At 35.6% G+C, this 1,153,433-nt stretch overlaps 1 protein-coding gene across 1 annotated transcript; it reads left to right on the top strand.

The window, feature by feature from the left end:
* Positions 1-392,812: 392,812 nt before the first annotated feature.
* On the top strand, positions 392,813-393,382 carry LOC130848083 (cAMP-responsive element modulator-like). Its single transcript, XM_057725988.1, has one exon. It carries the CDS (start codon positions 392,813-392,815, stop codon positions 393,380-393,382), a length of 570 nt encoding a protein of 189 aa, XP_057581971.1.
* The last annotated feature ends 760,051 nt before the right edge of the window (positions 393,383-1,153,433 follow it).

Genomic DNA, 1,153,433 nt, shown 5'->3' with positions numbered 1-1,153,433 from the left:
AATATAGTTGATTTACAATGTTGTGAATAGAGAGCATTATAAATGAACTTCCATACACTCATCACTTATCAATTGTCAATTCAAGGCTAATTTTGTCCCATCTCTACCCTCACTGGAATGGTTTAAAGCAAATTCTCAAACATTGTATCATTTTACTCATAAATATTGTAAAACACTTGTTTTACAACCAATAAACATTTAAAAACATAATAACAGTATGTTATTAAGCTTTCAAGATACTAAGAATTGTCTAATATTATCACATATTCAGTGATCAACTTCTCTTGTTATCCTATAAATGCTTTTTTCTTAAAAAAATTAATTTGCTAGAATCAGGACAGATGTATATACTGGGCAAATCAATACAGTACACTGAATGTTGTTGATATACGATGAAAATCTCTTAATCTATAAATAACTCCTCACTCTCTTTTTGGTTTTCCTTGCAATCTGTTTATTAAAGAAACTGGATCATTTTTTTCCTGTAGAGTTAGTATATTCTGGATTTCCCAAATTGTTTTCCCATAATATCATTTAACATGTTCTCCTGGCTACTATATTTCTGTGAAATGGTCAAGTAGTTAGATCTAAAAGCTTGATGCTATTCAATAGGATTTATCTGGCATGTGGTGGGGGGCTGATAACACTTCATAGTGATGTTGTGACCCTCCATCATAAGGCACACAAGGTCCAGTTGTCACTGTGCGATGTTAGTCATCACTAAGACCATTGCCTATATCCATTTTTCCTCTAGGAGTTTGAAAGGTCATATTCTAATTTTATCAATTTTCCCTTAATATATATGCTGAAATATACTAAAGAGTGAATTTTTGTCATCAAGTATTCAGTTATGCTGAGGTATAGATTGTGGAGGAAAGGCAGTGAAATGCCTGATTTTCCCATTTTCCTTTACTTAACTTAGAATAATGATGTGCTGCATTCATCTTGTAATTGTCATTATGAAATCATGGACTTTTTATATATTTTATATGTTTCAATTAATTTTATTCATGATTCTTATTGTTGCTTAGTGCAATGTGTTATTTGTTTGTAATTATTCATTCATTCCCCTCCATTGGTACCTTTATTTTTTCCTGCCTTTCCTGTGTCACTGACTTTAAGTTTTGCCTCCTGACTACTCTGACCAATGGAATGTGAATAGGTTTGACATCTGCCATGTTCTATGACAACTTTTAGAGGCGATGGAAGTTTCTGCCACCTGTTGTTTTCTGTTCACAGCCTTGAAGGAGTAGAATGAACACAGATGCATTTCTAATTTTCTCTGCTTATATTCAGTGCCATTCCCAATAAATTTCTTGGACTTTGTTGTTACAAATAACACTTCAACAGACACCTTTGGTCTATGTATGCATACCTATATGTATCTATATATCTATATACACTTGATCAAAATTTTGAACATTTCACTGTTGAAGGATTATTCAACATTTCTCTCCAAAAATTTGCACTTACATATACATTCAACAATAGCATATGACACCATGTTTTCTCCTAACTGTTCTTCAAGAAAGGTACATCATACTTTTTAGTTTAATCAACTTAATAAGTGAAAATTAGTTTCTTCTTATCATTTTAACTTGTTAATTCCAACCATGGGCCAGTTTACATCCTTTTTAAAGCTTGTAGGACATTTGTATTTATTTTGTAAACAATAGGCTTCTGTACTGGAAGATTTTTATTTTGCTGTTTCACAATTGGATTTATTTTGGGGCACTTTGCAGAAAAATGTTCAATGTTCATAAGGAAAAATAAATAGATGACATAATTTTAATACAGAGAAAAGTATAGAGGGACTTGCACTATTAGATTTTAACATGTTTCATGAAACTACAATAATGACAAATTTCAGCATCAAGAGAGAAACAGAAAGAATAATATAATACAAAGATCAGATACTGAAAAAAAGTATAGTTAAACATTTAACATGCTGAAGTTGCCTTCTAGATTAGTGGGGAAAATGCTAAAGTTTTTAATTAATATTGAAAGAAAGAGATGCACATTAAATATAATGAAAATAGAATTAAATATAGGTAAACTTTATATTCAGTTTAACTTTGGAGAATACCAAAGTTTAAAATTAAATAAAGAAATCATAAAAGGAAAAACAAGTTTGATCAATCTACTGATTTTTTTCCCACCAGTGTTTTATTATAATCTAGTACTTTCTCTTATAACAAAATAACAGAACTTTATTGACTTTTCATCATCTTTCAAAACCTTTCTTTCATCTCCCACAAATGCCCTCATTCTTCTTCTCACCTCCATAGAAAAGGTTTTCCAGTTACATTCACATTTGGTCTCTACTTCCTTCTCTTCTCTGAACTATTTAGCTATCCTCTTTGAGGTTTTTGTAAACCATTGCCCTGAAGATGTTCTTTACAAGATTTCCAACAATATCCATCTGACAAGTGCAGAGGAAACTTCTCTGTTTCCAGTTTACTCAGTCTCTCAAGACCATTTCATAACTTTTGTGAAAAAATTTTAGTCATTGACACCATACTTACCACAATTATTTCCTAGATCTATGGTCAGTCCTTTTCAGTTTCATTTGTTTGCTCTCCCTCTTCTACCTAAGCTCCAAATATTGAAATGTCTTAAGAATCAGTATTGGTCCTCTTCTACAACTGACTATTTTGCAGGTAGTCTATTCTGTTTCCATAGTTTTACATGTCATCTATATGCTGAAGAATTCCTAACTCATATCTCTACACTTGGCCTCTCTCTTGAGTTCAAGAATTTTATGCCCAACTCCTCATTTGATATATTAATTAGCATGCCTAGAAGGGATTTTAAAACTTATGGCTAAATTGGAAGCCTTGAATTTATGCTTCAAGATCTGCTGTAACCTAACTCATTTCAGTTACAAAAATACCACTATTCCAAACAGCTAAAGACATAAACTAATTTCCAGCTTTGATTCTTTACTTTCCCTCATGCTTTATATGCAATACATTTCCAAAACTATTATTTCTACATGGAAAATATAGCCTGATTTTTCCTGTTTTTCTCCATCCCCACTGTCAACATTATTCCATACCCAAGCAGTTGCTGCTAAAAGACCCACATCTTCATGTTTTCATGGAGAATTGTCCTTTCATTAATGGGAACAGCTCTATAAAAAGATGCCTGGGAGATTACACCAATAAATGATATGATGGTACAGCCTCATGCCTCAGGAGAATACAAGTATCATGATGCAATTCATAGACCAGAGCTACCTCTGGAATCAGTAAGACTCTAGACTATCCTTGAAAACACCCCTTTGCCTACCTTCTTTCTCTGTCCAATCTTCTTTCACAAACTTTTTTACAGTTTTCTCCAAATGACACTCTCTTCATAAGTCACCTGCCTAATAATCATCCCTAATCTCGGGCTCTGTTTCTAAGCAAACTGGCTTGGACTTCCACCTTAACAATGGGATTAGATACAGTTCAAAGTGACACAACCACATGAAATTGGACATGGTTGTTGACTGTGCTTTTGTTTTGTTTTTAATAAAGGCTCTTTAGATATTTGACTCAGTTCTTCATTCACCCAGATGAATGATATTACCTAAAAGAAATCATAATTTAAAAGTTATAGAGGCAACAAAAATATTACATTTGGGGAAAAATCATAAGTGTAGTGGATGGGGAAATAGCATGGTGAGAACTAATGGGAAGAGATGGCACTAGAGTGGAAATTAAGGGAAAGCTAGTGAAGCTACATGGAGCAGAGACTTAGCAATTGCTTGTTATTACTGACATGATTAAAATTTTAAATTAGAATACTATTTTGGTTGTTCTTTTCTGCTCTGGTTAGAGAGTTTCCAGAAATATTGACATCCTAATTCAGAAACAACCTTGCCCTGAACTGCCATTGGCAATATCATTAAAACTCTTGCTTTCAACATTTCTATTTCTTGTTTAATTTGGATTTATTCACTCCATGCTTTACCTTACTCCCATATATATCATACTCTGTCTTCAAGGAAGGGAAGTTGCTGTCTAAGTTTTTATTTTGTGTTTGTAAATAGTATTCCCACTGTCTCAGATCTCACACATTGCACACTAAAAAATCAATAGAAATATATGGATTTTGTAAATATTTTGAGTGCTTAAAATTATAACATATTATTAATAGAATGCAATAAAGTACTTCTTATACTATCTTGACAATCTATTTTAAAATAAAAATAAAATATTGGAGCAAGAATTAAAGAAATAAATTACCTAAATAGAGTCTTTCTATCAGAATTATAACTATCATCAATTTTTTTTTCTCTTTCTACTCCTTAAAATACATGCTTATGTATTTTTTACATCAATTTTACATTAGAGACTCCAAGTTTCAGACTGTATTCAGCTCTCCGGGATGAGAACTAAAAGTCTCCAAGAGGGTTATATTGACAGCTGAGAACTTTATACAGGCTTGAATCGTATTTAACCCCAAAGAAGCCAGGGGTTATTTTCATCTACCAACTTTGTGAAGCACTAGGGCTCTTTCAACTTATATTTATAGAACAACAGAGACAATGATGTCTAAATTTGCCCATTTCCTGATGACTCTTCATTTGATATACCTGATCACTTCTACTATTTGTATTAATAATTATCTGAAATGTATAATTTGTATGTGATTAGACTACCTTCGATGCTGTCTAACAATCATCCCAAGACAAGGGTAAGTGCCTCTGCTCCAAATATATAGGGTGGGGGTTGTGTGTGTGTATCTATGGTATGGCTGTGATTATGGTTATTTTGTTGTTGAAATGTTGTAACAGTAGATACACACACACACATGCACACACATGTGCACACACGCACACACAGAGTTATTGTTGGTTTCTAGATTGCTGTCTTCTCCATCCTCTTCACATCAGTCTTTCATCTAGGTGTGTCTGTCTTCAAATTTCCCCTTCTTATAAAGACACTACTCATATTGGTTTGGAGCCCACACTAATGACCTAATTTAAACTTAGTTACCTCTATAGAGACCTCATCTGTAAGTAAGGTCACATTCTGAGGTACTGGGGCTTAGGATATCACTGTATGAATGAGGGGGAGGACACAATTAAATCCATAACATTTAATGTTTTACATAACTAAGGGAATGTGTTGTGTAAGTCATCCTTTATTGTACAGAAATTTTATTTTTAGCAGCCTAAATATACAATACTCTGTGATGTTATATGGCAGAGTGGCTAAAATGTATGAAACAGAAAGAGAGATTAAAATAGGCAAATTTGAGAAATAGGCAAAATTAAGAAATCTAGGAGATAAAATACTACTGAGAAAACCTATAATTTATACTTTAAAAATCCCACTTTTACTGGCTAAAGAAATTTTAACTTCTGTGTATGAATTTATTCAAAGAAGGAAAGCAATAATTAAAACAATTCATTTTTGGAATATGCACTTCGAGTTGGTTTAGTAGTGAATTTTTAAATGGTCCAGCATAATTTCAAATAAATACACTTTCAACTTATGTAAATATCAAATTAAAGGTTTGTTATTAACATTTAACTTTGAGAAGTGAATTCTATTCTGATAAATCATTGCATGTATTGAATTTTATCACAGTAATTCTGCTATCAGTTATCTGAATTCATTTTTAAATCTATTATTGTTTTTAAAATAAAGTCAAAATAACAAAGTTTTGGTGTTTTACTGTAAATATCACATGTGCAAAGTCATAGTTTTTTATAGTAATACATTATGCATTCACTAGTCTTATCATTCATGTGTAGTTGCAAATTGCAAACATGGTTTTTTTACTGTCAGTGAAATTTACTTTATATCTTACAAATCAAATGTTTAGTCAGACAAAGAAAAATAACGCTTGACAAAGAAAAATAATGCTTGACAAGGAATGTCACATAGATATGCTGTTAAATGAGACATTATGTAATTCAACCTTGATGAAGGGCTTTATGCAAAATTCATAACCTCCATTTGAGTTAAGCACTTGTATATTCATTTATCAGATAAGTACCACCTTAAGTAGTCTATTTTTTATAGCTATGATCTCTGACTTATTTCTCATCTTTTTAAATGATGGTGATAGAAAATGCCTCCCAAATACTTAAAAACATTTTATCCTCAGTGACATTTTATCACCAGTTCACTTTTGAACAGTTGCTAAGTAGACTGTGAGATAGAGGGATACAGGAAACTAAAAATAGTAACATCTAGGGTCAGATTTGCATGAAGTTTAATCAAATTCAATCACAGCAGCGCCACCTATTGGTGATATTTTTCAGTGTAAATCCTAAATAATTTTGCTTGTGTTAAATTATAATATATTTTGAATTAATATGCATATATTTTTTATACTTAATTCATAGATTATTGCTTAAGGCAGTAATTACCAAGTATATTCCTTTTTATGAAAATGACTACCTGAATATTTCTCTCTCCATGTGCCCTTCAGTTTTATATTTTGGAAATAGTACTCAATGTGTATTCCTACTCACAGAATATTGTTGAAATGCACATTTCAATGTGGACTCCAGCACAGATTTTTTTTCCCTCAATAATGTCATTTTCTCATTGCACTATTTTTTAAGGACTAGGTAATTTCATTTTGGAATCAAAACTAGAGTTTTCTTATTTTTAAATATTTTATTCCTTTTCAGGTCTAAAGTCACTGTTAGCTCTCAGGATGTTGTCTGTTGTATTAAGAAATATCCTGACTATAAAGAATGGAAGCTGAAGTGAATATCACTGCTTTTGTTAACATAGGAAACAGTACCAATGATCCTTTTTGTCAGAACATAGTTAAATTAAAATACAAGTCTTGGGAATCTTTTTTGAATGTCCAAATATGATAAATTATAGTACAAAGCATTGTTAAATATTAAGGAAGATAATGTCAACTGCATAATAAGACACCTAGATGTTGCTGGACACTTTGCAGCACAGGGAAAAGGGACTTGCCCGCTCTTTTTAAGGAATAAAGTGGGAAAATAAATTCAGGAATGTTTTGTGAGAAAACTCCAAAATGACCTCTAATGATTACAGTCCATAGGATAAATCCCCTAATGCTTTTTCACACAGCCTATGCTGAGCAAATTAGGTTTAATTTAGTAATCACACATTGATTTCACAAGCCCTCATATTCCACTCATTAATAGAGATTTGCAAGTTAAAAAAAATACATTTTTTTGGTTGTTTGGAAGTTCCCTAAAATATAAACATTTTGTTCTATAATTAGAAAATGACCTAATATGTAAAGAAGCTCTAGTACTTAGAATTTTAGCTGAAGCATAATCAGAATACAAGTACAGGCAGCTGCTTTTTAGATCATTTTCTCTTTTGGTAAGAAATAGAAAAATTAGGAAAAGAACTATAGAGTTATAAAGTTTGCCTAAAATTGTCAACCGCACAAGAAAAGATTTAAAAGTTGTTGAAAGAAATGGTTAAATATGAAAGGCCTTGCTTAGTCCAAGAACCAGAAGAATCCAAAAGGTAACATTTTTTCAGTTTCTACAAATGCAGATTGCTACACTTGACATGATTTCTGAATGTTTTGTTCATATATAGTGTTCATACACAAGATCTTTGTTCCCCGAGGAACAAAACTCCATAATATTGGATATTTTTCAACAAAAGGGGAAAACAAAATGACCCACTGTTATGGACAGAACGTGTGTCCCCCCAAAATTCACATGTTGAAACCCTAACCCCCAATGTGACTGTATTTGGAGACAGGGCTTTTAAGAAAGCAATTATGGTTAACGGAAGTCATAGGGGGGCAGAGCGAATCCAATAAGAATAATGTCCTTATAAGAAGAGGAGGAGACACCAAAGAACGCTTTCCATCTGTGAGAGCTCACAGAGTAAAGGCCGTATGAGGACACAGTGAGAAGGTGGCCATCTATAAACCAGGAAGCAAGGCCTCACTAGAAACCAACCCTGAGGGAACTTTGATCTTGGACTCTAGCCTCCAAAATAGTGAGAAAATTGGTTTCTGCTGTTTTAGCCACCCAGTCCATAATATTTTGTCATAGGAGCCCCGGCAGCCTAGTATACCCACCATACCCATTCTCTCCCCAGTATATTGCTATTTCAGAAAGTGTATTTATTGAAGATGCAAACACATTAAGTCAACCATGCATTTCACATTCTAGGTTGTTTGCTGGTCCTGTGTTTCTTCTCTTGTATCTTAAAAAAACAATGTTTTCTCATCATCTCATATATGCAATCCTGTTTCCCTTCTCCTGCAGTGTATCCTTAGATGTACTTGTATATATTTCATATTATTTGAATTAGTTAATTCTTTCTGCAAAGCTCATTATTCTCAAACTTTGTGGTTTCAAACAGCCAATATTTATTATCTCAGACTTTCTGTAGGTCAGGGATCCAAGCACACCTTAGTTGGGTTCTCTGCTTCACAGTCTCTTGAATGCCCCCAATCAAGGTTTCAGCCAAGGGTCTGCAGTCTCATCTGAAGTCTTGACTAGGGAAGGATCTGCTTCTAAGCCTACTTCTGTGGTGCTTGGTAGGCCTCAGTTCCTCCCTGGCTGGAGTCCACCTCTCAGTTCCTTTCCAGGTCGGCCTCTTCAACATAGAAGTTGGCTTTATCAAAGTGTACAAGGTAGGGTGGCAACAGGAAAGGAATGCCAACAGGATGGAAATCCCAGTCTATAATCTTATCACCTCTGTGATATCTCTGAGATTGCCATATATACATTACTAATGAGAAAAAAATATCAAATTGTATACTTTAAATATATACAGTTTATTGTATGTCAATTATACCTCAATAAAAGTTCTTTTAAAAAAAAGAAGTTATATCTCATCATTTTTGCTATATTCTGTTTGTTGCAAGCACTAGATTCAGCTCACACAGGGGGAGCAGATTACACAAGAGTATAAGTACCATGAGGTGGAGATTATCGAAAGCTACATCAGAAGCTAATGTAATATGGTTCCATATTATATGTATATGTATATACATATTTCTTGGAAAATATGTACTTTTGCTTGAGGGTATGCAGTTTTAGTCTTCATAAATAATATGCAATATAGATATGCTCTTATTTCTTACTTCCCAATTTATCTGATACATGCATTCCTGTATCCCTCCTCCTTAAACATAGCTCTCTCTCATTCTGTCTCTCTCTGTCTCTGTCAATCCACACACACAATTATAGGTACACAGTTTGTTCTCAACATTTTCACTTCAATACACATTTTCATGATTGCTTTACGTGGCTATATATATTTCATTACTGCTTATTACACAGCATTGCTGTGAGTACACCCCGTATCCTTAACACATAAAATAATGCTTAGCACATAATAGATGTTCAAAGAATATTTATGGATTGATAAGTAGAAATATTATGCTTAATTTTTTATATGCCCTTGGTTCTGGATACCTGAACTATACAATTTTCTGCTACCAGAAAATATTCAAAATTTAAAAATTTTTGAAATTTTGAAATGTAAACATACTCTTAAAAGTCTATAATAACATTTCTGATGTGAAATTTGTTTCATATTCATTCTCAGGATAATGATATATTCTGAAGGTTTATGCATATTCTGAAGAGAGCTCTGATCTTCAGTTTTTTACCAGAAGTTCTGCTTGAATGTCTCAGCACCCTCCCATCATTGAAATACACATGGACACACATCAACATATACACACATGCATCCATGCACATCATAAAGTATTCTTTTATTTCCATGTTTGGTTATCATGAAGTCTGTTAAACTGACTCCTTTTCTCTAATTACACATTCTGACAAATCCAGATATGCTTCCAAATAAACAATTCATTAGGTTTTTCTTTCATAAAATGAATAAGACCAAGAATTTCAAGACAAATCAGTTTGAAGGAATGAAAAGGTATTGACACACCCACACACACAAAAGAAAAACCTGAAAATTCTCATAGTTAAAAGAAGAACTAGGGATTAAAGATTGGGAAATTTTATGTGGGCTTTTGGTTAATAATACAAATTAAAAGTCTGATACCTCTGACTGTATCATTAGAGAATACATTTCCAAATTTGAGCCTCATTTTTAATCAGACAAATTGACTTGTTTTGATACATTTCTCTTCTTTTTAATTTTGGGAAGAAAAATATTGTGGAAGAAAATATTTTTTATTGAGTCTTTCATTCAAGAATGAGAAAAAATGGCTCCAGGCTGCCTCCTAATTCATTCCCCAGCACTTCCAGAATTGGATATTTCTAAAAAAGAATCAGACATACTATTTTTTAAACCAAACATTTCCTCATAAAGTAAAATTTTCTATCATGACATTTGGCCCAAATTATACAATTTGTTCAGCTCATAGTGTCTAAGTCTGACAGATGTCACATACCAACAACTAAAAGTTTAGTGTATGTCCCCATATTTATGCTGAATAGAACACAAACATTGACAGTTACAGGTATTAAATCCTAACCCTAGGTTGTGGCCATTCATTTATTGTTGAAAAATATTTGTGCTTTTAATTTTACACCCTTAATTCTTGAATAGTCACTCATCTGGGAATGGAAACCTATCTCTCCTGGAAGAAATAAATTTAATTTCAGAGGGCACCCTATTTCTATACCCTGTGCATTTTAGCTCCAGCTGCATTAAATAGATTTTTCTTTCCCAAATAAGGCTCTTTCTGGTTTTCAATGTTTTTGGTATTAAAGAGTCACATTGAACTTTTTTTGAAAGTAAGTCAAATTTTTCCAAGCATTTAATATTTGGGTGACTTTGAGTCTCAGTCTCTCTTTCTCTCTCACCCTCTTTTAATGAGTAAATACATTTCAACAATTCTTTGCTCTCAAAATTCTAGTTCAAGTCATGAGTACATTTCACCAAGCACCCTATATAATAAGCATGAACTGCCAATTCCCTGTAATTTTGAGGCAATTTCCATATGTTATACTGTTATTATGTTCTTGTAGGCTAATTGGTAATTATACCCAAACTGGGGTTCTTGGAAATGTTGCTCTTGAGAAAAAATTATCCTTAATTTTCATCAATAAACTTTTTTTTTCCATTTAGGTATTTTATAATTCATTTATGTCATATAAAAGACTGGTTTGGCCTCTTTAAAAGTGTGTTCAGGACACAAAAACTTAAATTCTTAGTAAAATTAGTATTAAAAGGATATAATGAACTGTCACAAGTCTGGAAATTATTCTCCTTTCTTCTCCATTCCCAGTTCAAAATTTCAAAAATAGTTTAAAATATGTCTTAACAAGAAAAAAAATCAGAAAATATAATCCTTGTCTACTCTTGGGTTTATGTTAGATGTAAGAAATGGTTGCAGATGTATAAATGCCCTCCAGACAAATCGGGAATACACCCATAGTTTAACACTTTGGGTTTATTAGTCACTGCATATGTATGAGGGAAGACTCACACTTAGGCTTTCTTTGCCCCTAAGTGTTGCCAGTCAGAAAATGTTCCTCTTCCCCACTCAGTTCTGCCAAATTCTCCACTAATTGGAGGGGAGAGTGTAAGAAGATTCTCACCAGCTGTTTGTTATCTCCAAGATGAATCTAAATTTTCTTACATAGTGGAAGACCCATCGTTTAATGTGTTCAATAAAAGACACTAATCATTCTTAGAGACAGTACCCACTTCTCAATGAAGCCCAGATCTCACCTCCACCATCCCTAAGCTCCAGATGAGAGCATCTTCTTAGGCTCCCAAATCTCACGCAAAACAAAACAAAACAAAACAAACAACAAACAAAAGCTTTAAGACTGTGGGAGAAGAGTGAAACATGCTGAGGCCTGGGGCTGACTTCATTCTGGGCTTGCCTCTTTGCACATTTGGTTTGGCTCTGGCCATGGGTCCCTAAGGGAAACAGGCTTGCTGTCTTGGGAGGTGCAGAGCTCTGCCTTCAACTAAATAAGGCTCACAGTGTGACTGTACAAGTGTGACATACAGGGGGATGGTAGGACATCTCAGTAAGCGGAAGCTACAAAGGATTCATCATTAGATTTTGCCTTGTGTTAGATGATTTGGGAGAAAATGTAAGGAATTAGAACTCTGGTCTGGATTGGATGGTGTTGGGAAGCAGGGATCATACTGTGATTTGATATCTTAATAAATCTTACATAGCAGGAAGAAAAGTTAAAAATATAATTGGAGAAGAAGCAGCGGTCACTCAAATTAACTGGGATAAGGGTATGTTTGGTTATCCTGTCTGTGTTCACACATAATTGTGGAAAGGTCTTATTTTTATCTTGATCGCTGTGGTTACAGGCTGGCCTAGCTTGATGTTGATCTTGTGTGAAATTGTGTGCGTTCAGCAGATGGACACCAGGACCTAGCTGAGTGCCAGGCCAGCTCACAGAAACACTGTGGTCTCGCTGGCAGTACTAAGCCAGCACCCTGATGTCAGGGATGTTTCTCTTTCTCAGTAATTACAATAACAATAAGTTTTTAACTTTTTGTTCAATGAGGCCAGTCACTTTCACTAGAACCTAGAGATAAAATGAAGAGAAAGTGCTCATTTTGTAAACCACTGTCCCCAAAACTTTCATTCCATAGCAGCCATACTGACCAGCTTTCTGTCCCTCCACAACACCCAGCCACTTCCCACCTTATGACTTTTTATTATTTCTACCATTATTCTCAAATTCTATGCTTATATGTATTATTCACATTTTGCTTAAGTATCTCAAAAATATTTTTGTCATTATGCAATTGAAAAGAGCCCCAACTCTATTTCCTATCCACTACTCTCTCTTTTCATTCCTCACTAATCTCAGAAAATATCTTTTTTATTTAGTTTTCACTTATTTGTCTTTCTGGGAAGGTCACCCTTTCCCAGAAAGATAAGTTCCATGAATTTAGAGACCATGTAAATTATATTTCCTACTCTTTCCTCTGGCACATTACAGGTTCTCATTAGGTATTTCACAAATAAATAAATACAAAAAGCAGATTTAATTGTTAAGTACTGTGTCTTTTAGTGTTCTTACTGTCATATGCTTTTCTGAAGAAGAAAGTTTTCTGAGTTAGAATGTTTTCTGAGTATAGCAAAATGAATATAAAAATTCTGCCATTCTAACTAGAGTCTTTAGAGAGAATCATATATTTCCCAGGAAATAATGTGCAGGGAGAGAAAATCATTAAAGCCATGCCATGTGGGCATAATTTTGAACACCATCCTTTACTCATTTCCTTCTCTTCCAAGGCTATGTGCCAGAAGCATTTAAAATAAGCTAATTTAAAGGAAAGAGTTAATCTCATGGGACCCTCACAATTTCAGGTGAAAGATTTCCACCTAGGGACACTCACAAGAAAACCTGAGGAAGCAATTCAACTGATTATGGATAACACATTCTGACAAATGACATCCTAGGACAAATGGACCTACCTAATCTTACTGCAGGCAGCTCAGACTAGCACGGAAGGAGAGATAACAAGACCAAAGGGCGTGTTCTCTGCTATGTGCCAGGAAGAGCCTACTGCCAGCTTCCCTCCTGGTGCCAAGATTAGCCAGGCTCTTAGGATCCTTAGGATTCTGTAGACACAACCTGTCATTCAGAAGAAAGTCATAATGAAGAAACTGGTATTTCTGCGATTATTTAGCTGGAGGGTTGACTATGATCGTGGTATTGTAATCATGTGATAGGCATATTTTACTTAAACCCTCCCGTTAGAACCTAATCCCATCCACAGTTTGCAGCTTCCTTGAAAACCATGTTGCAGTGGAGTCCTGTTGAGGGACAATGCTCTGTGGCATTTCTGCATGTCCTCCATTGCCTTTTGTTGGGAACTGTTGTCCCCAGAATATTTATATAGCAATCAACCTCGGAAGCTACAAACAAGATCTCCCTCTGGGGAAAAGGACAGATTTGATTTCTAACCAGGATGATAAAGATAATGTCTTCCTCTGGGATAATGGTTGAACAGGTTTGCTGGTAATTCATTCAAAAGAGTTGAGATTCTATGTTCAGCATTCTTTGGCTCTGATACACACCCATTGTATATAGAACGTTTACCTATGTCTGCCTCCACATCATCTCTGTGGCACTTGGCAAGAGGGTGCAAAGGAACCCAATGCAGGCAGGAAGTTCAAGAACTTTATTGTGCTGTGAGTAATAAAATCCTTTGTGTTGGATTCAGTACACGCGTGCTTTCTGTCACCACCTAGGAAACTGTAGGAGGTTAACTTGGCAGCCTTCAAGTAGGGTGAAATATCAGACCCTCCACAGTTGTCAAGGGTTATTCTCATGTTTGAAAGCTGTGTCATGCAAGGTAAATAAAAACAAATATAAAATGATTAGTCAGAGATACATATTTTAGCTGTGTCTTGGGCTTGCCTCTTGTTGTGTCCAGACTTCTTTTTTATTATCTATAAAAGTGAACATAATATTGGTCATTTATATTGCCTCAGTGTAGGTAAGATCATTTAGTGACTGTCCACAATTCTACAAAATTTAAGCTATAACTGCATTCCTTTTTTTCTCATTCAGGTAAATATAAAGATATAGGTGATTAAGTGAAACACGCTGTTAGTGACAATCTTGAATTATTTCCATTTGTATAATTAAAAGAAAAGAAATTTAATCAAAATCCAATATATTAAAGATTTCTGTGTACGGATTGTCACTGATCTTGTAACTAGTTATGACACTAGCCACAGTAGTTCCATTGAAAATGTGGACCAGGCAATATCTAAGGTTTCTGCCAAGACTATAATTTTTCTATGTACTAATTTGTAGTAGAAATGTACAGTCTTATTATTTCCAATGTACAGAGGCAAATGCATCTTTTCTACTTCATTTGCTATCAAGAAGGAACTTCATAACTGGGACATATCTGGTTTATTTTCATAGCTACTGTCAAACACCTTATTTAAGTCACATTTTCCTTTGTTAAAATATAATCTCATAACTAGCCATCAAAAAGAGCCTCATTAGTTTTCTATATCTCTTCAAAACTAGTCATTTCTTAAAGACTTTATAATTGGGACCCCCACTTGTCACCTTAACGATTATCCATGTAATTCTGAGCTCCTCTTCTGTGACAGTGGACTAAATACCATTTTAATGTTGGTTTTAAAAAGAATGTCTGTGCACAGTGGGCAATACACAAAAAAGTCACTGAAGATGGTTTAATGGCTACAGGATGGCTATGCATTGCAATTCTTATTTTAATGGAGGAGTCACTATGTTGATTATATTTTTAAAATAATGGAATTATGAGAGAAAAAAAGGTACTGAAAGCTGAGGTTTGGGAAAAACAGTTACTCAGTTTTAAATACTGTCTCTACATGATTATTCATTGAGAACTGACTATATATTTTACAAAAATAATTAGCCATGGCAATCCATTTACAAAATGTATGTCAAACTATGAAGTATACAAATTTTGTTTCTTATAAAAGAACCTGTAACACTGTGCTATGTCATCAACATAAAGTTCCTAGCAATTAAATATGTCTGCTAAAATATAAAATGTTTTATGTTCAATATCAACATAAAATAGAAAATTTAGCCCTCAGTTCAATGTATCTGACACACAAATGAAATTTGTGATGACCTAGAACATACAGCACAATAGCCCCTTTGCAAACAAATACATCATCATATTTTAAACCATTAAAATTTCTAATGCAACAAATGTACCTCAATATGATTGCTTATGGCTGAAATTAAGGACAATTTTGTAACCATGTATGCGTGTGAGTGTGTATGTGTGTGTGTGTATAAAGCTGAAGTACAGAAAGAAAAACTCTATTAAAAATCTGTAAATTTAAATTAAAAATAAAATAATTTTTCATCAACATAGAAATTTTCCTTTTCACTATTATTCAAGAAAAGTGCTTAGAATATCATAGGAGCAATGGCTTCCTGTGTTGGCTTTGCCACTCACTAGAAGATATGGAGAACTAGAAATTACATTGGATCCTACATAATACAAACCTGTTAAGAACAAACACAACCTTCCCTTCATTCTTGCAACTCTTGTTTCAAATAATTAGCTGTTACTGACCTCATGTATACCTTCTTTAGATTTTTTTTATACTAATAGTATCTTTAAAATATGTCTACAATGTCAAAGTTTGGAGTAAGTAGTGGTTTAGTGAGTTGTGTACCAGATCTGAAATGATTCCCTCATATTTGTATTTCTCTCCTCTTTTCTGAGAGACCAGTGCCCACCTGGTGGCACCAGCAGATCAGTGACATTAACTCAATGTTCAGTTTCCATTTGGCCTCTCTTTTATGAAAAATACCCACCCAGTCTATACATTTTTATATTCATTAATCTAAAGTTAAAGTTATTTGTCATTCAAAGGAGGCAAGAATATACAATAGCGAAAAAAATAGCCTCTTCAATAAGTGATTCTGGGAAAAATGGATAGCTACATGTAAAAGAATGAAATTAGAACACTTCCTAAAACCATACACAAAAATAAACTCAAAATGGATTAAAAACTAAATGTAAGGCCAGACACAATAAAACTCTTAAGAGGAAAACATAGTCAGAACACTCTATGACATAAGCAAAGCAAGATCCTTTTTGACCCACCTCCTAGAATAATGGAAATAAAAACAAAAATAAACAAATGGGACCTAATGAAACAAAAGCTTTTACACAACAAAAGAAACCATAAACAAGACAAAAAGACAACCCTCAGAATGGGAGAAAATATGTGCCAATGAAGCAACTGACAAAGTATAAATTTCCAAAATATACAAGAAGTTCATGAAGCTCAATATCAAAAAAACAAACAAGCCAATCCAAAAATGGGTAGAAGACCTAAACAGACATTTCTCCAAAGACATACAGATGGCTAACAAACACATGAAAAGATGCTCGACATCACTAATCATTAGAGAAATACAAGTCAAAGCCACAATGAGGTATCATCTCACACCAGTCAAAATGGCCATCATCAAAAAATCTAGAAACAATAAATGCTAGAGAGAGTGTGGAGAAAAGGGAACCCTTCACTGTTGGTGGGAATGTAAGTTGGTACAGCCACTATGAAAAACAGTATGGAGTTTCCTTAAAAAACTAAAAATAGAACTATCGTATGACCCAACAATCCCACTACTGGGCATATACCTTGAGGAAGCCATAATCCAAGAAGAAATATGCACCACAGTATTCACTGCAGCACTATTTGCAATAGCCAGGACATGGAAGCAACGTAAATGCCCATCAACAGATGAATGGATAAAGAAAATGTGGTGCATATATACAATGAAATATTACTCAACCATAAAAAGAATGAAATTGAGTTGTTTGTAGTGAGGTGGATGGACCTAGAGTCTGTCATACAGAGTGAAGTAAGTCAGAAAGAGAAAAACAAACACCATATGCTAACCCATATATATGGAATCTAAAAAAAATAGTACTGATGAACCCAGTGGCAGGGCACAAATAAAGTTGCAGCTATAGAGAATGAACTTGAGGGCATGGGGTTGGGAAGGGGAAGATGGGACAAAGTGAGAGGGTAGCATTAACATATATACACTACCAAATGTAGATAGCTAGCTAGTGGGAAGCTGCTGCATAACACAGGGAGATCAGCTGGATGATGGGTGATGAACTAGAGGGGTGGGATAGGGAGTGTGGGAAGGAGGCTCAAGAGGGAAGGGATATGGGGATATATGTATAAATAAAAAAAAAAGACTGGAAGAAACTATCAAAATGTTGTTAATGACCTTCATGTCTGTTAGGGAGAATTTTTTGTCTTTGTTTTCTTTTTTTTTTTATTGAAATATAATTGCCTTACACTCTTGTGCCAGTTTTTGCTGTACACCAAAGTGAATCAGCTGTATTTATACATATATCCCCATACCCCCTCCCTCCCGCAACTCCTTCCCACCCTCCTCATCCCAGCCCTCTAAGTCATCACCCATCATGGAGTTGATCTTGTTAGGGAGAATATTGATAACTTAAATTCTGTTCTCTATGCTTTCCTCTATTTTCAGAATTATCATCCTCCATCACATAAAAAAAAATACAGATAATGCAGAAAAAAATGTTATTTGTCATTGCTGCTCTCATCTTTTTGTTTTGTTTTATTTTGTTTTAGGCTTCTTTTTAAATCAATTTCCACATGGATTAAAAAAAAGTTAAAAACAACTAATTTCCAGAAGGTTTCAAACCCTGTCTGTAGTTCAATATAGGGACATTAATGTCAAACATTAACAAAGGAGAAAAAAAGAACTGCCAAAAAAAAAAAAAACACCAAAAGACCAATATTGAAGCACCACTTAATCACAATCAGGCAAAGTAATCATTCGTATCTAAATTCTGTCTTTCCAAAAGCCTTTCATGGACCATTCATGAAGGATACAAGCTTTATCAGTATTATTCTTGGTCGCTGAAACAGATCTAACCACTAGACTATATGAACTGAGGAGTGTCTTCCTAAATTAGTTGGCAGCCTTTCAAGGAGTTTAGCACCATGCTGGACACTCACCGTAATGTGCAGGGCCTTAGGATGGGTCCTATTACTAAGTACAATACTTTGTATCATTCATATACTTGCTTGCTTCTTATCCCAGGTTGCTAGTTCCCTTTTCTTCAATTGGATCTTAGGAGGATTTGCTAACTGACACTAGTAGACCACAGGTTATAGAGTGCTTTCAAACAGCATTTAATAACAACATGGACCACTTATCAGGCACCAGGCCTTTTTACAAATATGAAGAGTCACTGGTCAGAGATATTTTGTTTTTATTTTGTTGATTATGCTGTGTTTTCCTTGTATGGATAGGGAATTAGGGTGGCAAAAAATACAGAATTCTCATTTTAAACATTATTTTTTTCTAAAACAATAATTTTGTTATTGATCAAGTTTGCATTTCCCAAGATGACAGACATAAATCATAAAATACTTTTTTATTTATGCCTTTTCTTGTTCAAGAACAATATATTATAATTACAAAGGTATAAATAATTTGACCATGTGAAAATGTTAAAAAGAATAAAGAAACATGCAGCCTTGGGAACCAAAGAATAAGAAAGAAAGAAAATGGTCCTCTTTGGAAGTTGTCTACAAATTATATGTTATTGACCATTTGCACCTGTATAAAAGATAGGCCAAAATTTTCTCTAAGTTTTCTGACAGCCACAAGGAAGAAGAAAACCCAGTACATGATAGAATTGACAGAATTTATGAGATAAACAAAAGCTCATGGAAAGCCTAATTGTTCATGAGCATGAGAAAAGGAATGAATGCTTCCCAAGAAGCATTTATAAATGCATTATATAAAACTTACACAGTGTATTTGTAATTTAGTATAAAAAATCTTAACAGATAATGGAGGTCCTACTCAGCTTTTCCTGCTAGAACTTAAATAGTAGTGATCTAAGAATGATGATTCTAAAACTGTTGACCTCTATTTAGGTAGGACACAGGTGAATTGAGTGTATATTTATGGATAGAAACAAGGGATGTGACTGTCTCTTTGTCTCTTCATCATGGTCATCTCTCACCGTGGGCAAAATTTTAAAATGGTGTTCTATGACCATCTTCTGTCTTTACTTAATATGACAAACTTGTCCCTGTTTTCCTAGGACTTCCTTGTTTTATTCCTGCAAATTCATCAACCTTGGGCAAATGAGAATGGTGCTCACATTGGCAATGACCAGCAACAAACTGTGCTCTTTGCCTGGAATATTTTTCCTAGACTTTCATCATGTACCATTAAACTACTGCTGTGTAGGTGTTTACTAAAATCCCAGTACTATTTCTTTATACCCCTACCACCTGTATTTGATAGACACTAATTTATAAATCTATTGAGCACTTGCTTCTTTCTTGTGTTTCTATATCTAACTTTCCATCTGCCTGAGTTCAAGTACCATGATGTAACTTGTGAACTCCAGGGAGTGTTTTGCACAGAAGAATTTTTTCACAAATGTTTGACATAAGAAATGTAATTCATCAACTCATCCTTAGAACATATTCATGTTTTAAGTGTATTAAGAACAGTTCTGATCAAAGCATTTTTGGAAAAGCAGGCTGAACTAGTCTCATAATCTATGAGTCTGCCAAGTTCTAGCATTGCAAGCTACTTTTCCTTTGACATTCTCAGGAGACTATCTGTGATGCTATAATTTGAGCTTCTGAGATAAATATATGCAGATGTATGATGAACGAAGAATCCAAAAGTAGAACTGTATGGTAAAGTATATGGGATGAATGCCACCATCTTAGGTAATCCATGCTACATAGATGGGATAGTGAGGAAGTTCATCAAGAATTAGTTTAGGCACTCACTTGTAAAAAAGAAGTTACAGCTTCTTGTGAAGCATTTCTAGCAAAAAATATTTATTTGAACAAATTGCTCATGCATTTTTTCCAGACAGATTCAGAAACCACACCTGAAAATATGGATTGTCCCCATAAAGGAAACAGAAAAATGAAAGAAAAACGATGTCCCTCTCATGGCGTTATAATGTAAAAATAAGCAAGTAAATTGGCAAACAAATTAATAACTGGGCATCAGGGGGTTGGACTGAATGAGGTGGGCATCGTTCACTATTTTTTACAGATCGTTGTGTTTGCCAAAATTTACATTAGAAAAGTGTTTCATCCAGCTTTGACTTGTTTTACATTTATCAAATTGATCCGGTAAAATTTGAGTATCTACTATTTGCTAGATAAAATACTGGGTACTATAAATACAGAGATGATAAGAAAATAGCCTATTTAAATGAACAAAAGTATAATAAAAATACACACTTATAAGGTACATCCACAGTACTCAAGGACCATACACATGATGACATGTAATTTCTATACATATAGACAGGTACAGTTATTGAGATAGTTATCACTGTTGTACTTTTTAATATTGTTGAAGAAACTAGAGCATAGAAATTTTAAGTAAGAATAAAAAAAGTTTACATAGCTTTTAAGTGGTAGAGCCAAAATTTGACCCAGGTATTTGAGTTTCAGAGCCTGCTTACACAATTGATCACAAAACTATGTTATTATAAGGTATGTATAATAATAGGTATGTATAATAAAATACTATTATTTCCATGTGAGAAGCATATAAAATAGAGATGACTATGAAATACATTGAGGTACCAGTCAGGTAATCTAAATGAGTGAAATGAACTGGCAACAAATGAATCAACAATTACCATAGCACTAGAACCACTGTGGAGGATAAAAATGATCATGGTTCCAACAATGACAACTGAAGGACACAGGCCTAATCTTACCAGAATTTCTAATTTTTCAAGAGAAGAAATAAATTCAGGTTTTTATGTCAACTCTCCTTCTGTTTAACCGTATGAAATTAATTAAAATTAAATAATGTATCTTAAACATTACTAAAGAATGTATCTATAACCCAGAGACAGCCCACAAATAACCAGCTAATGTCCTCTGAGATAGAAAATACAAACATTTGTGTATATGTGTGTTAGCAGGAGGAACAGAGGTCAAAGTGAGTTTGGTTACATCTACTGAATTTAGGAAGTTATACTTGGAATGTCACTTGCAGGGAGAAGCACAGTGAAAAGAAATTCTAGAGAGACCACCAGAAGCAATTTCATGCAAATATTTTCTTTTCCAGAGAGTATATATTTTTTCCTCAAGGTACACTGCTTTAGGAATAAGAATAATGATCAAACTACATTTTGGAAGGATCAAACTGGTAGCAGGATAAAGATTATACAGGAGAAGGCTGGGACTGAAAGCAGGGAAATTAGTTTTGAGTTTACAGCAATGGTATCAGGAAGAGAAATGGGACCTAAATTAAGGCAGAAATCTGAAATAATTTAGCAATATAAAGTTTCCTTTATCAAAATTTTTTTGATTAAAAAAATTTATGCTTCAAAGGATACCATCAAGAATATGAAAAGCCAACCCACAGAATGAAAGAACATATTTGCAAATCAAATATCTGTTAAGAAATTTGAATCTAAACATTTTAAAAATTCTTACAGCTCAATAGTAAAATAGAGAACTAACTCAATTAAAAATGGGCAAAGGATCTGCATAGGTTTATTTCCAGAGAAAATATATGAATGGATAATAAGCACATAGAAACATACTCAACAGCATTAGTCACTACGGAAATGCAAATCAAAACCATGATGATGTAACACTTCATGACTAAGATGGCTCCAGTCAATAAACCAGACAATAAAAAGTATCAGGGAGGATATGAAGAAATTAGAATCCTCCTATATTTCTGGTCAAAAAATAAAGTGGTGAAAACCACATTGGAAAACAATCTGGCAGTCCCTCAGTGGTAAATACAGAATTCCTAGATATATATGCAAGAGAAATAAAAACATATGTACACAGAGCAGACATCCTTGTCTTGTTCCTCATCTTAGAGGAAATGCTTTCAGCTTCTCACCATTGAGTATGATGTTAACTGTGGATCTGTCATAAGTGACCTTTATTATGCTAAGGTAAGTTCCCTCTGTGCCTGCTTTCTGGAGAGTTCTTATTGTAAATGAGTGTTGAATTTTGTCAAAAGCTTTTTCTGCATCTATTGAGATGATCATATGGTTTTTATTCTTCAATTTGTTAATGTGGTTATTACACTGATTGATTTGCAGCTATTGAAAACTCCTTGCATCTCTGAGATAAATCCTACTTGATCATGATATATGATCCTTTTAATGTATTATTGGATTCTGTTTGCTAGTATTTAGCTGTGGATGTCCACAGCATACATTTATTCATCATAGCTTTGGAAGTGCTAGCCATGGCAATCAGAAAATAAAAAGAAATAAGAGGAATTCAATTTGGAAAAGAAGAAGTAAAACTGTCACTGTTTGCAGATGACATGATACTACACATAGAAAATCCTAAAGATGCTACCAGAAAACTACTATAGCTCATCAATGCATCTGGTAATGTTGTAGGATACAAAATTAATACACAGAAATCTCTTGCACTCCTATATACTAACAATGAAAAATCAGAAAGAGAAATTAAGGAAACAATCTCATTGCTTCAAAAAGAATAAAATACCTAGGACTAAACTTATGTAAGAGACAAAAGATGTGCATTCTGAAAAATATAAGAAACTGATGAAAGAAATTGAAGATGACACAATCAGAGGGAGAGATATACCATGGTCTTGGATTGGAAGAATCAATATTGTCAAAATAACTATACTGCCCAAGGCAATCTACAGATTCAATGTGATCCCATTAAATTACCAATGGCATTTTTCACAGAACTAGAATAAATTGTTTTTAATATGTATGGAAACACAAAAGAGTCTGAATAGGCAAAGCAATTCTGAGAATGAAAAATGGAGCTGGAGGAATCAGGCTCCCTGACTTCAGACTATGCTACAAATATACAATAGTAAAAACAGTATGGTACTAGCACAAAAGCAGAAATATAGATCAATGGAACAGGATAGAGAGCCCAGAAATAAACCCATGCACCTATGGTCAATTAATCTATGACAAAGGAGGCAAAAATATACAATGGAGAAAAGACAGTCTCTTCAATAAGTGGTGCTGGGAAAAATGGACAGCTACATGGAAAAAAATGAAACTAGAGCATTCTCTAAGACTATACAGGAAAACAAACTCAAAATGGATTGGAGACCTAAATGTAAGACTGGATACTATACAACTCTTAGAGGAAAACATAGGCAGAATACTCTTTGGCATAAATCATAGCAATGTCTTTTTGGATCCACTTCCTAGTATAATGAAAATAAAAACAAAATAAACAAATGGGACCTAATTAAAATAAAAAACTTTTGCACAACAAAGGAAGCCATAAGCAAAATGAAAAGGCAATCCACAGAATGGGAGAAAATGTTTGCAAATGAAGCAACCAACAAGGGATTAATCTCCAAAATATACAAACAGCTCATGCAGCTCAATATCAAAAAAACAAAAACAAAAACAAAAAAAACAACCCAATCGAAAAATGGGCAGGGGATATAAATAGACAATTTCTCTAAAGAAGACATACAGATGGCCAACAGGTACATGAAAAGATGCTCAACATTGCTAATTATTAGAGAAATGCAAGTCAAAACTACAATGAGGTATCACCTCACACCGGTCAGAATAGCCATCATCAAAAAGTCTACAAAGAATAAGTGCTGGAGAGGATGTAGAGAAAAGGGAATCCTCCTTTACTGCTGGTAGGAATGTAAGTTGGTACAGCCACTATGGGGAACAGTATGGAGAACAGTTCCTTAAAAAAACTAAAAATATGATCCAGCGATCCCACTCCTGCGCATACATTCAGTGAAACACATAATTTGAAAAGATACATGCACCTCAATGTTAATTGTAGCACTAATTACAATAGCCAAGAAATGGAAACAACCTAAATGTCCATCGACAGAGGAATGGATAAAGAAGATGTGGTACATGTATATAGAGGAATATTACTCAGTCATAAAAAAGAATGAAATGATGTCATTTGCAGGAACATGAATGGACCTAGGAGATTATCATACTGAGTGAAGTAAGTCAGACAGAGAAAGACAAATATCATATGATATCACTTATATGTGGAATCTAAAAAATAATACAAATGAATTTATTTACAAAACAGAAACAGACTCATATACTTCAAAAACAAACTATGGTTACCAAAGAGGAAATATGGGTGGATGGATAAATTAAGAGTTTGGGATTAATATATGTACACTACTGTAGATAAAATACTTGTAGCTAATCAACAATGACCAACTCTATAGCACAGGAAACTCTACTCAATATTCTGTAATAACCTATATGGGAAAAGAATCTAAAAAAGAACACATATATATATATATATAACTGAATCACTTTGCATACACCTAAAACTAATACAACATTGTAAATCAACTATACTCTAATATAAAATAAAAATTATATTAAAAATACTTAGAAAACATGTACACACAAAAGTTGGTTCATGAATGCTAATAGCAGTGTTATTCATAATACCCAAAAGGTGGAAATACCAAAATCCTCATCAACTGATGAATGGATAAATAAAATGTGGTATGTCCAACAATGGAATATCAATGTAGCCATAAATAGGAATGCAGTATTGATATATTCTAAACTTTCAAAGATCCTGCAAACATTATTTTAAATGAAAGAAGCGAGTTCATAAAGACCACATATCATATGATTTGATTTTTTTATATGCAAAATGACTAGAACATACAAATTTAGAGAGACAGAAAATAGGTTAATGATTGCTAAGGGCTGAGAGTTGAGGGGATGACAAGTGACTCCAAATTAGTAAGGGATTTCTTTTGAAGGTGATAAAAGTGACCTAAAATTGATTGTAGAGGTTGTTGTACAACTTTGTGAATATATTAAACTTCATGCTGTACACTTTTAAAGGGGTGGATTATAATACATGTGAATTATATCTCAATAAAGCTCTAAATAAATAAGTAGAATTGATTTTGATATTTGTTAAGGGGGTTAAATCTTCCAGAGGTGAGTAACTCAGTTGTGGATATTGAAAGATAAAGGAATCTGAGATGACTTCCAGCTTTCTGGTGAGAAGTTGAATGAAGGTAAAACTGCCTAAAACAGAATATAGGGGGAGGCATAAGAAAGAATTGGGCATAAATTTTTAAGTTCTTTAGTAATCCCTAAATTCCTCAAAAAAAAATCTTTGCATAGTCTTCTGAATATTTGCTTATAACTATTGTTTTGCTTTGATTTCAAATTTATAACCCCTGGCAACCATTATCAAAGTCCAGCTATTTAATATGATATTTTTATTATCAGAGTTAGTCATGAGATGTGCCACTGTCATTAAAATGTGTGTGATAAATACAATTTTGGAAATATTTCTAAAAAATAGACTACAGTAAATTTTTTGGTAACCTAATTCATGATTTCTGAATATTTACAACAGCAAAATATTTCACTCAATCTTTCAAAAACTTTTAAGCTGAAAGTTTAATGAAGACATTGTTAGACTCATATTTCTTCACAAATGCCCTGACATTATAGCCCTTCTGTTTTCAACATTTAATTCCAGTGCTACTGCTTGAAATCTTGCTAAAATCACCTTCAATTGTCTGTCCTCTTCCTCCCCTTCAGATGAATATAGAAACAGCAGTTATGAGCTTTCTCTTGAGATTTCTCATGAAAAGGATCTAGAGATGAAAAGTACTCTTGTTGTCCTATCATTCTTTTTCTTAGCAAAGTTTTATAATTGTTAAAGTCAAACTTTCAATGTATTTCTGTAATAGGCCGGTGAAATTGATCATTTTCTCCTTCCCCTTGGTGGTTATATGTTTTCCAATGACATATGGAAGGTGATTTAAATTGTCTTTAAAGACATTTAACTTTAATCTATCAGGCTTTACTTTAATGAAAAGGTATCATACTAGTTGACAGAAAATTCTAGGGAGAAGAAAAATAATAGAGGCACTAGATAATTTTTAAATATAATTTCAGAAATGAAGAAGGTTATTCAGACATTAGTGGATAATTAACTTAGAATATACCACTTGAATGGAATAATTTCCTTCCCACAAACCACCTAAGTGTTATTCAGAGGACATGCAGTGAGCGGAACAGGTAGCAGAAAGAAACTGAAGACAAATCAGAAAAGATTTTTTTTTTAAATAAATGAGCTAGCTGCTTGACTTATGTTAATAGACCTATGTTTATTACCATTATTTGCTAATGGAAACTCTACATTTTCCACACTAGTTTTTCTTTGGGCCAGGTTATGTAGAATGAAAATATTGGTAAAGTGTACTTTAAGTGTAGTTAGAGAAAATAATATGGAATTTTTTGGATGACCTACCTTGATATAATGAACCTTATTTGCAATCATCTATGTGGTCCAGTACAATTTCTTATGTGTATATTTGAGGGTTCAGTACAATAGTCAGTGCAGCCTATCAGTGCAGCCTATCAGTGGCGTAAGCTTGGTGCTTAAATCCATATGTGTTGAAGTCAAATATCTAAACTTGATAGTTGTGTGATCTGGGGCAAGTAATTGACCTCCCTTCCTCATATCCTTATATCTAAAAAACTGATAATCATTTAATTTCTTCTTCAGATCTTATGGCATTGAATGAAGTAGCACAATGCTTACAAAATAGTGTTTATTTACTCTTAGTGGTTATTTCAGTTAGTTTTAATATGTGTCATGTATGCATGTTTTATAATAGTGATAAAAAATATTAAACCTATTAGTTTTAATTGATATAAAAGGAATATGTTAAATCAGTGAATTCACTTTAACTAGCAGAAGTTGAAAGACTGGGGAAAAATTCGTAAGATAATGAAGAGAGAACACAAAATTTTGTAATATTAAATCCATAATAAGTGTGATCTACTAAATGTTGGAAACATTTTTATAGATAATGTGAGAGACCAACAAACTGAATTATGTTCTATGTGCATTGAAAAAACATCTTGGGATAGCTATGCATTTCTTGGCTGGGTAATCAAAGACTGCTCTATAGGGGAACCAATCCTGATTTTCTGAGTGACTGAATACCATCATCATGTTCATGATACTACAATGAGAAGATTTTCATGTAAATAAAACAATGAGTTTTGAGAGTTGAATCAAACTGCAGTTTAGTTATCATTATTTTTGCAAAAGAATGGAGAATTTGGGGTGTTTGACAAGTAGACAATGGCTGGGAACAGAAGGGGTGAGTTTGTGTGCAAACTAAAGAAAGTATACTGAGACCCATTTCAGGGATTTTGCATACACAACGCATCTGTGCTTATCAGGGTGTTAATACAAATAACTAGATAGATGTAAGAGTTAATGCAAGCTACCACCGATTACTCCTTTTTCCTGAAATATTATCCTATATAATCCTAGTCTCTCATTCAATAAGATGTGGCCATGTGACTGATTTCTAACAAATATAATGTGAGCAAAAATATGTGCAGCGCTACCAGTCCTAGCTCTGGCCCTAAATAAATACAAAAATCAAAGTATTTCCATATTCAATGTTTGTGCTCTTTCACTTTCTCTTTGCTAATATGAACACCAACTTCGAACTTGAAAGCCATGCACTAAAGATGACAGAATCTCATATGTCTGTGTTCCTGAGTGACTTTGTAGATCAGATGTCCATTTCTCTGGAAACATCTTGCAATGTGTATGTGAAAGACACATAATCTTCTGTTTAATTGAATTGTTATATATGTGTAGGTCAACTTGTTGGACAGCAAACATTACTTCCACTAATACAGTGGTCTTGTCACAGTGCTTCTTCGATGGTCATCACTATGGGAAAGCAATCCTAAGACTCAGTAGATGTGGACCTTATTATTCAATAATATTATTCTTGTGAATTGTCCAGGATTACAGTATTTTTGTAGCTGTCTTCCTTGATATTTTTCCTGCTCTTTACTGTCATCAAGGAGGGGTGAATCCATCCAACAGGTTTAGCCAGGAGAAATATTTTGCAGTAACCTTTGACACTGTTGTGCTGGCTGAATAATAGACTTTTTCTACACTGTCATGTTGAAATTATGTGAATGACATTTGATATTTATTGTATGTATAGCAAAGTACTTTTGCATATAAACTAGAGTCATTTCCTAGTTTGAAAATGTTTTATTTATTAACCCAATGGGTTTTTATAAGCACCTTCTTCCTATGGAATGTGATTTTGCTTATCAAGCACCTATTCTGAAAGAAGTGATCAATTAGAACAATATAAAAAATGCCTATATGACATCGAGTGCCACCTAATGTCTAGGTCCCCCATGCCACACTATCCATCATATTAAATGTTTTTGATATCTACACCTGTAAATAAATGATCAGAACAAGCTTGTCATGACTAATATGCATTAGCCTATTGGGTAGCCAGTTGGAGTTAGCTAATGGAGAGTGCCATCAGCATCAATGTGATATGAATCACTCCTTTGTCTCTCCCCTTTAATTTATAACCAGTAGGACATTCATAACCCAACAAAGTTTCCTCTGCACAGCACACCAGGATGCTGGAAAGATCCACACATGGGTAAATCTGAAGGTTATGTATGGGAGCTCATGGAGGCAGCTGAACCAGTGGAGCAGTGGTGTCCACAACCTCCATATCCCTAAGAGCAGCAGTGCCTGTGACCCAAGCCCCCTGCAGTGCTCCTCTCAGCAGCCGTAGCAGTATCTGAACCCTGGAAATGGCTGCAGCAACCACAAACCTGATGACCCCAGCAACCCCAACGAACAACAAAGACAGCACTGACAACACTTCTGGCAGAGGGGGTGAGGATGAAATGTATACATTCCTTAATATAGTCATGGGACAGCTCAGCTAAGAAAAACCAGAAATTTGCACTATACTGCCACCTGTTGGAAAATAAAAGGAAGGCTTCTACTCCCTGACCTGCTGATCTGTTAAAATCAAAGTAAACAAAGCTTTACCTTAAGTAAGAAAGGTGCTCATTACTTCAAATGTGCTGGCAGAGGCATATCTCATAAACACTGTGAAAAATCATGATAATATAGTACCACACAAAGAAAATAACAATTTTCCAGCAACTAAACTCAAAATCACAGAAGATTAGGTTCTAACTGATAGAGAATTCAAAATAGCTGTTAGGAGGAAATTCAATGAGCTACTGGAAAACTCAGAAAAGCAATTCAGTAAATTCAGAAATAAAATTAAAGAACAGAAGGAGTACTTTACTAAAGAGACTAAAATTCTAAAAGGAACCGAACAAATTCTGAAATTGAAGAACTCAATAGATGAGATGATGAGTGCATGAGAAAGCAATGGAGATAGAGAAGATCAGATGGAAAAGAGAATAAAGCATCTGAATAATAAGAATGTAGAAATGATTCATGTGGAAGAGGAGAGAGAACTAAGATTTAACATTGAAGAAACCCTCCAAGATCTATCAGGCTCTCCATTAGGAGAGCCAAATTAAGAACTGATATTCTGGGAGGAGAGGAGAAGAAGGGGTCAGAAAGGTTATTTAAAGGAGCTCACCACCACTAGACTCGCCTTAAAAGAAATGTTGAAAAGAGATCTTATACCTGAGATAAAAAGACAAAAACACAAACCCTTGAGTGATGATAGACAAAATCAGAAAATTGTAACTTTAGGATGTTAAACACAATTATAATATATAGGTTACAGGAAAAAAGTAAAAATTACTATAGCTACTACAACTTGGTAACAAACTCACAGCATAGAAATGGATATTGTGACAATAAAAATATAAATAGGAGGAGGAAAATGACAGAACCTGTAGAGACAAATGAAGATAAGTTGCTACCAGAAGAAAAGGACAGTCTTGTCTGTGAGATGATACATATAAACCTCCTGGTAATCATGAAACAAAAATCTAGAGCAAAGACACAGAATATATAAAAAAAGGAAACTAATCAAAGTATTATAGAAAACCACTAACTTAAAAAGGTAAACAGAAACACAAAGAAAAAGAAATAGAGGTACAAATACAACCAGAAAACAGAAAAAATGGCAATGATAAGTTCTCATATATCAATAATCATCCTAAATGTAAATGTATTGAACTCAGCAAGTGAAAGCCATAGTGGCTGAATGAATTAAAAAACACATCCAAATATGTGCTGTCTTCAGGAGACTTAGCTCCAAAGATAAATATAGACTCAAATTAAAGGGGTGAAATATGATGCCTCAAGCAAATGGTAACAAAAAGAAAGCAGGTATAGCCATACTTATATCAGAGAAAATAGACTTCAAGCCAAAAATGTTGAGACAAACAAGGTCATTATATAAATATAAAGAGGTCAATACATGAAGAAGATATACCAATCATGAGTGTATACATTCTCCACATCTGAACATCCAAATATATTAAGCAAATACTATCTGATTTTAAAGGAGAAATAGACAATACAATAACAGTAGGGCTTTCAATACTCCACAATGGGTAGATCATCCAGACAGAAAATCAGCAAGGGAATGTTGTGATTGAAACACACTTTAAAACAAATAGACTTAACAGACATATATAGAACATTCCATCCAATAGCAGTAGAATAGGTATTCTTTTCAAATTCACATGGAACTTTCTCCAGGATAGATCATATGGTAGGCCGCAAAGCTAATCTTAGCAAATTTGAGAAGATTGAAATCATACCAACTGTCTTCTCTGACCACAAGGACATAAAATTAATAAATCAACAACAGGAGGAATTTACTGGATCTTCAAAAATGTGAAAACTAAACAACACACTCCTAAACAACAAATATGTCAAAGAAATCAAAAGCAAATAAAAAATTATCTTAAAACAAATGAAAATAAAAGTAAAACATCAAATTTTGAGAGATGCAGCAAAAGCAGTTCTGAGAGGAAAGTTTATAGCAATAAACATGTATATTAAGAAATTAGAATGACCTCAAATATAAAACCTAAGTGCACACCACAGGAACAAGAAAGAGAAGAACAAGTTAATCCCAAAGTTAGCAGGAGGAAGGAAATAATAGAAATCAGAATGGAAATAAATGAAATAGAGACTAGAAAAAAAAAAAGAGAATATCAACAAAACTGAAAGCTGGTTCTTCAAAAAAATAAAGTATGGTATCACTTACATGTGAAATCCAAAAAACCCAAACCTGTTTAAAAAAAAAAAAAAAACAGAGTAAAATGGTGGTTACCAGAGGATGGGAGGTGAAGGGAGAAGATTGATGGTGTTTAAAGGCACAAACTTGTAGCAAGTAAGATAAAGCCATAGAGATCTAATATACAGTATAATAAATATAGACAATAATATTGTACTATAATGATGTAATGTGATAAATTTTGCTTCAATGGCAATCATATTACAATATATAAATGTATCATGCTGTACATATTACAAAATGTTATGTCAAATTTATCAAATTAAAAAATGAGTAATCTTATAATTAGGTTTATGTCATCAGTATTCCTCTCAAAATAATCCCCCACATTTTCATAGGATCATATTTCTAACATTTAGGAATCAACAATTTTTGTACAATTTGATCAATTATAACAAAACTCCAACTGATAAAAATATTTTTATCAGGGGAGATAATGGCAGAGAGATGCCACAAACTCTAAGGAGTATTGAGAGACTAAAATCTACACTCTAAACTATGAAGCAGAACCATGAACTATTTTATTTTAAAACAATGTAATAAAAGTATTAGCAAAGTATTAGCAATTTACATTGAAGTACAATAAAAACAGAAAAAGTGCAAAGACCCTAAGTCAATAGCTCAATAAAATTTACCAACATAAATCAAGGAACAATACATTTGCCACATCCTAGAAGCTTCTATCATTTCTTCCAGGTATTACCTTCAACATAAGTTAATAACACAAGGTCTAACATTATAGCTTAGATTAACTTTGCCTTTTTTAATATTAGATAAATGGAAACACACAGTTTGTGTTTTGTGTGTTGGTTGCTCTGGTTGCTTTTTACGCAACATCACACGTGTGTGATATATGAACATGAACATGAATTACCCTTCTTTTGTGAAGTTTTGGGTCATTCATTCCAATTGCTGTAGTATTTCATTATTTGAATGTATTACATGTTATTTTCTCATTTAACTGTTTTTATAGAGTCTGGATTTTTGAAAAGCTGTGATATTACAAAAAATGTATCAATGAACATCTTTGTCCATGTTTTTGGGTGAACACACATGTATATTACTGTTGAATATATATCTAGGAATAGAATTTCTGTCTTATAAGTGTATGTAATTATTCAGCAAAGAAGTTGTACCAATTTACATTCTCACCAACAAAGATTGTGGGCTTTCTTTACTCCCTCTTCTCAACAACAACTGGTATTTTCATTTTTCATCTTTTTCATTTTTATTTTCTGGTAGATAAATGTGTCATATTATGATTTACAAATTGCATTTCCTTTATGACTATTAAATTTGAAGACATTTTGATAGGCTTTTTTGGCCATTTACTTATCTTCCCTGTGAAGTGTCTGTTCAAAACTTTTGCCCATTTTTCTATTGTTGTCTCCTTTTTATACTTGATTGCCAGGCATTTATTACATATTCTAGATAAATGTCTCTTGTATAAGTTCATTGCAAATATCTTATCACACTCTGTAGGTTGCTTTTTAATTCTCTCAGCAGTGCGTTTTGATGAATATGTCAACTACAAATTAGTACTTGCCATTGGCACTTGCCATCTACCTCTACAAGCATTAAATCCTGTGCTGCTGCTGCTGCTGATTTTCAACACCCCCCTGAAAGCAGTTCAGGGTGGAGAGCTGAAATAAGGCACTTTGTGTTCTGGAAAAAACTGGGAGAGCAGGTCTTCAGATAGTTAGATATTTTCATGAGCCAATTTTATGAGCCCAATTTTTGTATCTCCTCATATCTAGAAAAACTCTAAAATCCTTCATGGTGATGACTGCTCCTTGTGACTAGCAGAAACTTTCTGATAAAAAAAAAAATATGTGCTCGATTGCATGTACTCCCCTTTCACCAGAATCACATATATACTGACCTTCCCCCACTGTCTCTTTGGAGCAGTTTCTCAGAGCTATCTGGGATGCTGTCTTCTTGGGTGCAGTCCTCATTTTACCCCAAACAAAATTTAACTCACAACCCTCACATTGTGCATGTTTTTAAGTTGACAAATAGAAGTTATTAATTTTAATACAGTCAAATTTATTCAATTTTCCTATTATGGTTAATACTTTATTGTGCTATAACATTAAAATCTAACAACTTAATATTTTTATATTAGGACAATTTTAGTGTAATTGTAGATAAATTAGCATCACATAGCTCTGTGCTTCCATTTCATTCAGCATCTAATTTCTTTGATAGTAAAAGATATTACCCCAAATTGTCAAGCTATGATAAAATTCACATTATTATCATTTTTTTCTTGAGAGACAAAACAGAATCTTCAAAAGACTTTCTAAAGAACACTTGATTGAATATCAAGGAAATGGAAGTCTCAGTTTAAATATTTCTAATAATCTTTCTAAGCATATTTACTTTGCTCCAAAATGCAATAATAGTATCTAAATCTTCTGTACATAGATTTTTGTCTCTTTCTTCATTAGACCTCTTTTGATACACCATCAAATCAAATGATACACTTCTGAAAGCATAGATTAAGAAGTTAGAAAAAATATTCATTTTATGCATTCATTTAGTCATTCAAATATTCATTTAAGTATTTAACAAATAATGAACATTTGCTATGTCTGATACATACTACTTAATACCAGGAATATAAAGTTAAATCCACTTGGAACTAGACTTTGATGGACTCACTGTCTTGTTAGACAAGGAGAAATATGCAGATATTAAAGCTCAGGGAGAGAAATGTTATGTTAAAAGTATGAGTAACATGAAATGAGGGTAAATGATATTTACTCTCTGCTTGAGGGAGCCAAAGAAGGCATAGTGACAGAAATCAACTTTCAGCTGACAAGACCTTGATGGATGGTTTGGAGTTAAGCAAACAGAGACAGGGGATCAAGAGCATTTAGCCCAGAAAAATAATGTGTACAAAGTTGCATAGGTATAAAGGCCTTGTTGAAATTGCCATAAAATTTAAAATGACTAGATTTTACATTCTAAGAGGATAGGACTGGATAGAGCAAGAAGGCAATTTATAAAGATTTAGACATTATCCTATGAGCAAAGGAAAGACAGGATTTTTTTTTCCTTCTTAGTAGTATAGGGACTTGATCAGATTTAATTTTTGGGCACAACAATTCAGAAAAACCAGTTTGCAGGAGATGACTTTTCTGAACATGCAGTGTTACCTCTAGATGTATTCAGGTGTTAAAAATATCACATTATTATGAATTATATTCTATTAAATATATTTTATAGAAGATTTACCAAAAGCATATCTTAAATTGATCTCAGAATCATCTTTTACAGAATCTTCAAAATATTCAAAACATCAGCCAAGAAATTATTCATCTGAAATTTTTCCATTGAGACCTTACTTTCTTTTGACTAATGAAAGAATTTTGGCTCTTCCTGCTCATTCAGTGACCCTCAGGGTTTAAAATACATTATATTATAGAGATTTTTTCTAGAAATTATTCTATTAAAATTTTTAACAATATACCTAACTCATGAGAGAATGTTCTCTACAAATATTATAATCAATATTACCTTATTAAAGATTTAATGCCATTTTTGTGCCTGCTACATGTGTTAGGATTTATTTTATTTATATTTTTACTTGCTCATGATTTATTTATTTAGGAATATAAAATATATATTTATATATATATACATTATATATGTATTTTAATAATTGTTCTAATATGAATCCTCATTTTTACACAACTTTTGTGATTCAGATCTCTGTACATATTAAGAGTAGGAAAATTTTGCAGCAATGTCAAAGTGCTAATTTCCTCTTTTTGTCTCTCTGTAACATTGGAGTAAATTAAAAGTCTACCAATGTAAATCTATTTCACTCTCAGGTTATCTCCAGATAATCTCCTACCATAGATCCAACCTATTTGTGGTCTTCTGCTCGTTTCCTTCTGTGGTCAAAAATAGTAAATCATTAATAATTGTTTGAATTAGAAGTTTAGCACTTTTTAGTACAAACTACCCAAATATATGATGCAACAGCTATATATCCATATATTTATATATATACACAATTTCTATATACACATATCTGTGTATATATTAAATTCATATACATATGGTAATTACTTATTCAATATTTGTGGTTTGGTTACTATGTGACAACCTCTGTATTTCTGTATGCATTGGATTTCTGTAATCTATTTGCCATTAACTAATTGTGAACTATTAAGTCATTCAAAAATCTTAGCGATAACGTCATCATCAATATATTGTGGTCATCATACTGATTGAAACCATGTCATCGGGCTTGATGAATATCAGAATGGGATAACCAGTGGAATAGTATTTGGAAAACCAAAAGTTTCTATAAAAATGGAAGTTTGCATATGTTCGCAAGTATTATGGAAAATTTGCCTCTGTGAAGATAAATTGAATCTCTTACTGTAATGGAGAAGTAAATGGATATTTTCATGTAATAGTTGTCTGTGCTGTAATTTCTCCCATGGTGGTGTTTATCCATATATTGAGTGTCACAAAACTTTCTGAATCAAAAAACCAAAAACCAAAAACAAACAAAAATGTCCAACTATGTTACAAAGTATTTATTCTTTTAAGTTCTTGTAATTGTTTTAATTTAATTTATTTTAGTTTCAACTAACAGAAACATAACTCTAACATTTAAACTAAATGATAAATTGGTTTCCACTATCAGAATATATAATATCAGAAAACTAAATGTGGTTAAATGAGGTTGGTCCTAAAAACTGCAATGATTCGTTAATATTGTCTCTCTCCTCTGCTTTCTTCTTGGCTTCTTTTATCTTCTGGCAGCTTGGTACCTTTATGAGCATCTATGTTGAGCTCAATGAAAAGAATTTTAGAAGGAAATCCCTCTTTCCTGAGAGATCCAGGAAGGATTTAACTGGCTTCACTTTGAGCCCTTTATTAAACTAATCACTGTGATGGAAACAACACACTGTTCTAAGTGGCTGCATCTGAAGTATGTGCTTTCCCCTAACACAGGCGATGGTCGGGGTCTGACCAGAGCTACACTGAAGACATAGCGGTGGTTGGTAGACTAAAGTGATATCAAGTAGACACAACTTACTAACCTTAGCATTCATAACTATCATAATCTAATAAAAATCAGTAAAGAAGAAAGGAAAAAAAAGACCCAATTAAACGACAACTATGAAATGTATTGATTATAACAACAAATGTAAGAAATTATTCAAAGGAGATAATTTAAAAATATAAGTAAAACTGAATAATAATATCATAGTTTACTTTGACACATTTTTCTAGCACTCTATCACAGTAGTGTATTGGTCATTATAGTACATATATTCAGCTAGCAGATATTTGTTGAGTAGCTACTTTACATTAAACATATAAGCTTCCCAAATGCAAAAATTAAGCCACAAAGCATCTTGTTCTTAATACTCACAACAACTATGTTATACGCACGGTGACTTAGTTTTATTTTTTTTTTCAAGTGTAATAAGGTAAAACTTGTGAAGCAGCACATAAATAAATTCCCAGTAGTTTTCTTTACATGACAAGACAGGCAAACTTTTTAAAGTTATAGCAAACAGGCTATCTTTTCCTCTTAACACAGCCTAGAGGCAGGATAATGAAAGGAGGGCACACTAGAGGCATTTCTGTCCTGAGGCAGTTTTAGGCTATTGGGGCTGAAGACCAAACTTTTCAGAAGCCCCAAGGTACAAATGCTTGCAAAACAGTCCTTCAAAAATAATTCAGTACTTAATTTTGACACTCTAAATGTTACAAAACATCTTCTCCTTCATGGTGCAGAGATTTACTGGTTTTGTGAAGTTCGGTTATTTATTTTTCAGTATTTGGAAGTACCTAAATTCTTTGTAAACAAGTAGCAAATGGCCACAAATGAAATTTTGTGTGTTAACTCTTATACTTTCTCTCAATCACAAATAATTCAAAGGAATTTTTGAACATTTATTCTGCATGAGGCCACTACCTCTGCTTTAATGACTCCTCTTCACCCCATTGATGAGGAAAGGATCCTCCCTCCCCCAGGGTTATGGGAATTGTTGAATGCAGGACTCATGACACTGGATAGATGAGATAGACCACAGTTTATTTGTCACAGGTAACCACGGCCCAGGGAAGGAGGACACTGTATGCCACAAAGGGCTCCATGAGAGTCTCACCCAGAAAGATAGAACAACCAGGGCTTTGGGAGGCACACTTTATGATATCAAGAGGATATGGTGACCTCTCATTCCTAGGCAGGATGTGATTAGCTTTTTGGAAGAATTCCACAGTATAGCTGGGAACAGAAACTTGGTCCTCAGGGAAATGCCAGAACTGTACCTGATCTCCTTAGTATGGAGAGTTGTTTGGCTAGGGACTTTTCCCCGGGAACAGAGTCAAGAGGGGAACTTGTGGTTAAGCCATTCCAGGCTCTCCTGGTTTTCCCAGGTGCCAAAATAGTGCATAATATTAGGCCTTAACTTTAGGCCTTAAATCACAGTTTCAAATTCCAACTCTTGATTTTTTTCATTAATTCAATCCCATGGCAAGTGTGATCAAAAGTTGTTTGTTTGTTTTTTTTTATTTTAAGTCATTTGTGTAATATCTAAGTTTTACACTGTGTAGCTTTAAGTTAATGGAGGCTGCAATGGCTTTTGTTGAGGCTTCAGTTGTGTTTGTCCAAAGCGTTAAGAAAATGTTTGAATTTGAATACTTTTAATGGAAACGTGTCCTTTCCAGTTTGCCACACTTCCCATGCTTCTCTTAAGGGGAACACTGTCTGTTTTCCTCATATGTTGTTGTCTCATTACATTTGCATTTGGGACTCTTGGTACCACTAATAAACTTGTAACCTACATGGTCAATTTCTCATTATGGTGTATTCATCAAAACAACGTTAAAAATAGCCAAAATTACTTCGACAATGCCTCAAATTTCTTACAGATATTTCCTAAATAACTGGAGCGACAATACACAGAACACAGTGGTACTTCCTAAATACATAGCGTGTGATGTCATGTCATGTGGCATAATTTTTTCAAGCTTTCTATATTTTTAAAATCTGCTTAGTTCATGTGCCTATTATTCATACATGTCCTTTCCCAAACAACTGAGCAATGACCACTGAATAATTCAGAATTCTTTAGCCCAAAGGAATTAACAAGCAAGCTTGAACCTCCTAAGAGATTGACAGGGGAGCAGCAGAACAAAGTAATTTTGAATCCTTTTTAGAAGCTGAGGAAGAAAAAAAAAACTGGGTTAACTCAAAAGTTACTGGTGAGGTTGGCTTTTCATGTTTAATGATTATTTTAATTAGTTTGTATTAGGAACTATTTTTTATACCCTCAGTTAAATGAGGGTCTTGAAGGCTCTCAGATTCTTGGGATAGTCAAAGGTAAGAAAAAGAAGAATAAAGGAAACAAAAGAGACAAAGCAAAGACCAAAAAAAAGAAGAATGTAAAAAATAAAGAACCACAGTGTAAGGAAGCACAGAATGAATAAGGTTTCAATACTGTTTCCCTGCTTTACAACTTAGGAATTAAATGAAAATCTTTCAAATGCAAATGTCACTTTGTTCCCATAATTTTACATCCTAAATCAAGTCCTGAGGAAATGTAAGGTGTTCCTTTTTCCTAAGAGTACATTTGAAAGACACTATTAAGCTTTCCTACAATATTTTGTGAATTCCAAGGTGCACATCCTTCACACTAAACATCTATGAAATCCAGGACATTTTACAATCACAACCATCCAGGCAGCATTGTTGGTGTCATTGTCATTGACAAAGCAGGTGCTTACAAATCCATACTTGTAGTATGGGTTTTATCAGTTTGGAAGAACATCCTGAAGAGGAATACTCATGTAAGAAATGCTACTTTGGAGATGCTTTTATGGCACAGAGAATCATGCTACAAGGAAAAACTGACATTGACCACTGTGAGGCTTGATGTGACTCCGTAATACCAAACTCTAAATAAGCAGATATTTTCAGAATGCTTTAACCATTTTATTTCACTCATAGTTTCATTTTACATGTGCTCAAGTTTGATGTATGATAAAAGCATACATCAAAATGAGTCTAAAAAAACAAAATAAAAATTCTAAATGATAAGAAAACATTGTGTTCTAACTGTCAGTATGTTTTTCTTTGCTTAACAGTACCTAAAATAATGGTGAATCACAAAATCCATCTTTTCTTGTATTTGATGAATCTGGTTCTTTGAGCCTTCACCTTGTAACTACCACCCTTTTTTCAGATCAAGTGTAAGATACTGTCAGACTATGTGCACAACTAGAGAACAATAAAATAGCTACCAATATTTTTAAAAACATACATTTTTTTTATATGAGGCATAAAATAGATAAAATATTTTTAGAATACTTGTCCTTACTATGTATATGGAAATTATCCTATCTATATATAAATAGAAAGCTCCCAATTTGTTCTTATCTATACTCTGGGAGACACGTTAAGTGTTTGAAAATGGGTAGAGGAGTTGCATACTTGTTCCTTTTTCTTTCTTTCTTTTCTTTTTGTTTTTCCTTGTATTTTCTCAACTGGATATGGCCAATTCAGTTATGGCTAATTTTTAAAAATTGCCCTCAAAGTGTGTGGGGTTTTGTTGTTGTTGTTTGTTTGGCTGTTTTTTTTTGGATGGCTTAAGGAATGTGGTTGAAGAAGTAGAGATCATAATGACAGGTGTTGGGAAGAAGAGAAATTTTCTCTGTCCTTCTGGGTTCTTTGTCTTATCTAATAATTAAATTGATATAAGACAGATGAACAGGAGAAAATCAAATTCAATTCCATGCATATACAGGATCCCTAAAGATATAAGACTCAAAAGCAAGTCGGGCTGTTGAGGCTTATATGCTATCCTGAGCTAAGGACTAGAATAGGGCCTGGGGCTTCAAAGGGGAGGAGGGTAATTCACAGGATGAATGGAAGAGCAGATGTTTGGTAATTAGATGTTTGCCCTGCCATATAGATGGGTCATTCAAGTAAAAGTTATCTCTGGTAATAGTTCTCTCTCTCTCTGAGTCAGGCGCCCTACCTAAATGAATTTAGGTAGCTGAGGGGGAGATAAAAATCTCTTCCTGATCTTTCAGTCTTTGATCATCTTCAGCCCAAAATAATCCACATACCTTTTAGGGAAGCTCGTTCTGAACCCTTTCACAGGATATGTCTTCAACACTTGTAACATATTCTCCAAATAATAACTCATAAGTAAAAGAAATCTGTTTGATTTTAGCATGAACAATGCAAAATCAACACATTCAAACTTTCAGAAATTTTTCCCAAAAATTTTTTGAATTTTTGTAGTTTTAGTCTTCCAAATAAAACTAACTTGGCTTGAAAAATATATCAAGAAAAAAATAATTTGCCTTTAAAAAAAATTCTCTCTCTACTGCTCATATATCTAAAAGTTAAAATCAGTCACCCAAAGGAATTTTTTTTTCCATAATGGGGCAATAAATGCCAAAGTTTTGCTGATATGAAAGCCATGTGAGAGATACTGAAGTGCTTGAGACTTTCCCTCTGAAGACATCATTTTCACAAGATTTTGTGTCCTGCATCAGTTTCTTGACAATTTCTCTTGTACATGACTTTACCCTCTGTTCTCTTCACCACTCTGGATAAACACTACCCAAACAATGGCTACTAGTCCTCAAGAACAATTCTATTCACATTTTTGAAACCAGCTGAACTTCAATAGACATCTTCCTGCTGAAGCTTCATACTTCCCCCTCCTTCCTCAAGCCTGAACTCTCTTCCAGAGCCTTTTCATGCCTAGCATTTGTCAATGAAGACTATGCCCACAGTGCTTAGTTGATTTTCTTCCACATTGCTATTTTAATTATCAAGCAAGGCAATATTTGCCATTTTCAATTGGATTTAAATAAATTTAAAGAAGATAATGTATGTAAAGCAATTAGCCCAGTGAATGGCACATAATCATGATTATGCATATAATTGAATAAGCTGTGCTCTGTAGGGGTCAAACAGGAAGTAACTCTTCAACCTTTCAAATGGTTGCTTCGTTTTCCTTGCTGATCATCTTTTTCCTTCCTCCTATCCCACTCAACTCCACTCCTATAGCTCCAATCCCTGGCATGTCTCATAACTTTTCTGATTACCCCCAGACAGCAGGTGAATGTTCTCTTTGCCAGGTACAAATTTCAGTCCAGAAATATAAAAACTTCACAGTCTCATCTGTATACTTATCACTTGTGTACCTTGAGCCAATCTCAGCCCAAGAAACCTACACTTATAAAGAAAGCAAAGTTGGCTCTTCCCCTTCTCTATTTCCCAATTCATCTCCTCTTTCTCTCATTTAGCTGCTCTTTAACGCAACTCCTGAACAGGGATTGGGCAGATGGGAAACAAAAGGGAGACAAATGTTTTTAGTGGACCGCTACCATTGTAATCTGGGTGCAGCTGATCCCAAACATTTAATGAACTTTTTTTTCAAAGGGAGCTCCTGTTATTTCATGTCTGTGTGCTCACCCGCCCATGTGTGGGCACGGGTGCACACACACACACACACACACTGTTGGAGATCTCTTCCCTACACCTCCTTTGGCACTGGGAATATCACTTCAGCTGTCATCTTACAACCTATCAACTCCATATTGAATGCTCCATCTCAGGTTACTTTGTGGTGAAGTCACAACGCATCATGAATCTATCTTTGATAGAACTTTTTTTTCTTCCCAAAGTAACCCACAGTCAATTCTGTCACACGCAGGTTCCTTATCCTGGCAGAGCCTGTAGGTGCAGGTTTATGCTAATGCAATTTTTTTTCTCTTTGCTCTTTTGTCTCAGGCTGAGCTAGTCAGTCTACCTGATTGAGACTTTCTTCTGGCATATTCCAATACAACTTCTTGCTTCCTCAAACTCCACAAAGTGGTCACAATGCACTTTGATCTCTCTAAGGACATTTTTGCTATCAGTTTCTTCAACCTTCCAGTGAATTTTTCAACTTTACTTAAGTAGCTTAGGTGAAGGTAAAGAATACCATTAACAAAAGCACAATCTTTATTCTTTGTAGACATTCATTCAAGCACCTAGTTTTAGGATGTGTGATTATTTGTCATCTAGTGAATTATTCTGATCTTGTAGTCTTCTACAGAAATAATGAAACACCCCAGAATAGTCTGATTTACATATCTGTCCATCTATCTAGTTATCTGTCCTTTTATCATCTATCAATCAATCTTCATATCTGTATGGAGATTTGTAGATATGTATGTGTGTGGCTGTAGATAAGCAAAGATGGAAAGCAGAAAAAAGAGGAGGAAGAGAAGAGGAACAGTAGGGGAAGAGAGAGGGATTAATAAGAAGGACAGCAGAAAAAGGTAGAGAAAGTCATATGAAGGTAATTTTTCAGTTTCCCTGTAATGAATGCCCTTTACATCCTCTAGACTCTGAGTTTTAGTCTTTTCTTAAGAAACTTGGAACATATCTGTCACATTACCAATCTGCAAAAACTAAATTCTGAGAAACTGCCCTTCACAGTCATAACCTGATTAAAGAGAAATCCAGGAAATTTGAAAAAATGGCAAAATTAGCCCCCTGAACTTCTTCAGCCCTCATTGGGCTTCAAGATGCTCCAGTTTCTTCTGCTCCACTGTGAGATCTAGAGTCTTTCCTCAACTAGGAATTAGACATTTCATGATCAAACCAAAGGAAAAGACAGTGTGCTGGTTGACAAAGCTAACCAGCCAATACAAAATAGGATACAGGATGAAATGCCAACAACCTGGTAGGCAAAAGTCCAGTAATGAAACAAAATAATTAGCAGCAGAACAGATTACTGTTGAAAGACTAAAACTCCTTCACACCTGGTCAGTGAGAACTAGTCAAAGGGGGTCATTGTAAAGCACATAGTTGATAATGCATAACTGCTGAGGAAAAACTATGTTGCACACTCCCATCAATAGAGTATTATCAACTATGAACTTTACACAGCATTTGGTACTGGGAATGTTAAAAATAAATAAGATTTGGTCCTTGATTCTAGGAATTACAGTAAAGGTGAGATAAGGGATTAATGTAAGGTAATAATTAAGCAATTCTGTTTTGTTTAAACATTGGTTTTGCAGCAGTAGCTGTTTTACATTTGATGTGCCATGTGGCCACTCTCTGCTTTAGTTTCTTCTTTTGTAAAATGCAGATTATAAAAGTAACTTCCTTAAAGTGTTTTTTTTTTTTTTTGTGGATTAAATGAAAACTAATCCACAAAATTAATCCATTAAATGAAAATTTAAGTTAAATTTCTCCTTTATCTTATAATTGCTCAGTAAATTTGTATACTAATGTATTGATAGTATTGTCACTATTACTATTCCATAATGGTTTTATGTATTGCTGACTAGAACTGTATCAGTTTCTGGGCTGAGGGAAGTCAAAAAACAATGAAGAAGAATCCAGAAGATTGGAGTTCCACACAGGAGTGGATACTCATTTTCTTGATTTGGTATTTACTTAAGAAAAAAACTTTTTTGTGCCCACACCCCTGCTTATGCCAATTTGTAAAATTTATTTTAAGAAAAAAAATAATACTGACTTACATTCCCCCCTGTTTCCTGACATCTATTGAAATACTAAATCCCATGAATATCTTGTTAAAAGCTGGGAATAGAATTGTAACTACAGTGCCAACTTATTTCTGATTTTATTCCATAACATCTCATGTGAGAATAAAATTAAGCTGAAATCAACAAACCCATTTGATTCCATTCAGACTGAATAGAACACGGACATAGTTTGCTTTTGTTTTTAACTCCTGGAGAGTAAAAGAGAAGGAAGAATTTCACTGGAATGATAATCTGTAAGACTCTTCCAGATTAGTTCATATACCAAGAAATCTTAGATACACTATTGCTAACATTGGCTAATCTGATGAATTTTGGAAACTTCATTTGGAATCCCTCGAGACTAATGAGACTTATCCTTGTAAAATATGTCTGTCAAGACATTGCATCTCATTTCAAAGAGTTTATTTCTTCAAATCAAGTGAAGAATATTACCTACTCTGTGAAGAACTTAGATCTTTAACTTTGTTATGCATATATTTTTTTTCAATATTGGAATTTTACCTATATTACCATTGTACTAAATTCAAAATAATGCAGTGCATTTACACAAGAAAACATATTGAACTATATGATAAGAAGATCCATCCATGCACATTTACTTTTCCTTTTAAATTAAACATTCTAATGCCTCTTATCAGTTACCAAATATTGATATGAGTCATCCTAGTGATTTTACATTTTATGCATATTGACCAATACTCAGCTGACACAGGTGATTAGCTACCTGAGGAATATGAATAACAACGTGCTGTGGAACTTGAGAAGGTGAACCAAAAGTGTATTTCTGATAAATAAATTACTTAGTTATGTATTATTTATGTTACACAAATTTAAACAATGTATAATACATGAGGAGAAATTTACTATATTTGGAGCAAAAATAAATGAACAGTCTCTTAGGACCTTTATTAATATTTCAATATCAGTATTATTCTGCTGTATAATTGATTTTTGGAGAGTATTTTGCATATGTTTTCTGAAATCTAATGACTGAAGCTCAAAATTGTTAGAGTATGCATGAGTTTGACATCACTTGTTTTGGGACAAGCTTCTGAGGCCAAGGTAAGAGCTACTGCCACATTAGGAGAGATTTTCAACAGCTTTCAAAATTACCTCCTTTAAGAGTCTCTCTTCACAGGTTCATATCCTTCACCTCATACTCACAACCAGATGTATGAATAGAGGAAAGGATCAGATCTTGCTGCGATCCCTTGTATTTCAAGTCTCTTGGCTTTTTTTAATTTCTTTTATGGGAGGTGGGTGGGAGGAGGGGTTAATTTCAATTTCTATTACATGAGACTTGGTTAATTACTATTAAAATGAAACAGATGCCAAAAAATATGGCTTTGATTAATGATCTGGAGCATTGAATTTATAAGTAATCCCAAGAAAATTTTTTTTTCAGCTTAAACCAGTATTTTGATCTGTCTTTTGAAAAAGTAGGAAATGGGTACCATAGTTTTGCAAAAAAAATGTGTTAATAAATACCTGTGAAAAAAATGTTGAACTACAATAATTTATTGGACTTCTACTCTATGAGGCACAGGTTTGTAACAGATGCAAAAGAAAACAATTAGGATACAAGCTCAGTACCACACAGTAAATACGTGGATTGGGAATTGGAATCCAACTCTATTCTACTTTACTAACCATTCTTTACTTCATTGGCATAAATGAAAGGACATTAGAGATAAGGTAAATGACTCTTCTAATGTATCCTAAAGGTTTAATCTTAAAATTATAAATCACAAATCTAATCCTCTAATTTCTGGAATAATTATGTTACTGAGTCTAAGCTTATACTGTTCACTGCACTACAGGCCAATAAATTGAGAGATGAGTTATTGGGGCAAGGAATAGCGACTTTATTTGGAAAGCCAGAAGACGTAGAAGATGGTGGACTGATGTACCAAAGAACCATCTTACCTGGCTTTGGATGCTAGTTTCTTTTATAGAACAAAGAAGGGGAGGTGAGGAGGTCAAGAATAAAAGGTGATATATCATTGCAAATATTTCCTGGTTCCATCCAGATTCTGGAGGGGGGATGTGTTAATTTCTCCTCTCCTATAGCCATTCACAGATGGGCTTGGTCAGGATGTTTCTTGTGAGCTAAATAAAAATATTTTAAGTTAATGTGCAGGCATGGAAGGCAGGGTTCCCAGAGATGGGCCATTATGTATACTTTAAGCCATAAACAACATCCCTTTAGTGATTCAGTTGTAGCAAAAACAATAGAATACAAAGGTTAAAATAAAAGAAACAGATCTAATATGGAGTCAGATTTGTTCTTCCCTATTACAATTACATTTATCAGAAGAAATATTTTAGCATTTCTAAAATCATGTTATTGAGTTTGCTGTCTGTTCTATATACTTACAATTTTATGTCTGAAAACACTTACTTCCATTAGGATATTTTTTAATCTAAGATTGAAAATAAACTCATAAAACAGTATGGAATAAAGACCTAAATACACTTAAGAATAGCAAAGAATCCTGTCATAATTTTGTCATGGGTTTTGGAGAACAATTGTTTATAGGTTTGAAAATTCCAAAATTATAGCCCTTCCTTTTTTTCACTTTCTTGCAGCATTATTATTTATCTTGGTATTATCCATTCATCAATTCATATATTCAACACATATTTATTGACTACCTACTCTAGGCTAAGTCTTCAATTAGGTATTAGGAAGTCAGGAATTAGTGCCACAGAAATTTCACTTCCCCTAGAGATACAAACAAATAAATCTCATTAGGTGTGAGAATAGAGCTAGGATAAGGTCAAATTCAGAAACACAGACTTTAATGGGTGCACAGACAAAGAGCCCTGAACCCAGATATGGGGACAGGAGTTTGGATCAAGAAGTAAGTAGTTTTCCTAAACTTATTTTGCATATAGAATATGAAATTTTGTAATGAGAATGTGTCAAATGTGACAAAGGCAATAATGACATGTCAGTTGATAAACGGCACTGAAAACACAAATGAATTTAAAAAAATACCCAGGAATTTCTAATAAAATATTGCTTTTTGTTAGCTTTATTTTTCAAGTTAACATGGCCAATAGTTTTCTTAACTCTAATATGAGCCCTGGATGAAATCTGAAAGAAGAATAAAGTTACAACTTATTTAAAAATCACAAACACCATTTCTTTCAATCCTTTGTATTATCTCCTGAGATCTCACATTCAAGCACTAAGAGGAACTGACCCTACTCAGTCACTAAGAATTGATAAGATCACAGCTCAAGATGATAGGTCTTTAGAAAAATGATACTTTTTTTTTCCTTTCTGACTATTCTTAGTACAAATGTCTCAATAAAGTTCTCCAAGTTTCCATTTTTCTCCTTGAAACTTCTCAGTTCTCCAAATTATTTTGAAGAATGGTTGTGTAGATAGTGAGGCCAAAAGTCAAAATGCAAGAAAAAAAAAATTACATTTTTCAAAAATGGCATTCTTACCAGCATATGGTCCTGTGTTTAAATGTTTTTGCTGAAGATTGCTAGCTAGAATGTAAACAATAAAGGAGAAAATGTTGAATAAATAGTATTATTATGTACACAGTTAACCATTTAGCACAGTTATTTTTAGGCCCTTGTCTGAGTTTCTAGTAGAGATTCCATTTTTAAAGGGACCTTCAAGCTGAAATTAGCCTTAAAATGCCTTAGCTTAGAGGTAAATATGTATTATTCAATATAGTTTAGATAATTCTAAGCAAATATGAGCATGTTCTCTAGTCCTAAAGCATTTAATGTAATTCAGAAATTTCCATCTCAGACACATGCTTCAGCTGATGGTTATTACATTAAGTAAAAAGGGGCATTTAGAGATCATTCAAGCACAAAGTAGGATGGAAATGTAGTTTTAGATTCAGATTGAGGGAATATTATTTTATTTCAAAATGATTACAATTATTTTGTAATTAGGGGTGTCTCACAAGATATACTTCTGTGATATCAATCATCTCCAACATCTAATGCGGCAGCCTATTTATGGGATTTCAATGGTCTGTCCCAGTGGGTTTCTGTTGGACAGGGATTGGGACGGGGGCTGGCAGCTAGAATGCTCTCCAGACCCATTGCTATATATTGGGCAAACACAGCCCTCTTTAAGAACATAGTTAAGTGAGATGCTTTTATACCAAGGCCTTATTCCAGAGTTTTTCAATATTGACTGTATAGCATTAAAATTAATAACAGAATTTTGTTGGAATTGCACTCCATTTCTCCACAAGCAAAGTTTTATTGACATAGGAAAATATACTAAATAGGAGATAAAAGTATAACAGAAAAAATCTAACCATTTAGATTTGCTTTAAGTAGAATGATAAATCTGTCACTTTCCTTGCCCTTTATTGCATCAGGTCATTTGCTTAGAAAATCTATCTTCCCAACAAAATTTCTGGATTGAAAGAGGTGACCATATTATGGTTATACCTTGTATTTAGGTTGTAAGTCCAGAAATCTTGGAAACTCTGAAATTAAAAAAAAAGTGCAGTTCCACAGCTTCTATGATTATTTATTTGGTAAAGGCTTGAATTCATCTTTGTGGACCTGAGAAATCTCTTACATGGGAAAAAATACATCAGGGATCCTTTTGGCCTCTCTGATGTGAAATAAGATGTTTTTGATGACATAGTCAATGAGATGTTAAATATCCTCTATATAAATGTGACAAGATGTTTTCATTGTGACCAGATTTGCATCTCAATATGTAAGTATTTTAACTGGAAGATGCAGTATGGAGAAGTATTATATGATCACTGAGTTGAGGTAGGAAGAAATGAACATGGGTCCTCCTGTGAATGAGGAAATTCCCACAGAATTTGTAATTACTTTCCTGTATCGTGGTAGATGACTATTAAAATAAATCACTACTTTTTGTCTGCATTGAATGAAAATATACAATGACTGAGATGAAACTGGTACTGGTCAGCATTATCTGCCATAAATACTTAATTTCTGAATATTACCAAATGTGTCAATCTATAATATTTCAAAAATATGAGATAATTATGATTAGGTCTTTTCCTTTTTTGAGTGACCCTTAAGAGTAAAAAGCCAATGAAAAACAAACTCACATTCTGCTTTAGCAGCTTTGGGCAAAATGGACTAGAGGGTGTCAACTATGATTTGATATTTTGGGAACAAAATATATAGACAGAGGTCAAGGAGAATAATATAAAAAGTTAATCCCAGAGTAGAGGGGAGAAATAGGTATTGGGTTGCACTTTGACTTCATGAGTGTTCTGAAACCCAACCCAAAACCTTAGACTTTCTGTAGGCAGGTGCCTTTCCAGGTTCACAATGCTGCCAAGCCATAATGCAAGGATGTCACTAATATTGTGACCATTATTAGCTCTAGAAGATGAGCGTATTATGACTTGCGACCAGCAATAAGGGATAAAGAAGGGTAGTTAATGTGTATCTATAATTTCTGTTTTTATCACATCATAAATGGGTCTAAAACTGTCTTCTCAGGAGTTGAAGCAGACCTATCTAAAGTGGAAGTCATTTTGTAATGAGTTGAAGAGTAAGAATAAACACTGTCATTACTATTTCTTATTATTCTCCCTGAATACCATAGTTGATATATGTGTGTAGAAAGAAGGTCAGTGTTGTGAGTGAAGGTGTCCATGGCCATCAGGTGGGAGTAATGGTTTGATCAGATTAGTGTTGTTTGAGATGAATATATATAGCTAATGGATTGATATTTATGTGAGAGATAGATGAAAACTCTAAAGGACAATCAGGAATGTCTAGGGCTTAATATTTAGTAGCTATTTTAAATTATTGTTACATAATACAAAATTAATTCAGGTAAGTCATGAGGCACATACCATAAGAGTTTTGTATAGCAAAATCTTATGCACATTTTACAAATGAATACATTACATGCTTTTGTATCTTAATGTTAATGCATTATAAATATTTTTTGCCTAATCAACTACTAATTATGCAGTGTGAGTAAGCAAAGATTAGAGAATGGTTTATATATTTATTTATATGAGTTCTCCCCAAATCATCCTAAGATTTCAACAGAATTTTTCATATGTTAAAACACACACTTAAAAAGGTGGGGGGAAATCCAACGTATTGGATAGTGGGACCAAAAATGGACTGAAACTTCCAATCACTCCTTTGTCCCATATTCTCCTCCTTCAGATCACCAAAATCTTTGTTAATGGCTCCTCCTGAATAGGTACTCTACACAAGTTTTCAACTTTCCTCATTTGAAAGAGCTTGAGGAACATTGGGTTTCATAATACCATAAAGAAAGAAAATCTAATACAGCCATCATTACTGCCTAAGATTAGGTAATTTGCCCGCCTCCCAGTCTAGCTCTTTTCTTCAGAGTACGGTCAGCCAGTCTGATCAATTTCATTTGAGAAGTGCTTTACTATGTTCTTTAAAAAGAAAGCAGTAAATATAGATAGGTGAGTTTGGCTTATTTTTAAAAGATGTCTCAGATTACTTATTCTGATATATATCATAAATATCTAAAAGGAAAAAAAATCAAAGGTATTATCTTTCAAACTTATTTCCTTATGTTACTCCAAGATTTTCCATTTAAAAAATTTTTTCTCCAATCATCTTGTTTTTTTAGTATTTATTTATTTGGCTGCTTTGGGTCTTGGTTGCAGTACATAGGATCTTCCTTGCGGCATGTGGGATCTTTCATTGGGGTGCATGGGGTCTTCGTTGTGGCACACAGGCTTTTCTCTAGTTGTGGCATGTGGGCTCTAGAGTGTGCAGTTTCAGTAATTGTGGCGCATGGACTCTGTAGTTGTGGTGCACGGAGCTCTAGAGCATGAAGACTCAGTAGTTGCAGTGCATGGGCTTAGTTTCTCCGGGGCATGAGGAATCCTAGTTCCCCAACCAGGGATTGAACCCATGTCCTATGCATTGGAAAACGGATCCCCAACCACTGGACCACAGTGAAGTCCCTCCAATCATCTTTAAGGTTAACGATCTGTGAAACAAAATTTGGAAAACCGTACCGTAGGTAAATGTCTAAATCTACAGTAAATTGCCTTTCTTTCTCTTTCTTTCTTTCTTTCTCTTTCTTTTTCTTTTTCTTTCTTTCTTTTTCTTTCTTTCTTTTCTTTCTTTCTTTCTTTCTTTTTTTCTTTCTTTCTTTCTTTCTTTCTTTCTTTCTTTCTTTCTTTCTCTCTTTCTCTCTGTCTCTCTCTCTCTTTTCTCTCTTTCTTCTTCCCCCTTCCTCTCAATTGGTCTGATATCTTGGCCAGTAATTTGACAATTTGAATCCATGTAATGGATTGTGATCATGATATAAGAGACATCATCTCACTGCCAACTACAAACAATTCACTCATTGACCTTCACCCCATTTTCAGAGAGGATATTACAAGATGACATCACTTAGTCCTGTTGCTTTGAAAGAGCCCCAGCATTTAAAAACTTTGTAGGGACACTGTATGGCATCCAGCTTCCCAGTAAGTATTGCCCATCTGTCTCAAATTTATGATTTATTAGAGAAATTAATCTGGACATCATTCAATGGATTCCTGGAAATTCTGCAGAGAAGTTAAGCATATGCACAAAGAATAAATCACATTGTTAAGAAGAAAGAAATAATAATTCTGTATGTAGTCACTGACTCTCAATTACCATACCACCTTTTTGAAAATAAATATCATTAAAAAATATTTTTACTATATTTAACTCTAGGGATGTATTGAGACAAACAGGATAATATAGAACCATTAAGGCAAATAGATCCCCCCCAATCAATAATTTTTAAAAACTTACACAGAAAAATAGGGTGGTATGGAAGAACAATTTATCTCTAAGTAGAAGTTGTGAAGATGAAGAATGTGCTCTGAGAGCTGCAAGAGAAAGGTAGAAAGGCAGGAGAGTGACCATCAAAGGTTTTCAATTCAACACAATAGCACAATAGTTTCAATTCAACTAGCCTACAGTGCAGATTGCAAAAATGGCCACAAATTTTTACCTTCCTTATATGCATGCCCTTTTGCAAAGTAATTTTGAAGCTCTTCTAATCAAGAGATGGAGATTATTTCTTCACTTTTTATAGCTGGACTTGACCATGTGGCTTGCCTTGGCCCATGGGATGTTAGCAAATGTGACACAAGCAGATGTTTGAAAAGAGTTCAGGTTCATTTTTGCCTATGCTTGGAAAATTTGAGATTGCCATGTAAACAAAGCTGACTTAGCTTACTGGAAATTGAGAGACCACATGTAGATGAGCCATCCCACCTGAGGAGCCCACCATACCTGGCAATTGCCAGTCGTGTGACTGAGGCCCTGTGAGATCATCCAACAACCAGCCAACCTGCCAGCTGACCATAGATAAGTGAGAGAGCCCAGCATAGCCAGCAGAACTGGCCTAGACCACAAGAACATCAAGACAACCCATGGAAGTATGAGCTAAATAACACTGTTACTGTTTTAAATCATTATATTTGGGGAGAGTAGTCATACAGCAAAAGCTAACTAAAATACCTGCTTAGTTAACATAGAAAAGACGGTGGCTATGTTTACCAAATCCCTTTTTATTTTCCTTTTCCAGGATTCACAGGGAGAGTGAATTGCTCAGCAAGCTAATCTTGTTGTTAGCTTGGTGCCAGATGACCTTTTCTGGCAAATACCTTCCATTATTGCTCAATTGAATTAAAAGTTACACTTTTATGATTAGGTTTCAAGTTAATAACCTCTATTTAGAAGGAAAGCAAAGTTAGGTAACTTTTAGACTGTTGGCTACAAAACTCAAATACACTTAAGAATAGATTTTAATATGAAAATTGATCATTCCTACATTTTTCCAAGGCAGTACCTGGTAAAGTGACATGTAATTATTACCTAGATATTTAGCCCTAAGCTTCATTACAAGACCCAGAGATTTTGGTTGAATATGTTGGAAGAGTAATTTACCCAAGTTAGATTAATCCAATTGGTTAAGAACTAAACTAGGACATGATGTATTTTCCTTACATCTCCTAAACTCAAAGCTGAGTATATTTACCTAAGCACTAAGTCACAGTAAGTGCACCGAACCATTACAAGTAATCTCAGGGAATCTGGGTGGAATAACAGCAGAGGATGCTGCTCTAATCCAGATGAATAGTTTCCTTGCAAGGTAGAGCGAAAGGGGTCAAATGACTCTTTATTTTCCACTGAAGGCTAGCTTAAAATGACCCCCTAAGAAATGCTAAACCTGTTCTCTAATAATCACTAAAACATATATTTAATTCCTTATTAAAATCCAAAAGGAAGGGGAAAAGACATGGATATGTGGAAAACAAGAATTGAAAGAAGTAATGAGACGATAAAAATTGGAAAGTTGAACACTTGGGGAAAGATAAAAATTGACTTTGAGAAAGATATATTTTCTATTCCTTTAACTCAAGCACAAAATGTGCAGATTAGACATTGGCAGTGGTGGGAGTTTATGGGAATGAGGGGGTTTTAATTGCAAGGAAATATAGCCTTCCTCATCCTAGGGTTTCCTTGTGCACAAGATAAAGGATGGCACTGGGGGCATGGTCAAGTACAAACTTCCTGCTCTTGTCTTCTTCTTTATCAAGTAATATTGGTTTCCCCATCATTTCTTAGAAGATTAAATCCTAACTTCTTTTCCAATTTTTAGACTACTTCAGATCTGTATTTCATGTCCAGACTGAATGTGCTTTGACTTTTCAATAGGCATTTGGGACAACTATTGCAACATTCACTTTAAAACCATGATAGAAATTGTAAGTAACCCAAGTTGTGTACTACCTTTTCAGAATATGGTTTAAAAAAAATAAACTATTTGTATCAGGAAGGGCCTAAGAGGGCAGCCTGAGAACAATTGGGGATATATAATTTACAGTTTACAATTTTTTTAATTAAAGAAATTCCTGTTTTTATTATTTTTATAGGTTAATGTTTACTGAGGTTCATTAGGAAGAAATGCAAATAAAATGTATTCCATATGAAAATTCTGTAATTGGTAGTGGATTTACCATGGTGCTAATAAACCTTAATCTTCTGGGCCTCTCACTTTCTCAGGCCATTTGCAAGACTCTGAACCTCACTTTGTATTTATAATTCTTTATTCTCTTTCTACAGGTGCTTACTAAGAATTGTAAGGGCTCCCAGTCTGCAGAACCTTGAACTGCCCAGGTAAAGAATCACCAGTTATCAGTGTTATTATCCTGTTCTACAGCTAATACTCCTAATACTGCTGTATAGATCCTTCTGCCTCTCCTAATTCTGGAACTCCTATGAGCACTTTGATATTATATATATATATACACATACACACACACACACATATATACATTTTGAGGTCCATAGTCTGGACACCACTACCATTTCCATTATTTGCACTTGCTACCATACGATGCTGCCTTGCCACCCCAATCTACAATCCGTCTTATGCCCCATTCCTTAGATCCTACCATTTTTTGGTGGAATACTATCCTTACAGATGTTGCTCATACAATAAAAAGAATAGTTCATTGATAATCATGGTTGTACAACTACTTGAAATCAGGTTTAAATCCAGCTGTCATTGAGAAACTGCTCACCATGTGACCCATACTCTGCTACATGCTTTTATTGCCCCCAGAGCTAATCTGCACAACTGCAGCAGCCACAATAATTGGGGTGGAGGGGTGATAATGTTATAGTAAGTAACTTTCAGCCTCATCTTGAACACGTACTCAGAGTCTGATTTGTCACCCTGTTCATTTGATCTAAGGTACCATTTCGTCTTCTCAGGAACTTTGCCCTAATCCACTAGCACCCCTGCTTCTGCCCTTGACCTTCTACGGTCTCTTCCCCACCTAGCATTGGAAAGTGATGCAGACACAAATTGAATCAGTTTGTGTTACTTTTATATTAGCAATCATTCAAAGGCTAACTGTCTGATTCCAAGTGAGACCCAAAGTACCTAAAATGACTTGCAAAACCCTCCTTCTGTATGGCATGACCCACTTGCCCTATTCCCTTCCCACGCTACCCCATACATGCGGCCACATTACACTTCTTCCAAAACATCAAAAATACCCACCTGCTCAGAGGCTTGTACTCAGTGCCCCCCCTTTCTTGGAATTTTCTTCCTCTGGGTGTCTGTCTGCTTTCTCTTCAGTCCTTTGCTCAAATATCATCATCTTGGTGAGGATTTCTGTGACCCATGTTTAGCAATGAGGATGACCTCCTCTCTCTCTCTCTCTCTCTCTCACACACACACACACACACACACACACACACACACACATATACATTCCCTAACACTTTTCTCCTTGACCTTTTCCCACAGCATTTATCACCACCTGACTTAAAACAAGTTTTAGTTAATATTTTTGTTTAAAGTACTATAAAAGCTCCTTTACCATTTTATCTCTATCACATAGAACACAGCCTGGCTCAGAGTAGAAACAAAATTAATATTTATGAATAAATGGATGTTATAGCTAGGTATTTCTGTACAAAGTAGAATAGTTTTTCAGGTTTCATAATTTAAGAAGTGTTTTTTTTTTTTTTCTAACAAGTTTGAGAGAGAATACTAGGGATAAAAAATAAGGCATGGGGGGAGAGAGAGAAAGAAGAAGAAGACAAAAGAGAAGAAGGAGGAGGAGGAGGAGGGGGAAGTAGAGGAGGCAGAGAAAAACTGAGGAAGAGAGAGGAAATCTTCACTGGAGGAGAGAAAAGGTATGTGAGGATTAGGAACATGGATTTCGGGTATATGAGTTCAAATCTTGCCTCTGATCTTATTAATTGTTTGACTTGAAGCAAGTCATTCACCTTTCTATATTTCAGTTTCCAGAAACTTAAAATGAGGGTGGTATGGATATACCTGTCCTGTTTTAGTTACATATTTATTTTTCATTATTAAAGGCATTAATACATTAAGTGCCTGACATAAGATAACTACAAAACAAATGCTGACTATTTTCTTCAGAATAATATCATGGATAATATAATAGAGAAGAGAGCAAATTTCTCCAAGGTCACAGTCCTAAATGAGCTCGTGCACTAGCAATGAATGAAATACAACTCCTTTGAGTATTGTTGAACACAGGTCTCCATAATGATAGTTCTGTACTAATAGCTGAGGTAATACTCAATAATTGGCACTCACTCAATCTATAAGATAGACAGGTACTAACTCACTTTATCTTTACAAAAAACTTAGGAGGTAACTGCTATTATTTTCCCTCTTTTTACAAATGAGGAAATTGGGACATAAATTGGGACATAAAATATTTAACTTGTCTAAGCCAGGATTCAAATTCACACAGTACACTTAATTTTTTTAAATCTACTTCGTTCTCAATTATATTTAAGACTCTTTGGACAGATGAGAAAAGTGAATCTCCTCACAGAGCAGTGACTTATGATTGATTGTGTCTATTCATATGTGATACACCTACTCTTTGACAGAGGTTGCATATTCATTCTGCTCTTACCTGTTGATTACAATGTCCTTTTTTAAAAAATTTATTTATTTATTTATTTTTGGCTGTGTTGGGTCTTCGTTGCTGCATACGGGCTTTCTCTAGCTGCGGTGAGTGGGGGCTACTCTTTGTTGTGGTGCAAGGGCTTCTCATTGCTGTGGCTTCTCTTGTTCCAGAGCACGGGCTCTAGGTGTAGTTGCAACACATGGGCTCAGTAGTTGTGGTGCACAGGCTTGGTTGCTCCGCAGCATATGGGATCTTCCCTGACCAGGGCTGGAACCCATGACCCCTGCATTGGCAGGTGGATTCCCAACCACTGAGCCACCAAGGAAGTCCCAATTACAATGTTTTAAGTAGAGTTTTCAAAAGCCATTATTTTAGAAACTTTTCAGAAAGATGGAAAGACAGATCTTAGGAAATTCTATTTGGATAATTTCCATTTCTTATAAGTTTCCTTTCTTTTCCTATAATTTTAATATTAATCGGCACAGTGTCGATGCATTGAACATACTCTTCTGACTACTTTATATTGTAAACATATGTATATTTATTAAGTCATTGCATTACTGTTACCTAAGATCAAGGATGTGATTCTGTCATCTTTCATTACATGGTCCAGGAAAGTTTGATCTCTGTGTGTAGGTTTTACACACAGACATGCTACCATTATTCATACCAGACAAACATCGATTTAATATTCTCTTTGATTTCTCCCACCTCACCCTTTCTTGTGGCTTCCTGCTGGTTAGTCTTACAAACTGCGGAGTAATTTGGTCACCTGGAAAAATCATTTTTAATCTACATAACTTCACCAAAGATATGTGCGTGATCCTAGGAATCTCACATTTTATATAAGTTCTAAAGAAACTGTTTAAAAGGCATAAATTGTCTGTGTATTCACTTGCAGGGCAAAAGTAGAGATACATTTCCTTACTTTGGGGGTATTATAGAACCTCCATGTTCTGCATTGGAAATGCAATTGGGTAAGTGAATCTACTAAATAAAACAAAGTTGACAGTCCCTGAATTTCAAGTATTAAAGGATTTAGGTTTATTGATTTATTTATCTAATCATTATACCTTTATTAAACAATTATTATGTGCCCCAAGCTAGACATAGAAACTTCCAGATTATTAGAGATTAAGGAGAAGCTGATCTTAAATGATAGAAAAGTCTGATTACTGTGAAACACATAGAAAAATCAACTATTCAGTTTGGGGAGAATGAAAATAAAGCTTTCTGAAGTGAGGAGATGAATCGGATTTAACCGGATGAAGGCACATGGGGTGCATGGTGACATATTACAAACAAGTAGAATATGGAAGAATCTGTATAGGAGAAAGAACAACATGCAGACAGCTGAGAAAGAGTGTCAGGGTCAAAAACTAGTTTACTAAATCCTAGCATGTAACAATAATTCATCCACCCTATTAGCTTCTGAGATAATTTTGACCAAAGTGGGAAAGATATTGAGACGCCAGTGTCTACCAGTGAGGATGTGGTCTAGCATACATTTTGCTGCCCTAAATCCAGTTCCCATTCTTTCTAACATAAGTGATTAGCATCCACATGCCACCAAGCTATAGCCTCCTGCCCCAGATACATAGTGTCTAATCTTTATACTTTCATCTATTCATTCTCACACCTACTGCTTTCATTCAATTATTCACTCATCCCATGGATAAATAAAACAAATACCTAGTGAGTTCATACTATGAGCCACACAGAGATAACATCCCAGCAATGGTGGAATATTTTTATTACTGAGACTAACATAAGTAGGTACACAAATTATATGTGTGTGGGTATATCATTATAAATGTGTACATATAAATATATAAATTCTACTGTCCCACTTCAAATAGACAACTCTCTTGAAACCTGTCTATATGAATGGAACCAAAATAAGACATTTTCTGCTCCCTAGATGAAAAGCTCTTTTTTTTTTCCCCAGAATAATGAGCTTCTGGAGAAAAGTGGACACAAAGGGACACTCCAGAAACACAATTTCTGTTTAATAGGAACTTTTCCTAGTTTGCACTTCCTTGTCTATTGACACGGACTTGGTTCAATTTCTGGTGGTCTCCAGTACTAAACATGGCCCTCTGGGGACCAGTCTAAATTGTGTGTTCTTTGAAGTTCAAGCATGCTTAATATTCATTCTTGGTTAGGTTACTTTGACATAGTGATTTCCCTCTGTCCCAGAATATTTATTTTTGAATTTATTTATTTATTTTATTTTTTATTTGTTGGCTGCATTGGGTCTTCATTGCTGCATGTGGGCTTTCTCTAGTTGTGGGGAGCGGAGACTACTCTTCATTTCAGTGCCGCAGGTTTCTTATTGTGGTGGCTTCTCTTGCTGTGAGGCATGGGCTCTAGGCACCTGGGCTTCAGCAGTTGTGGCACATGGGCTCAATAGTTGTGGCTTGCAGGTTCTAGAGTGCGGGCTCAGTAGTTGTGTTGCTTGGGCTTAGTTGCTCCACAGCACGTGGGATCTTCCTGGATCTGCGATTGAACCGATGTCCCCTGCATTGGCATGAGGATTCTTAACCACTATGTCACCAGGGAAGCCCTGTCCTGGAATATTTAACAAAGATTTTTTTTTCTGGTATTAATACCTCTATTGCTCAGGAAAGTTTAGTTATACTACAAAGCCAAATTAAGTTCTAAATCTCTGTGGCATAATAGCAAAGATTTATTTCTCACTTTCTCTACCTGTCTAATTCAGGTTGCTGGGGACTTTGCTTTGTTAGTCAACCAGGATGACCAAGGATCCACTATCTTGTTACACCAATGTCTTAACACACAACTATATCCCTGACAGGGAAAGAGAGAGCAAAAAGAGGTTATGTTTGTTCTTCACTGCCTGGAACAAGGGGTATGTATTTTTTTTTTAAGTCTAAATTTAGGCAACCAAAGTTTAATTTGAGACCCAGTACCCATAAGCAATGTATAACTATCCATTTGTTACATTTATATAGTGTTTGGAAAGTGTATCACTATGCTTTCTGCCATTTTTTCTTTAACGAAAACACCTTCACCAAGAATTATTATGCCCATTTTGAAGAAAAGAAATTGGAGTCTCATCACATTTAAGCTTCAAGCTCAAGATCACAAGGTAAGAAGGGTAAAGATTTAAGTAGGGCTACACCTCAAAACCAGGACTGTTTTCTCTTGAAATAAATCCACTTCTCTTTCCATTATACTGTAGCTACCATACTTAGAGTCTGATCATTAAAGGTATATAGAGCCATAGATTTTATGGAGCTCAGTGAGACCTTTCAAATAATCTAATCAAATATCCTCATTTTATAGATGAGAATACTTGAAGCAAAAAGGTTAAACGGCTCACCTATTGTACTCGCTAACTTCCACTCATCTAACTTCAAAATCCATGCTTGTTCTACTACTCCACAATTACAGTAGGTTAAGTGCTATGAGGTATGAGACAATATATATATATGTAGTCGAAAGAGGTTTTATAACTGATGCATTATGTAACATCCTCACTAGCTTGGTTGGAGACCCTCATTCACACCTTATGTGACTTCCATTATCACTTTAGTGCCAAGGTTATGGACCAAATTAATGTAAAAGCATGCTGTTCTTCTCTTCTTCTATCTTCATACACCTCAGAAGCTTCTACCCTACTGTTAGCAGCTTGCCTGTCCATTTCTGTTCTAAATTAGCTCCTCAGTAAGAAGTGATACATCCATGACAGTATTTCTAGGATTTCAGCTTGCTAAGAAATTGGCAGTCCAGTCTTTTTATAAGACGGTTTTCCAAAAGGGCCTATACCATGGAAGGCAGGAATAAGTGTTTATACAAGGCACATTACTAAAACCAAATTCTTCTCAAGTTCACAAAGATTTCAGACTCTTGGCTCCTGGTATATACAGAGGTGATAAGAAAATTGAAATCCTCTACCTGAAAATTCAAATGCTCAAATTTCAAGATTCTTCAAAAGTAAATTTGTCTCAATTAAGGATGCTGAAGATGATATATCCATAATGAAGACTCATTTCCTTACTTTCTCTTTTCTCACTTTTCTTTGATTAATTCCTTTTCCCTTGAATCTATTAAAGTCTCACCTTTGGGCAAAGGGGGCTGGGGAATTGATCTGTAATTGACAGCTTTTCTCGTGAATTTGTCCAGTTATAACAAGTTGTAGTATATTGAAAAACAATAAGAAATTTCTAAGACAATTTTAAGGCTATTAGTAGTGTTATCCAAAAGGCACAGAAAATAACACTTTTTTTTCAAAGCAAACAGAGAAACAAACATGATAAAAATAATAAATTTGAAAGCAATTAATGATATTTGTTGAAAATTTAATGTACCAAATATTTGCTGTCGGTAAAATTTGATATCTAGTCTTTTTTTTTTTTTTTTTGATATCTAGTCTTAAGTGAGCATTTTAGTAGCTTTGTAATCCACCTTAGTTCTCCTGGACATTACTACAAAAGAGTCATATATTATTGTCCCTAAAAATAGTTCTCATTAGATTATATCTATTATTTGCATTATATAAAAGTCACTTTCCTGGAATTAATACTACTTTTTATTTGGGATATGTCTTCCACATCCTCTTTAGAAACCAAATCTTAGTTATATTTAGGAAAGCTGAGTAAATATAAATTGTGTACAGGACAGTGTTTCCTAAAGTATGACTATGTACAATATATAATTAATGATACCCCAGATTTTTGCAGTTGTTACATGAATGAGTATTTTTGAACTATGAATTATAATTACAAATGGATTTTACATGTATTTGAAAAAATACAGTAATATATTATATTAGTCAGGGTTGTGACAGGTCATTACCAGGTTAATAAGAAGTGTTTAATAAAAGAAATATAAAAAATGTGAATGGAGTTTAAAGAAAAGGAATGATGAAGCACCCTGGGTTAAACAGGAGTGGGAAAGCCATTCCTACCTCTAGGCCTGAAAAGGTAAGTGGAAGGGAAACAAAAGAGATGTATAGCTGTAGAAGAGAGCTGTGGACTTGAGTATAGGGAACTGGCCATTGACTTCTTGAGAACCAGTAAAGCAAACCAGGGCAATAAGTAATCAGACATTGCCTTCTTCCCACCTCTGCTCTCCAAAAGCTGAAGCCATCCGAACACTGGAGGGAAAGGGGTTTGAACTAATGTGGTCCACAGTCACAGAGAAGGCTAGAAAAGAGTAGAGAGTAAATTAATATTATCTAAGAGTATTAGCTAGAGAGGCAAATTGACCATATTTCTCATTTTAGGAAATACTGTTGCTTAGGTACACATATAAAGGAATCTTTATTAACTGAAGTTAGAAAGCAGTAAACTTTTTTCTAAAAATTTCATTAAAAACTCTCGGTATGTAATTATAAAAAAAAGTGTGTGTATGTGTTTATGAGTTATTTTCTATGTGGTGGTGGGAATATTTTTATAATTCCTTTCTAAATAGGCAAATGACACATGGGAAATTCTAAACAGGTTATAGCTCTGTGACTTTATTACATCTTTCCTTCTTCATAACCTCTTTTTTTGGTTTTCCTGCAATTTACTAATTTATATACAGGACACTTCACAAAACAACTATAGAAAACACATAATTTCCAGCACCATGTAAAATTTAGGAAGATGTATTACATGGTTTGGATAACCATACAGCCTGATTCACTCAAACTGTTTTCTTGAGGGTTAGCTGGTTAGCATTTCTTTTCCACACTCAAAAGTGTAACAGACCAGAAAATAAGTAATATTATCACTTTATACTTATTAAAATGTGTAGTGATTTCAAAATTTTTTTTTCAAATATCTAGGCCATGCTCTCTAGCCATGACACAGTAAAATATAAATTGATAAACAAAAGATAATTTAAAATCAGCTATACTCCAATAAAAATTAAAATAAAGTAAAAATAAAAAATAAAATCTATGTTTCTGAAAATTAATGAACACTTGTAAATTACACATTAGTTTAAGAAAAAATCACAATGAATGTTAGGAAGTACTTTGAACTAAATGATAAAAATATCACATGCCAAAACAAGAAATAAGACAGAATTTAAGAGAAATACAGTCATAAAGCTTATACTAAGTAATTATAAAAGTAAAGTAATAAACTAAACATTCATTCAAGAAGTTGGAAAAAAACTATTTTAGAAAGGATTATAGAAGGAAAAAAACTAAAATGAGTGCAAAGTAAATAATATATAAAAAAAGTTGGCACATAATTTAGTACAGGAATGAAAAGGAAAAAATAACAGATATTTCAAACATTAAAAATGTTTCAAAAATAGAAAAATTTTAGAAACATTTTAAATAGTTAAATGAAATATACAAAAACAATTGAAAGTTTAAAATCCTACAATTTATATATTTATCAAAAATTAAATCAGTAGACACAAGTATTCCCATGAAATAATGTATGGCTGAGAAAACTTCACCACTAAGTTTTTCCAAACCTGCAAGGAATATTTATTTGCAATATCATAAAAACAATTTAAAAAATAAAACATTAAGAAACCTTTTCAAACTCATTTAAGTTACTTTGATATCAAAACCTGAAAAGCCATTAAAGAAAGGAAACTTTAAGTCCTCTCTATCTTAATCATAAATAATGATGCAAAAACCCTAAATAGTGTGTTAATAAATGGTTGCAGCAATGCATATGAGGATAATACATCGTGATTAACTTTAGATTATCTGATGAGGGCAAAGTTAATTTAACATTAGAAAATTAAAGTTTAACCATATTAAAGACTAAGGAGTATAAAAATGAAAGAGTCCTTTGAATAGATGCCATAAAAACATTTAAAAACTAAGTAACCATTCACAGTTTTTTCTTTAAAGTGGAAATCTGAGAGATATTTTTCAAAAAGTGATAAAAAGTATCCTCAAAACTTACAGCAAACAGTACTTAATGGTAAAATGTGCAAAGCCTTCTTTTTCATATCCAATTTAAAGCCCAAATGTCTGCTATTACCATTTTTATTCAACATTTTACTTTAGGACAGAGCCAATACATTAAATGCAAGCAATTAAAATAAATGTTATAAGAATTTGAAAGGAGGAAATAAGACTTTCAATATTCACAGATGATATTATTTCATACATAGAAATTCCCAAAGTAATTAATAGATAATATTATTAGAATTAATGAATGAACTCAAAAGTATTGGTGGGCAAAAAATAATCTCACAAATGAATGTTATATTCCATTATTAAAGGGTTAGAAAACAAATGCCTAGAAAATAAAATTTTTATAAAGACACCATTACCCTTGCTGCAAAAACATCAAGTATTCAGGAATAAACTTATCTTAAAAATATGAGGCCTTCATTGAGAGAAATACAAAACTTAGAAAAATTCTAAAGATCAAAATATTTTTATAAATTGAAAAAAATTATTCAAATTATTATTGCACAAAAATTCTGTCATAATTCAATATGTAACTTCATTGTGTAACTTCAGTGCACTATACATGAAAATAAATATACCAGTATTTTATGCACCTTGGAATGCTGATTTTAAATTTTGTTTCAAGTACACAAGGACAAGAATAACCCAAGACACACTTAAAGAAGATCAAGTGGAAAGAACTGCTATATCAAGATACACTGAGTAACTCAATTTGTGAGACAGAGCTATAAAGATTTTCAGAGATAATATAATATAGGAGAATATTTTCATAACCTCACTCTGAAAAAGGACTTCTTAAGCAGGACAAAAAAAAAAGGTATTAACCATATATCAAAGGATATATCTGGTTATATTACAAGTAAGAACTCTTGGTAAAATTCATCACAAAAGAAGTTAAAAGACTTGATAAGAATATATGTGTGTGTGTTGGGGAGGGAGACAAACATCAAAATACAAAATGATTTTCAAGAAAAGACAAAGAATCCTTTTTAAAAAAATAGGGCTGAAAACTTGATCAGGCACTTCACAAAAGGGGACATATAAAAGGCCAATGAAGGTATACAAATATGCCAGCCTCATTAATGACCACAATGAAACACCTTTACATACCATTTTAAGAAGTTTGAAAATACCAAATGTTGATGAGAATGCCAGACATATGATAAATTATTGGTCCCAATTCTTCACTCCCCCTTATATCCACATCTTTGCCATGTAACCAAGTAGTATTTTCCACCAAAGGTGGAGTATCTTTCTCCACTTCTGATTTTTGATTAGCCTGGTGGCTTGCTTTGGCCAGTGGGGTATTAATAAAGGCTTTGAAATGTGCGTGTATTAGCAGAAGCTTTGAAAGCGTACGTGCTACTGCCTTGCTCTCTCATGCATCTGCCATGACCATGGGAAGTTAGAATGTGGGGCACATGGATCAAACTTAGACCCATGCAACTACAGTGTGAAGCAGAGACAACCCACAGATTGTAATAATGAGAATGAATGATTGCTATGCTCAGCCACTGTGTTTGAGGTGGCTTGTTTAGCAGCATCACTGTGGCAATAACCAACAAACGCAGGTGCAATGGAAAGTCTTGTAAACTGATGGTGGAAGTAAAAGTTGGTATAAACATTTGGGGAAATAATTTTTTATTACTTATCAAATATAAATGTGTAAATAATCCTCTAAAACCCAGAAATTTCATCCTTTGGTAAATACTCTGGAGAAAGTCAGGATACATTGAAAAGAATATTCAAAACATTGTCTGTAGTAATAAAATAGGAAAAGTCTTAAATAGAATAAATAAATATATACATTATAATATATTCATAAAATGGAATGCAGTATCATTCAGGAGAAAAACCTATTTGTTACATGTATGAATATATATTCTACAAACATAATATTGAATAAAAGAAAAATGCTGTTCTACAGAACATACATTTTGATTCAATTTTATAAAATCCCAGAACAGCTAAAACTGTAGTGTTCAGGAATGTATACATAATACATACATATAAAAGATATTCATCATTGGCTCTCCTGCATCTTGGCTTCCTTCTCTTCAAGGAATTTCCACCATGAGAATTCTTACGTGCCCAACTCTCAGGTGAGAAAGTGAATACTTCTGCCACCATCCTGACTTCTAGGTAATGAGTTTATAAGCTAGACTCAACCAGCCAAATACCCTGCCTGGAACTTCAGTCTAAAGTAAAGGTAGAGCAGGGAATAATTTATGTTGTTACAAAACCAGTGTTCCCAGTGACAGTAGTCTCCATGTCTCCATGACAGTGTCTTTCTTTGGCAAGGTTTTGGCTGGCATTCTGGCAATCTAGTCTCCTTTGAAATTCGATGCAGTTTTTGTTTGTTTCATTTTGTTTTTCACCCTATCAACAGTCTCCTGGAGCTTTTCTATGTAAATCATTATGCTTTCAGTAAAGTTTTCTCCTTAACGAGCCAGAAGTAATTGCTAGGGCCCGCCAATGAGAAAACTGGCAGATACTACCTAACAAAATCTTAAGATGGACAAAGACTGCTTAGGATCTTTCTTTCAAGTTTGGGTCAACAAGGTATGTAGAAAATAATATGTCCAGCTAACCATATGTCTACTTTACTACCAGGTATCTGAGGCCCTGGATAAACCTTGGGTCAGTGATTCAATTTTTCATAAGTAGACACTATTTTCTAAATTATTTTGAAACTGCAATCTCCAGTGAGCAAAGAGGCTTTTGTTTTTCTGTTCAGAATGTGCCATGAGGTTTGCTCTGAGCCATCCAGTCACTCCACAGGAAATTGCCTCATTAACTTTCATGACATTATAAGAGCAATCATATTACCTCATGATGTTGGAAAATATATTCAGTCGCCATTCTACTGCTTTACTTTAGCATCCTCTGTGACTTCTAAAAGGGAATTTGTCCCTTTGAAACTACTACATCCTTTTATTTTTCATGTTTAGTAAAACAAAACCCTTTGAAAAGCCTGGAAGGGTTTATAAACTATGATAATTTGTAACAAACTAAAACATAAAAGAAAAATGTCATGGAGAACAGTAAATCCACATGAGACACTGGTTTCACATCCATTTTGACTCTAGCAGCAAAATTAGAGCACCAGAGAATCAACAAAGGGAAAATAGAAGGCAGGAAAAACCAGAAGGCTGACAATTCTGAACATGAAATAAAGGCAGCAACACAGAAAAGCAAACTGATATAAGGCAAATGAGATCTAAAATAAACAAAGGTAACCCATCATGAAAATAATTGATGAAAGCAAAAAAAAAAAATCAAGCTAAGTTGAATGATAAATAAAACGGAAAGGAAGGAAATTTTAAATTCAGATTTAATTTTCTAAAGCAAGAAAGGATGCACTAAAAGAAGAGGAGAAAAGAAGCCCCAGGAAAAGGGAGGGAATATTATAGTGTGTGCAAGTTCTATCCCATAAATCACAAGATACCTGAGAGGCTTGAGATAGTCTCATTCTTTATTAAACACATGTAGAGAAATATTTGGCTCTTCTCAAAACTATAAAACTATACTCACTCACTGTTACAGCATTAGGGAATAAGAGGCTCAAATCAGAAAGCATTTCAGGTTCAGTTTTGAGGGTTAAACTTCCTAAATAGTTACGGACATAAAACAGGTCAGAGAAGAAGGGCGTGGTAGCACATTTTGAAAATCAGTGACCACAAAGTGTATAAATCTTTTCAATAATTTATTCAGCCAGATATTAAATTAATGGACATCATCCTTCCAACTAGTGTAGGGTACTCTGATCATAGGTCATTTCCAAGAGGTCTAACTAGACAAAATTAAATTTAAGTATTTATTTTCAGTGCATGGGGAATTTTGAAGCAATCTCACAGATTTGCTAAGAGTTCTTGTTATTACAAGTTCTTGCATTGTTTCCATACAGCTCATAGGAAGAGGTAAAAGGTATTTTACATACATACTGTGACATTTTCTGGCAAACATTCTCAAATGAAGTTTATGAGAGAATTAAGCTACATATAAAATGATTTGTGGGGCTTTTTCAATAGTACTGTTCCAAATGCAAAGGAGAGGAGAAAACTCCTTACATACAAGAAATGACTTAAGACATTGCTTCTCAAAGGGTCTCAGCACCAAGTAAGAATTTGTTAGAAATGCATTTTGAGTTCCCACCTCAGACATTCTGAATCAGATATTCTGAGGGGCAGATCTAGGGAATATGTGTTTTAATGAGAGCTATAGGTGATTCTGATATATGCTGAAATTTATTGATTGATTTACTTTTAATTAAATTTTATTGAAACAGTTGATTTACAATATTTTATTAGTGTCAAATGTGCAACATAATGATTCAATATTTTTATAGATTATACACCATTTAAAGTTATTACAAAATAATGGCTATGTTTCCCTGTCCTGTGTCTTTTAATCCCCTTCCCCCATCTTGGTCCTTCCCACTTCCTGCTCCCTACTGGTAACTAGTTTGTTCTCTACATCTTTGAGTCTGTGTATATTTTGTTAGATACATTTGTATGTTTTAGCTTTTAGCTACCAAATATGTGTTAATACTCAGTATTTAGTATTTACCTTTCTCTGTCTAAGAAGTCTGTGTTCACTTTACTGCATTTATCCCTGAGATTATGTCATTTAACTTGGTGTCAGAAAGAGGTGGGTTGAAGCCTACTAAAACCAGTGATCATTGGATGCATGTACCTTTTCAAATTCGTGTTTCATTTTCTTTAGATATATATGCAGGAGAAGGATTGTTAGATAATATGGTAGCTTTGTTTTTAGCTTTTTTGAGGAAACATCATACTGCTTTTCCGTGGTGGTTACACCAATTTACAATCCCACCAACAGTGTACAAGAGTTCCCTTCTCTCCACATCCTTGCCAATATTTGTTATTTGTGGATTTTGGATAATACCCGTTCTGACAAGTGTGAACTGATATCTCATTCTGAGTTTGACTTGCATTTCTCTGATGATTAGCTATGTTGAGAATCTTTTCACGTGTCTGTCGGCCCTCTATATGTTTTTGTTGGAAAAATGTCTATTCAGGTTTTCTGCCCATTTTTTAATTGCGTTGTTTTTATTTTGACAGTTAGTTATATGGGTCATTTATATATTTTGGATATTAACTCCTTATCTGTCATATCATTTTCAAATATTTTCTCCCATTCAATAGGTTGTCTTTTCATTTTGTTGATGTCATCCTTTGCTGTGCAAAAACTTTAAAGTTTAATTAGGTCCCATTTTTTTTTTTTTAATTTTTGCTTTTGTTTCTTTTGCCTTAGGAGATAGATGAAAAAAATTATTGCTGAAATTTATGTCAAAGAGAGCTCTGCTATGTTCTCTTCTAGGAGTTTTATGGTTTCAGGTCTTACATTTAGGTCTTTAATCCACTGAGTTTCTTTCTATATATGGTGTGAGGAATGTTCTAATCTCATTCTTTTGCATGTAGCTGTCCAGTTTTCCTAATGTCACTTATTGAAGAGACTGTCTTTTTCTTCATTGTAAATGTTTGCCTGCATTGTCATAGAGTAGTTGACCATGAGTGTGTGGGTTTATTTCCAGGCTCTCTATTCTGTTCCATTGTTTCCAATACCATGCAGTTTTGATTACTGTCACACTGTAGTGTATTCTGAGATCAGAGAGAATGATACTTTCAGGTCTTTGTACTTTTTCAAGATTTCTTTTGCAATTTTGTGACTCCATATAAATTTTAGGATTATTTGTTCTAGTTCTGTAAAAAATGTCGTGGGTATTTTGATAGGGATTGCATTAAATCTGTAGATTGCTTTGGGTAATATGTACATTTTAACATATTAACTCTTCCAATCCAAGAACATTGGATATCTTTCCATTTATTTGAATCATTTGCAAACTCCTTCATCAATATTTTATAGTTTTTAGAGTATACGTCTTTCACTTCCATGATTAAGTTTATACCTAGGTATTTTATTCTTTGTCATGTGATTTTTAAATGGAATTTTTTTCTTGCATTCTCTTTCTGATAGTTCATTATTAGTGTATAGAAAAGCAACATATTTCTGCATATTAAACATGTAAAGAAGAGATAATACCTATCCTTCTCAAACTCTTCCAAAAAATTGAATAGGAGGGAAGATTCCCAGAGATATTCTATGAGGTCACATTGCCCTGTTACCAAAACCAGACAAAGACACTACAAAAAAGGGAGGCCACAGGCCAATATCTTTGATAAATATGGATACAAAAATCCTCAACAAAATATTAGCAAAACAAACTCAACAATACATAAAGAAGATCATACACCATGACCAAGTGGGATTTATTCCAGGGATGCAAGGATGGTTCAATATTCTCAAATCAATCAATTTGATATAACACATTAACAAAAGGAAGGATAAAAATCACATAATCATCCCATTAGACACAGAAATAGCGTTTGACACAATTCAACATCTATTCATGATAAAAACTCTCATCAAAGATGGTAGAGGCAACATAACCATTATAATAAAGGCACTTATGACAAACCCACAGCTAACAACATACTCAACAGTGAAAAGCTGAAATCCTTTTTTCTAAAATAAGGAACAAGCCAAGGATGCCTACTCTTATTACTTCTATTTAACGTAGTATTGATCAGCTGGAAGACAGGACAATAGAAGCTTCCCAAACTGAAATTCAAAGGAAAAATAATAATAATGAAAAAATAGGGAATTCCCTGGCAGTCCCATGATTAGGACTCAGTGCTCTCACTGCCACGGGCCTGGGTTTCATCCCTGGTTGGGGAACTAAGATTCTGCAAGCCATGTGGCATAGAAAATAAAATAAATAAAATAAAATATAAAATAAAATAAATAAAAATAAAAGAACAGAACATCCAAGAATTATGGGACCATTTCAACACATCTAATATATGCCTAATTAAAATAGAAGGAGAATAAATTTCTAATTGCCTTTTTTAAAATTTATTTATTTATTTTATTTTTGGCTGTGTTGGGTCCTTGTTGGTGCAAGTGGGCTTTCTCTAGCTATGGCGAGCGGGGGCTACTCTTTGTTGCGATATGCAGGCTTCTTATTGTGGTAGCTTCTATTGTTGAGGACCATGGGGTCTAGGTGCATAGGCTTCAATAGTTGTGGCACATGGGCTCAGCAGTTGTGGCTCATAGGCTCTAGAGCACAGGCTCAGTAGTTGTGCATGGGCATAGTTGCTCTGTGGTATGTGTGATCTTCCCAGGCCAGGGCTCTAACCCCTGTTCCCTGAATTGACAGGCAGATCCTTAACCACTGTGCCACCAGGGATGCCCCTCACTGCCTTTTAAGCATCTTCCAAAGTGCATACACAACACTTCTGCTTTTTCTCTGTGGCCAAAATTTGGTCCTAAACCTACAATGGAGGCTGAGAAATATAGTCTTTCAGCTGGGCACATTGATCAGTATTCTGTTATTCAGGAAATTTTGGAGAATGAATGTTGCCTGCGGGAAAGTCTGTTCCATTTAGCTAGAAGTAATGAAGTTGGGGATCAAAGAGTTTGGTTCTGGAAACACCTTTTGCCACTCTCAGGTGGAAGAAGTTTATACTGTTCTGTTTATTTTCTACTGTTATGAGAGGTACAGTCATTCACTCTGACTCTACATGGGTATGTTGGTCTAGTACAACCAAGTACAAAGTCTACATAAACTGTATCAGGATGTGAGCATATCTTGCCTTAGAGATGTTGATATCTATTCCTCATATTAACATGGTAGCTAGTGAGTGGAAGTCATACCATAATACTGAACAAGTTCAGAAGATTAAATTGTATTAAGGGACTAATCCTAGGCATCCCAAGATGTAACCATCCAAAGTAGAGCTTTTTGTCAGGTCCACTGAAGCATGAGGGAGAAAAAAAAAGTTTAATTTGAATGGAATACCAGGTGGATTAATGGAAGAAAAAAAATTTTAAAGAGAGAAAAGAGAAAAAAAAAAGAGATAATGTTACAAAGCTAGAACAGATAAAGAATGCAGGTAAATTTTCAGGCCAGGCCAAATAACTTAATTTTGTAATTTTATGGGGAATAGGAAACTATCAAATTTTAGAGTAGGTTGAAAAAGCTGAGAAGTATTCAAGGAAAATAAATTGCAAACACTGGCTTTAAAGACAAGGAAATTGAAGATAGGAAAAACTTATAGGTGAGGTAATAGGTAAAGTAATAAGTAAATTCAAATCATGTTGAAGGCAATATCTGCCTACTTCCCTAATTTAGCTGTAGACATCTTCAAAAACATCCAGTACCCCCAAAACCTACACCTCACTGGAAGTTGCCATGAATTCCACATTTGGCTGTAGACTGAAGAAAGTAGCCTGGAATTTAAGATGCACTGCAAAATTTACCTTGTTCTTATTAAGTATATTTTCTTCTTTTGGAGGGAAGAAATCGTTCATTTTATTCTGTTCTTTGCCTGGGATTGGAAAATATCAGTTAATCAGTCTGAAGTTCAGATCCTCTTTGAACAGTTATGTTGAGAGTATGAGGTATACTGGAAAAAAGAGAGCTAACTGTATGCTCACTTACTCACCAGAAGTTTAACATGTTGAGGAACATCTTGCATTATTTGGAATCTATCCATCATTAAACATAAATGAGAAAGAGACTGTGATACACAAATGTGCCAGTGCCAAATGGATGCATGTATTAAGACACTGTAACCATCTGGACTCAATATGGGACCCAGAATGTTCCCATTTATCAAATTATAATTCCCATATGATATTTTACATCTGTAATGCAATGTTGATGAAAACAGAATTGTTTTCAATTTGTCCAAGTGGGTTTCAGCAGTAGTGTAGAAAGTTAACACATTTATCAGCAGGTGAAAAGATTGGTGGCCAATAGAGAAGTTTACTAAAATCCCCTTAGCTTTGTGGAATGAAGCACGGGGACAAATGTTAGTCGCCATCAGAGGAGCATTCAAAATTGTTAAGAATGGACATATTTGAGAATTATTCTGATCTTCATCTGTGTGAATTTATTCTCCCAACCACTAAATTGCATCCTCTTCTTATCACTTATTTGAACATGAAACAGATTTCAAAGCTGAACTCAACTTTGCGTATCCCTAAAACTTTGTTCATCACTACCATTCACTCCATTGTATAGTGAGCTTTCCCCTTCTAAAACTGGATACATTATTGCTTCTACCAGTCACCTGCTTTTAACATGTACTATCTGTACATAGAATAGAGGTCTTCCTTCCTTCCTTTCTTCCTTCTTTTTTTATTCACCTATCTTCTATCCTTTCTTCTTTCCTTTTTTCCCCTGAGAAACAATTTTTGTCATGAAAACTTATATGCTAACACAAATAAGTAAAATAGGAAAAAATAGAATAAGGGGTAAAAGGTCCTATACTTTGTCTAGTAAGCCCATCTTGTACCTAAAATGCCTCTATTGAAACCTCAGGATACCACAATAGACTGTTAACATAAACTGTAAAAAATTTAATATAAATCACACTGTGGTGAGTATTGGCATTCCCTCTGTCCCTGCTACTGCTGCTTTGGAGACCAGTATGCTGTTCTTTCTCCTTGTTCTTAGATAATTGCTGACAAGAACACTCTTTCACTTCCAATCCATCCAGACTTCTTAATTCTTCTCAGGGCTAGTTCAAGGAGGCATATATAATGGCAGAATTAAAGGTATTGAACTGAAAAGTAAAAGGGGGCTCTTGAGAGCTCCATCCTTCCCCCAATATTCATTGTCTTCCCTCCCAAACATCATTAGGAATAATGATTCTTTTTTCTGTCCCCTCACCTACCTCTCACTTGGATATCCCAGAATCTCATGGTTAAATTTCCAGAATTTCCTAAATCTTTTTGCTCCCTGAGATGTGTCATTTTTCTTTACTCCTTGAGATTCTCAGTGACCAAATGCTGAAACTCAAAGCTTTAAATAAATGTATTCACCAGCAAAGCATGTACTAGGTCTTGTATCATGGTTTCTGTTGTTTACCCAGTGCCTATACTAACTGGCAGAGACTTATGAAGCACTCAGAAAATATTTTATCAATATATAAGAACATTTTTATTTCTAAAAGTATGTAATGGAAAAAGTAAAATAGATGAGGCAGAAATGTACACTGTGTATTTTATGCCACTATCATATCCTTTCTAGTGCTGAAATATTTTATAAACTCAAAATGATAATGTGCTTATAGAAAAATGATTAATTATTATATACTGACTACCTAAATGTACTAAGCATTTTTCTGAGTGGTATGCATGTGTTTTATATCACATTTATTATCACTGCATCCCATTAAGAAAATAGTATTTATCCACTTTTAACAAAAATAAAAACTGTGTCAAAGAAGTTAAGTAACATCCCTAAGGTAACATTTCCCTTCTTAATAGGAGAGCTGGGATTTGATTTCAGACTTTAGCTTTTTCCAAAGTTCATATCCATTTTACTGTATTTACCCTCGAGATTATTTCATTTAACTTGGTATCATATAGAGGTGAGTCAAAGCTTACTAAAAACAATGAGCCCTTGCCATGGAAAGGCTATTCTTCCAGGCAGTGAAATAAAAGGGTAGGATTAGAGATCTTGTTGAGGAAATAATCGTCACTCATCCTTGTTTTTTCCTATTTGCCAGCACCTTAAATTTTGTAGCAGAGAACAAACCTGACTCCTTTAGCTCTAACCCTTGAACTCTGTTGCCTATGCTTAGTCATGCTGGCTCTGCACCTTTGTCAAAGAATGTTGCCTATAGCCTGAAAAATACCATAACCCATTCTCAAGGCTCTGGCCTTTAAAGGTATAACACTTTCCAATCACATAGAGATACAAAGTCACAGGACAGTGAATAACAGTTGTCTTGTTGGAGGTTTACAGGAACATTGTGACCAAACCTACAGGGACAGCTGCAGGATTTCGGCTCCAAGAAGTTTGCAACAACCAGCCACACTGCCTCTCCTTTCAGTATAAAAGAATGATGAATTCTAAGATGGTTCTTTGATTCTTAGATGATTATTTGAAACACTAGTCCACCTTCTTCTTGGTCTGTTGGCTTTCTTTTCGTTTCTTTTTTTTTTTAGAACTTTTATTGAGATATAATTGACATACAATAGACTGCATATATTTAAAGTGTACAATTTGATATTTTTTTCTTATTAGTAATGTATATATAGCAATCCAGCTTTCTGAATAAAGTTGCTATTCCGTGCCTAAACAACTCATCTCTCTATTTATTGGCCTGTGGTGTGGAGAAGGTAGGCGCTTGGACTATGTAACACTTTTTTTTTTCACAGCAGCATTATTAGGTGTGGCAGTTGATATGAGAAGCATGTGGAGTATTCAATTACTAAATTTTTATGTGACATTGAACTTAAAGTGCCAAGCAACTGAGTTACAAACATGGTCAGTTTATGAGTTGGGACAGCCTGAGTTTATCAATTTATCTTTAAAAGCTCTTTTCCACACTCAATTTTAAATCCTTGAGGGCTGGCCTCTGTTTGACATATTTTGTCTAACAATTGCTTATAACAGGACATTTTCATAACACATTCTCAACAATATATAGTCTTTCAATTGCCATCTAAACGCTTTCCAACATAATCTCAAAACTACACTTGGTACTTAGTAAGGATGCTGTCTTCTATACACTCTGAAACAATTGTGATGCTTCAAATAGCTGTACTTGTTGACCTGCATATTAACAGGTATATAAACAAAAATTCATCATATTTAAAAGATTATTTTAATCTTTAAACATATATCAAAAAGACATATTTTATTTTGTTTTTACTTTTTATGGTGGTATAATTAACATATAACATTATATTAGTTTCAGGTGTACAAATGATAATTCAATATTTGTATATGTTGTGTAATAATCACAAAAATAAGTCTAGTTAACACCTGTCATCATATATCTGGACGTGTCTAAACTCTCCAAGCAAGTTCACTTCTGCTGCATATTACTTGGGCAGTGCTTGTAGTAAGACTTGGGGAAGTGGAGCAGGGCTTGAGAGTTCAGGTGACAAGCATAAATAGAGAGAGTTGGAGATGGTGAGTGATGTGCTGGGTGCAACCAGGAGGTGAGGTGCCATGGCCAAAATGACTTAGAAGGGGTCAAGAAGAGGGTCTAGAGCTCAGGACTTAGCATAAGGGGCTAAGAGACGCAGCAGTGTTGCAGTGCTTTGAATCTGCTGAGATCAGAGCCTGGGATGGTATCTGATAAAACAGAGCTGCATCACTGAGTTCATACCAGGCCTCCTCTCTGGGGATCATGCCTTTCCTCTGGTGACACTGAGGAGGTGCAAGCTCCAGGTACAACTCACCTTCAGACTTAACAAAGATGAGAGAAACACACGGTCAACTGCCAGCCAGCTGCTAAAACCTCAGTCTCCATCAGCAGTTTCAGTGGCCCATCAAGCAGAAATCTGCAACCCAGGATCTTACATCAGTGCTTTGAGAATTGACATGCCCCAGGGATACTTGATCTTTGCATCAAGGGGCAGAGACAAACTTCCGTGCATCTTACATCCTTCGGGGAGCCATGCCTCTCACCTGTGTCTCCCCCACCCCATGACGTGTGATCAGTGGACCTTCGACTCGTAGGACACCTGGTGTCTTTTCCCAGTCCCTCAAAAGAAAAAGGAAAGTATATTTTAAAAGACAATATTTTAATTTAACCTCACTGGCTGCTTCTCACACTCCAGAAGTTTGGTCCTTAAATTCATTTCCTTATGTTTCTATACTAACTTCCTAGTTTTCTTATTCCAGAGAACCCAAGTCCATAGATTCAAGTTCAAGTCTAGCCATTACCTATTCACTGAACTCCAGACATGTATATTCAGGTATTTATTCAGTATTTCTTTTAGAATATATAATTTGTAATACTACCAAACTCACTTTTAAACTCCAGTTAAACTTAGTATCCTCCAGATATTCCTCATCTTAATAATGGCACCTTTTTCTTCCAATGACTCAGGTCAAAAATCTTGAAGATAAACTTGAATATCTCTTTCCCATCTTTTATTCAATCCATCAGCAAAGTCTATAGTTCAATCTTTGAAATACTTCCGAAATATTTTCCACTAATACCACCAAAGTCCAAGCTAACAACATATCTAAACTTGAACATTGCAGTCTCCTCTCAAATGGTCTTTTATTTTCCAATATTATCACTCCTCATACATGTGTATCTATAAGTCTTGCTTTTTCAAATGATTCTTTTAGAATTGAATCTGTCCCTGACACTCCTCTAGTCAAAGTTCTCCAATGGTTTCCCATCATATTTAGAAAAACACACTTTGTCCTGAGCTAACAAGTTCTGAACATGAGCTGGTCGCTGAGTGTTCCCCTAATCATCTCTTAGTGCCTCTTCTTTCCTCACTGAGTTCTTGCCATATTTTTAACATTTCAAAAACTCTCCTGCTTTGGGGTCATTGTGCTTACTTATGCTGATATTCTTCTAGATCTTTCCATGACTCATTCCTCATTCATATAGATGCCAGCTCAATTTTCTTGTCACAAGAAAGTCTTTTTCTGAGAGCCCAAATTAAAGTCCTCCACACATTGAAAATTTTTTTCCTATTAAAGAAAAAATGCATCTTACATTCATTAGTCTGTGACATCAAATAAATAAAATGTGTGTGTGTATATATATATACACACACATATATATATTCATGTCAGATAGTTATTTATCAATTCTTTAGTATTTTTCCCAATCAATAGACTATAAGGGCCATGGGAGCAAGGATATTACTTATAGTGACTGTGGTACCTGACATATAAGAGATGCATAATAAACATATTTTAACAAACAAATAATTTAGGGGGAATATAAAACTCCTATATATATTAAAAAAACAGAATTTAAAATGAAAACATTAAAGAGGAAAAATATTTTCAACATGTACTAGAAAACTAAAAAGTCTAAAAGCTGAACTTTGAAATTCTCCCTGCAAGTTGGTGTATCCAAAACCTTCCCCATCCCAATTAACAGTAACTTCTTTCCACTTGTCAAGTCTAGAAGTCTTTTAGATTTCCTTGCCTCCTCACCTTCTCTTGCAACTTCTTTAAATCATCAATCCAGTAGCCTCTAACTTTTAAATATATCCAAACCCTGACAACCTCTCCCCACGATGTTCTACCGCTTTATCCCATAGACATCTCCATGCCTACGTTACTGTCAACCATATCTTCCTAAGTAAAACCCTTGCTTACAATTTTCAGGTTTTTCATTTAACAGCAGCTGGAGCGATGCCTTTATACTGAATGACATGCATTGGGAATTCTTGTCTGCTTGCAGAGCTTTCCAACTCTAGTGAATTAGTAGCGGTTCTTTGACTCTCTGAAATATCCTAAGTTTGCCAAAGCTACAGTCATCAATGAATACTCACGGCAGTGGTCTTCATTGTGTGGATTGCCATCACACCTCTTTTCTCTGGCTTCATGTATTGCTTTGTTTGGAGCAGAGGCCTCGCAAAACCTGGATTTGTAATCCAATGTTCCTGAATCTCTACTTGTGTTATTTTGGGTGTGATGAATTTCATGTGGTCAATCTAAATTTCAAAGAGGTGTATCAAATTCATCTCTCTCGTCAGACAAGAAAGAGCCAAAAATAATTTTCAAAATGGAAACCCTCAGTGAAAGGAAACTACAGAAATGCAAACTTCATCGTTACTTGGTATTATGTCTCAAAGATAGAACGAAACCTTCGCGTATTTGTGTGCTTCCTTATTCATTATAATTGTTATTTCAATATCATTTTTCTTAACTTTAGAAAAGAGAAACTGAAATTTAGTTTTTGTTTCAAGAGTTTTTTCTGTTTTTCTTCTTCATTGTAAGTATAGATAAAATCTTGGGTATTTAAATAAAAAGTAGGTAGATAGGTGGCAGATAGGTAGGTAGATAGATGATAGAGATAATATTATGTTACTCCTTTGCTCAAAATTCTGCAAAGGTTCCATTTTATTCCAATTACAAAGCAAAAAACTTATAATAGCCTGCCAGGCCCAACATCATTTGCCTTACTGTTATAATTCACCATCCCAATGTCAATTCAGTCTTGCTTTCTCTTTTCCTTACTTATGCTAGCACGTTGGTCTTTGAGCTGTGGAACATGACAAGCACACTCCATCCCCAGAGCACTTGCTTTGGCTGAACTTTCTGCTTGGAGCGCTCTTCTTTCAGATTTACAGTTGACTCACTGCCTTATCTTCTTCAAAACTTTGCTCACATGTCATCTTAATGTAGCTGACACTCACAAATTTATGTAATGTACTCAAATCTAGGAACACTTATTCTCCTAATTCTGTTCTACTTCATTTTTCTTTCACACAGTCTGTATTATCTTGTAAAACATAATAAAAGCTACTTTATTATATGTGGGGTCTATTATTTGTCCTTTCCTACAAGACTGTAAACTGCACTAGTACATTGTATCTGTTCTGTTCTTTGATGCATTCCTGAATATGAAGCACAAATATCTAGCACATGATAAAATTTATATTATATTTAATTTATATTAAATTAATTATAATATAATTAATTAAAATTATATTATATTAAAAATAAATTATATTTGTTACATGAATAATTTAAGAACCATCACAAATTTAAAAAAAAGAAAACCTTAATAATTGAAAAAATAAAAAAAAGAAACATTCAGCCTAAAGGCACTTTTCTTTTTTTAATTTGTGATAAATGTGTAAAAATGGAAAACATTACTATCACTCATAGAAGTAAAAGAGGAATTTAGCCATGTTCTCTATCTTTCCCACATGATTCCTTCTTAAAAGCAAGGTATAATAACATTGTTGATCATAGTCTAGGGAAAATATTCAGTCATTGTGTTTTGATGTGATTACCATATGGTAAAATGTCATGCATGTAGAGAGAAGCCTCTCTGATGTTGCTATCCTCACTGCACCCATTCTTCAGAAAAGGATAGCTGGCCTATGCCCTTTTTGAGGCAGTCTTGACAACTCCTGCTCTCTCTTTCCTCCATGCTGCCAAGGCAGTAAAGGGCTAGATGTCACTTTCATATGAGAAGAGGGTTCTGCTCTGTCATTTCTGGGGTGTTTTTTGTTTTGGAGGGGTTTGTTTTATTTTTTTCATTTGTTTTTTTGTCTTTCAGTTTATTTTATGGGAAAAAAATCCCATAAAATGCCTTTTTTTTTTAATCAAATAGAATAAAAAGGTCTTCTGCTTTAAAAAATGGCACTGCAAATTCAAAAGAATCTCTTTTCTAAATGGTGCCTCTAAAGTATAATTTTACTTCTTCGGGTAGGTTTCCATAAGAGCTACTCTCTCTGGAAGATGTTTGTTAGGTAGGAACACATTTGAGACCCTTTCCTAACTACATATAAAAGACAAGGAGAGCCCTGGCAGCCTCAATAGGCTCCTTATTTCTCTCTTTCCCTTCTTATGGCTCTTTACATTGGATGAGATATTAGTCAAAATGAAGGATGAGGGTGGTATTTTTCTTTTGCAGTGAAAAAAAATCAGTGTCAGTCATTGACAGCCCTTAAAGAGTATCTTCTATTGACTGACAACATTTAAGCCAATACTACTTTGTCCAAGGAATGCCTGAAATATCAGACTTCATAGTTAAGAATGCTATTTAGGAACTTCAGGGAGTTGTGATGTTCTTACTGTTCAACAAGTGTAAGTAAGAGATCCCACAATGCTGCTGTACAAAATCCCTTTTTCATTCCATTTAATCCCCTTCACCATTTCCTCTCCTGTGCCTTAGCTTCATGGCCACTTTAGTTCTTTGAAGATTGTTTTTCCACCCGTCCCCATCCATGTGAATCACTGCAGGTCAAATTCTGCTCTTGCAAGTACATGTCAATCAAAAGGAGATGCCAGTCTGTATCTGAAGGCTGAATTTAGCACTGTAGGTGGTGGCTGTGCTCTAACAAGTGTAAACAAACCCATCAGAAAAAGTAACTAAGCTAGGCAAGTGTTTGGGAGTGATGTGTTTGTTGGGTGTTCAGATAAAGACTTTTATACGGTGTTACAGACCTGATTGTGTATTTTTTTCTTTCTTTTTATTTTCTGTACTTCCAATTCCACTGTGATTTTTGTAAACTACAGATTGCTTAAAACATTGTAGGGTTCTTGAAAAATATCACATCTTATACCAATATCATTACTGTAGACCTTTAAATTTAAAAGTACTTTCAAAAAGCCTCTTTTTGGACTTGAATCAAAATGGAAGAGGAGGGCGGTGAGGAAATCATTACCCTCGAGGGACACATTAAAAATGCATCTACATGTGGAAAGATTCTCATTGAAAACTAACTGGAGACTAGCAGGAAGACTCCTGTACAAGAAAGGCTGTAAGAAAGATACACACAGAATCAGGTAGAAAAGGAAGAGAAGCAATCAGATGCCCCTGGGAGAGAACACAGAGAAAAAGAGAGATTACATGTGCAGAGACCATCCCTGGGGAGTGAGCGGTTCAAGCCGCATATTGGGTGCTCTCGCCTGGGGTCCCACAAAGGAAAGATGCGCCTCCTTGCCTGGTTGGAGTGCTGATGGGACTAATGTAAGGGCTATAGGAAGACTGGACACTGGACTCTGCTCCTGAGGAGTGCACAAATGCTTGCTTGGTCCCAAAGCAGGGAGGAAAGGAAAACTTGAAACCATGAAGTTGGCTGACTGCTTTCCTGCCACCTCCCTGGCACACACCCAAGCCTGAGCCAAGTGAATGCTCTAGCACCATTTGCCACACATTTCAGTTCAACACTGGAGCCACAACCAAGGGAAAAGCTCTACCACCAGATGCTGTGGTGGCTCAAACCCTAAGCTGCATCTGAACAGGAAAGGGGCAGACATTGCTGTGAATTGCACAGGTAGTGCATCAGAGGCCACTACACCCTGTGCCCTGGCCTTACTGAATCCCCACAGCAGCCCCTCTTGCCCCAGTGCTACTCTCCTCTGGGGCTGAGAGTGTTGGTGCTGGGAGTGGGAAGAGTTCACACTTAAAGGGAACTGAGCCACCTTGGACCTGAACCTCAGGGCTTATGTTCCAGTAACTTGGGACCTGATACCCTATCCCGATAAGGTGGCAATAGCACAGAGGAATGCCACCTCATAACTGGTTCTGACCTTAGCCCCTCCATCTCCAGCCCCATCTCCTACTAAGGTAATAGCTGCCAGCATACTCTGAGGAAAGACATGACTTGTGTTCACATTAAATCCACCTCTCCCACCAAAGACACTGAGCACACACAGACTGAATAGGAATGGTACCACATAAAGACACTCCCTCAAGACCACCATAGGTAAATGTTTCACCTAATCTTATAGAGAAGGGAAAGATAAGCAAAAATGAGAAGACAAAGGAATTTGTCTCAATTGGAAAAAAAACCTGAAGAAACAACTAATAAAATAGAAATAATTTACTACATAAAGATTTCAAAGCATTAGTTATAAACATCCCAACTGAAAAGAATAGATGAACAAAGTGAGAATTTTAATAGCGAACTAGAAAAGAGCAAAAGAATCAGTCGGAAATGAAGAATACAATAACTGAGATAAAAAAAACACACTAGAAGGAATGAACAGCAGACCAGGTGATACAGAAGAACACAAAAGTGATCTGGAAGATAGAATAATGGAAATCACCCAATCAGAACAGCAAACATTAAAAAAAAAAAAAAAAAACGGTTTGAGGGATCTTTGTAATAACAACAAGAGTACCAACATTTTCATTATAGGGGTCTCAGAAGGAGAAGAAAGAGCAAAGAAGGTTAAAAATGTATTTGACAAAATTACAGCTGAAAGCTCCCCAAGATTGAAGAAAGAAACAGATATTCAGGTACAGGAAACACAAAGGGTCCTAAATAAGATGAACCCCAACAGACCCACACCAAGACATATCATAATTAGAATGGAAAATGTCAAAAATAAACAGAGAATTATGAAGTCAGTAAGAGAAAAATAGAGCTGTAAACAAGGGAACCCTGATAAGGGTGTCAGCTGAATTTTTTGCAGAAACTTTGCAGGCAAAAAGTGAGTGACATGATATATTGAAAGTTCTGAAAGGGAAAAAACCTGCAACCTAGGATACTCTATCCAGAAAATTATCACTTAAAATTGAAGGAGAGGTAACTTCCCAGACAAGCAACAACTAAAAGAGTTCATTAATAGTAAATCAACAGTAGAAGAAATGTTAAAAGGTCTTCTCTAAATGGAAAAGAAAAGGTTATTACAAGAAGTAAGTATCTATAAGAAAGGAAAAATCCCATTAGTAAAGGCAAATATATAGTAAAGGCTGAGAATCAACCACTTAAATAAGCTTAAATAAGTACAAAGATTAAAAGACAAAAATTATAAAATCAACTATAACTACAATAAATAGTAAAGGGATAAATATGAAGACAAAATATGACATCAAACACACAAAATGTCAGGGAAGTAAATAAAAAATGTAGATCTTTTAGAATGTGTTTGATCTTAAAGGACTACCTATTTAAAGCAAATAGTTATAGTTACAGGTCAACACGTACAAACCCCATAGTAACCATAAATCAAAATCCTACAATAGATACACAAAAGTTAGGGAGAAAGGAACACAAGCATACCACTAAAGAAAATCAGCAAACTGCAAGGGAAGAAACTAAAAGAAGAAAATAGGGAAGACCTACAAAAACAAGCAGAAAACAACTAAAAAGATGGCAATAAGTACACACCTATCAATAATTACTAATTGTCCATGGACTAAATGTTCCAATCAAAAGGCATAGGGTAGTTGATTGGATTTAAAAAAACAAAAACAAAAACAACAACAACAAAAAAACAAGACCCCCAACTTTAGCAGGAAATAGTTACCTAGTCTAAGAAATGCAACCTTTTCTGAATGCCTGTAAATCTTACACTAAGGAGCAATTTTTCATTTTTGTTTTCTGTAATAGTCTGAATCAATTATTTCAAGTTTGGCTGCTGGCATCTTTTGAGCCTAATCTCTCCATCTTTCCTTTCTTGCCCTGCATCTGAGAAATACGATAAGAAAGCCTGGGTCCTCCCTCAATCAGTACTGATGGGATTCAAACCACATGACCAATTCCAACACCTAACTACCATAAAACTCCCAACCCAGTATCCTTTTCCTTTTCTCTCAAGACATTTTACACTCACTGGAAAGCTCTCCTGCTGTCTCCAGAAAGCCCAATTATGTGAGTAATATATCTTTCATACTATCTTGGTGTGTGTGTGTCATCATTGATATCAATAAGTAAACCATGTTTTGGATAGAGGTGCATTCTATTTCTGTGGGGTGACTGTAACATATGCCCTCCAGCTATAGGAAATTAAGATATCTTTCAAAGTCTTTTTGACTCTCACATTTTTGTTAAATTTTGTGAATACAAATTTTGTGAATACAAATCCATGGACTTAAGAGTATCTACCGTATTCCATGGGCCTTATGGATATTATTTCCCTCAGATTTCTCAAATATCAGAGACATTGTGCAAGGTAGAACATCTCTTCTACTTTTATATTGACCTAGTTTACAAAAAAGGGGTCTCAGCAGTCACACTGATGGACCGTGCCAGGGATTATCAGTGTTCTACAGAGCACCTGTCATAGGGTAGTCATTGCCATCCAGGAAGCAAATTATACAAATCTAGAAATCCATTCTTAAAGTCCACTTTCTTGGACAATATGTGGTATCAACTGTCTTGGGTTATGTTCTCCAAGCAATGTCTCAGATGTGGATTCTTGTGCAAAAGTTTTTTCCAAGGATGCATAAAAGGAAGGAAGCAAATCAGAATTGATCTGGATACAGAGCTAGGTAAAATGTGTGTTCTCAGCCAGATCCCACAAGAAGCTCTGGAGCATGTATTGCACCACAGGGTTGTTACTCTCTTGAGACAGGGAGGCTGAACTTCATACCCTCACACCATCAGTCATTGGCTGCAGGCTATCCCTCCTGCAAAGGGTAATTTACCTTCTGGTCATATCTGGGTAAGGTGACATACACTGCTTAGGACAGTTTTCCATGATTAATAGGTAAACTCCAGAGTTACTGGTGGATGGGTGTATCATCTGATAAATGGAGGATCTTTGTGTGACATCAAGAATATGTGCTACATTATTAGACAAATCTAAGTCAGAAGAACATTCCAGTGAGCTACTGTAAAAGCATACACTTAGCCTCTTCTATGAATAAAAAGGACAGTTCTGCTGTAGCCAAGTGGGCTAGGGGAGAGTGATCTGAGATGAAGTGGAAGAGGTAGTTAGGGGCTAGATCAGATAAGCTTTTGAATTTTATTAACGGTGAAGGGAAATGGTTTAAGACAAAGAATGAAACATTCTCTTTTTCAGAAAGCTAATAAGACTCTGTTATTGAAGTCCTTTCCTCTATAAAGAGGACTGAAAGAATTTTCAAAGGGGGAGGGTGCAAGAGGGTAAAAGTGGTGACATATTCTTTACTAAACTGTTAATGTTTTGATATTAAGATGAAAGGGAAAATAAGAGATTCTTAAAAATGAGTGTTCAAAAAAAGAATAAATTGACAATGAACTTCTCACTCACCTTGGTGATGAAAGATAAGAAAAATGACTGATATTAAAAAAAAACTCTCTTTGTACATAGTCAGTTGGGTAAATCACACTTACAGCATATGTAAAAGATATATGTAAAATACAAGCCACTCTTGGGGAGGCATATATTGTGTCATTTGGAACATCAAGAGAAACTTTTTGTCATTGAACTGTGACAGGAAGTTATGTATTTTTTGTAGTACAGAGTCTCACACACAATCAAGTTCCAATATATATGCAAAACTTGTTCATGGGCTTTATTTTACAAAAGACAGGGTAAAAATAAGAAACATATTCCAAAGTGTTTCCATTATTTCATTTCATGACTTTCATTGTCATACTATTTCTTTGTTAAATTGAATATTACTTTGACAAAATGTTTTTTAAGAAGAACTAACACATAGGTGATAACTTTTAAATGATGCTATGTCCAACTAATATAAGTTGTTTATTTTAGTAGAAAATGTTAATTTTTATACATTTTTTCCATTTTAGCATAATGATTTAGAATATGTCATGTTTTACTTTTAGAGAGAAAGAAGATATTCTAATAGTTGGCATAACAAATTATTATACTAGGTACTGATGGTATATAATATGTAAGATGTTAACTACTGAATAAAATATACAAGAAGAAAATTTTGAGAATTTACATAGATAATTAAATTTATGAGTTTAGTGCCACTTGATAGTAAATCAATTTCATGTATAATGATAGAATTATAGTAAAGAACAAGATGAATATAAGAAAAGTACACCTCGCTCTATTAAATTCAAGCAAAGTGTACACCTTTTCTACTTTTTATGTGTAGTAACATACATATATTTTATATCTATATTTGATACCACTGTAATGACTACAGTAGGTTTTTTATTTAATTGAAACTCATATTTTTAATTACTTGCAACTGCTTTTTATTATATTTCAGTCTATTAAAACCTATGTCATAAAGATAAAAGAGAAATAAAAAGATTTTTTCCCCTTAGAATATTGATATTCTGAAATTAATGATTCTGAAAGGGATGTTGGCATCCCAGGCTGCACACAGATCGATGATCATGAATGTGAAATCTAAGCTATAGGATTTTGAACTGAACTGTGAAATAAGTGAAGTTTCACAGATAATGAAAAGAAAAAATATATTTTAGAACTACATTTTTCCTACAGTTCCTCATTACCAAATACTTACTGACTCTCTTGCATTGTGTACTTGCTTTAAGAAAGAATTGAAATTTTGCTGTCTAAAGAAACAGCCAAGATTTTTATTCAAACTAAAATTTTACGTAACTCAGCATTATAGAAAACATCTTATTTCTAAGCTGGTTTTTCATAACACATTTTTTTCTATAAACAATAACCCTAGCTGTCAGCCAGCCCTCCATCTCTGAGTTTAATTATGTATATTTTTATGTAGTTCTGGGAAACAATAATAAAATTAATAAATAAAATACTCTGATTTATGTTAGCTGAGTTTGAGAAAGCAAAAATATAATAAATATTTTATTATAGTAAAACAATTCTAAGTATTATGGAGTAAATTTAGTTGTCCCTAAAAAAGACATGTTGAAGTCTTAATCCCTTGTACCTTCATTGGAAATAGGGTCATTGTAGAAATAATTAAGTTAAAATGAAGTCATAAGGGTGGGTCTAATCCTTCGTGACTGAAGTCCCTATAAAAATGAGAAATTTGGATGAATAGACACATGCACAGTGAAGATAATGTGAAGAGACAAATGGAAAACATCATGTGAGGTTGGAGGCAAAAAGGAGTTACACTAACATAAACCAAGAGACATCTGGGATTACCAGAAGCTGGAAGATGCAAAGAAAAATTCTTCCTCTATAGATTTCAGAGGGAGCAGGACCTGTCAACACCTTGATTGCTCACATATAACCTCCGGAACTGTGAGACAATAAATTTATGTTGTTATAAGCCACTCAGTTCATGGTGCTTTGCTATAATAGCCCTAGGAAACTAATAAAGAAAAGAATAGTATTAGAAAAGAAATAACTAATGTTAAAATACTGTCTTAAAATTTTTTTAATTCTTAATTGATCTAACAAATAAACATTATTAAAAAATAACAGCAATAATATATTTGCTGATTCTAGCTTACGTACAAGTGAAGTGGATGACAGCAATGGCACAAGGGAAAGGAGGAAGGAATCAAAAACATTTTGTTATCATGAGGTATTTGCACTGCCTGTGATGTAATATAGGGTTATTTGAAAGTAGATTTGAATTTGTTGTAAAGGTATACTGCAAATTCTTTGGAAAACATAAAAACATTTTTTTAAAAAACATGTATAATTTATAGGCTAAGAAAGGAGAAAAACTGGATCATATAAAATGCTCAATTAAAATCACAAAAGGTAGAAAAAGATTGGGAGTCAAAATTAGCAGCAAAGAACAAGGGCAACAAAGAACATGGTAACAAATATGGTTTATATTAATCCAACTATATCAATAATTACTTTAAATATCAATTGGTCTAAATGTACCAATAAAAGACAAAAAATGACCATTTGTTTTTTCCAGGAAATGTATACTTTCTTTTTGTGATTGCTGTAAAATTACTTCATTAAAGGTGGCTTTTGTCAATTCCCATATATGAAATATGCTCATTGTAGTTTCTACTGCTTTACTGGTGGAGGCAGAATAATAAAACACTAAGCAGCATCTCCACATCTAGATACAGATGGGTCTTTTAAAGTGACTGTAGTTGATAAAGTATCACAATACAGTAAGGGTGGACAAGAAAAATGGCATCCTATGAGATCAAGGTCAAATATCAAAAGTGCTCTATTTGTTTTCTCTTGCATAAAATCCCCATTGTTAATGACTATATGCAAGTTTGTAGACAACACAGAACATGGAAGGTGGGTTGTTGTAATTCTGCTTCTTTCTTTAGTCTGGATATAAAACATTGCATTTTCTACTCCCTTGTAGCCAGCTAACATCACTGCCTGAAATAAATGTTCCATGAATTTATAAGATATACAATATTTTTTGAATAGCAAAGAATTTCAATACTAAAAACAAAGTTTCAAAAGAAATTATACAGAAAGTATTGATACACTTTGAAAGAGGCGGGCTAGTGAGAGGATAGTTGACTAATAAAAGAAGGCCTGGATTAGCCTTAGAAAAGAAAATACAAAATGTGGTAAAATAGTCAGAAAAGACAAAATGCTACATGATATTCTAGGGCATAGGAGTGAGTAAAAAGAGGGGGAGAAAGGGAAAAATTTCAAATGATGTATTTTATACTTGGCCAATTTTATAAGCAGTTTTCTATTAGCTTGTTGCTATTTTTGTTTTTATATGTATTATTTTATATTATTGTTTTATAATATATTCATACATGTTCATTAAATCATTTATTACTTATTCATATTATTTTATCTCTATATAGTGTTTATATAGTTTATGTAATTAATATTATATATTATCAATAATTATCTTACTTATATTTTATATCATGTATATTTCATATTTTACATTGCATTTACAACCAATAACACTGAACATCTTTTAGGAAAAATATTTTTAATACTTTTTAAAATTTTATTGAAATAATGCAGTGCTTAAGTTGGCATGAAGTGACATTCAAGGTGTTCAACTTGTTTCCAGATTTGCTAGCACAAACATTTTGTTTCACTGTATTTGAGAATGAAAACAATTATCATAAGACTATTTAACTGAGTCTTTTACACGTAAAGAAGGTGTTGGATATAATCATCATTGTGAACATTTTTAGTTTTAAAGTTACTTTAGCTAGGCTTTGCTTTGTATCCTTTCAACTCAATAATTATGAGATTTAATTCTACAAACCGTCTTCCAATGTGGAATTTATTATTCTCATTTTAAAGATGAAGAAACTGAGAACTTTCCAAGTTCATGACAGTGAATGTTTGCACCAGGGTCCAAACTTTACAACATGAATATTGATGGCTTGCTGTGTGGTATACAGTGCAATAACAAGAAACACAGAAGTTGAGGTCATATAGATGAGAATCCAAACACTGTTTTTCCCCTAATTACATATGTCCTTAATTTTTTTAATCTCCCTAAGCCTCGATTCCCTCACTCTTATAAGCAGACATTTACAGAACATACCACTGTTTTTTGTTTCCTCCCTAAATAAGTTAAAACTTCTTTAGTTTACTATTTGCCTAGGAATCTAGGAGGATTTATTCAGCTGCAAAATAAATAACCAATTCTCTTTATTTTTTACCATGTGAGTGGATTTTATTGGCTTCAAGTCAGTATGATTTTAAATGCGTGAGGATTTTTTTTGCATTTAAATTATTTTTCAATTGCTAGAATATGGATTTTTTTCCAGTTTATGCTCAGGTTAATAATGCCATGTCCAATGTTTGTCATTTTAATGGCTTTTAATTGTCCTTTGGTCAATATAAGCATATGTTAAATGCGATTTTCTTGTAGCTTGTCCACATGTAGCCATAGTAATTGGAACTTTCAAACATGCAGAGAAAGCTGAATAGCAAAATTATAATTAACTGCTTTCTACTTGTACTTTTACTCTTGGTTAATTGTCACAGGTAAAGTAAGATATACATTGCTAGAAATAAGTAGTCTCATAGAGGCCACTAACTCTATTACCTAAAATATTAAATTTAGAAGTTATATTTACTGATACATTAAAGAGAAAAATAAAGAATAATGCATTTGTGGGTATGTACTAACTTCCAGCACTTCATTTATTACACATCCCATATTTCACCAACTAAATCACGAGTCTACCCCAAGAGATTTCAGTGAAATTAACAGGTGACTTTGGCATTTCCTTACCAATGGAAAATATAGTAAAAATATCATAACATATTTTAGTGATTAAGACAAAACGTGATCGTTTAATGGATAACTACTTATTATTAGATTATTATAAGCTATCTTTTTGACAATCCATTCTAGATTTTTTCAAAAATTAAATTAACATTTATTTTTTGGTAATTTCTTGACTACAATATTTTCTCAAGCTTAAAGTGTTCAATAAATTACCTTTCTATGCTTTCATAGACTATCAACAATAATTTCATGTTTTTAAACATTTGTTTTCTCTGTCTCTGCTCTCTCCATATATACATATGAACATGTGTATATACACACATACACTTTTTGCTGAAAGATTTTCTTTCGTTGAAGACACTGACATTATTCGCCATGTACTGCCCAAGAACCAGGTCATTCTTTTACATAACAGCAGTCCAATTATAACACTGAGATAACTCAATACAACACTGTTATCTAATACACAGTCTATATTTAAAAGTATCTGTTTTTCTCTAAAGATAAACTTTATAGCAGCTTCCTATCTTCAGAATTCAAGGAACACACGTTCATCTTAATTGCAAAGTCTTCTGAGTTCCTTAGATCTAGAACACTTCACCAAAAATCCTCTTTTTTTGTCTTATGCGATGTTGGTATTTTTGAAAATTCTAGGCCAATTGTCTTTCAGTTCCCACATATTGTTAGTCATCCACTCCAACTTGTTCTAAAAATGACAAGTATAGGCTTCTTTTGCAAAAAGCCTATGGTTTATCTGGAATTGTAGACTGTTTATACTTTATTTAATGTTGCTCTCACATCTGTATATTATTTGTTCTAACCTTTTAAATTTAAAGAACTTTATAGAGTTTTAATTAAAGACTGTTTTAAAAAAGAAAAACAGACAACAAAAAACAGATACAAAATACGGGTATTTAAAGCAACTGTCTGTAATAGGTGAAGATTACATTTTTGGAAGCACCTTAGCAACATTTAACTTTGTAAGACCATAAGAACAGTTTGAGCCATTTGGTTGTAGTTAACGTATTTTCTCTCTTCTTTTCCCTTAATGCATATTCTTCTGATTTAGTTCTAGTCTCTGATACAGGTTGGAGACAATAATCCTGAGAACCAGGATATTATTTATATTTTAATTTTCTTTTTTGTCCTTAGATGATAGTCCCATCTCTGACACAATATTGTTTGTTGAAAGAAGTGGAGACTGAATAGAATTTTGCCATTACCACCAATAGTTTACCTGGTAAATTTTCACATGGCACTCCCTGTGTTTGTGTCTGTGTCCTAATCTCCTCTTCTTATAAGGACACCAGTCATATCATATTAAAGCCTATCCTAATGACATCATTCTAACTTAATTGCCTTCTTAAAAACCCTATCTTTAAACATAGTAACATTCTCTGTGGGTACGGACTTCCATAAATGAATTTGGGGAGGGGAGACAGTTTAGCTCATAACACCTGGTTATCTCCAACAGGACAAGTATGCATGAGTAGAAATTCATGGAGGCAGAAACTGGGGGACAAATTAACTATTACTGCTGGGACAAATCAAGGTGGATGTCAGGAAATCATACTTAAGGAATTAATGCTAGCAAGCAATTGGCATTAGGAAAAAAAGATTGAAAAAACCTATTCAGATCAGTAGGCAGAATGTAGGGGCAGTTAACATCAGGGAAATCTGTTAAATTATAACAGGATCACAGGCAAAAAGTAAGATTTTGTAGGCAGACCTAGAATTCTCTAGGCTTCACCTGGCAAGAGCAATATATTGCCCTAAGCTTAGATGAAAAAACAACAAAGTTATTCTACTTAAGAGAAATGAGATATAAAATGGAAATTTGATGTCAGGCACCAAGGCAGATCTGATTCATTCATTTATTTATTCACTCATTCAAGAAAAAGTCACCAAGCCGTCTACCAAGAACCTATTATTACTGTAAGTATATGCCAGGTATGTATTTATCATTATCATTATAGTTATAATTTATGATTCGTATCAGTATATCCATTTAACAGATGGGGGGTCTGAGCTTCAGAGAGGCCACCTGTTCATCAGAATTGGCAAATGTAGTGCTTGAACTAAAGTCTATGTCATTCCAAAGTCCACACACGTACATTATTTCAGACAGTGTAAAACCTTTGGAGTGATTTTTTATATTAATGTCTGCCAGTTTTCAACTGTTTATAGGTGGAAGTGAGAGCGAAAGCAAGTTTTGCTTAGATTATATAAGCTTCAATGTTAGATGAGATTCAGCATTCATTTAATATTTTTAAGTATAAATAAATATCACTTCATAGCTGTTAGGATGTTATTATCAAAAAGACAAGACATGGAAGCAACCTAAATGCTCATCAACAGATGAATGGATAAAGAAATTGTGGCACATAGACACAATGGAATATTACTCAGCCATAAAAAGGAATGAAATTGAGTTATTTGTAGTGAGGTGGATGGACCTAGAGTCTGTCATACAGAGTGAAATAAGCCAGAAAGAGAAAAACAAATACTGTATGCTAATGTATATATGTGGAATCTAAAAATATGGTACTGATGAACCCAGTGACAAGGCAAGAATAAAGATGCAGATGTAGAGAATGGACTTGAAGACACAGGGGGAGGGGAAAAGGGGAAGCTGGGACTCAGTGGGAGAGTAGCATTGACTTATATACATTACCAAATGTAAAATAGATAGCTAGTGGGAGACTGCTGCATAACACAGGGAGATCAATTTGATGATTGGTGATGACTTAGAGGGGTGGGATAGGGAGGGTAGGAGGAAGGCTCAGGAGGGAGGAGATATGGGGGTATATGTATAAATACAGCTGATTCACTTTGTTGTACAGCAGAAACTGGCATAACAGTGTAAAGCTATTATACTCCAATAAAGAGCTAAAAAAAAAAAAAGACAAGATATAATAAATGATGGTGAGGATGTGGAGAAAAGGGAACCCGCGTAAATTGTTGGTGGGAATGTAAATTGGTATAGTCACTATAGAAACAACATGAAGGTTCTTCAAAAAATTAAAAATAGAACTACCATACAATTGAGTAATCTCACTTCTGGGTGTAAAGTCAGAGGAAATGGAACTATTATCTTGAAATCTGCATTCTCTTACTCATTAAACCATTATTCACAACAGCCAAGGTGTGAGAAACAGCCCAAGTACCTAAGCATTCACTGACTGATGAATAGATTAAAAATATTTTATATATATGCGTATGTATAATATTATATTATTTAGTGTTAAAAGGAAGAACTCTTGCCATTAGTGACAATATGGAAGAATCTGGAGGGCATTACGCTTAGTGAAATAAAACAGGCAGAGAAAGACATATTCTGTCTTCTATCACTTACATGTGGGATATAGGAAAAAAAGTTGAACTCATAGAAACAGAGAGTAGAAAAGCTGTTACCAGGGGCTGAGGGGTGGGAGGAATAGGGAGAAGTTGGTAAAAGGGAACAAACTTTCAGCTATAAGAAGGATAAGATCTGAGGCTCTAATGTAAAATATGGTAACTGTAGTTGGTAACACTGTATTTTATACTTAATATTTGCTAAGAAATAGAACTTAAATATTCTTACCAAAAAAAGAAAAAAAGAAGTTAAGTATGTGAGATGATGAAGGTATTAATTAATTCAATGAAGGGAATCTTTTCACTATGTGTATGTATATCAAATCATCGTGATGTACACTTTAAATATCTCACAATTTTATTTGTTATTCAGACTTTAATAAAAGTAAATATACAAGTGCAAAGTGAAAAATTAATACACTAAAGTAAAGCCTCCTTGTGTTGTAACTATTCTATGGTAGATTCTGGACAAGAACACTGAAAAGATGAAAATAGCTAGTTAAAGCATACTGTGAAAGCCCTCCTTACATCTTTCCTGTTAAAATTCTAATTTGATCCTAAAAATGGGGAGGGAAATATATATGAAGGGTGGGATCAATGGCTTTGCTTATAGGGAGAAAAGGGAGAAGGAAAGGACACAATGAATGTTATTAAGAACCAGTGTTTATATTTTGTCATTTAATTTGCATAATAGCTCTATTTCATTTTACAGATGAGAACAGTAAGGCTGAGAGTGATTAGAAATTTTACAAATGACCAGGCCCATTTTAGAATCATGATTTTTAATTCAATTCACATGTCCCATTTGTTCATGGTCTTTTCAAATTACATGAGTAGGAATCAAGTAAAAAGTAACCAGATACTTCTACTGTCATCCTTTGTACACTCTGTTAACAAATCTGTGATTTAGTGATGTTTTCACCTTCTTCAGGGTTTTATTTTTTCCGTTTCATTCAGAGATAACCCCACTACTCAGAAATTCTTTACTGAAACGCATTCTTCTTTGTAACTTTTAATGTGTTTGGTAGAAAGAATAGTACTAACAAAAATATTGATGATCAATATATTCTAGGCTCTCTTTAAAACAATTTTTAGTTGTTAACTTATTCCCTTATGCCATGAAGTTTATACTACTTTTATCCTTATGTTACAGATTAGAAATCTGAAGATTAGAAATATTAAATAAATTCCCCACAACCATCTCCCTGCGACGCTAATGTAATGGACTCAGTGTACCTTACTGTGTTTATTTAAAGAGTTTTTCTGGGATTTAAGTAAGAAAAAAAATACATGACAAAGCTATCATTTGTTGTAAATGTTTCTTAATAAAAAGACTCCTTTGCTGGAATTCCCAAGCTAAGGGAATTTCTGGTTTCTCAGGAAACAAGCCACGTGCCTCAATACATAAGGCTGGAGTATATAGTACATGAGATGCAGATCAAAATAATCTAATCAAATAACTACAATAGTTCAGAAGGAGAATGATTATTTTTATTGGAGTGGCACTTAAAACTATTGGAGAACTGAGTTTTCCTGCTGAGTCTTTTAGTGCAGAAAAAAAATCTAAAATAATTTTAAACATTATTCCATGGTATTGCTGATGCTTCCATTTTGTCTGGAATACATAGTCTCTCCAATGTTATATCTAAACATCCATTTAAGGACTGGGCACAAAAAATGTTTATGGGAACCAAAAATAATGTGCTATTATACTGCCGTTTTATGTTTTAGTTTAACTTAAATTTAAAATTTAATGTAGATATTTCCTCTACCGAGAAATGGACTCCTCCACCCATTTTTGGCTATTGAAATTTTATATTCTCTTTAAGACATGTTTTTCATAGAAAGTAAGCATCTTTAGGATTATTAAATGAATGGTCCATTAGGAATCAACTTATCCACTCAACTTTAATTAAGAAATAAAATTTGTTGAGCGTTACTAGGTACTAGGTTACAATGGTGAATAAAACAGATGAAGACTCACACATTGATGAGATAGCAATTCCTGCTTGAGGGAACTAGCAATAACTAATAATAATAATAATGTAAATAAGTAGATTTTATTTTGGTTCAAAGTGATGAATGAACAATTGTTCTTTTAAATAGCATGGACAAAATAAATCTCACTGAAAAGATGACGTTGGAACCAAGAATTGAAAGAGGTGAATGAGAATTGGTATAACATTCATTGTTTTACAAATTTAAAATTTGAAATTTTAATAGATTTAAAAGTTTTAAGATTAAGGAAGTGATACTCAAATTTGAGTTTTAAAAATTATTCTCTTGAGGGAGGGATAAGTTAGGAGTTTGGGATTACCAGATAGAAACTACTATATATAAAATAGATAATCAGCAAGGCCCTACTGTAGAGCACATGGAACTATAATAGCACAATATCCTATATATAGCACAATATCCTATAATAAACCATAACGAAAAAGCATATGAATACTATATGTGTGTGTGTGTGTGTGTGTGTAACTGAATCACTTTGCCGTATACCAGAAACTAACGCAACATTGTAAATGAACTATGCTTCAATTAAAAAAAAATAAAAAATAAAATAAAAATTATTTTCTAATGGCAGCTTGGAGATGACCAGCTGTAAGGCAAAATTAGAAGTAGAAGGATGTAAGATGCTATTCCCCAGGCAAAAATTCAATCAGGCTAAACTGCCATAGGAGCATTGAGCATCTAAGAATAAACAGACTGGAGACAACAGCCTCTGCCTTTAAGAAGTTCATACATAGTTGAGCTGTTTCAAGCCGTTAACATAGTCCATCAAGGTATCACAAAGTTCTGGATCAACTCTACACCAAACCAGCTACGTGTTCTCTCTCAAGTGCTATCTGTATTTTCCACACACCTGCCAAATTTTTATCCAATAAATTGATTAAACTATTGATGATTACTAAGTCAAAATATTGTCACTATTTCATTTCATGTTACCATAAAAACATGTCCTAATTTTAAAATTTTCTGGTGTCTTTTAACCAATAGGTATTTAAATAGTGTCACAAGCATACAAATTAAGGGGGTTCATTTCATTAAAAAAGCAGTTTGGGAAACAGAACTAGAGAACATTGATTCATTTATCAATATTGTTTGAAAGTGAAGTTGTTCAAATAGCTTCAAATTTAATGAAATATATCAACCTGCCCACATATTTTCCTTTTGTTCATGAAAATGATATCAGAGATTTTGCTACATGACTTTTTCAACCAGGTATACTAATAGCTGGTAACAAACAACTAATTTAATGGAGAAAACAATATCTCTGAAACACTAATTCCTACTGAGATATAGTTTTTTTTTGTTTGTTTGTTTGTTTTTATAAAACTTTGAAAGACCTGCTTACTCATTCCTTACCACAGGCACCAGTCACAGTTTTTCAACTCTTGGAATTCTTGATTGAAATATTAATGAAGTAAATATACAAATTAGGAGGAAATGCATAAAATACATACACCCAGTGACACATATCTGTAATTTCATCCTCTCTGTTAAGTGTCAGTTTTAGTTAAAGAAAATCTAAATGTATCTGAATTGACTGAGGCTTACCACAAAGAGTGAGAATTAAAAACTATTTATGCTCAATGCACAGTAAATGAAGTATTTGTTTCTGGGAAGAATAAAAATTTACTTTATGTGACAACAACAAAATGACTTAATATAAGCAACTTATAAATTATTCATTATTTTCCGTAAACAATTCTAGAGTGTTTGCTAAAAATCATATAAAAACTCTGTTGTTTTTACTATATTATAATCGGTATTATTCCCAAACTTTTATTAAACTATCACAATATTTCATTCAACCTAAGTTTCACCTTTCCCCCAAACTTTTCATTTCAATGGCATTTAAAAATAATTAACCTGGCACAATATTAATGCAAAAAATAAGTTATCTTAAATTTAGTAAATAATTCCCCATTTAGTAAAGTAAACCAAAACAAACAAAAAACAATAAAACTATTTATATTTTATATATTTCTATTTAAATATAATCTCTTAAGAACTAATATTGTCATGATAGCAATTTAATCTTGCTCCATAATTTATAATGTTGAAAATACTATAATTATTCCCACTCTTTAATTTGAGAAATTGTACAGAGAGAAATTATACATAGGTCAAATTTCTACCTTCCTATGTAATATCATTTAAATAAAACTATAGAGATTTTTATATTCAGGACATAGTAGACATGTTAGGATAACTGTAAGAAATAACCACAAAATCTTAGTTGCATATAACATTTAGATACATTAATTTTCTTTCATATCATAGTCCAATGCGGGTCGATATTGGAGGTAGGTAGAGGAGTCTGGTTTACAAACTCCTTTCGATGCCCAAGCTTCTTTCATTACTGGCTATAGCAACATGTCCATGGTCAAAATTAGTCCCAGAAGCAAAGGGCCAAAAGAATACAGTCAAGCATGCCACCAAAGACAGAGAACAATACAGGGTTTTAGGAAGCACCAGTAGTCTCTGTCTTGGCAAAGCAGTAAGAAGAAACTCATAGTGGGGAGGACTTCATGTATGGCCCTGTCTAATTACTTATAAATCCGCTAGTGTGCTCTCCTCTCTTATGGAACACCTGCAAACTGAACATTTCAAATTCACTATTCTCTCACACCTCTTCCAATCGAAAGTGTCTGGTTCTATTCTAATGTCCATATTACCAAAAACAAAAAAATTATCTTTGTGATTATTCACTTTTAACTAAGAAAAGTAAGATGATTTTTGTTTGCAATTTTAATAGATTCATTTGGACTGTGTTTGAGTAACAGTGTTGTAAGATTTATCAATGAGGACTGTAGCTATCCACAACCAAAAATTACTAATGTTTTATTCTTTTTTATTTCTATTTATTCCCATAATGGTGAATGGATTAAGTATTGCTAAGTTATAAACAGTGCCCTTAATACTTTAGGTTTTATTTGTAGCCAGATATTAAAGAAGTAGAGCATACAGATTCCATTATTTCCTGAAGTCACACAACTAACAAATAGAAAAGGCAGGACTCCAAAGAGAGGCTGCAATCACTGCAATTTCTAATGTCCTATTTTTAATTAATTCTGTTAACTTCACGTATTAATGTATTCAAAAATATTCCCACGTGCTTATAACACGGCAGTCACTGTTCTTGGCGTTATGGATTCCAAGATGAAGATCATACAGAGCTCACCCTTGTGGAGCTTATATTCCCTTCAATGGCTGTTACTGATACATTTTATATATCACGTAAAACCATGACCTTCAGGCATTCCAGGTCAATGTCGACAATCTCATTCTATCTCTGTATGCACAAAATGGAAAATATAATTAGCTAAAAACATCTATAACCTGGATTATAGTTATTCATTAAAGTGTGTAATCAAACACCAACTTCACTCTTCCCCACTAGCAAATAGACCTTTGGTTGAATGTTTCCATTTCTAATATGTTACATTTTGCCTGAGGCAAGGTATTCATTGGCTAAAAGTACTTACAGTTATACTCATTTATGTCTCTATTTCAAGTGATAAAAATGCATCTCAGACTAAAATGGGATAAGCACAGAGTAACTTACTCACATAAACAGGAAAGGTAGGTGGGTTGGTTGAGAAAATTGTAACCAGATACAAATTTCCATCAAGGCACTCCATCAAAGCACCTTGTCTCTACAGGAGTCAGCATAGTCTCATAGGATGGCTATCAGGGAGAAAATGACATTTTACTCCACTCAAGAATGAAAATGCTAGGATATCTGAAAATACTGCAGTAATATTGACTGATCTACTGATCAATTATCGATTCTTAAATCAAGCAATATGGTCACGCACTTGGTGCATTGCATACAGTTGGTCCATATTGGCTTTATATATCCTTCTGCCAAGAAATGGAAGTGATTGGATGAGGTCTCTATTTGATAGCCACCATTACAACATCACCTCATTGATGTTGTGGGTTGATGGGTAGGTGGCTGGTAGATAGGCAATGGTGGGTAGGTGGAGTGGCTGGAAAAGTTCTCTGATGCATAATGATATTTGACATATAGAAGATCAAACAAAATTTTTTGAGTTATAGCATTCAGCATTCTGTAAAACCATATAAATGAAGTCATTTCTTTTAAATACACAGATATGAAGTGTTCTTTGAAAAATAATGTGTTTGTTTAACTGGGTTGCATTTTGATGATGCAAATCCAAGTCAGAAAACTAAGCAAAGGGCCTTTGTCCAGAGTTTTGTGATTAAACTATACATTCATTATAACCTAGTACCTTCAGAATGACAGTAAATTAATGTGGAGCTCTCTCAATACTCTCAATTTATACTTCATACTCCTTTGGAAGACACAACTGCTCTGCAGTCAATTTTAACCAAAATTTTGTTAATATCAACCTGGCCCATCAATCCAAGATCAGATTTGTCCATGTTTGTAAAAATTCTTTCAAAGGATTAATTTAGTGCTAATGTCATCCCAAGTGGAATACCAATGGGTAACCCCCTCACATATGCAGCTAACTCTTTTTGGTTCTTTTTGTTTTGTTTTGTTTTGTTTTGTTTTGTTTTGTTTTGTGACTGTGGCTAAACATAGATATTTGGCATTTAAAAATTGAATTAATTATTCCAAACATTCATCTCAAAACAAGATAGTATTGACAATATATGAGGAGTTACCTAAAAATAAGATATAATTAAACATAAAAATTCTAAGTTACGTTAATGGTAAATGCTTTTCTGAAATGGATAAGTGGAAATGATAAGCAGTCCTTGCAGAACATCATATTTGATTTTTTTCTCCCCAGACCTCATTAGAGTGTAGTTTTATTCAGATAGCCTCTTGCCATCTTGAAAATGCTAGCTCTCGTGAAAGGTTTGCTTCGCTGCCCTTGTTTTATAGTCATTTTCTCTTGTGCTGCACCCCCCTTAATTTTTTTAAAAAATATGATAATCAAATGAATGAATTCCTAAAGATCTGCAAAATCTGGCATTTAAAATAAGTCAGTATAGAGACATTTTGAACTATAAAATTATCATAATAGCTCACATTTGTATAGTACTTTACAATTTCAAAAGTCCTTAAACATATTTTATGTAACTTGATTCTCAAGTTAAAGATGAAAAATGAATAAAGACTATCCCAGCCACCTCAATTTTAAAGATAAAAATGGAAGCACATCTCAGTGCCTTCTTAAGCCCTATTTCACATAATATGTACACAAAATGTGTTTTTGACTAAATTTTCTCCCAATCCCTCTTTCATTCACATTGCCAAACTGCCTTCAGTCTAATACTTCTTACCTTTATGATTAAAATTAAATTATTTTGTGTGTTCTTAATATGTGAGATGAGCCCTCTATGATGACACAATTTTATAAGTAATAACCTTTGCCTTGTAAGTTTTTGGCAAGTACTTATAAATGCTTTATTCACATTATCTCACTTAATACATGCAACATTCCTATGAGGTTATTATTTTTAGTGAGAAAACTGCGTTTTGGAGAAATTAAGTATATTATCCAAAGTCACATAAGTAGCAAGCAGAGTTGGAAATTATCAAATGGTCTCTATATTTCTAGTTAGATATATCAAAGAATGCAATAAACTGGTCTTAGCATTTAATTTCATAAAAAGATCAAAATTATAAATTTCCTGAATAAAACATTATTTACATATCAGATGGTACTCACAAATGAAGCATGGCCATCTTTCTTACATCTGATCATCATTCATCATTTTTTTCTCCAGGAAAATTTACAGAGTAAGAAGAGTTTTCTACCTAATAAATATCTTAAAACATTAACAAAAAGTGGCAGTAAACTAAACAGAGAACTAACCACTAATCTAGAAAGAATCTTAAAAGAAATCTAAGATACATTTGTAGGAGGGAGACTCAAAAATCTGAGCTAATGTCAGAGACCAAACATTTTGATACCAGCATATGGTGCTCATTCCTAAATTTCAGTGCACAGAATGGGGAATTCAACCTACTTAACACTTCCAAAGTGAAATACGAACCGAAACTGAAATCTGCTTCCGGTAACCCATCTTTTCATTTTTTTCTAGAACATTCATGGAAATGATCTGTTCTATTCATCTATCAATTAGATACTTCATTGCCTCTGATCTGGACTGGAGACAACTGAGTCTCATTATCCTTGGTAGAATACTTGGTCAGTTGTCTGTCATAACCCTCCTTAATTGGTGGTGCCATATCTTCTCATTTGATTGTATTTTATTTCATTTTTTTCTAAATTTAGTCATATATTCACTCTGGTCATATTGCCACTTTGTTTTATCTCTCCAGGATGCCTACTGAACATATACTTATATACACACATTCATTTATAATCAATTTATTTTACGGTTTTTTCCTATGTCTTCCTTCCTCACTAACAACAACAGGAAATTGTTAGTGAATGACTCCCACTTACACCCCTGACACAAATACAATCAACTGATACAGTTCTAAATAATTTTTTAATTGCTACATAAAGTTCAAAATACATATATATTTAATATACTTATATATTTTGTATATAATTTAATATAAATATGTTTTATATTATATATAAATAAAACATAACAAGGTCAACTCTTCCTGTATTGATGAGCCTTTTTTTCTGTTTCTAACATTTCATTAATCTAAAAAAAGTTAATTGTTTATAAGTTTGTGTTTATGTACTACTATCCCTATCTTTCTGCCTATACATATCATTATCCCTATATATCTATCTCTCTAACTATTGTCTATCTATTCATACACACACACACACACACACACACACACACACACACACACACACACACACAAGCATGAGTCAAAAATTATCCACACTCTGGCTGTAGAATTTACAGATGTTTTAATATAAGCAGGGCATGGATAATTTTTGACACACTCATACATACATAAATGTGTGTGTGTAATCCTGGGTGCTATTCGTTTAAAAAGTGAGTTGCTATATACCTATATTTCTATATTATAAAAGGGGTAATTGTGAAAAAGCCACATAATTCCAATAACAATTTTCTGTTACAATACCTTTCTCCTTATCTCTATCAGCTAAACGGGTTTGTGGACTATTTGTAACAGTCTACCCTGATATTTTGGCTTTTGCAGGGCAAGTTCTTAAATAAATTATTGAGCATTTGTTTAACTTTGAAGCTCTGCATTAGCTGAGCTATGAAAGTAACATGCACAGAAAGGATCTTTATAATAACAGAGAATTAGGTTACAAATAACTTCCTTCTGCATTATTCATTTGATTTTCATCAGAAACCTGTGCATAAGGAAAGCAACACAGTGATGTCTACTTTACGGTAGAGGACACTGAGCAGCAAAGAAATAAGTTTCCTGCACAAGGTCAGAGGAATTGGGATGAGGAACCAAGCCTTTTTTTGTACCTTAAACTACATATTCTGGAAACACAAAGGGAACAGCTTTACCAATTTCCAAAAATAGGAAATGTAAAATTTATTTTATTCACAGTGGATTAGGTGTTTTATTTTTCCATCTATAAAATATATGATTAGAAATGTATGTTTCTAATTATTCCCAAAATATGAACTCTAACAGGGACATAAGAGATATAGTCTCCCCCTTGAATTCTACATATGACAGCATAAAGGCAAGATAATTTTTATTTTCCCTGTTTTTTTAGCTAGTCAGTAGTCCACTAGCATTAGAAGATTGGTCTCCTGACTCCAAGCCTAGTGTTTTTAATCCTATTTCCCCATTGAGTTTTAGTCTTTTAAAAAGTATGTTGCTTCCATTCAGACATGACTAACTGATTAACCCCCTTAGAAAGAGTTGCTTTCAAGTCTAAAGCATACTGATGGATTTTGATTGGTAACCTAAGGCAAAATGGACCACAATTCTATCACTAATCTAATGAACTATCCATTACTACACTAGACAACTTTTATCATCTTTTAATGCAAATGAGTCACTGTTCAATACTTCTGTTAAGTGTATGTCTCATAGCATTACCCAGTTGACTGGACCATTACATCAAAATGAATATTTCATTTTGACAATACAAAATATATAAACTTTTCTTTGAGTATTCACTGCCTCTCCAAATGAAATATTGTCAATATTCCATAAGCTGTAGTTTTGATTTTTGATTTCTTTCCTTAAGGCAAATTCATAAAAAAAAATTATCTAGTTTCACATTCTTTCTCTAAAAGTCATAGTTAAAATTACCAACTTCTGTAACTACTCAATATTTTTAATATTTTCAAATTGGAGGTATTTCTCATCTAAAGAATTCATTCATCTAAAAGTATAGCCAGAAGTAGCTATTCAAACCTTCTACACAGCTGGTGTAGAGGCAAGTTACCCTGAGCTTTTGTCTGTCAGATGCTCTCATGGGAAGAGTAAGTCTTTCCAAACCCTTCCTGGCAAAGGGGACAGGAAGAGCCTATATTTTAGAAGCAACAGTGGCCAAGGCCTAGTGGTAACTTATGTGATGTGTGATTCTAGGTGTCTGTGTGAGACAATAATATCTCACTGGGCCCCACTGGAGTCATCTAATAATATGATTTGGCCATTATTTCTGCCTGCATGACCCCAAAGCCTATGTCTGTCTTTTGGGACCCTCTGTGAGCTATCTAGCAATCTTTATTATATTCGCTTTCTCAACAAACCAGCTATAGGGGATTTTTACTGTTTTTGCAACGAAGACCCCCAGCTGATATGAGTAACAAATCAATATACTGTGGCTGTCATCACCTATCTAGATTTTCAAGCAAGCTGTGGCAACTGGGTTTGTTAATGTCCTAAGCAACAATGCTTTTGGCTATGCTCTGTGTTTGATGGGAAAAAAGCAATGGGAATTTTAAAAGGCGCTGGCTTTGAAGTTGCTAACAGTCTAGAAAAATAGACAAATATACGTTTAATTACTGTATAGTATGATATGTTCTATGTAATTGCAAACTTTAGTGTATTCTGGAAGCATAGATGACCCCAAAAACTCAGACTGGATTTTGGAAAAATGTGTAGTATTTCTCCAGATACAAAATACTTAGAAAAAACAATTTAAGAAGACAAAAGAATATGAGAAAAAACTCATATCGACAATTCAATACATAGTCATATAACGTAAAAGTCAAAGGATATAATTAGAATATCAGGAACTGACAGGAAAGCAGTGAAAGGCAGTTTGAGACGAGATAATGAAGATGATGAAGGTCCTTGAAAATTTTGCTAAGGAATTTGAATTTACACTATGGTAGACTGTATAACGGCCCCTCCCAAGATGCTAACACCCTAATCCCTAGAATCTATGAATATGTTACCTAACATTGTAAAAAGAACTTTATAAATGTGATTAAATTAAGGTTTTTGAAATGAGATTTTCCTATATTAACCAGGGTATATAATATCAATATATTAGCCTATATTATTAATCACATTAACTGTAATTATAGGGGTCCCTTTAAGAGGAATGTAGGAGTCAGTAGCAGACATGTGACTACAGTAACAAGAGATCAAAGTGATGGGAAGAAAGGTCCAAAAGTCAAGGAATGAGAGAAACGTTTAGAATCTGAAAAAGGCAAGCAAATGGATTTTCCCTTGATGTCTCTGAAAGGAACACAGCCCTGTCACCACTTTGATTTTAGATTTCTGACCACCAGAACTATAAAACAATTAATTTGGGTTGTTTTAAGCTACCAAATTTGTGGAATTTTGTTACAGCAGCTGTAGGAAATTAGCACATACACCTAACAAGAAAAAGGAACATCATTAACATCTGTAATCCAAGTGAGAAATATGCCAGGTCCTCATTTATGTAGCTGAGTTGAGTGAAGTATGAAGGCTTAATCAGCGGGACATTTAGAGTTAGGAAAGATAGGTGGTGTTGGCAATAATTTGTTGAAACTCTCTGTAAATGAGAAAAGGGACAACGTGAGAAATATTATAGTAGTAGATTTGTTGATATAAGAAATATGCTAAATAAAAGGGGATCTCCTAGGTTAAAAAAAAGTTAAGTAAAATATAACAAACATTTGCAATATAGGAGGTACTCTGCTAAGAATTTTGCATGCGTTGCCGTATTTGCTTCTTATGTCAACTCTATGAGTTGGGTATGATTATCATCACCCTATTTTACAAAAAGAAAATTCTGATTTAGTTAGAGTAATGTGCCACAAGTCACAGAGTAATGGCCGTGCGAATAGGCTGACAGGAATGCGGATAGGGATGCAGAAATCATGACGGGGACAACAGTGTTCCTGAGCACGGAAACACAGCCTCATTTACTTCAGGAAAGAAACGGCATATCCAAATACTCCAAGGATCTGGCTTTGCATAATGCCTTCCATGCTAATATGAGTACTTAGGAATATATCACTTTGGGGAAAATAACAGTCTCCAGAAACATGGCCCCAAAGGACTACCAAGCAACTGTGAAGGCAGCATTCATCCCTTATGCCTTTGTATAGAAAGTGTCTAGGGAGTGACATACCAAAAAATGTCCTCAGGTTCCCACATCCTTGCTAATCCATACTTAAAAGCTGTCTTCACTTGCAAACTCAAGCTGGGCAAGGGGCCATACACAATGCCATATGTAATTTTGAGTTTGACATTGTATTTTCTGGAGACGAAAGATATTAGAGAACAATCAAGAAGTGAGGAAATCTACTCATCTCTGGAAATTCAAGGTGGTGTCAAGGTTAAAGGTTTAATAGAACAGCAAATACATTTTAGTATCTTAACTTTCAGAGAAGCATATAACAAGTAGCTAACAATTGGCAGTGAGGCTCTGAATTTTGTTTAGGAAACTATTTTGTGAGATATATACTGGTTATTCATTTACTTTGATTTGAGAGAAATTTGTCTAGAAATCTTCTGTAGTTTTCATCCCCGAGCCTAAAAAGAAACTAGAATGTTAAGTAATAAAAAACTTTGAGAGAGTTTTGAAAATTGTACTGATGTTTTTAGTAGGTTTAACGTTTCAAGTGAAAAATGGCTGTATTTTAAATATATTACTTTAAAACATCAGGGAGAAAACCATCTTGTAAATGTGTGACCTTAATGTCACTTATGAATAAATGTAAAGAATATTTGACGTAGAAATGTTCTTTCTGACCAGACAATCAATTCTAAAGGCAATTAAATGTGGGCTAGTGAGCCTGTGTGATCATTTTATGCTTTCACTGAAGATCTGTTGATGACAAAACCAGGGCATATTCTTTGGTAGATGCATAGGCATAAGTTTGAAGTGGCACCAAATATTGAAAGAAGATATTACTCTGATGAATCACCCAATAAAATTCCTTAGTAAAGGAATGGAAGGATTTTCACTAAATATGTGAAAGAGCAATTTGGGGAAAAAATAATATTCTGACTAAAATCACTTGAACATTGTTGTGGATTAAATGTGGCTGCAAATTCTCCCATTGAGGGATGGAATGTTTTTCTGTCCCTTTAAAAGTGGGAAGTGTTGCTTTTTGCTCTTTGAAAGTGTGACTCTGACCAATAGAAGACAGTGGAAATGGAGATACAGACCCACGCCATTTGGCAGTTTCTTTCTTGCTCTTGATATGGAACAGAAGCTTGTGGGCTGAACTTTCATCTGGCCAACAAAGCCAAACAATCCAAAACGTCGAAGTTTAGAGTAGAAAAATATTTATCGCAAAGTCAAGCGAGGAGAAGGGGTGGCTCATGTGCAAAAAGCTCTGAACTTCCTGATGGTTTTCAGGAAGAAGTTTTTATAGGCAATCTTTGGGGTGAGGGCTGCAGGGTGTGTGACTTTCTTCTGATTGGTTGGCAGTGAAGTAAGACGGCAGTGTTCCACGAATCTTGTGCTCAGGCTGAAGTTTCCATTCTCCATCTGAGTGAGGGCTTTCCTTCCTGCAGAAGAACTCAAAGATATTGTTATGTATATCCCTTGTGGAAGAACCAGGATCCTGCTTTCATCTCTGAGCTATAGTTTCTTGATCATCCCTCCTTTGATTCTGCATTCCCTTGCTTCGCTGATTAGCAACTGTTTGAGTCTGCTCTTTGGTATTCAGGAAGGTGTAGGAGGCAGAAACCTCTTTCCTGAATATAAATAACAAGGGACAAGGAAGGGCTTTTATACCCAGGAGAACCCCACAAGGTCCTGCTTGGTTACACTCTCTTGGAGCTCTGAGCTATTTTATATGGAGTCTGAATTCCCTGCTGGAGAGACCAGGAAAAAAAATTGAAACTACACGGAGAAGGGTTGCCATTTTGAGTCTGATCTTATAGTTGTTTCTTCCAGGCTCTAGTTCTATGAGTGAAGGCATCTTAAACATCCCAGGCCAGACCAGCCACCAGCTAAGTGCTACCTTAATGCCCCTGATTGTACCATGTGGAACACAGGTAATACCATCTGACCCCTGCTGGCATTCATCACCTACAACATTGGGACATATAATAAAATGATAGTTGTTTTATGCCAATAAGTCTTGAGGTGTTTATTTGCAATTTGCATAACTTCACTGTTCCTCCCCTCTCCTCAGCTATAAAATAGGCAAGAATCTTGAAAGTTTTCATGAGACTTAATTGAATTAGTGCAATGTAAAAGTTTAGATTGTCATCTATTGATTTTTACCATAGTAACTGGCACTTAGCAACCATAACTGACTTTTTTGGAACAATTCCTAGTTGCTAGGCACTGTGTGGAGACTTGGTGGATGGTTGTCCCTCATGCAGAATAATTACACTGCTAAATCTCTGAGGTTGAATAAGCACTTTAATTTTTCTCCACTTGTAGGAGTAAGTTTACATTGATTCTTCTTAGTTCAATCATCTTGTCTTGTTTTGTTAAAAAGCACACTTTTTTCAAAGCAATTAATCAGGATTACAGGAAACTCACCATCCACTTTTATGAGTAAATGTATGACTTTGACTATATAAACAAAAATACTTCACATTCATGACATAATTTATAAATACTTTCTAAGCATGTCATACATTTTTCATCTAACAAATAAATCTTTTGCAACATACAGTGAATAATTATTATCCCCATTTTGCAGACGAAGATCATATGAGTCAGGGATGGGAGCCATACGTGACGATCAATATTAAATGTATGAGCTGAGATGAGAAAAATTTAAGACCTCTTCCAGCATATTTTGCAGTGTTCCTCCTTTGCTCTGGAATAACAATTTGAGCTAAAAAAAATTGTATCTTTTCAAATTGTTTTACCCTTTTTTGACATTCTATTTTCTTCTAGAAGATTCATATCAATCTAAAATATGAATTTTAGAAATGCAAGTTACATTTGTTTAGAAATCTCTAAGTATTGCATTTGGATAAATGAATTTAAAAATGCAATTCTAAAGACAATATCCAGAGAAAATCTGAGTAAACAGTTGCCAACTATTTTTGTACAAGTGTGGTGCAAAGTTCTTTGTTCTAAGAGGAAAAAAAAACCAATCCCACTTAAAGTGCTTTAATATGGCTGCTTAATGTGCAACAAGTGTCGTTTCCAGGCAACCTCTGAGCAGGTGTTTAAAACTCTGCTAGCCCCAGAATAAGTGTCCCTGCTGTGGTATCACACTTTTGAAAGGCTCCAGTGGAGTCTGTGGCTAGAATTATACATAACACAGGTAGAAGTGTGATGCTCAGTAACACATGAGACTAAAGTGTCCTTTTTTTTGAAAATCCTAGTGTAAAATTTAAAAATTAAGGTAAATTTTATTTTATCAAATCCTTTGCCAAGAGATGCCATCTAAATATAAATTAATGGTCTCATAAAGAAATTGTGAAATAACTGAGTGGCTAGAAAGAATATTATCAGTCTGAAAAGTATCTCTTTAACACTTACAAGTTTCTATTCTTAACTCTAAAATTTGTAAAAGTGGAGAAAGAGGCCAGGTCTATGAGTGCTCACTCCCAAAATAAATCAACAAATTTGTTAATCCGATGACTGCATGATGTAAAAAGTATGTAAAACTGGTCAAAATGTTTAAGGATTTTTTGTCCACAGGACATGATATGTAGTATTTAGTTCTCTACAATTTATTTACATGTTTCTACAAATAATAGCTAACCTATTCGATCTTTAGTTTTCTGTAAAATGGGACTAAAAATGGAGCCTACCTCAGAGGCTAGTAATATGACGTAAGATATCCTTATAAATTTGCAGCATGCTATTCAACACAAAGTGAGCTAGTCTCTACTAGTAGAAAGGCTGTGGAGATGGTGTTTGAGAACATGGAGTTAAAGAGTCTGGATGAAAATCCAGGTTCAACACCTTAAGAATTATAACTACAAGCTAATTAATTGTGTGCTCTCTCTCTCTGATTTATTTTCTTCATAATACTGTATAAGAAGTAAGTGATATTGGGACACAGAGAAAAATTCCTGGAGCATGGTGAAAACTTGGTAAATATAAGTAACTTACTTTAAGTGAAATAGCTATATTTTTTACTCCAATCCAAAGTTACCATTCAGTTCAATTTTTACATTAAATTAAGCAATTCAGAAAAAAAATACTGCCTTTTTGAATTATGTAGGGAAAGTTGGTTTTTTGTTTTTTGTTTTTTTTCATTTTTGGACTTTGTGTGACATTTAACCCTTGAAAGAAATTGTATACAACCTAAATTAAATAGGTATTCCTAACAATGATGAGAGTGCCAATTCTGTGGTAGTATTCAATTTCAAATTTTAATGAAATATTCCATTCTGTTTGGCTTTCGTAGACCTAGTTCCAGTTTCCTAGGTACTGAGCCTATATAACCATAATATTTATCTATAACTAAAGTAATATTCATAATTTAAGTAGCAAATTTAAACTTTAATATTGCCAGTTTTTGTTATTCTTTTATTAAATCAAAATTATTTAATAAAAACCATTTATATACCAGAGACAGAAACATATACTGGGGATAAAATGGAGAGCAGAAAATAAATCTTCCCTTGTCTATTTATTAATGTTATGCAAGGGGCTGAGTGCCATTAGTTCTCTCTCCTATTAAGCAAGTAGTCAGTGTTAGTGCAATGCTAATCCATTTTAAAGTTCCCTACTCAAAATACAAACCCATTCTTGTATAGGACCTGTAATTGAAACCATAGACACCCTGAGCTGATTAACTTTTTCCAAAAATTCATTTGTAACACTACTAGATTACACTCGTAGAGAAGATACTATGTATAATCATATCGGAAACAGGTATGCTTATAAATGTAATGCATCAGTACACATGAGATCTCCAAGTAGCATAGTGCCCAGTGGATAAAAGATGCTCAAAACAATGTTTATGGAATGGGGAAATGAATGACTGCTTCTAATAATAACAGCAAGAGCAACCCTAACAATTTTCTATTCAGTGACTACACTTCACATATTTTATTCCTAAACCTTACAGAAGCTTGATATTTAGATATTATCTCAATTTTACATGAAATTGAAATGAGGGCCAGAGAGTTTTAGAAAATGAAAAACCATTCCTAATAATACAAAACCAAATGTTTCATCTTGAAATTAAGGAAAATAGGCATAGTGAGCTTTCAGGACACTCTGTAAGGATACATACTTTGAATGCACAGCTATGAACTAGATAATAGGCAAGATGAAAATAGGAAGTAGGATAGTCTATTACAGATATCCCTGTATCAACGTGGGGGATCTTCATTCTGGGACACTAGACAGCAGGAGACCTAGAAAGCCACCAGGGTTGACCTACTGGCTGACTCCATTTCCTCTCCCTGGAAGGATATAAACTCATTGATGCCAAGTTCTATTTAGGTATCAAAAGAGCTGAATGCTTGTAAAAGGGAAAAAGGAAAAAAAAGAAAAGGCGAGAAGAAATTGTCTGTTTCTGAGATTCAACAGGAGATTACTCTGAGTGTCACCCAGAGCTGTATATCCGGAAGCCAGCTTTCTCACTGAGATATTTTTTGTTTTGTTTTGTTTTGTCTTTATGACTAAAGAAATCATAATCTTAACAGAGCAGATCTGTATGGTCTCCTGTAAAAATAAGCAGCCTACCTGAAATATTCACTGATGTGTATAAAATGTTAGGCAGGATACATGAGTGTTTTGGAGAATTCATGAAACTGATGAAATTCAAAATAAAATTGGTCATGTCTTTTCCTTTGTGCCTTTTTTAAGAAAAATATTCTCATCTTAATCAGAAGCTCAAAGGATTTTTTAAACCAAATAAGGTCATTTGGGAGACATACACTGATAAATGCTTTTGTGTGTGGTGTATGATAGAAGCACACATAGGTTGCCATGGAATTTGAGATTAGAGTCACCTGATTCAGACATAGACATCACAGAACAATTCTAGCAAAAGTTAATACTTAAAATTACCCTTAAATGATGAGTGGGAGTTAACTGGCTGCTTTAAAATGGCAAGAACATTTCTAGTGAGAGAAAAAGTGCAAAGAGACACTTGCTAAAGAGTCTGATTCTTCCTGGAAATGACAAGTTGTTCAGTATGATCAGAATTAAGGGTGGAAAGAGAATCATTGTAAAAATAAAAGCCCATTTCCTGGTTTACCCATTAAATTATCCTAATTTTTTTAAGCCCTTTTAATCAACAGCATCTCTTGTTATCTGACAGCCTATGGCTTAAGTGTTAAAGATCAATAATAAAAGCCTGTTGGAGAGGGCAGGGAATCAAGAAGATACTCATTTTGTTTTGGGGGAAATATATTAAACTTGAGTAAGAATTTCATCATTTAAAAAATAAAATAAAAGTTCAGATTATAAAATGAGTCTTTGAAGCCAAAGATAGAAAATCAAGTACTCAAAAGAGAAAAAAGGCAATAAAAATACTTTTGGAAAAAGATGTGTTATCAAAAACAGAAATTAAATATAAAGAGTTTCTGATTTGTGCTCCTGGTAAAATGAAAGAAAACCTGAAATCTATGAAACCAAGGATTGTAGACAAGATGACAAGTCCAAAGTTTTGACTGAAATTATAATTTTGGGAAAGAGATTAAAAATACATGAAATAAGGAAATGATATAATAAAAGTGAAATAGAGTGAAATTAATTTTAAATGTTTTGTAACTTGTTAGTAACAGAATCAATTATATAAAAACTCAAACCAGTGATGTAGAGAACAAACCTACATTCTTAGCTGAGAATTCATCGTGGGAAGTTTAAAGGATAAAGATGGTCTGAAAGAAGAGGATGAACCCTGGGTGGGTTAGGGTTAGAATTAGAATTAGAATAGGACTTAGTGCAAGAGTTAGGATAGTGTTAGCTTTGGAACTGTATCAAAAGATCACTGAAATTACTTGAAGAGTCAAGAACAAATGGAAAAAATAAAAATATTCAAATTATTATAGAGTAAATATTTTCTGAATTGAAAGAAATCACTGACTCTACAGATGAAATCATTTCTTGATTTACATGACTATTTAAATGAAGGGAACAAAACCACACTGTGGATATCTTAGTGAAATGCTTGACTTTTAAGGAAAATAAAAGAAAAAAAATCAAACCTTCAACCAACACACAGGCAGAAGAAAAAAGTTTATAAAAATTAAAAGTAAATCATTCAGCTCTAAGCTATGATTTTTCATAGGATCAGTGAATTTTCACATTAGAGAATTTCTTCCTTAATTTTGGAATTTGTGGAAAACATTCCAATTTATATTCTGAAATAAGCATAATCCTGACATTAAAAGTGGTTAACAATAAATGTTTTGTTATGAACCTGACTGGATTCAATTTGGCTTCATTTTTTTATTTGCTTTGTAACATTGGGGAAATGTTACAAATGACCTAGTCATCTCTGATTGCTATAAAATACAAAAAAAAATTTAAAAATCTAGACCTGGTGGTATAAACAACAGAGATTTATTTTCTCAAAGTTCTGGGGGCTGGAGGTCTGAGATCAGGATGCCAATACAATTGGGTTCTGGTGGGATCTGTCTTCCTCACTTGCATATGAGGCAGAGAGAGAGAGCTGGTGTCTCTACCTCTTCATATAACAACACTAATTTCATCAGGAGTGCCTCAACTTCATACCCTCATCTAAACCCAATTATCTCCCAAAAGCCCCATCTCCAAATGTCATCACTCTGGGTCTTATAGCTTGAGGCAACATACAAATTTTTCAGGGACACATTTCAGTCCCTTGCACTCACCTTCCTCACATACAAAAATGAAATATTAATAGAACATCTTCTTTAGAGGGTTGTTGTGAAGAGCAAATGAAATAATAGGTGTAAGAGTGTTAGAAGAGATGCTAGTACATGTTCAATACTACATGAGTGCTAATATTGTTAATTATCTTTGACAATGATCACATAAATAGACATAAACAAAATGTTTAGCAAAATACAGGCAATCCAAATCTAGCAGTTATTAAAGTAGATGATCAAAAAAATCATTTCTTGAATTCAGGGACTTTTATAATTATTTTATTAAACAGCATAATCCATCTTATTACTAATTTCACATACATTATACATATTATCATATTAGGGGATAATAGAAATAACTAAAAGGAATTTACAATATCACTTAGAGAATACTAAAAAACTAAGTCTGAACATTATGCATCATTCTGAAAGCTTTGAGGCATTCTCATAAAAAAACAAAATAAAAGTTAAATATGCCACCATTAGCTAGTATTAGTTAATTTTCTCTCAAAAGTGTCAAGCCCTGAAATAATAAAGCACTACTGTATTCATTCTCTTAAAAAGAAACATATCTAAGGGTATAATCATTAGTATAAGTTGAAAAATTATTATTATGTTCAAATAAACTGATTGTTGTCTTGAGAATCAAATTAATTTTACAAACACTTAGGAATAATTAAATGGTATTATTAAATTAATTAAAAAATAAAAGTAAGATAATTATTCAATAAGTGATGCAAAAATTTAAAAATTCACTCAACTTTATAAGTATGTCTAATCAATTCTACTTTTTTTTTATTTATTTTTTATTTTTTTTATTTTTTGGGGGATACACCAAGTTCAATCAACTGTCTTTATAAACATATCCCCATATTCCCTCCCTTCCTTGACTCACCCCACCTTGAGTCCCCCCCACCCTCCCCACCCCAGTCCTCTAAGGCATCTTCCATCCTCGAGTTGGACTCCCTTTGTTATACAAGAACTTCCCACTGACTATCTATTTTACAGTTGGTAGTATTTATATGTCTGTGCTACTCTCTCGCTTCGTCTCAGCTTCCCCTTCACCCCCTGCCCCCTCCCAAACCTCGAATTCTCCAGTCCATTCTCTATATCTGCTTCCTTGTTCTTGTCACTGAGTTCATCAGTACCATTTTTAGATTCCGTATATATGAGTTAGCATACTATGTTTGTCTTTCTCTTTCTGACTTACTTCACTCTGTATGACAGACTGTAGTTCTATCCACCTCATTACATATAGCTCCATCTCATCCCTTTTTATAGCTGAGTAATATTCCATTGTATATATATGCCACATCTTCTGTATCCATTCATTTGTTGATGGGCATTTAGGTTGCTTCCATGTCCTGGCTATTGTAAATAGTGCTGCAATAAACATTATGGTACAAGTTTATTTTGAGATTATGGTTTTCTTTGGGTATATGCCCAGGAGTGGGATGACTGGATCATATGGTAGTTCTATTTGTAGTTTTTTAAGGAACCTCCAAATTGTTTTCCATAGTGGCTTTACCAACTTACAGTCCCACCAACAGTGCAGGAGAGTTCCCTTCTCTCCACACCCTCTCCAACATTTGTTGTTTCCAGATTTTGTGATGATGGCCATTCTGATTAGTGTGAGGTGATACCTCATTGTGGCTTTGACTTGCATTTCTCTGATGATGAGTGATGTTGAGCATCTTTTCATGTGTTTGTTGGCCATCTGTATGTCTTCTTTGGAAAAATGTTGATTTAGGTCTTCTGCCCATTTGTGGATTGGGTTATTTGCTTTTTTGGTACTAAGCTGTATGAGCTGCTTGTATATTTCAGAGATTAATCCCTTGTCCGTTGTTTCATAGGTAATTATTTTTTCCCATTCTGAGGGTTGCCTTTTAGTCTTGTTTATGGTTTCTTTCGCTGTGCAAAAGCTTTTAAGTTTCATGAGGTCCCATTTGTTTATTCTTGATTTTATTTCCATGATTCTAGGAGGTAGGTCAAAAAGGATCTTGCTTTGATGGATGTCATAGAGGGTTCTGCCTATGTTTTCCTCTAGGAGTTGTATAGTGTCTGGCCTTACATGTAGGTCTTTAATCCATTTGGAGTTTATTTTTGTGTATGGTGTTAGGAAGTGTTCTAATTTCATTCTTTGACATGTAGCTGTCCAATTTTCCCAGCACCACTTATTGAAGAGGCTGTCATTTTTCCATTGTATATTCGTGCCTCCTTTGTCAAAGGTGAGGTGCCCATATGTGTTTGGGCTTACTTCTGGGTTCTCTATTCTATTCCATTGATCGTCCTTTCTATTTTTGTGCCAGTACCATATTGTCTTGATCACTATGGCCTTGTAGTATAGTTTGAAGTCAGGAAGCCTAATTCTACCAACTCCATTTTTCCTTCTCAAGATTGCTTTGACTATTCGGGGTCTTTTGCATTTCCATACACATCATAAGATTTCTTGTTCTAGTTCTGTGAAAAATGCCATTGGTAATTTGATTGGGATTGCACTGAATCTGTAAATTTCTTTGGATAGTACAGTCATTTTCACGATGTTGATTCTTCCAATCCAGGAACATGGTATGTCCCTCCATCTGTTTGTGTCGTCTTTGATTTCTTTCATCAGTGTCTTAAAGTTTTCTGCATACAGATCTTTTGCCTCCTTAGGCAGGTTTATTCCTAGGTATTTTATTCTTTTGGTTGCAATGGTGAATGGGAGAGTTTCCTTAATTTCTCTTTCTGCTTTTCCATTGTTAGTGTATAGGAATGCAAGAGATTTCTGTGCATTAATTTTGTATCCTGCTACTTTACTAAACTCATCAATTAGTGCTAGCAGTTTTCTGGTAGAGTCTTTCGGGTTTTCTATATATAATATCACGTCATCTGCAAAGAGTGACCATTTTACTTCTTCTTTTCCAGTTTGGATTCCTTTGATTTCTTTTTCTTCTCTGATGGCTGTGGCTAAAACTTCCAAAACTATGTTGAATAATAATGGTGAGAGTGGACACCCTTGTCTTGTTCCTGTTCTTAGAGGGAATTCTTCCAGTTTTTCCCCATTGAGAACGATGCTGGCTTTTGGTTTTTCATATGTGGATTTTATTATGTTGAGGTAATTTCCTTCTATGCCCATTTTCTGGAGAGCTTTTATCATAAATGGATGTTGAACTTTGTCAAAAGCTTTTTCTGCATCTATTGAAATGATCATATGGTTTTTATCCTTCAATTTGTTGATATGATGTATCACGTTGATTGATTTGCGTATATTGAAGAATCCTTGCATCCCAGGGATAAACCCCACTTAATCATGGTGTATGATTTTTTTAATGTGCTGTTGGAGTCTGTTAGCTAGTATTTTGTTGAGGATTTTTGCATCTATATTCATCAGTGATATTGGTCTGTAGTTTTCTTTTTTTGTGACATCTTTGCTTGGTTTTGGTATCAGGGTGATGGTGGCCTCGTAGAATGAGTTTGGGAGTGTTCTTCCTTCTGCAATATTTTGGAAGAGTTTGAGACAGATAGGTGTTAACTCTTCTCGAAATGTTTGCTAGAATTCGCCCATGAACCCATCTGGTCCTGGGCTTTTGTGTGTTGGGAGATTTTTAATCACTGCCTCAATTTCCGTACTTGTGATTGGTCTGTTCATGGTTTCTATTTCTTCCTGGTTCAGTCTTGGAAGATTGTATTTTTCTAAGAATGTATCCATTTCTTCCAGGTTATCCAATTGATTGGCATATAGTTGCTTGTAGTAGTCTCTCATGATGTTTTGTATTTCTGAGGTGTCCATTGTTACTTCTCCTTTTTCATTTCTAATTCTGTTGATTTGCATCTTCGCCCTTTCTTTCTTGATGAGTCTGGCTAATGGTTTATCAATTTTGTTAATCTTCTCAAAGAACCAGCTTTTAGTTTTATTAATTTTTGCTATGGTTTCCTTCCTTTCTTTTTCATTTATTTCTGCTCTGATCTTTATGATTTCTTTCCTTCTGCTCACTTTGGGGTTTCTTTGTTCTTCTTTCTCTAGTTGTTTTAGGTGTAAGGTTAGGTTGTTTGTTCGATCATTTTCTTGTTTCTTAAGGTAGGACTGTATTGCTATAAATTTCCCTCTTAGAACTGCTTTTGCTGCCTCCCAAAGGATTTGGGTTGTTGTGTTTTCGTTGTCATTTGTTTCTAGATATTTTTTGATTTCCTCTTTGATTTCTTTAGTGATTCCTTGGTTGTTTAAGAGTGAATTGTTTAGCCTCCATGTGTTTGTATTTTTTGCAGTTTTTTTCCTGTAATTGATATCTAGTCTCATGGCATTGTGGTCTGAGAAGATGCTTGATATGATTTCAATTTTCTTGAATTTGCTGAGGTTTGATTTGTGACCCAAGATGTGATCTCTCCTGGAAAATGTTCCATGTGCACTTGAGAAGAAAGTGTAGTCTGTCGTTTTTGGATGGAATGTCCTATAAATATCAATTAAGTCAAGATGGTCTAATGTGTCATTTAAAGCTTGTGTGTCTTTATTTATTTTCTGTTTGGATGATCTGTCCATTGATGTAAGTGGGGTGTTCAAGTCTCCCACTATTATTGTGTTACTGTCGATGTCCCCTTTTATAGCTGTTAGCATTTGCCTTATGTATTGAGGTGCTCCTATGTTGGGGGCATAGATATTTACCATTGTGATATGTTCTTCTTGGATGGATCCCTTGATCATTATGTAGTGTCCCTTCTTGTCTCTTTTAATAGTCTTTACTTTCAAGTCTAATTTGTCTGATATGAGGATTGCTACTCCAGCTTTCATTTGACTTCCATTTGCATGGAATATCTTTTTCCATCCCTTTACTTTCAGTCTATATGTATCCCTTGGTCTGAAGTGGGTTTCTTGTAGGCAGCATATAGAAGGGTCTTGTTTTTGTATCCATTCAGCCAGTCTGTGTCTTTTGGTTGGAGCATTTAATCCATTTACATTTAAGGTGATTATTGACATGTGTGTCCCTGTTACCATTTCCTTAATTGTTTTGGGTTTGTATTTGTAGGTGTTTTCCTTTTCTTGTGTGTCCTACTTAAAGAAGTTCCTTTAGCACTTGTTGTAAGGCTGGTTTGGTGGTGCTGAATTCTCTTAACTTTTGCTTGTCTGGAAAGCTTTTGATTTCTCCCTCAAATCTGAATGAGATTCTTGCTGGGTAGAGTATTCTTGGCTGTAGGTTTCTCTCTTTCGGGACTTTCAGGATATCCTGCCATTCCCTTCTGGCCTGCAGAGTTTCTGTAGAAAGGTCAGCTGTTATCCTGATGGGTTTCCCCTGATATGTTGTTTGTTGCTTTTCTCTTGCTGCTTTTAATATTTTTCCTTTGTGTTTAATTGTCGTTAGTTTGGTTAATATGTGCCTTGGTGTATTTCTCCTTGGGTTTCTTCTGTATGGGACTCTCTGTGCTTCTTGGACTTGGTGAATTATTTCCTTTCCCATGTTGCAGAAGTTTTCCACTAGAACCTCTTCAAATATTTTCTCAGACCCTTTCTTTTTTTCTTCTTCTTCTGGGATGCCTATAATTCGAATGTTGGTGCGCTTAATGTTATCACTGAGGTCTCTGAGACTGTCTTCTATTCTTTTTATTCTTTTTTTCTTTTTCCTGCTCTGTGGCAGTTATTTCCCCCATTCTATCTTCCAACTCACTTATTCGTTCTTCTATCTCAGTCATTCTGCTGGTTATAGCATCTAGAGTATTTTTAATTTCAGTTATTTTGTTATCTATTGCTGTTTGTTTTTCTGAGTTCTTATGAACTGTTTCTTATACTTTATTTTGTTATCAAGATTTTGTATCATTTTTACTATCATCACTCTGAATTCTTTTTCAGGCATTTTTCCTATTTCCTCCTCATTTATTTGGTCTTGTGGGTTTTTTTCCTGCTCCTTTGCTTGCATGGTGTTCCGTTGTTTCCTCATGGTTGTCCAGACTTTTGGGGTTGCTTGTCCTGGCGTTAGAGGTGTTTATAGAAGACTGTCCAAGCCTCAGACTAATGTTAATATTTCTGTTTCCTTAGAGTCTCAGCTGTAAGTGTCCTTCTACTTGCCTTGGGTTTTTTTGCATTATTCTGTGGCCAGCAGAGCTTTCTTTATTGTTTGCCTGTAAGCCTCGGTGTGTGGGGAGGGAGAGGGTACAATAGTGGCTCCTTCTCCTGGGAGGGAGTGAGCAGTGGCGCACTGTTGTTTCAGTCGGGCTTGGAGGTGCCTGTTGCAGAGGGACACCGGTGGCTCAGGAGTAAACAGAAAGTCTTAGAGTTGGGCCTCTCTAGAGTTATTTTATTGTTTTTTTTTTTTTTTTTTTCTCGGAAGCCTCCCTGCTGCCAGGGATCCAAGGGGTTTTAATCTAGCCCTGACCAAGTGCCTGAGGGTGCTTGTTATCCCTGAGCGCCTTAGGTGGCCCACAGGGCATCTCTCCACTGCCTGTTGCAGAGGCACCAAAAGAGAGAGAGAGGTTATGTGCTTGGCTCCTCCCCCCCGCCCATGAGCCTGCAGCCTGCAGCCACCATCATGGCCGGGCAGCTCTCAGGGGCAGGCGCTCCTCGTGGTGGACCTCCTCCCTCCTGTCCTCTCGGTCCATCACCTTACTGGCAACAATGTTTCTCACCCTGAACTGGCTCTCTGGTTCCCACGCTCCTGCTCCCGGAACCTCTGTTCAGCTGTGGATCGACATCTCGGTCTGGGAAAGCTAAGCTGCACTGCGGACCCTCGGTATGTTTCTCACTCCCTCCCATCTGCCACAGCTCCGCCGCTTCACCCTCTTTGAGCCATCGTAGATGCCTCCCTACCAGTTATGTCGGGCTCCTTGCAATCCTTTCTGGTGTCCGAGGCCATCTGCTGGTGTTCAGCTGGTTCTCTGTGGGAATTATTGTGTCTTTTGGTGCATTCCCAATGCATCTGTGGAGAGGGATGCATTCCATGTCTCTCTACTTCGCCGCCATCTTACCAAGCCTCAATTCTACTTTTTTAATTGTGTTATATGCACCCTATTTTCTTTAATCCTAAAATGTCATCAATTTAAAAACAGAGAAAGGGGTCCATGCTGTCTTTTTGTTAATGCTGTAGCAAATTATCACAAAATTAATAGATTAAAACAAAACCAATATGTTATCTTACAGTAGTGCAGTTCAGAAGTCTGGAATGGGTCTCACAGGCCTAACACCAAAGTGTCAGTAGGTATGTGCTCTTTTCTGGAGGTTTCTAGAGGCGAATTGTTTCCTTGCCTTTCATATGTTCCAGAAGCTATTGGAAGTCCATAAATGAGTATTGGGCTCCTTACAATGTTCCAGTTTACAGTTAATTACAAATTCTTTGACTACTATCATAAAGTATTATGTTTCATGAAGGTTATACATTTTATTCTATTTTTAAAGTAGGTTTATAATTATCATTCATGGCTTTTGTTTTAAAAATTATTTACTGAAAGGACAATTTATAAATATGATCTCAGTTGTTCTAAAAAATTACATATTTTTCATCTCTAAAGAGCTTCCTTTTCCAATTTCACCTTGCTTAAGGACCCCAGGACTGGAATCTTGTGCCAGGATCTCTCTGGAAGTAATTCTAAGACAGGTGAGTCAACTTTGCTTAACACTGTTGCAAGTATGGAATACCATAAACTGCTGTCTTTGTAGGACACTGTTTTCCAGTTTCTTTCAAAAACTCTGTAGTGCTGCTGTTAATTTAATTAGTCCCCCGTGAGAAAGATTCTGCCGACTCTGTTGCTAACAATATTTAGAAATAACCACCTGCCACCACATCACAATGGAATGGAAGCAGGGGAGAGTGGTATACCAGTTGTCTCAACAAGATGTGCATTGACAAGACACAACCTCCTCCTTACAGTCAGGAGACTGAGAGATTACTGCCCTTTAGTGAAACCCCGGCTTGATGAAGAATTTTCTATATGAGGAAACAGAACTGGGAATGGAAAAGGAATTGTTCGGTTGTTACATTGTTGTTACATTTCATACTTTAACTGTTATAAAAGTACTGAGGAGCTTGACAATAATTTGGTTCAAAGATTCAATGGAATATATAGCAAACAGTGTGTATATAACACTTTTGCCTCCAGGAAAAAAACAGTCAATTTTATATGAATGTGAAAACCATGTGAAACAGAGCACTCACTTTTTTCTGTGGTTGAAGTATAGATCATCATATCAAGGGAAATGACTGAGCTAACCAATGGAATTATTTTTGTCATTTTATTTTCCTCTCCATTTCCTGACTTTGAACATTGTAAGACATATTTTGAATAAAAAAGAAACATTATTTGAGTAGTAAACATATAAAATGGCATGCTGTTTAATCTCATTAGATTTATTTGAATATAAGCAAGTATAGAAATGCTTCTTTTGGTATCTGGGTATCTGGTGTTAAAACAAATTGCTAATGTATTTTTAATACAGTAAAAACAACTAGATATTTTAAAGTACAAAAGAAAAGATATTTTCTCAATGATGCTCATATGAACCAGTCAGTTTATGAAACTGAAAAGGCAATCATATCAACACTTAAAGAACTAACTTCTGTAAAACATCAGATAGTCTGTATTTTTAAATCAACGTATAAGTTTTGTGCATATGCTTAATAATAAAGTGAGACTAAAGAGCACAGAAAAATTATTTTGTAAGTGAACAACATATTTCAGAAAATGTGTTCTGTATTGTTTAGTATTTTTAGTTAATGAAGTGAGAGGATATAAAATTCTATTTGCACAACATTTTAATTTTTTTTCACACATTTCATTAATGATATATGTTAGACACTGGCATTTTATTTTATATTTCAAAGATATTTGTAACAAACAAAGCATAATAAAAGATTTTCTCGAATCTGGTAAAATCTTTAATTTCACTATTAAACTTCAGAATGATGGAGAACAGAATAAAGACAGGAACTCATTGCTATTTACAAAAGCAACCAATATCAATTCTGATTAAATGCTATCTCTCTAATGTGTTTATGTATTTCCAACACACTGTATAAGGCTTTCATTATAGCTCACCATTAACTCTTTCCTCCTTTCATTTCTCTCTGTTCAGAACTATCTTCTTGCACCCTGCAGGAGTTAAATTTATAAGGCAAAACATTTTTTTTTAACATTTTTGTAACAACAAAAAAGTAATAGTATCACTTCTCTCTACTGAAATTCACAGTTTTAGCTACCTTAAAAGCCAGAAGTTCACTTACTGTCTTTGGGAAACATCTACAGCTACAGACCACTCTTCAGAGGGACAGTATGTAGGGTCCATCCATCCTACTTTCACACTGTTGAAGTCTCTGAGTGTCTCATTTTCCAAGTATAAATGGCAGGGCCATCTCCTCAGTGCCAAAAGACAATAAAAGAGAGCAGAATTTTGACTTTTCTGTGGGTCCCTCTCTTTTTATATTTTTAGCTAACTGCTTTGACCTACTAACTTGAGCTTTTAAATTTATGGGCATTGTTGATAAAATAGAAGAGGTATCTCCAAGCAAGAAGAGCCTGAAGGTGGGTGGTAAATAAGAAAGCCAGTAATTTTTATTTTTATCAAAGCAGGCCCAGGCAGGAGAGCAAACAGAAGATGTGTCTTCTAGGTCAAAAATTTTATATGTCATATACGAAGTAAGACATGTTGGAGTTTAGATAAAACAAAGCAAAAAGAAACCATATAACTTCTGAAATTGCCTAATTTATGGATGACTACTGGTACCTTTGGTAATTGGAAGAAATTTCACTTAATAATTATATGTTGCATGCCTAATTACTTTGCATTTTTCTGTTTGCATGCTGGGTTAAAGATTTTTGTTCTTATGTGTTTGTTCTCATTAAAATGCTTCATGTCTATTAAATTTTAAAAGAATAGTCTTTTGATTTATTCTTTGGCCATGCACATTTATTAAAGGAGGAACAAAATTTTTGTTCTGTGATTTATTATTAATTAGAGTGTAATTATTGAATGCTGAGTAATTCTGAAAAAAGGAAAATATGAATGTCTGTAGGGGGATTGTATTTCACTGAGTAAAAATATTGTAGATTTCTTCCTTTGCTAGTTACCAAATAAATTGTATTTTTTTTTTCAGAACATCCACAAGTATAGTTTTAAACCTTTTATTCTGGGATGTTTATTGACAGAAATAACAAGAGTATAAATGTTACCATTTTAACCTATTTTTCAATTGTGGCTGAAAATATACTGTGAAATATTTATTCCTTGTGACAAAAAGCTTAAGGGGGCAATCTTGGTAGCTACCCCAAATTAGCACTTGTATTCTCCAGAGACTTGTTAAAAAGTGGCACATAGAAAAGAGAAAATTTGTAAAAGTGAATTAAGGAATATTATTTGCAATGATAAAAATTTCAAAAAGCTTTAGAAAATATATATTGGTGTGATTCTCATGCATGAGAACAATTTCATGCCAAGTGTAAATTGCAAGGCTTCTGCAAGTCTGCAGGGGATTTATACACTTAGCATCTTTTCAGTACAACAATGGTTTAGACTCAAAAAATAGTTTATAAAAGGAAAATATAGAAAGGTAGCTACAAGCTTTAATGATTTTCTGCAATAAAATGCCAATTTAACTTTGAAACTGATACCTTATGTTGAACTTTTTATATAGCTCTCCCAGTCCTCTGCACATGGTAGGCTTCAGTAAATGTTGATGTGACATGAAAATGTATCACTTCCATCTGGCCTTTCTCAACTGGGGTTTCCCATTTGAGTCATAGAGAAGAGATAGTGAATTGAATGACTATTTTCTTGATCCTCCTAAAGTTGATTCATAACTAATATCACACTAGACGTATAGGAGAAAATCATCCATTATATCAATGGATGCTTTAGGATACTAAGGCTTAATTTTCTCAAGAAACACCAGCTGAAAAAGTCTGAGAGTTCCATTCTTAAAAAGACATATCATTAATGTCCCCTTAACCTTTTGATATAAACTATAAGTGATAAGGCAGTACAGAGTTTAAATGGGAGTCAGAGTTTGATTAATGTTTTCAATTCCATTTTTTAAAAACTTTTGTCAGCCTCTATCAGAATGAATTCATTTCTTCTTTTCAACAAATATTTATTGAATATGCATGGCTTGGCAGGGACTGTTCTATGCATTAAATATTTAAGAAATAAATAAAATAAACCTCTGCTTATCTTTAAAGTATAGAGTAAGAGTCAGGACTGGAGTTACAGAAACTGAGAGAATAGACTGGGTAGAAGCAAGGTATAGAAGCAAGGGTAGGAGCAAGGTATAGAAGGGTAGAAGCAAGGTATAAGCAAGAAGCTATAGATGTTTGTTGAAACACTGACAAGACCCATCATGACTTTAACTAGCCATTAAGGTCCTGAGGAACAATCAGAAGTTAGATATATTATGAAGATAATATCAACAGAAATTTCTGATAAACCAGAAGTGGATTATGAAAAAATGAAAAAGGTCAACTAAGCTAAAAGGAACTTTGACTATAAAAAATTCTTTATACCCAAATGAGTATCTTCTGTGTAGCAGTCTTCAGTTTTACAATCATAATGAACTAAAATAAGTAAAGGGAAACAAAATGTCTGGCCCCAATTCTCCTAGCATATAGACTCTCTTCTACATGACTATCAGATGGGAATGCTCAAAAATAAAGTGAGGTTCTACATTGTGAACACTGTACCTACAGGAGCCAGATGACCTAGTGATTTATTTTGATCATTTTAATTTGAATCTCAGAATGTAATAGCAATCCCACAAGTCTCTGCAGTAGTGGTATTAGTATTTCATCTTTTTTGTTCCAATGCCAGCCATACTGTTAAGAATTCTTTAATAGTTCTAGGACTAATCCTAAAATAATCTGCTATGGGATTCTAATTAATATAAATAATAATATTACTGGTAGATACACAGCATAATAATGTATATGATACGTTACGTATATTGGAATATGATACTTTTTAAAAAGTGCAAAAATGGTGAATTTCAGCATATAGTAAAATAATTCTCAGTGACTTCAATGAAAAGTTAGTTTCATTCAATATAAGTTCTTTCACTGTTTCCTTTCACTGGCTATTTGCTAATAGAAAGTATTGTTGTCGTATATTTACCTTCAAATTATTGTTTATTATCCCAAGAACTACAACCCTATTACCATCAAACTTAAGAGTGTAAATTGCTAATTTGAATTCTCCTTTTCTTGAACATCAGGCTTTGAATTTTAGCAGTAACGCTGAATATGTTTTTAAGGCCTCCTTGGTGAAATCATCTTCAGTGAAGTCATAACTAGTAAGCTAGTATTTTGAATGATATATATTGACTGCATTTAATATAAAGACTAACATAAAAAGGATAAAAATAGAACATTAATCAAGCAAAATACAATATTATTTATTCAAGATTAATAGTGTGATAAAACAAACCTTGCATCTTTATTTTTCTGTCTTCAGTAGTTTTCTTTTTTCTTTTTTACAAATAACAGCATTAATAAAACTTATTAGTGAGTACTTATTGCCAAAATTTATTATCAGACAGAAACCAAAAGTTAGATAAGCAAGAGATGAGTTAGGTGGTAAAGCATAAACTTATAATCCTCTGTTTTAAAATGTTGACATTATATGCAAATTATATATTTACCTCAAGTTATGATCTAGAAAAAAGCAAGAGATTGTTATCCTGGTCTTAAAAAATTAAAACAATCTAGATAAACTATACACTTTTTGTTTTTGTTTTTATTTGTTTGTTTTAAGTATCCAGGGAATGAAGCATGACAAAACTAAGTTAAAAAAGTGATGAGCCCTTGGGAGAGAGGAGACCTGCAGCTGCATTATGTGTGTGTATAACTAAAATTTAAAATGGCACCATTTACAATAGCATCAAAACTCATGAAACACTTGGGGGAAAATCTTACAAAATATGTGCAAAATTTGTATGTTGCAAGCTATAAAATTCTGATACAAAAAATCAAAGACAACTAAAATAGATGGTGAGATATACCTTATACATGGCTTATAAAAAGCAATATTTTTTGATTGTCTTCAAACTGATCTACAGATTCAATGTAGGTCCAATCAAAATTCCAGCAAGTTTTTTGTAGAAACTGCCAAAATAATTATAAAATTTATATAGTAAAACAAAGCACTTAGCATGGCCAAACAGTAATTTTGAAAATAAGAAACATAGTTGTAGTACTCATACTACTTGATTTCAAGACTTCCTATAAAAGTATATTATTCTAATAGCATGACATATGGTGAAAGCAGAGATCAATGAATGGAATATAGAATCAAGAAGTAGATCCACATATTTGTGGTCAGTTAATAGCTAATGGAGAAAGGATAATTTTCTCAACATATGGAGCTGATTTATTCAGGCAACAATATACCAAAAAACAAACAAACAAAAAACAAAAACAAAACTTGAAGCAAATCATAGACATAAAAATACTTTAGGAAAAAAAAGACTTTGTGATCCTGAGTTAGGCAAATATTTCTTGGAAGATAGAAAGCACTAATAATATAATTTTAAGAAATTCCATAAATGGACTTGAGTAAAATTTTGCCTCCTGTTAATCAAAAGACACTAAAAGAATAAAAAAAATATCCAACGCAAAAGTCTGACAAAATAATTGTGTCCAGTATGTGTAATAAAAATGAAAGATTTAATAAGACAAAAGTCTAATTTTAAAATGGACAAGAGATTTGAGCAGACACTTCGCTAAAGACATCACACATCACATATTCATGAGGTCAAATGGTTTCATGAACAGATGTTCGACATGATTAGCAATTAGGGAAATACAAATTAATTTTTGCATTAATTAATGAAAATACATACAGGGAAATACACAACAATGTGTTGCATATAAAGCACAATTAATGTATAGGTAAATTTCTCATTTATCCATAATGAGATACCATTACATTTGGACCAGAATGGCAAAAAACAAACAAAACAAAAAAACTAACATTGGCATGGGCACTGCCATGTGCTAACAATGATGTGGAGCAACTTGAACTTTTTGACATTTCGTATGGAAATGTACAAATGAAATAACTGCTTTTAAACTGAATTTGGTAGTTTATTATAAAGCTAAACATATATAGTCACCATACCATCCAATAAACCTACCCCTAAGTATTGCCTAAGAGAAATGAAAACTCATGCTTTGCCAAAGACCTGTACACAAATGTTTGTAACAGCTTTACTTGTGTTCACCAAAAATTCCAGATCAATCTAAATATCTTTCATGAATGATCCATTAGGAAACTGTACTTCATCTGTGAAATTTAATACTATCAAGCAATAAAAAGGACCAAACTGCTAATAAATGCAAAAACATGAGTAAGTCTCAAAAGCATCATACTAAATTGAAAAACGCAGACACAAATTTCTATTTATTATATGGTCAATTTATTTGACATTCTAGAAAAAGCAAAACTATAGAGAAAGAAAGCAGAAAAAAAATCTGTAAACTGTCTTCATGTGTCTATGAGATGAGGAAGGGGAAGATCAACAAATAAAAAATAAACCATCTGTTTTAACAAACAAACTATTACCTCAGTTTTAGAATAAATAGCTTATATTTAATCATGCAAAGAAACTTTAACAGTTATAATTTAAGAAAATTATTGAATTTAGCCTTAGCCTTTGCTGGGAACTGCCTGCTTAGAATCAGTACTTCTAACATTACTTAAACTTTCTGTTCTATTTTTATTTGTAATTCTGTCATACAACTACACCAGTTTATAACAGTAGATTGCTAGTCATAATATATTTGAAATTTAGTTGATTAACAAATATTATAATGATGTCCAACTTGTAATTAACTTTAAAAATGTGAGTGTATTAAAAAAATTTGGCATTGATATTATAAAAAAGTCATTAGTAACAAAGGATTACATAATCTCAAAAGAGAAATACTGTGGACTGTAGTTGGTTTTGTAGAGTTATTTGAAGTATACTGCCAAATTTGTATTTATGTCTTACTGCCAATGTAAAAGTTTTTAGATTTTAAAGCAGGTATTTTCATTGAAAAATGTTTGCCGTATTACTGCATGCTTTATGAATTCTCATTCTCTCAAAAATATTTCTGGGTATTTTATTGCTTCTATTTACTTTTATGCAAAAAATATAATGTAGTTTGAAACACCATAAACTTACTTACTGATTGAATATATTAAATATGATTCTTAGAATTCTTTTAAATGAGGCTTTACATTTACTGGACCAATGTATTATATCATAAAAACCAATGGTATGCTGAAGCCAGCTCACCCTGGCTCAAAAGAATTGAGCATTCATTTTTCAGGAATTTTGCTTGCTGGTGGTAAAATGCAGCCATTATTAAAGATTAATTACATAAATTTACTCTTAAATAAATAACATTAAAAATAAAAGGAAATCTCATAACTCATTACTTCCTAATTGTTTTTCAATGCTTTATTCTTAATTTATGTCTGTGGTTATTTACATAGAGTTCATGTGTATAGTGAAATAATATATACTGATGTGCCACTGTGCAACTTTCCCAATTCACATTTGTAGCTAGAAATTGACTATTGTGGGAATATTTATGTCATAAAAAAGAGAAAATACCATATCTTTAAAAAATATAGTTGTTGGGGAGAAAAGATGGTGGCGAAGTAGAGGAACATGGAATGCATCCCTCTCCACAGATGCATTGGGAATGCACCGAAGGACGCAGTCATTCCCACAGAGAACCAGCTGAACACCAGCAGACGACCTCGGACACCAGAAAAGACCTCAAGGATCCCGACATAACCGGTAGGGAGGCATCTACGATGGCTCACAGAGGGTGAAGCGGCGGAGCTGTGGCAGACGAGAGGGAGTGAGAAACATACGGGAGGTCCGCAGCGCAGCTCAGCGTTCCCGGACCGAGATGTCGATCCACAGCTGAACAGAGGGTCCGTGAGCGGGAGTGTGGGAACCAGAGAGCTGGCTCAGGGTGAGAAAAATTGTTGCCAGAAAGGTGAGGGACTGAGAGGACAGGAGGGAAGAGGTCCACGGTGAGGAGTGCCTGCCCCTGAGAGCTGCCCGGCCATGATGGCCGCTGGATGCTGCTGGCTCATGGGTGGGGGGGAGGAGCCACAGGCATAGCCTCTCTCTCTCTTTTGGAGCCTGCAATGGGCAGTGGAGGGACCCCTGTGGACCACCTAAGGCACTCAAGGATAACAAGGACCCCCAGGCCCTTGGGCGGGGCTAGATTAAAACCCCTTGGAACTCCGGCAGCAGGGTGGCTGCTGAGAACAAAGAAGCCCAGAGAGATGCCCAACTCTGAGACATTCTGTTCACACCTGAGCCACCAGCGCCCCTCTGCAACAGGCACCTCCAAGCCCAACTGAAACAACAGAGTGCCACTGGGAGTCGAGGGAGGGAGGGGATACAGGGATATGTGTATCAACACAGATAATTGACCTTGGTGTACCTCAAAAACTAGGACAAGAGTGTAAAGCAATTATATTCCAATAAAAAGGGAAAAAAAGAAAAAAGAAAAAAATATATAGTTAAACATGTATTAACACACTGCTATATGAAACCCTGCTTTTAGGTGCCTGCTATGTAATAAGCACAAGTATTATAAATACAAAATAAATAAATAAGGCACGTCTTCTGTCCTAATGACAAACACAGGATAAGAAGACCATAAGAGAGGTGTGGTCAAGATGGTAAAGTAGGAAGACCCTGAGCTCACCTCCTCCCATAGGCACAACAAAATTACAACTATTTACAGAGAAACTATTGATGAGAAACACCTGCAGACTAGCAGAAAAGATCTTCTGCAACTAAAGACATAAAGAAGGAACCATAATGAGACAGGAAGGAGGGGCAGAGGTATGATATAGTCAAGACCCATAACCCTAGGTAGACAGCCCACAAGTGCGAGGATAATTACAGCTGCAGAGGTTCATCCCAAGGAGAGAGGGGTATGAGCCCAACATTGTGCTTCCCAGCGTGGGAGTCCTGCATAGAAGACAAGCCTCCCAGAATGTTTGGCTTTGAAAGCTTACTTTTGGGAATGCTAGAGGTCTGTGGGAAATACAGACTCCACACCTAAAAGGCACACACAAAATCTCACATGCTCCCACTCTTATATGGGCAATTAATCTTCAACAAAGCAGGCAGAATATACACTGGGGAAAAGGCTGCCTCTTCAAAAAATGATGTTGGGAATACCAGACTGCTAAATGCAAATAATCAAATTGTATTATTTTCTCACATCATGCACAAAAATAAATTCAAAGTGGATAAAAATTTTATGAATAAGACTTGTAACCATAAAACTTCCAGAAGAAAATATAGGCAGTGTGCTCTTTGATATTGTTCTTAATAATATTTTTTATGTCTCCTTAGTCAAGGGAAACAAAAGCCAAAATAAACAAATGAGACATCACGCTAAAAAGCTTTTGCACAGTGAAGGAAACTATCAAGGAAGCTATCAAAAGACCACAAAATGAATGGGAGAAGATATTTGCAATGGATATATCTGATAAGGGAGTTACATCAAAATATACAAAGAACTCATACAACTCAATATCAAAAAAATCAAACAACTCAACTTAAAAACAGATAGAGGAGCTGAATAGACATTTTTCCAAAGATAACAGATGGCCAACAGGCACATGAAAAGATGCTCAACATAATTAATCAGCAGGGAAATGGAAATGAAAACCATAATGAGATATCATCTTGTACCTGTCAGAATGGCTATTATCAAAAAGACAACAAATAACAAGTGTTGGTAAGGATGTGGGGAAAAAGGAACGCTTATGTACTGTTGGTGGAAAAGTAAATTGGAACATCTACTATGAAAAAAATGTAAATTCCTCAAAAAATTAAAGATAGAGCCACTATACTTTTCAGAAATTTCAATCCTGGGTATTTATCTAATGAAAATGAAAATACTACTTCAAAAAGACATATGCACCCCTATATTTCTTGCAGCATTACTTACAATAGCCACCACATGAAAGCATCCCAAGTACGCATCAGTAGATAACTAGTTAAGAATATTACTCAGCCATAAAAAGGAATGAAATCTTACCATTTGTGACAACATGGATGGATCTAGAAGTTGTTATGCTAAGTGAAATGTCAGACAAAGACAAATACTGTATGATTTCATTTATACATGCGATCTAAAAAAACAAGACAAATGAACAAACATAACAAAAGAGAAGCAGGGTCACAGATACAGAGAACAAATAGGTATTTACCAAAAGGAAGAAGTGTGAGGGGAGGAGAGAAAAAAGTGAGGGAGATTAACAGGTACAAACTTCCAGTTGCAGAATAAATAAGTCCTGCATATGAATGAAGTGTATATTTGGAGAATATAGTAAACAATTGTATAATATCCTTGTATGGTGACAGGTGGTAACTACACATCATGGTGATCATTTTGAAATGTATAGAAATATCAAATCACTCTATTGTGTAATAGGAAACAACATAGTGTCAATTATACTTCAACAACAAATAAACAAGGAAACAAACAAACGTATAAAAAGAGATCAGATTTGTGGTTACCAGAGGCAATGGGGAGGAGAATGGGGAATTGGATGAAAGTGGTCAAAGGTTCAATCTTCCAGTTATAAGATAAATAAATACAAGGATATAACGTACAACATGGTGAGTATAATTTATGCTGCTCTGTTATTTATGAAATTTGTTAAGGGAGTAAATTGAGTTTTCATCACGAGGAAAAATATATTTTTTCTGTTTCTTTAATTTTGTATCTATATGAAATGATGGCTGTTCACCAAAGTTATTGTGGTCATCATTTTATGATGTATGTAAGTCACATCACTATGCTGTACACCTTAGACTTACACAGTGCTCTATGTCAATTTTATCTGAATAGAACTGGGATAAAAAAAAAGAATATAAGAATTTACTGCAGGCTTGTGGACAATGGACTCTTCCAGGGGGTGGGGATGTACCATACAGAAGAAGTAACTTTGGAGTTGGAGCTTGACAAATGAATAGAAGTCCATCAAGTGGAGTAGTGAGGTGAACTTATTTCCAGCAAGGAGAAAAGCCTAATCAAAGGAAAGAGACATAAGAAAAAAATGTCTTTTATTAGAAACCCTACTATTTCCAAATCTCCTGAATAGATGTCATTATCTCCATTTATTTCTAGCTTATAAGAATACTTAGGAAGGTAATAGGTACCACCTAGATGATCCAAAGTAATATTCTCATTTTAAGATCCTAAATCAAATTACACCTGAAGGACACTTTTCCAAATAAGGTAAAATGTATTCAATTATTCAACCTACTACAGGTATGTTGTACATAGCAGCGATCATTGAAAATATAATAGTGGGAAGAATTACAAAAATAAATTTCATAAAGAAAGAAAAGTGCCCAAATCATTACCTGGGTAGTCTCCAAAATACATGGGTAAGCAGAAAAGAAATCAATGAGAGACACTAAGAATAACTGGAGAGAAGTGAGGGAAGGACAGGAAAAGAAAGTTGTAAGATGGAATACGAGAAAGAATGTAGAAAGGATACAGGGGAAATAAATGAAGAAAAAAATTGACTAGAGTAATCTTAAAATTGAATATTAAAATACAAAAAAGCTTAAATACTTGCACATACTAATTGTAATCCTAGGTTAATTCCACTATCAATCTAGCCTAGTATTCAGTTTCTTATAGATTGGGTATTGACTCTCATCCCTGGAGCTAAATTTTAGTGCTAGCAGCAATATTAAAATTTGTTTTTAATTTATGAAGTACATTGTTCACAATTGTGAGATATTACAATTAGCAGTGTCACAGGGATTCCTCCTCAAATTAATCATGCTTACTAAGTAGCTGTTAAACTCAACTGTTTTTAAACTGCTGAAGTGCATTTATAATGTCAGTATGTACATATAATTAAATATGAAAATGACACAACCTCTTAAGTTATTATTGAAAGACTGTATACTGTTTAAATTTCAGTTCATTGTGGCAAAATCATGTAACCACAACTTAGTTAAGGCTCTCTTTAAAGATTAGGGATATCCCAGCTCTAACTATATCGTAACTATAGCTGTATAATTTCTCAAGATGTCCAATTATTTTACATATCTAATTTTATTTCCTGTGTGCCACCACTTGTAAAAATGTGCTTAACCACTTATAAGCCTGTATGCATTTGTACATGACTGTATTCTTCCTAAATGTAACTCTTACATGTTTTGCAAAGTGCTCTCCCTGCTTTGATATTTTAAAGTTTGATTTAACAAGAAAGCTAAAATTCACTTGAAGTAAGCCATTTGTAATATTTTTCTTAGATTTTTATCATGTCTAATCTTAGCTTTCAAGCTCTCAAACTGAGGAATCCAGTTTTCATTGGTGCACTCTTATAAGAGCTAACCAAATACATCAGTGTTATAAACTTCACTGAATGGTCCCTAAAACTGAATTTACACAATAATTCTTTCTTATTCTGGAACTTAATGAAACCTTTTGTTTTCTCAAAATTGAGGTGTTTTAAACTTTGTTTATACTACAGCTACTAATAACAAGGAGAAAGAATCATGCTGATGCTTTTGACCAAAAATGACCCTAATCCTCAAACATGAGTCATTGGCTCCTAAGCAGAGACTCAGATTGAACACAACAGAAATACTGCTGGGGAAATGACTTATCAGGAGCCATGTGAACATATAGGACAACTCTAGGTATCTCAACTAGGAAAATAATTAGATATATACAGCACCACTGAAAAGGCTAGGTAATAAAGGTTCAAAAGCCCATGGACGTTTCCATCAATTATCTTACTTGCTTGCAGTACAACAGTGGGTAATCCACAGGAAGAAGCACTGTAAAACCTTGGCAAAACCTAACATTGCATTTCTTTGTAGGCCATATAACTGTTTCAACTTTCACCTGAGAATAATCATTTGTCTTTAAATTCTAGGTCTCAAATCTCACAATAGTGGCTCTCAGTGACTTATAAGAACTTTCCTGCTAGGTAGTCTGGGCAATATAGTTTTCAGGCTTTTACTCCTTGAAGTACAGAGAGTAACTGATAGCATTAACATAGATATTTCAATATGACTTGAGATATTGATGATTGAATGTATTTAATTCAGTCATATCAGAGTTCATAATTCTCTTTTGTTTTATCTTCATCAAGATTGGATTTTTTTAAGAACTTTGAGATACAGTTAACAGACAATAAACAGCATATATTTAGAGTGTACAATTTGGTATCCCAATCTCCCAATTAATTCCCCCCCAACCCTCCCCACTTTCCCCACTTGGTGTCCATGTGTTTGTTCTCTACACCTGTGTCTCTATTTCTGCCTTGCATTTCCTCTTTCATAGTTGTTAGCATTTGCCTTATGTATTGAGGTGTTCCTATATTGGGTGCATATATATTTATAATTGTTATCTCTTCTTCTTGGATGGATCCCTTGATCTTTATGTAATGTCCTTTCTTGTCTCTTGTAACATTTTTTATTTTAAAGTCTATTTGATCTGATATGACTATTGCTACTCCAGCTTTCTTTTGATTTACATTTGCATGGAATATCTTTTTCCATCCCCTCACTTTCTGTCTTATGTGTGCCTAGGTCTGAAGTAGGTCTCTTCTAGACAACATATATATGGGTCTTGTTTTTGTATCCATTCAACCAGTCTGTGACTTTTGGTTGGTGCATTTAGTTCATTTACATTCAAGGTAGTTATCGATATGTATGTTCCTAGTACCATTTTCTTAATTGTTTTGTTATTGTTTCTGTAGGTCCTTTTCTTCCCTTATATTTCTTGCTTAGAGAAGTTCCTTTAGCATTTGTTGTAGGGTTGGTGTGGTGGTGCTGAATTCTCTTAGCTGCTGTTTGTCTGTAAATCTTTTGATTTCTCCGTTGAATCTGTATGAGATCCTTGCTGGGTAGAGTATTCTTGGTTGTAGGTTTTTCCCTTTCATCACTTGAAATATATCATGCCACTCCCTTCTGGCTTGCAGAGTTTCTGCTGAGAAATCAGCTGTTAACCTTATGGGAGTTCCCTTGTATGTTATTTGTTGTTTTTTCCTTGTTGCTTTTAATAACATTTCTCTGTCTTTAATTTTTGTCAGTTTGGCTGCTATATGTCTTGGCATGTTTATCCTTGGGTTTATCCTGCCTGGGACTCTCTGAGCTCCCTGCACTTGGGTAGCCATTTCCTTTCCCATGTTAGGGAAGTTTTCAACTATAATCTCTTCCAATATTTTCTCAGGTCCTTTCTCTCTCTCATCTCCTTCTGGGACCCCTATAATGTGAATATTGGTGCATTTAACATTGTCCCAGAGGCCTCTTAGGCTGTCTTCAGTTCTTTTCATTCTTTTTTCCTTATTCTTTTCCGCATCAGTGATTATCAGCATTCTGTCTTCCAGCTCACTTATTCGCCCTTCTGCCTCAGTTAATCTGCTGTTGGTTCCTTCTAGTATATTTTTCATTTCAGTTATTGTGTTGCATATCTCTGTTTGTTTGCTCTTTAATTCTTCTAGGTCTTTGGTAATCTTTTCGATCTTTGCATCCAGTCCTTTTTCAAAGTCCTGGATCATCTTCACTATCATTATTCTGAATTCTTTTTCTGTAAGGGTGCCTATCTCCTCTTCATTTGGTTGTTTTTCTGGAGTTTTATCCTATCCCTTCATCTGGTACAAAGTCCTCTGCTCTTTCATTTTCTTTATTTTTCTATGGCTGTGGTTTTTAGTTCCACAAGACGAAATACTGCTGATACTGCTTGATACTGCTGTCTGCCCATTTGTCAAAATTGGATTTTATATCATAGAACAAATATAACTATGGTATAGTTCAAAAGTCAAATTGTTTGCACTTTTATGAGTTCTATAGTATTTTTAAATTATATAATTTTTCCTCCTCTGGTGAGCAGAAGGATGATGGGTACTATCCCTCTTTATCCAACTGTTTCCATGAAAACTCTTATTTATTGACTCATAAGTTCTTTCTGGATTTATTTTTTGCTGCTGTTTGCCTATATTCATTTTTACACTAATGTTATTGCTTTAGTTTTGTATTTTATATATGTATCATTTAATTACTGCTCATTCTATACAGTTGTCATTACTGTTTGTAGGACTAGCATTGAAAATGGTGTATAATATTTAAAATAACATACAAAACCTTTAATTTTAAAATATCACTTTAATGTTCCATAGTAAGTTATTTAATTTTTAAGTATTTTAATAATCTATTTATTAAAAGCCATAATATATACATCAATAATCTCCAATGGCTCCAGACCAGATATTTTTTTCAGTTAAAACATGATGATTAATTTCAGATAAGAAAATGAAAGATATTGCTAATAAAATGAATAATATAAAAAAGAAATTAAACCATGAATGAATATCAGCTCTTTGCTTTAGAATTCTGAATAATCATCTTTCTTTTTTCAAAATCACCTCTAGTTTTTCTAATGAACTGAACAGGAGAAATCTGAACTTTGCATATTCTTCCTTGAGTACCATATATGTATATGTGTATACAAGAAAATCATTGCCTTTTCTCAACTTATTGGTAGTCACTCTTCCACATTAATGTTTAAAAAGAGATGATGTAGTGCAGAAAGATGAAGTTATAAGCAGTCTATGACCACATAGTCAGTGAGGCTAATGATTTATTTTCAAATATTTTGACCCCATTTATAAGATATTCATCAAATCCAAAACTTGAGGGAGAGTGAATGGCTTTGTGACAGAGTACATGTATACGTTGTAACAATTGGTTCCTCTCTTTGGGTTCTGAAAAACCAATCCAAATTTCAAGACCAACTAAATAATTTTGTCTTTTATTAATGAAATCTTTATCAATGTTTTAAAGTATATGGACTGTGAACCTAATAAAACTGCTCTTAAAGTCTTAAAACAAAATGAAACAAAGGTGCATATATATTTTCTCAACAGTGAATTTCCTTATCCCATTTGATTTGACTTGAGTGGCCAAATATCTAAGAGAATGTATAAGAGTTTAAGATAAAGAAAAATGCTATTACATTAATAAGACAGATTACGTGAATGGATAAACACAGATTCCAGCACAGCTGAAAATATTTCATACATCCTAATACTTCTGAAATACAATTTCAAATTCTAAATCATTTTAATATTGCCTATTAAAATCTTGAAACAATGCAGTTAAATACAACTGTTCTATCTCTTGTTTCTCCTAACTCTAGCATATGCAGTCAAAAGCTTTGTAATGCTGTGGAAGCAACACTAATCTGGAGTTAAGAAGTATCCTAAATTTTAAATGAGCTAATGTCTCTGAAACTACTTTATAACTGTGGAGCATAAAAAAAAAAATGGAATACATTTTAAACTTATGTAGTCAATAACTGGACAAAATGGAAATGCATTCCCAACTCATTTTCAATATGTATTCAATCCATATAATGGAGTGATTTCTTGGGATTTTATGTTGTAATAGGGATACAGGGATACAGGAATTGCATGTGATGTAGGATGAATTAGAGAAAATAGTTAATTCTTGCAAGAACTATGTAGTGTTAGTCACATTTTATCCCCATCTACTAAAAATAAAACATAATTTCTTTAAATCTGGCCCAATCTTCCAAGGAGTCAGAATGAGTAAAATACTTTCTCAAAGCAAGTTCTTCATACTTGAAAAGTAAATTGCCTCTGCTGAGGCACCAGGGGGAACTAATACACCAGAGAGAGGGTAATAGAATATTTTATATATCTAATCTCTTCACAAAATCAAGTTGACTAAAGACAAAATCCACATTATGTTTTTCTCCAAAGCACATGGGAATCTATAATTTTAATATAATAGTAAGTAAATTCACAAATTGATCATTTTAGACAGGATCCTATGTTCAAGACACAGTGCTAATCACAGTTGATAATACAAACATGAACCATGCAGAGGATTTTCCTCAAGTGACTTGAAAGTTGTAACATCATTTTGGGCCATCCCAATGGGCTGTGGGCTATATACAAATAGCATATGTGTTGCATATCAGAAATAATCAGAGTTTCTTTCCCATGACAGGCTAACAGTCATTTGCTTTCCATCCTGTTTTTCATATTTTTCTTTACCTTGAAAACTTCTCTTTACATTCTTGGTAATAGTCTTAAGTCTTACTCAAATGCACTGAATTTACTGATAAGTTATGATAAAAGATAAGTTACCTGCATATGATTATAAGCCTGTATATATGAATATGTGTGTGTTTATACATACTTACATACATACATCTATAACACACACATAAACACACACACATGAGTATGTATGGGTGTGTATTCTTTTAAGTTTGTATAAAGAAATGCATTTTGTTAGGGAAAAAATTCAATGGATAAATGATTTCTGGGAATTTTTATTTAATTATAAATAATATATATATTATATATGAAACTTTTTTAATTAATTACTTAATTTATTTATTTATTTTCTATTGGAATATAATTTCTTTACACACTTGTACCAGTTTTTGAGGTACACCAAGGTCAATCATCTGTATTTATACACATATCCCCACATTCCCTCCCTCCCTTGACTCCCCCCACCTTCCCTGTCCCAGTCCTCTAAGGCATCATTCATCATCGAGCTGAACTTCCTTTGTTATACAGCAACTTCCCACTGGCTATCTATTTTACAGTTGGTAGTATATATATGTCTATGCTACTCTCTCACTTCATCTCAGCTTCCTCTTCACCCCCCACCCAAACAAACATTGAGTTCTCCAGTCCATTCTCTACATCTGCGTCCTTGTTCTTGTCTTGTCACTGAGTTCATCAGTACCATTTTTAGATTCCATATATATGAGTTAGCATACTATATTTGTCTTTCTCTTTTTGACTTACTTCACTCTGTATGACAGATTGTAGTTCTATCCACCTCATTACATATAGCTCCATCTCATCCCTTTTTATAGCTGAGTAATATTCCATTGTATATATATGCCACATCTTCTGTATCCATTCATTTGCTGATGGGCATTTAGGTTGCTTCCATGTCCTGGCTATTGTAAATAGTGCTGCAATAAACATTATGGTACATGTTTGTTTTCAGATTATGGTTTTCTCTGGGTATATGCCCAGGAGTGGGATTACTAGATCATATGGTAGTTCTATTTTTACATTTTAAAGGAAACTCCAAACTGTTTTCCATAGTGGCTGTACCAACTTACCTTCCCACCAACAGTGCAGGAGAATTCCCTTTTCTCCACTCCCTCTCCAACATTTGCTGTTTCCAGATTTTGTGATGATGGCCATTCTGATTAGTGTGAGGTGATACCTCATTGTGGCTTTGACTTGCATTTCTCTGATGATTAGTGATGTTGAACATCTTTTCATGTGTTTGTTAGTCATCTGTATGTCTTCTTTGGAGAAATGTGTATTTAGGTCTTCCACCCATTTGTGGATTGGGTTATTTGCTTTTTTGGTATTAAGCTGCATGAGCTGCTTGTATATTTTGGAGATTAATGCTTTGTTCATTGTTTCGTTGGCAACTATTTTTTCCCATTCTGAGGGTTGCCTTCTTGCCTTGTTTATGGTTTATTTCGCTGTGCAAAAGCTTTTAAGTTTCATGAGGTCCCGTTTGTTTATACTTGATTTTATTTCCATGATTCTAGAAGGTGGGTCCAAAAGGATCTTGCTTTGATGGATGTCATAGAGTGTTCTGCCTAGGTTTTCCTCTAGGAGTTGTATAGTGTCTGGCCTTACATGTAGGTCTTTAATCCATTTGGAGTTTTTTTTGTGTGTATGGTGTTAGGAAGTGTTCTCATTTCATTCTTTGACATGTAGCTGTCCAATTTTCCCAGCACCACTTATTGAAGAGGCTGTCTTTTTTCCATTGTATATTCGTGCCTCCTTTGTCAAAGATAAGGTGCCCATATGTGTTTGGGGTTACCTCTGAGGTCTCTATTCTATTCCATTATCTTCATTTCTATTTTTGTGCCAGCACCATATTGTCTTGATCACTATGGCCTTGTAGCATAGTTTGAAGTCAGGAAGTCTGATTCCACCACCTCTATTTTTCCTTCTCAAGATTGCTTTGACTATTCGGGATCTTTTGCATTTCTCTACAAATCATAAGATTTCTTGTTCTAGTTCTGTGAAAAATGCCATTGGTAATTTGATCAGGATTGCACTGAATCTGTAAATTGCTTTGGGTAGTACAGACATTTTCACAATGTTGATTCTTCCAATCCAGGAACATGATATGTCCTTCCATCTGTTTGTGTCGTCTTTGATTTCTTTCATCAGTGTCTTAAAGTTTTCTGCATACAGATCTTTTGCCTCCTTAGGCAGGTTTATTCCTAGGTATTTTATTCTTTTGGTTGCAGTGGTGAATGGGAGAGTTTCCTTAATTTCTCTTTCTGCTTTTCCATTGTTAGTGTATAGGAATGCAAGAGATTTCTGTGCATTAATTTTGTATCCTGCTACTTTACTAAACTCATCAATTAGTGTTAGCAGTTTTCTGGTAGAGTCTTTTGGGTTTTCTATATATAATATCATGTCATCTGCAAAGAGTGACAATTTTACTTCTTCTTTTCCAATTTGGATTCCTTTGATTTCTTTTTCTTCTCTGATTGCTGTGGCTAAAACTTCCAAAACTATGTTGAATAATAATGGTGAGAGTGGACACCCTTGTCTTGTTCCTGTTCTTAGAGGGAATTCTTTCAGTTTTTCCCCATTGAGAACAATGTTGGCTTTTGGTTTCTCATATATGGCTTTTATTATGTTGAGGTAATTTCCTTCTATGCCCATTTTCTGGAGAGCTTTTATCATAAATGGATGTTGAACTTTGTCAAAAGCTTTTTCTGCATCTATTGAAATGATCATATGGTTTTTATCCTTCAATTTGTTGATATGATGTATCACGTTGATTGATTTGCGTATATTGAAGAATCCTTGCATCCCAGGGATAAACCCCACTTGATCATGGTGTATGATTTTTTTAATGTGCTGTTGGAGTCTGTTAGCTAGTATTTTGTTGAGGATTTTGGCATCTATATTCATCAGTGATATTGGTCTGTAGTTTTCTTTTTTTGTGACATCTTTGCCTGGTTTTGGTATCAGGGTGATGGTTGCTTCATAGAATGAGTTTGGGAGTGTTCTGCCTTCTGCAATATTTTGGAAGAGTTTGAGAAGGATAGGTGTTAGCTCTTCTCTAAGTGTTTGATAGAATTCACCTGTAAATCCATCCAGCCCTGGGCTTTTGTGTGTTGGGAGATTTTTAATCACTGCCTCAATTTCCATACTTGTGATTGGTCTGCTCATAGTTTCTATTTCTTCCTGGTTCAGTCTTGGAAGATTGTATTTTTCTAAGAATGTATCCATTTCTTCCAGGTTATCCAATTGATTGGCATATAGTTGCTTGTAGTATCCTTTCATGATGTTTTGTATTTCTGAGGTGTCCGTTGTTACTTCTCCTTTTTCATTTCTAATTCTGTTGATTTGCATCTTCTCCCTTTTTTTCCTGATGAGTCTGGCTAATGGTTTATCAATTTTGTTAATCTTCTCAAAGAACCAGCTTTTAGTTTTATTTATTTTTGCTATGGTTTCCTTCCTTTCTTTTTCATTTATTTCTGCTCTGATCTTTATGATTTCTTTGCTTCTGCATGCTTTGGGCTTTCTTTGTTCTTCTTTTTCTAATTGTTTTTGGTGTAAGGCTATGTTGTTTATTTGATATTTTTCTTGTTTCTTAAGGTAGGACTGTATTGCTATAAACTTCCCTCTTAGAACTGCTTTTGCTGCGTCCCATAGGTTTTGGGTTGTTGTGTTTTTGTTGTCATTTGTTTCTATATATTTTTTGATTTCCTCTTTGATTTCTTTAATGATTTCTTGGTTGTTTAATAGGGAATTGTTTATTCTCCATGTGTTTGTATTTTTTACAGTTTCTTTCCCGTAATTGATATCTAGTCTCATGGTGTTGTGGTCTGAGAAGATGCTTGATATGATTTCAATTTTCTTAAATTAACCAAGGTTTGATTTGTGACCCAAGATGTAATCTATCCTGGAAAATGTTCCATGTGCACTTGAGAAGAAAGTGTAGTCTGTCGTTTTTGGATGGAATGTCCTATAAATATCAATGAAGTCGAGATGGTCTAATGTGTCATTTAAAGCTTGTGTGTCTTTATTTATTTTCTGTTTGGATGATCTGTCCATTGATGTAAGTGGGGTGTTCAAGTCTCCCACTATTATTGTGTTACTGTCGATGTCCCCTTTTATGGCTGTTAGCATTTGCCTTATATATTGGGGTGCTCCTATGTTGGAGGCATAGATATTTACCATTGTGATATGTTCTTCTTGGATGGATCCCTTGATCATTATGTAGTGTCCTTCCTTGTCTCTTCTAATAGTCTTTACTTTCAAGTCTAATTTGTCTGATATGAGTATTGCTATTCCAGCTTTCTTTTGACTTCCATTTGCGTGGAATATCTTTTTCCATCCCTTTACTTTCAGTCTATATGTATCCCTTGGTCTGTAGTGAGTTTCTTGTAGGTAGCATATAGGAGAGTCTTGTTTTTGTATCCATTCAGCCAGTCTGTGTCTTTTGGTTGGAGCATTTAATCCATTTACATTTAAGGTGATTATTGACATGTGTGTCCCTGTTACCATTTCCTTAATTGTTTTGGGTTTGTATTTGTAGGTGTTTTCCTTTTCTTGTGTGTCCTACTTAGAGAAGTTCCTTTAGCACTTGTTGTAAGGCTGGTTTGGTGGTGCTGAATTCCCTTAACTTTTGCTTGTCTGGAAAGCTTTTGATTTCTCCCTCAAATCTGAATGAGATTCTTGCTGGGTAGAGTATTCTTGGCCGTAGGTTTCTCTCTCTCAGGACTTTCAGGATATCCTGCCATTCCCTTCTGGCCTGCAGAGTTTCTGTAGAAAGGTCAGCTGTTATCCTTATGGGTTTCCTCTGATATGTTGTTTGTTGCTTTTCTCTTGCTGCTTTTAATATTTTTTCTTTGTGTTTAATTGTCGTTAGTTTGGTTAATATGTGCCTTGGTGTATTTCTCCTTGGGTTTATTCTGTATGGGACTCTCTGCGCTTTTTGAACTTGGTTAATTATTTCCTTTCCCATGTTGGGGAAGTTTTCCACTATAACCTCTTCAAATATTTTCTCAGACCCTTTCTTTTCCTCTTCTTCTTCTGGGATGCGTATAATTCGAATGTTGGTACGCTTAATGTTATCACTGAGGTCTCTGAGACTGTCTTCTTTTCTTTTTATTCTTTTTTCTTTTTCCTGCTCTGTGGTATTTATTTCCCCCATTCTATCTTCCATCTCACTTATTCGTCCTTCTGCCTCAGTCATTCTGCTGATTATACTATCTATAGTATTTTTAATTTCATTTATGTTGTTATCCATTGCTGTTTGTTTGTTCTTTAGTTCTTCTGAGTTCTTATGAACTGTTTCTTGTACTTTCTCTATTTTGTTATTGAGATTTTGTGTCACTTTTACTATCATTACTCTGAATCCTTTTTCAGGTATTTTTCCTATTTCCTCTTCATTTATTTGGTCTTGTAGGTTTTTTTCCTGCTCTTTTGCCTACATGATGTTTCTTTGTTTCCTCATGGTAGTCCAAATTTCTGGGGTTGCTTGTCCTGGTGATAATAGGGTTTATAGAAGACTGTCCAAGCCCCAGACTAATGTCCAAGTATTGGGTTAAACAAGTACTAAGTCTAGGAAACACATACATATATAAGACACAGAATTACTGAATCCATTAGGACATAACGCTCTGGAAAGACCTGACAGAAGAACGCCAGTATGCTATCAGATACTCAAAGAGAAACCCAACAGAAATTGAAAAGCAAAACAGAACAAAACAAAAACAAAAGCTAAAACAAACAAACAAACAAATAATGCCTTACACTTAAAAACACAAATCCAGGGAGATATTGAAAGCTAGGATCAAATATAGAAAAGAGCTAGAGTACCACCAGACAGAATGGAGGTTCTCAGAATGAAATTAGACAATTGTACTAAGAACTAAGATAAATACAAAAACCTCATATTAAATACCAAGGCTGTGTGTCATTTGGAGAATAGAGCAAGGAGTCTGAGCAGATTGATAGTGTTGCTTATAAGTATGTTAGGATAAAACAAACTAAAAATGGATGGAAGACAGGGGAACAGAAGAGCATAGTGTGACAGGAAATATGCAAATGAAAAGAAAGGAATAGAAATGTATAAAAGATAGAGATGAAAAGAAGGTAGGAGAGATATATAGTCTGTACTACAAAAACTTAGCTAGAAATAGTATATACAAAGGCTAAAAATTAAAATAGAATAAAAAATATGTTATAAAACTTGTAGATCACCTAGGACTAAGATCGTAATTAATAAAGAAAAAAGAGAGAAAAAAAAAAGCTGGAACTGATCCCAGAATAGACCAGTTCAATAGAATTGATACTAATATTTCTGTTTCCTTAGAGTCTCAGTTGTAAGTGTCTTTCTACTCACCTTGAGTTTTTTGTATTATTCTGTGACCAGCAGAGCTTCCTTTATTGTTCATCTGTAAGCGTTGGTGTGTGGGGAGGAGGAGGGTACAATAGTGGCTCCTTCCCCTGGGAGTGAGTGAGCAGTGGCACCCTGCCTGGGTTAAAGTGGCTCGGGCGGCTTAGGTGGTGCCTGTGGCAGAGGGACACTGGCACCTCAGGCCAAGAGAGTGACTCCAACTGCAGCTCCTCCCCCCAGCTATGACTCCTCTGGGGTGCCCTGCCTGGGTCACGGCAGTTTAGTCAGCAGTGGCGGTGCCTGTTGCAGAAGGAAGCCAGCAGCTCAGGTGTAAACAGAATGTCTCAGAGTTGGGCCTCTCTCCAGGTTTTTTTGTTCTCAGAAGCCTCCCTGCTGCCGGCATTCCAAGCCTGCTCTCGGCTGCCTGCCAGGGCTTTAAGCTAGCCCTGCCTAAGGGCTTGAGGGTCCTTGTTATCCCTGAGTGCCTTAGGTAGCCCACATTGGTCCCTCCACTGCCCGCTGCAGGTGCAGAAAGAGAGAGAGAGGCTATGTCCGTGGCTCCTCCCCCCACCCATGAGCCTGCAGCATCCAGCTGCCATCATGGCCAGGCAGCTCTCGGGGGCAGGCACTCCTCATCATGGACCTCTTCCCTCCTGTCCTCTTGGTCCATCACCTTACTGGCAACAATTTTTCTCACCCTGAACCAGCTCTCCAGTTCCCACACTCCCGCTCCCAAACCCTCTGTTCAGCTGTGAATCGATGTCTCGGCCCGGGAACACTGAGCTGTGGTGCAGACCCTCCATGTGTTTCTCACTCCCTCCCATCTGCCACAGCTCCACTGCTTCACCCTCTGTGAGCCATCGTAGATGCCTCCCTACCAGTTATGTCAGGATTCTTGCAGTCCTTTCTGGTGTCCGAGGTCATCTGCTGGTGTTCAGTTGGTTCTCTGTGGGAATTACTGCGTCTTTTGGTGCATTCCCAATGCATCTGTGGAGACGGATGCATTCCATGTCCCTCTACTTCACCACCATCTTTTCTCTCTATCTTATTAAACTTATTTTACTTTGTTATACTTACTGGTTTAGAAGGCATATTAACAATCCTTATGAAAGATGAGATGTCCTAAAATTAGCAAATATATTTAAATTAGACTGACCCAGAATTTTTTGAACTTCATTGCCAAATTTTATTGTATTTTAAATTTACTTTAAAAAAAATTTTTACTCTCCAAAAGAATCAATACACTGCACATAACATGTACTTTACCATGACTTTAGGCAGAGCACATACACTTTGTGAAACTCTTTTGGAGAGTCACAGGATTCATTTTCAAGTAGAAAATGTTCTATGGCATGACAAGATCTGTGTATTTTTAAAGTAGATGTAAAATACAATTGATTTTGGCATATTAAATATCTAAATTAATATTCTGAACTATCATGTCTCTAACTAATTTGTTAAAAAAAAAAAATTACCTGTCCAACCACAGCTTTCATAGTGTGAAGAAGGGTCAATAAGACATACCTTAAAAGATTGTGATTATATGTGTGAAGTCATCTCTAAAATATCTAAAACATACCATTTACCCATTTGAACCCTCTAGCAGACAGAAAAACCACATGTTTTAAAAGGAACATGATCCAAAAATAACAAAGTTAGAGATAAGGATTGAGAACTAGATAGCTAGCTAGCTAGATACATTCACACACATGGCACGTAAAAGGAGATTAGATAGGTAAAATTTATAATGTACTTACACAACATAGAAAAAATGGTATCTGTCACACAATTCTTACATTGCTGCATTCTGTAGTATGTTGTGTTCTCATTTTTGTGTAACTTCCAAGGAATGGAAGTTTGATTCCCACATGGTCTACATTACTGCCTTGGGTAACCTCTAAACTTAGTCTCAAATAATGAATGATCTGGCCAAATATTCTATCACACTTGTGGTATTATGAGAGATTGGCTCTTATTTACAATTAACAAAATTATGATAGTTCACTTCTATTGCTATCGATTTTAAGTACTTAGAACTTGAATTTATAGGTTATACATTTTTATTTTGTCTCTTAATAGATGCCCTTTCCTCATCTTTCTTTTAAGAAAATGTTTATCTGGACAAATGGCCAACACGATATGCCTGCTTCCATTGCAGCTGTGTATTTTCATGAGACTAATTCTGGCTGTGTTGAGGTCCCATGAACAACATCCTGATTGGTTTTGTAGAGGAAACATATCTTTCTCTTTTCATCCTTCCTTGTGATAGGAATGATTACCTAATATTGAATCATAATGGTTTATGCAGAGAAGGGCAACAATTTAAGGATGGTAGAGAGCAAAAACTGCTAGAATTTGGATTCTTGGATGACCTTACGGGCACAGTCATTATCCCTCACGTTCTTCCTACCTCCAGATGGACATCTATGAGAGATACAAACTTGATATAAGTCAGTTATTTTGATCACAGTTATGCATGCATCTGATCCTACATCCCAATTAATAAATGATACCTCACTTTTTTTTTTTTTTACTAATCTTCTATTTAGTATTAAAACACATATTTAGCCAATTTATACCTAATGTGCCATAGGAGTTTAAATATGTGCTTTTGAAGCTACTGGAATCAATTACTAGTTTAGGAAATTCTGGGGATAGAAGAATTCTGTTAAAATAATTCTATGATGTATTCAGTAAAATTCACAATTTGTGAGATAAATCACCCAATTTATTAAACAAACAGATGTTAAGAATAAAAAGGGTTGGGGGGCATTGTAGCTGTAGAAATTGAAAGACATACCAACCACATGTAATAAGTGGATCTTGTTTGGAACTTGATTTGGATCTTGATCATCTATCAATTTTGTATGAGATAATAGGGCATATTTAAATAATAGACATACGAAGATGTGATCAGTGTTTATTTTATTTAGGTTCATAATTGTATGGAGCTATGTTAAAATAAAATATTTTAGAGATAGAGTAAGACATTAAGAGGAACCATATGCTGTGTGGAATGCTTTAAAATAACACAGTGGAGGGGAAGCGGGGAGGTTTAGTGGAGACATAGATGAAACGTTGATCATGACATGAGAAGTATTGAAGCTAAATAATGGCTACATAGGGGATTAATTATATTTTATTTCTACTTTGGTACATTTTAAAATTTATCCACATGAAAAGTTTTAAAATGACATAAATATATGCTTCAGACAAGATCTAAGATTTCTAGTTGTAGGTAAGCATCTCAGAAGCTATGTACCTTTATACAAGTTGATTACTTCTCTTTTTATTATATATTAATGAAATATGAAAAATTGTACTCAGGCCATGTAATTGTTACTGATTAAAGTATCTCATGTTTATAGACCACTTAGCATGTTAATAATTGATAAATGTTAACTACTATTTGAATTTACTCAGTGTCATTTATAGGCATTTTTGTGAGTTAGTTTAGGAAGCTAAAAAATCATTTATCACATTTTTTTGTGTGGAAAAATGGGTTATGAACTTGAACAAATTAATTTGGGGAGCATAGCCTATTTATAACTTCTATTCATAACTTGGGAATTGCTAGAATTGTAGTAATTTGAAATGAATACTTTATATTTTCCCAAATAAGTTGAAACCTTGATGGATTGAAGCTTCTGTGATTATCCCAAGGCAATAATAAATAAGTCCCTTAGCAGGAGCATTATTTTAAACATAAATGATGACTGAATAAAATTCACATTGATGCCAATATCTTTACAGGAGAGCAATGCAAATAAATTTGTGTTTCATATATGTCTGAGGGATTTATGAAAAGTAATGCACCTGATATTATTTACTCTTTCTCTCTCTTTCCCCCCGCCACCCCTCTTTGGAATGTAGGTTCCGTAGGGTCTATAAATCAGGAACAATGGAAGGATTAAGGCTATGATAGGCCCATTGACAAAATATGTATTGATGTCATTTTGTATATTCACATTAAATGATTGTACCTGAATAAGTTTGTTTTTCTTTATACGTGTAAAAAAGCAGTGATAGTTTTTTCTCCTCCTCTCATTAAATAAGCACATTTTGATGCCACCTATGCAAATCACCATATAAATACAAGATTTCCAATGAATTCTTTATTTTTAGCTACAGTAGACATATTTTAGCTCTTATGTTATGTAATTTCTCAGCAGAATTTAATCCTGAAAATCTTTCTAAACCACATTTTTCTCTTGACTTCCATATAATCACTTTACCCTTTTCTTCCACCTAACTTGTCATTCCTTCTCTTGCTTATTCTTTGTTATCCTCTTATTCTGCTACTCTCTTTAAACGATGGTGGTATTTCCTACAGAATACAATATCTGGTGCTCTCCTGTTTCCTCTCTGCAGTTGCTTCCTGGACAACTTAATCGTAGTCTATGAATTTAACTAGCATCCAAATGCATGTACTGTACTGGTGACTCTACATCCTTATCTTCTATCAAGACTACATTTCAAAGTTCACAATCATATTGAAGAATCGTTCCCCTAAAATGACTCACTAAATTATCTCTAAAATTTGCAATTTCATCTTGACTTCTCCATCTAGGTAAAGAGCATCCCTCTTTGTGTAGCTGCTCTAGTAGGAGGATGGGAATATGGACATCCCCACCTCCATTGCTTCTCAGGTCTAACATCTACAGGATCATAATCTTACATTTGTTTCATTTTGATCTCTTTTCTGTTTTTACCCAGTCTCTGTTCCAGGCCTACATTCCATCTTACCTGTATACAATAGCTTTACAAATGGTGTGTCTGAATTCATTCTTACCCTTTTCCAACTTTTTCACTTATGCTGAGTACTTTTTCATAAGTGTATATCTGTCATTTGTCTGTCTTACAATTCTTTCTTGAGCTCTAATAGCTTTCAGAGAAAAGTAAAAACCTCCCAAATTTATCAAGAGCTAATATAATTAAATTCCTAAATTCTCTTCAGTCCCACTGATTCAGATAGAACACATTAGTACTCTCTACATGTATTTAAACTTTCATATTTTTGTGTCTTTCTTCACATTATTCAATTGCTTGAAATATCCTCTTTCTTCTGCCTTTTCACTGAGAAGCAGCTGCAATAGCATTCCCTCTTTGAGAATGTGTTCACTTCCACCAAATGCTGTAGGCTATTCCTATGCCTCTCTTCCTTGTCCTTCTATAAATGTTATCATAATGCACCAAGATTTATTATAATTATTGGCTTTCTTCTGCTTCCTCATACAAGACTGTGACTTCCTAAAGGTAAAAATTTATATTCATTTATACATGTAATTCACTTTAAAAAGTGTTTGATTTAAAGTAAGATCTTGTCATGTTTGTGGATCTAAAATTCACAACAGTGTGGTTGGGAAAAGAGATATTCTCATTGTTAAGATATTCAACTGGGGTTCAGAATACTTACATGGTATTTATAAGACCAAACAATTCTATGTTGTAGAATTTAGATTCAAATTTCTGTATTCTATATCTTAGTCTGGTAAATCTGCCATTTTTATCATCCTTTTTCTCTGAAACTTTTAATTTTGGATTAGTTTTTTTTCTCTTTTTCTTTTTTTTTGTGTGTGTATATATGTATGTATGTTATTATTTACACTAATGGTGGCCCTCTAAATCAGTTTCATTCCTAGCTGATGTAACAAAGCCAAATTATCTAATAACCTAATTCTTTTCTTTGAATTGCAGAGTTTACTCACTTGCATATATTCTATTTTTTAATATGATAAAGGAGTTTGGCTATCAACCAACATTTCATTTGAAAAGTTGAGAATAGGTTTTCGTACAAAATATGGATTCAGTCTTAGCTACCAAATTTGAAGTTGTCTAACTATATCTTGTCATTTCACTAAAAAAAAAAAAAGGAAAAAAAATCAACCTGATTTATTCTCCCTACTAAGCTAGAAGAGAAACCTGTCATTTCAAAGCACTTTCAGTTCTTCAAAGAATAAGCTAACAATGGTAAAAGCACAAATAACTCTTTCAAAGTTTATTTCCAAACTTTATTTCTTTTACAAAGTTATTTTCAATGCATGCAGGCTTTTACCGAAAATGAAACCCACTAGAAACACACATAGAATTATTCATGGAAACTTCTTTTTTTAACCATACAACTTTCATTTGGATGATATTTAATCCATTAGTAAAATCTTTTTATGTGAACCTTGTCTATATAAACTATAGCAAAGGGAAATTTTACAGTTACAAATCATCATCATAAAGCAATAAATCATTCCTTTGTGTGGTTTTGCAAGCTATCCAAGAGTTAAAAATTAAAAAAAGGGAAATCTAACATCAATTGTATATTTACCATAATATTAAAATTAATGTATATCTTCCCATGATGGAAATTTTTTATGAATAACAACCACTTACACATATGTTTCTTTGTAAAATGTGACCTCATTATTTATACCTGTTCTCCATATATAATAAATTTTATTTTATCTGAACACTTGGACAAAACTTGTTGTAGAAATCAGTTAATTTTTCACAACAATATCTGTTTTTCTTCTGTGAAATAAACTACATATCCCATTTTCCTTAACAGGAAAGATCAGGTAACTGTGTCCTGCCCCACGTTATAAGTGCAGCTCTCTAGCACAGTGATCTGTTCTTATGCCTCCTCTACTCTGCAGAAGACCCGGGGAGGACTTTAAGGCCAAAGGAAAGTTTCCATCACATCCAAATTCTTAAATCTCTCAAACATTGACTACAAAACAGCTGTCTCAGAGAAATGCCTGTATATGCTAGGCTAGAAGTAAGATAGTATTGTGCTAAGCCATTGACAATACAGAATTGTTTGTTTTATCATTTAACATATTTTGACTAATACAGAAGGAGGCAACTAATGTGACCTACAATTAAATAGAAACATATACTAAATCACAGTAAAAATCACCAACAATGATGTGAATGTCAGGTCATGTGTTCATTGAAGCTCCAGGGGCAAAGGATAGGAAGCAGAAGTTTAGAATGTGTGTTGGTTGTTAGTAGGTATATATCACACAGTATAACTGGACAGAGATGAGTTCACACAGAAACTTGCCAGTTGAAAAACACAAATGAAAGTGAGTAGGGAGTGACTAGAAATATAGGGCCCTGAGGGACTGGAAAAGCTGATTGCTTACAGACTGCAAGCAGTAAGAGATAAGTCTGAGAATGGTTTTGAGTGACAAAGAATTTATTAAGATTCCACCTTGGATCAAAGATCAGATTAAGGATGGGCCCCCTCAAGCCTATTTTAGATAACCTCCAGATAGCCCCCAGATACATCAGATAACTTCAAAATATCTCCTTTAGGTTATGGAAGATTGGTGAGATGGATACTAATAAGCAAAGCAATAAATCAGTCTTGAACGTTAAGTCTCTAGGAAAAAAGAAAAAATTTCCAGTCTGATGAATGGCACATTGAACTGATTAGAAACAATTAACCCCAGCAGATATCAAGTTTTTGAGTTAATTATGGTCTAAAGAACTACAAGGCCATGCCTAAAAAACTTTTACTTACCTGAAGGGCAATTATAGGGGGTCATGAATTTGCTCCAGCAGTAAGTTCTTTGTCAATGCAGTGTAGAACCATTGGAAAGTTTACAAGGCTTGCTTTTGAAGGAGCCAAACAGAATAATACATAAAGGCAGAGCCAGAGGTCATGAAGAGTAAGAAATAGAGTGCCTAGCAGAGAGTAGCATCAATTTTTCATCAAGGTGAGAAGACTTTCACATTCCATGCCCAACAGAATTCTAGTATTGCTGTAGATCAGTGTACTCCTATGTGTTTCCCTCTTCTTTCTCTTTTCAAAGGAGTTTGAAGTCATTCTTATTGAATGCACGGTTGGGAAGTGGGTGGGGGGATAAAGGTAATTTGTCTTTTTAGTCTATATAATGTCAGACCACAAAGAGCAACATGTGATTGATCCCCATAAGACCTTAGATTTTGAAATGTCTGCAAAGACTCAGTGGGATCCATTTTTTAGTTTATTTTTTCTGTGCCAACTACTATCTGTTGATACCTTGCAAACTTCTATGCTTTTCTTACTTTGTCTCTGTGCAATAGAGGCAAAACACTTGGAAACTATACTTCTCAGCATCCCTTGCCAGTAAACTCTGGAATCTTTAGATTCCTTTGAATCCTAAAACACACTTTCATGAGAAAGAAAGATGTGTAGGAGGAGAACAGACATGAATTTTGAGAAGCTTCTGAGTTAGATCATAGACTACTGGTGCTATGATCAACTACAATCGTGAAAGAGGCTACTTCAAATCAGAAACTTCTGATTTTACCAAAGTCAGCAGCAATCATCCTTGACATTGGTTCTCCAGTTCTTTAAAAAAAAAAAATTTTAAGCACAATGTATTCAATCATTTCTTCTTTTATAAATTCTGGAGAAGTTTCAATTTTCTTAACATCCCTGATTCATACTCTTGGAAAAGAAAGTCTACCATATGTGTTCAAGAGGTGGGAAACAGACATTCTATGTCAAGAAATGTGGAATGTGTCAGACTCTGACTAACTGTTCACCAAATCATGCTCTTTTTGGTGCTAAGCACGGAGCTAATCTACATTTCCCAGCTATCCTTGCAATCACATGACTGCTTTCCGGCTGATGTGGAATTCTGGCTAAATGTCCAAGATTCATTGGAAAACTATAAAATCTCAGGGGTATGGTAGAGCCAATAGGCGGAAGAAGACTGAGTTTGGGTCACTGCTTGAAGGACAGCCACTCAACCAGGGACCTCTGTGTTAAATTCTTCATGAGTAAAAATAAACTTTCATTATTTAACTCTACATATTTTTGTATTGTCACAAAAATTAATCCATCATGATTAATACACAATGATTTCATATGAATTCAGAGTTCGTGTTGAAATAGAAAATATGATGCATGGTTGCTGTCATTACTTTAGAATGCATACTTCCTTAATTGTGCAAATTTCAATAGGTAAATGTTCAAAGATTTGTTAACAAAATCTTGCCATAGAGTTAGAACTGGGAGAGGAGGAGAGAAGTAGCGATGATTTGAAATCACAGCATTTTCTTGTACCAGTCAAGAATGAAAATGAACAGATTCAGAGACAGGCGTTGCTATAAACTTCAGACTTCTATGTCTCAGACCAATTTTATTTCCTGCTTTCTCACAAAGATTGCATTTATTTCCTCTTTAGTCTTCCTGCTTAAACTCATGGCACCCTTACTGTTTTTGTCATACTCAGGAAACAGTGGTGCAGTGGAAATCACAAGAGATTTGGACTCAGGGGATCTGTGAATCTGGTGTGAATCAGCTCTACTAACTCCATTTTAATATCATCAGCTACTTCTTATTAGTAAGGATTTCCAACTTCCACTTTCTGCTATGTAAAATATGATTGATAGTGTACATTTAGAGTGTTTTTGGATAAGTTTAAATGAGTTAACATCTGTCTAAAATGATCAGGTCATATAAATATCTTGGGAATGGTATTTTGTTTCTTCTTATTTCTGACCTGGTTACATTGCTCTTTCTTTAAATATCATGCAGGTTAGCAAGTAGATGTATATCACCTTACATTACTAACTATCATTTTACCAATACCAGTATCATGTATTAGATACATAACCTCAGATATGTTATTTAATGATAGGTTCTTCAAATATAAAATAAGAATAATAATTCTTACTTTGTGGAATTATTGTGAAAATTAAAGTTAGATAATAGAAAATATCAATTTTAAATTTTATTGCTAATTAAAATTTTTGTCTTATTGTTATTGTACTGCCTAGCACAGTGTTAGACTACAAAATAAAGACTGCAATAAATGTTTGAGTTGATGTAAATTGAGTGATTCTGACCCAACCTGCTTTGCTAAGACTTTTGTTTATTTCTCTATTCCTATATTCATGTATTTTGACATTTATCTTCCTTCAAGACATATTTTCCAAACTAGGAACATAATTTTGTTAATTTCTCAAACCAGCATTTTCCAGAATGTGTCACGCAAATGACAGTTCCACAAAAGATGATCTATGAAAAAAGGTAGGTCTATGGTGAATTAAGTTTAGTGTGCACTAGATAGGATATTTTACCCTTGGAGATTGACAGTGCACAGGAAAATATGAAGGGCTCTGTAAACTCTAGTAACTGAGAAAAATTTTATTTTTTTCTTGACTCAAAGTTTATCAAACATATCAGACAAATGAAATGTTCCCACCCTCACTATCACCACCTGCCCCCACACTCCCCATCTTAATCACAAAGCACTTACTAGAAGATTTTTAGAGCTAATGTAATATGAAGATGCAACCCTGGACTAAGCCCTGGAGAGTCTCCTATCTCAGGGATTTTCTTAGTAATGTCACAATTTTTAAAATGACATGCACATATATCTATGCTGTATTCACTAGGTGTGATAACCTGTGTATCATTTCCTGGCAATAGAGAGCAACCCCACTGTTTTTGTCTTTCATTGCCAAGAAATATGATAAAGGCACATTTTGATTCACTATATCTTCATTTAACATAGTATTTTACTATTTGCAAAGTGCTTTCTCATATTTATAAAACAGCTGTATATAAACATTTGATCAGTTATCATTTTTAGTTAGTATTGTGGGACATTTCCCAGAGGCTTTTTCTACTTTCCCAATTTTCCAGAAATCATTAAAAACTTAAAATTTACCCCAAAAGTTACATCAGGACATTTAAATAACAAAAAGTACTATGTATACATATCAAATAGAAATAGAGGTAGTAGGAGCACTCCAGGCAAAGAGGGGTTAATACATTCATTAAACATGTTTAGGCACCTCAGTTTACAAAAACATGTTGCTTTACCCACATGCAAATACAAAAGTTTGTACATTGCTTGTGATTCAAACTTCTCTTTTCACTGATGAAACAAATATACAGAAGGATGACTGCACATCAGGCACCATGCCAAAAATCGGGAATATGATCACAAATAGGAGAACTTTCATGTGATTAACCTTATAGATTGAGCTTCATTAAGCCTTTATTTAGTTTAGGGATTAGTGAAAAATACAGCCAAGTAACAAGGTAATGTGTGTGATGTGGTCTCATGGAGGAAGAGCAGTTTGATACGAATAATAAGAAGAATTTGTTCTTTAGATGGATAAGGAAGAGCTCAGAGCTAAAGTGATGTCTAAGCCGAGATGCTAGGTTGAGAGCTCGAATTTACGGGAGACATATTTGCCAGAGGTAATAAATCATTGATGGTGTAATTGAAGTAGAGGAAACAGCAATGCTAATGGTGAAAAAATAAAAATATGCTGGAATGGCAGACTCATGTAATTAAAAATTGGGGGGAATTCTGGATTAAAGATTGGGAAGGAGCAAATAACAAGACAGGTAAGTAGGGCACAAAATGCAAACTATCAGATTTGGACTTCATGGGAGAGAAAATGAGGAGTGACTTAAAAGGAAATCTAAGATGATTTTTTCCATGAATTTATGCAAAAAATTATGATGCGATGATGACATTCAAAGTCAAGAACAGTGGAAGGATTCATGAGATATGGAGGAGGCTCGATGGACAGATCTTGATTATTTACTGAAAGCAGGAAATCAGAAATAGCAAAAGAGTGAGAATAATAGATAGGTTTATAGCTTAAGCCTGTTGGTGAGTCTGACCCATCTACCATTCACTTAGAGTTCTGTGTCATATTTTATGTGTGTGAATATATCACAGTTTATTCATCCTTTCTCACACTTTCACATAGAAAACTGGATTATTTCCATACTTTTTCCAAGAACATTCTTGTCCACGTCCCTTCTTTTATATGTTTAAATTGAAATATAATTTCTATGTCCCATTTTATGTAAGGTTTAACTTTAGGGGATGCTGCCTAACTGTTTTTCAAAATATTTGCAAACTCTTCCACTCAGCCATCAATATACAAGAGATCCTATGGCTGACATTCTCTCCAATACTTGGTTTTACCATAATTTTTATATTTTTGCATTTGATTGTATAGAATATGCATTATGATCTTGGTTTATTTCCCAGGTTATTAATAATATTGAACAATTTCTCATAAGTTTGTTGGCCACAAATATTAATCAGCAAATATAGTCAGAGGTATAAGACAATATAGACCAAATCATTGTGCTTGAGGAGTTTCTTTTTTTATGGGGGATGCCAAAAAAAAATTAAAGCACTAGGATGCTATTGTGCAGAAGGCAAAGAGTGTAAATATGGTGCATTACTTTAGACATTGGGTCTCAGGTTAGGCCTTCCTGAGAAGGAAAAATTGAATGATGAGAAGGACAATCGTCTTTATATACAGGGGAAGGATAATTCAGGCTCATGTAACAAAAAACATAGAAGTCCTGAGATAAGAATGAGTTAGTTGTGTTTTCGGAAAAGCAGAAAATCTACTGTAGCTTAACTGAGATAAAAAAGGAAGACATTAAAATGGAAGATGAGTTCGAAAAGGAGGGTAGTAATATTCATTCAACAAAAGTTTATTTAATGCCTATCATTTATCAGTCATTGTTTACATAAGAAAAAGCCAGACCCAGTTTCTTCTCTCAAAAAATGTGTTAAAGAACAAGTAAATATGCAAAGAATCTCTTCCTTTTCTTAGTGGGTTTGGTTAGTATTTTCTCTGCCCTTCACTTTGCAACATGTTTTATGCTTTTTGTCTCAATAATTATCTTTCTCCATAGACTTTATATGATCTCCATAAAAACTGTTGATGGAGAAAAACATGTATCATTATCCCCATAGATGAGAAAACAAGAATAGGCTGATTAATAAACTCGATTAGGCCATGCAATTAGTAATGTGAAGGAAATGAGAATTAAATCTCAGTCTCTGCCTCTAAGGCTAATGGAATTTGAGAGATTTTCTTTGGTAAAAATATTATTGCCAAGGACAAATTCATAGAGTGGTCAACCTTGTGGGCTATGAATTTTCCTGGGAGCAAAGTGGTTACACTGAACACTGCACTCAATGTGAAGGCAGAAAAGGGGACCAGACTGATTTACAATTTTACTTTTTCACTTTTCCTACAGCCAGTACACTCCTACCCTCACTTATTCCTAGTTGATACTTTATTATGAATATAGAAATAGCAGTTGTGTCTTATAAGCTGTAAGCTGCCAGGTTTAATATTTGTAAAAAGAGTATCATAGTAACTCAAACACAACTCATGGATTGTTTATTTTGAGGGTGTAATGCTCACACTTTGGAATATTGAGCTTTCTCAGCAGTATTTATAGAGTCACAGTGTTTAGGCTGTAGCTAGATGGGAAGCAAACGTTATAGACTAAGGAAGTTTGTTTATAAACTACAAAATGAGGGAGAACATATGACTAAGTAATGCATCACAAAATTTGTTCCACTAAATTAGCTAAATTTTCAGTTCAGATAACTCATTTATGCTTCAAAATTATCTACAGAAATTGATAATACTGGGAAAAGGTGAAAATTTTTGCTTATACAATATAAGAACTTTGTCAAAGGGGTGTCATTAAGAGTTTACCTAATCCTAAATTATTCCAGAACTCCAGTGAAATTCTAGTGTAACTTCAGAGACTTCTACAGAAAATTTGCCCTAAATCTTCTGGTAGGCATATTTTAGAGAACTCTTATGACCTCTATAGTAGTGACAAGCTGCATGTTCATATGCGTAGCTGGAGACATCCTAGCTCCTTGGAGAGAAGCCTGGAGAGGATGACTGATTTGAGCAAACATGGTTACACTTTGGGAAGTTTTCATCTTTTGCTTTTGTCTTTGTTTTCCCTACTATTCTTTCTAGGACTGGTAGACGCTCGTCTAATCTTGTATAAAATACAAAGAGAACACATTCCTTGAATCTGTGTACACAAAAGTCTACAGAAAGGGACTTCCCTGGTGGCACAGTGGTTAAGAATCTGCCTGCCAATGCAGGGGACACAGGGTTCGATCCCTGGGCCAGGGCAATCCCACATGCCATGGAGCAACTAAGCCCGTGTGCCACAACTGCTGAGCCTGAGCTCTAGAGCCCACGAGGCCACAACTACTGAGCCCATGTGCCAAAACTACTAAAGCCTGTGCACCTAGAGCCCGTGTCCACAACAAGAGAAGCCACCACAATGAGAAGCCCATACACCGCAACGAAGAGTAGCCCCAGCTCACCACAACTGGAGAAAGCCTGCGTGCAGCAACAAAGATCCAACACAGCCAAATATCCATAAATAAATTAATTAATTTTAAAAAAAGTCTAGAGAAAGTGTTCATTGGATAAATAAATAGAGCCTTGGGCTGAAGAAAGAAATAAACTAATAACCTAAATCCTACACTTAACCAAATACTAATTTTATTGAAATGTGAAACCACTACAATTTTATTGGTTTTTCATATTTCTTTTATTAAAGCCTATGGGAGAGGTTGAAACTAAAGCAAATCTAGACATATTATAAAGCCATTGAAAAAAAATAAACCTGAAATCAAATATATATCTGAAGTACATTGTTATCCCATTTTCAACATCTAAAATTACCCTGTTTGTACTTGAAAAATTTTTCTCATAAGCAATATGACGATGGCACATCTTTAACCAAGTCCAGGAGAAAAGGGTTGAAATGCTATGGAATAATTTCACTTTCTTAGAATTCAGTGAAAGAAGTTTCAACTAGGAGTCCCTCATATCCCCCCTAATTCTATAAGATGTTGTTAAAATGTATAACAACCATTTATGTAAGACAAAATAATCAATAGTTCAATACATGAGTGCAATATATGTATTTTTAAAAGTTGAAGAAGGGCTGAAATACCCAAATTTTTCATTTCAGACTAGCTAAAATATAAACTCATTTATTCAGCCCCCTAAGGGGTCAATCCTATAGAAATTATCTGTGGCCTTCTGTACATTTCAGGGCCCAGAGGTGACAGATCTTGTCTGTGCTGCAGAGTAAGGTATTCAGCAGCAAATTTGGATGGCCTGCAGAACACATTTTGCCTCATTAAATATGTCTAGATCAGCTTGTTCTGCTGGAATAGGACAGAAAGAAAGAAAGGGTACCTGTGCCACAGGAAAAATAGTGGAGATGGACAGCGGATGACGAAGCAGACTTTCACAATCTGAACAATTATTCTACTTTTACCAAGTAAGTGCTCTGTTTTTGTTTTTGTTTTGAAGGCCATGGATTTGGGGGTGAAGAGTGAGCATAATAACTTGCTCAGAAAGGCACTCATTAAATGTTTTGAAGCAAATAATGCCTGTATTTCCATTCAAAACAATGGAAATTCCATGCAGCCTCTATTGCCTGGAATGATCGATCATACCACAGGCGAAGGCAGAGTGCTAGTTCACTGCATTCTTGCAATACATGTAAGAAAACAAATTTGCCTTGAATATCGAATCTTGTAGCTGACAATAAAGTATAATTCCAGCTTTCTGCATAAGGAAGATTCTAATTAGAATGACAATATTTTTCTAAATGTTTGAGCATCTCATTTATGCCTCATAGTGGTCTTTTTGGATATCAGTTACCACTTAGAACAGTGCACCCTTAGAAATAATACAAAATTGGGATGTATGTACTTTGAATGTAGAATGTAACATATATGGAGGTTTATTTTTTCCAGTAATTGACATGAGTTTGTTTCCTTAAATTTTGCTCATAATGTCAAAAGACAGGTCTGTAAAGCAACTGTGATAAACTTGAATAATGGGAACTTTGTGCTCTGTGGCAAACTCTAGGTCAATCCCTTACTCCTAGCATAACTAAAAAATGGTGAAACTGAAAAAAGAGAAATGCTTTATCCCCACATATTATTATTTTTTAACACTAGTATCTGTCGGTCTACTATACTTATAAAACATAGACACACCACTGTGACTCAAATTTATTGAGTATGTGTTATGTACTTGTCAGAATGCGTGGTTTCATTTAATGCTCACAGCATTGCAATTTTAGTATTACTTGTATTAAATATTTGGTAGCAGGATCCAGCAGAAACCAGGCCCATCTCAGATGCTTTTTGCCACATTATCGTGGTACATAGTGAATATAGTGATGAGGGGGATCATTATCATAAGGAAGAAAATAAAAAAGAAGGAAAAGAAAGAAGAAAGAGGAAGAAGAAAAAAAAAGCGTATAATACTCTTGGGTTCGTAACATGTGGGAGCTAATGTCTCCACGTGGAAATTTCTTCCTCGAAATTCTTGGGATACTTATGATTTTTTAATCTTGATTCTTGATAAAAAAATAAAATGAGAAAATAGGGAAACATAATATTTAATACTAAGACATCATTTAATAAAATAGCTATCCCTCAGGAATTAAAGTTTATGTAGAGATGTTACTGGTTCAAGGAATGCACTGATGTTATGTCTGAATTAAGAGCAGAAAGTATTTGTATAAGTTAAGGTTGACATTTCTGGAAAGCTGGATAGGAGCACATAGGAGAAAAATAGGATTTTACTTGTAGCTGTTGTCATGTTCTAAGTGTGCATTCAGGAACTGTTCTGCTGCTAATGGTGAGTCATTACCATAAGGGAAATAAGTTTAATCACATAGCGTACTTTATACAAATCCTATGAATAGTGTCCTAAAAAATAATGTTTTAGAAGAAAAATAAATACTTAAATGCCAATTTTGGCACACAATACTGTGTAGTGCTGTTCACCTCACTAGTACAATCAAATATAGTGTTTGAATATTATCCAATAACGTTCACTGGAATTTTACAGCATTTAAAAATTTTCTCTAGACTACCATTCTTTGTAAATGTTTTTAACAGAAGAAATGCAAAGTGAAGAAGGTGGGATTGTTCTTGTGGAATACTCTCTTAAACATGAAACAAAAAAAAATGATCAAAGTTCTGAATTAACAAAAGCAGTATCAATTTCAAAGGCAGAACCATAATCAGTATAAGCACACAAATATTTTATCATAGAAATAGAAAAGAGCTTATATGAAGCAACATGCATGCTAATGATGAACGTGAAGAGGCTTTAATACACACACTTAACAATTCAACCATCAACAGAAAATGAAAAAAAAATTCTACCTGTGAAATATTAGGCATTAAACAAAAACCAAACAATTAGAAAGAGTGATTAATATTTTGCCTGTTTAGGATTGTATTTGAAGAATAATAAGGCATAACTTTTAATTATTCAATGTTACAGTTTCATCTTTTGATTTTTTTAAAGTAATGATAATGTTATTTTATTGTTTTTTTAAATTTATTTATTTATTTTATTTTTTAATTTATTCACTGCATCACGTCTTTGTTGCTGCACCCGGGCTTTCTGTAGCTGCAAGAGCGGGGGCTACTCTTCGTTGCGGTTTGTGGTCTTCTTATAACAGTGGCTTCTCCTCTGGGCTTCAGTAGTTGTGGCTCGTGGGGCTCTAGAGCATAGGCTCAGTAGTTGTGGCACATGGGCTTAGTTGCTCCAAGGCATATGGGATTTTCCCGGACCAGGGCTCAAACCCGTGTCCCCCGCATTGGCAGGCGGATTCTTAACCACTGTGCCACCAGGGAAGACCTTATCTTCTAATTTTTAAATGATTTTAATTTAGTATTTTTAAAACTTTGCCATTTATATGTGTTAATATCCTCCCTTCTAATAGATATTTGTTAGAATATCTACAGCATATGTGGATAATTTTCATTTTATTGAAATAGATATTCTTATTGCAAATATAGTCCATAATCATAAAAAGAAGCTGTCTATCTATCTATCTATCTATCATCTATCTATCTACTTATCAATTTAAAAAAACAAGATGACAAGCCCCAAATGGAGTTGCTTATTCTTCACCCCAGGTCATCAAACTGGGACTTAACCTAATTGCAGTTTGGCTGTCCCAGAAATGGAATCTTATACCAGGCAATCAGGAATCACCTGACCGGCACTAGTAAGGTCATCTGCCTGATAGACCCCTGCCATTATCTAAAGGAAAGTAACTTTGCAATAACCAAACAATAACCAAATCCTTTGTTTGACTAGTGTAACACTATTGTTCCCACTCCCTTCTCCCTATAGAAGTCTTTCATTTTGTATAGCTCCCTGAAGCAATTTTTTATCTGTTAGACTGGATGCTGATAAAGTTTTTAAAATACCAAATCAAAATCATTTAAAAATCAAAAGATGAAACTGTAACATTGAATACTTAAATGTTATCCCTTATTATTCTTTAAATACAATCTTAAACGTGCAAAATATTAATTCAAATTAATCAATTCAAATCGATTTTTGGTCCAATAGACTTCTAAAATTTTAATATGCCTCAGTTTATCTTTTAAATATAAGTAGATATAGAGCCTCAAATTTTAATACAACCCTATTGCCCTCTACCACAGTCCAATAATGGTCACTCATTATTACTATAAAGTGTACATAAAATGATAAGGAAGGCCCAGAAAACCAATGATTTGGGATTCTTGAGAATTCCTTGAAATTCCAACTTATTATTTCTGAATTGCAAAGATTAATATCTGCCAAACATTTGGAAAAATTTTAAAATGTAGAGTCCTAAGTTGATGCCATTTTATTTAGCATTCCACATGCATTACATTATAACTTTCAGCAAAACTATAAAATAAGGGTCTTTATTATCTTCGTTGTATATATGAGAAAACTTTAGAGAAAGTAAGTTGCTCACCGAATACTACTCCCCTGGTAAGGCCAGTATGTGAGTCAGGTGTGCCTGACTCTAACCCCTTCACAAGTAATAATTGACATACAATGACATTAAGCATGTAACGTCATGGTCCAGGGCTACACTTTGTTAACTGGACAAGTTATTTGCCTTCCTAGGGAAAGTTTTCTGGCACTTGAATATCATCTTATTCAATAACCAAGCTCCTCATTTTCTTTAATTTCCTTATGCAAGGAAATGGTTCCTCCATCAACCCTGACCCCTGCACCAGATACATTGGAGAACGTCTAGATCCTGCTCTCTCCCTCAATTTTCAGTCATTCCTTAAGTTTTAAGAATTTAACACCTCAAATAAGATTTCTTTTTCTTTCTCTGTTCTCTATTGTAAAGATACTGTCAGATTCTCTTACCATAGACATGACAACAAACTCTTAATCTCCAATCCCTGTTTTCTGAGCTCCAAAATTATTTTGAGGTAGTACATATATGAATTATTATATCAACCTTTCTGCTTAAAGTGTAAATAATCCCTGTGTCTCTTTGAAAGGTTGTATTACTATTCACCAAATACTTACATTTCCCTTGTCATGGTGCCTTTTTCTTCAGGAAATCAGTAATGGTCACATGACTTGCATTGGCCAATTAAATATAAGCAGAAGGGACACGTCATTTCTGGCTAAGAGTGTTAAGATCAGTGCCACCATGATAACTAGCATTGAGCCAGAGAGGTATTATTTCATAGCCTGGGTCCCAGAGTGAAGACAACATGGGCCAGTGTGGTGAATGGCCTGAATTAGATGTGCTTTGTGAGGGGGAAAATGGCATTTGTGGTCTTAGGATGGAGAAGAGGGTGCCATTTTCTGTGACAATATAACTTAAGCTACCCTGTCTGCTATAAAATCACTTATAAAATCAACAATATTCCTACAGTCTGGCATGCCAGATCTTTTATCATATGATTCCTGAGAATATTTCCAGTTTCATGTGTAATATTCTTTCCCCATGTTCCTGCACTCTCAATGATATTTTGAATCTTTAATGTTTTCTTAAACATGTTTTAACACATCCTTGCAATACCCATATTTCACAATATATTTTTCTCTATGAAATGTTTCTGTAAGCATCTAATCCAGACCATCATCAATCCTGTGATCTCAAAATGGCCCATATATGCCCCAAATACTTTATTAAAATTATAGTGTGGTAATAGGTTTGGAACATTTAGATCCTAACTAGATAGTGTGCAGCTTGTTGAGGACAGAGATTTTTTAATTCACTTTTGCATAACCACTGCCCAGCATGGTGTCGTATATTGTGCAGCTACTCAATAAAATATTATTGAACATATAAATGATCAGTAAACAATAGATTTTGAGGTTAACTACTGATTCTTATTAGTAAGCAACATTCGAATACATAATAATGCTTTTTAAAATATTTATTTATTTATTTGTTTATTTATTTATTTACTTTTAGCTGTGTTGGGTTTTTGTTGCTGTGCGCGGCCTTTCTCTAGCTGCGGTGAGCAGGGGCCACTGTTTGTTGTGGTGTACGGGTTTCTCATTGCAGTGGCTTCTCTTGTTGCAGAGCGTGTGCTCTAGGCACACGGTCTTCTGTAGTTGTGATGTGCAAGCTCAGTAGTTGTGGCTCGTGGGCTCTAGAGCTCAGGCGCAGTAGTTGTGGCTCATGGGCTTAGTTGCTCCATGGCATGTGGGATCTTCCCGGACCGAGGATCAAACCTGTGTCCCTGCATTGGCAGGCAGATTCTTAACCACTGTGGCACCAGGGAAGTCCCCATAATAATGCTTTAGTAGGCATACTATTTACTACAGAAAACATTGTAAAATTTTTAATGGCCTATCCGACTTTTAAGAAAACAACAAAATAAGTCAACCACTTTTCTCTAAAAATCTTCACAGAGGTGAAATAAGCTGACATGCCATCATTTCGGCTTTATCCAGAAAGGATCATTCACTGACAAATGCAAAAATCTTTCCAATAGTTAGGAATTTTATCACTGAACAAGAGGAGCTTTTAGAACTATTTATCTTTACTACACTGTCACAAAATGTGTGAGCTCCATGACAGCCTTATAGTTAATGAACTGGAATCCCCTTTTCTGTGTTCTAGGACTGTGTCTTTCTTTCCCACCCTTCCAGCAAAATTTTCTTCCTGGTATTACAGTACAAATCTGTACAGTAATGTGCATTTAATCTCCATGTCTCATCTTCCCAATTCATCTTGTTGGAAAGAATTCAACATCCTGTAATTTTACCCTCCGTTGAACTAGAATAATTTCTACATTTAGATTATTCAGAGCCATTAACAGAACTTTGTTTCCACTAGCGTTTAATTCTACTATAATCCACTGTCAAATGCATTAAATAACAGCATCTCACACCCCTCAGTGGCAAAGACAAACTGGTGAGGAAGAGCAAGTGTTTAGAAATACCTTTCTGAACCACTATAATAATCATGTCATTATTATCGAGCTGTCATATGTACATTCTATTTCATGTAAAATCAGTTGCTCAAATAATAGCCTTTGCTATACTACACAATGTTAGTTGCAACCTCTCATGAAAGAAAGACTAGATGAGGATACTTAATCTTCACAAAAGGTCTTTCTTCCTCAGTATATGATGATCAGAAACTCAGAAAATGTAAGATCCAACAGATAGCTATATTCTTCCCGTAACTTGAGATATGACATAGATAACTTCCAAAGAGAACCATGATCAGTTTTCTTAAAGATTTTATTTTTTAAGAGCAGTTATAGGTTCACAGCAAAATTGAGAGGAAGGTATAGAGGCTTCCCATATACCCCCTTCCCCAACACATGCATAGCCTCCCGCATTATCCACATCACTCACCACGGGATGGCACACTTATTACAAGTGATGAACTTACACTGACACATCATAATCACCCAACGTCCATAATTCACATCAGGGTTCACTCTTGGTGTTGTACATTCTATGAGTTTGAACAAATGTATAACGACACGTATGCATCATTATAGTATTATACAGAGTACATTCACTGCCCTAAAAATCTGTGCTCTGCCTACTCCCCACTCTCACCAACAACCACTCATTTTTTATTGTCTCTATAGTTTTGCCTCTTCCCGGATATCATATAGTGGAATCACACAGTATGTAGCCTTTAGATTGGCTTCTTTCACTGAGTAATATGTATTTAAGATTCCTCTATGTCTTCCATGGCTTGATACATCATTTTCTTAGCACCAAATAATATTCTATACTCTAGATGTACCACAGTTTATTTTTTCCTCCCTATAAGTTTTCCTATTGCAGATGAAGCTTATTCTCCTCCTCTTGAGTCTGTTCTCACCTCATGACTGCTGTGACCAACAAGAGAAGGTGCAAGTTTTATTCTGGGACTTCTGAACCCAGGCCATAAGAACACTGGCAACATTCTCTTCTTTTTTCTTGGATTGCTTCTTCTTGGAATCTATATGCCATGCTGTGAGGAAGCCCAAACAGCCACATGGACAGGCCTACATGGAGAAGAACCAAGGCCCCAGACCAATGGTTCCAGCAGAGGTCCCAGCCAACAGTCAGCTCCAACTGTTTGAGTGAGGCCATTTTGCACCTTCTCTTAATTCCAGTGCCACAGCCAACATCACCTGAAATAGAAGAACTGATTGATCAACAGCTTAGTGGTGAGAGATAAAAAGTGTTTTTGTTTTAAGCCACTGAACTTTGGGGTGGTTTGTTATACAGCAAAAGGTAACTGAAATAGGACTCTCTGATGGACTAAGAATTACATAACTGCTTATTCCATAGAGCAATGGATGGCATTTTAAAGAAGGTGGACCTGGAACCAGATTTCTTGCTTTCAGATCCAGTTCTACCACTGACTAGCTGCATGACCCTGGTCAAGCTACTTCACTTCACAAGTGATACCACAATAATAGTATATCTCAGAGTGATTGGCAGAGTTAAATTGCTAATAAGGGCAGTACAGGTTTAAAATAGCACCTTGTACATTGTAAATGTTTATATTAGCTATCTTTAGTTTCTGCATGAAGTTTTTAGTCATTAAGCTGCCATTAAACTCCTTTTGTAATCTGTCTTTTTTATTTTTTTAGGCTTATCTTCCACTATTCTTGCATCACACAAATCTTATTTTCTAAATAATCTGAAAAAGAGGTGTGTTTCTGCTTCTGTAGCACTATTCTTACCTTTCTTGCTATATTCTCTATTCCAGATTGTACTCATGCTTCAAACACTAGACTATTTCCTCTTCACTCACACTAATAATCCCCAATATCCCCACAGATGGTGTATATTAAATTATCAATTATTTAATGAGTAGTTGCTGTGTGTCTGGCTTTGTGAAAAGAGTAGTCAACAAGATGGGCGGATTCACTGCCCTACTACGGCATATGATCTAGTGGCAGTAGATGTTCTTTAAGGAACCTGGTGTCATGACTCATCCTTAGAGATTTTGCCCAGTATTCATTTTTTACACTTGATAAAGTCATTAATACAATTTTGAAAGTATTCAGCAAATATTTACTCATAACCAATTCCAGCATATTTATAATAATTTCTCGCAATGTGCTTCCTCATAGCTTTTCTCAAGTTATGCTATAAATCCCATTACACCAATAATACTATCTGCTCCAAATTGTAGGCACTCTTGCCTCTGAAGCCTGTGTTCTCTCTGATTTAGACATTGGTGTTTGTGAGCTGCTGTGTTACAGGTCTTAAGGGAGAATTACACATAGTTATAACACAAATTTTTGATCCTTAAATGTTAGAATCAAGCATTTGGAATTATACAAGTATAGCATGAAGAAGAAATTCGGGTCAGGTAATTGTCAAATAGGTACTATGGATCAACAAAGACATTATTGCGAGATGGGGGAGTTACTGTGCTCAAGGTTGCAGGGGGTATAGAAAGGATGAGTGGAAAAATAAATGAGGTTTCTGAAATATGGGCTGTGCAATTTACTAGCTTCCTTTTCAAAAGAAGCATAACTATCATATTTATATTTGTAAAAAAGCAAAAATAGTAGGTAAAATAGAACGTGATCATTCTCTTGCCCTTAACTCTGATATGTGTACTATATACAGAATACTTGTTCATACACAAGAACACTTAGAGTAATCGTCACATTCGTTATTAAAAAAAAAAACTCTACAGCACCCTAGAATAAATCTCCCCTTCTATGTGTGCATCATAAAAGTAGTCTTAATACCAACAAATGATTGATGATAAAAACCCTTATTATATTGTGGTGTTTAAGAGTCCCTGCTCTAGTCATGATGCCTTGACAAGATTATTAGCAAAGACCTTTATCATCTGTATACAAACTATTTGTCTTAGGGCATATTATTTAACATCTTTGGTTCTTACATTTTTCATCTATACTATGGAAATTAATAATAACTCCTGCCTTAAGGGGTTGTTTGGAGATTAAATGTGATAATTCATGTAAAAGGCTTAATAGAGGACCCACATATCGTAGATGTTCAGTAAATATTATATATTCATAGTGATGATGGTAATATGGAAAAAAAATGTACCTTAGAGATCTGGTAACTCAATTATACGACTACTAAGTACATCAAAACTCTAAGTAAATCAAAGCGTTCTTGACAGAGCAAGTACTCTATTTACCAAGCCAGCATAGCTACGTACTTAAAATCGCCTCCACGAAAACAACCCAGAATTTTGCATTCTTTATCTGTGTTCAAGTCAATCAAAGGAAATTCTCAAAACAAAATCAGGACTTCACTAAGTCAAGGGTCACTGGCCAGCCATTTCTCTCTAGACAGCTCTGCATCAGGTCCATGACTTCTTCCGCGTTATCCTGGTGCCTCTCAAACTTACTCCAATCACATACATCAAGCACATTTTCTTCCACTATCTCTCGTTAATTATAAATATCTAATAGCTTCTTGAGTACTTCCTAAATATCAGAATTCTTGCTAAATTCATTTCATTTGGTCTCCGCATGCACTGTATGAAGAAGTAGGTACAATTATAATCATTTGACAAATGGGGAACTGAAGCTTAGAAAAGTTAAGGAACTTGCCTCAGTGGATGGTAGAAAAAGATGTGAATGCAGTGAATCTTCAGTCCACTGGTTGAAAGACACTCTGCTCTATGTCTTTCTGGTTTAGACCACCCTTTTAGATTATTTCTTTAGTTCAAATCCAATGTATCTTTCCCGGCCCTGATCAAGCTAGAGACAGAAAGTAGAATAAGTTGCCAGGAGACAGGGGAGGTGAATCAGAACTAACTGCTAAGGGGTATGGGGGTCTCTTTTAAGTGTGAGGAAAATTATCTGAAATTAGTGGTGTTGGTTGTACAAAAAGTGAACATAAAAAAACAATGAATTATGAATTTTAAAATCATTAATTTTATATGAAGTATATCTCAACAAATAAATTATTTACTATGAGGCCATGGGAAGTGTAATATGATGTCACTGAAAGAGTATCTCAGTATATTCTCAAGTTTTTAAAAACAGAGTTACAAACTAATCTATACAGTATGATTCTATGTTTGTTGAGAGTAAAACTAAAAAAGTAAACAAGCACAACTTGACAGATAAAGAGAGACACAGACAGACAGAAAAAGACAAAATCTAGCAGGATCTTAGTTTCCCCACCAGAGACTGAACTCTGGGCCACAGCAGTGAAAAAGCCAAGTCCTAACCACTAGACCACCAGGGAATCCCCAAGACTTACTTTTATTTTTAAAGGACCCTACATTGATCATGAATTAATTTTATAAGAAGGAAAGAAAAACAACATTTTTTAATAATTTCACAAGGGGGAAATGAAATCAAGTAATATGGATGTAAACCTAAAAAGAAAAAGGGCATAATGAAGATCAAATATTGTGTGTGTGTGAGAGAGAGACACAGAGAAAGAGACAGACAGAGACAGAGACAGAGAGAGACAAAGAGATAGAAGACAGAAAAAGAAATGTAGCACATTCCATCTAGAAGGGGAAAAAGTCTCTAGTAAAATAGATTTAAGCCAAAATAATCATAATTCATGTTTACTTTGTGGGGCTTCTAGCACTTCCAGGTGGCACACAGAACACAAGGGCATCAACAAGGGCCTCCTTTCTCTTTCCAGAGCACCCCCACTTCTGTCTCACAGCCTTACAGCCTTTGACCTGCTAGCATCTTTGTCCTGTTTATTTCCAGCAGAACCTTTACAGAGTAGTACTGGGCATTCAGGAGAGGCTTCAAAGCTTGAAAACCTTCAGATAGTCGCAGGAAACTTTCAAAATTAAAGAAAAGAAGTTTTAAGTTGTGTTCTATTCAGTCACTGTAACTTGGGAAATTCCTGGCATGGGGAAATTTTATTCTGCTCATGAAGCTAGATTTTCTGACAACCAAAGTAGTTATTAAGCCAAAGAGGTTGCAGTTCCCCTCACACTGAAACTAGTACATTTATCTTTAGAAGAGAATAAGAACTAGTCAGTAATGGCAAATAGATTGCTTGTAAATTTCCAGTTATGGAGATTCACTTAAAATTGCATACCTAAAGGTTATTGTTGTGGTTTACGGGCAGTTTTCCTAGGAGTCCCTTCAAGATTTTAAGACTTGTCTAAAAATTGATGCAATGCTAAAACTAATATAATAGTGTATGTCAACCATACTTTGATTTTAAAAAAGCTATAATAAAAATAAATACACATAAAAATAAAATAAAATATTAAAAACAAAATTGGTGCAATGTATTGTATCTTTATGAGAGTCAGTGCTCTTATTTTTTCTTTCTTTTTAAAACATAAGTTCATCTCTTCCTTGACTTTCAATAAAGAAGTGAGTATCACATCAAAAGAAGACATTGTAAATATCTATGGAATATCTATGGAGATGGGCAAAATGTTAAACATTGTTTTTCAGTGATTACTAGAAAGGGTAAGATGAGGCGGGGAAATTTTTGAAGATGGGCAGAGATGGGGCTAAAAACAGGAAGATAACATCTTCTCAGCTCCAAGTAAACTTTGTATTCAGCGTACACAGAGAGATCAGAGTTATAAAAAAGCCAATTATAGTGAAGAGCAGTCCCCACAAATAGAATGTGGAAATCACATTGAATCCTTATCCTCCACAGCAAACAGAGAAAGGACACAGAGGTCGGGAAACAAAATGAAGGGGCTCAATTTCCCCTGCTCCGGGTTGTTTGTGGCACAGGGTCCTCTTTATTACCAGAGCAGCCAAGGTGGCTGAACCAGTCACAGAGGTTAGTGTGTTGCCTAAGATAATAGTTTATAGTCTGTAGAATGTGTGTAATCACCTGGGAATTTTTAAGTCAGAAGATGCCCATATCCTTTATCAGGTGATTTTGCTTTCCCAGGAATAAGTCTTTTTGACAAGCTGGCTCCATCATCCTGACGTTTGTTTGTTTGTTTGTTTGGTTTTGTGTGAATGTGCCACCATCTCCAGCATCTCCAGACTCCAGTCTTTTCTGCTCATTGTCACTAAATCCACACATTCTCAGCACTGTCACAACCACGTCACACTCCTCTTCTCTTCAGAGATGATGCCTTAGAGATAATCAGATAAAACTCCAGCACCTTAGCACACAGTTAAATGTGTCATCGTTCTACCAGACTCCTCCTCCATTGGACATCGCTTGCCAACTGTTACTCCATCCACCCAAGATTCCTTGTTATTTGCAGAATACATTAATCTTTTCCCCTCCTGAATGTATAATGATTTTCCTCTTTCCTTGCTAAGTTGTATTATTTGTACAGATACCAGTCTGATCCTTTTCAGGTATAAATCAATGTCCTGCTTGAAACCCACTGGTTTCTCATTACACTTAAAAATTTCAAATGCCTTAACATGACTTCCATGACATGATTGCTACTTGTTTTTTCAGTCTCTTCTCACACATACTTGATTCTCTCAGCCTGCAGCCATATTCAGCTTATTGACTAGGTCCTGCTCTTTCTTGCCTCAAGTCTGCAACACAAAATTTTCACATTGCTGGAATATTCTTTTCTCTATTTTCCTAATCAACTTGTACTAATTTCTCTAGTCTTTACTTAATTTGTATTTAATCAGAGACACATTCCTTGATTAATACACCTTTCAACTTAATCCTGACCTTCTGCTACAAGATTTTATAGTCCCATTTAGTTTTAGTTTATACAGGGATCAATACATTTTTCCTGGAAAAGGCCAGAGAATACATTTATAGGTTATAAAGCCTCTGTCTCAGCTACTCACCTCTGATGTGATGGCACAAACTCAGCCATAAAAACTAGGTAAGTGGATGGATATAGTTGTGTGTGATGGGCACCATCAGCTCTGCATATTGCACTTTTTAGGCTGGAAAATCCTTTGTTGTGGGGACTGCCCTGTGTGTTGCAGAATGTTTAGCAGCTTCCGTATTATACCCACTGGGTGCCAGTAACATCCTCAAGTTGTGATAATCAAAAACGTATCCAGACATTGCCAAAATTTCCTGGGGTGGGGGGTGGGGGGAGCAAACTTGCCCCCAGTTGAGAGCCAATAAAATAAAACTTTATAACACTTGGTTTATAGTACTGTGATCATAGAAAGATACTTGGTCTTTGTCCCTTGTTCCTGACATAGAGCTCCTGAATCTCTTGCAATTTCCTGAGTGATGGGGTGATAGGAGCATACTTTGTTCCAATGAGATGACTTTTAATAAGCCCCAATATAATCTTTAATGAGCTCCAAAATAAACCAATATAAGGATTGAACTAGTCACCAAAAATACAAAGTGATAAAGCATTTGAAACTTCACTCCCACTTCTAACCCCTAGGGAGGAGAAGGGGGGCTAGAGATTGAGATCTATAAAAATTCTTGAAAAACAAGATTCAGAGAGCTTCTGTTGGTGAACACGAGACACTGAAAGGTGACATTCCCAGAGGGGACATGGAAGCTTCGTACACACACACACACACACACACACATACACACACCCTTACCCTATGCATCTCTTCTGTATGCCTATTTCTAACTTGTATCCTTTATAGTAAGCCAGTAAAAATAAGCTAATTATTTTCCTGAGTTCTCTGAGCTGTTCTAGCAAATTACTGATACTGAGGAGGGGTTCATAGGAACCCCTGATTTATAGCTGGTCTGGTCAGAACACATGGCCTGGGACTTGAGATTAGGGTGTGAGGTGGGAACAGACTTGTTAGATTGAACTCTTTAACCTGTGGGATCTGATACTAACTCCAGTTAGATAGTGTCAGAATTAAATTGAATTCTTGGACACCCAGTTTGTGTCAGGGAGTTAAAGTAGTGTTGAAAAAGACGCCGAGTTTTCGCTGTCAGGAGTTAAAAAAAAAAAACACCTCTCATTTGCTCTCAGAAATGTTATGACTAAAAATAGCTTAAGTACTAACTGCAATTTTTATTTACATTTTAACGTAAGCAAATATAGGAGCCAGTGCTGTATCTGATTCACTACTACATAGCCCTTGATTATAAAAAGCAGCATGTATCAAGGGGTTCAATATGTATTTGATGAAAGAATTGATGAAATCACTAATAAACTTTTCAGGAAAGTTGCAAGATCAAATGACAGAATTTCAGGAGTTAAAAGACAGATAATGTAGTATTTAGGGAATTCAGATAATCAGAGTAAACCATCAACAGTCAAAAGAAAAAAAGAGAAAAGCATTACCAAAGGTAGACAAGATCTAAGAAGTAAAGGGTTATTTTAAGACAGAAGTATGAAAGTAGAAAGGTAACTGCCCAGGAGGAAAAAGAAAAATGACAAGTTACTAGCAGAAGGGAGTGGTGGGGAAATGTAAAATGAAAAAAAGAATTTATTCTCAAGACGAGGGCTGCTCAGAAACAGAGAAAAAGTCTGTACACTTTTAATATGAGTTTCAGGCTATGTTGTCTTTCCAAAATTTTTATAGTCTATTGACTATGAAAAGGCAAAATTGCCTTCAGGCTAGAGAGGCCTATTAACACCCCCATCAAGGACAGTCTTCAGCTCACTAGGCAAGCCAGAGAGGGAGAAGAAATCTGTATCTGGAGAGAATGCATTTATCATGGTTAGGACCCTTAGGCCAAGAACTTTCTGCTGAGATACTTCTCATAGAAGGAGCCAGGGTCACCTTGCATGCTTGGGAATACAGGAAGCAATGGTGAGCCAACGTTCTCCTCAAGCCTACGTGCTGTGTGAGCCACAGACTTGCATTCTGTTCCATTATTTCGTCCACCTACATAAATGAATTATATTTGACTCTCTCTATTCAATCATTATTGTATCTGGAAAATAGAATTTATTTCAAAGAAGTTAAATTGCATGGCTGCTGGTACACAGGTATTTTTCTTTATGCTATTTTATAAGGATTAACTATTATAATTGGAATGAAAGTGATTAGTGATGAACCAGGCATAAGTAGGAGCTCAGTGAGTATTTTTTCAGGGACCCACATCTTTATCGCAGTCTCCATTGTTCTGATAAAGAGATTGTCCTGTTTATTAGAGTTCATTCTTTTCCCTTATATGCTTCCACTACCTGTCTTTTTCATTTTCTTTTTTTTTTCTTTTCTTTCTTTTTTATTTTATTTTATTTTTTGCCTTTGAGAACATCTCAGGATGCTGTAATCTAAAGAAAAAAAGTGGTGAGAGAAAAAAATAAAAAGTTTGGAAACAGAAGACAGTGATTCAAATAGTAATTCTATTTATTTCTAAGGTTTCTAGATCCTGAAGCTTCAGTTACTTTGTTTTAAGAAATGAGGGTCATATAATTATTCTGTTTCTGTTTCCACACTGTTCTGTTTGTCAAATATTTCAATTCATCCTTCCACTAATACTCACAGTAGGACTGAATGTCTTGAGACTCTTGTAGTTGCCTGGGACCATGTGACCTGCTCTGGTCAATGAATTTTGAACACAAGTGATATGTATCACTTTCAGGCCAAGAATATATTGATTTTGTGAGACCAATCAGTGCTCTATTTTCTCTTCTGCAACTATAATAGAATCATTCCATATTTTCCTCTCCCATTAGACTGAGTCTCAGTGCAAGGACAACTAGTATGAGTACCCCAGCTCACTTTCCAATGTTGGGCAATATAAAAAAACAAAACAAAACAAAGAACACAAAAAACAAAAAACAACTTTTCTTACTGTAATTCATTGTGCTTTTTAAGTTGCTATTGAAACCTAATCTTGCTTATCCTGATTCATATACAGAATGGTACAGGAAATGAGGCAGTAAAGTAATATTCTACCTAAAACATGTAGCATTTTCTTGACAGTCAAGTGGCAGACCTGTTAGTGAAAGCTGGAAGGATGGTTATTTGTGTCAATGCAAATATTTGGTAAAACATTAATCTGTGATAACTTGAAAGGGAAAGATATCATCTAATGAACTTGAAATTTTACAGAAAGAATTTGGAAAAATAAAATGTTAATACCAGATATAGTTACCATTATTTTATATTTTACATGGTGGTCCAAGAAAGAGATGATCTCAGAAAAAAATAGGCCAGTCCCCAAAAATGATTAAAGGAGAACAAAGAGAGTCTAGAAATTTGGTTCTCATTGAAAAGGAAGAGGCAAGTTTTGTCCCACTAGAAGCGATAAAAGAAAAACTTCAGAATTACTTTGAGTCACAGAACTGATTAAAATTAAACCCTCTGGCAATAAATGGGTTCAGATGATGCATAGTGAATACTTTCAAGTGGAAAAATTGCTCAGAGGGAGAAACTGAGAATGTGACTTTTCCATGTAAGACTAATAGACTCAGAGCACCTTACAGTTAATTCCAGAGAAAGTGGCGTAGGTGAAACAGAACAGAAAAATACAGAAAAATAGAACTTTGAGTGATAAGATTAGTACATGGAATTGATTGGAACCAAGCTGATAATTAGCTGACTACATTTTTTCAAGAGTGTAATCAACTTGGACCACTAGAGATGGCAATAATATGAAATTTAAAAAATACTTTTTTAGTTTAGTAGGGCTGCTGTAACAAAGCACAGCAAACTGGGTGCTTAAATGACAGAAATGTATTGTCTCACAGTTCTGGAGCCTAGCAGTCCAAGGTTGAGGTGTTGGAAATACTGATTCCTTCTAATGGCTATGAAGAAAGGATGTACTCCAGGACTCTTCTTCGTTTATAGATGGTTATCTTCTCCCTGTGTCTCTTCACATCATCTTCCCTCTCTGTGTGCTGTCTCCATATTTCCCCTTTTATGGAGATATCCCTCACATTGGATCAGGGGGCCACCATATACTAGTCAGGATTCTCCCAAGAAACTACATTACACATACACACACACACACACACAGACACACAGACACACACACACAAAGAGATTTGTTAAGAAGTATTGGCTCATGCAATTATGGAGGCCAAGATGATTTTCTGTCTGCAAGTTGGAGACCCTGTGATGTAGTTCAAATTCTTGAGAGTCAAAGAACAAATGGTATAAATTCTATTCTGACTCAGAAGGCCTGAGAACCAGGAGTACCAAGATTCCCCCCTTCCTCCACCTTTGTGTCCTATTCAGGTCCTCAGTGCATTGGATGATGCCTACCAACATTTGAGATGGCAATGCCCTTTACTCAGTCTACCCATTCAAATGTTAGTCTCTTTCAGAAATACCCTCATATACATCCCCAGAAATACTGTTCAACCAGCAATCTGGGCACTCCATGACTCAGTCGAGTTGACACATAAAATTGACTATTAAAACCTCATCTCAATTAATTTTTTCTTCAACAGTGCATTTCCAAATAAGGTCACATTCTGTGGTACAGTGGTTTAGGACTTCAACATATGAATTTTAGGGGAGACACAATTCTACTCATAACAGCTTTGTTCTTCCAAAATTTCACAAGCAGGAAGGATGCTAAGAGAGTTGCTCAGCCCTTAATGAGGGTACATTCTCTCATGCTGTCTCCTCAGATGTAGCTAGAGAACATAGTGGATAAGGAAGGTCCTCTTAGAGGGTAAAGGGCTCAACAAAATTCCTGGGTTGCTGCAAATGTGTTGAATTCTAAATGATGTTCCAGTTGTTTCAGATGTTCATTATACATCCTGGAAACACAAGTGTTCTAGATACTCTGACTATTCCCCCTCACCTAGTTGTCATAGAGACCATTACATTAAAACAATGTGGACCGTAGGGGACAATCTGGCTCAAGATGGGCAAACCAGTGATCTTCCTTGAAAAGGTTAAAGGTGTTGATGAGAAGCAGATGCTAGTTTTCTCTTGGCACCTTGAGTTGAACATGTAAATGATCACAGATGATGGCTGTGTTTGATGTGAACTGAAGAACAGAAAAAAGAAGGTTGACATGAGAGGGGCAAGTGAAGCAGAAATAACTGGAAGCCAAGAAATTTGCTCCCGTGTTTCCAGCAGTTCTCCAGCCAGCCCTCCTCTTTAGAGTTTATATCTAATAGTTATTTCTGCCCTTAGTTTCCAAGAGGTACCACAGTGTCCTTCTAACATATCTGATATTGTCTGATTGCTGCTGTCGCTGTTAATGTTGCTGTTGCTGTTGCTGTTGCTGCAGAGTTAGTTTTGGTTGCATGCAACCGAGTGGAAGCTATTTAATATAAACTCTGCTACCTGGAGTGGAGTATTACCAATGACAAACACTAAATATATATAATATAATCAATATAATTAATATAATATAATCAATATAATTGATATAATATAGTATAATATACTATCAGGACTGATTGAATTGAGGGAAATTATGGGGCTGTGAAGTGTTTTCCCTAAGTCTGGAAAGATGGAAAATGATCTGTAAGTAACACAATAGTTGATTATGGAAATCAGATAATATGCCCATGGGCATTTATTTCATGTCTAAGGACCAGGCAGTGGTACCAACAGCTCTTTCTTAGAAATTATGGCTAATGGGTTTGGCAAAGACTGTAAAAATCTCACTTTTAATCTTTTTTTCTCCTGAAAATTCAAAGTATACCCTTGTTCTGGAGTGATATAAATCCTGTATATTTGTTCTGCTTTCTGTAGTTCTGGTCCATGATAAATTCACTGAACACATTGAGAAATAAAGGGAAATGTAGGAAGCCTTTGCAACTTGACTTTTTGCCATGAATTTTAGTAAATAGAATATAAATATTTGCTTTACTTCTTCATAATTTAAACATCTGTGAAATGTTGGTGCTTTGTCATTTGGTCAGAGGCTGTGGTAAGTCTCTCTGAGTGCTTCATTTGTCACTGTAACCCTTGGTGTGCAATTTTGAATTTTTTGTTTCAAAGATGTCATACAAAAGGAATTAACATTTTCAGTTCAAAGAGTATTTTTGTACATTGTGCACAACTGAATTTCCTCAGTCTAATCTTTGCTGTAAATCTGTTATACAGTGCATAGATTTTTTGCTGGCTCTTCAGTAAAGACATGTTCTTCTTTTCAAATGGACTGGCTAGTATAATTCTTAGCTAAGCCACTTCTCCACTGAAGAAGGTGTAGTGGTTAAACTTCAGACATCTCCAGTCTTACCAAATTGAAAAAGAAAAAATATAAGCATTATAATAGTTATAGCTCAAAACAAAATTCCTCATGTATTACCTCTCCTTGAAAATAAAGGGTGTTTCATAACATAATTGACTTTTTGTCACTTCCACACTCTATCTCATATTTGGGTTGTACAATTTTAAAGTATTCCTCCAGTTTTTATAAAGATATAGTTAGATAGATGTATAAATATTACATGTGGGTATGAACATTTAAAACAATTACCTTTTCAAACAGTATTTTAAAAGTATTTTCCACTTGAAAACAACCAAGGTATTTCACATACCTTTGGAATTTGTCATCATGATTTACAAATATGTATCTTCCCTGCCTAATTTAAGATAACTTAAGATAATTTTGCTTCCATGTTTGTTAAATGTTTATATTACACTAAGGATATCAACCAGTCTAAAATCTTGGTGGGTTAAATAACAAAGTTTTATGTCACCTAAATGCTATATGTCGGTCATGGATTGTGTTCACTGTCACTCAAGCAGTCAGTGTCTCTAATAGTTACTGACAGGACATGTATCATCTTAAATGTTACCAGGCACAGTGCTAGACACAAAGGCTAGCACTTACGCCAGCAATTAAATAAACATGGCATCACTGCTTATTGGCCAGAACCAGTCATGTGGTCCTATCAAGCCATAACGGAGGCTGGGAAGTCCCTCCTTCCATCTGCTCAGAAGGTGAGGAGGACCAGATACCAGTGAGCAGAACAAATGATCTACCTAATAGAGAGTAAATTTGGAATTAGAAGTTCTACCTTTCAATTCCCTTATCACCACTTCCTACACAATTTACATTAATAAAATTACCATATATTTGCTACTACTTTCTCTTTTGTAAAATGAGAATGCAGTAGCTGTTGTAATATTCTGAGGATCAAATGAAGTCTGGTAACATGAAACACATATGTAAGATACAATAGATTGCTTTTATAAAAAAAATACCAGGAAAAAGAGTTCCATTCAAAATAAGCAGAAAAAAAAAGGGGGATTATTTGACTCACGTATCAGAAATTAACTTAAAATTTGTGCATTTGCAGGAGAAAAAATCTATTTGCAGGAGAGAACAAATCTATGTGTTTGAGTATGTGGCAACATACCCACCAAAAAACTTCTTACGCCTGTTGCATTGAGCTTAAATACAAACGGACATGAGTTAATGACAGCTATTTTTCTTAATGAAAATCAATGTTGTTACAACAAAGATATTATAGTTTTGCTCATTTAACTATTCATTTTTCTTCTATTTTTAAAAATTTTTATTGATAGTTTATAGATGAGCTTTTGTTTTTTGGGTATTTGAGTATATTTTTCTTGGATTTATCTAATTAGATTACTTTTATTCTAATAGTTCATAGCTTATTTTTTGAGTACTTCCTAGTAGGTAATTATGTTTGTAAATAACAGTTCTGAGTTTTAAGTTTCACTTTTCAATATTTATATTAATCTATTTTGTTTGGCCTCATCCTAACTGACTCTATCTCAGGTTTGGGGAAGTTAGGAATATATTTGAATACTACTAACAGATATCTGTAGCTTAAACAAATTTGGAGTTTATTATTGTCTTGGAAAAGTTAAGTTCAGAGGTAAATAGGTTGGGGGTTAATCTAGTAGAAATGAAGCCTAAATCCAACTCTTCACATTACATACTTCCAACATTAAAAGTGAGAATTTGGATAAAAACAAACATGTTGATTGATATCACTATAAATTCATAATCACTAATCTCTAGAAGGTCCCTGATGCTGCCTGACAATTATTCTGTGTCTAATTTCATTCTGTCTTCTCCTCTCCATAGCATAATTTTGTTTATTCTCCCATGTCCTCAAGAGTCCATCATCTTTCTCCCTCATTCCTTCTCTAAACTTAAACTTTTTGTTTTATAGCTGTATAAAAATTAAAGCAGAAAAGGGACTTCTCTGGTGGCCCAGAAGCTAAGACTCCGCACTTCAACTGTAGGGGGCATGCATTCAATCCCTGGTTGGAAAACTAAGATTCCACATGCTGAGCAGCATGGCCAAAAAAAAATTTAAAAAGAAAAAAAGAAAAGGAAAATCCAAAAGCTCATATTTTCTTATCTAATTCCTATCTGTTCCCATGAGATCCTTCATATCTTCTCTTCTTTTGAAGAGTACATGGTCCTGGTTAAGGGTAACTCTGAAAGTTGCTCTTTAGAATCTAACCCCTCTCTGCCATTCAAAAAATTTTCTACAGCTTTTCACCTTTGAGTATGATGTTAGTTTTGGGCTTCTCATATATGGTCTTTATAACGTTGAGGTATGTTCCCTCTATAACTGCTTTGTTAAGAGCTTTTCATAAATGGGTGTTAAATTCTGTCAGCCATGTATTTTGCATCTACTGAGATGATTATATGATTTTTATCCTTCATTTTTTAATGTGGTGTATCATATTAAATGATTTGCAGATACTGATCCATCCTTGCACACCGGGAATAAATCCCATTCGATCATGGTGTATGATTTTTTAATTATATTGTTGAAAATAACATTTTCATGAGCATTTTTGTGTCTCTTTTCATCAGGAATTTGGCCTGTAATTTTATTTTCTTGTGGTATCCTTGCCTAGTTTTGGTATCAGGGTATAAGACAAGATCAGAAACCAGACAAGTAATCCCACTTTTGCCACCTTTATTTAACATGATATTGGAAGTCCTAGCCAGGGAAATTAGGCAAGAAAACAAAAATAAAAGATGTCCCGACTGGAAAGGAAGAACTAAAATTGTCACTATTTGGAGATGGCGTGATATTATATGTAGACACCTTAAAGAAGCCATAAAAAGCTGTTAGAACTAATAAACAAAGGCAATAAAGTGGAAGGATACAAATCAATACACAAAAGGCTGTTGCAGTTTTATTATCAGAGAGAGAAATTAAGAAAATAATCTCATTTACAATTAAATCAAAAAGAATAAAATACCTCAAAATAAATTTATCCAAGGAAGTGAAAATGTTGTGTATTGAAAACTACAAGGCATTGATGAAAGAACTTGAAGACACAAATAAATGAAAAGATATTCTGTGCTCAAAGATTAGAAGAATCAATATTATTAAAATGTCCATACTACCTAAAGCTAGCTACAGATTCAATGTGATTCCTACCAAAATTCCAATGAAATTTTTTATAGAAATAGAACAAATAATCCTAAAATCCATATGGAACCACAAAAGAACCCGTATATTCAAGGCAATCTTGATTAAGAAGAACAAAGCTGGATGCATTATGCTCCTTGATTTCAAGCTATATTACAAATTTACAGTAATTAAAACAGTATAGTATTGGCATAAAAACAAACATACAGAATAGAGATGCCAGAAATAGATCCAGACTTATTCGGTCACTTGATTTATGACAAAGGATCCAAGAACATACAATGAGGAAAAGACTGTTTATTCGATAAATGATGTTGAAAACTGGACAGCCACATGAAACTCAATCATGATCTGAAACCATACATAAAAATTAACTCAAAGTGGATTAAAGACTTGAACTTAAGACCTGAAACCATGAAACTCCTAGGAGAAAACATAGACAATAACCTTCTTAACATCAGTCTTGGCAATAATTTTGTTTTAGTCTTACACAAAAAGCAAATACAACAAAAGCAAAAATAAGCAAGTGGGACTGCATCAAGCTAAAAAGCTTCTGCACAGCAAAGGAATCCATTAAAAAAACAAAAAGGCAACGTACTGCATGGAAAAAATATTTGCAAATCATATATCTGATAAGGTGTTTATGTTCAAAATATATTAAAAAACTATACAACTCAATAGGAAGAACAAACAACCCAATTAAAAAATTGGCAGAAAATCTGAATAAATATTTTTCCAAAGAAGATATATAGATGGTCAACAGTTAAATGTAAACATGCTCAAGATCACTAACCATCAGAGATATGCAAATCAAACTATGGTAAGATATCACCTCACACCTATTAGAATGGCTATTGTCCAAACCACAAGAAATAACAAGTATTTGTTAGAATGTGGAGAAAAGAGAACCCTAGTAAACTTTTTGTGGGGATGTAAATTAGTGCAGCCACTATGAAAAATAGCATGAAGGTTTCTCAAAAAATTAAAAAAAGAAAACAAAAGAACCCCACCATATGATCTAAGAACTCCATTACTGGGTGTTTATCTAAAGGTAACAAAGGTGCTAACTAGAAAAGATACATACAACCTCATGTTAACTGCAGCATTATATTCAGTAACCAGGAAATGGAAACAACCTAAGTTTCCATCGAAGGATGAATGAATAAAAAATATGTGGTATATACAAACAATGGAATATTATTCAGCCATAAAAAAGAATGAATTCTTGCCATTTGCAACAACATGGATAGACCTCAAGGGCATTATGCTAAGTGAAGTAAGTCATAGAGAGAAAGACAAATACTGTATGATTTCCCTTATATGTGGAATCCAAAACAAACAACAAAAACAAGCTTATACATAAAGTGAACAGATTGGTGGTTGCCAGAGGTGGAGAATGGTGGGGGGGGAGAAGAAACAGGTAAAAAAAAGTCAGAAGATAAAAAATACAAAAACAGAAACAAAAACTGAATGTCAACAACAGCAACATAAAAATATTCTCAGGTCTCTCCCAAGATCTACTGAATCAGAATTGGCATTTTAACAAGGTTCATGTTGCTAAAACTAATGGCCATGTCCCAAATTTCAAGAAAGAAAGTGACACACATGAACATTTTTTTCTGCTTGGTGTCCAGCACACTATGTTACCTGGTTTTCCTTTCATATCACTGGTTCTTTTCTCTTGGTTTCTTTTATGGATTCTTCTTCATCTGTTTGAGATCTAAACGTTGAAATGTCCCAGGTCTAAGTTTTTGTGTTTAAACAAAAAAATCCATCTAAACCTGTTGTTTTGGTCATCTTATTCTGATTCATGGCATTAATTACCATCTATGCATGGCTGACTTTCAAATGTGTATGTCCACATAGATCTCTCCCTAGACCTTAACAGAACAAAACTCAAAAGCCAACTTGACATTTACACTTGGGCATGTAATTAGCATCTCAAACTTACCATTTTCATTACTGACCTCTTGATATGCTCCTCCTCCCCTTTATCATTCTTCTTAAACTTCCTTCTTTATCTGAATTAGCTGAAATTCTACCTTTCCAATTGTGCCAGATCAGAAACTTGAGGGTCATATTTGACTCCACCTTCTCTCTTTCCATACTATATCTGGTTTCTCAGCGAATACTTAGAATGATCCTATAGAATGTATTCAGAATTTCACCACTTCTCACCAGCCCTTCCATCCCACCTAAATTCAATTCTCTACCAATCTCATTTTAATTATTTTCATATATTCTTAACTAGTTTCTCAATTTATACCTTTGCCCATATTCTAACACAGTAGTCAGAAAGATTATATTAATACATGAGTCAAGTCAAGCCAACTTTATGCCCAAATCTCTCTAATGGCTTTTTATCCACTTAGATTAGAAGTCAATATTGTCTTAGTACATTCAGACTATTGTAACAAAAATATCACAAACTAAGTAGCTTATAGACAACATAAATTTATTTCTCACAGTTCTAGAACATAAGAAGTCCAAGATCAAGTCACCAGCATATTCAGTGTCTGGTGAGAGCCCACTTCCTCACAGCCATCTTCTTTCTGTGTCCTCACATGGCAGAAGGGGCAAGTGATCTCTCTGGGGCCTTTTTTGTAACAACACTATTTTGGTTCATGAGGGTGGAGCCCTCATGATCTAATTACCTCCCAAAGGCCCATCTCAAAATATCATCACATTGGGAATTAGGACTTCAACATATGAATTTGGGAGAACCCAAACATCAGGCTGTAGCAAACATGTTACTATGACCTACAAGGCCTTACCAAATCCGGTTTCCATAAACTCTTTAACTTTAATTCTATCACTCTCTTCCCAGGTTTCTTTGTCCAACTATAGGGGCCTTCTTAAGGTTCCTCACTTGTCACAGACATTTTGCCCCTGTTCTTTCCATTTCCTGAAAGGATCTTGCCCTGGATTACATCAAGTTCCTCTCCAGTGAGTTCAGGTCTGTTCTCAAAATTACTCTTCAGTAAGGCATATCTAGCAACCCTATCTATGAGGGTGAGTCAAAAAGTATCCACACTCTGGCTATAGGATTTATTTTAATTAACTTTTAGAACAGACAAATACATCATTTTTCAACATAATCTCATTGCTTTTCAATACACCTTGTCCATCTGTCAACAAGCTCTCATATTCCCTCATTAAAAAACGTTTTAGGCTGAGCTGTGAGCCATGAATGCACCACTGTCTTCACGTCTTCATGTGGATGGGCGTCCGGCTCCTTCTTGATGGCTAACACTTGTGCGACCTTCCTTGAACTTCTCTATCTATTCATATACACTTCTTCACGACAAAACACTTTTCTCCATACTGTGCACAAAGTCTTTGATAAATAATGGCACTAGGTACACCCTCAGAACACAAAAAAATGAATCACTGCATGCTGCACTTCTTTCATGCAGATCACAAGTGGGGCAGTCATTTTTGCTCGCACTGCAGTTACTAGTGAACTGATGTAACACATTCACACCTGCACAGCGGTGACTGGGGAGACAGTAGCCTTGAACAGAAAGTGCTGATAACACAATGCAGACAACAGAAGTTTTAATAAAACTGGAGTGCGGATAATTTTTGGCTCACCCTCTTAAAATGCACTCCCCTACCCCCCAATAAACTTTAATTTTTTCATCACTGCTTTATACGTTCTACTTAGTATTTATTAATCTCTTAACATACAACATAATTTCTTTGTATTCCCTTTTTTTAATAAATTTATTTATTTATTTTATTTATTGGCTGTGTTGCATCTTTTTTTGCTGTGCGCGGGCTTTCTTTAGTTGCTGTGAGTGGGGGCTACTCTTCGTTGTGGTGCACAGGCTCCTCATTGCCATGGCTTCTCTTGTTGTGGAGCATGGGCTCTAGGTGCGTGGGCTTCAGTAGTTGCAGAACATGGGCTCAATAGTTGTGGCTCACGGGCTCTAAAGCGCAGGCTCAATAGTTGTGGTGCACGGGTTTAGTTGCTCCGCAGCATGTGGGATCTTCCTGGAGCAGGGATCGAACCTGTGTCCCTTGCATTGGCAGGCAGATTCTTAACCACTGTGCCACCTAGGAAGCCCTTTTTATTCCCACTTTTAACTATCATCAATATAATTCTATATAGGAAAATAATTTTGTCTGATTTCTTCACTGAAGAATCCCACAAGCGTGAAATAATATAGTAGTAAATGGCAAAGCTTTTTACCTAATAGGTATACCAAAAATATTCATTAAATGAATGAAGGAATGAATGTTTTTTTTTTATCTTACCATTCTGCTGTCTCACAGTTGCAGAATGAACACTGGAGATCTAACCATCACATCTATATTCTATTCAAAAGAAATTTTTTTCAGTGAGGAAAAGACCAGGTGCAAAATATTATCTACAGTGAATTAAACTCCTTTAAAGAATTTTCCCAAATCTTCATACATGGATGTCACCAACTTTTTATAAAATGTATCATATTTGAATTTTTAATCTATTTACATAAAACCTTGGTAGATAAATTTTCTTTTGTAATAGTCTTGTTTAGTTTTAATATCAGAGTTAAGCCAACTTTCTCAATTTATAAAGGTTGTATTTGTCCTTGAATAGATTTCCCACCAAAGCTAGCATAAAAATTCCCTTAGACATACTGAAGTCAATAAAAATACATCATCTTTCTTTTTTAAGTCAGAAATGAATGATTTAATTTGAAAAAAAAAATGTGTGCTCATCAGCAGAAAGGGGCATTTAATACAAAATTATATTTGCCTTATAGAAATAAAAACATTATGTTTGGCCCCTTCATGTTAAAGACTCTGTATGTCTCTAACTCACTGCAACTCACTAAATATTTTTATAAATGAATACTGTTACTATTCATAGAGTTTGCCAAACAATGAGCCAGAATATAGTAACCTACCCAGATACTCTTTCCCTCAGTCTCAAAGGCAGTGAAACCCATTCCAGATACCATGTGAAGATCTTTGACATGGGTGCCATGAATAGAAAGGATTTGTAAAGCACTAGTCCAGGTACTTTTTTTTTTATAACAGCAAATAATGTCTGTTGCTAAATCCTCTTAAATAATTTAGTAACTAGCAGGGGCCTGAGTGAAACAAAATATAGTAATACAAACCAAAATTTAAGTATTAATTAAACCTATATGAAGCATAACATGTAAAGGATGATGGATTATCAAGAAAAATGCAATTAACTTAATTCCCATACACACAAAGAACATTGACTGAAAATCTTTATAATTCATTCCCAGCTAATAGTGTGGCGATTTGACAGTCCTAGAGGGAAGTATCAGTGTGCCCACCTGATACTTGTGTCATTTATAGGTTAAGTATACCCAGAAATGAAAAGAGGTTTGTCCTCTGAAGAAACTATGCATAACAAGGCATGGTAGTTCCAGGCCTTATGAATTAATAGGCTTCAAGAACACACCTCCCTAGCATTGACATATACACACTACCAAATATGAATAGATGGCTAGTGGGAAGCTGCTGCAGAGCACAGGGAGATCAGCTCGGTGCTTTGTGACAACCTAGAGGGATGGGATAGGGAGGGTGGGAGAGAGGCTCAAGAGGGAGGGGATATGGGGATATATGTACACATGTAGCTGATTCACTTTGTTGTACAGCAGAAACTAACACAGCATTGTAAAACAATTATACTCCAATAAAAATGTGGAGAAAAAAATAGGCCTTTCCTGGCAGTTCAGTGCTTGAGAATCTGCCTGCCAAAGCAGGGGACATGGGTTCAAACCCTGGTCTGGGAAGATCCCACATGCCATGGAGCAACTAAGCCTGTGTGCTCAGTGACAAATACTGAGACTGTGCTTTACAGCCTGTAAGCCACAACTACTGAAGCCCTCACACCTAGAGCCTGTGCTCCACAATAAAAGAAGCCACCATAATGAGAAGCCCGTGCACAGCAAAGAAGATTAGCTCCTGGTCGCCACAACTAGAGAAAACCTGTGTGCAGCAACGAAGACCCAATATAGCCAATAAATAAGTAAATTAATTAATTAACTAAAAAAAAGTTCTTGGAGCAAGTTATGCAAAGCACAATTGTTAGTAGACATTATTGACTTTAGCAGAACTTCCCACAAATATCTTCCAATTTCAATGGTCTATACTTGTACAACTGATCAAATCATTTATTTGATCCCCTTTCCCCTCAAGAAATCTCTTTTTATTATGGCATATTTATTTAGATGTGTTAATAAGTCAAAGGTTTCCTTTCTTCCAGCAGTTATTCTGTCACATCCAGAAGAATTTGTGTGTCATTGCTTATACCTTATTAGATTTTTAGTTACTTTCTCAGGGCAATCTCATTTTCAAATTTTTGAGCCTTAAGTTACTCTTGATTTATGCTATCCCAACCTACACATCATTTATTGCCCATAAGATGGAAAAATCATATTTGGGCTTAAAGTGAGATTTGAAAGAAAGGTTAGAGATTAGAGTAGAATAATTCAAACTGGGTTGTAATGAGTCCGTTTGTGACACACTGTGGGATCATTGGATGTAAGCAAAGCACTAATTCAGCTAGGTGTTAAGATTTAGATGGGTCTGATTCATGTTGTACCATGTATCAATTTGACAGTCAGTCAAACCTTATCCAAATGGAATCCAATCTTGGAGCCTTAAGAGACTTGCCCATTCCTAAGTAGTGGAAAAGTAGGAAAATATCATGTCCCTACTGCCCTCAAGAAAAAGACGGAATGCAGTTTGTTATTTGTCAGCTGCCAAACTATGCTCTTCACCTGTCAGTCATCATAAGAAGGATAGTTCTGGTTACTAATTTGATCCTTTAGTACAATAGAAGAAAGGCAGTCAGTAAAAATATTTTCACTAGTGAATGAATGTTATAATTCAACAGATATCAGGAACAATTACCATTAATTCACTCATATGATGTCACATTGAAAATTCACATCTAGCTGTCATACAGAGTGAAGTAGCTCAGAAAGAGAAAAATATCGTATATTAACGCATACATGCGGACTAAAGAAAAATTGTCCAGATGAACTGGTTTGCGAGGCAGAAATAGAAACACAGATGTAGAGAACAAACATGGACACCAAGGCGGGAAAGCGTGGGGTGGGGGGTTGGGGTGGTATGAATTGGGGGATTGAGATCGCCATATATACATTACTAATAAGAAAAAAACATAAAATTGTACACTTTAAATATATGCAATTTATTGTATGTCATTAATATCTCAATAAAGTTTTTAAATAAATAAATGAATAAAGTAAAAAACAAAAAGCAAACAAACAAATTCACATTTGGGTCAGTGCTTACAAAGACTTAATTTACGACTTTCAATAGTGTTATCAAAGGTGTTAATACAGTAAGAGTTTACCAACGTAGGGAAGTTGTCTTAAGCATAACTTACTTATGATCAACCACACCATCTGCACTTTGTAAATTTATGCGGAAACTTAAGTGAAAACAATCTAATTGTGCAACCACGGAAAATACATTCTGATGAAAACTTGTTCCTTTTTTAATATTAAGGAAGAAACAAATTCTTTAATTTTACTGCATTGAGGGAAGATCCTGTTAAAATGCTTGAAACGTTTTCAGAAAATGCCAAATAAGTTAGTTACGCGCTTGAAGACAAAATATGTAAATCAATGCTACCCTGAATCTGTTTATGAACCTCAGCCACACCTCCAAAGTTAAATTCCAGTCTGACTACACTTGCATGTTAAGTCCTGACGCACTGACCATGTGGACAAATTCAAACCTTCCCCATATTCCACCTTCAAACTCTGACTCTGCTCTAACCCCCACTCTCAGCAGATGATAGCTTCTCATAATTCACACAGAAAAATGAAGCTCATTACTTCTTCAACTTTGGGCCACCAAACTTATGCATTCACTTAAGTCTGCCTGGTATCTAGATCTTCCTTATGGTTTAAACGCACCCAAGTTACTACCATATTAAAAAAAAAAAACAAAGCAGAAACATTACTAAATTCCTCAGGCTCCTAAAACTGTTACTTTGTCTTTCTCCTTCCCTTCATAGTCAAATTGCTACAAGTATCTCTATTAGCTGTCTTTACTTCTTCAGTTTGGATCTACTCTTTAAACCATTGGCTCTGACTCTCCTACCTAGGCAACTAAGTTTCAAAACTTGCTACAAAGCTACAGTAATCAAGCAAGTGTAGTACTGGTTGAAGGATAGTCATGGATAAATGGAGAAAATTGAGAATCCAGAAATAAACCCTTACACTTATGGTCAATATACTTCAACAAGAATGTGATGCTAAGACAATTTGGTGAGGAAAAGAATGATGCTACATATTCACATGCAAAAGAATAAAGTTGAATGCCTCCCTTATACTTCACACAAAAATTAACTTGAGACAGACCGCAGAAATAAATGTAAAGATAAAAACTAGAGCACTCTTAGATGAAAACATAAGCATAAATCTTGACCTAGGTTAGTCAGAGCCTGCTAAGATATGACACCAAAGGCCTAAGACAAAAAAAGAAAGATAAATTGGCCTCCAATGAAAAAAAAAATCTTTGTACTGCAAACAATAACATTAAAAATATCAAAACATAGAGACATGATGACAGAACATATGTTTAAATCATATATCTGATAAAAGATTGTATCAAAAAATGCAAAAAACTCTTACAACTCAATAATACAAAGGTAAATAATAAATAATACTATAACTCAGTAACAAAAAGATATAATATTTTTAAAAATAAATAATCTGGTTATACCTTTCTCCAAAGAAGGTACACAAATGGCCAATGAGCACATGAAAAAGTGCTCAACAGCATTATCTACTAGGGATATGGAAATCTAAACCACAATCAAATACCACTTCATATATCCCATAATGGGTATAATCAAAAAGGCTAGTTAAAAAGTGGAGTCAAAGATATGGAGAAATTAGAATCTTCATACATTGCTGGTGAGAATGGAAGATGGTAAAGCTGCATTAAAAAACAGTTTGTTTCTCCAAATGTTAAACATGGAGTTGCTATGTGACCTAGCAATTTCACTCCCAGATATTTATCCCAGATAAATGAAAATACAGTCCATGAAAAACTTCCACATTGATGTTTATAGTGACATTACTCATAGTAGACAAAATTAAAATGAAGCCAAATATTCTTTAACTGATGAATGGATAAATAACATAATAAGATGTGGTATATTGTTATAATGGAATACAATTTAGCAATAAAAGTTAATGAAATACTACTGATACATGCTACAACATGGATAAACTATGAAGACAATAAATATATTATAGATCTTAATATCATATAAAAATTATCCCAAATTGGAAAGTTTTAGTATAAAAATGACTAGTTTTTCACCATTGAGAATGATGTCTGCTGTGGGTTTGTCATATATGATCCTTATTATGTTGAGGTAGTTTCCCTCTATGTCCACTTTATGGACAGTTTTTATCATAAATGGGTGTTGAATTTTGTTGAAAGCTTTCTCTGCATCTATTGAGATGATTATATGGTTTTTATTCTTCAATATGTTAATGTGGTGTATCACATTGATTGATTTGTGTATATTGAAAAATTCTTGCATCCCTGGGATAAATCCCACTTGATCGAGGTGTAAGATCCTTTTAATGTGTTTTTGGGTTCTCTTCGGTAGTATTTTGTTGCAAATTTTTGCTTCTATGTTCATCAGTGATATTGGTCAGTAATTTTCTTTTTTTGTGATATCTTTGTCTGGTTTTGGTATCAGGGTGATGGTAGCCTTATAGAATGAGTTTGGGAGTGTTCCTTCCTCTACAATTTTTTGGAAGAGTTTGAGCAGGATGGGTGTTAGCTCTTCTCTAAATATTTTGAAGAATTCACCTGTGAAGCCATCTGGTCCTGGACTTTGTTGGAAGGTTTTTAATTACAGTTTCAATTTCATTACTTGTTATTAGTCTAGTTTATCTTTTCTATTTCTTCCTGGTTCAGTCTTGGAAGCTTGTATCTTTCTGAGAACTTGTCCATTTCTTCCAGGTTGTCCATTTTATTGGCATATAGTTGCTTGTAGTAGTCTCTTATGATCCTTTGTATTTCTGCGATGTCAATTATAATTTCTTCTTTTTCATTTCTCATTTTATTGATTTGAATCATCTTTTTTTTCTTGATGAGTCTGGCTAAATGTTTATCAATGTTGTTTATATACAATGGAGAATAGACAGTCTCTTCAATAAGTGGTTCTGGGAAAACAGGACAACTACATGTAAAAGAATGAAATTAGAACACTCCCTACATAGAAATAAACTCAAAATGCATTAAAAAACTTAAATGTCAGACCAGACACTATAAAACTCTTAGAAGAAAGCATAGGAAGAACACTCTTTGACATAAACCACAGTAAGATTTTTTTTGACCCACCTCGTAGAGTACTGAAAATAAAAACAAAAATAAATAAGTGGGACCTACTGAAACTTAAAAGCTTTTGCACAGCAAGGGAAACTATAAACAGGACCAAAACACAACCTTTAGAATGGGAGAAAATATTTTCAACAGACAAAGGATTAATCTCCAAAATATATAAATAATTCATGCAGCTCTATATCCAAAAAAACAAACAACCTAATCAAAAAATGGACAGAAGACCTAAATAGGCATTTCTCCAAAGAAGACATATGGATGGCCAAAAACACATGAAAAATGCTCAACATCACTAATTATTAAAGAAATGCAAATCAAAACTACAATGAGGAGTCACCTCACACAAGTTAGAACAGGCATCATCAGAAAATCTACAAACAATAAATGCTGGAGAGGGTGTGGAGAAAAGGGAACCCTCTTGCCCTGTTGATGGGAATGCAAATTGATGCAGCCACTATGGAGAACAGTATGGAGGTTCCTTAAAAAACTAAACATAGAACTACCATATGAGCCAGCAATCCCACTACTGGGCATACACCGTGAGAAAACCATAATTCAAAAACACATGTACCCCAATGTTCACTGCAGCACTATTTACAATAGTCAGGACATGGAAACAACCTAAAATCTATCAACAGATGAATAGATAAGGAAGATGTGATATATATATACAATAGAATATTACTCAGCCATAAAAAGGAACAAAATTGGTTCATTTGTAGAAATGTGGTTGGACCCAGATTCTGTTATACAGAGTGAAGTAAGTCAGAAAGAGGAAAACATATCATATATTAGCGCATATATGCGGAATCTAGAAAAATAATACAGATGAAAAAATTTGCAGGGCAGGAATAGAGACACAGACATAGAAACCAGACCTATGGGCACAGGGGACAAAGGGCGGGGTGGTGGGGTGAATTGGGAGATTAGGATTGACATATATACACTACCCTGTGTAAAATACATAGCTAGTGTGAACCTGCTGCATGGCACAGGGAGCTCAGCTCAGGTCTCCCTGGTCTCTAAGTTTAGATGGGTGGGATGGGGGGTTGGGAGGGAGGTCAAAGAAGGAGGGGATATATGTATACATATAACTGATTCACTTCATTGTACAGCAGAAACTAATACAATATTGTAAAGCAACTATACTCTAATTTAAAAAAAAAAGGACTTTAAATGCTTGCCACAAAAAGACACATCTTAATTAGTTTTTCAAACAAGTTTATATTATTATAAAAATTTGCATTTGTAGAAAAGTCTACATTTGAAAGTAAAATAAAGTATGATACATTATTATAGTTTATATAGTGTTTCTTATGATGTCCTGCCTTAGCTACAATTACCTTGCTAATCCATCAAAAATTCTCATAAAGGACATAGCAAGTTTTCTCTATCATGCAGAAGGGTACGTGGAGGCCAAGTAGTTTAAATGGTGATCTCCAAATGATACGTGATAATTACACAGAATAATTACTTGGTGTTTTCTAACAATGCAGTTATAATTATTCTAAAAGAAAAAAGGCACTTTTATCCCTAGTGCACTTTTATCCATAGATGGAGAGGAGAATTAAAGCAATTATTTAAATAAGGAAGGGGAAAGGGAACATTTTCTCAATCTTCTAAATATTTTGGCTGAGGTCTTCTTAAGTCTAGAATCACATGAATAATTACCTAATTTCTTCATTTCACTTTACCTGTGTACATTTGAGTTCAACAACAGAAAGTTTTATCCCTATCAGTAGCACCCAGACGATTGCTGCCCATTTTACCTTGCTAAGTCCCTTCATCCAAATAAACAGGGAGAGAATTCAGGTTGGTACTTTAGAATATTTTTTAACCCTCACATTTCTTTTCCTCAATGGATATTTAAAAAATTAAATTAATTCTCAAAAAATTCTTCAATATATATTTTGATTTTCATCATGCAGCAAGAGAGGTTGAAAGTAAGTTTATCATAAGAAAAAACCATAAACCAATTTTCCAAAGAGAAAAGATTAGTGACATTTCTAGTTAGCCAATATTAAGTAGTCTGAACTCCCTCAGATGTGGTCAGAATGCAAATTAGATAGTAGACCCACGCATTTAGCTATGTAAACTAACCAATGGAAATTCTCTGATTCTTACACAGACTAAAAACAACTCAGCTTTCTACTACAATTTGGTATTTAGTCAGCATTTCAGGTTTTCTCTGAAGGTCAGTGAAAACTAATGACTAAACATAGGTACAAACAATTGAGATTTTTTTTTTTTTCCCTGAAGGATATAGACCAAAACTATCTACCAATGAGAAATGAAAAACAAAAGACAAGGTTTTATGTCTGGATTATCTAGATTTATTACCTACTTTGAAAAATGTTCTATTTCACTCTTCATTCAGTTTAGAGAAAGATAGCCCTTTAAAAATATGGCTTAAAAAAAGATGAATTTCAAATTTACATTCTCCTTTAGCTGATGTATTACTAAAATAAATAAATCTTTAAAGTGCAAAAGAACTGGATCAATGCTTTTGGCACTAAATTACTTATCTTCAAGGTTTGGATTCAAATCACATTGAGATTGACCAAGTCTATTATATATGGGTTTTATATTGAATATGCAAAAAACATTATTTTTACATTTTGCTTTGTTCCACTGTCTCTGTCATGACAGTAATTTCTAAGATATGTCATCATATTCATTCCATATTTACGAACAGGTAGAGAAAATTTTTTTAATATTTATCAAAATAGCGTATTACATATTCATACATAAAATATTTGAGAAATTGCCTTCATTGAAACAAACTATAAAAGCCTAAAAGCTTTACAGTGACAGACTCGGTAAGCCACACAGCCAGTGTAAAATTGGATTCAGTGTGATTATTTCTGGGCAATAATTCAGAGCAAATAACATCAAGGAAGGCTTGCGTAAATCCAGATGGAAAAAGTGGATTTAAATCAAACTAATAGGTTGCAAAACATATGAAATATGCTTTGTACTGTGCCTTGGAGACACATGGCCAAATCCATATTCAAAAAGTAAAAACAAACCAGAGTGATTTGAGGAATAAATTACTTGTCACCGTGATCTTTAAAAATGCCAGAATTTAATGCAAAAATATAATCCTAACATTTATTGCAGCAAAAATAAATGTCAACATATTAGACTTAACTGGCGAAGCCTTGTGGTAGCATTTCTACGGAGTGAAAGGAACATGACAAGCTGTATTTCACATTTATTAGGATGAGATTTGGTCTTCTTTCTTATAAGCAGTCGATTTAAACACTTTATTTTAATTTACTTCATGGTATTGAGGAAAACATTGACTCAGATAGGAAAAAAAATGCTTCATAATCTTGTTCACTGAGCGAAAACCATCAGTCTCAGAAGCTAAATATATATGATGACGACACCAAGCCTTTAAAGTTAGAAAGAAGAATTGAGTACAAAATGGCTGTGACATATTCCGTGTCCCAGGCAGCATATGTCAGTTGGAAATTCTGCGTGGATGCGTAGTCATACACAATATTTGGGTAGCTTTTTTTGTGTCTTTCCTTCATATTGTTGCAGAACTGACAGTGAATAGTGCCCACGCCTAAGAATGTCCTTAACTTATACTACCCAAATAGGTTCCTTTTTATAAAAGTTACAACTTACATATGTACTAAATACGTAATTTTTATTTGAGTACCACTCCTTGCAAAAATAAGGTTTCTGAAAAAACAAGGTTTCTGAGCTTTTACATATTTGATATTTTGTAATCTATTTAAAAGAAATATCTCGTATATATTCAACAGATAGAGAATATTCATAAAATTCAGAAACTATGGACGAAATAACAAGCACACTTTCTGTAGACCTGATCAGGATCGAGCATAACAACGTTTATCATATTAAAAGTAAAATGTGTAGAGTGCACTACATAAAGCCAATAGGTACATCAACACAATAAATATGTATGTATGTAAATCCAAATGTTTGCATACACATTGAGCGTGCATAGATAAATACATCAATACCTTTTTCAGGGGGGCAAAAACTAAGTTTTTATTTGCATGATGGAATGTGCAATTATACATGCAAATCTTGAAATGTCTAGGATGAAAATCAGTAATTTCAACACACTGCACTCTGCAAAGATATTTACATTTAAATATGAATCCACTTAGCAGTTAGGTAGTAAACAAAACACCACATGGCTAAACATAAATATGTTTTATAATAAATATCCTAAATGTTGAAAAACTATGTTATTATATGGACTCAATGCATACTGCCACACTGCCACTAAACACCAACAAGAAATTAGATAACATACTTTGAAATTTTCTTGCCCAAATATCTACAATAGGATTTTTATTTTAAAAGTCACCACTTGGAAATGAAGACCTTAAGAATAAAAGTTTTATAGACATTAGTTTGAATATTTAATGTTAACTTTAATTGCCTAAATTCTCACCCCATGCAATGTGAAAGATAACACTTTCACATTGTTTGTGGCAAGAGTGAGAAGTTTAATACAAACTGGAGGTATAGTATGCCAGAATTTACAGTTCTCCTTAGTTTATATATACTCTATATATTCTTCTGCCAAATTAACGTATTATAAAAACTAATAAATTGTGTTATAGAAATTCATCTTTCGATAATGTAATTCCATCCACCATTTACAATTTCATGTTTTCGTTTTTGGCTGTAACATACTGAGAAATATATTTTGATTAATGAGTGATATAGCTCATCTATGACGAGTTTGTTAAATCTAACAATCCCACACAAAAAAAAACTCAAAATGGATAAAAGACCTAAATGTAAAGCCAGACACTATAAAACTCCTAGAGGAAAACACAGGAAGAACACTTTTTGATGTAAATAACAGCAAGATCTTTTTTTTAATAAATTAATTAATTAATTAATTTATTTATTTTATTGGCTGTGTTGGGTCTTCGTTGCTGCACACAGGCTTTCTCTAGTTGCGGCGAGCGGGGGATACTCTTCATTGTGGTGCATGGGCTTCTCATTGCGGTGGCCTCTCTTGTTGCAGAGCATGGGCTCTAGGCACATGGGCTTCAGTAGTTGTGGCACATGGGCTCAGTGGTTGTGGCTCACGGGCTCTAGAGCACAGGTTCAATAGTTGTGGCACACGGGCTTAGTTGCTCTGCGGCATGTGGTACCTTCCTGGGGCAGGGATTGAACCTGTGTCCCCTGCATTGGCAGGTGGATTCTTACCCACTGCGCCACCTAGGAAGTCCTAACAAGATCTCTTTTGATCCACCCCCTAGAGTAATGGAAATAAAAACAAAAATAAATAAGTGGGACCTAATGAAACTTAAAAGCTTCTGCACAGCAAAGGAAACTATAAGCAAGACGAAAAGACAACCCTCAGAATGGGAGAACATATTTGCAAATGAATCAACAGACAAAGGACTAATCTCCAAAATATATAGACAGTTTATCTAGCTCGATATCAAAAAAGTAAACAACCTAATGAAAAAATGGGCAGAAGACCTAAATAGGCATTTCTCCAAAGAAAACATATGGATGGCCAAGAGGCACATGAAAAGCTGCTCAACATCACTAATTATTAGAGAAATGCAAATCAAAACTACAATGAGGTATCACCCCACACCAGTTAGAATGGGCATCATCAGAAAATCTACAAACAGTAAATGCTGGAGAGGGTGTGGAGAAAAGGGAACGCTCTTGCACTGTTGGTGGGAAGGTAAATTGATACAGCCACTATGGAGAACAGTATGGAGGTTCCTTGCAAAACTAAAAATAGAACTACCATATGACCCAGCAATCCCACTACTGGGCATATACCCAGAGAACACCATAATTCAAAAAGATACATGCACTCCAATGTTCATTGCAGCACTATTTACAATAGCCAGGTCATGGAAGCAACCTAAATGTCCATCAACAGATGAATGGATAAAGAAGATGTGGTACATACAAACAATAGAATATTATTCAGCTGTAAAAAGCAGGGAAACTGGGACATTTGTAGAGACATGGATGGACCTAGAGACTGTCATACAGAGTGAAGTGAGCCAGAAAGAGAAAAACAAATATTATATATTAACACATATATGTAGACTATAGAAAAATGGTACAAATCAACCTGTTTGCAAGGCAGAAATAGAGACACAGATGTAGAGAACAAACATATGGACACCAAGTGGGGAAAGTGCGGAGGATTGGTGCAGAATGAATTGGGAGATTGGGATACCAAATTGTATACTCTAAATATATGCAGTTTATTGTACAAAATTAAAAAAATCAAAAATTAAAAATAATAAATAAAAATAAATCTAATCATCCATTAGTCAACTCATTCAATGAAAAAAATTAATATGCACATAGCCTGATGCTAGGCACATTGTATATGGTTTATGAATATACATAAAACTCTTCTATGCCAACTAGTGAACTGAGCCGCAGATGCAGAACACTTGACTCTCAAAAATTTCCTAGTCTAGTGAATACAGGGAAGTCTAATTCAGCATGATAAGTGATACAGTAAAAGTATGAAAACAGAGGAAACACCTACTTCTGGTTGGCCAGAGGAGTGTGGGGTCAAAAGAAATTATAAGATTGTAGCTATGACAGAGGCTATACATGAAAAGTGATTCATAACCTGGTACTTGAAACATAAGTGGAAGTTATCTAGGTGGGTGAGTATGTTCTGTTGGAGAACAAATATGGCATGATATGGTATAATATGATGTTCTATTTAGAGAAACGCAACTGGCAGCATTCGGAGACATCAATATTATTATTTGTTAAAAGACTAGATTAATAAAGTTACAGGTAATTTTTGTCTTGCTCCTGCCATACCTTACCACTTCCCTTCATTCAGAGAAAAAGGGAATCTAACTACCCAACCAAAAGCAAACTAAGTTTCTAATTAAAGAGTCAAGGGGTTTGCATATAAAAACACTAAAACTGTATGACACCTCTGAATAAAAATAAAACCAAGAAAAATCAAACAATCTTTTAAATTTAAACAGAAAGAATTATTGCTTTAAAAATAGATATTCTTAATATGAATGAATTTCTAAAATTACCTATAATGTGCATATAAGTATTTTTGTTAGTTTCCTCCCAAATATGAAAACTCTATTTTAATAGTTAGCAATCTTATCTCACTCATCTCCTGCTTGTTTCATATAATTTACTAAAGGTATGTTCCAATTAGCCACTTTTATTTGATATTTTATTACTCCTGCTAGAAGATAACATGATGGTCAAAAAAAAATCTTGGGAATTATTTTTGTGTGATGTTAATATTATAACCTTTGTATTGATAACGATACATTGCTAGAATGTCCTACATCTAATCAAGGAGATTTTCAACTAACAAAAACTCAATGAAAACTTTAAGTGAATCTTAGGAAGTTCATTAAAACTTTTATCCAGAAAAAAAAAAGAAAAGAAAAAAACAACTCTCAGCTATTTTGTATCTTTCCTACATGATGAATGATAATGACTTTTCATTATAGTAGGTATGTGTGTAGGATCATTTCTTCTTATCAACTCTAACGGTTTACACTTCCCACTAGGTGTTCTCAGGCTCTCTTCCTTATCTATGACTTCTACAATGGCCACACAACAAAATTGGTTTCTGTCCTGATGGTTCAATATTAGAAGCCTACTGATTACAAGGGAATTTGGCCTCATTACTGGCCTCATGTACATAGATACTAAACCCAGTGTTATGAGTGATAGTAGGGCAATGGAGACCATCTACTTCCCCATCTTTGGGGCAGTAGGTAGGTAACTGTGAATAAAAACTATGAAGGTATTTACAGCAATTAAAATCAAGTAACTGGGAGATCAACTCGATGATTAGTGATGACCTACGGGGGGGATGGGGACGGTGGGAGGAAGGCTCAGGTGGGAGGGGATATGGGGATATATGTATAAATACAGCTGACTCACTTTGTTGTACAATGGAAACTGGCACAACAGTGTAAAGCAATTATACTCCAATAAAGATCTGGAAAAAAAATTTAAAAATAAGAGCAAATAACTAACTGAACTCTTCAAACCATGACTAAAGTAAATACACACTACTAAAGGAAAAAATTAAGTGGAGAATAAAATATATAATCACCAAAATAAAAAGCACAAATGCATGCAAAGAAAAGAGTAATGCTTATTTTCAAGAACACAGACTAACACATAATGCATTAAACACATTAGAATGGTTGCCTGTGGAAGATGGATTGGGGGAGTGGTAATAAGAATAAAGGAAACTAGAGACAAATGTTGAAAGAATAAATAATAATATTTCATGCACTGAAGATATTTGATTAATTCATTACTCCAAACCTGAGGTCCAACAAAAGAAAAAAAATCTCATCTTTCCAAAATATTTGTTTCTTAAGTATATCCCAAATGTACACATTTCTCTCCATTACCATAGTTACTGCCATAGTCCAAGCCTCACTCATATCTTAAATGGACCACTGAAATGCTTTTCTATTTCAAGCTTCCACTCTTTCACCCCTGTGGTCCTGCAGAGGAAAATTAGAAACTTGCACTCAGCTAAAAATAACTCCACGCTAGTTCTGCTTTTGTAAAATATGCTTGCTGTGCCAAAAAGGAAAAACAAAAACAGGATGACCTAGCAATCAAATGTAACCATAGGATGTTTTGCTAAATATGGAATGTTCTACACCTGCTCTTGTAAGCTTCTATTTGGAAACTTCCATTCTCTGTAAACCAAGTAACAAATCTACCAATGCAAACTGCAAACATGTGCACAGACCCCTATAAAAGTAAAGCTCACCCTGAGCTCAAGGTCCAGAACTTTGGAGCGTTAGCTCATCTGGGGCCACCAGCTTAATAAACCTGAGTTCTCCAACACTCCGAGTGCGGTCCTTGGTTTCTCAATGGACCGATTTCTGCAACAGCCCTTTCTTCACCCAGCAGCCACAGTCAGCTTTTTGAAACTTGAATCCTATCAGTTCCCCTTCCCTTCCTTGTTTAAAATAGCTGGTAGAATTTCCTATTAGACTACTTTAGTCAAACAAAGTTGAGTTGATTGTTATATGTTGTAGCAAAAGAGATCAAACATCATGGGAGAAATATTGGGCATCTCCATAGGAAGATATTAGAAGGGACTGGTTATAAAATTTGGACTTGAATGATTTTAAGGAAGGCTCATGGAAGCATGACTTTGCTTTGGAGTGTACTGAAAAAAATAGGACCATGTTAGCATTCATTGTCTTAATAATTTGCATCTAGTTGGCAGAAGAAATGCAGAAAAGTTAAAGCTATACCAATTTTAATCTAGTGAGATGATGTTTGGCCATATTTGTAGTTTGCAATGTGTTATTGGTTTTGTCTATGAAATGGTCTTTGCTTTTGTCTCATCCCAACACAGTCACAGAGTGACATTATCTGAACTTGATAGTAAAATTTTTTTTATGTTTGATATGAGAAACATAAAAGCCTAGTAGCCTAGTTTTTAGTGCCAGGACAAACAGCACAAAGGTTTCTTTTCTTTTTCTTTTCCACTTTTTTTTATTCAAGGCAGATGAAGTCAGGTTGCAGGACATTAATTTATGATACCTAGATCTTTACCATTACCAACACTGTTCAGGGAGGTGTTGAGAGAATATGACATATGGGTGGACACAGTTTGGCCCTCTTTGATCTTTTTCTTGCCGACTGAATATTTGAGTTACCTGTTGTGTAACTACAGAATAACACTCAAGACTCCAGACAAGACTCGTGGACCAACTATAACATAGACAATTACCAAAAGCAAAGTGGCCATCACTCCTTGTAATTGATTCTAAACCCTGGGTCTTACATAACCGAACTCAGGCAATGAAAACATGTCACAAAATGCAGCTGGGACTTTTCTAGTTACAGAATTGTAGAAACTATACGTATAAAAAGAACCAAGTTAATAATGATAAAAGGAGAATTACTAATGGCAAAAACACAAAAATGAGGGTAAACTATATAGCTGAATCACAATAATTGCAGAACACAAGCAATGGAAGTAAGCAGTGATATCTTACTCCGAGTGATAAACAAGATAATAGGGCTCTAGAGATACATTATATCTTGAATGGTCCAATGTTCCTTTTTTTTTTGGCTGGACCATGCAGCATGTGGGATGTTAGTTCCCCCATTAGGGATAGAACCCATGCCCCCTGCAGTGGAAGTACAGAGTCTTAACCACTGGACTGCCCAGGAAGTCCCTTGAATGGTCCAATGTTCTTTATGATGCCTACTGAGTTTTCTGCTCTTCTTCCTTTCTGTGTCTCCCCATTCTAGATTTCTAATACTGCAGACAGTTTAAATAATCCCTGGTACATCTTCAGTACTGAAGAGAGACTGTGTAACAGTGATCACTAAATACTGAAAAAAAAATGAAACAATGTTTCTCTCCTGCTGAACGAACCTAAAACACAACCTATATCATGATTCATATTCATATATAATTTTCTCAGATACATTTCTCCATTTCTAATAATAAAATCTTTGCGTAGACTGTGGGAAATGAAGTTGAACAACTGCAATTACATCTTCATGGGACTGCCTCTTAATGTGTCCTATATCATATTGTTAGAGTTTTTCTATGATTCACAGATAAGCTGCGGATTGAAAATACCCATTACCATTTCCAGGCATCAGCAGTCACACTTTAAGGCGACATTCTTTACTCCCAGCATGTCTATGTTTTGTGAAATTTCCAAGTTATTTTGCCAAAGACTCAAATTTTATTTTCTACCCAGGTTCTCTTAGAGCCTCAGTTCACAATGAGAAGTTTAGGTTACCCAAGCTAAGAGAAACTGAACAAACAAACACACACACAAGTGCAAACACAAAATCATGCCCCCTGCATAAATCATAATTACTCACTTATCAGTCTTTATAATTGAAATGAAGTAGGCCTAGAGATACTGTACAATACCCAATTTTAGAATAATAGTCAGCAGTGTGATTATTTGTCCCTAAGATCCATAATCACAAAATGTCAGAGATAAAATGGATAAAAGACATTATGTGGTACCACCCATTCATTTTTCCAGCTGAAAAAAAAATAGGCTTCAAAATCAAGTGAACTGCTGTCATATTCCAAGTATTTATCTCAATATGATTACCATTGCCCTGCCTGCGTTGTCTTATTATATTTTCCCCTCTCTCTTTGCTACCATGAAAATACTATATCCTCTGCCTACCTTAAGTGGCTTGCCAGGCTTTATTTATTGTCGAGGTTTGATACCACCATCCAGGCTTAGCATCACACAGCTCTCTGTGCCTGAGACCTCTATGAGTGGTTTTAATGATTAATTAATATATGTACAGGTCTTTGAAAAATATCTGAAAGTGAATAAGCATTTAGTAAATTTTAGGTACCATAATTATGCCTAACTATTCTGTGAGATTTCTATACCTTTAACACCCTGTGTCCCTTCTATGAGTTGTCATTAAAATTTCTAGAAAAATAAATGGAGTATTCATTGTCCATTATGATGCAACTTTCAATCTACTGGGAGTGTTAGACAACAAACCAGTAAATTCTAGTTGGTGTGATAAGTTTTATGACATGAATATCTGCAGACAATTATAAAACTACAGAGGAAAATGAGCGCTTAGAGAATGAGCTGTTATTTCAAATCTTGTTAGCTCTTTTCTTCCCCCTAGAAATATAGGATTGTTTTTCTTGCATTATGTTAGGTAGTTCATCAGTGTGAAGAGGATGTGTATGGGTGCTGAGCAGCCAAAGGAATTACGCCAGTTATTGTCATTGGTATCTATTCTTCTTATTTCCTTTTCTCTGTTTGCTTTGCATTTATTTTGCTCATTTTCTAGTTCTTGGGATAGAAGCTGAGATTAAGACCTTTCTTCTTTTGGGACTTCCCTGGTAGTGCAGTGGTTAAGAATCTGTCTGCCGACTTGAGAACACGGGTGGGGGAGGGGAGTGGCTCGAAGGGGAAGCCAGGACAAAGTGAGAGAGTAGCATTGACATATATACACTACCAAATGTAAAATAGATAGCTAGTAGGAAGTTGCTGCAGAACACAGGGAGATCAACTCCATGATGGGTAATGACTCAGAGGACTGGGATAGGGAGGGTGGGAAGGAATTGTGGGAGGGAGAGGATATATGTGTAGATGCAGCTAATTCACTTTGTTGTACAGCCAAAACTGGCACAACAGTGTAAAGCAATTATATTCCAATAAAGGGTTTAAAAAAAAAAAGAGTCTGCCTGCCAATGCAGGGGACATAGGTTCAATCCCTAGTCCGAGAAGATCCCACATGCCGCGGAGCAACTAAGCCCATAGGCCACAACTACTGAGCCTGAGCTTTGGAGCCTGGGAGCCGCAACTACTGAGCTCATGTGCCACGACTACTGAAGCCCATGTGCCTAGACCCTGTGCTCCACAACGAGAAGCCATCGCAATGAGAACCCCACTCACCACAATGAAGAGTAGCCCCTGCTCGCCACAATTATAGAGAAAGCCCGTGCACAGCAATAAAGATCCAACACAGCCAAAACTAAATAAATAAATTTTTTAAAAAAGACCTTTCTTCTTTTATAATGTAAACATTTAGTGCTATAAATATCCCTCTCAGCTTCATTCTACATATGTTAATTCATTTTCATTCTTATTCAGTTCTCTGTATTTTTTGATCTACGAATATTAGAACTGTGTTGCCAAATATGCCCAACTGTTTGTAGAATTGCCTGATGTATCTCTTTTTTTTTTTTTACCCCCAGGGACAATGACAAAACAGTCTTTTGGTTTTTTTGGATGTTTTTAAAATTTTATTGAAGTATAGTTGATTTACAATCTTGTGTTAATTTCTTCTGTATAGCAAAGTGACTTAGTTCTATATGTATGTATATGTATATATATATATATATACACACACATATTTTTTTTCACATTCTTTTCTATTATGGCTTGTCATGGGATATTTAATATAGTTCCCTGTGCTATACAGTGGGATCTTATTGTTCTCATCCTCTACATGATAATTTGCCTCTACTAATCCCAAATTCCCATTGCCTGATGTAATTCTATTACTGATCTCTAGTTTAATTATTTTGTGATCAGTGAGCATAATCTGTATGATTGCAGTTCTTTTAAACTTGTTTCCTTTTATTTTATATCCAAGGTGTGATCTAATTATATCTCAGCAAATGCTCCATAAGTGTTTGAAAAATAAATATGCATTCTTCTATTGTTGAATGGAGTGTTCTATGGATGTCAGATTTTATAGGATGGTTATTTAATTCAATTCTATATCCTTGTTAACTTTCCATCTATTAGTTTTACAAATTAATGAAAGTGAAATGTTGAAATGCCAAACTAGAAATGTAGATTTGTCAACTTCTCTTTCTATCTCTGTCAGATTTTGATTTATACATGTTGTGGCTCTGTTGTTTAGTGTCTAAACATTTAAAATTGTCATGCCTTCTTGCTAGACTGATCCTTTTATTACCATGTAATGTCTTGTTTTGCCTTTAGTGATTTTCTTTACCCTGAAGCCTGCTTTATCTAATAATAAATGCTTTTTTTAAGGTAATGTTTACATGGCATATCTCTTTTCAGTCTTACTTTCAACCTACCTATTTCATTATATTTTAAGTGAGTTTCCCACAGAGAACATACTGTTGGGTTATTTTTTCTCCACACTGCCAGTTGCCGATCTTTGTGTTTTAATAGGTGTAGCCCATTTGCATTTTAGATAATTACTGTTCCATTAGATAATTATTGATAAACATTTAGATAAGTATTATGCTAATTAAATGACTTTTTATATTCTTTCTTTTGCTTGCTTTCTCTGATTCAAAATCCTCCCTTTTTCTTACTTTCTCATGATATACTCAAACATTTTTATAGGATTCTACCTTCATTTATTTATAGTGTATTTGAGTATATTGCTTATTATAATTTTTTTGAGTTTAGTTAGTACAATATGCATATGCAAGTAACTCTTTGAAAAGAAGCATAGAAAATGTACTTCCTTTGAGGTCTCTTTATTCTTCTCATTTTTTTTTTATTTGAGGTTGTTTATTGTGTTTAAGAACAGAAAGTTAGTGGAGTATAACATTCTTCATCCTCCAACAAATCCCTATTGCTTTATGAAACTCAGGGTTACTTTTTTTTTTTTTCTTTTTGTGTGTGTGTCACACAAATTCATGAACTTGGTTTATTCCAGAATTCTTTACAAAGAGTATACAAATCCTTGACTTTAGTATGGTCTTTGTATTTGCAATACCCAAAAGACAGTAACAAAATTGATTTTTATAACAAACCCTGAATCCTCCTCATTTTTTTAAATAAAATTGTCTTTAATGTTTCTACTACATGCATTGAATACATCAGATAGTATTCTGATGTATTATAATGTGCTTAATTATGATGTGTTTTCATGTAGATTTTGTTAGGTTTATCCTACTTGGAATTCACTGGACTTCTAGAATCTAGAGGTTAATGTCTTTTATAAAATTCCAGAAGTTTTCAGCTACTATTTATTCAAATACATTTTTAGCCACACTTTCTCCGTTCTCTACTTCTAGGATTCTAATTATATGAATGTTATTTTTGTTACTGTCACACAGGTCCCAGAGACTCTGTTGTTCTTTTCTGCAATCTATTTCTCTCTGCTTTCCAGAAGGCGTAAATTCTACTGACCCATCTTCAAGTTCACTGATTTTATCTCTGTCAACCGAACTCTATTATGGAGCCCATCTAGCAAGATACCAGGGTGAGTCAAAAATTATCTGCACTCTGGCTATATCAAAACTCTTATAAATTCTACAGCCAGAGTGCAGATAATTTTTGACTCACCCTCATATATTTCACCTGTTGCAAGGGTGTCTATAATTGCTAAGGAAGCACTTTACTTTAAAATCTTTGTCAGATAATTTCAACATCTAAGTCATCTTAGTTTCTGTTGATTTATTTTCTCAGTCAGAGTGTGATTGACCTGGTTATCTTGGATATTTGGGGTATCACGTTGTGAAATTCTGGTACTTTATTTAGCAGGGAGTTACTCTCCTTAGTTGCAGTGCACAGGTCCTGGTGAAGGTAGCTGCTTAGCTTTCTATTGGGTTCTTTTGATACTACCCCAGCAAAAGTGGAGCTGTCTCACACTACCCTGTTACAGTCAGGTGGGCATACCAGCAGCTCCCAGCTGGGCACTGCTGGAATGGGAGGGTAAACCAGAGTGATGACTAGCCCTTGTTCACACTGCCTCATTCAGTCCTAATGCTGATGAAGGAGTGTTAATGTTCAGTTTCTCACTAAGTCCCAGGGAAGCCAGGTACCAGGGGAATTTGGAGTGCCGATAAGCCCCGACTCACACTGCCTTGTCCAGACTCTGGACTCTGTTGAAATACTCTGGCAGGGGAGTCAAAGCACTGCCTGTTTCCACTAAGTAAAGGATAGAAGGTTAGCTCCCTGCTTGCTGGATGACACCACCAGCTGAAAATTTGGAGCCATCATCCCCTGCTTCTGCAAGGTGAGGGAATGGGCTGGAACACCAGCTGTGCAGTCCTGCTAAAACCTCAGAGGTAAAAGTGCCCATTTTTGTGGATGTTTGGCTGGAATAGAGCAGGTATTTCCAAAATGGCTCCTGTTGGCAGTCTACTGTTTTTCTCCATTTGGCTAGAGAAGAGAGGCTTTTCCTGGAGCTATTTTCATTGATGCCTATTGGCAGTTCCAGATTGGAGGCTTCTGGAACTCCCTTTTCCAGAAGGGAAATATGAGGCAAGGAGTTATTAGACTCATAACCCTTTCATTCCTTGTGTTCTGAGGTCTTTAGGCAGTCTGCTCTCTTCTTTCAAGCTTTTAAACTTTCCGTACACTGGTTTGTTGTGTTATTTCCAGGGGTTTCTAGTAGTGAAAGGAAGGCCTTGGGAAGAATAGGGCTGCTCTGTATTCACCAAGTTTTCAGATAAATGTCAAATAATTATCCAGGATAATTAAATAAGGCATTGAGGATTTACTCTTTTTTTTTTTTTTTTTGGATTTACTCTTATATACAAAGAATAGCAAGCTCTGTGAATACTGTCTTTCTCACTAACTTTATACCTTTGATTCAGTCTCTTAAATGTTCTGAATTTTGTCTCCTCATAAAATGAAATCAATGATTTAAATTGGATAGGCATGAAATAACACACTGAACACAAATATCTATATATATATATATATATATAGACTAACTTCTCTCATTTTTGTTCTTTTTCCCATCACTTCCTCTCTAATCCTATATCTAACTTATTCCTAATCCTAAAAGCATCCTGTCCTCTTGCCTCTAGCCCTATATATTCAGAGCATATTTTCTGCAGAGAAAATGTCTCCTGGACTTCTGTTGCTGTCTTACATGTTTGTTATTCCAAGACAACCAAGGGCAGTGCTCTGCATAGATGAAATATATGTTTCCCTGTGTCATAGAACTTGTGACAAAATGGTTTGAAACCATACACTGCAAAAATTTCACCCTGAAACTCGCTTTTGTTGGATAAGGCATTGTCTTATCTATCTTATCAAGATGTCTCACTTGACATCCAATCAATGCCCATTATTGAATTCATGTTTTATTTAAGTTACTTGACACTTTAAAATAAAAAGGAGGAGTCATAAGGAAATAAGACATAAATTGTGATGGAATAAAGAACATTCTGGACTATGGCTGAAGGCAGCGAATGTGATATAAGATCGTAGTAGACATAAGATAATCTATTAGTACTTCTCTGAAAGTTCTAAAATTCCATGGGAATTTTAAGAAACACTGTTATTGAATTTTCACAGATTTGAAGGTATGCAAGAAAATAACTTATTTTGAAATTACTTTCGGTGGTTAGCTTGTTTTCTTTTGACGTGAACATGTTCTGAGACTGAGCCATCTGTAACATTTTTGATTCAGGGCATCTGGAGAATCCCTGAAACATGGCATTAGATAATAAGGGCTGTCATTTTGCAGGGAGGACTTTTGGTTAAATAAGATCCCAAAGTCTTTGAGATAATTTCAGCATGGATGCTAAGAGGAGAAATAGTGGTGAAGCAGATGAGGCATAATATGATGTCAGATGATTTATACATGACACATGATAATTATCTCAAATTTCATCTAAGTTAAGGCAGCCTAAATCCATGTCATTGTGGTGCAAAGTCAGACAATGAATAAGACTGTGGCAATTTTCTGAACTTCAAAGGCCTAAAAACTATTTCAATGATATGGGAGTGAAGTGAGAATAAATTCTAGCTCCAATATAATTCGTATTCAACCAAATAGGAACCGTGTTTGTTTATTTAAAATGATTTCAGTATTTAACTTACAAAGTACTAATTTAATATTCTTTCCCTTAGAGTTTTTGTCCTTCTGACATATCAACTGATCTTCTTTTCTTATTGTTTATAGTTATACTTCTTCTCTAAAAAATGATTGAACCATGCATTCTGTTAGTTCCCTAAATTAGCTATTTCTCAAATACATCTGTACATGTAAAAGTAATCTCTACATGGCATGGAACTATAAAATGATATCTTAATATTAACATTATATTTTAATTATCCCAGGAAAAGTTAATTTATATAGCAGTGTTAGGCCAACAAGATCAAATAGACTTAGAAAAGCACTTTTTTTTTATTTTTCCTGATTTCAGGATAAATATTTGAGAATAAAACTAATGATATTGCATTAATAATATCTCATTTGTCCCAGACAATCATTTCACCAATCCTTTCAGCACTTTTTGAAATCAGCTACATTCATTTTTAGGTTTGGATAATCAAAAATTCCTCTCTTGCTGTTATGAAATATGTGTAGTCCTTTCAGATAACACCATCCACAGTTGATATAAGTAAGAGTTTTTATACACAAAGATACATAAATGCAAATTTTATGAACAGTTTTGTCTTCACTTAAATGTAATTTTATACATATAACTGTGCGTGTGTATGAGAGAGAGTGAGAAATAGAGAAAAAGAGAGATGCCACATATGATTTCAGATTTAATGCCTTCTTTCATACTATCACTATCAATCAGATCATCCCTAACATATACAGAGAAGTTATTTATCTCCTAACTAGCAATTACATTACTGACTGATGGCACAACCATTCATATTCACTTTCTTTCTCACTCAGTATACTCATTCCTTTCTCTCCACCTCCCAGCACAATGCTTCCTCATCAAATTCTAAGTGTATATACCAAAAGCTTACCTAGTGTGTCTCTTTTCTGTTCTCATTTGACAAACATCAATTTTGAATCACTACCCTTGTTTGTGTCAGTTCTTGTCACATCCCCCATGATGGGGATGCCAGCGAAGAAACAAATGTATGTTACAAAAACTGGGCACGTTTGTGTTTTGTGTCTGCTTGGCTGGGCGTTGTCACCTCTGGTTGCTGTCTCCTTTGTCATTGAAATATCTGTTGTCTTGACTTACAGTACACAAAGACTTCATCAGGAAGGAAACTGTTTTTGAATATGTTCTGCAGTCTACAGAGTAATCCAGTTGGAAGAGAATGATTGGGAATCATTAAATTGTCTCTAACATTTACAGGGCTGTGACAACTTTATCAGCTTTGTCATATAAACATTAATGCTTTCTCCTTCAAACTAACTGTGGTTTGTGAAATCTCACTCTGACTGTCATTAAAGATATCGCTGTTTCATTGAAAATTCTCACTGCACAGGTTCTCAGGTGCTTTCAAATTTCTGACTAGAATGTGTGCTTTTCCTATAATTAGACTATAGGGCAGACCTAAACTTATTTTGTGTAAGTTCAATCATCTTGCTGCTTCCACTTAGATTTAGAAATCTGACACCGGAGCTGACCAGAAAATCCTTAAATCCACAAATATCTATGTTTCATAAGAATAGTTTTTTAAAATAAATGTTTCATAGGTTCCCTATATTCCTTTGAATAGTGGTATTGTCCAAATTAAACTAAGAAAAAATTAAACTGATTGTTTATTCAGAGAGACCTTCTGGCTTCTTATAAACACATCAAGAGGACAATTATTTGGATGGAATAGAACTAAGGTGTTGGCCTCAACTTTTCAGGTCAAGAAAAGATTTTCCACTCTTCATAGATGTGATTGTTTTTAAGACGACCTAACTCACACTAACCGAACAGAAACAATTGATGTAAAATTCAGAGGTTCAAAATAATGCAACTGGCAAACTAACAAATGTGCTTGTTGGAGATCAGTGCAAGATCTTCCAATGAGAAAGCTCTATTGAAAAGAAACGGCTGATCAATATATTATATGCTAAGCACACTATCATAGCAAGGAGAAACCCTTAAGTATATTAATGACCAGTGTCATCAAGTCATTTGTAATTCATCTATCTTTTCTGTAGGAATATTTCTACTCAGCAGACTGCATGACTGCTTCAACTTATATGAAATATCCCCTCTTGACACTGTAGGTACACTGCCATATCCTTGCTGGGTAGAACACCTGTTCTAAGATATTATGATAAGTCTTCCTCTTTTGCCAACTGTCTTTCTGAGGACAGAGTCTTATTCAATTAATTTGGATAATCTTATTAAGTAATTTTAGCTTAAAAAGTTAATTAGGCAATACTTGTTTAAAAATTAGTTGGAGTTTACTTAAGTTTCTTTCTCTACAGCCTACTGAACAGGATAATCATAATATTTATCGTCCAAACTGAGACCCATGTTTGAATCTTATTTTGCTGGGACTACAACCATAACTGGATTTTGCCAAACAAAGTGGTATATAATATTACCCTACATGTAGGTAACCTACACTTTTTCCAGATCACTAATCTCATCTGTGGAATCTAGTTGTTTCCTCTTTCTTTACTTCAAAATTCTGGGATTGAATTTTTGTCATTCTTGACTTTTTAATGACTGTTGTTCTTTCCTCTGTATGGTTGCTTTAGATTCATTACACACTGTTTCCCTTTCCTTTTTTTTCTCACCTCTTTCTGACTTCAATAGATTGCTTCAGACTTTGGGACTGCAAAATAATTGTTATTTAATTACATATTATCCCTAACAGCCTTCTTAAGATGTCACATCCTCTCAATTTCATCTGAAAACTTCTTTTAGGGAAGCAAGTGTTGGGACAACCTCAACACGCATACTCCGAGTCATCCCAAAATGTATTCCCCTTGGTAGAAACAATTCTCTGTGCTCATGTTATAATTAGCTGAGACATTCCGGCTAATGCAATATATATCACCTGCAGGTCTAGACTTTGAAATGTCTCAAGAAACCTCTTCTTTTCACCTTTCCTAGATGGATTCAGAGACACCAGTGGAGGATTCTGGTGCCATAGAAGTTGGCAGAGGATATGATTAAAATGGCCTTGGCTCTGCCTTGCTGACTCTCATCTAGCATAGCAAGCCCTTACTAAATTGTTTTATCAACTAATCTACATTCAACTATCTACATTTCCAGTTTACCACTTTGCCATTAGTTTCTCTAGTCTCTAATCCATCCTGCCCAATGTTTCCTGCTTAATCTTCATAAGACACTATTGTCCATGCACCTCCAATGATAGCAATATAAAGTTCAAAGCCTTTAGACATTTATTTAAACTTCTGCTATCTAAAATATCTAAAATGTCCAAATGACCAACTCCAACGCTAACTGAACACCCACTATATTAAACCCTAGGTTACTCATGCATCATACTAACAAGTAGTTTGTGCCTCCTACTTAAATGATGAAGATACTAAACTTTATAAGGATTGACTATCCTGCCCCAAATTGCATTTCTAGAAAGTGCTGATGTGAAAACTATAACTCGAGCCAATTTTATTTTAAAGTTTGCCTATCTTCTGCTAGATCTTTTGCCTTATATCATGTTTATCTCAAAAAGGTTGAGTGAAGATATATAAATGATCATGTAAACTAAAACCATTCAAAACTATTTTAGTAACCATAGGAAAGAATTGTGATTATTTCATGAACTTTAAAAATATTTTCAAATATTGCAAGCTTTCTTACTGATGGTAATAGAGGTGTAGGAAAACAAAAACAAAGAACACTAATATTTATTTAGTGCACAAATTAAAATATTAGAAACATTGAAAATTAAAGTTTTTTTATTTTTTTGTTAAAAAGCGATCAAGAGTGGTTTGAATAGTTCTTGCCTTCTTCCTTCCTTATAATGTACGATATGGAGTGAACATCTTTTCCAGCCTTTCTAAACATGGATCAATTTCTAACATGTTATCCTTTATGCTTTCAATGTCATAAAAATTTCCAAGAATTTCTTAAATGTGAAGATTTTTTGCCAGGACTCCCTCTGGTACATTTTGATTCTTCTCATCACAACAAATTTCTTTATGTTGATAAAATTTACCTTTATTATAAAGTTCCTCCTCTAGAGTCAGTCTCTTGAATGGTGGGATTGTCAACATTTATACAGTCAGTTCTTTTTGCTATAACTCCACTTACATTCTATTTGAATTCCACTTTGTTTTGTTTCTCTGCTGCATTTTCTTTTTTGCTAGCCAATCTCTCTTTCAGTTTTCCAGTACTGCAAAGTGCCATGTGGGTTTACAGATGGAAGACAGGGAGGCTGCACAATTGCATGCTTTCCTCTCTGTGCATGGCCTGACTAACAGATGTGTAGTGACAAATCACTGACAGCATTTAAAAGAAGTGGCATAATTGGTCAGTGATCATGCTGTACTCTGTTAATTATGTAGCAATTGGTGTATTCAAGACCAAGTAACAAAGTCTGTACTTTACACAATTATTTACAGTTAATATAGAAACTGAAATTGGAGCCATGTTGTTGGGGAACTAGTGTTAGTTAACTAAACCGTGACAACCTGTAAATTATAATAATAAGATATTAATAATAACAATAATATAAGTTATTCTCAGTCAACTCCAATATTTATAGAAAGTATTTTTTTTCTCTTATATACAATTTCTTTAAATCTTTGCCTGTTCTTGTGGTCCCCTTCCCTTCTTGATTTTGACCTAAGTATTGAGGCAGGGAATAGTCCCTCATCAGCACATTTATATTTGTTGATTTCCTTCTTCTTCTTACTCTCCTTTTATGTAGATTCTCTTAAGCTCTAAGCCGGGAGTCCCTAAAATATGTACCTCCAAGGGGCAAGCAAGGAATACAGTTGAGTATTGCAGAAAAGGGACTTATGGTGAACTGAAGGACTCATATTCTTTGTGATGGACTGAGCACCTTCTTGGCTCCAGAAAAATCTCAGAGATTCTTGAATCTCTGGTCATGCCAGAAAGAGAACTCAATCCTCCTAGATATTTGGATTTTTTTCCACTAGAAAGCAGAAAATGTTCTTTTATAAAAATTGCCTCGTATGGCAGTTCCTCAAACTATTAAAAAAAGAATTGTCATATGATCCAGCAATTCCAGTTGTGAGTATATACTTAAAATTTTGCAAACACGGACTCAAACAGTTATACACCAATATTCATAGCAGCATAATCCACAGTAGTCAGAAAGGTAAGGACAACACGAGTATCCATTGATAGATGAATGGACAGATACACACAATAGAAAATTATTCGGCTTTAAAAAGGAAGGGAATTCTCGCATAAGCTATGACATGGATAAATCTTGAAGACATTAAGCTGAATGAAATAAGCTAGTCACAAAAGGGTACATACTACATGGTTTCACTCATGTGAGGTTCTTAGAGTAGTCAAATTCACTGAAACAGTAGCTAGGGTAAGGATTACGAGGGGCTGGCGGAAGGAGGGAAGGGAGAGTCATTACTTAAAGGGCACAGAGTTTTAGTTTGCAAGTTTTGCAAATACCTAATGCCACTGAATTATATATTTTAAAATGATTCAAATATGCTATGAATATATAAAAAAGCATGCCTCACTTTAAAACATAGCCCATTTATTCATGAGAAAAAAATCCTGTGTAGGAAGAGTTGAATCCAAGTGTTTTAAGGGACTAAGGCTGATGAAACATAACAGTGGGCTCCTTAAAAAAAGGCTAAATAATTGAATATATTACTGACAGAAAAGAGCTTCTGTTTTGCCCTGTTGAAGGGAAACAAATTCTCCTCTTAACATTTATACATCTAATTATTAGATGACTTTCACACAGATTAGCTTCTGCTTCAAGTAATTTTAACTTTTCTTCCCCCTCTTCCATTACTGCATAATCCAGATCCTAGTACTGTAGAACATTTTCAGGTGATTTCTAGTTTTGCAAAATCATGTAAAAACTTTCTAAGCATTTCTACATGGTTATAGATAGGAGTATTAGTCATGGAAGTGACAGCAACCCCATGAAAATATTCATCTAAACTCAAATAAAACGTATCCCTCCTTAGCAGAGTCTCTTCAGCAGATTTTAAAAATGTTCATGGCCACAGTAAGATGAAGATGAATCATCATGAAGGAAAGTGAGACATAAGAGAGATCTTAGCGGAAAGAGTTATTTCTCTTAACCAATTTTAAGAAAGGGCATTCTGGGCTGAAAAATAAACAAATTTAATTCTCAGGGAGCAATATACAACAAAAGAAAAAAGGATAGGGTAAAAAAGATACTACAGAAAAAGGCTAAAATGTGGTTTAATTAGCAGTACTGATGATATATATTAAACAATTTTATTTGGATGTTAAGATGTAGACATTGGTATAACCTAGGAAAAAAGCTAATGGAAATTATAATTCCATAAGATCTTTGGGTCGGGAATTTTTTTAATTTAAAAGGGGGAGGGAGAAACTATAAAAAGAGTTTTGTGCACAGAAAAATAATTACTTAGCAGAGCATTCATAATAAAGCATGTGGAAAGATATTCTGAAACAGAAGGCCAGTGCCATGAAGCGATGGTAATAGGACAGGGAATGGATGAACTTGGCTGAGTACTTGGCAGAGAGGGAATACCAGATTTATGCACTAGTGGTGCAAGATATAACAAGGAGGTATGAAGAAAAGGAAGAGATGAGTGGAATCAAGACTGACTTGCCAGCTACATTTTCCATCTGTTAATATGACAGTGCGTCATAAAGCAAAATTGTTCATAAACACTGATGAGTCAACTTCAAAAAAATACAACCTGTGACATTTGATGAAGCATAGATAATTGAATGCTTGTCAATTTACAGATTAAGCAGAATTAATTGATGGCTTGAGTGTTCAAACTGTCAACACAACCTGTATACCCTGTGAAAGAGAAATGCTATTCTGAATACTATTATTTTCAAATAATGTCTATATTTCTTATTAGCAAATATTTTATGGTTATGTTCAAGATAATAAGACTGAAGTTCTTGGGTAAAGATTAAAAAGTTGATGACTATGATACTCAGATTTGGGGATACCTCGTATTATGTACTGTCCCTCACTAGTAGAAAAATATACAAATGTTCATAAAATCATAAGAGAAAATTTAGAGGAAATAAATTCTGAGCCAAAATGTGCACTGTATATTACATCATCATTGATTTGATTGTTGATTAAGTATGTTTTCCTATTGTTTCTTAGGATATGGTTGATTTTTGCCATGGAAAGAACAATAATATTTTGGATTGTAAAAATGGAGGGTCTCTTCAGTGGAAATCATGACAGTAAAACAAAATTCAGAGATCTCATGGGTACAATTTATTTCTGCTCTAGCAGGATTAATTATTTTCCTCAGGATGGATGACATGAAGGCAATATTTGTGAAAAGGAAAGTAAAATATGAACATCTCACTGCTACCATGGAGATAAGAGACAGTCCCACTTCTAGGCAACTCCATTTTTTTTTCTGTTTGATCTTGTCGCACACTTTTATTTCTATCATTAGATCCTTAAAGTTCTATCTTTTGAAACTTCATAACAGTTGGACAGATGGGATGATCCAGGCTTTTGTTCCCTCAAAAAGCTGGCAATAATTAAAGTGATGGTGGTTAAGACATTATAAATGAGTAGTCACTGAATCTATTTAGGTGAGAGTCCAATTGCTTACAGTCCATTCTCACGAAAAAAACTACAGCTTATTTGAGATTATATCTGAGGTTGTATATTTTCATGATTTTGACATAATGTTTTACTGACCATCTTCTGTGTTGTTTGGTTGAGAATCTTGGACCTCAGAAGGAAGGTATAAGGTGCAGGTATCCATTATTTTAGCATACCTATGCTAAATATGATCATTAAATATTTTTGGATACTACTTCTGATTTCGTCCACAGGGATCATTGTAATAACACTGAACTGAACATTATTACTAAGAATACAAGGATATAAAAATATCTTCCCTTTTATTATAAAAATTTTACAGAAACAGATGGCAGAGATTACTTTTAAGTTTTAGTTATTAATTAGGATTAAACAATAAATGAGCATAAAAATATTTGGCTACTTCTGACTATAGTCATCCATTAGATTAAATATGAGATTTGAAATATAGACTTTTAAAAACTGTAAGTGACAAACCAGGCCTTCATATTTTACTTTTCTTAGGAAGATAATTTGAGAATTGATTATATACTTGTATGTGAAAATGTCGCAAGAAAGTCGGAGCTTTTGAAAATCTGCCTAGACATTTAGGCATTAATTACTTTGCAATCCTTTTGTGATACAAAATTTGATTGACTATTATTACCAGAAATTGTTCCATGTGCTTCCAGATGAGTGTGATCTAGTATGTCCGATAGTAATTTAAATCATTTCTCTTGAATTTAGAAATTGTTTCTTATCAATAAATATATTTATAATGATATCAAAAGATCATACAAAAAATATGACAGTACTTAGTATTAGAGGGTCTATGTTTTTTTAAAACAATTTAACCCTTAGGTTATTGTTGATTTTACATCATTAGCATTTGTTCTCTGAAAAGATAGTCATAAAAGGAATGCTTTATATTAGTAAAGAAATGACAAACTGTAACTGCAAGCAAGATGCAGTAAACTTTTGAAGAAAAGTAAATAGTGTATGATGCAAGAAGTTATCTTTCTTCCTTTCTTTTCATTTCTTTTATCATTTTTCTCTTTTTTCATTTTTCCCTTTCATTTTTTCTTTTCCTACGCATTTCTATTTCCTGAATTAACGAATGGGGGGTGTGTCTCTAGAAAATGGATGCATAATAGACAGAATGATGGTGTTCAAGTGGGAAAAAAAAAAACTTAGGTGTATATTTTCTTTACAGCTAAATATTCAAAAGGAATTTCAAAATGTAATAAATAAAAATGTTTGTAATGTACGCATAAAGTTTTTTGGTCATAAAGAATTTCAGAGCTGATTTTTCTTTTGCTACAAATTTGCTGACTAGTCATTACTGAGATCCAATTATCAATTTAAACTACTAAATCTATTTCATTCAAGTGAAAAATATATTTGCTAATTTATGTCTCATTATGTTTTCTTTAACGTAGGACAAAACATGAGATTTTATTTCTTGAAAGGTTTACTAAAACCATTTTACCTAACACTTCACTTTTAATCTCTTGAAAGCCTCAATTCAGTAATGTTCATTGAACATCCGATAGATATTAGCCACTGTATTTGACAATGAGAATATAAGGCTGCACAAAAAAGAATACATTCCTGGACAACATGCAACTGGAAGGAGCCTAATGTGTATAGAGTTGATAGAGGAGACTTCATAAACAGAAAATTGAGCAGAACTGGATATTGAAGAATTCAAATTTCTATGAATAGAGAATGAAAGTGCTGTATGAAAAATAAGAGGAAAACATGGGAAAGAGTGAAGTCTTCATGAGGGCGACACAGGATGTTCCAGACTTCAGTCTCCCTCAAAGAAGACCAGCCATCAACTACACATAAATAGGACACCATATTTAGAATCACAGAACCTAGGGATGAGGCTGAAGCAACCTCAGGACCACAGACACCTAGAAGGACAACATTAGAAAGGTAAAGGAGTAGCTACACTGACTGCATTGCCCCTCCCTGAAGCTAGGCCTAGGGTTTCCCCAGTGGGAAAAACCGAAGGTGAAGAGCCAGCACCATCCAGTTCCCAGGTACCCCACTTGGGTCACCCCTCACAGGGATCACTGGGGAAATCTGCCAGGCTTGACCACTGAGGATCAGATAGAAACAGAGAAGGGGTGCAGGGATTATAGCCAGCAACACTCAAATCTTGACGAAGCACATTCCTCCGGAAATCCAAGCTGAAATCCAAGCCAGTGACTGTCCATTGCAGAACCAAGCCTGTGGCTCGATCTGCCAGGAGCAATTCTCTTTGGTTTAGATTACCAACCAGAGAGCTGTACAGACTTTGCAGCCCATCCTATGGCATCACCCAGGGAGGGAAGCAAATTCAAAGCCCCATCTACTGTTGAATATAATTTCCAGTGCTGCCCAAACAGGAAGTCTAATCTGAGAATCCCCACAGCCTTGGAGCTCATCCTAAAGCAGGGAACCAAGCCCACAGTCCTGCCCAACTGCGACAGGTAGCCTCAGGCCCCACTTAACTGTGACCCTGGATAGCCTTAGAACCCAGCTTATAGTACCTCCCAGCTGCAGAGCCCAACCTATGGTCTTGCTCAGGCAAGGAGCCCAGCCAGGGACCCAGTCATAGGGCATAGCCTATAGTCCCACCTGATAAGGGACCTTGAACCTGCCCAAGCTCAGAGCACAGTTCCTGGCCCCATCCAAGTACAGGATACAACTGGAGGCCCCCTCCAACAAAACAGCTCAGCTAGTGCTCTTGTCCACAAGGAAGCACATTCAGAAGCCTCCTTAATCATAAAACCCAGGCTTCAGCCCACCCAACTTAGGAGGAAGACTGTTAAGATTTGTATTTGCCCTTGACAAACAATCTCATGGAGGTTGTCATCTAGAGTTTGGGCCAAGGAGTTCCCTAGCAGTCTGTATTTTTATTTATTGTATTTTATTTTTTCCTTCTAAAAAGAGTTTCATTGAGATATAATTGGCAGTCTGTATTTTTTAAAAGCCTCTTTTCTCTCTCTCTCTCTCTTTTTTTTCTGTTAATTCTCCAGCAATTCTGGGCAGGGGGTTAGTATCTTCAGGGGTGTTTACATGTCAAAGATATGATGAGATTTACACTTTCCAGGAACAGAGAAAAAAAATGCAAATTTTATCCTAAGAGGTTTGTGGTATATTTTTCTGTTATTATAAGTCAAGACAATTACTGTTGATATTTAAAATGCTCCTGTGTATCAGAAAATGAACTGCACAGGGAGCTTGTCCATCCCTTGCATTGTCAGTCATCCCAGCATCCCCTCTTTCGTTCTATTTTCCCAGGGGTTACCTGTTAGCATCCTAATCAGTCTTTGTTACTAGAGCTCAGATCTTAATCCATGGCAGTCTGCTCCCTCTGAGCTTTGCAAAATTACATCTAAGATCTCCAATTTATTATCCTACTCTTCCACCTTGCCTGCCAGCCCCGAAGCCAACAGAGCATTGGACACCTGCACATCCTTCTCTATCCTCAGCTCTTCTTCCAACTTTCTAACTAGAGCTTCAGCTCCGGTTTGGCATTGGTGTCCAGCTGCCCTGCCCACAGTAGAGGCCACTCAATGCAGTAGCTATTGTTCTGCCTTCTTTGCTGCAATGTGTTAGGTGCAGTTCCTCAAACAAGAACATCAGACCAGCCAGCTTTTCAAGGGTGTTCTCATACTCACATGACTGCCCACAGGCATCTAACTCATGGGCAACCCCACCCCACAAAGAGGTTGATGGCCAACTTGGGATTTTCTCTGTGGATGTCTCTTTCCCAAGGCCCATTTCTTCAGTTTCCTGGCTGGCTTGCAAATTGTTGGTTCACAAACTGGCCCCCATACACAGAGGGCAAGCAGAGATCCCACAGAAAGGCAAGCCACTCAGCATTGGTAGGTGACAGGTTTAATAAGCAAAGAAACTTACATACAAGCTTTGTCTTGGGTAGCCACAAGTTGAGAAGAGCTCCACACCCACTTGCCAAAATCTAAAAGTTTATATACAGATCTTAACTCAACTCAGTCACATGTACCACCCAGACTGTCTCAACAACACATTACTCACTCAAGGCTGAAATGATGTGCAGAGTGTAATTACTGAGGACATAGGAGGGGGAGTGGGGAGACTTTAATTGCCTGGATCTCGCTCTTGGGTCAGCAGGCTGTCATGCCCTCTTGACAACCTCCTCCGAAAGAATGTGTACCTCAAAGGTTTAAGAATACTATATCTATTGTGAAGGTCAATTTAATTTAATGTACAGTATAAATTATAGATTCTAATCAGCTCTTTCATATAGGATAAAAAGATTTAGTTGAAATTTACTGTAATGATTTTATGGTGAAACTGTAAAGCTAAGAGAGGTAAGACATTATCCTCAGACTATAGTGGAGGCTGTATAAAATGAGAGTATCTGATAAGAAAACTACACATATGCATTTTGACAACAGGAAAAAGATAAGAAGTCAGAAGAAACAATTCAATAGCAAAATATAAAGAGTGATTTCAAAAATAATTCAATGCAATCAAGACAGAAAGAGCTGCATTTTAAGTATGATACTTAACAAATGTCTATTTTCAATAGTAACAAAGAAAAGAAGTATGAACATAATCAAATCCAATATTTTCAACAGTTTCTGAAAAGGAGACATTATTAGTCAATCGATAAAACGTGTCAAGAATCTACATGTTGTCAGCATCTATAATTGCATTAGAATTGACTAAACTTATCTAAGAAAATAGTCTTCTGAAATTACATAAGACATAATACATTCAACTGCTCATTCAATATACATTCATGCAGAGCAACCATCTTACTAAACCCACATAAAATGATCAATCTGAAATAGAGTTCAAAAATTTCAACTATAAAGTTACCAGGAGTCAATATGAAAGAAATTGAATAAATGCATCTGAAAGTAATATCCAGAAGAACTGGAGACCATAAATGGGAGAGTTGCATTTATCCTTAAAATAGGTTAGAATTGAAACTTTCGAAAAGAATTATTATACTTTGAACATTGAGTAGAAAAAGCTAGAAATATAAATACCAGTGAATGTATAGAAGTGGAAAGAACAATCTGCCTGAATTAGGGAAGAACAGAATATCAAATTTAAGGGAAATGCAGCATGCGCTACCAGCTCTTTATTAAAATAAAGATATTTGTGTGTAGTGAATTGCCTATGAAAAGGAAAAATCCATTTTTCAAGCTTTTTACTTTACTATTAATGATTTATGAGTAAGAAAGTTGGTCAACAATGCATGCCTCAACAACAGAAAAGTCATGTCTTGTTCTTCAGATAACAGAGTATTATGAAGAGAAATTATCATATACTTGGTATTTTTTAAAAATACATCGCACCTCACACCAGTCAGAATGGCCATCATCAAAAAGTCTACAAATAATAAATGCTGGACAGAGATGATGTGGAGAAAATGGGACCCTCCCTCACTGCTGGTGGGAGTGTAAACTGGTACAGCCACTATGGAGAACAGTATGGAGGTTCATTAAAAAACTAAAAATAGAGCTACCATATAATGCAGCAATCCCTCTCCTGGGCATATATTCAGAGAAAACCATAATTTGAAAAGATACATGCACCCTGATATTCATTGCAACACTATTTACAATAGCCAAGACATGGAAGCAACCTAAATGTCCATCCACAGAGGAATAGACAAAGAAGATGTGGTACGTATATACAATGGAATATTACTCACACATAAAAAAGAATGAATAATGCCATTTGCAGCGACATTAATGGACCTACAGATTATCCTACTAAGTGAAGTAAGTTAGAGAAACACATATCATATGATATCACTTATATGTGGTATCTAAAAAAAAAATGATACAAATGAACTTATTTACAAAACAGACTCAAAGACTTTGAAAAAAAATTTATGGTCACCAAAAGAAAAACGTGGCGGGGAGGGATAGATTACACACACACACAGACACACACACACACACACACACACACACACACACACACACACACAAGGGTGAGTCAAAAATTATCCACACTCTGGCTGTAGAATTTAACTTTTGGAAAAGACAAATACATCATATTTTGGACATAATCTCCTTGCTTTACAATGTATTTTGTTCATCTTTCAACAAGCTGTTGTATTCCCTCATTAAAAAATGTTTTAGGCTGAGCTGTGAGCCACAAATACACCTGTGTCTTCACTTCTACATCAGAAGTGAATCTTTGTCCTTGTAGAGCTGCTTTCAGGGGACCAAACAGGTGAAAGTCTGATGGAGCAAGATCAGGACTATAGGGAGGATGCTTTAACACCTCAAAATGAAGTTTTTGCAGAGTGTCGACAGTGTGGGCAGAAGTGTGTGGACGTGCATCATCATGCAAGATCACAACACCCTTGGATAGCAGTCCTCTGCGTTTAATCCAAAGTTTAGGCTTCTGCTCTTCAGTGAGCATCTCACTGTAACAAGCACTGTTGATTGTTGAGCATTTTTCCTGATAATGTTCCAATACTGGCCCTTAAGAATCCCAGAAAACAGAATCATTTCACGTGTATGCTCAGTGTTGTCATCAGCCACGGACATGGATGGGCATCCAGCTCCTTCTTGATGGCTAACACTTGTTCAACCTTCCTTGAACTTCTCTATCTATTCCTACACACTTCTTCATGACAAAACACTTTCTCCATACTGTGCACAAAGTCTTCAATAAATAACGGCATCAGGTACACCCTCAGACCACAGAAAATGAATCATGGCATGCTGCTCTTTTTTCATGCAGATCACAAGTGGGACATCCATTTTTGCTCACACTGCAGTTGTAAATGAACTGATGTGATATATTCACACCTGCACAGCAGTGACTGAGGAGAGAGCAGCCTTGAATGGAAAGCGCTGATAAGACAGTGGGGCCAACAGAAGTTTTAATATAAAAGCAGAGTGCAGATAATTTTTGACTCACCCTCATAAAATAGAGAATCAACAAGGACCTATACTGTATAGCACAAGGAACTGTGCTCAACATTCTGTAATAACCTACATGGGAAAAGAATCTGAAAAAGAATGAATATATGTATATGTATAACTGAATTGCTTTGCCTTACACCTGAAACTAACATGACACTGTAAATCAACTACACTCTAATATAAAAAAATAAATTAAAATAAGTTAGAAAAAATACAATCAACAAACAGGAGTTGGAGATGCAGTGGTACCACTATGTATAAAGTTAAACAAATACTAGAAAGCTAAATAACTTAAAGACAAAATAATATACCTGTTATGAGCTGAATTGTGTCCCCCCAAAATTGATCTGTTGAAGTTTAAATCTCTGGTACTTTGGAATGTCACTGTATTTGCAGATAGGACCTTCAAAGAAAGAATTAAAGTAAGGTTATTAGGGTGGACCCTAGTCCAATATGTAATCATAGACCATAGGACTACAAACCTATGCCTATAAAACCAAATGAGGATAAATGAGTAAAAAAGAAGTAGTTTCTTTCATGGTAGACTAAAACATACTTTGTAAGCAAACCATTTCACTTTAAAATAACTAATATATGACAAAGCATTCAGCAAAAACCAAAATCCGAAAAAAAATTGCAAAGTGCAGTCAAATATTCCACACAATTGATCAAATTCAAATGAATTCCTGGAAAAATAATTTTACATAGTATTATTTGTCTTAGTTACAGTATTTATTGGTGACTCCAATAAAACAGTTCTGGTCAGTAATTCAAACATGAAAGATTAATAACTGAATTAAATTATATTAACATGCCCCATCTCCCATTTTAAAAGCAACAAAATCATTTTTTAAAAATTAACTCCATCCCCATCCCATCTCCCTCCCCCTCCCCTTCCGCCTCCTTCTTCTTCTCCTTCTCCTTCTCCTTCTTCTTTTGTTTCTTTTTGTTTTTGAAACAAGCCTGGGTATTTGGAACATTAGTTTGAATAAAAAAATGAAAGAAGTAAAATGACCCTATTGCCAAGTACTCGCATTTTGGAATGTGATCCTATTGGGAGGTTTGCAGATGACAGAATATTTGATGGGATATACAGATCTAAGCTTTAAAAAGTGGATCAAAGACAGCATAAGCAGAATATAAATATGAATTTTTATTTCAAATCTGAAGTTCCATATTTAGAAATTTATAGCTTGGACACTTAAAACTCAATAAATATGCCAATACAAATGTATTTAAGCTTCCTGACACCAAGTCAAGTAAATACATATTTGTTAAGTAAAAGAAAAAAAAATAAAGATACCCTGGATTTAAATCAAAAATAAATTTTAAGGATATATATATATATATATCCCTAAATGAATGCTCCTTGGAGAGTTCCGGTTGAAATACTTGACTGGAAGTCAGAATTCAAAGTACTTTATAAAACTGTATCACTTGCTTGGCTTGTGGTATTTATTTAAACACTTTGTGTCCCATTTCTCAATCAGTGCAACCTCCTTTTTCTCCTTTTCGCCATATGGCACCAGGGTCAGGATATTATATGATCATAAAAGCTCATACCCATTCTGTATTTGACTTGAATTCTTTGATAATTTTTTTTCACCCTCTGTCATTGACTTCAGACAAAGAAATTGAAGCTAAATGACTTATTCAAGGGCACTAAGCCAGCCAGCATTATGCTATTGATTTAGATTAATAGTTTTTATTTTCCCAGTTGGATTGACCCCTTGAGCCTTGTCAACTCTATTCCATTTCCCTAAAATCGGGATAATACTTAACACCTAGATCATTCAAGTATCTCTATAATTATTCTCTTATACATGTAAAGTACTTTGAGCATAGATAGTGAAGTGCAGTCTTTTAAATTGCAAGCTGCTCAGTTAGAAGAGAGAAGAAATGGCTTCAGAGATATTAGAGCTCTGTTTGATTTTTGCATGAGCTGACACTTGGCAGAGGAATTAGACTCATTCCCTGTTGCTCAAGATAGTGACTTTTTTTTTCTGGATTGTTTCTTTTTTCTCTTTAATAAAGGCCAATAGAATTTAAGCATCCAAATATTATTGTCATTTCAAATAGTTACCATGTGGGAATGAGTTACTATTTATTGAAATATTTTGAGCACCCTATTCAGTAGCCCAACCCCCTTTCCCAACAGTCTAAACCCTCCTATCCTAAGATATCTTTTCTTGCATTTTTCAAATTACTTTTTAAATTATTTGATAATCACTTATTTAATTACTTGTGATTTACAAATTAGGTTTATTTTTAAAATTTTATCATTTTCTCTTCCTCTAATCATTTACTTATTTACAAACTTCATAGGGCAGGAATGTTTGTTTATTGTTATTGTGGCAGTGGTGGTAGCTATTGATATCATTATTATGATTATCATAATTAGTATTTTGATAAGCGTACCTTAAACTTCTACATAATGGCTAGTCATGTTGGCTAAGGTCACAGATTTAGTAGCAGAAGTTCCCTAAAATGGGATCCTTTGATGCGCTGACCAGTGATTCTTTCCTGATACCATGCTGTTTATCATTATCTATCTATCTGTCAATCTATCTATCTACCTATCCGTATTTATTCCCGTTTAAAATGTGTTCTTCTTCTCCTCCTCTCTTTACATTTCTTTTTTCAGCTTTCCTTTTGTGTGAGTGTGTCTGCCATTTGATACCTTTCCCAAAATAGAAAATTGCCTGTAGACTTAAAGCGCAGTTTGGAAATAAAAGATGTCAATTAAAATGTCTAAAACTCAGAAATGCTGTATGATTGTCCTAAGTTAGCAAATCACAAAGGATCATTTTAGTCTTCTCTCATTGACTAAATAATCTCCTTCTCAGTTTAAATCCCAGTTGTGACAATTAGCTCCGATAACGTGCGCACAGCATTCACATTGCACTGCAAGACATATTTCACTTTTAGTTTTGGTATTACCTCTGCTGTGGCTTGTATATTACCATAAAACATGGATTTTGCTTATGTGTAAAATTAGATATTGCTCCCAAAAAGGGAAATGCTTTGCATATGAGGTAAAATTGGCAAATAGTAGAATATTTTCCATCATAAACTTAAGCATTATATTATACCCAGCAAAAGCTCAGCCCTCAGCTACAAACTGTTCATTTACAAGTGCTTTGCAAATGTAGTAATTTATTGTCATGACATCCCCTAGAGAGGTTGCTTAAGTAATCCAAATATTTCACAACTTTAATAGTGTCAATATCTCTAATCTAAATTTAAGCAAAAAAGTATTTTGTTGTGTTCGATGTATTTCACAGTTAGATCTATATTGCCATAAAACTTAGGATGTTTTGGAGTTTGAAAATCATTCAATGTTAAGCTTTTCTTACATTATTTACTCTAGCAACTTTATAAAACAATCCCCCATGCCATATAGGATCCTATCTTCAGTATGAGAACAGCCTTTTTTTTTAAATTTCAGTGGAAAATATAGAGTTTTAGAAGTCCCTTAATTTTCTAATTATTTTTTAAAAATAGGAGTCAAAATCAGCTCTGTCACTGCAATTCAAGAACTAATATGGAAGTTTTAAGTAATGTTGTTACATACTTGCAACTTTAAGTATCTGCATGACCTGTGCTAAACACATTGTATATTTTATTAAATGTATATTACTATGTAATGTATATACAATGTAAAGTATTACATAATGCAATACAATGCACAAATGTGCATTACACCCTTCATATCAATGCTATACATTATACATACATTAAATGCACAATACAATTAATACTTTGTTGAAATTTAATTAAAATGTGATAAACTGTAATTTATCAGCACCTATATGCTATCTGTGTTGAATGAAATAAGGATGACATGAACTTTCTGGAAATTTACATTAGTAAGAATCCTGTTTAATGAATGCTTTCCATGAGGAAACAAAGAATAAATTATATTTTGAATATTTTAAAGAGTAGAAAGAAAAACAGCTTTTCAGTTCCTCACCTTCAGGTGTTTAAATGTGTTCTTCTTGTAACAGGAACATTTAGATTACTACATTTTTATTAATTTGCTAGATTTTACATGTATGTATCCTTTATAAGTATTTCTGAAAATGCAAAAAAACAAATGAAATTTATGACACAATTTAGGTATTTGCATCAATAAAAATGGTGCTTTAACAAAGTTAGGTCAATTTTTTTTCTTCCATTTTCTTTTTTTTTTTTTTGAAATTTAAAAATTAACGACAGCCACACTTGCCTTACGCTTTGCATTAGGTTATAAAAGATATTGTAATAACATGCAAGTTAATGAGATAAGCTGACTTTTATAATGATAAGAAATAAGATAAGTTCATTAATTTCCTATAAGGTTTAAATTGTTGAGTTTACCTCTACATTGGCTTTAAAATATCCAAACATAGACATTTGATTAATGGCTTCTCATTTGCTACATACACCAGTAACCAGACTAATCCTTTCCTAACTGTCCTTCACTCATGTTACAGAATTGATTCATTCATTCATCATACTTGTATTGGGTCCTATAATTTCCTAGCTAGCTCCTAAGTGGTTCCAGCAAGTTTTTTTTAACTCCCACCTAATTTTCAGTCCTTCCCCACATAAAACCTCCAACTTAACCACTTTTCCGTTCTCCTCTCAAACCAACAGATCCTCTTTGGTGAATTACAAATACCCCATTCTTATTCCCACCTGCCTTTTTCCATTCATGTTTTGACTAATCTAATCTCTTTTGAGCCACAACACTTGGAGTGTGTATGTTTTGTTACCACGTAATACATTTTAGTTGTTTATCAAATCTGTTAATTATTCAAAACTGCAATCTAAGTTTTGCATAAGCTTCTGAGGGAAGGCACCATTATTTGCTCCAAATGTTTCTTTCTTTCCTAATTAGGTAACACCCATATCACATCAGTGTCATTTATATATCTTTAATCTATGTTTTCTACTATCACACTTCCTGATTAGTTAAAACCCTCTTTGTGTCATCATGATTATTATAGAAGCCTCCCACCTTATGGTCCTGATGACTCTTCTACACTGCCAACAAATTCTCATTACAAACTCAAACCTAACCACTCCATTATCTTCATACCATACTCTGAAGACCTCCAGTGCAGAAGAAGGGCCAAATCCCATAAACATCAAACCCTTCAATGTTGGCTTGTGCTTTGCTCTTCTGTCCCTTTGTTTTCTGTTTTCTCCAAAGGAGTACTGGATTTTTTACTATCTTTAGAAAACACCTGGCCCTTTCATGGTTTTGTATGTTTGTTCATAATGCTTATTTGGAAAATCGTAGAAATTGAAAGTAAAGAACCACAGTAAAATTACTTTTTGATACTTTATTTTTCAAATATATATCTATACTGTTAAAGTTTTATTTCTTGCTCTCCTTCAGGATAAGGGAATGTTACAGCCTTCGGTTTTCCTGAAGTCCCTTATTTATGCAATGACTATAGCCAGCAATAACCTATTTCTCATTTCATTAAAGTACTTTGTCTGTATCACAAGTTTCTAAACTTTTTGGTCTCATAACTTCTTTACACTTTTGAAAATTCTTAAGGTTGCCAATTAAGTTGGGTTTATGTGGGTTTTAAGGATTGATATTTATTGTATTATAAATAAAACAAATTTAAATGTAATGATGCATTAATTCAGGTAAAATAATAGAGCAATTACATGCTATCCTAAAACGATTTTTGTGAAAATTAACCAGATTTTTTGAAGTCCAACTTTACAAATGTCTTTAATATCTTGCTTACTAGAAGGCATCCAGATCCTCATGTCTGTTTCTGCATGCAGTTGTTCACAATATGTTATTTTGGTTGGCATATGTGAAAAAAGTCCAGACTCATACAGATAGATAATTGATGTATGTAAATTTTTGTTTCTTTTGATATATTGATGCTCAAAGTGGTGAATAGCCAATATGCCTCAATTACCAGTACCCTTGTGGATCTGTTTTCTTACCCATAAATTGATGTTGGTGTCTTGTGATCATTTTGTCTTCGGAATCAAAATTTCGTGTGAAAGTATAGAAGGAGGAGGATACTTCTCCGAGTTATCGACTCTGTATTACTGAGACAATTATAAGTGCAAACTTTCTTCTCCATTCTCTTCTCATTACTCCACCCTAAGGTTTTCATTACTCTTTTCATTTCCTGTGTTTGTGATACAGTTGGCCAGTGAGAGCTGTCTTCTTACCCTAGATGACCTTTTTACAGCTTTGAGATCACCAGCTTGATCTTCTAAAATATGTACGTGGCTTAGTAAGACGTTCTTAATTTAACACCTCCCTTTTCTCATTGAGAGTCTCTGGCAGTATACCCCCTTTTTGTTTCTAAGAAATGAAATGGTGTCATATTTCTTAAATTAAATTAGGCAAAAAGATTGAAAATCATAATATGATATTATTATCAACTAAATTGGTTAAATTTAAAGAATTTGTAAGGAAGTAATATTTCATACTTGTGTATCCCTTACATCTTATGATAATATAGCATATAACATATATATTCAGGAAATACTTGTTGGTTGATTGATATATGTGGTAGCTTGGTTGCAATGATGGCTGGGTTATTGACCTCTTATATCCATACAACATGATTTTGCAGCTTCTTCCTTCAACAAGAGAAATTTACTTTCCCACTTTTGAAATCTGTGCTGGACTTGTAAGTTTTTTTGAAAAATGGAGTACAATGGATGCTAAACAAGTTCTAGTCTTTGTCTTTAAGATCCTTGAAGGCAAATTATCTTCCTCTTTTCCCTTCTCTTCCCTCTTTTTCTTCCCTTTCTCTCACCCTCTCTCTGTCTTTCTCTTTCCCCCTTCCATCTCCATCATGAGACAAAGCCTGGACTAGCCTGCTGGCCTATGAGAGACAACATGAGAGAGGATTCCATCCTTTAGGTAGCTTACACCTAGAAGCAGATTGCCAACTCACAATTTTCAACAGACACATAAGAAAGACCACTGAGACCAGAAGAACTACTCAAATGAGATCAGGCTAAATTATTGATCAAGAAAATCATGAACAAAATAAATGGTTATTACCTATGCAATTGAGATTTGGCAAGGTTTGTTACTAAGCAATAGATAACTGATACAACATTGTATATAGGATTATAAATATATACATTTCTTTCTTTTTCATGTTTTGTTGTCTGGAAATTATATACTTTTGGCCTGAGATCTGAGATGAAATTGATTGCATGATGAAAAATAAACTTTTCAGACTTAAGATATATAAAATTCTCATCTCTTAGTGAATTTCATATTCAGTTTATTTTAGTCTCTTCTCCAGTCAAGATTACCCATGATTCCATGACTATAGATGGATAGTCCAAGAAAGTGACAATACTCTTGTCTTAGAGAAACTGCTTTTATAAATAAATGTTAGATGCTAAACTTTTCTTTTTTCAGTTCAGCACTGCCCTAATATAATTTATTTAAAATATTTCTAGTGCTATTCTAGTTCTGGTCGCATAACATATTACATATAGATATTAAAGGTAAGAAATAGTGATCCCTGGTTATGATTCTCATAATTCCTTAAAACAATAGTGATAAAATAAAATGATGGGTGGTGGAAGATTAATTTCCGCTTCCTATTCCCCCTTTAATTTCTGTTACAATAAAGATGGGTCAATCCTTAATTTATTCAACAAACAGTTTATCTACTCTGAATCAGGTGTGGGCTAGGATTATAACAGAGTATCCCATGGAGAACAAAATAACAGTGGATTCTGCTATTATGAAGCTGGTAGTAAAGCAGAGGAAGGCAGAAATCATTCAAATAATTACATAAATTATATATCACAGTAAGAGCTATAAAGGGAAATAAGATCTATAAAACAAAATTGGGGGTGAGGTGGACTATAATTTAAATTGGGGATCTATTAAAGTGTCCTGTTAAAAGTGACATTTATCAGAGATTTAAAGGTTGAGTAGGAAGCAAATATATTGCAAGTATGGGAAAGATAATGCCAGAAAGAAGGACTAACACACTTAAATGCCTTAATGTGGGAAATACGTTGCTATGTGAAACAAAATATCACTGTGGTTGAAGTGGATTGAGCAAGGGATAGTGATGATCCTTTAGTTTGGAGAGGAAGGTGGGTAATTGACCTTGTGTGGCTAAGTACACCATGATGAGGATTAGACTTTATATCTTAAATGCACAGTGGGATAGTGAGGGGATATAAGGAAGTTGGAGGTGTGATTCAATACATAGTTTCTTTTTTGTTTTTTTTTAGTTAAGCATCTTACAGACATAAAGTGCATAAATCATACATGTGTATTTGTATTAGTCAAGATTCTTCAGAGAAACAGAAATAGTAGGAGATAGATAATGATGATAGATGATAGATAGATGGTAGATAAATAGATGATAGATAATAGATGATATAGATGATATATTTATTGTAAAGAATTGGCTAACATGATTATGGAGGCTGAGAAGTCTCAAGATCTGATGTCTGCAAACTGGTGATCTAGGAAAATCAGTTGTATAATCAATCTAAGTCTGAAGGCCTGAGAACCAGGGAAGCCCATATGGTATAAATCCCAGTTCACCAATCAAAAGAATGGAGAATGTGAGAATGTGAGATAAGCCCAAGGAGGTAGGCAGGAAGCAAAACAGGATAAATTCCTCCTTCCTCTACTCATTGTTTTATTCAGACTCTCAAGGGGTTGGATGATGGTCACTCACATTATTGAGTCCCTTGATACAAGTGCTGATCTTATACGCTAACACCCTCACAGACACACCCAGAATCTGCCGCCCCCCCCCCCGCCCACTATGGCCATGATACATAAAACTAACCATAAACAGTATTCAAAGAATAATAACCAAGTGAATACATCTTTATAACCTGGGTCTGTTGCCAGAGATCACTGCCAGTGACTTCTCTCTGTGTTTATCCCATCCTTTGCCTGGAGTCCATCATCCTCTTGGCACCTAACATTTTAGATTAGTTTTGCCTCTTTAAAACATCATACAAATGGAATTGCATAGCAAACATTCTGTGTCTGGGTTATTTTGTTCTGTTATGTTTCCACCTGCAGCAGCAGTAGTATACTCAATCTATTTTCTGTATAATATTCTGTATTCTAACTATAGCTCTATTTATTTATTCTATTATTGATGGGCATTTAGACTACATTTAGTTTTTCTGTAAAGCTAATGCAACCATCGACATTTTTGTACATTTTTGTTGCATCTATGCACACATTTCTGTTGAATATATACGGACAGAAAAATTGCTAGACCAAAGGGCATATGTATCTTCAAATTCAGTAATAATAAAGAAACAGTTCCCAAGGCCTATTGTGCTCAAGTGCACTTCCACTAGTGGAATAAAGTAAAAGAGAAATAAATTTACTATAGGGAAAAATAACAAAGAAACTTGTCTGTTGGGATTTTGGCATTGGATGGAAAGAAAAAGAAATCTCTCCTGAGAATTCATACTCACAAACTGGTCCTCATCTGGATTTGCAGCTAGTGAGCTAAAACTTTCAAGTTGAGAATTTATTTTTTAAGTGATCCCTTGTAAGTACCTTCAGGCACCAGGCAGAAGCAACTGAAAGTACTCTCCAGAGAAATGCTTCTTTCAGTCAGGCCTTACAAAAATCCCAAAGATAATGTTCCAGAAGAAATAAAATCACAGTTAAAAAAAATCACACAACCAATAATAAAAGAAACAATCATGAGCAAGAACTTACAAAAACAAGAGATAGAAAAGTTAGATTGCCAAAAAGTACAGATATCGGGGTTATAAGCAAAATAAAATTTAATTAATTATATATTGTTTTAGATACATAAATAAAGTATGAACACTTTAGGAGACAATGCAAATATGTAAAGAGACAAGAAAAAGGATCAGCTAACGTAGACTGAATTATATGGATAAATTTTGCAAATAGAATCACAGAAGAAAAGAGAAGTTAAATGTATTAAAGAGAAGATAAGCAATGTGAATGACTGAGAAGATGTAACATGCTTAGACACGTAAGAAAGAGAAGTGACAATCTTCAAAGAGATAAGAGCTGATAATTTTCCTATACTTAAAGGGAATAATCCTCAGATTTAGGAAATATAATAAACTCTTAGCAGTATTAAGCGAAAAGAAATCTGAACAGAGACATATCATAGTCAATCTGCACAAAACAAAAGTTAAAAAAAAATTTGAATGTTATATAATGAAATAAGATAAGTTGTCTACAGAGACACCATGATGAGACTGAGAGCTAACTTTCCAATAGTTAAAATGGTAATTAGAAGTCAACATCATTTTGTGCATTGTGCTAAGAGAAAATAACTGTAAGCCTAAGACTGCATACCCAGTAACTATCTTCCAACAATGAAGGCAAAATAAAGACATGCTTGGATGAATGTAAATATAGATTTGTTCTTTTCTTTTCTTTTCTTTTTCTTTTCTTTCTTTTTTTTTTTTTGGTTGCTATTGTTTTTACACCAAAACCCTGCTTATAAATATTTTCTAGGTTATACTTCAGATAAAGGTGAATGAATCCCAGATAGAAAATTGTTGGCACAAAAAACCATGAGCCAAGATGTTAGAAATGCATGGGTACCTATAAACAAATATTTCTTGAACAAAGCAACAATAGTATTGTCACATTTGATGGGTGTCTTAGTTTCCTTGAGCTGCTGTAACAAAGTTTCACAAACTAGGTTGCTATAAACAACAGAAATTTATTCTTTCACACTTCGGGAGGTAAGAACTTCAGAGCTCTCTCGGAAACCTCTAGACGATAATCTGTTCCATGCCTTTCTCTTAGCTTCTGGTGTTGCTGGCAAACCTTGGCATTCCTTGGCTTGTAGACACATCACTCTAGTCACTGTTCCATTGCCACATGGCATTCTCATTGTGTGTCTGTGTATCTCTTCTCTCCTTGTAAAGATACCAGTCATATTTCATTTATGACTGGTATCTACCCTACTGCAGCATGACCTCATTGTAACTTGATGACATCAGCAAAGACCCTATTTCCAAATGAAGTCACAGTCTCAAGATAAGGAGGCTTAGAATTTAGGCATATCTTTCTGGGGGACACAATCAATCCACAGAATGGATTAAGATAAGATACTAAAATCTAAACATGAATTGAAAAGAAAAGGGAGAAAAGTGAACTACATGAAAGTGTTCTTCAGTCCTTGTAATATTCTGGAGGAAAATAAAGTTATTAACTTTAGACTTTACTATTTAAACACATATGATGAAAATATTATTTGTATGGAATGAATATTTAATAAAAGATTAAAATTAATCTAGGGACTTGTTTATGTTCCTATAAGAAAAGAAGAGGTCTTAGCAGAGATCCTAAAACATAAGCAAATAAAGGGAAAATACTAGATTTTAGAAATTTCCATATGCTACCAGAAGAGTTATATGCAATGTTTTGTCTCTAATATTCTAAAAGCGAAGAGCTGTTTTGTAGTTTTGGTAGAATGATTCACATCATGATCATTAAGGAAAGAAAATGAAAGGTGTTAACGAAAAACTACCACTAATGGCAAGCCAAAGATACTGAATGTTAGTCAACATAAGACAAGTTTCTTTTCTACCTCTCTGCCATTGCAACTTGGGTACTATCACTATAAGGAGCACATAGAAAATAAATATATATTTTTCACAAAGAATTTCTAAGAAGAAAACTTGCTTTAATCAGATTTTCCTATTACTATGAGCCATGTATCAGAACACGAAAATCATTCTGTTACACAGAACATTTCTACAAAATGACATTTGCATCAGTGGAACTTTATACGATTCAAGTAAACAGAAAAGTAAATATTTTCTTCCTGATCTTTCCTCCTGAACTTCACAACCTCTGCTTCACTCACCTGGCTTTACATAGCCAAATATTAGATCCATCTAAATTCCAACAATAACTTTCTCCCTAGCTAGACAGTTAGAGCAAGCTTATTTGCTATTTTTACCTGCTAATTACCTATTTGTAATAGAATTTTAAAATGCTACCTTAATCTACGCCCTTATTTCCTTATGTTATGTGCAATTCCCTGTTACTTTGTTTAAATACGTTACGTATTTAACAGTAATTGTCTGGAAGTGAGATTTGCCCTATGTTGGGTCACTGTGGCCTGTGCCGGTTATCCTGATTTTAGGACATCACAGGCCATATGTGAGAGGGAACCAGATTCTATAAAGTTTGGGAGCTGCGTTTCACATTTACCAATTATCAAGGGACCTGACTGGAAAATGTGCAGTTTTGTGAAAATTCTTCCTAAGAGAACTATTTACTGCAAAGGGTGGATAGGTTCTCACATGCACAAATTAATTACGTTTGTCATATATTATTTGTGATTGGTCTCATTCTTGTTGTCAGAAATGACAATGTGTGTTCCACATGTAGGTCAGGAAAGAGAACAGGCTGGGAAAGGCTAGGTCTTTCTCTGTTAGCAATTAGAGGCTGCTTGATGCTTTCAGTGCCTATGGATAAATAAAACTACTGTAATTGCAGAGCCATTTTTAGAATTGCACATCCTCTGAGACATTTTGACCTGCAGCAATAAACTACTAGGCAGTACTTGAACTGCTCATATCAGTTAATTAGAAAATGAATATGTAACTGAATAGATTAATTCAACAACTTATGTAAGCACAGCAATGGCACCTTAGCACCTCCAACATCTACTATTTTCTTTTGTTTCTCCCTTTTTCTCTTTTTCTTTTAAGAATAACCACTCATATGAGAATTTTCCATTATAAAGAAGCCAGAGAAACAAGTTATTTTTCATTTTTCCCATTAACTGATATCAACAAAACATTTTATTCATGTTTCTTGAACACAGAGGCTGTATCATACTCATCTATAAAACTCACAAATCTTAACTCATTGTTCTGGCTCCTTCTCTCCATCGTGAAGAAACATGGCCAGCCCACCAAAGAGTATCTTGGATATTCATTCATTTATTTATCCCACAAATATTTTCTTGAGTGCCGAGTGTAACAAGCAGCATGGTATAAATGATATAGAGAACAAGGTCACACTGGCTCAGAAAGCTTGCTTTTTAGACAAAGCAACCATAAAATATATAAAAATGATTCACAAATGTGAAATAATGTCATATCTTGATATGTACAATCAATAAAATTATAAATGTTTACCTGAAAGGATATAAATGAGTCTACTCTAGAGGGATCAGAAAAGGCCTCTGTAGGAACGAGTGTTTGTTTCATGAACTATGTGGAGTCACTCAAATCAAAGAAGTGGAAAGAAAAATCAAGGTCATGAGAACAGAAAATTAATTCCCTGCCTCCATGTCCTATGCCTCAGTCGAAACTGGTAAAATGCTGATTACAGTTTGTTAAGTAAAACACAGTGTTACATCAGGTTGGAAGACAGGCTGGAGAGAGATGAGCAGAAGACTATGACATTTTGGTTGTTATTCTGTACACTGCAGAAAACCACTGAACAACTTTAAGCAGGGAACTCATGTGCATTAACTTGAATTTTGAAAATAAGGTATAGGCTCTTACGTGAAGAATGGATTTGTTCTGGATAACAAGAAAGTGAGAAATCAATTATTTGGTGAAACAATGTTCCCTTTCATTAGAATAGTGGTCATTGGGATGGAGAAGAGGGGATACCCTAGGATTTTTCTTGTATAAGATTAATAAACAGAAACCTCAATTAAATAAGTTTAGACACTGGACAGGGATCTCTCGTGGCCTAAAAGATAGCAGAGTCCAACAGGAAGAAGATATACTTCTCTTTTTTCCTGGCAAGGACTTAGCCAACGAAAAGCCATGACCTCTGTCTACAATAGCCCTTCCAGCTTCCTTTTCCTCACTATAAAATGTTCCGCTTCCCTTGCCATGTGGGACTTGCATGAGGCTCACCATGGTTACAGATCTGGGATTGCAATTCTCTGCTGATCCTGAATAAACTCGCCTTTGCTGGAGAAATAACTGCCAGTCTATTTGTCTCAGGTCAAGGGTCTTCACCAGTTGATTGAATGATGATGCCATTTCCTAAGATGAAAATCCTGGGCAAGAACTATATTGAGGGGAAAATCATGACTTCTGTTTTCAAAACCTAAAGTTTGAAATAATTAAGATATATTCAAGTAGATTTGTCAAGCAAGCTGTTGCAAATGTAGCTCAAAAGAGATAGCTATTCTAAAAAATGTGTATTTAGAGTTATTGGTACATAGGTGGTGTTTAAAGTCATGGAGATGGATGGGGTTTCTTAGGGAGAGGAACTTTAGATATCAGGTCAAATGTGACCTTAGGAATGGAGCCTGTGAAGGAGTAGTCAGTGAGGGAGGAGTGACCCTAGAAGAGTATTCTATGATAAGGTAGAAGACACACTTCAAGAAAAAAATGAGCAATGGATTGTTTTCAACAACACTCACAGATTAAGTGAAATGAGGAACTAGAATCAGCTAGTAGATTTGCTTCATGGAAGCCATTGCTAGCGTTAACCAAAGCAGTTATCCAATCACGTGGTAGATTCTGTTTTCCTGGGAGAGATTCACTCAGCACAGCATAGACTCACTTAACTCACAAAAGAGGAAAATGTACATCAGTAACCCTTTAAGATATCATGGGACCTCTCTTTCTTATGGCACAAATTATAAGTAAAATGTGTGTATGTTAATGTGATTATCCACTTAGTAGTGGAACCTCTGACCAGCAGAGGTGATTCTTCCTATTTTCACTACTCATCCACACATACATTGTCAGATTCTAGTTGAAAAAGTGTTTCCTCAATTGCATTTTTTTCTAGAAATAATTCTACTTAGAGTAATAATGGAACAAGTTTCTGTCAATGTGTGGCTGTACTCCCAGCCCACTTGGCATATATTACTGCTGGTAATAGAAATCAGTCAAAATCTTTTTAAAAAACAAACATTCCCTGGTAAGATAAATAGGTAGATACTACAAACATCCTGAGGATTTTTCAGTCAGTTATTATATATGAAAATATTTTAACACTGAAGACATACTATTTTATAGTTTCATGACTAGGTGTGATACACATTTTTTTAAATTCATGGATATTATTTACATGGATATATGTAATCTATTTGCTGTTTAATGAAGTTTCTTACCAGTTCTCCTTACTGAAAGTCCTAATCCCTTTTTATTTTTCTAGAGTTTTCAGAAGCTGTGGCCTCATTTTGAAAATACCACAGTGGCACTGCATTATGATTTGCAATCATGATTTTCAAAGTGGACGTTGAAGTCACAAAGCAATCTTCTGCCTGGGGGAAGTGTTATCAGAATCTCAGAATCTCAGAGTGTTGGGAAATGTGTGAGTTTCAAAGAGTAGCTTTTAAATGATCAATGTTTTCATTAAAAAAAAAAAAGTAGAAACACCTCAAAAATAAATATAAAGGGGACATTATTTTGTTATATGTTTCAAAACAGATCCTGTTTAAAAGCTAAAGAACTGTTTTGTCTTATACATTCAACTATTTTTAAGTTAAATTGCATTATATGCAAATTGAAAAAAAGTCCAATCAGAACAGAGAAATGTAAAAATGTACAACTCTTTTTTACCTCCTATATAATCATTTGCTTTCATTCTTCAAGTTGTTATGGTAATTAATAAGTTCATAGGCATATAACTCAGTTTATGAACTTTAATCAGTATCTACTCTGAAAAAAATGAAGCACATTTAGGACAGTTACTCTAATTTTCTTTGTCTGTTTGACAATGGTTTAACACTTTAACATGGAAAGTTGAGAGAATAGTATATATAATACCCGTTTCCATCACCTAGAATCAAGAATTACCAGATCATGGCCAGTTTTTGTTTTTTGTTTTTTTTCTTATTCACCCAATCAATTCTTACCCACCTCAGATTATTTTGAAGTGAATTTCAGACATCGTGTTATTTTCTCCCTAAATATTTTAGTACACCAATCAGAAAGATAAGAATTATTTTGTTTTGTACCTAATCACAATGTCATTATCACATTAAAAATTATAATTTATTAATATCATTAATTATACATGAGCTTACTTATTTCACAGATTATTGTATTCTTAACAATTTGAATAAAGTCAGGATGCATGTAAAATCTATACACTAGAAGTTGATGTTTCTTAAGTACTTTTTAACCTATGTGTTCTCTAACTTATCTTTATATATTTCTCTTACTCTTGTATCAAAATTTTAATATACTCTATTTTTATATCTATTATTTGATATTATCTTTTAATTAAATTTTATTTTTTGATGCTTCAACTTCAGGCAGTACATTCTGACTTCAAATTATATAGAAGAGTTAAGTAGTGCACTTTCACTTTATTTCACCTCTCTCTGTCATTCTTGGGATTCTTTGAGACTTTTGGACCTGTGGTTTGTGGTCTTTCCTTCATTTTTGGACAATTCTCATCCACTATCCCATTAAATCATTATCTGTATTGCTCTCTTCTTCTCCTAAGAGACTTCGACTGTACAAATGTTAAACCCTTTAATATTTACTCAAACATTTGGATTTTTCGTATTCATTTGTTTGCTTTTTGTTTACTTTTCTTCCCTCTTCATGTCAATTTGTATGATTTCTATTGAATATCTTCATATTTACTGATTCTTTTTTCAACTGTGGCTGGCCTAGTGAAGAGCCCATCAGGGCATTCTTGAACTCTGATTTTGTTTTTTATTTGTGGCAATTTAGTTTGACACTTTCTTTTATGGGAGAAAGAGATGGCCACCTTAGAGCTATAAAATAAGAAATCAACTAAACTTGTAAGTTCTTAAAGTGTGCATATAGCATGTCAGTTTGGAATAGCTGTGGGGCTCAGAAACAAGAGTAGTTTGCATTGATCACAACTTCTTTTCCATGGGTCTGGATGAGGTGCTTCCAATTGGGGGACAAATAGGAGCATGGAAGAAGGCTCCATCAGTGGCACAGGAATAAACAAAGAGGTCCTTGGCTGCTGGAAACAGGCATGAAGCCCCACCTACTTCACAATACCAGTTTTTTTTCCTGTTAAGCAAATGCCTTAATAATCTACCATCCTTGGGATTTTGCTTGAAATTTCATTCTGGCTAATCTTCCTCCGCTCCTGTTCCTGTTTTCCTTATTCCTTTTCCTATCTCTCATGGTAACATTAATAATCAGTTCCAGATGGATTCTAATTTTATAGCCTCTTCTGGAAAACCGAAGGAAGACTTCTTTTTTTTTTTTTTTTTACTATAGAAAGGTAACTAAAATGAGTACGATCAATGCCATGATCCAATTTGTACATAAGCGTTAAGACCACACAACAGAGACTGAGAAATTCTTTGGGACTGGGGTTCTGGAGAGACTTGAAATATAAACAATATTTCACTATGCCAAGACTGGGTGATGGAGGAAGGTTTTCTGCATAGCTTTAAGTCAATATTTTCACTCAAAGTGAATTACTATATCAGGCTATGTAAGCTGATTATGCCTCTCAATTTTTGGGGGTGGATAGAGATAGCAAAAGAAAGAGGACATGAATTATGGAAAATAGTCACAGTGAGCAAACCATGTGTGTATGATGTTGTGTAAGACTGCCTTTGTTTGTAATTAAAAGTTCACTGTGGGGCTTCCCTGGTGGTGCAGTGATTAGGTGTCCATCTACCAATGCAGGGACACAGGTTTGATCCCTGGTCTGGGAAGATCCCACATGCTGCGGAGTAGCTAAGCCCTTGTGCCAGAACTACTGAGCCTGTTCTCTAGAGCCTGTGAGCTACAATTACTGAAGTCCACGCACTCTAGGGCCTGTGTGCCACAGTTACTGAGCCCACGTGCTGCAACTACTGAAGCCCACACGCCTAGAGCCTGTGCTCCGAAACAAGAAAAGCCATTGAAATTAGAAGCCTGTGCATTGCAACAAAGAGTAGCTCCCGCTAGCCACAAGTAGGGAAAGCCCACATGCAACAATGAAGACCCAACACAGCCAAAAAAAAAAAGTTCACTTTGTACATTAGTACATTCATTGACTACCTACACTTAATAACCAGCTACTGAACAGCACAAGGAGGTTTCTATGGTAAAAAGACAGTTCAGTGTATGAGAAAAGACCAAGAGTGGAACATAAATAGTTTTAATTCACATAAAGATAAAGATTAATAGATGAAAAGTTATTAAAAGAGATTGAAGGTAAGACAAATTCTCTGAAATCAAATGTGATATATTTTGATGGACTCAGGTGCACCTGAAATGAATGTTCTGCTCTTAGGTGGAAGGTTCAACAAATATCAACTGTTTCAAGTTATCTATGTGTAGTAAAAGCACACTAGTTTGAGAGTGCTTGGCTTCAAGCACAAGTGTGACATTTACTGAGTCTACAGAGAAGTCATTCTAGTTCTCAGTGCTTCATTTTCTCCTCTTTTTAAAGATTACATAATCTTCAGAGTTGTTTTGAACATTGCTGCAACTTTAAAAAGTTAACTGTTAAGGATCACACAAATGAAACCCCTTTTATGAATTTAAATAAACTGAAGTCACTCTATAACCCTCACATACGCCAAAGTATAATAATTTTCATATTGAGAGTCAAGTGTTCAATCTGGTTGGCTCTATCAAACTGACAACTGCACCTGTCTCCATTTCCATTTCCTTAAAAATGGGATGAATTTGGATTCAAAAGAACTGCTCCTGGCCCTGTAGTGTTCTTGTTTATTCCCGATTGACATACAATCCAATGACTTTGGAAATCATGCAGTGAATCATGGGTCCATGTGTCATGGAAAAGAAATGACAAGATATAATGGAAAGGACAGCAGGAAAGAAATAAGAAGCACTAATTCAAATTGCAGATCTTTTACTATTTAATTTGTGATGTAAAGGAAGACTCAGTGTTGACTGTCATGAACAACAGTATGATATAAAACCATTTTAGACTTTAATCCAAGCCTATTCCATAAAACATGCCTATGGCAAGTTTCCTGTTGTATTTGAAATCTTGTTTTATTATGTACAAATTATTGAGTATTAATCATAAATTCACTAACAATGATGACATATACGACAGGCATAACATAGTACTTAGCAATTAAGTCAATTTTAATTTTATTTTACTACTTTTTTCTGCTCTTCCACCTTCTTTCTTTCCTTCCTTCCTTCCTTCCTTTCTCCTTCCTCCCTCCTTCCATCCCTAACTACCTTCCTTCTTTCTTTATGCTGCTATTTATAAAAGTATCAGACTGTCTGAGCTCTAAAGTTTATTCCAGCTCAATGTCTCAATGATAAGCTAAGAATGAATATGAAAGTCATCATCTCTGAGAATTTACACAATCATGTCATGGATGGTACTCTATCCTCTGGGAATATAATCACTTCTGCCTTGGTATCAGAAGCAACTTAAATGAGCTAAAATAATAAACTTGAAAATTTGGCTCTTTTCCTGTGCCTAGAGTATATCAAAAATACCAAGATGAAGAGTTTTGGTCAGATTCCCAGATAAGAAACCTTATTCAAAGAGGTCAAAGAAAAATTAGAGAAGTCTAATATTATAATAGCAAAGCCGTTCTTTAGGATTTGCTATATTTCTCTTTGGTAAGGTTACAGGCAGGAAATAGGTAGTTAACAAATCAAACTGAAGAATAATCATTATTCTCATTATTATTTCTACCAATTATAATTGTCAAAATGTATGAAATATAAAGCAAAATTTCTTCCTGATTTTCTATGCAATTCAGAGCCATATTTTCTCAATCTAAAATGACTTATTAATATGTGAGTCAATTATCAGAAGTGACATGAATTCTTCTATAGCCTTAAGGTAGTGTTTTTATTTTAACGCTTTTAATATCAAAGAATTATATGGCTAAAGGAGTGGTTATTAATCTCGTATATAAGTAAAGTCTGTAATATCCTTTCCAGAAAATAGGTTTGGTAACTGAAATGCCTGAGTTTAAGACCCAACTTAACCATTTGTTGCCCAAGTCACTTGCCAAAGCATTTACTCTTCAATGCCCTAGTTACATCTACTGTAAAGTGAAGAAAGGGACTGCATCACCTGATTTTGTAATGAGGAATAAAAATTAGATGATATATAAATAAAGCACTTAACACACAATGGCATCCATATTAAATGCCTGATAGAAGATAATTTTATAATTGAATTATTGGCTTTGTATTTGAATGATCAGAAAAGGGACACAAGAGAAGGTAGGTGACTTGTTCAAGGCTAGCGGTCTTTTAACTAAGTCGCTTTTCAGGGTCCTTTACTGATAATTCACTACATTGAAGGACACTGAACAGATCCTTACCATTAATAACAGTATTGGGAGAGCTTGAGAGTTTCTTGAGTATTTTTTGTCGTCTTTTCCTTTGCAAATAATATGCAGGTCAACTATTTGTATTTAAATTGTGTCTACTGAGCAACTAGTAGGAGAATATCATGTTGAAGATTTTCAGTTGAAGTGGTAGATTTTTTACTTTAATTATAAAAAAGAAGTGGTAGATTTTTGTGTGTCCATCCATATTCTATTTCTTTGTCTTTTATTTCCAATATACTTGACAAATGTTAGTGAGACTGCCTGTGGCCTGAGAATGGGTTAACATTCACTAGCAAACCAGAAAGTACAAATATTATATCTGAAACAGAAGGACTGCCTAAGTATTTTTTCATAGTAAAGTTTGAGTGGCTGCTTGTTTAAAAGTTGTAGAGGTTAAGTTATAGATTATACAATAAATTAAGGTTTCGCCTATGGAATACAGTATGGACAAGCATTTTGTTTCTCAACATGTTGTCTGTGAGTCATCAGCGTGAAAATCTCCTTGGGTGCTTTGTAAAAATGTATTTTCCTAGACATCTCCATATATCCATATATTGAGTCAGACTGCTTGAGTTGGAAACAATTCCATGGTTCACTTACTACCAGGAATTCCCATGCCTATAAAATTTTGTATTCTGGCGTAATTCTCAAAGGCTAGGTTATAGATCTGAGTTTGAATTCTGGTACTACCACATTATATTTATAGAATATTGGGCAAGTGAATCTCATATCTACTTAGTTTACTCATCTGTGGAAAAGAGACAATGTAAACATCTACCTCATTGAGCTACTGTAAAATTAAATGTGTTAATGTATGAAATGAATTTGGCACTCCGTAAGTAAGAGAATGTGGGCCTTAGAAGAGCTTCTTCGGTGATTCCTTTCATTACAGACCACTGAGTTAAACAGTGATGCCCCTAAAGACAGGATCTAGACACATTTCAGTGCCTAGAAAAAGGAGTAAATGCAGAAGAGTTCTGCTAATAATACAGACTATTCAATATTTATTCCAATCTCTACCCTCATACCCAATCCCTAGGACAATAATTTTCTAGATTTCTGTAATTAATGTGGATTGCCCTCATTCAGCACAAATACCAGAGAATCTTTGATGTCATACTTCCTTTCTGTATATAAGTATCTCACAATGTATTATATTTCACAGAGAACTAATCTCGTAAGATATTTCTAAAAAATCGTTTCTTAGTCACATGTGTCAAAAAAGGTTGCATCCACTATACAGTCCTAGAAATGTGTAATTCATATTAAAGGATACAAGAAGTCCTATATCAAAGAAACTTGATTTATTTCTTTAATTCAGGATTTCTTAAACTTGCTTGGTTAAAGAATTCTTTCACTGCATCACACCTAAAAAGATCCCTTAGCATAAGTAATTGCCCTAGTACATTCTTTTGTTCATGTGATGTTTTCAAAATTATCCCTTTCCTCAGTGTTTTCTCTTTTGTGTGTTCAGAAGCTGACATCAGAATTATAATCTAGTGCATGCGTAGCCATGTGTGGCTTCAAACCCTGATCCTTCACTTACACTCTAAGTTATCTCAGGCAAGTTAATTAAACTCTCTAGACCTCCATTTTCACATTTGTAAAATGGAACTAATAACACCCACTTTTTGGTGCTTTTGTGAGAATTCTATTCTGTGATGTGCATAAAGTACTTACCCCAGTCTAGTGGCTGTGAGAATGACCTGTTAACTTCCTTTGTATTGATTTCCATTGTTGCCTAGAATTCTAACAATAATGTGAAATGCCCTTCTTTTCCTTTCATAATAGTTTCAAATCATTCCTTTTCTTTAAATCATTTCAGGTATCCAATGCAGTAGACTGCATTTGACTGTCAGAATGAGGCAAGTCATTGCCAATGATCACTCAGAGAAAGAGCAACTAATGAAATAGAACAAAAACTCTCGGTCCAACATGGGGCCCTTTTCAACGTTATCCCTGTATTTGTCACTACTTTCTTTTCTGAAATGGTTGCTACCAATATCTGCTAGATTCTAAGCTAAGTACAAGAGGGAAATGAAAGTCAATCTCAGAAGGAACATGTGTTTTCTATGCATCTTGTTCTTTTGAGGGGTAGTGTGGTATGGTTAGGCATTATCTTTCCAGTATCACTCTCTCATGCTGACTGCTAACTGCCTTAGATGACAAGGGGAAGTGGTAACTGGACAAAAATATTTTAACCCTCTTGGTAACCTGTTTTTTAAAAAAGGTAATGAAAACAGCTTCTTCTTGAAGGCTCCATTATGCACTAAAGGCAAAATGTCACCAAGAACAATAAGCAAAAATAGGGCCTTTAAAAATAATTGGTCGGGGCTCCTTTTGGAACCACTCACTAATCCGGTTTGGAATGAGTGGTACTAATTACCAGCTTGCACTCCAGAGGCAAAATACCCCTTTATGACCTCCATTAGCACTCCTGGCCTGGATCGCACATCTCATACCCCTAATGTTCTAAGTGTGATTCATTCTGAAGGAATATATTCCATATAACTGTATGGAAAGTTTATAATTAGGGACAGTTTGACCAGATCTTTTCTAGGGCTTCAGGGGGTGGGAAAACCTTACTGACTTAGGTATTCCCCAAGATATGGTTCTCAGTTCTTCAATCTCATTTTTTTATGTCTTTGTGCATCTAATAGCACACTAATAATGAATCATGTTCCAGGGATAGCATCATATTAACCAAGTTCATCAGACTATTACAAAGGTCAAGTTTCCATTTCATTAATTAAGAATGACATATATAAACTTTTAAAAGATCTGGAATAATCTAATTTAAATTGCTTCCCAGTTAGCAGAAGTACCTAAGAAACTAGACAATAACCAGGAAATTTGAAAAGAGAAGGATAAGAACTTCCATGAGAAGAAAGACAGTTTTATCCTGCTTATCATTGTACCCTTGAAGTAAATTTAAATTACAGTTGACCCTCAAACAACACAGATTTGAACTGCACTGGTCCACTTATAGGTGGATATTTTTCAATAGTAAATACTGTAGTACTACATGGTCTGTGGTTGGTTGAATCTGCAGATAAAGAGGAACCACGGATATGGTGGACCAACCATGAGTGATATGGGTATTAACCCCTTCATTGTGCAAGGGTCAACTTTATCCTATTTGCTCATATCTTATTGCAAGAGTAAGAACACACAAGGTCATAACTGAGTCTTCAGTTTCTCTCTTGCCCCAAGAATATTGTTCACAGAATAGAAAATTTTAAGTTTTTGCTGATATGACCTAAATTGTTTCTTGCCTGGGTATTCCCTTTCAAATAACCATATTCATTTATCCAATACTTGGCAAACATTTAATGAGCTCCTACTATCTGTCAGATTCTTTACTAAGTGCTAGGAAGATAGGGATAGATAAGAAATGGTACCTGGTCACAAGGAAGTTAAAGTCATGCCTCGGACAGAGTAAGGATTAGTCATAAGAAAGTTTAATTAAAATTCATTACAAGATTATTTAATGAGTCTTATGGTAGGGAAAAGCAGAGGGTTCCATGTGACCACAAAGAAGGAGTAAGATAATTCAAACTTGAGGAGTTGGGAAAGATTTCTTAGAAAAGATAACATTTCAGCATGCCTAGTAGTAATTAGGATTATTTGCTAACCATGGAAACTGCTGCTAACTCTTATTCAACAAGAGAATGTATAAACACTAAAATAACCCATTAAAACAAAAAGACAAACTGTGAAATTTGGGAAGGAAAGGAGTCAGGATCACTCCAGCAATTCCAGAAGCAGGAATTTATGGGCTTTGTCTTTCTTGTGATACTGGCAACGTGACAAATCTGATGATATACCAGTCTGTTTGCCTGTTCTTCATGTTTGTATTTTTGTGGTTGTTACTCCATTGCTAGTTTCAACAGCACCGACTGGGGTCAGGTATCTATATCTGGATAAATCAGTTATGGCCAAAAAAGCAGGATAATGGAGCTTAGAAGTGATTGGTGAAGACCTAAATCAATATATTTGGTGCTTTTCAAGGAAAAAGCTTGGTATGAGTTGGTAGTCACCAGAAGAGATACCACTATGCTGTGTTCTGGTCTTATTAGTTCTCTTCATATTCATAATGCCCTCAGTAGAAAGTTCAAGCAGCGTATTATAGCTGACAAGGACCTTTACAAACTTATAAGGCTTCTGCTAATGTTTCTGACCTTATTGCATCAGACCACATCCTGACATCTAAGCCCAGCTATACTGAGTGATTGTTACCAGGGCCCGTGAATGTGAGTATGCTCACTCTTTCCTACAGAACTTTGCCTTTGTTATCACCTTGAAACATGCTAAAAGGTTTGAATTCCTCTTCTCACCTGATTTCTATTATTTTTAGCTCTTAGCTATGGAATCATTTCTAATAAGACTGTTTGACTCCTAAAGAATGCTCATCTGAGTTCCCACAGAAACTTGTACTTATTCCCATCATACTATAAGTCAGTGATCTATCTCTTTGGGACAGAAGTCTCATTTATCCTGTTTTATATTCCAAGAGCCTACCAGCATCCTAGCACATATTAATTACTCAATCATCATATGCTGAGTTATTAAAATCAACAGCAGCTTTAACTTCCAAATGTCTATTTGTGTGCATTTTTGATATTTTTCTACAAGTTATGTTTCTTTCACCATTGTGTTGCATCCTTACAGTATAGTGCTCAGAGTATAGCTCAATAAACAGAGGTTGAATAAACACCAATGAGAATAATCTTGTGATATGAGAAACTGAGATGATCTTGTGTAATCTATAGAGTCCCTGGTTGCAGAGACCTGTCTGCCTTTACACCTCAACTTTCTCAGGGCCTATAACAGTGGCAGGCACATAGTAGGAGGCTTATACTTCTCACTGAATATATAGGTGAAAGTTATTATTAATATCAACATGGTATTAATATCCATAAAACTATTCTTATTGGGGGAATTCCCTGGTGGTCCAGTAATTGGGACTAGGCGCTTTTAATGCCGGGGCCCAAGTTCAATCCCTGCTCAGGGAAACAAACAAACAAACAAACTATTCTTACTGTAATAACTTTTTAGGATAATTTAAAGTCAATGTCATCATAATGATCACCCAGTGTAGCTGTGCTATAAAATAATGGTGCAGAGGCATGTAGAATTTCCAAAGTGGAAAGGTAGCAATTAAGCTGGCTTCATGGTCTGGTACTGCTGTTTCTTTTATTTCAGTGATAACTTCATATGGACTAGGAATCATTACGTATTGTTTTATTACAAATAATAAATATTGATGGATTTCCTACAAAATATTTAGTTTGTCAATTCATTTTGGTTTCTTGTGAAAATAATAATCACAAATACTTGTCCTACCTCTCTCAGATGAATTCAGAAGAGGAAACTTTAAACAACCGTAGATATGCTGAAAGGCTAAGATTTTTCTTTTGTTAGGCGGGAGCCCCTTTTCCAACCCCACTCCCTTTTTTTCTTCCCATTTATTATCAAAGATGCAAAATATCTCACCTTGGTGTAGGTGTAATTGGCCATTTAAGAAACAGGTGTATGTCATTTAATTTTTTGTGAGTGTCCACCTGGCAGTTTAGGCTTCTGTGTACATCAATCCCGAGATCACATCCTTGAAGTAAGAATAATAATGGGAGAACAAAATTGTCCTTGACAGCGGTAATCTTAAGATAGCCTTTCCCTTAATATTATTAGAGGAAAAAAGTATGTGTGATTTCTCCAACTGAAATGGCAAGCACGAAAGGAAAAGAAAAAAATGTTCAAAGTGGCAGGGTCTCCGCTTGTTCAAATTCTTAAAATACAGCTTAACACACAATCCCATAAAACACTAAATGAGAAAAGAGGGGGAAAAAATTCTTTTTTTATGCCCTCAAGAAAGCACAAAAAGACAGATGGCCCAAATGAGAGGGTCCCTGGTCATATGAAACCTTAATAATCTTCTTTTGCTTTGACAAAGGAAAGTATGTAGTGAACTGTGTGATGACTTTGTTCTCCCAGGAGAAAGGACAACAGAGAGGAGAGAAAGTTGCCTAAAAATGGCCACATCTTTGACAACGTGGGTTAAGATGCTTCTTTTTGTTAAGTAGTGAAAGAACAATAAGAATCTTTCCTTTTATACTTTGTGCTATCCTTACTCAGTTATAAAATCCAAAGACAAAAGTTCAAAACAGAGCAATTTCCTTTTTTTTTTTTCCTTCTGTTATATAATGAAGGAAGAACAAAGAAACTTGTTTTACTCTGTCTCTGGGAAATGAATAATGATAAAAATAAGGAGAGAAAGCAAAAAATCACCCAAACCAACAGAACATTAAAATCTCACACAGAACTGTTTGTAGAGCTCCACTTTCACTGTCAACAGCAACTAACAACTGTCTTTGGATTTCAGTCTTGCTCCACAGTTTCAGTTCCTATAAGTCACTAATGCTTATGGAGTAAAACTCTGGACTAATGCTTATGGAGTAAAATTCTGGACTACTGCTTGTGGAGTGAAATATCTTCCTGGTTGGAAGATAAACCAGTTTCCCCTTTCAAGACTCAACACCACTTCTTTGCAGTATACTTAAGGAAAATCTTGGGTAGAAAACTGAATTTCAAAAAATCATGTATCCAATGTCTAACTCACTCTTCTAAATATTCCAGAAAAGAAGCACCAAAGTGATTCTCTACAGCATGAAGCATGATATAGTGAAAAGATCAAGTGTTTTATTTTTTTTCAGATTCTGACTGTGACTCTTGGTTGTGTGGCCTTGTTCAGATTATTTAATCTCACTGCATTGTAATGTCTTCAGATATAAAATTTTTTAAAATCTATACTTTAGATATAGAAAACAAATTTATGATTACCGGGGGGAGGGTGGGATAAACTGGGAGATTAGGATTGACATATACATACTACTATATATAAAATAGATAACTAATAAGGACGTACTGTGTAGCACAGGGAACTCTATTCAATACTCTGTAATGACCTACATGGGAAAAGAATCTAAAATAAAGTGGATATATGTATATGTATAACTAATTCACTTTGCTGTACGGCAGAAACTAACAACATTGTAAATCAACTATACTCCAATAAAAATTAAAAAAAAAAGAATCTTTACAGATAAAAAACCTTCCAAAAATAAAATAAATAAAATAAAATAAAATCTTTCCTTCAAAAGGATGCTTTGAAGTTTAAATATCCGGGTAAATATAGAACACAACACATTTTAAGGATTTTCTTTACTACATCAAATATTTGTGACATATAGAAAGCTCTGAAATGAACCAGAGACAATGGCACACTTACTCCCTTCTTAATTAACAGATTCCAGCAATACAGAAATTAGTCAGCTCCAGCCTGTAGACCAAATCCAGCCTTACCTGCTTTTGTACATAAAATTAATCAGAAGGCAAACATGCCCATTCATTTTTGTACTTTCTGTTTCTGCTTTCATGCTTCACTGGCAGAGTTGTGTAGTTGTAACAGAAACCATATGGCCCCCAAGGCTAGAATCTTTACTATTTTTCCCTTTACAGAAAAAGTTGCGGAAATTTAACCTTTGGGAAGGAGAGATTAGCAAACATTATTCTAGACAATTTCCAGGATTGTAAAAAACAAATGCATATATATTTCTAGCACTAGTATATTCGAGTTGCTCTGAGGCTAACATTTATTTAATATATTCACCTTCAAAGATTTTTCCCACTTAATATAGTTGGAAATGGAATATATATGTTTTGGTTCACTTTGCTGGACTTTTTTCAAAGTATGAGTAATACCTGTACCTTTAGAAAATATAAAAGTTCAATAAATTGTAGAAGCATCTTGACTAAGGCCAACCTCTTAACAATTCCTCCTTGATTTTCATTTATAATCACCTTCTTTCTTCATAACTGTGTCCTCAAATGGCAACAAATATCTCGACGAAAAAGTGTCACTTTTATTGCTGAAAGCAAACTTCATTGTTCATTATTAAGTCCAAAACATTCATTTTGGAAGGAAAAAGCTGAGGCTCAGAGAGAGGATGTGAATTAGCCCTCTGTGCTGAGCAGCAACAGAGCTAAGAGGAGAATCCAGTGTCTGGGTTGCGGCCTCAGGGACCCCTTAGAGACTCCACGTTCCTCTCTAGTCTGGCCTATGTCTGTTCCAATCCCAATATTTCTGTTCGTAAATTATCTTTCTCTTTTTGCATTTTCAACATCTGTCTCTGTCTCCTCAACTCCAGCTTAAATAAGCCCTTTCTACAGAAAAAAATCCTCAACTGTATTTCCCCACCAAGTGTAGACTCTCACCGTTATAATTTAAGAAAGAGTCATGCACACAAATGGCTTCTTTATTTTCTCCCCCTACGTATTTTCTGTGGCCGCACACCTTCTGACATGATTCTCTGGTTTATCACCAATGCCTAGCAATCAACCTACCCTGTTACCTCCTAGTGGCCCTCTTCTAGCTCTGCTTTCTGGTGGCAGCTTGCTCCCTGTAGCCTCCCTTCTTCTTTATGTTTTTACAACAACTTATCCCCGTGAAGACGTTTTCTTGTGACTCTCTTCCTGTTCTCCCAGCCTCTTTTCTTCCACTCTCTGATGCTGTCTTCTCTGCAGTCTTCTATTTTTTTTTTTATCATTTCATGTGTCTGAAATTTTATCTGCTTTCAGGATTTAGACTACCCTTTATTTATACTATATCTACGAGTATGGTTTTCATCCTAAACCATAGATATGTCCAGATAGAATTGTGACAAAAGTTTCAGGCAAATCTCCAGATCAAGTCCCAATGAAGTACCTTTTTTTCTTTTTTTTTTTAGTATATTTATTTATTTATTTATTTATTTATTTATTTATTGTCTGTGTTGGGTCTCCGTTGCTGCATGCGGGCTTTCTCTAGTTGCAGCAAGCGGGGGCTTCTCTTGTTGCAGAGCACGGGCTCTAGGCACGTGGGCTTCAGTAGTTGTGGTACATGGGCTCAATAGTTGTGGCACAGAGGCTTTTGCTCCACTGCATGTGGGATCTTCCTGGAGCAGGACTCGAACCCGTGTCCCCTGCATTGGCAGGTGGATTCTTAACCACTGTACCACCTAGGAATCCCCAGGAAGTACCTTTTTTTTCATCTCTCCTATATCAATGAATAAATGAATAGTATTACTATCATTCCTTGAATCCTTGATTTTTTTAAATCTCTCTTCCTCCCTCCCTTCTTTCTACCCTCCCTAACTCCCTTCTTTGTTCTCATCTTACTCACATCTAATTAGTTGCTATGTGATGTGATTCTCTTCCTCGCTACATTCCCTGCTTCATTCAGGTCACTTTTTTTTCTATTTATACTATTATCACCTCCGTAATCCAGACATCACACACTTCTCTCTTTTAAATTTGTGAATGAAAGAATCAGAATAATCTTGCACCTACAGTAGTATCAGCAGTCAGACAGACACCATTCAGTACATTGACCATTGATCCTGTTGTTGCTTAGAGAAAACCATTTTCAAAGAATGTGAAACTCTAATAGAAGAAAAAACCAGAAGAAGGAACCTATCACAGTCATACCAAGATCATGCGTTCTTAAAGATTTAGACCAAAATCATGTGAATAAATACACTTACATTTGCAACGTGAGTATAAGCAACATATTTTTAAGCTACATTTAGTTTGCCCTCACTATGTGCCAAAACATCATTTTGAGTACTTTACACATATTAACTCATTTTATTTTCCAAACTATCCATAAGTGCCAATGTTATACCCAATTTGCCGATAAGCAAAATAATGCACAGAGCTTGATCTAGGAACATGTAAGTGGTAGAGAATAGATTGGAATTCAGTGGAGCCTAGACTCTTAACTATAATATTATAATTCCAATCTAGAAGTATGAATTATTTTTGAAAGAAAATTATTACCTATGATGACCAATATATTTTTATTCATTCATCATATATTCACATTTTTTCCCCTCAGAATCTAGCTTGTGACAGGCAGTGTGTAGCCAGGGTTTCCATCAGTGATAAATAGACATGTCTTTGTCCTCATGAAGCTAGTTGATGGATTAAATGCAAGATTAAGGGAATAAGGAAAAAAGGAAATGCAGGGTGATTCTTAGAACTTTTGTTTGAGCAAGTGGGTAGATAGTGGCACTTTTTACAGAGAATAGGGGACTAGAGGCTTCTCCAGACCAATTTCCAAAGTATAATTAATTGGCAAGACTAGAAATTTTCATTGTTGCTGTTGCTTTTTGGTTTGTTGGTTTGTTTTTATTAGGAGGCACATAATGTGTGGGATTTCTCTTTTGTCTTTGCTAATACCTGCTTGTCGTTCAATGTGAGATCCATCAGAGGCGGGAAACAGCCGACAGTCAAATTCTATCCATGTCATTTTCATCTCTTTGCTGAATACTTTTACAAAAAGAAACTCCTGATCATCAACTATTTGCTTAGACAGTTTTTAATAGATACAGGAAAGAGAGAATAAACATTTGATTACTTTCCTAATTTGCCAGCTTTCAAGATGAGAAAATTTATTATCCTCCAGAACTAATCAATGTGATTGTATACATAGGCATACATATATATGTATATACTGAATTTAAATGAATTTCATGAGTTTCATTCCACAGCAAACCTTATAATTTTCAAAGCTCAAATTTCTCACCTTTGGTCATTGTGAGCTTCTTCAAGTTGATACCTGAATCTTTTAGAAATGTTTTACATAATTTAAAAAAAAGAAGTCTCAATTGTAGTACTTTTAATTCAAATTCAGGATATGAGGTTGTATTTGAAGACTTCTGTGTTACCTTAGCTCTTCTTTTCCTTTCTTCCACACAGAGAATCCTTGTTTTCCAAGGCACAGCGGATGATAAATGTATATATTATTAATTATTCATTTTTAATTGCAAATCACACATGCAGTGGTCTCAGAATAATATTATGCAGACATCCATAGTAGCAATATTCTTAAAATAAGCAATATAATTGATAAAATAGTAACTTTTTCTGCCTTCACCCTCCCCAATCTCTACCTCCACATTTATGTAGTGACACACATGCATAGTCATGACATATAGCTATTATTCATGACATTCTCCCTTTACTATTATACAGTCTTAGGTCCAGAAGTGACCACATATCTAATTCTCACTCTCACTCCTTATGTCAATGTGTCTATTCATTTTGTGGTCTGGTGCTCTTTCTCTAGTATTTTCTTCAGGAATGGTGCAGTGGAATAATATTTCCCAAGTGCTTGCATGTTGATAATAACTTATCTCCACCCTTTATCATTGAGAGTTACTTTTACCTTTTACTCAGTGTAAACTCCTTGGACATTTTCAACCTTTAAACATCTTAAATACTGTTCTCTATTTTCTTGAAGCAAATGCATTGCTCTTAAAAAACATATGAGGATAAGTCATAAAAAATAACAAAATAATGCCATTTGCAGCAACATGGATAGACCTAGAAATTGTCCTACTGAGTGAGGTAAGTTAGACAGAGAAAGACAAATATTATATGATATCACTTCTATGTGGAACCTATTTACAAAACAGAAATAGAGTACAGATGTAGAAAACAAACTTATGGTTACCAGGAGAGGAAGGGGAAGGGAGTGCTACATAGTGAGATTGGGATTGACATATACACACTACTATATATAAAATAGATAACTAATAAGAACCTACTGTATAGCACAGGAAACTTTACTCAGTACTCTGTAATGACCTATATGGGAAAAAAAACCTAAAAAAGAGTGGATATATGCATATGTATAACTGATTCACTTTCCTATACAGCAGAAACTAACACAACATTATAAATCAACTACATCCCAATAAAAATTAATTTAAAAAAATGAGGTTAATCTAATTATCTTTTTTCTTGCAAATTATTGCTTATTTTGCCTAGATGCAAGTTTTTATTTTTCTAAATACATCAATAATTTTTAAAAAATATATCTTGATTTTAGTTTTTTTCTGAGCAGATATTTTTAGGCACACAACGTGTCCTTTCTTTTGTGTGTGCCCTTTCAATATATTGTTTCAAGCAACTTTTAAAATTTTCATGATGTTTACATTGCTTTCTAGCTTTGCTCTATATTGCTGTATTACTTTGGTTTTATTCTTTGAGGGTTCCTATTGTCCATATGTAATATATTCCTTGCCTTTATTAAGTATTTGCTACTTTCAAGACTTTTATCTCCTTCAACATTTTTTTTTAATTTCTATAAGTTTATTCTCTGTCTCTTTCTATTCCCTTCAAGGCATTATCTCATGATTTTTCTTATTAGGTTTTCTTTTTTGATTACTCTTTATAAATTATTTCTCTTTAATTTTTTCATTACTTAATTTTTGAATATTTCTGATTTATGTGGTTTTTCAGATCTTGAATAACTTTCTAAAAATATACATTTAGTTGTTTTGAAATGGTAGATTATTATAAAACTAGATCCTTATCTTATACCACTCACAAAAAAATTAAAACTAAATGGACTAGACTTTAATGTAAGACCTTAAGCCATGAAACTCCTAGAAGAAAATATAGGAAAAATGCTTCCTGATGTGAGTCTTAGCAATAATTTTGGATATGACACCTAAAGCGCAGCAACAAATCAATACTATGCAAGTGGGACTACATCAATCTAAAAAGCTCTGGACAGCAAAGTAAACAATAAACAGAATGAAAAGACAACCTATGAAATAGAACAAAAATATTCATAAACCGTATATCTGATAAGGGGTTAATATCCAGTTTCTCTATAGAAATATGGCATCTGTGTAAAGGCATTGATGGGGAGAGAGAGAGACCTGAGTATACACTCATCCATTCACTTATCAAAGATTTTAAACAGTTCTAATTTTTGTAACATTTCTGCTAAGCACTGAAATATGAGTGCTTCAAATATGAGTGAAAGTGTTACTCTCCCAAAGAGGTTCAGAGTAACCAATATATTTTCATTGATTTAGCCATCAATTACATCAATGCTCTGCCAATATTAATTGGTGATCATCTTCCAAAAGGAGTAGAAAAAAACACATGTAATTTCTAAAAATAATTTGAGAAAAAACTGCATTTATAAAAAATCTCAACATCATCAAGAAGGAAATTCACTTCTCATAACATTTTCTGTTTTACCTCATGGTATTTAGTCATTTTAAAACTCTCATGTGCTTTTTAAAGAGTTGTTATGGAGTTTGAGTACAGAGATTCATCCTCATCCAAATGTAGTGGGGTTTTTTCTTATTGATTTTTTTAATTATTGTTTTTCCCTGTAAGATGGATGTTGCCTTAACAATCCTTCTGAGGCTTACAAGAGAGAACCAGCACAAGCACAGAGAGGTTGGTTGTTTTCTTCCTAAGAAACAGGAATTTTGTAATGACAGCACATAACATGGAATCTCCTTGAAGGCAAAAGAATAAGAGCTTAGCTTTCCAACTCTGCATGTGAAATGATTCACTAATTAGTAGTCCTAAATGTTAGGGGAAGAGAAATGGAGAAATAAAAGCCACTTATATGGCGTTTTGTGTGTGATGAAAGTGTTGTATGAAACTTTGCCTCCTCATGGAAAAATACCATTCTGTAAAAACCTGATCCTATAAACTGTTATTTAAGCGGGTTCCTACAGCTGCAGACTGATTAAAACCCAGCAGGTAAAGCTATAATAAACAAATGCCACCTGCTGCTGGAACAGGTGTTTGTGTCCTCATTTAGAAACCAGACGAAATGATAGGATGCAGAGGGGTTAGAAGAGACCATTGCCTGGATTACCAGAGCCTGGCATTCTGTAATTCATTGCTGTTTGTCCTTGAACTTAACGCTGGGAGTTTTGATTTGCCAGGTTAGTTGATGATGCCTTGAGGATTAAGCTTCGGTATAATTAAGAAAGCCTCTCTCTTCTCCTGGTAGGATTCCCATACTCAGTGCTGGCATTTTTTCCCCTTAGTTTTATTGTTGACCTCTCTTCACCCTGCACTACTTAGAAATCAATTACAAGACACAAATTATTGAGGAGAGTTCCTTTCACCTCCTAACAACAAATGAGAAGACACTACATGCAGGATAAATTAAAGAACAGATATATTGGATAGCATGCTATGAAATTTAATGAGTACCTTTTAAATATCATTGTGTTATGTGATATTAGGTTCTTTTCTCCTCTCATTTTTTTCTTTCTGTTTCATTCCTCACTACTATTCTAACACACTTGCCATTTGCTGAAAGCAGAAAAAAAATTTTACTCTCATTGTTTTAAAGACTTTGAACCCTTTTCTCCTTAAATAATATAAATGCATGAAAGTCATTTTAGAGTGGTTTTGAGAAAGTGTAACTGGCAGATTCAAGAAATCTTGGGGACAAATAACTCCCCCCAACATAACTTTCAATAGTTGCTTCTTTGGGATGCCTCTAAATTATTTTATAGATATTGTTGTAAAATCAAATAAATAAGTAAATGTGATATTGTTTTGACTATTTCAGAGTGCTTTATGAATACAAAATAAAGTTGAAATAGAAGTGCTGTTTGAAGCCCACTGGAAATAGATTCCACATTTTAATGTAAGTTGCAAGACATCTGCCAAGGACTCGCAAAAGAAGGTAGAAGGGTGGTTTTGTGACCCTCAAAACCTTCTGGAAGGAAGTGGGGATTAAGAAAAAAGAGCTTTTAGGAGATCACTTGATAGTTGATTACATACACTCTTGGAATCTCAGTGGCAGTATGTGCAACTTCCAACCTGGAAAATTGAAAGAACAAAACGTAGCTGTTGACTACTTCGACAACAACGCAAAGGAGAAGTGGCTGCCTTGAGCAACCTGTGTGCCCAGATTTTCTCAGGGAAGACAGTGTGGCATGTTTACCTTTGACCAGATTTGGACCATGATCAACAAATATAAGCAGTAACACTACTCAGACCTGTAGCTTCATGGAGGGATGTTTTCATTACAGTAACACTAGATTGTCGTTGTAAAGACATACGTGGTACACTTTCAGAGACTTAACAAATACAATTTTATTTCTGCTCAAATTAAGTCCAGGCAGATAGGAAGAAGGCTTTCTTCCTTGCAATCATTTAGGAATCCAAGGCCCTTCTAACACATGGCTACTCTAGACTTTTAGACTCTTTCTCCTCATTTAGCTGGATGCTGGAAAGGCACATCTTCTTATCTACTGTTGATCCAGAACTGATATGCATTGGGTCTTTTCAGATCACAAGGTCCACATAGATGCAAAAAGAATGCCCCAAAATGTAGCCCCTGGCTAAGACACCACTGCACTTCTACAGCATGAAAGAGGAGTATGCCTCTTTGGTGGTTAGCTACCAGTCTCCTCTATAAGGAAGCATAAACTAGAAATAAGGAATTTCAGGTGCTTCAGGGCTGATGAAGATGTAAAGGGTCATCGAAGAGAGAGAGGTCCTCAGTCTTTTTAATGGTATGGATGTGCAAAATGTCCTTCAAGTTGGCATATGAGTGATTTCCAAGGAATTCAACGTAGCACCATTAAAAGAAAGTGTCATCATTAGAAACTTACAGTAGCCAAAGCAAACTTTTAGTTCAGGGTTGGTCCAACCATTCTTTCCATGTTCCCTGAACTCTCTTCCTTTTCTACCTCCCTCAAGCTCAATCCCAGACCCTACACAGAGTCAAAAAAAAAAAAAAAAAAAAAAAAGGCTGATAACAAAATGGATAATAGAAAGAAAGAAAAGTGGAGAGAGAAAAGGAGGCTACACCACCCCTCTCTCCTACAGCATTCCCAACAAAAAAACTGATAGTAGCTTGCAATACAGTTTGACTGTATATTATTTTAATATGTACTGGACTAGACATTAATTACTACCCAGAGAACTTTTGATTACTTGAAAGTAAAAAATAAATAAAAATTTAAAAATAGCACTAACTAATAGCAGCATGGGAAAACCCTGCTCTAGAGAATGAATTTAAAGGGACAGTGAAAAAAATAGTTGATTTATGATTACATCCCATGAATTACACTTTTATCAGAGAAAGAGATGTTGTGTTGACTATATGAGAGAAAACCTTTCACAGGTATGAGGTTAAAGTAGTTGATCAGTGTTCTTGTTAGATATGTACTGATTTCCATACTTTTGGTATTTATTAATTATATATAATTATATTTAATATACTTTTCTTCCTTAGTACAAAATGAGCACTATTTAATCTTTGGTGATTTATGATTTGGAGGACTTCAGAATCATTTTAAAGTAATATAATTAGAGAAGAAATAGGACGTACTAGAAAAATTGGCTCTCTTCTTAAGTCTTCCTAACACTTTTCTTCCTCTTTTCCAAGTAGAATTGATCCATCTTTCTTGCCTTTCACTCTGTAAATTTTACATATCTGTCCTTCCTGTTGGACTTGAGCATTTAGAAGGCAGTGATCTCTGAATTTCCTCTATTGTCAAAAATACCTGATATGCAGATGGCCTGGTAAATAGAAAGACTCACTGATTTGAAAAAGAGGCTGAAAGTTGAGGTTTTATAATAAAACCCTGAAGTTATCTTTTTTTCTTTTAATAAATTACTTTTTTCTCTTAAAAGTGGAACACAGAAAAAAATCAGTTAATTGAGGCTTTTGGATCTTAAGTTCCTATTAATCAAAGTTTTAATGAATATAGACATAGAAGATAGATAAAGACTTTGACAAGATGCCTCTCTCGATATCGTAATGAAGGTTAATATGTAAAAAGTCCCTATAGTAGAGACCCTGTGGGAGATACAGCTCATAAGTGTTCCCTACATAATCAGAATTCTGTGTCTCTTTATCTTTTACATGACAATTTCAAAGTGATACAGAGTTGAGCAACCTAAGGAAAGGATTAGTCTAAGAAGGAAAAGTATTTCCAATACGGTATGTAGCCTTGGAAAAAAGTTAGCACACTTCAAGCTTGGTAGTGGTTAGACCCCATGCTCAGAAGAACTTCCTGGGTATACTTAATCTCGTCCAATTTGTAAAATCTGTGTTTTCATTTACCTTCAAAGTCAAATTATAAACACTTTTATATCCAAGTTGAGAAAACAGCCTCTTTTAATAAATTATTTTATTAAACCACTTGTGTCTTTTTGTTAAATTTTAGATTAAATTTATTTAAGATTTCTGATAATTTACAATGAAGTCAGCATGAAAGAAACTCCAAATTTAACATCTGTTGCCATTGTCAACCTAATAGATTATCTTAGGGAAGCAGGTTGTAGAGAAATGATAAAGTATGATTTGAAAGAACTATATTATCAAGGTGTTAAATTAACTATGAAATAATTGTAGAGCTTCTAAATGTTAAATGTGAAAAGAAAGTGAATGCAATATGCTCAGTATTTTTTCATATTTTCCTTTGTTTTTGGAGGGCACCAAAATTATTTGTTTGCCAGTTTTCTTCCTATTAGGTAGCACATCAGAGTAACTACCTCGTTGAATTTCTTTGATGCTAAACATTTATGACATGCTGGACTTTTAGTGCTTGAGGCTCTTTCTAGCACATTCTCTGTGTTCAAATAGGAGCTTGCTGTTGTATAAAACAGCAAATCTGGATTTTTAGAGCAGAACAGTTAAAACTGCATTGATGCAAATCCAAGAAGAGGGAAGTTAAACTTGAAGCCAGTTTAGCCAAATATAAATGTGCAACAGAGAAGCAATTAAGTCTTCCATATTTTCCAGGGATCATATTTCAGGGCTTCCATATTTTTGGCCTCCATTAAATACTTCTTTCCTTTAACATGTGTGCAATTCATCACTGGCTAGTACCCTTTCCAATACACAACCACAGCAACTTAAACGCAGACACATTGGGCTTTGTTGTTCTTGCTCAGCGATGTAAGACACACAATTTGACATTTGCCATCATTCTCTCTACAACCAATACCAAAACCAAGTTTGTCTGTAACTCCCTATACTATTTTTTTTCTGAACCTAAATACATGTTACTAAATTTCTGATGGAACACTCCTATCACGGAAATAAAATCAAAGAGAGAAAAGAGACAGGTACTTAATTTTTTTAAATAAATGTTATGTATATTTTTTGTTTGTTTTTTTAAGCTCTTTATTGGAATATAATTGCTTTACACTGTTGTGCCAGTTTTGCTGTACAACAATGTGAATCAGCTGTATTTATACATATATCTCCATATCCCCTCCCGCCCGCGACTCCTTCCCACCTTCCCTACCCCAGCCCTCTAAGTTATCACCCATCATAGAGTTGATCTCCCTGTGTTATGCAACAGCTTCGCACTAGCTATCTATTTTACATTTGGTAGTGTGTATATGTCAATGCTACTCTCTAACTTCGTCCCAGCTTTCCCGTTGCCCCCCCACCCCCACCCCCTGTCCTCATGTCCGTTCTCTACATCTGCATCTTTATTCTTGCCCTGTCACTGGGTTCATCTGTACCAGTTTTTTAGATTCCATAGATATGAGTTAGAATATGGTATTTGTTTTTCTCCTTCTGGCTTACTTCACTCTGTATGACAGACTCTAGGTCTATCCACCTCATTACAAATAACTCAGTTTCATTCCTTCTTATGGCAGAGTAATATTCCATTGTATATATGTGCCACATCTTCTTTATCCATTCATCTGTTGATGGGCATTTAGATTGCTTCCATGTCCTGGCTATTGCAATAGTGCTGCAATGAACATTGTGGTACATATTTCTTTCTGGATTATGGTTTTCTCCGGGTATATGCCTAGGAGTGGGATTGCTGGATCATATGGTAGTTCTATTTTTAGTTTTTTAAGGAACCTCCATACTATTTTCCATAGTGGCTGTACCAATTTACATTCCCACCAACAGTGCAGGAGGGTTCCCTTTTCTCCACACACTCTCCAGCATTTATGGTTTCTAGATTTTTTGATGATGACCATTCTGACTGGTGTGAGGTGATACCTCATTGTGCCTTTGACTTGCATTTCTCTGATGATTAGTGATGTTGAGCATCTTTTCATGTGTTTGTTGGCCATCTGCATGTCTTCTTTGGAGAAATGTCTATTTAGGTCTTCCACCCATTTTTGAATCGGGTTATTTGCTTTTATGTATTAAGCTGCATGAGCTGCTTGTATATTTTGGAGATTCATAGTTTGTCAGCTGCTTCGTTGGCAAATATTTTCTCCCATTCTGAGGGCGAGACAGGGACTTTAGTCCAAATTCTTTCCCCAACTCATGGCATGCATTTAAGCAAATCACTTAAACTTCTTTGAATCTTAGTTTTACTATTCATAAAATGAGAACTGAGGTTGAATTATTTCTTTTTCCTCCAAATTGGCCAACTGTTCGATGATGATGATGATGCTTATTTTATTACCATAGCTGTCTGTTCATTTTCTTTCATTGAAGTATTAACTTTATACAGTAAGAATGTCCAAATCTTAAGGGTACAATTCAAGGAATTTTTAAATATGCATGGACCACTCAGATCAAAGTATAGGTTTCCAGTCCCCCGTGGGCTCCCTGGTTTCGCCACTGAGTCTGTATTCTTCACTATCCTCTTCACTTCTGACACTATAGCTTAGTTTTTCCTGCTTTTGAAATTTGTGTAAATAGAATCATTTAGTTGGTGCCTTTGTTGGTGCTTGGCTTCTTTTGTTCAACAATATGTCTTTAAAAGTCATGCATACTCCGATGAGTAGCAACAGCTTGTTTTCTCCATTGTGGTGTAACCCATCGTGTGCGTACACCATTCGAGCTGTTTTCAGCCTTTGGCTAGCGAGAGTAAGGCAGCTGGTAATATTTTTGAGTGTGTCTTTGACAAAATAAACAGTTTTTTTGAGGGAGGAGATATATAACCAGAAACAGAATTACTGAATCACAGATTAATCATATGTTCAACTTTAGAAATACTTCTTTATACCTATTCTGTTATGTACCTTAGATTTTTCTTTAATTTATTGTTTTCAAATTTTAACAAACTTATGGTTGTGTAATGGTGTACTACTATGTTTTTTTTAAAGAGATTTTAACATTTTTACGTAAAAATACATCCAATGCCTATGAAGCAGTAGGTTTGATGAGGTAATTTTTAATCTTTTACATTAAGAATAGATCTAAAATTATCACACTACAAATATCCATCCATATAGAACTTTAAATACCCTTATGTCAACCACATTTGTTCAAGATGATCTGTTCCTAGGATACTTCCCTGAGAAAGTTTAACTCTTAAAGAAAAGATTTCTACTATATTATCAATATTTTTATTAAAATCAAAGAAAAGTATCAGTAGTTGTGATTCTGCAACTAAAGAAATTTGAAAAAAGAAAACATTTCTAAAATACATATACCCACTACTATAAGGAGTTAATATGAGAAAGCTAGTTTTGGGATATCTATGATTACAACATAATTCTTGCGGCAGGTTTTTGGTCTAGTATTAGCTAAAGACTCTGTCAATCACATATGACTCCATGGCTATAGCAGATTGCAGGACAGATAGTCAAAGATCTGGCATTCTTAATATCCATGGAAGGGATGGACTCAAACTCTAGAAGCCAGGAGGCCACAATTAACAACCATCAAGATCGGAGGGGCAGCTAAGGAGGCCTGACCCACAGGGGATTGAGAAGATGTCATTCCATTTGTAGGGACAAAATAGACCATTAATAAAGATGGTGTTTAACATTTATAGAGAGAGAGTGAGAAAATAAAAAGGAAAAGGCAAGAATGCAAGATCAGGAAACAGGGGTACCACCCCCCCAAAAAAAAAGTCACAATCTTTTTCTAAATTTCCAGAACTGAGTCAATTTTGTGATTAGAATCCTATCATTGAAGAGTACCCAAGTCTGTAATAGGAAGGACCCTGTCATAAGTCCTTCTACAAAGTCCTTCTATGGCCATTTACTCTGGTAATTATACACTATGGAAAAGTGAATGCCCATATATTTTGAAGGCTATTGGGCACAAAATCTCATGCTTAGAGACTCAAAGCATCTATTCAGCCCTCCGTTAGATTGGAAGCTTAAGGGTGTCAAGTAATACACGAGGCTCTAGTTAAGGTCTGGTTCACAGTGTACCCAGTGGATCCATGGACTCACTCACTGGCCATTTTCCCAGTCCCTGAGTACATAATTGGAACTGATATGCTTGGATAATTCCCGCACTGAGTCTCTGACTTGTGTGTAAGAGTTATCTTACCAAAGAAGATCAAGGAGAGGTTTCAGAACGTGTCTTTTCTCCCAAACCACAATAGTATATCTAAAACCATATTGCATCCTAGAAGGTGGGGACAGCAAAGATTAGTGCCACCATTAAAGAACTAAAGTATACAGTGGTGATGGTCCTTGTTGTATCTCCATTTAATTTGCCTGTCTGGCCTCTGCAGTTACCCGCTGGGTCCCAGAGAGTGATGGTAGATGACTAAAGGCTCAACCAAGTAGTGGTCCCAATCACAGCTGCTGTGGTAGATGAGGTTCAGCGCTAGAGCACAGTAATAAGGTTTCAGGAACATGATAGGTGGCCACTGATTTGTGAAGTGTTTTCTGAACTTCAATTACAATAGGGGATCATAAACAGGTTGTACTCCTGTGGGATAGACAGTAATATTTATTTACAGTTTTACTTCAGGGCTATTGACTCTCCTGCCCTCTCTTATAATAGAGTCTGAAGAGATCTGGACCTCCTAGAAGCCCCCAGAGACCACTATACTGATCTGTCATGTCAGTGGATTAATTTGGATTGGGCAGTACAAGAAAGAGATGGCTAGTGTGCAGCTGGCCTTCATGGGACACACATGTTTCAGAGAATGAGGGATTAACTCTACAAATATTCATGGATGTGTCTGTTCAGCAACCAATGACATTTCTGGGGGTACTTTGGTCGGGGGTGTTCCCTCCAAAGGAAAAGACAAATTGCTGCATAATGCATGCCCAAACACCAGCAAGCAAGCTTAGCAACAGTTAGGCCTTTATTGATTCTGGAGTAATTCCACTTCTAGTAATATAATTCAGGCCAAATACCTGGTGACATCGAAGCTTGCTGGCCTTGAGTGGATCTATATCAGGAAAGGGCGCTGCAGTAGGTCCAGGCTGTGGTGCAAACAGCTCTGAGTCATACCAGCTTACAGATCCTCTGAATTGGGAAGTATCTAAAGTACGAATAGATGATGCATGAAGTTTGTAGCAAGACCAAATGGAAACATCACAGCAGCAGCCTTATAGAATGCTGAAATTGCCTCCTTAAAGGCATGGCTGAGGTGACAGTCAGAGGTAACACTGAGAAAGGATGGTATTGCATCCTTCAGAATGGAGTATGTGCACTCAGTCATAGATCTCTATATGATTCTGTGTCCTAAAAAGAAAGAATGCATACAAATAAAGTGGTGGAAGCATGTGTAATCATATCACTGTTACTCCTAAAGACATATTGGAGAAGTTTTTCTTTCCTTCCTCACAAATCTGGGCTCTGCAAAGTTGTAGGCTGTGGTCTCCAAGAGTGGTACATGCTTGGCAGGGGACAAGATAAGGTTTCTTTTGATATCCTAGTTGTAGCTACTGCCATGACATTTTGGGTTCCTGGTGCCTAAGAGCCAGGAGGTGAGCAGTGCAGTCACCACCCTGGCAGTGATCATTAATAATACTGAGCAGTAAGACAATGCAGGGCTGTACTAATCCACTGGGGCAGTGAGGGATATCTTTGTAATACAGGAGAACCCCTTGGCACCTCCGTACTCCCTTACCATATTACTGTGAAAAAACCCAGCTGACAAACCTGACCTAAGAAGCTGCTATGGACCGAATGTTTGTGCCATTCCACTCCCCGCAGCTTCATATGGTGGAGCCTTAATCCTCAGGGTGTTAGTGTTAGGAGGTGGGGCCTTTGAGAGGTAATTAATCATGAGGGCACCACGCTCATGGGGTTAGTGCCTTTATAAGAAAACACAGGAGAGAGATGATCTTTCTCTCTTTCTCCGTGTGAGCACATAGCAAGAAGGCTGTCATCTGTAAACCAGCAAGAGAATTCTCACCAGAACCTGACTATGTTGGTACACTGATTTTGGACTTCCAGTCTCTGGAACTGTGAGACAATAAATATTTGATTTTAAGCCACTCATCCTATGTTATCTTATTATAGCGGCTCAAACAGACTAAGACAGAAAGTTATGATTATTAAGTGATAAGAATACTCAGGAAAGAACCATTACACCCCCAAGTAGACCACTGAGACAGGGGAGGTGATGGCCAAGGGAAGGAATTTTGAGTGGATATTGTAGGAGGGAGTTGATAAGCCCCTGTTGTGATACCAATATCAAGTATAGCAAAGGGTCAGTATGTGGTCCCACTAACCTCTCAGGTTTCCGCTCAAGAAGCCAAGCCCATGGAAACTTTGGAAGAGCTGGCCATGAAAATGCCCCTCTCTGATCTCTTACAGCAGCAGGGAAGGGGATGTGTTGCTATGAAATTAATTTCAGCTGCAGCACTCTGAAATGCATCACCAAGTTTGCACCAAAACCACAGTTTTCTCTTAGCTACTTCAAATTATCAACCAAGCACAGTAAAGATATAAATGAAGGTTCTTCCTGAGAGCCACCAGATTTTTCTGACCAACAGCATAGGCTCAAGAACACTGACAGACTTGCCAAAACGTTTTACAAGTCGCATGGCATTCAAAAACCTCCCTTTCTTCCTTTTTCCCTTTCTTCTTAAGGGGCAGACCTTCTTCATGGTCAGAAGTTGTCCCACCCCTTCTCTGGAGCCCTCCTCATTTGCCCTCACAGGCTTTTCCCTTCATAAACGTTTTATGTATCTAACCTCATCTTAGGGTCAGCTTCTTGGAGGACACAGACCAATTTATATGTGTTTTCAAGCACACCCTCAATCATTATACACAATTTATTGGAAAATTTCATATCCATCATTACATACCAGTTTATCAGCATTAATTTTTGGATGTGTTTTTGTGTTTTAGATGTATAATAATAAAGATCAAATAGCAGATCCTAAATCAGCCCAAGTACAAAAGAGAGAAGAGGACAGAGTGGGTATAAAACAAGAGATGAATTAACTTTCTTTCTTTTTTAACTATTACAGCCTAAATTATTGGCAGGATATTGCAGTTTTAACAAGAAGTAATGTTCTTTTTTTAAATTTTTGTTTAGTAGTTCTGCATTCTCTAAGGCAAATGATTTTCTTTTTTAAATGATAGATAAAAATGAATGTAAAATGATTTATTTTGTGAACTACCTATTGGCCTTTGTTTAGTTTGTCAAAAAATGTCATCATTCACCTGCCTTTGAATGTTTATATTTTTTGTCAGGTGCTTGAGATAATTTGTATCTTTTCATTTTGTTATCACTTTGACTCAGATTCAGTATTTTCAAGGCAGTTGGTTTGGTTCTGAGGTTTAGCCTTTTTTCACAGAACAAAACCAAGGCTACTTGTCACAAAGCAAGTGTATATGCATACACACAGGATATATACACATATACTTAGGATCTGGTATTTAATATAGATAGATAGATAGATAGATAGATAGATAGATAGATAGATGATAGATAATGAACACATACATGGTAACTGCTTTGAACATATCAACAATTCAGAGACTGTTATAGAGAGGCTTGCAACATGTCCAAGGTCACAAAACTTTTTTTTTTTTCACTTTGGATTCAGTGTTATTTTGATTGTAGATGTCTATGTATTGCCTAGGTTCAGCTACTTCTAGAGTCTTTTCCACGTTAAATTTATACTTTTGGATAAAGCAGCTAAAGACCGAAGAAAACCATCCCCCAAATAAAAGTAGATATCCAGGCTCCACTTTTTTTCAACACTCCATAGAAAGTTATCTTGGTTTATAATTAATGCTGAGACAGCTTCCATCAGCTTTCTGCTTCTCGTACACCTTTCCCAGCGAGGAAGAAAGATTGAGGAAAGAAAGAGCATGTGCAGCCTAGTCCTTGGAGCATTTGTCCTCAAGACAAAGGTTTTTCTCTGCTCATTCAGATGGTAAATGCACCATGGTAAAATCTGTCCTTTAAGGGAGGGTCTCAAAAGTCTAGCTATGCTGGTCATGGCATGTGTTTTTGTGTCTAATTGAGCAAGTGTGTTTTAGAGAATTCATTTGTCTACGGTGCCGAGACATGTTACCAAGTGTGGATTATCAGAAACAAAGATGACATATTTAACTGTCAGATTTCTGTATGTCTTTATCCAATGGTTTTGGAGCTGAGGAAGAGAGAGGAGAATTACTATTGATAATTTTAAGCCCACTCTAAATGCCTAATAACACGGCAGCTGTGTTGTAATAAAGAGGCAATAAGAATGAGAACAAACAAAATACAATAAGAGTAGAAAAGGTGAAAGACAGAGGGAGCCTGGATAACAGATGGAACACTGAGTGGCTGTAAGAGGAACAGCAACTGCCTTACTCCAAAGTTCACCTTTTATGGTAAAAGTAAACACTCTTCAACCACTGTTAGGTTTTCTCTTTAAGTTGGAAGCAATTCTATAGCATAGCTAAATATAACATATATTCGGACTTGTGAGACAAATTTACACTTATTCATTCACTTTTTCATTCTTTCAACAACTAGGAATATCATTCCCACTTCACATATTTTAGTTTGGAATACATTTATTAATTTTGCATCTCTTTTTCCCAGAATGAGATTTGATTTTCTACTGTATCCTAGTGCTTAGGACACTTTCTTCCCAAAACAGGTGCTTAATAAATAATTACTGGGTAAATAAGTAATACATTATTAAGTTAAATTATCTGCTATCATGAGGTATACAAAGAAAATATGAGGAAGGTATATGCAAATTCACAAATACAATCCAGGGTTGCAGGAGTGATATATTTTAGCTGTGGGTGAAAAGTACTAATAGGGTACAATAAAAGGAATAGTTTTCCTCTTCACAATCCACTGATCTGAAAATACTCCTATGTCATCCCCGTGTGTATCAGACTATTATCTACTTTAATGACTTTTTGAAATATAATTGAAATACAGGAGATATTTAAATTGTACAATTTGATCAATTTTGGAATATGCATAGGCTTGTAAAATCATCACCATAATCAAGATAGCAAATATTTTCATTACCCCAAAAAAGTTCTTTGTGCCCTTTTCTAACCCCATTTCTTCCTCCAGCTGTGTCTGCAGCTGATGACTAATTTGCTTTTGGTCATTCTAAACTAGTTCGCATTTTCTCTAATTTTATATTAATGATTCATGTCATATGTACTCATTTTTGCTTGGTTTTTTTCTTTCAGCATAATAATTTTGAGACTCATCATCTATGTTGTTGTGTAGCAACATATTTTTTAATTGCTGAAAGTATTCCATTTTAAGAATATCCTATAATTAGTGGACAATTGGATAAAATATACATAATAATTTATGGACAGCTGGATCATTTTTAGTTTTGAGCTATTTCAAATAAACTTGCTATAAGCATTTTTGTAAAGTCTTTGTTTTGTATGGATAAATACTTTTGCTTCTCTCAGCTAAACAGCTAAGAGTCGGTTGTCTCAGTCATATGATAGGGTATATCCACATTTTGAGAGACTGCCAAATGTTTTCCAATATGGTTGTACCATTTTGCCTGCCCTTCAGCAGTTTAGGAGAGGTCCCATTGTCCCACATCCTTGCCAACACTTGACATTTCCTATTTTTAAGCTACTTCAGCTGTTTAAAAAAATAGGTAGTAGTATCTCACTGTGGTTGTAGTTGGCATTTCCTTGATAACTAATGATTTCGATCATTTTGTTCACATTCTCATTGGTTTTTTGGATTCTCTTATGAAGAGTCTGATAAAATTTTTAGAATGATAAGCACAGATTTGAGGGTGGTGGTCCCCCTAAAAAGTATAAAGGAAAATGTGATGATAAAAATACACATTGAGGTTTTTAAGTATCATTAGTGCTTTGTTTGGTAAGTTTGATGGCGGGTAAATTTTTTTATTTTATATGTGATTAACAGTTTATGCAAAAGATGAAAGAAAGTAGTTGCTGATGAGCATCTGCAAAATAGTGAAAGGTAACTTCCATATCTGATACCTAAAATGTGTTTCAGTAGAATTTATACACGAGAGCTGATGAATTCATGGACTTCAATCTAAAAATAAGGTTTCTAATTCTTAATATGATTAATTTCTTAATATAATTAATTTCTATGTAGCAAAGCTTTAATAAAGACCTTTTGAGTGTTTGAATGGCATTTACATATATGGATATGCAATCGAGTATCAAAATTGTTCATGATGACAATATATTCTGAGAATATATTATACTATTTATGTAGTTATAATTACGTGATAAGCAAAACAAAAATGACTGAAAATATGAAAGAGGTGTCCTTTTTTCTCTTCAAATTAACAGATTGGATTCTTAAGGCTCTTATTATGATGTGACCCATAGAAAAATATGAAATCATGTTAATCCCTATGTTTTATGGAAATTAGATACAGCAACCTGAATCCTTTAGCCCAGAACAATTATAGGATACTCTTTGAGACACAAAGTTTTTCAGATCTTAATGGTTTGGATCTTAAGTGTGTTACTCATGACAGCTATGATGCTGAAGTTAAAAAATAAATGCTGCAAACAAATTCCTTGAATTTGAGTTTGAAAAACAAATCACGGTTATTTCAGAGCCTCTATATTTCATGGAATGAAATTAACAACTGCCTTAATAGGCCAAACAAAAAAAGCGAAACATTGCTTTGATTAAAAGATGGGAAACAAATATTGAGTTAACTCAGCTGATGCAAGGTGCTGAGTCCTCTGGGTACTGTCGCTGGTCAGAACTCCATCCCCACAGGCCCAGCCCTACTAGGGCCCGATATCTACTAGGTTCCTGCTCTGTGTCCCCCATATACTTGTCTTAGGTATCTCACATATCCACAACTCTACCTATAAACGTGTCTCTTGCGATGCCTCATATCTAAGCCAATAAATATTACATTAGGAATGAAGAGCTACTCAAGACCTACATTTTCAAAGCCTACATTTTCAAGAATATGTTTTTCAAGATGATGCAGTAAAATAGTGATGGTCAGATTTCAATAAGAAAGATACAGTGTCGGGCTTCCTTGGTGGCACAGTGGTTAAGAATCTGCCTGCCAATGCAGGGGACACAGGTTTGAGCCCTGGGCCAGGAAGATCCCATATGCCGTGGAGCAACTAAGCCCGTGGGCCACAACTACTGAAGCCTGTGCACCTATAGCCTGTGGTCTGCAACAAAAGAAGCCACCACAATGAGAAGCCTGCGCACCGCAATGGAGAGTAGGCCCCGCTCACCACAACTAGAGAAAGCCTGCATGCAGCAACGAAGACCCAAAGCAGCCAATAAATAAATAAATAAATAAATAAATAAAAAGAAAGATACGGTTTCTATGTATATTGATTTGAATACCAGGTATTTATAAATATTTTATTGTGTAACTGTTTTTCCTCTGAGAGTTTAATCTACAACCTAATGAATTGGGATGAAAAGTTATATTTCCTTAGAGTGAACAAAAATGTATATATTGTACAATATTCATAGAGAACAGAAATATACAATCAGCTAGTGCAGCACCTATACTCACTGCACAAAAGAGAAAGCTGACACTCTGTGGAGTTTAGCAATAGACCAAAGATCTCAGAATCCTTGAGAGCAGAGCAAGAATTGGACCTTCAGTCCTCTGGCCCATAGTTGTTGACATAAGCCTCTTATAGAAGGCTTTTGATTTACAGTACGAAAAGAAGCAAACCGAGAGATAAGTAGGTAACAGGAATACAGAAGTATCTGGTATTACCTTTTGCCTTTTTCTTTTTCTTTTAAACATTGTTTCTAAAATTATTACTCCCTCTCATTTCTATTCACATAAAAATCAGTTTTCTTCTCCAATATGCCTTAGTATAATAACTTAGTGAAAAATTCATACCCATACAATTATTTCTAATGTCCTCGGCAATTTTATTTTTAAAACTTATTTTAAATGATAAAAAAGGAAAGGCATTTATATTTCTGCCATATAGAGTAGATTAGAAAATAGTTTTGTACGTTGCAGAGTTAACAATATAAGTACACATACAGAGACAATACTTCAAAATTATGTATTGTTTCACTGAAGCTTTGACAGCCTGTTTCCTTAGCATTTTCATCTGTAATAAAACCTTTTTGAAGGGACAATTGTTGGGGGAGGGGGATGGAAAGTATCTCAGAAATGTTATTCGACTTTCTACAATTATCTTTTTTAAAAGTAGCGTTGTGTCTCAAGCAAGGGCTTTTACAAACTACAATTTTTGACTCACTCGACTCTCATAGAACACCTTGAAGTTCTGACAGTTTCTCAAATTGCAATTACTGAAATAATTACAGGTATTCCCTGCTTTTCGAAAGTTCACTTTATGGCATTTCGCTTTTGCAAAAGACCTACATTAGTACCTGTGTTTGCTAACTAAAAAAAATCTGAAGAGAATGTTCACTTTTACGGGAAAAAAAAGGTGAAAAGCTGAAACCATATTCAGTGTTTGTTTTGCAGTGAGCCGTTATAAAGGCAGTGTGCGCCCCAAGCAGTGATAGTGGGATCGCCAAACTCCTGCCCCAGAAACTACATTCACCGTCTCAGCATCAAGTCACCATAGCTTTGTCCTGTGTCTGTGAGCAACTGTGCTTTATCTCAATTTATTTCGTGCATCCCTTAGCAAGATGTGTCCTAGGTAATTGCTTTTTCCTTTTATGCCATTTCAGCTTAGGAAAGGTTTCAGAGGGACACTCTCCTTTTGAATAGTGGGGGAAAACTATTTGATCTCACAATAGTTGTATTTTTGAGAAAAAAGACAAAAATTTGCCTCAACAATATTTGGGATAAAAAAATAAATGTTTTAAGCATTTATTGTTTAAATATTTATAAGTATTCTTACAGAATTTCTCAGTTCCTCAGTGTAGAATTTTCAATGTTCTCACTTTGTCCTGGGAAGTCTAGTAAAAAAGCTGTACTGCATATTGAAATCCATATTCTATCTACATGTTTTAGTATTATAATGACATATAATTATTTTTTACATTCATATGCTATCTAATATATTTTCTCATGTAAACAATTTATTTAATTTCTCCTTTTTTGCATCTTTCCCAAATTTACTGAATAAATTTCATCTTCCTCCTTACTCTTCTGAATCTGAACTTACTTGGCATGATTGTTCTACCTATTTACCATGTTTACATATTTACTTCCTGCATTCCCATGTAAGAAGTCAATAGTCCTACACCTATAAAATGTCTTACTGTCATTTTATGTCCTGGGTGAATATTTTCATTCTGATATCTGGTAAGGTTTAAATAAGTACTGAGCTCCAAGTTAGTAGAAGTGCTTTGTGCTATTTATACACTGCTTTCTATAGGTAAAACATAAGCTTGCTCTAATATTTTTTCTCCCTTAAAATATATGTCTTAGACTGGGTTGACACTGGCAAGCAGAGTCTGAGACAGGGCTTATTTTGTAGGAGTTTCAAAGCAAAAGTTGGGGGTTGGGGACAGTAAAACAGATACGCGGAAAAGTCGTTACTGTGGTATATTCTTCAGTTAGTCAGATAGTAGGCAACTGAGATTCAGTCTTGCTGGATCTTTTGAGGAACTCTCTAGAACATGCATAACAATTTCTATAGTGGCGTAGAAGAGGGGAGAGTACATCCTTTGGTCCCCATCATCAACGGTTCAACGATTGCTATGTGTTTCCTACCACTTCCAAGACACACATGATTGAATCCTGCACAGTTTGTGGCAGAAGTTCAGGGAATTTAGGGAAAGATGCATGGAGCAGTGAGTCAAGGTGCTGTCAGTAACAACGGTGACAAGCTGCTTGCTAAATACAGCAAGAGATGTTGTAAAAGGTGGGCTGGGATGATGTGAGGTGGGAGGTTGCGGAGGTTTTTATTTTGGGAGGTGTTCATATTATGATTCATTTTCCTTAATAGTTATAAAGTCTATTCAAGTGATTTATGTAATATTACATGAGTGTGGTAGTTTGTTCTTTATAAAGAATTGTTTCATTTCATCTGACTTGTCAAATTTATATGTTTGGAATTGTTCGGAATACTCCCTTATTATTCATTTGAGGTCTGCAGAGTGTCTTTCAATATCTTTTTTTTCATTCCTGATAGTCATAATTTTTATCTTATTTTTCCTTTTCATTGTCAGTCTTACTGTAGTCTTATTTCAATTTAATTAATTTTATTAATAAAATTGACTTATTTTTCAATTGTATTAATTTTATTAACCTTTTAATAAGCCAGCTTTTTGTTTTCTTAATTTTCTGTATATTTTTGTTTTCAATTTTAATAATTTATGTTCTTTATTATTTTCTTTATTCTGCTTGGTTTAGGTATATTTTTCCCTTTTTCTAGGTTCCTGAGGTAAGAGTTTAGACTGTTTATCTGATTTTTTTTCACTTTTCTAGTGTATGCATTAATTCTATTAATTTACTTGGCACTGATTTAGCTCTCCCACAATTATGATACTATCTGTTTTCACTTTTTATAGCTCAATGTATTTTTAAAAATTTCCCTTTGAGGCTTCTTCTTTAACCCATGTGTTATTTAGTAGTGGGCAGTTTTGTTTCCAAGTGTTTGGATATTTTATTTAATTTTTCTGTTACTCTTTTTAAATTAGATATCATTGTTGTTTGAGAGCACAGTCTGTATCATACAAGTAATTTTTAAATGTTCAGGTTTATTTTATGGCACAATAAAAAGTCTATTTTCCTCTGTCTTCCAGGGGCAATTGATAATATTGTATATTCTGCTCTTTTGGATGGAATATTCTCTAATTCTTGATTATCCTATTGGTGGATGGTGTTTTTAAGTTCCTCTATATATCTGCTGACTTTGGCTAGTTATTCTATCAATTGTTTAGAGGAATATTGAACTTTCCAGATTTAACAGTATATGTGTCTATTTCACCTTTCAGTTCTACCAAATATGGCTTCACATATTTTGCATTTCTGCTAGGTCTTCTTCATAGAATTACCCTATTATATTATAAAATGTTCCTCTCTTTCTCTGATAATTTTCTTTTATGTGAAGTTGACTCCATCTGATTTTAATTTATCCACTCTTGTTTTCTTTTGATCAACATTTGTATGATATACATTTTTTCATCTATTTCAAGCAGCCTATATTGTTATATCTGAATAAATATAACATTTCATGTTTGTGTCTGTTGCCTGGGTATAGTAGTATAAAATAGCCTAAGTCTTTGCAACGTACCATCCTACCAATTGCTAAGAAACAATAATTTCTGTTGTATTATCTGAAGACTACCTCAATCAGGGTACAAACATTGCTAAAACTGGCTCATCTGTTCTTTGGTCCTATTCCTAAGGAACATGGGGTGTCATGTGCCTTTGATGTGGGTTTTTAGGAAGTTTTGATCACATGCTCAATTTCTTAAACCTTGTTTATACGCATTTTGAAAAGTCAAATTGTTGCTGCCTCATTCTTCAGTTAGAGTTATATTAAATAATCTCAACAGGTAACTATATCTTAGTTTTCACCTCAGTATATGGAAGGAGAATCAGCATTTAGTAACCCTTTCCAAGGAGGATCAATGTCTTCTCACACTAACATAGAATGAACTATGAATTTCTCTTTGGGAAGGTGTGTTTATCTTAACTGGTCCATAGAGGGCATGAATTAAAGTCACTGATCAATAAGCAGAGGCACACGCTAAATATTTAAAGATTTTGTCCATCAGTTTCCTGCAGAAAATAACTCTGGGGGTTAACCTCTGTAATTTATAATTCTGTATTTTTTCTTATTGCCCATAGATTTTGTTATATAAATTATATTTTTAAATTTTAATGTTATTCTAATAATGCATGAATGCATATTCTTGTTACAAATAGTCAAATGACAGGAGAGTATATATAGTCAATTTGATTTTTGCCATTTCATTCTCTTTCACAATCCAATATCCCTCCTGAAATGTCTCTTAGAAAAGAAATTTACGGTTACCAAAGGGGAAAGGGGGTGAAGGGATAAATTAGGAGTTTGGGATTAACAGATACACACTAATACATGTAAAATAAACAACAAGGACCAACAAGGACCTACTATATGTCACAGGGAACTGTATTCAATATCTTGTAATAGTCTATAACGGAAAAGAATCTGAAATAACTGAGTCACTTTTCTGTACACCTAAAGCTAACACAACATTGTATATCAACTACACTTATTGATTGTTTGATTTAGAAAAAATATATAGTATTGATCTTTCAGTGCATTTTTTTTTGCATTGAACAAATGTTCAAGTTGTCAGTTTTGAAAACAAATAGTATCTCTCATTGCCAGATGACATTCAGAATTGTTAACAACTGACAAAGCATAGACACTAATTAAAAAGAACACAGACCATAAACAACTAAAATAGCTATAACAAGACACATGAACTGAATATAGGCCCGTATATTATCATTTTTGAACGTTTGCAAATACTATGGGTATGAGGTCTTCTTTGTGTGTTCTCCCATTATTCTTTCAGCCCTAAGAATTCCCTCTAAGCTCTTGTGATGAAAACACAATTTCTAAAACTTTATGTTTGTCCATGGTAGTCTCCATCTTTGACTCAACTAACTAGGTTTACATCAAGGTACCATCTAGATCTAAAGGAGATCCATGATTTTATTTTTCTTTCCCTATTGATGTCTTTCTCAATAGATCTCATTTAAGTCCAATATTACTTTTCCATTGCTTCTGAGATCCTTGCATTCTTCAATAAATTAGGCTCTCTTAAAATCTTCTGGAAGGAGAAACAAAATAAGGTTACCTAGGACCAGATTAGACTTCATAGTTCTTAATCTCTCTTATACACACTGCCTCCAGTTGACCAGAAGCTTAACATGGTTTGCAGTAAAAAGGTTTATATCTGTGATTAAATTTGCAGTGATCAAAAAAATCAGATATGTTTTGCCGAAGCAATGCTCAGACCCATTAAAATAGCCTTTAGGGCCTGGATTAAACTAGTCCTAGAGCACAGTCTATTTAAATAAATAGCTTGCTTAATCAAATAATAGCTCCCCTAAAGAGCTCACTCAGTGAATGAACCTTTTCCTCTTAGGATTCTCTTTACTGCACCCAGATGTAATTTCTTTGCAAACTGCCTCTGGCAATATTTTTTCTTTTGTCTTAATGTACAGATTTTTAAATTCTATATTCATTCACCATAGCCTTCAGCGATTCCTCACGGAAGGGTTTTCTGTTGAGTAATATTTGACTCTATGGTAATCAACCATACCTCTCTACCTAATGTACCTAAACAATAATTTTAAGTAAAATAGTCTTGTGGTATACACAGCAAAAATTGATCAAATATCTCCCATTGCATAAATTATTTTTGTTTGATTACCAACCAGGGCACTTACTTCAGGTTAGTGGAGATTTCACTAAGCATGCTAGCAGAGCACATTTACCAAATAGAATATTTGCCACTACAGCACTATTTGCCCACAAAGCTGGTTAAGTCAAACCACACAGAAGAATCTCTGACCATTCAGATTCAGCCATTAGAAGATCCACTCTGGAGCTATTGTTTGGTTTGTTTATTTTTATCTTTTTGCTTGTTTGTTTTTGAACACAACTGCCTCACAGTTGTGTGAATTTCACTATTCACAATTAACCTTCTGGAGTTTCTGTTTCCCAATCAATTGAATAGTAACAATCCTCTATATTTTATGGTGTTGCTGAAAAGATTCATTATGCCCCAAATAGTGCATTACACTTAGTAAATGGTTATGGAATGTGGATCTCTTTCCCTGACCCTTATTTATCTATTCATACTCTCCCTACCCCTCCTTCTCTCTGTCCAGCTGTCTGTCTCTCTCTGTCTCACAGTTCTTCTCTTTCTTCTTCACCTAATATGTAAAGCAATCATTTTGCTTCCTTTTACTTTTGAATCCATATTTTTAGCCAAATTTGCAAGGTAGAATGACACAAGAAGATTAGCTATTTGTGACGGTAGTATATATGTAAAGAGTTCTGCAAACTTCTTGTCATATAGTAGTTGCTTAGTAAATCCTGGTTCTGGTCTGTCATGACAAAGTATCAAATTCATTCAAGCTGTGGTTGATTTTAGTTGTTGCTGGTGTAATTGTTATGGTTATGATTGTTGTTGCATATGGGAGATTCTTGATGATTTTGTTTTGCTTGTGTTTTCCCCTAAGGGAGCATCTTTGTGACATTCTCTTCAAAACCATTAGCCTTAAATTTAGTTGACATTTTACCATGATATTGAAAAACTACTCATAAGTGTTTTTTTTAAACCGTTATTGCTATTGTCATTGGCAATAATCATTTAAGTGGGTTTCTTACATTTACTTATTGCTTAATATAATCCAGGCACTATGCCAAGAACATAATGTATACTGTTGTATTTAATCCCTCAAAACTTTTAACAAAGCAAGAGCTGAGGCCTGAAGAGGTTAAATATACTATTTGTCTAAAATTATATAATTAGTGAGTGGCACATCCAGAACCGCAACCCAGGACTGTCACCTTCAACCAATGTTTTGAAAGGATCGTGTGGCAGCTACATTTCAGCATTTGCAATAAAGGGTATTGTCACTTAACTCCTTTGTCTCCTTTGCCTATACTTATTCCTTTTATCCATTTTTCATAAATATCTAAAGTGTTGTATTTAAAATATAAATCTTACTGTGACCTTTTTTCCCTCCTGAAGTCCATCTATGGTTCCTCATTTTTTCGGTGTAAAGTCCGGTCTCCAAATCAGTGCTGGATCTCTTTATAAAATGCTCTCTATTTACCATCTACATGTGCCAAGTTAAACTATTTACACTTCTCCCCCCAAATCATGATTCCTCAAGTTGGCTGACATTTGTACATGTTGTTCTGTCTATCTGGATTTCTCCTCCCTCCCTCATTTCCTAATACCCACTCATTTTTCAAGACTAAGCCCATCTATTACCCACTCAAGGAAGCTGTCTTTGATTCACCCAGGCTGAGTGAGGTGCCCCATAACTAACTGCTCTCAGAATACCTGGAGCAAATTTCCACTATAGCATGAATTCCGCTGTTGGTGAATTTATCTGTTTTATATAACAAGATATGATCCACTGGAAGGCAAGATTATGTTTTATTCTCTCAGCACAATGCCTGTCACAGAGCTGGAGTTTACAAAACAATCAGTTGATTAGAATTGAATGATATTAAATGCCTACTGGAAAAGTACACTGCCAACTCAGAATTTTCAATTATGTTACTGGTTCCACATAAGACCACTTAAGGACTTGTTCTCTGGGATTTCCCTGTAAGATTGGAGCTACTCTGATGCTGAGATGTGGGTAGGAAGGCTCTGCTTCCATCAGTGGCTAGAGCTTGACATTCCTGACTCAAGGGCGCCAAGGGTAATGAAAAAAACAATACCAATCTGCAAATCTTCAGACACAATCAGCCATGACCTTCAACATCAAGAAGACCAGAAACATCAAAAGGATCCTTTTAACATGCGAATTAGTCATAGAGAAACCAACAACTACTGAGTAACAGGGACAGTATCGGAGAAGATGCAGATTTAACTACTTTGTGGTGTAGTCTTCAAATTTTGATTGTGTTTCTACTTTGACAAGACTCATTTTCAATGTATCAAGACTGTAACCCTAAAAACAACTACCAAATGTTATGACTGTGACGTGTTTTGCATATCGTTAAATTAGTTTTCATTCTTACCAAGCAAAAACATCTTGAGGTTGTATTAACTAAAGTTCCCACTTCAATTTCCATCCTTTCAGCTGAAGTAAAATGCAACTGTCAGTAGATATGGGTGCTGGGTGTAATTATATACAAGACTACTACAGCAGAAGATGCCAGATTTTCCTCTACCTAATAATTCTCATTACTCTGTTCTGGATCCTGCCCAAATCTCTCAGGATAATTTTGAGAAGGAGAGTCCAAAATGGACATCACATTCTAGTCATCACATTTTTAATAGGAAGATGATTTCTCTAACCAAAGTTTACTCTCTTTTCTGTCAGTACAACTTTAATCTATTTGCAAGAAATGGTGATGGAGATATTTATAACATCCCTCTTTCTGAGTTTCTACATTCAGCTTTTCTATTATAGAATAGATAGCAAGTATATTGTGCTTGATGCAACTGCCAGTGGAGCCCTGTTTAACTCGTCCTATCAGTTTGCATTAATTAATGCAAGAGTATGAAGGATCGGAAAGTTGGCAGCCCAGCATTTCTGAAGCTCGAAATTCCTTAGTCAGTAAATTCATGTCTCAAATTGGTATATTAGGTTATCAAAGAAGTTTTAAAAACCTGGGGACTGAGAGTAAGCAGAAACTACACCTTGCAAGATTTATCCTTGAATGCTAATGTATTTATAGAAGAATTCTGCTCACCAGTTGCTATAGATAATGTTCTCTAGACAAGCCATTATTATTATTATTTTCTTGAAACCATGGTAGATGATTTGTTTAGTTTTGACATAAGTTGGATTAGTTGGATTCCACAACTCTACATTTCATATGCAGTACTGCATCTTCTTAAAACAAACCCAGTAAAGACAGATTTAATATGGATTTGCACCTAGCAGTCTGTCAGCATTCTTGAATATTTTATTATCAGAACTAACAATAATTTTCCAAGTCGCAAGTTTATGCTGGTAGCTGAGCTGAAATCACATTTAAGAATGATCCATACCTTTTTAGGTTAACATCTAAATGAGAAGAAAGGGAGAAAGAGAAAAGGCAACGGCAAGGTACTTTAGACCATGCAGTTTGCCAGCCAGTGATTATATACCCTTACTCTCCTATGACATGACAGACACAAGCCTGTTCTAATTAGTTTTAGGAAAATGTTTATAGGACACTGAGATTTTAAAAGCAAGTAGTTTCAAAATGTCTACAATCAGTGCTCCTAGAGAGAGTATTTCCCTGCTGAAATTAGGCACTGCAGTTTAAAACAGTGGTTGGGAATAGAATGCACGAAGGTGAATTCCAGAGAACAAATGTAATTATTTGGTTTCCGTTTCAGTTGGACTTCATATGCTGTATACACATGCTGACTATTGTAACAAAGTTAAAAATCAAAGACTTGTTTTACAACCTCTTCAAGGACCTGTTCTCCAATTGTGGTTACCAGTCTCAATCTTCACTAAAACACATTGGTGCTGGAGGGGAATTCCAACAAGGCCAGATATCTTAGCCCTTGGGAAAACTAAAAATACACAAACAAGATAGAATATAGAAAAAGAACATTACTTTTTAACTAACTGGCACTTCTCTTTTTCCCAGCTCTGGCTGAACATTGATCACTTCTTCAAATGATTTTGCATTATTTTTTACATTTAAAATATAAAGATAAAATATAAAGATAATGTAGAATTTTCTCTTTGGGGGTTGATCAAATTGTTTTTGTTAGTGATAAGAAAACACAGTAAGTTTTCTTAAGCTTTGTAACCCAACCCTTGATGAGATGTACATTTTAAAAAATGTTATCACATCAGGAAAACGTCTATCAGAAAGAGAACTTCATCTATATTAATTGCACATATAATGGAATTGAATTATTCACTTACTATTTTACATGTCTGATGATAGGAAAATTTTCAAAATGCCTCTGGACATTTCCAACCTTGTTTTTTTCCTCTGCCAGCAATACACTTCTGGCTACTATTGCCATCGCACCTCAGGTCATAAACTTTTGTGTCCTAACATAGGTGCATTGGCACAATGCATGGTATGTGTACTTATGAGCCATTCCTATACCAGGACGGCTAGCTAACAATACATACATGGACCACATAAATATAGCGCATTGAATTTAAATTAAATGTATCTCTAACTCAACATTGTTTATATTAATCAAAGAAAAAAAGAATCCCAAGGCCACTCTGACAACAGAAAATAAAAGGATCTTGGAGTAGAAGGAGATGGTATTCTTAAGTGACTTCAGCTAAAATACTGTATTTTGAAGAGTTCACAAATAAACACAATCAATTCATTGCTAAGGTCCTTTCAAGGTTTTGGAAGTGGTCCATTTAAGTGGAGCCCTGAAAGCTGTGCTTCCTCAATTTCACAGTAAATCAATTTCTCCTGCTGTGTTTTATTCAGGAATTACACGGTAGGATTAACAGAGAGAGAGAGAGTGAGAGAGAGAGAGAGAAGAATCAAATAGTATAACTGATGAAGAGTGGGAAAAGTAAGAGAGAGAAAATAAACATCAAGACTTGATAAAATACAAAGAGCTCTCAGCTAGGGATAATAATCATAACCATAACAACAATAATAATTAAAAGTTTTGTGGCATTTACTATGTGGCGTGTGTCTTCTGTCTCAGAGAAAAGGCTCTACAATTGTTACCTATGACTATAATTGGTACATATTAAGGACTATTAAATTAATCTGTCATCTTACAAGCATCAAACCCCTGGTTTGTAGTTGTGAGTACTTTTCACTCTACAGTATCTGAACTCTTGAAGTGAACACCACTCCATCACCACTGTAACTGATAATGAAGCTTGAGACTTGATTCTTAAAAGCCGTGCAACTCATACCCAGTCCATCCTGGATATTACAGGGCAGTGATCACAAGTAATAGCAAAATGTGTAGAAAGCTTTCCAAGGAACCAAATGTAGGTAGAGGTAGCAAAAAAAGATTTAGATTTAAACGTAGGTAGTGTTTATTTAATACCTACTATGTGCTAGATTTCACCACAAGTGCTTTCACAGATATTAGCTTCATAATTCTCAGACAATAAATAACTCCATTCATATGCACTAAGTTTATAGAAACCTCATATTAAAAACCAAAGGAAGTAAGCCTTTCAGGCAAGCTAGAATATTTTGGAAATTGTCAGCAATTTCCATTCATCAGTTTAAATTTAAAATCAGAATGCACACTGCTTTGAGAAACTAGAAAGTCATAGACAGAATTTTCATTTGGTCCTCATAATAATCTAGTTCAAGGGTTGGCAAGCTTTCTGTAAAGGGCCAAATCATAAATATCTTAGGCTTTGCAGCCAGATGGTCGGTACTCATCTAATCATAGATGAGAAAAGGAATAGCCTGGCCATGTTCCAATAAAACTTTATTTATAAAAACAGACAGAGGACCAATGGGATTTGCCTCATGAGCTACAGTTTGCTGATCTGTGTGTAGTATACTGTACCTGATAATTTACGCATGATTTTTAAGAACAGCAAACAATACCTATATTTTATGGATAACTGAAGGTGTTTATTCAAAGGATATTTTTAGTGTTACAATATTTGCCTAGGCAGTGACTCAAGATCCTAATACTGGCATATGTTATAACTCCTACGTCTACGGATTATTTAGATCCTTTAAAGACAGTTAAGTTCTCCAAAAATATTTTGTTGAATCAAACTGACCCTTGGAAGGGATTAAATAGTATGATAAACCACCAAGATACATAATGATTATATTCATAAAGCACTGGTCTAAGCAATCTGCTTCTCTCTAAAGAGACTGCAATCACACGCACTCAGATTTCTTTCTTACATGGGAAATTGCCATGCTTAAAAAGTTTTATTGTTTGAACTAACAAACATGGCTCAGGATAAAGAGGCTTTGGTATTTTGTTAATGCTTTGCATAAATTCAATGGAGTAAAGCATGTACTTTTGTCTAGTGTTTTGTTTCTCTGTTGTCTGTTTGTTTTGTTTTGTTTGTTATTCAGTAGTGGGATTAGAGTGAGGATATGATCAGCTTAATAAACAGTGAGGTAATGGTAAAATTTGTGAATTTTTCTATCTCTATAAGTAGAATTTATGCAAAACACACATCCTGCTAAAGTCTACACTTATTAAAAAGAAATAAATACATAATGTCTATAGAAACTAAAACATTCTGGAAAACAAAATAAAATGAAAATTTGAAAAAAATAACCTTACTTTAAATACCTACCGCAGAAGGGGGAAAATATTCTCCATTGTTGATTTCTATGCCCAGAACCACTAGCACAAGATTAAAACAAAGATAATGGTAACAATAGTTATCATGTCATTCACTCTTCTATGCATATAGCTTTTACAGTGCAGACGCTTACTTGCAAGCTGACTGTCCCTCAAATACTAAATAGCAGAGAAGGACAAAACTCAAAGCCCTTTATCTGAATCAGTGACAATTTTACAGTTAAAGACTGTTTACTGGCAATTGGATGCACATGAAATTGCTGCATAGCTCATAGTTTGTAGCATGTGGTTTTAACAATAAAAGAAATGATTTCCATTCGAGCATATTTTTGATGATTTCTTAGAAAAGTTATGCTGGGATAAAGAATTACTCTTGAGACTATCAGCATTCATATGTGTATTAGTCAAGACTGCAGATGCTTAAGTGTCTTACACTCCTCTCACCTTTGAGGAAAACAGTTTAAAATATCTAGTGGAGCAATTTTCATGATTCGTGCATGCCTTTCACAAACATAATTGAGGGCTAGATTTGTGGGAGAGGCTAGCAAATTGCTATTTCTTGGGGATAAAATTTTGGATTAATTCAACATACTAGATTCAATTTCTATATTCACAGAAACACTATGGGTAATTTACGGCATAACATGTCACTTGGGAAATATATATAATGGTTTTATGTTGTCTTTATTATAATAAAAAATGTAAAGGTAGCCAATGGAATCTGAAGTTAGTCGGAATTGCAAACCTCTAATGACAGATATTGGTATCTTGCTTATATATTGAAATTTGTGTGGGTATCTCCAGAAATCCCCTTCTCACCGTACTTCCACTAAGTGGAATTTTTTTGTTGTTGTGTTTTTCTTGTAGTTGCCATAGAACTGTTAAAAATATCACCCCCTAAATGTAGCATTAGGCAAAGAGTGGTTTCCGGGAATGATATTTCAAAAGTGCTGGTATGTTAATTTTTGCTTCAGATTTTGTTTTCTTTTTTAAAGCAGAGCATCCAAGTTATTCCCCAAAAGATAGTCATAGGGCAGAAGATACAGTAGAAAGTTAATAGCAAAATCACCTCTCTTCTACCAAAATGAATTTCTCCTTTCCTAGGTGTTCATATACATGTACTCTGAGTCAGGATGGTTACATTCTCAGCACATCAGAAAGGGAGGAGTGGAATATGTAAGAAATATAAGAAAAATGCCCCTAATGTCCACATATGATGAAATCACAAAAAGAAAAAAAAAAAAAACTCCTTAAAACTTCAAATCACCTCATTGTGTTTTACTAGGTTTTATTTTGGTCTTTTGTTTGTTTGTTTGTTTTTTAGCTCTTTATTGGAATATAATTGCTTTACACTCTTGTACCAGTTTTTGAAGTACACCAAAGTCAATCAGCTGTATTTATACCCATATCCCCATATTCCCTCCCTCCCGTGACTACCCTCTACCCTCCCCATCCCAGCCCTCTACGGCATCATCCATCATCGAGTTCATCTCTCTTTGTTATACAGCAACTTCCCACTGGCTATCTATTTTACAGTTGGTAGTATATACATGTCTATGCTACTCTCTCACTTCATCTCAGCTTCCCCTTCGCCCCTCGCCCCCCCAACCTTGTGTCCTCCAGTCCATTCTCTGCATCTGCATCCTTATTCTTGTGTTGTCACTGGGTTCATCAGTACCTTTTTTTTTTTTTTTTTTTTTTTTTAGATTCCGTATTTATGAGTTAGCATACAATATTTGTTTTTCTCTTTCTGGCTTACTTCACTCTGTTTGACAGACTCTAGGTCTATCCATCTCATTACATATAGCTCCATTTCATTCCTTTTTATAGCTGAATAATATTCCATTGTATATATATATGCCACAACTTCTTTATCCATTCATTTGTTGATGGGCATTTAGGTTGCTTCCATGTCCTGACTATTGTAAACAGTGCTGCAGTGAACATTATGGTACATGTTTCTTTTTGGATTAGGTTTTATTTTGAAACCTAAAAGTTACCATCTACAATAGAACACTTTCCACATTACACCCTTATAATGTTACAGAGATCTGTAAAGCACATACGATTCTTCAGGCTTACCTGGAATTGCTAATAAGCAAGCCCCAAATCCCCCAAAGTTTAACACTTTGAAACAGAATGTCCTCAGGCCATTGAGAATTTGGAGGGGAAAATGTATATATTATGTCCCCTCCCCTGCCAGGACAAGTTAGATTGCCAATGATCATAAACCGCTAGAACCACTGCACCATCACAAATGAATCATCACAAATAAATTCTAAACTCGAACTCCTCTGGGCAGACATAAGACACATCATGTAACTGTAGCTGTTGTGAAATATCAAAATTTCCCCCAACTCCTTTCAACCGGGTGTAGAAAACAAGGAAGTATATTTCCAGTAACCTTTATATTTTAATTTTGCATTTAATTCAAAGTTCTCAGCCAGAGCCACTAAATTAATTATAGTAAAGGCTGTCAGACTGGATGTGGTCTGGAAGATCAAAAGGAGTCAACAACCCTAGCTAGTCACAGATGCCAACATTAGCCACTTAGCACTTAGCAGTGCTAAACATATTAATGCCATGATAAATATTTAAATTTAATATTTTAATGTAGCTGCGTAATGAAACTGCTGAAAACCTAAAGCTGATAAAACTCTTATTGGCAATTGTAAGTAAAATATGATATGAGAAAGATGCTAAAAGAAGTCTCCTATAGCAACACCTAGACTTCAGAATTTTATAGGTTTTGTAGTACATTAAGGATGAATAAATTTAAAGTGTGTTGGGAGTAGGGGACAAGGATAGATTGGTGCAATAGAAGAAAATGCAAACAAAGATGCTATAAGGAATATTTATGAAGTTTTTTACAGAGAATGTATTGCAATGTAATGGCTCATAGATACACTTCCAAATGTAAAAGTCAAACTAACAGCAAAAATATACACGTATGAATAACATTAAGTAGCAGGTCATGCTGAATTCCCATTAACTGCTTAAATTAATGTTTTCTAATCATTTCCAAGTCTGCAGAGCTTTTGATCTGTCTTTATTATATTAATGTCCAAAACACAAAGCAAAACAATAACAACAACAAAAGGATGAAGAACAGCCTTAAGATGGAGATGCTTTTTCTGGAGAATAATGGTGTTTTTGTGAGTTCTTCAAATGTGGTGACTTCAATTCAGATTGTACTTATTACCACTATAAACAATTATTATTTCAGTAATCCTACCATGCATGGAATGGGGCTATAAGAAAGTGCTATAATACTAAATTTCTGTTAAAGTCTTTTCTTATTGTATCTATTCTTATATTATTATTATGTATTAAAGAAAGTAAATGATTCCTTAACTAATGAAACTTACAAGTAGCAAGAATTCATTTTTGGTTTTGATTTCATTTTAAATCTGTAAGTAATAAGCAAGGTTGCCTAGAGTTTTAATCTCTCTCTTCTCACCTACTGAAGAAAGTGCTTAAGGGAGTAGAAGCGGTGAGAAGGCAAAGAAATCAAGGGAAGCAGGATATCTTGAAAATGATGAGTAGTCAAGTGAGCGTGTAGGTCAATCCAGAAAAATCTTTTTTAAGAAAGCTTCCTTTAATCAAGCCAAAGTTAAACTTTTGAAAAAAAATTTTAAGCCACCTCTTAAAATATTTTAATTCATTTCCAAATTTAGAATTTTACAGTACAGCTACTCATATTATGTTTCTAATTAAGATCCCAATATATTATTTGTATAACCATGACCTAAATTTCAGGGTACTCTTTAAATTTTTAATGAAAAACATAATTTCAACGTCTGTCTCAGAACAGTTTCTGATTTCACGTAATATCAACTCAGAACATTTTTGAAAAAAACAAGCATCATTCACAGAGTTTATTATGTGTAAACCTGAAATTCAAACCCAAATAGTATAGATTCAGAGCGATGTTTGAATGGAACAATGAAGCATGTGATGGCTTTAACCCCTGATTCTGATGTATCTGAAATGTGCGAAAATGAACTTATTTTACTTCAGTGGGCTGCAGAGAGAGCTCTGTGTCGATCGGAACTAACACATTTTCATCTGAGTTTAGAAGGTGCACACTGAGCCTTAGCCAGGGAATATACTGCATAAGGGTGAAGAGCAAAAGGAAGATTGCTGATTGCATTTCAGAATCCCATGGATGCCTTAGTCTGTTCGTGCTGCTATAAAAATATCATAACTGAGTGGCTCACAAACAATAAATACTTCTTTCCCACAGTCTTGAAGACCGAAAAAACTCAAGATCATGGCACTGGCTGATCAGTATCTGGTGAGAGACAGACAGTGCCTTCTCGTGTCCTCATGTGGAAGAAGGGCCACAAAGAGCTCCAGTGCCTCTGTGATAAGGGCATTGATCCTATTTATGTGGACTCTGCCCTCATGAACTAACCACTGATCAAAGGCCCCACCTCCTAATATATCACCTGGGACGTAAGGTTTCAGAGTATGAAAGGGGACACAAACAATGCCTCCATAGCCACGGGCACACTGGAATACTTTAACTGGGGGATGGAGGGTGAAGGTTGAGTCTTTGAGGATATATGTAAACAATTCAGAATTATGAGATCAGAGAAACTACTTGAAGAAAGCTTACACTCATGGCAGTGATCGAGTTAAATAGGACCATGAGAAATTGTGTGTTTAATCCCAGCAGTATCTTGGCAACACTAAGCACTGGAGTCCAGAGTTAGGACCCTGAAAAACCTCCTGCCTCACTTTAGGAGCAATTTGGCAGAAGGCCTGCATCTGGCTTTACATAGTAGTCTGGCTACTTTCAAAGAAAGGAAAAAAAAAGATAAAAAAGATAGCTATATACAGTAAATACATCAAACAATAGCTGTAAGAAATAAGCATGATAATTAAAAGATTCATTACCTGATGGGGCTAAACTTTTATTCTTTTTTCTTAACGAAATAGCATGTATATACTGTGAGTAACATCATTTCTCCATAGAATTATTTTTAAATACTTGTGGGTTTTGGAGTCAACATATGCTGACTTTTGACTATGCTGCTTATACCCCTTTTTGTGTTGACCCTGGAAGTTTCCAACCTTGAGTAGTATATACAGCAAGAGAAAATGTATAGGCTGGGCCAGTTTCCAAAGTAATTAATTCTTTCACTAAGCCTTTGTAAGTTATTAGTTTGCATGAAGCTCAAAGCATTTTCTGCAGTTTGTTACATCATACAGAACGTATAGCAAGCCTCATAATTTAGAGCAGAGGTCACTATGGTTTTATTCTCCTTTTAAGACATAGCTCTTGTTTAACTAGTGGACCCTAATAGAAAGGAAACAACTGGCTATGGAAGCCAGGTTGCCATCATTGGTTGTTATTTCTTCCAGGGGCCCATCAATTAACTATAACAGCAAGATTCCATTATCACGTGAGGGTATCTATGGGGAATGGGCCTGAGCAGGTATGGAAGTCGTATGTGTATTTCATAATCAGAGAGCTCAAACTGTCATCTGGCCTGCTCCTGCCATAGTGGTGATTTTCCTTCAACCTACCTTCATAATCTCATGGAGAGCTCCTTTTAATCATTTGAATAAGATTAGAAAAATGGTGCAAATCTGCTTAATAGATGCACATGCAGTGGAAACACTAGCCTACTGTGTAGCTAATGCATTTCAATAGCATTTAGAAATATCCTAGAAAGAAAACAGTAATGTTAAAACTTCTCATGGGACGAATGTCAAGAAGTTCATCTTGTTTTCCACTTTTCCAGGAAGAAAACTGGTATGCTAGAATCTATAGCAATTCATGGAGGGAGGTTAATTTTTATAAAAAATGATCAAGGGCTTTGTAGGAACAAAAATGAATCATTGATAGTAAGAAGTTTGGGGAAAGATTGTATACAGGTTCCTTTCAGAATGGGTCCAGAGTGAGAATATGCATAGTTTGCAAATGTTCAGCATTATAGCTCTAATAGTTACAGAAACTCATACTTACCAAGTACAGCAACTTCAGCTGCTCCAGGGAAGTCAGTCAGCAAACCCAATGTTTTCCCAATGAAACTAATAGCCACAAGGACCATGATGGGGGTAAAGGGAGGTGGATTGTGAATAGGTTCAACAGTAGTCCTCTCTTTAGGACTGGACTGCCTCTCCTGCTGTTGAAATACAAAACTGATGCTAATTAACATGAGTAGCAAACAACTTCACCCTCCAGTATGATTCCAAAATTGTGTAATGGAGATGCTAGCAATCCCCATTGAATAGGATATCAGATCAGTGTCTGGCACATGGTATAAATGTTACCTCTTATGATCATCATGACTAGTGGTTCATATGCATTATAATCAGACCTCTTCAGACACAGAAGAGTAGTAATTTACCCCTGATGGAATAGATACTTAAGTTCTTTTACCTGACATGCATCTGCTAACATCACCATCCGTTGGGCTTAGGAAAAAACCTTGCAGTGTTAAAGTGAAATAGGATCTATGCTATGAATTAGAGATGAAATGTATTAATGAACCCACTTAGTGCTTCCTGATACCCCCACACTAAGTGAAGAAGTTAATGGATGACCAAAGCACACATTCAGGTAGGGCTTCAAAAGTCGCATATTCCTTGGGAATACAGATTTTGATTATAAAGTGTATTAAAGAGTCTCTCAACCAACTAAAGAGATGGCTAGAGGAAAAGAAAATGTGAAAGAGATAGTAGAAGAGGGATGTTTTAATGCAAACTTCGGTTAACTAACTAGTTGTAGAATGAGAAATGTAGTTTCCAACTGATTGCCATTTTTTCTTCCTTTCTTTCCAGACATTAACTGTGAAAAGTGTTGGTGGAATTTACCTTTAAGATTTTTGATTATAAGTTGCCAAACATAAAGAAAGTTCGTGGACATGGAGGTAAATATTGATGGAAATCTTGTGTGTTTCCCATTGGGGAAAATGTAAGTACAGGTCTCATTACCCCAGAGTTAGTTAGGCCAGAGCACATTTTGGGGCATATAAGAGGAAGAATGGTGTATATAAATATGTAGAGTTCAAAATAGTAAAGTGCAGCGTTAGCTTGTATTTGATTTTGTTTACCTAGAACCTCAATTACCTTTCTACATTTAAGAATTCCAAATATGTGAATTTGGAGAAAAAGAAGTCTATGCCTTTCACTCTCAAAGCTAAAGGGGGCCAGAACTCACTTCCTCAGCTGCTGTGAACTGCTGCACTGGACTGTGGCATTGTCTCAGTCAACCAGAGTTTCCCAGCTGGTGCTGGATCTAGTGTTAGTGACAGAATGTCTTGTGACATTTCACAGAGGTGATGTCCAGCAGGGGCATTGGTGTCCCCTGAATGATGAACCACCTAATGGCACACACCCAATGACAGAATCCTCTTCAGATTGTTTCCATGGTGTAAAGATGCCTATATTTTTGGCTGTCTGGTTTCACTTGGCTTCTTTCCGCATTCTGACCCTGGTTCTCCAGTCTTCCTCTGCTGACTCTTTTATCATTGCATTAAGTTTACTTTCTACTTAAGTTAACGAAAGTTAAGTGTGCTTATTATTAATTCTCATCAGTAAATATATGATATGGAATCTAACCTATGAAGAATCTGGGACCTGTCACCCATCAGCGTATCATTTATGCTATAAATGATGGTTCTTCTTTCATTCTTTTTATCTTCTATCGACACAATTAAAACAGTAAATAGCTCTGTCAATAACAACACATTCAGTTAGGATAACACTAGCTACTGTAACAAAAACAAAAGCAAAAAAAATAGATAGTGGGCAATATGCATTTTAACTCACGTATAATTCAAAATAGGTGCTTTTGAGCTAGGGTTCTTCCCTAATTAGTGATTGAAGGACTCCAAATTCTTCCATCTCATACCTCTGCAAACTTCAATACATAGTTGTAGAGGCGCTGAGCTTGGCTACATAAGCTGATGGCATGAAGAAGAGTATGGAAAATCTCCCATGGGCAGTTTCCATGAGCCAAGCCTGGAAGTGATGCATATCACTTGTTTGCATTCCATTTGCTGGAGCTCAGTGACACAATCACACCATAATACAAGCGACGCTACAAAATGCTCTCTACCTATTTGCCTAAAAGGAAGAAAAATAAATCAACAAAGAGCTAACACGTCTCTGTGAGAATAATAATCATCCTTTTCATATCTTCTAGGAGCCAAGAGTTTACTAAGCACTTTATATCCATAATCTAACTCATTAAGTCATTGCAACAATAATGGGAAGTAGACATCATTTTGTCCACTTTATGCATGATGTGATTTAGGCTTAGAGAATTTAATTCTTCTAATAGTGTACAGCTTTGCATCAGAAGAACAGGAAAATATCCACAGATGGTTCTGCCTGAAAAACTGACGCTTGTTACACTGTGATACAGTGCCTTCTCCTTTTCATCAAAGCTATGATGTGTATCATATCAAACATACTTGGAAACAAAACCATGGTTGAATCAACATTATTGTTGAACTAAACCCTTTTACCAGTAGTCACTTGGCCAAAAACCCAAATAATATATTTCTTACTAAACTTTATACAAAACAATGATTTGGACCAGAAATACATAAGCTGTCAGAATGCTTGCATGAGTGCACTTCTACGTTTGTTATATTATTTTCAATCTCTGAGTTATTCCATATTAAAAATCACCCAATCTATGCTCATAATAGACCTAAATTTAGTTTTGGGGGCTAAAGAATAATTTTTTGTTTGTTTGTTTTAAATTTTATTTATTTATTTATTATTTTTTGGGGGGTACACCAAGTTCAGTCATCTGTTTTTATACACATATCCCCGTATTCCCTCAAGAATAATTATTGAATATTTCATGTTCAATATGCACTAGAAAAGAGCACTAGAAAAATCCTGATAGTTAAAATTGTGATATTTTGTGAGATAAACATACAGGTACAAAGATATGATATATACTTATTTCTAATCTCCCATTAAGACTGTTCAAAAATCACTATGGCATTTGCTTGTGAAAGTTGCTTTTCTTAAGAAATTGTTTAATGGTATGTTCAAGTCAATTCCTTAGTATATAGAAGATAAGATTACTTTTGCCCTTTACTGGATGATTGTAACTTTTATTTTCCTACTGTACCAACAAGGAAAGATGAGCGCACCTTTCACATCCACAAGTGAAAATATGAAATGAACAAGGAGCTAAAAATATAGTTCTTTTTCATAAAATATATTGCTCATTTTATGAAAGGAAAGAAAGTCTACAGGGGTACAGCCCAGTGAGGACACCTTAAATGGGTTTTTATTCAGAAACAAGGGCTGTTGAAAGAACACATTTTCTGAATGGCAATTGAAACTTACATGGAATAAATGTAAACTCTCTCTCTCAGAAAGGAATATCTGATAAAGGAATGTCTTATTATCCATGAAGCAGAAGGTATAATATAATCCCAAAGTCTTCAATTTTAAATAATAGATTTTCAGTAGACTTCTTCAAACAATAGCTCAGAAAGTAATAGAGTCCTCTTAAATATATTATAAAAATCATTTTATGAAAAGAGAACATTTTTTGAGAAGCAAGTTTTTCACTGTTTCTTTCTATTCATAGTTTACTCTGCAAACTGAGATCTTGCAAGTTGAAGGGAATTCATATGCAAATATCACAGATCTATGCGGCCAGACTTTAAAAAAATATGAATTATAAGGCTTTCTTTTTCTTTCAGTCAGAATCATCATGTGCTCTTTCTTTTTCCATGTAATTATTAGAGAAAATTATAGACTTTCATTTTATTTACTATCTTAAAATCATTTTTGCACTTCTACAACTATCTTTGTGGTAGGGCTATCCATGGTCTTTAGAGAACTACTCAGAAGAAGAAAAGAGAAACTAAAGTGATATTCTCCAAAAACCCATGTTTTTTAATTCCAATTTTTTTCTCTTATGAAATAGGTAAATTATTTTTATTCTAAAGCCAAAATTTCCATATCAGTGAATAGAGTTTCCTGGTTAAGTTGAAGACCTTTATGTGGTAAGTCTCCCATTTATTTTTTCTTTTGTTTTGCAGAAGGAAGATACATCAGAGACTGAGTTTAGATGCCCTTTCCAAGCCTGAAACTATTATAAACACACCCCCTCCCCCCACACACACATATCCATAGGTTATAACCTTAAATACAGGGGGAAATGATATTGCTACAACAATAAAATGTAAAAAGGACTGGATCCCTAGTATCTTGTTACCACTTCACTTTGCATTCGGAGTATGGATGAAAATCTAAAGCCTATCTTTATATCTGTAACAATAGATTGAAAAAAAGTACCTCAGTATTTTGGTGATTACTCTGTGGGTTCTGGTTCTCTGCAATAGCTTTCATTCTAAGGTAACTGTAGAACCTGAAACTGTAACTATCCAAATAGATATTGTAAACTCCAGAGGTCAAAAATGAGTTTTCACTACTCTTTGCTTTATTTGAGCGCTAAACTAACTGAACAACATCAGCTTTGTAGAGGCCAAATTAAAATTGAGACTTCCTTTAAAGCCAAACCTTGTAAAATAAAATACTCCATGAAGACCACTTTGCATTGGGCACATTTGTGGCCTTTGTCTGACTACCTATTGACAGGAAATTTGAATGAGAAATGATGTCTAGGACTTCATTAGTCAGTAAAAAATGAGCTTTTGCAAAATGTCCATATGTCATTACCACCTTAACAAAAATTAATTTATGGATTTATCAAGTTACCCACGAACTTACACTTTCAAAACTCCCAAGAGTTCAATAATTAGGTAGTTCATGCTTCTTACAAAACGTAATGCTCAAGATTGAGGCACCTCATAGGTCACTTGATCATTTTTACTCCTATACCTGCAGGGTTAGCCCCAAAGTGTACAGCTGGAATCAAGCCCTGCCAGGATTGTCCACTACACACGTGGACCTCGGCTTGTCCTCAGTCTCCACAGTCCCAGAGAAATGAGTCCCAGGAGACCACAAAAAGAGAATTGTTCAGTGCGACACCTGAAATTTATGTCTCACCAAATAGAAACTCAAGGATGATTTGATATAACATCTCTAAGCTCCTTGTGCAATCCCACATTTGCCATGCCTCAGGTGATGAACCCCCCACTCAGCCTCTTCCAGCAGGAGGTGGAAGCTGCAGGGTGTTTGATGATACATATTGTTTTGTCTCTTGTAGTCTGTTTTCCTTTGCAATATCGAAAACAGAATGGGGAAGGTAGCTCCATCATCGTCAAGGCAGCATTATGAGCAGAGTATGATCTATATTTTTTACATATTAGTGGGAGGAGTTCCTCGATGTCATGCAAGCAATTAAAATCCTCGCTAGCATCAGATCTGTTCTATGAGCTCATCATTCAGGATCCATTATGTAATGAGGAAGTATCACTCCAGAGGACGCAGTGGAAATGACTACAAATAACTGCTACGAATATTTGTGTACAAGTCTTTAAATATGTTTTCATTTTTCTTGCTTAAATATCTAGCAGTGCAATGACTGAATTCTAGGGTGAATTTATGATCAAACAAACTATCCAACTTGGGTATTACCTTTGAGTTTTTTCTGTATCATTAAATAATCTTTATTATCACATTAGCATTGGCTTTGGGCATTGAATCTTATGGTTACTCTACCGTTTATTAAACTAATTTCCAAGGATTGAATATGTAAGTTATGGCATATTTTAACCCACGAAGTAAATATTAGTAAATAATATTTTCATTTATAAGTCTTTATCTCTAACTCTGATTACTTCTTTAAAATATATGACTCTAAGTAGAGTAACTGGAAGTATTGGATCAACAGAGTTACATTTTTAAAGACTTTTTGTAGAGCAGTTTTAGGTATAGAATAAATTGGAGAGGAAGGTACAGAAGTGTCTCATATATCCCTCTCCCACACAGGCAAAGCCTCCCCCATTGTCAATATCAGTCCTCAGAATGGTACACTTTTTTTTTTTTAACCAAGGATGATCTGATATAGACACATCACAATTACCCAAAGTCCACAGTTTATCTTAAGAGTTATATATTTTTGTGTCCTCTTATATAGTGTGAAATGGATTTTATGAAATGTTAGAAAATGTACATTTTCAAAGAGTGAAAAAAAGTCTGAATTAAACTTCTACCAAAAAAAAAAGTTTTTCTACATTTGATAGAATTTCAGAATTAAAAGGAACAACAGACTTTCTCTAACCCAATCTTTTACCTAGTTCTTGATTATCCTCTGTGAAATACATAAAAGTACTTTTTGAGGCCCTGCTTGGATAACAGGGTGTATGGGTCTTGTCTGTTGTTGGACTGCATTAATAACTGAAAAGAGTTTCCTTCCAGTGAGCAGTGATTTGCCTCATTTTAGCATTTCCCACATTTCACCAAGTTTCAGATAAACAGAAACCATAGTCCAGCTGAGGTTCTGGGCCAAACCTATGCACTTCATGCAGTGTAGAAAGGAAGACATGGAAATTCGCTGTGCTCCAAGAAATGTTCAGCTCTGTCTGGACTTCACTACTTCTCTGGCTACGTATCAGTCTCTATTTGAGTAGTAAGTATAGTTTCCTAATTAATAGTGAATGTAAAATAACTAGCTCAATGTTTGGCACATTTCAAATACTGAATGAATACTGGATGTGATTTCTATTAATTTTTAATAAGTACTCTATTACTTGTATGTATACAGTATGTATTTATGATTCTTATTTCTAATTTTGAAAAAAAAAATTGATAAGCTTAGTTGCTAATTCCTCTGTCTCTTTTTTGTTTTTAAATTATTTTAACTGATGATTTGCTCTGAAGCAATGAAAAGAAATACTCTTTCTAATGTGATGGTTAATTTTATCTGTCAACTTGAGTGGGCAATGGGATGCCCAGTTATTTGGTCAAACATAATTCTGAGCATTTCTGCGACGGTGTTTTTGAATGAGATAAAGGGTTACATTGGTAGACGGAGTAAAGCAGATTTTCTCTCCATAATGTGGAAGGGCTCACCTGATCAGCTGAAAGTGCAAAAAGAGCAAAAAGGCCTGAACTTTCTGCCTGATTGCCTTTTAACAAAGATATTGGCTTTCTCCTTCCTTCACACTCAAACTGAAACATTAGCTCTTCCAGGGCCTCTAGACTTCCAGGCTATGAACTGGAAAAAACAAAAGAAGCAAACAAAAACACAAAACACAAAACATTGCCTCTCCTGAATCTTTAGCTACCTGACTCACCCTGAACATCTTGGGAATTGCCAGCCTCCATAATCATGTGAGCCAGTTCCTTACAATTAATCTTCTTACTGCATGTCCTTACTGGAGATCTCTGATAAATGCACCTAATTTATAGAATTCAACAGAATGAACTAAGCACTGCATTTGGAAGAATAGAAAACACAGACTTGTAACATTGCCCAGCCTTCTTAGAATTAAGTCAGGACCCTGGAGGTTAAATCCTTTGTTTCTTAATCAGTAACTGAAACTGGAGTAAGACTACAAAATAATTTCACACAAAAGCTAAAAGCAATCTATCTGACAAAATAAGGTGGATACATCTAAGAAGAAAGCCCGAAGCTCTTATTCCTAGCCCTGAAAGTCATCCAGTCTCCTTCCTGTCCATCTTGACTGAGAGAGAGCCTTAATGCTAGTTGTATGTCATGGTAAGTGTAACTAGGAAAAAAGCCCCTAGGACTGATATGAAAGTCATAGTTTGAAGAGTAAGAAAAATTACTAGCTATTGAGAAAAGAACTCACTTCTCTGTAATTACTCGCTTGAGGAAACTAACTGGAAATCTGAATGATAAAATAGAGATTCACTCAATCCCGGTGTCACCCCCGTCATCCACTCCCTCCAAACAAAAGTTTATTTAACTTTACAGAAATAAAATTGACAGTTTCTCCAGTGCCGAGACCAGCTCGGCGACTCGAGGTGAGTGACGGGTGCCGCAAGCTTGAAGAAGACACAGACACAGACTGAAGAGAAAAGTGGGACCGGGGGGCTCAAGACCTCTCGGATCAAGAGCCCCGGTGACTCATCCCAGGCTGCTTTTATTGAGTTCGTGGGCTAACATTCTCAGGTTACACTCATAAACAGTCAAAGGCCTCACATGATTGAGGCAATTATCTTTGTTTACTTCCTGGGTCTGAGTTGAGCAGGTGTGGATTTGAGCTGGGGGTGGAGAGCAAAACAGCCCTGGGGGCAGGAGACCTCTCTCAGATATTGGGGGTCTGTGCCCCACCCGTGCTGGCCCCTCTGCGACTGTGCCCGTCCCAGGCTGTTCCTCCCTTGAGGAATCCCACCCGTCCCTGGCTAACCAGTCATCCTCCAGGGCCAAACACGGTGATATAAGGAAGGCTCCATGCACCACCCCTGCTGGCCCCTCCGCGGCCGCGCCTGTCCTAGGCTGCCCCTCCTCTGAGGAATCCCACCCGCCCCCGGCCAACCAGCCATCCCCCAGGACCAAACAGGGCGACACTAGTCTCCACGCCCCACACCCCCAGCTCCTCCACTGCTCAAGCAGGACACCCCGAATCCCACCACTCGGCCCACACACTTCAACACCCTCAAGGTTTCAGAAAGGCTCCCGAATGTCTTCCCACACTCCAGGTTGACCTTTGTTTTTTAGACAAATTTATTTTTAGTGGTGTGGTAGTCATCCAAGGTCTCAAGAGATTGTTTTCAAGGAGATATTAGTTTATTTTAGAGAGGCACAGAGCTTTACTTTCTAACATCGTGCTGGATTAAATGTATTCAAATACATTATCTGTTTTGAAATGCATTTTTGAAATGCTTTGCAACCACCCTGCATTCATCTGTCCTGAAGTGGAAATTAAGTACACATTTCTCTGTGCATTCAGAATATCTGTATATATCCTTCTTTTAAGTTCTTTGTATCATTATTATTTCAAAGAATATATCAGAGTAGCCTCACTGAAATATGTTAAAAATGATTATTCAGTTATGTTACTTAAGTAGATGGTATTTTATGGGAACTTTAAATTGGAGTTTTAAATGAATGTCATAGTACTTTAAAATACTTTCCCACAATTGAGATAATCCTTGTTTAAAACTGAAAGCAGAGAATAAAAAAGAACCACATTTCAATGTTCCATTTCTTGCAAATAAACATGGGTTTTGCTTCGTACATTTCCTAAGTTCTTGGAACTCTTCACTCATCATTAATTCAACAAACATTTATTAAATGGCTTTTATGTACAAAGCATTGTACTCTTTCATTAGATTTTTATATTGTAATGTGATTCTGCCATGCAGCATACGGAATCTTAGTTCCCCAACCAGGGCTCGAACTGCTGCCGCCTGCATCGCTGGGAGTGCCGAGTCTTAATCACTGGACTGCCGGGGAAGTCCCACGTTTTTCTTTAATTTTCTGTTGTCCATTAAGTTATTGAATCCAGACATTTTGCCTGAGGGATGTTCATAAACTGAGCAGGGCTTAGCATGTGGTAACCATTCAAGACATAACTGAATGAATGAAGGATCAAATGAGTAGAGAAACTGAGACCTTGAAAAACAAAATGATTTACTCAAAGAAAGATAGGGGCAAAATCAGAATTGGGATTCAAGTTTTCATATTTCTTGTGCAGTGCTCATATTTTTACTTCCTTTTACCTAGGTAATGACAGGTGACATGTTCTAGGTTCATACAAAGTAGAAAAATATGATATTCCTACCTTTAGGCCAGCAGCTTAAAAACAAAGATAAAGGTGATAATCAAAAAGGAAACAATATTTACTCCCAGCAGTAATTTGACTGAGGGCCACATACCTGCTTTCAAGGCCATTCATGTGCATATTCCTGATTTGCCAAGGACAACTGATGGAAATAAAAAATCTTTCCCACTGGCTGTTTGAGAATGTAGTACTCCTTTATTGTAGCCTGTGCTGTGAATCAGAGATGGGCCCCACATCCCTGGGGGGTGTGATACCAGTTAGTGATACCAGTTACTTAGGAAAAATACCCCACAAGACTTCCTGTAACCTTTTCCTTATCACTACATAAGCAATTGTACACCCATAGCTCTAGTTGAAATAGATGAAGCAGAGAATCAGACCAAAAACAAATAAACAGAAAAGATTTTTTTCAACTTTACCTTTCTGAGGGCACAACCTTGTACCACCTGGAGAAAAAAAAGGGTGAAATTGACTAGAAATAAACAAAATAGGGTGTCTGTCAGTATTTCATTAACTTGATAAACTTATCCAGGGAAATCACTGGTTTTGAGGATTTGAGGATTTGAGAATATACACTTCTTTTTTTTTTATTTATTTATTTTTTTTATTTTTTATTTTTTTTTATTTTTTTGGGGGTACACCAGGTTCAATCATCTGTTTGCATACACACATCCCCGTACTCCCTCCCTTCCCTGACCCCCCCCCCTCGAGTCCCCCCCACCCTCCCTGCCCCAGTCCTCCAAGGCATCTTCCATCCTCGAGCTGGACTCCCTTTGTTATATAACAACTTCCCACTGACTATTTTACAGTTGGTAGTATATATATGTCTATGCTACTCTCTCGCTTCGTCTCAGTTTCCCCTTCACCCCCCACCCCCTCCCATACCTCGAGTTCTCCAGTCCATTCTCTGTATCTGCATCCTTATTCTTGTCACTGAGTTCACCAGTACCATTTTTAGATTCCGTATATGTGAGTTAGCATACAATATTTGTCCTTCTCTTTCTGACTTACTTCACTATGTATGACAGATTGTAGTTCTATCCACCTCATTACATATAGCTCCATCTCATCCCTTTTTATAGCTGAGTAATATTCCATTGTATATATATGCCACATCTTCTGTATCCATTCATTTGTTGATGGGCATTTAGGTTGCTTCCATGTCCTGGCTATTGTAAATAGTGCTGCAATAAACATGATGGTACAAGTTTCTTTTGGGATTATGGTTTTCTTTGGGTATATGCCCAGGAGTGGGATTACTGGGTCATATGGTAGTTCTATGTGTAGTTTTTTAAGGAACCTCCAAATTGTTTTCCATAGTGGCTGTACCAACATACAGTCCCACCAACAGTGCAGGAGAGTTCCCTTTTCTCCACACCCTCTCCAACATTTGTTGTTTCCAGACTTTGTGATGATGGCCATTCTGATTGGTGTGAGGTGATACCTCATTGTGGCTTTGACTTGCATTTCTCTGATGATGAGTGATGTTGAGCATCTTTTCATGTGTTTGTTGGCCATCTGTATGTCTTCTTTGGAGAAATGTCTATTTAGGTCTTCTGCCCATTTGTGGATTGGGTTATTTGCTTTTTTGGTATGAAGCTGCATGAGCTGCTTGTATATTTTGGAGGTTAATCCTTTGTCCGTTGTTTCATAGGCAACTATTTTTTCCCATTCTGAGGGTTGCCTTTTAGTGTTGTTTATGCTTTCTTTTGCTGTGCAAAAGCTTTTAAGTTTCATGAGGTCCCATTCATTTATTCTTGATTTTATTTCCCTGATTCTAGGAGGTGGGTCAAAAAGGATCTTGCTTTGATGGATGTCACAGAGTGTTCTGCCTATGTTTTCCTCTAGGAGTTTTATAGTGTCTGGCCTTACATGTAGATCTTTAACCCATTTGGAGTTTATTTTTGTGTATGGTGTTAGGAAGTGTTCTAATTTCATTCTTTTACATGTTGCTGTCCAATTTTCCCAGCACCACTTATTGAAGAGGCTGTCTTTTTTCCATTGTATACTCATGCCTCCTTTGTCAAAGATAAGGTGCCCATATGTGTTTGGGCTTACTTCTGAGCTCTCTATTCTATTCCATTGATCTTCCTTTCTATTCTTGTGCCAGTACCATACTGTCTTGATCACTATGGTCTTGTAGTATAGTTTGAAGTCAGGAAGCCTGATACCACCAACTCCATTTTTCCTTCTCAAGATTGCTTTGGCTATTCGGAGTCTTTTGCGTTTCCATACAAATCGTAAGATTTCTTGCTCTAGTTCTGTGAAAAATGCCATTGGTAATCTGATCGGCATTGCATTGAATCTGTAAATTGCTTTGGGTAGTACAGACATTTTCACGATGTTGATTCTTCCAAGCCAGGAACATGGTATGTCCCTCCATCTGTTTGTGTCGTCTTTGATTTCTTTCATCAATGTCTTAAAGTTTTCTGCATACAGATCTTTTGCCTCCTTAGGCAGGTTTATTCCTAGGTATTTTATTCTTTTGGTTGCAATGGTGAATGGGAGAGTTTCCTTAATTTCTCTTTCTGCTCTTCCGTTGTTAGTGTATAGGAATGCAAGAGATTTCTGTGCATTAATTTTGTATCCTGCTACTTTACTAAACTCATCAATGAGTGCTAGCAGTTTTCTGGTAGAGTCTTTAGGGTTTTCTATATATAATATCATGTCATCTGCAAAGAGTGACAATTTTACTTCTTCTTTTCCAGTTTGGATTCCTTTGATTTCTTTTTCTTCTCTGATTGCTGTGGCTAAAACTTCCAAAACTATGTTGAATAATAGTGGTGAGAGTGGACACCCTTGTCTTGTTCCTGTTCTTAGAGGGAATCCTTCCAGTTTTTCCCCGTTGAGAACGATGTTGGATTTTGGTTTTTCATATATGGCTTTTATTATGTTGAGGTAATTTCCTTCTATGCCCATTTTCTGGAGAGCTTTTATCATAAATGGATGTTGAACTTTGTCAAAAGCTTTTTCTGCATCTATTGAAATGATCATATGGTTTTTATCCTTCAAGTTGTTGATATGATGTATCACGTTGATTGATTTGCATATATTGAAGAATCCTTGCATCCCAGGGATAAACCCCACTTGATCATGGTGGATGATTTTTTTAATGTGCTGTTGGAGTCTGTTAGCTAATATTTTGTGGAGGATTTTTGCATCTATATTCATCAGTGATATTGGTCTGTAGTTTTCTTTTTTTGTGACATCTTTGCCTGGTTTTGGTATCAGGGTGATGGTGGCCTCGTAGAATGAGTTTGGGAGTGCTCCGCCTTCTGCAATATTTTGGAAGAGTTTGAGAAGGATAGGTGTTAACTCTTCTCGAAATGTTTGATAGAATTCGCCCGTGAATCCATCTGGTCCTGGGCTTTTGTGTGTTGGGAGATTTTTAATCACTGCCTCAATTTCCGTACTTGTGATTGGTATGTTCATGGTTTCTACTTCTTCCTGGTTCAGTCTTGGAAGATTGTATTTTTCTAAGAATGTATCCATTTCTTCCAGGTTATCCAAGTGATTGGCATATAGTTGCTTGTAGTAGTCTCTCATGATCTTTTGTATTTCTGAGGTGTCCGTTGTTACTTCTCCTTTTTCATTTCTAATTCTGTTGATTTGCATCTTCTCCCTTTTTTTCCTGATGAGTCTGGCTAATGGTTTATCAATTTTGTTAATCTTCTCAAAGAACCAGCTTTTAGTTTCATTTATTTTTCTTATGGTTTCTTTCCTTTCTTTTTCATTTATTTCTGCTCTGATCTTTATGATTTCTTTCCTTCTGCTCACTTTGGGGTTTCTTTGTTCTTCTTTCTCTAGTTGTTTTAGGTGTAAGGTTAGGTTGTTTATTCGATCATTTTCTTGTTTCTTAAGGTAGGACTGTATTGCTATAAACTTCCCTCTTAGAACTGCTTTTGCTGCGTCCCATAGGTTTTGGGTTGTTGTGTTTTCGTTGTCATTTGTTTCTAGATATTTTTTGATTTCCTCTTTGATTTCTTTAGTGATTCCTTGGTTGTTTAAGAGTGAATTGTTTAGCCTCCATGTGTTTGTATTTTTTGCAGTTTTTTTCCTGTAATTGATATCTAGTCTCATGGCATTGTGGTCTGAGAAGATGCTTGATATGATTTCAATTTTCTTGAATTTGCTGAGGTTTGATTTGTGACCCAAGATGTGATCTCTCCTGGAAAATGTTCCGTGTGCACTTGAGAAGAAAGTGTAGTCTGTCGTTTTTGGATGGAATGTCCTATAAATATCAATGAAGTCAAGATGGTCTAATATGTCATTTAAAGCTTGTGTGTCTTTATTTATTTTCTGTTTGGATGATCTGTCCATTGATGTAAGTGGGGTGTTCAAGTCTCCCACTATTATTGTGTTACTGTCGATGTCCCCTTTTATAGCTGTTAGCATTTGCCTTATGTATTGAGGTGCTCCTATATTGGGGGCATAGATATTTACCATTGTGATATGTTCTTCTTGAATGGATCCCTTGATCATTATGTAGTGTCCTTTCTTGTCTCTTTTAATAGTCTTTAATTTCAAGTCTAATTTGTCTGATATGAGGATTGCTACTCCAGCTTTCTTTTGACTTCCATTTGCATGGAATATCTTTTTCCATCCCTTTACTTTCAGTCTATATGTATCCCTTGGTCTGAAGTGGGTTTCTTGTAGGCAGCATATAGAAGGGTCTTGTTTTTGTATCCATTCAGCCAGTCTGTGTCTTTTGGTTGGAGCATTTAATCCATTTACATTTAAAGTGATTATTGACATGTGTGTTCCAATTACCATTTTCTGAATTGTTTTGGGTTTGTATTTGTAGGTGTTTTCCTTTTCTTGTGTTTCCTACTTAGAGAAGTTCCTTTAGCACCTGTTGTAAGGCTGGTTTGGTGGTGCTGAATTCTCTTAACTTTTGCTTGTCTGGAAAGCTTTTGATTTCTCCCTCAAATCGGAATGAGATTCTTGCTGGGTGGAGTATTCTTGGCTGTAGGTTTCTCTCTTTCAGGACTTTCAGTATATCCTGCCATTCCCTTCTGGCCTGCAAAGTTTCTGTAGAAAGGTCAGCTGTTATCCTTATGGGTTTTCCCTTATATGTTGTTTGTTGCTTTTCTCTTGCTGCTTTTAATATTTTTTCTTTGTGTTTAATTGTCATTAGTTTGATTAATATGTGTCTTGGTGTATTTCTCCTTGGGTTTATTCTGTATGGGACTCTCTGTGCTTCTTGGACTTGGTGAATTATTTCCTTTCCCATGTTGGGGAAGTTTTCCACTATAACCTCTTCAAATATTTTCTCAGGCCCTTTCTTGTTTTCTTCTTCTTCTGGGAGGCCTATAATTCGAATGTTGGTATGTTTAAGGTTATCACTGAGGTCTCTGAGAGTGTCTTCTAATCTTTTTATTCTTTTTTTTTTTCCTGCTCTGTGGCATTTATTTCCCCCATTCTATCTTCCAACTCACTTATTCGTTCTTCTGCCTCAGTCATTCTGCTGGTTATACCATCTAGAGTATTTTTAATTTCAGTTATTTTGTTATCCATTGCTGTTTGTTTTTCTGAGTTCTTATGAACTGTTTCTTGTACTTTATTTTGTTATCGAGATTTTGTATCATTTTTACTATCATTACTCTAAATTCTTTTTCAGGCATTTTTCCATTTCCTCCTCATTTATTTGGTCTTGTGGGTTTTTTTCCTGCTCCTTTGCCTGCATGGTGTTTCTTTGTTTCCTCATGGTTGTCCAAACTTTTGGGGTTGCTTGTCCTGGTGATAGAGGTGTTTATAGAAGACTGTCCAAGCCTCAGACTAATGTCCAAGTATTGGATTAAATGAATATTAAGTCTAGGAAACACATACATGTATAAGACACACAATTACTGAATCCGTTAGGACATAAGGCTCTAGAAAGACCTGACAGAACCCCAGTGTGCTATCAGATATTCAAAGAGAAACCCAGCAGAAATTGACAACTGAAACAGAACAAATCAGAGACAAAAGCAAAAGCAAACAAACAACAAATAACACCCTACACATACAAACATCAATCCAGGGAGATTTTGTAAGCTAGGATCAAATATAGAAAAGAGCTGGAGTACCACCAGAGAGAATGGAGATTCTCAGAATGTAATTAGACAACTGTACTAAGAACTAAGATAAAGACAAAATCCTAATATTAGATACCAAGGCAGTGCGTCATCTGGAGAATAGAGCAAGGAGTCTGAGCAGACCAATAGTGTTGCTTATAAGTATGTTAAGATAAAATAAACTTAAAAAGGCTGGAAGAAAGGGGAACAGAAGAGCGTAATGTGGCTGGAAATATGCAAATAAAAAGAAAGGAATAGAAATGTATAAAGATAGGGATGAAAGGAAAGTATGAAAGATATTTTGTCCGTACTACCAAAAACTTAGCTAGATATAGAAGTATATAAAAAGGCAAAAAAAAAAAAAGAATAAAAAATATCATTAAAAAATTATGTTATAAAACTTGTAGATCCCTCAGGGCTAAGATCGTATTTAATAAATCAAAAAAAAAAAAAAAAAAAAAAGAGAGAGAGAGAAAGAGGAAAAAAAAAAAAATCCAGAACTGATCCCAGAATGGACCAGTTCAATAGGTATTGATACTACTATTTCTGTTTCCTTAGCGTCTCAGCTGTAAGTGTCCTTCTCCTTGCCTTGGTTTTTTTTTTTTGCATTATTCTGTGACCAGCAGAGGTTCCTTTATTTTTCGTCTGTAAGGGTCGGTGTGTGGGGAGGGAGAGGGTACAATAGTGGCTCCTTCTCCTGGGAGTGAGTGAGCAGTGGCGCACTGTTGTTTCAGTCAGGCTTGGAGGTGCCTGTTGCAGAGGGCACTGGTGGCTCAGGCGTAAACAGAAAGTCTTAGAGTTGGGCCTCTCTCGGGGTTTTTTTTCTTTTTGATGCTGTTGTTTTTTTGTTTTTTGTTTTTTTTTCTCTCGGCAGCCTCCCTGCTGCTGGCGTTGCAAGGAGTTTTAATCGAGCCCCGCCCGAGTGCCTGAGGGTGCTTGTTATCCCTGAGCGCCTTAGGTGGCCCGCAGGGCGTCTTTCCACTGCCTGTTGCAGAGGCGCCAAAAGAGAGGGAGAGGCTACACGCGGCTCCTCCCCGTCGGCCCATGAGCCTGCAGCCTCCAGCCGCCATCATGGCTGGGCAGCTCTCAGGGATGGGCACTCCTCTCCGCGGACCTCCTCCCTCCCGTCCTCCCGGTCCGTCACCCCACCGGCAACAATGCTTCCCCCCTGAACCAGCTCTCCGGTTCCCACGCTCCCACTCCTGGACCCTCCGTTCAGCCGCGGATCAATGTCTCGGTCCGGGAACGCTGAGCTGCGCTGCGGACCCTCCGTATGTTTCTCACTCCCTCCCGTCTGCCACAGCTCCGCCGCTTCCCCCTCTTTGAGCCCTCGTAGATGCCTCCCTACCGGCTATGTCGGGCTCCCCGCAGCCCTCTCTGGTGTCCGAGGCCGTCTGCTGGTGTTCAGCTGGTTCTCTGTGGGAATCACTGCGTCCTTCCGTGCATTCCCAATGCATCTGTGGAGAGGGATGCACTCCACGTCTCTCTACTTCACCGCCATCTTTTCTCTCCCCCGAGAATATACACTTCTGTTGAAGGAAATAATCCTTGTGAGAGAGGGAGATGGTGAGAGATCAGAAGCCCAGGGACAAAGGCATGAAAGGATGTAAAGACTAGCTACAGTCTGGTTCTAATAATGTCACTTGATATTTATGTAATTAAAAAGGAATTATCTAATTTTGCTTTAATTAGCCATAGCCTCAAAGTTGAGAATTAATAAGAAAATTTTGTTTTGGTCTCTATGACAATCTTTTTTCAGTGAACTTAGTAGTTTTACTGAGCCAATCAAGTTACAGCATGTTTACCTAATGTGGGGGAAAAGAGTGCAACATGAAGTCACACACAAGAAATATATTAAATCTTTATTTGTCTTCAGAGTATTCCAAAAAACTTGGAAAATATCTTTTGATACTGTTATAATTATAAATCTTGGAGACTATACATAGTTTGCAACTAGTGTAAAATTTTCAATCAACAGATTTAAAGGTGGAACCAACTCTACAAAATGGATGCTATTATTATTTTCAATTTATAGATTTAAAAACTGAGACACACAGAAGTTTTCTCAGGGCCACAGTCAGAGTGTGGCTTCAGCGTTATCCAGGCAGTGGGATGCCAGAACTTGGGCTCATTTCAAGCCATTGTACCACGGTCTCTTTCATCTCATGTGGTCATTGAGGACATTTTAGATGTGCTGAGCATCTAAAGTTTATATTGTTTATCATGGCTGAAACCTTATATCTATATAAATAGCTTTCAGATAACAAAAATCCTTTGCTTCCAACAAAAACTTTGAACATAGAAATTAAAAAATACAGAATTATCAAATACTATACCATTCAACTTCATGCCAGTTATTATGGAGGGAAGAGCATTTCCAGCAATGAAAGTAGCAGGTACAGTTTAGGTCAAGATTTTCTATTACTCAAGCTTGAATTGGCTTTCTTCTTTGGTTCTTGCAAAGAACCCCCCTTCCCCAACTCACCAAATATTTAATAGAAGGTTTCTGTGCACACAGGCCCATCTTTCTCAGGCTTTGTATGTGTCTGATAGGGCAAGCATGTTGCAGAAGAGATCAACATTCTCAGCAGGTGAGACCAAGTGTGTGAGGAAGAATTCCACAAAAGCAAGATCCTGGTTTCAGAAGCTACAAAATGAAATAGATTTTTTTGCTCCCTTCCTAAAACAATCCCATGCTAAATGTCTGGACCTGTGAGGGATTACAGAGGAAAGGGAAGTGTTAACCACAGGACAGTGGAGGACTTTGACACATCCTGCCCTCAGCATCTTATTTATAAGGGTTTTCGATGATTCCCTGTATAGAATGTGTACCCAAAGATACATCCCATTCTTTCTTATCAGGATAGAGGAAGCAAAAATTTAGCTATACACCTACCTTTGTTGTTGTTATTGTTGATATTAAATGCTGGCCAAAGTTGGCAAAAAAGAAAGATTTATTTTTCTTGTTGAACACTGGATATGTAATCCCATGGTCAGGAAAGTGTTAAGCTGTCGCCATTCTATAGCATGGATTTTCCAAAATCACTCATCATTTCCTTTGATTTACTTCAAGTTCTTAGGCAAGAAACAATGCTGCAGAGTAAGTCAGCTACAGATTTCACTGCACAGCCCTTCTAGAATTACATCTTCACTTGTTAAAGCAGTTTGCCTGGGTTATCTGTCAGAATTTGAACATGGTATCTGGAGGCACGGGAAAAGGCTGATAAAATCTATTTGAACAATCTTTGCCTATGACTCAATTATAAAAAAATTATTAAAATAAGCCCAGGAAACTATTGCCTAAGATTATAATGAATGCCGTGTTCTTCTAAGCTTTATATATGTAATAACAGCAACAGAACATCAAGTGAGAAAAAGTTCTCAAGTGTAAGGTAGTCCATAGAGAAAAGCCAATAGATAAAAAAATCATAAAACTCTGACTCTGTGCAACCACAGTCCAGAGGAAGGAGAACCTTTGACATAACTGCTGTTAGCCTGATATAAACTAAAGAAATATTCTGATATATGATTGAAAGGAAGCACTGGATAATTTTTTGCTTTCTGGCTGCAGATGACACAGAATGAAGGATGGACAAGGACTGATTTAGCTTTGGTCAGGATGTGTGCCCTCCTGGATGTATTACTACATGTAAGATTTATATCTAACTCTTAAAAAAAAATGGGTGAGGAGGAAATTTTGAAAGAAATCTATTCCAGAAATTTCATTAGCCCACAAAATAATTTGATATCATCAATATCAAGAAAAAAAATCTAAGAATTAATTTCCACTACTCGGCTATCAAGAGGAAAAATGAACTTTTATAAGGGAGGGGCACATATAACTTTCAGAGACAACTGTGTAGATAAATTTAAATTAAATTCACTTTTATAATCTCGAATCAATTCATTGTGTTTTTTTCAGTGAAATAGTAACTATAATATTAAAATACATATTTATCATGATTATAAATGATTTTAGTAATTATATTAACTGAAATATCTTCTATCTATGAGTTTTTTTGATAGCCAAATATACTTATCTATTTTAAAAATATGTTCAACCCAAAGACTGGCAAAATTTATAGCAAAGACCTAATAGTCTGCACTAATAGAAAGTTGTGTATAATTCTGTTAATTGAATGTGTACTAGGACAACTATTTAAATACAGACAAAGGTACTTATTGAAACACATACACAATGTATTTGACTTTATTTACTTTTCATTATACATATATAATAAATAAAAAGTAAATAAATAAATATATATATATTGGACTCACCGGGTGGCTTATGGGATCTTAGTTCCCCGACCAGGGATCGAAACTGTTCCCCCTGCAATGGAAGCTCAGTGTCTTAATCACTGGACCACTAGGGAATTACCTGTACTTGATTTTAAATCAGACTATTTTACACAATCTAAAATGGTCCAAATGATTATTGAGGTAATTTCTGGAGCTTAAAAAAATTTAGATTTTTCTGAAGTACCTACGCTTATGAGCTAAAACGTAAATGTAAGACTTTTGGCCCCATCGAGCTATATGAATTTTCAGGAAAGCATAATTTAACCCATGATGAATAACTGTTCGTATGAAATTAAATATTAACTCATTCCTGTGTAACTTGAGCTCCTTCTCAGTTTGTAGCGTAGACTTGTTCATCATACGTGTAGCTTTACAAAGTACTTCTGCTCGATGCCAAGGAGTCAAGGCAAACCTTTGAATATAAGCATATTTGTCAATGTGTTTGAAAGAAGGTCTAAAATAACATCAAACAAGTAGAACAAGTGGAGCTCAAGTGTTCTTATAATATGATGATGTCTCACAGACACCGTGGAAGCATTCCCTAGTCTCACTCTTCACTTCATTATGTTCTAGCAGTACATTTACCACCCTGACCACACTTACAGTCAAATAAACGAATGTTCTGGATGATGCACTTCCTGATTTGGCACTAATTTACAGAAATATCATAAACTTTTTATTTAAAGCTGGTTATAACCTGCTCTGTGTATCATGGCATGAACTCAGTGTAGCATTCTGTTTAATAGACAAAATCATAGTAGATTAAGTCTTAGTTGAAGAAAAAATAAATTATACCTTTATGAGTAATCTAAATCATCTGCTTTTATGCTTTAAATGTATCTTTTCATTCTTCTTTTATTACAAAAGATATTTATTGAAGGCCAAGTAGAAGCTATAAACTTTGCTGGATGCTGGTATTTGAAAGATGAATAAGATGCTTTCAGCTCTCAAGGTGCCTAAATTCTAGCCAGGGATATTACAGTAAACCCATACTCTAATACAGTGTATTTAGGAATTTCACAGTCATTTGCTGTTTGTATCTCAGAGAAGCACAGCCAAAATTCATTCTCTAATGTCCCAATTAACACATATGTACTTCACATAGTTGCTTTTGGGTACATTTAATTTCTGATAATGAAATAGTATAAACTCTTCCAAAACTGTGAAACCTGCTTAAATGTATTATTTTTAAATGCGTATGCCTTTGAAGAAACTAATTAAATCAATTAAACATTAAAATTGGAGCATTAAATCATGACAAAAACTGTTTTCTTAGACCTCTGATAATTTGTGCCTCTCACAATTATCTGAAGAAGTAATAACTAGCATTTCCCTTAGGACTCACGAAAGAGCACCTTCAAAAAAATGCATTTTAACATACTAGAATTTTTTATTGCCTTAAATTTATTTAGCATGAATGTTATCCCATACCTCTATTCACTCTTACATTTAGCACATTGGTAATGTTTAGGTTAAAAATGTTACTGAATCTGTCCTACTTCCATCATTCAGAGAAAGTCCTCTTTGTGTTTTCTTTCGCTAATTCAAATTTGTTTTAATTTGTTAATCCTTGTAATCTACAATTTCTTCCTAGAAGTAGGTTTCACACACTGAGTGGTGTTCTCCAGCTTATTGGAGCACCATTCCATAAACATAGGAAGCCAGAACGTTCTAAATGATACTCTAGTGGTTTAAATAAATTAAGAGTTTCTAAAACTAGCTACTTCATTCCAAGAGAATTATAAAGGTTGTAAATTGATATATCTTAGTTCTTTAAAGAAGAATCTTATGAATAGCACCGTTGTGTTTTTGAGAAAGTAAAATACTAGTTTTATTTGGAACTGGGCAATTTGTATAATTTTAAATGCAATGATAAGAATGATAAAATGAGATATTAGTGGTAATATTAAGATCATTGTGGGCTAGAGGAGCCAGGAATCTTCTAATTATGCTTTAACCCAATGATACCTCTTTCCTGAAAAGTCCTTCAGGGAGATACCTGTGCAAAAGGGCACAAGAAATAGATGAAGGAAACGGTGCTGTATTAATACATTCACAACTCTGGTTAACTAGATTGGACCAAACCAAGAGTGTTCTGCCTAGACTAAAGGTTCTAACTCTAAAGAGTAATTAAAAGCCTTTTGTTGTAGTACAAGAATAATATTAACCAGAGAAATAGAAAGAAAATGCCTTTTGAAATGCTTATTGAAATGTACCAGCATGGCCAGAAAATATCTTCAATTCCTCTCCATCAGGTCTACTTAGGCTGGGTCTAAGGAAGGTGGAGATTCAAGAAAGGAAGACAAAGATGTTGGCTTGACTCCTTCAAATCAGGATAACTTCATCTTATCTCTACTACCTCCTGGAAGCTGATATATAAAGCCTCAAGAAATGGCAAATGGTTAGGAAGGATCTAGACAACAACAAAGAGAGTCATAGATATTACTTAAAATACAAAGAGGCCCCTATATTAAGCAAGTAACACACAGGCAAGAATAACAAAAGATGAAATAAAACCTGCATCCTCTGTCAAATCCAACCCAGCTTGACTCTCATACTGTTCACCACATACATTTAAACTTGAAATAAAGAAAACCCAAATAAAGAGAATTCACTGTGAAATCATTTGTCTCTAACTTGAGAGTTTTACACTGACTAAATTTTAAATTATCAATTATATTGCATATATCCTAAGTAAATTTTACTGATTCCCCTATTTTACTCTAGAGATTCTCATATTCAGAGGTAGAGAATATTTGATGGCCTAATTATATAAAAATTTATTCAATTAAATTAACATTTAATGTGCCTGGTGCAATGAAGAAAGCAATGGGGTTAATATTGTTCTCATGGAGCTTATATTATGTGCTAGGAACTAACACATGAACAGATACGTAGCGATGCTTAAGTATACAAATAAAATCAAGGTAAAAATGAAAGAGTAGTCAAATTTGATTCCTCTCGCCATTTCTTTCTTTCTTTTATTTCCATTTCTTTCTTTTATTTGACCTGCCATCCCAGCATAGGACCTGAAATGTTGGAAACAGCAAGGCATTGCTCAGGAACCTAGGTGTAAAGCAGTGGACATGGGAGGCTGAGTCCTGAGCAGGTGTTATGCAGGCAGCCAGGGACACAGGCTGGTCCTGTGCTCACAGTGGGACCTAAGAGAAAGTAAAATATCACTTTTCCTATTATTCTTTTCTCGGTTTGCAGGTCTTGATTAGCTTCAAGAATCTTTCCTTGTTCCACCTGATCTTTTGATTTTTGTGCATTATATCATCAATATAAATATCCTAAATTTGACCTCCTCCTTGTTTGGATCCACCATACATGACCGCTCTCTTCTCAGGAATTGGTCCCTTTTTGTAAAACATTAACCATTGTCTTTGGGACTTTAACTACTGAGGATAAACCTTCTGTAAAAGCTGACTGCAGAGCCTGCCTCCCTTGTTGTATTGACTCCTAAATCCTCCTGGGACTCAGAGCTTTGCTCTAGCTTTATATTTGAACTGATCAGTATGCAAATGGTGCTCCTCATGTAAGTGGACTGAATTCGGACTTAGGATCATCAGGAGAGACCAACTCCTGCCCAAATTTTCTGTCATCTTTTTTATTTATATTTAATGAATCAGTCAGATTCCTAAACCTTGAATATCTCAATTTTTTTAAGCAGTCTCAGTGATTTGTTTCCATAAAACCCTTGAAAGATGACTCTCTTTTCACTCTTCAATGTTTCTGTCAAAGCTTGTATGTTTCAATTTTTCTTTTGTATATTTTTTTAATTTTCTCAACACTCTCCCCCTAAGCAGTATATATCCACCGTATTCATTGCTCTATTTTGAATAAAGCATGAACACATGCTAGACTGTTTACTTTACCACTCTTATTCCAATCACTTTTTCTACCACTTGAATGCTTATGCCCTATGTTTGCAATGGGTATTTGTCTACTAACATTCATTCATTTCTTCCACAGTACAGATTTATTACTCAAAGACAGCTTTCTAGACATGCGATATATTTCTTAGCTACTGTTCCATCTTGTTTGGCCATATGACTAGCTTTCGTCAAAGAGAAAATGAGCAAAAGTATTCCAGGTCTGGTAAGGCTTTGAGACACAAATCTACCACCTCCATACTGTTTTATTACTTCCAATAGTTATGTGCAAATCACGATAAGGAAATAGGGGATGGTGGAACTGGAATCCCTCAATGGAAGAATCCTGGGTCACTGTATCACTAAAAGATAAGCCACAAGGAAAGAAAGACATGCTACAACCAAGAATAACAGAATAGAACTGTTTTATAAATAATAAATAAGATGTATATTTTAGATCATTTTATTATCACCACACACTTGCTTTAACTAACTAAAACAACCTGAACCCTTTTAATCCAAATAACTCAGATGTTTTCCCACTGGGAAATCTTTTGTGGATGCTCCTAGACTAGGTTGAGTGTTCCTCCCATGTGCTCCCCTAGTCCATGTTGTATCACATATTATGTCCATCATTAAGCTATACTGCATAGTTTTAATTTAACTTTCTAAGTAGACTGCATTTATATTTGCTCACAGAATAGGAGTAGTTTCTGCCTTATTCTCGATAACATCCCCAGCACCTAGCCTTGTGGCTTGGAGCATATGACGTCCTAAATAAATATGCACTCAAGTAAGAAATGATAGAACATATAGAAATGATTGGAAAGCCACATTCATTTAAGATCTAAAGGCTCTAGTGACACCTCAGAAAGTCAATAGATACATTAATTTGAAAACAATGCTTTCTCTTTGTTTGTTCACTGAATGTGTTTTAAAATAAGGACTTACAACTTCGCCAAAAATATTTCCAAATGAACGTTTGTATAAGCTTATTTTATTAAATATTAGATTTGTAGAATCTGAAAATAGCAGTGTTCACAGCACCATGTGAGAGTTAAAAAAATCTAATGAATAACTGTGCTAATTTTTCTTATTTGCTGAAAAAATGGTGGTAAATATTTGTGTCATGCCCATCAATATGCTTCATATACTTATTTAGCAATGATGTGTGTTAAATATAAGTCAATATTAAAAGTGTTAGTGGTTATGCATATCTGCATTTGGTATGATTAATTTTCAAAAGAAAAATTATCAGCAGTCAAAGCACTTCAAAAATATAGTTCAGAAATGCAAAGAAGCTTTTACTAGATTAACCAACCATGTGAAAACAGCGGCTTTGAACAGTAGGTATTTTTGCTTAATACGACAGCTAACTAAGCTTTTCTTAAGTACAATTTTTCTACAGAAACTGAAAAGCTTTTCCAACTCATTTATAGATTGGACATTTTTATATATTCAAAGGGAGATGATGCTTGCTTCCTTACCTCTTCAATTTTAGGTGCTCGCATTCCTAAATAAAATATATTTTTTTCAGGTAATCGCCTTTAGCTGGAATCTGAACTGTTTCTTGTTAAATTCTATTGCTTTTAGGCTTAAACCACTTCTTAGATGTCCCCTTTCATAATTAAGATAAAATCCTCAATTAAAATCCCTTCTGAAAGAGTTCTGGTTTATTGTCAGCATAACAGGACTATAGAATATAACCTAATTCACTGTTAGATCTCTAGCGTAACTGAAAGTGGACATTAATTCACGTTCATCTGAGCACACTTACCAATTACAAGTTGAACATTTCTTTGAGGTTTAATGAGCATGTTCTTTCTTTTAAAACTCATTTTGGAGTTGCAATTCACTTTCTTGTTTTCCTATCCTATCAGTTCTAAAACAATCAGCAATTCTCTGTTAATTTTGTTAGGTTTTTATTTTTGAATTATTCTTGAGAAGGAGGGGAGATTTGGCACCTTATACTTTGTATCTAAGCCTTACCTAAAATATCTGATTAGCGCTCGGAACAAATTACACCACTTATGATTCTTACTGTCCCATACCACCACTAAATATCAACAAGGAACTTTAAATATTTTGGGTTTCATTCATGCCTGTACATATGTACCTGAATTTATCCTATTACCACTGAAAATGTTCTTCATTTATGGCAAGTTGTTTGTTGAGCTTTGAAAGCAGGAAATAAGGACCCAAATCATTAGTCATGATTCAGAGAGACCCAAGCAAGTGAATCCTTTTGAAAATTGAATTACAGCATGACCTTTATGATTTTGTTTGTCTCTTAGTACTTTGGAAGATCTAAAAGTTTTGGAAATTGAAACACAGAGTGTCAACACTGCCAGCACAATTCACAATGCTGAATCCAGCCAATACATAACCCCGAGTTAAAATAAATTAAAATGAAATAAAAGATAATTTCTAGCCTAACTTCATGCTTCTGTTTATCAGCAAAAAGTAAAAGCTTTGTAAAACTCAGGGTGTCGATTATCTTACTTTTCCTTGCATATTTCCTACATAATTAAAAAAAATAACATGTTTAATGTTTTAATTTTATCCTTTTGGAGTATTTTGTTGCATCTGCATTCAGTGTCCATGAAGTGATTAATATACCTTTGAACAAAAGGAGAAAATATACATGTCTGTATATGGTGTTCAAGTGTTATTCATTCTCTGTAATCATGTTTAGATGGTGTTTCTCCATCTTGTCTCCTCTTTTTCTTCCTTGCTTAACTATTTTTGGTCTTTGCCAATGTCTTGAAAACTAGCGTGGCATTTTTTATGATTTCACTCTCTCAATACAGTGAAACTATTCTTTCTCTATGGATCTATGTAGTTCTGTGCATGAAGATAAAATAGATTCCACATAGTTTGGTCTAATAAGTAAACTGTTTAGCCAAAAGTAATCCAGGAAATATCACATAATAAAATATGGTAAAAAGAAGGCCACTGTCATAGATTGGATTTCCTGGGAAGCAGGCTTGGCAAAGGAGGCTAGATGATGGAGTTTTGTTAGGGTGTACCCTCAAGTTCTATGCCTCACGCCATGGAGATAAGTTGGCCTATGATGCAGTCACAGTAAGAACTATAGCAGATCTTATGGGACACACTGAAGCTGAGATGATCCTTTAGAGGTTTCCCAGGTTGAGCCAAGGAGGTCCTGTCTTTATACCCCCGCATTTACCTGTCTTTGGATGTGGCCTTCCCAGGGACCAGAGTTTGTGCTTCAGGAAGGTCATCATCAGTTGAGACAATTCCCAAAGTGAGCTCACAGATCAGAACTACCAGCCAACGAACTTCCCAAGAACTGAAGGAACAAATCCTCTAGAGCGGAAGGCAGTATCTAGCAGCACAGCATCCACAATAGGCAGTATGCCTAACATTATTACCTTGATATAAAATTAAAAGTCTCAATAAGTTCTTTCAATTTGATGTTTAATTGAAATCATAGGAAAGCTAAAAATCTATAGTTATTCATATTTGGAAAGTGGGAGCGTATAATCACCTGGACAGAATTTATGTTTATTACCTTCTTTCTTTTATTTCTGTACCTAATCTCCTTTCTTAGTAATCTTTCTTTTTTTTTTTTTTCTGATAAATACCCATTATCCTCATGTTTTTTTTCTCTGAATTTGTAATCTCCCCACCTTTACACCCCCAAATATCCTATTTTCTCCAATATCCTGATTTTAAATAGCGGCCTTGGAATAAATAATTCTATCTAACTAAGGTATGAAATATAATGTGTATCATTAACAACTGAATATTTCCCACAATATGAGTTGTAAAATAACTCTTCATGAGGCAATTTCCTGTAAAAAGAATGTCTTCCCTCCCCATTCATGTCCCCTGAACCCCTAAATCCACTCTATTCTTGACAACCTGTGATGGGAAAGGCACCCCACTAGTGATCACTTTCCTAGTCTCATATGCACCTAAGTCTATGGGTAAAACCTGTGCTTTTGCAGATATAAGGGATGAGAGAGCTCATTCTTCCACAACTGCAGGAACCAGTTACAGATCTTCCCATTATGTCTTGATGTTTCATTAGTGCCACACAGCTATCACAGAGCCTAGGGAATAAGCAGTCTTTGAAAAATATTTGTTGTTAGAAGTAGACAGATGGCCAGGAACAAACCAAGAAAATGACCTTCAGTAATGGAACAACAGGCAACAAAGCCATCAGAAAAGGCAACTATTGTGTGGTAAAGAATCTAGAACACATTTACTGTTATAAAATTTACAATGTATAAAAGTTATGCTAAAGGTGATGTAAAGATTATATATTCTGGAGTTTAACCACTCTTAGCAGCAATTAAGAACTTGCAAAGATGTTAACTGGGCTCCTGGTTATCACTATATTAAGCTTCTATTGATTCTAGAATAAATAAAATAAGTAAATTGGGTAGTAAATGGGAAACACTTACTGATTTTATCTCTTTCCCTTTAGAGGTAATCTTCTAAATAAGTAAGAAATAGAGCATATCTCTGGTCATGTAAACAGGACTGAGTAATTTTAATAATGAGTCTAGTAATGTTACAACATTGGCTCGCCTTAGGACTGTATCACCTGAGTCTTGTAATACCTCTGAGCTTCAGTTTCCTCTGCTGACAAATGAGGTGCTTGCTCTATGCTCTCAGAAGGCCTCCCCAAGCACTAACATTCTCTAAATCTATGAACACCCCTTGCTCATTTCCATCTACATCGTTTCTCACATTTTTATTTCTTTGTGTGTGTTTTTTGTTTCCCAGTTTATCATGCAGTACTTTTTGCAAGCTTACACATTCCTCTGGGTTCATTTTCTCATATATAAGGCACATTTGTGACTAAAACATCAGAATTACACTGTTGAGAATACCCATACTTTTAGTTCCTAAAATATTAGTATATGTAATCATGAAATGCTGAGTCAAACCTTATGAACAATGTCCTGTAAGGTGTATAGACTGTATTAACTTCTTAGAATCAAAAAACAAAACTAAAATATTCTGAGTTCCAAAACACTTCTGGCTCTACTGAATTCACGTAAGTTTTATGGACCTGAGTACATATATTTTACAAAATGGAGAAAGAGATTGTTGTTCTTAAGGCTTAGATATGGGCTTTTAATTAGAATGGCTTTTACTGCCTTTTACAGGTTTGCCAGTATATAACTTTCAATGAACAAGACATTTTATTGCTTCATTGACATAAATCATTACTTTTATCATCTCTCATTACTCATTATCTTAATGCTTTGCTTGTTAATCAGAGACCCCAGCTTACTATTCTTCCACTACATAGTGCTAAAACAAACACTTCCACTTGCCCGATATATTATACATTTAATTCTTGATTTAAAAATAAACACTAGGCTGAATAGAGTTTGCAATGACTTTCTAATAGCTTACGTTAGTTCCAGGTTTTAGACTTTGAATATTTTTTCCTTGTTTCTGTGATCTTTCAGAATTTTTTCTAGTGCTTGGTCCAGTGAGATTTCCAGTTTGAGAGCTACCATTAATTTCTGGAACCGGATCCCACTGAGTGCATAAAGGCCATTTATTGTTACAGAGCAGCAAAAATATGCACCAGAAAAAAATGTTCCCCAGTCCTACATGCTTGCTACAAACTTTCATCTTCCAGAGTGTGCCTTTTGACATGAACAATTGTGCTAAAATTATGAAGTGCTTCTGAATAAATCTACAGTATATTTTTAAAGAATAATTCTCCCAAAGTAGCCCATGGGGAGAAATATAACAAACAAACAAGACGCTCACTGAAAAGGATGGTCTGAAATGTAATTGAAAATTGCTGTTTCACTGAAGAGAATTTCATAATTAATTCTCCAGATTATTGCAGTGATTATTCAAGCTTTAATATATTCTAGCAAAAGTCCTTCCAGTTACAATGGTAAGATATTTAAAAATAAGTGGCTATTATAGTTTTAAAAACTTTAAAATCGTGTTTTATTTTGTCATATGAAATCATACAAATGATATTACCATTATTGATTTGGCTCCTATTAATCTCCAGAAACTTAAATTCCTTTAGATCTTCCAACACAGTACAAATCTCTCGTGTGTAGAAGTGAATGAAAGAATATGGAGACTTCCATAGAATTGAATATTGTCTTACTACAGATTGATTCCTGCTTTGAATCATAATTTTAGTGATTTCCTTCTTTATGAGTTTGTAGACTATATTAGAAAAGAAACCTGCATTTTGGAGTCAGATTGACTTGGTTTCAAACCTTAATTCCTAGCTATATAACTGCAGAAAAAAATGTCATTTTCATGTGTATAAAGAAAACTAATGGTACCACCTTCATTATACTATGGCCATGACCAATAAACCAGCTGATGCCCAAGAAACACACAGTCTGTTGTCACAGCTCAGTAAGCACTAGCTTCTTTTCCACTAAGTGTCTGAGCTATGTAACGTAAGCTCTGAAATTTGTGGAAAAAAATTTTAATTCTTTTCCCAATCAGACATAAGTTTTAAAATTCTTTAATTAATAATAGTAATTTTTTAAAAGCACATATTGAATGCTTACTATTTTCCAGGCACCACAGAATCAGAAAAGAACGTATAGTTCTTTCTTTCAAGTATCTCAGAGTCCATTAGGGACAAGATATATATATATATATACATATATATATATATATACACACACACACATACATATACATATACAAATATGTGTTATATTAGAGGTAAACTCTAACAAAAGTAAATTTTATTTATTTTCTAAGCTCATAGTCTCATACTAGATTTATTAGTATTGATAGGTATCTAGAAAACTTTTTCTGAAAAGGAAAAGGTACCTCTTTCCGGTGCTTAATGATTTTCTATCTTTTCTCAGAATTATCACAAATAACCTGAGATTCATGATATGCCGTGCATGCATGTGTCACGGGTGGGTCTGAAAAATTCCACTGAGAACACTGATTGCCTTGTTATTGCAATTTTCTTTTCTTTGCAAGTTTAATTCTACTTTTTCCAAAGCAAAATATGTAAATGTTTGAAATATCTCTACCTAATATCTTCCAGCTCAACCTTGTCTCCCTCTCTGGGCAACAATATTCATTTCTTTTAGTTGTTACTTTTCCTCTTGTTATTTTCAAATAAGATATTTATGCTTCCATTTCTTGATACATCAATTTTAGACACATCTGTTTACTTCATCACTTATTTCCTATTGAAGTATGGTTTAGATGTCTTGTCACTCCCTTCTTTGCCATTTTTCTCAATGTTCATAAATCACAATTTGAATTAAAATGCATTCTTTCTTACTATGTTGTGACTATATAATTTGTGTCTCTGCTAGTTCAAGCACTCTTTGGTGATTATTTTTCTGCTATATAATATGTTTATGGTGTTAAAATGTACCTTTTTAAAATTACTTGCTTAGAATTAGTATTAAAAAGATAGATATGTGTAGTCTAGAACCTTGGCATCTTGGCCAGCTCCCAAATTCAAACTATTTCTGTGAAGAGCCTGCTTGCTTAGAACTTAGCACTGTGGAAGGCCAGTGCTGTTTGCTAATGTAGGTCTGGGCATGAGGGCATATACACATGTAGAATGTGTGGGAGAATGTGTGTTTTTAGAAGTCTCTAGCACCAATATTACAGATAGTTTTGGCACCAGCATGACCTATGCTGTATCAGAACCAAGGTATCCAAAGCCAGTATTATGAGTAGCCATAAGCATCTGTAATGTGCAAATGAGAGGATGTCTCTGCCTACTAGACATGTTTTGAGTTTTGTGTAGTCCCTAAGGAGGCATGCGCTTGAACTGAGTCATCCCTGATGGAGGAGGTAACATATAGAGAGAGATTGCCCCCTAGAGACAAGGGCTCTAAGGGTCAGACACAGATGAGGGAGGAGAGTAGGACTTACTGGGTACACTGGGATGCCACACATGGTGGCGCCAGACTTTTGGATAATTGGAACATATTAGGAAGCACCTAGTCCACATTTTCTCTGCTTGGAAGAAGCTTAGCAGAGTAGAGACACAAAGACCCAATTTTAAACTCTAATCACATCATTTACTGGGACATTTAACTCTATGTCCCAGTTTTCTCATATGTAAAATAAAGGTAATCAGTAATTACCATGTAATTGTAGGTCACTGTGAGAATTTGAAAGTTTGCATATACTGTATTTGTTTTTTGCAATTTTTCAATAAATGAGAATTATATTAATATTGGAAAAAATTTTAAATAAAATTACTTGCTTCAGTTCAAAGGAACGATCCTTTATTAATTTCAGTAAACCAATTTTTATATAAGTTGACTATCAATATTTAGTTTCCATTTCCCAGAGATATCAGATTATCTATCTATCCATCCATCCATCTATCATTTATCTCTCTATCTCTCTATCTATCTATCATCTGTTTTGTTTTCCTGGTGAATTCTCTCTCACCATTCTCTGTCCTCCTGCTGCAATCTAAACTGTTTGCTTTCTGGGTTTACTGCAGATTTTACACCCTGAATGTAACTTTCTTATTCTCTAATGTGGAAATCTTGGTGCCTAGATCCCAATTTATTCTTCTTATTTTCTTTAGAACAGGTACATATTAGATCATTTCTGAGTTCTTGCATAATTGACAATGCTTTTCTCTAGGAAATATTGATTGAAAGTTTGGCTAGGCATAGAATGCCAGAATGAAATGTTTCCTCCTTATTAAGAAAGAATTGCTCTATCACCAACTAGATCCACTGTTGCTGTTGAGTAGTCTAACTTGCTCTTCAATTTTTGACATGCAAGTTATTTGTTCTTAGCAGAATAATTTTTGGTCTCCTACTTATCACCTGTCTTCCGAAACTTCACAATCAGTTAAATAGGCTTGGGTTTTGATTGTCTGTCAATTTGTCTACTTCCATGAGGGAGAAAGTCATGTGAGTTTATTAGTATTAGACTTTATCAATTAGATGCTAAGTAGCTGCCCCTGTTAACAGAACTACAGAAAATCTTAGGACCAGAGCTACAAGCAGGCAACAGTATCTTCTACATTTTAATAACATAAAGTTTTCTTTTTAGATATATTTATATGAGTCAAAAAGTGGTCCATAAAATATATTGTGGATGGAAAAAGGAAGTAATTATGTATGGCCAAAACCACAAACTGGTACATGGATTTGGCAAAATGCACAAAAGATAGATGAGAATGTTGAAGGTGGTGCTCAAAGGGAGTGTTGTGCTCTGTTACCTCTTTCCCTTTGTGTATAGACTTAATATTTCCAGTGCTTAAGAGCTATAGGATCCTTGACAACTACTTTTCTGTTTGGTATAACAGGAGCACTGTGATTCAGTGTCAATATCTTTGTTTGAGTTCTTGTAGTTTCACACCACAAAGATGTAGGATGCAATTTGCCCAGTATCATTTTGCAGCAATGATACTGTGACTTTGAGGATAGTTTCTAGTTACTACTCTATTTGTTTCTATCACCTAGCTACATGGGCCCAAAGAGATGGCTTTTATTTGATATCATCTGACCAAATATTTATAAAATGGCAGCCTAAGTGTTGTACTCCTTTGTTTCTTAAAATGATGTGCTCAGAGTAGGAATTTGGATCACTCTTGTTTACTCAAAGCTTTACTTAGGCTCTGGTCCTAAGATTTTCTGTAGTTCTGTTAACAAGGGCAACCTCTTTATCACCTAATTGACAAAGTCTAATACTAATTAACTGATATGACTTTCTCCTTCGTGGAAGTAGACAAATTGACAGACAATCAAAACCCAAGCCTATTTAACTGATTGTGAAATTTCAGAAGACAGGTGATAAGCAGGAGACCAAAAACTATTCTGCTTTCTGGTGGGGGGGTTGAGACAGAAAGACGACATGGGCCAGCAGCTGATGATTCGTTGCCTGCTCTCTGGAAGGGCTCTGAAGTATTGCTCCTTTTGTGAATGTGCACCCAAGATTGATTTTATCACAGTGTCCATCACCCATCAGATTTTTTCCATGCCTGTGTATTTTAAAAAGGAAAATAGCAGACATTTGCTTCTCAAATTCTGTTTTCTTTGGTTCAACTCGTTGGCTTAGCGATGTATTCAAAATCACACTCACAGGAATGACAGGCTACTTTTTTTATTGCACTCGCACCAAAGTTTTAGGCTGCTAATCAGAGGTCTTAAGACCTTTTAATAAACTCACGGTTTCATCGTATGTGTGGTCAAGCCACTCAAGATGGCTTTCTCTTGCTTTCTGTACGTTGACCACCACCTGCTTCACCTACACCCTGCTCACATGACTGACCATCCTTCATACTTGCCCCAGACCCCTGCTAGTGACTGTTCTTATCAAAGGGGCAGTGAGGGGTGTGCCCCTCTAGTAGTTTCACTGGTAAGCAATCAGCCAGCCTCAGGTCAGTTCTGCCTACACCTGGCAATCTTCCCTCCCCCGGACCCAGAGCAAAGACTGCTGCCTTGTCCTGCCCACCACCGCACGTGGTGGGTATCACTCTAGGACCTTGCTTCAGTCATGTAAGCTCCCTCTAACCATTAAACCACTAATGTCTCTTGCCGACTCCAGGCTCTTTCTTTGGTCTTGAAGCTGGGCAAGTGCAGGACTTGTAGGCCTGCGGGGTGCAGCCTAACATCATAAAGATACCATCTTTTGAAAATTAGCTCCCATCCTGGCAATTACTAGTTGAGTCCCACATGTGTGTTTTATAATAGTTGAAGGTCCTTTAGCTCCAATGGGAGAAAAAATAGACTGTGTGTACACATGTGTACACACTATGAATGTTTAAGACTATTTTGGAAATAGAGTTAGAAAAGCAACTTCTTGTAATAAATCTCAGCAATCCATACTCTTTTAAAGGAAAAAATTCCAGAACTAGAATGAATCACAGAGACTTCACATTAAAAAAAAATTACAACAGTTTGAAACAATGGCTTGCAATTGTCATTTTTGGTTCAGATGCTACGTTAATCTTTACTGGCGTGTCACATGCTGGTGCCCATACAATTGGACATCATCACTACTGTCCTATAGACCTGCAAGCACATATGTTTTAAAGCACTTCATGTAAACTTTTGATCTGGGCTGTATCTTGTTTTAATAATCATTTTCACCTATGAAACAACAGGAAAGTACACATTCTTCTTTTGCTCTAAGATCAACTTAAGTTACGTTAGTAAGACAAAAAAAATATTTGGCTGTTTCTTGCTATCAAGTATCTTTTGACTTGCTTTTAAAAACAGAACATCTAGGAGCATATCCATCAAATAATTTAGCATAATTATTTTTGATCTTTTTGAGCTAGTTGTTGAATGCTATTTTTTCCATATCTGAAATGATCCAAAGCCTCCAATCAGTATCTTCCAGATACTGAATGCTTCCTCTGGGTTTAAGAATAATAGGTTTTAGGGACTTCCCTGGTGGCGCAGTGGTTAAGAATCTGCCTGCCAATGCAGGGGACACGGGTTCCATCCCTGGTCCGGGAAGATCCCACATGCCACGGAGCAACTAAGCCCGTACGCCACAACTACTGAAGCCCACACGCCTAGAGCCTGTGTTCTGCAACAAGAGAAGACACCGCAATGAGAAGCCCATGCACAACAACGAAGAGTAGCCCCTGCTCTCCACAACTAGAGAAAGCCCGCATGCAGCAACGAAAACCCAATGCAGGCAAAAATAAACAAATGAATAAATTTAAAAAATAAAAAGAATAATATATTTTAACTGGAGATCAGAGGAAACAATTAACCTGGAGAAGAACTACATAGTGCTGTAGTTAATGGAAATATTTTTCATATTTTCACATTTATTCACATGAATAAGATGACCTTAAAACACATCCTGTTTACCACTCCATAATAATAAGAGTTCTATTGAATGGCTTTGGGCAACTTAAAAAAAAAAAAATCAATGAAATGATCCAAACCTTGTTAGTGGAGAAATTCCTATTGCTAGGCTCTGAGGAGAACATTGTCACAATGATATATATGACAGTGTAAGTTGAAAGTCAATCATGATTTTAATACAGAATTTAATCCTCTGTGGACCAGGAAATGACATTATTAGAAGAACTGAAATACATGGTATTAGACACTAAGTATTTTAAAGCTGACATTTTTTGATAAAAAATGCTGCTCTTTTCTTTCTAAACTGATATTTTATTTTGTTTTTACATGCTCTCAATTTTTGTTTGTTTATGTTTTGTGTTGACTTTTTTTTAATTGCAGTAACAGTATCAAATTCCAAGAACTTAGAAGGTAGACATACATGTTACTTTTTAAAATATTCTTCATTCTGACCTAGTGTGTAGCACACTTACCAGTGGTTATAATAGAGGACTAGAATGAGACATCTAAATCATTTCCAACCCAAGCTGTTCTCTAACTTCAGTGTGTGTAACAATCACCTAAAGACTTGTTAAAACGAAAATTGCTAAACCTACTCCCAGAGTTTCCGATTCAGTAGGTCTTGGGTATTTATATTCCCGTTGATTTCCCAAATGATGCTGATGTTACTAGTCTATGGATCACACTTTGACAACCAGTGACTTATATGTCTTCCTATTCTAGCCACTAGTTACCTCTGCCTAAAACACCTATCTATCTCTCCTTTTCCTCTTAACTAGCATCTACCCAATATCAAAATTCAGCTGAGAAGGTCCACCTCTTCTGGGAAAATTTCCCAAACACCCCCAGCTTAGATTCGATGTCTTTATCGGTAAGGTCTACTCAGGAGACAGAAAACACATGGTAATTTGAAAATAGAATATAAGGAATACTAATTATAACAGGGGATTAGAGTAAAGATGCCTTGGTAGTAAAAGTTAAGGAAAATTCTAAATAAAGTGGAGCAATAGCAAAGATAAGGAACAACCATTGCTCCAAGGGATGTGATCCACACTAATTCCTCACTAGAGAGGAAATAAATATGGCTCACTGAATGGCATAGAAGCCCCTCTGGACTTGCCAGAAATCTACCTTCTTAGGTAGCTGTCCACAGGGAAGGGGTAGCACACAGAATCTGGGAGCTACAGAAGTTGCACATGGTATAGAAAGCCTGATGCAGGAGAATTCACCCCCGCTGCAGGAGCTGGGCACTGGGTGTGTGAGAGGAACACACTGGAATAAGGAGGGAAAGCCCCTTCATCGTACAATACGTCTCCAGAAAACACTGCAGACAAAGCTTAACATTGTGCCATCCGAGAAAGAAAATATGTTTAAAGGACCTGTGTTAATTTATGCAGAAGAGGCAATGCAGAATAAATCTGGGGCTGAGAGCCAATACATTGGTACTTGACACAGTACCCATGGTATTTGATCTGGGGGATACATTATGCACTCAAAAAATATATGTTGATCTGAGCTTCCATGGTAACTGTGTATATTTTATTGACACATATAATGGTCTCTTCAGTAGATATTATTGAATATACAATACCACTTCACTTGTTACATTATTATTTTAACCCCAGCACTCACTAAGTACCAGGAACATTTTAGAAGCTCAGCAAATATTTATAGAATGCATGATTATCATATCACAGAAGTAAAATGTCATCAGATATTTTGAAATGACTTGGGATGTTTATATTCTAAATCTTTCAGAGAGAGGTAATAAATAAAACTGTAAATAGGTAAAAATATAGGTAGCCATGTCTGTTAGGACTTCTGTGCTATAAAATTTAGTTAAGATTATTTTAAGAACAATGCTATAGAACTACTAACAAAAATATCAATAACATATAAATAATTCGACTTGAATAAAAAAAGATATTCATCAAAAATACTCTAGGATAAACTGAATATTGTACTGTTTTGCCAATTCTTAACTATGACTGCTGTGTCTACATACATCAACATGTGACATGATTATGATATGCGGAAGAATGAGAAGGATCTTGTAATTCAATATCCAGAATAAAAGAAAATAAAATATTGTCATTAAAAAGAAGAGAAGCACTTCATTTTCCTGATTGCAGTCAGGAGTGGGGGAGATTCTCATATATTTCCTTAGTGGAATAAAATAAATAAGGAAAGGTAGAATAATATGTGCTGTACATATGTCCATATATTTTATACATATGTACATATGCATCACTTTCTACACAGAGGTATATATACTAACACATTTACAACTAACAAGAGAAATAGGCAAATCTTATTAACACCATTTTGCAGATGACACAGCTGAGGAACCAAGAAATCAACCACTTTCTCAGCATCACACTAGTAGACAATATCAGGACTGGGACTTAAACTTGGCACATGGCTTTTATACCCTTTTTCCTTAAACACTACACCATATACACATATAAAATGAAGGTATAATTGACATATTAGTTTCAGGTGTACAATATAATGATTTGATATTTGTGTATATTGTAAAATGATCAGCACAAGTCTAGTTAGTTACCAGTATCATGATATGTATTTTGTGTGTGTATGATGAGAAATTTTAAACTCTACTCTCTTAGCAATTTTCAAATATGCAATACAGTATTATTAACTATAGTCATCATGCTGTACATTACATTCCCATGATTCACTGGAAATTTGTAGCTTTTGTCACCCTTCACTTTTTTGCCACCCCCTCACTTCCAGCATCTGGCAACCACAGACCTATTCTCTGTATCTATGAACTTGACATTTCTTTTTTTAGACTCCACAAGTAAGTGAGATCATATGGTATTTGTCCTTGTCTGTCTGTCTTTCTGACTTATTTGACTGGCATAATGCCTTCCAGGTCTGTCCATGTTGTCAGAAACAGAAAGATTTCATTTTTTAAGACTGAATAATATCCCATTGCATACATATACTGCATCTTCTTTATCCATTCATCCATTGACGGACAGTCAGGTTTTTCCCATATCTTGGCTATTGTAAATAATGCTGCAATGAACATGGGTGCATGTGTCTTTTTGAGTTAGTGTTTTTGTTTTCTTTAGATAAATACTCAGAAGTAGAATTTCTGGATCATATTGTGGTTCTATTTTCAATCTGTTGAGGAAACTCCATACTGTTTCCATAGTGGCTGAAACAATTTACATTCCCACCAACAGTATATGGGGATATCCTTTTGCCCACATCCTTGCCAGCAATTAATCTCTTCCCTTTCAGGTAATAGCCATTCTGACGGATGTGAAGTGATATTTCCTTGTGATTTTGATTTGCATTTCTCTGATGATTAGTGATCTTGAGCACCTTTTTATGCACCTGTTGGCCGTTTGTCTTTTTGTGTGTTTTTTGAATTTCTGCCCATTTTTTAATCAGATTGTTTTGCTGTTGAGTTTTATGAACTCTTTCTATATTTTGCATACTAACATCTTATCAGATATATGATTTGCAAATATATTCTCCCATCAGTAGGTTGCCTTATTTTGTTTTTCTGTTCTTTTGTTTTTGTTTTTTTGATGCTTTCCTTTGATGGTCTTCTTGATGGTTTCCTTTTTTTTTTTCATGGTTTCCTTTTGAGCTGAAGTTTTTTACTTTGAAGTCTCCAGCTTTTGTTGCCATTGCTTTTGGTGTCAAATACAAAAGATCCTCATAAGATCAAATTTTTTTTCTAAAAGTTCTATGGCTTCTGGTCTTATGTTAAAGTCATTAACTCATTTTGAGTTAATTTTTGTGTATAATGTAAGATATTTGTCCAGTTTCAAGTTCTTGCATGTAGCTGTCCAGTTTTTCCCAATGCTATTTATTAGACTGTTGTGTATTTATTGTATATTCTTAACTGCTTTGTCACAGATTAATTGACCACGTGAGTGGGTTTACTTCTGAGTGCTTTATTATGTTCCATTGATCTATATGTCTTTTTTATGCAAGTACCATACTGTTTGGATTATGATAGCTTTGTAATATAGTTTGAAGTCAGAGGGCATGGTGCCTCCAGCTTTGTTCTTTCTCAAGATTGCTTTTGTGATTCATGACTTTTTAGTCCCATACAAATTTTAAGATCATTTGTTCTATTTCTGTGAAAAATGTCATTGGAATTTTGGTAGGGATTGCATTAAATCTGAAAATGGCTTTTGAGTAGTGTGGGCATATTAACAATATCAATTCTCCAGCTTCATGAGCACAAGATATCTTCCCATTTCTTTGTGTCTTCCTCAATTTCTTTCATCAATGTCTAGTAATTTTCAGTCTTTTACTTCCTTGGTTAAATTTATTTCTAGGATTTTATTCTTTTTGATGCAATTGTGAATGGGATTGTTTCCTTAATGTCTCTTTCTGGTAGTTCATTGCTAGTATATAGAAACACAAAAGAATTTTGTATATTGATTTTGTATTCTTCAACTTCACTGAACTCATTGATTAGTTCTAACAGTTTTTGATGGAGTCTTTAGGTTTTCTATATAGAACAGCATGTCATCTCCAAATAATGAGAGCTTTATTTCTTTCTTTTCAATTTGGATGCATTTTATTTTATTTTTCTTCCCTGATTTCTCTGGTTATGTTGAATGATAGTGGCAATTGCAGGCATCCTTGTCATATTCCTTATCTTAGAGAAAAAACTTTCAGCTTTTCAATGTTGAGTATGATGTTAGCTGTGGGTTTGTCATATATGGCCCGCATTATCTTCGTTCTCTCTATGCACAATTTGTTGAGAATTTTTATCATAAATAGATGTTGAATTGTGTCACATGCTTTGAGTACTTTTTTCTACATCTATTGAGATGCTCATATAGTTTTTATCTTTCATTTTTAATATAGTATAGCATGTTAATTGACTTGCAGAAATTAAGCCATCCTTGCGTATCTGGAATAAACTTCACTTGATTATGGTATAGTATTCTTTTAATGTATTTTTGAGTTTGGTTTGCTAATATATTGTTGAGGATTTTTGCACAGATGTTTATCTGAGTTATTGGCCTGTAGTTCTCTTTTTTTGCAGTGTCCTTGTCTGGTTTTGGTATTGGGGTAATGCTGGCCTCACAAAATGAGTTTGAAAATATTCCCTCCTATTCTACTTTTCAGAGATATTTGACAATTGGTATTCATTCTTCTTTGACTGGTGGAATCCACCAGTGAAGCCATCTGGCCCTGAATTTCACTTGGGGGAGTTTTTTAATTACTATTTCGGTCTTCACACTAGTAATCAGTCTGTTCAGATTTTCTGTTTCTTTATGATTCAGTCTTAGAAGGTTGTATGTTTCTAGGAATTTATCCATTTCTTATAGGTTGTCCAATTTGTTGATATATAATTTTTCATAGTAGTGTCATATGATACTTACATTATATTTTTATACAAGAATATATGCTAAATTGAAATGCTGTGGCCCTACATAGGTAATTGGCATCTCCTTTCCAAACAGACTATTAACTTCTACTTTGGCATGCTAGAGCATTTCTAATCTAGCTCAAATCTTTCCCTCCCATGACCCTAACACAAACTTCATGCTTCTGCCAACCTCATCTTTGTATCATTCTCATGACATATTTCATCTTTTCTTTTAAACAGATTATTGCTGATACTTCATATTCATGTGTCCACTCAACTATTTTTCCATAATCAAAAGCTATCAAAACTTTCCTGCACTTCTCAGCTTATTGTAGCCTCCAATTACTTAGGCATGAAATAGTTATACCATCTCTAACTGATGGAGCCAACTAAATTTAAACAATCTCTCTCCTCCTTTATCCAATGATCCACAACTTGTTCTTTCTGCCTTTTAGTATTTTCTCATACTATTCAGGGTCCCTCACTCACTTACTCATTAAAACTATTCTATGGAATGTACAAGAAGGATTAATCAAGAAATAATTAATCTGGTTCTTATAATCTAACCCCACTGTGATGACTATTTTAATTCAGTCTCTCTCCTTTTCCACTGTGGTTACTGCTGTAGCCTCTTAATAACTTGCTCCGTTCCACAGTCCCCAATCCAGAATGATCTTCTTACATTGTTAAAATATACAAAGTTTCTTTGGTATTTCAGTGGAATTTATAATCCTTAATAAGTCATGCAAAACCCTGGCCACAGTTTCAGTCTTATCCTGCACTAATTCCCAGTATTCTTTGCTCCTGAACCACTTGTAATTCTGCAAAGATGTTCTGCTATTTCTCCTTGATGCTAGGGCACTGACAAGTGTCGTCTTTTAATTTCTGTTTTTTTTCTGTCTTACAAATTTATTCCTGGTCAGCTAACTTAGAAAGTTTGTCTTCAGTCTTTGCAAAAGTAAGATATGGGCTTACCATTTCTACTCCCATATCCATATCTATTTATATTCATTAAGGTGCATTCAGGTAGGCATAAAGTAACATGTTAGAATTGATGTGTTAAAACAACATTTTTTTCAAGTTTACTTTTATCTTGATTTTACAAGTAATTTACATTAAATTGTTGCAAATTTCACAATTGTAGAAACTATGAGAAAAAAATTTTATATTATCAACAAAATGAAGCAGTGGCTGTTTTCACTTTGTTATATCAATCCCTGGTATTTCTATATGATAATTATTCAAAATTAATTTATTTGACATCTGTTAGAATTATCTAATGAATGTGTTATGCCCATATTATTAAGTCTAGATTTTCTATTTTTAAAAACTAATAATAATGATAGTAAAATAAATTGTTGCTGAGCATTTACTTTATATGTGGAACTGTAGGGAAAATATTATGGGAATAATCTCATTTAATTCCCACAATAATCCTTGAAGCTGGTACCATTCTTTCACACCTTTTCTGAAGAAGAAATTAGTCTCAGAGAGATTAAATAGCTCATGCAAGGTTATAGACCAGCAAGTGGGGTGTCAGCATTGGAAATTTTTTTATTCCGGAAGAGATGTTTCTTTTTAACATGAAGACCACAGAGGCTTTTATACCTTTTTGCTCCAATTGGCTCTGCAAAATGCTGATTATCTGCTTTCCTTGTTAGTCCTGGGAATATGTTTGGTTTGCGTGCTTAGCCCGGCAGCTTTTCCTGACCTGCATGCCCTGACTTTTCCTTTTCCTCTCTTTTGTCTAGAATCTTCTCTCATAACTGCAGTAATGAAAAACATGATATATTTAACTCCCTCCAGGGCAAAGAAATACTTGCAGATTAGGTTTCAAAGGGAAAAACACAAATAAATAAATAAATAAAAATAAAGTGAAAGTAATCACACATTGTGAAGTTATATGACACTTCTTCATCATTCCTTGGTTGAAGAAATACTAGCAGATTATTGTTTAATCATGTAATAACCAATTACATCTAAACTGCATATTATACTATAATTTTTTTTAAATTTTTTTCGTGTCCTACTAGATTTTTACCTTTGTGAGTCATTATTGTGTTTTTAGAACTGAAAAAAAGGTCAAGCATATAGAACGTTCAGGAAATGCTTATGAAAGTCAACTAATAAATGAACAAATGGATGGGTCAGATTCTGTAAGAAAACATATGCCAGAACTGCTGGGAACCATTAGTCTTGCATGGTCAAATAGAGGCAGGAAACAGAGGTATCCCATGTTGTGCAACGTCTCCAAAATTCAAAACTCAGAATGAATGTCTCTTTTCTCAGTCACTACTATAAAAAAGGAAGCCCCTCTGTATGGAAAGACTCCAGGAATAGTTACGCCACTTGTCAAGTCTTGTCCTTGACAGTTACAGTTAAGAACACCTACAAAATATTCCTCAATATATGAGTCCATCTAATCACTACACTCTCAATGATAGTGACATTTGAGACTTTATACTTATTTTGGTTGGGGCTGTCCTGTGCAGGACAATTAGCAGCATCTCTAGCCTCTATCCATTAATGCCAGGACCTTCTCCAGTTTTCACAAACAAAAATGCTTTTAGAGATTGACACATGTCCCTAGAGAAGCAAAACCTCAAACTTTAGGTCATCAGAATCACCTGAACTACTTTTGAAAACACAGACTGTGGGGCCCCATTCCTAGAAGTTCTGACTCAGTAGATGTAAGGTGGAGCCCAAATATTTACATTTCTAACAACTTTCCATGTGATCTTGGTGTTGAAGCTGCTGGTCCAGGGACCTCACTTTGAGAGTCACTACTCTAAAGAACAATGCATTGTTGTAAAAGGAAATTTTGGAAATTTTCTGCATTGGCATTAATTTTTATGTTGGTTTGTTTGGTTTTTACAAAATAGAAATGATACTAAAACCAAACCTCAATCTTTACTAATCACTAATAGTTACATGTTTCATTAGCTCATGATACCTTTCTTATATATAATACCGTGAGGTAAAATAATGTGAATTAAATTGCACTAAACAGTATGCTTTTCTAATGCCAAAGTCCAATAAAATTGTGATTCTGCCACAGGCATTTAAAAATGGTATCTTTAGCTCTACATTAAACTGAACACCTGCAAATAGATGCAATGGCTTACAAGTAGTCACAGAGAAATAATACAGATGGGTATTTCCCTACATAAGCTTATTCTGAGCATATATTAAGCCATAACTTATATTATTTGAATAATTGAAATCTAATGCCTCCCAAGTATAAGTTATTCTACAACACGTGAGAAGTATTAGGGAAAAAAAATCTGAATAATTTAGGTTAATTGGGGGTATGAAGAATGTTTCTAGAAGCTTTCAGCTCTCCGTATTAAGTGCTGTGATTCTTCTTCTCCACATGTCTTTTTAGTCTCAGATTAAAGTTTAGAATAGAGTCATTGCTATATTTGTACAAGGAAGAAAAGTTAAGCTATTTATATTTGATCTTCTAGCTAATTATATCTTGTGGCAAATATGTAGAAAGTTTGACATATTCTTATATTTGGTAGCCTAAAGGTGAGAAATACATATATTTAACCAAATATTTTGTTATCAAAATAATATAGTATTTAATGCCAATATAGTACACATGCCAAACATAAGTGTGATAATTTAATTTTTAATCAATATTTTTCTTTTCTTGCAAGTCTGATTCAACATGTGGTATGTATAAAAGTACAGATTGATGTTATATTATTTCAAGCAATTGTGGTACTATATTTTACTGATATAGAAAAAGTTTTCATGGTCAAGTAAATTTGGAAAGTGCTGTGTTAAATACAAAACAAAACAAAACAAAACAAAAAACAGTTTTCCTTAAGGCATGACCTATCTGAATGTTAATATACTAAATTGCTTTGTATGTCTCTTACATATTTTGATTATAAAATATTTCCTGAATTTATTTGACCACAGGTATCTTTCTTTAGGGCAATCTCTAGAACCAGTGGTCTTTAGGATGATCTTTGAGAAAGATTAGTTCACACTTCTTACATCATGTCACATTCATAATCAACTTTTGGCAAGGCAAGTGTTGTGATCTCTATAGTAAATATAAGAACACTGAAGCTTAAAATTTCAAATGACTTGTACAAAGCCACTCGCTAGAAATTTCTGGCATTGAAACTAGTATTCAAAAATTTTGCCCTGTCTTCATTTTCCTACTGTGCTCTGTTGATTGTTAAGAAAAGTTTGCAGGCCAACTAGTATTCAGAGACTATAGTCCCTACATACACATGTGACATAGCTAGAGATTATATGTAAAACAATATTGAGTCCATGGAATAGTCTGATTGAAGTAAAACAATTGTATACTTGGAAGATACAAGATCTAGACGTGTAGTAAGGAGGACTAGTCAGGATATTACTTAATAGAAGTACATATTTATACATATATTTTTAAAATATTTTCTTTATTAAGAGCTGAAAGAAAATGATTCAATTCGACTGATTAATAAGCATTGAGTAATATACATGCTATGGATTCTACCAATGAAAAAAGATGTTTTTGTCTTAAAGAAAGTGCTTTCCTTTCCTTTAAATACCAAAAGCTGAAACATCTTCATACTGAAAAGCTATATGCTTATCTGACATTGTCATTGTGCGGTGAAAAAATATTTAATAATACAAAATAACTAGTAATATGACATGAATGAATTGGAGCTCTTTTCCCATCTTATAGTTTAGTTCATTTCATTGTTGTATTTCTAAATACATTGGTAAGTACTTTGTGGGCAGGTACTACTATCTTTCTCTTGTTCATAATTTGTTGAATTAACATTGCATGACTAACCCAAACGTAGGAAATCAGTGATAGAGGATATGAATATGGTTGGTGAACTGAAATTAAATTTTCTCCACTCATTCTGGACCCATGGAAAGCATCAATGATAAAATGTCTTCTCTGTTCTTTTCATTCATTAAGATGATATTTATTAATAGCATCCACACTGTGACAGCAAACAATGATAAAGTCCTTCTTCTCATAGTAGTTGTTTGCTGGGTATAGTTAATAAAACAATCAAACAAATCAATTACATGTGGAAAAGCTTGGCATAGTCAAAAAACTAAAAGGTCAATGTGATTGGAGCCCAGAGATCAAAGGATAGAATGAGGTGCACGACACTTAAGAAGTTGAGAAAGGGCTGAGCTAAGCAAGGTTGTCTGCAAGGATGTTGATCTTTAATCCTAAGAACTTGGGCAATCCATAGAAATTTTTTATCACAGCAAATGTCATGAGGAGATTTGAATTTTGAAGGCAACTCTTATTACAGTGCAAAGAGGAGCTGGAGAGTACTAGAGTGACTGTGGGAGACCAATTGGAGGTCTGTCCTTTTGGGGTTGAGTGGTGACCATGGGGATGGGGAAAAATAACACCATTTGAGGAATAAAATTAGCAGCACAAACTGTGTGATAGAATAGGGGCGTTGAGGAAGAGGGAAGCATACAAAGACGCTTTAGCCTTTCAGCACCTGTATTTTCTTGTCTGTAACATTATCTCAGTGAGGATAAATAACTTGTATGTTCAAGTAAATATATATTATAATGTTTTGGTAACTAAAATTCTTAATACTTTTTAATGACAAACATCTAGGATTTTGCAAGGTGAAGGATACTCCAATTAGACGAGCTACATGACAAAAGGATATAATTGCGGCTGAAAGAGTCGATTCTGTAGTAGGAGCTCCTGGGTTTAAAGACACTCCATGTAAAGTGATGTTATGCCAAAGACTAAACCTACACACTATATTCAGAAATCTTTTTAGTCTGTTTAGCCTCTTCTGGCTTCCTATTGGCAGATGTACTCTGCCCCACAAGTGAAAAGTATTTTCTGCACAATGAAGGTGAGTTTATAATAACCCAAGTTAAACTAATGGAAAGCATTGAATTGATCAGCAGGAAACTTGAGAAAGGTTAAAATAGCCTCCACTTTTATGTTGCTGTACAGTAGTGAGTAATGTTAATTGAATTCCCCTTGTGAGATTCTAAGAGATTTTTCCACAGGATTCTGTGCTGTATAAAAAGGAAACAATGGCTTGTGGTAAAGTTAATTCAAGCTGAGATACATTAACTGCACCACATTATCGGTTGCTAAGAGTGCTATTAACACACATCACCTGCTGTGTATATTTGTGAATTAGGAGGTTTCCTTGTTAATGGAAATGAGACACTTTCCCTGAAAATACCAAGCACTGTGGATGTTGAAACTGTTTTTTTTTTTTAATTTTTTTATTTTTTACTTATTCCCCACCCCCACCACCACTCACCTCCCGTCCCCTACCCCCGCGCCGACAACCACTAATCTGTTTTCTCAGGATCTGTGATCTTTTTATTTGTCTGTTTCTTTGTTAGTTAGATTTCACTTATAAAAGAGATCATAAGGTATTTGTCTTTCTCTGTCTGATATGTCAGTAGAGATGGTTTTTAAGAAGCACAAAAGGGGAAAAATATCTTTATTCCATGTATGATGTGGCTCTTCTCACTTTTGATACAACACGTTTTACTACTACTTATTTTCTCTTTGTCCTGTTTGCTGTTGTTGTTTTGTCACTTGTTTACTTGTTTTCCTTAGCTTTCTTTTTTTTTTGTAGTAGTGGTGTAGGAGCATTTTAAATAGAGTCACACCCTGAAAACACTTGCATTCAAGTTTACTAACCTACTTTGAATATTCTGAAATAACTGCTGCTACTTACAGAAACACCCCAGCTACGGAATCAGAAAATTCAAGATCGGATCCTGGCTGTGGCTCTGCCTATACATACTTGCCAGCGATAATGGGAAAAGGAGGAACAATATTTACTAAAAACTTATATAATATGCCAGGCAGTGGGCCTGGCTTCCTTTATGTTCTTTCTTTTAAATTAACTGTGACCTATGTTATTTTTCTCTGCTCTTTAGGATTGAGGAATCTGTGGCTCAGAGAAGGCAGTTCCTTAGCTGATCTATAAAATAAGAGTTTTATAGGCTAGGTAAGTTCTGTGGCTCCTTCATCACAGGACAGTCATACAGACATACCCTTACGCCCTCCCCCCACCCCTTCCCCACACACATCAACACAGACACTTGCGCTTAAAAAGTTAAGGGACCAGTAACAATTGGGTAACTTCATTATTTCCTACCACAGCAACCTTATGTGAAAGAAATATTTCAGTATTTTGATTGTTTAATTAATTGTCTACTTATAAACTCAGGCTATGCATCAATGTTATTCTACCAGATATTTCTTACACTTGATCAAACACCAAATAGATAGCGCTATAGCACTTAAAAGCAACAATTTAAAACTATGCTGCTGACATTTTCACACTACATTTGCTTTATTCCAAAAGGGGACCCAGGGTATGAATGGAAATGTAATTCCTCACCAATTACATGGAAACAAACGACAGTACAATTACATGATTAAAAATGAATTTTATTTATGCTTTTCCATGCATGAAATCTACATACTTCCTGCCTGGTTTGTAAACAGGCTCTGAAGAACTCTTCTGAATGTATAATAACTTTCACTGGTGAATTTCTCATAAATTGTAATTATGTGTGGAAAAAAATTAGCTTCCAGAACTCTATGCTACAAATGTAAGAGGAGAAACATGAAAGAAACTCAGAAAATATGTTTTCAATTGGCCAACTTCTGTAAATGGCTATGTCAACAACATAGATTTATGAAATATCCATTTAGTTCATTCATTGATTTTAATGTGTGATAAAATGGATCGTGGTTCACAAATACACCACTGAGAATACTTTGCATCATTATTAATCAAACATTTAGGACAGATTTAAATATAAAATCTTTACTCTCTGTTATGTGCATAAAATTTTTACTTAAAGGAAATACTTTTTTGTAGGTAAAGAGAAACAAACAAAAACTTCTCTGGGAGATTTTGTCTGGGAAAAAATACTAATAATAAGAGTTAATAAAACAAGATACAGTAGTTTACAAGATATAGATAAAATCATCTAAATTGAAACTAAAAGAAGACTATAAAAAATTCTCAGCATGCCATAGCATTCTCCCCCACTTGTGCAAATCAGTTGTGCCAGAGATAGCTAGCTGCTCACCACAATGTGTTTTCTTTTCTTCCTGGGCACAGAAGTAGTCCACATTTTTCAATTTCTCTTGGTTTTAGTTTTGGCTACAGTACAGTCGGTAAAATGTGAGCAGTGTAATAAGTGTGCTTCTAGACCTAGTTCTTAATCACCCACCATTCCCTTCCCTCCACTTCCTGATCCACCTTTTCTCCTGTGAATGTTCCTGTTGGCTCCTTCTCTTTTTCCCTTTTTACTGACTGGTCATCAAAGTGTGGATTGGATTAAAAGGCAGGTGTTGAAGAGGCAGACCCATCTGGGTCTTTAAATAATAAAGTGGATGAGCACCACACATTGGCCAATCTAGAATTATCTTGGATTGCCTATGTGAGAAAAACCTGTCTGTTGTACTTAATCCATTATAACTTTGGAGTTCTACTTCTAAGAAGTGAGCCCATGTTAACTAGTATATTTCACTGTTATTTTTTATCAGAATCTAGAGGTTACACATAGAAAACATAGTCTAATATTTGAACATCTTCAGAAAACAATGAATAAACAACTACGTCTATGTATATATACATGTGCACAATAAACATATAAATCAAATTTCTGTCAATAGTATTACAGAATAAAGGCATTATCTGGATGGTACATATGAGGGTGAGTCAAAAATTATCCACACTCTGGCTGTAGAATTTACTTTAACTTTTAGAGAAGACAAATACATCATTTTCAACATAATCTCCTTGATTCTCAATACACTTTGTCCATCTGTCAACAAGCTTTCATATTTCCTCATTAAAAATGTTTTAGGCTGAGCTGCAAGCCACGAGTGCACTGCTGTCTTCATTTCTTCATCAGAAGTCAATCTTCATCCTCGTAGGGCTGCTTTCAGGGGAACAAACAGGTGAAAGTCTGATGCAGCAAGATCAGGACTATAGCGAGGATGCTTTACCACCTCAAAACAAAGTTTTTGCAGAGTGTTGACAGTGTGGGGAGAGGGTGTGGATGTGCACACCCTCAGACCACAAAAAAATGAATCTGCACGCTGCTCTTCTTTCATGCAAATCACAAGTAAGTCATCCATTTTTGCTCACACTGCAGTTTCAAATGAACTGATGTAACACGTTCGCATCTGCACAGCAGTGACTGGGGAGACAGTAGCCTTGAACGGAAAGTGCTAATAAGACAATGAGGCCCACAGAAGTTTTAACATAACCGCGGTGTGGATGATTTTTGACTCACCCTTGTATTTCTTGAAGTTTCTTCCAGATGACCAACCCTTAGAGAACTATCAGGAGGTTATCAGACTGTCCAAAAAGTGTGGCTGTTCATTCATTGCCTAGTTAGAAGACTGATTGAGAAAGCAATGCTCTGCTCATCCAGTTTGTCCTAATTTACATAGGTGGAAGAGCAAATAACCCGAAGCAATCCAAACTGAGAGGACTTTGTCCAAAACCTAGCCTACGCTGTGTGACTCCAGAGAAAAATAATAGAGCAAGCAGAGTTTTTTCACTTTTTACTTTAGACCATGCATTGTCTCTTTCACTGCTTATTAGCACTTCCACCAAAATTGATTAAGGAGGGGAATCTGAAAATCCACACTCACAGATATTGATCTACTAAACTGGTATTAGTCACATCACCTCTGCTACCTTGCCTGTATGGCCACTCAACGTCAATCATGTTTCAACTACACCACTCCAGGGCATGGATTCTAATTTGAAAAATGGAACAAACATTAGCAGCAACAGACACTAGATTGCATTTACTGAACACTGGCAACAGAAAGATGCCTGAAGATGGCACTTTTAAGGCAACATTCAATCCATTTGTTGCTAAAAAGAAAACTTCTCCAGTATTAAGAATTCCATAATGCAAATAGCTGAAAAACACTCATTAACTGAAATCAATGCTTTCCTTTTCTTCCAAAGAGCATTGTTTGCTTTTAGAAAGTATTGAAATTTTCCACTGTTCACCCAAATGTATGTTTATCCTTTGTCAAATATAAACATTTTGTGAAAGGTCTTGCTTTAGTTATCATTTTAATTGATGTTTCTAAGAATCTCATAGATTTCAGACAAACACACTTTTTAAATTTCATTATAACTAATCCTTTTCATAGACTTGGGATATGTTGTTTTTATGAATCAAAATCTTATAGTATTACTACATGGTTTTTTTGCTCTAAATATATTGCTAACATAATTGTCCCTATAAATCATTTGTGAGTATAAGATTTTTGTTGAACACCTATTATATGCAAGATACTGTGTTAGGTACTGAGGATATAAAGATAACAAGATACAAATTGCTTCCTTATTTGAAACCGAGTAACACAAATATAAAAGGGTTGAGGTGTGACAGTGTTGTACATGGGAGGGCCTTATACAAGAAAATCAGTTTCAGGTTTAAAAAAGAGGGTTACTATGCTATAATTTGTGATATGTTCAATTTATGTTCAAGAGTTCTGCTTGGACACTGTGTCTTATTTGACTCTAGAAAGAAAATATCAAAGAAGGTAGAAGATAGGTAATATTAAAACAATAATTTCCAGTGTTTTATGTAAAATTTTAATCACCCATGACATATTTTCATTTTAATTTGTTACATTGCCTAACAAATTAAAAATTAGGATTTAATGAAATGTCACTGATCTCTGCTATATTTGCATACCTATTTGTTTGTTTATTTGTGATTGGTAATCTAAGGTCAATGCATTCTTTCAATACCTTGAATAATCAAAAATAAATTTGTTTGAGACAGATTAAAGACAAGTCTGAAAATTTGTTCTTAGGGTTTTTAAGCTTTCTTCAAAAATATTTACAGTATCATTTGTATGATAGACATTTGCATTATAAATGACCAAGTCTTTATAAAAGGTAATATTCTTTTTGTTATTTATATATAACACAAAATATTAAATGAAAACAATCAAATATTTTAAAAACAGAAAAGTATTAGAAAACTGCACTAATATGCTTGTTTGAAGGGTAGAAATATCTACACGGTTTAGAGCAGGCATGGATTTCATTATTGGATTCTGATCCCAGCTCTTTCACTATCATTTTTTACACATTTTAGGCAAGTTACAAATGTCCACATTGTAAATAAGGACATTCAATTTTATTCTTTGTTTCCAGTGATAAAATTCTGTGATTCAAAATACCTTATCTAGGGGGCTCTTAAGTATTTAGTGCCATTATGAATTTGCGACTCCTTTCTCAAATCCAGGGTAACAGATTTAGCTTTCTTATTGCAAACACAACTCCAAGGCATGGAATTAAAGATATGACCAGAATTCTACAGTTTTAGAAACTGAACTAAAGATTCTTGTTCTCTTTGTATATTGAAGCCTATTTGCCTATACAATGTTATTTTCAAGGTGTCTCCTTTGACAGTCTAGGAAGCAGGAAAGAACTGTCCCTATTCTCTGGATCATAACTTGTCAGAGTTAACTGTGGAATCACATCATTTCTTTGGATGCCACGTAAAGTTTTATGTTAACAGTATACTGGAGACAGCGTCATGGTTACATTTTGGTCTGGGAATGAAACTAGACTTATTTGACTTCCTTATTGAAGAACATGAGTATTGAAAAGAGCATGGGCTTGGAGTAAGACAGACCTAAGTTCCAATACTATTCTTGCTGCTTATTAAGTGCCTATTTAAATGATCTGAGGTCTGATGATTGGAAATGAGTTTCATGCAATGATTATAAGAATTAATAAGGCAAAGTATACAACATGTTTGATGTGTAAACATAAATGTTAGTGCCCTCATCCTTACTGTTTGTTAATCTTCTTTCCCTTGATTTCTCACTCTACCCATTTTCAGAAAAAAAAAATCACATTCTATTAAATATAATCTCTAAACGTTACAAGGTATTAGAGAGTAAAGTTATGATAATCTAGTCTCTCATGACTCCTGCCTTCTCAATTTTACATCTAAGGAAGCGTATCTCCTAGGAACAATCACAAATTAATGACAAAAAATCTAATTAATTAAATATGAGGTAGTTTTTAATACCCCATAATGTGAGGGTTGGTTAGTAAATATGTTGTGGATTGTGGCTCCATGACCAGTCCGGGAAGACTAAACAAGATTTCTATCTACTCTTCTCAATTTATGATTGTCTGATACATCTAACTTTTTACTTCTTCACAAATATGTGGTGGGGATAAGCATCATGGGCCTTGGAGAGGAGTTATGGAGAAGAAAAATTGTTTATCCTTTTCAAAGCAACAACTTAGAGAGGGAGAAAATCATTCATTCTCTATCTATAATTGTTCACCCTTTGAAATAGTCTAACACTAATAATGGCACCCAGTATTGTGGGAGTCAAGAAAATATAAGTACATTTCTGTTGCAGCAAATTTTATTACAAACAGGTTCTGTAAGAGAATCTGATAATAGAAATTTAATTTCTGTAATCTGAGAAGCTAAAATGAAACAGGGCTGATATGTTAAATTTTGTAAAGCATAATCAATTGGAAAGAAGCAGGTTAAAGAGAAAGAAACCACTCTCCGAAACTTGCTTCATCTGCACACTCACAAGGATGGTCACATGCCATGTTGATTTTTTTTTTTAATTGTCATAATCACAATCTTTGTTTATGAAATTAAAGAATAAAGTGCTAAGAATAATGCCTGGGAATATAATGCACACTGTAGATTATAGTAATTCTATTATTAACCAAATTGCTTTGACATTTACTCTTAATGAATTGCATTCGTACATGTTTTGTTTTGTTTTGTTTCCTAGTAGACGATAAGAGCCAAAAGGGTGAGGGTTTGTCCCTGGTACTATATCATCAGAGTGTAGAAGTGCCTACCACGTTTAAAAAATATGCTAAATAATGTAAATGAATAAGGGATTTCAATTTTTTAAAAATTTCCTTAAAAACATGGGGGAATTATTGCTTATATAATAATAATTTAATAACTATAACATTTATTAGTCAATTACTATGTGCCTGTCTTTGACTTCCTTGTTTAATAGAAACCCCACAGGAATCTTAGAGGTAGTTATCACTATTACCCCTTTTTAGGGCTGAGGAATCTTGATATCCAGAAAGATGAAGCATTAAGTTCTTCAAGATTGCTTACTTAATGTTGAAGCCAGGATTTACGCCCAAGTCAAGTATAATTTATAGACTAAATGTGATTTTGCTTTCATTGACAGCGAATATGTTTATTTTCAGATTTCTACAGAGATCTTTATGCTATAACATATAATAATTGAGTTGAAATTAGAAATTGTCATTTTAAAATATGAAGTTTAAAATATTTTCTGAAATGAACCTTTCAGTTACATCTCAACACACACAGCAAAAGGGACTCAAGATGGCATCAAAGGGACAAGCAGCTCCTTAAACTTTAAGAGAAGGAGTTTCATTGATTTTCATCCTGGCTGAAGGCCATTTTGAAATGAGTTGGTATGTAGCTCATAAAACATACAATAAAAAACAACCAAACAATCAGAAGACAGAGTTGAAATTATCCAGCAGTTAGAACTTTTGAGAAGGAAAAATACACAGTCTGCCATCAAATGTAGGGTAGGAATGAATTGCTTTCTACCTGATAAGGAAATAAATAATATCCATCTATTTACAGATATAATTGATGTTTCTGTTATCAGAGATTTTTTTCAGGAATAGAAATTTAAACCAAAATAAAATATATGAGATTTTGGTGCCAAATTTATAATAACATATTTATCAAAAGTTTGTTTTTACTTTAGCCATAGAAAAGGTCTTTATTAAATAATGAAAATCAGACAGTCACTTTGAAGAGTGAAAAACTGAATGAAAAACAGCCATGGTCAGATATGCTAGCCTAATTGGATTGGTGTCTAACGAGTTGCATCAACTCTTTAAAGTGAAACTTTAGATTAAGAAACATTATTTTTAAGAGAAATTTTAGAAATTATGTAGTAGAAGGATGTTAAACATCTCTAAATCAGTTGTGTTATGACATTAAAATTAAAAGCAAATATTCTATAAAGTCATAGAGATTTATGAAAAGATGTAAGAAAAATGGTGAGAGAGTAAAACATATTAATTCAAAGTCCAACAAATATTTATTAACTACCATGTGCCAGGCAACACACCAGGGTAAGATTAATGATTTCTCTTTTTAGAGTTTATAATCTAGTCATGATTAGGTGATATTGCCAGTGATTCAAGATAAGGGAGAGAGTTTACAGAACAACAGTGATAAATAATAAGGCAGGTTTAATAGTAGGGCACAAAATTCAGAAATTTAGGATAGATTTTTTTGGTTATCTTTTGTTTATTTGCCTTGTATATTTCTTTATTTTCTGTAGGATTGTAGGTACCCTTTCAAGGTATGAGCCAAATCTGGGAAAAAAGAAGGGGCTAATTCATAAATTGTATACATTGTATGTATACAAACTTTAAATGCCAATGAGCCAACAATTTAACCAAAAGCATTAAAAATACAGCAGCATTCATGAAAGAGCCTCAGTAGATTATAGCAAATCTCTGAGCAGCACAGTTTCAAAAATTATTTTATGTACAAAACACGCCAAATATTTGATGTAAATATTGATAAGATGTAATCATTTATTTTTATTCAAAATAAAATGATAGCATTATATTCTACAAATTAAACTAGCAGTATCTAGAAATATTGTGGGGAATAAAAGATAGTTCCTGTCCTTCACAGGCTCATATTTCAATCAGAACATCAAAATTACATAGATAAATGATAGATGATAGGTAGGTAGGTAGATAGATAGATAGATAGATAGATAGATAGATAGATAGATAGACAGATGATAGATTATTAAGATAAAGGCAAACAGATATGGTACACTTATATATACAGGGACTCAGACTGAAATGTGTTTTTGATTGTGCTTGGAGAAGACTGGGAAGACTTCCTAAAGAGTTCCTATATTCCTGAGTGTCAAAAGAAAGGAAAATTTTCAGACAAGTTGTACAAGAGAAGTGGACTTTCTGGCAGAGGGGATAAGTATTTTAAAGTGTACATCAAGTTTAGGGATTGAAAATGAGCTCGGAGGAGCAGAATCCCCAGACCATATGGGAACTTTACAATAACTGAAATTAGAAAATTGGAACTATCTGGTTTGGATAGCCTTGTTCTTACCTTTAAGGAGTTTGGGCGATTAGAAATACCTGACTGAGATTGGCTTTTAGAAAGACCACTCTAGCACCAATGTGGAGACTAGTGTGCAAGAGAGAAGAAACTAGAACAAAATAACCCATTAACGAGACTGTTAACAATGATTCAAGAGAAAATTCGGGTAGACATGAGTGGAGAATAAGTAAAGGGGTTGGATTAATGGGATTTTAAGAAGTTAGACATGAAAGTATCATTTTGTCCAATTAGATGTGGGGGTTAAATGAAAAGGAAAATCTACACAAGTGATTCTAAAATCTTCCCCTTTTTCATTAAACATATATTTTAGCACAAATTTTACATAGAAATACAGGTAATTTTCTCAGATATTCTCAAACTCAAACTCAATGTATCAATCAGAATTCAACCAGAGAAGCAAAACCAACAGAAGTTTATCTCTATTTCTGTCTCTAAACCTGACATTTCTCTATATTATCTATATTTATGTCTACATCTATATCTTTGTCTATTGCAAGGAATTAACGAACACAATTCTCTATGACAGGCTGTCAAGAAGGGCCAACAGGAACTCTCAAGCATAGCTGAAGCTGCAGATTTACCTAGGATAATCTCCTTTCCTTGAAGTCATCTGATTATTGACTTTAATCACATCAACAAGATACCTTTATAGCAACACTAGATTAATGTTGGATTAAATAACTGGGGATTTAGCCTACCCAAGTTGTCAAAAAGACTACCACACTCATATATAGACCTCAACTTAAAAGAATCTCTCTTCTCAAATGATTTCTAGATTTCTTGCTCGGAAAATTGGGATGATTGCTCTATAATTAATCAAAATAGGAGAGAGAAAAAAGAAAAGATTAGTAGATTTTTGGTGACAATAAAGAGGTGTAATTTGAATTGTTGATTCTGAAGTTACCATGAAGGATTAAATATTCAAATATGTTTGATATTTTAAATAAATGTAGATAATGTTTCTATGACATACTAGTATATGAGAAAGAACTTAGCATGTTTTCCTTAAAATAGTGTTGTATGGTAAAGAGTACAGGCAGGTGATGATGGGAAACCTGCATTTTAGTACTTGATATTTCACTAGAAAACTAGTGTTTGGGAAAGGTATGTAACCTCCTTGGATTTCACTGTCTTTATGTGTGAAATAAGGAGGACAGACTAGATTGCTCTGTCTTCTATTGTAGTACTAGAAAATGAATGCATTAAAATGATGTTTCCTAATGTAGTGATGATCAAAATAATTATCTTCAAATTTTGAGTAGGTTTTTTTTTTTAAACAAAGTCAGATATTTTGAAGTTAAGAACTTTTTTTTATAATTAATTATTTATTTATTTATTGGCTGTGTTGTGTCTTTGTTGCTGCGTACGGGCTTTCTTTAGCTGTGGCCAGCGGGTCTACTCTTCCTTTTGGTGCATGGGCTTCTCATTGCAGTGGCTTCTCTTGTGGAGCACAGGCTTTAGGTGCTCAGGCTTCAGTAGTTGCAGCACGTGGGCTCAGTAGTTGTGCCTCATGGGCTCTAGAGGGCAGGCTCAGTAGTTTTGGCGCACAGGCTTAGTTGCTCCAAGGCATGTGGGATCTTCCCAGACCAGGGATTGAACCCATGTCCCCTGCATCGGCAGGTGGATTCTTAACCACTGTGCCACCAGGGAAGTCCCTGAGTAGGTTTGTTATTAATCAGCTCTTCATAGATAGCCTACAGTCAGTAGTAGATAAAATATGGATAAAAATATATTAAAGTGTGGATATGAAAGAAACAAAAAGGGTTGGGGGTAGAGTGCTTTCTGTTGTTACATGTAATTATTCAAACAGTTATTTCTTTTTTCTTTTTAAATTCTAAATTCACTGAACAAAAGGGCATTTAATGGTCAAAATTTTGAAGCCATATACTTCTAGGCACTCCCTATTGATCTCATACACTTCTTTTTTTCCCCAGAATTGGATATAAATTTTTTTTAAATAGGAAAAGGAGGTTAAAAAAGATGGATATGAAAAGGAAGGAGAAAGTGAGATAATGGAGACAAAAAATTGTGAAGGCAAAGCAAAATCAACATTGGTTAGTTGGTTAGTTTTGCCTTTGACAGGCAAATAAAAATTTACTGTGATAATAAATTATTACATCTCACTTAAATCTCCTCTATGTAAAATTTCCTAGACCAATGGATTATTGTTGGACTAAATGTATTTTGTGTTTGAGCTACGGAGTTTATACTCTATTCTGCAATCCTACCATCAAGAGGGGGTTTGGTATAATTTCTGGTTGTGTTTGTTCACGAAATATATTGCTCCTAATTCTATAGGTCTTAAGTATCGATAATTGCCAACTCCCCAGCCAAGACCTCTCCTTGTCAGATTTGCCACAGTAGGTTAACTGGACATTTGAAGGAAGATAAGCTAAGGACTATTACCGAGCAAGTGTATTTTCTCTTTCTCTAATCAGTATATCTCATTCCTCGCTATGATTCTTCATCACATCCTATGGATACTTGTTAATATTTACACTGAGATTCAACAAGTAAAATGAAAATTCTCATCATAGGTAAAATTACACAACTGAGCCAAATTCTCTATGTTGGGTTTTGCTCAAAAAATGAATAAACATTAAATTTAATTATTATTTTCAAAGTATATGTTAATGATATTTACTGAACTTTCTTTTCCAAGTGGCCCAAGTTACTCCCTCATATTTTGTTGGATGATAACTAAAAAGCTTTTAGTGAAGAAAGCTTCACATAACTGATCCTGTGCAGACCTTCTCTTGCTTTTCACAATCATGGTAATAATATACCCAATGGCTGTGAGAATTGGCAGCATTATAAAGTAAAAAATTACTTTTTGAATTTTAAGATATTTTCTTGTTTATACTTGCTTTTCATCTAGGCTTACTTTTTTCAGAATTTAAAAATATAGTCTATGAACTGGCATGATTTTTCATTTACTATTAATTTCAGTTTCTTTGCCTAACAAAATAAATCAAAGATTAAAATGATGCACATTGTAAAAATCATGTTGATTTCACTATAGAATGTATTTCACTTTTCATATATCACCATCATTTCTTTAAATGTTGTGGGCATTCATTCACAATCTTTAAAATAATGAAGTCCCTCGGTCCTCCATCTCCCATTAGCTCTAGGCTGTCATTCAGATTAATTGTAAATAGAATTGATGATAATACTATCAAAGATTTTGCTTGCTCATAGGGACTGATAATTCCTCTGTTGTCATCTTTTTGGAGGCTATTCAAAGCTAAATGCTTAATCACATTGGCACCTTAACCATATATAAGGCATTTTAAGATTTAAGTAACTAAACTTATCTTAGAGATGAACTTGAAAGCTGACTCCCTCTCAGAAATAATATTAAACAGACCACATCGTCTGTGCGCTACCTACTCATTATACCACTTGCCATACTCACACCATAACTGATAATTTTTACATAGTTATTATTTATCTGATTTGTCATGCAAGTAAACCTTGTCAAATTATAAAAATACAAAACATAACAAACAACATAAATTAGAAATGATACCAACAAAATCACATCAATACAGGACATAAGCAGTTCCAAAACCACCACTGAAAGTGAGTGAGCTATGATTGAAATAGAGGATAGAAATGGCAGCTTTTACATCGCATGATTGGAAGGTTGTAGTGGTGAGGTGCATTTATTGAAATTCTCTCTGCTACTAACTAGTCAAGATACCTAAAATCTCTTCATAAGGTTATTTCTTTTACTTAAGACATTATGACATCCATAGTCCACTGTATATTTATTACTTCTGGACTATAACAGCTACTAACACAAGCCTCAATTAATTTAGTTAACGGCTTAACAGGTATTTAATAACTTTGCTTGATAGTCATTGTTTCTATGGTTGGTCGCCGTATTCTCCTGTATCCTAGATTCCATATTCCATTTCACAGGGGACACAAACCAAAAGAAATTTCTGCAAGTACAATTACTTCTTTTAGAAATTGAATTTCTGACATAGAGACCTGGGTTTTTCTCCACTGGAAAACAGTGGAGTGGGCTGTGCTACTAGAAATACAGTTTAAGCTTCTTTTAACCTCATTTTCCTTTTATTTCTTTCTCTCTCTGTCTTTCAACTGCAGAGCAGTATTGGGGCCATGGACCACATGGAGTCTATTTGGCTACAGAGGATGACCCAATACAATTATCTACAAATTTCCACATTATAAAATAAAGTGAAATAACTGGCTCATAGACTCCATCACAAGTGAATCATGCTAGTTGGGTTTTAATTTGGGGGATGGTGCTGGTTCAGAGGGCTGCGTGTCCTCAAATATTTGAGCTTGAATTCTAGAAGGTGGAAAAATGAATCTGAGGAATATGAATGTTTATTGAAAATATATCTTTCTTTTTCTTCCTTTCTTCCTTTCTTTCTTTCTTTCTTTCTTTCTTTCTTTCTTTCTTTCTTTCTTTCTTTCTTTATCTCTCTATCTATCATATATCTATCATCTATTATAATTCACCTATCTGTCCATTCATCTATCTATCCATTCAACTATCTATTTATCTATCTATCAATACATCTATCAGCTATTTAAAATAAGTTTAGATGTAATTTTCCAGCATACACATGAACTGTGTGAGTCTTACTATGTTACCCCAACATGGGTTGGCTGTGTTTTTCACAGGATCATTCCAGCCAAGAGACATACAACCTTGAGTGATCACATACTCAAACCCAGAGACCACGAGCCACCACAAATTCTTAAGCGAGGGTTTCTCAAAGTTGTTTACATTGTGCCACACATAGTAAATAATAAAATGTACTTGGCATAATGGGATAGACTGAATTGGCAACTTTTATTTAAAAGAGGTTTGCAGAAAAGACTCATTTCATTTTCTAATAAAATAAATCCAGTTTCGAGAAATATATTAATATTTAATTTGCTGCAAGTTTTAAAATAAAAGACTCCTAAAATTTTAATAATAAAAATGCGCTTGCATTAGTGAGTATGACTTTTTTATCACTGAAGTAGTTAACTATAATACCCTCTTAAGATTTTTAATAATTATTCTTGAGAATTTTCAAAGACACTGTTAACGACAATAAAAGGAAAAGAAAAATCAAACATAGAAAACCAAAAACGAGTTACAAAAGCAATTTTAATTTTCAAACAGATCTTTGAAATCATTTCAAAGTTTACACTTTTGAATTTTTATTCACATAATCTAATAGTAATAATTCTTTTGCTTTCACTGACAGATGTCATATTACACTTTCTGGTGATTAGAAGAATAGATTGAAAACAAATCAGCATTTCAAAGGAATGGTGACTCTCTAAATCCAGAGTAAGAGTGCATTGTTAAGTAGTCACTAGGCCTCTAGGTTGGATGCCACTAGAAGGGCCTTAGAGACAGAGACAGAAGCATCTAGTAAGTGTGAATTCAGCCATTCAGGTGAACTGGCTGGAGCTTTGAATGCCCCCCACTCCGACTTTCTGCTTTTCATCTTACACATCATGCCCCCTCCAGCACCTGGGTTGCAGAAAGGGGGACCCCCGCTTCAGGGTCCTATTTGGGCTCTTGTCTAACACTCAGAAATGGATTGTCTGAGGAGACACACGTGCTGACAGAGCAAAAGACTTTATTGGGAAGGGGCGCCCGGGTGGAGAGCAGCATGGGAAGGAAACCCAGAACTGCTGTGCTATGTGGCTCACAGTCTCAGGTCTTATGGAAATGTGGTTAACTTCCAGGTGGTCTCTGGCCAGTCATCTTGCTTGGCCCACATTTGGTCTGACTGACAGTCCTGCCTGCTGGGGGACACATCTCTCAGCCAAGATGGATTCCAGTGTGAGGGTTTCTGGGAGGTTAGGGCAGGGCATGTCGCTCCTCCCTCCTCCTTTTGGCCCCTGTTCAATTCTTCCGGTTAGCTTTCAGCGGCAGCACCTCCTTCTTTATGGGGACCTCTGTTGTGAGACAACTCAGGCCAGCAGTTATCATCATGCCTGGACAAAGCAGGCATTTTTGGTCAGTGATTCCCCAAGACCTGGACCAAAGGACTGTCCAGAGGCTTCTTGGGGACCTTGTGCACTGATGGACAGAGGCACAAAGTGAGACTGGCTTTCTGAGCAGACAGATCCCCCAATGGGGAATGTACAGCACAGCCTGGTGGAACAGACATTGCTCATCCTTCTTCCTGCTTATTGGGACAGCTTCTGGTCTACCTTCCTGCCTGCCTCATCCTCACCTTCCTGAGGACAGCTGGGAGTGCCCTCAGACCCCTATAGGCTAGGGCCACACTGAGGAACACCCAAGGAAGTCCGTATCTGGGGTTACCTGTAATCCACTCAGGACAAAATTGAGGGCAATGTTTCATGGAAGAGGAAGTTCTAGTGTATCAATAAACTCCCACGGGAAAATATACTCTGTTTGAAAATCAGCCAGAACATTGCTAACATGAGCTCTTATTTTTAAATGCCAGATGTGAGACATCACTGAAAGGGCATTCTATCTAGGAGAAAGTGGGTGTAAATTTTTCAGTTAATCTAGGGGCCAGGAAATTGTCAGTCACATTTCAGTTGACTTCAGAAACTGTTTAATCAAAGAGAGATCCTGGAAAAAGGAGAAATATATTTTTGTAAATCAGCAGCCAGAGCTTGGGCAATTTGGCTTTTATCAAGTAGTATGAGGAGGAAGATTTTGGAGATAAAATCATGTGTAACAAGAGATGGAGAAAAAGAAGCACTGGAGAAAAGAGCATGTGTGGGTTACAGTGGAAAATTCTTAGTCCTTCCAGGTTTCGACTGTGTTGCATGTTTCTGTTTCTGAAAGTAAAGTATACTTTTATTTTCAATTTCAGTTATTTCTATAATATAATATTATTTTAAAAATTTTTTTGTTTAGTCTTTTATTCTTCCTCCCTCTCAAACATAGACTAAATGCTATCTAAGAATTGCTTAAAGATAATTGGAGTTGGATGAAATAGCATTAGAGTTAGTGAAAATGGTTTAGCTTTTTGAGTCAGCTGAGTTTAGTGTTAATTCTGTCTCTGACACTTTTTAAAATTTATGACTGGGCAAGTTAGGAGTCAAGGTTCTCATTTAAGAAATATTCTATGGACCACCACTCTGCAGGTTAAAAGAGTAAGATGCCTAAAGCACATAAGCATGGTACTATTTCATAATAGTACCAAATACAGATTTATTCTCCCATTTCTCTTCCCCTCTCCTTTTATTCTTTTGCTTGGGTGAGGTCTTATCCTGTACTAAGAAAAACGCTAATTATGGATAATTGCTTTTTTAGCACAATACTCTTGTCCTCAAAATATACTCATCCCTTTACCTTTAAATTCTTTATCCTTTCTTGTCCTTGAAACTTTAGTAATATTCCATAGTGGTGGTTTTTTTTTAAATTCTGAATGGGTACAGACTTATTTTTAATAGAAAAACAAACTGCTTATGAGAATTAATGGGGAAGAAGGGGGCCATTCATCTATTCAACATGTACATATTAATCACCTACTATAGTCTAAGCAATGTCCTAGTAGTTGGGACTAATCAGTGAACCTAACCCTGAATTTATGAAATTTGCATTCTAGAAGAGGAGACAAAGCATGAGCACATAAGTATATAATATAATGATATATAGTGATGAGTTGTATGGAGGAAAAATAAGTAAGTGCAAAAGGTAGAGAGTGACGGATTTGGAGAGGGCGGGACTGTTATTTAAGAGAAAGCAGGCTAGAAAGAGAACTACCCATGATATTTGAGCCTGGACATAATGAAGTGAGGAGTGAGATAGGTGAGTTAAAGGCAGATGGGAGGCAACAGTGAATGAAAAACATTCTTTTTCCCTCTACTCACCTTAGATTCCTTGGCTGTGCCTGTGAAGCAAACTGATAGGAGAGAGATTAACAAGAGGGCAAAAACAAAAAACAGAAACACACACACACAAAAGTGTTAATTACATACCTACCAATTGGAATTCACAAAGAAATATGTGGCTCAAGGGAGTGGTCAAATAATTAAGCTTATATACCATTTTAGGCTAAACAAAGGAGAAGGGGTTTTGGGATTCTTGGCAGGGAAGGCAACTTACAGGAATGTGTGACCAAAAAAAAGACAGTGAACAAGAGCTGTTTAGTAAACTTTGTTTTGCAGATTTATGCCAGTGCCTTAGCATTAATAAAAGTTGTTGAATGGTTAAGTGTTCCTCTTCTTGGTATGGAAGAAGAAGAGAACTTTACAAATAGAAATTTTCTTTATAAATATGAATTACCTTTAAAGAAAGAAAACTTTTGCCTTATATTTTGAGAATGTCCTGGTCTGCTGGTTCTAAATGGCCTTTAGATAAAAAAAATCCATATGCCAAGAAGGTATATTTTGAGGTGACATATTCTGATACATTTCATTGTAATATTACATTGCAAAATATCCCACCCAAGATTTGTTTGTATTTTGGTGGATACACACTACCTGGGGAATTCAGTATTCACACCAATATCTAAATAGATAAAATCCCAGTATTTCTAAATGGGCTTCTCCAAAATTATAAGCCAGCCTTATAAGTTTTATGCTATTAAGCCTTGAATAATAAATATATAAATATAAAATGATCCTGAATAGGAACACAAAACGTCTAAAATAATTGCTGAAATACCAGAAATCTTGAGAATGGCTGGGGAAATAAATGGCAAGAGATTAGTCAGTAAAGCGCAAAAATGCCTCTCTATGAGGTAATATGATATATTTGAGGATGGAGTAGCCAACCATTTTTCTTATTTCTCACTTTATCTATCCCATCAGCTAGTACTAAAATGCCCCGAATATGTGAAAGCATCAGTTCCTCCCAGATCTCTTTCCATTGTGTGGCTCAGCAGGTATCTTTTCAAAAGTAAAATGTTCACAGCTGTCATTAACAATAGTAGAGATCTGTGACCATGGTGAGTGCTTCCTTTGTTCCCTCTGGAACTTTCTCTGACAGCTTTTCAATTCTCACTTGTAAAATTGAATCTATCTTTTCCAACTGTTCATCATTGGGTAATTGCATTCCTATTTGGGTAATTATCTCCTTAATGAGAAAATTACAATTCTTCTCGATTTCTGTCATATTTCTGGGAACCAATCTATTTAGTTCAGTAATAGTAAAGGTCAGCTACCTAGAAATATTTACCCTTTTAAAATCTTAGATCAGTTTCAAACTAACACATCTGATTTTAAACTAAACTAAATCTCCTTTCTAGAAACACTTGATACCATCATCCTTGATCTTATGCTTATAGTCCTTATTTTCAAATTCTGGGAAATGTTATTCTTTGGATAGTCATCAAACAAATAATTTATTTAAAGAATAGTGAATTAGGCATCCCTACTTAGTAACTTGGTAACTTTGGAGCTAGAAACTAGACGGAAAGCTATTGTGTTCTTGTGTTGTTTAACTTGCAATGGGAGTTGAGGATCTAATCATTTTTCAAACAAGTGAGTTGTGAGGAACACACAACAGAATTTTGTGTGCTCTTAGAATTTCAAAATTTTTTATGTAGCTCTTCACCACCTGGAATGTATTTGTATTAACAGTAAAAATGTTTATTGCATAGTATAGTAATACATTTCTAATGATGGTAGTGTGTGACTTTTTATCAGCATAATTCGTTAAGAACAGTCAATTCCTTTTGAGATAAGACTTAAAACTTTTTAAATATATATGACAACTAAAAAATGTTGCTCACCATCTGGTTCTATAAGAATGAAGTCATTAGACACTGCAGTCAATGACCTTCAACATCCCCTGAAAGAAGTTCAGGGTGGAGAGCAGAAGTGAGGCACTCTGTGCTCTGGGGAAAACTGGTAGAACAGGTCTTCAGATAGTTAGATATTTTCAGGAGCCAATTTTATGAGCCCAATTCTTGTATCTCTTCATATCTAGAAAAGCACTAAAATCCTTTATGTGATAACTGCACCTCGTGACTAGCAGTAACTTTCTGCAAAAATATATGTTCTTGATCACATGTATACCCCCTTCACCAAGATCATGCATATACTTACCTTCCCCTCTACCTCATTGGAGCAGTTTCTCAGAGCTTTCTGAGATGCTGTCTCTCGGGCTATAGTCCTCATTTTGCCCCAAATAAAAGTTAACTCACAACTCTCACATTGTGCATTTTTTTTAAGTCAACACAGGAATGCTCTAGGCATTTATATTTAACTTATTCAATACTGGAAAACCCCCAGTGATGTAGGTATTACTATCCCCATTATACAGAAGAGGATATTGAGGAGTATGGGGATTGAATAACACCTGGAAAGTGATGGGCCATCATTTAAACCTAAGAAGTAAAGTTTCTGAGCCCATGCACTGAACCACTGCATTGTAGGAGATGGAAATAGAAAGGGGAGGGGAAGAAAGACCCTTATAAACGTGTAAGACTTTAATTTGAGATGAGAAGCCACATAAAGATTTTGAGTAGAGTAGTGTCATGATTAACCTTAACAGGATCACTCTGCCTGTCTTGTTAAGGATGACTGTGGGGAAAAGGACAAAATCAGGGGAGATAGTTATGCAGCACTTATAGTAATAAAAGTGAGCAAGGGTGGTAGCTTAGACCAGAGTGATGGTGATGGTGAAAAAACGGTGAAAAATATTTAGAATCTGTACATATTGTGAAATTAAAGTTGATTATATTTGCTGAAAGAATGATTGTGTGGTATGATGTAATGTTTTCAAAGATAACTTTGTTTTCTGTTTCAACAACTAGGAGAATGGAATTGCCATTAATTAGGCAGAGGACAAGATCTTGGAATGAAGGTAAAGAGGTTGATTTTAAATCTTATATTTCAGATCCCTATTAGACTTCTAAAGGAGGATGTTAAGTGCATTGTAAGATACACAAGTCTGGATTATTCAGTACATAGATAATATTTAAATTCATGAAACTGGAAGTGATTACTAACAAGAAGCAGCATGGATCAAAAACACTAAGAAGTCCAAGGGTACTTCCAACATTTAGCAACAGGGAAATAAGGAGAAAGTAGAAATGAGAATAAGAAAATCTAGCTAGTAAAGTAGAAGGAAAACAAGAGAATTGTGATACCATGCATACCTAATGTAACACTCCTAGGTAGAGTGTGTTAAATGATGCCGAAAGGTCACATAAGATGAGCACTGAAAATAAAATCAGCCATTAGATTAGCAAGATAAATACCATTTGTAACACTGAAAATAATAACTTTGGTGGAATGTTGGAGGCAAGCAAAGATATATATGTGTATGTATATCAAGAGACGGAGAGAAAAAGAAATAAAGACATTTATTGAACACTATTCCAAAAACGCTTAACAGTAATTAGGAACTAAATAGCACAACTAGTGTCACATATGAAATTAAAAGGGATTCATTTATTTTAAAGATTGTATATATAAATATACCATTTTATATATCATAAGTATATAGCATATATATACCATAAATATATTTCTATGGTGATGGGAATGATCCAATAAAAAGAGGAATTGATAATGCAAGAGAGAAGGGGAAAATTCCTAACAAGATGGACTTAGATATGTGAAATCAGATGAGATCTAATGTACTCATGGATGAGTTTAGGTTACAATCACAGAAAATTCATATACAGTAGGAAATGGGAAGAAATAATATAAGAAGCTAATGTAGGGAGATGATAGGTGTAGTACTCTGAGTGTGTTGGATTAAAATTCTGATTGTTTTTATTTACTCAGTGACATAAAAGAAAAGAAAAGGTTATAGGTACATATAAAATGAGTCTAGAAAGTAAAAGCCCAAGAAAAACAGTATAATTGCCAAACAGAATTAAAAAACCACTTGAGGTCAGTGAATTTGACATAATAAGTGTCCACATGGTTATATGTTTTCCTCCAGCTTTGTTCAGATAAAAAGACTGTTAACTTTTCACCAAAGATCCTTTCCTAGTAATCAAGTTACATTGTGCAAATGTCTATCCTGCCTAGAGATTTCTTTTTCACAGATTTCCTTTTACCTAGGTGTAAAAATGTGGCAAATCTTGCCTGAGAGTATGAGCAGAAGTGATATGGAAAACTCCTGCCTCGCTTGTTTAAAAGAACATTATGAAACTACACATCCTTTCCAGATTATACGAATTGAGTCATGGTCATGCCTATTATCCAACTCTAATCAGGAAGGTGAAGATAATGCTGTAACAATGGGAAAGGAGAAAGGAAACCTAGGTCCCTGAATGTCATCATGGAGTCCAGGGTCCCTGTTAAACTGGACCACTCACCTGGATATCTTTAGCTGAGAAAAAATAAATTTCTATTTTATTTAGGTCTTTATATTTTGGAGGTTTCTTTGTCCAACAGTTTATGCTTAACCTAGCTGACAGTCAAGTGAGAATGCAAGTTAAAACAAGAGTTTAATTTTAACTAGATTTGGAGTCTTGTTAAGACATTACAAGAAAGCAAGTGTGCAGTGATCAAGACAATATAGTACTGGCACAAAAAAAGAAATATAGATCAATGGAACAGGATAAAAAGCCCAGAGATAAACTATGGTCAACTAACCTATGACAAAGGAGCCAAGAATATACAATGGAGAAAAGGCAGCCTCTTCAACAAGTGGTGCTGGGAAAACTGGACAGCTACATGTAAAAGAATGAAATTAGAACACTCCCTAACACCATACACAGAAACTCAAAATGGATTAAAGATCTAAATATAAGGCCAGACACTATAAAACTCCCAGAAGAAAACATACGAAGAACACTCTTTGACATAAATCACAGCAAGATCTTTTTTGATCCACCCCCTAGAGTCATGGAAATAAAAACAAAAATAAATAAGTGGGACCTAATGAAACTTCAAAGCTTCTTCACAGCAAAGGAAACATGAGCAAGATGAAAAGACAACCTTCAGAATGGGAGAACATATTTGCAAACGAATCAACAGACAAAGGATTAATCTCTGAAATATATAAACAGTTCACCCAGTTCAATATCAAAAAACAAACAACCCAATCAAAACATGGGCAGAAGACCTAAATAGGCATTTCTCCAAAGAAGACATACAGATGGCCAAGAGGCACATGAAAAGCTGCTCAACATCACTAATTATTAGAGAAATGAAAATCAAAACTACAATGAGGTATCACCTAACACCAGTTAGAATGGGCATCATCAGAAAATCTACCAACAGTAAATGCTGGAGAGGGTGTGGAGAAAAGGGAATGCTCTTGCACTGCTGGTGGGAATATAAATTGATACAGCCACTATGGAGAACAGTATGGAGGTTCCCTGCAAAACTAAAAATAGAGTTACCACATGACCCAGCAATCCCACTACTGGGCATATACCCAGAGAACACCATAATTCAAAAAGACACATGCACTCCAATGTTCATTGCAGCACTATTTGCAATAGCCAGGGCACGGAAGTAACCTAAATGTCCATCAACGGATGAATGGATAAAAAAGATGTGGTACATATTTGCAATGGAATGATACTCAGATGTAAAAAGCAATGAAACTGGGACATTTGTAGAGACATGGATGGACCTAGAGACTGTCATACAGAGTGAAGTAAAACAAATATCATATATTAACATATATATGCGGAATATAGAAAAATGATACAAATCAACTGGTTTGCAAGGCAGAAATAGAGACACAGATGTAGAGAACAAACATATGGACACGAAGTGGGGAAAGCAGGGAGGATTGGTGGGGAATGAATTGGGAGATTGGGATACCAAATTGTACACTCTAAATATATGCAGTTTATTGTATGTTAAAAAAAAAAAGAAGAAAAGGAAGCAAGGGTGGCAATACTGCTGAGTGTATGCATGGGAAGACGTAATGATTAACCATTAAATTTACTGTATAAGGGGGAAGAAAGGACATCAGTGTGGGACAGTGAATGATAATAAGAATCAAGTGATATAGGGTTAAAGCATTGTGGGAGTTAAGTTTCAAAGGCGGAGTCTAGAGAGAGAGGAGATGGTAGTGGAGAATGGAAGAGTTGAAATTTAACTTATGGAAAGGTGCAATTATTTGTAATGACAAGGTTTAGATCACGACCTCGGTATTACTTAAATTGAGGTATAGTGAATAATAAGAAAAGCAATCTGAGAGACAAGACTATAAGAATGAGGATAAGTCTAGACATTGAAAAAAGCTAGAATTACGACCGATTGACTGAAGCAGTGTCAGAGATAGTGACATTAAGTCAGGAGATACATTTTTAAAGAATAAGGAGTGACCCAGGGATTGCTTAATGATTTCAAAAGGGGGAGTAATTATTATTTTATTATGTGTTTTAGCTTAACCCCAATTAACTTAATCATTTCAAACTTCACAACCATGGTGTTCTTGATAATACAACTTTGACTTCATAGAAACTCAGCATTATGAATATTCCATAACAGAGGGTTAGGCTACATTTGTTCATATTATTATAACTGTGGGATAATGACAAATGTTGAATTTTGGAGATGTTGCAATTTGTTGAAATAATGAACATTCAGTTTTCTAGTTAGTGTTCTGAGGTGGTTTTACTTTTTATTTATTTTATTTTATTTTATTTTATTTTATTTTATTTTATTTTATTTTTTTGCTCAAAGCAAATGCCACTGTCAGCAAGCTAAAGGGAATCATTTGTTTCACAGCAGGAAACAGAGGAGGAAATAACAAAAGAACAGTAAAAGCCAACTACAACCTCTTTTCTCTGATCACTCTCCTTTCATAAGACAGTTTAGTAATTACAAAGTGCCTGCCTTATTTATTGGATGCTCTGAAAAACAAATTCAAAAAAAATTTCCACTTAAGGGAAAAAAAAAAGATTTTATTTAATTTAAAATATCATGTACTTGAAACAACATTGTAACTGAATAATTTTACAGACCTGTGGAGCATCCATTCTTATGACAACTTTCTAGTAACTGTTTTTCAGAAAAATGTTGGCATCTTTTAGATCAAAAAATGCTTTCATTATTTTTTAGCTTCAAAATATCTAAAGTAGCAAAGCATCTTACTTTCCTCCTGAGACCTGGGGACAATCTCACAATATATTCAAAGAGGGAATTTTTGAAATGTAAGTGTGGACTTGGCTTGAGGGAAAGTCTGGAATTTAACAAGTTTTAGATAAATTTAAATACACATATTTGGGGTGCAAATAGTGTGGATGGTTCCTCCAATCCTTTTTTCTCTAAGGAATGGTTATAATAGACAATACTCTCTCAAATTATCATATTGTGGAACTCCTGGCCTTCTAAGCATCTCCCCTTCTGAAGTCTACAGTAGGATTCCCAGTTTAGTACATAAGAACAATACTAGAAATTTTAGGTGTTGTACAAGGCAAACAGATAATTTGAAGGAAGAAATGGGTAATTTATGGGTAATTCTTGAAGAAATAAGTAGAAATACAGTCAGAGAGAAAGAAGCAGACAGTAAATATGCATCTTTAGGGAAAGTCGACCTACATGAAGCTATATATCCAAAGGAGTCCACAATGCTTAGTTTAAAACTGTAGGAATAGAAAGAGATTATTGAGACTGCTCACAGTAAAGGAAGAAGACATAGGTATGGTTACATAGCTACATAATGGAATGGTTACATGGTTACATTCCTACATAATGGAATGATGAATAAGAGATTTTTTGTTGGAGAGTAAATCAGCAATCAAATAGCACGTATATGAGCAAAAGTTAAGACAATTGATAATATACAGCAAACAAAAGCCTTTTATAATCTAACAAGTCCCCATCCTCAGAATTAAACTGAGTTAACAGACTGGTGTATATTAATCTAAAACTGGACTTGAAAACTATAAGCTAACTTAAATAAGTTAACACATATAAAATGTGTAACATAAATGAGCATAACAATAAAATTAACACCTGGAGCCTCACAAATCAAAGGAAAAATTATACAAACTTGTAAAGTTCCACGTATTAAAAAACAGTAAATGGGCTCAGAATGAAGTCACTTGTGCTAAGCCCACATCATCAAACAGAGAACTAATAACTAAATTAATTACAATTTCAACTTTTTCCAGGAGTAGAACCTTAGACCAGTCAATCCAGAATTACCTGGCTACCACTAGTGAGGTAATCTGCCTGTTAGTCTGCTGCATCCCTGAAAGGAAGGTGACCTTGCCTAAAATAATCCACTTTTTGCTGGTAACTTCCTAGTCCTATCTCTTTCTACCTAAAACTGTCTTCCACTTTGTACAGCTTCTAGGAGCTTCTTTCTGTTTGCTAGTTGGAATGCTCCAAATTCATAAACCATTGAATAAAGCCAATTGGATCTATAAATATATCCAGTTGAATTTTGTTTTTTAACACCTTCCTGTCCCCTGATGGTCTTAACTATTCTCCAAAGACAACACTGAATACTGATTTTAGCTTACTTTTTAAATCATTCTCTTGGTTTTTGTTTTTTACATATTTTTTTACCAGGTATATATGTATCCATAAACAATATATAGTTTCTATTTGTTTTCCTGAGACTTGCTTTTTTAACTCATTCATATCCTAATAGTCATCTATCATGTGTGTGGCTGCTGTTGATTCATTCTAAATACCACATAATTTTCAATTTTTTGAATATACTGCAATGTATTTATCCATTCTTTAGTTCTGTAAACAGAGAGGGTAGAGGGTACCTGGAGAAAGAGAAGCAGGAATGGCTTTTTTTGACATAAGAGAAACCATTTTTGACCTAAGTCATTTTGCGATCTAAGCCTGGCCACAGTGATTATCCTTGAATAGGTCCCAGTAATTGATGATCTTAAGGGAACAAAAGAATGCAGGAACAAATGACTATTATCAGGCAAGAGAAGTAACAATAGCAAAGATAATATATCAGTTGTAAAGACTTCCTGTTCAGTTTCAGTGGTAAAGATTAGCCTGAAGTGCTCAACCACCAGATTAACTGGAACCCAAAGAATTATGATGTTGACCTGTTCTGACCCTTGTGATTTCAATCAACTAAAGCTTGGACTCTGTCAATCTTTGCCCAAATTCTATGACACCACTCATGCTCCTTCATGAATATTCATGTACCCTTAGCTTAAAAATAACTCAATTTTGCTGTTGGGCAACTTTGCTTTGGGAAAGATCCCTGGTGTTCTCCTTACTTGCTACAAGTAATAAATCCTTCCTTCTCCCATTCTGTGCCTTGGCTGTGTCTTTTGGGTCAACATCCACCAAGAGGCTGAAACAGAGTGGGACCCCATGAAGCTCCTGGGCATGAATGCCTTTCTGTGTCCCCTGTTTCTTGACATTCCCTGAGTTCCAAAGGGCAGGTTTGAACAGCTGTTGATTAGCGAAGGAAAGGGATAGACAGACAAGAGAGGAGCAGTGAAAACACAATGGTGCAGCCTTGGGGCAGAGTCCTGGATCAACCTCAAGGGATATACATAACAATATCTTTGAGCCCCTCTACAGTACTAAAATCCCCAACAAATGCAACATGTTAACTACTTGATGAAGCAGTTTTCATTCCAGAGAAGGTCATGGCTTGATAACTTTGAGAATCAGAGAAGCTCATCAGGAGACCACCTGAGGCCAGATTAAAGCAATGCAGGCCCTGCACACACCCTGATCCTTATCAACAACTCCGCCCTTGAACCATTGCTGTAAAACTCCTCATCAAATCTCCCTGGGTTAGGACACAGTTTTTGAGGCACAAGCCCACTGTTTTCCCCTTGCCTGGCAAAGCAATGAAGCTATTCTTTTCTACTTCACCCAAGCTCAGTCTCCAAGATTCAATTCAACACCAGTGCACAGAGGCCGAGTTTTCAGCATCAGGGAGCACCTAGTTTCAGGTAACAGTTGGACATTTGGGTTAGATTTTTATTTGTTTTGCTTTTACAAACTCAGTCATTATTGTGTTTGCCTTCTAGTGTCCATTTGCAAGAGTTCCTGTAAAGTGTATATTTTCAATCAAGTGGACTGATAGGCTATGCAATCTGGAATATAGAACTTTACAAAGGATACCAAGTAATTTTACAATTTGTTTTTAATAATTTCAGTTCTACCAGTATTGATATCACCACGGCTATTACATCACATATATGAAAACATCTTGTATTATTAGAAAATTAAAATTTTTACCAATCTATTGGATTTTAAATTGTCTCATTGTAGTTTTAATTTAAAATATAAAATATATTCTGTCATTAATGATGATTCCCTTTCTCTGTGATGGCTATTGTTATTATTTTTATTGGCTTGCTTATTACCTTTTTCTTAGGAATTTTAGGACTAATTTCTCAATACTTATCCTTCATGAAATGTACAGAAAACATTTTTCCAGTGTGTGATTTTTGTTTTAATTTGGAATCCAAATACATAACATAATGACATCTATGTTTAAATAAATAAAAATGGCTACTAAAATTTTACTAGTAACAGATATAAAAATGGAGCAATATTTAAAAATCAAAAACAAAAAATAAACTCAAATCCTCAGAAAGAAAAATAAAATAATTTGAATTACTCATTTGAATGCTAAACCACAGTGTAAATCCACGTTAAAAAAAAACTGGTAAACCAGTTATTCAAACTAAAGAAAATCTAGAGTATAGTACAGAGATGGGGCATAATATACAGAATATGAAACATGAACAGCTAAAAAATTTCAACCTAAAAATAATTAGGGTTTTAGACAAAAGAAAATAGCATAGTGAGGAGATAATATTCGAAGGGAGAGTGGCTGATTCTTTTCTAAAATTAAAGGGATGAATCCTTAAAAATCTGGAATCTTTTGTTAGGAATGGTTAACCACGTTGCTGAAAAATCTTGATAACTTTATAAAGTGCTGAAAAACATAAAGAACCACATGATTCTAGAACTGTGTGGGACCTTAGAAATTAAAGAGTTCCAAACCCTCATTCTATCAGTGACTATCGTAGATATTGAGGCATATGACCAGGTCCACTCAATAGAAGTACGTAGAACCAGGACTGCATAACTTCAGGAGTTTCCATTTATATTGACTGCAATGATGTGAATTGCATTGGCTAGTCAATGCATTGGCTCATCGGTCACTAGGAATGCCCAAAGTCATACTCTCAAGATTTAAGAACATAGCCAGAGATATAACTCATGTTGCTATCTCATTCTCCTAAAACAACATCGTCTTCTCGAAGAACATAAATATTAACCAGACATAGTTGTTAACACACACACACACACACACACAGACTGAAATCTTACACCTGGTGTGACAAGAAATAATTTTGAAAGAAAAGAATCATGATTTGTCTCCATCCCACTTAATCTTACCTTTGTCGATTGATGCCTTGTTCGAAACAAAGTTTGCACCATAGATTTATTAAGCCTCTAGGTCCTAGGTGGGAAAATTCAAGCTTATAAGTGGAAAAACTCTCAGTGCTATTGATTGGGTCATCTAGCCCCAGAGAATTACTAAATGTGTTATTTCTCAGGTCTGCTTTCAGGACTTGTTCCATGGAGGTGTCTCCTTTCCTTCACAAAAGAAAGAAGTTCTGCCTGTTTCAGAGACATGATATTTTGTTGTTTTTTCAATAACTGAGAAATCAAAGAGACAAATTACTAACTCAAAAAAAAAAAAAGTGAGAGAAAGAGAGAGCAATTGAATTCTGAAACTAGTAGAAGAGGTTAGAAAGGTATGAACATTTTTCTTCTGACTTTGTCTGATATATCTCCATGATTGTTTCGTATAAGGTTTTGGGTCTCTACTTTGCCATAGATCTTGTTCGCAAGATAAAAAGATAAATCATTCTTCGTCTTTATTGTAGGTCCCTATCATGCCTAAATCTCACAAAATTTCTTCAGCCTTATTTTTCTTCTCTAGATGTAAAATAGACAATTATATAAAAGGAGACATCAAATTTATGACTTAAGAGCTCAGCGTTAGCTATTAAATACCAATGTTTTTGTTCACTTTCGGATGTTATTGATGGGAGAGGTGGAGGACTTCTTACCCTTGCTCTTAAGCTATTTACCTGCTTATAATACCTTATACAACTTGAATAACCTTAGCATTTTGTAAAGTCTTTATGACATATTTCTGTGTGACCCAACTTCCATATTAAAGTTCAAATTAAAACTAATTAAATAAAAAGGGAGGGCAGACTTTCTTTATCCTTTGTACTTTGCAACTTTGAACTTGAAACCAAATGCAGTTGCCTGGTGTCTACTTGCTGTGAGGTAATCTCAAAGGCAAAATCGTTCAAATGACTGGTTTTCCAGGTTACTTCTTAATGGTACTGCCTAACCTCTTATACCCATGCTGTATGGCCTTTGTACAATTGGCTTAATGAGTATATCCTCTAATTGCCTCCCAAAGTGACTTTTCATCTAGAACATTAAGGATTTTAAGAGGTTTGTCAAACTTTTGAACTAAAAATCTGTTCTTGAATTAAGAATGTGTGTATCCTGCTCTATATATTATTTATTCATTTCTAATGGGGTGATTCCTGATGGAAACCTTTGGAAAATTGTTTTCATTATTGAAGAGCAAACCATTTTTTTTCTAAGTTGTAAGTGTGTTTTCTTTCTTCATTTCTTTATGTTATTTTGCCTTTATGATTCTCTCCTCCTGGTTCTACAGAACAAACAAGCAGGCAGGCAGATAGTTAGTGAAAAATGTTTACTCAGTACCCACCAAAAGCCAGGCACTGTCACTGGAAGGACTCAGGCAATAATCACAGAAATTAACAAGAAGAATATTTAAAATTCTGGGAACAGTATCAAAGAAAATAAATAGAATAATAACGATAGTGATGACACTGAGAGGGCATGAATTTAGGTAGGGAAATCACTGAAGGCTTTCTGAGAAAACTGACATTTACACAAAGTCCTAATTGATGAGAAAGAGGCAGCCATGTGAGAATATAAGAGGAAAAGAAGGGAAAAAGTAGAAGAAAAATCAAAGAGGTTCAGATTATGCAATAATCTTGAAGACTGGCAAAGAATATGGGATTTCATTGGGAAATAATAAAAGGCATTAACAAAGAGGTGAGTCATATTTTAGAAAGTTTGACTACTTTCTAAAGAAAGGTGAGTAATCTTCAAGAGAAATACAGCTGGACAGTAATTAAAGCAGTAAGACAGATTTCATTCAGTAACTGCTGCAGTTAAAGGAGACTTCTGCAGTAAGAAAATTGAACTCACTTCCAAATTCAGTAAAGACAGTTGGGGATTGATAGCCAACAAGGCAAGTGAGAAAGTCAGTGGATGAACAATTACTAAGAGAAGACATCAAGAATAGGGAGATTCTTGCTGAACTGACCTAAGGAGATTCTTCCTAAAGATAGGTGAAGGTCTTACACATCAAGGTGGGGGATGATGAATCAGATACCAAGTGTGAGGGATTCTTGCCAAACTGACAAGATTCTTTGCTAAAATGTGCTTCAGTAGGCCAAGGATAGGACTGAAGGATGTGAGACCTAGTCCAAAAGAGGGCTCAGAGGAGACTGTCTAATTTGGCCAAGAAGAGAGTCTCTGTCAAAATCTTTGGCTAGAGAATGTATTTTAAAGGGGTTAAAGAGTCAACGCAGGGAAGTTTACCAGGAGACTATTATGTTAGTCTAGATGAGAGATAATAGTAGCTTTAGCAGAGAAAATGGGAAGAAATGGTTGTTTGGAGATATACTTTTTAAGGTAAACCTGGCTGAACTTACCATCAGAGAGGAGGGAATCCAACAAGATGATGCAGCCTTCTCAGCTTTTAGGCTGAGCAACTGGGTGGAAATAGTGTCCACTACAGGGATGAATAGGTTTGCAGAGGGATGGCAGATGTGTGGTGTGCAGGCTGATCAATAGTCCTCTTTGATTAGATAACGTCAGAGATACTGTCCAAAAACTCAATTAGACATTACAGTTAAGTTTGGAGCTGAAGGATTTGAGCAGATCTGGGGACACAGAGAGGAGCCTTCAAGAGAGATGGGTAGAAAGCCATAGAACTAGATGGAATCAACTGAATAACAAACAGAAAGTGATGCAGTTTGCACTTTGCTCATTAAGATCAAGGAAGTACTTGGAAGCCCCATAATAAATATTTTGACATAATCACTGTGTAGGGAATGTATATAGAATGATGTAATATGCTGGTATATTCCATACAATTATACAGTGGTAAGAGGCCACTTTATATTCTTTCAGGAGGGAAGAAGGAGCAGGGAACTAATGCAAGTACATTGAATATCTACTCTGCCATGACCTGTAATCAAAGTTTCTCATAATTATCCCATTTAATCACCTCCATGAAGTAATCATTTTCATTTCTGAGAGGAGTAAACCAAGAAATGTGGAAATTTTCTGATAACATTGCAGGGTCAGGATTCAAACCCACGTGTCTCTGGTTAAAAAGCTTGTGCAGAGCTCACTTTAAAAACATCTCTTGAATCTTATGCAGATGGGAATAAATGAAAACAGCCCCCAGCACATAAAATTAAATTGCTCAGATTGATTCGTTCCCTCGATTATAAATAGCTAAAACAAAGACCCACAGAACAGAAAGGACTGGCTTTAGCCAAGCCTTTAATTCCACTGAATCCCTCCAAGGCACTCTATCTTCCCCCCAATTTCCTCGATGTGACCAAAGAAGTTGGTGGCATTGTATGGAAGGTGATGTGGAAAAATGGAAAGTTTTATTATAGTTTAAGACCCCATCCTGGTTACATACACATGCTTCCAAATTAATGAGGACTTTGGTTATTCAAAACAAAATGCCTGATTTCACTGTTTTATGGCTCATTTTGCTGCACATTAGTGAGCTAACTATGGGCATTTGTTTTGTCAGAGTTTGTGAGAACTTGGCCAGCCACCGTGCTGTTATTCTATATCTCAGCATCTCTTTGTCAAAGGCATATAACAGGACTGACATTTACTTTGGATTCATAATCAATTGATAGTTTATATAATTGATTTTTATTACCTAGAACTGCTTTTCCTATTGAGAGTGTCTGACCTTGAGGTGTCTTTGTCATTCTACTCTAAAAGTCAATAAACATTTCTTCAAATAACACAGCTTGAGGGATGTGTGTGTGTGTGTGTGTGTGTGTGTGTGTGTACAAAGGGATGGGAAGCTAACTAAATAACACATCTAAATTTCTGTTTTTAATCCAGTTCATTACTTGCTTTGATTTTGGGTTAACACTGGATAAGATCTTCATTTTGAACTTGTATTCTTAAGCATTGCCACTATTTTTTTTCGTTTTTGGTGGGAACATTTAAGTTCTACTCTCAGCAAATTTTAAATATATGATGCAGTGTTATTAACAAATAATCATCATATTTCTCAATCTTTAACTAATAATCAGTAGCTTATCTTACAACTGAAAGTTTTTTTGCTTTTATCAAGCTCTCCCTATTTTCCCCACCCCCACCCCCTGGCATCAGCTTTCTACTCTCTGTTTCTATGAGGTTGGCTTTTTTCTTTTTCCCTTTCTTTTCTTTCTTCTTTTTTTCTGTTAGATTCCATATATAAATGATACCATGCAGTGTTTGTCTTTCTCACTATTCTTAATCCAGGTCACCAAACAGATAATAACTTATTTTAAATAAGATAATTCACTTAAAGTGTTTAGAAGAATACCTGGTGCATACCCAATAAATGTGAAGACAAAATAAATCGTGGGAGTGAGCCACCTGAAAAACTGGGTACAGGGTTCAAGGCAGAGAGAACAGCAAGTGCAAATGCCCTAAGGCAGAAGGACACTTGGCATTTTAAAGTAGCATCATAAGGAAGAGTATGGTTAAGACAGATTTAGAGATGAGAGTAGAGATTACATTTGGAGTGTTATTCAGGGGCCAGACGATGTACAAATTTTAATCCATGGTAAAGACTTTGGGCTGTTTTTTTTTTAAGAACTTTTATTGAGATACAGTTAACAGACAATAAACTGCATATATTTAGAGTGTACAATTTGGTATCCCAATCTCCCAATTCATTCCCCCACAACCCTCCCCACTTTCCCCACTTCGTGTCCATATATCTGTTCTCTACATCTGTGTCTCTATTTCTGCCTTGCAAACCAATTGATCTGTACCATTTTTCTATTATCTGCATATACGTATTAATATGCGATATTTGTTTTTCTCTTTCTGACTCACTTCACTCTGTATGACAGTCTCTAGGTCCATCCATGTCTCTACAAACGTCCCAGTTTCATTGCTTTTTACAGTTGAGTAATATTCCATTGTATATATGTACCATGTCTTTTTTATCCGTTCATCTATTGATGGACATTTAGGTTACTTCCATGTCCTGGCTATTGTAAATAGTGCTGTAATGAACATTGGAGTGCATATGTCTTTTTGAAATATGGTGTTCTCTGGGTGTATGCCCAGGAGTGGGATTGCTGGGTCATATGGTAACTCTATTTTTAGTTTTGCAGGGAACCTCCATACTGTTCTCCATAGTGGCTGTATCAATTTATATTCCCACCAGCAGTGCAAGAACGTTCCCTTTTCTCCACACACTCTCCAGCATTTACTGTTGGTAGATTTTCTGATGATGCCCATTCTAACTGGTGTTAGGTGATACCTCATTATAGTTTTGATTTTCATTTCTCTAATAATTAGTGATGCTGAGCAGCTTTTCATGGGCCTCTTGGCCATCTGTATAAGACTTTGGGTTTTTCCGTAAGTGTGATAAGAAGTTTTAGGTAAGATTGCGGGATTTTGATCAGGGAAATGACAGGATTTGAGTTGTGACTTTTTAAAGTGACTACTGCTTAACTGTTAACACTATTTATATAAACATACTGGCTGCACACATACACATTTATCTATCTGTACACATGATATAGATAGGATACCAGTATTACTGATTTATATAAAATATATAAAGATATATGAGTCTATATTATATGTAACATGTACAAATATACATGATCATATATATATAAATACATAAAACATATTTTACTCCATTTCGGGACTAAATTTGTGTTTTAACTCTGAAGACATAGAAAATTGTCCTGAATTTCAAGACATTTACCATCTAAGCAAGCAAGCAAGCAAGAACTCTCTTTGAAACATACAAGCGTGTATTTACTTGGCTTATTTAACTTAGTTTTCTCTCTTAGTGATCCTAGGTCTATCACTCATAAATGGTATAATTTTGGATATAGTCTTTAGTGTCACTGAGGTTAGATAATAACAATATATTGGAAGGCAGGGGCTCCAAGGCACACTTGCCAAAGATAAAACCACATGAGATCTTTGTGTGGGGGAGGGACGGGGGGTGGGAGGAGTATACAAAATACACGAAGTAGCAATCCAGTGTGTGGAATGGAGTTCAGTTATTATTAATAAAATATGTTGGCTATTAGTACATTTGAAAAAATAAGAAAGCAGGAAAGGAGAAAAAGGAAGTGAAGGAGGGAAATTAAGGCTATTTTATAAATATTTGCTAAATTTGCATTATAACTGTAGAGTAGCAACAGCGGATCGTGAGTGCTTTCAAAGTGCCATACATTATTTTAAAGTATTTTATGCATATTAATTTCACCTTCAAAACTTTTATATGAGATAAGCAGTGTTTTTATTTGCACTTTACAGAAAGGAAAATTAAGGCCTAGATTTTAGATAACTTGTCTCAGGTCACACAGTAAACGATCCTGGGGCAGCTCTGGAGCAAGGTGACAACATTAACAAAGCTGTGTTGCATCCAAGTGCCAGCTCTACTAGTAACTCTCTGAGCCTCTGCTTCCTTTTGTTTAATATAGAGTTTTGATAAGGACCTCATAATTACAAAGATACTGTGCCAAAACATTCTGGTGCTCAAAAATTACTAATTTTCTATGCTCAATTAACAATTTGCCAAATAGGATATATTGCCTAATATGTATTATACCTTCAATATTTTCTAGTTCTTACTCATTAAGCTTGTTTTTGAGTACCCTGCTGCTACATTTGGAATGAAAATTTATAATAAATGATAACACAAGAGCAGTATACTTTCCAAAATAATACCTATAATCTGAAAGAAGATGCAAGAAATACAACATCCTTCTCTCCCTGAGTCTGTAGTCATAGTTCCTGTGTCCAAGTTCCTGCAAAATAATCTTATTTTCTTTAACTAACCTATGAAAGAGTACTTAATCATTTTAAGATGCATATAAAATTGCAATAGCTCATCCAACAAACTTTTCAACAGCATACACAAACTAAGTAGCATGATCTTTGATTCTGATCTTTTCAAGTCACTTGATTTCACATACTTTATTAATTCCAAGGAACAATTTATTAAATGGCCTATTTCATATGGTTTTATTTTATATCATCATAACTCATTAGAGCTGAATGAATTCACTTAAATCACAATAAATATAATGCTTTTTAATCAAAATGGTAAAGTGAGTTGTGGGTGAGTAATAGAAAAAGGCAGCGGAGAGCATTTGAGGATTAAAGAATTTCTACCTCCAGTTATTCACACCATCACCTCCCTTCTGTCATGAAGTTGCTTTAGGTGCTCTTGACATTGTGGTTTCTCCTTGACATGAACTGCTGCTTCATTTTTTTCCTTTTTCAGGGATCTCAGGTTATCCACAAAATTCAGTACTCTCTGGGAATTTATTAGTGGGTACATTCACAATGGTTCTTATTTACATATGTAATTAATGATTCTTCAGGGAAATTATGCATTGCCTGTGAGCTGCACACATTTTGTTGGAAAATATGCCAATTAGATTTGTCAAAATTTTTAGGGGTGTCTACTAATTAATTTGAGGACAGTATGGAGGGTCTTAGATTGTCCTCAGGCACATAACCCCTGATGGAGTCCTAAGATGACAGGGTAGGAAGCTTTTAATTGGAAATAATTATGTTTTGCTATGAAGGCTTTTGGTGTAATAGGAGCTCTATGTGTAAAGTGTTAATCATTTTAGTGTTAAACGTTCCTGTAAGAATGGAAGGGATTTGTGTAGGACTAGTAATGAATATAGAGACTTGCATACCCAGTATTACTGATGGGCAGTCAGAAAGTCAATAGCAGCAGGCTGACAAAGGTATCTGATTTGGCTTTGTTGTCCTCAACCGGCACCAGCAGAAGCAATGCCCTCATTGGTCAGCAGCATCAAAGTGACAGTTTTGGTTTTGAAATAGGGCAAAGCTGTGGAAAGTACCAGGAATAGCTAAGGGTTTTCCATCTACACTGTACAAATAAGACTCTCTGGCAGATTTCCAAAACTTTTTACGCAAATTTGATGATGGATTGAATCCCTCCAGGAGACGGAAACAGAGCCAGTGAAGTACTATTTGTGACTATTATTGTTTATATTTAATCATAGAAATGAGTGGTCTGGAAAACACAAATCACTTAAGTGCACCCAAGGCCATCAAACTTGCTACCAAGTATGTTTATTATGTAAATTGAAGTCCAGTGACCAAGAAATTGAAAACAGAAAATCACCTTACTTTCTAAATGAAGTAAAATCATCCAAGTGATAAAGTTTATTAAATGTTCAGGAAGATGTAAAGACAAAGGTGACATAACAATTTAAAAAACTGAAATATTAGCTATTCCAGTTATTTAAAAATTTCTCTATAATTTCCAAAATCGGGTCCATCTTTGATTCACTGTCTCCGTCTTTTTTTCTGTCTGCCCTCCTCTAAGTGTTACTCATCTTTCTCTTGTCTTCAAATTGATTTCTATTCTTTATCAAATCTCACCATTGGATGTCTCTATATATGTCTAGAGATACAGAAAAATTGATATTTATAAAACCCTGTAGAACGAAGTCCTAAGCATGGGTTTTTAACTTCCTAACTTCTGTCATAAAAGGGAGGGGTTTTTGTTTCTCCTACTTTATATGTAGGATTCCAGGAAATCTTATTTTGTATAATGATATAAAAATGGAGAAAAACATAAATTTTGAAGATATGAAGACAATTTGTTGTTTATATCTAGAACAAGTTATTAAATATTTCTCCTAGTCCATTTCAATGAAATAAGGATAAAATAACTTTTTAAATAGGTATTATGAAGAACAAAAAAGATGACAGGGAAACCAGTTAACAAATGGTAATTCCAGTCTATTGTTCTCTCTTCCTCAATTTACAAGTCTGTAAACTGAGGTCCAAAGGAGTTATATAACTTTCCCGTGGTCATAATTTTTCTTTTTCTTTTACATACTTTAATTTTGCCTCACCAGCTTTGAATTTCCTGGCTTGGCACAAAAGGAAAAAAGTCTGGTAATTTTCTGGCTAGGTGGGGTCAATGTCTCGCACACCTCATCAAGATCATAGATGTGTGATCCATGGCGTCAAGAAGCCAGTGCAGAGCATATCATTCTTAAAAAAAATTCCAGTCCAAAATTAGCCTGCAGGAAATAGTCCCAATCTATAGGATTTTAAAGATAAAGAAGACAAATCAACTAACTAAACACAGGAAAAAGAGAAGGAAAACAAAACATAAATTTATAAAATAAATCTGGAGTAATTTCTTGGTAGGAGGGTTTCACATGCTTTTCCTCAGGTTTTCTGTTTATTATTTGGGCCACACCCAGGGTTTTTGAAAGGAAGAATAAATATAAATGACCTAGTTAGAGTATAGTATTCTGGAAAGGAAAGAAGGAAGGAAGGAAGGAAAGAAAAGGAAGGAAATTAATTTAATTAAGCTTATTTTGTAAAGAATTAGGCTATTTTGAATTTGTAATTACAGGAAAATGTTTCAAACTTCATGACATCTCTGAATTACCTACAATTTTATTTATTTATTTTTTATTTTTATTTTTTGGTTGTGCCATACAGCTTGCAGGATCTTAGTTCCCTGACCAGGGATCAAACCTGTGCCTTCAACAGTGAAAGTTTGGAATCCTAACCACTGGACCGCCAGGAAATTCCCTCTTTTTTTCTACCTATAATTTGAAATTTCTGTTTTCAAATAATTCATGAATCTCTAGAAAATTTAGGGTGTGTGTTCATTTGCATACTAGTTTGCACTCCTTACCAAAATAATTTTTGATTTTTCCTCTGACACTAAAAAAAAAGAAGGAAGGAAGAAAAAAAATAAGAAAGAAAGGGGGCTATCAGGCATTTTTTTTTTCACTGTCAGGAAATAATACAAATGTAATTTACCACACGCAAAAAATTCTTACAATATTTTCAAAGAGTCATATCCCAAGCAAAAGCTATTTTTCTCCCACAAAATTCTTTGAAATGTGTACATAATTTTTACTCCCTAGTAAGAATGATAAATATTGCCCAACTTTTGGTTGAGATGTGGTAGGGGCAGTGTGGATCTGTAACAACCGTTTTACACACCCTAGAAAGTATATGCAAAGAACGACTTATACTTTCAGCTATTGTGAAACCTTGTGGCAATCCTATAACTAGACATATAATAAAACCTTGGGGCTCATATGGATAAGTTTTTTCACTGGGAGAAACAAGAAGAATTGATGTGCGTTCGAGAATGTTATGAAATCACATTCATAAAACTTTAGAAGTTGCAAAATAAAACCTTATTTTTCTTTACATACACAACAATAGATTTTTTTCTGTAAGTTAAATCTGAATTGATTTAGAGGTGGATTACAAAAATGTCCAATTTACCTTAGGCTATCAAAATAGTGTAAGTAGTAAAACTCCATGTCTGTATCCTCAGTAGGGAGTATGGTTAGAGATAAATCATGGCAGATAAAACTGAAGTAATTTCATGTTCTAGTTTAATTCTCCAACAAACATGTGGACACATAGAGTGCACCACCCAAGGGTATCTCTTTGGATTTAGGCTGGTGGTAAATCACAACACGGATTCAACCTTTCCCTTACTGGATGCTTTTAAACTGACAAGATCAGGTTAATGTGAACATCAAGGTCAACCACAAAAAGAAAAGACCTTCACAAAAGGGCAGCCTAAGGTAGATGGGTATTTAATGATAGCAAACAACGGTTGTTGGTCAATGGCACACATGTGCAACCTTGAGTACCTTAGCACATCGGGCAGACAGCCTTTTCTACCCACATCTTACACTTTATTCCCAAAGAACTGTCCATTGTCCCTAATTCACTAATAACGGCTTTACAAATAGCTATTTTAAAATGTTGCTATGTTAAAGATCCTTTCTTACCCTTCAAAAAGAAAGACGAATTGTAAATATCATATTTGTTTAACCTTGATTGTTGAGATGAAAATCATACACTGAGTGTTTTTTTGGTATGAATCTGGCAAGTATCTGAAGTAAAAAATATTTATCCACATATTCACAAAATTTATTTTGCCTCATAGAATAAAATGTGCAGGAAGCACACTCACTTGTAAAAAAATAATATAGGATTCTGTAAAGAGGACTTCTGCTCTGTGTATGAAGCAAAAGAAGATTCAGGTTGCCTTATGTCTTAGCCTATTAACATTTTTAGAAGAAGAATAATAGGATTTATTAAGTACAAAGGAACTGTTTAAAACACATGTAAAATTGTCATAGTAGATTTCTTTGCATAAAATTTAGAATGGTTTCATGTCTTGACCAGTGGCACTAATCAGTGTTGCTGGAAATCTTAGCTCTGATGGCTGGTAAGAATGTACCAAATGTCGTGTCACATTGCCTGCACTTCTCTCTCCCTGCTCCTCCGGCTCCCCTGAAGGCAATCAGATAATTGTAAATCTCACAGAATATTCTGCTCAAAGCATTGCAGCAAGCTGGTCTAGGAGATTATGTCTCTGAAGCTGTCAGTTCTGAAATTCTTCTATGGAATGACCCCAAGGAGCAAATATATTGTAATCACTCACTTTATACAAGAGGGTACGTGAGGTTAAAGTTGGCGCTGAGCCTGCTGTTCTGTAGTTACACTAAAGCCAGCATAAGGAAGAGCATGCTTGCACTGCACCATGTGCAAAGGAGGTTGGAGAAAATAAAACATTTCTTGAAAGTGGGTAAAGTTTTACCAATGAAAACTGTGCTGGAAAATCTTTTGCTAGAATTCCCTACATATAGGACAGATCTTACAGTTAGCACCTTCACTGAAAGAAGTCCCTAATTTCAAAGAGCTTAAGAATGGCAAACTAAATGCAGAGGTGCATTTCTTTTATCAGTTCTCACAAATATAGAAAAGGAAAGGAAAATAAGACAGTGCAACTCAGGGAAATCCAGAAGTGTTCTCACATCTGGGTAACAGTGACTCCCACCTCTGCAGTCACAATGTAAAAATGTAATTTTCAAAAGGCAACTCAGGATACATGTGCAGATGCTTCTTCTTGCATGGGTATATACATATATGTGATTAGAAGTATATTTTATTTTTAGATTTGCAGTGACTGTTACACAAATCTGTAAGAAAACCACAGCATTAAAAATAAAGAACTAAGAAGCTGGCTTGAGTTCCCCACAATTTATGTAAATATTTTACAAACTTTGAAGATTTACCTCATTCAAACTCCCTTGCTATTCCAAATCAGGCTTCTCGTTAACTGAACCAAGGTGGGTGTTTCTGCTGAATTGGGCAAATTCTGTGGTAGCTTTGTGATCTGAACAAATTTCCATTGGCTTCTACAGAGAAATCACAAAATTGATATTCATCTGTGAACTGAGACGGGATGTGAAAAATTCCCCAGAGAAAGGAAAGAAAGATTGTCGGTTGTGAGCATAAGGCTGACAATTTATTCAGGATATTTAACATGGGATAGAATTTAATCAAGCCCTCATAAAAGTTATGCCAGCTGTAACACACATCATACGTTTCTTACCCATTTTTGTATTGTATTCAATAACTGCCCTTAAACAGTGATGAAAGGGATGAGTAACAATAAGGATATTATTTAGGTTGAAACTGTGGTATCCAAACCACTTAAATGTCTCTTCAAGCAACATTTCAATCCTCTCAAACCAATCTCCCAACACAAGTTTCATGAGCATAAAGACACTTAATAAGTACCACTGAATGATGATTAACTTCCCAAATTACTGGCTAATTAATCTGCTGTGGATTTAATTGATGATTTCAGCCCTCCAAGTCAGAAGCTAGTAGGGTGGGCAGTCTTAAATTAATTATTCTTAAAGAACTGGAAAGCTAGAACTATCCTATTAATTCATGCTAACTATAACTGATTAGTGAAAAATATTTTGAAAATGTACAAGCCATTTTGTCCTTTCATTTTCCTTTAATCCTATATAGTGAAGGTGCCAGTTGATTCTACTTTTAATGGAATCCTACAATCAAAGCTTATCTTTAAATAAGTACTAGTACTATGGGCTTAGAGATTCAGGTTAAAGGTTTTGCAATTTAGCAAAATATTTTTGAAGTACAAATTAGTTTAGCTGGAAGATGTGATCTGCTGGGAAATCAATATGAGTAAAGTAGTTGTCCAAAATCACTCATATTTGGAAGGGCCAAAATAAGTCCTCAATAATCTATATCAGACTGAATTAACAGTTTGGTCTCTTGTCAGGAAAACTGCAATTAATAAAACACAAATAACTACCATTTGTCGAGCATATTCTATGCCCCGGGCAATGCAATGCATATTATTGGTAATTTGTAAAACTCTTTGGATATTAGTGGAAACATATTATAAATGAAGAAATTGGACAACAGAGAAATTAATTGCCCATGAATACAGAACTACAGTTTACAGCCAGATGTATGTAAAATATCTGAGATTATTATGCTCTTTCTTCCTCAAAAGCAAAACAGAACATAAAACAAAATCAAGTAAAACAAATAAAAACTAAAACATACTGGCACGCACCCCTGCAAACACTACAGAAAGTTTATGTCTATAAGACTTTAGCTTCTGCCATTCAATATGTTTATCTAAAATCAGCAAAATGTAACTGCTTTTAGATTCTTTCACTGTTTGTTTGTTTGTTTTTTGTCAGTGATATTGCTTCAGATTGTTAAACTGGGTGTCAGAAAAGCAGAGTTAAGAGTCTTAAGAAGAAATTCTTGGATGAAAATAGATTTTCCTTTTAAATGTGGCTTCCTAAAGAACACATGGATTTGAGTGAAAAGGAACAAGTTTATTCTGTTAATTATTGAAATCAATAAAAGATATAGAGAAGAAATTGTCTTCTGTGTCCTAGATTTGTAAATTACTAAAGGTTCTCTTGTTTTGGCTTGGAAATTGCTATGGCATCTTATTTGCCAAAATATGAACAATTCAATTAGTTAGAGTTTCGGAAAGAAATAGACTTTTTATTCCTAAGCATTTGTCAAAGATCTTAGCACACCGTTTGGTACATACTGAAAATGTTTGACAAAACTTCACCTCCTTCTGTCCTAGAACTCCTTTACGATGTTAAATTCAGCGTCTCTCAAACTGACTGAACTGAGGAAGGTATTTCGACATTGGGCAGATAGTGAAATAACTTCCTTATTTTTAAGTTCACCATTAGTATTTTGTTGAACACTCTTTACTAAATATTTACTTTAAAAATGATGGTGAATTCTATTCTATTGCAATAGTAGCAAGGTGGCAGAGCAGCCTGAACATAAGTTTTTATGATTGAGGAAGGATAGATTTAATAAGCTTTCCACCTATGCTAGGCATGGCTGTACATATTGATGATACAAATATGAAAATATGTACATTCAACACCGTTGGCTGTGGTCATCATCTACTTGCCTGCCTTCTTTGCTGTCGTTCTCATTTGTATGTCCAGCTTTCCTCTGTATAACTCAGGAAAGGTAACCCCTGTCTCTGGTCCACCAGTAAACCATGCTTAACCTAAGTTTAAGCCAATCAGCATTGTTCCATTTTAAGTGCTGGAAATGAGTATTTGGCCCAGTTGTGGCTAATGTAACCTAAGGGAGATTCAGCAGGGAAACTTCTAGGACATTTTCTTTAAAAAAAAAAAAAAAGGCAGACATGAAAGAATAAAGGAAGGAAAGAAAGGAAAGGATGAGAGATGTCATCACTTCTTTTCAGTCATAATGTGATACACAGTCACACACCCGATTCTGGGAATATTGAGGAAGGTTTATACTTCCATACAATCCATCTAAAGTCCACAGTGAGCCACTAACTTTAGCAGTAAATGATCAGAAAATTAGATGATAAGCAGATAAGATGAAAATGATGACAGCTAGATTTAGTAAGTCTGCAGTTGTTTTGGTATCTATAGTCTTTAAAATATCCATTGATGATTCTGATATTGATTTTTACAGCATGTGATCTATATATTCACAATAAATGTCAGTAGTTGAGCATGGTATAGAACACGGTAATCTAATTTATTTAAATGTCTAAATAAGACTTCACAGCTAATCATTTGTGGAGATATCAATCTATGAAGGAGATCCAGATCCCAAAAATCAACATAAAGTGAACTTTCATTGGCATTAAGTAACATCACCACAAAAAAAAAAAAAGATTACAATAAAAATTTCAGTCTTTGGAGGTACAATTTATATAGGTAGGTGTTTGAAACAGAACATTCCACATGGGATTTAATCAGTTTTAAATTCTTCAAGTCAATGAAAATCAGGAGGAAATAATAAATAGATGACTATCTCAAGTATTCAAAATGGAGTCAAATCTCAGAAATCACTATTAAAAACATTTTTCACTTTGATTTCTATATGTTACTTTGGATATAAGTATAGTCAAGTTAAAGAAGCAAACTGAACACTTGCCGAAATGACCATAAATTTAATGGACTCTTAGCAGACTGTGGGGCACCTCGTATGCTAAAGCTCTTATAACCACTTTTAAAGACAAAATGTATTTTGCCAATAAATACTGAAATTGAACTTTATAAAAACAGCAGACAGGACACATACAAAGTAGTTCTTGTTTCTCTTAAAGTGCCTGGAAATAAAAGAAGGTTTTTTTTTTTTTTTTTAAATCCTAATAGTTTAAAACACAAGAAAGTATATTCTCAGGGAAAATTAAATAAATACTGAAAAATGAAGATTCTTTAAAGATACAAAGCAGGCAGATGTTTTCAACAAAAACAAATCTCAAATATCTGTTGAAGAGTCAGGTATTTATTATTAGATATTATTTATCTATTAGGATGTTCCAGTTTCAAAAGTGATGAATACCAAGGACAGTATGAGGGCCTGTGATAAACTTCTCAATGATTATTAAAGAATGGTACATGGCAGAACCGGGCTGAAAAGTTCCCCTGGCCTACCCAGCTTGGGCTCAACATGCAGTCACCAAGGTCTTTTCCCACAGATTAAAGCAACTAAGAAGTTGGGTGTTTGGGTTAAAGAGAATATGAGGTACCCATATTGCAATCTTCTCAACGTCCACGATAAAGGCTTCCACTGAAAATTCCTGGCAGCACTCTATTTCCAAGAATCATTAGCAAAAAATTCCCCAAACCAAGAGCCACTCTTTTGCTTCCATCCCTTAATCATGCACAAATTCTTCTGGCCAGTTCTAACCCAGGAACATACATTGAAAGGGATTCTGTAAATGTAGAATCCAGTTTATCTCAGGTACATTAGCACATTTTAAAACGCTTCCCAAAGGGGCTTGAAAAATGAGAGCAAAGACTACACTTTTTTTGCCAAATTCCAGTTTGTTATAAATAAATACACATGTAATATATTTTTCTTTCAAAATAAAAATGACTTATTTTGCCTCCTGAGGAAAATACTCTCCCAACTTAGATTGCCTAATTTATCAAACAGAAGCATTCCAATGAGAAAATAGATACTGCATTTTGCCATACGTTAATACTGAAACATAAATAAGGAATCGCAATATGAGGTTTTTAAATAAGTATTCCCTATGCAGTCATGTCATGGACTCATACAAAGCCAGATGGAAAGTAAATGACTCATGGATTGCATACTCCTTGTCACTAATCTAGTCTTTAAGCCTAATTGAAAAAAAATGTATGGCATATGTTCAGGTTTTCCTGAGTTTGTCCAGTCTTGTTTACTACAAAAGGAAAGGATGTATACTAAATAGATACACCAAATTCTAGACATTTTATTAAAGAGTAAGAAGAAAGAAAATACACACACATACACTCCACGCTGTGTTAGCAGAATAATAGCGCCCTAAAGATGTACATGTTCAAATTGCTGGAACCTGTTACTATGTTAAGAGAACGAAGATTGCACATGTAATGAACGTTGCTAATTAACTGACTTTACCATAGAAAGATTATCCTGGCTCATCTGAGTAGGCCTAACATAGTCATAAATTTCTTCAGTAGTGGACGAGGGCGGCAGACATGGAGGTTGGGATGATGCAATGAGAAAAGGCCCCAAAGTTTTGTTGCTGGCTTTGAAGATGGAGAGGGAGGGGCTTGAGGCAAGCAGTGCCCAGGTCTTGGAGTTACACACATCTGGCTGAATAGTGTGAAAAAGGTTAAGATGGAGGATGGTGGTCTTACTTTTTGGGAGAATGATCAAGAGTAGAGTCACAAGGCCTCAAAGCATGAAGCATACATAGGAGCAGTGGAAAGATGATGTAAACTTTGAAATAATTCAGAAATATGTCATCTAGCCAAACAAAAATGTATCAGCTAAAAGGAAATAATTGTGTAAGACTTGGGGCAATACATAAGGCTAGAAAGTAAATGAAGTCAGAAAGATCTAGGTCCAAAACCCATAACTGCCACTGACTAGCTGTGTATGTATGTATAATATATAACATATAATAATAATATACATTATACATACAGAGAGAGACACACTAATCATTTCAAGTACCAGATTACCAGCTCATAAAATGGGTAAGGACACTTAATTTTATAATGAATATTCTGAAGATAAAGCAACCATATTACAAAAAGACTGGTACATTGCCTAAAACATAGTGAAGTTTCTGTAAATATTAGCTACTGATAGCAACAGACTCTTTCAGCTGTTATTTGAGAAGAAAAGTTAGATTTCATGAGGAAGTAACCTGTGAGGAAATTTAGAAAGAGAGAAGCATTAATTTGTTAGATATGTAAGTAATGCATTCTTCTTATTGATTTTGTAAATTGAAATAAATCATTATCATATTCCATTAGAAATACAGTCAATGGATAAATCTGTAAAAATATTGAATCACTACTTTGTACAAGTGAAACTAATATAACATTGTAAATCAGCCATACGTCAATAAAAAATAAATATAGTTTATTTAACGAATAGTAGCACATTGTAATAAGTTAGTTTCTATTTGATGCCATTCATTTTCTAATCTGATAAAGATATCTGCTAAATGTTACAGTGGTTAGGAAGATTTTCATTAATGCAATAAAGAATTTTATAAAATAATATCATAATCACCTAAAATGGGCATAGTATAAATGTCTTGATGCAAATATTTTCCAAAATAGAAAAAAAAAATCTCTCTTTGATAGTTGTTACAATAACATATTTCACAGATGCTATTCGAAAAGAGACCCTTCAAAAGAAAAAAAGATGTGATATTCCTATAGTCATGTAAATTTAGGGAACATGATATAATATACCCCCTCTTGAAGAGCCACATGAAACTTATTAGGGCTCTAAGGAGTCCTGCTCTAATAAAACTATTTAACTTTGTCTAGCATAGTCTTTTAAAAAAAGATTCCATTATTCTATTACCAAAAAAAAAAAAATCATTTATGTAACACATGTAACATGCCATAGAACGTCTCTTCCATGGGAAAATAATTTGTACTATACAGACTTAGAATTTAGGATAAGATAATAAAACAAATCTATTGTTTTTTAAAATTCCTTGTTTTTAATGAATGATGTCCAATGGAAATTTTTGCAACAATGGAAATATTCTCTGTGATATCCAATATAGTAGGCACAAAGCAGTTGCTTAATTACTGTTGGTTGAAATGAATGCATAGTGATGTTTAGGAATTACAGAATTATATAAACTGCAGAAAATGATAGAATTTTCACATTTTAAAGGACTTAAAATGCCATCTAAACCAAACTTTTAACAAGTGTAAGTATCTGAGCTGTAATACAATATCATATTGTTTTCAAACATAGGCATTTTGTATCAAAGATCCATTATCTCAAAAGTTGAGGAAATTCCTATCATTTTTGCAAAGCTATAATTCTTAGACTGTTCTTCCTTATATTAGACTGAAATGTGATTTTCTATATACTACACACCTCGGTGGGAGTTCAGAATAACAATAAAATAAATTCAGTGCAGCTTTTACATCAAACATTGAAACACAAATTGGCATAGAGAATGAACAGATTTATTGTAATGTAATGAAATCTCCTCAAGTTTAATATGAGATTTTGGAGTGAACTATTTTTATCTGCAGAAAATGATGTAACTGTCATAAGAAATGCAATATTCACGTGTGTGTGTGTATATATATGTACACATATATATATATATTTCCCTGATGTTTAAATTAAATGTTAAATTCAACATCACCTTACCAAAGACAGTATAATTTATATGCAAAACATTTTTGCTCACTGTGAAACCAGTATAATTTACTCACACCAATAAAAATAATTGCTGAAAAGAAAGATTTATTACTCAGTCAATCCAGTATATTATAAACACAAACCAATATATAGTGGCATTCAATTTATTATACTATATAAAACATTTCATGTGGAAACCAATTTATAATAAACCAAAGACTGAGTGCCAACCACATTTTTAAAAAGCTTGATAGAATTTTCACATAAATTCCATGCAAAAAAATTAAAACGACTTTATAGATATCCCAGACAGAAACACTATTCTTTTTTTTTTCAGTGTCATCAACTTCCAAGATAGTCAAATATTTGTAAAAACTAAGTTTCTTTTTTTTTCCCATTGTGAATATGAAAGAAAGGAATCATTAACAAAACAAGGGTAGTTCTCCTTTAAAAGCTTAGAATTCTTCAAATCTGGTAAGTAGTGGAATGCACTATGAAACAGCAGCTGCAGAAGCACATTTTTGCTGACTTCAATTTTATTTAAAGAAACAATTTAGCTGGACAGATTTTGCAAACACTAACATATTTCTCCAATTCACATTTTAGATTTGCTGTAGCCAAAGGAGCACTTGCAAAAGTAATAAAGCTTTTGTGACTTGAAATGGGTAGGTGTTTCTAAAACATTTCAATTATTCTTTAGATGACTCTGAGAGATATGGGTCAAAGCAGATTTTAGGCATGCAAAATGAGACACTTAGAGGCAGTCACAACGTCCTTCCTCATGCAATCCCATCTCTTCTGTCCTTTACACATGAATAATTATGTGCAGAGCTTTCTAGGGATTAACAAGTAAGGAAGAAAAAAACCAGGCAGGCAAATTTTAGGGGACAGCTTTCCAAATTCATTTCAGTGCAATTCAACTAACACACATTCTTTAAGGTGTGTCCATTCTACTGCTGATGAGACAAGTAAAAATAATAATCCTAGTCATCATGGTGGCAAGTCATTGGCCCCAAGTATCTTTCAGGATTTCTTCTAAACTTAATGACAAGAGCAATTACTCTCAAACCTGTGAGCATAGATTGTGCAGGACTAACTTTAATTTTAAGGTGCTCAATTTATACCCAGTGTGAGTTATATTTTAAAATTAAAATTATTCATAATTCTAGGTAATCTGCATTTTACCTGGTGACATGAGCAGATGCTCCCTTTTAAAGTGATAATCTATTTTATAAAAGTAAGCTTCTCAATGTTCCTTACTATTATAAAAGGTTGTTAAGCCAATTAAACCAGGAGGTTGTTAGACTGAGGTGGCTCTAATACCATGGTGACCTGGAGAAGACAATCAAAATGTGAGCTTGAAATTGCCTTGAGGTTACAAAATTGAAACTTAAGTACAGCCAACCACAAACACCCAACTAGACTTTAAGCTATAGCCAATCAATAGTTTTCTTACTTTGCTTCTGTCTTTTTTCCATAAAATCTCTTCCCACTCCTCGCCGGCATTCAGCTCCTGCCTGCAGAGACCTCCTAACCACTTTCAGTTTGGAGCTTCCCAAATGCAACAAACGGAAAATTTTTAATCTGCTTCAGCTTATCTTTTTTTTTTTAAGAACTTTTATTGAGATACAGTTAACATACAATAAACTGCAGATATTTAGAGTGTGCAATTGGGTATTTTTTTTCTTGTTGCTTCAGCTTATCTTTGAACAGGTTTTACTTCTATACTCTCAGTTTAAGATGTTTTTATACAGTTTCTCAGCCAGTCAAAATCCTGGTCACTCTTTTGCTAGTGTTGAATTTTATTTTCGTCCTCACGCCTACCATTTCTTACTATAAAATGACTCGATTTTAAGTTTGGAAATGAAACCGAACAGGACCCTGTGAGGTTCCTGGGCACAAAAGCCTTTCTGGGTCCCCCATTCTTGATTACAGGAAATAGGCTTCATTCAGCCTCCAGGACCTTCCCTGAGTTCCTAGGTGTAGGTTCAAACAGTTGCTAATTAGGGAAGGGAGGGGATGGGGAGACAAGGGAGGAAAAGTCAAGAGAAAAAACAGTGGAGCCTTGGGGCAAGGTCCTGGTTCCCCATCATGGGTTATACATAGTAATATCTTTGAGCTGTTTTGCAGAACTGAACTACCACCAGGGGGCAGAAATTTAAGGCTGTGTTGCCCACAAGCCCGTGGACTACAGACTAGTTGGAACCACAAGGTTGATGATGCTGACTCCCACTTACCTCACCACCAACCAATCAGAAGAATGTCCATGAGCTGATCACGCCCTCTTCTTTGGACCATTATGTAAAACTCCCCACTACCCCCTCCGGTCAGGACACACAGTTCTGAGGGCATTAGCCTGCTGGCAAAGAAATAAAGCTACACTATTCTACTTCACCCAAAACTCTATCTTCAAAAATTAATTCAGTGTCAGGGTACAGAGGCTGGATTTGGCTACAGAAAGAGCACCTAAGAGCTCAAGTGCATTCCTTAATTTTAGGATCTGTAAACTGAGGAATGGGAATAATAAATGACTCAGCCTGTCACTGTTTAGCTGTGGGCTCATCTTTTCCCACTAGGACAAAGCCTATATATAGGAGTTTAAAAACAGATAATTTCTTTGAATTCTGCCAGGGATCTTGCTAAGAATTCCATATTCAGTATCTCATTTAATAAAAACAGCAGACTTATGAATTGTTATATTATTTTTGCTATCATTTCAAGTAAAGAAGCCTATTCAGCCAGTAAGTTTATCAGTTGATAAAAGTCCACCACATTTATAATAATAATTTGGTTATTCAGAATCTACAATTTTTCCCTTCTTTTTACACTGAACTGAGTGCGTAAATAGAGATGCAGAAAATTATGATTTGGCATAGATTCCAGTCCAGGCCAATGTTTCTTTATCCTTCCAACTTCACTATATCATTTCTTACTTTTAGACCCACCACTTCGTTAGGGAAAACAAACACAAGCACATGAGCAAGTAAATAGGAGCAAAGTCAAGAACACACTCGTTTATATATGAGAATTAATTTAAACACTGACCTCCAGATGGGTTTACTGAAGAAGTCAACGTGTAGGACAACATTCAAGTGGGGATAAAGATAATGGGAATACTGTGCTAGTGTCTGGAAGAGACAGTAATAGGCTCAGCAGGGTTACCAGCAGGGTTTGTGTTAGGAAAAAGGGCTCAATCCAGGAGAATACTTTCCTAAAAGGAGTCTTCTCTAGGCAGACCAGCTGAGAAAAAGAGCCTCCCTCTTAGATGATCAATTACAACAAAGAGTCCCTTCTTCCAGGCTGGTGCAGCCCCATGCTGAGGATCATGTTTGCCAAGCAAGCCTGCAGCTGGATTTAGCCGCCACTCCTACGCAATTGGCTGGGTGCCCTTGAAGAGGATATAATCTGTACAAATTTATGGGGTGGACCTGAGGCTCAGGAGGGCAGTAAAAACAATTATGTCTCCAGAGCAAATAGATATCATTAATCTGGGCTGTGGTAGATTTAGAAATGTACCCAGTTTGTATGATGAACTTATTGTTTCTTCTCTGTTCTATTCTGGTGGAAGAAGCAAACTGAACTTGGCTGGGTAGTTCAAGGTGATCAAAGATAAGGAAGAAGGGGTATGATCTTATAAAGAACATTTAAAAACTTTACTAGTTTATTATTATCATTATTATTATCATAGCAATAAATAGAACCAGAAAATGAACTCAATTATGTCTTAGGTTGATATACATAGTTTGTATTTTTAAATCACCATATTGCCATTTCAGGTATCACGATTTTTTTTTTTTTTAATGTTCTACATGAGCTTTACAAGGGCAGATATTTTACTTGTGCTTGCTATTATATGCCTAACATATCACAGTACTTAAAAAAATTGTCAAATGAATGCATGAATGACATGTAAACATATACTCCTGTAGTTAATATATTATAATATGTGAGTGTCTTAGTCTTTTCAGGCTACTATAACAAAATACTACAGACTAGGGAGCTTATAAACAATGGAAAATGCCTTCTCACAGTTCTGGAGCAGTGGAATTTCAAGGTCACGGTGCTAGCGTGGTGAGCTTCTGGTGATGGTCCCCTCCTGGCTAGCAGACTGTTAATTTCTCCCTGTGTCTGAACATGGTGTAAAGGGCTAGGGAACTCTATGGGGTCTCTCTCAGAAGAACACTCACCCCATTCACAGGGGCTCCACCTTCATGACCTAATAATCTCCCAAAGGTCGCACCTCCTAATACCATCACATTTTGGGGGTAGGAGTCAATATATGAACTTTGGGGGGACATATTCAGACCACAGCAGTGGGGAACACATTTTAACATAAGATTAGATTAGGTGCTTGAAAAGGAAACAGCCTAATAACACTAGTTCCAGCTTTCCCATGTCTTACTCCCATTCTGCCTTCCTGAATATCCATTTCAAATATTTCTAATGGGGCAAAGACTGGATATAAAAATAAAAATAAGGTAGTCTTGAGCAGATTTATTTGAAGATGAACTAAATCATCTGATTAGTACGAGATGAAGAGTGAGAAACAAGAAAAGTAGCCAAACTTAAAAGACAAAGGGCCATATTGTCATGTCAGCAGTATTAATTATCTTTTGAAATTGATTGAATTATGAGTTCCCCATCATAAATCATGTTTCAGAAAATGGGACAACTACCTTTTTCAGAATTATTCATTCATTTCTCTTTTTTAAATTATCAGTTTAATTAATAAACAATTATATAACACCAACCATTTATCAGATACCAGGTTAAGCACTAATTACTCAAGAAGAATATATAATCACAATAAAGAATTACCACCAAGATTATTTTCAAGGATGCAATTCTACTATTGGCTGATAGAGAAGCAGCATAGCTAGTGTGCCTTAAGGGTATAAACCTGAGTCAAACTGCCCAATTTTGAATCTTAACTCTGCCAAGGACTTAGGCCAAATACTTAATTTTCAAGTGCTTTGTTCTCCTCATTTATTAAATGAAGATGATAAGACCTTAATAATTTAATAAGATTGTATGAGGAATATGTTATGTTAATAATATACTTCTTACTTAGATTGCCACATAGTAAGGACTTGGTAAGACCTTACTAAGTAAATAATATTTATAGAGTCTTTAAAACACTAGACTTTCAGCGTACATTTGCTTTTAGTGAAGTGAGCTCCTCTTACTATATTCTAAGTTCAAAGAACTGCACTGATGGCCTAATTCCTAAGTACAATATAATAGGTTGATTGGTCAGCTTAAAGAGGACATAGCACGATGTGGAATCTGCTATTTAGTGTTTGTTCTGAGGATATTTTAGAAGTCAAAGGATTAATATGGTTTACAATTAATTAAAAGGAAATACATGTGTTTATTGTTGCAGATAAGTAAAACTAGGTGAGCAATGGTTCTGCTACCAAAGTCCAAGCTCCTACTGCTCATTGCACAATAGGCCAATAAACCGAAAGACAAGTTGTTGGGGCAAGGAATAGTGATTTTATTTGGAAAGCCAGTAGACTGAGAAGGTGATGGACTAGTGTCCCAAAGAACCATCTTGTCCGGGTTTGGATGCTTTATAGAACAAAGAGGGAGAGGTGAGAAGGTAAAGTAAAAAGGGCAGTAAGTTGTTGCAAGTATTTTCTGGTTCCAACCAGACTCTGGAGGGGATATGTTAATTTCTTCTTTTCTGCAACCATTTACAGGTGGGCCTGGTCAGGATGTTCCCTTTGAGCTTAAACAAAGGTATTCTAGTTTAACATTCAAGCATAGGAGGCAGGGTTCCCAGAGATGGGCCATTACTTATATTTTAAACTATAGGGAACATCCCTTTAGTGACTAACTTGTAGCAAAAGCAATAGAATAGAAAGGTTAAAGTAAAATAAGTGGATCCAATATAGGCTCAGATTTATTCTTCCCTGTTACAGTTCAAGGACCCCCTATTATTAAGATCAGTATATACTCAAGTCCTTTACATAAAATGGAGTAGTACAGTTGCACCTCTACATCCAGAGATGTGAACCCAAGGACACAGAAGGCCCATTGTACCTATAATGTTATCATTAAAGAGAAAAAAAAAAAAGAAAATTATCACAATATGATTAAGAGTTACCGATCTTAGCTGCTATAAAAGATAGAAGAAAAGGAAAGAAAGAAAGAAATTTGCCCATTTGAATGGGCAAATTAAGGTGTATTTGACCTTCTTTTGCCCCTGTTCTAGCTCTTCATCTCCTTCAACGCATCTCTCACTTTCATTATCAAATGTTTTGCTCTTTAGGTCTTGTCTGGTCTTTGTATGCTATAGAAGCTGCAGAAAATATTAACTGAAAATCACTGTGGTGCAATTTTATTCCCAAGTTAGATGATCTTGTCTCCTGAGAGTTTGAATTGGAAATCCATGATTTATGGATGTGACCTTCCCCAGTTGGACCCTAGAATAGTCTTCTTTGGGAATTCTAAATCATGAGCAAAGAGCAACTTACACGGAGGAAATCTCTCTCTGAGGAATTTAGCATTTTGGGAGTGATTTATTACAACTTAGCTGTGCTTGTAACAGTCTTAAGGGTACCTTACATATGTGCATGTCTGCGTATGCAAACTTGTATTTATTTTATTCTTAATTCCCCCAGAATTAAATATTTACATACCAACTGAACAGAAATCCATAAGCAGATTATTTGTTATATTCCCCAAAACTCTCCATGTAAACAAATTGAAAATATTAATGTTTTAAAATCTAGCACAGAAATAATGGTTAATATTTCTAAATCTGTCTGATCAGTTGTTGAGGGATCATTGTAATACAGTTATTTCAGAGACACAGACCATTATAAAATAGATTTCACGTCCATTAACTTTCAATTGATATTTGCTATTAAGCAGAGGAGAAGAGGAGAAGACTGAAAAGGAACTAATAGTTATTCAGCACCAAAATTCAGCTAATTACTAAAAGTTGTAAAAATGGTTTGTCACTAACCCTGTTTAACAAACATCTCTGTATTTAAAATAACAGCAAACAGGGCGCGGAGCTGGGCGGGCGAGCAGGAGGGAGGCTGCGATGCTGCGTGGGGTCGCGCTCGGCTGAGAGGCCGCTGCGGCCGCATCAGCGCTGACATGGAGCGACGTGGGCCGGCGCCGGTCCCGATGGGGCTTGTCGTCCCACCTCCTCGCGTCCGTAAACTGTGACGAGGCCCGCTACATAAATCGCTTCGCAGCGGGATAAATAAAGAAAACAGGAAGGGGCCAAGCATTGATCACAGATGTCTTAATAATGAGCAAATGTGGCAGGAAAAAAATATATCAAGACAAATCTAAGGTTTCTGTCGCTGGATCAGGCACCGGAAGAGGCTCCCCAGCTGTAACTCTAGTACAGTTACCTTCAGGCCAAACTGTACACGTGCAGAGAGTAATTCAGACACCACAGCCATCGGTGATCCAGTCACCACAAATACAGACTGCTCAGGTAGCAACAATTGTAGAGACAGATGAGTCTGCAGAGTCAGAAGGTGTAATCGATTCTCATAAACGTAGAGAAATCCTTTCACGAAGACCCTCTTACAGAAGAATACTGAATGAACTTTCCTCTGATGTGCCTGGTGTTTCCAAGATTGAAGAAGAAAAATCAGAGGAAGAAGGAACGCCACCTAATATCGCTGCTATGGCAGTACCGACTAGCATATATCAGACTAGCACGGGGCAATACAGTATGTATGCTGTGATTCCATATGACATAGTGCTAGCTGTAAGTCTCTCTCCTTTCTTTGAAGCAGCTCGGGTTTTGGCACTAAACTGTCCCATTTTAAAATGCATCACAATGCCTAAACTGTGTATCATAGTGTGAAAAGTGCATGTTAAAGAAGTGAGAGATTTGTACTGACAGTTGTCATATACTTTTGAAAAGTAAAAAAAAAAAAAAATTACTAAAAATAGAAGAAAACTTTGGGGTAAAAATAAAAGGAGTGTTTTTCTTATTTATATGTTTATATTCATATCTAGTAACAGTTTAAAACACTGTTTTTTGTCTCTACGATGCATGTGAATATAAAAAGATATAAATGACTGTATTTCATTCTTGTTGGCTTTTGTTACCAACAATTACATTTTATGCTTACTAATCTAAAAGAGGTGCATATGTTTTGTAAACTATGTTTTGAATGTAATTCTGTTTTCACTACTCTCTATTGTGTTAATTTGTGCTGCAGCTTTTTCTAGAAGAGAATGGAAAAGTGATTTATTTATATTTTAAACTAAAGCAATTGGACAGATCATTTTATTTGAAATTTTAAGCACCGAAAGCTGTAAATAAACAGATACATTCACAAAAAAAAAAAAAAAATAATAACAGCAAACAGTTACTGAGAGCTTATTACGTGCCAGTGACTGTTCCAAATATCAACTCATCTAATGTGTACTAATTTGCTTAATGCTCATAATAACTCTAAGAACTAGATGAAAAAAATGAGGTAGAAAAAAGATCACACAGCTAGTAGTGGTGGAGTCAGGAATCATACCCAGGGTGTGTCCTCACACGCTCTATGCCATTATCTCTTATATTGCCCTGTTTTATGTGAGTCAATATACATATATGCATACTAGGTTCAGAAGGCAAAACAATTTATATTTTTGCTTTGTTGAGTTTCTCTAGCCCCAGACAAAATTGTATTGCCATAAAAGAAATTTTTCCTCAGAGTTGAGAGCACACTGTGGTCATTTCAGGTATTTTTGTACCTACTTCAAAAAAATAAAAGATGAGTTTAGCCAAGACATCAGAAGAATTGTGGACGTGAATTGTTTTGAAAGTCAAGAAGGGCAAAAGACGCTGCTAGTCCTTGGGTAACCATCATCTTACTAGGAAGGTGATGCTTTGAGATTCTTATTCCAAGTGATGCAACTGGAAATGGAGTCTTACTTTAAAGAAAAGTCTAAAATTCAAAATAACCCTTTTAATTAAATGTGGATGACCTTAACAAAAAGTAATGATGAAAATTTGTTATTACAAAAAAACTGTTTTGTCATATAATGGAAGATGTGGGCAAGTTTGTGTTTGTTACGTGGAGTTGATCTAGTGAAGACCTTTTTGTCTTTAAACATGCATGAAAAGCATACGAGTTTGCAAATTCTTCTAAGAAATGGATTGCGGGGACACTATGAAAAAGGAAATAAAGAAAATATATTTTCAGAGAATTTACATGCATTTAAAAAAATTTCTTGATTTTCATTGCCATTGCCCGTCATCACAAGCCCCTACCTGCTATAAGTTAGTCAGAAAATTAGGTGACTCTTTCACAGCCCTTTCCTGATAGCACTGTAACATCTCATCGGAGTATGTTTTGACACACTCATTAACGAGATAATAGTATATTTTCCCCTCATTATACTTAGTTGGTGGCCTTGACAATTTATAATTCTACAGAATTACTGCTTCATTCAAATGGGGAAGAAAGATATCATTGATATACATTTGTTTAAAATAATATATACCTAATATATAAAAGTATGTTCATAAGATGTGTGCATAAGTAGAAAAGGTGCTTTCCCCAGTTTTAATATTTTTAAAAGGCTGTTGAAATATTTTATTTTCTGATTTTTGGATTTGATAATCTTCTATATCTATCTCTCTATATAAAGCATATTGTAGCACTTTAAAACAGTCAGAAACATGAGTCTTTGTCTCCAAGATCTCCTAGTATGAATTAATTTATTATACTTAGCTGAGTTTAAAATATATTTTTAAAGTTTAGAGAGGTTTTGGAAATTTCATAAAACATTTACTGATAGAGAAAAGTTACTACCCTAAAATCAAAACTATTATTTAAATGTCTTCTTTTTCATCACCACCACCATCATCACCATTTTTGTGTCAACAATCAACCATCACCAACTCCATCTTTCCTTACTGCTGCTTTTATTTACCAATATTACATATTTCTTTCTCCAAACACTTACCTTCATAAGCATCTGTATCCAAATGATTAATACTGGTTTTCTTCATCAAAAGTTGCCTGCTTCTTTTCTTTACATACTTTGAGAACTAGACTTTGATTCATTCCTCTTCTTCACATTCATCTCTATTTTCATTGCCTCTCCTTTCCATCCTCTGTATTTTCCTCCACTCCCTCCTTCCTTCATTTCACAACACTTGTGACTGACAATGTCTCCTCCAAGAACTTCAGTTTAGTAGGGGAGACAGACAAGTAAACAGGCTACAACAGTACAACCTAGGTAATCTAGGTCAGCACAAGGTACTATGAGAATCTATAAAAGGAACCTATACCTTAAGGCATCAGGATGTGACAACAGAAAAGTATATATACATATCTTTTTAAGCTGAATCTGCAAGGTTCATTATCAAAATTAATGATAGGGGACTGAATCCAGTTGCTTAGTTATAAATCCATTCCAGAATTTTCCAGCTCTATATTTCTGGAATTATCATAATGATCTCCCAGTTTCATCTGTTTGATTTTTAAATGCTAGTTGATCAGTTGACCAGTTCACCCTAAGGGTTAAATTGGAATCACAAAGTAAGTCATGATCCATAATCTACAATAACTCCTGGAGAGAGTCATTTTTATCAGTGACAAGTGAACTAAGGACAAATAAGGCTTTCTAAATCTTTGTCTTCTTTCTGCACATCTCTGAAAGAAAATGAAATTGCTTGAAAAATTCAATGAACATGCTCTCCTATCACTAGGCAGCCTTCAGTTAATATTGTGCCACGATGCAAAAGAATATGAAATGGTAAATGTGAACCTTTATACTGCATTAAATAACATTTTATGAACAGAAATAGAGCATATAATATCTGCGGCAAAGAGGAAGAACATGAGAATGTGGACTAAGATGTAATTTATTTTCTAAAATGGTTCTTGTCTATTATATTTCAGTTCCATCTCTCTTTATAATAGATATTCTTATCAGACATTTATCTGCCATCACTTTCTGACATAATACACATCTTGTGATTTCCAATTTTATCACACAATAAACTTTCTTTATGTTCTCAAAAATAACGGGTTAGAATTGACTAAAAATAATCCACAGTATTATCATAGATGTTTCAAGCTAGAAAACTGATTCTTTGAACTATAACTGGCTATAGAGAACAGCTTTTGGAGGACTTTGAAGGATTCAACCAAAACATCCTCAAGGCATTTTATAGCTTTTATTTATATTTAAATTACAAAGAGAATTTGTTAAGATTATTACATGAAAACAAAAACAAGACAAAAAAAAAGATTTCTCCTTTTATTTCAGCATCTTTTGGCAGTTTTCTCCATATTAATAATTATGGTTAATATTAGTATAAAAGTTACTTGAGCTACATCATTGTGTTAATTTTCTGTGACACACTTTTAATTAAAGATCAACAATGGCTTTCTGTTTGATTATAATACAAAACTAAAAACAGGCTGAATTTCAAAGGATCACACAAAGTGATACTCTAGCCAGATCTACCAAACTTGATCATTTTTGCCCCATCTGTGAAATGTCTCCTTTTCCCTAACTTTGCCTTAACAGTCACCATCACTATCATGTCACCAAAGGTTTCTAAAATCCTATTTCATCTAAAAAGCCTTACCAGTAAAGAAATCCAATCTGTGACTTGTCTCTCTCAAGTAGTCCTGAAATGCCTATGGACCCTTCCTCTTAATCTTCTCTTACAAAATGAACTAAAATTATGTATTTTTCTATTCTTGGCATACCTAATTATTTTATAAAATGAGTAACAACAAATAATTTTTCTGCTTGTAGATGGCCTATCTGGACACAGGACAGATTGAATCTACCAGATTTGATGTACAATTTAGGGAACTTAAACATTTAGACCTTATACCCATTCTTATACCAAGCCAATTTAAAAAAAAATGCTTACTCGAGTGACAAATAATTGATTAGCTTTAACATGTGACAAAATCACATCCTTGTTATTTGTTCATTGCCCTTTTTTTTCTGTTTCTGCATCTAAAGTCAAATGCAGTTTAATATCTAGTAGTATACATACACAGCAAGGGGCCTGACACTATAGGAAGCTTTTGATGAATATTTTACTGCATCTCTACAAATTCCAAAGAGTATGACTGGTGTTAGACAACCAGCGTTTGACTCCTGATCCAAGCAGTACTAGCTTTGTTGCCTTGAGCACCAAACTGTAAAATGGTAATAACGATAGCACGACTGAGAAATTTATAAGGTATAAAGCACTTAGCACACTAGTTGGCATGTAATACTTAAATGTCAATTGTTACTTTTATGGCCAAAGATAGAAAAGTCCATTAGTAAGTGGAATGTCTTACATATAAATGCATTAACATATTCATTTTGACTATTTCATATATAAATGAACAAACTGAAAACTATTACAGGGCAGAGATAAATCTTAAACTCTTCCTACAAGCTGTCTAACACAGTCTCTATAACTAATTTCTTACCAACAGCTTTTATAGATTATGATGTGAACAGATTCACCAAACCAACTTATTTTTTTCCAAGAAATTACAATTATATTTCAAGAGAACATAGCCTATATGGCTTTCTATAAAAGAAAACCCTTTGGTACCTTTCCATGGAAGACATATCACTTAAAAATGCTGTAGGACTCTACTCTGTGTATTACCCAGTGCAATTATTAAAACCTCACATTCAATGTTATGAATTCAAACTATTTTTATAAAAATATTTTAAGTATGTATTTGTTTATTGAATTCAAGTTTAAGAAAAACTCTCAAAAAAGCAGGATAGTAAAAGCAAAGCCATTGTTAGAACACACAAGATTTATATAATATAGTGCCACAAAAACTGGTGTAAATTTTAAAAATTCTAGCAGATAGCCAAAGGGTTTGCAATAACAGTGAGTTCTAGATAATTAAAACATTAGATTGGTAGTGTTTTGGAATGTGTTTATCCTTAAATGAAATACATTACTTATTATTTGAAATTTATTAATTCTCAAAAACAAACCTCACAACATTTATTACATATAATAGGATACCAATACTAAATAACCTAAAGAAAACTTATTTTGGAAGTTAAAGAAACCTAGATTTTATTTTAAAGCTATCCTAAAATATAGTATTTTGTTTCAAATATCCAGACCTTTATTGTGCATTTGCATTTTTTAATATGCCCTGTGTATACTTGAAAGAGTAAAAACCTATTCTGGAGAGTCCAAGATGCAAAATTTCACTCTTAATTTATTGACTAGAGTTATTTTTATTAGCATATTTTCAAGGGACATGGGAAGTTGTTAAAGGATTATAATTTTCCTTAGTTAGTATCTAAGATAGAAACGTAAAACAAAAGTTCTAAGATATTCATATTATTTGGGATTTATTTGGAAGATATAAGAGCTGAAGGTATCCTGAGATTTATTTCTAAGCTTTTTCAAACTCCTCCCAATTATATTATAAAGCACACACACATAAATTAATGTACAGTTGTGGGGAAAATCTATCTTAAGTCTTAAAGAAGCTAAACTATAAACTATTTAAACATTACTTATAAAGTCTATGTCTTAAGAGTACAAAGACAAATAATGAAAAACAACTCTTTCTAAAAATGTCATTCAGACCTGAAAAATACTTCAAAGCTATAAAAGGTTAAATTTTGTAAAAATTTTATTCAGGCTTTATTTTAGGAAAACAAAATTATGCATTAAAATATTCAGTCTGTTTTATGTTAATCTGAGCTGTATCAAATTATATTCAAAGCTTCAAGGCTCTAGAGGTGGTAAGCCTGGTAGTAATTTAATTTCCAGGAGAATTCTATGATGCTGGCATTGTATACTGTTACCTTAAATTCTTTGTTTCTGTATCATTTGGCTTTTGTTGCGTAATCAATCACCTCAAAATTTAGTGTTTTAAGAAAATAACATTTATTTAGTTCATAGCTTAGAATTAGCATGTTAGCCTGGACCCAGCAGGGCAGTTCTGCTGATTTGGGCCAGGCTCAGCTGATCTTGGCTGGATCTCAATCTTATATCTGCATGTGGTTGCCAGTTCACTGGGGTCCATCTGACAGTTAGCGGGTGGCCTTCGGTTTTACTCCCTGTGGCCTCTCATATTCCAGAAATCTAGTTTGGCCTTGTCCACAACACCAATAAGAAATCTCTTTTCAAGTGTCTGCTTTCATCAATTTTTCTACTGTCCTATTGATCAAACAAAGTCACTTGTGAAGCCCAGAATCAGTATGAGAAAGTTTCCTTAAGATGTAGCTAGAGGGTGGCTAGGATAAGTTAGGGGCTGTTGCTGCAACAATCTACAGCAGGCATTTGAGCATTCTTATTCTAATACCAGAAACCAATCAATCAAAAATCATTGAAAAAATTAAGATTGGGCCCCACAGAGAATCTCACCTACTGGATTGTTCTTAGTAGATGATTGATAAATGTTGGCAGATTGAAATGAGTTTTTATGAAGGGCATATATTAACAAAGCATATCATATCACAAAACTGCTTTCAACTAGAATGAAAACACTGAGCATGGAAACCAATTCTTTATTAAAGTGATGATTAGGATAAAACAAAACAAAAGAGTGAAATTAAAATATAGCTAATGGAGAAACTTGAAATCTAAGTGACAGATTTGAATTGATTGAGAAAGGTTACTGAAGTAATTATTAAAAAATATTAGGTAGGAAAAAACCAGTCAGGCCTACTGTAACAGAGTCTATAGTCAGAGGGTAGGGTTGCTGAGGAGACATCCCAGTTGCTTGTCCTGCAAAATATTGTGTGACAGTATGTTTATTGACAACAGAGTGATTTCCTATATTAGTATTATTTGGTTTCTGTTTTGCTCACCTGCTTGTTGCACACTTCTTTATTGGGAGTGGAAATATAGCATTGAATAAGACAAACAAGTTCCCTCTTCCCACGGAGTCCACAATCTAGTAAAGGCGCTACCATAAGCAGGAAACAAATACATAAAAAGATAATTACACATAGTACTGATGTGAAAGGGGTGTGTGTGCCAGAGAGCAGGTAAGCGTCAGACAGTGAGATAAGGTCAGAAGAACCTATCCTGTTGAAGTGGTATCTGAGCTCACAATACCAGGAAGAGAAAGAACCAAACGGGTTGATTTGGGGATAAAAGCATCCCAGATGAAAGGGGTGATAGCAAATGCAATGTCACTGAGGTACGAATGAGCTTTATATGACTGAGATGCGAAAAGGAAGCCAGCGTGGCCAGACTCTTAAGATATGGAGAGGCTACTGAGACATGGATTTGGCGATGGAAAGAAAAGCCAGGTCAGGTGGCATTATAATGCAAGATCAGGAGTCTGGATTTTATTTTAGATGTAAATAGCTATTTATTACACTGTTTTAATCAGGAAAGATTTTTTAAAGTGTTATTTTTAGTAGTTAAAGAATGGATTATATATGAATAGGTATAAGGATGAAAGCAGAGAGTGTGACCAGGAGATAATGTTGACTTGCGCTGGGATAATGGTAGTGGAGATAGAGGGAATTAGACGTGTGCAAAATATACCTTGGGGTTGGAACTAATAGCAGTTTCAGATAGATTCTGTGTGTATTATAGTGAAAACAGAGACATTAAAGATTGCCCAAGGTTCTGGACCTGGGCACTCTGAGAGGCATGGAAAACTAGAAGGTAATAGGAACGAGGTATGGAAAAGGATTAAGAGTTTGATTTTGTCTCTGTGTAGTCTGCATTACCTTTGAGGGAGCCAGGTGGCATTGCTGAATAGGCAAACACATATTGGAGTTGGAAGATAGGGAGCTGGTTTGGTCTGGAGTTACACATTTCTGTTCTTATCACTATATAGCCACCTAAAGTATAAGCAGCTGGAAAGCAGGAACAAAGGGCCTACACATTTTTATTCTTTTCACAAGACTTAACATTTTGAACACCATACTAATGATTTTTTTTTTTTTTTTTTGCTGCTGCTGCTGCTGCTGATGGTGATGGCAATGGTGATCAAAATGAGGTCGGCAAACGTCTTAGATCAACGGTGTAACTGCTAAGGGTACACATTTGTAATCTCAGACAGTGTGCAGTTGCAGGTAACACGATGGGTCCTGTCAACTCTGGACAGATGCGCAGGGGCCAGGCACAGCTGAATTCACTTTAGAGTGTTCACCAGGGGAGAGGTCCTACCCTTTTTCCTATTCTTATAGGAAATTTGTAAAAGTGCTGGTGACATTTGTTTGAACTGGTCCTTTGTTTCCATGAAAGTGACCTTGTTTTCTGTTAGAAACACAAACATTTTACGGCTTGATTTCAATTGTCCAGGGAAATTGTAAACCAATGCTGGTATTACTTGTTAATCCCATAGGAAATAGAATAGTCCATGACTCCTGCTCATGAGAAAAAAAGCCACTGAACCAAGAAAGCCTAGAGCCAGGTTACCCCAGAGGTACTGAGGTCATCAACAGACAATTCTGTTTTTCTCTCCACAAGAAAAGGTCAAGTATTTATTGACACTACTTACTGGGTACCTACTATGTATCAAGTGGTTTGTAAGTACCTTACATATACGGTAACCCATTTCATCCTATTTATCATCATATAAAGGAGTTATAATTATCAACATTTTCCAAGTTAGGAAACAAACTTGGAAAGATCAATAACAACAACAAAAGCTCGCCAAAATCACCCAGGTAGGCATAGATAGCTATGATTTACACCTGATTGACCCGAAACACACTAAATCACTGAATGGAACTACCATGGGGAAAAGAGTCTTTATTGAAGTGGAGAGTGGGGGGCATGGAGGAGTAACTAGGCAGAAGATGGAACTGCAAAGTGAGGGGGCAAAAATCAGCAGAAGACACGCTCTGTCAGGGAGTTTGCAATTATTAGCCCACCCTGCCAAATATTCTACTTGACTCTGCCCTTTGGTTTAGTCCTTGATAAATTCTGTGCCCCAAATCCCCTTGGTGAAGCCCTGCATTTGAAGCTTTCATCACTAGATCATAATACCTATTTTTTTTCTTAATAGCATTTTTTTTAAAGCTCTTTATTGGAATATAATTGCTTTACACTCTTGTACCAGCTTTTGAGGTACACCAAAGTGAATCAGCTGTATTTATACATATATCCCCATATCCCCTCCCTTCTGCGACATACCCATTTTTTATGCTTTACAGCTCAAAGTGTTTTTTAAATCCGTAAACACTGTTAACTCTGAAGATCATCTCCCTACTTTCTGAGGACTCTACAGATGCACTGGAAATATATACTCAGGAAAGAGGGAGCTTTTATCATTTCAAAGTGTAAAAATGAACAATTTTGGAGAAAATCACAGCCATAATCTGAAAGTTATGTCAAATTTAGCACTCATAATACGGAAAAACTAATAGCTCTGAATTGAAGAAACTACCCAATGCATTGGTAAGTAATTTTTCCGTACTCACTCACCATTTTGCTGGGACACTTGGCCTTAGCTTCTTGACCTTTACAATTATTGTCCTGTTTCCAGTGAAGAAATACAAATTAGCCAGAAGGGTGCAAACACATTTATTCCAGGGCAAAGATTGGGGCTAACCAATAATTTTCACTTCTGCTTGTGAGTCAAGAACTATTGAAATCAAGGGTCCACAAATAGGCTCAGCTAGAAGCCTAGGCTGTCACTTACCATGTTGGTAGTTAGTGATGGAACTGACATCCTGAAAAGCTTTAAGAGAGAACGGAAGAAAAAAATTAAAGGCTATGTAAAGAAATGGATAACTTCTCTGACATTCTCTTGCATTTCATGCATGAGCTCAGTGCAGTGAATAGATTAACACATTCAGTTTTCAACTCAGTAGCTGAGGTTTGTTATGAAAGTTGAGTGATACAGATGGTTGGCAATTATTCATGCTGCATCAGAAAACCACTATGAAGACACTATTAAAATATGATTGTTGATTAGTAATCATCATGGTTTCTCTGGAAAAAAAAAAAGAAAAAAAAAGAACTTAGTCAAAATGAGATCCCTGGTGGGTTCAGATGCCTGCTAATGCGTCAGGTGGAGGGACGGTTAAGATGTCAATGTCATTAGCTATGAGATCAGATGACTGAGACCATCAGTTTCCCCTCCAAAGTCTGTCAATTTAAACCAGTGCTTTTATTATGATTATATTCTTATCATTATCCACAGGCATTTCTAATGCGTCACAGCTCTCACATATGCTTTCAGTCACTGTGATATTTCTTCTTTATAGAAAGTGATCCTTGTTTCCTCCTTGTTAAAGCATGCATTTCATCGGTTATTGCTTTTAAAGGAGTTTGAAAATACATAGAACATGACTTTGCCATTGGTGAACAACCAGTACATAGTGTAACAATAAATTTCATTGTTAATAATAACTTAATGAGAGCTCAACATGAGGTGAATGCTATCCAACTTGCTGCCTATAGATTATCGCTAACTTTGCATAATAATGTGACAAAATATTGTGAACTGAATTGTGCTCTGCCCCTCCCCCCCCATATTAATGTGTTGAAGCCCTAACCGCTGATATTATTGCATTTGGAGAAAGGACCTATAAGGAGGTAGTTCAGATTAAATGAGGTCACAGAGGTAGGGCCTTAATCCCGTGGGACTAGTGTCCTTATCAGAAGATGAAGAGACACACTAGGAGTGTGCACTCAGAGACAAAGGCCACATGAGGACACAGGGAGAAGGTGGCCATCTGCGAGCCGAGGAGAGAGGACCCAGGAAAAACAAAAGACAGCCAACACTGTTTTTTGGACTTCCAGCCTCCAGTAATGTAAGAAAATAAATTTCTGCTGTTTAAACCACACCACCTGTGGTGTTTTGTTATGGTGCACTTAGCTGACTGATATACAAGGTAAGGGTCAGTGTGACTACTTGAAAGAAAAAGGAATTAGCCTCTCAAAGCTCAGTCTACAACATTCCCCACAAGTGTCTGTAATGAGGACCAGTCCAGGCTTGATCAGTTCCGGGCCTTTCTGATTTCACAGCCTGGGTTGGTATTTACAAATGCTCTTTCAGAGCTGAATGGCTCTAATCAAGTACTAATCAAGTGCTTTTGAAGCATATGGAATTTGGGGTAAGGGGGTAAATGTGTAAATTTTATTCTTGTTTTTAAAATACTGTGGTGTTTGATTCTATTTTTCTGGCTTTCCCAAGTCAGAGAAGTCTGAAATTCTTGGGTATTTTGAAAGGATTTTGAGTATTTTACTCATACAATCAATGTACTAATGTTTACTGGTTACCTACCGTGTTCCAAGCATTAGTCTATTATTATGGATGCAACAAATAAGATATAATCCCTCCCTAAGAGGCTCCAAGTGCCATAGTCCTTTGGGAGGGAGAAGCGCAAGAATGAATCATGACGGTGTTCACCGGGCAGTGCAATTAACAGGATGGCGATGACCTCACTCTAATTTGCGAACTCTTACTGGTCTGCCACGCAATGAGTGCAGATTCTTAGAGGGAGCATTTACAAATGTCTAGACTGATTTTGTATAAGAGCAAAATTCAAGCCTTTTTTGGTTTTGGTATTTACACAAGTATTGGTCTGGTCTGTAATCAACAGGGAATTAAAAAAGCAAAGAAACATACAAGAAATAGCCCTTTATCAGAGATAGATTAAGAAATCCTCTTCCGTGTGATGTCTCTGTTTTCTTCAGCTTGAGAAAGGGAGATGAAGAATAATTCAAACTGACAAGCTGTTTACTGACAATTTACTACATGTTTTTATTTTCTTTATTTCCACTTAGGTCAAAGGAAATAAAATTAATACTCTATCTGGGGTCAGCTATTGAGCATAGTTTATTTTAAAGTAAAAAAAAAGAAAAAACAAAGGTTTCTAAGGTAACTTTATAGAGATCAAGTCTTTTTCTTTCTCGTATTAGGTATCTTTTGTCTCGATCAGTAAAATAAAGCAGTTGAGCTTAGATAGTAATTAGACCCCCACCCCTCTGGTTTAGTTTTACAAGGACATGAAATGATTACTCAGGAGCCTCTACTTCTTATATTACAGCTTGGCATAGAGTTGGGCCAGTCAGGAGCTGGCCCTGTCTTGAAGGCTGGAGCAAGGTGTGAACTAAGGAAGAAATTTTTCAGTTTAATTTCTTTAGGCAATGTCCAGCTCATTCTTTTCTGACTTCACTCAGATGAGAAAGTTAGGAATTCATGGACCTAATCCTGGCCCAGGAGAATTCACCAACTTCACCCGGCCAACAGGCATATGCCTCCTGAAGAAAAGAATGTCTGGATTCTGAGAATAACCTGTTTGAAACCAGAGTAGACAGGGTCTTAGAAAACTGGTCAATGTCATTATTAATCTCTTGAATTTTACATGGGCTGATTGAAAAGAAATTAAAAAAAAATTACAAGTGGGGTTGAATTAAAAAACCTAGTTCAGAAAATACCTGGCAGCCAGTGCAGTAGGACAATGCAATGGTAAAGATAGTTATAAACTGTGTTGGTGTCATAGGGAAAGAAGTAATTCAGCCTTATTTGTTCCTAAGTAGCATAAAGTTCAAAAGGTTTAACATCACATTTATAAGTTTACAGAAACACAATTAATACTATGTATATACTTAAGAAAAATTACCACAGTAACCAAATACTAATACACTTTTTTCCCTCAAATTTTAAGGAAAATTAGACTAGAATATACCAATTGCTCTTGCTATGCAGAATTTCTACTCAGCCTACTCTAATCTAGAAAGGCAATCAGTTTTCGTCAGTTCTATTAAAAAACATCATATACCACCTTTCCCTGCAGTGCGGTCAGCTCTCTTCTAGCTGTCTTCTTCTTTTATTTCCTCTTTCTACAAAGGAGAACCTGTTTTGTGTTTCTTTTTTCTTGAAAGAATCAGGATAGAGTATAATAGAATCCCCGACCCCCACCCCTGCATGTGACTAGAATAAATCTTTATGGAAGATTCCTTCCCATTAGAAAAAAGTCATTTTCTAGGACCGATTCTTTTTCCACTTTTTTTGATTTTGGTTTTTGGTTTTTCCCCACTGAAGAGCTTATAAAGTCCAATTTAAATTTAGGATATAATTGGTTTCTCTATTAGTTTTTATAGGCTTTTCTGTACAATTCCAGGTATTTTTCTAAGAGAATAGCCTTTTTCTCTAAACACCTAAGATTCATTTGACTTTGAAATATTATTTTTGAGCAAGACCTTGGCATTCTTAATGTGGGTGTATGAATAGTTTCTTCAAGAAAAGCATCATCAATTATTTCTTAAGATTAACTGAAAAAAACTATTTATCTAGATATGACCCAAATCTTGAAGAATTTGGATGCCATTATGTAATATGAAAGATAAAGTTTACTGAATTTATAATATTTTAATTTCTATAAATTATGTGCAAAGTAATGGAAGTAACAGGTAACTGTAAATAAACATTACAATGTTTTATTTTCCTTCCCCTCCCCCCCACTTAATGTAACATGAAAAAGAAGAGAGTACATAGTGAAGTGGCATGCTGAGTACAATGAACAAATAATGGTTTTCTTCCATTTGGGAGGAATTGTGAGATTTAGAGTTCTTCTACGTTAGGATCCAATTAAGCATCTTGGATCTATCATTTACTATTTTCTCAAATCTGGAAGCTTGCTTCTGCTCTCTGAATCTTAAATTGAGGCTAATAACTTACCAGTGTTATTATAAAACTTAGATAAAATATGAACACATGCATTGTTAACTGGAAGGCTCTCTGTTAAGTGTAGATTGTATTTGGGTTTCTTCAAGTTTACTTCTGTTTTTTCTCTATATAAGATATAAAATAATTATATTGTGACCTAAGGAAAAATTGCAGAGTTCATTTTAAAATTATTGGCAGTGTGGACTGTAAATGCACTTGAGGTAATTAAACTGACATTTAGATATATTTATTTACATTAATGTCTGAAATAATGGATGTCTTCCTCTGTTGTTTCCTTCTGCGTGACCCAGAATATACTGGGCTGGCCAAAAAGTTCATTTGGGTTTTTCCGTAAGATGTTATAGAAAAATCCAAGCGAATTTTTCCCAACCCAATATGTATTTTCCATGGATTTCTCAGGTGCCTTCTTGTACATATAGATATGTTTATCCATTACTAACTATTTTATAAAATTTCTCCCAGACTCTCCTTTTCAGTTGGCACTGTAGTCAGAGGCATAGATTCCAGATCCAAAATATCTGAGTGGTAGAAAAATTTAGATAGGGTCCCAAATCTAACAAAAAGGATTTTCTGTACAATGCCCTTTCTCCTAGAAGGTCTTTGACACGTAGGGCAATCCTAGGTGCCAAAGGAAAAGGCACCTAGGAAAAGACAAACATCTGTCTGGCTGCTGAGAACTAGAAGAATTTCATTGCCCTCATTTACCAGAGGGGCTCCACAGAGAGCAATGTGACATATCATAGTCTTTTCAAAGAAGTGCATTTTGACCCAAAAGTTTATATGTCACAGAAACATTTTCTCTCCTAATGTAACACAGCAGGAGGCAAGATTTGGGTTTTCTTCTTTTGCTGAGCTTTATCAGCTTTCCGATTTCCATGACTTACAACATACCCATCTTGATTCTTAGTGTTTCCAACCATCTCACACTTCTGGAATGAAGATTAACATCATAGGAAGATCGCAAGTTGTGGTAATGTTTCTTAGGAGTGTACATGTGTGGTTTGTGTGGGAATTCATCTGTGCATCTATTGGAGGCAACCTTAATAAAAAAACTATAGACCAGAAAGATGTGAATGGTGCTGAATTTTTAAAAAATGTTTAGCAGCAAATAAATGTGGATTTCAGCTGATGAAGCTACCTTCTAATTTAGGAACTTTTCACTTGCTATTCCATCTGCTTGATACGTCCTCCTGCCCTCTCCACTCCATCCCTAAGCCCTGCAATATCTTGTTTATACCCATTTTCAACCACTGTCTCACGTCTACTTCTGAACCAAGAAATGTTTGTTTTTTCTCAATACTTGGTAATCTGCTTAAGTAGAGGCTTTCTCTGACCACTCATCCTCATTCATTTTCTCAATGATATGAAAACATTTAATTTAATCTAAAAGTGTATACTATTCGTTATGCATTTATAGAACATAAGCTTCATGAAGGAAGAGATATAATCTGTCGTATTCATCATGGTATTGTTACAATCTAGAATAATGTCTGGCATATGGTGGTTCTCAATATACACTGTTATTCACTAATGCAATGAATTCAAGTTCCTTTGGATCAGATATTCCACAAAGAAGGAGAATGAATATTTAAGGAGTTAATCTTCTCAACATTATATTGGAGTTGGTTTATTATTCTGGATAGTTAATCTTTGTAACTTAAACCATTCTAAAAGAAAGGCCATGGTGTATGCCATTGGACAGAGCTGCATCAACTTATAGTGCCATTATTTACAAGCTAGGTGGACTTAGAAAAGAAATTAACCTATGTTGACCTCAGTGTTTTCATCTACACATTGGGAGAACAATATTTCTATTAATAATTTTTGTGAGACCTTATCCATGAATATACACTTTTAATTCTGACCTTATTCTAAACTCAAGTTTCTCATGTGCAACTACCCTCTTGAAATTTCTACCTGGAGAGCTAATTGATATCTCAAAACAACATTTATAAAGCTGAATTCAGTGACATCTCCAATTAGCCTCCCTTCTAACCCTTCCAACCCGAGTATATATGGTAACTGCCTTTGACCAGTTGCTTCACAACAAAAACCTTGGAGGTATCATTGGATAATCTATTTTATATCTCACAATTCACAGTCTTTAAAGTTGACTTTTCTAAGTTAAATATGTAACCAGAATTCAACTCCTTTTTGTCTAAGGCCTTTTCCCTGGCTTTCAAAACCACAGCATTTTGGCAAACTCACTATCTGTCTACACTACCCTCTGCCAATTTTCCTTAGTCATTGACTTTCTTCCCATAGCTTGAACATGCTCAATACCTCATGCTTCAGGACCTTTTCCAGACAATCTTCCCCAATTGTCTGTAGGCCTGACTCCCTCCTTTCTTTCATATATCTGCAAAAATGTCACTTCATCAGAGAGAGATTTTTTGCCTATCTGCTATGGACTGAAATATTGTGTCCCTCCAAAACTCATATGTTGAGTCCCTAAGGTGATAATATTTGGAAGTGGGGCCTTTAGTAGGCAATTCGATCATGAAGTTGAAGTCCCCATGCTGGGATTAATGTCCTTATAAGAAGAGGAAGAGAGAAAGCTTGTTCTCTACCTGCCATGTGAAGACATAAGATATGGCCATCTCCATGCCAGAAAGAGGGTCCTCACCAAGAACCAAAACTGCTGGCATCTTGATCTTGGACTTTCCTCTCCAGAATTGTGAGAAATAAGTATTTGTTGTTTAAGCTACTCTGTCTATGTTAATTTGTTGTGGCAGCCCAAGCTAAGTTGCTATCCTTATCTAAAATATCATCCTTCCTCATGTACTTAGTCTCCCTCCCTATATCCTGTTTTATTCTTCTACACAAAACTTAGATTGACATATTCAATATATATTTATCATTTACTTATCTGTTTTCTCCCAATAGAATGTAATCTCCTTGAACTTGGGTACTGTTTTATTCACTGCTTAGGACAGTAACTAGTACACAATAAGTACTAAATATTTTTTTGAATGAATGAATGACTATTTTGGGCACTTAAAAGGTTCCTAGTAAATGATATACTTTATTATAATAATTATTTTTAAACTGAAGGAATTCATCAGTTTTTATCTTAAAGATATGTCAAATAGAATATCATTCTTTTTATTTTTTAAAGAAAACTGATTTTCAAACTGGGTTTTTAACTAAACATTATCATTATAATACATACTAATTTACATGTTTAACATTCTCTGTGGAAAAGCTGATTTAACCCAGGGTGATAACTGTCTGTGGCAAATGTATGAGGTACCAGATTCCTCAAAACTAATAATATTCTCTGTGTTTTTATCTGAGATTAAATTTATAGTCAGCATTCCACAAGAGGGAAAGTTAATAATAATTGATTTCTCTTTGGCATTTCTTTGTATTTATCAGATATAAAACTTAAGTGGAATTCTCATGATGTCTTATCAAAAATATCTACTGCAAGTAATCTTTCAAAATTAAACTTAAGGTAAAGATATCCTGATACAGGTGCTTTTTCTCAAAATTCAAGTGAGACTCTACCAACTCAATCCTAAGTATGTGATATCTCCCTTATTTACTTATAATCTCTCTGTGAAGATAGCAAATAAAATTTTGTGATTTGGTTTATCGTGACAATTACTGTGTATAGGCTAAATCTTTAATTTCAATGACATCACGGAAGAGCATTTTATCTCTTTAGGAATCTATAGATTGTATAAGTTGAGTTGAGGATCACACAAAATTTATGATTTCTCTTTCTCTTTCTTTCTTTCTCTCTTGATCTCTCTTTCCTCTTTCTTTTTTCCCCCATGAATACATCTTTAATTCACATATTCTACATCGATCAGAGTGCCAGTTCAAATACAAACAACTAAAGACAAGAGTGCACCCTCTTGGAATAGTATAGATTTGTGGATAGATCCCAAATCTTGTTTCAGAAACAAGAACTACCTTGAGAATGTGTTCATATATATTTAATCAAAGCACTTTTAAATGAAGTAGAAATAACATCAGAAATCCATTTTGGCAGGTAAAATGCATTTGTAAATCTAACAAAATATCAATGGTTCTATCTCAGATATAAGCTTACCTTCAAACACTATTTTATCAAATGTAATTTTATGATGTAGGTATAATATCCTTGAATTACAGGATATTTAAAGTTCAAATTCCTATACATAGTGCTTTCAACCTACTAATTTTATAAATGAGAAAAATGATCTATATTCTTAGAATTGTTTAATCACATTACTTGTGATAGGATCTAGTTTTCTTGGCTCCTAAGGTTGTTGCCTTTCTAGTAGTTGTACTCTTTTTCTTGTGATCTTCCTCAGTAGTCTCCTAATACTCTGCTTGATGTCAAATTATATTTAAATTGTTAATTTTTATGAACTTCTATAGGACAGGGACTGTTTTGTTAATTTCTTTATCCTAATTTCTACCAGGAATTATACGTATCTTGATATAAAGTAGTACACCATGGTGTTGGCTAAATAATTAAAGAAATAAAAGAATAATGATAACTAATTTTGTGCTTTACAGTTTTAAATGCCTTGTCTATAGGTAGACAATTTCATTTAATAAAGATGAAGATTCCTTGCTTTAGGAAGGTTGCCATGTGAGTAAGGTCCATGGCAACAGAATAGTTCCAAAGTAATTTTAGTGACAACAATGATATTTGAAAATATATACAAAGCTAAACTGTAGTTTTCAACATACATGTATTTAATTTTAGGAGTTTCTCTCCATACAGCATTGTTCTTCCCAAACCTATTTTTTCAGTACATAAAAACACATAAAGGGATTCTAAATTATTCCTTTTACAATTTAAAAAAAACTCTCTCGTCAATGCAAATATGTCCAAATTATTTTAGCATTTTAAGTTCAGGAGTACCTTTAGGAATGTCCTGACTTTGCAGTCCCGACTACACACCAGAGAAGATCTCCTTTAATCATTTTGACAATAGGAATGATTTTGTAAATACTCCTTGCATGTATTTCACAGGTCAGCAGTCTCACTCCAATATAGATCTACATCTTAGATTAGATCATAATTTGTTTTCTGCTTCACCTTCACCCTGACGTGCTATTTCATATAAAGAAACAGTAAATCAATAGAATCCTTGTGGGTGGAATTCTGTAAAGAAAACAACCTGTGTTCTGCTTAATTATAAACTCATTAAAATAAGAACATGACATTTCCAAAACACTGATCCATTCTTACAAGTCAAATTCCACTGAAAGCTAAGTGTGGAGATTACTCTCCTAAAAACAATCTTGGTTAACGAAAACCACGCACATGCAAAGTCATCACTGATCTGGTTGGACCTAAAGCGCCTACTGATTTTGTCCTTCAAATGAACAGGTATAATAGGTCACAGATAAGTAATCTGCTTAATTATAGCAGGAATTTCCACCGCGTTCAGAACTCTATAAAAAGGGGGAAAAAGTATGCTCTCAGAGAAAACTTTTTTCTCATATTATTTCTGAGCATTTGATTTTTGAATCTCAAGGGAGAAGCAGTAGGCCCATGTCTTTTAAAAGAAATTGCAGATATGTTTAGAGTTGATGTTCAAGGGTCCTAATATTCACATATAGATAATTCATAATTTAACAATGTTTCTGCAATACATTTTAATTTGTTAATATTCATTGTTCTTCTCATTGGTCTCTTATTAAAAGATTAGTATTTTGTTTCTTTTTTTAATTCCATTTTTTACTGAAGTATAGTTTACTTACAAATATTGTGTTAGCTTCAGGTGTACAGCAAAGTGATTCATTTATATATACATATATATATTCTTTTTAGTATTTTATTTTTTGGTGATAAGAATTATAGCACAGTGAGGCCTGGTGATTGGAACAAGGTCAAATAGGTAGTAAATGAGAGAAGAATGTGCTACTTTCATTATTCCTGGAAAAGAGATCACCCAATAAGTCCAAACATTTGGACACAAGGGCCATCTTTTCTCAGAACATGTTACTTGCCATACCTGTGATTGTCCTGATTCAGTCACAAGAGCCTCTTCAAAGGGTTCACTCTCCTGGAACCCTCATTTGGATTTCAATGGTCATACTATACTACTGACTTTACTTAACATTGTACATTACCATTTGAAGGAAATGCATTCTAAAATGTAAAAGAAATGCTGCTTATTTAAAAGCAATCTCCGCATATCAATAAATATTTTGAAAATACAAAAACAAAACAAAACAAAAAGTAGACCCATGAATCACGTTGCTCTCATTCCTGATGTATTTTTTTAATTGATTTGTTCCATGGTTTGGACATGAAGACTTTAAAATTATTCTAATGTGTTTTTTATTTTCTGTCACAAGATAACTCTCTGGATTTCAGTGCTTAGTAGATAATGAAAATATGTGAAATATTACTGTCCAGGTAATTGATTGACTTGGAAATTGATTTATTTGATCAGTAATAAAATATTGTTAACATCTAAGCTTCCCCATTACATTAAAAGCTTAATGTGTTAAAAGGAGCAGTGGATCAAACAACTGGACTGAAATGCTTGTTTCACATCTTCATCAAAGTATGATGTCTTCCTATGGCAGTTGGGGGAAAATCTGTCCTGTTAGCTATTACTCTTCCATATAACTTGTCTTCCACTCACTGTTTCTCTCATCTTTGGGAAACAATGAAAAGAAACATCCCCAAGGAAATAGAAAGTGTTCTTTGGTCACTGATATAATTGGATTGGATATATTTATGTTCTAGTAGATTGGGGTCAGAGACTTGAATTGAATTTGCAATTGTATTGTAATTCTCCCTAACTGAAAAAAGAAAATTGGAAGAAATGGTCTCTGGGATTATATATTTAAAAATTGAGCTATTCAACCCTGCAAAAGCTTTGCTTTTGAAATATACCTTCCCCAAGGGTCAATATTCTAAATAAAGAAATCTACATTTACTTCTCACTACAAGTAGTTGATAACTGTGAGTCAAAAAGGAACATGTTTAAGAAAGCAGAATTCTCTATACCTTCTTCATATCAGATGAAAAGAGACAAATCATTATGAAAAATACTTTTGAGTTGTTATATCATCTGATATGTTATATTTCACATTTTTGTGGTTGTTAGAAAACTTATTTGGAAATAAATAAATATAATACACACATATCTACATAAATATACATCAAATATGTCTATATATTTAAGTGAACGTTCAAGCAGAAATGGATATTAAGCAATAATTTTTGTCCTTCTTAAAATACTGTTTCCTAGAGAGAGGAATAAGGCAGCTGCCGCAAACAGAAGGGAACTTTTAACCGAGGCTTAGCACATTTAGATGGATGCATATACAAAGCCAACAAAAATGTAGACATTACCAAGTTGGGATATGACATTTTTGAAATGCTGATGTATAAATTAAGACATATAAAATAACTTTCACAACTCTTATCACCCTTTGGCTTTAGCTATTGTATATTCTACCAAAATTCTACAATCTAGAGGATATTAACTTCATTACTTCTGTATAATTACAACATAGTCATTAGTTCAAAAAACTGTAGCTTTCAAAATACAATGGCCCAAAGGGTCACCTGAATGATATATGACCTTTTCTGTATCTAGACGCTGCTTTGTGGAGGGAAGCAAATCCTGAGAGTGGCTTATGGAAGAAAAACTTGAGAAATTCAGTTTACTGATGAACATGTTTTACTTAAGAAGCAATAAATAAAACCAATACAGGTTTTAATTTAAGGGGCAGAGTTACACTTCCAAGATTTAAATGGAGTTTTGATTATTTAAATAGAATGAGAAGTTTAATACATGTTATCACTTAGTACCTTCTGTTCTGGGATAAAGTTCCTTAAGATCTTCTGGCTGTGATATTTGCTTCATTCTTAATGAGTTTCAAAATATTTTACATGTAAAAATTTTGCTAACCACTCTTTATTTTAGTTTCTTCATCCTTAGACTCAACTCTTTAGTCATTACACTTAACAAGATATTTTGTCAATATTAATGGGAAACATTACATCAATATTTTACCCTTTACTATGGTCTGAATGTGTCCCCTCAAAATTTGTATATTGCACCCTAACCCCCAAAGGTGATGGTAATAGGAAGTGGGGCCTTTAGGAGTCAATTAAGTCATGAGGGTGGAGCCCTCATGAATGGGATTAGTATTCAGATATATGTTTTGGATCAATATTTTCTCCCTTTTGTGAACTGAGCTTGATATAATATTTTAAAAAATATGAAATACTGTATACTGAGCACAGAGCCTTTATATTTCTTCTGGCCATTTCTTTCCAACTGAAGGGTATTCTTTGAATCTGAGATCCAATTATCATCATTTGAGGAAAGATTCTGACTACCAATTTAATATAATTCTTTTTTTAGCAGTCTGAAATGATACATGGAGGGAATATAACTATGTCCTTATTTGGTGCTAAATTATCTACTTCGTGTAATAAGCCAATGTTGGAAATGAAGAAAGGATGTTCTGTACAATTTTTCTCAAATGACACAGATTGGATGTCCAGTAATTGGCCCAACGCCCTGATTTCTGGTCAATTACTTACATTTGAGACCACATTTTATATATCAAGTTGAGCCTCTCTTTTTTGAGCTTTTACCCATTTAATAGAGTGCTTCCTATTTCTATAATGCCTACCTCTGAGAAATTTAATATAATTAAGATTACTCATTAATCCTGATGATAGAACTGTGAATTAGATCCAGTGATGGCAACTGAGGCAGAGATAAATTTAGTGGCTCTCAATCTTACCGTCTCCCATTTGTGACAATGTGCCTTCTAGGAGGAATTGTCACCTTATACACATTCAGCACTTGTCGGTCACCATATTCAAAAGTTTCCATAGAGATGGTCCCAAACTTTTATATTTTGCAGCTCATTAGCTAAGAGAGATGCTTCAGTTTTTGCTATTGCATGTACATCTGGCGAGAAAAAATCTCTGCAGTCACTAAAGCAGGCGCGAGGAAAAGACAGAGAGTAGTCAAGAGCCTCACTGGCAAAAACAGGGAAGATTTTCCTTCCTCATTATTAGTGCTTTGTATCAGGTTCTGAAGCAGGTGCAGTTGGTCCCCAACAGAGGTCTAGCTGCTTAATGTCTCAGACAATAGCATATGCCAGCAGCAAAGCTCGGGATCTCAGTCTAATAGTGAGGTCCTTGTAATCCTATGAATGGCATTTCAATTTTCAAAATAGTCACTAAAATAAAGGCTTCGAGCCTTCAATGAGAAGGACCAGAGATGACAGTCATAGCCCCTTACAGCCGTGCATCTCTCAGTCCATTATTTTCCTGAATACAAAATGAAAATAACAGTCTCAGATCTTACCTGTGGAATAATCACTCTGAAAGGAAGAAACCAGGCATCCATTCTGAAATTTGTCCCCCTAGAGACAGGCTGTGAAAGAACTCACAGAACTATTAACAAGGGAAGAAAAGAAAGTTTTTATTCACTTTCCAGCTGAGGAAAGGGTCCAGACACATAGAGTGGCATCAGCACCGAAGGGTGGGGGTTTGAGTCTTTTATCGGGCTTCAGAGGGCAAGGTGCACACCAGCACTCGGGGCAGGCTCTGTCTCTGTAGGATGTGGTTTCTCAGAGAGCACACTTGCAGTCTTCAGAAAGTTTTCCAGTTCTTGGGTATCTGAAAGAGACTTAATAGTGGCCCTGACAGGCACTACTTTATTATGAACAATGTTAGATGAGTTTACGTATAGTGTGAGATGATGCACCAAAGAAAATGTTAGTATGAGAGCACATGTAAGAATCATGTCAAATTTAAAATAACCAAACAGTAAGAATTAAGCTGATTGTTAAATCGTACTAAAAAGTGAATATAGAAACATAGGATGTCAATTCCAATTGTTGATCTATAATTGAGCATAGCTTCCCAATACTTGTTTAAGATTCTATTGCTTTGGAAGAGTAATCTATGAGAATTCCTTTGGTGCATTATAATTTTTCCCTTTTCTGTTAGTAGCCTAAATTGGAGCTAAGTTACTAATGCAGGATTAGAATGCTATCCTTAATTGTGATATTTTTAGAAAAAAAGAAGTACTAACATGCCTATTGAATGACTCTAAAATTGTTAAAACTCTGAATGTGTTATATGTATTTAATAAAGCCACCATTAGTATAATTTAGTAATATAATTTTAATAAACAGAAACAAATATGCTCACAGCACATATTTATCATACTCTTCAAGGAGAAAGAGAAAACCACCTATAATATACTCAAGAGAAAGGAAAGTAAGCACAGTGGTTTACAGTTAATGATGTAGCACAGGCAAAATTTGGCTCCCTGCAATGAAATGTGAACGTCTTTGAAAGATGTGAAATAATACAAGCAGAAATGATAGATGGAGGAGAATTTCTACTTGAAACAATTCATAGAAGGGATTATCCAAATCACCTTCTGTGAAAGCATGCACTAGCCGTCGTTCTCTTTGTAAAAGCCAGAGGAGAAAATCAATATATAGTTACAGAAATATTTTTTAATAGTTTGGGATTTTTCTGGTTCGTTTTTCCAAACATATTTTGCAACATGATACATTGAACTCCCCATCTATACTAATGTTGTTGAGATCTTAATGTTGTGCTTTTGTCAAGTACAAAATGGGTGTGATACAATATATCAAGGTGTCCTAGATAATTACTGCCTCAGAAATACTGAGGGTACTTGGTAAGTTTCAGATTCCAGACTTTATTCCAAATCTGCTGAGTAGGACTACTCAATGCATTTTGCTGCTGTAACAAGTTGCCACAAACTTAGTTAAAACAAGACAGATTTACTGTCTTATAGTTCTGGAGGTCTGAGTCCAAAAATAGGTCTCACTGGACTAACATCAAGGTGTCAGCAAGGCTGTTTTTGTTCTGGAAGCTGTAGGAACAATGTTGTCTTCTTTTCTCCAGCTTCTAAAGGCTCCCAGCATGCCCTGGATCTTAGCCCCTTCCTCAGTCTTCAAACCTAGTAGGGCTGCATCTTCAAAGCTCTCTTTATGCTTCTATGGTCACATGGCCTTTTTTGATTCTAACTTCCAGCCGCCCTCTTTTAAGGACCTTTGCAATTATATTAGACCCACCTGAATAATTTAGGGTAACCTTTCTGTCTCAAATCCTTAACTTACTCACATGTACCAAGTCCTTTTTGCTCTGTAAGATGTATATTTGCTATGTAAGGTAATATACTTAAGGTTCGGGGGATTAGGACTTCAACATCTTTGGGGCCATAATTCTGTTTACCTGGTCAAGTTTTGGGAGAACAGGATAATCTCACTCTGCAATTAAATTCTATACATCTGTGTGTCACCAGCATTTTTGTTAGTACATACAACTATTTACCTATTAATTCATCCATCTAATCATTAATTTATTCATTCATTCATTATTCAACAAGCATTTGTTTTATACTTGCTGGATATGAGACACAGAGCCAGTCCATGGAGACACAAAATGAATTAAAAAAGAAATGCCTACCCTCCTGAAACTGTATTGTTCAATATAGTTTTTTTTAATTGAATTCATGTACTTATCACCTAATATGCACAAGGTGTGGTACACTTACAAATAAGTAGACATGCTCAGGTAGTCAACAGAGCATGGAATGTATTATTTTCATTGAAATTATGGTTATTATTTCAGAAGGGGATTGTAAGATAGTATAAGAGACATCCATGGGAATATAAGATAGAATTGCTAAGTGAAAAAAAAATGAAATCTGTAAGACTACAACCTAGGGAGATACACTAAGCAATTGACATACTGCAAGGGTGTCAATGAAATCAAATTTTGCCTGTTAGAAGAATGATGAGCTCTTTTCTCTCTACACCCAGTGGAGACTAATTCAAGAACATGTATTTTATGCATGCTCCTCACCTCTCCCGATAAAATAAAAGTGCAAAAAGTGGTCTTCTGGGGATGTTTTTTTCTTCACTTTTTATTCTCTCTTCTGAGAAGAAACATGTTGCATAACTTCTATTGCATGCAGAAGAGCATAACAGACATTTTGCTATTTGGATTCCTGGCCAAGTGATTCAATCAAAGGATGTTCAATTAAAGGATGTGTTTTCTGTAATTATCATATCAGAACTGACAGAAAATTTCCTCTACTTTTATTTATTTATTTTTTTTGGTAAAGAATGAAATTCTTTTTTTTATAAATTTATTTATTTCATTGCCGTGGCTTCTCTTGTTGCAGAGCATGGGCTCTAGGCGCATGGGCTTCAGTAGTTGCAGCACATGGGATCAATAGTTTTGGCTCATGGGCTCTAAAGTGCAGGCTCAATAGTTGTGGCTCACGGGCTTAGTTGCTCTGCAGCATGTGGGATCTTCCTGGAGCAGGGATCGAATCTGTGTCCCCTGCATTGGCAGGCGGATTCTTAACCACTGCACCAGCTAGGAAGCCCTCCTCTGCTTTTAAAATGTCCAAAGTTAGGCAACAATCTGTTAATGCCACGTGGTCAGTAAAACATAGCAAGTTTCTGAAAGAAAGCAGTAGCTCTCCTTCTCCATAGGCAGGTTTTTCTGAAATCAAGCCCCAGGAACCCCATTTGTCTCAGGCTCACTCTGTCTGTTTCTCCAAGCTTCTGTCTTCCCTGATGTTACCACACATTTTTTTTTTAACCATAGCTACTGTCCACTCTTCTTCTCCTGGGGTAGTAGCAGAGATGCTTTGGGTACACCTGCAACCCCACATCCCATGAGCGATTCTTTCCACTTCTGCTGTATTCTCTTTAGGTGCTCCCTGCTTTGAAGCTGCTCCCTAGATATTTACGTATCCTTTTTAATTTGCTTCGTGCTTTGCACTTTCCCTGAGCTCTTCTGTTCCTTCAAATGTATCTGTTGTGTTTTCCATTCTCTTAACAATGGAATAAAGAAATCCTGCTGAAATGCTTTGAGCTTGTATTAGTACGTACTACTGGCTTTATATGATTCTACTTTCAGAAAATACGGTGTTTAATAGGAGCCATCAATACTGAAAACCTCTCAAACACCTGTTGATTAGTATATTCAAGATTTCAAAAGTTATATATGATCCATCTGTCTGAAGAATGCATTTTACTTCATTTTAAGTAAATTAAAGCACTGTTTTTGTATTATTATTTTTTGAAATTATATCAATTTAATTTTACAAAATTGTATATTTTAAAAATCTGGCATTTGAGAAAGTAAAACCATTTTATACAAAAGTCATCTCTTTTCTTTTCAGTCAATAACACATGCATTGGAAAGAAAGAGATACAAGCCAAAATTCATGTTACTTTTGGCATAATTTTTATTCAAGTCCAGACTTTCCATTCTCTTACAACATTCTTTTCATTCTCTTCAAATTCTGAACAGTGCCTGATAGAAGTATTTTTCTTATTGAAGTATAGTTGCTTTATAATCTTGTGTTCGTTTCTGCTGTACAGCCAAGTGAATCAGCCACATGTGTGCATATATCCCCTCTTCCTTGGATTTCCTTCCCATTTAGGTCATGCTTTTGTATTATTGAGTAGAATATATGATTTATGTTGGATGTTTTATGTTGGAGCAAAATCTCTAAATATATTTTGTCCTTGTGATAGTTTATTTCAGGTTCACAGAGCTCTAGAATCCTACAGAAAACATATATAACTCTTCTGCTCTTATGGATATTTCTGCAGAAAAGTTCGAGAGTGACTGCCTAAATAGACTGGGATTTGGCTTTGTTGGACAGTTGTTCAGATGACCTCATGAGCCACTTGTATCAAGCTAAGGCTTCGAATGGAGAAAGCCGAGGTTAGCTTTGAATTCCACATTTTGAGTAAACTTTGGTAACTACTTCTTCAATGATAAGAGAAACAGTTGAGAAGCAGAGGCATTAGAATAAAAAATGACTGCAAAAAGAATGGGATAATGCAAAGACAAATTTTTGTTTACACCCTAGCCAGCATCAGTCACACTTGCGGCAACGTCAGGTGTGACAAGTTCTACAGACCCATGGCTAGAGAGGGAATCAGATTATGAGAGTTATATGGACACTACAAAGTATTTAGAGCCACACCCTCATTTTACAGATGAGAAAATCAGGTGTGGAAAAGGTGAGGCGATGTTTCTTTGATCTCCCATCCCCTCACTGGAAGAAGTAGGCAACTGTGCTAAGGGAATTTGTCAAGAAATATTTCTATCATAATGAAAAGAAAACCTAAATTGAGTGAGTGTAAGGTAAAATGGAAATTTTTTAGGTCATGTAAGCCACCCAAGAAATGAGTGACAGTTGAACAGCACTGAGGGTTACCTGGGAGTCAGGACTCAAATTGACTTAGGGCTGTCTCTGCTTTACTTCACACATCAGCTTCATGTTCTCTTTATGTGTGTGGACTTCTGAACAACAAACATATGCCAGTAGGTGTCTTATTCTTTTATTCTAAGAGCCTTTCACTTACAAAGAAAATCTAGTCTTCCTGTTGCAGAATTTAAAATCATAGGGAAGAAGTTTAGTTGGTCTGGTTTGAGTCATATGACCATCGGTTGGATCAAGAAGAGATGAGTTAGATTAATTTTCCCATTCTGTGTAGCCAAGAAAGAAGTAGCTTTTAAAGAAAAGTAAGGCCGAGAGGGTGTTGGGCAGATAAAACAAAAGTCCCTCTCCTGGGTGCTAGAACTGGAGTGAACAAGAGGGACACCTTGAGTTTCTGAAGTACATGTGTTACATTCTGGCAGGAATATTTTACACTCAACATGCTCTGATTTTGTCTATCCAGAATGTTCTTTAGAGACATCAGTTTTAATTGGGCTGTCAAATTAGCTGGGGTTGGAAGGATGAAATTTTCCTTCAATTATCATTTTAAAAAATTTCATTTTATGAAATCTAATAGCCATATATTGTACGAAAAAAATGTATACAGATAAGTGAAATGTTCATTTCAGATTGCAGCAAATGACCCATTTACTTTTCAGAAACGACCTAATTTAGATTTTTCCCACAATGCTATTTTTCCCAACAACTGTTTTGATGCTTTCTTCCAAAAGTCTTTCTTGTTTATTTTGAAAGGCAAATCTGGTTGATGTTTAAATTAAATGAAGCTATCTCTACTGTTCATACAAGGAGTTTATCTTGTGACAGAGTGTCTTATAGCCCTTTAGTTTTCAAAACAATAAACTGTTGCTTTCCATAGACATGTGCCTTATGTTTACAAGAAATGCATCAATCCTCTTCATTGAATGGGACGTTAATAATGATAAAGTCAAATGTTATTGTTTTCTGACTGCTGTTATCTGTATGCTAGTGGTTAGAGTAACTTATAAAAATTAAAAGAGAATAAAAATTATTCTACTATAGCTGTTATTTTTCTGACTGTATAGGAAATTGGGAAGTTTGATTTCAGTATGGAGAAGAAGAAAAATAAAACAGCTGCCTGATTTCTATCCCCAAATGGGGTATATATAACAAATATATGTATTATACTTTAATAACAAAAGCTTATTTATAAAGTCCAGCTTTAATGAACCCAATGTGGAGTTAATTATGGGTTCTATTTAGGGAAAGAAGAGGCAGCAAATTGTAGAGAAAGTGCTTTGCGGACATAATTAGGACACTGGGCTCAACTCTATTCTCTGTGATCTTGAGAGTAACATTGTCACAGATACAAGGATACTTCTTCCTCTTTCACAGCTTTGGTTCTTTTGTACTAGAGGGCAATATAAAGGAAAAAGTAAAAGAAAAAACATTTCACCCCAAAATTAATATTAGTCAAATTGTGTTTACTATGTCATAGGAAAGTGTTGCCCTTTCACCTGTTCTTAGAAAGAGAAATAGTCACTACCATCTCAGTAACTAAAATATTAGAGTAAATTTTTCAATCCCCTCTCAATTCAGTACCTCTTGAACTATAGCAACCTATATGTATAAAGGAGCAAGACAAGATGCCTCTGAATCTGTCTTATCCAAGTGTCCTGTCTACTATTTGATATTCCATAATTTGCAGCTACAGTAAATGAAGCATGTCTTGTTATTTTTTTCAAATTCTTAATTATTCTTCTTGCACTTGAAACTACGAGACCTAGGAAGACAACACATTATCAGCTATACTTTGGTTTAAATCTCCCCATCTGGAATATTGTGTCTGTGTTCTTGTAACTGAGTGAGAACATCATCTGAAAGCCCAGAGATATATCCTCACAGTTTATAAAACTGTAATTCAGCCTTCTCAGATAGATGTAGAATAAAACAACAAGAATAAGAGAGAATGCATGGTACACTAGAAAGACCATGAACTTTAGCGTGGGCCAGACCTGTTTCTAATCTCAATCCTGCATATCCTACTGGAAAGAATTCAGGCTAGTCACTTCCATATCTGAGTCTGTTTCCCCATTTTCAAAACAAAGGTATTGATAGAAACTTCTTAAGACCCCTGAGATGATTTAATGAGATTACATCTCTAAGTCATCTAGCATAAAGTGAACTGAAGTACCAGAAAAGGTAGAAAATAACCTAAATTATCGTCTTCCCTCCCTTTTGATAGTCACAAGACACAGTAGAAAATGAGAACTGTGCCCCTACTGGGGATGACTGACAAAGTAAAACTTCAGGAAAATAAGATCTCCTCAGATAAATCTGAGATTTCTGTTGGGTATGTCGACACCGATTCCAATGTGCCAAATCTAGATGTTGCTTCCATAAGCAACTGGGTATCTTCTCTGAACAGTCTATCAATCTCCTGAGGCCTTCAGCCAGCTGATCAGTGCAGCTGTTCTCTTAGCAACATCTGGAGAAGGCAGCTTGGTGAGCTGGCCCCATTGAGTTTTCAAGGGTAACCTTGATGTTATAAACCACTTGAAAGAGCTGATCTTTTAAAGGTCCAAACTCCCTAGGATTTCCTTAAGAGACCAGGTCTGGGGACAGGAGAGCATTACACATCAGCATTTCCTCAATATCTCATGCTGTTTCATGCAGCAGATGTAACCCAACTGAGCTCCGTGTTCATGTGAACTCTCATACCTCCCACTGGTGATAGAAAAGGATGTTATAGCCCAAAAGTCATCAGTCTCTCCCAAAAATTCCCTCCCAGACACCTAAGGGCCTTGGAAAAAGTCACAAATGCTTCTTCACATTTCCCTTTTCTAAGAACAGCCCCAGATATCCCCAAATTTCTAACTGTACTGAAATAATTTTATAGCAGTCTCTGGATTACTATTTCCACACTCATGGTATATTCTGAGAAGTGAATTTGAAGTCACCAAGGTCATGTTGATATGTTAGTAGTCATTTTCTAGCCTTCGTGAGAAGGGATAGCACAGGGCCCTGTAGTCTGTGTCAGCTGACAAGGGTTTTAATCCCAGCTCTGTCACTAGGCAATTATGTGAATTTATGTGAATCATTCAGCAGCTCTGGACCTAAGGGCCCTCATCTATGCAGACTAAATTATTTCTGAGCTCCATCCAGGACTAAGATTCTATGATCTGTACCCTCAATTTGCTATTACTTAGATCGCCAGGCGGAATGAATATTCTCTCAGAAGTGCTAACCATCCTTACTGAGAACACTTGCACACAAGGTTATTAGGTAAATAAAAAAAAAAAGTTTCTTTTTGCAGAAAAAACCTTTTTGCACTATGGCTTCATATTAATATTTAATGCATTAATATTGTAGAGTTCATGCACCCAACATTTCTATTCCTTCTATTTTATTCAGCAAATGTGGATTTTTGTGAACATGATATGCTAGACAAATACATCAAATACATGACATATATATATCATATGTCTGTCATGACACTGTTTAAATACTTCCAAACTGATGCCATTCAAGAATTTTCTTTTACCTCTATTTAGCAAAAATTTCCTTTTTGCTTTGATGCCCACATTATATTTATGAATAGTTCAGTATTTTCAAATTCAATATATATTGCACCTGCATTGATGATAAATCATTTATTCACCAACTAAATTACCAGTAGATAATATGACTTGCCAGAACTGAAACCATTAGTCATGAATGGATTTCTTCATTGACACAGACCTAGTAACACACATGTTATCATGCCAGTTATTTTAGATCACAGCTTATCATGCCTTTCATCCTGTGCACTGCATGGTTATACAGCTTAAATTCACATCTTTCAAACATTATATAGGATTTCCACAAGATTTCATTGGAGCAAATTGCTGGATATGATACAATAATAGCTGCGAACTCCCGGTATCCTGGGCTTAAGATGAATGACAATAGGACCAAGGCTAATCATTTCCGTAATTCCACCTTCACTGCAGCTGTGAGAATACTTAGAAAAAAATATACCAATGATCCGTTTGAAACACTTTTGCAGGGGCACAATGCATCAAGTGGTGTATTTATATACTCCATTGCTGAAACAGGTGGAGACTGTTTTACTCTGATCTAATTTTTCTATATCTGCTTTTCATTTCATGCTTTCATTTGTTAGTTATTGAGCTCCCTCATAAAACCTGGTATTCATAGCCACAATAATAATAGATTCTGCTGAACACATTTGTAATTAAGGAAGCTGGACTAAAAGTTGCTTTATTTGTCAATAGAAATATATCTGAACTTAACTGGACGGATTTACTCTTTCCTGTGCATGAATTGCCTATGGGCAGGGATATAACCCCACATAAAGGAACATCTAGCTTAGCATCTCAGCGTTCTTGGAGGAGTCTTCTTAAGTACATCAATAATAACCTATGGAGAAGACACAGATAAATAAGTTGCTCAACTGCTTGTATGTAATAAACACATAGGTTTCAGTACTAATGTCATCTATAGAGTGCCCATAATAGGTCAGTTACTCTGTTGGGCATGATATATACAGTGGAGGCTGAGTCAAGGTTTCAAAGGGCTCAAGTAGTGGAAAAAACAAGGGAACAAATAGATGCCAATTAGTATGACTGGTGCTGTGTAGATGTCACGTGCAAACATCTACTATGATGTTCAGCTCTACATGAGGAAGACAAGGAAGTCTTCACAGATGAGAAGCATATTTTTGGATATCCAAAATAAGTGTTTTGGCTGGAAAGAAGGATGTCGTCATAGAGGCAAGAGCAAGCTAAGGCATTTGCACCTTGACTTACATATGCAAACATTTGTGAATTCCATCAATACACATCTATAAATCAAATCTAATTCATAGGTAAGCAAGCTTAACTAAAGCAATGTTCCACATCAGTAAAGAACACAGAACTTAGGGTCAGTGTTGACTTTGCATAGAAGTACAATACTAAAAGCCACCTGCTGTCTCTTTCCATTTTTCTTTCTTAGCATCCCAGGAGCTATGACATATATGGACCAAGTAAGTAACAAGGAGTTCACTCAACAACAACAACAACAAGAGCAGCAGCAATGCACACAAGCCTATGTATATCTCTTATGCATTTAGAATTGGGGATACCTAGTCCCTGCTTCTAAGATAAACAGGAAGACATTCATGTTAACAAAAGTGTCCAGGACTATATGATAAATGATTTAGTAGGGAAACACAAGACAAACATCAAGAACACAGGTGGAAAAGATGCCTGCATGTTCTCTCAGATCTTAAGTTAGTGATTCTGACTGTATGAACTTTTGCATGATTTCTCTCCAGTCAATGATAGACCATAATTGAGAATTGATTTAAAATGTCCACTAAATCCATCTGGAGGCATCCAGGCAATATTCAAACTGCAAACCAAATGAAGTATTTATAGAACGGCTGGTTTCAGAATCATACACATGATATATACCCCACGTGTCTTCTAAAATACACCCCTTAGCATCACTGATCATACAGAATGTGGATGAACGAATCTAAAATCATTACCAACATGTTATTAAAATTGGCTGAATGTTCATCGAGAAAATGCCAACCCCAGTAAAAACTGTTCTGGAGTTTGAAGAAGTCTTAAAACTTTTCTTGACAGAGTTAAGTATGGGTTTCTATAAATAGGGAAGGCAAAAAAAGTAAAACCTGTTTTTACCAACAAAAGAAAAATTTCATGCAAAGATGTAAAGTTGCCGCTTTTAAGAAGAGAACATTGGAATTGAGAAACTATATATAGCACTTTTATTGTAATCAAGATTGGAAACCTACTTAAAAGATCTTGAGGTGGAAACTGTGACTATACACAAACCAATGTGGATAATATGATCCAATATCAGGAATGGTTGAACTTTAAAATCTATTTCTTTATAGTCGGTATGTCTCAATGTTAGCATATTTTGTTTCCATGAATTTATTTGTTCATATATCTGTTTATATAGCCTTAATTAGGTTTTTTCTATGTATATTCACTCAACATTTATTATGTTTATGCATGCTGGTCTATTTTGCTACATTCCAGGGATTTTGAAGTTCTCTTTATGGAGGATGGATAGATGAGAGCAATTTAACCTGAAATTACCATGTGAGAGATACTCATATGCTGTCACGGAAGAATTATTTCACCTATTATCTGGCATGGTTTTTGTTGTTGTTGTTAACCAGAGTAGATTGATGTAGCTTTATAGTACCCAGAAGTTATAAGTGGTTCCTTGTTGAATTTACTTGCTTGAAGGGAGAAGGATGTAATGAATATTGTTAATAAGAAGTAGAGCTAATTAATTAGTAGAAAATGAAATTATACATCCATCCACTTTGTATGAAATTGTTCACAAAAATCAAAATTCTTCAATGAGAGTTTATTTTTTTACACTTCAGACGATATTCATTGAAGGTTATGAAAAGAGACAGTGTCAACACCACCTTTGTCTAGCTAGTTCACAGAAAGTTGCTAAGCTGTTATTTAAAAATATCCCCAGTTTAAACACTACCCATGAGTCTTCTGATCTTCTTGCCTTTTGAATTCATCCTTCACTCTGATGGTAAATCTCAAGTACTTTCTCACGAAGGCAAATTTCTGAGTTTTTAACCTCAAGTGCATGAAAGAAAATATACACAAAGTCTTATAAGCACATCGCACAACGGGTAAGTTTCTCTAAAGTGTACTTGACATGGGGGAGATGACACTTACATCCTGATGACAATAAGAACTGAGAGAAAGTAAACATGTTATTACATATTTGCTTGAATGAATCGATCAGTATGCATCTGTTGAGTGATGTGCTTTGAGTTCTTACTCGAAAAGTCAAAGCACATTAGTCATAAACGACTAAAACAAGAATGTTACTTGATTTACCACTTTCTTTTTTGCATATTTGATATCTAAGAATATTTTTTAAAAGGCAAGCCATTTTACTTTGTGTTGGTAGAACATTCTTTGTCTTTTTTGCTGTTTGTTTTAATTTATTTTATTGAAGTACAGTTGATTTACGTTTTGTTAATTTCTACGGTATAGCAAAATGATTTAGTTATACATACATACACATTTTTTCCATATTCTTTTCCATTACGGTTTATCACAGGGTATTGAATATAGTTCCCTGTGCTATAAAGGAGGACCTTGTTGTGCATCCATTCTATATATAATAGTTTGTGTCTACTAACCCCAAACTCCTAATCCATCCCTCCCCCTTGGCAATCACAAGCCTGTTCTAGTGTTGGTAGAGTATCCTTGCATGCAATTCTAATATGCAGTGGTTGCAAATATTAAACAGAGGTTATCTGTACAATAGATTTAGTTCTGCCCAAGTAGCGTTGCCTCCAAATTCTACAATGAGGAGCGAGATGTATAAGACACAACTCCTGCTGTCACTGTGCTGATTATTTAACTGTGGAGACCAGTCTAGACACAAGTATCTACAATTGAAGAATGTGTGTGCAAAGAGACAGATGATCAGTTCAGTTGAGTAAGAGATATTTTTTGACTGTTGAGGCTGAAATGCTCAATTCTTTTCTAATTCTATAGCAGCTATTTCATTATTTAGAATAAGGTTTTGCTCAGAGTACAGGTCTGCCTCTTCTTCCATATTATTAAATGGTCATTAGAGGCTGCTGCATAGGGAACATATAAATGAAATGATATGAGAGATGTAGCAGTGTCAGTAGATAAGATGATAAATTTCTTTGAGGAGAATTGGCTCACAGAAAAACAGCAATAAGGGCCTATGATAGAAGTAGTCTTCATAAAGAACACAGTAACTTAGCTGTCACAGGTTACTGGGCTCTTGGAGGGCTGACAATGAGATAAGAGCAAAGCAGATTCCATAGAATGACTCAACCCATAGGCTTAGAAATACACTCTCTCATTGAAGTCAATTTTGACACGTTCATCTGAACCCCTTCCCAACAAACATGGCAATATCACCACTTGGGAGATTCGAAAGGGTATCAGTCAGAACCAAATTGTACACTCTAAATATATGCTGTTTATTTTCTGTTAACTGTATCTCAATAAAAGTTCTTTTAAAAAAAAAGGGGGTATCAGTCAGCTTTGGTCCACAGGTTTGGAGCGTGGACAGGATGTTCTGAGTCCTGAAAGGAAAATCAAGTTAGAACGTTTATTTCATTTTACAATAGCCTTCACCTTACTCACTCCTTATAGGTGCTCCACTGCAATATGAAAAAAGGAATCAGAGTGACAGTGGCACGCATAACGTGACAGAGAAGTTAAGACTCAGCACTAGGAATATTTGAATTGCAGGGGCGGGCATCAGTCTTCCCAGTTTGTTTTCCCCATTAGGGATACTGACGGAGGGAAGGAGGAGGGGTAGAGAAAAACAAAGACAGAGACAGGCAGGCTGACAGAGAGAGACAGAGAGACAGAAAGACAGAGAGACAGAGACAGAGAGATTCATTGGGAACAAAATGTAATGTCTTTCAATGCAAATTAGCTGGTGTTGTCCATGCTCGTGGAAGTTTAAGTACAACACAGATAAATTATGAATAATATGCAGACAATCTTTTAAGACAGGGCTTTTCAACCCTGACTGCACTTTAGAATGACCTAGAAGACCTAATTTATACTAACCCAATCCTGGGTCCCAATCTAGATCAATTAAATCAGAATTTCTGGAAACATAATCTCCATAGATAATTATACTATGGAACAAAGGTTGGAAAACTATGGTGTAAGGATGTGTAGAACAAGATGAGATGTATTTTGATAGAGTTGAATATTCATCACGTTATTTGAATTTGTAAACATGTTATGGTGATAAATAGCATCCGCACCTCAGACACCAGGAATGGATGTAATAAACAATTATGAGAGGACCACTGGCCTCAAGACACTTCAGATCAATATAATGAGGCCCCCTCCAGATTTAAATATTCTTTACATTCTCTTTCACAATGACTATCTTACAGGTTAAGTACACAACTTATTTTCTTATGCCAACATATGCACATTTAGTGTTGTCATATGGAAGAAAATGTGCAGATAATCTGAAATATTGTTTTTTCTAGGATGCATGCTGTAGTCCTGAACTGTCACTAGACTTGAGTTCTAGTCTAGTTCTTATCCCAAGGTTTGGGTGACAACTCAAACTATCTGAATATTATTACCTTATTTTCAAAATTGAGTTAATAACATTTACCATGACCATACAGTATGGCGACTCTAAAGATAAAATTGAATAAACATAAAATAACAAGGTACAAGGTGGATGCAAGTAATACAAAACATAGGTTTTCCTTGATATTTCTCTTACTGTCTCGTACATCCATTTGGTTTTAAAAGCTGAGGACCAGATATAAGACTAAAAAGTTTTGGAAGAATATGTGATGAAGCTGAGCTAGTTTTCCCCACTCCCTGGAGTAGGAAATATGGTTCCCACTTGGAGCCAGGGGTGAGAGGGGGAAGCAAAGTGCCCATGTGCTGCAGTGTTCCTAAAACGTCTCATCTAAACTCAAGGGAATAGAATAAGAGAAACTTCAGGTAGATTTTGTGGAATCTGAAAGTAAAGGGCACACATTTTTTGTAATTTATTTATTTATTTATTTTTAGTTTTGGCTGTGTTGGGTCTTCATTGCTGTGCACAGGCTTTCTCTAGTTGCGGTGAGCGGGGGCTACTCTTCGTTGTGGTGCATGGGCTTCTCATTGCGGTAACTTCTCTTATTGCAGAGCAAGGGTTCTAGGCATGTGGGCTTCAGTAGCTGTGGCTTCAGGGCTCTAGAGCACAGGCTCAGTAGTTGTGGCACATTGGGCCCAGTGGCTCCACAGCATGTGGGATCTTCCTGGACCAGGGTTCCAACCCGTGTCCCCTGCATTGGCAGGTGGATTCTTAACCATTGCACCACTAGGGAAGTCCCAAAAGGTGCTAATTCTTTACTTCAGAAGTTTATTCCTTAGAGATTAAAATCCTGTGCCCAGAAAGGCATGGGAGAAGGAATGCTAGAAATTAAGATCAATGTCTCTAGATAGAGAGGGTCTAAGTTCCATCAAAGAGTTTCTAGAGGTATCAGAATGGTCCCCAAGGGAATCACAAGGAAGCTTTACTAGAGCCGCACTTAGAGAAACCTTGTATTTGGGAAGAAGGGTAAACCTAGTTGCAACCATCATGTAACAAAGGATGGGGCAGCACCAGGTATGCCTCAGAGGACATTAAAGCGGACAGATGGCCAGTAATGGCAAGATGGTCCTACCCACAATTCTGGGGGCAATGTGTGAGCATCTCTACCCCTAGTCCTTCATACTTTAGGGAAAAGCAAACAATTGGTGGAGATAAATTTCATTGTGGCTGACATTTTTTTCACCACCCATCAGAACTGAGTTTAAAATAGAAATGATTTTGTCATACAGTATTAAAGTCACACTTCATGCCTGCCTGAACTAGTGGCCTAGATTTGTACCGAATGTGGAATGTATATCAATAGCCTTAAAAGAATACCCATACAAGTCTATCACAGGATGAACTTCTCTGATTCTCTTTAGATTGTTGATAATCTAGACTTCAAATAGATTTTGCTGTGTTAAACTTCTCATATGAAATCTCCTTGAATTCTTGCCCTGTTTCTGAATGGTGTATGCTGCTTCTTGCTTCACAGTTCTCTTCACTGATTTTTCAGTGTCAGACTCAACTTGGACCCAAGCGTGCTATAGCTTTTCAGGTCTGGTAGGCCAAGCCACCAACTGGAGACCAGGTAGCTCTCATATTAGGCAGACTCAAATTACATTCTCCTGTTTATATAGTATTAGCCAGTAATAACAGTGAGCAGTTACACACACACAGAGTTTACCATAATTCACTGTGTTTAGTGAACTAAACATAGTAAGATATGAAATGCTTCAAACTAGCTTGTTAGAGACTTGTATTTTTAATATATTAATTGATTGCAGTACTGGCCTTTCCCTAAGGAGACTAACAAAAGTGGGTCTGGATAGAAGAGCAGTGGGAAGGTCAATTGGTAACTAAAATTAGATAAAGAGGGAGAATGATTTGGGATCAGGAGAGAGCTGGGTTCCTCTATTGCAGAACAAGGAGCACAGCAGGTGTCTTCAGGGGGTGAGCTGCATCAGTGCAAGGACTCCCTGCCTCCTTTGCCCTGCCAAGCAGCAACAGTTGGTGTGTCTACAACCCCTACCAGCAGCCCCCACACCAACCACACACACAAACAAGTGAAAAAAAAATACACAAACGGAAGGGAAGATGGTAGAAGACCTAGGTTCCCTGAGAGGACATGAGTGCATGAAAAGCGTATCTTTTCTGAAAGTGTGGTAACTTATTTATCTTGACCACCCCTTCAACTAAACACTGTTTTTATCAGAGGTGAAAAGTAAGATGCTGCAACAGAGAGACTCGAAATTACAGTGGCTGAAAAAAGCGGAAATACATAAGTGTCTTTCTCTCATAAACAGTACTTAAGCCTCCGGTTGCAGTAAAGGCAGGTTTAAGAATTGAGGTGGGGGGAAGGGGGAGGGAGCCTTGCTGATCCTATAGTTAAACTGCGCTGAAACAATAGGGCATATTGCTACAGGTTGGACCAGCAGTATCACCGCTAAACAAGTCAACACACACACACACACACACACACACACACACAACTAAGCAGCATAGGTTTTACTTTCTGCCTCACAACTCACGGTATCCACATGCCAGTTGCAGATACGTATAAATTTATGAGCAAGGCAGAATCTGTCCTGTTAAACACCTGTGGGATGAAGGTCAGCATCTGCGCTGTCATTTGAGTTTGATAATAGAAAAAACAAATCTGAACAGAGTCTTTAAAGTGGGTATCAAAAGAGAAAAGGACTTCTTTGGGGGATGGGAGTTGGGGGTGGTGGTCTCTTGTGCTGTTACAACCTTACTAGCATTCATCACTTAGACCCATTTGTATACACATGAGCAACTGGTTATAGGTGAGGGTGAATGTAGCATATTTTTACTCCTTATACATTTACAAATATAAAACATATTTCCTTTCAAGCCAACGTGCACTGATTCGTTTGTAGATTTAATAACCTTACTTATTCTGAACATTTTTTCTTGCTCTCTTACTCTGCAGTCATGAGCTGGCTTCAACACACTAAAGTATATTCAGCATCATAAATGTACTGCAACCCCCCAAAGCCTGGAATGCACATAATTTGGAGAGTGAAAATGGCTCGAAAGCATGGAGTCTCATTATCCATAGGTAACCCAAATCTGTGTCTAGATATTTAAATATAAATAGTTCCTGATATCTGGACTGTGGCCGATGTAAGTCACATTATCACCTCTTAATTGCCTCCATTATGAACTTCATTACTTCTTTTTGGCTTTTAGAGGACCCTGTGAGAGCTCATGGGGCTGAGCTGCTTCGGGTGAAAGAGAAATGAACATTTTTCCATGGGTACGTTGCTGGGATTTTGTTGATACACATCACACTTCAACCCCAGGTTATGCTAAATGGGTGACTTAAAATGATCCTTGGGGAGCTTTCCTTCCACGTGGGCTTCCTTAGCAACCCAAGTGCCTAAAGCCAGCTCTGCCTGTCACATTTTCCAGTCTCTCCCTGTTCATATCATCTTGTCTCCTGCAGCCCATGGTGCTGTGTTGTACCTAGAGGGGCATTTTGCTTTTCTAAGATAACGGGTCTATTTTATCATCAACATTCTTTTGCTACCATTGAGATACAATTTATTTTTTAAGAAAAATCTTCATCGTGTCATGCTATATTAAGCTATAGAACTTTAACTTCCCCAGAAGTATATAAAGTCTGAAGGCTTGAGCTGAAAATGCAAGATCACATTTCCTTAGCTACTGATAGAAATGGAACAATTAGCTCTGTTTTATACATGCACTTTGGGGCATATTTTGTTGGTGGTTGATATTTTTCAATAATACCCTCTCTAGAGCTTTGCTGTCTCTGATTATCAGCTTATTATCTTCAAATCCCTTTGCCCTTTTCTCTCTCATGCAGATATCTAAGCTCCTTCATTTATAGGTTTATGTAATATATTCGCTGAATGCTTGTCAGTGCTGTAACTTCTGTTTTTTTATCCAGAATCTCTCTTGGACAATTGCTAGCTAAATTTTTCACCTGCATTGAAAGAAACTTAGTCTATGTTGAAATTATGTCAAAATAGCTCATTGAAAAGTGAAAAATTCAAGTTATCTCTTTGGAGCACTACAAGAAAATTATGGAACAGATATTTAGAGATTTCCTAAAAAGTGCTAAGTACTGTGCTGGGCACTAGGCAAATATAAGGCCCAATGCACACTCCCTGGTCCCACAGTAGACAGTCTGAGAACACCACAAAAGAAAAGGGTAACAATACAAGCTACATGCAATATAAGTAATGATACAATGAGAAACATCTGAATCGTGTTCTGGTTTTGCCATGCTAGCTGTGAAACTCTGGGCAAGCTACTTACACTTTGAACTTGGTTTCTTCACTTGGATAATGGAATAGTAATAATAATGCCTGCTCTGGGGAAGAAATAGGAGCAAAACCATAATGTTCTTAGAAGAATGTCTGGTACACAGTAACCATTAAATAAGTATCGATTAATTTTACTATTGTCCTTAAAGCAGAGTCTAAATACAGGGTTGTGTTCAGAGCCATGGGTGCTAAGGGCAAGGAGAAAATTTCTCTCTTGAATAAAAGTAGAAAACATGTGTGGCCACAAAAGCAATGAGCAAACTCATCTTTATGGATTAATACAAACATCCTCTGGCTTGGCCCACTGTTAAGATGGGTGTGTGGGGGGGAAGTATTCAGAAAGAGCTCTGATTTATTTTTGTTCCATTGTTTTCCAACGAAAAGACTAGTCTCATTAAATCCATTAAATTATTTATAATTCTTCAGCAGCGGTCCGTCTAACTTTGGCTAATTACTTATAAAGAAAGTTTATCTGAAGTTTGGTGATATGCACGTGATGTGCATGGAAGGGGAAAGAACCAGGTGCAGAGCTGAGAAACCCAGCAGTCATGGTGGCAGGGGCTACTCAAGAGGATCCCTTGGGTGCCTCTGCCAGAATGGATAAACTCCAACTGGTTTTTTCATGCTTCCCCTCAAGAGTCGAGGTTGCCGCTCATCCTACTTCTGTCTTCTGCCAGGGTCTGCCACTCTCCCCACTTTAAAGGTGTCAATTTTCAAAAAGCATCATACCAGTGACAGGGTCGCAAGTAATTAAGCGGGTTATCACTCAGGAATACGCAAGCATAGGGAGTCCTGGATGACGGAGTCCCACCAGCAGCAAGAGGAAGAGGGAAAAGGAGAAAGAGCCTGGGTCTGGGACAGCTGCCCGCAGGGTGTTTGCAGGATGTGGGGTGTAGACTGATTGTGAGAAGCTTCTGCTTTGCATGGGAGGAAGACCTGAGGAGTAGGCCAAGTTGCCTTGCCTTAATTTAGGGGGCCTAACAGAGACGAATAGGCTGGGGCTTCTGACGGTTTCCACCATGGCAGCAGCCAAATTCACTTTTGCTGTGAATGACTCACTGCTTCCAATCCCATTTCTCCGTGGTTCCCATGGGAGAGAGACTGGTTATGCTTTGATGATGTGAACATCTCCCATCTGTGGCAGTGACTTTCACTTTGACCCATGGAAGGATGGCTGCTCCCCAAAGGAAAAGAAATGGATACTGAGCAGCCAGATGGTCATAAGAACCAACTCCCAGCCCTGAATGTGGGATGACCGCTAGTCTTTGAAACCTTTTGAAAAAGTTTATTTCCTTTCTATTCTTTAAAATAAAAGCAATAGAGATGAGGAATATATTTTGGGGGGCAGAGAAATGTGATGTTGGAAGAGATAGGGAAACGGGGATGGGGGAGGAGAGAAGGAGTGAGGTCTATTCAAAAGACATAAAAATAGAAATGAAGATAGTATTCAGATTTTAAATTTCATTCTTCTCTTGGAAATGTATACTATATACAAAGCTGCATATCACTGAACCCCTAGGCCTGTCTTTAGTTTTGTCACATGGCATTATGAGGTCTGCTAACCCTCCAAACTCTTGAGATGACGTATTCACCATAGCACACAAAAATGTATTCAATCATTACTGAATTATTTTTAATGAACTTTCACTCATGTTCATGTGACAGTATTCTGTGACATTTTCACAAAAGGTTTTATTATACACATGCATGTATATTGTGAGAGTGTTTAATTCAAAGAGCTAGATAAAGTATTTTGAAAAAATAAAAAATTTATAAAAGCATCTTGTACTTCAAAGTAGATCTTTTAAACTGTTTACTCCATTTATGAAGTTCTTTACAAATCAATTGAGCATCTTTTTCTTGACCACTTAACTTTTATTAAGATTGGGACAGGGAAAGTAGAAATTAACACATTATTTTAAATCAACTATACTTCAGCAAAATAACTTAAAAAAAAGAGAGAAAAACTGAATCACTTTGCTGTACAGTAGAAATTAACACAACATTGTAAGTCAACTATGCTTCACTAAAATAATTAAAAAGAAAAAAGAAAAGGATTGTGTCAGGGAAAGATAACAGCTTCTCCAAAGATCACAGCATTACAAACAAGGGAACAGACAATATTTAGTGCAGATCTTTAAAGAAGAAGTTAAGTGTTCAACTAAAATATAAAGATATGATGTAATGACATTAGTAATTTCAATTCGTATTCAAAATCAATTTAAACCTAGATGCTTTCATTCTGTGCATCACTGAACAGAATTACTTTATGACACCTCTTCTGATTCACAAGGTGAAAATAATCGCCCACCATTCTTAGTTTTATAACAATATGTTAATAACTCTATTGTAGCATAAATAACAGTGTATACTATTCAGTCACATGCGTCTATCCTTGGCTCATGTCTGAAGAGTTAGAACAGAAGCTTATATGCATCCTTGTGGTCTCAACATTCAGCACAAGGATGGCCAAAAATTTGATAGTAGAATTCAATGTGACTTATCTTCCTCTTAAAAAATAAAGTGATCAAAATATGGTACAAGGGGAGAAAGAGGAAATTAGGCCTTTTCTTCCACTTTCAAGTTCACTGTCAACCAACTACATGACCTCAGGAAAATAACCCTTTGCTGTAGTTTGTGAAAGGATATAAGACTTTCTGAGTTGTTCTGAAGATGAAAAGTGTTGAATATATCCTAAGCGCCATGCAAAATACTGCTACTGAATTCAGTATGCTTTTACATATGCTTGAGAATAACTGTTTTGTGTTCAATATCCAATAAAATAGAAAGGTAGTCTGGGAATTAAAGGAGAGAAGGATCTAAGTCAGATTTGAGATTTTTCCTTAAAGTATTGACCACTATGATGAGACGATTTGGGGAAATTCTTTTAATAATGTTTATTGAGCATTTATGTCTAAGGATTCCGCTAGCTACCATGGTTATGAGTAAACCAACAAAAGAATTCTTTCATTCTAGTGAGAAATGCAGACTAGTAGATAAAAATAATAATAACATGATAAATCAAAGGAAGTACCATGCGTGATAGGGGGTGTTTGAGTCATTTTTCTCAGGGCATCTTCTCCTAAACTCTTAGGTTAACAGAAAAATACAATCAGTGGTGTGCTGGAGTTAGCTGCTATAGGCTCGGGTGAGCTGACTGTAGGCATCTCTTCCTAAATCTTCTTGCCATGATGTTATATTGGTAAATTGAAATTGTCCATGGTGGGGGATATTTACACCAAAGAAATAAACAAATATTATAAATCGAGGCTTTCTTTCACCACCACACCTTGGGTCATTTTCAGAATGGTTTATACAGTGATGTTTATATACTGCTGTATATAATTCTAAAAGAAAATCGTTGATAAGAAAAGAAAAATATGTTTGGGTAGAATAACTTGACATTTTACATTTTTTCATATCTGTGAAGGCATGGTTTGCATGCTTATGATAGTTTTAGAGTGATTGTTTTTCTCCTTTACTCTTATCTAGGACCTTCCAGAACAAATAAGCAATAAATAATTCAAAGCTCCTAATGATTTTCTTCCTGAGACATAAGATAAATTCATTTGAGTGATAACATTGATACAAGATTAAGCAATTTTAAAGCATTTCCCCCTTAGCTGATGGTCTCATCATTACACATCACAGGTAATAACTCTTGTCATATGTTATAGATCAATGCATGGCAAAAACAAAATACCCAACTGGACAACTGTGGTGAAAATATTGAGCACTGGCTGCAGTTTTCAAATGACCTGAGGTGATAATAACTTGCCTAAATACCAACTGAAATTCAAAAGACAGCTTTGCTGGATTGAGTGCGGTTTTGCTTAGTACAAATTAATTTCACAGTTTCCTTTTTCACTGGTGATCACCAAGGATCCATGTCCTACTGCCAATAAATAAGACTTCATTTGTTTCCTGAAATAATTATTTGTGTGAAATAGAACTTGCAGAAGCCAGTTTTTGTAGCCTGCAGCTATTTCTCCTCCACTAGAGCACTCTAAATTCGTTAACTTTTAGCAATTACTTTTGTAGCAGACGATTATCCTTCTAACCCAGTCAATTTATCCACATTTTCATCATAGCACAGGCTTTAAACTGGGGAGAAAAATCTGCTGGTAGAGGCCCAATTTCCATTTTAGAGTTACTCCTTTTGCTTTATGAAATTGTAAAAACTTGAATTCCTTAGTAATGTTCTTTTCTAATAACATTTCACCAGCCCTTCAGGGCTTCATTTACCATAGAAAAGGGATTTAAATTGTTTTAGATGAATAAATAAAATATTTCTCCTACGTGACTACAGGTCGGGACTGGTTATGGGATTGTGGCTATTTCTCAGGGATCTGTACACTGATCGCTGGTCTGTTAGGCTCCCCGTGTTCTGCTGTAGGCAGGCACTGTTTATAGCTGAGGGTAAGGTTCTAATTGCTAACACTTCCTGAAGGTAGGGGAGACCACCAAGTAAGGCAAAGAAAAAGGGTCAGGAACACAGAACAGCACTTTTCCCCAGAGTCCCAGCAGAAAAATATAGAAAACAGGGAATTCCCATTGCATTTTTCAGAGGATGTTTCAAGGGATCATTTGTTATATTAGAGATCTAGAGCTCTAAAGATATGAGAGATTATGGAAAGGACCTGAATTTTTAATGTTTTTTGATGTAGAGCTCCCCTAGATTTGTGAGATGTCCTAATGGGAGAGGTTAGTTACCACAGAAGTGAGATGCCCATACAGCTTGAAGACAAGCAGGCAAGATCCTATGTCAAGAGGACTGTTTAAGGGCAGTCAGATTAATTCAGTAGGGGTAAGTACAGAGATTGGAAAGCCATATAGATTTTAGGGAAAACTGACTCGCAGTCTGTGATTAGATTAGGCCCACTTGGATAATCTCCCTTTCTTAGAGTCACATAAATGCAACATAACATAACCCAATCACAAGAATAAAATACTTCCTATCCACAGCCCCAGGTAGTATGCAGAGCATCTACACAAGGAACAGGAAATCTTCGGCACCATCTTAGAATTCTGCCTACCACATGAGGAGTAAGAAAGTTGTGAGGATTAAGAGTAATAATCCTAAGTAATGACTTTAGTATCTTAATTGCATATACCACTTGATGCATGGTAGCTACAAAAAAAAAAAAAAATACTTGTTCTCAGGTCTAAGGGATGAACATGGAGACTAAATCAGGAAATAAGAGATCCAGAGACAAATAACCCGGAACAGGAACAAGACAGAGCTGCACAATGAGGGTCCAGATTTGTTATCAGGGAACAATTTTAATTTTCATAACTTGCAGATTCTGTATAATGGATGCCGGTTGTTCGTTAGGTAAGGGCTAGACCAAATTTTAAGGCAGGGGAACTGGCTCAACCTTATCTTCATTGACATATAGTCTTCATATTGCTAGTTTAGTCACATTCACAGCATGCAGCTTCTCTCCAATTCCACCTGAGATTCTTGAAATAAACCACTACTTTTTCTCACTTAAGGATTTAGTTAATGCTCTTCATATATTACCAAACTCCCTAGTACTCTTTTCATTCTTATCTACCACCTGCTATTATCAATTAATACAGCTCCCAATAGAAATTTTATAGCATCTACGTGATACTTTATTTTAGAGACTAGTAAGTTACATCTAAGAAAAATATATATACCCAAAAGCAGGCCTTAATATGCACAAGTGTTATAAAAGCCATGGTAGCTGGCTAATATAAATTATGTCCCTGTCAGATGAAGCTTTGGTATAGTACTACTAGATCAGGTTATGGTAGCTGTATGGGAGCTCATAATTCTTGCTCCTCCATATTTTTTTTTTTTTTGCTCCTCCATATTTTATCACAGCTTATGTAAAATCAAACTGTAAATAAGAATATAAGATAGGGTATGTTACTATTAATCATCAGATTTTGCAACAAAGATGATTATTAAGATATAGAGGTTCTATATCAAGAATCCTTAGCATTAGTGAGAATGATAATTGTTGCATAAAAAGAGCTTCCTTCTTTCATAAAACATTTAACGAGAGGCCACTTTGTTCTAGGCACTGGTGATATGTAGCGCAGAGATAAATAATAACTGCTCTCAAGGAGATTACGATGTATTTAGGGGTAAAACGGAGAAGTAAATCATCGATTAAAAAGTATAATGAGTTATGCCAGAGTTATGCACAGAAAGCTATAGGGACAAATGTTTGGTTGGTTATTGTTGTTTTTTAATTCCAAAAGGCCTGTGAGTTGGAGTGTAGACTGTGGGCCATTAGGCTAAACTAGGCTTATCTCACTCTTCACTTTTTCTACCATATTATGACATATATAATAGGTTTGTAATTCATATCTGTTCAACGAATGAATGGAAAATGAATTTTTAGTGAATTATTTGTCTATTTGACTACCAGAATCTTTCTCCCTCTTATTTATCCTCAAATAAAAATTACAGAATTTCTGTACCATTATCTTTTCAGGACCTGGCTTCAGTGGAATCCCTCTCTACTCTTAGCGTAATATTTAGACTTAACTCTACCAGTCTAATTTAATGGTTCTCCACTAGGAGCATTTTTGCCCTCCAGACACCTTCAGAAATACCTGGGGACTTGTGTGTATGTGTGTGAATGGGAGGTAAGGGCAGGAGTTGCTGCTGGCTTCTCGTGGGTAGAGGCCAGGGATATTACCACACATCTATGATGCACACCACAGTCCCGCTCTCCATGAAAGAACTATCTGGCCAACATGTCAATAGTACAGATATTGAAAACCCTGGTTTAATGTTATGTTTCTAATCCTAGGAATCGGTTCAGGGAAGCGCACCTGATCGAAATTGATCTAACAGGACCAAAGGTCGGAAGGGTTTTTTTCTTTGTTTGTTTTGTTTTGTTTGGATAGTTAGGGAAAATGAGGCTCTGTCAATGGAATATAAACATAGATGTATCCATTGAATGTGGCACTATCTACAGCTGAGAACTTAGGAAACAATTCAAACCATGAACAGAAAATTATATCAGATTAGGATTCACATCAAAGAGAATGAGCTAAAACATGAGGAAAAAAATAGATTCGTATGCTTTGAACGATGAGATTAAACATAGCTTGAAGTCTTCCTTGCCTCTGAATGTTTTAGTCATATAAACCAAAAAATCCTTTTAAATTATTTAACTCTGTGGTTATGATAACTTGCAATAAAACCCTTCAATCTGATGAATACATGAGTGAATTTTAAATAAGATATAGGTAAAGAAAAAAGTGAAAGGAGGAGCTCGCAGATGTGAAAGAAGTTGTGAATCAGGACGCTTTATTCCAGCATCCCCCTGCTAGCAGAGTCTAAGCACTATCAAGAGCATGCTTTCACAGAAAGAGAAAAATGTTAATGCCACCTGGACGTTCAAAAAACATGGGACAGATTCTCCGCACAATCACCCCTTTGACATTTCAAGATTACTTCATCAAAAGATGCGGTGACCCCACTCCCAATTATCCACAGTCTTAAGTATTTTGCAAAAAGTCTATTTCCTCTAAGAAAGTTTCCCAGAACCTATTGGTCATAATTAGTATACCATCCTTTCCCTGACAAACATATATATAGTCTGAAAGAAAATTATTTAAATCTCCTTCTTATGTTCTATTATAGTCTGGTAATTAAGAGCCATTAGTTATTTTTTCTGACTCAGATTTGCACTACTGAAAATTAAGTATATTCTCCACCATCTCTGTACCTTACAATTTAGAAGACTATTAATACCTTATAGGAACTCATGAAACTTTATTGAATTAAATAATACTTTATTACCAAACAAAACAACATGAGCATTTCTTCCTTTTTTTAAAATAACATTTTAAAATCCTCATAGGGGACTGTCTTTCTACACTGTGGGACACAGCTCACTATCCAAATTATCAGAAAAAGAGGGAGAAAAAGAGAGAAGCTGTATCTAAAAAACTGGATTTAGGTGCTTTTATTGATGATCTTTCCTCCAAGTTTTAAGCCTTGCCCCATCAATTTGACTCTAAAAATGTTCTTTGTATTTCCACCTTCATAAATACTTATTGTCTTGAACAGAAGAGAATCACAGAACATTGCTGTTATCCTCAGAAGGGAGTGGTAGGGCATTGCTTTCAGTCTCAGTTATTGTCAGTATATTTGTCTCAAACAAATAGAGCAGGAACATATTCTTTTGCACTAATTAAAGTCACCATTTACTCTTAGATACTTCCTGGGAGTAATATACTCTGTGCAGACAGAGATTATAGCTTCTCTGTATTACCTCACACCCCCAGGATAATATCCCTAAAAATCTGTTCAGATCTTGAACTCCACCTTTTAAAATCCTTCAGCAGCTTCCCAAATTACAAAGATCTAAGCCAGAATCTATTGAATGACGTACTAGGGCCATTAGATCCTATTTCTTGCCTCCATATGGGTTACCTCCTTCTTCATATACTCTCTCATGTACATCTGCAACAATCTATTACTAAAGTACTTTCAACATAGCATGCTTTACTACATCACTGGTTTTGCATATTATCCTTGTTCTACTGGAAAGCATTTTCTTCTTCCTTGGCCACATGACATAGTTCGATCTGTACTGATGACTTAAATCTTGGAACTTGCTGACCTTTATACCTCCCACCATGGGTGGAGATGTGTTCTCACCACTCTCCACAACATCAATACCCTTTCTTTTTGTGCTTGTTTCTTCCTTTGCCTCCCTTAGGTAAAGAAACTTTTTGTGTTAATGTTTTTATCCTTTAAACAATGACTTTCAAATATTTGAACCTGCAAGCCACATTAAAAATGTAATTTAAATAGGGTTTTAGAACATAAATTTAAGTGTGTGTGTGTGTCCTTAAATCTTGGGTATATAGATTGATCTTACCGGTCAAAATCCACCATGACATTTTCTCTTCTTTATCATCTACCTATTTCATAATTGAATGAAAACTACCCTCTCTGACACTATGCTTCCTGTCTTTCATATCTAAGTAAACAGTATCATCATCTACCCAATTATTCCGGAAAACATCTGAGAGTCCTATTGACTGCTCCCTTTTCCCCATCCCTCTCACGTAAATCGGTCAACATTGCATCCACGTCTTCCATCTCAACTCACGTGTTAGTCCAGACCATAACAATTCCCTATTTGGGTAACTGAAATAGCTGCCACTTGGCCTTCACACTTGCATAATTATCTTTCCATAACCTTTTAAAAATGAAATACAAGTCATGTTGTGTTCCTCTGTATTAGTTTCCTAGAGCTTTCATAACAAATTGCTATGAAGTTGGTGGCTTAAAACAATAGAAATTTATTTTCTCACAGTGCTGGAGGCCAGAAGTCCTAAATCAAGGTGTTAGCAAGGCTGCACTTCCGCTAAGATTCTAGGGAGGAATACCTCCTTGCCTCTTTCAGCTTCTGGTTGGCTTCAGAAGTTTCCTGACTTGTAGCTGCATAACTCCTGTCTCTGCCTTCATATTCACTTGGCTTTCTCCCTTGTGTATTTTGTCTCAAATTCCTCTTTGCCCACCTCTCATAAAGGCATCTGTTAATAGATGTAGGGGCCACTCAAATTATAGGATGTCCTTATCTTGAGAAGCTTAAATCTGGAAAGATCCTCTTTTCAAATAAAGTCACAATTATAGATTTTTTGTGGACACACTTTTTTGGGGGTGGGGAGGATGAGGTTTACAGTTAAACCATTTGGTGGCTTCTTAGTGCCTGGAAGTATCATATTAAAAAATTTTCATTCCATATCAATAGTAGACATGAAATCAGAGTAAAGGAGTTCAAGAAAAAATTAATTTATTAGATTTTTTCATCTTTTTTAGCATCTATTATAATTTGTGTTTCTATTATTTTGTTTGTGCCCCAGACTAGATGATAAGCTTATGAGAGCAGGTACCATATATATCATTTTCAGCCATGGAAATATGCTATTTAAATATACGAGGGTGAGTCAAAAATTATCCACACTGGCTGTAGAGTTTATTTTAATTAACTTTGAGAAAAGACAAATACGTCATTTTTTGACATAATCTCCTTGCTTTTCAATACACTTTATCTGTCAACAAGCTTTCATATTCCCTCATTAAAAAATGTTTTAGGCTGAGCTGCAAGCCACGAATGCCCTGCTGTCTTCACTTCTTCATCAGAAGTGAGTATTCGTCCTCGTAGGGCTGCTTTCAGGGAACCAAACAGGTGAAAGTCTGATGGAGCAAGATCAGGACTATAGGGAGGATGCTTTAACACCTCAAAATGAAGTAATCCATGACAGAATTAGGTTTTGAAAAGTTTGTGTAAGATGGGTACTGAAACAACTCATGGAAGAGGAGAAGCAGAAGTGTTTGGATATCTGCAAACAAAATTTGGACTGATATTCTGAGGAAGGTGAAAGTTTTCTAAAGAGAATCATTACTGGTGACGAGACATGGATTCATCACTACAAGCCTGAGAGTAAACGGCAGAGTATGGAATGGAAACACCCTCAATCACCAACCAAGAAAAAGCTCAAAAGTCAACCAACAGCTGGAAAATGGAAGCTTACAGTTTTCTGGGATTCTCAACGGCCAGTACTAGAACATTATCAGGAAAAAGGTTTAACAATCAACAGTGCTCATTACAATGAGATGCTTATTCAAGAGCTGAAGACTAAACTTTGAATTAAACACAGAGGACTGCTATCCAAGGGAGTTGTGATCACTCATGACAGTACATGTCCACATACCTCTGCCCACCCTGTTGACACTCTGCAAAAACTTCATTTTGAGGTGTTAAAGCATCCTCCCTATAGTCCTGACCTTGCTCCATCAGACTTTCACCCGTTTGGTCCCCTGAAAGCAGCCCTACAAGAGTGAAGATTCACTTCTGATGAAGAAGTGAAGACAGTGGTGCATTTGTGGCTTGCAGCTCAACCTGAAATATTTTTTAATGAGGGAATATGAAAGCTTCTTGACAGATGGACAAAATGTATTGAAAAGCAAGGAGATTATGTCAAAAAATGATGTATTTGTCATTTCTAAAAGTAATTCTACAGCCAGAGTGCGGATAGTTTTAACTCACTCTCATAAATCCATGTGCAAAGGACATTACCAACATTCAATATGTATGTTGGACAAATAAATGAATTGATTATTGAAGAAAATAAGGGATGGATAGATAGTGAGAGAAGCTTATCAACCCATTGTATTTGTTAATTAACGTGTTTTGCTACTCCCATGTCTTGGGAATAACCTTTTTGGAACACATTACTAAAGTTAATATTCTGGAAAGAGCCCAGGTTAGTGTTTCTCCTTTATAAATGCTCAAAAATGGAGGATTTACACTGAGAAATGGAAACTGTCATGTTACCTAATAGAAACAGAAATGAAGCTTGACCTAAGTGTAGTCTTATCAAGCACTTGTTTTTTCCTAAACAAAAGCATAAAATATTCTGTAATGAAACATTTATTTTTAACTCAACTTGATATGCTTGATTTCATGCAATAATTCATTTTTTAATATTTTAGGTAAATTATCTATTATATGGCTCAAAGAGAATTGTACAGCATATTTAACAATATTCAAGGAATATTACATTAACATTGTGAGAAAAAATAGTTTTATATAGATCATAATTAATGAAGGAAGAAAAGGATATAATAGCATTCCAAAGACTTCCAAGTGACAACAAAACTAGATATTTTATATTGATAAGTAAAAATTTACAGCCTATTAATTGCTAAAAATTAACAGACATTTTACCTGAAAAGCAAAAATTAGTTATTGTTTAAATCCTAAACAAATTAAGAAAAATTAAGTCCACTTAAGTAAAAAATAGTCTTTAAAAAATGTTAATTAAATTATTGAAGAAATGGTTCTCAATCTCTTTAGAAATGTTAACATTATTCTAAGAATAGTAAATTAGATAAGTTAGATTTTAATTATAAATATTTGTGTCATTGCAATATTCAAATATTGCTCAACTATTTACTTAGAATTCTGTCTTTGACTTCAAAATTTGGAAACAAAACAAAAATTATGCTTAAAATGTGCATTTTAATGGAATATTACTCAGCTATAAAAAGGAATGAGATGGAGCTATATGTAATGAGGTGGATAGACCTAGAGTCTGTCATACAGAGTGAAGTCAGAAAGAGAAAGACAAATACTGTATGCTAACTCACATATATGGAATCTAAAAATGGTACAGATGAACTCAGTGACAAGACAAGAACAAGGACGCAAATGCAGAGAATGGACTGGAGAACTCGAGGTTTGGGGGGTGGGGGGTGAAGGGGAAGCTGAGATGAAGTGAGAGAGTAGCATAGACATATATATACTACCAACTGTAAAATAGATAGCCAGTGTGAAGTTGCTGTATAACAAAAGGAGTTCAACTTGAGGATGGATGATGCCTAAGAGAACTGGGAAGGGGAGGCTGGGGGGGAGTAGAGGGAGGGAGGGAATACGGGGATATGTATATAAAAACAGATGATTGAACTTGGTGTACCCCCAAAAAATAATAAATAAATAAATAAAATGGAAAAAAAAGTGCATTTTTTCAACTTTCACACTTTAAAAGAGCAAATGAGAAAATTAATTGATATAACAGGTATCAAAAAGAAAATGGCATTGCATCAAAATTGTTCAGCTTTGTATCATGTTTTATTAAGTACCCATTAGGTCAAAGAAACTAGATAATGCTTGCTAATATATGTATTTTCATTTTATGTATCCAGTTTGACAAAAGACATAGACATAGAAAGTGAGAAGAAATACTTGGAACTAAAGTAACATTGAGCTCTGCAGAAAATGTATGTATTCCTTTCATAGACATTTATTGGCCACCAAATATGTGACAGGGACTCTGCTTTGTGTAATTTATGCCAGCGTAGATGACATATATTTCCTTTCCTCAAAAAAATCACTTTTCAGTCTCATAAGCATTTTGTTCTGTTTCCCCCATTCATTCATTCATTCATTCAACAATCATTTATTGAGTGCCTACTATGTGATGCGCATTATGTTATTTGTTGGGTATATAACAGCAAGCCCTCAATGATCTACTCTTCTCCATTACACACACATCAAAACATCAGTAAGTTCCTTTGATTTAATCCAAATTCTTTTTCTTTATCCATGACCAACACTTTAGACCTATTCACTAGTATCCTCTTTGAGACGAAGGAAATAAATTCAAACTGTCCTATCCTGTGTCCTCCAAACCACTCTCTATATAGCCCATTGCTACCTTTAGTCACTTTAATTAAAACAAGAATAAAATACAAGTTTTTTTCTAGAAATCAACAAGAATTCAAGATTAATCTTAGGTATGTTTGCTTCCCAACCTACGTAGAGTATCATCCCTTTTGCCTGTTCCCATTTCCACAATGATTCCAACGGCTAGTCCTTTCTAATACTTTAAATCTCCTCTTAAATATCATTTCCGCAGAAAAATCATCTCTGGTAACTCCATTTCCTTAGTTCCTTACCTTCCAGAATATTATCCACTCTAGTATTATGTTAGTTTTTTAAACAATATAAATAAGTGAATAAGTTAAAAAGCTTTCAGTTGATAGGAACTGGAGATAGGTCTACAAGAACTATACATAAGCAAACAGACATATAATTCTGAATGATGAAAGTACTCTAATGCTAAGTGCAGATTATATAATAGTTAATAAAAATGTTAAACCTAGCCCAGTCCCTAAGTTTCCAGAGAATGTATACACCACGATGTAAAAGATTGGCAGTTTATCCAAAGCTGGGAAATTAAGAAAGAGTTGAGAAATTGGGAAAAAGGAGAGTTATAAGCCATATGAAGAAAAAATACATTGTGGATTGGACATTGGGAGGTGGTAGTGAATAAGAATAAACTGAAGAGGAAAGCAAGATCAGATCATGAAGTGTTTTATAATTCATTTGAGGAACTTTGGAGACAATCAGAGCCATCTATAACTTCATCTTTTAGAATGAGGTGGAGACGTGTTGTATTTTCTGTTGCTGTCATAACAAATTACCACACATCTAGCAATTTAAAACAACACCTATTTATTATCTCAAGGTTTACATGAGTCAAAAGTCTGTGCACAGTGTGGCCCAGTTGGTTGTATGCTTAGATTCCAAAGCTGGAATCAGTCTATTCACTTCCACACAGTTAGGCTGAGGTTCCTGCTTCCATGTTGGATGTCAGCCAGGGATTGCTCTCAGCTTCTAGTGTCTCACCCATGTCCCCTGGCTCATGGCCCCCTTCAAAGCCAGAAACAGCTAATCAGTTACCTCTCACACTCAAACTTCTGCCTCATCTTTTTTACACAGCTCTTCTGCCATCTTTTTCTATTTATAATGGCTCAAGTGACTACATTGGCCGATTTGTACAATCCAGTTTATCCCCCTATCTTAAGGTCAGTTGATTAGTAACCTTAAATCCTTCTGCAATTCCCCCTAGTTTAATATTGGATATTTCCATCGTTTTTCCCATTGAACTTTAATATTGTTGTAATTTATTTTAGTGTACAGTAGGAATCATGCCTGACTTCCTTCTTAACTGATCTCCAATAACCAATACTAATGATTATTATCCCTCATTTTCTTAAAATCTTTTTATGGTTTTTATGGAAAGCTAGTTTTTCTTAACCTCTCTCATTTTGAAAGCATTCTAAGCTATTCTTACATTTAGCTTTTAAAAATCCAAATGTGTGTGTGTGCTTATAAGAATCCGATGGGCATGATATTATGCTACTGATCTCTTAATGAGAATAAACACGTTTAATGTATAAAAATATCTCCACTGATATGTGTGATGCACCTGAAAAGAAGCATGACTATTAGGAGAAATGAAAAATTGAGCAGAGTGAAAAGACCCACAGTGGGCAAAGATATATATTCCCTTGGCCTTGATTGAAAAGTGTCAAGTGTCAAGGAGATACGAGGAATAAAGAGTGAAGTAGGACTAAGCCAATGGGCTTTAGTTACAAGTAAAATATAGGTGACTCAAAAAATTTCTCCTTGAAATACATATATTTTATAAACTATAAGGTTTTCCTTGTTCTTCATTATATATCAAAGTCATGAAATGTTTTTTAACTCTGATTTGTCTCAATTATGCTTAGAAGTTATACTTGATAGTGACAACTGGGGAGAGAAACATCCATGAACATGACAATCAAGATGAATTAGAATATGCGATCTAGTTCATTTTATGCACCTGGAGGTTTTATTGTCAAAGTTCAAATTTTGATGTGTGATTGTAAATAAAGGCGTCAATTCCCTTAAGCAATAGTTCTCAACTTTGGTTGAATATTATATATACTTAGTTGGGGAGCTTTTAAAAATCCCCATACCCAAGCACCACCCCAGAGCAATTAAATTGGAATCTCTGGGGTTGGCATCCAGACTTCAGTACTTTTTAAAGCTTCCCATGTGATTACAGTATGCAGCTAAGGCTGAGAATCACTGCTTCAGAGTTGTATCATATTTTCTTTATTAAATTGTATGTGTGTGTTTGTATGTATTTGCATATGTGTTATGTGTTTATTTCTTGACTTTTTGTTCCACTAATTTCTTTTCTGATATAATATTTGAATTATTGTTGATTCATTCATATTCTAATATAATGTGAAGTAGACATTCTCATATTTTCTTAAGTATTTTTATTTTTTTGTATTTATTTTCTTTTTAAAACAGTTATTTTAATTTAAATAATATCTATATAATGCCATATATATTCATGAATGTTTCGTATTTCATTTACCATTAAAATAGACACTATTTATTCCCTAGATTTTTTTCATTGTTACTTCAAACATAGAGAAATATATTGATCTTGAATTGGGCAATTTTTTAAAAATCATAACTAATTTTTGCAAGTTTTCTACTTGATTTATTATAATACATATCAGATATAGAAATGATATGTAGATTGATTTTCCTCTTTAAACGCTTTGCGATTCTGCACTTGAAGTCCCTTGCCCAGAGTAAGAAATACTATATTTTTAATATTTTCAAATAAAAGGAATTTTAGAAATCATCTAGTCAAGTGTTTTTGAAATTTTTGACCATAACTCACTGTAAACAAAATTACATCCCAGTATACTCACATACACACAACCAAAATATAGTTTCATGATGCAGCATTTATCTTTAGTTTGTGTGATGCCCTATGATAGTTTCTCTTTTAGTCTACTCTACCTTATTCGTTACAATGTTTGTCTTAATATACGAAATTGTTTTCATAACCCGTTTAAGTATTGACAGATATTTGAAGATCATTTTTAGCCCAACATCCTTATTCAATAGATAAATAAAAAAAGGACCGCAACAGTTAAGTAGGTTTTGTCCAAGTCTTACAGTACTAGATGGTAATAGCATTCTATTCAGTGGTCAGTTCTTCTTAGCAAAGTTTTGTCACAGCAGGGCTTCTCAGAGTTGATTATTCATCAGCATTACATCAGATACACATAAGAAATGTAGATTATCAGGCACCTTCACCTGGAATTGCTTATTAAGCTAGTTTTCCCTGTATCTAATACTTGTATTCTTCTATTTTAATGTTCATCTAAGCTAACACAGACTTACAAAACCTGAACCTCCAAACAGACAACTAGAGATTCTTCCAAGCTTTGTATTGTCATTTCTCCCACTAGTTGATAACCCCTCTGCAGGTTTTTCAAATGGCTAGAGTTTACAGTAAATGTAACTAAAATAGCTATAATTTCTAATTGAAAGGCATTTATCAAGAAAGAACAAAACTATACATCAGACATAAGTACTTTATGAATATTGATCCTTCTAAGATCGCCTACCTGAGAATGAACTAGGTGAATCTGACCCTTCTCTACAAGTTTTTGCCACTGCTTTCACAATTTATAGCCTCTACTTTGATAAACATGACAAGATCTATGTAACACATGCACATTGGTTGATTGGTTAATTTACTATACACGAGTGGTACCCGCCCCATCTCCATTTTGAAATGTAACTTGAATTCCTAATATTTCATTGGTTTCAAGAGTTAAGTTATATCATAGATTTGTTTTCTGGTTATCATCCACCTGACGTCAAAATTCATCTGAGAAATTGCTGAATGTTAATCACAGAAATTTGGTATTTGATTTATGTTTTAAAGAATTATTCTTTCATTTAGACAATAGTATTTTATAGAAGTAAATACATTTTAGCACTAAAAAGTTAGTTATGTAGGAAGCATAATGCTTGAAAGAATTAATTCCAAGCTTTACATTTTATCTTTTCTTCAAGAAGGGCAAGAGAATTTGCATATATTATCCAAGTCATTTTTCTTATGTTTTTCAAGTAACCACAGACTTATGGCTCATATAAAAATTACAAACATTTTAGTAAAGTTATTGCTTCTGACATTCATTCTAACCTTAAATACACACACACACACTGTTGACGCAGTCAATTAACCAAAAATTGCATTTAGCATTAATTTTTTAAGTATTAAACAATGAATTTTACATGGTTCTCTATATTAAATATATAAGCTCATTTACCTTGATGAGATATCACCAAAATTAATGATGGATTATATCAATAACATAAACTTTCCTACATACAGTTGAAGACTGGGAATTATAAATGTGAAATTGTTGCAACATGCATGGGGGGGGCCTTAGTAAACTTCCTTAGAATTCTTGGCAAAACACTACCTTAAAAAATATTCTACGGGAGTGCTAGTATCAAGTTTTCTAATCAATAATCCATTGTAGCAAAAGGAATTTTAAGGAAAGTCTTTTAGGAAACTTTAGGCAATACCTCTTAAACATAAACCATTCCCCAGCTCTATTTATTTATTTATTTATTTATTTATTTATTTATTTATGTATTCTTTTATTTATTTATATTCATTTACTTTATTTATTTAGAATATACTTCTATAGCACTCAGAGGGAATTCCCTGCCTCTTGCATATCTGTTCTCAGTATACCATGTATTTTTTTATTCATTTTCGGCAAAAACAAAACCATTGGTTATCAGGATTCAGAATTTGGTCATGTAGTTAACACCAGGAATCAGGTAGCTCTAATTATTAACTTCACAGAAGAGTCAAGTTAGCTGGATGACTGCATTCTGGCTAGAAGACCTCACAACTATTACCTACCATTGATAGTAGCTAGCAAAATGTCTGACACTTATTTGGCATATGGTGGCATGACTGACCAAATAACCGTGTCTGAATGGGTGAACGAATAAAACAAATAGGACTTGATCTTGTTAGTCCATTTTGGTTGCCAGGCTTCATTCCCTTTCGCAGAGCTCTTTAGCACCTCATATTTCTTGATCTAGATCTTGTACTTGAGCCACCATGCGGTCAGGGGTCTAATACTAGTTTCTCTCACGTTCTCCTCCAGACCTGCCCTGTTAATAAATTGTATGAGTTTTTGAAAGGAAGCTGGCACCTAATTATGCAGTTTTTACCCATCTCATTAACAGCTAGAATGTGTTCTAGGTTCATTATGACTGTGGAACTTTCATTAGGAATATTAAACCAACAACATTTGCTCTATGGAATCCCATCAATTTCTGGGGGTGACAGTAAAACTTGCGTTACACTTCTAAGACACCTCTAAGTTTGCAGAAGTTATTGAATATATTTCTTACATAAACATAATTCAACCACATTCTCTAAAAGAATAGAATATTTTAAAAAATGACTTAGTCACTTCTCAGCACTTTCCACGCTAAGGCAAATAATTTCATTTTTAAACATTTCATTATAGGACATATTTCTTATCCCTGACTAAGAGAAGTCAAAAAGAGAAGAAATGGTGAAATAATGCAACTGAGGATTTATAGGAAAAGGAGGTGAAGATGTGTTTTCCTCACAGAGACTCTATTAAATGGATTTTCCCTGTGGCTTCCTAAGTACACAACGGTAACCGTTTTTGAAGGCTGCCTTAAACATTCAAATTTATTGGTGGCTTAAAAATCTACCTGGCACACCAACGGAAACATTATAATAATTACCAACATTTACTAAACACACACTACATGCTAGCCACTATGCTAAGTGTTTTAAATAATAATTGATTATTGTTTTTACATGTCAGCAACCCTGTGAGCAGAGTTAATATTTTTTCCATTTTACGTATGAGGACACTGAGCTCAGAAAATAAAGTAGCTTTCTCAGCTCGTATTTGGCAGTTCTAGAATTTAAAACATTTCTCTCTGATGCCAAAATCCACGTTGTTAATAATCTTTCTATTCATTCACGTATTCAGCCATCAGAAGAAGATTTATTGAGATCCTATTACTGCCAAGACATGGGCTAGGTACTAGGGCAAAGAAGCAAACATGGTGATATGCCTGTTCTCATGGAGTGATGAATTACGTGCTATGTCACTAATAGATATGTGTTAAATCAGTTAAGTTAATGTGTTCAACCTTTCAATGGCATTTTTGTTTTAAACAGAGGCAACAATTCTCATGCATATTTTTTCAACTTATTTCCCATGGTCTTTGGTCTCATGGAAAATGGGCTGAATTGGCATATGCTCCTTTCTTATCACTCAGTGAATTAAAAAAAAATAGTAATTTGTCTTAGAGTAAATCAAATACATAAACATAAAAAATGAAATTGAATAATTGATGACAATTATTGTCATGACAATTATTGTCAAGGCAATTATTGACGACACTTCCCCCCATTCTTTCCCAATGTCTGTTTTTTTGTTTTTGTTTTTCATAAATTTGTTTACTTATTTACTTACTTACTTATTGGCTGAGTTGGGTGTTCATTGCTGCTCGCAGGCAGGCTTTCTCTAGTTGCAGCGAGTGGTGGCTACCCTTTGTTGAGGCTCCCTGGCTTCTCATTGCAGTGGCTTCTCTTATTCTGGAGCACGGGCTCCAGGTGCACAGGCTTCAGTAGTTGTGGCACATGGGCTCAGCCGTTGTGGCTCATGGGCTCTAGAGAACAGGCTCAGTAGTTATGGTGCATGGGCTTAGTTGCTCTTCAGCACGTGGAATCTTCCTGGAGCAGGGCTCGATTCCATGTCCCCTGGATTATCAGGCAGATTCTTAACCACTGCGCCACCAGGGAAGTCCCCAATGCCTGATTTTGATAACATCGCTTGACTTTCAGTGGCTAGAAGCACTAGGAACATTCCAAATTGGGATTTCTCTGTATCAGGGTCTCCTGATGTTTTTGCTCTGGTCACTGGATTGTGTTTATCACTTCTACTCTCATGTAACAGTATTAAATCATGGTTGCCACAATGATGAATTGATTTAATTTGTTTATTCTTAAATCCATGCCTTACTACCAGCAAATCTCTCATCCTTAATCATTCACCCTGTGCCTCTGATTTTAACTCCTAAATACTTCAGAAATCCATCCCTCTCTTCCTGATACTATTATTATTACTGCTCTAGTTCAGGCACACATCTTCCTTAACCTGACTATTGCATGAGCCTCCTAGCTGGTCTCCCTGCCTCTATTGTTGCACTTCACACAGCACCACAATCCCAGCCACTGTATTATCTAGAAGCAATTAGGATGGGTTAGAGTGTAAATTTATCATAGCATTTCCATTACGCAATATTCCAATATCTATAATATTTCACTGCATTAATGATATGATGATCAGACTGTAGCCACAACACAAGCTGCCACAATTCTGAGAACTAGCCTCAAAGAAATGGGAACAAAGCAGCTCTGGAATTGAACACTAACTATGCTTAAAACAATCAAGGTGATGCTGGTCAGACCACTGCATGATCAATTTCAAGATGACTGTCAGAGCTGACTGTGCTGTTTCTGCATGTAGCCCCCTCCCTCCATCCCTCCATTTATGAAAGCTCTTGCCCACTGGTTGCCAATGGAGTGGGGAGTCGTCCTTTGGACATGAGTCCACTCCCCACCCCCCACACCTTCCCTCCACCCCCTTGCTGGCCCCTGAAATAAAGCAAACTTTCCTTTCCACCAACCTTGCCTCTTTATTGGCTTTTGAGTGGTGAGTAGACTGAACCCACTTTCGGTAACAAAAAGAGCTGTGGTAAAGCCATCTCAAATGTGATATCTCCCTTTATCTGATTCTTGGCTACAGATACAAGTCTAATCTCTTTGGAGGGCTTTTAAAAACATTGAATGTTATTGCATTTGAATATCTAATATATCCTACTTCATGGATGTGGGATTTGTACTGTAATTTTTATTCACATGCACAAGTTTCTGTTTCTAAGCAGCAGCTCTGAATACTTGAAGGAAGATTGTGCCAGAAGGTGGTTGTGTGTGGGAAGAGGAAGAGGCTATAAGCTACTCCGTGGAAGCTGTTGGAGAGGCAGGCCAGAGTCACTGAAGGACCAGGGAGCAGAGCACTGGATAATATGCAGAGTGGCAGCAAGTAAGGCATCAGATGTTGATGCGGAAAAAGACAGCTTTAGGAGCAGAGGGAGCTTTTAGGTAATACTGGTTGTGTAATACGAAGATGGAAGTTCAGGTGCGAGAAAAAGGAGAGAGAAAACAGAGGCAAGAATTTTTTTAAGGTCATATCGAAACAAGAAATAATTAGATTCACCAAATATTACTTTTTTATGTGAACAAAGGCTTAATTAAGAATTCATAAAACTAGTCAAATAGATGCAAATTGTGGGAACAATGAATAAGACCTCTGCAGAGTTAGGGACATGCATTTATGTGCTTGGGACATTTTAGAGAATTTTTTTATTCAGGAAAAGTCAAATAAAAACCATGTCCTTCTTTTCTTTCCTACATACTCATTTGGCTCTTATAGTAAATAGTATAGTGTTATTTTAACATCTCAAGAACTCACAGAGCCTTTTCAGAAGAATTTGTGAGGATGAAGGGTTTAAGATATTATGAACATCATAAAGAGTACTGCCTCTTTTTCCCGAAATTTTAAAAAACAAACAACACACACAGCAATTCAGAGCATTCAGAGGGTAAACTATAGAATTATGTTTGTTTTCTCCTTTACTGTTTATTTTTTCTTTTCTTCCCTTTTTATTTCTTTATATAACTGGATTACACAAGAAATCTTTTGATAAAAGAGTTCTATTAGATTATACATTTGATTTTGGGTTATTTAGTTAGGGTTGAAAAAGATGGTAAAACCAATAGTTTACCACATGAGCAAACCAACCAAAAAGAAAAAAAAAAAACAAGGTGTGTGCAGGGACAGTTTCAAGTCAAAGAAAGAGAAGCCTTGTCCTTAGTGATTAGCTCACAGACATCGACCTCAGCAAGGCACAAACGAGGAGGATAATGCTTCCAGGGGACACACATATGTAAGGGAAAGTGGCTAACAAAAAAGAATGGCAAAGAGAGGTCAAAGAAGTCGATGAAGAGTTAGAAGAGAAAATGGTCTTAGAAAACTTGGGAAAGGACCATTTTAAGACAATGTGGTCAATGCTTGAAAATATTACAGGATGGTGAAATAGAATGTGAACTGAGATGACGTCATGGGAATTCAGTCATTAGAAAGTCTTGACTGAGCACAAAACAATGGGCAAAGGAGTAAACCATTGGAGATGAGGCTATGAGTGCAGTGAGCACAATTAGTAAATAAATACTAGGATTTCAAAGGTTTAGCAACGAAAGAAAAGACGCAAAGGAAGGAATTATACAATTGGAGAGTGGTGTGAGGCAAAGAATCATCTATTAAGAATAAGAAGACTTTTTTTTTTTTTTTTTGGTGGGGTTAAGGTACGTGAAAGACATGCACTTTACATATTTTATCTCTTTTAATCTTCCTCCAGAGTAGTTATTAATATTTTCCATTTTCCAAAGAGGAAACTGAAACATTTATTATATGACCGAGATCACACAGCTAACAGTGCATAAAGTTTATTTAAGTACACTTTTGTTAGAGCAAAATAAATCATGGTCTTCATTACAATGCTCATGGGGTAGGGAGATGGAGCTAGGATCAAGGGGACAGTGGAAGACTCGGTGTTGAAGCTGAGTAATGATGAAGGGTTGGAGATGTAAGAGTATTTATTGATAACTCTGTGTGTGTGTGTGTGTTTGTGTGTGTGTAATAAAAAAGGGAAGGAATTTATGAAGCCTGAAATAGTGCTACAATTTAGAGGATTTTAAACCTATGAAGCAGACATTTCAGGGAGTCAAGAATACAATGGGTTAAAGCTGAGCAAAATATTTGCTGAGCAAAGCTGAGAGACTAGCCAGTGAAAAATACCAGATATGAAGCAGTGAGAAACCCAGGAAGGAATGCGTGCAAGATTGATTCTTCACAGTCATCACATTGAGGGCAACAGGCTCTGGACAACTTCCATTGTATCACCTGGAATGGGATATGAAACATTTCATTAGAGAATCTCTGAACTTTAAGATTAGCAAGGGACATTATAAGTCTGCTGCTGTTTCATTATGTGGGTAGGACCAGATGCATCTGGACCCTTAGAAAGTATTTATGTTGCTTTGTGTTGTGGAACCCAAGAGATTTTTAAAGAATTTTTTCTGCATTTTGGCTTCTTCAGCAGAGTGAATTGACATGTTAGAGAATGTCTCCTTTACCCTGGACCTATTTGCTCCTCATATTTTCAAGCATGTTAGATCTAGAGCCATCTATTCCTGTTCAAAAGATAATAAAACATATCTTCCCAGGAGCCATGGAGAAATTTCAAGGGTTGTAAACCTGAAGACTTGTCCTATTTTCCCTCTGGAGACATTGATTTTCATTCCAGAGGCTGAGAACACAGAGTCTTTACCCTTCTCTTCCCAGATGAAAACTCTCTCCTTTTAAGAGGTGAAGGAGATAAGATATAATTAATGTGCCAGATTTATATTTTTAGGGTTCTTCTTCTACAATACAGACCTCATTATATGTAGGATGATATCTGGCTCTCATCACATTGGTCTAAAAGACAGAAAAATTGAGCCAACAGGGAATCAACGTGGTTATTGCTATAACAGTAATAACTCTCTCTGCCCCAGAAAACTTGGGTCTACTTTCAAAATAATAGGAATAAATATAGTTATTAGAAACATCACATAACACCCATGTGCTATTGCTTTTTCTATTTGTTGGTCAGTCTTGGAAATGAAACTATCATTGTGGTGACCAGCAATGTGGCTTTGGGAGCAACTACTTCTAGTAGTCATCTGAGGAGGCCAAGCATCTCGTATGTAGAGACCAGGTCACACAGAAAGTTCTCCTCTTACCTGCTAGGAGGAGAAAAACATTGAGTCCCTGGAAAATTCAGCTTCAGTGCAGCTCTTTTACTTGGAGAAGGAGTCTTGATAGCTCACTGCTCCAATAAACCTTGAGTGAGCAATAGGGTTATTTTTAGACAGGCCTCTTCCTTGCATTACAGAACACAAGTGTGTTTGGTTGACATAGCACCAGCAATTTAGACACTGCACATATGAAATACATACATTTAAAAGTATAAGAATAAAGGATGCTAGTGTGACTATTATTGAAATGACTGAGCCAAGTTTTTAGGTTGAATTGGAAGGAAAATGAATCAGATGGATTTTTAAAGACAGGAAATTAAAGTGCCATTTCAGTAATGTTAAGCTGAACACCAACTTTAGTGGGAGAAGTATGGGGACTTTGAAAGAGTAGTTATTTAGAATCTGTCAGAGGAATATCAGATTTTGAGATATGAAAGATGTTATGTCTTCAGATAGCGAGATAGTTTAGGATGTTATTCTAAGAATAGATTAAGAAGAAAGAGCAGAAGTGGGTGAAGAGAAAAGGTTAAGGAAACCCATACTTTCAAATGGTCCCTTTATGCACCTCTTAATGTTGCCAATCATTAAAGTGAAGGGTTGAAGCCAACCTATGATCCAGGTGCCAAAGGAGATGAGGGAAAAGTGGTAAGGATGGGATGCAGTCACTATTATTAGGAGATGTAATGTTTGAAAGGTTTTTGCAGGAAGCAGTCTAATAGTAGAAAGGAAGGACCCATAAAAAAGATGCTAACCTAATAACAAGATCCTATGCTATAAAGAGATGAGGAATGAGGATATGAAAAACGATGAGCTCCCATCTGAGAGTGTTCTATTAGTCCCCTTTTCTATACATCCTATGAGCAACTGTTACCCTTTAAATTATCTGGTCATTTCTTGCATTTTGAATTTAAAACCAGTTAAAAGAATTAAGTCTGAATTCATCAAACCAGGTTTTAAAAACAACTCCACCACTCACTAACATAGAAAAGTTAGTTGCCTTCTCTATGTATAACTTTCCTCATCCATAAAACATGAATGTTAATGCCTGATTTATTGTGTTGATTTGGATATTAAATGAAATAACATGTATAAACTGTATAAACCATTTAGCACAGGGTAAGGCACAGAGTCTGTATTCAATGCATAGTTTTTACCCTTATTTTCTGAATATTTTCCCCAGCAGTGCTCTCACGGTCAAATCCATTGGCCTTTTATGCTATTAAGTTGTTTTTTTTTTAACCTCTTATTATAGCCTCAAGCTATTCTGAAGGTCACAGGTTGTTTTCTAGCAGGAGACAGAGATGGAAATGAGCATTTTTTTTAGGGATCAACACTTGTGTAAGGGAGGGGAAAGAAGAAGAATTGGGCAAGAGAGGAAATTGAATTGCAGTGCAGGCCTAATAAAGCCTTGGCCAACCTCCTGGGAGAATCAGAAGTGAGGCCTGCCTACCAGGATTGGCTCATGTTGTGCCAATGCCAAATATTTATATGCTTGACTCACCTAGTTACCAGATCTGGGCTGTCAAAACCATAGCATAACCCCCAGTGAGGTATCTCTCTGCAGTTGAGGCAAACCCTCAAGCAAACGAAGGAGCTGAACTGAAGGCTCTCTCCCCATCGCATTCCCAGCAGCTGGGACAAGTCCTTCCTTGAGGGAAAATCTGGATTTTTTTGCCCCAAATGTATCATACTAAACTATGCCTTACATTAGGCACTCATTTAAAGTCTTTATACCAATACGTTTCAAGATTTATTCTTGTATTTGCAATCGAAATATAAGCTACACACTGCAGGGACCAAGTTTAATATTTCTATTGCAGCCATCACAGCACCATACACAGTGCTCAGCAAATAAGAAATATGAAGAAAATAACTGCTTTCTGAATCATGGATAAAATAATTCAAATGACAGCATCTTCTTTATTCAGATTGTATTGTGAATGTTTTATAGTCTGTTCAAAAGGGTGAGTCAAGTGTGTGTTTTAGAATAAGTATTGATTACCCCAAAGTTGGAGCAGCCTTTATATAAGTACGCTTTAGTCCTGACAGAATTTTTTCATCTATCATACATGTGTTAACTTCCTATGTTATGCCAGGTGCTGTTCAAAGCCCTGGGAATACAGCAGCAAATAAAATAGACCACTTATCTGCTCGCATGGAGATTATATTCTAGCAGCATTACAGCGGCTCTCATAAGAAGTATATCACAGCTTCAACTATAAAAGGAAGAAATACATCACCACAGTGGACCTGACAAAATAAAATAGTGGAGGAGGAAGCCATATTTTCTCTGCGTTGTTGAGGATAGCATCTCAGTCAACTGAAAAGATTCCTGGCCTCAGTGACGTGTTTTAGGAACAATTCAGATGAATATTCTAGGTCTCTGACCCTTTTAGTGAGGACAAGTAGGCATGTCTTTTATTCCCAGTGGAAATCACAGTGCTGGATTTTTGGTATTCCAATAACAGTTTTGGTTTAACTCACAAAACCCAACAACTTTCCTCTAGCTCCTGACTATAGGCATTTGGCGATCTCTCCATCCTGTTTTTTTGTGCAAAACCATGTGATCTCACCAGCCTACATATTGCCTTCCCCAAACAAGAGTGAAAAGAAGTACTTGTATCAAGTACCCATTGTTATACCAGCATATCATTAAAAAAAGGATTTGAGGCAAGAGTTTTAACTCAGGAAAAATGGATTACATGAGTCAGTGGGTGTGATCTGACTACTGGGTAACCATGAGACAATAGTCCATCTAGACAGTGACCACAATCTTCCATTTATCCTATTACTTTCTTTGGTAAATAGGATTTAGAATTATGCAACCACCAATAGGAATATTGTTTATCTGGCAACGGTTAGCCAAGTAGCATCTACAAGAGGCAGAGAAAAGTTGGAGCTGAAAGCTGCATTGTAAGCAAAAGCAGAGGTTAAAGCATCCTTTCAAAAAGCCCTTCACTCTGAGAAAGTTCTTCTGCAAATGTAAGCTAGACCACCTGGGAGAAATTGGAGTGCTCTGAGCATTTGTGCATCTGTGATTTTGTCCCAGAGGAGCAAATTTCCTACATGCAAAGAAAAATCTGTGTTATCTACAGAGCTTTACTTGCTGTGACTTCAGTCATGTTTAAGCCATATGAGTTAGTTCAGTAAAATACAGTGTAAAGGCAGAAGATCACACCCAAGTATCTTCCAAAAATAGGAAATGAATTGACATGAAAGAGGCAATAAAAAAGCTATGTGCCACCTGAGCAAGTAGATTGTGCTAAATTTTTACATAGGTTATCTCATGTTTGTATGCCTATAAAGGCACTAATGATATTATGAACTGCTGTATAAATATATTATTATTATTATTATTATTATATATTTCAACTTCAATCTGAAATACATATTTTTTCTCTTTCAGAAATCCTTTCCTACGATGGACATTGTCAGTCCAGGAACAACAAAAAACATCGATTACCTTCCCTGAAATCTTCTTGTGACCCACTAGTGAGATAAAAAGAATTAAGAAGGTAAAGAATCAGGAAAAGACCTCTGCAGAATCTTGCCATAAGGTTTATTTTTATATCTTTTCTATGCCCAGCTCTCAGCATCATTTTCCTATTATGCGGAGATGCACTAAGTATTTTTATAGATTATAAAATACATCCTTTCTTCCTTTTATTCTTCTTTCCTTCTTTCTTTTTACTTACTTCTCTTCCTTCCTCCCTTCCTTCCTTCCTTCAGCAAACATTTAAGTAGTGGTATATGCAAAACACTATAGAAGTAATTTACTATGCTATTGTTTTTGTTGAGTATTTGTGATATGAGAATGAAGGTTTGTCTATGCCAAGGATTTGTGCTCAATAGCTTTCTTTGTGCAAAACTTAATTCATTTGCCTCAAGATCAAGAGCCAAAATATTAATTTACAACTACCAGCTTGATTATATTTTCTTGCTAAAAGTACTTTTGAAAATTAAAATATTTAAATTATATGATTTCTATAATCTAATAAGTTTAATAATGAGAAACAAACTCATTTTACTTTTTATGATCAGATTCAGTAGTTTACACAAAAATTTTGGTTTTAGAGTTAGGGATAATTGGTTAGGGTTAGAGGCAAGGAAACCAAAAAATGGTGTAAATATGTTTATTAGTTTCCTAAGGCTGCCATATCAAATTACCACAAACTTGGTGGTTTAAAACAACAAAAATTCATTCTCTCAAAAGTTAGGAAGGCAGAAGTCCAAAATCAAGCCCTAAAGGCTGTAGATAGGAAATTTTCCTTACCTCTGGTAACTCCTGGTGTTGTGGGCATTTCCTCGCCTTGTGACATCATAACTCTAATCTCTGGCTTCATCATCATGTGGCCTTCTTCCTCGTGTCTCTGTGTGTCCTTTTCTGTCTCTTATAAAGTCATTCTCATTGGACTCAGGACTCATACTAAGCCAGTATGATCTCATCTCAATCCTTACCTGTATTATATCTGCAAAGACTCTATTTCTATATAAGATCATATTCTGAGATCACAGGTGGACATGAATTTGAAGTGAACACCATGTGGGTTAATCCCAAAGGTGAACGTTTTAGAACTGTTACAAGATGATGGATGCTGTGATATGCCACTACGATCTCCCTTCATGAGTGCACGACCTACCAGGTGTGCTGCTGGTAGACAATCCTCTAATGTTAGTAAAACTCTTTGGGAATTACCTTAGCTGAAAAAGGTCACTTTACCCAAGATTCCCTGAGCAGCTTGCAACCAATCACAGATTAACATGGGGAGAAGGGGATAAAAACACACTGTACTCAATATAGCTCTAAAGGGACTTCATGTCTTCATCACTCTGTGCATGGTCAGCCTAGGAATCCACTGAAATTGCATTGTATCTTTTTTTTTTTTTTTCTTTTGATCCTTACTGGAGTATAATAGCTTTACATTGTTGTGCCAGTTTCTGCTGTACAACAAAGTGAATCAGCTGTATTTATACATATATCCCTATATTCCCTTCCACTTGAGACTCGCTCCCACCCTCCCTATCCCAGCCCTCTAGGTCATCACCAATCATTGAGGTGATCTCTCTTGTTATGCAGTTGCTTCCCACTAGCTATTTTACATTTGGTAGTGTATAAATGTCAACGCTACTCTCTCACTTTGTCACAGCTTCTGCTCCCCCTACCCCATGTCCTCACGTCTGTTTTCTACATCTGTATCTTTATTCTTCCTCTGCCACTGAGTTCATCAGCAATATTTTTTTAGATTCCATATATATGTGTTAGTATACGGTATTTGTTTTTCTCTTTTTGAACTTATTTCACTCTGTATGACAGACTATAGGTCCATCCACTTCACTACAATTAACTCAATTTCATTCCTTTTTGTGGCTGAGTAATATTCCATTGTATATATGTGCCACATCTTCTCTATTCATTCACCTGTCGATGGACATTTAGGTTACTTCCGTGTCCTGGCTATTGTAAATAATGCTGCAATAAACATTGCAGTACATGTATCTTTTTGAATTATGGTTTTCTCAGGGTATATGCCTGGTAGTGGGATTGTTGGGTTATAGGGTAGTTCTATTTTTAGTTTTTTGAGGAAGCTCCATACTGTTTTCCATAGTGGCTGTATCACTTTCTTAACCTCTCCATCTGCTCAATGTATTCTTTCCCTTTGTTAGGGGCCTCTCACATTCCTCCCCCAAGTGAATTCACTTATAAACCTCCTCCTGTACACTAAAGTTTGTCTCAGATTCTACTTTGTGAGGCAGAATTCCTTCTGCTGTATAAGATATGAATATACAACTTATATGAATGTTTCACAAAATAATACTAACCTTCATTACTAGATATCTTCTACTTTTATATTTTTATTCTATTTTATTCCAGTCTAGTTTATCCTATTGTTTTCTACCTATCCTATCCATCTTATCTTAAACTAGTCCATCTATCTCATTGTCTATTGAAGAGACAATAGAGGAGGCAGATGTTGGAGAATCTGTGTCAAGATCAACCCAACGGACACTATAAACCATAGTTTGGAAAAAACAACAACAACAACAAAAACTCCTCTTGCATGCTTGCTCTGAAAATTAAGCACATTCTTATAACTGCAGTTGCATTGACCCCTAAGAGACAATTTCTTAAATTTACGAATATATTCACAATAATCCTCTAGACATGCAAATAATAACTTGGTTTATTAAGTTTTTCCAAAATATCATTACAATGTCTAGAAATACCTATAAAGATGCACATTAAAAATGTAACCACTCACCAGATTTAAGTTAATTAAAATTTGTAAAATATAAACATAAAAGATTCTCAAAAAATGTGGCATGTCTCTTCCTAAGTTAAGATAGTCAAGAAAGTTTGATTCAATTAACCAATTATCAAACAGGTAAACAAACATTTATTTCTTACTCTAAATCAGAATTTGGCTTGCTACCTTTAAACTTGCAAGGTAATACCCACAATAAATTCTCTAATAGTAGTAGACTTTTGATAATAATTTTCACTATAGTTTTCTGCCTTATATCTGGTAGGCTTTTAGAATGAGTTACAAACCCCCAAATTCTTTAAAACATGATGTCAAACCATTTTAAGTCCCATAACCCCTGTCATCACTTGTATTAGTCACACAAATATTTTTTCCTTATTCTGACATTTAAAATATATATGTATACAATGAAAATTTTAAAAAGCAAAATTCTTGCTTCCATATGGCTGTTTGTTGGTTTTTAAAATTAAACATTTGAAAAAAACTGATCTAGGCATAGTATAGTGGGAAAACTCTAATCTTGGGTTCCAATTTGCTGGGTTTTAATTCTGTTGTTCAACAGTAAAAATATTTAATTGTTGGGTACTTTATTTCTTCACTTTAAAAATGATAATGAGGGAATTCCTTGGCGGTTCAGTGGTTAAGACTCTGTGCTTTCACTGCCACGGGCCTGGGTTCGATTCCTGGCCAGGAAACTAAGATCCCAGAAGTTTCATGGTGCGGCCAAAAAAAAAAAAAAAATGATATTGAGACTGGCAAGAATATTTCAAGGTAAGCTGAATGCAAAAATAACTTTTTAAGGAAAATAAGAATGCTAGACACATTATGACATTATGTGGACTTCTTCTTAGTTTTAAAATCAAATTAAAAAATAAATATTCAAAATCAAAACATTGATTTTAAGTACATTTCCAAGCTGATATTTTGGTGCTTCTTATTGAAATATTTCAAAAGGCACATGGAGTTTAGATAACTATCTTCTTTCCATATTGAGAACCTACAAAAGGAAGGACACACTCTTAGGACTTAAAGGAACATAAAGATGAGTTAGACACATTCTGGGGCCGCAAAAACTAGAGAAGAAACAGGATAAAAGAGATATTTCTCTGCGTAAGTTAGTCACTAATAATAATGGGAATGTATCCATAAGAGAACTACAGTTCAGATTTCTTAAAATCCTTCTGTGATATTTGTTTTCCCAGCACAATGTTTAAGCCATGACAATGACTCTCTTGTTACCCAAAGCAGAGACACAGAGCCAGAAAGGTCATAGTGCTCTGATACACTCCTCTGAGAAAACAGCACGTACGTCCAAGTTTTCAATTCTCTTAAAATCAATAAACTTCCAAATGTCTCTGGGAAGCCATGCTTCTTGTAAGGCAGGTTGTCCTTTCCAACTCCCTGGACGCCTTACCTTGGGTGCTTCAGCACTTAGCAGGTTGATTAACTGTTAGAGGAACTGATTCCCCTAGGGAGATGGGTCCTTATCTTTTCAGCCCTGCCAGCTGAGGGATGGTAAACAGAGAAGAGAGAAAGTGAAGGAATTTGGTAGTAAACCACATAGGAGAAGAGCAGACTGATATGGTATATAAATGGGAATTGGTTGGCCTCCTGCCTCTCTTTTCTAGTCTGTGATCATATCTTAATATTTCACAGTCCCATTTATTCATTTTTTTCTGCCCATAATTGGAAAATATTATAAGTCTGGCTAAAATCCGACATGATAGCAAAAGCAGCAAGACCATCTACAAACAAAAGCTCCCCTCAGACACATTAGAAGCTAGGCAGAAATTTGTTCAGATTTTTCCAGTAGCTGTTTTGCTCAATGCTGCTTTGCTCAATATTGTGGACTCTCTCCTGAGAGGTCATAACACTTACTGTAAGTACATTTGCACTCCATGAAATCACAGTCAACTCAGCTGGCTATAAATCAATTAATATTTTGCATGAGCTGTGCCTTATTTCAAATGTAAAATCAGCAAAATCCATATATTTAAACAGTGCATTTAAAATATCTTACTAACATTATTTTCCGAACAAAATATTTCTGATTTAGGAATGTGCTGCATCGAGCTACAAAGAAAAACCTTTTTTTCTGCAAAGAATTGAATTTATTTAGACTTCCATAAAGTGAAAATAATTGCTGTATGTTAAAATTATCTTTTTCCTTTTTTTCCTTTTGTCTCGTTCAACAGATTTTACTTTAAAATAGTTAAACACCATTCACTTAAGTCTGATGCCCCCCACAACTTCATATAATTTCTGATAAATAAAATAATTATTTTTAATCTCTGGTGTGTTCCATAAATATACTCTCTTACCCACACATGCTTCTCCTTGGTGACACCTGTTTTTCCATCAGGAAGTATCCTAAAGAGTTGATTCAGCCACCATGATGCTTTCCTTAATCCCACCTATAGAAACTGGTTTTTTTTACAATACAGAAAACAAAGTTTGAGGTGATTTAAAAATTTAAAAGAAGACCCATCTTTGCACTTTTTTCCTAAGTGTCTGGGTTATTTTATCAATTACTAACTGAGTCAATACATAGCAGTTAAAATCATATACTCTGGAGCCAAACTGCCTAGGTTTATATACTATTTTCTCCACTTATTTCCTGTGTGATGTTGTGAAAGTTTGCTTAATTTCTGTTTAGTTAATTCACTTATAGAAAGTGAGTGATAATACTATGAAACTAAATGAATACACACATATACATTTAGCAGTTAAAATTCTCCTTTGTAATATAAAGTGGATGAATGAATAGATGACGGATGATAGATGATGGATAGATAGATGATAGATAGATACATATAAATGCAATGAATATGTTAGCCATAATTCCTAAATTCATTGGCACAGTATGTGCCCTATCAAACCTAGATGGTATCTTTAAAACTAAATAATATTGTCTACAGGGCAAACCTGTTGCCATAATTCTTAGAGGAAAGTTACTTGCACACACATAAGACAAACATTAAACCTTTTAATCATAAGACAACACTACAAGTACACACATCATGAAGGATCTAAAACCCATATGCACAGTTCTTGGTATACAGACGGCATACAGTAAATGCCCCCTGACTTAAATGAAAAAAGGAACAAAAGAGATCTCTGTCACTGAGACTGACATTTTTCATGTTGATTATTGCTATGTGTAGGATAGTCACCAAGGTTAAGCCAGGAGCCAAGAATACAAAAATGAATTTAAAAATGTGAATGCGTGTGCTTTCATGTTACAAAGCATTACATTAATAGTAATAGAAGTTTTATTTATAGGACAAGATGGAAATGAGCGTAAGTGAAAAAATCTGGAATAGTTTACCAGATGAGATTTCACAGTTGGATTTTGGATAGGCAGGGCATTTTGAGCTTGCAAAATGGGTACTGAAATAAAAATGAATAACATTTGAAATGTATGAGAAGACTGCTTGAATCTGAGAGAGTTGAAAATAATTCCACAGGTACAGTATTTGGATACCTGACACCAAGCAGGAGAAGACTGTTTTGGAGAGATAAGTAAAGACCACACAGTCTACAAATGGCCTCCACAAACATATGTAGGAATTGGTATTTTATTTTCTAGTATTTTGGAGCTCCTGTGAATGTTAAATAGAAGAATTATATAATCAGATTTTCCTTACAGAAAGATCATTTTAATAGCAGTGTTGTAGGAGTGTTCCAAGGAAGAAAGCATAAAAATTTTGAGGAAATTATTTCAGTGATACACTTTGAGTATAAATAGACATATCAGAATTAAAACAATAATCCAACATGAGATAAGTTAAACATCTTTAAAACCCTGATGTATTTGAGATGAATTGGAAAAGGAGAATAGCTATCATGGTGAATGCCCCCAGTGATGTGCTGGTAAACTGGCTCCTTGATAAACAACAAAAATGAAAAATTGAAAATGCTGACTTGTGTGATTTGCCAATTTCCATGATAAAAATATTCCCATGAAGGTGAATTTCAACCTATCAGCATGATGTCACCAATTTGGGGTTGGGAGAAATGTGCACCATTGACTCTCACAAGGCAGGAAAGAGCTGGTTCCAGCACACCGCTCGCCAGGGTCACTGGCTTGTGTAACCAGTTTGATTAGGATGTCATTAAAAGTGGAGGGAATTGAGAAGACATCATATTTGAGAGAGAGGTGAGTTGAGTTTAGTTCGAAATATATTGAGTATAATTTGGTTCTGAGACCTCCAGATACAGATGTCCACGCTAGTGGTTATTGAGTGGATGAAATTGGTGGGGAGCAGCCAGCCCTGACTATTATTATAAAACCTTGGTGAAAATTGGTAAACACCTGACTTAAGACAGTATTTGCAGAGAATGCAGTGGAAAGGACATGTTCGAGTGATATAAATGACACATCAGAATTGATTTACAGAAGAGAAAGAAGGCAAGGATGTTTTCAGATTTATTTCCTGGATGGCTATTTTTCTGATGATGCCATTAACCATGGTATACAGATCACAGATAGAAGCATAAAGGTCTGGGTATTAAAAAAATAATAAATTAAGTTTCAGATATATTGCATTTTAAATACCTGTGAGGTTGCATAGAGCCTATAGAGAGCTATACTTAACTAAACTTAGAAGAGTGGATGGGATATCAATAAACAGAGACCAAGAGAAAAATATTCCTAATGGTGAGAAAGGAGCAGGACACACTATGGAAAAAGGAAACACAACATACAAGTAATTTGTATTAATCACATGAGAAAGTAGTAAAAGATAAGACTGAAAATGTTCTACACAGATTAGGGATGGACTCAAATGCTAAATGACAGGAAATTAGAGACAGGCAGTGGAGATATTGGAGGAAAGGAATATAATCAAAGAAATTTATGAAGAAATTGTAATTTATGAGATGACTTAGAATAGCGGGGATGAAAAGAAAGTCTTAAGGGGATACTTACAGCAGTTTGGACTCGAGTAGATGGGAATTGGAAATATGATGAAGCTCATGATATTTGAAAAGAAAGGGATATTTAAGAATACCATTTTGCTTTTATAGAGGAAAAACCATGTTCTCATTCCTTATCCAGATGTTCAGAAACTGAAATAGTAGCCAGCAGAGGCATTAACATTTAAAAATTAACTATAAAGCTTACAGTTTTAGAAAGAGAAAAATGAAGGCAGAGAACACAATGCCTACCAGAGAAAATGCAAACAACACACTCAGAGGTCAGGAGGTTTGGGCTGCAGATGATGTGGGATAATGAACTAGTGGAGCCAAGACAAATGGAGTTTGGTAAGGAGAGAATACTAACTGTGGTATCACGACTAACTGCTCTGTCTTGAAACGTCGTGTCTGTTTCCTTGTGTTGGAGGCATACTTGACATTGTATGTTGTCATTCAAAGCATAAAATTAAAGTAGATCCACTCAGACTTGTTGATGTGTTCCCTTCTAGACTGCATGCCTTTCAGAAAGGATAGCCACAATTGATTACTTAGAATAAACATAGTTTTTAAAAATTTGTTACAATGCAAAATATTAGATATCATTACTAAGTGTTTTATTTCCAAGTATATATGTTTTTTTGTCATTATTACATCATCTTTACGGACACAGTGAGTTTTATTGTCATTTTTAGCTATATTTTTTATACTTTGGGAGAGGGTTTCTTCCCCTATCGTTTGCTTCCTACCTTTGATGATATTTTGTAATTACAGTATAAAAAATTGAAGTAGCAAATACTTCCTTCTCTGGTTCTCTTAGCCATTAATTATCTCTTCTTTCTGAGGAATCACTTAGTAATCTTTACTAAAACAATTTGTTTCACAGTTAACATTGGACATACTGGTAATGAAACATTTATTAACACCTTGATTACTTTGATAAATATTTTTATACAATTTTTTCTTAACTATAATAACACATCATTGTAACTTATTAGTCATATAGGTCAGATCTGAGGCCTGATATTATCATTGTGACTTCATATTAAACTCAGTGTTTGGTGTAGCATAATGCTCCCTAAACGCATGTTGAAATACATTGCATGCATTTCACACCCTCTATTGTTTTTACTTTACATGTTTCAGAAGATCTTTATGTTTTATACAGATTGGGTTTCACAAACATTTTTGTAATTTCCTCATTCAGTTTCTATTTAAACTTGTCTCTGTTCATATCTTTTTCCAACTGCCATTCTAGTTGGCTCATGCTTCTTTCCTGACTTTATTTTAGCTCCCCCGACCCCACGGTTCTCATTAGCACCTTTAAGGAAGGTGGAAGAAAAAGGAGACATAATTTAGGTCAATCGTTTCTCTTTCACTCAAAGCTATTATTTGAAACAAGCAAGCAAGCAAGCAAAGAAAAAAAGAGAAATTGTGCACATATGTATGGATTCCAATTACCCATGTTAACCTTGTTAACATTTACTTGGATAGTTGAAAATTGATGACATCAGAAATATTATTATTAGATCTCATTAACAATCTAAAGTAACCTAAAATTCATACAGTTCCTACCAAGAAATAATATTACCATACAAATGTTAAATGTCCTAAGTTGCAAAGAAAGGATACTTGAACTAGGACTATAAATAAATTATGGTAAATATTAAAACAGAAAAAAATTTTAAACTCATACTTTGAAATCAAACACATTTTTTAAATCTACTAACATGAAATTTATCTCTTACATTTCCATTTCCTGCCCATTTCATGTCCATCATATTTCTAGCTGTAAATTTATAATTTAAAAAATATTTGGTTTAGATTTATAGACTTTGAAAGAATTTCTTTGGGTTGACATTAAATATGTACATATATATTTTAGTCAAGAAGTAGGTGTGATATTCTGAATGACTAATGAATTAGTAATAAGTTGTTAATAGAGATATTCCCTTAGGTATGTGAAATATCACCTGACTTGCACTTATACTGTGCGTATTTCTCAAGGGAAAAAAATCATATCCTGTCACAGTGGATGAAGAATTTGAGAAGTTGTCAGCAATATTCACCAGAACTGATGGCAGTTGTTAATGCATGTTTTTTTTTTTTTTTTTACAAATTGGAGGCATCTAAGTTACAATCTTAGAACCGTTATTGATTCAAAAAGTATTATTAATGGGTATGAAAACCAGCAGGTTTTCATAAAGAAAACTTTAAAGATCGTAAAGTTTATAAGGCGTTCTCATGAACTCTAGTTCATTTTCACTTCTAATCTTTAAGTCATGGGAAAGTCTGTTGAAACTAGTTTTATTAAGTAGTATTGATCAGTATTCCCATTGATTGAAAGAACCTCAAGAATTTTTAATGATTAAGCCACATTTAATAGGATTTAATACAGATATTCTAGCCTTAAATCCTCATACTTTCTCTCTGGATGAGATATATGCAAACAGACCATCTCCAACTTGTTTACGTTAGACTTTCAAATACAATCTACAGTAAAAAGAGATGGGAGTCTGAATCTAAAATAATAGCATATAAGAGAATGTCTGCTTCTAGTTGGAACTTAAAATGTTGTTAGAGACTTTAGTCTTCACACTAACAACAAAAACAACCACATAAGGTAAAAAATAATATATTTTAAGTTTACCAGAAAGCTGAAGATTCGAGGAAACCTAACTAAACTAAATTTCAGAGAAAGAAAACATTTGTAGAAGAAGGAGACTCTGAGCTGTTTTTTTATCCCTGGCAAAGTGATAGAGTGGAGAGAACATAATGAACATATTAAAGACTGGAATAAGAAAAAGTTAAACTAAGTGTTAACAAATCATTAATGTTTGGATGTACACTTGGATGGCAGAATAGAATTCCAAGATATCCCAGGCACAGTATAAATTTCACCCACTCTTTATCTTATTCCCACAGATCTGCTTTACATGCATGAGTGCAATATACCAAAAGCAGGTAAGGAAAGCTGAGATACAAAGCACCTTGGTCTCTTAGGAACCAAAGACTGAGAGGGTAGTGGGTGGGAGAGTTGAAGGAAATCTGAGAAGTTGCTGGCTTTCACCTGCAGAAGTCTGAGAAGTAAGAAACGTCCTCTCTGGCACCACAGAGATTAAGCTACACATATGCTGAATGCAAGAGGAAGGTCAACAGCATAGAAATACATTTCCTGAGCTGTAGAAAAATTTAGGCAACTCTAAAGAGCAAACAGAAACCTACAGCAATTCTAAAACTGGGTGGTTAGACTGTTTAGCAGAGAGAGATCTTCTATAAAAAAAATTATAGGACACTCAACCAACCAAGTAAATGTAATCCACATTCAAAAGAAGAAATGGTTAACAGAGACAAACCTAGAGGTGAAGATGCTGAATTATCAGACAGGAAATTGAAACTTATGGGCTTCATGGAAAATATGGAGAACAGGTGTAAAATGGTGGGACATTTTAACAGAGACATAGAATCTACAAAAAAGAATCAAAGGGAATGCTAGGAAAAATACTGACGTAAGTACATGTAGATGTGTATGTAGATATAGTTCTATACATATGCAGAGATGTAGATATATAAACATATATATATAAAGAGAATATAGACAGATGATATGTAGATCAATAATCACAAATTAATAATTCATTAAACTAATGAACAAACTGAGCAAGAGGGAGAAAATTGAGTGATCTTGAAGAGAGATCATTAGAAAGTATTTAAGCTGAAGCATGAAGAGAAAATAGAGAGTTGCATAAAGGAACAGAACATATGAGAGCTGTAGGACAATATCAAGTTGTCTGCTGTATTTGTAATTGAAGTCATATTTTTCAGAATGAAAAAAAAAGTCTTTTAGCATTTCTTATTGTGCAAATCTATGGGAATTGAATTCTCTTGGCCTTTATATATCCAAAAGTGTATTTCTCTGACTTTCATTTTGAATGATATTGTGTTTTATTTGCATGTAGAATTTTAGATTGACTAGTGGTTTCTTGTTTTGTTTTCTTATGGTTTTTCTTTTAGCACTTTAAAGATGTTATTCCATTGTCATCCAGCCTCCATTCTTTCAGGTGAGAAGACAGCCATCACACGCATTACTGTTTGCAAGACTGCATGTGATATGTGTTTTTGTTTCTGGTTGCTCTTAACATTTTCTTTTTATCTTTAGTTTTCATAAGTTTGACTATAATGTGTCTAAGTAAGTTTTTCTTTGTAGTTTTCCCCCTCTTTAGGATTTTATAAGCTTCCTGGACCTATGGATTATGGTTTGTGCAGAAACTTTGAAATTTCTCAACTATTATTTTTCCTAATATTTACCCTATTTTGCCTCTACTTTCCTCAGAGTGTAATTACATGAAGGTAGACTTGCTAGATTAAAGGCAAATTATAATCACAAGAGCAACCACTGGAAAAAATAACAATGAGGCTTAGATAAAAAAACATATTTGTTGGTGAGGTGATGTGACATGGGTGAAGAAAGAGCATTTCATTAAAATTGAAGATATCAAGGTATATGTGTGTTCTCATGGGTATAATCTAACAAAAGGGGGAACTTGATGGAGGAAATAAAGATGATAATTGAAGATACAACCCGCTGAATGCTAAGAGACAATGGGATCCAAGATATGAATAGAAGTATTAGACTTAGATTAAAGCAGGCAAAAACATTCATTTCATGGAGAAAATAAACAGTTCTAGAGATTAATGCAAGCTGAGAGATTTGGTACTGATATGATGAAGTTGTTCTAATGTGATCCTTTCTATTTTCCTCAAGTAATAGAAAGAAGAATTAATAGTTTGACAGGAGGAGAGATATCGTTCATTCTGAGAATAGATGAGTAGGGTTTTTAAGTAATGATGGAGGCCTAGTAGTGATTTCTCCTGAAGAAGTTTGTATTTGTTCCAGCTATATTCTCTTGCCAGGTGTAATGGGGGGTTTAGCTAGTATAATGGAGAATGACAAAGGAGAAAAGGAGCTGAAAATATGTGCAAAAGGATATTTACAGAGATGGACTGTGAAATATAAGTCATGTGAGGAGGCATGCAATATATTCACTGAAGCCACACGCAATGAAAACTTGATAGAGTCATGGATGAAATTCCTACAAGGAGGTCAGGGAGGTGGGACAATGGGTGAGATTAGGATAGATACAAAGCCACATGGGATTAAAATTATGTGTAAAGAGGGTTATTTATAAACTCTACTGATGACTCATGGCTTTGACTCAGATAAATTAGGATGGAAGGTACAATGAGATTAGTTTTGATCATTTTCTAAAAATAAGTGGTGATCAGTTTCTCCCCTTTCTCCTCCTTTTCCTCCTGCTCTATAGCCTTCTTCTGCTCATGTTTTGTCTCTTAGACAACTCCTGGTGAAAGGATGCTAAATGATATTTGGGCCTTCAGAAGTATAGTCTTACCACACATATACTAGGCAAACAAAAAATTGAACTTTTTGGAATTTTGAAGTTTCTTGAAATTTTCCATTTCAGTAATTTTTCTTCCAAAGACCAGGCAACATGGAGTTGTTTTTCCAACCCATGCTTTTATCAAGTCATGTTGATGGATGCCTCCTTTGTTCAACCAGGTGCTATTAGCCTCCACAACTCCATGCTCACCCGATGTATTTGGAAACGTGAAAGAGTATTTTAGTTGTTAAAATAACTGGAATGTATAACCTGTATGTAGAGCCTAGGGCCCATGGACATTAAATATCTTACAAAACACAATTTTCTTTCCTAAAATGTTAAGAACCACACCAGTGAAAAGCACTGGCATAAGGGAAGCAGAATATCACATTCCCATCCTTTCCTTCTTTACTCTGAAACATTGTTGTGTAAACAGACATAGGTCATAGGTAAACTCTAATGTTACATAATGATTTTCTAAAATTTTATTAAACACAGTACTTTTTTTACCGTACTTACAGTATCACTAAGATAAAATTTTGTGTTGATATTGGTATTTTATTTTATAAAAGGAATCACATGTAAATATCCAATGGACTGACTTTACTTGACCTGTTTCAGGATAAGTTTTTAATGGAATTTCAGCTACTTCTTTATGTTTAAATGATCTACTTGTCCCTTTACACCCACTAGAAATATAAATGTCTTTGTAAAGATTTTTTCCAACCCTTTTCTGTCAGAGTTTATCACTTCCTCTTCAGTGTACCTATAAAACTTTGTACTAAATTCTATGACATGAGTGGCTTTTGTACTGCAGTGCTTCCAATGCATACATCTCATACAGGATTATGAGTTCCTCAAAAAATGCAGTTTATCCTATTCATTTCTGAATCTCTTGTATCGATTTCATTGCCCGGAGCTCAGAAGATGCTCCATAAATATTTGCTGAATGAATATTTTGGTAAGCAAAGAACATTTGCAGTAAAATGACTGCCCCAGAGTTTTTAATAAATGGCATATCTTTCTCCAAATATTGAAGCAAGATTAGATTTCTTTCACATATTACACACATAGATTAACCAAACACAAACAATCTAACTTCCAAGTTCTTCTCACTCCTGTTTGGACTGAGAGCTGCCTGAAAACAAATTGCATTATTTCCATCATTTTAAAAATGAAAGGATGATTTGCACATTTAAAGGGATATTTTTGTCTCAAGAGTGAATTTAGTGATCATCTATTAAATGTAAGATTCTTAACCAAAGAAACAAAATCTACCTGTAAAGAAATTTTTGAACTAGCTATTTTATATTCATTGTTCTCTCTGACTTATGTACTGTTGTGCCTCTTCCCTATTTCTTCACATTGCTGTTCAGAACTCTCTGAATCTGATCCACACAGAACCTAGAAAGATTGCCGTGGATAACAATTAGAAGTTACCACAAAATTATTTGATAAGATTGCACAGAGCCTCATAATTCTTAACTTTCCTAAACCCCAATCAAAATTTGCCTGACTTTTATTTCATCACTTAGTATTCCATTCTTCTTAGGAATTAGCACAATATGTTTCAAGAACAAGTGAAAATGGCAGAAAATATCTCGATCCGTATGTCTATATTAAACATAAAGTAGGAACTCGGTATATTCTTATTAGTTGATAGGATTTTTCTACCTATTAGAAAATAATATGGACTTTCAATGATTTCTTTCATTGATTTGATTAATGATAACTTTTCAGCAAAAATTCCAAAAGGAGTTTTTCTTGGCCTTTTCAACCTACTCCCTCAACAGAGATGACTCATTAACGTAACTACGAATTGTTGCTACATTCCTTGGAAACTTCCTTGTCACAGCCTACTTGGAGTGCCAGTGATGCCAGCTTCTGGAATATAGATTTAGAAGATGTAGGATCTTAACCCATTTCTCACATGTTAGCCGCAGGACCGTACAACTGTAATGCTAGGGCCAGAGACTAAGTTCTTTCTTAGGACTTTATGTATGGGGTACATCTTGAACGAATATTTGACAGTACCATCCCGTGATCTTATTAACACAGAACCTATTATTTTTCTTTTCATGAATGTCCCTGTTTCTGTGTGAGGACAATACTGCAATAATATAACATCCTAATAGATTGGAATGTATTCTTAACTGAATACACTCATATAACTTAAAAGATAGATATAGTTTCCCCTATCCCATTCAAATTCAGGGCATTCCCACATTGCAGATTAAGGTAGAAAAAAAAATAGCATCATTGACATATAACACGAAAGACAATATAATTGGATAGTACACCTCATAAGAGCTCATATAATAATGTATTTGTAAAAAAATTTATAACTTTTAAAGGTGCCTCATTCTATTTCTACTTATGGGACTTTTACTTAACACCTACCGCTACATTGTTTTTGTTAAAATCATTCAAATAATTAAAAAGACAAGAAACACTGTAAAGACATTTTGCCATAAAATCAAAAGGTCTTTGTTGACATTTCCATTTCTCCACTTCCTAGCTAAATTTGGATAAGTCACTTACACTACCTAGTTTTCTCTGTGTATGTGTGTGTGTGTGTGTGTGTGTGTGTGCATACATATATATGAAGTAATTACTTCAAAAAGTTGTTTTTAAAAATTAGTGGAAAGAATTCCTGGGTACCCTGTTGGAAATCACCTAATATTAGATTATTTGGGTAGTTTTTTTGAAAATGATCATTGAATTAGAAGGGATCTGCAAACAATATAAGCAGCAAAGAAAGTCTCAGAAATCATGGACTATGTTCTTAGTCATTATTGGGACAATGCTATGTCAGAATATCTACCTTTCTAATCTATCATCTATCTATCTATCTATCTATCTATCTATCTATCTACCTACCTACCTATCATCTATCTATCTGTCTATCTATCTATCCTATCTACTCCCCATAGCCTAAGTTCCTTGGAGGCCTGACCCTCCAATATTATGGAAGCATCGTTTATTATTTTCATTACTTTTAAAATTATAGCAGTTGCTGTATAACAAAGGGAGTTCAAATCGAGGATGGATGATGCCTTAGAGGACAGGGACGGAGAGGGTGGGGGGGAGTAAAAAAAAATAAAATAAAAAATAAAAAAATAAAATTATAGCTCTGAGATTCTACAAGTGCCTTTGAATATATGACAAATTTTTGACTCTTGTGTGCACTACAAGCCTGACTATTGTTTTCGAACATAAAGAAGACAGGAAGTTCTTTCATGGCACCTTGCAAATCTGAAAGACCGTGGGTAAAATAGAAGTTCAGAAGAAATAGCCAAGAGAGGAAGGGAACAACGACAACGCCCAAGACATGTATTCTAAGATATTGAGTAGATTCCCTCCTTTCATAAATGAAGAGACTGTTTCACTAGTTACAAAAGAAGGCAAAATTATTCTCACACCTTACCTTTGTTCCCCTTAAATAATTGTACATATCATTACATTATTGGGGCCATTTCTTGTGCCTGACTTCAAGGATGACCCTGGCCCGATGGTCATTGCCCTCTGACATATGAAGTCTTTGGAAGTAACAGTAGTTGATTGCAACACAGCTCATCAAGTGTCCCACGAGGGAAGAAACAAATAGATCAACTCCTTCACTATCCTCCAGATAGTACCTCTTATGGAATTCAGGTTATCAAGCACAAAGGTTTTTAAATAGCTTAAGATAATGGAAAAAGAATTACTTAGAAAAGTGCTAAGTATGTTATTATCTTCCTTTTCCAAGATTCCTAGGTTTCTATTTTCAGCCAACTCTTCTTTTTCTTAGAATGAAAAACTAACAGAGTCGGCATATATTTATTTTCTCTCCATGACATATACATTATTGGGTAATGTTTACAATTTATTAAACTCACTCACTGTTAAATCTGCAGCAGAGTAGTAGAAATAATGGAGGCAATTTTAAGACTTAATTTATAAGAAAATTATCAGAAAGTGAAATTTCTAAACTGGCTATGAGACATAATAATGACATGTCCAGAAGTTAACACTGTATTTTCTACTTGAAAACACGTAAATATCTCAAGGAAGAAGTTTTTCTTAATGTCATTTAGGATGACTTTTATTTTCAGAAATATTTAATTAAAAAATGGGCAAGGGTTTTACATCCATACTGCCCTTCCTCTCCCTCCCTCACACGTACACACATACATGAGGCTTTCGGATCTGCAACCGATTTTGAACAATGTAAATCCCTAAAATTTAAAATAGAAATCTTAAAGGGCCTCCATCAGCTTTTTCTCTAGTAAGCTAATGACTTTTTAAAATAAATTATTTTAGGGAAAAAGACTATTAGGCTTGCAACTGTTTCACTCTCATTGAAAAATCTTCAGGCAAGGCCTTCTTTATAAAAGGATACTTTTTTTTTTTTTCATTTCTAATAAATGTGCTTTCCAGTTAGTGAAAACAAATAAATAAATAAGATGAGGTCAGGGCTAGAAGTAACTTCTGTGGATCTCGGGGTTCTTCAACTTGCTTTTGACCAAAACTCTCAAAATATTCAGGAAGTGGGTATGTGTTAATAAATTTTATCCATAAACACCTTTGTTAAAATATATTTTAGCCTTTCTCTTCAATCCATTCTATTATTCAAAAAGTCAGATTACTTAAAATTCTGTCTCCTAATATAAAGCAGTATCTATAATTTTACTGCACTTCAAATATTACTTTCTCTTGTTCAACAAAAAGGGTTAAATTTTATGTGAGTCTTCTTCTAAAACTTAACGAACCAGCTTATATTTTTCTCATTGGGTTTCTGTAATACGTTTTGAGCCCACGAATGTGACCTTATATTCCCAGGTTCTTCCTATCCCTTTTGAATAATGAAAACGTCATAGTTTGTATGAGAACTTTCATCACTGAACATCAAGTAATATGAAACTTATGCATGAATTAATTTTAAAGTAGAATTAAAGTAGTTACTATTAGTCTTCTATTTGTAGACAAAGATGATAAGGAGAAATAGGCATTCATAGTAGAAACATTCACCTAGGAACAAATAGGAGATGGAAAAGTGAGATAAACAGTAGGGAGAGATGGTTGGAGAGAAAAGTGTTTGAGATGAGAAAAGAGTGCTTTTAATAGTCCCTTGAATAATTACTAAAATTCTCACTTACATGATGATTTCCCAAATACTTAACTAGTAAATAAACATGTTAAAGGAAATGATATAATGACATCATTTCTGTTTTATTTTGGCCTTTTAAATATAAATAAAAAGGTTCACAAAAACACAAATAAAAATCTGAAATTAATGTCAATGGAGCAATAACTAAAAAAAGTTTGAGTTAAAGAAAAACTTTTATTTTTTTAGTAGGCTTGGGTATGTAGACTTACCTTGCGTTATGTGAGTTCAATTCCAACTCTTCAAAGGAATCTATACAAAGTAAACCTCTTCTCCTTACTTTCTTTCTTCTTCCATTGCTCCCCCATGGGGCAAAACAAGTCACATCCCAGCAAATGAATCTTTGGTGCATAACCTCCATTACGCTGCCACGTACCTTCAGGTTATTTGGAGGAGGTAATGCAATGAGTGTAAAGGACAAAGTCTCTGAAGACAGGCAGCTCACCTATTAGTTGTGTGACCCTGGACACACTATGATTTCCAGTCTCCTCATCTATGAAGAAGGGGCTTATTACACCTGCCTGTACGGTTGTTGTAAAAAAATGACTTCATGTGAAATGTAGAGCGCAATGTTCAGCGTATTTCTCCATTTTGTTCATCTATGTGTATCCATCAGCTAGAACAGGGCTCAGCACATAGAATCTGTATGAGTTTCCTATTGCTAAAGTAACAAATTATGATGAATTAAGTAGCTTCAAACAACCTAAATTTATTATCTTACATTTCTAACAACAGAGATTTATTATCTAATAGTTTCGGAGATCAGAAGTCCTAAATCAAGGGCTGCGTTTCTTCGGAGGGAGAAGACTTTCCCCTTTTTCTTTAGGAGAGAATTTGTTTCCTTGCCTTTCCCAGTTTATAGAGTTTGCCCATATTCCTTGGTTCCTGGTCCCTTCCTTTCACCATTCCAACATCTGCTTCCTTTATAACACTTCCTTCTTCAACTCTGTTCCTTCTGTCTGTCTCTTATTAGGTTTCTTGTGATTATATCGGGCCCACCAGAATAATCTTCCCATCACAAAATTCTTAAGTTAGTCACATCTGCAAAGTTCTTTCTACCATGTAAGCTAACATAATCACATAGCTGATGGATTAGACATGACATTTTTGGGGGCCATTAATATGTCGAAAACAGTATCTTATCAATAAATAATGTGTTACATAAATTATCCATAGGTCATGAGTAAAAAGCTGGTTCTTTCACTTATGTATTTTTGTAGCCATTAAATAATCATCTATTTAATTTATATGCATACAGCTTATTGAACAGTTGACTAGGTACAATGAAGCAGAAAACAACTGTTTTTTCACAACACTGTGTTTCAATTTTTTTTTTCATTTGTTGTCACAACAACCCTGTGAGACTGACAAGATTTTTCTTATTTTATAGTGAAAGAAAAATATACAGTGAGGTCAAGTGACTTCCCAAGTTTACAAATCTCATAATTGGCAGATATATTCAAAGAATCTAGGCTTTCTGCCTCCTTTTCTCTTCCCGGATGATATAATCATTACCACTTGATTTTGAAATGTGAGTTGAGGAAACATTGAGACCAATTCACTGAAGAGAAAGGATGTGGAAAAGGGTGCTCTTTATGGTACCTATGTTTATTCATACTGTAGACAAGGAGGAGCTTTCCGTTAATGAGAAACACTTCGGGGAGTATTTAGGGTGTTAGGATTAGTGCAAGAGATTTAGCCACAACAAGACCTCAGAATACCATGGTGCTGTCTACAGTACATTTCCTTGGGAAGAACTCTATGGTTGACATTATACTATCATATAGGCTTCCATGTAGAAGTACCTCTCCCAGATTGAGACATTAGAATTGGTTAGCTCTCTCAGGAACAGGCCTGATCATTTTGAATTGTTGGAATAGATTTGTAGGGAATTCTATTTTAGATCCAGTTCTGTTTTTTAGGCCGAGTTCACACAAGGATGTTAACACAACATCCTAAACATTCAACAAGTTAATGCTTTAATGTTAGATTTTTATGTTTAACTGAACCTTGAAGTTAGGAAGATTACATAGCTTTTGAGATCCCTAAGCAGAACTAGAACCAGTATTGGTAGTGGTTAACACTGAACCAGAACTGGTAGTGGTTCACATTAGTGACTTGTTAATAGAATTGATATTGTCCATAATAATGAATCTGTGTGTGTGTCTGTGTAAGGCAGGGATTGGTCCAGTGACAGAAGAGTTTTGCATGGTACACTGTGCCCCAAGGACACTGGATTAAAGAAATTACCTCTTCTAACTAGTAAATAAACCTTGAGAGGGAGTCAGCTCCATAGTGTATTAATTCCTCAGAGTCATGTACTTCAGTCAGATCCTCACTCTACTGCAGCAAGACTCAATAAGTAGGTTTTGAAGATGGAGATGAAACAGAATAAATTAAGGAATAATAAAAAGAAGAAGAAAATTTCCTAAACTGCTCCATCTCCAGCCTTCCTTTAAGTTCTCTTTCTCTAGTTCCCCCCCAAGAATTCCACTCTTTAATTTTTAATGACTTCAGTGTTCACCATTTATGCAGAGACATACTCTTAATGTGATCAGAGTACAGAATAGGAGACCACCCAGGAAAACATCAACCAAGCTTGTAGTTTGTGATATATTATCTTTGTCTAAAATTTACTATATTCAAAAATATAACACTTTTGTAAGCTGGTAATGTCAAATTCTATTTGGATAAGTTGCCAATATTTAACACCAAAGAAGCCATAGGCTATTTTCAAAAATATGATGGAGTTAGAGTCTTGTCTAGGTGAGTAAAAATTATATACATCATAGTCTACAGAACAAAATTAAAAGAAGTTTACATTACTTTATGCATCCTATACCTGTTCAACACTGTAGCTAATGTAACAGATTTACATTTATTATATTTTTTGGCTGTTTCTCCTGTCAATGTTATATCAATAATTTTTTTCAACTTTTACCAATGGAAACAGAAGCAGCTTATTAACACAAACTATTTCCAGATTAATTTTCAAATATAGTAGACACACTTGTGCTGGTACCAGAGCTGCTCTGTTTCTCAAAGAAGCATTACATTTTTGGACTGGAAGGATGCAGAAATATTATCTCATCTTTCCAGTTATTAGATTCAGCAATACCAAACCTAAACTTAAGTTGGTAGATTTTGTTCTCTGAGGTATATAAAATACAAGATCAGAATCTTTATTTTGTTGTTCAGTTGTGTACAAATACCTGCACATGATAATGGAAATGATGGCCTTGACAGGGATAATTATGATTATCTATAGTATTAAACTATCTTAATATGTGCACTACTGAAATGATAAAAAACGTATAAAAACCTGGATGTGTGAGGTCAACATCAAAGTATAGTAGCTGGATGCAAATATGAGCGTGTATATGCTTGTGTGTATCTGTAGCTACGTATATACACATGGAGAGAGGGTTTGGGAAGAGGGAGAAAAGAGAAACATTTAAAACATTAAGCAATCATCTCAAAGAAGGCAATATTTTTAATGAAGACATGCAGGCTCTGAGGAAGTAAAAATACTAGGCCAAGGCCCCTGATAACTGCCTGTATGTAATTGGTACAATTTTGACTGCGACCACTTAGTAAAAAATGAGAGATGGAGGGAAATAAAGAGAAAGAAAGGAAGAGAGGGGTGCTGCGAGCTGTGGAATATTTAAGCGTGGTTGTAAAATTGTGCTTTGAATAACTACTCTTTATTATAGACTGTACATTATTGCTGTCAGGATTTTATAAGTATACATGCTTTATTTTATAGGCAATTTAAGAAACTTTTTAGGATAATTTTTATTAAGCCATCTTTTTACTTTGATATGTTACATAGGCAATGTTTTTTCCAAATATGCATTTTAAAAATCATGTCTTAATTCATTCTAAGACATTAAGTATTCTAGTATTAAATAATCAATCAAAATTATGCATTTTTTGAATTTCTGATTATACCTGAATGAAGTTCCAATAGCATTATATTGATCAAATTTATCTAATTATTTATGTCACAATTTAAAACAATGCAGAATCTCAGAGACATTATTAGAAATTAAAACCCATATTTATGGCAGGCTGTGGATTAATTGATCTATATTTGGTTATAATTAGATCCATATTTTGTTCCTTTCTTGCCCTTTCCCTTTCATTCCTTTCATCCTCCTCATCCCTTTAATCAGGTCTTTTCTCCAAGAGCAGTCCTTGAACAAAATTATCTGAGATACTTGTTAATTTGCAGATTTCATCTACATTTACTAGACTATAATCTCTAGGAGTGTGTTTGAATTTTTAATATAAGTTCCTCCAATTATACTTTTACAGAAAAAAAAAATTTAACACCTCATTCTTACTAGATATAAATGGTACCAATTCAGTTATTCAGTTATTTACACTAAGAGGTAAGAATTAAAAAAAAAAAAAAAAAAGAAAAGAAAGGAAAAGAAAAAAGGAAAGAAAAGAATGGGGGAGGTAGGGAGGGAGGAAAGAAGGAAGAAGGAAGAAAGAGAAAGAGAAAAATTTTTTAATAAATTGTGCCTTTATTTCTCTGGTATTATTTTTATTTTAACCATAAGACAGATGGAAATGAAAAATCAAAAAACAAGCAAACAGAAAAAAAAATACAGACATAAATTTTAATTTTGTGGAATCTAGGATCACTTACCCACAATCTAGGTCCAAATTATTATTGCTGGCATGTTTGGACATTCTTGATAAAATAAGTTTTGATTGAGAGAATGACAGATAAATCAATAGTTTCTGACAAGACTTTTACAGCATCATTTATTTTTTATAATTCTAAAGACTGTAAGATATCAATTAATGTTTGAATACCATCAGTAAACTAATTAGGATGTAGTTAACATCTGCCACAGATTGTAAAACAAATCAAGTAGTTCATGACTAACCATCCATGATGATAAAGGAATTTTTATTTGTCTCAAGTCAATTGACATATTATTAATTAGTATTAATTCACTTTTGTCATTTAATAACTAGTTTGTTATGAACCACATTATAGCATATAAAGAGAAATCAAATAGTTTTCATACTCCTTTTACTGATTCTCACTCTTCGTTCTCCAACTATTAATTTTTAGACTGTAAACCAGACCAAAAATTTTCAGATTGTCTTCTAAATCCTGCTATAACTCTGGTTGGTTTAAAATGGTATAAATAGCACCTAAAAATAATCCAATTAAAATTTGCTTTAAAAATGATAACACATTATTTCACATAAATGGAAGCCCATCAGTACTACGGGCTTTCTTATTTATTGTGTAACATTAGAGATGGCCACAAATAGTTCGAAACTCTTTCCATCTCAAGGTGAAATCTATGTAACCTTCCCTTGAATCTAGGTGGGCTCTCTGACTAATTAAGCAAGAGAATATGGTATAAGTGACCATACGTGCTTCCAGGCGTAGACCTTAAAAGGCTGGTATTGATAGTTTTAACTTCCTCTCTTTGAGCTCTGACTTTTGGAATCCAGTGGCCACACTGTGAAAAAGCCTAATCAGCCCTGGGAAAGACCCCCATGAAGAGCATGAGACTCCCAGCTGAGCTCCCAGGAAGCATCCAGCATCATCTGATGACCCATAAGTAAATAAACTATCTTGGAAGTGAACCCTCCATCCCTACTCCAGCTGCCTGGCTGATGCCACATGGACTACAGACTAGCTATCCCCATCTAGCCCTGCCCACATTGCAGAATTACGAACAAAATAAATGATCGTTGTTTCAACCACTAGGTTCGGGAAGTATTTGTGATATAGCAATAGATAATCACAGCAGTCACATTTGTTAGGGCATAAGGAAATATAAGTCCTTACCTTCAGTGTAATGGGACCAACATAACCCCAGTTCTTACCGCAGGAGTCGTCGTGTAAAGTCTAAAGCTGTATTTGCCTAAACTAAGCCTATCATGTCCATTTCTGCAGCTGCACTAGGTAAATGGAACAGGGCTAGGTTCATGAAGGAGAGAACTGGTCCTGGGAAAACAATCTGAAGTGTCCACTGCTATCTATAAACTTTCTTTAGGAAGAGAGAGATCTCAGATACCATTATTTAAGACAGAATTCAAAACTCTTATAAATGTCTAGAAATCTTTAAGTTTATAAATGATAGAAAGGTAAGGAGGAACTAACGGAGTAGATGTTGATTCATGAAATACCATGTTAAAATTGAGACGCCGCTACTTGGGACCCTTATTCTAAGAGAATAGATCAGATTAAAGTGATTCAGAAATTCTTCTGGCCTCTTCTATTCTGTTTTATTAGAGACATATAAAAAAATACAGATACTTAGTATGATATAAAAAGAAAAAAATGAAATGCAATAGATCTGTCTAGGTAAATAAAAATCATTTATTAATGCCTGGGTGAGATGAAAGATGCCCAAGCCCTTATGCAAAATTGTTGACTCAAAAGTGAAATTCAAGAACATACCTTCCACAAGGCAGATATCTAGTACTCAGTGCAAGCTTTCCCAGTACTCCAAGGGTAGACCACAAACAATAGGACGGGCCAGTTCCCAAGCTATAACATGGAAATAATAATTCTTTTTCTATGTGACCTTAGAAAAGTGGCTTAACTTTCTGAGCTTTCTTTATCCATTTAGTAATGATTTATTGAGCAGTTATGCTCTATCTGTATCCTCATCTATAAAATGAAAATAAACTTATTTTTAAATTGCTGTGAAGATTTATGAGGTCCTGTTTGTAAAAAAAAAAAAAAAAGTATTTTTTAACCCTGTTTGGTTATAAATCACCTGTTTTAAACTTTTACACACCTATAGTTGGAGAAGACTCAAAAGCGGAATGCATGAGTGCATCTCTAAGACTTACAAAATGCCTTAACTGGTAGCAAACACGAGATATCAAGGCAAAATGAGTTCACATACTCAATATCCTGTGGAATGATATGTGGCACACTAGAACCCCTTTTATACACAACATAGGAATTGTTTATCTTTCCATTACTCATGTAAGAAAAAGGTACTGCAAACACGATAGGACAAACTCCCTTACTTTGAACTATAAGGGGCTGTGACTATTTTAGTTTATAACAAAAACTTTTATTGAATCATGTATTTTTAAAAAATGGAGAGCCATCTAAAAACTGGAAATACTTTGTAATTTAACCAACATTGTGGGAATAGAGAAACAGCTAGTCCTAGTGTCTTCAAAACAATTTTATGAAGGTTTTATTTTTGAAATTGCTCTCAGCTGTTTTCTAACATAACTTGGGTCCTTAGAATTGGAAAAAAAATAGGGATAAAGTTTAACACTTTAGATGACAATTGTTTCTTCTTCATTGTGCTGTTTCTTAAAGGATGTTGACAAATTGTTCTGTGACCTTTTCATTCATCCATGCATTCATTTTACACTTACTTAGGAACATGATGCTAGGTGCTGAAGAACTTTTGTTAATAAAGAATCAATGTATTTTCTTAGCTTTTTAGGGCCTAAGTAATATGATTTTAACTAGTTTTCCTGAATGGAATTGAGTAGAGTGACTTGACGGTGTACAGCTGCCTCCACTTCTGCCCAGATTATAATCTCCTTGATTTCACAATAAATTTAATCTGAATAACTGCTCTAAGTAGTTTTATCTAATGTTACAGTTACTATACAGATAGCACAAACACACACACATATATGCATGCAATTTTCTTTCATCTTTGTTGAAAAACAGAAAAATACAGAGATCACTTTATATAACATGCTGTAATCCACTGTATGATTGCCTTAAACATTTTTTCAAGGTATATTTAGTTGTACTCGACAATGCTTACCTTTTTTTCCTACAGCTGAGAAAGAAAGGCTTTAATGTCCCAGAAAATCTTTTTTGTGCACAGTGGCTGCATTTTTTCACTCCTGACTCATTTAGATTGCAACAGTAGCAAGTGGCTTTAAAGAACTGAGGTGGGAGGAAAAAGGTTAATTTTCCCAAAATGGAATTCTTCAGTGGCCCCAGGGATAATTGAGAGGCTACAGGAATAATTGATTCCAAACAAAAGAATATCCAGAATGTTAAATGAGAGTTTTGATAGGTTTATTTGTGGCCATGTCTACTTGAAACTAAGGCGTCAATGAACTGAAGAAAAATGTATATCCTAAACTGACTTACAATGTGCTTTTGATGATGTTGAGACTCTTCAGATTGTATACAGAGAACTTAACCAGCACTACTCCCCAAAGAAATAACTACTCCAAAGAGACCTCTTGCTTAGTTACTCAGTGAATTTTGTACACATATAGGGGACCAGTATGTGTACACAGGGACACCATCTCTGTAACAATTATGAGCTTTAAACATGGAAGATTCAGATTCAAGTCCCTTGCTAGTCCCTACTAGCTGAGCAACTTCAGCAAGTTATTTGACATTTTAAAAACTAAGTTTCATCATCTGTAATAAGAATGTTGGTTGTACTAAAAAACTATTGTGAAATGTCCCCACTCCCAAAAATGTAGATGAAAATTAGAGCAAGATTGCCCTATCGTAACAGATAGAAAGCTACTGAGATTCAAATTTTACAGTTTACATTCGAACACACCTGGGATTGAGTACTAAATCCATTGCTTACCAGCTATGTCCTTTCGATCTTGTCACTTTACTGATTAAAATTTAGTTTCCTAATTTGTAAAATTTTGAATTTTAGAATTGTTCAGAGGATTAAGTGAAGTCATTCATGTGTAAAGTGCTCAGGATGGTTTCTAGCACATTATAAGCATTTAAAGTAAATATTAACTAATAGTAACTATATTACTTCAATTAAAAATGATTAATTAAAAGGTTATTTGATGAACCAAGAATGAATAAAAGAGGAGAAAAAGAAAGTACCAAGACCAGTGTCATCAGTGTTGTTAAGGGCCAAGAATGCCTGGTGGGCCAGCTGACCCATTTTAAGGGCAGCTAGATCTCTGTATTGAAAATGGTTACATCAAGGTATATAATTTTGTTGTTGTCAGACATCTGAATACTATACATAATACCTCTTTCTTCTGATTTCATCATTTCCGAGCAATCATCTGTCATCTGACTTACACTGGCTTGCATAGAGAGGGAAATAAATGATGATCTCTCTAGGCCCGAATAAATACCTGACAGATCTACTGGTTTTAAAGCTATTTATACAATAGCTTTCTATGCATTTCAGTAGAAGGAGTCAGCCATTCTAGGCTACATAACTTCTGAATATACAATAATATTTTAAAATTTCCAAACTGAGACATAGAATAATCTGACAACAGTCAAATATTTAGGGATCTATGTGGAAAAACATGGTGATCTTCTAAAAGCTCTAACCTCTCAAAGCTTGTTTTCCCATGAGCACTAGTTTAATGAAGACTCCAATGAGAGAATGTAAATAAAAAATATTGGGTTCAGTTATAAAGCAAGGATGACAAAATGTTTTATTGTATTTGAAACTGTGAAGGACCCTGTGGGTCTCCTGCGCACAAAAGCTTTTGTGTGTCCCCCATTTCTTGATTACAGAAAATAGCCTCTGTTCAGCCTCCAGATCTTCCCTGAGTTCCAATGGGTAGGTTCAAACAGTTGCTAATTAAGGAAGAGAGGGGATGCAGAGACAAGGGAGGAACAGTCAAGAGAAATAACAGTGTAGCCTTGGGGTAAGGTCCCAAGCATCAAGGGATATACATAGTAATATCTTTGAACTGTTTTGCAGATACAGAAACCCCCACCAGATGGGAGAAGTTAACTGCATGCTACCCACAAGCAGATAGACCCCAGACCGGTTGGATGATGATACCATCTCCCAATTACCTCACCACCAACCAATCAGAATGTCCATGAGCTGATCACACCCTCCCCTTTGAACCATTACTGTAAAACTCCTCACTTCCCACTCCAGGGCAGGACACACAGTTTTCAGGGGATTAGCCTGTTGTGGCTCCCTTTGCCATTCTTTTCTGCTTTACCCAAAACTTTATTTCTGAGATTTAATTCAGTGTCAGGGTACAGAGGCTGGATACAGCTTCATATTTAGAAAAAATTATGAGGTTGATTCCAGGACTATCAGTAAAGAATTTCATTTTTGCCGTAGTTAAGGGATGGACTAGGATGTGTATCAGATTATATACTATTACTGTATTTCAAATATTACCTCATATTGTTACATCAAGCAAATAATAGAAATAAACATGAGATGTAGGATGCATATTTAAGATTTGACTATTTTACAACTTAACAACACAGATGGAAGATACATTATTAACTCTTCCTGAATTTGACTATTTGGAGGGAGGCTGGTCTAACTTGTAACTACCTTTAAAGCTGCATGTTACTTAGCAGTGGTGCATCTTTAGGGAATTTATTTTGATAAGTAATAATTCATAATTAGCATATCAATATTGTAGCATGTTCATAGTTGCCTCCAAATTACTTTTATGTCAATCAAAACAATTAATTTTGATAGCTATTTTAAATAATCATTCTGGATATCATTTGTAAAACTTCTTTACCTTATAAGTGGTTTTAAAAGTAAGGCTAAGCTTTTAACAAGCTCTTATTTAAATTTTCATAGTTTTGGAATTGTGTAATCTGAAATGAATCAAGTTTAACTGTAACATCTCAGTGAAAAAAGTATACTCGTCACAGAGGAAGAAGTTAATACCTGAGGATTTTGCTGCAAAGTTAATGCGAGAATGCTGTTTCAGCAATACGCTTATAAATAATGTATTAGAAGTACTTATTCAGAATCTATGTAGTGAATCTTCTCCACACTGAGATACATATAATGTATTAATTGTCATTTATGGTAATTTAAAAAAGTTTAAATTGTTTAAGTTTTCAAATACACTAAGTAGAAATAAGAAAAATTATCATATAAACAAAAATATAAAAGTTATTTAAAATACTAGAATATGCTAATTGTTTTCAAGTATCTTCAAGAACATTAAAAGAATATTCATAATTGATATATGTTGATAATGTATCCTTACTTATTTATTAAATGATTCTCAAGTTAAATCTTTTCTGAATAATACATTTGTTAATCATGTTCTGTTTACAGGACTTGGTACACTGAGTCAAAATGTTGGTTTTCTTTTAAATTAAGAAAATCATATTTGTCTTTAATTTTGAGAGCCTCTTCAGTTTGCCTTAATACATAAAATATGAATTTATTGACCTGTAAAACTTTATATATCTTTAAATTAATACATTTAAATCTCTGCTTGCAAAGGTTTAATCTTTTATAATGAAGTGATGGCCTGTAATTCAAATGTTTAATTATAATCTTTGTTAAAAAGTTATAGGTATTTTCAAATTTCAAAAAATTTTTCACATGTTCTTTGTCACCGATGATGACTCTAGAAGCTGCAGGGAGCATATCTTATTTCCACTTTAGATTCCAGAGCATTGAAACTCTGAAAGGTCATGTAACTTATCCAAGTGATTTGGCTAATGCTAGGAGACTAGCAATGATTTGACTCTCATTCTGGTGCTTTCTCCATAACATTAAAGAATCGTGTGAAATAATGTAATACAATGCAGTAAAATATGATGTCGATTACTATGGCCTAACATAAAGAATCCCTCAAGTTCACAGACTATTAATTTAGTTTAAAAGGGATAAATAATAATATATATTTAATGTGTCAATTAAAATTAAAAAGGCAACCCATGTGTAACTTAATGGTAACTTTGATTATATGCTGCAATCTGGGTGTTGTTTTAACATTTGAAATGTGATTTGGAAGAGAAAAATGGCTTTTATATCATTTTACATCAGTTGAAACAATAAAGGCTAACTAAAAGAAAGTCTTTTTGTAGTTTTCCTACATTAGTTGTTAACAGGAATAAATTCGAGTAACCATTTTTCTCATTATTGTTCATAATAATTAGACAATGTTATAGACAATAATTATTGTTCATAAATAGTTAGTGTTTTGTTCTCCTAGTCATTTTTGTGAATCTTCATAAAAGAAAATTCCCCTTTCTAATGTAACTGCAGAGGAAATGCACGTGGCCTCCTGAAAACCCAGACTGGGCTGTAAAAAAACACAACCAAACTCACCCCAGGGGTTAAGACTGAATCTTAGAGCTGTTTCCAGTCTAGACAGTCACAATTCATTAAAAAGATTGTGTTCCTTCTCAACTGAAAACACAACAGGCGAAAAGAATCAAGAAAAAAGAGAATTCTCTAACTCAATCTTAAAATAATTACACAGAAAATTAGCCTCATCCCTCTGATCTGCTATTAAAAAAGGGGAGGGAGGGAAATGACCTCACCCATTCTCCTTCTATTAGTTACATGGGCAATACAAAACATTGCAGAAGAAAAACACTATGCCCTGACCTAAAAATCATGTTATTTTCCACTGACTAAGAAGTGAATAAAATGATGTGCAAAACAGCTTTTACACATTGCAGTAAGAACATTCTCACTCCAATCCAACAGAGGTTATTTTTTTTCCTAACCTTCCCAAACAAGATTTCACTTTGTATAAAGATGCTGAATCTTTCTCCATCAACTGAAACTAAAGGTGCACCCCAGAATCTGGCCCTACCAATCAATATCAACGAGAACACAGAAAATATATGACAGGAGAGGTTATGAAGATCAGCTCTTAAAACACATTAAAAGTCAAAGCAGTTAAATTTGATTTAACTGTTTGCAACATTTGAAGCAAGGTCCAAGTTTCTCTTTTAGACTAAAATAAGTTATTCAACTCCGTAACATCTGGCACTGAATGTATTTTCAATGAATTTGCTGAAGGGATGAGAAATGAAGTTTCTTATCTTTTAACTAGTTAAGCAAGAGATACCTTGCTGTTCTCCTAGCCATTTTGTCCTCTTTTTATGAAAGGCAAAAAAGGTGACTGATGCTGTGGGATTTAGCATCAGAAAGAATTGAGTTTAAGTCCCTGTTTTACCTATTATTACCTGGGTAATTTAGAGCTGGTTAACCTAAAACTTTTATCTACCTCCCTTCTTTCTTTCCTTCCTCCCTTCCTTCTTTCCTTCCTTCCTTCTTTCCTTCTTTCCTCTTTCCCCCTTTTCTTCTCTTTTTTTTGTGCAGAGAAATTCTATTTACAATTAATTTTATTGAAAAATACTAATTTTAAAAGGAAAGCCGTCATATTCCATCCTGCCATGTCCAACGCTTGATTCCTGCTCCTAAAAAGCAAACACTTGGAGATCTTTCTTCTCTACGTACTTGGATTTTCCCTAAAGAATAATATTTTCTAATAAACTATTTTTGGAACACTTTTAACTTTACAGAAAAAATGAGAAGATATTGTTACTGAATCCAAGCTCTTATTGCTCACCAGATAACAGGCCAATAAATCCAGAAATAAGTTGTTGGGGCAAAGGATAGTGACTTTATGTGGAAAGTCAGCAGACTGAGAAGATCTAGTGTTCCAACAAAACATCTTGCCTGGGTTTGGTTGCTAGTTTCTTCCATAGTGCAAAGAGGGGGAGGTGAAGAGGTAAAGTGAAAAAGGTTGTTGAAAAAGTGAAGTGAAAAAGTTGTTGCAAGTATCTCCTGGTTCCAGCCAGACTCGGGAGGGAATGTGTTAATGTCTTCTTTCCTGCAGCCATTCATAGGTCGCCCTGGTCCGGATGTTTCCTGTAATCTTAAACAAAAGTATTTTAGTTTAACATTCAAACATGGGAGCCAGGGTCCCAGAAGATGGGCCATTATGTATATTTTAATATAGGCATATTCCTTTAGTGATTAACTTGTACCAAAAGCAATAGTGTACCGATATGGAATCAGATTTGTTCTTCCCTATTGCAATAGTACAGAAAATTCCCATATGCTCCTCACCAATTTTTCCTTATTGTTAACATCTTATATTAGTATGTTAGAGTCATTACAATTAATAAACCGATGTTCATACATTATGATTGTCTAACGCCCTTTCTCTGTCTCAGGATTCCGTCCAGAAGACTACATCACATTTAGTTGTAGACTATTGTAGCCTCCTCTGGGCTGAACAAGTTTCACAGACTTTTTCCTTGTTTTTGATGACCTTGACTGTTTTGAGTAGCACTGGTTAGGTATTTTTGTAGAAGATTATTTCAATTAGAGCGTATATGATGTTTTTCTCATGATTAGACTGGGTATGGGTTTGGGAGAGGACCACTACGGAAATAAAGTTCCGTTTCACCACATCATATCAAGGATGCATACTATCAACCTGATGCTAACCTGGACCATTTTGCTGTGCATTTGTCAGGTTTTTACACTGAAAGTGACTCCTTCCCCACCGCCCATTCCACACTGTCCTCTTTGGAAGGAGGTCCCGATGCACAATCCACACTTTAGATGTAGGGAGTTACACTCCATCTCTTGAGGGAGATACAGCTACGTAAACTACTGGAATTTTCCTTCACAGTTATTTCTCTTCTTTCCCATGTATTTACTTGGTCAAGTATTTATAGCAGAGTGACTCATGGACATTTATCTGGTACTTTGTGGTATAGTTCAATAGTACTTCATTTATTGTGCAATTCAAAATTTCCAGCTGTGGCCATTGGATCTTCTTTCTGTTGATTCACATGCCCTTTGATCATAACCTCAATAATGCGGGCATTTTGGTGTTGTTTGTTTTGCTTTGTTTAATTTTTGAGTGCTTCTGTACTTTCTGGCCCTACAAGGTGCTTCAGGATTGTGTTACAGATTTCCTGTCCCAGTCCTAGAATCAGCCATTTTTTTTTAAGTAGGTCTGGGTCTTTTTATTGGAGAACAGTGTTAGAAACCTATATCTGTGCGCGAAGTGTGGTCTCTGCTACTGGGCTGTTATTGTTCATAGGCTCTCTCAACTGATAAAACAAGAAACATGTATACACACTAAATTGTATATACTTATATCTATATATATCTGTACAGGTAACCATCTATATCTATATTAAGTTCATACTGATGTCTCCAACCCTAATCCATTAAAATGAATAATTCTAGCCTTTGTTTCCCTTTGCTTACCTGTAAACTCCCACTCAAAGGATGAGAAAACTCTATACTCACCATTCATTTACTTAACTATTCGACTACAGCACACATTTCTGACAATATCCGAATTGCCAATGTGTACCACAGTGGGAAAGAACTTTATTAACTAGAATACAGTTGCTTTTGCCTTTAGTCTTTCATACTCGACCCAGTCCCAAAGTTACCTAAGTCTGCAGCTCACTGTCCTCCATTTTAGTGAGGTTGTTTCATGCACGTGTACAGTTAGATGTTTGTGTCACATTCTGATCCCACCTTGAGATTTCCAACCTCCTAAAGTTTTTTTTTTTTTTAATTTGCATACATGAAGCTTCTCTCATTTGGATAAAGTTCTATGAATGTTAACAAATATATAGAGCCATAGATCCACATTATAGAATCACACAAATTAGATTTGCTGCCTTCAGAAACTCAGTGCTTCATCTATTCAATCATTCTCTCTTTCCACAAACCCTTAGCAACCACTGGTCTTTTTATTGTAAGCTGTAGTTTTGCTTCTTCCAGAATATCATATATTTGAAATTGTATAATATGTAGCCTCTTCAGACTAGTTTCTTTCACTCATCAATATGCATTTAATATTCATCAGTGTTCTTTATGGCTTGATAGCTCATTTTTTAAATCATTGACTAATATTCCATTGTACAGTTGTATCAGTTTATTTAGCCATTCACCTATTGAAAAACATCTTAGTTGCTTCCAGTTTTTAGTGACTATGAATAAAGCTACCATAAACATTCACATGAAGTTTTGTGTGGACATAAGTTTTCAAGTAAGTTTTGTGAGTACCCTGGAGTATATTTCCTGGATCATATGATGAGACTATGCTTAGCTTTTTAATGAAATGCCAAACTGATTTCAAAGCAACTATGAGAATTTGCATTTCAGCTGGGAGTGAATGAGAGTTCATGGTGTTATGAATCCTTACCCAACAATTGTTATTGCCAGTGTTTTTTGGATTAGTCATTCTAATAGCTATGAGAGTATCACATTATTGGTTTCATTTATACATTCCCTAATGATATATGATGCTGAGAATCTTTTCATATGCTTATTGTCTTTATGTTTATCTTCTTTGGTGAGGTATCCATTCAGCTATTTTGCCCATTTTTTAATTAGGTTGTATGTTTATTTCTGAATTTCACTAGTTATTTGTATATTTTGAATAACATATGTGTTCATATATGTGCTTTGAAAATATTTTTTCCTTTCTGTGACTTGTCTTTGCATTCTTTTGTAATGTCTTACACTGTAAGAAAAATAAATTTTAATTTTAATGAAGTTCAATTTATTACTTTTTTCATTGATCATGCTTTTGGTGTTGTATCTAAAATCTCACTGCCAAACCAAAAGTCACCGAGATTTTCTGTGTTTTCTTCCAGAAGTTTTATAGATTTTTGTTTCACATTTGCATCTATGATCTACCTTGAGTTACTTTTGTGAAGGATGTAAGGCCTGTATCTGGGTTCACATTTTTGCATATGTTTTAGCACCATTTGTTGAAAAGACTGTCCCGTCTCCATTGAATTGTCTTTGCCACTTTGTAAAATCTCAGTTGACTATATGTGGGTGTACTTCTGGACTCTTTTTTCTGTTCTACACGTATATTCTTGCACAAGTTCTATGTTGTCTTCATTATTGTAGCTTTATAATCAATCTTGAAATTGGGTCGTGTGACTCCTCCAACTTAATTCCTCTTCTTCATTATTGTGTTGACTATTCTAGGCTTTTTGACTTTATATTTTATAAGTTTATGGATACCCATAGAATAGCTTCCTGGGATTTGTCTGAGTTTGCATTAAAGCAATTCATCAAGGTGTGAAGAATCGATGTTGTGAAATGAAAAAGTTTGCCTGCTATATCAGTAAACAAAAGATGTTGCATCCATCAAGCCACTACAGCTACCCCAGAGCGTGAGTCCCGGGGTAACTCAGGATGGAGACAAACCGGCTGCCCTCCTGCCAAGCCTTCGGCCACTGCAGTCACCACCAACTGTGCACTCAGAGGGGATTCAGGATGAAGAAAAGCAGGATACTGGTCCTAGATAGCTAAGGTGCATATCAAAGGAATGATTTCAAAGAGACCAGAGGCTTGCATCTTTCCGTACATAGAAATATCTGGTTTTCTTTAATTAACAGTAATCTTTTGAAGTTCTGACTACTTAGCCCTTGTTGCAAAAACTCTTAAATATCCTGGCTCCTCCCTTACCTCTTCGGAGCAGTCTCTCATAACTCTCTGAGAGGCTGCATCTCAGGCTTAAGTCCTCAGTTTTGTCCGCCAAATAAAACATAATTCTCAACTTCTAGGTTGTGCATTTTTTTCAGTCAACAACATCTTGATGATACTGAATTTGAGGGAATCTGCATATAAATCTTGTATATGTATTTTGTCAGCTAGATATTTAATTTTGTATTTTTAAGGGGGCTACCAGAAACAGTATTATTTTAAATTACAATTTCCAATTGTTTATTGCTGCTATGTAGGAAAGTAATTGACTTTACTACATTAGCCATGTATCTTGTATCTTTCCTATACTAGCTTATTCTGTTTATCTATCTTTCTATCAACCTATCTATCATCTATCGATCTATCCATTTATCTAATTAATGATTAATTGACTTGTTTATTTTAATGGTTTGGGGTTTTTTTTACATAGACATTCATGTCATTTGTGAACAAAGATGATTTTATTTCTTCCTTTCCAATATGTATATCTTTATTGCTTATTCTAAATCTCTTTTTCTTGCTTATTGCACTAGTTAAGAATTCCAGTATGATGCTCTACATGATTGATGGGAAAGGACATCATTGCCTTCTTCCAAATTTTAAGATGAAAGAGTCCAGTTTCTCACCACTAAGCATGTTGTTGGCAGTAGGCTATTTTTTTCTGTAGAGTTGCTTCATGAAGCTGAGAAAGCGCCCATCCTTTCCAATTTTGCTGAATGTTTTTATCATGAGAGAGTGTCCAATTTTGTTAAACATATTTCTGCATTAATTGGTACAATCGTATAATTTTTCTTCCTTAGCCTCTTTTATGGTGATAGCCTCATAGAATAATTTAGAAAAATATTTTCTGGAAGATATTTTGCATGTAGAATGTGCTATGTGTATATCACAATAATTACTCCTCCCCTTTATCTTGCAGAGTCCTGAGGCAATCTTTCCTGATTCCTTCCCTTGAGAAACTAGTGTTGTAGTTAAAACTCTTGAAAGTGTGCCTCCCCACACCCCCAACACACACACACACACACATGCACACACACACACACACACACAACTGCAGCCACCAGGAGTTCCCTAGTCTTAAACTAGTCTATATTCAGCCTCCAGTAATTTGTAAAAATTACCACTTAAGTGTTCTTACCAGTTTATGGTTCTAATGTTTCTGGTCCAGATAAGCAGCAGACAGCTGTGACTTTTTGCATTTGCCTGTCTCTCCAGATTTTAGGGTGGCAGTTTGCCCTGAGACCCCAGTTCTTTCATGGATTCCATAATCATTATAGATTGTTATTTTTTTTTTAGCTTTTTTAAATGTAAGAATAGGAGCAATGACTTAGTACTTTACATGTTAAAGCTGAAATTGAACAAAAAATGCTTTCTAAATGTCAACTTCCTACTTTTTTCTTTTAGAAAGTTATCTGTGAATTTCTCTTATAGAAGAGTTTTATTCTTTTTCTCTTGACCTTCCTCTCTTTCTCTCCCTCTCTCACACACACAAACACACACACACACTCTCACACACTCAAATCTCCCATCTTTCCAAAAACATTTACACTGCAAATTTTGTCTATATCAATATTAAACACCAAGTATATTATGAAATTGACTGTTTTTATAGCTAAGCCACATAATATAATATGGATTTCATGTTTATAAAAACTTATTTTCTTTTGTTGTTTTTGTTGTCTTCCGTTAAGTTAATAAATGCTTTTACCGTAGCTTACTTTTCTAAGCTAAAAGCAAAAAGAAAAAAATAGAAAAGAAAGAGGGAAGGAAGGAAAGAAAGTAAGTAGAAAGAAAAGAAAAAAGAAAAAAAGAAATCCAACAAATTTCTCTCGGTGTAGTCATAAGACATTTGCTTCTTTTCTCAGCTCCAAAACTTTTCTCCTTAATATTCCAGGAGTCTTTATTCCTTTCGTTATATTTTCAAACAAAATATGAAGCTATACCATTCTCAATGTTACTGCTGAGAATCCTGGTGACATTCTATTTCTCCTTTTTTGTACATGATCTATTGATTCTCTCTGGAAGATTTTTGGACCTTGTCCTCACCTTTGATGTCTCGTACCTACCACATGAGATTATTTTGAGGATTAAATAAAATAATAGGTAGAAATTTCTTAGTTTAATAATTGGCTAATCTTGATCATTAAACTTGTCGTGATAATAAAATTGATGACTGTGATGTTGCTTATTTTAACAAGACATCACGAGATTTCATTCTTTCATGCATTTAAAAGTACTACTGCTCACACTTCTGTGAACAATTGTGGATAATCTTGAGGTCAATAGAAATTTCATTGTTTAGGCTAAAGATAATATATTCGTTTATAAGCACAGTATGTAAACAGCAAACACAAGCTCTGGTTCTGAATACTAGTGCAGACCATAGTTAAGGGTATGATATCAAGGAAAACATTAAAAGTCACTTAATAGTAAATGTCCTGCCTCATATGTTTAAGTCAGGGTTACATAAAACAACGAAAATCAAGAACTTAAGTAGTGCCAGTGACACAGCAGATTTTCAAAGATGTTCATTTCCACTTAAATTTTATTCTTTCATTCATTCATTCATTCCTTTAAGTTGTGGGACCCATCCTATCATGGAAAAAATTATATTTGATTCTCTATACACTACATTAAGAGGAATTTATTCCAATAAAAGCTTATCAGGATATTAATAAGTAGGTAGAGTTAGGAAGCCTGAAACCATGTCATAAGAAAGTGATAAAAGTGCCTATTTAAACTTAATAATGTGAGGATATAACTAACATTACATAAATTGTTAAATGTGTTTGCAGGATTAGAGGTTTCCTTGTTGTTTCATGAAGCTGAAATAGATGTTTGGAAGCAACAAATTTTGACAAGGGGTAAGGAATAATTATATTTATAATAGAACTGCCTAGATTTTGAGCAGCATTTGCATGTAGTGTAGTAGCATTTTTTTCTCCAAATTATTTAACCATCAGAAAATTGTCAAAGAAGGTTTTCAAGCCCAGCTGGAGTAGTGGTTTGACAATTTTATAATGCATAATATCACTTAGAGTGCCAATCTAAATTCAGATTTCTGGATTTCACCATTTAAAGAATATTTTATGGTTGGTTTTTAGATGTGCTGCTGATACAGGGTTGATATTTACGAAAGCATTTCTGAAATTCTGGTCTAGGGGTATGACATAATGAGTTCTAAGGTTTATTGCAATCTTTGTATGCCATGAATTAAAAAAAATGCCTCTAGCAGAGATGTGATTTAGTCTGGGCCTCGAATGGTGAGTATAATTTCACAGTGAGTCTCAATATTGTACAAAACGACATTGCCCTGACTAGCATTATCTAAATCGGGGGCAGATAAGTCTTTAACTTCAACTAATTTCTAAAATATTAGCAATTTCTATGGTAGGGATCAAAGACATTTGACCTAATGATAGTATCTTTCCAGTGACCATATCTTAAATATAATGAAGCAGAAATCAGGTGGCATTTATTGCTTCTGAGACAATACATGATACATGCTGTACTTTATATTACTGAATGTTTATGTCATTGTAACATTGCTGAGTAAACTGCAATATTTATTTCAGAATGCAATTGCTTCTTGCAGTAAGAAAAACCAGTATTTTAACAAAAGTATGAGCTATTTCAGAACTGGTGCAAACTCATCACTGTACTTTTGAAAACTGACAGTACTTTAAGTCCAATTGGTTGGAATGAATAACAATAACTATTTCATTCTTATAAAAGTCTACTACTTATTAAGACTGCATAATAAGTAGAGGTATAAGAATCATATAATTCTATGATTTTTCACCCTGGGAATTTCATTTTTTTATTTAATAACTTTTCCCTGAATGCATTTAAAATAAGAAGAACAAGGGTTTTGTGTGCAATTACAATATTTTAGAATGCACAGTGGTAATTCATATCTATTAAATATTTAAAACACATTACTATTTAAATATTTTTGAAGGTGTTATATAACTACTCTCCCATTTATCTCACATTCTACTACATTTAAATAATCCTAACCAAGAAGTAAAATCAGCTAGAATATAGCAGGGTATGGCTACTTTTGACACTAAAACAGGCTTCATGCAGTGACTTTATTATAGTGGTTTAAATACTTGAGATTTTAAAATTACATAATTTCCAAAAAAAAAAAAGGAACAAAACATAAGTGAGAAAGAAATCTGTTATGTTTTAAAATGGGGTTACCTTCACATCCCCAAATTTAAAAATGGTATATCTTCATTAAGATGCAACTATTAGCCAGTATATAAGAAACATTACTTCACAGTTGATGAAACCCTATATTAGCAAGTGTACGGTTGTTTCACGCTGTATATGAGCACATATCCTAGGCAAAGAAAAGTATTTCATTCCCCAAAGCAGACACCTGAGCTAGTGAGGGTTTGTTATTTAACTTGTGTCACTTGTATTTTCTTCATATTAGAAAAGTCTCATTAACCAGAGCCTCTTTTCATATTGCTATATGATAGACACCCCTCCAAAAACCAGCAAAGAAGAGGATGTCTATTTCTGGAACCACTATGGCATCATCAAGAATTCTGGAGTTTGATTCAGCCTTGTATTCGAAATTAGCAGCTTGAGTAAAGATGTTTTAATAACCAAATAAAGGTTACAAAACATTAAAGTAGCATATTGACTTGTCTGTGTGCCCAAAAGACAAGAGAAGCCCCTACTAAAAAAAAAAGGCTCTGACTGACTCCAAATTTTCACTTTTTATTAAAATTGACTATTATTTTCCTTTTCTCTCATCAGCATAAAAGAGTGATCACATCTATTCCCCAACTAATAATGTCAAAGGAAGTTTAAAGTTCTGCCTTAGAGCTTCTGTTATGTTTGGTTCCTCTTCACATGGTTTGTTAATTTCTTCTTCATTTCTTGGTTTTTCTATTTATATAGGTTTTTCTTTATTAATAACTGCTCTAGCATTTTTTCCAGTTTACAAATATACTCTGTACTTATGCTTAAGCTAGTTGTTATTACAGCTATTGAGTATACTTTTTATTTTAATGATTGTGCATGTTTCCTTTCTTAAATATCCTGCTGGTTATTTTTTATATCCATCAGTTCTTGATACATATGCATTTATTTTGTTTTATTACTACTTCTTGTTCTTTTTTAATGCATACTGTTATTTCTCAAAGGTATTGAGGACCCTAAATTTAGTGAACTTTGTTAACTTTTAAGTTATTGTGGCAGTTGCCTAAGTAGTACTTTGGTTAACGTTGGGAAATTAAGTCTGATGTAAAGTGAAAATGTCCAGAAAAAGACACTTGTCCAGATAATAGCTAGTCGATGAGACTAGATGCCAGAGGTTTCCCAGCCTTCAAAGCTTATGGCGGCACATGAGCTCTGAGGTAGAAAAGACAGAAAAATAACACACAAAAAACATTTTCTGGATCTTGAGAGAGCAGGACTCAGGGATTGTATGTTCTAATAGGATAAGGGACTTCATAGAAAATTATCTTAATTTGTGATACTCACTGCCTTCTGTAGGTGTTCAAGTTTCCTGCGTAAATATTCTGGAGAGTCAGGAGCCATCGTAAGTACACTGATCACCGGAAATAAAAGAGAGAAAGAGGATAAAAAACCAAACAAACAAACAATAAAAGCATGAATGTGTAGAAGAAAAAGGACACACTTGAGATTAGAGGTTTTTATTTAAGTCCTTTATTTGAGTTTTGCAATTAAGGGGAAGTTTATTTCTGAATTTTCACATCTGTATAGTAGGGATTAAAATACTACTTAAGTTCCAAAAATATCATAGAAATTGTTATTCACCTTAGCTTTGATGTTCTTTGAAAATTGTAGAACCATAAAAATATCAAATGGTATTAAAGTATAACAAGAAAAAAAAATCCACAAACTATATTGTGTAACCATGCTTTGTTTAAAACCATCTCAGGACCAGTAGTGACTTAAATAATGCAGTCCCACTAGAAATAGGAGAAATTATCTTAATATGCTTTTAAAAAATATATGTCCCATATGTGAATAGCAATATCTCTAGGTTCTTCTAGGTTCTGGTTAAATAGTTATGCATAGGTACTGGGAGATAACATAGCAGGGATCTGAGTCCATTAGACTTAGGATCTACTGCAGCTTTGCCATTTGTCAAATTTGTACCTATGAAAATATGATATTATCATAAACTTCTTAAGCCCGTGAGTATTCAGTGTGGATAAAATTGTGTATGGTTCCTCATCCATGCCTAGCACATAATAGGCACTTGAAAATGTTATTGTCAAAGAAGCAAAGAAAAACAGACTTAGAGTAAATATGTTGGTTCACCTCACTCACCTTCCACAGAAACCTCACTTGCAGTAAATGGGGAAAGTGACTCATTCAACTCCCTGAACTCGGGGGTCACATTCAGACAGCCATCCCTGTAATCAGAGCACCAGCATGGAAACCCATTGTCCTGCCATCAAAGCACTGGACCAGCACAGAAGCGATTTCAATTACTTGGAGGACAGATGTCTTGCCAGTGGTCATGGGTACCTGTTCCCTGGTAGTGTCTCCCCATAAAGTCGATGGTAGCATAAATTCGCAAACTCCTCATCACAATTTCAGACAAAGGAAAGTCAGTTTTAATGCAATTCCTTTCCAGATGAAAATGGCAATAATTCGTGAGCCTGAGCCTCCCGTTGTTCAGGTTGTTGCTGCTGTTTTTGGCGCCTAATGAATCACTGTGCAACACCTCATTGCATGTGAATTTATGCAAATTGACAATTAAACAAGGCAGTTATTTTAGTCAAATCAATCAGATATTGTATCTGTTTGAAGTGATAATACAAGCATAATTGATGGTGCATAATTAATGATTATCCAAGGCTGTTAATAATGAAATGATAAGAAGGTATGAGAGGAGGGAGGCGCCAAGGAACTTGGGCTCTAAATAAACTGAAGAGGACTTTTGCTTCATTTCCTCGAACTACTGAAACCCTTTCTTGCATTTATAACCATGTCCTCATCTTGTGAGCCTGAACACTTGCACATTGACTCTAGAAACATTCTTGAGGTAGTGAAGTGAATAACTGTGATGGTGTTACAGAATCCTGACTGGGCTGGAATCCTGAATCATTCTGTGTTCAAATCCTGGCTTTAACAGTAGCCAGCTACCTGACCTTGGGAATACAATTAATCTCTCTTAGTTTCACATTCCTAATTTGTAAAATGATTTTTACGTTATAGGACCATGTATATGTAGTTGTGGTGAGGATTAAATCAAATATTAAATCGAAAGGTCTTAGGTATTTTCCAGGAACTTTACGTATACTAAATAAATATTTGTTATACATCTTATTTTTTTGAAACTTCTTTAGTTCTCATTTTCCCACATAAAAAGTTACTTTTATGACAAGAATTTAAATCATATTGCTTCAGCTTTCCACTTAAATCTAGGCTGAGAAACCCTTGCTAAAAAATATGGAGTCACAACGCTAAAAGCACCACTTATGAAAGAAATAATTGATAAACTGGACTTCATTAAAATAAAATGCATCTGCTCTGAGAAAGACAATATCAAGAGAATTAGAAGACAAGCCACAGAGAGGAGAAAAAACATTTGTGCATACATATCTGATAAAGAACTGTTATCCAAAATATACAAAGAACTCTCAGAACCTACCAATAAAAAACTAACAGCCTGATTAAAAAATAGACAAAGACCTGAACAGATACCTTCCAAAGAAGATATACCTTTGATAAGTAGGCATATGAAAAAATGCTCAACATCGTATGTTATTAGAGAATTGCAAATCAAAAAACAACGAGAAACCCCTATGTATCCATTGGAGTGGCCAAAACGCAAAATACTAAGAACACCAAATGCTGGTGAAGATATGGAGAAATAGCATTTCTTATTTATTGCTGGTTCCCGGCAAGATGCAAAATGGTACAGCCACTTTGGAACACAATTTGGTAGTTTCTTATAAAACTAAGCATAACCTTACTATATAATCCAGCAATAGCAGTCCTCAGTATTTCATGAAATAAAGATTATGTCCACACAAAAACCTGCACATGCATGTTTTATATCAACCTTATTCATAATTACCAAGACTTGGATGCAATTTAAGTGTTCTTCAGTAGAAAAATGGATGAATTCACTGCAGTGCATCCATCAAATGAAATGTTATTCAGATTTACCAATAGAAGAAAGAAGAGACCTGGCCATAGAAAGATATGGAGGAATCTTAAATGTGTATTATTCAGTGAAAGAAGCCAATCTGAAAGGCTACATACTGTGTGATTCCAACTATATGACCTTCTAGAAAAGGCAAAATATAGAAAGAGTAAAAACATTACTGGTTATCAAGGGTTAAGGGAAATGGAGGGATGAATAGGTAGAGCACAGAGGATTTTTAGGACAGTGAAAATACTCCGTATGATCTTATAATGGGGAATACATTTCATTATACATTTGTCCAAGCACATAAAGTATACAACAAGATAGAGTGAAACCTAATGTAAACGATGGATTTGGGATGATAACGATGTTTCATTGTAGGTTCATTAATTGTACCAAATGTACCACTCTGGTGTAGGATGTCAATCATGGGGATTGTGTGTGTGTAAAGGTGGGAACTTTTCATATCTTCCACTCAATATGTCTGTGAACCTCAAGCTGTTCTAAAAAAAAAAAGGTCTATTAAAAAATGGAATCTAAATCTGTTTAATGCCCATGCTTGTGGTAACATCTCTGGGATCTCATTTAATGACATTCTTCTTGCCCCCAGAGCTGTCCAAATTCAATTTCTTTAATAGCTATAGGCCTACTCAGATGTCTGTTTCTTCTTGTGTGAGTTTTGACATCTTGGATCTTTCAAGGAGTTGATCCATTTCGCCTAGGTTATCAAATTCATGGGCATAGTGTTGTTTATAATATTCCTTTATTATCATTTTAGTGTTCATGCGATCTGTGATGATGTCCCCTCTTTCATTTCAGGTATTAGTCATTTGTGTCTCTTTCTTTTTGTCTTAGATTGGCTATAGACTTGTCAATTTTACTGATCTCTCCAAAGAAACAGCTTTCTGTGGTGTTGATTTTCTCTATTGATTTGCTGGGCTCAATTTAATTGCTTTCTGCTCTAATTCTTATTATTTATTTTCTTCTCTTACTTTGGATATAATTTGCTCTTCTTTTTCTACTTCACTTAAATGACTGATTTTAGCTCTTTCTTCTTTTCTTATACATACTTTCAATGGCATAAATTTCCCTCTAAGTACTGTCTTTGCTGCATCACAGAAATTTTGATGTGTTTTCATTTTCATTTACTTGAAAACAATTTAAATTTCTCTTGATATTTCTTCTTTGACCCATGAATTATGTAGATGTATGTTGTTTAATCTCCATGTAGTATGGGATTTTCCAGTTTTTCCAGTTAATTCTCTATTATTTGTTTCTAGTTTAATTCCATTGTGATCTAAGAGCAGACATTGTTTGATTTCTATTCTTTTAAATTTGTTAAGGTATGTTTTAGGCCCAGATTTTGGTCTATGTTGGTGAATGTCTTATGTGAGCTTGAAAAGAATGTTTATTCTTCTGTTGTTGGATGAAGTAGTTGATAGATATTCATTATAACCAGTTGATTGATGGTGGTGTTGAATTTGACTACGCCTTTACTGATTTGGGGCTTGCTGGATCTGTCCATTTCCGATAGAGAGGTGCTGAAGTCTCCAACGATGAGAGTGAATTCATCTATTTCTCCCTGTGATTCTATCAGTTTTTGCCTCATGTGGTTCCATATTCTATTGTTAGGCACATACATGTTAAGGATTGTTATGTATTCTTGGAAAAGTGACCCCTTCATCATTATGTAAAGCCCTTCTTTATTCCTAATAAATCTTATTTTACTGTCTTCTCTGTCTGAAATTAATAAAGCTTCTCCTGTTTTATTTGCTTAGTATTAGCATGGTATATTTTTCTCCATTCATTTGGTTTATAGGTATCTTTTTATTTAAAGTGAGTTCCTTGTAGAAACATATAATTACATCTTATTTTTTGATTTGTTCTGATGATCTGTCTTTTCATTAGATCACTGACAATCAAAGTGATTATTGACATAGTTAGATAACCACCATTTGTTACTGTTTTCTATTTGTTGCCCTTGTTCTTTGTTCCTATTTTTGTTTTCCTCTTCTTTCCTCATTTTTTGGTATTAACTGATAATTTCATATGAGTCCATTTTCTCTCCTTGCTTAGCATCTCAGTTATACTTTGCTTTTTAGTTTTTTTAGTGGTTGCTCCCATTACTTCATATTCTGTAAAGTTTCATATTTTTCTGTAATTTTCTTCACATTGTAATCCTGAGTGAATTACTGTTTTTCTAACACCACTGTACTTCTTATGACACTACAAGATGTTTTGAGGTATCTGAAATACAAATATATACACCAAAAAGTCATTGTTTTATTATTGGTGATGTAAAAATTCCATTGTTATGCATGCCTGACTTTCTTCCCCATGGTAATGTTAAAGCCATTTGTTGAAATTTAATACATACTATATTAATTGTGTCAGTGCTGCATAACAACCATGCTGAAACTCAGCAGGTTTCAACAATAAGTTTTTAATAACCTCATAAGTCTGAAAGCAAGAGATTTATATCGACCTTGGTTGGGTGTTGCTTTCAATCCCTGCCTGGCTCAGTTCCATGCCTGGGTTGGCTGGCTGTCAATTTATTTATACTGTCCTTCCTTGGGTGTCTGGGCTATTGGTATTTTCAGATCTGCTACACGTGTCTCCAATCTCCTACATGTAACCTAAGGCATGTTTGGAAATGGTAGAAACACAAATGCATAAGCAGATTATATGAAGGTGTGTTTAAGCCTTTTCATGGCTTCAAGTCTACTAATACCCACTGGTCATGAGATACAACACTAAGTTCAAATTCAAGAGGTGAGGTAGATCTTGTCCATAATGGTTTGGCACTGGAAAGTTATATGACAAAGAATATGGATTAAAGCAGGGCAAAAATAAAGCCAAATACTTCAATTTTCCACATTCACTGTCCTTTTTATTGGGTTGGCCAAAAAGTTCGTTCAGGTTTTTCTGTGCAATGTTACAAAAGATCCAAATGAACTTTTTGGCCAACCCAATATTTTTAATCGGTTTATGATGTATAGAGCACAGATGTAAAAATACCAGTCAGCATTTTGCTTAAATTTTGCCCAGAAAATGACACAAAGACAATGACTTAAAAGCTGAAATGCATTCCTACTTCTGACTTTTCTAATATTTTGAAAGAGAACTACTTAGAGGAATAAAGAAGTGTTCTAGAAATCTCAGTTTGGGGTGCATTTTTTGTGTGTGTAAGAACCAGGACATTCAGTAGTCAAGGCAAGTCTCATAACTCAGTTACATCAGACATATTAAGTTTCTATACCATGTTATATAGTCCTATCTCTTGACTTCTACGTATGTAAGTGTTTCAGTTGCAGTGCTGCGTAACAAACTACCACAAATGTGAATAGTTTGAAACAATGGCGTATATTTTGCTCACTCGTCTGTAATTTGGACAAAACTCTGTGAAGATAGCTCATGTCTGTTCCATGGCATGAGCTGGGTCAGCTAGAAAGCTGAGGATGATTTGTTCACTTATATTTCTAGTGGTTGACACTAAGAAGACTCAAATGATTGGTACCGAAATTTGGTGGGCTACCTGGACACGTCTTTCTATTGCCATGTGGCTTCTTTAATATGGAAACCTCACAGTAGATGTACACCTATATGTCAGCTCATGGATCTCAAAGTCAGATCCCAGAAGAAAAGGAGAACCAGCTAGAAGCTTCATCACTTTTTGTTAGCCATGGAATCCATGAAGTATCCTTCTACCACACGATGCATGTCACGATACATGATTCCTTTTTGAGGGGACAATATTCAGAATTCACCTTTTGCTGGGAAGAGTATCAAAGTTATGAAAGATTATGTAACACCAGATATGTTGCTGTGTAAAATGCAGTTAACCAGAGATGCTCCAAGACAATAGCCCTGTCATATGGCTAGAGCAAGCTGTTCCCTCTCAGCACCATTCCGTGGACTCTAGCATTTCAACTGATGTTTTGTACCTTTTATAGCCTATAAAACAGTCACTGTGTGCTTCATTTTTTGTGGACTCTGTTCTCTTACAGGACAAAAGTCCTAGGAAGGGCTAATGAGATGAACACATTCACTGAACGTGTATAACACTTTAAAAACACATTAAGTTGTTGACATGTGGAAAAGAAAATGTAGTCTTTCAGATGATATGGTGAAGGATTTGAACTATCCTACTGCAGAAAATTGATTCTTTATCAGTTTCATAAAACAAATCTGGAGTTAATTTATGTATTGCTTATAATTTCTCCCTAAAACTGCCCCCCTCACCAGAATGCATGATCCAAGAGAACAGGAACCTGTATGCTTTTTTTTTTTTTTAACAAGTGTATTCCCAGTAAACAGAACAGTTGAAGGAATTACTGAATTAGAAACAAAATCAATTATGATTACAAACAAATAAGGGAGTTATTAGAGAAGTAAGGCCAGACCTTTACAGACAATGGATAAGAAGAAAATCTGTTTTGCCAACAAGTTTGACAGCACTTGGAGTTAGAGCCGCCTCTATGGAGCGAATTTCTTTTGTCTCTGCTGGCAAGACAACTGAGGTCATTTTGTTGGACTCTTCATGAGTTAAGACACATACTACACTAAAAAAGAATTGATCCTTTCCATTATATTCCTTGTGACTGAAAAAAATACTATAGAAACTTCTAGGGTGTTTATAAAAACATATTTAACTAGGCAGAAATCCAAAGACCCTTCACTGTTTCTTAAAGCTCTTAAAAACTGAGATAAGCCATTTCTATTTCTATAAGAAGTTTTACCAGCTCTATTTATGAGTTGAACCAAGACTTATGTGGCAATAGAGTCCACTTAAAGCAAAGGTTCTAAACATCTGTTTCTGAGAGATTGTTTAAAGTGAACTATGGATGTGAAATTTTAAAAAACTGAAGTATCATAAGAATACTGTTTCTTTTTATTTAATTGGAGATGGTTATTAACATTCTAATGCAAGTCTTGTAACTTAAGGTTAAGATTTTGAATTCTTAAGGAATTCTTATTAAGAATTCTTAATAAGAATTCTTAAGAAAATAAGTTACATTGATATGAATAAGCCTTCTATTACTATCATTTAGCATTAGGGTGAAATGGGGAAGAGTGTGTAAATGTCAGAGGAGGGTACACCTGGATCTATATTACAGTTTCAACAATTGCTACCTGAGTGTCTTTGGACAAAGTACCCAATCCTCATGAACCTCAATTGTTTTGTCTATATTTTGGTTGAACCTATAAAATTTAGCACACAGTTTGGCTTTTAAGATTAAATTAAATAGCATATTTAAGCATAAAACAGTGCCCAATTAATAAATAGCATTTGATCTCCAACTTCTTAATTAGCGTAGACCCTTAAAATTAAATAAATTACACATTTTTCCTAATAAAGGAATAAGAAGTGGGTGAAGGATTACAAATGATTGAAGTGTCAATCATGGGGGGCTCGGGAAATGTATTCATAGTGAGACCAGCTTCTCCTGAACGATACTGATGAGGAGTATTGGATTTTAGAGGAATTCATGGAATGAATAAATATTTCTTCAGCTCACACAATGTGCCAGGAACTATGGCAAGCAAGATAATGTACCCCAGAGAAGAGCTCCTCAGAATCCATCATCACATTTTAATAAATGTCTCAACAGTCTCTTCTGCAACAAGTGGGTTTTTTATAAGGTGAAACACCTCATACGTACTTGATAAATAAGAGGCTGATGTTAGCGTAATGGAGAAGTTATATTCATTCAAAAGGGATTCTTCCTAGTCAGTTAATTTTGGGGTGATATCAGCTAAGCCAGCAAGTAGTTGAGGAAATGGTCCTGTACTGATGTCTTGCCCACTGTCCGCCCAGGGCTCAGGTTGACCACCTGTTCTGTTTTGGGAGATGTTTTCCCAATTTGTATGCATTTTAACCTTGTCCTCATGACACAATAATCCCAGAAATTTTTTGAACAAGTTTTCTTAAACTACTTAGCTCATTTCTTTTTAAAGTAAAGTTCTATATTTTCCACAGCAGTTTTTTGTTTCTGTGGGATTTAACATGTCTTCTTTAAGCTGCCATTTTTATTTGGATTATAGTTGTGTTTTATTAACATTCTGTTTACAATAGATTTTGGAGTGATCTGCAACAGTCCTATTTTTCCCATAAGCCCCATTTTTATGCACAATTTTTCAGAATATAAAATTTTTAAGATGCTATGTTACAATATAGAAGAAATTTAGTTATTACCTGCAATAAAAGCCAGAAAAATGGAAGTTACACTTCAGCTCTTTACTTATCAGTCCTTCTCTAAGAACTGAACCTCAACTTCTAACAACACAAGAACCATCGCTGCAACAGTCAATCCCTTCTGCTGGATGTTTTCCTCCTGGAGGCCTGGGTTCAGGGCATCTCCTAGGTGGTCTCCATCCACCCCGCCATGCTTTATATCACAATACTGCTTACCTTCTAATATAATTTCCTATTGGTTCCTCAAGTTCAAACATAGATTCTCTCTATAACAGTTGTAACAGTTTATTACCACCACCTCGCACAGCATTTATCAAAGTGCCTGGCACATAACAGGGGGTCAAAAGAGTAGTTCCAGAAGGACAGAATTCATGAATGTGTCTCAGTATGTGTACATCAGCAAGGACACAGAAGCTTCATCAAAAGTGTCCACACTCACTACTGTATATAAAATAGGTAACTAATAAGGACCTACTGTATAGCACAGGGAACTCTACTCTATACTCTGTAATGGCTATATGGGAAAAGAATCTAAACAAGAGTGGATATATATATATGTATAACTGATTCACTTTGCTGTATACCTGAAACTAACGTAACATTGCAAATCAACTATATTCCAATAAAAAAAAGTGTCCACACTCACGATTAGCATAATCACATCATCACAATCATTATCTTTAAAATTCACCTGTAGATAATATTTTTTAGCTTTTGTAGGGTATTAAATCCCCACCATTTCCAGTATCCTGTTCTATTTTACAGCAATCATTCTTAAGGTAAGTTTTATCACCAGTTTTCAGGTGGTTAAATGTGAGGGCCAGAGGGTCAAAGCAGTTTGTCTATAGTTATATGGGCGCTTAACAGCACTGATGCCCTCAGAACTCCTGTGTCCTACTTCTTGGGCCAGATCTTCCAGAATCACTACAGTTATTCCCGCGGATTCCTGCTCAGTAAGACTTATGAAAGGATTATTTAGAATGCAAGATTTTGATTCCTGACACGTTATCCTTTCTGTTCCTGTGGGCTAAGTAGACCAGGAATTAACATATTTTGTATGGATTAATGCTTTCATTTAATATCTCTGTGGAGAAGGTCTTAGAGCATCGTGCTCTGTTCCGTACATGCTGATTTGAGGAAAGCAGGAGAGAGAATGCTTATTTATTGACATTTTGGTTTTGGTAAATAAAGTGACCTTTAGCTTCAGTCACACACTTGAATTTAAGTAAAGATAAATGAAAGTCTGGAAAGCCTGGCTAAAAACCAAGTATATTTTGAATGAAATATGCCCTGTGCTCAGAGGAAAATACTCATTACTTCTTCCTTCAGGCCTCCTTTCCTTTAAAATATCCAGATAATCATGAAAGATAGATTAAATAAACAATTCCTGACCCAAAAGTTTCATTTTTCTTTGCAAAAGCATTGATAATAGAATTCCTTTAAAAGAGCAAATTCCTTGAGCAGATGTAAAACATCAAAGACTCTGGCCCAGCATCTTTGTGCGTTTCTTTAAGAGAGACGTATGCAGTGGTCCAGGTACTGCCCTAGGTGGTGGGGCTACACAGGAGGGCAGAAGACACAAGAAGAATTTAGGCTTTTTAAAAGAAGCAAGACATAGTCCATTATTTTTGTATCTATTTTAAGAGGACCTTCACTGCCAGGTAATATTAAACTTACAGACATAGATTCAGCTTTTATCTAGATAAACATGAGCTGTGCATTTGCTTGATGTCAGAGAAGTCTTGGCAAGGACCCAAGTACTGATTATCTTTCAGAACAAGCCAATGGACTTTTCAAATGAGTTCAAATCTCTATCTTTTCTAACACCAACCTGCGCATACAAACCTATTCTTAAAATTCTCATTTTGTGTTCTCATTCTAATTTTTAGGGGAGAAAGATTTATATTTTACCTGCTCCAGAGATAGTTCATAGCGCTACAAGCATCCTTGCTCGCTTAAATCTCTCTTTTACCTCTGTTTTGCTTCCTGTGCCCATTCCAGACCCTCTCTAAGAACATGGCTCCTCCTTTGACAAGATATGGCTATGATTACTTGGCTTAGCAGAGAGGTGACACGCAAAGGCCTCACCTACTTATGTCTCATCCTCAAAAAGTTCTGCCATTTCACTAATACATGACCAGTGCATGTGAGAGGCCGAGAGAGAGAGAGAGAGAGAGAGAGAGAGAGAGAGATCCCACCTTTAATTTTTGATATTGCCAATCCCTCCCCTCTTTGGAGCATCTCAACATCTACACACAGAACTTGGTAACCCCCTAGAATCCCTACCACTCCCTCCACCAGACAATGCGTAATAATCCCCAGAGTACACTGTCTGGTCTCTGAGGGATTATTCTTGAATACCCCATAGGGCTTTATCAGAGCCGTGCAGGAGTGGGTCTGTGATGTTTAATTTTATGTGTCAACTTGACTGGGCCACAGAGTGCCCAGACATTTGGCCAAACATTATTCTGGGTCTGTGAGGGTGTCTCTAGAGGAAATTAACAGTTAAATCTGTAGACTGAGTGAAGCAGACTGCCCTCCGCGATGTGGCTGGGCCTCACCTGATCCATGGAAGGCCCACGTAGAACAAAACAGGCAAAGCAAGAGAAATCACTTTCTCTGCCTGACTCTCTTCGAGCTGGGACAGTGGCCTTGAATTACCTGTGGACTTGGACTGGAACTTAAACCTCTGGCTTCTCCTCCTTCTCAAGCCTTTGGACTCAGACCAGAACTACAGATTTAGAGACTTCGTAGCCTCCATACTCACATGGGCCAATTCCTTATAACAAATTTCTCTCTCTCTCTCCTCTCTCTCTCCCTCTCTGCTTTTTCTGTCTGTGATTCTGTCTCTCTCTGTCAGAGAACTAGATAAAGGGATAGAGATAGATAGAGACAGAGATAGCGATAGAGATGATAGAGATAGTCTTATCCCATCTCTTCTGTTTCTCTGCAGAACACCAACACCGGGTCCAATCCCACTGGAATTATTTCAGTCAGTGTGAGGTGAAGGTATGTAGGTTCTAAAAATCTTTCTCCTGGCAACTTTGAATTATTGGGCAAGGCATACACTGGCACTTACGTATATACTGTCAACACTCTGAAACCACATAAAGAAGAGAGCTATGTTTCCAAAGGTTATGTAATCCACAGACATTCCTATGGGCCACAAATAGAGTATATCTTTCACATTACCCCACAGAGTACCTGTAGTTCCATTCCTTAGCCCTCTCCTTTTCCATATTCATTTTCAGCCTGCGCACTGGAAATTTTAATTTTAGTATTTGTTTGTAATACTTTTTTCAAACACTTGGAGCCATCAACACTCCCCACCCCCAGTTTAAGCAGTCACTTCTTCATTCTGCACCAACTGGGCAGAAGCTCTGCAATGTGAAATTTTTTCCCCTTGGGCAAAGAAATTGAATTATTTGACATTTGTGGGTTTTGTCTCCAAAAGACTCCACGTGTGAAAGGGAAACAGTGTAATAACAGTTTCTTTGGCCCATCCCAGAGAAAATCCTCATGGGCCCCAGGATCGCAGAGTTTCTTGACAGACTCTCTTTACACGCAGGCCTGTGCACTCTTCTGCTGCCTGGAGTCTACTTAGCATCGCACGTGCTATGACTGTATCATTATGACAATATAAGCACACTGAGGGAAGGAATTTGATCTGTTTTTTGTTCTTTGTCTTATGCCCAGCTCTTAACACAGGGCATACACATAATTTTTACTCCATAAATAAGCTCAAATGAATTGCAATAACTCATGCATTCAAGATATTTCCTAAGGGCACATTAGTGCCAGGAACTGTGAGGGAAAAAAGTGAGTAGCATGTGCAAGAAAGAATGCTGAGCTGAGTGAAGTAGTTTTAAAGTCAAATAACTGTCACAGACATAGAAATAAAATGCCACGTGTTGGCTAAAGGAAAGGAAATAATATCCAAGAGCTTCTATGGTCCAGCATCATTTTCTGTTTTGCAGCTCATATTTGAAAGACAGAGTGCATATTTTTTCATAATTCAGCTTCCTTTTATGTGCTATTAAGCAATGAAGCAGAGTATTTTATCCTATTTTCATCAAAAATTTTAGTTCTAAAGTTTTTATGAATAGAATCATTAGAATTGAATTATAAGAAGAATAGATACACCACAGCAGTACTACAGTAATTTCAGAGTGATTTTTTGAAAGATAGATTGTTAAATTTAACCACACTGATTGTGTCATGTGGTTATTAGTCTACTTCGTATTCATCTTTAAATATAATTTTTTTAACGAAAGAAATGCAATTCAGCTATTTGGGGATATGTATTATAATGATGGTTTCTGGGAAAACAATTGTTTAAACTACCTGTTGTTAAACGATTTTAAATCTATGAAAGTGGATGACAGAAAGAGAGATCGAGTGAGTGAAGATTAGCAAAAATTATATATTGTTTCCTGGAGAGTAACTAAGAAAACTGGAGTCATTAGAATTAGAAATTATTATTTCCAATAAATGCTAGTGGGTTCAAAAATGGGAATGGGAAATTTAAGAGAGGTAAGGAACCAACGATTAACTCCCAAGTGAAAGTAAACTTTAATTTTTTTAAGCATCTTGTTTGCGAACTCAGTTTTCAGTTTTCCTGTCAAAAAGCGTAACAGTAATAAAAATAATTAATATTTGCTTAGCATTTGAGCTATGTCAAGTTCTGTGCTTATGAAAGGTCAAATTTAAACTTTAAAACAAACGTATGAGGTGGTTGCTTCGTATGCCTATTTAATGAATGGGCTATAGTGGGAAGTTCATACTGGTTAGGTTACTGTACAGGCTAGGAAGTGTCAGAACTTGGATTTAAAACTGTTCAGGCAACTTTTTTGTTCATCAAGTTAAACTCCCTCCCACAGTGGAAAAGAGGGAGAAAAAAGGAGGAGAAAGAAATGGTCTAGGTAAATGCATGGCTTTGAGGTATATTTTTTGTCTTCAATTCTATCAGTTCAGGGAGCAATTTGTATTTAAGGCATCTATTTCTTGCCTACTAACTTTGGACCTCATGATGACTCTCTTTCTGGTCCATCTCCTTGTTTCTGAACCCTGGTGTTTCATAAACATTTCAAGCACACTCCCCTCCCCCACTACACAGCAATGCCAGCACACTCTTACCTTCTTGCCCCAGCTCCCAGAAGCTCAGCCCAGGACATTGTTCCAGGCCTTTCTGTGTGCCTAGAATGAGCATTCAATCACTGGACAGTCCACTGCAAATATTTCTAGAAAGTTCATCAAATGACCTCATGCCTTTAGCCTTGATGTTGCCATCCATGCACTAACAAGCAAACAAAACAAAAACAAAAATTTAAACCCAAAAGATAGTTCTCAGTGAATCAGAAGAGTTGCCTAATTTTATTATTGTTTTTACTTAAGTATTACAGCTGTGACTGAGAGTGGCCAGCCTTTTTTTAATCAATCAAAAATCTTTTTTGGCTCACTTTGCAGAAACAGATTTGGCACTGCTGTTTCATTTTATTTTTCATTTGTGCTATTGTCCATCAATCCTTCTCAGACTCCTCAAGGTAAGCAAAATACAGCTTTGCCAACCTTCTGGAGTATTGGATATGTGATTACATTTACCTGCTGTTTTACCTGCCCTAGTCCAGCACGTTTATGTAATTATTTCCTATGATTAGTGAATCATGTTTCCAAAACTCAACTCTTCACAGAGAATATCAAAGAAGCATTTCTTAGGAAAAGAAAAACACCTTGGCTTTGGAAAAAGAAACTACTATTATGTTTCTCTGTACTTCCCTAATGTTTAATTTCAAAGAAATAAAGACTATACTGCAATCAAGAGTTAATAGTATTCAGAAAGCAATTGTGTCATCTTTATAAACAAATATCCATCTGAAGGAATAGTTTGATAGGTGGAGTTTCAGATCTATGATCTGAAATACATATATATCAGATGATATAGAGTTGGGTGTTCCGCTGAAAAAGAATAAGCTCAATAATACCAGATGACTGTAGTATGGAGTAGAGACATAATTTGATCTGGACCTCTGAGTCACATTATGACTTTCCTGGGTCCTAGGATTTTTGTGTTTATGGGTCCTTTCTTCAACTAAACAGTAAATTACATTTTACAATTATTTTGGTATAAAGATGAATGTAATCCAGGCTTGTCATGTTAATTTATTTTTCTGATTTTACAATAAATTAAAGCATTCTTGTGTACCTTTAAACTTATCATGGGTCCTGAGATGCTATGGCTACTGAATCTAATGGGTAAGCTGGCTTGGTTCAAGGTCAAGTTAGGAATCTACATACACATTACAGTTTAGATGTCATTTCGAGATTCTGACTTTCCAAAAGAGCCCAGCTTATTTTAGCACAGATCTCACTTGATAGTTGGTCTAAGATGTTTACTTCTTACGTTGGTCATGTGAATGGAGATCTGCAGCTCCTGTGGACAGTGTCAAGGTATGATTCAGCCTGAGGCAATAAGAGTTTTCAAGATGAATTTTCTTGTTATTTTGGTGGCGCTCGCAATTTTAGTTTCTTCAAATGATCTAACCGGGACCTTAGAAGAAACAGGGTTCAGACGTTACAGCTTGGCATGGGAGTGAGTGTGCAGAGGCTCTGGAAAACTGGGAAGTGGTATCTAGAGTATGCTCCTGTCCATTTCCAAAACCTGCTGTACCCACCGGCTTTCTCAACTCAGTTAATGCCAATGCTGTCCTTCCAGATGTTCAGTCAAAACTCTAGAGACATCCTTGACTCCTTTTTTCTCTCATATGCCACATGAATCAGTTAAGAAATCACATCCTCTCTGCTTCAATAAAGACTCAGAACACTCCTCTCTAATCCCATTACTATCACTCTGGATTATCATATAGCCTCCTAATAGGTCTCCCAGTTTGTATCTTTTCTCCTCTCTTGGCCCTTCTCAACACAGAGGCCAAAATGTTTTTTTAATTAATTAATCAATATATTTATTTATTTATTTATTTATTTATTGGCTGCGTTGGGTCTTGGTTGCTGTGCGCCAGCGCTTCAGTAGTTGTGGCACACAGTCTCAATAGTTGTGGTGCACGAGCTTAGTTGCTCCACAGCATGTGCGATCTTCTCAGACCAGGACTTGAACCGGTGTCCCCTGCGCTGGCAGGCAGATTCTAAACCACTGTACCACCAAGGAAGTCTTCAAAATGTTTCTTTTAAAAAGTAAGACATTCATCTGTTTCATAGCTTTGGATGCCAATCTTTTTGTGTCAAAAGTAATAGCCCAAGTCTTTACGATGCCTTATACAGCTGGACACAATCTGGCCCCTCTTTTCCCCCTAATGTCACCTCCTATTTCTCTCCTTTGTGATCACTATGTGCTAGAACTATAGCGCTCCTGGAATCCTCTCTCTGCCTCATGGCTTCACACTCCCTTAGGTCCATCCCTTCCCTCCTGCAAAGTATGTCACTTTCTCAGTACCTCTGCCCTAGACTCTTTAATTCTCTTCCAAGATCTGTTTTGTCACAGCATTATAACCTCTTAACATAACATATTTTATTATCTCCTGTCTATTGGTTACTACTTGCCTCTCCCAAAACAGAGATTACTGTCTGATTTTATTGCTGAGGTAACCCTAGAACCTAGGACAATTCCTGACACATAACAGACATTCAATACATATTTATTAAGTGATTGGAGTAGATGAATGTGGGGACTGGGATAGTAGACTGTGAATAAAGGGACGCCAGAGTGGTGGGTCAATGCATAGTTAACGAGACCTTGTGCATTGTCTCCTAAAGGAAGAGAGTGTTTGGCCAACTTTATGTTTTACCTGGGAATGGTACTAGAAACTAGAATTATAAATATGATCTTTTTCCTTATCCAGTTTGCTCAGGTAGAGCAAAAATACAAGTTTGACTAGGTCTAGCCTTTTTTTTCTAATGATTCTGTGTAATCCTAATTGAGAACACATATTGAATGAAGTGCAAAGGTCCCTGTGAGTCCTTGCAAGAAAGATTATTCCAACAGATTCAGTGATTTGCAATCATGGACATTGCCGCATGTAGCAATGTCCAAATTGAAAACAGACCAGGTTAGAAGGGAAGATGTGGTTCCTGGCCACAGGGTCACTGATGCCAGAGGAGAAGGCTGTTTTGATTACTCTTTCCCATCTCTGGTGGATGCAGCTGGAAATATTACATCATTACGCTTTCCCAGCTGAAGCTAAACTCTATGGAAGCATGGCTATGTGTTAGATAACAGGGTTTGGGAACATAGCGCTCCAAATTTGAAAAGAATGTTTCAAAATTTTAAAAATGCTTTATTTTAACAGTTATTTTAACAGTTTAACATTTAAACAGTTTTTAAGCATACTTCAGGAGCATTCATGGAGAGATTTGGGACTATGCTTCAAGGCACTATATAAAGAACTTCTGGGATTTTGTGAGGAAGCCAAAATTCCAACAGGATAAATTGATAATACTGCAGAGGTTACCCTGAAAAATCAGTCTGTATCTTACTTCAGGAAACCAACTTGCAAAGAAGCATTGAATTAAAATGGAAGAGATTAACTGGTTCACACAGTCATTCTGTCTTTACAAAGTGCCAGGGGGGAAGGGTGTGTGTGGCTTATTCACTTGTGTGCAGTAGCTCTCTCAGGTTTTTTTTCTTTTTAATTTTTTGAAGTATAGATGATTTATAATAATGCATTAGTTTCAGGTGTACAGTAGAGTGATTCAGTTATTCTTCTGGATTATATTCCATTATAGGTTGCTACAACATATTGGATATAGTTCCCTGCGCTATATAGTAAATCCTTGTTGCTTATATATTTTATGTATAAATTTGTATCTGTTAATCCCATACTCCTAACTTGTCCCTTTCCTCCAACTTTGGTAACCATAATTTTGTTTTCTATATCTGTGAGTCTGTTTCTGTTTTGTACACAGATTCACCTGTATTATTTTTTAGATTTCACATACAAGTGATATCATATATTAGATCATTCTCTCTCTCTCTGGTTTTTTTTTTTTTTGGAAGCCCACGATTTTTTTCATGACTTTACATTCGCAATCTTTCTCCAATCCTATCCCCTCCTGCATTATGATAAACAGCCTGCAACAAACATGTCATTATAAACATTGAACAGGCCGGGCACATACTTATCCTAGATTCCCACTCACCTCATTCTGGGCCTAGCCTTCCCATTCTGTAAGGCTATTCCTTTTCTGACATCTGTAATATCTGGGTGAGAACATTTGGGTCTTGGTCCTGAGTTCTGGTGGCAGGTTCCATTAACTGTGGGCACACACATCACTCTGCCTAGTGTTAGAGTCAGCATTTTACAGATTTGCCTCGCCTGCTGGTAGTAAAACCCTTGAAAACGAAATTAGTCTGCTTCCTAATTTTATAACCTAACTGCTTTAACTATAGCAAGTTTCCTGTGGTTCTATGTTGACCTAAAATGAAAAGCTTTATAAGAAGTCTGAGGTACAGCTTCAGAAATTCAAATCCAGTAGCCCCCCACCCCCACCCCCCATTCTCAGTTTTACTTTCCACAGTTGCAGTTACCTGATATCAACAAAGGACCAAAAATAGTAAATGGAACATTCCAGAAATAAACAACGTATAAGTTCTAATTTGCATGCCATTCTGAGTTCTTTGATGATATGTCCCACTGTCCCACTTCCTTCCTACTGGGACCCCCAACCATAGACATCATCTATTCCTGACATCAAATCATTGACATCTTCATGGGTCGATGACCCAGGATCACCATGTGTCATCAGAAGGTCAGTAACAGTCCTCCCTCAGTATCTGTGGGGGGCTGGCTCCAGAACTTCCCATGGATAACAAAACCCGTGGATGCTCATGTCTCATATAAAATAGTGTGGTACAGTCAGCCCTTTGTAATTGCAGGTTCTGCCTCTGTGGATTCAACCAATCATGGATCAAGTCCACAGATGTGGAACTGCCAACTGAAGTAGCCTAATGCTACATCACAATGCCGGCCTTATTCAACTCATTTCACCTCATCATGTAGGCATTTGATCATCTTACACCATCATAAGAAAAAGAAGTGTGAGTACAATACAATAAGATACTTTGAGAGAGAGACCACAATCATATATATTTTATTACAATATATTGTTAGAATTTTTCTATTTTGTTATGCTATCATTGTTAATCTCTTACTGTGTCTAATTTATAAACCAGACTTTATTATAAGTATGTATGTATAGAAAAAATATAGTATATATAATGTTCAGTACTATTCAAGGTTTCAGACATCCACTGGGGGTCTTGAGCAGTATCCCTCACTGATAAAGGGAAATGACTGTAACTACTCTTGAGGAGAGCTTAGACTTACTTAAGTGACTTCAGAAGTAGTGTTTGGGGGATGGGTGGAAAGCCAAAGAAAATTTTAACAATGTTGAAGGTGCTCAAAAATGGAATGAATATTCTTAACATCATAATAGAGATATTCTAATTTATATTAAATGAAGACTTGTCAGAGACATTAAGAATCCATTAAGACTTCAAGAATTCTGTTACTTGAAGGTTCCCCCATATCTGATTTTCTACGACTCTATGATTCTGTATTTCTTGTCAATAGAAAGCATGCTTTAAAGTGTTAGAGTAGAATCATCTTAATTCAGAGGTTTGTTTGGAGAAGAAAATAATATACTGCATGTGAAAACTGCCTAGGACCATGCATACACATAGTAAGCATATTTTCAACAAATCTGAGAAGCAGTATAACACTTCTTAAAAAATCAATATATCTTTAGAGTTATTACACACTATACCAGCAGCAAGAGTCTCTTTAAGGTTAAAAATCAGGCAAAATATCTCTCAAATCCATGTCCTTGCATATTCACTAATTTTTCCTAGAACAACTTTACCCAACTTGAGGTCTGACTACAGCTTCTTGATCTTCAGCTTTTTAATCCAAATATCATGTCATCTATGAAAACTTCTGGCACCTCAAGACTGAGTGTGTGTCCTTCCTATGTCCTCTTGTAGCACCCTGTAATTAACATTATTATCCAAATTAATCACACAGCTTTTAATTGCCCCTTTACTTGCTTGTTCTATCCACTTTGCATTAAGTTTTTGGAGGTTAACTTATGTGTCTTACTCCTTTTCACCACCACCCCCAGAGCCTAATATCCTACCTAAATAATAGATGTTTCAACTGTATGTGGAATACGGAAAGGAATACATGAACCAGTGAAAAAAATTTCTTCAATTTGTTGTGAGAACAAAATCCCTTTATGTAGAAGAAAACATATTTTGTAAACTCTAGCTTGTGATTTCAGTAAGGTTGCAAATACTTTTCTTCATGTCCTCTGCACCTAGCATTTTCCCTATACATAGTTTATGTATAATAAAGGTGTCTAAATAAATGAGTGACTAAAATAGTCAGTCCTATAGTTTAAAAAAATAACATAAAGTAAGTTATCAGAGCATAAAAACACATTATTACAATATTGTTCTTTTTGAGCCAAATTAACTTTCTAAGTCACTTTGCAACATGCATTTCTTTACTCAGCTGAAAATACGCACTCTGCAAGTTTTAAAATGGCTTTCCTTTCTATTTGTCTTTTGCTTCTCATGAATTAGGCCAGCACACATCATTTCTACACTACCCAAAGCCAACTCTTAAGCTGCTTCCATTATACATTCATTCCAATAGAAATAATGACTTCCATTTCCACGGTGTCAGAGGCCAGTGAAGCCGAATCAGCTGCAGCTGCATTGTTTTATAACAGAAGATAATGTTATCCCCACTGTAGTTACAAATGTGATTTCCTCCGAGTTCAAATACTCTTGGAGCTGAACTGTGATTTGATGTCTAATGGTCAACTCATGTTCTGGGGATTAAGTTAATTAAAACAGTTGCCCTACTCTATTAAAGCTCCCTGTAGACTAATTATTAAAGTGCCAAGCACCATTACAGACCTACAGCAATTGAAAGTCACAAAGGGAGTTGCTTATATTATGGGAACTCCAGAACTCAGTAGATTATCGCTGGGAGTAAAAGAACATGCACACTGAGAAGTAGATTACCTTCTCCACAGCCACTGAGCTATTATAAAATGTACAAAGGAAAAGCCAAATGTACAAGCATTTGGATTCATAGCCTTTAGAATCTGCAATTTCCAAAGCTAGTCAAATATCAGAAAAGCAGCTTGGTAAAGTGCAAAGAGCTCTGTTAAGGGAATCAGGAGCGCAATTTTGAGTCCCAGCTCTCCGTCTATCTGTCTAGGGAAGCTCAGATAATTCCCTTCAAATGCCTCATCTCTAAAATGAAAGGTGTATATGTAACCAGTGATCCCATCTTAACATATTTTGAGTTAGGTCTTTTACCAAACAACATCTTTGGATGAAATGTACAAGAGTGTACCGTGAAGCAGCGAATGTAGTGTCTAAACCACTAGACCTTCTCCTTTTCAGAAATCTTCAAAGAACTTTGCTTCACAAAATATACTTTGAAAGCTTTTGTATTCTTTACTGGTGCAGAAAGAAGATGCTTGATTTTTTTGTTTTTATTTTTGGTTTTCTGGCGAATCCCACAGAAGTCATAAGCAAACAGATTTACATTTTTATTATATGCTTTTACATAACATGCATGTTTTCTTTCCACAATGTCAGTAACAGTCACAGTAATTAATCAAAAGTTTTTATATCTGTATTAATATAGTGTAAAGAACATTGGTTGTAAAGTTAGACTGACCTAGATTTTAATTCCAAATTTAATAGCTCTGTGGATTCAGGACAAATTGTTTTTCCTCTTGGAATTTTGGTCCACATTTACAATAGACAGATAGGTAGAGATAAAGATAGAGAGATCCCACCCCATAACTCTATTGCCAGAATTTAGTAGGACATACCCACCCACCCATCATGCAGCGGGCAGTTAAACTTATTTTTCTTCCACCTCTATAGAGCAAAGAGATAATATCTTTTTTAGAATATGCATAATATAATCAGATTTTATTTTATTTCTGAAGGCTGGGTTTAGTTCAGGACATTTAATAGATGGGTACGTGGCATTCCATGTTGTATTCTGATAAAAAATGTCATTATCACAGGTATAGGAACACAAATTTTGGAGACTGCTGGGATGAGAAAAATCAAGGCAAGGAATTGGATATGGTCTATAGATAATTATTCTCTCAAGGTTATCTATGAGCTATCACAACCATCAGGTATTTGGCTACTTATATTACATGCAGTTGATTTTCAAGCCTGCAAGCCATTAAGATACAGGACTCAGATCTTCTCATTTTAGATATGTCAGCACAGAAATATTTTTTAAATCAGCTTTTTATATTAACTTTCCATTTATGTAAGTTTAATATCAACTGGTAATATTATTGTTACTTGTCAGCCAGCAAATCAGTTTTGGAGTCATTTTGTGTAGTCAATAAATCATCTTGTAAAGTCCCTTTTCTCACTAGAGTTAACAGCAATACCTATTAGGAAGCAGCAGTTCTCATTATTACTCCAAGAGGTGCCAGGGCATCAAAGTATATAAGCTCTGGCAGAGCTCATTCATCAAGGTAGGAAATCTGTTTCCAGCATTAAAACAGAGGCTGAGAAACACCAGAGACCAGTACTTGGGTGAAATAAGTAGAAATACAAAACAGGAAATAGAGTTACAGAGAGAAGAAAATATAGTTTATCTAAAGTTATATGCGTGAACTGATATTCAATTATTGATATAACCTTGCCCTTTACTAATATACAAAAGTGAATGCCTTAATTTACAGAGATCTATATTTTTAAAAAGGCTGCAATTGTATAAAAGATATTTAAAGACAGCTTCGTTTATTCTGATCATAAGTCTAGATATTTAGAAATTATTTCCTAAAATATTATTGATTTCTTGGTAGATGTGTTATACAATTTAATAAGAATACAAGTTAATCTATATCTGAAAACATGCAGCTAGAATAACCTCGAGATTCATTCTGATTGGGTCTTTCAATCAAGTCAAGCTGCAGGGTACATTTATTTTCTAGGAAGCATGGGTCACAGAAAAATTAGTCCTCATAATTTCCAAGTGGACAGACACTAGGATGCTGGTTCCCAAAGCAACAAATGAAATACTTGACAAAATCTGCTTGTTGATTCAATGGCTTTTTAAACAAACCCCAAATTGGGATAATTTCACAGTTATCTTACTATCATTTAAAATTTTTAATCTGATTATGCAAATTGATTATTGTTGGTCATGTCTTAAAATAGGCAAAAATAAATAGATCCAAAATGGCATCAGTCTCTTCATTTGGGCAAACATAATGATAGATAACTAATGTCACACAGCCAATTTGACAATAGTATTATTATCAATCATTAGTAAGGTTTCAATCAGCCATGGCCCATCGCCTACCTGGATTGATCACATTAACTGGATAATTGCTGACTGTTCACTTAATATTGCCTTTATAATAAATTACTGATGTTTGCTAGGTATGTTGGTGGAATAACTGGCTTGATTTACCTTCTCTATTCCTCCAAATATTGAATAGAACGTATGACACCAAATAACCTTGTTCTTTCAAACCTAGGATATGTACCTATATGATCATTTAGATTTGTTGGAAGAAAAGGAGAAAAAAAGAGAATACTAAGCTGATTTATTCTCTAACATAGGCCTATTTCTTTCTTCCAAATTTGGTTAGAGCTCTTTTCAAGATGAATGGGGGACTTCCTGGTGGCTCAGTGGTTAAGAATCTGCCTGTCAATGCAGGGGACACGGGTTTGATACCTCGTCCTGAAGATCCCACATGCTGCAGAGCAACTAAGCCTGCGTGCCACAACTACTGAGCCGGCACACTGAACCCAGGTGCCACAACTACGGAAGCCCACGTTCCTAGAGCCCGTGCTCCACAACAAGAGAAGCCACTGCACTGAGAAGACTGTGCACCGCAACAAAGAGTAGCCACCACTTACCACAACTAGAGAAAGCCCACGTGCAGCAACGAAGACCCAACGCAGTCAATAAATAAACTAATTTTTTAGAAAAAAGGATGAATGGGAAGTTCAGTAAGCTTTAGAGGTGGTCTTGGCTGCAGCAGATTACGTGGAACTTTGACAGCTGTGGAGATCCATGGTCTAGCAGGCAGTCTCTGGCCATGCCTGTTGACATTTTAGCTACTAAATGAGACCCCTTCAATGTCTAGCATGGCTGCGAGAGAAAGATTCCTGCTCACAATCTTTTTTATATGGAAGCCTCTCATCTCCAGTCTGACATAAATCAGAGAGAGCATCAGGAAACTCAGAGAGGAGAAGAATTATTTAGAGAGCTGTGTTAAATCACCACCCAGAATTTTACATAAAGCACTTGGTAAATCACAAAAATACAACAGAGTTATTTCATGATAACACAGTAAACAACCAACAGCACCACTATAAATCAGCTTGTGGCAGAACTCTATTTTTAGGCCTAACATTTCCAACATGGAAAAATTTCCAATTTACCTGACGTGTTTCCTGTTGTTTCCTGGTGGCTGACTGGCTAGTGACACCATTTCAAGTTATAGAGAAAATAAATTTAGAATAAACATGTGTAAGGGGAACCATTGCAATGTCTGACAGCAATTACAATCAAAGCACACTCTACTTTCTCACTGTCAAATGAATATGAGCTGGAACTTCTTCAGTACTGCTGCTTTATTATCATTTAAATGTGTTTCTAGAACGTAAGACATTGGCAGTATCAGGCAACTGGGTTAGCAAAAATCTAGTTTTCAGCTCTGGGCCATTGCTTTCTGAAAGAACTGTCTGAAGAATAATAGAAAGCAGAGAATGCTCAGTAAAATTTGTCTCCATAGCCTCATTTTCTGTGACTGTCTGTCTCTGTCTGTTTCTCTCTCTTTCTTTCTCTTTCCATAACTTCATTTTCCCAGATCGCTGGAATTTTATTATTTTTTTCATTTTTACATCATTTAAATATATTTATTCTACTGACTTGACTAATTTCCAATATAATTTACAGAAAAATAAAGCATTTTTTTGGCTAAACTTATATTTGGCCGTGTTGCTAAATACTCAGTTATTGATTGGTGTACAAAATAATAAACTATAAAAATGCAATAGACTTTTCAGAGATATAGCAAACGTGTGAATCTCAAATTTTCACTTATTATCGGATGTACATAGAGTGGCTGATCGTAGAGTAGTTGTAAGCACAGCAAAAGTGCTGCACCTGTCTGATGCAGATAAATCAGCAAATTTAAGCACATTGAGAGATGTATAGAAATATGTTGCTGGTATATTGTAAAATATTGCATAATATTGTTATCTTTGATTGTATGTAGTCTGAACAACAACCATAAATGTACAACATACAAGGTGAGATGGCAATTCAGCCATTGTTTGAGGACAAATGGCTGTGATGCACTGAATAGCAGAGAAATCAATGAGGTGTGTGATGGTGGAACTTGCTGGAATCTACCATTTTGGGCTTGGGGGAAAGATGCTCACAAACGTAATTTCCTGAGTGTGTGGTGTCAGTAGAAGTTCCTGATACTACTGAGCTGACTCTGTAGGATCCCAGGTGCAGGAGAAAATTATCATACAGAAGTTTGGAGCTGGAGAAGCCTCCCATGAGGTAGGAGCCAAACTCTGGAACAGTCCAGGGTGAACTGCAGGAGCCTGCTGAGACAGCACACTGGAAGCAGGAAGAAAAACCTCGCTTGTAATGTCTCTCCAATGCTCTCTCCTGCACAGGTTCACACATACCAGCTGACAAAGAGAAAACATTTAAAGAGCTCATCCTCATTTTCTTACAGCCAGCAACAAAGGGCCAATTTGCAATTGCAAGGAAATGAACTGATGATTGGCACATTATTGTGGAAAGACATAGAAATAAATTGGAGCAAAGATATGAAGAGATTGAAGGCATTATCCAGAAAAGGATATTTCCAGGTAGAGGGGGCATGTTGGAATACACCTGGTGTTTCAGAGAAACAGCGAAGGGATCAATATGGCTGGAATAGCGTGAAAGATAATGAAATGATATCAGACAAAAAAGAGAAAGGAAAAATAGCAACTGCATCATGCAGGGCATGGTATACCTCTGTAAGATGTTGACTGAGTAAAGTAGAGAATGATTGCAGAGGTGGTTTTTTTTTTTTTAATACGATTTTTAAAAGTTACTTCCCATGTGCAGTGGCTACAAAATATTGACTCTCTTACACAAAACAGTTTGTACCTCCCACTCCCCCATCCCTATGTTGCAAAGTTTTGAACAGAGGCTATGATTTGACTTTCATTTATGATATGAACTCTGGCTGCTGTTTGGGGAGCAAATTATAGTCAGTGGGGTCAATTATAGTGAGAAGAATATCTGTCAGAAAATTACTGCGCTAAGCCAAATGAAAATGAATGATGGCGCAGGTGGAAGTGTTAGCAGTAGAAGTTATGAGCAGTGGTCAGCTTTTGGATTTACTAAAATTTGAAAGAATCAATAGATTTTCATGAGGAATTGAATGTGGCTTCAAGGTTTTTGGCCTGTGCAGCTAAAATTACGGAATTGCCATCAACTTAAATTAGACTTCCTTTGAGTGGCAGGGAGAAACATTCAGATTTCAGTTTTAGTCGTACACATTTTTATATGTCTACTAAATGTCCATTTGGAGATGACAAGTAATGTCAAGTAAGCAGCTGGATATGCACATATGTATATCAGCAAAAAATCTGAGCTGGAGATATAAATTTTGGATTTGGGGGCATATAAATGTATTGTTTAATGGCATGCAAGTAGAGATGTTCACTAAGGCAGTAATGGCAGATAGAGATGAGTTGAGATGCAAGAATTGAACTGCAGTTCTCCAGTGTTGAGAAGTTTGGAAGAGTTGAGAAGGTAGTAAGTAAATTGAGAAGAAGCAGCCAGTGAGACGGAACAAAAGCCAAAATTGCATGGTGTCCTGAAAGCCAGTTGATATGGTGTATCAAGGAGGAGAGCATGGTCAACTGTTTTATCTAAGTAACACTTTATGACTGAGCATTATGTTCAACAACTGAAAGCTTATTGGTGACCTTGAGGAAAGCAATTTCTGTGTACTAGCTGGCGCAAAATCCTAACTAAAATAGAATTTAAAAAGCATGGACAAAGAGGAGTTGAGAGCATCACGTGTAAATGGTTAGTTTTAGGCTTCATACTGTAAAAAGGAACAACAAAAATATAGTATGTGGGACAAAGTGGAAATTCAGCTTTGCTTTCTTGCAGTTTTTCTTGCCTAATTACATTTTTAACTAACAGTAATTTCAGAAATAATATGCAGGTTAGTAGAAAAGGTAGGTAAGTTTTTTTTTATTATTACTGATGACTTGTTTTTTGTTTTTTTTATGGATTGTTTGTAGTTAGAGTGCTTGAAATAAAAATAGAAATTGAATTTAACAAATTATTTTTGTCTCTTATTGGGTAATTTTTTTCCTTCCTTGAATTATAACTATATTAATTATATTATTCATCATATGAAGTTGTTTAAATGAACCCTAATATATCAGAATATATTATTATTTTGTGTATTATTTTAATTCCTCTATTTTGTAAAGTACAATTTAGGATTTACATCACACTTCAGATGTAAAATAAAATGACATTTCTGTGCTTTGGGTGTTTTTATTTTGTCTGCTGTACTCTGTCAGGTATTGATACCAGTGTTACAGAAACAAAAAGTTCTGGATATTTCCCTCATTTTGTTCACTTATAACATTAAATTATTGAGAAAATAAGTCCATGTTGAAAGTTGAAATTTTACATAGAAAAATCATTAATGGATTGCTTATTCTTGACTAATAATTCTGGAAATTAAATTTTAAAACACATATTACCTTAAAATAATACAAGTTTCAAATTTATTCGCATGATATTGTAAAAATCAATTTAATTATGATTATTTCAGTGCCAATGTGCACTTGAGGCCTTACTTTCTGTATTTTGACCACAATGATCTAATTAATTTATACGTATTTTTTGTTTGTTCAAAGAAGGGTTTTCGACTTTTTAATAATCTCACTTTAAACAATGTAATTATTAATGTCTAGCTTTGTTTTTATTACCATTTCTGCTTTCCCTAATCATCTTTAATTTTATGATTTACATACCTCATTTTCTTTTTTGGCTTCAGTCATGAAAGTGTTGAATTCTGTGAATATTATTCTAGACACACCTCTTATCCCAGCCAATAAATAGTGATCTATAAAACAAAGCTAGCATCCTCATGATTGCCTTAAAATGTGCATGCATCTTGCACTATTAAATTGAACAATAAAGAAGCTGGGAAGGCTGCAGATATCCTGATATAATCTCACCCTATGAAAACCAGCACTGATGCTAGAAATGAAGACGGGGGCGCTCCTAGGGCAGCTGTGTTTGGAGCAGGTCAAGCCAGAGTAAATCTATTTAAGATGACGGAAGAGCGTTATCCCCTGCCAAACCGAACTCTGAAGAACTCAACATGCTGCCCACTAGAAAGCCACCATTTGATGTTTGACAGAGAAAGGACATTGATGATAATTAGTGTCCACAAAAAGACAAGCAGCAGCCAAAAAAAAGGATGTTAGACAGGCCATCGGGTATATCAGGTAACCTCTGAATTCTCTTCTACCCTTAGATGGTTGAGACAGAAAAGGGGGGAAAGGAAGAATACCTAGCAGAATCCATCACTACCATCACTACCAGAACACACACGCACACGCACACCCAACAGCGGGCTAAGAAAAAGGAATAAGTGAGTGTGTGTGACTGGAATTTTTAACTTCAGTGAAAGTTTGTTTTCTGTTGTGTTTTAAATGATTAAAACTGCTACGGCAGCCCCCGACTGATCAAACAATGATAAGAAATTGAGATACACAGAGGATTATCCAAAGAAATACCAGGGGAAAAAAATTTCGTATCTTCACACTACCAAATTAAGATCATTTAAAAACTGGGTTGCATGTTCAAGAAGGTAGTGTTTTCAGAGCTTTTTGGAAATGTTATAGAAAGACTTTGTAAAGTAATTCCTTTAGTTAAAAGTGAAAGTGAGAGACTCCGTGATTCTGCTTTTGGAAATTCCGAGAACACTTAGATTCTCTTTTCAATTTCCCTTTCAGTTTTGACTAGGAAGGCAGGTGCCATGTGTTCTCCGGCACGATTTCTGTAAGTTGGCTTTTTGTTTTTTTCTGTAGCTTTTGGCATAACTACGGCTGCTAGCTTCCCCCTGAATGCCTAGTTTAGCACAACTTAAGTTTCCCATCTGTTCTTTTTCTTTTTGTTTTTTCATTTTTGCATATGCAGCATTGCATTGTGGGTAAAAGGCTGGCAAGACCAGCGTATACAAGATCTTAAGAAAATCCAGATTATCTTTGACTTTGTATCTAGCAAGATTTTTCCTTTTCTTTTCTTTTTTTTAAATATTCTGAGTTGTTGGGAATTTCAACCACATACAAAAACAGCAAGAAATCAAGCGTGCAAAGTTAAAAAGTTGTAAGAAATAGATTTTTTTATTTATGGATGTGAACTCAACAAAGATTGAGTCAACAGTGAAATATTACATTTCACACTAATTGTTTCCTTTTTGTTTAATTGCCAATTGGAGGCATTAGTAGCAGAAGTGCAAGAAATGTCCATTGATGCCAATGATTCTTGAATAGTTGACATAATTCTCTGCTGTAGTTAGATTAAATTGACATGTTTTGAACCTTAATCCAATTGCAGAATTTCACTGCTCTTTATTTACTTAAAAAGCTTTTCCTACCTACTCGTAAGTTATTTTTAATGTTCTGTTTTATACCAGAATTGGCATCATATATCATTTGATGTGCCAGTTGCTAATTAACTAAGTAAAATTTGAGTTTTCAGTGATTAAAAGTCCTAACTTTTATTCAAGTTATATTTGCTATTTTAATTTTTTTCTTTCATTTAAAATACAGCTGGCAGCGGGTCATCCTGGAACATAGATTTCCTTCCTGACCTTGAAAGAGTTGCATTTCATTATGAGGTTTATAGGCACCTAAGACCTTCAAAATCTGTAATTCCCAAGTTTAATAATTTTGTGAATTATGAAAAATATTACTTAGCAGTTCTGATGCCAACAAAATGAGTGCAGTATTCAGGAGTATACATTCTCCCATGCATCTCACTACAGCCTTCAATTTTGAATTACACTCACCATTTCAATGTGATTATTGACTGAATTATGCTATTCTGTCAAAGGCCAATTTTCACTGCAGTCCTGTGGGAAAGAAGACTTACTATTCAGTTAATTACATTTGTCCTATTAAGTCTAAAAATCTCATTGACTCTGCAAGTTCTCAATTTCTATGGCTCATAGGTGAGCTTATTGATGTGTCTTACCACACTCTTTAGTCCCCACTGCAGTGCACACTGTCACTCAATTGTCCCTAATTTAAAAGGAGTCTTAAGTTCAGCTCTGCAGAATTACAGGGGTCAAAACATATAAGCATGTTTCGGCTGCTTCTGCCAGTCTATACTTTAGTTTGTAATCAGGGTCTCAAAAAACATCTGTCAGGTGAATTTGCTTCCCTTAAACGGAAACAGTATTTTATGTATGATTTAAGGGTTTACAAATTGCTCACACATGTATGTCATCATTATCTGAATATTACAGATGAAGAGATGGAGCCCCAGAGAGTCAAAGTATTTTATTCAAGTCACTCAATTTACAAACATGATACCAAAATATGAATGTATAAGCCCTATTTCACAATTTCCTGTTTTCCCCAAGAGACGCTTTGAGAGCACAAACTTTACAGCCAGCGTGGCAAGGTATGAGCCCTGGCTCTGGCCACTTACCAGTTGGGCAGCCTTAGGGAAGTTGCTTGTTCTCTTTGTGCCTTAGTGTCCTCATCTGTAATGTGAGAATGGGAATAATATACCCGTCGTATAGAGTTGTTGTGAGGTTAAAATAAATGAGACATTGAATTGATAGCACTTGAAGCCATTTCTGGCACACCCTTGCTCTATATAAGAGTCAGTTTTGGGCTTTGCTGGTCGCGTAGTGGTTAAGAATCCACCTGCCAATGCAGGGGACATGGGTTTGATCCCTGGGCTGGGAAGATCCCACATGCCAAGGACCAACTAAGTCTGTGCGCCACAACTACTGAGCTCACGTACCACAAACTACAAAAGCCTACATGCCTGGAGCCCGTGCTCCACAACAAGAGAAGCCACTGCAGTGAGAAACCTGTGCACCACAACAAAGAATAGCCCCCGATTGCCACAACTAGAGAAAGCCCGCACGAAGCAACGAAGACCCAAAGCAGCTAAAAATAAAATAAATAAATAAATAAATAAATCTTTAAAAATAGAGTCAGCTTTGATTCTTATCATACTGAATTCCTTTCAATACTAAACTAGGATAAACCCAAATAGAAAATAATATATATATTTTATACATATATATTTATGACTCACTTTGCTATACACCAGAAACTAACACATCATTGTAAATCAACTATACTTCAATGAAATAAACTAAAAAAATTAAAAAAAAAAACTAAACTAGAATCATGCTAGTAGAATACACTGTAGTTGGATAGCATGGATGTTTTCAACCTTCTTTCTAGCATGATTACTTCATAGCATAGATGGCCCTCCTTGAAGAGTAGAAAATTTTCATGTAAAGCAGCTTAAAACACTTTTTTTTTCCTGTTTTAAGTAGTTTAATTTAATGGCATCCAATACATTACAATGATTTTTCTACTTTAGCTGTGAAAAAAGAAACGTAATTAGCCCAGCTAATTATTCATAAGGCATGCCTTTAAAGTGCACTTATAAACAATTAACTCACACAGCGAGGATTGTTATACTTACAAATAATGGTCAAAACTCTAGCAGCAAAGGAGGTCTTAAAAATCATATTTGTTTTTGTTGATGTATGTTACTTGTTTATGATATGAAAGAGCAGAGGGTGGGTTGGATACGAATTCAAATGACTGAATTTAGTTTAACAAAACTATAAAAATAATGTCATTACTCATCAATAGTTTTTTATTGTCCCTTTTGATTTACAAGGATCAATTTGCTCATTAGTAATGTTTCAGCATCATGAGATCTTGGCCCAAGGTGGGAGGTCAAGATAAAAGTAAATTTTAGGAAGAACTACTAAGCTGTATGTCCATTCATTCAACACCACAGAGCAGTAATAATCAGTTCATTTTTTACTTATATGAAGGTTTAACATGGCCTGAATGTCAGTTCTGGCACTTGGAAGAGGTTTGAACTGTGGAAAATGGACAAACGTCCCTAAACCTCAATGTACTTGCTTACAAAACAGATGTTGTTATGTTTATCTCAGAGTACAGTTGTGAGTGTTAAAAATGAGATGATAGGTATAAATTTGACACAGTATCTAGCATATAGGGTAAGAATTTTAGTATATTTAGCTATTATTACTTTATTTTCAACATTTTTACTTACCTGCTGACACTTGGAACATTAATGTCACTAAATATTATTTTTAAATTATATCTGAACATTTTTCAATCAATATTACAGTTACATAAAGCTGGAAATTTCTATACGTTGGAAATTCTCTTTCCTAAGTGTCATTCTTTTTTCTCAGTTTCTCAGAGGGAAGGAAATGATCTCTTTGTATCTTCCTGAGAAAGAGGACTTGAGAAATAAAAGCATTGAGAACTTATACAGATGAAAATCTCTTTATTAGTAGTTTTCTGGCTGTAGGATTTATGATCTGAAATTATTTGAATTGAAGGAGAATTCCACTGACTTTAAGATATCAGTGTTATTGGGAAATCCGATGCCATTGTGACAACCAAATTTACCTTTCCACAAATATAAAGAAGTTTGGTGGACCTTGGGGTAGGTCTTTTATCATCTATTTGGCTGGATGCCTTTTGATTTATGAAAATCTATAATTTTATGACATTCAATCACAATTATTGTATTCTTTTATAATTTATTCAAATCAGTTTTCTCTCCTTGATATTCTAAAGCATCTGTTATTGAGATATTAGGTTTTCTGGACTAATCCTCTAAGCATCTTATTTTTATTTCCCCATCTTCCCATTTCTTTGCTGTTGTTGTTTTTAACTTCTGGGAGATATCATTAAATTTTATTATTATCTTGTAATTTTTTTATTCATTTAACTTTTTTTTCTATTTTGTGTGTCCAAGATCTGTTTAGGTCTCTGAATGGGTTTTTATACGTGCATGTTTTGATTTGTTTCTTTTCCTTCATGGTTCTAATAGTCTCCTCTTGTCTCTCTGAAGACTGTTCTGAGTAGTTAATTTTCAGTTTTCTTCTTTCTCTGTTGTTTCTTTTTCTTCTGATATCTAAGAATTTTTTTCTTTGTTTTTTGGTTCATCCAGGTCACTTTGGTATGTTAGTGTTTACATTGTTTTGTTTTAATTTGCATTTTTTTCAAAAATGTGTGGTCTGTTTTATTTCCCTTTATCCAATGTCTTTGATTCTTGGCTATTAACTCATATTAAAGAGCTAGGAAATAAAATGCCTAATTGGAGTCTCTGTGTGCATTTGTAGTTTGTTAACTGGTGTACTTCAGTCTAGAGGAAGCTTGATAATTTTATTTCTGGCTGTCCACCAAACTTTACTATAAATAATATTTTATTTGGATTTGGGAATTTCACCAGAGAGAAGTCACCCCTGCCTAAAAGTGATCTTGCAGTAGAAGAAGTGGTTGAGGAAGATTTCATTATTCAGGGTAGAGATTTCCATTATTTCCCTGATTTTTTTGTTATATTTTCAGCCTCAAATAGTTCAGGTATCCTAAACAAAGTATAGCTAGTTCAAAGTTGCCAGTGAGTAAACCCAGTGTTCGGTACAGTTGTATGGGGTGATGTGGGGATCAGGGAGTTATCAAGGTACTTGGGGAGGATTTGAGGGCATCAAATACTTATTTCTCAGATACTTGAGAAGAATCCTGTTTTTATTTCCATTTGTACCACCAACTTCTGAATTAAGTGAAATACCCAGTTCCCATGCCTTTCTGGAGTTGGTTGATTGTGATTATCTTGCGTCTGGGCCTCCATTCTGCCTGCTTATAAAATCTCCTTGTACAAAGTCATTTGCTATTGACCTGCCTGCTTTGCAGCTTTCAAAATACGGTACTCGAAGGAAACCGTCAACAAAATGAAAAGACAAGCTACCAAATGGGAAAAGATATTAACAAATGATATACCTAATAAGGGGTTAACATATAAAATATATAAAGAACTCATACAACTCAACAATAGAAAAACAAACAACTTGATTAAAAATGGGCAGAGGATCTGAATAGACATTTTTCCAAAGAAGGCGTACATACAGCCAACAGGCACAAGAAAAGATGTTCAACTTCATAATTATTAGGGAAACGCAAATAAAAACCACAATGAGATATCACCTCACACCTGTTAGAATGACTATTATCCAAAAAAAGAGAGGAAAAAAAAAAAGAAAAAAGAAAAGGAGAAATAAATGCTGGAGAGGATGTGGGAAAAGGAAACCCTTGTGCACTATTGATAGGAATGTAAATTGGTGCAGCCCTTGTGGGAAACAGTATGCAGTGTCCTCAAAAAATTAAAAATAGAACTACCTTATGACCCAACTATCCCACTTCTGGATATTTATCTAAAGAATATGAAAACACCAATTAGAAAAGATATGTGCACTCCTATGTTCACTGTAGCATTACTTACAGTAGCCAAGATATCAAAACAACGTAAATGTCCATCAAGGGATGGATGGATAAAGAAGATGTGCTACATATATACAATGGAATACTACTCAGCCATTTAAAAAATATTGTACTGCTGTCATTCTTTCCATTTTCTTTGTTCTTGTGGCTTTATCCCTTTATCTACTTACAGTATTTTTTATAGGAGTCAGGAGGAGTAAGCAGAAATGGTCAGTAACAAAATATCATAAATATTTTCCAGTATAAGAGAAAGAGAAATAATTATGTAAATTAGAAGGTATGAATGCCACATCCACAATGGCGGTACCCAAAGATTTGTGTCTAGATGCCCTTCACGCTCCATTTCAAAAAGTAAAAATGTCCCATTTATATAGAATGCTAACCCGTGTAGTACAGACTAGAGCAGTTGCCAGGAGGAAATGACCATTAAATAAAATATTTGTTTGAACATCAAATAGCAACATACATATTAAGAAATATTTCCCCAAGTGTGTGGATTGGAGCTCCCGTGGTAATGATTAGGTGTTCTGCATGCATCCTCTAAATGTATTATTTTTGTTTATCACCAGCATTTGGCTGTTGGCACTTTCATAAACTCACTTACAAGCTACTATACCGCACAAAAAGGAGTCTGCTTAGAAATTAATGCTTCTTTCTCAGTGCTTTGCCAAAACCTCATTTTTCTAATAATAAAAATAGGGGCGGTGTGTGATAGCATTCTTTGACAATTTGTGAAGGTTAACTGAGATAATATGTGTGAACACAGAGTTGTACAAACAAACCACTTTCATCTTATTGTGCAATGGCGCAGCTTCACTGCCTTTCCTGTGTCCTCTTTGATTTCTTGTTCTTCAGAAATGCGTGTAAAACAGTGCACTTCCCCTAAAACATCAGTCTCCCAGCTTGCTTCCTGTATAAAATCTCACTCTGTGTATCTCGTCATGGTATTGAACTAACTAGCAAGGCGGCAAGAAAAAGTGACAATTTCATAGGAGACTCAATGTGTGGAGATAAAGTGCCTGTCAGAATCCCATTCCCTAAGGGAAGAGTGAAGCTTGCACATCAGAAAATGAGGAGATGGGACAGCTTCTGCCCCCAGGTGTTCAGACATGAGGCTCAAGGCCAAACACTTAGGTCAGGCAGGAAAAGGCAATTCATCAAGGCCCAACCAGCACCCTGTCGTGCTTGGTTATGATAATTACAAGAATCTGTCTTAATATTTTTATGGATAATGTAGGAAGATAATTATTTATCAAAATCTTGTACTACAGCATATTACTCAGACTAGAAATAGATCTTAACATTTCACATGGTATGAATTAGATTGAAAAGTGCTTTGGAAAATGAAACCTTTTAATCACGGCAGCTAATTATCTTGCATTTTCTTTTCTGCCCTCCTGATTTCTCGCACATCGCCCCCACACCCTCTCTCTTCTATCTTTGCCTTGCTCTCTGCCTCCTACCCCCAACCCCCTCAAATCTGGCTCTGCAGGCATCTTCGGGGAGCACAGAACAGCCTCGTGTGACAGTTCTCAACTACTTTAATTCAGACTTTCATCTTCCAAGTATTAGATGAAAGCTCAGGCATTGACACAAACACAATGTAAACTCTCTGTCTTATCCTATATGTCTTCTTTAGTCCAGAAGATAATTAAATTATACCACAAATTGGACAGTGGAAAGGCTTGATGGGAGACCTCTGTTTTATTTTTTTCCTTCAATTACATTTCTTTTTTCTTTCTTTGTAGAGGAAGTAAACTGCTGGAGCCAGGCTCTCCTAATTACATTTACAACCCTCCTCATTAATGCATGTTTCATTTATTCAGCCCCCAGTAGATGCCAGGTTGTGTGCAAGACCCCTGAGAGTACCGGTAACTATAAGACATTGCTTCTGACTTCACAGATCTTAAAAGCAGAGTCAGAATTTAAATGAAGGAATCTTTGGGGTATTATAAATACTCCACTAAGAGAAAGTATAGGGTTTAAGTTTGCAAATAGAAAAAATGGGCTTTGATCTCTGAGTTCAGGTGAGGTTTATAAAGGAGGTCAGGCTTGGTTTGTCTTTAAATGAAAGTCATAGCTCACCAGGTGGATCCAGGCAAAAGCATGAGAATGGTGAGATTTTTAGATATGAAAGGACTTTTCTCATTAGAAAAAAAATAAAGCATTTCCGGAAAACAAATGTTAGTCTCTACATATGACTGGAGATTAAAGTTGAGCAAAAAAGAAGATGGTCTTCTATGCCCGAGGAAAGAATTTCGACTTTATCAGCTATGAGGGACATGAGATGTCTTTTTGCAGGGGAGTGTCATGTTGAATTGCATTTTAGAAAGAACGCTTCATCGAGTGGTGGTTGGTTGGGGAGACATCAGGAAAACTTGAGGCAGGACACTAGTTAGATACCTCTCATAGTAAATCAAGCCAGAGAGAATCAGGGATTAATGTGAAGTTGTCACAGTAAACACCGAATGAGGGAATTCTCATAAATAATATGCAAGTGTAGAATAGATAGTATTGGATTGAGAGGTGGAGGAGGAAAGGGTTGCCATCAGGTTTCTGGCTGAGATTAGATGCACAAAGAGAACAAGGAAAGTTGATGGCTTCTATTTTGGACACTGTTGGGCACAGTTTTCAGTTATATGCATCATTATTCCACTCTTCTTTACCTATTTCCCTCTTTTCCCAGATACCAAAGAGACTGAAGCATGGTATTTTAATTCCTGGTTCTACCTGTTTGACACAATGATACTTTGAGGAACCTGGTTCATATCTTTATGCTTCAAATTATTCATCTATCAAATAGAATCAGTTATAGTACTTAATTTAGAGGTTTATTTATAGTTTATTAACAGGATTTGTCATATAGTAAGCACTAAAAATGTTTATTGTTGCTATTGTGTTAATATTATTATTATAATTATCAGCATTACGCTTGGCTAGAGGCAGAGAGAAAATAGAACTGATATAGTTTACCATTCTAATATCTCAATTGCTATGAGTTTTCTCTCTCCATATCACAGCTCCAAGATTAACCTCCATAAACTGTGTTTGTACCTCTAAAAAAATAAATTTATATTACTTTACTGGTTCTATTTTCTCAAACTTCATCCATTTACATAAACTTCTCCTTGCCAGGAATTCTAGATAAATATATTTTCCTCTCTCTCCTCTAATCCTTGTCTTTATGAATTCTATCCTTGAAGGTCAAAATAAAATGACATTTCTCTCAAAAGTCCATTCTGAGTTATCTACTCAAATATTTGCATGGTTTTATGATCAATGTTTACTTTTTTGTCTGTTAAGGAATTCATATTTCCATTTTCTATTGCTATGCATCATATATAAATGTGCACAGATAAATGTACTCATATCACTCACCTTTTCTTGATCTCTCAAAAGCAGATCTCATGCTTTCCAATTAATAAAAATCCTTTAACTTTCTTGCATGTATGTAAGAGTAAAGAGAGAAAAAAATGACTTGGAAAAAGAAAAGAAAAACAACAAAACATTCCAGAATAAAATTAGCATTTAATAAACAACTAGGAGAATGAAAGAAACGAAAATAATGCTAGAGAGCATTCCAACATAATGCATGTACAAGGCACGAAATGTAATGATAATGTTGTATGTATCCTACTTTTGTTCATGAATAGTTGCTTAAATATTATAAACAATGTGTTCACTGATGTTTGCAGACCTTGTTCTTATTAACCTGCATAACCTTGATTTGTAGAAATATTTTAGTATTTTATGTAATGCCATTAGTAAGCAGAAGTAATTCTGATTCATAACTAGGCCAGGAAGCAATTGACCCAATCAGACTGTAGGATTCCCCTATGCCATTTTTTAATTAGAAGTTTTTCAACTTCTCTATAGTTCTGGATTCCATAGATTTCTTATACAATAAAAGTCTGCTTATCTTACAAAAGTGATAGCCTGTAAGACCCAGGTCATGTGACAGCCCCCAAATACAGCTCCTCCACTGCTTAAAGTTGATTCTTTATTTGGTTGCACCAAAATGACACCCCATTTTTTTTTCACAGATGATTTGCATGGATGAGAATTGGCAGATAAATTTCTCCATGCTTCCTTTCATCTGCGCTGTTATTTTTCAGATTATTTCATTCAGAACATATTAGTATATATGCATTAAGAAATAAAATACTTAAATTTCACTCACTCCAGATATTAATCATGTTAGCCACAGGTCTCAATGGTATAAATGCTCATGAATACAAAGGAGGAGGAGGTGGAAGAGGATGGGGAGGAGGAGGAGTGGAGGAGGAGGAGAGACATCCACAAGCCTAGTGAAGGGATTAGAAGCAAAAGCAGAGGATATCGGAGAAGGGACTCTAATGGTGATTTTCGTTTTGGCTTTGGGGAAGCCTAAGACGGAGTTGAATTAGAAAAGGTAAAAATATCATAAACGCTGTAATTGTTCTACGTGCTTTTGTACCTGGTGGCCATGACTACTCACGTCTACACCTCAAAAGGACGATGATAATGGCGATGCTGATAAAACAAAACTCTGTGAAGACAATCTTGTGTCCTTTCTCCAAGAGAAATCTTCAAAGGAAAGTTCCCAGCTAAAAGGAGCTCACAGAACTTGCTAATTAAGGTATAAAGAGCCTATGGAAAGTATTTCACTAAGAGAATCATGCAGCCCCAGAGAGAGATCTAGAACTGTTTACTCAGAAACTCTGGATACCAAGGAGGTTAAGCAGAGAATTTTAATCATTTCAAAACCAGCTAATGTCTAGTCCTGAGTAGAAGCACAGCCAAACAGAAAAGAAGACAAACATCTTCTGCCTCTGCTTTCCAGGTCTCCTTTTCCAGAATTCTCCATGATGGTTAATTGCCTCACAATACTTTGTCACCAAAACTTAAACTATGACATCTCTTCTTGCCTCCTTCCTCACCAGAATCTGGTATCTCCAAATTTTGATATATTTTCCATCAAAAAATACTTGAATATTTACTGTGTGACATGTAGTAGTCTAGGAGCTCATGAAATCCATACTTTTGGACCAGCGACTCAAAACCTTGTAACTTTTAAGTATTTTTAAAATCCCTTCTCTTTTCTACAAACAAATAGTATAGGCCAGTTGTCAGAAAATTATGACACCAGGCCCAAATCCCACCTATGCCCTGTTCAGCAAATGAGAATTTTTTTCTACATTTTTAATGATTGAAAACAAATTTTAAATCAAAACAGTATGTGACAAATGAAAATTAAATGAAATTTAAACTTTAGTTTCCATAAAGAAAGTTTTATTGGAACACTGACATGCTCATTCATTTACTTTTTGTCTATATTTTTAGCTACTGAGGTACAAGTGAGTAGTTGTGACAAAGCCTAGAATATGTACTCTCTGGCCCTTTACAGAAAACAAGTTTGCTGATCCCTGGTTTAGGCCCGTAATATACAGGTCTGTAATACTGAATGCCCTTATCATTGATTTCTGTGCTCCCTAATATTTTTCTCCTCAAATTCATCTTCTTCAGGGCTAGTAGAGTGATCTATCTAAAATGAAAATCTAGCCTTGTCACTCTCTTAATTTAAGCCCTCCATTGACTTACCACAAACTCTAGGACAGTCCAAGCTTTGTAAATCGGCACGTGAGCAGTTCATGAATCTGTTGATCTACTCTTGTTCACCCCACTCCATTAGTCCCACTTTGAGTCGTGAGAAATTCCTGCTTAGAGAAGAAGAGAAGCCACAATTGCTCTCTGAAATTATCCATTCTAACCTAACAAGAGTGAAGACAGGGAGAGACGGGACAACCTGTAAAGGAAGAGGCCACAGCTGAGGAAGGATGTCCACATCACTGGCGAGACCCTATGCTTCTTAGAACAGAATTATGGTACAGTGCAGCCACAGCAGTGATGGGATGAGATTACTGATGGAGATGGCACTGCCAGTTATGGATGTCCAGCAAGGTCCAACAATAACTGGAACTCCATTTGCTGGAACTACTCTGTTCCAGGCCCTATGATAGGTATTGGGAATCAAACAGAGAGCTGAGTAGACACAGATAAATAAGAATGTTAATCAGCCTAGGAGAAACCCACTGATGATATAAGTTCAGGGCCCCATGGAAGTGCAAAGGAGGGGCCTCCTCTTCAAGATGTAAAGTGCCAAGGAAGACATCCTGGAAGAAATGACCACAAAGCAAGTAAGGAAATGGTTAATTATGTAAGGATAGTGTTTCAAGCTGAAGAAATGTTATTTGCAGAGGCTTGGTAGCAGAATGGAGTGTAGGAACCAAATATCTGTATATGAAAACATATGAACACTGTCTAAAGTCAGAGCGCTTTATCTGCTGCATCAGAGTTCTTGTTTCTGAGATTTTTAGCCACTGTGACCAGTACTGAACCTATCAGTGTTTGGCATTGATTGAAACATGGAAACCAGCTACATGCATCTCTCTACCTGAAACAAAGGCATTACACATTAAAAGTAAGTGAGAATTAATTTTGAAAAAGTACATAAAAAATGAGTGTGTGTTATAAATTCCATGGCAGGGAGTGAACATAAAAGAGTTTGGATTCAACTTTAATAAGTTCTTTTGTGGGACTCCTGGAAGGGCATGGGAAGATCTAGTAGTTTCAATTCCTTTTCTGCCCTTAGTAACAAAATGAGCTATTTTTGATGAGGTTCTGAAAAAAAGTGACTATGGCATTAGTATACTATTGGATGAATAGAAATCGGTAGAGGTTGGATAGACATTGTAAAATTTCCATGACATTTCTCAGAAGTTTATGACTGTCATTTTGGGAGTGAATAATGGATTAATGAGGTAAACTTTTTTTCTTTTGTTCCAATGAGACAGTCACTCTGTATTTAATGCCTCATTTATTCTGTTATCTTCCTGTGTGTTTTAGATCATTTGTGATATTGTGCTTCCATATTTTTGCTTTTTGGCAACATTTCATTTGTTTTACACAATTGTCTGAAACTTGCAGGAAAAAAGAATCTTATACCCAAGAAACTATTAAATGTAAAAGATTAGTGCAATACTTTGTTCAGGAAAGCCAGCCAGTCTGTTTTTAACCTTCTCTTATTTTGGCTGATTAAACAGGACAATTCATGTAAAAGTCTGAGCAGAGCCACTGGTACATAGAGGTCATTCAAAGCACGTTAGCTGTATATTTATCCAGTGTTTTTACTATTACCATTCTGAGGTTCCACAATGTGGCAAGCACCATAAAATATCAGCCACACCCAGCATGACTGAGAAAGTGTTGCAGTTTTCTGCAGTGTTTCAGATCAGGAGAAGAAATATCTCAAAGAATTACGTAATTTCCATTTTTAAGATAATCTAAAATGTAATAGATCATTTAAAAAGTCTTAAGACAAATATAAAATACTGTGGACGCAATATTTTTTGGAAAAATATAGTGTACTGGAGAAAGTAATAAACTCAGGGTCATAAGACACATATTTGAGAATCTGTTTTAACACTTCCTGCCTTTTGTAGAATTTAATCTTTTGGAGTTTTCATTCTCCATATGAAATAATGGTGTTGAAAGTGTTGGTGTAAGAATAACTAAAAATAAACGAAAAAACATGAAAATCTGAAACCAAGAATGTTAGACAAATGGAAGACATTTTTGTGTTCCATTGATTCGTTGTATAGGCAGAGCTATTTTATGTAAGATATTTTCAATCAAATTATCTCAAACTGCCCACTTCAACTAACTGCTTGGATATGCCATGATATGTAGTCCTCAGCTACACATATATGGGATTTCTTGTCCAAAACACAGGTGCTTTGAAGTCAGAAAAACATTAGTTTAAATCCTACCTCCACCATTTACCAGCTATGCAAATTTGGGTAACTGTTCTGTGACATATTCCTCTTCTACAAAATGGAAATACCACCTAATGCACAGGGCTGCTGTAAGAAGTAATACTTGTAACCCACAGTCAGTGGTGCTTAGCACAGTTCTTGGTACCTAACACGCGCTCAAGAAATGGCAGTGCTGTTTGTTAGTGTTTTGCTCCTCCTCCTTCTCCTCCTTATCATCATAACCATACAATTCTCTCATTAAGTGTTGAAAAATGTAGTAAAAAATCAGCAGAGAAAGCTTTAAGGCAAGTAATAACTCAAAGGAGAAGAATAGGAGGTCATTTATAAAAGGAGAATCAGGTGAAAATTTATTCTCTTTGAATAGTGAGCAACCTTGCGACACTAATACTAAACTTGCAAAACCCATAATTATACAGTGGGCTCTACTGGAAGGTCACAATCCTTTCTAACATGGAACAGTGAGCCTTATGGTACCAGAAGCCACCAACTCTCCTCCCCAGTGTCACAGAAGAATGAATAAAAAGTGTACTTGTCTTGAGTTCTAAAGCATAATTCAAAAATTGTTTTAACAAGTAACTCAACTATATTATGTGTCAAACAGTCTTTTGTGATATGGCTGGAGGAACTAACAATCTTGTAGAATATTCTTCCTTAAAAGCATAATTGCGAAGTCCCAAGCAATTGATGTACACACAAATGTTAAGTCTCAAGCATTTGCTAGCTGGAGACAAGATGATTTAGTATTAACACATCAGGGTAAATAAACATTTTAAAAAGCTAGGCCTCTAAAATGGATGTCTGTTTAGATATTTACTTAACTACTAATTCCCAAATTTGCTTTCTCTCTGCTGCCAACACAGAATAACACTAAGTAAACCTAATTTAAGTGAACCAGCAAGCAAACAGTAACTGATTTGAAGGTGTAACATGGCATTTAGGCAAGTGCTATATATTTAGGATTGTCAGATAAAATAAAGAATTCTCACTTACATTTGAATTTAAGATAAATAATGAGTAACTTGTTACTACAAGTACGTCCTATGCATTTGTTTAACAGCTTTATATTGAGCCCGTTTATATTCCAGATAATCTGATGATACTCTGATATTCTTTTTATTCAGAGAGCTAACATAATTCATTCTTTCTGAGGCACAGTTCCTATGGGTATACATGTAAATGGAGGGAAATAAAAGAGGTTGAAGAGAGGTGAAGCAATGGAGATGGGCAGGGGTCCAATTATGAAGGCTTAGTCTATCATGCAAAAGCATATGATCTTATCATGAGGGTCTAAGAGCCACGGAAGAATCTGGACCAGTAATTAACATGACCATATTTAACTTTAGAAAAATCATATGGCAGCAGGGTGACAATTATAGAGGGGCAATATTAGAAGCAGGGATTCTAACACAGAGTTATTATTATGTTTAATACTTTACCAGAGGTCTTGCTGCCTATCAGTCCTTCATTTTTCTCCAGTTGGGCCTGGTCTGCACCACATCCCTGGGCGGATGCAGAGGCTATTTAGAGAGCAATTAGGTGTGCGGTCCCTGCAGCCTCTGGCTTTGAGCCTTAGTTTCATAGCTCACTATCCTCAGGAAACTGGAAAGTTATATAACCTCTTTCTGCCTCAGTTTTATCACCTGTAAAGTGAAAATATCTACTAAGTCAGGTTATTTTAAAGATCAAAGGAATTAATAGTTTTATGAGCTGAACAGGGTTTCCAGATAAAATGTAGAACGTGCCGTTCAATTTGAACTTCAGATAAATTAATAATTTGCAGTGCAAGGTGTCCCTAATATTGCACTATTTTGTCCTAAATATTACATGGGACATATGTAAATTTAAAAAGTAAATCATTTATGGTTTATCTGAAATTCAAATTTAACTGAACGCCTTGTACTTTTATTTGCTAAATTTGCTAGTAAGACTTCCTCGCACATAGTGAGCAGTATATAGGTGTTAACTCTTAATAGAATCAGCTCCTTTCGCTCATTTACAGTTATCCCTCAGGAACCTGTAAGCACCGGGACCTGGAATCTTTTTGTAGATTCTCCAGGATTTCTCCTTTTATGAGGCTACATTTTCCCAAGTTTTCTGAAAATGGACACTATTACTCTGATTCCTATGAACCTACTTATAGGGCATGACAGTTGAAATTGTGCTTTGGGGTTTCATAACATAATTTCACATATGCACCTATAGAGAATTTCTCCACTTTTTCTGTACAGCCGCTCTCAAGAAAAACATTCAGTGGAGTGCAATATCTTTTAAATAATTGTGCACTTAAGTAAATTAGCCCAGAGCCTGGAGCTATGAGGAAGTGTCTCCCTCTTGAATAACTGTGCTCTCTTCTGCTGCACCTCTTTCTCAGTTTTTGAAGAAACTCAGAGTTAAGTTTTGACTCTTTCTCTTATCTATTCCCCTTGCTGTCCTTCTAGAATTTTGACATTTTCCTATTACTCATATTGTAGTAATTTTTTGCTTTTGTAGTATTTGAGGCTATTATTGCAAAAGTTCTCAAGTTACTTGGAAAAAGAGACAAAATTTATATGCGTTTAAAAATCTGTATGGAACCCTAAAATTCTAAACCCATTCACATGCTAAATAGGTTTTCTCTATTTATCTACTAAGCTTCCAAGGCAATCTTCCATTTCTCTGTGTTCCTACTAGTCAATTATAACAACGAAACCATAGTCCAGAAGTGAAATGGAAAATTAATAAAGGGATTATCCTCTTTTCTCTAGCTTTGCTTCCTATCTTGACAGTAAAACTTGTTGTTAGAATTATACTTGTAAGGTTGTCCATGGAATAGGAAGTTATGTGTCTGTATCTTTTTAGTTTTATTATTTATTTTTTATTATTTGTTTTTTAATTTTATTCTATTATTTATCTCTTTGGGTTTTATTATTTATAATCTATCTAATCTCTCTCTATCTCTCTTTTTAGTTTTACATGTAGGGTGGGCAAATGAGAAAATAAAGTGTGTCTTTTCTTTTCCACAGGTATCTTTTCCACCATCTGTTGCACACATGCTTCAAGATGTAGTGACAAAGGATCTAATAGACTCATTCACACTGAACTGGCAGCATTGTTGGTCCTCGCCCCTATGGAGGGACACATTTGATATTGCAACTAAAGGCTGAAGCAAAGGGACACTGCTTAATAAAAATGCTCTGATACAGCTGGGAAAATTTTAGGCCTTGTAGCTTCAAAGTCTGACTGAGGCTTCAGACTCTAGAAGTTTAGTAATACATCAAATCAAAGCATACTGGTGTTGCTTTTCCAGCGTACTCCCTAGGTCTGCACACTGACTCAGAAGAAAGCTCTTTACGCAGGTTCAAGAGAAAAACCAAGAAGTCTTTTTGTCTCCCTGTCAAGAAAGAGAATGCAATCTCAAGGGTCATTATTTAATTATCAAATCTTAGCTCATAGAAAGGCAAAATAATAGTGGTATTTTATTATAAATAATAGTCATTGCTTAATAATAGAGAATACACAGTCATTATAGAAAGAAATCACAAAGCATCTTTTAAATTAAGGAAAACATATTCCCTCGTCTCTCTTAGAATGACACACTGTAAAGCTTTAAAAACCTTTGTTAACAACATTATGAATATTAAAGAACACCATGAAAACTTTTTTTTTAAAGAAGTGATTTATTATTTAATGCTTATTTTGTTTTTATTATTGTTGCCAAGCAAGCAACTTCCTAGTGGTCAACGAAGAATGTTTTCATATTTTAGCACTACAACATTTGTTCATCTATTATTAATACAACTCATAAATACTCTCACCATCAAAAATAGCCTCAAATAATCCTACCTGGGCCGACTCAGACTTCACTTCTTCCCTAAGGGTTTCCAGTTTCTGGACTATAATCAGTTGTCATCTATTCTGACCAAGAAGATTCTACCAACCTTCCCCCATGTCTCAATAATGTTCTTGACAGTTTTTATGTCCTGAGGCAACCTAAACAGTGTACTAAGTGAGACCCACTTGTAGAGAAGGAAAAGGTAGAATGGGAAAAACTTGTTGTTTTTAGCCAGAAGTTAATTAGGTGTTTCTGTAGGATTATTTTCCTGAAAGTATTCATATTTTGCCAATTGTGTGACACAGGTTACATAACCCTGTAAAACAATTTTAGTGACTTGTCTTAACACCCTGATTATACATCTGTATGAAAAAGGAAGTATTTTCTTACTGATTAAGGGCCCTCCATTAAAAAATGTATGCTGTTAAATGATTCCTTTACATTACGTTCTGTCAAATATCTCAACGGTCATTTATTTCCTAGAATAATTAATTGAGATAATAAATTAGCATATGAAAATTTTAGTAGATTATACTCCTGGTAAATAATAATACTTCACAGTTGCAGTTAACTTGAAGAAGCCGGTCTTTCTATGACTATCTCAAGGGGTAAATGAGCCTATCTTCCACTGTACAAGCACTGACAAATATTTCCTGAAGAGAGGCTAAAAATAATCACAGCATAATTGGGCTGGGTTTCACTATCAGAGTGATGGCAAAGGTGGAAATCCTCTCGTTTTTGAAGACAGATTTTGGCTGTATCATGTATAGCTGTGTATCAACCTTTTTGGTTGTACAAGGCATGCATATATATAATTTTTAAAGTTTGAACTCCCTCTGTGTTTTAGGCACAGTGGTCCTATTCTTAAGATAAAGCAGTAAATAATACAAGTCCCAGATTTCAAGATTCAAGTTTTTGGAGCTGGAGCCCAGAAGTAGATAAGTAAAGGGGAATTTACAGCATAGTGTCATGAGTACTGTGGTAAAGAGTCCAAGACCCAGGAAAGGGGCATGCCATCCAATTTAGAGGTGAGATAAAAGTGAGTACTTAGTAAAGTTTTCATAGACATAAACAACTATATTTCTTCATTAATGTGGAATTTGAAGGGGAAGAACAGATATGTCTTCAATGAATAATTCTGATCATAAGATGCTCTCTTCTAGAAATTTTCGTTGTACCTAACTTTAATTCTAAATCTGATTGTGTTTTCCACCTTTTCTACACTCCTCAGTTTACTCCTGCTTTATGAGGCAGTGGAGTGGAATAGAGTGGTATAGCAGGAAGTGAAGAAAAGCATGTTTTTGGAAATCACAAGGGAAAAGGCTGGTCTTTTGCGGTGGTAAAACACACCAGTTAAGAGTATGACCTGGGGCAGCTTCTGTTTGATTTCTGGTTCCAATGCATCCTCTCTGTGTCACTTTGAGCAAATTACTTAATCTCTCTTTGTCGAAGTCTCTTCATATGAAATAGTGTGAAGTCCCAAGTTTGCCACGAGTCTTCAAAAATGAGTGAATTCAAAAATGTACCATATGTAAAGGTGTGCAATATTCAACGTTCAATAGTCAGTGAATGATGATATGATGCTGATGCTGATGACGATGTTTTGCAGGCTTATAAATCCAAGGTGAATGTTCAAATGCTATTGTCTCCATGGTAATATTCTAGACCAGGTTCTAACAAATTCGTTTAAATCAAGCTAGTTCCTCTTTAGATTGAGACAAGGAAGAATGCACTTTCCTCAAAAGTATTGCTTTGAAATAAATATAGCAAACCTGATACCTCAAGTTTTCTTTATCTAAATGGAAAAAATATATATTTAGGATTTCCACTTCTAGCCATGACACAATTACTATATCAGACTATCATACCCTTTGTAAACAGGTATTAAAAGAGACAAACTATATGAGGCAGTTGTTTTCAAGTAATGGAAGACAGATGGCAAGTCTATTCTATTTGAAAAAAGAGAAACGCTCTTACAAGGGAGCTCTACATTCACTCTGACTTTCTGCCTAGCAGATTTTTTTTAGACCACAGCACAGAGAGGAGGAACCCAAGCCAAAAGCTGCAGTCTCAGTGAATGAAGCAGCAGAAATAAGAGTCCAGAGCTTCCTAGTGGGAATCCACTTGTGACGCAGGAGAGTAGAAAGGCGAGCTGTACAGAGCAAAAACTTATGCCAGCATGTTATTCCCTCTGTCCCTTGGCTGAAGGCCAGGCTATGAATGCTTAGAGTGGGATTTTAAGGCCTGTCAGAGAGTAGCTGCTGGGGACTAATAACTGAGTAAAGACTCCCGAGGCTTCTCAGTGCTGAAAACTTTGCAGTATGGCCCAGCCAAAGTGGAGACTTGCTGAGTACCCCAGGTGTGCAGATGACACTCCAGAAAAATCATGTTTCCAAAGTAGGATCACAGACTAGAATTAAGCCAAACGTTGACATAGAGGCACCCAAACAAAGCCTAAAACAAAAGCTCATAATTATCGATTTTCATTAAGCTGTCTGCCAGAACAAAACACAATACTTTAGAGGAAGAAACATAATCCAGACATTTAACAGTATAGGAAAAGGTCATAATTACTAGCCAAAGGAAACAGAAATATGTATTCTACCACCAAAAAAAAAAAAAAGAGCTAATAGAAACAGACCCCAAAATGAAACTGATGTTAGAATTTGCAGATAAGGACTTTAAAGCAAATATTATCAATATGATCAAGAATTTGAAAGAAAAGGAATACATTTGAGAACCTCAAAAAAATATGGAAACTATGAACAAGAAATCTAATGACTTTTGAAAAATTTGAATATAAAATATCTGATATGAAAAAGTTACAGGATTAATTTAAAAGCAGAATGATCAGCAAATTCAAATTCAGATTAATCCAAATTATTCAAACAGAGTCAATGGGAAAAAAAACTGGAAAAAAAAACTACAGGGAGTCACTCAGTTACATGAGGGATCTAGTGTGATATACATGCAGTTGGATTCTCCAAAGGAAAGAAGAGAGAGAAGGAAAAACTTGAAGCAATATTGGCCTCCAAATTTCCTAAATTTGGTGAAAAATTAGAATTTACAGATCCAAGAAGCCTGGCAACTCCAAAGGAAGATTAATATAAAGACCCACATGTGGGTATATCATAGTCAAACCTTTAAAAACCTAAGATAAAGAGAATAGGCAAAGGACAAAAAAACCCTAGATATGTTATCAACTTTAAAAATTCCAGCAGACTTATCAGAAATACTGAGTGCAGGATAAAAATAGGTGAACATTTTAATATGTTTAAAAACTGTTGTCGGGCTTCCCTGGTGGCACAGTGGTTAAGCATCCACCTGCCAATGCAGGGGACACGGGTTCAAGCCCTGGTCGAGGAAGATCCCGCATACCACGGAGCAACTAAGCCCATGAACCACACTACTGAGCCTATGCTCTAGAACCCTCGAGTCACAACTACTGAGCCCATGCACTGCAACTACTGAAGTGCCTAGAGCCCGTGCTCCATAATGAGAGAAGCCACCACAATAAGAAGCTAGCGCACCTCAATGAAGAGTAACCCCCCACTCGCCAGAACCACAGAAAGCCCACGTGCAGCAGCGAAGACCCAGCGCAGCCAATAAACAAAAAATAAATAAAATTATAGAAAAAGTTCTCAACCTAGAATTCCATAACTAAAGAAATTACCCTTCATAGAAGGAGCTGAAATTTAAATAAAGAAATTTCATATGAAGCAAAGCTGAGAGAATTAGTTACCAGCAAAAACTCCTATAAGAAATGGTTAGGAAATTCTTCATGCCAAAGGGAAATGGTACTAGAGAGACACTCAGAAACTCAGATATACATGAATAAATGGGAAGGATTGGAAATGGAAATTATAAGGGAAAATCTAAAGATTACCTTTGTTTTATTTTATTAGTATATTTAAATGACAACTGACTATGTAAAGCAAAAACAATAACAGTAAATTATATGACAACAGAGGCACAAACGCTTGGAGGAATAAATGGAATTATCTTGTTTTGTTTTGTTTTACGTTTCATGTGCAGTAGTACAGTATTAAGTCTGAGTAGAATATAATACACTGTAATCCCTAAAACAAATTTGGAGAAATTATACTCTCTGAATAACAATGTGTACTATAGTAATCAAGGGAACGCAGTTTTCACATAAGGATAAAAAAAAAAAAAAAACCCACATATTAATGGAACAGAATAAACTCCAGAAATAGATTTGCACAAACATAATCAATTGATTTTTCAACAAAGTTGTCAATGAAATGAAATGGGAAAAGGACAGTCAGAATAATCATACTTAAAAAAAAAACTAAACAAACAAGCAGACAACAAAAACACTTGATCTACTCCACCTCATACAGAAAAAGCAATTTGCAACAGATCATATATTAAATGTAAATGGAAATGTTTTAAAGGTTCTGTATAAAAATAAAAGTAGCTGTTTTCACAACTGTGGGCTAGAAACACGCTTCTTAGATATGACACAAATAGCTCTAATCATAGAAAACCAGCAGATCCGAGACTGTACAAAATTGCCTGGACCTTTCCTTCAGAGTTCCCTTATCACCAACCAGCCTGCTGTTCCGTGGGGGAAAGTGGAGCAGTCTCTTGCTTACTCTACCACAGTAAGTGATCAAAGGCTTGATTGTTGCTTTCCTTGTTGTCTTGATACTCTAATGACTACTCTGCCCCTGACAGCTCAGCTCTCTCCAGCTCAGCTGACCTCCTGACACACCCAAGGGCCAAAATCACATAGCAACAGTAAGTAGACATCTAGATGATTGAGACTCTTCTTAAATTAAAATTTAACATGATTGTCAATAGGAAAACCTGAAATTAACAGGTTATCACAGAAAAATCACTTGTCTCCAAAATCCAATTTGGTAAATATTGATGTGATCTTACTTTAGGGAATGGGGAGGGGATTGGTAACTGTTTGACGAGTAGTAAAGGGCTTTATTTTGTAGTAAACTTTTTTTCTGATGTATACAATAAATATAAAAGGGTAAAGAAATCAGTGTGTGTATAGTATAGGATAGCCTGAAGAAATATCACAAAATGGACACACTGTATAACTACCAATCTGGCCAAGATACAGCACATTTGCAGCACTTAAGAACACCCAGCCCTTTCCCTCTCTCCCAAGTACCATCGCGTCTCTCTTCCCCAAATTAAAAACTGTTCAGACATCTAACATTATAGATTAGGTTTTCCTGCCTTTTAACTTTTTATAAATAAAATCATAAGGCATATATTCTTGTATATTCTTTGCCTCTTTAGCTTAACATTAAGTTGGCACTCTTCTCTTTTAGACTTTTCTCTGCCATTTATCCTATGTTTTGTCTACCTAGATCATTCCAAATATTCTTTTCATATTTATGCTCCGGATCTTTAAAAAATGTAATAACTAAAAATAAAACTTAATGGATCACTTCAACAGCAGATTAAATACTTCTGGGAAAAATTATGAAGATAGAGACAAAATTCAATTATAGAATTTTCATTTGATTCCTGTTGATACTCCACAGTTCTCTCCAGCATATTTTGCAATTCCTAGACTTATTAAATAGGTTAATTTAAAGTCTGTATCTGTAACACTATTATCCAGATTTCCTATGGGCCTGTGTCTATTTTCTGTTTTTGTCTTTAATGGTCAAGACTTATCTTTTCAAATACTTGATTATTATGAGTTAAGTAACAGATATTGCAAATAAAAATTATAGTTGTAGTTTAAGGTTCTGAGTGAATTTATATTCTTTTGCTCTAGAAGGCTGATAGCAAAGGGAACCAGCATTTCTGTGTAATCTTGCTCTAATCAGGGAAATGACAGGATTCAAGGATGAGCTTTGGTGCTGCTAAGGAAAGTGGAATTCCGCTTCACATTTACTCCTGGTATATATCTCATATGAATCCCAGCTGAAGGCCTGAGTTCTTTCCAGACTCCTCCTTGGGAGGCACTGAACTTCACTTTGTACTACTTTTCCCTTTGGTTTCATGAGTCTACCAAGCACTTTTCTCATTCCTCTTAGACAGCATTTTTAAAGTCAGCAACTGCATCAAGGGGAAAATATAAACATAATGAGAAAAAAGTCAAGTGGAACTTTTAGAATTCAATAATACAGTATCTGAAATTACAAATTCACGGGAGAGACTAAATGATAGACTAGATATGGCAAAAGAAATGATCAACAAAAAAATAATCCTTCAAAAATGTGTTCCTGTGTGTTTGATCTTATTTCTGTCTGTTTTCACAGTGTCCAGTGACATCCAGATGATAAAGGTTCCTTAACTTGAGTCTCCTGTGTGACAATGACATGGATCACAGTGCCCACTGAACCAAGATAAACATGTGGTTCAAAAGAAATATAAATGTTTGATTTTCAAGTCACTGAGATTAGGGAGTTGTTTTTTTTTTTTTTTACTCCAGCTTATTCTATAACCTTTTGACTAATAAAGATGCTTTAATATTGGAAAAGCTATTAATTCAATTTACCTCCTGTCTTATCAGATGTAAAAGGAAAATAGAATGATTGTATTATTATATGATGAAAGTATTTGATAACATCCATCACAAATTCATAGTAAAAAATCTTAGTGAAGCAGAAGGAGGAAGTTAATATTTTGAAAGCTCCCAGTAAAAGCTCTTAATACAAATTTTAAATAAAATTTTCATTTTACAAGTTTTACATTTTCTGAAAAATTGAAAAGCTAGTACAGAGAGTAGCACCCAGTTTCCCAGATTAAGACGACCTCACATCAGTATGGTGTATTTGTTCAATTAAGGAGCCAATATTGATATGTTGTTGTGATCATTAATTTTATGTGTCATCCTGACTGGGCTAAGAGATGGCCAGAGAGCTGCTTATTTTTAGGCATGTCTGTAAAGATGGCTCTGAAAGAGATTAGCATTTGAATCAGTGGACTCCGTAAAAAATAATCACCCTCATCAGTACAAGTGGGTATTATCCAATCTGTCATGGGCCAAAATAGAACAACAACAACAAGAAAATGAAGGAAGGACAAATTCTCTCTCTTTGAGCTGAAATGTCCATCTTTGCTTGCCCTCAAAAATGGAAATTGGTGCTCCTGATTCTCTGACTTTTGGACTCAAGCTAGTATCTGCACCACCCCATTCCCCCTACCCAATTTCTCAGGCCGTCAGTCTCAAACCAAGTTAGTTATACCACTGCTTTCTCGGTTCTGCAGCTTGCAGAGTGCAGCTCATGGGACTTCTCAGCTCCATAAACACACAAGCCAGTCTCTGTAATAAGTCTCCAGATATCTGTATCTATATCTATATCTATATCTATATCTATATCTATATCTATATCTATCTATATCTATATCTAATTGATTGATTCTGTTTCTCTGAAGAACTTGAATGCAATTTTTATTAAGTAAAGTCCATTTTTAGTTCAACTTTCCTTCATGGTTACCTAATGATTTTTTCTATTCCAGAATCCCATTCTAAATGCTATGTTACATTTAGTCATCACATTTTCTTAATCTCCTCTTGACTGTGACATTTTCTCAGATTTTCTTTGATTTTGATAGCCTTGACAGTTTTTTATTTATTTATTTATTTATTTATTTACTTAATTTATTTATTGGCTGCATTGGGTCTTCATTGCTGCACACGGGCTTTCTCTAGTTGCTGTGAGCGGGGGGCTACTCTTCATTGTGGTGTGGAGGCTCCTCATTGTAGTGGCTTCTCTTGTTGTGGAGCATGGGCTCTAGGCACGTGGGCTTCAATAGTTGCGGCACATGGGCTCAATAGTTGTGGCACACAGGCTTAGTTGCTCCACGGCATGTGGAATCTTCCCAGAGCAGGGCTCGAAACCGTGTCCCTTGCAAGTCCTCTTAACCACTGCGCCACCTAGGAAGTCCTAGCCTTGACAGTTTTGAAGAGTGTTGATCAGATATTTTGTAGACTATTCCTTCGTTGGAATCTGGCTCATATTTTTCTCATAATAGGCGGGGGTTTATATTTGGGGGATGAAGGCCACCACATAAAGTCCTATTTTCATGACATCATATCAAGTGTACATACTACCAAGATGACATCTCTGGTGATGCTAACCTTGATCATCTGGCTAAGGAAGTGTTTGTCAGTTAAGTTACTTTATTCCCCCATATTGTGCTCTTGGGAAGAAGGACACCAGATCAGTGCATACCTAAGGAGTGGATATTAAGTTCCTCCTTCTTCAGGGCAGAGTGTTTACATAAATTATTGATCATTTTTCTGCAAGGGACATTTTTTTCTACCATCTATTTACTTATTCAATTATTTGCTTACATCAATATGAAGTTATAGATATTTATTTTATACTTTGGGTTATGAACCAATACTTTGTTATTTTATTGTTCAAATTGCTTCATATTTGATCCTTGGGGGCTTTTTTTCAATTTACTCCTGTATTCCCATCGCTGTGGGGTTTCAGGATATTTGAGTATTTCCTTCCTTTCTGTCATGAAAAGATAGTCCATGATCAACTTATATATTTCATTTCCAGTCCTAGAATCAGCAATTACTTCAAGGAGTCCTGGTTCCACTTATTGTAGAAAGGTATTAGAATACAAAACTCTGGGAATGAGATGTGTTTATTCCTAGATGTGCTGATTCTAGGGCATATCAGATAACAGAGTAAGGAAATACATGTGTTCAATAAATATTTTAATGATGAAGTATTCTATTCAACATATTTCCATTAAAGTCATGAAAAATGCATGATGCCCACAGCAATTACTTCATTTCAACATTGCACAAAAAAGATCCCAGCCAATGCAGTAAACAAGGACCAAAGAAATAAATATCTAATAAAGTTAATGATAAACATATACTTAAGCTAGTAGTTCTACTCCTAAAGAAAAATCCCTACCTTATGTGCAGAAGGATATACATAGGACTGTTAATAATAGCATTGCTTAGAGCACTAAAAATTGAAACAGCTTATTATATTTTAGGTATAATAAATACATTTTGGAACATCATATATGTCTCACTTTACTGCCAGTTCAAATGAATGAACCAGACCCAAATATATTCAATTTCATATATATATACGAAAAATAATTTGTTCAGTAAAAACAGAAAATGACTGGATTAGGAAAAAGTATCCCATTTATAGAGTTTGAATACATGTAAAACAGCAGTGTATTTTATGTATAGATATATGCAAATGCAGTAAAAATGTTTAAATATAGAAAAGAATGAATAGTCTTTATGGTGAGAAAAAAGGAGGAGGATTGAAATCAAAGGAGTACCTAAAGTATTCTTTTCAAGATAGTTATTGACTTGCAGATTGTTTAATTCAATGACCAACTTTCAGTCATGATCTTATTTGACATATCATTTACCAAAATTAATAACATCATCCTAGACGTGTTCTATTCTTGGCTTCTGGACATCACATTCTTTGATTTTTTCTTCCTTTGACACTGGTCATAGTTTGTCTCTCCTATTAATCCCAATTCTTACCAACTTCTTAAATTTGGAATGCCCTGGGGATAATTTTTTGATTCTTTTAGTTTCCTTTTAATTGTCAGTGATTTCTATTGGTTCACAATCTCCATTATCATCTAAGTAATGATGACCTCCAAATTTATATTGCTTGTCCAGACTTCTCCACTAAACTCTATAACTCTCTATATATAACGGTGTACTTGCCATCTTCACTTGGAACATCTCAAATGTGAAATGTTCAAAACAGAATATGGATTTTTCCTCTAGAACCTGCTCCACCCACACACATTCTTCCTGTCATTGGACTCTAACATTCTAGTCTAGTCAGAAAAACAACAACAACAACACAAATCTTGAGTCATCTTTGAAACATTTCATTTACATCCCACAAGTAATACATCAAAAAAATTGATTTTAATTCAAAATATGCATAGAACCTAATGACAGCCCACCACCTCCTCCCACCCCCAAGACTTCTCTAAGACACTATTACCACTCACCCAGATTACTTGGTAATCTCCTATCCCTACTTCCATTCTTGTCCCTACAGAGACTCTTGGAATCACAGCAACCAAAGTGATCCTTTCAATGGGTCAGTGCTAACAAGTCATCGCTTTGCTAAACACCCCCCCTCCCCAGTGGCACTTCATCACATTCAGAGTAAAGCAAGTGGCTTCCCAAAGGGTTGACATGCTCTGCACAACCCACGTCTGTCAAAACTCTGACCTCATCGCAAGTCCTATTTTCACGTGCCACACTATCCTACTATCCTCCTTGCCATTTCTCACATATGCCAGATATACTCCTGTCTCAGGGTGTTACCACTGTTATTTTCCTCGGCTTGAAACACTGTTCCCAAATGTCACTTCCTCCTTGATTCTTAGCCTAATTTCTTAAAACTTAGAAAGAAAAAGTACCTCCCCACTACCCATTATGTGCTCCCCAGACTACGTGTCATACTTTATTTTTCCCAAGCGTGCCTCATCTTCTACAGTATATATAATGAACTTATTTATATGTTCACCTTCTTTTTCTTCCCATTAATAAGTACACTCCAAGATTCATGATCACTCTTGGTTCTTATTCCTACATGCAATCTACCATATAGTGTTTGGCACACACTAGGGACTCAATAAAATTTACTGGGTTAATTAATTAATTAATCTTTAGAAAGGCAATAAAATGGCTGTTATTATGGCAGCAAAATTGCATCCTTAGCAGATTTTTGGTATTGTATTTTAACTGTTTAAGACAAATAATAAAGAAGCCTATTGTGTTACTAATAATAATCATGACTGAAAGTACTGCTATTTCTTAAAGGAGAAACTCATTTTCAGTATATTGAAAGGATATGAGACATAATTACATAAGAATTCTGAAGTAACCAAACATAGGGATAAAAAGAATAAATTTTTAGGCAGTATTTTCCATTTTTTACATGTATACTAGTAAACGGGTATGACCTTCAAAATGTTAAAAAAGAAAATAAGTAAACTCTGCAGTTCATTTGATGAGTAACATGGCTGGCTTCTAAAAAGTCATCTTTATTATGAGTAGAGCAACTGGAAATACCTCAGCAAAGAAGTCTCAGGGGATTCTTCCACCAGAGATAGCTGAAACAACCTAGTTGCACTGGGGATTGGACATGACTAGTTCAAAGTCAGTGAACTGTGGGTGGCATGCTGAGAACAGAGACTTTTTTTGAGAGAAGGTTATAAAAGTTATTCCAAAGAGAGATGTACCTGTCATTGATTTCTTATACCCTAGTACAACAGAAATGAAAGAGTACAGTTTCTCTCTGGAAGATTAAAAATAGGCATTTTCAAGTTGGCCCTTTTACCATTTCTATAATCCTTTGTGAGCAACTATAATTGTTATTGTGTTTCTCTTGTTAAAGTGTATTCAGTGGAAAAAAATTTTAATTAAGAGAATCAATGGCACAGTTATCTTTTGTTTCTTCCTCTTGTTGGGGATAAGATCTTAAAACTGAAAGACAAGATCTGGAAGTCACTTTACTTAAACTTTCAACTTAAACAAAGAAACCTCTCTATCTCTTTTGTCCAAATCTAATAGTGACATAGTATCACACAATTCGTTAGAAGTAAATGGATCTCAGGTGGCCTGTGCAATTATAAGGGCTTATATAACATTAAATTACACCATCAATTAGAATTGAAATTCATTTCAATGTTTGTTATTTGCAAATGTATAACCAATTTTACTTATACACAAAGATATCCATTTTTTAAATCACAATCAAGAACAAATTATCTTGATTTACCATATCCAGTGAAACACACATGACACTTTTATACATCTTTCAAGATTGACTGTAAGAAAAATTACTGGTTCTTAGCAATGTTGAAAGATGAAATTGGCATTATTTGCTTCTGTGTAATTTGACTTTAAGTTTAACTTATGAATGGATAGATTACATAAATACATTCTGGTGCTTGTTCCATCCCTGTTATCCGATAAATCGCCCACAGATAACACAATACACGCTGTACTCCCAGTAGCTCAGTGCCAGTTCTTCTAACATAGATTCTGATCATCAGGTGGTTCACGTAGAATGACATTTTGTGAATACTGTTGAAAGTGGATATATACACCAACACAATTAGGTTTTCTTCATTTGTTACAGTCATTTCTAAAAAGGAGTTGGACAGATTTATATCAAATTTGTAACATATGTTTTCGATACCTTAAACTGGCATGTAATCTGTGGAGTGTACACAATTATTTGGGCAGTTACCCAAGAGGAACCTCAAAGGGTGACGGTGACCAAGGCAGTGGGAACTTGGTAGTTATAAGAGGCTTCTGTGACTGCAAATGAGGAGACATCTGCCATTATTAAAAGCACATGGAGGGGGTTTCAGATAAAACCCTGCAATTGAAGAGCTGTAAAGTCCATGTTGCAAAGAACAGATTCTGTTTTGGGATAGAGCTGCTTCTCATATGGGCAGGTCTGTACATCAAGCCCTCGCATGCTAGACTCAGAGGTTTATATAATTATGCTTCATGGTTCACAAGCAAAATGGAGAGTCTAACTAGTTTTAAATGTGATTCTAAAATGAGGTTAGAAAAGCTGAAAAAGGCATAGTTGGAGTGTGCGATTTAAATATAAAATCATTTTTTAAAAAAACTTATAGAAAAGAGGTAATCTCTAAAGGTCTTATTGCTCCGGTAGAGTTTCAGAATTCAGCATTTTAGGTAAGCTCGAATTTGATTTCCATTAGTACATTATCTTTACAGGACTATCTCATGATCCTGAGATAAACACACATATACTCAATAAATGTCCATGTTAAGTATTCATAGACTAAAGTCCCGTTACTAAACAATTTCTTTACATCTCGTGACTTCAGTGATGCCTAATTACATCTTCGTATGAGTTGTGTAGGGCTGGTAAATTGTTGACCAAAGAGTAATTCGTAACAACACAAAGTTCATATTTTCTGTGTTGTTTTCTTCAAATGTGTTTATTTATATCTTTTCCCTTTCATATTTCAAAAGGGCATGTTTTAAGTGAAATAATGCAAGGATAAGAAAAAGTAAAAAACAAAAGTTCACTTCAGGTCCTAAAAATAATAATCATTATTTAGATCTGCTTCTCCAAACTGCTACTTAAGTCAAGGAAAGTGTAGCAACAAATGTCTTCCAGCTCAAAAACAAAAGAAAAAAAATTAAGTTTCGAATGAATTAAAATGGATTCTATGCAAACTAGGATATTTCATTCCTGGAGTATTCGTTTTCTAGGGCTACCCCAACAAAGTACCATACACTAGATTGTTTAAATAACAAAAATTAATTTCCTCACTCTTCTGGAGGCTCGGCCCAAGATCAAAGTTTTGGCAAATTTGGTTTCTTCTGATTTCCTCTGAAGCCTGTCAGTTTGTAGATGTTGTCTTTACCTGGTCTTCCATTTGTAGCCATCTGTATCCAAATATCCTCTTCTTATAAGGACAAGTCATATTGAATTAGGGCCCATCATAATGACCTTATTTTAAATTAATTGCATCTTTAAAAATCCTATCTTCAAATACAGTTACATTTTGAGGTACTGGGAGTTAGGACTTTAATATATGAATTTGGAGGGTGCACAATTCAGCCCATAACACCTGGGTCAAGTCACTTTGCCCTGAATTATGTTCTGATTCTCAAACACATTTTGAGAGTTGTCTGAAGTTTATGTTGCAATCCAAATCTCAAATCAGATAAACAATCATAACTCCTATGCACAATTAAAACATTGGGAGGGATAAATAAATTGAATAGTCATGAAAAAATAAATGCCACAAGTATCTTTAATGCCCCAGAATGAGAAGTACACATGCAACTGGATGTTGAGAGTGATCAGGAAGACTAGATTATAAATTTGGATAGACAAGAGTTTATTCATGTGGGAGCATTCACCCAAAATACTAGGTATAAAACCCTGACAAGGGTCCCATGGATGATTCAAACCTACAACTACAATGACTGCTAAAATCGCGAAAAAAACAATCGGCACACTGAGCAAAGTTGAAATAGCAAAGTTTTCATGGAAGAAGGTGAAGAGAGACATGCAAAGCTTCAGGGATATGGGCATGATATCCACATCCAGAACACTCGTCAAATGATTATGTTTCATGAGAAGGCCAAGGCATACCATTTTCCAAGTCCACGAGGAAAACACTGTCATATGGATATCACAAAGATATTCAGTTGTGGTTTCGCTGTAGCCAGGGCTGAGAGTAAGATAAAACTCTGTTAAAGAACTTGGCCTTCTTACGGCTATGGGGATAGTAGGATCCAATGACGAGAGGTAGCAACATTTAACCTCCAGAAGCCAGGGTAACAGTTATTGCAATGGCCATCAAGATTGGAATTACCTTCAAGGTGGCCTAATATATAAAGATTTGTAGAGATAGTTATTAGAATACAACATGTGGAAGTGCAAAAGATATGGGCATAAAATAATGTTAACCCTCAAACTGCAACAGCAGAATAAATCAAAGATAAATACCTGGGAGACAGAGACCAGTCACTCAAACAAAAAGCATGATCCCATGTAGAATTTTTAAATTTGAGGCAGTTTTCAGATCCAGAAACTAACATGTATATTGGTGACCATATATCCAGAGACAAGAGCCCTGAAAAATCATGTCAAGTATAAATAGTAATGGCTCCCCAGCACTTACAAGGGACCTTTGGTCATTTACTCAGGTGACTATGCATGACAAAAGAAGAATGTCCAGATGTTTCAAAGACCTTTGAACAGAGGATATGAGTTAAATAGTTGCCAAGAGCTCTAAAGCATCATCATGAACCATAAACACCAGTCTGTACACCCTCTTCCCCAGTTGGAAAGCCACCTGTAGGATCCAATTAGAATTTAGAAGTCAACAATAGGCTACTACTTATTTATTCAAGAATTATGCCACATCTTCTTTATCCATTCATCTGCTGATGGGCATTTATATACAGTGGAATATTACTCAGCCATAAAAGGGAATAAAATTGAATTATTTGTCTTGAGATGTATGGACCTAGAGTCTGTCATATGGAATGAAGTAAGCCAGAAAGAGAAAAGCAAATACCATATGCTGGTGCATATATATGTATATATATATATGAAATCTAAAAAAACAAAAAAAAAAAACAGTACTAATGAACCCAGTGGCAGGATAAGAAAAAAGATGCATATGTAGAGAATGGACTTGAGGACACAGGCAGGAAGGGGAAGCTGGGACAAAGTGAGAGAGTAACATTAACATATATACACTACCAAATGTAAAATAGATAACTAGTGGGAGGCTGCTGCATAACACAGGGAGATCAACTCGATGACTGGAGATGACCTAGAGTGATGGGATAGGGAGAGTAGGAGGGAGGTTCAAGAGAGAGGGGATATGGGGATATATGTGTAAATACAGCGGATTCACTTTGTTGTTTAGCAGAAACTGGCACAGCAGTGTAAAGCAATTATACTTCAATAAAGAGCTTGAAAAAAAAAGAAAAGAATTAGGCCAAATTTTAGCTATAGTGGCAGATGGTCAGATATGGTATCTTTGCTCAAGTAGATTTGTAAGGTACCTCAGGCACGTGGTTTGTGACAACTAATTTGACAAAACATTCTTTTCTATATCCTCAGAAAAGAGAATTTTTTTTGCAAAATAAAAAAAAAAATTGTATTCACATGGAATGGACAAGAATATATATTTACATTTTTTTCCCAGAGAAATGGTAACTTTCATATCCTTCATCATAAAATAGTTCAAAGCTATCTGTGGCCGTCTCACAGGACAGCGTATCACAAGGATCAATTATGTGTCGAATGGACTGATGAGCATTAGATGGCTTGCAGTCAGGAGACCTTACTAAGAAATGTGTGTTCTAAAGTATGAAAGATACACCACGTGAAAATTCAGAGATCTACTACATCTATAAAATACTTTTAATTGTGGCAGTCAGGTACAAACCAATATGTGGCCCCAAAGCTAAAGCAACTTATTGCATCTTACATCTCCTATCATGAAAAACAAAATACAACTCCTGGCAACTCTCAGTGGGACTCAGAGTAGGAAAAGGTTCTGTGGTTGAGACTGTGTTGCAAGTGTTATAGGTCATAGTATTGTAGGTCATAGTGTTGTAGGTCAATTAAAGTTCTAAATCAAACAAACAAATTCATAGTAAGAGAGATCAGATTTGTGGTTACCAGAGCTGGGGGTAGGGCAGGGAGAATTGGATGAAGTCAGACAAAAGGCGCAAACTCCAGTTATAAAATAAATAAGTATTAGAGATGTAATGTACAATATGATAAATATAATTAACACTGCTGTATGTTATATACAAAAATTAAGAATTCTCATTATAAGAAAAATATTTTTTCTATTTTTTAAAGTTTGTATCTATATGAGATGATAAATGTTCGCTAAACTTATTTTGATAATCATTTCAAAATGTATACAAGTGAAACCATTATGCTGTACATCTTAAACAGTGCTTCACATCCATTATATTGCAATAAAACTGGAAGAAAGAAAATTGTGGTGCAAGTAGCCCTGCCACCAGTACATCCTAGTGTTGGAGTTATATGTTCAAAAAGATGTTGTGGAAAATTTGTATCAAGACCAAGAGAGAGAATCACAATGAATACCCCCAAGTTTGTGGAGCAAGACTATGCCATCTGCATTAAAAAACTATATTCCTCTTAAAAAACAATTTTTATTATTATATTACCAGATCCTAGTAGATATAGAACACAAAGCACACAGAGTGACCATGGAACTGGAATCGCTCATTATAATTATTATAATCTGACAGATGCCTTATGGTAAGTGGAATAATGCCCATGTCCTACTGCCAGAACCTATAAATATGTTACCTTGCATAGAAAACGAGATCTCGTGTATATTGTTAAGATCATGGAACTTGAGATGTGGAGTCATCCGGGATTATCCAAGTAGCTCCAGTCTAATCACCTGAGTCTTTAAAAGTGGAGACCCTTTCCAGGCTGTGTCCAGAAAGACATGTGATGATGGAAGAAAAAGAGTTAATGAGATGCACCGTTGTTACCAATCCTCCGGAGCAGCTTCCTAAAAAGGGTCCCTCTGCCTGGTGTCGCTTGTGCCAATGGAACGAGACCAAGTTTGGTTCAAAAGCAAAGAAAAGCTTTATTCTTTAATCAAAGAATAGAGAGCTTCCAGGTCTCCTCAGCGGTGAAGGGAGGGGGTGGAGTTCTCACAGGGCATGTGCTACTCACACTCCAGATCTCAGTGCCCGCCCAGCATAGGTCTCTGCACACGGCCGCCACTGCCACCTTGAATCGAGTGTGTGCGAGTGCTTCTGCACACGGCCCTCCAAGCCTAGGTGTCACCACAGCCATTCTGCACTGGGAACTCTGGTCAGATGTGCCCGGAGCAAGGCCTCAGCATGCAGCACTCTATGAACAGGTGAACCTAGACTAAGCACAAAGGAAAAGAAAAAAAAAAAGTCTATTTTTATTCCCCAGGGAATTGTGAATGGGCTTTGCCAGTGACACCACTGCTGCATGAAAGATGGAGAAAGACGGTCAGGAGCTAAGGAATGCAGGCACCCTCTAGGAGCTGGATGAGGTGGAAAAGCAGATTGTCCTCTAGAGCAGGGGTGCCCAATCCCCGGGCCACAGACCAGTACAGCACAGTAGGAGGTGAGCGGTGGGCCAGCAAGCAAACCTTCATGTGTATTTACAGCCACTCCCCATCGATTGCATTACCGCCTGAGCTCCGCCTTCTGCCAGATCAGCTGCAGCATTAGGTTCTCATAAGAGCACAAACCCTTCTGTGAACTGCGCATGTGAGGAGTCTAGGTTGCACACTCCTTATGAGAATCTCATACCTGATGATCTGAGGTGTAGCTGAGGCTGTCCCATTACCCCCAGATGGGACCATCTAGTTGCAGGAAAACAAGCTCAGGGGTCCCACTGATTCTGCATTATAGTGAGTTGTATAATTATTTCGTTATAAATTATAATATAATAATAATAGAAATAAAGTTCACAATAAATGTAATGTGCTTGAATCATCCTGAAACCACCCTCCCCCACCCTGTCCGTGGAAAAATTGTCTTCCACGAAACCAGTCCCTGGTGCCAAAAAGTTTGGGGACCATGTTCTAGAGCCTCCAGACTGGAATGCAGATTTGCTGAGCCCTTGAATTTAGCTCAGTGAAACCCTTATCAAACTTCTGACCTACCACACTATAAGATAGTAGATTTGTGTTATTTTATGCCACTGTTTATAGTAATTTGTTAGGACAGCAGAAAAAAAAGAATACAGATTTTGGTACAAGGAGTGGAGTGTTACCGTAACAAATGCCTAAAAATGTGGAAGTGATCTTGGAATTGAGGGGGTAAGCAGGAGTTGGAAGAATTTTTAGCAGTGTCACTGAAAAAGCCTAGATTTCCTTGAATATAGTGTTAGTAGAAATATGGACGTTAACCATTTTAACAAAGACTCAGAGGGAAAGAAGGAGGATGGTCGAAGAAACATAAATCTCCTTGGAGAATTCCCAGATTGTTGTGAACAGCAAAAAGTTATCAATTTACACATCTGAAATTTGCAAAAAAAGAAAGCTGGATATTTCCAAGTTTGGGCAGGAATATTAGAATCCAGGTAACCTCACTGGTGACAGTAGAGCCTGTTTAGCACTTCTGGGAATGTATTAAAGCAATGCAGCCATGCTTGGTCAAAATAAGCATAAAGATAAGATAATAAAGTAAGCGTAGATTAGGATATGCCATTGCTGAGACTTTTTACATTTTTCTGTACTATTTATGCAAGTTTATATATACACATATATATGTAAGACTGGGAAATTCTCACATGAGAATAAGTAAGGAAAAAGTGATGAAAGCCCATTGTAGAATGATTTTAATTAAAGATCTATACACATGATAATATGGGTTTATCTTAAAAACATATTGCTAGGTGAAAAAAAATTAAGTCTGGAGCAAAATTGTATAAAGGTGAATTCTATTTATGAACAAAATAACAATACACATTTTATACTAACATGTAAGTGAAAAATATAGCCATGTTTTCCCATGAGGGTAAGCGAATCAGGGGGAAAAAGTAGAGATAAAATTCAATCAATGAATAAAAAGAAGTTCTTCAAGTACCAGTGACATCAGCGTGACACAGAGGAGTATGAGTAACTCAACCCTTTGCACATACAATGCAAGTTAGTGTATAAATAATAATGTGGAACTAAAATTTAAAACATTTTATCATGTATATACATTTCATGTTGTTAAATTATAGAATAAAAATAAAAAGAAATGAATGATTTAAGACAAAGACATAGGAAATATATTCAAAAACAAATATATGCAAAAGTCTAATTTGTATAACATTAGGTTTGTTAATTTATACCACACAGCTTCATTAAATATCATAAGCATATCTCTTCATTAATACTGCAGTCTTACTTATTAAAAATATATTAATTTATTTAAAATTGTATTGCCTCAAAGGTTTTTAAGGATTAAGTGAATTAATATATGTACATCAGTTAGAAACAGATCTGGCATATGGAAACACCACAGAAGTGTTAGCTATCATCATTATTGCCCTAAAGTTAAGCAAAGTGAACTTTTAAAAAGCAAACTATTTATGTATTATTTTTATTGCGAAAGAACTATTCATGTTTTAAGCTCCAAGAGTATACCTACTTTTTTTTTTAATCCTTTTTTTCTTTTACTGAAAATAGCTTTTTGCTTTGAAATAACTACCCTTGGATTGGGTATGTGGTATCCTTCTATGAAACAATTTTTACTGTACATTCTAACCATCAACATTAAACTGCCAGTGATTCTCTCTTAAAACCAAGCATGACATCCATACCTCAAATTTATCAATAAACTCTGGCTCCTAGGCTCCTACCCTCAAGAATGGCTTTCCATGTGAGTAATGTAACCATATAATTTGTCATTCAAACTGGGACGCTTTTGAGAATTGATAACTATATGAAGAAAAAGTCCAGTACCGTCCCAGTAAAATGGGTCATCAAATATAGTCTTGGAGACAATACAATCTCTATTGAGAATAACCCTAAATTTCTATTAGTATCATGTTCCTGTAAACTATGCTCAAAGAAATTTAAGCATAAATCCACTTTGCATCCTTGTTTTTCTCTCCAGTTTTAATGCCACCACATTAGTAGGGACCATCATCTTCTCATGCCGAGATCACTGTCACAGCCTCCTAACTGAGCTACCTGCTCTCCTTTCTCTTCCTCTCCCAGTGCATCATCCACATAGCAGCAAAAATCACACAAGTCACAGGATCCCATTGCTGACCTCCGAAAATACCTCAATGCCTCCAAAAATACCTCACTGACTTCTCACCGGCCTGTGAACAAAATCCAAATCCCTTAATCATGCACTTTAAAGCCCCTCCTAGCCTGATCCCTGACTATTACTCAAACATGCCTCTCATTCAGAAAGCTTTATTCACATCCTTCTTCTTGAAGGTCCTGCAACTCACCAGGTTCTTACCAATCTCAGAATTTATAAGACACAGAAGGGGAAGTAGAAATATATGATAATATGAGTTTTTAACGTGCCTGTCTTACTCTGGTAGATCAAGAAAGCAATAAACTTGTCAGACGCTAAAACACAGACAACCTCAATTCAAACAAACAAACGAACAGTAAATATACACAAATGTAAATTTGCCACATGTAATAAAGTTACAAATTAATAACAATATTCAAAAAAGGCATTTCTACAAGGAAACAAACAACCACAGAATTCTATTTAAAAATCTATTGAATCAAAGGTGAAATATAATCAAACACTGAAAAATTTTTATAAATTGCGGATAATATCTTGACCGACTGTACTTTACAGGATATAACCAAAGTAGTGCTCAGAGAAAAATTCATAGTATTGAAGAGCAGCTTTGTGATTTTCCTAAGAAGTGGCTGAATTCCCTCAGAAGTACAAGCATTCTTGGGTGATGACTGTAACCATGAGCCAGGAGGAATCACCACCACTAGACTCAGACAATAATATAGAAACACCAGTTGTGAAAAATGACAGAAATCCTTTTCCTCGAGCCATATAAAGGATGTTCAGAATTGCTATGACTCATTTGAATCCTAAAGATATCTTAGGTTTCCAACATTGGAAAATTAAGATGCATTTTTTTTTTTTGCAGTCCCCACATTGAAAACAAAATATTTCATTCCTGTGACTTCCTCAATACACATTTATGGTATGAGTTAAAATAATGAATTTGGACTTCCTTAGTGGCACAGTGGTTAAGAATTCGCCTACGAATGCAGGGAACACAGGTTCGATCACTGGGCAGGGAAGATCCCGCATGCCACGGAGCAACTAAGCCTGTGCGCCACAACTACTGAGCCTGCATGAGGCAACTCCTGAAGCCTGAGCGCCTAGAACCTGTGCTCTGCAACAAGAGAAGCCACCACAATGAGAAGCCTGCACACTGCAACAAAGTATAGCCCCCACTTGCCACAACTAGGGAAAGCCCGCGCACAGCAATGAAGACCCAACACAGCCAAAAATAAATAAATAAAAATTAATTAATTAATTTAAAAAAATATGAATTCAAAATCTTCAGTAGCAGTAACTAGAAACTAGACCTTATTTGCTACCTCTTCCAAATCACCATGATGCTAAACAAAAGGTGACAATATTCTTCATAATACATCTGTGTCTGTAATACTACCACTTCAAATTCTACACATCTTGAAAAAGCAAAGAAAATGATAGACTCAATCATTCTGTGATCTTTAACATGGCCAAATGTGTTTCCAACAAGCATAGGTTTCCACATGTCACTAATTATAAATTTAGACACATGAATGGTGATTAGCCAAAACTCGTTGATAAGTTATAAACCTATACATACATAGGCATATGCACGTCAAATTCTATGATAAAAGAGATTGTAATTAAAATCGTTATATGAGAACGAATATGAAACAACTACAGGATATACTTTATACACACAAACATATACTTAGAAAAATTAAAGTTCCTCCACAAACACAAAAAATTGTATTATTTGCAGATAGATTTCTCTATTCAAAAAATTAATGAAAATGTTGCTTTCACCTCCAGGACAGGATTTTAAGATCATAACACTTGATAATGTTTCATGTCAATAAGAAAAGTGAGAGAAACATAAAAAGCAAAGAGAAATGAGGGAATCTCTGCCTAGGCCACATCTTCCCATCTAAGAAGAAAGTTGATAAATCATGTAATTAGGTGTTGTTTATTCCCTATAACTGAGTGTTAAAGTCTCTATTTTTTAATCATACACAAAGCTGGAAGAACAAGAAAGTTTAATATAAACATATAATAATATAAAACAATAACATAAAACAACTAATATATCTCAAAATATTCAAATCCCATATCTACTAAGTTATTTTCCTTATAATTTATTCTTCTATTAAGAAACAGTGAAATAACAAGTCCTTAAGGACGTATGTGTCTAAAAACCATTAAGAAGTTTCTGTTTCTAGACCAACGGAATAACAGTGAGCAGATTTACGCTACGGATTTAACCAAACAGAAAACTAGAAAAATTTATAAAACAAAAATTACAGATAGTAATAACAGGCAGTGCAGGAATATGTACTCTGAGGGGTGAGAGGCGGTAATCAGACAAGTTAAGCCCATGCTTATGGCTTTGAGGCACTTTGCATGATGATAGAAACTCAAACAGGGCTTTGTGGTCTCCCTGGACTAAGGAGACATCTGAGATTGTGGAGGATGAGGCAGTTAACATTTGTAGGGCAGAGTACTACAGAAAAGGACAGTACACAGAAAGCTCCAAAAAACTGCAGAGGAGACCCTTAAATTTTTAGGGAAGGCCTTTCTGAAGAAGTGACACTGGGGAAAGTATCAACATCAAATCAAAATGATGAAAATATGGCTGCATTCATGAATCAGGGAAAGAGCATTCAAAGCTTATGGATTAACAAGGGTTAAAAACCTAACACATGCATATACCCAGAGAAAACTGTAATTCAAAAAGACACATGTACCACAATGTTCATTGTAGCATTATTTACAATAGCCAGGACATGGCAGTATGTCCATCGACAGATGAATGGATAAAGAAGGTGTGGCATATATGTACAATGGAATATTACTCAGCCATAAAAGGAATGAGATTGAGTTATTTGTAGTGATGTGGATGGACCTAGAGTATGTCATACAGAGTGAAGTAAATCAGAAAGAGAAAAATATGGTATGCTAACACATATATACTGAATCTAGAAGAATGGTACTGATTAACCCTGTGGCAGGGTAGAAATAGAGATGCAGACATAGAGAACAGACTTGAGGACACTGGGGGGGGCGGGGAGTTGGGACATAGTGAGAGAGTAGCATTGACGTGTACACACTAACAAATGTAAAATAGAAGGCTAGCGGGAAGCTACTACAGAACATAGGGAGATCAGCTTGATGCTTTGTGAAGACCTAAAGGGGTGGGAGAGGGAGGGTGGGAGGGAGGCTCCAGAGGGAGGGGATATGGGGATATATGTATATATGTGGCTGATTCACTTTGTTGTACAGCAGAAACTGACACAGTACTGTAAAGCTATTATACTCCAATAATGATAAAAACAAACAAACAAAAAAAACCCAACACAGGAATAAACTTGGAATGTTTAAAGTCAAAAAAAAAAAGTAGCATATGCAGTACAGGATGAAAACAGATAGATCAAATAAACATGGAACAGATGCAAGACATTCTAGGCCTTCATTTCAATTTTCAATTTTGTTGTTATCATCTTGATAAACCATTGAAGGAGCCTGGCTTATCTAATTTGAACCTGAGAATAGCCACATTGACAGCTTAATACTGGATAAATTGTAGTGGCACAAAAATTTAAAAATTATAAAATTTATAATTTGAAGCAGTCCTAGTGAAGTCTGGTGATGATTATGATGGTGGTCGTAGAGAATTTGATACAAAAGGGAATGAATTTGATATTACTCTTCAGAATATATTTGATATTCAACTTAAGAATAGATTTTGACAATAAAGTTGAATATTTATGAATGGATCAGATATGGTATATGAAGGAAAGAGAGGAATTAAACATAATTCTTAGGTTTTTGACCGATACAAGTGAGTAGATTTGGTGACATATATTAAGATGAGAAAGGTTTTTGGGAAGCTAGGATTTGTCCCATTTAAGATGGCCAATTGCAGATGCAAAGATTGATGTAGGTTGTGGAAGGTGTCGAAGTCAGGAGTAGGAATCTGGGAGATAGCATTATTAAACACAAAGAACAGAATGAGATTACACAGGAAGAGAGCAGAGAATAAAAACAGAAGAGTGACAAAGTAAGATCCCTGGGATACTCTTCTCTGATCTTTAAAAAAGAAAAAGTCTGTAAAAAAGAAGCAGTCTGTAAATAAGATTAAGAAGGAGTATACAGTGAGGTCACGGGGAATTCTAGAAACTGTCATTTCCCTGAAGCAAAAGAAGGTCCAGTGTGTCATAGCTAAAGTTACTAGGAGGTGAAGTAAAAGGAAAACAGAAAATTAATCACCAATTTAATTAATCACCAGTTTCTTTAATAAGAACAATACGCTGGAGTGGTAGAGATAAATACTCAAATAGTATAAGATGGTAAAAGAAAGGGGTCAATAAATGGATACAAATGAATGAGTTTAGAATACTACAGGAGGCCCAGAAAGATAGAAAGCTTGGAATAAACTTATTCTTAAATGTTACATTTTCCACTAATCTGCTCAATATATTTTAACCTCCAGATCTTTTTCAAACAGGCTGTGTCTAAGTCTAAAATCCAAAGTCCTGTTGTTTATTTCAAAAAGGTATAAAGGATATACTATTTTTTTCTGGTGTTTAGAGGCTTTGGGGGCACTTTGTAGTATATTTATGTGGATACCCTGTATTTTGAGGAATTTCTCTGTAAAATAGCCCAGAGAAAAATGGGACAGTATTTGTATGGGGTGTGGGAATCAACAGACTTTCTTTTTTATTTTTATTGTCACCATTTGTGTATTTTCATCCTCCCATGGATGAAATTAATGCATATTTACAGACCCATAGCATTCATCCTTTAAAGAGAAAAAAAATAATATAGAGGAAAAAGATATCGTTGCTAGAAAAAGGTCATTGGTAAATCAAGAATGGAAGGAATGAAGGGTAGGTACTATTCATTGGGGACAGGTTAGCTCTCAGTAGAGAAAGGGATATATCTTCCATTTTAACATTAATAGAGGGACTTCCTAGGGGGTGCAGTGGTTAAGAATCTGCCTGCCAATGCAGGGGACGCTGGTTCAATCCCTGCTCCAGGAAGATCCCACATGCCGCAGAGCAACTACACCACAACTATTGAGCCTGTGCTTTAGCACCCGTGAGCCACAACTATTGAGCCCGTGTGCCACAACTACTGAAGCCCACATGCCTAGAGCCCCCACTCTGCAACAAGAGAAGCCACCACGATGAGTAGCCCACACACCACAATGAAGAGTAGCCCCTGCTCTCTGCAACTAAAGTCCTTGTGCAGCAACAAAGACCCAATGCAGCTAATAAACAAACAAACAAATAAATAAATAAATGTATTTTTAAAAAAACAAACATTATTAGAGAATTTTGGGTAAAGGAAAAACAGCTAAGTGAGCTGAGAATGGATATGTGAACAGAGTGGAATGTTTGAAAATGTTTTTGTGTGTGTGTGTGTGATGACGAGGTCGAGGGATGATTGAGGTAGAAATAAAGCAAAAAAACAACAACAAACAGAGAAAAACTTGTTAGAGCTAAAGAGTGAAGAAACTGAGAAATCAAAGTGTTGTGTGTAACACTTATCCGCATTCTGAAAACAGCCAACAATTAGAATACTAAGCAAGAAGACAATGAATCAATCAAATGATGGAAAAATGAGAAGGAATGGCCTGGGTGTCAGTAGTAACAGCAAAAAAGAACAGAGAGTGGAAAGATCTGATTGCATATGTTTCGTAGAGCTTGAGCTTTGGAACGAGGTAGAAGAAGGAGTCTGACCAGTATTAGTGGACAAGGAGTAGATCTTCACCATCTAAAGACCTCATACACATAGAGTGGTAGAAAAAATAGAATGCTCTTGAGAGATCTCAGGGGGAATCCGTGTTAATAGGAGACAGTGATGGTTCATTGAGAGCAAGAATAAAGGGAACCTTCAGAAAAAGATTGTACTGAACAGTGCATAAATGCTGGTAATTTGGGGCTGACATACATTACTTAACATAGCATCTCAAAGTTTATTAAATATATTATTTTCCATTGATATAAAGTACCCTTGCTATTAAATAAAGAAAAATATAAACTGATGTTTTTCTGAGTTACTTCATAAGTTGAGGTAAAAATAATTTCCAAAAAGTGCTAACATAAAACAAGTTGGTAATTAGTACAGTTATATAAGCTTACTTATGTTCTGTACCTGTGACATACGGAAGTAGAATCCACACAACACAACCAGAATGCTATAACATTACAGGTCATTATGTAAGAAAATTCATTCAGTCTTGAAAATTGGTGACTGAGTACCTTAAATCAGCTCGTTTTCAAGCTGACGCAATTATTCCACTCTGCCCTCAGGAGCCAGTCTGTTATCCACCATCCTCATCTCTTTGCTCTAAATGAAATTTGTTTTCACTCATCCTCTCCACTTCTTCTCTTCCCCTCTCCAGTCAGGCTTTCAAACCCTCAACTCCACCAAAATGGCTTTGCCAAGGTCACTGAAGACACCCCTGTTGTCAAATCCTTCTTTCAATTGTCTTCCATAATCAACTTGAGCTTTTTACTGAGATCAGTTGACACAGATGAACTCTATCCTTCCTGAAACATTTTCTTCCTTTGACTTCCAGTGCATCATTATCTTTTACTTCAAGTTCTGTAACTGTGGTTCATACAAGTTAATATCCTTTACAACTTCCTCCTTGTCTCCACCAACTCAAATATAGAACTTTTTTTCAGTATCTACTTTTGCTCTTCAAGTGATCTGATCTAGTGTCTTGCTTTACGTAGCCTAATCTTCATTTCTATATCTTTGCAACATCCCTACTCACATGTATTTATATTGTATATATATATATAATGTATATACATAAAATAAGCAGCTCCAATTTTATATTTTCAAAACAGAGCATTTGATGCTTCAGAAAATAAATAATTTTTCCCTTTCCATTGTTTTCCTCATCTTAGCAGTCGGCAATTCATTTTTTTCCAGTTTCTTGGGCCAAGGAATATTTCTTGCACACTTCATAGGCAACCTATCAACAACATTTTTATTGGCTACATCTACAAATTATATACACAGTCCTACCATATCATCCACTCTTGTCCAGGTGCTATCCATCATTATTTCTCATTAGATTATTGCAAAATCTTCTTCATTTTTCCCCCAGTTTCTACCTTTGCTCTGCTAAAATCTACTCTTCCTTCATCAATAAGACAAATCCTTTAAAAATTAATGTCACACATGTTCAAACACACTCTACTCTTCTTGAGTCCTTGTGGCTGAACTAATAATAAAATGGACACAAGGCATATTAGCAGGGAAAGAGAAACAAATTTTAATTATTGCTCATGGAGGTCTCATAGACATGGGACCTAAAAAATGGCCAAAGCAGGCAGCTTTTATACTTTTTCACACACAAAACAAAAAGAAAAATAAATTTGTGAGGAATTGACAGGACAAAAAAAAGAACTTAGGTTCTGCGTGCTGAATTAGTGAAGAATCTAAGCAGAGTTTGGGCTTGGGTTACTAAATTAAAGAAATAACAATATAAACAGTTATTTATATTGCCTTCCCCAAATTCCCTATCTCTGAACATAAGGGTGTCCTTCTACTTCCAGAGGCAGGGAGTGCACCTTTCACAGGAGAGATTTATTTTCTGCTTTCAAGGAGTCAGAAAGGAGGGTCAGAGTGTTCCTCTTGTGTGGTCATTTCTTAGGTAACTTTAACTCAGATTAATTAATATGCCACTGGGGGTACATTTGGGGGCAGCCTACTCTGGGCGCCAACATACTCAGTGTAAGCCAAATTCCCTACTTTAGTGAATGTGGTCTCTGCTAACTTTCTGGTTTCATCTCTTTTTATTCACACCATTCCTGGCTGACTGGCAAAATTATTTTGTAAGCATTCTAAGTATGTTCCTGTCACACTAATTTTGTACCAGCTCCTTCTCTTGCTTGAGATGCTCATTTCCTAATATAGTTGTGTCTTGCTTCTTTACATCTTCCAGATTTCTGCTCGTGTATCCTTTTCTTAAAGTCTTCCCTAATCCTCCTTTATAAAACACTATTCCCAAGAATTTGCTCCCCTTTTAATACTTTGCTTTTAACACAGCACTTATTACCACCTAGGATATATTTATTTGCTTATTTTCTTTTCTTTTTTTTTAAAGATTTATTTATTTATTTATTTTTGGCTGCATTGGGTCTTCATTGCTGTGTGCGTGCTTTCTCTAGTTGTGTGAGTAGGGGCTACTCTTCATTGCGGTGCACAAGTTTCTCATTTTGGTGGCTTCTCTTGTTGCAGAGCAGGGGCACTAGGTGCACAGGCTTCAGTAGCTATAGCACAAGAGCTCAGTAGTTGTGGCTCGGGGCCTCCAGAGCACAGGCTCGGCAGTTGTGGCGCACAGGCTTACTTGCTCCATGGCATATGGGATCTTCTCAGACCAGGGCTCAAACCCATGTCCCCTGCGTTGGCAGGTGGATTCTTAACCTCTGCACCACCAGGGAAGTCTCTCTTCTTTCTTTATAAGAAAATTTCTGTAAAGGAGATCTTTTCTTGTTTGTTTGTTTGTTTGTTTTTTATTGTTCCATTGCTGGCTCATAGTCAGCACCTATCAATATATACTGAATGAAAAAATGAAAGTATAAATATAGAACTTTATAAAATTGTTAACTAATTAATGGGCACTGGCTCTCCATGGATAAAAAGTTGTATATGTTTCCACCCAAGAATAAATCAATGGACTAAGGTTTTGCAGGATATTACTTGGGAAAAAATTGTAGCTATCAGATGGCAAGTGCATCTGGTAAGCAACATCCTCAACCTCTTTATTTTGTTGTGGTAAGAAGACAACATGAGATCTATCCTTTTAACAAATTTTTGTGCAATATGTTACATTGAAAATAGCTATCATGCTGTACAGAAAATCTCCAGAGTTTATCCATATTGCTTAATTGAAACTTTATGCCTATTAATTAATAACTCCACTTTCCCCCCTCTCCCCAGTCCCTGGTAATCACCATTCCAATCTTTGATTTTATGAGTTTGACCATTTTAGAAATGTTCATCAGCAGATGAGTGGATAAAGAAAATGTAGTATATGTTTATATAGTCTTCCTCCATATCTGGGGGACATTGGTTCCAGGACCCCTGCAGGTACCAAACTCTGAAGATGCTCAAGTCACTTGTATAAAAGGACATAGTACAGTCAGTCCTCTGTATCCTCGAGTTAGCATCCACGGATTCAAAAGGCCAGTTATAGAATGGAATAACATTCAGCCTTAAAAAACTGGTAAGCAACATTCTTAATTGGTTGCTTATTTGGCCATCTTTCTCTGAATATGATATACATGCATCACCATCATCATCAGTTTGGGGAAATTTTGTGCATTATGTTGGTAAACACAAAAGTGAATACAGTATTTGACCCATATCACCTAAACTGAATGATGCCGTAAGAGCTCTTCTATTTACATTAAGGCAAATGCATTACATATCAACTTTGTTTCTATAATTGTATTTGTACAGACTGCATAACTGTGAAATTCAGAACCAGAATCTACAAGATACAAGATTCATCAAAGTCCCTATTGTATCTTATGTTCTCTCACATCAAGATAAGCAAGTTGAAGAACTACATTTTATTTCCATTGAGCTAATGCTTTCATTATATAGTTACCCCCAGGATGGCACATCTCCATTATAGCAGGCTTTGTGTGCCTAAGGTCTCCCATTAATGTAACCTCATAAATTTATAAGAAGCCAAAATGAGAGCTCTTGTTTTTCCAGTGTGCTTATCAAACAATGAGTTCATATTGTTGGCTCTAAAAAGCTTGCTTTAAGGTAATTAAAAGCAGTATTTATATCACCCAAGGGTAATTGCTGCTTATTTATTTATTTTTACAATTTACCTTCATTAGTTCAGAGTGACAGGGCCATTTGCAGGACAAGCATTAGATTATTGGAATGTTATGATCATTTGAACTCAAGTAGTGGAGTGAAAATTTCAACAAAAAGTACACCTATGTGAATGTGATTCAGCAAGTGATGTAGACCTCAAACAGGAAAGAAAAGCACACAACTGAATTTCAACAAACATATTTTCATGTACCTTTAAATGAAAAAAACAGAAGAAAACAGTGAGGTTGATATTAATACACAGGTATGTGCACAATTATATCTAATTAACCAATCTGAATCAGTGAGGTAGAGATGTTTCATTGAAGTTTGTAATATATGTTGTGAAGCTGAAATATGTGTTTAAATTTAAAATGATGAGTTGACTTAGAGAAAACTATCAAGTGCACTATAATGAACAGTCATGACAAAACATAAAACTTGAAACATGGTTTATAAACTATATCTGTGTGTGAAATTAGGAGTTCAATCTTTATCCTATGAATAGTTAAGAATAGATTAAAAACACTTTCATTTTAAAATTTTCACCTTGAAACTATTCACTCCACAGGACCTGCATAAGTCCAAGTTAAATTTAGTTATTGGTGGAGCATTGAGAGTTAGGTAAAGGATACAGATCAGGGTGCATGAAGTGCTTCTGGCTTGGACAAATGGGAGCTATTATTACCAGGTGTTGAACTGCAGAACATAGAACAATAGTTGCTTTGTTTTGTTTTGTGCTTGGTGGGCGCAGGTTGAATTTCAGATTCAGACACATTCAGATTGAATGCCCAAGTGCAGATATTGATGGGCTGGAAACTGAGGGAGTCACTAAGCACTTTGATAGGGAAAATGAAGTTTCCACTGGGACAATTGCATGCATAAGTAAAGCACATGTCAAAATAGTATAAATATATTTCATACTGTGAGACATCTTGTGATCAGACAATGGTTCAAGACACTTGGATTTAAATATCTAGGACACACACTAAAAATAGCCTCTTGCTTTCTATGTTGAACTTATTCAATCAGAATGTGCAGGTGGTGAGGCCCTGACCTTTGCATTTTTAACAATTTTCTTAAGTAATTTATCAGCATAGCCTAGTTTGGGAACAATAATTCTTAAGTAAATGTAATTCCTCTCTAGGTACTTACACTCCCCAAACGATCCCACCTACCATTTCATTATGTTAAAACATTATGTGAAACACAAACTAATGAAAAACAGGGGGTTCTTTTTTGCTCAATTTCAAGAATCACGAAAGAAGTATCTACAGGGACTAGGAAGACAACATTCATGAGTAAAGCATGTCAGGTGCAGGAGAGTTGGGTCTACGTCTCTTTTCAACTAAATAGGGCAGTTGGTATTCAGCTCCAGGTGTTTGTTGCCTTGCTAGCACGCAGGTTCCGTGTTATAAATTTGTATAACTTTTAAATGTTACATTTAAAACTAGTTAAAAATTACAACAAAAGCAATACAACTTGGAGCTGGTGTCAGCTTCTAGTCCATCACTTTGAAGCTCTTGGTCAAGCTCATTCTCATTATTTTCTGTGAAATAAAGAAGACTCAAAATGATGATTTAACTTAATGTTCAACACCACTATTGATACAATCATAATTAGTTTGTGAATGGATAGAAACATATAAAATACACAATTATGCTTCTAAGTGTTAAGTTGTAGTAGGCCATTGACTGCTCAGATGCATGTTAATAATGTGTACTTCTACTCCTTCTATGAATGTCACTCTGGCCAGGAATCTAAAGACCATAGCATTATTTAGCATATGATAGTGTTCCCAAGTTTGGACATTCTAAAACTATCAAATCTTCTATTGTTTATTCATTTGCTCAGTAAAGGAAAAAATCCAACCCTTTGCATTCCCTCCAGATATTAAAATAATAATCAATATTATCACTATTATTATAACTTGTTTTTCAGCAAGACCTGGAATATGTGAAAGCTAATTTATTTAAATAATGACTGTCTGAGCTACTAACTGTAATAGTATCTGACAATGAATTGTATCTGTATGGCAGGTACGTATGTAATTTATGATAAAAAACCTTGGACTTCTCTGTTGAATAGCTTCAATTTTTCCCTTCAAATTTATTCTCCATCCTGCACCTTACTTTCCATCCCATGATGGAGACCTATGTTGCTATACTAGGTGGTCTTTTTGCCTTCTCACCAATGAAAAATTGCAGAAGATGAGGAAGAGAAACATAAGAGAGGGCAGGACTTACCTCCCTAGCATCTTCTCAGAAGGCTGTACACCTCATTACAATTCTTCCCAGGTACTCTTTTCTTCATTACTCCTACCCAAAGTGTGGTCCATGGATCCATGCTGGTGAAAAGAAGCATCTGAAAACTTATATTACAAGGAAATTTCAGGCCTATTGGGTTTTAATTTTAAAAGGTGGAGCTTGCATTTTCTTTTTTATCCCACTTTCCTAGTAATTTATTTTTACTGTATTTTACAAAAGAAAAGCAGTTTGCAAAGGATTAGAACATAAACAAAACAAAACAAACAAAAACACACAAAAATTTGGTTCTTCCCCCACAGATAAGGTTGCCAGAATTAGCAACTAAAAATACAGGATACCGATTAATTTTGAATTTCAGGAAAACAATGACTAAATGGTTTAGCATAATCTGTCCCAAATATATGTATTTTTTTCTGGCAACCCTACTACAGATTCTGCTCTGCATAATTCTCTCCTTCCAAGTTTTGACGTTGTACTTTTTCTAAGTTGAGTCCTTTTGGATGTAGGGTAGTAACAGCTCTAATGTGAAGAGCAGAGGTCTACATAATCCCTGCAGTTTCCCGACATTATGGCCATACTTTTTTCAAAGTTCCTTTATCAAACTCTCCTGTGATTATGTCATTTGAGTAGGCCTTTTGTTCCTTGCTGGGACATTGATTGGTACAGCTTCCATGCTAAATTCTTCCAATTATTTCTAAATTCCAATATTTAGCATCCTCTGCAGTCTTTTCACTAGATTTCTCCTCCTCAGACTTGCCACACTGTGTGTACCAATACATTAAGAAAGAATAGAAACAGTCACCGGATGCCTAATTTGGGGAAGACAAAAGCCATTAAACTGCCAATCAACATTATCCAGATGTCTGCATCTGGTTCCTCACATTCTTTGCTCCCTCTAGCTAACTGCTTTCAAGATGTAGTTTACTTGCTCTGAGACTCTTGTCACAACCTTTTTTAATTGTCCTAATTCACATCCTGCAACTCTGCAATGCAGAAAATGAATAAACTTGCTGTGAACCAACAGTTACTGAGTATGAACAGAATATACTTGTGTTTTTCAGTTTTAGCTCTGTGCTCCTTATGGGAACAGATCCATACTTCCCCAAACACCAATTGCTTCTCTCACCTTCACAAAAAAATACTAGAACTCTCAGCTTGAAATTTCTCTGCTTATCTTTTTATCAGGCAACTTGCTCTAAAATTCTTATTTTAGACAGTGCCTTAGGTGGAGGTGAAATCTGCTTCCTTGTAACTTCCAACTATTACTTCTAGTTCTATATTCCTGTGTAGTAAGAATGTGTCCTCTTTTAAACATGACAGTCCTTCATAGCATTAACATTTAATGATGGCTAACAAAATTACGTCATATTAGAAACTCTCCCTTACAGTATACTGCAATGTGATGAGTCATCTAACATCAAGATGGAAATTATTATAAATGTGTGTGTTTTACAAAAAACATGCAAACTTTGTTCAAGATATAATTTTTACCTACATACAACTTAATTCTGCCTTACAATACTAGTACTAAGTTATATAGATCCCCTAAAAATATTCTCCAAGTAAGCAAATAATGATTTCCTATTTGTGAATAAAATAATCTTCTAAAAATTAGAAGAAAGTGACACCTGTATTTTGATTGAATTTCAAGTCTACCACTTACTAGTAGGATGATCTTGAGCAAGCCATTTAGTTATTTTACAATTGGTAGGTACAGTAGTTTTATTACACTATTACTAACAGAAAGACATTTGTTATTTTGCTGGTCATATGATGTTACATCCATGTTTTGATACTGCCTCATATATCCCAAGAAGAATCGACAGTGTGAAATATATTGTTTATTCCTTTAAGGAAGACACCTATTGTCATATTCTTTGCTATTACTATGTATACATATATGTACAGACTTTCAATGTATAAATATGCGATCATCTATGTTAACCTCCCAATAGCCTTTGTTGGGAATGCAGTTAGATCCAAGGTCATAGGGTGAAAAACATAACAAACGACGTTGGAGAAAGACTGTGGACTACTTGCTTATACTATAAACACTTCTTTCGCATTTGCTTTGATTTATATGACCACTTCATTTCAAGAAAATAAAGTCACATCAAAAACTTGAAATTGATAAATGCATAACAGTTAATGAAACAGTTGCATTTTGAAATATATTACACTAGGCTCTCAGTATTCGCTCTCATATCACCCTCCTGCTCCAACAATGATTTTTCCAAGGGAAAAAGGGAAAGGAGACTTGGCCAGAAATGAAATACAGTTTTAGCAAGTAAACATGTGAACTACATATTTTTAGAATGTGCCATCATATTTTTGCTGTCTTTGTATCATAGCTTTTTCTGAACAGGGAATCACAAATGTAAATGTCTTAAGGACAAGTCTGGATTTTATTTCTGCTGCTATTCCCAGGCTCTTTCAATAATTCTGGCAGCTACCAGACTTGCAACAATTTTTTAATGAATACGTGACTACCTCATAACAGTTTCATTCACTGTCCATTCATTCATTCAGCGGATTCTACTGATTGCCTGTCAAGTTCAATGCACTGTTCCAGTGTGTAGTTGCGCTCCTCTCACCCTCCAGCCTACTCTCAGGGTTCTTCCTACCATTTGAACTTCACTGTGCCACCCTCTTATTTAAATCCCTCAGTGAATCTCTTTAACACCCGCATGATAAATGACATAATGTCCAAAGTACAGAAATGGCAACCCTTCATCAGTTGAGGTCTGTCTTACTTTTTCAGATGCGTGTCTTGTTGACCCCATATTTGTTCCTACTCTATTGTATGACTACATTATTTTGTGATTCTCCAAATATACTATACTGCCTCGCATCCCTGTACACGAGCATAAATGTTAAGCTTATATTTTCTTCATGAAGTCATATTCTAATTAATAGTAATAACTACTTACTGAGTTTCTTTAAACCAGACACTGCATTAGGCACTATATATAAAATATATTGCTGAATCCTTGTAATGGCCATTCAAGGAATGCAAAGATATTTCTATTTTACAAAGGAAAAACTGAGGCCCCAAAACATCAATTTATTCACAGTCTCAAGCAACCTTAATGTAACTTCTATTATATTAGAAAATGTTTCCTTAACTTCTCATTTCAAAGCAGATATTGAATTCATTCTGTCATACTTTCCTTCCTTTTTCATATAGTGCTGAACTTGGTTTGCTAAGTAGTGATCTAGGATTTTTGCCTCTATTTGGACTCATAAAACTGGGCTATAATTCCCTTTCTTACATTATCCTTGCCTTATTTTAGTATCAAAAGGAAAAAAAAAAAAAACCTACACAGGCACATATTAACTAAAATGGCCTTAACTCTCCCCTCAGCTTAACTAAACTTGAGACAGATTTCTTCCAGACTATAGGCCCCGACCTCCCTTTTCTGAGAACATTTACATCAGAAAACTTTCAATATAACTTCTTTTCATCACTCCTTTGAAATGCAAATCTTCTCCTGAACTTTTGCCAGTTTTATAACCCAGGAATGCTTTTCTCTGGGACCAGGGGGCCATCTCTTTGAAATATAATCCTAGAAGGAGATAGGGTCTTTATCTTTCAGTTTGTATATGAAGATGGGAGCCTGACTTCAATAAGTGCCAATGAGCAAACACTTATTAAGATGGCTTAATCACATTGATCAACCTCCCCACTACCATTCTCCCGTACTTGTTGAGTGCTATCTGGCTCCTATGCTTGAATGAAGTCTTCTTTGCTTGTTTAACCCCATCAGTGAATTTTTTCTTTTACGATATAGAGATGTACATACATATACTTAGTGTTGCTTATTTTCACCTCTCCCTTTATCTCTGGACTTGTAGTTTTATAACATTTTAAAAAATCACTTCATTTTTATATGAAATGGATCCAAGGAAGAAAGGTGTATGTATGTCTTATTTATCATCTGTACTTAGAAATATTCCTCTGAGAGATGTATTAAATTTTTTTAAAAAATATTTTACCAGGACTTCTGTTTCTACAGCAGGGATAATATTTATATTATCTGGGTACACAATGTCACCTGGACCTGACATTAATAATTGTCTTAGAAAATAAGACTGTGAGCTCCCCTTCTTGATATGAATTCCAAAAGCAACATTTCTTTGTCTTCCATTTCTTTATACTCAGCAACCAGCTCATGGCCAGGCATATATCAGGGACTAGTTATGTGTTGAATGATTTAATTAATTTACAGCTTTTCTCTAAGTTACCTCCCCCATGAGGTTCCTTTCACAATTACTCCATGCACAGTTCCTTATGGGACTTGGTCCACTGCTATGATTGGCATTTCTCCATCCAGATCCTATAGATGGAAATGTGTCTGTTCTTCTCATAAGGTGACATCCAGACCTGACGGTGTGATTCTTGAGAAGCATTACTGCCTTTGTCTTCTTTTTCTAATAAAGTGTATTTGGATCTGATTCCCAGAAACAGCACACGAGCTATCTTTCCGTATCCAAGGAAGTATATGACTGGATAAGTTCCAATTTGGAAAGGTAACTTTAAATATAAAAAGTATTTTAATATTTAATATTTAAAATACTTTTGGTTATACTTTTCCACTATACCTCACTGGTTTTTCCCCATGTAAATACTCCATAGGTTGAGGTTGTTTAACATTAAAAATGCTGAGAATAGGTGGGGACACTTTCTATAAAAAATATTTAAGAAAATAAGCAATTGTATAATGTGGAAAATTAACAGCCTGTGAGAGGTCAATGCCCTTGGGAGGTCCAAACCATTTTAACAGAAATTCTCATTTTCATACTAGCCTTTCTTCAAGCTATTATACACCAGGAAAATAGAATGGTCTTTTAAGGTAGAGATAAGTTAGTGTCACTCCTCTGCTTAGAAAACTTCAATGCCTCCCTTTGTTCATGAAATATCATGCAAACTCTCTTACATAGGCTTCAAGGCTGGGTCCTTGGTGCCTGGTTCACGTCCTAGTTCATTCTAAAGATCTCAGTACATATCTGTCAGTAACATGGAGGGAATCTGGAACCTCTAAATGACTTGGCCTTCTCTATATTGTACCCCAAAACGTTCATTTTGAATTCTATTTCCTGAAATATTTTCAATGGATATGTGATGTTTAAAGGGTTGAAAGTATTTCTCAGTAAATTAGACTACTCCATCCTCCAGCTGGAGAGTAAAAATAATTACAGTCCATAGCAACTTTATAATATTAAAAATACATGTGGTTAACATTGTTTTCAGGGTCAGCAGACCAAGTTCAGTTAGAGAAAAAAGGTTTGTTGGGTTTTTTTTTTATTTTGATAATTTGAAAACATTCTTCTAAGGGAGAGAATGATGTCAGTGATATTGCTTCTTTTATGTTTAAAGAACTAAAGAAAAGTCTTACTTTTATCAGACTCAGAAAGAAGTGACACTACTAAATATTTAAAAATGCTCTATGCAGCTTAGAAAAGACTTGAATGATTTCTTTGTAGAAATAGCATCTACAGGGAAAAGAGGAAATACATTAAACTTTAGCATTTATTGTAGTTTATTATAAGAATTTATATGAGACTATGAATATCATTTAATATACAATGTAGTATCATACATTTTAATGCATTTAAAGAACATATTCTGAAACTCTATCGTAGTGAAGTATGACACTGCTCTGAGAATAAAACTAGCTCATTTTAACCTAAGCCCTATTTTTTTCTTTAGCAACAATTTAAATGGCTTTCAGGCACTCACTCAAGGAATTTCACACATTACTTTATCCGTGATAAAAAATGTGTACTCATCTCCCAGTCTGACTTTATTTCATTGCTAAGCTCCTCACCAACTAGATTTTACATCACTGTATTTGTTTATGTCCCTCTACCTTTTAATTTAGGTGGGAAATACAGTGCCACACCACTTCAGACGTTGCGAGATCATCTCCCTCTTCTCAAAACAAACTTCTACAAAGGAGCTAAGGACTGGGTATGCTAGAAACTAACAGACCGTGCTAAAGGGCTGATGGGAATGCTGAGAAGACAGATCTTTGCTCTCTGCATGCAGGACATGGATGCAGGAGGCAGCAGAACCTGGTCAATGTGGCTGAGAAAAGCAGAGGGGAGGGAAAGAAGCCATTGTCTCTACTTTCACTTCCTTCTCAGATTTGTCACAGTCAATCGTCATAGTTTTGGAGGGGAGAGGGAACTGTTCTGAAGCTCAGGAAAAGAAATCATCATATGGCAGTGACTATGTCTCCTCCATTTAATTCAACTTTCTTAGAAAATAGCCTTGCAAAGAAAGAAGTATAGATTTTAATGATGCCAATGATGTATGAAGAGACATTTTGTAAGACTAAACAGGTCCATAAAAGGAGATATGGTCCCTATCTGAATTTGATACCATGACTTTAAATTTTTATTATTAATATAGAGCCTGATAAATATTAGATGCAAAAGAGTGAAATTCCTATGTCAGATTTCCTTTTGTTCTTTATACCAGTGGTTTTTAAACTTGGGTGCCTATTTGGATCGCATGAGAAGGTTTAGAAATCCTGATGTGCAAGCCTCACTACATACCACTTTAAATCAGTATCCTTAAAGGTGGGAACCAGAACTCAGTATATTGTAAAGCTTCTCAGGTGTTTCCAAAATGCAGCCAAGGTTGATAAACACTGATCTACACTATTCCTTTGAAGGTAGAACTAAAGTTTGCTTTAAATAAATATTACTATAATTATTTCATGAGAACATTGTAATGTATAGAAAAGGTAGCAATTTTAGTCTAAAAGTTGAGTGCATCAAATTCCGCCTCTTCTGCACCTATTCTTTGACAAGTTTAATTTTCCTTGAAAATAAAATGGAGGTGCAGCTACATGCCTTACAGAGAACTTGTGACGATTATACATAATGGGTAATGCCTGCCATGTAATTACTGAATATTGCTCATACATGAGAGATGATTTTGGCATATTCCTAGAAAAAGATTACACCTCACAATGCACATTTCCTCTCCTCCTACTCCTTTAGCCATTCTTCTTTATTTTGCTCTCAGAAACTTGATGTTAGGTTTGGGGGGAGCAATGGATAAACTTATCCCAATCTTCAATTTTTATATATGTCTTTTAGATATGGATATGTAACTCAGACCTGGCCAAAACAGTACAAGCTAGTCCACAAAAGCTGTGATGGACCTAAGAAGAGGTATTTAATCCAGGGTGGGCCAATGAGAGTCAGTGCCCAGATTTTTGTTCAAACCTCTGACAGTGAATTTCCTTCATGCTGGGCTTGCCAGTGCGAAGATGCATGGCTAGACTGTTAGCCATCTTGTTATGAAGTCGGTTCTAACAACATGAAGGAGGGCAGAACTGAGAGAAGTAGAGAGATCAGATCTTGGCAGATTAATTGATGAAGTGGCACTACAAGCTAAATAGCTAAAGGAACTAATGGACTGCCAATATTTTTCTTTCATCTTTTCCATCTTTTTTTTCTTAAGGCAGTCTATAGCCTCTGTTGCATTTTCTGACACTTTTAACAGAAAGATTCCTAAAAATGCACACATTTTTTAAAAATTTGCTTTCATTATTTTCCTACAATTATATTCCCTTATAATCTATGACCATAAAATTGATAACTACTTATGGTTTCACAAAATAACTAATTAATTTATGATAATCTTTTCTTTCATATGCTTTATTTCCATGCATAAAATAGTTTCACTTCTTTGTGACAAATCACATTTTCTTTAAAAATTTATATTAGATGGTAAATCCTTATTCTTGCTCCAGTTTCCAATAAGAATCATTCTTCTCTTCCTCCTCATTGGCTTTCACTTACATTAATATATTAATCCCACTGTATACCCGAAAGCAAGAGTCATGTCTTAATCATCTTTTAACCTTACACTTAGTACAATGGTTGCTGTAGAATTTCTATTAATATTACTGAATAACTGAATTGATTTTTTGCCAAGTTGATAAAAATCTCAGGTTGGCTTCAGGAATACAGCTACAATATTCACAACGAGGGCAGCAATGTCTCACGTTTGATCACGCCTGAAAATTTGTGTTTAATTACATGTACAGCCCTTTGGGAGGAATAGAGGGTATAATGGCAAACTAGAACATTCCTTTTAGAAATTATCTGGATGGATTATTGAATTTGGTGTATTTAATGCAACAGAAGGAACTTGAGATATTTATTCTGATGGTTGTTTTCAATATTTGAAGAACAGTGCTATATTAAACTAGAGAAAAAAACTAATACCAGTGGTAAAATTTATGCAGGGACTGGAAGTATATGGAAGGTAAATTGAACAAATAGAGAGATACACTCTGCATCTTCAGAGGGTGAAGCTCTTTGTCCTCGAAAAAGTACCCAAAGATAAAAGAGAGTTAAATTGGAGTACCAGTTGGTCTGTTGCACCTCCAAAAGTGTTTGACCCAATGATGAGTTATAAGTATCAGTGAACTATAAATCCAAAGACCAAGACAGCATCCAAGTAGTAATCATGAAATAGTTGTGTAACCATTTAAAAATATTTTTCACACTCTTTGTTGTTTTGTTTGCTTAGGAGTAGATAGGATCTAAATGATCTGAAATATTTTTCCTAGCTTAAGATTCCTATGCTTTTGTCTTTATTTCTTTTATCTATAGTGTATCTTTGTTTTTCTTTAATCGTATTGATATGTTACCTTGATAAGCATTCTAAAATCAAATTAGAAAAGATATATAAAGCTGAAAATGTTTAATCATATATATGAATGAAAGTGAACTATTAGCATACAAATTAAAAGTATTAAATTTCTGCAATAAAAGTAAAATCTCTTATTTGCATTCAATTTAAAATGATTCTATAGTTAGTCATTGGTAGAACATCTGTCTAATATCTAAGTTTATTAAATTATATTTACCACCAATTTGGGCACATGTGCTTTAAAAATTATATTCTTCACATTTAAACAAGAGCATTAGCGCTAATTGTGATATTTCAAAAGAATAGGAAAACTATATCAGTAATATTGCATTGATTTTATGAAGAAAGATATTAGGAAATCTACAATAAACCATGTTTTAACTAAAGAAATTGAAAAACAGTACACACATTTCCAGAAGATAAAAAAGTTACAGACTTTATCAATCAATTTTTTTATGGTTTTAAGTAGGCACTGTAGAGCAGAAGTAGGTATACTGGCTTAAGATGAGGGAATTACTTAATTCTCAGATTGGAAAAAAACTCTCTTAATGAAAACATCTTACAGGCATAATGTTGCCTTAATAGTGAATACTTGCAGTAGTTCCCTGAAGAGTTCTATACAAATGTGATCAGAGGGAATCAATTATTACTTTAAAGAATGTTGCACAAGTTTCTGGGCCACAGATTGTTTAGGAATTGAAACTGGTACTTAGGTGGAAGTTTTGCCTTTTTAAACATTTCTATAAATGGTCCAGAAGAAACAGAAGATGAATATAGCTTGCCAATGATTCTAATCTCTTCCACGTGCTGAAATGTTAAGATGTTAAGTCAATAGGGATGCATTTCAAAATCTATCAGTGTGAGTGGGTAGGAATGTGGCAGACCACAGGGGAAAATGTAAATTCATACTCTGAGGAAAATAATTGAAATCACAGTTACACCAGGATAAAACCTGAGGGAACTAATTTTACGCTCCCCACTCCTCCCCACCCCAACAACTATTGATATGACAAAAAACTTTCAAGCCTTTAAAAACAATCTCCTTAAATTATTGAAACAATATGGTCATTTGACTTAAAAACAGAACATAATAATAGATCACACTGGGAAAAATACAGGCATACCTTGTTACAGGCTTTGCATAATTGCACTTCTCAGATGTTGTGTTTTTTCGCAAATAGCAGGTTTGTGGTAACCCTGCGTTGAGCAAGTCTATTAGCGCAATTTTTTCCAATGGTATTTGCTCACTCTGTATCTCTGTGTCGCATTTTGGGAATTATTATCGCAATATTTCAAACTTTTTCATTATTATTATATTTGCTATGGTGATCTGTGATCAGTAATCTTTGATGTTACTATTGCAAGTGCTTTGGGGTGCCATGAACCTCACCCGTGTAAGATGGTAAATTTAACCAACAAATGTGTGTATTCTGACTGTTCCACTGACCAGCCACCCTACCATCTCTCTCCCTCCTGTTGGGGCCCCATATTCCTTGTCACAACAACATTGAAATTAGGCCAATGGATAACCCTACAATGACCTCTAAGTGTTCAAGTAAAAGGAAGAGTCACACATTTCTCTCTTTAAGTTAAAAAGTAGAAATGAATAAGCTTAGTGAGGAAGTCATATCAAAAGCCAAAATAGATTGAAACTAATCCTCTTGCTCCAGTTATCCACGTTGTGAATGCAGAAGTAAAGTTCCTGAAAGAAATTAACACTGCTACTCCAGTGAACATGCAAATAAGAAAGTGAAACAGCTTTACTGCTGATTTGGAGAGTTTTAGTAGTCTGGAGGGACCACAACTTTCCCTTAAGTCAAAGGCTAATCCAGAGCACAGCCCTAACTCTTTTCAGTTCAGTGAAGGTTGAGTGAGGTGAGGAAGCATCAGAAGAAAATTTGGAAGCTAGCAAAGGCTGGTTCATGAGGATTAAGGAAAGAAGCTGTCTACATAACATGAAAGTACAAGGTGGAGCAGCAAGTGCTGATATAGAAGCTGCAGCAAGTTATCTAAGAGGTCTAGCTGAGATAATTAATGAAAGTGTTTACGCTAAACAAGAGATTGTCGATGCAGATGAAACAGCCCTCTATTGGAAGAAGATGCCATCTAAAACTTTTATAACTAGAGAGAAGTCGATGCCTGGCTTCAGAACTTCAAAGGACAGGCTGACTCTCTTGGTAGAGATTAATACAGCTGGTGACTTTAAGTTGAAGTCAGTGCTCATTTACCATTGTGAAAATCCTAGGGCCATTAAGAATTATGTTAAGTCTACTTAGATTGTGGTCTATAAGTGGAACAACAAAGCCTGGATGACATCACATCTGTTGGCAACATGGCTTACTGAATATTTTATGCCCCCTGTTGAAAACTACTATTGAGAAAAAAAAAAGATATATTTTAAAATATTACTAATTGACAATGCACTTGGTCACCCAAGAGCACTAATGGAAATGTACAATAAAATTCATGTTGTTTTTATGCCTGCTAACACAACATCCATTCTGCAGCCCATGGATCAAAGACTAACTTCAACTTTCAAGTCTTATTTACGAAATACATTTCATAAGGCTATAGCTGCCATAGTAATTTCCTCTAATGGAAATGGGAAACGTAAATTGAAAATCTTCTGGAAAGGAATCACCATACTAGATACCCTAAAGAACATTTGAGATTCATGAGAAGAGGTCAAAATATCCACATTAATAGGGGTTTGGAAGAAGCTGATTTCAACCTTCATGGAAGACTTTGAGGCGCTCAAGACTTCAGTTAAGGAAGTAACTGCGGATGTGCTAGAAATAGGAAGAGTACTAGGATTAGAAGGGGAGCCTGAAGATGTGAGTGAATTCCTGCAATCTTATGATAAAACTTTAACAAATGAGGAATTGCTTCTTACAATGAGCAAAGAAAATGGTTTCTTGAGATGGAAACTACTGATGACAATGCTGTGAAGAGTGTTAAAATGACAACAAAGTGTTTGGAATATTACATAAACTTAGCTGATAAAGCAGCAGCAAAGTTTAAGAGGATTGACTGCAATTTTGAAAGAAGTTCTATTGTGGGTAAAATGCTATCAATCATCATCACATGCTACGGAGAAATAGTTCATAAAAGAGAGTCAATTGATGTGGCAAACGTCACTGTTATCTCGTTTTAAGAAATTGCCGTGGCCACTCCAAACTTCAGCACTCACCATCCTGATCAATCAGCAGCCATTCACATGGGGGCAAGACCTTCCAACAGTAAAAAGATTATGACTTGCTGAAGGATCAAATGATGGTTAGTGTTTTTTAGGAATAAAGAAATTTTTAATTAAAGTATGTACATTTTTTTTAGACATAACGCTATTTCACACTTAATAGACTACAGTATAGTGTAAACATAACTTTTATATGAATTGGGAAACTAAAAAAATGTGTGACTTGTTTTATTGTGGTGGTCTGTATCCAAACCCACACTGTTTCTGAGGTATGCCTGCATAGGAAATACACAGAATTATAAGGATCATAATAACAGACATTGAGCATCTACTTCATGTCAGCCTTGGAGGTATTCTGTGAACATTACATCCTCATGAAAATCCTTAGAATTCCTAGTTTTCACCTGAGGAAAGTTGGACTCTTTGATAGTTGAAAACGGTGATTCTCAGTCAGGGAACATTTGACAAATAAGTCTAGAGACATTTTTGGTTGACACAACTGGAGGTTGGGGGATGGTGCTACTGGCATACAGTAGGTAGAGGTGAGATGCTGCTAAACGCCATGCAATGTGTAAGACGGTTTCTCGCCAGAAACAATGATCAGGCCATGATGTGAGAAGTGTCAAGGTTGAGAACCTCTGATTAAGAAACATGCCCAAGAAATTTGTCCTGTGATTCTTACACTTTGTATTTATGGTTTCATTTCAAGCAGACACGCAAAAGTTTTAGAGATTAATAAAGAGATTAGAGACTTTGACGGAAAGCAGTCTAAAATATAATATATATATATATATTAGTAGAGGGAGAGAAATAATTTTAATTTTATCAGGAGTTCAATAAAAATATATAAAATGCTGAATTAAATGATGAGGAAACCTGGAATGTACCTCAAGCATTCTGAAATCACTTTGTGATGGGTAAAAAAAACAAAACAAAACCCATAAAGTAGAATGGAATAAACCCATAAAATAAGTCTAAATACTTGGAGTTTCACAAAGGAAGAAAACACATCTGACTCAGAAAATCTAGAATGACTTTATAAAGACTATTAGATTTTTTTAATTTGATCTTAACAAATGGGTCAATTTTTAATAGAAAACAAAAGTGTCTGTTTGAGGAGCAGGGTTACTTCTGTCTCTGCTCCCCTCTCCTCTTCACTAGTCCTCTCTCTCTTCTCCTCGCAATACAGAAACTATATAAAGTGGATAATGTGCTATTTTGGGAAGAGCACAAAGGAAGTTTATTCGTCTGATAAAAAGAGATGAAGGGAAGTTTCCTAGGGGGGTATCAATTTTGAATCAGGTGAAAGTGCAGAAGTCGGCAAAAGAAAAGCAACTTCAGGCAGTGAAAAAAGCACAAGGAAATCAATGAGAACCTGGAAAAGAGCAGATGGTGCTCCTTCTGTTTAAAATGTTCTTCCCCTTCTCTCCTCGCAAAGAAAGTGTCTATATCCTCTTAGACCTTTTCTGTGAAATTCTTCCTTGGGAAACACTTCTCTGATTTCTCTGGCTTGATCAAATTCCTCTGTAACAGCTATAAATATCACCGTGTTCCTCTCATTTACCCATCGTCACAGTAACATTTTGCATGCATTTATGTGATTATTTGATTAATATCTGTTTCCCCACCGGACTGTAAGAATCATAAGTTCAGAGACCAGGTCCAATTTCATTCACCCAATACAGAGCACAAGAATTTCAAGACAGCTGACGCACAACAAGTATTCTTGGAAAAAGACAAGATCCGTAGAATAATGAGGTAAGACACAAAATAACATTGTCAGAGTACTGAGTACAATCTATACTGAGGTGAATTTTGATTTCAAGGAGAATAATGGTATCAATTAAAAAAAGGTTCTTGTTTGTTTCATTAAAAAGACTCGAGCTTCATCCTGTATGAAATGGAAAGCCACTGGAATACTTCAACATACGCTGGGGTTCACAATCATATTTGTACTTTACATGGCTAATTTTAACAATAAGTTAAAGGATGGCTTGGGCATGGGGGTAATAATGGGAGAGAAGTGAATAATCATGAAAACATAGTTGTCTAGAGATGAAATGATGAGTCCCTTAGTAGAACTGTGGTACAAGGTGCATAAGAAAGAATTCTGCTTCATAATTTGAGCGAAGACACAGGAGGTAAATTAGACCCACTGTACGAAAGACTTTTCACATAGTAACTGATCCAATTCAAGTTAAGTACGAAAAATTTTTTTTTCAATTATCTTTCCTGAATATCTGTTATGTTTCCAAAGTGGTGCCGTTGCCACTGCGTGAGGACGTAGGTCATTATGAATGCTACTATTCTTCTGAGATACTCACCCTTTGAGATAATTTATGACAAATCAATCAATGCATTGTTGTTTTCTAAATAAAATACATTCTTCAAGCATAAAGTCATATCCTGTCTTTATAATTGATGCTACTTAGAAAAACCTAACTGCATGATGGATCTTCAAAGTCTTAAGACAATTTATTACGGTGGATTTGATTTTTAAATGGAAGCATAAATTATACATCGCACTAAAAATTGTAAGGTTTAATGATGAGCTTTACTGTAACTCTCCTCCAAGACAAATGTTGCCATAAAAATCTAAATCAGCATTTAATGAATCAACGGAAGCTAGAGACCCTGAGAGCAGTGATAGTCGAGAAAGACTTAAAGACCTGTAGAAGGAACTGAGATTAGAAGGTAAAAATCTGTACCTCATCACTTCAACTTCCTGAACACAGAGAGGCTCTCAAGTTACACCTCCCCAAAGTATGTAAAAGATCCTGCTGCTGAGGGGACAGCTTTTATCTGTGCAGGAAGTAGCATCTCATTTGTTAATGCTCCAAATGAGACAAAGAATTAGTAGCTGAAGCATCTGTTCCTGCACATTCAGAACAAAGAATAAATCCTGTGTTTAGTGTAGTCACACACAAAGGAGTGATCCAGAAATGTAAATCACCAAAAGGATTTTTCCCTGGAGTGTTAATAACAGGTCAGTAATTACTCTGAAAAGGAAGGAGACATAGAACTCTATGGAAGATCCAACCTGCCCTGTTAGACACCCGCACTGTTTTCTTTGGGGGAAGTAATTTAATTTCAATGGGAAAATATATTTTCTGTCTGCAATCTCTATTAGATGTTTAATTAAAGTTAAGGGAAAGCCTCCTTTAAAAAAGCAATTAAACGCTAGAACACTGGAAAATGTTTTTTATCCTCTTTTGGTTATTACTCTTTCGAAAACAGCAAATCGTTATTGTCCTCAGTGTTAGGAAAATTCCAAGTGGAATTATTTTAACTGTGTCCTTTCCCAATGCTTGAGTTATATGCAGGAAAGAAAATAACCCAGTTTTTAGATAACATAGAATATAATCCTTTATGACAATATTTTATGGGGACATGAAGAAATTACACTAGTGGTTATTTACGCTATGATTTCCTTTTGGTATTGCTCATGTAAAGACATTACGTGTGCAGGGAAATTTTATCAGGTTCAGATGGCAAAAGACAAGTGAAAGGACTTCATTGTGGAACGTGTTCAGTGAGACAGGCTTCAAAGAAAAATGAGTATCTAAGACCTTCCTAGATAGTAAGTTAAGACTCACCAAAGACTGTTCTCTTTGGCAGTCCTGGGAGGAAATCTTGCACCTGAATGTCTTCTGGACTTGTGACAAAATTTAGAAACTCACAAAAAGAGAGATTCATGGGCTGAATGCATTCTCATTCCTCCCAAACTACAAACAGCATACTGGGAGTAGTGACTTGCTTTTTTAAAAACTTCACTCCATTCTAAGAACCAGTACAAACAGGACCACATCTCTCTCATTCATCTTTGAATCACTAGCACCCGGTACATTGCCTTTCATGGTGAGTTCAATAAAATGTTGTTGAATGAAGAAATATATTTTACCCAGATGTTTTATATTAGAAAAAGGTGGATTTTATACAGTGCTGTGATATGGGGTTGTGTGTGTGTGCATGTGTGTGTTTAAAGCAATATTTTATTGACTCTCTTAACTCCTTTTCTTTTTTCTAAAATCATGATAACAGAAGAAATGGAGGGATAAATGCATATATATAATATAGGCAGAAATACTTTACTAATATATTCTGGGAAAAGAATGGCATAGTTGTTATAAACAATCACTCTTCTTTGATTTTAGCATTTACACTTAAGTATGGTCATGTAGAAACAGAGAATAGAAAGCAATATAATAAAAAATGGATGAGAACAGGGGACTGTTCAGCCTACAATCTTTCCTCCCACTTAAACTACTCCTCTGTACCTTATCAGGCTAAAAATTGACTGGGCCACATCACAAATTTAGGGGGTGAACTGACTTTTCCCTGCAAACTTGCAAACTCTCATTTTCTCTAGAATGCATGTAATTAGGTGGACTTCCTTGTCCTATTTCTCTTAAATTGGACTAAACATAAAACCTATTATGTTAGCAGAGTATTTAATTGAGAGAAGTATCTCCCAACCTAGTAAGAATGTGAAAACAAGAAGTAAAGGACAAAAAGCAAGCTTTGTGGCAGGTGCAAGAAGAGGAGACAGAAATGAGATAATGAAGGAATGGTCTATAAAACTTGAGGTGCAGACAGATTAGAAGTTCAAGTAAGAAAATGGAGAAAAAGTTTGAGAAAGGAGAGCAGACAGAGAAAAAGTCAGCAATAATGGAAATAGAGGTTTAAGTACAGACAACTTTCAGGGAAACAAAGTACTTTTGTTTATATATTTTTTAAAAGATAAACTGCAAAAGGAAACAGTATAGCTATATATGCAAAATATTCTATGTCATTTTTTTTTCTCTTGGCCAATAGCTCCTTCTGGCCAGAACATGTCATATTTTGGAAAATTTTTTTTAAAAAAGCTGTCTATGACTTAGTGACCTAGAATTGACATCCCTTTCTTCAAAATTATCAGGTTTCATAAACACAGAGATTTTGACAAGCTTTTGTTCTTGGGAGTGGGGGGAATGAGAAAGCCTACTTTAAGTCCTAATGATCCTTTTTGTCTTAAGAAGGAGCTCTGAAAGCAGACGATCACTGTGTCCTCTTTTTTCTTCACTCACCACATACCACCCATGCAATTCCTATTGACCTGCCTCCAAACAGTATCCCAATTTCACTCATTTTTCTCTGTCTCATTATCAGCCTAGAACAATCCTGTATCATCCCCTTCATGAAGAACTATAACTTTCTAACTGGACCTCTTACATTCCCTCTAAAGTCTATGCAATCTAAACTTCACATGGCCACCACCAGATCTTTAAGGCTATACAATAGATTAAATCATTTCTCTACTTAAAACAGTTCAATGATTTTCAGTCTCACTAAAAAGAAAGTCAAACTCTTCATCCTGACATACAAAGCTTCATGGATTTCAAAGTGGTTTATACAGTCATCTGCTTTCTTCCCTGTAAAATTATGATCTCCCTGTCCTTATCATGCCTCCTCATAGTGGGGAGAGAATATTTACTCATGCCCTTGCCAAGGAAATCCACCTTCTGTTGGGCAAAGAAGTCATAAGCTACACACAGGCCCCTAAGCACATAGCCATGCAAGAACAAAGTATTGTATCTACCCCTATCTTTTCATCCAGTCCAGCCCCTAGCCACTCAATGCCACAGCCTAGAAACTAAAAGATCTCTATCTACAGTAAATTTTTGAGATCCAGGGAGCATGCATTAAAATTTGGGGAGTCTATGCTGCAGAATGCACCACAGGAGAGCTGTTTACTATTCTCTTTAACTGCACAAGTTAGAGGTTTTGTCCTACAGAGGTCTTCAGTACATTGTTGGTCACAGTGACAACCCAGGTGATTTGGTGAAATGCTTAGGCTTTATTTCAGGGCAGAGAGAGAAAAGAACAAGCTTAGAGGCAAAGCATAGGCACACCTGTGGGCATTAGCTATCTAGGCTTCTCACTAACCCCGGTATGCTGAAAGAGGAAAGGAGGAAAATGGCACGAAAACATGGCACCTGACATCAGAGAAAAACCCCTGGTGAACCCACAGAATTGTATGAGTATTAATTAATTCATTGTTGCCGAAAAGACTCAAATCACAGAAGAATTCTTTTTTACAAGAATTGGGGTTAAATTATTTTCCCATGTGATGAGTAATACGGTAAACATTTAGACTTGCTTTAATACATACATAATTCGTGCCTAACCCAATGTCATCTAAGTCAAATAGGAACAGGTGTTTACCCAACATCAGCAGGAAAATAGTTTTATTTTGCGCTTGTGCAGTTGGTAAAGGTTATATCAGAGTTTACTTTATGCGACATGTAAAGTAAATGGGCTGCTGTGATTATCCAACACAGTAGTCTGAAGTTTAAGGGACTCTTTTAAGTAAATCTGAGTGAGAATTTTCATAAGTGCTTGTAAATTGAAGCTGCAAGTGGCTTAATCTAAATCACAGCATGAGTAATTACAGTAAATCCTCCTCACATAGCCAACAATTCACCAGAGGCCAGATCTGTGACAATCTTGTTCTCCAGCCTGGAACTGTGAATGGAACAACTAAGAAGGACACTTTGCATTTGTGAGCTCATAGTGGCTTTTAATTTCTGATTAGGTTATCTCCAAATTAAAAATATTTGTTCATGTAAAATATAAATCATTATTTTATTTAATATTAATGGTAATAATAATAGATTAAGTGTAAAACATTTAAAAATACTTTAAGCATAATTTGATTTAAGGTGTCATAAATGCTTAAAGCAGTATTCACACTTAAGTTTTGATATGAGTACTGAAGTTTTTTATTTGACTGGCTAGGTTAAATATGCCATGGGTTGAAGTTAGGAATGAAAATTTACATAAGTGGCGGTGTCATTTTATAGGGTTATCCAAGTAAATACAGGAAGCAGTTTGGTGACGTTAACACTGATGTAAAGACTAGTTTCATCACATAGCAAACACGAATGTTACGAACATCATACGTGTTATTAAGCATATGTGCACTTTTGCTTGTTGGAAATATACTGTGTGACTGCAAGTGCCAAACGCCATGTGTGCTAGCTATTGGTAAATTAGGAGATAAATGAATTTGGGCTCAAGATACTTCTTTCCTCTATGTTAACAGTGCTGACTCCACTGATGAAAATATGAATGGATCTATAACGTGACTGGAATGGAATCTTTCCAGTTCTAAAGAAGAGGTTTACTGTAGAATATATGTACACAGAGATACAAGAACAAGGACAAGTTCCAGTTTCTAAGATGGTTTTGAGACATCTTTAGTGAAAATTTAACCTAATCATGTTAATCACCATGCTATATTCTAACTGTCTTGTCAAACTATTGTCAGGTTTCCATAAATAAGGAAATGATATATTTATTTTGGTTCACATTAGCATCAAATATTGCAATCTAATGGTCAAAAATATTTTTTACATGTTTTAGAGCTCATTAATGAACCATCTCTCTTCCTCAGCGAGCACTCATTTCTTTCCAACTTTACATATTCTAAAACTGTATCATCAGTACCTATTACTAAGGACCAGTTGTAAATTAGCATCGCCAGTCTGAAGAAGCCCTATAACAAATAATGCTTTGTTGACTCACAATCTTTTGCTGCTCTTGCAGATTTTTCTTTTTCTTTGATTTGTCAGAGATTGTCAAACTTTCACTACCTTGGTTTTATTTTCTTTCTGTTCACTGTGAGGGATTCTATACTGCTTTTCTCAGTTTTAGAGTAAGAATTGAATTGAATTCTTACACCACTTGTACTGTGATTGCAAAATCTAGTGAAGTAGTCTTCTGAAACTCCCAGACGCTCAAGTATGTACACTAATCTACCTAGCAAAGGGGTCTGATTTCCACTCATTGTCGTTTGCTACGTAACTGTCACACTGTTAGATTCTTCAGAGCTCCGAACACAGCATAAAATAATACCAATTAGGATTTGGCCTTGCCAGGAAAAATCTCAGCCTCTAATTTGTTGTCAAAGCATGACTTGGGCACTGAAGAGTATGTAAATATTGTAAGCAAACTGCCTCTTTATAACTCATGCACTATTTCTTCCATAAAAATATTCCAACATTCTATGTCTCTCTGAATCTCTCTTTTGCTCTTTCTCTACCCCATTTGTAATTTTGTAACAGATACATTCAGTAACAGATACAATTCTAAATATGAAGATCCACCAGCCCCAGTTTCTGAGAAAGTGGGTTTATAACCCCAAGGTATTACTGAAAATATTTTCTGAAAAATAAATGTACTGCCCTGAAGGGACACAGCTCACACATACTTCTCTTTATATGAGAGCAAAGGGAAAATAAGCTGAAGAGATTTAAGTTTCTCCCATCTCAATGTTAAGATAGGTTCACACTTTGCAGTGTCTTTACTACCTTGCAAATTTCCCCAAGTCTGTCCTTCCCTAACAAGGGATACAAACTTGGCTCTCTGTAAGATTTTAGCAGGGCCAGGCACTCAGAAGAAAACTCATATTGACCTAAATGTCAGGGCATAATGCTTGTGGTTTCTAAAATGCTTTTAAAACTCTACTGTGGTATATAATGTGCATCCCTGAGCTGCCGTTGAAGCATATTTTCGCACAGTAAACCTCTAGGAAAACTCATCTGCTCTCTCCATATTTCTTCATGAGGGTCAAATTGTCATTAAGGTTCTAATACACAGGTCAGCTTTATGCTAGTGAAACATGAGGTCGATAAATAAAAGAGAGTGAATCAATAATCCAACAAAGCATGCAAGATCGTATATTTTAATTCTACAATCTACAGGGGGACAATTTGTATCCTTTAAAGTTTATGAAGTCTATATGCCAAGCTAATTCCTCTCCCCTTTCCATCCTCATTGATTCCAAAAAGGTGAATTGGGCAGTGTAATTACACACATAGCATTGGTTGGAGGATACTACAAAGGAAATTTGCTTTAGTGGGCTCAGGAAAAGGGACCGTGAATATTCAGTGGAAGTTGTACAAATTGTGCATAAATCCATTAACCCTAAGCATCATGTACAACATGAGGACCAATAAGCAAAATATAAGTTACAAGACAGATATGAATTTTATATATCTCTGTGGATGAAGAAAAATTCAAAGAATGCAAGGAATTCTTAAGTTACAGTTTTCCTGAGTATCCATGCAGCCCAGACAAAAGAAAAGCAAAAAACAAAACAAACACAAGGCAAAAAACAAAAACAAACAAACCAAAAAACAGACACATGTATAACCTCAATGGCCTTTGTAAACTCTTTTCAAAGTAGCACAGGACCATAAACTGTTTGTATTGAATTTATATCATTTCTTATCTTCATAAAAATATGTTGCTTTTAATTGATTAACATTTGTAAATTCATGAAATGATTAATTTTGCCATTAGAGATGTTTTCAGATATTGAGAAAAAAGATGTTTCTAATTCTTTGTATTTTTTACAAAAACACAGTATTCCAGCTGTCAGATTATTTTACCCCAAAAATTGATGAACTCCGGGACTACTGTTAAAGAACATGCATTGCCAGATCTTGTGAAGCGTTTTGGTCACGGTTTAATCAGTATTTATAGCCTTGCTGTGCGGCAAAACTTGAAGTGATTGTGTTATTATGTTGTAAGAAATCTATGCCAGAACTCAATCTTGAGAGATGCACACATGCGCAATCAGAAATACAATATATGAGAATTAGTATATTCTGAAAAGAATTTAAAAGAGACATGTGGGGTCAAATGAGTAAAAGATAAAGGGAGAACTGTGAAGCAAACACACTTTAGATACCTGCTGTGAGAAGCCTGCCTGTCTACTTGTTGAATATTTTTTCGATGACTTTCAAGTTACACTGCTCCCTTTTAGGTAAATAACCTAAGACCAATGACTTTCTGAATCTGAGCTTCTCTTATTACTCTCCCAGCTCAACCTGCTACTCCAAGAATCTTTACCATCTCAGTAAGTGGAAACTGCAGGCCCCCAATTGTTCAGGACCAAATCCTGAGAGTCATCTATGACCCTCTCTTTCTCTCATACTTCACAATACATCCACTTTCAGATTCTCTTAGTCTCATCTTCAGAATGATCAGAATGTATGCAGAAAATGAACATTTCTCAGGATCTCCCACTCTGGTCTAAATCACCATCAACAGTCACTGGGACTATGGAAATAGCCTCCCAACTGAACCCTCTGGTCCTCCATCGCCCCTTCTCCATCCCCACTGCCTCAGACTGTCCCAGTACAGTAAACAGAGGGATTCTGCTACAGGTAACTCAGATCCTTCAGTCCACCACTGAAACCTGCCAGTGGCTCCCCATATTATTCTGAGTGGAAACAAAAGACTTCGATATGAGCTGTGAGTTTCTACCTTCACCTCCAAATCCCCCAGTCCCTTTATCTCTAAGAAACCATTTCCTAATCTTTTTCTGTTTATTTCACTCCAGGAACATTAGCTCAATTATGCCGCTCATTATTCCTTCTTTGTGGAATGCCACCCCCACCCCCACCCCTGGTCTTATATCTACATGGTTTACTGCCTCTCCTCTTCTGGATTTTGCTAAGATATCACCTTCCCAGTGAGTTATCTCCCAAGCACACTTTTGCATTTTAACACTGATTCCACCCCCGAACTCCCTACCATCATTATCTATTTTCCTCTATCTTAAGCTTAAATATTTTGTTAGGCATAAAAATTGTCCTAATAATTTTCATGGAAGTTCTCGGTAATTTTTAGTGGGACTGTTTACTAAAAACATTCCTTTAGGCAAATAACTTCACTTTCTTCCTCTTCAGCTCTTATTTTTCTTGCGACATGCCCTAAATATTATATAATTTACTTATTTATTTGATTTTTACACCGCTTCTTCCTAAAGCATAAGTTTTATGAGAGGAGAGAATTTTACCTCTTTTATTAACTTCAATATGTCTAAAATTTAAAGATGTGCGTACAGTCCATTATTGTCCTATAAAATAGTAATTGAATTATTGCACTTTGGGTTTTTATTTTAATGAATAATAATGGGTTTCTTTTGCTTATTCTTTTACTTAATCTGTATTAGGCTATTGGATATCAGGCCTTGTGGAATAAGTGGGGACTATAAAATGACCAAAGGAAATTTTCACGATTCAAAAATTTCAAGTATTTTTTTCCTTGATGTTTCTGCTGAAAAGATTTCTATGGATCACAACATCTCTTTCCTCATCCTCTAACCCAAAACATCCTGAAGGCAGGATTTTGACTGTTTTGGTCCATTTCTGTAGTCCATATACTCAGCACACGCCCTTGGATGATAGTGGGCACTTAGCAAATATTTTAGTACAGATGAACAAGCCTTAGATATAGCCTCTGGAAAATGAAGAGGCTGGTCCAGAACAGAACTTCTCAATGTTGACATAATTGTCATATTGGGCTACACACTAGACGCCAGAAGCACCCATCCCAACCTTCCAGTAGCTACAACCAAGAGTGTCACCAGACATTGCCAGCTGTCCCTTGGGAACAAAATAATCTACCATTGAGAATCACTGGTCTAGAAGAGTCTAACATGTTATAAAACAAGACTTTGAACTTCTCATCAACTATTCTAATGGATCATCCAGGTTTCTTTTTCTCTCTCCTGCTATCTTGATTTCAACCACCAAAGATGTGCTGTCATCCACATGGCAGAATGAAAAGATGAAACATCATTGAGTTGCTCAACATTTCCCTAGTTTAAAGTTAATGAGTAAAGCTTTAATGTTTTTATACTCACTGCCCCTTTTAAATTTTCTCTGTCACCACTCGCTATTAAGGATATTGTTTTCTTATTATATGTGCAGAGGTGATATTTAAACTGTCAAGCACTTTGAGATGAATTGGCCTACAGGTTGAAACAGGAAACTTTTATATGTATCAAACAGCTGATGAAATAAACACTTAGATTTCTCTGATATTCTGTTCTCAAGAGACTCTTGACTAATAGCTTATCCCAGAGTCAAACAAACACAGAATTGTCAAGATACCACAGCAAAAGCATCAAACATTTGGTGTCCTTCAAATTTGTGAAATAGAAATAAGTATAATGTCTCATTTGTCAGACATGTTGTACCCAATGAATAAAACAGTACATGTTTAAAATATTTCTGTCAACTACCATCATTTCTTTTATAATGCTTCATGTAATTAATCAGGAAAAAACCCTGAAACCAGTTCTTCAGTTTAGTCTCTGGAGTTTAGTCTCTGGAGAACATTAGTCAAATGAGTCTGCAAACATTTCAAGTCAGTGTTCCACAAGTCTCCATTATGTCACAAGCAAATTGAAACGTTGTCCATTTGATATGTGCTAGCTATGGAGATCATTGCACTTCTCAAAAGTCAATCATCGAGAAGAATCAAGATGGTGGAGTAGGAGGACGTGCACTCACTCCCTCTTGCAAGAGCACCGGAATTACAACTAACTGTTGAACAACCATGGACAGAAAGATACTGGAACTCACCAAAAAAAAAAACCACCCCACATCCAGAGACAAAGGAGAAGCCTCAATGAGACAGCAGCAGGGGCGCAATCTCATTAAAAGCAAATCTCATAAATGCTGGGTAGGTGACTCACATGCTGGAGAACTGTTATGCTGCAGAAGTCCTGAGAGTTCTAAGCCCCACATCAGGCTTCCTAACTTGGAGGTCCAACAACAGGAGGAGGAATCCCCAGAGAATCAGACTTTGAAAGCCAGCAGTATTTGATTGCAGCACCTCCACAGGACTGTGAGAAACAGAGACTCCACTTTTGGAGGGCACACAAAAAAGGGTGCTCACCAAGACTCAGGGGGAAGGAGCAGTGACCCCATAGGAGACGGAACGAGACATACCTGCTGGTGTTAGAGGGTTGCCTGCAGAGGTGGGGGGCAGCTGTAACTCATTGAGCAGATGGGGGCACTGGTGGCAGGGGTTCTGAGAAGTGCTCATTGGCGTGAGACCTTCCTGAGTCCACCATTAGCTCCACCAAAGAGCCTGTAAGCTCCAGGGCAGGGTTGCCTCAGGCCAAATGACCACCAGGGTGGGAACACAGCCCCACCCATTGGCAGACAAGCAGATTAAAGTGCTACTGAGCTCCACCCAACAAATCTGATTAAAGTTTTACTGAGCTCCACCCACCCAGCCCAACCCACCATCAGTCCCTCCCACCAGGAAGCACCCAGGAGCCTCCTAGACAGCTTCCTCCACAAGAGGGCAGACAGCAGAATCAAGCAGTATCAGCAGTATTTCGTCTTGTGGATCTGAAAATCACAGCCACAGAAAGAAACAGAAAATGAAAAGGCAAAAGACTTTGTACCAGATGAAAGAAAAAGATAAAACCCCAGAAAAACAACTAAATGAAGAGGAGACAGGCACTCTTCCAGAAAAAGAATTCAGAATAATGATGGTGAAGATGATCCAAGACTTTGAAAAAAGACTGGATGCAAAGATCAAAAAGTTGCAAGAAAAGTTTACCAAAGACTTAGAAGAATTAAAGAACAAACAAACAGAGATATGCAACACAATAACTGAAATGAAAAATACACTAGAAGGAACCAATAGCAGATTAAGTGAGGCAGAAGGGTGAATAAGTGAGCTGGAAGACAGAAAGGCGATCATCACTGATGTGGAAAAGAATAAAGAAAAAAGAATGAAAAGAACTGAAGACAGCCTAAGAGACCTCTGAGACAACATTAAATGCACCAACATTCTCATTATAGGGGTCCCAGAAGGAGAAGAGAGAGAGAAATGACCTGAGAAAATACTGGAAGAGATTATAGTTGAAAATTTCCCTAACATGGGAAAGGAAATAGCTACCCAAGTCCAGGAAGCGCAGAGAGTCCCAGGCAGGATAAACCCAAGGAGAAACACACCAAGACATATAGGAGTCAAACTGACAAAAATTAAAGACAGAGACAAGATATTAAAAGCAACAAGGGAAAAACGACAAATAACATATAAGGGAACTCCCATCAGGGTAACAGCTGATTTTTCAGCAGACACTCTGCAAGCCAGAAGGGAGTGGCATGATATATTTAAAGGGGTGACAGGGAAGAACCTACAACCAAGAATACTCTACCCAGAAAGGATCTCATTCAGATTTGACATAGAAATCATAAGCTTTACAGACAAGCAACAGCTAAGAGAATTCAGCACCACCAAACCAGCCCTACAACAAATGCTAAAGGAACTTCTCTAAGCAGGAAACATAAGAGAAGAAAAGCACCTACAGAAACAACAACAAAACAATTAAGAAAATGGTAATAGGAATATACATATTGATAATTTCCTTGAATGTAAATGGACTAAATGCACCAACCAAAAGTCACAGACTGGTTGAATGGACACAAAAACAAGACCCATATATATGCTGTCTCCAAGAGACCCACTTCAGACCTAGGGACACATACAGATGGAAAGTGAGGGGATGGAAAAAGATATTCCATGCAAATGAAAATCAAAAGAAAGCTGGAGTAGCAATAGTCATATCAGATAAAATAGACTTTAAAATAAAAATTGTTAAAAGAGACAAGAAAGGACACTACATAAAGATCAAGGGATCAATCCAAGAAGAAGAGATAACAATTATAAATATACATGCACCCAATATAGGAGCACCTCAATACATAAGGGAAATGCTAACAACTATGAAAGAGGAAATTGACAGTAACACAATCATATTGAGGGACTTTAACACCCCACTGACACCAATGGACAGATCACCCACACTGAAAATTAATAAGGAAACACAAGCTTTAAATGACACAATAAATCAGCTTGATTTAATAGATATCTATAGGACATTACATCCAAAAACAGCAGATTACACGTTCTTCTCAAGTGCACATGGAACATTCTCCAGGGTAGATCACATTTTGGGTCATAAATCAAGCCTCGGTAAATTCAAGAAAATTGAAATTGTATCAAGCATCTTTTCTGACCACAATGCTATGAGATTAGAAATCAATTACCGGAAAAAAACTGTAAAAAACACAAACACATGAAGGCTAAACAATACACTACTAAATAACCAACAAATCACTGAAGAAATCAAAGAGGAAATCAAAAAATACCTAGAGACAAATGACAATGAAAACACAATGATCCAAAACCTATGGGATGCAGCAAAGGCAGTTCTAAGAGGGAAGTTTATAGTAATACAATCCTACCTCAAGAAACAAGAAAAATCCCAAATAAACAATCTAACCTTACACCTAAAGAAACTAGAGAAAGAAGAGCAAACAAAAACCAAAGTTAGTAGATGGAGAGAAATCATAAAGATCAGGGCAGAAATAAATGAAATAGAGACAAAGAAAACAATAGCAAAAATCAATAAAACTAAAAGCTGGTTCTTTGAGAGGATAAATAAATGGATAAACATCTAGCAAGACTCATCAAGAAAAAGAGGGAGGGGACTCAAATCAAGAAAATTAGAAAGGAAACAGGAGAAGTTACAACAGACACTGCAGAGATAAAAAGCACCATAAGAGATTACTACAAGCAACTATATGCCAATAAAATGGACAACCTGGAGGAAATGGACAGATTCTTAGAAAGGTATAAGCTTCCAAGACTGAATCAGGAAGACATAGAAAATATGAACAAAGCAATCACATGTAATGAAATTGAAACTGTGATTAAAAATCTCCCAACAAACAGAAGTCCAGGACCAGATGGATTCACAGGTGAATTTTATCAAACATTTAGAGAAGAGCTAACACCCATCCTTCTCAAACTCTTCCAAAACATTGCAGAGGAAGGAACACTCCCTAACTCATTTTATGAAGCCAACATCACCCTGATACCAAAACCAGACAAAGATACTACAAAAAAGAAAACTACAGACCAATATCACTGATGAATTTAGATGCAAAAATCCTCAACAAAATACTAGCCAACAGAATCCAACAACACATGAAAAGGATCATACACCATGATCAAGTGGGATTTATCCCTGGAATGCAAGCATTCTTCAATATATGCAAATCTATCAATGTGATACACCATATTAACAAACTGAAGGATAAAAACCACATGATCATCGCAATAGATGCAGAAAAAGCTTTTGACAAAATTCAAAACCCACTTATGATAAAAACTCTCCAGAAGGTGGGCATAGAAGGAACCTACCTCAACATAATAAAGGCCACATATGACAAACCCACAGCAAACACCATTCTCAATGGTGAAAAACTGGAAGCATTCCCTCAAGATCAGGAACAAGACAAGGATGTCCACTCTCGCCACTACTATTCAACAGAGTTTTGGAAGTCCTTGCCACAGCACTCAGAGAAGAAAAAGAAATAAAAGGAATCCAACTGGAAAAGAAGAAGTAAAACTGTCACTGTTCACAGATGACATGATGCTATACATAGAAAATCCTAAAGATGCCACCGGAAAACCACTTGAGCTAATCAATGAATCTGGGAAAGTTGCAGGATACAAAATTAACACACAAATCTCTTGCATTTCTATACACTAGCAATGAAAGATCAGAAAGAGAAATTAAGGAAACAATCCCATTCACCATTGCAACAAAAAGAATAAAATACTAGGAATAAACCTAACCAAGGAGGTAAAAGACCTGTACTCAGAAAACTATAAGACACTAATGAAAGAAATCAAAGACGACAAAAACAGATGGAGGGACATACCATGTTCTTGGATTGGAAGAATCAACACTGTGAAAATGACTACATTACCAAAAGCAATTTACAGATTCAATGCAATCCCCATCAAATTACCAATGACATTTTTCACAGAACTAGAACAAGAAATTTTACGATTTGTATGGAAACACAAAAGATCCCGAATAGCCAAAGCAATCTTGAGAAGGAAAGACGGAGTTGGTGGAATCAGGCTTCCTGACTTCAGGCTATACTACAAGGCTACAGTGATCAAGACAGTATGGTACTGGCACAAAAACAGAAATATAGATCAATGGAACAGGATAGAAAGCCCAGACATAAACTATGGTCACCTAATCTATAACAAAGGAGCCAAGGATATACAATGGAGAAAAGGCAGCCTCTTCAATAAGTGGTGCTGGGAAAACTGGACAGCTACATGTAAAAGAATGAAATTAGAACACTTCCTAACATCATACACAAAAATAAACTCCAAATGGATTAAAGACCTAAATGTAAGGCCAGACACTATAAAACTCCTAGAGGAAAACATAGGAAGAACACTCTTCCACGTAAACAACAGCAAGATCTTTTTTGATCCACCCCCTAGAGTCGTGGAAATAAAAACAAAAATAAATGTGGGACCTCATGAAATTTCAAAGCTTCTGCGCAGCAAAGGAAACTATAAGCAAGATGAAAAGACAACCCTCAGAATGGGAGAACGTATTTGCAAATGAATCAACAGACAAAGGATTAATCTCCAATATATATAAACAGTTTATCCAGCTCAATATCAAAAAAACAAACAACCCAATCAAAAAATTGGCAGAAGACCTAAATAAGCATTTCTCCAAAGATGACATATGGATGGCCAAGAGGCACATGAAAAGCTGCTCAACATCACTAATTATTAGAGAAATGCAAATCAAAACTACAGTGAGATATCACCTCACACCAGTCAGAATGGGCATCATTAGAAAATCTACAAACAGTAAATGCTGGAGAGGGTGTGGATAAAAGGGAACGCTCTTGCACTGCTGTTGGGAATGTAAATTGATATAGCCACTACAGAGAACAGTATGGAGGTTCCTTGCAATACTAAAAATAGAACTACCATATGACCCAGCAATCCCACTGCTGGGCATGTACCCAGAGAACACCATAATTCAAAAAGTTACATGCACTCCAATGTTCATTACAGCACTATTTACAATAGTCAGGATGTGGAAGCAACCTAAATGTCCATCAACAGATGAATGGATAAAGAAGATGTAGTACGTACATACAATGGAATATTACTCAGCTGTAAAAAGCAATGAAACTGGGACATTTTTAGCGACATGGATGGACCTAGAGACTGTCATACAGAGTGAAGTGAGTCAGAAAGCGAAAAACAAATATTGTATATTAACACATATATGTGGACTATAGAAAAATGGTACAAATCAACCAGTTTGCAAGGCAGAAACAGAGACACAGATGTAGAGAACAAACATATGGACACCAAGCGGGGACAGCGGGGAGGATTGGGGGGGGGGGGGATGAATTGGGAGATTGGGATACCAAATTTTACACTCTAAACATATGCAGTTTACTGTAAAAAATAAAAAAAATTAAAAATTAAAATAAAAGGAAGAAAAAAAAGTCAATCATCAAAGTGGTAGAGTACAAAAAGCAGGAAGATTTCTGCCCCTCTTTACCTATTTGTGCCTCTCCATCACCCACATCATTAACAGAGCCATCACTTTTCAAAACTGTAGAATAAAAGTCAGTTTGGTAGTTAAACTTTGCTGTTTGTATTTGCACTCTGGTTCTTATACGGATCAGGATAGACTAGCATATACTACTACAAGAACCAGCCTTCACAGTCGTAGAAGTTTAAAGCAACAAAGGCTTGTTTTTCTCATGCTACATATCCATCTTGAGTAAGCAGAGGAGTCTTCATATTTTCATTTGGGATCCAGTATGGAGTCTCCACTATCTGGAACACTGCCAACAGAGGGAGAGAGTGTATCAGATTGTGGACTAACACTTCAAGCCTTCATTTCTTGGGCAAATCGAATCACGTATTGTGCCTCACTTCTAGGGAATTGAGGGACATCTAACCTGTCACGGGCCTACCCTATAGGAGGAGAATCAGAAATAAGGTTGAGTAGCAGTAATGGCTATCTCAGATCTCTCCTTGACTTTCAGAAATGTTCTGCTCCACTGTCATTACTCCTGTCATTTAAACATCACCCCACATGATCAATTTTTTCTTCTGCAACAAATTATGTAATTTCCACAGAGAAGGATCTATGCCTATTTCAACTTCAAAGAATCTGTTTTACTCACCCTCCTGTCCTAAGCACCCAGAACAATGCCTACAATGAAACTTAGAGGCACTCAGTAGTGCTTGTTGGGGAATAAAAAGAAAGATTGAATGAATGAGTAAATTTTTTAAAGTAGAAAATTAACAGAATCTTTGAACTTTCAATTTAAAGGAATAATAAGAATTACTTTAAATTCAGAAAGAATGTAATTTAATTCAGAAAGACAGAAACTGGAAAATATACAGAGTAAAAAAAAAAAAAAATGTATGCCAGGCAACATTCTATTGTTTTTTCCAGATAATATCATAATTTTGTCTTGCTAGTAACTCTGCTACCAATCTTATTCTCTTGCTATACACTTCCATCCGAGGTGATATGGTGGAATCATAAGAGTAAAGGCCATGTTCATATTTTGCTTTTCTATTATGATGCAACCAACATTTTAGTTAAGGCTCATCCATAATTGATGAAAATTTGTTGAATGGTTCCCTTCACCATCAAGGCTGAAGATATTCTCCATATGACAATTCCCAGTGCTATAGCTCTAGTGCACATGTCTCTTTTAATCTTCATATATATATATTCAAATATGCATATTATGTGTGTATTTATGTATATATACATATTTATTTTTTCAGATATACATTCAGAAGTGATGCCTATACTAGAAAACTTCACTTTCTATTCTATGAGCACCTCAACCTATACAAGTTCAAAATGGAACACATTAAAAATACCTCCTTCCAAACCTGATCTTCCTCTGGCCCCCTACTCCATAAAAAGCACTACCAGAAATTCGAGCAATACTTTTGATTCCCCATCTCTACTTCCCACAGACAACCACTCTGTAAGTACTGTCCAATCGACCTCTTCCCTATCCTTTAGTTAGTATTTCCTTCTCTCCAGATTCTTTGTCAGTGGCCTAGATTAAGCCACTATTATCTTTCATGTGGTTAAGGCAATATTTTCTGGACTCTTTAGTCTTGCTCCTTTATAACTTTCTCTCCAAGTGATACACAAAAATCTGATTATACCATTTTCCTACTTTAAGTCATTCAGCAGCTTCTTTTAGTCTTCAGTAAAAAATACTAGCATTACATATATATATATATATATATATATATATATATATATATATGTATTACTTTTTGCTCCTGTTTTTCTTTGCAGCCTTATCTTTAAATAGCAAAGTTGACACTAAATCAATAGATTGGCCTTGAGCAGTGAGGATTATATAAATCTTTGATAGCTTTGGTGGTATTAAGAAAATAAATTTTGATAAAAACACATATTTTTGTCTTTTTAAAAGTTCCTTACTTCTTTGTGAAGGAAAAACAAACTACCAGGAAAGGTAGATATCTTAAAATCCATAGGCCAAAGCCCAGTGGATTCTATGACATCAGGCTGAGTCTGCCATCTATTTTCTTTGGTGTCAGATATGGACCCTGGATATTAGTGCATTTCTAAATTTCTATTAATTTTATAACAACCCTCTTTGAGGCACCATGGAAGGTGTCATTATTTCTATAGTGAAGATGGGGAAATGGAAATTCCAGTGCATTAATTGATTTACCTAAAGTCAGTTAGTTATTCTGTGAGAACAGGTAGGAGTTTTCAGTTTTAGTCACATCTTTTTCCTACTCTCCTGCAAAGTTTGTCTGGGAGAAGTCAAAGTGGGAAGAGAAACTACCAGTTTATACATCTTGGAAGATCCAATCTAGATATAAAGGAAAGGAGGAATCATGTAGACTAAAATGAAATTATGAGGATAATTTGACCTTAAAGGATTTCTTGCTTTTTCTGTACCACACCATTCCTACTTATAGGTTTTCATTTCGGTATACCTGGTGCCCCAAGGTGTTAGCCATACACTTAAAAGACGAATAGTGGATACTTAAATAAATGAGATTGTGAGGAAAGAAAAACATGATTACAGCAAGGCTGTTTCCAACAGCTTTTGCATACATTAACTCAATTCATTTTTAACCATAATTTTACTGATCTATTACCTACATGTTTTTTGACTGACAGCGTAGCAAATGCTCAAAGTATATGAGTGACTTTAAATAATTTTAGATAAGAGACGACTACAGTACCATCACAGAGTATTAAATACTTCTAGAAATTCTGTTTCTGAGTTTTGATAATATTTGTGATGCTTATTTCTTCTAAGCTCCATAGCTATCTTCCATTATCCTAAATTAATTAGTTTTTTTAACCAGAAAATATTTGTTAGGATTATTGTCTTTGAAATTCTATACTTGGTTATGGTCCTCAAACAAAACCAATCTCAGGTTAATCATTTTCTTACACCTTATCAAACACAAACTTGGGATATTTTATTTAGAAAGTAGATTTTGTTAGAAAGTAGGGTGAAATTAAGTAATTACAATTTTTTTTAAAAGCTCAGCTTGTGCATCTAACCACATGCACAATTTAGTCTACAGTTCAGTCAACCTTTCTATATCCCTGCTTCTCTTTGTAATTCCTAATTTCCTACTGAAGCTAGAACATTTTAGACATGATCTGTGTGGTAGGAGAGAAAGGAGATATGACTTTAGCACATTTAATAGTTTGAGTTCTAGTTTTTAAATTTTACTTCTCTCTAAATAGATATAGGTCTATAAAAAGAGAGCCTGTAAGTGTGACTTTGGGCACATTTTCCCCATTCTCTTGTGAGAATGAGCCATTATTGTGTTGTATTTAAGTGGGTATAAGAACCTAACCATATCTTTAAAGTTGACAATGGAAGTCACAAATCACCGGTTCATTACTTGCATGGCTGAAATCACTCCATTTCTCTGCACTTAAATATTTTCTCTGAAAAATGGGAGAAACAATATTGACCTTACTCACTGTTAACTAATAAAAATGATTGTCATGCTCTTAATAGGTGCAAAATGCTATCCAAGTGTAAATGCTAAATGAAGCAATAAGTCTTATGGAATATTTCTCTGCTCTGTTAAAATGCTTGAATATTACATCAGTTCACATTACTTACTGAAGATGTTCTATCAATGAAACCATGGTAAAGTACACTGATTTTTGAATGAAAGTGTGGAGTACCTCTATGTATAGCTAGCATGTGTGAGAGACATTTGTAGCAGAAAACTATTTAAAAGTGACAGGTAAAATATCAAGCAGGTCATTTGACCAAAGACCAAATTGATTTTTTAAAAATCATGCTTTGTTTTTATAATGTAAAACTACTATTTCTAATTCCCAAATCACCTAATATTAATAGAAACTTTCTGACATCTATCCATAGCACCTAGTGCTCCTTGGAAATTTTCTCTGGCTAAGAGCCAGCACAAAGAAGGGATCTGGATGTAAAAAAATCATACAGTTAATTTCACTGCTCTCTGATGGTGAAAGCCAATTTAGAATAATCTAAAAATTTATAAATAAAATGAACATAATAATACATTCAATTTTAAGTGCCTAATGTGGACCAATCAGCCTCACAATGATACCACCATGGGGTGTGTGTCATGATAACCATTTTATAGATGAGAAAACAAAGGCTTAGGAATGCAATAACCCAAAGTCACACTACTCTAGGTGAATGACTAAGATTTCATCCTATGTCTATATAATTTGAAAGCCTCTGTTTATTTTTTTCCTATTATAATATGAATAAAGACAGTGAAAGCTTATAAATATTTAGAGTTTGTTATCATGTATTACTTTCAAATGGCAGCAAATAATCATGAAGAATGAATTTGTAATCATTGGTTAAGAAACTTGAAGAATAGAGTTTAAATTGGAGGTTGAGGTAGGTTTATATACAAAGGTTTAGTCCAGCTTATATTTATTGAGCAAATATTTTACCTGGCACAGTGCTTAATGCTGGATAGATAGATAGATAGATAGATAGATAGATAGATAGATAGATATAATTTATATTAATTTAATTTCACTTATTAATTTAATCCTTACAACCCACACTATGAGTTATGTGTAACATAAATAAATTACATAAATATGGAAATACATATATACTTCTGTTTCTTTTTGGAGAAACAATATAGGAAATATATACATACATGTTTATTGTTATTAATATTAGTATATAATTGATTGATCTTACCTATCAATTTAAAAGTTTAAGTAAATAATCAGTGTATATTTACTTTCAAATTTTAGTTATTTTTTTTTTTCTCTAGTTTGTATTTTAGCAAAAGATAACCAAAGACTAAGGCCTGACTACCAAGAGTCTAAATTTAACCTAGGAACTTCCCTGGTGGCACAGTGATTAAGAATCCACCTGCCAATGCAGGGGACACGAGTTCCATCCCTAGGCCGGGAAGATCCTACTTGCCGTGGAGCAACTAAACCCATGTGCCACAACTACTGAACCTGTGCTCTAGAGCCTGTGAGTCACAACTGCTGAAGCCCTCATGCCACAACTACCAAAGCCTGTGCATCTAGAACCCATGCTCCACAACAAGAGAAGCCACCACAATGAGAAGCCTGCACACCACAACGAGAGTAGTCTCCTGCTCTCCACAACTAGAGAAAAGCTTGCATGCAGCAACGAAGACCCAACACAGCCAATAAATAAACAAATACATAAATAAAAATTTTTAAAAAATAAATAAACTTAACCTAAAAGCTATACCCTACATTTCTACAAAATACTATTCTACATTTTATTTTCAGTATGTAGACTGGAAACTGACTATAAAATTCTTTCCTAAAGCTAGTTTGAAAAATAAAGTTAGAGATTGTAGAAGAGCAACATTGATAGAATTTTTTATGCTGCCACCAAAATTGTTAGATTTTATTCAAAGGACTTAACTTGAATCCTATCCATCAAGAGAAAATTTTTGTTTACAAATTATTTGAAATTCTTGTTTCTGGATCCCAACAATGAAAATCAAAACTCTTGGACTTCATCTATTTTACCTCCTGTCTATTAATGCTTTTTGACTCCAGAATTACCAGAAGGAAAATTTACTTCCATTTTACTTAGAAATTGCATTTAACTCAATCCCTACTGAAACTACTTGCCAGCGTCCTATCTCTTCATTGCTCTATGATCACGCGGTGAACATATGAGCCATACACAATCTTTACAAATGCACTCTTTTCTAAGATACTACTTTATATTTACACATATTTTCACCAGATGACTTAACTTTGTTTGCAGATCTCTGGAACTTCTCAATTTTATCTATACCTGTAGGAGAATACATCGACTTCTCCTATTATGAACATTGTAGAATGGAGGAGAGGGTGAGTTCTGGGGCAGAAGAAGAAAGTAGGGGCAGAAGGGAATGACTGGACCAAGAAGAGCTTGAGACCATCCATCCAGTTGTTGGTTCATCTCATTGGATTTCAGTGAAACTCCACTATGTGCTGGCTTCAAATCAAGATTTCTAGACTTCATTCCTAATAATTCAGAAGAGGGCCCTGAATTCTGAAGAGGGCCCTGAATTCTGAACTTTCAACTGTCTCCAAAGTGACCCATGAATGACCTTAAAGAATAACTGGTCTAGTAATATAGGCCCTTAGGTTTCCAAAGTCTTCCCTTAGCTCAGTGGGCTTTTGGTTCATTTTGCCCAGAAAATAGAAACCACAAATATTCCGTGTATTTCTCCTTCAACACCTCTACCTATTTCATGTATTTCTATTTCTAACTGCTTTAGAGATTATTTATTAGGTTCATTGACATGAAATATCCTATATTTTCTCAGTTTTATTTTTATTCTTATTCTGCCAGAGTTGGTTGGACTCAAACGTTACTCTTAATCAACACATCATTTTTGTGAAACCAATTCTGCTATAATATCACATACAAAATTCTGACATCTCGCCCATGTTCTTCTAAGCATGACCTTATTTGGGGCCTGTCTTGGCCCTGGAAGCACGTTGTGGCTTCACACTCCTAGGCAAAGGATATTTATTACATGAGAGAGACCATCAGTTGGAAACAGATGAAGACTAATGTGGGCTAACGTCAAGGTCTGGATATATACGTCATGTTATCTAGAGGTTGATGATCCTTTTTCTCACAAATCTGTAAGGACAACGTGCATCCTGTGTGACTACATAAGATGGAGAACTGGAAATTTCCATTTCCCAAGGCTGCACATTTGCCCCTTCACCTGAGACAATGGGGCTTTTAGTGTCTTGGCATCCATTCACCCAACTCAGATGACATTTCCTTTGTCATCTGTATTAATGGATGTACAATAACCTTATGGAAGTGTAAAAGGACATCTCAAAAGGCACTGCAGCTTTGCCGCTATTTCTAGTACTTTCGGAAGATGACATGACTGATGAATCAGATCTAAATGGAGCCATAGGTACTGTCAGTTACAAATCTGTGGTGCACACACTGCTGCTAGTTCATATGTCAGGAGCGCAGTGCATTTTTATTTCCCCTCAGACAATTCCTTAATGTTAACTTCAAAAACTACTCCCAGTGAAACAAAAGAGGATCCGTATTACCATAAAACTACAATCTAAAATTACTATTGATGTTTATGTTTCATTGAGCCTAGAAGATTTATTGATAGACCTCAGTAACTGTTTGAGGCATAGATAACTGTATGTTTAAATATCTCAGGGATCTTGGAGACCCTTTAGGCCAGCCTAGACACTTGATTTACATGTATAAATTGAAAAGAGGCTTTTTAGAGGTAGGGATTACAACAAAATTTGATATCACGCGAAGTTGCATTCAAATGCTGACTATGACAATACATCTCAATTTGAAATATAAATATACAGAAAACAGTGCCTAGCTCATAAAGTAGTATTAATAATTACACCAGTGTGATAGGTAATATGAAATAATTATACCACAACTAGCACATATTATGCTGTTAGGAAAATTTTAAGTGCCCAATAGATTGAAAATAAAATACATTGAAAAAATTAACTAGAAAATGAGCAAGATGGCACAGCAAGAAGACCCTGAGCTCACCTCCTCCCACAGGCACACCAAAATTACAATGATGTGCAAAGCAACTATTGATGAGAATAAGTGGAAGACTAGCAGAAAAGATCACCTACAACTAAAGATATAAAGAAGGAACCAAAGGTGGGATAGGTAGGAGGGTGGAGAAACAGTATAGTCAAGACCCATACCCCAGGTGGGTGACCCACAAGGGGCAGGATAATTACAGTTGCAAAGTTTCCCCTCGAGGAGTAATTGGTGTGAGTCCCACATTGGGCTCCCCAGCCTCCTGGGGGATCAGCACCAGGAAGATGAGTCCCCAGAACTAGCCCTGGGACCCTGTGTGCCCTGACATCACCCACTAGTGGACAGACAATAGCCCAAGTACCACCAGAGCCCTGAGACCTCCTGCACCAGGACAAAGACCACCCATCAGTAGGCTGGCACCAGCCCTGGCACCTACTAGGCTCCAACCCTGCCCACCAGCAGGCCAACACTAGCTCTGGCACTCTAGGGCCGGGCACCCAGATATCCAGAAACCCAGCTCCTCCTGCCAGGGAGCAGGGCCTAGACCCTGGACTTCTTAGGCTCCAGCCCCACCCACCAGCAGGCCAACACCAGCTTTGGAACCACCTGGAACCCACAACCAGCTACATCAGGAATTGGGCCTGCCCACCAGCAGGCCAACACTAGATCCTGGATCCCCAGGTCCACATCCACCCATTCCAGGACCTGTCCCCACCAACCAGTGGCTGGCAGCCTCTGCACAAGGCATGGCCTGGCAACCAGCCAGACCAGGGGCCAGCCACACCTACCAAACTGCCCACATAATTACCCCCCACAGCAGAAAAGCCCACACAGCCCAAATAGGGGGCAATCTTAGAGCCTCTAGTTCCGATGATCAGAGGGGAGTGTACTGATGGGATGCAGAGAATATCGTCTACAACAGGACACTTGACCAAAGTCAGGAGATGTAACCAACCTACATGGTACATAGAAATAAAAACAGCAAATTATGCAAAATGCTTTGGCAGAGGAATATCTTCTAAATGAACAAAACAAAACCCCAGAAGAAGAATTAAATGAAGTGGAGATAGATAGGCAATTTACTTGATAGAGCGTTCAAGGTAATGATCATAAAGGTGTTCAAAGAACTCAGGAGAAGAATGGACAAGCATAGTGAGAGCTTTAACAAAAAGTTAGAAAATATAAAGAAAAACCAAACAGGGAGTTTCCCTGGTGTCACAGTGGTTAAAAATCTGCCTGCCAGTGCCGGGGACATGGGTTCAAGTCCTGGTCTGGGAAGATCCCACATGTTGTGGAGCAAATAAACCCGTGCACCACAACTACTGAACCTGTGCCTTAGAGCCCACAAGCCACAACTATTGAGCCCACATGCCACAACTATTGAAGCCCACGTGCCTAGAGCCCGTGCTCCACAACAAGAGAAGCCACCGGAATGAGAAGCCTGCGCACTGCAACGAAGAGTCGCCCCTGCTCCCTGAAGCTAGAGAAAGCCTGTGCACAGCAACGAAGACCCAACACAGCCAATAAGCAAACAAACAAACAAATAAATAAATAAAATTTTAAAAAAGAAAAAACAGAGATGAATACAATAATAGAAATTTAAAATACACTAAAAAAAATCCACACTAGATTAAATGATACAGAAGGAAGGATAAATGGTACAGAAGAATGGAGCTGGAAGATAGAGTAGTGAAAGTCACCCAAAGTGAACAGGAAAAAGAAAAAAAGAATAAAAAGAAATGAGGACAGTTTAAGAGACCTGTAGGGCAGTATCAAGCACACTAACATTCACATTATAGGGGTCACAGAAAGGAAAAAGGGAGAGAAAGGAGTAGAGAACGTACTTGAAGACATAATAGCAGAAAACTTCCCTAACCTGGGAAAGGAAACAGACATCCAGGACTACAAAGTACACAGAGTCTCAAACAGGATTAACACAAAGAGGAAAACACCAAGATACACTGTAATTAAAATGGCAAAAATTAAAGATAGAAAGAGAACATTAAAGGCATCAAGGGAAAAGCAGCAAGTTACATACAAGGAAACTCCCATATGGTTATAAGCTGAGTTTTCAACAGACGCTCTGCAGGCTGGAAGGGCACAGTATATTTAAAGTGATGAAAGGAGGGGAGTGGGTAGGAAACTATAACCAAAAATATTCCACCTGTCAAGGCTATCGTGCAGATTTGAAGGAGAGATCAAAACTGTACAGACAATCAAAAGCTAAAACAGTTCACCACTAAACCAGGTTTACAAGAAATGTTAAAGCAACGTCTCTAAATGAAAAAGGCCACAATTAGAAATGAAATTTATGAAGTGAAATTTGGCACACGAAAATAGTGAAAGAAAAATAAAGCTCATTAGTAAAGGCAAATATGCAGTACAGGTAGTAAATCAGCCATGTGTTAAGCTACTAGGAAGGAAGAAAAACAAAAGTACAATCATCTATATCTACAATAAGTAGTTAAGAGTTACACAAAACAAATAGATGTAAAATATGGTGTCAAAAACACTAAAGGTGGGTGTAGGGGAATAAAAATGCAAGGTGGTTAAAATGTGTTGGAACTTCAGAGATCTGCAACTTAAAATAATCATGTATACATATAGAGAGAGACTGCTATGCACAGTGTGGGAAAGGGAGTAAACAATTATGGGATATCTTTGTATGGTGACATACTGTAACTAGGCACTGTGGTGACTATTTTGAAATGTATAGAAATCGCAAATCACTATGTTGTGTAAGAGGATCTAATAGAGTGCTGTAAGTCAGTCATACTTCAAAAACAATCAAAACAAACTCAGGAAAAGAGATTCATTTTGTGTTTAGCTGAGACAGGGGGTGATGGAAGTAAATTGAATGAAGGTAGTCAAAAGGTGCGAACTTCCAGTTACAAGATAAATAAGTACTAGGGAAGTACTGTACAACACAGTAAGTATTAACAGTGCTGTATATCATATATGAATGTTATTAAGAGAGTAAATCCTAAGAGTTCTCCTTACAGGAGAAAATATTTCTATTTCTTTAATTTTGTATCAATATGAAAAACTTACTGTGATAATCATTTTGTGATATATGTAAGTCAAATTATTATGCTGTACAACTTAACCTTGCACAGTGCTATATGTAAATTATATCTCAATAAAATTGGAAGAACAAAAAAGATAAGCTTTTGTATTTCTACAAAAAGAGAAAAAATTAGCTAGAGAAAATGAAAGTTATAAAGAACTCCATAGGTAATCAAAACAGATTTAAAAATATAATTTTGTTCTTAGAATTTAGAAATATATATACATATAAACTCTCAATATGAAAGATTCTTTAATATTTAGCAAAATGAGTTCAGAACTCATAGTTTTGTAAATTGATGATACCATTTTGGGTATCATCGAAATAATACAAAGCATAAGTATATTCATATTTTTGACATGATAATCTCAACCAGAAATGAATACTATAAAGAAACACACTAGAAGATATAGATATAGAAATAGATATATTAAATACCTATTTAAATAAAAAAACATTTCAAATAGATTATCTCATTTTAGCAGTATAGGTAGAGAAATGATAGTATGTTGATAAAAAGGAAATGCAGAAAACAGAAACTGAAATATTGCTATACTTACAACTATTTAAATATTAATGAGTCTAGATTAAAGAAAACTATACAAAGGGTTGTTTCATTAGACACTTTGATTTTTTTTACTTTTCAACTTTTTAGAATGTTTTTAATGATCACAGTATGAAGAAGCAGGAAACTTTGGGTTTGCCCTTACCGTCTACTTGACCTTGATGTATCACTTCACGTCTCTGAATTTCAGGTCACACATTTATAAATTGCAGATAATTAAATTTTGTTAAGAATTACTTGGAATTATAGTAGTAAATTTCCTGGACTACAGCCTGCCACTTCTTGGATAACCAGGAAATATTTTGCATGAATTCTTCTTGAAGCCCCACTAGTTAAGTGTTCACTTAACTAGAATGTGAAGGAAATAGGCTAGATTGGAGGATCTCCAAAGTGTCTCTCCATCTATAGTCACAAGTTTTATTTCAGCATTTTTTCTAATATTTAGAATGTAAGGTCCTTAAAAAATGGGATGTTCATATTTTCTCTAAGATCTGTACAGTCTTAAAAAATTATCTCTGTAGTGTATTCCCAGAGGACTGTGAGATTTTCTTCATCAAAGTGCCGGAAATAAAAATGAATGAAAATCCAGCCCTACTATAGAGAATAGAAAGGAGCACTGGTGATTTATATAATTAGTCATAACAAATGCCATCCTCTCAGAATAACATTAAGACAATTAAATCACAAAACATTAACAAATGTACAGCCTTATATAATAAAAAAGATTAATTAAATCAAAGAACGAGTTTATTCTCTTCAACAACTCTATAAGTCAAGCACCATGGTAATGACAAAATCAAAAATTTTCCTCAGTCCAAAAGTCATTTTCTACATTTGCAGCTTCTCAACTGGAAACAAAATTCTGGCTTCTGAATGTTTCACAGTCTTCCCCGTTCCTTCAAAGTGGTGCCCTCTCATGCGCGCACCAGTCAGAAAATGCCTGGTTCAATGGGTGAAAGCAAAGCCTCTGTTCATAGAAAGGGTTCTCCTCGCCAAGCCACAGTGCTGGTTGCTGATCTTCTGGAGAATGCAATTGTGAGATTACCTTTCCTATGAAAAAGTGAAGATGTTTCTCATTATCTACTGCTTTTGAATAATGGCATGTTAATGTCACACTTTTATTCTGGTTCATCTCGTAAAAGACCTCATGACTATCCATTCAAAGTTAATTTGGGCTATTTTTCTTAGCACTTATTTCCCCCCTCAGCCTTGGGAGATTATATATATTCCATCACTTAATAAATTTGCAGATGACATAAGTTTCTCTGATTGCATATTATTTTAAACAATATATTAACGTTATGCAAAAAATATGTAAATAAAATTGAAAATGGTCAATATTTGTGAATTTTAATATAGATTGTACGGGGAGTTCTTCAGAGGAACATATCTCCATAAGACCCTCTGCTCATCCACACGAAAAGACTATGTTGAAGTTATAACTTAATTGACTATCATTTTGATAAATTGTGTGCCCCATTTCTCCTTCTACACCAACCACCTTAGAATCCCCCTGTGTTAATTTTCTAGGCCTGATATAGCAAAGTACCACAAACTGGGTGACTTAAAACAACAGAAATTTATTTTCTCAGAGCTCTAGAGGCTAGAAGTGAGAAATAAAGGTTCAGCAGGGTTGATTCCTTCTGAAGAATCTGAGGGAGAATCTGTTCCACGGCTCTCTCGTAGCTGCTGGTGACAGCTGGCAGTCCTTGGTGTTCCTTGACTTGGAGAAGCATCACGGCAAACTCTGGCTCTGTCTTCACATCTCCTTGCATTACCTTCCTCCTGTGTCTGCACGCAGCACTTTCCTCTCTTATACAGATACTAGTCATGTTGGATCAGGGGCCCATCCTACTACAGTCATCTTAACTGTACTAATTACATCTAAAATGGACTTATTTCCGTTTATGTTCACACTCTGAGGTGCCGGTGATCAGGTCTTTAATGTGCAATGGCAGGGACGGGGCACAATTCAACCTCTAATCCCCCGTTAAGACAGACTCTCCCTCAATGGCTGCTCTGAAGGATGAACTAGCAGAGCTCTCTTCCCATTCCAATCTCAACCCACACAGTATCACCAGTCACATGGCTGCCATTCTAAACACTAGAAGATCACACTATTATTAGTGCTTTGTGGATTTATTACATAGAAACCATTTAAAACTCTTGGGTCAACAGACTATTCTGATCGACCTAGGCACAATAGCACTTCATATATTGATTTTATTTCCCATGTGGTCAACAACATTGCATACAAAGAAAGCGAGAGACTCCTAATATTTTATAAGACCATCCATCACATATCAGACTGGCATCTTCTCACACAAGTAAGGAAGGTTCTAACCCTCTAATCCCTGACTAATGCTCCTATTTTAAAAATTACCTGTAGACATCCATTAGCCAATATTTTGAGAGAAGGAAGCCAGAGGAGTGAGCTCTATCAATACTAAAGGGAGTGCTTTTAAAAGTGACCTTGCCTATTGAATACTCAGCCTGGTAAAAGAGTGGCATTTTCATACACACATACACTCACTCACTTGCACACACATCCTCTGGAAAATGCTGTGCAGAGAGGAAAGCTCTAGAGAATGATAAAACGTCTGTTAGCAGAAATGAAACTTGCTAAAATGTGACCTAGGACAACCTGCCATCCAATCAGGAGAGCGAAATCCTCTGCGAGCCAGCAGAAAGCATAGCGCCAACATTGTACAAGACTTCACCCGTTATATGTCTCTGTGAGTATTCTTTATAATCCATGCTGAGAATGCTATACATTTATAGGCCTCTGGTGAGAAAATTCTGACTTAAGAACTTAAAAATCTAGTGTTAAAATAAAATTGAATCCCCCCAAATTGATTTCATTAAAAGATAAGTATTAAGTTGATAGTAAGTAAAATAAATAATTTCATATTGCTTTAAAATTGAATAATTTTACCAACACCTTTAGTGTTGCATTTGTGTTTGAAATAATAATAATGTAAATCCTGCATCAGTTTGTTGTCTGTGCTTAGACAGTTTCATTCTGCCTATTTACAATTTGATTGAACTATTTGTGATCAGACTGATGTGGAATAATTGTCTTTTCTTATTTACAGTGGAACAAAAGATCAATGTGACCCAGCAATGAAATGCATGCAGCATGCATGTTAGTTCCTAGAATCTGTGCACAGTTACATGCAGTAGCCTTGCCATCAAAGCAGTTCAAGCTTTTGTGGCTTTTGGCTGCACTGGATGTTCGTTGCTGCACAGACTCTCTCTAGTTTCAGTGAACGGGGGCTACTCTTCGTTGAGGTGCATGGGCTTCTCATTGCGGTGGCTTCTCTTGTTGCAAAACATGAGCTCTAGGCGCATGGGGTTCAGTGGTTGCAGCAAGTGGGCTCAGTGGTTGCAGCACCCAGGCTCTAGAGCACGTGGACTTCAGTAGTTGCGGTGTGTGGGCTCAGTAGTTGTGGCTCTTGGTCTTAGCTGTTCTGTGGCATGTGGGATCTTCCTGGATTAGGGGTGGAGCCTATGTGCCTTGCGTTGGCAGATGGATTCTTAACCACTGCTCTACCAGGGAAGTCCCCAGTTTAACCAGTTTTGAACACAGGTATATGAGGCATATCCATATAACGCAGCATCTTTCTATCTACTTTATATCTCCTTAGTTAGTAGTTATTATGTATATAATAGTGAGGGCCATTTAGCTGCCAGGATGTTCTCACTTCCAATCGAGGAGCTCCACACTCTCTTTGATTTGTTGCAATTTCAAGAAAGATTGTGTTGGGGGGAAAAAGGTATCAAACTTCAAAAGAATCTTAAAACTATTGCTATAGATAAGTATCTCTCAAGCATTTTGTTCTCAGGAATTTTTTACATTCTGTAAAATTATTGAGCATGCCAAAGAGCTTTTACTTACATGTGTTATATTTACTGATATTTAGCAGATTGGAAATAAAAATGAATTTTTTAATTTTAAAAAGATTTAAAATTTACATGTTTGCCAATTATTTGCAAATAATAAATCCAGTAAATGCTAATGTAAATAATATTTTTATGAAATATAATTATATTTTTAAAGTAAAAAAAATGAGATTGATACTTCCTATGTTTTAATAAATCTTCCTAATTTCTGGCTTAACAGAAAAACACTGTATTCTTTTATTTGCACCTGTATTTAATATGAAGTAAAATGTTGTTTGGGTTGAAGTGTATAAAGAAAGTGAAGACTCACATATATAAATATTTTGAAAATAGAGGAATATTTAAAGAGAATTTTTAATAATCGTGGATGTTCTTCTTTGATACTACACCAAAACAACATTTTCTTAAAGTAACTTGCAATGTGAAATCTGAAACCATATTTTAAAAAGTTTCATACTATGTGACATTAAAATTCATTGATTTATCTTCAACTTAAAATGGATATTTTACCCATGCATGAATTTATAACATCATTCATTTGTCACTGACATATAGATTTTCTAAAAGAAGACATTTTATTACACAATGAAGAAATTATTCGTGTCATCATTGACCCCATCAGAAACATCTGTAAGTGTTGGGAAGTTGACAAGTTCAGCTTGGCAAATACAACTTTTCCAAGATTATAATTCTTCCTTAAAATTTTGAATTTTTATTTTTATCAGTGGCAACCATGAGAAATTATATCTATATCTATATCTATATCTATATCTATATATCTAGATATAGATACAGATGTATATTCTGACACAGGCTCCTAAAATCCTTAAAAATAGGGGTGTTAGCAGAACCTTTCATTCTAACATTTCATTTTTGACACCAGTTTTAGGCACAGAGCTCCAAAAACCCTCGTAATTTACTAAGTGATAAGAGTACTAGGAACATCTTTTGTTCTAATATTTAGTCTTTGGTCTAGGTTCCTGACACAGGGCTCCTAAATCCTTTGGAATTTCCTGAGTGATTAGGAGAGTCTTTTGTTCTAACAAGGTGACTCTGAGTGGTCACCAGAAAGACCAAACCGGGGTTAGAAACTCGAACTTGTCAGCCCCTCCCCCATACTCCAGAGAAGGGAAAGGGACTGGAAATGGACTCAGTAATTGATCAGGAGCATCTGCTGAAGCTTCCATAAAGTTCTTAATACTGTGGGATTTGGAGAGTTTCCAGGTTGGTAAACTCATGCATGTACCTACCAGGAGGGTGATCCCCCTGACTCCACAGGGACAGCAGCTCCAGTGCTCAGGACCTTCGTAGCACTCGCTCTTTGTATCTCCTCAACGTGCTGTTCCTCTGCATTCTTTATTATAGCCTTTATTATGCAATAAGTTGTTAAACGTGAGTGTTTCCCTGAGTTCTGTGAACTGATCTTGCAGATAATCGAGGTCAAGGGAGAGGAGGTCATGGGAACCTCTGATTTATAGTCAAGTTGGACAGAAGTTGTGGGTAACCTGGGGACTTACCGCTTGCAACTGGGGGGCAGTCACATGGTACTGAGCCCTTCACCTGTGGAATCTGTGGCTGCCACCAGGCAGATAGTGTCAGAATTGAGTTAAATTGTAGGGCACCGAACTGGAGTCACAGAGAACTGCTTAGTGTGGCTAGAGAATCCACACATCTGGTATCAGAAGTGTTGTGAATGTGGGAGAAGTATGAGAGTGAAGGGGAAAACACAGGAAAACTGAGTTTTCCCTTCTCAGCAACAAACCCTGTCAGTCTTTCCCCAAAGTGACAGGATCAAATGTGCTTATTTATGATGTTGGGCCTCGGGGGAAGACACCCCAAAATATGCCGCAATGCCACATTGATGATCGTGAATTAAAGTTACTTAAGAAATGCATGAGGGACACTCTGACCTTCCTCTCCATTTCCCTGGAAGCAGGAAATAAATCACGTGAAAGGTGCAGTCCTTGCATCCAGAAGCAGAAGGACACCCTTATTGCCAAAGATAGGGAATTTGTTACAAGAAACCTATATAAACCCACCTTGTTACTTCTTTAATTTACTACCCCAATTCCAAACTCTATTTGGATTCTTCTCTAATTGAGCACCAAAAATTCTTCTCTAATTGAGCACCAAAAGCCTCAGTTTCTTTGTCTTATCAATTCCTCACAAATTTATTGTTTCTTTTCTGAAACACGTAAAAGCTGTCTGCTTGGGCCACTTCTTAGGTCCCATTTCTATGACACCTCCATGAGCACAAAGTATAATTTTTTTCTCCAATTAATCTGCTTTGTGACAATTTTACTATTAGTCAGCCATTAGGACTCAAGAGGGGTAGAAGGGAAAAATGTCTCCCTTCCTGACAATGAGATAATATTTGACAAATACCCAAAGCCAAATAGCCGTTTTGTCCATCAGTTGTGTTTTTCAAGAATAGCATTCCTTGAAAATGTGGCTCATACAGCTTGCAGTACAATCACATAGTAACTTTCACTGAATAAACAGTGTACTTTGGTCAGCAGCAGAAGTGCTTCCTATGTACTTCCCATTTCATCACACAGAAATACCTTAGGGGTTGAGGTCTTATGAAATAACTTTTACTGTTTCATAAAGAAAATTCTTAAGTGTAACTGGTGTCACTGTGTGTGCGTGTGTGTGTGTGACTGGGTGAGTGTGTGTTTGTGCATGTGCCTGCCAGGATGCATTTCTACAAGAACACAGCAATAAAGAATATAGTGACTATTTTTGCTTTGCAAATAAGATCATCTATACCATTTTTCTGGATTCCAATATATGCGTTATTATAAGACATTTGCTTTTCTCTTTCTGACTTACTTCACTCTGTATGACACCCTAGGTCCATCCCATCTCTACACATGACCCAATCTCATTCCTTTTTATGGCTAAATAATAGTCCAAAAGGGAGGGGGTATCTGGATGTGTATGGCTGACTCATTTCGTTGTGCAGTGGAGGCTAACACAACATTGTAAAGCAACCATACTCCAATAAAAATTAATTAAAAAAAAAAGAATATAGTGACTACTGGTAGAGTTTAGTGTCACTGCTTTATTATGTGCTAATGGAACAGAAGTTATATCTACTAATTGTTTCTGTACCATCAGGGCAAATGTCAACACAATGATAAAGGCAAATAACATTAGTACAGTTATGAAAATAGTTTGGATGTCACCTTATGTATCCATTAAAGGGGCCTCAGGCATCCCTAGAGGCCAATCCATATTTAGAGAACCACTGCATAGAGCAGTAGCCCTTAGAGAAGATAAAATTAAAATCCACATCTTCTGCTTGTATTTATACAGTTCAATATTAAACTATACCTTGATTTAAATCAAAATTACTATTTGTAAAGTATATCTCTAAATATTTTACTTTTCTCCTGCTGTTTCAAATAACTTTAATTGAATTATTTCTCCCATTCAATATTCTCCCATTCAAATTCTAATAAGAAAAGGCACAAATTAAAACTTTTTCCTAGACGTTCCAAGATATAAAACACTTAGAAAGTCTTTACTTGACAAGATTCAGTTTCGTATATTATTTTTGGCCAATTAAAATGATCACTATGTACTGTAACAATTTAAAACTTCAACTTCTTACTCTTGGCCTTGTTAACTGCAGAAATTCTCATTAGGACTTTAACCCATGGAAGATCAGACACAAATTCTTCTTGACAGTTTGAACATCTATTAAAAAAAATGTATGGTCATTTTGTAACCTGAACTGTCAGAAGACTTAATTCTTTCCAAAAATTTAAATTAAATTGAAATTTTAAGTAACTATAACCTAAGCCCTTAACGGATATTATTTCAGGAGCAAATATTGTCTTTAAGAATTGAATAAATTTAAGGAAATCTTAGAAAATTACTCTTAGATGATGATAGATTATATTTAAAAAATTTTTATTTATAAAATATCAAGACAAATTTACATATAAGCATATATGCATGTGTATTATATATGTGTATGTGTGTATATCTATCTATATCTATCTATCATCTATCTATCTACTTATTTATCTATAATCATTCTCTATTGACTATTCCATCCACTCCATCATTGGAATCTATTTTTAATCTGGCATAAACTCTTTTCTGAAACCAATTTTTAATTTGTCTTGGTTGTAGTAAAAGGCAACATCACCATAAATTAGACCTGTATCTTTTGATTACCAAAACTCTAATTTTAGTATATCTATTAGATAAAAATTTGATAGTGATATCATACAAATTATAATAAAATTAATTCATTCATTCATTCAGATATATGTGTCTGTCCGATACTGTTCCTCACACTTGGAATAAAGCATTATGAAGACTTATATTGCTCCTTTCTCTCCCATCTTCCATTCTATTAGGGGAGAAGGCAGAAGTTAATGACTATGTAAACCAATGAACAACGAAGATAATTTCAGAAGTATAAGTATTGTCAAAAAAATAAAGTTAAGGGCTGGAAAATAAAACTGAAAGCTGAGGGGTTCTAATTTAAGTGGACAAAGAAGGTGTCTCTTCAATGTTACAAACTGAAACTGGAACAATGAGAAGTTATCCTTATAGAGATTAAGACGGGAGAGTTTGAAGCAGCACTTTGTGATCTGTAATAAAACCAGAACAGAAAAGTGGTCATTACATACAGCAACCTGAAAGTCATTTTTTCCTTGATGTAAGGTGACTAAGTGAAATGGAGGGGCTCAAATTCCACTTAAAAAGGGTTTAGTGAAGAATGGATTTAGAAGGCTTGAGAGAAAATACAGAATTCTTTCACATTTGAATGGGAATGGATGTACAGAAATATGGAGTAAACTGGAGGAGAATGTGGCACCAATAAACTTAAGATAATTATGCTAGAGCATGTTTTATGCTTATAGGAATTGTGGTAGGCTGGAAATGGTTTCCCAAAGATGTCCACATCTGTGATGATTAATTTTATGTGGACTTAACTGAGTCATGGGTTACCAGATATTTGTTTAAGCATCATTCTGCATGTGTCTGTGAGGTGTTTCTGAATGAGACTAAAAAACTAAAGTGAATTGTCCTTCCCAATGTTGGAGAGCCTTATCCCACACTGCTGAAGGCCAGAAGAGAACAAAACATTGATTAAGGGAGAATTCCTTCTACTGCCTGTCTTTGAACTGGGTCATGGGTCTTCTTCTGCCTTGAGATACAGTTTCAGACTGGATCTTATACCATCTGCTGTCCTGGTTTTCAGGCCTTTCAGACACTGACTGGAACTATACCGTTGGCTCTCCTCAGGCTCCAGCTTGCTACATCTTGGGACTTTTTAGCCTCCACAATTATGTGAGCCAATTCCTTTTATACATATACATAGATAGATAGATGATGTTGATAGATGATAGATAGATAGATGATAGATAGAAAGATGATAGGTAGATAGATAGATAGATGATAGGTGATAGATAGATGATAGATAGATGATAGATAGGTAGATAGATAGATAGATAATAGATAGATAGATAGATAGATAGATGATAGATAGATAGATAGATGATAGACAGATGATAGATAGATGATAGCTAGATACACACAGACACATACACACACCACACACCATACACCATACACATCTTATTGGTTCCATTTCTTTGGAGAACCTAATACAACACCCTGTAAATATGTTATTTAAATGACATAAGGGACTTTGCAGAAGTGAATAAATTATGGTTCTTGGGAGATAAGTCTGGATTATCTTTGTGGGCCCAATATAATCACAAGAGTCTTTATAAGAGGGAAGCAGTAGAGTCAGTACTACACATTGAACGTTTGTGCCTCCCCACAGATTCATGTATCTTGTGGGTATTACACTCAGGTGAAGAAGGAAACCCAATAACAGTTTACCAACCTCACGGGCAGGAGAAACTTTATAGAACAGATTTGCATCTTTGCAGGGTCTCGAGGGACAAGAATAGGAGGGGGATAAATTGGCCCTGGATAAGAGATTTTCATATAATTATTATCTTTACAAGGCTACTATAATGTCTGCATTGTGGGATTTGAGGGCTATTAATCCTATAAATTATACTTACCATTTAGTTTTTATAAGATATTATAGCATAGTTTTTTCTAGGCATTTTCAAAACATTTTATGTTTTAGCCTTAAAGAGATCATTTTCTTCCCAATTTTTCCAATTTACTCATTGAAGTAAACTTCTTTCTCCAAAACTTCCTTCTAAAAAAAACTGCAGTGCTTTCTTTCGTTTATTCATTCACACTAACTTATTGAGTGTTCACTTTGTTTCACCAGGAGAAAGAGAAAAATATGAGAAAATTTGAGTTTGAGTTATAATTCATTGTGTTTATAATTTATCCTTTTGATTTGCAACATTTTCTAATCTATGAAAGGGAACCCTTCTTCATAATGAAGTTGCCTAGGGTCAAAAATTCAAACCCAAAAATATTCACAAGAAAGCACACAGAGATGTAGCAATTAAAATGGCATAGTAATAAAGTATCACATTGTGATACCTTCTTTTAAAGTAAAAAGACCACACATTAAAACCCATCATTAATTTTACATGAAAAGATTCATAAATCCTTTCTTTTTGCTATATGCCTGCAGTCAAACTTCTGCACATTAGAAAATAATTTGTCCCTGAATAGATATAATTCATTCAACAGCAATTTCTTTTGTTGCTATTGTTGAGGGGTTTTTAAAAAACTTTATTGTTATTTTTAATTAGAAAAAGAGCACATTTGTAACAATTCATGGAATACAGATATTTATAAATTGTGTCAATAGTCTTACCTTCCCCCTCCTTTCCTCTCCCTCTACCTTCAGGTATGCTGAGCCTTGTTAGCAGTTTCCATTTCCGCTTTCAAACTTCTTTTGTAACCTTGTATAGATATAGATATAGAGGTAGATATAGATGACATAGATGATATAGATACAGGTACAGGTACAGATATAGATACAGATATAAAGATATAGATTATAGATATAGATGATATAGATATAGATATAGATATATTGGGGGGGCAAAAAGTGCCTTCAGTTTTTTAAGTAAAAATAAAAGACACATTTTGCATTTTCACCAACAACCTTATTGAACAACGTATTCACCATTTTCTTCTACTACTTTCTGCCATTTTTCAGGCAACTTCACAATTCCATCTTTTTGAGTAAAGAACTGTTCTAAATGCCTTTTATAGTCTTCCAGGGAATTGAAATAGAATTTTGTCAAGACCAAAATTAATAGAAATCCAAAGGTACAAAGTCTGGTAAATACAGCAGATGCATCAGAACTTCCCAGCCACACTGTAACAGTTTTTGCCTGGTCATCAATGAAACACCTGGTCTTGCATTATCCTGATGGAAGATTATGTGTTTTCGGTTGACTAATTCTGGACGCTTTTCAAGCGCTGCTTTCAGAGTTTCAGCTCTCTAATTGAGAGCAGTACTTGCTGGAATTAATCATTTGGTTTTCCAGAGGAGCTCATAATAGAGGACTTCCTTCTAATCCCACCATATACACAGTATCACCTTCTTTGGATGAAGACCAGCCTTTGGTGTGGTTGGTGGTGGTTCATTTCACTTGCCCAATGATCTCTTCCATTCCACATTGTTGTACAGTATCACTTTTCATCACCCATCAAAATTTGCTTTAAAAACAGAACATTTTCATTACGTTTCAGTAGAGAATTGCATGCAGAAATATGGTCAAGAAGGTTTTTTTTGTTGTTTAACTTACCTGGAACCCAAACATCAAAGCGATTCACATAACCAAACTGGTGCAAATGATTTTCAACACTTGATTTGGATATTTTGATTATGTCAGCTATCTCCCACGTGGTATAGCATTGACTGTTCTCAATTATTGTCTTGATTTAATCTCTATCAACTTCAACTGGTCTACACGACCTTGGAGGATCTTCCAGCGAGAAATCTCCAGCACAAAACTTCGCAAATCGCTTTTGACACCTTTGATCAGTCACACACCTTCTCCATTCACTGCACAAATCTTTTTCTTTCCTGTTGTGTTTTTACATTTCTTGAAATAATAAAGCACAATATGCCGAAAATTTTGCTTTTCTTCTTCCATCTTCAATTACAATGGCTACACAAAAATTCACCAATTTTGATGTCTTTTTTTTTTTTTAATGCACACTGATATGACAGCTGTCACAATACAATCTAACAAAAGTGTTTCAAATGAAGTTAAAGACAACTAAATGCTACTAGAGCCATCTTAAGAAAAAAATGAAGGAACTTTTTTGGCCCACCCAATGGATACACACATATGGTTTGCTTTCCTTTTTTTTAAATTTTTATATTTTGCAAAAGTAGAATTATCCACTGATGAATAATGTGTTATAGACATTTCTAGGTCAATGTATGAATAACAAACTAATTTATTTCATTAGTTTAAATAAACTAACTGCTTCACTTTCTAACTACAGATGTAGCATAACTTATTTAACAATTCCATATCATTTGACATTCAGGTTATTTCCAGTTAAATAACATGCTTCAATAAATATCCTTGTGTATATACACTATTCTGACAGTGTTACTGTTTGTTTGTTTTGTAGCAAAATGTACTTTTAGTGGATACTGGCATATTCTTTTCCCCGAAGTCTGTTCCAATATATACTTCTACCAACAATGGATAACTGTGTTCTTCCCTCATACACCTAAAAGGAGTCAATTATATCAGTCTTTAAAATAGTCACTAATATAAGAGGTTAAAAAAAAAGGAGGTAATTTTTACTGTCTTAATTTTTATTTCTCTAAATACTAGTGATTTTGACCTGTTTTATAGTATGATTTTTTGACTATTTTTAAATTTTTATGTGTGAACCACTATTTTTATTTTTTATTGGAATCTATATTTTTTATAAATTTTCAGAAATTTTCTTTGTGTTTGTAAATTTAACTTCTGGCATATTATGTCTGTATTTCACTTTGTTTAGTATATGAATAATTTACTTTATATAATTTTATATTTTACCTTGATGTTTCCTAATATTTAGTTTTTACAGCTCAAGAGTATACCATTTTTCTTAATTTTCTATTTACCTGTTAATTTTTCCAACATTTATGAAAAAAAAAAACTGTGCACTTTAAAAATAATAACAATGCAATGATCCCTCTTATACAAAAGATCTACATTCAATAACTGCTAGTATTTTACTATATTTTCTTTATCCATCTTTACTATATTTGCTGAACCATTTAAAATTGTTACATAAATCTTGCCACTTTACCCCGAAATACTTCACATGCATCTCCTAAAAATAAGAAAAATTTCAGTGGTTCATTCAATCAGTTGCTCCACTTCAGAACATCAACAATTTTTCCCTAATACCATCTTCTATCAATCTATGTTAAATTTCTCCTTTTATTCTCAAAATTCATAGCTTTATTTTTTCCTGAATCAGAATTCAGCTATTAGTGATGTTAAATCTGATCACATTATTTCAAAGAAACGGTAATCAGATCTTTTTAAGGAAAGGCCCATTTATTTTTCCTCTTTGCAATTCTCAGATAATCTATGGAGTGCCTTTGGCACTGTTCAAATTTTTATTTTCTGAAACAGTTTAATCGTTGGTTTTACCATCTATTTCTCTCTATATATCTCTTTTATGTTCCCTCTTACATACACAAAGACAAACATACACAAAGGATTTATGGATTTTTATTTACCTGTTTACAATTACAGAAATGATAACAAGTTACTAATGTTGTTATTGAAATGTGCCAGATTTAGCCCATAGGAGGCCCTTTAGGTTGACCTCTTTGGCATGCCTTCATTTTTAGTCTTAAAAGTCTTCCTTGCTTTCTGTCATAAGATGTCACAATGTTACATAATATTTTTCCTTTCCTGGTCTAGAAAGTAGTCATTTCTCCAGGAGCTTTGATTTATTTTTCAGTGAGGAATGATTCTTAGAAACTAATATATCCATCCTTTTGATTCATTCATACTATCTTACTTCTGTTGTTTTTTTTGTTTTGTTTTTTCCACCATCAGTTCTGTAAGGGATACTTTGTATTATCAGGTGCTTCCTGGAGCTTTTCCAGCAAAACCACCACGGGTTCCTGTGCTTTTCAAGTCTCTTTCTTTCAAATTTCCAGGGTCTGGGAGCCTGACCCAATGGTATTGGAATTATTTTCAGTATTTTCCACCTTGACTGGTACCTTTCTTTCCTTTTCCACACTATCTCAGTCTGCCATTCTATGTGGGCACTAGAGTTAGCATGGCTGGTCTCAGAAGGTACACTTACCTGAAAAATAATTTGTTTAGAAATCATTGCCTCTAAATTATCTGTAGCTGTGGGTTATTGGTGATATTGTTTGCTCTCCTTCCCGATCTGCATTTTTTGTTTAGCTCTTCGTTTGCTTGTTTGGTTCTCTGTTTGCTTGTTTGGATAATGTTAGAGATATTCCACTTTATATAATAAATAATGTATCTAACATTTTATATATATGTGTATATATATTTGTCTTGTATATATAGATGGTTACAGATATCCATCTGTTTCTGTACTTTATCCTTTTGCACTAATCTAGTTGAATGTTCTTCCCATTCATGCAATAGATTGTTGCATACTTTAATATGTTCTACTTGAGTGCTCTCTCCCTTGTCTTCTTTTCTTCAAAACATACTTGACAGTTCTCAAATGACTTGTTTTAACCACACAAAATTTTAAATTATTTTACCCAGTTATAAAGGAATTCTTACTGGAAATGCATTTGATGTACAGAGCTATTTGTGGAAGCTGAAGTATTCTGGTATTTCTTCCACTCTAAAATTAGTACATCACTTCCTGATTAAATTTTATGTCTTTCGGTAAAATTTAATAGTGTGATTCATAGAAGAAACTTAGTTTACTTTTTGAGTTTACTTCTACATGCTTAGTGTTGTTTGATTATAATAGGACATGTTCCTGATTACATTTATAAACAAGCAAGATGTTTTAATAAAAAGTCATTCATTGTTGTTTTCCTTCTATTTAGTTAAAATTAGATGATTATTTGTTGTTAAATATCTTGGATTAAAAGATGATTATTAGTTGTTAAATATCTTGGATTTTCTTATCATGCAATTATAGGTGACTTTTTAAAAACTTTTATTTTCATACTGTTTAATTTTCTTACTGTCTAATTTTAAATAATAGTGGTGAGAGAAGTTTCACACTCTATTCCTAAAATCTGTTAAGAGATTCAATATTTTTTTAAGCTCTTTATTGGACTATAATTGCTTTACACTCTTGTATCAGTTTTTGAGGTACACCAAAGTGAATCAGCTGTATTTATACATATATCCCCATATCCCCTCCCTCCCACAACTCCCTCCTGCTCTCCCTGTTCTGGCCCTGTAAGGCATCACCCATCATCGAGTTGATCTCCCTTTGTTATACAGCAACTTCCCACTAGCTATTTTACAGTTGGTAGTGTATATGTCTATGCTACTCTCTCACTTCGTCCCAGCTTCCCCTTCACCCCCCCAGCCCCCCAACCCTGTGTCTTCCAGTCCATTCCCTGCATCTGCATCCTTATTCTTGCCCTCTCACTGGGTTCATCAGGATCATTTTTTTTTTTTTTAGATTCCGTATATATGAGTTAGCATACAGTATTTGTTTCTCTCTTTCTGGCTTACTTCATTTGTATGACAGACTCTAGGCCTATCCACCTCATTACATATAGCTCCATTTCATTTCTTTTTATGGCTGAGTAATACTCCATTGTACATATGTGCCACATCTTCTTTATCCATTCATCTGTTGATAGGCATTTAGGTTGCTTCCATGTCCTGGCTATTGTAAATAGTTCTGCAATGAACATTATGGTACATGTATCTTTTTGGATTATGGTTTTCTCTGGGTATATGTCCAGGAGTGGGATTACTGGATCATATAGTAGTTCTATTTTTAGTTTTTTAAGGAACCTCCAAACTGTTTTCCACAGTGGCTGTACCAACTCACATTCCCACCAACAGTGCAGGAGAGTTCCCTTTTCTCCACACCCTCTCCAACATTTATTGTTTCTAGATTTTTTGATGATGGCCATTCTGACCAGTGTGAGATGATACCTCATTGTGGTTTTGACTTGCATTTCTCTAATGATTAGTGATATTGAGCATCTTTTCATGTGTTTGTTGGCTATCTGTATGTCTTCTTTGGAGAAATGTCTATTTAGGTCTTCCACCTATGTGTGGATTGGGTTATTTGCTTTTTTGGTATTAAGCTGCATGAGCTGCTTGTATATTTTGGAGATTAATCCTTTGTCCATTGCTTTGCTGGCAAGTATTTTCTCCCATTCTGAGGGTTGTCCTTGTCTTGTTTATGGTTTCTTTTGCTGTGCAAAAGCTAAAATCAAGAATAAACAAAAGAGTTTCAATATTTAATGTATATAACTTTGTTATATTGACTGCATAGCAATTGACAACATAGCTAGTTTTCTTGAAAGGTCAAACCTAAAATAGGTTACTTAAACTTGTCCACTCTAGTTGTGGTTTTAATAAGTTACCATTGTGTTTCAAGGTGTTTAAAAAATATACACAGTATATTCTCTTCTTACCTATCTAATATGTTGTTTGTATGGGTAAATAAAAAAGACTTCAGGATGAGGAAGCCATAGAAAACTCAAATTAAGGGACATCACAAAATTATTGTCTATTATCTGTCAAAATGTCAAGGTCAAAGTTCCCAGAGAAAGGCTGAGAAGCTGTTCCAAATGGAGGAAAACCAACAAGAGATGACAACTGAATGCACTGCAAGACCCTGGATTAGATCCTAAACAATAATAAACAACAGGTATAAAGGGCATTATTAGGACAGCTGAAGAAATTTGAATATAAATATATGGAGAGAGAGAGTGATAAAACAAATTTGACAAAATATGAACAGTGGTTGAATTTGGGTAGACAATATAAGAATTCCTTTTATTACTACTATATCTTTGGTATAAATTTTGAACTACATCAAAATTAAAAATTATAGTAAAAGGTTCTAGGATTTGATAAATCAAACATCTACGTTGTTTGAGGAAATTACTCATGGAGTACATATAACAAATAGCAAACACATCAAAACAAGGAGATTAAAAGCAAATTTTTATTAAATATAAATAGGATTATGGTAACATGTCTGGTGCTATAAATCGATCCCACACAACTGAAACGTGTATTAACAGATGCACTCACATACGTGAATACAAAGGTTTTATACTTTTCTAAGTTGTCATGCAGTTTGTCACATTCAAAGGTTTGTTTAATATTTATGACATGCTTGGATAAGGTAAATTTTCAAATTATTTCATTAATAATCTTAAGTATATATCTGAGGCTTTATATATATATATATCTTTTTATATTTTATTTCTATATCTATAGAGTTTATAAGTTATGGCACTCACTATGCAAATATAGCTTTTGTACTGAGGGGGAAAGTATTCTTCCATGGAAAATTTTTGTAGATAAAAGTCAATTATTGATGACAACATGCAGATTTTATTGATGATAATGCTAAGAATTCTTGACATGACAAGTGCAAGTCCTGAGGCATAGCAATTGACCAATAACAGCACTGTTACAATGCACTCATTTAATATTTTTTTATGTTATATTTATTTACATTTCAAAAACAACTTAGGTTTTATCTATTTTCACAAAACATTGTTTGGACTTGGTAGATATTTATGTAGTGTATAAATGCAAAAGGAAGAAAAGAAACCCCAGACATATCATCAAATTTAATTGTAAAATTCAATTTAGTACTTTTTCATTCACACCGACACCTAATTTTTTTAAATTAAGTATTGGTGTTAAATGATAAAAGCTTTTATTTAAAATTGATAGAGAAAACAATAATGTAATCTTTGACATTTTAAATTTATTTAAGACAAGTTTTAACATTTTATTTACTAGCTATTTAGGCTTCTCCCTATGGGTATTATCTGTTTTCTTTGTCCTCTTTTTTTTTTCTATTGGGATATTTATATTTTTCTCAATGGTACTTAAGAATTCTTAATCATTAGAGTCCATTGGGAATAAGTTATAGAAATCTGTCAGTAGCTGTAAAAATTAGAAAATTTATAATTTCACATAACGAGATACAGAGTATGACATATTCAGGGATTGTTCAACACATCATATTTCTAGATTCCTTCCTTACTGTGTTATTTTTGTCTTTTCCATCACTTAGAAGGCTTCCAGAACCAACTGTGATGTCTCTTCTTCAACAGAAAAGAATAAGAGAGAAAGATAGAACGCTATAGAGACAGAGAAGAAAAAACAGAGATAGAACCCTCCTCAAATATTTAAGTTCTTCCTTCCACCCAACTTGATCATTTTAGATCATACACCAACCTCAGAATATGCCATGTATTGTTCTTCCACCCATTTAGAAAAGTAAACTATAATTTGAGAGAATAATCATTTTTGGCAGAAAAATATGAAGCAGTTTTATGTATTTAAAATCATTTGTATTGTAGCTACATGTGAGAAAATGATGACTCTAACAAGTATTTAAAAATTTCAGTGGAATATGGGTGTAGCCAGAATTTTTTATTTTTTTTGGAACAATAAAATAGAGCAAGATGGAGGAGCAAGGAAGTAGATCAATCCTAATTGCTGAAGGAAATTTTGATAGCATTGTAAGAAGACAAAGTGTTATTTGAAGTATAAATAGAGGATATTTCTGATCTGTGAGCTGAAGAATTAAATGATCCTCATGTTAGACATAGAAGATCTTTTTGTCCCATTATCTCTTTCATTTAAATAAGCCAAATTCTAAAAAGAGAACATCTGCCCCTTTCAAACTGCCAAAATTATATTCCTGAGATAATTTCCTTATGCATAAATTTGCATAAATTTTTGCTGAAGATTAAATTACTATTAAAAGCCAAATACCTACCTATGTGAAAACGTTTTCTAATTGTGGAAACCAGTGAAAAATTAGACAAATCATAACCTATGTGATTCAACATAGTAAAGATGTCAGTTCTTCCCAAATTGATCTATACATTTAACGCAACTCATTACAATAGCAGCAAGGTTTTATGGAGACATAGACAACTTTATTCTAAAATTTATATGGAATTGTATAGACCCTAGAATAGCTAACACAGTCTTGAAAAAGGAGAATGAAATGGAAGTAATCATTCTAAGATTTAAATTCTATTACACAGCTAAAGTTTTCAAGACAATGTAGCATTAGTACAGAGACCTATACATAGATAAGCGGAGAAGAATAGAGAACCCCAAAATAGACCCATACAAACATGCTCTACTGGTTTTTGACACAATTACAAAAGCAATTCAATGAAGAAGGAATAGTCTTTTCAAAAAATGATGATGGAGAAATTGGACATCTATTAACAAAACAAAACAAAACAAATCTAACCTCGGGTATGATACAAAAATTAACTCCAAATAGATCACAGTCTTAAATATAAAGATATTGCATTTTAGAGAAATTGCATAGGAGAAAATCTTCAGAATCTAGAGCTGAGCAAAGAGTTCTTAAACTTGTCATCAAATGCATGATCCATAAAAGGAAAAGTTGATAAGCTGGACTTTTTTAATCAAAATATTTTGCTCTACAAAATATCCTGGTAAGAATATTAGAAACAAAGTTAAAGACTAGGAGGGTATACTTGAAAACCATGTTTCCAACAAAGGATTAATATCTAGAATGTATATTTTTTAACACTCAAATTTCAACTGTAGAAAAACAAACCAATACAATTAGGAAATGGGCCACAGACATAAACTGAAATTTTGCTGAACAGAATATACATATGACAAATAAATACATGAAAAAATGTTCAGTATCATTAGCTATTATGGAAATGTAAATTAAATGAAAATGAGACATCACTACCCATCTATTAGAACGACTGAAAGGAAAGACAGTGACAACACCAAATACTGGTGATGTAAAGAAATTTGATCACTTATTCATGTTGGCGTGAATGTAATATGGTAAACCCAATCTGAAAAAGAGTTTGGCAGTTTCTTATAAAGGTAAACCTGCAATTACCACACCATTCAGAAATTGCAATCTTGAACATTTATCCCAGAATAACAAAAAATTGGGTTTATTTAAAAATCCATACACAAATGTTCACAGCACCTTTATTTCAAATAGCCCCAAACTGGAACAATACAAAGTTCATTTGATGGGTGATTGGTTAAAAAAAAAGTATGGTACATCCATTCCATAGAATATTACTCAACAGTTAAAAGTAATAAACTATTGATATACAAAATAACATGGGTAAATCTTAAGGAGACTATACTCAGTGAAAATGATAAAACCAACAGGGACATTTCTGAAAATGGCAGAGTAGGGAACTCCACAAAGCAACAAATAGGCTGAGCTGAGTATTTTCATGGTCAAAAGCAATGAAGCAAATGTGTTATCCATATCTACCGAGGGAAAGGGATAGCAGTCAGGGCAAGCAATAAATTAAACTTCTTGGGGAAAAGAGAATGAGCAGGAGATATCTGGAGGGTTATGCAGGAAATGAGCTGTGAAGTTGTGTCCCAACCCAGAGGCCATCTACTGAGACAGGGAAAGGAGGTGTTATTTGGTTTGTTTTTTTGGTTTATGTTACTTTGTTTTTTGCCCCAGGTGTTTAAACATATCTGTGGCAAATCACTAGATGACCACCAATGTAACAGAACAGGGATTTCAGTGGTCCCATATGACAAAGAATATAGAATTCACAAAAAAAATGGCTAAAAATTTACTAAACTGTATTCCTTTTTTATCTTGTTCCAATCTCCCCTTTGAGAACTTCAATTTAACATGCATTAATACACATGAAGCTGTTTTCCGGCTTGTTCATTATTTTTTTGTCTCTTTACTCTCTGTGTTTTGTTTTGGATACTTTTTGTTGTTATGTTTTCAAGTTCAGTAATCTTTTCCCTTACAATGTCTAATCTCCTGACCATCTCATCCAAGCATTGTAATTTTCAGGCAAGATTTTCCTTTTTAGGAGTTCTATTTGTTTTTGTAATTTTTTTTTCCATATCTCTACTTAACATGTTTAATCTTTGCTCTTTTTCCTTGACATATGGGTTACAGTTATAACTGTTTTAATACGCTTTTCTACTAATTCTAGCATATATTTAATTTCTGGGTATATTTCTATTGATTTGTATATTTATATTGATTTGTTTTTCTCCTTATTATGGCATATATTTTCCTGTTTTATTATATGCCTGTTAATTATTGATTGGATTAAAAACACCATGAATTTTACTATGTTAGGAAGAAGATATTTTTGTATTCCTAAACATTTGTGGAGTTTTGCTCCATAATTCATTTAGAACATGTTTGATCCTTTTGAGACTTGCTTTTAGAGTTTGTTAGATATGACAGGAGCAGACGTTAGTTCTTGAGCTGATTTTTTCACACTGAGGCAATACCCTTTGACAATTCTACTCAATGTCCCATGAATTATGACATTTTCAACTCTGGCTTTTAGTAACATAAATTATTTCCAGCCCTATGCATGCTCCATGATTTTATCTTTGCTCCACTTTGGTAGATTTTCCATGGCATTGGGTAGTTTCCTTAGACACACGCACTCATCAGTACTCAGTTAAAGACTTGAAGTGGACTCTACAGATCTCTGAGACTCTTTCTCTGTGCAGCTTTTTCCTGTCTGGTGCCTTCCCCTATAAAGTATAGCTGCCTTGCCTTCCCTACACTTCCATATCCAAATCCTCAGCACAGGGAAACTCTCAGGCTCTAATCAGTTCTTCCCTCCCCACCCCACCCCCGCCCCCATCCACTGCTGGGAACATCTCTCTGATTAGCAAATTGAGGCAATTTTAGGGATCACCTCATTTCTTCCCCATGTCTGAATTGTTACTGTCCTACACTGTCTTAATAGCCAAAATATCTGTATATTTTATATGAAGTATTGGTTTTCTTTCAGGCAGGAAGTAAATTGTGTTCTTGTTACATCAGTTTTCCTGGGAGCAGAGGTCATTTGAAAGAGTCATGTGCTGTAATGAAGATCTGGGAGACGAAAAACCAACCAGCAAAAATGTTCAGAGGTAGATATGGAATTTACATATTTGAAGAAGTGAAAAGTAGTGTGACTGGAGAATGTTAGACAATGGATGAGAAGAGAATGAGATGAAATTAAACAATGTTCCAAAAATATAGTAAGTTAGGTGGGCCATGTACAATTAAAATTAAGTTATAGCTTTCCTATGAGTAAACTCTAGAGCACTTATGACTGTCCCAGAAAGATTAGATTAGGTAGTTTATGAATATTCTGGTTTGTTATTTTTAATAATATGCTATGCATATCTTCTACCTGTAGTCTATTTGACAACATGCCAAATATATTTTAATAGAAATTATGGAGATATGACCTCAGAATTTCTGTTATCATAGAGTACAAATTTCTATGTACTAGCAGTACTATGAAAAACATATCACTGTGTATTTCTCATATGTGCAAAATGCTTGATAGAGCATTTCTCAAAATTTGATGACAACTTGAAATAGTTTCATGACAATATCAGTTGTTATGGGCTGAATCTTGTGCCCCCCCCCCCCAAGTCCATAGATTGAAGCTTAACCGTCAACGTGACTATTTGAAGATAGGGCCTTTAAGGAGCTAATTGAGATTAAATGAGTTCATAAGGGTAGAGTGGTAATCCAATTGAACAGATTTCCTTAAAGAAAAGGAAAAGACACCAGAAATGTGTGCACAAAGAGGAAATGCCATGTGAGGACACAGTGAGAAGGCAGCCAACTGCAAAGCAAGGAGAGTCCTCAGGAGAAACCAACGACTTGATCTTGGACTTCCAGATTCCAGACCTGTAAGAAGATAAATTGCTGTGGTTAAGCTACCCTATCTGTAGTATGTTGTTATGGTAGATCTAGCAGACTAATACACCAATAGTGAGGTGTGAAGCTCAAAAACTTTTGCAAAATCTTTTAAAGCGGACAAATATGATCAACCTTGACAGTGGAAAGACTGAATAACCTTTCCATTATCTCTAGAGAATATGGTAACATAAAGTCTTTGTAACATAAACATGGAGCTAAAAAATGTAGAAAAAAATATTGTGGAGGTAAATGAGACTGTTATTTAATTAAAATGCTATTTTTCTCAATTTTGTAATGCTTATTGTATTTGCACAGCTTATTAAAATATGCACATTTTGCTTTTTGTCCTTATTACAAAAAATACTTTCATAATTGTCTCATTTATAATTTTGAATTGTTTTTCTTAAAGTAGCCTCACCAAATTGTGTAAGTTTCAGATTTCACATAACCTTAATCTACCTCTGGCTTTGAAACCAGAGTCTAAATATTCAGAATCTAAATATTCAGCATTCACTGTGTCAACAGTTTTTGTTCTGAATTAACCTAGTCTGAGAGAGAAATTATCGCCATCATCTCACAAATGCTTTTTCTCATATTATATCTTCTCTGATCAAGAGTCCACCTCGAATGTACAGTATTAGGTAGAACTCTTTAGATCAAATTCCCATTTTACAGAATTATAAGAAATAAAAAAAAAAGTTGCCTGTGTCTGTGCATATTTGTTTGTTTTCTCACTTAAACAGAAAACCAGTTCATATTCTTCTCTCTTATTTATGTAAAGACAGTTTGATTCTTCATTTAGTTTTCTAGGATTCAATGGCAAATCTATAGCAACTTTATCTATGTAATTGCTGTTCCAAACTCTTTATTATGTTATTTTCTTCTCTTTCACTTCATTGCCCTTACTTCTGTCTAAGAACATTTTCAGGGTCTAAAGTCTTTCTAAACTCAGTATTACTTTTATTTCAATCTTTTTGATGCTTCTGTCCACTTTAATTTTTTTCTTCTTTTTTCCCCTTCATGGGTTCACTTTCAGTTGGCATCTTCTCTCATGCTCTAGAATATGTTTTTTAAAAAGTTTTAGATGAATTAGAAAGCATCAAAGGTGCAAAAGAAAGTGGCATAAAAATGATTTGAAAACTAGAGAAGATAATGGAAGGAGACATTTTAAAATTAAATGCAAACAGTGGTTCAGAGAGTACAAACAAAAGCAGGTGGGAAGAGGACATTTTCCAACAACCGAGACCAGAAGGGATACTAAAAGGTCAATGCATTGGGTGTACAACCAGGTTAGCAAACATCCCTCTCTCCTCCCCACCATCAGAGAAGTAAATAGGAAATTCGCAGGAGACTTGACCAGTAAAGGAACACTAAATAAAATTGCTACTGGGAAGCCAAAAAACCAAGGTTTCCACCAAAAGATAATTTTAAGTTGAAAAATTACATAAAGGTACCTGAGGCTATATCCTTTAAAATTTCTGAAGAAATAAATGTGCACATATGGTCCAAGATATTGCTAAGCACTTGGGTTTTCACAAGAGATATGAATTTAAAATGTTTATGTTCTTTACTAGCTGTGTGACCTGATAAAAGTTAATTAACCTCTCTGGGCCTCAGTTTCCCATTAATCAGTAACTAGAGATCTCTCACTAGTTCATCATATAAATTAAATACATGAAGATCTCTAAGAACAGTGAACATAGCAACACCTTAACAAATTGTAGTTTGCTTCTGCAGAGGCTGGATTATCAAGTTAAGAGTCTGTTTTCATGGTTGATCAACAAGAAGAAAGCATGATCTGAACACAGGTTTTCATTTTTAATTGGAAGGTATTCATAATTATAAATGGACCACCTATACTGGAAAGCAGCTTTCTTTGGTTCTTACATGACTCAGGATTTCCATGGCCAAAAATGAATTAGAGAAATAAACAAGTTCTGGGTAAAATCCAAGCACCTTCTCATTTGTGTAATTTGGAATAAGAGTAGGATTGACCTGAACTATAATTATTTTTCCCTAGGATAAATTATATTCAGTCAACTCCAATGGGTGACAGGAGTAACCCTGATAAATGAAAGGTACTACCTGCTTAGGACCCTTAGTCTTTATCAAACGCTCACAGCTTATCCTCCATCAAACCCTTTACCAGAGCTTATACTAAACAGCAACATTCCAATATATCAGATTTATTTTCTCTCCTCTCTTCTGTATACTTGCCGTATAATAGTCAGAAACAGAAGAGGAGTTCCTGGCTTAGATAATCTTAAATGGGACATGATGTCTCTGGATAAATGGGAGTGACCTCTGGTTCATGGAACTTAGAAGTATTCACATTGACATTCAGCATCATCCAGAAAGCAGTGCTCTATCCAGGTCAGACTGTCTGCAGAAAAATTGTCTGCAGTGCACCACAACTGAACCTGTGCTCTAGAGCCCACAAGCCACAACTACTGAGCCCACATGATACAACTACTGAAATCCATGTACCTAGAGCCTGTGCTCTACAACAAAAGAAGCCACCGCACTGAGAAGCCTGTGCACCACAACAAAGCATAGCTTCTGCTCACCACAACTAGAGAAAGCCTGTGCATAGCAACAAAGACCCACCATAGCCAAAAATAAATAAATAAAATAATTTTTTTAAAAAAGAAAAGTTTTCTGCAAAACCAGCCTTAGCTAGCAGTTGTGTCGTTACTGACTTTTCTTTCACTGAACACTTACTGAATATTTCTTTAACAGCACTGTACTAGGCCATGAAGGATATAAAAGACATATATGGTACACCATTCAAAGAACTTGTGGTATCTTTGTATAAATAAGGATAACAAGAATAGAACAAACGGAAATTACTTGAAGCCTATATTGAGAAGAATTGTGAGTGAAATGATCAAAAAAATGTAGAAATCACATATAGGAAATTTAGTATTCAAGTTAATCCTACAGATCAGTGGTTCTTAAACTTAAATGTGCATCGGAATCACCTGGAAGGGTTGATAGGTTTCTGATTCTGATGATTCCAACATGTCTGCCATATCTGAGTATGGTTTTAATGGTTTTTTTGTCTCTTCAAACTTTTTTGCCATGTAGTATACTTTGTGATTTGTTTCCTTATAGCTGGACATATGCTAGGTAAAAGAAACTTCTCTAAAAAGGCCTTCAGTAACAAGGTGGAAAGGTGTGGGGGGAGGGGAAGTGTTCTGTAGTCCTATGATTAGGTCTCACTATTTTCATGTGCCTGTGTCTCTGGACTTGAACTTCACCTGGGCTTCTCAGTTCCCCACCACCACCATCACCCTTAGGTGGGACAGGATGGCTAGAGGAAGCTGGAATTGGGTATTTCCTTTCCTCCATGTCGCTTAAGCCCTGATAAAACCACAGCAGGTTAGTCTCTGGTTGAATACTTTCTCTGGTGAGCAGACCTTGTTAAGAACAGTATACTCTGGTGTTTTTCAAAATGGTAACTTTTCTACTCTCTCTCTGCCAGAAGCATGAGGGAATTTCTCTCCGATGTTCACTTGGAGAACCTGAAGGCGCTCCTGGAGGTAAAACCCAGAAAGGACTGGATCTACTTGGAGCTGCCGACTCTCAGACGTGTCCTCACAGCCTCCAGCAATTTATCAAGGATGGTTTACGTTTTCCTACCTTGGCACTGGCTCCTTGCTGAGGTTTCTGCTGCTGTGTTTCTTCTCTGGTAAATTTTGATTCTGTATATCTGCCTGTCTATTTCATTTTGGGGTTAGTGGTTTGCCCCGTGAAACTACTTCTCTCAAGGATCTAAGAAGAGTTGTTAATATTTCAGTTTGTTTAGCTTTTTACTTGTTACAGTGGAATGGTGACTTCCAAGCTCCTCACTTGACAGATGGGAAACAGGAAGTCCAATGTTAGCTTTTTAAAATGCAAACATTATCATGCCATTTCCCCCACCTAGCACCTTTCAGTGGTTTTCCATTTCTTGACAATTAAATCCAAACTCTTCAGCATGACATGTTATATCTCTGCTTGTCCTGCTTTTGTACATCTCTAACTTCTTACAAAACAGCCTCGCACAAATATATCCAATTACCTAAACTCACCCTGAATTTCTAGCCCTTTTGCTTTTCTTATTTCCTGTTGCCACAGTCCCAATGGGTCAAGTTGGAAGAGTGTGGGGTGAATATCAATTATTGTGAAATTCAGGCTTATGTAGAGACATGTGCAAAGAGAAGTGAGAAAGACCCTGATGTTAAAATACCAGATTAGATTAAAAAGAAGAGAAAAGCAGAAAAGATCATTGCAATCTTTTTTTTTTTAATTTATTTTTTTTATTTTTTTTTGGGGGGGGGTACATCAGGTTCAATCATCTGTTTTTATACACATATCCCCGTATTCCCTCCCTTCCTTGACTCCCCCCCCCTCGAGTCCCCACCACCCTCCCTGCCCCAGTCCTTTAAGGCATCTTCCATCCTCGAGTTGGACTCCCTTTGTTATACAACAACTTCCCACTGACTGTTTTACAGTTGGTAGTATATATATGTCAGTGCTACTCTCTTGCTTCGTCTCAGTTTCCCCTTCACCCCCCGCCCCCTCCCATACCTCCAGTTCTCCAGTCCATTCTCTGTATCTGCATCCTTATTCTTGTCACTGAGTTCATCAGTACCATTTTTAGATTCCGTATATGTGAGTTAGCATACAATATTTGTCCTTCTCTTTCTGACTTACTTCACTATGTATGACAGATTGTAGTTCTATCCACCTCATTACATATAGCTCCATCTCATCCCTTTTTAGAGCTGAGTAATATTCCATTGTATATATATGCCACATCATCTGTATCCATTCATTTGTTGATGGGCATTTAGGTTGCTTCCATGTCCTGGCTATTGTAAATAGTGCTGCAATAAACATTATGGTACATGTTTCTTTTGGGATTATGGTTTTCTTTGGGTATATGCCCAGGAGTGGGATTACTGGATCATATGGTAGTTCTATTTGTAGTTTTTTAAGGAACCTCCAAATTGTTTTCCATAGTGGCTGTACCAACTTACATTCCCACCAACAGTGCAGGAGAGTTCCCTTTTCTCCACACCCTCTCCAACATTTGTGGTTTCCAGACTTTGTGATGATGGCCATTCTGATTGGTGTGAGGTGATACCTCATTGGGGCTTTGACTTGCATTTCTCTGATGATGAGTGATGTTGAGCATCTTTTCATGTGTTTGTTGGCCATCTGTATGTCTTCTTTGGAGAAATGTCTATTTAGGTCTTCTGCCCATTTGTGGATTGGGTTATTTGCTTTTTTGGTGTTAAGCTTCATGAGTTGCTTGTATATTTTGGAGGTTAATCCTTTGTCTGTTGTTTCATAGGCAATTATTTTTTCCCATTCTGAGGGTTGACTTTTAGTCTTGTTTATGGTTTCTTTTGCTGTGCAAAACCTTTTAAGTTTCATGAGGTCCCATTCGTTTATTCTTGATTTGATTTCCATGATTCTAGGAGGTGGGTCAAAAAGGATGTTGCTTTGATGTATGTCAAAGAGTGTTCTGCCTATGTTTTCCTCTAGGAGTTTGATAGTGTCTGGCCTTACATGTAGGTCTTTAATCCATTTGGAGTTTATTTTTGTGTATGGTGTTAGGAAGTGTTCGAATTTCATTCTTTTACATGTTGCTGTCCAATTTTCCCAGCACCACTTATTGAAGAGGCTGTCTTTTTTCCATTGTATACTCGTGCCTCCTTTGTCAAAGATAAGGTGCCCATATGTGTTTGGGCTTACTTCTGAGTTCTCTATTCTATTCCATTGATCGTCCTTTCTATTTTTGTGCCAGTACCATACTGTCTTGATCACTATGGCCTTGTAGTATAGTTTGAAGTCAGGAAGCCTGATTCCCCCAACTCCATTTTTCCTTCTCAAGATTGCTTTGGCTATTCGGGGTCTTTTGTGTTTCCATACAAATCGTAAGATTTCTTGCTCTAGTTCTGTGAAAAATGCCATTGGTCATTTGATCGGGATTGCATTGAATCTGTAAATTGCTTTGGGTAGTACAGTCATTTTCACGATGTTGATTCTTCCAATCCAGGAACATGGTATGTCCCTCCATCTGTTTGTGTCGTCTTTGATTTCTTTCAGCAATGTCTTAAAGTTTTCTGCATACAGATCTTTTGCCTCCTTAGGCAGGGTTATTCCTAGGTATTTTATTCTTTTTGTTGCAATGGTGAATGGGAGAGTTTCCTTAATTTCTCTTTCTGCTCTTCCGTTGTTAGTGTATAGGAATGCAAGAGATTTCTGTGCATTAATTTTGTATCCTGCTACTTTACTAAACTCATCAATTAGTGCTAGCAGTTTTCTGGTAGAGTCTTTAGGGTTTTCTATATATAATATCATGTCATCTTCAAAGAGTGACAATTTTACTTCTTTTCCAATTTGAATTCCTTTGATTTCTTTTTCTTCTCTGATGGCTGTGGCTAAAACTTCCAAAACTATGTTGAATAATAGTGGTGAGAGTGGACACCCTTGTCTTGTTCCTGTTCTTAGAGGGAATTCTTCCAGTTTTTCCCCATTGAGAACAATGTTGGCTTTTGGTTTTTCATATATGGCTTTTATTATGTTGAGGTAATTTCCTTCTATGCCCATATTCTGGAGAGCTTTTATCATAAATGGATGTTGAACTTTGTCAAAAGCTTTTTCTGCATCTATTGAAATGATCATATGGTTTTTATCCTTCAAGTTGTTGATATGATGTATCACGTTGATTGATTTGCGTATATTGAAGAATCCTTGCATCCCAGGGATAAACCCCACTTGATCATGGTGTATGATTTTTTTAATGTGCTGTTGGAGTCTGTTAGCTAGTATTTTGTTGAGGATTTTTGCATCTATATTCATCAGTGATATTGGTCTGTAGTTTTCTTTTTTTGTGACATCTTTGCCTGGTTTTGGTATCAGGGTGATGGTGGCCTCGTAGAATGAGTTTGGGAGTGTTCCGCCTTCTGCAATATTTTGGAAGAGTTTGAGAAGGATAGGTGTTAACTCTTCTCAAAATGTTTGATAGAATTCGCCCGTGAACCCATCTGGTCCTGGGCTTTTGTGTGTTGGGAGATTTTTAATCACTGCCTCAATTTCCGTACTTGTGATTGGTCTGTTCATGGTTTCTATTTCTTCCTGGTTCAGTCTTGGAAGATTGTATTTTTCTAAGAATGTATCCATTTCTTCCAGGTTATCCAATTGATTGGCATATAGTTGCTTGTAGTAGTCTCTCATGATGTTTTGTATTTCTGAGGTGTCCGTTGTGACTTCTCCTTTTTCATTTCTAATTCTGTTGATTTGCATCTTCTCCCTTTTTTTCTTGATGAGTCTGGCTAATGGTTTATCAATTTTGTTAATCTTCTCAAAGAACCAACTTTTAGTTTTATTTATTTTTCTTATGGTTTCTTTCCTTTCTTTTTCATTTATTTCTGCTCTGATCTTTATGATTTCTTTCCTTCTGCTCACTTTGGGGTTTCTTTGTTCTTCTTTCTCTAGTTGTTTTAGGTGTAAGCTTAGGTTGTTTATTCAATCATTTTCTTGTTTCTTAAGGTAGGACTGTATTGCTATAAACTTCCCTCTTAAAACTGCTTTTGCTGGATCCCATAGGTTTTGGGTTGTTGTGTTTTCGTTGTCATTTGTTTCTAGATATTTTTGGATTTCCTCTTTGATTTCTTTAGTGATTCCTTGGTTGTTTAGGAGTGAATTGTTTAGCCTCCATGTGTTTGTATTTTTTGCAGTTTTTTTCCTGTAACTGATATCTAGTCTCATGGTGTTGTGGTCAGAGAAGATGCTTGATATGATTTCAATTTTCTTGAATTTGCTGAGGTTTGATTTGTGACCCAAGATGTGATCTATCCTGGAAAATGTTCCGTGTGCACTTGAGAAGAAAGTGTAGTCTGTTGTTTTTGGATGGAATGTCCTATAAATATCAATTAAGTTGAGATGGTCTAATGTGTCATTTAAAGCTTGTGTGTCTTTGTTTATTTTTTGTTTGGATGATCTGTCCATTGATGTAAGTGGGGTGTTCAAGTCTCCCACTATTATTGTGTTACTGTCAATGTCCCCTTTTATGGCTGTTAGCATTTGCCTTATGTATTGAGGTTCTCCTATATTGGGGGCATAGATATTTACCATTGTGATATGTTCTTCTTGAATGGATCCCTTGATCATTAGGTAGTGTCCTTCCTTGTCTCTTTTAATAGTCTTTCCTTTCAAGTCTAATTTGTCTGATATGAGGATTGCTACTCCAGCTTTCTTTTGACTTCCATTTGCATGGAATATCTTTTTCCATCCCTTGACTTTCAGTCTATATGTATCCCTTGGTCTGAAGTGGGTTTCTTGTAGGCAGCATATAGAAGGGTCTTGTTTTTGTATCCATTCAGCCAGTCTGTGTCTTTTGGTTGGAGCATTTAATCCATTTACATTTAAAGTGATTATTGACATGTGTGTTCCAGTTACCATTTTCTTAATTGTTTTGAGTTTGTATTTGTAGGTGTTTTCCTTTTCTTGTGTTTCCAACTTAGAGAAGTTCCTTTAGCACTTGTTGTAAGGCTGGTTTGGTGGTGCTGAATTCTCTTAACTTTTGCTTGTCTGGAAAGCTTTTGATTTCTCCCTCAAATCTGAATGAGATTCTTGCTGGGTAGAGTATTCTTGGCTGTAGGTTTCTCTCTTTCAGGACTTTCAGTATATCCTGCCATTCCCTTCTGGCCTGCAGAGTTTCTGTAGAGAGGTCAGCTGTTATCCTGATGGGTTTTCCCTTATATATTGTTTGTTGCTTTTCTCTTGCTGCTTTTAATATTTTTTCTTTGTGTTTAATTGTCATTAGTTTGATTAATATGTGCCTCGGTGTATTTCTCCTTGGGTTTATTCTGTATGGGACTCTCTGTGCTTCTTGGACTTGGTGAATTATTTCCTTTCCCATGTTGGGGAAGTTTTCCACTAGAACCTCTTCAAATATTTTCTCAGACCCTTTCTTGTTTTATTCTTCTTCTGGGATGCCTATAATTCGAATGTTGGTACGTTTAAGGTTATCACTGAGATCTCTGAGACTGTCTTCTAATCTTTTTATTCTTTTTTCTTTTTCCTGCTCTGTGGCAATTATTTCCCCCATTCTATCTTCCAACTCACTTATTCGTTCTTCTGCCTCAGTCATTCTGCTGGTTAGAGCATCTAGAGTATTTTTAATTTCAGTTATTTTGTTATCCATTGCTGTTTGTTTTTCTGAGTTCTTATGAACTGTTTCTTGTACTTTATTTTGTTATCGAGATTTTGTATCATTTTTACTATCATTACTCTAAATTCTTTTTCAGGCATTTTTCCTATTTCCTCTTCATTTATTTGGTCTTGTGGGTTTTTTTCCTGCTCCTTTGCCTGCATGGTGTTTCTTTGTTTCCTCATGGTTGTCCAGACTTTTGGGGTTGCTTGTCCTGGCGATAGAGGTGTTTATAGAAGACTGTCCAAGCCTCAGACTAATGTCCAAGTATTGGATTAAACGAATATTAAGTCTAGGAAACACATACATATATAAGACACACAATTACTGAATCCGTTAGGACATAAGGCTCTAGAAAGACCTGACAGAACCCCAGTGTGCTATCAGATATTCAAAGAGAAACCCAACAGAAATTGACAACTGAACCAGAACAAATCAGAGACAAAAGCAAAAGCAAACAAACAACAAATAACACCCTACACCTACAAACATCAATCCAGGGAGATTTTGTAAGCTAGGATCAAATATAGAAAAGAGCTGGAGTACCACCAGAGAGAATGGAGATTCTCAGAATGTAATTAGACAACTGTACTAAGAACTAAGATAAAGACAAAAGCCTAATATTAAATACCAAGGCAGTGTGTCATCTGGAGAATAGAGCAAGGAGTCTGAGCAGACCGATAGTGTTGCTTATAAGTATGTTAAGATAAAATAAACTTAAACAGGCTGGAAGAAAGGGGAACAGAAGAGCGTACTGTGGTTGGAAATATGCAAATAAAAAGAAAGGAATAGAAATGTATAAAAAATAGGGATGAAAGGAAAGTATGAGAGATATTTTGTCCGTACTACCAAAAACTTATCTAGATATAGAAGTATATAAAAAGGCAAAAAAAAAAAAAAAAGAATATCGTTAAAAAATTATGTTATAAAACTTGTAGATCCCTTAGGGCTAAGATCGTATTTAATTAATCAAAAAATAAAATAAAATAAAATTAAAAAAAAAAAAAGAGAGAGAAAGAAAAAAAAAAAAATCCAGAACTGATCCCAGAATGGACCAGTTCAATAGGTATTGATACTACTATTTCTGTTTCCTTAGCGTCTCAGCTGTAAGTGTCCTTCTCCTTGCCTTGGGTTTTTTGTGCGTTATTCTGTGACCAGCAGAGGTTCCTTTATTGTTCGTCTGTAAGCGATGGTGTGTGGGGAGGGAGAGGGTAGAATAGTGGCTCCTTCTCCTGGGAGTGAGTGAGCAGTGGCGCACTGTTGTTTCAGTCAGGCTTGGAGGTGCCTGTTGCAGAGGGCGCTGGTGGCTCAGGCGTACACAGAAAGTCTTAGAGTTGGGCCTCTCGGGGGTTTTTTCTTATTGATGCTGTTGTGTTTTTTTTTTTTTTTTCTCTCGGCAGCCTCCCTGCTGCTGGCGTTGCAAGGGGTTTTAATCTAGCCCCACCCGAGTGCCTGAGGGTGCTCGTTATCCCTGAGTGCCTTAGGTGGCCCGCAGGGTGTCTCTCCACTGCCTGTTGCAGAGGCACCGAAAGAGAGGGAGAGGCTACGCGCGGCTCCTCCCCCCGGCCCGTGAGCCTGCAGCCTCCAGCTGCCATCATGGCCGGGCAGCTCTCAGGGACGGGCACTCCTCTCCGGGGACCTCCTCCCTCCTGTGCTCTCGGTCGGTCACCCTACCGGCAACAATGTTTCTCACCCTGAACCAGCTCTCCGGTTCCCACGCTCCCGCTCCTGGACCCTCCGTTCAGCTGCGGATCGATGTCTGGGTCCGGGAACGCTGAGCTGCGCTGCGGACCCTCCGTATGTTTCTCACTCCCTCCCGTCTGCCACAGCTCCGCCGCTTCACCCTCTTTGAGCCCTCGTAGATGCCTCCCTACCGGCTATGTCGGGCTCCCCGCAGCCCTTTCTGGTGTCCGAGGCCATCTGCTGGTGTTCAGCTGGTTCTCTGTGGGAATGACTGCATCCTTCCGTGCATTCCCAATGCATCTGTGGAGAGGGATGCACTCCACGTCTCTCTACTTCGCCGCCATCTCCATATGTATCTTTTTAAAATGCCTGCAATCTTTTAAAAAATATTGTAAACATCGAATATTTGTTCTGGTGAGATGTTAATGAATTTTAACTCATTTATTTTTCAGATGTGAAAACTGAATTTTGGAGTGCCTACACAGATTTAAGAAACACCTAAGTCTAATTAGAAATAAAACCACAGGCAAAACATTTCTTTTGACTTTCTATCATGCACTCCTCTACATCACTGACCCTCCACATGTACAGCTAGAGTAGCTTTCTATTTTTTGGATCGTGTTGTAATGACTAAAAGAGAAAACTAATGGAAATAAAAGAATGCAATCCTGTCTATACCAGTGAATGGTAATGACAATTATTTCCTATACAGTAGATTTCTCACTATTCCTATGGCTCTATTAATACCCAACCAAGCCCAACTTATCCTTCAAGGTCTGCCTCAAAGCTCCTCCATGAAATTTTTTCTAATCAATGCAAAAGTATGCATTTTTCCCTTTCAAAATTCTGTACTTCTGCCGTTATGGGATTTAAAGCTTCCTGCCATATATTCTCTTGATTATTGTCTAATTGCTATAATGTACAAAATGGTATTTACCGAATAGTTATAATGGTTACAGGTGCCACTTTAAGACAAAATATGCTGATTTTGGAAATGCATATGTCTATGTAATTGAATGGTATTAATCAAGGGAACTATAGAGCATATCTGTACCTGAGCTCATTCGCTGGAATTAGGCATTGCCTTAAGATTTCCTTATTAACCATTGGATATAACAGACTTTAGCTTAAAGCCAAAATAATAGGAAATTAAATGTAAATCTGGATTTCAGTCTTTATATAATCTATTTGAGAAACCATCCAAATAAAACATCATCTGTGAATAACATTCAGTGAGATGAAGATGCATACGGTAAAATACAAAGCCTCACTATGTTTACCATTTATGGAATTTAAGTGCATAAAACCCCAATGATGAAGATAAAATGGGATTCAACATATGCTACTCTATTTGGGTAATACAGACTTTAAAGAAATACTATAACTATTCAGTGTTAAAAAATAGGTTATTAACATTTGAAGTGGTGAGAGGTGAAACATTTTGCTCTAGAGAGATGGTAACATTTTAATAGGATTTTATCAAACATTCTCAAGATTAAGCCAGGAAACAATGGATTTAAATTGTATTCAGAGAAAATGTTCAGAATAAGTAATTTCTCTTTCCAAGGATGACTAAATCTAGAACATGCAAGTAAATAGCATGCCAGAGTCTTAAAAAAAGTTAAGGATGAATTGTTTAGTATATGGATGTTTTTACTTATCTGGAAGACGTTAGACCAGACATAACGCACTCCCTCCTTACTCTATGACTCTGAATAATTTTGCATATTAATTAATTAAAATTGCATGAGTAATATAACTCTTCACATGTTAGAATGGAAGACGTTACTGGGACTTCCTGCGAAAGGCAAAATAGAGAGAAAAAAGTGTGTAGAGGATCTAGAAAATGAACAAGCAACCTTTACATTACAGAGGGCAACTGCAAAGCATGAGGCAGTGAGTATAGAATTACACTAAAATCTCAACTCCACTACTTAGAAGCCAAAAATACTTGTAAATTTACTGAAGCTCTTGGAGTTTTAATCCTTCACATATAACATGGAAATAATGATAATAACTATTTATACTTTTTCATGGATCATAAAAAGGATCTATTAGATATTTCTAAAAGCATTTCATATGTCATAGAAAAAATTTACATATGTTAGCAAATTTTATTAGTATTAAGTTAAAATTAATTCCAATAAATCTTAACAAACCATTATATTTTGTTTATTGCTATATACTCAGTTTCTTTCACTCTGCCAGATGCATAGTTGATACTGGACAAAAACATGTAAAGTAAGTTGAAAGTACTAACTATATCCCGTAGTGAAAGCTATGATAAGTAGTCTCAATTAGTAATGAAATCTGAAGAATGTCGTTCATGAAAGCCCATTAGTGAGCTATATTTCCATCAAACAAAATTAGCATTTTTCCTGAAAACTTTTTTTTCTGCTAGTATTTCATTTCTTTTTTAGATCTCAGCCACTAATTGATCCCTGTATTTGAAAGAAAATACACAAATATATTCTCAAGGCAATTAGAATATTTTTTATTTCCCAAAATTTAAGAAAATAATAAGGCTTAAAATAATTAACCAGGGTATTGCCACTTTTATTAATCTCTTAAATTTACCACTTTTATTTTAACACTTTGTGTTTACCTCTTGTGTCCATGTACCTGTACTTGTATTCATCACTGTGACAGGACAATTTAGGATATCAGGGACAGTGCTAGACAATTTATTTTGTGATTGACCAAGGAGATACCAAAATTCACTACATAAGCAACACATCATCCTATTTTCTTGACCATGTAAACAATCCAAAAGACCCTTCCTTGCTCTGAATATCAATTTTCCTTATTTAATTTTGATTCAAGGGCTTCTGGGACAGAAAGCAGTGCAGAATGGTGTAAAAGGTAGCCAATTACATAACATCAAAGATATTGGCAATAGCAATATATTGTTTTGCTTTTGTTGACTGTCATTAGCCCTTAGTCTATTGCCTTAGTAAAGAGCTATAAATAGAAGGTATTACATCATTTATTTTATGCACTTCTGAGAACCATTTATTATACATGTTCATTTAATTTTTGCTTAAAACAACTTATTTTCCACTTGTTTTCAATAGTTCATAAAAAACTGCAAATGTAATTATCAAAGGAGATAAAATATGGATATTTATAATGACATTTTAAATGCAAATGTATGAAAATTAATATCAAGAATAAATATGTGTGAGGGCAGTGGGTTGCCATGTTGCAGTGACTTTTGTTGGATGAAGAGAATAAAACACTTAAGGAAAAAAAAGTGATGCAATAGTTAAGATTTCTGAAATGTTCCTGTCTGAGTTAGAAATTCCATTCATTCCCCAAAAGTGATATGTCATTTATCTTCAAATCTACATCTTCCCAAAGAGCTAAGGTTCTAGCTGAAGAGGCTGAGCCCGCCCTGCATGTGTCACTTGACCATCATTGAAATGTTGAATGAGTTAGACCCGTCCATATTTAGAATCGTTATTCCTGGTACTCAGACATGATAATTTTTCTTTCCCAATGAGATAGTGTCTGGCCTTTTGACTCATCCCAGTATGATGTCAAGTCAGACTGATGGAGGACTTTTAAACTCCAAATGGTTAGGCCTCTTAGATTTAAGGCAAATAATCTACTGTCAGATTTATAGAAAGGGAGATCTTTAAGGCTATGTAACAAAGAGAGCACTCCCTACAAAGTCAAAAAATGAAACCCTTAAGTCACCTTTGTCATTCCTGTTTGAATCACAATGAAAGTCTTTGATTCTCACAAAAATGCAGAAAAATTGCATTTATTTGAAACCAGATCTCAGCTTCACTAAACCTCTATGGTACAATGGTATTTGTTCCAAAAAATCAGTTTTAAATGGACCATCTATACAAAATATCTAATACAATCCCAAGTCCTTTAAATTTTTCAAATTAATCATTATGTCTATTCAATGTACAGCTGGAGATATATATATACACACACACATACATGCATATATGTGTTTGTGTAAATGTAAAAATCTAATAGCATATTACCAAAAAATTTTTGATTACACTTGAAAAAAATATGTAGGATTCTCCTTGTAGAACCTATAGTACAAAAAGAGCAAGTCTGCTCTCCAAAACAGAGGAAGGCAAGAAAAAGAAACAAAAAAGAAACGGAGAAGAAAGGATTCAGATGATTGTTATTTTCTCATATTTTCTGATGAGAAGAATCTTGAAAATATATGCCCATGTTTTATTATCTTGGGTATGTATGTGTATTTCTCTTTTCTCAGTTTTAAGTCACCCAGAAAAATACCTCTTGAATATAAATCATAAAATACAGAAAAGGAACTATGTTAGTAATTAAACTACTGCTACAATCTCTCTGATTAGGAAATTATCTTTGTGTGTGTGAGTGTGCGTGCATGATTGCTTAATTGCTTACAGTTTGCTTAGCTTAATTCATGTTTTGTTTTTTTTTTAGTCAAGCAAGCTGTCAACATGTTTAATCTTTATTTATTTATTTATTTATTTATTTATTTATTTATTTGCTGTGAAGACCTTGTTTCATTGTTTGTTTGTTTGACACCTCCCCTTAAACCAGAGAGAAGCAGGCTGAGTCCCCCTGGCAGTTACAGTAGGGTCGTTTCCTGGGTCTTTTCTCTAGGGCAGACCGTGCTTCAGAGCTAAGTCTCAGTATTTCACGCAGAAACTACAGACTTGTGGTAGGACCAAAGCCCATTTGGTAAAATAATCCTTTTCCCCCTTAGTCTACCTTCAAATAACAAGATTCATTGAGAGCTAATGGGGCAACTTTAACTCAGCCAAGAGCAGGAAATCAGTAGATTTTCTAGCACAATATTCAGACACAGTTCACTTTACTGCAAATAAGCTAGACATTTTCTTCTACAACATGCGTAGTCTGATATCCAAGTTCAAATGAAGTCAGGGTGACAGGCTGAAGCTCTCTTCTGGTCATGAATGGCTTAGGGAGTTGGTGTGAGGTCCTGTCCTAGGCCAGACACTTTTCCTGACTAGGTCCATACGCTGGTTTTCTTATGTAAATAACCTGGAAATTTTAGCAGAAATGTTTGTTAAGAGGATGTTGGATGGAATCATTAAGAAAGGAAAAAAAAAAAAAAGGAAAGTCATAGTCCTTCTTCCTCTTTTTCTCTTATTTGCACATTTCCTAGCAGTCCTTCCTTCAACACCTCCCACGGGCTGCCCCTGTGCACACACCCAGGCCAGACCCTCTCATCTGAGAACCTTCGTAAAGTAGATCATAACCTCCACCATAGGAAATCTTTCCACTGTGTCCTCATCTCCTTGCAACTCAGAGCCTGCTTGTGCATCATGAGCTGCAGGGCTAGACCACTGTGAAGAAGAGAAAACACTATATTCTCTATTCTCTACCCAGAGACCATCTCATTTTACTGCAGTTTCAAAGGAAACCTTGTAAATGCAGCTGGGGAAGTAAATGAACAAAACATAACATGTAACCAGCCATTCTTTATTTATTGTCTAAACATGTAATCAGTTTTTGTTTTGCAAAGACCATCACTGTTTTTGAGTCTCAAAATTTGTCTACTAAAGGAGAAAAAGATCAAACAATTCCTCCGGTTTCACCAGTCGTATAATTAAGAGACTGCCAATATATGAATACAGTAAACAGTATTCTTCTCACACCTTTTAGCCTGCTTATTTAATCATATGGATTTGTACTGTTTTAAAGGGTAGGTTTAAAAGCTGAAAAAAACAATCTAAATTTAATCATTTTAGTAAATGGTTTAATTTCAAAATCATAAAATAATCTTTGAAATGTTATATCAAGCAGCCTGTGAAATTTAAAAACAAAAAAATTCAGAAAGTCATTGTTTTTAGTAGAGCTAGAAAACAGCCTGTATATTTTAGATATTATTTAATCTGTCTCTTGCTGATTAGCAGCTAAATCTTGATCACTATTATGATATGCATTTCAGTATGAGATTTATAAAATAATAAGATAATGATAAAATTAGATGTAATATGATCCTATCTGGTCCACATATATTCCTTGTGGTGTGACTTTCGATGGCAGAAATGGTTCCTTTAAAGGAAAGAAAAGGAGGGGAAAAATAAATGTGTGTGTGTGTGTATGATACATATTATATATACATATATGCACATACATACATATGTGTTAATGCTTAATTTATTAGTTTTTCTCTTCAATCGAGTTTTAGGAAATATTTAAGGCCACTTATAAGATAATATAAAATAATAAAATAACAAAATTTACAAGTGGAAATAAACAAATATAAACAAAGGTAATATCAGAATTGAGGCTTAAGGAATGTATGTGTTAAAACTGACTAGCACAGCATTTCCCTCCATACTCATGTATCTTTTCTCCAGCACTGACAAAACATGTAGTTAAGCAAATATAAATGGCCAGATTCACTCTTTTCCTTTTCTTGTTAGCCTCTCATAGGAATGTCTTTTACCTGTAAACATCTCAAAAACTTTAAATTTAGAAAACAATTTTAAAAGTTGATGAAATTATAAGAGAAATAGAAATATATATATGTTTCTGTCATCGTTTAAATATTTCAAAACCATAAAAACATACATTTTTATGATTACATATGTTTATGTTATTTTTGTAAATTTTGTAAATTCTGTACTCTGCTCTCCACAAAGTGTCTGAGAGAATGTTTGGCCTATAACAGGCACTCAGCAAATATTTGTCTGAAGAAATAAATTATGGCAGATGGAAGAATGAAAAACTGATGTAAGATATGGTTAGCTCTGGGGAGAAATGGAATGAGGTAATAATCTGATGAAAGAGTACCCAGCTGATATTTCCTCCTGTCCGTAGGTTTAGTTTCAATTAATACAAACACATATATATTATATATTATATAATCTGAAACAATAATATTAGAGGACTTGTGTAGTAAGTATTTTTATATTTCAAATATTTATTGGAAATTTTAAAACTAGTTCACAAAGAAGTAAAATCATACAAGCAAACAAATATTTGAAGAATAAAAAGAAATGAAAAGAGAAAACAGATATCACCATGTGTTAAAAACCCAGAACATTTCATAAATCAAAAAAGGGCTGGCTTAAGAAGTAGTCAATTTTTTTTTTAAAACAGAGACTGAATGGAACCTGCCTGGTATCATGTAGGGCTTATTTACTAGGTAATAGATGAAGGAACATATACCTATATCCTTTTCCAAGTATATGATTTGATGGTTTGTTTTTCAAATTCATCTAATGTATTTTTTTATGAAAAGTAGTACAGTGAGAATTAATTAAAGGAAACCAACCTTTTTCCTTAAAAACAGATTTTTTTCTCTACAAGAACAATAATTCCATAATACAAAAGAAAATATTCAAATTAAAAGGTTTTTAACGTGTGTGTGTGTGTGTGTGTGTGTGTGTGTGTGTGTGTATACGTGTGTTCTCTCTCTCTCTATTAAAAGCTTTCCTAAAACTGTGAGAATCCACCCAGTGCACACTTGGCTCATCCAAACAATTTCTCTTTAGTCTGAAGCAGAATCATAGCAGTGCTGTTTTGGCAATAAAATATATTTAACTTCCTTAAGTGTCATTTAAAAATCTCCAACAGCAATAAAAAACATTTTAAAACATTCTGTGGCATATTCTGTTTCAGAATAAAGGCTTTTCTCTATTTATAGCATATTTAATTTTACACACGAACAAATTTCTTCTTAATTTTTAGATATAGTCATATTATGTATTTTTCTATTCACTTATAATTTAGGTTATGAAAAATAAGTGGGTTTGTTTGCATCTCAGAGCAAATTGGAAGCAAAACAAATTACATGATCTGAGATTTCTTTTTTTAATTTTTAATTAATGTCATTTAAGTACTTGATCCTGACATTTAAGTACTCCAGTTAGTTAATGATTCACTCAGCATATTAACAGTATAGTGAAGGCTAAAAGCATAGAATACAAGTAGAGATTTATATTTGTTTACAGACAAGCATACATATAAAAAGCCAATAATTAAATCAATGAGTGCAAAAGCTCAAAAATTCAAAAATCAAAAAATTTCATTTAATAAATAGATCGATAAGTATAAAGTTATAAAATACCATGGATAAACATATTTGAAAAGAGGAAAAAGTGGATTGCCCACTTATCTCTAGCACCCTTTTGGATTTTGGGTGTTCATGTTCTTTAAGTCTAAGGTCTTGGAAATTTTATAGAAATACCATTTTTCTATTTTATGGCCAAGGGGGACGGGGAAATAGTTGTTTAGTTAATTACAGGATGAATTTACAGTTTACCACTCTAAACACTGATTGGGCACCTACTGACCGTCAGATTGTGTGCTGGTGCTGGAAAGACAATAAATCTTACTCATTGGTGTTTGGAGGAATTTGACATTATATGAACAATAGGTATTGAGAAAAATTATTTTCATGCAATGGGGTAAAAGCTGTGAGAATTTATATACAGGATGCTATAAAAGTGAAGAAAAGTATACTCTAGACAGGGAATATTGGATCCCAATATGGTAAGCCTTCCTTGTCTAAGTGTTAACAGGAGCTTGGGGTTAAAATAGCTGTGTGGTTTTATGTCCAACTTCTACCCAATTCCTATTACTCAATCAGCAAAATCCTTAGGCAGAATTTTACTCTTCTTCTTCTAGAATATATAACTTCACTCCTTATCAGTTTCTCTCCTCTGAAAAGAAAGTTGCTTTAAATATAAATTCTTCATATCACATTTGTTGTCCTGACACATTGACTGGTTCCTTCCCCTCATAGAGGCCTCTTTACCACAGTGATTCATGAGTAAACTATTCCTTTTATTCCTAACATTCCTATGTCCTTTGTTCAAATTATGCACCATTCTCACTAATCTATAACATTTCTAATTACTCTGAGCAGGAAATCATTTTTTAACCCATTTCATCTTCTTTGCCACTAAGATACAGTCAGACATCTCAAAAATTACATCTTTGAGACAGAAGTTATAATTTCATTGGTACTTAATATATGTTTTAGAATAACTACAATGACAAAAACAGCTTTAGGAATAGTGGCTCATCCAATTATTTGCATGGTAGTAACTATACTACGTATTGCTCTTTTCTTCCCCCTGTGGCTTATGGCATTTTTAATTTTGATCTGTGAAAATTTAACATTATCAATGTATGCTATTGTCATTATGAGACTGTTAGTTGCTTTTGTGAAATCACTGAATTAACAAATTAGGTTGGTGTATATATATATACACATACATACATACATAATTTTTTGGAGCTGTTTTAGATTCACAGGAAAATCATTGAGAGGAAGATATAGAGATTTTCCTTATATCTCCTGCCCTACAGATGCATGGCCTACCACTCTGCAGAGTGGTACATTGGTTACAACTGATGAACCTACACTGATATATCATAATCACCCCAAGTCCATAGGTTACCTTAGGGTCCTACTGCTTTGCCACTTTGCAATAATGTTAATTTTTAAGCACATACAAAGCAAAACCGTGCAGACCTAATGTACCTTACATAGAAATGTCTTCATTTCAATTTTCTCTCAATTTTACTGTCTAGACACAAATGTTCAGAATGTATGTGGAGTTTAAAAAATAATATTTATCATTTAGTTTATTTTAAGCACATAAAACAAGCATAAATATTATTGAAGGATTAGTAAACTCCTAATTATCATTTTTATAGGGTTTGGCCATACTGAATTTTCCATTACTCAATATTTCATTAAAAGGTCTAATTAAAATGATTTACAAACACTAATTAGTTTCCAGGAAGACAACCATCATGCAGTTCCTAACAACAAGAAAGTAAAATGGAAAAAAAGTGTAAAAAGCCAGAACCCATGAAGAGGAAACTGTAAAGATCCGTTTTAACTGAGAAGGGTGTATGACTCTGCTCAGGCTGCCGTGATAAAGTACAAAAGCCTGGGTGGCTTCAACAACAGAAATTATTTTTCTCACAGTTCTGGAGACTGGAAGTTCAAGATCAAGGTACCAGCAGAGTTGGTGGCTGGTGAGACCTCTCTCCTTGGATTGTAGATGGCAGCCTTCTTGCTGTGTCCTCATATGGCATTCCCTCTGTGCTCATGTGAGAGAAAGAGAGAGATATCTCTGGTGTCTCTTCCTCTTCTTTTTAGGATACCAGTCCTATTTAGTTTAGATCCCACTCTTATGACCTCATTTAACTTTAATTACCCACCTAAAGGGACTATTTTCAAATATAGTCACATTGGAGCTTAGAGCTTCAACATATGAATTTTGAAGAGACACAGTTCAGTATATAACAGGGAGCTTTGATCTCACTCAGTAGTCTTGAATATTAAAGTTTAAGAAAGACTTGCATTATAATTTTAAGTGCAAACTTAATATATATTGCAGATTGCACTAGATAAAACTCATCTGCACATTAATGTGCAATATCTACCTTACTATTCCGAATGTATTCACTGATGCAATAGTCCATTAGCAAGAAACCACTGCTCTTCTATTGTTCTCTAAAGGGTTGTAAGCATGATGGCTATTTAGAGGAGCCATGATAAAAATTTGTAGATTAGATTGTGAATCTAATTGAAATATGGCTGAACCTCTTTAAACAACCTAGTTTTTATATGTGTCTGCTTAAGATAATGTTGCACTATGGTGGACCCAACAAATTACAAATCCAACTCCAAATGTATGAACAACTGTAATGGATAAGTAACTCATTTACCAGTATTCCTTTTATTCAGGAGCCATATATCTTCCAGTCAACGCAAGTTCTGTTCCTTCAGTGGGCTGAGGTCAGCTATTTCCTTGCATTACTTCCTTGGTATCAACATGACCCACACATGGAGCATCTCCCTTATACTCCTTTTCCATTATAAGTCACTTGTTCATGTATCAAAACCAATTAAGTCCAGTCCCTTCTTGACATTTGGGTAACGATATCAGCTGGGCTTGTTTATGCACCTGTGTTTAGCTGGCAGATCAGCTGACTGCTATATAACCTAATGTGGACTCACTTACAGGTCTGTTGGTTGGCAGAGGCCCACAGGAGCAACAGGGTCACCACATGCCTCTCAACATCTAGCAGGCTAGTCCAGGCTTATTCACATGGCAGTACAGGGGTTTTAAGAACAGCAACAGGGCACGTCCTGAAATGCTAGTACTTTTTAAGTCTCTGTTTGTATCATATTGTCTGTTGCCCATTAGCCAAACCAAATAACACGGTAAATCCAAAGTCACTGTGGGAAGGGGCTACCCAAGGTGTGGACAAAAAGAGATAGGAACAACATGGGATAGTACAGCAATCATTCACCGTAGCAGAGAAAATGCCAGGATCACTTTGCAGCCTTTTGTCTGGAATAGAGGGTACATGTTTAGGGAAGCTTAGAAATTAGATTGGGACTAGATATAGAAACCAGATGGTAAAATATTGGATTAAGAAATGTAACGATTATCCGTGGAGAGCTGCAAAGTTAAGGGAGCCCTGCCCACAAGACTGCCCTCATTTCTGATATCAACTGCAAATTAGGAGGTTTCCCAAGACCACATTGAGGCTCATTAATCTGCTAGGATGACTCATAGAACTCACTGAAAGCTGTTATGTTTATGGTTTATTACCCATAAAGGATACAAACTTATATTTACCAAGGGAAGAACTGCAAACAGCAGAGTCCAGGAAAGTTCCAGCTATGAAACTGCAACTTGTCTCTCTGTGGAACTGTGGACAGTGTTACTTTCCCTTTAAGGATGTGACTATATACATAGAGTGTTGCCAATCAGGGAACTCACCTGAGCTTTGGGATTGTTGTTGGGGCTTCATTGCATAAGCATGGTTGACTGACCACATGACTGATCTCAGACTCAAGCCCCTCAAGTTGTCAAGAAGATACCACGTGACCCAAAGTCCCCACAGTAAATCACTCTTAGACTATCAACCGCCCTAGGCAAACAAAGACACTCCAGCAACCATAACATTTTGGCTTTTTTCTCTGTAACTAATATAGTAACTGTAATAATTTTAAAGAGATCACTCTGGTAATAAAGTGGAGATTAGGTATTATGGTAGGCAGAATAACAGGTCCCCAAAGATATCCCTGTCCTAATCTCATGAATCTGTGAATATGGTAAAAGGGAGCAGATGTGATAAAGTTTAGAAACCTTTAGATGAGGCGATTATCCTGGATTATCTGGATGAGCCCAATCTAGTCATATTAGATCATATTAATCTCTGCTTAAAAGTAGTCTTTCATGATGGAGGATGGTCACAAAGATTTAAAGTGAATGAGATATGATCCTCTATTGCTGGCTTTGAAAACAAAGAAAGGAGGGCTGCGTCTAGGAATGTGGCAGCCTCTAGTATTTGGAAACAACCTTTTAGTTTACAGGTAGCAAGAAAATGGGGACATCAGTCCTACAACTACAAGGAACTAAATTCTGCCAACAACCCAAATGAGCAGAAAATAGATTCTTCCTTAGTGCCTCTAAAAAGAAGCACAACCCTGCTGACACCTTTATTTTAGCTTTTTTACACATATGTTCTACTTGTAAACTACATACACAAGTTTAAAAAAATTAATGTGTTATTTTAAGCCACTAAGTTTGTAGTAATTTATTGTGGCAGCAATTGAAAACCTAATGAAGGAGTCAATCTTGGAATGTATGCCACTTTCATCTTAGAAGCCAGTTTTCTAAATTAAAGTATTTGAGTCATAAGAAATAATAGAAAATGTCTTTTTACCTTTTCTTGGCACAAAGCTACTAAAACCCTTTGAATTTCCTGACAGACAGGAACATCTTTTGTTATTTATAAAGGAATGTTATTCATTGCTTTCTGAGCACACCTGAATTTATGCTATAAAGGTAACCAAGGGTGGGGTGCTTAGATAGCTTCAGGATGGGGCTGGTTGCCAGAAAGACCAAGTGACTAGGTGGCTGGAAATTTCAGATCCATCCTGACATCTGGGAAGGAGAGAGTTGGGGCTACAAATTAAGCCTAATGAAAACTCTTGAACAAGGAGTTTTAATGAACTTCCATATTGGCGAATGTGTCCACATGCTGGGAGGGGGGCACATCCAAGTTCTGCAGACCTCTCCCTATGTACCTCTTTATCTTGCTATCATCTGTATTCTTGATAATACTCTTTATAATAAACTGGCAAATGTAAGTAAATGTTTCTCTTAGTTCTGTGAGCTGCTCTTGCAAATTAATTGCACCCAGGAAGGGATCATAGGAATTTCTGATTTATAGTTGGTCAGAAGCATATGTGGCAATATGGACTTGGTGGCTGAAATGGTGGGGTTGGGGTGGGGTAATTTTGTTGGGCTGTGCCCTTAACCTATGGGGTCTGATGGTATCTCTTGGGTAGATAGTGTCGGAATTGATAGTGTCCCCTGAGAATTAGATAATTGCTTAGTGGTGTTGAAAAACACATCTGAGTATTGCAGTTCATAGATACATACTGATACACCCGGAGACCTTCCAAAATCTTCTAGTTCACCTATACCAAAGCACCATATTTAGTTTCCAAATACAAAAGCTTAGAACATATATGCTGATAGGTATTGAATACAAGATCAGCAGAGGCCAGTAAAGAGAAGTTTAAATGAAGATGCTGGGAAGGTATCTCAACTCTTCCAGGAGCTGAGGCACCCACTCTCCCCCACTAATCTCCATTCACCCAGATTGCATCTCACTCCACATCCTGCTCTAGAGCCAAATGCTGATGCGTCTTCTAAACCAATTGCATAAACCCATTCATTTGTCCCTGTGATTGTTTCAGGGATGGCACTAACTTAATCAAATCTCTCTGTGCATTTCTCCATCTAAAGAGATTAGTTCCCAGGTGGACCCAACTTGGAGCATTAATCTTGATGTCCAGGATTTATATCTGATGGTTGGAGTAAGATAAGCTCTTTCTTCTTCTAGACAGTTGGTTATACAAATGGGTGGACTGGAGCAGTTGAAATCATTTTACTGCCCCAGGAAAAACTACCTGAGTCTGAAATATTCATATAAAAAAAGGCAGCACCAGAGGACAAAGAGCACAGCACTAAATAAAGCAATATGAAAGCAAAAATCCTAAAGAATGCATGACAGTCTGAAATTGTTTCCATTATTATTTAAAATGGTTTCACTTGAGTTTTCAATTATTCCTAACAGCAAGCAATTTAACTTTATTATTAAATATTTCATAAAACTTTAGGGTCACTCCTCAAGAGCTGGACTTAACACATAAGAAATTTACAAATGCCAGGTGTTTATTGTAAAATGGTAGTCATGGAAATAATTAGGAAAGTGATAAAGTGAGTTAATTCTAGTAATTGAAAGGCTACCCATCTGTATTGTTCTATGAGTCTCCTCAAGTACCATCTCATCTGGGAAATTGTCCCTGACTTCTCAAGCTAAACTGGAGCCTGGTCCTGGCCTTCCCCAGTAACCTCTGTGTATTTACATTGTGTAATTTAATGTAAATTGGAAGTCTCTTTTGGTACAGCTATCTCTTGTATTTGAATACACTGAACTATATTAGGATACCAAGCACCTATTATGTCTGACATAAAGAAGGTGCTTAACAAATATTGGTTGAATTGAACTACCATTAAAAAGTGAGTATGACCCGTTTTCTACTTGCTGTGTGAAGCTATTCATCATGTATAGATCTATAGAAATAAATCGGTAAGGCATTTTGCCAGTCCCTGAAACTTGCCTTGGCTCTCCTGAGGTAAAGAGACCCTAAGAGATTTATCTGGGACTCTTCAGGTGGCTGCTTCCAGACTGAGCATTTTACCACTAATTCAAGATTCTTTTATTCAGCCAGATTATTTATAGAGTGTCATCAAGAGAGCTCAAAGACATCATTGCCTGTCATACTTACAAATACTTCCCACTTAGAAGAAAACCTCTAAGTCTACTTCAGTTCTATTTTGCTTATTCAAAAAAGCCCAAAGCTACAAAGGTTTTGCATTAAAGGAGAATTAGATAAGAGGACAAGAAAGTTGTGCATCAAGTGATCTAAATCTAGACAATAGAGTGTTTTTTTCTTAGGGTTCATTTGCTTTTATTCTATTACTGCTATCACTTCATCTTTTATTTCAAACATATCAACCAACTGACCAATGAAAAGTCCAGATTACTAGTGAAAGGAAGGCCATTCATAGAGAAAGGTAGAATTATGCTTCATACTTCTTTCAGCATAAAATATTAGCAATTCCAAGTTTGTAATTCAAATGTGATGTAATAGTTCGCTACAACCATACATTAAGGGCCAATAACTTAGCTTGTTAAAAATTACATAATCATGGGACTTCCCTGGTGGTCCAGTGGTTAAGAATCTGCACTTCCACTGCAGGGGACAAAGGTACGATCCCTGGCCGGGAAACTAAGATCCCACAAAAACAAAACAAAACAAAACAAAACAAAAAATTTACATAATCTCAAAGGTCTATTCTAAATTAGTAAGGAAGATATAGAAAACATGAATAATATAGAGCTAGGATTTCAGAATCCTAAAATAGAGCTAAGATTTCAGAAGTCAAGGTCAAGATAGGAAATAGTTAGAAATCCAGGTTATATTTAATAAAATGAATAAAATACCTTTCTGAAATTTTTACTAAAAGTGATACCGAGCAGGCTCTGTGGGGCCCTCTGTGTCCCCTATTTCTTTGATTATAGGAAAACAGCCTTCATTCAGCTTCCATGATCTTCCCTGAGTTCCAGCGGGCAGATTCAAGCAGTTGTTAATTAATGAAGGGAGGGATGGCACGTCTGAGACCTGGGAGAAACAGTTAAGAGCAGCCTTGGGGCAGGTCCTGTTTCCCCAGCAACAATACACACAACAATGTCTTTGAGCTATTCTGCAGAAGTTGAAACCCCCTCCAGGTGTGAGAAGTTATTGATTAAGATTAATGATGGTGTGCTGCCCACAAGCTTGTAGACCTAAGACCAGTTGGACCTGAAGGTTGCTGATGCCGACTCCTACTTAGCTCACCACCAACCCATCAGAAGAATGCAAGACTGTTACTGCCTTGATCCTTATTGCCTACCCCTGACCACAAACCCCAACTATAAGATCTCTCCCTACTCCCCAGAGGGGGCACAGTTCTTGAGGTACTAGCTACTGTGTTCCCCCTTTGCCTGGCAAAGTAATAAAGCTATTCCTTTCTACTCCTCCAAAGCTCTGTCTCCATATTTCTATTCGGTATTGATGAACAGAGGCCAGGTTTTTCTCGTCAACAAAAGGAACTCTTGGATTACATATATATTACTAGTGCTTTTTATTCTTCTTTGTATACTATATTTTAGTTTTTTACAACCTCTGGAACTTTTTTGTAATAGGACAATAAATGATTATATCCTATTTTGTTTATACTGGGAAATTATATTTGCATTCAGTTTATTTACATGTTTTACAAAATTCAATAACCTATATGGCTAATACATTAATGGTTATTTTCATTAATATTTAAAACTATTTTTAATTGTGAAAGTAAAACGTAAAAGAAAAATAAAATACATTCACTGAGTTAAATATTTTGAGTTCATGCATAAAAGGGAAAGAGAGGAGAACAACCTCAAAGTCATTTAGCTCCATTTACCTTAACTATGCCTCTGTGACTACTCTAGTATTTCCTACCTTCTGAACTAAATTTCTCCATGTTTAAAAAAAGGGTTACATTTTCCAAAACCAGCTTTCTCTCTCCTTTCTGCCATCTATAAAAATGTAATGTCAAAGGATGATATATAATTTACAAGATAAAACATGCCAGTGATAAACCTGGTTGACACAGAGGTCTGACATGGGAAGTGAATAAGATTTTTAATGGAATGAAGTGGCATAGAATGATCAAAATGCATCCTTATCGAGTCTCAATTAAAATCACTATAATAAATGTTGAGCCAACAATTTGGAACCAACATTTAAGAAAAAAATTACCTTCATTTTTCTTTGCATTTTAACACCTTTAATGGAATATAAATCCAGTGCTATTTGCTAATGAACAAATCGGTGTTGATTAAATTTGCTTGCTTTTAAGAAGGGTACACAGAAAATAATTTTTTAGGAAAAGTGTTTTCCAAATTGCAATCAATTACACTCACATTTGGATCAATCAGCTTCTGCTACAGGGTTTTGTTTTTTTTTTTTCCTTGCCTTTTTTTTTTTTTTTTTTTCACTCAGTTGCTTTTATCTTACCTGACCAATCTAGACAAAGTATCCTCTAACTTAACTTGGCCAATTTTAGTCAGTTTTCTTTCCTCCCCACAGGTCCTTAGACCTTGGCTTGCCCTTGAATTTAAGAAAGTATTGGAATTGGGAACAGCTCCTCCTTAATGGGGTCTCCTGAGAATTGACTGGCTTCAGGGAAAAACATTACTGGATCAACTATCAGATCATGCCATCTGTTCATCCCACTGCCCCACACCCATTTCTTTCCAGCCTAATTCACTCCTCTCTGGGCAAAAGTCCTTTCCACCTAGCCTTTGAGCTGAGTATAGGTCTTACCCACGGAGTGCTCTCCCTATTGCAATAGTCTATTTGAGTAATATCTCTCCTTACCCACATCCAGATTTCTTTTTACTTGACAGTCTTCAGGGTGTTCCTTAGTCAGTTCCATGCCACAGTCCAGAAAATGATGCACTGGTTTCTCAGAATAACAAATGAACACGTCAACATCTGATTTTTTGAGAAAAGTGTTAACATTGTGCCAGGTTCTTAACACAAATTGTTTCAATAGTACTGTCTGTAGCTTTAAGGTATATCCATCTTTATTAGCCTTTTTTTAATCAATGAGAAAATTGATGGATTTAGCATCAGTTAGATGGGAGGAAGATGGAAGGAAGTTCTAACACCTTGTGCTCAGCCACTACACTATACTTCCTCCTAACTTCCCCCAAATAATCTATTCATTCTTTTTCTTCCTCCCAGTTGTGCTATCCAGCAGAGAAATTATTTCCACATCATCCCTCAAAACACTATTGTGATGGGCTTCTTCTAAAATTCTCTTTTAATTTTGGATTTGAAAACTGAACTTTTAATTCAGTTTTTAAAGTTGTAGCATTTTATTTTACCTTACATACTTGATGTTAAACTCCTTTAAATTAGTATGCAAATCAAGCAAATCTATATGTATATTTATGCAACATAAAATGCAAATGTGTCTACCTAGTGCTTTCATAAACATCTGGTTGCTTTAAGATAGAAATGATGGTATTAAGAGCCTGCTCATTTGCTGTGGTTTATCCTTGGGTCCCATGTCAATTGCGAAACATTAACCTAATAATTCCAAGTTTGGAGTTATCAATATAATTTTTTCTTCTCCAATAAAGTTTTCTTAGGTTAAAAAAGTCAGAAAAGCAAGTAAATAATATAACAATTTAGATGCCATATGATTACATTAGAATTACCAGTATATATTTTTAATAGTTCAGACCTTTTATACAAATGAATTTATTTACAAAACAAAAATAGAGTCACATATGTAGAAAACAAACCTATGGTTACGAGGGGAAAGGGGTGTGAGGGATAAACTGGGATATTGGGATTGACATATATACACTACTATATATAAAATACGTAACTAATAAGGACCTAGCACAGGGAACTCTACTCAATACTCTGTAATGACCTATATGGGAAAAGAATCTAAAAAAGAGTAGGTATATGTATATGTATATGTATAACTGATTCACTTCGTTGCACACTTGAAACTAATACAACATTGTAAATCAACTATACTCCAATAAAAATTTTAAAAAATAGTTCACACCTTTTAAAACAAAGAAATAAGTTAATACAGGTAAAAGAAAGATCTTTGTTTCCCTCATCAGCCCACTTCCCCTCCATCCAGATCCAACTTGATTTTCATAAAATTGTTTTCTGTTTCATCAATTTAAAAAAAAAATCTTTATGCTTACATAAACAATGCATGTCATTTCTTTGTACACTTAAAAATTATATCTAAGCTCTTTTACTGTATCTTGTTTTTTTCCATTCAACACTGTGTTTTGGCAATATATCCACCTTGAAACACATAAACTTGATAATTTTGAATGCTGTGTATGTGGTGCAAATAGACTTAAAAATAAGTATCTATTACCACCTTGACGGATATTTTTCCTCAATAGTTTACTTTGAAAAGCAATATAGCAATGAATATCATTATACTTAAGTTCTGTTACAATTATGCAATAGCTTTCCTAAAATGGAATTTCTACCATAAGGTGTTAGTGGGTTTAATTGCTGCCCTCCAAAATTTTATGTTTAATTCCCAAACCCAAGTGTACCTTAGAAGGTGACCTTATCTGCAGATTGGGTCTTCAGGGAGAAATAAAATTAAGATGAGGTCATTAGGGTGGACCCTAATCCAATATGACTGGTGTCCTTATAAAATTTAGACAGAGACACATGTGCACTAGGCTGACATCACACACAAAAAAGATAAAGACAGAGATGGGGTGATGCTTTTAAAAGCCAAGGAATGCCAAAACTTGCCAGCAAACCACTAGAAGCTAGGGAAGAGGAATGGAACAGAGAACTGTGAGCCAACAAATTTCTATTTAAGCACACAGTTTGCAGTGCTTCTTTATGGCAGCCCTAGAAAACTAATAGATAAGATATGTACTTTTTTCAACTGTACTAGACACTACTAAATACGCTTTAAATCAATTTTTACTTTATGAGCAGTGATGTCCCTTTTTTTTTACCCAATATCCTTTTGGGACAACTTAACTCACCAAAGAAATCACTAGGCCTAGAAGAGTTCACCTATTAGATATTTTTAAATGATAACATTGGCAATGAAAGGGTATTTCTCTCTCTTGACCCTTCTCTTCAGTACTACATATACCCAAAAGTTAGAAGAATCATTGTTTTTATGCTTTATCATGGTCACTGTCTTCCTTTTCTCTGAGCAAGGATTCCAGTGACATTTTCTTTTCTAATTCAATTCTTATTAACATTTATCATATTATTACTATGTGCTTTTCTAAATACTTCACAAATCTAACTTTTAAAGCTCTCCTGGAAGGTAGCCCCTATTGCCTCTATTTTACAGTTGGTTACAGTTGGGAAAGCTGAGACTCAGAATATATTGATACATGCCTGCCGTCATACAAAAAGGAAGAAGCAGGATATGAGACCCATTTTTCTGTACTTCAAAGCCAATTCTCTTGACCATTACTCTGCTTTCTCTTAGTGCCTATGGTAGATGTAGTAATGCCTGACAAGGCTCTCCATGGCCTAATTTCCAGAACATGTGAATATGTTAGGTTATATGGCAAGTGGAGAATTAACATTGCAATTGGTATTAAGTTTGCTAATCATTTGACCCTAAAATAGAGAGATTATTCTGGATTATTTTGGGTCCATTGTAATCACAAGATATTTTAAAAGTGAAAGAGGGAGGCAGAAGAAAATCAGAGGGAGGTGTGACCATGGAAGAACGTCACAGAGAGATGGAATGTTGATGGCTTTTGAAGATAGAGGAAAGAGGCCACAAGTCAAGGAATGAGGATGTCCTCCAATAGCTGAAAAGGACATGGAAATATATTTTTCCTCAGAGCATCCCAGAAAGGATATAGCCCTGCTGGACCTTGATTTTAGCCAAGTGAAAACTTTGTCAGACTTCTGACCAACAGAGCTGTAACATAATAAATTTGTGTTGTTTTATGCTACTATTTGCAATAATTAGTTGCAGGCTCAATAATAAACACAATACTCACCACCAATTCTTTTCATTTGTAAGTAACAGAAACACATTTTTGTCTAGCTCAAGAAAAAATAATATATTACCCCATATCAGTTTAGAACGGTGCCTATGTCATAACCGGACCATAGACTTAAATGCCTTAAGCTTTCTCCGTCTCTGACTGTGTCATTTCTATGTGTATCAGCTTCCTTTCTTTTCCTTCATACCTTTAAGCAGATCTCCCCACTATAACCCCAAAGAACATGGTCAGAGGCACAGGGTGCTGGATTGGCTGAAATTTGTTACATAGCCATCTATACTAAAACAAACAAGGACAAAGGGCTTAGGTTGTGCTAACATCTTGACTCTTTAGGAAACCATGTAGATGAACTAAAGAGTTATATGTAGTGTGGAAGACCACTCAATTGTCTTAAGGCATCTTTGTCTTACTTGGGTAGTGATACATCTTACTTCACGGCGTCCTCTGCCTGTTGAGGAAGATAGATACAATTAGAAAAATAAAATAAAATTTAAAAAAAAATAAAAATAAAAATAAGTAAAATTTAAAATAACATTGATCAGATCATTTAAAAGGATCTAGACCATCAAAATTATTGCAAGCAAAGCTTACCTACTGTATTAGCTCTTTTTTCTGCCTTAGCAAATTACCACAAACTCAGTGGCCTAAGCAACATCAATTTATTCACTTACAGTTCTGTATGTCAGCGGACTTGACTTGTCTGCCTTTGTCTTACTGTTACTGAGTTCAAGCTCATTCTGGTCACTGCAGGACAGGCTAATAAATTGAGAGAAGTGCTGGGGCAAGGAAAAATGACTTTATTCAGAAAGTCAGCAGACTGAGAAGATTATGGACTAGTGTCCCAAAAAACCATCTTCCCTGAGTTCAGGCTTCTTTTATACTAAAGGCTGGGGCAAGGGTGTTGGCTGGTCGTAGCAAACTTCGTGTTGCAGGGATCCTTTGTTCTTGCAGCTATCCACCTAAGGGTGTTAACAATGTTCCTATAAATCCCCAGCAAGACAAATGCTTTTCTCTGTTCTGCAACTTTTTACCTCTGCATAAATGGCAAAGTGTTATACCTTTAAAGGTCAGAGTGTTGAGAATGGGCTCTCCTGTATATTTCGGGCTATACGCAATATTCTTTTACAAAAGTAAAAAACCAGCATGACTAAGCATAAGCAACAGAGCACAGGGGTTATAGCTAAAGGAATAGATTCAATAAGAAGTCAGTTATGTTACGTTACAGGGTTGAAATAAGGATGTCTGCATGGCTTACTTCCTTTCTGGAGCCTCTTGGGGAGCATCAGTTTCCAGGGACATTCAGGTTATTGGCACATTGAGGTCCATGTATTTGTAAGAATGAGGTCCCTGTTTCTCTGTTGATTTCCTGCTGGGAGTCTTTTGCAGCTTCTCAGCGGCCTCCTTCCTCCATTTTCAAAGCCAACCAAGGATGCCCAGTTCTTCTCATACTTCGAATCTTTCTTTTGTCTCCCTTTTCAGCTGCATCTGTGACTAATTTCTTCTGTCCCCCTCTTCTACTTTTAAGGGTCCATGTGACTGTTTTGGGTCCACCTGGATAAACCAGGATAATTTCTCCATTTCAATGTCAGTAACCTTAATAACATCTGAACATGAATATACTGTATATTCCCAGATTCCAGAGATTAGAGGGTAGACACTTTTCGTTGGGGAAGCATTTTTAGGCTTACCATACCATCATAAATTTAGATCAGATCTAAGATATAGTATGAGTCTATAGTTTACTTACCATGTGTAACACTGAATTACATTGGGACCTCTGGTAGAATTAATGTGTACATTACACCAATGCCCGTCTTTATCTTAAAGATATCTTAAAGTTTTTCAATAGTTACATAGGTCTGTAAGTGAGGATGATATCCAGTGTTTTAAAGTACTTCTGTAGGAAATTACAGTGTTTTTTGTAATAACATACTTTCAGACTGAGATTCATAGAAAATCCCCATTCTTTTTTGGCTTAAAAAGACTAATTTAGCTTTAAAAAGGTAAAAGGAATTACACGAGCCTAGAGACAGAGTTCCACAAGACTCTTGACTGTTAGTGCCGAAATAAACTCTGAGAAAGGGATAACTGCCAACCAAAAGAAGGAAGACTCCTCCAAGGCAGAGAAAACTCACTTCCTAGCCAAAAACTGATGGAATCCACAGAGAAAAGGAGTACCACGGAGAAAATGATATGCTCTTTTGGGAAATAAACAATTGTCCTGTTTTGTCATTTTCAATAAATGAATGGATTGAATCTGTTTAAACATAATGTGGTTCCAGTCTCCCAGAAATAGCATACGGAACTTTTAATAATAAGATGATGTAAATAAGGAAAAGTGGTTCTCACTTGGCCATATGGTTTTATTTTCTGTGAAAATACAATTTTTCTCAGAGCTATGTTATTCCTTTTAGATTTCAACAGCTTATTTCTTTTGTTAATGCTATTTAACACTTCTCTAGAATATTTATATAATTGGGAAGGCATTCCAATGATTTTATTAGAACATTCTGATAATAAATATATCAATGAGAGTTAAGAAGATGTCAGGAGACTGAAAACATGTGGGTGGGTTTACTTAAAGGTCTCATGAAACAGTTTATGTAAGTGAAGGGTAGCTACACAAGGAAGATGATTCTTGCAGATGCCTGAAAGCTGAACAAAGCAGACACACACCCTGCTAACTCCTCCTCAGAGTCAAAAGATGGCCTCATGCCCTCCCCACCCCCTACAAATGTTCTAAATCTGTTCAAAGGATACACTAGTCTATAGAAAAAATTTATAATCAGTATTATCAGCAGTGGTTTTGTAGACGCCAATATGAGCTATTTTTAAGAATTGTTAATTTTTTAAATTGAGATATAATTGACATATGTAATGTTGTATAAGTTTAAGGTGTACAGTGTGCTGATCTGATATGGTTCAGCCTTCATCCCAGTGGTAATAAGGCCCACCTGATCCTTGATAATTTTTACTTTCAAGAGATACATACTCTTTACTGAGGTGGTCAATGTGCCCTGTTTTATTAGGCAGCTATGAAAGGATTTACTTTAAAGGAAATCATTGACATATTGGATTGGAAGAAAAGAATGACTTTCCTTTCTGGAAGGGGAATAAGTTTCAATCCTGTGGTGACATTAAATTCTCATTAAATAGATGCTGAAGTTGTGGGAAATGAAAAAAAAAAATGATGTGGGTTAAGCTCTTCTGGTGCTGATAAGCACTGTAATTATACATAATATTTACCTTTCTTTGATAGCCTTCCAAATTTTACGCTCTTTAAAACTTACTTTATTTTAACACAGTAAACCTTTATTGTGCTAACAGTGGAAAAGTCTACAAGCTACATTATTAATTAAAAAAGCAAGGTTGTGCAGAGAATGCCACTAATTGTGCAGGAAGAAAATGTATAAAAGCTTCCATAAGTAAGCACATTTCTGGAAGCTTACATAATAATTTGTATCAATCAGGGTCCAAACAAGAAACAGACGGCACACTCAAAGTAAGGTAATTTGCAGAAGGTTTATTTACAAAGAAATTAATTACAAAGGTGTGGATGGTTATAGAAAACGGAAAGAAAGGGATAGATTTCTTGACTATTTGCTGGAGGAATGTTATTACCCCCAGGCTGAAGGAATGAGGGGAAAGAGAGGCTTCCAAATCCCCTACAGAGGAAAAGTCTGATAGAACAGGCTGTCTTTTCAGGGATATAGACAACCGAAGTCACTCTCACTGAGAGGCAGAAAGTTGACTAAAGACCTTGGCCTCACTCTTCTTCCTCCCTTCTCTGACAGGGACCCAACACATCAAACCCAACAAGACCAATCCTGAGAACCTGAGAAGGGGAAGGAGGTGGCAAGAGGGTGTGGAGAAACATGGAAGAAATCTGCTATATGACTGCCAACTTTGCTTCCCTAGGTGTCTTATAGTGTGACTAGCTTTTCCCTCTACATTTGTAGTTCTTGGTTACCTATTAAAAATTGCTCATAACAAATGTTTGCCAGTAAAGAATTAACAACACCAACAGAGTAAATAATTGCTTTTAGAAAGCTTGTCACAGTTTGTTTTCCTAGAATTTATTTATGCATTAATATGAAGCCTGGATTTGCACCAAAGAGACAAAACATTTTAATGTTTTAAGGATATACACCATCAAAATGATTTGGAAATACTTTCATAGTATCTTCAGGGAGAGCAGAGGAATTGCTCTTGTTTAGAACATCAAACTGGTTTATCAGTCTGTTGCATTTGTGGGCATGGTTCCTTTAGGAGTAGGAAGCATGAGGTTACATAATTGTCCCCATTTTATAGAAAAGTACACATTGTGTGCTAAATTGTCAAGGCAAAATCTGAATCCAGTTCTGCTGATAAAACTTGAATATTAAGACATTTAAAAGAGGAAAATTTGATTTCAAATCTCACCTCTGTCACATTAATTGCGTATTTTTGGCAAGTCACTTAACTTCTCTAAACCTAATTTTTAAAATAGAGATTACAAATAAAATATTTTCTCACAGGGGCTGAAGTGAGAAGAGAGTAGTACAGTATCTGAGAAAATAACTGATGTAAACTACAGCATCTTGTTTCATGAACAATGCAGTTTATGTTTCTGTCCATATGTCTGTCTGTCTTTCTTACACACACACACAAACACACACACACACACACGCATAGACTCACACACGTGAATTCTCACAGCCTAATCTTAGAGTTGTTATCTGGTCTATTTTAACTTCTGCCAGGGTAGATGCTGGCTCTACTAGTCTTACTCATGAAGTAGAGCAAGTGCAATGCTCTGTAAGGCACTGCAGGCTTCAATAGGTTTTTTTCCTTGGATTGGACTTCCAAAAATATTTTAGCAAATGTCACCAAAATCGTTTGGAAATCAAATACTCTGTGTCCTTGAGAAATGTTTGAGACATCAATTTTCTCTTTCTCCTTGTAATTTTTCCCCTCCTTTCTTCTGTTCTGCAAATAACAGACTCTGAGCTGCCTTTTCTTAAGAGGCATTTTTGGCAGGAAGGAAAAGCCGTGGTCTGCATGACACTCCCCTTACTTGGCATTTGTTTCCTAAAACCAAAATCCACTGAAACAATCAGTCTAGGTTCCCTAGAGGAAGAAGGCACAAAGAAACATGAACAGAAAGAAAGTATTTCTTTGAGGCTAAAGGCACAATCAGGAGATTGGAGAAAGCATGCTGTTGTGCAATTCTATGGTAAGGACAATCGATGGGAAATAGAGATTTTCCAAGAAACTATCCAGAATTCCAAGTGGAAAAGTGGTGTGGTTGGCAAGCCTGCTTGGCAAAGATTGATGAGTCAGAGAATTAGCAGGGCTGAGAGAACTAAGGGAATCTTAGAAATAAACCTGAAGTTTTTTTAGAGGGAACCAGTGCACACTGATGACCAAGAAGTATAGGAGACCTCCCAGAATTTTTTTGCTGCTGCCTATGGCCAAAGTTGAATTTTTATATGTTAAATAGGAGGGAGAAACATAGTTAAAATTTGATTGTTTTTAAAATAATTTGGTTGAAATAAAGCTATTACTTGCTTGTGGAAAGTGAGCCTTATCTCATATATTTATATCAAATACAGAGTCTGTGCTTGTGACTCGAGGGCTTTAGAAAGTGAGAGTTACAGGTAAGAAAAATATCAGTTTAGGTCAAGAGCTGGATGTCCTGCTGTTTTCCGCAGGGGAATAGCTAATGGGGCACTCCAGGCTTTGGTGATACTGACTGCAATGGTACCTTAGCAAGCCTGCCCTGAATTTTAGACATAGCACTCAGGTGCATATGTTCAAGTTAAATAAAGATCCCTCATGATGCTATTGGGTGATTTTCTTCTACTGTACCTTTATATCATCCCTACCGATTTCTTTTTTTAAAAAGCACAGCTTTTTGGGGATACAGTTGACATACAATATACTACACGTTTAAAGGTACAATTTGATAAGATTTGACATGTGTGTGCCCCCATGAACCCAACATGAATCTCAGGATAATAAACATACCTATCACTCCCCAAAGAGTCCTCATTCCCCTTTGTGATGCCTCCCTCCTGTCCTTCCTGCCCCTTTACCATCCCACCCGCATCCCCTCCCCAGGTAATAACCTGCTTTCAGCCATGGTAGATTAGTTTGCATTGTCTAGGATTTTATATAAATGTGGCTGTTCATATGTACTCTTTCCTGTTGTTGTTGGACTTCTTTCACTCAGCTGATTTTGAAATGTATCTATTTTAGTGTATGTAGCAATAATTAAATTTTTATTGAAAATAAAAAAAGTTATGAACATTTATGTTCAGGCTGAGTATATGTATATGCTTTAACTCTCCTAGAAGTAGAAAGGCTATGTTATATGGTGGGTATAAGTTTAGCATTTTAAGAAACTGCAAACATTTTTCTCAAAATAGTGGGAATATTTTATACATATGAGAATTCCAGTTTCTCTCCATCTTCACCAAAACTTGGTATGGGTAATCTTTTTTTTCCTTCTAATTATAGCCATTCTAATAGGTGTGTAGGGTTATCTTACGTGCGTTTCCGTGATGACTAATGGTGCTCATCTCATGCGCTTGCTTGCCAGCCATACATTTTTTTTTTGGTAAAGTATCCATTTCTTTCACCATTGAAAAAATAATTTTTGCTGCTGTGTTATTGCTGAGTTCTGACCGGTTATAAGGCCTTTATCAGATATATGATATCCAAATATTTCCTCTTTATATATGGATTGTACTTTCATTCTTATCAGTGTTTCACAAAGAGCAGAAATTTTAAATTTGGTGAATTATTTGTGAGTTTGTTCTTTGCAGATCATGAAATAGGAAACCAAAAAATCAAAATCAAGCTAAAAACCGATTCTTTGAGATCAAAGACTCTCTGACTGTGGTCCCAGTTATAGGACCTGCAAACAGCTCTGTACCCTTGAGGACCCAGCTACTCCCCTGTTTGGTTTGGTTCTGTCACCAGCACCATGCACCAAGGGACGGGGAGGAGCCTTACCCATCCAGACCTTGGGCAATAGGCATATAAACGTCGGTCACTGCTGTAGACCCTGATGTGTTACTCCTTTTCAAGAGCATTAATGAATAAAAGTTTCCTTTTAAACCAATTATGGTATAAATGATTTGATTAATGAATGCCATGCTGAACATTTATTATTTGTCAGACACTATGATATTAGATGTACAAATTATACCAAATGTTTTGAGTCATGGGTTTCATGATTTCCATCTTTTTCTACTGCATTTGTTTGCGCATAACTCTGAGATGTATTTGTACAAAACAGGACGTACATTTGTGTGTGTGTGCATCTTTCCTTAATAAGAGAGATGCTCTCCTACAAATTATTGGTCACTTTTTTTAAAAACTTCAAATTAAGAGAATGAATTAATCATGCTACTCATGGTACTTTATCATTATTGGTCCATTCGCATTTCCTCTCTTCTTTTGCTCCAACTTCCCTCCCACTCTCCTTGAATTAGTCCCTTTCTTTCTCCCTTTCTCCCTCCTTCCTTCTCTCCCTCCTTACCTCCATCCCTTCCTTCCTTGCTCTCTTCCTTTATTTCCTAGATATTTTTCTTCCATTCCTCCCCACAGACAAAATTCTAATATGTTTATAATGCATCTTTGTTATGGGCTCTTTTAAAACACATGCTGATTATATGCAAGTATTTTTTAAAATTACATGTGATATCGTGCTTTGTATCTTATTTATGTATGTATGTATGTATATAACTCAGAGCTGTATTTGTAAGATCCAGCCATGCTCGGTTATGTGTGTGTTTATTCATTCTTCTACTGTATGATGTGCATCCACTACATTTCTCCAATCTACTTTCCATGTGATGGGTACCTCAATTGCTTGTAATTCTTTACCACCGATCAGGACACTGTATTGTACAGCCTAATAAATGCTCTCTATTTTGCTAGGATAAAATGTATGCATTAGAGGAATTTGACGGTGTCCTGGAAGGTTGTTGTGTAGAATAGATTTCACAGTCTACAGTGCCACCATCCATGCTTGAGACTTGCTATATTCTAACAGCCATACACAGAATTGTCCAGTTTTTAAAGTTTTGCCAGAGGAATAGGTATAAGCTAATATCCCATTGTTACTTGCATTTCCATGTTTCTGATTTCTAAAGACATTGTGCATATCTTCATATCTTATTAGAACTTTAGAATTTCTCTCCTGTAAATTACAGTTTATAACCTTTGCTCATATGTTCTTTGGAACTGCTGTATAATTCTTTCTGATTGACAAAAATCTCCTTAATTGGGGCAGAAGGAATATTCAATGATTGTGAATTTTGGAGATGCAAATATTTTCTCCCATTTTGGCATTCTTCTGATAATTTTGTCTATAGTGTTCTTCACCGACAGAAGTTATTATTTGTGATGTGATTCAATAAATCCTTTTAAAAAAGCTTTTTTGGTGAGAAGTTTTGCATAAGAATTCCTTCTCCCTAGGGAAGAAATCATTTTCACATTTTCTTCTACTAATTTTATAGTTTTATCTTTCACTTTTAGGTAATCAATTCAATAGGAGCTACCTGGTGTCACATAAAGATAGAATTTTAGGGTTGATTTTTTTTTTCATACTGTGAGCCAGTTTTTATAGACTGAACAACCTGCCCTCATCCTTTTGATTTGCAGCAACATATTTATGGTATTTTATGCCGCTATACATATGGCTCTGTCTCTAGGTCCTTTAATCAATGCCCCCAACCAAACGACACTATTTTTTATTACTAGGGTTTTATGCTATGTCTTAGTTATTCATCTGTGATATGGAAAAATGCTATTAATTTTTATAGTTTGTTATTATATGTCTTAGTTTTCCTTATATATTTTCCAAGTCTAGCCTTTCCTTAAGTTATCTGGGAGTTTTTCAATCTGACATTCCAATCTACTAATTTCTTCTCTACTGTATCCTAATTATGATGAGCTCCATCTACTTTGTTTTTATTTCAATCCTAACATTTTTAAATGTAACATCTCAAATTGTTTATTTTTATTGCTAACATCTTTATTTTCTTTAAAAAATGTTTGTCTCTCTGTTGCAATAATTTTACTGCAAATCTTTCTGTGGACCAATTACTTTTATGGCGTTTGTCTTCCTCAGTTACCTAGTGTTTGGTCTGTGAACTTATGTGGTCTTCAGGTTGTCAGGTGCGGTCTGCTAATATGGATTGAATAAGGCTTCAAAGTCAGACCTCCTTTTTGTGTGTGACAATTTTAGCCAGTTTGATTATTCCCATTTTCCATCAGGCCATCAGGAAAATCTTATGGTCAGCGTTGAAGCAATAATGCCTAAGGGGTACTAAATTCTCACCTGTATTTGTCAACTCCAGGCTTTTCAAAGCACAGATATAACCTAAGGAAACTACTACAGATGGCTTAAGCAATTGTTGTGGGGTTTTATTCTAAAGAAATAAAACTACCAGGGGCCAAGGCAGGAACAAAACCTAGAACATTTCTTCAAGCTATCTTCTCCCTCCAGGTGTCTTCTTTTCCAGATTGCAGTCACACATGCCTAAACACCCTAGTCTAAGGCAACACTTGGTCATTGTATTACTGTCTTGATTGTTTTGTTGGTTATTCATATTTTATTGTTATTGTTTGTTTGATTGATTAGTTCTTGGCGTCCATGTTTCCCTTCTGTCTTCAATTTTCCCAGAGTTGACTTTTGAGGAGAGAGTCATAAAGTGCTTTGTGCCATCTTCGCATAAAACTTGAACTTTCTCCTTAGTCATCTTTCTTATGATGTTCATGCCAACTAGTCGAGGCAGAAAAAAATAGCTTATGTCACCATATATTCACAAACTTTTAATAAATTTAAATTCATTCTTACTTCATTTTGAGTTTATTTTTCAATCCCCGTGTTTTTTTTTTTCTTATTTTTAACTAAGATTTTATCCACAGTTGTTCTCACAGTACCTGGCATGCTATGTAAAATAAGGTGCATCTTCAATAACAATAACAATAATAATTATGATCATTATTTTGTTCTTAAGAATTATCTCATTTAATCCTCATACCAACATGTTAGTCTGGGTGTTATTTTCACCATTTCTTCAATTGAAAAAATTATTAGAGAAATAAAGTTTCGTGGATCTCAGAACTGATTTGGAAAAAGCTGTGAGAATTGCCCCAGAATTTGAGCTTGTAATGACTAGTCTTATTTTCTGATGCTAATTAAGTGCTGGCAAACATATACTGTTAAAAAGAAAGAACATTAAAAAAGAAGCTAAAAGAGAAAGAAAAAAGAACAAGGAAAGAAAGTTTCATTTTCTCTTTTCTCCCTCAGTTTGCCATAGATGGCAGTTTCAAACTTTTCTAAGCTCTCTCTCCCAACAGAATGAATCCACTTTGCCTTACTGATTATGTTCCATCTCATGCCACCTGCTGGGCCAGCATCAGAGGCATATGATAACAGAGGCCTGTCCTACCCATCTTGATGAAGATGACGTCTTCATACTAAGATACAGGACCAGTTAATTACATCAGGAATGCCCCGGTGTTCCTATACATGTTTATAGAGTATTGCATGCTGATGGGAACTGCTGTTCTACCGCTGAATGTCACATACATTATTCATAACGCATGGCAGTGAAACTGAATAATTAATATCTCAATATCACTGATAATCCACCCTCTTCTTCCACATGCCAATATAAAATTTGGAAATTCTTTTTGATGCACGCCCAAAGTGCATATCATACTGTGCAAGAGTTCTGCATTCTGAAAGATATATGCATGCACTATAAATCTGAAACATAGCTATTGTGAGTCTTATAACTCAACAATTATTTCTTCCAAGACCCCATAAATAAAAATGAGAAAGTTTACCTATAGACTTTATTTGAAAATTGGAGAGTCAGTGCAAGTCTAGTAAACTATTCATTTTAAAAGAATGGTTATTGAACTTAATGCTACAACTTAATATACGTGAAGAAATTTTACCCTCTTGACAGTGCAATTTAAAAGCTGACTTGTTACAGAATTAGACTGGGAAAAATTATAGGAAGGGATTTTTCAGTAAGGAATAGATCTCTCAGTTTTTAGATGATTCTCTGTGCCTGAGAATTTTTTTTTTTTGAAAAGGAATTGGGCAGGGAGATAAAAGTAGCATAAAGTAGATAAGTAGTATATCAAGTAGATAAAAGTAGCATATCAATTATTACTATATAAAAATCTAAAATTTAAGTTAAAAGACATTATCTGCTCCTTTTTAGCCAGCATCATCTTTTACCATTCATTAATATCTCTATCACCATCAATTAATATTCATTGAATACTTAGAGCACTGAGGTCACTCTAGCAAGAGATCTGATCTCTCCTGAATACTGACTTTTGATCTAGAGTCAAATAAGCTACTATTGTAATTGTGAGATCACAATTAATTACAGGAATAATATGAATTATATATTTGCAAGAAACTGTCAGCATTTCCTGAATTCCAACTGTACATAAGGCACAATCTGATATACTTATTATTCTCATATCTAGTTTGGATTACAATTGAAATTAAAAAGACAGAAAATGCAAAGGCATAGAGAGGGACTGGAAATGGAAACCCAAAATAGCACCCTTGTCAAAATGACTTTAAATTAGGGTGACAGGCAAAAAATATAAAAATAGACATATGGAGATAGCCAAGTTGATTAAAAAATGGGTTTCTGAATTAGTGCCATTTGGAGGTTGTCAAATTCTGACTCTGTTCTGACATATTAGGAAATGTGTCATATTTGCACCCCAGGCCATTTAAATATCCTTTATCTAATGGCACTCAGGTTTCCCAGGGAGGCATTTTCATTCCTCTTCAGAGTCCAAAAGCCTACAGCATTAGAGACCCAAATCACACCTGATAGAAAGTCATCCCCAATATGACCAAGACATGATTCTTTCAACTGGTATGTACAGGAGAGCTCCCTGCTGTTCTCACCATTGTAAGTGTCATTGTTGTTCACTTTCCCTGAAGTTGTGGAGGGTTTTTTTTCCATTAACAAGAGAACATTTCAATTCAGTTGGTGTTCCTTTAGTCACCGAGGGGGCATTACCACTAACGTTAGCACTTTGAAATGGTTACAGTCAAGTTTTAGATCACAATCCTCATACCATTTCGGAGGGGTAATGGTTTTCCAACAATACAGCTGTGAAAGAAAGCCTGGGAATTGCCTGGGAAAGGAGAGGTGGGAAAGTAGCTCTATTGAAAGGTAAGAATCTCCCGTGACTGAAAAACCTCCTTTACACATTGACTGAACCCCAAATGGACCTTTCCTATTGACAAGCTAAAGGTATTTCTGAGAATGGGGTAGTCAAGTAACAAAAACTCATTTCCTCAAAATTGAAGTGAATTGCTAAGGCGCTGCTTGAAAGAATGACCTCTCCAGAAGACAGGGCAGAAGAATTTAGCTATGTTCCTCTTCCAACTTTGCACAGTTAGCAGAACTGTCAGCCATTCCTGGCATCACTAGGAATAGACCCTTAAAGCAAGAAAGGGAGAACAGGTCTAATACTGTAGTGTGATCATGTGGAGAAGAATCATTAAATACTTATCACTGTTCTCTTGGTCATTCAGCTTCATCATTCCCCAAATAATTTAGGTCTTTGTACGGAATATATGGATAATTGCATGAGTTTAACTTAGCATTTGGCTTTTTGCATAAGTGCAAAAATATAAAACGGCAGTGCCCCAAGTGAATCCCCATGGGGTTCTAATATGTTTACCAGACACTTGTACTATGCCATAGACTGATGGACAGTGTCTCTGGGTTGACATTTCTTCCTGTTATTTTTCACAGGTTGACTCAAAAAGGTTAAAAAAAAAAGTGACAGTTAAACATTTCCGCATTCCTTGATCCAACGCAAAGCAATGCTTAGAATTTGATTCACATTTTTCCATTGTACGAATGTGGATTCTCAGTATTAACTATGGTTTTCCATTAATATCCAAAGGACATTACATCTGTTATTCTTAAAGAGAAAAAATAATCACATAAAACCCTGTGATGACAATAACCAGTTTCTCATACATAAATCCCCAGAATGACAGGAGTATGCGTATCTAACCTTTGTGCATTTGCCTGGTTTTGTGAGGAAGGGGTATGTCTTGATGGATTTGATTATGTTTTCTATATTTTATGATTGTTTCCTAGACATTAAAGACAAGCACTCTCAGACTACTAAGAAATGGAGTGAAGTTCTTTCATCAAAATATTTAGGAAAGATAAAAAAATCAATCACCTGAAAAACGTTAGTAAGTCAATCAACAAATGCTGATAAGCATGAAGCACTTTGCTAGGGGCTGGCTATATAGACTAGTCCACACAGACCTGAACTATTATCCTTTCTAAGAACAAAGCACTCAGAATAGAATTTAAAATTATTCATGATTAACACTCTGGATTTTAAAATTATATTCCTCCTCTTGTTGACTACGTTAATTAAATAGCTTGGATACCACTCCCAAATTCTTTCTTAACTGTAACTTTCCCATTCAGGGCATTCTTTGAATCTGTGCTAGTAACCAAAGGGTTTCATGTTAGTCATGAAATGACACAGCAATTTTAATCTACTCTTTTTTTGCTAAGATCCTTTCTGGGTTTAAATTTCTAAGCTGGACAAGGAAAAGCATCAGCAAAAGTAAACTGGAGGTGATGTTAAGCACGTTTATTTGTTCTAATTACTATACTTCCATAGTGACATTTAAAGTGGAAATGAAAGGGTAAATTTGGGGTGAGGGCACATCAGTGTCAATGAAGAGATTCAGGGCTCCTGAGGCAAGTTTTCATCAGAGTGGAACATAAATAAGTCAGTCTTACCCAAGACTTTTTCTTCCAGAGGTGAAGTGAGGTACTCACTTATGAGGGTGAGTACCATATGAGTTTGATCTTGAGCTCTCTTGACATGATTTTTGAAACAAATTATCAGTAAAGTGGTATGGTCAGGAGAAAGGCATCAAGGAGAACAGGAAAGGCTAATTTAATTGCCTTTGTTCCTTAGTGACATAGTTTAAATTGAGCTTGCATTTCTGAGAGCACAGGGATATTTGTATGCTTGGATTTTCATAAATGGAAAATGAACTCAAAGCACTTGGCCTACAGATAATGTGTCCCTTTATATTTGAAGGACAAAAAATATTAAAGGGAGTCAAGGGAATCTGAAAATTCCTTTTTTTTTCTCATTTTCTCCTGGATTTTTGGGGAGATAGTGTTGAGGTTTAGTTTAAATGTAAAATAAAATGTAATGAATACAGAACAAAGGCTAAGAGAATGGGAAATCAAAATATATACCCTAAACCTATGTTCTTGAGGAAGAACAACAAATAGTGACTATATGTAAAGGAAATCATTTCACTTCCTGATGATTCATTTATTAATGAATTAAACAAAGACATAGTAAAGAGCCTTTGAAACTGCTGTGCAGCCAGATAAGTTCTGGCTCTAAAATGTTATGTTGAAGACACTTTGTCTATATGACTGAATTTACACAAAATCAGGGAAATAGGACAACGAGCCTAAGCTGCTCAAGGAAAGTAAGGAAAAATTGGAAAATTTCCAATTTATTCAAAGATTGAAAAACTTGTAACTCTTTCCACTAAAAACCTGGTAGTACTGTGTTCCTGGAAGTGGACCTAAATAGAACACGTTAAAAAAAGAAAAGAAAAAAAAAGCAATTTACACTCCTGGCTTCTAAATCCTCCAGTAAGTTTCAATGTTACTTGAGTTGATTTCTTCTGCACCTCTTGTAGTTTGTTGTCACTTAAGTTTCCTATCTATGATCATTGTTTGAGATTTTATTAGTATTCAATTTCATCTAAGTAATGAAAAGTTAATAGAGCTATTATAAATATAATGAAAACTCTAACTTTGCTATAGAGGTAAATAATTAAGTGATGGTGAAATATTGAATCATAATTCAGTGGAGTTTATGAGCAATATAAATTTATAAAATTCAAATAAATGAAACATCAATAAGTGTTGCAACTTGAGGAGAGAACAATAAATAGCATCCTTCTTTTTCCCTGCTCAAGTTGGAATCAATTGAGAGACACAGGGATCAGACAGACAGAGATCAAAAGACCACCAAGAATATTGATAAAGCCTAAACTGGAGAAATTGTCTTTCAGTCTGTTAGCCATGTAGGCTTTCTCAGACTACACCCTGAAATTGAAATTGCCCATGGAGTTTCAACTGGGGAACATACAAGACTTCTCCATGGGGTCCTGCCCTCGTAAAATTTTAAAGAAGGTGGTGGAGAGAGCATGTGCTTTCCTCTAGCAGGTGTATCAGAAAGAGAGAATGGGGATGGGTCACACTTGTTAATTCTCTTCTCTCAGTCTCATCCATGAGAACAGTGACTCTTCCGCCTGTGGTCAAAAGTGAACCTAAGGACAGAGAGAGGTCCATATTTTACTCTATTGGAATAATTATTTTTTTACTGGAATTAAAAAAAATAATAGCATTAACAAGTTTGAGTTTTGGAATGAAGCAGATGAACTATCTGAATATTTTCAGCTTTGACCACATGGTCCCAGTTTGACTATTAGAGTAAATAGTGATAGGATAATAGCTGCTTCATATCACCTTCTCACATGAACATTCCTTTAACTGTATCACAAAAGGAGACAGCAATTAATACATGTTTTAGTCATTGTTATTAAATGCTTAACAGCTAATCATATAACTCTAGATTCATTTGTCTGCTTCACTAAGTATGGGCCCAGAAGAAGGACTGAGATATACAACATAAGTGGTACATTTAAAAGCTGTCCCTGCAAATCAAAACTACAATGAGGGACCACCTCACACCAGTCAGAATGGCCATCTTTAAAAACTCTACAAATAACAAATGCTGGAGAGGGTGTGGAGAAAAGGGAATCCTCCTACACAGTGGGAATGTTGGTATAGCCACTATGGAAAACAGTATGGAGGTTCCTCAGAAAATAGAATTACCATATGATCCAGAAATCACACTCCTGGGTATACATCCAGACAAAACTCATCCAAAAAGACAGGCACCCCTGTGTTCATAGTAGCACTATTCACAATAGCCAAGACATGGAAACAACCTCAATGTCCATCAAAAGATGAATGGATAAAGCAGATGTGGTACATACATGTACAATGGAACACTACTCAGCCATAAAAAATAACAAAATAATGCCATTTGCAGCAACATGGATGCAACTAGAGATTATCATACTAAGTGAAGTAAGTCAGAAAGAGAAAGAAATACCATATGATATCACTTATACGCAGAATCTAAAATACTACACAAATGAACCTTTCTATGAAACAGAAACAGACTTACAGACATAGAGAACAGACTTGTTCTCCAAGGGGAAGGAGGGGGTTAGGATAGGGACGGAGTGAGAGGTTAGGGTTAGCAGATGTATATGGAATGGATAAACAACAAGGTCCTACTGTACAGCACAGAGAACTATATTCTATATCACATGATAAAGCATATTGGAAAAGAATATTTTTTAAAAAAAGTTTTCCTTATAGTCTGTCCCCATGGGCCTTTACTTCTCTTATATGTTTGAGGGGTTGAGGAAAGGAAAGACAAAGGTGTTGAAGGTGATGAGGAAAGTCTATTCTGCTTCACTAAGAATAACTGCAATAAAACTCCATTTTTTTTCTCAGGTGAGATTTTGAATAGAGGCAACAATATATTATTCTTTTAAAAACAATGCTAGGGTAGGACACTTATCTCCTAATATATATTCTTTTGAGTGGTAGGAGGGATGCGTTTCAAATATGCAACACTATGAAAAGTACAAAAAACAGAAAACAAAAGTGAAACATTTAAGGTTTATTAATCTTGTGGTTGCCTTATTAAATTGCAAGAGCATGATAGATATAGAAATCATCTTTTGTGTTGTACATAAAGCTCATTAAAGCTAAACAAATACGACATATCCATATTGCTTGGATAGACTATCAGTGCACAAGTAGATGCTGTATGAGCAACACATATACAAGACAATTGTTAATCTAAGTGAAAAATGGACACAACATTGGTCAGAAGTGATGTTGCTGTACCATAGACTTTGAGATGGCAAGATATTTGAGGCTAAATCCCAGCTCTTATTGGATTGAGTTAAGATATTGTTTCACCTTCCTATAAAAAAAAACACTTATTTTCATGTTCTTGATTGTGTATCAATCATTCCAAGGTTTATAACATAGATAAAGATTTAGAAAGAGTGAAATCTGTGATATAGAATCATAAGAGTTGTAATGAGACCACAGAACTCCACAGTAATAGAATGACACATTTTTTCTATTTTGCATCTATTCTATTCTGGGGGTTACATAGCAGAACCATTTAGCTCCAACACTGACTTTTTTCAGCTTAGTCTTTATCAGTAGATGAGATGACATTTGGCCTCCAATCCCCTTTTCCTTTGGTTTAGACATCAATTTAAAACATCTGGGTAAGGAAGAGAAGTGTTATTTACTGAGATGCAGCAGAGACAACAGCTCTTTATATATATATATGTATTTATCTTTCAATAAACCACTTTCAATACCTACAAACATTCATCAACACATGTACCCAAATACATACTTACAAACATGTATTTTTTATAGATTAACAAAGTAACTTCAGAACTTGAAAGACTGTATATTTTGAGTCATTTCTTAATTAGAAAGAATTGAATGTCACCTTTTTCCCCTAATCAATGAAATGGGATAAAAATATAATGTAATCTCAGAGCCAAAATTAATGACCCAGGAGTAGAATATGATTATTATTTTGCCCAAATTTACCTATGTCATAATGTAGCGTGTTAAAACTAATGTTTTTTTGGCGTAAATTTTTTCATCTTAGTACTTTCTGAATTTGGGCTTATTTTTACTTTTATTTTTTATTTTATTTTTATTTTTTATTTTTAGCTTACTTATTTGGCTTCTGAAACTTTGAAATTCAGAAGATTTCAGATGATCACTGATACTCAAATTATAAATTGTCTTTATATTTTTAAAAATTATAAATGTCTACTGGTTGCAATTTCAGCTGGTAGTTCACCTAATTGTTTAAAAAGAAATGCATCTGTGGAGTTGTATGAGCTTAGCTTTCAGTCTACCGGTATACATGTTTCTTCGGTATCTCCCATTATCAGCTCCCAGATAGCATTATAAGCAGAATGAAAAAATAAATCAAATACAACTTCCAGCTTGCAGCCTTCTCCTCATGTTCCACCTCTAGAAGAGAAATGTTATTCTTTCAGTTTGTTGAAACTACACTCCTCTTGGCCCTTGTTCCAGGGTCCTTTACTTAGCTTATTAACATCAAGTTCAGTCTTGTTGAGTATTGATTTTTGAGGCAGCTCAACTTCATCCAGCATTAGTGTCCAACAGCACCATGTCCAAGTGTAAAAGCAGTCTGAGATAAGTCTAAAATGTCACGGGAATCTCTAGGGCTATAACCAGAGCTAATCGGCCACTACTCCTCTATAACCTTACTTGAACAAAATGGCACAAAAATGGTAGGATTGCCACTAAACAATGAGTAAAACGCTGAGGGAATTCTCTACATTTGAATGTCTTACATAACACAACTGCTACAACCAGAAGTTTAATAGAAAGTGATCCAAAACTGAAGACACAAGTTCAAACCCCGAGGCTATTCTAATTCTTAATATGATCCTTGGCAATTATTTAAATTATTTCAGGCTAAGTTGGTTTATTTAAAAAGAGCAGAGAGGTGGGCTTTTTATAATGGCTATTATGTACTGAGTACTATGTCTAGACTTCTCTATTATTTATATCCATTATATCGTTTAATTCTAATCATAATTGAGTGAGAGGTGTATTGGTATTGTTCTGTTTTACATTTGAAGAAGAGTCCTAGAGAAGGTAAAACATTCCTGTGGGTATATATCTAATAAATGGTGGTGGCAGAACACAAGTTCAGGTCTATCTGCAAAGTCTGTGCTATAGGCAGAAGGCTCTAGTTGGTGTTAACATTCTGTGATCACTGGTTATTTGGGTGGTGTGTGTTGTCCATGGGAAGTAATAAAGGATCCTGACACACAGGGTGACCTAGAATCTCTTGCCTTACTTATTATAGTTTAAGGCATGAGGAATAGTATTTTTCTTAATAGGCTACAAGCTAGATATATCTTCATCTGTATCCTTTCTTTTAGATTGGAAGCTTATTGTAGTCCTATTTCTGGAATAAATGTGGGACAGGACTTACTATATTACAGTGCCTGAATATAATTTGGGGATAATTGAAAAAGGCAAGGAAATCATCCCTGATTAAATTTGTAAATGGCTGTCTGGAGAACCATGATAATTTATGAGGATTTGTTGCTCAGAGAGTAAATAATACCAGTGACAGCATTTCCTCAGAGAACATAAGATCAAATCTGTTGCAAAGTAAGTGCCAATACTTCCCTCAAAAACACAGTGGAAGAGACAGAAGTAATAAATGATGCTGCATTTATCTCAATGCTTATGACCCTCCTGGCTGCGTAAGAGCAGAGGAACAGCATTTAACTCTTCCAGTGCGGTTGAACTACATACTCCTGCTGCCTGCAACAGCCTCAGATTCCCACAGCATAACCGGATGAGGTAAGTGTCTACATAAGTGAACCCCACACAATCACATCTGCCATTTTTGGCATATGGAGAAATGTTTGCTAATTTCATGTAATAATCTTTTTATTTACTTTGTAATAATAACAATGATAACAATTTCCATGGTATAAATTACAGCAATACTGTGTTTATGTCATTTAGAATAATGTGAGGTACTTTGCAATTACCATTTGTGAGTGTCTGCTAATGCATCTTGCTTATTGAAAATTATAATTTGTGATCTTTTATTTCAGAGCTAACCCCAAAATCCAAGGTGCAGATTCTAGCTGATTTAACTCTACCTTTAGCTCTCCTACAGCATATAAATTGAAAGCTAGGCAGCTTGTCATTCAAATGAGTTATTAAAAATTGAGACCCTCCATCTCATCACTTTAAAATCTGGTAGTGTCAGCACATATTAAGAACAATTTATGAAATGAGAACACACTGGTGTTGCCATTTTAATTAATACATGTCCTTTTTTAAACAGGCATTTTTTTATATGAAGTAAATTATTGTTCTATTCATCTAGCAATATCTGGCCTTATTGCTATCTTATTACATAGCCTTAATAATCACTTGACATTTAGCATTTCCTAGCTGACAATGGAATGCAATGATTCATATCTCTAGAATGGATTATAAACTCCTAGAGGGACGTCATTATGTTCTACATTCATTTTATTAATTGATTAATTAATCTGACACAAAGTTAGAAAGTAGTAGGATTAGTAAATACCAGAAGATTGATGAACCAAAGCTCAAACTTAATAGGCATAGCTGTACATATTTGTTTATTGTATTTCTTACGGTAAATTTGACATAAATTGAAGTAATGTGTAAAAGATGCAATACAGTGCCCTTTATAAAATAGATGATGTAATATATGTGGTTTCCTTTTATTCTCGTCCTCAACTTTATGTTTCCATAAAAGTGTGAGTACAGAAAACATGCACACACAATTTTCTTTCTCAGCAAGATGTTTGTTTTTGTGTAGGGACAACAGACACACCAGGATGGCTTCATTACAGGTAGTACTTATAATAAACCTTGTCTCTGCTCAATTCTGCCTGTAATAGCCAACTTTGAAAACCATATAAGCAGGCTAAGGAAGCAAGAAAGAAGAATAATCTCCATGTATTTTGTTGGGAAAAAAGCATCACAATGCATTGTTTTCTTAGGAGCTAATGTAACACAGGTCCAGATTCAGTAAAAAAAAAAAAAAAAAAGAAAGAAAAAAAAAAAAAAAGCCTGCTGGCTCCTCATTTTGCAATTTTACATCAATTTGTCCAAATTTTATTTGGTTGATTGCACTGAATTGTCTTGTTTTTGAAAAACAGCAACAGATTAAAAGAAAGCTCTCTGCGGGAGAAAAAAATATGCTTCAGGGAAGAAGAAGAGCAGAAAAGGAGAGAAGGCATTATTAATGTGGCTAGTTATATGAATATTCTCTTTATAACTTGTTTTGTTTAGTGCCCAGTGACACCTTTTTGAACTCACTTTGTTGGTAACACACTTAATAGATTACTGAATAATCAAAGCCATTTTTATCACACAAAATTAGAATATACTTGCCACAAGGAAACAAACCAACAAACAAATAAACCCATACACAGAGGTCAGGAATAGTTGAGAATTAATTCAGCCTCCTCGGATGCTATGTGTGCAATAATTCAAAGTAGATGATAATATACTATACTCCAAGTCCATAACCTTAGAAAAGAAAATCCTAGTTGGTACTTGACTTACATGAGCCAAACAAGCTTACAGTGCATGGGTCTGTGCTGTTTGGCAAGTAGTCAATAAAACTGTACCGTATGACTTTCTCTCCTAAAGGTTCTAATCAAAACAATTTATTTCAGGCATGTAAACCCTGCTTTTCAGACTGTAGCTATTGTCAGCATGTGCAGCAGCAGCAGCAAGAGCAGATATAATCCTGGGATTGAGAGTCTCAGAGCTCCCCCATCTGTCTCAGTAATGGTTGGATTTCGTACTAGATCAATACAGCATGTCAACTAGAGTGCAAGGATTTTCCCCCAACCTTTATAATAGCAATTTCCCTGCATCCAATCTTGCCTAGCATAAAAGCAATATCTGAAGGTATTATGCAAAGGATCTGGAGCTAATAGAGCCAGGAGGACATTAGCTACCAGGACACTAATTGCTGGAGGCCAAGCATTGAGAAAGTAGAGCACATTTGATATTTTAAACCTCAGCCACAAAAAGAGAACGTCTTTTCATGCTAGATGTTAACTTGCTTGCTTCTATGAGCACAGGACAGTGGGTAAAGACAAGAAAGAGATCTGTAAACAAAGCCACCATTTATTGCTGTGTAAGAATAATCTGGCTGCTCTGGTTGGTTTTCTGAGTGTATTTCTCTCTCATCAGCAGTGGGAGAGGAGAACTGAATGTGATGTGTTTGTCTTAGTAAAAGGTATAACTACATCCTGGGGGGAGACAACGTGTTTTGCTTTGTTTCTGCTCCAGTTCTCTACTGAGAAATAAAACCAAGAGGATTCAATTCTTTTCCTTGCAATGGACTTGGAGCTGCCATGACTCACTGCTCAGAGCCCTAATGAGCCGATCGCTGTGTATCACTGCCCCTTAGTGGTTGGCCAATAGCAAACCTTTTTAACACCTACTGAACATCACAGGCTTATAGGTAAATAGAGCATGCAGGCTCTCCTCTCTGTTTCTTAGAGCAGGCAACTGGGACTTACTGTGCACACCCACCCTTTTCCAAGATGATGTTTTGTTTCTCTCTGCTGGGTAATACAGAAGAAAGGGCAAGCACCCTGGGGTCGGAGATCCGAGATTGTATCTCTCTGCTGTACGATCTTGGGGAAGTGGCTTAACCTCTCTCAGCTTCTTTATTTTCTCGCTCCAAAATGGAATTAGCAATTGCCTACCTAAACTGATGCTGTAAGATTAATTGAGACAAGGTAGGAAAACAACTAGCAAAGCATCTGACATGGCTTGGCCCCCTTGATCATAATAACTGTAATAAAAACGTATGAAGCTCATGATGCTCCCACTATTTTGTAAGACAGGAAAAAGCGGGCATGTCAGGTAAATATCGCTGGTTTCTCTATGAAATTACTTACATAGTCTACCTTGATGGGTAACTCTAGGAACAATATCACATGATGATCCCTGCTTTCAGTCCGAATTACACATTGTAGAGGAACAAAATTTGCCACCCCAAAAATGGGACTCTTAGGCATGAGGGTTGTTTTGAGCTGGTTATTTTTGAGAAACAGTAGACTCAGGAAATTTTTCTTTTTACCTCCTCCTTAATTTCTAAAATAATTTAGATAGGGAGCCTGTGCCAGGAAGGGAGCTATTACCAAAGATAACTTCTTTTTACACCAGAAAGACTCCACTGCATGGCACGGAAAACATTTTCCTACCAAACATTTACTCTTCCTGTCTCCCTGAGAATTTGTCCAAGACCTTCACCTGATTCTCCTCCGCTCAGTTAGCATATAAGCCTCAGTCGCTTGTCTGTGGGTCTCATACTCTTATGCGGCCTGTGTATATACATAATCAAATCTGTTCTTCTCCCGTTAATCTGTCTTATGTTAATTTGATTATGGGACCAGCCAAAGAACCAAGAAGGGTAGAGAAAATATTTTGTTCTCCCTTACAACACCAATTTGGTAGCTGTGGTTTGTGGGTTAGATATGGTTTTTGTGAAATAAGATTTTAATTAAATTCTTCATATATCTATTAGTAGCCTAACATTCTGTATAGTCATTGTGTATAGAAAAAAATAAGTAATATCAATGGTTTCAAGAAGCAGCCCCTAAATCAGCAGTAGACACAGATATGTAAACTCACCTACATATAAATTCGACTCTGCTAAATTAAAGATGTATAGTAAGTGCTATCAGATTATAGAGAAGAAAGTTGTTGGCAACCTCAAAGTAGCTGTCATAGGGAAGATGATATTTCTAGTGGTACTTGAAATAATATTTTTAGAGTTGGATAAACAAGACGAAAATATTCCAAGTAAGGATAACAGCAAAGATAAGTACTTTTTAAAAATGAAGCGTTTAAAGAATAATTAAAAAAATAAGTGTGGCAAAAACATGAGCCATGTGTTAGGACTAATTACCAATAAAGGTGAAAAGGATAGATTTTTTTTTTTTTTTTTTTTTTTTGGGGGTACACCAGGTTCAATCAACTGTTTTTATACACATATCCCCATATTCCCTCCCTTCCTTGATGCCCCCCCCTCGATTCCCCCCCACCCTCCCTGCCCCAGTCCTCTAAGGCATCTTCCATCCTCAAGTTGGACTCCCTTTGTTATACAACAACTTCCCACTGACTATTTTACAGTTGGTAGTATATATATGTCTGTGCTACTCTCTCGCTTCGTCTCAGTTTCCCCTTCACCCCCCGCCCCCTCCCATACCTCGAGTTCTCCAGTCCATTCTCTGTATCTGCTTCCCTGTTCTTGTCACTGAGTTCATCAGTACTATTTTTAGATTCCGTATATGTGAGTTAGCATACAATATTTGTCTTTCTCTTTCTGACTTACTTCACTCTGTATGACAGATTGTAATTCTATCCACCTCATTACATATAGCTCCATCTCATCCCTTTTTATAGCTGAGTAATATTCCATTGTATATATATGCCACATCTTCTGTATCCATTCATTTGTTGATGGGCATTTAGGTTGCTTCCATGTCCTGGCTATTGTAAAGAGTGCTGCAATAAACATTATGGTACAAGTTTCTTTTGGGATTATGGTTTTCTTTGGGTATATGCCCAGGAGTGGGATGACTGGATCATATGGTAGTTCTATTTGTAGTTTTTTAAGGAACCTCCAAATTGTTTTCCATAGTGGCTGTACCAACTTACATTCCCACCAACAGTGCAGGAGAGTTCCCTTTTCTCCACACCCTCTCCAACATTTGTTGTTTCCAGACTTTGTGATGATGGCCATTCTGATTGGTGTGAGGTGATACCTCATTGTGGCTTTGACTTGCATTTCTCTGATGATTAGTGATGTTGAGCATCTTTTCATGTGTTTGTTGGCCATCTGTATGTCTTCTTTGGAGAAATGTCTATTTAGGTCTTCTGCCCATTTGTGGACTGGGTTATTTGCTTTTTTGGTATGAAGCTGCATGAGCTGCTTGTATATTTTGGAGGTTAATCCTTTGTCCGTTGTTTCATAGGCAATTATTTTTTCCCATTCTGAGGGTTGCCTTTTAGTCTTGTTTATGGTTTCTTTTGCTGTGCAAAAGCTTTTAAGTTTCATGAGGTCCCATTCGTTTATTCTTGATTTGATTTCCATGATTCTAGGAGGTGGGTCAAAAAGGATGTTGCTTTGATGTATGTCAAAGAGTGTTCTGCCTATGTTTTCCTCTAGGAGTTTTATAGTGTCTGGCCTTACATGTAGGTCTTTAATCCATTTGGAGTTTATTTTTGTGTATGGTGTTAGGAAGTGTTCGAATTTCATTCTTTTACATGTTGCTGTCCAATTTTCCCAGCACCACTTATTGAAGAGGCTCTCTTTTTTCCATTGTATATTCGTGCCTCCTTTGTCAAAGATAAGGTGCCCATATGTGTTTGGGCTTACTTCTGAGTTCTCTATTCTATTCCATTGATCTTCCTTTCTATTTTTGTGCCAGTACCATACTGTCTTGATCACTATGGCCTTGTAGTATAGTTTGAAGTCAGGAAGCCTGATTCCACCAACTCCATTTTTCCTTCTCAAGATTGCTTTGGCTATTCGGGGTCTTTTGTGTTTCCATACAAATCGTAAGATTTCTTGCTCTAGTTCTGTGAAAAATGCCATTGGTAATCTGATCGGGATTGCATTAAATCTGTAAATTGCTTTGGGTAGTACAGTCATTTTCACGATGTTGATTCTTCCAATCCAGGAACATGGTATGTCCCTCCATCTGTTTGTGTCATCTTTGATTTCTTTCATCAATGTCTTAAAGTTTTCTGCATACAGATCTTTTGCCTCCTTAGGCAGGTTTATTCCTAGGTATTTGATTCTTTTTGTTGCAATGGTGAATGGGAGAGTTTCCTTAATTTCTCTTTCTGCTCTTCCGTTGTTAGTGTATAGGAATGCAAGAGATTTCTGTGCATTAATTTTGTATCCTGCTACTTTACTAAACTCATCAATGAGTGCTAGCAGTTTTCTGGTAGAGTCTTTAGGGTTTTCTATATATAGTATCATGTCATCTGCAAAGAGTGATAATTTTACTTCTTCTTTTCCAATTTGGATTCCTTTAATTTCTTTTTCTTCTCTGATTGCTGTGGCTAACACTTCCAAAACTATGTTGAATAACAGTGGTGAGAGTGGACACCCTTGTCTTGTTCCTGTTCTTAGAGGGAATTCTTCCAGTTTTTCTCCATTGAGAACAATGTTGGCTTTTGGTTTGTCATATATGGCTTTTATGATGTTGAGGTAATTTCCTTCTATGCCCATTTTCTGGAGAGCTTTTATCATAAATGGATGTTGAACTTTGTCAAAAGCTTTTTCTGCATCTATTGAAATGATCATATGGTTTTTATCCTTCAATTTGTTGATATGATGTATCACGTTGATTGATTTGCGTATATTGAAGAATCCTTGCATCCCAGGGATAAACCCCACTTGATCGTGGTGTATGATTTTTTTAATGTGCTGTTGCAGTCTGTTAGCTAGTATTTTGTTGAGGATTTTTGCATCTATATTCATCAGTGATATTGGTCTGTAGTTTTCTTTTTTTGTGACATCTTTGCCTGGTTTTGGTATCAGGGTGATGGTAGCCTCGTAGAATGAGTTTGGGAGTGCTCCGCCATCTGCAATATTTTGGAAGAGTTTGAGAAGGATAGGTGTTAACTCTTCTCGAAATGTTTGATAGAATTCGCCTGTGAATCCATCTGGTCCTGGGCTTTTGTGTGTTAGGAGATTTTTAATCACTGCCTCAATTTCTGTACTTGTGATTGCTCTGTTCATGGTTTCTATTTCTTCCTGGTTCAGTCTTGGAAGATTGTATTTTTCTAAGAATGTATCCATTTCTTCCAGGTTATCCAATTGATTGGCATATAGTTGCTTGTAGTAGTCTCTCATGATGTTTTGTATTTCAGAGGTGTCCATTGTGACTTCTCCTTTTTCATTTCTAATTCTGTTGATTTGCATCTTCTCCCTTTTTTTCTTGATGAGTCTGGCTAATGGTTTATCAATTTTGTTAATCTTCTCAAAGAACCAGCTTTTAGTTTTATTTATTTTTCTCATGGTTTCTTTCCTTTCTTTTTCATTTATTTCTGCTCTGATCTTTACGATTTCTTTCCTTCTGCTCACTTTGGGGTTTCTTTGTTCTTCTTTCTCTAGTTGTTTGAGGTGTAAGGTTAGGTTGTTTATTCGATCATTTTCTTGTTTCTTAAGGTAGGACTGTATTGCTATAAACTTCCCTCTTAGAACTGCTTTTGCTGCGTCCCATAGGTTTTGGGTTGTTGTGTTTTCGTTGTCATTTGTTTCCAGATACTTTTTGATTTCCTCTTTGATTTCTGTAGTGATTCCTTGGTTGTTTAAGAGTGAATTGTTTATCCTCCATGTGTTTGTATTTTTTGCAGTTTTTTTCCTGTAATTGATATCTAGTCTCATGGCGTTGTGGTCTGAGAAGATGCTTGATATGATTTCAATTTTCTTGAATTTGCTGAGGTTTGATTTGTGACCCAAGATGTGATCTATCCTGGAAAATGTTCCGTGTGCACTTGAGAAGAAAGTGTAGTCTGTCGTTTTTGGATGGAATGTCCTATAAATATCAATTAAGTCGAGATGGTCTAATGTGTCATTTAAAGCTTGTGTGTCTTTATTTATTTTCTGTTTGGATGATCTGTCCATTGATGTAAGTGGGGTGTTCAAGTCTCCCACTATAATTGTGTTACTGTCGATGTCCCCTTTTATAGCTGTTAGCATTTGCCTTATGTATTGAGGTGCTCCTATATTGGGGGCATAGATATTTACCATTGTGATATGTTCTTCTTGGATGGATCCCTTGATCATTATGTAGTGCCCTTCCTTGTCTCTTTTAATAGTCTTTACTTTCAAGTCCAATTTGTCTGATATGAGTATTGCTACTCCAGCTTTCTTTTGACTTCCATTTGCATGGAATATCTTTTTCCATCCCTTCACTTTCAGTCTATATGTATCCCTTGGTCTGAAGTGGGTTTCTGGTAGGCAGCATATAGAAGGGTCTTGTTTTTGTATCCATTCAGCCAGTCTGTGTCTTTTGGTTGGAGCATTTAATCCATTTACATTTAAAGTGATTATTGACATGTGTGTTCCAATGACCATTTTCTGAATTGTTTTGGGTTTGTATTTGTAGGTGTTTTCCTTTTCTTGTGTTTCCTACTTAGAGAAGTTCCTTTAGCACTTGTTGTAAGGCTGGTTTGGTGGTGCTGAATTCTCTTAACTTTTGCTTGTCTGGAAAGCTTTTGATTTCTCCCTCAAATCTGAATGAGATTCTTGCTGGGTAGAGTATTCTTGGCTGTAGGTTTCTCTCTTTCAGGACTTTCAGTATATCCTGCCATTCCCTTCTGGCCTGCAGAGTTTCTGTAGAAAGGTCAGCTGTTATCCTGATGGGTTTTCCCTTATATGTTGTTTGTTGCTTTTCTCTTGCTGCTTTTAATATTTTTTCTTTGTGTTGAATTGTCGTTAGTTTGATTAATATGTGTCTTGGTGTATTTCTCCTTGGGTTTATTCTGTATGGGACTCTCTGTGCTTCTTGGACTTGGTTCATTATTTCCTTTCCCATGTTGGGGAAGTTTTCCACTAGAACCTCTTCAAATATTTTCTCAGACCCTTTCTTGTTTTCTTCTTCTTCTGGGATGCCTATAATTCGAATGTTGGTACGTTTAAGGTTATCACTGAGGTCTCTGAGGCTGTCTTCTAGTCTTTTTATTTTTTTATCTTTTTCCTGCTCTGTGGCGTTTATTTCTCCCATTCTATCTTCCAACTCACTTATTCGTTCTTCTGCCTCAGTCATTCTGCTGGTTAGAGCATCTAGAGTATTTTTAATTTCAGTTATTTTGTTATCCATTGCTGTTTGTTTTTCTGAGTTCTTATGAACTGTTTCTTGTACTTTCTCTAATTTGTTATCGAGATTTTGTATCATTTTTACTATCATTACTCTAAATTCTTTTTCAGGCATTTTTCCTATTTCCTCCTCATTTATTTGGTCTTGTGGGTTTTTTTCCTGCTGCTTTGCCTGCATGGTGTTTCTTTGTTTCCTCATGGTTGTCCAAGCTTTTGGGGTTGCTTGTCCTGGTGATAGAGGTGTTTATAGAAGACTGTCCAAGCCTCAGACTAATGTCCAAGTATTGGATTAGACGAATATTCAGTCTGTCTGAAGCAACGTCCTGGACATGCCACCCTGTGGGCTGATAGCGGGCAGGACAGAGCGGCAGTCTTCACTCCTCAAAGGATAGATTTTTGAAGAGCCTCAAATACTATGCTGATGTTTTACATCCTATATACCATAAGCAATAAGGAGTTACAAGGGAATTTACTTTCTGTTTGATACTTTCTTTATTTTGGTTTAAGGTGGAAGTATTTAAAGTGTGTTTTTCCAATAGCATCTTTTATATCAAAACTAAATACTTCATATGCATTTTCAAGGTCATGCATCATTATGTACAATGTCTACTTACTCCTCTATAAATCCTGCCATTTTTATTGCTAGCCCTATGATTCCTTTTCAACACCCAAACTTCCACTGGTCTATAATTTGATTCTCCCATTGCTTTTTTGTTTTTAATTAAATAAATACTTTTTAAAATTAATTGATTAACTGGCTGTGTTGGGCCTTTGTTGCTGGGCACAGGCTGTCTTTTGTTGTGGAGCACGGGCTCTAGAGCACAGGCTCAGTAGTTGCGGTGCACGGGCTTCGTTGCTCCACAGCGTGTGGGATCTTCCTGCAGCAGGGATGCAACCCATGTCCCCTTCATTGGCAGGAGGATTCTTAACCCCTGTGCCACCAGGGAAGTCTGGATTCTCCCACTGTTCATGTTAGCTGTATGGGAATATTGTTCTCCATTCCTAAATTGTATTCTGCCCAGGCAATAACTGGTCTCTGAAGACACCTTAAACATCCTTCTGGGATTTTTCTGTATGTGAAGTAAAACCTTTGGTTATGTTATGAAGATCTGAAAACTATAAACTATCACAGAAAGAAGAATGTTATTCCCCAAAAAGCCACAGGATAATACGTCAGCTATACAGATAAATATACCCAAATAGCTGTCTATTTTTATTAATAAAATTAATAAAACCCAGCTGCAAGACCCATCATTTCTCACCTAGACTACTGCACCAGCTATAATCACTTTAAAACATAAGCCAACCACCTGAACTTCACTGTTTAAAACTGTCTTTAACTCTTAATTTCATTGAAAATAAAATTGAAACTTTTATTTATGTCTCACAAGGTTTTTATAACATCCTCAAACTCACTGCAATGATTTCTATGTAGTCACTCTTCTTCAGCAATACAGGTTTTCTTGTTTGTCTTTTCTTATTTTTAGACTTTATTTATTATTTATTTACTTATTTATTTATTTATTTATGGCTGCATTGGGTCTTTGTTGCTGCATACGGGCTTTCTCTAGTTGTGGCGAGCAGGGGCTACTCTTCCTTGCAGCGTGTAGGCTTCTCTTGTTGCAGAGCACGGGCTCTAGGCACGCAGCTTAAGTAGTTGTATCACATAGGCTCAGTAGTTGTGGCTCAAGGGTTCTAGAGTACAGGCTCAGTAGTTTTGGCACATGGGCTTAGGTGCACCATGGCATGTGGGATCTTCCTGGACCAGGGCTCAAACCTGTGTTCCCTGCATTGGCAGGCGGACTCAACCACTGCCCCACCAGGGAAGTCCCTTTCTTGTTTTTCTAACATAAACTCTTTTCTACCACAGGATCTTTGTTCTCGTTTACCTTTCCTGGAACACTGCTCTTCTTCATATTTGAATGTCTCACCCCTTCGCTTAATCAAAGTTTGTATTCAAAGACTTCTGTTAGGGAGACTGGTCCTGACCATAAACTGAAAAGCAGCTCCTTTCTTCACTCATCATTCGCTAGTCTCTATCACTTCATGCCATTTTATTTCCTTTTTGGCATTTATTGCAAGCATAAGTTATTGTAATTTTTACTTATTTACTTTTAATCGTCTGTCATATCAGTGAGAACAATCTCTTTTATTTACCTTTGCTTCCCCAGTACTGTAAATAGGGCAGGCAGGTGTGTTTATAAAATGTTTGTTGAACAAATGAATGAATGATTTACTATAGCCAAAGTCACATGAGAATAAAAGTGAAATAGAAAGTAACTGAGATGCTAACTCCAAAAGGAGAAAAAAAAAAAGATGGATGATTAAAGAGGACAGATATCACATATATTATAGAAAAAAAAAAAAAAAAAGGAGACATAGCTAGTGTCCAAATGACCATGTTTACAGTTGAAGTCCATTTAAATGCATTATGTCAGGGAGAAGTAGGAGCGCTTGGAATTAATCCTCCTCCCTGTGACTGCACAGGCTCTGGGGGACCAGCTGAAGGAAGTGTGAGAGGTCTTCATAAGCAGCCTATGCATGGACTCACAGGTGATGGAGGAAGAGGCAACGTGTGCCGAGGTAGCAGAGCAATGGCAGCTGGAAGGTCAATGCCACATCACAGGATCTCCCCACAGATCTTACTGCAAAGCTCTGGTGAATAGAGGAGCAGGAATTATCTGTGAGAAATCTTGCCATTAGGAGATGTGGTCCTAGTTTTAACAAGCTGGGTTTTGTATCTGCTCCCTGACAGAGAAAAGAGTGATGGGAGGCCATGAGGTGAGGACCAAAGTCTTGGAAATAAAAAAGATACTATGTTTGTTGTTACTTTGAGAATTCTGTCAGGTGGGTAATTCCAAAGCTGGTTAAAATCAGAATGAAGAAACAAGGTCAGAATTAGATGAGTAGGTTACTTGAGGTGTGTTCAGACTATTGATTTAAGTATTTTTTTAAACCATCTCTTTAAGGCAGATGTTGATGCTAGCTAGAGCTGTCTCTCTAGGTGTGAAACAAGTGTCTTCAACTGAGAAGGGAAAACTACAAAATCTAGGATCAGGTGGTTCAGGTAAAAAGGTAGCAAATACTTGCATTCTAGTTGGATTTGTTTTTTTTTTTGGTTCCTCAGGCAACTGATGGTATTGTTTGCAATTTTTTTGAACACTAAACTTTATTCACTTTATTCATATATTTAATAGTTCTAAAGTATTTACTTCTTGCTTGGACAAAAAATGAAAAATATAGGAGAAAAACATAAATATATAAAATTTGTATATAAAAAATATATAAAATTAACAGTGCTAGTCATCACACAAGCTTACCTACACACAATCTTTCATATGGCTAAACTGCCTGTAGGAAGAGCTGCTAGCTGGGGAAATAGATCTGTGTGGTCCAGAATGCTCATATAAATGCTGATCTCCTGAATCTGTGAGAACCACATGGAATGAATAGTAACACAGGGTATCGCAGGTTTTATGCAGGAAAAAAAAATGCCTGTGATTAGAGATAAGTTCATGGGGAATAAAAGAATGTGGAGGTAGAATTACAGACTTAGTACAGGAAAATAGGTTAGGGTTGAGAAAAACTAAGATAAAAAGAGATTTGGCAAGACGCTGAAATGCTTTTAAATCCATGCAAATAACTGACAAGGGGAAATGAATAAGTTGAAAGAATAAAATAATGTGTTTTAGAGCAAGACAAAAGATTAGCTACACGACAAAGCATTAAAAAAAAAAAACTTTACAAGCTAAGTGTTCTCAAGTACATACCTAAAAACAGTAACCAAGGAAAGAACATTAATTGAGCAAACAAGGAAAAATCAGAGTGACCTGGGTTAGCAATATTATGCAAATAAAATGGAGGAATTCTGCTTAAAAAAATTCATCATAAATCTTGAATGGAGCATTTGGGGAAGATTTTTACTTTATGCAGTTTAAAGTTTGCACAAGACAGGTACTGATCAAACTTTCATGCATCGCAGTATAGAGAAACAGGGTGACAGCCTTCAATTCTGAGGGGCTGGGTGCTGAGACCTCTAGTGCTGAATTAAGGCAACTAGTTTCATCATTCACTTAGTCACTATTTCATAGTGTGAGATTAAATTATTAAGTGTTTTACATATATATTTTATGTTTCTATTTTGCTAGATTTTCTTTTTCTTGGAATGGCCAGAGATAATTTTCTTCTGGAAAAAGCTTGCCTCTCTAAAGGCATGAAATCTCATATAGAAAAATGAAGGTCTTGATTTAGCTGTCTGTAAAACCTTATAGCTGATTAAACTGAATGGCTATTGTGTTGCAACGGCATGAAAATTAATCATGGGACAAGGCTAAAAGCCTAGAATAGAGAAGCTTTCTGTTCTTAGTGCTGTCAAAATTGGTGAAGTGGGAACAGTATTCATTAAAGACTTGAAGCAGTGGTATCCACTAATTTTTTTTTATCAAATGCTGGACTTGGAAGGTGGGTAATACATTTAAACAAATACAACATAAGCACAGTTGCTTGGAATTCTGAAATCTGTTACAAATATTTTAAGAGTGGGTCCTTGCCCTATTTCGGTTACAAAATAAATACGTTCAAATCCTCTGCATTGTAGAGAAAATGTACAGGAAATTTTCTGGGGTCTATTTCATCTAAACTGAGACGATTCTGCTAATTTTCTGTTACTCAAAAATAAATTTGGGCAGAACTCTACAGACGATCTCATATATTAACATTTTCCCTTATAAAACATTCCTTTGTTTTTAAACTCTAAATTTTGTCTAATGTACAGTTCTCTCAATACAATGATACTCTGTCAGTACTTAAATAGCAACAATTTGTATTTGCTTCCCCCACATTTATTTCCTGTTATAAAACATTTCTAACAAAAGGATATGAGACAAAATTCTTGAGTTACATTTCAAGTATATTCTGTAGTATGTCATATTTACATATGGAAAATTTGAAAATCCTGTGGATTCCCAGCAATTGGAAGGTGTGTTTTGCTTATTGTGGGCTTAAGAGATGCATTCTGGCAAAATCCACCATGTATGAGGCTTTCTCTGCCATATCGTTCTCATCTGAGCATGCTTTTGCTATGTCTTCGCATTTAGTCCTTGATTTTGTCTATTACAATAAAAAGAGTCCCAAAGAAGATGACAAAGTATTGAGGAAAATTGTACAGAATGAAGCCAAACAGATGAGAAAAGTCCATGTCTCTGCATATAAGACAACTGTTTGTTAATAACCGTATTAATATGTTGGATACCGAGTGGCAATGTTTAAAGCAACTTCTGTTTTTACCTGATAGTTTCATACTTTGTGTCCAGCATTTTACACAATTTGTCTACATTTGTGGATAGTATTTGCACATTTTAAATATACATGTAGCACTTTATAATGTTCCTCATTTAAACTAGTGACAAATTGGGCCCTATTAGGATTTTAGGGCAGAAAATCTAACTTTCAGTAAAGGATTACTAAGTAGGTGATGACTGATTTTGGTCCTTCTAAAGCTCTGAATGGTCATATAGCCTTATTGATGCTTTTCCTTGGAATCAGGCATTATTCTGAGGCAGATTTCAGCCTTTTCAAGGTTGCTCTTGTTTCTCCTTAATTAGGGTAATATAACATCTTAGGAGACAGCTGTAAATTCCTCCCACTCTATAGCTGCACGCAGTGCAATAGTAAATGCAGACTGGACAAGGTTGAAAGGAAGATCTCTGAAAGCGGAAGTCAGTTTAATACTTAGTGTCCTCTAATATTGACTGAGAGCCCAGGACAATGGCTGATTTTACTCATAAGACTTTGGAAATTTTGATAAGACTTATTCACAGAGGAATTGTGTCATTTGGAAAGCAAGAATAGGTATACTTGACTACACTTAGGTAAAATCTAAGAAAATATACACATAAAGTCTTCAGGAGAGGAGAGCAATTTAACCTCAAATTATTTTTAAAAACCATAATTGAATAAATGGTAAAATTAACTAATGGCAAAATTAAAATGTTTACTTTTAACAGAAATGCATACATTAGATTTGAAAAGAAGACTTTATTTTAAACATTAAATGAATACAGATATATATTTCCTGCACTTGGCATTCCCTATTGTGAGTGACTTTCCATAGATGTCTGTACTTTTCATAGTATATATTTTTGTCATGCACAAGGGCTTGAAGGGGGAGGAAAGAATCTTCTATTTCTTGATTATGCAAATAATGACATTATCTTCTTATATTCTTTTCAATAATAGGTCAAAATCAAGCAAGTAAAGAATAAATGCTTAAAATCTGAAAAAAATCACTTGTCTGTATAAAGACACTGTTGTATAATATGGAGAGTAATGCCTCATATTGTGGTACCCCCCTCATAGGCTATCCTTCAGATCTGACTTTCTTTCCTCTCTTCCCTTCCCTTCTTCTGCCTTCCTGCTTTCCTGCCTTCTTTCCTTTTCTTATGCTCACTCTTACTTTTGCTATCTCTCTCTCGCTCTCTCTCTGCTTGGAAACAGAGATTCCAATCCCTATCATTTTCTAACTCTTCTGCAGCATCATGGCTTTCGAAACAAGGCTTTTTTTTTTTAATGTAATTGTTCCAATAAAATTAGCTTCAGTATTTGAATTGCCATTACTGTTGGTAAATGAACTTTTATAAATAATTTATCATGAGGAGCATTTTCATCCAAATAAGGAAAGACTAAGCTTCAATATTCACTCTGGTTGGCAATCTCTCAAACAGTTTCCTATTGGAAAATTGTTAAGGGCACTTGATGAATGATTTCATTTAGTTACACTAGATGGGTTAGCATATCTTGTAGTACTCAGAGTTTTATTAGCAAGGGGTATTAAGATCATCTTTTCTACATTTATAGTTTCCTTTCTGTTTTCTTCAAGTTCTTACTTATATCAGGGTTTCTCAAAATTACTCAGTTGGTTTAGCAGCTGCAAGTCACAGTGCTCTTTGTGAAACACCACTGAAATACTGGAATACCCAGGAGACAGCTTTAAATTATAAACACTAAATTTTGTGGCATATAAGATATCATGTTACACACATATGGGATTGATAAGAGCTGATGTTCTAAGACAAATACATTTGGAAAAAAAAATTTTTAGAAAATTATCTTCATTAGGTAGTTTTTCTACAAATTGGAAAAGACTCATTATTCAATTATAGCATCAGAACACCTTGATCCTGGTAATGGAACATGTTCTGCACAATAATTATTTAAAAATCATCTTCCTACAGACTTTGAAAAAAGACCAGGCAAGTAAAGAGCATGTACATAACTATAATCAACATGATATTTAAATGCAAAATATTTATGCCATACTGCATGATGCACAATCTGAACAGATTGTTTTAACAAATATAAGTTAATTCCCTTAAAACTTTTCCTTAGTATTAATATTGTCTGCATATTTAAACAGTCCTTGGACAATAACTTATAGAGAAACTGATATGATAAGCAGGAGTCCTATAATTTTATCTTTCTATAAAAAGATGAAATAAAATGAACAACAATCTAATAGATATGCACAAACTCATAAAAAAACTTAAATATATTTTTTAAAGAAATGTCTTTTCTGTAATAGCACAAAGGATGCAGAGGAGATATATTCATACATACTGCTATTTTGTGAATTGATTACTGGTAAAAGATATTCTCAGATCATCACAGGCATAGAATAATGTTCTAGCAGAAATCCATAGTCTATTCCTTCTAGAAAAGGTTGGTCAATTTAGGATAATTTATTTAAAGTTGAGTTTTTATCAGTAGTCTGCACCAGGCTTAACTTCTCAAGATGATGATCAAATAATTAAGAAATGCATTTCTTGTTCACATAGGTAGTAGAGAGATTAGGTACACAAAAAATTGAGAAAGAGATTAGGAGATATACATATATCTATATACATGTACATATGTATGTTATATATATATATATATCACTAAGAAGTGGTTGATTGATAAGTATCAACTGTAAATGGAATATTAAAAAATAGAATTACAGTTATTTGGTCTGAAAAACATAGCTGAAAATAAGTAATTTAGTTTTGCAAATGATGAAGCCAAAGCTGAGAGGATGTGTGACATTTCCAAAATTCCAGTGTAAGAAGGGACCTAGACTCCCAGCCTCTGCCTCCTAATGAATGCTTCTTCTAATTTCCCAGGCTGTAAACACCACATAGGTTATATGTTAGAATTCCATATTAAATAATGCTTTTTTCTTCTGCTCTTGGCATGTAGAGACTAGCAATGGAAAATTTTTCTACAACTCTGTGGTTCACAGAATTAGAACTAGAATTTTAAACAGTCATTTATTCATTTGTAGAGAGCTGTTATACACATACAAGATCCTATAATGTGTAAATAGACATTTATCCAAAGAAGATAGACAAATGGCCAATGAGCATGTGAAAAGATGCTCAATATAATTAGTCATTAGGGAAATGAAAACCAAAATATATTATGTTCATTAGGATAGCTTCTATCAAAACAATAACAAAAACAAACAAACAAAAAACCCAGAAAGTATCAAATTTTGGTGAGGATGCGGAGAAATCAAAACCCTTATACACTGTTGGTGGGAATGTAAAATGGTACAGCTGCTGTGGAAAACAATATGGCAGTTCCTCAAAAAATTACAAATAGAATTACCATATGATCCAGCAGTTCCATTTCTGGGTATATGCCCAAAGGAGTCAAAAGCTGGGTCTCAAAGAGATACCTGTACACGTATATTTATAGCCGCATTCATTGTTCACAGTAACCGAAACGTGGAGGCAACCCAAGGCTCCATCAACACGTGAATGGGTAAGTAAAATGTGGTGCATACACACAAGGGACTATTAATCAGCCTTAAGAAGGAAGGGGATTCTGACATAAGCTGCAACATGGATGAACATGGATGACATTATGCTAAGTAAAATAAGCTGATCACAAAAAGCCAAATACTGCATAAATCTCCTTAGGGGAGGTATTTAGAGGCATCAGAAGCACAGAGACAAAAGTAGAATGCTAGTTGTTAGGGACTGGGAGGAGAGAGGGGGAGTTATTATTTAATGGGTATAGAGTTTCAGTGTTACCAGATGAAAGAGTTATTGCCGGGACAATGGTGATGGTTGCACAACATTATGAGTATATTTAATACGACTGAATTAAACACTTATGTGGTTGAGGTGGTACATTTATGTTATCTGTATTTTGCCACAATAATAAAAAATTGGAAATAAAAGATCTATGGTGCCTAGTGAGAAGCAAGAAATCAAATAAAACATGGTCTCTGCCCGCGAGCTTATAGCTTATTAGTAGAAAAAGTACAAATACAGAAATAACTAACTAGAATACACCAATCTAAGATGTAGGACTTCAGCCTGGCGACTCTTTATTCTATCACATCGTCTCCTAATCATTAGAAATGGGTGGTGCCTGAGACGTCTGACAAGGGCCTGGTGCGTCTGGCTATGATGCCTGTCAGCAGATGTATCTGCCCAGGAGGTCCACAGTCTGCGGGATCCATTACTCAGAGTGGGTGTGGAATCACAGAGCAAGATAACTTTCTCAGAAGGAAACACAGACTATTTCAAACTCTTCTCACAATTCAGTCTGAATTTGGGTTAACAAGCAAACACTTCTCAAATACCTTATCCTAAAGTTCCTCTTTGGAAAAACCTGGCATTGTAAAGAATGAGAGTTGTAAAGTGGGAATAAATACACACATATTATTACACTTTATTTGTTCTTCATGAATATTGACTCATATCATTTGAGATATTTCTACACACTATTTCTCAAACTATAGGAATGATATTTAAATAGAGATTTGAGAATTTTAAATGCAGATTAATTCAAAATAGTTTAATTATAAGCAAGTTTCTTTCTACATTAAAATTGATAAAAGATTCTATTTGAATTTTGACCTCGTGAAAAAGGTGCAATACAAGTAACTATAGATTACATAAAATCACTTGCAGAGTGAAAGGGAGGGCTAAGAGAGTATTTCTTCAATATATCCACATTTGGAAGTATAAACTATTCCATTGGAGAAGGCACAAAGAATAGCTTAAACCTTGCAAGTTCAGGGTGGGATTTCATTTTATTCTCTACTTTCATTTAAGTCCCACTTCCACATTTATCAAGAGTGAGAAATACAGGCCACTCCCACAGCAGATCTTGCTATCTGGTGATCTGATGGCAGAGTTTCAATATGATACTAGCCGGTGTGCCAAGACACAAAAAATAAACTGAAACTATATTTAGATGATATAAGTTGAAAGGGGATTTACTGATAGACCATTGAAGGGTGTGACTTCAGAACGGCAGCCTGAGGAGTTCTACAAAGCTGTTGCCCAGTGAAATAATCACTCATGGTGAAAATCATGAAAAAATTAAAGTATCTATAAGTGATCCCAAGGGCATGTGATAAGTGAAAAAACTAAATCTTAGTAAGAATAGCAAGAGTCCGTGGCAGTTGAGCACAGTTCCCCACATCCCACCACCTCTCCCACCACAGCTCAGCAGACGGGAGCACTGCTCTGGGTCCTGGGCTCTGGGTGTGAGTTGCCAAGAAGATGGAGGCTTTCTTTTCCCCCAGCTCCCAACCAAGGGCTACCATGACTGGAAAGCTGCAGCACACCATATTTCTCATGCCCCTTCATCTTGGCATAGTAGAAGCCGAACTCCAGGTGAGTGCCTCTGAAAGGTCAGGGGATTATAAGGTATAAGGGGGGGGGGGCTTTACCCGGCATGGGTCTAGAATACTGGACCTGGAGAATAGCCAGTGCACTCCTAAGGTGGAGGCTGCATGCTGCAAGAGGCAAGGAGACAAAAGCAGAGGTTGCCACCACCCTGAGCTCCCAAGCAAGCCACAAAATACCAAGGGTTGTATGTTTCTATTTATATGAAATATCCAGAATAGACAAATCTATAGAGACAGAAAGTAGACCAGGGGTTGCCTAGAACTGAAGGTATTAGGGTTGGGGTGGAATGACAGCTGTGAGGTACAGGCTTTCCTTTTGGGGTGATGAAAATATTCTAAAATTGATGTGGTGATTATTGTACAACTCTATGAATACACCAAAAACCACTGAATCGTAAATGTTAAACAAGCGAATTGCATGGTAGGTGAATTGTATCTCAACAAAGTTGTTGTGCATATATTATTTAAGTAGATATTTGGTGGTTCCCGTTATCGCTGGGATGAATGGAGAAACAGGCTATGAAAGGATCAAGAAGAAAAGGTAGCCAGACTACTGGAATCACAGCTGGAATGAATTTATAACATCTGAGGTTATTAAAGCCTGGCCGCTACAGTCTGCCCTGCCACTACCAGTTTTCCTTGGATATTACATTGCAAGGACTTCTGCCATTGGTACCACCACGCAGAGAGACTCCCCACTCTCTCTGTTGTTTGCATCATTAGCTCCTGTGTCACAGCACTGGGATGGCTCATCTAATTGGTTAAGCTTACATTACATGCCTGCTTGAGCATGAAGTGTAAATACAAAGTCATTTCCTGTCTTGTATTAGGAGTGAGATTTGGGTCATTATCAGGCAAGAGTCCTTCAAGCACAGGAAAAGGACTCAATACTGGGCATATTAAGATGACAAATACACAATAATAAATCAATATAAAATATAACATATAAATACATACAGTATATAAATATGAATATATACTAAAATGAAAATAAGTAACACATATACTTCTTACCATGTACAAGACGAGACATTGTTCTAAGCGTTTTATGTATTTTATTTTTTTTAATTTTTTAAAAATAAATTTATTCATCTATTTATTTATTTATTGGCTGTGTTGGGCCTTTGTTGCTGCACGTGGGCTTTCTCTAGTTGCGATGAGTGGGGGCTACTCTTCATTGTTGTGCACAGTTTCCCCACTGCAGTGGCTTCTCTTGTTGAGGAGCACAGGCTCTAGGCGTACGGGCTTCAGTAATTGCGGCACACAGGCTCAATAGTTGTGGCGCACAGGCTTACTTGCTCTGCGGCATGTGGAATCTTCCTGGAGCAGGGATCGAACCCGTGTCCCCTGCACTGGCAGGCAGATTCTTAACCACTGCACCACCTAGGAAGCCCAGAGCCTTATGTATTTGAACTCACTTATATTTTGCATCAACTATGTGAAGTAGGTACTTTTATTATCCTTCACCGTTTTCCAGATGAGAAACTTGAGACCCAGAGAGATAACGTAAAAATTTCCGCCATGACTTAGCTGGCAAGTGGCAGAGACAGGACCTGAAGCCAGAGAGCCTCTGGAGCCCACGCTTTAACCACTGCTATGTGGAACTCCCTGCCTGTGAATAACACAGGGCTTTTGACTCAGTTCAGCTCTCCTAGATGGACCACGATCCACACTCAGAAATATGCTATTTCAGCCAGTCATGTCCACTGTCAGCCAGATTAATTTAGCAGTCCATTATGTTACTCCTTCTGGGCTCTGCTTGATGCTAGCGAAGGGAGTAGGTAGCAAAAGTGAGTACAACATGACCTTCACACTTAACAAACTTCCAGTAGAAATGGATTCATGCTAAACGAGTGCACAAAACTTAATTAAATAAGGTCTTTACTTTCCAAGAGATGAAAACATAAAACTCTGTCTTCTAAATAAATATCAGGTGGAATACACTATATATAAAATAAAATAAAAATATAATGAGTTTGATTCAAGCTTGGGTTTTAAAATTTGAACCTATACTCAATTACTCCCCTCCCTGGCCCTCAAAGACATTTTTTTTTTCTGCAACACCTCTGAGGAAATTCTCAGCTCCCTGCCTTTCAGTATGAAAACCCTAAATTAAGACACATTCAGAGAGAAATGGAAAAATACTTATTGGACTTTCTAGTAAAAGAGATAGCACTGAGTTAAGGGGAGTCTAAAAGTAATCTTTAAGGAAGATGGAATTTGAGCTAAGCCTTGACAGATGCAGATGGGTGGTGGTGATGAACTAGGAAGAGGACTATTGTGATCATAGATGCATAAGTGGTGTTCAGGAAACAGTGGATGATCTAGTTTTGTCTGAACACAGATCATATGTATGGAGCACTGGGAAGCTTGGTCTGGTAAATTGACTCAGTGTTATAGACCATGGCTGCCATGGACCATAGGCTTAGGCTGGAAGATGATAAGAAATCATTGTTTGTTAATTAGAGAGCAATATTATCAGAACTATGTTCTATGGTTCAGGATTTAATAGTGTGTGTGTGTGTGTGTGTGTGTGTGTGTGTGTGTGTGTGTGTATGATTGTTTTGTGTGTTGCAATGGTTTCCAGTGGTGGCCAAAAGGAGAAATAGAGACTGGCTAGAAGATTGTCTCAGAATACTGCTAATGAGATTTAGTTAAATGGGAAAGAAAGGAGAAATGTTTGCTGGATTGATGAATGGATGAAAAAGTTAATGAAAGAATGAATACATGCGTGATGTAGTATGGGGGCAGAATCCATGTAATTGGATCAGTTTTCACAACAGGAGAGAAAAGTCAGATGTTGATGTCAAGAGTTTATTTGAAATGTTGAAGACATCTAGGGTAATGCTTGTGTAATTAACAGAAATCAAGAAGATGAAAAAAGGAGTGACAGTTATGAGGTAGAAATGATATATTTGTTTGATCTATTAAGATAAGGTTATATTGGGGCATCTTTGTGCTGATGCCAAAAGCTGAAATTACAAGTCTAAACTTTAAGAGAGATTTCAGATTATAGAATCTGATAATATATACACAGAGAAAATAAACTGTAGGAATAGATTCTGAATATGATCAGAAGAAATTAAAAGGAGAGAGAAGCTCTGAAAAATGAGTACTTCTAGGCTGGGGATAAAAGTATGAAAAATATCAGAATAGTTAGAACACATGACAAGTTTATAATGAGCTTAGAAGCCAGGAATGAGAATTTGAAGAATTGATTTGCAAAGTGGGTTGGAAAAGAGCATCAGTTATTGCAAAAATTAAGGATTTTATACAACAAGTGATCAACTCTGCTAAATAAAGAACACCATTTGGATTGTACTAAACCTTTGTCAAAGCACCATTAGCAATAATACCATATTGGAAAACAGAAGAATCCCTCCAGCTGGTTTTGAGACTTTAAGGCTTTGAAAACTTTATGATTAACCAAATTGCATAATTTCTTCACTGGTTTATGTTAGGTCACATGAAATAGGCCTAAAGATTTGGAATTGTTCTGCAGTTTTGAAAAAAAAATTAACATGAATATTTTTAGAAAGATATACAAATGCGCCATTTTCTACAGATATTGAAGAGCAGTGTTGAGATTTTTTTTTCAGACATATGAGATCTTCCAGTTACTCAAACAGAATAGATGTCCAGTAAACGTTCCTCAATAGCATCCTAAATATGATAACCAGTGGCTCTTCTGCTGAGATGCCAGGTCATTCTACTTATTGTATTTCCTTTTGCTAGAAATAGCAATAATATGGTAAATATTTTCTACTTAGATATTATGCTTCATACTATTTTCACCATGTTTAAGGATCATGAAGACAAATCTAAACTAAAAATAAGCGATTATGTAAATTTTCTAGGGCAAAAGGAAGAAAAGACAAGTCTCTCTCCTGTCTCTCTCTCTCTCACACACACACATACACACGCACACACACACAAAAGCATAGCTAAGATTTTAAAACTTTGTTTTATAGCCTATTTTTAGCAGTGGGTAGATAAAGCCCATTTCCAAGTCTACTATGAGGGTTGAGTTAACAGACACAAATATGGTTTTCAAATTATAAAACACTCTAAAACCATTGTTTTACTAATCTTATTAAAGTCTGCATAAGGCAATAGGAGAGTATTTATTAATCCAACATGGTAGATCATGAAATAGAAAGTAGTACCAACGATGATTTCTGTTTTTATAGCCCTTATAGTTCTACTCATTTTGTCTTAGGTGGTGCTCACATTCATCCCATGAAGAAGGAAAAATCAGAAGCTATATTTTTCTAATTGTTTAAATAGCAAAACTAATACCTACATATAGTCATTTTCAAACACCTCGCAATTATCAAGATGGAAAATAACAAAAATATGCTGGATCATGTGTCAGTATTTCTTGCCCCTATAGTAATTTTTTCAAGGTCAGAAATCAAATGACAGGGATTATATTTTGATCTTTTGCCATTCACCACATATAATATTTCTTGAATTCATATGCATATTCAGTTTTCTTCTGTCAAAATCACTATTTTTTCAAAGCAAAATTATTAAAAGTGACTTTCAGACATTTTATTTAATTCAGTAAAGATTTACGGAAAGTTTAGGATGTTCAAGGTAAATGCTTAATACATTCTGTTTAATTAAAAATCAATAGTGTATGTTTCCCCACTGCTATCTCCCCTTTCTGTAATATCATAGGGATTCTTAAGTTAGTAAATAAGATAAGTGCTTATAAATTGTTAATAATATGTCAGATGCATAAATAGTGTAATAAATATTCATACAAAGTGCTATAGGAGTGATGGGGATAAAAGAGAGAAATTTATTCTGATGGAAGTGATGTGGGAAGGTGTCTTGGATCAGGTAGACTCTGATAATGGCGTGGAAGGGAAGTCAATGTAGACAGGAAGATAAAGATTAGAGGGTGTGGATGGCATTCTTCAATGGCCAAACTCAAGTGGAAACTTAAGGGAGTTGAGATTATACTCAGAAGGAGAAAAAGATGGCGGCGAAGTAGAGGGACGTGGAATGCATCCCTCTCCACAGATGCATTGGGAATGCATGGAAGGACGCAGTCATTCCCACAGAGAACCAGCTGAACACCAGCAGACGGCCTCGGACACCAGAAAGGACCGCAAGGAGCCCGACATAGCCGGTAGGGAGGCATCTACGAGGGCTCAAAGAGGGGGAAGCGGCGGAGCTGTGGCAGACAGGAGGGAGGGAGAAACATATGGAGGATCCGCAGCGCAGCTCAGCGTTCCCGGACCGAGACGTCGATCCACAGCTGAACAGAGGGTCAGGGAGCGGGAGCGTGGGAACCGGAGAGCTGGTTCGGGGGAGAAACATTGTTGCCGGTAGGGTGACCGACCGAGAGGACAGGAGGGAGGAGGTCCGCGGAGAGGAGTGCCCGTCCCTGAGAGCTGCCCGGCCATGATGGTGGCTGGAGGCTGCAGGCTCACGGGCGGGGGGAGGAGCCGCGCGTAGCCTCTCCCTCTCTTTCGGCGCCTCTGCAACAGGCAGTGGAGAGACACCCTGCGGGCCACCTAAGGCGCTCAGGGATAACAAGTACCCTCAGGCACTCGGGCAGGGCTGGATTAAAACCCCTTGGAACGCTGGCAGCACGGAGGCTGCAGAGAAAAAAAAAAAAACCCGAGAGAGGCCCAACTCTAAGACTTTCTGTTTACACCTGAGCCACCGGTGTCCCTCTGCAACAGGAACCTCCAAGCCTGACTGAAACAACAGGGCGCCACTGCTCACTCCCTCCCAGGAGAAGGAGCCACTATTGTACCCTCTCCCTCCCCACACATGGAGGCTTACAGGCAAACAATAAAGGAAGCTCTGCTGGCCACAGAATAATGCAAAAAAACCCAAGGCGAGTAGAAGGACACTTACAGCTGAGACTCTAAGGAAACAGAAATATTAACATTAGTCTGAGGCTTGGACAGTATTCTATAAACACCTCTATCTCCAGGACAAGCAACCCCAAAAGTTTGGACAACCATGAGGAAACAGCGGCACACCATGCAGGCAAAGGAGCAGGAAAAAACCCACAAGACCAAATCAATGAGGAGGAAATACGAAAAATGCCTGAAAAAGAATTCAGAGTGATGATATTAAAAATGATACAAAATCTCGATAACAAAATAAAGTACAAGAAACAGTTCATAAGAACTCAGAAAAACAAACAGCAATAGATAACAAAATAACTGAAATTAAAAATACTCGATGCTATAACCAGCAGAATGACTGAGAGAGAAGAACGAATAAGTGAGTTGGAAGATAGAATGGGGGAAATAACTGCCACAGAGCAGGAAAAAGAAAAAAGAATAAAAAGAATAGAAGACAGTCTCAGAGACCTCAGTGATAACCTTAAACGTACCAACATTCGAATTATAGGCATCCCAGAAGAAGAAGAAAACAAGAAAGGGTCTGAGAAAATATTTGAAGAGGTTATAGTGGAAAACTTCCCCAACATGGGAAAGGAAATAATTAACCAAGTCCAAGAAGCACAGAGAGTCCCATACAGAATAAACCCAAGGAGAAATACACCAAGACATATATTAATCAAACTAATGACAATTAAACACAAAGAAAAAATATTAAAAGCAGCAAGAGAAAAGCAACAAACAACATATAAGGGAAAACCCATAAGGATAACAGCTGACCTTTCTACAGAAACTCTGCAGGCCAGAAGGGAATGGCAGGATATACTGAGATTATACTCAGAAAATTCACGAAAACATCTATCCACAGAGTTGCCTAAGGTGTGTGGAGCAAAGAGCACCTTGAGAGAAGTACTTTGAACACTTGTTATAGACACATGAATGTGGAACAGTCACATCAGATAAGTAGGAGGGTACATTTGAAAAGAAAAAAACCAAATTATATAGAGATGGTATAAATTTGTGCAACAAAATATTATGCTAACTAAAATAAACAGTTATGTAATTGCCTTGACACATAAACTTAATAAACCCTTCATCTCAGATCTGCCTCTTTTCTGCTAAAAATGAAAGGAGACTTTTATCTGACATCATTGAAGCCTAATTTTAATAGGCGTCATTGGAAAATGCATAGCCATTTATCTTTTCTTAACCATGAAGCAAAAATACATCTTTTTGAAAAACTGTGCATAAATCAGAAAATATTGGGCAGCTGCATACTTGACAATTTAGAGAACTTGGATGTATTTCAGGACCTTAGATAACTATGTCTCAGGTCTTCTGATTTATATTTGAGGATTTATTAATCAGAGGTATATTCTATTTTATGCAGATTTTATATTCTTTGTAATATTGCAGTCAACCTCATAGAATTGAATTATAGTTTTATAAAAGAATGATGCAGAAATTAGAATTTAATACCAAATAATAAGAAAATTGTGTGCCTTTTCAATATTATAATATGTGCTCTGCATAAATAACAAATGGTTACCATAGTATCTGGATGTTCTATGCTAATATTTCCCAACGCTTTTCTTATCTTACTTAAAAACCAATGATTGCTTTTCCTAAAGTTCCCCTGTATCAGGTGGCTTCTCTGTCCAGTAACTAGTTTGGCTCTACATTGCCAAACCACATCGAACCCTCTTTCTGACAATCAAAATCCACTAAAATATGGTCATGTTTCCTAATTATTTTTTCCCTCCCTCAAAGGAAATCAGAATCAAATCAGATTATTTTCCACACCACTTTCAGTATAGGTCAAAGCTACTTATGTATTTGGCCATCACGAACACCTAGTCTACTGATCTCTACTATCTGAACTTCTCCTATTATTCAAGACCTACCTCTGTTTCACTAGGCCTTTAGTGACTACTACATTAAAGGCAGAGAGCATTTAAATATTATCCTTGCCTTAGATAATAGGATCTTAGAGTTCAATCAGAGCAAACCAAAAGCATACACAAGTAAGGTTGCTAAAACTTAGGCTTCTCTGATGAAGGGATCCCGTGGCACGGACATGACGGCAAGCCAAGGCCACATGTATAGGAGTAGCTATATTCCATGAGGCAGAGGGTCTATTCTCAGGCAGGATGTTGGACACATAAGCACCTAATGACCTCCCCAACTCTACCCCTAATAGTACAAGCTGTGCATGTGACACAGCTATAAAAAAAAAGGTATTATTTGAAATACAAATTTAACTGCTAACCTCCATTTTTATTTTCTAAATCTGGCAACCCTGTTGACAAATGAGTGACATTCTATCAAAAATGAAAATTTTGACTTTCCCTTCACACTCTATCCAGATCAGGGTATCTCAACCTTAATGTTATTGACATTTGGAGCCAGGTAATTCTTTGTTGGGGGTTGGTTGTTCTGTGCATTGTAAAGAGCAGTATTCCTAGCCTCTATACCAACCAGGTGCCAGCAGCATCTGCTCCACTGTGACAGCCAAAAAATGTCTCCAGATATTGCCTAGTTTCCCCTGAGACCAACTTTGTGTGTGTGTGTTTGTGTGTGAAACTACAAGTTTTTGATGAAAAAATACTAAAAATATGCCACAGTGTCTATGTATTCATCTGAAGAGTACAAGGATGGAGTTCTGAGAAAAAAAGTTCTTAAAACTACAGAAAATAAATGTGGTTCTTTTAGAGGGTCAGGACAGGGAGGGTGGGAGGGAGTCGCGGGAGGGAGGGGATATGGGGATATATGTATAAATACAGCTGATACACTTTGGTGTACCTCAAAAACTGGTACAAGAGTGTAAAGCAAATATATTCCAATAAAGAGCTTAAAAAAAAAGTAAGAGTTAAATATAAGAGCTAAAGATACACTGATTTAATGATCAGGATTATTCAGGCCAAATCTTTCTCTTTCAGTTAGATACTTGAAGCAAACAAACAAAAAAAGTGACATACGTGGAGTTGTTTAAATTAGTTGCACTTTATTCAGTATGTAACATAAGTTTCTAGCTAATCCATTTGCAGATACATTTGATTGTTAAGAGCAGACCATGAAAAAGCCTTCTGTTGTATGATCCTGCTTGGAAAGCTATTGACACCATACTCAGCACCAAAGCAGTTCAGGCTCAAAATATTTAGTCTGACAAAAGATACTCACAGATCAGATCATGAGATGCATGCCTTACGCACTTCTGCATTTTCATGTGGCCTACTGAGATGTAAATAGACTCTCCTGTGGCTCATTTGTCTTGGATGCACATGATAAAACTTCTGTGGTGAGCTAAGGTGCAATTTAAGATGAATGAAATAACAAGAATGCCTGCTGAGGTCTGTTTTAATTCACTGAGAAAAACAACTGTGGGATACGGATAAATGATAGAAGCAAGGAATGAGATGGAATTTGTTCCTATTTATGTTACTATCAAAGAAGAGGACGTAAACTGCAGGGTAGATACTTCATCTGTTTTTGTATTTACTGTACCGCCCAAAAGAACCTAGAATGGTACCTGGACCATAGAAGGTGCTCAATAATATATTTATTATGAATAAATTAATGGATGAATGAATGAATGAAGAAAACAGATGGAGCTGACATAGTCATATCTGATATTGTTAATTTAGGCACCCTGTCCAATTGGAGATAGTACTTTGGTAGATAGCATTACCTTGCTTACACAGTTGTACTGATTAAAAGACAAATAAAACTCTTAACATTACTATGCTTAATGTGTGATTTTGCCCTTATCAGAATTAATATTATCATTCATTAAGACAGAGTGTAGGGGCTTCCTAGGTGGCGCAGCAGTTGAGAATCTGCCTGCCAATGCAGGGGACACGGGTTTGATCCCTGCTCCAGGAAGATCCCACATGCCGCAGAGCAACTAAGCCCATGCGCCACAACTATTGAGCCCATGTGCTGCAACTACTGAAGCCCACGTGCCTAGAGCCTGTGCTCCACAACAAAGAAGCCACGGCAATGAGGAGCCCGCGCACCACAACGAAGAGTAGCCCCCACTCACCGCAACTGAAAAGAAAGCCCGTGCACAGCAAAGAAGACCCAACACAACCAATAAAATAAATAAATAAATTTATTAAAAAAAAAAAGACAGAGTGTAGGGCTCTAATTTCAATCAGCCACACTAAGTTTGCTAACTGGTATTCTGTAACTCAGAATTTAGGTGTATGAATCAAAAAGAAAGAAAATATCAAATGCATTTACTTACAAATGACTGAGCAACTTCTAGATGAAGACAGACAGAGAGAGAGGGAGAGACAGAGAAAGGAAAAGAGAGAGAGGCAGAGAAAGAGAGAATTTGAGAAAGAAGATATTTAGTTATTTGAGGGGAAAGATTATGTGCTTCATATTAAATATTGCAAAAAAAAACCAACAAAAACAAGAGCAAATTTTGCCTTTAAAAATGCCTCGACAGTTTTCTGGGTGTACTGCTCCTATTTTCCTAAAGCTAATAGGATTTTGGTAGTGCCTGGATATTTTGCATCAAACAGCAGTTAGCTATGCTCTAGCCTTAGATATATTATAGGCAAGTAATTTCTCAAATACTAATGTTAATGAGGTTGATGAAGCCAGTTTTATCATTTTGAAAACATGTGTTGGGCCATGACTACTTGGAAAAAGAATAGTGATCAAAATTTTTGAAACATCTCCTTCATATTTTATTATGAAGAAGCAATTGCCCTATAGAAGTGTAAAATGCACTTAGAACACAATTATGGGGTTTTTATTATTCAGATTTTAATACAAATATTCAAAGACAAAAAAATAAATGTATATCATTGGTTTAAAAATCCTGTTTGCTGCTCCATTTTCCCCTTCACATCGAAATTAGAACAGGCATTGTGTATTTTCAGTAGCAGAGGAGAGAATGTCTTCCTCCACAGGCACTAAATGTGTGCTTTTATTTTCAGCCCTGTGCTGCAAGATATTTACCAATCTGGCAGTATGGTGTGAAAGTGGGCAAATCTGCTAGTGGTGTCATCTTGCAAGAGTCTCTTAAACTTTCAGCCTCAATTTGCTTATCTGTAAAATGGGAATAACAGTGACATCTAGGATTAAAGGTAATGCTGTCTACAAATGGTTTAGGACCATGTTTGGCATATAGTAATTGACAGGAAGTTACTGCTATGTCATTTTCCAAACAATTTCAATCCAGGTATAAAAATAATTTTGGTTTTAAGTAAACACTTTCTGTTACTATGCAAATCTTTTTGGTGGGATATATCAAAGTGTTCCTTGTTTTCTTTAAAACTATATGCTAATGCAAACATAAACTTATATATTGTACAAGGGATCAATGTTGCTGTTTGTTGGGCCCTAAATCAGTTCAAGTCACTACATTTAGTTCCAGACAACTAAGATTTATGGAGCAAGCATCAAATGCCAAAAATTACACTTGGCACCATGTCTATAAAGATGAGCCAAATTCCATTGAACTCACAGTCTTGGTTGTGAAATAGAAGTAATCATTTTACTTTAATATGCAGAGCAAAATTTAGCTCTTTTCTCCCAGCTATAAAATCTAGACTCTGGGCTGTACCTCTGTATATCCGAAAGGCACACTTGATTATGTGCCTGTGTGCCTATGTGCTTGTGTGTGTGTGTGTGTGTGTGTGTGTGTGTGCACATGTGTGTATGCTTTCTTTTGTGTCTTTAATAATGGAAGCAGCCTTTCCAAAGGCATATTATCTCTAGTCCTAGAGCAACTGTTGAAAACAGAGGCAGCTTTTACAACATCATTTCTTTTCCATCCAACTGTATATCAGCAAATGCATTCATTTAATCACCAAGTGTTTATTGAGCACCTACCTACTTGACATTCTGATAAAGCCTGGGAGATACAAAGATACAAAGAAGTAAAACAGGCAAGACTCCACTTGTTCAGAGTTCAGCCTCTATGGGATCTACAAATATACATCATATAAACATGCACACGTGTCAAATATATCCATACATATAAAACAGGCCCATCCTCCATCTCACAGCTAAAATTTTTGACAGAAGAAAAGAAATAAAAATCAAATGCTTGCACACACTCAGTATATCTGTAACCATCTCATAAGAAAACATCCATTCATTTGTGTGCTAAGTATTTACTGTGCAGCTTGTGTTTGCCAGACACTTTGCTGAGTACTGGTTACAAAGAGACAAAAAAGACTTTGTTCTTGGCTCAAGTTAATCTCAGGATCTCACTGTAGAGGCAAGCAACTGGTAAAGAAAGTGAAACCATGGAGTTTGACGCCCCTCCCCCATGTCTATCACCTCCCACTAAGTACTTATCCTTATATAACTCAACTCTTGGGAGTCATTGATTTTGAAACAGGAACTAGACAATAAAAGTAAATAAATGCAATAAAATCCTAGAGGTATTGTAAGAGAAATGTTTACAAAGTTCAACAGCATCACAAGTGTTGGTTTGAATAATTTAATCTTGCAGAGGGAAGGTGTTTGACATACCTGAAATAAATGAATGGACCTTTGAAATAAAATTTGAAAGGTAAGTAAAATAGTCCAGCCTGTTTCCCTAGGCTATTGATGGTCAAGAAGAGGAAGGCATTTAGAAAGTGGGAGTCATGCTGTCAGAGGTGAAAAAAAAAAAATAGATGAAACAACGTGACACTTTCTGAGAACTTCAAGTTGTATGGTGTGAGTAGAAAGTAGTTTTTAAAGGAAGTGGAGAAATAGACATAAGCCTGATTTTACACACACACACAAACACACACACACAGATATTTATACCATGGACTGAAGAGTGTGGGCTTTATCTAATGAGTGATACTGACATTTTAAATTGGCAATAAAATGATTAAACTTGCATTTTTGAAAGACTTCCATGGCAGCCACTTGGAAGCTGCCTTAGAGGGATGTAAAGTTGCAAATCAAAATTGCAGATGATGATTTCCACAATCTTGTTGAGTCGGTTCATAAAAATATCAAAGAGGGAAAACCCAAACATTCAAAAATTCAATTAGCTTTGTTAGACAATTGCAACACAGCAATAAAAAGTATTTTGTTCTTTTAGATGGAAAAGTACACTTGATAGTCTTCTACACCAGATCTGACATTCAGTTGCTGAGGGCTTGGCATATAGAATATGAGGAAACCAGTTCTCTGATTTCTTCCTTTGCCAATGCAAAGATCGAATGTAAAAACCTTTGGCAAACATTCATTTGAACCAAACTTTGCCTGTTAAACATCTCAGCTGAAAAATGTCTTGTTATGTCATATTCATATTCACAGCTTTTTAAACAAAAGGTCAAATATTTTATTTTTAAGTTGTCACATAGCTGCAAAAAATTTTAAGTAACTGGCAACTTGCGCATAAAAAGTTGAGACTTAAAGGTATCTGCTTGTAGGAAGGCTAATAAATATGTAAATTTTGTCTGAATGTGAATTTTGCTTACTTATCAAGATTCCTGGACTGTTAGTTTAATCCGTAGGGTAGTAGAATTCTCTAGGCTATTATTCTTGCTATATTAAGAGTGTTCCTGAGACAAATACTAATTCAGCATAAAGATAATAATTTCAAGGAATAAGTCCCAGAGAAAAATAAGTTTGGATAGAAGAGAAAAAATGTTAAATTTCTACTGAATGTGGAGAACATTTTAAAAATTTAACGCTTCGGCATGTTTAAGGTTATAAATTATAGAATCAGTCTTTAGAAGTGACCAAATATTTTAAAATTTATTCTGCTTCAATGATTATTAGAAATGTTTAAAAACCATTCCTAATTTGGTATCAGTGGCTTGTAATCTATTAATGGGACTTGATCACTTTCTCAAAGAGTACCTTTAAAGACATACATGGAGCCCTTACCCTTAAAAAATAAAAAGAAACAGGAAAAAATGTAGATTTATATGAGATAGCAAAATAAAAGTAATAGTAATCACTTTTCCCCTAGCTATAATTACGGTCAGTTGTTAACTAGTAAACGCATGGAAACTTGAACCATCTTGCCTCTATTACCAAATATCTTACAATTTCTTTTCATATTACAGCATTACTTCTTAATCTCTCTTAATACCATCTCTTTCACCAACACTGGAACTCATGACTTTTTCTTAGTCTCCTTTACTGTTTTTTCTCCTCTTCTCACATTTTAAAAGCACACAATTACATTAACTAATATTGCTTTTATAAATGTATTCCTTGGTCAACATTGCCAATTCAGTTCACAGAATTAGAAATTTTCAGCAATTTTGGACTAGAACTCTACAATTTAACCCAGTTATGTAGTTGATGCCAGAATCCCATTCATACCAAAAACTCACTCAAAGAAGTCTTTGCCTATTTCTTGATCTCTAATGACAGTGAACTCAGGGTTTCCCTCAAAACAGTCAATTCCACCTTAGAATACGAACTTAGAAAGTTTTGCTTATATAGAAGTAGAGTTGTTTTTCCTAAATTTTATATACTGTATTAGTGTTTACTTGGGCTGCCATAATGAAATTCCACACACTGAGTGGCTTAAACTACAGAAATTTAGCATTCACACTTCTAAAGGCTGGAAGTCCAAGGTTAAGACACTGGCAAAGAAAGTTTCATTCTCAGCCTTCTCCTCTTGGCTTCTCCTCTTGGTGGCCACCATCTCACTGTGAGCCCACTTGACCCTCTTTGTGTGTACGTACAGAGAGAGAGAACGAAAGAATGAGAGACAGAGAAGGGGGAGAGAGCTCTCTGGTGCCTCTTATAATAAAGACATCAGTCCTATGGGATCAGGGCCTCATCCTTAGGACCTTGTTTAACCTTAATTACTTCCTTACTCCAAATATAGCAACAATGAGGATTAAGGTATTAGCATATGAATTTGGAGGGGACACAAACACTCAGTCCATAACATATACTAGTCAGACCTTTTGAAGCTATAGGGAAAAATCTGTTTTAGATACCCTGTAACTACTACAATTATTTGAAACATGAGATAGTCTTCGGTTTTCACACACCTCCCAGTAGCTACAATTGTTCTTCCTGGAGTATCTCATTGGTACATTTCCTACAGCATTAGTTTTTTTTCATTTTATTTATTTACTTATTATAATTTTGGGGGGTACATCAAGTTCAATCATCTGTTTTTATACACATATCCCCGTATTCCCTCCCTCCCTCGACTCCCCCCCATACAGCATTAGTTTTTAATTCACATGTTTCTTTTCCATTTGAGGAGCCATGAAAAGTTCTGAACACTGCTTCCCTAACCCACTCTCTCCATACCCAAGAATAAGTAAGTACAACAGAAAACAGTTCAGTGACTTTTCCACAGACAATGTTTTACAAAAAAATAAAACTTTTTATGGAAAGTAATCTAAAAGAAGTCTCCCCCTGCGCTGCATAAAAGATTAAGGTGTCATGTTTTTGGAATATTGATGAGAAAAGTATGAAAATGTTCACTCTGAGAAGCTGTTTTCCTCCATCCCAAAGTTGGTAGCTGGCTGTCTGGCATCTTAGTTTACATCCTGGACATTAAACCCGGGCTATAAATATACCTAATGGGGTTTTCAGTAGTTTTGTTTATCTCCCTGAGGACAGGAGAAACCTGCTGCTTAGAAATGTCGGATCTTAAACCTCGTTTCTGTGAGCTGTTTTTATTTATGTTCCATCTTGTGTTTCTTTGACACACACACACAAGTCAACTTCAAAAGCTATCTGTCATATTTGAAATTCTTAAGTAGTTAAGCTGTAGTTTGAAGAATCACCTGGAAAAGTGTAGACAGGCAGTACATCCAGCCCATTAAACCCAGACTATGAATATCTAACAGTTTTTATATCACAATTGTGTATCCCAGAAAACCAAGCAAACTTGGCATTATATAACATCATGAACGTAACACAGTGTTATATTATATAACATTATAAAACATCACTTTCTTCATGTTCTGCTGTGAAGTAATTTTGTGCTTACCATTGTATCATTTTTAATAACTTTAGAAATTCTATGACAATATTAATAGCTTTTCATATGCAGAGATTCTGTGTGATGAATAAAACTAGTCCTAAGTTTCAAGCATAACAAATATGTTTTGTTCATACACTATCAAAATCAGGGTTTTGGGATTTAATATGATTCCCCCATCTGAATCCTTGGATTCTAACAATCATTTACATCACTGATTTATCCTCAGTGATAGATTGGAGTTGCTTAGCTTAGACACAGAGTAACAGAATGTTACAGTTGTAAGCACCTCAGGGTAAATTTTGAGAGAACTGATTTTGCAGAGGTGTCTTAGAAAATGAGGTCATGAAGCTAGCGAGTAGCACAGCCAAGGAATCAACCTAGCATTTCTATAGGTTAATACAGGAACCTGCCCTGGACTTTGACCCAAAACTTCTAATCCCCATTATAGTAAGCTATTTGCTATTCTTTTCTTTTTTCAGAATCACTTATTGGTTTCTGACATACTATATAATTACTTATTTATTGCTTATTGTAGTGGTCCATTTTCCCTTATACAATGTAAATAAAATAAGGCAGGACTTTTTATGTGTCTTACTTAGTGATATGCTCTAAGTGGCTAGCAAGTGATCAATAAATATTTATTTAAAGAATAAATGAGTTAATAGTGACTAAAATATATAAAATTGTAGAAACCATTTATTATCTTATTTCACATGTATTTATTTGGTGCCTATTTATTCCAAATACTGTCCTATATGTTGGATTTAAGATAAGAAAGAAAAGCAACATGGCCTCTTCAGTCTTGGTACTTACAACATATTGAGAAGGCTAAATATCACACAAGTAAACATCATAATTAATAAGCAACATTTTAAAGTCAAACCCAGTTGTTATTTATGTCAGTGCACATACCATTCATACTGTGATATTGCTTTATTTGATTATTAAATAATCCTTCTTATTACAGAAAGTCAAATGGATTATTGAGATGGTAGAAATAGCAGCACATTCAAGGCTTTTGTGCAATTATTTTCGCTTGTCTAGGCATGGCCTTGATATTGAACTCCACCATGACCACATTTTTATATCAATGCTATTTCCATCCATATACCGTAACTCTGGTACCCTGAATGCACTCTCATCTGTTAAATGTCAATCAGAAGTTAAGGGAGGATTTTGTCAGTTCTACCAAAGGCAATATTTTACCTGAGAACCCCCTTATATATCTGGATCCCAAGATCACCAAACCTCGCCAACTTCTCTTTCAAAACATTAAGTACTAAAAGATTACATTAGAGGAAATTCTAAAGTCATTAAATCTATCTCTTAAGCAAATCTTCAGAATTGTGACTGACTTGTTTTTAAAATGTCCTTTTAATATTTACTTAAATTATTTCATAGAGTTTCTTTCTCTCTCTCTCCTCTTTAATTTTCATCAATCGGTTTCTCTGGAAATGACATTGATAATACCTTAATTACAAACTTAATAAACCAATAATGCTCATGTTTTCAAGTAAGGAATTGACTTGAGTTCTCATAACATTGGGAAGAATCAAATGAATATTACTTGTGATTGATTAAACAAACTAGTGAAAGTTTTCAATCACTTGATTATAAGCAGAGTTTATTTAATGTATACAATATGGGCATAATTAGTGAAACTTTTTTCTATTTTTTTGCAGCAGAAAATATGGGATGTTTCTAAACTCAATATTATAAGAAATGGATGTCTTAACTAGATATTTTGTAGATGAGGCTATCTACATAATTCTGAGAAGAAATAAAGATAAATAATTTGCCTATAATCTAATGTTAATAGATGAAAGCAGATAGTGAATCCATGCTCTCTAATTGTAACTATTCACGGCAATATTATTATATGTCTGCAAAATATAAGAGGTATAAGTCTTTGTTGTTCATTGAGGAATTTGTAAGCAACTCAGATTTGATATGCAATTTTTAGACAAGTTAAAACTGCTAAAATCATTTGTAAAAATAATTTGTAGGGAATTCCCTGGAGGGTCAGTGGTTAGGACTAGGTGCTTTCACTGAGGGTTTGATCCCTGGTTGGGGAACGATGATCCTATAAGCTGCACAGCCAAGAAACAAACAAACAAAAAATTTGTAAATGTGAGTCTTTTTAAATTTAGAAGGTAATTAAACATCATTTCCTCAGAAAACATTTAGCATGAATATAAAAATAATGCTCTCTCTCTCCACATATATATACACATGTATATAAAATCATAGATATATGAGAAGTAAATATATAGCATTGAATATGATTTAGAATATTGTCATCAATGGAATTTGAAATAAATCATTTTAAGTTAAACTGCTAAATGTATTACTGGTAGGTATATAATTTAGCTATGTAGATGGAAGACATTATAAATGGTATTGGTATACTGAATCTACTCGTTTAGAACATGCTATTACTATAAAGTTTACAAACTGAAGATCTAAATAAATCTAACATTTATATTAAAGTATTTTCAGATATTTAAAACAAAGATATTAAAGAAATGGTTAATGTGGGTGTGTTTGTATTCCTACTTGTTATTTCATGGAGTCTGACTATTCTTGTTGCACAAATGTCACCTAGAATTCATCATGGTGGTTTGGGGAGACATGATATGACACAGTCAGCAGTCAACTTCTTAGTTAATAGTCTTAGCCCCATGCAACTCCACTACCCAAAACATTTTAATTCTGAATTAAGTGCTACAAAAAATCAAAACTAATCATCAAAATCTCTCACAATCATTTAATTTAAATTTTAAAAATTGAATTTGAAAAGTAAAGGCTTATGTTGCAGTTTTCTGGCTCTGAGAGATAAAAATAAATCCACTTAGGGACTTCCCTAACGTCTCACTGGTTAGGAATCTGCACTTCTAGTGCAAGGGGCCTGGCTTCAATCCCTGGTCGGGAAACTAAGATCTTGAATGCCACGTGGTAAGACTGAAAACAAAAATAAAAATAAGAACACTTAAATTTCATGTTATAATATACATAAACTAATTCTATGATGTTATTTTCTCATTCCCACCACTTACCACATGTAGCATGACATATTACATAAAAAAAAAAAAAAACTTGAGAAAGTGCCATTGTGACAATAGCTTAATACCAAGAATATTTTTCTACTGCTTTCATTTAAAAACATCTTTTCAAAATGTGTGAAATATTGTATTATTGGGATAGCACAGAGAGCCTATAAAATGTGATTCTGATTGATGGTATTACTGGGAAGTAAATATTCACCTGCCTCCTGATCTCCATGGAGGGAATATGCTTTCCCATCTCATGGATTTGTACTTGGCCTTGTGACTTGCTTTGAGCAAGTGAAATGTCAGCAGGCATGACATATATATCATGCGGGCTCTTGCTCAGTATTACTTAGCCTCTTGGCTGCTCTCATCTGCAGTAAAAAAAAAAAAGCACACTCCCTGAAGTAGTTGCCTTCTCTGCCTGGGTGGGTGAATGAGGATGTGTGAATAGACCTGGAGCAAGCCTGTGCCTGGAGCAGAGCATCTGCAGCTGGTCCACAGGTCTAAGGATGAGAGATGAACGCCTGTTGTAAGCCACTGAGATATTGGCAGTGTTATCTAAGCAAAAATTGATGAAAGAGTATCTCACACTAAAACAAGAGCAAAACAAAATAAAATAGAAAAACCACAACATCCTTTCAGTGGTCACAGAACACCGATTAATACTGTAAAATTATATTGAAAATTACACGGCCTGGACTTACCTGGTGGTGCAGTGGTTAAGAATCTGCCTGACAATGCAGGGCACATGGATTTGATCCCTTGTCCGGGAAGATCCCACATACCTCAGAGCAACTAAGCCTGTGCGCCAGAAATACTGAAGCCCTCGCACTCTAGGGCCCACGTGCCACAACTACTGGGTTCGCGTGCTGCAACTACTGAAGCCTGCATGCCTAGAGCCCACGTTCCCCATGCTCCGCAACAAAGAAGCCACCGTAATGAGAAGCCCACGCATCACAACAAAGAGTAGCTCCCGCGCGCCACAACTAGAGAAAGCCCGTGTGCAGCAACAGAGACCCAACACAGTCCAAAACAAAAATTAAAAAATAAAATGTATGGCCTAGAAGTTTATAATGGGGCTATGTGAAGACTAAAATGAGTTATTTGACTTAAAATATATAATTGAGCTTATTTTTTCTTAGATTATTTGCCCAATCCGCTTATATTTACTTAAAACCCAGCTGCAAAGAAAACTGAATCCATTTATTCAATGCTCATTTAATAAACATTTGTTGTGGTTACTGTAGTTCAGTTTCTGGTGGGTTCAAACAAAAAAAAAAAGAGAGAGAAGGGGGAAGAAAAAACTATATAATGTAAACTTAAAGATTGCTGTTTTCCATTCCAGATAAATGTTTTTCCATGTTCTCTTTTTACAATTAGAGCTATTTGAATATTGATAGATACACTAGACATTTAAATGAGACCATAAGTACATTGTGCTATAGTCAATACTGATTTATTTTATAAACATCTAGTAGTTTAGAGTAGTTGCCTTAATGATAATGAAGATAATAAGTACTGTGTGTTTATTTGAATTATCTCATTTAGTATTTACAACAATTCATTGTAGGCAGGAACTATTACTATATGCATTTTCTAAAGTAAGAAATGAAACAAAGTGATTTAGTTGATTTTCCCAAATATACTTTGTAGGATTGAGATGAAGTTGCAGCTTGAACCAATTTCCTTTGACTCTCTAATTGTTTTGATCACTCACTGAAAAATTATTTTCCCTTGACATGGTGGCAGCAAGTGAGCCATCTGGGCAGCTAGTAAGTATCTGATGAATAACCAACCATGATATTAATTAAGCTTCATAAAATCTCTTTATCTGCACAAATATGTCCTAATTTCTACATGCTAATTCAAGACCCTTAAAATTCAAATTGAACTCTACAGTTCAAAAGCCATTTTAACAAGTTGAGCTTTTTTTCCTTTTCCACTCAAAAACTATGATTTGTGCCCTTATGCAGTTTTCTTCACATTCCTCTTCTAAGGACTGAGCCAATGCTAACATTGTTACCTTAATTAACAGCATTTTAGGGACTGTTACAGCTCTGTGAGGCTTAGAAAGAATCAAATTTTACTTCCTCATTTTATGAAAATGAAATAGAAATCTCATGACTTCATACATTGCTTTTTTTTTTTTAAATACAGCTATCATAGAATTTTTTTTTAAACTTTTGTGTTAACTTCAGGGAAAGCAATTTATATATTTCCCAGTTGTACTTTGAGTAGATTTAGCTACTTTGATTCTAGTCCCATTATGAAACGTCCCTCAGAAAATAGCATGAACATGGAGTTGAACAGAACAGTGGAAAACTCGTTCCACTTGCAGCCCACAGCAGTATAACTGCGTCTAAAAAGCTGCATTAGACTTCAGCTTCTGATGACATGTATTTTCAATTTCTAATATTTAGTACTTTCTTATTTTGAACCAAAATCTGGCTCCCTAAAATATCACCTACTGATCATTGATTTTCCAATCAGAATCAATGCAAAATTGATTCCTCTGTAGAAGGGAACGTCATTGATTTGAAATCACTGAGAATGTTTCTAAGCTTAAGGTCCCTTAAATTCCTTTACTGCATCTCATTATAAGCCATTATATCTTAGGTCCTGTCCTTGCTGATTAACCTGCTAGAGATTCTTAAGTTTGTCAAAATCCTCCATGATGTAGGATGCTCTTTACCAAAAGACCATTCAGAATATAGTGAGAATATAATCTAGCATAAAGTTGCACAGTCTTGAATAATATAAACAGTAATTCAAAATCATCATACAGCTTTTTTAACCCCTCACAAGAAAAGCTGTTAAGTAACCTCTTTGCCCTAGAACAACAACAACAACAATTAATATAATAAATGAAAAGGTAAAAAGTACAAGTATTGTTAGCAATGTAATTTTTCATATTCCCTCACTGCTCTGTCCCCCTTGGTATCTGAGTAGCAAATTTTAAAATGGTATATTTAAAGAGGGAAAGACCACTAAAACAAGCAAGATCATGCTTTTGACATTTGTTCCAGAAACCCAGTTTTAGTTCAGGACAACTTTAACTCAGCTTGACAAATGGTGTTTTCAATTTCAATTTTAAAGTTTCAATTTCAAAAATTGGGGGATTTTTAAAAAATATTTGGACTTAGTAAAATGACTAGGTCAAGCCTGCACAGCTGGCTAGCCAGAGGGCCATCTGCGCTATTCATGTCCTGCCATGCTTTTGGCTGCAGTTTGGTACTTCTGGTTGGCAGTCACCTGCTGTAAGACCATGGATCCTGTGGCTGGCTATGATACTGATGACAGTGTCAGTGATCCCAGATATCTCCTGATCAACTGAGCTGGTGTAATTGGCCAGATCTCAGGAGACTGAGCCTGGTGAATAGTGGAGGGTATGTGGATTAACTCTGTACCTCCATGATGTCTCAAGTCTGGATGAATTTTAACAACCTCCTGAGTCTCAGTCACCACAACCATCTTGCCCTCTAAGACACAAACACACAGAAGAAGTTTCTCCTGACCCCTTTTGAGACATAATGCTGGCAAGTTAATGAGTTTTTCAGAGAGTTAATAGCTACTTGTGACCTGTTACAGACATATTTCCCATTATTGCAAAGCATGTTGGTTTGGTTTTCCCGTAAGTTCTTAGTCTTCTCTTGGTATTAGTTATTGGGATACATGATAATTCACCTTGAATTTGTCCCTTGTCAGGTATTTGCCAATCTTTTTAGACACTGGATCTTTATTTCCAAATCTAGTTACAACCCGAGTTATCTATGACTCAGGGAAGGGGATGGATAGGCCGAATAAGGCATTATTTTAGTAGTTCTTTATGAGCTTTTGTTTTATTTTTTTAATATTTATTTAACGCTTCTCCTCAGCTTGCTTTTTTCTTAGATATATGTTGTTTTCATTTTTCTTCAGGGACTCTATTTTTCCTAGGTTTAATCATTTTTATGGCTTTCATTATTGACTAAAAAGCAGAACACATAAACACAATATTTCTTGTACTTAACATTTGACAAAAATATAGTGTTTGATGACCTACCATAAAGCTACCAACTCAAGTGTTATTTCTCCAGGAAAACCAATATTTCAAGGGCAATACAAGGGACCAGTAAGAATATGAAATGTTAGCTAATTCATAGTGCCAGTTTTCATAGTCACAGAATCTCCTGACTATAGGAGATATTATTGATACTGGCTAAAATATACGTGGCATATAAGCTCAATTACTCTCTAAGTACTCACTGTACTTAGTGGTCCTTCAGCTCATTTGAAAGTCTTAGGCTAGGAGAGTCTTAGGATTCTTAAAGAAGTCTGTTTTCTCTGGGTTTTATTTGGAATTCATTTTAGTGTTATTTCTTTTTATTTCTTTGCAAACTGTCTTTTTACTCCTTACACACTCATGGGTGTCACACAGGGAGAAAAAAACTAATTCTCCTTTCTCATGATTACATATCATCTCACCACTGAGTCTTCATATTGCCTAACCTAAAAGTTTTCATATGTTTGTCCTTCATTCTTTAATGAAATATTCATATTACTATTATATAACAAATAAAAGAACATAGTTTAGGAGGACATACTCTGGACCTAATTCTCTGAGAGTTTCACTGTTTACAAGCTATATGAATTTGGGCAAATTATTTAACCTCTCTGTCTCAATTTTCTCCCTGTAAAATGTGAATAATAGGATAATTACAGTAATACCCTTCTTATTAGATTGACAGGAGGATTAAATGACTATACCAAAAGAATAGATACATGATATATGTATAACTGAATCACTCTGCTGTGCACCTGAAACTAACATTGTAAATCAACTGTACTCCAATATCAAATAAAAATTTAAAGCAAAAAAACAAAAAAGAAAAAATATTACTACCCCCAATAATTGCTAAAATATGTTATTTTAAAATGCATATAGAACATTTTAAAGCTTCACTCATATTGACTCATAAAGCATGTCTCAAACAATTTTAAAAAACTGAAATCATTAGGTTTTGATCTCTAACACCAGAAGGTTTAACCAAAAAAAAAAAATCAATAATAAACATATAATCTGAAAATTATTTCATAAATATTAGGAAATTAAGTAATACATTTCTAAATAACCCATGAGTCAAATGGGTTACAATTGTATTGGAGACTTAGTCATAATTGAAATTAGTAAGTATTTTGAGCTGAAAGAAAATAAAAATATAATTGTGGAAATGCATTAAGGTCATGAAGTGAAAAAAATATTTACTTTCAAATACATATATTTAAAGAGAAGAAAGACTGAAAATCAGTTATCTTCCATTGCAAGAAGGTAATACGATAATAGCAAATTATTTGAACGAAAGAGAATGACAATAAATAGCATAAATTAATAAACAAAAAATAGACTCTCCAAGCCAAAGTTTGAGTGCTTTAAAAAATTAGTGAAATAATCCCTGTCGAAACTGAAAACAGCTGTTGTTGTGTAGGCAAAAGGAAGTTACAATGATTGGGCGTGGGATGTAAACTGAGCAAGTAAAGTAAGAAAATTGGGAGGAATGAAGGATGTATTTTCCCCTGACCTACCCACTACTCTTGCAAATTTCTCCAATATACAAAGCTTTATATCCTAGTCCTAAACCAAAGAGCTAGGAGGAGGATATCTACGCGTCCTCACTCCCATTGATAATCCCAAGTTATTATTTAATAGCAATTATAGGCATCTACTAATATATAGAGTTCTTTCTGTTTCTCTTCAATTACTTCATCAATAGTTTACAATTTTTGCTAACTCATGCATTTAGCACTTGAATAAACATGCTCACATTCCTCACAAAATCATTCTGGACTCACAATTCTTTTTTCCCTCCCTTTCCCCTTTGTTCTTCCATTCCTTCCTTCCCTTCCCCTCTATCTTTTTTCTTCCTCTATTTCTTTTCTTTACTTCCTTCCACAAAGATTTAAGGTTTATTCAACATTTGACAGGGGCCTGGGGATTTTAAATTGAACAGAGGAGCCCATGCCCTCAAGAATCTTACAGCCAGTGAGGATAGTGCAAGTAGAAACAGGAAGGATGGATCAAGTTCTTCTTGTAGCATCAACTCTCAAATGTATCATCACATCTTATCATCACAATAATCCTCCGAGATTGGTATTAATTCACTTCCACTTTACAAACTAAACTAAAGTGAAGAGAAGTAAATAACCTACCTATGATTAAACTGAAAATGAGTACTGAAACAAGGATTAAGCCCAGACGATCTATAGATATTATTACACTAGGCACACCAACAAATTTAAAGTCATGTATGATCTTTTCATTTCTGCTGAATTCCATCTCATTTCTATCATGGCTAACCCACACCCAATAGCGCAGGGACACCTGACAATTTGTCCCCCAAAATGTAATACCATCAGAATTGCAAGTTTTGAAAGAGTGCTAATATATCAGGTTCACAAGGCCAAGGTTTAAGTCACAGTTTCACCATTTACTATTTTTGAAGATTTATCATTTCTCTTTTCTTTCTGGACCTCAGTTTTCTCATTTAGAGAAAGAGAATTTTATTTTTTTAGAGCACTTGAGGTTTTTTTTGTTGTTGCTACATTTTCATCTTTGAAATTCTTTGATATGCAAGTGTGTAAAATATATATTTATGAAAATTTGGACTGGTGTGCTATAACTTTGGAAATACATATTGTATACTGTTTTACTATTTAGCTTATCTCCTTCTCTGAGACATGGAGATAAAGATGTGGAAAAAGCTCACTGGTGGGAAAAGTTGTAGAAGTTAAATATGAGAAGCAAACAACAAAATTAAGAGGGTATCTAAAGTGATACTGAAGTAAATAATAGCCATAGAAATTCAAGAAAAAAGTATATGACAGGTATGGAACACTGATTTTGAAATAGCTTTGGAAATATAAAACCAAGAAAATATGCCGTGGATAACAGTATGATTAGGTGGTTTTAAATACATTAGTGGATTATATTTCAATATTTTTGGTTAACTTGTGTTGTGTGTGTGTGTGTGTGTGTGTGTGTGTGTAAGGAAGCAAACCAAACCAAAACAAAAAGGGTTAAAACTACAAACACTTATGTAATGTATCCTTCTCTGGGTTGGTAAGTTGAACTTGGCTTAGGTGGAATGTTCTGCTGACCTGAGTCAGGCTAGGCTGAGTCCAGGTGCGCTCACTCAAGCATCAGTTTAGTCTGCAGCCAGTTTGGCTGGAGGATGGGTCATTTATGCTCAATAGAGTCAGTCCCTCATCCTTTACTGGGCTATCTTGGACCTATTTACATGCAGGAGTTGAGGAGTTCAGTTCCTGCCAAAAGTCTGCATGTGATTTTTCAGGCCCTTTCATAGGCAGTTATAAAGGCATTTCCTGATGGGCATCTCCTGAGGGAGAAGTAGCCCTCCCTGTGCCAGACTTGGTGCACAGTCAGTGCACTGCAGACTCTGAAGGGAGTTGCCCTCAAGGGCACAGGCCCCACCATACTCTTTAACTTATCTGCATTTCCGGCTCTGGTGCCTCCATTCACAGGTCTCTGTATCTAAAGCCATCAGCAGAGATCTCTGGCAAGACCTCTATTTAGAGGGAGACAAAAAATGTCCACTTGGAAGACATATTTTTCCACTTTGACTCAGTACTTAACACATTTTTCCTTCCCTCCCCCCACCCTTCCTTCAGCTCCAGGTCCATAAAACTGCAAGAACCTTTTGTCTGGGGCTCCAACAGTGAGATGATCCCTGATATCTGTGTTGGTCCACCTGGCCTTCGACCTTCAAGGAAACGAGAAAAGTCCAGGCTTTCTTAGTGCAGCTTCTTCCTTATATTATTTCAGAAAGCGATTAAAGCCTTGACTGTCCTCTCATTTTGGCTTATTGTCTTAATTGGCTAGTCCCACATTTGACAGCTCAACTCATTTCTCTGCAGCTCAGCCGAGATCTAGATAGCGATTCAAAGGGCAAGAATGAAACACATAAAGACGATTGCGATCCAGGTTTCCAACTCACTTAATGTTGCCTTCACTGTCTGGGTGTATCAACCATCCTAGATTAAAGAAGACGATAAAGAGACCCACATAATGGAGAAACTGTAATGAATTGTGGACATTGTTACAGATTCTACAATGTCACTCTGGGGACTGTAGTTTTACGACACAATTCAGGGGTCTATCATTTGCTCTTTCCTCTTTGGTATTTCTTGCTGATCAGCTGTGCCATGTTTGAAGTATTATTCACCTGTTAAAGTATGTTAGTAACCAAAGGTGTGCTACAGTGTAGAATTTAAACACTGGGGACAGAGGAGTAAAGTCACAGAATCTCCAGACAGAAAGGAGGAGTAAAAGTGAGGGCTCAAATTGGCTAAAATTTATTTCAAGAGGAAAAAATTTAGTTTTAAGATAATAGTTATAGAAGAAGGAATAACTGTATTCTGTACTATCCCTAGGGGAAGAATTATATAAAAAGCTGAAAGCTAAGAAATCAAGATTTAGATGTGTGATTTGGAAGATATTTGTAACAATTACAACCTTCTGAAAATAGAATTGACTGACTCATAAAAAACGGAAGGAGATGTAGAGTGACTGAAGTATCAGAGATGTTAAAATGAGAAAAATTTTAGTATATTTTATAGTCACAAAATTCTTTGGTTTTATGTCCTGTCCTTTCATTTTTTAAATCTACTTTTTCATTGAGCTTTTCTTACTCCAACAAAACAAATTAAAATATATAAATATAAGTAAGTGAATTTTTGTTTTAGTAGGAAGGAATAGAAAACTAACTTGTGTTTCACGTTATGTTATTGATTTAGAAACACACTCACCAGCCTGTGTGCGTGGGCATGTACCTGGCTGTTAAAGTATGAGACGATGGGAGGAACTGGAATGTGGAATATTCATTCTCATAACGCGTTGTCTGCATTCCTTTTTAAAAAGGTTATGATTTTGCTATTCATATCAAGCAATACCTTATCAAGTTAGATTTATTTAGTCTAGCACTTGATTTCAAGATAAAGTGCAGTAATTTTGCGCAGTTTTAAGAATCCTTTCTATTCCCTAGAAGCGTATATTTACTAACTAAAAATTATGTTAGCATTAACTCAAGTGAAATTAGCCTTTTGAGTTTTTTTTTTTTATTTTTTTTTTATTTTTTTTTTATTATTTTATTTTATTTTTTTGGGGGTACACCAGGTTCAATCAACTGTTTTTATACACATATCCCCATATTCCCTCCCTTCCTTGACGCCCCCCCCCTCGAGTCCCCCCCACCCTCCCTGCCCCAGTCCTCTAAGGCATCTTCCATCCTCGAGTTGGACTCCCTTTGTTATACAACAACTTCCCACTGACTATTTTACAGTTGGTAGTATATATATGTCTGTGCTACTCTCTCGCTTCGTCTCAGTTTCCCCTTCACCCCCCGCCCCCTCCCATACCTCGAGTTCTCCAGTCCATTCTCTGTATCTGCATCCTTGTTCTTGTCACTGAGTTCATCAGTACCATTTTTAGATTCCGTATATGTGAGTTAGCATACAATATTTGTCCTTCTCTTTCTGACTTACTTCACTATGTATGACAGATTGTAGTTCTATCCACCTCATTACATATAGCTCCATCTCATCCCTTTTTATAGCTGAGTAATATTCCATTGTATATATATGCCACATCTTCTGTATCCATTCATTTGTTGATGGGCATTTAGGTTGCTTCCATGTCCTGGCTATTGTAAAGAGTGCTGAAATAAACATTATGGTACAAGTTTCTTTTGGGATTATGGTTTTCTTTGGGTATATGCCCAGGAGTGGGATGACTGGATCATATGGTAGTTCTATTTGAAGTTTTTTAAGGAACCTCCAAATTGTTTTCCATAGTGGCTGTACCAACTTACAGTCCCACCAACAGTGCAGGAGAGTTCCCTTTTCTCCACACCCTCTCCAACATTTGTTGTTTCCAGACTTTGTGATGATGGCCATTCTGATTGGTGTGAGGTGATACCTCATTGTGGCTTTGACTTGCATTTCTCTGATGATGAGTGATGTTGAGCATCTTTTCATGTGTGTGTTGGCCATCTGTATGTCTTCTTTGGAGAAATGTCTATTTAGGTCTTCTGCCCATTTGTGGATTGGGTTATTTGCTTTTTTGGTATGAAGCTGCCTGAGCTGCTTGTATATTTTGGAGGTCAATCCTTTGTCCGTTGTTTCATAGGCAATTATTTTTTCCCATTCTGAGGGTTGCCTTTTAGTCTTGTTTATGGTTTCTTTTGCTGTGCAAAAGCTTTTAAGTTTCATGAGGTCCCATTCATTTATTCTTGATTTTATTTCCATGATTCTAGGAGGTGGGTCAAAAAGGATGTTGCTTTGATGTATGTCAAAGAGTGTTCTGCCTATGTTTTCCTCTAGGAGTTTGATAGTGTCTGGCCTTACATGTCGGTCTTTCATCCATTTGGAGTTTATTTTTGTGTATGGTGTTAGGAAGTGTTCTAATTTCATTCTTTAACATGTTGCTGTCCAATTTTCCCAGCACCACTTATTGAAGAGGCTATCTTTTTTCCATTGTATACTCGTGCCTCCTTTGTCAAAGATAAGGTGCCCATATGTGTTTGGGCTTACTTCTGAGTTCTCTATTCTATTCCATTGATCTTCCTTTCTATTTTTGTGCCAGTACCATACTGTCTTGATCACTATGGCCTTGTAGTTTAGTTTGAAGTCAGGAAGCCTGATTCCACCTACTCCATTTTTCCTTCTCAAGATTGCTTTGGCTATTCGGGGTCTTTTGCGTTTCCATACAAATCGTAAGATTTCTTGCTCTAGTTCTGTGAAAAATGCCATTGGTAATCTGATCGGGATTGCATTAAATCTGTAAATTGCTTTGGGTAGTACAGTCATTTTCACAATGTTGATTCTTCCAATCCAGGAACATGGTATGTCCCTCCATCTGTTTATGTCATCTTTGATTTCTTTCATCAATGTCTTAAAGTTTTCTGCATACAGATCTTTTGCCTCCTTAGGCAGGTTTATTCCTAGGTATTTGATTCTTTTTGTTGCAATGGTGAATGGGAGAGTTTCCTTAATTTCTCTTTCTGCTCCTCCGTTGTTAGTGTATAGGAATGCAAGAGATTTCTGTGCATTAATTTTGTATCCTGCTACTTTACTAAACTCATCAATGAGTGCTAGCAGTTTTCTGGTAGAGTCTTTAGGGTTTTCTATATATAGTATCATGTCATCTGCAAAGAGTGATAATTTTACTTCTTCTTTTCCAATTTGGATTCCTTTAATTTCTTTTTCTTCTCTGATTGCTGTGGCTAACACTTCCAAAACTATGTTGAATAACAGTGGTGAGAGTGGACACCCTTGTCTTGTTCCTGTTCTTAGAGGGAATTCTTCCAGTTTTTCTCCATTGAGAACAATGTTGGCTTTTGGTTTGTCATATATGGCTTTTATTATGTTGAGGTAATTTCCTTCTATGCCCATTTTCTGGAGAGCTTTTATCATAAATGGATGTTGAACTTTGTCAAAAGCTTTTTCTGCATCTATTGAAATGATCATATGGTTTTTATCCTTCAAGTTGTTGATATGATGTATCACGTTGATTGATTTGCGTATATTGAAGAATCCTTGCATCCCAGGGATAAACCCCACTTGATCGTGGTGTATGATTTTTTTAATGTGCTGTTGCAGTCTGTTAGCTAGTATTTTGTTGAGGATTTTTGCATCTATATTCATCAGTGATATTGGTCTGTAGTTTTCTTTTTTTGTGACATCTTTGCCTGGTTTTGGTATCAGGGTGATGGTAGCCTCGTAGAATGAGTTTGGGAGTGCTCCGCCTTCTGCAATATTTTGGAAGAGTTTGAGAAGGATAGGTGTTAACGCTTCTCGAAATGTTTGATAGAATTCGCCCGTGAACCCATCTGGTCCTGGGCTTTTGTGTGTTGGGAGATTTTTAATCACTGCCTCAATTTCTGTACTTGTGATTGGTCTGTTCATGGTTTCTATTTCTTCCTGGTTCAGTCTTGGAAGATTGTATTTTTCTAAGAATGTATCCATTTCTTCCAGGTTATCCAATTGATTGGCATAGAGTTGCTTGTAGTAGTCTCTCATGATGTTTTGTATTTCTGAGGTGTCCGTTGTGACTTCTCCTTTTTCATTTCTAATTCTGTTGATTTGCATCTTCTCCCTTTTTTTCTTGATGAGTCTGGCTAATGGTTTATCAATTTTGTTAATCTTCTCAAAGAACCAGCTTTTAGTTTTATTTATTTTTCTTATGGTTTCTTTCCTTTCTTCTTCATTTATTTCTGCTCTGATCTTTCCTTCTGCTCGCTTTGGGGTTTCTTTGTTCTTCTTTCTCTAGTTGTTTGAGGTGTAAGGTTAGGTTGTTTATTCGATCATTTTCTTGTTTCTTAAGGTAGGACTGTATTGCTATAAACTTCCCTCTTAGAACTGCTTTTGCTGCGTCCCATAGGTTTTGGGTTGTTGTGTTTTCGTTGTCATTTGTTTCTAGATATTTTTTGATTTCCTCTTTGATTTCTTTAGTGATTCCTTGGTTGTTTAAGAGTGAATTGTTTAGCCTCCATGTGTTTGTATTTTTTGCAGTTTTTTTCCTGTAATTGATATCTAGTCTCATGGCGTTGTGGTCTGAGAAGATGCTTGATATGATTTCAATTTTCTTGAATTTGCTGAGGTTTGATTTGTGACCCAAGATGTGATCTATCCTGGAAAATGTTCCGTGTGCACTTGAGAAGAAAGTGTAGTCTGTCGTTTTTGGATGGAATGTCCTATAAATATCAATTAAGTCGAGATGGTCTAATGTGTCATTTAAAGCTTGTGTGTCTTTATTTATTTTCTGTTTGGATGATCTGTCCATTGATGTAAGTGGGGTGTTCAAGTCTCCCACTATAATTGTGTTACTGTCGATGTCCCCTTTTATAGCTGTTAGTATTTGCCTTATGTATTGAGGTGCTCCTATATTGGGGGCATAGATATTTACTATTGTGATATGTTCTTCTTGGATGGATCCCTTGATCATTATGTAGTGCCCTTCCTTGTCTCTTTTAATAGTCTTTCCTTTCAAGTCTAATTTGTCTGATATGAGGATTGCTACTCCAGCTTTCTTTTGACTTCCATTTGCATGGAATATCTTTTTCCATCCCTTCACTTTCAGTCTATATGTATCCCTTGGTCTGAAGTGGGTTTCTTGTAGGCAGCATATAGAAGGGTCTTGTTTTTGTATCCATTCAGCCAGTCTGTGTCTTTTGGTTGGAGCATTTAATCCATTTACATTTAAAGTGATTATTGACATGTGTGTTCCAATTACCATTTTCTTAATTGTTTTGGGTTTGTATTTGTAGGTGTTTTCCTTTTCTTGTGTTTCCTACTTAAAGAAGTTCCTTTAGCACTTGTTGTAAGGCTGGTTTGGTGGTGCTGAATTCTCTTAACTTTTGCTTGTCTGGAAAGCTTTTGATTTCTCCCTCAAATCTGAATGAGATTCTTGCTGGGTAGAGTATTCTTGGCTGTAGGTTTCTCTCTTTCAGGACTTTCAGTATATCCTGCCATTCCCTTCTGGCCTGCAGAGTTTCTGTAGAAAGGTCAGCTGTTATCCTGATGGGTTTTCCCTTATATGTTGTTTGTTGCTTTTCTCTTGCTGCTTTTAATATTTTTTCTTTGTGTTGAATTGTCGTTAGTTTGATTAATATGTGTCTTGGTGTATTTCTCCTTGGGTTTATTCTGTATGGGACTCTCTGTGCTTCTTGGACTTGGTGAATTATTTCCTTTCCCATGTTGGGGAAGTTTTCCACTAGAACCTCTTCAAATATTTTCTCAGACCCTTTCTTGTTTTCTTCTTCTTCTGGGATGCCTATAATTCGAATGTTGGTACATTTAAGGTTATCACTGAGGTCTCTGAGGCTGTCTTCTAGTCTTTTTATTTTTTTATCTTTTTCCTGCTCTGTGGCATTTATTTCCCCCATTCTATCTTCCAACTCACTTATTCGTTCTTCTGCCTCAGTCATTCTGCTGGTTAGAGCATCTAGAGTATTTTTAATTTCAGTTATTTTGTTATCCATTGCTGTTTGTTTTTCTGAGTTCTTATGAACTGTTTCTTGTACTTTCTCTATTTTGTTATCGAGATTTTGTATCATTTTTACTATCATTACTCTAAATTCCTTTTCAGGCATTTTTCCTATTTCCTCCTCATTTATTTGGTCTTGTGGGTTTTTTTCCTGCTCCTTTGCCTGCATGGTGTTTCTTTGTTTCCTCATGGTTGTCCAAGCTTTTGGGGTTGCTTGTCCTGGTGATAGAGGTGTTTATAGAAGACTGTCCAAGCCTCAGACTAATGTCCAAGTATTGGAGTAGACGAATATTCAGTCGGCTATGTCAGGCTCCCCGCAGCCCTTTCTGGTGTCCGAGGCCGTCTGCTGGTGTTCAGCTGGTTCGCTGTGGGAATGACTGCGTCCTTCCATGCATTCCCAATGCATCCGTGGAGAGGGATGCACTCCACGTCTCTCTACCTCGCCACCATCTTTTTCCTCCCACTAATGCCTTTTAAAAATATATATGGATGATATTTTATTCTCCTTAAGATGTATGAAAATGGCCTGAAGGACTTAATCCTCTGCTCGCCTTCCTGCGCCCGGGGAGACCCTGCGACCCGTCCAGGCTGCTCCTGCCTCCGCCGCCGCTGCGGTCGCCGGCCCAGCCGTTCTTGCTGTCGCGGCTGAAACTGCAGCTCTCGGGATGGGACTGATTTTCCATTTTTCGCTTGAGTAAATACTTGGAACAAAATTCCTACTTCCAGGCAATTTTCATACAGCTCAAGAAGAACTTCAGTTTTGTCTTACAGAAAGTGGGCAGATATCTCTTCAAGTCCTTTGGGGGTCAGAGAAGGCTGGTTTTGACGTAAGACGGCAGAAGAGAACTCCGCGGAGTAAGTCTCAGGCCAGCCTTTTGAGTTTTGGCACTTGTTATATGTATAAATGTGAGCACACTACACTTTAGTTTCTTCATTAGTAAGGCGGGGATAGTAAGATTAACACCATTTTAAGTTTTTTGTGTTTTCAATTTGACAAGGCATGCAAAAAAAAAAATTTGCGTGATGCCTTATAAAAAATAAATGATCAATAAATCTTGTTTACTTATCACTGCTGTCACCATGATCATCGTCACAATTATCATCATTACTTTAATTAGAAAATTATATGATATAATTATGCAAAGTACAGACTTTGGAATCTACCACTCGTGGTTCAGGTCTTAGTTTAGTCACTGAACAGCTGGTGACTATTAAGATTTAATTGAGTCATCTGTATTTCAGTTTCCTCATCTATAACATGGGAATCATACTACCAAATTCCTATAGTTGTTTGACTATTCAATTAAGATGATAGATGTAAAATTCTTAGAATAATGCCACAATCATAGCAAAATACTCCAAAAATGTAAGCTATTATTATTAGATTTATTATGATGGAATTTGGTTTTTATCACCATTACATAAGAGAAGGTAACTTCTTGAAGCAACTGTAATAGACTGCAGTCATGAGTTTTTCTGTCATTTTTCTTCATGAAAAGCATCTAAGTATTCCTATAATTTATAGATTTATTTACTGATTCACACACTATGTACCAAATATACAGCATATGGGTGACTTGTAAAGAAATAAACCAAAACTTGTAATAGCACAATTTTATGCTTGTGTTGATTACAGCTTGTTAACCAGTAATTTTCTGTTAAATATTAGATACTTGAGCTTCATTCTTTTTTCAATGTTTATTTGTCAAAAGTGTATGTGAGAACTGAGGTTATGGCAGGAACTATAATATCCTGACCTATTTTCTCATTAAGCTTACAATCTAACGAATTAGTAAAACATTAAAACAATTTAAAAATATATTTTGGTGTTCAGTTTTGATTTTCCTGATGAGGTCGATGTTGTACATAAAGAAAACCCCAAAGATTTGACTTAGACTGAAAAAGACATCTAGAATATCTTTACACTTTCTCTTCTTAGTTTTCTCCTGAGTCAATCATTTATGTTTTCCCACAATACAGCTTCCAATTCTGGCCTCATAACATTCATCTTTTATTGACTTCCTTCTCCATTCTTCAAAAAAAAATCTTGTAATCATTTACATGTCTCCCTCTCTCTAGATCATATTTTCATTGAGGGCAGCAGCCCATGGAATTAGTTTCATGGAATTATCAACTGCGGCATGGACTTTAAGAAAGTAAATGGTTTCAGTAAATGGAATTATAGAGATACCATGATTCATCCATGACTTAGGGTCCAAAATACAAGGATAATTTCTCCTGTTGAAAGAGTAATTTCTGTGTTAGAAAGAAAACTTGAGTTATGGTCACAAAATAAAGTCACATTCTCTGCTGCTAAAAAAGTGTCATTGTTTATTCAGTGAGCCAACTGGTTCACAATTTGCATGTAATCTGATTATATGAAATACAATCTTCACTTTTTTTCATAAATAAATTGTGTTGCTGTGTTGGCCTGTTTTAATTTCCCTAGCTCTAGGAACAGACATTTGATATGGTGAGACTGCTTATTGATCTTTGAAGATCCAGTATATGTTATTTCAAATGCTTTATTATAGAAAAAAAGGAAAGAAAAGGAAAAAAATACTCCCTTAGGTAACAATTTTTTTTCAAACACTAGGGTGGAAATAGCCTGACCCACATTATTAAAAGGGTTTATTGATTTTTCTTAGAGAAGCAACCTGACTAACAATTTCATTCACAACATTTTAAAGCATAGGAGTTTATTTCACTTGCATCATGATGCCTGTGAGAGTTTTATAGACTTCCCAAAGGCTGTGACATAAAACATGAAATCAAAACAATCATCCTGAGTTTTTCTAAACATTATCCATCACTTCCACTGTTCATTACACACTCTACTATGACTTTTCTCTTGACTTCATTTTTCAACCACCTTAAGAATGATTTAAAGATAAGACTTATTTTAATAACAGTAGAATAAAATAGAATACCCTCTACTATTTTCATCAGTAGGGTGTGTCGAGTTCTATGGATGTATTGATTTTGATGTTTCTAATGGTAATTTTTTTTTTCAGAATGCATGCAAAACCATACAGGTCATGCCAACAGTTTATAACTTATTATCTACCCAATGATAAGAGTTTTGAATCAGAAAGAAAATAAAATAACTTTTTAAATTAATAGGCTGCACTGAGAGATTACATACTTCACTCAACATATATAAACTGGGTATAAATAGTTTCTCAGTAAGATGACAATATACATGCCACATCAAATAATCTGCATGGAATAAATTGAACCACTCCTAAATCTGTAAATGTTTCTATTTCATTTTCCTTTAGAATTTTTTTTTCTTAATGCTAATCCTAGTATATTCAAATTGGAATAATCATAAGACAAACCTGTGTAATCCTCATTTGTTTCTGGAAAACTCTCTGCAATATTTCTGCCAACTGACTGATAAACTACTTCCCAAATACAGTTTTTTTTTTTACTTATCTGAATTAAAATGTATTTTGTAGTGCCAAAGACTGTCTCTATAATTTTATCCAGTAGCCAAGTTCATTTGCCCACGTTTTTATTTATTCATTTAAAATATAATTATTGATCACCAAGATTTAAACTGATGAGCAGGACAGACTGGGTTCCCATTTCCTCTGAAGATTTAACTCTAGTGAGAGAGCATTGATCAAATAACTCACAAAAGAAAGAGAAATTACAAGTGTGATAAATGCTAAAAAGAAATAGTTTAGATGCCACGGGAAGCTTCACCGATTGAAGAGAAGTGAATGGAGTGAACGGGGAAAGGAGAATTCAGTGTGAAGAACCAGTATTTATAAAGTTCCTTTTGGAAGGCGAGACAGCAGAGCATGGACTTGAGAGATGTTTACGGGGTAGAATATGCATATGGAGGAGTCATAAGTAGGAGTCAAAGATAATTTCAAACTTGTGTATGGTGGGACTGAATGGATAGTGGTGGCAGCATAAAAGAAATAAAATAAATACAAAAATTGTAAAGGAAATAAAGAATAAAACAGGAAATCAATAAATTATGAAATTTAAGCAGCACAGAAAGAACTAATCCAGTCAAAAGCTGATTTTGGGGGGCAAGACTTAAAAACAGTGGAGAAACCTCTAAAATCACCAGCCAGGAAAAAGAGAAAAGAATTCACAAGTCAGTAACATTATAAATAAAAAGGACATCCTAACTACAGTGTAGCAGGCATTATAAGGCTAATAAGAAGTAGTATCAAAATTTTATGGCAATAAATTTGATAAAATAAAAATAGTTATAAGAAAATCTAACTTGCTAACATCTAATCTGACTCAGGATGAAATTGAGAGCCTGAATGACATTGGTACACTGATTAAACTTATTGAAGTCATATTTTAACATCTTTTCTACAAAGAAAACAACAATCCCAGGCTTTGAAGCATATTTCTATTAAATTTTCAAGGCTCATATCAGTTTGATGTTTTTCAGAAAAAGAGTGAATGCTCTGCATCTTTTTCTGAAAAAGAATGTGATGCAGAGCATCTCAATTATGATTATCAATACTAGAAAAATAATGTGAGAAATGATAATTATAGGCTTAGGTGATCCATGAATATAGATGCATACACCCTAAACAAATTCAGTAAAATTTCCAGTAACACAAATTAGAAAATAAGGCAATTGGCAAGTTAATGCCATCCTATAGTCAGCTCTCTTTGTTTGGAATAACAGAAGGTTAAAATTATATCTTAGCAAAGAAAAGGAAGACAATGAAGAGAGGTTAATGGACTGCTGGAGAAGTGGCATGAAATCCTATTTTGAGGATCAGGGGTGTAGAGATTAGGTTCTTGTGTTTTTAACGTTCTCCCAGGTCAATAACACTTGATTGGGCCAATAATACTGGCTTTAATGAATCAGAATAATCATGACACCTACAATATTGTCCTGGATGCCCAGGAATGTGTCATTTTTAAATGACAGAAGTTATACACACATGCACACACATACACAGAGACATTTATGCCTGCTCATAAGACAACTACCATGCAGTACCCGTGAATTTGGGCTTGTGTTGAAATGATGCAGGAAAATCCTTCTGTGACTCTGCCAGGCCTACTGTTGTCATTTTCTTAATCTCATTGTATTAGCAAGTCAAATTTTGCAATGTGTTTTTAAAAAGCCAACATTTACTAAACTGGGATTTACTTAGCTATGCAAGGATGTTGAAATATTATACATTTAAATATTATATCTCTACTAAGATATTAGAGGAGATAGACATGATCATCTCAGTAGATACAGAAAAAGGTTCTTTTAAATACGTATTCATAATTAAGAAAAACAAACCAAATTAACAAACATAAACTATTTGTGAATTAGATCCTCTGGAATGTAAGTTTCAGGAAGACAAGGCACTTGGCCTATTCTGTTTGTTGATTTATCATCTCAGGCACCAGGAACAGCTCCTTGCACATAGAAGACAATATGTTAACTTTTGATTGAATGAATAAAAGAAAAATTTTTAATTTGATGAATGCTGTTGGTGGGAATGTAAATTGATACAGCCACTATGGAGGTTCCTTAAAAAACTAAAAATAGAACTACAATATGACCCAGCAATCCCACTACTGGGAATATACCCGGAAAAAATCATAATTCAAAAAGCACATGCACCCCAATGTTCATTGCAGGGCTATTTACAATAGCCAGGACATGGAAGCAACCTAAATGTCCATCAACAGATGAATGGATAAAGAAGATGTGGTACATATACACAATGGAATATTACTCAGCCATAAAAAGGAACAAAACTGGGTCATTTGTAGACATGGATGGACCTAGAGACAGTCATACAGAATGAAGTAAGTCAGAAAGAGAAAAACAAATATCATATATTAACACATACATGCAGAATCTAGAAATGGTACAGATCAACCAATTTGCAAAGCAGAAATTGAGACACGATGTAGAGAACAAACATATGGACACCAAGAAGAGGAAGGAGAGGGTTGGGGTGGGATGAATTGGGAGATTGGGATCGCCATATATACATTACTAATTGCCGAGACCAGCTCGGCGACTCAAGGTGAGTGACAGGTGCCGCAAGCTTGAAGAAGACACAGACACAGACTGAAGAGAAAAGTGGGACCGGGGGGCTCAAGACCTCTCGGATCAAGAGCCCTGCTGACTCATCCTAGGTTGCTTTTATTGAGTTCTTCGGCTAACATTCTCAGGTTACACCCATAAACAATCAAAGGCCTCACGTGACTGAGGCAATTATCTTTGTTTACTTCTTGGGTCCGAGTTGAGCAGGTGTGGATTTGAGCTGGGCCTGGAGAGCAAAACAGCCCTGGGGGCAGGAGACCTCTCTCAGATATTGGGGGTCTGTGCCCCACACGTGTTGGCCCCTCTGCGACTGTGCCTGTCTTAGGTTGTTCCTCCCTTGAGGAATCTTACCCGTCTCTGGCTAACCAGTCATCCTCTAGGGCCAAACAGGGTGATATAAGGAAGGCTCTATGCACCACCCCTGTTGGCCCCTCTGCGGCTGTGCCTGTCTTAGGTTGTTCCTCCTCTGAGGAATCTTACCCGTCTTTGGCTAACCAGCCATCCTTCAGGACCAAACAGGGTGATATTAGTCTCCACGCCCTGCACCCTCAGCTCCTCCACTGCTCAAGCAGGACATTCTGAATCCCATTGCTCGGCCCACATACTTCAACATTTTCAAGGTTTCAGAAAGGTTCCCGAATGTCTTCCCACAACTAATAAGAAAAAAAATCAAAGCGTACACTTTAAATATATGCAGTTTATTGTATGTCAATTATATCTCAATAAAGTATTTGTCATAAAAAAATTTGATGAGTGGTACACATCCAATTCAAAATACTGATAAGCAACAACTTAAACGGGTACATGTTAGAAGCACTACTTTCAAAGCTTTATACCCTCTATTTCCTTTTCTATTCAAATTTGCACTGGAGGCTTTACATAGTCCAATAAGAAAATAAAATTAAATAAATATATAGAAAACGGAAAGAAGAAAATAAAACTGTCATTACTTGTCATCAATGATTTTCTACTTGGAAACACAAACAGATATGTAGATGATTCATTATAAATAACTGAGATGATTAGAAGGCTCCCTGGACATGATTTAAAAAGCCAATTTTATTTCTGAACATCAGCAACAAATATTTGAACAACAAATTATATGATATAATTTGCGATAGCAATAAAACTATTTCATTTGGGAATAAATTTGGCAAGTAATGTGCAATAATTTTTTTATGAAGAATGATAAAATAATAAGAAAAAGTATACAACTAAGATAGACCAGAAAAGATCAAGAAAAGTGGAGATGCTTCGCCAAGTTATCAGGCTGCCTCTTAAAAGTTAGAGTAAGTACCATAATGTGTTACAGGTAAAATGACACAACTGACCGATGGAACAGAAAAGAGAGACAAGAAACAGACCCACACATAATAGAAATCTGACAGATGCCAGGTACTGTGACATATCATTAAGAAAAGAACATGCATTCAATGAAGAGAGTTTTAACCAATGTTTATTTGGAGGAGTAACGTTAATTTGGTAGCCTGACATACATGATAAATAAAATTTTCCTATGTTGGATGGTTTCTGGGTTCCCCATTGGGCTCCACTGGTCTATAGTTTTGCTAATCTTACATTCCTGTTTGGAGTATTTTTATTTTGAGATCATGTCTTACCCCTTATTCAGTTTGTTTGTCTCCCTTTCATCACTTTGTTACTCAGATCAATCAGTCTGTAATAGTGGAAAAAATAATTTTCAAGACAGCACGTTCCATTAGAATAGTATTAAATTTCTGTTTAAATTCTTTTGCAGAAGGCAATAAATAATATAATGATTAAAGATTAAAATGCTTGGGTTCATGAATTCAGGGGACCATAAGAGGGAGTACATGAACCTTGTGAAATTGGATGAGAATTCAGTTTTACATGACTGTATTTTTTAAGGGGGGCACAACGTGTTTTTAGCACATATATGACCTATTTTTACTTGGACATTATTTTATTCATTCTGCATTAGAAAATTTTAAGGCAAATACTCTTCTCTTCAGTCTTGGAACTGCTGTTGCGTTTATATTTTACTGAAAACAGCATTTTCATTCACCACCATGTAAAACAGCTTCTGAGAAAGTTTAATGCCCCTCTTTTCAAAGATAAAGAAGTAATATGGTGGCCTCAATTTCTTTCTTTCTAAAATGAGAGGGTGAACAAATATTTTTCCAGTTTTATTTTCAGCTCTAATATTTGGCTTCTTTGCTGTATATTCAGTCTTTACTGCTCATGGGATTATTTGCATCTGCCTTAATAAAGTGATTCTTGTTAAAATCAGTAATATACATCATTTAAAAAAGGTGAAATGCACATCTTAGCTCTTCTGTTACCTAATGATTTCTTAAGAGGAAATGAGACCAATAAAACTGATTATAAATATTCTCCTGTTATGATGACTTTATTGCAGTTTAGAAAGCTCTAGCTCTGAAACCATGTTTCATGCAGAAAAATAACTTTCAACATAATCATCATAAAAATATCTAGTTTTTGTGGCATGCTCACAGAAGCATGAAATTTTTATAAAGTTTCACAGTCCTTCAAATCCTATGAAACGAGAGTAAATACTTGATTCAAAGAAGCTTACACTTATTAATAAAAGTTTGTGAACTTTGAAAATTGTTGAAGCTGGTGGTATCTAGACAGTAAAATAATTTTGCAAACCCAAATTTAATTAACTTCTTCTGAGATCAATGTGCCTTTCTACAGTTACTCTATTTCCATAATATGCCTAGGAGGCAAGTAGAATTTTTTTAATCACTGCTAGTTATTAAAAATAAACAATGATAAGCTTTTGAGTACTGTTTCCATAAAATATTAGCTGTTTGTGTCCAGATTGCTTTAGATGTCAATTTCAGAGTCCATGGAATTATTTGAGAATTGGCAGGTAATTTCAAATGTTGTGATATTCCCATCATATTTGAGAATGAAACAGCACAATCTCCTGGTAGCCCTGAAGACAATGATCTCCATAAAGACCAATTAGTGAGCTAACTGCCAAATCACACCCCTTCGTAAAGAAGGGAATCCTTGATGACATGTTGCAGATCTCCTATCTCAAAAGAGAATGGGACAAGGACGCAGATGCAGAGAATGGACTTGAGAACTCGAGGTTTGGGAGGGGACAGGGGGTGAAGGGGAAGCTGAGACGAAGCGAGAGAGTAGCACAGACATATATATACTACCAATTGTAAAATAGATAGCCAGTGGGAAGTTGTACAACAAAGGGAGTTCAACTCGAGGATGGAAGATGCCTTAGAGGACTGGGATGGGGAGGGTGGGGGGGACTCGAGGGAGGGTGGGGGGGGAGTCAAGGGAGGGAGGGAATATGGGGATATGTGTATAAAAACAGATGATTGAACTTGGTGTACCCCCCCAAAAAAATAATAAATAAATAAATAAAATTATTAAAAAAAAGAGAGAGAATGGGAAAATGTTCAAACTCTATCCAAAAGTTTGTGACATACCAGATGCTGAGGCAAATGTGGACACTTACAACATGGATTGCTTTACCAATGCAGGAGGAAAATCAATCTTCCCTTTGGATTGTATAGTATAACATAAGCCTTTATACTACATATTTTAAATTTCCACTAAATAAAAATCACCTCAATTTTTCTAGGTTTTGAAGATGCACAGACATGAAAAAAGAATTTAAAGCTCTAGGCTCCAGTGCAACTTTCACTTGAATTAAAGACCACCAAGGCCGGTGTTTAAAGTGAGATGTGGAAAAATCCTATCTGTGAAGTAAAGGATAGTTTATCACTGACTCTGTCTTAGCCTCCCAAACTAAGAGGCTACTTAGACAGAAATTATTCCAGAATCATTCATTCAACTTTTTCATTTTAAAGATGAAGAAAGCTTAAACTCATGGAGTTTCACTTTCCTCTCTGTATCATTCTCTGCCCTATTGGTGATTACAGGCAAGGTGTGTCTGATAGAGGCACACAAGACCACACACTCTGTTCTATTCTTTCACTTATTTATCAAAATTTAATCCTCTGTAGGGAATTACCTCAAGTCTCTGCTCTTAGCCAACAACTAAATAAAGCATCTAATGCATTATGCCTCTGGTATAAGTTGGTCCTAAAAATGGTATGGTTTTACTGTATTTCTTATCCCATAGATACTAGTAAGGATGTGTTTCTAGCATCCTGGAATAAGAGGATTTAAACTGAAATTCAGAGCCATACCACATAAACATACATACATTTTCACAATGAAGAATTAGATGCCTGAGAATTAGAAAACACAATGCTGAACAGACAGCAAGCTTCATAACAAATATAGACATACCTCAGAGGTATTGCAGGTTCAGTTCCAGATCACCCTAATAAAGTGAATATTGCAATAAAGCTAGTCACATGAACTTTTTGGTTTCCCAGTGCATGTTATGTTTGCACTATGCAGTAGTCTATTAAGTGCAATAACATTATGTCTCAAAAAATGATGTTCATGCCTTAATTAAAAAAGACTTTATTGCTAAAATATGCTAACCATCATCTGAGTCTTCAGTGAGTCATAATCTTTTTGCTGGTGGAGGGCCTGGCCTCTGTGTTGATGGCTTCTGATGGACCAGGGTGGTGGTTGTTGAAGGTCGGGTGGCTGTGGAAATTTCTTAAAATAAGACAACAATGAAGTCTGCCACATTGATTGATTCTTCCTTTTATGAATGATTTCTCTGTAGCATGCAAGGCTGTTTGATAGCACTCTACCCACAGTAAAACTTTTTTCAAAATTGGAGTCAGTCCTCTCAAACCCTGTCACTGCTATATCAACTCATTTTGTCATAGTCTAAATCCTTTGTTGTCATTTTAACAGTCTTCATAGCATCTTCACCAGGAGTAGATTCCATCTCAAGAAAGCACTTTTTTTTGCTTATCCATAAGATGGAACTCCTCATCTGTTAAAATTTCATCATGAGATTGCAGCAATTCAGTCACATCTTTAGGCTCCCCTTCTAATCCTAGTTCTCTTGCTATTCCCACTGCATCTGCAGTTCCTTCCTCCACTGAATTCTTGAATCCCCCAAAGTTGTCCATGAGGGTTGGAATAAACTTCTTCCAAACCTCTGTTAATGTTGATATTTTGACTTCTTCCCATGAATCACAAATGTTCTTTATGGCATCTAGAATGCTGAATCCGTCCCAGAAGGTTTGCAATTGTCTTTGCCCAAAATCCATCGGAGGAATCACTATGGCAGCTATAGCCTTACAAAACATAATATGTAAATAATGACTTGAAGGTCAAAATTAGTCTTTAATTTCACTCACAGACTGCAGAATGGATGTCTTGTTAGCTGGCATGAAAACAACATTAATCTTCTTGTATCTCTCCATCAGAGCTCCCGGTGGACCAGATACCCTGTCCATGAGCAGTAATATTTTGAAAGGAATCTCCTTCTGAACAGTAGATGTCAACAGTGGGCTTAAAATATTCAGTGAACCATGTTGTCAACAGATGTTCTGTCATCCAGGCTTTGTTGTTCCATTTATAGAGCACAGGTAGAGTAAATTAGCATAATTCTTAAAGACCCTAGGATTTTCAGTGATAAATGAGCACTGGTTTCAACTTAAAGTCACCAGCTGCATTAGCTCCTACTGAGAGTCAGCCTGTCCTTAGAAGTTTTGAAGCCGGGAATTGGCTTCTCCTTTCTAGCTATGAATGTCCTAAATGGCATATTCTTCCAATAGAAGGCTGTTTCATCTACACTGTAGCCACATTCATTAATTATCTTAGCTAGATCTTCTGAATAACTCATTGCAACTTCTGCATTAGCACTTGCTGCTTCATCTTGCCATTTTATGTTACGGACAGGACTTCTTTCCTCAAACCTCATAAACCAACATCTGCTAGCTTCCAACTTTTCTTCTGCAGCTTCCTCACCTCCCTCAACCTTCAGAGAATTGAAGAGAGTTAGGGCCTTTCTCTGGACTAGGCTTTGGCTTGAGGGACTATTGTGGTGGTTCGATCTTCTATCCAGACCACTAAACTTTCTCCACGTCTGCAATAAGGCTGTTTCACTTTCTTATCATTCATGTGTTCACTGGAGTAGCACTTTTAATTCCCTTCAAGGACTTCTTCTTTGCATTTACAATTTGGCTAACTGATACAAGAGGCCACATTCCCCCTCACTTAGCTTCTAACATGTCTTCCTCACTAAACACAATCATGTCTAGCTTTTGATTTAAAGTGAGAGACATGAGACTCTTCCTTTCACTTGAACACTTAGACACGATTATAGGGTTGTCAATTGGCCTAACTTCAATATTTTATTGTCTCAGGAATAATAGGGGATCTGGGGAGAGAGAAAGATGAGGAAACAGCCAGTTGGTGGTGCAGTCAAAACACACACAATATTTATCTATTAAGTGCGCCATCTTACATGCATGCAGTTCATGGCACCCCCAAAACAGTTACAACGGTAACATCAGAGACCCATGATCACGGACCATCAGAACAAATATAAAAATAATGAAAAGTTTGAAGTACTGTGAGAATTACTAAAATGTGACACAGAGACATGAAATGAGCAAATGTTGAAAAAATGGCGCCCATAAACTTAATACAGGATTCCACAAACGTTTAAATTGTAAAAAATGAAATATCTGTGAAATGCAATAAAGAGAAGCAGAATAAAACAAGGTGTGCCTGTACATAGATCAGGAAGAAACCTCAAATTCAAAATTAAAAGAAGGTTGGAGAGGGTGTGGAGAAAAGGGAATGCTCTTGCACTGTTCGTGGGAAGGTAAATTGATACAGCCACTATGGAGAACAGTATGGAGGTTCTTTGAAAAACTAAAAACAGATTTACCATATGACCCAGCAATCCCACTACTGGGCATATACCAGAGAAAAAGACACATGTACCCCAATGTTCACTGCAGCACTATTTACAATAGCCAGGTCATGGAAGCAACCTAAATGCCCATCAACAGATGAATGGATAAAGAAAATGTAGTACATATATACAATGGAATATTACTCAGCCATAAAAAGGAATGAAATTGGGACGTTTGTAGAGACTTGGATGGACCTAAATACTGTCATACAGAGTGAAGTAAGTCAGAAAGAGAAAAACAAATATTGTATATTAACAAATATATGTGGAACCTAGAAAAATGGTACAGATCAACTGGTTTGCAAGGCATAAATAGAGACACAGATGTAGAGAACAAATGTATGGACACCAAGTGGGGAAAGTGGGTGGGGGGGATTGGGGTGGGATGAACTGGGAGATTGGGATTGCCATATATACATTATTAATATGAAAAAAATATCAAATTGTACACTTTAAATATATGCAGCTTATTGTATGTCAATTATATCTCAATAAAAGTTCTTAAAAAAAAGAGGATTGGAATTTTGCAGTAATATCAGGGTATCAGGAAAACTATAAGAAATGGGGTGAGATTATTTTAATAAATTCTGTTTAACTTTTGTCTCACTGGCATGGACAGATTATCATGGGCTTACCATAAGTTTGTAAATATGTGGGTGCCTTTGAAAAGAAAAATAGTGTTATTATGTGGGAATTAATTGCAAATACTAGGTAATTCATAGACCTTGGTAAATCAATGAAAATGATGGATTAAAAGTATGAACATTTTCACAAGTCAAGCTTTCAAAGAACTTTTTTAAGTAACATAAAATAAGGCCAGTTGATTGTGATTGTGTCTCTTATCTTAATCTCACACTTGTTTTGTTAATCAAAAGCATTTTGTGTTATTACTGTAGATTAAACCCATTGCTAGCACTGGTGATACTCAAAATTTTTTCTATATGACTGCATAAAAAAATGTCAAAAGCAAGCTGTAGGCTGATATAAAGTTGCTGAGGGGGAAAAATGCAAGAAAATTTTCTTTAGACATTGAAACAATATGGTAAATACCACCAATGGAGTAAAATCACATCATTCTGTATTTAAGTTATTGAACGTCTTTTCTTCTGTATTAGAGATGTTTACCATGCTCACTTTTTGTCAGACTCAATTTTATCTGCCAAGAAAAGTCAGTAGCCTTCTGAGAGAATAGTAATACTTTAAAAATGGTAACAATACTCAGTCTAACTTCCAAGAAATAGTTTACTGGACAAAAATGGCAGCTGACACAAGTATTTGTTCAAACTACGGAAGTTATATCTTTGACTTTATAAAGCTGTATTTTAGATATTGTGCTTTTCCCTTGTTTCTTCTCTGATACAAACACAGCCATAAATGTGAGAAGATACCACACTCTGGTAAGGATCCATATCAAAACCCTTAATGCCTCCATAGATATCATAAATAAGATATTAGAATTCATAAATAGTAGGTTACAGGGAAATTAAAACAAAATAAAATGGAAATCAAAATAATAAAATGGAAAGTAAGAAGAAGAAAACACACAGATATACAATCTCAAGATATTAAAATAAGTATTAATTATAGAAAACTAAAAGAAAAAAGAGAAAATGGAAAAGTTTCAGTACATATACGTTACAAATTATGTCGATATTAAGAATATAAATAATACCAACAGTCAAATGGCAAACTGGAAAACAATTTGCTATATTTGTCACTCAGAAAATTAAATTCTTAATAAAAAAGAAAATAGACAATGAGCAAATTACCAGTTGGTGCAACTCCACCCATGCAAACAATCTCAAAAACTACAAACGGTTAATGGACACAGTAAAATACTCAATATGACTTATTATTAAAGAAATGCAAATGAGCATTCTAATATGCTGCTTGTGGGAATACAAATGTATGGAAACTTTCTGGAGGGCAGCTTGGCAACATTTATCCAAATCATCAAAACACCTATACACTCTGACCCAATTATTCCATGTTAGGAATATATCCTGAGGAAATAATCATAGATGCACACAATGAATTACACATAAGAATGCTTATTGCAGCAGTATTTATATGTCAGCAAAGCCTCGGGACAAGGCACAGTAACCAATACTAAAGGAATAAGTGAGTAAATTACAACAAAATAAGAGAACCCAATAATATAATGCAATAGTATGCATTTCTCACAACAAATTTTCACATACTAAAAATGTTATAGAATACATAAAAATGAAAATACATAATAGAAAATGTCAAATGAATGTTATAATTTTCTTTAATTATATATCTATACACATAGCCATATATGCACATATATTCCTAGAAGGCAATACACTAAAATTTAATATTTTACATTAACATGTGCTCTGATTATGGATGATTCCTTTCTTTCCCTTTGGTTATTTCTTAACTTTATGAAAATTGTGCATTAAAGTTATACTAATTCTGTTAGGAAAGACACTACACATTAAAGAACTGTCTGTATATTTCCAGTTTCTGATATGTTAAACAAAAAGAACTATCATTCTGAGACAAATGAAATGTGAATATGATGTTAGTATAGTACAAAGTGGAATGAACCATTCTTATTGTTATTGTATTGAAGAAAGTACAAATTACAAACTGATTACTCACTTATGAATAATTACATACAGCAAAATTTTTAGAAATGTAGATGAAATTGACAATTATAATTGTAATATGATCAGCTACCAAAAGTGTGAAATTTATTCAATCATGTAAGAGGGCCATGGTTTTAAAAGTATGACTAAAATGATATTCATATCCTACACTGAGTTATATATTTAAAAAAATACAACTGTTCAAGTGTCCATAAAACATTTTCCAGCATCTGTTAAATATGTTTAATATTAATATATTAATTGAAAAAAGGATGTATTTGTAAAGTTTGAATTCCCTGATAGCAATGCACTAAAAGTACATATTTTTAAATGCATTTAAACTCATTACTTGAGAATTTAAATATATGTTCCAAAACAATTATTGTTTCAAAAATAAAATCAAGTAGAGTATAGTAAAATAATCAAAATAAATGCAAGATTGAAAAGTTCAATATGACAAAGAGAACAGTCTTACTTATGTCAGTGCTACTCAACAAGTATGTATTTGAAAAACATTTTTTGGGTCAATTAACTGTATTTTTAAAAAATCCAAATATGACATTTTTATTCAGAGTGAGGAATTTTAAACATACACACATGCAATGTTCAATATGTGGTAGAATTTTTCCAGAATAAGTAAAGAATATTGAAGTACAATAAAGGAAGAGATGGAGACTTAGAAGGTGTAAGGGCAGCTGGGACAAGACTGTTGAGCAGAGACAACACCAAGTGCAAAGGCTCTAAGTGGGGAATGGATGATGTGTTCTATGCAAATGCAAACAACATTTATGTGAAAGCCACATGAGCAAGGGAAACGTGGGAAGATACATGTTCAGAAAACTACCAAGTAGCCAGATAATTTAGGCTACTATAGCTAGTTAAGGACTTTGAGTTTTCGCTGAGCAAGATGGAAATCCATGGAAGCCGTTTAGGTGTTAGACATGATAATCACATTTCAGAAGGATAATTCTGTTGGGCAGGTAATAGACTACACAGTAAGAAGCTGTGTTCAGACTATTACAATTTAGGCAAAATATTATGGTTGCTTGGATGAAGGTGATAGTAGAAGAAGAGCTGACAATGGTTAGAGTGGGTCTATTTCAAAGGCAGACTTGATAGGTTTAATTGGTGGATTCAAAGTAGACTGTATGAGAAAGAAATGGTAAAGCATTTCTAGAGCTATACAGCTTTTACAACTATTGATAAAACCCTTTAATGAATTGTTGGCGTCCAGTAGATCTTCCCAATTAGACAAAACAACTCAGGAAAAGCAAAGTAAGAATGTGGCTCCTCTGCTACATAAGTGGCCCAAGTTTCCTGTGATTCAATTGGGAGAGAGCAGAGGTCTGAAGGCAAGGAAACAGAGAAATGCATCAAATCTAAGAAGAATGTCTGGAAAAGAACTGAAGATTTGGATATTTACATGTGGAACTGATAGGAATCAATTACATAGAAACCAATTAAATTTATAAGAGATTTGTTCTACTAAGGAAATCATAACAACTCTAAGCATAAAACATTGGTGAGAGTGGACTTAAAACAGCTCACTATTTAAGAATGAAAATAACCCTTGGATCCCCAAATGTTGTCTTAATTGAATATTATCTGAGTAGGACAATGGATATGGAAAAATTTTCCAGAAGATGGAGCAACAGGTTAAATATATCAATGGAATGGATGCTTCTCTCAGGAGGCAGAATCAGGGACTAACCAAGCATCTCCCTTCCCTGTGTAATAGGGGTTTTGCAACTTCTGCCCATGGTATTTGAGTTTCTGTAGGTCAGTGTCCCACTGTTTTTTTTTTTCAAAATGGCAGCATGTATTGTAGTTATTCTATTCTTGGGATTGTAAAATGCTGTAGACATTCTCAACAGGAACTTGGCTGCTATCTAGTAAAATTTATTACTATACGTGCAATTCTATGATCTAAAATTTTTGCCTCTGGAACATATCCTGAATAAATAAATATTTGATTATTGTCCATAGAAGGAAATCAGAGGCAATCGTCTTGTGTCACAAACATTGATGAATCATGAGTGTGAAAGAAGGAAGAGAGCAAGCAACACTTGGTGGAATCACATCATGGAGATGTATGCACCGTTGGAAGGAACAGAAAAATGGTGTGTAAGACCTAAATGGAAAGATCTTAAACACATTCTGATGAGTGAAAAAAGGAAGCAATACACGAGACCTATAATATAGAACAATTTATTTATCTACAATAAATTAACACAAAACAATATATACATTTATAATAACACAAATATATCAAATAATTGAGATGATTGCTTACGGGGAAAGAGGAAGAAAAGAAATGGGGGAAATTAAAGGGAATACATGCATAAAGAGGGATGGTGTTGTGTGAATCAATGATGCTAAACTCATGTGCCATGAACTTGGGACTGTGATGATCTCAGCCCTAGACACCTGCATGCTCAAATCAAAATTCCATAAAATTTAAAAACGAACCAGATAGTTCTCATAAAGGATACAGGAAATTAAAAATCAATTTATCTTCAATCAATGAAAGGGAATGGAGTGAAAATTCCTGGGAATTGGAACCCTACGGCTGAGCATTTCAATGTGAACGTAGGGTTAGTCTAATGAAATATCGGGGCACAGATTCATGCCTGAACAGGAAAAAAGCCTCTTTTTCTATTGGTAAAGAACGAATTATTTAGAATCACCAGGTCTGTTTTCAGGGCCTTCCACCACTATCTACTGGTTTAGTGACTTTAGCTTCTGTGATCATTGGTAAGTAAAATACACAGTACATAGTTATTGTATGGAGTTAAATTAAAATACAGATAAAATGCTGAACATCTCTGATATGCCAGGCAATTTACTACAACCTCTGGTACCAAGTTGCTAGTGATCTAGGAGAGAAGACATACAAACAGAAGGTACACAAATGCTATGATTGGATTGTGAATAATGTTACTGAAGCCCCCACTAAGGATCCAACCTAGTTTTAGATAGGAAATGGAAGCTTTCTAAAAAGTATATCTGCAGAATGAGTACAAGTTAAGCAACTGGGGACATGGGTGGTTTTGTGTGTGTGTGTGTGTGTGTGTAAGAGACACCTAAAGGGAGAGTTAATTCAAAAGAAGAAACAAAATAGGAATGTTTTGCAAGTAGAACTTTAAATCAAAATTTTAGTGGCTGTTATTAACATCATTACTACTGACATCTGAAGCAGTAAGAGTTAGGAATTAGTAGCAAGAACAGAGAGGGGTTTTATACTGTCTATTCCTAGGAAGTCACACTGCTATTATCCTCTTGGATTGTAATGGCTGGAAAGCATCCTGATATTACAGGTCTCCTTCATACCTTGCCCTTCGTTTAATCCACAGCTCAGTTTTCATGTCTTCCAAATTGTCTTGATTTGTCACCCAATCAAAAAAAAAATATATTTTGAGTTTAAACTGGAATGAGTTAATCTTTGAAAAAAAAAAAAAAAAAAAAACAACAACATAAGACCTGCAAAAAGTTCTGCTGACTATGAAGGCATGTTGTGTTTGTGTGTTTGTGCAAGTCTGTGCATACACATGTACATATGTGTACGTGCATGTTTTTCTCTACAACTTGGAAATTATCTGGTTCAGCATATCTTTTCATTACAATTCTTTGGATGTTTCTCAGTGGGGAAATTAAGATCTACAGACATAAACATTCCACTAAACATCAAACTGCCATGTAATTTCTTATTTCTGTCGTGAGAGACACTACTGTAAACCAGGGACATCAATGGCGATAGATACTATACTTTTTATAAATTTTAGATTAGCATTCATTTTGTACTTATGGTGCTTTAAATATCAGAGGATATAAGAAATTATCTTGTAAAATAGTGCATAATAAAATAAAATATTTCATATGGAGTTTTATTATAATTGGTTCTATAATGCAGATTAATATGTCACATTAAAATTTAAAATTCCAAAAATAAAGTATATCAAGTGGAATATTTTTCATAAACTATTGAGTTAAAAATGTTCTTTAAAATGATACATTTTAAGAGCAACACTACTTTAATAAACTTGAATTATGCATTTATACACTGTACAGAGTATATCTAAGTTTTAAAAAACTACCTAACGCCAAACTTTAATTTGTTTTATCTTTGTTTTTTTTCCATAAGATGTTAAAACTGAATGCAGAAAAATTCTATACCCCTTTCCATCCACCACTTTTCTACTTTTTCTAAACAATTAACACCCTGTTTACTACAACTGCTAACTGAAGAATGCAGTAGAGTCCTTAAAAAAACAGAGGGACATTTGACAAAAATTTAAAGCACTAACAATATTTTGGGTACGGCATTACTGAACCATCATGACCAGATAGTACCACTTCTATTTTCAACTCTTGTATGAAATACCTTAAACTCCTTCTCAGTACCCTGTCTAGTATTTCAGTCACTGTGAGTAGAAGCCAATGTATCTACACTTCTCGAACTACATTATCTATAGCACCTGCATCAAAATCATCTGATGCTCATTAAAAATTCAAATTGCAGGAACCCGCCCTAGATTTACTAAGTCAACAGCTCTGGTGGTTGGATGAAAGAATCTGCTATTTAATAAGCTCCCTAAATGATTCTTATGCATGGAAAAGTTTGAGGAAATAATGCTCTGAAATATGTAATCATGTTCTGTTCTGCTCCATGTCCTCCTTCCCTTCAACCCTCTCCTTGAATGCACATCCCAGGAAAAGATCCACTGTGTGTGCAAGTGCCATTTAATTAGTAAGCAATTCCTCATTTTGAAGAATTTGTCAGTGAATTTGAAAGAAGGTAAGCATGGAGTGCAGTGTTTTGTTTTATTCCGTTTTAATTTCTGTTATTTCACTTAAAAGCTTTGCAAGGTTTAAATACAATATAGGAATATTAAGATGTCAATAATTCAAGCATTTTAAAAAGGCACTCTTAGACAAAAATTTTTTTTAAATTGTCTGTGTTAGTTTTGCAAAGTTAGGCCTAATGAAGTAATTTTCCCCAAGCTGCTCAAATGGTAAAGAGCAGTGTTACATATCAACTCCAAGTGTGTGTGGCTTCAAGACTAGTGCTCATCATTCTGTATCATGTCAGCATGTCTTCCACCTACAGTAAACTTTACTCAATATGAGTAGTATGAAAATGAATTTAGGAGGTCTACTTCTAGGATAGCAATGTGAGAAGATCCTTGAAAGCACGCTGCAGCAAAAGAAGAAAACTGGTGAAAATTATCTTTAAAAAATAATTTCAAGACTCTGGGATTTGTGCTAAGTGCGTACAGCAAATGAAGACTAATTTATACAAGAAAATCTAGCATGGTAAGAACACCATGAGTCTTTGGCATTTGACCAAGTAACTACCAACTTTTACTTTCCTTGACCCCAGTTCAACTTGAACTAAACTCTACTTCAGAAGAGTATGGACAAGAAAACTAGATTTCATCTTCCCTCAGCTCCCAATCAAGGGTTATCTTATCTCACTAGGATGGGTAGGCCATCAATATTTCTTTTCCCCTCAAACTTAGAATTGAACAGACTAAATGCCTCTTGAGCAGCTAAGAGATCAGAAGCTTCCTTCTCTCACTGAGCCCCATTTATAAGAGGGAAGGCTCTACCCCTGTCATGGCAGGCTGAGACTACTTGGGCCTCAATAGCCCTCATCCTAGGTCACATATAGGGCAGGTACCCCACACCCAGAGACACAAGCCAATAATACCAGAGGCCACTACCCTACCCAGTGCCCAGAGTAATGACTCAGAGATTTTCCTCAGGAGATGAGACACATCCAAAGCATTTTCCATAACAAAAGCCTACTCTACAGAAGAAAACATTTTGTATGAGGCTTATCTGAGCAGGAGGAAGAGTTCTCTCCCATTCCAGCCCCCTGTACCTTCTGCGTAGTAATAAAGGATGTGAACATTAAGGAAACACATTCAGAATGGTAGAGCAAGGTAAGGCACAAGGGGGCTGAAAGAAAAAAGCTACAACATTAGCAAAACACTTGTGAAAGTAACAACCTAGAGATATGGGCAAACTGAGATTTAATTTTAAAAAAATTATAGGATGCTCCCTGTTTTCCAACATCTTACCACTATACCAACAGGGTTCTAGGATATTTGCAGTGGGTATTAGCTGAAAGAGCTACAAGGCACAGCATTCTCAAAGTACTGAGGGAAGCTCAAAGGGCAAGGACACTAGAGGAATTTGAAGTCCCTAGTACCTATAACTACTACAAACATTAAACATTCCAACCCACAGTCAAATTAACATAATTCCTCACATTAAAAGGTCTATTTATCTCAGTTTCTATTACCCAATACAACATGTCTGACTTTTACAAAAATTAAAGGCAAGACAAAAGGCAAGAAGTAAAGGAGTCTGGAGAGAGAAAGCAACCATCAAAACCAGATTGGGATATAACAGAAATGTTGTAATAATCAGAGAATTTAAAACAAGTGTGATTAATATAATAAGGAATCTAAAGATAAAAGTAGACAACACGCAAAAACAGATGGACAATGTAAACTGGAAAATAGAAACTCTAAGAAAGAATCAAAAGGAAATACTAGAAATCAAAAACACTGACAAAGAAATAAAGACTGCTTTTGATCGGTTCATTATTAGACTTAACATGTTTGAGGGAAGAATTGATGAGCTTGATGATAGGTCAATAGAAAATTCTAAAACAAAAGCTAAAAAGAAAATAAAAGGAAAGAACATCCAAAAACTATGTCACAATTTCAAGTTTTATCACATATCATTGGAATACCAGATACAGGATAAAGTCAGAACACAGCAAAAGAATTATTTGAACTTAGAATGACTTAGAAAATTCTTAAACCAACAGACTCCAAAGCAAAGATCTAGGAAGCTCAGAGAATGCCAAGCAAAATAAACACCACACCTCAAAACAAAAACAAACAAAAAAATAAACTAAGCATATCATATTCAAGTTGCAGAAAACCAAAGATAAAGAGAAAATTATGAAAAATCTGGCATGTCAGGGCATCCTACCTATGAGGAAAACAGAATAATGATTATGTTGAACTTCTTGTCAGAAAACATGGCAGAAGATAGTGGAGTGAAATATTTAGAGTTTTGAAAAAAGAATTCACCAAACTAGAGTTTTATACCCAGAAAAACTATCTTTCAAATGTGAAGGAGAAATAAAGATTTTCTTAGACAAAGAACAACTGAAGAAATTTATCACTGGAAAACATGCCCTGCAAGAAATGTTAAAGAAGTTCTTCTAGGAAAAGAAAAATAATATGTCAGAAATTTGCACCTACATAAAGAAAGGAAGAACATCAAAGAAGGAATTGAAGGAAACCATATTATGTTACCTAAAAATATGACTCTGACATAAAAATTACTTTGAACTCAAGGCAATTAGGAAGAAGCAGATACAGGAAAATTTCTATCTACCTTCTTCTCTGCCTAAAGGCAGGATGTAAATTCTCTTTTTACTGGAGACAAACCCATAGAGGGCACCAGAGACTCTACAAACAAATCTTACTCCTACATACTTTACCTTCTGACAGTTTGCCACTCTTGGAAGCCAAAAACTGCTTTGCTTTGTTTAGGCATTTCCATATAAATTTAACGTTCTTTGTTGAAGATGCTCTACAAGCTGAAATTCTAAGACTGTGAGCTAGACTAGTTGTAACTATATGGTGCAAATTCTGGAGCAATCACTAAGTTTGTTTTTCAAAAAGAAAAAAATTGCTATGAGAGGAGATAAATTGGAGTCATATAAAATCTTAAACTAGAACTGGAGAAGAAAGAAAAAGAGTAGAAAAAGAAATAAAGAATAAGTGTAATGAATAAAAAATAAGAAGAAACATAGTACATATTAATCCAACTATATAAATAATCATTTCAAATGGGAATAGTCTAAATATACCAAATAAAAGGCAGATATTGTTAGAGCAAATTTAAAAATAAAGACCTAAACTATCTATTATCTGCAAGAAACCCACTTTAATCATAAAGATTCAGATAGGTTAAATGAAATGGGATGGAGAAAATTATGCAATGCTAATACAAACAAAGCTAGAGTAGCTATGTTAATTTCAGACAAAGCAGATCTTAGAATAAAGAATATCATCAGGAGAAACAAGTGGTATTACATAATGATAACGTGGCCAGTTCTCCAGGAAGACATAACAATCCGTGACGTGTATACACATAAAAGCAGAATGGCAATATATATGAGACAAAAACTGAACAAGTACAAAGAAAAATAGATATACAGTACTATAGTTGTAGATAAACATTCTTATTTTAATAATTATTGAACAATTCAGGCAGAAAATTAGTAAAAATATAATTGATCTGAATAAAACTACTGATCCACTTGATCAAATTGACATTTATAGAATACTCCATCCTATCAGCTGAATCCATATTCTTTGCAGTTTCACATGGAACATTCACTGAGATAGATTACAATCAGGCTATAAAATATATTATCAAATTAAAGAATAAAAATCATGCAAAGTCTATTTCAGATCACAGTGGAATTAAGCGAGATCAATAGCTGAGAGCTGAAAATCCCCACATACTCAGAAATTAAACAATACACATTTAAATAACTCATTAGCCAATTAAGTCTCAAGACCAATTAAAAATATTTCTAACTAAATAAGAATAAAACTACAACCAATCAAATTTACTGCTGCAATGGAAGACTTACTGGGAAATTAATAGCATTAAATGTTTACCTTAGAAAAGAAGAAAGATCTAAATTCAATAGCTTAAGCTTCTTACTTAGGAATCAAAAAAATAAGAAAAGCAACTGAAACTTAAAGCAAGCAGAAGAAAACAAATAATAAAAATTAGATTAGAAATCAATTAAGTTGGAAAACAAGGAGCAATTCAATGAAATCTAAAGCTGTTTCTTTGAAAAGATCTAAAATTGATAAGCCTCTAGCAGGGCTAAGCCAGAATTAAAAGAGAGGATACACAAATTACACATATTAAAAATGAAAGAGTAGAACATAGACATTAAATTAATCCTATAGAAATTAAAACATTAATATAAGAACACTATGGACAAATACATGTCCACAAATTTCATAAATTAGAGGAAATGTAGCAGTTCCTCAAAAGACAAAACTACCAAAACTCACACAAAATTTGATGGATAATCTAATAAAGAAATTTAATATCTATTAAAGAAATTGAGTCACTAATGAATAGCATTTCAAAACAGAAGTCATCAGGCCAGTTAAAATACAGGCAAATGATTTGAAAAGACACCTCACCAAAAAAGATGTACAGATGGCAAATAAACATATGAAAAGATATTCAACATCATCTGTCTCTAGAAAAATGCAAATTGAGAATACTATGAGACCAGAATGAGTAAAATCCAAAATTGACCATAGCAATTTCTGAAGATAATTTGAACTCACATTGGTTGCAGGTAGGAATACGAAATGGAACAGTCACTCTGGAAGACAGCATAGCAGTTGCTTATAAAGCTAGACTGTTTGATCCACCATTGTGGTCCTAGATATTTACCCAATGATTTGAAAATGTATGTCCACACTAAAAGCTACATGCAAATATTTATAGTGCTATTTATAATTTCCAAAATCTGGAAGCATCCAGGATGTTCTTCAATAGGTGAATGGATAAAAAATCCTGTGGTACATCCATATAGTGAAATATTACTCAGTGATAAAAGCATAGTGGTAACTGAAATAATCCAGGCATAAAATAATATACAATATGATCACATTTATATAAATGTCAAAATTAGAGAAACTTATCCTATGGTGTTAGAAGCCAGTGTTTGTCTTTAAAGTGGAGAGAAGAAGTTGAGATTGCAAAAGACACAAGGGGATCATAGGAGATTCTTGTCAGATTCTCTCTCTTGTCCTACATTGTGCTTCCATGAGTGTGCTCATTTTGCAACAATTAATTTAGCTTCACATTTATGATTTTCTCGTTTTTTCATTTATCGGCTTTGTGTTCTTGGGCGAGTTGTTTAACCTCTGTAAGTCTAGATTTGTTTGATGTGTAAAATTGTAATGATAACATAAAGCTGTTTTGAGGATTAATTAAATATGAAGTATTTGGCACAAACATTAGCAAATACAAAAATGCTCAATAAATAGCAGCTACAGTTTAAAACCTAAAGGTTATTCTAGCTATGAACATCTTTTAAAACCTTAAATCTAATGGTTTAGATTCAAATGAAATAGATGTCATTTAACTGAGAATTGTGTAGTCAAGAAAGAAACATTTACTCCGCAAACACTTACTAAGAAAGTAGTATGTGGACAGGATTATTCTACATACATGGATATATCAGTTACCAGAGTAAATAAAAATCTCTGTCTCTTTGGACCTTAAATTTGAGTGAGAGGGACAGACTCTACACATAAGAAATAGATAACATTATATATACATTACATTACATTTTATAAGGTAAAAATTACCAAGGGAGAAAGAATAGGACAAGGTACAGTCATTTTTTGAAAGTGAAAACAAGTTGCAATTTTAATAGAACAGGTAAGTATTACGAGAGAGAGAGAGAGAGAGAAAGTGTTGCAAAATCTTGAATGAAGTAAGAAAGAAGTAGGGAAAAAAGACAAAGTCCAAGTGGACAATTACAAAAGCCCGAAACTCATAGGATTACCAATGGATTTGATGTGAGGTAGGGAAAGAAAAGAGGAGTCACAGATCCACTGAAGGTTTTGACCTGAGAAGTTTTAAGAATGCAATTGCTATTAATCGAGATGGAAAAAGGTGGTGAAAAACTTATCTATCATTATAGTGCTCAAAAAACAAAACAAACAAAAAACAAACCACTTGGGTTATCGCAGAGACTGCTATACTAACCATTCTTATTTTGCTTCTGGGGAAGGGCTAGATTTACATTTCCACCTGGATACTACTATTTTGAAAGCAAAGTAAAGAAGGGGGATGATATGGAAGGGATAATCATGGAGTTGCAGCCTTTATGATATAAGCTTTTTTAATTCCTAGGTTTACAGTATGGAGCTCATGATAAATGACATCTTACATTTCCCAATGTGAGGATACTTTGTTTTATCTAGGCAAGGGACTAAATCTCAAGCACCCTGTCCAGCATGTATGTGTGTAAGGAGGTAGGAGGTAGGGAGAGCACTCTCTTGAATCTGTGGGGTGGGGATGGGAAGGGGATGTGAGATTATACCAGATTCTTTTTGTAGTAGGTTATATTTTGAAATAATTTCAAACTTATAGTAAAGTTGCTAGAATTGTCCCAGGAAGTCTTATATACCCTTTATACAACCTTTTTGGATTCAAGAATTTTTCCATTTATGCCCATTCATTTTACCACTATCTTTGTATATTAATTTTATACATATATGACTTTTTTTTCCTGAATCTTATAAAGTTTGAAGCATCATGCCTTCGTAACCCAAAATAATTTAATGTTTATTTCTTAGGGAAAAGCACATATTCTTTTTAAAAAATTTCTATTTTATATTGGAGTAGAGTTGATTAACAATGCTGTGTTAGTTTCAGGTGTACAGCAAAGTGATTGGGTTACACATATACATGTATCTATTCTTTTTCAAATTCTTTTCCCATTTAGTTTATTACAGAATATTCAGCAGAGTTCCCTGCGCTATACAACAGGCAGTTGTTGGTTATCTGTTCTAAATATAGCAGTGTGTACAGGTCAATCCCAAACTCCCAATCTGCGCCCCCTTACCCCCTGGTAACCATAGTTCATTCTCTAAATCTGTGAGTCTGTTTCTGTTTTGTAAATATGTTCACTTGTATCACTTTTTTTTAGATTCTACATATGAGATATAATTTGATATTTGTCTTTCTCTGTCTGACTTACTTCACTTAGTATGATACTCTTCAGGTCCATGTATGTTGCAAAAAGCACATATTCTCACCAAAGCACAATTGTTTAAAAAATTAGGAAAAAATCAGGAAATTATCTCATCCACAGGCAATATTCAGATTTAATTAATTTTCACAATAATGTCATTCATAGCTATTTGTTTTCCTTTTCTAGGATCAAATACAGAATCACATATTGCATTAAGTTGTCATGTCCCTTTAGTGACAGTCTTTCTTTATGTTTACTGAGTTTAACATTTTTTAAAAATTGAAGTATAGTTGATTTACAATATTATATAAGGTTCAGATGTATAACATAGTAATTTGACATTTTTATAGATTACACACCATACAAAATTATTTGTAAGATACTGGCTATATTTACTGTGCTTTACATTATATCCTTGTAACTTATTTATTATACCTAATAGTTTGTACCTCTTAATCCCCTTCACATATCTTGCCCCTCTCCCCACCACTGTTGCCTCTGGTAACCATGAGTTTTTTCTCTGTATCTCTGAGTGTGTTTCTGTTTTGTTATATTCCTTCTTCTGTTTTACTTTATAGATTCAATATATAAGTGAAAAAATACAGTACTTTTCTTTGTCTTACTTATTTCACTTAGCATAAAACCTTTAGGTCCATCCATCTTGTTGCAAGTGGCGAAATATCATTCTTTTTTATGACTGAGTAATGTTCCATTGTGTATATATGTACCACATCTTCTTTATCCATTCATCTGTTGATGGACACTTAGGTTGCTTTCTATATCTTGGCAATTGTAAATATGCCACTATGAACCCTGGGATACTATACTGTTTCAAATTAGTGTTTTTGTTTTCTTTGGATGTATACCCAAAAGTGGAATTGCTGGGTTATATGGTAGTTCTACTTTTAATTTTTGAGGAACCTCCATATTGTCTTCCATAATGGCTGTATCAATTTATCTTGTAACATTTTTAAAGACAAGAGGTCAGTTATATTGTAGAATGACCCCCAGTTTAGGTCTCTCTGATTCATCTTCATGATTAGATCACTGGGATGAGGTTCTTTCTTTCTCTAAGTATCTTATGTGATGCATGATGCTGTCTGGCCCAATTTCAGTGATTTCAGCTAAGTTTGGTGTCTTGGTTCAGGTGGTACTCCACACATTTCTCAATGCTGACATTACTATTTATCCTTTGAGGCTAATAAGTAACTTGTGGGGATGTATTTTGAAATTCTGTAAGCATCATCTTCCTGGTCAAATATTTACCCTCTAGGTTTAGTATCCATTTGTGATTTATACCTCTTGGCATTATACTCTAAGAGATATTATTTATCCATTTGTTTATATACATGGACTCATGGATTATTAGTATTTATTATTATTTTATTCAATACTGAATCCAATTCATTCAATACTGAATCCATTCATAATCCATTCCTTTTATTACTTACTTAGATGCTCAAATAGTTCCAAATACAGCCCAAAGGGAGTTCTGTCAAACTGGCTTGTGTCATTTTGACATATTTCCACTATTTTTTGAGCTCTTATTGTGCAACGCAATAGCTTGTTCCGGGCTTATATTGCTCATTTCCAGTCCTGGAAATAATAACCATTTCTCTAATAAGCCTTGGATCCCTTTGATGGGAGATGGTATTCAGAAATCAAAATCTGAAAAGTGTGCTTATTTCTTCTTTTTCTTTCTTACCTCTGCTCTCACTCTTATTTTCACTTTCTTCTTCCTCTCTCATTCTCTCTCGGTGTCTCCCTTGCTCACATATATATATATATATATATATATATATATATATAATATGAATACATATTGATACTTTCAATCCCCATGTAAAGTCACTTGGTACATAATAGTTTTCTACTTTCCTAATTTTGATACTCTTTAAATAATGAGAAACATGGGTTCCACTATCCTCAATATATTAACTAGAGTTTACTATTTGTTTACCTCTTTTACAGGGTAAAATTTACATATAATGAGATTCACAAACTGAGACTGTGATTTAGTAAGTTTTAACAAGGGGATATACCCATTTAATAAATGTGATAACAAGATAAAGAAAATTTCCCTCACGCTAAGGCGTTCCTCATGTCCCTTAGCAGTCAATCACAACCCTCTATATCCCTCAAGCAAGAAACAACTGCATATCTTTTTTCAACATAGATTGGTTTTGCCTACTTTAAAAGTTCACATGAGGGAAATCATGCCACATATACTCCTTAACTGTTCATCAAAATATATCTGAGATTTATACATGTTGTTAAAGAAATCAGTTTGTTCCTTTGTTAAAGAAATCAGTTTGTTCCTTTTTACAGCTAAGTACTTCATTGTAATGAATATAGAGCACAGCACGCATCCATTCTCGTTGATACAATTTCATTTTATTTCAGTTTTGAGATATTATAAATAAACATTTATGAATACATCTTCCTTTTGTAGACATATATTTTTATTTTTCTTGCCCAAGTCCTAAAGAGCATAACTGCTAGGTCAAAGGGCAGCTGTAGTTCAACTTTATAGGAAACTGCAAAACTTCTCACAGAATAGTTGTGCTATTTTCCACTACCACCAGCAATCAATGAGAATTTAGGTTATTCAACATCCATGCCAATATTTGGTATTAACATTCTTTTTAAAAATTTGGTCATTAAAGTGAAAATATAGTGGTATCTCATAATTCAAATTTACATTCTTCTGTTGACTAATGATATTAAACACCTTTTCATTAACCTTATTTTCATGTACACATATATATGTATAGATAGACAGATAGATTTAGATACAGATATGCTTGTTCAAGATTTTCGTCCATTTACTTATTGCATTTTTGAACTTTAGCTCTTCAGTTGTAGAAAATTTTAAAAACATATTTTGAATATGTCTGTTATCAGATCTATGTTTCCCATCTGTGGTTTGCATTACTAATCTTCTTAATGGTGTCTTTTGATGATCAGATGTTTCTAATGTTGATGATATATAATTTGTAATATGTTGTAGTAGTTGTTTTATTCTGCCTGGGGATTCTTCATCCACAGGCTGACTTTAGGTCATTTCTTGTCATTTAAACTTTGTAGTTTTAATTTTTATAGTTAGGTCAGGTCATGATTCATTTTGAATTGCTTGTGTGAGATGTTAAATATAAATCAAGGTTGAATTTTTCCATATGAACAGCCACTTCTTCAGGAAAGTTTATTGAAAAGTCTTTGCTTTTCCCATTAAATTGCTTTGAAACTTTTATTGAAAAATCAATTGAACTTATAAGTGTTAGTTTACATCTACATTCTGTTCCATTGATCTGTTTGTCTATATTTATTCCACTACCACACTGTCTGTAGCATCAGGGTAAGACGTGAAATCTTCCAATTATGTTCTACTTTTTCAAGACTTTTGACTATCATCTTTTGCATTTATTAATTTTAGAATAATCTTATGATTTTCTACGAAAGCCTGATAATAAATTGATTTCGATTTTGTTGACTCCACAGATCAATTTGGGAAAATTATTTTTTAACAACATTGAGGGTTCCAGTCTTTCTAGATGATCATATTTCTTCATTTATTTGATCTTCAATTAGCCTCAGACACATTCTGTACTTTTCAGAATAGATATCTTTCCTTAACTGTTAAAATTATTCCTATTTCACTTTTGTCGATGTTATTGAAAATGGACATTTTCATTTCATTTTCTAGTTGTTTAGTGCTAGTACATAAAAAATATGTCCTGGAAGCTTGCTTCTTAGAACTACTAGAAGTTTGGTTTGTTTTGGTAGATGCTTTAGGACTTTTCTACATTAAAAAAAATATTATTAATGTTGACACCTTGATTTATTTCTTTCCAGCCTTCATATGTTTTATTTCTTTTTCTTGCTTTCTTGTACTAGCTAGGACATCCAATGCAATGTTGAATGGAAGTTGTGAAAGATTACATCCATGCAATTTTCTTAATCTAGAGGGAAAGCATTCTATCTTTCACAGTTAAATCTGATGTTATTTGTAGGATTCATCATAGATGTTATTATATTGAGGAGTACTAATTTATTTTTATTTAGCTAATATAAATTTTATCACAAATGGATGACCATTGGGTTGAGTTATTGTATGGTTTACTCCTTTATTCTGTTAATATAGCTAATTAATATAACTTCTTAAATGTTACATTAGCTTTGAATTCTTGAGATATATTGCTAAATTAAATTTATGATGTCTGTATTTATGAGGAAGAGCAGTTTATCATTTTCTTTTCTTTCAATGTATTTGTTGGATTGTGACAGCAGGGAAATACTAGCCTTATAAAACAAACTGGTAAGTGTTCTCCTCCTTTCTCTTTATAATTTATAGCTAAATTTCACAAGAATTAATATTCTCATGATGTCATGTTAGTCTTATACCTGAAAAGATATTCTCCATTAATTTTAGGTGTTATGTATTTTAATAAACCTTTATTGCATTTTTTATAAAGTCTAGTACACCTTTGGTTAGACTTACCCTTAGTTATTTGATATTCTCTGATATTACTTTAAACAGTCACTTAAATTATTTTCAGTTTTATGTTGCAAATATAAAGTCATTTGAATATTTTATATTATTGTGTTCTGTTACCTAGATAAACTCTACAATTATGTATAATAATGAATTTAACTTCTAAGTAAGTGGTCCTATATTATACAAGCAACAATAATTTCATTCCTTCCTTTCAAATCTTCAGGCATCTAATTCCTTTTTTTCATATTATTCTTCAGGCTAGGGCCATCAAATTATTTGTGACTTAAAGCTGTGAGAATATGCTTCATTATTTACTTCTTAACTTTAAATGGCAAGCTTTCTACATTTACTCATTTAGAATATTTGTTGATATTTAAAGATAATATTTATTACATAAGTATGTTCCTGCTTATTTCTAATATACTGATGATTTTTATAATAAATTTACCAGAAAATGTACTGAATATGTTTTTGCCTTTAAAAAAATCATGTAGTGTTTTCTTCTTTTTTTAAGAACATTTATTGAGATACAGTTAACAGACAATAAACAGCATATATTTAGAGTGTACAATTTGGTGTCCCAATCTCCCAACTCACTCCCCCCCCAACCCTCCCCGCTTTCCCCACTTGGTGTCCATGTGTTTGTTCTCTACATCGGTGTCTCTATTTCTGCCTTGCATTTCCTCTTTCATAGTTGTTAGCATTTCCCTTATGTATTGAGGTGCTCCTATATTGGGTACATATATATTTATAATTGTTATTTCCTCTTTTTGGATGGATCCCTTGATCTTTATGTAATGTCCTTTCTTGTCTCTTGTAACATTTTTTATTTTAAAGTCTATTTTATCTGATATGAGTATTGCTACTCCAGCTTTCTTTTGATTTTCATTTGCATGGAATATCTTTTTCCATCCCCTCACTTTCCATCTGTATGTGTCCCTAGGTCTGAAGTGTGCCTCTTGTAGACAGCATATATATGGGTCTTGTTTTTGTATCCATTCAGCCAGTCTGTGTCTTCTGGTTGGTGCATTTAGTCCATTTACATTCAAGGTAATTATCGATATGTATGTTCCTAGTACCATTTTCTTAATTGTTTGGTTCTTGTTTTTGTAGGTCCTTTTCTTCTCTTATGTTTCCCACTTAGAGAAGTTCCTTTAGCATTTGTTGTAGGGCTGGTTTGGTGGTGCTGAATTCTCTTAGCTGTTGCTTGTCTGTAAAGCTTTTGATTTCTCCATCGAATCTGAATGAGATCCTTGCTGGGTAGAGTATTCTTGGTTGTAGGTTCTTCCCTTTCATCACTTGAAATATATCCTGCCACTCCCTTCTGGCTTGCAGAGTTTCTGCTGAGAAATCAGCTGTTAATCTTATGGGAGTTCCCTTGTATGTTATTTGTTGTTTTTTCCCTTGTTGCTTTTAATAACTTTTCTCTGTCTTTAATTTTTGTCAGCTTGACTACTATATGTCTTGGCATGTTTCTCCTTGGATTTATCTTGCCTGGGACTCTCCGTGCTTCCCGGACTTGGGTAGCTATTTCCTTTCCCATGTTAGGGAAGTTTTCAACTATAATCTCTTCCAGTATTTTCTTAGGTACTTTCTCTCTCTTGTCTCCTACTGGGGCCCCTATAATGCGAATGTTGGTGTATTAAACATTGTCCCAGAGGTCTCTTAGGCTGTCTTCAGTTCTTTTCATTCTTTTTTCCTTATTCTTTTCTACGTCAGTGATTATCACCATTCTGTCTTCCAGCTCACTTATTCACCCTTCTGCCTCAGTTAATCTGCTATTGGGTCCTTCTAGTGTATTTTTCATTTCAGTTTTTGTGTTGCATATCTCTATTTGTTTGCTCTTTAATTCTTCTAGGTCTTTTGTAAACTTTTTGATCTTTGCATCCAGTCTTTTTTCAAAGTCCTGGATCATCTTCACTATCATTATTCTGAATTCTTTTTCTGGAAGGGTGTCTATCTCCTCTTCATTTAGTTGTTTTTCAGGGGCTTTATCCTGTCCCTTCATCTGGTACAAAGTCCTCTGCTTCTTCATTTTCTCTTTCTGTGGCTGTGGTTTTCAGTTCCACAAGATGAAATACTGCTGATACTGCTTGATACTGCTGTCTGCCCTCTTATGGAGGAAGCTATCTAGGAGCCTCCTGTGTGCTTCCTGATGGGAGGGACTGATGGTGGGTAGGGTTGGGTGGGCGGAGCTCAGTAAAGCTTTAATCCAATTTGGTGGGTGGAGCTCAGTAAAACTTTAATCTGCTTGTCTGCCAATGTGTGGGGCTGTGTTCCCACCTTGTTGGCTGTTTGGCCTGAGGCCACCTAGTGCTGGAGCCCACAGGCTCTTTGGTGGGGCTAATGGTGGACTCTGGGAGGGCTCACACCAATAAGCACTTCCCAAAACCCCTGCTGCCAGTGCCCCTGCCTCCTAGGTGAGCCACAGCTGCCCCCCCCACCTCTGCAGGCAACGCCCCAACACCAGCAGATAAGTCTGGTTCAGTCTCCTATGGGGTCACTGCTCCTTCCCTCTGGGTCCTGGTGAGCACATTTTTTTGTGTGCCCTCCAAGAGTGGAGTCTCCGTTTCCCCCAGTCCTGTGGAGGTCCTGCAGTCAAATTCTGCTGGCTTTCAGATTCTGAATCTCTGGGGATTCCTCCTCCCGTTGCTGGACTCCTAGGTTGGGAAGCCTGATGTGGGGCTCAGAACCCTCACTTTAGCAGGTGGACTTCTGCAGTATAATTGTTCTCCAGTTTGTGAGTCACCCACCCAGCATTTATGGGATTTGATTTTAACGCGATTGCGCCCCTCCTACCATCTCATTGCAGCTTCTCCTTTGTCTCTGGATGTGGGGTGTCTTTTTTGGTGAGTTCCAGTGTCTTTCTGTCGATGACTGTTCAGCAGTTAGTTGTAATTCCGGTGCTCTTGCAAGAGGGAGTGAGCGCAAGTCCTCCTACTCCGCCATCTTAATCCTATCTCCTGTAGTGTTTTCTTCTAATTTGTATTTTGAGAATTTAAAATTTATACATTTTTAAGTATGAAACTTTTTGCATACATAGGATAAAATAAATTCAGTAATGGTATTTTATCATTTTAAATATTACTGGATTTGATTGTATAGCTAGATATAAAACATTATGAAGTCTAAGTATCTTAATATTTGAAAAAATATTACTCTATTATCTTCTTATTGCTAGCAACGTGGTTTAAAAAATCTGATGTAGATCTGATCCTTGTTCCTTTGAAATTGATATTATGTGTCCCTGAGAAATTTTATATTAAAATTATTTTGCTCTTTTCTTGTATATTTTAAAATATCATGATAACATATCTAGGTCTAAGTTTTTCTTCATCTCCTATTTAGCACACTGTGTGCCATTTCAGATTAAGATCTTTCACCTTTATTTCTAGTAAATGTATCTCCATTATGTCTCCAAATATTTCCTCCACTACATTTTGGAAAATTTTTTATGGATGCCTTTACATTTAATTACATTTGGAACAGAGTTTTTAATTTCAAATGTTTGATATTTTTTTAGACCTCATTGGAGTCTAGTATTTAAAGAAATATATAAGAATTCCAAGACCTTTATAACATGGGTGTTCTTTGATTATTGGGTATCAATTTTTAGATCTGATGTGATAACTGTGTATTTCAAAACATCTATGCTCAAACCACTTTAAAAATCTGGTTGGGCGGGGAGGCACCGCCTGGCCGAAGATGGAAGAAAGAGCAAGACTGGCAGGGAGAGGCGCTGCACCAGGTCCCCCGCTTGCCCTTGGCGGCCCTGGCAGTTTCCTTGGGAGGTGACTAGGATGTGCCTGGTTGGTGGCTTTTTCCCATCTCCTCCTTAAAGCTATCTCCATAGCAACCTGATCAAGTGGTTCAGTATCGCAAACCTGAGGATTTGCACGGCTGGCTGGCTTGACCTCAGTCAGGTTTACAGGAACTCTGTAACAATTTACTACAATGGAAAACCGTGAAGAAAGAAAAGTATAGCAGTTGGAATTAAAATTCCTGGATGAATATTTTGCTTTTGAGAAGTCCACATTTAAAAACGATATGCTGATTTGGAAAGTCCCAGGAGTAAATTACAAAATTCACTTTTTCCAATCAACTAATGGCTTTTTTAATCATTCCTTGTAGTTGATGAAGTTCAGAGATGGTGCCTGATGGGAAATGTGGCATTCCTGTGTTTTCCTAGTGATTGCATCTTGGATAGTTTGCTGCTCTTTTGAAGAGATTCCATTGTGAAGGGTAAGAACCTAATGTGATGGATTTATCTTCAGATATGAACAAAGGTGGGAAGAATCCAGTGAGTCACAAACTAGAAGATTGGAAGTTATACAGTAAAGAGAAAAAAAGATGTCACTTGATTCCCAGTTCTTGGATTGGAACTGATAATTAGCATTTATTGCATATCAATTGTTTTTCAATTCCTATACTTGGTGGATGTCACAGGTTTTATTAAAGCTGATCAGTGGAGCAGGAGAGAAAGCCCAGAGATAAACCCATGCACCTATGGTCACCTAATCTATGACAAAGGCGGCCAGAATATACAATGGAGCAAAGATAGCCTCTTCAATAAGTGGTGCTGGGAAAACTGGACAGCTACATGTAAAAGAATGAAATTAGAACACCCCCTAACACCATACACAAAAATAAACTCAAAATGAATTAAAGACTTAAATGTAAGGCCAGACACTATAAAACTCTTAGAGGAAAACATAGGTATAACACTCTTTGACATAAATTGCAGCAAGATCTTTTTTAGACCCACCTCCTAGAGTCACAAGAATAAAAACAAAAATAAACAAATGGGATCTAATTAAACTTAAAAGCTTTCGCACAGCAAAGGAAAGTATAAACAAGACAAAAAGACAACTCTCAGGATGGGAGAAAATATTTGCAAATGAAGCAACTGACAAAGGATTAATCTCCAAAATATACAAACAGCTCATGCAGCTCAATATCAAAAAAACAAACAACCCAATAAAAAAATGGGCAGAAGACCTAAATAGACATTTCTCCAAAGAAGACATACAGATGGCCAACAAACATATGAAAAGATGTTCAGTGTCACTAATTATTAGAGAAATACAAATCAAAACTACAGTGAGGTATCACCTCACACCGGTCAGAATGCTCATCATCAAAAAATCTGCCATGGTGAGTCAAAAATTATCCACACTCTGGTCGCAGAATTTACAGAGGTTTTAATATAACCAGAGTGTGGATAGTTTTTGACTCACTCTCGTACAAACAATAAATCTGGTTATAATGTGGAGAAAAGGGAACTTTCATGCATTGTTGGTGGGAATGCAAATTGATACAGCCACTATGGAGAACAGTATGGAGATTCCTTAAAAAAAAATAAGGGACTTCCCTGGTGGCGCAGTGGCTAGGAATCTGCCTGCCAATGCAGGGGACATGGGTTTAATCCCTGGTCTAGGAATATCCCACATGCTGCAGAGCAACTAAGTACATGTGCCACAACTACTGAAGCCCACGCACCTAGAGCCCATTCTTTGCAACAGGAGAAGCCACCTCAATGAGAAGCCTACACACTGCAAGGAAGAGTAGCCCCCACTCACCCCAACTGGAGAAAGCCCAAGAAAGCTCATGCAGCAACGAAAACCCAATGCAGCCAATAAATAAAATTAATTAATTAAAAAAGAAAACTAAGAATAGAACTACTACATGCCCCTGGGCATATACCCTGAGAAAACCATAATTCAAAAAGACACATGCACCTCAATATTCATTGCGGCACTATTTACAACAGCCAGGACATGTAAGTAACCTAAATGTCCATCAACAGAGAAATGAATAAAGAAGATATGGTATATGTATACAATGAAATATTACTCAGCCATGAAAAGGAATGAAACTGGGTCATTTGCAGAGACATGGATGGACCTAGAGACTGTTATATGGAGTGAAGTAAGTCAGAAAGAGAAAAACAAATATCAGATATTAATGCATATATATGGAATCTGAAAAAATTGGTATAGATGATCTTATTTACAAAGCAGAAATAGAAACACAGATGTAGAGAACAAATGTATGAATGCCAAGGGGGAAAGGAGTTGGGTGGGATCAATTGGGAGATTGGGATTGACATATATACACTATTGATACTGTGTATAAAATAGATAACTAATGAAAACCTACTATATAGCACAGGCAACTCTACTCAATGTTCTCTGGTGACCTAAATGAGAAGGAAATCCAAAAAAGAGGGGATATATGTATACATACAGCTGATTCACTTTGCTGTACATTGTAAACTAACACAATATTGTAAAGTGACTATACTCCAATAAAAACTTTTTAAAAATCTGGTTGATTTATCAATTACTAAGAGTTGATCATCTTCCACTATATCTATTGATTTGCCACTCTCTTTTTGTAACAATTTTATATACATATTTTTTAGTACAGGGGTTCCCGATGCCAAGTACCAGTCTGTGACCTGTTAGGAACCAGGCTGCACAGCAGGAGGTGAGCAGTGGGCAAGCAAGTGAAACTTCATTGGTGTTTATAGCCGCTCCCCATCGCTCACGTTACCGCATGATCTCCATCTCCTGTCAGATCAGTGGTGGCGTTAGATTCTCACAGGAGCACAAACTCTACTGTGAAATGCACATGCGAGGGATCTAGGTTGCATGCTCCTTATGAGAATCTAATGCCTGATGATCTGAGTGGCAAGTGACAATTAAGCTGCATCTGGTCACAGGCTTTATAGTGGCAAGTGAACTGATGTACTTCAATTATACAGCTGCATATGGTGACAGGCTTTAAGTCGGAATCTGACACTTATTTTAGTCTGCGCATTATTTTATCTACCACTTCCATCCGTGCCTCTTTCCCGCACTGCACACTTATCTCAGTCACAGTTTTGGTAAGCCCACAAGCTAACCCTAGCCAAAATGCGTAAAAAACAAATGTCACCAGAGAGCTTCTTTGAAAAGGGGGCAAGACCCAATGACAAGGCATCAGAAGACTCTAAGACTGCCAATAAAAAGAAAACTGCATTTAAAAGAAAATACAGAGTCCTACTTAAATTACAAATTCATTGCAACAGGTGATTCACATTCTCCAAGCCTGTTTTGTATAATATGTGGCAACTGCTACCCAATGAAACTGTGAAACCTTCAAAACTGCTTCGCCACATGAAGGCCAAGCACCCTGCATTAAAAGACAAGTCTTGGAGTTTCTCAAAAGAAAAAAACAAACAAACAAACAACAGAAGCAATTATTGAAGGGCACCACTTCATCAGATGTGTCTGCACTGAGAGCATCATTCTTAGCGGCCAACCACATTGCTGAAGTTAAGAAGACCTTTACTATTGGTGAAGAGTTGGTCCTGCCTGATGCTAAGGACATTTGTCATGAACTTTCCGGAGAGGCGGCAGTTCAAATGATGGCACGTGTTCCTCTCTCAGCTAGGCACCATAACTAGACAAATTGATGAAATAGCAGAGGATATTGAGGCACAATTGTTAGGATTAATGAGTCACCATAGTTCGCAAATCTACTGATGTTGACAACAAGGTAACGATGCTTGTTTTTGTACGATGTATTTTCAGGAGGATGTGCATGAGGATATGTCATGTGAACTTTTGTTGCCAGCCAATGCCACAGCTGCAGAACTATTCAAGTCTTTGAATGATTACATATCAGGAAAACTGAATTGGTCATTTTGTGTCAGTATATGCACGGACAGAGCAGCTGCCATGACTGGACGGCTTTCTGGTTTCATTACTAGGGTCGAGGAGGTCGCTTCTGAATGTGAGTCCACGCACTGTGTCATCCATAGAGAAATGCTGTCTAGCCTAAAAGCTTCACCTGAACTTAACATGTTTTGCAGGATGTGATTAAAATTATCAACCACATTAAAGTACATGCCCATAACTCACATCTGTTCACGCAGCTCTGTGAGGAGAGGGACACAGAGCACACACGTCTTCTCTTATACACAGAAGTGAGATGGCTTCCTAAAAGTAGATCACTAGCCAGAATTTTTGAGTTATGAGAGATGCTCCAGAGATTTCTTTTAGAAAAAGTCACCACTGGCAGCACATTTCAGTGACTCAGAATGGGTCACAAAACTTGCTTAATTGTGTGACATATTCAACCTGCTCAATGAACTCAATCTGTCACTTCAGGGAAGAATGACAACTGTGTTCAAGTTGGCAGATAAAGTGGCTGCATTTAAGCCAAACCGGAATTGTGGGGGTGATAAGTGAACATTGGGATTTTTGACATGTTTCAAAAATTAGCAGAGATTTTGAAAGAAACTGAGCCAGGGCCTTCTTTCTCCCAGCTGGTGCATGATCACCTATTGCAGCTTTCAAAAGAGTTTGAGCATTACTTCCCAACCACAAAAGACCCCCAAAATGGGAAGGAAAGGATCTGCAGCCCATTTTGAATAAGCCAGGTGAATAGACATTGTTCATGCTAGAAAAGGATCAACCGCTAGAGATCACAAATTATGGTAACAACTTAAAGTAACAACTTTTAAGACAACTTCAAATCTCCATATGTTCTGGATTGAAGTGAAGGTGGAATATCCTGAGATTGCCACAAAAGCACTGAAAAGCCTGCTTCCATTTCCAACACCCTGTCTTTGTGAATCAGGGTTTTCTGCAGTGAGAGCAACCAAAATGAGATTACAGAATAGACTGGACATAGCAACACACTTTGGGTGTCACTGTCTCCCATCACCCTCATCTAGTTGCAGGAAAACAAGCTCAGGGCTTCACTGATTCTGCATTATGGTGAGTTGTATAATTATTTCATTATATATTAGAATGTAATAATAATAGAAATAAAGTGCATAGTAAATGTAATGCGCTTGAATCATCTCAAAACCATCCCCACCCCCATCTGTGGAAAAACTGTCTTCCATGAAACTGGTCCCGGGTGCCAAAAAGGTGGGGGACCACTGTTTTGAAAATGTATCTACCTGGTAAATTTCACATGGAGAAATAGGCAGCTTTATTATAATATTACATTTTGCTCTTCCATCTATTCTTTGATATAAATTATTAGAGCAACTCTTTTACTTAGTACTTGCTATGTCACAGCACTATGATGAGAGTCTTGATATAAGGGTGAAAGCCATGGTCTATTTTTTCCAAGAGTCTAGAGTTTAATAAAATGATACACAAAAATTAATCTGCACATTTGGGCTGTATATGTATATTTGAAAGACTAAACGAGAAAATAAATGAGACTATAGATATATGCCATCTGCCATCAAGCTATGTCATATAGTGGGGATCATAAAGATTACTAGTATATATTGCCATTTGATTGTCAATTTATTTTATGTGGGACATATGATATTGTATTTCAGTAATACAGTGCCACTGAATTCAACATCAATATTCAAAAATATAAACTGATGTGGAAACCCATCCTGGTTAGTTTAGTGTACTTAGACTTTAAATATTCAAAAATCTTCTGTGTGTATACAAAACGTGAAAAGATTTATTGTATTAGATTTTAATACTTTAATCTTGCATTTATTATTCCCTCTTTGATTTGTGAAGTATTCAAATCTTGCTCACAGTGTGGAAATATAAAAAATGTGATCTTGTACATACACATGCATAATAATAAAGAGCTTGTCTCATCTCAATGGACACACACAAGGCCATAAAAACAGAATTATTTATGTGATTTTTTTTTTACCAGTTAATCTGAAAGGTCTCTCAAATTAGTAAACAGTGATATTAGCAAAGGAAAAGAAACTTCTCAGAGCTCTCATTACAAATAATATAAGATCTCTTACATGTTTTGTCTTTTTCCCAGGACTGGTAGATTCTTACAGGGACCTATTATGAGAAAGAGAGCTCACTAGTTACTTACATAGCCAAGATAAAACAGAAGTCCTATCTATTACTATGTGTCAAAGAAATGCATTCTAAGAGTTGGTGCCTTTTCAACAATAAATAGGTATAAAAACAAGGCTTCTTCCTGAGCTCACATATTCATACAAAAAGAAATACCCTTTTTATGAAGAATTTATTAAAATGTATTATTTATGAAAAACCATGGCATGCAACTACATGCTAAAACAGCAAATGAAAGACTGAATAACTGTCCAAGAATTTTTATATGAAGTTATTAAAAAAAGAAAAAATCCTTAAGACCAACTCATTAAAATTGATACACTCTAAACATTGATAAATTCTTAATAATCCCACTACTTGTTCATTTTCTGTTCTTTAGTCTAACAAGTAAAAAATAGGCACTTAAAGGACAGAAGACAATTTGAGGTAGTAATGGTAAGCTGTTTTATTCTTCAATGTGTTAAATTATATATGCCAGACAAATGTTTCTATATATTCACACAGAAATTAAATCTGATATCCAATAAGACTTTCTCATACAGCCCAACCAAAAATTATCAATAAAAATATGACTCTTTTATATTTTTCCATAAATGGAAAATAAGAATATGTAGATAATAAGTTGTTCTCAATTAGGCAATATCCACTATTATTTATTTGGCTAATTATAACTTTGCCCCATAGTACTATAATTTTAATATATACATATTTTAATAGCATTTTTCTTGATCTGTTTCTTCTTTGATGTGTATGATGGTAATTTCTTCTTACCATTTAGGTGTTCATTTCATTGCTTGGTGTAGAACTTACCTTTTTTTCTGTCTTTCATTAGATACCTCATTCACCTCTATATCCAGTTTAAATTCAGCCTACTCCAAATGTGTTTTTTTCTGCCCAATTCTTTTTTTCCTATAAGCTAAAAATAATTTCTTATTTATGTGATTTCTCAAAAAGCTATTTTGTCATAATTCTTACAACGCTTAACCAAGACCTGGTGTTGACCTTTCAGGTTTACTAAACAGATGGAAAGTTCCTTGACAGCAAACACAGGTCTGATTTATCATTAAATTCACAATCATACAGGAACCAAAAGCTCAAACTGGGCCATTAGCAGACCCCAAAAGGATCAATGATTTGTGTCACAAAGGGAAACGTAAATGGTAGCATCGGTTGTAAGTGACATCAGAATTTCATACAGGCTTATTGTTCAGAAATGTATGCTTCTCATTCACAGTGAGCTAGCAGTCAAAATTATGCAGCTACTGGTGCTAGAAAATTCTCAAATTATTATTAATAGTCAAGTCCTACCAAATACAATTTCCTCCAGGAATTCTATTATTTTCTTCTCTAAAAAAGGAGAAAGCTTTCCTCATGACAGAACAAAAGGGAATACAACTCTTGAAGCCTGGTTGCAAAAGGGTAATCATTTTAGTTCAGAAAGAAAAGTTCATGATCTAGTAAAAATTTATCATAACAATGAGATTTTTGAGATTTTAAGATCCAGTACATATATACAAGAATACACATGGATTCTTATTTGCCTCTTTTGATTACAAATTTAGGATTATGATATATGATAAACTAAAATTTATTTAGGACTCTAAATATGTAGTCCTAAAAAACTACTGCATTTAATTACTATAAACTTTTCTGCCTAATGACCAGAAACTGGTATTCTGAGGGATAAAATAATGGGATTTCCCATTTTTAAGATATTATCAAAATTTCTTAGTATAGGTAACTTACACATCAATGAAGATAGAAAACTTCCCATTTCAAAGCTTGACAATGCTAGTTATACTTTTCGTGATAAAAGTAGCAATGAAATTTTTTTTTTTTGGCATTCAGTGCCTCAAAGTATGTTAGCCCATAACTGTTAATCCTTGAATTTATTTTCAGGAGTATATATTCTTTCTTTAGAGAATGGGTAACATGTATGTGGAAATGACTTCTATTGATTTTCTTTTAAGAAATTTTATTGAGATACAGTTAACAGACAATAAACAGCATATATTTAGAGTGTACAATTTGGTATCCCAATCTCTGAATTCATCCCCCCCCCAACCCTCCCTGCTTTCCCCACTTGGTGTCCATATGTTTGTTCTCTACATCTGTGTCTCTATTTCTGCCTTGCATTTCCTCTTTCATAGTTGTTAGCATTTCCCTTATGTATTGAGGTGCTCCTATATTGGGTACATATATATTTAGAACTTGGATGGATCCCTTGGTCTTTATGTAATGTCCTTTCATGCCTCTTGTAACATTTTTTATTTTAAAATCTATATTATCTGATACGAATATTGCTACTGCAGCTTTCTTTTGATTTCCATTTGCATGGAATATCCTTTTCCATCCCCTCCTTTCCATCTGTATGTGTCCCTAGGTCTGAAGTGTGCCTCTTGTAGACAGCATATACACAGGTCTTGTTTTTGTATCCATTCAACCAGTCTGTGTCTTTTGGTTGGTGCATTTAGTCCATTTACATTCAAGGTAATTATCGATATGTATGTTCCTAGTACCATTTTCTTAATTGTTTGGTTCTTGTTTTTGTAGGTCCTTTTCTTCTCTTATGTTTCCCACTTAGAGAAGTTCCTTTAGCATTTGTTGTAGGGCTGGTTTGGTGGTGCTGAATTCTCTTAGCTGTTGCTTGTCTGTAAAGCTTTTGATTTCTCCATCGAATCTGAATGAGATCCTTGCTGGGTAGAGTATTCTTGGTTGTAGGTTCTTCCCTTTCATCACTTGAAATATATCATGCCAGTCCCTTCTGGCTTGCAGAGTTTCTGCTGAGAAATCAGCTGTTACCCTTATGGGAGTTCCCATGTATGTTATTTGTTGTTTTCCCCTTGTTGCTTTTAATAACATTTCTCTGTCTTTAATTTTTGTCAGCTTGACTACTATATGTCTTGGCATGTTTCTCCTTGGATTTTATCCTGCCTGGGACTCTCTGTGCTTCCTGGACTTGGGTAGCTATTTCCTTTCCCATGTTAGGGAAATTTTCAACTATAATCTCTTCCAATATTTTCTCAGGTCCTTTCTCTCTCTCATCTCCTTCTGGGACCCCTATCATGTGACTGTTGGTGCATTTAACATTGTCCCAGAGGTCTCTTAGGCTGTCTTCAGTTCTTTTCATTCTTTTTTCCTTATTCTTTTCTGCATCAGTGATTGTCACCATTCTGTCTTGCAGCTCACTTACTCACCCTGCTGCTTCAGTTAATCTGCTATTGGTTCCTTCTAGTGTATTTTTCATTTCAGTTATTGTGCTGAATATCTCTGTCTGTTTGTTCTTTAATTCTTCTAGGTCTTTGGTAAACTTTTTGATCTTTGCCTCCAGTCTTTTTTCAAAGTCCTGGATCATCTTCACTATCATTATTCTGAATTCTTTTTCTGGAAGGGTGCCTATCTCCTCTTCATTTAGTTGTTTTTCAGGGGCTTTATCCTGTCCCTTCATCTGGTACAAAGTCCTCTGCTTTTTCATTTTCTCTATCTTTCTGTGACTATGGTTTTCAGTTCCACAAGACGAAATACTGCTGATACTACTGTCTGCCCTCTTGTGGAGGAAGCTATCTAGGAGCCTCCTGTGTGCTTCCTGATGGGAGGGACTGATGGTGGGTAGGGCTGGGTGGGCAGGGCTCAGTAAGAATTTAATCCAATTTGGTAGATGGAGCTCAGTAAAACTTTAATCTGCTTGTCTGGCAATGGGTGGGGCTGTGTTCCCACCTTGTTGGTTGTTTGGCTTGAGGCTACCTAGCACTGGAGCTTACAGGTTCTTTGGTGGGGCTAATGGCAGACTCTGGGAGGGCTCATGCCAATGAGCACTTCTCAGAACGCCTGCCGCCAGTGCCCCTGTCTCCTTAGTGAGCCACAGTTGCCCCCCACCACTGCAGGCAACCCTCCAACACGAGCAGGTAGGTCTGGTTCAGTCTCCTATGGGGTCACTGCTCCTTCCCCCTGGGTCCTGGTGAGCACACCTTTGTGTGTGCCCTCCAAGAGTGGAGTCTCTCTTTCCACCAGTCCTGTGGAGGTCCTGCAATCAAATCCCGCTGGCTTTCAAAGTCTTATTCTGTGGGGATTCCTCCTCCCATTGCTGGACTTCCAGGTTGGGAAGCCTGATGTGGGGCTCAGAACCCTTACTTTAGTGGGTGGACTTCTGCAGTATAACTGTTCTCCAGTTTGTGAGTCACCCACCCAGCATTTATGGGATTTGATTTTAACGTGATTGTGCCCCTCCTACCATCTCATTGCAGCTTCTCCTTTGTCTCTGGATGTGGGGTGTCTTTTTTGGTGAGTTCCAGTGTCTTTCTGTCAATGACTGTTCAGCAGTTTGTTGTAATTCTGGTGCTCTTGCAAGAGGGAGTGAGCACATGTCCTCCTACTCCTCCATCTTAGACTTCTATTGATACTGTTTATCAACAGAGATGTTATATAGACTGGCATATATTTTGTATAATCTAAGAATAAGTAAATTTAGACTACAGAAATTTTCTAGTTTCCCATGAATCAGCTATAGAAAGAATTTTTGGAATGAAGTTTAGGTACTAAAATTTGTAACTTGTGTTATCTAATTTGACTGCATAAAGATTAGTTTTCTATAATCTCATGTGTATTTATTTCTTATTCAAAATAGCTGAGATCTGTAATTGGAAAGATTGAAAATAATGGCTCTAATTATCTTTAAATTTTCCTTTAAGATCTTGTAAAGCAATTTTGAAATGTTGTTTGCTTCACTGTAATTCTTAAAATCATTTCAGAAATATAATTCAAAAATGACTAAATACATTATGTGTGGCTTCTTTTACTATTTAGCTACCTTCAATATATTTAATATCAGTTTTTCTGCTTTTTTATCTTCTTGATAAAACAATGTGCCACCACATTCAATATATTTGATATCAGTTTCTTTGCTTTGCTATCAGAGGAACAAAGTCTTGTTTCCCTTCTCCCCTCCTTCCCTCCCTTCCTTTCTTCCTTCCTTCTTTTATTTCTTAGTAAGGCCAAAAGAAAAATGTGACTTTGTTAAATAAAACTTGTCATTATTTCTCACAATTCAGAAAGTCTCAACACAGATCAAAATACACAGTTCTTAACATTAAGCTTCAGCCTCGTTAGAAATATGTGTGAGTCATGAAGTTCCACTGTGGGTTTGTGTTACCCGGGTAAAGAATGCTCTATTAGAACCCCAAATTCTCAGGTATATCTGTTATAAGGAAGAGTTCATGTAGAAGTGGAGCATCTAGAAGTTGTTTTTTCTAAACCAGTGGTTCTAGATGGGAGACTATTTTGTCTCTCGCCCAGGGGACATTTGGAGATACAGGGAGATATTTTGGGGTGTCACAGTTTGAGGAACAGTACTTCTGGAGTCTAGTGGATAGATACCACAGACTTGCTGAACATTCAGTGTACAAGACATTCCCTTTCAACAAAGAATAATGCAGCCCAAAATGTCCATAGGGCTGAGATCAAAAAGCCCTGTTCTAAAACAATTTTGCCATTGAGAAGTTTTCATGTATATTCAGGGTCTATAAACCTTATTTGAAGCCTTAGCTGGGGCCATTCTACCATTTTTATTTTCAACAGTTGGTGGCACAGTGGTTAAGAATCCACCTGCCAATGAGGGGACACAGGTTTGAGTCCCAGTCCAGGAAGATCCCACATGCTGCAGAGAAACTAAGCTGGTGCACCACAACTACTGAGCCTGTGTTCTAGAGCCCATGAGTCACAACTACTGAAGCCCTTGAGCCTAAAGCCCATACTCTGCAACAAGAGAAGCCACCACAATGAGGAGCCTGTGCACCACAATGAAGAATTGCCCCCACTCGCTGCAACTAGAGAAAGCCCGTGTGCAGCAACAAAGACAGAACACAGCCAAAAATAAACATATAAATAAATAAATAAATAAATAAAACCAGTTAACTGACTTCTATTTGGGGGTCAAGGATAAATACTTGAATTGACAAACACCATTTCTTCAGATGGAAAATACAGAATGATACAAGATGGGCAAAGTTTGACACCAAACATACACACCTACACATACACCTGCAAATATACTAAATGTTATACATAATGAGAGTAATCATGCTTTGCCTAAATGGGAGATATTAAAACAAAATAGTAGTTCTTCAGTGCCCAAAATGGAATTGCAATGTCTCACCTGGATCTACCCCTTCCCACACCTGTACTTCTTTCCTTCCCCTGCTTTCATCTTTATGAATACAACCTTTCTTCTTCTCATACTATAATGCAATTTTTCTGAGTCCCATTGTCTGGTTGGGAGCAGTTTAACTTTTTATTCTCAATTTTATATGAATATATGTGTATAAAATTCATATATGCATTTTATATGCATATAACATTAAATATGAGAAAATTTTACATTAACTTTACATTAAAGGAGACTTCTAGAGGTACAGTGCTTTGATTAAAAAAAAGAGATTTTTAATGAATAGAATTTCAGGTAATATGGTAAACCAGTAGAGAAAATAAATTGGTGCAGAGGGCATTTCAATAACCCATCAGTAAGAATCTGTCTCTGGCATGAAAAGTACATCAGATGATTTTAGTGGAAAAAAAGAGTTACTTACATCTTTCTGAGAAGTTAAAGTACATTATAACATCTGTTAAGTCCCAAATCTGTTCAAAGCTATTTACATGAGTGGTATATTTGAGATAAATTGGAGAGAAGAATAAATTATTAACATGGTTTCTTCTATTCTTTGAATAAAATAATTCAGTTCTAACTTCAGCTCTTTAGAACAGACACATGCACACACACACACATGCACAAATTCTTACTTTTACCTTCTAACAAGGGGTTTAAGGGAAAGCTTTGCTCAAAAAAAGCTACTACAAAGATTTTGGAATGAAATAACTACAGGAGTCTATTCTCATTGTTTATCTCCTGTATTATGTCAAATACTCTTCTATCAAATGCTAATTTTTCTTTCATAATATTTTAAGTGACTGATATATTTTAAAAATTTACATTGCAAACAGAACTCACATTAACAAGGATTATGCATTTAGTTCAAGGAGAGACTATGTCCTAACCTACTTGTTATGAGACATACCTCACTTGCTAATTATCAGAACATCTTGGAAACTCCATATAACATATCAAAAGGAAAAGTGTCTATGATGAAATGTAATTTTTTTGTGGCAACACAAACTATGCACAAAGCAAAATGCTTGTGAAGAGTGTTAGTCATAAGCAAAAAGAAAAAAGAGAAAGTTTGTACTGAGATAAGAAAGCAATACTGAGCAGTTCTGCATCCTAATAGAATCACAATAAACGTAAAGACTAAGGAAATCTTTTCAAGATTTTGGAGCCTAGGGGAGTCTTTCACCTTGTTAAATCCAATATTCTCTTTTATTTATTCTAAATGTGGTGCTATTTTTAGTTATTACAGGGTCTTATGAACATTAAAGGAAATTAAGACAGCAAAGTAACTCTGCTTATTTCTTTGAATATTCTTCTTTAAAAAAAATCCAGTGACAGTATTTAAAGGATTGTCTGAGCTCTAGGTGTGCTGTAGATGACTCTAATTTTGTTAGGCGTTGACCCCAGTCTTATACTTAGATGATTTAAATGGCTGATGTGGCAGCAAAGTGGTAAATATATGAAATAGGAGAGCTCCATGTTTCCACTCAAATTAATACAGCTCCATTTCAATTTCCATAAGTTAACAAAAAATAAATCAGGTTTTAAATTATTATTTGATCTGATAGCACTTCTTGTTACTATTCTCATTTACAAGAATGCAAAACTATACCTATTAAATATTCAGATATCTAATATACATCTATCAAATCCACAGAATCAGATAAGATACTTAATTATAGTCTCTCCTCTGTGAGGCCCCGCATGGAGTGGTCCCTGGCTAACCTCTAGTCTCAAGACTCACAAATCCTTGGTGCTTTCATACACTCCAGCCACACTCATCCCAGTCTTCTCTCTGAACCCCTCTGATTCTTGCCCTTGGTGACCTTTCATTGACAAGAACAAGCTTCCATGCCTGTAATCACCTACTTTTAAACACTCAGTAAAGTATCCCCTTATTCTAAATCCCCTGACCCTCTTACACTTTCTTCATGGCCCCTATAATTACTTATAAATGCTTGCTCTATCTTTATCTATATATTTCTTTATTGTCTGTTCTCCCACTAGCTTTTTCTTTTACGCTTTCAGGTGTTTCATTAGTTTTTAGTTCCTTTAATAGCATGAGCATTTCCTTGGCCAAAGTTGGCTATTCTCTTACGCCCTTTGCTTCCTGGTTTCTTGTAAAATCCCCAACAAGGAGAGATTGTGCAGTTTAAGCTAAGCAGTATCTAAACAGATTTTCACATGAGTTCACGTTCCAGGATATTTATTTGACACATGATTCTGTATATACCTGTGCACCCATGTATTTCTCCATGAATTTGAAAACAAGAGAGTATTTTCATTTTGTGTTTATGTTTGTGTAAGCAAGAATAAACCTGTTTTGTTTTTTGAAAAAGGGCAGGAGGGTAGAGTTTTGGGTTTCTTGCTCACAGCTGTATTCTTGGCACCAATATTAGTTCAGGCACCCTAGGGACTCAATGAATACTTACAATGAAAACTTACAATGAAAAAAACAATGAATGAATGAATCAATCTAGTCAGCAATTTAGTACATAAATTCATATGTGAAATACTACGTGATGGCTTTTTCCTCGTTTGTTTTTTTTGTTGTTGCTATGTGTTTGTGTTTGTGTATGTATGTGTGTGAAAGAGAGTGATACAGAGACAGAGAGAGACAGAGACAGAGAGAGACAGAGAGATATTGTAAATAATTTGAGAGCAGTTAAAAACCAACCCAGCCTATTATGACTCTGAGAAATATGCTACAAAGAATAATGTATCAACCAGAAGGGACAATAAAGTGACTTTAGACACAAGTACTTAAAATATCACTGGCTCCTGCTCGTAAAATCAGTTGGTGAACTGACCCTTAAAAATATTTTTCTGTTTTCTTTTAAAACAAATGAAACATAGACATAAATGAACCAAAGTTTTTTCCATGATACCTGGTCCCTTCAAACCGTTCCACTAACTTGCTTGCTTTTTTAACAACCAAGATTTTGGAAAGAAATTTTTACAATGGTTTCCTATCCCCAATGTCATTTCTTCTTTCTTTCTTTTTTCTTCTTCTTGTATTCTTTTCTTTTTCTAATAGGCTTGTTAATTTTTAATTATGTCTCAAGTTATTTGGACATAATCATTATAATAAATGTCCAAGACCTGTTGCTTCTGTTCCTAAAATAACTCTTAAAAATATCTCTCCCTTTCTGTTTGTATCATATATCCAATAACCTTCTTCCAGGACATGTCAATAATTACCTTGTCTTTTCACATCTAGTCCTTTCATGAAAGAGGTCATCTCTGACAATCCATAGTCTTAAATTGATATATTATACTACGCTCTTGTGTAACACTAGGCGAAATATTTGTTAGCTGGTATTACATGGTCACTTGCTTTTTTTTGTCAGTTTATTATATTTTACTTTATTACTTTCTTTCACTATTTCATTGTGGTAAGAACACTTAATATGGTATCTATCCGCTTACTAAACTTTTAAGAATACAATACATTATTGTTGACTGTAGGAACAGTGTTGTAAAGAATATCTCTGGAATTTACTCATTTTGCTTAACTGAAACTTTATACTTGTAAATCAGTGACTCCCCATTTCCTCACCTCCACGACTTCTGGAAACCACCATTCCACTTTGAATCTCATTATTTTAGATAAACCCAGCAGTATTTGACTGGCTTATTTCACTTAGCATAATGTCCTCAAGGTTCATCTACATTGCTGTAAACTGCAGAATTTCCTTTTTTTAGAATTGAAATACAGTCCATTGTATGTGTGTTCATATCAATATATAAATATATAGATCTTATTTTATTTATTCATTAATCTGTCAGTGAACATTTAGGTTGTTTCCGCATCTTGGCTATTGGGGACAGTGCTGCTATGAATATGGGAATGCTAAAATTTCTCTGAGATCCTGATTTTTATTCCTTTGGATAAATATTCAGGAGAGGGATTGCTGGAACTTATGGTTACTCTATTTTTAGTTTTTGGAAGAATCTCCATACTGTTTTGAATAGTGGCTACACCAGTTCACAATACCACTAACAGTGTGCAAGCATTCCAATTTGGAGATCATCGGATCCACACATCTTTGCCAATACTTAGTGGTGGCTTTTGTTTTTTGGCTACTAGCCATCTTTACAGGTACAAGGTGAAATCTCATTCTGGTTTTTATTTGTATTTCCTTGATGGGTGGAGTTGAGCATTTTCTCATATTCCTGCTGGCTATTTGTATGTCTTACTTGGAGAATGTCTATTCAAATCCTTATCCAATTTTTCATTGGGATATTTGATTTTTGCTGCTGAGCTGTAGGAGTTCTTAATATTTTGGAGATTAACCCCTAATCAGATATATGATTCATCAGTACTTTCTCCTATTCTGTAGACTGCCTTGTCACTCTGTTGATTATTTTTTTTGCTATGCAGAAGCTTTTAGTGTGATGTAGTCTCCCTTGTTTCTGTTTGTTTTTGTTCCGTGCCTTTGGTTTCATAGCCATAAAATCATTGCCAAGATCAGTTTACCATGTACGCATGGATTTATTCATGGACTCTCTATTCCATTACATTGGCCTATAAATTTGTCTTTATGCCAATGCCATACTTGTTTGATTACTGTAGCTTTACAGTCTAATTTGAAACCAGGAAGTGTAATGCCTCCAGCTTTGTTCTTCTTTCTCCCCATTGCTTTGATTATTCCTGGTCTTTTGTGGTTTCTTATGAATTGTGAATTGTATTTTCTATTTCTGGAAAAAATTTCATTGGGATTTTGATAGGGATTGCATTGAATCTGTAGATTACTTTGGGAATTTTGTACATTTTAGCAATATAATGTCTTCCAATCCATGAACATGGCATGTCTTTCCATTTGTTTGGGTCTTCTTTCACTTTTTTCATCAATGTTTTGCAGTTTTCAAAACACAGTTTGGTAGTTTTCATCTCCATAGTGAAGTTTATTCCTCAATAGTTTACTCTTTGGGGTGATATTATAAATGAGATTGTTTTCCTAATTTTCTTTTCAAGTAGTTTGTTGTTAATATACAGAAACACAACCGATTTTTGTATATTGACTTTTCTTTTTTTTTTGCTTTTACATTTGCATTTATTTTTTGTGGCATTTATTCCCAGGCCATAAGTTTTTGTTTCTTCAGTTTCTTCTAAGATATCATTTTCTTCTGTGCAAGCTCCTCTTCTGGATTAGGAACAATCTGCTCTTTTTCAGTGAGGATTATCTCAATGTGGCAAGGAGAGCTCGTGTATAGGTTGATCCAACCATGAGCTCTGTAAGTCCTGAGCCACATCTTGAGGGCTTTGTCACTTGGATGTGCTCAATGACCAGAGAATCTACATCTAAGCCCTTATGTTCAGCATTACTCTCTGCATTTTTGAGCATGTGCAGTAAAAATTCAGCACTCTTTTTGGGCCACCGACCCTGTGTCCAGCCCCACTGTTTGGCCTGGGCACCCCCACCAACTCCACTGTTGTAAGGACGGAATGGCACACTTTGCTTCTTTAAAGGGAAATCCTTCAGATACTTGGTGGCTTTTCGGGTATGCATACCCTTAATGGCCTGGGCAGTTTCAAGAGTGTTCTTAATGAGAACACAAAGATTTGAACCTCTTGATTTGCATGATTTTGTGGGGTTTTCTGGGTCAAGTGAACAGCGAATCATTTTTAGAGGTCACCTTAGGCCACTTGCTGGAAAAGGAAGAGCGGTGGCTCCTGTATATTGATTTTGTATTATGCAGTTTTGCTGTATTTATTGATTAGTTCTAACAGTTTTTCTATGAAGTCTTTAGGATTTTCTCTATATGAGATCTTGTCATCTGGAATGCTGCTAAGAGGTTACAAGGAGCACATAAAATTGACATTTGTGTTCCGAAAGATCTCGCCCTTGGTATCATTCTTATGATCATGAAAGCCATTTTTGTGGAGCTGTGGGGATTAAAACCTGTTTGGGGAGGGCTATGGTCAGACAAATATTGCAAGGAACAAAAATGAAACCTAAATTCTATCAGAGGAGAAATATGAGATCAATCTTTCCTTATTTTAAGATGGTTGTTCTTGTTCATTATTTCTCAAAATATTGTACTGTCTAATATATGTATATTACACATGTACTATATGTATATTAGGAAATATTTATATTAATATTTATTATATCAATAAGTCAATGTAAAAGAGCAAAAAACAGATCATCTTTACATATGCTAAAAAGTCTTTGATGGTATTTAATACATATTTTGTAATTTGTAAGTCATTGTAGTAAACTGTTCTAGGATACTGTCCACAGATTAATATTTAAATTCACATGTTTTAATTAAATATCCCAATATCTTGCTGTAAGCAGGCCAAATGATATTTGAATCCATGTGAGAAAAATTTTCTATCAGAATTGTCATGAAAATTGTAAAAGTGAATAGTAATGAAGAGGGATTTGTATTATCTGAATATAAAACTATATTACATTGTGAAAATACATAAGTTGATTTTTAAATACAGTGAAAAACTTGTTAAAAGACTCTGTGTGCAAGAGTGTGTGCATGTGTATCTACATACTTTGTTTATATTTATTTACCTGTACACAAAATGATGGTGTTGCAAGATTGTATGGAAAGGTAGAACATTGGCCAAATGATATGTGAACATTTTGTTTGCTGTTTTAAATAAAATAAAATAAAATAAAATAAATTTATCTTTTAGAAACAAATGTTTTAAATGTAAAAGAACAATGTCATAACTGGAAAATTAACCAAAAATATAGGTGTGCATTTATCTTATATGATTAGGAAGGTATCTTGCATGATGCTTAAAAGAAGATTTTACAATATTTGATCATGTCAATATTCTAATGTGCATATTAAAATACAGTGTATTTTCATTCTTCAGAGATAAAAGGTAAAAGCAAGCATAAACTGAGCATTTATTTCATATATACATATCTTGCTTAACACACCTAATAATAAAGAGAATTATAAATCAAAATGAAAAAGACAAAGAAACCAATAAATTTGGGCAATTTGTAAAGTAGATGTAGAGATGCCAAGTGATATTTCTCCAATCCAATTTACAAAAATGAAAACAATCATAAGTTCCAATAATAGCAGGTGCAAGAAGAAATCAGCAATCCCCTACGCTACTGCTGCAAGTGCAGAATGGTATAATATTTCTGAATTCCTTGAAATAAACTTAGCAGTTTACATCAAGCACAATTAAAAATAAGATTCTTTGTTCCAGCTATAGTACATTTAGGACTTTCTCTCTTATGGTAACAGTAAATATACAAACATAATTACTATAAAGTTATTTTAGATAGGACAAGTATTAGAGACAATTTAAACCTCAGAAGTAGAAAACTGCTAAAAAAAAAAAGGCTCGTTTATAAGGTAAATTACTAAACGTAAATGTAAAATGCTGGGGAAATCTGATATTGAACCTGAAAAGAATACCTATAATATGTTGGTAAATTTGGCAATTTCTAATTTACATTCATATTCATGTGCACATGTACATACCAGAGACACACCTCACATTTGGATTAAAGGCTGATTTTAATGTTTTCTGTGAGGTTTCCTGCATTATTTGAATTTCTATCGCGCATGTATACCAGTTTTATGACCAGAAAACATTAAAAGTCCATTTAAAATATTAAAATCAATGATAACTTTGAGATACCTGCTTTTCTTCTCTCAGCAAGCAAATCTGGACTTTCATTACTTTTTTTCTTTTCATTCCTTTATACAATATTTATTTCAGCATGCATTCATGCCTCTGTGTGTGTGTAGGGGTGTATGTGTGTGTGTGTGTGTGTACACCTCAGATGAATTGCTGCTGAAGGCAGGAACTGCACTTCAGAATCAATGTCCAGCTTCCATGTTTATTGGGAATCATTCTATAGTCTGCAAACCAGCAAGGAGGTCCTTATAACAGCTGTTCTCTGAGTTTTTGGTAAGTCTTTTAATAATTACTACATCATTAAAGATATAAGTTAGACATATTTTTCTTTTATATGGAAATATGGCTGGATTTGAGAACATGTGACATGGGGCCTTCTCTGCTTCTAAAAGGTGAAGGCAACATGTAGTCTGCATTTCATGACTACCTCTGTATGGCCAAGTTCCACGACAAACAACAAATCATTATGAATCCTATGTCCATATTTGTATGTGACTAGTTAGAAAATGTTGTAAGAGTTGGTTGCATACAACACTCTCTCTCTCTCTCTCTCTCTCTCTCTCTCTCTCTCAAGCTGGAACTTATTAGATGAATTTTTCAAGAGTCAATTCAAGTTTTTCCAGGAAAAACCTCTGGAAATTGATTCTTTGCTTAAATTACCTATACAGAAGATAACATAGTTATACCTAGCAAACAGATTCAAAAAATAGCACTTGAACACCTAAAACTAATTTTTAAAAAAGAGAAATGAATAAAAAGGAACAGAAAGAAAACAAAAGATCTTACAGAACAAAAAAGAACTACTTTGGATATAAGCTAGAAATAAAATTTCTCTTATTCCAAGTGTTGTCAAAGTCAAATTAACTCAGGTAGCAATTCAAAATACAGTGCTAAAAAGACCAAAATTAAAAACAAATGAGAAAAGTAATTGATAAAACATTATTAATACTGAAAATAGAAAGTGCTGTCAAACATCACAAAACAATTTTTGAAGAATATGTGCAGAGTCGCTAACATTACTTGATATTTTCCATATATTATCTCACTATTTGAACATTTTTCTATTCTCCCTCATTGTGTGGAAATTCTATGAGTCTGTGAACCTGCCAGACTTTTAGTGATTAGCAAAGTTATATTAAATGGCATCATTTCCATATACGTATGCTAACTTGCTTTATTCTCAGTACAAAGTATTTTTTAGTTTCATTATTAGAGATTTTTTATTTGTTTTGTGAGACCCTCTCACCCTAAACTCCAATTTCATATGAAACATCTATTTTCTCCTTTATGAACTGCTTGTTCATAGAAATGAAATAGTCAGGTTAAAATTAAATTTTTTAAAACATGGTCTTAAGTCACTTATTCAAAACACTTTAATATACTAAAATTATAACAGTCGATTGCATTACTAATATGCAAACTCCTTGCTGGACTGCAGAGTCTGTGGCAAAGGTTCCCAAAAATATTTTTGTGGACATTCCATGAACTTCAAAAGAACATATGTCTGTTAGATGCTGTCACCTCAACCCTAAGTACATCCTGGCACAGCTGCACAACGATTGTCGTTTTTCCTTGAGTTGAAAAGGTTAGGAAGCACTGGTAAATGACATTCTACTACCCTAATGAAGAAATGAAATGAGGTACATCTAACATTGGTTGTTCTTAGATACTCCAAGCAGTCACCTTTTGATCATTTTAAAAGTAGTTAGTCCCCCAAATCTTTTCTTTGATAAATGGGGCCCACAGCTTCTGCCATCAGTTGTGATACTGTAACCCCGTCCAAGGCTCTGAATGAGAAGCCAAAAGAAACCTCAAAATGTGTCTGGGGGAAAATAAAGCCAGGCCAAAAAAAAAAAAAAAAAATGCAGACAGTCTGAAGAAGGAGACAGTGTTAAAGGGCAGTAAGGAAAATGAGATTAGGGAGGAATTTGATTTCTGGGTATCCATTAGGGCTTGGCTAGTTTTCTTGGAAGATCCTGATTTGAGGTCTTCCTATTCGGGTAGATACATATCAGTAGCCTAGTTCTGATTCTTCTCACTGTTCCTGCAGGAATATACTCAGAAGGATAAGGAGAATGCAATCTCTAGAACTAAGCCAGGAGACAATAAAAACATCAAGTCTAAATTGCATGTCCATGTGACCAAAAGTAACTGAGGCAGAAATGAAGCAGAGATCAGAAACGCTTGAACACATTCAATCCTAGAAAAAGAGAGTTCCATCCAGGGCTCAGGATGGGGAAGACAAGGTTCCTCACTGTCTCATTTTGTGAATGGACAATTTTTATTTTATTTTTTTCTGTTTCATACTTTGACTGAAAGGATAGAACCTTAGTCTGGTTTAATAACAGGGCTTAATTCCAACTCTCTTGTTTGTACAGCTGAAAACTTTGTCTTTCCTCCTTTTGTGTTAAGTTTATCACCTTTTAAGTTCAATTTGTGTTTCATTCTAGTCAGCTGAGGTTATATTTCACTTCCTTGCATTCTCAGGCTTTTATCTTAAAATATTGTCATTATATTTAATTTCATGTGTCTAACTGTCTTGCCTCAGTATTTTTTTAAGAACTGAATGGGTTCACATGGTTCCAAAATCATAGATTCCATATAACTCAGTAAGAGAGAATCATCTGCACGAAATCCAGAGCAGATTGTTAGACAAATAAATGGCTTAGAAAGAAGGGAAAGAAAAATTTTAGGCAAACAGTTCCAGCAAACAATACTGGACCTACTTGCAGTAGAGATGGAAGGGACTCAACTTGAAACAAAGGTATAGTTGTTTAAAAAAATCAACTCAACCTTCCTGAAAGTAAAGGGTAACACCAGAGACAAATTAAATATTAGAGGTGTATCCTGTTACAAATATATATATATATATATATATATACACACATATATATATATATATATATACACACACACATATAGCAGAAACAAATGCCTCTCAGTATCTGGAACCTTTAATATCTGAGGGAAGACAATCAATGTTTGGAGGGCAAATGACAGGTATGTTGGACATCACCCAGCCAGGAGGGTCACCGGGCGCAGGGTCATCAATAATAGACTAAGTTTGGAAACCTGTCCAGGACAATTCTCCACTTAGAAAAAAAGAGATGGTACTTTCCCAGGAGATGGGTTTTGCAAGCCTAAACAATTCTGCAGCAGGAGCTAGTAGAAGAAATAAATATGCCTTGGGACTGAAAATGTCTACTCCCAAGAAAGAGCGGTGGTGAAGTCATTAAAACTGCCTGCTTTAAAGATAATGCAGAAGAAAAACAACAGCAACTATCTTTTAGGCACTATATATATATATATGTCATCACATTTGGTGCTTATAACAACCTGATAAGTAGATGATATTACTAATACGCTTGAAGGAGAAGAAAGTGAGTGACACAGTGGTTAAATAGTATGCCCCAGATCATGCCTAGTGAGTGATAGAGTTGGTATGTAATCCCATACAGTCTGACTCCAGAATTAAGTCCTTAATGCAATGTATGGCGTGATATGCTATCAGGTCAACTATTGAGTGTATATTTATATGAATCCATTTATCTCCCTAAAGTTCAATTTAGTTACTTTAGTTAATTCAGATCAATTCTGTCTACACCGATCTTGACCTTCTTGCCTGACTCCACAGATTTATTTAAAATAAAAACGTACAGAATGAACTATGCTTCCAGTAAATGCAAAGGCACTTCACAAGCAACACATGATTAGTGTCAACTATGCTTAATGCTTTTGACAAATAGCAAATTACTTGCAGACAAGCAAGCAGATGCTTCCAAATGGACCTGCGACAAATGATAAATGAAAAAAAGCTAAGTTCAAATCATGCCCAATTTCACACCTGCTGTTGAATCAGCCCTGAGAGAGTGAAAGTTTTACAGAAAGCAAACACAAGGCCAGATCGTTCACTCTTTCAATTTATCAATGGACACTGATTGTGAATTCTCTTCACTTTCACCTACTTATTCTAGGTTCCCTGGAATAATATACCTAAGAGCAAACAAACAAAAAACAGAACTCAATGCAATGAGTGCACTAAACATCAATTTGCTTCACTGAACTTCATCATTCTTGTTCTGTAACCTGCTACTTCTTCAATGCCTCTTTTCTTCACCGTGGTTTTAAACTCTGCAGTGGCAGAGACTGTTTTTTAATTGCTTTCTCTTTCATGCCTAACACAACGCTTAGCACATAGTAGGAGATCAATAAATATTTGCCAAATGAAAGAATATATGAGTCATAGGAGCACAATAAATATTTGCTGAATGAATGCATAAATATTTAGATAGAAGAGTATTCCACTACAAGTCAGGAAGATTTCCAATATTTTAAAAAAATTTTCTATTAATCATGAATTTACCTAAAATATGAATAATCACAATAAGGGCTCTTTCAACCCATCAATTTCTTTTCTTTTTTTTTTAAGCTCTTTATTGGAATATAATTGCTTTACACTCATAACTGTTTTTGAGGTACACCAAAGTGAATAAGCTGTATTTATACATATATCCTCATATCCCCTCCCTCCCGCGACTCCCTCCCACTCTCCCTGTCCTGGCCCTCTAAGACATCACCCATCATTGAGTTGATCTCCCTTTGTTATACAGCAACTGCCCACTAGCTATCTATTTTACATTTGGTAGTGTATCTATGTTTATGCTACTCTCTCACTTCATCCCCGCTTCCCATTCGCCGCCCACCCCCCACCCCAGCCCCGTGTCCTCAAGTCCATTCTCTACATCTGCATCTCCACTCTTGCCTTGTCACTGGGTTCATCAGTACCATTTCTTCAGATTCCATATATATGAGTTAGCATACAGTATTTGTTTTTCTCTTTCTGGCTTACTCCACTCTGTATGACAGTTTCTAGGTCTATCCACCTAATTACATATAGTTCAATTTCATTCCTTTTTATGGCTGAGTAATATTCCATTGTAGATATGTACCATATCTTCTTTATCCATTCATCTGTTGATGGGCATTTAGGTTGCTTCCCTATCCTGGCTATTGTAAATAGTGCTGCAATGAATATTATGGTACATGTTTCTTTTTGGATTATGGTTTTCTCTGGGTATATGCCCAGTAGTGGGATTACTGCGTCATATGGTAGTTCCATTTTTAGTTTTTTAAGGAACCTCCAAACTGTTATCCATAGTGGCTGTACCAGCTTATATTCCCACCAACAGTGCAGGAGAGTTCCCTTTTCTCCACACCCTCTCCAACATTTATTGTTTCTAGATTTGTTGATGATGGCCATTTTGACTGGTATGAGGTGATACCTCATTGTGGCTTTGACTTGAATTTCTCTAATGATTAGTGATGTTGAGCATCTTTTCATGTGTTTGTTAGCCATGTGCATATCTTCTTTGGGGAAATGTCTATTTAGCTCTTCCCTCCATTTGTGGATTGCAGCCCATCAATTTCTTATTAGAGATGATGTAGTTTCCTTGTCCTCAAACCTTAGGTAGACTGCTATTTCCAACTTGCTCTGTGGCTTAGCACTTGAAGACTTGTTTGGAATGCTTGTCCTTGTTTTTGAGGCTAACCATAATCTCATGAATGTGTTATGGTTATTGCAATAGTAAGCAATTAATTACACAAATATATAAAATGTCTAAAGTAATTCTTTTGATGTTATACACAGAAGAGGAGAAACACAAAATTTCTGGTGTAATTTGTTTTAGAGTGAAATAAGATAAGGCATACAAATTTTCTACATAAACCATAACATAAGTGAATATATGTAAGAATTAATGAATGATTAATCAATAATTGATTATATACAAGTATAAGTTACTTAGTTGTAATTAAATACTCTGCCCCACACTCCTTTACAACTTTACTGATTCCAGTTTTTAGAGTTTCCATTAAAGGAAAGTCATAGAAAATCAGAGGAAAAGAGTAACATAAAGAAGTTTATAAATGAAATGGCAGCAATGAAACTGCAATCTGCATACATTTTTGTCTAGAAATACATAATATTTAAAATCATGTTTAATGAATAATCAATCCTGTAGACATATTCTTTCAAGAAATTGAATAATTTAATTTGCCTAAATCTCAGTCTTCTCATCTGTAAAATGAGAACTCAAATACTTTACATTTTTGGGGGGAAGAGGAAAGTAGCATTATGTAATTTATCTGCCCCAAATTTTCAGTGGATTTCTGTGAATAGTTGTTTGAATTTGCCATTCCATTTTTTCTTCTATTTTAGAAACATTCTAATCTGTCTTGGTTTTGTTAATTTTCACTATTTTTTATTCTTTATTTCATTGATTTCCACTCAAATTGTGATTATTTCCTATCTTCTGCTTACTTTAGAGTGATTTTTCCAGTGAATTAAGGTGAAAACTTATTTATTTAAGATGATTCCACACATTTAATATAGCTCTTTCAACTGTAAATTTCCTTCTAAGCACTCTTTTTGTGGGAAGACATTCGGGAACCTTTCTGAAACCTTGAAAATGTTAAAGTATGTGGGCCGAGCGATGGGATTCAGAATGTCCTGCTTGAGCAGTGGAGGAGCTGAGGGTGTGGGGCGTGGAGACCAATATCACGCTGTTTGGCCCTGAAGGATGGCTGGTTAGCCAAAGACGGGTAAGATTCCTCAGAGGAGGAACAACCTAAGACAGGCACAGCCGCAGAGGGGCCAACAGGGGTGGTGCGTAGAGCCTTCCTTATATCACCCTGTTTGGCCCTGGAGGATGACTGGTTAGCCAGAGACGGGTAAGATTCCTCAAGGGAGGAACAACCTAAGACAGGCACAGTCGCAGAGGGGCCAACAGGGGTGGGGCACAGACCCCCAATATCTGAGAGAGGTCTCCTGCCCCCAGGGCTGTTTTGCTCTCCAGGCCCAGCTCAAATCCACACCTGCTCAACTCGGACCCAGGAAGCAAACAAAGATAATTGCCTCAGTCATGTGAGGCCTTTGATTGTTTATGAGTGTAACCTGAGAATGTTAGCCCACGAACTCAATAAAAGCAACCTAGGATGAGTCAGCAGGGCTCTTGATCTGAGAGGTCTTGAGCCTCCCGGTCCCACTTTTCTCTTCAGTCTGTGTCTGTGTCTTCTTCAAGCTTGCGGCACCCGTCACTCACCTCGAGTCGCCGAGCTGGTCTCGGCATCTTTTGTTGCATCCCTTATATTTGTCTACTTTTTATTCATCTCAAAGTAGTTTCTAATTTCCTTAGCAATTTCTTCTATGACTCATTAGCTATTTATGTGTGGGTTGTTTATTTCCACATATTTGCTCATTTCCCATATTTCTGTATTGATTTCTACTTTCATTTTCATTCTGTTCAAAGGACATACTTTGTATGATTTTAATAATTTTAAATTTATTGAAAAGTGCTCATGGCCTTGCATGTGGTCTAACCTGGAGAAGGATTCATGCACAGGTATCCCTGAGGGGCTGGTTCCAGGGTGCACCTCAGATACCAAAATCTGCAAATGCTCAAGTTTCTTCTATACAATATTGTAGTGTTTGCATATAACTTACTCACATCCTCCAGTATGCTTCAAATCATCTCTAGATTACTTATTATACCTAACACAATGTGATTGCTATGTAAATAGTTGTAAATACAATATAACAATAACATGGCAAGAGACTTTGCAGATATGGTTAAGCTAAAGATTTTAACGTGGATACATTACTCTGGGCTATCTGAGTGATGTCAGTGTATTCCTGGGGATTCTCATAAGAGAAAGCAGAGAAAGACATAGTCAGATAAAAAGACGTGATGATGAAAGCAGAGGTCGGAGGGATATGATTGTCCCTCAGAAACTAGCAGGATTCTCTAGAATCTGGAAAAGACAAGGAAACAGATTCCCTTGTAGTTCCTTCAGCCCAGCTAACATGTTGACTTTTGTCCCCACAGAGCCATTTTGGACTTCTAACATTCAGAAATGTAAAATTATACATTTATCCACATATTTGAAAATCACTAAGGTGGTGATTTCTTACAGCTGCATTAGAAAACTTATACAGTCCATTTTTCTCTCTCCTCCCTTATAAGTTCTCCTATTATGTGTACATTAGTCTGCTTAATGGTGCCCACGTTTCTCTGAGACTCCACTGATTTTCCTTCATTTTTTTACCTCTCCCTTCTTTGGATTGTATATTCTCTATTAATTTGTCTTAAACTATGCTAATTCTTTCTGCTGATAGTGAAATCTACTATTGAGTCTCCATGGGGAATTTTTCAGTTTTAATGATTGTACAGTTGACCCTTAAACAACATGGGTTTGAACTGTGAGAATCCACTTATACGTGGATTTTTTTCACTAAATATGTATCACAGTACTACCTGATCCATGGTTGTCTGGATCTGTAGATGTGGAAGCGTGAATATGGATGGCTAACTGTAAAGTTATACATGGATTTTTGACTAGGGAGAGGGTCAGCATCCCAACCCCTGAGTTGTTCAAGGTTCAACTATACTTGTAAAGTCAAGAATTTCCATTTGGTTCTTTATGATAATTTCTGTCTCTTTGTTAATATCCTGTATTTGGATCAGACTTTGTCACTATATTTTCCTTTCCTTCATTATGCGTGCTTTATTTTCATTCTTTGAAGATATTTCTCATGGCTACTTTTAAGGATTTGTTTGTTTGTTTGTTTGTTAAGCCAAACACCTGCATCACAGGCCAGTTCTGTTGGCTCCTTATTTTTCTGTGAATGTGTCACATTTTCTTGTTTCTTTGACTGTCTTGTTATTTTCCATGAAAAAAACTAATATTTTAGATAACATACTATTTCAACTCTGGATGACCCACAGCCCCTTCCTGGGATTCTTATTGTTGTTTGCTTATTTATTTCTTTAGTGATTTGGCTGGACTATTTTATTGAAATCTATCTCCCTTGCAATATAAATCCTCTATCATTGCTCCTTGGAGGGTGCAGCCTTGGGTATGCATTCAACCACTGTGGGATGACAATGGCTTTGGCAAGGCTCTTTTCGACTCTCTAATCTCTCAAGATGCCTACCTCATCAGGTATTACATCCAGCTGTTAGCCTCCAATACTTTTCTGCTGATTGCTCTACTGGCTTCAAAAATATCTTGGGACATAAGTTCATCCACAGTCCAATACACAGTCTGATACTAATTTTTTTTTTTTTTTTGCAGGAGTAGCTTTCAAGGACAAGCTTTGAAATTTGTTAGGACCCAAGAAGGGCATTTTTCACCTGTCTCTATCCCTGGTTTTCTCTGGTAAACTACCAAGCTTATGGCTTTTTTATAGCTGTTATGGAGCTACTAGCCTCATCTCGATAGTTTACCACCCAAATCTCCACTGTTTTTGAGAACTCCCTTACTCTTGAATTTCTTCACACTCAGTTCCAAATAAAGTCCGTTTCTATGGGGAGAGCTTTAGAGATCTCTATTCAGATGGCCTGTCTCTTTCCCTTGGCAGCATCTCTGGAGCTGGTGGCTGAGACAGTGGCTTGCTTACCTCAGAGGGACACTTGCTTTATGAGCAGAGCACTGAGCAGGGGCACTGGTCGCTGGTTTTCTTGGCTTTTATATCCCTATGTAGGTCATTCTCCCTATGAGTGAGTGTGGTAAGGGCAATAGGGTCCCCAGTGTGCTTGGCTTGCCATCCCTGGGATGAAACCTCTATACTATAACTGTGGACTGGGTAAAAGAGGGAGCTCCTGATATCTTGAGATATTTGCCTGAAATTTAGCTTCTGTTCTACTGAGCTAGGGTTGGGGAAAGTATGAAAAATGCTGGTGACTCGCCATCTCAGGGGCTAGAGGAAGAGAAATCCTGTCCTATTGGCTATTACCCATGCCAAAGGAATGTTCCATCATGCTGAGCTGAAGGGGAGGAATCAGGGAGTGGGTTGTGGCTCAAATGCTGTAGACTCTCACTGTGCTTACTGAGGTTGAGTAGATTTCCTTTAACGAATGTTTATTTCCTGTATGTTCTTAGAATAAGTTCCAGAAACTTTGAATGGTTTTTCTTAAATAATTTTTTAAAAGTTATTTTTGTTTACTGAGGAACTCTTCACAACACCATTCTGTAAGTAAATCCTCAAAAGATCATTTTTAAGTTCTGCAGAAAGTTGGATTTACCTAAAAATTTACATACTTTAAGACAGTGTTGCCTATTCAAATACTTCATTATCTGCCGAGCAATTTAATTCCTAAATGATTCTGACTTTCCTCCATTCTTACATATTTAATATATTTGAAAATTAAGGATTTCCTTTTACTTTATTTAACTTTAAGAAATAAATGGATTTTATTAACAATATTCCTTATCTATCTACTTTTGCATTTTAATTAATAGTATAATATATTTAATATATTTTCACATGTATCAGAAAGTAGAGATAAAAATGTTACTTATGAAAACTAATTCTTCTTAAAAGCAAACATGTAATAATTACTTTCAAAGTGTTCGTTAAAGAACCAGAGTACGCAACTACGAATAATAATAATTTGAAAATTGAGTATGTCAATTATTTTTACAGAGCCATCACATATGTTTGCCTCTAAATGCCAGTGCTCTTCAAAATATACTTTCCAAAATGTTATTATTTCAGCTGATTTAGGACTAAGCAATATTTTACTGATGAGTTATAATTAGATAAAATAACAGAAATTATGGTTGATAAAATAATTGCTTCCCTGAAAGAAAAATAAAGTTTTTTACATTGTATACCAGTACAATCAATTAGTGTATAAATTAGTAGCACTTTTCATCTATTTTAAAATCATTATTTTGTTTCCTAATGCTTTTCAATAGTCACTTTTAGAAGAACTGTTTAAAAGAATTTAATGGAATTAATTATAGATTTTTTTGAGAAATGTGAGCTAAAACTGATTACTTTGCTTAAAGTTAGCTTTTTTTTTTTTTTAATTTTTTTGGGGGTACACCAGGTTCAATCATCTGTTTTTATACACATATCCCCGTATTCCCTCCCTTCCTTGACTCCCCCCCCTCGAGTCCCCCCCACCCTCCCTAAAGTTAGCTTTTTAATAAAACATGCTCAAAGTATATTCAGGTTAAAATTTTAAAAGGCAGAAAAATCAACCTAGTATCATTTATATTCTTAATTTGAAAGAGCTAGAAGTCTATGAGGATTTCTAGTATTGCCACTAATGAATAATGGACTTTTTCATAGTTAAACAAAATATCAGTTATGGTTGTTGCTTTTAAAGTAATTATGCCAGGCAGGAAAACAAAAGTACAGGCTTCCACCAAGTTTCATGTCTTTAAATTACCCACAAGAGAGAAACTGACTAAATTGTTTGCCTGTCTCCAAACTCTAAGATGCCAAGGAAGTATCCCCTGGCAGGATTTACTAAAATCTGGATCACAGAACACGTACATATAGGATTCACCTAAGTCTTAGAAATTGTTTTAGCCATTTGCCCACTTTCAATGCATCCTGCAGTCAATTTGTGAGAGATTATCCAATGCCAGGAAACCTTCCATTGTCTTTAACAGGGGGCATTAACTTAGAAGCTATGGCCCAGATTGGCATTTGACCCAGATGAAAGGAGACTGCAGTAGGAGTATAATGAGAAGACCAGGTACTCAAGAAAGCATTAAGAGGCAAGAGAGTGGAAGTGAGCCTTCTGAATAATAAGACTAAATTTTACTTTGGTTCCTATCTTGATGTCCGTTTCTCATAACTTTAATTTTAAACCAAATCAGATCAAAAGTTCTTCCTTTATTCCCTTTCCATTCAATTTAAAAATTTTAATATCTTAGTTTTATAACTAGTTTGCATGCCTTCATCAATATTTTCTAAAACCTCTCTTCTATGTTAATACATCTGTGACCATGGGGCAGATTGATAGGTACTAAAATTGGTGGGAGACTTTGGTGTGTGAATATGTCTATGATTTTGTGTATGTGATAGAAGACAGATGAGTGGGAATATACACTAATATAAATCAATAATTGGAAACCTGGCAAACTAAAAAACAGTCACTTCTCACAATTGTATCACTCACAGACACATACCAACTCTTTACCCTCCTCTTATCACCAAGGTAAAATTTACTTATCAGAGAAGACTATATTCAGAGAAGAACATATTATACTGTACTGATTTTGTAATAGTAGGTTCTCAATCTTTTTAATATATAGATAATCTTCTTCCTTAGAAAATAATTAAAATTGTAAACCTTCACTTTACAATGGTTATGCTTTTGTTTTTGCTAATTGGGAAAATATCCATTGATGAAAATCTCCATAAATAAATATTTTTACTAAACATAATATCTACAAAATTTTGAAAAATATATTTTCACATGGAGGTGGGTGTGTTAATTAACTAGATGGGAGAAATCATTTCACTATGTATATGTATATCAAATTCTCATGATGTATACTTTAAATATCTTACAATTTTATTTGTCAATCATACTTCAATAAAGATGAAAAGTATATTACACATATGCTATATATAGAAAATCCTAAAGATGCCACCAGAAAACTACTTGAGTTAATTAGTGAATTTGGTAAAGTTGCAGGATACAAAATTAACACACAGAAATCTCTTGCATTCCTATACACTAACAACTAAAGATCAAAAAGAGAAATTAAGGAAACAATCCCATTCACCATCGCAACAAAAAGAATAAAATACCTAGGAATAAACCTACCTAAGGAAGTAAAAGACCTGTACTCAGAAAACTATAAGACACTGATGAAAGAAATCAAAGATGACACAAAGAGTTGGTGAGATATACCATGTTCTTGGATTGGAAGAATCAATATTGTGAAAATGATTATATTACCCCAAGCAATCTGCAGATTCAATGAAATACCCATTAAATTACCAATGGCATTTTTTACAGAACTAGAAAAAAAAAATCCTAAAATTTGTATGGCGACACAAAGGACCCCAAATAGCCAAAGCAATCTTCAGAAAAAAAGAAAGCAGAGCTGGAGGAATCAGGCTCCCTGACTTCAGACTATACTACAAAGCCATAGTAATCAAGACAATATAGTACTCGCACAAAAACAGAGATATAGATCAGTGGAACAGTATAGAAAGCCTAGAAATAAACCCATACACCTATGGTCAACTAATGTATGACAAAGGAGGCAAGGATATATACAGTGAAGAAAAGACAGTCTCTTCAATAAGTGTTGCTGGGAAAATGGGACAGCTACATGTAAAAGATTTAAATTAGAACACCCCCTAACACCATTCACAAAAATAAACACAAAATGGACTAAAATACATAAACAGTTCATCCAGCTCAATATCAAAAAACTAAACAACCCAATCAAAAAATGGGCAGAAGACCTAAACAGGCATTTCTCCAAAGAAGGCATACAGATGGCCAAGAGGCACATGAAAACCTTCTCCACATCACTAATGATGCCCATCGGTTACAATGGGCATCATCAGAAAATCTACAAATAATAAATGCTGGAGAGGGTGTGGAGAAAAGGGAACCCTCCTGCACTGCTGGTGGGAATGTAAAGTGATACAGCCACTGTGTAGAACAGTATGGAAGCTCCTTAAAAAACTAAAAATAGAGTTAACATATGACCCAGCAATCCCACTGCTGGGCATATACCCAGAGAACACCAAACTTCAAAAAGACACATGCACTCCAATGTTCATTGCAGCACTATTTACAATAGCCAGGACATGGCACCTAAATGTCCATCGACAGATGAATGGATAAAGAAGAGGTGGTACATATATGGAATGGAATATTACTCAGCCATAAAAAGGAATGAAACTGGGTCATTTGTATAGACATGGATGGACCTAGAGACTGTCATACAGAGTGAAGTAAGTCAGAAAGAGAAAAAAAAAATTGTATATTAACACATATATGTGAAATCTAGAAAAAAGGTACAGATCAACCAGGTTGCAAGGCAGAACTAGAGACACAGACACAGAGAACAAACATATGGACACCAAGGTGAGAAAGCAGAGGGTGGGCGTGGGGGGTTGGGGGTGGGATGAATTGGGAGATTGGATTGGCATATATATGTTAATACGTATAAAATAGATGATTAATAAGAAAAAATATCAAATTGAACCCTTTAAATATATGCAGTTTATTGTATGTCATTTATAGATCAATAAAACTCTTTTTAAAAGAAAAAAAGTATACTACACTTACGTAGACCAATGATTTTTCTTTTAGTCTTCAGGTAATCCTCAGTGTGCACACAGATTTAACACTTCTAAAAATAAATTGTTGTTCCTAGGTGTCTTGGTGCATAGGATGGGGACCGTTGGTTTAAAAGAGTGGTTTTAAAGCAATTCTGGTGCACGAACAATTCTTCAAAGGAAATTCTCACTTAAGAGGTCAATGTACTCAACAAATGGAGCTAAGCTGCTCTGCCTGGATTTTCAGATTTCTGACCAGTTCACCTGCCCCTCTCCATTGTACACCGCCCCTCCTGTCTCCTCCCCTGAGTTCCTCTTTGCACACTACGGGATGAGCATTGAACCAACTTCAATGATTTATGAGAGAATTTATCCACGTAGGCAAAATCAGATCAAAGGACTCCTTCTAAAGCATAAATGTTTAAATGACTAGATATGGAGTTACAACTTTAAACATAGAGTTCAAAGAACTCGAATTTCTCTGTTAAATCCTACTTGGAATTTTTTTTTATTGAAGTATAATTGACCTACACTATGTCAGTTCCAGGTGCACAAACTAGTGATTTGATATTTCTATAATTACCAAATGATCACCACAATTAGTACGGATACCACCTACCACCATGCGAAATTATTACAATATTACGGACTATATTCCCCACGCTGTACATTTCATCCCTGTGACTCATGTGTTTTGTAGCTGGTAGTTTGTACCTCTTACAACCTGAAATTCTTAAACCAGAATTTTTCTTAACGGTAACCATCAGCTTAGAAATTTATGGAAAAGAATTGTCGTATGTTTTGTTGAGCTACATTTCATGGTAGAATGCATTACAGTTGGTTATTTGATCTAGAATGGTGAACTCTGAGTTATTTTGAATTATTATTATTCCATCACTCATTTTCTTAACTAAGATGGATACTTAGATTTTCTAATAACATTGGCTCGTCTATTTACTCACTTTTCATTAAGTCTAAAATGTAAGGAGTTGTGTATTTGTTTCCCTATAGGTTAAAAATTGGATTCAGGAAGTTCATGTTTTTCAGCCTGTTGAAAGCACAGTTATGATTATTTATTAGCATCATTGACTTATCAACTCCTTTACTGCCAAGTTTTTTTGTTTTGATACAATTTAACACTGCACTCTGTGCTTTACCTCATTACCTCATTTAGAACTTTCAAAAATCCTGTAAATTAGACATTATTATAATAGGCATTTTCATATAAGGAAACTAACATTCAGCAGGTAAAATAATTTACCCAAAGCCTCAGGGTGTTTGAAGTGAGAAGCCAGGTTCAAACTCAGACCTCACATAAGAGCACTCATTCTTACTCATTTATCAAAATGTCTAACAAAATGTTTTTTAATTTACATTTCTCCTAAGAGGATATAAGGTTGAATAACATTTAATGCACATTGTCCATAAAAGAAGAATGAACACTTAGTATAAAAATACATAACAGCAGAAAGAGAAATTAAATGACCAATTTTTATATATAAAACACTATTACACATTGTTGGTTTCTTCCTAATCTCATACAATATCTGCATAACTGTGAACATTATTCCTGTGAAATTTCATATGCTTTCCTTAATTTCACATAACATAAGCATTTTTCATATTATTATGCCATCTTTTAAAAATCATAATAAAAACTTCATAATACTTTATTAAAGCAGTAAGTATTCAAGAATAGTTAGGCATTTAGGTTATTATAACATGCTCTCTATTATAAATCTGTTAATAATAGAACACTTTTTTTTCCCAAAATTGTAACTGTTTTCTTAAAAGAAGTTTATAAAATCCACCATTTCAGGTGACTGTAAACACAGCTAAGTTTCTTTTTGCATAATGCTAACATTTTTCCAAAGGCTTCTACAAGTTAACCATTCCAACAGACATGCATAAATGTGCACACTTTATTACATGTCACGTGTCTGCATAACACTATATCATTACATCAAGCAACAAACTATCTGGAAGGTACAATAGATGAAAGCTAAATCTTATACCCACCCACCTCTCTCCCTTTTAAAATACCAGTGAAACATCAAGGGGAAGAAATGGATTCATATCTTCAAAGACTTAAGGAAATAATTCAAAGCATCAATGACAGTGCAAGAAGGTACACAAACCTTCCTCCAACCATCCCCTATGAGTGATTTCAAATGATTTGGTGATGCCATTCCCATGCCTAGATCCAAGATCCACACAATTCCCTTCAGACGACTCTCACCTTGGCAGAAGCAGGGTAGGATATTTACATGAATTTTCATAAAAAATGGATCAATACACAACCATAGTTTCCTCAAAATAAAGAAATGAACTTGGGGGACTTCCCAGGTGGTGCAGTGGTTAAGAATCCGCCTGCCAATGCAGGGGACACGGGTTCAATCCCTGGTCCGGGAAGATCCCACATGCCGTGGAGCAGCTAAGCTCATGGGACACAACTACTAAGAGTGCAATCTAGAGCCCGCAAACCACAATTACCGAGTCTGAGTGCTGCAACTATTAAAGCCCGTGATCTCTAGGGCCTGAGTGCCACACTACTGTGCCCGCGTACCTAGAGCCCGTGCTCTGCAACAAGAGAAGTCACCACACTGAGAAGCCGGCTCACAGCAACGAAGAGTAGCCCCTGCTTGCCACAACTAGAGAAAGCCTGCACTCAGCAACAAAGACCAAATACAGCCGAAAAGAAAGAAAGAAAGAAAGAAAAAGAAAGAAAGAAAGAAAGAAAGAAAGAAAGAAAGAAAGAAAGAAAGAAAGAAAGAAAGAAAGAAAGAAAGAAAGAAAGAAAGAGAAAAGAGAGAGAGAAAGAGAAGAAAAGAAAAATGAACTTCCATCCTTTTGGACACTGCTCTGTCACCTTTCACTGACTCTTCAGTCAATGGTTTTTCCACATGTCATCAAAATTTCTTTTGTTTAAAATTGTGATGATTAAGTTTATGTGTCAAGTTAATTGAGCCGCAGGATGTACAGATATTTACTTAAATAGTATTCCTGGGTGTGTTTGACAGGGTGTTTCAGGAAGAGACTAGCATTTGAATCAGCAAACTGAGTAAAGTAGCTGGCCCTCCCCAATGTAGGTGGGCATTATCCAAACTGCTGAGGGCCTGAAGAGAACACAAAGGTAGAGGCAGAATGAATTCACTTTACACCTGACTCCTTGAGCTCAGACATCAGTCTTATCCTAAACTCAGGCTGGGAAGTACACCATTGGCTGCCCTTGTTCTCAGGTCTTAAGACTCAGACTAGAGCTATAGTACATACCATATACTATAGGCTTTCCTGCTCGATTCCAGCTTGCAGATAACAGCTTGTGCAGTTCCTTAGTCTCTGTGTCTCTGTCATCACATAAGCTAATTCTCTATAATCTATAACATGACCACCTCTGTCCCTCTCTCTCTCTCTGCTGCATATAGAAAATAACATATCCATATCATATCTATATCAGTACCTGTATCTATAGCTATATCTGCTATTGGTTCTGTTTCTGTAGAGAGCTTTTACTTACACACAAATATCTATGTTCATTTTTTTCTGTCCTTACTGCCTGAATTATATTTTTATTATTTCCTCTCTATTAACTATTATTTTAATGTTAATCTAGAGCATCCAACAGTATCCTTCACTTATCAAAATTTACCATAAATTAATAATTTGAATACTTCCTGTTAAAATACTTTAACTTCATTTACCTTGTACCTTAATGCAACAGCTGCTGGATATTTACTTCTATATATGTTATACACCCACACAGCATTATTATTGCCATTTTAATTCAGTCAATATTACCTTTGAGGACCAATACATAATTACATATTTCCTTCCTTTTTTTTCATTTCTACTTCTATGACCTTCCATCTGGGATTACTTTATTTCTCATAAAATAAAATCATTTATTATTTTCTTTAGTGGTGGTAAAAAAAATCCCCTCTTTTTTTCTGAACGTGTTATACTTGTACCATTATATTTGAAGAATATTTTATCTGGGTAGAATTCTGAGTTGGCAGCAATTGCTTTTTTCTTTTTGTTTTTTCCTCCTCAGCTTCTTGAAGGAATCATTTCATTTCCTACTGGCCTCTAGGTTTTATTTTAATAAGCCTTCTGTCAGTATATTATCACTGTTTCGAAAGTAATCAGTTATTTTCTCTGGCTATATTTAATTTTTCTTTCCTTTTTTTCCTTTTTAAATTTTTCTCTTGGAGCAGTAGTGATCAGTTATTCTTTTACAGTATGCTATGGTGTGTTTGTTTTTATCTTACATAGGGCAAATAATCCTCTTGAATGTGTGGCTGAATACTCAGTTTTGAAAAATCTTTGTCAGTATCTCTCTTCAAATGTCTCTCTTCTACTCTCTCTACTGGGACTCCAATCTTAGAAGTTTTTTATTTGACCAGGTGGTTGTTTCTCTTTCAGATCACAACTAATCTCTTCAGTCTTATCTAATCAGCTGTTAAATCCAGTCATTGAATTCTTAATTTTATTTATTGGGTTTTCAGTTCCAAACTTTGAATTGAGTCATTTCAAATATATATATATATATATATATATATATCTGGTTATCTTTTGAAACATTCTTCCTTGTCTTCTGCATTTTAAAACCCAAATATTTTATAGACATGTTAGACAAAATTTGACGGAGCTCACCAAGTATATATGTGTATATAGAAATCAAAAAAGCCCTTAATTTCAATATTGAGCAAAGAACTTTATTTTCTAGCAAAATGCCAAGTTTCTGCATTAAATAAAATCATATTATTAAGTTTACATTTTATTGCCAGAGTTATTTTTATAAAAAACATTTACGATTGACAATCTCACTATTGTACGACATCACAATTGACTTATTGCACTCCTTCTAAAAAAATATTCAGCGACTGCCTATTGCTGTTTAATAAATGCTATGCTATATTGGGATATGGGAAATAATTCAAAATATGTATTCTAGGGCTCAGAGATTAGATTTCCCTGAATATTTTCATAAATGATTTGAACAACTGAGAGATATTGAAATTATGATTACCACTGCAATTATGGGGCAAGTAAATCAGATATATATTTCCAACAGCAGTCTCAGTTTTCACCCTCTTCCTGATTATACTAACTTTAAGGCTGGATGGGGCATGAAGTCACAAAGGCCTGAAGGACTGTGATGCTTGGGGCCAAGGAGGTAATGGGATGTACTCTTTTAGAATTAAAGGAAAAACAAAACAAAACTAAACAGATAATCCAAAGGATCTACCATTATAAATACTTAGAAATTTCAGAAAGAAATTTAGAAATAATCACAAAAGAAACCAGTGAAATGAAGCAAAAGTTGCAGTTTAAGTGCTGAATTTGAGATATGGTTTAGTCCTTTCCCATATCTCTACTGGGTCAGGAAAAAGAGAAACAAAACCAAAATAACTGCTAATGTGCTTTCCCAGCTCAGGAAATTTAACATCTCCAGACTAGATTGCCAGCCTTCAAACTCAGCAAGTGCTATTTTACCATTATGATTTTTCCAGCTGAACTCTGCCTAGAATGCTTTCTCTCTTTCAACTATGCACAATAGCCATCATTAAAGAGCTCGTTTAACTTTCACACTTAACAGAAATCTTCCGTTTCAACGACTCTTCCCAGAAAAGTGACCTTGTCTTTCTGTTAACTCAGTCCTTTGATTTTACTCCTTTTATCATTAAAAGATTTTCTAACCATTATTCTTGGGGTTACATCTATGGTCATATCATTGTAAGTTCATCTGGTTTTAAATAATCTGGGATGAATCTGGTTACTTTATAAATTTCCACCTGCCTTGTTTTCTGCTAAGTAATATGCTCTGAATAGTCAAGACTATGCTTTTTCCATTTTATTTTTTGGCCTTGCTGCATGGCATGCGCAATCTTAGTCCCACACCAGTTTGTTTCTATAAGTAGTGAAAGTGAAGACGTTCACCATGATATCTGTGTGAAAATTCTGCAACTAGATTTAACTAATTTGCATAAGAAAATAATGAATTTTAATGTCAGCAATTTCAATACCACTGTGCACATTCACGTCAGTACTTTCTATTACAAAATTACCTTCCTACATACAGCCATCAGAAGTTAGGTCAAATTTATATTTGATTTGAAGTTTAAAAACACACATAAGAACAATTTGTTGCCATATATACCAAAGGCCCAGACATGCTACAGCAGAATTTTAAAAATCTATAATTTGCTAGTTGATGTATAGATTTTTTTCTGTGATTTATTTAAAACTTTCCTTATCCAAAGAAACATAAGCGATCAGTATTGTCCACAGCAATGTTCATAATACTTAAAGTTCTGTTCTATAGAAGCAAGTTTGAACTTGAAGAAAAATTTGCAAACACCTCACTCACCACTCCACACAAAGTCAACTTCAGGCTGTCCTAACCATTTTGCTTTCTGGAAAACTTATAGATGTATACACATTAAGGAAAATCTCCACAAAATTGAGTAAACTGGGTTGGATAGTGAGTAGAGTACTTAGGTTTATACCAGAATTAGGAGAATACACAAAAAGCAGGGTGGCAGAGATGGCAAAATATAAATGAAAAAACATATAACACCTACGTATTTGATATAAAATAGATTGAGATGATCCTTGTGAAACACTATTCCACATTCATGCTTCCAGAACACCAGGATGAAAAACCAATTACGCACGTAACTCAAAATATGGCTCAAAATACATTTTTTCCCCCTAAAGATAGCCATGTTTGGTAGGACACATGGCTAGCTATTTATCAGAATCACTAAGGAAACTTTATAAAAATATAAGAACACAAGACTTTGCTCAAGTTAAAGTGCATTTATTGAGTGCTTACTATACTATAGCCACTTTTTCAAAAGCTGACTAATTCAATTTCTTAATATCTCTTTGAAGTAGTTTCTATTTCATACATGAGAAATTTGAATCTCAGTAGGGTTAAATAACTATATAACTCACTGGAATGAATTGCCATTGTCTTTTCTGAAATATCTTCTCCTTTCTTATCTTTAAATTTTGAAGTGATTTAGGCTTGTTTCTATCTGCACCACTATGATCTATGTGGTCTCCTCAATCCACACAGACTTTAATAACATATACAGACTGGACACGCTCAAATGTATATTTCTGGCAAAAATCACACACAGCTCTACAAATATCTCAATGGTCCCATTTTGATAAGAGAGATGAATAGGTTTTATAAACTAGCTACTATTCCTTTGTCAAAAATATACTATCAATTCAACCAATCATCTAGACAATAGAGATAAATAAAAAGACCTCTCAGTTCAAAGCCCTATCAAGCTTTGATAAAGATGATATATCTATAAGGTGCATATTTCTCCCACAATTTCAGGATCCATTTTGTCTTTCACATGGATGTTCTCTATTGAATATCTCTATTCGAACCACCCTCCATCTTATTAGTGTGGCGTTAAGATTACTTCTCTCAGAGACGTGGTATAAGTGTATTAAAGCCAAAGGTATTCAATACATGTAACCCTTTGTGGAATATGTTTTCCTTCACTTTGAAGAATTCTAAATCATCTTCAAATACCCTCTTGAAAACAACCAAGTGCTTGAACTATTCCTGAATAGAATCTTCTGCCCTCTGGATCCCATACAATTTTTTTATCTCTTTGATGGTACTTACATTGTTCCTCACTTTCACTAATGAATCCACAATGCAAGGTGAGTTTATTCTTTTGTATTTAAAGATAATCTACTCAAATCATCCTACTGGAACAATCATGTCTTTTCCAATTGTAACCACCAAATACTTAATTTCATATGTCTCAAAGTCTGCAGATGTACTTGTCTCTTTATTCAGTGCCATTTCAGAGGTGGAATATAGCCTACTTTGCTTCATCTTCCCCCACTAAAAATTTTTTCTAAATAAGATAAAAATGCAGACCCATGAAATTTGTGTACACAGAACTTAAAATATATTTGGGGGAAGCTGGAGGAAGGGCAAGTTTATACCACAGCAAAACAGTTTAAAATATTAAGAAACTTGCTATGTATAAAGTCATTTGCCCCCTTGTCACAGGAGATTCCTTTCTTGACCGTGTTCCCCCACCACTCCAGCCTCCAAAATCCAGTCTCATCCTATGGTTTCAATTTGTCCAAACCGATTTCCTTCCCTCCTTTCTCCATATCCTCCAACCTCATATTCGTAGTCCTTAGGCTACCTTTTTATTTTACTATTTCTTTCCAAATAACATCTTCTGGATCTCAGTGTCTAGATTCAGAGTGGTCTGGCAAGACATTTTACTAAATTAAAGAGACTGTCCCTTACCTAAGAAAATTTTGATGCCAGGTGAGACAGCAATATATTTGTGAAGTTTAAAAAATTAAAATTATTTATTTGAGCTTCTCTCTTAAGTCCTTTATCAGTGATGACCAATGATTTCTTAATTGTAAGACTTGCTCTTTGTGTATCTTTCAGTGAATAGCATACATTTTTCCATATGTATATATGAATGTACAAATGTATGTGAATATATATCTGTGTGAATATGTATAAATTATATGGTAAGTTTCTTAATTACCATCTTTTAAAAAAACTCCCTAACTCAAGCTGACATTTACTTTTTAGAATAAAAACTGCTGTTAAAACGCAGCCAACTGTGCCTTATTGCCAACATAGGTTATGATTTATAGATCACATTTGTCCCAATTCTAGGCAAATGCTCAACTGCATTTGGGATTAACAATCTTTGCTTAGGGAGTCAAGTAAAAATAGAATAAATAAGTGGAAAATTAAAGTGTATTAGCAAAAAAATACCATTATTAGTTACTAAAATAATCTGAGAAATGGAAAGAAAATAAAACTATGGAAATAACGGTGAGGTAGAAATTTAAAATGATTTGAGGATGCTTTTGAGTTTCAACAGGGTGATGGTTAAACAGAAATAAACCTACGAGGGTATATTTTGGTACACAGAACTTGGAGTTGAATATCAGTCCCAATTTATACAACCTTATGAAAAAGATAATTTATATTATTTATTTATATTTCTGACATGTAGAACAGATTTATAACAGTTTATAGTGACATGCATGATAAATGAATGAGATAATTGAAAAATCAAGACCAGAGCTCATAAGAAAAAACAAAGTTGTTAATAGTAAAGGTTATTCTTTCATTTGACTCTAAGCTTCCTGGAAACCAAGACCAAAACAAGAAAACTCCTGGAGGCTACCTAATGTGCCAATTGCTTTCAAGAGGCAAATCTGATAAATTCCCTACCACCAGTCTCTGAACCTGTTTTCTCACTTACACGGTGGACATGATAAAAATACTTTCCGGAATTCCCTGGTGGTCCAGTAGTTAGGACTCTGTGCTTCCACCGCAGGGGGCACGGGTTGGATCCCTGATTGGGGAACTAAGATTCTTCAAGCCATGCAGCATGGCCAAAACAAGGGAAAAACATTAAAAGAAATTTCCTAATCACTTTCAAGACTCTTGGAAATTGTAAATGATACGGATTAAGCCAGTTCGATTGTGACCTGCTCATGGTAACTCCTTCACCCTACCCAACTTACAGAGTTGTGTCCTATCAGGGAGGAAGAAATTTTCTTGTGTCCTTCTAGGTTCTTCTGGCTGGTCTAAAAATTAAATTGATATGAAACAGATTAACAGGAGAAAATCAAACAAAGTTTAATAACATGGATACATGGGAGAGACCCAGGAAACTGAGTAACTCACCAAAATGGCCAAAACCCTCACCTTCAAAACCACCTTCAGCTAAAGACAAAAGAGGAAGTTGGGGGTAGTGGTTTGGGGTTTTAAAGGGGAGGAAGGCAATTCACATGAAGATGGAACAATAAATGTTTTGTAAATGAATGTTTGCTGGGCCAAGCACAGACAATGGGACAGAGAGTGGACCCTGATCTCTGCTGAGTTTCTCGCACCACCCCTAGCCCATATTCTCTTCAGATAAATCCAATGATAGCTCTATTCCAGTAACAGGGCCTCTGCCTAAATTCTTATAGGCAGTGATGCAGAAGGTCAAAGTTTCTTCCTGAGTCTTTTGGGCTTTGGTTGTTTTCAGTTTCAAATGATCTGCATGCCAAAGGGACATTTCGGGTGGCAAATGTTGATCCCCTACAGTCCCCAATGACTAGTGTGCATTAATGTTTTTCTACCTGGATCACAGATAGCCTGATTGGATATTCATTATTGGGTATGTAATATTTGGACTGGGAAACAGCAAAAACTGGGAATCACTGGAACTGAGTTGTGTTAATGGCAGCTGTCTGAAGAGGTCAACAGACTTCTCAAAATTGTTCAGCTCTTTCTTCACTTCTCTGAGTTACTCCATCTCGTCCTTACGAATTCAATCTGTTACTGAACCGTAACTAACACAGAAACACCAATTAGACACAATATAAGATTTGGTGCGGTGGGAAAAATGATATAAATATGAGCCTTTCTTTTTCTTATTAGTGGTAGATCAAGTAAGGTTCTCAACATTGTCAGCAAAGCGTTAGCTAATTTAATTTTCCCTGTAATGTTTTTGAGATATTGCTTCTTTCAATGTAGTTGAATAGGCAATAGGAATTCTAAATAAATAGATCTTCTAAAGAAAATGTAATTACCAGTGTGTACAGAGGCAGAGCAGTTCCATGGACATAATAAGTTTGGTAGCCACGAGAGAAAATCAGCATTAATGAACAGTAATCATGAAAATCTTATCAGCTGGAGCATTTAAAACAAAACAATTAAGAGGCTTTCATTTCATTAGGCAACCACAATTGCTCTTAATATCATTTTGGGACTTTAAAGAAAAGAGTTCTCTCTTTAACCTCAATTTAAATGAAAAGCTATAAATGATCTGAAAGTGTTAATAGTTTTAAAATAAAATTTCACTCATGGGAATCCACGATAAGAAATTGAACTCAACTGGGAAAAAAGATTTATCCTCAATAATATTAATTACAGCATGATTTATTGGCAGAAAAAAAGGAGACATCTCCAATGTTAAAGGCAGAATGATGCAATAGGTAAATTATGATGACTACATAAAATGAACAACCATGAAACCTTTAAAATTACAGTGTCATGGTATGGGGAAAAACTGGTGATACAATGTTGAACAGAAAGGCTGTTTAAAAATATTTATAAATAGTTATATAATTTTTAGCATTTTAAAATTTAATTAACATAGAAAAATTTAGGGATCTCTTACATGATGTTAGGACCTTGGATAATCAATGAACTACTGCTATTGGTATTGACAGAAGAACTGCCCAAAGGTTCAGCTCTTTTTTCCATCCTGTGTTACCTGGTCTCCTTCAAGAAATTGCTCCAAATCAAAATGTTAAGTTAAAAAATCAAATTGCAGAAATAAAAAACAAACAAAAAGCTTGCTTAATCGAATTTGAGTAAAAATTCTAAATCTATTTATGAATAGGCAAGACAATTGTCAACTACAAATTGGCACTTGCCATGGGCACTTGCCACCTACCTCTATAAGGATTAAATCACACATGCTGCTGCTGTATCCCCTGAAGGGAATTCAGGGTAGAGATCAGGAATGAGGCACTTTGTGCTTTGGAAAACCAGGCAGAACAGGTCTACAGATAGTTAGATGTTTTCAGGAGCTAATTTTGTGAGCCAATCCTTGCATCTCCTCATATCTACAAAAGCACTAAATCCCTTCATGGTGATGTCTGCTCCTCATGACTAGCAGAAACCTTCTACAAAAATGTGTGTTTGATTGCATGTACTCCTCCTCCACCGAGATCACATATATACTGTCCTTCCCCCGACCTCTCCAGAGCAGTTTCTCAGAGCTACTTGAAATGCTCTCTCCTGGGCTGCAGTCCTCATTTTGCCCCAAATAAAACTAAACTCACAACTCGCACATTGTGCATTTTTTTAGGTCAACACAATGAATAGAACAAGAAGTGAACAAATTCACAGCAAGCCACAACTTCACTAATTTGGAGCAGGTGGAGTATAGAAAGGAGCTGGGATCTTTCATGTTTTAGTTTGTACACATCTCTACAGCTTGAGTATTTTGTAATACAGCTAATGAAAATACAAAGAGCAACAAAAATTTAAAAAAAAATAGGAACTTATAGCAAAATGTATGATATGTCTATTTTCAAAAGGTAATATATATTAATGCAATTTTAATTTTCCTTTACCTTCCTGTATGCATCTGTGTGCGTCTGTGTGTATGTTTTAAAGACATAACATATTTTGTTTCCAGTAGGAACTATCAACTTCTATGTTATTTTCAGTCTCAAAAGGCCAAAGGATGCTTGAAAATGCATTAGAATTACTGAAATGTGCTGAGTGTTACAGTGGAATTTTAGGTTTAATTTACGTCTTAATAACACTAGAGTTATCTGTCGAGCATCAAAATGTCACTGAAAAACTCTTCAATAAATTACTGCAGCAAGTAGCTTTCTAATGTTTTGATTGGCCTGAAATTCTCACCAATTTCATCTGTGTTTTTTTTTTGCAAGATATATGTGCAAGCTGAGATTTGAGGTATTCTACTTTGTTTACTCAGGCCCTGGGAGGTAATCCCAACTGGAATTTTATCAAAGATATCTGTATGGCAATAATGATAATCCTTTAGTGTCTAGATTAGTTCTCTGTTTTATTCCACTAATGAATACTCTGGAGAAATATGTGTACTTTTATAGAACAAATTAACCCTATAATAGAGCTACTTACAATGTTCATTTTACTGGACACCTATGAAGCAGAATAAATTTAAATACAGTTTAATCGACCCTTCCAGGCCTGGTTGAGATCAAATAGCTAGGACATAAATATAATGGTAATTAACATAAATGGCTGTTAGGATTTTTTTTTACATAAGTACTAATAAATATCACATTTGGGATCCTAATTTCAAGCAAATGGAAAGAATATAGGAATCAGGCAGCTTCATCGTCCTATGCATCGCTTGTGTCATGGTAGTTCAGAGGTGGCTTTTGCTGGCAAGAAATCTGATTTTTAATTAGTGTGTTGTTTCCAGCATATAATGGCCATGACTTGTTCAACACAAACACCAGGACTTGTTCAACAGGAACACCACCACATGAGCTGCATTTTGTTTCCCTCCTGCCTTCATTTCACTGCAGAATTGACAAAATGTAACTCTCTGTCCTACTAACAGGGCAGTGTGAAAACTAATTGGTATTCTCCGTTTTCAAATATTTGTATCCTCAAGCCTCTCTGCCTAAAAAGAGGCTGACAGAGTCTCTTCATTATCTCATTACGCTATAATTATTGCACACTCAATTGCCAGGGCCTGAGAGTAATTCATTTATGCTCTGCATCAATATCAACTTGTGCCTCTGGAACTAGATTTAACCAACTTAAAAAAATTCTAATTTAGATTCACAGTATTATTTGCCTCTTGGTGATTCAAGACATGAATCATCTTTTCTTTTTATTAAAAGAAGAAAAATCTAAATCAATATACTAACTATCCCAGCTTTTAAAGCATTGTTGATATTTGTCCTTTTCTTATACCATACTCAAGGAGGACCAAAAGCACCTTTTGATACTTTTGTGCACTCCTGATGACCACTGCTACATCCAGGCTGGCATTATGTTTGCATTTAATAAACTGTTCTGAAATTTATACAACCTTCTTCCTATTTGTGGTATAGGGACGATTACATTAGGTATTCCTTATTCTACAATTGTACACAAATTCAATGCATTAAATTAGAAAAAAAAAGCATCTATTTCATAATCCCCAGCAGAATGATTTGTAAACGGTACATATTAAATATATACCTACCTACAGAATTGGCTTTTTCAGTGAATTAAGTATCTGTTCCCATTTTCATGTGTGAGTAGTTTTACATTCCTTTCAACTTCTTCCCTTGTATCACTTATTTTTTCAGTCCACATAGATAATCAATGAAACAGTTTTATCATAAATCTCTTAAATACGTAGATATAGCTGTTTTAAGATCTAGAAACCTGACATTCCCATTAGAGAGTTGGTGTCTTTTCTTTGTGCCACATAAACCCACTTCCTTTTCTGTCTCTATTGTATTCTCCAACTTCTCAAATCTTCAGCTTTCTGGTGCCCATTGTCGTTCTATCCAATTTTATACATTGTTTCATTTCTTCAGACTTCAGTACTTTAAGTACTTGAAGTACTTCAGTACTCCAAGCCAAGCACTTCCCAATTCCATAGAGGTATCCAGGAAGAAAAATTCCACAAATAAATAAAAATAACAACAACCAGAAATAAACAAAAAACAACATTAAAAGAGGCCTCCCACAAGAAAATCAAGCCAGTCTCAGACATCCTCATGAAACTTTCTCCATTCCTATTATTACTGATGCTGTGAAATCCGTCTAGGGAGTAGATTCGTGATCTCCGAAGGGAAAGACTTTCTCCTCGGGATGAATAACAAGCCGCTGCTCAGGTTTAAGTTACAGAATAACAGTTTATTAGGAAGCAAGGATGACAGCTTCTGGCACTGACACCAGAAGGGGGTGGAGAGACCTGAGAAGGGGTCTTACATGAGCATGTTATATACCTTCAGAGCAGAGTTAATTACAGTCCCCACCTTAGAACTGATTGTTTCTACAGAAACGTTCGTGATATTCAAAGAATTCCGTTACTCAGTGATCTTGTGACATCCCAGGTAACTCCCAACCTAGAGTCATAAGAATCAGTCTTAAAGAATGAGTGAGGTTAAGTCACGTTTTTCCAGTTCTTCCACCCCTCCCCCTGCCAAGTCAGCCCCTGGAACTCTCATTACCACCTTAGTTCCAAACACCATCCTTTCTTAATGGCTTCTAATGTACCCCCTAATAATTCATTCTCCACACAATAATCCTTTATATTATAAATCAGATCATAATACCCTCTTACTCTAAACATCCTAATAGTTTGCCATCATATGAGCATACAATTCTAACTCCTTGTCCTGGCCCTTGAAGCCAGTATCCAGCACTTGCCTATCTCCTCACCTAGTGAACTGCAACAATGTTGGCCTTACTCCCATTATTTTAATGGGAGTTCCTCAATATTCCAGCAACCTATTTAATTCTCAGAGTTGAATATACTTCTGGATAATATTTGTTTACTTACAACTTTGTTGTCTTTGTTAACCCACTTAAGTTATCCTTGCCTGACACACTGTTGTCTCTCAAAATGCCTAGAAAATTGCTAGGCAATCTACAAACAGTTGCTTAATGAACAAATGCCTGGTTGATTGCTATACTGATGCTATACTCTAATTGGCAGTGCAGTAACATCTAAAAGTACTTGATAATAAAACATTGGGACCAAGAATATTGGAACAACTAAGTGCTGTTCATTTGTAACTTATGATATACTAATAGTTTATATTTAAGGAACATATGTGCTGGTCATTGTGGTAAATGCTGAATACTATATAGTTAATATAATCTTTAAAATAATATAATGAGTTAAATGACTTATAATGCCTATTTTTTAAAAGAGACTGAGCATACGGTTGGAAAAACAACTTCTCAAAGTTATGTAGTGAGAACTAAGAATCTCATACTTCAACATGACTTCAGAGCTTTTATGTATAACACTTTGTTTAATACCTTTATGAATCTGAAAATCCTGAGAAAATGTAATGTATATCACCAGCTATCACAATGCCATTCATGTAATAATTGATCTGTTTTCTAACAAATTTTAATGCCATCTTTATTGCACGCAAAATTCCTACCGAAATATTGACATTTTTTGCTCCATTGCATTTATGTCTCCATGTTTACAGAAATATTATAATCACTGAAACTTTATTTCAAAACTGAGAGAAGAAATTAAATTTCAATTATCCTCTTGTTCAAAATAAGCTTTGTTCATTTTACCCCTTTATTTTTTCAAATAAACATTTGAATGATTAAGTCAAATACCAAGCTAAAATCCCACTGAATTTTTAATTTTGATTCTATTACTTATTAATTTTTTTAGTTTTGTATTTTGTGAAATCTACATGATGTTGAGTCTTCTCATCCATGGACTTAGGAGAAATTATTTTATGGAAGTCTAATTTGTAATTCTTTAGTTTCTATACAGTTCTCTTTGATTTATTCTTAAGTCTTGACTTCTGTTATGAAAGAAAACTGTTTTTCTAGTGTATTATTGTATTTTCTACTTTATCAAATAGGTACTTCATTTATATTCATAGTCTATACATTCCTATATGAAGTAACAAAGATGGCTTTAGCACTTCCCCCAGCCTGACTAGACTTATTGCTGACTCTATGTCCTGACCTGCCTTTTCTGAAAACATTTTCCTTGGGAGACTTGTGAATTCTTTGTTCCTTCCCCTTTGAGATACGTTTTTAAAAACTTCTTGCCAGTGTTGCAACCCAGGAATGTCTTACTAAAGGACCTGGAAACCATCCCTTAGAAATATAACCATCAAGCAAGATAGTATCCCCCTATGGCCCCATCGTCTAGTTTCTGTGGAAAGATAGAAGCCCTCCTCCCCGCCGCCACTCTAAGTTGTAAAACAACAGGAGAAAATTTACTTTTCCTTTGGATAAGGCCAATTTTCAAACACAGATTGTCTAAGATCCCCCCATCACAGCTCTGAAAAATTCTCCATCCCTTTCTTTACAGCAGAGTTGAGATTAGACTGAATATTGGCCTTTCTCCCCAATTGCAATAGTCATGAATAAAGTCTTCCCTGCCTGTTTTACTTTGTTCAATGCAACTTTTCCTTTGATGGGGTCAAAAATGTTTTACTAAATTCCTGTGTTTTTCCAGATAAAATAAGAACTTCCAAAGAAACTATGTTGATGCTTTTTACTAACTTATATTTAAAAGCTTTTGCTTTTCAATTGCCAAGAATTGCTTTTAAGTACAGTTGGTCCTTGAACAAGACAGGTTTGAACTGCATAGGTTCACTTGTATAAGGATTTTGTTTTAATAAACACATAGTACAAACCACACCATTTACTGTTGGTTGAATCTGTGGATTTGGATCCACTGATACGCAGGAGGGCTGACTGTTAAGTTATATGCGGATTTTCAGCTGCATGAGAGGTAACACCACTAACTCCATGTTGTTCATGTGTCAATTGTATCATTAATAACTTACAAAATAATTTTCAATATTAAGTTCTACCATATACTATTAACTTTTTTTTTGAGATTGACTCGACAGGGATTTTGTCACGTAATTGTATTAGGATAATGTTGGCTTTATAAAGTGATTTAGAAGCTTTTCTTCTAACATAATTATTGCATATATCCTCAGTTTTATAGAATTTATCCACAAAATCTATTCAGTCCCATACTCATTTTTACATCTTGAAATCTGGTTACTATAAAAATTAACTCACTGTTGTTTTATTCTAGCTAACTGTCCCTTCTTATGTCACTTTATGTAAAATTTCCAAAATGTAATTATTTATAAAAATATTCAAATTAATTAGTGCCAATTTATATGTATATTATTCTGGTACATTTAAGTTGTCTCATAATGAATATGCTTATCATGTAGCATAATATTTGCCAATTTTATAGTTGTATTTTTCTCTTGTTTTTGTCATATTTGGATCTGCATCATTATTTCATAATATTGTCCTGGAAAAATTAGCCACAGTAATAATACATGATAAAGAAAATTGAGCTATAAACTTTGGAGAAAGAAGAAATAAACTGTTAAGACTAAATATGTAGAAAATTTAATTAATTTTGAATTGGAAATTTATTAAGAGATATACAAAAGTCAATAATCTTCCTATATTTCCTTCTATAACCATTTAGAAGATACGATGAATATTTCTATTAATAGTGACAAAATATATAATGTATAAATTATTAATATCCCTATCTTTAAAAGATCATTAAATCTAAAAGTCTTATTATTGGAATAGTGATAATAGTTTTTATGACAATTTCTAACCTTTAATAAAATGCATACAAAATTTTAGACGTGATTGATTTTTTTTTTTACAATAATTTGTTTAATCCTCTTTAAAATCATGTGATTGTGGTGCTATTATTTGCCCCATTTGATGGATAAAGAGCTGAGATTAAAGAGATAAAGCCACTTGTGCAAAAATAAACAGATGTTAAATGCCAGAGCCGAGGCATGAACTTGTTTTGTCTGGTGGCTATCCAATACTGACCTTCACAGTAGAAACTGCTACTTGCTAACTCAACACCCAGTCTCCTTTTTTTCTTTATGAACAGAAACAGAATGTTGTTGGGCATAAGAAGGTACCTACTAGAAAAATATATATATACACTATGGTCATAGAAAATATAATACATATATTTTCTCTTTACCTTTCTCCTTCTAACTGCCCAAAATATAAATAGGATTTTAAAAATGAAGCAGCTTTCTTGCAGCCATCAAATATGAGGATCAAAGCCAGCTGTAATGATGATATTCGATACTAGAGGCAAGGATATAGCGAGAGAAGAATTCTCATAGACTTTATTCAGGAGTGTGAGTAGTTGTAAACTATATTTTAAAGCAATTTGTGAATAAATATATAATATTCAAAATATTTTGCTTACTATTAATATCTTTGCAAAATTTCCAATAATAATATTATCCTTAAATCACTGTACATCCAAACTATGAGATATTATTCTAATGTTAAAAAAAATAAGGTTTTCAAAAACTAATAAATTGCTTAGAACAATACTTATGATATATTATTTTGTGGAAAAAACCAAAATGCAGAAAAACTATTAAGATATCATGTGTGTATTTGTGTGTGTGCACATGCACTTGCATTATGTGAACATTCTAATGTAATCACTTTAATGGCGATGGGAGAAAATTTTATCTTTATATTTCTGAATATTTCAAATAGTTGCTAATAATAATACATGGCTCTCGTAAAATTTTTAAAAACCTACACTCTAAACTCATTAGATATTCAATCGAAGCATCTCTTAAAAGCTGTCAGAGAAAATAAGTCTAACGTTGAAGCAGTCAGTTCACCAAACATTCCAAGAAGGGAACAAAAAAACCTCCAGCTGTGCAAGAATGTCGGAACATGTCCATGTGAGTGGCAGGTATGGCCCACTTGAGCCTGGGGCCCAGGATCAAGGGTGTGTTATGAGGCCGACTTCCTGTATTCTGAAGTCAGGAGCTATGAAAACAAGGGTGAATAGAAAGTGTTGTTTATTTTTTGTTTGTTTGTTTTTTAAGCTCTTTATTGGAATATATTTGCTTTACACACCTGTACCAGTTTTTGAGGTACACCAAAGTCAATCAGCTGTATTTATACATATATCCCCATATCCCCTCCCTCCCGTGACTACCTCCCTCCCTCCCTGTCCTGGCCCTCTAAGGCATCACCCATCATCAAGTTGATCTCCCTTTGTTATACAGCAACTTCCCACTAGCTATCTATTTTACAGTTGGTAGTGTAAATATGTCTATGCTACTCTCTCACTTCATCCCAAATTCCCCTTCGCCCCTCACCCCAGCCCCATGTCCTCAAGTCCATTCTCTACATCTGTATCTCCACTCTTGCCCTGTCACTAGGTTGGTGGGAATATAAGTTGGTACAGCCACTATGGAAAACAGTTTGGAGATTCCTTAAAAAACTAAAAATGGAACTACCATATTACCCAGTAATCCCATTACTGGGCATAAACCCAGAGAAAACCATAATCCAAAAAGAAATTGTTTTTTTAATCTATCTGGTTTAGACAGGATCCTTAAATGTTATTTTCCATTGAACTCAAGACAATTAGAGAGACTGTTATTTGTTTTACTTACACAGAATTTTTATATTGAAAAAAAAAGATAAAGTTGAAACTCAACAAAATTTCATCAGCCTTAATAGCTGCTAACTCAATGCATAAGAATTTCCAGAAAGCAAAGCTTTCAATCTGTAAATTAATTAAACAAGGAGGCCATTAGACTCAGGGGTCTCTAATGCCATGGTAGCCTGTGCAAGCAAACCAAAATCTAAGCCTTTAAATGCCTCAAAATTATGAAATTGAAACCTAAGGATGACCAATCACAAACAGCCAACTAGGGTTTAAACTATAGCCAATCAATAATTTCCTTACTTTGCTTGTCCCTTTTCTCTATAGAACTGTCTCCCCCAGTCCCTGGTGGTAGAATACTCACTGCTACTTCTGGTCTGGTGCTGGCCAACTGGAATCAACTTTTGCTCAGATAAACTCAAAAAATTTCAGTATGACTCATTTTATCTTTTAACAAACATATGAGTCAAAAATAAAAAGAAAATTTACTTAATTTCAAGACAGTAAATATAAAGATATAATGACATTATCCACATTGGAAAAACAAATATGGCAGCAGGTGTTTAATTTTCATAAGTAGCATGTTTCCTGAGCTTTACCTCCTCTTCCTAATAAAGGGAATGATATCTGCCTTATTGACATATTTCATCTTTTATTGTGAATTTTAAATAAAACAACATACGTAATAATACCACATGAATAAATTATTTCAAATATAGTTTTTAAGATTATATGGCACAGTCTGGCAGAGACTCTCTTCAACCTCCTCCAACCCCTTCTGCCCACCTCAATAATTTACCCTTTTATAGGAATGGACAAATTTAGAACGGCTTAAAAAGCCCTGCTTTATGTCTCTGAGAATGTCTCATTATTGTAACTCTAGCTCACTCCTCTTTGCTCACCTTTACCCCGTGATGATCAGTGGACGTCACTGGACATGAGGATCACCAGGGACACTTTGCCTCAGAATTTTGACTTACCATTTCCTTTAACTGAAACACTACTAACTCAGAAATCCAACACTTCTATGTCTCCAACCAGATGCTTTCTTATTACTGAGGTCTACTTTCACCATAGTCTTTAAAGTGGCATCCTTCCTCTTGGTCATCTCAGTCCTATGTTTAACTATTTTACCTGTTTCCTTAATAGCCTGTCTCACAGAATTATAATGTAAGCTTCATAATGATGAGATGATTTTGTGCCTCAAACACAATAGGCACTCCATGCATAAGAAAGAATAAATGAATGAAAAGGAGTTGTCTGCTCAATTACTTTCTCTTTTGCTTTCTTCTACCAGAGGAACTAGACAATGAATATGCTGTTCTCCCTGCTACCTTCCAGTGAGATGTGGTCTTATCATGTGTTTCTGGGCAGTGAGACAGGAATGGATGTTTGGTGACAAGAGAATCCTTTGCAAATAAAAGATAAGCCTTCTTAGAGAAATTGCCTTTGAAATGTCTGACTTTTTCCTTGCCTGGGATAAGAAAGTGAAATGTGAAGCTTAAGCAGTTATCCTGTGACTTTAGGGATAACAGTCACACACCACAGGTAGAAGAAAAGTAACATAAACAGAGTCAGATTACATCAAGTGTTTGATGATATTTCTGAATTCATAAAAGTAAATTATGACTAATAATTATTAACTCCTTCAAACTCCACCACATGGATGTCTGTATTTTAATGGGCAAACGCTCCAGTAGTCAGGGATTGATATCCAGTGGTGACACTGAAAGTTTGTGTAACCAGTCACAAAGGAAGATATTTTGAGGAAGACTATCACTGAAACTAAGAGATACGACCAGGTATTGTTTCCTAAAATGGATGTTCACTATTTTCATGACCATGAAAAAGGGAGTTAGCCAGTCTTTTGAATTGAGAAAAATATAGCCCTGTAACAGTATCTTCTAAGGCACGGTATTAGGAAAAATCAGGATTTTGTAATAATCAATCCTGTGGGAGATTAGGGATGCAAATAGAGAGAGATACTGATGATATTGCTTGTCCATAAGGAAGAAGAAAAGCTCATTTCTAACTTCTACATGCATACAGAAGTTAGAAATGAGGTTTTAATAATAACAAACTTATTATTCATATAGTGTAGCTTAAGTATTCTTTTGAAATTAATATTGAAAAAGCTTACAACAAACAACAACAACAATGGTAAAAGATATAAAGCATATAGGCAATGGAACTCAAATATTACGTAAGAAAAGTCATATGTGAAAGTCATATATTGAAACTATTCCCCTCTCAATTCCCACCAGTCAATGCTGCTAATGAACAGAATTTCCCTTAGGATGGTATAGTGGAAAGAGCTTGGTCTTTGAAATCAAACAGACTTGATCCAAATCTCTGCTTCTCCTCACATAAATTGTGGTTTTAGATATGTTCCTTTGTCTGTCTCCAGCTCAGCAGCTAAAATCTGGGCATTATCATACCCATCTTATTTATAGGGTAGGGTGATTATGAAGTAATAAAATACATATACATTTCTTATAACACTGTTCTTCTTTTTTCTGAACCAATTATCAAGGGATAGGGTTCAAGGAAATCAGTCCACTGTTCTCCATTGCCTACTTCTATTGAGAAAATTGCTCTAAAATTCAGTGTGGTCCCTGGAGCCCTTGGGGGTCCTCAGGATCCTTTAAGGTCTACAAGGTTCTGCATTTCCAATTCCATTATCTGTGTAAGGTCAGATTTTCTTCACATAGTTCAACTAAATAGCATGTACACTGCAGATTGAATGGAGAAGTATGTATGAGAGTTCAAGTGTCTTTTATCAAGTCAGAGATCAAAAAGATTTGCAAAAATGTAAAGGAATGTCACTGATCTCATTAATTTATTTTCTTCTTCTTTTGTGAAATACATTTTCCGGAAAATGTATAGGTATTAATATATAGGTTTATCATCATTTTAAAATAAGTAAATAAATGAATGTTTTAAAATGTTCTCAAGTTTAATTTCTAATGTAGGATATTAATAGCTGTAACCTGCATAAACAAAACCACTCTGGGATGTTCAATAATTTTTAGGAGTGTAAAGGGTGCTGTGACCAAAAAGCACTGAAGACCTAAGCAGTTACTCCTTGGCATTTACCACAAACATAAAAGATAAGCTCATGCTATCATCTCTTTTCTTAGGAAATAAAATTCAGGTTGAATATATACACATGTATTTTATATATATATATATATATATATATATATATATATATATATATAGAATATGTATAGACATATATATAATACAATAAATGAATCACTATTTGGATAACAGCATTCCCTTATTTATTAGAATTCTACATTTTTATGACCCAAAATTGGCTTTGCCATGGAATCCAAAGGAAAATTATGTGAATTTGATGATCTTCTAGTACCACTAGAACTATGCAAGATAGCCATGAAAATGTGTTGGTATTTGCTACCTGCTGCCCTAACTGTTCTGGACCTAAACATCTATAGTCCTGAGTCTCCATCAATAATGAAACTGTTTGCAGGCCTGAACAATAAAGGACAATACTGTACATAACCATAGCATCAGCTTCTGTAGTAAGTACCACTATGCTCAAACCAGAAGACCAGGGAAGAAAATGCTTATCAGCATAAGGAAAACATAAACACTCAAAGATAGCGGCCTGCCAAGGTAATATAGAAACTGTGTTTAAAAATCTTAAGGTGACTAGAAAATAATTGAATTCCATTTGTAAGTAGTTTTAGTTTACCAGGAAATAAAATTATTCCTGTGTTATTTTTATTCACAAAAGATGAGCCATAGAAATTGTGTTGTACACATGTAGATATGCTTTCTTCCTATTCATATGGATTGATTATACAAAATTTATTACAAGCAGAGAAATAACTGAATTGATTTAACATAAGATAGAGGTACCTTAAAATTACAAAATTGTCCAGAAGGTTGTTGGGCTGACTTAGCTCCATTTTCCCATCAGATGCTTCCTCCGGGCTCTCCTCTACACCTTGCTCTGTGCTACAGAGGGTTGACTTCCATGGGCTGCATCATCCCCAGTATCCCAGCTCCTCCATCCTCAGTTTTGGTTTGGCCAACAGAGGCAGCAGCAAAGAATTGGTGTGCTGGAGAGACAGAGAGAGAGAATACCAAGAGGAAAGGTAGAGAGAGACAGAGATTGAATCCTTCCTCTCCTATTGTCAGGCTGTGTATTTTTACCCTGATTGATTTCCTCTGCCTCAGGGATCAAATTCCCACAGCTCCCGTTCTCACCAAGTGCTAGGTTCCCTTCATTCCCCTATATCACATTGCTCCTTTGTGCAAACAGGTAGTAAGGTCATCCACCATTTGCTGGTGCCAGGATGCTTCAACATCCTTTGCTGGATCCTTTTATGGGATCTTTTATCCCATAAAAGGATAAAAGGATCTGTCTCTGTCTAGGTAAACAGACCTTACATTAACATTTTATTAGACTTTCTTGAATTAATATTTTGGTTACACGTCCTGCTGTTTGGTACAGCTGTTGTTTCAGAATCTTCCACAATCCAGTGTGATTTTCAGATACCACGGGAGGAGGTTGTCCACCTATTAGGTTGCTATTTGGTAAACTGAACTCTTACTGAAAGCCCATTAAGGGACTAACTTATTCACGCTATAAAGAATAAAGTTTAGTATTTGCTGTCCTAGCCAATGAAACCAACCAGGCTATTTTATATAGTTTCATCTACAGTAAATAAAGGGCCAAACTTTTGCTGAGTTTTAAATTTAACTATATTTCAAGCAAACTAGGTATGTGCAACCTTGAAACTACCATGAGCAAATAAGTTACTAAAAAGTGAATGCTAACTCATTTAATATGTATTTTTACTAAACAGAGAGGTGAAATAATGAGACACATGGGTTCCTTGATGGTACAAGTGTCATATCTAAGAAATTGAAGAGGTATAGCGTCAAATATTTTAGGATTTTTTTTTAACACCAATTATAATAGTCTAAGTACTTTACGTATATTGAATCATTTTAAGCTCTTAAAAACTCAATGAGGTAGGTTCTATCCTTCTTCCATTTTATATACAAGGGCTTGGTCACAGAGAAATTAATTACTTGCCCCAAATCAAACAGTAGAGGCTAAGCTGGAAATATAACAAAAGTTAAAAGTAATTAAATTGGCCTTTGCAGATGTCATTTTCTTTACTTCTTTTAATAAAAGTAAAAATCAAATTTCCAAAGAGATTAAGAAATTGACCTTTGGAGATAAATCTAAAATTCTATGACCTATATAAGTAAATTTTATTTTACATTTACTCTATTATATTTTAGTTGAAATAATTTTCACTAGAATATCATCTTAAGCTTTTCTCTTATTGTTTGGTTTTATTTTATGAGAAGAGAAAAATGATAGCAATGTAACTGTATCACTAAGATAAGTGGGTAAATAAATGAAAGGATCACACAACACATAAGAAATAGTTACATCACTGACATTCCTAGCTCACCCTTTCTCTATTTCTGTGCTGGCGTTATAAAGGGGAAAACAAAATTCTCTCTGGCTCTCATGGACATATCATGAGGGAGAAAAAATGTGAAGAAAATAATTACATCTGTGATCATTATCATCAAACAGAAACCTAACATAAAATAGAAGTGAATTTTTCAAATTTAGAAAATAAGGAAGCATTTTTCTGAGTTGAACCTGGACCTGAAGGAAGAAAACCTCTTGTCTAGATGGGAAACAGGTTGGTGAAAAGAGAAAATATTCCAAGGACAGAGTAAATTTGCAGAAAGTAAAGCCTGGAGAGAAAGGGAGTTCAGATTTTCCTGAGAAGTAAAATTCATCATTGTTTCTGGAATTCAGAATATTCTGGATACTGAGGCTTAGATCTTATATTTTTAGAAAGTCAGTAGATTATTTTCTACATTCAGTTTAGTAGATAGAAGTTTTATGAAACTCTCCTTCAAGTTTCTAAAACCAGCCTGTGTAAAGTCACCGACTCTCTTTTTTCAGTCTCCCATCCTGGAGGGAGAGTGTAAGAGGAAGGGAAGGAGCTGAGCGAAGCGGAACTGAAACTGACAAGGGAATTTACCTTGAAAGCAGTCTATGCAAGAAGTGTCTTAGTAATTGCTCCTAAGGGATTTTACTCATGGAAAAAGCTGAGTAACAAATGGAGACCAGGGTATATTTTAACATGAAATTAGAGCTACCAGAGCTATAATTTAATTAGTATCTGTTAGGAGTTTCACATTTATTATATGTAATCCTTATAGAACTTTACAGTAGTGGTGCTTTTACCCACATTTTCTAGAAAAGAAAACTGAAACGTCACATGAATTGCCCGTGTTTTACATATTTATATGGCAGTGCTGGAATTATAAACATGACTTGCTTGACTCCAAAATCCTTGCTCTGTCTGTTCTCCCTCTCTGAGATGAAAAGCTGTCTTCTTAAAGCAAAGTTGAGTACTAACATGGGAAAGAACTAAGACGGATGGGTGTTGCAGATGAAAGGTTGAAAATACATAAAAATATATTTTAAATTACGCTCAATTCTTCTTTCATTCATTGGATTTTTTAAAAATTAAGGATTTACTGTTTGAGATGTTTCTTATAAAAATAAATGTATTTGTCTATAATGGGCTTGTAGGGAGGATTCAGTGCAATGTAGGTGATAGGAGAAACAAGAACACATATATGCCAACTTAGTTTCAAAAAATGAATGTTCCTTGAAAGCAAACTCTCCATAGCCTTGACCATTTGCTTTGTGACTCAACTTGGAATTTGATAAGTTGGACTCAATTTTATAGCTGGTACTACATGTCAAGTAGTGTTTAAGTACTATACAACACAGACATTATTCAAATTTAATACTGTTGAAAGCCTAGAAATAGGCATTGTAATCCGTATTTTACAAACGGAGAATCTGAGACTCAGCAACATTATACAACTTTCGCTTAAGAATCCATGAAGTATGTTTGTGTGTGGTTATTACCTAGCAGGGGATACGCTTAATGGTTCACAACTGTTACCTCAATACACCCAACACTACTGATAGGGGTGATGGCGATGATGAAGATGAAGATGATGATGATGGTGATGATGATGACGGTGATGAACATGATGGTGATGGTGATGATGGTGATGGTGATGATGAAGATGACGGTGATGATGAAGATGATGATGGTGGTGATGATGATGGTGATGAAAATGATGGTGATGATGGTGGTGATGGTGATGGTGGTGGTGATGGTGATGGTGGTGGTGGTGATGGTGATGGTCGTGATGATGATGGTGAAGAATATGATAATATCCATTTTACAGGTGAGGAGCTCGGGTAGACAGCTCCACCCACTACACCCTGCATACTGAACTTAACTAAGCATTTGAGGGATCACTCTAAAACTCAGCATCCCTGGAATATTTCCTCAGGTAATTGTAAATTTACCACTTTTTAGCATGGGGATATTTTTTTACTCCACTCAGGTGACCATTCAAAGAATATAAAAAGTGTTAAATTCATATTTGTGGTTTAAAAGACTCCAAGTACCAGGGCTTTGAGACCTGATTATCATCCATTTGTGGCAATTAAACTAATGGCCTCCATTCTAAGAAAAACTATTGCTTTGGCATCTCATTTATTTCATTACTCAAGCTCATTTTTCCAGCTGTGATCATATGCTGATTGGGATATGCATAAATGTAAATCAGAGAGCCCCAAATACCATAATATATGTATTGGCTTAAAATTCAACACCTTGGAGACTTCATGGGAAATTACTTCTTGTTTAGAAATACTTTAATAACCTTGGCCCTGAAATGCTCTTAGATGGCCAATTCAAGCAGGAGCTGATGGCATTAAAAGAGAGAGTAAGTCATTAGTTGGTTTTGAGCATGAACATGAGTAATTATAGATTGATAAATGGAATCTAAAGTTTTCAGCATGTTAAACCAAAATGTAACATAGGATGACAATCCAGAACTCGTATGCTATTTCAACTTTTATATGATCTTTATGTTTCATTTGATCCAATCAAACTGTATGTATCTCCTCCTCTCTCCTATCCTCTACATCACAGGCACATAGACAGCATGGGCTCACTCCTCCACATGCCTGTCTACCCCAGAAGGCACCCTGGATGGTACATTTGCTCCCCTTCAGTCAGTCCACTACTTTCACTTTACCACTCAGTCAATATTATAATTTTTAAAAATGCACACTATGATAAAAGTAATACAATTAAATTGATTGTAAATACAGATAAATTGATTACATTAATAGTGTATTGATAAAACATGTACATGCACGTTAACAAATATGAATAGAATCAATAAGAAGAAAAAATTGATTCATTTCAGAAAAGAAAATGAAATGATTCATTTTCCTTGTTTGCCACTCCTAAGGATTAAACATATGTATTTCACAAATGTATCTGGAGGCCATCAATTAGTTCCTATGTATATAGGAAGCTAGTTCAACACTTTAAAAGACTACCTTATATTATAACTATATGGAAATACAGTTAGTCTTGTGTTTGAGGATGAATAAATGGATAAATTAGGAACATATTAATTTTCCTAACATTTAACATATCAGAACAGCTATTCTCAATCCCTCAAGGATTTATCAAAAAATTATGACCCATAAAGAATTCAAATATGCTGCTCCCTGACCATCCTCTATTCCTCTATTGGAGATCACTGCTACTACTGTTGGGAGAATCCCATGTGTTCAGAAGGCCATACTTGAGGAAGTGATGGGATTAAGTGTAGAACCACTCAATCTAAATCACATTTGAAAGAAAGAAACATTGTCGACATCTTCCATGGGCTTTGGGAGATATTACTGAACAAAATGGTATGAAACTGAAATGTAATGATGTACATAAGGAGTAGTAAAGATTCCTGCAGCATCCTATTCCCATTGAGGACCAGATTAGCTAATCCAATTACCATGCTAAAGGATGTATCTTTGCTTTGAGGTAAACAAAAATGTTATGAACTTCATTGGGGGAAAGAAACTTCATTGACATTTATATGAACTCAAGTTGGATATTTAAGGGAATTCTGTTGTTATACAGTTTATTTTTAAATTATTTAAATTAAAAGGTAAGTACCGCTGTTTGAAAATATTCAAAAACAAAAAGGTTATTCAAAAATTCCCTTTCTCCATACTATACCTACTTCTAGGGTAATTTCCTCTTTGTATATATTCATAAGTAAGGAAATGAACAATGGACCACAAATATGCATGTGTGTGTGTGTATATATATGTATATAATAATGAATTTTTAAATTAATATCACGCCATAGAACTTGTTCTGAAGTTTTTTAAACTTCATAACATGACAAGGATATCTCTTCATATCTATTCACATAAAGCCACCTTATTCTTTTTAATTTCAAAATAAATATTATTCTATATTATTCAGACACAATGGGACAGCTGCAGTATGGTTCTCAAGAGTGCTAACTTGAGTACTTCATCGCTGATTCTAGAAGCAGGCTTTTTATACTCAAATTCAAGCTCAGTCACTTACCACCTGTATTAGTGTAAATATTTTAAGCTCTTTGTGTCTAGGTTTCCTTATCTATGAAATTGCAATAATAACAATACATAGACATCATAAGATTATTTTGAGATTAAATGGTTAATTCATTTATTCAATTTATTCAACAAATATTCACTAAGCCCCTTCTAGATGCCAGATAGATCAAGGCACTTCTGATTCTTCACTGAACAAAGGTGTCAAAGGTTTTCTTGGGGGGGGGGGTTGGTTTTTGTTTTTGTTTTTTTCTCTCATGGAGCTTAAATTCTAGCAAGGAGGTACAGAAAAATTTACAAAAAAATAATAAAATAAATCTGTAAATTACATAGTATGTTACAATAAGAACAAACACAATAGAAAAAGGAGAACGAGGAGGGCAGTTGGCCAGAATACAGTGAGTGAAGGATAAAGCTGTAGAAGATTAGGCTATAGAAATAAGGAGAACAGGGAGGAAGGATAAAGTAAGTCTTTGTAGAACACTGAAGGAACCCAGGAACCACTGCAGGACTCAGACTGGAGGAGTGACATCACCAGATTTACATTTTACAAGATTCCTTTGGCTGCTGTCTAGATAATAGCACGTAGGTGCAGAACAAGCATAGAAACACAAAACTAATTAGGAAGCTACTGCAGTAAATTTTAGATTAGAATTGATGGTGCCTCAGGCAGGATATTGCCAGTGGAAGTGGTTGGAAGTCACTGGATTTGGATACAATTTAAAGGTCAAGAAAACAGGATATGCTGATGAATTGAATTTGAGGTGTTGAAGAAAGCAAGCATTCAGAGATGACTTCAAGTATTTCCCTTAATAACTAGAAGGATAGAGTTGTCATCAAATGGAAGTGGGGAAACTCTGGAAGAAGCTGGCTTAGCAGAGAAAAGCAGGAGTTAAATTTAGGTCATGTTAAGTTTGAAGTCTCCTAACATCCAAATGGAAATATTGAGAAGCCAGTTGTCAAATAACATATTTCACACCTAATAGCTCTCAGAGATACTCTGATGTAAGTTAATTTTGTTGGATTATAACAACAGGTTTCTAAAGAAGATGATTATGATGTTTCACTCACAGCATGTACTAGGTTAGTGGATGTGAAATTTGTTACCACATTTGTAGCTTCAAGCTGCATGTGCATGGCTTAAACAGTAATAAACGGGTGACTAAATGCTGGCAGTTGTAACGAGTACCCAAACAAATGCCATATGCCGCTTTATTAAATTCAATCATATCTGTTAGTTTCTTATCATGCACTAGGCCTAATTCACCAGAAAAATAAAAAATAGAAGGAATCATGCCCAGCACTCACTCAGATTCTGGGAGAGATTTTGTGATCTAGTGGAATCTACGTTGATCAAGAAAAAGAACCAGGTCGAGCTAGTAATAGCCACGACCTCTCTCTGAGTTTAGTGACCTTGAAGTGGCAAAGTTATAACCCTGCAGTGTCTGTGAAAAGGTATTCTAGAAAAGAAAAGCAATTCTTGTATTGACCCCATCCCTTTCGAAGAGACTTTCATTCTCGCTACTCTGCATAGGGTTACCAGAGATTTTGTGTTGCTTAAGAAAATGGTCATGCCTTATTCTACACCTTCCCTGACTTAGCAGCATTATTTGGCAGAGTTGACACTTTTATGCTTGAAATATTTTTCTCATGTGGCATCTGGAACATCATGCTCTCTTGGTTGCTGTTCCTTCATAATATCTTTTACCGATTCACCAGTCCCAGCTCCACCATTACCAATTTGCTCTGCCCTCACTTTTCCCCAAAGCAGTTGCAACCTTCTTCATTTCTCCACCCAAAGCACTTGGCATTTATCTCTCCCTTCTATGATATCATCAATTCATAAACAAGTCCCTTTATGAAAATACACTCAGGATCTAGTCTCTCTGCGATACTTCCACTCCTACAATATTGTCAATTCATAAACAAATCCCTTTATGAAAATACACTCAGAATCCAGTCTCTCTGCAGTAGTTCCGTGGTGCTTTTGCTTAGGTTTGTATAACAGATTTCTAAAGGTTTTCTCATAGTGTCCTTATTCTCCTTCCTAATAGTCAATTCTTAACATAGCACCAGAGTGCTCCTTTTAAGATTTCTTTCCTTTGCCCAAAATCTGTCAGCAGTTTTTCATTTCATTCATGAAAGTTCGTTCATAAACTGACATTATCTCCTATTGCTTTAACTTGTTCATTCAGCTTGACCCACACTGGTTTATTATTATTTCTGAAATACCCTCAATTGTCACCACATTTTAACTGCCTTAGAACATTTGACTTGCTGTTGTCTCTACCTGGAATGCTCTTCCTGACGATGCTATGTCACTCACTTCTCCCTTCCTCCAATTATCTGGTTGTCTAGTCTCTTCTCAGTGATTCCTTCTTTAAGACCCAACAAAAGGTGGCGATCCGCATTTTTCTCAGTACCACTTATCTGCATGAGAAATACCATGTGTGCAGATTTTTGTAGCTTGTGATTTTCCTCCCACTAGACCTTTGTTCCCAATAAATAACTGTTAAACTAATAAATTCTTCTTTGAAACGGTGCCTGTGTTTATTTTAATTACTCAATAGGGAATTTCTTCCTCCTGATTTTCTCTTTAGTAAAATGTTCCTAAGCCTATTATTAGATCTACTCTCCAGATGGCCAGGTAAGCTATGTGATTTTTGCCCCCTCTGCCTACCTGCATAAGATCCAATGAAGTGTTATATCCACCTGAGGCTCCTTGAAGACTCTATATTTTCTTCTTAATTAGTGAGAAGTTGAAAATTATGTTTTAATGTGGAAAGAGTCTGGTAGTGTTTTGAATTATTAAAAACCAGCAGAGACCTGAACATTAAAGATTACATAAAACATCTGTCATTTCATCACCCTAATCTTCTCCATCATCATGCTTGTTTTTGTGGTCACAGCTAACACTTACAAAGAATTTGCTATACAACATAAATTATTCTCAATTCTCCATGTGTACTGACTTGCTTAATCCTTTCACAGCTTTATATGGTAGGTATCACTGCCTAGTTTACGGATTGCTTTCTCCATTTTACAGATGATGTAACTGACACAAAGTTTTTTGGCTTAGGCTTTCTGTAACATAAACATCCAACTTGAAAGTGGCTGGTGGTTAAAAGAAATTCAAATAATGAGCAATAACCTCTACTACAAATCTACAGCTATTAAAAAAGAAGAGGTGAGTTCTGGTTCAAGATGGTAAAATAGGAATATGCTAAACTCACCTCCTTCTGCGGATACACCAAATCTAAAGCTACATATGGAACAATTCCTTCTAAAAAAGACCTGAAAACTAGCAGAACAGCTTCCTTACATCAGGCAGAGAAGGGAAACAAAATACATCAAAGTAAGCAAGAAAGGCTGAGATACAATCTCATCATAAACCCCACCTCCCACCCCCACCCCCTACCCCCCTACCCCACATGGTGACCCACAATTGGGAAGGAATTCAAAACCTGGCTCTCCTCCCTGAGGAGAAAAGGGTTCATACCCCATATTGGGAGCCCCAACTTTTAAGACCTACACCTGAGAGATGAGTCCCCCAATTTCCTAGCTTTGAAAACCAACTAGACTCATAGCCACGAGACCCATGGGGCTGTGGTGAACTGAGAAACAGCTTTTGCAGGGCTCACAAGCAAACTCACTCACCCCATGGCCCAGCACAGAAGCAGCCTTCAAACAGTGCTCAGGCTTCAGGTGGAGGAGGCTTATCTGCCAATTTTAAAGCATCAGAATGAGGAGCAAGGGCATGCTGGGGTATCATCAGAGCACAGAGTCTAGTGGGCACCATGTTTTTTAACTCTAGGCTTTTAATTAATTTACTGATTAATCTGTAGACCTCTTCCCCCCAGTAAGATATCTTTTTTTTTTTTTTGGGGGGGGGGTACACCAGGTTCAATCATCTGTTTTTATACACATATCCCCGTATTCCCTCCCTTCCTTGACTCCCCCCACCTCGAGTCCCCGCCACCCTCCCTGCCCCAGTCCTCTAAGGCATCTTCCATCCTCGAGTTGGACTCCCTTTGTTATACAACAACTTCCCACTGACTATTTTACAGTTGGTAGTATATATATGTCTGTGCTACTCTCTCGCTTCGTCTCAGCTTCCCCTTCACCCCCCGCCCCCTCCCATACCTCGAGTTCTCCAGTCCATTCTCTGTATCTGCATCCTTATTCTTGTCACTGAGTTCATCAGTACCATTTTTAGATTCCGTATATGTGAGTTAGCATACAATATTTGTCCTTCTCTTTCTGACTTACTTCACTATGTATGACAGATTGTAGTTCTATCCACCTCATTACATATAGCTCCATCTCATCCCTTTTTAGAGCTGAGTAATATTCCATTGTATATATATGCCACATCTTCTGTATCCATTCATTTGTTGATGGGCATTTCGGTTGCTTCCATGTCCTGGCTATTGTAAAGAGTGCTGCAATAAACATTATGGTACATGTTTCTTTTGGGATTATGGTTTTCTTTGGGTATATGCCCAGGAGTGGGATTACTGGATCATATGGTAGTTCTATTTGTAGTTTTTTAAGGAACCTCCAAATAGTTTTCCATAGTGGCTGTACCAACTTACAGTCCCACCAACAGTGCAGGAGAGTTCCCTTTTCTCCACACCCTCTCCAACATTTGTGGTTTCCAGACTTTGTGATGATGGCCATTCTGATTGGTGTGAGGTGATACCTCATTGTGGCTTTGACTTGCATTTCTCTGATGATGAGTGATGTTGAGCATCTTTTCATGTGTTTGTTGGCCATCTGTGTGTCTTCTTTGGAGAAATGTCTATTTAGGTCTTCTGCCCATTTGTGGATTGGGTTATTTGCTTTTTTGGTGTTAAGCTTCATGAGCTGCTTGTATATTTTGGAGGTTAATCCTTTGTCCGTTGTTTCATAGGCAATTATTTTTTCCCATTCTGAGGGTTGCCTTTTAGTCTTGCTTTAAGTTTTATGAGGCCCCATTTGTTTATTCTTGATTTTATTTCCATGATTCTAGGATGTGGGTAAAAAAGGATGTTGCTTTGATGTATGTCAGAGGGTTCTGCCTATGTTTTCCTCTAGGAGTTTTATAGTGTCTGGCCTTACATGTAGGTCTTTAATCCATTTGGAGTTTATTTTTGTGTATGGTGTTAGGAAGTATTCTAATTTCATACTTTTACATGTTGCTGTCCAATTTTCCCAGCACCACTTATTGAAGAGGCTGTCTTTTTTCCATTGTATACTCGTGCCTCCTTTGTCAAAGATAAGGTGCCCATATGTGTTTGGGCTTACTTGTGAGTTCTCTATACTATTCCATTGATCGTCCTTTCTATTTTTGTGCCAGTACCATACTGTCTTGATCACTATGGCCTTGTAGTATAGTTTGAAGTCAGGAAGCCTGATTCCACCAACTCCATTTTTCCTTCTCAAGATTGCTTTGGCTATTCGGGGTCTTTTGCGTTTCCATACAAATCGTAAGATTTCTTGCTCTAGTTCTGTGAAAAATGCCATTGGTAATTTGATCGGGAATGCATTGAATCTGTAAATTGCCTTGGGTAGTACAGACATTTTCACGATGTTGATTCTTCCAATCCAGGAACATGGTATGTCCCTCCATCTGTTTGTGTCGTCTTTGATTTCTTTCATCAATGTCTTAAAGTTTTCTGCATACAGATCTTTGGCCTCCTTAGGCAGGTTTATTCCTAGGTATTTTATTCTTTTTGTTGCAATGGTGAATGGGAGAGTTTCCTTAATTTCTCTTTCTGCTCTTCCGTTGTTAGTGTATAGGAATGCAAGAGATTTCTGTGCATTAATTTTGTATCCTGCTACTTTACTAAACTCATTAATTAGTGCTAGCAGTTTTCTGGTAGAGTCTTTAGGGTTTTCTATATATAATATCATGTCATCTGCAAAGAGTGACAATTTTACTTCTTCTTTTCCAATTTGGATTCCTTTGATTTCTTTTTCTTCTCAGATTGCTGTGGCTAAAACTTCCAAAACTATGTTGAATAATAGTGGTGAGAGTGGACACCCTTGTCTTGTTCCTGTTCTTAGAGGGAATTCTTCCAGTTTTTCCCCAATGAGAACGATGTTGGCTTTTGGGTTTTCATATATGGCTTTTATTATGTTGAGGTAATTTCCTTCTATGCCCATTTTCTGGAGAGCTTTTATCATAAATGGGTGTTGAACTTTGTCAAAAGCTTTTTCTGCATCTATTGAAATGATCATATGGTTTTTATCCTTCAATTTGTTGATATGATGTATCACATTGATTGATTTGCATATATTGAAGAATCCTTGCATCCCAGGGATAAACCCCACTTGATCATGGTGTATGATTTTTTTAATGTGCTGTTGCAGTCTGTTAGCTAGTATTTTGTTGAGGATTTTTGCATCTATATTCATCAGTGATATTGGTCTGTAGTTTTCTTTTTTTGTGACATCTTTGCCTGGTTTTGGTATCAGGGTGATGGTGGCCTCGTAGAATGAGCTTGGGAGTGCTCCGCCTTCTGCAATATTTTGGAAGAGTTTGAGAAGGATAGGTGTTAACTCTTCTCGAAATGTTTGATAGAATTCGCCTGTGAACCCATCTGGTCCTGGGTTTTTGTGTGTTGGGAGATTTTTAATCACTGCCTGAATTTCCATACTTGTGATTGGTCTGTTCATGGTTTCTATTTCTTCCTGGTTCAGTCTTGCAAGATTGTATTTTTCTAAGAATGTATCCATTTCTTCCAGGTTATCCAATTGATTGGCATAGAGTTGCTTGTAGTAGTCTCTCATGATGTTTTGTATTTCTGAGGTGTCTGTTGTGACTTCTCCTTTTTCATTTCTAATTCTGTTGATTTGCATCTTCTCCCTTTTTTTCTTGATGAGTCTGGCTAATGGTTTATCAATTTTGTTAATCTTCTCAAAGAACCAATTTTTAGTTTTATTTATTTTTCTTATGGTTTCTTTCCTTTCTTTTTCATTTATTTCTGCTCTGATCTTTATGATTTCTTTCCTTCTGCTCCCTTTGGGGTTTCTTTGTTCTTCTTTCTCTAGTTGTTTTAGGTGTAAGGTTAGGTTGCTTATTCGATCATTTTCTTGTTTCTTAAGGTAGGACTGTATTGCTATAAACTTCCCTCTTAGAACTGCTTTTGCTGCATCCCATAGGTTTTGGGTTGTTGTGTTTTCATTGTCATTTGTTTCTAGATATTTTTTGATTTCCTCTTTGATTTCTTTAGTGATTCCTTGGTTGTTTAAGAGTGAATTGTTTAGCCTCCATGTGTTTGTATTTTTTGCAGTTTTTTTCCTGTAATTGATATCTAGTCTCATGGCGTTGTGGTCTGAGAAGATGCTTGATATGATTTCAATTTTCTTGAATTTGCTGAGGTTTGATTTGTGACCCAAGATGTGACCTATCCTGGAAAATGTTCCGTGTGCACTTGAGAAGAAAGTGTAGTCTGTCGTTTTTGGATGGAATGTCCTATAAATATCAATTAAATTGAGATGGTCTAATGTGTCATTTAAAGCTTGTGTGTCTTTGTTTATTTTTTGTTTGGATGATCTGTCCATTGATGTAAGTGGGGTGTTCAAGTCTCCCACTATAATTGTGTTACTGTCGATGTCCCCTTTTATAGCTGTTAGCATTTGCCTTATGTATTGAGGTGCTCCTATGTTGGGGGCATAGATATTTACCATTGTGATATGTTCTTCTTGAATGGATCCCTTGATCATTATGTAGTGTCCTTCCTTGTCTCTTTTAATAGTCTTTACTTTCAAGTCTAATTTGTCTGATATGAGGATTGCTACTCCAGCTTTCTTTTGACTTCCATTTGCATGGAATATCTTTTTCCATCCCTTCACTTTCAGTCTATATGTATCCCTTGGTCTGAAGTGGGTTTCTTGTAGGCAGCATATAGAAGGGTCTTGTTTTTGTATCCATTCAGCCAGTCTGTGTCTTTTGGTTGGAGCATTTAATCCATTGACATTTAAAGTGATTATTGACAGGTGTGTTCCAATGACCATTTTCTTCATTGTTTTGGGTTTGTATTTGTAGGTGTTTTCCTTTTCTTGTGTTTCCTACTTAGAGAAGTTCCTTTAGCACTTGTTGTAAGGCTGGTTTGGTGGTGCTGAATTCTCTTAACTTTTGCTTGTCTGGAAAGCTTTTGATTTCTCCCTCAAATCGGAATGAGATTCTTGCTGGGTAGAGTATTCTTGGCTGTAGGTTTCTCTCTTTCAGGACTTTCAGGATATCCTGCCATTCCCTTCTGGCCTGCAGAGTTTCTGTAGAAAGGTCAGCTGTTATCCTGATGGGTTTTCCCTTATATGTTGTTTGTTGCTTTTCTCTTGCTGCTTTTAATATTTTTTCTTTGTGTTTAATTGTCATTAGTTTGATTAATATATGTCTTGGTGTATTTCTCCTTGGGTTTATTCTGTATGGGACTCTCTGTGCTTCTTGGACTTGGTGAATTATTTCCTTTCCCATGTTGGGGAAGTTTTCCACTATAACCTCTTCAAATATTTTCTCAGACCCTTTCTTGTTTTCTTCTTCTTCTGGGATGCCTATAATTTGAATGTTGGTATGCTTAATGTTATCACTGAGGTCTCTGAGACTGTCTCCTAATCTTTTTATTGTTTTTTCTTTTTCCTGCTCTGTGGCGTTTATTTCCCCCATTCTATCTTCCAACTCACTTATTCGTTCTTCTGCCTCAGTCATTCTGCTGGTTATAGCATCTAGAGTATTTTTAATTTCAGTTATTTTGTTATCCATTGCTGTTTGTTTTTCTGAGTTCTTATGAACTGTTTTTTGTACTTTCTCTATTTTGTTATCGAGATTTTGTATCATTTTTACTATCATGACTCTAAATTCTTTTTCAGGCATTTTTCCTATTTCCTCCTCATTTATTTGGTCTTGTGGGTTTTTTTCCTGCTCCTTTGCCTGCATGGTGTTTCTTTGTTTCCTCATGGTTGTCCAAACTTTTGGGGTTACTTGTCCTGGCGATAGAGATGTTTATAGAAGACTGTCCAAGCCTCATACTAATGTCCAAGTATTGGATTAAACGAATATTCAGTCTAGGAAACACATACATATATAAGACACACAGTTACTGAATCCGTTAGGACATAAGGCTCTAGAAAGACCTGACAGAACCCCAGTGTGCTATCAGATATTCAAAGAGAAACCCGACAGAAATTGACAACTGAAACATAACAAATCAGAGACAAAAGCAAAAGCAAACAAACAACAAATAACACCCTACACCTACAAACATCAATCCAGGGAGATTTTGTAAGCTAGGATCAAATATAGAAAAGAGCTGGAGTACCACCAGAGAGAATGGAGATTCTCAGAATGTAATTAGACAACTGTACTAAGAACTAAGATAAAGACAAAAGCCTAATATTAAATACCAAGGCAGTGCGTCATCTGGAGAATAGAGCAAGGAGTCTGAGCAGAGCGATAGTGTTGCTTATAAGTATGTTAAGATAAAATAAACTTAAAAAGGCTGGAAGAAAGGGGGAACAGAAGAGTGTAATGTGGTTGGAAATATGCAAATAAAAAGAAAGGAATAGAAATGTATAAAAAATAGGGATGAAAGGAAAGTATGAGAGATATTTTGTCCGTACTACCAAAAACTTAGCTAGATATAGAAGTATAGAAAAAGGCAAAAAAAAAAAAAAAAAAGAATAAAAAAATCATTAAAAAATTATGTTATAAAACTTGTAGATCCCTTAGGGCTAAGATCGTATTTAATAAATCCAAAAAAAAAAAAAAGAGAGAGAGAGAAAGAAAAAAAAAAAAAATCCAGAACTGATCCCAGAATGGACCAGTTCAATAGGTATTGATACTACTATTTCTGTTTCCTTAGCATCTCAGCTGTAAGTGTCTTTCTCCTTGCCTTGGGTTTTTTTTTTTTTTTTGCGTTATTCTGTGACCAGCAGAGGTTCCTTTATTGTTCTTTTGTAAGCCTCGGTGTGTGGGGAGGGAGAGGGTACAATAGTGACTCCTTCTCCTGGGAGTGAGTGAGCAGTGGCGCACTGTTGTTTAAGTCAGGCTTGGAGGTGCCTGTTGCAGAGGGCGCTGGTGGCTCAGGCGTACACAGAAAGTCTTAGAGTTGGGCCTCTCTCGGGGTTTTTTTCTTTTTGATGCTGTTTTTTTTTTTTTTTTTTTCTCTCGGCAGCCTCCCTGCTGCTGGCATTGCAAGGGGTTTTCATCGAGCCCTGCCCGAGTGCCTGAGGGTGCTTGTTTTCCCTGAGCGCCTCAGGTGGCCCGCAGGGCATCTCTCCACTGCCTGTTGCAGAGGCACCGAAAGAGAGGGAGAGGTTACGCGCGGCTCCTCCCCCCCGCCCGGGAGCCTGCAGCCTCCAGCCGCCATCATGGCCGGGCAGCTCTCAGGGACGGGCACTCCTCTCCGCGGACCTCCTCCCTCCTGCGCTCTCGGTCCGTCACCCTACCGGCACCAATGTTTCTCCCCCTGAACCAGCTCTCCGGTTCCCACGCTCCCACTCCTGGACCCTCCATTCAGCCGCGGATCGATGTCTCGGTCCGGGAACGCTGAGCTGCGCTGCGGACCCTCCATATGTTTCTCACTCCCTCCCGTCTGCCACAGCTCTGCCGCTTCCCCCTCTTTGAGCCCTCGTAGATGCCTCCCTACCGACTATGTCGGGCTCCCCACAGCCCTCTCTGGTGTCCGAGGCCGTCTGCTGGTGTTCAGCTGGTTCTCTGTGGGAATGACTGCGTCCTTCCGTGCATTCCCAATGCATCTGTGGAGAGGGATGCACTCCACGTCTCTCTACTTCGCCGCCATCTTTTTCTCAAGATATCTTTTTTTAGTGTTCTGTTTTTGTCTTTGTTCTTTATTTTTCTTTTCGTGGCAGGTGCCAGCCATCTTTGCATCCCCCCTTTTGCCTCACTGCAGAGTGTCAGTATCTCCCAGAAGGAACCTTCTATAAACATCTGGTGTCCCAGTTTTCACTTATGGTGACCCAGTTTTTGCGGCTGTAGCCCAGGGGACACCTTTTCATCCCTTGGCCTTGAAGGCCAGGGGACTTGCATTCCTGGGTCCCATGGAATTTTAACAGTTGGTGATACAGTTGTTGGCAGGTTACCACCTCCAGGGTATTTGTATAGGCAGAAGGCTGAAACCCTCAGTCTTTCTGAGAAAGAAGCCTGTCTGCATGTCCAGGAGCTTTTGCCTGTGAGGCAGGCTTCCAGTTTGGCACACTTCAAGGAGCCAAAGGAGGTGTTCTAAAGCTGGTGCGTGCAGTCTTTGAGTTCTCTTTCTGCTTTGCTCCAGCTTGCTGGCGTCTTCCAGAAAGGGGTTTATACCCTTGTCTGCCACCTGATTTCTGTGTCTGTGCTCAGGGGACACCTCCAGATTGCCTGACTCTGTAGGTCAGTGGGGCTTATGCTTGTGGTTCCACAGGACTGTATGTATTCGAGTTCTTTAAAAGCTGCTGCCTGAGGGACTGGCTTCCAACAGCCTAAATCTAGGTGCTGGCTGAGGTCCTTTTCTTTGGGACCCTGGCAGGTCTTGGTACACTCTCAACTACTAGACATTATTACAAATAAAATAGGTTGATTAGACAATCACAAAGGTTTGAAAGACAACCAGGAGCTAGGAAACAGTTGAACAGTAAGGTTCCTTTCTTATACAGGCTACTATTCCTTCAAGACCGGGAGAGGCAGCTGTTTCATCTAATGTATAGGAACCAATACAGAGAGTGACATAAAGTGAAGAAACAGAGGGATATATTCCAAGTGAAAGAACAAGATAAAAAAAAAAAACCTTACTGAAATGGAGATAAGTAATTTATCTGGTAAAACAGAGGAGGAGACCCACTGACCTGCCATGGGGATGAGGAATGGCCAACTCACAGCTAGGCACATGCTCAGCAGCCCGGGGACAAGCTAACACAGCAAGAGGAGCACGTTTCACTTGAACTTCATAACTGCCAGTTCTGTGTTAATCGTCTCTCAACAGTCTTATGCCAGTCCCAGACAAAAAGCCCTAAGTGCTAATCAATTGTGTAATTTTGAATCCTAGCTCACCAAATATCTGTTTAGCCAGGCCCGTTGGGAAACAAACTAGTCATTTCCATCTTCTAAATACTGAATTGGCTTACCTAATCACCCATTTTATCACTGAATAGTTATTGGCCTGTAAATCAGTTCATTTGGGGACCAGGTGTCATCATCTAAAATATGCCTTCATTTCATTTGCCTTTTCACCTGCTGCCATGCTTTGCAAAACACACAGGTGCTAGGTCAATAAGCCCTCCTTAAATGGCTAACAGTCAGCATTACCAAGAGACACCAAGCGACATCTGATATACTATTTCAAAAGGTATTCACTATGAAAAATGAAATGAATCATCAGCATTCCACAAATAACACAAGGCTGAAGCTTCTACTAATGAAAGCACCCCATATAATACACAAGGTTAAGTCTCTCTTGCAAGAGGAAATAATAACTCACCTTCCCAATTTGCAGAAGAACAGAAGTGATGATTAGGTCAGAAACTGGCATTATTCTTATAGCTCCTCTTCCAAGAAATTCGTTCTTGCCTAAGGGCAAAACCAAATAGGCACAGTAAGAAAATCAACAGAAAAATGTGCTCAAGATAAATATCTTTTTTGCCCCACCCATAGAATTTTGATTTTGTTATAGGTGAATATAACATCCTTTTGACAAAAAAGTGGGGTTTACAAAACTTAATAGTCTAAAGCTACTTTTACTTTTATTTCTTTCAAAGTTTGATATCTGTTTAGGTTTGTGTAACTCAAAAATGTGTCTAAAATACCTTAAAAATATTTTAAGCCTTCTCCTCTACTGAAAATTTCAAGTTCCTCCAATGAAAAAACAAAAGCCAAATGTCTTGATTTCACTGACTTACGCATCAAATCTACTCACATTCTTATTAGTAGTTTTGGCTTCCTAGAAACATCTTTGTGATGTGATGATTTTGCATCTTGATGCTTTGCATGTGATTAAGACTAGAAGTGAGGTTAAGTGACAGTTCCTTATATCACAGGTGAGAGCAGCAAGTCTCAGGAGTGATATCTCACCTGCATAAACCTCAAGGAACTAGACTTGGAGTCTCAGCCCTGCAAGTTAGGAACTTGATTTTGTTGGCAGGTCTCTTTCAGGGATATGTCATTTTAACAAAACTCATAAGACTGAAAAAAATCAGAAATCTTAATTTATGAAATTAGAGGAAGAATCAAAATGTCAAATGGAATGGACATGTGCAGCAATCTGATTAGCATATTTTCTCTACGCAAGAAAAGTATGTAGGAATCTAAATTATCAGAAGGTTTATTGATTAACTGACCAGAGGAGTTAATTTCATGATTCAAATATCACAATGCTAAATTCTAATAGCCTGATGCGGCCTTCTCACCCCATAGATGGGGTTGGTGGGCAGACAGTCACACCAACACAACAACAGTGCACTCAGCTTAGCAATGCCACCTTTGGTATTTGGAATTACCTTTTTCTATTTCACCTAGCCTGACTATTGTCTTCTGTTTATACAATGTTTATCCTAGCAAGATGAACATAACTACTGATCAAATTACCATACCATCTGCTCCTTCAACACTTAGACTATTCCTGAGTCATCTTAGTTAGAACTCTGGGATTCTGTAGCTCTTTTGTTTTATAGCTATTTGGTTATACAATTGCTGATCGTTCATTCAGCATATTTTCATTCAAGAAGTATTTACTAAGTATTTGTTACGTGAAAATAACTATTTTAGTCCCTTGGAGGACAATGTTATCTCTAGGTAATATACAAACAGTCTTTGTCTTCATAAACTTCAAAGTCTAAAAGGGAAACACTATTAAAGTAAAGTACACTAAATAGTATGATTCGAAAAGTTCCTGGGACTATTGAAACATCGGAAAATTTCTCTAGAAAGAAATGATGTTTACATTGACACTGAGAAATGAGAACTAATTTTTATTTTCCTATTACAGATGATCTGCTTGCTTATTTTGTATGGACTTTATTGGTTTAGTTTTCACAGGATATCTTTAATTCTCTTACTCATAAATTCATTTAGGGTATCTCATAACTGTATCCCCATTGGACTGAACAAAATTAGGTCAAATCTGACAATTTATATTATAAAAATAAAAGATATATATTTAAAGCACCTATACAACCAAAAGCCATTATTACTGGTGTTCAGTTGTTTAAAAATGAGAATTATTACACGATACAGGATCTAACTTGCCCTAATTCCTGTACAGAAAAATAATATCTCCTTAGCTCCCTCTCTCCATTCAAGCCCTCATCATTTCATTCTCTGAAGAATACCTCTCAGGACAGCTTTCCAACCAAGACCATTGATACCAAAACTATATTTCTACTTTTAAAGAGGGAGGTTGGGGAACCTCCTAAAAGCTTGAGTATACACACGCTTTGTACTTAAGCCCAAGTCTTCAATATTTCAATTGTCAGAAGTTTTCCGTGAACTTTATTAATATTTAAGGCTTGTAAGGCATACAAGTTCAAATTTGTGATGATGCTAGTTCTATCTCACCAAGGAGCCCTGAGGGGAAACAAGGCATGTCTAGGGTCAGTTTACGGTCACGTTCAATCCCAGCAGCTGCCTTGTGTTTCCAGCTTGTGTTGCAAACTCCTCTCATCCCTAGCCACGCATCATGGTTGCTTGTCCCACCACTGTGCAAGCTGCATGTACTTTCAGGAACTCAGATATTCACAAACTGGCCTCTTTATAATTTGATATTTATCACAATTATCAGGCAACATGAAAACTATGAATATGATTGTCAAAATGATAATTAGAGAGCAAGAATATGTGATGGCATTTAAAACCCGGTCAATACAATCTAATACCTTAACTCTTACGTAAAGGTTCTAATTCAGTCTAACCTGTAAGTTTATAACCATGACAGAATTCCAGATTCCTCCCATAATCTTCTTGATTTTTAAGACTCTCTACTCTCTGGATGTACACTTTCTATTTCTCACTCTTAGCTGTCATCAGTTCTTGATATTCATGAAGGCATATTTGGAGGTCTTTGTATATTTTCCTGAACTCCAAATTCTCTTTCAAATCTTATTTCTGCCTAGTGGCATACAAATGGATTATATTACACCTTAAGCCTTTTCAAATTTCACTAACATTTTCTAATTTGATGAGAAAATTTTGACCCAGCTGAGGCTTTTCTTAAACTACCTTCACTAATTACTGTTTCTTAATGTCATACAGTGCATGGACGTCTTGTTCCCTTCTAATATCTTAGCCTTCACAAAATCTTTCTTCAGATTTATTTTTAAAAAATGTAAATTTTGCCTTAAAAATCACTCTGTTAGACATCTTTTAACTTTCATCTCCATTATTACCTTTTGTTTTGTTCTTACTTGTGAGTGTATTTATTTGTTGAATTTATTTAGCCAAGGATACCAATATCATTCTTTTCTTCTTTTCTCTTTTTAAAATCACATCATGTTTAGCAAGAATTTAATTCACAGAATAGTGACCAAAAATGTTTATACTAAATGGAGGCCCTAAACTTATTCATTGATAAATGATGTGATCCTAAACTACAAACATACAAAGTGAAACTGTCTCATGTCATAGAACATTGAAGATATTCAATGTATATAAATGTACAGTATATATGTAAATATATATACACACATATGTATAAGGTGTACATATATATGAATAGCTTCAACATTCATATTTATATATAAATGTATAAAACATATATACATGCATACAACTACACATTACCTAATATAAGGAAATCTAGCACAAAGAAATTTTGATATCTGATATATTTTAGGCTCAGTTTAATCAAGAGTTTATTACTCTCGACTGCATCTTTCTCTCTGAGTTCTCACAATCTCTTTTATTTCATCTTCAAATTTCTCCCTGCATTTATCTTATTTCTCTAACTTAGTAATATGCTCCTTAAAGACAGGAACCTACTAATTTAGCTTTAAATTCCTTCACGGTACACAGTATACTATAAGTACTTGATAAAGATCTTGCTAGTTAGTACATTTTACTGCATAGAAATAATAAATAGATTAAAAAATAAAAATCAGACAAATACATAAAAGGAATAAAATTATATATATTTCTTGTCTTCATATTAAGACAAAATGATGCATTTTTTTCTTTAAGGTTGAAACAGCTTTGCCTTATTTGATGAATGTTTTATTTATGTTTCAATTTTCTGGGCCCCACTTCCTATGGATTCTGTGTGAGTTCAGAACAATAATTAGGATGCAAAATGTGACTAAAACACTTGTTAACTTTACTGGAGTGTATCCACATTTCCTGCTAGAGGCCAGGAAGAACAGTGAGGAAGCAGTGGTAACTCCAAGAATGAATTGCACTACAGATGCTGATCCTGTGGAACTGGAAGATCTTCCCCCAAAGAAAAATGTGGGTGATCACGGGGCCATGGCGCAAATGGTAGAGAGAAGTATATGCTTCTATTTTTCTTGGCTTTACCATCATATCAAAAGAAGGAACCACTGTAATTGTACCTGCTGGAGACTCACCTGACAATTAAGACCCTTGTGCTCATGAGACAGAGCTATTGTTAAAAATACCTTGTTATAAAAACAGAACACGACTATATATTCTGGTAGAAAGTTATAATAGCTAAGGTCTGATTTGGTGACAACTTGAAATACTATTTCCCTCCTCACCTTCTTGACAAGTAATCATTTTATTTGTTTACTTTGTATCCTTCCAGATACAAATACATGTGTGTGTGTGTATATATACACACACATGTAATACATATACATATATACAAATATGTTATACATATACATGTATACAAATACATACATGTTATATATACATATATGCATAATATGTATATATATGTGTGTGTGTGTGTGTGTGTACATAGAGAGAGATACAGATATAGATCTGAAATATGAAGTATTATCTTGCATGTTAGTGTTCATCTATTTTTTGACCATTTGAACCTTGTTCAGCTTAATAGTGTCTCCTTCTAACTGGCATAGTTCCTGGTGAGGACAATGAATAGTTTCAATGACAGTGTGGTTAAAAACTGTTGGCTGGTTTGAGTGTTCTGCAGGCAGGTAAGCCAGCTCCTATTCTGTCCCAGGAATCATTTCAAGTCTTTCTATTCCAGGTTGTACACTCTGGGTATGACAAGAGCCTCTTGCCTTTACTTTGGTTGCAGCACAGTAGACAGAGGTAGCAGGTGCAGTGAAGACTTTACCTCATTGTATGTTGAGCACCTTTTAAGACGGAGGTATGAGGCTGTTATTAAGTTTATAATTTTATTTTCAGAAATGAAAGGCTTCCTGTAATAAATAAGAGGTTGTTTTCCCCTTTATTCCTCAATTTAAACTGAGACGTAGTCAAAGTTTTATAGGTGAGCCTTTGCTCACGGGATTCAATTGACAAATTGAATTTTTCAGTTGAAATGTACAAATGTTGCAACAGGGAAACAATACATTTATATAATAATGTGTAATGTACTTAACATAAATGTATAAAATTTATTTGGCAAATGATTTAGTGATATGTATATTTATATATGTTTTCTAATAATATGTTATAAAAATCATCAAACTTCTGAAACCCATTATAAGCTGTTTTATATACTAATAGCCTGAGTTTTCAAATAATGAAGATAAATTAATCATATAGTAACTAAACTGTTTAACAATAAAAGATTCCAGAAAATGAAGTTCATCGTATGGACACTTCAGTGATTTAACCTCACCATGACAATCTTGCCTTAGTAGTATGGGAAAGATAACATTTCTCTCCACATATTTCCCAGTATTGAATAACATACTATTTTGCATAGAATGAAGCTCTTCAGCATTATCTGGCTTTCAAAGAAATCTGCTATTTGATTCCAACTATTTCTCCCAGCTTTAATTACCTGACCACTTCAACCACTCACTCTAAATCACAGACCAGGCTCTATGCATGTGACCACAATCTATTTGCTTCATGACAATGTTATGCATTTAAAAAAAACAATATTTATAAATTCCATTTATCAAGTTAACTCTGTCATCATTCATAACTTGTATAGAATAACAAAGTAATAATATAATTCTATCAAACCACCCTCAACTTAATAATTAGCTTTATCAATATTTTACTTTGTTATTTTTAAAAAAATACTTTCTAAAATAAAATATTTTTTTATAATAAAAGCCAACTATTTTAGTAAAGGGCAACTCATTTGAGACTTGCTTCATGAAGAAACATACATTTCAGATGAATCTGTGGGGTCTGCATTTTATCATTATTTCAAGTCTGACTAGCGTTAAAGTTCATTAGTATAACATTTCACTACTGATGAGAAAAGGGACTCATTATTTTAAAGACAGTATGCTTTTCATTAATTAGTTCATTAGACATTTTGAAATAGGATAAAAGTAATAAGTGGAATGCTCATCACTGCTTAATCATCCTAATTACCTGAATATTCTTTCGGTGAAGCTCTGTCAATACAATTATTGAGAACCTCCATTTATTGTTCCCATCACTCCATTTCTGTGTGCTCATGTGAAAGTTCTTATTAAAACTAATTTGTTTTATGCACTGACAGTCATGTTTAAAAGTCAGCAGGAAATATAAATCATCCAATTATTCCTATTGAGGAAACAGCATGGAAGTGTTGAAAGATATAGAAAGATGATTTGTACAACTTTGCATCACTGTGCAATGTGAGGGGCTTTGACGACTTGATCCAGATTTGAATCTGCTGTTACTCCCTTTGTTCTGTCGAAGATTACTTATTCCTGCACACTCTGGAGTACGTGGGATGATGGGTAGAAAATACGGGAGGAAAAAGGAAGATAAATTATGGCGTAGGCCTTCTTGTGGAAAGGCATCTATCGTGGAAACAGACGAGGTTTATCAATCTGGAGTAATTACCAATGCCTTTTAAAAATCAATGTCAACTAAACCACTTTCTGTGTCAGAATTTCCTCTAATCGGATTTATTAGAGATGTTAGAGTACGCAAAATAATGATCATCTCCTTAATTGAAACAGCCGGAAACCAAAAACCGTACCTCTCCACCCTCTGACACAGACATCAGGGGAAAAACTGCTCATTAGAAATCTGGGGAAGTAGATAAAGTGGTGTCATTCTCTGTAAAGTTAAAAACTCAATGTGGTATACAACTTAGAGATTTTTAATAAAGCACTGTCTAAGACAGCACAGCGGTTGCTGTGAAATGCAACATTATTTTTTGTGTTGTCTTAGTGTTAGTCTTCATAATGAACAAAGAAAACAGCCAATTTGAAACTCAGGGTTGTCCTTTGAGAACAGAGAAAGTTGAATGGCACACTGAGAGCAAATTAGAGAAAAATAAATGTCACCGTAACACTCCAGATGGTTTAAAGAACTTTCTCAATAGAGCTATGCTGTTCCCACTGGGAACAGGGGCTAAACTGGCCCAAAATTCCACTGAAGGAGCTGGGCACCAACACATTTACTTCTTAAAAAAAACCGTACTCTATGTTCTAGTCTTATTTAAAGCTCTTGAATAGAGGAGAAGAAAGATTCTATTCACTGACTAAATTCTGTTCTTAGGAAAGCAGAGACAAACACCAGTATAGATCTTAACTGAGTGCTGGCAAACAGATTCAGGCTACCCATAGACTAAGAGAAGAAAATCTTTCTCTGGGAGACTTTCAGAGGAACTCACTCTGGACCTATTCTAGCAATGACCCGTGCTCACCACAGAGCCAAACATGGAACCAAGAGGCCATACCCACTCAGAGCCTACAGGCCTCCCTTTCTTGTCTCAGATACCCAGGACCTTGCGTGTCCTGTCTAAAAGTCTTAAACTTTCTTCCAGTAATCTGTGGGCATCTTCCCCAGCTCCATCCTCCCAAGGGTGCATCATGTACCTGGTAGCCACATGGTGTCTGGTGGCTGTTTCTCTGAGGTTGTGGCTGAAACTTGGGTGCATAGGCTTCAGTATCTAAGGGCGCATACAACACCCTACATAGTACAGGAACTAAGAAGGGTTAGAGAAGAAAGGTGGAATCTCGAATCAGAAGATTGGGGCCAGCTCTCCTTGCATTGCCATTTTGTGTGTGGAAATCCATCGGAACTTGAACCTGGGTTTTGAGATTGTTCTTGGCATATATTTGTCAGGATAAGAAGATGAAACATATGTTTTAATAGCTGCTTACCTTGATTTATAACTTTAAATAATTTAGACTTATGGTATTTGGACCCCATTTATAATCTTTCTCTTAGATCCACAAACATTAGCATTGGACCTATTTAGGCTACTTGAATTTTCCCGTACTTTAATTTCAAAGAAAATTCTCTTGCATGGTTAATACGATCATTTAAGAGGAATCGTCATTTTTAAACATCAAAGTCTTATTATTTTTGTTCTTCTCTGTAACACAAACATTTTTGGAGATTGATTTTATCAGGAATTTTTTCAATTGGATCCGTCATTTTGTGCTCGTTCTCTCTGTTGTATCATTGTCTTAAGCACAGGTTCTTTCCCTATCACAGAGGAATGAATAGGTCTTGCTAACTTGCCCTGGCCTTCTGTATTGTAGTTTTCTCATGAAAAGAAAAGAAGGAGGAAAAGAAGAAGGAGAAAGAGGAGGAGGAGCAGGTGGAGGAGGAGGAGGAGAGGAAGGAAAAGGAGAGGGAGAGGGAGGGGGAAGGAAGGGGAGGAGAGAGGGAGGGGAAGGCGAAGGGGAAGGAGAAGGAGAAGTTACCTATACAATGTCGTGAATGACTGCCTCTGCCTACTTCTAGTCTGAACTGCTAACAGGAGCCTTTATGTTATTAACAACTGCACATTAAATCTCCAACAAAATATCTCCTTTTGAATACATCACTGTTCTTCAAACTCATATATTTACCTGTTAAGCACTCACTAAATTCTAGGATGTATTCTTTAGAGGAGATGACTTACGAATAACATATATTCTCAAAAATGTACACCAAACTGATTTCACCTACCTCCCTATTTTATGTCAATTCTCATCATTAACTTTCCCATTTATGTTTTATGACCCCAACAAATGACTCTTCTCTCTTTTTGTATCTATATCCAAAAAAATACCGAATTCTAGTTCATCTTCCTTTCTTGAATGTATTTTAGACACACGCTCCTTTGTCTTCCTCTTTATTCAAAATACTACCTCTACACATTGTTATTGGGATTGTATCCTATTTCTCTTCCTTCTACATGTGAAAAATATGATCATTAACATTTATTTAAATTTTTATTTTCAAACAGGATGAAAAAAATGATATTTACTGTTGCTTACCGTCCATTCCTCTCTGACCCCATATTTTTCTATTCTCAGCTAGACAGGCATGATCACCATAAACAGACTGATCAGTCAAGTTAAGAAGTCAATTATCAATGGCTTACTTGTTTTGTTTGTTTTTTGCCAGTCAGTTCATAGTTAAGCATATTATTTGTTTAACTGTTTTTTTTTTTTAAGCTAAATCCAAATGCTTTTCCCTATCTTTGTTGTACAATTTCTTTATAATCAGGGAATAGATCAAACACATTAGAATTTTACTATCTGGAAGGTCCTATAAATCATGTTCAGATTTTAAAAACTGTTTTGATTCCTGAGCCCTTATGTGCTCACCATGCCTTCCTGGTTCCTGCTATGCTATTGGCTTCTTCTGAATAACTGGAATTCTGGTTCATCTAATATCCTGATATTCTAATTGTTTGTTCATGTTGTTTTACTGCCTAAAATACAAATCACTTGACTAGAGTCATATTATGCATTGTCATAGTTTGGGTTCTCTGGGACTAAGAACTGAGAGAGAGAGTTTGAGTTACAAGATGATTATTAGGGATTAAACTTCTAAAATGTTAAGGAAAATAAGCAAGACTTGTGAGATGAAGAAATCAAACTTCTATGTAGAACCAGCAAAGCCTCAGTCGAACCAATGGGAAACTTTGGTATTGTCCATCATAGTTGTCTTGCAGTAAAATGAAATAGCTAGTCCTCTGTACATCTGCTTCACTCAATCACCTGATGTAGATTGCTCTGGGAGGTACTACCAATGTTAATTAATACAAATAGTGTGATACTTGAAATAATCTTGAAAGATGAATAACAAGTTGAGAGATTGGGAAATATTTGTAGATTAAAGAAACAAGCTATATAAACATAGCATAAAGAAGCCTGACATAAATGGAAAATAGAACATTGCTTAATGTTGGTGACATGTAATGTACAGTAATAAAATGTGATAGAGAAGGTTAAAGAGTGAACAGAAGCTAAATCTAATAACATAAGACATTTACTGAACTCTTTCTATGTGATAGTTACAATTTTAAGTGCTTCACATATATTCATTCAGAACAGTAGTACTATAGGAATAATGAGATAATAATCAAATCATTTATTTATGGGCAAGAATGTCTCCAAATTATAATTTATAATACTTATTAAAAGCTTAGAGTGTCAGGGGGAAGAAGGACTAGGGAAAAGAGCAGAAATATGAATACATACAGTACTGTAGTCTATCCTTACCATCATGAGTTTTGTTATTCATACTTTATGACTGAAACAAAAATTTTAACACCATCTGATACAAAAGAAAACAATACTTAAAATGGGTAAAGTAAAGGCACACAAAAGGGCATGTGGTTTCCACACTTTCCTCAAAGTAGAAAAATGTTGATACCAGTAGATTAGGTCATATACATTTCCTGTAATGCTCAAAGCAACAAATACCAAATAGTTCAAAGACACACAGTCACAAATACATTAAATATATGTAGAATCTTTATGGAATCTTTAAAGCATTCAAGGAGACTATAGGAAGACAAGAAATAAGAAACAGAAGAATTAGAACTTGGGGAATGAAACAGAAAAATGATAAAATGGCATACTTCAGTGCTAACATATCAAAAATTATCTTAAATGTAAATCCTGTAAACACATCACTCAAAAGACAGAGATTGTGAGAGTGAATAAAAAAGGGGGGGCTATATGTTGCTTAAAAGAAACTTCAAATTCAATGATGTAAATAGGTTGAAAGTAAAGTATGAGAAAAATACACCATGCAAACATTAGTCCAAGAGCAGTACAAGTGCTATACGTAATGTGTGATGAACTAGAAGACCCAGTAAAGACAATGACTAGAGATAAAGAGAGACATTGCTTAATAAAAGATCAGTCCATGAGGAAAATATAATGATCCTAAATGTTTACACATAATAACCACAGAGCCTCAAAATAGAGGCAGTAAAATCTGAAAGAAGTGGTGAAAAGAAAAATAGACATATACACAATTATGGCTGAGGACTTCAACATCCATTTCTTAGCAACTGAAAAAACAGAAAATTAGAATAAACAAGAACTGCACAACACAAACAACAAATGGGATCAATTGACATATATAGAATTTCCACTCAAAATACTTGATTTTTCTAAGTATTCATGGAACATCTGCTAATATAAATCATATCCTGGGCCATAAAACAAGCAAAATATAAAAGAATTGAAATCATACAGAGTGTGTTCTCTGACCATAATGTAATCAAAGTAAAAGTCAGTAAGATATAAAGAAAAGGAAAATTTTTAAACATGTGGAAATCAAACAAACTTCAAAATGATCCACTGCTTAAAGAAAAGTCTCAGAGGAAATTTTCAAAATATATAGAATTGAAATGAAACTGAAAACACAACATATCAAAATAGGTAAAATACAACTATATAAGTTCTGCGAAGAAAATAAAGAAATTTATACCATGAAATACTTAAACTAGAAATGAAGAAAAGACTCAAAGCAATAACCTAAGTCATACTCAAAGAAACTAGAAAAGAAGAGTAAAACAAACCAAAGCAAGCAGAATAAAGGAAATACCACAGGCAGGCAAAAATCAATGCAATTAAAAATAGTAAAATAGCAGGAAAACCAATTCAACAAAGCTTATTGCTTTAAAAAATTCAATAAAATTGATAAAACTCTATGAAGACTGATAAAAAATATTGAAAAATGGGGAAAACACTAATACATAAATCACCAATATCAGAAATGATATGAGATATTTACTACAGGTCCTGCAGCCATTAAAAAAATAATAAAGGAACAAATAATGAGGATATACTATGAATACATGTATGCTCATAAATTCAACCTAGAAGAAAAAAGTCTTTCAAAACTATAAAATCCCCAAACTCAATCAAGATGAAATCAATGGTCTGAATTCTTACAATCATTAAAATAATTGCATATGTATTTTAAAAGTTACAGCAGAACAAATCTCCATACTCTGATGGCTTTACTGGAGAGCTCTACCTAATAAATAATAGAGAATTGACACCAATTCTACACAAACTCTTCCAGAAAATAGAATGGAAAAGATGATTCCCCAACTCATTGTATGAAGCTTGGATTACATTGATATAAGTCAAATAGGTATAAAAACAAACAAACAAGAAAACCAAGTACAGACCAATACTTTTCAAGAATTTAAATACAATTACCATCAAAATATTAGCAAATACAATTTAACAATAAATAAAATGAATTTTATACCATGACCAACTGAGGTTTATTCTGGAAATATAAAGATGATTCAACAAACAAAAATTCCAAAAATAATAATGAACACAGAAAGTTTTCAGGATACAATGTCACTACACTAAAATTTATTGCACTCCTATGTAGTAACAAGGAATGTGTGGAAAATGAAATTAAAACACAAAATCATTTACAATCACTCTAAAGAAAATGAAATACACAGGTATGCACATAACAAAACATGTACAGAATCTATGTGTTGAAAATTAGACTATGCCTGTGAAAGAAATAAAAACAACAACAACAATAACAAAAACTAAGTAAACTTAAAGACATAGTGTGGTCATGGATGGGAGAACCCAACATAAAAAAATATCAATTCTCTGAAAACCAGTTTATGATTTAAAGCAACTCCTATCAATATCCCAGACAATTTTGTAAACATAGAAAAGCTTATTCTAAAATTTACTTGGACAGGCACAAGCCTTAGAATATTATTCTACCCGATCTGAAGGCTTACTAAAGAGCTACAGTAATCAAAAGAGTATGGTATTACCAGAATAGACACATATCAATGAAAAAAGTGGAAGATACAGAAATGGATTGACAGAAATACCCACAACTGATTTTTGACAGAGGGGAAAAAACAATTCAAAGGAGGGATGATAGACTTTTCATCATATGATGCTGGAGTAATTGGACATCCATAGACAAAAATTAACAATGACTTGAACATCACACTTTATCCAAAAATAAAGTCAAAGTGGATCATAGAGTTAAATCAAAACTATAAATTTATGAAACTTTATAAAAAACACAGGAGACAATCTTTAGAATCTAGAAATAGCAAAGAATTGTTAAACTTGACATGAAAAGCATGACCCATAAAAAAAGAAAAGTTCATAAACTGGATTTAGCAAAAGTAAAATCTCCTGTCTGTAAAAGGCCATACAAAAAGGATGAAAGACAAGCTACAGACAGGGAGAAAATATTTGTGAATCACATATACGTCCTAAGACTATATCCGGAATATATAAAGAACTTCAAATCTTCATAGTAAATATATCAAACACTCCAAATTAAAAAATAAGCAAATGACATGAACAGACATTTTACTGAAAATAAAATAAGGATATCAAATAATCACATGAAGAGGCGTTCAACATCATTAGCCATTAGGAAAATACAAATTAATAACATGATGAGATATTGCTACACATTATTAGAATGGCAAAAATTTTGAAAAATAGTCACAATAAAAAATTCTGATGAGGAGCTGGAGAAACTAGATGACTCATGCAGTGCTGGTGGGAATGTAAAACTGTACAGCTACTCTAAAAAAACTGTTAGTAGTTTATTAAAAAAATAAATAAAAGAAGAAAGAAAAAATAAAGGAAGCAAGGAAGGAGGGAAGGAAGGAAGGAAGGAAGGAGCAATTATCATAAAATCCAGAAATTGCACTCTGGAGAAATGGAAATTTACATTTATACAAAATTCAATATGGCATTGTGTATAGAAGTTTTATTCGTAATAGCCCAAATCTGGAATCGGCCCAGATAACCTTCAACAGATGAATGATTAAAAATGCTGTGGTACATGCACACCATGGAATACTACTCAGCCATAAAAAACACATATTTTTTATAATAGCAATTTGGATGAGTTTCCAGGAAGAGAGGTGAATGTGATTATGAATCAGCAAGAGGATGGATACTTGTGATGATGAAACTGGCCAGTATCATGACCGTCACAGCAGATATGTGAACCTACACATTTAATACAATTGTATAGAACTAAACATACACACCAATAAGAACAAGAAAAACTGATGAATTAAGAATACATTAGTGGATTGAATCAATGACAATATCGTGGTTGTGGTATTATGCAAGGGTTTTACAAAGTGTGTGTTGGTAAAGTATATATGAGATTATTCTGTATTATTTTTACTATTGCATGTGAATGTACCATTATCTCAGTAAAACTTTCTATTAAACATCAAGTAATTACAAGTTTTCAAGATGGTTTCCATGAGCATTTTTATTATAGCACTTCTGATTATGAAGTGATATGAAGTTCTGACTATGGAGAAATATGAAGTTATGTAACTATATTACTCCTTAGCCTGTAGAAGACTAAGCAAAGGAGTTAATTTAAAGTGAGGGAGTGGATGTAAATTCATAAGATGAGCTAGCAGGTATCATATAAGACCTCTATCTATAAGGTCTGCCAGTAGAGCCTAGAGAATTGTCTCTCCTAAGTTGGTTAAATTAGTATTTCTTAACAAATGTGAAATGGAATACTAATAATACAAGATATAAATGTGTTACGAGAAGAACTTTTTCATTGTACAATTGGATGCTGAGTTACTAAAAGTTAAGATTTCTTTAATCCAGGCATTTACAGAGACTAAATTTAGTGTTCAATCATTTATAAGTCCCTAAGAAGAAGAGATAACATATAAGACCTAAAAAATTCTGTGTGTGTGTGTGTGTGTGTGTGTGTGTTCATGCAGCACTTTTTTTAGGACTGGTATTCTTTGGAATGTATTTTTGCAAGGGCTGGTTTATATCAGAGCTGACTAGCATAGTCTCTTACTTTCCCCATACATTATACTTCAACTATGCAAACAATTGCCTTTACTTTTTGCCAGATATATAAAATATCTGCAGTTGTTCTTTCTTATATGTTTGTTTTATGAAAACCTACAGAAAAAAAATCATGGAAAAAAATAAACCTGAGCTGCGAAATTCAAAAAAAATCCTGTACAAGAAATTTATAAGTACATTTTAATTTATTTCTCCTCTCAATAAATAGATACAGTACTTAGTTGGATTTTTGACATGATAATATGTAGGTCAACAATTAAATTCAAATATAATTTTATTTTTAACAAAATCCTGAAAAGGGTAACTCACAGTGTTCTATGTATGAGGTATGATTTTTCTACTTCTGCATGCTCTTATATTCTTATTTAGATTTGAAAATTCATGATGTTAAAATGCCTTTGTGAGCTGGAGAAATTCACTAAAGCCGTGATTCCCTGAGGTCATCCTGTTCCCAGCACATAGTTATTTATTCTCATTTCACTGCAGTGATTTGACTTAGCATAATGCTGATTGGCCTCTATTTTTGACTGAATTTTATTGCAGGCGTGTGTCAGCTTATTCCTGAAGTGGTTATATAAGCTCCTCTCAAATATTCACTGTCCTAGTTTGTGGTCTCTTTTCAGGCAACGCTTCCATTGAGAGCAGTGGCCCTGACTTAGCTCTTTAGGTGTCTCACCAGACAGGATGTAAGTTACATTTCTAGTGGGATAAACTATCCCAGCAAACACATTCCCATAAAAAGAGCAAGGCAGAAGTTTCATTACTATTCAAGCCTGCTGCAGATGAGAGGCTTCCCTTAAGTAAGCACATTAATCTTATCTTTTCTTATGAGCACATTTTCCCAGTGACCCAAGCCAAGTGCTTTCATGTGGCTCTCTGTTTCAGGGCTCAAAGTTGCAATGCAGAGACAAAATGTTCTTTTTCACCCCCAAATCAAGGGATCTCTGTTGGTTCTTTACCCTGAACATTCAGTCATCACACATGTACTAGTTAACATATTGACATGGCACAGAATTTGGGAACAAGTATGTATCTTGTGTACATGTTGAAATTTATCTTTCTCCCCAAACAACTAATATATTTTTCATCAGACTTACTAAAAATAGTCTCAGAATTTCTTGTGGTAGGTGCCATCTGTATCCGCTTTAAAAAGAAATATCAAGGAAGGATTCTATTATTAAGCTACATTATTTTATTTCTTCACCCATTAATCCCTTATGCTTTACAACTTAATATCTTTTTTCTTTAAAATTATCAACACTAATAAATTAGAATGTTTATTCCTACATCAGGTAAAAATGCCTAGCTGAACTACCATCAAATTGTCATTGTATGCTTGGAGTAATTAATCTAAGTTAATGTAAATTCTTGCAGTATATGCAAAATTCACTTTAGGATTTCCTGGACAACACCTCCAAGAGTAGGTAATAATCATCTGAATTGAAACCAAGCTATAGTGTGAGGCTATGTGGCTTTGTATTGATGAAATTGGCCATACATCAAGGTTATTGTGATATTAAATAGGAAGCCCAAATTGAAAGTCACAAGAGCAGATACACTAAATTTCAGGCACTGATTTGTCAACAAGCTGTTTTTCAGCCCCTAGGCGAGTAACTCAATGTTGATTGTTCCAGAGTGAATACCAGTAAAGTTTTACATCATCATCCTTTGAAACAAATCTACAGAATCCTCCATGCACCTATCATTTCTACTGTCCTAATGTTTATAACACACTTCTAAAGCTTTGTTTTTTCAGCCCTCATAACAGTCCATGAGCAAATCAGTTAATGAATTATGACCCCATTTTTAAAATCAAGAAATTTAAATGTTCTATCACTGTCACATACCCAGTTAAATTGGAGAGAAAACCTAGCCTCAAGCTCACCCATAGTTTGCATTTAATAATTTTGTTTTTAATCTTGATTTAACTACAAATTTAACAGTTTTTTCCCTCTGTAAATCTGCTTTCCCCCTCTTATTATTTAAATTAGAAGAGGACAGGGGTCTATTATGCTGATTGGTTATTATGGACAACAGAACTCAAATGACATCTGTGAGTCCAGATGGCATGTAAGGTAACATTTTAATTTGTTAGAAGTCTTAGAACTCATTTGTCTTTTCTCCCATTGTGCAAGATGGTAGCTAAATAATTGAGTCAGGTAGGTTCCCTGTCTTAAAGCAAATATGGACAAGGAAATTTATTCCAACAATATGGCATTTGTTAAAAACAATCATTTTTTAAACTCTAAATGTACATTTGCACATGTGTGCATATCGTATGTAGATACGTATCTATCTTCTGGCTATATTTACTATAGGTATACCATGTAAGGATAGTGTGATTACCAGGCCTGTATGGTGGGGCTTTATGAGAGAGTGAGGGGGTAGGCAACTGGGGAAAACCAAGCAAAGAAAATAAAATGTACTAAAAATGCGTGAAATTACATTTATGTATTTGTGTTAAAATAAAATTAGATTCAACAAACATTTGAGGATTTACTATATGCAGGCCCTGTTCTAGGTGTTGAGATACATCAGTGAACAACTCTGACAAAGATCCTTACCCTTGTGAAGCTTATATGCCAGAAGACAATAAGCCATAGACATAATGTGTTGGTTAATCATAAATTACACAACTGTGGTGATATATAAGGAAATAAGATAACTTAAAATATTAAATGAGTTGAAAACCTAAAAAAAAAAAAGAAGAGGACAGGGGTAATGGATTCTTCTAGCAGTGTTTGAGAAGTTTAGGTGGGCAGAGCTTTCAAGATGGGAAAAATTTGAATACAGTTATGCATAAAAATACTGATGAAATGGAGGAGTGGGGCCATTAGACATTGACTGGATGAAAAAGACCAAGAACTTCAATGTAAGGTGGAAATTAGGAGGGAGGGAGGGGTTTAAAGCAACCTGGAAAACTCTAGGAGGAATAGAGAAGCTTTTAATGTCAGAGTGAAACTAACAGACCTGCTAAGAAAAAAAAATTATAACTGCAGGATGCTACCTATTTTCTTACAGCTTCAAATTCACCTTTTAATTACATTTGCCATTACTATGTGATTCTGTGGCTGACATCATTCAAACTAGGGTTCTTCTTTAGCTGCCACCTCATTATATCCAGCCATTAGGTGACATAGAGGAGATTAAAAAGAAGGTGAAGGATTTCTCTTATTTTGTAAGCTCTTCCTGGCAGAATCCCTTAGGAGCAGCAACACATCATCCCAGCAGCAGCAATTTGCCAAAGCCTTATCACTTGGTTCCAACCTCTGGCATCCTTTGTACGTCTAGAATCAGTCATGTGACATCCACTCAGAGGTACCAGCAGCAACCAGATAACAATTCCTCATCAATTCTGAGCCCCAGCTATGAGGAGCCCCTCTTCTGAGCTGCTATGTTTGGTTAATCCCATTCTAATCCCTTTCTTCTCTGTCACTAGTGATGATAGCTTTGCAATGCAGTTATTATCTCTGAGTTACTCAGTGTTCTCTTATACACGTGTGACAAGTTCCCTGCATTCAATTATCTCTGTTGAAATAACTCTGTTGAATAATGGTTTTCATTTGCCTATAAGATCCTGACAAAAACTAGGCTATTTTAAGAAATGCCAATGCAAATATAAACATATAATTTGGTGGTGTAAAAAAATTTTCCTCACTTTGTATACCCCTATTTCTAGGCATTTTTGAGTCAAATTTGTCATCATCTCAGAATGATAATATATCCCCTTTTTTAAGCATGTCAGTAAGAGAACTGGAACTTATAAATTAGGCCAAAGCCTCCTGTTTGGTTGTTGGTTTTAATCTTCCATTTGGATTCATAGGAATAGTATAATATTCCCAGCAAACATACTTTGAATGTTTGGAAATGGGGATCATTTGGGCCTGATAGCTAGTTGGCAAGTGTGTGCCTGTGTTTGTGTCTCCTTGCATATCTAATGTTATTTTTGCAAAAACATATATGATCAGGTGAGTGTGCATTAGAAAAAAATGCACAAAATTAGGAATATAGGAGTAAACCTTATAATGCAGTGCAGTTTTTTTCAAACTTGTTAATATTAAAATTACTGGTACGGTAATGCTAAAATTGCACTATATGGTTCCAAAAAATTGAGTCAAATGCTCTTAGGTAATTAATTTTAGTCATATTCTGAAACATCAAGATTTCAACAATTTAAAAACCATTTGTTGGCATGGAAACATGAACTTAATTAAAACTAGATTAAAATAATTAACCTAAAACATATTGTACTACTGAGTGTTTGATTTCGAACACTTTGGAAGAAAAAGAACATTTTTCATAATCATTTTAGGTCTTTTATCTAATGGAAGTGTTTAGGTTTTATAATGGACCTATACTTGCGCTAATGTGTCAAATGACTGTTTACATGCAGAGAGGTTGGTTATGAAGAAGATTTCCATTAAATGAAATGCCCATTTTCTTGCAAGACTTTAAAGAGCAGAACAATTTAGGAATATTGCTTATTGTCTTTGCTTAACCAAAGTACCCAGGAGATTTGAGGGAAATAACCACAGTGTTATCCTTTATTCCATCCTTTATTTTTCATTCCAATGAACTAAGATTTGTGTCACATTAATGAGGGAGATCACACCATGATGAGCCACAAAAATAAAATAAGGGTTAGGGTAGAAAAGTGAAAAAAAATATGGTAAAGATACAATCATTTCTGGATTTTTAAGAACCATTGTGGTGGTTTTTTTTTTGTTTTTTTTTTAATGATTACCCAAAGGGGAAAGACAGGGGGAGGGATAAGTTATATTTAGGGGATTAACAGATACATACTACTACTATATATAAAGTAGGTAATCAATAAGGACATACTATATAGCAAAGGGAACTATACTCAATATCTTATAATAACCTATAATGGAAGAGAATGTAAAAATATGAATATTTATATATGTATAATTGAATCACTTTGCTGTACATCTGAAAATATCACAACATTGTAAATCAACTATATTTCAATAAAAATTAAAAAAGAACCAGTGTTTTTGTGGCAGACAAGCCCATAAGTACACAGAAAGTATTCACTGCATACATTTTAGATTTTGTAAATGTTTTCAAATCAAAGGTTTGTTTGTTGGCTTTTTTTTGTTCACTTTACCAACAGTGAGCGTTTGTCATGTGGTAGGCTCAGCCTTGGACAATTTAAACAGATCCACTGGAGTTGTCTTACTGTCTCGCCACCACATCCATGTTGTCCATTCTTTCAGTAACAATATAAACCTCTCTAGGTCTCACTCCTGTGCTTTTAGCAGGCTGATCCCCGCCCTAGGTCTAAAGCTGTGTGGTGCCTTTGTAATGTGTTCACTTGGCTAAGCTGAACTACATTTCCCAGAATGCTCTTTAGTGTGTGTTTCTAGTCATTGTAGCCACATGGAAGATTCTTGGAAGATTTGGAAGGCAGAAAGGAGGCAGCAGCCATTCTGTAGCTCATACATCTTGTTGTGGGTCGGCTGACTCAGCTCTTGAGATTGAAATAGCACTGGGTTTGCAACCGCTCAAACTTTTGCTGGATTCTTCCACAGTGTTTCTGACTCCTGGGTCAGGTGGGGTGCGTGTGTGTGTGTGTGTGTGTGTGTGTGTGTGTGTCTGTGTGTGTGTGTGTGTGTGTGTTTCTTATTGAAGAAGATCCCTGGCTTCTACAGTATATCTATGCATCAAACAGTTGGTATGCCTGGCACACAAGTTGGCCCACTGTAGAAAGGCATTTCCATCAAGTGCCCATCCCATGACTGGGCACCACAGGAGAAGCTGAAGTCTACAGTCGAAAACACAAATATTTAGTGGGGCTGGGGTTTTTGTTGCTGTGCTTTTGCTTTCCTCTGTATTTGGGGTTGAACAACACAGGGAATTTTGTTCCTTTCACTGTCAATCACCACAACATCCTCCTCTTAGCTCTCCTCACTTTCCCATGGATTCCACCTCTTCATGTCCCAATCAGGCTTTGTCACAAGTGCTCAAACCATAATCTGCAGCAGTTTGATCCATCCTAACTTCACAAAATGGCACCTAAGGTCTTTAATGTATTATCCTGCTCTCCCACTTGTCAGCCAGCCCCAAAGCCAGCAGAGCCCGTGAAGGCCTACACATCCTCCTCTAATCACAGCTCTTCTTCCACCTGTCTGACTAGCGCTCCAGCTCTGGCTGGGCATCAGTGTCCAGCCGGCCTGCCCATGGTAGAAGCCTGCCCACCTCACAGCCATTCGTTTCCTATCTGTGCCGCAGTGTGTTGTGGGCAGTTCCCTCAGACAATTGCATCATATCAGCTGGCACGTTGGAGGCATCCCTGTACTTATGTGTCAGTCCATACACATCTAACCAATTGGCCACCCTTCCCCCACTTAGAGGTCAATGGCTAACCCACAGTTTCCCCAGTGGATGCCTCTTTCCCATGGCCCATTTCTCCGTTCTCCTGTTTTGCTGGCCAATTGTTGGTTTGAAACCCCAGGAGCATCTCAGGTGAAATCTGAAAATGGCCCCTGTACACGCAGGTCAAGGAGAGACTGAAGAAAGGCAGGTCAGTCCAGTTTTGTAGGTAGGGGGTTTCAAAAGCAAGGGCCGTTACGTATGGGGCTTTTCTTGGGCAACCACAAGAGTAAATCTCCACACCCACCTGTTAGTGTCTTAAATGTTGATATAGAGACCTCAGCTGGGTTCAGTCATGTGTAACAACCAGAAGGTTTCAACAACACATGCTCTCTCAGGGCTGTGTCTCTGCAAAGGGCTACAGCTGTGATAACCGTCGGTAGGGTGTATATTGAACAAGGGGTTGGCGGGGAGGAGCTTCCGATTGCCTGAATCCAGCTTATAGGTCAACTGGCCATTAGGTCCCCTCAGTAATTTCCTCCAACCAAACAGCAGGGGCAGGAAGGACTGACACAGGACTTGGTCTCTCCTCTCGGGCTTTCAGTTTGTGTTTGTGTATTCCAGCCTGCTCTGTACATTCAGCTTATCTTCCTCACTGCTTGCCCTTTGACTTCGAGCTCATCATCACCAGATGTGAAAACAACAGCTTTCCAGAGACTGTTGACCCACTCCAACAATGGCGTGCAAGGCCAAATCCCTCATCCCTGACATGTTATAGCCCATTGGATATGCAGTGATGCTTCCATGATTGAACCCTGAATGATACAGAAGGACATGTAAGCCAGGCTGCAGCCAATAAGTCCAGTCCATTCTGCTGGTTACCAGGACAATTTGCTCAGGGATCAGTGCTCAACTCAATTTGTTCAATTTCATTTCAGTAACTCATGGTTAATTAACACTCTTTTACCCTCTATACTGAGATTTTCTATTAATGCAACTGAAAGGTTTTTGTTTTTAGTAGAGCAATAGCTTCACTCATTTTCCCACAGTTCCTTGAAGGTTTATTATTATATTCATTTTACTCATGGGGCACAGAGGAACTGAGGCTGGGAGAGTAAATAGTTTATCCAAGGTTACATAATCAGTTCCAGTAAGAGTTTCACTTCAACACAGGCCCATTTAGTTTCAAAGCTGGTTGCATGTTGCATGATTAATTAAGAGAAAGGCAGGTAATTATCATAATGATCCATTGCTTTCTGGAAGATCTTCTACAAATAAAATGGCAGCCATAATTTAAATATAATTTTGGAAAGTGTTGGACACCTTTAAAAAAGTACCTATATTCTATAGCATGGAACTTCCTTCTGTGGCATGGTCTTGGATTGCATTAAATAATTACTAGCTTAAAGACATGGATTATGGCCAGGTTCTCTGATTTGAGACTGGTCATTTATTTCTCTCTGTATCACAGGCTATTGACACTTTGAAAGGGAAATGGTTTATTTGACTTTTCATCAGATTCATGAATTGACCTGATGTTTCTGGCATTGGAGAGAGAAATAGCCTCAGAGCTCCTTTCATTCATATGGGTCTTATTTACAGAACTTGATTTGTGTTCTTATTTCCATAATGTTATGTGAACATTTAGTTTCATATTAAAATACCATTCACACATAATTTCCTTACACCAGAGAGTCTATTTAAATTTGTATCAAATCTTATAATCTATGTAAAGTGCATCCCTCAGGACCTACAGGGAAGTTAACTGGAATAGTGCATCTATGTGTTTCACAATGGATTTAAGACAACTGCTACAAAATTTTAGAAACAGGTAGTCAGTATTATTTAATGTGTTGCATAACTTCAGAGACAAGTCTTTCTTCAATGAAAACCTATTCACAACTAGCATTTTGGAAAGTACTTCAGATGCGAAGAAAAGTAAGACTCCACACTTGCTGTTGAGAAGCTCGCAGATTAGAAAGAAAGGCAATAAAACAGACATGAACACAAATATCAGTGGCCTGTTCTTAGACCACAGGGTCAGATTGCTTAACTGGGCTTATGCTGGGGAAGGAGTGATAGGAAAAATGTCATTTTTGCTGAGTCTTGTAGGCTAGATCACAGTTGAGCAGGCAAAATCTGAGAGACGAGAAAAGAATTCCAAGCAGAAGAAACAGCATATGAAAAAGTCCCAAGGTGTAAGAATAATAGGTAGGGAATGGAGTGGGCATACTGTGATTGGGAAATTATTAAAAAGGAAAAGAGGAAGCAAGTAATAGAGTTCGATATCCTAAGTCCAGAAATCTACTTATGCAAGAGAAGGTCCCTGAGGCACTTGAAGGATGGGGATGGCATAAATCAGGGAGACCTCCTCAAAGAAAGGTAGAGGATGGACTGGAGAGAAAGAAAATAGGAAGCTAGGAGGCCAGTTAGCAGATGGTGGCAATAGTCCAGACCCGATGATAAGAGACTGGAATAAGGTTGAGGTAGATGTATACTTACATTTCAGGATTTTGCAGTGGATTGTAAAGTATATATCAAAATAAAAGAAAGACAAATATCATATGATATTGCTTCTATGTGGAATCTTTAAAAAGGGTATAAATGAACTTATCTACAAAACAGAAGTAGAGCTACAGATGTAGAAAACAAACACATGGTTATGAGGGGGTAAAGGCGGGGGAGGGACAAATTGGGAGATTGGGATTGACACATACACACTAGTATATATAAAATAGATCATGAATAAGGACCTACTGTACAGCACAGGGAATACTCAATACTCTGAAATGGCTTATAAGCAAAAAGAATCTAAAAAAGAGTGGATATATGTATATGTATAACCAACTCACTGTGCTGCACATCTGAAACTAACACAACATTGTAAATCAATTATACTCTAACAAAAATGTAAACAACATCTATTGTCATTGATTTGAAAGGACAGGTGTAAATAAAGCCCACAAACACAATACTAAAATAAATAACAATAAATGTTTATAAAGTGCTTATTATAGGAACCAAGAACTATTTCAAGTATATCCTTGTATAACACAAATAATTCTTAGAATAACTCTGTAAGTTATAAACTATTATAATCTCAACCTTTACAGATAAGCATATGAGTGCCAGCGGTTAAGCAACTTTCCCAGGGTCACCCAGCTAGCCTGACGGGGCATTGTTTGAATATAGATCATTTGCTTTCCACCCCTGTACCGTGCTAACAGTGAAGGTCCCATGAGTCAAACACTGCAATAAGCACTGGAATTCTCACAACAGTCCTCTGAGCTGGTTGCTTTTATTTTCCCCATTTTACATATGAAGAAATTGCAAGTTAGTGTCTAGCAAAGTAACCAATAAAACTAATTTTAAAAACTAATAAAATGATTAATCAAATTGGCATTTGAGTAAATTAACACAGATGTGAAGCAAGGGAAACAGAATTCAGTGACATATCTGTCTCATTCCAAAACCAGTGCCCTTATCCACTACACCATGGATTTCTACCTCAGGAAACTGCTAGATGCTGTGTACCACGCCAGATAGATGATGGATACACAATGAGGAGTATAAACAGAGTGCTTGCCACCAACTAGCTTATCATCTACTGAAACAGCCAGAAGCACGAACAGTTTAGTTCACTGTGGTACATGTTACAATATTAGAAAATAAGAGCCTTGTTAGAAACAAAAAGAATAGAAAAAAGGATGCATTAGAAACATTATCAAAGTCCTGCTTGCACTCTTGTTTATTATTCATTCATTTGTAAACATGGATTTTCTTTGAGAATCTCCTGATATGGAAGGTGAAAATGTCCGTCAGAGCTGGTGGAAAGCAATTTTTCTTTAAATCATTTGAAAAACTTTCCTTATGTCTTGAGATAACTCTGTTTATAATTTCTTTAATTCAATTCAACAGATATCTCTGGGCAGCCAATTTGACACTGAAGATTCAAACTATAGATTCTATTTTTAAGAAATTGAAGCCTCAATTAAGTGGCTATTTCTTACATCCATACCGAAATCAGCTTTAAGAGTGGTACAAATTTGGGGATTATTAAGAAGGAGTACAGTCTTGTTCAGAGGATGAGTGAGGACTGAGGACACAGCTTTCAATATAGCCTCAATTATCAAGAAATTATTTCAGTAGGAGTAGTGCAGAAGAGTTTTTGTTTTGTTTTGTTTTGTCTAGGTTGGAAGGGACAGTATGGATAACAATACAGAGATGGCAAAAAAAGGATCATGTTTAGGAAACAAGAAGCATTTTATTTGGCTGGTGCATTAGGAAAAAAAAAGGGGTAGTGAGAGATATGTCATGAAATGTAAGTGAGGAAGAACTGAAGACAGCATTGGCCACAAGGTTGAGTAATTTGTATTTTTCTTTGGTAGAAAAATCTTTGGAGGATTTCACACAGGCAGTAAGTCTGACATGATTATTGGCAGAGGGCTTACATTTATTATCAATCTCATTATCATTTTTAATAGAAGCTTGTTGAGGGTCTACTACATGCAAAGTGATGACCCCCAAGTCACACCCCCAAGAATGCATAATCTATTTGTTGAGGCAAGAGAAATCTTGAAGACTAATAATGATTTAACGGTTTGCAGCAGCTCCACACGATTAGATAGATTCTTCATGAATTATAGCAATGCTGCTGCTGAAAATAATTAATTCAAGTCTGAAATACTGACTATTTACATCATCAAAGCAAAAATAACTGTATTTGCTTCCCTTCCCTTTGGCCATGACTGTGTGATCATTAGAATTGCTTATGACATTTAATTTTTTTAACTGCTTCAGAAACCCAGCTCTAGGCAATTAATTACATAAGCCATGTTGAGGGAGATTAGTGACAAACATGATCAAAATTACTGAAGTGACTATATCCAGAAATTTCCACTAACAGACATAACTCTCTCACACGTTCTGGTTTGGTGGGATTCAGTGAAAAATGATGGGAGATTGCAGATTGTTTAAAAATTTATTTTATCATTGTGTAGAAACAGACTTGTAAATGCAGAATATGTGTATATTCTGAATATAATTTATACCTATGCTGAATATATATATACAGGAAAAGGCCAGGGTCCCAATTTGAAGGCAGTCTGGCAGGAAAAATTCTCTCTTACTCGCGAAAGGGCCATCCTTTTTGTTCTATTATGCCTTCAACGAACTGGGTGAGTCCAATCCATTTTAAGGAGGGCAGTCTACGTTACTCAATCTGTCAATTTAAATGTTAATCTTGTCCAAAAACACCCACACAGACATAACACAGGGCAATGTTTGACCAAGTATCAAGTTGAAACATAAAATCAGCCATCACACTGTCTACACATTTGTCCATAATGTGAGAAAATTTCAAGTGCTATGGAAAATAACCAAGCAGGAGATGGAGATCGGAAATCCTGGATCTGTTGTAGACAGCTGCTTATTTGAGTGTGATTGACATGGAATGCCTTACAGAGAAAGCGTTGTTTGAATACAGATCAGAAAGTGGATAGCGGTAAGAGAGCAAGCCATAAGTGTATCCATTAGAACATCCACGTACAAGAAACAGTAAGAGAAAAGACTCTGAAGCAGGAGTTAGCCTGGGATGTTCCATGAATATCAAGGAAACCAGTGTGATTGCAATAGAGTCTGTGACAGGGAGAGTAATTTGAGACAAGTTCAGAGAGAGAAAGGAATCAAGATCATGCAAGGTTTTCAAAACCACTTTGCAGTCTCTGTCATTTACTCTGATTGAGATGGGTCATCACTGGAGATTTTGAGCATGAAAATGACATAATCTGACATATATTCATATAGGGCCATTCTAGCTACGCTATTAAAGGTACACTACAGGGTAGCAAGAGTAAAGGCAGCAGCCTTTTCGGAGTTATTGCAGTAACACAGGTGACAGATGATGGTGGCTTAAATGAGAGATATCAGGGCAGGTGGTTAAAATTAAATTAGGCTAAAATATGTCTTTGGAAGCCACACATATAATAATGGCTAAAAATCATCAATGCATTTTAAAATTTACATGACTCTTATGCCATCTTTAATTTGCTTATCTTAAAATCATGAATATAAAGCTAAATTTTATTTATTTATTTTATTAAATATTTTAATTACTTGCCAAAATAATAACATGCTTATCTTAGAGAGAACTGAGCACATATTTACAAAGACATGTGAGCTAAAATGTGCAACAACCAAGCAGGATGATCCCAGGCATGCAAAGCTGGTTCAACATTTGAAAATCAATATAATCTATCACATCAACAGCCTAAAAAACAAAAGTCCCATGATTCTATCACTAAATTTGGAAAAAGCATCTGGTGAAATCCAACATCTATTCATGATTACAAAACTTTCAGTAGACTAGGAATAGAAGGGAACTTCTTCAATTTGATAAAGATTTCCACAAGAAATCCACATCTAACATCATACTTAATGATGAGAAAATCAAAGCTTCTCCATTAAGATCAGTTATATGGAAAGAGAAAAGATCCAGAATAGCCAACACAATATTGAAGGAGAACCGAGTTGGAGGACTGGCAGTATCCAACTTCAGGATTTACTATAAAGCTAGAGAAATCAAGATAGTGTGGTATTGGTGAAAGAATAAACAAATAGATCAATGGAACACAGCAGAGAGTCCAGAAGTAGACCCACATAAAATATAGCCAACTTATCTTTGACAAAGGAGAAAAGGCAACACAATGGAGCAAAGATAGTTTTTTCAACAGATGGTGCTGGGACAACTGAACATCCACATGCCAAAAAAATGACAGAGACCTTATACCTTTCACAAAAATTAATTCAAAATGAATCATAGGCCTAAATGTAAAATGTAAAACTATGAAATTCCTAGAAGATAACATAGGAGAGAAACTAGATGACATTGGGTGTGAAGATGACTTTTTAGATACAACACCAAAGCCATGCTCAATAAGATAAATAATTGATAATTTGAACATCATTAAAATTAAAACTTGTGCTCTGAAAAAGACGATGCCAAGAAAATAAGACAAGAATCCACAATCTGGGAGAGAACATTCGCAAGACACACCTGGTAAAGGACTATTATCAAAAATATACAAAGAACTCTTAAAATTCAACCATAAGAAATTAACAAAATTTTAAAATGGGCCAAAATCCTTAACAGATACAACATGGCATGCAGATGGCAAATAAGCATGTGAAAAGATGCTCACATCGTATGTCATCAGGAAAGTGAAATTATAACAAAAGTTAAACATCACTACACACCTACTAGGATGACCAAAAGCCAGAACACGGACAATACCAAATGCTGACAAAGATGTGGAACAACAGAAACTCTCATTAATTGTTGGTGGGAATGCAAAACGGTACAGACACTTTGGAAGATTTTGGCAGTTTCTTACAAAATTAAATATACTCTTACCATATGATACAGCAATTGTCCTCTTCCATATTTACCCAAAGGAGTTGAAAACATGTCCACACAAATAGCTGTACACAGATGTTTATAGCAGTTTTACTCATAATTGCCAAACTTGGAAGCCACCAAGATATCTTACAGTAGGTGAATGCATAAATAAACAGTAGTACATCCAGACAAAGGAATAGTATTCAGCATTTCCAAAAATGAACTATTGGGTCCTGAAAAGACATGGAAGAAACTGAAATGCCTATTACTAAGTGAAATAAGCCAGTCTGAAAAGGCTACATACTGTATGATTCCAAATATACCACATCCTGGAAAGGGCAAAAGTATGGAGACAGCTAGAAGATCACTGTTGCCAGGGGTTGGAATGAATAAACAGAGTGCAGAGGAGTTTTAGGCAGTGAAATACTATGTATGATCCCTCATGATGGACACATGTCGTTACAAATTTGTCCAAATCCACAGAATGTATGACAGCAAGAGTAAACCCCAAGGCAAACTATGAACTTTGGGCAGTTATGGTGTGTCAACATAGGTCCATCAGTTGTAACCAATGTACCACTGTTGGGGGGGGGCGCATGCTGATAACGGGGGAGGCTATGTGTACGTGGGAGCAGGGGGCATATGGGAAGTCCCCGTACTTTTTCCTCAACTGTGCTTTGAATCTTAACTTGGTTTAAAAAAAATAAAGTCATGCCAAAAAAGTTTTAAACAATGTACAGCAATATATGAGAGGGAAGCTGATTCTTCATTTTTTTTTCCAATCTAATGCCAAGCTTGCTATTTCATCTCTAATGTGGCATGTAATAGTATATGCTGTGGTTGTGCCTAGAAGGGGGCCTGAGGGTTCTCTGTCAGCTATGTTGTTATGCTCTGCAGGAATATTTAAAACCATTTACACAACTCTAAATCCCCTATGCAGCAACGAAGACCCAACACAGCCAATAAATAAATAAATAAAAGAAAGAAAGAAGGAGTGGTCTATTGTGTTGGAAGCCTACTCTTACTGATTATCTTGAGCATGCTTTTATCCAAGGCATTATTTTCAATAGATTAGTAAACTCAAATGGTGATGATGATGGTGGTTGGGGAGGAGTGTCTATCTAGTTCACAGTGATTCTTCCAGGGACCATAGGTTATAAACACCAGCCACTTTTAGAAAGTATTCTTCATTTCTCAGAAAAGTGAAGAGGCCTGAAAGCAAGCTGCCTTCTGATTGCCTCACTCCACCTACACAGCCATAGGAAACAGTTAATTGGCAGGAATCCTCCCACCGTAAACCTAGTTGTGTCCTTTCTCTTCATTTTATTGTACTGCAGCTTGCCCCAACAGTTTCTTCTCATTCTGACTGTGGGGCTCTAAAAATGTGAGTGCAGGCCACTCTCTGTAAAGAAGTCCCTCCAAAGTGAACAGGAATAAAGTTCAGAGTTAAAGAGGAAGGGAGAGGGTGTCGAGAGAGAGAGAGAGAGAGAGAGAGAGAGAAAGACAGAGAGAGAGAGAGTTGGTGTTAAGCCTCTATTTTTCCAGTTGCTAAGGCTTTCTCTCCAGACTTTGCCTTCCATCACTTTTTCCAATTCTTGGTACCTTTCCGATAATTGCCAAATAAATTCCCAACCCCCACTCTCTTTGCTAATGTTTATCAGAATTACACTTTACTAAGTTGTGACCAAGGAGTATTGCTTTAATATAGCTCAACAGTCTCTAATGGTGCTAAGCCTTCCACCTCTTCTGATGACTTAGTGATGGTTTAGCTTTAGAATGTCTATGGTACGGATGCTAGGAGGCATTTTATTCATTCTTATTTCCTTTCTTACACATACCACATGAAACAGCCAAGCTCTATATCCATGTATTTTGTAACTGTGAATAATAAAGTTAATACTTTCCCACCACTGATTAATTCACATTTTACAAGCTGCTGCAGAAAATAGGAGAGGAGGATTCCAGTTGCAGGTCCTGATGAATCTGGGTGTCTCACATTATTTCTCTTCCCTAAATTATCTTTAAGGTCTACTGCAGCCTTATCAATAGATATTTCTTTATGCACAGTGCTAAATCTACAGTGGTCCAATATAAAAGGATTAATTGGCATCATTCTTTTTAAAACAGTCATAGCACACTGGTATTTATAGAGTGATACAAGTACAAATGGATTAGGATTCCAAAGAAGATCATAAAATGTTGTTCTGAGTATAACTGCATAAGCGTTGTAAAATTTTTTATCGCCTTATTTGTTTACTTATTTATTTTCAATTTATTTATTTATTTTTGGCTGTGTTGGGTCTTTGTTGCTGTGTGGGGGCTTTCTGTGGTTGCAGAGAGCAGCGGCTCCTCTTCATTGTAGTGCACAGGCTTCTTATTGCAGTGGCTTCTCTTGTTGCAGGGCTCAATAGTTGTGGCTCCTGGGCTCTAGACCACAGGCTCAGTAGTTGTGGCACACGGGCTTAGTTGCTCCATGGCATGGGGGATCTTCCCGGACCAGGGCTCAAACCCGTGTCGCCTGCATTGGCAGGCGGATTCTTAACCACTGCACCACCAGGGAAGTCCTTGCCTTAGTTATAATCCCAGTTTTCTATGCACACCTATATAGATAAATATATAGATGATAGATTAGATGATAGATGACAGATGATAGATAGATAGATAGATAGATAGATAGACAGATAGATGATAGACAGATAGAAAGACAGCCAGTGAATAGGGGAAAGTAAGTTGTGCATATGCATTCTATAGGTGAAGATTGGAGTATATTCAGAGACGAGTTTTTCCCTATTTTTTCCATTTTTTTCCACTTTCAATTGCAGCCATGTGCTAGTGCTAAGTCCTTTAAAAACACTGAAGCTCAGAGAAGATGGAATAGGAAAAAAAAAAAGAGGTGTAAGAGAGGACAATTTGTTTTGACACATTAGACTTGCCCGTGAGGGAGGGGGAAGAGAACCTTGGATCTGATGGGAGATTAAAGTTTTAAAAATTGGATGAACTAAATTTTCAAAGCCAGAAGGAGCAGCAAAGTTGTGAAAACCATCTCAAGTATGAAGAGTCTCTATAAACCAGTACAGATGGGAGATTCAATAGAGCACAGTTGAAAGCAACTGGACAACAAAAATCTATACATACTTATACCCTAATGGACTGATATTCTGCAATCAAATTGGTTATGTTGCTATTAATTCTTATTCTTGTTTTTATTCTTAGTCTGATTTTCAGTTCATTTATTCACACCTAAGATGTTTCTTGAGGTTCTTTTACTCCATCCCAAATCTGACTATGAAATAGGATTTTGTACTCAATTCTTAAATTACTTATAAGCTTCCTATTTTAAGTATTTAACTGTTAATCACAACAGAATAATAAATAGAAGATAATTAAATAATAAACATGGGGAAATACCATGCTTAATGATCCTATTAAATTTTACTAACTAGAGACTAACGTTTGTCGTTTCAGAGTCCTTTGTCAGACGGTTGGAGCTGCAGAGCCGCAGTCCATAAGCTTGGAAGAGCCATGTCTCTGGTCATCTCTCCTTCCAGGCAAAATAAATAACAAGTTGTGCTGCCTGCAGTTCTGCCCACTGGGAAGATATCCAATCAGCATTGTCTTTTAGGGCCATCCTGGACTGGTACAGTACTGCTTCAGCTGCCCACTTTTGGGTAACGTCTGTATATTGCACAGAACCATCAGGAAACAAGGCTGAGTTTTATTTCTAAGTCACCTATTCAACTCTTGGTTCAAAAACTGGTTCACAGAGGGCAAAGAGTGACCAAATAAAGAGGTAAGCCACGCCATATTGGTAGGTGCCAGGTTTAATAAGCAAGGAAACTTAAATATGCAGCTTGTCTTGGGTGGTTGCAACATGGGCAGATCTCCACACCCACCCGCCAGAATCTTACAAGTTTATGTAGAGGCCTTAAATGGATTCAGTCTTATATACCATCTAGATGATCTCAATAACACATTGCCCTCTCAAGGTTGTGTCCTTGGGGCAGCTCCTAGCTCAGGGAAGGCAAGCAGAATGCACATTCCAAGGACAGGGAGTGGGTCGGAGCCTTCCATTGCCCAGGTCTGGCTTTCAGGTCAACCAGCGGTTTGACCTCCTCCAAAATCAACACATATGTGTTGGTTGAGAAAGAGAAGTCATTGCAGTAGGAGGACAGACAATGGACAGTTGGGCTACTTCCGCTTGCATTTCATCTGTGCATCCAGGATGTACTACTTACATTTTGTAAAATGCTGCTGTACATGCCCAACTCTATATATCGAAGTCATGATGGGCAGTTTGGATCACATGTTAACTTGAGAGCCCATGGTGAAACATTCAGTCTCTACTAAGGTGTGCTAACAACCCAAAAGCTTTCTCTCAAAAGGAGAGGTGTTATCTACAGAAGATAACATAAATTTGCTCAAAAAATCCTAAGGGTCTGTCCTGTGCTTCATCCATAAGGCCATCAAAGCCTCCAGAAAGGATCCCTATTTACAACTGATACCCCAAGCAACAGCAGACCTGCTAACTCACAGGGCCCAACTGGCAGATCAGCTTGCATGAAAGCCTAGATCTGTTTCAGATTCTTTCGTTCTTGGGCTAGTATAAGGGAAAGTCGATCAAGGTCCCCGTGGTCCAGGATATGACATAGGGCCAGAGAGTTAATATAATCCTAGGGTAGGACAGGAGAGCCTGAGGTTGACCCTGCCAGCTGAAATAAAACTGCCTCTGTTGACCATTGCTAACAGATAGAGCGAAAAATGCAGTGGTCAGCTCAGTTCCTACATACTGGGCGCCAAGTGATGTGTCGATTTGCTCTGGCAATTAAAGTACATCTAGAAGAGGAGCTGCAGTGAGAGTCTCCACTGATGAAATGCACGATAATCCATTCTCATTCTCCAAGATTAGCTGTCTCCATCCCAGGCTACATAGGAGAACTGAATGGAGATTGGTAGGAATCACCATGTATCATCTTTCAAGTCACATGTTCATGGCTCAATTAACTGCAGTTTCTCAAGGACTGCAGTGCTGCTTTTGGGTCACTGTTTTGGTACGTAGTAATAGTTCGAACAGCTTTCACATGCTTTTCCTACAATGATAGCTCCATTCTATGGTTCAAGAAACCCTATAGCAATGCCAGCTGCTGAGGAAGTTTATTCAAATTTTGTAGTCCAGAACGCAGAAAATAATCACAGGGTGGGCTTGAGGATCCACTGGTCTCACTGTGAGAACAATTTGAGCCAAAATTCTGTTGATTATCCAATCTCCATAAATCCCTAATCTGAATGGTGGACCAGCAGTGGTGTTGTGGGTCTCCAGTGTTTCATGGTAATTCAGTGCCAATGTCCAGTAATCCCCCCAAAATTGGAATATTTTCCTTTCCCCTTCATACGTAAATATGCTTACGTGTGTGTGTGTCTGTGTGTGTATATAAATGTACATTGATATATGTAGATATATATAGTTTTTTAAATATGAATTTGACCTTAAATAAAGGTCAAATTGTTTTCTTTTCATCGATCATATATAGTTCATAGGACAGGCAAATAGAAAAAATGAATATAAGCTTGAGGACAGCAAGTGTCAGACAAAGCTGACAGATTCTGCCATTAAATACAAATACTTTTTAGATTCAGAGACTTTATTACTTATATAGATTTGAAAGCAAGAATAGCCAAAGATGCCAGTTTTGTCTTACAGTATGACACCCAAACCAAAAGAACATATGACAAAGCAACATGGATGTAGGGTGCCACATTGCTGAAAAGACCATGTCATGCTATAGCTAAGCAGCTTTAAGTTCTACAGCTGCACTTTAAGGATGGTGACACAGAAAGTCTCACACTTCATCAGTATCTGAGTGGCAAGGAGAACCAGCAACTCCCTGGTAGAGAGGAGGTGTATGGGAGATGATCTTGTAGTTGTTCCTCACAAGCTTCCCACGTTCTCCTGTTCCAGGACTAGCACAAAGTGTTTTGACAAGTCTGAGATCAGCTGTAAACCTTGCCTGCATGGTCTATGTGGAAACAATTTAACAGAGCACTGTGGTGGGGCTGTCTCCCTCCTGCAAGAACAAGCTGGAGTCCAGAAGCCTGAGCTGATAACTGCAAGATGAGCTGTGACTCACAAGACAGTCTGGAACTCACGTCTTCTCTTACGGTCTTCAATCTCGATAAAATTGCTGTGCTCCAGGAGAACTTGGCATCCTTTGTCCCAGAGCTAAACAAACAATTGGTCCAAGGGTCAAAGAAGTTGAAGGAGCATCCAGGAAACGTGTAGTAGGTGCAGGCTTCATTGATGCCTGGCTAACCAATGAGGTGACCCAGCAGAAAAATGACATAGCATGTATATTACAAAATTGTCTGCCCTGATCTTCTGAGATTTAAAGAACGAAACGGCTGCTGCCCCACTTTCATCTTACAAAGCCTGTACAGTAACATCTCCTGTGGCCCACCAACTTGAAATATACAGGAAAGGCTATTCTGAGAAATACAATTCAACTAAGCCAAACTGCTACTCTACAAAGCCAGCTGTGTTAGTTTCCTAGGGATGCCATGACAAAGTACCACAGATTGGTTGGCTTACAACAACAGAAATGTTCTGTCTCACAGTTCTGAGGCTAGAAGTGAAAAATCAAAGTATTAGAGTGCCATGCTTCCTCTGAAAACTGTAAGGAAAACGTTTTCTTGCTTCTTCCTGGCTTCTGGTGGTGGCCATCCGTCCTCAGTGTTTCTTACATCTGCCTCACTCCAATTTTTCTCTCTGGCGTTACATGGCATCCTCCCTATATCTTTGTTTTCACAAGGTGTTCTTTTTTAAAGATACCAGTCATATTGGATTAGGTCCTACCCTAATAACCTCTTAACTTGATTACATCTGCAAAGACACTATTTCAAATACAGTCACATTCACAAGTTCTGGGAATTCAGCTTCAATGTATATTGTAGGAGGACATAATTCAACCCATTACACCACCAGAGGCATTGAGCTTAAACAGAACTGAGGGCACATGTACGTTTCATGAACAAGGAGCCCAGTTCTCCATGTCATCCACATGGCTGTGGATAATGAATCCCTCATATTGAATTATATCTCAAAGAGCGCAACCAGGCATTTGGTGGCGAGTAGATCCTATTACGTCCCTTCCATTTAAGAAAGGCCAACACTTCATCCTCATAGCTGTGTGAGTATTTAACATATGGATTTACATTTTCTGCTCAAAGAACCTCAGCCAGTCTCCTATCTGGAGATTTACAATATACCTGATTCATTAGCATAAAATTCCACATGACATAGCTTCTGGCCAGGAATGTCCTTCACAGTAAAGGAGGTATAGGAGTAGTTCACACAACCACATAAGCCATCAAACCCTGTGAAGGCGATAACTAAAGTTGAAAATTTAGATGCATAGAAAATTTCAAATGTATAATGAGAAACAAAAAGAATGAGAAAACAGGTGTGTTCCCAAGAACAACTTCAGTGACAGTGACCATGGTCCATCTCGCTAACTTCCCTTTCAAAGGTTTTCCTGTAGGGATCCATGCAGTTGCTGCTTCAGAATATGGGTGGAGAAATGGATCTATGCAGACCAAAGGATGAACTGTGGTGGCCATGAAGGTGTACTGCTCGGGGCCCATTCAAGAGAACTTCTAGGGAAACAGAGTGGACTGGTAGTTCCATCAGCTTCTTCCCCTTTGAGTCCACTCTGGTGTTTATGTTAAACCTCGATGCTCCTCTTTCTCCTCCCATCAGTGACTGAGTGTTCGGGTACTAGAGATGGCTCAACCCTGCGTGACGCAGGACTCCTGCAATAGGCAACCTTTGCTTAGGGGCTCCTCATCGACAGGGTTGAAACTTTATCAGAGTTATCTGAGAAATGCCTCATCTTTTTTCTCTCTCATTTTTAAAGGAGTCTATCCACACGGTGTCTTAAGACTTTCCCTACCTACTCTTATTCCCTCACCATTTATCCTTCACATGTTTTGTTTCTAATAAATCACTTACAGGGTCTATCCTGATTGATGTCTGTTTCTTGAAGTACAGAATAGATAGATATAGTGAGAACAAGAATTTAGGAGCAAAAATTATGTCAGCCTATGACATATAACAGGAAGGTGGGGGAGTTCCCTGGGAGGTGGGATGAAGACTTGGGGATAGATATTTTCTTGATAAAAAAGATTCAAGAGGAATATGCTTCTTTATTCCCTTCCCTTCTGGTCTTTAGATGCTGTTCAGAAAGATGTCATTTTTGGATCTGCACATGCCATTTGCTGAATACGAGGAAGGTCAAGGGAATGTCAGAAAATGTATAAAACATAAAATAACTGAGATGCTTAACCATCAAACTAACGCTTTCTCAGGTATTATACTACATACTTCCAGAAGCATCCTAATTCATACAAGGGAAAGATACAGGATGAGAAGTTAGGCTAGTAATGAGGACAAATTTTTTCTCAATATATGAATGTTACTTACAAAATGATACATAAAAACATTAATAGAAACAAATTCATACAGCATTCATTACATATTCAGAAATATCAGTTTGCATTATTTTATTATTAGTAACATTGCTAAACTACTAGTGGCAGCTTGCAGCCATGAGGGAAGGATTGTGCTGGCTTCCTACTCCATTTATTAATTCTCATTAAGGCTACCTTTAATTTTCAATATGTCCACTACTTCACAATGCTAGGAAAGTTACCCTGATATTTCATATATGTAGTTATTTTTTTTGACTTACCACTCAATTTAACATTTTTGTTTTTGTCTGTTTGTTTCTAATTAAGCAAAAAGGTGAAACTGTTCAAAGATAAGGTTGGTAAATGTAATCTCTATTCAGAGGTTAAACATTAAAATGGCACAACTGAACACATGGAAGGTTAAATATGCTTTCTGAAATCTAAATTAAAGAATGCATAATTGTTAAAATTAAACTCTAAGTTAATGGATATCTCTCTACTGTGGTTAGTACACTAGACTCTTCAACTAATGCTTTCTAAGAGTAAAATCATAGTTTTTTTTCCTTGCACATTCACTGAAGTTAAAAAGGCTAATGTCACGTGACATATCTAAGCATGTCTCTCCTTTGTACATATAACTTGAGCACACACACACGCACACACCAGTGCTAGAAGATGCTATTTAAAAAATCAGTTTCTTAAATTCTAAGATATAAAAACATAAAGATGTTAAACATATTAGTTTATAGATTTTGTTGTTATCACGAAATTAAACATGGATAAGAGAAAGTCACAATTGTTGACCATCAAGTCTAAGCTTGCCTATCCTGAATCAATTTGCAGTCAAGTTGAAATGGACATTCTACTGTCCTTGCAACACTGACTCTGGATTATAACTTTAGTTATCCAGGATGAGTGTCTTAATAAGTAGAAGTAATTAAGCAACGACACTTCCAACAAAGATATAGGGCCCAATAGCTTTTACTGAAATTTCCTAGTCTGGGAGCACTGTCTGCTCTCAGACTAGGGAATTTCAAAATGAAGACTGAAAATTTATCTATGAACCCTGCCAAGTTTTTCAATAAAAATATAAAGTAATTTAAAGTTGCAGAAGTAGTTATTTGTGTGCTAGCCTTATTGTGTGGTAAGCATCCAAAAACCTCAAAAGTATTTCCTTGAGTTAAAGTTTCGATTGGATTTAGAAGTATATATCTGAATTAGACATTTCCGAAGCCACAAAAATAATCTATTTATCTCAGAGTAGATAATACACTCTCCTGATCTCTGCTTCAGAGAAAAAATAGGAAAACATGTTTCAGAGGGGTTAGCCTTAGAATTGAGAATTGCAAAGTGTCCACATATAATGTGTGTCTATGCTATGCACATTTCTTAGATAAAAATGGAAAAAAATTGAGGTTTTTTTTTTGGGTAAATATCTGATACTAAATAAGAAGTTATCTGCAACATAATTTTATGCATTTTGAGTAAAAAAAGAGAGCAATTTAGCAAACCAGGACCATAAGCCTGGTATACAACATTATAAATGAAGGAATAATTACAAACATGCACAATCAATAAACGTTTAAAAAGTTATCTTTCAAAACATCACCTGTAGTTAGCTCTGGATGTTCAGATTTTTGCACAATGTCACAAAAGTCATTGAAAAAGATTACCTGGTCATAAATTCATGTAACAATTGAAGTAATTAATTACCAGAAAGTTTAAGAGAATTGTTGATTTTCAGTCTTTGAATTAAGGACAAAACTTTATGAATAAAATGCTTAAGCTCATCTTGTTTTCTCTGTACATGAATCTACCTCTCCTTTTATAATTCATAAATATGTTTAGAAGTCTGACACATATAAATACATACAATTATTTATGAAATTTGACCATATCTTAGCCACAAAGTTAGCTCCAATAGGTTCTAGAGAAGACAAATAATAAAAGCGGACCTTCCAGACCACACTGCAATAAAATAATGTATGAACAGAAAAAAGAAAACCAAAACAACATTTCCATCCAAGGAAAAAAATGTTACTAAGCAACTCATGGGTCAAAGGAGAATTGCAGACTTTTAAAATGATAGTAACAGTAGTCGTTAATAATTATCATAAAAATAAATTATGTACTTTCCTAAAAAGAACTAAAATAATTTAAACAAAAAGAAGCTAAAGAAAAATGAGTGCAAAAAAAATTACACATTGATGTAAGGTAGTAAAGCAGCAATAAAAGTTTTTTTTCAAGAACCATTTTTGAAAAATCAATAATTTAGAACACTAATCTTAACAAAAGAAAAATTTCAAATACCCACGCTTAGAAATAATGAATAACAATGTTGAAATAGAGACAATAAATTAACTTAAAGATGTTTTTGTTATGTTCCTACAAATAAATTTGGAAAAGTGGATGAAGCAGATAATTTTCTAGAAAATTATAATTTATCAAAATTAATCAGGATGGATAGTGTCTAATTGACCAAATGCCATAAAAGGAAAAAGAGAAATTAAGGAATCCTACAGAAAGGATACTAGATACAAACTTAAAACAACAGTCCCAGTGATACTTAAATTCTTCTACAGCATAAAAAAGATAAAGTTCTAACTTTCTCTTATGAAATGAGTAAAACTTTAATATTGAAACCTGATAAAGATTACAACCAAAAGCAAAAAAAGCTATAGACCAATCTTACTAATAAAAATAAATGCAAAATCTTAATTATAATGTTAGCAGATAGAACCCAAAAGTGCATTAAAAGTATAATATGTCATAAATAAGTGCAACTTATTCCAGGAACGCAGGGATAGTTAAATAATAGAAACTCCAATAATATCACATAATTTTATGAAAAGAACTAAGGAGAAAAATTACACTTTTTCATCTCAATAGATATTAAGAAGATATGTCACAATGTCAATGCCTTTTCATATTTAAAATACTCAATAAAATAGGACTTGTTGGGTACCAGAATTCTTAACATGATCTTGTATACATGATCATATAAATATACTGAACCCTGGTTGGCATTTGGGTTGAAAGATACACTTTGGTCTGACAGAGTATTTTAGTTAACGAGGGAAATATGAGACTTTCTCACAGAGGTAAAAGTAAGACAAGTAATCAAACTCTCTACACCACTATTTAATAATGTAATGGAGGTATTAGCCATTCCAATTAGACAAGATCAAGACCTTAGAGTATAAGAACTGAAAGTGAAAGATAAACTATCTCTGAAGTTAATATGATTAAATTTCTGGGAACTCAAAACAATCAATACGACAATGATAGTAATTTTAGTAAAATGGCAATTTAATAAATAAATCTACAAAAATAATAGGTCTCATATAAATTAACACTCACAGAAAATATAAAAGTGTACTTAAGTGGAAACAGTCTACGATATTGGTTTCAAAAAGATAACTTTAGCTACTGAATTGAAAAGGAGCTGGAGAGGCCAATGTAGGATTCAGAGTAAATATCTGAGAAGCTACTGTGATGATCCATGGGAAAATGCAGGTGTCAGATGGATGAGGGAGAAGTGTTGAGAAGTAGATCCCAGATACATCTGAAAATCAGAGCTGAAAGAATTTCCCATCATATCTGGGGTGTTAGAGAGAGAAATCGGTCAGCTTAAGCAAACCAGCAACAGCTTATTTTGTGTCTCTTTGAGTGTTCATTAGTTTGTCTTTTTTTGTTTTTTAAGAGAGACATGCAGATTAGAGAACAGATGTCTCATTAACTGGGAGCAAGAAAATGAGATAGCCCTTTGTCTTGTAGTAAAAATATATTGTTCAGCTTCCTATTGCAGCTCTAACAAATCACACCAAACTCAGTGGCTTAAAAAACACAAGTATATTATCTTATAATTCTGGAGGTCAGACATCTGACGTGGGTCTCCCTGGACCCAAATCAACGTGTCAGTGAGCAGGGCTGCATTTCTTCTGGACAGTCTTCAGGAAAATCTGAGTCTTTGCCTTTTCCAGCTTCTAAAGGCTGCCTGCATTCCATAGGTAGTAACCACTTCCAGCTTCAAAGCCAGCAAAGGCTGGTTGAGTCTTCCTCATATCACATCACTCTGACTCTGCTTCAGTCTTCATATCTCTTCCTCTAATGCTGACTTTTCTGCCTCCCTGTTTCACTTGTAAGGGTCCCTGTGATTACACTGTGTCCACTCAGATAATCCAGGTTAAAAACCGCATCTCAAGATCCTTAATCAGGTGGTCAAAATCCTTATCACGATGGGGGGTGACATACTCAGAGGTTCTAGGAATTAGGACTTGGACATATTTGGAGGGCTATTATTCTGTCTACCACAGATATATAACATGCTAGTTAAGTGTTCGGGATTAGGTTAGATTTGCATCCTTTCACCACTTACTGTGTAAGCTTAGGCAAATACTTATGCATTTTAAGCCTCCATTCCCTCATAGATAAAATGGAGATACTAATTGAATCTACCTCTGAGAGTTTGTGGGTGTGTTATTAATAAAATAATGCCTGTAAAGCACTTGATATAGAATACACTCAACATATATTAGCTACCATAATGATACCACTAAGGGAAACACTAGTAAAATGTAGGATTATATAAGTTTATCTGACTGTCATTTTACTCTACTGACTCATTCAATTAACAGTCAGAAATTTCCTTTCTGATTTCAGACCAGTTTTGGATTTTATATTTGTTCTTTAATCTTTCATTAATAAAATTTTAAGTTATGTCACCCCCTTGAGAATGCTAAGGATTCTTTCTGTTAATTATCATGACAGGAAAAACTTCCATGTTTCAGTCATATACAGTTATAATGTCAACTATGTTATATAAGCTATTTATGAAAAAATTGAAGAGGAAATAACTAAGAACAGATATCTCAGGAAAGCAATCGTGAAGCGTCTCAAAGTTGACATTTATATGTTATTAAGGTTTTGCCTCTCAGCTCCAAGTCCATCCTTTGTGGGTGCATGTGTGTATGAAGCTGGAGCTGAGACTCTGGAAATTACCTTTCTCCTTCGCCAGCTGGTGTACTGTTAGTTTGTGCCAATAGATAGAGCGAGAGAAAACTGGAAGTCTGGAGATGACAAAGAATTGACTTGTTTCTTTTGTTTCTTTTTATTTGAATTCTATCTCATCCCAACAAGGGGATTTCACCTTGACAGCCGCAATCAGAAGCTTCTTTCAACACTCTCAAAACTGGCCTCAGAGGTGCCAGTGTCAGCCACTGTCAATCCCTCCTCAAAACTTCTAGTTCTAGAAGTTCTCCTTTTCCATGTTTCTGAGTCATTAACACCTGTTTTGTAGCATCACATCCTCAAAACTATGGTGCCTATTCCACAGGGTCTCTTCTCCAAACTTCTACTTTCTAATAACATGAAAATGGTCACTTTATTTGACATTCTGAGGAATGATAGCTGCTTCCTGCTAACAGCCCTAGGAATGTGATACTTCAGTGTTCCCCTTTTGCATTGTAATTTCTCCAATATTCATTCAACCAGTTTCTTGTATTAAATAATTTCTGGTAAAATAACGAGTGCTTTCTTTCCTTTTTCTTTCCTATTGAAAACTAAAACATCAGTCCAATTTTTCTGGGAACATTAGTTTGGAATTTCTCTGTCTTATTATAAAGCCTAGGTTTCTTTATTCTTAGAAGGATAATGATGGACTATTAGAGACCTAACTGAAGTTTTTAACCTAGTATTTTTTATCTTGTGCTTTTACATAGTGCTTGAGAAGCCTCCAGTCCAGGAGGACAATCTACGCATCCTGTTGAAGTGGGGCTACCCTAACTGCTTCTCTCTCCAACCATCTGATTCTCTCTCCTTAGGTGATCTATAAGGTCTGAGCTCAGTGACACCTATTTCCCAGATTCTCTCTCCAAAAGTAAGTTCCTGAGTCCCCACCTTTCCCATGGCACCAACTTTTGAGCCTCAATTCATTATCCATCTCTCATACCCGGATCCCCTTAATCTCACTTTTCCTTCATCTTCTTAGTGACGGCACATGGGTCTCAGCTCCATGGGTTCCCCTTCTACATCCTAAACCCCTTATATGGATTACCTGTTGGCTTTGATCTTAGTCCTCATGCTATAGCTCCTAAAAATTTTCCAACAGGTCAGCTCTCATCTGTGCACCTTTTTCTCTAGTTGGGTGCATCTCTCAGCCAACAATGACCTCTTTTCCCCTTGGTATCATTAATTCATCACTAGACATTGAGCCAGGTTCTAAGGTCATGTAGAAAAAGGTGGGATAAAGTCTATTTCTTGGGTTGATGAAGGATCAAAAAGATTTAAAAAGCTGTCACCCTCAGAGTAGAAGCAAACTGGATCTAGCTCAGAGTCCTACCTTCACACCACTTCCTTTAATATCTTTCTTCATAGTTTAACAATCATCACACCCAAATATTAACTCTAAAAGAACACTTCAATTTTATAAAATATTCTTTGGGGAACAATAGTTACCTGTGACTCTCTTGAGTAGACTTTTGCTCCACTATTCTTGCAACCCAATATCTGAAGATTCCTGCCCGAATTACTCTTGTTTATTGTTTCCTTTTGTTTTGTTTTGGCTTTTTTGTTTGTTTTCTTGGCTGCACCATGTAGCATGCAGGACCCTAGTTCCTGAACTAGGGACCAAACCCGTGCCCTCTGCACTGTAAACTTGGAGTCCCAACTACTGTACGGCCAAGAAAGTCCCTAATTACTCCTATTCTTGTTCCAACTTTTCTGTCCATGACTGTACTCTCTCTTATATGTCTACCAGATATCTCAGTACTTGCTTTCAACCCATGTTCTTTATCTACCCAACAGATCTTGCTCTAGGTTCCTTGGGGCCTCTATCATATTCAGACTTATTTCTCTCCAGCTGCCTCTGGAATTTTCAGTCTACCCCCTAAATCTGACTGCAGCTTTCTCTTCGAAGCCATGTTTTTTCTTCCCTTCAACACACATCTTTTCCACTTCCTTTTACCAACAAGTTCCCTTTCCAAATACTTGTATTTGAGTAAAAACAAAAGTGAGTTCATTAAAAATATACATATAAGGAAATAATAATGCACATTATGCAAACATAGTTAAAAAGATGAGAACAACTGATGTGTTATAAAACATTTTCTAAGCCACCAGCTGAGCAACTGTATTGAAGAAAAACAAAAACAATTTTGCTTCTTTTCGTAAACTTTTGGTGGCTCCCAGTGATCATCATTTTTTCTTTATAATTTACCTAAATCATCACATCAATAGTTTATGTAGTTATTCTGCATGGGAAAGATGCAAATTTCACCAATTTGCATTTTTCAAAAAAAATTAAAAAATTTGAATAGCTAATGCTCTGTTTAAAAACAAACAAATAAAACAAGGAAGGCAATATTTATCAATTGTCAGTCTTCCAGAATGTGCTTAATATATTAGTCAATTCTGAAAGCTGAATTTTCAAGACCTAGAGATCTGAGTTGATTTTAAGCAATGAGACTTTCCTATAATCTCACAAATCATAGTTTTCAATTCTCTAATATTGATTTTTTTTTTCTGTTCTTACCAGTTAAAAATCTCCCCTTGAAAGATAAGAAAGAGGCAAAATAGGTTTGGGTAGCTGTGTTTTAAAGAATGTCTGGCTTTAGCAAACTGATTTGCTTATTTTTGTTTTCTTATGTATCTGTAATTATATATGCAATTACACTTAATTTAGGAAATGTAATATCTATGCCATCACTTTAATGACCACACTAAACCAATGTATTTGGCTGTAATCACCCTATTTAATAATAATAAAAAAAAACCCCCACAATCTATCACACTTTTAATTATGTATGTGAAGAGTTTGTATCTGATTATAACTCAAAGCTAGGTTTCCTATGAGATTTTATTGCTGGTCTTAGTGCGTTTCTAATGTTTAACACTAATATTTAATGTCTATTTAAACCAGTGTTTGCATTTGGGCTGAAATCCAAATTTGAAGTTCCTTTATAGTGTTCCATCCATCCTGGGAAAATTCTACCACTTCAAGATCTAATTATGTCGAGAAGAGCATAAATGTGAATGATAATAATATATTTAATTTTTCTTATCATGATTAAACTATGTCTAAACAAAACTTGGAAAATATTTTAATTCATTTGAGAGAATAGGATTGATGCAGAAGAGGGTTATTTAATTAATGGAATATATAGATATTGGTAATAATAAGCAATAGACCACGATGGTAGAGAAAATGACTTCTGGATTTAAAAAGCTTGAGTTAAAGTGCTTAGTCTAGTACAATATGTATTACTTTGGGCAATTTATTTAGTCTCTCTGTGGGGACAATAAAATACACATTGCACAGCTTTTTGGTAGCTTAAAATGGTATGATGTATATAAATGGCATAGAAAATATGGTAGAAATAGTTCTCAGTAATGGCAGGTAAATAATTATTAATGCTATTTTTTAAATGCCTGCATTATACAAGCCATTTTGAAGTTTAAAATGCATCTGTGCCAGCAAGTTGAAAACAACAAAATGACATTAATAATAATGCATATCTCGATTCAGGGTTCAAAGGAACAAGGGCAAAGAGGAATTGTGTTCTTCAACCAAACACATATTTATAATGCCTTACAAAACTCATAAATAATAAAAGTTTGTAATATGTATTGAACACATACAGTAGTCCAGGGATGGTATAATCACAACAACATGGCATGCCGCTGATGAAAAACTATTATTTCCATACATATCAGACCCTAGACTGGTAACTTACATAGCTCACCTAAAGTGGCTAACCCCATAACAAGAGTGTTACTGGTATTTAAATGAAGACTTTTCAAATGCCAGTGTCCACATTTAAACATTATACACCAGTACCTATATATGCAATGGAATCACTTATTGAAATGGATGGTTGAGGAGATGATGGAGTTCATGGCTGGATAGGGATAACCATCACTGATGCTGAATTCACATAAGGATCATGTCCACCAATTGAAATTTTTAAAAATCCCAGGAAAGACTTGGCACAGCCTAGCTTAGCTCCTCTGATTTTCCCAGAGCAACATATATGGCTGAGAGAACAGACACCACATTAGGGTCATTGTGGATCAGAGGCTCAGCCCTGTGTTCAGGAAGATATGGACGAGAGATTGGAATCTTCCACTAAACACTGAAAAAACATTTCTCAGAAGCTGCTTTTCTCACTGCTCAAGGAAAATAACTTGCATCTACTAGTAGGGCATCTCCTTGCTTATTATATGTTTTGTAGATCAGAAAATAGTACCATTTCCTTAGAGGACACTGTGTTAGGTGGCATGGTCTGGGAATTCAAGTAAGGGATGGATTTGTTATCCTTACTCCCCCTCTCAATCAATTATCTTCTGCAGTATCCCAGCCTACTAGCAACATTCTAAAACTACAAAAGGAATGCTGGAAGGAGGGTGCAAATTTGGGAAAAAAGAAAGAGAAAAATCAGGTAAAGAACTGAGGATACAGACATTTTTCTCCATATCTATTTTGGAATTTGGCACAGCACCCATTGGAAGGTTTCTAGTTCCTACTTTCTTTCTACATGAGAAATACTAACTCACAGTTGCTATGATTTGTCATTTGAGAGACTGTAGTAGTCTGTCAAGCTATTGTAGGGTACTTCAAACCTGGAAGCTAAAAACAAAAAAAAAATGAAAAAAAAAACACACAAAAAAACCTGGAAGCTACATTTTATCAAAGTAGGACTCCCAAAGGGCATAGCTGGAGAAAATTGCCAGTTTTAGTCCTGCTCTGAACCCTTGTTAAGCAAAGTGCATAACACAGATATCTGTCAACCATAGTCATATACTAGGGCAATTAATCATATCTTATATGGATTTCCCATTCCTTTAAATCAATCTCTTGTACCTACAGAAGATCACTGAGGAGCATAAGCATATAACCGGGATCATTAGTCATGACTCTCCAACCCTGCCTATTTTCACAGGTAGATGGACCTTTTGGGATCCTGTCATTTCCCCTAAAGTCCCTAAAAGCCCCTAAATAGTTGGGTTTAAATAAAATTTGATAGTTAAATCTGACAACCAGAATATTTGACCAATGATAACTAATATTTCTTTTAGGAGGTTGGATAACATATACTTAACTCTCTTTGAGATTATCATGATTTATGTTATGTATTTAAAATATAGATATTCTTGATAGACTTGGGCCTTTTCTTACTATTACAAAAAGCAGATGAAGAAGCAGCTTAGGGTATCAACTAACACAGGAGATTCCATCTAATATGTTTATATGTTGGAATATCTTCTTAAGCTAGTGATGGGAGATGGAGGTGATGGATATGATATAAAATAATTATTTATGCATCAAAAATATTGGATAAACCTGAGTGCTGCTTAGAAGTTGCATAAATGTGGTCTTGCTGAACTAGGCATTTTGAAACAAATCTTTCCTGTTGGAATTTTCATTGTCATTTTCAACACCTGGGTAAATTAATCCAAAGAATCACCTTTTGCAAATCATCCACCATTACTTGAGCTCTCTGGCTGCATCACCCATATATTATGAGAAAAATAATGTCATTTTTATTCTTGTCCTTCCTGTATGAAAATGCAGGAGCTCACTCTATAATAATGCATCAATCATACACTCTTTTCGTCACTATGGAATGATTCTGTAGTCAGCATGAATTGCCCTCATTCTGAGATTTTGTACAATGACTTTTGCTATCATGTCTTAAGAATGAGAAGAGTTATTGTCAAGCTCATTATCTTAGCAGGGAATGTTTGTGATCATGAAACTGCCAAGCTTCATCAGGTTGTTCACGCTTTTTCCATTTTATTAACATGACCCAATTTCAGCCTCCTTTTGTTGGTAACTCGTTTTGATTTTATCTCACTTTAAAAATGAGTCAATTTGATTTTTAAAACCTTGTTGATTTAAACTTATTTTAACACTTCCTTATATAAAATCTTGTATTTTTGCAAAAAAAAATTGAGATCCTCTTGACTCAGCAATCTTAAGAGGAAAATGTAAGAAAATAGACTGACAAATGTAAAAATAGCACTTGTTCATTTTTCTTTACTTCTTCCAACTATTAACCTTCTTCTGCCATTCTTAAAAATCACTTAACAATTAATTCTCAAATCTCAATGCTGGTCTAATCCAAACTACTTTTAATCCACCCACTTGACTATGCCTTGACAGCATGCAACCATACTTACTACAAGTAAAAGAGCCCAGTATGGTGAACTAAGAGACAGACAATCCCTGCAAAACAGCCAACTTTCATGAAACATGACTTATGCCTTCCATTTGTATGACATTGTGCTCTGCTAACACATCCAGTTACTGCTACCTTGTTCCATTCTCATTTAGCTTTTTCTAAGGTTACTCCAATGTCCTCTGACACATACAGAATGCTAGCGGCAATACCTTAGCAAAAATTCAGAGTATAAATCTGAAATATGTTATATTGCTTGCAGGGAACTCAAAAAATAAAAAATAAATAAAAGTAGTGCCTTCAAGGTAATTCTTAAATTGCACATTTTGAAATTCTGAATAAATTTTTATCAGATAAACAGAACAATTATTGGTAGGTAAGTTCCCAGGCTACACCAAAATATACCTAAAATTCTATGCATTTGTGCCAAAAAGCAATAATAATTAGAAGCTTTGAAACACTACTCAAAAGATTGAAAATGAAATTGAGACTGATTTTTCCATATATTTTTAGTATTCAACCTGGATGGAAGTGTAGTTTACACTTAAGTCATGTGGCAGATATATCAAAATCAAATGAGAGCTTCTAGACATTTTTTTAAGCTCTTTATTGGAATATAATTGCTTTACACTCTTGTACGAGCTTTTGAGGTACATCAAAATCAATCAGCTGTATTTATACATATATCCCCATATCCCCTCCCTTCCACAACTCCCTCCCACTCTCCCTGTCCTGGCCCTCTAAGGCATCACCCATCATCGAGTTGATCTCCCTTTGTTTTACAGCAACTTCCCACTAGCTATCTATTTTACAGTTGATAGTGTAAATACGTCTATGCTACTCTCTCACTTCGTCCCAGCTTCCCCTTTGCCCCCCTTTCCCCGCCAACCCTGTGTCCTCCAGTCCATTCTCTGCATCTGCATCCTTATTCTTGCCCTGTCACTGGGTTCATCAGTACCATTTTTTTTTTAGATTCCATATATATGAGTTAGCATACGGTATTTGTTTTTCTCTTTCTGGTTTACTTCACTCTGTATGACAGACTCTAGGTCTATCTACCTCATTACATATAGCTCCATTTCATTCCTTTTTATGGCTGAGTAATATTCCATTGTATATATGTACCACATCTTCTTTATCTGTTCATCTGTTGATGGGCATTTAGGTTGCTTCCATGACCTGGCTATTGTAAATAGTGCTGCAATGGACATTGGGGTGCATGTGTCTTTTTGAATTATGGTGTTCTCTGGGTATATGCCCAGGAGTGGGATTGCTGGGTCATATGATAACTCTAGTTTTAGTTTTTCAAGGAACCTTCATACTGTTCTCCATAGTGGCTGTATCAATTTACATTCCCACCAACAGTGCAAGAGGGTTCCCTTTTCTCTACACCCTCTCCAGCATTTACTGTTTGCAGATTTTCTGATGATGCCCACGCTAACCGGTGTGAGGTGATACCTCATTGTAGTTTTGATTCACATTTCTCTAATAATTAGTGATGTTGAGCAGCTTTTCACGTGTTTGTTGGCCATCCATATGTCTTCTTTAGAGAAATGTCTATTTAGGTCTTCTGCCCATTTTTTATTGGGTTGTTTGTCTTTTGGATATTGAGCTGCATGAGATATTTATATATTTTGGAGATTAATCATTTGTCTATTAATTCATTTGCAAATATTTTCTACCATTCTGAGGGTTGCTTTTGGTCTTATGTATAGTTTCCTTTGCTGTGCAAAAGCTTTTAAGTTTCATTAGGTCCCATTTATTTTTTTTTTTTTTTATTTCCATTACTCTAGGAAGTGGGTCAAAAAAGATCTGGTTATGATTCATGTTAAGGAGTGTTCTTCCTATGTTTTCCTCTAAGAGTTTTATGTTGTCCGTCCTTACATTTGGGTCTTTAATCCATTTTGAGTTTATTTTTGTGTATGGTTTTGTGTTCTAAATTAAATCTTTTACATGTAGCTGTCCCATTTTCCCAGAAACACTTATTGAAGAGACTGTATTTTCTCCATTGTATATCCTTGCCTCCTTTGTCATGGATTAGTTGACCATAGATGCATGGGTTTATCTCGAGGCTTTCTATCCTGTTTCATTGATCTATATTTCTGTTTTTGGGCCAGTACCATATTGTCTTGATTACTGTAGCTTTGTAGTATAGTGTGAAGCCAGGGAGTCTGATTCCTCTGGCTCCACTTTCTTTTTTTTTCAGCATTGCTTTCGCTATTCGGGATCTTTTGTATCTCCATACAAATTTTAAGGTTTTTTGTTCTAGTTCTGTAAAAAATACCATTGGTAATTTGATAGGGATTGCACTGAATCTGTAGATTGCTTTGGGTAATATAATCATTTTCACCATGTTGATTCTTCCAATCCCAGAACATGGTATATCTCTCTGTATCAATTTTGATTTTTTTCATCACGGTCTTATAAACACAGGTCTTTTACCTACTTAGTTAGGTTTATTCCTAGGTATTTTTTTTCTTTTTGTTGCAATGGTGAATGGGATTGTTTCCTCAATTTCTCTTTCTGATTTTTCATTGTTAGTATATAGGAATGCTAGAGCTTTCTGTGCATTAATTTTTTATCCTGCAACTTTACCAAATTTGTTGATTAGCTCAAGTAGTTTTCTCGTGGCATCTTTAGGATTATCTATGTAAAGTATCATGTCATCTGCAAACAGTGACAGTTTTACTTCTTCTTCTTTTCCAATTTGTCTTTCCGTTGTTTCTTTTTCTTCTATGATTGCCATGGCTAGGACTTCCAAAACTATTTTGAATAATGGTGGTGAGAGTGGACATCCTTGTCTCGTTCCTGATCTTTGAGGAAATGTTTTCAGTTTCTCACCATTGAGAATGATGTTTGCTGTGGTTTTGTCATATATGGCCTTTATTATGTTGAGGTGGGTTGCTTCAATGCCCACTTTCTGGACAGCTTTTATTATAAATGGGTGTTGAATTTTGTCAAAAGCTTTTTCTGCATCTATTGAGATGATCATATGGTTTTTATTCTTCAATTTGTTAATATGGTGTATCACATTGATTGACAACATATATTGAAGAATCCTTGCATCCCTGGGATAAATCCCACTTGAACATGGTGTATGATCCTTTTAATGTGTTGTTGGATTCTGTTTTCTAGTACTTTCTTGAGGATTTTTGCATCTATACTCATCAGTGATATTAGTCTGTAATTTTCTTTTTTTGTATTATCTTTGTCTGGTTTTGGTATCAGGGTGATGGTGGCTGCATAGAATGAGTTTGGGAGTGTTCCTTCCTCTGCAATTTTTTGTGAGAGTTTGAGAAGGATGGATGTTAGCTCTTATCTAAATGTTTGATAGAATTTACCTGTGAAGCTGTCTGGTCCTGGACTTTTGTTTGTTGGAAGATTTTTAATCACGGTTTCAATTTCACTACTTGTGATTGGTCTGTTCATATTTCCTATTTTTCCTGATTCAGTCTTGGAAGGTTATACATTTCTAAGAATTTGTCCATTTCTTCCAGGTTGTCCATTTTATTGGCCTATAGTTTCTTGTAGTAGTCTCTTACGATGTTTTGTGTTTCTGTGGTGTCTGTTGTAACTTCTCCTTTTTCATTTCTAATTTTATTGATTTGAGTCCTCTCCCTCTTTTTCTTGATGAGTCTTGCTAAATGTTTATCAATTTTGTTTATCTTCTCAAAGAACCAGCTTTTAGTTTTATTGATCTTTGCTATTATTTTGTTTCTATTTCATTTATTTCTGCTCTGATCTTTATGATTTCTTTTCTTCTACTAAATTTGGATTTTGTTTGCTCTTCATTCTCTAGTTCCTTTAGGTGTGAGGTTAGATTGTTTATTTGAGATTTTTCTTGTTTCTTGACATAGGATTGTATTGCTATAAACTTCCCTCTTAGAACTGCTTTTGCTGCATCTCATAGGACTTGGATCGCTGTGTTTTCCTTGTCATTTCTCTCTAGGTATTTTTTGATTTCCTCGTTGATTTCTTCAGTGATCTCTTGCTTATTTAGTAGCATATTATTTAGCCTCCATGTGTTTATTTTTTTTAAGGTTTTTCTCCTATAATTTATTTCTAATCTAATAGTGTTGTGGTCAGAAAAGATGCTTGATATGATTTCAATTTTCTTAAATTTACCAAGGCTTGATTTGTAACCCAAGATATGATCTATCCTGGAGAATGTTCCATGTGCACTTGAGAAGAAAGTGTATTCTGTTGTTTTTAGATGGAATACCTTATAAATATCAAGTCCATCTGGTCTAATGAGTCATGTAAAGCTTGTGTTTCCTTATTAATTTTCTGTGTGGATGATCTGTCCATTGGTGTAAGTGGGGTGTTAAAGTCCCCCACTATTATTGTGTTACTGTTGATTTCCCCTTTTATGGCTGATAGCATTTGCCTTATGTATTGAGGTGCTCCTATGTTGGGTACATAAATATTTACAATTGTTATATCTTCTTCTTGGTTTGATCCCTTGATCTTTATGTAATGTCCTTTCTTGTCTCTTGTAACGGTCTTTATTTTAAAGTCTGTTTTATCTGATATGAGTATTGCTACTCCAGCTTCCTTTTGACTTTCGTTTGCATGGAATATCTTTTTCCATCCCCTCACTTTCCGTCTGTATGTGGCCCTAGATCTGAGTGAGTCTCTTGTAGACAGAGTACATATGGGTCTTGTTTTTTTATCCATTCAGCCTGTCTATTTCTTTTGGTTGGTGCATTTAGTCCATTTACATTCAAGGTAATTATCGATATGTATGTTAATATTACCATTTTCTTAATTGTTCTGGTTTTGTTTTGTTTTGTTTTGTTTTGTACCTCCTTTTCTTCTCTTGTGTTTCCCACTTAGAGAAGTTCCTTTAGCATTTGTTGTAGAGCTGCTTTGGTGGTGCTGAATTCTCTTAGCTTCTGCTTGTGAATAACGCTTTTGATTTCTCTGTTGAATCTGAATGAGATCCTTGCTGTGTAGAGTATTCTTGGTTGCAGGTTCTTTTATCACTTTAAATATACCATGCCCCTCCATTCTGGCTTGCAGAGTCTGCTGAGAAATCAGCTGTTAACCTTATGGGAATTCCCTTGTATGTTTTTTGTTGTTTTTCCCTTGTTGCTTTTAATAATTTTTCTTTGTGTTTAATTTTTGTCAACTTGATTACTATGTGTTTCAGCATGTTTCTGCTTAGGTTTATCCTGCCTGAGACTATCTGTGCTTCTTGGACTTGGGTGGCTATTTCCCTTACCATGTTAGGGAAATTTTTTACTATAACCTCTTCAAGTATTTTCTCAGGTCATTTCCCTCTTCTCCTTCTGGGTCCCCTATAATGCAAATGTTGGTGCATTTAATGTTGTCCCAGAGGTCTCTTAGGCTGTCTTTCTCTTTGTTCTTTTCCCTGTATTTTGTTCTGTGGCAATGATTTCCACAATTCTATCTTCCAGGTCACTTATCCATTCTTCTGCCTCAGTTATTCTGCTATTTCTTTCTTCTAGGGTATTTTTTATTTCAGTTATTGTGTTGTTCATCTCTGTTTGTTTGTTCCTTAATTCTTCTAGGTCTTTCTTAAACATTTCTTGCATCTTCTCCATTCTTTTTCCAAGGTCCTGGATCGTCTTCACTATCATTATTCTGAATTCTTTTTCTGGAAAGTTGCCTATCTCCACTACATTTAGTTGTTTTTCTGGGGTTTTATCTTGTCCCTTCATCTGGTATGTAGTCCCCTGCCTTTTCATTTCATCTATCTTTCTGTGATTGTGGTTTTCTTTCCGCAGGCTGCAGGATTAGAGTGGAGTCTCTGTTTCCACTAGACCTGTTGAAGTCCTATAATCAAATCCCACTGGCCTTCAAAGTCTGATTCTCTGGGAATTCCTCCTCTTGTTGCCAGACCCCCAGGATGGGAAGCCTTATGTGGGGTTTAGAACCTTCACTATAGTGGGTGAACTTCTGTGATATAATTGTTCTCCAGTTCGTGAGTCGCCCACCCAGCAGTTATGGGAGTTGATTTTATCATGATTGTGCCCTTCCTACCATCTCATTGTGGCTTCTCCTTTGTCTTTGGGTGTGGGGTGTCCCCATTGGTGAGTTCCAGTGTGCTCCTGTCGATGGTTGTCCAAGAAATTAATTGTGGTTATGGTTTTCTTGCAAGAGAGAGTGAGTGCACATCCTTCTACTCTACCATCTTGAACAAATCCTTTGATATTTTTCAAAGAAAAATTTTATGGCATGATTTAACAACTTCTGATTGTTTTTGTCTTAACTTCAATTTAAAAATGCATCTTTTGAATTTGTATCAATATAAGTTGAACATAATAGTCTATAGATTGTCTGACTATAGTGACTATATTCTATAACATAGGAACTATACTCCAAATAAATTATTTTTGTTGTTTTTAATTTGTTTTCATCAAACTGAGGGAAATTATTTGCTTTTGTCAATAACAATGGTTTAGTAAGAAAATTAAATGAATCTCAGCAAGGAAGATGTGAATTCCTAGGTTGTGTATTTCCAAGGGAAGAGTAGTGCTTCTGACATAGGTCTCCAAAAGTAGAGCTGGGCTACAAATTCCAGTAGGGAAGCACTGCATTAGACTACTGTAGTTTTACTAATTATGTTTTAGTTTGCCATTTATTTTAATGTCCATATAATAATTTGGAATATTTTTTGCTTGTAAACCTAGGTTGCTATGTACTTTTATTTCAGGAATATTTCGTATTCCAAATAAATATTTCTGTTAAGTTTTACTGTTAAAAATTATCTTGAGTTTCTGCCTTGACCAGAAAATTTTAAATTCTAATTTTACATTTTCCTAATTTATATATTTTCTAAATTTATGTTATTTTCCTATGTGGTTAACATGCCATCTCTATCTTTGTGGTATTTATGTGGATTTTATGGTGATCATGGAATAAAATATAATTATTTATTTTAATAATTACAATGCCTATTATTTATAACCACTATAAGCTGCACATATTTAAGTGTGAAGCCCATGTTAAAGATCATAATGTAGGATAAGAATGCATGATTTTTTAAGTCTCTTATCACTGGTGTAGGGGAAATCAAAATAATAAAGGGTATTTTAGTGTCATAGTGTGCATTCTTGTGAATTAGGCAATATTTAGTTTGAATCTTATCTCTGAAACTCTCCTGGATATATAGTCTTAATAAAATTTTATTTTTCATGAAAAAATTTCATACTTTGGCTCATAAATACTTTATAGTTTTTACCTCTCACTACAGTATAATAAAATAATTTTTAAAATTTAATAGAGAAATACTTCACTCACAATGCCTTTCTTTCAAGAATCAACTGCTGTTATTTTACTGTGCTCTTTCATTAAATTAATTAAAATTTATTAAATTTTATTAAAAATCTTATATATTTATCTAATAAAATTCACAGCACATACAATTTTGCAGTTCATTTATTTCATTCAACATTATAAAAATGTCATTTTGTAGCTTTCTATATTGTTTTCACAGTTACTAATTTATAATTGCATAACAAGAGAGTTGATATTTCTTTCTTTACTGTTCTATCCTCTTATATTTTCCATATTTTGAATATTTCCAACCAGGGAAACTTTTCTTTTTTTTTATTACATAGATCTTGGAGCAGAGCATCAAAATATACATGATTTTAAATAAAGATTTTCTTTATACCTCCCTTTCCATTCCAGTAGTGGAAGTAAGGTAGGCAGTTTTCATCCATGTACAGTGGTGTGTAACATAGGAGATAATGTACTTAAGAACCATATTATTGGAACTGAGGCAATAGGATAGCTCAGGGAAAATATAAACAAAAGATCTTACACGTTTGTCTTCTAAGTAGATTTTCCCTAGTTTTTTTGACATTCATTTATTGACATAATTAAACTGCAATTTGAGTATTTCTACTAATATCACTTTAAAGAACTGCACAGCATGTATGTTTTTATGAGATGGGCATGCATATGTTGGGTGTCTATTAATAAGTAGAAGGAGGAGAGAATTACATTGCATTAAAATGCCTATATTTTTAGTCAGTACAACATGTGCCTCTCTGGACCACCCTACCCTCAGCTATGTAGAAATAAGAAATGGCACTTTAGCTGCCAGTAGCTGCAATGAGAAAAGCTTTGAAAGGTTGGTAAAAGTACTTGAAAAGCACAAGAGCAGTGCTACTCCATGGAAGAGACAGGGCAAATCCAGGTCTAAGTCTGGTTCTTACCAATTAGACTCCAGGAGAGTGAGAGCCAGAAGATCCTACAGATCATCAGATTCAATCTGCTCATTTGTCAATGAGCAAATTGAATTCCAGATATTTAAAGTGATGTACAAAATATCACATTAAAATTTTTCATTTTAAAGTATAACAACAACCTTGTCCCTTGACTGGTGTTTTTTTGTTTGTTTTGTTCTAATTTTACATTTAAAGAACTTGGACTTCTTAGGGACAAACATAACAGACTCCACAGTGCAAATCCAATCTTCAAAGACACTCTGTTTGGAGCCTCAGTGAGAGCACTTTGTTCTCAAATATGTAAATAAATAATTTTAAGTTATTTTGTAGGACATCCTATAGATAGCTATATGAATTTATTTAAATTTATTTGTTACTAATTATCACTCAGAGCCACTGTTATTCACATGGCAACATTTCACATTTTATTGCAAGTAAAATAATAAAACTCAACCTAATTAGCAAGATGAAACATCGATAATACATAATTAAATTAGATATGAAAATCAGTTTATACAGAGTTTTACTATAAATTGAGAACTTGAAAAAAAAATCTAAATAGTGAAGTTGACCAGAAAACTTTATTTACCCCCCACTATTTACATTTTTATATCAATTATAAAGTATTTATTCCCTTAAGTGATATAATTTCAAATATTCACTCTGGCAAATAGAAAAAGAAACATAAGGGGTAGTTTTATTTGAATTTGAATTTTTTCCTTCTGGGTATATGCTTTCAGCGCATATAAGTTTTACTAACATTAATAATGGTTATATGTCTATATGTGTGTATATATATATGTATATACACTCAACAAAAGAATAAAATTCCTTTGAACATGTAATAATAGCATGTATTATTGTTCGTTGAGTTGATTTATTTCTACAAAGCTTCAATATTTATTTCATATGTTGGCTGATGGCATTAGTACAGACACAATCAGCTATTTGTTATCATTCTTTGGCAAATTAAACAATAAATAATATTTTTAATAACTACACAAGTAGGATAAGTGAAAAATATATTTCCCCAACATTATATATGGTAGTCTATAAAATTCTATGTAATAATTTTGAAGGGTACATGTTATGGATTATATAAAGTATACTCATATTCAATGATAATTTATTAAGCTAAATTTCAATAATGTCCTATATATTTTCATAAAGAATTTATTACTTTAATAAGATATTAAATGTTTACCTTTACGATAACCAAAAATGAAAATCAAAATATGATACAATTATACCTGTGTGTAGCAAATTAACAAAGATTATACGTTATATTACTGAGGTTCTTAGCCCAACATGGCAGGTTAATTATTTATCTCACACTTAGGTATGAAGAGAGAACCAAGGATTACCAGATATTTTCTAAAAGATAGAGGACAAGAAAATGAAATGCAGTAAATGATTCTATAGGAACCTGAGATAATTCATATTTTTGTATCCAAGGGAATGTGTTTCAAAAATTAAGGCAAAATAAAGACTTTCAGAGAAGTAAAATCTGAGAGAATTTGATGTTAGCTTCTGTTTCCTACAAGAATGTATAAAAACGTTCTTCAAGTTGACAGAAACAGATATTTGCAAAAGAATAAAGAATACCATAAATGGAAACTATGTAAGTAAATATGTAAGTGGTATATAAAGCTGTTTATCTTGTTTTAAAATATATAAAGCTGTTTATCTTGCTTTAAAATGTAAATTATATATAATTATTTAAAGCCCAAATATGACAATAGCACAAAGACAGAGAGAGACTATGTTAAGATATTTACATTAAATGTGTATAATTTGTTATAATGTTATTTGAAAAAAACTATGATAAATTAAATATGCATCTGTAAACCCTAGAGCAACAAATGCAAACAATCAAGCATGTCTAATAAGCCAATAGTGGAATTAAAATCAAATTTTGAAAAATTGTCAATAAATTCAAAAGAACATTGAAAATATAAAAAGGGGGAAGGAACAGAGAGAAAAAACTGGTAGATTTAAACCCAACTGATATGTTCATTATGTGCATTTAAATGTAAATTTTTAAAACTGCAATTCAAAGGTAGAATTTCTTGAGAACTCTTAAAAAACAGGAGTATCAAAGAAGCAGAACAAGTTCAGAAACAAAACCATGTATTATGGCCACCTGATTTACCAATGGGGGCCACTCTGGAGACAATGGTGTTTAAAAAATAAATGATACCATGTCAACCGCATATCAGTAAAGAAAAACATAAATGAGTCTCATTTTCTTACTTACAGAATACAAGATAATTTATTTTAGATTGATTATAGAATTAACATAAAATATAAAGCGATGGTGTTTCTATAAGAAAACTTAGTAAAATATATTTGTTATGTTTGAGTAGTCAAAGTCTTCCTAAAGGACACAAAAATCACTAATCATCAAAGTAAACATTAGTAATGAAACTAAAAAGTTCTGTTTAAGGAAGGCAATATTAAGAGAGTAAAAAGCAGAGCCAGCGACCAGGAAAGGAAATCTGTAATATAGAGAGACTACAAATAAATTCTACACATAATATAGAGAGTACAATTGATAAACAGATGAGTAAACTGAAGGAGCATTTCACAAGATATTCAAATGGTCAATAATCATATGAAAAGGTGCTAAAGAGCTTTTGTCATTATAAAAGTGCAAATTAAAATGACTACAAGATACCATGACACACTCACAACAGGATGACCAAAATTTAAAAGCTAGACAATGTCAAGGGTGGCCAAAGACATAGAACAACTAGATTGCTGATGGAAATATAAATTAGTTAAATCACTTTCAAAAAGAGCTTGCCAGTGTCTGCTAAAACTATCATCTGACCAAGGAATTACACTCCCAAATTTTATTCCAAGAAAAATGAGTGCATTTTCACACCAAAGGATACAAGAGTTCATAACAGCTTTATTCAGATTAGCTTGAAATTTGAGATGATCCAAAGCCCAACAGTAGAATGGGTAAGTACACTGTACTATATTCATACAATGTAAAAATATGTCACAGTAAAAAGAGAACGACTACACTCTCAACAATAAGGATGAGCATCATTGACTTAATATTGAGCAAACGGAATTACCTACAAAAGACATATAATGCTGGGTTCCAATTCTGTGAAATTTAAGAATAGGCAAAACTTATCTATACTTTTAAAGTAAAAGTTATCTGTGGGAAGATTGTTGCTTAAGAATTGTCAAATGTGGTATATTTGGAAATAAAGAATTTGATCTGAGTGCTGGTTATATGGGTATACACACATGTAAGATTTATTGAGATTTAAAACTATACATTTAGCAGGATACTTTTTTCCCTTTAACATGAATATAAACATTTTGATAGAGAAAATGCCCATATAATTTAAAGGAAAAAAAAAATCACTGTTGTTGATCTCATCAAGTTTGTATTTTGTGGATATAAACTCTGCTTCCAATTAAAAGATATAAATTTGGATATTTTGCTAAAAAATCAATTTCCTCTTTAAAGAATTAACATTAAAAAGAATACTGCAAAGAACTGAAAATGTTAAAATCGATTACCTATTTCAAGTTCTTTCTGGGACCAAAAATCAAATTTAAACAAATACCACAAATCAATGAGAGTATACTATGGAAAAAAGTAACCATTCTATTGTGTTCAAATTTTTAAAAAAGCTATTGCCATTACCCTTAATTCCTTGTGTTCTCAGGGAAGCTAGAAAAGAAGAGCATTCACAGAAACTTAGAAAAACTACAAGCTGCATAATTGGCCTAGATAATTGTATAACAATATAATCTCAAGAAGTAAAACCTCAAAGTAATTCAAGACAAATAATTCTCAAACTTTTTGGTGCCAGCACCCATTTGCTCTCTAAAAAGGTCCTAAGGACCCTAAAGAGTTTTAGTTTAAGTGAATTACATGTTATTATCTACTCTATGTTTAATTAAAAATGAGAAAGGAGTTAATATATTTCTTTAATAATTCATTGAAAATAAGCAAATAAAATATCTATTACTTAATATACAGATTCCTTTTCATGAAAATAAGTGTATTTTCCAAAACAAAAAAAGTAAGACAATGGCATTGTTTTCTCTTTTTATAAATCTCTTTAATGTCTGACTTAAACAGGAGAAAGCTGATTTTCATCTCTGCTTCCACATTTGATCTGTTCTGCTATTACATGCCATTAACCTCTGAAAAATTCTATTTTACACTCATGAGAAAATGGGGATGAAAAGAGCAAATGACATTATAATATCATTATGAAAATGGTTTTGACCTTGCAGATTGCTTGAACGTGTCTCAGAGACCCCCAGGACTCCCCAGACCCCAGTTTAAGGTCAGCTGATATAGACTGCTTTCTCCCAACATTAAAAGACTGGATTTAGCAAGGAAGAAAAAGAAGTAAAAGGAATCCAAATTGAAAAAGAAGTAAAACTGTCACTGTTTGCAGATGACATGATATTATACACTGAAAATCCTAAAGATGCCACCAGAAAATTACTTGGGCTAATCAATGAATTCGGTAAAGTTGCAGGATACAAGATTAACACACAGAAATCTCTTGCATTCCTACACATTAACAATGAAAGATCAGAAAAAGAAATTAAGGAAACAATCCCATTCACCATTGCAACAAAAAGAATAAAATACCTAGGAATAAACCTAACTAAGGAGGTAAAAGACTTGTACTCAGAAAACTATAAGACACTAATGAAAGAAATCAAAGACAACACAAACAGATGGAGAGATATACCATGTTCTTGGATTTTAACATTGTGAAAATGATTATACTACCAAAGCAATCTACAGATTGAATGCAATCCCTATCAAATCATCAACAGCATTTTTTACAGAACTAGAACAAAAAATACTAGAATTTGTATGGAGACACAAAGACCCCAAACAGCCAAAGCAATCTTGAAGGAAAAAACAGAGCTGGAGGAATCAGACTCCCTGACTCCAAACTATACTACAAAGCTATAGTAATCAAGACAATATGGTACTGGCACAAAAACAGAAATGTAGATCAATGGAACAAGATAGACAGCCCAGAGATAAACTATGGTCAACAAATCTATGACAAAGGAGGCAAGGATATACAGTGGAGAAAAGACAGCCTCTTCAATAAGTGGTGCTGGAAAACTGGACAGCTACATGTAAAAGAATGAAATTAGAACAATCCCTAACACCACACACAAAAATAAACTCAAAATGGATTAAAGACCTAAAGGTAAGGTCAAACACTATAAAACTCTTAGAGGAAAACATATGAAGAACACTCCTTGACATGAATCATAACCAGATCTTTTTTGACCCACTTCCTAGAGTAATGGAAATAAAAACAAAAATAAACAATGGGCCCTAATGAAACTTAAAAGCTTTTGCACAGCAAAGGAAACTATGAACAAGATGAAAAGACAACCCTCAGAATGGTAGAAAATATCTGCAACAAAATCAACAGAAAAAAGGATTAATCTCCAAAATATATAAACAGTTCATACAGCTCAATATCAAAAAAAACAAACAACCTAATGAAAAAATGGTCAGAAGGCTTAAATAGACATTTCTCCAAAGAAGACATACAGATGGCCAAGAAGCACATGAAAAGCTGCTCAACATCACTAATTATTAGAGAAATGCAAATCAAAACTACAATGAGGTATCACCTCACACCAGTTAGCATGGGCATCATCAGAAAATCTACAAACAGTAAATGATGGAGAGGGTGTGGAGAAAAGGGAACCCTCTTGCACTGTTGGTGGGAATATAAATTGATATAGCCACTATGGAGAACAGTATGGAGGCTCCTTGAAAAACTAAAAATAGAGTTACATATGACCCAGCAATCCCACTGCTGGGCATATACCCAGAGAACACCACAATTCAAAAAGACATATGCACCCCAATGTTCAGCACTATTTACAATAGCCAGGTCATGGAAGCAACCTAAATGCCCATCAACAGATGAATGGATAAAGAAGATTTGGTACATATATACAATGGAATATTAACCATAAAAAGGAATGAAATTGGGACATTTGTAGAGACATGGATGAACCTAGAGACTGTCATACAGAGTGAAGTAAGTCAGAAAGAGAAAAGCAAATATCGTATATTAACACATATATACGGAATCTAGAAAAACAGTACAGATGAATCTGTTTGCAAGGCAGAAACAGAGACACAGATGTAGAGAACAAACATATGTACACCAAGGGGGGAAAGCAAGTGGTTGGGGGGGTTGGGTTGGGATGAACTGAGAGATTGGGATTGCCATATACACATTACTAATAAGAAAAGTATATCAAATTATACACTTTAATTATGTGCAGTTTATTGTAAGTCAATTACATCTCAATAAAAGTTCTTAAAAAAAAAGATTGGATTTAGTCTTTTCTATCTACATAATGGCCACAACTCTCTAGATTATAGAACACAAGCCTCTGAATTATAAGAGGAAGTGCAAACTTGTCTCCATTCCCTCTCAAGTTCAATTCATGTCTGTCTTCAGGGAACAATTTATTTTCAAGATATCTGAGGATTTTATGGGCCCCTGATATAGAGCAACAAAATAACACTTAAAAATGTCCATCTTCAAGAAGTGCTTCAAACCTGCTGGCACCAGTAATTCTATTCTGAACTTTGAGTTATATATAAAATTAGCATTATTAGAAAAAAAATCTATTTAGCAAAATAATTCCATTTCTGGTTATTTAACAACAACCCAGTATTAGAAAGAGATTAAGAGGCAGAAAATGTAGGGTTGCATACTCAGGCTCTAAGCACTCTTTAGAAGGTACAGAAAATGGTCAGGAAGATAAAAGCACACTGATGCAGCCTCTCACCATAAACTTGGCAACCAGTTTAGGGTCACCAAGGCCCACCTCCGTTTAATTAAGTATTCTCTTTTTGAACAAAAAAGGGTAAGAAGGTAAATGAAAAGTGAAGACATTTTTAAGAACCAAAAGTATTTTGGGAGAGATCTTTGGCTGAATTCAGTATGAAAATATGTATCCTAATTGTTAGACTGTAGCAACTGTATTCTCAATATTGCACACAGAATCAAAAAAGGTGACCTGAGAAATTTTGTTGAAGTAGAAGTTTGGTAGCTCCAAATAACTTTGTTCATGATAAAATAAGAAAGCATGATGTTGTCATTCACAACGGAAAAGGCAAGAAGAATCCTTCTAAAGGCCAGTGACAACTTTTTAAAAATGCAGTGGAAAATTGCTTTGGAAAACATAAAGCTACAATACTTTTAAAACAAATGTAGGAGGGAGTGTTATGAGAGATGGATAAAACAAACAAACAAAAAACTGGGATACATATACTCTAAATATGTTTTCCTGAAAATAAATAAGCAGTAAAGAAAAACAGAACAAAACTACAATGACCAAACAACAACTTCAGTTTTCCAGACTTTTGAAATAACTAAAGGAGATTGTTATTGAGCTTTTACTGAGATATTAGCATTGGTAGATTTAATAATAGTTATAATGCTCCTACTGTACCTAATACCATTTCGTGAGCTTATTTTTTCCAACACAATTTTTAAAAACAGTTTTGAATTTTCAGTCATAAAACAAATATATATTATATAATATATCGATAAAATATACTAAAATATTCACATGCAACTTAAGAAAAATTGTTATCAATATTTGAAACATCTTGTGAATTCAGCAGTGAATTTACTTCCTTTTCTTTTTCACCAAAAAATATGTATCCACAACTATAAAGTCTTCAGTAAATTATGTTTCTAACAAATTTATATATCCTTCTGTATATAAATGGACTATAAATATAGACTATATATTTGTATATATGTATATAAAGAGACTATAAATTTATATATCCTTTTGTGATTACCATTTTTTCTCAAAATGTTTTAGAGATTAATTAACATTGATATGTATTGATAGATATATTTCATTCATTTTCAATGATGGATAGTATTCAAATGTGTAAATATATGACAATTTATTTTTCTATTTCCCTGTCAGTTGATATTTGAATTTTTTTAAAACTTTTATTGACTGCTTGATACCATTCTTGTACACAAGCACAGTTTTCTCTTGAGTGTGTACCCAGGAGCCTGAACTATGTTTAACAGAGGATACATGTCTTTAACTTCACTAGGTAATGCTCATCTCTTTCCTAAAGTGCTTGAATTAATTAATTTCTGTGTCATCAGTAAAGGATGGGAGAGTGGAGGGTTTCCATATCGCCACATTTGCCAACACGTAGTACTTTCAAATACAGTGTTTTGTTTTGCCAATCTGTTGGAGGCTTAAAGTGGTACATTTTTGTCATTTTAATATGTATTTCCCCAATTAGCAATGAGTTCACCATTTTTCTAGGCATAAATTAATCATTTGGATATCTACCTATCTGAAGTAATTCTTTAAATAGTTTGCCCAATATTTTTGTTTGGATTTTTTGGATACCTCCTATTAATTTGTCATATCTTTGTATCTAATATGTTTTACACATAAGCTCTTCAAGACAGTTGCCCTTAATAAACAAACATATGGAGTCTTTTAACAAACAGTTATCCTCAATTTTAATGTAGCTAGTTTTATTCATTGGTAGCATGTTTTGTGTTCTAAGAAAACTTTCCCTAGCTTGAGGTCTCAAAGATACTCTCATATATTATCTTCTAACCCTTTTTTTTATTGCCTTTCTTAATTAGGTAGTTAGTTTACCTGGGATAAATTTGAGTGGGAATCAAATGTCTCCTGTTTCCCCTTTTGGATGCCCAATTACTGCAGCATCAATTACTGAAAACACCCTTTTATCCTAGCTGCTCTTCAGTGACCCTTGCCAAATATCAAGCATCTGTATATGTGTGATCTAGTTACAGGCTCTCTATGGTCTATCTCTGCACCCAATACTGCTCTGCAGAATTTACATAGCTTTATACTATATAATGATATTTTGTAGAACGAGTCTTCCATCCATATTCTTCCCCTTCAAAACTATCTTGGCAAGTATTGACTTTTTGTAGTTGATTGTATATAAAAGTGAGAATCAGCTTTCTCCTAAAATAAGTGTTGCATTGGGTTGGGATTACATTAAAGTTATAAATCAATTTGAAGAAACGACGTATTTACAATATTGAGTCTTCCTATTCATATGTGGTATACCAATAGGTTTATTCAACACTCTAACACATCTGCTTTAATTATAACAATGTTCTAGGAGTTCTTGCCCATTATGTATTTATTACTATATATATTTTATTTTTACAATATATGTATATTTTGGAAGAAATTTTTCTACTGGGTTTTTTGGTTGATGTATATAGTCAATTGATTATTCTGTGTTAGTTTGTATTTAGCAAGTTTGCAAAATTCTTGTAACTTTTGTAATATGTGTTGATTTTTTTAATTTTCTATACACCATATAACGTGAAAATTTTAGCAACTTTGATTCTTCTTTACCAGTCCTTATAAATTTCTTTACTTTTGTTGCCTTACTGAGAAGGTCAGGGCTTCCAGTACAAAGAGAAATAGAAGTAGAGATATGGGACAACTTTTTCTTGTTGGTGAATTTAAAGAACACCTTTCAACATTTAAAAATTGAATGTGAGGTTGGTTGTAGTTTTAATATATATATGTGTGTATATATATATATATTTATCAGAATAAGAAGTTTCTTTCCAGTCTTAATTTGCTAGAATATATATGTGTGTATATATATATATATATATATGTATATATTTATCAGAATAAGAAGTTTCTTTCTAGCCTTAATTTGCTACAAATCTTCATCATGAATGATTATTGACATTTCTCAAAAATATCTGTTGAAATAGTCATATGATTAAAAAATAAACTGCTACTAAGTGCATTACTGTGATTGGTAGTATAGCAAATCTTGAAAAAATAATTCTAATATCTTTAAAAAACCCTAAACCTTTAAGAAACATCAGTAAATAACATAAGGCCCCAGTAGATTTTTCTTTCTGTATTCCCAGCTGACTATTCTTAAATCTATCCACAAACACACCTTTTATTTGTGTTTATAATGTAAGTGCTCTGTTCATTTTACTAAAGAGATTTTTCAATTCTTCACAGATTTTTTTAAAACATTTCTTCTGAAAATTATAAATTTAGTAGGTCACATGCAGGCAATATAAGCTACATTGTGATATTTGTTATATTGATTTTAGTGAGATACTGTGTTTATTTTTAAAATTAGTGGCTTATATATGAGAACATAGTATTTATAATATATATGTTGGAAAGCCATTCTGTACTCACACATGATCTCCTATTACATTTTGAGACCTAAAAATCATTCATAAGTTGAAAATAGGTGGCCATTCAACTCATGAAAGAATGAAGACTATTATCATGTAAAAATCTTATTACTGCAAAATAAACTACAAAATACATAAGGGTGCTGAATATAATATGTTTATGGCACGTTTTAGAAATACATGACTAGAACAAAAAGAGAAAGAGAGAGACTGAGAAATTTTTCAGGGTCCCAAAACTAAAGCAGGAATCCAGATAGGTAAGCTGAATGAAGACCTAGGGACACGTGCTGAAACCTGGACAGGAGATAAACATTTCTTTAATGCACTTTAAATGCCTTAACCCATATCATCATATGTCTTAGAGGATTTGCCTCTGAAAGCAGTGTTTACATCTATTTTGTTTCTGTAATTCACCAACTGGCCATCAATACAACTTATGCCTAATGGCTCAGTCTGGTACAAGAGTGGTTTCAAGATGAGCTGAGAAAATAACCAAGATGCATGAGATGTAAAACTCATCGAATATGTTGTTGCCTGTGTATAACTAGTTTTCATTAAATGACCTGTTATATTTAGAAAAGATTTTCAATTCAGTCCAATGAATGGTGATTTTAGTCTCAACAAGTTTCCTACAAACTTGGCATAAAACAAAAATGATCTTAGAGCACATCCAGTTCTTCATTAATACAATTTCATATTATGTGCTTGTGAATAATGTTACATATTTGATATAGTGAAAAATACACACTGAGACTGTCTTTTAGTTAATTTAGTCAGAATTTTTAGCATAGGTACTGGTACCATTCCTTGTAGATAATAATCCATCAGTTGTATTCAGAGCTCAAATTTGTTGCTTCACGAAGGCTGGGCTCATCTGATGGTCTTTTGTTGGTGCATGATTTCTAAAAAGACTGTATCAGTTTCTTTATCACATGTTGAGAAGTTAAAATTTAACTCTCTCCCCACATACCCACCCACACATCTCTGAAAATAATGAGCCTGTTGTCATGCCAGTAATCCCTGTACAAACATAAAGAATTATACTAATGAATGTAGGTGCAGCACTGCTTGCTGGGCAAGGAATGCTTTGTCTCAGAAGCACCTACTTATGAAGTCAGATACATTCATTAAGTGGTGTGAAGGAACAGATGTATGCCTAAAGCCCTTGGAGATGCAGAACTTGAATTTTCATCTTCCAAATGGGACCCTATCAGATGCAAAATCCCCAACGACAGAGTCTCTGTCTCAACTTTGCTTAGTTTCAAGTGCTGCTATGAAATATTGTATGATAATTAGTCTCAGTACAGATAAAAGCTTTTCTTTTTAAATGCCCTACATGTTTAATTTGCTCAATAAACAGAAATATGTCTGATCTCTTACCAGCTTGTGTCACAATAACAGCTGTTTTCTAAAGTCTCAACTGGGACAGTGGTTAAAAGTCCTTGAAAAGTAAATGGCATACATTCAATTAAGCTAAGGAAATAGCTACAACAAGTATTATTTAGTGGATTTTTAATTAGATGACTTCTATTAAATTGGTGCTCTAAAAGGGATTTCATAACCTCCCTAGATTATGCTGGTTAGAATTGAGACCATATACATTCCATTTAACTCGATCTTGCGAGAGCTCTCTCACAGGTGGGATATGTCTCTGTCATCAGCATCCATATGCCCAGCCTTGCAGCATAAATTCCCTGAATGACGCTCAGGAGGTAAAACAAGGTAGGTTAATCTTAGGTGGCAAATAAAAGAGACAGACTTTCTCATCATGAGGCACAATGAACTCTAATATTATACTCCTGAAATTTTCCAACATCAGTGACAGAGTGGCCCGAGTCCATGATGAGGACTTCTTTCTTGCTTGAAAATTTCTGAGGCAGAGAAAGAAAATTCACGCTTTTCTCCATTAGGAATATCCACATTCTCTCAGTGGATCTTAGTTGTATTTCTGCAAAGGGTCTTTTAAATTCTGTTCCCTATTGGCCTTTGAGTCTTATTCCTTTTTACCACTTCTGCCAAATTTCAAAATATCAATTCTGGTAATATTGAGCTTCTTGTTTTTTTCGAAATCATCATGTTTCTCTATTTCTTGGCATTTTTTCCCACCATCTGGGATGAACCTTCATGTGGGAAACTGTTCATCCTTTAAACATGGCTTTAGCATCACCCTCCCCATGACTCTCCTCAGAATACACATGCTCCATCCTCCCAACTATCCCTCCCCTGATGGAGGGAACTTGTTTCCATTTGCCAGTTCTGGCTGGGGCACACATATTCTATGCTATAAATGTCTCTCTCTCACAATGGACTATGGGATTTTTTTGGTCAAGGATGTTACGTGATTCAGATATTTATTCCATTCCTTATAATATGTACTCAATAAAAGTTGAACTGACTAAATGATTAATATATTCCCCTCCTTTACTCTTCCCACTGACTTCTCAATTACTGATTCACTGTTTTAGGTACACAAAGAAAGCAAAACACACACACACACACGTTGGTATTAAAGTGGAAAAATTATGGGGTCTTGATTTTTTATACTTGAGTCAATTCTTGTTTTGGCCACCTCCTATAAATAAGACCAATGATAAGATATAATTTTTTTAATAGATTTATTTATTTTATTTATTTATTGGCTGTGTTGGGTCTTCATTGCTGCAACACGGGCTTTCTCTACAGCGAGCAGGGGCTACTCTTCATTGTGGTGTGTGGGCTCCTCATTGTAATGATTTCTCTTGTGGAGCACGGGCTCTAGGCACGTGGCCTTCAATAGTTGCGGCCCACGGGCTCAAGAGTTGTCGCTCACGTGCTTAGTTGCTCTGTGGCATGTGGTATCTTCCCAGAGCAGGGCTCGAACCTGTGTCCCCTGCATTGGCAGGCAGATTCTTAACCACTGCACCACCTAGGAAGTCCAAGATATAATTTCTAAACCTCAGTTTCCTTTTCTATAAATAGGGATATGAGTTATGTTAGCTTCAAAGTATTATCTTAATGAATGATTGATGTGAAAGAATCTTGTGGGTCATACGGCCAAAAATTATTTATGTGCTGAATGCCAGGCACTTTACATACATTTTTTATTTTGAGTGTCACTACAAACCAATGCAATGATGCTTTTATCATTCTATTTACAAATGAGTAAAGTGATGTATAGACAGGTCAAGTACTTTCCTTTATGGTAAATAAGGACACTAACTCTAGAAATCACACTTTTAACCATCTTAATACAAAAAAATTATTGACACAGATTCTTTTTCATCACATGCTGAACAGCAGACCATATTGTATTCACTATTTCTCTGAGTGTTAACTATTTAAGCTACAACAACATGAAGCTGGAAGACTATAGACCTGCTTGAATTATTTCATCAAAGTATAAGTTAGCTCTTGAGAACAAAAATGAGTGGTGGTGCCTTTTCTTTTTAAGTGAATTTAACATAACAATAAACAGTTAAATTGGTTTTCGCATACATCCTGGAGAGAAAAAATTGGGAAAATAATCTGAGAAATATAATCATGATTGCTGTTTAAGCTAACAAAAAATTGAACTAAAGGTCATCATTAAATTTCACAATCTTTCCACAGGGTAACTTGTCATTAATAGCTGAGAAGAGACATTTCTGCTATATTAACGCACATCGTTTTAGCTACATATTTTCAGAGTTCACAAACTCCATGCTATGCCCCAATTACTAAATCAATTCCAAACCTCCTGCTTCTGTTACCTCTGTCTGGGTTCTCTCTCTACACTTTTCCTTTCCAATACGCTCCCCTTCCTCACTGAAATTCCTAGTGTAATAGACCTGACTACATTCTAACTCATCTTCCAAATACTACACTCAGATTCCTGAATTATACTAACATCTAAAAACTGATAACAGCAGAGTAAAAACTAATAGTGAGCACCTCCATTTATTTTTACTTATCATATGCCATTTACATTATTAACCACTAAAAATACTTTTCCTATTTTAATTTGCCTTTAATCCTAAGAATTGGGTATTATTGTCAACATTATAAATGAAGAAAATAGAAGCTCAATTTTCCATGGTCAAGAAGCTGGAAAACAGAAGCTGGTGCTCGAGCTCTGGGCTGTCCTACTCCAAAGTGGAACCTTTACACCATTGCCTCCCTGAATGATCCACACTTACTGCAGTCAGGAAACATGCACGGTGCATTTCTGTGATAGTAAGTATGATATTTAGTGTTGTCAGTGATTTAAAAAATATATTAAGACAGTGATTTGGAGAAAGAACTCCAGATGACCAAGTTAGGGAGAGAAAAGGAAAGTAAGACACCATGAATGATAATCCAGAACCTTCCCCACCAAGAATTCTGAAATATTTTCCCATTCATGAAAGAATAATTGGCATAGGCACTGATGGCTAATTTTCTCCTCACCTTTTGTAGTTTTGTGAAGAGTCAGGACTGAGTTAATTCAATGGAAGAAAAGACTGAAGAAAAATAATGGGTTCTAAAGGCTCCTTATTTCTAACAAGGGTGCTTTCTTGGCTAAGAAGCTTCCATTGATGTGTAGTTATCTAGATGACTCCTGACCTCCCACGAGAGTTTTCTACTAACACCTTCTCCATGGTGTGTCCAGTTCAGCCTGAGCACTCCTCTTCAAGACAATAATAGCTCAGGGGATCATTGCATTCTATTCCAACTCTCCTTATATTTTACCCCCAAATAAAATATATTTTAAATCTGTGCTACAGAAGACCAATTATATTTGTTTGTGTTCCTTTTGTATGATCCCACCCATTTCAACAGAACAAAAATAACTTACTATTTTAAAATGCACTGTACTCTATACTATGACTTACTACTACTACTACTACTAACTTAGTAATATCATCTATGTTGATAGATGATATTACATTTTTTGACAGCTGCTATAGGAAAGACATTGCAAACACACCACTTTCAATATGAAAACAATCTTGCAAGATAAGTGTTATTAACATCTATCTTTTCCAGTGAGGACTATGAGTGTCAAGGAAGTATGTTAATTCTTTCTGTATTCTAAATTGAAAGTCTATTGCATGCTAGAAACTGATGACACAGCTGTGATATAAATGGATATAATCTTTGTCTTCATGGAGTGAGCAGAAGAGACAAATATTCATTCAAGCAATATATAATTACATATTGTGATATATTATAAAGCATAATACATAGTGTCATGAGAAATCAAAACAATATTCAAGTTAGGGGATTAAAGAAGGTATAACTTAGAAAGTGACAGTTGAATATAAGTAAAAGTCAGGAAGATGAACTGTATAGGGGGAAAATAATCCTGATAGAGAAACTAGCTAATTTAAAATCCTCAATGTAAGGAATTTTCTGGCAAAGATGAGGACATCAAAACAAGGCAGTGGGGCTGGAGTCTGGCAAATGATGGGAAAATGGTATGAGGTGGAATTGAAGATATAGGGAGGGTCCACTTCAAAGAGGGCTTTACCTACACCCTAAGGATTATTGATTGTGTTAGAAGGATAATAGAAAGAGAATGAAAAGTTTTAGTGGACAAATGGTAAGATCAGCTCTGTACTTTAAGAACTGTTTTCAAAACGTTCCCTGGGGAAATAATCGAGGAACAAGGATGTGAGGCCAGGTCTGTCTAGCTCTAGCCTTTTCATTACTACTCAACGCCTCCAGCATCCATTATTGTATTCACTTTTCAAAGTTAACCTGTGGAGTGGAAAAAGCAGCAATTATTATTCACCTTTTTTTTAATTTTTTGCACACTGAAACTTGGATTCTAAAAGAAATGGATGAGGGTGGCTAAAACTTCTAGTTATAAAATAAAAAATTCCTGGGTGGTAACGTACATCATAGTGACTCTAGTTAACAACACAATATTGCATATTGGAAAGTTGCTAGGAGAGTAGATCTTAAAAGTTCTCATCACAAGAAAAAAAAATGTGCAACTATGTGTAGTATGGCTATTAATCAGACTTATTGTGGTGGTCATCTCACAATATATACCTACATCAAATCATTATGCTGTACACCTGATACTATTACAATGTACTATGTTAATTATAGCTCAATAAAAATTTTAAGAATTCATGTAGAATGTCAAAGTCTTCTTAATGCCAATGACAAAATGATATAGTTAATGAACTAGTGAGCAATGGCTAAGAGTTACCTTGGGCCTGCTCAGTGCCAGGCTCTGTGTTAAGCATCTCATGTTTATTACCTCCTTTAATTCTTACTAAAAGAGTAATGAGGATTTACTCCCAATTATCTGAAGAGGAAGCTGTGGCACAGAAAAATTAATTTCCCTGCGTTCGAATAGCAAGTACAGTTCAGAGCTACTTGATTCTAGACCTTAAATTCATGGTCATTGCTCTCTTCTGGATTGAACACACTACACTGGATATTTCCTCAGCAATACAAAATTTCTACACAGAAACTGACTGGCAAGATTTATTCTTCCTTCTGCAACAGTATGATATGGGAGTCACAATCAATGTGTATAGTAACCACCATTAGATGAACTTGCTAAAACATCACGGTTATTAAGTGCTTAGTACTATGCATGGAATTTTTCATTCAGAAATTACAGGTTTTTAATCATAGACAATAAATGAATATTCACATAAAGTGATATACTATCATGGCTAAGCATGATACCCTTAAAGGTCCTCGAATACAAATGGTGGACTACGTATAAATAGTCTCACTAAACCTCCTAGACAAAAAAGCAGAGCAATCTTTCCTAAGTACACACTACTTTATTTTCAGAGGAAGTATGTACTATGAAGTTATATGCCCCACTGTTTGTTAGCTTGAATTAGCATATACTGTTTCATTTCACTCAATGAAAAATAAGGGTTTCTTTTCTATCTACTGGAATATTCTCTATTTGTTCAATAAATGCTCCTCAATTGAAAAATTATGTGGATCTAGGGCTTCCCTGGTGGCGCAGTGGTTAAGAATCCACCTGCCAATGCAGGGAACAAGGGTTCGATCCCTGGGCCAGGAAGATCCCACATGCCGTGGAGCAACTAAGCCTGTGCACCACAACTACGCCTGTGCTCTACAGCCCATGAGCCATGACTATGGAGCCCACGTGCCACAACTACTGAAGCCCGCACACCTAGAGCCTGTGCTCTGCAGCAAGAGAAGCCACCGCAATGAGAAGCCCGCGCACCACAACAAAGAGTAGCCACCGCTCACACAACTAGAAGAAACCCATGTGTAGCAATGAAGACCCAACACAGACAATAAATAAATAAATAAATAAATAAATAAATAAATAAATAAATTTATTAAAAAGAAAAAAGAAAGAAAAATTATGTAGATCTGTAAACTATTGCTTCAGTGTATACTCTATTACATGATTGGATGTTTCAATCAACAAAATTTATCAGAGCAATAAATGCTATACACAATTGTATGTATATACATTAATTTTAATTTAATTAGTTTGTTTATAGTGTTATTTTTATTCATATGATGAATATTTAGATGTTGAGACTATGATGTGTCCTTTTAAATTCATCCTCCCTCCTGGTCTAGTAGGGCCCTTATTTCCCCTATGATCAGGGCACAACACTTCTGGAAAGAAGTCAACATAATAAACATGGTGGAGCAATGCTGTGAGAAGCTCCCAAATTGGTGATGTCTTCAAGCTCTTGAATATCTCTGAAATCTCATTTCTCAGGACTTTCCATGACTAAAATTAAATGTACTTACTTTTTCATTGTTAATCAGGTTTTCTCTGTTTTTTTTTTTTTTTTTGCTTTTTAAATGGCAGAGATATTGTACAAAAAAGATGTACTGAAATATTAGAATCTTTAAACTGGAGAACAGCAATAACATAGCTTTGGAAAAAGACAATTCTCTGTGTTAAATGAACAAAATAGTAGTGAGAATGTCACCTGAATATTGCCACTTCCAGCTTTTCTACCTTCTTCCTCACTTAGTGTTACATCTGACATGGGCTATTTGGAAAATGTTATTTTAATTTAAAAAATTAGAATGTAATGGGTAGGAGGTTGTGAGGTGGGGCAATCTATTGTGTTGGCCAAAAAGTTCCTTTGGTTTTTAAGTAAAAATAAAGGACGCATTTTTCATTTTCACCAAGAACTTTATTGAACAATGTATTCACCATTTTGTTCCACTACTTTCTGCCATTTTTCAGGCAACTTCATAATTCCATTTTCCCAAAACTTATCTTTTTGAGTAATGAACTGTTCCAGGTGCCTTTTATAGCCTTCCAGGGAATTGAATTTTTTTCCATTAGGAGAATTTTGTAAAGACCAAAATAAATGGAAATCCGAAGTTGCAATGTCTAGTGAACATGGAGGACGAATCAGAACTTCCCAGCCAAGCTGTAACACTTTTTGCCTGGTCAACAGAGAAACATGTGGTCTTACTTTATCCTGATGGAAGATTATGCATTTTCTGTGGATGTATTCCAGACGCTTTTTGTCAAGTGCTGCTTTCAGTTGGTCTAACTGGGAGTAGTACTTTTTGGAATTAATTGTTTGCTTTTTCAGAAGGAGCTCATAAATAGAGGACTCCTTTCCAATCCCACCATATACACAACATCACCTTCTTTGGATGAAGACTGGCCTTTGGTGTGGTTAGTGGTCGTTCATTTTGCTTGCCCCATGATCTCGTCTGTCCCACATTATTGTACAGTATCCACTTTTCATCACCCGTCACAATTTGTTTTAAAACCAGAACGTTCTTGTTACGTTTTAGTAGTGAATCACATGGGGAAATAACGTTAAGAATGCTTTTTTCACTTAACTTATGTGGAACCCAAACATCAACGTGATTAACATAACCAAGCTGGTGCAAATGATTTTCAATGCTTGATTTGGATATTTTGAGTATGTCAGCTATTTCCCATGTGGTATAACATTGATTGTTCTCAATTAATGTCTTGAGTTGATCACTATCAACTGCAGCTAGTCTGCCCGACCATGGACCATCGTCCAGTGAGAAATCTCCAGCACGAAACTTTGCAAACCACTTTTGACACATTCAATAAGTCATAGCACCTTCTCCATACACTGCACAAATCTTTTCTTTTTTTGCGTTTCAGCTGTGTTTTTACCTTTCTTGAAATACTAAAGCATAATGTGATGAAAATGTTTTTTATTTCATCTTCAATATTAAAATGACTACACAAAAATTCACCAATTTTGATAAGTTTTTTTGTTTAATGCACAATACTGTCATACAAAATTGTTTCGAATTACATTAAAGACAACCAAGCACTACTAGAGCCATCTTAAGGAAAAAACAAATGACCTTTTTGGCCAATCCAATAGAAACCAGCAGACATTCAGCCTGGACCAGTTCTATCCCAGGGCTCAGGATTCTGCACTGTTAGGATGGAACATGTCTGCACCACACGTCTTCTCTTTACTGACTAAATTATAGATCCTGGCACAAGCTATAGAAACTGGAATAATTCCTGGCTTCACAAATAATGTACCAACTGGAGTATGATGTATACCTTCATTAACAAAATGGGGGCATGGTATTCAATAAACATTCCCAACCACTGGTTCGTTGTCTGTCAATTTCAATTTAGTTAGAGCTATTTTTAGCTAGGGAGTAAATTGTTTTACATTGGCAGGCAGCATGGTGGTGGTGGTCATGCCAAAAGTCTTAATTAAGCATCAAAGAGCAATATTATTTATAAAAGCTTAAAAAATGTAGTTCAGGCTTCAGGCAAGCAACACTATGAATTTTCTTGAATAATTTAGAATTTATGACAAAATAAAAACAGTCTCCTGACTTGCAAAATAATTTTTCACTGTTTTCTCTTTAAAATTATATTTTATAGACTGCAAGATCATGATGTATGAACTAATTCATTAATACATGGAGTCAATGGTTGATTTAGTCTCTAAGAGAAATATCCAACAGAGATGAGCTCATCACAAAAAAACATTTTCAGTCAAAACTGAAGTCAATGTTTTTAATGGTTTACTGAGTAGTTTCCCTGAGGGTTTTATTACTATTCCTCCTCTTTCTTCATGTGACTCAAGAGGTTCTTAACCTAGGGCCAATGAATACTCTTAGAGGAAAATGAATCCCCTGATGATGAATGCCAAATTTGAGATGTAGGAGCCATAGATTTACTCTGATTCTCAAAGCTGTTATCTATAATAACAATCAAAAATTAATAACCTTGCTTAAATCCTCTTCTGGGATATTTTAGTGCTTCTGTGGTTTTAACGAACATACTCATACCTCCTAAATATGTACCAAAAGACAGCACTCTAACCAGAATAGCAGTTTTATAGACCCTCAAAGAAAAATACTCAAAGCATTTATAAGTGAGTAAATGAATAAATGAAAGCATTTATAATTCTCTTAAACTCACTATTCCTACTACATTTGTAACCCTCTTTTCTACCCAGTTGATAAATTCACAAACCAAGAAAAATATATCTGCAAATCTTTCCTCTTCATCTACACACACACACACACACACACACAAATTTCTGTGTACACTGCTCGCTACATGCATGACAAATTTACTCTTTTTTTGTCATTGTCACTCTCAAGTCCTGGCATTCTCCTGCCAGGACCAGTGCAATCGTTTCCAAATTAGTTTCCCTGACCCTGGTATTGTGTTCTCTGTTAAATTCAATTCCCATATAGCTATTTAATGATACTGCAAAAATATAAAGCTGACCATGCCATTCTTTAGCTTAATTATGCTTTCATGACTGTCTTCATTTATAGGATAATCTGAAAGAAGTTGTCATGGCATACAAAGCTTCCCATGCCTTAGGACTGCTTCATCCACCACTACCCACCAGTGCCTACCACACTATTGAAATAGCATTCTTTACCTAATTGGTTTCCATTCTATCTCTGTCTTCTACCATAGTCCTACAGATACTAGATTCTTCTGTGGCTTTAAACTAAAAAGGATTTCCTGAACAAGCAAACATCTCTCTACTCCATGTCTTTCTGTACACTGACTTCTTTCACAGTGGCTTTCCCTTGCTTGACTAGCCTGGATTAAGCATCAATCATCACTTTCCTGCTCCTTCCCATGGAATAAATCACTCTGAAAGAGAAAGACATGAATTAACAAATCCAAAATTCATATTTTCTTAGTAAGCTTGTAAACATATCCATGTATTTTCCCTCAACTTTTATCAAACTTAAGCAAAGACAAAATTAGAATAATCTACATTTTGTAAGCTACCTTCTAGCCCAATACATTTTTTAAAGATACTGATAACACACACACACACACACACACACACACACACACACACACACGTATATATGAAGGGAGAAAAGGAGAGAACATCACTATCTTTATTTCTTTTTGCTTTTCTTATTTTAGGGATTTTGCTAATTTTGTTCAGGAACAGGGAAATCAACCAGTTAAACTCTGCAAAGCCAACAATTATGGGAAACAAATTTTGAGTAATGCGTTTTAGTTATTTTTTTTAATATCCAGGCAATTTACTGTTCTATAAAATATATTTGAAATGTAGGCTTATCAGAAGAAACTATTTTCTGACCTCTTTATTTCTTATCAGACACTTCCTGAACTTTTAAATAGCATTTTCATTTTCTATGTACTCAGCAGTAATTCTAAAAGTAAAGCATTCTGCATTTAAAGCTTGCCTTTCATTCTTAGTTCTCATTTTTGTGAGGACATGTGGTTCTAAATTAGAATATACGACAGTAGTTAGAAAACCTATTGATACTGACAAAAATAGTAATAAGAGAAAGTTGGTTTTTCCACCTATCATGTTTGAATACAATCCGGTAGGACAGATTTTCTTTTCTTAAGGGCAACCAACTGATACATTCTGGAAACATAAACTGAAGTTAGGCACTTATAGCATACTCTACAAAGTATCTAATTCCTCTAGGACCCAGGGCAAAGTCTCATTTGAGATTGGCATAATCCATCACTAATAAAGGATCACTCAGAGGCAGAAGCTGTAGGAACCCAATGTGAAGGCATTTCTTATTCACTGTGAATTGTGAACTTTGCATTTGTTTAGATTTAGTACTAAAATGGCATTAAATCTTTATTATCATGTGTAGAAATGTACCGAAATTACCATATTTATGAAATTCTGTCATATATACTAATTTAACTTAGCCAATATTTATTAATTTGGTTTATTTAATAACCATTTCCTGGGCTCCTGTTAGCTGTCAAACACTTGAGTTATGTCCTAGTATTATATAGGTTACTATGTGACAGGCTTTATGTTCCAGAATCTCATATGCTAATAAAGGAGAATGTTCTACATCTATATATTTCTATCTCTATCTACAGCCAAGTGTGCTAGTGCAGCAATTAAAGTACATAATAAGCCCTGTATTAAGGTGCTTGACTCAGAGAGGAAGTAAAATAAGGATTTGGAGAAATAATGACACATAAGATTTATTAAGAGCACTTTGAAAACCAGGTGATAAACTTTACATAGTATAATTTTGCCCTCTGGGATTTCCTACACTTCTTAGGAGAACAGAACATTATGGACTTGAAATTCCTTTAGAGCACAGGTGAGCTAAAGGGATTGTGTTTTAGATGATACTTGGAATGAAACATAACAATAGAATAGATAGAATTAAGGTTCTAACTAGAGAGCACTCACTGTGGTGCTGGAAATCCATGAATAAATATTAAAGAGAAAGAGAGACAGAGAGACACACTGAGAGAGGGAACTTCCTTCACGAAGCCTACCTTCTAGTAGAGACGGTTTATGGCCTTTGTTTTAGCATTGGATCCCATTCACCAAGAGGAATTTGGCAATGTTTATGGTGAGTCAAACAGGAGAATGATCTTTATTGTTGGTTTCAATGGCAACACACAAGAAAAGCTGTTTGATTCTGAATCATCTTTCCCTCAGATAAGAATTGATTAAAAGCAAAGGGCCTACCTTACCATATACGTGGACACAAAGAAGTACTCACTGGTCTATGCCTTTTTATTTATTTATTTTTTTAATTTTTCAAAGACACTACAAATGTATTCTGTAATCTTCTTTCATCTGAATTAAAATATGTTGATGAGATAGTTGAATTATTTGCCCTGCTTAAGTGTGCTCAGTATTCCCCGCCTTCCAACTTGGAATTACTCAAGCTAATCTTGAGAAGTTGAGGAAAAATGAGCACATTTCAACAAAACTCTATCAGAGCTGAAATTATTTTGGCTAATCTAAACATTATCGTGTCCATTTTAGGATGTCAAAAGCCATCAAGCCGTCTAAGATATTGATCCCGTGCATCTACCTCAACAACCACTGCCATAAGAACAACATGTTATTCAGGCATCCAAGATTTATGCTAAGTAACAGGGATACAATTATGGAAAAAGAACACATCAATCACAATAAAGCCTGCCTAAACAGGAGGCATTCTGAGATATCTTTTCCCTGCCATGTGGTTACACTAATGGCCTTTAAATATCACTCCTTCCTGTTTCTGAATTATTGTACAGTAATAACAAAATTCACTAGAGTCAGAAAGTCTTGATTCCAGTATCTCCTTTGCTCTTCTCAAACCATGTGACTTCAGGCAAATCTTATTCTTACTTTAGACTTTTCTTTTTGGAATTGTAACATTAGGAGTTTGGGCAATGACGTCTCAAGTTATTTCAAGTTACTTAACTGTGATTCTTAATTAAACATAAGAAAGAAGGACAGAACTAAATGGATTTCAGAGACAAGTTGCATAGCAAGAGGAAGAATTACACTTTTTCCAGACTTGTAATCAACAAGATGACTTAAAATCAAGGTTTATATTTTTTAAAAGTCAAAGCAGATAAGGTAAAAATAACTTTTTCTTTAAGTATTACAGCTAAAAACAAATCATATATTGAGAGGAAAGATAAACTTTGGGGACTCAGGAGAGCTGTTACTTAAAGTCCGCGACCAAGATACTTTCATCCCCCTTACTGGTCTTTTTTCATTTTCATTCCCAGAGTTTTCTCTCACTGCTAAATGGTGATACCAATTCTTGCCATCTACTGTCCAGAAAAGTGGATAGAATCAAAGGGATGATACTTATGAAGTACTTTGAGCTGCTTGGAAAGTAGGACTATGTAAATATCATATACTGTACTCAAGTATATAGAAGAGAATTGCCCCAGACTTCAAATTCTTCAGGGAGTTACCCACTTAATGGAATCTGTCTCAGTGAAATTGAGATTAATGAAAAATAAGTGTTATTGGAAAGTTTGTAGCTTGTCATAGCTAGGTTCTATCTGCCCCAATAAATCATGGCTTTTATATACACATTCTTTTTTACAAGCAGAAGTGAATAGAAGTGCCTTTGTAAGTCTGTCTTATGAGATTAGGTCACTAGTATATCTATTTTTTTATTTTTTTTATTTTTATTTTTTTATTTTTACTCTTTTGGCGCACGGACTTAGTTGCTCTGCGGCATGTGGGATCTTCCTAGAGCAGGGATTTAACCCATATCCTCTGCATTGGCAGGTGGACTCTTAACCACTGCGCCACCTAGGAAGCCCTCTATTTTTAATAGAAAACAAAATTAAAATGATTCTTTATATACAGTTTGGAGTAAAATAATGTGACTAGTAATCAGTCCAAGTGGGTTTTATCCTTTTAAAACAATAAGCAAAAGTTAATCAATTTTATCTATTCCAAAGTCTCACAAGATGCTATATATTAAAAACACAAATTCATTAATTAAGCAAATATTAATTGAGTATAGGTTCCTGTTACTTACTAAGCATGCCCTGCTAAACAAGAAATAGATGGCCTCTGCCCATACTGAGTTCTTAAACCATATAACACTTGTAGTCAAGTGGGAAATGAGAATAAGGTTTTTTTTTTTCCTTATAATCTGAGCACCTTAAAGGGTATACACATAATAGGAATGAGTCCACCAGGATCTTGGGATGAGCAAGTTCTCCTAAACTTTAAAGCTCACACAAGAGAAATGTACGAGAAGAGACATAAAATAATTTAAAATTTAATCAGAACAGATCCTGAAAGGGTTAGATCAAGCTTGCAAAGATGCTCTATTAGAGCTAACTCAGTAGCTTTTGTTTCAGAGTTATCTGGAGCAGTATTTGATTGACTACGTTTCTAAATTTGTAGCTAAAGAGCACAAGTAAGAATTTGCATGAAATGCAAGTAAGAATGCGAGAAGCATATTATGCAATTTAAAGAGAGGCATGGGGAGGCACAGAGTGACCTTCACATTCTATTTAGATTACAGAACCGCATGGCAAATTCTCTTGTTTTCTAAATTAATATAATGCTTTAGTCCATTCCTCTGAGAGCAGCTACTTTTTTGTTTCCCAGAGCATCAGATGAAAAGGGGATTAAGGAACTGCAGAAAAAAGACAACTTTGTTGTGAGCTAAAAATGCCCTCAAAGGTATGATGCATGGCACCCAAGAGGAAGCAAGGAATTGAAGCTTTCTTCCTCTTGAAATAATGGGTAACACTGTGGAGATGGAAAACAGACTGACAAATCTTTTTTCCTGCTGGAAGAAAAGAAATGTAAGTGCATGACTGGTCTGGTGTCATTCATTTAAAATTTATTCATGAAATTATTCAATCATTTATTCAACAAATATATATTGAGAACTTGCAAGCAAGGCAATGTTGTAAATTCTGGAGGTAAAGTTGTTAAAACACAGACAAGACTCCTATTCACATGTATTTTTGTTTCCAGAGGGTGAAAAGCCATTACACAGAAAAATAAATGAATAAGGCAATTTCAGGAGGTGGTAAGTTCTATAAAGGAAATAAAAGAGTGTAACATTAGGAACTATTTTATATGGAGTGGTCAGAAAAGCCTCTCTGGGGAACTGGTCTAAGAATGACAAGAATGAGCCCATGAACATCTGGAGACAGAACATTTTACACAAAGGAACGGCAAGTGCAAAGGTCCTAAGGCAGGTGACACTGGTTAGATCAGAAGTCCATTCAAGGCCAGTGTGACAGAGTCCAATGAGCAAAGGAGATGGCTATCTGAAGTGGAGACTGAGAGTGAAACAACAAGGGGGTTTAGAATGTGAAAAGTGCTTTGTATGTTTTTAAAAATTACTTTGTTAACCTGTGGTGGGCAGAATAATGGCTGGAGGATGTCTATGGCTTAATCCCTTGCACCTGTGAATGTGTTATTTTACAGGACAAAAGGAAATTAAGGTTACTAATCAGCTGACCTTGAAATAGGGAGTTTAACCTGCAGTACATAGGTGGACCCAAGTAACCATGAGGTACGTTAAAAGTAGAAGTAGAAGGCAGAAGAGTCAGTGCCAGAGTGATGGAGTTTGACAAAGACTTGATATTGCTGATTTTGAAGATGCAAAGAGTCCAAGATCCAAGGAATGCAGGCAGCCTCTAGAAGCTGGAAAAAGCAAGGAAACAGATTGTCCCCTAGAGTTTCCAGAAAGGAGACAGTTTGGCTGACACCTGGATTTTAGCCCAGTAAGACTCATTTTAAACTTCTGAGTTCCAGAACTATAACATAATAATAAATTTGTGTTACTTTAAATCACCAATTTTGTTACAGAAGCAACATGAAGCTAATATAAAGCCAATGGGAAATTTTAAGTCAAGGAGAAGCTTAATGTTATTTAAATGTTAACATGTCATTCTGACTGCTCCTTGAAAAATAAATTATAAGAATGCAAAAGTAGAAAGGACAGTTAGGAGGTTACTGCAGTAGACTAGATGTAAGATAATGTAGATATAATGGGTAGAACCACTAAAGGAAAAAAGAAAAAAAATACCTTCAGACAGATTTTTGAAATAAAACTCAACACGTTTTGAGGAAATGGAGTTTTATAAGGAAAAATAACAACATTGACACTAGACTTTGGAATGAAACATTTGGAGGAATGAGGGAACTGTATTCTGATCTAAGACAACAGAGGGAAGAATTTAAGTGAAAAATTTAGATGTATTAACTTTGAGATGTGTATTGCAGATATAAATATTTTGAATTTAGGACAGAGATTAGAGCAATAAAAATAAATGTGCTAGTAATCTTCCTAAAGATACATTTGTGACATGGTACTGAATTAAATCACATATGGGAGAGACTACTGGAACTCTTCGTTGGATTCCTGAGTACTAACATGTCTTCAGTTAGTGGAATGATGAGATGGGATTAACACATATGGCTGTCTAGATTTCCAAAGCTTGTAATACTATGATTTTTCCATATTATCTTTTGAGTTCAAGTCTTCTAAACACCCACCGATTATCTCTATTCCTTCTTCTCCTGGAATACACAAAGATAAACTGAGAGGTTTAATAGGGTATTCACTTAAGTCTTTGCTTTTCTTTGTTGGTGGAAATTCCACAACTTTAAAGGTAGAATCATGAGGACAGTCTTGAAGGAGGCATGGTCTGAGCCCTTGTTTTAGACAAATGGACTTGGTATTCTGGTTGCAGATTTGAAAGTCTAGACTGAAAGTGAGTATAAAGAAGTTCGGAAGGGATGCACTGTATGAAATAAGGGGGCATGTGACAGAACCTTTAATAGCAGAATGAGCAATTTATAAAATGTATTAATTCAAAGAGATTAAGCAAATTGAAACGTGAGAATTAGGCAGTAAAATAGAAACAAGAGGAAAAAGTTCTGGATGCAAATAATATCAATAAGTCAGAGAGATATTCCATGAAACATTGGCCTAGGACTCTCAACATCTTTAATGTAAGACTGCCTTCCTATATGGTAATATAGAATGGACTAAGAAATAAAATGATGAGACTCCCAAGAGAAGATGTCTGATCTTGAGATTTTGCCATGGATTAACCTTGCCTGTGCTTTACTCTGTTATTGCAGTCTTGGTTTCTGGGATTGTCTCTGAATTCCTCAACATGACGTTTTGCATCCAGAACACAGACATCATTTCAGCCTCTCCTTATTTATTTCAAATACATAAAGTGATTGTAAAATTCTTTTGTATTTTTAATTTATAATATAATATATATGCATTATATATTATAGACAAAACATATATTTTTATCGAACTACAGCTGACTAGCAATATTATGTTAATTCCAAGCATACAACATAGTGATTGAATATTTTTATAGATTATACTCCATATAAAGTTATTATAAAATATTGGCTATATTCCCTACATTATATTCTTGTATCTTGTTTATTTTTTACCAAGTAGTTTGTATCTTTTAATCCTTGTTCATCTATCTTGCCCTTGCTCCAATCCCTCTCTGCACTGGTAACCACTAGTTTGTTTTCTCATTTGTGAGCCTGTTTCTGTTTTGTTATAGTCACTCATTTGTTTTATATTTTAGATCCCAAATATAAGTGATAACATACAGCATTTATCTTTCCCTGTCTGTCTTATCTCACTAAGTGTAATACCCTCCAGGTCCATCCATGTTGTTGCAAATGACAAAATGTCATTCTTTTTTTATGGCTGAGTAATATTCTATTATATATATATTTCACATCTTCTTCATTCATCTGTTGATGGACTCTGGGGTTGTTTCCATATCTTGGTTATTATACATAATGCTGCTATGAACACTGGGCTGCATATCTTTTCTCAAATTAGTGTTTTCATTTTCTTTGAACATGTACCCAGTAGCAGAACTGCTATATCATATGGTAGTTCTACTTTTAATTTTTTGAGGAATCTCCAAACTTTTTTTCATGGTGGTTGTACCAGTTTACATTCCCACCAACAGTGTACTAATGTTCCTTTTTCTCCACATCCTTGCCAACACTTGTTATTTCCTGTCTTTCTGAGGATAGCCATTCTGACAGTTGTGAGGTTATATCTCATTCTGGTTTTTATTTGCATGTCCCTAATAATTATTTATAGAGCCACAGAAGACCCTGAATAGACAAAGTAATCTTGAGAAGAAAAGAACAAAGCTGTAAATATCATGCTCCTGGACTTCAGACTAAATTACAAAACTACAGTAATCAAAACAGTAGGGTAATGGCACAAAAGCAGACACAGAGATCAATGGCACCAAATAGTTCAGAAATAAACCCACACACATATGGTCAATTGATATATGACCCAGGAGGTAAGAATACATAATGTAGAAAAGACAGTCTCTTCAGTAGTGGCATTGGGAAAACTGAGCAGCTGCATGTGAAAGAATGAAATTGAAACATCTTCTTACACCATATACAAAAACAAACTCACAACTGATTAAAGACCTAAATATAATACTTCTAACAATTAAGCTCCTATATGAAAACAAAACAATACACCCTTTGACACAGGTCTCAGCAATATTTTGGGGACTCTGTCTCCTCAAACAAGAGCAAAAATGAAAAAACTGGACCTATTAAAGCTTAAAAGATTTGCACATTGAAGGAAACCATCAATGAAATGAAAATACAACCTACTGAATGGGAGAAAGTATTTGCAAATGATATTACTGTTAAGGGTTAATATCCAAAATAAAAAGAATCTACACAACTCAGTATCAGTAAAACAAAAAATCTGATTTAAAAAAAATGGACAGAGGACTGGAATAGACATTTTTCCAAAGAAGACATACAGATGGCCAATAAGCACATGAAAAGATGTTCAAAATTCCTTTGTATCTGAGTGCCAACATGGAGCCATAATAATGTGTCCAAATAAGATAGAAGGGTTGGCAATGTTACTGTGATTGAGGTTCTAGATCACCTGGAGTATAAATCATGTTTCTCCAGAGAAATAAGATCAAAAGGAGAAAAAAAAAATACACACACACACACACACACACACACAGAGATTTATTATAAGAAACTGGCCAATGTGAATATGGAAGCTTGTGACTCTCAAGATCTGTAAGATGAATAGGCAAGTTGGACACCCAAGTCTGAGCTCAACAAAGGCCTGAGAAATGGTGTCGTTCCAGTCCAAAGGGCAGCAGCTTGATACTCCAGAAGAGAAAATTCTTCAATTTGGGTCCAAAGGCAAGAAAAAATCCAATGTCCTAGTTCAAAGGCAATCAGACAGGAAGAATTCTCTTACTTGGGGGAAGGTCATACTTTTTGTTATACTCAGGATTTCACCTGATTGGATGAGGGCAATTTGCTTTACTCAGTCTATCAATTTAAATGTTAATCTCATCCAAAGAACTCTCATAGACACACCCAAAATAATATTGACTCAATATCTTGGCACTTTATAGCCCAAACAAGTTGACACACAAAATTAATCATCACACATGGGGATAGTTGAAAAACCAGCTGAGACAATAGAAAAGAGTAATGGAAGGGAATTACACAGATGTTAGTCCAAATAAATTCACAGAGACAATAGCCAATGCACAGAGTGAAACTTTCACCTATTGAAGTTTCTAGTGCAGAAACAGTATTTAAGAGTGCAGTCTCTGGGATCAGGCAGATATGATTTTAAATTCTAGTAGACTTAATAGCACTGTGATATTGGGCACCTGTCTGAAGCATGTTTCCCTTATATGTAAAATAGGAAATGTAATAATATCTGCCTCATGAGATTGTTAGAATAAATATGATAATATCTGTAAAGTACTCAGAACATTTATAACATAAATCTGAAAAACAAATTTTCAGATGTCATCAACATTTGTATCATTACCATTATTTGAATGAACAGGTTGGATCTCTTAGAGACACCCAGGATGAGGGAGAAATCCACTTCATCAAATACCTTCTCATCACTGGACTTATTTTCATTTTAAAGGATTTGCTCACATATTTCTTCTCCTTTTAGAAATTGTACTATTTGTAGAAACCAATAGACTATGACAAACAGATATCACCAAAACACTGCAGCTCACATATTCTTGCAAAGCTTAGCTGATCCTCCCAGCATTTATTACGTATCTGATTGAGTGGGGTAAGTAATCCTCCTATTACATTTAACATTAAAGTAACTGCTTTGGCCTGATAATGTCACAGAAGGCTTTATGCCACAGGAAGGGCATGAGCTGCTTTTGATGGAGACTGATATCATAGGATGGGAGAAAATTAGAAGTGATATTTCCCATGTTTTTGCTCATGGTCTACTAAGTAATGATTTCCTTATATCACAGGGTATCCATTTCTCTTTATCCTGAATGAGAAATTTAGTAGAAATACATAATGAAGGGTTTTAAAAAATCAATTGTTTGTGACCAGTGTTATTTATACATGTTCCCTGACCTCATTCTTATCTTCAAATAGCGGCACTTTGCTGCATTCTTACTGGGGTAGAGGACATGAACTAGATATTACAAGGCTGGGAGTCCAGAGAGTTAGCATGTGGATGTTGCATTCCAAAGATCTACTAGCAAAAAGAGGTTTGAGGAGACTGAGTCATTATCCAATGGCTTCTAGAGAGCACTTGCCTTGACAAATCAGTAGCAAGTTATCTAGGTGGAATTTGGCAAAAAGAATGCTCTGAACAATGCCGTAGCATGTAGAGTTAGGAGATAGGCTCTGGAGCTGTACAGCTTAAGGTTCCCATCCTGGATCCATCATGAAACAGTTATCTAACAATTCATGTGTTAGTTAACCTCACACATAGTAAATTTCCTCATAGATGTACTTTGCATATTTCAGACCGCTTCAATAAAACAATACATGTAAAGTGCCTGACAATTACTGTTAACCTATTTTTATTACGTAGAACATCCTTACACATTTATTTTCACTAGGGAGTAGAAACTCACATCTTAGACTATAGAACAGACAGGCTTGCTCATGATGCCATCATCCTGGTTTTCTTTGGTTTGAGGATTCCAGGCAGTATGGTTGAATTTGGAATAACCCAACCAAGAGGATTCAGTAGCCACTTTTTTCTCATAGTGTTAAAAGTTTATCACAGGCCAAGTGAGCATGGACTAAGCATCAGAGATAAAGACCATGACTATGACTCCTGGAAAATGCCAAGCTACCTACACAAACTTCTCTCCTTGGCTGGCCATGCACGTACAGCTTCTTGGACAACAGATGGAAGAAATCTGTACAGAATATTCTTTTCATATGCTTTTGGGAAAGATTGAGGAATGGTTTTTACCTCCTTTTTTGGCTTAGGACGCAGATAGAGATGGGATACCAGGTAAGTTTGAACTATTTCTGGAGTACCATAGAAGGAACTTATGATTGAAATCAAGCAGGACCCTGTGGGGCCTTCCTGGGGACAGACTTCCCTCCCCCCAACCCTGTGTCCCCTCCCTGCCTCTTGTTTGTAGAAAACTTTTAGCTTCCTAGGCTTTCCCTTTGTCCCAAAGACCAAATTTGATCAGAGAAATGAGGAAATGCAGAAACAAAGGAAAATAGTCAAGCAAGACAAAATAATAATAATTTAGCAGTAAAACAAAAGTCAAGGACCCTTAGTTCCTACTCAAGGGCTATAGATAGTATTCTGAGCCATATTCTTGAGTTACTTTCCAGATACTAAAACCTTCACTGGGTGGAAGACGTTAACTGTATGCTGACCATCTGCAGGTTGACCCCAGACCAGTTGGAACCAGAAGGTTGATGATTGAAACTTCTGAAACACCACCCAGTTACCTCCCCACTAACCAATCAGAAGGATGTCCACGTGCTGATCATGCACCCCAGGACTCTCTCTTTGCCTTTAAAAATGCTTCCCTGAAAGCCATCAGGGAGTTAGGGTCTTATGAGCATGGGCTACCCATTCTCCTTGCTTGGCCCCATGTTGGATGCCTTGCAATAAATGCTATACTTTCCTTCACCATAGCCCAGTTTCAGTAGATTGGCTTTACTGTATGTGGACGAGAGGACCCAAGTTTGGTTCTGTAACATGATGAACATTTCAAACATATGAAAAATTATGAAAAAATGGATACACTTAAATGTAAAAGATTAAGAAGTGAAATCAATATCTAAGTAGTTGCAAAGGATTAGGATAGCAAAATGCAAATAGGAAAGAGATTAGCAAAACTCAATCTGAAGAAGAAAAAGCAGGACATTCTGTCATTTGCTATTCATTATTGTTGACTGACAGATTTATAAATAGACATTTTAAATGTCAAAATCCAGACAGCAGCCCACAGTCAACAGAAATCTTCAGAGATCAAAGTCCTTTGCCTCCAACGTGTACTTTCTGCTCACGATACCTTTTCCTCACTAACTAAAGCAAAAGCAAGCCAGTGGGAAGGAACCACTTCTGTCACATTTCTCAGCTTCTTGGCTTTCTACCTGTTCAAGAAGGACCCTGCAGCCTAAGGCTCACTCTGTTTCTTGAGTTGATGTCTTCTGTAGGGCAGGACTAGCAGGAGCAGCAATTCTTCTAACGCTATAACCTGAAGCTGTTGCCCATACACCTGCTGTCCAGCTTACTGTGGATGAATCCTGGGCATTCCTGGACTCTCAGACACTCAGGATTCCCTACCTTATCACCCAGGCTTTTAAAACGGAAATGGTGTTGATCTGATTGCATCGACACATTTCTGCTCCTCAAAAAATTTCAGCTGAACCTGAAACCCAGCATACCAACCTGGTATCCTGACATCTTGCCAGTTTTCTACTGTTTCCTTGGAATCTGCTTCCCCTCCCTGAGGAAGCTATTGCAGTCCCTAAGGGAATGAAATCACAAGCCAGAGCCCATACTTAGCAATACTCCTCACCTGCTTTAGAGCAGGTAAATGGCTAACTGTAGCTGATTAAATGTTAAAAGCATGAAGATGTCACAGCAGGGTTAATTTTTTTTAGCTCTTTATTGGAGTATAATTACTTTACACTGTTGTGCCAGTTTTTGCTGTACAAAAGTGTGATTCAGCTGCATTTATACATATATCCCCATAATCCCTCCATCCCGTGACTCCTTCCCACCCTCCTATCCCACTCCTCTAAGTCATCACCCATCACCAAGTTGATCTCCCTGTGTTATGCAGCAGCTTCCCACTAGCTGTCTGTTTTACATTTGCTAGTGTATATATGTCAATGCTACTCTCTCACTTCGTCGGGGTTAATTTTAATTTTATTTTCCTGAAGTGTTCATAAGGACAGCCAGAAGAAAAATGCTAAATCTTGTCTTAGAATTCAAAAGACATCACAACAGGTATAATACAAAAGGAATGGGAATACAAAAGGAAAGATGCACAGATATTATGAACTGCTATAGAGATGAGATGAAATGTAGAATGTGGACCAGCAGGGTTTCTGCTTCCTGCCTCCCCCACCCCAACAACCATGAGAACGGTAGGATGTGCAGTGACTCCTCTGGATGTTTGAGGTGGTGCTGGGAAGGACAATGGTCTGAACCCTCACCCGTGTCTGACTCATCAAGAAATTCAGGACTCGGTAATCTTAGGGTGATTTCTGCTTCCAAACATGAAGGTAAGGAAGCAAAGAATGATGTGAAGAAATCCATGTTTCCCCTGAACTCAGGTAAACTCACACCATGTTAATAAACAGAGGAGCAAATGTTTTCACCCGTCTCAATCAGCATTTGATCTATCTCAAGCAGAATCACTACCAATGCTGTGGGATATAGAATTATTATAGGAATTAGATCAATTTGGGGAAGAGACGGGAAGTGAAAGTCTAAAAGTGTGAGGAAGTGGCAGGGGTTGGAAGATGAGGGAAAGAGTAATTAATTAGTTAACCTGAGAAGCCAAGCATTTCCAGAGCCAGAAGTCAGACCATGAAGGGGCAGCTTGTGCAAAGGAACGTGTTCTCTGTGGAAACGTGTTCTCTCTGTGCGGACCAGCCTCTGTGGGTCCAGGGCTGAGCATGTGTGCTGGTGGGACTGATGCTGTTCTCTGCCAGCAGAGCCAGCATCGGGGAAGAAAAATTGCACATACAGCAGAGGAGAGAGAAAACAAACTGAAATCCACCCATCACCTCTGAGTTTCTTTTGCTGCACCTGGCTGCAAAAACACCTTGAGAAGCAATGGTTACAGACTCACTTTTGTCTTCCAAACCTTGTGTACATTTCTCTTGTGGCCAATTCTAATTTGGTAAATTACAGGGAAGGGCATTCTGGTTGATGCAGTTTTAAGTATAACAAAGATGATACAGCACAGTCACCAGGCCATGACTGGCAGAGTAAGAACATAGCAGTAGAGGGTACAGGTGACACACATTTTTTTTGGCCATGCCATGCAGCATATGGGGTGTTAGCTCCCCAACCAAGGATCAAACCCGCACTCACTGCATTGGAAGCGTGGAGTCTTAACCACTGGACCACCAGGGAAGTCCCAACATCCATTATTTTTTTTTTTTGAGTGAGAGATTGACAGCTAGGGGTCCCCAATGCCATGGATATGGATGAGAGACAAATCCGGGAGAGCCATCCAAACCTGCCAAGGCTGAAGGAGCGGATTATTTGGAAGTCACCTGCTTTTTGTATTGTTGCAGGATTGATAAATGAGATCAAGGTCAAGAATACCCTCAACACACACACACACACACACACACACACACACACACACACACACTCTAACCCACTGGCTCTGTGACACCAGAGAATGCTTTTGTTGCTTTAGAGTCACTAAGGGACTTCCTCAAGGCTGTCATAATTACTGAAGGTACATGACCTCTTTCCCTTAAGTATGCTGCCATGCATGAGTTTCCAGGCTCTTTTTATTGCAAAAGAGTCCACCCAAGGGTAGACGAAGCTTGAAAATTTAAATTGGAATAGAGCTGAATATAAATCACAAATTTAAGTGAAAAAAACAAAAACTGCTGCATTGAACTAAGCTACCTTGAATTAGCAAGATCAATTTTCCCAACACGAAGCAGAAACAGAGCTTCCTGAGGTAATGTGAGTCTAAAGAAAGTGAATATTTTAAACACACCTATGACTTTATACTGTTTCAATCACCATGCAGACTTCCTCCAGGCCACGCTGTGAATGCCAAACGGACATGACCTGGTTCCCTTGAACACCCTGCTGAGCGTGAGCGTGCCAAGCTCATCAGCCCCCTGCGTTAGGCGTCTAAGCTGCTCTCATGAGGACCAGCCTCTGAAACGAGGTCTGTTTTCCCAGCCCCAATCCTGTGCATTCCTGGTCCTTTTTATCCTTCGAGACTGATGATGCTGCAGCCCCCGCACGCTTTGCCCCAGAGTCTGTTGCCAAAATGACATGTACAGAAGCCAAGAGAACATTTTCCTTCAATGGTTTACATTCCAATGACTGACACTAAGTCTCTTTAAATATCTGCTCAGTTTGGAGTCTTTCCATTGGCTTAAAACTTCTCTAATACAAAATGGAAAGCGATTTCTTCTTAAATATGGGTAAAATGCTGCGCCATGTGCAGAGATTAAGAAGCTTAGAAAAGCACTTGTCACAAGGATTCCGAAAAGGAAATTATCTAACTGTGCAATTCTGATACCTTACACAGGGGATTCTTTAAAAAAATTTCTACAAATGTTTAGGTCAAGGGGTACACTACGAAGCATAATTTGAGCTTATATAAGACATGGACACCCCAAGTGCAAAAATAGAAACACTGCAATCATACAAGCCTGCTGATTGCTTCTGTAGGTCCTGAAAAATCACTTGTGCATGCTTCCAGTGGACTATTAAAGAGACCAAAATAGAACCACTCACTGTCCTTATTAAGCTGGAATATCTTAGTTCTAAACAACACACTAAACTCTAGAAATATGCCAGATCTCGAGTCACAATGTCTATTTTTATAAAAAGGTAATGAGATAGAATATGAAAAAAATTAAATCAACAGTGTACCAAATTATGTCAGTTTTAAAAATCTAGATCTCCTTAGATCAATAAATGTAGCAGTTTCTTTAACAACTAATTCCGTATGATATCACTAAGTGTTTTCCTCTCAAAATAAAACCAAAGCAAAATGAAAGAAAACATAAGTTGTAGTAGCAACTAGAGAAAATACACTGATATATGTTCTTCGGGTGAAACTACACTAATTGCTAGAAAAGATCTGTCTAGCAAAAATAGATACAAATTATAAGTAGCTAGATTATTGATTTTTAAGAAAGTTGTGAAAATAATTTGGATGAACATGAACTCATGTGATCCTGATTCTAAACCAATAAAGTCAAATTGTGAATCATCCTTTATCAGGCCCATTCACAGCTATTGGGAAAACGTAATTGTCTATATTCTGTAACTTGAAGGATGATTAAAAGGTCACTCCTTTTCAAAATATCTCTTATCAACAGCTATCATTGTGTTTGAAATATTATTGTAGATTTATTCTTTTGGCTGAAACAGCAGTACTCCCTCTTTACAAAGAAATGGATATTTATAATAACATGACTAATTACATTTTGCTGAGCATTTTTTACGTGCCAGAAATTCTGTTAAATGTCAAGTGAATCATTTGGAATAATCATTGGAGCAATCTATGAAGAAAGTATTAATATGATCTTCATCTGACAGATGAAAAAATGGAGACTGAAGAAGAAAAATAACTTGGTGTCACACAGATGAACAGCGGTGGAACTTTACGTTCTAATTCTTTGAGACTAACTTGATGCTTTGTATGCATTTTTGTCTTTTAGCAGGAGCACCCTTCATGTTCTGAGTGTCAAAATTCTATTCATCCCTCAATATGAGGCTCTCTACGATTATCACAGGCAAATCTATTCCCTAGATCAGCTGTTCTTCTATAATAGCTCATGGTATATTGATTTGAAATAGTGTTTTATTCCCATATCCCTCACTGGGCTACATTTTGTGTAGGCAGTGAACACATCTTTTTATAGTTGTTGTTGTAACTGTCATTATTATTGTAATCACCGTCATTATTATTGCTATTCTTAGTGTTCTAAGCATTGAACGCAATACCACCTGCATATTTTGGTGCTTCAAACATGTTTTCTTTTTTAAAGGATGCAAAATCAAATTAATACTGGCATCATCTTATAAGGGTTCATGCTGCTTTCCTTTATGACTAGTGAAATCTTTAGTATGAAAAACTTGAATGCCTAAGATATTAATAGATATTAATATTTAGTTACAAAAGCAGGAAAGATAAAAAGGGTATCAGAACCCTCTGTGGCTTTACACTGGACGACACCTGCTTTCTGCTGGGTAGATCACAGTGTCCTACTCAAGCAGTTTAGGTGGGGAAGACAAAGAATGGTTGAGATTTCTAATTATTAGAGAAATGCAAATCAAAACTACCATGAGGTATTACCTCACACTGGTCATAATGGCCAAAGGCTGGAGAGGGTGTGGTGAAAAGACAGCCCTCTTACACTGTTGGTGGGAATGTAAATTGGTGCAGCCACTGTGGAAAACAGTATGGAGTTTCCTTAAAAAACTAATAGTATCGTTGCCATATGATCCAGCAATCCCATTACTGAGCATATATCTGAAGAAAACTCTAAATTGAAAAGATACATGCACCCCAATGTTCACAGCATCACTATTTACAATAGCCAAGACATGGAAACAACCTAAATATCTATTGACAGAAAAATGGATAAAGAAGATATGACATATATACACAATGGAATACTACTCAGCCATGAAAAAGAATGAAATAATGCCATTTGCAGGAATATGGAAGAACCTAGAGATTATCATACTAAGTGAAGGTAGAAAGAGAAAAATGAATACCATATGATATCACTTATACATGGAATCTAAGATGTGACAAAAGTGAAACAGACTCATAGATACAGAAAACTTATGGTTACCAAAGAGAAAAGGGGGTGGGGGAGAGATAAATTAGGAGTTTGGGATTAGCAGCTACAACCTACTATATATAAAATAGATAAACAACAAGGTACTACTGTATAGCACAGGGAACTATATTCAATATCCTGTAATAAACCATAATGGAAAAGAATATGAAAAAAGAATATATATATGTGTATGTGTATATATATATATATATATATGTATATAAAATCACTGTTGTACACCAGAAATTAACATAACATTGTAAATCAACTATACTTCAATAAAAATAAGAGTGGTTGAAGCCTTTGTTACAATTGGTGGGCTGAACCCTCATGGTTAACTCCGTTTCAACCTGAAATCTGAACAAAATAAATTAGAGAAATAATAAACATAAATACATAAGGAAAAAGTGGCAGGAAGCAGAAACACTTTTATCTGGTGAAATTTTAAGCTCTTTGATTTTTTTCTCTATAAACTTGACTAATAACAACTCCTTGGCAATAGATTATGTAACTGAGTTCATTTGTTTCTGGCCTATGTCACGTTCCTTCAGTTTCTGTAAGTGTGTACCTGTAAAACCTCCAAGTCACCTTATAAACTGATTTCATGAATGCTATTCAGCTAATCGTCATCCTAATAATGGCAGTGGCCACAAGCTCTATCTCAAACCACTTTTTGTCTTCTTAAAATTCTTGTGTCTTATCATGATCTTCCTTATTGCCATCAGCAAGCATCCTTACTCTCTCCTAATTATTTGATCTGCAGTGACAGAAAGGATGAGTTGCCATTTGTTAGATTGGCTCAGTACATTCTATAGTTGCTAGGTGATACCAGCCAGCACTCGCCTAAAATACTTAATAACCTTCAGATTAAATTTTCTCGTTACTTTTTCTTTAAGCAGCACAAGGCACCTGGACCAGAGTGATTCAGACTGCATTATAAAACTCCTTGGATTAAAGAAGCATTCTGATTGGTGCACAGATTACTGTAAAGGGTAGATTAATTTTTGTGAACCACTAGTTCAGCTGAAGCAGCTGCTCATATTTTAAACTGCTAACATCATCACATTCTAGCACACAGCAGTATGGTTTTCCTAAGAATGAAGATATCCAAAAGAGAAACTAATAAGGCATATCTAAGCAGGGTGTTTGGTAATCATGAGATAACACTCTGGAGGGATTAGAAGCATGAGGCTGCATTTCTGTCAAATTATTAGCTCATGATAACCCCTTCCTCCTTGTCACACCTGGCTGCTTAATTCCTATCCAATTAAAATTGACATTTTCTGGTGATGTTAGCAATTTAGCAGCACACTTCCTTTTTTCTTTGAGAGGCTCTTTGGAAGACTGATCACTAAAAACTGAAGATGCCTTTGTTCCTCAGATGCGGTCAGTCAGAGGGAGGAAAAATTGTCTAGAACATAGTAGAGAGGGCCTGGCTATAGAAGAGGGGAATCTATTCTACCGTTTGATCCAAGGCCATGACGTGGTCTGTTCCATTTGTAGCATTTCATCAATAATTGCTGAAAACTACTCATCTATTTTTAACAAATTCCTTTTCACTGCAAGTAATTAGGTTGATTGTTTATGGTAGGTATGGAAATTTTAAAAGTAAGGGATCCTAATTCTAAATCACATTAAAAGGTATCTATTGTACTTGTTAGTGTGGACTTCATAGCAAAATAATTTTGGTGATTATACACACATACACATATACTAACATGCATATATGCACATATATATTCACAGAGACATAAAACATATTTGTAAAGATATCCCACCACTGCCAGATACCTTTTTCTTAGTTTAATATAATAAAATCCAGTTCTTAGCAACATACCAGTATATACCTTAAATGACAAAAATGCCATTTTCATATACTTGTATTCACTTAATATGACCTCAAACATTTTCTATGCTTCTACATGGTTTCCATAATGATGCTTTTATTTCCAAAATAATATCCCAATTCTGCTGAAGTTGCAAAATTTACTAAAATATTTTCTTGTTTTTCATTTTCTTTCCCTCTTATTGATTCTGACATGAACATAATTTTAAACAAAGATTTGATTTCCCTTGTCTCAAATAATCTTCCCAGAATACATTGCCTAGCATAGACCTAGACCTAAATGTATGACTCTTGCTATTTGTATCCATACTGCTTTCTTGTGGTGGCTGAATCTGGCTCTACCACCAGCAGAGCGAACTTAATGGGTCAAGAGAGGGTCTATTACTGACCTGGTCTTGAGAAGAAAGTTAAGCCATGACTTGATCTACCCTCACATCACTATCACTTCTACCAAATGTGTACTGACCATTGACTGATGACCACTTCTGACAACTCTCATTTCTTCCTGCTACAGATTTCTGGTTGAGTATCCTAACTGGTACATTTTTCTGTCTTATGACATTTCTTAGCCAATAGTTTTTCTGCTCTAGTTTTGTACATCACTATTACTCTAATTGATCCAACTCAGGACTCCCCTCCAAAAGCCCTTTGGTTAGAGTACTTCATCATGTTTGCTCCTCTCTGTGATTATAACCCTTTATGAGCACAGCACTCAAAAGCAGAAAATGGTTTATCTGGCATAGCAATTCCCAGAACCATCCAGACAACACAATTGTGGTGATGATGCATTCTTCCAGGCACTCAATGACTAGTTGATGATGTAACCCAGAATGGACAAGGTGATGCAAATCACAAAAAGGCATCACAAGGACTCTACTGGAAGCTATTTCATAATGTTAAAATCGTCAACATTTCAGGAAACTAAAATAATTAATACTGAGAAGGAAACGCTACAGGCCACAAGAAATATTTGAAAATAAGTATAACAAAATATTAAGATATCTTGACAAATGTTTTCATCGCATCAAAATCAATAAATATTTCTTGAAGAATACTGTTGGTAAATTTTGTAATTTATATTTGGACAGCTCTAAGGAAATGAGTATGTATTTAAATGCTAATTTTTAGTGCAAGGACCAATAAATAAAATCTATAAATGTGTTTTATCATTAAAGAGAATTTTAAGTAACATTATATGATAGGTAGTATTCAGATATTTTAATTGATTTAGAGTGATGACAGACTACTATATTCTTCATTTTATTTGCATCTTATAGTAAATATCCCGTTTAAAGAGATATATGTATGGTTAATATTTTATTATGGCAAAATATATATGACTTACCATTTTAAGTATTTTTAGGTGTACAATTCAGTGGTTTACGCACATTCATAATGTTGTATAACCATCGTTATTATCCATTTTCAGATCTTTTTTTTTTAATCATCCCAAATGGAAACTCTGTAGTCATTAAAAATTAACTCCACATTTCCCTTTCCTGCAGTCCTGGTAAATTTCATTATACTTTCTGGGTCTATGAATTTGCCTATTCTAGGTGCCTCTTGTAAGCAGAATCATATGATATTTGTCCTTTTGTAACTGGCTTATTTCACTTAGTATGCTTTCAAGTTTCAGCCATGTTGTAGCACGAGTCAGAACATCATTCTTGATAAGGCTGAATGATATCCTCGTGCATGTACACACCACATTTTGTTTATCCATTCATAGGTCATTTGGGTTATTTTCACCTTTTGACTGGTGTGAATAACATTTCTATAAACACTGGTGTACAAGTATCTGTTTGTGTCTCTATTTTCAATTATTTTGCTCATGTGAAGATAAAAATAGAATTACTGGATTGTATGGTAATTCCATTTTTAATTTTTTGAGTAACAAACTGTTTTTCTCAATAGATGCACCATTCTACATTCCCACCAACAATGCACAAGGTTTCCCATTTCTCCACATCCTGGCCAACATTTGTTATTTTCCATTTTTTTTTTTTTTGTGATAGCCATCCTTAAAGATGTGCAGCTTTACCTAAAAGATAAGACATATGCACTTTTAAAACCTTGAATTTTACTCTAACTTGTGCTTTACATTACTCACAATATTCATGTGGGAAAACTCTAAATACTGTCTTCTTTTGAAGCTGCAATACTTAACTCCAGAAAGATTACTATCCGAAAGAGGTTTTATCATCCAACTGGCCCTAAGAAAATGACAAATATAGTTTATTGTATCTAAGTTTATAATGTAATAACTGGGACAACAATTTCATCAAATCACTGGCCATTTCATTAGGTGAATCCACATGTGTATGTGCTGGGTAAAATATTTGTTAAGTGTTTGCCTATTGGTTAAGAAAATGCAGCATAACTTTTAACATATATGGTTTAGCATGGTTCTAAATGTTTTCTTTTTCTTATCTGTGTAGGAGTATTGGCACTAAGAGGAGTCTAATTTCCTTTTGCCTATATTTGTCAGTAATCAGTATTTCTCTAATGTAGACTTTATATTCAATTTCTTGCTCACTTCATTTCACCTATTAATTCCATAATGTAAGACTATTTATAATTCTCTGCCTCAAAATAAAGGAAATGAAGCTTATTCAAAAAAATCTGGTTTTGAAATGACAAATTATAATTAAAAATCAGTTTTTGACTTCAGTTTACCTTTCTACAAGCTGAATTCTGCACTGACACTGTTGGAGGAGCTAGATGACAGAGCGTGAAAGGTATATCTACACAGTTATAAGGACAATATTAGCCCATACAGCAAAAAAATTAGAAAAGCTACCAAATGCACTCTCAATCTCGGACTAAATGCTAACAAAAACCTATCAAACCACACACAAGTCAACAGAATTAGCATTTTTGCACAAATATTAAAAAGCCAAAAAGCTGTAGGACACTGGAATAGAAAGACAGAGATTGTTTGAGATATATCAATACAGAGAAAATTAACTGGTTTGCAATACACAGGTCATAAAATAGTTTACTGGTAACCCTTACATAAAAGATAAACTTAGATACAAAGGATATCAAAGAGGTTATATCTCACCAACAATTTTAATCAGTTGTTCCATTGGAGGTATACTAAAATTCGTCTTAGGCTTTACTTAGAGCCCCAAAGAAAGTAGGACAACGGTAAATTTGCTAGGGCTGCTTAAGTTCTGAAGTAGGAAACACCAGAATGCTAGTCAGATACTTGTCTTTCTTTGCCTATAGTTAACTTTTCTCAGAGTAAATTATTATCACAGTATCAGTGGGATTGGGGAAAATGGAGATCAAAATAGACATATGACTATATGTTTAAAGTCAGATCACTTTGTTTATAAGAAATTTTTCTCATTTCTAAAGTATTTTTGCTGCTCTGTAAAGAGATACTAGACCTGTAAATGCAAACAAATGAAACTATCAAATGATTGAGTCCAATGAAAAGATAAAAATGTTAGGCAGAGGAGTAGAGCATAATCAACAAGAGTTACAAAATTTAGCTATAAATCAGGAAGAACAAAATGATGTCACGAGCAGTGAAGGCAGTGGGTGGAGATGGAGGATGTTCCAAATGTTAAAAATGGGAAAAGTCCAGGGTGGTATCTTAGCAGGTGGGTCATCTTCCAGGAGCTGAAAGCTACACTGGTCACAATTCATGATTTCCTGGAAATGTCTCTGAGGGAGAGCCATTTCCACACTATATTTCTAGTGTAAACATGCAGTGAAAGGATGAACATGTTTATGTAACTTTAATTTTACTTAATTTATCACAATATATTATTTAAAAAAATGTGAGATTATTTATTGTATGTGCATATTTAACACAGGCACAAGAGGAATACTTTCTTAAAAACATCTAAAGCACACTCACTTTACTCCTCTGTTTGCAAATATGCTCCTCCCTGCAACAGCCAGTTCTCCAGCCTCCCCATGGAAAGAAGGAAGGAAGGAAGGAATGGAGGGAGGGAGGGAGGGAGGGAGGAAGCAGGGCGGGGAGGAGGGAGGAAAGGAGGGAGGGAGGAAAGGAGAGAGGGAGGAAAGGGGGGAGGGAGGGAGGGAGAGAGAGTGGGAGGTAAAAATAAAGTTTGAAAGTACCCAGACAGGAGGAGAAAAGGAGAAAGGTAAAGAGCATATTATGGCTAATCATGGATCAGAGATCTTTTACAGCCTTCATATCCTTCAGGGATCTGGTCCTATGGTCATATGACCACATCTGCAGTTAGAGACAGTTCAGAACTGAGACAACTCTATTGAAAGGTCTTCAAACTCTCCTGAACAGTATCATTTCTAGGTCTCCAGATTTAATTTTAATGGGGGACAAATTGTCCATAGGCTACACACCTGAAGAGTAGTTTTTATTAGAAGCTATAAATATATAAAAGCTCTAGATATGGAGTCAGAAGACTTGGATTCTAGTCTTCAAATTGCTATTAACTAGCTTTTGGACACAAAGTGTTTGAAACTATCCGGAACTGCTAAGGAACGGTATCATGTCCATTATATTATGCCTTCACCATTCAGGCTTTTCCACAAAAAAATATAATTCCCTCCAGTTATCTTTTTTTCCTTATATTCCTTTTCACATAGTCTTAAGAGCTGCTTCTTGACCCAACTGTCTACTTGCAGCTTTCCTCTTCCTTTCCATATCACTCTCTGAAAGACACACTCCAACTAATTCTTTCAAGAACGCATCGTCTATTTGCTCACTTCAATTAAAAAGAGTAGCTCACACTTGAGGGTTCTCTTTCTCTGCATCCATCCTAACTAGAGGAACAGCAATATTCAATACTCTTTAATCAGAGAAATGCAAGATACAGCTGACATTCTCCTTTATTTCCTAGTGCTTCATCCACCTTACATATAAACCCCCCATCCTACAAAGCTTATGTCATTACACTACAGCAATCACATTCCCTCCTTATGTGGGTATATTAACCTCCTGGACAGTGCTTTCTCAGTCACAGAGACTTCAGTTACATACTCAATTCTTTTCTCTTCAAACCCTATCCATTCTCCTGCAATCAACACCTCTATTTCCATGGCTTTAACTCTCGTAGATTCACCAATAATTCAAATATATCTATATCTATATAACAGAAATTTATTCTGGATATCTTAAGCTGGAGTCCCCACAGTTTCTTCTAATTCAATGAGCTCAAAATATTACCTTTCATCTTTAACTTTCGCACCCCCCCACTCACACAACTGCCAACTTTACTTACCCTAAAATACTTGTCTCGAGGAATGACATCCTCATCTACTCAACTTCCCAGATCATAAACCTAGCATACATGCTTGACTCATATGCAATAGGTAGCTGCCAATCAATTCTGTTCTCTCACCCTTTCATAGTAACACAGTTATAGCTAAAACTCTGACCACCCAACTGGAGACTGTACGTCTCAGGCTTCTTTGCAACTAGTCACTGCCCAGGGGACAAAGTTCTAACCATTGGGATTTGAGCAGTAAGTGATATGTACAGTATCAGTGATAGATACAATGATATCTGCCTGACTTGCATAAAGTTTTGCTGCCTTATATATTTTTTCTCTATCCTTCCTGAAGGTTAGAATGCAGACATCTGAGCAACTCAGCATCAAATATGCAAATGATGACAATTACCTATAGAGAATAATGAAACAACAAGATGGAAGAAATCTGAGTCCACAAAAAACTTCATAGAACAAAGCCATTCTGCTACCATGGACTAGCTTGAATATAACACTGTGAAATAAATTTATTTACTCCTCTATATTCTGGAGTCTCTCTGTTACAGCAGCTTAAACTTGGCCTAACCAATGCAACTCCAACATTTCCTTAATGAATCTTGCTGATTTTAGCACCTTGATTGATCTGGAATAGGACTTTAAAAATTTTTCACTACTACATTCCTAGTTTTGAATTGCCTCTTTTACTTTCATTCATCTTGAATGAAATAATCCTGTTGCAATTAAACCTCTTATTTTCTCCTGCTTGGAATATGTCAGTGGATCACATTTGGATATTTTGCCTACCTTATTTTCTAAAATATAATCATCACCAAAGCCCTCTCCCTAACTCTAAAGAATAATTTTTCTAAATGGTCCTGATTACTTTCAGAATGAAGATCAAACTCCTTGACAGGCAAGTTCTCCTTAATGTATCCTGAATTTATCTTTCCAATATTTTCTCAAGTACCCTATACTCTATCATAATAAAATCATATTTTTGTCTTAAAATGCTCACACCTGTCACTTATATATGCATCTACATATATACTGCTTCTCTAGCTATAACTGATATGCCCAGAAAAATCTTATTTACTCTTTAAGTATGAGCTTTTAATTCTTCAATTACTCCAGATGGAATGATTTTTTTAAGTGCTTCATCAAATTAACTTTTAATTATATTTTAATTCATCATATTTTGGTTCCTTGATGATCTATAGCCAATATGGTAAATTATATGAGGGAAGGGACTATACCTTCTATGTTTATATAGGCCAAATATTTAGGATAATAAGTTCCTGGTTCTCTGTAGGTGCTTTAATTGCTTAATTTTACAGACAAAAGTGCAGACATCTAGAAGACTACCCAGAGTCACACATAAAATTAACATGAAGCCTGTGATTAAAATTCAAATAAATCAGGCTAATAGGTTGTCAACCACACCAATTAAAAGAACTAGAATATTTCAAAAATATTTAGAAGGTGATTAACTAGGACTCAGATTCATAGTACAAACTTCTTGACATTTATCATTATAAATAAGGGGATAATTAGTAATAAAAATTGGGGCCAGAACCCTATGTGCTTCATCCCCTAAGAACAAGACTAATATCCACCCAATACAGTAAATATAATAGAATTTACTGCAATATTCAATGAGCTATAGAATCTGAAATGAAATCAGGAACTTAATTTTGTGCTTTATTTACTTTAGGCCTATTAGTGAAAATCAAATTTTAAGTTAATAGCTGTAATATGAAAGCATATGATTTCCACAGCATATAGTAAAAGGACAATTTAGTGTGTAAATAGAACAGAATCACTTTCAATCTATAATATTTTAAAATTTAAGAAAATTTAAGGAATTTATGGAAATTTAAGGAAATTTAAAGAATTTAAAATTTAAGGAATTAAGGAAAAATCATATTCTTTACATTGCAATTTATATCTTAAGATTCCTTCTACAAACAATTACATATTAAGAGGAAGCACACCATAGATGACAGGAATTTGGAACTTCATGAAGACAGGGAAAATGTACCAGTTCAGATGGTTTTACCTGCAATAAATTCAACTAAAATTGATTTGAAATGACTAAAATGCATTTTATCACACAATAAGAACCCTGGGGCAGGTGTCACTGGGTTAGTTCAAGCCCTCAGTAAATGCAATTAATGACCTGGCTCTTTCCATCTTATCCTTCAAATATGCTCAGTAGTATTTTGCCTTAGTTCTTAGATGTGATCCATTAGGAGATACGATTGTTGTCACAGCTCCTGGTATTTTACATAGGTTCTACAATATTTGAGCAAAGAGGAGCATTTGCTGTTTTATTATTTATTTATTTACTTACTTATATTGAGCTAACACTGATAACACCAGTCTTCACGTTTTGTTCCACTTTCTGTTTGTTTGAGAGAAAAATACTTTCAATAGCTCCTCAATAGCCATTTCCTCCAGTGTCATTGACCAGGGGGGTAAATATGACTGTGCCACAAACCCAGAGGAGGCTAGGAAAGTGGATGTCTGACATTTGCAGCTCCTCTACTGGGCAGTGAGCTTCATGGCATCCTGTACATAGTTCTACAATTACACTCACTTCATCATGCATTTCTCTACACTGGAGGCTTATCAGTGAAAAATGTTATTTTATTTGATCTCATATTCTAATATTTCAATAACTTATTTTTCAATAAGTGAAAGAGAGAAAGAAGAAAGGAAGGGAGGGAGGGAGGAAGAGGTGGGAGGAAAGGAGGAAGGAAGGAAGAGAAGAGATTGTAGGTAAACTTTAAATATGGAGAAACGTCTCCCTTGCCCACTCTGTGTCACTCCAATAAAAGGCTAGAGAAAAATGTCAAGCTAACTGAGTAGTATTAGGAGAGCATATCAGTCTGCTTTATTTATTGAAGTTCCTCTGGAATCTTATTATGTATATCTACTCTCAGGCATCTTTCCAAAAATCAAGGTACTATATCCTTCCTCTTGGCTCAATACACTTTCTGTGATGATACATTCCTTTCGAGAAGTTGTATTAAAAGATCTAAAATTCAGCGAAATAATTTAGCCATGGCTTCTTCCGATAGCAAGATATTCTTGTTTCCTTCAGATCATACATTTTGAAATTGATTAATTTTTAATCTCAATAAAGTTGAAGAATTTACCTGGCTATGTAATGGCTGGGTAATTAGGTTAAGATGACATAAATATGAATTGGATCCAGTTCCAGTGATTGAATGCACAGCTTTGGAGTCAAAGTTTAAGTTCCAGGGGTAAGCGCCTTGGTTCCCTCATTTTTATATGCTACCCTATGCTATACGCTAAAGAAGGTCGAGAATTAACTGCAATATAATTCTTTCCAGGGTGCGTATTACAATATAATGGACCCAATCTCACTAAGGTTGAATTCAGAGTGCTTCTCAGGGCTCCACAAGGATCAATAATAAAGCATAAGATATGCCCTGGAATGGGTTGGTGTTTTCAAAATGACCAACACTGCTGAAATCCACCTCTTAATACATGAATGAATATTACTGACAAAATTCATGGCATAAAAACAAAAACAAAAAAGGTAACTTTGGGGAAAAAAAGTGCTAAAGAAAAACAAAATTATCTTTCTTGTTAATAAGCAGAAGTTGTATTTAAACATGCATTATACATGCTACATTAATCATAATTTGAACATAATTGATTCTTGAAGCATAACAATTATTTATGGGTCATCCTTAATTTAGGTTCTCTTTACTCTTTATTTTGATTATTTCAATAACTGCCTACATAAATCCTTGATATACAAGGAGTGCTTAGTGTTGTTGAATGAGTAAATAGATGACTAAATGATAGAAAAACACCTTCTCTCCTTCTCTCTTTTAACTTGAAGTCATCTTTTGCAATCATCAGTACTGCACATCACTCCTTCACAGCAAAAGACCATTATAGTCACCAGTGCTCTCTTTCACATATAACTTCCTCTTTTAAATTGTTACATTTGCAGAACATGTTGCATGTATAAGAATGTACCATTATGATATTATAAAATATTGCCTTGCCAGATATATAATCAGGCTCTTGAAGATATAATTCATTTACCACTTAGCAATTTATGACCTGTATTTAGCCTAGTGCATTTATCCACAAGGTGGTCAAATATTTCAAGAAATATTTATTAACCAAATAAGGATAACAAAATATTGCTAAACACTGTGGAGGAATCTAATGAAAGATAATAGGGGATCCTTACTTTTTTTAAGAGAATAAAATTTCATGAGAAGCAGGAGATGAAAATGCCAAAGCCAACTTATATTTATAATTTTGAAATTTAATTCTTCATGAACAAAGTTTGTTATCTGTGTTGACCTTGTATAGTGATTCAAATATGACTGATAATTGAATATTTTGATTAGTTTTATAATTATACAATGGTACCTCAACACAGAAAGAGGAATAAACTTATGCTAGGGAAGTTTTAGAGAATATGTGACATCCGACATCCGATCTGCATACGGGGAGGAGGATTTCATCAGCATTAAAAAGAGAGAAATTCTAGATGAATGATCAGGAGCAAAGGTCACAGGTACTGGACTACAGAGTGTGAGCTAGAATAATGGAATAAAGTGGCATGGCCAAGCCATAAACTTTTATGGGAAGTGGTGATAGGGAGTGGTAGAGAGAGAGGAAAGAGGGCTTACAAATTTGGTGCTGTAATTTGAAAAAAAAATAATTTAAGAATTTAGAAGTTGTCCATGAGTAAAACCTTAGATAACACCTATACAATTTTTAAAAGCAAAAGTTTTGATAGGCATGGTAGATATAAAAGCTAGACTTGAGATAGAAAAATAAATAAGATGAACTTCTCTCCATCATGAAGCTGACAGCCAAGAGAGGAAGACAAACCAGTGAACAAGCAGAATGTGAGAGATATGTTTAAAGAGCTATGCAAGTATTTAGAAAAACAGAAAATAATATATGTCATTGAAATAGGGGAAGTTTAATATAGGTAAATGCTTATGCCAGTGGTTAAAGCGCTAAGAGGCTAAACAAATATTAAAGCACAAAAGGCCCACTACAAAAATAGGGCTGCAGGGGTCAGGGGAAGCCATGGTAATTCCAGTGCCTGGACTCCAGGACCATAAGGTGAGAGTCAATACCACAGTGGCAGGTGGAATTATGGAATTTGAAACCACTGAAGGTGGAATAATTCAGTTGGAATCAGAGCTACCATGGAAATCAATGCTAGAGATACCTCTTGATGAACAAGAGAGATAGGGGAGCAAGTGAGATGTTAACAGAGAGAGAGATGTGATTTCCTGGAATACTGATCAGAGACAGAGAAAAATAAAGAACATTACCTATAAAATGAAAGTTTGAAGGAAAATAACCAACACCGGGAGTGTGAAATAGAGTATATGTAAATAATAACATACAGATAGAAAACCCTTTCTTGAAGATGTGATGTACAAAAATATGGGATTTATAAAAACAATGTTCTCAGAGAAATTTAAATATTTTAATATGGTTTTTGATAAGAGTATTAATGAAAATCTAAAGACAAAGAATCAGTAAGGCCACAGCCACATTGGCACAATGGAAAGTCACAAAAACATGGTATCTAATAGACCAGCCTAATCAGAATGAGGATTCTATAGATTAGTCAGACAACATGAAAGATAGCTTTCAAGGTCAACAAACTGGAGGTTAAGAGACTAGAAGACTGATCCAAAGGGAAAACAGTGTGTCTTAGACTCCAGCAAAAGCAGTGAGAAAAAAGAATGGAGATACAGAAGAGGCATTTAATTGAGTTTGGGAGTAATATCAGGTTGAGATAAAAAATAAGAGCTCAGTTTTGAATGTATTAATTTTGAGGTCTTTGCAGGACATTGAAGATTTGGCAATGGGCTTTTCAGTCAAGACACAATTTGGGGGAGGGATTAGCACTTGGAAGTAGTGAAAACAATGGGAGCAAGTGAGATGTCAATATAGTCAATATAGTGTGTAGAGGGAGACAAGAAGATGACTGAGACTGAGTGTCTATGAAGAATTAAGATTGAAAGGAATGATAAATTAAAAAGGAACCAATGAGTCCCTCCCATCAGTAAGCACCCACAAGCCTCCTAGATAGCCTCCTCCACAAGAGGGCAGATAGCTGTATCAAGCAGTATCAGCAGTATTTTATCTTGTGAAACTGAAAACCACAGCCACAGATAGAGAAAATGAAGAAGCAGAGGACTTTGTACCAGATGAAGGGACAGGATAAAACCCCAGAAAAACAATTAAGTGAAGAGGAGATAGGCACCCTTCCAGAAAAAGAATTCAGAATAATGATGGTGAAGATGATCCAGGACTTTGAAAAAGGACTGGATGCAAAGATCAAAAAGTTTACAAAAGACCTAGAAGAATTAAAGAGCAAACAAACAGAGATATGCAACACAATAACGGAAATGAAAAATACACTAGAAGGAACCAATAGCAGATTAAGTGAGGCAGAAGGGCGAATAAGTGACCTGGAAGACAGAATGGTGATAATCACTGATGTAGAAAAGAATAAAGAAAAAAGAATGAAAAGAACTGAAGACAGCCTAAGAGACTTCTGGGACAATGTTAAACGCACCAACATTCGCATTATAGGGGTCCCAGAAGGAGACAAGAGAGAGAAAGGACCTGAGAAAATACTGGAAGAGATTATAGTTGAAAACTTCCCTAACATGGGAAAGGAAATAGCTATCCAAGTCCAGGAAGCGCAGAGAGTCCCAGGGAGGATAAAGACAAGGAGAAACATGCCAAGACAAATAGTAGTCAAATTGACAAAAATTAAAGACAGAGACATGTTATTAAAAGCAACAAGGGAAAAACGACAAATAGCATACAAGGGAATGCCCGTCAGGGTAACAGCTGATTTCTCAGCAGAAACTCTGCAAGCCAGAAGGGAGTGGCAGGATATATTTAAAGGGGTGACAGGGAAGAACCTACAACCAAGAATACTCTACCCAGCAAGGATCTCATTGAGATTTGACGGAGAAATCAAAAGCTTTGCAGACAAGCAACACCTAAGAGAATTCAGCACCACCAAACCAGCCCTACAACAAATGCTAAAAGAACTTCTCTAAGCAGGAAACATAAGAGAAGAAAAGGACCTACAAAAACAACAACAAAACAATTAAGAAAATGGTAATAGGTACATACATATCAATAATTACCTTGAATGTAAATGGACTAAATGCACCAACCAAAAGACACAGACTGGTTGAATGGATACAAAAACAAGACCCATGTATATGCTGTCTACAAGAGACCCACTTCAGACCTAGGGACACATCCAGGCTGAAAGTGAGGGGATGGAAGAAGATATTCCATGCAAATGGAAATCAAAAGAAAGCTGGAGTAGCAATAGTCATATCAGGTAAAATAGACTTTAAAATAAAGACTGTTACAAGAGACAAGAAAGGACATTACATAAAGATCAAGGGATCCATCTATGAAGAGGAGATAACAATTATAAATATATATGCACCCAATATAGGAGCACCTCAATACATAAGGCAAATGCTAACAACTATGAAAGAGGAAATACAAGGCAGAAATAGAGACACAGATGTAGAGAACAAACACATGGACACCAAGTGGGGAAAGTGGGGAGGGTTGGGGGGGATGAATTGGGAGATTGGAACACCAAATTGTACATTCTAAATATATACCGTTTATTGTCTGTTAACTGTATCTCAATAATAGTTCTTAAAAAAAAATGATACAGGTACTCATTAGATGACAATTGACATAGTTAAAAAAAAAAAGGAACCAACCAAAGACATAGTAAAGTCAGAGCTGAAAGGGTAGTGTTCTTGGGCATCTTTGTCTTCAAATCAATCACTTATGCCCCTTGGTTTGGCTCTCCTTACATGTTTAGTCTGACCCCTTTCAAGAAGATTTCCCATCCTCTCAAGCCTTAGGTAAACTGTACACTACCAGCTACATTCAACTCCATGTCCCTGTGGGGTTCCACCTGCCCCTACTAGCTGTTACATTTCAAGCTTCTGAACCACCACAAAATCTTTTGTTTCTTTATCCCTGTGCTGGTTGTCTTCTGGCTTTTCTTGATATCTGGGTTGCCTCTCCAGGTCCTGTTGACTTTCAGTTTTTCTATTAACATTTTAATCCATTCCCTGCAGTAAAATCCCTTTATTTCAAATCCTAAGAGTGGTTTCTCTTTTCAGATTAGACTTTGATACAAAAAGGTATTGGGGTCACACAAAGCCAAGAAGGATCTCTTTTAAAAGAAAGAGGTAAATGCTACAGAGAGGTTGAATTTAGAAGGTGAAATCAACAAGGCACTACTACATGTTTAACAATATTCCAGCTAGCAGGGGGTGGAACTGGATTGTAAAGGTACTGCTTTTAATCTCTGATTCCATAATTTCTCTGTAGCACACACTGTGTAAGTGTTAAACTTAGAGAAATCTTACCTGAAAATGTGTGGTTCTTGGGCACTGGCCCACTGCAGTTGCCACGATGGTGAGTTGCATAATCTAAGTCTTAGGGCCATCAAATTCTCTAATACCAGTGATAGTATTGAGCCCACAGGCATTCTCAAAGGATGCGGCTCTCATGCTCAACATAATAGCATGCCACAGAGTCTTTCCGGAGCATGCATAACACTGATATAGCTGTGCTGCTGGATTGACAAGACACCACGTTGAAGAAGCAGTTCTATATAAAGGGTAGTGTCCTTGCATAACACCCACTGGTACAAGACATGGTTAACCTAAAACAATAGCCTGCTAGATATGTCTCCTACAAAGATGGGTTTATTCAGGATCAGCAAAGAATTGCAATTCTGGGTCTGCAACCATGGTGAGCCATGTGCAAGGGAAAGAAAATGTTTTTATAGAGGGAGAAAGGAAGTGGGGAGAGCTATAGTAAATAGAGTCCATGGCTTTTCATTGGCTGAGTCCTTGCCAGGAAAGAAGAGTCTTCCGTCCTCCTGTTGGGCTTTCCCATTAACACAGGGTGTGAGCTCCCTGTTATGGTTTCTTAATTGCGGTTTCTGTTTACTAATTTTTTATAACACTCTTTATTCCACCCAGTGATACAGAGTTGACATATATACCTGTCATTTTTGAGGTCACTAGACAAACTGCCATCCTGAAATCTGGAGAGACAGGAAGATCCAGAGTTACAGCTGAGGTCTCCTCGCCTGGAGCAGAAATCACTGGAGCCATACACTGGTAGGAACATTTAAACAGCAATTTTGAAAAATCCCTGGAAGCTGCGTATGAACTTGCATGGGAGTGGGAATTCTTAGGAGCCAGAGTCTTAGGGAGGTACCAACAGTATGTGGGTTTTACTTCCAAGAACCCCACTAGGTTCTCAGAGTGACAGCAAAGAACAAGTCTTTCCAGTATCTAGCAGGGAGAGAAGAAAAGTAAGCAATGTGAAATTTAACCAGTGTCCTTTATAACAAAGACCTACTCTCTAGGAGAAAAGGCTTTACCTAAGCTTTGTCCAACCTAGGGGAAAGGCATTTCTCCAGCTCTAGTCCCAAACAGCTTTCCTGTCTCATCAAAAGAGGGAGCTAAGAATACTTGTTAAAGGCACAGCCCAGGAACACAGGCCCACTAGAATAATAAGATTCAGTCATTGATACTTAACTCAAACACTTTACAATTGTAGTATTTAAAAATAATTTACTATTGTCTACCTTTAGTTTTTTTCAATTAATATTCCAGTTCTGAGCATAGTTTTCTACGTAATTAACAAAACTCCTGAGACATTACAATCTTAGTTAGAAGTCAAGGGTGCTATATGATGGAACTGAGGTAGGCCAGGCTCTCTTTACAACAAATTCAAAGGATTTGGTTACTATTAAAAAGTATTTGATGGGTGTACTACTGCAAGGTTTTTGTGCTGAATGGAGAGATCTCCATGAATTTACTCTCGGCTGATGAAAGATGAAATAATTTCTCAGCCTGATGCAAATATGTGAACGATGAGGTATAAAGCCAACAGATCAATAGTCAAGATGAATGATCAAAATATGTGGTGTCTTGCCAGAAGCACTTTTGCTATAATGTTTAAAATCTCAAATCATTTAAGCCCTGTGATTTAAATACTGCCTTTAAAACAATCAACACGCTTATTCTTAATTTCAGAGAAAAGAACATTAAATATCACTTGTTCTTTATTGCTTTGAATTATACTGTTTTTCCTCTCTTTCTTAACCTGTAATAAGGCCTTTGTTGTAAAAGACGGCTATCCAGGAAGCCAAACACATTACGGAGCCAATCTCTGTGCATAAAAATAATGGAAATTATGCTACCTAAGGAAACTAGCATTTGAAGAAGAAGAAAAAAATTATTTTAGTAATATGGCAGATAAGCTCTGTTATACAAATTATTGCTAATCATAATAAGATCAGGATCAGGCTTTAATTATTTACAGGTCAGATATTTTCAGGCACTGGTTTTATATCAATGCCTACCTGCCAACTGAATATTAGGCAAGTATTTGCAGAGAAAGTGATTCATCAGCACATTTACATATATATGCTTCATGTATAAAAAGAGAGATAAAGTTAACTACGAAATACTAAGTCATGTGTGCAGGTTAAATATCAAGAAAAACTTCAAAAGTAATAAAAATAAAATGCATAAATTCCTTATAGTGATTAGAAAATAAAGACACCTTGATGAATCCAATAGAAATCATACAAGAGTAAAGAGAATGCATGGTAAATAGCAAAAAGTAAGTGGAAAGTTTGCATGTTACTAAAATGTAATAGAATCCAGCCAAATGCCATTTTCAAAAGAAAAACTGAAATATTAGTACACAGAATAACTGAAAGCAAGGGAGAAAATAATGTCTTGACAAATATTAGAAGAACAACATTGGATTGACTGTGATTATTAGTATAGACTCCCAGGTGAAAAGTCTGATTAAAGACAAAGGGTATCACTAATTGAGGATAAAACATAATCAGTAAATAAAGGAAAAAGTCCACTCAGAAGGAAAAACAGGAACAAGATATAGCATGGAGAGTTATTTGGGAAAACAGAAAGAATGTGGCATAATTCAAGTATAAATTTTGAGTAGATTTGAGGGGGTAAGAAATAGAACTTCAAAAGTAACATATGATACACTTTAAATGAAATTCACAGACTTTGTAATTTCAAATATTCTTCTAATTTACTTAGTAAATTTGAACAGAAAAATATTTTTGTTAAGTACTATTTTTAAAAAATTATCAAGATGAGATTCTTTCTATTAAGCAGTGATAGTCTAGTGAGAGGAAAAAATAGTGAGCCATTTATTAGAGTAAAAGATGTGAGAGGTATACCCAAAGTGCTAAGAGAGAGGTCAGAAAAACAGAAATCTTTAAGTGTTTCAAACAGAGAGATTTTAATGCAGTCAGTTGGTTACTACATTGATTAAGCAAGAGTTTCAGTGAGATAGCCTTGCTATTAAAAGAATCACAAAGCCACATCCATAAGAGGGCTAGAAGGATAATGGAGATAGTGTTGCTAGACCCCAGGAACCAGGGCCAAATGGAAGATCTAGATCACATTTGGGGAGAGAGAGAATGACCCGATGGGATTTGAGAGTGTGGAGAAAGATAACTAGAGTTACAGAAGCAACAGGGAGAGCCCACATCAGAATTACTAGCTGAGACAGAAGAAGAGATGAAAAATATATCCTGCTTCTCTCTTCTCATTGGCTGGAACTTCTTGGAAGTCAACTGTAAATCTATCCTTTGAAATGGGGTTCTCTATTTTTTTTCTTTTTTAAGACCTTTTATTGAGATACAGTTAACAGACAATAAACAGCATATATTTAGAAGGTACAATTTGGTATCCCAATCTCTCAGTTCATTCCCCCCCAACCCTCCCCGCTTTCCCCACTTGGTGTCCATGTGTTTGTTCTCTACACCTGTGTCTCTATTTCTGCCTTGCATTTCCTCTTTTATAGTTGTTACCATTTGCCTTATGTATTGACCTCCTATACTGGGTGCATATATATTTATAATTGTTATCTCCTCTTCATAGATGGATCCCTTGATCTTTATGTAATGTCCTTTCTTGTCTCTTGTAACGTTTTTTTATTTTAAAGTCTATTGTATCTGATATGACTATTGCTACTCCAGCTTTCTTTTGATTTCCATTTGCATGGCATATCTTCTTCCATCCCCTCACTTTCAGCCTGGATGTGTCCCTAGGTCTGAAGTGGGTCTCTTGTAGACAGCATATACATGGGTCTTGTTTTTGTATCCATTCAACCAGTCTGTGTCTTTTGGTTGGTGCATTTAGTCCATTTACATTCAAGGTAATTATCGATATGTATGTTCCTATTACCATTTTCTTAATTATTTTGTTGTTGTTTTTGTAGGCCCTTTTCTTCTCTTATGTTTCCTGCTTAGAGAAGTTCTTTTAGCATTTGTTGTAGGGCTGGTTTGGTGGTGCTGAATTCTCTTAGCTGTTGCTTGTCTGTAAAGCTTTTGATTTCTCCATCGAATCTGAATGAGATCCTTGCTGGGTAGAGTATTCTTGGTTGTAGGTTCTTCCCTTTCATCCCTTGAAATATATCCTGCCACTCCCTTCTGGCTTGCAGAGTTTCTGCTGAGAAATCAGCTGTTACCCTGATGGGAGTTCCCTTATATATTATTTGTTGTTTTTCCCTTGTTGCTTTTAATAACATGTCCCTGTCTTTAATTTTTGTCAATTTGACTACTATATGTCTTGGCGTGTTTCTCCTTGGGTTTATCCTGCCTGGGACTCTCTGCGCTTCCTGGACTTGGGTAGCTATTTCCTTTCCCATGTTAGGGAAATTTTCAACTATAATCTCTTCCAGTATTTTCTCAGGTCCTTTCTCTCTCTCTTCTCCTTCTGGGACCCCTATAATGAGAATGTTGGTGCGTTTAACATTGTCCCAGAGGTCTCTTAGGCTGTCTTCAGTTCTTTTCATTCTTTTTTCCTTATTCTTTTCCACATCAGTGATTATCACCATTCTGTCTTCCAGGTCACTTATTCGCCCATCTGCCTCACTTAATCTGCTATTGGTTCCTTCTAGTGTATTTTTCATTTCCCTTATTGTGTTGCATATCTCTGTTTGTTTGCTCTTTAATTCTTCCAGGTCTTTGGTAAATTTTTCAATCTTTGTATCCAGTCTCTTTTCAAAGTCCTGGATCATCTTCACCATCATTATTCTGAATTCTTTTTCTGGAAGGGTGTCTATCTCCTCTTCATTTAGTTGTTTTTCTGGGGCTTTATCCTGTCCCTTCATCTGGTACAAAGTCCTCTGCTTCTTCATTTTCTCTATCTTTCTGTGGCTGTGGTTTTCAGTTTCACAAGATGAAATACTGCTGATACTGCTTGATTCTGCTGTCTGCCCCCTTGTGGAGGAAGCTATCTAGGAAGCTGGTGGGTGCTTCCTGATGGGAGGGACTGATGGTGAGTAGGGCTGGGTGGGCGGAGCTCAGTGAGGTTTTAATCTGATTTGGTGGGCAGAGCTCAGTAAAACTTTAATTTCCTTGTCTGCTAATGAGTGGGGCTGTGTTCACACCTTGTTGGTTGTTTGGCCTGAGGCTACCTAGTACTGGAGTCCACAGGCTCTTTGGTAGGGCTAATGGCAGACTCTGGGAGGGCTGATACCAATGAGCACTTCCCAGAAGCCCTGCTGCCAGTGCCCCTGTCTCCTGGGTGAGCCACAGCCACCCCCCACCCCCGCAGGCAACCCTCCAACACCAGCAGGTAGGTCTGGTTCAGTCTCCTATGGGGTCACTGCTCCTTCCCCCTGGGTCCTGGTGAGCACACTTTTTTGTGTGCCCTCCAAGAGTGGAGTCTGTTTCCCCCAGTCCTGTCGAGGTCCTGCAATCAAATCCCGCTGGCTTTCAAAGTCTGATTCTCTGGGAATTCCTCCTCCCGTTGCTGGACTCCCAGGTTGGGAAGCCTGATGTGGGGCTCAGAACCCTCACTTTAGTGGATAGACTTCTGCAGTATAACTGTTCTCCAGTTTTTGAGTCACCCACCCAGCATTTATGGGATTTGATTGTAATGCGATTGCGCCCCTCCTACCATCTCATTGCGGCTTCTCCTTTGTCTCTGGATGTGGGGTGTCCTTTTTGGTGAGTTCCAGTGTCTTTCTGTCGATGATTGTTCAGCAGTTAGTTGTAATTCCAGTGCTCTTGCAAGAGGGAGTGAGTTCACGTCCTCCTACTCTGCTATCTTAATCCTATCTGAAATGGGGTTCTCTAAAATGCAGATGAGCAGCATGGAGAAATAAAGAATGAATACAAAAACAAACAGGCAAATTTCTAGTGTCAGGAGCATTAAGTAGAGGATATGTAAATAAAAAAGTAGATGACAAAAACACTTCTTGGAATATGTGATGAATTGTATTTTTAAGAAAAAGTTAGGATTAGTAAGATGAATGATAAATAAAAAAGTGTTCTGTATATAATTTATTTTAAGCACACATGAAATACAGATAAGAAAAAATCTTTAAAAATTGATCCAGAAAGAAATATCAAACATATGTTTCTAGAAACTAAAAAGCAGTTGGAACAATATCGTCATTTTCATATTCAATGTGATTCATTTTCAATCAAAATGACACCAAGATTGTTGGAAGAACTTGATAAACTAATTCTATATTTATGTATAAATTAAAGTGGCTCAAAATAGGCAAAAACAATAGGGTGATGGTGGGTGGTGTTATTGTCACAGGGACAGGAAAATAAAGGATAAGTAGAACATAATGGAGAGGCCAAAAAGCCCAAAACTTACATAGACATTTAACATATAAAAGAGGTAGCATTATACTTGAGTAAAGAAATCCTCACTGAATTTTGCTGGAACAATTGACTCTCCATATTGGAAAAATTAAACTGGTGACCTATTTCACATCTTACATGAAAAATCAATTCCAGTTTAAATCTTTAATGAGACGCACGTGACAAAACTTTTAGAAAACATGAATGCTTTATGACATTTTTAGATAGTAAAACAAATTTTTGAAAATATACAAAGTTTGCGAGGTAACAAGCAAAATATTGGTAGATAATACTAATTAAATTGTACCATATTATGTCAGTAATTTATTGCAGAATTAAACCCACCTCAACACTTAATGGCTTAAAACAACAAATATGTCTTATTAATTGTGAGTCTATGGGTCAACTAAGAAGTTTAGCTGATCTGGCATGTGCAGTTGATCTAAGCTGAGCTTACTAATATATCCTGGGTCAACTGCTGAATTAATGGCTAGATAGCTGACCATTGGCTGGGGCAATGATGCTGTCAGTGCCTTGTATTTCCCCTTATCCAGCAGGTGAGCATGGATGTGTACACATTTCAGTGGCAGTTTTCTGAGAGAGAAAACAGATGAGCTTTCTTGAGGCCTAGGCTCAGAAAAGGCACAATGTTGCTTCCAACATATTATTTTGGCCAAAACAAGCCAAAGTCTCTGCAGATTCAAAAGGTGGAGAATTAGCCTCTGTCTCTTGAAAACTCATAAAATGTTACTGTAGAAAATGTAAAAAAGATAAGCCTGAGAGAGATGATATTTATAATAAAGTAGCAATAAATTTTTATATGCTATGGGACTTAATTAACACTGTGGTCTCTGGCAGAGGAACAGATAAACTGACAATTAAGTACAAAAGACTACCTACAGCTTACTTAATACAAATATAAACTTTTAACATATGAGAGAAGATATTTCAGATCACTGTAGAAAGGAAAAACATTTTCAATAAAATAGAGCTTAAAATATGTGGTTATAAATATGAAAAAAATTTAAAAATGTATACTATTTCCTACCAAACACAAAAATCAATATAAAAATATCTCCAGCCAGAATCACAGTGGCAGGATAGATTTTTGAAACAGCTTAGCTGCGAATTTCATGCAGCAGAAACTACAGGAGATAACAGGAAAACAGACAAAAAGACACACACCAATAACAGTTACTTGTCTTAGATAATTCAAGTAGACTTAAAAAGCATGAACATATAAAGAACCTAAATAGCATAATCAATAAGGTAAATGTAATAAATATATACATATATCCCTATATTCTCAAACTCTGATATATCTGTCATAGACTATACACTGATATAATAGAGAAAGCACCTTCTTTTCAGGAGCACATGGAATATTTACCAAACTTATCTAAGCAGATATATTGGGACAGAAAGGCAAAGACAATTAAATTTTGAAAATAGAAATAATAACATTCAGTATTTTCTGAACACACTGCAATAAGCTGTTAAACAATTAAGAATTTCTTTTTGCAAGATGGTAGATGATAGATAGATAGATTTCTTATTAAACAACTTTGGGGTCTAAGATAAAATATAAAAGGAAATTGTGAAGTCCTAGAATACAAGGATAAAGTGTTGCAGAAATCAGTCCGTCGAGAGCCGTCGAGAAACCAAGCACCACACTTGGAGGGTTGGAGAACTCAGGTTTATTAAACCAGCAGCCCCAGATGAGCTAACACTCCAAAGTTCTGGGCCCCAAACTCAGGGTGAGCTTTACTTTTATAGTGCACATGTTTACAGAGCACAGAAGTTTCCAAACAGAAACTTACAAGAGCAGGTGCAGAACATTCCATTTTTTAGTAAAACATCTTAAAGTTACTTTGGATTGCTAGGTCATCCTGTTTTTTTTGTTTGTTTGTTTTCCTTGGCACAGCAAGCACATTTCACAAAAGCAGAAAAAGCATGGAGTTATTTTTAGCTGAGTGCAAGTTTCTAATTTTCCTCTTCAATCCCCCCTCTTGATGCCCCTTAAATCTTATAAGGCATCAACCTCTTGATCTTCTAAGCCCAGGGGATGATAACCTCTTAGGGCTAGGAGGTGTGCGGTGGCCCTCCTATCTGTGGTGGCCTCAGCTAGGCTGGAAACTATCCTCATGAATAATGGCAAGTGGCAAGGTAAGAGGAGACAGGTCCCAAGGAGAAGTAGGACTATTCCCACAAGAGTTTTGAATCCCCCTAGGTAAGAAAACCAACCCCCAAATAACTCTCCGGGATTCCATCCCCTCCAAGTCTGGACTGGGACATGAGCTATTTTAGTCATCTTGTCAGTTATTTATTCTATAACCTTGCCTTTATCATCTATCTGTAGGCAGCAGTTACTGAGATTGAACTTCCCACAGACACCCCCCTCTGCAGCCAGTAAGTAATCTAGGGCCAGGCAATTCTGATAACTAGCATTACACAGCTTGGTTTGTTGTCCTGACAACAAATTAAGAGCCTTGGCCGTTTCATTAGTAATGATTTCAACCACTGCCTGGAGACGGATAATTCTGTTAAGCATGTCAATTGGGGTTCGGTAGCCCCAGGACCCATCTTCTACCCAGTGGCTGGCCCATAATATTGGATTACGCGTTCAGAAGGCCACTCATCATCTTTCCAGTTTCCAATCTGTAGAGACCTGTGCTTCCTGGTGAGGCCTCTGCCTTCATAAACTGGGACCCCTGATGATTCACCTTGGGCTAAGGGAAGTAGGAAAAAGGAGGGGCGGATAGTCTCCAATATGCATGCCCCTGTCCAATTGGCTGGCAAGACTGAATACAAGTTAGCCCCACAAATCCAATATAATCCTTCTGGAGCAGGCCACTGGCCTTTGGTGGACAAGTCATTCCATCTGGTCTTTCAATTGGGGAAGCTCGCTAGAGGGTGAGGATTAGGCTCTGTATAGTTTGGCCTTCCCCACCAGTCAGAAGTATGGGTAGTTGTATTACAATGTTTTTGGCCTAGGCAAGTGAGGTTACTTACTGGAATATTGAATAATGGGCCCCACCGTGCCAGGCAGTTCCTGCCTATTATGGAAGTCTTTAAATGCCAAACCCCAACCCTGGTTGTCTTGAATACCACTGAGTTGTTGAAGGGCCTCTGGGGATCTAATTCTTTAGTTTCCCAGAGCCATTGGTCTCCCATATTAGTTCCTCCACACACATAGCAAGAAGTAATCATCAGTGTCTGGGCTGTGGTTTCTGCTAGGGCTATGAATAGGTTTCTAGTTCCGACTGAAGGAGATGGAGGACCACTTTCTACCTCTTCATAAAAAGAATGGAAGAGCTTGTGTGTAGAAGCCCAGAGTGGAACAGAAATACTCCGGAAACCCAACACAGCTCCTGGGTCAATACCCCACCCATTAATATAAATACCGATTTTGAGACCGTTTTTCCATTTTGAGTCTCTGGGGTTGAAGATGGTGAAATTGACAGGATTACATGTCCCTAGTTTGCAATTGGGGTCAACAATTTCTTTTTGAAGGAGAGCTCTCTTGCTTTGCTTCACCCAGGGTGCCCATGTGACACAACTCCAGTAAGGGCAGCCATAGCAGGTGGATGGGGCTGGGGCCTATTCACACATATATTGGTCACTGAGTCTATACTCTTGCTCCCAGGACAAGCACCCACATTTTATAGTTGCCCGGGGGTTCTTGTTAATAGCAGCACACACATCAAAGTGCACTGACTCTGGACGCTTTAGATTTGTAATTTGTGTCCGATTGATCAGAAGCCCTCCTTCTTGGTGTCGAACCTCTGGCCAGTCTTCACTGGGGGGGAACTGGGGGTCAAAACAGATATACTGGCTGCTTGTTGACAAATAGAATAGGTCATTTTTTTATGTACACAGGTTCCTTGGGCCTCCCCTTGGCAGGAGAAATGAGTATGGTAAAGCAAGGTCCAAGTGACCCCCGACCTGATCTAGTCATGCAGATGCATGGAGTACACGAGGGGTCGATTTTGCTTTCCAGTGTACTACAGCTCAGTAGGATATAAATCGTTACTACACAAAACATTTGATCCCACTTAATAATTTCATTACCTTCGGGTAGGTTATAGCCAGCACAACCCCTTGTGTTTAGCATATAGAAAACATCAAGGCCAGTGGTGCCAACAAGGCAGGGTGTCATCGTAACCTTGACTCTCAGATGTCCTTCGTTGAATTCCTCAAGCTTCTGCCGTATGTAGACCAGTCAGCCCTGGAGTGACTGGAGCAGGGATGAAGATTTCAGACGGGACTTGGTTGTCTCCATAGAAAGACCCGAAGCGGCTGATTTGGATGAGCCTTGGCAGTCCAGGTCCCTTGCCCTTCTAGAGGTGCTGCTCTCTTCATCTGGGTGTGGTGGATCCACGGGGTGACTCCTGTAACTTGAGTCTGTGTAGATGTTGACTCACTTCCCTTCAGCATGCCTTAGCACCTGGATGAGTGCCCGCAGCTCAGCCCGTTGTGCCGACCACCCCTGTGGCAAGGCCTCAGCCTTTATTATCTCATCTGTTGTTGTTATGGCATAGCCTGCTTTGCATTGTCTTTTCTGGATGAAACTGCTTCCGTCAGTGAACAGTTCCAGTTCTGGGTTCTGGACGGGAGCATCCGTCAGGTCTGGCCTGCTCAAGTAGATTTCATCTAGGACCTTTTCACAGTCGTGATTGGGGGTTCCCGCCTCCATAAGTAAAAAGGTGGCAGGATTCAGCATCCGCACAATCTTGAGGTGGACCCGTGGGTTTTCACAGAGCAGTCCTTGATAATGAGTCATTCTGGTGTTGGTCAGCCATTTATGTCCCTGACTGTTCATCAGTGTGGTAACAGCATGAGGAACTTTTTCATTTATATTCTGTCCCAGTGTAAACTTGTCTGCTTCTCTGACCAGGACCACTGTAGCAGCTAATGCCTGGAGACATGGTGGCCAGCCCGCGGCCACAGGATCCAGTTGTTTGGACAGATATGCGACCTGGTGCTGCCATAGCCCAACTGTTTGTGTGTGGACCCCCAGTGCAGTATGATTTTTCTCATGCACAAAGAGGTTAAAGTCCCACGTCACATCTGGCAGCCCTAATGCTAGAGCACTGGTTAAGAGTCTCTTTATCTCCTTGAAGGCTTTTTCTTGTTTAGGCCCCCGATCTAGGGGGTCCTTACCAGACCCTGCTGTGGCCTCATACAATGGCTTGGCAGTTTCAGAGAAAGCCGGTATCCAGATCCGGCAGAATCCGGCAGCCCCGAGGAACTCACGAACCTCTTTCTTGGTGCTTGGCCAAGGTATTGAACAGATGGTTTGCTTCCTTTCATGTCTGAGTGCCCGATGCCCTCTCGATATGACAAGCCCAAGGTACTTGACCTCCTGTCTGCATATCTGAGCCTTTTCCATGACACCTTGTACCCCGTGGTGGAGAGTAGGGCCAATAGGGCTTTGGTGCCTTTCCAGCAGTCCTCTTGGGTGGGACTGGCTAGCAACAGGTCATCTACATACTGGAGTAGGGTGCACTGCAAAGCTTCTCTGGGGAAGGCAGCAAGAACCGCAGCCAGTGCTTCACCAAACAAGGTAGGTGAGTTTTTGAAGCCTTGTGGCAGTCCGGTCCAAGTCAGCTGTGTCTGTCTCCTGGTGTGTGGGTCTTCCCATTCAAAGGCAAACAAGGGCTGGCTAGCTGGTGCTAGCCAGAGTCAAAAGAAGGCGTCCTTGCGATCAAGGCAGGTGAACCATCTCACTTGAGTGGGTAAGAGGCTCAGGAGGGTGTAAGTGTTTAGGACTACTGGATGGATGGTGATCAATGTGTTGTTGACGGTGCAGAGGTCCTGGATGGGGTGATAGCCATTCCCTCCAGGCTTCTTGACTGGTAGGATTGGAGTCTTCCAGGGAGACTGACACGCAAGCAGAATTCCAGCATCACGCAGGCAATGGATGTGGTCCTGAATTCCCAGACATGCCTCTCGCAGTACTGAATATTGCCTCTGCCTGACAGGAGTGGCCCCGGCCTCAGGTCCACCAAGATGGGTGTATAGGTTTTGGCCAAACCTGGGGGCCCCTTTTCTGCCTAGACATCACAAGTACGTGCTTCCTTGAAGATGCCCCTGATCATTAAATGTCTCAGGGAGACAGGGCTGAAAGGAGCTGGTCTTTTCTAATGGGGTTTGCGGAGGAATAACTTCAGGTGAGGCTCTGGAGGGGGCCTGGGATAATTGACCCTCTTATGGGCACTGAACAGGCAGAGGGAGCAAGTATGCATACTCCTCAACTAAGTGAAGAGCCTGAAATCCTTGGGGAATCAGGGGATTATGAAGGAAAGGTGACAGAGGAAGGCAGCCTCGTAATGAGAATCTGAAAGTGTACAAGAACACGTCATAGTGTGCCACTCTGCACAGACTGGTCCAGGGGACCAGAGGGAGGGAGGTACAGAGCTATCTGGCAAATGGGGCAAGTCTTCGGAGAAAACCTAATTTCTTAATAAGTCGGCTCGAGGAGTCAGCTGATGGAAGGGGAAAGTGAGCCTTAAAATTTTAAGAAAATAATCTTGGCAGAGGGCCCTTGGGCAAAAGGGCCATTTGGACATACACAATTTCTAAATCAAATCAGTAATCAATTGTCTCCCTCCCCCCCCCCGTCTATCCCATCCTGTGTTGGTGTCACAAAAACAAACAAGGGTTGGTGCCCTCTCAAAAGAGGAGACCATTCAGGTGCCTACCTGGCCACATCCCTTTGGGGAACTTAGGTGCCTCTTAGCTTTGGCGGACCAGTGTAAACTCCTGGCCTTGATCTGACTGGGTCAGGGAGGGAAGGGGTGCCCCAGAGACAGACACCGCCCTGAGCCATATGAGGTCACCACAGAACTGCAGGTTAGGGCCCACTCAGACTCCATAGCCACGAAGGCCGTGGAGCCACACAATTGCCCTGGAACAAGGACAGACTAGGGCACTCACTCACACATACATTCAGACTAGAGTTTATCACAGTGCCTCCCCACTCTGGGAAGGTCCCTAACTAGTGTTCTTCTTACTGAAGACCGTAGGAGGTGATCAAGCTCCTCTTCCATCCAGAGACAGGACCTGACTGGGTTCAGTGCCCCGGGGCCTAACCTGATCCTGTGGCCATTCCTGGTGAGTTGGTCCATCCCTCCAATGAGTCTGACCAGGGCCTGGCTGTCTGGAGAGTTAGAGCACTGGTCTGAAAGAGAACCCGGAATACCGTCAGGTGGCGTGCCTCCTCGTTTGTCTCAGAGCTCCTTTGCTCCGACTCAGCCAAGCCACCAGTCCAGCGGCTCAAGGGGCCAGCGTGGTTAGAATCTCGCTGGCACCTCCAGAAATGTTGCAGAAATTGGTCCGTCGAGAAACCAAGCACCACACTCGGAGGGTTGGAGAACTCAGGTTTATTAAGCCGGCGGCCCCAGAGGAGCTAACACTCCAAAGTTCTGGGCCCCGAACTCAGGGTGAGCTTTACTTTTATAGTACACATGTTTACAGAGCATGGAAGTTTCCAAACAGAAACTTACAAGAGCAGATGCAGAACATTCCATTTTTTAGTAAAACATCTTAAAGTTACATTGGATTGCTAGGTCACCTTGTTTTTTTTTTTGTTTTTCTCAGTGCAGCAAGCACATTTCACAAAAGCAGAACAAGCATGGAGTTATTTTCAGCTGAGTGCAAGTTTCTAATTTTCCTCTTCAAAAGGAATTCTAACCCAAGAGAATTTTTAGGCAAAAGCTGAGGAAATGCTCAGAAGAAAATTCATGGCACTAAAGACTTACATCAGTAAACAAAAGGCTTGAGAAACAATATAAGAAAAAGAGGTGAAAAACTGAATAAAGTAATAAAAATTTAAAAAATTAGATAATAAGGTAGAAAAAATGTTTTATCAAAAAGCCGATTCTTTGAAAAAAGTGAATATAAATCATCAAACTAATATCCACTTGAATGTATAGAATTTTTTAAAACTCAGTATAGGAAAACATTTATTTAACCAGACACAAAACTATAAACCGTAAAGAGAAAAATAGATCAATTCAAATACATTGAAATTAAGTACCATCAAAAGGTTAGCAACAGTCATATAAATAAAAGCACAAAGACAAGTTCCAATGGAATTATATGTGGCACATAACCAATAAGGAGAGTTTTGTCAAAAGGCATAAAGAATTTCCACAAATCAATAAGAAAGTTTTTTAAAGGAAAAAGGAAATGAATAGTGATTTCAAACAACTGGAAACAACAATGAATCAGAAGTATATAAAACGATGTGCAACCCCACTAATGGCCATGGAAATCCAAAATGAAAACATCTATACAAGATTATAATTTATGTGCACATAAGAAATTGTTATATAAATACAACAGATGTATAATAAGAATATTTGCGTATACAAACATAAGTGGTGATATTGAGCATTGCTTACAGTGAAAGTTGTTAAAACTACTTTCTAAAACACTTTCATTACCTACTGAAGCATCAAGTGGAAGCTATATATTAGCAATTTCTGTCTTTGCTAAAGTTCCTAACTAAACAGTACCACCCTTTCTGCGTTGCTTCAGTGACATTCTGAAGTCATAAGTTCCAGGCAATGGTGTCTCACCTTCTAATTCAATGAAACCATTGTTTGTACTCTGATAGAAGCATAAACCCTATGGGAACTAAGAACTCTGAAATATCAGAACTCAAAGGTATTTAGATAGGAAACAAACATTCTGAAGGGTGGCACTCTCCCAGCTGGAAAAACAGATGCTGCTCACACAGGGGATGATGGATTGCTGCTACACAGTGAGAGCAGGGCACACTCCACTTGGAACACAGATGGTTTTCTGGAGCATTCCTTCTTTCTTCCATATTCAATACAAAGGTTAATGAAAAATGACAGCACCCCCCCCCAAAAAAAAGAGGGGTCTATTAAGACCTTAGACTTTCAAGAAAAAATTGTGGGTTACCCCACCAAAAAAAACTCCAACAACCTGAGATTCTGCCAACAACAGAATAAATATGCAATGGGTAGTGGAAAAAGCAAGTCATAGATATCACAATGCCATTGTGATAAATTACAAAAAGTGACAGTGGTAGGTTTGTATATTTTCATTTTGCTCACTGGTGTATATATTCATTTTTGTTTATTAACTACGTTTTTCCTTTTTTCCTTCTTTCTTTTGTTATTGAAGCTGTTTGATATCAACGTTATAATTTACTCTTTAGGTAATGGGCTATCCAGTGAGAAGGTGAATGAATTTGAACAGACACGAACAGAACTAGCAATGGGTACAATGACATTGGGGCACGTGTATCACTACTTGAGGGAGCAAGTGAATGCTTCCAAACACGAAGAACAGTTTCCTCTTAGGTGGACACATACAGTTGTTTTCTTGCTGTTTGACAGTACAAATGTGCTCATGAGAGTGCGAATGTGTGTAGAGGGATGCCCAGGCCAGAACAGAGGGCAGGACTTTCCTTCCTTCCTCCGGTGTGTGTTTTTTGGCACAGTAACCAGAGTATCCCTGTGTGTGTGTGTGGCCCATGGCCTTTGTCCCTTCTGCAAGTTTCCCAAGACCACAGTGGCCACTATTAGACTTCAGCTGCAGCCCCTTCGTTCCGCCACCAAGCATCTAGCTGCTCTTGTATTCCAGCTGCAGCCCATGCCCTCTGACATTTAATTCAGTTCTGAGCCCTCCACTGAGTTTCTTTTCCACCATAAGGTTACATGCTTCTACAGCAGCCATTCATCTTCCCAGAGGTCTGCTTATCAGTTTGGGGGGCTTGGCTCTCTTTCAATTTCCTAAACTCCTTCCCTGTTTATTCTCCCGCAGCCTGGGAATAATAGGTGCTTTGTCAGTTCCTACTTTGCACCCCGCAGAATCCTCCCATTTAACATTATTCATCTTTCACTATGTCTTCCTGTTCAAATTACTGGTGTGATTTCTATAGCCTGATTATTGCTAGCTGAAGTCCCTAATAAAATTTTGAACCGTTTAAATGAAATAACATGTTACATGCAGGGCTTTTCCTCCTCATGGGACAATTATAGACCATGGTTAAGGGCAGTTTTTCCTTGGGTTTTAATGAACTGGGAAGACTTGAACTTACCCTAGAAGCTAATGAGCAAATAAGCCCCAAATATACTGCCCTTAGTACATAGGTTTTGGTGCGGGTGGTCATATGAGGGTAGAAATCTGGAAACTGGGACTGGTAAAAATAAGTTATTTTGCTTTGTTCCTAAATTTTTTTATGACACATACTTCCATCAATCATGAAATATTTTGAATGCTTTTATTTGCTTAAAAGAAAATGTTATCTTAATATATCTATAAAAACCTTAGTGGAAAACTATAGAAAAAGAGAGAAAAAAGAAGTTAAAGAAGGAAGAAAAAAAGAGAAAAAGGGGCCTTTACAAGTGTGTGGGTGTGAGTATGTGGCAGAGAGAGAAAATGAGAAGGACCGGATGATGATGAAGATGGGGTCCCAGGTGCTAGAGAACAGACGCTATACATTCTTATAAAGCTTCAAGTTTCTCAGTGCGCAAAACACTTATAACTTGACTAGTTGTATAGGATTTGCAAAGATGCTTGATAAAAAATATCCTAAAGTTCTCAGTTCCAATTTACAAATGGATGTTAATCTCAAGCACTCACTTGTGTGTTACAACAAAACTGCCTCCCCATGAATTACCACTGTTCCTAAATAGTAGAAGAAAGGAAGCTGACATTACAGGTACTTCAGTTCTGCTTGAAAGCTTTTATAAACACCTACATCAAAGGGTAAATGGCTTAAGGTTTTACAACATACACAGAAATACCAAATATATATATATCCTAACCTCTGCTGAACTATAAGCAGGTAAACTCTCAAAAATCATAAACTATAAGTATTATCTACTGTGACTAAGGTCCTCAAAACTATAAAATGCTGCCTCTCAAGGTTTTATTATTTGTTGAAGATGTTCTCTGTGCCATATTTATCAACATAAATTTAATAGACACGTCATACAAAACAGAAATAAAGAAATAACTGTATTCTTTATCAAGTGGATGTTTGCTTAACAAAATCCAAGCAATGTTGCCCTGAATACTTCTCATCTTGGGCCAGTAAGCCCAATTTTGTTTCTGAAAAAGCAGTGTCCAATTACAATAATGCAATTTTAGAGATAAGCTTTACATTCAAACTGCTGTAATTTAGGACAACTGAATATTAATAATAAAATTAATCCTAAACGATATGAAAACTGCTCTCGGAAGGTCACACTCTTGTGAGATCATCTTACTTATCCAAAAAACCTTTGAAAAATGGATCCTGTTTCTTCTGTCAGAAATACTGCCCCAGAGTACTATTCTAACAGAGTAATTTGATTTGATCTAGGTGAAGTATTTGTTTTTATTCATTTATTAATAAAGTGTTATGATAAAATCTTCATTCCTGGATTGAGTTCAATTCATTAATGGGAAGACAATATCAGTATCCTTTGGCAGAGTCAAAGGCTCAACTCAAACAGGTAAGGAAGTTTTTAACCACATTTTCTAATCATCTAATTGTAACAGGGCAGGACCCTATGGGGCCTTCCCAGAACAGGATTCCCCGCCCCATGTCCTCTGCCTTGCGTTTTGTCTGTAGAAAAACTTTAGTCAAAGAACAAATTTAATCAGAAAAGTGAGAAAATGCAGAAAGAAAGGAAAACAGTCAAGCAAGACAAAATAATAATAGTTTAGCCTTTAAACACAGTCAAGGACCTTTAGTTCCTCCTCAAGGACTATAGATAATATTCTGAGCCATGTCCTTTGAACTGTTTTGCAGATACTGAAATCCCCACCAGGTGGAAGGAGTCAACTGTGTGCTGCCCACAGGCACGCAGACTTCAGACCTGTTGCAACCAGAAGGTTGATGTTGTTGACTCTCAATTACCCCATCACCAACCAATCAGAAGAATGTCCACAAGATAATCACATACTCCACAACTCCACTCCCTCACCCTGTCTTTAAAAACCTTTCGCTGAAAATCTTCAAGGAGTTTGAGTCTTTTAAGCACTAGGTGCCCTGGACTCCTTGCTTGGTGCCCTGCAATAAATGCTAAACTTTCCTTCACCACAACCCGATGTCAGTAGATTGGCTTTACTGCATGCGGGCAAGCAGACCCAAGTTTGGCTCGGTGACGTAATTTTCGTAATGGTATAATGGCTCTTAAAGTGCACATTAATAGGCAGTCAGTGATTCCCTCCAGGGATTTCTCCTAATGGCCCTAGTGTTGCTTCCTTTTGAAGTAATCAATTAAGTCTCCAGAGGGACACATGATCAATAGGTATGGTAGTTGAATATTTGGAAATACTGGACAAGGATTCCAAAGACACAGGAAAGGCAGGTATATGTTTGTTGACCCCAAAAAAAGTAGTATCCTCAGGGGCCACAGGCAATGATTTATGAATAGGTATCATTTGTAATGTTTGGGATTAACCTCAGGAGGCCAGAGTCTTTGCACAGAACTGAGCAAAGGCTGTAAGTTTGATTGAAAAGTGGTGGAGAAAATGGTGCTATCAGAAATGAAAGTACTTCTATGTTTTTTTTCCCAATACCTGATCTTGGGGAAGGAGAGTTATGGAATTTGGAGATTTCAAGGGAAGCATCCATTATGTGAAGAGCTAAGGTCTAGTTAGTACCTGGCAAGAAGTTAAGGTTGAAGATGTGGGGGTAAGTTTATATACCCATATGGACCACTGAGAGGAAGAATCTCTCTGGTATGTGCTGAGAGGAAGGCCATTAAGTGTTGTTCCCAAGAATCATGCTGGGGGGACATATCAGGGAAACTGAGAGTGGGAGCAATGGTTTGAGAAAATTGAATAAGGGAGTTTTGTTCCCCATTTTGTGGAGAAGTAAAGAGAGAGGGAGGGGAAAAGCATCTTAGGATACTGTAACAATAAGGGGCAGTCTGGGTTAGAGGTTGATGAAAAAGAAGAAATGTGACAAAGAGCAAAGAGGGAAGCTGCCAATGATGGCGTAGGGGAGTCCTGGGGAATCTTGTTCCAGCTTCTGGGGCGGAAGCAGATTATTCCGTGGTGCCATCTGCTTGTTTTATGGGTCTTTGAAAAGCAGCCTATTTCACATTGTTGTCTGGTTCCGGGGACTCTCAAAAGGACCTCTATTTAAAGTTCCCTGTTTTGGCGGACTTCCATTCAGAGTTAGACTCGTGGTTTTGAACGTGAAACATGAACCCAAAGCTGTAATCCTCGTAGTTTTGCAGAATGATTGAAGGTTAGGAGACAGCGTTAGGACCCTTCCACTTGGACTCAAGGTTGGTTTTTCTGTTATGTCTTTTCCAGAAAACTAGGTCTCCAAACTGAAGATTATGTAAGGGCTGTGTGGGATGTATGTAGAAAAGGCATAACTGGCATATTTATGTTAAGCGTTAGGGTATTTAATAAAACCTTGGCATTATTCAAGGATATCCAGCTGGATAAGATTAGATCTCCCAAGGTCCAAGAGGGCCTTTCTGCAGTGTTTAAAAGGGATTATCTACATAGTCGGGGGTGGAGGGGATCAGGGAATCAAGAGGTAATGAGAGCTAAAGGCAAGACTTTGGGCCAACACAGGTTAAATGCCTCAGAGAGTTTGGGTAATTTGACTTTAAGAGTGCTATTGGCCCATTCTGTTTTTCAAAAAAACTGACTGTGGTAAGGACACTAGTTTTTGTGAAAATGGAAATACTTATTGAATATTCTGAAAAACCTTACCAGTGAAGTGAAAGCCTATATTGTAAGAGAAGAATAAAAGGAACGCCCTAAGTCGTGAATCTCAGTTATAGTGGTAGCAACAGCCTGCTTTCAAGGAAAAGCTTCTAGCCACCCTGAAAACATGTGGATTATGGTTACTATATATTGGAACCCATGAGATTTGGGGAGCTGAATGAAACACATTTGATAATGGAGAAAGAGGTCTGGCTTTGATGCTTGTCTGACTTGAGGCATTATACACTATGAATATACACAGCACATAGGTAGAATATACCAAGAATATATCAAAAGTATCAACTAAAAATATTCAGTAATGATGGAATAGGTCCTAAACATCTGTATATTAATAAAACTCTATAGGCAAATGATATGAATCCCGAATCGATGGAATAGGTCCTAAACATCTGTATATTAATAAAACTCTATAGGCAAATGATATGAATCCCCAATCAAAAATCACTGGCCTAGAATATACTAGATTCAAATTAAAGAAACAAAGTTGCAATCAAATCAACATTAAAAAAAACTGAAATTAGAATAACATTATACTGTTTAATTTCACACAAAGCATTATCAGGACTCATAAACAGAAGGATGTCATTGACAGCAAGGGCAATGACAGTTCACTAAAAACCTCACACCATTTCAGAAATATATATGTAAATAGCATTTACCCACACAACTTTAACCTAGGGAAGGCTATTTTTTTCTTCTGATTTGATAGTGCTTCCAATTAAACTCATTAATAGTAATATATCAAAGAAATTTATTTTACCATGACTCCTCATACAATGAAAACAAATCATTTGTGATTTTTCAGAAGCCCTCTCCTCATTTATGATTTGATTTGGGGATGGCAAAATAACAAATGTTTTCAGGAGCTTTGAACACTTAATTTAATAGAATCATGGGTTACTGAGAAAAAAAAATACTTGGCTACCCATTTAATTAAAGTGGTAGTAAAATAAAAGCAAACTTACAGGAGGTACCATGTTTGTGAATAATTTTAACTCTTTTAAAAGTGAGAGGGTACTGTTCTCTCATCTGATATTCTTCTGATAAGGCATAGAATTTTTGCCTATAGTCAGATTTCTCAGAAGAAAAAGAAAAATATTTTACTATCTTTCACTAAGAGCAGGCCAAAAATATCCAAGAAAGTTTTATTATTTTAACAGAGAGAAAACTGAATTTAGTATTACATCAGCATAACGTTTGATACTAAAGCTAAACCCATCAAATCATGGATGATATTGGCAATGACAAAATCCCTTTTCCTCAACCTTTCTACAACTTTCTATATGCATTCAGCTTTTATCTTATACTTCTTTGTCTTTCCAGAACAATGGGTTATTTTACTTTAGGGCAATACGACTTTCTTTGTCCTTAATACACCCTTCATACTTTCCACGCAAAGCTGTTCCACTCAGTATTAGTATTCCTACCACACTCCTACTCAACATGTATTGATCGTAAATATCAACCACAGTAACTTTTACTGCATAGAGAAAACTAAAAGTGGGATAACTGTGCACTGTTTGTCATATACCAGCATTTTGTAGCAGACTAGCATAGCTTATGGATATACACCTCAGAACTTTTTACAGCCATATACGTCTTTTGTATTGAACTTCTCACAGTGGCAGAAATGAGCACATTCATTAATAGACGCAGATGTAAATAACGTTATTCTCTTTTACTTAGAAATCATCTAGATAGCCAATGAATACTCATTAACTTACTTAAATTAGCTTAAGTTTGAGATTTTAAATTACCCAAAGATCTCAGAAACTATCTCCAAGCTGACATACTAAAAAATATGATGATTGAAAGAAATTTGCAGAATCATGTTTTAATTTGGTTAAATATAAATTTACAATTTTCAAATCCTGCTTATTCAAGAATAAAACTCCATAAGTTTAGAAATAACATATATAAGTGGAATGAATGTATATTTATTTTTTATTGATGGTGATAAGTCAGAAGACAACTGTTTATATTATACCAATATTAAAAAAGTCTGGTTTGCCAAAAAGTTCCCCAAATTATGTGAAGCTTCATTCTTAAAATACTTGAGTTAGTTTCTAAAGGAATACATTTTTCACATTGAAAATATTAGAAATTGAATTCTCTGAACTTGGGGGAATTTTAGTACTATTCAATTAGTATAAATATTTATCTCAAAGCCAATCAGAATAGAGCTCCCTTAAGAGAGTATATAATCTAATTTGGTAACACCATACAGAACTAGGGAAATACTACACAACTCACAAGTACATAAATATGCACGCAGACACAGACAAGTGTAGCTCAAAGAAGGCCAGGAGGTCCATCAACTTACAGTGTTTGCAATTTTTATGATGTAAATACTCCCACCAGTCCAATTTCAAGCTACCAACACGATGTCACTAGTTGCAGTGTTAGGAATTGATGTATGAAGAGTCTCTCATGAGGTGGTATGACCCAGCTCCAGCACACCAATTCTGCCTTTTTTTAAAAACTAAAAATAATTGGGTGAATTTGATAATTTTCTCCTTAATGTCTTTTTCCAAAACTCTTGAGGAAAATATCCTTGCTATGGCTAACTGTATTTTATGTATTAATATTTGAGAAGACTGGTCATAATACAAAAATGATGAAGTTGAAAAAAAAATGTTTTCTATATGTTGCCTATGATGGTGCTCAATTTTTAATTATTCAAATTTTCAATTTTATAGACAGAAAAGGAAAACAAGTAAAAGATAATCACAGACACTTTAAGAGAATTTATCAGGAATTAGAACATAAAAGGTAATTTATAAGAATAAAGTTATAAGTTAATTGAAGAGGCAAGATAACTAAAAGAGAAGAATTATTTAAATTAGAAAAGAGGAAACAATGACAGTGTATTCCATATCTAATATAATCTTAAACTGCTTATACATTCAATGCTATTTTAATGCCATACACAATTTACATAACACTTTCACATACATTTTCTCCCTCAGGCAATCTTATCATTTTTGTTTTTTCTGGAATAGTATAAAAAGATGTGGAGCCATCTAATTTATTCTACACAGCAAACATGACCCTGATGATACTAAAATCTAATTTAAAAAAACAGAGAAAACAAAACCATAGGCCAATCTCTCTCATGAATATAAATATGGAAGTATGAAAGTATTAGCATAGAATTCAGCAATATATTAAAGGTAAAACATAAAATATTACTTAGCGTAGAAAAACAACAGACTGCAGTAGAAGGTATATTGGCTCTGAAACCAGGTTACCTGGATTCATATCCTTGCTTTGCCATATTGTTCAAAATTCACTTTTTCCTCACTAAGTGTCTCATAGCCTTACTTTAGGAGGGTATACTCACTTGCTCCTCTGACACTGAGCTTGGACAGGTGGTTTGCGCATGGAACACAGATGCCAGTTATGAGCTGAGGCATTTAGAGGTATGGCAGTTTGGTACCATCACTCCTGAGAGGACCAGCCCTTCACCAAGAGAAGAGCATGCTCGAGTCAGTGCCCCTTTTGACCTGGTCTGCAAATAAGAAATATGTGGAGCAGATCTGAACCAAATCCAAAGCTTGGAGTCCAGCTGGCTAAGTTTAGCTGAGCAAAGCTCACATGAACTGCAGCCAACCTACAGTCATGAGCATGAAACCATTGTGGGTGTAAACCACTCATACATTTGAGTTGTTTGTTCTACTGCATTATATACAGCTAACTAATACACTACTTCTGTGACCTTGGGTAAGTTACTTAACATTTGCACTTTAGTTTCTCCTTCTATAAAATGTAAAATATAGTACCTATATTACAGATTGTAATGAAGATTGATTTAGTGCATGTAAAGTACTTTAAGCAAAACTAGATGGCGAAAGTTCAATGAATGTTAACGCTGATACTAGAAATGGGCATAAAATTTCATTTAATGCTAAAAAAAGAATAACATTTTAATAGCATTTTAAATATGTTGAAATGTTTATATTTTAAACATGTTGAAATACACAAGTTATATTTTGTATGAAATTTTGCATTACATAGATTACATATTAAATTCAGACCATTTATACATTAACTCCATTTAGTGTTCAATTTCCAGAGAAAAATTATTGTTTCTCTGGATGAAATTATATTCTTCCTTTTAAATGAAAGTAAGAAATATATAACCTATATTTTTCTTCTTTTTATCTTGGTTGTTATGAATATAAAAACCAAATGTATTATTCACTTATGATAATCAAAACATTCTGATAGATATTACATCTATTTTTCTCCTACTTGTGTTTTCTTAATTTTCAAGTACCCTGTTTTATTAACTTATAATGTTTTGAGATGTGGCTTATATATAATTCTTACTGGACATTTTAAAATTTGTCTCCATAGAAATGGCAAAGACAATTCATTTAGGTTGAAAGGGTTTTAGATATAACTAGATTCTATTCTTGGCTCCACAAATACATTATCTTGCATCCTGGACGTACTGTTTAACTTTGTGCTTCTTTCCTACCTGTGAATTGATATTAACAATGAGATTTTTTTATAACACACCCAAGTTGTTGAAAGGATCAGATGTTATCATAAACATGAAAACATTTTGAAAGATATGAATGTCAATCAAAATATAAGAAATTATTAACTTAAATTAAGACCAAAGATTGTTACTAAAATGTTCAAAATTTATATTTCCCTGTAGATATCTGTTTCTGATACAGTTCCAGAATTCTGCTTCCCAAAGAGACAATAATTTATTTAATAATGCAGTCAGCAACCAAATTTTAATTACATCTTTTCTCAAGGTGATATACAATTTCCCTGAGTACCCAAACAACACAAAATGAACTGTAGTAATACTCTGTAATCAATAGTTCATTTTTAGCAAGGTGAATAAATGTGAACATTCTAAATCCCAGAATACTGTATCAGGATTAAATATATATATTCATATATAGATTTCAAACTGAAGACAGAAGTAAAGCAAAAGAAAGAAAGAAAGAAAGAAAGAAAGAAAGAAAGAAAGAAAGAAAGAAAGAAAGAAAGAAAGAAAAAAAGAAAGAAGGAGAGAGGAAGGAAGAGAGCAAGGAAGGAAGAGAGTAGAGAAAGAAGGAGAGAAAGCAAGAAAGGAGCTATTTTTAATTACAAGTATCACTGATCATAAACATAGATGATTACTTTAAAATGTAATTATATATAAAATAAAAATGTAGACTATTTCCAAAATCTATAACAGTGAAATATTAAGTTGATCAACCTAAATTTAACCTCACAAAATATTCCTATTTTCATAGCTCTTTAAAATTCCTATATCATGGGATTTACAAACTCAAATGTCAACAGGGGCTGGACAAGTAAAAGGAGTAAAAGCAGCAGAGTCAGGAACCTGACAAACTGGAAAACGGGTTCTTTTAAAATGTGAGAGGCAGCTCCTTAGTTCTGCTAATTGTTACTGAATTCAATATTTTAGATTAGTTTTTTTTAAGAAAAGACAAAGAACAAGATTTTTATGTTAACCTTCTTGACTATAAAATGTTCACAACAATCTGTCATACATAGTGAAGTAAGTCAGAAAGAGAAGGACAAATATTGTATGCTAACTCACATATACGGAATCTAAAAATGGTACTGATGAACTCAGTGACAAGAATAAGGATGCAGATACAGAGAATGGACTGCAGAACTCGAGGTATGGGAGGGGGCGGGGGGGTGAAGGGGAAGCTGAGACGAAGCGAGAGAGTAGCACAGACATATATATACTACCAACTGTAAAATAGTCAGTGGGAAGTTGTTGTATAACAAAGGGAGTCCAACTTGAGGATGGAAGATGCCTTAGAGGACTGGGGCAGGGAGGGTGGCGGGGACTCGACGGGGGGGAGTCAAGGAAGGGAGGGAATACGGGGATATGTGTATAAAAACAGATGATTGAACCTGATGTACCCCCCCCAAAAAAAATAAAATAAAAAAAAAAATGTTCACAACAAATCTAATTATTTTTAATCATTAAGCAGCCCAAACAAATCAGTTACACAGTCAAACAATTGTCAACTTTTGTCTTGTATCACAGCAGGAAAATATGTTTTGCCTTCTGTTTTTCCTCTTCGCAATCATCTCCATTCCTTCATCAATAAGACCTGGCTCCACTATATTCATTCTCTGTGAATAAAACCCTCAAACCCAGCTGTGTCATTCAACAATGTAGCCCTGGATAGAAGATAAGCTCAATCTTGACCATGTACCTTTGCTCATGGGGTGACCCAAAAACACGTGTTAGCCATCAGTTTCACCTTTTGTTAACAACACTTTTTGAATATCTAATGGAGAGATGCAGGTTTATATATGTTTTAAGATGGAGGAATACAGGAGGGTGAGGAAGGCATTTTATCCTTTGTTAGGATAGCCTATCGAATTCCTGAGCCTGAGATGTTACAAAGAATGAGAAAGAGCTATTGACCATCTTCGTTAATTTATTTAATCCAATTTGTTAATGCACTGACAATGCATTAGGTTTTAGGGGTAGAGAAATAATTAAAAGCCATGAACTCTCTTTTCATAGAACTTACCATCTATCTAGCAAAGAGAAAGATAATAGACCAATGATTTTAAAAACATGTCAATTTACAGATCTTTCTCAAACCATGGGGTTAGTTCCAATAAACCCATGATAAGTTGAAAGTATCTCAGTCAAAAATGCATTTAACTAACCTACTAAACCTCATAGCTTAGCCTAGCTTACCTTAAAAGTGCTCGGAACACTTATATTAGCCTACAGATGGGCAAAAATCATCTAACACAAAATCTATTTTGTAATAAAGTTTTGAACATCTCATATAATTCATTGACTTTTGTACTGCAAGTGGAAAATAAGATGGTTGTACTGGTACAGAATGGCTGGAAGTGTATCCGCAGTTCACCCTCCGGCTTCTGTTGGCTGACCGGAAGCTGAGGCTCCTCGCCACTGCCCATGAGGAAGCTAGGTACCACATATCACAAGCCCAGAAAAAGGTCAGCATTCAAAGTATGGTTTCTACTGAAAGCATATCACTTTTGCACCATCGTAAAGTTGAAAAATTATAAGTGAACCATCATAAGTTTGGGGCCATCTGTACTTACAACCTGAAAGCTACACAGGTAAAATAGTGTCCTGTAAGCATATCTAATGAGGTATTCAGGGGACCATGGAAGCTAACTTTTAATCTTGGTATGGCAGAATGCAGGCATGAGCAAGGCAAAGAGAGTAAGATGTCTAGGCAGACAACGTGGCACGAATACACTGTTTTCCATTTTGACCCAATTACTCCAACATCTTCTCTCTCACGCGCGTGCTCTCTCTCTCTTTTACACACATAGGCACACAAATTTTGTGAGAGTCACTTGGAGAAATAATGCCCCTTTAAACTTAAAATAATTCCATTCCCATCTGTTTCTGAAGAAATAGTAAAAGTATATACCACATTATCAGTTTGGAATTCATTCTATTAGAAAACTTCCATTCATAATGGACTAGCACTTTCGTTCCAGTTTCTTTCAAGTGGAAAGATAATACTACCTTCTAAATAGTTTCTGAATTTGTATAATAATTTCACCTAATCTTAATTTGGCAATATTTCTTAAGCTACCTGACTTTATCAGGTATTTTCAAAGTATATTATCAACACTTCTCTCATATTTTATCAGTATTCAGGACTTCATCATGATGTGAGTATCTCTCTGGAGTCTTACTACATGGCAGCCCTGAGTTAGCTTTATTATGTAATTACAATAATAAAGTCAAGTGCTCAAAAACAGATATGAAAATAAACACAACTGACTCTCTATTTAACTTGTCTGGTGGAAACATTCAAGAGTATCTTACTTAGCCATGATGAATGTATCATCATGTTTTAGAAAAAGGACTTAGAACATTGGTGAGTAAATCATGAGATCAGTGAAGAGAGATGTTATGATATGTATGTTATGATATGTTGTAAGTTGAAATGTTTAAGATACTCATGTCTTTTTTTTCCAGTTCATACTGATTTCATTGTATTTTAATACATTTCAAGTAAAAATATTCAAACTATACACATTAATTTTTTATGATTCTTTTACTTAGTTACTATTTGACTAAGTAGTTATTAGTCCAGATAAAGTAGAATAAGAGGTCTTCTACTGTACATCACCAGAAAAAAAAAGTTTTATTTTATTATTATTGATTACAATAAAGATGGAGGAAATGCTTTTGCATATCAACTAATTTTGGGATCAACTTCTTAGTGCTATGGTTAATTTAAACTAAGTTGCAACATCTAATGTGATAATCTGGCATATGTTCAAGCTCACAACTATGCTTTTAGCTAAAAATATTTCTGCTTTGAGTTTTAACTATTTGTAAAACCACCTCAACATATCTCTCAAATTTATAAGAGAAGTAGGATGAGAAACAGGATAAACACTCTCTATGGGAACTGTGCTGATAGGGCCTGAATTCAGGCTGGCCAGGCAGAATTTCTCTGATCTCTCTAAGACAGTGATAACTGAACTGATACCTGTGTTACGAACTATGCTCTGAAAGAGGAGAATGGATGGAGATAGGGTTGAATGTGTGCCTTGTGTTTGAATTAGAAGAGCAATAGTCTTAGTTTATTCAAAATTAAATTTACTCAGAATTAAAGTATTCATTATGATAAAAAGTTATGGATTTGAGTCACTCTAAAATGTGAAAAAAAATTTTAATGTATTGTGATTTGGGGAAGGAAAATGAAAAGCTTGGTGAAAAGGCCATATTAGCACAGGTGTATTTAAAGGCAGAAATAATGAGTTTCTGTTATATAGTTTTAATGATATTTGTATTATCCAATAATGGGTTTGGCCTTTATAATTACTAATAAAAAATAAAGTTCAGTGGGATTAGCTCTTCCTTGGAATTAGTATAGCTTAATTTCTTCCTATGATATTATTTTTTTCATAAAGCTAATATTTGATGTTCCCTAGGTTTGATTCTATTTTCTTTTGCTTTGGCCTCTTTCTAGTGTGAAGAAACTTTCAGGTTTATGACACATGCCATAGGCAAAAAGTCTGTTCACCAAAGGCAGTATTATTAGGTTTTATAAAAAGGCTCTTTTGGCCAAGAAGATTTGACTCATATTAAATATGCATTGAAAATGATCTTTCCTGTCAGGCTTAGGCCTGAGAGAACACGTCATAAATGCCTAGAACAGAATTCTGTCCCTAAGCACTGTCCAGTTAGAGCTAATATAGATAATACTTTTAAACTGTTATAAAATATGTTTGATACCAGTCTGCATATTAGTCCCCTGCTCAGCATGATCAAAACACTCAATTCTATTAGCATTATCCTTACCTTTGACGTGATTATATATTTATTTTCTCATGCAGTTATACCACTGATGCCATGATGTAGAAAGAGTACATATCCTTTCCCAAAAGTACACATGCAAATTCTATCCTTGGAACAATCATACTAAGAGCAATGAATAAGATCAGTTCAACCCTTTTACTATCATTCAACTACACCTACCCGAGTACCCACACCCAGGGTCCAAAGTTCAAATACCAATGCACTGAAACAAGTTCTGAAAGATTCACACAACCAGAGTCTGTTATAATATATTAGTGTAATTTCCTCCCCCGGGAGTTTTATTTCAACAAGTTAGAGAAAAGACATTTCAGAAGAGGGAAAAAAGGTGCAAGAGATAATTACAGTAGCAGACATGTCAAAAGATATTTAACCATATTTATGTCAAATGAAATTTTAAAAAGTTAATCCTATTAACTAAATTTAGGAAAAGAGGACACAACCTTATCTGTTGTGTTTCTTCTTGCTCATGTCAGAGAGCCATTAGAATTTGTCTAAAAATGAAGATGGAGTATATTACATAGAAGTTTTGTACAAAAGTATCCATGATAACAAAAATACAAAAGTTCTTAAATGTAAGAACTATAAGTGTTACAAATATACAAAATGTTTAGTATCATTCATTATTAGAGGCATACAAATTCAAAGTGTTCTAAGATACACTTTAAAAGCACAGAGGAGCCAAAATCTGAAAATCACTGCATGCTTCTATTTCAGAGGCTATTGGAAAATAGGCCCTCTTCTACGTTGCTTCTGGGAATGCAAAAAAGTAATAACTTCTAGGGAGGGCAACCTAATATCTATTAAGATTGGAAATAAATTTACTTTTGATCCAATAGTTTCATTTCTGGGGCTCTATCCTATTGGTCTTCTTGCATACATACAAAATACCATGTGTGTATGCTGCTCATTGGAGTAGTGGTTAAAAAAGGTTGAAAACGACCATACCCTACTAGGTTAAATAATTGGGTATATCCACACAATGGCATACAATGGGGTTGGGATAATCTCTTCCATGGATATAAGAATACTTCTAGGAGATATTATCAATTTAAAGTGGAAGAAAATAAAAAAGCACGACTGAGGATGGACAAAAACAAAGACAGAATAAGACTTTTCTACGTGTTTCTTTTTCTACTGTTTGGATTTTAAATTGGTTGAATGTATTATAAAAAAGTCATTAATAAATACATAAGCTATATACCTATATATGGATATAGATATGGATTTAGATATCACCTACAAATGGCTAGTATATGCCATGAATATGACAATGAAAAATACAGACAAGGTACTAGATCTCAGGCTGAAATTCTAGTCAGGAAATGTTGTTTGTCATATAAAAATGGTCTTTTGAATCTTGATTTTTTTTTACTGCTAATTAGTATAATTCTAAATGCATGTAATTTTTTTTATCCCGCAGTTTTCCTATGGAGCTGTTATTCTAATTTTGAATGAAACCATACATAACTGTACACAGCATGGTAAGACAATCACATGCAGAGATTGAAGATGAAAAAGCAATATTTGGAGAGATTATTTTCTCCAAAAGAAAGGCTCTTAAACTTTCCAGTGTACGTTCTTAAGAGGTTAAATAAAATTTGTAGAAATCTGAAAAGGAGATAATTATTAGCTATCAAATAAAAAATTTAAAAAGCATGAAATAAAAAAAAACACAGGACACAAGTATCTGAAGCCTCAAACCTGGAGACAACTTCATCCTCATGTTTGACTTTAATGAAGTCGGAACTACTGATATAATTTCCCAAGCAGCAGTTACTGGACACAGTTACTGTACAGGACCCCACTCTCAGTTCCTGTTGAGAAGCAAATGCTATAAGGGGAAATGATCCAAACCAGAGTTCAGAGAAACCTTCAGAGTATCTACTTAGATGGAAAAAAAAAGATGATTGCTTGCCTTTTAAGGATAAGGTAGAAAACATAGGGGTTGATATATTTGTATATTTTAATCAGTAAATACATCTTAAAATGAATATACCAAAACATCGTGTATACAGAAAATCAGATTAGTAATAAAATGGACTACTGAATAGAAATGCCACTCAAATAATAAAGAAAGACTTTTCCAGTATGTTGAATAGTTCTCCTGACCTGATTATATCACCATCTAATATGTATATTTGCCTGTTATAAAATTTATATAAATTGAATTTCACTGTGTGCATTCTTCTGCATTTTTCTTTTCTTCACAATTATATTTAAATATGTTTTGGAGATAGGATCAAGATGGTGGAGTAGGAGGATGTGCGCTCACTCTCTCTTGCAAGAGCACTGGAATTACAACTAACTGCTGAACAATCATTGACAGAAAGACACTGGAACTCACCAGAAAAGACACCCCACATCCAGAGACAAAGGAGAAGCCACAGTGAGATGGTGGGGGGGGGGGCTCAATCGGGTTAAATCAAATCCCATAAATGCTGGCTGGGTGACTCACAAACTGGAGAACAGTTATACCGCAGAAGTCCACCCACTAAAGTGAGGGTTTTGAACCCCACATCAGGCTTCCCAACCTGGGAGCCCAGCAATGGGAGAAGGAATCCCCAGAGAATCAGACTTAGAAAGCCAGCGGGATTTGATTGCAGGACCTCCACAGCACTGAGGCAAACGGAGACTCAACTCTTGGAGGGCACACAAAAAAGTGCACTCACAGGACCCAGGGGGAAGGAGCAGTGACCCCATAGGAGACTGAACCAGACCTACCTGCTGGTGTTGGAGGGTTGCCTGCAGAGGTGGGGGGGCAGCTGTGGCTAACCGAGGAGACAGGGGCACTGGCGGCAGGGGTGCTGGAGAGTGCTCATTGGTGTGAGCCCTCCCAGAGTCCAGCATTAGCCCCACCAAAGAGCCTGTAAGCTCCAGTGCTGGGTAGCCTCAGGCCAAACAGCCAACAAGGTGGGAACACAGACCCACCTATTGGCAGACAAGCAGATTAAAGTGTCACTGAGCTCTGCCCACTGAGCCCAACCCACCATCAGCCCCTCCCATCAGGAAGCACCCATGAGCCTCCTAGATAGCTTCCTCCACAAGAGGGCAGACAGCAGAATCAAGCAGTATCAGCAGTATTTCATCTTGTGAAACTGAAAACCACAGCCACAGAAAGATAGAGAAAATGAAAAGGCAAAAGACTTTGTACCAGATGAAGGGACAAGATAAAATGCCAGAAGAACAACTAAATGAAGAGGAGATAGGCACCCTTACAGAAAAAGAATTCAGAATAATGATAGTGAAGATGATTCAGGACTTTGAAAAAAGACTGGATACAAAGATCGAAAAGTTTACCAAAGACCTGGAAGAATTAAAGAGAAAACAAATAGAGATATGCAACACAATACCTGAAATGAACAATACACTAGAAGGAACCAATTGCAGATTAACTGAGGCAGAAGGGCAAATAAGTGAGTTGGAAGACAGAATGGTGATCATCACTGATGTGGAAAAGAATAAATAAAAAAGAATGAAAAGAACTGAAGACAGCCTAAGAGACCTCTGGGACAATGTTAAACACACCAACATTCTCATTATAGGGGTCCCAGAAGGAGAAGAGAGAGAGAAAGGACCTGAGAAAATACTGGAAGAGATTATAGTTGAAAACTTCCCTAACATGGGAAAGGAAATAGCTACCCAAGTCCAGGAAGCAAAGAGAGTCCCAGGGGGGATAAATCCAAGGAGAAACATGCCAAGACATATAGTAGTCAAATTTACAAAAATTAAAGACAGAGAAAAGTTATTAAAAGCAACAAGGGAAAAACGACAAATAGCATACAAGGGAACGCCCATAAGGGTAAAAGCTGATTTCTCAGCAGAAACTCTGCAAGCCAGAAGGGAGTGGCATGATATATTTCAAGTGATGACAGGGAAGAACCTACAACCAAGAATACTCTACCCAGCAAGGATCTCATTCAGATTCCATGCAGAAATCAAAAGCTTTACAGACAAGCAACAGCTAAGAGAATTCAGCACCACCAAACCAGCCCTACAAGAAATGCTAAAGGAACTTCTCTAAGTGGGAAATATAAGAGAAGAAAAGGACCTACAAAAACAACAACAAAACAATTAAGAAAATGGTACTAGGAACATACATATCGATAATTACCTTGAATGTAAATGGACTAAATTCATCAACCAAAAGACACAGACTGGCTGAATGGATACAAAAACAAGACCCATATATATGCTGTCTACAAGAGACCCACTTCAGACCTAGGGACACATACAGACTGAAAGTGAGGAGATGGAATGAGATATTCCATGCAAATGGAAATCAAAAGAAAGCTGGAGTAGCAATAGTCGTATCAGATCAAATAGACTTTAAAATAAAGACTGTTACAAGAGACAAGAAAGGACATTACATAAAGATCAAGGGATCCATCCAAGAAGAGGAAATAACAATTATAAATATATATGCACCCAATATAGGAGCACCTCAATACATAAGGCAAATGCTAACAACTATGAAAGAGGAAATCAACAGTCACACAATAATAGTGGGGGACTTTAACACCCCACTTACACCAATGGACAGATCATCCACACAGAAAATTAATAAGGAAACACATGATACAATAAATCAGTTTGATTTAATAGATATCTATAGGACATTACATCCCAAAACAGCAGATTACATGTTCCTCTCAAGTGCACATGGAACATTCTCCAGGATAGGTCACATTTTGGGTCATAAATCAAGCTTTGGTAAATTCAAGAAAATTGAAATCGTATCAAGCATCTTTTCTGACCACAACGATATGAGGTGAGAAATCAATTACCGGAAAAAAACTGTAAAAAACACAAACACATGCAGGCTAAACAATACACTACTAAATAACCAAGAGATCACTGAAGAAATCAAAGAGGAAATCAAAAAGTACCAAGAGACAAATGACAATGAAAACACAACGATCCAAAACCTATGGGATGCAGCAAAGGCAGTTCTAAGAGGGAAGTTTATAGCATACAATCCTATCTCAAGAAACAAAAAAAAAGCTAATAAACAATCTAAGCTTACACCTAAAGAAACTAGAGAAAGAAGAGCAAAACAAAGCCCAAAGTTAGTAGGCAAACTGGGACGTTTGCAGAGACGTGGATGGACCTAGAGACTGTCATACAGAGTGAAATAGTCAGAAAGAGAAAAACAAACATCGTATACTAACACATATATGTGGACTATAGAAAAAGGGTACAAATCAACCAGTTTGCAAGGCAGAAATAGAGACACAGATGTAGAGAACAAACATATGGACAGCAAAAGCAGGGAGGGTTAGGGGAGAATGAATTGGGAGATTGGGATACCAAATTGTACACTCTAAATATATGCTGTTCATTGTCTATTAACTGTATCTCAATAAAAGTTCTTAAAAATAAATAAATAAATAAATAAATATGCTTTAATGCATACAACTCGATATGTTAGCTATAGCTGACCTATTTTCAATATGCTGTAGTATTTATTCCATTATATAAATAAACCTCAGAGTCTTTACTCCATTAGCTAATAGATAAACATTAGTATTTTTTACATATTTGTACTGCTATGAATGCTTGTAAGAAATGTTTTGTATGCTCAGGAAGAGAATAGTAGGTCCTACCTTATATTTTATCCTCACTAATAATGGCTTTAATCTCTGTTTTTTCTTATATTAATGCAGTTCTTCCAGCTTTCTTTGTGTAGTGTTTACCTTGTAAAGTTTATTTTACATGCCCAGCTAGTAGAGCATTCAATAATGATGGCAAACAGAAACAGATTACTCCTCAGCATATCCTCAAAGAAAATCAAAGGCAGAAGGAAAATGATCCCAGATATAATCAAAGAAGCAGAGGAAGGAAAACAGCATTTGAGGAGGCGTAAATGGATATGCATATTTACTATACATAATAGTACTCGTGTTGACTTATGCAGTTAAAGTATATGTAGAATTTTAAAAGCATGAAAAAATAACGCAAAATACAGAAAATATACTGCAGTTAAAAATACCTAATTCTCTGCCATGACCAGAGGAATGGGAAGAGAAATAATCTGTACTGTGACAAGGAGACATGTCTGAATCTCTAGAGTGGTAGTCCACAATATAACGTTTTGTGATGATGCCAACGTTACAGATTTGCACTGTTGGCCGGCCTCGGTAAGCGCTTAAAATGTAGCCTGTGTGCCAATTTTTTTTTTAATTTTAACAAATTAAATTTTAATCAGACCTGTGTAATTAGTGGCTACCATAATGTATAGCAAGGCTCTGGATAATAATTGAAATAATAGGGAAAGTTATTAACAACTTTTTAGTTAATAGAAAAGATAAGGTCTAAAATAAATATTCGATTACTCCAAAAATATAAGAAAGTAGAGAAACATTATCAAAAATGAATTTTTTCAGAGAAATGCATGTTGGCTTCTGCCAGTTACCTGTGGGCTGCACCATCTTGGCATTGCTTTAAATTAAAATATCCTTTTTGGGGTTTCTTGAAAACAGGAGAAGCTTGAATTTCATTGCAAAAGCATGGGATGCCCATGGTTATGAATTCTCAGTGAAAATACATAACTTTTCCTCCTCCTCTAGTGCCAACGTTGAGATAGGAAAGTCTCTTAGTGTTGCATTCTTCCCAGCAGGATTTATTTCTTTATCACCCTTTACATTGCAGCTGGAGACTGTGAATTTTCTATGAAATTCTTCACATTGGTTGCATCTAAAGACTTTGTCTCTTATCTACAGATCCTAAATTCAGGGCATACATTTTTTGACTCAAGATCTGGCATAAACTTTCAGTGGTAAAATCATTTTGGCACTAGCTATCTCATAAAATGATTAGTTTCACCTTTGCTTTGATTCTGATTTCCATGCCAGTTCAGGGACACATTTTTATTATTTTCTTAATTACTCAGAATATTAGCTGTTTTGATCTGGAGGGACTTCTGGTTTCCTTGCCACGCCATGCTATCAAAACATACAGGGCAAGATAAAAAGTCTCTCTGACATTTTAGCCAATAACAACTGTTTAGTCTCAGAACATATACACGTTTGGTATTATTGCTAAGGTGCCCCAACTAATTGTGCCACTTTAAACTTGTATGATTCTTCATTATCACTAGTGAAATAAAAATATTTATTTTGGAAATAACATAAAATTTAAATCTTACGTTTCCCATTTCTAATAAGCACATTATGAGGATAATGGGAATAAGCTCAAATGATGTCAAATAAGCAATTTCTCAAGACTCCTAAAATGTATAATGATGACAGGGTATGTTTCTCCCCCAAAAGGGAGAGAGAAATAGAAGGTAAACTAATAAATAACCTCTGGGGTACCAAGGTGTAGCAGAGAAAAGACCTGTTTACTTAGTAGGAACATTGAGTTCTTTTGATGTTTGGTTTTATTGTTTTTGGTTGCTCTAGTTTTTCCATGGACCCATGTCATATAATTTAATTCCTCAAGCATTCCATTTTTAGATGACAGAAATAAAACGTGTATACTCAGTAGCATATCAATCATGATGCAAGATCAGAAGCCAAGTCAATCTTTCAGGTGAGAACAGGCTAATTTCTCTTTAGTCTTTGCCTATCACATTATAATGTAAAGTGGCTGTTGAAGAAAAATCCTATACATGACACAGGACTGCACACCAGGGAGACATTTTTGAACTGTCTAGCTTTGTGGTCATAGAAACATTTCGTTACCCTCCCTGGTCTCAATTTCCTCACAATGTAAAGATATGGAACTAATGCCTGCTTAATACTTAGCCTGGCAATTTGCACATAGGAAGTATTGATTGCATCAAAGTCTCTATTACGGAAAGAATATAGAATATGCAGTCTAACAGTACTGAATTTATATCCTGGCTATTTGATCTTCGCCAGATCACTTTGGTTTTCTCAACAATAAGTGGGAAAATTATAACTCCCTAACAGGTCTGTGGTGGGAGTTATGTGAAGTAGAATTAAAGTTTCTGGCTCTGTTCTTCATGTAGATGTTACTCCTTCTCCCTCCTCCACCTATTTCCCTTCCCTAACCCCCAAACTCTGTCTTCAATGACAAGATACGGAGGCCCAATGAAGGGATCCCTTTGATTTACCAACAGTTAGGAACTAATTGCAATGACTGGCACTTGCATTGTGGGCTCCTCATTCTCTCCAAAACATAAGTTGTCAAACATCATTTGACAGTAATTACACATCATCCTGAACGTGTTTCTGTTCACTTATCGCTGCACTTTGAATGGACTCTTTCTGAGTCTCCATTTATTCCAGCTCAACAGACTTTACTAGTTTGTACGGAGTCTTTGGAATCAAATTGGTTGCACTTTCCTTTCTGATTATAGAACAAAGAAGAGGAAAGCTGGCAAAAGATGGAAAGGATTTTTTATTTCATATTTTCCCAAGGTAGCTTATCTTGTTTTTACCTTCCAATTTTCAAGATATGGAATATCAGAAATTATGCAATAAGTAAGATTTCTCTCTGCGTTATAATTTTAAATAATATTAAAATTAAAAACATTGTTTCTTTAAATGTCTGAGTCTTAATATCTTTGCAGCAGTTTTAGATGTCATTCATTTACATTTTAGAGCCAGTTGATTTTTAATTCCCTAGAGGAATATCTCTCCAGGCATATCTAAGTTTACAATAAAAGCCAATAAAACAATCAATTTTAATACACAGGAATTTGATTTATAGGCAACTATTCAGAAACATATCTATTCAGCCAGATGAGATATGCCTCTGTTTGAATATGTAAAAACTTGTCCAAATAGAAAAAAGAAATACATATTCTTACATCCTGTCATCTATTTTTAAAAATATCCTGAGAGAGAAAGTGAATGAAGTTCTTATTGGGAGTTTAAAGATAAGGAATTGGATAAATGCTTATACATACTAGGCAAAGTGAAGAACCAAGTTAGTACATTAGCTATTCCAAATTAGAAAAGTACTGTTGGGTCTAAGTTGTATGATTAATGAAAATTAGTTTTGGTTTTTATTGTCTGGATATCTAGTACACGTTCCAATCACACTGTGGAGGCATGCAATAATGATACATTCCTGAGATACGAAGGGCTTATCAAATTCACATTCTTCCCTGAAAAGGAGGCCGTAGGCCTTCTCCTAAAATGTTTTGCCTTCTTCAATGTGATTTTGATGAGCTAACAAAACCTCTTGTCCCAGGGATGAGTGCATGAGCCAAAAGGCAAATAAGGACAGGATAGGCGTAAGAGAGGTCATCTCTGTGTTACATGGCTTAAGGTATCACCCAATAGCTACTCTTTATATTAGAATACAACATTCATGTGCAAGCACCATTTCACTCTTTGATTTTATAAGTCTGACTCAAAGAGTAGAATGGTGGTTGCACCTATAGTCAATGATAATACACTGTACGCTTAAAAAATGTATTGAAAGGGCAGATCTCATATTAAGTGTCCTTTACAAAACATTTTTTTAAATTAATTAATTTATTGGCTGTGTTGGGTCTTTGTTACTGCACGCAGGCTTTCTCTAGTTATGGCGAGCAGGGGCTGCTCTTTGTTGTGGTGTCTGGGCTCCTCACTGCCATGGCTTCTCTTGTTGCGGAGCACGGGCTCTAGGAGCATGGGCTTCAGTAGTTGCAGCACATGGGCTCAATAGTTGTGGCTCACGGGCTTAGTTGCTCCGTGGCATGTAGGATCTTCCTGAAGCAAGGATCGAACCCGTGTCCCCTGCGTTGGCAGGTGGATTCTTAACCACTGTGCCATCTAGGAAGCCCGCACAACAATTTTTTAAAAATCATGTGCATACCAGTCAGAATGGCCATCATAAAAATATCCAGAAACAATAGATGCTGGAAAGGGTGCAGAGAAAAGGGAACCCTTTTGCACTGTTGGTGGGAATGTGAACTGACACAGCCATTATGGAAAAAAGTATGGAGGTTTCTTAAAAAACTGAAAATAGAACTACCATATGGCCCAGCAATCCCACTACTGGGCATATACCCTGAGAAAACCATAATCCAAAAAGATACATGTACCACAATGTTCACTGCAGCACTATTTACAATAGCCTGGACATGGAAGCAACCTAAATGCCCAGCAACAGATGAATGGATAAAGAAGATGTGGCACATATATACAATGGAATATTACTCTGCCATAAAAAGGAATGAAATTGAGTTATTTGTAGTGAGGTGGATGGACCTAGAGACTGTCATACAGAGTGAAGTAAGCCAGAAAGAGAAAAACAAATACCATATGCTAACTCATATATATGGAATCTAAAAAAGCGGTACCGATGAACCCAGTGACAGGGCAAGAATAAGGATGCAGATGTAGAGAACGGACCTGAGGACATGAAGTGGGGGGCGAAGAGGAAGCTCGGACAGAGTGAGAGAGTATCATTGACATATGTACACTACCAAATGTAACATAGATAGCTAGTGGGAAGCTGCTGCATAACACAGGGAGATCAACTCGGTGATGGGTGATGACATAGAGGGCTGAGATAAGGAAGGTGGGAAGGAGTCATGGGATGGAGGGGATATGGGACTATATATATAAATACAGCTGATTCACTTTGTTGCACAGCAAAAACTGGCACTACAGTGTACAGCAATTATATTCCAATTAAGAGCTTAAAAAATATAGGCAAAAATAAAACCTAGGTTTCAGGCTCTAAATCTTCTAATCTAGCTTCTTCTAAACCATGTCTGAGACAATATTCATTTCTGATTCCCATTTTCCCTTATGTTGGAAGAAATGAGTGTTGCCGTCTCTGTATTTCAACACATCAGCACTCATGGTGGCATGCTATCACATGAGGTTATGATTCTCTCCTGTCTCACCACTCTCCTTGAAAGTAGCAAGCTTCTTCAACTCAGGGCAAATCAAATGCATCTTTCTGTTCCCACTGTCTAGCATAGCATACCCAAAAGAGTTTAATAAATATTGGGATAACTAATGACCAAAAAAAAATCATGTGCATAAAGAGAAAATGGCAAAGATTGGTTGGAAGTAATGGATCCCCAATTCTGTGTCAGAAGATTTGATCAAGATCACCAGAACCATATACATCCATATATGTCTCCAACAGGACATGAGATTTGCTGAAAAAAATCCTATGTAGTTTTATGAAAGCTCGAGACATCTTTTGATGTTGAAGTTCTGTGTTTTAAGACTGTTGCAGTTCAGTTTCTAGGTTTCTGTGAACTTGTTAAGTATGTATGTTGAGATCTCTTTACTTAAATTAGATCCAACTGCCTATTGCAATTGAAAATATAAAGATCTTTCACTTAGAGTACCAGTGCTTCAGGCTTTAAGTGTTCAGTAAGCTTCATAAAGACCTGGAAGAATAGCTTGTCGTCATCTAGGAGGCACATGGGGCCGCCCGCACTGTCCATACTTAGCCTTTCGGTTCATGGGGTTACTACCATCTGCCTAGAGCTCTTGGTCTTCCAGTGGAAATAAAATGTAAACTCCATACTTGAAAAGTCCATTTTGGTCAGGTGTTTATTACGTGTATAATCAACTAGGACCAAAGAGTATAAAAATTGCTCTCAAGGTACATAATTTTATAAGGAGCTATCAGTGAGGAGCATTCAAAGATAAGTATTTTTACTGTAGGCCCAGAGTGTCTGCATTGCTGGAAAGAAAAATCCCTATGCTCTCTAGCTATCTTGTATATCCTTATAATAAACTTCTAAAGCATCAATACTTTTGAATTTGCTGAACTTTTCTGCCTGGAATACTTTTCATATAGATCATAACATGATAGACTTCTTTTCCTCACTGAACCCACTTAGGTTCAGCCTAGAATATTCTATCCTTCTCTAATCAACCAATGCAAGGCTGCCTGACTCCAGTCACCCTGGATTCCATTTTTTTCCCCAAAATGTAACAATTATTCTTTTCAAAGTCTCTGTTCAAGGAGATTCCTTTTTATTATTGCATTTACTTCCCAGAACTCAGCACCATTTTGACTGATTTTGTTCATCTGTTGTAATAATACAGGTTAACTGCCTTTCTCCCTCACTAGTTTATAAGGTTTTGTGAGCAGAAATCTTCTCTTTCTTGCTCATCACTGAAATCACAGCACTGAAAATAGCATATTCCATATAGATAGACGTCAATACACATTTTCAATGACTGAATAATCCCGGGTATTTCAGAGTGCTTCCTACAAACACTATTCCTGGAAAATATAAAGTAGAAATGTGCAAAAGGTGAATGATAAATTCATAATTCAGGTCACGGTTCAATTTAATAAATTACAGATGTTGAATAGCCCTATGTTTAAAACAAAACTCTATTCAACTTTTTTTTTTTTTTTTTAGCCAGCAGGTCTCACACTTGTTTTTAAACAGTACTCTATTTTGTGAAATACTTATTCCTACATAATTAGTATTTTTTTCCTTTTTGTTCATTGCTAAAGTGAGGTAACCTTGGTATTCCGCTTTCTTGAAACCTAGAAGAGATTAATTATTACAAAGAGAAGACAAGTAAGCTGTTTTATTCACCTAAGATGTCATGTGGCAAAGTTTTTAATTGAATTTAATCCTCCTCATGCTTTGCCTGAAACAATATATTCTGGGCTGCATACTTGGTCTCAAGAATGGAATTTAGTAGGATTACTGGGGCAGCAAAATCCAGTCAACTTGAAATTCATCAACCCCAAATCTCTATTAATTATCACATTGCCAAACTCACTACGCACAGTCATGATAACTCTATCAGATATCACTTATGAAGTCTCAAATTGCTAAAAGTTCTACTGGTAGAGTCAAAAGAATGTAGTATTCAGAGGAGGAACTGACAATGGTGTGTTTGCCATAGTGTATGAAGTGGTATGCTCACGAAAGAACCAGAAGAAAATACTAAAAAATTAGTGTGTATATTATAGTACTATAAATGTGGCAAAGAAGCACTTTCTATGAGTTATTTTATTTTTTATGTCAATGACTCATAAGGTTTCTGTCATAACATGGGTATTTTTATCATCCTCAGTTTAAAAATAAAGAACCTGAGAAGTTAAAAAACCACTAGATCTCATTTTGTTATAATATGCTATGGGCAAGACATAGCACAGTTTTTCATATTCTAAAGTATGGACTCCTAGACACTTATGTTCCATGGCTGGCCATCATTTTATGAGTAGTTTTCCACTGGTCAAAACAAGTCTGGCTTCTAATGAAAGGAGCCAAAAACTATCTCCACACACGTGATTTTAACATATGGACAGGAAAGAAATCTGCCCGAAAAAGTCAAGAAGCAATTGACTGCGAGCACACAAAGATTATGAATAAGGGTGAATCTTGAAAAGATATTAAGGGAGAAAAGAGACAAGAAAAGACAACCTCAAAGTATCAAAGCATTGGGTTCACTACTGAAGGATGGCAGAATATGTCACCCCAAGATATCCCACTTTGGCACAGGAGTTATTTTGAGCTAAAGGCAGTTTTAAAAAATAGCAGGTGCAAGGAGAACATTTTGACCTCCCCTTTTCTTCCTGCAAGCAGAAGATAAAACTTCCATGTGTAAGATACCAGGAGGAAAAGAAACGTTCTTAATGGCAGAGACAGAGACTTGAGGCCAAGAGAATTCTGTACAGAGTTAAAATGGCTCTTATCCTTTAGCTTCCTCATATATTTTAGTTACTTTTCCACAATTGTCTCCTTTGTTCAACCTCATATAGAAACATTTAGGTTTTGCTACGCCTCTGGATCTTCATTTCCTTATAAAGGCTCCATGTCATGTAAAACATATATTAAATAAATGTCTATGTTTTTCTCCCGTTAATGTCTTATGTCTCAGACCCATTTGAAGACCCTAAAGAGTGTGGAAGAAAAGTTTTGTCTCCTTTACACTGCCTATTTTTAATTTAATTAATGAAGTCAAAACCTTGATACTTTCCCAAAATTCTCACTAAGATGAATGTAACATGTCTGGTTAGTAACTTTAAAAAATTATATTTACCTGACAAAAAAAAATCATTGAAGAAATAATTTCTGCTTAAAGCATCAGCGGCCAAACATAGAACTAATAAGTTAATAGATATATAATGCTAATAGAATTAGAATGAGGAATAGAATGGAGGTTCTATACTTTTAGTTTAGGTCTCTAATTTTTCAGTATGTGTCCAGCATTTCATTCAAAGGATCAAGGAATGCTCTCCAAAAGTCCTAAAATTGTTCTTGGTTGACTTTAATTCACAAACGCCCCCATGCCTCCAGAGAGGACTTTGGAGGATAAAATTTCATGTTTGACATTTACTACTGCCTCTCTGTTTTCAAAAGCAAAAATTTCTGAAGACAATAAAATAAAAACAAAGATTGGCTTCATATTATTAAAAAGAAATTAACTTAGATCATCAGAATATTAAAATGAGTAAGAGAAAATAGAATAATCCTTTCTAAATATCATTATTTTTGGTTTTGTCTTTTGTCCTTAGTGTCAAGGATCAGGCACTGAGAACAGCAGAACTGTCGTTTTAACCGTCTTCTGTAGAATGCAGTAATGGGAATGCTCGTTCTGCATATTAAGTGATTAATGAACCTTGGATTAGTTTTGACTGATTTGCTGTTGAGCTTTGGGCTGGGATAGTTTGTCAGCACTAAAGTTGCCCACAATGTTTTATATAGGAATTAAATCATCCCAAGAGTTTGCAGAAGGCTTATATAACATTCCAGACAGTACTGAAAATTAAAACTACGCAAATAATATATATGCTGATAACGTCACAATCATTTGGCAAAAAAAATTGTACATATTGACCACATTAAACTAATAGCAATCCATTTTGATTCAATGAAGGCACAGCAATAAAAGATGTTCATGACACACATCACAAACCACTTAGAAAGGTGTCTTAGGACAGAAAAAATATTAAGAATTCTCTATAGAAAACTCTCACCACCTGCAAACACGGCGACTGGGGACAACAAGAGGGGCTGCTGTTTATATGCTCAGGTGTTTCCGAAACACACAGGATTATGAATGGACCTGTGATTAAAGTGCTGCCTTGAGGTCAAAGGGTTATAAATTGTCTATGTCTTCCATCTAATACATAATTTTTGGATTAAAAAGTAAACATAATTTCTTCAGGCAAATCAAAGAATACATAATAAAGGAAAAAAGTAAAATTGTTAAATGCTCCCAATTTTTAGAGGAAACCCCTATGAATACATTAATAGATTTGATTTCAAGTCATTTTCTATATCACATGTATTCAAACTGAACTCAGAACACACACACACACACACACACACACATACACACACATATATATGTACATAATTATGTTTTCCTTTCCTCCTATGAACATTATTTTTACAAAACATTCTTTAAAACCTGATTTTCACAATTTCCTGAGATGTTATTTTTCAGTTATAACAACATACATTCCTCATCCCATTAACTGAGCTTTAAATTTTTACCAAGTCATTATTATAGCTAATAATATGTACATGTTTGTAATTAAAGTGACGGTACTGATTTTTATAATGGATGACACAAGCTTTGGTGTCAGACTGATTCTGCACTTATTCTAGCTTTATGGTTGCTACGTGTCCTCGCACAAGTTCTTCACATCTCTACACCTTAGTTTCTTCGCGTGAAGAATGTAGACAATGATAATGCATTGGCTATGGAAGGCTAGGCTCTGATGGTAGAGTAAACTCTGCAATCTTAAAACTCTGAATGTTAAATTCATTTCACACAAAAGTCGATTCAGCTATCCTCAGTGGATAGCTCTCCTATGTGGCTTTCCTCTAAGTGCTGCTTCCAGGCATTTGCCCTCCTTTCTCCTTGTGACTATGCTTTCTTGGAGTCCTTTGATTTCAGCCTCCATGGCTGGAGGAAAGATAGCATAGAAGACTGCAGAAGATGTTTTATGGCCAAATTAAGAAGTGATATACATCACCCCTCGTTACCTTCCCGTTGACTAAAACTCAGTCACATTGTTCCACTTAATTGCATAGCAGGCTTAGAAATGCAGATTTCCTGTGTTCCCAGAAGGAAATTGGAAGTTCCTTTTGCATAGACCCTTCTAGGGTCATCCAGAGGAATCAATGAGATATGGCATGCTGCCAACAAAAGGGTACTGCCAAAGGAGCATAGCTAAGCTTTTAGTGTCTAGAGGAGGAAGTAGATTGGTTGTGAATGTGCAGCCTAATGTAGGGAAGCCCTGGAGTTGGGTCCCTGTTAGCTGATGAACCTCAAAGTCAATAAATAAACATGAATGGTACTAGGGTTCATGACAAAACATGTGTATTGGAAGTCTATGACAGATGTGGAAGGCTTTGGTTTTAACTTATTTTATTACTAAACCTTTAAAATATATTTTCTCAGTGGTAAAGTTACCAGAATTATCCTATTTTTCATGTTGTTTCCATTTTGTAAATGGAACTTTAATACTTAGAAACTAATGTATTGAATGGAATATTTTCAGATTTTAAAGTTAAATAGTGCTATGATGAACACTTTTTTTTCACTATAATTTTTTTTCTTAATTAGGATTGCTTTCTTGGAATAGATTACCAAATGAAAAATTCCTGGGTATGCTACACAGCTATTAACTCACTCATTTTTTCCACCATTATTATGTTGCTTTCTTAAATATTTATGTGTTGAGAAAATGAGATATTGAACATAGTGAAACTTTCTTTGTCAGTGGAATAAACAAAATACATATTTAAAATTTTTATAATTATTGAGTATTGATTAAGCGTGGATTACTATGCCAGCCAGTGTGTACTCAAAAATGTATAAGACACTCTCTCTACATTTGAGGAAGTATAATAAGATAGCTAGCAAGATAGTTTGAGATTAAATAAATTTGGTTTTTAATATTAACTCCTTTAGCTGTGGTATGTTGGGTAAGTCATTTAATCTTTCTGGTATTCTGCTTCTCATATTTAAATTGGAAATAATTTAATCCTTCTGGGATTAAATGAAATAATATACACAATATGTTTAGCAATATTAGTAGTTAAGTACTATTTACAGAGTTTTCATTACATGCCAGAGACTCACTGAATGTGAGTTTTATTATTATTATCAAGATACGACATGTCAACACAAGTCAGGCATAAAATTTAAAAAATGGCACCAGGTAGCATACAGCTGGGTGCCATGGAAGTAGGAGAAAGTACTGTCAGAGTGCTGAGAATGGGCTGCTGACAAGAGCTCATGGACCTGAGGGAGGCTGTGTGCTGGCTAAGAGCTGGAAGGATGTTACAAGAATGAAAACATAATATAGGCAAAATTCAGAGATATGTTGAGACACCAATATACGGCAAACTTAGAATGGGAACAAATACAGAGGAACTGGGGTAGGAATGAGGGAGAAGATGTAGACTGTTGGACATCACAGCAGAGTAAGAGGGGTGGGTAGTTAGAAATGTTTGGTGGTGTTCAGAGTCCTCTAGTCGATCTCTTTAGTCACAGAGCCATGGTCAGTGTGCTTGCTTCCTCCAAGGGTAAAGATTCTGACATATCAAATACTCAAGCAAGTTTTTTTTTTTTCAACTCTAATTGAAAATAGACATCAAGTGATTATACGGAATGCGGTAAATGACAATAGAGCCACATCTCAGTCACTATATAATAGAGGCCCACTTAGAGGCCATCTAGTTCCAAGGGGAGATAAGGTGTAACTTAAAGACTTTGGCCAGTCTACATAAAACAAGGGAAAACTAATTTAACCCTGGCCAAATTATTTAATATTTTGTGCCCAATATCTTCATGAGTTTAATAGACAAAGTAGAGTTACAATACTATTAATCTATTGCATGGTATTTAATTTGTTTAAAAAGGTTTACTTTCTATCTGCTTACTCATATACTGCTGATAATACCAGATTTGCAGAGTCATTGTCAAGATGGAATATGAAAGTGTCCAATATGTTATCTGGTGCATACTAGCGTCTTAATAAAACTTAAATGCCTAGAAGACAGATTCAAGTCTTAATGGACTAGTTCCATTTTACCTCTGTCACCAGGTGGGTCAAGCAGTTCACACTGACCAGACTACAATGCTCAGAGGACGGGGACATGGGGAGGGGAGCCATGCAACAAATTTAAGCACATTCTTATGTCTCTCATCTTATTCCCTGACCTCCTATCCCATCAGATTTCTCTGTGAACCAAGGAAGATAACAGTGCTGGGGAAAAAAATGACAACTATAAAATGTTAGTCCAATGCCGCACTTCCTAAAATTATAACAATGCCGAGGTCTTTGTAACCTCTGATATTCAAGGCTGTTCACATACTTTATACACATAACAGTCTGTACAGATGGAGTAGTGAATAACACCCTCTCATTGTTCTAGGGCCAGAGTCATTAATGATCTAATCTCACTAAATCATCTGGATACTTGACAAAACAAGGAGAAACAGCACTACCTGAATCTTGACAGCCATACAGGGAAAGGACAGAAGGCAAACTGTCATTTACCTTATTAAGTCACTTTCAATATTGTACATCTCTACCTAATAGCATTGTTCGCCCACTGAATGCAGTTCCTTCTAAGTGGCACAATGAGCGACACTTTCTGAACGTTCCTTCCGAGCTATTTCCCTGTGTCCTCATCTTTGTCAGATTTTTTATTCTTCTTTAAAACTAGGCTAGGGTTATCTGACTTCATTTGACAGACTGTAGTCAGGTGAAGAATTTCAAATGAATTTTCAGACAGGAGGGCAGCCCATAAAGTGCCTTGCTGGGAAAGCTGGTGACATAAACCTGCAGGGTATGAATGAAAGCAATCTTGTACCACTGAGCCAGCAGATGCCACCTAATCAATTACCATGACTTTTGGGATGACCTTTGTGTAAAGAAGTTTACATTCATGTTATCATCATCTTTTGGTCCATGGTGTGCTAAAAGCACATGGGATGGACAACTTAGCTAAGGACCCTGGAGAAAACAGTAAAAAAGGGGGTAAATTCTGAGAATTTAATGTATTACACACAAACTTTGGTGCCAAAACTTAAACCTGTAAGTGGGAATATTTGTTTACCATTTTGAGTAAGGCATGATGATAGTTCTAGTATATGGTAGTGATTTACTGATTGGGGAATTATAACAAGAAGAGTGTATGAGAAGGAAGTCAGCTATTATTAAATTAAAGCCATTAATTAGTAGATATAATAGGAAATACAGTATGTAACAAAATTAGTAACAGCTTCTATATCAGTATTTATTATCTATTACCACAATAATACTATAAAACAAACAACCACCAAACCTCAGTGGCACACAACAGTATTTGTGTTTGTTCCATGTCAGTTAGCCAATTGGGACTATCTGGTTATCTCGGCTGGGCTTGGCTAATCTAGCCTTCCTGAATTCATGCAAGTATAGTCAGCCAGTGAGTTGGTGGATGCTAACTAGTTTGGGATTGCCTCAGCTGGTGTGGCTTTTCTTGATGCACATGGTATTTTCTCCTCCAGCAGGCTAGCTAGGGTTTGTTCACAAGGCAGCGGAAGGGTCCCAAGAGAGAGAAAACGGAAGAGCACAAGTCCTCTTATGGTCTAGCAACTGGAACACTATCACCTCCACTGCATTTTATTTTTTAAAGTATATCACAAGATCCATTCAGATTCAAGGGGTAGAAAAATATAAGCTACCTCTTGGTGAGAGAAGTGTAAGGCCACATTTGCAAAAGATATGAATATAGAGCAAGGGGTGGAAGATTGTAGGAACTATTGCCAAAAGAAAAAGAAAAAGAGGTATACCCTCTTTACTGAAGGATTTTTATTAAGAAGAAATCTATATCTAGTACATTTCTTTCATTATTTTCAATAAAAAATCTTCTGACCTATAATAATATTCACGGCGTCATATACGGTGCTGTGGTGCATATAATATGGCCAGTTACAACTAAGGAATTTATAATCCAATTGGGAATCATGATTTTTGTATATAAATACCTATAACACAAAGAAGAGAATCCACATCATTTGGAAGATAAAACTGCCCACTGAGGCAAAAAGTTTTAGTGGAGGAAGTTACACTTATGTGGAGTGTGGGATATATTGAAAATGAAGTCAAAACATTGCAGATACGTGCAAGATAAACTATGTTTTAGTGTGGGGGGATAAAAAAAGAAAAATGGAACTATTAAGCCTCTTCATAGAAAAAGGAAATAAAATATGCCCCATCTTTCACCTCCCACTTTCAGAAAACATCCCTGAATAAGTAACACTTGTAAAGAAAAAAATGTAGCTGTCATTGTAAATATTGCTAAGGATATCAGTTGCAGGTCCAGGGTAGCTTTTTTTTTTTTTTTTTTTTTCTATTAAATATGGGTCTTAGAAAGCTAGGCAGAAGCATAGCACAGAAAAAGAATTATGTCAACATGACTTGAAAGCCCTCAGAAAATCTCCCATACTTTCTCTCAAATGACTGTGGTGATCAAATATATCAGTCATTTCAGAGAATTTCCAGTGGCATGCGGGTGATTTAGGAAACCTCAGGACTCTTGTTCAAGTAATGTTCTTAGAGGGTTTAAAGGAGAGATTTCCCATTCACAGAGTACAGAGGAGCTCCATAGTGGGACTAATTCTCACGTACATTGCAAAGTGGCAGATAGGGAGAGTTTTATTACCCGCTAGGGTTAGCTGGGTTTTGTGTTCCTCCCAAGTGACTATTCAATTGCCCAGTTCAAATTCTGGTTATATGTGGGATTGCCTTTTTATAAGTAATCCATATATGAATGGATGTATTTCTGGGGACTCCACTATATTCCATTGATCTTTTCATCTATACTAGCAAAAATTCCAAACCAACTTGATTTCTATCTATACTAGCAAAAATTCCAAACCAGCTTGTAGATTTATAGTGTCTTGAGAGTAGATATTATGAATCGTTTCCAATTTATTTTTATTTTTTAAAATTGTTTTGTATATTCCAGTTCCTTTGCCCTTTTCATACAAATTTGAGAGTCATCTTGCTGACATCTAAAAAAAGTCTGGGATTTTTATTGGGATTGCATCAAATTTAGAGATTAAAGAGGGGAGACTGATTTTTTAATAATATTGAGTCTTCTAATCCAAGGACATGGTATGTTGCTCCATTTCTTTAGGCTCATTGATTTATCTCAAAGTGTCTTGTAATTTTCAATATACCGATGGAAATTCCAAACATATTTGGGTGCATTTATTGCTCAGTATTTCATTTTTAGTTCTACTGAAAAATTTTGTTTCAATTTTTTATGTTTAGTATATAGAAATAAGATTTATTTTAATTTTATTTTTCCAGCCTCACTGAAGTATGATTGACAAATAGAAATTGTACATATCTAAGGTGTGCAACATTTTGATATTTGTATACATTTTGAAATTATTACCACAAGCAAGGTAATTAACATTTCCATCACCTCATCTCTTTACTTCTCTGCATGTATGTGTGTATGTGTGTGTATTGTGAAAATCTGAGACCTAATATCTCAGCAATTAGTTAATTTTAAGTGTACATTATCATTAACTACAGTGACCATGTTGTACATTATTCACCTTACACCTTTAAGTTTGTACCTTTTAACTAATATCACATTTCCTCCACTCTAATCACTCTTCTGCTCTCTGTTATGTGTTTTACTTCTTTAGATTTCATATAAAAGGAAGATTATGGAATATTTATCTGTGTCTGGCTTATTTCGCTTAATCTAATTTCCTCCCAGTTCATCCATGTTGCTGAAAACTAGTTGACTGCCTATGTGTGGGTTAATTTCTGGGCTCTCTATTCTGTTACATTGGCCTATGTGTCTGTTTTTATGCCAATATCATACTGTTTTGATTACTAAAACTTTGTAATATAATTTGAAATCAGGAAGTATGATGCCTCCAGCCTTGTACTTACTGTTCAAGATTGCTTTAGCCATTCAGGGTCTTTTGCGGTTCGATATGAATTCTACATTTTTTTTTCTATTTCTGTGAAAAATGCCATTGGAATTTTAATAGGGAATGTTTATTTTTGTACATTTATCTTTGTATCCTGCAAACTCATTAAATGTACTTGCTAGTTCTAGAAGATTTTTTGGTAGACCATTTTGGTATTTCCCTCCCAAAAGTATGTCATTTGTGAATACAGACAATTTTATGTCTTTTTTTTTCCAATTTGTATTTTATTTATTTCTTATTCTTACTATATTGCACTGGCTATGTGGGGTATGAGGTCTGAATTTAAGATTCAGTATTAAGTGCTACCTTGACATCCAATGTATTAGTTCCTAGGGCTGCCATAAAAAAGCATTTACCAACTAGGTGGCTTAAAACAGAAATTTACTATCTCATAGTTCTGGAGGCTAGAAATCTAAAATCAAGGTGTTGGCACAGCCATGCTCCCTCTGAAATTTTTAGGTGAGAAGCTTTCCGTGCCTAGTCTAGTTTCTGGTATCTGTTGAAAATTCTTGGCATCCTCTGGCTTATAGACACACCACTCTAATCTCTGTCTCCACCATCAAATAACTATCTTCTCCTTATATGTCTCTATGCGTGTTTTCTCCTTTTCTTATTAAGACATCAGCCATATTGGATGATAGCTCACACTATTCTAGTACAAACTTATTTTAACTAATTACATCTCAAAGGGCCCTATTTCCAAGTAAGTTCACATTCTGAGATTCTGTGATTAGGATGTCAATATATTTTTTTGTGGAGGGATACAATTCAATCCATAATAGCTGATAAAATTGGGAAGTCCTCAGATAACCTGATCACAAATTCCCCTCTGCTTCTTTTCCTGTGAATAAGGTTCCCTAGCCAAATTACACTCTTTATCATGGGGATCAGGCATAGTGCCTACTTAGCCTTGAGAAATGGGTTCTAGTTCCCTGCCAGCTTGTGACATTATTCAAACAATACAATCACATTCTTCCAGAAAAATCAGTGGTCACTCCATCCTCTTGTTAATACAAAATCTGCCTCTTACAACCTCTCCTTTAATTATTTACTTCCCAAATGCAACCCCTCTGTGGCCCTGCAAGACATGCAGTGTCCTCCTGACCCTGGGCTGTAATTTATATCACTAATGAACTACAGTCCATTTCATCTGTCCAGTGTCTGGTGTCCTGTATCTCACACTCCCCAAAATTTTAGGATAGGAATCTCTCCATCACCAATACTGTGAAGAAGAAGTTAATGAAACACTGGGATTTTCAATATGATGATGAACGGTAGTAGTAAAAGAAGACTTCCTTGATGTTACTGATTGTCAAAAAAAAAATTCAGTTTTTCATTATTAAAACTAATGTCAGTTGTAAGCTTCTAACAGATACTCTTTATCAGATTATGAAGTCCCCTCCTATTACTAATTTGTCAAGAATTGTTATCATAAATGGATATTTTTTCCTAATGTTTTTCTATATCTATTGACATGAACAAATGAGTTTCCTTCTTTAATCTGTTATTACGATGCATTGATTGATTTTCAAATATTGAACCAGTCTTTCACTTCTGGCATAAGTGCTAGGATCATAAAATGATTTGGAAAGTGTTTCCTCTTCTACTTCCTGGAAGAATTTGTATAAAACGTATATCATTTTTTCTTTAAATGTTTGGTAGTGAAAACGTCTGGACTTCAAGTTTTCTTTGTTGGAAGATTCCAACTGCAAGTTCAACTTTTTTCAATATATACGGGAATTTTTTTTTTCAACCTTGATTTTAAAAGTTTTTGAACTTCTAAGAAGTGGCCTATTTTTTCCAAGTAATGGGCATAAATTTGTTTATAGTATTCCCTCTTTATTCTTTAATGCCTGTGTGGTCTGCAGTGATGTTTCTTATTTCTGATATTGTTAACTGGGGTTTGTTCTTTCTCTTTCACTCTGGATAGATTCGATAACAGTTTATTAATTCTACTGATTTGCTTTTTCAAAGAGCCAGATTTTAGTTTCATTTATTTTCTTGTTTTTCTATTCTCTGTATCATTGTCTTCTGCTTTTCATTATTTCCTTCACTCTGCTGCTTCCAGTATAATTTCTCCTTCTTTAGTTTCATAGGATGGGCTCTGAAGTTACAAATTTGAACTCTTTCTTCCTTTAAATTATAAGTATTTATTGCTATAAATTTCCTAGTCTGTTTTAGCTACATCTTACAAATTTATGTTCATTGAGTTCAAAACATTTCTAATTCTTTCTTGAGACCTCCTCTTTGATTCATAGGTTATTTACATTTTACACTTCCAAATATTTGAGGATTTTTCTGGATATCTTTTGGTTATTGACTTCCAGTTTGGTTCTGTTATGGCACAGGAATAATTTTTGTTTGATTTGTATTCTTTTAAATTTATTACTGTTCATCTTATGATGCAGTATATTGTTATCATTGTTAATTTTCTACATGTCCTTGTGATGAATGTATATTCCACTGTTTTGGTGTAAAGGAGTCGACATCAACTAGATCCAGTGGGTTCATAGTATTGCTCAGGTCGTCTGTACACTCACTGGTTTACTGCCTACTTCTTTATCAATTAGTGAAAGAGGAGTGTTAAAGTCTCCAGCTAAACTTTTGGATTTCCTTATTTCTTCCTTGAGTTTTGTCAATTTTCCTACATATATTTTGAAGAAATATTCTTAGACACATATACATTTAGGGTGCTATGTCTTGGAGAAAAGCAACAACTTTTTCTCATTGTGTAATGTCTTTTTAACCCCCTAGTAATAATCCTTATTCTGAAGTCCACTTTGCCTTATTTTTTGCATATACTCCAGCTTTACTTTGTTTAGTGTTTACATGATATATCTTTCATCATCCTTTAACTTTCATCTCTCTGTTTTTATATCTACAGCAGGCTTCTTGCAGACAGCATATAGTGACGTCTTAGATTTTTAAGCAACTTTACAATTTCAGTCTTTTAACTGGTATCTTAAAGCATTTACATATAATTATTGATACTTTTAGATTAAAATCTACCAAGTTGCTATATGTTTTATATTTTTTCATGTTTGGATTATGTTTTACTGCCTCCTCTTGAGTTAACTGAGCATTTTTTACATCATTCTACCTCATTTCTTCTGTTGTCTTTTTATACCTATTTTTGTTTTTTACTTTTATAGTTGTTCCCAAGAGTTTTCAGTGTTCATATTTACATTCAGATAATATTATGCTATTCCATGTATTATGTAAGAAACTTGTGAAATGCCAATTCCTCTTTTCCACACTTTGTGCTGCTATTGTTATTCATCTTATTTTTCTATAGGCTATAAACACACAATATATCACTACCATTTTTGCTTTAGATAATCAGTTACTTTTTAGAGCAATTAAAAATAAATACAAATTATGGTGGGCAGAATTCTAAAATGACCTCCAAGAATCCAGGACCCTGATATATATACACTGTATAATCCACACCTCTTGAGTTGGGGAAGACCTACGTAAACGAAGAGATCATTCCCAAGACTGAGTTACACTATATAACAGAAAAATTTTTCAGATGTAAGTTTCCTAATCATCTGACTTTGTGTTAATCAAAAGGGAGATTATTCTGGGTGGACGAAACCTAATGACTAGGTTATTGAAAGAGGGTGAAATTTCTGTGAGAGGCTCCGACTGGCCTGTGAACAGCTATAGCCATGTTGTAAACTACATGTGGAAGGACCACGCAATGCGAATCTGACATTGGCCTCTAACAGCTCAGAGCAGACCCTGGTTGACAACCAGCAAGAAGACGGGGACTTAAATGTTTCAACTTCAGGACACTGAATTCTGGCAATAATGGTTGAGTCTGGAAGAGGATTCTGGGCCTTAGATGAGATCTTGGTGCTGGCCTTGGAAGATCCTAAGCAGAGAACTCAGTCATGTCATTCCCAGACTTGTGACCTACAGAAGTGTGTGGTAATAAATGGGTGGCATTTCAAGCCACGAAATCTGTGGTAACTTGTCATACAGCAATAAGAAACTAAGACAAAAATAATTTTATTTTTCCTCATGTATTACATTATCTTTGCCTTCATTTCTTTATGTAGGTACAAGGTTCTGAATGGTATTATATTCTTTTTGCCTAAAGAATATTCTTTAATATTTAACATTTTTTTAAGGGAGAGAGGAGAGGCTGATGTGTCAAAGGGTTTATTTTAATTTTAATTTTTATGTTGTGTAAATGTTTGTGTGTGTGTGTGTGTGTGTGTTCTATTTTGCACCCATCCTCCCCTTTAGGTTCTCCCTTTGAGTTAAACTTCAGAGAGTGATTCTATCTTACTACAAGGGTGAGACAAAAATTATCTGCACTCTGGCTGTAGAATTTATTTTAATTATCTTTCAGAAAAGACAAATATATCATTTTTCTACATAATCTCCTTGCTTTTCAATATACGTTGTCCATCTGTCAACAAGCTTTCATATTCCCTCATTAAAAATTTTTTAGGCTGAGCTGCAAGCCATGAATGCACTGCTGTCTTCACTTCTTCATCAGAAGTCAATCTTCATCCTCATAGGGCTGCTTTCAGGGGACCAAACAGGTGAAAGTCCAATGGAACAAGATCAGGACTATAAGGAGGATGCTTTAGCACCTCAAAACTGAGTTTTTGCAGAGTATCAACAGTGCGGGCAGAAGTGTGCAGACGTGCACACCCTCGGACCACAAAAAACAAATCACTGCACGTTGCTCTTGTTTCGTGCAGATCACAAGTGGGGCATCCATTTTTCCTCTCACCACGGTTACAAGTGAACCGATGTAACAGGTTCACATCTGCACAGCAGTGACTGGGGAGACAGTAGCCTTGAACAGAAAGCACTGACAAGAGATTACTGCCAACAGAAGTTTTAATATAACCAGAGCGCAGAGAATTTTTGATTCACCCTTGTAGTTACTAATGGCTCAATACTTTATAGCCTGATGGGATTAGATGTGAAGTGTGTGTATATGTGCATGAGGGAGGATAGCATCGTTATTCTGATTAATTCTTAGACGCACGTGGGCACCAGGTCATCGGGTTTCAGAGGCGTGTTCTTGATGCTCTCAATCCTCCCTACCCCATTCAGGTCTGAGCCCAGCATGTATTCATGACTCTGTCCCAGGAGTGGAGAGGTGGTTTTATTAATTTTTTTTAGTGTTCCCCTCCTAGTGCTTTGAAGGTGACAATGTTTGTAGCATTTCCTCCCACAGATTAAGGGGAGGAGAGTCCCAGGGGAGATTTAAATCCTTTCTGCACTGGCTATTGCTCCCTTTCCCAAGGTCTGTACTATCAGAGAGAGTTTCTCAGGATTCTCTTTCCATAGTACCTACTTGGCTGGCCTCCCAACAGTTGTCAATCACCCTGGATGAACTCTTCTCCCAGTGTCCTGCTGCATTTTGCCCAAGTAAGCCAAGTTCATGTCTTGTCTCTCCCTGCTGGCTCCTTCCTCTCCTTAGATTTTGGGCCAGTTGGTTGCAATCTCAGCTCTTGTAAATTTGCTCTTCGTTCAGTTATTTTATTGTAATTTTGAGAGTAACACTCTTTCCATTCCCTAAGTTACTTCTTTCTTTTTAGTTTTTAGTTTTTATGCAATTAAAATGGCCCATGACATTAGAATGTAAGAATCAACTTAAAGAGAAAGGTGAAGAATAAAGTAGCAAGCACTCTTAATCTTACTCTAAGTGAAATTATTTAAGTTTTATTGTATCAGGAGATCTCGATATGAGAAAATATTCAGTCACAAATAGATACCTTGACTATTCTGCGATATTGCTCAGAGTATTGTCTGGGTACATAATCAGTAGGTTTATTATTAAATGCCATTGTGAACACTGAGATTGACACATCTCCACAGAAAGAAACTTACATTGGTCACATTTTATCCTGATGAAAGCTCAGCTGTGTTTCAAGTGGATGAGTGGCGGGGGCCATTTCCTCAACCTGTCTATCTTGAAATACAGGCTTCATGTGATCCAGTTGCTTCTGTCATCAGATCCTTTATTTCCCATCCAACACTCACCTTGTGTGGCACCTCTTCACAAAAACAGTCAAACAGCACAGCTGGAGTTAATAAACTGAAGGAGGATGCCCATTACCAGTTACAGACATTTCTGTTGTTTGGGGCTTTTGGTATTTCATTATCTCTGCATCAGCACCAGTAGTCTCAGAGCTGAAAAGCCATCCAAATAACGCAGCTTGAAATGATAAATGAAAGGAATGCAGCGCTGAACATTTGATTCTCTGGGATTTCTTTTTCTTTGAAAGGACATGTTTATTTGTACTTTTCTTTGTTAGCAATCACATTCCACCCCTCAGTCCATCTTGATGTGATGATGACAGTGTGTCTCATCATTCTTTCTGGTTAAAAAAGATGTGAGATATTCTCCATGAATAGGACTATCCACAGTTTCAATCTTCCAAACAAATATCTTGAGACGGAATGAAAAAAAGATGCTATAATGTTGTGTGTGTGTGTGCGCGTCTGGGCGCGTGCGTGCATGTGTTTTGCTTGCTTTTGGACCAACTTAGTATTTAAAAGTTATAGCAAGTCTGTCTTGTTTTATATTTTTTTGATATAACACCAAAATTCCCAAGCATTCCACCACACCGGATTCTGTACCTGAATGGATACCTCTATTAAATTATTGTGTATAACACCTCCATTCCCGACTTTAGGCAGTTTAATTCCACTGTCTATTATTATAATTACTCAACTGCCTAAACTGTCCAAACACATGCTTCTCTTCTGTTTCACTGTGTTTATTTGGCAATCGTACTGCAGTAAAATCCGCTTGTCTACCTCTGCACAGATGGTTCTCATGCCACTACATATAGCTGTATGTCCATCATGACTGGTTTCACTAAATTCACAACAATAAGGTCAAGTGGGTCCTCATACCCCCTAACACTCTATTTATCTGACCCACTCACGTCTCCCACATAACTGTGTCATATCTTTTTCTCCTACTTCTCTGCAAAGATTAACACAACATCCAGAGTTAACTTCCACATCTCCTACCTCCCAGCATCCCCACTATCAAACAGTGTTGCAGGGGAGGAAAACAATTTCCTTTACCCTCTTAAAGTCCCTGGCTGGGTCTAAAAATTAAACTGACAAAAACAGATTAACAGGAGAAAACTTAGCATGTTTGATGCTGAGCTTCTAATTTTCTCATCAGATCTTATCTCCTTCACAGTTTTCACCAGCCCAAGAAGTTTTCACCTCGTTTCTAGTGACTCAGACCAAAAACCTTGAAGTCATCCCTGATTCCTCTTTCTTTCTCATAATCTTCATTAATTAGTCAGAAAATGCAATTAGCTTTGGTCTCAAAATATATTCATAATCCCAAATGTCTCACCACTGCTACTGCAATGAGCTCGGTTTGAATCACCCTTATATTTACAACTATAACCAAAAAGGTCTCCCTGCTGTTACCTTATAAGATTTGAGAGAGGTCTTTTAGCTTGAGTAATTTCATCCAGAGCAAGAATGTCTAAGACTATACAATTATCTTTAAGATCAAATCCCTTATATTTTGGTGTTTTTTAACATTTGAATTATTTACAATTAAGGGACAGATAATGGGTATCTGTCCTAGTCCCCTAAAGAACATCATAAAAAAGAGGTTTTGTTTTTATCCACAATTAACACTGATTTACTAAATACCTACTATGTGTTAAGAATGATCCTAGGTGATGAGTCTTTAGCCATAAACATTACACAGACCTGGATCTCAAAAAGTCCTGAGTCTATCTTACACCCAACAATTCGTACCTCGCAAGGTATGCTAAAGGATGTGCTATACAACACGGGGACTGTATACAATATTTTGTAATAGCTGTAAATGGAAAGTAACCTTTAAAAATTGTATAAAAAATTGAAAATCCCTCAAAACAGAATTAATTAATTAATTAAGTAAATTCTGAGTCTAGTGCATGTTATAATTACTAACCAGATAAATGCAATGGGCAGCAGAAAAGGGCTTTTATGCTGTAAGTACAAAGTACAATAGGAACCCACAACATTCCAGCTTAATTCAGTATTGGAGGCAGAGGTCATTTCATAATCTCTTGGCTCAGCGTTTCTTTTTTTTCTCCAATTTTCTAAATAAGAAACATTATAATAAATGATTTTTAGCCCTTAGGCTGAGGAGTCTGTAATTTTATTTTTTTTAAAGTGTATCAAATGAAATGCTACTATCACTACTTTCAATGACTGTAAGTAAAGACAATGTACCCATTTCTCTAACCACATAATTAGAAGGATACTGCTAAAAATCTTAAGAGCTTCTGCCTATGAATAGGAAGGTAGAGGACACTGTATTTAAGCAGAATAATTTAGCATTGCACGATTAAAGCATTCTGGAACAGGAACCAAGAGACAATGACTCACCATTTCCCTTGGCAGGAATTATTTCAGCAGTCCTGTCCTTGTTTCATCCTTATTCCAAGAGCAGCATTCAGTTCAATCCACTGAGAGAAATGATAAGTAAATTATATGTAAGGTACTGTGCTAGGATCCCTGGGAGAGGCAAAAATGGTCAGATCTAGTCCTGAGCTAAAGATTTCATAACGCACTGGGAAATGCGAATACACACAAGATTAGGTATAATACAAATAACACAAAATGCTACTGAACTCTGGTTCACCTGTTTGTTGCTCAAGAATCCAAAACTAAGAAACAAGAGTTGGATGACACGAAAGATAATTTTACTGAGGAAGCCAGCGATCCTGAGGGGAAGGCAGACTCACGTCCCAAAGAATCAATTCTCCACTGCTGACCAAGGGAAAAGAGCTTTTAAAAGGGAGTTTCGGGGGTACATAGGTATGGCAGGAGGTGGGGGAAGGGAGCTACATGCAGAACAGCACAGTTCACTCCAACAGTCATCTTGAAATTGGTCATGTTGGTCTGATCAGTGTCATCTTGATTGTTTTAAGTACAGTTCATCTTTAACTGCAGGGTTAGTTTGTTCCAATTTCCCTGAGGCCAGCTCTTGGAATTATTTAAGATGGAGCAGCTTATGTCATGGCTACAGTCTGGTCACCATGTAGTTAACGTCTTCCACCTGGTGGGGGTTTCAGTATCTGCCAAACAGCTCAAAGGATAAAGCTCAGAATATAATCTATAGCCCTTGAGGAGAAACTAAAGGTCCTTGACTTTGCTTAATGACTAAACTTATTATTTTGTCTTGCTTGACTGTTTTCTTTGCTTCTGCATTTTATTTCTCTGATTAAATGTATTCTTCGGCTAAAGTTTTTTTTTACAGACAAAAGGCAAGTGGAGGACATGGTGGTGGTGGGGTGGGGGTGGGTGGGTGTCCGTCCCAGGAAGACTCCGCATGGTTCTGCTCAGTTACAAAAGTACAAAGAACCCTGGGGGACTAAAGAAAAGAATGCTGCTGAGGAGGCCTTGGGAAGGGTTTTCCCTGAACTTTCATTCCCAGTCTCCCTTGCAGCTAGATCCCCTTGGACACTTGAGTGGGAATTTAATCAGACAACAATGTGAGGAAGCAGCACACTGAGAATCCACACCTTGGACTGGCAGCAGTGGCAGTGAAGAACTGAGTCATGTGACCCTCTGTATCTGTGCCCAACAGATGCCGTGGTGGGTCCTATCTGGACTTCCCCATAGTGTGGTTAACTTGTCCTTGAAGACTAGCCTCCAAGCCTGACTCTCTGTCCTTTCTGGAGAGTCTGTGAACTTTCCAATACACTTTATTGTTCTTCTGCTTAAATGAAGTAAAGACCATTCTATTTCCTACAGCTGATATCAACTCACAAGAATAAAGTGGCAGTATAGTCTAGTAACTAGAAGCAAGGGCTTTGGAATTTCAACTTGTGCTTGAACCCTTTCTCTTCCATTCCTTCGGTGTATATTTATAGGTAACTAACCTCTACGTCTCTAAGACTCAGTCATGTACTTGGAAAAATAGTAAGAGCAAATTCATAGAATTGAGATACATATTAAATGATTTAATGCACAAAAGGACCATGTATATCCCAGTAACTGCACAATAAAAATATTATTATATGAGCTATAATTCCAACTAAACTAATGTGTTCTTGACTTCAAAACTCATAGTCATTGACTATTATACACCATTCATTCTAATATTTTAAGCTTTGTAATCTGTCCTTTGGAATTTGGAACGTATTTTCAAGAAGTTCTCCTTGCTAAGAATGGATCATTTCTTTCCTTCTCAAGGATCATTGCCTTCAAAAACAAAAGCACGTAACAAATGTAATATTTCAAACTTTTTTTTTCCACAACTAGAATTATCATCATTATAAAGTCCCTTACTGATGGAAAAAAAGTCTACTAATTTCAAATAAATTAAACTCAAATTGACAAAACAGGAGAAAAACATAGAACTACTATGTTTAAGATTGACCTTTTAGAGTGCAACAGTATCTTGTGGAGGAGGTGAAATGTACCTAGCTAAGACAGAGGCTTTGAGATGAGCTTCTTCTTATAGATACTGATTATCACTGAAAAATAGTGTAATAGAAACATTAAAAGATTCATGGTGCTTCAAAGAGATGCTTCTCATTTTGACACTCATTAAGGTTTGATTCTTGAATTTTCAAAGCAAAACTACAGTAGACATTTTGCAGTGATTTTTTTTTTCACATACAAAAAAAAAATCACCAAGAATATCTCTATTTTGAATTAAGTGCATTTTATATTGATGGTGTAGAACATCTTATAAACAATAAAACATCAATTTTATTGGGAAATATTTAGCTTCCTTGACATTATTTCCATTCATCTTGAACATTTCTTGTTTTAAAACTATTTAAAATACATCTGATCAGGACACTATTTCTGTCTGAGTACTCCTCTCTATTGCCTTTTCTCTTTCCCTGCTCTGATCCCTTCCCCGTATTTCCATCTCATTAGAATTTCACTTACTCGGACAGAGACAGGGTAGAACAAGTGAAGGAGAGAAGAACATGTTTAGGTGGAGAAGACTGATTTACCTCCACAATAAAGAGCTAGGAGTAAAGGAGATGGGAAATCTGAACTGAGGAAGAGATGCTGAAAAGCTTCCTGAATTAGTTATTGGGAAAATTTAAAAGACTTGATAAAGGAGGTGCCCTGGAACAATTTTATGCCATCAGTGAATTACGAAGGAAAGGAAAGGGGATTTGAAGAGTGTTACTATGTACATCTGAGCCTTGAATAAATGGGTTTGAACTATGCAGGCCCACTTATATGCAGATATTTTCCAATAGTAAATACTATAGTCCTACAAGGTCCATGTTGGTGGAACCCACAGATGCAGGGGAATGGAGGATGTGCAGGGCAGACTATAAATTATGTGTGGATTTGGGATCATGTGCAGGGTCAGCACTCCTAATCACCACGTTGTTAAAAGCTCAACTGTATAATGAATTGGAACTCAAATTTTCCAAGCGACATGTAGGCATAGGTATTTTATAAAAGATTTGGCTATTGAATCATATTTATTTATGAATCCTTGGGACTGTCTATACAAAACTATTCCTATTGACACTGAGTTAAAAAAAAAAAAAGTTTGCTTTTAAAAAAAAAAAATTATTAAGTATATGAGTTGGAAAATAGCTAACTGAAAGTGACAGTCTTTACATTGCTTCTGGAACCTACCTGAGCAAATCCTTACCTCTAACTCTCAGCACAGTAAAAGAAGTCCAATGAAGCAATTCCAAGTGATCCCTTGGAATAAATAGATTTACTAAATACATGAATATAAATATAAACATTTATATAAATAAAAGTGTTTTGTTATAATATTTTAGGATTCTGAACAAGATTCTCTCATTTCCTTAAAGAGTTATTTAAAACTCTGTTGTCCCCATTATACCAAAATAATGATGCCTTGGTCATGGAGAGGATGTGGTTGCTGGTTGACCCTTGAGCTGGACCCAGGCAACTGGAGACTCCTCATACCCTTCCCCTGTCCTTGGAATTTAAAATCTGCCTATTGTTCCCACAGCTGGAGTTGTGTCAAGGCTGCAGCCTTGAAAGAGCAAGGTGTTGTTGAGACCATCCGGACAATATGTGTGACTGAACCCCATTAAGGCCTCTATATAAACTTCTACGATTCTGGCTAGAGGGCATGGAGGTCTACTCATCTTGTGCTACCCATGACAAGCCTCGCATGTAAGTTCCATTGCTTATTAAATCCGGAAAGTACCAATCTGGAGTGGCTGCCTCTCTCTTCTGTCTCTCTTTGCCCTCCATAGGGGAAACCCAGCGGTTGTGAACCAACACTCCATTAACCTAGGATAGTTTTAAGAGACTAAAGGAAAGCACTTAGAGCTGCTACTCTCTGTTGAACCCAAGAGCTATTTAATAAGTGAGAGGTCAGAAACACATGAACAGATGGTGGCCCTTATTTTAGTAAAACTTATAAAATAGTTCTGCCTTTTTATATATTTATCAAGATGTATGAGTATGCTCTCCTCACCCCAACAATCACCCCTTTCCTGCTCCATGTTGAGAATGATACCTTTATAAAGAAGAATGTGCCGTTTTCTGGCTTATATTCATGTGGAAAGCAGAATCACTGACCCAGAAGCCTCAAAACAGTCTGTGGCTGTGTTTGACAGCCAGGCCCTGAGGTACAAAAATGAGTAACCCAAAGAAAAAGAATACATGAATTGCAACATATTTTATATGTGTCTCACTTATTTATCTGATTTTCTTTATCATTATATATAACATATATATGTTTAAATACACATATATATTAATTGTAACATTAATTGGTATTAATTTGGTTAAATTTTAATTTACTCAATAAATATTCATATTATTCACATTTATATTAGGGTTACTTAATTTTTCAAACATTATTCCATATGCAAATTGAGTTCATTTGCCTCGGCTTAAACTCTCATCTGATGATCGTTCTTAAAGATCTGTACAAATTACAAAAGCCAGGACACGGAAGCAACCTAAATGTCCATCGATGGAGGAATGGATGAAGAAGTTGTGATACATATATACAGCGGAATATTACTCAGCCACAAAAGGAACAAAATAATGCCAGTGACATGGATGGACCTAGAGACTGTCATACTGAGTGAAATAAGTCAGACAGAGAAAGACAAATATCATATGATATTGCTTATATGTGGAATCTAAAGAAATGGTACAAATGAACCTATTTACAAAACAGAAGTTGAGACACAGATGTAGAAAATAAACTTGTGGTTGCTGATGGTGGGGGGAAAGGGTAAGGGAGGGATAAAGTGGGAAATTGGTACTGACATGTAAACACAACCACATATAGAACAGATAACTAATAAGAACCCAATGAATAGCACAGGGAACCCTATTCAAGACTCTGTCATGACCCACATGGGAACAGAATCTAAAAAGGAGTGGATGTATGTACATGTATAACTGACTCAGTTTGCTGTACAGCAAAAATTAACACAACACTAAATCAAATATACTCCAATAAAAAAATTAAAAAAATATTTCTGCTATCTTGCACGAATGTATAGAACTGTTTCATCATTTAATTTAGACATAACTCTAAGATACAAGGCATAGCAGCCTGAGTACTAATATTTAAAGGAAAGCAACATTTTATATATATTGTATTGTCTGTACAACAATACTTTGAAGAATGAAAACATGTTATTGCTATTTTTATAAATGAAAGCAGAAGCTTAGAAGGGTTAAGTAATTGGTACAATGATACATACCCACTGAATTGGCAAACTAGGATTAAATGCCAAATAAATCTGACTCAAAGCCATGTAATGCAAAGATGTGCAGGCAAAAACTATTAAGCCATATTACCATATGTATCTTACTTTGCCCTCTAGACTCCAAGTAGCTTAAATGCACAAAACATTCATTTGCACATTTTTTCCCCACAGAAATGAGTTCTTTTTAAAACTTTGAAAGCACAGTAACTGCCTACTGGCATAAGTGATGATACTCCTCAAAGGCTAGTTGCAAATAACCCCTTAATGAAAATGTGTGTATGTTTAATCTATTTACTCTATAATCCACTTTGCCTTCTTTAATATCCACATTGTCTACTCATTTCATATGTTTATTTGTATGGTCCCTGGTAATTTTTTTTCAAATTGCTTTATGTTTTGTGACTTGTCTTCTTCCTTCAGGTTGAAGTTCCTTGAGAAATATAAGCTTGGTCAAAGGGAATGAGCTTATGACTCAAACTACTTTAGTTACCTCCAATGTATTTTATGTACTACATGCAACTATGCAAAAAAAAAGTGTATACTTTTAGAACAAATAGGAAACAACAGTGAAGAGGCCAAATCTTGTTTTTGTACATGTAAACATGCTAAAATTTGGGATAGTCTTAGTTGCAAATCATCAAGACAACCACTCAAACTAGCCTAAATCTGAATGTATTTTTTGGCTCACATTACTAGAATGTTTGCATACAGTGATGGCATCAAGCATGACTTAATACAAGTGTTCAGATGATACGGTCAGTCCTCTGTCTTTGTCCATATTTTAGCTGTGATGTGACAGAACACAATGATGTGATGATGTAATGTTCTACTCTTTAACTTAAGGCACTTTCTTCTCCAATGGTGGCCAAATCGACAACCTCCTGTGTGCATTGCATCATTTTAATTGTTTAAACAACCCCCAAAGAGGGAGTATTTTTTTCCTGTTCCAGTTAAAGTATCAGGACTTATTGAGTTAGACTGAACTATTTCAGGCACGTGTGTTTCCCAGACACAAATTTGAGTCAAGGGTATGCAATAATATCCAGACCTGAGGTGCATCTCCTCTCTTGGCATCCTTCTGGTTTTATCCATATCTCAACCACATGGACTAAAAAACGGCAGGTGATAAAATCCTGGACTCAGGCTTTGTGCCAGATAAATAAAAGTGTCTTGAATTATGAGGGGCAGTCTGCTTATAATGTAGCAGACAGATTAAAGAAGTGCTTTGGAGAACTTCTTGAAGTATTTATGATGAACAGACTCAGAAACCTTCCTACAGATCTACCAGGTATTCATACCTCCAGTCAATCAAGGCTATTTTTATCCTCCTGCCTGCTGAGAACCTAGAGGTTCTACAGATGCTTTTTATTTCTTGGGTAATATCACAGCAGGTATAAAAGAAAATGAGATGGTTCCAACCAACCTTACTTTTAACCCACACTCTAAAGAGAGAGAATTCTTCTCCAAGGGTAATGCAAAGAAAACAAAGTTTGGGCAAATCAGGTCAGAAAGATTTGGATGTAAACCTAGCCATGACTTAAGGGACTGCCAATGTGATTGTTGAGAGCAAGAAGTTTCTCAAGTTACCTGAGGAAATGAGCCGATGTTGGAATTTGTTCTATACTGAATAAGGGATGAAGCCCCTCACTCTGGAGGCATTAGAACATCTAAGTAATGACAAGTTAACTAGTCATTACCACTTCCTCCAGGACTGTGTGGACAATCTGCTTATAGGGGTCAAAAAGAAATGCCTAGGCTGGGTCAGCTACTCCACTTCTGAGTAGGCGGAACTGTTCTATGCGAAGATGAGTGAAGGCCCCCATCTAAGGCTTTGGTGGTCCATCATCAAAGACCTTACTGTCTGAGGGAATCTTAAAGTACCTCCTTAAAGAGCAAAATCTCTAAGATTTAGGCTTGTTGGATTCAAAAGTGTTTGAAATCCTGGACAAAATGTAATTTTTCAGTATATTCAAAATAACAGGGCTCCTCATCTTGCTCAGGACTACACTATTTTGAGAACTTGAGGTCTAATTGACCCAGGGAATTGTGTGCTCCTTTACTCAGCTCCATGGATCACAACAGGGCATCTGTGGCAGATGTGAGGGTTAATGCCCTTGCCTAGGTATCTGGCTATTTTTTTTAAAGATTAATTTTATTATTTTATTGTTTATTTATTTATTTTTAATTTTTGGTTGTGTTGAGTCTTCGTTACTGCACACAGGCTTTCTCTAGTTGTGGCGAACCAGGGGGAGGCCTGGTATCTGGTTATTGAATGTGCAGCACCAAGATTGAACCATAATGTAATCTACGGACTTTAGGTGATTATGATATGTCAAGATAGGTTCCTTAATTGTAATAAATGTACCATGCTGGAGGTGGATGTTGATAATAGGTGAGGCTATGTATATGTGGGGCCAGGGGGTACATGGGAAATCTTTGTACATTTCTCTCAATTTTGCTGTGAATCTAAAACTGCTCTGAAAAATAAAGTCTTAAAATTACACTGGAAAGGGTGTGGAGAAAAGGGAACCCTCTTGCACTGTTGTTGGGAATGTAAACTGATACAGCCAGTATGGAGAACAGTATGGAGGTTCCTTAAAAAACTAAAAATAGAGTTACTGTATGATCCAGCAATCCCACTACTGGGCATATACCCTGAGAAAACCATAATTCAAAAAGACACATGCACCCCAATGTTCACTGCAACACTATTTACAACAGGCAGGTCATGGAAGCAACCTAAATGCCCATAGACAGATGAATAGATAAAGAAGATATGGTATATATATATATATATACAATGGAATATTACTCAGCCATAAAAAGGAATGAAATTGGGTCATTTGTAAAGATGTGAATGGACCTAGAGACTGTCATACAGAGTGAAGTTAGAAAGAGAAAGACAAATATCATATATTAATGCATATATGTGGAATCTAGAAAAATGGTAGAGATGAACCTGTTTGCAAGGTAGAAATAGAGACACAGATGTAGAGAACAAATGTATGGACACCAAAAAGGTGGGGGTGGGGGGGGTGGGATGGGATGAATTGGGTGATTAGAAATGACATATATACACTAATATGTATAAAATAGATAACTAATGAGAACCTGCTTTATATCACAGGGAACTCCACTGTACAGTAGAAACTAACACAACATTGAGAACAACTATACCCCAATTAAATAAATAACATAAAATAAGTAAAGTAAAATAAAAATAAAATTACATATATACCTATATGTATACTCATATATGTATATACACACACACTTGTATTTATACCTAATTACTCTTTTGAGTATTGTACTTCAAGACTTTCTTTTTTCTACTGTGCATATACTTTACATGAATACACTCTAACTTTTCAAATAGGAAGAATTTTACAACCTGCACTATATCTTCACAGAATATAAGGTGTAAGTATACTACTAAATGTTTAGAACATGGGAAAAGTCTGCCCTATGTTCATTTTTATTGAATCTCACTCCCACCCTAAAAATCACATATCGCAAAGTGTATCATTCTTGCATCAACTAAAATCAAAATATTGATTTGTTAAAGGAAAAAATGAACTGCAATTCATTCCAAGACCAGACTGCAACTGAGCCATTCACAAACAACCGAGAAACCCTGGTAAAGGCTCAGGAAACACAGAGATTCTCTCCAAACAAAGTTCTGGTTAGTAATTATGCTGAGAATGATACAACAGAGAAAGTTACAGCAACAGAAAGATGCTCATAAATACAGCTGATTCACTCTGTTGTACAGTGGAAACTGGCACAACATTGTAAAGCAATTATATTCCAATAAAGATCTAAAGAAAAAAATAATAAAATAGTCACAATTTAAAAAATAAGCAAAGCCAAGGTCACCTATTTATTCCAAAAAAAGGTCTTTTCCCCACTGCTTAGCTTTCTAATTGAAAAGATTCTTTACAGATTTGAAAACAGAAGTATTCAAAGGATGTGAACATTTTAATGAATGCTGTTTAAGTCACTTAAAGCAATAATGCCACGACTCAGACGTGTGACCAACTGCTCAGATTATAAACTCTTTGAAGGCAGGGCTCATTGCCTACACATCTTTATAATCTCATACAGAGATTTCAGTGTTTTGCCCTTGTAGGCATACAACGTATTTATTATTTGCTAAATTGAAAAGAAAAGGGAGAGTGGAGGAGGTGATGATATCCCAAGGGAAACACTGTACTGGAATGAACCGATGTCCACCACAGATATTGGTGTCCAGGAGGAAGAAATGGTTGTTTGTTATGCACATTTAGTGGTAATGCTAAATAGTTCCTCTTTCACTCAAACTCTAGATTTCCTTCATTTTTCCTGCTCTAATGGTTTTCCCCAGAAAAATGAGAAAGAAATCCTTGTTTTTTATGATTATAAGAAAAGACAGTATAAAGTAAAATAGTAAAAATAATCACACACTCATTCAGCTTTTCTAAGCCAAATCAGAACTCCAATACATGCATAATATCTTAGTGGTATTTTGCAGTCAAATACAAGTGTTTTATATATATATAAAGTGCATTTTTATATATATATGAACACAGATTATTTATGGTCTTCAGTAACTCAAAAAGAATCACCTTTATAAAATAGACATTTTTTTTATAGCAGGTCTAGAAAAGTCAATCTTGAATTCCCAAATTTTATACTTTACTCAAGATGTCATTGAAAACATTAAGACAAGAGACTGAATTCAAACTTCTCTCTTTTAAACATTTCTGGGTTATGATCCAAATAACAGATTTTAAGTACAATAAAATCAAAAGGTCTCAACAGTATGTTTTCAAAATTTTTATTAAATACAATTTCAAATAAAATATGAAAACGAATATTTATTGAACAGTGACCTGTATCTTATTTACACACTTGATCTACTTTAATCCTCACAACAAACTCAGGTAGAAAGAGTTAGTTTCTTATTTAATAAGAACTAAAGAGAGTAAGTAGCTTGTACTGCAATGAGACCCTTGTGCTGTGGAAACTGGCCACAGTGCTCTACTGCAGAGCCCAGACCTGTGGATAGGAAGCACAAAGACCTCAAGGATGTCACTGAAGTATTGGTGAGGGAGGCTACTTCTAGGTCCAGTTCTTGGCTTCTGGACCTTTGTCTTCTGTTTGGGGACACAATGATTTAAAGGTCTCTGTTCAGTGTGTGTACTGCATCCTATTCACAGAATATTTCCTCCGATTGGCTACAGTGGCTTTAACAGGCCATTCTAACATCGTATCAGACTGGCACCTCTTAGATGGTGCATTATGCAACACGACCAATGGATCCTAATATGTGGACCCACTTCCATACCTCTTTCACACCCGGCAAGATGCTATACACATTAACGTCAGTGACCAGCAGCATAAACTTTCTCCAGTTACCCCAAGAGAAAAACCATACAGTGCTGGGATTGTTAAACTTCTGTAAAACAATTGGATGACATCTCCAAACCAGATATACTTACAGCTTGTGGACTCCTGGGAGAAGGAAAGAAAATGCTTTCTGTGGCCAGGAGCTGAGATGAAATGGTGTTAGGTACCAAAGTGTGCTGGAAGATGATTGCTAGATGATGTCATTTGATAAAAGATGAACAAGAGTATGGATTTATAATGTACTGAATGTCAGTTGCTAACATCTTAAAAAAGGCTGATTGCCTTAAAATGATAATGGAGTCCCTATTTTCTGAACTCATGAATCAGTTGCTGTCCCAAGTTTCTTTTGAACTCTTCTCATAGAACTGATTCATTTTTTTTTTTTATTTTATTTTATTTTATTTTTTTGGGGGGTACACCAGGTTCAATCAACTGTTTTTATACACATATCCCCATATTCCCTCCCTTCCTTGACGCCCCCCCCTCGATTCCCCCCCACCCTCCCTGCCCCAGTCCTCTAAGGCATCTTCCATCCTCGAGTTGGACTCCCTTTGTTATACAACAACTTCCCACTGACTATTTTACATTTTTGCCTGGAAGAGAGGGATTCGTTTGTTGCTCTTAGTACAGCAATCTCTCATACTGACCAGACTGCAAAACAGCAAAACTGCTCTAAATGGTGCAAGTTTTAAATAGCAAAACTATGTGTGGTAGAGTTTATTTGGAGCATTAAAGCAAACTGGTCAGCTCATTTACAGCCCAGTTGGTGATACTCTCTTTCTCTTCTTAGGAACATTCCTTGATCTGACAATTTCTATTTCTACTTTTTTTTCTTTTAAAAAGAGTTTTATTGAGGTATAATTGACATACAATAAACTGCATATATTTAAGGTGTACAATTTGATATTTTTTTCTTATTAGTCATGTATTGTATACATATTAATGTATATATGGCAATCCCAATCTCCCAATTCATCCCACCGCAACCTCCCCCCCCCCCCACCGCTGCTTTCCCCTTGGTGTCCACACGTTTGTACTCTTACATTTGTGTCTCTATTTCTGCCTTGAAAACTGGTTGATCAGTACCATTTTTCTAGTATTTCTATTATTTTTAACTGTGTTTTTAACAGAAAATTATATGGCAAGGATATTATGCACAAAAACAAAAATGGTTGTTAAAGCTATACAGTTACAGATGTATAATACTTTAAAATTTCAGAGCATTTTACATTATAGCAGAATCACAGATATGATATACATGGCAATGAGATCATGATAACCAAGATCTTATAGTTGAAAAAGCATTCTCAGAGAGTTTAAGTGACTTGGAAAAGTTTACAAGCAATATTGTATAAAGTGAAATTAAGATCAAGTTTTCTAACTTCAAAATCACAATATATTTTCTTGGTAAAATAAAAAGACAACATATAAATAATCCATTTTTATTGTCCATACCATGGAGCCATGATTTTGTTTGTTTGAGGGGGCACAGATTTGTGATGAAGCTATTGAAGCTCATTAATTCTAGATTTAGAAGAGGTGGTACATCTTAGAGGACTGGAAATCTTGTCATGCTAGGTTATGACTACAGAAATGGAATGAACTTGGTTCGGAGAAGCCTAGGGTAGACAGGATAGCTGTGGACATTTGATAGAAAGTCAGAGTAAAGTGGTATTATAGGTTTTGCTTCCTTGAGGAAAATGGGTAGAAATTACCTAGAAAGAAGCTGTGTCTCAAAATGACGAACTGTCATAATTAGAAGAATCTGACAATGGAGTTGTCTTACCTAAAAGTTATTCTATAATATAGGAGATTTTTCAAGCTAAAACTGCATGACCTGGTTTAAGTTAGTGGTCTGGTTTAATTCTTTTGTAAGTGGCTGTCCAGTTTTCCCAGCACCATTTGTTGGGGGGACTGTGCTTTCCCCATTGTATATTCTTGGCTCCTTTATTGTAAATTAATTGACCATGTATGCATTGGGTTTGTTTCTGCGCTTTGTATTTTGTTCCATTGATCTGTAAATTGGGGCATTTAGACCATTGACATTCAAAGTGATTATTAATGCACTGGGATAAAATCAGCCATATTTGTTACTATCTTCAAAAAAAAAAAAAAAAAAACCACAACTGCATGACCCTCTGGCAAAGATTTTAAAAGGGGGGTGTTGTTGCTTTGCAGAAGTGGAAGATTTGATTTGGGGGCTCCCGGGAGGGTTACCCAAGCAAGTTGTTAGAATTACAAAATCAGAGAATGTTAGAGATGAAAGAAACCCTGGATAATATACTTCTTTCCTCTCATTTAAAGATAAGAAACTAGAACATAGAAGTTAATTTATCTACCTAATATCATGAAGCAGAACTTAGAAAAGTTGTTAATAACTTATTGAACTGAAAGAAACAATACAGATTTCTCAAGTCAGTTTTATCAACCATCTAATGATTGTCAGGTTACTTTGACAGTCTTCAGGAAAACAAGCCTTTTTATTGCAATGCTATTCGCCAATGCTAGGTGGTTTTTACCGAGAAACGGATGTGGCTAAGAAGTAATTGTCTCAATTTATACCACCCCCTTGGCAAAGATTTATTTTACATTTGCTATGGTTCATTTAGTCGAATCTGTAACATTCACCAAACCTAACAGTAAAGAGGAGAGCTGCCAGTATGACTTAGAGTCTAATAAACACAAGAAACATAACTGCAACCATGCAGAGGCCAGCTCATCAGTTCTTTAAAATTTCTTGGTAGGAAAGACCCATGGGATGAAGTTATGGAGAGGACATAAATATATGCATTCATCCACCCCAGCATTAACTAATTCACTCGAATATTATTGAGTCCCTACTATGTGCTATATCAGGCACTTTTCTCTGCATATGCTTGTACATTTATATTAATGTAGTGCAGTAAAGGTCATTTCTTGATTTCTAATCAGCAATTATTGCAAAGGCAAGACAAGAAGTGATTCGTACTCTATTCTAAAACTCACGCTACTGAATTTCATAGGAAAACCCCAACTGAACAGTATATTTTTGATAGACTGAATCCATACTCTAAATATTTGCACACCACTCAGATCAGCAGCCACCACCAGTGTCTCAGCATATTCTGGGCTTGGGGGATTCAAAATATCTATTTCTAGTTTTAGAGAATTCAATACATCTGTTTACATAAAAGGATAAAATACATGATTTTGAATAAAGGAAAAATATTGAATCAACATTTACTAAGGCTGTATTCTGTATCATATCCTGTAGAGGAAAATCTCATAAATGATATTCTATTTAATTCTCAACACAGTAATTAGAGTGTCGATAGACCTATTTTACACATAAGAAGACTGATCCTCAGGAAGGTTATATGATTGGTATATGCTGGAATCTCACCATGTCTTCCAACTACAAATCCATTTTTTTCCTATTAATTAAAGCAACTGCTGGAAAAAAATAGAAAATAATAATGATACTGAGAAGAAAATTTAGTTGAACCTGTTATACCTTAAATAATCTCATTAAAACCTCACAAACACAAAAAAAATTAAAGGAGAAATATTATTCTCATTACACAAATATGAAAACAAAAGCTTAAGTAGGAGTTAACTATTCAAGTTCACACAGCTAAAAATCAGTCAAGCCTGATTTCAAATCTAAGTCATCCTGACTACCAAGCCAGTGATCATAAACTACTACTCTGAACCTCACGTTTTACTGCAGGATTCTGGCTTTTCCACTTCTGATTTTGGTGAAGACTGAAGCTTCCCTAGATTTATATCTGTGCAAAATTTCCCTCCACAGCTATAAAGTCCCACATTTTTGCCCAGCATTGACCTTCTGAAATAAGGCTACATATTCCAAACTCCCTTGGAATTAGGCATTATGCTTATTCCAGAAAGCTGTAAGTAGAATGTGTGTGGCCTTTTCTGGACACCCTCAAAAGAAAGTCTGTATGAGTCCTTTATCTATTTTTCCTTTGTATCTTCCTCCATGTTGGTACCGAGAATGCAGATGTGATGGCTGACATTCCACCAACCATCTTAAAACACAGGAACAAGTTAGAGAGAGAAAGACAAATACCATATGATATCACATATGTGGAATATAAAATGTGGCACAAATGAACCTATCTACAAAACAAAAACAGGTTCACAGACATAGAGAACAGATTTCTTGTTGCCAAAAGGAAGTGAGGGAGGAAGAGGAATGGTCTGGGAGTTTGAGGTTAGTAGATGAAAACTATTACATTTAGAATGGATAAACAACAAAGTCCTACTGTATAGCACAGGGAACTACATCCAATCTCCTAGGATAAATCATAATGGAAAAGAATATTTTTTAAAAAAGAATGCATATATGTGCCTAACTGATTCACTTTGCTGTACAACAGAAATTAGTATAACATTGTAAATCAACTGTACTTCTATTAAAAAAAAATAAGCAAAGAGTTTCCTTCCAAAAAAGAAAAAAAAAGAAAAACAAAAAACAAAACAGGAGCAAGTGCCACACCTTACACACTTTAGGAATAATGCAGTAGAAAGAAGAAAATGGCCTGAGACCTGGAAACAAGTGTCGTACTCCCAAGGCAAACCTGGACTGCCTCCCCCTGCCATCTTTTAGAAACGAGAACAAAGATGTGTGTTCACTATTTTTTTCTTTTAATTATATGCAACTGAACTTAGTTTAAATCATACAGTACTATTACAAACTGGTAATACATGAAAAATATATGAAAAACAGTGAGTTTGTATCCATTTCAATTCACTAAACATTCATTGAAGAACCACTGGGTAAGCAGCACTGTCACTGAGACTCTAGGAAATAGGGAAAAGCATTAGCTCATTATAGAAAGGAGCAATTCTTGGAAGGTGAAAATAGCTAGTTATTAATTAAAATATAGCCGTACTGAAGAATGGCAATGATATGAAGACCTCCCCAGTAAAAGTGGTAGAAATCATAAAGAGCAGCTATTTTAAGTGATTTATTTTAAAGAAATTGTCTGAGTTTTGGCAAACAGTCATTAAAACATGTTTAATAAATTATAAACGTGCTCTCAGGAAAGCAATCAACTTTGGCTAGCTCTGATTAGGTAGAGAGTTGGAGAGTAAGGATTAATTCCTAGAGATAGGACATGAAGAAAAGTATTCAGAAGAAATAATCTTATTAATTTGGGATCAGCTCACATTGACTTCCTCTTAGATTTAGGAGTAATAATTGGCCAGAAGATTCCTTGATTTCATTTATTTAGTTCTCAAAATTATGAACATTAATGGGTTTCTGTAGAAAAACAATAAAGTCAACTTGAGGTCATCATCTAAAGCTTAGATACTTCTATCATGTTGTTGACTGCTTGACCCTGAGATGTGTTCTCTATTTCATATATATATAAATTATATTATATATATCCACAACAAATATTTATAGATAGATAGCTCTGTCTATATATATATATATATATAATCTCTATTAGAAGTGGAAAATAATTAGAGAGTAGTTTGAAAGTAGTTTGAGAAATCACTTCTTAATACCTCACCACTGTAATGAGGTACACACAGAGGATACATTTATGCCTTCACGTTCATTCATTCAACTTATGCTTATGAAGTTCTGACAGGCTCCCTTGTGCAAGGATTGTTATTGCTACCAAGTATCTGTGTGTTCCTTAATTTCTCAGTTAACGCACTTTGGTTGAAATCAATGGGATTTAGTCCTCAAAAACAGGGTTTAGATGAAAGTGATGAAAGCCACTCTATAAAAAATCCAAAGATATATCATATGAACCTGAAGTTTTCTCTTTTCTTGTTGTGGTGATCATAGAGCAGGGGTCCCCAACCCCTGGGCCGGGACTGGTCGTGGTCCATGGCCTGTTAGGAACCAAGCTGCACAGCAGGAGGTGAGCGGCAAGCAAGGAGGGAAGCTTCATCTGCCACTCCCCATCACTCCCCATTACTCGCATTACCGCCTGAACCCACCCAACCCTCCCCTCATCCATGGAAAAATTGATTGTCTTCCACAAAACTGGTCTCTGGTGTAAAAAGGTTGGGGACCATAGCCATAGAGGACACGTGGCTCCAAGACAGAGATCCAACTGTTTTGCAATCAGATGTAAGAAAGAAGTAAACCTTTGTTTTGTTAATCAATTAAGATTTCAGGTTTCCTTTATTACAGTACCAAATGATAGTTTGCTCTGAGTACTGAAATCAGTCCTTGAAGATCAGTGCTGCTTTAAAAACTAAAACACGTAGCATTGAATGAGTGCTTAGGCTACTGGGCAGTAGGGTAACGGATATTGGCAGCTAGAAAACGGTTGTCTGTGGGGAGCTCTGGACAGATATTTGGAAAACCCATTGACTGTTCTGAGGAGACAAGCCATGGGCTTTTTGAGACAGGAGATCTAGGGGAAGGGTATCAAATAACAGAATGTTGTACTGTGTTTTGGCGGCATTTGGCCAGACATTGAAGGAAACACCTAAGATCAGGAAATGCTGTCTTGAGTACAAGCAGAAATAGAAGGAAATAAAGAGATAATTGGAAACAGAGATCTAGGGCCCTGAAGAAAAGAGAGCTCCCATACATGGCTAGAAGGAGTACAATTTAGTACAACCACCTTAGGAAACTGGCAACATTTTATGCAGCCAAATATCCATACATTTATGACTCAGCATTTCCACTCTCAAGTATTCACCAAACAGAAATATGTATATATGTTCACCAAAATACATGTACATGAATGTTCACAGCAGCCCCCTGCATAGCAGTCAAAAACTAGAAAACACCCAAAAGCACGTCAACATTAGAATGCATAAATACATTGTGGAATATTCACAAAATGGAACATTATCCAGCATAATACATAAAAAATACAGCTGAACTACACAAACATAATTTTGAATCAAAGAAGCCAGACACAAGAGAATATATACAGCTGGATTCCATTTAAATAAATTTCAAAATTCAGCAATACTAATCTATAGTATTATAAATCAGCACAGTGATTATCCTTGGGGGTATGAGCAAGATAAAACCCACAAATTTTCACAAGCAGATTATGCTCATGGAAAGGATTGTAAATCACCCAGACATTCTTGATATTAGATTAGACATGGTACTTAATAAAAAAAAGAAACAAAGTTATGTGTATTTACACTAAAAAAAAGGTCCATAACAAAAACTGCTACTTCAAATATTCAAGTGCTTCTTGATGTTTTCTAGTCTCCTATTCGCTGAGATGGAAACATGTAAGTAAATTTGGCCAATGGGATGCTGGTAAAAGTGAGGTAAGCTACATCCATTTGTGCCCCATAAAGCCCCACAAATCCTCTAGCTCTCTGCTTCCCTGTTGTGGTTACACAGAAGCCACTGCTCTCAGTGGCTTAACTACAAGATTGAAGCAGCCCACATTTGAGACACTACTTAGAGGAGAGCAACAATATGTGACATATATAATGAAAGCTCATAACAAGCACTGGAATTTAATGTAAATGAAAGTTGAAATCTGCAATATGAAGTTGCGGGGACTGTGGACTCTGCTGTGGGAGTTAATGTTAATTACCACGTTAATATTCATCTTGAGGTGAAACAAAGATAATTCAGACATCCTGCACTCAAAGATATTTTTTTCTACTGGAAAACATAAGATATATACTATGGTAGTTTAAGGATGGCTAACAGTGCTTTAGTACTCATATCATTGAGATAAATCATCACTGCTATGCCCTAATCAAATTCCTGTTTCACAAAATCATGAGGCACAAAATGATTGATTTTTTTAGCACTTCATTTTTTTAGAGCAACTAAAGGTATACAGCACACTTGGGGAGTGGGTACAGAGATTTCCCCTACATCCTCTGCCCTTTACACACTCACAGCATCACCCATTTTCAACATCTCCCACTAGAGTGGTTCATTTGTTATAACTGAGGAATCGACATTGGCACAACATAAAACTGTCTTCCAAAGCGGCTGTATACTTTTGCACTTCCACCAGCAGTGAATGAAAGTTCCTATGGCTCCACATCCTCACCAGCATTTGGTGTTGTCAGTGTTCTCAATTTTGACTATTCTAATAGATGTGTTGTCATTTCTCCACTGTTTTAATCTGCATTTCCCTGGTGACATGTGATGTGGAGTATCTTTTCATATGTTTATTTGCCATCTGTGTATCTTCTTTACTGAGGTGTTTGTTAAGGTCTTGGTTCATTGTTGAGTTGTTTGCTTCCTTATTTTTGAGTTTAAAGAGTTTTTTGTATATTTTGGATTACCTCTCCTTTATCAGATGTGCTATGGCAAATATTTTCTCCCATTCTGGGGCTTGTCTTCTCATTCTTCTTCACATTGTCTTTCACAGAGAACAGGTTTTTAATTTTAATGATGTCTAGGTTATTAATTATTTTTTCATGGATCATGTGTTTTGTATTATATCTAGTAAGTCATCACAATCCACAGTGTCACCTAGGTTTTCTCCTGTATTATCTTCCAGGAATTTTATACTTTCACATTTTACATAACTTTCTTTGCATTTCAGTCTGCTCCATCCAAAATTAACACTGCTACTTTTGCTTTCTACTTATTAGTGCTAGTATGTTATATTTTTCTCCACTTAATTCGAATCTATAGGTATCTTTATATTTAAAGTGGGTCTCTCAGTCCCTCCCATCAGGAAGCACACAGGAGGCTCCAAGATAGCTTCCTCCACAATAGGGCAGACAGCAGTATCAAGCAGTATCAGCAGTATTTCGTCTTGTGGAACTGAAAACCACAGCCACAGAAAGATAGAGAAAATGAAAAAGCAGAGGACTTTGTACCAGATGAAGGGACAGGATAAAGCCCCAGAAAAACAACTAAATGAAGAGGAGAAACACACTCTTACAGAAAAAGAATTCAGAATAATGATGGTGAAGATGATCCAGGACTTTGAAAAGAGACTGGATACAAAGATTGAAAAGTTTACCAAAGACCTAGAAGAATTAAAGAGCAAACAAACAGAGATATGCAACACAATAACGGAAATAAACAATACACTAGAAGGAACCAATAGCAGATTAACTGAGGCAGAAGGGCGAATATGTGACCTAGAAGACAGAATGGTGATCATCACTGATGCAGAAAAGAATAAGGAAAAAAGAATGAAAAGAACTGAAGACAGCCTAAGAGACCTCTGGGACAATCTTAAATGCACCAACATTAGCATCATAGGGGTCCCAGAAGGAGAAGAGAGAGAGAAAGGACCCGAGAAAATACTGGAAGAGATTATAGTTGAAAACTTCCCTAACATGGGAAAGGAAATAGCTACCCAAGTCCAAGAAGCACAGAGAGTCCCAGGCAGGATAAATCCAAGGAGAAACACACCAAGACATATAGTAGTCAAATGGACAAAAATTAAAGACAGAGAAAAGTTATTAAAAGCAACAAGGGAAAAACAACAAATAGCATACAAGGGAACTCCCATCAGGGTAACAGCTGATTTCTCAGCAGAAACTCTGCAAGCCAGAAGGGAATGGCAGGATATATTTCAAGGGATGAAAGGGAAGAACCTACAACCAAGAATACTCTACCCAGCAAGGATCTCATTCAGATTCGATGGAGAAATCAAAAGTTTTACAGACAAGCAACAGCTAAGAGAATTCAGCACCACCAAACCAGCCCTACAACAAATGCTAAAGGACCTTCTCTAAGTGGGAAACATAAGAGAAAAAAAGGACCTACAAAAACAACAACAAAACAATTAAGAAAATGGTAATAGGAACATACATATTGACAATTACCTTGAATGTAAATGGACTAAATGCACCAACCAGAAGACACAGACTGGCTGAATGGATACAAAAACAAGACCCATATATATGCTGTCTACAAGAGACCCGCTTCAGACCTAGGGACACATACAGACTGAAAGTGAGGGGATGGAAAAGGATATTCCATGCAAATGAAAATCAAAAGAAAGCTGGAGTAGCAATAGTCATATCAGATAAAATAGACTTTAAAATAAAAAATGTTATAAGAGACAAGAAAGGACATTATGTAAAGATCAAGGGATCCATCCAAGAAGAGGAGATAACAATTATAAATATCTATGTACCCAATATAGGAGCACCTCAATACATAAGGCAAATGGTAACAACTATGAAAGAGGAAATGCAAGGCAGAAATAGAGACACAGGTGTAGAGCACAAACACATGGACACCAAGTGGGGAAAGCTGGGAGGGCTGAGGGGAAATGAATTGGGAGATTGGGACACCAAATTGTACACTCTAAATATATGCTGTTTATTGTCTGTTAACTGTATCTCAATAAAAGTTCTTAAAAAAAATACACAGGCATATTAAAACAAATAAATAAATAAATAAATAAAGTGGGTCTCTTGTAGATAACACATAGTTGGGTCTCGTTTTTTGATCAGCTCTGTGTCTTTTAATTGGTGCATTTAGACCACTGATGTTCAAAGTGATTATTGGCATAGATCATATCTACCATATTTTTATTGTTTTCTTTATTAACCATGTTTTTTTTTCCTTTTATTGTCTTTTACTTTTTTCCCGCCTTTTGTGGTTTTAATTGGGTATTTTTTATTCTATTTTCTCTCCTTTCCTAGCATTTTTTATTACTCTTTTCAGTAGTTGCCTAAAGTTTGAAATATACATTTACTAACCTTCCAAGACTGAATCAGGAAGACATAGAAAAAATGAGCAGACCAATCACAAGTAATCAAATTGAAACTGGGATTAAAAATCTTCCAGCAAACAAAATTCCAGGACCAGATAGCTTCACAGGTGAATTCTATCAAACATTTAGAGAAGAGCTAACACCCATCCTTCTCAAACTCTTCCAAAAAATTGCAGAGGAACACTCCCAAACTCATTCTACAAGGCCACCATCATCCTGATACCAAAATGAGACAAAGATACTACAAAAAAAGAAAATTACAGGCGAATATCACTGATGAATTTAGATGCAAAAATCCTCAACAAAATACTAGTCAACAGAAGCCAATAACACAATAAAAGGATCATACACCATGATCAAGTGGGATTTATCCCTGGAATGCAAGGATTCTTCAATGTATGCAAATCAATCAGTGTGATACACCATATTAACAAATTGAAGGATAAAAACCACATGAGCATCTCAATAGATGCAGAAAAAGCTTTTGACAAAATTCAACACCCATTTATGATAAAAACTCTCCAGAAGGTGGGCATAGAGGGAACCTACCTCAACATAACAAAGGCCATGTATGACAAACCCACAGCAAACATCATTCTCAATGGTAAAAAACTGAAAGCATTCCCTCTAAGATCAGGAACAAGACAAGGATGTCCACTCTCACCACTACTATTCAACAGAGTTTTGGAAGTCCTTGCCACAGCAATCAGAGAAGAAAAAGAAATGCAAGGAATCCAAATTGGAAAAGAGGAAGTAAAACTGTCACTGTTTGCAGATGACATAAAAATAATATACATAGAAAATCCTAAAGATGCCACCAGAAAACTACTTGAGCTAATCAATGAATTTGGTAAAGTTGCAGGATACAAAATTAACACACAGAAATATCTTGCATTTCTATACAGTAACAATGAAAGATCAGAAAGAGAAATTAAACAATCCCATTCACCATTGCAACAAAAAGAATAAAATACTAGGAATAAACCTAACCAAGGAGGTAAAAGACCTGTACTCAGAAAACTATAAGACACTAATGAAAGAAATCAAAGATGACACAAACAGATGGAGAGATATACCATGCTTTAGGTTTGGAAGAATCAACATTGTGAAAATGACTATACTACCCAAAGCAATCTACAGATTCAGTGCAATCCCGATCAAATTACCAATGGCTTTCTTCACAGAACTAGAACAAGACATTTTACGATTTGTGTGGAAATGTAAAAGACCCCGAATAGCCAAAGCAATCTTGAGAAAGAAAGACGGAGTTGGGGGTATCAGGCTTCCTGACTTCAGGCTATACTACAAGGCTACAGTGATCAAGACAGTATGGTACTGGCAGAAAAACAGAAATATAGATCAATGGAACAGGATAGAAAGCCCAGAGATAAACTATGGTCAACTAATCTATGACAAAGGAGGCAAGGATATACAATGTAGAAAACACAGTCTCTTCAATAAGTGGTGCTCGGAAAAGTGGACAGCTACATGTAAAAGAATGAAATTAGAACACTCCCTAACACCATACACAAAAATAAACTCAAAATGGATTAACGACCTAAATGTAAGGCCAAACACTACAAAACTTTTAGAGAAAAACATAGGCAGAATACTCTTTGACATAAATCACAGCAAGATCTTTTTTGACCTACCTCTTAGATTAATGGAAATAAAACCAAAATAAATAAGTGGGACCTAATGAAACTTAAAAGCTTTTGCACAGTCAAGGAAACTATAAGCAAGATGAAAACACAAACCTCAGAATGGGAGAAAATATTTGCAAATGAATAAATAAACAAAATATATAAATGGTTCATGCAGCTCTATTAACAATAGCCAGGTCATTAAGCATGCATACTCAAATATATTGTTGCTGTCATTATTTTGAACAAACATCTGTTAGATAAGTTAATAGGACAATAAGTTTTTATTTTACTTTCATTTATTCCTTCTTTGTTTCTCTTCTTTAACTTATATAAATCTGAATTTCTGACCTACATTATTTTCCTTCTCTCTAGAGAACTTCTTTTTTTTTTAATATTAGAAGATTTTATTCTTAAAATAAACCTTAAGCACAAAGGATTGTCCTACCCTATAATTTTGTCCTATCCTATAATTTTGATCTTTGTGTCATGACAAATATCCCAGATGTGGAAAATATCGCATTTTGTGTTGAAGTTGGTCTCTAGAGAACTTCTTTTAACATTTTTTTTCAAGGCAGGTCTACTGGAAACAAATTCTCTGAATTTTTGTTTGAGAAAGTCTACTCCTCCTTCACTTTTAAAGGATAATTTTGCAGGAATTCTGGTTGGTGACTTTTCCCCTCAACACTTTAAATATTTCACTGTACCTTCTCCTCGTTTGCATGGTTTCTGAGAAGTAGGATAGAATTCTTATCTTTGTTCCTCTATCAATACGTGATTTTTTTCTGACCTCTTCGAGGAATTTTTCTGTATCTTTGATTTTTTTAATAGTTTGAAAGTATATTTTCTGTACAGCTTTTTACTTGTTAGGACAGAGTGGCAACTTCCAAACTCCTTACAAGGGCAACCAGAATCCTTGACTAATGTTTTAAGATGTTAAACTCATCCTAAATCTGGGCTAGCTTCCTTGACTTGCCTCAAAAATAAAATAAGGAATGAGTGCCTTCTGATGCCCAATCTCTAGAAAGCTTCTCTTTCTACTTGGGCTTTTCGGAAGTTTCATCTTTCGAGTCCTGAACAGCTATATGAGAACTCCAACTTCCCTGAGCCCATCATGCTATGAGAAAGCTCAAGCTAGCTTCCTCATAGAGAGACTATGTGGAGAAAGACAGAGAAAGATGCTTGGCTAGTCCCTGGATTTTCCAGCTCCTTGGCATGTGAGCCACCTCAGCTGAGTCATCAGGCATCACAGAAAAGAGATAAGCTATCACTGCCATGTCCAAACCGAATTCCCGTTTCACAGAATTATAAGACAGAAAATGAAACTTTAAGACACTTAGCTTTGGAGTAGCCTTTTAGATAGCAATAGATAAGTGGAAAAGATGCATTACAATATAAATACAAATTTCATATAAATATGCATGTGTGTGTTACACATGCTCATATGAGGTAAAAAGCAAAATGGACCATAGAAAGAAAGGGTCATAGGAGTAAAACTGCAATGCTAAAGAAGATACAGAAAAAGAAGAAATTGCTACTGGGAGAGGAAATATTCCTAGCCTGTAAGTACATGGAAACAACAGCTGAATCCATCAGATTCACCACTGTAACTGTTATACCTGTTACATGATAGATGCCTATGAACAAGGGCTAAACTAATAGAATAAAGAAACCAATACTGTTGCATTTTGGAAGAATCTTGAAAGGCTGGATTTGCTTACTTGAAGAGTGATGGAAGCAGACAACTTGAAAACTCTAGGCTAGTGAAACATCAAAATCATCATAAACCAGAGGGAAGTATGTATGGAGCCTGTAAAGAATAAGGGGCAATTTGATACATGTCATGGTGCAAGGACAGTGAGAGAGGGCCCAGAAAGAGTCAGCTATGGTTTGCAAGCAGACCCAAAAGAGTGCATCCTTCACTTAATACGCATTGAAAAAGAATACAGTTTCCTTTTCAATATAATGTACTAGTAGTATAAGAACTTTTCGTTAGGAAGGTGAATGTAGCAGAGGAAGCTGGGACAGACTGGCAAATCATCTGCAAACATCAGACGTCAAGAAATAAGTTGTAAGCAGCAATGTGAGAAGTTAGATTATAAACAAGAAGGGTGCTTAGCAACCGGTATCCATTCCTAAGTTTATATTCACAACCCCTTTTACTTAATAATGCAGAAAAAGAAGGGATTTGATAACATCTCATGTCCTTTGCAAATATACAATCCTAGAGAGCTCTGATGATTCCTAAGGACACACGTCAGTAACATGACTTATTATGCTAATACTTAAAATACCACTGAAATGTGTGGGCATTCCCTCAGCGTACCGCATGCTAGCAAACCTGGCAATATCGCATCTCAGCGCTTTCTCCTTCCAGGGAAAATGTGGGCATTTCTGCAGCAACAACAATAAATTGAAAGCTTTATTTATGAGTGTGAGTATGCTGTAGGTTTCAATAGGAGGAAGATGACTACCTATACTGTCATCTCTGCTGCTCTGTATGCTATATTAAGCTACATATGTAATGAGGAGCGGAACAATAATTAAATCACTGGAGTGTCACTTTTCTCCCTGTAACATTGTTTCTGTGGGCAAAGACGCAAGAAAAGTCTGTTCTGAGGCTCCAGGCAGCTTATTTATTTTTTCCTTCCGAGATAATGATTTGCAGCATCTAGGGCTATTACTTAAGCCATTTCATATTTTTCTTAATAAATAAAAAAAATTTTTCTAGAAATTAAAATGTGTAAAACTAGAAAGTACACAACCTGAAGCACCACAGTTCTCTAATTTTTAAAATGGCATCAGAGATGGGCAGCCTAGTTTTCATCAGTAAAGATACTGTTACTATGGGTTGATGACAGAAAAAGAGGTTGGAGATATTAGGTTAAATATGGAATCCTTATTTTAAATATATCGATATGAGTGTGTGTTTTTTAAAACCTATATTCTGAGAGGTATACACAAAATCTCTAATAACAATTTTAGAATATCTTTTAAAATGGAAAAAATATGTATAGAAGGAAAACACATCCCAGTGTTTATATTAAAATGAATATAACAATTAGAGGGACATTTTAACATGGTAGAATCCTCCAGAAAAATATACAGAATTAGTGGTCTCCAATTTTGAGACTGCAACAGAGAGAGAGAGAGAGAGAGAGAGAGAGAGAGAGAGAGGGACTGTGTGTGTACGTCCAATCATATTTTGAGAGAAAAACCTGCCAAGGAAAAGCATATAAATAATAGATCATTAGTAGGGAGTAGTTAGAATCACCTTTTGTTTTTGTTTTTTGTTTTTCTAAATCAATTACTTGTTACTGTTTTCTTTTCAAAGTCTTGCTTTGGAATCTGTCTTTTAGAGAGCCTGCACTTGACAGTCTGGAGCACACAAATGTCTGGAGTACATAAACTCCTATGTGCATAATCTATTTTTATAACCAGAGCTGTTTTCTACACGGATACATGATACCCACATGGCCCCAGTCAAAAATACCTGCATATGTATAATACATGAAAAAATAAGAAATTAAATTTGCTTCTCCTCTCACTTTCTCCTATTTTTGCTTTTATACTTTTTTTTTAACAACTCCAGGAGTTTGACCTCTTGCTTCGTTTATCTCTTTTTCCAGTCCTCTTTTGCTTCTCTGTTTTGGCATGTTTTTCCTTTTTAGTAGAAGAAAAGAATATTGCACAGCTGTCCTAGAGGCACTTTTTATTATTGTTGTTTTAAAAAATCCTTTTTCCTGCATTGATGGCAGCCCTTATTAATCTTTTCCTCCTCCTGGTCTCAGTGGTTCTCTTTCTCGTCCCTGCTCACCGATGGAAACCTGTAGGTGGTAAAAATTATTTCTTTCTTCCAGGTGTCTGTGCTCCATTGGGAATTAGCAAAAGTGCTGGGTTTTATGCTGCTCTCCCCTGTGCAAAGGGGGGAAATACATCAGTGGAACCGAGCGCGCTCTGAAGAGCCAATATGTGTTGAAGCAGCTTTCAAATTCTAGGTCAGCAGTGAACAGCAGAGAGAGCCTTCTTTATAAAGAAGTCTCATCTCCTGCCTAATGATTCTGAGTTTCAAAAAGGAGCTGCTGTCAAACCACTTGATTAAAGTAGTTAGGCTTAAGGAATTTCATGTCTGTGGTTGTGTCTGGGTTTCTAAAGTTTTCCAAGCCTGTACCAACTGTCTTTTTTGAATAATGCCCATGTGGTAAGAGCTGGGCACAGAGGCAATTCCTACCTCACATGAGAAAGCTTCCCCACTTGTCTAATTCTGATTGTAAAGTCACCATCCTTGCGGTCGGGTTAATGGAGTCATGGTAGGCTTATTTTCCTTGCTAAGGTTTGAGACAGGGACCTATGTTTTATTCATGCCTAGAACAAGAGAAAATTAGTGGATGGTACGTGTGAGGAGGGGCTGTAGAACAGAGAGGATCACAGAATTTGTGTGAGCAGAAACCGATTTAGCTGTGTTTCAGCACTTAGGTGAACATGTGTTAAATTATTAACGGTTTTCAAATTCAGTTTCCTTATCTATAGTATGAGAAAACTAACTATTCTTATATCCTATGATTTTTTGTGCAGATTAAATAGTACAATACATGTAAAAGACTTATTACACTGCTAGAACATAACAACCCTTCAGTATGCGTTACTTGCCATTATCACCTTTCCATAATTATGATTATCGTGTATAGAATCACTTAGAATATCAGAACATTAAAAAAAAACTGATTATCTTGTCACAGGTGATGTTTATTCACAAAACTGAGAACATGCAAAGATAAATGACTAGAGCAACATCACACAGTTAGTTGGTGGAAAAGTTGGCCCCAAATCTCAGGGCCACTGCTTTTTCCTTCTCTGGTGATCTGTGTGAAGAATTTTAAAGAACGATATCTCATGCATGGTGTTAAGCTTAAATCAATCAGTCAGTAAATATTCATTATTTGATTGATTTATTGACCCATTCACCCTGACAAAATGACTATGTTACTTAATCGCTTTGTTACAATATTGAAGTACATTAATTAATAGGAAGGTTAAAGATGATCCAAAGTCACAGAGCAGAGTAATCGAGTAGCCGATTCAGTCAAGTTCAGTGATGAATTCTGCACTCTAGTTTTGTCTCGACACACAAATCAACATGGTTAAAAAAAAAGGAGATTGACCTTTAAGTATTTACTTTGAAGACAACTAGTTAAACTCAACCGAATAACTGAACCATCAGTTAGTAACCCACTGATATCTAAATAACCCATCAGTTAAACAAACTCATTAATTTTCTCCTCTTATTCTGCTGTGTGTGTATACATATGGTTGCATGTGAATATGTATATCTGTGCAGAAGTCAGCATGCCTTATATCTCCTTGATTGGTTTGCATCTTTATGACATATTATAATGTCTTATAAACATAACAGAAATAATTCTACCTGACATATCTGGGGAAAGGCATTGCTGATCAATGACCAATTAATTTATGTAATCACAGTGTATGCTCTCTATGACTTTGCTCTTGCAATTTCTCTTAAGAGCTTACGAAACATATTTAGGAATAAAGGCCAAATTCTAGTATACTCTAAATTTATCTTTTCTAATGCCCAAGTAAATGGATCAATAGGTAGATAGCCAAACAAATGAACTCTGGTTTTCTACCTTGTGGTTGGATGTGTATGAAAACAAGAAACTCTCCTTCCTATTATCAAGAAAATAACCATAAGTGTTGCATCTCCATCTGTATTACCCCTCAGTTTGTAAGCTTCTTCCTATACCACACTGTCTCTCATGATCTCATGGAAAGTTGGGACCAAATAAATAAATAAATAAATAAAAAGCCCGTGGGAACACTGAGTAAGTGGATATATGGCCTTGGGACTTCAAGCTCCTACCTGCATATAATTTATAAACAGTGCAATAATCAGGTACCTGAAACACAAACAGGGTTCCCAGAGTCAGCTACTTCTATTCTTGTTACTCAGAACTAAACTAAATGAACATCCCTTTCTGCACCTCTAAACATGCTTTCTGACTGTTCCTGGGCAGTGTACAATTTTTAGTATAATTCAAAAATGTCACAGAGAATAAAGAACAAAAAGCCTCAATTTACCACCATACCTGTCTAAATTGGGAACAGGATGGTCAAGTTCATCAACACCAATTTTTCCCAGCCTTTCACCTCCCACCTAAACACCCCGCAAAAAATATTTCCAGCCTGGGAGGATCCTTTTTGAGAACATCATTGGTTGAAATGAGGACACTGTACAGGCATGGAGCATGAAAGCCTGCATTTCCACAGAGCTATGTTTATCTCATCTTCATTGTCTCAGCAGAGGTAAATTACCATATGTTCCTAATAGATACCTTCAAGTATTTCTTCTTTAAGAAACTATAACTTCTATTAATCTAGTAATTGTGGAGCTATTAGCATGGTGGTGAACTCCGTGGACTTGCAGTGAGCTAACCCTGTTGTCAGATTTTTGTGTCATCACTCTATGGCTGATTAAACTTACTCACCCTTACTGTGCTTGGTTTCCTTGTCTGTTCCGTATAATAACAGTGCCTCCTTCACAGTCTTGTTCATTTCAATCACACATTCAACAAGTTATTTATTTATTATGTGCCAATGGTCAGTCTCTGTCCATATAGAACTACTCTAGTAATTTAGTACTAGATTTAGTAATTTTTAGTAAAAGGATTGAATTTATATATATATTTCTAAATGTATATATATATGTATATATAGGTACACATATATATATATATACACATATATATATGTGCTACTTAATGTAATACCTGCCCCCTAGCAGGCTCTCACTAGTAATGACTGAAGTTATTATACTGAAAGTCAATTTAGGTACCACTCTGCTTAGCTCTTTATCTCTAGAATCCTCAAACTGAGCCTATATAAATGTTTTTGTACCTGTTTTACAGATTAGAAAACTGAAGTTCAGAGAAATCACATCACTAAAGTTATATTAAAAAAAAATGGAGTCAGCCTTCAAACTCAGGTCTGTTTAACATCATACAAGTTACAATGGAATTAATTTCATCTAAAAAGAAGGTACTAGTCATGTGGGAAAACAAGGTACGCTCCAAATTTAGCCAGAGCAAACATATTTGCTTCCCTGCAATGAATACAATCTACTAGAATCTCTTTTCTTTAGCCTCTGAAGACTTAAGTGGTTACCATATTGTTTTACCTATAAATATATAATAATACGATAACAAACACTAGCTGGTGATTTTATTGATGCCTATAAATACTGCATTTTTATATACAGTGAAAAATTATGTATATCATAATATATATGAATAGTATGTTTATTATTCATGGAGTAACCAATGTTATGCTGATATACATGATTAAAATGCATTAAAATAAATATGTAATTATAAAACTCTTAAATATTTGAGTACAATTTAAATATGACTAATGAAACAATATGAAAAACATCACTAGTGAAACAAATCCAGTAAACATTGGCAAGAGTTTAAAGAGCTGGACTTACAAGGTATAGTGTCTTTTGGTGCCATTGTACTGTCAGGCTGTACCAAGCCAATGAGCCAAATAACCATTATCTTATAATACCAATTAATTCAGATATACATTTATTTTAATATGTTTCATTTATATAAACTAACATAACACACTGTTGACTTCATGGATGTTTTTTCATAATGTTATTATGACCTTGGTCATAATATTTCAATTAAAAATAATGTACATAGACAAGCTCTTTATCTTCTCACCACCCAAAGTACTTGTCTTTCTGCATCTAGGCCCATATTTGGTTTTACTTTGGGTTACTAAGTGAGAAATGCCCCATTTCTTCTCAAAGAAAACTCATTTCTTATGTTCTGGGCCTCATTCCATCTAATTGTGTATCTAGAAGATCCAGTTTTCTATAATTATATCTGCTTTTTCATCATTCTCTCTTTCTATAGGATCTTCTAATCCAATACACATTTTATTCCATCTAATTGTGTATCTAGAAGATCCAGTTTTCTATAATTATATCTGCTTTTTCATCATTCTCTCTTTCTATAGGATCTTCTAATCCAATACACATTTTATTATTTCCTAACTTAAAAAAACACAGTCACCTTTAACTTAAGATTGCCAGATGTAGCAAATAGAAATAGAGCAATAATGTATGGGACATGCTAAATAAATAAATAAGGAACAGAGAGTAAATACTTAAGAGACAGTGTGCCCCATAGTTTTTCTCAAAAAATTGTTTATTTGAAATTCAAATTTAAACTTGTCATCCTATACTTTACATGGTAATGCTTCTAACTGCCATTCACAGTGCTTAGTGCAAGGTTAATGCAGTTGGGTTTTCACTTTTGTAATACACGTACCTGACTTTGATGGCTGGGGCATCCACTTCAAAGATGGTGATCTCCAGCAAACACATTGCCAGGTAAAGAGGCAGGCTGCCTATCCCACCAGGCTCCTTTATTTTAGAGGTTTTGGTTGGTCTCCATAACCGACCCTCCCACCTACTTGTTGTTTTCCTCTTCCCCTGCTTTAAATTCCCCTCTTATTTTTTTTTTTTATTTTTTTGGGGGTACACCAAGTTCAATCATCTGTTTTTATACACATATCCCCGTATTCCCTCCCTTCCTTGACTCCCTCCTCTCGAGTTCCCCCCACCCTCCCTGCCCCAGTCCTCTAAGGCATCTTCCATCCTCGAGTTCGACTTCCTTTGTTATACAACAACTTCCCACTGACTATCTGTTTTACAGTTGGTAGTATATATATGTCTGTGCTACTCTCTCGCTTCGTCGCAACTTCCCCTTCACCCCCCACCCCCTCCCATACCTCGAGTTCTCCAGTCCATTCTCTGTATCTGCATCCTTATTCTTGTCACTGAGTTCATCAGTACCATTTTTAGATTCCGTATATGTGAGTTAGCATACAATATTTGTCTTTCTCTTTTTGACTTACTTCACTCTGTATGACAGATTGTAGTTCTATCCACCTCATTACATATAGCTCCATCTCATCCCTTTTTATAGCTGAGTAATATTCCATTGTGCATATATGCCACATCTACTTTATCCATTCATTTGTTGATGGGCATTTAGGTTGCTTCCATGTCCTGGCTATTGTAAAGAGTGCTGCAATAAACATTATGGTACAAGTTTCTTTTGGGATTATGGTTTTCTTTGGGTATATGCCCAGTAGTGGGATGACTGGATCATATGGTAGTTCTATTTGTAGTTTTTTAAGGAACCTCCAAATTGTTTTCCATAGTGGCTGTACCAACTTACAGTCCCACCAACAGTGCAGGAGAGTTCCCTTTTCTCCACACCCTCTCCAACATTTGTGGTTTCCAGACTTTGTGATGATGGCCATTCTGATTGGTGTGAGGTGATACCTCATTGTGGCTTTGACTTGCATTTCTCTGATGATGAGTGATGTTGAGCATCTTTTCATGTGTTTGTTGGCCATCTGTATGTCTTCTTTGGAGAAATGTCTATTTAGGTCTTCTGCCCATTTGTGGATTGGGTTATTTGCTTTTTTGGTATTAAGCTGCATGAGCTGTTTGTATATTTTGGAGGTTAATCCTTTGTCTGTTGTTTCATAGACAATTATTTTTTCCCATTCTGAGGGTTGCCTTTTAGTCTTGTTTATGGTTTCTTTCACTGTGCAAAAACTTTTAAGTTTCATGAGGTCCCATTCGTTTATTCTTGATTTTATTTCCATGATTCTAGGAGGTGGGTCCAAAAGGATCTTGCTTTGATGGATGTCATGGAGTGTTCTGCCTATGTTTTCCTCTAGGAGTTTTATAGTGTCTGGCCTTACATGTAGGTCTTTAATCCATTTGGAGTGTATTTTTGTGTATGGTGTTAGGAAGTGTTCTAATTTCATTCTTTGACATGTAGCTGTCCAATTTTCCCAGCACCACTTATTGAAGAGGCTGTCTTTTTTCCATTGCATATTCGTGCCTCCTTTGTCAAAGATAAGGTGCCCATATGTGTTTGGGCTTACTTCTGAGTTCTCTATTCTATTCCATTGATCGTCCTTTCTATTTTTGTGCCAGTACCATACTGTCTCGATCACTATGGCCTTGTAGTATAGTTTGAAGTCAGGAAGCCTGATTCCACCAACTCCATTTTTCCTTCTCAAGATTGCTTTGGCTAGTCGGGGTCTTTTGCGTTTCCATACAAATCGTAAGATTTCTTGCTCTAGTTCTGTGAAAAATGCCATTGGTAATTTGATAGGGATGGCATTGAATCTGTAAATTGCTTTGGGTAGTACAGTCATTTTCACAATGTTGATTCTTCCAATCCAGGAACATGGTATGTCCCTCCATCTGTTTGTGTCGTCTTTGATTTCTTTCATCAATATCTTAAAGTTTTCTGCATACAGATCTTTTGCCTCCTTAGGCAGGTTTATTCCTAGGTATTTTATTCTTCTGGTTGCAATGGTGAATGGGAGAGTTTCCTTCATTTCTCTTTCTGCTCTTCCGTTGTTCCTGTATAAGAATGCAAGAGATTTCTGTGCATTAATTTTGTATCCTGCTACTTTACTAAACTCATCAATGAGTGCTAGCAGTTTTCTGGTAGAGTCTTTAGGGTTTTCTATATATAATATCATGTCATCTGCAAAGAGTGACAATTTTACTTCTTCTTTTCCAATTTGGATTCCTTTGATTTCTTTTTCTTCTCTGATGGCTGTGGCTAAAACTTCCAAAACTATGTTGAATAATAGTGGTGAGAGTGGACACCCTTGTCTTGTTCCTGTTCTTAGAGGGAATTCTTCCAGTTTTTCCCCATTGAGAACGATGTTGGCTTTTGGGTTTTCATATATGGCTTTTATTATGTTGAGGTAATTTCCTTCTATGCCCATTTTCTGGAGAACTTTTATCATAAATGGATGTTGAACTTTGTCAAAAGCTTTTTCTGCATCTATTGAAATGATCATATGGTTTTTATCCTTCAAGTTGTTGATATGATGTATCACGTTGATTGATTTGCGTATATTGAAGAATCCTTGCATCCCAGGGATAAACCCCACTTGATCATGGCGTATGATTTTTTTAATGTGCTGTTGGAGTCTGTTAGCTAGTATTTTGTTGAGGATTTTTGCATCTATATTCATCAGTGATATTGGTCTGTAGTTTTCTTTTCTTGTGACATCTTTGCCTGGTTTTGGTATCAGGGTGATGGTAGCCTCGTAGAATGAGTTTGGGAGTGTTCCGCCTTCTGCAATATTTTGGAAGAGTTTGAGAAGGATAGGTGTTAGCTCTTCTCGAAATGTTTGATAGAATTTGCCCGTGAACCCATCTGGTCCTGGGCTTTTGTGTGTTGGGAGATTTTTAATCACTGCCTCAATTTCCATACTTGTGATTGGTCTGTTCATGGTTTCTATTTCTTCCTGGTTCAGTCTTGGAAGATTGTATTTTTCTAAGAATGTATCCATTTCTTCCAGGTTATCCAATTGATTGGCATATAGTTGCTTGTAGTAGTCTCTCATGATGTTTTGTATTTCTGAGGTGTCCGTTGTTACTTCTCCTTTTTCATTTCTAATTCTGTTGATTTGCATCTTCTCCCTTTTTTTCTTGATGAGTCTGGCTAATAGTTTATCAATTTTGTTAATCTTCTCAAAGAACCAGCTTTTAGTTTTTTTTATTTTTCTTATGGTTTCTTTCCTTTCTTTTTCATTTATTTCTACTCTGATCTTTATGATTTCTTTCCTTCTGCTCACTTTGGGGTTTCTTTGCTCTTCTTTCTCTAGTTGTTTTAGGTGTAAGGTGAGGTTGTTTATTCGATCATTTTCTTGTTTCTTAAGGTAGGACTGTATTGCTATAAACTTCCCTCTTAGAACTGCTTTTGCTGCATCCCATACGTTTTGCGTTGTTGTGTTTTTGGTGTCATTTGCTTCTAGATATTTTTCGATTTCCTCTTTGATTTCTGTAGTGATTCCTTGGTTGTTTAAGAGTGAATTGTTTAGCCTCCATGTGTTTGTCTTTTTTGCAGTTTTTTTCCTGTAATTGATATCTAGTCTCATGGTGTTGTGGTCTGAGAAGATGCTTGATATGATTTCAATTTTCTTGAATTTGCTGAGGTTTGATTTGTGACCCAAGATGTGATCTATCCTGGAAAATGTTCCGTGTGCACTTGAGAAGAAAGTGTAGTCTGTCGTTTTTGGATGGAATGTCCTATAAATATCAATTAAGTCGAGATGGTCTAATGTGTCATTTAAAGCTTGTGTGTCTTTATTGATTTTCTGTTTGGATGATCTGTCCATTGATGTAAGTGGGGTGTTCAAGTCTCCCACTATTATTGTGTTCCTGTCGATGTCCCCTTTTATAGCTGTTAGCATTTGCCTTATGTATTGAGGTGCTCCTATATTGGGGGCATAGATATTTACCAGTGTGATATGTTCTTCTTGGATGGATCCCTTGATCATTATGTAGTGTCCTTCCTTGTCTCTTTTAATAGTCTTTACTTTCAAGTCTAATTTGTCTGATATGAGTATTGCTACTCCAGCTTTCTTTTGACTTCCATTTGCATGGAATATCTTTTTCCATCCCTTTACTTTCAGTCTATATGTATCCCTTGGTCTGAAGTGGGTTTCTTGTAGGCAGCATATAGAAGGGTCTTGTTTTTGTATCCATTCAGCCAGTCTGTGTCTTTTGCTTGGAGCATTTAATCCATTGACATTTAAAGTGATTATTGACATGTGTGTTCCAATTACCATTTTCTTAATTGTTTTGGGTTTGTATTTGTAGGTGTTTTCCTTTTCTTGTGTTTCCTACTTAGAGAGGTTCCTTTAGCACTTGTTGTAAGGCTGGTTTGGTGGTGCTGAATTCTCTTAACTTTTGCTTGTCTGGAAAGCTTTTGATTTCTCCCTCAAATCTGAATGAGATTCTTGCTGGGTAGAGTATTCTTGGCTGTAGGTTTCTCTCTTTCAGGACTTTCAGGATATCCTGCCATTCCCTTCTGGCCTGCAGAGTTTCTGTAGAAAGGTCAGCTGTTATCCTGATGGGTTTTCCCTTATATGTTGTTTGTTGCTTTTCTCTTGCTGCTTTTAATATTTTTTCTTTGTGTTTAATTGTCATTAGTTTGATTAATATGTGTCTTGGTGTATTTCTCCTTGGGTTTATTCTGTATGGGACTCTCTGTGCTTCTTGGACTTGGTTCATTATTTCCTTTCCCATGTTGGGGAAGTTTTCCACTAGAACCTCTTCAAATATTTTCTCAGACCCTTTCTTGTTTTCTTCTTCTTCTGGGATGCCTATAATTCGAATGTTGGTACGTTTAAGGTTATCACTGAGGTCTGTGAGGCTGTCTTCTAGTCTTTTTATTTTTTTATCTTTTTCCTGCTCTGTGGCATTTATTTCCCCCATTCTATCTTCCAACTCACTTATTCGTTCTTCTGCCTCAGTCATTCTGCTGGTTATAGCATCTAGAGTATTTTTAATTTCAGTTATTTTGTTATCCATTGCTGTTTGTTTTTCTGAGTTCTTATGAACTATTTCTTGTATTTTCTCTATTTTGTTATCGAGATTTTGTATCATTTTTACTATCATTACTCTAAATTCTTTTTCAGCCATTTTTCCTATTTCCTCCTCATTTATTTGGTCTTGTGGGTTTTTTTCCTGCTCCTTTGCCTGCATGGTGTTTCTTTGTTTCCTCATGGTTGTCCAAACTTTTGGGGCTGCTTGTCCTGGAGATAGAGGTGTTTATAGAAGACTGTCCAAGCCTCAGACTAATGTCCAAGTATTGGATTAAACAAATATTAAGTCTAGGAAACACATACATATATAAGACACACAATTACTGAATCCATTAGGACATAAGGCTTTAGAAAGACCTGACAGAACCCCAGTGTGCTATCAGATATTCAAAGAGAAACCCAACAGAAATTGACAACTGAAACAGAACAAATCAGAGACAAAAGCAAAAGCAAACAAACAAACAAATAACACCTTACACATACAAACATTAATCCAGGGAGATTTTGTAAGCTAGGATCAAATATAGAAAAGAGCCAGAGTACCACCAGAGAGAATGGAGATTCTCAGAATGTAATTAGACAACTGTACTAAGAACTAAGATAAAGACAAAAGCCTAATATTAAATACCAAGGCAGTGCGTCATCTGGAGAATAGAGGAAGGAGTCTGAGCAGACCAATAGTGTGGCTTATAAGTATGTTAAGATAAAATAGACTTAAAATGGCTGGAAGAAAGAGGAACAGAAGAGCGTAGTGTGGTTGGAAATATGCAAATAAAGGAAAGGAATAGAAATGTATAAAAGATAGGGATGAAAGGAAAGTATGAAAGATATTTTGTCCGTACTACCAAAAACTTAGCTAGATATAGAAGTATATAAAAAGGCAAAAAAAATAAAAAAAAATATAAAATAAAAAATAAAAAATATCATTAAAAAATTATGTTATAAAACTTATAGATCCCTTAGGGCTAAGATCATATTTAATAAAGAAAAAAACAAAAAAAAAGAGAGAGAAAAAGAAAAAAAAAAAAATCCAGAACTGATCCCAGAATGGACCAGTTCAATAGGATCGATACTAATATTTCTGTTTCCTTAGAGTCTCAGCTGTAAGTGTCCTTCTACTCGCCTTGGGTTTTTTTGCGTTATTCTGTGACCAGCAGAGCTTCCTTTATTGTTCGTCTGTAAGCGTCGGTGTGTGGGGAGGGAGAGGGTACAATAGTGGCTCCTTCTCCTGGGAGTGAGTGAGCAGTGGCGCACTGTTGTTTCAGTCAGGCTTGGAGGTGCCTTTTGCAGAGGGACGCCGGTGGCTCAGGCGTAAACAGAAAGTCTTAGAGTTGGGCCTCTCTGGGGTTTTTTTTTGTTGTTGCTGTTGTTTTTTTTTTTTTCTCTCGGCAGCCTCCCTGCTGCTGGGGTTGCAAGGGGTTTTAATCTAGCCCCGCCCGAGTGCCTGAGGGTGCTTGTTATCCTTGAGCGCCTTAGGTGGCCCAGGGGCGACTCTCCACTGCCTGTTGCAGAGGCGCCAGAAGAGAGAAAGAGGCTATGCATGGGGCTCCTCCCCCCCGCCCGTTAGCCTGCAGCCTCCAACGGCCATCATGGCCGGGCAGCTCTCATGGGCAGGCACTCCTCGCCGTGGACCTCCTCCCTCCTGTCCTCTCGGTCGGTCACCCTACCGGCAACAATGTTTCTCACCCTGAACTGGCTCTCCGGTTCTCGCGCTCCCGCTCCCGGACCCTCTGTTCAGCCGCGGATCGACGTCTCGGTCCGGGAACGCTGAGCTGCGCTGCGGACCCTCCGTATGTTTCTCACTCCCTCCCATCTGCCACAGCTCCGCCGCTTCACCCTCTTTGAGCCTTCGTAGATGCCTCCCTACCGGCTATGTCGGGCTCCCCGCGGTCCTTTCTGGTGTCCAAGGCCATCTGCTGGTGTTCACCTGGTTCTCTGTGGGAATTACCGCGTCCTTCCGTGCATTCCCAATGCATCTGTGGAGAGGGATGCACTCCATGTCCTTCTACTTCGCCGCCATCTTTTCTCCCTCCCCTCTTGTGTTTTAAATTCACCAATAAAGAGTGAGCCTGGGAACCCTCAACCCCAATAAATGCAGAACTCCGGGCCAACACTCTTGTTAGAGTTCTCTCCTCCTCCCCTACTCCCCCCCCCCACTCTCCCCACCCCTCCATCTCACTGTGTGGCCTCAAGGGTGCCATGTAATTTCCAGGACCTGTAAGTAAGTAATAAACCTTGTTTTTCCAAAGTTTCCTGATAGTTATTGCTGAAGGGTGTCTTGCCATCATAATAAGAACCACAAGGGCCGGTCCAGCCACAGCATTGGTTATCAGTAGCCTGAATCTGGCACACAACACAGTAAACCTTCTCGGGGGAGAAAGAAAGAAAGAAAGAAAGAAAGAGAGAGAGAGAGAGAGAAAGAAAGAAAGAAAGAAAGAAAGAAAGGGAGAGAGAGAGAAAGGAAGGAAGGAAGGAAGGAAGGAAGGAAAAGAAAGGAAGGAAGGAAGGAAGGAAGGAAGGAAGGAAGGAAGGAAGGAAGAAAGGGAAGGAAGGAAGGAAGGAAGGAAGGAAGGAAGGAAGGAAGGAAGAAAGAAAGAAAGAAAGAGAAGGAAGGAAGGAAAGAAAGAAAGGAAGGAAGAAAGAAAGAAGGAAAGAAAGAAAGAAAGAAAGAAAGAAAGAAAGAAAGAAAGAAAGAAGAAGGAAGGAAGGAAAGAAGGAAGAAAGAAAGAAAGAAAGAGAAGGAAGGAAGGAAAGAAAGAAAGGAAGGAAGAAAGAAAGAAAGAGAAAGAAAGAAAGGAAGGAAGGAAGAAAGAAAGAAAGAGAAGGAAGGAAAGAAAGAAAGGAAGGAAGAAAGAAAGAAAGAGAAAGAAAGAAAGGAAGGAAGGAAGAAAGGAAGAAGGAAAGAAAGAAAGAAAGAAAGAAAAAGAAAGAAAGAAAGAGAAGGAAGGAAGGAAAGAAGAAAGAAAGAAAGAAAGAAAGAAAGAAAGAAAGAGAAGGAAGGAAAGAAAGAAAGAAAGGAAGGAAGAAAGAAAGAAAGAGAAAGAAAGGAAGGAAGGAAGGAAGGAAGAAGAAAGAAAGAAAGAAAGAAAGAAAGAAAGAAAGAAAGAAAGAAAGAAAGAAAGAAAGAAAGAAAGAAAGAAAGAAAAAGAAAGAAAGAAAGAAAGAAGGAAAGAAAGGAAGAAAGGAAGAAAGAAAGAAAGAAAAGAAAGAGAGAGAGAGAGAAAGAAAGGAAGGAGGGAAAGAAAGAAAGAAAGAAAGAAAGAAAGAAAGAAAGAAAGAAAGAAAGAAAGGTATTTTACTGTTATCTCCACTCCTTCACCTCGCATTTTCTCTGCAAACCTCTCCAAATAGACCTCATTGTCAAACATTCCAATGAAACCACTTTTCTCGAGACCACCAATGACATGAACATGGTCAAATCCAGGTGTCACCTTTCTATTCAGATTTTATTGAGTCTGCAGCACTCAACACATGATGCCACATTCTCCTCCATGACACATTTGCTGTCTAACCTTTGTGGAAACACACTCTCCAATTTTTCATTTGTTCTACCCATTTTACTGACTGTGATTTTTCCTGTTTCATTTCCGTTTCCTTCCTGCTGTTCAGCCTCTGTTTTCAGAGAATATTCACATAGGACTTTGTTATTGGACCCCTTATATCTTTCATGAATAAAGTCTCTTTAAGCGACTCTGCTCAGAATTGTGACACGTAATGTCAGGTAGATGCCAACGAGTCCAAGAGCTGAATTTCAGGCCCTAACTTTGCCTAGAATTCCAGACTCCAGCACACTCATTTTACTTGACATACCCAGGTGGGTGTTTATTAGACATGTGAACATGTAAAGAAAAAAGTTCAGCTCATTAGACAATTCTACAAGGGTTAAGTCGAAATTCACTGCAGTGGCCCACTGACGTTGCACCCAGAGACGAATCAGTATGAAAAACAGAATGAGGCCCTCTGTGCTTTGGATGCATGTATCAGGAAAAATTTCGATGTCCTCAGATTCCTACATCTTCCAATACATTGAAAAGCTCTGAAGTCATTAACTTGAGATATCTGTTCTTTGTGATTAGCAGTATACTTTTACCAATATGTATGCTTGACTACATGGATTTCCTAGCACGCAAAAATCATATATACACTGACTTCTCCCCTGCCTCTGTGCAGGAATTTACTCAGAGATACTAAGTGACTGTCTCCCAGGCTATAGTCCTCAGTAAGACCCTCAATAAAACTTAAACTCGCATCTCTCATGCAGTGCATGTTTCTTTACATCAACAGGCAATTCAAAGTTAACAATATCAGAAAGAACTCTTGATTCACCTGCATCTCAAAATGCTTCTCTAGTCATTCCCATCTCAGTAAGGGGTACAAGAGTCCGCTGAGTTAGTCAAGTATAATACCTTGAAAAATCCTGGATTCCCTCTTTTCCTTCTCTTAAATTTATCAGAAATAAAAAAACCTTTAAGGACCTAAAATCCAAATTGTATCCATCTTCACTTCTGAGACCCTTATCTAAGCCATATCATATCTCACTGTAATTTTATTCTTATGGTTCCCCCCTATTATAGTACAATGGTTAAGAGCGGACTCAAGTTTAATCAATAATTCACGTACATTTTGCATCGGACACACTAAAAATTAGAAAATGTAGAGTTACACAAAACATCTTCTAAGATAAATTCAATGTGAGAGTTTCCTTTACAAAGTTTAGATGTTTATTTTGCTAATGTGGAAAAGTATTTAATCATTTACCTTTGTTAATGACCTTTTAAGTTATGAGTAAATACTGAAGTATAAAGTGACATTATTCTCAGGCTCATGGTGTTTATAATTTAATGGAAAGGATATACACTTTAAGTTTTAAAAAGTAACTTTAAGCAATAACCAAACAACAACAAATGAATGTAGGGAAGTAAAAACAAAATCACCAGAGTTGAGAACCTATATAAGTGCTTAGGGCTGAAAGTACCATGTGGAATGGAATGAAGAGGCAGTTGGGTCAAATCCCAGTACTATATACTCAAGAAGGGTTCTGGAAGAGGTGTCACTTATTTTTTCACTTGTTTTTTTTATATTTCTTTTCTAATTATAAGAAGCTCCAATATAATACTTAGGTAAAGTATACCATATACATATGTATATGTGTATATATATATATATGTATATATAACTGAAAACATAAACTTTGAACTCCATGTATAAAAAAATAGGGTTAATTAAGAAGGACTAAATTCACAATAGCTATAAGGTAGAAGTTACTGAATGCTTACTATACACTAGGCAACATGCTGAATGTTTTATTACTTTGTTCTGGGATACAAACTATTAATATGCCACTTTCACAGAAGAGTAAAGTGAAATTCAGAAGAGCTAAGAAACTCGCTTAACTACATCCAGACTAGAGATGAAGACAGGATTTGAAACCAGGTACCTATGAGCCTTGCACATAAGTACCCACAACACTGGGAAAACTTTGCTTTCAAGAGCCTAACTATAGATATATTACAGCAAACTGAAAATGACATGCAAAAATAATTCTCAAGTCAACTCTTGTGTGGCTTCAGGCAATGTTCCCAAACTGTGTTCCCTTGAGATCTTAATAAGCATTCCAGGCAGAAAGGTCTTGTCATCAAATACACTTGTAAAATAGCCTCTCGCTTCCCCTCTTGGGTACTCATATTGCATATTTCGAGTTTTGAGGAGTTCTTTTTAAAAAGCATTAAGTAAGTAAAAGTGATTAAATTTCTCAAGCCAGTACTATTAATGAGATTGTTCTTTTCAATTGTGGCTCCAAAATTAGAAACAGACTCAAAAGAATACGAATGGCATTCCAAAGTAAATCAATGCAGCAGAAACCATAAGCTACTTTTAGATAATAACAGTACCAATAAAATAATAATAATAATAAAAACAACCAAAATATAGTGATAATTTACAGCTGGTCAGCTCTGATTTGAGAGGGCATTATGCGCTCCCAGGCCTTTCTTCTCAGTGTGTGCCTGGAATAGAAGCAGCATCCCAACTGAAAAGTTTATTAAAAATAAAGCCCATCAGGCTTCATTCCAGATAAACAGAATTTGAATCTACTTTTTAACATAATGCCCAGGTGATTTGTATGCTCGATCTTATTTTGGAAGCACCGACTAAAGTTGCTCTTTCTTAGGTTTGAAATGAATAGAATCACCTGGAGAACTGTCTGAACATGCGTGTTTCTGGGTTCTACCTTCAGAGGACTTTAATTATGTCTGGGCAGGGCAAAGAAGTTAACATTTTCAACAAGTGGCCCAGGTGATTCCTAAGTACTTGTTGGCCAGGGTCCCCTTTGACAGTGCACCAGCTTTAAGGCTTCATTAGTCTTGGGTGCGGGAAGGGGGATAGGTTCCGGTGTACTAACTTGTTAGGTATTCAGGTCACTTTGATGCCACCATCCTTGGAAAGAAAGGGCTTCTCCGTTTCATTATCCCAAATTGCCCGTGAGCACCCTCATCCACTATCACGGTTTTAATGACTATCTGTATGCCAGTGACGCCCAAATCTCTGCTCAGGTGACTCCTCTGGCTTCAAACTGTTACATCTAAACACCTGTGAAACGTCTCATTAGTGGTTTATAGGCCCCACAAGCTCATTATCTTCACAGTACTTCCTGGCTTTTTTGAGGGCACGACTCTCAATAATGCGAGTATGAAACTGGGAGTTATCACATACCTTTCCCCTCCCAGGCTGCACACACTACACCCCCTAACACAATCACCCAGCCCGGCTGATGTGCCTTTCTATTTCTCAAGTTCATTTCCTTCTTTCCATTTCGACTCTCATTGCTTTAGCTGTGACCCCAATCATTTCTCCACTGGATAACTTCAAAATCCTTCTAACTGGTCTCCCTAAGGCTAATCTCATCATCTTTGAATTCACCCTCCCTAAAATAGCCAGAGAGCAATAAATATTCAAATTCAACTGTCCCTTTTCTCACATAAAGTTCCGTTAAGCTTATCATTGTCCTTGAGCTAAACCCAAAGCTTCCAAATAGGACACACCCTGCCTTTATAAACTGGCATTTGCAATCCTTTTTACCCCTCAAGCCTTCCCATTTTATCAGCACCAGCACCAAGCATCTTGTGTTTTTTTGCATATATAAGGTTGTCCTTTAGTCAGTGCCTCTGCTCACACACTTTTCAAACGTAAAGCCCCACTTTAACACATTTGCCTACTTTGTGTTTATTTCTTTGAATCATATTTGAATATCAACTCCTTCACAAATATTCTCTGACTTGGTTTTGAAACCCTGACTTCTGAATTTTCAAACCAAAATTACTGAAAGAGCCAAACAGTTACATTGGAGATTGCACCAAGGTTTTATGCTTGCTAGCTGTGCAACCCATTACAATTTAATTAATCAGGCTAGCTGTGCAATCTCTAACAATTTAACTAATCATACCTGTGCTTTAGTTTTCTTCTTAAAGAATGTGGAGATACAGCCATAAAAAGGTACGAAAATGGATCCTTTGCAGAGGTGTGGATGGACTTAGAGGCTGTCATACAGAGCAGAGTAAGTCAGAAAGAAAAACAAATATTGTATATTAACACATTTATGTGGAATCTAGAAAAATGGTACAGATGAACCGGTTTGCAAGGCAGAAATAGAGACACTAACGTCCAGAACAAATGTTTGGACATCAAGGGGGGAAGGGGGCTGGGATGCATTGGGAGATTGGGATTGACATATATACACTAATGTAGAAAATAGATAACTAATGAGAACCTGCTGTATAGCACAGGGAACTCTACTTCATTGTACAGTAGAAACTAACACAACATTGTAAAACAACGATACCCCAATTAAAAAAAATGTGGCGATATTTGTATCTTCAGCATAGATTTACTGTGAGGAAACAGTGTCGTAATGAAAATAAAGTACAGTTAGGTCTTTTTCAGGCCCAAAGTACACAATAAATACAAACTGGTAATATTATCATACTACCCTTTTTATTTTATTGAAATTTATCTGTTTGGGTGGTGTATCTCCAGATATCTTTATGCCAGGAAACCTTTCTCTCTCCTGTCCTCTCACTCTCTCTTTCCCTTTCTCTTCCCATATTTAGTTCAGTCTTTATACTTAAAAAGTGCTCAATAAATATGTTTAATTGAACTGAATAAGAATGTTCCCAAGCCTCAAAAAACCAAAATCACCAGTGCTGATAATCAGAATATTTCAGGAGGTTAACAATGGATTTTAAGTAAATTTTAATTCCACTGATGATTGAATCAAAAAAGCTGAACAGTGCTGATACCCATATAACTATGGTGTATTCAAGGTTCATTTTTCATGGCTCTGTAAGTAAAAATTATATGATGTTCTTCATTAAAAATGTATGTCAACTTACATGATATTCGTATTAGCCCCAAGAGGTAGAAAGTTATCTCCTCTGGACAAAAGACAAAACCAAAGCTCACAGTGGCTAAGGGATTTCTCCAAAACAAAGCTAATAAATAACAGATCTAGAAATTTAACTTAATCTCTGAATCTCAGGTTTTCGCACCTATGCCAAACTGCAACCACTATCCCAACCCTGACCGCTAGTCAATTATATTCGTTTCCTTTCTCAGAATTTTGGTATAATAGATATGTAACTTGAGAAATTGATGCTTGAGAAATATACATATGTTGCTAATTCTGTTATAGCCAAGTGATGCAATGATTACGTTTCTTGTATTTATGATTACGCACTCTTATACCTCAAATAAAAACATAAGATGGGAATATTTCAAATTTGTGCCTTACACACCCCCCAAAACACTGCACTTTGAATATTTATTTCCAATGCTGTGAATCACACCATCTCTAATGAGTATCTTCACAATTCTCAATTCCCAGTTATTCTCATATCCCTAATATGAGAATAACTTCGGAATTATATTCTTTTCTCACCCACCCATGAACGTTCCATGCATACAAAAGTCAGAGACCAGAACAACAACAACAAAATGTCATCTTTGTTTTTGTGAAGGGTTTGGAAATTCCAGTTTTTTCCCCAGCTATTAAGTTAAAAAGTATAAAAGACAGGAAACCCCTTAAAAAGGAAGGTAGGGCCATCATCACAAAATCTGGAAACAACAAATGTTGGAGAGGGTGTGGAGAAAAGGGAACTCTCCTGCACTGTTGGTGGGACTGTAAGTTGGTACAGCCACTATGAAAAACAATTTGGAGCTTCCTTAAAAAACTACAAATAGAACTACCATATGATCCAGTCATCCCACTCCTGGGGATATACCTAAAGAAAACCATAATCCCAAAAGAAACTTGTACCATAATGTTTATTGCAGCACTATTTACAATAGCCAGGACATGGAAGCAACCTAAATGCCCATCAACAAATGAATGGATAAAGAAGATGTGGCATATATACACAATGGACTATTACTCAGCTATAAAAAGGGATGAGATGGAGCTATATGTAATGAGGTGGATAGACCTAGAGTCTGTCATACAGAGTGAAGTAAGTCAGAAAGAGAAAGACAAATATTGTATGCTAACTCACATATACGGAATCTAAAAATGGTACTGATGAACTCAGTGACAAGAACAAGGAAGCAGATACAGAGAATGGACTGGAGAACTTGAGGTATGGGAGGGGGCGGGGGAAGGTGAGGGGGAAGCTGAGACGAAGTGAGAGAGTAGCACAGACATATATATACTACCAACTGTAAAACAGATAGCCAGTGAGAAGTTGTTGTATAACAAAGGGAGTTCAACTCGAGGATGGAAGATGCCTTAGAGGACTGGGACGGGGAGGGTGGGGGGGGACTCGAGGGAGGGTGGGGGGGGACTCAAGGGAGGGGGGATTGTGGGGATATGTGTATGGAAACAGATGATTGGACTTGGTGTATCCCCAAAAATAAATAAATAAATAAAATTAATAAAAATAAAATAAAAAAAATAATAAAAGTATCAGAGTTAAAAAAAAAAGAAGGTAGATTCTCTACCAGATCAACCATGTTTCATTAAATCCTGCACATGTACTGCTTGATCTCCAGGCAAGTTGCTTTCATAATTCTCCATTTTCTGAGGATCGCTGAACCCCAGAAGGTAATCCTGGGCAACAATGTGCCCCCCAGGAAAACTCAGCACAACTCCATTCCTCACTTCAGACACAGAAAGTCCGACCCGGAAAATTTCATGAGACCGTACTGAAGTCTCCTTATCTCATAAATGTATGAGGTTTCAGACAAGGCTTAGAACATAACCCCCAAATGCTGCACTATGCAAGTACGGATTAAAGGCGGGGACTAAGGCAGGCCCTCCCACTGAGGAGGGTGTGATCTGCTGCTCGACAGGTATGGCCAAAAATACTTTTTAATGTTGCCTGAAATGACTCAGTGATGTACAGTGACCATTTTCAGTCCAAGGCTCTCTAGAAAATTCTCAGTTATGTTTACTCAAAAAATCATTTCATATGTGATGAAAGAAGAGGTTTTCTTGGCATTCTATGTAAAGCGTCAGGCATATATTTCAGAATTCTGCGGCTTTTCATCTTAAAATTCAGTTAGTTTTTTCTATGAAGAGTGTGAATTCCATTTAGCCTTTAATACAAAGTAGCATTTTCTGATTAGGATTCTTCAATTACCCATCTACCTAAATAATCTAAACCTTTGAATTTTGCATAATTTTGAGAATTATTTTCCTCAAACTGGTTTTGCATACTTAGAAAGTATAAATGTAGCTTCAAATGACCAGACAAGTGTAGGACCTGGTCAATTTGATGCAATGAGGCTTAGAAGACAAATTCTTAGCTTATGTGTGCTTAATCAGGACATTAATCATAATAATGCCTTCAGTTTATGTGTTTGGTTTGTGTTGTTTTGTAAATATATTTCTAGCCTCTAAACTCTAAATCTACATTTTATGCTATGTATTCTGACATATACACTATATATCAGATATGTCATTATATTACCACCAAACATTTAAGTAAAGCAGCCTCCACACTTCCAAAAACATGCTTTCATTTTCAACCAGGTTTTCCAATAATTCTGTTTGATAGTGATATTTTTTTATAAAATCAAGATATTGCCAAATTTTGATTATAATAAATAAAATACATCAATGATTTTATCCATGTTGTTCAGGAAAGGCAGTAGAAATTTTTCGAATATTTTAGTAGACATAAATATATTAATCTGCTGACAATGTCAAATATTAAACAAGGATTGTTAATACAATACAGATTTTATTATATCACTGTCTTTCTGTCACTTTAATGATTTATTATGCAAAGAGAAAAGTCACTAATTATTTGTTTATCATTTTAGGATAATTTTGAGGTGACAGCTTTGTTTGTTCTTGAAATTTTTTTACACAGAAAAACTTTCTAAACTTTCATCGCCTGTGAAAGTCAGTAAATTATCATTAAATTACTTCTATTTTCTGTAACATAATATTAGAAGATAAGGTTAAAAAGGATAAAATTCAGCCATTTTTTCTGTTTATCATCTGTGACTTCCTACCACAGCTATAGACTGCAGCCTCCTCCAGAGAAACAAAGGCAATAGGATATAAGAATTTACAGAAAGAGATTTAGTTTAAAGTACTGGCTCATATAATTATGGAGCCTGAGAAGTCACATCTACAAGCTGCAAACCAAGGAAGGCCAGTGGTGTAGTTTGAAGGCCTGAGAGCCAGAGAGCATATAGTGTAGATTGCAGATAGAGTCTGAAGGCCTGAGAACCAGGAGTGCTGAGGGAAGAAGATCAATGTCCCAACTCAAGCAGTCTGGCAGAGAAAGGGCAAATTCTCCCTTCCTCCAACCTTTTCTTCTCTTCAGGCCCTCAACGGATTGAAAGATGCTTTTCCACATTGGAGAGGGCAATCCACTTTGCTCAGTCTGTTGATTCAAATTCTCTCTCTTCCAGAAACACCCTCACAGATACACACAGAAATAATCTTTAAACCAATATCTGGACATCCTGTGATCCAGTAAATTTGAAACATAAATTAACTGTCACAATACTCAAATTAACTTCTTAGAATACAGTACAACTTTTCTTGCAGAATTTATAAATTCAACTGTTACTTTTGGAGTTGCTGATTTAAAAAAAATGTTCATCCTGGGCTTCCCTGGTGGCACAGTGTTTAAGCATCTGCCTGCCAATGCAGGGGACACTGGTTTGAGCCCTGGTCTGGGAAGATCCCACATGCTGCAGGCCAACTAAGCCCGTGCACCACAACTACTGAGCCTGCGCTCTAGATCCCGTGAGCCACAACTATTGAGCCCACATGCCACAACTACTGAAACCCATGCACCTAGAGTACGTGCTCTGCAACAAGAGAAGCCACAGCAATGAGAAGCCTGCCCACACATTGCAACGAAGAGTAGCCCCTGCTCCTTGTAGCTAGAGAAAGCCCTCCCATAGCAACAAAGACCCAATGGCAGCCAATAAATAAATAAATATTAAAAAAAATTAAAAAATGTTCATCGTAAAATCAGCTTCTATTTTATTACCTAATATATTTTTAGGAGATAGATATATTATCATTTCAATGGTCATAATAGATTGATTAAATACAGAGGAAAATTTTGACCCAGAATAGAACTATGTGTTAGTGTTTACATATGTGAATGTTTTGTTTAGATAGGTTTCTATCAAAGAATCTGAAAAGTAACTATCAATCAACTTATACTAATGGCACTGCAATTTTGTTTCATAGCAATGCTAATGAGCCTTAGTCTTGACAGAGAGCAAACACCAGATGGAGAAAAAAAAAACTACAGTCTCATACTCAGTTTCTTATTGACCTCTCTGCTGAGACTGTCTACCGGATGAATAAAGTCTCTCATACATATTCGACTGCCACAGAGATCATCTGCTCTGCTGTGTAATTGGTCACATGGATATATATAATCAACAACGTACCGAGGATTTAAGAATGACGGCCTAGAAACTAAAATGTCTTACAAGCGACTGCTAGAGCAAAATGAAATGCAGAAATTGATATATGGCCTCTTTAATAATGAAAATGATTTAGGACACTGGGCTTCAAATGAAACTAAAAATATGGACCTCATTTGGCTACAAATAATGTTCAGTTTAACCATACATTATGGTTTTTGCGTGTATTGAAAATATTTAAAGATCAACTTATGGTAGCTTAAAACTATTACTCCAATTCTCATGAAAGTTTTGCTGATTTTGCCAAAGAGTTCACTTTTAATTTACAGGTAAGATAGCTATAAGGGAAAAAAAGGAAATTTATGATGTCTTTGTTCATTTTAGTAAAATGATTATTATCTTGTGGTATCTTATGTCAAAAATGATGTTTATATATCCCATTTACTTTGTATGACTTCTAAGATCTTTGTAATATCTCTGCAAGTTAGGAAAAGGCAAGGATTACTATTCTTATTTTACAGATAAGAAAAGAAAGACAATCAGAGTTCCTATTAATTGTCTAAATGTTTTAATACTTTGGGTTCTAAATGAAAAATCAAGTCTCTTCATTGAAAGATCTCTGTACACCACACTAAAATAGTGATTCAGATATATATAGATACACACACACATATTTTAATGTGCCCTTATAACGTTTTACTCTGCACCCTAGACTGCTATGGAAACATCATGTGATCAAAGCTTGGCTAATAAGGTGCTTTTCCCCAGAATTCTGAACTGTGAGTGACTGAGGCAAAGACAAATGAAGAATTTCAAGTTTGTTCACTGTGTGAACATTTGGCAGGATCCAGGAGGACCACTGCTGGAGGCGCCAGCAGGGAGCCCTCAGCACACTGTTCCTGTCGGTGATGTGGCCCATACTCTCTGCTGCCGATCTTAGACCCTGAGCATTTTCTGAGCCTTGCTCTCTAGACTTCCAGCAATGTTATGAGCTAGAACATGAAACTCTAGTAAATTGTATATCAGCTTACGTTAAGAGGGGTTGATTTCTGAATTAGGTTAGAAGATCCTGACCAGTACACGAGGAGAGCACAAAACTGACCACTTCAGTAGATGTAAGAACAGCAAGTTGCAGTACAAGGTATTTGGGCTCTAGTTTTGGAATTTCTACTTAGTATCTGTGCAAACTCATGCCAAGTAATACACATTCTTGTTGCATTCTTTCTACAGTAAAAATGAAAGCACTTGGTTAATGATCTCGAAGGTACTTCCCATATCCTTGATTCTATAATTGTATGATTTCTTTTGTTTGAAGACAGTGAGCTAAAAACAATGCAGATTAAAGGATATAGAAATGGATCAAGCCTTATAAACAATTTAACCCAACTCACAAGTCCATTGAGTCTCTTATTAGATTTAAGGTGCCTTCATCCACTCAACCTGTCTATTAAAAGGCAGAATAAACTCTCTCTTGAGAGTTATTATACATGTAGAGACTAAATAGTGTTTTATATACCATGTAAGATAGTCAAATAAAATTTATCATTTATATTACAAAAAAGAACAAAAAAAATTAAAAACAGAAGCAGACCTACAAGTGACACAGGTATTGGGTTTAGAAAACATAGTTCTTAAAAAAAAAATAAAACAGTAATAAATATGTTCCAGAGAATAAATGACAAGATGGAAATTCCACTAACCATCATCTTTAAAAAATTAAGTCAATTAAATGGAATATCTAAAAGGAAAACAAGTCTGTAATTGAAACTAACTAAACAGATGGGTTTAGGTGCAGATTTGACACAGCAGAAGAAAATGTTAGTAATATGACAAACAGATAAGTAGAAAATAAGCAGGGTATGGATTGGAGAGAGGAAGGGATGGAAAATGTGAATAACATTTGGGACTAAACCACGTTTGATTTAGTCCCAGAAAGGAATATTGAGAGAAAATAGGGAAGAAGCAATAGATGAAAATTTCCCTCACAAACTGAGAATTCAAGAAATACAAAAAACACACAAAAAGGGCATTTTTGTTGTTTTGGTTGTTTGTAAAATGGCTGACAACTCATGACTAAGATGAAATATTACACATACACAGAGAGAAATGAATTTCTTTAAAAAGAGAATTTTGCTAAGTAGTATTTATCTAAAGTATTTGAAAACTTATGTCCTTACAAAACCTACACACACATGTTCATAGAAAGAAGCTTTACTCATAATAGCCAAAGCTTGAAAGCAACCAAGATACCCATCAGTGAGTGAATGAATAAATGAATTGTGGTACATCCAGACAACAGAATATTATTCAGCACTGAAAATAACTGAGCTATCAAGCCATGAAAATACATGGAGGAGTTATATTTCTAAGTTAAAGAAGCCAATGTGAAAACGCTACATACTATGTGCTTCTCATATGACAGTCTGGAAAAGGCAAAACTACGGAGACAGTAAAAAGACAAGTGGTTGCCAGGAGCTAGGGGAGAGGGAGGGATGAACAAGTGGAGCACAAAGCATGTGTAGGGCAGTGAAACTATTCTGTACACTACCATAATTGTGGATACCTGTCACTGTATATTTAAAAAAAAAAAAAAAGATCTGATTTCTCCACAAAAACAATGAAATCCAGGAAAAAACTGCATTACATTTTTAAAGTGCTGGGAAAAAACTGCTAAGTTAGGAATCTTTCTAGGGATAACAGTATATAGATTGATGGCAAAATACAGGTGATTCTAGATGAATAAAAATCTGATATAATTTGTTACCAGCAGATCTACCCAAATAGAATTACTTAAGGATCTGTTCAGGCAGAAGCAAAATGACTCTAGTTAGAAACATGAAAATGTAGGAAAAAATAAAAAGCAAAAATAAAAGGTTAATATGTGGATGAATATAACTGAACATTGACTATAAAAATGATGATAATGTCTCTAAAAATGAAGTAAAATATATGTGAGATTAAAATCATGACTACAATAAGCAAAAAGCAGGTGGAGTTAAGTATTGTAGGTGCAAGTGGAGTTAAGTATTATAAGTTCCTAGAATTATTTACAAAGTGGTAAAAGTACTATTTTATATTAAGACAAAATATGCCAAGGATATATGCTGCAGTCTTTAGGCTAACCCTTAAAAACAATGGTTAAATAACGTAAGTCTAACAAGGTAATTGAGAAGAATAATGAAATAATAACAACAAACATAACTTCAATTAATTAATCCAAAACAAGATAAGAAAGATGAGAATAAGGGACATAATACATATGAGACAAAAAAAATGAAAATAAAGATGGTAGATCAAAACCCAATATAACACTGATTACACTGATAGTAAATGGACTATTAAAATTAACTGAAAAGACTGTCAGACATGATTAAAAAGAAATGTTCCTTACAAGAGTCACACTTGACAGATGACAAGGTTAAAGTAAAGTAAAGGTTAAAGTAAAATGACTAAAAAGTCAAAAAGGAAGCAAGAATGCCAAAGAAGTGGAATCAGAGGCACTCAAATGACAAAGCCGTTACTATGCTGTCTTGGGGTCCTGAGATAGACTGGTCCTAAACTGGGGGGAGTAGGGGTAGGAACTTATCTCCTGTTCCTCATGGGTGGGAAGGAACTTCTATTCCATTGCCCAGAAGAGCACTCCCAGCCAATTATAACCCACAACTGGTCTTTGTTTGTCTGGTTGAGCAAAGGAAAGAACGTACATTGTTCAGTCTCTCTGAATTGTCCAACGACTTTTGCAGGAAGCAGTTCTGCCAAAGACAGTGAGAGTGAAGGTGGGGGAGAGCGGTGATTCAGAAGCACATTTGCCCACTGGTCCAAGTCTCCGTCTTTAACTAGTTTTATTCTTAATGAAATCCATACACGGATGTCTATGTATCTGCTCCTCATGACTAATCTGTCAGTTGGTTCAAAGCTCTCGAGTGACGTAAGAGGGAGACAAATCATTAGTCTCCAACCTGCACATAATAAGTGGGTGAATGCACCTATTTTTAATTTTTATTACAGTTTCCCAAACATACACTCATGCATACAGTAAAACATGCCTGCTCATTTATTAAATGAGATTAAGTTACTATCAAGAGCAACATTCATAGGAAAGGAAAGTTGTAGGGCAGCTTGAGCAAGTGCATATCACTCTGGTAGGGTCTGATCCCTGCACTCTGTTGACACAGAGAATTATCCTAAGAAGGATCTCGGGTCCAAGACTGCATGAATGAATGTTAGTACTTGGTCAAGGCACAGCCTCCAGCTGATTAACTTCCAGCAATTAGTCTTTCATAAGTCATACTGGTGAAAGATGAACAAATACAGGAATCTAGCTTCAGAACACAGGAGAGCCAGGCCTTTCTTGCTATATTCACCTTCTCAATGGGTCTGAGATTCAACAAGAACATGGACAATAGTTTCTAGAAAGTTTCCTAAATTTTGGCAAATAGACAAAGTTTTCTTTTACTTTTGTTTAAATAAAGTATACCTAATGGAAACCATTTATGATTTTATTCGTAGTAGAACTTCTGACATTCTTTCTCCTAGTTTCTTCATATTTTTTCCTATAATTGAGATTATCATTGTTCAGTGATTCTTTAGACTCTGCATGCCCTTCTTAATTATAGTTGCTCTTTCTTTTTAATGTTCGGCTTTTAAAAAATCTCATTACTTATTATTACCAATCACTCATACTTAATAATATACACAAAATTACCTTTATTCTTTTACTTTGATACCTTAGACTTAATGATATACAATTGTTTGATATTCCTTTCTGCAGAGATGTGTCACTGTTCTGAGTTAGAGCTATTTTGAACTAGCTTTCATCTTTTAGCACTTAAATGATCTAAGTCCTGTGTAGCTTGTTGTTTTTTTCTTTATTATTTACTCTTTCTCCCATGTTAATGTCATCTGTTGAAATTTCTGCTGCCTTTTCAAACTCCTGCTCTTTGTTTTAAAATATTCAAGTCAACCATAGACGTCTTTATAACTCCCACACGCTAAGCATTGTTCTACATCTAACCTGAAAAAACTTTAATAAACTTTAAACTTTACAGCCTGCTTTGAAACTGTTAAAATTATAGAAGTACATTTTAGACAATATGAGCTGAAAAAGACCTAAGAAAAAAATCTACTTTGAACCACACATTTCCAAGAACCTTAATTTATGAATAAGAAAACTGAACCACAGAGAAGTGACTTGTCTGACTCAAGTCACACAGACTTTAGTGTCCAATGTTGAGACCAGAATTGGGGCCTTCTGCATGCCAGACTGATACTATTTTCATTATAAAATGGTGTTGCTTGTACTAGCCCATTGGTTGAACCCTTCTTAGAGTATTGATGGTTTCTTACCAACTAACGATAATCAAAATCAAATTCATACCTCCATTAACCAGAATAACCTAGAATGCAGCCTTATGGCATTATGTGTGAATGTGAGTGTACCAATAACATCACATATATATAAAACATAGTACATATACAGTATGTACAATATATAGTATACATATACTACATACATATATATGTATACTATATATACATACTATATATGGTAATAGTATATATATAGTATAGTATGTATATAGTAGATAGATAGTAGATATAGTATATAGTAAATATGTATATAGTATATAGTGTTTGCTATATAGGAATTAGCCAAAACGTCTTATTTTTGCCATCATTATCTACTCCTTTCCTTATCAAAACAAACAAAAACAATCCATGTTTGTTATTTTTTTATGAATAAGTATCTTGCAGGTAATGAAGGTATCAATAAACATGAATTACCACGACACAGGTCCTTACGTAGAGGAATCAGGCTGAATTTTTACTGATTCCAGGAATGTGAACAGAAACTTTGATAGTTACTCCTTTCCCCCCGAAAAGGGATTTATTATTCTTCTAAATATAAAACACAAGCAAAATTCCAGTTAATGGGCTTGTTCATATTTGTTGATTCAATGTTATTTTTGACTGATCTGGTGCTCAATGAAAGATACAGCAGTCTACTCTAAAACTGGTTCTGTTTTCAGAACCAAATGGTAGAAGATATAACTAAGCTAAAATTCAGTATGCTTGAACACAACCTATGAGCCAAAAGATAGTGAAAGATGAAGCTGTGTAAGCCAACATGTACAAGAATGTGAAGCAATTATAAAGTTTATGAATTTTACCCTGAGCAAAAATATTAGATACTGAAGGATTTTATACCAGGAAGCAACACCACTCCTTTTTTATCCTATGAAAATGGAAATCTTTGCAGTTGATCTTTCTAACACAATTCTGATCATGCCAGTCTTCCATTTAAAATCTTCAATGATTCCCCATCTTCTGCAGCAACAGCTTAATGTTTTTATTTATTTATTATCTCCTACCACTTTTGATTTAAACATTAAATCTAGACATTTTGAAATTCCACAAACAGAATATCTGTTTGCAGATCCACGTGATTTCTTTGGTAGAGTGCCCCATCACCTCATCCTTAATGCCTATTTCCTCTTACCTCTAGTCTTCAGCCCCCAATTCTCCCAAAATGTGTATTGATAAATATAAATCTCCTCTTATCATCCTGGGCTAAAGACACCTGTACACATTTCCAATGCCAGTCCCAAATATGTTGGTCCCTCCTTCCTTTTGGACTCCTAAAAGTCTGCATTTGAATCTCATAGTACTTATTTGACCGTATAATGTGTTCACACAGTGTTTCCTTTACCGACTCTAACGGTAGCTGTGACTCATGCATCTTTGTAACCTTAGCATATCACATATAGTTGCCATCTAATAAATATTTGTTAAATAAAAGAAGGAATGAATGAATTTACTGTGACGTAGAGAAAGATTGATGAAAACTAGGGAGATCTATCTGGTGTATCAGCTGAAAGTCTTTGAGAAAACTGAAGGAAGTATGAATCTGAATAATATGAGATGTCAGAGAAGGATACATCAATAGTAATCCAGATGAAATTCTCTTCCTAAGTAATGATTCTGTACTGGACCTTAATCTTGCTCAACCAGAGTTAAAAATGGGGGTTAGGGGCATGTAAGGGAAATTCTCTAATATTTGAACAGAAGTTTCTGGTTTACTTCTCATTTAACTATGAGTATTGCCTGATAAACAGCATCGAAACACTTTTAAAACAACTTAGCAACTGCAAACTGTTTCACAATACTACCAGCCAACTGATTAAGGCAGCTTGAATTCAATGGAGATGAATTACACAGTGAGATCACTTAACTTGATAGATAATTTAAGCCACTGTCATCTTGTCTATAACGTACGCACTTACTCCTTCTGAGGTAATGCCTACCTTATGTTGGCCAGAAATTGTAAAAGCATTGACTTGGGATTTTTAAACAACACTGTCACACTTATACCGTAGCATACTAGAGCAAGATGTCAGCCAATTTTGTAAAATAATGAGGTGCCCATACTTCTTTCTTCAAAAAAACCTCTGTGTAAGAAAGAACTTAGTTTTGCCCAAAAAGAGATCTGGCCTTTGCCCTCAGATTCTAGGCATTAAATCTCTAAACTCTTAGAATGTCATGCCTGACGGTAGTGTCTGTGTTCAGGGTTGGGGCTGGTTGGGGCTGGTCATGCTAGGAAAACCAACAATATGATTTAGGGTGGAGGCTGTGGATCACACAGCATCAGCTGACCTGGAGACAAAGATCAACCAAGTGGGCAATAAATCAATGAATCATGCACATTTGATGGAGCCCCAGTAACACCTCTACAGTCGAGGCTAAGTGGAGCTTCCCTGGTTGGCAGCTCTCCATGTATTGTCTCACGCTGATGCCTTGTGAGTAACGCAGTCACGACTCCATGGAGGGACAACAAAGGAAGCTCCACGTCTGGTGTCTACTCTATGCACTTCTCCCCTCCGCTAATTTTCTTCTGTATCCTTTACACAACATTCTGACAAATGTAACAATTCTCAGTGAGTTCTGCAAATCTTTCTAGCAAATTATTGAAACTGAGGGTGGTTTAGGGAAACCACCCTGAGCCTGAAATTTGTATCATAAGTCAGAGCAATCTTGTGTGGACTGTGGCTCCAACTTCATAATTGTCTAAAACATCTGCAACTTTCAAATACTTCCCACCCTATTGCTATTCTGGGCCCCCATCTATTATTTGTTGTTTTATTCTCTGACACTATTTGGAGTGCTAAGTGTATGCCAATTAATTTTATTTAGAAGAAGTGAAGAAGAAAGGCTGTTGCTGTTTCGTGTAGCTTTGTTTAAAGCTACTATATACTCAGGTCCCTCAGGATGAGCTCTCTGACACTGAATGAAAAAAAAAAAAGAAAAAAAGAAAAAGAAAACTACTATATAATGCACATCAATTTTTTAGTGGTCAGTTATAAAGTTTATCAATATTTAGTTATGTATGGTTTTCTTGCCCATCTGAGTTACAAGAGACCTAAATATTTAACTGAACATCGTTAATAATGGTGGATTTTTTGTTTGATGATTTTAACTCTTAGATTCTAAAGTAACATTTAACATTTCTGCAACCAAAACCAAAACACACCCCAAAGAAGTCCTCCTTCTGCGAAGAAGACAAATGAATAGTACTTTTAAGACAGCAATTGCACAGGTCCAGAACATATGAACAATCCTTGCCATCTTCCTGATTCTAGTACACAAATTATAACTAAAATTCAGGCAAACTGACTTTCACAACATCTTTTCGTTCAGCTCAAGTGCCCCATCTCCACCAGTGCCATCTAGGCCCAAGCACCTATCATCTCTTGTTACACTTTGCAATAGCTTTATTTTAAGCAATTTAATGATGAACATTTTCTAACATACAGAGCGGCTGAACTAATTATGCATTGAATAGCCTAATACCCATCTCCTAGTTTCTACAGTTAAGATTTTGCTAGATCTGCGTGTCACATTTCAGTGCATTCTCAAGAAAATATTATGACATAGATATTATTTGCCACATTGTGTAAAAGAGTAAAGTGTCTCAAAGTGGTGAACCAACTTCTCCAAGTTCACCTTAAAAGAAAAAAAGAGTAGATGACAGTAGAGTTGTTTATTTGGCCTGAGGAACTTGTGGGCCAATGCATATGTGCCTACTACAAAAAGAGGGAATCCTCGAGTTTTCTTGCTAGGACACCAGGTACCCAAGAATTCTCTCCAAGCTTTGACTGCATAAGAAAAGCTCTGGACAATGCACACGGGCATCACAACAAAGTGGAACTCATTATACCCGCAGCATGGGCACCATGTGATCACAGCATCAATTCTTTATGAGGTGTAACAGCAAAAACATACAGAAAGCCTTGTTGGTTTGCAACTTCTGGAGTTTCCCTGGTAAAATTCAAAATGGGCCTCCATACAGAGAGAAAAGGGGGAGACAGAAGGAAGCAGATCACCCCAGATTGGCAGGTGACAGGGTTAATAAGCAAGGGAAGTCACATACAAGGCTTGTCTTAGCTGCAAGATAACTAGGTCTTTGCATCCACGCGCCAGAATCTTAAAAGTTTATATCGAGGCCTTAAAGGGGTTCAGTCATGTACACAGTCCAGATGGTCTCAACAACACATGCTCTCTCAAGGCTGCATCCTTGAAAAAGCTCTGGCTATGGGAATGGTGAACAGAACTTACATTCGAAAGACAGGAGGAGGCGAGAACGCTCTGATTGCCCAGGTCCAACTCGGCGGTCAACCAGCAGCCACATCCTCTGGGTGACCTCTTCCCACAAGCCTGAGTGTTCAAGCATTCTGTATTGGTTTCCTATTGCGGACTAACAAATTGCTACACATTAGCAGCTTAAAACACACCCAGACATTAGCTCACAGATATGTAGGTCAGAAGTCCAGGCAGGCTTAAAGGGGTTCTTTGCTCTCGGGCCTCACAAGGCCAAATCAAGGTATTTGCTGGGCAGGGCTCTTTTCTGAAGGATCTTGGGAAGAATCTGTTCCCAAGGTCATCCCAGGTGTTGGCAGAATCCAGTTCTTAAAGGGGTAGGTCTAACGTCTCTGATTTCGTGAATGTTGGCAGCCAGGAGCTATTCTCAACTTCTAGAGATCATTACATTCCTTCAAGTCAGCCGTGGTACTTCAGGTCCTTCTGTTTTGAATCTCTCTGAATTTCTCTTTGGCCATCAGCCAGAGAAAACTCTTCTTCTAAAGGGCTTATGTGATTAGTTGTACCCTGATACTCTCCCTTTTGATTAAACACGCAGTCAACTAATAACCTTAATTACATGTGCAAGATCTCTTTTGCCATTTAAAGTGACATAAATCACCAAAGTGGTAGCTCATCACATTCACGGTCTTAGGGACCAGGGAAGGTGATATTGGGGACCCACAGGTTACCTGTGAGGAAACTCATATTGACAAATCCTTCCTTGTGTTTATGGAGATTCTGTGAGACACTGGGTTACAGTGGTGTGCCATCATAATCTCAGTTTTGTGATATGCACCCTTGTTCTTGTTTCACTGTGGTTTCTGTGCATGAAGAAAACTATGGGTGATAACTGAGCTCTCTGAGGCAGGTTTTTCCACAAGCATGAGTTAATGATGCACCTTGAGAAATTAACCTGACCCTTAGTACCACAGTCAATTCACATAAAAATGTCAGGACTCTTTCAGTGCTCTACTTTTATTGAAAATGATACAATTTAGTCTATAGTGGTCAATATTTAGAAATGGAGTAAAGCTGGCTTCCTGTGTCCTAATACACTTGTGTGACCTTGAATAAGACTGTCAACTTATCTGGGTTCAAGTGTACCTTTTAGAAAATTGGTGTACTTCAGCATGATGCTCTCTACACTTGCTTGTTGATGTATGAATTTAATCAATTTCCGCAAAATATGCTTTAGTATATGTTGCATAAGCTGAAGGTGAGCTGCAAATGGAAAGCACTATGACCAAATTATAAGAGAACAAGATAGCCACTATTATTAACATACCTATTTTACAGATTCTGAAAAACTAAGTTGTAGATGGTTGTGTTTGCCCAAGATTTCTCAGCAGGTATGTTGTAGAGTTTGGACCTTCATAGGGCTATATGACATCTGAAAACACTTCATGCCAAACCACATCTCTATGTTGTTTCTAAAAAAGTGAGAGCCAATTGGATAAAAATCAAAATATTGTAAAAGATGCTTATTTTTTTTTCTTATGGGAATTCAAGATTCACTATATATAAGGAAACAATTGGTTGCAATTCACTTGTTAGTAAGAAGTAAAAATAAAATTGAAACCTAAGATAGTCCTCACTCCCAAATGCTATCAATGAATAACTCTCTCAATTTCAAGCTCTTTCATGGAAAATCTGTCATCGCTTTTAGCTACAAAAATGAAGCACAAAAGCCACCCTGACATAAACAGAGGGATTCCATAGAGTGGTGAGCACTTCCATTTCCTGAAATGCATCCTTGTGTACATAAGGTTGCGAATGTTCCTCAAAACAGAAAAACACATAGTTTAAACAAAGCTGACCCATTCAAAATTTGAAAGAATTCACTTTTTTTTTTTTTTTTTTTTTGTGAGAGGGTGAGTGATTCCAAAAGTTGTAAAAGAACTTTCCCATAACATTATATAATTTAGTTACCCACATGGAATTTTGGAACTTTAATACATTTGAAGTTGTGCAATTAAATGCACATATTCTTACGATGAGAAAACTAAGAACTAGGGAGATTACCTATGTAATTTTCAGCAAGACTCATTGGCAGACCTCAGATCTGACACTACTAAAAACTCCCTGACTTTTTTTTTTTCACCATATCAAAATATTTCCCTTCATTTTACAATAAAAATTTTCCCTTCAAATTAATCATATAGAAATGTCTCTCAAAGTCTAATCTCAAGACATATAGAAATGTCTCTCAAGTCTAACCTCCATGTATATGAGAATTACCTCACCCAGCTTGTTAAAAACAGTCTTAGGCTTTACCTGTAAAATACTAAATCTGAAAGTCTGAAACTATTACCATAATAAGCATGTTTGTAAGCTTTTTGTAGGTAAGATTTAAGAACTACTGCCTTTTGAAATATAAATCATTTACTTGTTTACTCATTGTACAGCAATAAAAAGATCCCTGTTTGAATTCACTTCATTTTCTCAGTGATTCTACAATTATCCCAAATTTCCTTTCACAATTTCAAATGAAAATCAGCTTGTATATTCATTGATTTAAAGATAACTATTCTGAAATTCTTAGTAAATTTGCCATAGTTGAATGCATATTACATGCCATTGATTAGGGTATCCTATGCAGTATAACCAAGATTTTCAAACAATATAAAAACTGTTTTAAAATCTCTGCTTTCTTATCTTTAACTGTCATAATATTGAAGATTATAATTGCTTTTATTCTGAAGTTACAATTTCTTTAGAGATAATTTGGTATATGAGGAATCTAACTCATGGTTAAAAACCTACACGTAATTTTTTTCAGGCCTAATCATAGGCAATTATCTGCCAGGCCACATGGGGAAAAGTTGCCTTCCCCACACCAGGCTTGGCGCACAGCGGTGCATAGCAGTCTCTAAGTTGCAGTCAAGGAAACAGGCCCCCAGCCTGTCACTCTTACATATTTCAGTTTCTAGCCCAGGCACCTACATTCCCAGGTCTCTATATCTGAAGCCACAGGCAAAGGTCTTCTTGGCCTTGGCTTCCTGAGGCCTCATAAATGGGGAGAAGGCAGAAACAAACTTTCCCTCACTCTGACTCAGCACCCAGTACTTTTCCACTCCTACCACTTCCCCCTGCCAACTTCCTGTAGTCCATAAAACTGCTGGAGCCTTTTGTTGAGCGTTCCCTCAAAAGTAAGATGACTACCACCCACCACGTCTGCTCTAATCTACCTGTGCCATTCAATAGGGGACAATGGAATCGGCGTTTCTTCCAGTTTTTTATAACTCTTGCTTATACCATCATAGTAAGTAATGAAAGGCTTAATCCTTTCATTTATGGCTTGTTGCTTTAATTGGCGACTCTGACACCTGGAAGCTCAGTTCTTTCTCTGATCAGCTGAGCTCCTGACAGTACAGAGTCATACTCCTTTTTATAAGAGATCGTCCTCTTTGGCTTTGTTAATAATAAGTACCAATTATTTGGCTCTAATTCTAGGACATCGATTTTCTCCTGCCCTGGGTACTCCTGGTTCTCAGGCCTTCAAACACTGATTGAAATCTGCATCATTGGCTCTCTGGCTCTCGGGCCTTCAAACTACATCATAGGTTTTTCTGAATCCCCAGCTAGCAGTGGGCAGATGGTGAGACTTTTCAGCCTCTGTAGTCAAGTGAGCCAATATCGTATAATAAATCTCTTCAGATAAACAGATGATAGAAGATAGAGATAGAGATCTCCTATTGGTTGTGTTTCCTTGGAAAACCCTGACTAACATAGACCTTTTGCTAATAATATTTAGTACACCCAAGCACTTCACATTAAACATTGACATTAAAAGTTTGCTTACTGACAGTTCCCTGTTTCAGCTCCAATAAGTAAAAAGCTGAAAATTGTTATTACCATCTGTTATGAGCTGAACTGTATCCCTTCAAGATTCATATGCTGAAATTCTAACTCCCAGTACCTCAAAACATGACTGTAGTTGGAGATACTGTAATAGGTCAAAATGAAATCACTGAAATCACCCTAACCCAATATGACTGGCTGATATCCTTATAAGAAAAGGAGATCACAGATAAAAACAGAGGAAAGACCATGTGAAGACACAGGGAAAAGACCGAGATGGCCACCTATAATCTGAGGAGGGAGGCTTCAGAAGAAACCAAACCTGCTGATATCTTGACTTCTAGCCTCCAGAACTGTGGGAAAATACATTTTTGTTGTTTAAGCCACCCAGCCTGTGGTGCTTTGTTATGGCTGCCCTAGCAAATCAATGCACCATCCTTACAGTACGAGGAAGCTGGACAAACTGAAACTCAATGGCTTTTCTCAGACCTATCAAAAAAAAAAAAAAAATTGAGATTGTAGGGAAAACTGCAACCTAAAATCTGGAAAGCTAGAGGACTCCAGAGTCAGAGCTGAGATCTGCTTACAAGGAGCAGAAACTGTCAGAGCCCTAAACTAGTAGAAACACTGAAAAGGCAATTTTGCCAAATTGCCTGAGGCTTAGTGTGACCTACAGTGACAATGAGAAACTCTTGAGAGCCACAGTCTTAGCCCTCTTGCCACACACACACTTAACTCCCCAAACACACATTTTCCTGGGTTTCACAGTCAGAAACTGCCCAGGTTTTCAAGTGTAGGCTGAGGAAACTGGCTTCCTTCCAAAGAGTACGCTGTGGAAAGGGCAAAAAGGAGTCACTGTACAGTAAAGAAACTTGACAAAATGATCTCAGCAAGATAATTAACATCAACAGTGATGCCATGTTGATAATATACACCTTTGACACGTCATGGTGGAATGGCATTTTACCTGGGTGGCTTTCTCCCAAAAATCCATAATCTGAGTCTAATCATGAAAAAAAAAAAAAATAGACAGACAAATACCAGTTGAGGGACATTCTATAAAATTTCTGACCAGGAATCCTCAAAACTATCGAAATCACTGAAAACAGACTAAATCTGAGAAAATATCACAGCCAAGAGGAGCCTAAGAAGACACAATGACTAAACGCAATATTATATCCTGAATGACATTCTGGAACAGAAAACGAACAATGGAGAAAAATTAAGGAAATGAGAGTAAAATATAGACTTTAATTCATTTTTTTAAATTGCTTGCTTGATACTTAATCTAGATTCTCTATAGATTTAAATATCATATATTATTATACACATTACTCTTCATATATATATGTTACATATGATAAGTAATAAATATATAGATGTGTGCACCTACACACATACACACCCATTAAAAATAAATCTAAAGGACGGTCACCGGGCAGGCCGTGGTAGGTCCTCCTAAGGCTGAACTGCCAGAGAACGGAGACCACAGAGAGATCATAGAGGGAAAGAAGAACCTATTTCTTGCCAGGAGCATCACCATAGTGCAACAGGCACCCCTAGGTCAGCACCAGCTTCTAATAAAAACTGGAAGGCGAAGCGGGATGCACATAGTGCTAGGCCCCGCCGGTGAACACTGCAGCGGCCAGTCCTCCGCCTTTCGGCCGCCTCCCTGCCCGCCAAGCGCCGGAACCGCGACCCGCTGCAGCAGCTCTGGGAGCTGAAGCTGTCGAGCCCGCAGATGGCGCGAGCGTGGTCACTGCCCTGAGGGTGGACACAGGCCGGCACCGCGTGGGCGCAGGGCGGCCAGAACCAGCGGCCTGGAGAGCTCCTCTTGAGTAGCGACTCCGTGGTACCCACAGGAGACACTGCCTCTCGCGATGCTTGGGGCGCATCCTCTTGGCGGGTAGAGGGCCCTGCGGTTGCACGTCCCCTCGGCACAGAAGACACAAAACCCTGGTGGCCTTTGAACTCCTTAATTTAAAGACAGAAGTCACACCCTTGTGCAAAACTACCCGCGGCAAAGCCAGGCCCAGGCTCCGACAGGGTCTCCCGGCCCAGCGCTCAGGTTCCCGTAGGAGTGAAGCCTCCTGGTCCTCCCGGGGAGACCCGCTGGGCTCCCGGAGATCCCGCCAACCGGCGCAGAGGCGAGACAGTACTTTGTTGCTCCCACGTGGAATTAGAATATTTTGAGGTGTATTTTCTTTCTTTCTTTCTTTTTTTGTAATTATAAAGCAACTTTATTTTTGTCTCCCAATATCTCTTTAACTTTATTCTGTGGGGCTGGTTCTTTCATTAGCCTTTGATAAAATGTAAGGGAAGTCCCATGATTTTGATGTCCACTTTTAGGTATTAAAACAATCCTTCGTCAGTAATGAATTTGTCCGGTCAAAATATTACTTTCCATTTGAAAATAAAGCTTCTCTTTTCTTCTAGTTCGCTTGCTGCAGGTTTGTTGCCATTGGGTGGTTTGTTCTTTCTTTTTCTCTTGCATGTTAACCCCTCTTTCCCCAAGGAAGTTTCAGACATCTTTAGGTTTAGAGCTAGAAGAGGCAGAGGGTAAAGAGGATAAGAATATTCTTGCTTGCCTGCCGTTGTTTGGTGATCTGGTATCCATGTCTCTAGGTCTGGCAGGTGTTTAAGGCTGAGTCTTTTAGGGGCACCTTTATGGGTTCCTCAGAGACCCTGGGGCCCTTTGCCTCTCTTCTTCTCGTTGCCGGGAGTCTCTTGCTCTCAATTTTAGCTCCAATGAGAGGGCAGATGCACCTCTGATTGCCCTTGGCCGGCTGGCTGGTTACTAAGCCCTTCCTTAGCATCCGGTCATCTGCTGGCACTTTCAGCTTCTGTTTGTTCCTTCAGTGGAGTGTCGTGGACAAGACAGGAGATGAAGCTACACTCACTCGTTCATGTGTAGACTACATGTTTCTCCCACATTATTCTAGGAATGCACATGACCCCCAATGAAGCGACCTTTCTTTCACTCCTGTTTTAAAGCGGGAGGTGTACTTTCTTTACAAAACAGTGGGGTCTTTGACATTTCGGGTCACTCCATTTCTACTCTGGAAATTTCAGAATCATAAGGAACCTTTTGTGTGGATTATAGCTGGAGAGAAGGAACAACCAAATCTGTTTGTTTTCAGCCTGTGGAATGATTTACTTCTGTCTGTCTGTCCAGATAAAATCAGATGGAGCTATTTGGTGAAATCTGCAAATTTTCCGGTTAGAGCAGTTGTCTGATGAATTTAGTCCACTTCCACTTCTGGGTACAGAAGAGTCAGACAGACAGACACCCGCGAGCTGCGTGTAACCCTGACAGAAAGAGCTGCCGGACTCCCTGAGCTGCACTTACCTGCTTCTCTTTCTTGCTCTTTGTTGTTTGTTTCTTGGTGTTGACCTTGTCCCTGGCATCACTGTCCACTCTAAGTAAAACAAGTCTCCTATGCATTGTGTATGTTTAAAAGGACAGAACTAATACTACTTCATTTGGGGAAAAAAAGAGTCAATCTTTTATCACACACTCTAATCAGACAAATGTCACAGATCTCTCCTTGGCACATTCGTGTTTTAGGTGCCAGGCGTCACCAGCTCTAGGCATCCTCTGACCAGCTGACTGCAGGATGTGCGGGATGATGCTGCGGGATGATGTTTCAGTTTGCCACACTCGCAGCAGAAGGAGCAGTGGAGCAGAAGCTGCCTGTTGCTACAAGGATCTTGGAAAAGCAGTCACCCTTTGGGTAAGCACTGGAAACACCTAGGTCATTTCCTGACTTGTAACAGGAAATTCCCCTCAACCTTTCAGAACTGAATCCAGGACTAAGGCTGACTTCTCTCCTACAAAAAATAAAAAGCAGAGGAAAAGGAAACAAAACTGGGATTGAAAAGTAGGTGGCCCCACCTGGCCTCAGCCCATGCTCCTCCGGAAACCACTCACCTTTCCAGAGTGTTCCGGGGATCAAGACTGAGCAGCCATGCTAATAGAAAGAGAGCTTTGGCCTTATTGTGAATTTTTAAATATAATCATCATAACATTATTTATTTAAAGGTAGTTACTTTGGTATTTAATGTTTTTAAAGAGAGGAAAAAGCCCTTTATTTTCCTGGTGGAATAAAATGACTCAGAATGGTATATTTAGGCAATTTTAAAACATGTATTATTTATCTAAAGACAAATATGATAAATCTCTTCTAAGTATTGTGTGTCAATCCACAGTGTGGAGCTATCACAGTGCTACTGCAGATAATACATATTAAAATTATGAAATTACTGCAAAAATAAATAGAATAAATCCAAGCAGTACAAAAAGATATAAAGTGTATAAAGAGAAAAGTAATAGATTTCATCCCCTCCCGCCCTTCCTCTATTCTCACTATTTAGTGTTTTGTTTATCTCCAACATTTTCATACAAGGATTTATATGTCTTTTAAAATATTTAATCAGTTTGTACTGTATATATTGTTTTGAAACTTGGTTTAATTTGCTTAAAAATAAAAAATAAATTTGTTCACTTGTCATTCCACTAGTTATTGAGTATATGCAGCATGTAGAATATATCTTTTCCATTTTTGCAAACTTAACTCTTACAACAGTGTTTGGCATGTAGTAGGCAATCAATAAATATTTGTCGAATGAGTAAACGGATAATTTAAATTTCTCAAAGCATAACTTACCCACTGTTCATTTAAATTATGCGGTGAGAGATGCTAAGTTATTTTGAAGCTGAAAATGGTAAATTAGAACTTTTCAAAATAGAAAGAGGGCATTTATGTGTACTTGTTAGACTTTTTTTTGGGGGGGAGTATATTTTGATTTTTTAGAGTTCAATATCTGGAAATATAAATGAGATAAATTAACTACAGAGCAAATGAGAACTCTGAAACAGTTGGCTCATTTTTTTCACTTTTGCATTATTTTCTGGGGACTACATTTTACGTTACATGCAGAAAAGGAAAATAGGGATTTTTAAAATAGCATTTGGGTATAATCCTTACATTAAAAAAAAAATCTAGGTGTAATTCCATGGAATATAAAAATTTAGCATTCTCATAACATTTCTATAACTTCCCAGTGCACTCATATTCACACAGTTTTCTCAAGCTTTGTGATATGAGTATGTTGTGCCTGCTGCATAGAATATACCCAGATGTGAAATGCAACACCCACTTCATATTCCACAAAACATCGATGCCTACACTACATGGCAACGAATGGCAGAATTTAAAGAAGACCTCAAGTAGCAAAGGGAGGCAGGCTTCCTTGGTACCTGCAAATATCTTGAAATGGGAACTGAACTGGTTAGCGAAGGCAGCTAGCTAGATATGAGTAGAGAAAAGGGGGAATGTGCCAAATGGCACATTTGTGAACATATATCTTATGAACAACGAGGCTCCTTTGGCAGAGAAAGAAAAGCAGGAACCTCCAGACTGACAGGAAACCACACATTTTGGGGTGACGAGGGTCCTGGAGGCAAAGGAAGTTGGGAAAAAGCAGAAATCTCTGGCATCTGAATGTAACCTTTTGCTCATTGTGTCCTCATTACAATAAAATTAGCCTTGCAGGTAAGAAGTTCCCATCATGCACGGACCATCAGAGCTGAATAAGGACAAAAATCCCTTCCCCGCTTTGTTACTCTCTGGTAACAAAGTCATCATGATTCTTAAAATGTCTCTTGGCTTTTTCATTCAGTGCATCCAGTGGGAAGGAAAGGAAAGTTTTTTTCAGCTTCCCCCAATTTTGCTTCCTCTTCCACCCAACAAAAACTTCTTTCTTTGGGTAAAACACATTTCTCTCGTGTGCAAAGCAGCCACACATATTTTGTTTTTCAACTGGCCCCCAGTCAACATAGCCTTTGAGGTCCTTCCTAGCTCAAGGTACTTTTTTTTGTCAAGTAAAGAAAGTTCCCTAATGGAGAGGAACTGTGCCAATTGTTAAAATAATTATAAAATAATAACACTATCACTACATCTTTATACCAAAAACAATAGAGGCATCAGGTAATGTTAATTTAGGGGAATAGAGGCATTCTAACTATAATCAATGTAAAAGTGTTCCAGTTGCATCTGGTTTTATTTGATAGAAGTATAATCATAAACAGAAATTCTAGAACTAAACCAATAAAAGGAATAATCCTCTAATAATGATATTGACCCCAAACCAGAATGGGTTGTCTCGAGAAGTACTAAACTCTCCATAATTTTTACCCTTCAAGAAAAGGCTGTTGGGATTGCCATATATACATTACTAATAAGAAAAAAAGTATCAAATTGTACACTTTAAACATATGCACTTTATTATATGTCAATTATATCTCAATAAAAGTTCTTAAAAAAAAAAGAAAATGTTGTTGACACTTCAGGAGATAATTAAGGATTTCTGCCTCAGAGATGTTAGATGACATGTCTTTTCCACTTATGTGAGGATATGATTCAAAGATAGAAGTATTTTGTTATTGTTATTGTTTACATCTAGAAATCCCCCTTTTAATTAATCTGTAAATTGTTAAACACCAGTGCTGAACAGGAAATTATGTGAAGTAAAATGTATAAAAGCACTAAAGGCTGCTTGACATTGTGCACATTCATCTGAGTCTGCTTGCAACCTTTTAGGGTTTAGGGGGCATCTATGATGTGTTCGTTTGTTTGTTTTTAACTTACACTAATTCACTCCATTGAATATCTGGGAATATGGTCCTAATAGCATTGTTTAAGGACAGTGAAAGGAGAGGATTAGTTCAAATAAGAGACTATCTCAGAAGCGATAAGGTTATAGTGGATTAAAAAATTATAGTGGATACGTGTACATTTAAGAAGGAAGCTAAGAGTAAAGCAGGAACAATTAAGAACAGTGGAATCAAGACGAATCAGTCCAATGCACATTGAGACTCTCACATAACAAAGCCTTTTACAGCGTTCTTGATTTGGTCCAAAAAAAACTTTTGCCTTTGGAGGGAAAGCAATTAAGAGTACTTTTCTAGAGCTGTCTTGACATTTTTTAATTAAGGTCTGATTGACATAACATAATAGTTTTGGGTGTGTAACATAATGATTTGATATTTTTATATATTGCAAACTAATCACAATAGGGCTAGTGGATTTTTTTTAGTTTAATAAATGGCATAAATAAATAAAAGATCCCTCCAGAATAGCCGTCCTAATTGACATCTTCCAAAGTGACACTGAATTGATAATAGTTCTAATGACCCTTTCACTCAAGGTCCAACTCTAAAACCCTGGCTGCAGGATCCTGCCTTTGGCCTCTCTTTGTAAGTAGAAATTCATCCTCCCCATCTTGAACTGACTTTCTGATGACAGCTCTGCCTTGTCTGAGCATTGCTTGGTAGGCATAACACCGCATTTAATTAAGAAAAAGGAAATGCCTTTCTGCATTTAATATGAGAACAAAAGTTAAATTTCAAACTCTACCTAAATACTCGATGTTAAGAAAGTACTTTTTAACATTTTTTAGGTATTTAATGGCCACCACATGTCAATATTTTGTGCCACATATTGCATTCTGTGTTTCTTTTACTGCATTTTCAATCTATGAATATTTTTATGTTCCTATTTTCCTGAAGAATTGTACCTCTAAATAATTTTAAATACCTATAGACAAGCATTAATACATATTTATAAATATATAAAGCGCAACATCCATATCTTAGCACTTTCAAAACCTGCCAACTGTTGGTGAATGTGTGTGTTTTATTCAGTCAACCTTGTCGCTTTCTTGTTTTATGCCCAAGGCTTAGCGATTGGAGTTTCAAAGCATCAAGCTTTAATGTTTTTGACTGACGTGGAATTTTTCCTTAAAGATTTTTTTTTGCTAACTTTACCTTTTCTCATATTTTCCCTTGTTCATAATCACAAAGCTATATAAGACTTTGTGAATTAACAAATATTGCCATTTATTTAAACCCCAATACGGAGCAGGGTATTTTTCAAAGCAGAGGGTGAAGAAAGCTTTGCTTAATGTATGGAGACTTGTTTAACAATCATTTTTCCTTTGCTTAATAAATTTAAATGTGAAAAGATAATGCAAGACATTAGACATGCAAATGAAGAGCTGACTACAAAGAACTACTAGTGTATCTATAATTAAGTTTAAGAAGAGCTTCCGTTTTCACTGCTTTATGATTGTTATTCAACAAAAGCTTCATAGTAAAAAAAAAAGAATATGATTTTCTTTTACTCCAACTCTTTGTTAAGAAACTTAAAGGGAAAGGAGAACACATTTTAAAATATAGTCCCTATTGTCAGATACCAGCATGGAGATAGGTCATGAAATGTACTTATGTTAATACATACTGGCTTTGTTTGATATCACGTAATCCTGATGAAGACCGCTAGACTTTGAATCAGGAGCTCTGTGTTCTAATCCATGTTACGTAATTAATCAGCTATGTGAACTTTAACAACTCATCTAAACTCTCTCAGACTCAGTGTCTCTATCTATTAAGTCATGCTGAACGCATGGCTGTCAGAGCCTCTTTTAATGACATTTAACAATGCTGAATAATCAAAACTAAATTATTCTTCTTTCATGCAGAAAGACAGAAAGAGGGAGAGAGTGGGGGAGAGAGAGAGAGAGAGAGAGAGAGGTGTTTTCATTTTCTGAAGATGGCCAGTTAACATGTTAACATCCAGGACTTTAATTCTGCTACAATAGACACTTACCTGAGAAAAGAGACTAGTAGTGAAAAGTGCTGCTGCGGGTGATATAAAAAGGAATGATTTGTATAGGAAATGATCTGTCTTTGAAGTCCTGGGAAGAGATTATCTGATTCACTTCTGGGATGGAGAGAGAAAAACAAATCTGGACCCTTAGCCTTCCACTACCTTCAAGGTGATTAACAGATAATGTTGTTCATGAAAGAATGAATATTAGCTGTTCTAGAAAATGCATATAAAAGTGCCCAGCTAGGTTCACAGGAAATGGTTATAGCTAAATATGTTTATCCTGTCATTTTTCTTCCCACCAAAGTCAAACTCCCAAGGATGCCTGAGAATTGTTACAGGAAGATTCTTTATGTCCTTTACTGGACATTTGATGTAATTAACAGTTGTATAATGTTTATCATATTGAAGTTTATATTTTTGAATAATTTTCAGAGATTTAAGAGAGGTGGCAAGGTGTAAAGATTAAGCGTTCAGTCTCAGGAACTAGACTACCTTACTTGTAAACTTGGCTTTGTCCCTTACTATCTGCAAGACCATAAGATGTTGTATGCTGTACGCAACTTCTCTGTGCCTCAGTTTCCCTGTTTATAAAATTGGAATAATATTGGTACCACAGTAATACTGTACTAGGATATAATGCTGAGGAAAGTAAGTGATATTATGTGGTTCATATTATCACATCCTCATGGTCACTATTAAGCAGCCAACAAAGTGGGAGTGCTCAATAAATGGTCTCCCCAGTGCATGGACAGATCATTTCCATATAATATAGGAACTCTGGGAACCAGTAAGGCAATTAGAGCAGGGATAATTTAACAATAGAATTAGGTTTAAAGTTCTGCCTTTTACTATATTGTAAGATTCCTGGGGGAGGCAGGGACTGCTTCAGATACGTTTCTGTGTTCAAGAATTCCAGCAGCAAGAGCACTTATTTTTCATTGTCCTTTCCCTTTTCATAGCAATACAGATCTCAGAAAATTATCTTGAAGTTCCTGAAAAGAACCCTATCTCAAAGGCAGGGTAAGATTGAGCATTGTGGACTTCGGAGTCTTTAGCTTCATCATTAGGTAGGCAGTCACCACAGAAGGGTGGAAATGAGCTTTCATGAGACACAGAGTAATTTTTTTCAAAAAGAATGGAGAACAACCCAATTGTGTGAGAAGATGTGGTACAGTAAGGTCATTTGTATTTTGAAGGTTGAAAGGAAATTGTGATCAGACCTAAAGATATAAATTCACTCTACACTCAGGAATGATGTGGTTCTGAGCTTGTGAGGTGGTGGATAACTAATCATCAGTATACACCCTGTGCACTTCCTTCCCCTTGAGTATGGGCTACGCCTATAAATAGGATGAGATTCACCACCATGATTATGTTATGCTACATGGCACAGTGGACCTTGAGAAACGGAGGTTTTTTTCTTAGGTGAGACTGACCTAATTAGGTCAACGCTTAAAAGAGACTAATCTCTTTCTAAAGACTGAGATTTGACAGGAGGGAGATTGTCCATTGCTGGACTGGAAGTTGGAGGGGAAGGGAATATGGAATGGACTTGAGAGTGGCCTCTAGGAATTAGCAGTGACCTCTGGACAAGAGCCAGTAAGAAAGTGGAGTCTGTCTTATAACCACTGAATGCTACAAACAAGCACCTGAGGTTCCAGAGACAAATGCAGCCTGGCTGACATCTTAATTTCAGCTTTGTAAGACAGCTCTCAGCAGTGCCATGCCCAGACTTCTGCTCTACAGACCTGAGAGCTAATAAATGATTATGATTTGAATCCACTAAGTTTGTGGTAATTTGTTGCAACATAAAATACTGGTACATGTACTGAAAAGCTGTCAAGCTCACAGGGGTTGAGTCAAATTTTCCAAGGTTCTTATTTTCACTGGAAAGCTCAAATTCTATCGATAATTATTGCAGATTGAGAAGCTCACTTCATTCATTTGGAGAAAATGTGTATCAAAATCCCAAGTTTGAGTAACCATAGTTTTTCAGGCATTTTTTCAAGTAATAAAGTAAAATACAGCAGATTTTTACCCACCATTGCTTCTGTACCATCAGTGCAAATGTCAACATTCTAAAAGGGAAAATGATGTTTTCTTATCACTATAGAAAAAAAAATTTTGATCTTCAAATAACCTGAAACTATCTCAGGGACCCCCAGGTATTCACGAATTACAGTAATGAACTATTGGCTTAAAACAAAAAAGTACTCATGAAAAGCAAGGGTAACAGCAGACAGATAGGATTCCAGAATCTCCCTTCTTGATCCTGGAAGTCAAATGATCTTCCCAGAATTTTGTACTGATGCAAATAAGTAGGGCCAAATAATATAATTTCTGGTGGAGACCGTTGTCAAGCAGAATCAGAGTTGGCAAGCATTTTCCTCATGGAGCTTCCAATCGCATGGGTTCGACTATGCTGTGGGTCCACCATGACTCACGGATACTTTCACTAGGATTTTAAGAAATCCAGAATCATATTTACTTCTCAATCAGCCCTGGAATTTTTCAATAACACAGCTTACCTCCGTGATTTCCCTTTTATCCTGAAATGTTTTTACTGTATTTAGTACCTGTGAGCTTTCAGCAAGTTTTATGACCCATAGAATCTATTCATAAATATTGATAAACGGAGCTTACCAGACATCATAAGCCACACATATCTGAAGATTGATATTATAAAACATGGTAGTATTATACATGGGTATCAAATGAAGGAGGGAAAATAAGATATTTTATAACTTTGCCAACTCCTCCTTTTCACACAGGGATCCATTTGTGTCTAAGTTCTAGACACATGTACATTTGCAAGATGTATAATAATTCTATTCAAAAAATATATCCATGATGGAAATTATTAGCATTCAAAGTTATTCTGACTAGAAGAGATCCTTAGAAATGAATAGGAAAAGGTTAAATGAAAGGTTATTTTCTTTTTTTTCTTCTTAGTTCACTGATATATCTATGAAAATTGACATGAAATAGAGTGATGAGGAAGCTCTAAAATGGATAAAATGGCGATTCTGAAATTCCTGCAAGGAGAAATATATCGTACTTGAGGATTAATAGGAAACATAAAAACAAGAGATGTATCCACATCATAGGATTATATTCATATTGTATATGTCAGGAATTTAGCACCTCATCTTTGACAGCACAGGAATTCTACTGAGCAACTCATCCAAGCCTACTTTTAACACACAGAGCCTCAATTTTTCCTTCTTTCTTACCTAATGTCCTTTCCTTGTTTCAAATTCTCCCATCCTCCTTACACACCCCAAACTCTTTCCAAACTTACTGGTTTTGTGTATCACCTCAGGTTAGGCTGAAATGATGTTTACTAAATGGTTGTGGCCAACGCTAACTGTATCCCTTTCGCAATATTTAAGCCATGGTTTAGAGTTGATATTTTCAGCTAGTGAACCCAAAGACACAAATGTTGAAGGGACCATGAGTTAGTTGAATAGTCCAAAATTTGCTTGACTTGACATCCCAACATCAGAATCCAAATACAATATCTACTACGTAAAATATAAATTAAATCACATATTAAAAATGCCTGGAAATTTAAAAGTAACCAATGCCTATGAGTGGAGTAGGATTCTTTCTTTCTTTTCATTATTTTTGATGGTTATTCTTTGTCTCCTGATTCTCAGATGAGTCCTCTTTAGATGATTTCTGCTCACTTGAAAGTTTATTTGCACTAACTTGAAAACTTTATCCAATATAATAACTTTGATGCTAAATATATGATGATGAAAATAATGACCCCAAACTTTATACCTTCAGCCTGGATTCCCCTTGAAATTTCAGAGTCGTATATTCAGCTGCCTATGTGACATCGTTACCTATTTCCTCTATTTATCTCATCTTGAGCATCCGAAATTAATGTGTCCAAAATTGAAATGCTGATCTTTCTCTCCAAACCTGCTGTTACATAGGCTTTCCGCTCTAGATAAATGGGAACTCTATCCTTCCAGTTGCTCAGGAGGAAAGGAAAACAAAAAACAAAAAACTTCAAATCATCTTTGCTTTTTCTCTCATTCTACCAATCAACATAACCTGCTGCCTCTATCTTCATAATATATTTAGATTGCGACCAGTTCTCACTGCCCCCACACAAGCACACTGAAAGAGGCCATTACCGTGGCTCCTCAGCTGGCTAAATTACCTGCTTTTGCTCTTGTTTGTCAACACACTGTGCGCCATAAAGCGACCAGAGCGAGGCTACTGAAATAGTCACGTCCCCTTATCCCTTTGTGCAGACGCCTAACGTCTTCCCATCCCAGTCACAGTAAATTCCAAGATTCTTACAACAGCTGTTTTATCAGACAGATCAGGCATGTTTCTGGACCAAAATTATTTTTTGTTTTCTCCACTGCCTTTACATTCTTTCTTGAAATATGAGTGGTTTGCTCCCAGATCTCCATTAGGATATCGCTAAAATTCTACCTTCTCAGTTAATCCTTTGGTGACAAATAAAATGTCCCCTCCTAAAACTTACTCCCTATGCTCTTCTCTTTTCTTTTTCACACCAATGCATTTATCATCAACTAATATATTTACTTTGCTTGTTTATATTCTGTCTCATCCAAGTAGGACTTGACATTCACGAAGCCAGGGATTCAGTCACCTTAATTCACTGCCATCTCCTCAGTGCCGAGAAGAGTTTTTGGTGTGTAAGAAATATTTTCAAATGAAGAAATGAATGGATGAAATGAATTATGAAGATAAAACTCCTACATGCCAAATGAACATCAGATTATTTTCCTTCTACTTATTTTTATAACAGATTATACTGTTCTTTATTGAAAATTGTTAACAACAGTAGCATAATGAAAAGGAGTAAAAATTTAGGGGTGATTATGGAAAAAAAATCAATAATGAGTGAAGCTGAGCTGCAAATCTTTGAGAAATACTTTTCTCTGAGTCCAGCTTAAGCTAGAGCTGAGCCTATTCTTTCGATGCTAGAGAGCATCAGGGGTGATTTGGGTATTTAAAATATAATAAAAATACACATAACTATAAGCTTTGCTGAACATGTAAAAATTCATTGAAGAAATCAAGAATTTAAGAGGAAGCAGTACATTTAATCATCTAAGTTGCTGCTCAGCAATTCTTGTTACCAAACTGCATGCACATACACACACATACGCATGTATACACACGCAACTAATTATATTAGGAAATGTGAAATTTAAAAATCCTTGCTTTCACCTTTGTTAAATTTTGTGTGTGAATAGTAGATTTACTTTTTTTTCTATGTACAAATTCTACAAACCCTTCCAAAGCGTGTTTAAGGATTGCATATGATTTATTTAGTCTGTGTGGACATAGCACTACTAATAAATCAAGAAGCAGGCAGAAGTGAGTAGTTCCCACACAAGATGCACAGCAAACACTTTATTTTACTGATTCATATTTATAGAAGGACTGTATTTCCATGGAAATTTTGTACTCCAAAAATACCGCTTACAAACGTCTTCTAGTTTTCTATGAAGGAGGGAAGGGTTTGCTAAGTTACCAACACAGGCTGTTCCTCAACGGGGCCTATGTTGCTACTACTATTCACAAGCTCTATAAGCCACCTGGAAATGTTTAATAATCCTGTCTCCAATAGAGCTTGTCCCCTATTTTTCCAATATAACCTCATTACTTCTTTTGTGTTTGTCTCATTAGCTACTCACCCTTTCTCTTGTCATTGGTTTGATGGTTCTTGCCCTCTATTAGACTTCATCCTGCCCTTCCTATAACCTGAAATGATGTCTCTACATATCTGTCCTATAGCAATGTATTTTGACCCTACCATATCTCCATATTGAATGCCTTTGTCCTGTTTATGTTTGTTGCTGTATGTTCCAACAATTAAAGTATAAGCTTCTAGCCAATGCCTAGTAAACATTACTGTAAAAATAAATAACAGAAAAATCACAATAGCTAAAATGTATAAAATATACTATGCATGTAAACATAAATAGATCTATATCCATTCATTGCAATTTAAATTTACAAAAACTATCCCAGAAAACATTAGACTAAGTAAAAATAATCAACACAGAATGGTACCGATTATACTTAATATAGAGTACAAAAGAAAATTATTATTGCCTACATTTTTTAAAGGACAATATAGTATTCTTTACAAGACATAGATTTAAAAGTTCTGACCTGGAAATTTTGAATTTTGTGAAAGTAATATCCACAATAAAATCTAACAACGGCAAAAGTTTGAAAATTTTAGATGAATCAAATATTTTGTAAGATTTAAATGGGAAAATAATTATACAGATTATATCAGTAAAAATAAAAGAACCTTTAAAACATGGAAACAGTTTAATAGTTATGCATTAAAAATTGATGAAGAATTAATCTGGTTTACTTAATTTGCTCTAGAAAATACAAGTGAACTAGATAAAATCACTAGTGTATTTGCTTTAATTTTAAAACTAAAGGCTCTAACTCAAAATGAAGTTATGAAAGTTATAAATATGCAAACTAATATAACAGAATGATATACAAAACACTAAAAATACGTACTCATTTTCTTGAACTCTTCAGAGAGCTATAATGAAATAGGCGAAAGTCCAGGATGTGATGAGGTTCTCTAAGAAGCAGTGGAATATAAGTACTGGTTCACCTGTGACATCAGGAGAAAGACAGTGCCTCCACTCAAGCAGGTAAGAAAAATTAGTTAAATTTTTTTAATAAGTTACTAAAGGGTGAGTGTGGGCCAGTGAGAGTGTAGAAAAACTCTGGGTCATATAGATTCAGGGGAAATTGTACCCTCTCATAGGTTCTTCTTCATGGACTTCCATTAGGCACTCACCAGAAAGAATCGTGTTGGGAAGGAGACTGAAGAATGCCTTCTTTGACAGTGCAGGTCTAGATGAGGAGAACAGCCACCAATACAGAAAGGAATGAAGTCCCAAAGAGGCCCTGAGGGACAAAAGACTTAAGCCACTAAAGAAAAGGGGCAAAGCCTGCCAGCCCAAGAGCACAGGGAGGACCTACTGCAACCCGAAAAAAAATAAAAAGAAAAGCCATCCAATCTGGAAGAGGGATAGAAAATCCTCCTGGACCCAGGCCATTAGAGATTGCCCGCTGCTGGGGACAGGGCTGAGTCACAGAGGAATTACCACCCACTGGGCATAGGTACAAAGGTCCAGTCTAAGAATAAGGCTGACCCAAGATGACAAAGAAAGCTCTCAGACCACCCTTCACCAGGATAGCAAGTACCAAGTAACAAACAAGAGGACACTACTGCTGGAGAAGGACAAGAAGGTAGAGAGAGATCCCGTCTGCAGTACAGATACACAGGAAAGGACTAAGGCAAAGGGAGCAGGGAAGTCAGTGGAAAAAAAAAAAGAAAAAAACAACTGACAAACCATCTCCACCCTAAGAAACAAAAGAGAGGAATTTGAAATTGCCGTGTACTGAAGGTAAAAATATTGCCAACAAAATACAGGACTAGCTCAATTCCTGTCTAGATCAACTCAATTGCCATGCTAACAACATAGCAGAAGGAGAATTGGCCCATTTCCAGGCATAAATACTATGTACTTCAGTATCTGCTGTTCTACAGACTATGTCTAGCAATTAGTGAAAACTATCAACACACACACAAAGCAAGGAAGAGGAAAATACAGTTAACTGTCCAAGAGACGACTTATTCAACAGAATGAGACTCAGAGATGACGCAGATGTTAGAATTAGTAGAAGGGGAATTTGAATTAACTACAATTAATACTTTAACATCTCTCATGAAAAAGTTAGACAACATAAACAAATAAGAAATTATAAAAGAATTAGGAACTATAAGAATAAAATGGAAATAGTAAGTTCAGCTTCATTTTGATTGATGTTTACATGGCATATCATACCTTGTTACTCTTTCTCTCTGGTTATTTTTATTTATCTCTGTTTTTACATTTAAAGTGGATTTGTTATAGGCACAGTTTGTTAGACTTTGACATTTTTATCTAATCTGATAATTTTAGTTCTTTATTTGATATATTTATGTCAGTTCTACTCTATATAATTATGGATATGTTTGGCTTGAAATCTATGAACTTGATAGTCATTTTGCTGTACTACATATATGTTTTTTTTTCCTTCTTTATCTATCTACTTATGGATCAAATACTTTTTATGGTTTAATTTTATTTCCACTGTTGTTTTATTATTTATATCCATGCAAAAATATTTAGTGTTTACAATATTGAATTTAATTCATCAAGTGAAGTTTTGAGCTATGTTAATAACACAAAAGTACACATCAGAAGAATAAATATCACAATGATAGAGAAAGACTTTATATAATAAGAAGAGGGACAACTGACCAAGAAAACATAACAATTCTAAATATGAATGTAACCAAAATCAGAAATGTAAAACACATAAAGCAAAACATATCACTGCAAGAAGAAATGAAAAAATCCATACTTATATTTGGAGATTTCAACAATCCTCTCTAAGTAATTGCTAGAACGAGTAGATATAAAATCAATAAATATATGGAAGTTCTAAATAACACTATCAAACCAACAGTAACTAAGTGATATTTATAGACTATTCCACTCAACAAGACCAGAATACAGATTCTTTTCAGTGCTTGAACATTCACCAAAATCTACCACATTCTGAACCAAAAAACAAATATTAACATACTTCAAGAACTCAAATAATATTAAGTATATTGACTGACCACAAAATTATAATTAAAATCAATAACAGAAATATATCTGGAAAAATGTCAAATATTTGAGAAGTAAACAACACACTTCTAAATAATCAGGAATAAAAGGGGAACTTGCAAAGGAAACTAGAAATATTTTTAATTAAATAAATATAAAAATACAACAGGAAGAATTTGTTTGATGTGGGTAAAGCAGTAGTTAGAGGAAATTTTAGAGCAATAAGTGCTTTTACTAGAAAATAGGAAAATTCTTATATTAACAATCTAAATTTATCTCTAAATAAAGAGTGAAAGCATATGAAACTCATACTAAGTGGACAAAAGTATACAATAAAGATAACTGAAGAGAACAATAACCTTAAGAATAGAAAAATGTTAGAGAAAAATCAGTGAAATAAAATTTGGCTCTTTGAAAACAACAATAAAATGGATACACCTCTAGCAAGATTGGGCAATAAATGAGAAGAAAGCAAAGTAAAATAAAAAGAGAAGATATAAACTACCAATATAACAAATGAAATATAAAGGGCATCACTTCAGATCCTACAGACATCACATACTAAAAGGTGACACTCAACAAATTTATGTCTATAAATTTAACAACATAGATGGAGTCAACAAATTCCTTGAGCAGCACAAACTAACAAAATGTAAAGTTTATTCAATGGATATCCTGAATATATACATGTATGTAGATATGTATGCAAACACACACAGACACACACTACATATAAACATGCATGCATCCATACATACATATGTACATAATCCTAGGAGAATGCTTGTCCTAACCTTAGTCACATACTTACCCTTTGTCATTGTCAATCCCTCTGGTGTTTGCTGAACTCACTTAGATATTTGATACTTATTAACCACTTATTTTCTGTTACAGTATTTGTATAATGAAAAAGTGCTTTAATGAAAAGTGGAGTTTATTTAAATGAGGAGTTTAATATTACAACTGCTCATAGGAACATAAAGACATAAGATGGACTTACTATTAACTTTTGTCACTCAGGTGTTTTCACTCTTTCAGCCTTCCTCCATTCCTGTAAGAAACTGAGATAAGGAAATAGGTGAATGCATGGCACATCTGAGTAACATATAAAATATAACTCTAATATTCATATGAAGAATTTTCTGAAACACATGATAAATAAAATAAGTAATAGTTACATAAAATTGATGCTTGCATGTAGAAAGCCATTTTATAAATTCTGGAGTCACTTGGCCTGCTACCTGTAATGACGAATGGATTGCTACAAGCTGAGTTCCTAGGGGAGTGTGATCCTAACCCAGCTGGAAAGAGTTTAAAGTTATTTTACACCTAATATGTCAGTATTTGGATGAAGCACATGAGAATGCATAAAGCAATACATTATTCCAGCAGGAAGCAGCCTAAGGAAGTCATTAAAGAGCTACATGAAGACAAAAATCAATTTCAGAGAAAATCACCAAATCACTAGAATTCCTTTGTATGACTTCCAGAAGAATGCAACCAATGAATCTTGGTGAGGAGGATTAATGTTTATTGAACACCTTATTATTAAGCAGGAGCCTGACACAATTATTTCATTTCAGTTATGCTCACAAGTGCCCTAGGAGTTAGGTGATAATATCCCCATTTAATATAAGGAGGCACTAAGGCTCAATGACCTTTAATCATCGCATGACCCTAAGACCTGTTAAGTGAATGAGCCAGGCTTCATAGTGACATTTTGTTGATTCTACTCCATCAGTTTCCCTTTCACAATCATACTCTTTCATTATATTTCATGAAATGCCCATATAGTGTTATGACTGTGGCATCATAAAGTTTATTGATTCTCCGAGTAGATAGGATATCTTAAGACCCCAAAATGTGTTCCCTTAGAGTTCTTTCAGAGTAACTATTTTAATTTGTGTGACTTCTTTTTAAACAGCTGGAGTTTTTTAAATGTTAAATGTCCCCGAAGCCATCTCTATATAACACAAATTGAAGTTGAGACACCAATTACCTTCTGTTCTAGACATATTTCAGCAGCCTATTCCAAAAATACAAATCAGCATATTCATTCACTTTGGGGTCTTGACATTTGCAGAATGACCATCAGCCTTGCTTAAATCCTATCAAAAGTTATTGTTAGCAAAGTGCTGGGAACATAATAAGCACTCAAGAAATTCATAAATGGCCAGAGTTTCCTTTGTCTCCATCCTCCCTGAAATTGAATTGGCTGCTCAGACTTTAATTTTGCCTTAGCTATGAAAAATATACTTTTAGAGAAATGTATTAGAACTTGTTTTGCTTTACACAGCTTACGTCAGACTCGTGAGGCTGGATCCAGAGCTCAGTATAATCACTAGGGATATTCTAACTCCCTAAAAACACAAATTTCAATTAAAAAATCTTGCAAATATGTTAAGTAAGAAAAGTAGAAACAAAGCAAGACAGGGCTAAAATTTCCATTGAAGGGGACCTTCACTGAAGACTATTCTGACATATCTTAGGGTGCTGCACTCTGGAGGAGTCAGCACAGGCCCAAACAGACAAGGTAAGATTGCAGACCTCAAATGGATGCAAGATTTTAAAAACCAACTTGAAGAAAAGACAAAATATAAATCTTGCCATGTGATATGTCTAATAATATCTATGTGTGCAATGTGACAAGGAAAATAAATATGAGCCGTTTTACCAAACAAAAGAGAAGTGGAAGCTCTAATAATGAGCGTTAGTGATGATGCCTCTGCACTTCTCTAAGGCTTTTTATACAGATTGACATGAGCCACGTAATAGAATCAAAGTAAATAAAAGTGCTGCTGTTGCTTGTTGCCTGTGAGCTGGGGCAGTTCTGGTGGAGAGAAAGTACTGCATCCTGAAAATATCCATTTAAATAATTGAGGACACCTGGTGTGAGGAAACTAAGGCCAACTTTGCTGATTTTTCTTTCTTTCCTTTTTTTTTGTGTGTTTGTGTGTTTCTCCAAGAAGTAAGAAAATTAAATGATTATACCTACCAGTTGCATCCTCCAGGAAGGTAAAACTGTTTTTATTTTGAAGAACATTATAAAAATACGTGGTTCACTCATTGCTTGTCATTATGGGTAATTTATATATAGCATAATATTACTAAAAAGGTTTTACTTTACTTAGAAAATGGGTTTCTCCATATGGATACTTTTCCACCAGGAGAATTTAACTATTAAACTGTGGAGTTCTTAAATACCAAAAGTTTACTAAGCACACCATTTTTTTCATGATTAATATATTTTATTCTAGAACTTATTAAACAGATTTGGAAAGCATTATAATTCTTCTAAAATGCGATCCTTTTATGTCTATCGCAGCTCTGCTTGTAATGTCAAGTCTTCTTTTAAGGATTCAACTGCTCCTATGTAACTATTTAAATCAAAACCTGGTCTGAATTATTATTTATTCTCAGCACCCAAGCACATGCAAAATAAATATATATGAACACATGTGTATACATATGTAAATATATACAATATGTATAAGGATATATAATACATATATATGAGCATAGTTGCTTCTGTCCTCAGGAAGCTTACTGTTAAGAAGTGAGATATGTATTTAACAAGTAGTTACAGGGCATGGCACGTCACTCACTGGAATGTACAGGATGCTCAGGGACCTACTGCAGGGCACTTCAACCGAGTCCTGCAGAGAAAAGAAGGTCCTGGATCAAAGTCACTTTTAACTGAGGACCTAATTAAATGGAATCGGAGGGAATGAGGAACATATTCCAGGCTGAAGAAACGGTGTATTCAAGGACAGAGAGGTGAAAATTAAATGACACATTCCAAGAATTAAAAGCAGTTCAATATGACTGGAGAGGAGAGATCAGTCTGAAGATTGGGAGCAAAGGCTGGAGATCGAAAAAGAAGCAGAGTGTGGGCTGTATATTCTGTGTTTGGACTTTATTTGTAAGAGAAAGCTCTGGAGGTAATAAACAAGGAGGCACTGTGGTCAAAAGTAGTTTTGGAAAATGACTCTAGCTAAAATGAGGAGACTGGATGTTCAGAGCATTTATAAAATGGAGAAGCACCTTATACAGGGGAACTAGTTAGAAAGCTGTTTCAATAGTGAACAATATTGATATCATATATTATGGAGTAAGAATCAAAGGAGAGTTTGTGACACAATGGGAGAATAGGAAAGGCATGAGGAAGGTAAGGTAAACATCAAAGGTGACTGGCGAGTGCTATGCCCGTGTGTGTGTGTGTGTGTGTGTGTGTGTGCGCGCGTGCGCGCCTGTGTATGTGTTTAATCAGCCTAATGCATGCAGTAGTAAAATATTTCAATAATAATGATTTGCAGAGATAATGATTTATCATTGCGTCTTGATACAAACCAGTTTGTAACCACAAGAAACAATCATATTTCTTTCTTTTTTTTTTTTAGTTTTTCTCAATTACATGCACATCTTTATATTAGCTTGACGTCAAATTGCTAGTCCAGAGATGCCCCTTCTCCTTTCACACAAAGTGTGGCTGGGTCAGGTTGAGAGGATTTTCCTTTCCTGCTGTTTCCCAAGTGTGAGAGCCTGCAATGCAGCCTCCATCTGTTTTTGGCTGCCACCAAAACATACCAAGCTGATCCATGTGCAAATCATGCTCTGGCATCATTTTTCTCCACCTCTAGCAGATGCTAAGATTCCCCGTATATAGGTATAAGCTGAAGGAGGGTATACTTGTGCTTTGGTAGTGGGAATCTCAGATGCTTACTCACACAGCTTGTGTGTGTTGTTTGATCAGTTCTGATGCACCAATTCCATCATGTGATAGATGGCTCCTAGGCCCACCTGATCTTCCTGGATCTGACAGAACCCAAATCACATTGGGAAGTTCCAGATACATAGCCCTTTGCTTTTACACGATCAAGTGTTCTGCCCCTCCCAGGGCCCATATCATTTTCTGTGCATGTGGCATGGCCCCTCTCCAGAACTTGACCCTTGTGATTCTCCCACTGGGGCCTACTTGAAGCTCCACATGACATTTTTTATCCACTGGTAGTTCCAAAGCCATAGAGTATTCCAGATTGTATGGCCCAAGCATCAGGGCTGAACAATAGCCTGGATGTGCTTCAGAGCCTTGTCCTGCTCTGTGACTCATTCAAACATGGCATATTTTCATGTCCCCCAGTATATGGGTCAGATCAGTTTCCCAGCTGGAAAATACCACCTCCAGAATATCCTTAAACATTAATTGCTCCGCACATGCAAGATGCAATATTTCATCATTTACTTTGGAGACAGTGTCCTTTTATACCTCATTAACAGAATCCTAAAATGTTTAATGATTGTCAAGCCCCTGACTTTCTGTAGGGTTTACCTCCCACACTCAAGAGTATGTGTGTGCTATCAAGGCTTGTAACTTAGTAACTACCCTTTCCTGATTCAGCCTGCTGTTGTGGATCTTCATGGTGCTCTGCTGGAGGTCCAACTTGGTCCAGACTAGACAGAGTGGAGGAGAATTATAATATCCTTAGAGCAAAACTGGAAATATCCATTGCTATCTATTCCATATGAATACTAACTGTTTCTGATCCTCTTTTCCCATGAGAATAGAGAAGCATGCAGTTACAGCATTGCTGCTAAATTACCCACCTGATGTCATACTAACTTGCAGGCACAGAAGCTGCAATTGAGACTTTCCTTGGTTGTTTTGCAGTAGTGGTACATCATCCTGCAGCACTATATGATTTGTAGTAGTGAGTCAGAGACTGATCTGGTGAATTAAAGGAGATAGGTTAAGGAACTGTGCATTTGCATCCTTTGGACCCTTTGAGATGGTGCCGGTCTCGGTCTCCGACCTCCACACAGACGTGCACCAACTCATGAGATATTGTTTCTGATTAACACTCTTGGCCAGAAGGAAGAGACATTTCTGCAGCTTCCACTTGGCCGTCTCCACCATATTTCTAACCTCATAGACAAAGGATGTAATTGTGGAGGTTACTGTTAAGAATGGTAATTCCAAAACTCCTAGAGGAAAACACAGGCAGAACACTCCATGACATCCATCAAAGCAAGATCCTTTTTGACCTGCCTCCTAGAATCATGGAAATCAAATCAAGAATAAACAAATGGGACCTCATGAAACTTAAAAGCCTTTGCACAGCGAAAGAAACCATAAACAAGACTAGAAGGCAACCCTCAGAATGGGAAAAAATAATTGCCTATGAAACAACGGACAAAGGATTAACCTCCAAAATATACAAGCAGCTCATGCAGCTTAATACCAAAAAAGCAAATAACCCAATCCACAAATGGGCAGAAGACCTAAATAGACATTTCTCCAAAGAAGACATACAGATGGCCAACAAACACATGAAAAGATGCTCAGCATCACTAATCATCAGAGAAATGCAAGTCAAAGCCACAATGAGGTATCACCTCACACCGGTCAGAACGGCCATCATCACAAAATCTGCAAACAACAAATGTTGGAGAGGGTGTGGAGAAAAGGGAACTCTCCTGAACTGTTGGTGGGACTGTAAGTTGGTACAGCCACTATGGAAAACAATTTGGAGCTTCCTTAAAAAACTACAAATAGAACTACCATATGATCCAGTAATCCCACTCCTGGGCATACACCCAAAGAAAACCATAATCCCAAAAGAAACATGTACCATAATGTTTATTGCAGCACTATTTACAATAGCCAGGACATGGAAGCAACCTAAATGTCCATCAACAAATGAATGGATAAAGAAGATGTGGCATATATACACAATGGAATATTACTCAGCTATAAAAAGGGATGAGATGGAGCTATATGTAATGAGGTGGATAGACCTAGAGTCTGTCATACAGAGTGAAGTAAGTCAAAAAGAGAAAGACAAATATTGTATGCTAACTCACATATACAGAATCTAAAAATGGTACTGATGAACTCAGTGACAAGACAAGAACAAGAACGCAGATGCAGAGAATGGACTGGAGAATTCGAGATTTGGCGGGGGCGGGGGGTGAAAGGGAAGCTGAGACGAAGCGAGAGAGTAGCACAGGCATATATATACTACCAACTGTAAAATAGATAGCCAGTGGGAAGTTATTGTATACAAAGGGAGGTCAAATCGAGGATGGAAGATGCCTTAGAGGACTGGGATGGGGAGGGTGGGGGGGACTCGAGGGAGGGTGGGGAGGGAGTCGAGGGAGGGAGGGAATACGAGGATATGTGTATAAAAACAGATGATTGAACTTGGTGTACCCCCCCAAAAATAATAAATAAATAAATAAATAAAATTAAATAAAAATAAAAGAATGGTAATTCCAATTATACATTCAGGGAGCTCGAGAAATGACCACCAAGTGGGGCCACAGACTCCGTAAACCAAGTATATGTTGCCCGTAATCCAGAACTCCACTTACTTCCTGGTCCTTATATGTCCCCACACTAACAATGATACTATGATGACACTTCAGGTATCTCAGTATCAATGGCAATTCAGGCACTGTGTCCAATAATTCTCAAAATGTTTGGGCATTCCTGTTTTCCTAATGCACACTTATGTGAGTAAATATCCGAACACAGAGTCTTCATAATCTGTGGGGCCAAGTACAAAATGAAAATGTAAGTCCATTTATTCAAAATGCAGGGAAAATAGCATTTGCCTGTCTCTAGCAATCTCTCAATGTGTCATGGTGTATTTTATTTGCTATATAATGTGCCTTCCCTCAGGCACAAGGATATTTGTCAGGTGAGAGCAGACCCTTATCCCCTACCCTCCCTGCACCCAGCCCAGGCATAGGTACCAGGTCCCCAGCAGGAACCAAGGGCAGCAGCAGCTGGGCAGCAGTGGAGAGTGGACTGCTGAGGACCTGTGAGAAAGGGAGTTGATGGCAGGTAGGATCACACACGAGTTAAAGCTCCATCCATAGTCTCTGGGTGACTGTACACCTTAGAGCCCTTAATGCAGCAAAGCAAACAATGAGAAATACATTTTTGCTGTGCTGAACCACTAAGACATGGTGATTGCTTCTGAATGTACTTTAGTCTCTCCAGATGAATACACAATGTCACAAGGAAAGTGAGGTTGGACTGGGAGAACTTAACTGCCTTCTTTTGCCAGCCATGCCTGTATGGCCATGCATTGGATCGGTAGAGGAGTGAGGGATTATTTTGGGAATGTTCACATATCCCTCTCCTCCTGGATGGGGAGTGGGGAGAGATCCTGCCTTCAGCATTACCTCCAATGTATCTTATACTCACATCACTCCATCCTGGTTCTGTTCTAGAGAGTGGAAAGTCAGTATCAAACAAGTTGGCATATGTAACGTGCTGTGAATAATGGCTCACGCATAGTAAAAGTAATAAATGTTAACAGTTACTAGTCTCTAGAATTAAACTCCTTGAGAGGAGAGATTTCTGTCCGTTTTATTTGGTGCTTGTACATCAGCACCTGTCTAAAACATAATATGCATTCAATCAATATGTGTTAAATGAATGATGAATAATTGTGAATATTTGATTTTCCTTCCTTCCTCTCTGGGTCTACTCTTGCTTCTTCCAATATGTTAACTCCCCATGACCAAAATTAGGTAGAAACTTTCCTTTGACTTTCTCTAGTCATATAGGCTTTCCTTCCAACGCTAGCTTCATTGATACATATTATTGCACTGATATTTTCTATACTTTATGGAAGAAGCATTCATTCTGGTCAAGCTTGCTGTCCTCGTTGAAGAAGGTAACAAGAATCAATGATGTGAGGTGAAATCCTTGAAATTAATATCGGTGAAAAAATGTTCCACATCGCATGCCCTTTTACTTTTATAGCACCAAATTGGTAATACTTATCTTCTGTTCTGTGGTTTATATTGGAAAACTTGGAACTAATGTTTACATTGTTAGGATTTTATTAGGACCTTTACTACAGAAACAAGTGTCATACTGTAATTACATTTATTTGCCTGTATGGCTCTATGTTTCTTCCATTGTTGAGTTCCCTCACACCTTCTACCATTATCACATACTTACAGACATTATCAAAACTGTAGATTCTCCTCTGTTTGCCATACATTTGCCTCAAAAAACTCATGTCTCTCAGCTTTCATCTTTCATTTACATTGATCACTCTCTGGGACAGATTCACACCTGTTTTCCCAAGACTTCACATCACTAATCTCCTGAGTGTACTTCATTGTTGTTTAGATCCCGTCTTTTTGTTTCATGATTTCCTCCCTGTTTTTTCTGGAGCACAGTCTTTATAATTCCCTAAAAAAGAATATGAAAGCGATACACTGTCCGAATAGTATCCCACTGAACTAGTATAGAATTCTAAGTTAAAAACCCTTTCATCTGAGAACATTAAAGATATTGTTTCCCTACTTTTAGTTTGGTTCAAGACGTTTTGATTCCAGTCTGATTTTCTCTCTTCTGTTTTTGGTGAGTTTATGTTTTCTGTTCAAGGGATTTATGGTAATTTATCTATATCATATGAAATTTCAAAATGTTACATCTAAGTGTGGTTCTTATTGATCATTCTTTTGATTTTTTTTTTCTGAATCCTGGATGGGTCTTTCCTGCTTGAAGATAATATCCTTTAGTTCTGAGAACTTCTCTTTTATTGTTTTTGTGATAATTTTCTTTGGTTCCTCTTATCTTTTTTCTTTCTGATTAATTAATAGTAATAAAATGATGGATCTGGAATGGTCTTTTTTGCCTTTTAACCTTTATATTTTTTTCTTGTTGGTATGCTTTAATTTCTAGGAGATTATATCAAATTTGTGCCACAACCATTAGTATAGCACATTTATTTAATTTCAACAATGACAGTGTTAATTTGTAACGCGGCCTAATTTTTCAGGACAATCTCATTTTATAGATTATTTTTATTATTAATTTTTGAAGATGTTAATACAGTCTAGTCTTTAAGTGTTTTATTTTGATTAAATTTAATTGCCTTTTTCTCCTGCCTCTCCCCCCCTCCCCATTTTTTATTTTTCTAGGCCAAATTTTTTCAGGTTGTAGCATTTTATCAATTATCTGGACAACCTTTGTAGTTTGATCATGATTACAAATAAAGCAAGAGGCATGCTGAGTTCAGGGCTCTGTGTGTGTGGGGGAGGGTATTTGACGGGCAGGTCCAATTTTATGGCAGGTAGCTATGGAGGCAGCAGGGTTTTTTTAATATCCTTAACTCTTGGGTAATCAATTTTTAATTACTTACAGCATATCCTGTAGACAAAATAGGATAATAAAAAGAACACACATGTCAGCACCAACCTGATTAAAAAACTAGAATGTTTAAATATTTCTGATGCCCCCAGTGACTGAGATAGTAGCATCACAACCCATGCTGCTCTCCAGAGGTTACCAAAAGTCTCTCTCTCTCTCTCTCAGGTTTTACATGTTTGTAAGCTTCCTGTAAGTGGAGATATAGTGTGTGTACTCTTTTGTGACAATTATTTTTCATAGAACATACTTTTTACGTGATATATAGAACTGTAGGTCATTTGCTTTTATTCTTTCTGCCAGACATCCGGGAACACAGGAACCGTTCACTTTCAACAATATTCCTGCCTTCAGAGTTTCAGTCTACACAGGGAGTGCCAAATTTTTAGGAGGATGGGCTTGTTATTATGAGTTTTCGAGCTGTTCTGTTTTACCTCTTCCAAGGAAATTTGGAGTCAGCACAATTCCTCAGTCTTCCTCAGTAACTGGATTTCTTCCCTCCTAATTCACTCATGGATAGCTTATCCCCTTGTGGCGCTTGGCAGCCTGTGGGACGTCGAGGACCACTTCCCACAGGGTTCGGGCCCTCTGCCTTGTTTCCAGCACCCCAAGCATGGGCCATCGGGGTAACGGGCCAGCAGAGACTCCCAGGACAGAGGCCAGATTCAGAACCTCAGAACCTGCTTATCTACAAGCATTATCACTCTCCTCTACTTGGCACAGAAAATTAGCCTTGCTATTTTTGCCATGTCAGCTCTTCACATAAAGTCTTTTGTGAACATGTTTTGTCTTATATTGTTAGGTATGTTGCTTTGAGGAATTACGTGTGTGTAGACAAACAAGCTGCCAAAAAAAGGAATCCCTACTATTTTATTTATTATTATTCTTAATTTGGCAAATGCTGGGCTGCTGTGTATTGAAAAGTGGTGTTATGGCAAGAATGGGATTGTGATGATGTGTGTGTATCAAAATGTGTGTGTATATTTTCAATTAACACCCCATGTTCAGTCCCCATGTTTCACTACTGTGCTCTCTTTTACCTGAAATCTTAGGCTCTGGGCCTCTCTGAGATGCATCCGTGAACATCAGCTCCCTAGGGCATAAATGTAGTCTGCTCTGCTTTATGGCATACCTAAACTTTTCTTAATCTGATCCATCATTCCTCTACTCACTTCCTATTTTCAGAAAATTAATTCAAACATCTCTTAAAGACCCACCTCCTATTTTTTTTTTATTGCTGTAGTTCTGCTAATTTTAAAGAGCGCTCCAGTCTATCATTTCACAGTATCTCAGGAACCTAGGGAACATAAAATACAGTAGTCTGAGCCCCTGTATTTAGGGCATTTCCAGGTTCTTTATTCTTCTTGGACACCTTAATACCATAATCTTAAATTCTATCATGGAATAATCATAATTATCATGTGAGGAACACTGTCAATTCTGTTATTTGTCAAAGAACTTCCAAACTGGAATTATGTAAGTAGGAATTGATTGCATAATGTTGTTTACTTCATATCTTGTATACAGGTGGGAGAAAACCCTCTGTCTCCTTTTTTTTTTTTTTTATTATTTTTTTGGGGGTACACCAAGTTCAATCATCTGTTTTTATACACATATCCCCGTATTCCCTCCCTTCCTTGACTCCCCCCCCTCGAGTCCCCCCCACCCTCCCCGCCCCAGTCCTCTAAGGCATCTTCCATCCTCGAGTTGGACTCCCTTTGTTATACAACAACTTCCCGCTGACTATCTATTTTACAGTTGGTAGTATATATATGTCTGTGCTACTCTCTTGCTATCTCCTTCTTAGTTAGATAAAAATATTACTCAAGCCCAAAACTATCACACAGTGTGTAACAGGAGCACCCAAGGTCTTGGATGTAGATAGATAAAGTAAAAGTCAGGAAAACAGGATTTAGGCACAGGGTTGCGTAATTCAAAAAACGTGGACTTCAGTATAAATCTTGGAGCCATTGCTAACAGTGGGGCAAAACTGAGGCAATCTAATTCATCAGACAGTCAACATCAGCATCTCGAATATAATGAAACGCCACATAGGTTCCAATTGTAAATTCAATTTCAGATAAACTTCAGAAGGATTACACTGAAAATGTTAAAGACACTAGGAAAGCAATTAATGCATTGCTTGGCACCTCATTGAGAGTCAAAAATGGTTTGTCTTTCCCATTTCCTATCCTTCCTTGCCTTTCCTTCCACTTCCTTAGAATAATGCCTGCTACAAAATACACATATTGACTCACTGGATTCTTCTTAAAGTCCACTGCAAGAAACAAGTTTTGCATATCCTTCCAGTTCAGGTCTTTTTCCCTCTTGTCAAGACTTACCCTCTTGGAGTGGACTTTGGTCCCCAACTCAGCAAGTGCTATTGCAGGGGCGGAGGTAAGAAGCTGTGTCTCTATGTTAGGTTCTGTGTAAACAATTTTATTTCTTCAAATGAGTCACATTTTTGGTTTGTGTATTGCTTAAACTGTCAAAAATCAATTCGGAGGTTAAATACCATTTATGATAATTTCAGATGACCTTTAGGTTTTGAAAGCATATTTAACAATTATTCACCTATCAACTTGCCAATGTCTACTGGATTTTGCCCTTTTACATTATGCATACATTTTAAAGGTGTTATATAAAAGCAGTTTATCCCTTATGCATTGGAAGTGTATTTCAAACACAGCTGGGAACTCTGTTCAGCCATGAGACACCCTCCCTCACTGTTCTCTGGGATTTTTGCAAAAACCTGCCTTTGATATTTCTCATATTTATACCAACAATCTGGATGTGATTTCTAACCCTTCCTAGGGAGTTACAAATAGACAATCAAAACTTCATCATCTTTGGGACTGAGGCATTCACTGTGATAACAATAGGAAAACAAGTATGGTCTCCAGGAAATGATCATTATGGCTGATATAAAGTTTATTTGGAGCTAGAATTTCCATCAAGAGGTTTATATCTGTAAATAGGTAAATATATAGAGTCTTATTTCTTCTTCAATTCAATTCAAAAACATTATTATTAATACTTGTTTAAAACAAGCGTTTAGGTGTAAGCATTAGTTTATACAAGATAACCCTGACATAGTCTTACACTCAAATATATATAATGCAAGGATATGTGTTGTAAAATTATTTTGAATACCACAGACATAGAGTGAGTGTCTATACATGGCAGGTTAGGATGGGCTTTAAGCAAGAGGTAGGTTTTAAATGATAGGTAGGATTTTGACGAGCAGGAGTGCAGAGAGGTGAACATTCCCAGCACAGGAAATATAATGTGGGGTGTGCATATGTGTTGATGTGCATGGGTTTTCACTTTATAGTAGTCCTTGATCTTTTGGTTGCAATGGTATTGAGGCTGACATAAGCTTGCTTAAAGGACAAACATTACATTTTGGAGATACAGTTATCGTATGTAAAATTTCAGGAATAAACTGGAATCAGGTGGCTGAATACTGCAAGGTTTATTCTTCTGCCTCATATTTCTGTTTCTTTCTGTATGCAAGCTTCAACGTATGTTTTGCTGAAGACTAACTTTCCTTGTTTTCCTGTCTGCGTGGATTTCCAGAGCTCTTGGATTTATTTCTCTTTCATTAACTGGGGCTAGAATCTCAGCCTCAATTCCAAATTCCCAATGGAAAATATCCATTGGTCCGTTTTGCTTAAGGTCTCATCCATAATCCAAGCAATTTTTCTAAAGCTTTAAAGGAACATTTAACAAAGAGGGCCTCTTAAGTTCCACGGGTGCAAGCAGACGAACAGGGCAGGACAAAAAGCTCCAGTTCCTATTAAAAAGGAGACATCAGGAATAACTTCCCTAAAAGTGCCAACTTAGGTGGTGAATATTTGAACATTTGACATTTTAGATGTACTAAAGTATGAATGTAGAAGTATAAAAGGTGAAAAAAGTAGGTAAGTTAGTTGAGGTGACATCATAAGGACTTTTAGTAAAATTTCAAGAAATTAGAATTTTTCTTTATGCAAGGAGGAGACATTAAATATATTCAAATAGGGATATGACACACTGCTAGTAGCACCTATAAGTAGAATCATATGGAAGCAAATTACAGACACAGGGACCTCCAGGAAAGAGACCACGAGGTTTCAGATGAGAAGTGATGGTTTAGAGATGTGGCATTAAGACTTGAGAAGGAGGAGTCTAGTGCGAAATTGAGTCAACTGGATTTGGTGTTTAAATTTGTGTAAGAGGAATAGAGAGACTGAATAAGTGAATGTGAACAATTAATTCTCCAAAAATAACATTCTCACATTTATACGGTACTAACATGGCACAGAGTGATTTTTAAAAATGAAAATGTCTGTCTTCTTTCATTGTTATAGTACAAATGCTCATTCTTTTGAGGCCTCACTGAGTGAAGGCTAGGAGGGTGGGCTGGGGCTTCACATTCCGATAGAAAAAAGCATATGTCATGGTTGGACAGAGGAGAAAGCTATACTACACATATTAAATGACAAATTAATTTGGACTTTGACAAATTATATAGACAAATTAATTTGGAAAATGATGATGTAAGAAATTTTAGAGAACTTTATCTCCAAGGCAATTGTAGATCTTTAATAATGTTTTGTGTGAATCTTTAAAAGCAGCAGTGTGGTATGTAGTCTCCCAGATAAGCATGAAACCACTTTTTAGACGGCAACTTGTATGGACTAATATTGTTTGAAATGAAATGTGAAATTCTGTTAAACATAGAGTTTTCTTAGGATCAAAATGCTATCTCCATGGTGAATATCATTTAGGATATTTCACTTTAGAGTGAGGTAATTCAACTAGAATCAGAAAATACACATTACACCATATTAAAATGACTAGGAATGATTAAAACAGTGAAAAGGGCTCTCATCTTCTTTTAGGATAATGGCTCAAATGCTCATCCTTCTGGACATATGCTGAGCGAAGGCCAGGAGATTGGGTTTGTGACTTTTGCCTTCCGAAAGGAACTACACACATGCCACGAGTTCTCCAGATGAGAAAATTATACTACTTACTGTATTATCAAAGAACTGGGCCTGTACCTTAACAGAGAAAAGTGTAAACTACACTGACACTAAGGCCATGGAAATAAAAATTCAGAATAATCTATGTTTACACACACAGAGGACATTGAGTAGGAATGATACAGAGCTGCAATACCCTAATATCCTGCTATATTATTTGGCAGGACAGTTTTAAGAAAATGACTTTGAAGAATGTTATTGATCTCTGGACATTTAACTTTGATCAACTCTTCCCTTTAGAAACAATTGTAATAATAATAATAGTAAACTTTTAAAGGAGAATGTAGTTATTAAATATGCATTCTTCTACTCTTTGTTGTCTTAATCAATTGCAAATTCAATTTCAGATAACTTGAGAAGTCCAGGCCACAGCTGAGACTTTTTAATCATGTAATGATAAATCTGAACAATCAGCATCACTCTTTATCCAGTGTGTTCCTTGAATTACCTGGACATCAGAATTATTTGTGGAAACTCCACCAGAGACCTCCTAAATCAGACTAGCTAAAGATGTGGCCTGAGAATCTGAACTTTTAGTAAGTGCCCATGTAATCTTATGCACACAGTGTTTTGGGAAACACTACACTAGGCTTTCCTCATCCTAAGGATGCATGATTATCACTCGTTTAAGAAATGCCCAAAGGACAAGCCAAGCAAAGACATAGTGATTCATTAGTTTAGTTGACCACACACTATCCACTTCCATTGTATTGACTTCAGACATTTATTAGGTATTGCCTCAGCTTTCAAAGATCACATGCGACTCTTCTGTTTTTTATATTAAACCAGTAAATAAAAAGAAATTCCTCAGTGTACTGTAAAAGTCACAGAAATATCATTTGGCATTTCTAGAGTGCCATTCTCACAGATAAAAGTTGTCTATTTTTTTTTTTATTTTTTTCTTCTTTTGGAAGTCTAGTTCTCAAAAGTGGTTTACAATTACTTTATCCAATGTGGAGGTGGATACAAATGATGAGTTTCACATACAACGTATTTTTAATATGTAATTCCTCCCAAGCTTTCTGAAGAAATGTCTATCAAACTGAATAGCTGACGCACTTTGAACACTTAGCTCCAAAAAGAAGATGACATTTTTTCATTAGTTTAAGATTTATATGCTAAAGTATCTGTCACAATAATAATAAAATCTGACAGTGCAGATCACATGGGTTTTCACGTAGCAGAGGTAGTATGTTCTTTGGAAGATATAAATGACAATTTGTTCAAATCAGAGACTTAAAAAATTTAGACAAGCACAGGAGCCCCAAAACTTTATATTTCAGCATTTCAGAGTCACTCATTTAATGATATCTATGTCATGTCAGCCATACAGATTAATATTTTGAATATAAGAATGACTATAAGTTGCTACTATTTCATCATATACTGTTTTGGTTATTAACATTTTCAGAAAAGGTCAGGTGCCAATCAGCTTAAACCCATCTAAAATGAGAGATGTATTTAGCCATAAATTCTAATGGAATTACTCTGTGCTATAGCTGAGTCCTCTGTGTTTTTGTGTTTGTTTCTTTTTCCTTTGGTCTCTACAGCATGTGAAATTCCAATTCATTCTATGCAAGAGTAATAAAAAATATGCACATACCTCAAGCTCAAAATGAAGAGGAAATAATGCCTTTTCAGAAAAATACATGGAAAATTAATGTGACACAACTACTGCTTTTCTGCATTGCACCAAAACCACCTGTTCACGTAATTGTGCCCATCCAGACTGCATTCCTCAAGTGAAGGGCCGCCTCAAGGCAGCTGTTTAATACATGTGAGCCAAACACTACTGAAAGGTTAAGTTTGCTGCATACCATTAAAGTGCATTAAGCACTACAAGTGAATTACACAGATATTTAGTGAAATTACAACCACAAATACTTCAGTGTCTACATTCAAAAAGGAAAATAAATGGTAGAAAAACCACATTCTAGGTGTCCTTCGGATCTATTCTCACAACTTTTTCAACTAACCATATATTTAGTTTGAAATAACTAGGAAAAAATGTGGCCTCTTAGGGAACTATTTAATGCTAAGAGATAATAATTTATCTTGAAAGAATTAATATAGCTTCTGAAGTGCCTTATATATTCTCAAGAAGTAGCTTATGTTGTGGGAGTTTAGCTTCTTAAGACTTAATTTTTCTACACATGGAATGCTTATTTTAGTTTCTTTAGCTAAAGAGATCTTCAGAATAGTCATCATTTTTTTTTATTCTCTAAGCTACATTTCCTTGTCAAATCGTATTTTACATGAACACTGCAGAAACTGCAAGTTGCACCCTCAGGGAAAGAATCTCATCCCATCTCCAGCCCAAGAAGGATTAATCACAGATAAGTATAATGTGAAGCTATAGCATTTTATAACATCACTAAAACATCTTTACGTAAACAGAATGCCATGAACTTTCAGAAACAAAAAGAGAAGCTCTCATATTGGAGCTTACATTAGGAATAAAATCTTCCTCCATAGAAAGTCTCTAGATTTTTTGATGATGGCCATTCTGACTGGTATGAGGTGATACCTCATTGTGGTTTTGATTTTCCTTTCTCTAATGATTAGTGATGCTGAGCATCTTTTCATATGTTTGTTGGCCATCTGTATGTCTTCCTTGGAGGAATGTCTATTTAGGTTTTCTGACCAGGAGGGAGGGGATTGGGGATATATATACACATATAGCTGATTTACTTTTTTGTACACCAGAAACTGACACAATATTGTAAAGCAATTATACTCCAATAAAGATGAAAAAAAAAAGTCTCTAGAAAAAATTTTTTGGGGTGCACAGTCACGCACCTTCTAGAAAACTATTCAATATGTTTGAAAGGAAGCTGGCATACCCATCCTCAACTTTTTTGGTTCAATGAGTCTCTTATGCATCAGTTCTCCAATTCTTTCATTTTCTTTGTAAGATCTACACGTATTTACTTCTGTTAGCATATAGGCCTTAAGTGAGGCAAAATGAATTTGTTGCAGTCCTAAAATAAACTTTGTTCACTATCTGTTTTTAAAATAGTCACAACACCAAGTGTGGTCCAACCAGCAAACACCTCATAAATATCTCAGAGTCCATCATTTGAACAACTGTATATAAATAAAAAGAAGGTAAATTATGTGTATGTGTGCTTGTATATATGTATGTATGTACATACAAGCCATGCATATATGTGCAGTCTATCACTTTGGAGGCCTATTCAGAAGAAAGTCACAGTGCAGGGATTGGTATTGAGGTAAGTCTGAAAAAAGAGGGACAGGTATTCAGAGTAGGCACTCCACAACTACTTTTTTTATTTTGCTTGGTTAGTCAATTCACATAAGTAAACTATTATGAAAGTATGCAAAAAACATTTCATTCAGTCATTCTAGTAGGAAACAACACCAAAAACTCAGTGACACAGCAAGAAATGTAGCTACCTTGCTCCTTCTATATGTCCATTGTGTATCAGCAGGGGGAGCTCTGCACACCTTATCACTATGAATCAGAGCGGCCGCCATCTTGAATATTGCTGGTTACCGTGCCAGAGAGAAGGAAGAAAGCTCTGTAGAGACTTGTTCTCTAAGTTAAAAGCCCCGCACCAGAGTGGTATCAGATATTACCATCCATAATTTATGGTCTGGAAGCCATCACTCTGTCATACCTGCCCAACAGAAGGGGGGCAAATATGATACCACCAAATGACTGGAAGGAGAGAAGATCCAGTTCTCAGTACTTAGCATTGGTGACTCCCTCTCATAATTACTTCTAGCCCATGACTAGGTCTTTGCAGCAGTGCAGGAATAGAGACAGCATGAATGAAGTGCTCCCCTAACTAAGGTGGCAGGTCTGGGCAACATGGTTGGCATTTTCTTTTGAAGAGAACACCCAATTAACTGTGTGTCTTTGTCCGGCACTGTCGACCACTTCTCATTATCCTGAGTCACTTCATGGTACAGTCTGAAAAACTGCCTGGCTCATCCCTGAGATTATGAGCTCCCTGAGAAAATTTACCATTTCTCATTCCTTTCAGCACAGGGCCTGACATATTATAGGTACTCAATAAATTTAATAAGTAAATGAATGGTTCTTAGAATCTTTTAATCAGAGAGCTAAACAAGATTTATACTACACTCAGTTTTGATTATCTCTTACAAACACAACTAAACTTTAGGTCTTTATAACATCATTTCATTCAGTTTAGTTATGGAATCAGCATTTTTAATACCCAGGTTATATTATCCTTATAATCAATGTCACAGTTAAGGAGATATTTTTGCAAATGGGGTATTTTAGAAGCCCATGTCCAGAAACAAGGACTGGTTGAAAGCTAGAATTCGGTGTCAATGACAATCTAAATAATGAAGCCTAGGGGCTGAGAGATTTCCAAAAATCATTTTAATCATATTGCAGAAATATATACATCTACAGTGTAATACAATTGGTTGTTTTAAAAAGTGCATGTCCCCTCCTCTTACCTGATATTGGACTTGCCCCATTATGTGGGTGATGTACTGATTAACCTCAGGTTGAAAACTATGTCCCTCCTTCTCACTCAGACAAAGAGCAAATGAGATCACCTATTTCAAAATTCTAGCTTCTTAAGCAGAAAATTTTGTTAACAAGGTTATTTTAAAAAATAACTTAGGTCTCTGCTACAGGGCCAATTTTAGTTGAGTCAATTAAGGGCTTCTTCATTTCAAAAATGAACAAAGGAAAAATTTTATTAAGGCCACTAGAGTTTTATCCTATTCAAACTTTGAATAATCTTGGCTTCAGAATTTTACTTTTCATAATAATCTTTCTGTTTAGTTGGTGAATAGACCCAGAGATGATAAGAATTAGACAACAACAGTGTATGTTTACTAGGGTAATGTATTACTCTATATTGCAGCTTAATGAAATACAATCGGCTTCAACCATCCCCCATCTCAACTCCTGCAAAATAAAAATTGGTAGGGAGGTGATTCTGGGAGAGGAGTAAGCACTCATAAATGCTAAGTATAGATGTAGGGAGACTTCACGTAAGACTTGCCTTACCTCATGTGAGAACACCAAAAGTCTATTTTTTTTCCTTGTAATCACTCTTCCCTACACTATCCAAATCCCTAGCCATGGTGAGTGAATCATTTAATTGTAGTTTAATACCACCAAGAAACTAAGTGGTGTAAAAGACCAAGATCTCCTATTTCTCACAATAATATTGGATGGCTATGGCTCCTCTACTGCACTCACTCATGTATCTTCACTAAAATGAAGGTCTGCTGACTTGGAAGGTCCAAGGTGGCCTGACTCACAGGTCTGACAGTTGAAGTTGGTTGCCTTATTGAACACCATGGATCTCTTCCTTGTTTAACCACTCTCTAGGGACTAAACTGGCTTCCTCACGTGGTAGTCTTAGGCAGAGTTCCAAAAAAGGGAACACGGAAGCTGCAAAGGCTCAGTCTCAGAGTTGCAGTGTCATTTCTTTCATCTTCTATTGGTCCAAGTAAGTTAGAAAACCAGCCTAGATTCAGTAGGTGGGGGAGAAGCTTCCATCTCTTGATGAGAGGTGTGGAAAACACACACCCTAAGGGAACAGGCCACAGGGAGTTTAGATTCATTCTTCCACAATGTCCAAGTAGTTGCTTTATTTTCCTCATATTTTCACACAACACCACACCACCCAATGAATAACAATGAATACTCTGATAGTTCTTGCAGAAGAAGAAAGAGAGAGATTGACTCCTTAACATGAAGTTCTGGCAAATATCTGACCCATCCTTCGAGCCAGGAAAATGGTTACCTAAGCCAATTAGGGCCTAATACCTGCAGCTGGGAGTTGAGTCAACAGCACTCAGTCTACATGGCTGATGATGAAAAGTGGTGTTTTAGCTACACAAGATTAGGATATTCCTTCTAGAATAAGGAAGACCACATGCTGGATCTCAAAAGCAAATGAAGCTGGGAAACAAGAGTGCAAGCTTTACTCTAAATCTCTTCACAGCACTGCTAGTGCCTTTTCTGTCATAGCATTTCTGCTTCCTTGCTGATGTTTTGATAATATGAATTAAAGGCCGTTGTCTTGCACATACTCTTTGTATGACCCTAATTATCCTCTCCAAGACTCAATTTCTTCAAAGAATATGAGTAATCATCATGATAGAGATGTTGAGGAAATTAAATGAGATAATCTGTGGTAAGTGACTAACAGAGTATCTTGCAACTAGTCAACACCTCCCAGGTGCCATGGGCAACCATCAGCATCAGCATTATTACCAGTATGTCAAAAAATAGCTTAGCAAAAATGATCTATACATATATATGTTTGAATAGTTCCCTCTGACTGAATAGTTTTAGTTTAAAACTTGGGTTATTATATTTCTATGTGTGAATCATTTCAATAAATAAACACAATTAGGCTTTCAAAAAATAAAATAAAATAAAGCACAAGATGACCAGGTAGGAAAATCCTGTCTGCGTTTTGCTGACCCAGTTCTCATAGATGCATTCTAGAAACACATATGATATATTCCAGGGTTTCTAAGGAAAACTTTTAACCACAGGTATGAGCATAATTTAAGCCCATCAGAAGTCACTTACTGTAAGTCTGTACATTTGAAGTTTAATTATACAATGATTTGCAAAGAACTAGGGAATTCTGCAGCTCAGGAATTTTAAAGATGACCTAGATTGTGTACCATAATCATCACAAAATTGGCCAAGATGGCCTTAAGCAGCACTGAACAAGAACTTTTCTCTGAATTTAAATTTGAAATATATGCAAGCCTTTTGATTCCACTTTACTGTAACATTATTCACTTGTCCTTATACAGAATTTTAAACAAAAACAAAAATATAAAACATGGATATAAGACAGGGTTGACAGGTTTAACACTGGCTGGGGATCTTGTTTATTCTCTCACTTCCTTATTTCCAGATTTCACTTTAGTTTCTGACTTCGGTCCCCTCTTGATTTGATTATTGAGCTTTGAGAATCTGTTTTTAAAGTAACTTAAGAGCTGAAAGACTTTTACTCTTGATCGCATTTACTTGAGGCATACAGACATGTCCTGGTAGCTGTATCCTCAGGCCCTTATTTCTTCCCAAGAGCAAGCACTGCTCAAAAGTATGAGAGCAGCTTGCATTAGCTGTAACATGCAAGCCCTTTCACTGCCTCAGAGACACTCGGGCAATTTATGATCATTTGTTGCAAAGAGGTTCTGCCATTACTCTCAGCCAGAAGGAAAATAGCATTGCCTCTTCAATTGCATCTCAAGGACTCAGCTAATGCAGCCCTGGTGCTCTTCTCTGGATAGAAATATCTACAAAAGCTTTGAGAGCTCGGATCAAGTATTTTCACTGTCAGCCACCAAAGGCGTTCTGCCCCCTGCCTGCCACAATTACAGGACTTTCTAGCTAGCAGAAATAGGCGATCTGAAATTTCTTCTAATGCTGCTGTCAATATTGAACCATGGATTGCCTGAAAAAGAGTCATTCTTTTCCCTTAGTGGCTCAAGTGCATTGTGAAGGGTCTTTAACAGTCTGTGCCAGTCTGGGGTATGAGACTTAGAGGCTCTACTGTACCTCATCACTAATGCTATATAGAACTACTGACTCACTATTGGGTACATACAGGCGGCATTTCTTCCAATATGTGGACCTCTTCCAGAGGATCAGAAGACACCAGAAACAGAGCTGAGAAAAGAGAATGTGACAAAGTGGATTTTAGAGCATGAGTGGTTATTACAGCAATGAAATCAAGAGACAGAGAGAGAGAAAGAAGATTCTGCATTTATTCCTGTTTCGAGAAGAGGACATTATGGAATTGGCAGTTCCCAGTGTTCTGACTGGTTCTTTTGTTTGTTAAAAGGAAGCTACCACGGCTGAGTTAAAGTTCTCCAGACCTTTGAGTTCAGAAAGGGGTAAAGAAATACCCAAATGTACACAGTAACCTTTCTTTTAGTTGATACAGCTTCTTCAAAGCACCTCCTATTGAAATAACCCGGTGGTTCTGTATGTCTAGAACCAAAATGCTTCCAGGTGTGAGATTCAAGAGTCAACGTTGTAAAAGATAGTGTAGTTACTCCTTCAGGGCACAGTTAACTTGGAGAGGATAATTAAGAGTGTGCAGAGCGATATGAGAAGAAGCCTGTGTCTCTGTTGTGCGTCATTAGCTGTATAGGATTTCCAATTTATATAACAATGGGACCAGTTAAGTGGTGTTGTTCACCCTAAATATTTGATGTTTTAATAGCTTGCCTGTTCTATAACAGCCACTTACTCCATCAACGTTGGCTAATACACTTGAGAGAAACTGTTCTATCTGTGAATTCTTACAAATACAAAAACTAAGACATTAGTCTTCGTATTTTTCCGAATTGAAAATACAAGATAATCCTTTATTCCTTTAAGTGGCACTAATGTAAATAGTATCAAAGTCTAGGGCCTAAAGAAAGGAGAAAGTAGGGAATAACAAAAATCTTCACATAAAGTGCAAAACCTTTTCAAAACTATATTCAAACAGAGAAAATTCCCTTTAATTATTGTTGAGTTTAATCTGTCTTTTACAAAGCAAGGGGAAGCAAGAACCAATCTCAAGGGTTATTCAATGAGACTCCCATTTCAAGTGGAATATTTACTGCATAACTAGGCACAGAAAGAGAATGATAGAGAAATCAGACACCTTGCATTCCAGGAGCTTATCATCTGATGGCAGACACCAAGTGCCAACAACCATCTACAACAAGAGAAAAATAAATGCAGTATAAATCAAGGTACAAGTAAGCATGACACGGGTACAAATTAAGGAGTAATGGATACTAATGGGGATATTTGGAAATGATTCATTGAGGACATGGGACCTTAAAGTAAGCTAAGATTTCAGCATGAGAAACGAGATCACAAACATAGCAGAATAAGAAAAAAACAACCTTGAGGGAATGTACACAGCTATGAACATACATGGCCCATTGAGGGAATGGGGTGTAGAGCAGAATGACAGAAGCCAAGGATATGAGTAGGTTGTGTAAGAACAACAGCTAACCCATGAGGGTCTTAATTCAGAGAGATTTATATGTTACATAGAGCCTATACTTTTTATCTTAGTAAGATATATATAATAAAATTTACCTATTTAACCATTTTTAAGTGCACAATTCGGTGGCATTAAATGTATATACCTTGTTTGGCAACTATCAGCACCATCCCTCCAGAATATTTTTCATCTCCCCGAAGTGAAACTCCATGCCAGTAAACAGAAACTTGCTAATCTCCCATTTCCCCAGTCCTTAAAACTATCATTCTACTTTCTGTGTCTATGAATTTGACTAATCTAGGTACCTCATATAAATGGAATCATACAATATTTGTCTTTATGTGGCTAGCTTATTTCACTTACAATAATATCTTCAAGTCTCATTTATGTTGTAGCATCTGTCAGAATTCCATTCCTTTTTAAGACTAAATAATATTTCATTGAATGTATATGCTATGTTTTGTTTATCTATTCATCTGTCAATGGACACTTAGGTTGCTTCTTCCTTTTGGCTACTGTAAATAATGCTGCTATAAACGTGAGTTTACAAATATCTGGTCCAATCCTTGCATTCACTTACTTTAGTTAAATACCCAGCAGTGAAACTGCTGGATCATATGGTAACTCTATTTTTAATTTTTTTGAGAAAATACTATACTCTTTTCCATAGTGGCAGCACTATTTTACATTCCCACCAGCAGTGCACAAGTTCTCCACATCCTCACCAACATGTGTTGTCTCTTTGTTTGTTGTATAATAGACATTCTAATGGGTGTGTAGTGGTATTCATGTGAGCTACTTTGATGAATTTTAATGAATTGCCTGGATGACATTATTATTCCAGTTTTATAGATAAAGTAATAGACCTAGAGACCTAAAGCAACTTCTCCAGGTGTCTGTTACTAAATGGTATATGCAGGATGAGATTCGAAGATAACTGTATATAAATGCAAATGTATGTGTTTATCATGATACAAGCATGGGATATGTTTTTAGCAATGAATTAGCATGGCTGGTATGGCAGATGAGACACGATTTTGTCGACTCATCTGAGCCTTATATGTTCTACCTTGCTGTACCCTCCCATTTACCTACAACCGAGTGCCTTGTACCCCACATTGTTCACAGCACTAACTCTAATACACGTGTATTAATTCCTCACGTACGTGTTATCACCCCAGCATGTGAATGCATGATTTGCTTTCTCAAGTAAAACTTCTTTACACACTTTTGACCAATGGCTTATAACCACTTCTAGGTATTCTTTCCTGAAACATGACGGGGAGTCCCTTTCGCTTTTGATTATCTTGGGCCACCATGGAAAGGGTATCTATGCTTCTCCAAGGCCCCAGGCAACTCTGCTCAGCATAATTCCTGAAATAGATGATTCTTGCTTTGTTGTCTCTGGAACCTTGAGTAGCATCAAGAAAGTGTCAAACTATTTTTATAACATAATTCTGGAAGCAAAGGGATCATGAATGAGTCAAGGACAATAATTAAAAAGCTATTTCAGTGATAGCTGAGGTAAAAGGTAATGACATGCTGATCTAATGGGTAAGCAGTAAGCACACAAAGGAGCAGAACTGATGGGAGTGGTTGTACAGGAGGTGAGGAGGATTTGGAATGAATGAGGGATTGTGACTAGTGGCATGGTAGAACTACTAGTCTAGATAAGGAACATGGGGAGAAGAAAAAATTTAAAGGAGCGAATATAAGAAATCAATTTTAGATCTATATAATATAAAGTAAGTGAGGAGATTTCTCTTGGAAAAGATTATTTAGTTAGAAGAATGTCAAAGATAGTGTGATGGTTAACTTTATGTGTTAATATGATAGGACCACAAGGTGCCTAGGTATTTGGCAAAACATCACTCTGGGTGTGGTGTGTCTATGAGGATGTTTTTGCATGAGATGAACATTGGAGTCGGTAGACTGAGTAAAGCAGGTGATGCTCCCTAATGTGGGTGATCCTCATGCAATCAGCTGAAGGCCCGAATAGAATAAAAAGACTATCTCTTGCAAGCATGAGGGAAATCCTCCCACCTGACAGCATGAGCTGGGACATAAGTATTTTCCTGCTTTCAAATGCAAATTGAAACATCAGATCTTGGATATCAATTCTGCCAACTTTTGGGCTGCAACTACATCATGGACTCCCCTGAGTCTCCAGCTTGCCTACCGTAGGTCTTGGGATTTCTCTGCCTCCATCATCACTGGAGGCTATTTATATAGGGTCTTCTCTTACCCTTTTCCTTTATGCCTTTTCTTTCTTATATACACAAACTTATGACCTATTATATTCTATTAAGTATTACAGTTACTTATGTTTAGGTTTATTGTTAACATGATTGAAAGGAATTGTAAGTATCTGAAAATACTCAGCAAGTACATATATAAAGCCTACAGCAAATGCTGAATCAATAAAAGAATAAATGAGTCAGTAACTTAAATTGAATACACATTTTTGTATCAAGGAAAAGTCAGGTATGTCTGCTTAAATACAATCATTAGATTATTCTCAGCTTGTTACAAATGAAGTAAACTGCAAGAAAAAAAGTACGTTTCATTAGCAATAAGCTCCAGCCAAAGAAATAACAAAGGGAAATGAGGAATTTGAGGAGAAATGTAAACAATGTAATCAGTCATTTATGAAAGGTAAGTTGAAGTTGACAAGAATATCACCATTGCTCGATTTGCAATTTAGCAGTAGAAAAACCAACCTGTTGCTTGAAACAGGGAGGGGCAAAGGGAAAAAGAAGCCAGCAAAGAATAATTAGATGTTAACTGCATGTGAGCAAAGTAGGTTCTGGTATTTTCATAAGTTTCAACTTAAGCAGCAGCCTTTGCCACTCTCTGGAATCAAAGCAATTTATCATCCATGAACAACTGCCAACCAGAGCATGACCAGGGACACGCCGATACTGTGTCTTTACCGGGCCTGGGTTTTCACATAAAAATACTGAATTTATCTGGACTGCAGACAGTTGCTAAGCTCAGTGTCAAAGGAAAAGGCCCATCTTATTAGTAGTGATGTTATCTTAGTTATTGCAGTCTGTCGTCATCTGGAGGAGGAGGGAGGGAGATGCACATTGCTGTAGTTGCAGACAAATGAGAATGTGGTTTCAAGGACTCCCATGTCACTGACCTTGTAGTTTTGACATAGAAGGCCTAATTTAGACCAGAGATTTTTGAGGCCCCAGAGATCACATCTTGAATTCTCACAAAGGTAAATGTGTTTTAAAACAAAAATATACATATTAATGGTACAACTCTGTTCTTTTTTAAAAAAATCAGATTGGAATGTAGTCCCACTGACAGCATATAGAGAGGAACACCTATAAACATATGATGAGAAGCCTGGTGTGTATAGAAGCCTGTGTACATCCACTAGAGGAGGGGAGTGTTGGCCTTTGGAGAAATCACTCGAGGTGCTCTGAAGCTGAGGGCACATTTTAGAATTTTCCAAAGGGCATATCCAAGTGCACGGCTGGCTGTGATAGGGTAAGAGATCGGTATTCTTCATGAGAGCGTAATGGGCTGTCCACACGCTCCACTGGAGCCTAATGTGACAAATGAATGGGTTTGCATGCAGGCCTCAAAGAGGCCGGGTGGAAAAAAATGACAGGGCTTTCTATCATGGGAGAGACAACGGGTCTCTGTTTTCTCCTTCTGGATACGAGACTCTGCTGGAGAGTGATAGGAATCAGCTTTGCTATCGCTTCCTTTCATCAGAGCACAGCTGCAGCATCCGTTTTGAGATTCTTCCGTGGTAGGGATGTGTGCTGGGTTCTCTGGAATAAATTCCTGACTACCCATCTGCATCTGACACCCACCCACACGACCCCAGCACCCAGCTCCGCCCTCACGCACACACGCCACCTTGCCAGGGCTGAGAGTTGAAAGGATTATTTTTGCCCGGAAGAGTTTGAATGAGGCGCAATGTGAAGTAGGATTAAATCTTTCCCCAAAATCCAAGTTTGGAAAATAGCAGCTAAACTTGGTAAGGATCAATCTGTCCTTTCATCTGAGTGTTGCAATGCTGTCCAGCCTCAGAGGGAACAGGAACATGGCCCAGAACTGCTACACAGCCTCGTCACCCCAATCCTGCATGCTTCCCCCCATATTTTATTATGATAATTTTTAAACATACGGAATATTGAAATGATTTTGTGCTAAACATACAGACCTAAAACTAACCTACTACCACCTATAACTAACATTTTATTCTATTTGATTTACCACATATCCATTTATCTATTCATTTCTCTACTTGCCCATTAATCCAACTGTCAACCTATTTCTTAGCAAGTTGCAGACATCATAAAAATTCCCCTAAATTTTTATGTATGGACACCATTTACAAGAGCTTGATATTTGCTTTGGGTCCTTTATTTCCTTTTTGAGGTAAAATTTACATATAATAAAAATTATATATGTGTTTGTATATATATATACATATATATGTATGACATTGAATTTTGGCAAATTTATATACTTATGTAACAAAAATCTCTATCAAAATAAAGAACATAAACATCATTGCAGAATGTTGTCTTGTGCCTCTTGCCAATCAATCTTTGCCTCTAAGCCGAAAAGCAACCACTGTTAACGTTTTTATTTTTTTTTTATTTTGTTTTTCTACAAAGATTAGTTTTGCCTGTTCTAGAATTTTATTGAAATGAAGTCATAAATATGTGCTCCTCTGTGTAGGACTGCTACCGGGTAATGGCTTCCCAAAATGCCCACCTCATAAACCCTAAAATCTGTGCACATGTCACGCTGCATAGCAAGATGGCAAGTGGTGATTAAAGTAGTACATGGGGTCGTGCCTGCTAGTCAGCCGAGCTTAAAGCAAGGAAATTATGCTGGACTATCTGCGTGGGCACAGTGTAGTCACAAGGATCCTTACATGTGGAAGAGGGAGGCAGAAAGGTCACAACCGGAGAAACGGCATCATAAGAAAGTGCTGACTGGACATCGCTGGCTTCGAAGGGGACCAAGAGGCAAGGAATGTAGGAAGTCTCTAAAAGCTGAAAAAGGTAGGAAAGTGAATTATTCCCTAGAGCACGTAGGCAGGAATACAGCTGTCAACACCATTGATTTTAGCTGAGTGAGATCCATTTTGGACTTCCTAGCCCCAGAATTGTAAGATAACACATCTGCCTTGCTCTGTGCCACTAAGTTTCTAGTAATTTGCTACAGCAGCAATCTGAAACCAATACACTTTTTTAACTTGATATAAGGTTTCTGAGGTTCATCCATGTAATTTTATGTATGCTTGTGTCTTTTCATTCCATCTTATCCACAAGCTCCTATGGATTTTGTCCACCTGGACTGTTTCCACTTGTAGACTATAATTATTGGGTCATAATTCTGTGCATTTTTTAAAGTGCTATCATTCGATGTGTTTGAGGATTCCCTATCTGTGACCTGCCTTCATGGGGACCAGCACCTGAACAGGCCAGGGAAGGCACTAGTGGGTGATGGTTTAGGGAGCTAGAGATACGTAACTCTAATCGGGTTTCCCAACCTTTGCCAGGCTCTGGTAGAATATTTCAAAAGCCAGATTTCAGGAGGGCAGGAGCCCCCTCACATGGAGCAGGATGTGGACACCTAAGTATTCTGAAGTGTCTGCCTCTGTCCATAGGCTCAGAGGAGATCAGCCCGCTCCACGGTGTGTCATCCTCAAGAATGCCTTCAACGAATAATAAAAATAATAACATCAATGATAATCATAATGACTAATTCTCTGCTGCAATATCACCTGAACCAGTACAAACTGAGTGCAAATTATTAAGCTCTTGGCCTTAGTTTGCTCTTCTGTGAAATGAGGATAAAACTATCCCAAGTTACACAGTTATTCTGGGGAGTAATGTGATAACATGAGCAAAAGAGACTCATGTAATATGCATAAAAAGCTGCTAATGTCCTTAATTTCCTTTTTTTAAATTAATTAATTTTTATTTATTGGCTGTATTGGATCTTTGTTGCTTAGTGCAGGCTTTTCTCTAGTTGTGGCGAGCGGGGGCTACTCTTCATTGTGGTGCTGGGGCTTCTCATTGCGGTGCCTTCTCTAGTTGCAGAGCACAGGCTCTAGGCATGCAGGCTTTAGTAGTTGTGGAGCGTGGGCTCATTAGTTGTGGCTCTCAGGATCTAGAGCACAGGCTAAGTAGTTGTGGCGCAAGAGCTTAGTTGCTCCGTGGCATGTGGGATCTTCCTGGCCCAGGGATCAAACCCGTGTCCCCTGCATTGGCAGGTGGGTTCTTAACCACTATGCTACCAGGGAAGCCCCTTAATTTTCATAATCCCAACACAGGACAATCCTCACATCTTCTGTTTCTAGGAAAGTATTTTACAGAAACATCAAAGTCAGGAAACATATTTATTAACTCAACAAATACTGACTGAGCATAGACTACGCCCTAGACGTTCCTAGGACTTCAAAGGGTTTATTCCACATGGCTCTTCTCAAGGAGTCTAGCAAAGAAGACAAAGGAGAGAACGGGCACCTATCCTTTGGCATGGTTACTATGAGAAAGGTAGGCATGGGGATTGTGGGGTATTTTAGGAGAGCACCTAGCCTAATCAGGGGAGAGTGTCAAGCAAGATTCAAGAGGAGATGTTCCGGAACTAGAAGAAGAAGTGAATCAAGAAGAGGCTACGTGGGGCTTCCCTGGTTGCACAGTGGTTAAGAATCCGCCTGCCAATGCAGGAAACACCGGTTCAAGTCCTGGGCCAGGAAGATCCCACATGCCACGGAGCAACTAAGCCCATGCACTGCAACTACTGAGCCCACGTGCTGCAACTACTGAAGCCTGTGTTCCACAAGAGAAGCCACCTCAATGAGAAGCCCTCGCACCACAATAAACAGTAGCCCCCACTCACTGCAATTAGAGAAAGCCCACACAAGACCCAACACAGCCAATAAATAAATAAATAAATAAACTGATTAAAAAAGAAAAAGCAGATATTTGTATTAGTTTCCTATTGTTACTGTAACGCATTACCACCAACTTAGTGGCTTAACACAACATTTAATTATTATCTTAATTCTGGAGGTCAGAGCCCAAAATGTATTTATCACTGGGATAAAATCAAGATGTCAGCAGAACTATTTTCCTTTCTGGAGGCTTTGGAGATACTCCATTTTCCTGCTTTTTCCAGGTTCTAGAAGGCTGTCCACATTCCTTGGCTTGAAGCCTGTTTCCTCATCTCCAAAGCCAGCAATGGCTGGTTGAGTCCTAACATCTCATCAGTCTGACACTAACTCTTCTCATTCCCGTTTTCACTAAGGACTTCAGATTTCATTGGATCCACCCAGGTAATCTCTCTATTTTAAGATCAGTTGATTAGCAACCTTAATTCCATCTGCAACCTTAAATCCCTCTTCCCATGCAACATATTCACAGAATCCAAGTATTAGGATGTGGGCCTCTTTTGGATTTGGAGGCTATTATTCTGCCTCTAGCAGTATACAGTGAATATTTAGAATGAAGGAAAAAATCACATCATAACCTGACTGTTTTAAGATTCAAGTTCTTTATCTGTGATTTTGTCTTTTCAGCAATTTATAAGTGATGCTTTCATAGAAATACTTCTGATAAACTTGAACTTTTCTCCTCACCTGCAATTCCCTACAACTCCCAACAGCTTCCAGCCTTTACAGGGTACAGGAAACGACAGACCCTAAAGCTAAACTCTTTTAGCTTCATGGTTAATCTGCTTCTGAGAATTGAAAAATATCACTGTAGATATGATGTTTAGTTCGAAAATATATTCCCTTATAAAGCGTGTTACTGTAGTTCGTTACTGATATTGACAAAATTATTTTTGTTTTATGAAATTGATATTATTAAATGGATACTGGATTCCAGTATTAAGTTACTGAAATATTCCCCAATTTAAGGGTAGTTTTCTTATAGCAAAATTTTTCTTTATTAATATTTTATTATTTGATCATTTTTCACTTACCAAATTTAGGTTATACAATTTTTTTCAAGATGCATCTCTTTAATCAGTTAAAGTATATATCATAGGCTACATATAGGAAATTATACAACGTGGTATTTATATTTTAGAATATAAATCCACACGAAAGAGGATGCCTTTCACCTCTAACCCAAAAGTAAAATAAGGAAAGCATCTCTATGTTCTACATTTAAAAGGCTACATTTAGCATGGTTATCCTTAATTATTTTTTTTTTGAATTCTATCTTTTGTCTCATAACTGTTTTTTGGAAGTCCAGCAGTATGGTCCCTTATCTCATGGCATTGCTCTCCGAGTAGAAAGGGGTCAATCTGCAGTTCTTTCCACTTTTCTCTTTGAGGCTAGATGAGCTAGCTTAGAAAAAACTCAAAAGTCACACAGATCTTTGCTTGGAAGCAACCTCAATCATTTTAGTTCATTTTACAAGAGAAAAATAACAGCTGCTATTCTGTGAGTGCTTGCCACATGCCAGGCTAAGCATTTATGTTTCTCCTCTTTTTGGTACCCACAACAATACTGGAAGAAAGGTATAATATAATTATCTGTACTTTTTCATGAATACTTATAAGTAGAAATAATCTTTCCTGGTTCTCACATCAGAAAAGGTAACTTGTGTTGGGAAAGGGAAGGAGAATGTTCCCTGTTTTTCAAGAAGCATATGGGTTTCTTTCTTAACTCCCTGGCAGCCGGGGCCCCAGCACGAAACCAAGGCTTGGCCAGTTGGATGCTCCAGCTCGATGGTCAGTGGTACAGGGTTGAAGGACTCAGAGGTCATTCTCATGCTGCAGTGGAGTTCAGTACAGGATGCCAAGCAGTTGTACACGTGGTGTCTCCTGTACTAACTGTTGCTGCGATGTTACTGTGGGCTGCCTTGGTTCTTGCATTGTTTTAGTCTTCTTGTCCGTTCTGTGAATTATCGATATCCTTCCAATAAATCACTTTTCTGGTATTCATAAAAAAAAAAAAAAAAAAAGAAGAAGCATATGGGGTTTCTTGACTTCAACCACTGTCAATGGCACCAGATTAGGTACTAGGCATTAAGCCCGAGGACTCTGAAGGATATTTGAGAATGTACCAACATTTAAAATGATTATTGCCATTATTCTTATTATTATTTGTTTCCTCTTACTTGGTCACAGCTCTAAAGGAAAGCTGGCATTCAGACAGTGCAAAACTGTCTAACCTCTTTCACATCAAAGGTTGCATTCTTAACTACATGGAATCTAGAATTCTTTTTTTCCTTTGTTCCTCAAGTCAATAAAGATCAGTCTTTCGCTGACTCTTTATTTCCATCCAGTCCTAAAATTACCTGTACAATGCCCCACATTCTTGTCTCCCTGCCAATGAAGAAAGCTCTGGAACAGGATATACTGTTTTGGAGACCCACTTAGGAGGAAGACTGTCTCCTCCATCTAGAAGTCGTAGTGCTGATGACTTTGTGAAAACACTGAAAAGGAGTTCTAAAACTCAAAGCTCTAGAGTGGAATGAAGAAAATGGAAACTGATGATGTGTGTAAATCCCCTTGGGGAATTACCCAAAGCCACTCTGCCATCTGGTGGCTCGAGACACTTGCTATCCAACAGAGCAAAAGAAAGCAAGATAAGGGACAAGACTGGGCTTGTGAGCAAACATGTCACTCCTTTACTCCCGAAAGACTCCTGAGGCCAAAGTTTCAGTGTCCCTTCCATATGGAAAGCAGATTTTCCTATGTATCTGAAAGAGTCCAAAGCTGGCTCCCTCCAGAGTGCACCAGAGAATACAACACGAGCCAGAAAGCATCCACGGAAATCTGATGCAAAGGTGCTGAAAGGGATGCTAGAGACTTTTATTTTACGGATGCAGGGTTTGAGGCCCACATAGTTAAAGAGACTCACTTAATTCAGAGAGAAGTAGAACCCACTTTTTCCTCTGGGGAAATCACACCACAGTGCACCCTACAGAACTTTACCTTGTAGAGCATGCATGCAGCTTAGCTTGTATGTTTGTTTAGCATAAAACTCTATGCCTCTGTGCAGGTGGAGAATTAATATTATGGAATAAATACTGCCTACTGCTGTATCACATATCCGCTGTTAATTAAAAGGGGAACAATGGATAAACTGCAAGAAATCACTTAGAATCTGTAGAAATAGAATCAATAGAGCTAGCTGAATATAATGAGCTCAAATGCACTGGAAAAATAGAGCTGGGGGAAATCCAAATGCAATATATTTTTATGTACTTACTGTTATAATTCTACATTTAATAATATGCAATGAAGCCTTTTGTTTCTGTTTAACATAGGTTGTAAAATATTTGGCTCATAAAAGCATTAAGATGAGGAAATGAGAGGAAGTGAAAAAGAAACCCGTTGTTTTTTAAAAGCATTCTTTTGTTTTTCTCTCTGGTTGTGAATCTGTCCCCTGAACTCACTGCTGTCTCATTTAAAATTTTTTCTACGCTCCCAAATGCCTTACTTGAAACTTCCCTTAGCATTTAAAAACAAATGGAGATGCTGCTTAATTCATTTTGCTTTCCAGGGAGTAAAGGAAATGAAAATTAAAAGTGGCTTCACCACTGGTAAAGGATGCTTCAATGCAGAGATTTCGCTGGCAATATTACAAGAAAAATTGTATTTACATGTTTTCTGTTCATCTTTCTAAAACACCTCTCCTTATCTGCTTCAAATAGCAATATTCTAAAAACTGCATTTGTGGTGACCCAGCATTGGCAATGCATTTAATAAGATTTTAAAAACAGCTAAAAAGCAGGCCAAAAAAAAAAAAAGTGCAGAATGCAGATTGGAAACGTCACAAGCCATGTTAGAATCACATTTTTGCTATGATTATAAGTTTTCCAATGTTTTGAGCCATGTTTATCTTACTTACCTGTATCATCCACTGTCTAGTAAAATGCCTGCTATATATTGGGTACTTACTAAGTATTTGCCCAATTATTTTCAAATTAATTGCAGTTTATAACTTTATGTGAACAAATTACGTCCTGTGGCCACAGATTCCACCCACAGCCTTTGACCAGGAATTTCAGAGATAAACATGGATAAAGAGGGAAGGACTAGAGGTGGGAGGTGTTATGGGAACCAGACTGCTTGGGTTGAATACTGGGTCATATTTTACTAACCATGTCAATGGATGACTTAACCTCTATAAGCTACAGTTTACCCCTGTACAAATAAAGAGAATAAGATCTATCTCATATAATTTTCAAAATTAAATTTTATCATCTCTATGTAAAGGGCTTAACAGAGTGCCTGATGCCAGAAGTGAGCACTCATCGCGTGTTAACTCTCATTGATACCGCTCCACTGTATTAGTTCCCTACCGCTGCTGTAACAAAGCACTACAAACTCAGTGGCTTAAAATAACATAAATTTTTTTTATCCATCTTACAGTTCTGGAGATCAGAAATTCAAAACAAGTCTTAAAGGGATGATTTAAGTTGCCTGCCAGGCTTCTTCCTTCTGGAGGCTCCAGGGAAGAGAATCTGTTCCTGAACATTTTGCAGCTTCTTCTGGAAGCTGTTGCATTCTATGGCTTCTATCTGCATCACTCTAATCTCCACTTCCATCATCATAATACCTCCATCTTTTTGCCAGGCTCTTATAAGAACCCTTGTGGGGCCCACCCAGATAATCCTGGATAATATCTCTATCTCAAGATCCTTTATTTAATCATGCCTGCAAGTCCTTGTATCAGATAAGATAACACATTCACAGGTTATGGGAATTCAAATATTGACATCTTTGGGGTCCTTATTCAGTCTACTGTATATACCAACAGGATGACAAACCCTTTACATTCAGAGACTTCTAGAAATTCACAAGTATGTGAATTCACTACAGTAGTTCTATTCACAATCACCTGACTAGGCAGGTTCTGCTTGTTTGTGGATTTCATTTGTTCCTCTATTTGTTTAACTGAATTTGGCCAAATCTTAAGAAATGTGGGGATTTTGGTGTGATACATCAGAGTTGGGACAGACAGAGTGTCCTAGAATTTGCATTTTTTAAAGCCCTAAGACTTATTCTGAATTTAATCAACTTTTATTCAATAAATATTTATTAATGTTTTAGAAGCTGAAGAATTTAAAATATTTAAGCACATTTTATGTTGGAAAACCAGATAAAAATTTAACAGACATGAAGGAAATATTTCTTTCTGAAATTGCAAAAAACTCCACAAATAAAATATTAAGGGGACTAACTTAAGCATGAGATAGATAGTCAGTGGGAAGTTGTTGTATAACAAAGGGAGTCCAACTCCAGGATGGAAGATGCCTTAGAGGACTGGGACGGGGAGGGTGGGGGGGGACTCGAGGTGGGGGGGGGAGTCAAGGAAGGGAGGGAATACGGGGATATGTGTATAAAAACAGACGATTGAACTTGGTGTACCCCCAAAAAAATAATAAAAAAATAAAAATAAAAAAATGTGAAGACCTGCTACCAGTGGAAAGAATATTTGCCATGTTTAGTCTTGTTTGTTTGTCTTGTTTGTTTATCTTAACCAACTCTGAGTTTGGCACATTTGAAGATGCTTTTTCTCCCCTAAGCACCTGTGATGGTTAATTGTATGTGTCAGCTTGATAAGGCCATTCTCCTCCTATCTCTGTTTCAAATGACAGGCAAACTTGATTCTGCCTAATGAATCAGTAGAGTTGAGAACATTAATTTATTTGAGCCCATTTATGTCAATGTCACTCTAAGAAAAGGTGCCAATGTGCTCTTAAGATGTAAAAAATTGTAGGTCATTCTATTCTCACTTTTGTCCCTTAAAGCACTGTTCAAGTGATACATTCAACACACTGATGAGAAGCAGAGTCTGCTATTTACATAATGAAGAGGACCAGTGAAATGGGTAAAGAGCTAAGCTGGGAATGGAAAGACCCCTGTTCTAATACTATCTGACCTTGAAAAGTACACACGACCTTGAAATATTTCAATATCTTCAGATGTCAAAGGTAGAATATTCCTCAGTATCTGAGATCACTTACATCTGCCAAGTTTATGATTATAACCTGATTTTAAATATAAACCCAGACACCATAAAAATAATACCAATTAAGTAAACAAATGGTGCTTACAATGTGCTAGATAATGATTGGGGTGTTTCATAACGCTAAATCTTTTAACTCTCATAAAATCCTGTGAGATTAGTATTGCTACCATCCTCATTTTATAGATGAGGAAATGGGGGCAAAGAGATCTGTATCTTACCCAAGGTCACAGAGCTTGCAAGTCTGTCTCCAAACTCCTTGCCTCTGTTGTTCTGCCACGTTGTAGTACTTGTCAAACTTTGATGTAAACACAAATAATAAGTAATGATCACACAATCTGATTGCAAACATTGTCAGTGTAATGCTAATATCATTTTATCTTTCCTGCCGTATATAGCCCTACATACTCTTGTCTTTAGTTTAATTTGATGAGTTTTATTCTTGTTGCTACAAATGTCTTTCTATTGCCTATTAATTTATCAACAAAATTATTCTTTCCTTCATGTAAACGCAGTTTCCCGAATTTCCTTCAGTTTCAATTTCCTTCATGGTAAAATGATTGAAAATCACCTTAATGACATGAAATATAATACAGATGCTAAATGATTACAGTCAAGGCCAGAAGTCTTGGAACCTACTTGGGCAGGCCCTGGGCTTATGCCGTGCATCAACTGTCTTTGTTATCATTCATTGGATTAAAATCTTCTTGAGGTCAGAGATGACATCTGAGTACTGAAGGAATAAATGAAATCCAAGTGGGCATTACTAACCTCACATTAAATTTTAAAAAGATAGCTCAGAATGTTTGAATATCTGATCATTATAACACACGTGATAGGTGGTTAGCCAGAATCTGAACGCTGCACATTTGTTTTTTGGAATATTGTTATTTCCACAATGCCACATTTATCCAGCCAGCAGAACTTGGAGAAGCTTTGCACCTATCACTCAATAAAGAACAAAATTACAAGCAGCCTGGTCCATAGACATGAAAACCTGTAATCTATTCTTTCTGAATGAAAATACATAGATCATGTGTATTGATTTTATCCACTGTCATTTTCCCAGGCTTGAATTGTTGTGTCATTCCTTTACCTGTGTAAAACCAATGAATGCACTGGTTCTTATTAGTGATGATGCCTTTCTGGAACCAGTCTTAAGAAGCGTTGGTGATATCACCAAATTAACTTTGTAAATTCAATTTTTATGCAGTGTTTTTAAGTCAGTTTTTGAAAAATTTTGACTCCGTTTACTTCCTAGCGTATTGTTTCCATCTACAATCTGACGTTAATATTTCCTCTGCTCTGATTTCTATGTTAAATAGAACATCTCTTTCTAGCCACACTTAAAATAGCATCTGAAATATCATTGTCTCAAACACAACTGTTATCTCCTTATACATCATTACTATCTGGAAATTTTTGTTAAAATTTTTGGTATCAATTTCTCCCACTAGACTTTCAACTCCATGGTGATACGTATTGCCTTAGTTTTGCTCACCAGCACAGCTCCACAGCCAAGCCTTGAAGGGGCAGAGTACGGGGACACCCTGAGCTTTCTTACACACTCCCTTGCTTGGTTGCTGGTTAGGTGCTTCAGCCTCCCACGTTTGCCTAAGCTGGGGGTCTCTTTCTTATGCACATGGTCTCTGCTCCTTCCCGCAGTGCATTTAGACAAGCTCTGTTGTTTTGCAAGGCGGTCTACTGTTTTGAGGTAGGTAAATTCAGTTAACAAAGATAGAAATTTAAAGGGCTACAATGAGCATACAACTGAAGTCTCCTCCAGCCTTGCTCTTTCAACAATAAACCTGACCTTTTAATGTTCACCTGGCAACATATGTGTCTACTGTTTTCAACTTTGAGTGGAGCACAGGATGAAGGAAAGACCTATTTGTTATTTGTTAAGGACTTAAAATTTCAATATACTTGTACACTGGCCAGGAGTCTTGAAAGAGCCAGCAACAAGTTGGTGTTATGAGAAACACAATGCGGCATGAGTACATCAATGCTCCCAGTGTGGCTGGGGTCCTTGACCTTCCAGGACTGCAGCACTTGTCACAGCAGCTTATTGCAGCAGATGTTTATGGCATTTAGCAGCTATTTTATAAGTAGCCTAGGGTTTAGTAAGCACATCTCACACTGACTTTCGTAGCTGACCTTGAATGATGCAGGTGCAGCTTTGACCCAAGCAGGCATGAATGAGATAGGGATTATCAAGGGCAAGGGAGTCTCTTAGTTCCAGTCAAGGCTCACTTAATAGAAGCTCCTTAGGCACTGAGGAGTGAAATGATTTTTGTTTCTTGTAGTGTTTCTCACTGTCAACTGGCTGAGGCGTCAATCTGCAAAGACAGATAATATCCACGTGGGCTATAATACGACTGGGTGAGGTTTTAGTCTTTGAATTGTGTTTGACATTAATAGAGACTATTAGTTTAGCTATTTCAAATTCCTTTCTCTTGACATACTTGAAAGGCATCCAATTCCAAAAAGAGTAAAGATGAGACACGCCAAGTAACTAATCTCTCGGACTCTGTGACACATTCACAGTCTCTGAGAGCCACTGCCTACCATGTAGTTTCAAATTGACTCTTACTTGGTCACTGAATGTGCTGTGACCAGGCATAAGATCTCCAAGGATGAGACTGGATTGATCCACAAAAGAATGGTGGATTTTATTAACCAACAGACAATGAAGAACAGGGGAGAGAAGCATGTTATGTTGGAAATGACTTTTACTTGAACCTAGTTTAAGGGCGATTGGAGGAGATCATCACAAAGTTAAAATTCAAAATTCAAAACTCGAAATTTAGCAAAGAAATGTTATACCTACATTTGTCTTAGAAATAAGATTTCTAGATAATCTGCATAAAATGTAAAGAAATTTATATGTTTTAAATGACTATGGATCAGGCAATGGTTTTACCTTTGGGAAGAGCAGAAGGCAGATTTTCAAGGGAACAAGAAAGAAAGGGACCTACTTAAGAGGTACCTTGAGGTCTTTACCATCAAATTAGAACTGAATGAAAGGAAAAATGAGCTACATTTATACCAAATGCTCTTCCTCTGAAAACGGCAAAATTTCTCAGCAGTGAGCTCAAGTGACTTCCCTAGAAAAAGCTCATATCCAAAAAAGCACTGAGAAGCATCATCTTATAATAGCAGATGGGAAGCCTGCAGCAGCAGCAGTTAGCAAACCATTTCATGAAGACTGGGACAGCTATACAAAGCAGTACAGACTACTTGAACACTTAAGAGGGGACAGTTTTATAGATCACAGGATACATTTAGGCTTTTCAGGTTTGCTTCAAGATCATTGTGGTAGTTAAAAATACAAATGTTGCCCCCTCCCCCCAAAAAAGTTGATTCAGTGTAATTTTTGAACATTTACTATTTGCTAGGCAATGCTTTTGCCTGTGTGGATATAAAGGGAGCAAGAGACCACCGATTCCTATACCCATGGAGCATAGATCTTACAGGAAGAGACAGAAAATAATCCAGATAAATAGGGAGTATGTAGCATGAGAGAGAGTGGCAAGTTATAAAGAAAACAAAAGAGGAGGGAAGAAACAGGAAGTGTCCCCTGTGGGAAGAATTGGTGACCAAGGAAGTTCTTATTAATGGGAATGAGATGCAAAGAGAAGCAGGGAGTATACAAAAAAGGGGGGTAGTGGGGAGAACCAGAGACAAAAATAACAGATTCGAACCCAGGTCTGGCATCATATCTCTTACTAGGGGGACAGACCACATAAAACACAGATGAGAATAAAGGAAAGGAAAGTCCAGACCTCAAAGAGGAGAGAAAGTTAAAAAGAGAATGAATGAAACACTACAAGAAGCATTCACCCCACATGTGATGTAAAAGGAAAGAAATCAGTTTAAGGAGCAGACAAGAACATTCAAAACTCAACCAGACACAACACCAAAGGCAAAATCCATGAATGATAAGCTGGACTTCATTAAAATTAAGAATGTCTGCTCTGTGAAAGGCAATGCCAAGCGAATGAAAAGACAAGCCGCAGGAAACAGAGAAAACATTTGCAAAAGACATATCTAATACAGGATTCTTATTCAAAATATATCAAAAACTCTTGAAACTTAACAATAAGAAAAAACAACTGTATTAAAAAATGGGTCAAACATCTTAACAGATAACCTTCCCACCAAAGGCACACACGTGGCGTAAGTATATTGAAAGATGATCCATATCATATATCATCAGGAAAATGCAAATTAAAACCACAAGATGTTACTGATATCACTACACACCTATCAGAATGACTAAAATCCAGAACACTGATAACAGCAAATGGTAGCAAGAATGTGGAGTAACAGAAACTCTCATTCTTTGCTGGTGGGAATGTGAAATGATATAGCCACTTTGGAAGAAAGTTTGTTTATTTCTTACAAAACTAAACATAGCTTTACCATATGATCCAGCAATCGTGCTCCTTGGCATTTATCCAAAGGAACTGAAAATGTTACACACAAAGACACACGAATAGATAGATAGATAGACAGATAGATAATAGATAGATAGATAGATGATAGATAGATAGATAGATAGATAGATAGATAGATAGATAAGCAGCTTTATTCATAATTGCCCAAACTTGGAAGTAATCAAGATGTCCTTCAGGACATGAATGGATAAAATGTGGTATATACATACAATGAAATGTTATCTCTTTGTTTAACAAAGAATGATCTACCAAGTTAGGAAAAGACATGGAGGAACCTTAAATGCATATTACTAAGTGAAAAACTCCAATCTGAAAAGGCTGTATACGTTATGATTCCAACTACGTGACACTCTGGAAAAGCCAAAACTATAGAGACGGTCGAAAAAAAAAAAGTCAGTGATTGCCGGGGCTGGGGCAGAGAACAAATATGTGGGACACAGAAAAATTTTAGGGTGATGAAATTATTCTGTATGATATTAAAATGATGGATACACATCATTATACATTCGTCCAAATTCATGGAACGTACACCACCAAGAGTGAAC

The sequence above is a fragment of the Hippopotamus amphibius genome, chromosome 3 (assembly GCF_030028045.1).
Source record: "Hippopotamus amphibius kiboko isolate mHipAmp2 chromosome 3, mHipAmp2.hap2, whole genome shotgun sequence".
Classification (NCBI taxonomy): Eukaryota; Metazoa; Chordata; class Mammalia; order Artiodactyla; family Hippopotamidae; genus Hippopotamus; species Hippopotamus amphibius.
Note: the sequence above shows the minus strand (reverse complement) of the source record. Positions and strands in the feature narration are given on the sequence as shown.

Bases quoted from the DNA above. Each gene is read 5' to 3' on its own strand.
- LOC130848083 (XM_057725988.1), top strand. From the start codon at position 392,813: ATGAGCAAATGTGGCAGGAAAAAAATATATCAAGACAAATCTAAGGTT.